The 1,153,433-nt window shown below is 44.9% G+C and overlaps 2 protein-coding genes across 2 annotated transcripts; both read right to left on the reverse strand.

The window, feature by feature from the left end:
* Nucleotides 1-34,804: 34,804 nt before the first annotated feature.
* CDH16 (cadherin 16) lies at nt 34,805-876,095 on the reverse strand. The gene is made up of 17 exons (XM_069217207.1): nt 876,032-876,095; nt 809,637-809,735; nt 785,796-785,936; nt 775,639-775,777; nt 761,990-762,148; nt 698,445-698,641; nt 656,241-656,366; nt 612,508-612,658; nt 608,601-608,831; nt 535,021-535,097; nt 491,065-491,253; nt 450,873-451,123; nt 436,168-436,301; nt 320,957-321,196; nt 320,719-320,835; nt 50,427-50,543; nt 34,805-35,093 (listed from the first exon to the last, which is right to left on the reverse strand). Exons 1-17 carry the CDS (start codon nt 876,074-876,076, stop codon nt 34,996-34,998), a joined length of 2,511 nt encoding a protein of 836 aa, XP_069073308.1. The 5' UTR covers nt 876,077-876,095; the 3' UTR covers nt 34,805-34,995.
* A 254,518-nt stretch (nt 876,096-1,130,613) lies between these two features.
* Nucleotides 1,130,614-1,139,090, reverse strand: RRAD (RRAD, Ras related glycolysis inhibitor and calcium channel regulator). Its single transcript, XM_069217208.1, has 5 exons — nt 1,138,957-1,139,090; nt 1,136,512-1,136,879; nt 1,135,474-1,135,547; nt 1,134,196-1,134,400; nt 1,130,614-1,132,401 (listed from the first exon to the last, which is right to left on the reverse strand). Exons 2-5 carry the CDS (start codon nt 1,136,861-1,136,863, stop codon nt 1,132,124-1,132,126), a joined length of 909 nt encoding a protein of 302 aa, XP_069073309.1. The 5' UTR covers nt 1,136,864-1,136,879; nt 1,138,957-1,139,090; the 3' UTR covers nt 1,130,614-1,132,123.
* Between the last annotated feature and the right edge of the window lie 14,343 nt (nt 1,139,091-1,153,433).

Genomic DNA, 1,153,433 nt, shown 5'->3' on the forward strand with positions numbered 1-1,153,433 from the left:
TATTGGCACTCCCGGACTTTACGGGTCATTGTTATGCCTTCCAATTTAAAACTTTTAAATCCCTCGCTGGGGAATTGGATGACTCTCATATGGGTCTGCAGCTCAAAGCAATGTTCCAACATGTAGGCCCGATAAACTTTTTGTTCAAATTTGGTGTTCCTAAATTTTTTAGGAGGGTTAGACTGAAGGTGATGTTTGGCCACTTTAAGGGTCTGGTTATACATAGGAAAAGCCTTGGGAATACATTACTATGCAGACCCAGATTCCACGAAGGAAATCTCCCAGTGATATTGGACATTCCTCAATGCACTAGATGAGAAGACGGGTACTCCTTACCAATACTGTGATGAGGAACTTCCAGGAGTAGTCAATGAGAAAATGTGGCTAGCATCATTGAGTCACTCTATGCAACAGTCAAAGCTGCACCACTTGTTTACTCTCAACGGGGCTTATTGGTTGCCAGCCAAGCTTGCTAGGTTAACATTCGGGCAATCGGGATGCAACAGGTGTGGAGAGGGGAACGCAGATAATAAGCACATTGTTGGCTGCACTGCTTTGTGTCCATTCTGCGAAGAAGTAAGTCAGCCCCTCACAGCAATTGTAGGCCAGGAAATTGAGGAACGCTGTGCTTGCTATTATTTGGGCTGGACAGTTGTCTATATTCTCAGCTCCATAATGAGAAAGCGTCACTGATATTTTTCTTGCTCTTCTAAGCAAGAAGGGAAATCTGTAAAAAGTGGGTACTACAGACCTCCTGATGATAGAGAAGTGGATAATATCCCTTGATTATGTCTGTGGACTAGAGATAAGCCATAACATAGCCATGGTTGAAAAAAGATGGAAATCCTATCTGGACTGGTGAGCTAGATACTGATGTCCAATGATTACACTATAATCACTGAGAATAAAGTAGATCACATCTCTCTCATCTACCACAGAGGATAGAGAGATATTCAGCAAATGGCTTTGACCAGGTTCTGTGGGTGGAGGTGTAACACCCTAGGATCACGTAGGCTGGGTGGTCATATCAGGACAAATATATAAAAAAAGGTTTGGGTTCCTGTATTATTTTATCTTTAAGAAACAGTTTTAAATAATTATTCTGATTCATTTTAATTCACAAAATTCAGTAAATAACATCTAATTTATATATTTTGGATTTACTTGAATAGTAATTATATATTTTTGCGAAAACAAAATAATTACCTATGTGAAAAAATATAAAATAAAGTTACCTGATTGGTCCATTAGCTTTGTTAACAAATGGTGAAGTTAGTCTGCTTCGTGGCCCACAGCATCAGCACAGTGATATTGGACTTGTTTCCTTGTTTTGGCAATACAGTTGGCCTGTTCTACAAGGTGGCATACTCAATACAATCTTTTACTTTATTTATGAAGGGGATAACCCTGTCCAACTCTATCACCTTCTTCCAGCCAACATAAGTGGAATATACTTCACAATTAAGAGAATAATGCCACTCAGTTCCTTGGGATCAAAAGCTGAATCAGTTCTTGACACTGTAAATGTTAAGCTCATTAAAAAATAATAATTATATATGTATATATATATACATACACACATATATATATATATACATCTATATATATATCTATAGATATATATATATATATATATATATATATATATATATATATATATATATATATATATATATAACCAAATTAATCCTTGAAGGGAACAATCTTTAATAACTGCAATTTGCTAAAAAATGGGATCATGTTTGGAATGTTCAGTTTCTATATTAAAGCTTAATCAAGGGTAAAGAATGGCTCTGTTTAAAACATTTTGAGGCAGGCGGACAAGAAAGGACATCGCCCAATGTAAGAGTCACCCCTCTGAAAAAAAATAGCCACCACAGGCTCTGAATGCATGAGTGGATCATAATGACAACATGCATGATGTGATATTTTTTCTTATGCAATGCTACTTTTGCATCATATTGTAACCAGTTGGTCCACAAGTATCTCAATGCGACAAGATGTTTATTTTCTAAAACACTGAAAAGTAATTTTAAGAAATATTAAAAATATATGTTTCTGTGCCTGTGCTACATAACAAAAAACGCATGGGGTACGAACCAAACACACAGAAATGACAATCTATTGTTACTGTATGCTTAGGTGATGTGTCTCTACAGGGACAATGTTCCTGAGATTTGGAGCAGGCATTGTTTCAGTTGATAAGAAATCATCAAATTTGAGTTAAGTTTGTATTTGAATACAAACAAAAACATTGTAAGTAATTTTCTAAATAAAATATCTCAATGAAAATCTAAATACATTAAGGCCCTCATTACAACATTGGCGGTAAAAGCCGCTTACCGCCGTGCAGAAGACCGCAAACACACCGCCACAGCTATTATGACCCACATTTCGGAATCCGCCAAAATTCAGACACCCACACAAGTCCACCACACCAAAGGTCAGTGATAAACTGGCGATAACAAAACCGACACCGTCACGCCAACAGAAATACGCCAACACTATCACGACACACGAATCCACGCAGTGGTCTTTCAACCGTGAAATTCCATTGGCGGTAGACACCGCCGCGCTCAAAATACACCCACTCTTACAAAACACAGCCACATTGGACAATTCGAAATACACACACCTGATACACATACACACACCACTCCCACACACCCAATACACTATAAAACACACACCCACATCACCCACAAACCCCTACGACAAAAAATTCCGAAAGAAGGCCAGAGAGAGACAGCACCAGCAAGAACAGCAGCATCCACAGGAACACAACACCATCACCCACAGAACTTCCACGCACCTCACACAACACACCACTACATATCAGCACACTTATCACCACACACTCCACCCCACACATCACCTACACCACCCCATGGCACGGCAAAGACACCCCAGGTTCTCGGAGGAGGAGCTCAGGGTCATGTGGAGGAAATCGTCTGGGTAGAGCCACAGCTATTCGGATCACAGGTGCAGCACACCTCAATTGCAAGGAAGATGGAGCTATGGCGAAGAATAGTCGACAGGGTCAACGCAGTGGGACAGCACCCAAGAAATCGGGACAGCATCAAGAAGAGGTGGAACGACCTACGGGGGAAGGTGCGTTCAGTGGTCTCCAGGCACAACATCCCGATTCAGCGGACTGCCGGCGGACCCCCACCTCCTCCCCCACAACTAACAACATGGGAGGAGCAGGTCTTGACCATTATGCATCCAGAGGGCCTCGGTGGAGTAGTTGGAGGAATGGACTCTGGTAAGACAAACCTTAACTATTACATCTCCCACCCTGCCTGCATGACATCACATACCCCCACCCTCACCCCCACCACTCCAACTCCTCACATATGTCCCAAAATCACAATCCACCCATCCCAACACCAAGCCCTGCATGCAACAACAAAGCATGGACACCCATCACTAAAGCATGTCCACTGCACATACCCATACACCCCTCTAAACCATCATCACACAAGGTCCCACACAGGAATGTAAGCACTGGGGTACATGGTCACCCACCCATTGCACACCATGCCACACACAGATGTAATAACCATCCTTTAATACCCCTGCAGGACCCCTACCCAACGTCACCAGACAGGAGGGTCCACACATGTCCACACCACCAACAGAAGAGGCCCACAGTGATGACAGCAGCTCTGTCCAACTGGATCTGGATGACCAGCCTGGCCCATCGGGGACCTCGGGACAGTCGGTTCCCCTCACCCAGTCACAGGTCACCACAGACCTTCCCCCCTCTGGAAACACCAGCACAGCACCCACCCAGCGGGCCCATACCTCCGTCCCCAGGACACGTCAATCAGCTGTGTGTCCACCACTACAGGGAACCCAGGATAACCCACCACCCCAACAACAACAGGGACCTGGGGGCAGTGGCAGTGTGCACACGGTCCAGGGGACGGAGGCCCAGGAACACCCGGGAACTGGGAGGGCTGCTGTGCGACAGGGGGCGGACAGGCCAAGGGAACCCACTCTCCACGAGGCCCTCTCCTCCATCATGGGAGCCTACCACCACTCCCAGGAGACGATGGCAACAGTACCGGCCAAGTTTCAGGAGACCCAGCGCCTGCAGGAGGAACAGTATATGGGCTTCAGGGAGGAACTCAGAACCATCAGCTCCACCCTGGGCACTATCGTAGGGGTGCTGAAGGAACTTGTGAACACCAGGAGGGACACTGTGGCACAACAAGGGGCCCCTGACACTAGCATGGACGATGAACTGCCCACCACCTCTGCCGGCGCTAGTGGACAGGACGCCCCGCCACAGGACCACCACACCAGCACCCCACCCCCTGCAGAGGGAGAACCACCCCGCAAACGGTCCCTGAGATCCAGGAACAAGACAGAGCACGATGCCAAGACCCCCGCCAAGAAATGAGACCACCCTGATTGTCATCTTACTGTCCCACTTTGTCACCCTGTCCATACTTAAACTGCCCCAGCTCTACTTCCTATGCCCATATGTGCAATGCACCTGTTACACTAATAGAATGGACTCTGCCATGGACATTCCTCCGCCATCATCCCTCACCATTTCACTACCCCCTCCAATATTGAGCACTTAAATAAACACACTTAAAGCACAAAACAATCTGGAGTCTGTCTGTGATTTCGAAATAGTGTATTAGCAATTACAGTGACAAAATGCTCTTTCAATTGTAATGTCAACATACCTATGTCACACAGCTCTAGTCCATGATGAATCTAAGCAGATGTCACACAGTGGGACCCACATCCGTGAAATCGTAAGGGGAAAGTGACAACTCAGTGACCATACACTGGGTGAAAACGACAGACAGTAGAGAGGTAGTAATGTTAAAGTACATGTAGTAGGCAGGTCCGTACTCTTACCTGTGTCTCACTGGAAATATTGCTGGATCACTGAGTCCCTGTTGTTCATGTCTTCCTCTGCTTCCTCGTCTTCACTGTCCACAGGCTCCACAGCTGCCACAACACTGCCATCTGGACCATCCTCCTGCAGAAAAGGCACCTGTCATCGCAAAGCCAAGTTGTGAAGCATACAGCAGGCCACGATGATCTGGCACACCTTCTTTGGTGAGTAGAATAGGGATCCACCTGTCATATGGAGGCACCGGAACCTGGCCTTCAGGAGGCCAAAGGTCCTCTCGATCACCCTCCTAGTTCGCCCATGGGCCACATTGGAGCGTTCCTCAGCCCTTGTCCTTGGATTCCTCACTGGGGTCAGTAGCCATGACAGGTTGGGGTAACCAGAGTCACCTGCAAATGGCGAGGGACAACTGTTAGACAAGCACTAACCTGGAGGGATAGCCCCAGCAACCATTCCCACTGTCTTGCTCACAGGTGCTCACTTAATAGCCACACACGGTGCCTCTGGAGTTGACCCATCACATAAGGGATGCTGCTACTCTTCAGGATGTAGGCGTCATGCACTGAGCCAGGGAACATGGCATTCACATGGGAGATGTACTGGTCTGCCAAACATACCATCTGTACATTCATCGAATGATAACTCTTCCGGTTTCTGTACACCTGTTCACTCCTGTGGGGGGTGACCAAAGCCACATGTGTCCCATCAATGGCACCTATGATGTTGGGGATGTGTCCCAGGGCATAGGAATCACCTTTCACTGTAGGCAAATCCTCCACCTGAGGAAAAACGATGTAGCTCCGCATGTGTTTCAGAAGGGCAGACAACACTCTGGACAACACGTTGGAAACATAGGCTGGGACATCCCTGATGCTATGGCCACTGTTGTTTGAAAAGACCCACTTGCAAGGAAATGGAGCACTGACAGCACCTGCACTTGAGGGGGGATTCCTGTGGGATGGCGGATTGCTGACATCAGGTCTGGCTCCAACTGGGTACACAGTTCCTGGATTGTGACACGGTCAAGCCTGTATGTGATAATCACGTTGCTTCTCCCTTGTCGACAGGTCCACCAACGGACAGTACACCGGAGGATGCCGCCATCTCCTCGCATGTCTCTGCGGACGGTGCCTATGAAGGGCAACAGCGAGCACAGAGTCAAACAACTCAGAGGTACGTACCCACAGTTTACACAGAACACCATTCATACACAAAAGGTGGCCTGTATGTGTGTTGAGTCTAGGCCTAGGTATGTGTGACGCAGTTGAAAATGAAGCCATGTGGGCCCCTGAAATGGTGGCTGCCTGACCTCTAAAGTGGGACAATGGGATGTGAGGTAACTGTGCTGGCGTTATACACCGTCGCGGTAGGCGGTCGAAGACCGCGGCGCAATGCTGCATTGGTTAACATTGGACCCTATGGGTCCCAGGAGCCAATGACGATGTACGCCGGTGGTGATGGTACCCACCGCCGCGGACGTGACCGCCATTTTCTATCTGTTCAATCACTCGATACCTGATCTTCGACAGGAGAGGACCTACACTGCAAGTGCTGCTGTGACCTCGGTCTGGAAGAGACGATGGCTCGAGTGTCTGGGGAAAGGGCCCCTGCCTTCACATCGGAGGAGCTGGAGAAACTCGTGGATGGGGTCCTCCCCCAGTACACGCTACTCTACGGTCCTCCAGACAAACAGGTAAGTACACAGGGAGCATGTTGTATGGGCTATGCCTGTGTGGAGAGAGCTGGATGTAAGAAGGAAGAGGGGAGAGTGCTGCGTGAATGCATGTGCCACATGGCAAGGGTAGGGATGGGGGCCAATCAGTTTGACGGTGCAGTTGGTAATTACTTACTCTTCCCCCTGTACATTTTATGTAGGTCAGCACCCAACAGAAAAAACATATTTGGCGTGCCATCGCCAAGGACGTCCGGACCCTGGGGGTCTACGACAGACGGAGCACCCACTGCCGGAAAAGATGGGAGGACATTCGCCTGCTGGAGCAAGAAGACGGCGGAGGCTCAGCTGGGGATGGCCTCCCAACGTGGGAGGGGTGTCCGTCTCACCATGACCCCCCTGATGTTCAGGATCCTGGTGGTGGCGTACCCAGAGTTGGATGGACGCTTGAGGGCATCACAGCAGCCACAAGGGGGTGAGTACACTCTCATTCTGCTGACTTTGCACGCAGTGGAGGTGTCTGGGTGGGGGAGGTGGGCTGTGGGTTTCCCTAGGCCAGGGCGAGTTCCGTAGGCAAGGCCCCTCCGTAAGGCAGGCCATGTGGCACCCCACCCCACCTCTGTAGAGTGCCAAGTACACCTAGTCATGCCCCTGTGTCATCTATGTGTGCAGATGTCGTCCATAGCCTTGTAGGCCATTTCCCAGGAATTGAACAGTGGAGCCCAAGAGCGCGGCGTAGAGCAGGGGGCTTCTGTGTCTGTCGTGTCCGCCAACGGTAGCGGTAATGCATGCACTCACCATGTCTTTCTTCTGTCCCCCCCTCTTTTTTGTGGTCTCCCTGTTCTTGTGTGCATTAGCATCATCAGGCGGAGGAGCAGTGGCACCGGAGCACCAGGGGGCTGCATCCCACATGGCCATGGAGGGCCACACTATGGACTCGGACTTCACCGGTGGGACTGAGGGCGAGGGGAGCTCCACGGCAGGGACAGGAGCTGAGACCAGTGACACAGACTCGTCCTCTGATAGGAGCTCCCTTGTGGTGGCGGCAACATCTGTGCCACCCCCATCTAGAGGTACAGCCGCCACCCCCCCTTTCCAGCACCGCCCTCCCAGCAGCCCCTCAGCCTTCACCCCGTGCCCGCTCACCTGGGAGGGTGGGCATCACCTTCGCCCCAGGCACCTCAGGCCCTGCCCCAGTCACCCCTGCTGCCCTCAGTGAGGAGACCATTGACCTCCTCAGGTCCCTCACTGTTGGGCAGTCTACCATTTTGAATGCCATCCAGGATGTAGAAAGGCAGTTGCAACAAACAAATGCATTCCTGGAGGGCATTCATTCTGGTCAGGCGGCCCTTCAGCGAGCTTTTCAGACTTCGGCCTCAGCACTGATGGCAGCCATTGTCCCTGTGTCTAGCCTCCCCCCTCCAACTTCCTCCACCCCGACCCAATCCCCTGTACCTCAGCCTATCCCAAGCACACCTACAGACCAGCATGCACACTCGTCAACACACAAGGGAAGCTCAGGCAAACATAAGCACCACACATCCCACAGGCACTCATGCAAGCATCACACACATGCAGACACACCAACATCCACTGCCTCCACTGTGTCCCCCTCCTCCTCGTCTCCCTCCTCCCTCCCACGTCTACACTCACACCTGCATGCACTACCTCTACAGCCACTACGTCCCTCTCCAGCACACCCACCACCACACCCCGCTCATGTGCAGTCACCACCCCCACTACCATTCACACGTCCCCTGTGTCCTCTCCCAGTGTGTCAGTGATGCCCCCTCCCAAGATACACAAACGCAGGCACACACCCACCCAACAGCCATCCACCTCACGACAGCCTCCAGCGCATGCACCTTTACCCAAAGTCAGCAAACGTACACCTCCTACAACCACCACCTCTTCCTCCACTCCCAAACCCCCTCCAGCTACCCGTCCCAGTGTGTCCCAAAAACTTTTCCTGTCCAACCTTGACCTCTTTCCACACCTCCCCCACCCCGTCCGTCTCCTAGGTCCCAAACTAGCACCTCAGCCACAACATCTCCGGGACCAGTGGTGCCTGTAGTCACAGGAATGTGGAGTGCACCGGCCACCAGGACAGCCAGTGTGGCACAGAGCCACAGCACAGACAGTCCCCCACCTGTGATGCATCAGAAGTTGGCTAGTGCCCGGCGCGAGAAGGGGAAGACTCCAGCCACCAAAGCCGCTCCCAGGGGTCCCGGTGGGAGTGTGGAGTCAGCTGTGACACCTTCCAAGGTGATGAAGGGCCACAAGAAACCCGGCAAGTCTGGGAAGAGCAGCACAGCGGAGAAGACCGCCATCATCCCCACTGCCCAGGAGGCCACCTCCAGCACAAGCCCAGCTGCCCATGATAGGACCGCCAGCACAAGCCCAGCTGCTCAGGACAGGCCCGCCAGCACAAGCCCAGCTGCCCAGGACAGGCCCGCCAGCCAGCACAAGCCCAGCTGCCTAGGACAGGCCCGCCAGCACAAGCCCAGCTGCCCAGGACAGGACCGCCAGCACAAGCCCAGCTGCCCAGACAGGACCGCAGCACAAGCCCACCTGCCCAGGAGGGGCCTGCCAGCACCAGCCCACCTTCCCAGGAGGCCACCGCCAGCACAAGCCCTGCTGGGCCATGAAGGACTGCCAGCAAAAGCCCTGCTAGGCCATGAAGGATCGCCAGCAAAAGCCCCGCTGGGCCATGAAGGACCGCCAGCAGCTAAGTCCCTGCAATGGAGACGGCCGCCTGAAGCACCACTGAACAGGGCACTGCCAACTCAAGCACCGCTGAACAGGGCACCGCCGTCTCAAGCACCGCTGCACAGGGCACCACCATCTCAAGCACTGCTGAACAGGGGCACCGCCATCTCAAGCACCGCTGAACAGGGCACCCCCGTCTCAAGCACCGCTGCACAGGGCACCGCTGTCTCAAGCCCCGCTGAACAGGGCACCGCCATCTCAAGCACTGCTGAACAGGGCATCGCCGTCTCAAGCACCGCTGAACAGGGCACCGCCATCTCAAGCACCACTGACCAGGGCACCGCCATCTCAAACACCACTAAACAGGGCACCGCTGTCTCAAGCACCGCTGGCCCATGAGCGGCAAGGGCACTGACTCAACTGAGTCCGTCACGGGGTGAATGATGCACTCTGGGCATGAAGCCCCCTCCAGAACCAGTGGAGACTGTCATCCACTGCCTCTGTCCTTAGCAGGATGAAGCACTCTGGGCACCAGTCCCCCTCCAGAACCAGTGGAGACTGTCATCCACTACCTCTGTCCTTAGTAGGATGAAGCACTCTGGGCACCATGCCCCCTCCAGAACCAGTGGAACCTGTTATCCACTTGAGAGACTGTGGCTTTGCACTCCCCAGGATATGGCAGTGGGCAAACCACCCACTGTAGAGACTTGAGAGACTGGCTTTGCACTCCCCAGGATTGAACATGGGCAACCCACCCACTGTAGAGACTTGAGAGACTGTGGCTTTGCACTCCCCAGGATGGAACAGTGGGCATGTGGCCCCCTCGTGGATTTGGCGTTGTGCACTCAAGCGGCTGAGGTGCCCCCCCTTTCCCTCCCCCTGAGGTGCCTGTTTAGTTGCTCTCTGATGCCCCTGCAGTGTTCTCTCCATCATGGTCGGGGATCTTGTGTGGGCCTCGCCCATACCGTGTGGTCCCAGTGTTCCACTGACTTTCTTAGAGCACTACCTGGACTACTATGCTTGGTATATATTTTGTACATGGTGTATATACATATATTTCTGCCTACTTGCTTTTAATATATTACAATGGTTACACTCATTTTCTATTGTCTTTGCATTCTTCCGGGGGTTTGGGGGGGTGTAACTATGATGTATTGATATGCATTAGTGTGTGTGTTGTAGTGGGTGAGGGTGGGGGTGTTGCGTGTGTATGTCCCTGTTTTTTCCCTCCCCCCTCCCCTGTATCATAGATGCAGTACTCACCGTGGTCTTCGCCGCCGGCGTTCGTGCTCCTGGTAGAGGAGCAGGAAGACTATTGCAGGTAGAATTTGGAGTTCCGGATCCATGGCTTCCTCGTTCCTCGTGGGGTGTGTAGAGGTGAGCGTTTTCCCTTCGGGATTCCTGTTTCCACTGTGTTTTTGTCCACGGTGAATCCACCTCGGAAAAGGTGGCGGATTGGCCTGTCATAATAGTGTGGGCGGTACATTGTCTCCCGCCTGTCTGTTGGCGGTGACCGCCGTGCTTTTTGTTTGTACCACCGTGGCGGTCGGAGTGTTAAAGTGGCTGTCTTTGTTGGCGATTTCCGCCACGGTCGTAATTGAATTTTTTTTACCGCTGGCCCGTTGGCGGTCTTACCGCCACTTTAACACCGACCGCCAGGGTTGTAATGACCACCTAAATCTGAAAATCTTTGTTATGCCTGATCACATGATTAACCTTTCTTTGTGTGAAAAAAACTGATCAATATCTGCTCACCCCTTTGTCCTTCCAGTGTGTATGAGTCAATATGGTATGGCAATTGTGAAGACTTTTAATCATTTACTGTTTAACATTCTTCATCCAGCACTTGCACGCTCTCACAGCAATAGTGTGTAGTACTGCACACACAACAATCCTCTTGCAATCATCGTACACTATAATGATCAAGGAAACAAAATGAAAACTTCAATATACTAAGCGGCTGAGTTTTGCTGATGGGCTGTTTCCTGTACTGGGGCGAGTCCCTTTGGCCGAATCAACGCTAACTCACACTGCTAGAAATTATGGATAGGGTCGCAAAACAAACCTCATCAGTGGAGAGCTGCAGCAGTTGTTCCTGCTCATGCTGGAGACTCAATATCCCACATTCCCCTACCCACAATCACCTGTGACAGATTTGCGCTTCATAAGGCGTGCTGCGGTACCGATTCCTGGGGGCTGAGTTTCGCTGTAAGGCTGTTTCTTGCACTGGAGTGAGTCCTTTTAGCTGCAACAATGCTAACTTACACTGCCAAGAACTACGGATACGGTCACAAAACAAACCTCTTCATTGGAGAGCTTCCGCGGTTGTTCCTGCTGCCGCTGAGGACTCGATGTCCCACATCACCCTGTGCACAGCCACCTAGGGATGATTTGTGCTTCAATAGCGCGCTGCAGTCTTGGAGCACAGGACCGAGGCTAGCCACCTCCGGTCAAAGCCAGGGCCAAGGGTGGCCGATCTTCGCCCAGGAAAGGCTGGGCCATCCCCATTGGTTGCACCTTTTCCTCACGGACATTGGTGAGTTATATTGTCCCTCTTTTTAGCAATATTCATAGTAAATACTGTGGGCGGTCTTGGAAGGAGTAGGGATCATGGGCAAGAGAAAACAGATTGGCAAGAAAGGAACCATCACTGCTAAATCCCAAACAGGAACTCAATCAGGAACCACGGTTGACTCATTTCTTGCCCGTGAAATAGGTGTGATCACGAAGGAAATAGACGTAGTGTAGAGTCTCTAGATCTGGTTGTACAGCCATGTACATTGCTGTCCTGTTTTAAGCCACTGCATCAAGGCACATCTAATGATGTCCCCCCCCCCCCAGCACGTCGAGCCAGTTAGAGGCAGCCGATTCTGGTCAGTACCCCTTAATAGTGTATGTAGCAACGCTTCAGGATCCACTGACCTCTTATGAATACCTGCTTCGATGATCCTGTTGTATGGAAGAAAGGAAAGGCAAGTGCCTGTTCCTTGTCTGATCAGAAATCAAGGTCCTGATACCATCCATTCAAAGGGCTCTTCAAAGACAAGGGGTCCAAACGACCAGCAGAACAATACTACTCATAGGGTGAACAGTAAAGAGATGGATAAGGATTTAGCAACTGCTATGGACGTTCTTGTGGCTAAGGTCGAATCTATAGTGGCTTCCCTAATTAATCCTTTGGCTCTTAGGATCAATGAACTTAAGGAGGGGCCCTAGCGTCCAAACTTGACTACCAGGTGCCATCTACAGCTACTCCCTCTTCAGCTATACAGACTTCAGCAATTGTCCAGGCTGTTTCTAAAGAACTTATGTGTGCTTTGACTAAGAAGTGATAATGCGTCCCAATCGAGATAATTTATTCACTCTGGGACTCGTTTTAGGCCGATGAATCTTTTGACCTTGATTGAAGTCTCCTTAAGACGAGATAACTATCAACATGTCAATCAATAAGTCAATAACTTCAACAATATTCGCAATAGCAAATCAATCAAATTAATCAGTAACATCAATACAATTGAAACACACCATGACCTTTCAGTCATGAATAACCAGGCAGAATTTAGTAAGATTTATGATATTTATTCCCTATTGATTACACTCTGCTAGCAAGTTTATTAGTCTCATAACCAGAAAACACATCTACAATGTCATAATATGGCAACTCGAATACGATTTCATCAAAGCAAAGATCAAAAACATTAGAACATAGCACGACGTTAACATGGGTTAATCTTAGCAGAGTTTCAATAGCGCATTATTCAACAAAGCATAGATTCAGTCATTTGTCTATTTGCGTTCGTCTAGTGAATTCCTTAACTAACCTTGCATTAGCATGTTGGGCTTCATGCACAACAATTTTAGCAACACGAATTTAGAAAACATCTAACTATGGTCTCTATCACAAGAAGCAGTTAGTACCTAGAAAGAAAAGGCAAACAGACAATTACAATTTCATCATCATAGAGTTACCCTCTGTAATGAGTCAGCATAGAGAGTTAGTCTTCGTCCTCAGGACAGTAGTTGATTCGCCATCAGCCAGGAAACACAGCAAAGTTCATCAAGACGGGTAATAAGGAACACTTCCCTCATAAGGAGGAAAAGTATAGAACGGTCTAGGCAAGGGTGAATATGGTTTGAAGAGTCAAACAGCAAAGTCTTTAAGCAGAGTAACAAAGTGGCAGGTGATAGCAAAAAGGCACGTAAGGGCTTGTAGTGGCTGTAATGCAAAAGAATGGCTGGTTTCTCCTCAGGTCATGCAGTTATAATAAAATTGTCAAACAAGTCTCTAATTTCCAATTGGTCAAGTTTTGGTGCATCATTATCTCCATCCAATAGTCCAACGGTCACACCATTAAGATTGTCACCTCAGAACAGTTCTCACAAAGCTCATTGGTTCCTGGGTTTGACGCCTCCAATGGGTAGAATGTCAGGTGAGGAATAAGTGACATTTGTTACTCAAGTCAGTAGTCCCACTGTCTTCCCTAGTCTAAATGACCTTGTACCTGTTGTGAATTACACTTTTTCGCCCCACAAGAATGTCTCCTTGAGCAAGTCGGGTTCTCATGAGAAGATTTACTACCGTTAAAAACACACACACATCTCTAACTTCTGGAAAAGTACAGTTTCATGTCCTTCAGCAAGTCAGCATATTGCACGTTAGAAAAACACATCTAATATGAAACCGGGCAGCTAGGCCCCAACTCATGCTAACTAAGGCCTAGTGATTAATTAGCAAAACCTAAACATATAACCCTTAATACTAATTCAAAATCAGACATTAGTACATTAATACTTCATTATTAGTCAGTATCATCGTATAACTTGGTGGCCACTCCCTGTGGGCACATTTCAAACACACGTTTAGTAAAAGCACATTAATACGTTTTCTATGCGGCATCATTATGCATTAATTCTTAAACATTTCATGTTAATTTTGATTATAAAACTACACTCCAACAGAAGGCAACTCCCCTTATGGTGCCTCTGCTATTTCCAAAGTCCTGGAGTGTCCATCGGTGAGGTCACTGAGTAGGCCATCTTTCTATCATGCCCAGTAGGGAATGGCTAGCAGGGACAAGATGCATCTAATGGCAGATTTAATATTCAATGTCGTTCTTCGGCTTTCAACAAGTATAACCAGGGGGGGTCTCTCTTCAGCTTGGACTTACCCTCTGCTTGTTGTCCATATGCGGAGGTGCTAGCTGGTGTTGCATCACTGTCCAGCTGCAGGGAAGAGTCTTACCTGGCTCTGAAAAATAAAGTGTGCCACTGGCTAACTTGGAATGCAAACTTCTCAAATTATTAATCCAATAACTTTCTTTTAGTCAGGAGGGCTGGATGGCTTGGACATTCAGTGAACTCAATTGAAGGGGATTGTGTTTTGATAAACTGTAGATATCCAGCATTGACTTCCCGTTTGATTACAACAGGTTGTAAGGTGGATAGCTCAGTGGGTGGTGCTGGTATCATCCCTCTTCCCTTAGGTTTTTTTTCTACAAACTGGTTCCATCTGATGTGCTGCAAGAACCTCGTAGGTCCCAGTCGCCAAGTTTGGATGATGTGGGTACCCTAGCTGTTTCTATTAACAACAGATTCTTACCATTCAGTGATCTTGAGGAAAACGATTGACTCCCAATCCCTATAAGAGAGGTTGAGATCCTTTACACTGGTGGAACTGCAATAGGGGACCCTAGTATACTTGTTTCTTGTGACCAGGCAGGCGATGTTACCTACCCCTTGATGTTAGTCTCCCCCTCCTTAGTAGACAGTGGTAGGAGATGGTGTACAGCTCTTTTGACAGTCGATATGCCCACATTCAATGCTGGGGGTACCTGGTTCCAGGAAAATACTCAAACTAAAATTATTTTCTGGAGCATTGCTGGGATAAACAATACATTGGGGTGCTCAGAGTGGGGCAAATTTATTGATTGTTTTGATGCATGTTTATTCCAGGAGACTTGGGCTACTAAACCCTGTTTTATCTCTGGGTTTGTTCATTTTGATTGTCCCTCACCTTCATCGGAGAAGGGCCGTCCTTCAGAGGGGGCTTGCCATTTGAGTTAAAACTATTTTATGTTCAGTCAAAAAAATGTATATTGCCTCCCCTGATGTTCTGTGTGTTGTACTTCAATTTCCCTCAGGCAATTGTTTTAGTGTATACAATGGTTATTGTAGGCGTGTGTGGGGGGGGGCTAATTTTCCAGCCACTAAGATGATAAATGCCCACCTGTTAGTACTGACGTCTGGCTATTTTCAAATCGTAGCATGGGATTTTAATTGTAATTTTGAACGCTATGGCCCAGGTTTCCAGGGTGACACATTGGGTTGCAGGGAGGTTAATGATTAAGATGGTGTCTGGGCAATACCCGAACTGTCACTCTCCCTATCCAGAAATGGTCTCAGCACCCTTCAGCTTAATGCTCTCACATTGAATAATGGCCTGCATGCCTGTAATGGAATGACTCGATCTGACAAAGAGGGGAAACATACTTTTAATTGACCAAGAAGTAGTAGTCTGATAAGACTATATTCTATGAGATGTTCGACTATGGCCACAGTTGGTTGACATGGAGGTTATCTCCCACCTAGACAGTGATCATAATGCCTTGGACCTCTCACTGAGACCTTTATGTGTTAGACTTTATAGAGCTGACAAGAGACTAGTGCATGCCAATAATGGACGTAGGTTCAAATGGAATGCTGTCGCTGGCACCTTGGGTACACAATTACAAATTTATGAGGTTATTATTTTGGTGTTGTCTGCTGTGGAGGCCGTCTAGGGCAGTGCAAATTACTGTGCTTCCTGGGGGGCACTTTCTGCAATACATAATACTTTGTTCTCCTCTTTTTCACAATAGTTTTTTAGTGGAGTCCAAGGCATTGCCAAGGAGATCGAGGACAGTGACATGGTACCCCAAACCATGTAAAATAGAGAAACAGGCACTTCTAGATGCCCTAAATGGGGGGTGTAGTGCATTAATCCAGGAAGCTAGGTCCACCGTAAAGGCAGCTATATCAAGGGCCTAGAGAGATTTTGAAATAGCTAATTGGGAAACCCTTCTGATCACTGCGAGGAATAAAGGCCATCGTTCCTTTTGGCGAGCTCTGGTTGGTAGGGGAAGGGGAGCATATATTGAGATTCCCCTGCAACAATGCTGTTGATGCCTAACCATATTTTGCAGTCATATACGGGATCCACAGTGCAGGAAAGCCCCAAATGACCTACGTTTTTTGCTCCTTGGGGAGACTGCGTAAAAAAGGGAGGAAGATTATGTGCCTATTCTGGTTACTGAGGTTGCTGAAGCAATTGATTGACCCAGTCACTTTGCCTGATGTAATTCAGACAAAGGGGGTCATTCCGACCCTGGCGTTCATGGACCGCCAGGGCCAGGGACGGAGGAAGCACTGCCAACAGGCTGGCGGTGCTTCAGGGGCAATTCTGACCGCGGCGGTAAAGCCGCGGTCAGAAAAGGGAAACTGGCGGTTTCCCGCCGGTTTTCCCCTGCCCCAGGGAATCCTCCATGGCGGCGCTGCAAGCAGCGCCGCCATGGGGATTCCGACACCCTTCCCGCCAGCCTGTTCCTGGCGGTTTACACCACCAGGAAGAGGCTGGCAGGAACGGGTGTCGTGGGGCCCCTGGGGGCCCCTGCAGTGCCCATGCCACTGGCATGGGCACTGCAGGGGCCCCCTAATAGGGCCCCATTAAGATTTTCAGTGTCTGCAAAGCAGACACTGAAAATCGCGACGGGTGCCACTGCACCCGTCGCACACCAGCAACTCCGCCGGCTCCATTCGGAGCCGGCTTCATCGTTGCTGGGGCTTTCCCGCTGGGCTGGCGGGCGGCCTTTTGGCGGTCGCCCGCCCGCCCAGCGGGAAAGTCAAAATGACCGCTGCGGTCATTTGACCGCCGTACGGTCTTTTGGCGGTCTCTGCCCGGCAGGCGGCGCCCGCCGCCCGCCGGGGTCGGAATGACCCCCAAAGTGCCGGGGGATCTTTTACGGAAGATAAGGACATTTGGATTGTCTATTTTACCTTGTTATTCAATGCTATAATGGTGGGGTCAGCCATGTCCCTACATAGGCAGAAATCAATCATATTTTTAAAAGGGGTTTGAGATAGTTGTGTCCAAAATTATCGGCCAATTATCCTAGTTGATTCTTCTCAGAAACACTTCTCTAGGAAGGCTGCATTCTTGGATGGTCGATGTGGGGCTGCTGACCCCCTTGGAGGCTGGGTTCAGAGCAGGAACATATACTGTTGATCTAGTATTTTGCTTGCAATTGCTTTATTGGAAATACATAACACTGGGAAGGGGTCGCCTGTATGTGATTTTCTGAACCTCAGATCTGCTTTCAGACTGGTGCCAAGAGAGGCCCTCTGGAGGGTTATGATTGCCCTTGGGGCCCTTAGGTATCTTACTGATGTTATTTGTAGGCTCCAGGTTAACAAATATGTACAGGTCCGGTGAGGGTCTTTGGGGGCGTTAAGTCCATCCATCCCAGTCACTCGTTGTGTTAGGCAGGGATAAGTCCTTACTCTAACGTTATTCTTGTTGTGCATGAACCATTAGGTAGCTCAGCTCGAGCATCGTAATCATGATGCCCTGCCACTGACCAGCAGGAAAGTACTGACACTCCTGTTTGCTGACAACACCCTGCTGGTTTCCAAGTCACCAGTAGATATTCAAAACTTGTCAAACCAGTTTGGGGTCTTCTGCAAGCAGAGACGCCTGGAAAATAATGTCACAAACATAAAGTATATGGTGCTCAACCCTTGTTTGCCATCTCCTTCCCATCCTATGTTAGATAGAATCCCCTTGGAGAAAGCACATACATTTGAGTATCTGGGTTTTCTGCTTACAAAAAAATGTGGTTCGACGACGCAAATTCAAAAGAATAGATTGAAATTGGAGCAATATACAGGAGGGCTGTAAGGGCCTCCACTCTCTGCCCAATCTCTCCTGAACTACAAATTTATAATATGCAAGCCCTTGGTGTATCTTAATATGGGCAGGAACTTTTGGGGCCACGCTAATGTTGGCGAACTGGAGTTTGTGTAGAATAGGTTCCTTCGATCCTTGCTTAACCTTCCATCTAGCACTCTGCTTGTTGCACTGAGGCTAGAGTTGGGGCACAGATCTTTTGGCCCTAAAACCTGGTCTTAGACCGTGCTGGATTGGAGGTGGATCAGGGCCTCCTCCGAATTGTTGACATACCGGCTGGGCCTTGAGGAAATTCTGATTACCAGGAGTCATCCAGATACCTTGGTTCCAGTTCATTAAAAGCCACATTATTGAAATTGTCTAGGAAAAGCTATGGACAGCCCCACAGAGTGCTTGAGTACTTCCAAAGTCTGACCTCAAGGGGGCTTATTGGAGGTTCATGGGCGAAAGATTTCCTAGGCATAGGGGATGAAGTTCAATCATTGCTTCCCTCCTGGAATTCAAAGATGATGATTTCAAATTGGAAGGCTATTTGGATGTGGTTAAGCCACCATCGGCAAAGACACTGTATGTGAAATTTCGATTAGGGTCTTTGCCTCTACGTTCAGTACTGCTAAATGGCAACAATCCGGTTCTGATCTCAATCCGTCCTGCCCCTTTTGTTCTGAAGTGCCAGAATCCATTAAGCATGTTCTTAGTTTTTTGTCCTACGTATCATGTTCATAGGAGGAGGTGGCTTTTGCCACTGTGTTGGAACCTTGGTGCCAGAGACTATAAGACTGCTTTAGGCTATTAAGAACTGACACATCTCAACCTGTTGCTTTTTCAGTCTCCCGGTTTTTATTAAACATGGTAGATTCAGCAAAGCAATTTATATCCATGACTGGTGATTGGGTGCTTTGCCTCCCCCAGAGATGTATGGAGACTGATTAACTCTTTTTTATTGAATTTGTTAGGATCTTGCTTGTTTTAATACTAACTGTATATGGAATATTATTGATTTTAACTAGATTTTTAAAATGGAACTTCTTTTTAATTGTGTCTGTATTTGTGCTTTTATGGCATATGTCGAAATAAAGAATATGATGATAATACACCAAATGTATTTTCTATATGGAACTTTTTTTGTATGAAGACTTGTAGTTCACCTCTTCATAATTCTTAGACATAACAAATGGTGTTATGAACCATGGTGAATGGCATAACCCTGGTCACCTATGGTTAAAAATGAGTTATACTTTGATAATTATCAAATAATGCAACCACATCATTAAAAAGATATTGAATTAAATGAACTGTGAGGCTTTCAGTAGTGTACATTGACCATGATAAAATTATGTTTAATACAAATTGAAAATTCAAATTTAGATTGTTCCTAATAACATTAAGCAATTTGGCATACTTTGTTACAGTTTACATATTCCTCTGAAGAATATATATTTAATTTTGCTTTAAAATCATAAATTAAAATACATTTCAATTATTAGACTTTTAGAAACATGAGTTCTTTCAATCTATGAGTTGCTATTTTCGGTATAGCGATTCATGTCATCCTAATTCCATGATGTTGCTTATGTATATGTTATTAAAGCCACAACAATACACATTTGGGACTTAACAATTATATTTATTATTTCAAATTAAAACAAAATTACGACATTCAAATAATTAAGACTAGTGATTTAGATATTATCTTCATTATTTCAGATTAACACATGATTGTTTTGATTTCACAAATTATTTCAGATTAATTTCCATACAGTGCACGCATTAGAAGATTGTCACAGTTGCCGCAGATCCATTGTAATGTACACATACAATATTATATTCCATTTGTGTCTATTATGTAAAACATATATGTGGGCACGAACAAAATCCTCAGAAACTTACACAAGGTCTGGTTTTTAAAGAGTTCTTCTCTCTTTGCAATAAGAAAGGTGGTTTATTGAACAATCTCCACTACATCTGGCGTCAGTTCCCCAACATGTTTCAGTAAATGCCTTGTACATGAGTGAAAAGTCGTAAAGCCATAGTGCTTCTTAAGGTATGGATTTAAATGCTACTGGAGTAATTGTGTAACCTTTTACACAAATAATCACACCATAATATTTTATTATTGAACATTTTAAAACCCAATGTTCGCTTACCAAGAAGCTGAACATTTTCTATAATTGCTATGCTGAAACTGGTTATTGATGGTGGTTAATGATGGTGGAAAATGTATCAGTCATTTGCGTTCCCACTGACCTTAACCACATCACTGCAGATGCAGTAGCTGGAATCACGTATGACCTGCACACTGACAGCGTAGGGCTGCTTGACATTGTGGTGGAGTTGAGCAGTTCCTGCTAGTGGTTCCAAATTCACATGGATGCAATCCATTTATCCCCGTACATTGAAAAATTGTGCAATTTGGTATAATACTTGCTTAAAATATACCTCTTCGTGTCCTGGTTTTGAAACGTGGAGGTAATGATACTGTCCCTGTTGTTTTTTCAGCTGAAAGTGTGTCACCTCTACCAAAAACGCATTTTCTTAAATGACCCTTTGCCTCATTGGAGTAGCTGCAGAATTTACTGCCTATTCAAAACACTCATTGAAAAAAACAAGATGTTTTTACTAGTGTGCTGTAGTTGGGTTATGTCAAAATAGTGAGTACAAAAATATCATCCTTCAAAATTATCTTTCCACAAAATTCAACAGCTGGTCCACGCTCACCACAGAGGAAACAGACAGCATCATGAACAGCACCCACTCCAGAGCCCCCATGGACCCCGGCCCGCACCACATATACATCAGAGCCAGTGCATCCATTGCCCCCGAGCATCGGAATACAATCAACTGCTCCATCAACACTGGCCCCTTCCCCAAGGACTGGAAACACAGCAAAATATGCCCTCTCCTGAAGAAACCTTCGGCCAACCCACCAGAACTAAAGACTTTCCGGCACATCTCACTGCTACCCTACTGCTACCCTACCCTGCCAAAGCACTGGAGAAACCAATCAACACACTACTTCGAAATTTCATGGAGGCCAACAACTCCCGGGACAGCTCCCAGTCCAGCTTCCGCCGATGACATCCGATTACTCCTAGACTGCGGCCACACCGCATCGCTCATATTCCTTGACCGCTCAGCAGCTTTCGACATGGTCTCCCACAGCACTCTGTGCCCTGGAATTGATCCACTCTGTCCTCTCTGGGAGGACACAGAGGATCAAACTCTTGTCCTACACTTCCAGACCAACAGGAGTCAACTGCAGAGTCGCCCAGGGATCCTCTCTGAATCCCACACTGTTTAACGTATACATGGCCCCTCTCGCTACCATCGTCAGAAGCCACAGTATGTACATTTTGTCATATGCAGATGACACACAACTCATCATTTCCCTCACCGAAGACCCGGACACGGCCAAAAGGAACTTCCACTCAGGAATGCAAGCAGTCGCCACCTGGGTGAGAGAAAGCTGTCACAAGCTCAACTCCAACAAGACTGAGCTCATCATCTACGGAAATACCACCTCAGCTTGGGATGACTCCTGGTGGCCCACATCCCTCAGTGCCACCCCCCCTGCACCATCTGAGCACACCCGCAACCTAGGAATCGTCCTCGACTCCTCCCTATCCATGACCCGCCAGGTAAACTCAGACGGCTCCTCCTGCTGGATCACACTCAGCAAACTTCAGAAGATCTTTAGATGGATCCCAGCAGACTGTCGCAGGACAGTCACCCACGCTTTAGTCACTAGAAAGCTCGACTATGGCAACACCCTCTACACCGGCATCTCAACTAGAAACATCAAAAAACTACAACTCATCTAGAACTCCGCTGCCAGACTCGATCTGTACCTACCTCGCCAAGAACACATTTCCCAACACCTGCGGACCCTCCACTGGTTCACGGTCGAGAAGCAAATCACCTTCAAGCTACTCACCCACACATACAAGGCCATACACAATGCAGGACAACCCTACCTGACCCACCACATCTTTCCACAACCCCGCCAGATCGCTCTGCTCTGCCCAGAAGGCCCCAGCCACCATCCCTCGCATCTGCAAAACCACCACCGGAAGACGATCCTTCACCCACACTGCAGCAAAAAGCTGGAACAATCTCCCCCTGCACCTCAGACAAAGCCCGTCGTTCATCATTTACAGGAAGAACCTCAAGCCGTGGATTTTCAGATGAGGCCTGTCCCCTTACCCCCCCAGCGCCTTGAGACCCTCACAGGTGAGTAGCCGCGCTTTACAAAAACTGATTAATTGATTGACTTCATGTGACATAGGTATATCACGGCCACTCTCATAGTACTTCTAATGCAGCATCCCTATATTTTGTCAACATTGTGTTCCTATTCAGCGTAGAACAATACGGCACAAGGATAGTTGTTTAACTTTTTGTTTCCATCAATCGGATCCCCAACATCCATCTTTTCAGATTCTTTTGCTATGCCCCACCTACTCACCTACTGTCGCATTACCATCTTTTCAGCCCCTCCATGTTGGGATGATTGTACTTTGAAGGTCTGACTTAAAAGTGGTGCAGTATACCAGGGTGCCACTCATGACACTAACCTATTATATGCGTCTCCAGTCCTCTGTCAGCACCAGCCCTAACTCCAGGCAATTCGAAAATGATGGCTGGTTGGTTTGGTCTGACACCATCACCCATGTCAACCAACTCACTAAATAATTGGGGGCGGAGGGGTGGATTCATCCCACACCATTTTCTGATAATATGCATGGATGTCCCTTTCAGCCTGCTCACCTACTGATCTTTTCCTATTTTATCTCCTGGTCACTGGCACATGCTCCTTGCTCCCCTTCTTATGCAATACACAGTGGTTAATGTTTTTAAATAAATACCTTTTTTCAAATGTTTTAAAGCAGCTGCCACCCACTTCCACCTCTAGTACAGCCTATGACCACCACTGGAGCAGTCCACTCCCAACACATGCACAGCCCACAACTCTGTAGAGGTTGGCCACAGTGTTTGGTCCTAGCACCTGGCAGTGGCCACTGTGTTTGGCGCTAGACCTGCTTGCAGACAGTGATGGCTGGTGAAAGTGTTGGGGCATAAATATCTAAATCAAACAGGATTGTACAAGCGAGTTAATCAACCAAGCCAAAGTTTTGTTGTGGCAAATGTGGGGCTATTCTTCCTCTGAGAAAATTTGATCAAAACTTCAAGTTAAAAGTTTAATGAAAAATGTATTTAATAGTGTTGTAGCATTTTTAAAAGTGAATCCTCATTAATATTTAACACAAAATATATTTAATATTTATTTTCAAGTTAAAGTAACTTTTCCATTTTTACCTATACTTTACCATGCGGTGAGCTCAGCCTTGACTCTGGAATCTCCGCATGGTAACGTAGAGGGAAAATAAATAAAAAATTCCTAACATGAAACTAAGGGGGTCATTACAACCCTGGCGGAAGGCGGAGAACCGGCGGTAAGACCGCCAACAGGCTGGCGGTCTTACTCTGTGGAATTATGACCATGGCGGTTACTGCCATGGTCATCCGCCGGTTCTCCGTTCCGCCCGCCGGGTCTCCAGCCCGGCGGGCGTCACTATACCGCCGGCGGTATTTGGACCCGGCTTACCGCCGTGGATTTCCAGCGGTTTGAACCACCATGAAATCCATGGCAGGAAGCACTATCAGTGCCAGGGAATTCCTTCCCTGGCACTGATAGGGGTCTCCCCCACCCCCCACCCCCAACCCAACTCCCTCCCCTACCCCCCCCACCACCCCTGCCACCCCCCAAAGGTGGCAGGGCCCCCCTCCCCACCCTGATCCCCAACATCACTTCAAACATACCCACACGACATGCACGCAGGCACCATCTACATACTTACACGCACACACGCCGACATACATGCCTACATCCACACACAGAGTCATACACGCACACCCACATTCAAACATACATGCACACATCCATATAGACATACCCACAGACATACACGCATTCATTCCCATACACACAACACATACACACACGCACACCCCCATGCACCCACACAACACACAACACCCCTCCACCCCCCTCCCCTCAGGGACGATCGACTTACCTGGTCCGACGATCCTCCGGGAGGGGACGGGAGCCATGGGGGCAGCTCCACCTACACCACACAGCCAACAGAACACTGCCACGGCGAATCACAGGATGTGATTCGCTGGGCGGTGTTCTGTTGACGTGGCGGTGGAGGTGGAGCAACCTCCACTTCCCCGCCTCCCGCCAGTATGGCTGTTGGCGGCTCTCCGTCCGTAAAAGGACAGAGAGCTGCCAACGGTCATAATAGGCCGAGCGGCAAACCGCCACCCATGGCAGTCTTCCGCACGGCGGTCCCTCAGCGGTCTTCAAAAAAGACCACTGAGGTCAAAATGACCCCCTAAATGTTAAAAATATTTCTATGTTAAATACCCATGTAAATTCATTTAAAGTATTCACTTTAAATGCACAACAACAAAAATGTTACAGCACTTCTAGATTATTTCTGAAATAATTCTTTATTCGAAATATATTGAGTTAAATACATTTCTGAAAAAGAAATTTAAAAATAATTCCACTTACAATTTAGTGATGTATAGAAATAATGAAAATTATTATATTTAAAATATTGTTTGATTAAATATTACATTTTTTATTTTTAAGTACGTTTAATATTCATTTATATATTTTTACTGTTTTAGATCATTTAATTTAACATTATTTGTATGGGGTGATATTTTAAGTCAATACATCTGTTAGTTGCTACAGGATGGTGTTGCATTACCAGTGGTTGGCCATGTGTAGTGCTATACTTACTACTGTTTTTTTTTTTTTAGTAGTAGTAACTTACACTCGGAAAAGTGGATACTGCAAAGTATTAAACACACTCAGAAGTGTAAACTTACTCAAATGTGTAAGTTAGCTTCTGCGACTCAGATCCCGATTGTGCTGGATGGGTTCAGTGGAAACCACCAGCACAAATTACTCTCTCTGTACCTCACTAACCTTCTGTGCTTTGTTCTCCAGCCGACGTTTTGCTAATCCTTTGGCAAGGATTCAATATTTTCTTTCACTCACCTCTTTACATTTTGTGTAACCATCTACCTTTCTGCGTCTTATCCACCCATCTTTTCAACAGCAAAAATGGACAATATTCTTGTGCGATAAACGCTCATTCTTCTATGAGTAAATTGCTAAATGATGCAGCCTGCTCCATTTGTAATTTTGAAGTTGTTCTGGGTTCTAATAAACACTGCATCACTGTGAGACTTTTGTAATATTAATAACTAAGGTAACTTTTAAACTTGTTGGTGAAAGATTCATGTTGTGTTTTTAAGTGGTACATTATGCGTTCTAAATACGCTCGCTAGCCATTCGTTTAAAATTGATCTGATAAAATGTTTTTAGAAGTTTGCAGTTAAGAGAGAGTGCAAATGTGAGGGAAACACAGGTTGGCTACTTCCTTATAAATTATTATTCAATACCTAACAAATAAATGAAGAAACTTTACTGACATAAAAAGTTGGTGTGTGTATATACATATATATATATATATTTGGTAGTAATATTACAGAGACTCAATTAGATCATGTCAGCAGTAGCTATGAACCCTGCACCCTTCGCAAAGGGCCTCCTGCCATATCTAGAAATCCCTGTCTGCCTGGAGGGGATCTATAAACCTTCACAAGAATCACAGTTGAGGTGGTTTCTCTAAAGGCTGAAGATTTTTGTCGAGACACTGGTTTGTTTTGTGGATTGGCAAGCTTTTTGTTCTTCAAGAATAACCTCACAAGCAAGAGTTTGTTCTTGAAAATTAAAATATCAATGACCCTGGCATACATGGCTGTCCTAGAATGGGAAATCCAGTGATGTTCTCCACACCATTTATAGGATGGGTTACAGTCTCGTTGACCTGAGTCGCATGGTGGACGGGCCACCAGGTCAGATGTATCTGACAGCAGTTCCAGCTGAGGCGCCATCGTCGTAAACACTCCACTTTACTCTGCTAAACTCTAAATGAAGTCCCACTCTCTTAAATAGCCCAACTCTATTGGTCTCGAAATACAGCCACAAGCAAGAGCGTGTTCCCAGTTTTTGAAGCCACTGTACAGTGAAATTGTTTTCCACAATATTCTATACCATTTAGGGCATGCTGAGTGGTATGTGCATTCCTTTCACAGTGTGACTGTTAACCTCCTGGTTCTTGTCTTTTATTTATATCGCTTGCAAATGTGCAGAAATACGTTTCAGGGGTGTGACATTACTTGAACGTTTCACACATGGTTCATGTAAATGTCTCAAAAAAATTATTTCTTTTGAAGTGCTGCTGTGGAAGCTACACTGTTTGTAATGCCATGGTCTTTGTGGATTTTGTTTTCTAACTATACAAAAGCATACATTTACAGTTTAGTGGAATGCAAGCATAACCATAAATTGGCAGTGGTCCTATCCTGCTAACGTGTAGTTCACCCACCCTATTCAGAGGTGAGGAACCACAGTACGTTTAATGGTAGATCCTCAACTGACTGCAGGATTGGAAACCCTTGACCTTACGGGCGACCTGCCAAAGGTCCTCAGTTCACAGTGGCGGGAATAGGAAGACAGCAGGCCGTCACTAGACCTTCACCATGCAAGGCATGCTGACCTGGGCAGGAAAAACGTATTTGCCTACCAGGAGCAAGGAAAAAACTCCCTGCACATCAAGGCCATTACTTTTTTTCTTTCACTGAAACAAACTCCCACTTTGGAAATTAGTTTCACTAAAAGAAAAGAATATGCGGATTGGAGCCAAGAAGACAGGACGCCAGCTTACTCTGCCTTCTGCCCATTAGCCGCACTGTCTGATGCAGAGAACTCGGGGAGATGTCCGCCGGGAAGAGATTTCAAAATATGGCAGGTGTTCCCAGTTAGGTGAGGAGAGACCGGGTTCTCTGCTGACATTGCAGACTGGCAGGCCGCCCCAAGATTTTTTGTGTCAATTTTCTCTCTCATATTACTTTTTTCACATGTATTTTGTAGGTGTTCACGATTCAGCCAATCATAAGAACTATGCCGCCTGCTAATCGAGAAGGCGAGAAGAGCTCAAGTTAGGCCAAGGTTCCTGGCAAGGGGCACTTTTTCAGATGCTTCGAAATGAAGAGACCTGAAACTTCTGCTTCCAACAGATGACTATTGTTGGACCTGGCTTTTTGACAGGGTCATCCCCAAACTTTTTGCCTTCCTCCTTTTCTTTTTCTGACCTCATTTTTGCTGGTTTTTAGACTCTGCGCACTTTACCACTGCTAACCAGTGCTAAAGTGCATATGCTCTCTCCCTTAAAACATGGTAACCTTGAATCATACCTGATTGGACTATTATTTACTTATAAGTCCCTAGTAAGGTGCACTTTATGTGCATAGGGCTGGTAAATTAAATGCTACTAGTGGGCCAGCAGCACTGGTTGTGCCACCCACTTAAGTAGCCCCTTTTCATTATCTCAGGCCTGCCATTGCAAGGCCTGTGTGTGCAGTTTCACTGCCACCTCGACTTGGCATTTAACAGTACTTGCCAAGCCTAGAACTCCCCTTTTTCTACATATAAGTCTCCCTTAATGTGTGCCCTAGGTAACCCCTAGAGCAGGGTGCTGTGTAGGTAAAAGGCAGGACATGTACCTGTGTAGTTATATGTCCTGGTAGTATAAAACTCCTAAATTCGTTTTTACACTACTGTGAGGCCTGCTCCCTTCATAGGCTAACATTGGGGCTGCCCTCATACACTGTTGAAGTGGCAGCTGCTGATCTGAAAGGAGCAGGAAGGTCATATTTAGTATGGCCAGAATGGTAATACAAAATCCTGCTGACTGGTGAAGTCGGATTTAATATTACTATTCTAGAAATGCCACTTTTAGAAAGTGAGCATTTCTTTGCACTTAAATCCTTCTGTGCCTTACAATCCACGTCTGGCTGGGCTTGGTTGACAGCTCCTTGTGCATTCACTCAGACACACCCCAAACACAGGGTACTCAGCCTCACTTGCATACATCTGCATTTTGAATGGGTCTTCCTGGGCTGGGAGGGTGGAGGGCCTGCTCTCACACAAAGGACTGCCACACCCCCTACTGGGACCCTGGCAGACAGGATTGAACTGAAAGGGGACCTGGTGCACTTCTTAGCCACTCTTTGAAGTCTCCCCCACTTCAAAGGCACATTTGGGTATAAAACAGGGCCTCTGCCCTACCTCATCAGACACTTGCTGGAGAAGAAACCTGAACCAGAAACTACATCCTGCCAAGAAGAACTGCCTGGCTGCTCAAAGGACTCACCTATCTGCTTTTATACAAAGGACTGCTGCCTTGCTGCCTTGCTGAACTCTTGTCTGGCTGTAAAAGTGCTCTCCAAGGGCTTGGATAGAGCTTGCCTCCTGTTCCCTGAAGTCTCAGGACCAAAAAGACTTCTCTCTTCCTCTTGGACGCTCCGTGCGCCGAAATTTTCGACGCACAGCTTGTTCCGCGGCAAGAAAAACGGCGCACACCGACGCTGATCGACGCGACGCCTTCGGGACGACCGAAACTTTGACGCACGGCCTCGCAAGGACAACGCCGCCCGACTTCCTGGGAGAAATCGACGCAACGCCTGCCGTGAGATCTAAACTTTGACGCACGGCCTCGCAAGGACAACGCCGCCCGACTTCCCAGGAGAAATCGATGCGACGCCTGCCGTGAGATCGAAACTTTGACGCACGGCCTCGCAAGGACAACGCCGCCCGACTCGCCAGGAGAAATCGACGCGACGCCTGCTGTGAGATCGAAACTTCGACGCGCAGCCCCGCAGAACGACGCGCAGCCGGAAAACAAGCAGGAAAATCCACGCACAGACCCGGGACATCTGGTACTCCCCGCGAACCACAGAAAGAGACTGTCCGCGCGCCGGAAAACGACGCACGACTCCCCGCGTGGAAAATAACGACGCAAGTCCGTGTGTGCTGAGGAGAAATCGACGCACACACCAGTTTTCCACGTACCTCTTCTCCTGTGGCCCCCTGAGGGGATTTTCCACCAGAAACCAGGTACTTTGTGTTTGAAAGAGACTTTGTTTACTTTCTAAAGACTTAAGACACCTTATATCACTTTTCAGTGATATCTTTACAAATTCATAATGCAACTTTGATTGTTTTGACCTGAAGATACCCAGATAAATATTATATATTTTTCTAAACACTGTGTGGTGTATTTTTGTGGTGTTATGCTATGGTGTTGTATGATTTATTGCACAAATGCTTTACACATTGCCTTCTGAGTTAAGCCTGACTGCTCGTGCCAAGCTACCGGAGGGCGAGCACAGGCTGATTTTGGATTGTGTGTGACTTACCCTGACTAGAGTGAGGGTTCTTGCTTGGACAGAGGGCAACCTGACTGCCAACCAAAAACCCCATTTCTAACATTGGTGATCAGCGGTGAGGATAGGACTTGTATTTGTGCAGTGACATACAGTAGCTAAGTATTTCACTACCTACCCACAGTTGAAGGTCAACTTGTTTTTTTATCTCTTTTTTCAAATCCGTTTTTTTTCCTGACAATTTTCAAAAACTAAATCCTCACTCAACATGTCTCTGACTGGGTCTCAGACAGGGGACTTTGACCTAGTCCAGTTAGATACATATACGGTCAAACAACTAAGAGGATTCTGCAGGGCACTGAGGGTACCCACCCAAGGGGCCTCCAGAAAGGAGGACTTTCAAGTGGTGCTGAGGGCCTGGGCAGAAGCCCATTTAGAGGATGATGAGGAAGAGGAGCCAGAAAATGGCACCTCAGAGGAATTTTCACTATCTGTGGATGGTGTTACCACTGCAATTGTGCCCCCTTCCAGACCAGGGAGCAGTGTCTCTATGCAAAGCCTGACCGCAGAGGAAAGGAGAGAGGAAAGGGAGTTCCAATTGCAAATGGCAAAACTGAAAATTGAGGCTCAACAGGAGGAGAGAAGGGCAGAGAGAGAAGCCAAACAAGCTGAGGCTGAAAGAGCAGCCAAACAGATTGAAGCTGAAAGAACAGCCAAACAAGCAGAAGCTGAAAGAGCAGCCAAACAAGCAGAAGCTGAAAGAGCAGCCAAACAGGTGGGAGCTGAAAGAGCTTTGGTTGAAAAGAAACTATTGTTGGCTCATGAACTGAGTCTCAAGGAGCTGGAGATCAAGGCGAGACAGTCTGAATCCAGCAATAATGGTGGCAGCATACAGACAGGACCGGCTGGAGAAAAGAAGGTTCGTATACCCAAAACTGTGGTGCCCAGTTTTGTGGTGGGAGATGACATAGATAAATGGTTAGCTGCTTATGAAGTTGCACTAAGGGCTCATGAGGTTCCTGAAGGGCAATGGGGGGTAGCTATGTGGGGTTATGTGCCGCCTTTGGGGAGGGACACACTTCTCACATTGGATCAACCTGATCAAAACACATACCCACTTCAGAAAGCCACTTTACTTGCCAAGTTTGGGCTGACCCCTGAGGGATACCGTCAGAGGTTCAGGGACAGCACCAAACAACACACACAAACATGGGTAGATTTCTTTGACTTTTCCAGTAAGGCACTGAATGGATGGGTGCGGGGCAACAAAGTAAATGACTATAAAGGGTTATATGACTTGATTCTGAGAGAGCATATGCTTAATACTACTTTTACAGAGTTGGCCAGCACTTGGTAGATAGTAAGCTGACTGATCCCAGGAAGCTTGCTGAGGAGGCGGACCTCTGGGCAAGCACCAGAGTGTCCAAAAAGGTATCTGGGGGTGACCCCGAGAAGGGCAGTTCTGGTTCCCCCCAACAAAGTGAGGGGGTGGTTAGAAATGACCCAGACGAGTCCCAGAGTAAGGGGGGAAGAAAGGGTTCCCATACCCCATCTGAGAAACAGGGTGGGGGTTCTGGTGGGCAGTGGCCCAAAGCATCCCATTCCCAACCCTGCTGCTTTGAGTGTTCCCAGATACGACACAGGAAGGGGGACTCTGTCTGTCCAAAGAACTCACCCAATATTGGGACCTCTACAGGGGTGGCCCATGTGGCCTTAGGGGAATGTAGTCCCAGGGGCAGGTCGTAGACCATGCCTTCATCTCCTTTAGTTGGGAGGTGGACTCAGAGGGTAAACTGGTGATCCCAGAGGGTGTGAGCCGTCACTTCCACCAGGTGGGAGTGAATGGGATCCCAGTCACCGCTCTGAGAGACACAGGGGCTAGGCTTACCATGATTGTGGAGAGACTAGTGTCACCAGAGCAGTACACCGGACAGGTGTGTAGAGTGACTCCAGCCATTGGGGAAGATTTCTTCCGCCCCATGGCCCGGGTGTCCCTAGAGTGGGGTGGGGAGGTGACCCAGAGGCGGGTCATAGTTAGTCCCCAGCTGCCCATTGACTGCATTCTGGGGAATGAGTTTCCCTTAGTGTCAGGAGAGCTGAGAGGGCCACCCCCCAAGGGTGCCCTAGCAGTTCAGATGTCTGGCAGTACCACTCCCCAGAGGAGGGTTTGTAAGCCCCGATGGGGAGGCACGGGGAGGAAGGACTCACCCCTGTCCTCTCTTCAGCCTCAGAGTACAGACCCTGGGCTGAGGGACCAGTATCAGGGACCCACCCCTGGCCTGGTGAGAGTGGAGAAGGGGTGCAAGACCCCTGGGGTTACTACCCCCCATTCTGGGATGCTACAGGAATCCCTTGGGAGCTCCCTACCAGCCCCCCGGTTGGAGGAGAAGCTCAGCCAACGGCCCCCCTCAGGGTCCCCCACCTAGCAGTGGATGGTCAGGGGCCTGGCTCATAACACTGACAGCTGTCAGTGGCATCTGTTGGTTTCTGTCCTTGTGGGCAGAGTTTTCCCTGGGTTGGGGACAGAAGTCAGACCCAAGGAATGGAATGGGCCACATCACTTTGTTGGCCATGGTGATACTGTCTGCATACTGGGATGCATCTGTTAGCAAATTAAAGTTAGGAGCTGTACAGATGGGGTCCTCAGGTGATGAGAAGGGTTCCCCATGGGCCAGATCAGTGGCCCCAGAGAGTATAGACAAAGAAGCCTCACTGAGTTCAGAAAGGCGTAGAACTGGCGAGTGCCCCTGCAGTAGTGGGCCATTGTCCATGTTCTATCGCCTTAAGCAGGGAAGTCCATCAGAGTGTTGATTAGTCTACCCTGGCTTTAGGCTGGGAGGGGGTCATGTTGGACCTGGCTTTTTGACAGGGTCATCCCCAAACTTTTTGCCTTCCTCCTTTTCTTTTTCTGACCTCATTTTTGCTGGTTTTTAGACTCTGCGCACTTTACCACTGCTAACCAGTGCTAAAGTGCATATGCTCTCTCCCTTAAAACATGGTAACCTTGAATCATACCTGATTGGACTATTAATTTACTTATAAGTCCCTAGTAAGGTGCACTTTATGTGCATAGGGCTGGTAAATTAAATGCTACTAGTGGGCCAGCAGCACTGGTTGTGCCACCCACTTAAATAGCCCATTTTCATTATCTCAGGCCTGCCATTGCAAGGCCTGTGTGTGCAGTTTCACTGCCACCTCGACTTGGCATTTAACAGTACTTGCCAAGCCTAGAACTCCCCTTTTTCTACATATAAGTCACCCTTAATGTGTGCCCTAGGTAACCCCTAGAGCAGGGTGCTGTGTAGGTAAAAGGCAGGACATGTACCTGTGTAGTTGTATGTCCTGGAAGTGTAAAACTCCTAAATTCGTTTTTACACTACTGTGAGGCCTGCTCCCTTCATAGGCTAACATTGGGGCTGCCCTCATACACTGAAGTGGCAGCTGCTGATCTGAAAGGAGCATGAAGGTCATATTTAGTATGGCCAGAATGGTAATACAAAATCCTGCTGACTGGTGAAGTCGGATTTAATATTACTATTCTAGAAATGCCACTTTTAGAAAGTGAGCATTTCTTTGCACTTAAATCCTTCTGTGCCTTACAATCCACGTCTGGCTGGGCTTGGTTGACAGCTCCTTGTGCATTCACTCAGACACACCCCAAACACAGGGTACTCAGCCTCACTTGCATACATCTGCATTTTGAATGGGTCTTCCTGGGCAGGGAGGGTGGAGGGCCTGCTCTCACACAAAGGACTGCCACACCCCCTACTGGGACCCTGGCAGACAGGATTGAACTGAAAGGGGACCTGGTGCACTTCTTAGCCACTCTTTGAAGTCTCCCCCACTTCAAAAGCACATTTGGGTATAAAACAGGGCCTCTGCCCTACCTCATCAGACACTTGCTGGAGAAGAAACCTGAACCAGAAACTACATCCTGCCAAGAAGAACTGCCTGGCTGCTCAAAGGACTCACCTATCTGCTTTTCTACAAAGGACTGCTGCCTTGCTGTTGGCCTGCTGCCTTGCTGAACTCTTGTCTGGCTGTAAAAGTGCTCTCCAAGGGCTTGGATAGAGCTTGCCTCCTGTTCCCTGAAGTCTCAGGACCAAAAAGACTTCTCTCTTCCTCTTGGACGCTCCGAGCGGCGAAATTTTCGACGCACAGCTTGTTCCGCGGCAAGAAAAACGCCGCACACCGACGCTGATCGACGCGACGCCTTCGGGACGACCGAAACTTTGACGCACGGCCTCGTAAGGACAACGCCGCCCGACTTCCCGGGAGAAATCGACGCGACTCCTGCCGTGAGATCGAAACTTTGACGCACGGCCTCGCAAGGACAACGCCGCCCGACTTCCCAGGAGAAATCGACGCGACGCCTGCCGTGAGATCGAAACTTTGACGCACGGCCTCGCAAGGACAATGCCGCCCGACTCCCCAGGAGAAATCGACGCGACGCCTGCCGTGAGATCGAAACTTTGACGCACGGCCTCGCAAGGACAATGCCGCCCGACTCCCCAGGAGAAATCGACGCGACGCCTGCCGTGAGATCGAAACTTTGACACACTGCCTCGCAAGGACAACGCCGCCCGACTCCCCAGGAGAAATCTACGCGACGCCTGCCGTGAGATCGAAACTTCGACGTGCAGCCCCGCAGAACGACGCGCAGCCGGAAAACAAGCAGGAAAATCCACGCACAGACCCGGGACATCTGGTACTCCCCGCGAACCACAGAAAGAGACTGTCCGCATGCCGGAAAACGACTCCCCGCGTGGAAAATAACAACGCAAGTCCGTGTGTGCTGAGGAGAAATCGACGCACACACCAGTTTTCCACGTACCTCTTCTCCTGTGGCCCTCTGAGGAGATTTTCCACCAGAAACCAGGTACTTTGTGTTTGAAAGAGACTTTGTTTACTTTCTAAAGACTTAAGACACCTTATATCACTTTTCAGTGATATCTTTACAAATTCATAATGCAACTTTGATCGTTTTGACCTGAAGATACCCAGATAAATATTATATATTTTTCTAAACACTGTGTGGTGTATTTTTGTGGTGTTATGCTATGGTGTTGTATGATTTATTGCACAAATGCTTTACACATTGCCTTCTGAGTTAAGCCTGACTGCTCGTGCCAAGCTACCGGAGGGTGAGCACAGGCTGATTTTGGATTGTGTGTGACTTACCCTGACTAGAGTGAGGGTTCTTGCTTGGACAGAGGGCAACCTGACTGCCAACCAAAAACCCCATTTCTAACAACCAATATGAAACTAGCTTTTATAAATACACGGGCAAGTAACACATACTTCACACAGTTTATTTAGAACTTCAGATATCATAAAGCTATACAAAGATAGAAATTTATTTAACGATTAAGTACATAGAATTGTCAAATCAAAGTAAAATGTCTGGGGTTTGAGGATTACCAATATCAAACAGCATGCAATAATTTCATAAGCATTTCAAATACAGGAGTCCTGATCTTTGTTCATTTACGCCGTTGTCTTTAATGGAATCATATCCGAAATGTTTTGTTTCTTCTCTTTATTGGAGAGGGATATACGTCCTAATATGATGAGCAAAAAGAAGCCTTAAAAAAAGAAAATACAAAAATTACGATGGATTTCGCTGTGTCAGAGCACTATTCATGACATTTGCAATAGGGTGATAAAATAATGCAATATTGGACGCACATAGCACTATATATTGTTTCAGATCACAAATGTTGTTGTATAGCCAAGTGGATACTTCAATTATTATAGTAAATTCCACAATTTGATTGACAGAACGCGGATTAATGGGTTGTTAGGATATTACATTTCGTTTACAATGGGGGAAAATCTGTCATTTGCCCGCTGCTGAAAAAGTAGGATTCGGTGTGGGCTTTAAGGGTCTGAGATTTGTAAAATACAAACATTTTAGATGCAGTCTTTCACTGTGAACGTGCGTGTAAACAAATATTCCTGTTAAAGGCCACAACATCCTGGAGAGGTAAAATGAGCACCTCCCTATTTCATCAGGGCAGTTCGGGATGGACTGTTCCCATTGGGTAGGGTCAAGACTGATTTGCATATAGCATGCGCAAAATAAGGATGGACTGGGATGTGGCTGGAGTAATTACCAGTGGCTGAGATTAATTCAAACATTACATCTATCAGTTTTTGTATGCGCTAGGAAATCCATTCTAAGCATGAGGAGGAAGCCCACAGGAGAGCATTTATCAATTTATAAATACCTGCTTATGAATATGCCCCTAGAACCATATTATTATGACCTGGCTCCAGGTAAGAGCCATTTAAATATAGAGCAAGGTCTATTTCATAAAAGATACTTTGATCCAGGATACTTCTCAGTTTTCAAATAGACAGGAGTAGCAGAAACACTTGCATCACAGAGATATGATTACACATAATGAAATGTTACGAATGTGGACAGATTGTTGTTCAAAATCCTTTGCTTCAGTTACTTTGAAAAACATTTTAGCATTCAACTTTGAGGCAGAGGTCTACTACAGTCATATGAATTTAACCATTTCTGGGCACCTCTGATTTGATACCCTAATTGTCTAAGTGGTTCTGAATCTGGAATATTTCCCAACTGCACTCTTTTTGAATTCACTGAGGCATTCGCCACTCACAATCCCAAGGAGATGGCTGTAACATTCTTTTAGTCTGGGAAGGGTGGATGTCGCATATTCCAGGCTTGTGTCTCTGGCTCAAAGACCCTCTTAGTCAAAAGTATTTTTTCTCTGAGGCCCTCTGTGTTTGAAGTATTCCAATAGACATATACTGTGGGAAATGGCTAGTCCGAATGGCTGTAATTTTGAGGTCTTCCTAGTCTGAAGAATTCATACATTCTGGAAATCACTGAGGCTAATATTCAGACACCTTTTTAGGCTGTCGGTCATGTGGTTTAGGAAGGAGTTCACAAACCTCCTCATTACTGAAAAGGGTAATAAAATACATCTGTAAATGAGGAACAGTGGGTCCCTCTCATCCCTGTGTCCCAGTGTCACAACACCTGCTGCACTAAGAATAGCTAAGCACATGTGTGGAGCCCTAACTCTCCTAGGTTGTGTTCTGACCGTCAGACACTCATAGATGCAAGGACATAGACTCTGAAACCGTTTATCTTGAACAGCCTAGACCCTGCCTGCCTCAAAGTATTAACTGCTTTTAGCTGCTCTGATTCAAAGATGTTGCTACTTTGAGTAGTAGTCACTTTGCCACATTTCTGATGTGAGCTGTGATGGCACTGGAATTCTACTCTTCTGAACGACTGTGAACCTGACAATGTACTAGTCTATGCATTCTCTGTTGTAGACCCTCTTAGCCGGTTGTTTTTTTTTTTTTTTTACATTCAGTCAGAAAGATTCTGACTTTGATAGCCTCCTGGTTTGAAGGCTCTTACAGTCCTGGGGGGGCGGGTGGGTCCTTTTTTCTTTAATAAACCATTTTATTGATAATTAGAAAAAGTACAATGGAACACAATATAAAAAATATATGGCAATAGCTACAGTATCAGCAATAAGTGTAGGCAGACATAGGTCCCACTTGCAATATGGCTCATGCCACATATATGGAAGCTGACCAGGGACTAGTTCTCATTTAATGAAGACTGTTTCAGGGATCCTTCTAGGTCGATGAAGTCCGACTTCAACAACCTCTTACTTCAGACATTCCGATCCAGAACTCTTTAAATTATATATGAGCTGTATGACTGAGTCTGTAGGGGCTATCTGACACAATGTATTTATTACTGATGCTAAGAGGTTTCCTGGGCAGTTTCCTGCCATAGATCTCTACAAGGGAGCAAAACGGCTGCAGATTAAGCATAAAGTTAATAGAATAAAAGGGAATTCAAGGTCCTTCTGAAGGCCAAATAGGAGGCATGTTGAACAGAGCTTGTTCAGATTACAAGGGCATTTGTGAGAATTGTGCATTAAGAGGTTCTTTTGGTCAGTCTTTTCAAGTCCATAAAAGATCTGATGTGCAATGCAGCAAGCCCTACTTTGCATTCACTACTCGACTAGTAACCACTGAATTAAGCTCCATGCCTCTGGTATGTAGTAAGATTTACAATGCTTACACTGTATTGTTAGGTTCTAGATAAGCTGTATTTTATTTAGTAGGTGCTCTGGGACAATGGTAAGCCAACTGACAGTACTCCATGATAAATTCAAGGCTGATACTACCATTACATGTTTGTCAGCTCGCAGGCAAGGGAGGTTTTTTCCTGAGGTGTACCAGGCCAGAAATCATAAAGATATAACAAATTAGCCATTGACTGATAGAAGTTGAAACTGAGTCCAAGCACCCTAGATTTGTGATGTATAGATGGAGAGGGTGCAGTTTCACAGGTTTCAACATGCTATTCAAGCAAGATTGGTTGTCCCTTATGTGGAAGATTCCAGTCTTGCCAGGAATGAGGTTTTAAAATTTTTTTATTATATTCACTGTTGCACAGCAATACGTCTGTGCTGTAATCCCAATGCTCATTTAGGGGCCAGTTGAACTACTCTTATAAGATTTGTATCATGCGGGTCAGGCAGTCCCATAAGCTAGAAGGGCCAAATGAGCTTGGAAAGAGGAAGAACTTAGATGTTGTAAGTAAGCAGCCAGACTGGGAACCAAAAGCAGACCTGACAAATTACCTGGGGAAGCTGGAGAAAGTGACAGAGGCTTTTGCAGCTGGTCTCTTGTTCTAAAAACACAGCCTCCAAAGGCTCCAGCCCACTGAGGAAATTACGTACGGAAACGCAGGTAGTCGAGTTTGTAAGTAAAACGGATAAAAATAATCTTTGTGGGACTCCTCAGAGGATTACTGCCTCATCAGAGGTGATGGAAACTAGTGACAGCAACTGGGCCAGTTAAAAAAAAAAAAATACTTAAACCTAGTGAGAACCGTGGCCTATAATCCAGTGCCAGCCGTGTAGTTGATCAGTATATGAAGATCAACCATATCAAAAGTAACAGAGATTTAGCTGTATGAAAGCTCCAATGTTTCCAGCATCCTGAGTCTACTGGATTTCCTCCAATCCCAGGAGGTCAGATTAAATCCCTCAGCGAGGGAGATAGTTAAACTGCTAATGGTCCAAGATATTAGCCTCTTCCAAAAACTCAGGCAACTGTGCAGCTAAAATCCCTGCATGATTTTAGTTTGGCTGGGCACTAACGTGATTGGATTATAGATTATGGGATCATTGGGAGTATTATTTTCAAGGGGGAATACCACCACACTTTTCAGTTTGGTGGAACAATTCCCATTGACAAGCTTGAGTTAGACAGGGAAGCATAATCCTGGAGACAGTTTTCACAGTACCTCTACAGGGCAAGAGTCCGGAGTGGACATGGACTTAACCTCTGAGATGGGCTGTAAGGTGTCAGTCTGTAGGTAGGATGGAAAACCTTCACATCCACTAGACAGAGCCTTCTCAACCCAGCAGGTGAGAGCTGCTCGCAGGGGCAGTTATAGAGTGACTATGTTTAACGATGTCATATATAGATTCCACTTTAGACATGAAATACAAGGCTAGTAGACTGTTGTCAAGGCAGTTAGCTTTCATAAAAGATGAGACAACTCTGAAAGTCTGTTGCAACAAGTTTGGAGCCTCTCTTATTTTTTTAAGGAGGTAGTCTGCTTTAGCTTGTTTAATTGTAACTTTGTATCACATTTGCTGAAAGAAGTAAACTGAGTTACCTGCACATGAATAGGATTTTCTCCACTGTCACTATAGACTTTTTAACTATCGACCTCAGTTTAAAATCACTCTGCCTCTGCCTTGTGTTCCTTGTTGGAATAGCTGATAGTTACAGCCCCTGCTTATTCCACCAGCATAATGTCTCTCAACACACACTGTCTATTGCACTGTCATCCAAGGAAAGGGAAAAAGTATAGGACCGAAGCTGATAAACACTTAGGGTCTCATTACGAACCTGGCGGCCGGCGGTAACACCGCCAACAGGCTGGTGGTGTTCTGCCAGCTATTATGACCGTGGCACATTAGCCACGGACATACCGCCGGCCCCTCCAACATACTGCCAGGCTTCCGCCTGGTGGTCATAATCCCCAGGGCAGCGGTGCAAGCACCCTGCCCTGGGGATTATGACTCCCCAACTGCCAGCCTGTCCACGGTGGTAAACACCACCATGGAGAGTCTGGCAGTGAGGGGGACTTGGGGTGCCCCTGGGGGCCCCTGCACAGCCCCATTGTGAATTTCACTGCCCAAATTTCCGGCAGTGAAATGCACGACATCAACATTGTCAACGGCTCTATTTCGAGCCGGCTGCAATGTTGATGTGACTTTTCTGCTGGGCCAGTGGATGGAAACACTGTTTCCGCCCGCTGGATCAGTGGAAAAGTCATAATAGGGAGCCAGATATACCGCCAGCACTGGCGGTATAGTGGCACCCGCAGCTTCGGCGGTCTTTTGAAAACACCGCCGAAGTTGTAATGAGGGCCTTAATGTTTGGACCACAGTTGCAATCATCACTCTACTACATCAGTCAACCCACTCAAAAAAAAGTTCTAATACTTTTCACTTTAAAGTTTTGCAATGTCCTAAGACGTCCATATCTCTCAGATCTGCATCAATTCCACATCTACTAAAAAGGAACAGTCACTTGAAAGGTTGAACACGAGTGGTACTGACTACTTGACCTGAAAGGTTAAACAAGAATGGTAAATTGATTTCTATTTGAACCTCAAATGCACATTGGTAAATTGAAAAGTTGGCAAGTCCAGAGCTTTTCTGCACAGCCTGCTACCCACACAGGCAAATGCTGAAGTTGCCAAATATGAAAGCTGTCTATTCTTGATTCCACCCCATGCCGTGTTCTTCCAATCACTTTATATTTCCTTTATCTTTGTTTTAGTCCGCCATGCTCTTTCTCATCTTTTCTTTGTCCTTGAGTCCCTTTTTCCTTATCTTTCTCGAACTCTGTTCTCCCTTAAACCACTGACTTTCACTCTCTTGTTCGGGAATAAAGTCTGATGATGAAAAACAAGGCCCTGTTCTAAAAAATGAATGCCAGTGGGGAACGACATGCAAACACTGGGAAAAATTAAGCACTGACAAGTAAGGTATTCGGAGGAACACAACATATCCCTGGTAACATTTGTGAGATCATCATCATCATCCTCACAGATTTTGAAATGGAGCAAAGAAGCTGTGACTATGGATCTACATGCTGTAGAATGAAGATGGTGGTGTGGTGTAGAAGATGAGCGTTTTGATAGCCTTTCTAAATTTTAGGAGCGAACTTGTCTCACCTAAGAGTGAGAGCAGAGAATTTCAGAGCTTTGCCGTTCTAAAGCCAAACAATCTCCCCAGCCCTGGCTCTTTGATCTGTGGTTGCAATGATTTGTCTTTTGTTCTAGGGTTGCAAGTTTCAGTGGAGTCCATCATTTTAGTCTGCGTTTAATGTATGGAGGAGCATATCTATAAACGGACGTGTGTAGGAGACACAGGCTTAATTTGAATGCATGCTTGAATAGTCAGCCCATGGAGCAGGATTCAATCAACCAATCAATCAGTCAGCTCATTATTGTTCATTTTTGAGTATTAATTCCATAAAAAACACATTTTGTTGTGGGTAAATTTAAATAAATCATGCTTGTTATTTCCATAATTCCAATTATTATAAACTCACCATTCATTACAAATTTATATCATAAAATTTAATCTACGAATACGATGTGTAAAGTGCATCATGCTGACATATTAAAATCAAATTGTCCTCAAATTAATTTTTACATTACACTCTTACAACGTTTCCAGAATTTCCATACTCATTTTTCTTTGGAGAACTGGACTTTACTAATCGATGTGTGTTTGTTTTTTTTGTGTTTTTTTTTTTACAAAATATCAAAATCTCTTTACAATTGTTTTTCACACATTATAGCAATATTGGCTTTAACCAATAAGTCCTTATCACTTTTTAGGAGGGTAAAATACAAAAAATGTTACACCTCGGAATGTTCTCTTGTACCCACTTTTAAGTATGTCTTTTGAATGCAGAGCCCTCACCCTAATTTGACTAATTATGACGTCTAAATTTGACTATAGACTAGGTAGACACCTTCTAATCTAAATAGCTCCCCAGTGAGGCTTTGTCTAGTGTGACAGATATCGGTGTAGAAGTAATATGTCTCTTGCAGGTATAACGACCCGAACTTTCACTGCTGTTTGAACCATCTGATGGTTCTGAATGTTTTTTTATGATAACTATCCAAGGGCAGTTGCAATATTATGGTTTACAGAGCACCATGTAAGTGACACTTCTTGGAGTTTTGATAGGAATGACCAAATTCATATTTATAGTTTTTTTATATAACCATATTACTATGTAAAGGCATAGGAGCTCCTTCAGGAAACTCTTCTAGACAATCCATCCCCAGTGTTCACTCTGTCTAGAAAGAGTCCTAAATGACACTGCGCAGAGGCATGAAGAGAGCTTAGAGGATGATCCCTACTCGTATTTGACTCATCGAGACCTGACGTGGGGAGAAGAAATTTAGACTCAGATTTATTTTGTGTCATGGTTGTGCAACTTTATTTGGTGCAGCCATGATGCACTATGTATTTCAGAATTTACAAGGCTGTGCTAAGAAGATTTTTATGGCTATGCATGGCTTTGTGAAAAAAGAAGTAATGCAGCGCACAACATAGTGCTACATTCTGTTACTTTGGTTTAAGAACGTGTTACATGGATGGAGCATGGGTGTTCCCATGCATTCACCAATGAACTTTGACACACACCCTGATTTACCAAGCCTGGGTTTGGGCAAAAGTGGCATGCCTACCCAAGGCTGGCATAACAAGGAGAAATATATTTATTTCTCCTTGCTACTTTCTCTTTGCATGTGTGCTGTATTCTGCAGCACACATGCGAAGAAGAATAAGCCTCTAAGAATAGTTTTTGTGCAGGAAGGTATCCGTTCCCCTACAAAAACTATTTTGACCACAATTCAGACACTCTTGAATCATAGCACAAGCATGCCTGAGTTGGTGCTAGGCTGCCACAAGCGGACTAGCGCAGGGAGAGATCAGAAGTGCGCCTCATCTTCATAAATATGGTGCATTTCTGAACTCTACCTTTCATGCAATACAGTGCAGCAGCAAGCCCCTTGCTGAGTTGTGTTCTGTGAAAGTTTAGTTAATTTGGGCCTCAGATTCTATGTGTGAAAACCCTAAAGAGGTTGAGGTTGCAGACAGCAAAAAAGGAATCGGCTATTTAAATTGTAAAGGAAAGTAAAAGTTGAGAGGCGCCCCAGAAGAAGCGTTTGAGGCAATACGGTTTCTAGAAGCATCAATGGCAGGAGAATACAGGGAACTAATGTACCATTAAATTTATGATAGTATTTTACAGTCTTTCTCATTTAAATATTTGAATATGAACTCTACTGGAACTCTCAACTTTAAAGCAAGACATTAGTTACATCTTTTTTCAAAAGATCAAGGTTGTATTTATTGTCTTTCAATAGCAAAAACAATCGGAAATATAATAAGATTTAACAAAATTATTAGTCTTTTTAAGCATATTTTCTCTTCTTACTAGTCCTTATTCAAATTCAGAATTTTTAGTGGATGGCTTAAGGTGCATCTTACAGGTGTGTGTGTGTTTTTTTTTTGTTTAGCAGTCGCTTCCCTCCACTCTGTCATTTCCTCTCACTTTCCCTCAGCCTCACAGCAAATTGAGTGCTCCTTTTGAAAGGTGATTCCATGCTGTCTTTCTTAATTTTTCCATGTAGATTGATTATGAGTGGTTTAATAAGACTTTGAGCTCATTCCTGTTTCTTAATTTTTATCCTCCAATGATGAATCTGTCTGTAAAAAATTTAAAACTGTCTTTTTTATTTATCTACCTTATTTTTAGAGTCAGGATCTGACCCTCAGGTCCGACCACCCTGGCGGTAAGCACAGGAAAGTGGCCGTTTGGCACAGGCCAAACCACCACACATGTAATGTGGTGATCTTCACCCCCGACCTGTGGGCAGGTAGACCTCCACCACAGCCCTGGTGATCATTGGACCACCAGGTTCAGAATGATCACCTGAGTGATGATTTTGGACGATTCAAGGTTGTTGGGACTATACTGTGAGGAAGTAAACTTCACATGAAATACTTTCAACGATGGTGGATCAATATTGGAGTTTGTACAGTTTGGAATTACGGGTCAGTGTTGAACTGCATCTGCGTTTCTTCGCAGTGTTCAGTCTCACGTGCTATGAAAAAGTGGGCTTAGGAAGGTCGTAACAATGTGGATGCACTGAGGAAAAGACCTAACACCCATAAAAAACACAACACTGTGCAGTGAGCTACATATGGAGTGCATTTGTATCCCACAGATGTATCCTACCCTACTGCCCTAAGAACAAATGGTAGTACATTGGAAATCAAGATCTATAATCTTAAAAAAAATATATATATATATCAAAATTTGAAAACTGAGAAAAACTGGAATTCAAGGATGTGAGACCACTGCGTTGGAGAAAACTAAGGGCTACACGTACAAATATTAGGTTTTGCGACTTGTAAATCGTGAATCTTAGCAACTCCCAATTTTCAAGTTGCAACCTGATGTACAACAGTGTCAATGACGCTGTTCGCGATTCCCAATGGGGTCGCAAATGAGCTACCTCATAAATATTCATAAGGTAGGTCGAAATTTGTGACCCCATTGGGAATGGCGGCCCTCACAGGGATGGTGGCCTGCTGGGGACAGCAGACCACCATGCCTGTGACTGCTTTTAAAGAAAGCCATTAAAAAAAAAAAAAAATTAAAAAATTAAATGCAGCCCGTTTTCCCCTAAAGGAAAACGGGATGCATTTAAAAAATGAAAAGTTATTTTCTTTTTGTTATTTTCAGAGCAGGCAGTGGTCCATGGGACTACTGCCTGCTCTGAAAAAATGTTTTCGCTACCATTCACAAAGGGGAAGGGGTCCCAATGGGACCCCTTCTCTTTTGTGAATGGGTTAGCACCACTTTGAAACTGGTGCTAAGTGTGATTGTTTTGTGACCGCAGTCACAAAACAATCCTACATCGCACTGCGACTCTCATTTAGGAAGGGAAGGCCCCTTTCTAATTGCGACTCGCAAACTTATTTTGCCATTCGGTACATAGATTACCGAATCGCAAAATAGGGTCTGTACATACCAAAATGCTTTTTTCTTGTCGCAAACAGACCGATTCTGCAAATCTGGCTGCTTGCGACAAGAAAAATGGTGTATACATCTGGCCCTAAGTTATCAAATCGGTGACGGGCACACTTTTCTTCAAGTGCCTGTTTTTTGGGGTGATGGGCGCATTGAATCTTAACTGTATAGATGGTGGTGTGGTTGTTAAAGGCAGTTGACAGACAATGTGGACGCATTTACTTTTAAGGCAAGTGTTCCAAGCCTAGCACAATTGTAGGTGATACTGTTTGTATTCCCATAAATACTAAACAAAATTGGATTATTCTGTTGTGTTTTGTTTCATGTTTATTGTACTTAAGTACAGGGCAATAACCTAGAAATATGCAGAATGTAATACCCCCACCATTGTTTTGAGCAGCTTTAGAGATCCACCTACCTACCAATCAATCAGTATTTGTAGTGCGCGACCTCTCACCCATGAGGGTATCCAGGCGCTAGGTGCAGGTCTCAATCAAAGAGCCAGGTCTTGAGCCCTTTCCTGAATTTGGTCAGCGTAGGTGAGGTGCAGAGTTGGAGGGTGTTCCAGGCCTTGGTGTCAAGAAAGGAGGAGGCACCTTCAGTGCGGCAGCGGCGTGTGAGAAATCTGTCCATGGGCCAGGTGTGCAGCGCGAAGGTTCCTGATGGGGTGGTGGAAGTGGAGGCAGGTCGTGGAGGGCATTTCGGGATTGTGAGAGGAGATTAAAGTGCCATATCTTGTGGACAGGTAGTTAGTGGAGGGATTTCAGATGCTGGGATATGTGGGCTCTCTTACGTAGGTCCAGGATCAGTCTGGAGCTGCATTCTTATTCATTGGAGCCTTTGCATGAGTTTGTTTGTGGTGCCAACGTAGAGTGTGTGGCTGTAGTCAAGGTGGGTGGTGATGAGGGCATGAGAAACTGTCTTTGCGTTAATGGGGAGTTACTTGATTTTTCGGAACATGCAAAGTGTCTGGAAGCAGACTGAGGTGAAGGAGTTGATCTGCTGTCTCATGGAGAGTTCACTGTTAAGGATGATGCCGAGGTTTCGGGCATTGTCTTTCAGTGTAGGGGGTGTGGCCGAGCTCCTTTGGACACAAGGAATCATTCAGGAGGGTGATGTTTTTGGCAATGATAATAACTTCGGTCTTGTGAGTGTTCAGCTTTAAATAGTTGTCCTTCATCTATGCTGAGATGTACTTTGTGCAGTTGTGGAACTTTTTCTTGGTAATGGTGGCGTTGACAGAGACTGATAGGATGAGTAGTGCGTCGTTGGCATAGGGAATGATGTTCATGTTGTGCGATCTGACAATGTCTGTGAGTGTAGTCATTCAGATGTTGAAGAGTGTGGGGCTGAGGGACGAGCCCTGGTGAATGCCACAGATGTTGTTTGGATTGCAATTTGAAGGGGGAAGGTGGACTTTCTGAGTGCGTCCCGTAAGGACAGATGCCATCCATCTGAGCACGTCATCCATTATTCCTGACTGGTGCAAGCAGTGGATGCGTGTGTGGAGGGAAACTGCTTCGAAGGCGGCGAAGAGGTCGAGCAGGATGAGGGGGCGGATTCTCCATTGTCCAGTATCACACGGATGTCATCTGTGGCCATGATGAGAGGTGTCTCGGTGCTATGGTTGGATCTAAAACCTTACTGGGATGAGACAAGTAGGTTGTTTCTCTCCAGGTGTTTGGGTTGGAGGTTGACTGCCTTATCCAGGACTTAGGTGGGGAAAGGGAGCCTACAAGATGGGTCGGTAGTTTTGTTGTTCGTTGGGGTCAGCCGAGGGTTTCTTGAGGAGGGGTCTGATTTCAGCGTTTTTCCAGGTATCGGGAAAAGTGACCAAGGTGAGTGAAACATTGATGATGGTGGTGAGTTGGCTGCTGATCGTGCCCCTTCTGAGGTTGAAGAGCATGTGGGGGCAGGGGTCGGTGGGTTTACCGGAGTGGATGAAGTTCATAAGGGTGGTTGTAGTGGCATCTGTGTGTTGTTTCCAGACATTGAGCAGGTGGTTGGTGGTAATAGTGGATTGGATGTTGTGGGAGTAGGATGGTGGGGGTTAAAGTTCTTGCAGATGGTTGCTATTTTGTTGTGCAAGTGGTCAGCGAGGTCGTTGCAGAGCTTCTGTGATGCAGGGATGGAGTTTTCGGTGGCTGCGAGGCAGGTGAACTCCCTAACAATGGTGAAGAGTTCCTTGGATCAGTTAGTCCTGGGATTGATCCTGAGGGTCCGGGCTTCCATTTTTGCTGCTTTGATCTGTCAGTCGTAGATGTTGAGGGCTGATTTGTAAGCGGCTCTGTCGGTTTCTTTCTGGGTAATGTACTAGCTTTTCTCAAGTTGTTTGCATCTGCTTTTGGTTTTGCTAAGTTCTGGGGTGTACCACGTGGCTTGCTTGGCTGGTCTGTGGTCTTTGGCTGGTTTAGTGGGATGAACTTGGTGAGCAGCATTGGTGATCCGGCTGTTGAAGTTCTGTATTGCTTGGTCCAGATTGGGGGGGTAGCTGGGCCAAGTGGTGCCAAGGGTGTCGGTCCATTTGTGCTGCAAGACCTTGGCACGGCTGTGGAAGGGTGCTCTGTGGAGGTTGGGGGTGGCTCAGGTTTATCCGGATATGGTGAAGTGTACAATGGAGTGGTCCAACCAGGTGAGGTCCAATGTGTGGGTGTAGTTAATTCCATTGCTGGATGAAAAAATGGGGCCCAGTGTGTGACCTGCGATGTGTGGGGGATCGGTAAGTAGCTGCCTGAGGCCGATGGTGTCCATTCTTTCTAGGAGGTCCATGGAGTTGGTGTCGATGGGATCGTGTAAGTGGAAGTAAGGTGGAGTAAGTTGAAAAAGATGCTTGTAATTATGCCAGGGTTTGCGGTACAACACTTACAGCAGAAAGGAAGTACTCCTTACTGAAGCATTGTTTTCGGGAAGACAGTCAAGAAATTTTAGAGACCTTGCTTGAACTTAATGTGGGCGAGAGGGGGAATGTTAATGAATATGAAATCTGTTTGCTTCAACTGGATCAACATTATCTTTTGCGTATGAGTACTCTGATGGAACATAGCTCATTCTCTTAAGCCAAAATGGTAATCAGTTGAGGGCTATATTACAAGTTTGAGGAAGCTGGTCACTACCTGTAAATTTGGAGCTGCAACTGATAAAAGGATTACAGATCAATCTGAATTCAAATGAAAGAGAGACAAGATGAGAGAGGGGGTACAGCTCAAGGATAAACCACCCCTAGAAGAGGTAGTGGTAATAGCAAAAAGAGATGAACATATGCTAAAATGTGTCACTGTGTTGAGCAAACATAAGAAAAAATTCTGAGGTCCCATCTAAAGAAGAGTATAAGGATGAGAAAAATAAGTTCTCAGGGGACATTTTGGGTGTGACATGAGCAGACACTGAACTAATACAAGAGAGTGCCCTGCTCTTGTGTATTGTAAGGGGTGTGGAAAAAGGGTAATTATATAAAATGTAGGAACAAAGGGAAAAAATAGAAGTGAGAGAACTGTCACAGGAAATTATTTTCCAGATCAACTGTGTGGCTAATAATCATCTGGACAATGTGGTGAGAGTGGATAGTGGTGAGGTCCTCATGAAATGTGATTCTTGTTATAATTTGACTGCAATCTCTAATAAAACATATGGGGGGTCATTCTGACCCGGGCGGGCGGCGGACGCCGCCCGCCTGGCGGGAACCGCAAAATGGCCGCTCCGCGGTCAGAAGACCGCGGAGGCCTTTCTGACTTTCCCGCTGGGCCGGCAGGCGCCCGCCAGGGGAGCGCCCGCTGGCCCAGCGGGAAAGGCCCTGCAACACAGAGGCCGGCTCCGAATGGAGCCGGCGGTGTTGCAGGGGTGCGACGGGTGCAGTTGCACCCGTCGCGATTTTCACTGTCTGCTATGCAGACAGTGAAAATCATGCTGGGGCCCTGTTAGGGGGCCCCTGCACTGCCCATGCCAGTGGCATGGGCAGTGCAGGGGCCCCAGGGGCCCCACGACACCCGTTCCCGCCAACCTGTTCCTGGCGGTCAAAACTGCCAGAAATAGACTGGAGGGAAGGGGTTCAGAATCCCCATGGCGGCGCTGCTTGCAGCGCCGCCATGGAGGTTCAGCCCAGCCAGGGGAAATCCGGTGGGAAACCGCCGGATCCCCTTTTCTGACCGCGGCTTTACCGCCGCGGTCAGAATGGGCACTGAAGCACCGCCAGCCTGTTGCCCGCGGCCCTGGTGGTCTTAGACCCCCAGGGTCGGAATGAGGGCCATGATCTTCTGTTCTAAAGAGGAGTGTGTGATTACATTAAAAAGTATGTCTATCTAGATGAATAATTCTGCAATTAGGCATGTTTCAACTATCTTTTGTTAAATGCCAAGATATTATTTGGTGTGAATGTCTGTTAATTAGTTATTATTTGTAAGTGTTACCATGGTAGATATATGTTGTATATTGTTTTAGTAATGGTGTTTATAAGGAAGAGAGATGTGTGATGTCTTGAGCTGACAGCAGTTTATCACCAGGTTCTATCCATAAACCTCAGATCTTGTAAGTGATTGGAACTTTGGTGAATTGACATTTGATGGAGGCTGATGGCTGAGGTGTCAATGATGCAGACTTGACTTACTTTTTCTCCTGGGTGGACCTTGATGAAGCAACTCTGTTACAGTAATTGGCCTGTGAAGTTTAGTAAACATGTATGTTTATGGGATAGAAAAACATTTTGCAGAAAACATCCCACTGAGGAGATGCACAGGAACTACATTTTAAGGCATGAGTAAATGTATTTCCAGAAGGAAGAGTGCTGTCCAAACTGAAAAATATATTCCTGTCGGAAAAACGTTCCATGTGCAAATGCATATTACTGCTTTATTTACTGAAGCAGATTTTCCACCTTGTGAACAATTTGTATGAGTTAATTATTCCTTGCAGGTGACTATAAATATGTGGCTGTTATGCATTTTCAGGATTACTCCTCAGATTCTTTGTGAGGTAGTATATCTACTCAAAACAAACTATTAAAAATATAAGAGCAGGGCGGTATTTTATAAGTCACTCCTTGTTAATTCAGCCTCTCCACCCACAACATTAGCAATGTGAAAAGAAACTTGCTGTACTGTTGCGTGTTTGACCCTTTCCCATCTTACCATACATTAGGGTGAGTCAAAGAACTATTGATGTTTTTCATCATTTGGATGGTTGGGTTTTCAGGGCTATCACTCTCTAAGGTTGATTTATTTGGATTGGTTTATAATAAGACTCAATTTAGCTTGAGGATCTTCTTAACTCCCCTGACAATTGGACATTCTGCTCCAGTCTCATATTGAGATATCAAGATCTTAAAGTGGGATCTACTCAGCAAACTCTCAGAGCTTCCCATCATCCAAAATTGTCAAGTTGCCCATGTCATATGGATGCCTTTCACCCAGCCATGATTTTGCAGAGAGCCAAGCATGCTAGGATATGTAGAGCCATCCTTAGAATGGGAAATATAATCCCTGCTGGCTGAAAGAAAAACCATCACTGACTGAAAGTCACCTTTTATAAAAAGGGTTCAAATGTTATAAATGCTTCAGTGAAACCAAGGCTAAAGAGGGCTCTCATTACATTAACTTGTAGTAGACATTATGAAATGTATACTCGGAGGAGGAAAAAATGGTTCTAACTTTGTAAATAGACAAAGGACACCACAACCACACATATGGTCTCAACTATAATATAACTCTCTAAATAAATACACTTTTTGCAGCTGAGAAAACTATTAATCTATAGTTGAATTGTTCATAACTTACCCATAGCTCCAAGTGTGCCCACAATGATGCCAACTGCAGAGAAGACTGTTGGCATGCCTGGCATCTCCTCAACCTCTATCATGCAATATCCTATCTTATTGCATATGCATACTGTCACTGTAGGGAAACAAAAATAATAAAAGTTAAGCTACGCATGTATGTAGGTGCTTCTTTATCGAGACAATCACAAATAATTATATTTCAACTTAGTTCAACAATATGCGCCACAATTGATAAAATATCTTAAGAGCCACCTCAAACAATGTGCCAGAATCCAGGCGTAAAAAGTCATTTTTGAAAACTTTGTGTGCTTTGCGATATTTGTTACATGAGGCTAATCTTCTCTTATTAACATCATGAAGACATGAACTCCATCCACACTACAGGTAGAAGGACCAGAGCAATACTATACAGTTGCTCTGATAGAGAAGAGAGGGATAATAGTTATTTCTTTATAACACAGCAGATTTATTCCTACACCATGCTACTGATTTTGAAAATGGCGGATGGTGGAGGTTGACTAGTCTGCTGGCTTTGGTCCTTTCAGATCCATCAAGAATGGTAGCAGACCACCCAGCCAATGTGTGTCAGTATTTCAGTCTGTCTTACAACATAGCTGGGCAGAAAGTGCAGCCGTTTGAACATATATGTTGTAATCATATATGACTGGTACATTCTTGTGCCTTAGTCACAGAGCCAAAATGACCAACTGCTTGCTGAACTCTTTAGTGTGATGCCTTTTTGTACTTTTAATAAATTCACTAAGATTCTTCCTTTTTTACCAATCATACATCATGAATACAACACTCAGACATACCATTCACACTGTTCAACTTGTATTTGTGTATAAACGGGGGCACAGCTTATTCAATGAGACTCGGAGGTGTGTGTGAATCTCTTTTACCAGCTAAATAAGCAGTAGACTGCATGGTGGAGGGGAGAGATGACCAAGGTTTGGAATGATCGCCCTTATAGAATCATTTTAGTAAATGACTGACTGCCCAATGCACTATACCAGAGTCACTAATAGCGCACAGGGAAATCAATAAGGCGAGCCCACCCAGAGTTGAGACATGACTCTGTCTTGACTCTAAGTGTCCATGCATGAGCCGAGCCATGTCTGCCATGTATATCATACAACAAACACAATGTGATACACTTTTTAGAATTTTGAGGAAATTGTATTTCTTTAACATGAGGGAACATGAGGGAACATTTCATCTTAGTACATCAGCTTATATACTTTATGGACCAAAATTGTGTTAATAGTTATAGTTTTTAGGAACATTCATAACTGCCCCCCCCAACAACAATGCCACTAATGAACTAAGAAGCAAGTCAGTAGTCATGTAAACCCTAAACGTGGCCTAGACTTTTATTATAGATGGAGCAACTTTATAGTCTATTAAATCAAATATAAGAGGAACTTTCACCGCATGCATCCTGAACTGAAGTATTTAAAAGTGTGCACGTATGTGATAATGAAGGAAAAAAGGTGCTGTGACATAAAATATGTGCCTAGGATCACAAAGTCTGGACAAGCAGGGAAGCCATCAGATGAGTATCTCTATATTTGTCTCTCCCTTTTACATCAAAGGTCATGGCTTAATTTCATCTTGGCTCATAAAGAGAAAAATCAATAGAAGGATCTCAGATCTGACTCGGGTACCCCAGATCCAACTGCCAAGCCACGAATGCACTAATTTGGGAGGTGTTGTTGGAGTGTAGTTATTATAATAAAACATTAACATGAAATGTTTGCAAATTAATGTATAATGATGTCGCATAGAAACATTTATTAATGTGCTTTTAACATAGGCGCTTCAAATGTGCCCACGAAGAATGAGCACCAATGTATACGATGACAAATGAAGTTGACTAATAATGAATTATTGATGTACTAATGTGTGGTTTGTATTAGTATTAAGAGTTGTATGTTAAGATTTTGTTAAAATTATTTACTAGGCCTTAGTTAGCATGAGTCGGAATAAAAGTTTCTACCTGACATTCTACCCGTTGGAGATGTCAATTACAGGAGCCAATGAACTACGTGAGAACTATACTAAAGTGAAAATCCTAGTGAGGTGACAACCCACTTATTGGTTGGAGATAATGATGCACCAAAATTAGCCCAATTGGAAATTAGGAGACTGTACAACAAGATTAATATAACACCGTGTCACGAGGAGAAATCAGCTATTATGTTCCATTCTTTGCTAGTACCCAGCCACTTTGTCACTCTGTCTGAAAGACTTTGCTGTTTGACTCTTCAAACCATCCTCGCCCTTGCTTTGCCCGTTTCATACTTTTCCTCCTTATGAGGGAAGGGTTCCTCATTGCCTGTCTTGCTGAACTTTGCTGAGTTTCCTGGCTGATGGCGAATCAACTGATGTCCTGAGGACGAAGACTGACTCTGTATGCTGACCCATAACGGAGGGTAACTATATGATAACGAAATTGTGATTGTCTGTTTGCCTTTTCTTTCTAGGTACCAACTGCTTATTTTGATAGAGACCATAGTCAGATGTTTTCTAAATTTGGGTTGCTAAATTGTTTTGCATGAAGCCCAACATGCCAATGCTAATTCGAGCTAGTTAAGGAGTTCACTAAACAGACGCAAATAGACAAATGACTCAATCAATGCTTTGTTGAATAATGTGCTAATGATACTCTGCTAAAGTTAATCCATGTTAACGTTGTGCTTTGTTCTAATGTTTATGATCTTTGCTTTGATGAAATCTTTTTCGAGTTGCCATATTGTGACAGTGCTGATGTGTTTTCTGGTATTGAGATTAATAAACTTGCTAGTAGAGTGTAATCAATAGGGAATAAAATACCATAAATCTTAACTAAATTTTGTGTGGTTATTCATGACAGAAAGGTCATGGGGTGTTTCAGTTTTCATTAATGTCACTAACCAAACTGATTGATTTTGCTGTTGTGAATATTGATGAGGTTATCGATCTATTGATTGACATGTTGTTTAGTTATCTCGTATTAAGGAGTCTCCAATCAGGGTCAAAAGATTAATTGGCCTAAAACTAGTCCCACACTAAGTAAATTACCTAGGGTGGGACGACTTAACAGTTCCAGACCCCAAACACCCCCTCTGATGCTACTCCCCTGTCTATCAATGCAAATAAATGTGCCGCCACACAGAGGTGTTAATTAAAAATATAGGCCCTTATTCTGAGTCATGTAAAATACACAACCTGCTCTGCTTCTTTCCTTCTTATTGCTCTGTAGCATTTGGGCTTGGTTTGGAGCCTTGACATTGGACCTTTCTATTAACAGAATGTAAGTCTTCCACCACTCCCACTGTTGTGGTGAGAAGGTGATCCCGAGTCTGCATGAATGGAAGCTCTTTCTGGGTTTTTTTTTAGGAAGCTGCAGATGGACTGTACTAGCCTGTTGCCATTATCTCCTGGGCACTGTCAACCAACGATAAATTATATTTAGGATACAATATTAATTTCACACAATATTTCTGTTAATGATATTCTTGCATACAACTGTGTCTGCACTGGTCACAGTGCATTTACTTTGAAAAGAGGCAGATGGTGCCAGTCTGTGTCCACCAAGACAGGGTGCCTTATAAATGAAGATGGGACCTGGTGTTATCTACCATCAGTGATGAAGATTAGGCCACTTAGTGACAGACAACTATATACCTCTTCCATATTTAATATGAGCAGTGTGCATTGAAAGAATAGTTAAAGATGAGAAGATTTACTTGTGAAGGAAGGACTGGGCCGGTGTTTGACTTTTTGTGAGCTTAAAAGGTGCTGGAGCGCTCTGACAAGTTGCCTGAACAATATGGATTTTGGCTGTTATCAGCGAGCAAGCCCAGGTATGTAATGTTCCAGTCATCAGTATTTGAAACATATAATTTGCTCATGATACAAATGCAATGAACTACATTCTTGTTTACAATTGGGAATCAATTGAAATTAATCCCAGTTCTTGACCAGGCTCCTTTCTGCTGAAAGACAATTTCTCTGTTTGTCCTGATTATTTTATTGTGTTTTAAACCGACTTGAAAAGTCTGCAAAAATGTCAAACAAAATTTCTAGCTCTTCATTGAAAAATAGATAATATTTACTTTCAAACAGTGACTTATACCTATATATATATATATGAATGAGTGAGAAATAAAATGAGGATGCTGAGAATCCTAAGAGGTTATCACTCTATCTGCAGCTGAAGCTCTTTTCAAACACTTTGACTTCAATGACAGCAGTCAATCAAGGTCTAAGAAAGGAGATGAAGCTAGAATTTCTGCTTGGCATATCAAAATCTTGTTCAAAGAAATATCAAGTAACTAGATGCCTACCAAGGGCTACTAGAATATGTTGGCATTCACAATTACTAGCAGTGAGACCATGTGAAAGGGGAAGGGCGTTGTGTTTATTAACTATTTCTTTGTGCAATGTTGGAATGTGTCCCGCTGGAGATGTAAGATTTGTTTGCCAAAGTATGTAATCGATAATAGCCACTGCTCTGTTAGTACTCCAATGGGCAAGCTCTGTGAAAAACACACTACTTGTTGACTTATGATCTGTGGGTCCAGTTTATCTGTGGCTGCTCTGTATTTGTCACAAACTGTTCTGTGTTTTGTTGAGTGCAATGTCCCACTTTTCTGAGAATATTGCTCTTTTCTTAGTTTACTATTCAGGCCCTGATTCCAAGTTGTACAGGATAGGGTGGGATACTTATCCTACTTATGTTTCCGGGTCGGCCGTTTCGGAGGGTAGGTCCAAAAATCTGGACCGGTGTCGATGATTATCACCCAAGTCCCTGAAATGCACCACCCAAGGAACCTGATTTCTACTAGGGGTTGGGTACCTGTGTTTACCAGTTATCTTTAATGTAAGTGATCGGTATTTATCTATCCCTCTTAGTGACATTTATCCTGATGAGGTTGATTTTCGAGTTATGTAGGTCCTGATGAAGCGTCAATGGATCCGTGTGGACCAACAGATGCGAAACATGTCGACCAGAACTGCGAGATTCCTCTAGTTTTTGGACTCTCTACTACACCTATGTTTTTGAAAGGCTTTGTGCACAATCCTCTATGTTCCTTTCATGCCTTCTTATTTTAACCTTGGTCTTCATCCTTGCTATATCCGATTGATTAAATGATGATGTCTAGTGGATGGATAACCAATTTTAAACCACTTTCTGTTTATCGGTGGTGACGTTCTAGCATCACAACTTAGATAGGTGAACCTACCAGTCACTATCACGCTAATCCGGCTGAGAGCCCCCGACATCGGGGTGCCCACCAGGCATTGCAGTACCAGCCTGGTGAGGAGCTATTCCCAATGATGATACTATCATCCTTAGTGATGCTTGAGGGTTCCAGCTCCTGAAATCTCAGGTCTCCTGGTGTGACTAATTTGATTGGAACAGTGTACTTGTATTGATTCACTAATGATGGGAGAGTGTACACTGGACCACTAACTTCTCCCGGTCCCTCCTCCTTTTTTTGCGGGATACTTATCACTTCAGGTGTATTATTTAATAGACATGGTGCATACCTCGTTTTGCAAGCTTTGAACTTGGAAATTAAGTATAACAATACGTGTATCACAAATCAAGGCCCTGATTAAAGTTATACGGAAAATGGTGGGGTGTATAACGACCTCATCAGTACCTCCTTTTTCATGTTGTCAATGTGGAAATGAGGCATAACATGCAGAATATGTATTTAACACACCAAGGCCCTTATTACGAGCTGTATTCAATAGAGTGGCATATTTACCACACCTTGGTAAGTACTAATTTCCCCAGTGTAAGGTGTTTATTGGGAGTGGTTAATTCCAATCCACTTGCAGATTTCTGTTACCACTGCCATCAGAATTTAGCCACGAATTTTAACCAGGGCCTTTGTTTGCATTTTTACATTTGTTGCCCTGGATGGTATATCTTGAAGGTTATGCTAGAAAACTCTGGGTAATGTCCACAATCGCTTGATTCCGTCAATGGCTCATCACATGTACCCTCATGGACCACAGCAAGGTACAGTGGTTTGGTGCCTCCATGAGACTAGCAGCTGCTAGTTTATTCTGCAGCACACAGACAACAATGAAGGTCGTATTTCGTATTTCACACCAAGGCACTCTGCCAGATAACGACTTTGATGTGTTCATAGCTGATACATCTACACGTACTTAGTATTTTGCAGGTACATCTGCCAGAATGGCTCAGCCTAACGACCTGCAGATTCAGCATAACTCCTGGAGAAAATACTGCTGCCATGCAACCTGAGATTTATTCAGCTTCTAAGGCCCTGGTGCTCAGTTGTGCATAATAGTGTGGAGTGCATATCACGTCTGGAACATTCAGTTACAATTAACTGGACATGGTAAATACTTCCTATTATTTTTCAACCTGAAAATGAGGCATGCAATGCAGAATTGGTAGTTAACACACACAATTCTGATGTTTTGCCTTTTCTGGTCCTTCTTCCCAGATGCATTTCAGCAGATTTGACCTGCTGTCATCCTTCATGTGAATCCAGGAGGATGTGATAATTATTTTACTAATCATTATTCAAAATCCCTTTACAAACTTCTAATTGCACAGGGTATTTAATTAAACTTTGAACTTGTAATCAGAGACTAAGCACCAGCAGTATTCAAATTTGGGGGGGGGGGGGGGGGTTGTATACACATCTCTCAGGTTTTACCAATGATTGTGCTAAGATGAATTGACTTTTGTCGTTTTACATCTAATTCTTGTGTGGCTGTATTGGGAATTACCAGATACAACAGGGTAAAAGCTATGTGATAACACTTTATCGTGCTGCTTAGTCCCCTATCCTGGACATTCTGGCTGTAAATAGAAGCCACAATAGGAGCAGCATTGTCATGGCCCTATAATCCCACATGCAAGAATTGCTAATATCGCCGGCAAAGGGAATTCCATACGTGAAATTACCGTATCGAAATGTGTAATCAGATCTATTGTTGGTGTGTATCTACCTAGTCCATAGTCCTCGTAAACGAGAAATATCTGAGATGAAAGGATGTTGCCGCATCTGATGTGCTGTGCTGTGAAACAATGGTAAGTAATTTACTTGTCATAACATTAAAAATCAATACTGTTCAAATGTCAAAGTAGCCATAAAACACAATTAAAAATTTTTTTTTTTACACTTTTATCATTTGATATTAGCTACACCTTATGAAATGAGGTTAGCATCTCAGGTCATTGTCATGTTGTAATCTTTTGAACTGCAATCACAATGAAAGAACACAGCAGATAATTACTGCTTATGAATATCTCTAACCATTTCTGTTTGCCACTGCAATTCTTCATTTTCTGAAAGCAATACGAATGCCAACGCTATGGTCCTCACCCATAAACTCCGATAGTCCCAGTAATGTGAGTAGCGGACCCATCGGAATTACAAGTTTTGGTTGTTTACACATATTATGGCTACTGAAAGCAGCAGCCAAAATGACTATATGAAATACTAGGTGAAAGCCTGCAGGAAACTAGGTGTGTGAAATCTGTGTCATTTATTTTGTAGGATTATGCAAAATTTTGCAAACATTATGCAAATTTACACTAAAAAGAAAACTGACTTTAGTGGTATATTATGGTGCAAAGTGCTTTCTTGCATCCAATTTGGATGCGGGATTCATTTTGCACAAAAAAATACAGCAAACTCAAGCTTGTTACTCCCCTAAAGGCCCCCAGTAATTACAATACAGATGTGGGAAAATCAGGAGGATTAATCCTTGGCACTTGTAATCAAAGTCAATGTCCAGGGCCGGCCTTAGCGCTGGTGGTGCCCTGTGTGACAATGTTTGTTGGCACCCCCCCAGTGACCACCTCTGCCATGGATTCCCTCACTACCAGCCTTCAACAATGACCCTTAAGTCTCCATAATCACTCTCTGGTGCATTTAATTAGATTTATAGCGCCACTCATACCAGTGTAGGGTGTCAGAGCACTATACATTGCACACATTACATAGAGGCAATCAATCATAGGTGTGTAAATCAGTGTGTAAGAAATGTTACATAAGATACAGGACTACAAGGTGTAGAGTTCACATATCATCCATATTGGTAGGCTGCATAGCTTAAAGTGCTTGGTCTGGAGAAGCACAACTCGGGATTTAAAATATAACACATAGTTGGGGTTTCTCATTAATAAGAAGAATTGAGTTCTACCCAAATGAACCCTTTTTGCAACATTACGATAATGAAAGACTGGGGAAAAATCATAACGCTCTAATCTATTACTTGCAGAATGCATACATTTCTTAGATGACAGTTAATAGCTTGCTAGTCTATATTGGGATTTTAACTTCAACTGCAAGCAACAAAAAGACCTATCTGACAAAAGTAGTAATCCACTGACCTACTTGCATCATATGCACTTTGTGACCAGCATGGTACACATTATTTGCAGCAGGCATAATAACTCTCTGCACCACCTTAAAACTTCCACTAGAGAAAACTCCTTTCTCTCTTCAGGTGGAACATTAATCACCAGAGTTATCTTGACATTTGTATTGTTGCTCGAAAATTGCTGGAGGAAATGGAATACCACAGCAGGTGCTTTTAAAACCATAATATACCTACAAACCTGGCGCCCCTCACCCGGTGTCCTTCCCTGGTACGGTGGCACTGGTCACTCTGCCCTAGAGCCAGTCCTAAGTCCAGCACAATTCAAGTCGATGGTGGGTAGAGTACCAATCAAAAAGCATCAAATATCAACAACCAACATAAGTAAGATTACACCAAATAAACACATTTGTATTGCAAGAATGGGTCATAGTAACAAGAAAGGGAGGAGCATAATGAGAGTGTAAATAGGGGGGGAAACAGAGGGAAAATAAAGGGAAGGTAGATGGTGGGGAGGAGGGCAAGCCCAATCAGGGTCTGATTAAACTACAGGGTCACCCTACAGTGTATTATAGTAAACACATTTAGCATATCTGACGCATGGGGGCCAAAAGACCAATGTACTCAAGCAGGCTTAGTTGTGCCTTTTTTATGAGTAACATCAAAGGGCGGTACACCAGTATACCATGTAATAAGTCCCATGTTTTGGGTAATGTTTAATGTGTTGAATGTTGATGATGTCCAGGGACATGGGGTATGTATCACTTCAACTATGTTCTTATGCAAGATATCATATAGCTCATGAGGACATCTGAACACAAAGTGTGTCCTGCGGTAATAAATAAGGCTAAATACATATGCCCTTTCACCATCAACTTTGTCCAGCATTTCAAAGGCCACAAGATATAAGATAGTCCCTCAGACCAAGTGGGAGGGTAGGCAAGTGGTAGAATGGGGTTGGATGGGACAGTGGATAGCTCGCACATGAGCATAACATCCAAACTTGTGCGTGCATTAGGAGATAAGTGAGAAAAAGCATAATGTGACAGGGAAAAATTCAAGGCCATTAAGTCATTGGACCTGATCATGTCAGAAATAGGATGACTCATCCAGGAAAAACTTGAACACTTTTCCACAGTCACAGGAAATTGCAAAATCCCAATGAGTGTGCAACAAAACATATAAAGATGGGAGTGGGACAAAAGAATCAGAGTATTGTGCTGATTGGCTATGTAGGTTTCACAAAGTGTTGCCAGACCAGGTCAAAGAACAAGGACTGGTTGTGAGGTTTATACAGGAGCTTTTCTTAGCCTGCAATAATCACAATCTCCTGGAACTAATTTGATCAGAGAATTTGTCCATCTTCCTTTGTGTTGTTTCAATGGGTTCATCTTCAAAAATCTCTTCAACTCCTCAGATTAGTAAACCTCTTTTTATTTTTACCACTGCCCACTGTGATCAGCATGATGCAAGCTCTAAAAGACGATCCCTGGTGTCCCCGTATTGGTGTTGTGGATGGAAGGTTTGACATTTCTTTCTATTAATGGCTGTTTCATGGGTGAAACCTTCAGAAAATAATACCTTGTGGTTGTTGTACTGGAAGGGTTCATTGTTTCATCTGTTAAATCCTGTGATCTGACAAGGTTGTTGATGACAGAGAAGCCAGGCCAGTATAGGCATGGGAGAACCATTTGTCGGTGGGAACCTGGAATAGGCTCGATGAGCTTGTTCGAATTTTAGTGGGGGAGAAGGACCTGTCTAAAAGCTGGAGTAGGACCTTGCCTAGGAAGGACATACTTTCCTTGCTGTTCTACACATATTCTGGTATTCCTAACAGCCTGACTTGATTACATCTGATTCTGTCCTCCATGTCCACTGTCTTATTACAGGGCATTCACAGCTCATGTTTCAGAATTGCAACTGCTCATGTTGGTCCTAAGCAGCATGAGGCTGCCTTTCCATAGAGTCCAGTCTCATCTGGAAAACTGCAATATCATTTCGGATTGACTTGATTCCTGCATTTGTTTCACTGTACTTCCCTGTACAGCCATCATGGATAATTTGATAGAGGTTAGCTCCTGTAAAATCACTTCCAAAGTGTCCCAATAGCAGACGCTGGAGGGGTTCTGCAGTCCTGTGCTGAAGTATTATAGTATTTAGCAAGCTATACAATTCTCCAGCACCCACAGCTGGAGGCAAAAATGACAACAAGGCAGAGGGGCTCAGTATCTGTGAGTGTCTACCAAGTAACCAGATTAGGAGTACAAACAACAAGCAAGACTGTAGATAGCATTGTTTCTGGCCCAACTTTCATGAAGGGCAAAGGGGAGTGTGACACACCAGGGTAGAATACTAAACACCGGTCCTAGTAGGTTGAGGTAAACCAAAGCAGCACTAGTAGTTCCCGGTTATACACCACTTTCTCAAGAAGCATCGGAGGTCAGCAAGTGGTAAGCCTCAATAAGCGCCAGAGGTCACTAAGTGGTAAGCCTCAATACATAAACACCTGTGGGATATTGTGAAGTCACTCACTTGCTTTCATCTTACTGCTCCTAAGGTTGTTGTTTGGATGTTTGTCTTGTCAGAGGCTACATCATTGCCACTTTGTGTGTCTACATGCTCCCTCTAGCAGAGAGCGGAGTATCAGTGATGTTGGTGACTGACTCTCTCAGCATCCCATGGCAAGCAGTCCTGGCATCACCACACCACCTCGGTTCATCTGGATGCTGCCAATCTATGTCATAGATGTCCAGGGTCGAAGGAAAGACCTATTGAGCTTCTGCCTCTGCTATAGGTATGAATATCACACAGGTCAGTGAGATAATCGTATCCTGTTGTACAGGACCTGAAAGAGATGGTGCAGTTCATGCATATTAGATCTCCTTCCACCGTGCTTCTAACCCTGATGGTGGAAGATCTCAGGCATTCAGGCCCTGTCATTTGGCAACAATTGCCTCCCCTTTTAGTTGGTACTCCGCAGACTCTAATTTTCGATCACTGTGGATAAATGGCATAGTCGATTAGAGCCTTATTGAGTGATGGGCATCATGCTTGCAGCCATGTTTCACCTCCTGCGTAATTGTTTTTAATGATATGTTAACATTATATAGCCATCAATTCCTGGTATCATCAGGTTAATCCTCGGGAACTGGTGGATGCTCTCAAGCTGACTCTGCATTTGTGATAGCCTTTGTCTCTGAGTCTAACAACAATTGTTCATGCTATTTGGCACCTGACCTGCGAGAATTATTTAGACCTTTTGGAACAACACAAAAAATACCCATAAAAACTACATCCTTTAGATTAAATCTCAAACCGAAAGATCACTTGAGGTGGACTTTTCTCTTTATCTTGAAGACTTTTTCAGTGCAAACACATTCCAACCATTAGAGGATTATTTACAGCAAGGTAGTGTGTAGAACAAAACGCTGGTTGGTGGAATACTTGACCTAATTTTAGTCACTTATAATTACTCAGCGCCGCATTACAGTGCATTATTTTATTGTCTATTGTGCCTCTTTCAAGAAAGAACACTCTCATGCAAATCAAATTTGGTCCTGGGTCAACAAAAACTGTCCAACAGACCTGCAAGGCTAAGTTACTGCTAGATTCATTAATGGGGTACATCTTGGATCCCATGGGACATTGAAACCAGGGAACATGTTTGGGCACACCAGCCCCACTCAGGAAGTCACGCTGAGGAAATTAAAACATAATTAGCAGAATGCTTGAGCTGATGTCAACCACAGTCAATGTATCTGAATTGCATTACAGTATATGTGTTTTTGCCCTCTCTACACCACTCCATAGGAGACTGCCCTCGCGTGATTACAATTACATTTTGAATTGTGACTAGGCTCTTACTAGTCTTTTCAAGGAATTGTACTTCGAACCACTGCATGGAATATTGAATCTGTCAAACACTGCCATCCTGCAGTAATTACTACGCCACCAGAAACATTAGTAACATCAATAAACCTAAGCAGTGAAAAGGCCAAGAAACTTGTTTTGAGCATCTGAGTGATGGAGTAAGAACTTTCATTAAAACACGAGTGCTGAGATGGAAATATTTTTTTTAAAAACTGTTAGAGAACGAGTCAAAAATAGAAAGACACAAACATCTTCATAATAAAATCTTTCCATCTCCACTTAAGACGATTAGTTGTGTAAACCAACTCTGTGGAGCTGGCTGCGGGATAAGGATTCGGCTCTGGTTACTGCTGACTTCACGACATGTGCCAGTCTGATGTCTTCAGGACATGTGGTACCGAGATTAATTAATGTCACTGAAACACATCTGCTTAGAATGCTGCATACAGCTTTGATTCAGCAAAGAAAGTTTGATTCAAGGGTGGCCACAAAGTGACCCCATGTCATTGGAAACGCCAAGCTAGTGTAGGATGCTTAGCTTAAAATATCCAGCATGCAAATTATTGTTGCCAAAAAAGCCAGGACTGGCTGACAGTAACACGCCAGACATGGGGCCGCTCGCCCCTCACGTTCCAGCTCAAATGGTTCAACATAAGCTCAAATTAACATTGCGAATGTCGTCTGTTAACTACAGTACACCAAACTGAACACAAAAGCCCCATTAATGGTGCAGCCAGTTTCAGGCACAAGCTATTACTGGTGCCAAAAAAAGGCCTGCAGTTTAGATTAAGATCACTGGTGTTCGCTCCCGTGATTTGCAGCAGGCGAAACTGGCTGCAAGTACGACAACTGCAATGTATGCACGTCAAAGAATGGGAAATAAAACCCGCCACTATCCCAAATTAGCGGGTGCAAAACATGAACCCGATTTGTGCACTCCATCATGATCGATGCCAACCAGAATGTTCACACTTGTGTGGTAAACTCCCGTCCTTGTTATTGGTGTGCACGTGTCAGTGACCAATTATAGGACCATAAACCTGAAAGCTCATTATCCACTCTTCAGTGGCCAGATCTAGCAATTGCTATCCTACAGCTAAAAGAGCTGAAAGATATAGAACATGTTATTAACATTAACACAGTTTAGCTAGATTTGGAGCCCAGAAAGTACAGTATAACTCAGAACGTGTCTTCAATTGTCTGAACAAAGAATGCAGAATTCAATATCCGTTCACAAATTTTTTAGTTTAACAAATGCTGGTCTGTTTTTTTTTTTGTTTTTTTTTTAGCACAGAGCAAAATTTTATTTTAAATTGCAGTTGTGCTTTCCAAATATTACTGCATAGCTTTCAGTCTGCAAATATAGTCTAATTTCTATAAAACAAATGAATAAAGGAATGAATTGAATTTCTAGAGTGCACGATTGCCCGGAAAACACTCCTAGCTTAGAGGATTAGCCATTAGAGAGAATATGATTTCAGCAGGTTGCAAAAACTTAGAAAACATGATTGATTTATAAGGTGGAGTGGCATTTTATTCCATAACTCATTGGAAGTATGGACAAATCCATGACCCCCCTCCCCCCCTCATCCCAGGAGACCTTGTTTATCCTGGACGCCGACAGAAGAAATGAAGCCTTTGATCTCCGGTTTCTGTTTGGGCAGTACCACCTAATTCTCCTTGCCAGGTAACTAGGTTTGGTGCTATACAAGGACTTGAGGACTAGACAAAGTGCCTTGAAGGCTATGAACTTCTTTACATGGAGCCAATAAAGATGCCTTAGAACCTTTGCTACTGACATATACTTAGGGACTTTCTTTAGGAGGCATGTAGCTGCGTTCTGCAGCGTCTTGAGCTTTTTGAGTACAGCTTCTCGACTGACCATATATAAGGCATTACAGTAGTCAATCTTCAATAAGGCCAAAGAGACAATTACTGTTTTTTTTTTATTATTATTTTTTTTTAAGCTGAACAGGAATAAAAGTAGCACCGTCTTTATGGTCTTGAACTGCAGAAAGCACGCCAAAGTAAGTTCACTTATTTGCTTTTTGAAAGATGGCAGCATCAAAGATTAGCCCAAGGTTTTTTACTTTGGACGTCAGCTTTGGAGGAGATCCCAAGCTTTGAGGCCACCAGGAATTGCCCCAGAAAGTGGATTCTTTTCCAAAAATAAGGACCTCCATTTTAGCTGAATTTAGTTTCAGACAGTTGGCGGTCACCCTACTCACTTTGGGCTTTGCCCATTTATTAAACCTGTCGGCCATTTCCTCCGTATTACTCGAGATGGAGACCAAATCTGGGTATCATCAGCGGAGTCTACCATAGCAAAGCCATGGGAGTTGAGTAGTTTTGCTAATGGTGCTACATAAACATTAAAAATGTAGGGCTGAGTGACACTAGGGGGACCCCAGAGGGGAGAGAAAAAGATTTTGAGTGGAAGTTTCCAAGGTCCACTGCCTGTTCTCTATCATTTAAGAATGAAGCAATGAGTTTGTATGCTTATCCCGGGATTTCGATGTCAGACAGTCTAACAATACCGTATCAAAATAAATGCACTTAATAATTGAGTCTCATTTGCAATTCACCATCCCACTCACAGTTTTTCTGCATTTTAATTAAAAGGAACAAAGGTTACTGCTACATAATGTGTTTTTTTCACAGGAGAAAGCAGGAATACTGTGCAGCAAAGATGTCTCCTTGAGTTAAGCGCTTTGTACTAACTTGTGCCATGACCTGTAGCATGCCCGGTTCTGGAGGGTGGGCCAGGCCCACTCAGAGAACATTCTGGCCCACCGAACGCCATTCAGATGTTGAAAAGCATGCCCACTACCTGGATTGACTTTCTTGCTGGTGCACAACCCGAAAGGTTGCCACAGCAAGTATGACTGACCAAGCCACAGAGTCCGACTGATCCATTGTCCTATGCAGAATGACAATGGGTTGGCCGAGGAGGCACAGCATGCAGTGCATCACCTTCTATCCCAGGCCTCAGGAGGCGACATTGAGTCCTCAGGGGATTAGCTGCTTCTTTTGAGCAGTACAATTAACAAGTAATCGGCAGGGGGCGTTGACTTTAGTCCCTCGCAGAAGGAAACAAAGATTGGATAGCAAAGCTACAGGTGCCTAGTGCCAGCTTTCTTGGTTTAAAATCTGTGCAGTAACATGCCAGATTGAATTTGGGTGTATATGAATGGGAAAGGATCTGTGCACAGCTCAAGAGTGATCGAATTTCAGAATAAAAACAATAAGAACTGAAATGACTTTGCATTTAAAGAACAATATGACTAAAAAGGGGCAGAGTGGGGAGTGGCTTGGGAGGCCAAGATGGAAGACGTGCTCTGAAAGAGCTCTGCTGTTCCTCCCTGCATAATCACCATTTATCCTGACAGTGGCCTGTCATCACTGCAGGAAGCCTCAGCATTTACACAAGCCGATGTCCCTGCTTTTGTGGGATGAGATTTGCCACACGCGGGGACAGAGGTGGTGACACAATACCAGAGGTGTCTTCCACACCCTAGCACCTATGGATCGAGGCCTGCAGGGTGGGCGATGCTGCCAAGACATTCTGAAACCACCGGGGGTGACCGTGCCCACTCTGTAACCTGCTGCTTGACAACAGCTCCTGGAGCGACCAGTGGGATTGGTGCGCTGCCAGGAGCCTTGTGGTGTATACCGCCTGAACCTGCAGGCGCCCACGAGGGCATGCACGCAGCATTGCTGACTGATACCACATGGTCGTAGGGGCCTCTGGGCACTATGGACGCATCTTTCTCTCCCCACCGGGCCCTCGAAGATGGTATATGACCGCTGTCACACATGAAATGAACACACCCTGACTGGAGGCCAGCAGCTCGCTGCAAGGAAGTGACAGATCGTAGGCCGCCAGAGCCCACACTTCAGGCAGTGCTTTCAATTGCTGTTGGACACCAGGGGCTGACATGCACCATAAGGAAGATGCTACAATTGATCGTAGCCCACCTCTCCTTCCTTTGCTACATAGTGATGGGGATTCTGTGCTAAATAGCAACCATGCATAAAGTAGCCCTGAATACTTTACTGCAAGCCCCTCACCAGCACGCATACTCTGCAGGGTTAAACTGGCCTGGGGCATTAACCGTGACAAACGTAGGCCCCTGAATATGCAACAACGCCTCATTGCCTCTGCATACAGTATGGATTGTTTAACACTTGCTCCCACTGGTGATAGTTGACCCTGACCCCCGACTTTGGGGTCTGTGAGGCTGCTTGTGCTGCAGTGCCTCAATGAGCCATTTAGCCTGACACACAGATGACCGCCTTCACCCCAATAATGTCATGCCCGATTATAATACTCACCATTGGGGCCTAGCACTGAACAAGACATGCACGAAAATGCATCCAACCACACCACTTCCTCTACTCACTTATTTCATGGTAATCTGTGTCAAACTTTCACTTACCTCAGGGGGCTGCTTGTGCTGCTGTGTCACTACCACCATATTGATTCAGGCAAGCGGGATCTGAATAAACATTCCACCTGAACTCACTACAAAAGCATTTCTTAACAACAACTATGGGATACCTTCGCACTGGCATGCAGGAGGGAACCCCATTTCTCCAGGCGGCCCTAGACCACCTCAATAATGGTTCTGTTTCCCCCACTCGCACCGTACCCCATGTGCCACTCGCTGAAAAAGCTAGATTTAGTGCTGGAAGCTGTAGAATGGATCGGCACCGCATTAGAGGACTCCCATACATCCTTGGAAACAAAATGAACAAAGTGTCCACGGAACTTACATTACTGCATGTAGATCACTGCAAATTTGTGGTCAAGGTCCACACCGCTGAACAAACTGTCATTGACCTCCAAACGTGGACTCGCTCTATGGATCCTCACTGCTTACACTAGCAGAACGTGTGGACCTTCTGGAGTGCCAGGCTGAAGACCCTGAAGGCCGATCCCAGAGGAACAATATATAAGTGATTGGTCGACCGGAGGGCGTGGAGGCAACGGATGCTATTACTTACATGGAAAAAGGGTTAAAAGACGTACTTCCCCTAAGGCATTTACACAGTTCTTCACAGTGGAGTGTGCTTAGGGGGTACCTGCACGGCAATCGCCCACTGGCTCCACTCCCAGGCCATTCCTTTTCCGACTCCTTCAGGACCATGATAAAAACTCTATCTTGCAGGAAGCTTGTATTCTTGGAGAGATGAAGGTCAACAGTGCACGTGTGATGCTTTTCACAGACTTCTCTGTTACAGTGCATAGGCAGAGAAACTCCTTTCTAGCAGTCAGGCGCTGACTGAGGGACTTGGGTATCCATTATTCTCTCCTGTTCCCAGCATACTTGTGTGTTGTGTCCAGCAACAAAACCCATTTCTTTACTTCTCCTGATGACACTTGGGACTGGCTAGAAGCTGTTGGCTTGATTCCCACGGACCAGTCTGATCGATGCAAAGCACTACAATGAGGGTCAGTCGTGGCCTGCCAATGTGGGTGCCAGCCCTGGCCACGACACCCCTCCCAACTCCAAAAGGCACCAGATTTGGAAGAAGTTATACAGGAGCAGCGCCGGGCCCTGCAGACTGCTGCCTGAAATTGTGAAGATACACAAAGTCCATAACCTGAGGACAACTCTGACAAGTCCATCAGCGATGATAGATCAATAACGATATGGCTCTTGAAAGTGGACTTAGTCATCCCGCATGATGTGACACCACAGATGTCAGATGATATTATTTAATGTTAATGTTATATGTCTTGTAGTGTTTGATCTTTCCTGTTGAGACTAATTGTATCCTTGCAATATATTTCTTTCAGGAACCCGCCTGCATCACTCTTCATTTATGGCAGCAGGGTTGCAAGTTGCCATGAATGCTAATGTACCAATCGTAGAAGAACTGTGACATTAACCCTCTGGGTTATAGTATCCCACAAAACAATGCCAACGCTATACCAGGATTGCCACCCATTACTCCTCTACTCTGCTGGGGCAACACCTACGTGGCCACCAATACCTCTCCAAATAGCCCTCTAACTAGTCAGTTCTTGCCGATTTTTGTTGCTTGGCTGTCTGGGCATGAGCATGTTGTCCCTTCGCCCTATTGGTATTCTTTGTACCCTATTTATGGTTTGTATTTTACTATTGAGTTTTGTTTGTGTGCGACATTGCTGTCCGCCAGACATCCTTGCTGAAGTCTCAATATATATGTCCACTCACACTACTATTCATGCTGCACTTAGCTGCAGTATACTTCTCTATGCACACACTTGTCCCAATTTAACATAATCACCTGGAACACGCGCCGGATGCACATTCCATCGCAACAATATTAGGTGTATTTGTATCTGAAACAACATTCCACTAACATCACAATGTTGCAAGAGACACACTTGACAAAATCAGAGGCCCACAAACTAGAAAGGAACTGGAGAGGGCAAGTGTTTGCTACTGATTTCTCCTTCTATGCCAGAGGTGCATTAATATAGATGAAACCTGTAACACTCTTTTTAGCTGCAGACGTCGTCCTAGACACAGAAGACCGCTTTGTAATTGTGAAAGGCCATCTTGATGGCAGGAGTATCTTTCTAGGTTCCATTTATGCCTCCAATTTGGACCAAGTCTCTTGTTATCCTGTCCTGCTGGAGTGGACTGCAGTGTCTGATAGGAGGTGACTTTAATTGTATCCTTAATACTACCCTCAAAGGCTCCTTTCCCCCACTGCCTCCACTCCTGTGACTTCTAATGCACAGGCATTACACGACTGGCTTCAACACTGGCAGTTGATTGACATTTGGAGACACAGAAACCCACACACAAGGGTATACAAAATTTACTCATCCCCATCACGTATATGTATGAAGTGATAGACTGATAGGATCCCTCTTCTTACTACCTACTGTATCACGCACAGATTATTTAGTCTGCGTGCACTCCGATCACAATCCTCAGCATATGCAGCTCACTTAGGAAGACTCACTCCCCCTTATTCCCATGTAGCGACTTTAGCCAGCGGCACTGGAGGACCCACCCTTCAGTACAGCACTTGGCTCAGCCACTGCTGATTATTTTGATCATAATGCGACATGGCCTCAACCAACTTAATGGAATGGGATGCATTCAAGGTGACGACGTGAGGACCCAGTTTGGGGACACAGTGGAATATGTGATGTACATTCAATAGAGACATCTTTACCAATGAGCATGCACTATTCGATCATGATATTCGAGTACTACATGACCCCAGCGCTATTCGCCTGTTAGCAGACCCATGACACAAGCATACTGTGTTATTGGAAAGGCTGTAGTGTCTTAACTATGCAGCCCACTCGCCCCACACACACACTGCTGCCGACAAATCAGGCTGAAGCCGTGCCTTGCTCATCAGACAAGATCAGCCTTGAGACCCCATAATGACACTGCACTCTGCTGGGGACAGACTCCTCAACATGCCATACATGACAAACTTACATGATATTATAGGAACTTATAACAATCCGTGACTAATCCCAGACATTTGGACTCTTTCTTCTCCACAATACCGTTGTGGTACACCAACCTGGACCTGAAATCTGAACTCAAAAATCCTCTCACATATGACTGAAATACAAGATGCAATAAGGGCACTGGCGATTGGGGAAAACCCCAGGTTGAGATGGACTGCTCACTGAATATTACAAAACATATGCGCTTCTCCTCGCCCCCGCCTACTGAAAGTGTATGAAAATGCCCTCTCCACTGGTAGCCTTTCCGACTCCCAAAGGGAAGCAACACTTATTTCCCTTCCTAAACTGCACAAAGACCCCCCACAATTAGGCTCCTATTGACCACTAGCCATGCTTAATACCAAATAAGAGGTATTAGCCAAAATCCTTGCAGATCAACTGCCACCTACAGTCCCGGCCTTTGTTCACTCGAATCAAAATGGGTTTATTTCCATCCACGACACTTAACTGAACCTCCGCTGGTTCTTCCCAGTAATGACTTAGTTTCAACAGACCTGCCCTAATACAAGATGCGAAGACCTAGAATTGGACTATCTCTTTACACATTCCCTCACTATGGCATTGGTCTCCACTACCTGCGCCTAATGAGACTTTTGTATACCCGTGGATTGATCAGGGTCTATACGGTTCCTCCTAATCTCTGACCCGATATACATGCACAGGGGTAAATGACAGGGCTGCCCGCTCTCCCCCTTACTCTTTTCACTGGTGAAAGAGCCACTGGTGATAGCCATGCGTACTGGAGGCGGACACTGGGGCATACTCTTGGGTAATGGAACACACACAAGAGTATACTCAATTTACTCATTTACCCCATCACGTACATGTATGAATTGATAGGTTGATAGGATCCTCTTCTTACTACCTACTGTATTACGCACAGATTATTTAGGCTGTATGCACTCCAATCACAATCCTCTGCACATGCAGCTCACATGCGTAATGGAGGCGGACACTGGGGCATACCCTTGGGTAATGTAACACACAAAATCTCATTATATGCAGACAATTTATTACTCTATCTTAGAGATATGCACAACATTCCAGCTACGATAGCCTCAAACCTTGAACACTTTGCATGCCTCTCTAGGTTGAAGGTAAACTGGGGAAAATCATGCTTATTCCTTTTCCAGACAAGGACCCCCAAACCACAGTTTGTTTTAAATGGTGTGCAAATAGACTGGCAACCTCATACATTTCATTATCTTGGGGTACGTACATACCCTTTACAAGCAGACCTCATCCATGGTAACATTACTCATGCTGTCACGTCCTTAAAGTTCGCAAGTGTCCTTTTGACGCACATTACCACTCTCAGTTACGGGACGGGTAGAACTCCTGAAAAAGGTAGTTCTGCCCCGCCTTTTATAGTATTTTGCTAATCTCCCACTCCACATCCCTGCTGCATTTTTTTTGCTCCTTTGACAGTCAGATACTTGAGTTTATTTGGCACAAATCCAGATGTAGGGTAGCTTTGACCAAACTATGCCCACAACTCCAGGCGGTCTTGCTGCTCCACACTTTGAGCAATACTATCTCGCATCTCAACTCCAGTGGATAGCCAAATGGTTGGCAGGTTTACACCTGACGAACATGGCCACATCTTACCCACCTGGAACCTATCTGCCATCCTCCAATTATTTCACTTTTGCACACAAACGTGAGCCCGACACTTACTCCGGGTAGCCATCCACTGCTACCACAAGTGTCTTCATTTCACAAGAACCAAAACCTATTATGCACCAGCACTACTTGGAACGCCCAGAAGTGGCAGATGTATTAAATTAGCAGAACTGACCTTATAGCATGCCTTTGGCCTACACACGTTAGGCGACCTATCCCGTGATGGTGTCCTGACCTGTTATGATGCACTGATGGCATAGGACGACCTGCCTCCTGGTCAATTCTTGCTCTACAATTCACTGATTAACTTCTTAGGACCAGATGACGCGATATAATCTCTGAACCTCCAACACTCCTTACAGCCCAATATTTCTTGTGTTGGGCTGGGCAGATGCATTGTACACTGGTTTGCTGACTTGCTGTATATTCACACTGCCCCACAACTCACATTGCGACAGCAATAGGAAGCTGATTTAACGTGTCCTTGCACAGACAAGGAGTCGGACACATTGTTAGAAAGCCCTGGACATGTGCCTCACATTGTCCGTTTTAAATTCATACAGCTCTACATTACATATAGGGTGCATCTTACTCCTGCATACATCAATTGTTATTAGCATAGGGACGATTCTGCCTGCCCCCGCTGTAACCTGGTAGCTGCCAATCGCCTGAATGTGTTTTGGGCTTGCCTGCAGCTACACAACTACTGGTTAAGTGTCACATCCCACCTATTTGCATGCACTTGGCGCCCCGATTTACAGAAGTGGGAGATATGCATCCTAGGCCTTCACTGCAGGCACAAGAAATACAGGGTCTCCTCCTGATCCCTGAATCTGGGTTTAATAGTGCCAAACGCCTTGTTACTCAAAGGTGGAAATCCCCTGAGCCTCCACCCCTGGAAGCCTGGATAAGCTCAATGCTTAATTGGGAGCAGACGGAGAGCACTGCCCTCCATAGAAAGGACAACCTGGGCCTGTGGAAATATCCCATCGCCACCTTCTGGGACACTATCCTAACTGAACTTCAGTCTGCCACTGCTCATGATATTGATAATAACACAGAGCCCATTTAGGGTAACACAAAAGGATCCTATCCATCACCTTTGAGTTGTTGACCAGCCCTGATATACACCAGGCCCCTCCCAGATGCACATTCCCTATAGCTTCTCTCGTCAAATGCCATTTGGCAGACACAAGTGTATCTATTTCGATTGCGGGACTCAAGACAGGAGCAAGGGAGGAGGCCTCTCTATTACACAATTTGTTGTAAGACTCTTTTTGCTGTGGTTCTTACATGCACAGTTCTCTATAAATTGAACCTGTTGTCCTAATTATCTGTAGCCACATAGACAACCTCAAAAGCATTTTTTACAATATTAATCTTGTGAATTAACGTCATGTCTACTTATTGATTACAAAGCAGTGCTGTGGTGAACTATGTGACATACACTTTGCAAAGGTTCACAATGCCCGTCCTTTCTGCTATGCACCCATATGAGTGACTGTTTATTCTACATGCCTAATTGCAATGTCTCTAATTCCTGTACACAGTAGCATTCACTATAACATGCGTAACTCTCTACATATTTGCCAAACACTTTTAAAACTTGCTGTTTTAGTTGTCTCTATAAGTTAAAAACTCAAACTCAATAAACAGATTTAAAAAAATGACCAAAAGGGGTAAAAAGAAAAACATTTTTTGACAATGCTGCAGTGAAAAATGTAATTCGCCATCTATCTTCAGGCAAAAGTAGTGGTGGGAGCAGCGGCAAGGAAAGGAGAGTGAGAGAGGCAAAAGGAAATGAGAGATGAAGTGGGGAGTAGAGACAAATGGAGCAGAAGGAGGGCGAAATTATTGAGGGAGAGGAAAAGAGGCTAGAAAGGAGAGAACAAATTCTACATAAGCATATAGAGGGAATGAGAGAGGGAGAAAGGAGAGAGGGAAAAGGCCAAGGAAAAGATGAAGTGATGAAAGATTAATGGGAGAGAAGGGTAGAACGAGAGATTGGTATAGCGAGGGAAGGATAGGAAGCAAAAGTTGAAAGAAGGGTAATGGCAAAGGGAGAAAAAGAACAGTGAATGATAAAGCAAAGGATGTATGCGGAGTAGGATGTTAGAAGATTCCAGTTTAGTAATAATAATTGTAATTGTATTTGTATATCACTTACCACCCCAATGAGGCGTTGACGTGCTTTACAGTGAGTAGCATGGTACTCCGGAACCCAATGTTAGTTTATAGGCATAGTGATTTAAAGAGGAGAGGTTGTGATCCATGAAATGAGGCATGAGTCAATTTTAGAGTTACAATAAGAAGGATTATGGTAGCCATGAGGTTGAGAGGAGGCTATACTCAGAACAAGAGGGTATGCAGAGGATGGTAGGTATGAAGAGGGTAATGAGAAAAGAAGGAGAGGACTCTAGCGGAAGGCAATGATGTATAAAGACCTCACACACAATTCTTAAATCTGAGATTCTAACAGTCTACAGCTTGATTTAGAGGTTGACAATACCTAGAGGAAGTGCCAAATCCAGACTAAACCCCCAAAAAGGGATAGTATGATAAAAGAAATGCCACCTGTGGATTTTCTACTGTTCTAACACTCCCTACAGAAATAGGTTGAATTTCCTTTAACACCCTGTAAGATCATGTGACACACCCTCAGGCAAGTAATCTTCAGAAGTTTATTTTGTATAAAGACCACCCGACAACTCGTCTTCTTCCTCGCCGTCCGCTTTTCTCCGCGCGTTCGGATTGAACGTCTTTGGTCATCCCAGTTAGCGCGACAGGTGCGCAGACTAATAAAAGTCCAGCGCGCCGATGTGGTGAGCCGGAATAATTGAGAATATTACATGGGTTTTCCTCTTCCAAAAACAATAGGGAGAGAATAAATAAACAAATAACTATGCAATGCTATATATTAACACAACTTAAGAAATCGCAATGAAATCAACTATAAACTCCATATTTGACATTGTCAAATACTTTCAGATAATTTTACACACAGAAGATAAAAGGAAACCTAACTGATAACAAAAACAACAAGATAACAAAATAAAGCTTTAGCGAAACAGAGTACAACTGAATAAAGGAAAAATATGTCATACAATAAAACAAAGATAAAGAATCATCTAAATCTGTAAGGTTTACGTCCTTCACGAGTATTTCTGCGAAAAATCGAGAAATCATCAAAGCTCTTGCTGGCACAATCTCCTTCTTTGTAAACATCATTTTTAGTATCCTTCTTACAGTTATTATGACTAACCACTTTGCTGCATAAATAGCTTGCATTAGATGGTGAGCGAACCTTCACAACTTTAGACCTGTTCTACCAATGACCACCCTCTACCCTGACAGCATTTCCACATACTTTATTAACCAAGACAGGAGACGAAAACGTAGTCACCTTTCTTGATGAAACCCCCAAGCCTGATTTTCACAAAATCCCAAGCATTTACAGACATCTCAGACACCTTCCTCCTTTCATTATAGTAATGTTTTTGTAAGGTTTGTGCTTTAGCTACATTTTCTCTTACAAAATGATCCAAGCCTTGAACACACACCTCTTGTTTCAACAACCTGAACATCCATGCAGGTCTAAACTCAGTGGCTGGTTTCCTTCCATGTAATAATTGGAATGGAGAAACCAGAGTGGACGATTGGGGTGTAGTCCTATAGTACCACAACATTGACTGAGTAGCTGAGTAATTCTCAACTTTGTTCTGTATGGCCCTCTTTATACAATCACCCAGGACACGGTTTAAGCGTTCATCGAGACAATTAGTTTGTGGAAAAAACAAATAACTTTTCATGTGCTTTATACCACTACTCTTGATAAAATGTTCAACCTCATTAGAAACAAATTGCACCCCATTATCAGAAACAATACACTCAGGAAATCCTTTCCTCATGCATATATCTCTTATGAATTCCACTACTGCCTTCGAATTGGGTTCACTAATGAATCTAACTTCTGGCCATTTTGACTAATAATCCAATAGAACTAAAGCATATTTCGAATTTGATGGTAGAGTGTAAAAAGGACCTATCAAATCGATACCGTCTTTTACCCAGGGTCGCTTGGGAAGTTCAATAGGCATTAAAAGAGGCACACATGGTTTAAGGACTTTGTCGCTAGAAGAGAATATAACACATCCCTTGACCACATCTTCCATTTCTTTATCCATTTGGGGCACCCAGAGAGAGGATCGCACCCTACGTTTAGTGAATGTCGAACCTAAGTGTCCCTCATGGGCTTTGATTATGATTTGTTGTTTGAAAATTTCAGGGGGTGTCAGTTTGTCAGATCTCATAACTAACCCACACTCCAACGATATTTCCTCATTTATTTTGAAGAAAGGTTGAATACTAGGTTCCAGTGATTTCTCCTTGGGCCACCCCTCACTTATAAACTTGGAAACCATACTCAAAACTGGATCACCGTTTGTAGCAGAAATACATTCTGCTTCAGAAAACGGACCTGCATCATCTTGTTCTAGAGACGCAATAAAGCAACTTTCATCGTCAAATTCTACTTTCAAAACATGAGGTGAGGAAACTGCAGGAAACCTGGATAAATAATTAGCTCGCGAAATTTTTACCCCCAGAAATGTGTTCAATTTCAAATTGAAATTGAAGAAGACGAGCTGAGAACCTTGCAATTCTAGGTGAACAATTCTTAATGTTCTTCCCACTAAGTATAAAAATAAGAGGTTTGTGATCTCTTTGGAGCAAGAACTTTGTTCCCCAGAGATAAGTGTGACATTTCTCTATTGCCCACCAACAAGCTAAGAGCTCTTTTTCAATTACTGAATAAAGACATTCTGGCTCTCTTAAGACTCTGGAAGCAAATCCTACAGTGTTTTCACCCTCAGGTGTCTGAGTAAGAACGTCACCTAAACCAACATTACTGGCATCAATGGTGAGTATGAACTTCTGTTCTGGATCATACGGCTTAAGTGCCACAAACTTAGAAAGCTGGTGCTTTATCCACTCGAATGAAGAAACACACTTGCAACTCCAGTTAAATTCTGCTTTAGCTTTAAGCAGATTTGAGATCAGCCTGACTCTGGAAGCAAAATCCTTAATAAACCGTGAATAGAATTCACAAAGACCAAGAAAGCTTTTAACGCCACTTTTATCAGTGGGTGGAGGTGCATCGCGTATGTTTTGGACCAAACCTGGATTGGGACTGACACCCGAACAAGAAATCACATGGCCCAGGTATTCAACTTCTTCTTTGAGGAATTCACATTTTTCTTTTTTTAATACAACACCTTGCTGTTGAAAAATAGAAAGAACTTTTCTGAGTGTGTCATCAAGGGATTGACGATCAGGTCCAAATATTAAGCCATCGTGTTGGAAAATTGCCACATTTTCAATGCCTTTTAGTAGATTTTCCAAGACTCTCTGGAAAACCAATACAGCGGATGCTAAACCGAAAGGCAACCGACAATACTGATAGGTGACCCACGGTAAAACAAAAGCTGTAAAGTGTCTGGACTCAGGTTCTAGTTCTATTTGGTGATAGGCGGATGCTAGATCTAACTTAGTAAAGAACTTGGCACCAGCCACCTGAGCTAACAAATCATTGATTTTCGGCAAAGGGTGAGAATCTATCCAAATCTCTTTGTTGAGAGCACGTAAGTCTATGCATACTCTAAGTTCACCACTTTTCTTTTTAGCGACTAATAAAGGAGAAAGCCAAAGTGAACACTCAGTTTGCTCAATGATGCCCGATTTAGTTTAAAAATGTAACTTATTTTCCAAATCTTTACGTATTCTAAATGGCACTCCCCTCATTCCTTTACTTTTATTCTATGTTTGAAACCTTTAATTTTCCCAAGTTCCCCAGAAAAGACTTTGGGAAAATCATTTAACAGATTTTCATCTAATTCTGAATCTCTTATAGCAAGAACTTGCTCACGTGCACCCGGTTTTAATATCATACCCAACAGCCCTTGGTGAAACCAACCAAGTATATTTAGGCCCTTGACAGCTACACACATTTTGCACTAATCAATCTTCCTTTGAACTTCAACACGTCTTCAAAATACCCCATTAATTCAATCTTCCGTCCTTCATATGACACAGGAGATCTGTCTGGAGGTAGGAGAACTCTACTTTACCACATAGCTTGGAACAATTCTTTTGTGATCATTGTTAAACGTGCTCCAGAATCAACTAACAGATAAAGTTCTTTGTCTCCTACACCCAATTCCACCTATGGATCAACACAGTCAGAGGGATCTCGCCATTTGACAACATCGTCCTCAACAACCAATACCATGTCCTATATTTCCGAGATAAGTTTGTTTTCTTGAAAGTCTTGGGTTTCATCTTTGACTATCCCAACATTTGTTTTCTTTAGATTAGAACTTTGACAAACTTTAGCAAAGTGGCCCACCTTGTTGTACAATCTACAAGAGATAATTAGCTGATCACTAAAATGTTCTAATTCGCATTCTGCTATCAACGTTCTTAATGTTGATATGTACGTATCAATATCTTCATTTGAATTCTGTGTGCATTTGAAGAATTTGTGTCTTGACAAGACTAAACTTGGAGGTTCATTGAACCTCATTTCCAGTTTTTTTTGACAGCTTCTTGGAATTCATCAAGTTCTTCGTCTTGCTGTATTTGTATGTCAGGTAAATGTTTAAACATAGCTCTCCCCTCAAAGCCAAGCAAGTGTAGTAAAAGGCATTTTTTTCTTTCAGGTCTAAATCTTGTAGCTCCCAACGCCCCCAAATATGATTCAAAGCATCAAACCAATGCTTCCATATAATTGGTGGTTCCCCAGGAGTCTCCAGGAACGGTGGTGGTGGTGACACAGACTGCATACTAAAACCAGAATTATGTTTTTTTTGTTGAGGTGGCACTGTGTTAAACAGCTATAAATGTAATTGATTACTGTAATGTGAAGTTCCAAAGACTAAAATAAGTTTACTCCATAACAGAGAGCAATTCACTTTTCTCTGCAATCTTTCTTTGGAAAATAAAATGACGTTTAAAGTTGGACAAGCACAGGACCAGTTTTTAAGGTGAGCGTTCTAGTTCTAGAAAGTCTTATGAATGAGGCGGGCCTCTTCCCTCTGTTCGCCAAAATAGGTTAAGCTCAGAGGAACAACACGTTCAGAGCTCTCACCTCTTTTTATCCGTTCCGGTGTGACGTTGAATCGCAGATATGCATGGATTAGTCAAATGGGTGTTTTCTCTGCTTGTCGCAACAGTGTAAGATCATGCAACACCATCCTCAAGCAAGTAGTTTTCAGAAGTTTATTTTGTATAAAAACCACCCTGACAAACAAACCCCATCCGACAGCTCCTCCGTCAACTCGTCTCCCACCTTGCTGTCCGTTTTTCTCTGTGTGTTCGGATCAAAAGTCTCTGGTCACCCCGGGTCACGAGACAGACACGCGGACTAATAAAAGTCCAGCGCGCCGATGTCGTGAGCCAGAACAATTGAGAATATTACACACTCAGCTCTAAATCAGCCTTTTTGGTCTGTTCTCTACTAAAGGTAAAACAACACCCCTCTACTTTCCTGAATAACGTTTGGAGTCAGGCAGAACAGGAAGGACTTATAAGGACAGCAGTTTAGTTAACAGAGAATGGTCATCTGCAGATGTCAAGGTTTGACAAAGGAGATAGTTAATCACAGTAGCCAGTTAGTAAATGAGACGCAATAAACTATAACATTAGGTGCAGGACACAAACAATTTCAAGGGCTACAGAGACATGAGGGTGACTGACATGAAAAAAAAACAACTTGAGAAAGGTAGAAATTTCAAAACAGGAAAAAGAACTGAAATAAAACTCAGAGGCAATAGAAATTGGGAGAGTGGGTACTGAGAACACAGGAGTAGAAAAAGTACGAAGGATAGAGTGTACATGGGAGAAAGGAGTGAGGGAGAGGGGGTTTTATAGACTAAGATAGAAGGGGGGAAATAATGCGGGGGTGATGGAAAGGGGGAAATTCAGAGCCACTAAGAGAGAGAGAGAGAGAGAAAGAGAGAGAGAGAGGGAGACTGAGACAGGAAAACAGATAGAAAATAAGTGAGGCAGATGAATGGGAGGGGGAATGATAAAGGGATAAATAGAGGGATTTGTAGAATGAGAGAAAGGCAGAGGGAGGGAAAATGAAAAGTTGGTTTGCTGCATGCACAGACTTACAGAAACAGAAAAACTAATATATATGGTGGCTGAAAATGTGAGAGTGTAGGTGAAATGAGGGTAAAAAGAAAGGAGCAAGAGAGATAAACACTAACAGGAAGAGTGAAAAACGGTTTTATAAGTATGGGTGTGTGAAAGAGAGACGAAAGGGCACAGACAATATATAGAAAATGAAAAGAAATAGTGTAGTTGAAGTGATTTCCTGAACCATGTCAAGCAGATTGAAATCGTGAATCTTCCCATAGAATAAAAGTAATCAAGTACCATGAAGTAATACTCCCTAAGACATCACATCGTCACATGCAGAGAGACAGCTGTATGGTGACCAAAATGGTCAGTGGAAGACTTGGATCTGTACAGCCACTAAAGCCTGATGTTAAGCAGAGTTTTGTGACTTATTAAGGGTGGGCAGAGGTTGAGGAGACCTAAGGGTGACCAGGAAAGTCAGTGATCTGAAGGTACGCAATAACTTCTGGGATGTGAAATTGAGAAGGAGATTCAGCAACTTGAGAATGCACACGTGCCACAGGGGCCTAAGGTCGGCTTCATTGATGAATGTCCCTGAGAAAGAGCCTCTGGGCACTTGAGCATGATTAAGAACCACAAGTAAAGGACACTGAGCAGAAGCCTTAACACTTCCTGGTGAGCAAGCTCCATTTGGACAAGCAGGGGCCTTAAAGACCTTAGAGTGAGGAGGTTTTTGGGCAACTAAGAGTGAGCATTAACCTACAGGACTCTGAGTGTGAGCCGGAGGCTCAAGGCCTATAGTGAGCAATGCCCCTGAAGAATGTGTTCACCCCCAAAGCCCATTGCAAGAATTGAGTCAGCAGGACCTTCATCACTCTGGTGGTGACAATAGACCCCATGTCCTTAGCGTAAGCAGAACATCAAGAAAGATATACGGAAATATATGTTTTATGGAATCTCATGGTAAACATGGTCCTCAGGGAAGTGAGGGTGTTCTGGAGTTTCCATGTAAGAGTAAGGAAGAGCTACAGGGTCTGATCGTGAACAAGGAAATCAGGTGACCAGATCATGAGCTGTAATCCAAAGGCCTCTGAGAGTGAGCTGAAACCTCCTTGGGGATCTGAACCTGAGCAGGAGTCTCTGAGAGCCGGAGAGAGGACATGAGCTTCCAGGTCCTTTTATTGAGTGGGTAGTTTAGAGACCAACTGATGGTGAGCAAGAGTCTGGAGGCCTTAGGATGAGCAGCACCCATGGATTCTTAAGGGTAAACAGAAGCCTATGGACAAGAGTATATGTATAAACTTCTGGGGTCATGTTGGTTAGGAGCAAGCAAGGATCCATAAGAATAACCACAACTTTTAGGACCTGATTGCTGAGAAAGAATTCAGAGATCAGAGAGTGAATAAGTTCTTGGAGGATCTAAGAGAGAGCAACTGATTCAGGAACATATTTAGCATTATATGAAAAAGAAACTAATGGAAAAGTCAGCAAAAGAAATGTTTCATCCTATCAATGAGTCAAACATGCTTTGTATCATGACATTACTTCACATCACCTTCCTATGTATGTAGCTGCTTGCATGTGATAGAATGTTGCTTTGTGTGGGAACCTATGTGTAACTGGCAGGGCACAATTTTGATTCTCATCAGGGTCATCTCGGGTTTTCATTCTTATGATGCTGATAAAATTGATGTCTCTTGGTTGACTAATAGGAACATGTGTGAATAAATATGAAGTAACATATCCCACATAAAACATGTATTTATTTTAGGATTTAAAAAAAGCAACAATTGCAATAGATGCTACAATTTAAACTGTTTTAGGGCACAACACAAGGAAGAAAACCTAAACAGTATTGAAACACACTGTTTTTTTTGTTGTTTTTTTTAAAGAAAATGCATTCTAGCACTATACAAATACCTTAGTTTTTACTAAGCTATACAGGCACTCGTATTGCATTATAGTGATGATCATTCAGAATTAGGTAAGCATTTTGCGTTGCACTATTATTGTTTTCTCAAAACCCTTTACCTGATATATTGCAGTCCCGTCAAGATATAGTTTTATGGTTAATGATGCATATCCATTGCATCCTTAACTCCTGTTGAAGTATTTATATAAAATGAGGGGCTAAGCAGAGCTCTGCAGTGCACACTATAGTGTAGTACAGTCTGAGCGTGTTTTTTTAGTATGGGGACCTGTAGTATTGTTTTCGTGAATGAATTACGCTTCTTTTATCACTTGGTATACATTCAGTACAATTTACACATTAGCAAACCAAATACATGCTACAAAAAATCCGGGCAACTCAATACAAGCAGCTTGTTTTTAAACAAGAGATATGAATGCTGAAAGTGGCACCTCTAGAGGGAAGGCTACTAAAGGCTAGAATGGCCAAAAAAAGCAGTATCTCACAAAAAACTTGGAAGACCTCAAAACAGGTGTGAGAAACATCTAGGCCTAGTAGGGAATGGGTTTTGAGTATCATGAGCAACATGATTTATGGCTTGTATTGTGTGCGCTGGTTACTATAACTGGTGATTTTCATTGGTTTTGCATGTGTGTCAAAACCATAACACAGTTTTTAACTGTGTTGTTTAGTCAACTTGTGCATAGAAAAGGAGGATAAATAATGGTTAAGTCTATATTATGGCATTAAGTAGGGGTGTTCAAGGTAGTCACAAGGCTTACAGAACCACACTTTTAAACTTCAATGCTTTTCAAAGTGCAAAGCTACCAATAAAAAAAATAAAGATGAAAAGCTGCAAAGGCACATGCGTGACAGCAGGAACATTTATGCTGCTGCACGCTGCAACTTATCTGCATGCTGCGTTCCTCCCCTTCCACAAACCTGAAAGCCCAGAAGAATTATGCACGGCGTTGGCTGGTGGTTATGGTGTTAAAATGTCAAAAATATCAGGTGTCCGCAACACTTTGTTGTTTTGGTTCACTGCCCATTCATCTTCGTAGCTCACCCACCCACCCTTGTTTATGGCCCTCCCAGAGCATGAATCCTAGAGCCAGCTGTGAAGAGGAGCACAGACGAATTGAAGGAAAAAAACTTTATTCAGGTAACCTCAAGCAATACAAGGGAGACGCTCGCTCATAACTCCTAACCGTCTGCTACCTACGCCTTGCCGTTCTCGATTCTCCTATTTCATGGACAAGCACGCAGGGAAGCGCTGTTCTCCCTCTCATGAGTTCAAATGGACTGGCATTTGTACTCACACATGTAGTTACCCTAAATGTCCACACAGTTTCCCATATCTTTGTTTCCCAACCTAAATGATAACAATTAGCTAATTAAATCATTCCTTTAAGTACACGGTCAAATTTTTCCACAGCACCATTACCAGCAGGGTGATATATCGAGATAGTTTGATGCTTAATTCCATTCCTTCCTACATATTCTTGGAATACCGATGACATAAATTGTGACCCATTGTCAGATACAATACATTTAGGCAGATAGGCTTTTTTTTTTACAATGCTGACCTCTGGCCATCTGGAAAAATGATCCTCAAGCACAAGAAGGAAGACTGGTCTACCTTCCTCACCAATGGGTCCCATGAAATCAACACCTACTCTTTCCCAAGCCATATTGGGACAAGGAATAGGATGTAAAGGTGGTATCAATGTCACCTGCATTTTATCCACATTCTCACATACCAGACATTCTTTAACTTTCCTTTCTACTTCTTTATCTAACCCAGGCCACCAGTACCAATACTTCACTCTGTTTTTTGTCTTTCTAATGCCTCGATGACCTACATGGCAAATTTCAAGGATTGTTTTTCTTAATGTAGCAGGAGGAATCACTTTTCCACCTCTAACAATCAGATCTTCTTCAAGGGACAATTCATCCCTCACTTCTCAAAAAGGCAACAAAGCTTTACTAACCATTTTTTTTAATGGCCACCCCTTCGTAATCATAACACTCAAATTCCTTAATGTCTCATCCAGATCTTGTTCTGTTTTCCATTCATTGCGTGTAATGCCCCGACATACACCTTTTCCACAATAGCCACCCACAAATCTTCTTTCATCTCTTCTCCCATATTCTTGGATGGTAAAGGCATGCGACTCAAGAAGTCTGCAACAATGTTCTTCACGCCAGGTAAATATTGCACAACATAATTGTATTCAAACAAATATACTGACATTCTTGCTAATCTCAGAGAAGCTTTATACAACCCCTTTGTAGTTAAGACCTTCACTAGCGGCTTATGATCACTCCTTAAGGTGATGGTGGTTCCCCACACATACTGCCTAAAATGTTCTAATGCCCATACACATGCAAGTGCTTCACGCTCAATGACTGAATACTTCTCTTCAGCCAGAGTCAATGAACGCAAAGCAAAAGCAATAGTATCTTTCTTTCCATCCTTATTTTCCTGTGTAAGAACTGCCCCAATTCCCTTACAACTGGCATCTGTAGTGATGATGCATCTTAGATTTGAAACTAAACCTTGTAATAGAGGTGCTTTGCAAATGTCATTCTTAAGCATGTCAAACGCATGTTGACATATCTCTGTCCACTCAATTCTATATCTTACCTTGAGTAATTGCCTTAGACTATGGGGGTCATTTTGACCTCGGCGGTCTTTTGTCAAGACCGCCTTGCTGAAGACCGCCAGTGGTGGTGGTTTTCCGCTCGGCGTTTTATGACTGTTGGCACTTTTTCTACTCCTGTGTTCTCCTTTTTCAGACGGAGAGCCGCCAACAGCCATACTGGCGGGCGGCGGGGAAGTGGAGTTTGCTCCACCGCCTCGTCAACAGAACACCGCCCACTGAATCACGTCCTGTGATTCGGCGTGGCAGTGTTCTGTTGACGGTGTGGTGTCGGCAGAGCAGCCCCCATGGATCCCGTCCCCTTCCAGAGGATCGACGGACCAGGTAAGTCGATCGTCCGTTAGGGGAGGTGGGTGGAGGGTAATGTGTGTTGTGTGCGTGCATGGGGGTGTGCATGTGTGTATGTAGACAGGGTGTGTGAGTGCGTGTATGCTTGCGGGGGTGTTGTGTGTTTGGGAATGAGTGCGTGTATGTCTGTAGGTATGTCTGTATGGATGTGTGCGTGTATGTTTGAATGTGGGTGTGCGTGTCTGACTGTGTGTGTGGATGTTGGCATGTTTGTCGGTGTGTGTGCGTGTATGTGTGTTGGTGGAGCCTCCGTGCGTGTCGTGTGTGAATGAGTGATGTGATGTTGGGGGTCGGGGTGGGGAGGGGGGTTCTGCCACCTTTGGGGGGTGGCAGGGGTGGTGGGGGGTGTAGGGGAGGGAGTTGGGGTAGGGGTGGGGGAGACACCTATCAGTGCCAGGGAAGGAATTCCCTGGCACTGATAGTGCTTACCACCATGGATTTCATGGTGGTTCCAAACCGCATGAAATCCATGGCGGTCAGCTGGGTCCAAATACCGCTGGCGGTATAGTGACAACCGCCGGGCTGGAGACCCAGGTCTCCAGCCCAGCGGTCATCTCCGCCCTTGTGGGCGGAACGGAGAATCGGCGGATGACCATGGCGGTAACCGCCATGGTCATAATTGTAAATATTTGACCGCCAGCCTGTTGGCGGTCTTACCGCCTCTTTTCTGCCGTCCGCCAGGGTCGTAATGACCCCCTATATGTCTTCGTTGAATTTTTTAAAAAAAATTTAGAATAGAACTCCACTAAACCTAAAAAGGCACGGACCTCATGTTTGTTCTGAGGATTGGGCACATTACTTATTGCTGATATTAATTCTTCTTTTGGTTTGATTCCTTCTGCAGACACTACATGTCCAAAATAGTTAACATGATCACAAGCAAACTTGCATTTGCTAAACTCTGCTGTAAAACCCTTTTCGTCTAAAACATCTAGTACTTGTAACAAGATTTGATCATGATCTTCTTTGGACTTTCCCATTGTAAGAATATCATTTTGGAAGACCATGACATTATCAATCCCTTCTAAGATTGAATTAATTATTCTTTGGAACATGGCAGCCACTGACGCCAGACCAAATGGTACCCGTCTGAATCTATAACACCCAAAGGGTGTATCAAATGTAGTCAAATCCCTACTATTTGGATCCAATTGTACCTGATGATAAGCTGCCTTTAAATCAATAGATAAAAACCATTTCATACCCCTTGTGGGTGACAGCATTTCATTAATATGTGGTAAAGGAAATTGATTGACAAGTATATTCCTGTTAAGAACCCTTAAGTCAATACATAGTCGTAAATTTTCATTAGCCTTCTTCACTACTACTGAGGGAGCCACCCACTTTGAAGATTCTATGGGTTCTATCATCTTCTCTTCTTGCAATTTGACACTTTCTTTTAAAGGAATAGGAATGTTCCTCACATTGTGCACCTGTGGTTCATCATTTTTTTAAAATTAAGATGATGCATAAATCCTTTCATTTCCCCAATACGCCCAGAAAATACATTTGGAAATTTGTGCAAAACCAATTTGTTGATTCTCAATTCTTTTTGAACTGTCAATACTGGTTCAGGGTTATTGGGGTCCAACACTGCACCAAATTTACCTTGATCAATCCAACTCAATACAGAGGGACCCGTCACTGCAACATATAGCTTTCAAACTGTTTCCCTATCTTTGTACTGAAATTTCAATTTCTTAAAACCTAACAACTCAAAAACTTCACCAGTAAATGTCTTAATGGTTATGTCTGGTTCACATAGTTTATCACCCATTCTTTTCCCATACATCACTATTTACAATTGTGTATGGAGGACCTGAATCAACAATACGTATAGTCACTCCCACCAATGTTATCTCACAGCTTGGTTTCCTCTTCCTTTTCTTTTCTTCTTCCCCAGTACACAAAATAGCATTATCATGTGAACTATCTGCACACAAAACACACATATTGAATTTTAAATCTTTTTCATCCGTAGAGCTCGTGTCTTCCAGTTCTAAAACTTTGCTACTGCTTCCAGTTGTCTTCTGACACACACTTTGAAAATGACCTAAAACGCCACATTTTGAACATTTTTGCTTCCTAGCCAGACACGATCTGTCATTGGCCAAGTGGTCACTGCTACCACATCTGTAACATTTATTTTTATCATCTGGTTTAAAACCTTTCTGTTTCATTTCTGTTTTTCCTGTCCACTTATATTCCATTGTGGATTTTTTTCCTTTAACTCTTGCAATTGTGGATTCTTTATTCTTACTTTCACTTAAAACTGCCTTAGCACATCTTCCAGTGAGTTCCGCCCTCTTAACAATGTCAATACCTTCTTGCAAAGAACTTTCTCCTTTAGCCCACAAATTATCCTGCATGTTCGAATTGGAGGATTGCATAACAATCTGATCCAGAATGAGTTCATCATACAAATTGCCAAATCTGCAGTTGATTGCAAGGTTCTTTAAGGCAGCTACATAGTCCTCCACAGATTCGTCTTTCCCTTGCTTCCTATGGAAGAATTTGTAACGATCCACTGCTACACAGACTCTTGTTTTTTACTAGTTATCCAGTCCCTCTTGTTGTGGTTTCTTAGTAATATTATTAAAAACTTTCAAACCTCCTGGCCCTAAACTATGCAGAAGGATTTTAAAAAATGTTTCCGCAGAGAGTTCTTCTTCATCATCAATGGCTGAAATATAATTCTTAAAATATTCATACCACTCCTCCCATTTCTGAGTTGGTATGCCACAATCTGGTATAAAGGGTTGTGGTAGTGACACATCGCATGGGTTTTTAAACAGTCCCTCTTGTTAACTTTTTATATACATATTTATTATATTATACATTATATATATTTGTTTTTCCAGCAATATATAAGCTTATGTAAAATGCCTTTTGCTTTCCTCAAATGCGTATTTTTTTTTTTTAAGTGATGGGATCTCAAATGCGCTTTAATAATTAAGTCAACCGAAATATCAATTGAGTACTCGACGAGCGACATGTCAAATGACGCTTCCCATTTTAAGATGGCAGCATGTAAAACGTCATGACGTGTTTCCACTTCCGTTGTGTGAACCACATTCAGCAGTTAATGCATTTCAATGAGGCCGACAAATAGATTCAGGTGCCCGATTTTGGCAAAGACTGCCGCGACACCCACTGCGAGGGCGGAGACCTAAAAATAGCACACAGCCTCAAGAGAAAGTAGTAGTTGATGTGTGTACGCTTGGGTTCACCTGCCAAAACACCACACGCCTCTCCAACCGCAGTTCCGCTTGCCAGGTTTCCTGCACGCCCGTAGGTTCTTCAAGTCGTCACCAAATTTGTGAAGATGAGCGCAGACGAATTGAAGGAAAAAAACTTTTATTCAGGTAACTTTAAGCAATACAAGAGAGATGCTCGCTCATAACTCCTAACCGTCCGCTACCACCACCTCGCCGTTCTCGAATTTCCTATGTCACAGACAAGCGTGCAGGGAAGCACAAGAGATTCAAGAACGGCAATAGCATTACACGCTACACCAGCCTGACCTGTAGACCACAAGTTTGAATCCCTGGAATCGTGCAAGAAGGCAAAAACATAAGAGAAAATTATAAACAACTACGTCAGCACTGCTAGCCTACTGGAAGGGATTGCTAAACTTTTACTATCATAATCGGGTGCAAACATGTACAAATTATTACGGTGCTCTTTTGTTACAACTAACACTATTGAAACATTAAGGAAATAATAAAAATTAGAAAATATAAATCCCATAGGATATAATGGGATTTAGATTTTGGAGGACGGGATAGAGTAACTCACCTGCTTACATCTAAATCAGGTCCTTAGTTCTGAAATTAACTCAGAAAGAATTTTGTACATGCATGTGTGTCAGAGAGAAGCAATATGTTCAAAGAACACAGACACAATACTTCTAAGTTTTAAAAAGGAGGAAGAAAAATAATATTTCACATGGAAAAAAAAATACAAGCCAGCATGAAAGTCTGATACAGTTTGATGACTGCCAAGCAACAATAGAGTTGAAAGCCAACGAAAGTGGGAGTAAAATCAGTCAAGATATTGTAAACGTCAGAGAGGTGCTAGTTAAGCCAAAAAATGGGCTAAGGGAAATTTTCAGTATGGAGGGCAAAATGCATACATAAACTAGATTTAAGATCCACTTGCATTACTTTACTGTGAATATAAAAAGAACAATATAGCCATTGACAGAATTGAATAACTAGAAGGGGGGCAAAAAAAGAAGTAAGGAGCAGGAAGAAACGTTTCCTCAAAATGCCCTGTAAAGCTGTCACGTCTATAAAAAGCATGGTGCAGTTCTTCTTTGAATAAGGCTACCCCTAGTGACAAAAAATCATTTGAGATGTCTAAGAGTGTTAAATTGAATGCTGGAAGTTGGAAGAAACTCTGGAGTGGAGGATGATGTGAGACATTTCAAGTTGCAATATTTTAAAATCCTCGATGTGAAATAATGAAATGCTGAAAAAGACAATCCTGTGGTGGAATACCAACAAAATGTATTCGTAAAACGGAGGGAAGAAGACTAGACATGCTCATTTTACAATTGAGTATGGATTCAGATTTCCATTTCAGACACTTGAAAGAATAATGTCAGATGGCTATCAATGTAAATGCCTCCAGTTTGAGGTAGAATAAGCAGACATTTAGGGGAAGAGACCCAAAGAACATCAGTACCCATGGAGAGTATTCATTTCAGATATTTCCAGACTTGTTTTCTGAGACTTCATAAATCATTTGCGAGCCATCATAAGTAGGTTCTTTCATGAAATTGAGATCCTGTTATTTTCTCACTTCCCAAAACAAAAATACCAGATTGTTGGTTCACATAATGTGGCTGGTGCATCACAATATTCTAAAATCTGTTCATTGCAACGTTTCGAACATAAAAGATGTCCTGAAGAAGGCATGGTCTGTAATTTTTAGATGAGGTCCAAACACTGATTGATGGTTTTTAATGGCCCTATTCTCATATGCTCTAACTGGGAAATAAGTCAATGTAAAATCATAACAACAAATGGTCAGTATTACCCTAGCAATACACAACGAGCGAGATATATTAGATTAGTAGAACAAGGTGCTCCAAGGTCATGATGTCACCACTATGTTTTTAGAAGTTGCATGGTATTGTGCGATCTCTATACTACTTGCTAACCCTACCCCAGAGCGTTACTTTGCTTCTATAATTTTATTTCTTCATTCATTATATATTTTTCTATACAGATAAAATATGAGGAAGGAAGATTCACCTATATATGAGATGACATAGTTTGATAACTAGGCACATGGATAGAATGTAGTCATTCACAATGACATATATATATACCTGTATCCAAAACCAAGAATTTGCAAATATATTGCATTTCTATTTGGGGCATGATATAACCGATTAAATACTTCGGGGTATCCTCTATTTTTGGTCAATCTCAAAGCCTAATATTTTTTGAAGAAAATAAAATTGAAGGCAATATATTTGTCGAGTCAGTTTTGACACACCATGGAAAATCCTTTTGGTACCTTGAAGTGGTATAAATTCTTTGCATCATGGCTGAATCCCGGTCTTTCAAATGAAATTAAAGCTGTGGACTGTGATGTTTGGCAAAGAGCAGTGATCTCACTGTTGTGTCAGGATTGCCCTAATGGAAATATTGACTCTTGTTATCCTAAAACGGAAACATTTATTTTTCTCCATCAAAAGTTATTTTGAAGTAATTTTTCGGAAGTTGTAAGACCTGTTGAAGAATTACATTTACTTTGTTGATTTAATGGGATTTAAAATTTTAGTTGTACAGACTGCTTATGGTGAGAACAGGTAAGGAAACGCTGTTAACTATGTTCATGAGACTAAATGGCAAAACAATACAAATAACATTTTGAGTAGTGCTAACAGCACAATGCATGCTTTGAAATGTTCAGCTTATATCTAACTTTGGTATGTGTTCAAACATTATTTCTTCAATCAAGGGGTGTATGTCCTTGGCATAAAGACCTGACATGCTGATCTCTAAATTGAGGCTGGGAAATTATCTTTTACACAAGTGCAAACTCGTGTGAACCTTGAATATTGGATTTTGAGTATTTTCCATACTTTTTTTCTTCTTATGACTTTTTTGTGTAATTTTGACTTGCGGGACACCAGTCTGAGCAGAAAATGTCTCACGGGAACTGATTATGTGTCATAGCCAGCACTAGCAAACAGTTTGAAGTTGTTTGTATGATTGAGTGTTTAGCAATTCAGTCCTCATGCTAACATACGGATGGATTCCCAAACCCTCTGCATTAATTAATGTAACTTACAACGACTTCCATTTGTGTTTACTATGATTTCCAAATTCTTTATTTGAGGTATTTCAAACCCTATATTTCACTCAATACTGCAAAAATAGATAAACATGGTGTATTTTCAACTATTGTAACTAAAGGGTTACAGGTGGCAACATGACATTTGTTCCCTTATGAATATTAGGTGGAGAAGTGGGTGTGCTGAAAAAATGTGGCAAATACCCACAGAATCATTAGTTTGTGGTTATTCATCATCATTCTCAATGGATTTTCATAACTGAGTTCCACAATTAAATTGAGTGCTGTGTGAAATTGGGGGTTAATTGAAAGGTGGGTGACACCTGTTCAAGCAACAGCTGCAATACCTGTCATGGTGCACCACAAAAGTCACTAAATTAATCTGTGCGTGATACTGTATTGCTTGGCACAAAACGCAGTCAGGCTTAACTTAGAGGCAATGTGTGAAGTATTTACGCAGTACACAAACTGTAATAAAGTGACAACCCAACCCAAGAAAAATCCCACACCAATAAAGAACAATAGAGTAATATTGAATGAAACAGTTGACACCAAAACAACAAAAAGTCAATCATTCGAACCAGAGTTATGAGTTTTTGAAGTTTTTAGTCAAAAATACAGCATCTAAAATATAAAAGGCCTAACCGTGGACATCTACTGGAGTAAGTCTGGGTCAAAGTTTAAAAATATGTCTGACAGCAATAGAGCGCGGGTCAGATACAAGAAGTGCATTTGGCCCGGTTAGCGCTTAACTTTGAACTTAGAAGGAATTTTGAAGAAAAAGTGCTGAGAAGGTAAAGTTCAGCAAGTCAAGGCTGCAGGCTGTGTCCAAGGAGGAGGTGATGTTGTCGGGGAGCCTCTGGACAAGGTTGCAGTGAAGATTTCTACTTTTGGACTTAGGGGCTCATTACGAGTTTGGTGTTTCCAACATGGGAGTGCCAAACTCGCAGGAAAGAAGCCACAGCCATGGCAGTGGCATCCCCCACGCCCTATTACAAGGTTTCCACTGGCCTGACCTGGCTGACCAGCGTAAACCTTGAAATAGAGCGTTCCCGCCAGTCAGATCAGTGAGAACAGTGCTACAAGATAGCACTATACTCCTTTAAGGGAGCTGAGTGCTCTCTCGTAGCACAGAGGGGGCCAACCAGCACCCTCGGAATGCGCATGGTCTGCAAAGCACACAGTGTGCATTCCGAGGTGCTGGACAAGGGGAGCCCTGCAAGGGTAGTGCGGGGGCCCCCTTGTGGCCCCCAGCATTTGTTCTCCGCCAGGCTTTTCATGGTGTGGAATCCACCATGAAAAGGCTGGCAGAGAACAAGGTTGTAATCAGCGAGGCATCACTGAGTTCAGCCCCACCCTGGCTGATTTCAACCAGGACCGGCGTCAGCCCATCAGGATCTGTGATCCTGGTGGGGACGGCGGTCTTTAGGCGGGCCACCCACCAAACTCGTAATGTGGCGGTCAGACCGCCACAGCAAGGCTGTCGGTCTTGACACCACCAGCCTCATAATGAGCCTGTTAGTCACTTTTTTGGATGTCAGAAATCTCAAGCAGGACAAGGCAGGAGGCTGAAGCCGACGATAGTTTCATGAGGCTGGATAACCCTTTGGTGAGCGTTCACTGAACAGGAGTTGCTGCTGGAGAGAAGAACATAGGTGGTCATTACAACATTGGCGGTATAAGGCGGTTACCTCCGTGCAGAAGACCGCCAATACACCGCCGCGGTAGACCACCACAGCTATTATGACACACATCACGGAATCTGCCAAAATTCAGACACCCACACAATACCGCCACACCAAAGGTCAGCGAGAAACTGGCGAAAACACATCCTCCACCTCCACGCCAACAAAAACACGCCCATGCCATTAGGACCCACGAATCCACGCGGCTGTCTTTCAACCTTGGTATTCCATTGTCGGTACACACCGCCGCGCTCAAAATACACACACATATACAAAACACTGCCACATTGGACAATTTGAAATACACACACCTGACACACATACACACACCACTCCCACACACCCATTACTATATAAAACACACACCCACATCACCCACAAACCCCTACTACCAAAAATTCAGAGAGAAGGCCAGAGAGACGGCACAGAACAGACAACCGCCAGCACCGTCATCACTGGTCCATAGCCCACCGCCAGAGTCAGTGCCCAGGAGGGCCCAAGTATCGTAACGGGTCCAGAGCCCACCGCACAAGACACAGCCCAGGAGGGCCCAAGTATCGTCACTGGTCCTGAGACCACCACACAAGACACAGCCCAGGCGGGGCCAGGATGCCACAGCCCCGCTGGGCAATAATGGAACGTCATGCCACACCCCAATGTCCAGTATGGAGATCGTCATGCCACACACCAATGTCCAGTGTGGAAATCGTCATGCCACACACCAATGTCCGTATCAGAACCGCCATGTCAAAGCACCGCTGAACAGTCCAGAGATTGCCATGGCAAAGCACCGCTGAACAGTCCAGAACCGCCATGGCAAAGCACCGCTGAACAGTCTAGAGACCGCCATAGCAAAGCACCGCTGAACAGGGCAATGCACCGGGTAGGAATGAATGGCCCACCACATCAGGCATCCTTATCCCATGTGCAGCTGGGACAGTGACAGGACACTACCTTTCACGGGGAGACTCATCCAGTCTGGGCACCAGTCACCCCCCAGTACCAGTATGGACCTGCATCGACTTGAGAGACTCTGGCTTTGCACTCCCCAGGATACATCAATGGGCATGGAGCCCCGTTGTGGATCTGACTTTGCATTCATCTGGCTGAGGTGCCCCCTTTCCCTTCCCCCTGAGGTGCTTGTAGTGTTTCTATCTGATGCCCGACAGTGTTCTCTCTGATTTTGGTCAGGTATCTATTGTGGGCCTCGCCCATGCATTTTTGGACTGTTTGTGCACGGACATTGTTGTGTACATATCTGCAATACTTCTCGGATTATTTATGTAAATATGAGTGATTTTGGAATACATAAATTTGTATATTTTTGTATGACATGTATATTGGCACATTATAATGTTTGCCCGAAATTCGCATTGTCTTTGCATTCTTCCGGGGGGATTGTGGGTTGTTACTGTTCTTTTTGTGACTGCATTGGTGTGTATGTTGTACTATGCGAGGGTGGTCGTGGGGGTGTTTGGTGGGTGTCCCCCTAACTTTTGCCTACCCCCTGCCCCGTGTCGTAGGTGCAGTACTCACCGGTATCTTCTGCGCCTACATCGCTGTTGGTCGTGAAGGAGCAGAAAGACAAGGGCAGGTAGCATTTGGAGTTCCGGCTCCATAGAGTCGTCGTTCCTCGTGGGATGTGTAGAAGGTGAGCGTTTTCCCATAGCAAAAGCTGTTTCCGCCGTGTTTTTATCCACGGTGAATCCGCCCCGGAAAAGGTGGCAGATTGGCCTGTTGTGATACTGTGGGTGGTACATTGTCTCCCGCCTGTCTGTTGGCGGTGACCGCCGTGCTGCTTGTCTGTACCGCCGTGGCAGGCGGTGTGTTAAAGTGGCTGTCTTTGTTGGCGGTTTCCGCCAGGGTCATAATTCCCTTTTTTTGTCCGTCTGACTGTTTGCGGTATTACCGCATCTTTAACACCGTCCGCCAGGGTTGTAATGATCCCCATAGTGTTAGCAGCTGCAAAGTCAGACCAACCAGCTATGCACTTTTGGCAGATAGACGAGCAGGTTTGTCTTGGTCTTCCCTCAGTTCTCAGAGGAGTGTTTAGATAATTTTGAACTTTAGCTTTCTGGGCACCTTTAATACCACAACCAAGGGTCCAGGACTGGAGGGACACCACTTGGGGGTTCAGGACTCACTCAGGCTGGGTCCAGGTGCTGGTTCAAGATGGTGAGAGCATGTTATGCCCCTGTGACTCTGAACAGGAGGCCAGCAACTAGCCATTAGAGTCACACTGGTCACCATGGGTTCAAGTGATGAAGCAGAGCTCAAACAGCAGGACAGGCCTCTACGTATAAACGTCCGGCTCCAGGCAGCAAACAGTCCTTCCAGGTGCAAGCACAGCAGTCTTGTGGAGTATACAGCAGGCCGCAGTAGCAGGCAGTCCTTTGAGAGTCCTTCCGCAGGTCCAAAAGTGAACTGAAAAGTGGGCCTGAGGGTCCCCTTTGTATACATGGTGCCTCCTTAGATGTAGGGGATGTTTCTAGAGAATTCCCTTTGAAGTGCTTGAAGTTTCTTGACTCCCTTGTCCTGACCCCAAGCTAGGTGAATTAACAATGCAGGGGTGACAGGTCCTTTGTGTAAAGACAGAGCACTGCTTATTCAGTTTCAAGTGGGGCTGTGCCCAGCTCCGCCCCCCCATCCTGTCAGTTGACAGCCTATTCAGGCACATCTAATGCCTCTATTGTGTGGCTGTCTGGGAGGAATAAGTCCAGCTATTAACTACAACCAGTCATGTGACCCAGGAGAAGCTCCAGGTAGAAGTAAGTTAGGAGAGGAAAACACTAACTTTCTGAAAGTGACATTTATAAAAACTTTAACTTAAAATCCAACTTTACCATTTCTCAGACACCAAACATGAAATGCTTACGTGTTCCCAATCAAAAGTTATCACTTATTAAATGAAATAAGGCAACCCAATGATACCATATTGGGACAGGTAGGTCTCACAGTAGTGAAAATTGAATTTAGGTGCTTTTTACTAACAGGACATGTAAAACTTAAACATACATGTCCACCATTTCAATTACAGTTCACCCTGCCTATGGGCAGCCTAGGGCCTACCATAGGGTTGACTTATAAGCAATAAAAGAGGGGTTTAAGGCTTGGCAAGGAGGTTATATTACCAAGTTGAACTGACAGTTTAAAACTGCATTCAGGCTGCAATAGCAGGCCTGGGACATGTTTTAAGGGGCTACTTAAGTGCCTGGCACAACACTGGCTGCAAAACCACTAGTAGCATTTACTTTACATGCCCTTGGTATATGATGTACCACTCTATAAGGCACTTCTAAGTAAATTAAATATGCTAATTAGTTGTAAGCCAATTTTACCATGTTTAGGGTTGAGAAGACAATCACTTTAGCACTGATAAGCACGATCTTCAGCTGCTTCTTAGAAGTTGGCTCAATCAAGGGAGTAACAATAGTGCTATATCCCTTGAAACCTCCTGTAGTAGCAGGGGCGGCCATTTACAGTAAGGCTGTAGAGGAGTAGAAGTATGACTGCAAATCTACGGCTCTTACTTTGGTAATTTATTTGCTGTATTATGCAGTGTGAACAAGACCTAAATGGGTGGCAGATCACTTTATTTAAGAATGGTTACAATATATTGTTGTTATTTACATTTCCCTGTACTCAGGGCAGGTTATGGATGGTGGTGTAATAAAACTTTGAGAAGCCACCCTGCAAGATCACCTTGCCACCCAGTTCCCCCCTCCAGGTTTCAAGTACCTAACCACTACAACCCACCAACTGCAACATCAATAGATGTTCAGTGGAACAGTTAACATCAACAAGATCAGCAGACTGTGAAGTCAGTGTGACAGTGGGGAGTTCTAAAATCCAATCAATGTTCTGTGTTATTAAGTTATACAATTTGGATTGAGGGACTAAGTGTGTGTGACTGAAACAAACAAATTGTTTTAGCCCCTAATGAAAGAATCATGGGGGGTGTATATTGTAAGGGATTTGGAGACACAAATAAAAGCCATTTAACAAGACTTCACTACAATGTTGTCATCATTATCACCCTCCTCACTTGATTAACAAGCACTGGCAAGATTTTTGTGTCAAACCATTGGTATTTCCCTTCTCTGTTGTACTATAATACTCCGGTCTAATCGAACACTTTCATTTGTAATTTCACTTGCTCTTGGGTCAAAAGCTAAATTTGACACATTCGCACCTCTTCATAATGAGCCCTCTTGTGTCCTATTATGTGGGGAAGGTAGTATTTGGCACCCAGAAAGGGAAACAGAATGGGGGTTACCTAGGGAACTGGTAGTGAGGATTGTAGTTCTCCATTTTCCTTTAGAGCCAATGAACCTCATACCAATTTTGATGGTGAACAGGGCTTTATTCTTTGTGAACAGGGTCAATGTGGTCTGAGTATCATGTGCTTTTGCTGCAGAGTAGTCAGCTGGTTCATCATAGTGTAAGCAGTGCGAGCCTCCCCTGAATGTTATAGTCTCCTCCCTTACTGATTCCATTATGGCAAGTACTTCCAAGTATGTTGGGGTACTCAGGTTTATTAGGATGCTAACTTCTATGGTTCCTCAGTAGTTATATTTTCTCAGGCATAGACAGACTGGACTTCTAATACCTTTTCCTTATACTTAGGAAGCATCTATCAGACTCTTTGGCAGTCTGCAACGCTCGAATACAAATGGCGTTACAAGCGACACTAATGATTTCTCTTGAGGTTCTTCATATCTCCAACTTCCCTCAACTCTGATCTAGTGAAGTAAGTGTTTATAGTTGCTATTTTGGAAAATGTCGACAAAAAAGTTGCAGATTCCCGGGTCTGTAGTCATTTGTTATTCAGTTATGCTGGCTGTGCTCTTCCTTCCATTGGATTAATTTATCGACTTGGATTATCAGGGGGCCCAAGAGATTGATACTGAATTACCAGTTATTTAGGTCGGAGGTTAAATGAGAGATGTTTCTGATTGGTTGGTCAGGTTTAATTTTATGTTTTCAGTTACCTCATTATAAAGAATCAGACAACAAACAGTTCGGAAAACATGGCATGACAAGAAGGGCAACACATGTAGGGCACCACCATTTGCAGCACTATAAATATTGCAAGGCATGTGCACCATTGTTACAGGCCTATACATAACTTCCTGTGTCTGCCTTTGACCTGACTGGTCAGCCTGTGGAAACGTCGATCGACTCATCCAACACCCGTTGACACTGTTCAGACACAAGAGGAACTTTGAATGATGCTACAGACCTGCTGCCCAGGATTCAGTTGGATTGGCGGCAGCAGTCATCAGGCTAACAATTAAACCCAATTGGGTTGAGTGATAGGCTCACAACAGGGACCAGCAACAAACACACGATTACTGCAGATGGCGCTGTGGCTGTTTTCATAGCCACAACAGTATCAAGGAATGACCCCTATCACTTTGCTTTACCGCCCCTCCTCTTTTCCTATTTAATTACCACTGTCGCTTTTCTTCCCTCTAACTTCCTTGTTCTCTAACCCCTATCTCTTCGGTTTTGTCACCTCTACCTCTCTCTTTCTTACATGCACTTTACAGCTTCGATTAAACAAGCTGTGTAATATGTTCCCATTTTCTTCCTTTTTGTATCTTTCCCATCTTCCTTTCAACTCACTGAAGTTCCTGTTTCTCCCCTCGGCAGTTCTTCTTTTTGTTTCCATATATAAAGGTATCTCACACCACTCTGTCACCTATCTTCACCATATCATCTCTTCATTCGTCCTGTTACATCTCTGTTCACCCTCCGTCACACCCTTAACTTCTTTGCACTGGATAGCCCCATTCGTTTTCCTCTGCTTGTCTCCTGCGCTGATTTGTGCTGTATCTCATGCTCCTTTCCCCGATGTTTGAATTATCTCTTATTGTCAATATCCATTTGTCCAATAAATTCCTTTCTCATTTCATTTTCTTGATTATTTCGCTTTGTTACAGACTTTGTATTAATTTAGGATTCTGTCCCTATCATTTTCCTTTCTTTCAGCCACCTCCCCATCTTAAAACACTTTGTCTTTTCTATTTATGTATTTTTCCTGTTTTTTTACTCTTTCCTCCTTCTCTCTAACTTACATGTCTTTGTTTCTTTTTCCCTCTCCCTCCTTTCAGTATTAGCGCTCTTTTTTTGACTCTACTGATTTTTCTCATTCTAGTTCTTCCTATTTTTTATATTCTCTATTTCATGGTGTTAGTCTATTTCTCTTTCCCTCCCCTTTCTCTTATCTCTGACGTCTTCTCCGTTCCTTTCCCTATTTCATCATTTCCCACACCTGTTTTACATTTACTTTTCTCTCCTCTTGCCTCATCCTCGTTTATTTCACTCTCTAGTTTCCTTTATCTTCCTCCATCCCCATATTAAGCCCTTTTGTATCCACCATGAATGCAAGATTACCTCACAAATACTAAATACAACAATGAGAGGAACAATGGAAACGTCCATAACATAGAACAGGTTCAGCCTGAGCAGAATCACTGCATTCTTGCTGCCCACAGTGGCACTCCATGCTGCCATCACACAAGCACTGTGTGAGCAGCCCCAGTGCCTGCTTTCTTCACAAACAGTACATACACACCATGGAAAGCAATAGTGCAGGGTTCCCTCACTCAGAACTAGGCACATCATGGGCAGCAGTTGTGAAACCACTCTTGCATAAAACGTGTACATCACTAGGAGACGCCGTGCAGGCCTCCCTTACACAAAATAGGTTAAGTAGTGGACACCTCGCTTTCAGCAAAACTATTAACAGCATGGACAAGCGCTGTGCAAGCCCCCTTGCACAAAGCATGAAAACCATGGACAACAACTTACCAAGCTTACTTACCAAACAACGACAGCATGAAAAGCAAGTTGCACCTCAAGCCTTCATCACACAAGTAGAGCTTGGACTGCAGCTGACAAATCCTTCCTCATAAAGAGAATAGTGGAAGGGCAGAACCAGTGCTTGGTTTGAGCCTGTGGCTGACGGTGGGGCCACCGGCACTTATTTTTAGGGGCTGGCACTTATTTTTCTGAATCAAGTGAAAAACACACAGATCGGGAAGACAAAGGGGACGAGAAAGATGACAAAACAGGACTGGAGAAAGCAGGGATCTCCAAGAGTAGGATAAGGGGGGCAGGGAGCGCCTGGTAGTGAATTAAAGCGGCATAAGGTGGGGTTAAGACAATTCGCCTTGATTTTGGGGGCAAAAAAGCTTAAGTTCCCCAGCCGCGGCCTACTCAGCAGCGATCCAGGCATCGGCGCTCTTTCTTTTACAAAGTAACCACGAGGCAGAACAAATGCAAGTCTATCCCACAGACATGGGCGTAGGAAGTGTGGGGGACGCGGGGGATGTATCCCCCCCAGATTTTGGAGGGTGGGGGACACGGGGGACGAAGGTGGGGGGGACAAGGGGACACAATAATTTCCCCTCTCACATCTATAATTCAGAGGGCCATTAGCGCACAAAAGCGCTACTTATGATAGCCCTGTAACGACCATCCTCCAATCTGATGGTAACCAAATGAAGGTGAGTCGGGAGGCCCCCTGCGCCCTCTGCCCTTTTGTTTGTCCTGTTCACAGCTGTGGGCATTAAGGGTGCTCATAAGAACAAAGGGCACGAGGCAGAGAAAAGATTTTTGGATGATTAAGTCTGCATCACCTGCTGCCTTGAAGAGGAGCACTGCAGGATGCCTTCTAGAGGAGCTGCAAGACAATGAGGAAGATCTAAAGAGAGAACAGAGTCCCTCTCAGCCTGACACCTGCAGGCTAGAAAGGAGACTCTGTGAAACACAATATTTGTATTTGCCTAAGATCACACCAGTTGGTGAAACAGTGAAGTCGAGATTGAGCCCAGATTTTACCTTTTCACACAACAATTTAGCTATTAGAAGGGTATATTTTTCTAACATTTATGTTTAATGTTTTGTTATCTAGGTAATGAAGCGCTTGATTACAGTGTGGCTAACAGGGAGAAGCCATATTTCATTTTGGGCCGTTATGCCTAGCGTTATTATTTATGTTGTTGTTATCGATACATACTTCAGCATATTGAAGTATATTATCTTTTCTCTATCTTTTCTTCACTGTTCTCTGAAACAATCTACTCTATGCCTATCCCACTGCACCCTACACCACCTTTCTCCACTCTGTGCTACTCTACGCCACTGCAATCTATGCTGTGCCACTCCACTCTACACCACCCCAGTGCAATCTATGCTATTCTACTCTAACCATCGTACACTACACCCCTGCACTCTGCCAGTGCACTGTTTACCACTTTCCTCAAAACCAATGCACTCTATCCCACTGCACTCTATGCCAATCTACTCTGCACCACAGCACTCTATTCCACTGCTTTCAATGCCACAGCACTCTATGCCACTGCACTCTGTCACTTTGCAATACACCACTGTACTCTGCGACCCTCTAATCTGCAATATTGCACTTTCTGCCACTGAACTCCACGCCACTCTACTCTGCACCACCGCACTCAATGCCACTGTGCTCTGTCCCACTGCACTGTTTTCTGCACCACTGCACTCTAATCTAGTCTACACCACTCCACTGTAGGGCACTTCACTCTACTTTGAAATCATCTCCTCTATGCCACTGCAATCTACGCAACTCTTCTCTATGCTATGCCAGTCTAATCTATCCTGCACCACGCCAATGTACCCTGCACCACTCTATGCTACTGCCCTCTACATCACTATGCTCCACTCTGCAACAATCTACCCTTCACCACTATATTGTACTCTGCAGCAATCTACTCCATGCCACTGCACTCTATGCCACTCTATTCTACTCTGCACCACTGTACTCTACGCCACTCTTCTCTACTCTGCATCACTCTACATCACTGCACTCTACACCAATGCATTCTATGCCACTCTACTCAACAGCACTGCCCTTTATGACACTCTACTCTGCAACACTGCACCCTGCCACTGAACTATATTCCTCTCTACTCTGCACCACAGCACTCTACTCTGCACAGCTCAACTATATGCCACTCTACTGCACTCTACACCAGTGTACTATATGCCACTACACTCTATGCCACTCTACTCTGCATCACTGCACTCCACTACTGCACTCTACACCAGTCTACTCTACCTTGCACCACTCCACTCTACCATGCAACGCATTACTCTATGGCACAGCACTCTGAACCACTGCAATCTATGCTGTGCCACTCCACTCTGCTCCCCTCTACTCTTCACCACTCTACGCTACTGCACTGTACGCTAAACCAGCGCAGGATTCACCAATGCACTCTACACCACTTTACTCAAAACCAATGCACTCTATATCACTACACTCTACACCAATCTACTTTGCACCACTGCACTCTATGCCACTTCACTCTAGAACACCCAACTCCACTCTGAGACTTCACTGTGACATTACACTCCATGATACTAGACCCTGACACTCTATTCCATTAAACTCTAACACTTTCTCCACTCTGTAACTCTCTACACAACTCCCTATACGCCACTCCATTCCATTTTACTCCACTGTATGCCACTCCACACCACTCTATGCCACTTCAATATACGATACTCTACTCAATGCCACTGCACAACCCTCTATGGCACTCCACTATACAACAATGTACTATGTTCACTGTAACATTCTACCCAACTTTCTCTATGCCACTTCACATTACTTACCTTCACTCTACTCCAGTTCACTCTTCCTTATGCCTTTCCACTCTACGACACTCTATTACACTGTGACACTACTCCACTCTACTACTACTTTATGGCATTGGCGCTTGATTAGAGATTCAGATCGCCTTCTCACTCATATGAGACGTGAGTCCGATTTATCTTTGCCGTTTTGGTTACAAGCACTCTGTAACCCTTTTAACTCAAGCTTAACGAAGGCTTAGGATGATCCTGATACTTGTCTACGGGATCGAAATATCGTCGGCCAAAGTACCTTGACTTGAATTTGTGATATTGTACATAAGTTGGCATAAGCATAGGTACTATGAGATAATGTCTTCTTGATTCACTATTTGAGTCATTCATGTAAAAGTCGGTGTACAAAAGCTTGTAAATCATTATTGTGGATGCTAAACTTGTAGGAAAGTAGCCTCTTTCTACCTTGGTTACCCCCACATTTGGCCTGTTTGCCAGTGTGTTTGAGTGTGTCTGCTGGGATCCTGCTAATCAGGACGCCAGTAGTTATGCTCTCTCCCTTAAATTATGATTGTTGCATACTGGTAACACAGTATTTCACCCAAAATTGGCATACTGGTGCCCCCTTATAAGTCCTTAGTATATGGTACTTAGGTACTGAAGGACTCCTGTGTGCACTGGCTGGTCTTCTGTGGGCTCTCTGAGTTGCTGAGAGCCCCCTCTGACTCCTCCTCCTGGGTAGAGTCCACCAGGTCCCTCCTGGTCCCAGGCAGTGCCATTTTCCGCTAACCGTGAGTTTTGCGTGTGCCAAGGTTTGTTGGCGGAATCCAGTGACGCAAACCAGACTGCCATCATCCATCCGGTGTGGGATATCATCTGCACCAACCAGGAACCCGCATCCATCTTCTTGGGTACAGTACTGACTGCTGTTGTAACTGGACCTGGTAAAAGGTGTAAGTACCATAGGTACCCAATACAATCCAGGCCAGCCTCCTCTAAACCACTGTACTATATAGGTTACTTTTTACATTTTTATTGTGATCGGTGACATTGGGTCATCCAGATAACTTGTGTAATGCCCGAATACCAGTCTTTCTCGATTTCCCCTGTTGATGTTTTCCCACTACATTTGATCTTTTATATTTTGATTGAATAAATGTATGAAACATTCCATTTGCATACTACTTTAATATCATTGTTTATGGGAATGGTGATGCATTTTATTGAAAGGACCCCTGTTCCTTTAAAGTTAGTTTACTGCTCCATTTTAGGACACTCTACTTACTCCATGACACTACGCCACACCAGTCGATGACACATCATTCTCCTTTATGCCATTAACTTTGAGCCATGCTGAATAGTAGTCTCACTAGTGTACAGCATGGCTAAAACACATTGGCAAAGGCAATAGACCTTGCATAGGCGAGACCTATTGGCTTTGCCAATGCTTGTTTATGAGGTATGAACTTCAAGGTGACTTGCAATATCCTTATGTACGCCAGGGGTATTTTACCTCATATAATACAATGGTCACACCTGCAACTTTCCCACAAACCACTTAAAACCTTAGTGCATAGCTTCTGTCATTCCAAGCTATTAAAGTAGAGCAGAAGAAAGAAAAGCAACATTCCATTTTTTGCTTTAAACAGCTGCATTAATTATGCTCTGTGACCTGATCTACCTTTTACCTTCGCTGCTAGCTCTGGCAGAAGGAACTGTAATGTCAGAACTCTACTGTAATAACCCTATCATAGTCATTTTCCGATGTCTTTTCTTTATAATCAGTGAATGTCTTTTCTTTATACGCAGTGACTTAGTGCATCACAAACAGCTGTTTCTAAAGAAATGCATGACTGCAGTTTATACAGAGATTAGAGAATCCAAGTTTATATAGCCTGTAACTGCAAGAGCTTCTTCAGTTGAAATAGTTCTAGTTATGACTGATGTGGAGCTGAGCTGCCCAAGATCACACATAGGAGTAGAAGTGTTATTAGAACTATGGTTTCCGAGCACAGTTTACAACTCTTGTACCTAATCGCTTTTCATATCTCCAGTGCGGTTCCAATTGGCATGAGGTGAAGGGCATGGTGGGTGTGGGCCGCAAAGGGTATGTTCTTCCTTTTTACCCTCCTACCTTTATTTGCTTGGTGCATGAAGATGCAAGGTTAATCAACATGTTATTTTCACATTTGAGCTAATTACTTTGTGAATGTAAATAACAATTAAAGATACTTTCAGACTGTGAAAACATGCCTTCCTTTCTCCCTATTTCACTTCCAATATATATGATTGTGTATATTTATCGGAGCCTGCAGTTCGTAAACAACGAGCGATTTGTATAGGGTTGATTGAAAGTCCCCAAGGCTGTCCCTGTCCCCCCCAGAAATGTATTGTCTCCTACGCCCCTGCCCACAGACTAGTACACCAGGGGCAGCTGTGAAGGGACAAGTGTGGTCAGAGCAGTCAAGTGTCTCCTACTTTCAATCACACTTGTTTTTTGTGCCAAAGATTTCCACAAACTCCAGTGTTTAATCCCTTGCATATTAAGGTGGAGATAGCACTGTAAATTCCAGAATGGACAGTGATTTGGGATAAAACGCTTACATTTTCTGAAGGTTTTGCATGTAAATTGGGGTTCCCTTGATAACAGCAAGGGAATTAAACCGCAACACCAAACAGACAGCCCTAGTGGCACCAGATGTTGAAACATATGACAGCACTGAAAGTGGACGTATTTCTGCTGGTGCCTCTCCAGACCGGCGTGTACTGCAATCCACTCCCACCCAGGTTCCAGGAAACAATGACTCTGTCCCACACAGGGTCCCTTCCAGTGCTTAATTTGTGGATGTTGGTTCCGGCACTTATTTTTGAGGGCCGGCACTCATTTTTCTGCCTCAAGCATTTACTACAAGCAAAATACACATATAGGAAACATGGAGGAAGAGAAATACGAAAAAGCGTCACAACAGGAGTGAGCTGAAGGGGCAGGGAGTAGCTGTACATAGAGTGAAGAGGCCCGGTATGGCTTCAGGATTCCGCTGCCTCAGTGTTCCGTGTTCGCACATTTAATTGTAGCAGCCACGTGTTTAAGAGGAGGGCTTTGGGCACGGGCACGGGCACGTTTTTATTTTCAAATTAAGCACTGGTCCCTACCTGAAGGGGACTTGCCTGTTTTTGTTTTTTGTTTCTTTTTCAGACTTCAAGCAGCTGTGCTAATGGGTAAAGCACACAGAATATTAAAAAGATTCTGTAAGTCAGAAGGGCAAACAGAAGCCAAGTATGAGGAGGCCCCTTCTAGATTATGAGGCACGGGGCCCTCCGCATCGCAGGGCCTATCAAGGTGTCCGTTTAACCCCTAGGAAAGTTACAATCAAGCAAGGACATTTTTCGGATTCTCTGAACATTTAAAAATGAACACAAGTATGGAAATTGTATTCTGAAATCATCAAATATTGATTGTACTCCTTAGTTTGTGAATTAAGGCTTTACCCTTGCTTTGCGTAATTAATTTATGTGAGACAAATGCAATATGATGGGTAATCCACAAGTAAATAAGCCAAATGCAAGAACTGGCTGGAAGAAACAAGAATATGTAAAGTCAAGACTTTGTGCCATACTTTATTGAATATATGCTGCCAATATATTCAAATACAATAACATTCTTGTACCACTCAAACCAGTCTCCTCGATAAATTATTTCATTGTACTTTCAGACACTATTGACTGTGCACACTGCTTCTAAAAATATGTCCATAGTAATTACAGTTTACTCTTATTTAAACTTCGGAAAATAAATTGTACATAGCAGCGGAGAATGAGTACTTTACTTTTATTTCGAATTATTGTAAAGTGCATGCACACAGGGCCATGATTAGATATGCGATATGTGATCAAGAAGACCTGGAAAATGCTGTCATAATTTTGACTTCTGCTCTCGCTGGAGACCTGCTGAACAGGCGCAGCCGCCCAACTCTGTTACAAGCATTTGCAATGCAATGGGTCTCGCATTTGCTAGACTTTGAGCTATTAGCGTTGTAAAGTCCTAACCGGACTTTCAGTGCCACATAAAATGAAAAGTAATACAGTTTTACATAAGCAGGCCAATTTAAAGTGCCACGCCATGAGCGTGAAGAAGCACACAAAATGAAACAGAAGTTCGCTTGCAGTCAAAAGTATCAGAAAATGTGCAGCGAGATTGTGCTGTGTAGGAAATAAAAAGAAAAAGTAGTCCAGAAATCATGCTACAAACATGGAGCCTCTTATGTTTTCAGTAGTTGGCCGGTGCACTCAAGGATGACTAAACACCAGAAAAGGCATGACATATGCATGCCTTTCACAAATAAAAGCAAGCAATTTTTAAAAGGCAAGCCCACGAACCAATGAAAGTGATGGGCATGACTTGGGCGTAGTTAAGCTTTTAGCCCACAGAGAGATTACAGCAGGTTAGAGCACTTGCTCCCTCGACCCTAAAAGGGTTGTGCCTTTCTTTTCCCAATGCTGCCTCTTGTAAAGAGAGACCCCTCAGATATGTGTGTCAGTGCCTCAGGCTGACATGCTACAATAAAAAATAAAAAAATCATTCTAACCAGCCTTTCAGGGCTGTAGGTAGACCGGATAATTGAAAATAGTAGTGGCTAGTTCCTGTAATGTACCTATAAAAGTGTGGGGATCTCTGACTGGAGAATCTGGTATTAATTGTAGGCGTGGTTGGACAGGGACAAAAAATCGGCCTGGGCTCCAAAATAAAAGTGTCCCCCCCCCATTAGTGAATTCGCTAGCTGAACAAGTAGCTAATGTTTGCAAATCAGGCCAATTTTGAAGTCGTAATGATACGTGGTATGGTAATTTTGCAGGGTTTGTGAGATTGCCTGCATTTGTGTTTACTGCCTTCAATTTTTGTGCTAATGTCATGGACATCGACAGTGAAACTTGGCCATAAAAGGAAGCTCACAAACTGCAAAAAAAACCTAGCACATACAATGACCTGTGAGACCAGCCCATGAGGCGTTGCCTGATTTCTCTATAGGCCAGTCCGTCCCTGATGAGAGAGAGAGAGAGAGAGAAAGAGAGAGAGAGAGAGAGAATGAATGACACTTTTGACCTACTGCCTACCTACATAAATATATATTTAGTTGAACGAACTGCTTTAGCCGATCCAGACACAAGCGCATGAATGCAGATTGGGATAAGTAGGTCTTCTCAATGCACTAGGAGCTTTCTTCCTCGACAACCAGCATTTAGTGAGGGCCTCCACTTTATCCATTTGATCAGCCTCAAAACATGCAGTGATACAGACTTCAAGGATGTCTTGCTTGAATTTTTGAGCTCCAAAATTATTTTTTTATTAAGAATATAGCCATTTTAAACAGGCTAAACCACTAACTTTAATTTATCATATGTAGCTACAGGTCAGTCACGTCTGGTGACTATGTCCTGGTCAGACCTCTGGAGGACAGTTGGACATTTTGGGGTATTTTCCATTTACTTCCATTGAACCCTTTGTGTGATTTTCTTCTTTTTTGTTTTTACATTTCTTCACTTTTTGCTTTAACCTGGGATGGACTGTTTAGTTCTTCAATACTTTAACAGTTTTGCTGTTTGGCTGTTCTGTAAGACACAAGCATACACATTTCCTTTGTGAGCTGTCTTGCTGCTCAAGCTGAGCTACCAAAGATGAGCCACGTATTCCCTTATTGAAACCAGCTTGCCATTGTGGAATCCCCTTAGTGTCTCATGGGAGCTCACGGAAAGCCACATCAAGGCAGTGTCCTGTCTTTTACCAGCTGAGAGTTTATCCTACAAATAGGGCAGGAAAACAACTGGCTTGGGTGGCCCCAGGAATGCAGAAAGAAAATCAAATTGAAGTAAGTATGCATTCATAAACACCACATTAAACTGCTGAGGAATCGATTCATTGGATGACCACTGAAGAACATTTTGAGGGACTGTGCAAATAAGATAACATGATTGAGTAAGACTCTCAAGTGGGGTATTTGAATAATCTGCAATTATTATTGTTAGCAGATGCAGAGAGGACTGCATTGCAAACTCCAGCTACATACAATGAGATAAAAGCTATCCCTTCATTCATTGGAAAATCCCCAGGGCCAAATTGATAACATCTTAGTTTTGTAATGTTGTTATAGGTATAATTGCTTTCCGTACCAATGGTAAACGTCTAGGAAAAAGTGTGGACACCCGCAATTATATTTTTATTTTTAACAGAATAAGCAACTACTGACCAAAGCCCATCAGCCTTCCTGCTAAGCATTCAAGAATGTACGTGGTTGAATTAAAAACACTAAAGAATGATACCACACAGTGTAAGGGAACCAGACCAATCCTGATATTGGAGAGAGATTAGAAAGTAGTGTATAAATAGATTTTGTGTCACCAATGATGTAAACCTGTAAACCTGCTGTTCCTGGCATAGCTTTCCAGGTACACTTCTGGGATTGCTTTTGTGTGGGTAAAAAAGCTTTAAAATACATTAAGTTGGAAATATAAATATGTCCCTGTGCTTTTCTGTTTATTTTCATGAAACGGGCTCTTTTCAAGTGGACAGTCTCCAGAAAACCGCTAGAAGCGGTAAAACCGTACAAATACATATTTAGGAGTGGTATTGGATGCATAACTGTCATTCAGAGAGCACCTTACCTAAAGAAGAGCCCTTACCAACAAACTTCAGTTTGCGTTCTAACTTGTTCAAAAGAAGACTGGCGGTACTTCACAATACTATTTGTTACAGGTTATCAAGGCAAAATTCCTTCCATCACTCACGTCTGGCTCCGAGCTATTAAAGGGGAACAAAGCCACCACTTTGAGCTTGCTTCAATCGTGCTACACATATCTCAATCACAGGTCAGACTGGAATTTGGCCGGCACCATCAAAGCCTGGTCAGGAGTGCTGCTCTCACAAAACTTTGCTGGAAGCTTAGGGCAGCCCCACAAGCCTCAAGGTCGCTTTGTGTTGGTTGGAAATGAGGACGCAACCTAACTATACAGACTCACGGCCAACGGTCCCCCAGCAGGCCATAAGGTAGTTAAACCTTGATAACGCCTGGAACTCAAATCTGGATTTCACCGTGTTCAAAAAAAAAAAATCAATAAGGTCCCAAATATTCAGTCGCTGATCATTGACAAAGCAGAGCTGCAGCATAAATGGCATGTTGGGCAGTTCTGCGCTTCTACACCTCCTGGAGACCGCAACCATATCTGACATCCCACATTGCAGTGTCTTTCAACATTAATTGTTATTATTCCGATTGGGTGCTTACTCTCAAGGTCTTGGTTTCCACTTGGAAGCAGTGCTGGTCAGACTGCTGATGCTGCTTATCTGGATAGTTCCAAGAAAGCTTTCTTCATCTACTGTGCGTGTGTCCCGCCATCCTTCCCCTTAGATGGAAACTGCTGCATCCAGCTTAAAGGGCCCTTCAGATCAGGTCATTCTGCCGTGCAGTCAAGGCTCTTTTGAATTGTCACAGCAGACAGCTATCCTGCAAGGCTACTAGGCTTTTGACTGATGTAGCAAGGCTGCTCACACAGCAAACACCGGCTCCTTCACTTCGAAACTGAAGAACACTTTAGCGGGTTCCAGCCTTGGCCTACAATGAGTATTTGCAACATGTATTTTGTATCTAATTTTAACATTATTAGATAATCGTATCGCCTTGCTGCTACCCACTTTTTTAATATATATTTGTTGTACTTTATTTTAATAACAACTCTATTAAGACTTGGTTACATTGCAAAGATTATTATTAAATGGCAATAGAGATTTCATTTTATTTCAGGTCCAAAATAATGAAATATGAAAATGTTTTCCAAGGTCTTGTGATTAAATTTGTTTCAAACACAGTTGGAGTGTCTTCACAAAGGCATGTTGGAGTATGTAAAGCTGTACTTCTCTTTCTATATTCTTCAATTGCTTTTGGATTTTTTGAATTGGCCACAAAGCATCAGAAATTTCCAAAGAAATTAGACTTTTCTCTCATCTTATTGTGTATGTGGACTCCTATTTCATTTGTTGAATGTTGCTGCCAGGCACAATTATCCTTGCAAGGGGAAATTGAGTTTTGGACCGTCTGCTTCTTGTTTTCACCCGAGGTTTGATTGTATGATGTATAATATATATTATAGGTGTAACAGGTGCTTCGACAGAGGAAGTATGGGGAGGGCGGGTATAGGGGTGTATGTTGTTTTATACAGGATGTTGCGTTTACTTGTTTTTCTTTCAGGCAATAACCACACAAGCTCTCCACAGCAAGAGTTTTGATATTAGTGTGGAATCTTGAACCATTATACACTGCCTTCACCCTGGTTACAAGGCTTATGGAGTTATTTTGTCACTCCATAACTTTTCTCCCACATGATTAGAGTTGTCTCTTGGAAAATAAATGGCCTCTTAGACTGTATTAAAAGGTCTGCAGCTTTGAGATATATTACGAGGTATAAACCAGATGTGGTCCTCCTTCAGGAGACACACCTTCTGAAGGCTCAGTGTACTTTCGTCAGTTGATTTGGGTATGATTGTGTGTATCAAGCGGACTACTCTCGAGGCTCAAGAAGGGTTGCAATTCTTTTCCATAAAACCTTTGCGCTGGTGGTATCCACTATCCATGTGGATCCCCAGGGGCGATATGTTGGTGTTGGGGGGCATCTAGAGGCTATCCAATCCAACTTTTTCTGTTATGCTCTCCTGCACCTCTTGCAATCTGCTCTGTGTGCACTCCAGTCCTTAGTTGCGGCCCTGCGTCCAGGGGTGACCATGATTGGCAGGGATTTCACTGCAGTTGCAGACCACATGCTGGACACATGGCTGCTCCCCGATTGGACAGGGTTGTTCTATGAGCCTCACTGAGTGGGTGGACTCCATGGGTGTTAGACTTTTCATCCTTGGCATGGTCTCCCTTAACTTTTTGCCTCTGTTTCCCAGGTTGTTGATGTGTGCTGGACTCCGTTTTTGCTGTTTTTGTTACTCTGGGCACTTTACCACTGCTAACCAGTGCTAAAGTGCAAGTGCTCTTATACAAAATGTGTATGTAATTGGCTTATCCATGGTTGGCATATTTGACTTACTAGTAAGTCCCTAGTGAAGTGCACTAGAGGTGCCCAGGGCCTGTAAATCAAATGCTACTAGTGGGCCTGCAGCACTGGTTGTGCCACCCACATAAGTAGCCCTGTAATCATGTCTCAGACCTGCCACTGCAGTGTCTGTGTGTGCAGTTTTATCTGTAAATTCGACTTGGCAAGTGTACCCACTTGCCAGGCCTAAACCTTCCATTTTCTTACATGTAAGACACCCCTAAGGTAGGCCCTAGGTAGCCCCAAGGGCAGGGTGCAGTGTATGGTTAAGGTAGGACATACAGTAACGTGTTTTATATGTCCTGACAGTGAAATATTGCTAAATTCATTTTTCACTGTTGCAAGGCCTTTCCGTCTCGTAGGTTATCATGGGGGCTACCTTTAAATCTGATTTGGTGTTTGGGGTCTCTGAGCTCACAATTTAAAAATACATCTTTTAGTAAAGTTGATTTTAAGATTGTGTATTTGAAAATGCCACTTTTAGAAAGTGAGCATTTTCTTGCCTATACCATTTCTGTGACTTTGCCTGTTTGTGGATTCACTGTCAGGGTCAGTTTGACAGTTGAGCTGGTTGCACCCCTCACTAGACAGTGACACAAAGGAAGCTGGGGTGTAGTCTGCATTTCCTGATGAGCCATCTGTGCTAGGAGGGAGGGGTGGAGTGGTCACTCACACCTGTAGGGGCTGTGCCTGCCCTCACACAATGCAGTCTCCAACCCCCTGGTGAGTGTCTGTGGCTGGCCTGGGCAAGGCAGGATTTCACAATCAAGAGAGACTTTGCTTTGAAGTAGGCCTACTTCAAAGGAGAAGATGGGTATAAGAAGGGCACCCAAAACTACAGACTTTAGAACACTTCTGGAAACCAAGAGGAACCTCTGCCTGGAGAAGAGCTGAGGAAGAAGAACTGCCCTGCCTGTGACTCTGCTTTGTGGAGCTATCCTGCAGTTGCAGCTTCTGTCTGTGCTAGAAAACAAAGACTGGACTCTGTTTTGCTTTCCTTCTTGTGAAGAACTCTCCAATGGCTTGATTTAGAGCTTGCCTCCTGTTGTTTGAAGTCTCAGGGACAGCAAAGGCTTCTCCCTGCCAGCACCTGGAGTCTCTGGAGAGACTCCTACTCTGCCAAGTGGTGCCCATCCAGTTCCTGGGACCCTGAGAGGAGAAGCTGGCAGCCCAAGGGTGAGAAATCCACGCACCAACCGATGTGCGGGGAAAAGATCGACGCAACTCCGATCTGCGGCTGAAAAATCGACGCGCCACTGGCTTCGCGGCTGAAAATTGATGCTTACCTGCAATGCGACCGGAAGATCGACGCCCGGAGCTGGGGATACGATGCGCAGCATCGCTGATGGAGGTTTGTGAGGACACAACCCGCGCTGCGTGGTTTTCGTATCATTGTGCGGCTGAATTTCTGACGCAAACACCGCTGGTTGTGTAAAAACAACACAAGGCCTGCCCGAACCCGAGAGTGCTGACCGGATCGACACATCATTCTTCTGCGAAGAGAAGAAACAATGCACGCTGACCCAACTAAAGGAGAAACGACGCAAGGTCTTGCACACTCGTCCGTACGGAGTTATTTTTGATGCGCCCAAGGCACATTTACATGCTAACAGCGTTAGTGTGTGTTTAAAATTACATGAAGACTCTTTTTGGTTTTTAATTGATAACTTGACCTGTGTATTGTGGATTTTTGTCATTTTGGTCTTGTTGCGTTTAGATAAATATTTTCTATTTTTCTAAGCCTGTGTTGTGTCATTTTGTAGTGTTTTCATTAAGTTACTGTGTGTGTTGGGACACATTCTTTACACCTAGCACTCTGAAGTTAAGCCTACCTGCTCGTGCCAAGCTACCAAGGGGGTAAGCAGGGGTTAGCTGTGGGTGATTCTCTTTTACCCTGACTAGAGTGAGGGTCCTTGCTTGGACAGGTTGTAACCTGACTGCCAATCAAAGACCCCATTTCTAACAATGGGCCTCTGCAATTCCTGGAACTCCACACAGCAGTCCTACACTCACTTGTCCACAGCCCATAAAACTGAGTCCAGGATCAACCTTTTCTGGCTGCCGGCATGTGAATTGCTGCAATTGCAGTGCATCCGGATTTTACCAGGGGATATCTCTGATGACGCTCCCCTCCTTCTTGAGTGAGGCACTCCCAATGGCACTCCCTCGCCTGATGTGGAGATTCAATCCATGCTACTTAACTAATCAGGATTGCATAGACTTTGTGCAGAGGGAACTCCATGCCTTCTTCCAGAACAATAAATACTTGATGTCCTCTGTGGGGACCTATGGGTGGCAAGTAAATCTACCATATGGGTGTGACGTGGGGGCAGTGGCTGCAGGCACAGGTAACAGAGTTGGAGCCACAGATCCTTGCTATAGGATGACACACTGGTGGTGAGAGGTTGGGAGAGGAATTACACCTTCTGGAGATGGCAAGATCTAAGCTGCGTCAGGTCTCCTTGAAGGAGGCTCAATAATGTTGGAGGGCATCTACCCAATGGGTATATGCCTCAGGAGATAAATTGTGCAAGCTGTTCTATTGGTTAGCGACTAGAGGGATTTCCAGCAGGGTGGTCCCTGCTTTTAGGGACTCCTTCGGCATCCTTCATGAGGAGCTGCCCACCATGCCCCAAAAATCTCCAGCCTTTTATCAAGAGTTATATGTGGCACCTCTGGCCCCCACCTACAAGCTTGCATATCTTCTTTTAAGGGATGTGCCTCTGCCATCTTATTCCTTCTTACTCGGTCTGAGAGCTGAACCTACCACTATCAGCAGCGGAAATTGGGCAGTCCAATACTGATCAGCTTGGCAAGACCCCAGGACCCGACGGGATCCCCATCACATTTTTTAAGCTCTACTGTGATATACTGATGTCTCATCTGCTGGCCCTCTACATAGATGTGCTGAAGGGTGGCTCGTTTACGCTAGACCTTGAAACTGCCACCATTATCAACACTGACATTTTGCGAAGGTCTTAGTGACCAGACTAACTCAGACTTTTGCGTACCTTATCCATCCAGACCAGTATGACTTTATGCCTGGTAGGAGCACTTGTGACTGTATCCGAAGAGTGCAGCTGACCCTTTCTCCATTGTCCCAACTGGAGGGCAGACTGGTCCTCCTTCTTATTGACTTTCACAAAGCGTTTAACACGGCCTTGTGGTCATTTCTTGAGGCCGTGCTCCAGGGGGCAGGTTTCAGGCCCACCTTTCATAGATTAGTGGGGCTGCTACACAAAGCCCCCTCTGCACCTGTTTGAGTGGAATTCTATCACCACCTTACCTAATCTGCAGAGGGATGCGACAGGCTGTCCTTGCTGCTTTTCACCCTTGTCATAGAACCATTGGCCAGCCTGATGTGATGTGCAGGTTTGGGGCTGGCAATGGGGGGTGTGTAAAGGACCAGATTGCCCTCCATGCGGGTGATGTTCTGCTTTTCCTCGGTGAACCACAAACTTTGGGTCCTAGATGTCTTGAGATCATCCAACTTTATTTTGAGGCATCTGGTCTACGTATGAATGTCAATAAGTCAGTTTTTGTGGAAGTAACTGGTGACGCTGCAGGTCGACATTGGTGTTCTGATATTCCAATCAGACGGAACTCCTGCATGAGCTAGGGATTCACATCTCCTGCCTTCCAGACCTGGCGCGGTCCCTAAATTTCTGCCTCCTCACCTCAACACTAGATCGTGGTTTACGCACATGGTCCTCTCTGCCATTGAATCCATTGGGGCATATCACAGTCTTTAAAATGATGTGATTTCCCCACTATTTATACATCTTGGCAAACTAACTTCATCCAATTCTACAAGCATGGTTTTGGTCTCTTACCTTGAAACTGACACCCTTTTTCCGGGCATCATCGTGTGGCTTTCACCACAGCTCGCAAGTCACCATTCGATGGAAGCCTTGGCATCCCAGACTTGTATGGCTATTACCTTCCAGAGCATTTAGTCCCACTGAACAAATGTTTTGCCAGAGGATGGGATGATCTAGCAAATAGACTTGAATTGCATTGCTTGGGTTTTGATGGGCTTCTTGACCTACTTTATGGTAGTCACTTATTCTCTACAACACCATCCTGCTCCCGAATATCACTGCTCTGCTGGAGGGCAGCCTTGTGCCTTATCCAATGGGCTCTTTACCTCATGGTCATGATGCCACTGTGGCGGGGTACTTGGCCACAACAGGTGGCGTGTCTGGAGGGGTTCTCCCATTGGGACTGCATAGGTATTACTTATCTACTTGCTCGCCAAGGTGGGTTCTTGATGTCCTTTTAAGAACTACAAGATCAATATGGTCTGCCTTGCACTCTATTTTTTTTATATCTGCAGCTGCGCCATGCATTGCTGGCCCACCTCCCAGCATCCATGTAGATTCCTGAATATATCCCCCTTGAGGTGTAACTTCTGATGGGACAATTAGGCAAAGATGCAATTTCGACCTCTTCCTCCCCTTCTGGCATAGGCAGGAGAACTGGGTGGTGAGTTGTACGATGAAGATTGGCGGGAGGCATGCTTGGCCCCGTGAGTACTGGCAATTTTCTCGTGCCTATGGATGGTGCAGATTATCTCCATGGGACATACTTATCCCCTCAGTGATTACAGCAGATGGCCATACAGACCAAACTGTATGTCTGCGCTGTTTCACTCCCACTACTGACTTTTACCACATGGCCTGATCATGAACAGCTTAAACACCCTTTTGGAGTGGGGTGAGTCAAGGGCTTTTGGAGGTGCTAAGTCATCAGATTAAGTTGAGTCCTTGAGAAGCGCTCCTGGGCCTCCTGGAGGGAATTAGCGAATCCTACTCTGTACAAACTTTTGTATGGGTGGCCTCCTTGGTTGCTAAGCACAGTATTGCGTGTAACTGGAAACATCCGAAACCCTTCCAACCCTGGTGGCATGGCTGAGAAGGGTTGAGTGGTGTGTGCGCCAAGACCATCCAGTTTTTGAAACCTGGGGATGTCCCTGACAGCATGGGAAAATATGGGGTAAATGGTCTGCTTATTATGGGTTACAAATGTAAACTGTATACTTGTGATACAGGATTGTAACTAGCTGATGCTCTGGTTAAGAAGGATTCTGTCCCCTATTTGTAAATCTCAGTGGATGAAGCTGTGTATTGTCAAACTCAATAAAAATGGGGTTATAAAAAATATTTGAAAATGAATGGAATATCTAGGAACTATCCACACACATTCTATACAAATAAAAACGACTGTGTCCTCTGTGCATTTTTACCAATAGCGAATTGGATGTTGCAAGGCCGGTTCAAAAGCCTTTGTGAATTGGCCTCAAAACATCAACAATGGTATTAAAATTGAAATATTCAGGGAACATGTCTATGCAGTTAGTTAAAACAGAAATTACTGTGTTATTTTTTAACTTTTAATATTGCAGAGTTAGGCGTTTCGGGGATGAATCACAAAGGCATGCAAGAGTATGTAAAATAGTAAACCCGTATTACTGTTTTTAGGTATTCATGAGTGCTTTTGTGAATCAGACCCACTCGCATGTAAGTGTACATAAAAAAGTAATCCTGTAGTACCACTTCTAGTACTAAATGCTTTGTATATCTGCCTTAAAGATTATCTGGAGGTGAGGAAAATATTCTGACATAGTTGAAGACAAAGGAGTAGCCAGAACATTAAAACACCCCCCACTTTGAACCAAAGCTCTTTTGGCACCAAGCAAGCAAAGCACGTCTTTGTGACCCTATCCAGAAGAGCTTGCTTGTCTCTTTCCATCCAAGCAACTGTCCATTCATCTTTTCATACTGCCATCCACCGGCTGTATTCTACCATTTCACCCTTACATTTTGTCATCCATTCAGTCTTCTATCCAACAATCAGTCCGTCAAGATTTCGTCCACCCAACCATATCCAAACCTATCCATCGATCTTCAGACCTATCCCTCAAAAATATCCATCTTTTCACTCGGTAATCCATCCTTTCACTTATCCATCCTGCTTTCATCCATTCATCTGTCCTTTAAGTCATCAATCCATTCACTCATCCATCCTCCCTTTCACTCATCAATCCATCCTGTCACTCTATCCGTCCTCTCCTTCACTCATCCATCCACCCTTTCATTCAGCCGGCCATCCATCCTTTCACTCATCCGTCCACCCTTCCACCCATCCATCCACTCATCCATTCATCCATTTACCCTTTCACTCATCTATCTGCCCATGCTTTCACTCATTCATCCACCTATTCACCCTTTTACTCATCCATTCATCCACCCTTTCATCGAGCCATCCATCTAGCCTCATTTCACTTAGCCATTCATTCTTTCACTCATCCATCCATCCTTTTACTCATCCAGCCACCCATCCGTTTGCTCATCCATCCAGCCACTCTTTCACTCAGACTCTCTATCCAGTCATCAATTGATCCTTTTCCCCTTTCGCTCACTGATTCGTTCTGTTGCTCACTGATCCATCCATCCTTTGCCTCATCAATCCATCGTACATACATCCACGCTTTCACTCATCCATCCATCCTTCCTCCATTTCACTCATTCATCCTTTCACTCATTCTTTCATCCATGCAACTATTCATCCATTTTTCAATCACCCACCCATCCACCATTTCACTCACCCACCCATCCACCATTTCACTCATCCAGCTGTCCAACCATTCATGCAGCCACCCATGTATCCTCTCTTTCACACATTCAGCCATTCTTTCACTCATCCGTCCTTACATCCATCCTTTCAACCCGTCCATCCATCCAAAGTTTCACTCCATCCACCATCCATTTACCCTTTCACTCATCATCCATCCTTTCACTCACTCATCCACCTACTGTTTTCCTCATCATCCATCCATCAATCCACCGTTTCACACATCCATTCATCCACCCTTCCTCCCTTTCACTCATCCATCCTTTCCCTTATTCATCCATGCATCTATCCATCCACCTCTTCCCTCACCAACCATTACACTCACACCTTACCTTACTTCCTACCCTTTCGCGTTTTTATGAGCCTTTGTCTGCCGGACGGTGGAAAGAATAGGCCCATAAAACCCCCCACCCCCGCTGTAGTTGCTAATTGGGAGAGAGGGGTGGGGGGATGGGTGTTGAGCACGTTCCTGTTTGAAGAAAAAATGGCAGATCACATGTATAGCCGTATTAACTCCTCAGAAATAGGGAGAATGTATACACTAGGTGGTTTGCTACTATTGCAGAGGTACAAGTACTAATTTACAAAGAGATCACATAAACATTGGCAGGAGTTAGACGATTTAATTTGATTAAGACGGCTGTGTTTCAACAGTATCAAGTCCTCTTTTGTCATGTTTCGCCTATTTTTTATTTAAAAAAGTATCAAGTACTAACTAACATTCCATTTGCTAAACCATCTGGGGATAAAACCATCTTAAAATGAACCATACATGGAAGGAAGATGAATGGGCTCTGGCCAGTGATTTCTAGTTTTATTAAAAACACATAAGTGCAGTTTTTCTAAGGAGCTCACCGCTAATGCTACCGAAAGTCGGAGCTGCTGAGAAACCAAAACGTAAATGTACTAATCGTTGGGCAGTCGCTCATTTGGCATTGTGCATATGTTGTATGGCGCCTCAAAGCTTTTATGACGGTAAGTTAAACAATGCAGTGTTTTGCCTTCTTTTGAACACCACAATGCTCCAACAAACCCTTAATAAATCATCCTTTAGCCACATCATGCCTTCTCCTACTTCACTATAAACTCTCCTTTTCTTTGTCGCAATTTAACAGGGTCTTTTTAATCTCTGCTCAATTTGTTAATCCTGACTTCTGCGTCTCTGTCTTTCTCTTTCTTGAAATGTGTAAAAGTCTAAATATAAGTCCAGGTCCCCCAAAACGGGTGCTGATGTCGATCACCATCAACCACTGGTATAAATTAAGCAGTGGCACAAAGTCCGCACTAATGTGGACTGTGGAATTACCACTTTTGATGTGGCTGATAAATCCTGTTGGGTAGAAACGTGGCTGTGGAAGCCATGATTATATCTTAAGAATTGTATAAATAGGTTTTTTAACTACTCAATTTTGTTTGAAAAAAATACATTTGCAATTATGTTTTGATCAATATCACTGTAGGTTAAGGAAGCAACATTTTTGTGTTGTTGAGATACATGCAGCTTTACCAATGAGGACATATCCGCAGTTTCCATAGTTTCAACAATAACTGTCCCTTATTTGAAAAAGAGTGAGAATATCACTGACAGGAAATATATTGATTCGTATGGATGACGAACAAAGGCTCAGTTTTAAATTGAATTGGAGATACCTCAAATATAGTTCTTGGAATATTTTCTAGACTCTGTTAAAGCTAATTAAGGCTAATGGAAGGAATAAGATGAATGAATAATTCATGCAATTCAATATGGATTGTGATCATAGTAGTACATTTCCGTATAATATATCTCAAGATTGTTGGCTGGATTGAAAAGTAACCTGCTATTAACTTCTTTGATAACATGCAGGCCCTCAGCTTCACACAAGTGGTTGTCCAACACACACACACACACACATGCACACACACACTCATGCATGGACACACAAACACCTGTTTACAATATGGAGTTCCTGCTCACCTACTACCTCCAACCTAGCAGGACAAATCCAAGTGTGCTCAAATGACCCATATGTAGCCATCGTCCTCACTAAATTAAACAAAAATGGAAAGGGCCATTTATTAGAAATAATAAAGAATATCTGTGCAAGTGCAATTTCCTTTCTTTTATCCTAAAAATGTAGATAGTGCTTCTCCTATGGAACAGTAAGTTGATTGTCTTAGAGTGGAAGCATAGACAGTCTTGTGCGATTGCTATACACAATTAGAGGGACTAAAATTGTTTACAAGTGTTTTCCAAACTTTGCTTGAATTCTCTATTTAGGAGTTCAATTGGCTCTCTCATTTCTGATACACAAAGCAACTACCAAAAAGACGACTCCATTATTTGCGTGCTTTGGAGATTATTCTGCAGCATTTGATGTGATATACCGGAACCGGCTTTAAAGAAAGCTCCAAAACTGGGGAGTTCCAAGCAAACTACTAAAGGAAATAATTTTACTTTACTCATCAACCTGGGTAAGAGTTAAGCTATCGAACTCTGCCATTAGTAAGAAGATCACCACCACCAGCGGGCTAACGCAAGGTTGTGTGCTCGCGCCTCTTCTATTTAATCTCTACACAGCAGACATGTCACAAACACTCAAACACCCAAACCTGATACTACCAAAAATTGGGAACCTCAGACTCACCCTCCTGCAATATGCAGATGAGATCGTCTTGCTGGACGACTCAAAAACTGGCCTACAAAAAGCACTCACAGCTCTGTAGGACTATAACATCGCAAATAAAATGAAAGCAAATCCCTCAAAAACGAAAGTAATAATCTTTGGTGGGCCACAAAGACACCAGCACCTCAACTGGAAAATGGGGCAACTTAACATCTGCAGCACAGACACCTACAACTATCTGGGTGTCTGGCTATCGGCCAATGGAAAGCCCAAAGCTCATCTTCATCACTTGAAGGCAAAAGCTGATTTCATAATAGCTAGACTCTGCCAGTTAAACAAAACCATGGAAAGCCCAACCGCCAGACTAATCCTTCAAGTACTAAAAGCTTCTTTCTTACCAGCATTAAATTATGGCCATGGACCAGACCCAGTTCACCTTATTGCGCTGATAGAAAAGCTTCAAGTGAAAATCTATAGAAGAATATTCAAACTCCTTCAGTATCTAAGGAGTAACCTGATAAGATTAGAAATTGGGATGGAAAGTTAAAACTGGGCACATATGGGGGCTTTCAGGAAGTATTACCACAAATTAATTATGGCACTTACTAATACTCTGAAATCATTTCTTCGTTACATCTTCAAAACAAAGTCAAACGCATGGTCATAATACTTAACCACAGCATTAACAGGCCTACAAATCAATCAAGTCATGCTGACAAAACTAGCACTATCAAAAATATCCATCAAGGCGATCCTGAAAAAACAGACAAAAATCCTTTCCTGAGTATGTGATCTGGGTAAACTGAATAACACAGCAGTACAAAGAACGGTGGTGGCATCTTATAAGAGTGATACACAGTATAATTGCCTTTGCCAGACTACTTGGCCTAAAAATAAAGGAACTGAATCCAAACTGGCACTCCCTTACCAGTATAAATTGTTGCAGACTTTGTGGCTATAAAACAGAGACATTTATCAATTTATTATGCTGCTGTCTGGCACTGTTGAATGCACAACGCACTTTACTAAGACCTCTCTTCCTCCGCTACAGCATAAGATCTTGCTCTGAGGCTAGAACTTTGGTATTCACTCTAAAAGAGCCAGTAGAGCTGGCCGAATTTGGGAAATATTTGTCACAACTGCAAGCAAAATTAAATGAAAACTGCACATCAAACTGATTTAACTTTTAAACTGTTTAACTGATACAAAGTAACATTTTATAGTATGATGCAAGGAATATACCAAGCCCTGCTATCTACTGCTGCATCTCTTGTTTTCCTTTAACTTTATAAGGCCTCAATTTTAATAACTTTACAAACCAAGAAGTGCAATTATTGTTTAAACAGTGGCACACTATTTGTATTTTTAGCTGATGTTTGTAACTTGGTACATTATGTGTTCATTTTGCAAACATTTCATGTAATCACGCAATGAAGTTTTTGAGTTCAATTGGGAATTCATCCTCAGTTGCCTATGAAGATGCCACTGTCTGCCTGAGGGGGAGTGGTTGGATTTTTGCAATCAATGGAGGTGGAAGAAATGCATTTAAGTGTTAAGGTAAAGCAGGTCTTGCTGAATAGACCCCTGTTCACCCAGACCCCTAGATTTTCACTTTACCACTGACTGGCAAGATTTTATCAAAGATAATTTGAGGTTGGTCCTAGATTTTACATTAAATCTAATATATACGTTGACCTGAAAAATCTACCCACAATATGTGGGCTGTGTGAGCTAATTCTCACTCAGTTCTTTACTAACTGAAAGAAAATGTCAAGGATGAGGAGTCCACTATGGAGAGCGGGGTGCCATCGACTACATCAGTCCAGATGATCTGAATTAACTCAACCCAAAGCAAATAAACATGTGAAGAGGAAAACTGGCTCAAGACAGGTCATAAAAAGACATCATACAGACATACACCTATCATTCCATTTTAGCTTTTCCAGCTTCCAAATAGCACCTGAAGAGGCATTATACGAGTATTGAATACTCACGTGAGCATGAGGGGCAGCCACATGATGAAGACCAGTATTGAACACAAAGTCATGAGTGAGAAAGATAGTGCCTATGTACATTACTTGCTTCGTCCTTGATCAGCTGCATCAGGGTTTTATATGTGACCTTTATATCAACATATTTCAGGAACACATAGGTCCTCATTTCAAGACAGACAGAGTACAGTGGGATATTTACCACATGCAATAAACACCATTACCCCAGGGAGAGGCATTTGTGCCATTATTTAGAAATTTCAGATTGATAATAAAGCATAACATACAGAAATTGTATTGCAAACCCCAAATGCCCCATATTTTGCCTTTTTACAGGCCTTTTTCTTGATAAATTTAGGCAAGTATGACTTGCCCAAATCTATCCGAGGAAAAGTGTGAAGGTGTGAGAATTGTCACACAACTCATAATTCCAGTCCCCTTGAAAGCAAGCATTTGCACACAGATTGAAAGTTATCCTTGAGCATGTAACAAGGGCTTCTATATATAACCAATGTATTTAGTGAATATGTAAAATTAAAAAATGGCTAATCGAATAGACGTCTTTACAGAAAAAGGTGGAAGTCATGAAGCTGATGACAAATGCTTTTGCTAAAGCACTTTCTGCCTCTGACTATAATACTTGTTTTATGGATTTCCCTATAATCCTCAAGAGATCCCCATCAACTACTCAAAGTTTCAAACGTCCCCTGTAGCCAGAGTCCACAATTGGGTCATACTTTGCATTATAGGGGCCTGATTATCAAATGCGACTGGTGACCTTTAAAAGTGGCGGAGGGAACCTTTGACTCAAATTCCACTGAGAAAGCCTGAGTCCTCAGATGGCTCAGGGGTCCAACTATGAATTACTTACTCTTAGTCGGTTTCACTCAGTCTCATTCCCACTCTGACGCACTCACTTAGTCTCATTCATTCTCAGTTAGTCTAACTCAGTATCTCTCAATCTCATTCATTCTCACTCAGCCCTTCTCATTCAATCAATCACACTCTGACTCCTTTAGTTTCGCTCAGTACAATTTGTTTCCACCTAGTCTCACTCATTCCGACTCACTCTTTCCCACTCATTCTCTGACTCACTACGTTTCACTCATTCTCAGTCATGTTCACTTAGCCCCATTTGTTTTCAGCTATTCCTAGTCAACCAATCTTACTCTGATTTAATCATTCTCACTCATTTCTACTCAGTCCCACTCATTCAGACTTCCTCTGACAAAATCAGTCTCACTGATTCTCACTCTATCTCGCTCAGACTGTGCCTTCCTCAATCCTACGCACAGTAACACTCACTGTCATTCTCCCTCACAGTTAAAATCACTGTCATTCTACCTCACTGTAACACTCACTGTCATTCTACCACATTTAAACTCACTGTGGTTCTCTGTCACAGTTACAATCATTTTCCCTCACAATAACATTCACTATAATTCTACCTCACTCACTATCATTCATTCACACTCATTTACCCTTTCTATCACTGACTGTCGCTCACTGACCTCATCCACTAATTTTATCACTTCCACACACATGCACACACTCCCACAGACACACACTTTCTCCATATTTACATGCTGTCTCTCACAGACATACTCTTACCCACAAACACACACACACACATACCCATATACACAGCACACAGCATTTAAAATCTTTAAAAGTTTCCTTTTTTACTCACCTTGCTGCAGAAACCATTTAGACTCTTGTTCTTTCAGCCTCCAGTGCTGGCGCATGAAACTGAAACCTCAAACCTGCGCAGTACCAAATGCACTGATATCTTGTCTGATGTGGTCACTATTACAACACTAGTAATATTAGTAGCTCTTGATGAGTATCGTTGAACATAAGTAGCTCTTATTACAGAAAAGGTTGGAGACTCCTGCTGTAGACTCACAATAAGATAGCGAGAGGCTGTGTCATAAAAAGCTCTATGAGGCATTACTAGAGCCTTAAACTGGACCCTCTCCCTGATGGGTAGTCAGTGAAGCCCCTTCAAGTGGGGAGACATTGACAAACATTTAGGAACTTTTAAGTGACCTGACAGCAGCATTTTGAACAACCTGCAACCTCTTCAGCAGATAGGCAGACCGAGGTAGAATGCATTAGCATAATTAATAGGCGAAGTAATTATAGCATGAATCACCATCGTCTGTGCCTGAAAAGGGAGCAATCTCAGGATTTATTTTTAACGATCTTAGAAAGGCAAAGCATGAGCCGACTACTGCAGAATTCTGAGAAGGCATTTACAAGTTAGTGTCAATCGTAACCCCTAATTGTCCGTGCTAAGGTTGTAGGTGGAGCATCTCCACCCTCTGGTCAGCATTCTGGACCCCAACTCAGTGAAGGAGTCACAAATAACAAAATGTCTGTTTTCCTTGTATTGAACTGGAGATTGTTAGCCCATATACACGTAAAGAAGGCTGCAAAACAATTCTTATAAACTACAGTGGCCTTCCAGGGTTACCGTATCCTTTAAAAAAGAACTCATTGTCATCATCATATGATATAGTCCTAACCCCAAAAGAGTCCACTAAAGAGGCCAGGGGAACCATATAAATGTTGAAAGAGCTGGGCTCAGAGCAGAGCCCTGTGGCACGCCAAACGTAAGTGTTTTCAGGGATTAGGAGTGTAGAGCTAACCAGACTGTTTGACTGCGATCCCCCCAAAAAAGAACGAATCCAAGTCAGGGCTGAACCAGCTAAACCTACATCATCTAGGCACTGTTACAAATTAGTGGCAGACACAATGTCAAAGGCTGCTGGTAAATCCAGCAGGACCAAGGCAGCCTGTTTTCCTGGTTCAGTTCCAATCTGATTTAAATAAGAACATTTAAACGTGCTGTCTCTCTACAATGGCGTGGCCTGAAAACATATTATGAAGGATGCAGTAGATTGCACTGTTCTAAATAACCAGACAGACGAGCGTTCATTAGCTTTTCAAGCATCTTAGAAGCAGCGGGTAGTAAGGAAATAGGCCTAAACTGCCCAATTGTCTTCTGTCCGCCGATGTTTTTTTCAGCAGAGGAATCAACCTGGGCTCTTTAAAGGAAGACGGGACCCCGGACAATGAAATTGATAAACTAAAGAGTTGATTAAAAATGAGATTAATCAATTTAACAATGGCCACCAAAATCTAAAGGAGGGCACTGATTATCAGGTGAACCCGATTTACACATCAAAAAGGTTGTTCCGACTCAGCTAATGAAATCTGTGAGAAGTCACAAAGCTTGTCTGTACCTGTCCCTGTGGAACCTGTTGGCATAAACCATCTCTTAATGGGAAGTGGATTTAATTCCAAGTTGGTCGAGTGGCCCTTGCACATCACTGCAGATGCTGTGAAAGACTGTAAAAGGGACGTTGGTTGAAGATGGTGTTTCACAGTGTTGAAGATTTTGCATTGGCTATTTTTGGCTGAGAGTATACGCTCAGAGAAATCGGTTGCCCGAGCCTGTCTTATTGACCCATGATATTGTTTAAGTGCCAAGCTATGTTCTGCCTTATCCTCCGGAGAATAGTGCTGTCTCCATCATCTTTCCAGATCTTTACACTGTTACCTAAGTTATGTTAGCTCAGAGGTAAACCAAGGAGCAGTTGGAAGGCTCCTCAATTGCCCACGACATTTTTTAGGAGCCACCTTATTTGTCATCTCCAAGACCCATTAATTCGAGGTTAAAGTATCTGTACCCACAACTCCATTAAGTACGGGGGAAGAACTCACTAACAGTAATTCCATCTCAGGCATCTTAGCCTTTCCCCATCCCCCATAGCAACTGAGAAATGAGAAAGCATGCCTATCCTTAGGGGTCGTGACATTACCCCAGGTGATACAGACTAAGGCCTGATCTGACCAAGAAATGGCCTAAATCTTTTGAACTTCAACTTCCCAAGTCGAGAAAATAAATAAGATCCAAGATATGGCCTGTCTGATGGGTCGAATGAATGACATGTTGAGTCAAGTTGAAGGATCTTAATTTTTCCAAAAGAGCAGCCGCTTGAACATCCGTTTCACTGACAGTATGCATATTGAAGTCCTTGAGAAGAGTAAGTTTAGAAAACTGCACTACATTTTTGGAAATAGCATCATTCAAGGTATTGAGAAAATCTGTGGGATATCTTGGGGGCCAATACACCAAAGCCCCTGCAAAGGATAACTGTGCTGAAATCGAGATACAAAACCCTAAGGTCTCTGCACCTTTAGGGGGGGAGTGAGGATGTAGAACACTTAAAACTATTCTTAAACACAGTGGCCACACCACCACCTCTACAACCTACTCTTTGCACATGAATAATGGAATAGTTGGCTAATAGAGCCGGTGCATTATGTGATACATAGGTATTGTTAGTCCAAGTCTGTTAAAAATAATAAATCTGTCCTTACGAGGTAAGTCAAAGATGTTTAAAACGTTCTTGTGTAAGGAACTGACATTAAGTAGGATTGCCCTTGTGTCTGGGCTAACCTCCCTCCATTCAGTTTGCGGACAAAAAACAGTGGCCACTTCTTGGGACTGATGAAGCAGAAATGAAGGTTTTACATTTATTAGCGCTTAAACGTAGTGTTTAAATAATCATGTGTGACTTTAACCGAACTAATAAAGATTGTACGGGGACAAAATGTGCCCTCAGAGTAGTTTGCCAACATTTATAAGCGTGCTTTATATAACGTGGTGTATTAGAATTGCACTAATCCGACATAATCGTAAACGTGTGCTATGATTTGCTTGCTTGAAATGTTTTAGCTTAGCATTACTTTAGTGGAGGCTTTGGCCTAGTTGCCTGGTCTCACGGTTTAGATGTTCGTATTTTTCCAATGTGCTAGTAAACGTGTATTTTTGCTTGAAGCTGTACTTTTCCACTGAGATCGTTCACATGCTTATCTTAAAGTTTCGTGCCAGCTTGGCATTTTTCTCTTTACTCCAAGGTCGATCTGCAGGTGCGGACAATGGAAGCTCTGAAAGTGAGTTAATTGGTATAAAATGTTGCAACTTGCGTACCCATCTCCAAGGATAATGTATGCTTAAGTAAAAGCTTGAGAACTGTTGTTTTTGATTGGACAATTTGAAGCCAACCTATGAACCCTCCAATGGAAGACCCTACTGGATTTGAACTGTTGTCTATTTAAACCAGGTGCACGAGAAGAAAGTAGCTATTACCAGCTCGATACCCGCCATTTTGCAGACTTCGTAGCTATTATGGCCCACCTTGCTGCGACGCCATTTTGAAAGAGACTTTGATGCTTTCTCTAATCGAGAGAAAGAGACTTTAAATGATTCTTGCCCTAGAGACTTTAACTTTGATCCCTTTGCATGAAGTAGTAGTTTTATTTTGCCGCCGTGAGGCAATTGCCCCGTCCACCCCTGCCCCTTTGCCCCGTCCCATGCTGATCGAAACGGTACCCATGCTGATCGAGAAACGGTACCTGTGAGACGAAGACTTCCTTGTATGCTGATCGTAATTGGTAAATATGAAAGGAAATTGTATAATTGCATTGTGTTTCTTTTAGGTAACCAACTGCTGATTTTTTATAAGATCCCTAGTTAGGAGTTTTCTAAATTAATGTTGCTAAATTGTTTTGCATGAAGTCCCACATGCCGATGCTAATTTGAGGTTAGATGAGGATTCCTTCTGTTGCACGATGCAATTTGAGACCTTGTTATGCTGACTAAATGTATGCAATTAGCTCATTACAGATCATAGTATTAGTGATTTGCATTGCTATTATAGAATGCCTTGTTATTCAAATGCTGCATAGATTGCACTTGTTTCGCCGCTATGGACAGCTATTAATGTTCATTTATGTTTATCATTTGGTGTTGAGACACATTTATATTGTGCTAGCTTTGTTAATATAGGGAAATAAATTCACTAACTTTGAATAAACTGGTGTGGTTATTCCTGACTGAAAGGTCAGGGTTCGCCGAAATGTATTCTGGATTAATTGTTAAGTGTTATGTTGATCAGGGTATTGCTTATGTTCGTTATTGATTATTGATTTAATGAAATTGACTGATTAAGGGTGTCGAGGGTCCCACTTAGCCAAAAGATTCATCGGCCTAAAGAGCGTCCAGGTACAGGTAAATTATTAGTACGGAACGCTCTATCAGTAGATGGTAGCAGAGGACGGTTTCGCCTTTTGGGACCCCTTACTCTTAAAGTACATGGTGTTGAATTAACGGTTTCGACTTTTGACACTCCACTCGAGAAGTTGAATTAGATTTTTCTTGGGTAAAATAGATTGACAGAATGATGATGGGCTAGGTCCACCGCGACTTTCCCGGGATCTCGGAGCTTGCGAATGAAGAGAACGGAGATGTGGAATCGGCGTTGGTGGTACTAGTGACGGTATGAGTGAAGTTAGGGTTTTGCGCTTGCACAGCTTATTGCCGCAGATTGTGTGAAAAGGTTGCGAGGAATTTTTTCTTTTTAGAGGATAGCGGAGGTGCGACTCCGAGTGTAGAAGTAGAGAAGTCGTCGAACTTCATAGAAATAGCGGAGGTGCGACTCCGAGGGTGAGAGTAGGGAAGTCGTCGAACTTCATGTGCGTGTGGCGCTTTGTGCATAAAAAGGTCCACGTGGTTGTTGTTGTTGAGACGGGCCCTGCGAGGTCAAGAGACTCCGGAGTATGTTCTTTTATGTTGTGGTCTGGGCGGTTTAGTAGGTTGATCGGGCGTGGTCAACGAGTCGGTACGTGTGTTAAGGGAGTGAAAGGAACTTCGACTTCGGGCTTTGACAAAATTCTAAGTGCACTAGAATAGATCATTGACAAGTTGAGAGTAGGTCTGCGGGTCAGATTTGCTTGCGAACGTGGGGACCGAGAAAGATGGAATAACTGCCGAGGCTAGTGAAAAATCCCTAAGGTCCTGAAGCGATTGTGTTACCCTTCCTGTAGTAAACCGACAGATCTGTTTTATTTTTTTGGTAGCTCGCGATACATGCAAGAAGTTGTTACGAGAGGAGCTGAGTGAAGGAGGACTAGCCGCGAGGCTTTGTCAGCCGCAGTGTGTGTGAGTGTGACGTCACTAGGAGCCGCGCTGGGATAGGTTGGTTGGAGAGAAGGGTCGCGCACGGATTGGACGCAGTCCGTGGGGCTCGATTGGAAGGGGAAAGGCAAGCGAAGAGTATTCCGGGAATTAAAGTCACCTATTGATTACAAATTTTGTGAAATAAAAGACGAGAAAATGAAATTTTTTAAAGCATTAAGGAGTGCGATGAAGGGAGAGTCTTACATTAAAGCGAGCGTAGGAGAAGAGACGCCGCCCGAAGGTACACCAGCTTACATTGTAATGGAGGAAAAAGGGGTAGCTCCGTGCCTTTGGCTAAAGCAATGGCACAAGCTGACAGAGAAACATGGGAGCGTAGCGTTCCCGATTCATGGGACATTCAATATAAGGATTCTAGAGAATTTGAGATTTACGATGTACGACATGAAGGTACCTCCAAGGCCAGCACAGTTTGAGGCTCTAGCGATTTGGGAACTAATGGCTAGACAGCAGCAGCAAAATAAGTTCGAGACCAGGATAAGGAAGGTAGAAAAGACACTAGCGGACGCTAGGTGGGATAATGCACAGAAGGTGTGGAGGTCAGATGTACTGCAGGGGATAAAATTGTTTCCCGCAATTACTAAGGAAGAAGAGGAGACAGGTAAGAAAGCTACCTGTAAGACAAACAGGAGGTGTTCCAAGGATAGAGAGGACGAGGAAAAGTTGAGAAGGGAAGAGGAGTTAGAGGATGAGGAGTTAATCATGCAATTGCTGAACGACCGTCCACCACCTTATGCAGAGAGTGGACAAGGTCCAAGTACCAGTTCTGCCCCTCCGGCATCGGTACAGAACGGTGAAAGTCAGAGTTCAGGAGCATCATCGGGATCTAAGGACCCGAGTCTACTGTTCACCCCGCAGATACCGCAGGTTAGGAGAATATATCCAGATGTGCCCATGTTGAAACCAGCAGAAAATTATCAGCCGCAGATGCCAGGGTACTACAGCAGTGACAACGGTGCAGGAATGATTCTAGATCCAACCGTAAGGGGAGTACAGAATGGTCACAACCCGACATTGGCACAAGTTGAATCAACTCAGTTTCTGATGCCTCAAAAGCAGATGCAGGGGGGAAATGCACATGCTCAGATGACGGGGAGTCAGATGGGCATGCCGGCAATGATGACCCATAGTGTGGGAATGAACATGCCTCAGAACATGGGAAATGGACAAAACCCAGATGCGATATCGCTACCCATTACTGTAGGTCCACCGGTACCTCTGTACAGTCAGCCTAACTTAGGTATGAGCGGTCAGGGATCAATGCTGCAGAATGGGACAGAAAGGAGGTGCATAGAAAACACTCCAGGGATAACTCCGATAGCGGCTCAGCCAACTGGACCCGGATCCTTGATGGAGTTTAGTCCCATATGTGCTCAGTCAACACTGGTGAGGTCGAGTCCCCCACTGATGATACCGCTGTCATTGAATACTGAAAAGTTGCCGCAACCATCAATGGCAGTCGATGTGAATGCTACACTGATGGGGTTGAATGCGCAACAGCTGACACAGTGGTTCAACAGTCTGAATTCCACACAAAGTTCAGCCAGTGGGAAGGGAGAAGACTATCTGAATAGGGTCAGGTTGAACATGGAAGCACAAGAATTGGTGGAAGGGACTATGGGTGTGAATAGGTTAGAGTCCTACTCGGAAGAAGAGCTGAGGTATCTATGTCCCAGGATTACGAAGGAAGTGAATAAGGTACATAAAAGCTTGCAGGAAATAGCTGACAAAAATGGGGTTGATATAGACAAGACAAAACACTTGAGCAGGAGCTATAGGTTGGATTTCGGGACCACAGATTTTGAACACATGAGGTCAGCAGGTATGAAGGCGCACCTTAGAGAATTGCTGCAGAGTGCACAAGTGTGGAGGTGCTTAGACAAATGGGAAAGCAGATGGGTAAAGAGAAAGGAAAAGAGGAGGGACAGTGCTACAGAGCTCAATGAGAAAAGACCACAGAGTAGCGAGGCAGTAACCATGTTACCAATGAGGGAGACAGCAGGGGGAAAATTAATACATGTACCATGGCACAGGAGCGATATTCAGTCTTTTACGGATGATTTTCCCAAACTGAGAGAGAAGCCGATTGAATGGTATCAACAGACTGATAGGTTTGTGAAGCTTGCAAAATGTCTCTGGGAAGACCTGAACACCCTCTTTGAGATTTTGGTTCCGGCAGATTTGTGGGAGGATTGCAAAAGAGCTGTAGGTTGGCCGACAAGTGAACCAGAGAGAGACAGGGATACGGGTGCACCATCACCTATGGTGATGAGCTTGTACTACAAGGTGATTGAGCATTTGAAGACGAAGGTTGCCGCGAAAAATGTGGATTGGCAGAAGATCGATCGAACTGCCCAAGAGGCTAAAGAGTCGATTCATAGTTACTATGAGAGGTTGTTGAAGGCGTTTAAGAACTACAGTGGCACGGAAACAATAGAGGCAAAGGACATGCTTCATTTTGTGTTTAGATTTGTGGAAGGGCTGAGACCAGAGATAAGCCAGATGATAAAGTCGCATTTGATTTGTTGGCAGTCGAAACCAATTGATGAGGTGTTGAATTATGCGAAATACTGTAGCGACAAAATTGAAGTGAAACAGAAAAGGTTGAAAGAGAAGGTGATGATGATGCAACTTAAAGCAGCCCAGACAGGTCTGCAAGGTTTGCAAGGGATGCAAGGGTTCCAACAGCAGGTACCGCAACCGCAGCCGCAGTTGCAGGGAAACATGGCGTTTCAGCCACAGGCCAGAGGCAGAGGCAGAGGAGGTTTTGTGAATAATGGTCCGGATTTGAACACTGTTGTGAATGGTGTGCAGGCAATGAAGAAGGTGATGCCGTGTCACGTGTGCGGAATTGTCGGACATTGGAAACGCGAGTGCCCGATGGTGGTGCAGGAAGGTGCAGGTGCAGGTGTTGGTCAGCAAAACAATGATGTCAATGCATTTCAGACAATGAGGGGACCGAAAATGAGAGGTCCAAACCCAAATTTTCAGACCGTAAATCAGTTGCAGGGATTACAACCTATGCAGCCGCAGCAGATGCAGATGCCCCGTATGCAGATGACGCAAATGCAGCCAATGCAACAGCAGTTACCCATGGTACCTAATCAGCAAATGCAAATACCTTTGGCACCAATGAGTCAGCAGCAAGTCATGGTTCCTCCACAGGTCTCGGGTCAGGTAATGAGTACAAATGGCACAGTACAACAGTTCCCACTACACAGTGAGAGTGGAATAAACAATGTATGGGAGAGTGAAAGTTCAGAAGAAGAAGGAGATTGTGTGCTTGCAGCATCCTTGGAAGTTGATCAAAAGGGTCCGTACGTAGAGGGAAGAGTAATGGGTCATCGTGTTTCATTCTTGGTTGACACAGGAGCCACACGTTCAACTGTTAAGAGCAGTGAAGTACCAAATTTGCCACTCTCAGGGAGGACAGTTCAAGTGGTGGGAGTAGCAAATAGGCACCTGACGAACCCAATAACAGATCCGGTACCAGTCAGCATCGGTAACTATCAAGGGGTGCATCAGTTTGTGGTATGTGACTCAAGCCCGATAGCACTGTTAGGGAGAGACTTGTTGTGCAAATTGGGTTGTTCGATTATGTGTTCGAACGAGGGAATAAAAATTCAGACGAGCAGTGATGGGGAAGAAGAGGACAGTGTAGAGGGGGATGAGATGGAAACTGTCGATGAAGAGTATCCTCTGATTTGTCTTTTCCCGATGATAACTGAAGAAGATATTCCAGCTGAATTACGGGAAACAGTCGGAAAGGAAGTGTGGGATATGACAGGGAAAGAGGTGGGATTGATGAAAGGAGTGGAACCAGTGAAAGTGACTGTAAAGCCCAATGCAATCTTTCCCCAGACCCCACAATACCACATGGCACAAGATACCCTCATGAAAGTTGCCCAACTTATTGACGAATTTGTAAAACAGGGGGTACTGAAAGAAGTGTTAAGCAGTCCATGTAATTCACCAATAATGGGACTAATAAAGCCAAGTGGAAAGGTCCGACTAGTGCAGGACTTGAGGAAAATAAATGACATCATAGTCAAGTGTTGCCCTGTCGTACCAAATCCAGCTGTGATAATGTTTCAAGTCCCTTGCGATGCCGAATGGTTCTCAGTCATCGACTTGTCACAAGCATTCTTTTCTGTGCCTCTTCATGAGGACAGCCAATTCCTCTTTTGTTTCAAATTCCTAGACAGAGTGTACAGTTGGTGTCGAATTCCTCAAGGGTTCTCTGAGTCACCGTCCATCTTCAATCAGATTTTAAAGAAAGATTTGGAAGCATTAGAATTGCCGTTTGAGTCAACCCTAGTACAGTACATTGATGACTTACTGGTTGCATCAAAGACAGAAAGTGGCTGCACAGCCGATACCATTGCTCTGTTGAACCATTTGGGAAGGAATGGACACAAGGTGTCTCCTTCCAAATTGCAGTTCTGTCAGAAGAAAGTGAAATACTTGGGTCACCAAATAGAGAAAGGGTCACGGAGAATAATGAAGGAAAGAATAACAAGTGTACTTCAAATGAGTCCACCCAAGACAAGGAGGGAGGTGAGGAAGTTTTTGGGAATGGTGGGCTACTGTCGCCAGTGGATTCCCAACTTCTCGACTCTAGCGAAGCCTTTACTGAAGCTGACCCAGAAGGATGCCCTGGATCAAATTGAGCTGAAAGGAGATGAAATGGATGCTTTTGTTGAATTGAAAGAATGCATGTGCAGGGCTCCAGCTTTAGGTATGCCTGATTACACAAAGCCTTTCACATTGTTTTGTCATGAACGTGATGCATGTTCTTTGTCTGTCTTGACCCAAGCCCATGGTGGCATAAACAGACCAGTAGCGTATTTTTCAGCTACTTTGGATCCGGTCGCAGCAGCACTTCCAGGGTGTTTGCGCGCCGTAGCAGCAGTTGGTATCAGCCTCACTCAGAGTGAAGGAATAGTGATGGGACACCCAGTAACAGTCATGGTCCCTCACTCAGTTGAGATACTTTTGACCCACTCCCGAACGCAACACATGACCGGAGCAAGACTCACAAGGTATGAAACGATAATTCTGGGCTCACCGAACGTGCAGCTGAAAAGGTGCACTACGTTGAATCCAGCAACCTTGCTTCCTGGTGAAAATGCTGAAATTGAGAACGCTGAAGACGTCGAGCATGACTGCCTTCAGGTGACTGAATTTTGCACAAAACCTCGACCTGACATTAAGGATACTAAGCTTGATGAAAATGACCAAATTGTTTTTGTTGATGGTTCATGTCTAAGAGATGGGATGGGAATTTTGAAAGCAGGATATGCTGTATGTACTGTAACAGGTGTCTTGGAAGCGGGCTGGCTTCAAGGAGTCTATTCTGCACAAGTAGCAGAACTTGTAGCCCTTACAAGAGCATGTCAACTGTCTGCATTGATGAAAGTCACCATTTACACTGATAGTCAGTACGGGTTTGGAATTGTGCATGACTTTGGACAACTATGGTCACAGAGAGGTTTCCTAACTTCTTCAGGATCCCCAGTGAAAAACGGGGAGAGAATAAGGGAATTGTTACATGCCATTCAAATGCCAGCCGAAGTTGCAGTGGTAAAGTGTAGTGCTCATACAAAGGGACAGGACTATGTTTCTCTGGGAAATGCATATGCGGATCAAGTTGCAAGATTTTGTGCCTTGAACTGTATATTACTCAGAGATGAATGGAATTCAATAAGTGAACCAGAACTCGAACCAGCTGAAGCTTTTGCCTTGAAGGTCGTAGATACAATAGATGAATTAAAAGCATTACAGAATAACGTCAGGGAGGACGAAAGAGATTCCTGGATTAAATCACAGTGTATAAAGAGACCAGACGAGTTATGGGTTTCAAATGAGGGAAAATTTGTTTCACCAAACAGTCTCTTATCACAGCTTGCGCGGTTCTATCATGGGCAAGCTCACCTAGGGAGAGATGCCATGATAAGATTGTTCAAAACTGATTGGGTTAACCCCAGATTTCGTCAAGCTGCAGAAGCAGTTTGCCATCGATGTGTCACTTGCCAGCAGATGAACCCAGGAAAGGGAACAGTTGTGAACGCGAGCCACATTGGTAGAGCAAGTGGCCCGTTTAGTCGAATGCAGATGGACTTCATTGAGATGCCTGTGCATGGAGGTCTGAAGTATGTGTTGGTGATTGTGTGCATTTTTAGTCACTGGATTGAGGCATACCCCACACGTAGAAATGACAGCCTTACAGTTGCAAAGCTACTGTTGAGAGAGTTGATACCACGTTTCGGATTCCCGATCTCTTTAGAATCAGATAGGGGAAGTCACTTCAATAACGAGGTGATAAAGTTACTCTGCGAAGCGCTGAACATTGAGCAAAAACTGCATTGTAGCTATCGCCCTGAAGCATCAGGACTGGTGGAGCAGATGAATGGTAAACTGAAATCAAGAATGGCGAAAATATGTGCATCGACAAATTTGAAATGGCCTGACGCATTGCCCTTGGCGCTAATGTCAATGAGAAACACCCCTGATAGAAAGACTGGATTGTCTCCGCACGAAATCCTTATGGGCAGGGCTATGAGACTTCCTGCAGTTCCCGCAAACGCGCTTTTGAATATTACAGATGATATTGTGTTAGACCACTGCAAGGGTCTGGCTGATGTGGTTCGCTCTTTCTCTCACCAGGTGGAAGCAACCACCTTGCCACCGATACAAGGTCCAGGACACGCACTGAAAGCAGGTGACTGGGTCGTGGTAAAGAAGCACGTGAGGAAGTCGTGTCTGGAACCCCGTTGGAAAGGCCCTTTTCAAGTGATCCTGACGACAACTACCGCTGTGAAGTGTGCGGGCGTTCCCAACTGGATTCACGCCAGTCACACAAAGAAAGTGTTGTGTCCCACAGATGAGGAAGTTGAAGCGCTGAAACTGCCAGTGCCTGATAAAACAGTGCTGAGTGCTGAGACAGAACAAAACCGAACTGAAAGCGAACAGGCAGAAACAGGAGAGAGAGAGATATTCTCTGAGAACGAAGAGACAAACTCACTTGGGGAAGACCAAGGAGAAAGTTCAGACAGCGACGAAGCAGCTGAAGGTGACATAGAACCTGAAGCAGCTGAAGGTAGCAAAGAGCCTGAAGCAGCTGAAGGTGACAAAGAACCTGAAGCAGCTGAAAGTGATACAGAGCCTGACGAAAGTAACGGTGACGAAGGGCTCGAAAAAGGTGAAGAAGCAGGAGAGCCTGATCAGAGGAGGGCTTTCCCAGAAGCAGACGATACAGAAAAAGAAAAGGAGAACGTGATCGATTCCCCAGACGAGGGGACAAGGCAGGACAGAATGAAAAATTTCAAGCTTCCACAGAAAGGGTCGCAGGTCCATCAAATGGACATGGTGCAAAGAGGAGACTAAGTATATCACCAGTAAAACAAAGGACTGAAGAAAGTTTGAACGACGGAGGAAGGCCAAAAGTGAAAGAGAAAAGAAAGGAAGTGTCTGTTGTGGTACCATCCCCGAGTGAAGAAAAAGACTTGACAAAAGAGGAAAGTACCAGCGAGGCAGAATCGAAAAGAGAAGCAAAATTTAAAAGGAAAAGGATACCGAATAGGAGATATTCCGGTCCAGAATGGGCATATGTAGCCAATGACGATTGGACTGACGAATTTGTATCTCTAAGCCTCGAGAACGAAGAAGAAGAGATACCAATAGAAAAGAAAAGTTTTATGGACAGTGTTGATTGAAAGGGTGATAAGTGACATCGCTTGCTACAATATAACGTGAAACAAACAACCAGCTGAGACATTGCTAAACCGGATGAGACATTTGCTAAACTGATAAAGACTGAGTTATTACCGAATTGAGACAAATGCTGCTAACCGATAAGTGACTGGCCTCTTGAAGAAAACTGTGTGAACATTGCGCTCGTTCAGCTTTGTAACTGAATTGCTAAATAGTTTCTTTATAGGTGCTTCTAGCTCTCTGATTCTATACAGATCATGACGCAAAACAGCAGAAAGAAATATTGTAAATATGTGTGTATAGGCTTGATAATTGCATGTGTACTAATAATAATGGCAATAGTGCTTGCAATGCATGGAAGGGGTGAGAATGAGAACATTGACGCTTCTACTTTTGCTCCTGTTACTGTCACTGAACTAACCGCATTGAAAAGACTAGAACTAGATGAGAGACACTTGCATGATAAGAAGGAGCTTTCGTATAACGTTTTCTATCGCTTGCTAACAGAATATGTTGAGACCATGGATGCGAAAGATTGTTATGTGTGTACACAGATACCGACATCAGTAAAGGAAGGGGTGACTTATCACCACATGCCTCTTACATACGGGATTACATGTAGTATAGTAATGTCTAGATTTTATGGTCAAACTAACATACAGTATTTTTACTCAAATTATGATGTTACCTTTGCATATGTTCCTATAATAGCGCAGCTAAGCCAGATTGCTAAAGATTGGGATGCTAAAATAATGAGGGAATTTTTCGAGCCAATGCTACCTTTTGAAACGGCTCACGCTCATAGGGAAAATCTTACCTGCTCGCTCTCTGCAGTAGAAATAAGCTTTTTAGATCGCACAGATGATAGAAGGGCACAAATGAATGCGAAATTAGAAAAAGAGCTACATAAGAGGACTTCAGTAGATAATTATGATTTTGCTGCATATAAAAACACAAGGGAGAATAGCTTTAGATGCTTGGCATGTAGGGAAATTTTGTATATATCGAGGTGAATCTTATTATGATAACATTTTCGAAGGAGCGAGTGAGTGTAAACATACGTTTATCTTTAAGGCCAAATGGACATTCATGATGAACGGACTTGACCCTGTCATTCCAGGTGTATATTACATTTGTGGGTATAATGCCTATTATCGTCTTCCGAAAGGATGGTGGGGGAGATGTTATTTGGGTATAGTGTTCCCAAAGGTTTATCAACTGGATGACCTATCGATGATTCAAAAGACATCTGGATCCCATCGTATCCAGAAAAGAGAGACCGCAGCTGCTGTGGTAGGAGATATATTTGGAGCCATGATTCCTTCATTGGGAGTTGTGCTGAATTCCATCAAAATAAGAAAGTTGTCTACTACAGTGGATAACATGTTGACAAAGTTTTCAGGTGCTATAATCCTGATAGATGCTGAACCTGCAGCGGAAAGAGCTATGACTCTTCAAAATAGGCTTGCTTTAGACATTCTTTTAGCAAAGGATGGCGGCGTTTGCAAAATGCTTGGTGCACGACACTGTTGTACGTATATTCCCGATCACAGTGTGAAAATTAAAACTATGCTTGCTAATCTAACAAAAGAGAGTGCAGATTTGAAGGAATTGAAAGAACCAGGAGTGTGGGAGAAGGTTGGAAAAGGACTTGCTTCAGTGGGAAATTGGATTGGGGGAATTTGGAATGGAATATTGCTAAAAATAATACAGGGAATTCTAATAGTTCTGATTTGCATATTTGGAATTTGGGGAATAAAAAGGAGAATAATAATGATTATGGAAAGAATTAAAAGACGGAAGGAAGAGAAAATAATGAAAAGAATGGCAGAAGAATACAAAGCGAAAACTAGGGGAACTAAAAGGAAAAGAGAACTGACAGAATTTTAATGGAATAAAATTTGTGGAAATAGCTTGTGTGATGACAAGTAGTCATCAGAGGAGGGATTGATGAAGCAGAAATGAAGGTTTTACATTTATTAGCGCTTAAACGTAGTGTTGAAATAATCATGTGTGACTTTAACCGAACTAATAAAGATTGTACGGGGACAAAATGTGCCCTCAGAGTAGTTTGCCAACATTTATAAGCGTGCTTTATATAACGTGGTGTATTAGAATTGCACTAATCCGACATAATCGTAAACGTGTGCTATGATTTGCTTGCTTGAAATGTTTTAGCTTAGCATTACTTTAGTGGAGGCTTTGGCCTAGTTGCCTGGTCTCACGGTTTAGATGTTCGTATTTTTCCAATGTGCTAGTAAACGTGTATTTTTGCTTGAAGCTGTACTTTTCCACTGAGATCGTTCACATGCTTATCTTAAAGTTTCGTGCCAGCTTGGCATTTTTCTCTTTACTCCAAGGTCGATCTGCAGGTGCGGACAATGGAAGCTCTGAAAGTGAGTTAATTGGTATAAAATGTTGCAACTTGCGTACCCATCTCCAAGGATAATGTATGCTTAAGTAAAAGCTTGAGAACTGTTGTTTTTGATTGGACAATTTGAAGCCAACCTATGAACCCTCCAATGGAAGACCCTACTGGATTTGAACTGTTGTCTATTTAAACCAGGTGCACGAGAAGAAAGTAGCTATTACCAGCTCGATACCCGCCATTTTGCAGACTTCGTAGCTATTATGGCCCACCTTGCTGCGACGCCATTTTGAAAGAGACTTTGATGCTTTCTCTAATCGAGAGAAAGAGACTTTAAATGATTCTTGCCCTAGAGACTTTAACTTTGATCCCTTTGCATGAAGTAGTAGTTTTATTTTGCCGCCGTGAGGCAATTGCCCCGTCCACCCCTGCCCCTTTGCCCCGTCCCATGCTGATCGAAACGGTACCCATGCTGATCGAGAAACGGTACCTGTGAGACGAAGACTTCCTTGTATGCTGATCGTAATTGGTAAATATGAAAGGAAATTGTATAATTGCATTGTGTTTCTTTTAGGTAACCAACTGCTGATTTTTGATAAGATCCCTAGTTAGGAGTTTTCTAAATTAATGTTGCTAAATTGTTTTGCATGAAGTCCCACATGCCGATGCTAATTTGAGGTTAGATGAGGATTCCTTCTGTTGCACGATGGAATTTGAGACCTTGTTATGCTGACTAAATGTATGCAATTAGCTCATTACAGATCATAGTATTAGTGATTTGCATTGCTATTATAGAATGCCTTGTTATTCAAATGCTGCATAGATTGCACTTGTTTCGCCGCTATGGACAGCTATTAATGTTCATTTATGTTTATCATTTGGTGTTGAGACACATTTATATTGTGCTAGCTTTGTTAATATAGGGAAATAAATTCACTAACTTTGAATAAACTGGTGTGGTTATTCCTGACTGAAAGGTCAGGGTTCGCCGAAATGTATTCTGGATTAATTGTTAAGTGTTATGTTGATCAGGGTATTGCTTATGTTCGTTATTGATTATTGATTTAATGAAATTGACTGATTAAGGGTGTCGAGGGTCCCACTTAGCCAAAAGATTCATCGGCCTAAAGAGCGTCCAGGTACAGGTAAATTATTAGTACGGAACGCTCTATCAGGACTCTTCACCCATGCCAGGTGAATCCCACCCACAGGCGCTGGGCAGCAGAGCTCACATGCAACCCTCCTCTACAGGACATGGAAGGGCTCAGCTCAACTGAACTCCAGACTGAGTAAAATAGTTGTGAATTAGAATGGGGAACAGGTCGAGCAGGATGGCTGGCTCTGGAGGCAGGCTGGACGCGGACAGGCGCAGACAGGCTTGCGTGTGGCGCACCTTCGGCATGCCAGAGGCGCATCTGTGCTGCGGTGCTGTTGTACATCGTCTCCCACACGACTAGCGCACTGCCTGCTAATACGGTGGCACTTAATGGCTAAGAAATGGACAACAATCTGAAAACGTTTTGAATACCACCCTGCCGAAAAGCCCTTCCCTGTTAAAATCCCACTTCATAAAAAATAAATGCAACTTCATACAGTTCACAGTCATACAATGGTTAAAAAACTATTTACTAAAAACGTGTGCAAATCGCAAATCTAAGGACTAACAACCCTGTGATTTGTGCGGATGACGCAAAAATGACGATGAAGTCAAGAAACGAAAATAAAAGGATTGTGAATGAATTTTGAAAAATTGGTCCTTCTGAGATCTTGATGGGCTATATTACAAATTTACAAATACAGGCCCTCGGTATAGCGGTAATGAGATAGTTTCAGATAATCAGCAGACGCACTGTCCTCTTAGCACCTACACGTCAATTGAAGGCAAAAGTGAAGAGTCAACTGGGTCCATCATTGGACACCCTTTACGAGCAGTCTTGCTTCCTCAGGATCCCCAACTGGAGTGCGTCGGAAGATCCACCTAATACTTTTACATGTTCACAACAGCCATCCTCCACATGGTGGTCGTTATCATAAAAAACACCAGCAATGTCTTTTATGTACTGGAAGAAACAGAAGTCCCAACGCATCAGAAGCATTTATTGTTTGTTTGTCAGAACTACAAAGCCTTCTTTTAGGGGTTATTACTAAAAAACACAATTAAGTGTGGCCACCACAGCTCTCAAGTGGGAGTTATTTCAGCAAAAATGCCCCAGCGGACTACATTTAGTGTCGGGTCATGCTGTCAGGTGGACCTCTTTTACCCAGCTGTGTAGCTGCCGCCCACTGAACTTTAAATGAGTCTCAGACTTTCTGTGCTTTTTCAATTAATGCATAGACATCAAGCAGGGGGGGTTTGAGCCAGACCTGGCCTTTTAGACATTAGTATTAAGCATTTTAGAATGCAACGCTTAACCCATTCAATACATGAGCTAATGACCCCTAACATGGTTCATGATATTGTAGTTCGAATCTTGGCAGAGCCGAATCAACCATTGACCCTTCCAAGTTTGAGACAAGCATTTTCAATGCAATGGGTCTCACATTTGCTCGAATTAGAGCTATTAGCGTTGTGAAGAAAAAAAAATGTAGCGCGATCGCGCTGCGTGGAAAATAAACAGATAAAGTAGTCCGGACCCCAGGCTGAAAACATCGAGACTCGCATGTTTTTAGTAGTTTACCGGTGCTGTGTAGGTGGGCTAAACACCAGAAAAGGCATGACATAGGCATGCCTTTCACAAATGAAAGCAAGCGGATTTTAAAAGGCAAACCCACGAACGTGACATGGGTATGGTTTGAAGCCCAAAGAGAGATTACAGAATGGACCGAGGGCTTTGCGCTCGCCCATAAAAAGGAGCTCTTTTAATCTAGCATTTGCTGTACTCCGAAATGGCAAAACTGAAGTGTAGCATCCTCCTCAGCCTGCGATCCCGCCAATGACTTCCACACATGCATCACAAATCACACGTCTTTATTTACCTCCAACATTGTAAACCAATCTTTCATTACATTCTACTCTAGTGATTACATCACATTTATACGCAGTCTGATCAGAACCAAAGCGGTCCGTTATAAAATATGCAAGACACTACAACTCTTTTGAATGAAAAATTAAAATGTTTATAAAATCAGCAGATAAATATATATATATACATATATATATATAAACATTTACAGCTATTTTTCGTCGATCAATCTTCATGGTTTGATCATACGACCCAGTCTAGGTATTGGGATCTTATTGTAAACCTTAATCTTCAGTGTCAGAGATTGCCAAGGATGTTAAAGAGGCAGCAGCAGTCACTGCATTTTCAAGGTCAGTTTTTCTTTCACCATTTCAAGTTGAAGACCAATGAATTGCAGGCCTGAAGTGAGAAGAGTTTCTGGTAACAGACTTCCCAGGGCGCTGGGCAGTCACCATGTGTCCCTTGGTAGACACCACGTAGAAAGGTTCAGCATCATATGCAGCATGACATTTTCTTTTGCGCATCTGTCGGGTGATCACTAGATTTCCTTTGTGAAACAAGATGTCCTTTGCATGTCGCCTCTTGTCTTCGTACGCTGTCATTTTCTGCTAGCTAACCAAGTCCCTTGTATAAATCATGCTTTCACTGTTGTCTCTCTTGGTGGTCCATTCAGGTAACTTGGTTGTCATTGCTATCCCGAACATCAAAGTAGCAGGACTTTCACCTGTGGTCGAGTAGGGGTGTTGAACGATAAGCTTCTGGAGTTGAATTTAGTACTGTTTTCAAACTGAGCTTTTCAAGAGTTGTACGCTCCACTGCTTTCTTTAACATGCTCATAAAATGCTCAAGTTCATTGGCCTGTGGCCATAAAGGCGTACTCTTTTGATGCTTTATTTTCAGATGCACCAGGAACCCCTTGAATTCCTTACTGTTCAAGGATGGGTCATTATCAGGCTTCACAATGGCTAGAATGTGTCGTAGATGAGAGATCTTCAACCAAAGGGAAATGTGAATATTTGTCTACAATCATCATTAGATGACATCCATTACCAAGTAGACCAAAGAAGTCGATGTTTATTCTCTCCCATGCATGCTTAGGGAGTTCTGACATGTTTAGAGCATGTTGAGTAACATTGGTAGAAAGGCAGTTGCAGATACAACAGGCTTTGAGTTATTTTTCAACTCTTTGATCTAAATATGGAAACCAAACTTGGTCTCAGAGAGCCCTTTTAGTGGCAACAGTACCACAATGTCCTTTCTGAGTCACTTCAATTACTTTTGTGTTGTAGACTCTCAGGAATCAGGATCCTCGACCCTCTCAGTATAACTCCTTCCTGATTATGGACAATTCATCGTTGACATTTTTTGTTTAATTGATATTCACCATCATTGGTGAGAGGCTGAGTGTGTTCTTAAATATATCTTTTAACTTCAGTACATCGCTATCATGGCTCGTTTCAGTTATAATCTGAGATAACGATATAGCAGCTGGAGCATTTGACTTGATAGTGAAAGTAATGTAGGCTTCAGCCATCTTGGATGGAGTACCATGACCTCCAAGACCTCCTGTATAGGCACTCTTGAAAAGCAGCAGGATTCTGATCCTTTCCTGGACGATGGACAATTGTATAATCATACTCCTACAATCATAGTCCCCATTGTTGAATGAGATGAGGCATCTTAGCTTTTGGATTGCCAAAAATGGACAGTAAAACTTGATGATCAGTTACCAGCATGACGGGCTTTCCGTACAAGAATACATGAATACAATAAGAAGCCCATGCCACAGTCAAACTTTCTTTCTCAGGTTGTGAGTAAGCACATTCTGTTTTGGACAAAATTTTGCTAACATAGACAATACTAAGTCACCAAGCATTCGGGCATCCACTATGCTGTGCAAGGATAGCTGGGACCACCGCCAAACTCCAAAAACGCCTGCAACGTATTAAAAACGCCTCGGCCCGCCTCATCCTCGACGTACCCCGCAACAGCCACATCTCCGCACACCTGAGACACCTGCATTGGCTCCCAGTCAGCAAAAGGATCACCTTCCGACTTCTCACCCACACACACAAAGCCCTCCACAACAAGGGACCGGAATACCTCAACCGTCGCCTCAGCTTCTACGCCCCCACCCGTCTCCTCCGTTCCTCTGGCCTCGCGCTCGCTGCCGTCCCTCGCATCCGCCGCTCCACGGCGGGTGGGAGGTCCTTCTCCTTCCTGGCAGCCAAGACCTGGAACTCCCTCCCCAACAGGCCTCAGGACCACCCAGGACCACTCCGCATTCCGGAGACTCCTAAAAACCTGGCTTTTCGAGCAGCAGTAACCCCCCCCCCTTTCCCCTAGCGCCTCGAGACCCGCACGGGTGAGTAGCGCGCTTTATAAATGTTAATGATTTGATTTGATTTGATTTGATTTAGCACCTAATCCTACTGGGCTAGCATCTTCTAAAACCTCTGTATGAAGCTTTGGGTTGAAGTATGCCATTTCAGCAGCATTTTCAATGGTGTGTTTGATTCTCTTGAATCTTCTCTCACATTCTTGGGACCAATGAAAGGAATTTTTTTTTGTTAACTCTCATAATGGAGCACTAACAGAGGCAAAGTCTTGTATGCATCTTGAACAGTAACAGGCCATGCCAAGGAATTTATTTACCTCTTCTCTGGCAGCCATCAACATTCGCTCCAGACTAAGAGTTTCTCTCAGATTTCATAGTGTGAATGAATATGACAAACATGTATCAATAACTCTAGGACAAAAATCTTCTTTATCATTAAATTCATTGAACTTACACTGTCTGATGAGTGCATCAAGTCCTTCCACAAACTCATCATTAGTTTTACAAACTCTTTGATGTCATTGACTGATAATGTATCATTTGTAATCAACATTTGGAACTTGTTGGACTTTTTTGCTTATGCAGGGTCATCCCCAATCTTTTTGCCTCCTGCCTCCTATTTTTTCTGACCTGTTGCTGTAGGCTTTTGAACTCTGAGCACTTTACCACTGCTAACCAGTGTAAAGTGCATATGCTCTCTCTGTAAAACGTGTATGTGATTGGTTTATCCGTGATTGGCATATTTGATTTACTAGTAAGTCCCTAGTAAAGTGCACTAGAGGGGCCAGGGCCTGTAAATCAAATGCTACTAGTGGGCCTGCAGCACTGGTTGTGCCACCCACATAAGTAGCTCTGTAATCATGTCTCAGACCTGCCACTGCAGTGTCTGTGTGTGCAGTTTTAACTGTAAATTCGACTTGGCAAGTGTACCAACTTGCCAGGCCTAAACCTTCCCTTTTCTTACATGTAAGGCACCCCTAAGGTAGGCCCTAGGTAGCCCCAAGGGCAGGGTGCAGTGTATGGATAAGGTAGGACATATATTAATGTGGTTTATATGTCCTGACAGTGCAATACTGCCAATTTCATTTCTCACTGTTGCAAGGCCTGTCTCTCTCATAGGATAATATGGGGGCTACCTTTAAATATGATTAAAGTGTAGATTCCCCTAGAGAGAAGATGGACATGTGGAGTTTGGGGTCCCTGAACTCACAATTTAAAAATACATATTTTAGTAAAGTTGATTTTAAGATTGTGCGTTTGAAAATGCCACTTTTAGAAAGTGAGCATTTTCTTGCTTAAACCATTCTGTGACTCTGCCTTGTTTGTGAATTCCCTGTCTGGGTCAGTTTGACAGTTGGGTTGTTTTTCACCTCACACCAGACAGTGACACAAAGGGGGCTGGGGTGTAACCTGCATTTCCTGATTAGCCATCTTTGCTAGGAGGGAGGGGTGGAGTGGTCACTCTCATCTGAAAGGACTGTGCCTGCCTCTGACAATGCCGGCTCCAACCCCCTGGTGTGTCTGAGGGGTTGCCTGGGCAAGGCAGGATTTCACAAGTAGGTTTGAGTCCCCTTTGAAGAAAGGTGACTTCAAAGACTAAAATGGGTATAAGAAGGGCACCCAAATCTACAGACTTCAGAAACACTTCTGGAACCAAGAGGAACCTCTGCCTGGAGAAGAGCTGATAGCTAAGGAAAAAGTGCTGCCCTGCCTGTGACTGTGCTTTGTGGAGCTTTCCTGCAGTGCTGCCTCTGCCAGAGTAAGAGGGCAAAGACTGGACTTTGTGTGCCTTCCATCTTGTGAAGAAATCTCCAAGGGCTTGAGTTAGAGCTTGCCTCCTGTTGTTTGAAGTCTCAGGGACAGCAAAGACTTCTCTCTGCCAGCACCTGGAGTCTCTGGAGAGACTCCTGCTCTGACAAGTGGTGCCCTATTCAGTCCCTGGGCCTTTGAAAGGAAAGCTGGTGGAAATCCAAGAAAATCGACTTTGGACGACTCCGGACCGACGCCGGTGCTGAATCCGGTAACGCTGCCTGCACCTGACGCGTGACCTTCGCTGGAACGCGACGCTCTTCGCAGGCCCGACGACGCTGCAGCCCCGCTGAAGTCTGCGGCTCCGTGGAAGTCACCGCACCCCGTCGCGACCGACGCCGCTCGAAGCGCTTGGATTCAACGTTTCGCACAGACGCCGCAATCCCCGACTTCGCACATCGGCTTGTTTTCACTCTTCACCAAAGGTACTGTACTTGGGGGTCTACGTGACTCCGTGTCCGGCGCCGCTGGTGTCGGCTTGTTGGGAACGACTCCGTCATGACGCCGTGTTAACGTCTCATCGAAGCATTTTTGTTTCTAAGCGCAATTTTTGGAGTTTAATCTTTAAAAAGTCATAACTTGACTTGTGTATGTCAGATGTTTGTCATTTTGGTCTTGTTTTGTTTAGATAAATATGTCCTAGTTTTCTAAACTGGTGTTGTGTCATTTTGTAGTGTTTTACATTAAGTTACTGTGTGTGTTGGTACAAATACTTTACACCTAGCACTCTGAAGTTAAGCCTACTGCTCTGCCAAGCTACCAAGGGTGTAAGCAGGGGGTAGCTGAGGGTGATTCTCTTTTACCCTGACTAGAGTGAGGGTCCTTGCTTGAACAGGGGGTAACCTGACTGTCAACCAAATACCCCATTTCTAACAGAACTGGATTGAACTTGAGGTTCAAAGCATTTTTAACCTTACAGTACATTACTTTTTCGTCAGTTCTCAGCATTTTCTTTATGACTTCTTTCACACCATTAAGATTTTTGAGATACTTGACAATCTTTCTGTTATCAGTCTCTTCAAGTGCATCAATGAAATCTTCAAATGTCTCTATCTAAGCGGGTCCATCTATTGCCAATATTTTTACTTTTTGGCAGTATCAAAAGATGGTGGTGGTTTCAGGAAGGTGGCAGCATAGTAATCTAGTGTGGAACCTACTAACGTTGAGAGTAGTGTGCTCTCTGATGCTGTCTGATGATCATTTGTATGTTAATTCAAGTTGTCTTTAACATTAATTAAGACTGCCTTCCTTCTGAGCTGCTATCATCAAAGTTTCATAAATCCAACTGTTGCCTTCACCTCTCTGCTCTTTAAAGACCTATGAAGTTGTTCTGAGCACAACTCAGCAGTCTGATGGGCAGCTGCTTCGGGTATGGACAGCTCTGTAAGCACAACCCTGAGCGCTTCCCCTTGAACCTCTGGCGAATGCTGTGGCACGATGACTCTCTTTAGCCAGCTTGGTAAGTTACATATTTCCTCTGTTATACACATCAATTTGCATTTTCTGACACCTGGTTGATATCTGCCTTGGAGCGCTTTGTAAACCTAGTTGTGTTTGCCTTCAGTGTTAACGCTCCCTACAATGTACAACTTTATTTAGGCGTGGCAGAGCAGTACCGTTTAGTATGGTATGGTGCCTTTTCGTATGGTTGTAGCTTCTAGACCAATGAACCATAGACTTTTCAGTGAAGCTTTCTTTGGTTTCCACTGCTTTCCACTGGCTTGAGTTGAGGTTTGACTACACATATGTCAATCGTCGACTCAGCACTTCAACAAAGGTACAAGTGGCACGCACTAACAGTTTGCTTGGACCACGGCAAACTCTCCAGGAGAGCACTGTCTTTCTTCGGGTTACTTATCCCCTATCTCGTCACCAGTTGTAATGTTTGATGATCACGCCACACATGGATCTGTAAATCATTCTTCTATATTCTTCTGCATGTACCTGTAAAATCCAATATTCTAAACTAAGCTTTCATTACATTCTACTCGAATAATTACCTCACACTGCTATGCAGTTCATTAAGAGCCAAAAGGGTTGCATGCAAGACACGACATGCAGTAGTAAGAAAAGGAAGTTATTACTACCATTTTTAAGTGGATTAATACAATGTTTTATTAGCTCAGAATGTAGATAAATACAAACAGTAATGAGATAATGATGTACTGATATCTGAGAATATAAACAATTCCACTAGTAACAACGTTACAGTTTCAAGGCTAATTTAACATAAATATCTACATTCATTCTTATTTTTAAAAGGAACACAATGTCTATTAAGTGCAGTGATTTAGTGATTAATCAGAGAGTACATTGAACATTTGAAGGCCCTAGCAAAGAGGAGAGACCCAGGTAGTAATAAGCAGACTTGATTTTAAAGGGCTATTAGGGAGTAATTAAAACAGCCCCCATGTCAAGGGATTATTGTAGATGACAATAATAAATTCAGACATTTTGTGGAATTTAATACTTTAATACTCTAATTGAGGCATGAATCATAATGCATATGGTAGAAATTATCCCTTCAGTTCTTTTCCTGAGGTGCAGCTTTGTGAGGTGTATGTTCCATTTGCTGTTTGTGTGAATCAGGAAGCCTTTTAATTGTGCCTTGTGCACAAAGGTGTATAGTGTTTCCGGGACGTGTATTGAGCAATTGGCTTTATGTAAATAGATTGTTTATGTACAAGACATATTGCATTTTGCAAACTTGTCTTTGTGATCCATCGCCTCACTTTAATTTATAATGTAATGGATCGCAGGTCATGTAATTTGCGACTAGACCAGTGAGCTCAAAAGGCCAGTGCCTACTGCTTGGAAGTGGAATGTAGCTGTTTTCTTCTAGATTATTCATGTCTCTGGGGCTCACAGATGAAATCAGCAGTCCTCCCAGGAATTCTGGCTTTCACTCCATCTTCGGTTTGAAATAGGAACCCCCTCCCACTGTAACCTCTGGCCTCCACCCCTGAAAAGGACCACAAAGATGGCTGCAGTATTCAATAAAGTCTAGGTACCGATGATATCCATTTTGTTTGGATCTGGCTGTGGAATGTGCACTCTTACCTTACAAATCAAATCGGCTACACTTACTTAGGCCAGAGGAAGGATGAATATCTGCCTCCCCCCCCCACAAGGAGGCAATCTTTGGTATAAACCCACAGTCGCAGATATTGGTTTAACCACGAGAGCCTAAAGTTACAGGTAGCCCAAGGAACTGCCAAGTGCAGCCCTCTAGAAAACACATAAAAGTGTTGGTTGGGTCCATAAGAATTGCATTGTACTCGGGGTTTGCTCACAGAGTACACAGATGCACTGCCTCTTTTGGTTAAGGGCCCGCCTAGGTAAATCATAAGAGATTTGTAAAGCATGTCTACACTTGGGCACTGCCATGGCTGCAATGAGTTTAGCCTTCCCCCACCCGCCGATGTCCGTGTGTTTGCCCCTATTTTCTCCTTTTCGCCCACCATGTTCCATGAACCTACCACTGCCCCTCCTATCTACTCTGAGTGTTCTGTTGACCTGCCACTACCCTCTCACCTGCCTAGCATGGTCAGATGACTGTCACCTGTCCCTGCCACCTTCACCCTGCCTGTCCGAGTTCCATGCCCCTATCCTCTCCTTCCTGTCCTCCATTTTGCTGCCACTCCCTTCTGCCCTCCATGCTCTATTATGCCTCAACTGCGCCTCCTATCTACTCCATGTGGTCCTTTGTAAATCCCCTTCCCCTGCCCTCTCCTGTCTTTGTCCAGGCCCTACCCATCCCTTCTGTCCTCCATAGTGCTTTGTTCATGCCCCTACCCACTGCCTCTGGTCCATCATGGGTGTTGTACTGCCACTAACCCTTCTGCTTGCTATGCATGCCATTATAGTCTCACTATTGCCCTCCATGGTGTGTTGTGCTTCCAGTGTCCATCCTGCCTGCCCTCTATGGTCAGCCTGCTGCTCCAGCCCTGCCCCCTGTCCTCTGTTTTCCATGTGCCATTGTCCCTCCTGTCTGTCAGCTATGGTCAGCTTGCTGTCCTTGCCTCTTTGTCCTCTGCTCTCTGTTGTCCATGTGCATGGCCCTGTCCCCTCCCTATTGCTTCCCTGGTCCGTTGTGCTGCTTTGCCATCCTGCTTGCCCTGTGTGGTGTATTGTGCTGTTGCAACCCCTGACGTCTGCCCTCTAAGGTCAGTTTGGTGCCCCTGCCCATCTCCCTCCTGCCTTCTGTTATCCAAGCCCATCTCCCCACCCCATTCCTCCTGCCCTCAGTGATCAATTGTACCATACTTCCCAACATTTTGAACTTGGTGAGAGGGATATTTGATAAAAAAAATCCTGAGGAATTGATTTTCTTCATTGATATACATTGAAAAAGAGGAGATTTTAGGGAGGATACAGATAAAGTAAAGCCCTTTTCAGCTTAAAAACATTGTGAATCTCCTGCCTGAATAGGGTCTGTTGGCATGTAAGGTTTTACTGCCACTGCCTCTTCCTTCTGCCCTCAAAGGTTGTTATATTGCCACAGCTTCTCTTGTCTGTCCTGCAGGGTTTGTTTGTTTCCCCTGCCCCCCTTTTCCTCTGCCCTCCATGGTCTGTTGTGCTTCCACTACCCCTCTTGCCTGCCCAGTGTGGTCAACGTGCTGCCTCTGCACCCTCCTCCCTACCCTCAGTTATCCAAGTCCGTGCCCCTTTGAGCGCATCTGGTCTTATCTGGTCTTTGGAAATGTATTTATAGGGGGACGCGTTAGAGGTTTGATGGACCTTTTAACTCCTTTAAGAGTGTTCCACCTGGGACCCAATTTTATTCATTACCCAACCAGCCACAGTACAACCAGACTTATCACATCAATTTTCAGAACAATGAGTCAATAAACTTCCCACGTCATGGCCCATGTGACCACGAATAACCACGCCATTTAATAAAATTAGAAATTTTATTTTCCTACATTAACAAAGCTAGTATCACGTAAAGTAATCTGAGAACCAAATGATATGCATTTACAAACAACACAGGCTGACCAAAGCGGCGGAAGAATCTCAATCAAACCAAAGGATTTGTCAACAAACATTCAAGAGTTACTATTTAAATTAATAACATCAATGTCTGAACAATAGAAATTGCATACATCTACGCTGAACAGGTGAATAAAATGTATCCTTTGTTAATAACATTTGTTAGCACATGACACACTAATTAACCCTCCAATTCAAATGGCATGTTTGGACTTCATGAAAAAAGTAATTTAGACAAAAGTTTATTTAGAGAACTCTAAAAACATAGCAGTTGGTACCTAAAAGAAAGAACAAAAATCTATAACAAAAACAATAGCATTTTGTATACCTCTCCTGAATGGATCAACAAGCTGCAATTTCTTCATCAGTTAGGCATCCGTCTGGTCAGCGTTGGCAGGGGACATTGATGGGGATTGGCTCAACCATGATTGGGCTCCAAGCTAACTGAACCAACTTAGAAAGGGGATCAACTAAGCAATATCGTTAATAACAAATTACGCTATGAGGATAAGGCAAGAAAGAAAAGACATCAGGAACGGCTCTGTTCCTCGAACTGGACCTCAAACTACTAACTCTCTCCGGGGTAAACTGAAAATCCATAAAGAACTTTCTCATGTCGTCATTGGTCAGAATATCGTGTGATCACAGTAGAACAAATAAACATTAATTTCCATCACCAGTTTCGCCAGGTAACCTTTTTAGGTGCAATCATAACTCCAGTCAGTGAAGCCATTGTCAAGTCCTGGGAACATTTGCTTCTCACGCACCAAAGATACAATTGTGTCCGTAGGTAGTACATTGCATTACAGCAGACAGTTTTCACAAGAAAGTTTAAGACATCAACTAGTTTAAAATTACAATGCTACAAATCTATTTGGTCAGCACTGCGTGAACAATGAATAACTGTATATTCTTTGCTTTCAAGAAAACATTTACAAACATTTATTTATGCCATGAACCTTAACATGAGGCCTTGACAACTAGTCCCATAATTTCATAATTACTCCATGCCTACTATATTTAAGCAAATACATTTTATTAATACATTCGTATGGTCCACTAATACATTTTATTCTACATATGCACATTATTTAAATGATTAATGTCATTTCTTTATTAATGTTGTAAGAGCATCCAAAGATTGTGGGACTGACATGTGTGCCCCCCAGAGTTGAGTGACATTAAAGTGCCCTGAAAGTGGGAAAAAGAGGGTGAAGAGACCAAAGGGGGCTAAAGGGGAAAAGGATGACTGCTAAACGCTTGCGAAGGAATATGTCCTTTCTTAGTCGGTCCTGTAAAAAAACACAAATCCAATCCCCTAAGAAATAAGGGAATCACTCATTTGAATATACAGTAAAAAGTTTAAATTCCATTCTCCCATTTGTCCAAAGGGATCCTCCTGAGACATTAGACGGGATGGTAGGAAATTGTCCTGCTTCTGGTAACATGGATTCTCTAAGAAAGGACGTGGGGGCAGTTTTAAGTCCTATGAGTGACTCACCCGTGCCCACCGGCGAGGGGGTCTGGGAACTATCACACCTCCCTTGAGATCGGGGGTGGCCATGCTGCAGACAGCTTTGCCAAAATATAGGATTTTACTCTTCCCGATATAGATCTGAATGTGTCTAATGGGGTAAGGATCACTCCTCCAACGAGTCCAACAATGCCTATTCAATCCCAATTTGGCTCCCCAGTCCTAAGACTATTCAGCACTACTCTGTCTGATCATGTCCTTTCTTCTCTAAGAAACTTGGAGACTCCGGACCTTGCGTGCTCTGAACACTTACCTAGTGGCCCCCTGATCCACGCATAATTCTATCGGAGTCCTTTAAGTGTCTCAAAATAATCCTCTTGTCGATCTTGGCCATCCTAGAAAACTCGATAAAAAACTCAGATCATATTCAAGATATTCTGTTGTCTATACTCAAAGCCCTTTCAGATCAAAAAACATTAAGGTGGTCATTTAGACAATGGCGGTAAAAGCCCCCTACCGCTGCTGTGGCGGCTGCCAAAATACCGCCACCGTGGCTATCATCCGTCCGCAAGACTATGAGCACTGCCGGACTTCCGCCACAAGAAGGGCAGAAATCCGGCAGTGATCAGACTGGTGGGCGATGGTAAGCTGGTGCTGCTACCACCAGCACCACCACGCCAGTTGAACGCCGCCAGCCGTATCATGACCTGTGATACGGCCTGGCAGTGTTCAGCGGGCGGTGCTGGTGATAGCAGCTCCCCTTCCTGTTCCCTGCCAGACTACCTCCCCGGAGAAGGTAAGGTGATTGTCTGACGGGGGTAGGGTGGGGGCCATGTTGTACGTGCGTGTGTATGTCTGGAAGAATGCATGTATGAAATCGTGTATGCCAGTGTGTGTATGAATGCGTGTATGGGTGAGTGTAAGTTAATGGGTGTATGTGTGGTGTCTGTCTGTGTGCGTGTATGGGGTGGAGGGCTGTGTGAATGATTCTGAGGGGGTGAGAGGCTTAGTGTGTGTGTATGGAGGGTGTGGGGTGTATCTGAATGTCGTAGGGTGGGGGTTAGTGTCTGTATGGGGGGTGGGTGGGGGCTGAGTTTGGATGGTGGGAGGTGTCAGGAGAGTGTTGTGGGGGTGGGTGAGCCACCTACCAGTGACAGGGAAGGAATTCCCTGTCACCTGTAGGGCCTACTGCCATGATTTTCATCGCGTTGCTAACGCCACAGAAATCATGGTGGTAGGCTGGCTCAGAATGCCAGGGGCGGTACTCTGTCGGCCACTGGGCTGGGGATTCATATCCCCGCCCACCAGCTCATACTGCCATGGTGGTATGAATGGTAAATTGATGGGTGGGCTGCAGCCAACCCGCCAGTCTCCTGATGTGGCGGTATGTACTGCCAGCCTGTTGGCGGTACTACCGCCATACCGCCAGGGACATAATGAGGGCCCAAGTTCTGTGTAGATGAAAACGCAACGACTGCTGCAAAACGGTCATTTAAAAAGCAGGGGCTAACTTCTTCTGGTTCGAATTTGTAAACCTTATTTTCTGATGCTCCAGTAATTATTAATTTGGATATTCGCACAGGGTTATTGGGGAAGTCGATAAGAATGATCTCTTTTGGAGTCTGTTTTTCGAAACATGGCACTCGGGTTGTCATAGATGAGGTATATGGCAAAGAGTGGGAGGGAAGGACTTTTCTTTTATGATTTTAGAGAAACTAACTGTATGAACTTAATTTTATATGGAACTGTATTTATATTATTTTATCAGTGTGTGTACGTTTTTTGCATGAGGACCTCTTCAGAGTTCCAAATCATGGAATAATAAGTTAATTAATTATTAATGTTGTACATGTTATGCTGGCCACCTAGGTGGGTCCATTTTCCAACACACTTGATTTCTCTGTGTTAGCATAATTCATGTACTGTACATTCTTAGCTATTAATCAATGCAGATCTATTATTGATTAATTCAGCTTTCACACCACTGACATTTGCCTCCTCACATTATTTTAGTAAATAACTAGATTGTTAACAGTCTATATTTATTACAAAAGTGTGTCATGCCTGACGTCATCTTGATGTAATCAAAACTCAAATACCTAAAGCATTTCCTTAGAAATTATACGAATGGGAGGGTTTTATTCCCATAGAAATTATGGTAAGTGCACTAAAAATCTAAAATGAGGATATATTTTCTGAGTTTTCAAATAGAGACAAAGCACTTTTACATTATTTGCTATCTTGATATTTTGTTATCCAGTTGATCTTTCGATTATATGTTACACTTAGGGGAGAGAATGTGGTTTTACAGCCAGAGCTGCAGACTTTGCAACTGGGTAACCAGGTTTTAGTTTTGGTGTCAGCTCGACATTCTGTTATTCTGGGAAAATCACTGGCCTGATTTAGATATTAGCAGAAGAGTTATTCTGTCATAACAGTGACAGATATCCTGTCCGCCCAAAGATAAATCCCATAGAAAATAACATGATTTAGATTTTAGGGATGGGATATCCATCACTGTTTTAATGGAGAAACTTGTCAGCCAATATCTAAATCAGGCCCTTAATCTCCCCAAGCCTAAAGCCCAAAAGGAATGTGTTCTTGTGTAATGTAACGGATGCTCATGTAAAGCGCTCCAATACCTTCAGGTTATGCTTGCACTATATAAAACTGCAAAAAATAAAAAAGAGTGTTTTGCATACTTTTGCCATTGGGCTACACCTGGGCTACATTTGGGTGACATTTGTGCTACAAGTAGGCTCTTTTTTCTCTGGTGGCCTTCTTGGGAGAATTATTTGTTATAGTAAACTGCTGAACACCATGGAGTTAACTGGCAGTCTGCTGCTGGTTTTGAAAGTGAATGTTTCAGTCTACATGTCAGAGTGTTTTAATAAAATAGAAGAGGAAGATAACTCACTTAAAAGATGTCCTAATTTATCTTTCTACAGCATTAACCGTAATTTCTATGAAAAAATGACCCCCTCATTTTGTTCCTCTCTACATCAAATGTTTTAAGTTTTACCAGTTTGATTCAATCAAGATGGCTTTAGGTGTGCTATACTTTTGTCATAAGGTGAACGCTGAATTTTTACTAATAAATATTCATGTATTTTGAATAACAAGTCTGCATAGAATTCTATTAATATAGAAAATAATGTGTGACATGGAAAATGTGCCAACTTGAGTGGCTGTCATTAAGTACAAAGTATATTTATTAAAGGTTTATTAATATTAGTTGAAGTACCTGCTTAAGAAAATGTAGTAGAGTGATATATTAATTAATTTGTATTATGCATTTGCTTTATTAATCATAGGCCTTAAGTTAGCGAAGTTTGGGCCTAGTTTTGCACAGCCTCATATTAAGCTGGCCTGTTTAAATAATATTGTGGAAAAATCAATGCATGTATTATTTTCACTGAGTTGACCAAATGTTAGCAGATGTCTTTAACTTTCTCATGAGAACTGCTTGCTTGAATGTCTTATATTAGTAGTTGATACATTGTACGTTGATACATTGTATAGTTTGATGTGTGAGACAGCGATGTTCCCAGGAGCTAACAATGGATGTATTGACTGGAGTATGGATGGATACAAAAAATTGTTACCTGACGAGCCTTATGGTGGGAAGCGGATAAGAGGAGCCAATCATCAACATGTGAATGACAGTTTAGTTATATCTTAGATTTGAGCTTTTATTTCTATTCTACTAATTGTGAACATACGATCTTTTGACCAATGGTAGTGTGAGAAGTTATTTGGACGATTTAAACTTAGCCTGACTGCACAGAGAGAAGTGAGCTAATTTTCCATTTTTTATTTCCTCCGTAGAGGCGCACTCATTCTATTCTGTCTGAGGAGCTGAACAGTTCCTGATTACTTTATTTCTATCTTTAACTTTACTGCTTAAAATTCTAATACTGATTGCTGATCGTTTAGACTTTACTTCTTAAATGGGTTGGATAGCTATGAGTCGCTGTGTCTCAATTAGTCCCTCTCACTGCCGGTTGCTGATGCTGAATGAGCTGATGTCCAACTGACGAAGATAATCGCAGCTTGGCTGATCCATATGAGGAGAGGTATAACAAACTGCTGTTGTTCTTGTTGTAAGTTTGTCTTTTGTTTCTAGATACTGTTGGAGTGTGTCTTTTAAAATTAGAGTTATATGTTAAGAGTTTTGCTTTATTAATTTAGAGGGCCTTAGCTTAGCGAGGGTTTTGGGCCTAGCTGCCTGGCCTCATATTGAATTGTATTTTTCTAATGAGTAAATGCACTGTTTTCCTGAAGGACACAAAGCTGAATTTTTCCAGGGGCTATATGCGTGTAGCCGTAGTAAATTATTTCTCATGAGAACTGGCTTGCTCAAGGCGACATTCTTGCTGGATGCAACAGTGTAATTTGTAACAGGTGCAAGGTTAACCGTACTAGGAGAAGACAATGAAGACACTGAATGGAGCGTAAAAGTGTAACATTTTCTGCCTGACATTCCAACCGTGAAGACGTAAATAACATGGACCAATCTGCGACATGGGAACTGCAAACGAGGAAAATGTTAGTAAGGTGCTCACTGAATTATTGGACAGGGATAACGATGTACCAAATTTTATCCCATGAGGAATTAGGGAACAATTAGACGGTTTTGATTTAACGGTGTAACCCAAGGGAAACGGGGGACATTTTTCCTTTTCCACTTTGACGGGGACAGTTGCCTTTTCCTTTGCCATTAGACGTATGTCACTTGCCATTTTCCGGACACTACAAACCCATACTTTAGAGTTAAATAGTCCTGTCACTTCAAACCATCCTCTACCCCATTCTTGTCTGATATTAACTTCTCCTCCATCTGAGAGAAGAAATTAGTTTTCTGAACTATGCTATCTTGAAACTTTACCCCGTCCTATCTTTGCTGACGGTGAATCGACTGATTTCCTGAGGATGAAGACTGATGCTGTTTGCTGATCTGTTGGATTGTTAACTATCCTATGCAAAATTTGTGATTGTCCGTTTGCCTTTTCTTTCTAGGTACCAACTGCTATTTTGATAGAGGCCTTAGTTTAGATGTTTTTCAAATTTGTGTTTACTAAAATGTTTTGCATGAGGCCCAACATGCTAATGCTAATTCGTGGTTAGTTAAGGCATTCACAATTATACTATGAAAATAGACAAATTACTGAGTTCTTGCTTTGTTGAATCAAAATGTACTAATGAGACTCTGCTAAGTTGCTTCATATTAATGATGTGCATAAGTATTGAATAATTATAGCCGATGCATTGATTAAGTTGTGCTCTGATTGCTAATCGATAGTGTTCTGATGAGTTTATTGTTAATAGGACTAACAGACATGATGTTAGATTGTAACCAATAGGGAAATAAATATCTTAACTTTTGACTAAACTGGTGTGGTTATTCTTGAACTGAGGAGTTATGGTGAATTCAATGATTAAGTTGTATTAAACAATTTTTGATTAGTGATTATTATTATTGATTGCTTATTAATTCATTGATTGGTGATGCCAAGAAAATATTTCATGCTGAGAAGTCCCCAAACGTGATCAAAAGGTTTGTCGACCTAAACGTGTCGTCTTGTAAGTTTACTTATTAAGGCTCTCACGCGCTAACAGTTTTTGGTAGCAGAGGATGGTTTGGCCCTTTGGGGCCCCAGTACGAAGGATTACGGTTTGATAGAGGATGGTGCAAATTCGGTTTGGTAATAGAGGTGTTGGTTTGGCTTTGGGCCCGGTGTGAAGGGAGTGTGGTTTGGAGGTTTGGCTGGTGTACCAAATAAATTGGGTTTTGTGTTTTTTTTTTTCGAAGATGCAAATTGGAGAGATGATGTGTCCCTAAGTCCCAAATGACTTTACCGGAATCTCGGAGCTTGCTGAAGGGAGTTTGAGTATGTTCTCGGCATTCTAGTGACAGTGTGAATGAAGTAGGGTTTTGAGCTTGCACTGCTTATGCATATCGCAGGTGAATTGTGATGTTTGTGAGGGTTTTAGGCCATATGATGATGTTTTAGTAAGAGTGGGCGCAGCATGAGAGTAGGGAAGTCGGCGAACTTCATGTGAGTGTGGCGCTTTGTGCTCAAAAATTGTCCACATGGTTGTTGATGACGTGTGGACCCTGCCTGGTCTAAGACTCCGGAGTATATTAATAAGTGTATGAGACACTTGGTTTATGTTGTAATTTGTGCAGTTTAATAGGTTGATAGTGAAGTCAACGAGTCAAGTTTGAGTCAAAGTGAGTGAATGAAAACTTCGATGGAGATTTGGTGAGTTCTAAAGTGCACTAGAACAATAATCCATTGACAAGTCGAGAGTAGAATTTGTGGGTCAAATTTTGCTTGCGAGTGCGGGATATGAGAAGGAGAAAGTAGCGGTTGAGGCTAGGCGAAATCTCTGTAAAGTTCTGAAGCTATTGCATTACCCTTTCCTGTAGTAAACCAGCAAATGTTGAGTTTATTTTGGTTGGTGCTCGCAATATATTGCATTAGTTTGTGTGAAGCAAGAGTGGGAAGACAAGCCGCAAGACTTTGTCAGCCACAGTGTGTGAGTGTGACGTAATTTTGAGCCGCGCTGGGATAGGTTGGTTAGTGAGAAGGGTCGCGCACGGATTGGCAGCCGTCCGTGAGAGGCAATTGGTTGAAAAGGTAGGTGAAGAGAGATCTGGGAATTAAGGTCACTTCCTGATTTGATTGTAAACACAATAGAACACGTAAAGATGAACATTTTCAAGGCTTTAAAGAGCGCTTTGAGGGGAGACGTATATATCACCGCGAGTGTAGGGGAGGTTACACCGCCAGAGGGTACATCGGCTTATATTGTAATGGAGGAAAAGGGTGTCCCACCATGTCTTTGGCTAAAGCAATGGTGCAAAGCCATGGAGAAAGAGGGGTGCTTAGAGTTTCCTGAAAACTGAGTGTTCAATTTGAGGGTTTTAGAAAATTTGCAGAGGGTGCTAAATGATCTGAAGCCACCTCAGAGACCAGCACAGTTGGAGGCGCTAGCAATCTGGGAACTAATGGCAATACGGCAACAGCAACAGAAATTTGAGAGGAGAATGAGGAAAGCAGAAAAGACACTAGCGGAGGCTAGGTGGGATAGTGCATAGAGAGTTTGGAGGAGAGAAACAATAGATGGAGTTAAGCTGTTTCCAGCGATAGCTCAAGAAGGTGAAGACAAAGGGAGGAAAGCTACTTGTAAGACAGACAAAAGTCCTTCCCAAGACAAAGAGGTCAGTAAGCCCTGGTCAGAGGCAGATGACTCAGATGATGATGAGTTCCTTAATCAGTTACTGAATGATCGACCACCGCCATATGCGATAGACGAAAATAGACCGAGTGCCAGTGCCTGTCCTGCAGGTTCGACACAAGAGAAGGTGACAATAAATCCGACATACGTTAGTCCTGCCTGAACACAAGTCCCGGTGCACAGTAGTTTTGGCGTGTCCACTGCCCAGGTTATGCAACCTCAGCTGCAACTGCCACAGGTTCAGAGACTTTACCCTGATGTACCCATTTTGGAGACTACCACTAATCTGATGGTGCCGACAGAGCCAGCATATGGAAGACCAAAGTTGATACAGACGGAGGCAACTCCACCTTTACTGCCCCAGGTGCAGCCGCAAATGATTCTGAGATATACTTCGGTCGCAGGACCGCAGTCAGAAATGACACCAGTGATGAGAATGTGGAAGTTAATCCTCCACAGGTTTTGGGGAACAGACAGGCACCAGCTGCCATATCTTTGCCTATTACGGTTGGTCCACCAGTGCCATTGTATGCGCAGGCGAGGCCTAGTGTATGTGATCACGGAGTAATGACACAAAATATGACAAGAGGAGGGTTCGTAGGAAGCTCCCAAGGAACAACTCCAGTAGAACCGACGTTTGAAGGGTCTAGATCCTTGTTAGATTTCAGTCCAATTGGTACTCCTCCAGAGGCCATGAGACAGACAGGTTTGAGACTGCTGACACCGCAAATCTCGAGTGCGAATATACCACAGACACCTTTAGTGCAGGCTGGAAATATCTAATTACAGGGTTTAACAGCACAACAGCTGACCAATGGGTTAGACAAACGTAATACTCCACAGACTGCTCCTGTAGCCGCAGGGAGGGCAGAAGGAGAAGAATACCTGAACCTTGTAAAGTTGGGTATGGAAGCCAATGAACTCGTTAAAGGGAGCATGGGTGTGAACAGGCTAGAGCCATACACGGAAGCAGAATTGAGGTATTTGTGTCCAAAGATAACAAGAGAAGTGAGCAGGGTGCACCAGAGGTAGGCAAATTTGGCAAACAAATATGGTGTAGATTTAGAAAATACCAAACATTTGAAGAGGAGTTACAGGTTAGATTTTGAGCCCAAGGATTTTGAACGCATGAGGTCTACTGGAATGAAGGCACACCTAAAGGAGATACTGCAGAGTGCACAAGTTTGGGGGAGCCTTAGAGAAGTGGGAAGGCAGATGGGCAAAGAAAAGAGACAAGAGGAAGAGTGATTGCAGAGAGCAGTTAGCTACAACAAGCGCAACAGCAAGTCCCCATGGTACCTAGACAGCAACTGCAAGTGCCCTTAGCGCCTATGGAACAGCAACAGGTGATAGTTCCTCAACAGGTCACAGGTCAAATAGTGAGTCAGAATCACACAGTTCAACATTACCCATTGCATGGTGAGAAATGAATAAACGATGAATGGTCGGATAAGTGTTCAGACAGTGAAGAGTGTAGGCTTGCAGCGTCCCTAGAGGTAGATCAGAGAGGACCCTATGTTCAGGGGAAGGTAATGGGTCACAAGGTTTCTTTCTTGGTTGACACGGGAGCTACACGCTCTACAGTCAGAAGTGCAGAGGTTCCGAAATTGCCCCTTTCAGGACAGACAGTTAAGGTAGTGGAAGTAGCAAACCAACTCCTGACTAGCCCGATCACATATCCGGTTCAAGTTGAGCTTGGCACTTTCCAAGGTTTGCACAGATTTGTGGTTTGTGATTCAAGTCCCGTATCCTTACTTGGAAGAGACTTATTGTGCAAGACGAGGTGTTCAATCACCTGTTCTAATGAGGGAATTGAGGTACAGACAAACAGTGATGATGAAGGGGAGGAACAGGGTTCAGAGCCTGAAACTGAGACAACGGATGAGGAATATCCTCTGATTAACTTCTTCCCGATGTTCACAGAAGCTGATCTCCCGGCAGACTTACAAGGAACAGTTCAAGAAAGGGTGTGGGACCTGACAGGGAAAGAAGTAGGGTTGATAAAAGGAGTAGAACCAGTAAAAGTCAGTGTGAAGCCTAACACTGTGTTCCCCCAGATACCGCAGTATCATATGGTACAAAGAGGTACTTATAAAGGTTGCGCAAATCATTGCAGATTTTGTGAAACAGGGAGTTCTCAAAGAGGTGTTGAGTAGTCCGTGCAATTCACCAATAATGGGACTGAGAAAGCCTTATGGGAAGGTTCGGATTGTCCAAGATTTGAGGAAGATCAATGACATAGTAGTGAAGTGTTGCCCAGTAGTGCCAAATCCTGCTGTGATTATGTTTCAGATCCCATGTGATGCAGAATGGTTCACAGTAATTGATCTGACCCAAGCGTTCTTTTCTGTGCCTCTTCATGAGGACAGCCAATTTCTCTTCAGTTTTAAAATTCTGGACAAGGTCTACTGTTGGTGTTGAATTCCTCAAGGGTTTTGGGAATCACCTTCTATATTTAATCAGATATTGAAGAAGGATTTGGAGTCATTGGAGCTGCCTTTCCAATCAACTCTAGTGTAATACATTGATGATTTATTGATCTCATCTAAAACAAGGGATGAGTGCAAGTACGATTCGATTGCTTTGCTAAATCACTTGGGAAAGAATGGGCACAAAGTGTCCCTGAAGAAATTGCAATATTGTCAGAAAGAGGTGAAGTATTTGGGTCATCAGATCAAGAAAGGGTCCAGGAAATTGTCCAGAGAGAGAAAAACTGCAGTGTTACAGATGAATCCCCCAACAACACGGAGGGATGTTAGGATGTTTCTAGGAATGGTGGGTTACTGTTGTCAGTGGATCCCAAATTTTTCAGTCATTTCTAAGCCATTGCAGAGGCTGACGGTCAAAGAGAACCAGGATGACATAGTTATGGGAGAGAAGGAAATTAGGGCATTCACTGAGTTAAGGGAGAGCATGGGTAGGGCTCCAGCATTAGGTATGCCTGATTACACAAAGTCCTTTGTTCTGTTTTGTCATGAACGTGATGCATGTTCTTTGTCTGTCTTGACACAGGTCCATGGAAGTGTGAACCGACCAGTAGCATATTTTTCAGCTACTTTGGACCCAGTTGCAGCAGCCTTACCGGGTTGTCTGCGTGCAGTAGCAGCAGTTGGACAAAGCCTCACACAGTGTGAAGGCATAGTGATGGGACATCTTTTAACAGTCATGGTCCCTCACTCAGCTGAGATCCTCCTAACACGAATGAAAACGCAGCACATGACAAATGCGAGACTGACCAAATATGAAATGATTAAATTGGGGTCACCAAATGTAACGTTAAAAAGATGTACAGTGTTGAACCCAGCAACTTTGCTTCCAAGTATAAATACAGAGATTGAAAATGTGGAAGATGTAGAACATGAATGTCTTGAGGTAACAGAAATGTGCACCAAACCAAGACCTGATATTAAAGATACCCAATTGGAGGAAAATGACCAAATTATCTTTGTCGATGGCTCATGTTTGAGAGACTCAGTAGGAGTGCTGAGAGCCGGATATGCTGTATGCATGATTTCTGGCATCCTGGAAGCATCTTGGCTTCAAGGAGTGTATTCCGCTCAGGTAGTTGAACTGGTAGCTCTTACCAGAGCTTGTCATGTCTCTGCTCAGATGAGAGTGACTATCTATACTGATAGCAGAAATGGATTTGGAATTGTTCATGATTTTGGCTAACAGAGGGGTTATTTGACCTCCTCTGGTTCGCCAGTGAAAAATGGTGAAAGAATTAAGGAGTTGTTGCACGCGATTCAGTTACCTCATGAAATTGCCGTGGTGAAATGCAGTGCACACCTGAAGTCACAAGCCTTTGTTTCAATGGGAAATGGATATGCGGATCAAGTCGCAAGGTTTTGCGCATTGAACTGTATATCGTTTAAGGATCAATGGGACTTTTTGCCTGAAAAAGAAAATGAGACATGTACAGGGTATGCATTGAGGGTGATTGACACGTTAGAAGAGCTGAAATTGTTGGAGGGTCGTGCCAGCAAAGATGAGAAGCATTCTTTGGTCAGGATGCAATGCGTAGAAAGACCAGATGATTTGTGGGTTTCAGACGAGGGGATAATGGTCTTGCCGAACAGTCTCTTGTCACAATTTGCAAGGTTTTGCCATGGCCAAGCACACATTGGGAAGGATGCCATGATCAGGTTGTTCAAGATTGACTGGTTTAATCCAAAATTTAGATAAGCTGCAGAGGTGATATGCCATCGTTGTATCATCTGTCAACAGATGAACGCGGGGTAAGGGACAGGGGTGAATTTGAGCCACATTGGGAGAGCCTGAGGTCCATTTAGCAGAATGCAATTGGATTTCATTGAGATGCCTGTGTGTGGAGGTTTGAGATATGTGTTGGTGATTGTGTGTGTCTTTAGTCACTGGATTGAAGCTTATCCTACACGCAGGAATGACAGCCTCATATTAGAGAAGCTGCTGCTTAGGGAATTGATACCGCGTTTCGGTTTTCCGATCTCTTTAGAATCAGATAGGGGAAGTCACTTCAACAATGAGGTGGTTAGGTTACTGTGTGCAGCACTGAACATTTAGCAGAAGTTGCACTGTAGCTATCGTCCTGAGGCATCAGGACTAGTGGAACAGATGAATGGTACCCTGAAATCGAGAATGGCGAAAATGTGCGCAGCCACGAATTTTAAATTGCCCGACGCATTACCTTTAGTGTTAATGTCATGAGAAATACCCCTAACAAGAAGACGGGACTGTCTCTGCATGAGATTCTCATGGGTCGAGCTATGAGACTGCCCGCAGTACCTGCAAATGCTCTTGTGAATATCACAGATGGTATGGTGTTGAACTCCTGCAAGGGTCTGGTTGATGTGGTCCGCTCTTTTTCTCACCAGGTGGAAGCTACCACCCTGCCACTGATTCATGATCCAGGACACACCTGAAAGCTGGTGACTGGGTTGTCATCAAGAAACACGTAAGGAAGACGTGCTTGGAGCCGCGTTGGAAGGGGCCCTACCAAGTGATACTAACGACTACCACTGCTGTGAAGTGTGCAGGAGTTCCGAACTGGATCCATGCCAGTCACACAAAGAAGGTGACGTGTCCGACTGATGAGGAAGTTGAGTTGTTGAAAGTACCAACAACAGAAAAGGAAGTCTCAGGGCCGGAGAGTAATCGAAGGGAAACTGAGACAGAAGCAGAGCCCGTTGAGGACCGCTTGGTCACCCCAGTAAGAGACGAAGGAGAAGAGATCCGGAGAGGTGACGGTGAGCCTATCTCAACTGAGGCAACAGGGGAACCTAGTCAAAGAGAGGTTCTCTCAGAAGTAGACGATTATGAGAATGAGCCAGAGCACTTGACAGACCCAGAAGGCGAAGGAGTTGAGGGGGAAGAGAGTCAGAGTGTCCAAACTCCTCCTGAGCAGATTGCAGGTCCATCTAGCGAAAACACTGAAGTCAAGAAAAAAGAAAGGGTTGCCACAAGAAGGATCAAAGACCAGGGAGATACTGAAAGGAGACAAGTGGCCAGAGTTGCAAGTGAAAAAGGGGAAAGTGGTTGTCGAAGATGCTATAGAAGAAGAAATTGACACAACAAGGAGAGAAGATCTAAGTGAAGAAGAGTTGCAAGGTGATCGTAAGTTGAAAAGGAAGAGAGTAGCAAATAGGAGGTACGCAGGTCCTGAATGGGCGTATGCAACGACAGCTGAATGGCAACAGAAGTTCCTGGCATTCTGTTTTGATCGAGAGATCCCAGGTCAATATTTTGGCACCTGAGTCTGGCTGAAGGATCTGAAAGGGTGTAAAGACTTGAGATAAGATCGAATTTGATAAAGAGACTGAGACATTACCAGATGAGACTTTGAAAACCTGAGTTGACTTTTGAAAACCGATTTAGACAAGCTGCTAACCTGAATTGACAAAGGATCCTGGGAGAAAGACTGAAAGCTGTAAATAATCGCTGAAAGAAGATTTGCTTGTTCTGACTTTTGCTGCGGGAGAGAATTATTAACCATCCTCTGTTGTTGTTGTTTTGAATTAGCTATTCTTCACTTTCTGATTCTTTACAGATCATGGCTAGCATTAGGCAGGAGAATGAAGGGAGTAGGCGTTGTAAATACTTGAGTGTTGGTTTAGGTATTGTGTGTATGACATTGATTGTGGTTGTGATTGTGGGAATGACACTAATGGATTAGAGTGAGACTAACAGTGCTACATTTCCTGAGACTACCACTGCACTAACAGCTTGGGAGAGGTTTGAGCTGGACGAGAGATATTTGCATGAGGGAACTAATGCAAAAGGGGAACTTTCCACTAACGTTTTCTATCGCTAGCTGAATGAGTATGTCGAGACAATGGATGCAATGGATTGCTTTGTGTGCACACAGATTCCTGTTTCGGTACAAGAAGGGGTTACCTATCATAGCTTGCCGTTAACATATGGGATAAGCTGTAGTCTGCTACTAACAAGATTTTAGAATCAGGAGGAAGTCCAATACTTCTATTCTAATCATGATTTGGTGTTATCTTGTGTACCTATAATAGAGGATTTGAGTAGTGTAGATAGATTCTACAGTATAAAGTTAGTTAAAGGATTCTTTGAGGCGACATTGACAATTAGTACGTCTTATGCACATCGCAATAATCTGACATGCTTGCTTACACCTGTAGAGAAAAGCTTTTTAGATCACACGAAGGATAGAAGGAAGGCATTAAGGGGTAAATTGGAAAAAGGATTACAGCAGCGAGCTTTTGCTAGTAGTGAAAGTTATGGTGCAATTAGAGAGCAAGAGAAGCTATCTTTAGATGCATTACACGTAGGGAAGCTTTGTATATTTGGGCCGAAATCATATTATGACGATGTGTTTGTGGGAATGAGTGAATGTAAGCATGTGTTTTTGTTTTAGAGTTAATGGACGTTCATGTTAAATGGGCAGGATCCAGCGATCCCAGGGATCTATTACATCTGTGGGCTTAATGCCTATTTCCGTCTTCCAAAGGGATGGTATGGGACACGTTACTTGGGGATAGTTTTCCCAAAGATATATCAATTGATGATTCGAAAAGGTTTCCAAAATTGTCTGAATTACATTGTACTAGACAGAAGAGAGAGACCGCTGCTGGTATAGTGGGAGACATATTTGGGGCGATAATTCCTTCAGTGGGAGTTATCTTAAATTCAATAAAGATTCGAAAGTTGTCTACTATTGTGGATAACATGCTGACAAATCTTTTGGGAGCTATACTCCTAATGGATACTGAACTTGCTGCGGAGAGGGCTTGCCTTAGACATTCTTTTAGCGAAAAATGGCAGAGTTTGTAGGATGCTTAATGAGCATCATTGTTGCGCCTATATACCAGATAATAGTAATGAGATTAGAAATATGCTCACTAACTTGACTAGGGATAGTACAGACTTGAAGGATTTGAAAGAACCTGGTGTTTGGGAAAAGGTTGGAAGAGGTTTTGCTTCAGTGGGGAATTGGCTTAGCAACATTTGGCATGGGATATTGTCTAAAATAATACAGGAGATATTGATTGTTATAGCTTGCCTATTTGGATTATGGGTGGCATGTAAAATTAGCAAAAAGATAAAATTGGATAAGGCGAAAAATATTAGGAGGAGGGAAGTAAAAGAAAGGGAAAAATTGTTTAGGGAAAAATCAAGGGAAAAGCCAATAAGTGGAGAGATTGAAATGACTACCTTCTGACTGATGTAAAATTCGTGGGGAAGGTTTTGTGTGACTACAAGTATCATCAGAGGAGGGATTGTTGGAGTGTGTCTTTTAAAATTAATGTTAATAATGTAATCTTGCAAGTATATTGTGTGATGAAGCTGCACGCATAGAAAATGTGTTAACACAGAAAATAATGCACGCATTTGAAATGTGCCCACGGGGAGTGGCTACCCATGTATACGAAGACTAATGAAAAGCTTATTAATTCTGAGTTTATTGTGCAATAATGTTTTGAATTTGTATTATAATATCATAATTAGAGTTATATGTTAAGAGTTTTGCTTTATTAATTTAGAGGGCCTTAGCTTAGAGAGGGTTTTGGGCCTAGCTGCCTGGCCTCTTATTGAATTGTATTTTTCTAATGAGTAAATGCACTTTTTTCCTGAAGGACACAAAGCTGTATTTTTCGAGGGGCTATATGCGTGTAGCCGTAGTAAATTCTTTCTCATGAGAACCGGCTTGCTCAAGGCGACATTCTTGCTGGATGCAACAGTGTAATTCGTAACAGGTGCAAGGTTAACCGTACTAGGAGAAGACAATGAAGACACTGGCTGGAGCGTAAAAGTGTAACATTTGCTACCTGACATTCCAACCGTGAAGACGTCAATAACATGGACCACACACAATTGTACATTTTTGGGACAATTTCGTGAAGGTTTGTCAAACAGCTCCAAAATTCTAGGCAAGTCAAAAAATGCTTTCCCTATGGAAAGTAGGTCCTAACTATAACTACATACTGGCGCCTAACGGTTGGTTTTATATATATATATATATATATATATATATATATATATATATATATACACATATATGAATTAAACCACATTGGTCCTCTCACAGTGCGCTCAACAGCTGGTGTCTGCGTCAGGGATGGACCAATTCCCTGTAACAACTCCTCACCAAACACAGTAAAGCGTGGCACTGCCGAAAGTCCAGTATTCCTTTTTAAATCAATCAAAAGCCACACATGTGTGTGTGTGTGTGTGTGTATATATATATATTTATATCTGTTTTTTAAATATACATCTCCGATCCTCAAATCACATGCTTTTCTGTTTTCATTGTTAGCATTAATCCCCAAGCCTTCCAATACTCAAGTATGGCTATTAAGGTATGATCTAATCTAATCGAAGCATGCACTGAAATTACACTATGATCTGCACAACATATGCTTAGCCATTTATTACTCAGTTGAACAAGAGTAGGGCAAGCACATATCTTTCTTTCACTCCGCCATAAGTAAACTTTATCCTTTACAGTCTAGCCTCCTGGCTACAATAGACCCTGACTAAGGTCACATAATATGGCCACTGTATTAAACACACAGTAAGGGGACGTTGTCATCTACCTTTCTACTGTGGACACCATCAGAGTAAGAACAATAAGCCCAGCAACGGTCAACATATCTGCCCAAAATCTAGCTGTAAGACTGAACGTTAATTACTATTCATTGGCTCTGGCTTCAAGATTAAATAATACATATTTGATGAAGATTTTAACAAGGAATATCATATTATAAGCAATATCAGTATATAATTTAAACTCATATTATTTCAGCCTTTCTTATGAAGGTATGTAAAAAACAAATTGTTCCATGTATATGGGATAACTTTAGCAGTAGCTAAATCATGGTATATGAAATAAGTGCTTACAGCCACCTGATACTAAAGCTTTTAAGAAATATCCTGGGCAGTACATCAAGAGCAAAATGTGAAATATCTCTTAAACTACATATAACCTACATCGCCAAGGCCCATCATATCCTCCCTAATTCCCCTTTCCCAATCATTGAATAGCTTTGTCAGATGCCATTTAAGGTGCTAATGTGATTTCGAGTTCAAGTGAAAAATGTATTACCTCTTAATCATCTAAAAAACAATTGATTCACTTCTTGATCAAAGCCCTAGATGAGACCTATAATTCAGAATAACACCTTTCAGGTGTGGCACAATCCTATTTGCAAAATCAAAAGGAAATTCCAAACAGTGGCCCGGGTGCCAAAGTGTTTTAAGGGGTATGTGGTCATGAATGGATGGAGCTAGAGGTAGTGGGTTATTTTATGGTTTAGGGATGGTAGATTTTCTAAGGTAGAAAGGCCTTTTAGGCTTCAGGGGTGAGTGTAGTTTAGGTGTGGTGAGGGGCATTAGGGGGTAGGGATTGATGGTGTTTAGGAGTTGTTAAAGGGTCAGCGATGGATGCTGTTTCTCAGTCGTGATGGAAGGGGCAGTGGGTTATTGGAGCGCCGAAGCTCCACTCTCCTAATTTTGTGGCTCCTACATCTCTTATTTTACTGGACAAACTGGGCCCTTATTCTCTTTATGATGCTCTGGCCCTCACTAATCCTAAACTTCAGGCTGTCACAGCACTTTTGAAAGGCAATTGCGCTACATTGCGGTGCATAGGCCAGCTGTTGCCTATTTTGCAGGGCTAGTGTGCTTCCAGCCCTGGCTCTCTGTGGTCTTCTGCAGTGTAGAACCACACCCCTCAACGATGTACAGAAGCTTTGCTAATTCAACACAGGTCTGCGCATTAGGCTTCAGCCTTTGCTTCCAGTGGCTGTGTGTCAATCAGCGAGTGTACACCTCTTCTATCTCGTCAAAGAGTGGGGTGGGATGGGAAAGCCTTAAACATCCTACAACATCCTGTGACGAGTTGGGAAAGGGTGGGCTTCAAACTATGCTGCCCACCCAGCTGCAAAAGAGAAACGAAGAGTGTTGAAGAACAGAGAACAGGAAGGTGAAGGAAAGGAGCAGGTTTACAGAATCCATTTTAGGACATCCTCATTCCTCACTCCTCATCCCTGCTTCTTGTCCATCATCCCTACCTCTCATCCATCATCCCTGCTTCTCTTCCATCATCCCTACTTCTCATCCATCATCCCAACTTCTCATCTATCATCCCAACTTCTCATCCATCATCTATCATCCATCATTCCTACTTCTCATCCATCTTCCCTCCTTCTCTTCCATTATCCCTACTTCTCATCCCTGCGTCTCATCTCTGCTTTTCATCCATCATCCCTACTTCTCATCCATCATACATCATCCCTACTTCTCATCCCTGCTTCTCATCCATCATCTCTGCTTCTAATCTATCATCCCTGCTTCTCATCTATCATCCCTGCTTCTCTTCTATCATCCCTACTTCTCATCCCTCATCCCTGCTTCTCATCCATCATACATCATCTCTTCTTTTCATCCATCATCCCTACTTCTCTTCCATCTTCCCTACTTCTCATCCCTCATTCCTGCTTCTCATCCCTACTTCTCTTCCATCATTCCTATTTCTCATCCCTGCTTCTCAACCCTGCTTCTCATCCATATTCCATCGTTCCTACTTCTCATGCCTCAGCCATCATCCCTACTACTCCATCATCATCCCTACTCCTCATTCCTCTTCCCTCAGTCAAAACAACACATTTTCAGTTTTGTGAAACACACCTTAAAATATTTTAGCGAATTCCTGTTTTGCCAAGTGAGCTGACCTACGCTATATCCTCATCTTTTTCTTGTATTTCTCCCTATCTCTTCCTTGATTGTATTTGTGTCCTACATATCATTTGTCCTGCCTCTTCAAACCTTCTTAATAATTATGCCATTCATTTGTAATCCTTTCCTGATTGTCACCTTCTCCTTTCCTTAGCTATCTTTACCTCTTTTCTTTTGCCGCTTCTTCACCCATTTCATGATTGTTACTCGTCCTCTGCTGCACTTACAATAGAGAACAAATTTAGGGTTTTGTATAACAGTTCAATACTTTTAAAGTTTTTACCAGCCGCCACTTGATGATTGACCAGTGAATTAAAGGCATCGGAAGTAATGGTTTGACAATGTAAAAGATATAAATATGAAATCATATCTCTGACAAAAATGTTTCTAAATACAAGACCTGCAGCCATTGCATTTGCACTTAATAAATAAGCATTCAAAAGCTCATTTCAACCAAAAAGACATTCTATGAATTAGTTTCTACGAAGAGGTAAATGCCATTCATTTTGAAACTCTCCGTTAAACAGTGTAGATGAAATAGTTTCTCAGTAATGGTATTCCATGAAATTGTTTTTTATGAAATTACATACAACCTATGAGTTAGCTAGCACTACCTACAGCATGGCATCAAAAAGTCTGCCCCAAAATAGTTTAACACCTATTATACTAGGAAGTACGTCAGGAAGTACGTCAGGAGCAAAACGTGAAATATCTTCTATTCCCAAATTAGATAAGGCTCCAACACCCACTTCCCCATCCCTGATCAGCTGTAGCTTTCCCAGATAACCCTTAAGATGCCAATGGTCTTTTCCCATTCCAGTGCCTAAATCTCATTACATCTGCTGTGAGACATCTTCTTCTCAAATTAATCTTCTGCTGGTATTCCAATTTACTTTTGTACACAAGGTTTTCCTTCACGTAACTCTTCAGAGGAATGATTGGGTAAAATGATTTCATGCAATCCACTTAATTTCGGCAAAAGTTATGCCTATTTTGCAAGGAAAAACTGTTGCCTTTTCACTTACCCCATCTCACTACTCATCCTTACTTGGCATAGAGGTTTCCTGTAGCATTTTAAGAGCAAATTGTTTTGGTCAGTGAAAGACCTACGATTTTCTGAGAGATCAAGGGAAAATCTACATTATTAGGATTAGGAGAAGTATTAAAAAGATTCATTAACCCCTTTAGTGCACATATCAGCCAATGACCGTTACACGCACACCCTCCTGGTGTGTTTTTTGGCCACTGGCTGACACCACAGGGGGTGAAATGGATCCTCCGGAAGATTCCTTTTTTGTAAGCTGGGGGAGAAAAGGAATCTCTTTGCGTCTATCCCGCCCCCCTCCTGCCCATCTGTGATGTTACATTTTCCCCACCGGAGTGGACAGGAGGAGCAAATAATTGGCCTCTCCCACTCGAATGGGGGAAAAATGCCCCAAAGGCATCTCCAGCTTTCAGGTAGGCCCTATTTGAAAAGGGAGAGTGTCCCCTTTCAAATGAGGCCTTCCTGGTATGGTTTCCTAGCTGTAGATCATGGGGCACTGTGATCCACAGCCAGGAAACCCATCCAGACACCAGGGATTTTAGTTTGGGGGGGGGGGGGCGGAGTCGGCCCTTGTGTTAATGAGCCCAACGTCCCCACGGGAATTATATTTATACAAAAATGCTGTTCTTCCCAAATAATTGTCTTTTACAACACAGTTGCAATCAATGGGGTTCCGTCCTCATTAAAATGGGCATGTTTAAAAAAAATGTGTTTCAACTCAGCCACTGGTAATTATTCAGCACTGCATCTGGAACACGGCCACCAAACATCTCATGCACATTCTTGGCTGTGATCATATCACACTTCTCTCTTTCCCCTGAAGGAAAATGTGAGAGGATGTGTGTGAAATGATCACAGCCAACAATGTGTATAAGGTGGTTTGTGGCCAGGTTCCAAAGGTAAAAAGAAGGGTGGAGGTTGACCCTCATCACATGTGTCGGTCCCCTTTGGGGAGGCGCAGTAATATTTTTTAAAAATGTTTGTTTTCTACTGGGGGACATATAGAGCCCCTCAGGAGAATACACACATTTCAAAAAAATATATACATGTACTGCATATGCCACATAAATCTACCATCTGCAGAATATGCAGCAGATTGTACATTTATGTGCAAATGCAGTATCTATGTGTTCACGCAGTGAAAGGTGCTGCACAAAGGTTGACTGGTCATCTTTCAAATGCATATTTCTGGGTTTGATTGCTAAACTGGTAATAATGAGCTGAAATGTTTGGCCAGACATTATCACTATGTTTTTCGGTTTTACAAGTTTTCACAAAGCAAGTTTTTTAAAAAAGCAAAAAAATAATGAAGTAATACTATAAAAAGAAGTGCTGCATTATGCTGCATAATTTAGTCAATCCTGTCTGATAATCTGGTGCTCTTACATATATTTACAGTGACCTTGGTGATAGCAATATGAGATTTCACAAGGAGAATGCCTGTGCACATAGTTGCAGGGACTATTATGTGAATGTGTGCGTCTTGAGATAGGTAGAGGTAGATTTGTAGCTTTGGAAAATTATCTTTATACTGTCAATGGCACAGAAGGTTCCCCAACAATAAAGTTTTACATATTCCCAACAAAAAATATGCTGTGATATTGGGTATGTGGCAAGGTGAAGTGCTAATGTGTCTTTTTTAGTGTCTTTGGAGAACCTGCAGATTCAGGAAAGAAGATAAGGTAAGATTATTTCGTCTTTATTTACTGTTGCACGCATTTCACACGCACACACCCACCAACTGTTGTAGAATAACAAATCTGCCTTCTATGTAGGACAGTGTTTTAGAATGACGGTTTTAGCCAGTAGCAGAGATGGTGTCTTGGTGGATGACTGCGGTCCAGGCCCTAAATAAGGTAATAGAGGACAGCTATACAGCTCTGAGGCAGGATCAGAGACTGAGGCAGCATATACTGAGACAGCATCTGAGGGAGAGGAATATGGATCAGAATTTGGAATGGATCTGACGACTCATCTTCCAGTGATTCACGATGATAGCAGTCATACTGTTCCTTCCCAAGCACAGTCTGTGCAGCAGGATGACCGTAGCAGGTTAAACCAACCCAGAGAGCAAGCATGTGCGGTGTGTCAGCCCTCCAATTTAAGTCAGCTCCAAATTACGATTGCACTGGTGACACTGTATCAGAGATCGTTTTTTTGCTATTACAGTGCATGCTGCATTACAATGACAATTCTGCTGCATTGACCCAGGACCATCCAGACCATGACAGGTTGTTTACAATTTGTCCTGTTGAGCATTTGTCTGCCAGGTTTACAGAGATTTATAATCCTGAAAAGAATATAGCCATCCATGAGTCCTTGATCCTACAGAACGGGTTGCTGCAATTCAGGCTGTGTATTGCAAGCAAAAGAGCTCACTATGGCAACATGCTGTAAATGCTGTGTGAGAGCTCTACTGGCTTTGTGTACAGCTTGAGAGGGTATACAGAGAAGGACTCCACTCTAAATGCTGTAGGTTGCCCTTCTACGCTAGAAATCATAGGTAAGATTGTATGGGAGCTTGTTCAGCCACTCCTTCACAAAGGTTATAACAATTTCTATACAGGAGTAGAGTTGTTCAGTGAGCTGTACAAACCTGGTGCTGTGGTCTGCAGTACAGTTGGTTGTCGCAGAAAAGGAATCCCACCAAAGCTTGTTTGTAAGAAGCTCTAGAAATCCCAGAGCACTGCGTAGCATACCAATGAACTGCTAGCAGTTAAGTTCTCTGGTAGGGGTGATCTGTACATGCTAACTACGATTCATGATGACAGCATTTCCTGTATCATGGTTTGGGGTTAGATGGCCAAAGTTCACAAGCCCACCTGTATACTTGATTGCAACAAGTACATGGGCAGAGTTGATAAGAATAACCAGGTTCTTCAGCCAAAATGTGAGTTGTAACACTTGCACTTGGTACAAAAAACTGTTTACCCACCTGATCCAGATCGCAACATACTCTGTGTATGCTGTCTATAGTCAGACAACCGGAGGAAGACTCATGTTTTTCCTTGACTTTCTGTTGTCCGTCTTTAAATGTCTTACTGCAACAGAAGCAGCAGCATCCACTTCATATGTTCTGGAGGATGTGGCAAAGCTGCAGTAGCGACTCTTTGCTTATCGCATTTGATGTAGTCCATGGACGTCATTTAGGGGTTGCCAGCGGTCGCAGTTGCAACCTCTGACTTGCCACTTGCTACCCATGGTACTGCCCTTGCAACCTCTGGGTGGCAAAATGAATGTCTGGAATACAGTGGCAACTTGTCCTAATGGATGTCAGTTGGGGCTCCGCTGTCCTGGTTTTCTGTCAATTTTTTCATCACCCAAATAGCGAATAACATTGTTCACTATTTGTGTAATAAAAAATGGAATATGACCCTGTCTGGTGGCTGAGGTACGTAAAAATGCTTTTAAATGTATGTTGTAAGTATGCTTGCGGGTTAGAGTGTGTTTATGTGAAGGAGAGTGAGTGAATATGTATAATCGTGTGTGTGTGTGTGTATGAGTAAAAGTGAAGGTCAAACGGCAGGGTGTGTGATGTCACTACTGCTACCCCAGGCATTTTGGTGAATTGAAGCTCATGATGTAGTCTAAATTTTAGTAGAGTCCCTCGTGTCACAATGTCATCAAATTGTGACAGTTCATGCCTTTATGTTAATCAAAGTATTAATAGTAAAATTTAGAAGATGCACTGACACGTAATTTAAATGTGCATTTGCTTGTATTACAGATTTCGACTTGGGTGGTATTAAAATTAAATCATGCTAGAAGGATTGAGTTGATATTATAATGTATTTTAGACTCCAGATTAAAAGTACATGTTGAAACGATATTGGATTTCTAATGATTAATGAATTTAAAATGTGTGCAAAAATAAGAGAAATGCACTTCTCTGTTATACTTAATGAAATGCATTAACAAAACCTTTTCATTTAATTGAAATGTATTATTGATATTAATGGAGTGTTATCAATGCTGAATTCATAAGTTTGCATATTACGTCTGTTTTATTAAAACATATTAATTAAATGTGATGTCATGATTTCTTGCATTAGCATGAGCAAGGCCTACAGAGTTTACATTTTGTGGTAGTGTTAGAAATGCTGATTCATTTTCTAATGTGAACTTTCTGTTGGGTTACGTTCCCATGAGAAGACTAGATTTTGGTACTAGAGCCTATTGTTTAGACACAGATAGAATCTATTTTATCACCCTTAAGAAAGGACATTGTGGAACATGGACTGACATTGTATACAAATGTTTCAAACATGCGTGGAATCACATGGATGGAAGATGTTCTCATGGAAGACTTGGGAAAGAATGCATCTGTTTCAACTTCGAGTCATGTGACCGATTATTATTGGATGATGCCCTTTCAACGTGACATGAGTGATACTTTTGGTGAAATAGAATGCTTTGTGACTTTTGATATGACAGTGTCCAACTGGACTAGAGAGAGAGAGATCTTCCTTTTTTCGGGGATGCCATTCAGATGCTTGCAGATGCTTTGCTGATGAGGAGTCCCTAGTTTGTAAGCCCTCTTGGAGAGATATCTTACGGTCTGCTTTGCCCCTTTGAGATGTCCATTTGAGACCTAGAAATCATTTTCAATCCCTTTCAGAAGACGTTTGATCAAGCTTCTTGCATGCTGATGGTTTCCCCTTTATTTATCTTTTGTTTTCCTAAGCTAGTAACTTGCAGTCCGAGATAATCTTTTTCCAAATAATTTTTGCCCTTTTTGTGTTTTTTGTCTTTTTCCCACATGGGTTTGAGCCCACACATGTATTTCCCTGATTTGTCTAGCTGTAGAGTTTTCACATTGCCCAGCTCAATTATGACTCTGCTAAATTGAATTGACTGGTGATTGCTAACAATGAGCAACACATTATTATTCAATTCATGTATTTCTCTTGATAATGTGTATTGTTCTTCTTGAATGCTTAGTTTTGTTAATGTTGGTTCACCTGAACTTATTTAATTGCCTTGGACAACCCTGGGTGATTATGTACTGTTATAATTGAATATTGCAAATAGTCTATATGACTTTAAGTTTATGTCTATAATGCAACTCCTTAGCTTTATTTCCAACTGGAGTTTTCCTTCCATGGCTATATTTGTCATAATGTTTAAATTAGTTGGGTTTATTCTGTAACTGTGTTAGTTGTTCTACCACACCACTTACTGGTTCCAAAGATTCCAACCACCTTGATGAGCATAAATTCCTGCGAAGGATTAAAATGGTCCAGCACATTCATGAAACACTTAAAAAGGCTTGACCATGTTGCTGTTGCAAAGTCTATCTTAAGCACGGAAAGAGGCAGGAGAGTCGTGTTTACTGTCCCCAGTGCTCATCTCAGCCAGCCCTGTGTTTTCCTACTTGCTTTATGCTGTATCATACAAAAGTGTAGTACCAGGAAATTGGTAAACTTCACAATGGGTCTGCATGGATACCTACCTTCCATGGGCCACTACTTTGCTAGCCAAGAAGCAGCAGAATTTTAGTTCTTCTACTTGATGAAATCATGGACTTCCTTAGGACCTGCTCTAAACCTGTATCTGCTGTCAGAAGCTGCTAGGTATTTTGTTATCTGATTGACAAATGCATTACAGTCCCCACACTGCACATAATGGTGGACAGAACATATGTCACATTGTCACGGAGTACCCTCTGTGGCAAAACTTTAAAGGCTTGACTAGATTGTGAAGTGCTTTTTAGGGAACTTGTGTATACAACACAAGAACCACCCTGATTGCCCATGAGAACCAGCGTAAGTGTAATAAGACAAGCAAATGTCTTGTGGCACTTATTCACCAACATTTCGACTTGCTTTGAAAGTGTGCAAACTCAATTAGTAACTTGTATCATTACCAATGCTACTGAAAAAGGGTACAGGACACATCGGCCCTCATTACAACCCTGGTGGTCGGTGATAAAGTGGCGGTAATACCACCAACAGGCTGGTGGGAAATACCGCCAAATTATGACCATAGCGGAAAGAGCTCTGACAGACAGCCACTTTTCCACACCGACCGCCAGGGCGGAATCAACAGGCACCACGGCGGTAACCGCCAACAGCCAGGCGGAAGCCAATGATCCACCCACTCTATTATGACAGCCCAATCTGCCACTTTTTCCGGGACGGTACCAACGACACCAAAAGCTTGGCGGAAACACTGCACAGAAGGGAAACGACTCACCATTGGAGACTCAAGGAAGAACCACGCTGCAATGGGGCCCGAACTGCAGATCTTCCCAATGCTTTTCTACATCCTGCTCCACCACAAACACCAATGACGGCAAAGACGACCACAGTGAGTACAGCCGCCTAGCACACAGAGGAGGAGGGGAGGAAAAAGAGAGTGACACACACACACACGCAACACACAACACCCCCCAAACACCATACACACAAGCAGATGCAGTAACATAACATATTTACCCCATACCCCTCAGGAATAATGCAAGGACCACAGGAATAGATGAAAGTGAGTGTAGTAATATAAATATAGTAGAAATACGAAAATTCAGTTTAAAAGTATATACAGATGTACAAACAAGGGACACTGGCCAGTCCTTAATGTGCATGGGCCACACATCCTGATTACAAAGTCCAAGGCCCCACTTGACCCCTGCAACAACACGGAGAGAACACTGCAGGGGCATCAGTTCGAAAATAGTCAGGCACCTCAGGGGTATGGGGAATGGGGTCCTGGAGGGGGCAACATACCCTGTGTTTGGTCCTGGGGAGTGCAAGGCCACAGTCTCGCAAGTGGGTGAGTTACCCACTGGCTCTGGAGAGGGCAACATGCCCTGTGCTTTGTCCTGGGGAGAGCAAGGCCACAGTCTCTCAAGTGGATGATTTGCCCGCTGACTTGTCCTGGAGAGTGCAAGGCCACAGTCTCTCAAGTGGATGTCTTTACCACTGGTTCTGGAGGGGGCATCGAGCCCCGTGATGCACATCTTGGGGAGTGCAAGGTCACAGTCTCTTAGGTGAGTGTCATACTCACAGGATTTGCAGGGGGCAGGCCGCACAACAGCCCACAGAAGCAGGACTCCTGACTGTTCCCCGATGGTGACGGCTGCTCAGTGGTGGTGGTGCTGCTGCTGCCGCTAGTGGTGGGGGAGGCTCCTGCCCACCCCCTGCAGCCTCGGATGGCTGCCCACTGCTGCTGGTGGTGCTGGTGGTGGTGCTGATGCTGCCGTTGGTGGTGGGAGGTGGCTCCTGCCCATCCCCTGCAGCCTTGGGCGGCTGCCCACTGCTGCTGGTGGTGCTGGTGCTGATGCTGCTGGTGGTGGTGGTGGGGGGTCTCCTGCCCATCTCCTGCAGCCTCGGACAGCTGCACCACCGTGGTTGGTGGTGGGGATCCCAGCACCAGGCCACATGTCCTTTCTGCCTGCTGGTGCAAGCCCCTTGCCCTTCCTGGCAGCAGCTGGGGATTGCTCCTTGCCCTTCCTGGCAGCAGCTGGGGATTGCTCCTTGACCTTCCTGGCAGCAGCTGGAGATGGCACCTTGACCTTCATGGCAGCAGCTGGGGAGGGCTCCTTGCCTTGGGGCTGGCACCCTTTCTGTGTGGCTGCCTGGTGCCCGGGATCCTTTTCCACCACGAGTTGCTGTGGACACTATTGGGCCCGTGGACTAGGTGGCTGAGGTGCTTGCCTGGGTTTTAGCCACCCTGGCTAGGCGTGAAGGACAGAGGGGGTAGGGAAGAGGTCAATGGTGGAGAGCAAAAGCTTCCTAGGGACATTGGGGCGGGAAGAGGGAGAAGGTGTGGGAGTGGAAGAAGAGGGAGTGGTTGTACAAGGTGTCTGCTGTGTTTCAGTGCAGGTGCAGGTGCATGGGCTGGATGCTGTTGTGAGGCGGATGGCTGTTGGGTGTCTGAGTGCCTCCATTTGTGTACTTTGGGAGGGGGGTGACAGACATAGTGGGAGAGGACACAGGGGGCATTGCATGGATGTTGGGGTGGTGACTGCCAGTGAGGTGTGTGTTCTGATAGGTGTGCTGGTGAAAGAGATAGTAGATGAGGATGTAGTGCATACAGGTGTGAGTGTAGATGCAACTGGTAGGGAGGTGCAGGACGAGGAGGAGGGGGCCACAGTGGAGGCAGTGGATGTCGGTATGTCTGCATCTGGATGGTGTTTGTGTGAGTACCGGTGGGATGATGTGTGGTGCTTGTGTTTGCCATGTCCACTCTTGTGTGTTGTCCTATGTGCAATGCTTGTCTGCCTGTGTGCTTGGGATAGGTTGGGATTGAGGGGAATGGGATTGGGTAGAGGACGTTGGAGGGGGAGGGTGTAAACAGGGACAATGGCTGCCATCAGAGAGGAGGCCAGAGCTTGGATTGATCTCTGTTGGGCCACCAAGCCAGTGTGAATGCCCTCCAGAAATGCATTGGTCTGTTGCATTTGGGCTGCCAGCCCCTGGATGGCATTCACAATGGTTGACTGCGCAACAGAGAAGGATCTCAGGAGTTCAATAGCCTTCTCACTCAGGGCAGCAGGGCTCACTGGGGCAGGGCCTAAGGTGCCTGGGGCGAAGGAGATACCCACCCTGCTGGGTGAGCGGACACAGGCAACTTGCTGAGGGGCTGCTGGGAGGGTGGGGCTGGTACACAGGGTGGCGCCTGAACATGTAGCTGGGTTGGTCATAGAGGTGTCCGCCACCACCAAGGAGCTTCCATCGGAGGAGATATCTGTGTCCGAACTGTCCCCTCCAGTCTCCGCCATGGTGCTCCCCTCACCCTCCGTCCCACTGGTGCCCTCAGCGTCAGTGGACTCTGCTTCCTGGGTCCTTTGGGATGCAGCTCCCTCTGTCACCAGTGCCTCTCCTCCTCCGCAAGATGATGCTAATGCACATAAGGTCAGGGTGACAAAACAAAAATGGGGGGAGAGACAAAGGATACACTGGGTCAATGGCTGCACCAACACCACCCTTGGCGTACATACCACTCACACACACAGGGAACTGCCCTACGCACTATGCAATGCACTACCAGTAACAATGCTAGTCACCAGGGCATGAGGAGGGACACATACCACCAACTGCAGCATACCTGGGACCCTGCCCAGGAGTGGATGCCTACTAGCTAGGTTGGAGGAATTTCACATCAGAACCATGCCCAACATTGGACCTACTCTGCAATGTCAGGTCTGGCCTAGGGGCACCAGCAGACACACATCCCCCACCCGGATACCACCCCACCAGGAATAAGTTGTAATGATGGGCACTCTACTCACCCCCTTATGGCTGCTGTGATGCCCTCATGTGCCCATCCAGCTCCAGATAGGCCACCGACAGAATGCAGACCATCGGGGGGTCAGGGTTCGACGGGCACCCCTTCCTCATTGGGAGGCCATCCCAAGCTGGGACTCTGATGTCTTCCGTGCCCAGCATCTCAGGTCCTCCCACCGTTTCCGACAGTGGGTGCTCCGCCTGCCGTAGACCCCCAGGTTCCACACATCCTTGGCGATGGCACGCCATATACCCTTTTTTGATGGGCGCTGACCTGCAGAGGAAATATACACAGGGAAAGGTATCAGTTAGACCGTCCTGCCTGTTACACTCATGGCCCACTATAGCCCTTCCCATCCCCTTTTGCACAGACATGGCCCATCACACATGCTGCCCGCTGCCCAGTGCCCATCCACCAACCCCCCCTACATGAGGCCTTCTCACACAGCACTCCATGCATTCATGCCCCAGGCATCGTGCTCACTGTGTACTCACCTGTTGGTCTGGAGGCCAATACAGCAGTCCGTACTGGGGTAGGACCCCATCCACTAGTCTCTCCAACTCCGCCGAGGTGAAGGCAGGAGCACTTTCCCCAGTCACACAGGCCATGGTAGGTTCCAGACACAGGTCACAGCAGCACATGCAGTGTAGGTCCTCTCCTGCAGAAGGTCAGGTTGCAAGTGAATGAGCATATAGAAAATGGCGGTTACGTCCGCAGCAGTGCATACCGTCACCGCCGGCGTACATCACCATTAGCCCCTTTACCCCATAGGCCTCAATTTTATCCAATGAGGTGTTGCACTGTGGATCCCAACCGCCTCCCACAACGGCGCACAACGTCAGCGGAGTTACCTCACTTCCACCTGTCCTTCCAGACACGCCATTTCAGTGGGGGGGGAGTGCATGGAACATAACTGCATCACAGATCACAATTGTACATACATGACATATGCCACTAATACATTTAAAATTCACATCATGCATTGAACTGTAGTGGCTACAATGTACATTTTATGACCTGCTTATCACTCTTTTTCCCCATAGATTGCAACCGCTTCAGATGAAAAGGAGATGGAGACATCCCCTGTGTACAGACCCCTGATGGACTTGGCAACAATGGACGACAGGCACATTATCCTCACCTACAAACTTGACAGGGCCACAATCATAGAGCCTGACCTGATATCTTCTATACGTCACCCCACTGGGATCCCCCTTCTTGTGCAAGTGCTATCTGTGCTCCATTTCCTGGCAACTGGTTCTTTCCAAGTGACAGTGGGCTTGGCAGCAGGAATGTCACAGCCGATGTTCTCAATTATGCTGACAAGAGTGTTGGGTTCCCTGATTAAACACATGTGCAACACATTGTTTTCAACCAGGTGGAGGATTTGCCCACGGTGAAGGCTGACTTCTATGCAATGGGACATATCCCCAACATAATTTGGGTGATTTATGGAACACATATTGAATTCCCCCCCCCTGCAAAATGAACAAGTCTTCAAAAATTGAAAAAGTTTTCACTCGATGAATGTGCAGATGGTGTGTTTGGGGGAGCAGTACATCTCCCATAACAATGCTAAGTATCCTGGGTCATCGCATGATGCCTTTATCCTGAGGAATAGCAGCATCCCAAATGTGATGGCCCAACTACAGAGACAGTCTGTGGCTAATAGGTGAGCCCTGGTTCCCACCCAGTGGATGTTGGTATTTGGGATAGTGTGTGGCTAACAGTTGGCCAACAATATTTGCAGGTGACTCAGGTTACCCCAACCTATCATTGGTACTGACCTCTGTGAGGAATCCCAGGACAAGGGCTGAGGAACGTTACAATGAGGCACATGGGCGAACAAGAAGGATAATTGAATGTACATTTGGCCTCCTGAAGGCCAGGTTTCGGTGCCTCCATCTGACTTGTGGATCCCTGTGCTACTCACCCAAGAAGGTCTGCCAGATAATCCTGGCAGGCTGCATGTTCCATAACCTAGCCTTGAGACACCATGTGCCTTTTCTGCAGGAGGAAGAGGCTGGAGATGGCCATGTGGCAGCAGTGGACCCTGTGGACAGTGAAGATGAGGAGGCAGAGGATGAGGAGGAGGACAACAGATCTGCAGTGATTAGACAATACTTCCAATGACACACAGGTAAGACAGTGTACCTTCACATTTACTTGTCAGTCTTTTGTTTCACATTGTCACTGACAGGCTGTGATTTCTTACTTCTATGGCCCCTCACTGTACCCTTTGGCAACTCTTTTTGCAGATGTTGGTGCCCCACTATCGCTCATGGTGTTGCCACTGGAGCCAACTACAGGTCTTTCCTATGTTAAGATTACTGTACAGTTGAACTGCAATGTTTAAAGCTTGTTAAACGAATACATACTTCAATCATTTGACATACTCCATACTTGTATTTTTTCAAAGTGTGTTTATTGCAGTGCTATGAAGAAAAGGGAGAAGTGCAATGGGCTGGGGTGATGATGGAGGAAAGTCCAGGGTATAGTTCCAGTCTATTTGTAGCACAGGTGCATTGTCCACAGGGGCATAGGAAGGGGTGCAATGGTAGTTCGAGGTGGACAGGGTGACAGAGTGTGACACAAGGGTGACAATCAGGAGAGTCTAATTTCCCTGACGGGGGTCTTGGCAATAGTCTCTGGCTTCTGCCTGGATCGCAGGGAACATTTGCTTCTGCAGGTGGAGGGGTGCTGGTGGCCTATTGGGCCTGTGGTGTGGCCTCCTGGCCACTAGCGGAGGCGGAGGGCTGTTCAGTAGTCTGGCTAGTGGCAGGGGCCCACTGGTGTGACACTGCCTCCCTCATAATGTTGGCCGTGTCTGCAAGCACCCCTGCAATGGAGACCAGGGTGGTGGTAAAGGCCTTCAACTCCTCCATGAGCAGCCAGTTCCCCTGCACGTTGTCCAGGATCTGGCCCAGCATATCCTGGGAATGTTGGTATGCTCCCAGGATCTCGGAGAGTGCCTCCTGGAGAGTCGGTTCCCTAGGCCTGTCCTCTCCCTGGTGCACAGCAGTCCTTCCAGCTTCCTGTTGTCCTGTGCCTCTTTCCCCTGAACCGTGTGCCCACTGCCACTGACCCCAGGTCCCTGATTGTCTTGGGTTGTGGTGTGCCCTGTTGTCCCTGTAGTGGTGGACACGATGCTGATTGACATGTCCTGGGGACAAAGGTATGGGCACGCTGGGTGGGTGCTGTGTTGGTGTTTCCTGAGGGGGTGGCTCTGTGGTGGTGTGTGACTGTGGCTGGGTAACCGACTGTCCGGAGGTCCCTGATGGGCCAGGTTGGACATCCAGATCCAGGCGAGCAGAGTCACTGTCATCGCTGTGGGCCTCTTCTGTGTGGGAACTGGATGTTGCTGACTCCTCTTCTCCGGTGACATTGGCTTGGATACCTGTGGGGAGGTAAATGCAGTGTTATTGTTTCTGTGTGTAACATATTGTGCATGGGTGGGTTGCCCTCTATGGTTGTTTTTGCCCAGGCAGCTTATACTTGTGTGAGTTGGTATATGGTGGGATAACTGATTCTCTCTAGTGTGAATGCTTTAGTGATAGGTGTCCATGCTGGGCTGTGAGTGGTGTCCATGCATTAGTGGTGCATGCAGGTCTTGGCATTGGGATGAGTGATGTGTGATGGTAGGGTGTGTGGGAGGTGGTGGAGTGATGGGAGTGAGGGTGAGGGTATGTAATGGCATGCAGGTAGGGGGTGATAGTAGTATAGAGTTGACTTACCAGAGTCCAGTCCCCCCGCTACTCCTGCCAGGCCGTCAGGATGCATGATTGCCAAAACTTGCTCCTCCCATGTTGTTAGTTGTGGGGGAGGAAGTGGGGATCCACCGCTGGTCCTCCGCCAGTCGTCCGCACAGGGAGTTAGTGTCTTGCTACAATGGCACGTACCTTCCCTCGTAGGTTGTTCCACCTCTTCCTGATGTCATCCCTTGTTCTGGGGTACTATCGCATGGCGTTGACCCTGTCCACGATCCTCTACCATTGCTCCATCTTCCTAGCAATGGAAATCTGCTGCACCTGTGCTCCAAATAGCTGTGGCTCCACCCCGAAGATGTCCTCCACCATGACCCTTAGCTCCTCCTCAGGGAATCTGGGGTGTCGTTGTGGTGCCATGGGTGTTGTGTGGTATTGTGGGTTAGGGGGTGTAGGGTGATGTGTTGGGGTGTGTGTTGTGAGGTGCGTGGGTGGTGTATACATGATGGTGGTATGTGGTTCTGGTTGTGTGAGTGGTCTTGCTGTCTCTCTCTGGTGGCAATTGTTTGTATTCATAAAGGGTTGTGGGTAGTATGGGTGGGCGTTTTATAGTGGTGTAGGTGTGTGGGTGTCTGGTGTGTGTAGGGGTGTCAGGTGTGTGTAGATTGAATTGACCAATGTGGTGTTGTTTTGTATGTGTGTGTGTATTTTGAGAGTGGCGGTATGTACCGCCAATGGTTTACCTCCAATGAATGTCCGCCGTGGTGATTCGTGGGTCATAATCTGGATGGCCTTGTTCTGTTGGCGTAACAGTGTGGATTTTGATACCGCCAGTTTATCACTGACCTTTGGTGTGGCGGACTTGTGTCTGTGGCTGAATAGTGACGGATTGGTGTGTGTGTGTCATAAATGGGGAACGGCTATCCGCCGCAGCGGCGGTATGTTAGCGGCAGTCAGCATGGTGGTAAGTGGGATTTACCGCCAATGTCATAATGAGGGCCAATATCTTGTGTGATTGTTTTCACACCTTTAAAGATGTGAAAACAATCATAAGACAAGATATTGTGTCCTGTACCCTTTTTCAATACCATTGGCTTATATTCAGGTAAGTAATTAAGTTTTCACACTTTCAAAGCCAAAGTAGATGTGTCAGTGAATGAGTCTGACAGGACATTTGTTTGGCTTCTTACTTTTAGGAAACTTAAGTAGTATCCCCCAGCATGTTTTCCTTATTTTTAACAGTAGATACAATTGCACAGTTTGAGAAATTAGACCTTGGAAGGCATACCTGGACACCCCCAACTTGCATCCACAAACTGAAAGGAGTTGGATTTAGCACCATAAGTGTGCTGAAGGCGCATGAAAGACATGTTTTCTTGAGCTTCAACTAGGTAAGGGCGGAAGGCATTGTATGAGTTTAATTGGCAAGTATACAGGATTATTCAGGTCTCTGATGAGGATGGAGACATGAACGGGTAAGACAAGCTCAGGGTAAGTGTGCTTTCACATGGATATTGCATACGTAGAAGGCAGATAGTAAAGTTATACAGATACACACGCCCTGACTTAATCTTTTCATCTTCACCTACAGATTTAAACCAATTGGCGCCTTACTCGCCGCGATACTGAAATGCCATGGTATGTAGCTTGCCATGTTTATCCTCCATCAGAACGTAGTAGATGTTTATTTTGCTTTATGATAAGTGAATTGCAGTCACAGCAATGCACATAACTATGGATGGGACATATGATAAACTCTCATGAGTATCCTGTGTGTCAAATACTACTGTTCTTCATAGTTAATGAAGTTCTTCTTAGGGAACTTCAGCAGTAATCCACAGCATCTTTGTCTCAGTTGCAAAGGCAGACATACTCACTCAGTTTGAGGAATGATGCCTTGGAGGCATTCTCGGGCACCCCCAACTTGCATCCACAATCTGGAAGGAGTTGGATTTACCACAGTGAGTCTGCTAAAGACACATGTAAGACATGTCTTCCTGAGCCTCATGAGGCTGTCATGGGAGCCATTAGTAAAGGTTCACTAGGCATGCGTTTGGTAATGTTCATAAAGAAAAAGGTGGTTATTTGACAAGTAATAAAATGTAGTGACAGTGACTCCGTCCTATGTCATCCGAATGTGAAGTGCCCTTGAATGGTGGAGGTATTTCAATGTGAGTGTACTGATAGGTTGGATTGGGCCTATGGTCGGCAGTATGAAAGTCTTGTGCGTGGTGCTTGAATGGCGTGTGAATGGACCATAAAGCAGTGGGTTCCTTGAATTGGACTTATGGCTCACCCTCAGAGTTTGTGGTTTCAATATTCAGATACTTTGATAAGTATTTGTGTTTTGAACCCAGCATTTCTTGAGGCGCTAAACTCAACCAGTGTTAGTGGTGGTTAACTTTAAAGAATTAGCACCAGATTTATATCTATGGCAGTAACATGGCTCTTACTAAGAACTCCTTGTTTTTTTTCTCATTATGGGTTGCTGCAGATTTTGGGCCCTAGCTCATCTGGCACTGTTAGACTTGGCATACTTGGCATGGTCTCCCCTAACCTTTTTCCTCTGTTTCCCAGGTTGTTGATGTGTGCTAGACCCTGTGTTTGATGTTTTTGTTACTCTGGGCACTTTACCACAGCTATCCAGTGCTAAAGTGCAGGTGCTCCTGTATAAAATGTGATGTAATTGGCTTTCCATGATTGGCATATTTGATTTACTGGTAAGTCCCTAGTACAGTGCACTAGAGGTGCCCAGGGCATGTAAATAAAATGCTCCTAGTGGGCCTGCAGCACTGGTTGTGCCACCCACATTAGTAGCCATGTAAACATGTCTCAGACTTGCCACTGCAGTGTCTGTGTGTGCAGATGTCAACTGCCAATTCGACTTGGAAAGTGTACCCACTTGCAAGGCCTAGACCTTCTCTTTTCCTACATATAAGACACCTCTAAGGTAGGCCCTAGAAAGCCCTGTTAGAAATGGGGTCTTTGGTTGGCAGTCAGGTTACCCTTTGTCCAAGCAAGGACCCTCACTCTAGTCAGGGTAAGTCGCACACAATCCAAATTATCCTGTGCCCACTCTCTGGTAGCTTGGTACTGAGCAGTCAGGCTTAACTTAAAAGGCAATGTGTAAAGTATTTGTGCACTAAATCATGCAATAACACAGTATAGCACCACAAAATTACACCACACAGTGTTTAGAAAAATATATAATATTTATCTGATAAGTTGCAGGTCAAAACGATTCAAATGCAATAAATACATGTTGAGATACCACTGTAAAAGTGATATAAAGTGTCTTTAGTCTCTTAAAAAACAATAAATGTCTCTTACAAGCACAAAGTACCTGGTTTGTGTTCAAAATCTCCGCAAGGGACCGCAGAGGAGGTGATGCATGGAAAACAGGGAGGTGTGCATCAGTTTTGCCCCTTCGCACTCAGACTTGCGTTGTTATTTTTCACGAAGGGGAAGACTTTGCGTCGATTTCAGGTGCGCGGACTTGGATCCTCTTCGGGTTGTCGGGTTTTCGGACGCCCCAGGGATGATGCGTGGAATCCTGGGCTTGCAGAGCGAAGTCACAGGGGCTACGTCGATCTGGTGGGCTTTGCGTGGAAATTTCTCATGCACGGCAGGCGCTGCGTCGATTCCTCTCTGGAAGTTGGGCTGCGTCGTTCCGGGTCACTGTGTGTCGATCCAGTGGGCTGTGCATCAAAGTTCCGGTCCTTACGCTGGTGTTGCGTCGATCATCTTGTTGAGAAGTCGGGCTCCTTCATTCCGGTTTGGCGTGCAGTGTATTTTTCACCGCGATGCAGGCTATGCGTCGTTTTTAGTAGGCTGTGCATCACATTTTTGCCGCACAAGGAGTCCAGTTGCAGGAGTTAAGTCTTTTTGGTCCTGAGACTTCAGGGAACAGGAGGCAAGCTATAGCCAAGCCCTTGGAGAGCCCTTCTCAGCACAGCCAGAGAGCAGCAAGGCACCAGGGCAACAGCAAGGCAACACTCCCTCTCAGAAAAGCAGTCCACATGAGTCCTTTGGGCAGCCAGGCAGTTCTTCTTGGCAGGTTGAAGGGTCTCGTTCAGGGATTCTTCACCAGCAGGTTTCTTGTCCAGAAGTGTCTGTGAGGTAGAGTGTTTACCCCAAGAAATGTCTGAAGTCTGTGGTTTTGGGTGCTCTTCTTATACCCATTTTGGCCTTTGAAGTAGGCTTACTTCAAAAGAAAGTCTCACTTGTTTGTGAAATCCTGCCTTGCCCAGGGAAGGCCTCGGACACACACCAGGGGGTTGGAGACTGCATTGTATGATTTCAGGCACAGCCCTTTTAGGTGTGAGTGACCACTCTCCCCACTCCCCCCCAGCACAGATGGCTCATCAGGATATGTAGGCTTCACCCCAGCTCCCTTTGTGTCTCTTTCTACAGAGAGTTGCAAACAGCCCAACTGTCAAACTAACCCAGACAGGGAATCCACAAACAGACAGAGTCACATAATAGTTTAAGCAAGAAAATGCCCACTTTCTAAAATTGGCATTTTCAAACACACAATCTTAAAACCAACTTTAATAAAATATGTATTTTTGAATTGTGAGTTCAGAGATCCCAAACGCCACATGTCTATCTGCTCCCAAAGGGAATCTACACTTTAATAATGTTTAAAGGCTGCCCCCAGGTTAACCTATGAGAGAGATAGGCTTTGCAACAGTGAAAACAACATTTGGTAGTATTTCACTGTCAGGACATATAAAACACTTTAGTATATGTCCTACCTTAACCATACACTGTACCCTGCCCATGGGGCTACCTAGGGCCTACCTTAGGGGTGTCTTACATGTAGGAAAGGGAAGAGTTAGGCCTGGCAAGTGGGTACACTTGCCAAGTCGAATTTACAGTTTAAAACTGCACACACAGACACTGCAGTGGCAGGTCTGAGACATGATTACAGAGCTACTTATGTGGGTGGCACAACCAGTGCTGCAGGCCCACTAGTAGCATTTGAGTTACAGGCCCTGGGCACCTCTAGTGCACTTTACTAGGGACTTACTAGTAAATCAAATATACAATAGCTACTAATAGGGGTGGTAAATGTGAAAATAGAGCTCACCACCGAAGTCCTTATTATGTATTTGTACGGTGCTTGTACAAGGTATCCCCCTATAATCCATGTGGATAATGAGACTACGAGCAGTTGAACTTGGATTAAATTCAGATTATGAATTGGAGTATTTCTTAGGAGACTGAAAAATATGTTTACAATATATAAAATTGGATATGTGCAGCGTAATATGCAAACACAAGAGAAGTGTTGTAAGTAATATGATTGCAGTTTATTTTAGGATATGGATAGTCTATTTGTCTCACTCTATTGACATGATATCTTCGGTACAATATAGACTGTCGTGTTTTGGAGAATTGGAAACTCTCTTTTTTTTTTTTTTAAATTGTGTTGTACGATATTTTTACAGAATAGTATAAAGATGTAGCTATATATATATTTTTTAGAGATATATTTGTAACGTTTTTTCTAATAAAGACTAGACCTATTTAATATACATTTATATAGTTATATATATTGAGTTTGATGCCTCTATTATACTGTACATTAAAGAGGTACATTCTGGGGATTCACAAATAATGAGAACTACTTATTGCCCAGAATCACTTTGTTCGGATATGGTTAGAATTCGTAGTCCTTTTTCAATGTTTGCTAAAGATTGGGGGTGTTCTGAAGTGAATAAGAGGGTGAGTCCTCTCTCTATTTCGAAGTATGTAGTCTTGGATAATAAACGGAAAATAACCCTAAGAATTATGGATGATGGAGGATAGTCCATTGTTGACTTTTAGTTAGTCCTCTTTTGATTTTTAGTAGAGACAGGGAGGGGCTATAATAACTTGAAGCGCTGTCTGTTTTGATACGGTTACGCATACTCGCGTTCAAAGGACAGCAGTGTCACACTAAATCGGACGTGAGTTTAATATGAAAACGGGCGCATGATTCAAAGAGGTGTTGACTATACCAATACTGAGGTTTCGTTGTAACAAATGTCTTTTACAGATACATTGGTTGTTAATACTTAATGTTTTGCAAGACGCAAACTTAGCGTTATTACCACTAAAGAGGTAAGCTGACTGGGTAATATTCATAGACTTAGATATGGTAATATGGATGTTCAGTTGAAGACGTATTTATGATATATCTTTTACTATATAGGCACTTTTGTTTACTGGTCCTTTTAGGACGGTTTGAAAGATTGGATTCTGGATAGTTCCTATAACAGGTATTCTTTACAATTACTAAACTAGGTGTTTTACAGGCTAGCACTAGAAACTTCACTTGTGTGTGCATGTTTGTAACACAATTAGAAGAAATTTGGCACTAAGGTGATGGAAGTGCTATGATATTCATGTATATATTTTTACACAGATATGGTGTGTTAAGAAATTTATGGTGATTTCCACCGAATTGTAATCCAGTATTTATGGGTGAATGGAGCAGTTAATACACTTTATGATGTCTGGGTGTCTATTACATGTTTCTTTACTTGAAGTATAGTTCATATTGTCTGTTATTAACAGCCATAAGAAGCCCTGAAGAAGTCAGTGGGAGAAATAAAACCCAGATGAAACACGTGTTGGCTTGGCTGTAGCTGTTGGTGAAGAAGTAATAAAGAAGAATTAATTGGATACTCACGCTGGAACTTGTTATTTAATATATTATAGTGTGACTATATATTATTATGAACAAGAGTGCTTTTTGTAGTTTTGTATTTAGAGACGAATCTTAGTAAATCAAATATGCCAATCATGGATAAACCAATGAAACATACAATTTACACAGCAAGCATATGCACTTTAGCCCCGGTTAGCAGTGGTAAAGTGCTCAGAGTCTGAAAGCCAACAAAAACAGGTCATGAAAAATAGGAGGAAGGAGGCAAAAAGTTTGGAGATGACCCTACAAAAAAGGGCCAGGTCCAACAAACCCCATGGGCAGGGTGCAGTGTATGTCTAAGGTAGGACATATACTAATGTGTTTTATATGTCCTGACAGTGAAATGCTGCCAAATTCGTTTTTCACTGTTGCAAGGCCGATATCTCTCATAGGTTAACCCCTTCGCTGCCAGGCCTTTCCCCGTCCTGTGCTGAGCCTTTTTTTGGTTATTTGGGGCAGTTCATGCTTAGGCCCTCATAACTTTTTTTCCACATAAGCTACCCATGCCAAATTTGCGTCCTTTTTTCCAACATCCTAGGGATTCTAGAGGTACCCAGACTTTGTGGGTTCCCCTGAAGGAGACCAAGAAATTAGCCAAAATACAGCGAATATTTCGTTTTTTTCAAAATAATGGGAAAAAAGGGCTGCAGAAAAAGGCTAGTGTTTTTTTCCCTGAAAATGGCATCAACAAAGGGTTCACGGTGCTAAAATCACCATCTGCCCAGCTTTCAGGAACAGGCAGACTTGAATCACAAAACCCCATTTTTCAACACAATTTTGGCATTTTACTGGGACATACCCCATTTTTACTATTGTTTGTACTTTCAGCCTCCTTCCAGTTAGTGACAGAAATTGGTGTGAAACCAATGTTGGTTCCCAGAAACCTAAACATTTCTAAAAAGTAGACAAAATTCTGAATTCTACAAGGAGTCATTTGTGTAGATCCTACAAGGGTTTCCTACAGAAAATAACAGCTGAATTAAAAAAATATTGAAATTGAGATAAAAACAGCCATTTTTCGCCACGTTTTACTCTGTAATCTTTTCCTGCAATGTCAGATTTTCAAAAGCAATATACCGTTACATCTGCTGGACTCTTCTGGTTGCGGGGATATATAGGTATATTGTAGGTTCATCAAGAACTCTAGGTACCCAGAGCCAATAAAGTGTTGCACCTTGCAACGGGTTTTCATTGTATACTGGGCACACAGCAATTAATTTGGTGAAATATAAAAGGTGAGAAATAGGTATCAAGAAAACCTTTGTATTTCCAAAATGGACACAAGATAAGGTGTTGAGAAGCAGTGGTTATTTGCACATCTCTGCATTCCGGGGTGCCCATACTAGCATGTGAATTACAGGGCATTTCTCAAATAGATGTATTTTTTACACACTGTCTTACATTTGGAAGGAAAAAATGTAGAGAAAGACGAGGGGCAATAACACTTTTTTTGCTATTCTGTGCTCCCCCAAATTTCCTGATAAAAATTGTACCTCACTTGCGTGGGTAGGCCTAATGCTCGTAACAGGAAACGCAACATGGACACATCACATTTTTACACTGAAATCTGATGTGTTTCATGCAAAGTGCCTAGCTGTAGATTATGGCCTCTAGCTCAACCGGCATCTAGGGAAACTTACCAAACCTGCGCATTTTTGAAAACTAGACACCTAGGGGAATCCAAGATGGGGTGACTTGTGGGGCTCTCATCAGGTTCTGTTACCCAGAATCCTTTGCAAACCTCAAAATTTGGCCAAAATAACACTTTTTCCTCACATTTCGGTGACAGAAAGTTCTGGAATCTGAGAGGAGCCACACATTTCCTTCCACCCAGCGTTCCCCCAAGTCTGCCAATAAAAATGGTACCTCACTTGTGTAGGTAGGCCAAGTGCTTGTGACAGGGAAGAGCCAAAAACATGTCGAAATTGAGGGGGAACCAAAGCGAGTCCAAAAGGGCAGTTTGAAAAAAAAAAATTTTTAGGCTGACAAGTGCAGCAGAATTATTATCAGTATAGATGAGACAATGCTGGGTGGTAGGAATTTTGTGGATTCCTGCAGATTCCGGAAGGTTCCATCACAAAAATGTTGGAAAAATGTGATTTCCAGCAAAGTTGGAGGTTTGCAGGGCATTGTGGGTAAGAAAATGGTACGGGGTGCCTGTGAAGCACACCACCCTGGAATCACCCAGATGTTTAGTTTTCAGATGTGTCTAGGTCCCGTGGATTTTTCTACATGGCAGAGTCCCACAGTCCATAAAGTGCAGCCCTCGCCATTACAAGTGGGCCGATTTTGAGAGTTAGCCAAGCTCTTGTGGCCGAAATGTAAAACGAAAACCCAAAATAATCAAATGTCCTCTTGCTTGCCGTGGGATAAGATGTTTTAGTGTGCGGGGGAGAGCTGAAAGACTGTTACCCCCTTCAGTTTGGGTGGGGGAATAACCAGGCCCATACTGGTTGGTAGCCATCACCCCACAATTTTTTTTATTTTGTTTTAAATTCCCTGGCATCTAGTAGACTTTCTGCCCCCCCAGGGTGTGGATTGGGGTAATTGTCCCATCTGCCCACTGGTGGGCAGAACAACTTTGTCCCCATTTATTTGGGGTGGGGGTATGGCCATACCCCACCCTTTTATTTTGAACAAAAACATCTTCCCTGGTCTCTGGTGGGCTTTCTGCCCCCCTTGGGGGCAGATGGGCCTTCCAAAAATAAGCCAATCTGCCCCCAATGGGGTAGATATGGCCAACAGTAATGTGCCCCCTTGGGGAGCGACCCTTGCCCAAGGGGCTGCCCCCCAAACAAAACACACACAAACACACACACACACCAATCCCAGGTGCCTAAGGGGTTTCTGCCTCCCCGATGGCAGATCGGCCTAATAGAAATTGGCAGATCTGCCCCCAAGGGAAGGAGAAATGGCCTAAAATAAATCCTCCCCCCCCCCCATGGGAGCGACCCTTGCCTAAGGGGTCACTCCCCTTGCGTGAAATTGACGCAAAAAATCAAGATACTTGGTGTCTAGTGGTTTCTGCCCCCCTTGGGGGCAGATTGGCGTAGCAAAAATCGGCCGATCTGCCCCCTCAGGGGGCAGAAATAGCCTAAATACAATTTTCCCCCCACCAGTGGAGCGACTCTTGCCTAAGGGGTCGCTCCCCATCTGTAAAGCAACAAAAAAAAATCCCTGGTGCCTAGTGGTTTCTGCCCCCCCGGGGGAAGATTGGCGTCATAAAAATAGGCCAATCTGCCCCCAAGGGGGCCAGAAATGGGCTAAATATAATTTGCCCCCTAGGGGAGCGACCCTTGCCCAAAAAAAATAATAATAATTAGCCCTGGCGCCTAGAGGTTTCTGCCCCACTGGGGGCAGAAAAGGCCTTGAAAAAAAATGCCCCCCTGGGGAGCGACGCTTGCCCAAGGGGTCGCTCCCCTTATGCCAATTTCGTAAATGAAAATAATCCCTGGTGTTTAGTGGGCATTTTAGCAGCCGGATCGCTTCACGATCACGCTGCTAAAATGCTCTGAGAGACTTCAAAGGGAATGAAATTCATTTCCTTCCCTTTGAAGCCTCTCAGGGCCCCCATCACATGATCGGAAGAAAAATGCAAAAGCATTTCTCAATGGGTGGGGGACTCTGTGTGGTCAGCGCGCGATCACACGCTGGCGTCACAGGAGGTATGGGGGGTAGAAGGGGAAGGGCTTCCTCTTCCATCCCTGCCTTTTTGGGGTGGGAGGGAAGACCACAGAGCTCTGTGCCCAGGACGTAATGGTTATGTCCTGGGCACACGAGCACTGTGCTGCAGGGTGTAACCGTTACGTCCGCAGCACAGAAGCGGTTAACCTGGAGGCTGCCTTTAAAAATGATTAAAGCGTAGATACCCCTTGGGAGCAGATAAACATGTGGAGTTTGGGATCTCTGAACTCACAATTTAAAAATACGTATTTTACTAAAGTTGGTTTTAAGATTGTGCGTTTGAAAATGCCACTTTTAGAAAGTGGGCATTTTCTTGCTTAAACCATTCTGTGACTCTGCCTGTTTGTGGATTCCCTGTCTGGGTCAGTTTGACAGTTGGGCTGTTTGCACCTCTCTCTAGACAGTGACACAAGGGGAGCTGGGGTCTAGCCTGCATATCCTGATGAGCCATCTGTGTTAGGAGAGAGGAGAGGAGTGGTCACTTACACCTGAAAGGGCTGTGTCTGCCCTCACGCAATGCAGTCTCCAACCCCCTGGTGTGTGTCTGGGGCCTGGCCTGGGCAAGGCAGGATTTCACAACAAGAGAGACTTTCCTTTGAAGTAAGCCTAATTCAAAGGCCAAAATGGGTAGAAGAAGAGCACCAAAAACCACAGACTTTAGATCACTTCTGGACCTCAAGAGGAACCTCTATCTGGAGAAGAGCTGAGGAAAAGTGCTGCCCTGCCTGTGACTGTGCTTTGTGGAGCTATCCTGCAGTTGTTGCTTCTGCCTGTGCAAGAGGACAAAAACTGGACTTTGTTGTGCATTCCTGCTTGTGAGGAAATCTACAAGGGCTTGTCCTGAGCTTGCCTCCGGTTGTTGAAGTCTCAGTGCCATCAAAGACTTCTCCCTGCCAGCACCTGGACTCTCTGCTGAGACTCCTGCCCTGCCAAGTGGAGCCCTATCCAGTTCCTGGGGCCTTGGAGGGTGAAGCTGGCAGACCAGGACTGAAAATCCATGCACACACCGCTGTGCTGGGAAATTTTCGACGCACCTTCCGAGATGAGGCTGAGAAACGAAGCGCCGCTGGCCTCGCGGCTGAAATCTACACCCCACCTGCAACACAGCTGGAAGATCGACGTATGCGGCTGTAGAAGCAACGCACAACACCTGCTGACAGAGGCTGATAATGTCGCAACCCCCATAGCGCAGTTTTTCTGATTCCGTGCAGCAGTATTTATGATGCAAACCTCGCTGGGTGCGGAAAAACGTCGCAAAGCCTGCCTGGAGCTGAGGTGCTTGTCCGGATCGACGCATCGCTCTCCTGCAGAGAGGAAAAACAACGCACGCCGCCCGATCGGAGGAGGAACGACGCCATGTCTCGCTTGCGAGTGTGAAATCGACACATCGCTGGGCTTTTCCGATGCACACTCATCCGTGCGGTGTTATTTTGACGCAACCCAGGTACTTTTTCATGCTAACAGCGTTAGCACTGTTGTTCCAAGGATTTAGGACTCTTTTTGCTTTTTAATTCATAACTTGACTTGTGCGTGGTGGATTTTTGTCGTTGTGGTCATGTTTTGTGTAGATAAATATTTTCTATTTTTCTAAACCTGTGTTGTGTCATTTTCTAGTGTTTTCACTGAGTTACTGTGAGTGTTGGTACAAATGCTTTACACCTAGACTCTGAAGTTAAGCCTGCCTGGTTGTACCAAGCTACCAAGGGGGCGAGCGGGGGTTAACTGAGGGTGATTCTCCTTTACCCTGACTAGAGTGAGGGTTCTTGCTTGGACTGCCAACCAAAGACCCCATTTCTAACAGGCACTTAGACAAAGCTTCAATTTTTTAAAAACAAGACAACTAGGGCACTTCAGGTTTGAAGGACTTGCATGGCTCTCACCAGGTAATGTTACCCAGAAGCCCTTGCAAATGTTAAACGTTTTTAAGAAACATACATTTTCAGCACATTTCCGTGATGGAAAGACATTTAGGTGGTCATTTTGACCCTGGCGGTCCGAGACCGCCAGGGCTAATAGGACGGAAGCACCGCCAACAGGCTGGTGGTACTTCCAGCCCTATTACGACCGCGGCGGAAGTGCTGCGGTCGCAACGCCGGGGCCGGCGGTTTCCCGCCGTTTTAGCCCCGGCTGTGATAATCCGCCAGGGCAGCGCTGCAAGCAGCGCTGCCCTGGGGATTATGACACCCCTACCGCCAGCCTGTTTCTGGCGGTTTGCACCGCCGGGAAGAGGCTGGCGGTAAGGGGTGTCCTGGGGCCCCCTAACAGGGCCCCGGCCAGCTTTTCACTGTCTGCATAGCAGACAGTGAAAAGTGCGACGGGCGCAACTGCACCCGTCGCACGGCCGCAACACCGCTGGCTCCATTAGGAGCCGGCTCCTATGTTGCGGCCTCATCCCCGCTGGGCCGGCGGGCGCAAACTTGGTTTGCGCCCGCCGGCCCAGCGGGAATGTCATAATGGGGGCCGCGTGAGTGCGGCCGCTTTGGCGGCCGCACGGCGGTTACCGCCGCCCGCCAAGGTCGTAATGACCCCCTTAATCTGCATAGAGCCGCAGGTGTCTACCATTCTGAGTTTCCACACATCTCCTGATTAGAATGCTACCCCACTTGTGTGGATGGACATGAAAGGCCCTAAATCGCTATGCTGAGAGATAAGCAATAGGGGTAGGTGTTCTATTTGGGGAAATGTTGTGGTGCAACCTATGCAAACCTACAAACTACAGACATTTCTGAAAACTCACCAACGAAGGGAGTGTGAGGTGGTGTGTCTTGCCTGGATCCAATGAGGTTTTCTTACTCACAATACTCTACAAACCTGAAACTCTGACTGAAATCACACATTTGCCTTCCATGTCTGTGATGGAAAGATCTGGAATCCACAGGAATCCACAAAACTCCAACCACTCTGCATTACCCCACTTGTGCTGATAATAATACTGCCCCACTTGTGCAGCTGGGACTAGTGCATGCTACAGGAACAGCTCAATCCAAGGGCAACAGGAACCCTTGCCAGGTGACTTTCATTGACTTGTGTTTAATCTGTTTCTGTCACGGGCACTAGGCCTACCCACACAATTGAGGTAGTATTTTTATCGGGAGAGTTGGGGAAATGCTGGATGGATGGAAGTTTACGGCTCCCCACAGATTCCAGAATTTTCCATCACAGAAATGTGAAGGAAATGTTTTTTTTTTGTCAAGGTTTGCAATTGGAAATGGGTTCTGGGTCAAAAAACCTGGTGAGACCCAAATGCCAGCCCATGCTGGATAGCCATAGGTGTCTAGTTTTAAATAATGTACAGGTTGGCTAGGTTTCCCTAAGTGCTGGCCGAGCTAGTCTCCAAAATATAGAGCTACCCACATTGGAAAAAGGGTGAGGTTACCGTGGAAATACTATGCATCCATGTTGCATTTTGGGGCATTTCCTGTCATGGGCACTAGGGCTACCCACACAAGTGAGATACCATTTTTATCAGCTGACATGGGGGAATGCTGGGTTGATGGAAGTTTGTGGCTATCCACAGATTCTAGAACTTTCGATCACAGAAATATGGGGAAACTGTGGGGCATATTTACAAGAAAGTGGCACATCATTTTTCTTGCATTGCCCTGCGCCCCTCTAACGACACCATGTGTGCACCGTATTTACAATAAGGTGCACCATGGCCTATGTTAGAACAATAGCACCAAAAACTTAGATGCAATTGTGGCACTTTGCAGGACTGGTGGCAAAAGTTATGGGGCTAATCCTGCAAAGTTAAGGGAGGCCCATAGACTGCTGTGGGTGCGTCATTTTAACGCCTGCCTTAGGAAGGCATAAAAAATGAAACAAAAAATTGTTTAGGGCCTCCTAGCACCGCAATTACCCCCTTGCACGCATTATGCCTGGCGCAGGCATAATGTGGTGCAAGGGTTTACAAAGTGGTGCAATACAAGCAATGTGCCACTTTGTAAATATGGCACATTGGAAACACCTATCTATTGCCACATTAGCATAAAAAGTATGCTAATGTGGTGAAAGGAGGTGCAAGGTGATTCTAAATATGCCCCTGTATTTTTTAGTCAAAGTTTGAGGTTTGCAAGGGATTCTGGATTGAGCCATCCCACCCTGGACACTCCTAGGTGTCTAGTTTTGAAAAACATACAGGTTGGCTAGGTTTCCCTAGGTGCCAGCTGAGCTAGGGTCCAAAATCTGGAGCTACTCATATTGGAAAAAATGATAAATTTTCAGTGGAAACATGTGAATCGTCTATATTATGTTTTGGACATTCCTGTCGCGGGCATTAAGCCTACCCACGCAAGTGTGGTAAGATTGTTACAGTAAGACTTGGGGGAACACTTGGTGGATGGATGTGGCTCCCCAAAGACTCCAGAACTTTACCTCACAGAAATGTGAGACAAATGTGTTTTTTAGTCAACGTTTTAGGTTTGCACGGGATTCTGGGTGAAAAAAAACCTGGTGAGAGTCATGCAAGTCACGCCACCCTGGATACTCATAAGTGTCTATTTTTCTAAAATGCACAGGATTGCTAGGTTTCCGTAAGTGTCAGCTAAACTAGGGTGCTTAATCTAGAGCTTTCCACATAAAAAGGGTCAGTTTTCAGTGGAAAAATATGAAGCATTTATGTTGTGTTTTGGCCCATTTCCTGTCACAGGACCGAGGCCTATCCACACAAGTGAGGTGTCATTTTTATCACAAGACTTGTGAGAATATAGTATAGTAGAACATTTGTTATTGCCACATGGATTTTGTTGCACTTTTGCCTTTCAAATGTAAGCCAGTGTATAAGAAAGAAGACACTTTGAAAATACCCCTTAAATCATACACTAGTATGGGTCCCAACAAATTCAGAGATATAAAAATAACCACTGCTCCTAAACTCCTTATCTTGTGCCCATTTCAGAGATACATAGGTTTTCTTGATACCTATTTTTCACTCTGCCTATCTCGCCATATGAACAGGTGATCAGTATAGGGAAAGGTGCGGAAGACATTGTGACGCGAAGGTTTAATTAGCTTGAGCAGTGTAGATGAGCCTGCTGAAACCCCCGGAACAACGTGGAAAAGTTCATGATATTATTTTCAAGCTTGTTTGTGTAGAAGACTCCGTCTCAACCTTGAGAACGAGAGTACAGGGAGAAGATGGAATGAAAACAAAGGCTGGGGAAGGGCAGAGCAGCCAAGTGCTGATAACATATCTAGAAAATGCCAGAAAGAGATAAAATCCAAGCTTCGAGTTATTTAAGCATTGAAGTGCGGGTGAGGGATTTGAAGCTCACAGATGGGGTTGTGAAAGCTGCCATGGCCCAGCGCTGCCTCCCTGTTTTGCTGTTCAGAGACCGTGATGCTTGAGGGGGAGAGAGGTCCAAGCAGGCAGTAGAGGGCTTCCCAGCATTTCGTGGACTAAGTTAAGTTCCACACAGGGATGAAAGGCCTTTGTTTCTCTGCTCTATTATTATGATTGATTATTTATGCTTGCACTGTGTTTATAATCTGAAGTATTCAGCTTGTTTATATTTTGCTTTCTGAACATCATAGTGTGAGCTTGCTGCAGTAATTGAAACATTAATTTTGGTGTGCAGTAAATCAAAGCTTATCTGCAGTATTCAGCTTGTTTATATTTTGCTTTCTGTACATCATAGTGTGAGCCTGCTGCAGTAATTGAAACATGCATTTTGGTGTGCAGTAAATCAAAGCTTATCTGAAGTATTCAGCTTGTTTATAATTTGCTTTCTGTACATCGTAGTGTGAGCCTGCTGCAGTAATTGAAACATGCATTTTGGTGTGCAGTAAATCAAAGCTTATCTGAAGTATTCAACTCATTTATATTTTGCTTCCTGAACATCATAGTGTGATGCATTTTGGTATACAGTTAATCAAAGCTTATATCTGTCAATGAACTCTTTGCTTATATATATGCATAGATGCTCTTTGTAGTGTACTTATATATAAATAGATGCTTTTCACTGCTATTCTTATTCTACTATTGTTAATGTGCTAAATGCCTACATTTACCTGAAATTCTAGTAAAGCTAAATTGTATTCATAATTGGCGTGTGGTCCTTCATTGAGCATCCTTATTGACTTATACCGAACAGGTGTCAACCAGTCACCTGGATAAGACAACAGGTCTTTACTCTTTACTCAATGAAAAACCATGGTACAGTACAACTCAATTGTTGGCTTTGGGTACATGAGGTTCTTTGAGAACCTGCAAATCATATGGGGCATATTTACAAGAAAGTGGTGCATCATAGATGATGCACCACTTTTATTGCGCCCCCCTACCGGCACTTGTCAACACCATGGTTGCGCCGTATTCACAATACGTGCCACCATGGCAGTCGTTAGCACAATAGTATCAACATTTTTGACGGTATTGTCGTGCACTAGCATCAAAATGTTTGACCCTACTGCAGCAAAGCAGAGGGAGACCCACTAAATGTAAGGGTTGCTTCATTTTAACACCTGCTTTGAGAAAGAATTAAAAATGATGGAAAAATGGTGCAGTGAAATGTTGTAACTTTCACCGTGCAATTTTTTGGGGCCTCTCTGCACCAGAATGCCCTCCTTGCATACATTATGCCTGATGCAGGCATAATGTGGCAAAGGGTTTACAAAGTGGCACAATGCAAGCACTGTGCCACTTTATAAATATGGTGACAGAAAAGCCACCTTAGTGCTGCCTTAGCGTCAACAAAAATGACAAAATGGCCATGCTAAGGTGGCGCAAGGGGCTTGTAAATATGCTCCCATATATCCTTGCAATCAGAAGGGCCTAGCGAACATAGGGGGTCATTCTGACCCTGGCGGGCCAACGACCGCGGGAGCACCGCCAACAGGCTGGCAGTGCTCCCATGGGCATTCTGACCGCGGCGGTTCAGCCGCGGTCAGAAACGGAAAACCGGTGGTGTCCCGCCGGTTTCCCGCAGCCCTGGGGAATCCTCCATGGCGGTGCTGCAGGCAGCGCCGCCATGGGGATTTCGACCCCCTTACCGCCAGCCTGGCTCTGGCGGTTTTGACCGCCAGAACCTGGCTGGCGGTAACGGGTGTCGCGGGGCCCCTGGGGGCCCCTGCAGTGCCCATGCCACTGGCATGGGCACTGCAGGGGCACCCTAACAGGGCCCCACCAAGATTTTCAGTGTCTGCCAAGCAGACACTGAAAATCGCGACGGGTGCAACTGCACCCGTCGCACCCCATCCACTCCGCCGGCTCCATTTGGAGCCGGCATCCTCATGGAAGGGGGTTTCCCGCTGGGCTGGCGGGCGGCCTTCTGGCGGTCGCCCGCCAGCCCAGCGGGAAACTCAGAATTACTGCGGCGGTCTTTTGACCGCGCAGCGGTATTCTGCCGGCGAGACTTTGGCGGGCGGCCTCCGCCGCCCGTCAAAGCCAGAATGACCCCCATAAAGTTACAGATGAAAACATTTAGGGATCTAGACATGACACCTTGCTGAATTTGGAATTTTGTCAACTTTTCAGAAATCTATAGCTTTCCTTGATCACACCATGGGTTTCACACTGGCTTCCACCAAAAGCGTGAAGTTGGTTGAGAGCACAAAAATATTAAAAATGGGCTGCTACTTTGAAAAATGCCACAACTGTGGTAAAAAATTAGGTTATTTTGATTCAGCTCTGTATGTTACTGAAACCTGGGAAGAAGGTGACTTTAGTACAGTAAACCATGGATGCAATTTTCAGGAAAAACTAGACAATTTTTATGGAGCACTTTTCCATTTTTTTTTACCCAAAATGTTGCAACATTTTGGCTATTTTCTCAGTTCCCTCCAGGGGAATCCACAAACCCTGTGTACCTTCAGAGTCCCCTGGCTGGTGGGAAAAAAACACAACAATTTGAGGTAGATACCTTATGCCGAAAAAAGTTATGGAGCCCTAAGCACGAACTCCCCCAATTGCCAAAAAAGGGTTCAGCACTGCTTTGGGGGTGGGGGGAGTCCCAGCAGCTAAGGGGCTAATGACGAATAAAGGCTGGAACAAAGACAATATCTACTCAGATATATTCTAGATCTATAGATTATTACTCGAGTTAATTCATCATCAACAAAGTTACATTTCTTACGAGCTCTCTCAGCAGTTCCACAGAAAGATTACAATCTCAATCTCATGCTTTTTAAAATATATTTGTAACCTTACACTCTAATAAAACTGGGATACCACATTCCTGCTCCTCACAACCTTTATGAATCCCTGTAGACACAAAAATATCCTAAAGTAATCAAATCACTTTTTAAAAACTAGTAAAAACTAGTATATTAAATTGACTAGCAAAATTGTGTGCAGTGCTATCACCTCATGTAGCTGTGTCAAAGGAGTTGTTGATGTTATTTTGTAAGAGCTGCAATTGATTTACAGCGGGGTCTTTGTTGGTAGAAAGGGAAAGTCCATTAAAATAGATTTAGAAATAGACCATATTCCAGTTTGTGCAAGTATAACGTATTTTCCACAACTTTTACAAGAGTGAGTAATTCTTGGCATCAGATATAAATTATCTGCAACCCTCATGCCGAAACGTAAACAAGGCTTTCTTTCGTAATATTTGCCCTGGCACTCAGAAAGGAGTATGAAGTCAGATTTCATAAATAGAAACAGTAGGAATGCACTTAAAAGCGAAGCATTAGCCCCTCAGGAAAATATATGCTAAAGATGAATTTTCTGTCAAACACATCTTTTTTCAGTGTCTGTGTAAACAATTGTGCCTCTCTGCGGCATAAAAAGCACTCGTAGATTTGTATTAGCTTTGTTATTTAAGCTGTGTAATACTGGACAACGATTAAAAAAACGATATAAAGTTTTGCTTCTGTATAAAAACACCCTTCTTGGACCGAAGTTATTAAAAGCATGCTGGCAAAGATATTCGGAGACGTTGTGAAGAGCGATTTTGTAATAAGAAGACAATGGGTTCCATTTATATCCGGCAAATGCTCGATTTACCATTACAAAGTGATTACAAAAGCTGACCTTGCACTTGTAAATCCTTTTACTCCTGGCACATTGAGTTCGGTTCACCAAAACACCAGTGGTAGCAGAAGTTAATATACATACTTTTTGAACTTAATGACATCAGAGGAAGTGACGTCATATTATCTTTGATTCTGAATCTTCCCAGGAAGTCATATCACATGGCCTTAACCCTGAAGCTATCACAATAATTAACACTGCTGATGTTCCAAAATAACTGCATGATTAATAAAACATCACAAAAATGCCTTTTATAGATACTATGGCCCTCTTTACGATACCGCCGATATCCGCGCTGGCGTTCAATAGATGACCGCCAGCGCGACTACCCATCGCCCGCTGACCGTATAATGTTTTCCCCGACGGCCCAGTGGGGAAAAGGGGCGTAACATTGACAGCGGCTCCAAATGGAGCAGTGGCCAATGTTGGTGTGCGGGGGTGAAGCTGCACCCATCGCGCAGAACACGGCCCGTAAATCAGCCAGTGACCTGCGCGATGGGGCACTGCACAGGGGCCCCTGCACTGCCCGTGCAAAGTGCATGGGCAGTGCAGGAGGGCCCAGAGCACCCCTTCCGCTAGCCTTGGAAAGGCTGGTGGCAGAAGGGATCATTATCCGTGGGGCAGCGCTGCATGCAGCGCTGCCCTGTTGGAAAATGATTCCCCCCACCGTCAGGCTGCCTGTCGGCGGCAGCCTGGCGGTGGAGGAGGGCCGCCATAGGCAGCCCTCACTGTGTTCATTATATGGGGGTTCAGACCGCCATGCCGGTGGTGGTCTTTGTACCCACCGCTGGCATGACAGTCTGAACCGCCGGGGTTCATAATGACCCCCTATAGATTGTGGAGTACTGACCTGATCTTTGAACGTTGTGGTGTGTAATACTTACCCTAAGTTACAGCAAGCGAGTGATGTGATTAAAAACAGATCTTGCTTGCGAGGTCATGTGTTTTCCTCTTCGATATTTGTGAAAAATGTGCATTTTAAAGCACATTTTTCACATAAATTTGCTAAACTATAAGGGTACTCATTAAATATTCAAGTCCTTTCATTGTATTTCAAAACAGTAAAACCTGATACTCATCAGGATCTGTCACATGCCAAAAAATTGCACCCAGTGAGCCAGAGTCAGCATTTTGTAATTCCCCCCAATGCCAACAATTGCATTAAATACAACAGAGCCAGTACTTTGCCGTTCATGTTTTCTGTATGCCATGGTTGACTCTCATAAAAATAACTCAGTATGTCAGGGCCATTGTTTTGTCATGGTTGCCCCATTCCCATCTGCCACAATTGTCCTCCTGTTTGCAAAAACATTACTTCTAATGTGATAGCACCAGTCTTTTGCCAGTGGTGCCCCGTGTCAAGAATTTCAAGTATGCAAGCTATTTTTCTATGGGTGCCCATATGTCAAGAATTACCTCTAATATGCCCGTGTCAGTATTTTACCCTGGTTGCTCATATTGCTGAGAATGACATCCAGAATGCCAGCACCAATATTTGGCCACTCTATAGACTCTTTTGTGCCTCCATAAGATAAGATTTGTCTTCAGTACTCCAGGGCCAATGGCAGACTCTCAAGTATAATGCCCTCATATTCACTCACAGTCACTTGCGTTCACACACTCATACTCACTGTCACTCAATAGTTCTCAGGTTCTTTCAGTCATTTATTCTCGCTCACTCTCTTACACACATTTCCTTTGCACTCACTCTGTCATTCTGACTCACTCACCTACACTCACTCACTCAATCTCACTTGCACTCAATCTTACGTTCACTCCTGCATATTCATTCACTCTTCACTCTCATGTATTCTCACTCACTCTGACTCCCTCATTGTCAGTGATTCATTCAGTCACTCTCACATCCACCCTTACTGTCTTACACATGCTTTCTCACTCACTGATACTCACACTCTCACTCATTTTTGCATATTCTCACAGTGACTCACTCGTTCTCAAGATCAGATACACTCACTCTTAGTCATTTCACTCACTCACTATCACTCATTCACACTATTTCTCACTTGAACTTCCTCACACTCATTTTTATTAATTCACACTCACTTGCAGTCACTCTTGCACTCCATCACTCATTCTCACTTGCTTTGATTCACTCATACCCACTTACTGATACCAATCACACAAACTACCTGTCAGATACTCTCACTCACTTTGACTCACACACATACTTACACAAACAGACACACACATACACATGCTGTCTTTCACGTAAACACACTAACCCGCAAACACACATGCAATATACATTTGAAAGCACTTGTTTTTTTACCACAGTTGCCAGCAAAGGTCATGTTGTCGATAACTGCAGTCCATTTCTTCATTACAGTAAAAGTGATTAATATAGAATTATTCACTATTTAAATAATAAAAAATGATCAGAAACCAGAAGAGGAGAGCATGGTGCCCATAAGGGCCTTGTGCTCCTAGCAATGATGCTGCCACCACTAAGCCAGTTATCCCAAAGGTCATGTCAAGAAATACAGCTGCAATCCCTAGCGACCTCTAAATAACATTCATGCCTGTGCAGCATTGCACCATGATGGTGCACTATCATGTATGAGTAAATCCCAGAGAGCGGAGCAAAATGAGCAATTGTAAGCGGAAATGGCCTGGAAATTTTGGAAAATGCTAGAGTTCATGGTTATTCGAACGTATTTTTCTAACCATAGGGGAATATTAGCTATCCAACATACTCTACGCGGACGACTTGCTCCTGTTAAGTAGTACCAAAGTAGGGATGTGTAAACTGATGGATAGCCTAAGGGAGTATACTAAAAAAAAGAGTTGGAGATAAATCAGAACAACATAACAACCATTTTACAAATATGACTGTTTTTCACCATACACAATTTGCATCTGATAGAATTTTGCAAGTGTAACTGGAACTGCTTAGACACAATAATTAAGTTTCCCATGTTTGGCTGGAGTAGGTCTGGAAACCTGCTAGGAGTTTCAAGGAGTACTTACGGAAACCTCAGTTTAATGCTTCAGGTGCAGATTTATGACTGAATTTTGTGAATCCTGGGGCCTAATGTATGAAACTTCTGTTCACAAAATGTGGTTGCATTGCCCACACTGACTTTATCTAGAGGCATCTGATTTTTGTTAAATTACCTGTGTACTAATACGTTTGCAAAAGAAGAAACTACTGCTCTGTCTGATGAATCTTAATGAGGCAGGTTGCAATTTGCAAATTGCTTCAATTGGTCACCATCACAGCGATGGAAGTCCGGTAGAGTCAGCAGGCCACCATGTTTGATACCGCATTTAAATTAAATAAAGTAAACTTCCTATTTTAAAATGCAGACCATATCCCTGAAACAAAATGGATCTGCATTTAAAACAAAGTTCACTTTTTCTTCAAACATTGCTTGGAGTTTGAAGTGGATCCCTGGACCACTGCCTACTCCCCAACAACATTTTTTTACATTTAAAAAGGAGAAAGGGTATCAAGGAGACGGTCTCCCTTATGCAAATAAAAGTTACCACCCTATCATGGGAAACAGTAATCTTTAAATGTTTTGCAAATGAATTACGATTGTAAAACATTGGTACATCTCATACCAATTAACAATTTGAAAAGGATGCATACAACACACTCCTGCTGTACAACATGACTAAAAGACATTGAGAAAACCAATCGCTCTTGCATCAGTGTGATATATTGTCAGTCAAAATGTAGTTTATTAGCTAATAAAAACCATAGAATCCATCCCTCACCATGGAAAGATGCAAAAACATTATAACCTTTGATAATACATAATAGATGCACTCCTCATTTGATTAGACATATAAAACATAGATTCAAATTATAATTAAATAATAAGAGGGCAAAGTGTATACCATGGGTGGATAAACCCCTCGGGTGGCTGTTTATGAATGCAAACATCATTACGATCTTAATTACAACAACATATGCGCCCCATGAGCCCCTCAAATAACTGCTTGTAGATGTACAGATGGATAACCTGTTTTATATTTTAAAAGATTGGCTGGATACTTCTGTACGAGATTCCTAGCCCCCGACCCTTCAAAGAGCCATTGATAAAATTGTGTTAGCGCACGATCCCTACACCGTTCTTAAGATTCTAGGGGATACAGAGGTGAGTGAGGTAAAAGTCTCCAAAAATTGGACCAGCCTAATGTTTAGAATATCGTTTCTGGGATCAAGCGCTTCAATTAAGGCATGTCTACATGTTCTGATCCCTAGATTGTTAAATTCATTCTTCAACATTTTTTTCCTTTGAGTCACCAGGCGTGGGCAGATACAAACCACATGCTCCAATGTCTCTACGGCCCAGTGGCATAGACAACATTCCTGGTTGGCTCTTTGTGTCTCATTCTTCCATTTGGGTAGAAAATCTATTGTGGGCATATCTCCTAACCTTAATTTAAAAAAACTTTGTTTAATTCTCAGGGCATATGGTGCGGCCAGTAATAATGATTCCCTGTGTAGTGGATACGATTTAAGGACTAACCAGCCGTGCAACCTTTTGGCCAGTTCCTCCCTGTCTTCTAGCCAGCTGAGCAATTTGCTTGATTTGTTCACCACCTCCTTAAATGCTGGCCAGGCATCTGCCAGACCTAGCCGCTTAAGGCCTATTTCCAGGTATTCCTTATAGTTACTGTTGCCCCTTTCTAGGATGATTTCCTGCTGTACTAGTTTGGCCAGTGTCCCATCAAGGGCTTGCCACAACTTATGACAGCACTTGACAAATGCCACTGGTCTTGCTATTGTCTGCTTTACTAGGGAGAGTTCTAATCTGACCTGGGCTGGTGAAGCCACTCTGGGTAGATATGGAAAACGTGCTTATATGATTTTACCAGGAGTCCATCCAAAAGTGTTGTCTCCGTCCCCCTCATCATCCTTGTACCTTAAGCCAGATTTGGCAGTAGTTTTACTCTCATTACTGCTGTTAAAGGCTTAAGGGAGTGCCCATGAATGGTCTTAGCTAGGGTTCCAAACACGTGAAAAAGTGAGTGTGCCTTGTTCGTTATTCCTTCTCTGTGAAATGCATAGTTTCCTCCCTAATCTATTGTGACCCCTAGGTACCGATAGGTGGCTACCTCCTCTATTGTCTTGCAATTTAGGTACCATTTGCGTTGATTAGAGGGCCTATGATTGAGGGCAATAATTTTTGTTTTGTTCTGATTTATCTCCAACTCTTTTTTTTAGTATACTCCCTTAGGCTATCCATCAGTTTACGCATCCCTACTTTGGTATTACTTAACAGGAGCAAGTCGTCCGCGTAGAGTATGTTGGATAGCTAATATCCCCCTATGGTGGGCTAGTAGGCGGATAGACTATTTAGCCTTGTGGAGAGGTCTGCAATATAAAGATTAAAAAGTAGTGGAGCTAGAACACAGCCCTGTTTCAGACCAGCTGCTGTTTTAATAGTCCTGGATAAATGTGTGCCATCCCCAAGTTTTACCTTTACCCATATGTATGAGTACAATAGTTTTATAGCATTTAAAATGTTTAGGGGTAGCCCTCATAGCTGTAGATTTGTCCATAGGTTACTACGGGGTACACAATCAAATGCTGCTTTAAAGTCAACAAAGCACATAAATAGTGGAGTCCCAGTTGCCTTTGCTCTATTGATGGTCAGACGCAGAGCCAGGAGGTTAGTTATTGTCCCTTAGTTTATGACAAAGCCCGTTTGATTTATTGGAAGCTTACCATTTTCCGCTGCCCATGATTCAAGGTGCTGCAACACGCATGTAGAGAAGTAATTAAGATCCACATCTAGGAGGTCGATTAGTCTATAATTATTTGGGGTGGATGACGTTCCCCCTTTTATATCAGGTGGATTATTAAGCCCTTCCAACTTGCCAGAGCTTTTCCAGTTGAACAAACAAAGTTAAATAATGCTGCCAGAAACACTGCCCATCTTTTAGTTGATTCTTTGAATATTGGTTGTGGTAAACCATTTGGGCCAGGCTGGAATTCCCAATGATCTTTGTTATCTGTGACACGGTGACCTCCAGAGTATTCATGTCATCTTTCTCCCATTGAGTTTGCATTTCACTTCAAATGTTACTTGAGTTTTCAAGAAACTGGCCCAAACTTCTTCAGTTATATTCAGCGGCTTTTGGACCTTTTCTGATGCCATTAATCAGCCTCCAAAAGCGTCTTCAGTCCGATAAGCCTGCCGCATAATGTAATTTAGCCCAAAGTATTTTCTGCTGGAGATTTTTAAAGCACCATTTTTCCTTTTTTAGGAGTTTCCTTTGAACTCGGAGTGTGCTGATGAGTGCTCCGTCCTCGGGGGCTCTTCACAATTGCCTGAGCAGCTCACATATAGCTGCTTTCTTTATACGGATTGCACGTGGCCTTCCAATACCCTAATTTAACTCTCTTTATGGTTTTTACCGGAGGGTGCTGGCTAGTGAGGTCCTTAGTAAAGGCCTCCCAGGCCAAGGTCAGATTTATAGTCCCCATAGTCGTGAGTTCCAGTCTCTGCAGGGCCGCTTCCACTTGGTTTTTGATGGAGTTGGCGGACCATTTTAGTCGTTTAAGGGTTTCACTGCCAGCTTCCCCCATAAGGCATTCCACTTTTTCCAGCTTACTCCCTGAGGACTGCATCTGAATTATCCCTCACCCAGTTATACAGTGTAAAATTAACCAACGTGTAATCCAGATACAATACCTTTTTCCCATCTGATCCTGTCCATGCCGGTGGCTTGTTGGCCTGAATCCGTCCATTTAGGGAGAAGAGACCTGCGATCTCTTTATTAATTTCTCTATCAATTTGGCCTTCTTTATATTCGATGGGATGATTTGACTTGGCACTTCTACTATTTGACTGTGTTCTTCATCAGGGCTATAGAATAAATTGAGGTTGAAGTCACCCGAGATAAACCAGTGTGCCGGTGATATTGTGGTTTTTATGTAAAGTAGTTGTTTTATCAGCTTGTTGGATTCAGTGTTCTTCTTTTTTGGGTTAATGTATATATTAACTAATATTAACGGTACCTGAGTGTTTTTCCCCCAGCCGTCCAATCTTACCTGCAAGAAAGGTGAATCCTCCGTAATTGGTTCTGATAATTTTGCTAGGAGTTTAGTACTAATATAAGTCACTAGACCCCCCTTTGCCCTTCCAGATCTACTGTTTTTTTCTGCTGGCTTCATGTATTCCTTTGTATCCAATAAGAGGGATAGACACTTGGGCCCAAGATTCCTGTATCATTGTAATGTCATGGGAGCCGAGAAATTGTGTTATCTCAGAGTCTTCCAATTTTGCTTGCAGGCCACCTATGTTCCATGAGCAAAACATTCAGTATGTCATTTTGCTTGTCAGTTCTTGTTCAGCTTTTGCGGTCCCTTCCTGTGACTAGAACCGACCGGAGCCAGCTCCATTCAGCCAAAGAGTCACGGTTTGTTAGTAACTTTCTTTGCCACTCTTCTTTCCATATTTGGATTCTTAAAGACTGCTGGGCTATGGATCTTTCAGTCATTTTGCCCTCTGTATTTTAATTTCTATTAGATGCGCTACTTGCCCCTCACACGACTGACCATGGGCAGATGTTTTTGTTTGGCTGATAGTTCTCTAGTAATGGATTGGGATATCTGTCCCCTTGATATGTAGACACTTCAATGCCCCAAGCTCTCAGTTGATCTCTTCTTTTAAGGATCTGGTTTGATAATTCAGGGGCAGAAAAGATGACCATTGTGGGGTCAGTGTGCTGGTTCCCCTCTTGCTTGCATGAATTTTATTGCAGCAGTGTCATCTGTGGTGACATGGCTGAGATCCAGGAGTGCTTTTATGAGCCTTAAGATGGAAGACCGGTTAAGCACATCTGCTGAGATTCTCAATATAAATTCTGGGATCCAGAGCAGCTGGGGAATTTGTTCCTGTATATCCAGATTTTGTTTTGGCTGCAGTATGGCCTGGGGCTCGTTTCTCGAGATTACTACGTGGCTTGGGGTTGGCAAGCCGTCCCCTTCTGCGGTGCCAATCCCCAGCTCCAGGTTTAGGTTTAGTCCATCCCTGTTGGTAGTACCCCTCTCTTCCACAGCGCCTTTCACCTTGGAAACGTGTTTTGCTGCTAGATTCCAATCAAAACAGGGGTGCAGTCTTGATTCTGCTATTCCCTTAAGGGTTCATCATCTTTATGTATTTCTTCAGGGTTAGTAGGTATGTCTTCTTTACTTGGTTCTTCTTCAGGGTTAGTACGTATGTCTTCTTTACTTGGTTCTTCTGGGCCAGATACCATGACCATTGTAATGTTTGTACGACTTGTACGATTCCTGCCCTTTCTTCAGAGTTTTCTCTCTTTTTGTTTAGGGCAGGGGCCTGGTCTTTCCGGGACTTCCAGTGTTCCTTTCGTCCTGCAAGTGGGATGCATCCTTACTGGTTTCCTTGACAGATTTAGCCACGGGGGTGGAGGGCACGGGAGGCGTTATCTCTTGATTTTCCCGATCTCTTCCTCCCTCCCTACCCTTCTCTCCTCCCAAAACCGTGAGTTGGGGCGGGCTAGGATGCCCTCCGATGTTTTTTTCAGGAGGGTTCCTGGGGGTTCCCTTCTGTATCGGGTTTTTTATGCATTTAGTTCAACTTGGATCAAGGTCCGGGGGTTCAGGGGTCCACCGGTCATATGTTGCATGTTATGTGTGGTGCTCCTGGCACTTCGTGGAGCTCCTAGCTTTGTCCGCTGCAGTGGGGCGCCGTGCCGTATGTGGTTCGTTCTTCGCTTGCTCAGCAGGATCGGTTAAGTAATGAGCGGGACACTTCCAATCTCTCGCCAGCCGACTCCGACCTACTTGGACCACTTCCACAATGGGCTGTCTGAACGCACCTAGCAATAGCCGCCTACGGCTATCGTGCTTGAGTTACCTTATGGGGGTGGCTCTGCTCAGCAAGGTGCTCGCTGTCCACGACGTCCTCCTCTGGATCCCTGGTCTGCCTCAGCCCCCAACATGCCCCAACGTAGCCAGCAAGTCCTTGGGCCGAGGCTGGCATGGGCAGGGGTAGATGGAAAGGCAGACTCCAGATCGCAGGACCACGGGCCGGTGCTGGTCGCGGCTGAGTCAGAGAGCTGGTGCAGGAGCAAATTGGCCTGGTTGGCCTGATCACGGATGTGCTGCTGCTGCTAAACCGCGTCGCACTGACCACGGCCCCGGTGGTCGGGGTCGAGGCAGAGAGCTGATGTGGTGCGCTGCGCGGCAGGAGCAGATTGGCCCAATTACATAGCGTTTTGCCGTGTATACTCCTTGTTTCCACTACCGGAGCTGCTGCTCCCATCTACCAGCGACAGAAGATTTCAAACATATGACTGACTCCTCTTTTCTATTGACTCCAACCAACAGACCTCCAGTAGGCATGGGGAGAGGATGGCTTGTCTACATCTGAACTCGCCATTTCACACTGATGCATCTAACCACAAACGTCTCAGGCTGAGCTCTTGGACCTGGCCCTCAGCTCCAAAACCTTCCAGCTGAAATCTGCCATCCGAGCCATGTCCTTGGTGAGACATATTGGCTTGGCCAATGCTTGTTCTTAACGGAAATTGTTCCCCGCCCCGGCCGCCATTTGCAGCATGCACAGGAGGGATGGTGTTATAGTACTGCTGCTTTAGTGCTGTCATATGTATTCAAATTATGTACATCTTTAAATTAGGAATAGCTAGGCAGCTGCCCGTATGCCCTAATTAGGATAAAAAAGCTATTTTGTGGTTGCAAATGCACCTATTTTATGAATTACAGAGTTTTCAGCTGCAAAATAGGTTATCACCTAGCCCCTAGTCCATCAAATTAATTAATCAAAGCAAACTCTGAACTTTTAACCCACTTAGCTCAATTACAATGGTATTATCTTAAGTGGGTAAAAAGCCAAAAGAGTGAGTGGTTTTCAACAGACACCCATACAAATTCTCAAAGCACCAACCCAGGATATTTGTTTGAGCTGGGGGGAAGCAAACCTAGTTTAACAGGGGTAATATGCAGGTAGTGTAAGAAATGGGTTATGCAGGGTTGAAGTAGGAGCCATACTGTTGCTAAATGGAAAAATTCAGGGCACAAAGGAAAAGAGAAGGCGCTGTGGCCAAGATGGCTCTGTGGTCAGACGCTTTGTGCTGAGGCTCCAAACTTATGTGGGCCCAGCTATCATTATCCTGCATGATCCCGAGTCCTATGTTGCCCATTTGCCTCCCCTTGCACACCTAAACCTACCGGGGGGCTCAAGCAGACAGTCTTTGTGACAACAGTGCTGCGGTGGTGGAACGGGCCTCCGGTGCCGCAGCTATGGTCTTCCTGACTCTGGCTGCACTTGCCACATTCCTGGCTCCCCATGAGGGCATGGCCAAGAAGTGCCGACTTGACAGATGGCCCTTCTAGGCAGAAAGAGATGTACTGAGTGTAATGGCGGTGCACCACCTTGTCTGCACTTTGACTGCGTTGCCTGCACTGCCGCGCCTGACGGCGATTACTTCTCTGATGATAGGGAGAGTGCGCTTGAGTAGCAGTAGCCCACCACTCCGGGATGTGAACAGGACTCTAATTACTTAATAGACTATCTGCCTTGTGAGGGCTCCCTGATTGGAGTGCTCAACTGCTTTCTCCAGGCAGGTGCCACCCTTGTGTCTCCTTAGTGCAAAGATGACTGGACTCAACCCTCTGGTAGGACCACTTGTGTTTTATCTGTGGGGGGGGGGGGGCAAGTATGCATATTCATTATCACCAATAAGCTTTTATTATAAAAAAAAATAAAAAAATCATACAAGCATACAAACACAATAAAATCAGGCAGATAAAAACTCATAAAGCATAACAGATATCAAAACAGAAAATGTCACACAAAATATCATTTTATACTCCCACAGGCTAAAAATAAGATTGGAGGAGTTAACGACAACTCAAGAACACCTTATTTCCCCACTTTCTTCCAGCGATGAACCGAGGCCGAGCTAAATTTGTATAACATAAAAACAATTAACTCAGATTGCAATAACTGCAGGAAGAAAAGGTGGATTTACTATTCCAGATATTTAAAAACCTGAGCATATTCATCAGGGACTTTGCAAACTGACCCTGCACTGCTGCTGGGCGCAGGGGACTATTGGAGATTGTGCCCAGTGATTCATCTGATGGGCCCTTGGTCCTATGGCTGAGCGCTATATTGGGGATTATTGAGGAAGCGCTGGATGCTCATGCACAACATGATCCCACTGAGCCCTCATGATCTGAGGCCCTGCATAGTGACTAGAAGTTGGCCTCCGCCCATAAGCACTGTCAAACTTTGAAACCCTCCCTATTCCCATAACTGGGATAGTTTTGGACCTAGTGGCCACCAGAGATCATTGTATTTTATGGCCACTTTTTGCTTACGTGCACCATCCCCACAGCTCTTGAGATATATAAAGGGAGCTGGCTAACTTTCCTCAGGGGGTTTGCTACCAACAGCAGAAGGTGGCAGAACCAGGCCTTCTTGCCCCAGGCTCAGGGACAAGCACTGCCTCTGTGGGCGCCATCCTGCATGGTGACTGCAGTGTGTATTGATCACTGGGGCAACAATACCCGGGCCATGTACAGTACCCTTCACCTGTTTGACAGTGGAAGCTCAAACGCCTAGAGTCTGTACTTGTGATGCTGGAGGCTCTGTGGTTGAACTATCATGCCCCCGCTGCCTAGGAGAACTCCCCCAGACTGTTGTGCTAGAGACACACGGTGGCATGGTGCACTCTTAGACCTCTAAACCTCTGCCCAGGAATCAATTATGGCCATGCTGTCGGCCACCCTGACTCTGGTGGATCCAATGTGCCACCTGGAAAGGATGTTGGAGAAGCAGACGGTCATGTTCAACAAGGTCTTCAAGGCCAAACAAGACTCCAGAACTGCTATGGTGGCCCAATTGAACAGCCTGATGCATCCGGAGATGGCCTGCAGGGCTGATCTGTTGGGAGACTGAAGCATCCAAGACACAATCCCATCCTTCAGAGAAGTTCAGCCTTGTTTATCGGGACTCCGCTATTGCTACCAAGACAAGGCCAAGTGACTGAGCAATCTTGATTACAAGACCTTCCTGGCATACCAGCACGGGATGGTGATAAACCTTGGTGTACGTTGGCATGGCTAATACAGTCAGAAATCCCTAGGACAATTATAGGGGCAATCCATGATGCTGTGGGTCAGGTAGTTAATACCCAGGCGGACATTAATGATGTGTTTGTCCAGTACTGTGAAGAACTGTATTCTTCACCGCCCAAACCCCATTCAGCGGCTATCAGGGCTTTCCTGCAGGAGATTACTCTCCGTTGACTGTCCCCTCTTCAGTTGTTGGAATTGGAACACCCCTTACAATTAGAGGAGCTTCAATTGGCTATTTGCCTGATGGCACCAGCCAAGGCTCCTGTCATGGGTGGCTTCCAGTGGAATATTACGAGGCATTCCATGCCACTCTGGCCCCTTAGCTGCTGGCTGTATACCATGAAGCCTGCCAACGGGGCATCCTAGCTGACTTTTTTCATGAGGCAGCCTTCATAGTGGTACTACCAAAACAGGGCAAGGACCAATTTATGGTGGGTTCCTATTGCCCACTCTCCATGCTCAATATTGATTATAGGATCTTGAGCAAGGTCCTAGCCAAAAGATTGCACCCAATGATCGATCCCACCGTGCAATTTAGTATAATAATAGACACCTGTGTCACATCGTCGTGCCATGGAGGGCACAGCTGATCTCCCGGTCGATGTCTCCCTTCATTTTGGAAAGGCTTTTGACACATTGGGCTAGCCCTTTCTGACCATGGGGATGGGTCAGGTGTTCCTCAAGTGGATCAAGCTGTTGCATATTAAACTGCTAGCTAGGGTGGGCAAGGGACATCAAATGCCACACTCATTTGCTATAGGGAGGGGAACCCATCAGGGTTGCTCACGTTCACCTATAACCTTTGAATTGGCCATGAAGCCACTGGCTGCCACACTGCTTACCAAGGGCCCCTCCTGGGTCATACGGGTGGGCATAGACTGACATATTGTCTCTCTTTATGCAGAAAATGTGCTGATTTACCTGCAGGGCTATGTGCACACACTACTTGCCCTCTTCGACCACCTAGATCGCTTTGCGATCTGGCAGCCCTTAAGGTAAGTTGGGCCAAATCTTCCCTGTGTGCCGGGTCGATCAGGATGACCAGGACATGCTGGGGCTTGACCGACTCCCTTGGAACTTTGAGACCTATTACTATCTGGGAGTGAACTTATATAACACGGTGAGAAGGACCAACTGGATGGTAACCAAGGGAGAGCCCTTGCTTCCATACGGCAGTCGCTGACCTTCCAGAGACGCTTCCAACTACCTCCCATGGGATGTGTGGATATTGCCAAGATGCTTATCCTCCTGCGTCTGCTGTATTTTTTTCCAGCACTCCCAGTTGTGTCCACTAGAGCCTTTTTTCAGGGAACTGAGAAGATTGGAATCTGACCTAGTCATTGGGCCTGCCCGGAATCGGCTCTCTATCCTGATCCTATAGAGGCCAATGCTGGAGAGTGGCCTGGGGGTGCCTGACATATAACTGTATTTTGTTGCAGCTCAACTGCAGCGGCCAGTGAGATGGTTGGTGAGGGATTAGATGGGGAAATGCAGGTTTGTGCTTGCAGAGCTCAATGGTAAGGCCCTGCTAGCGTGGTTGCTTACGCCCGGGGTCCAGCGAAAGACCTGAGTAGACTGATGCGCATAGCCAAAGTGGTTTGGAACAGATATATCCAGCTCAAATGGCATTTGGTCCCTTATGCACCTCAGCTTCCCTTTTGTGACGTGCCTGCCATGAGAGCCTTCCTTTTTTTTAAAAATATATTTTTTATTAAGCATGCACAAGCAGGTGCGACATTAAGGCATCAAAATTACAAATCAAAATTATGAAATTTTCATGAAGATTAATACATTGCAGTACTTTGTGCTGAGGTTTGATGCGCTTCTTTTGCTTAGTAACAATAATCTAGTAATTCACGAAGCCATGTTAATTCATTGTACATTGAATTTGGATTCAATTCTAGATGAAACTGAAGATGAAGAAGTCTTTTCCCATACAGATTGATACATCTGTATGGCCCCAATTCTTTGTGCATACAGAAGTTCTTTAGATTTAAGCTTTTCTTCTCCCAGGGATCATATGATGGAGGTTGGGGTCATCCATTGTTGTAAGGTCAGGAATTTCACAATCAATGTTGCAATAAAGAAGTATTGCTTTGCGTATTTGGACAGCCCGGGATGATTAGATATGCCAAAAAGTACCCCCAATGGTTCTGATGTTAGCGCTACCTGAAGTTTCGAATCGATTGGAACATTTGGACCCAAAAATTGATGCCAGCAGGGCAAAGATAACAGATATGAAGCCAATCCCCAAACTCACAGTGGCATCGGAAGCAATTGTTTGAAATTGATGTAACCATCTTATTGAGTATAGTAGAGCATCCACTTCATGAAAATTGACATTCTTTTAAAATTTGCACCTCTTAAAGCTTTAGAGGAATAGTTATTATAGTGCTTCCATGTCTGGGGATCAATCACGCAAGCTAAAGCAGCTGCTATTTTGCTTAGTGCAGGAGGGAGGGCTTTTGCTGGCAATTCTTCTAGAAGGATACTGTACCAGTTACCGACCCCTGTCCGTTTCTGAACCCACATGGCTTGTGTAATTCTGAAAGATAATGAATTGGCTTAATACTGGCCTACGGAGCCCTTTGATTGGATGAAGTGAGGTATCTGGAAATAAGAGAAGCTTGCCCATCCTAGAATGGCTGGATTGCTAATTTTGAGTTGTGCCCATGTTATGACACTATGCCCTGCTAGAAAATCCTGGACCTTTCCCAACCCCAGATTTTCCCAGTCATTTAGAGCTTTGGTAGCAAGAGGAAACCAAAATGCAACAGCTTCTCTTAGGGAAATAGTTGGATGGAACTGAGGAAACTGATAGCTTTGTTGGAGTTCTCCACCTCTGGACCAGAGAAGGTTTGAGATATTATATCTGTACATTTCGGGAGCCATGGCATTTTAAGAAAATGAGATAGATGAATGTTGTTTTCAAGAAGCATCTGTTTCAAACAGAAGTTCGAGTCGATGTGGTATGTAGAAGCAGCACTTACGATTCAATCTATGTGAGTCGCCTTATTATATTTTTTTAAATGGAGTAAAGCTGGGCCTCCGTCCTCTATAGTCAGCTAAACTGTCTCCAGCTGAGTGCGAGGTTTTTTATGTAACCAAATAAGTTCACGTAACATTACATTAAGATCCTTGAAAAACTTTTGGGGAGCCTTGATCACAATGTTAGAACATATAAATAAGAATAAAGGTAGTATCATCATTTTGATCAAGTCAATGCAGCCAATTATTGTTGATCAGTATAGGGAAAGGTGCGGAAGACATTGTGACGCAAAGGGTTAATTAGCTTGAACAGTGTAGATGAGCGTGATGTCTGCCGAAGCCAGAGCAACGTGGAAGAAATTCACGATGTTCGCTTTCAAGCTTGTTTTCTTTTGACATTCCGTAGATAAACTTAATCGCAGCTGCATGTGTGAGAAACAGGCTGTGAAGGAGATTCAGGGGGTCATTGTAACCCTGGCGGTCGGTGTTAAAGCGGCGGCCAACCCGCCAAACAGACAGGCGGTGTAAAAAATGGAATTCTGACCCTGGCGGAAACCGCCAACAGAGACCGCCACTTTAACACTCCGACCGCCACGGCGGGACAAACAAACAGCGCAGCGGTCACCGCCAACAGACAGGCGGGAGACAATGTACCGCCCACCCTATCACAACCCACCAATCCGCCACCTTTTCCGGGGCGGTAGCCCCGCCGATAAAAACACGGCAGAAACAGACATTACGAACAGAAAACGCTCACCTCTACACACTCCACGAGGAATCTGGACAGCATGGAACCCGAACTACACATCCTATCAGCTATTGTATTCCTGCTCCTCTACCAGGAGCACGAACGCCGGCGCAGAAGACAACGGTGAGTACTGCACCTACGACACAGGGGAGGGGGGAGGCAAAAAATTACAGGGACACACATACGCGACACACCCACCCTCACCCTCACCCACAACTACATACACATCAATGCAGAGCAACAACTCAGAGTGACACCCCCAAACCCCCCGGAAGAATGCAAAGACAAAAAAGAATGATCATGAAATTTGAAGTATATTGTACGGCTAAGTAAAAAAATAGATCAAACATCTATAACTATATATACATATGCAAATTGTCCAGTCCAAATTGGGTATCAGCCATTGTTCGTGGGCCAATGGGCCTAAACACATGGGCAAAGCCCACACAGGATACCCGGCTCCAATGGAGAGAACACTGTAGGGGCATCAGATAGCAAAACTACAGGCACCTCAGGGGGAAGGTAAGGGGGGGCACCTCAGCCAGATGAGTCCACGACGCCAGATCCACGAGGGGCCTCCATGGCCACTGTTCAATCCTGGGGAGTGCAAAGCCACAGTCTCACAAGTCTCTACAGTGGGTGGATTGCCCACTGTGCCATCCTGGGGAGTGCAAAGCCACAGTCTCACAAGTCTCTACAGTGGGTGGATTGCCCACTGTGCCATCCTGGGGAGTGCAAAGCCACAGTCTCACAAGTCTCTACAGTGGGTGGATTGCCCACTGTGCCATCCTGGGGAGTGCAAAACCACAGTCTCACAAGTGGATTACTGACTCCACTGGTTCTGGAGGAGGCATGGTGCCCAGAGTGCTTCGTGCAGCCCTGCCTGACACAGATGCGGGCCTGCCCCTTCTGCCAATGGGCCAGCGGTGCTTGAGACGGCGGTGCCCAGCGGAGCAGTGCTTGAGATGAAGGGCCCAGCGGAGCGGTGCTTGAGATGAAGGGCCCAGCAGAGCGGTGCTTGAGATGAAGGGCCCAGCGGAGCGGTGCTTGAGATGAAGGGCCCAGCGGAGCGGTGCTTGAGATGAATGGCCCAGCGGAGCGGTGCTTGAGATGAACGGCCCAGCGGAGCGGTGCTTGAGATGAAGGGCCCAATTCAGCGGTGCTTGAGATGAAGGGCCCAGCGGAGCGGTGCTTGAGATGAAGGGCCCAGCGGAGAGGTGCTTGAGATGAAGGGCCCAGCGGAGCGGTGCAGAGACGGCGGTGCCCAGCGGAGCAGTGCTTGAGTTGAAGTGCCCTGTTCAGCGGTTCTTGAGATGGCGGTGCCCTGTTCAGCGGTTCTTGACTTGAAGGGCCCTGTTCAGCGGTTCTTGACTTGAAGGGCCCTGTTCAGCGGTTCTTGACTTGAAGGGCCCTGTTCAGCGGTTCTTGAGATGGCTGTGCCCTATTCAGCGGCTCTTGACTTGAAGGGCCCTGTTCAGCGGTTCTTGACTTGAAGGGCCCTGTTCAGCGGTTCTTGAGATGGCGGTGCCCTGTTCAGCGGTTCTTGAGATGGCGGTGCCCTTTTCAGCGGTTCTTGACTTGAAGGGCCCTGTTCAGCGGTTCTTGAGATGGCAGTGCCCTGTTCAGCGGTTCTTGAGATGGCGGTGCCCTGTTCAGCGGTTCTTGAGATGGCGGTGCCCTGTTCAGCAGTTCTTGACTTGAAGGGCCCTGTTCAGCGGTTCTTGAGATGGCGGTGCCCTGTTCAGCGGTTCTTGAGATGGGGGTGCCCTGTTCAGCGGTTCTTGACTTGAAGGGCCCTGTTCAGCGGTTCTTGACTTGAAGGGCCCTGTTCAGCGGTTCTTGAGATGGCGGTGCCCTGTTCAGCGGTTCTTGAGATGGCGGTGCCCTTTTCAGCGGTTCTTGACTTGAAGGGCCCTGTTCAGCGGTTCTTGACTTGAAGGGCCCTGTTCAGCGGTTCTTGAGATGGCAGTGCCCTGTTCAGCGGTTCTTGAGATGGCGGTGCCCTGTTCAGCGGTTCTTGAGATGGCGGTGCCCTGTTCAGCGGTTCTTGACTTGAAGGGCCCTGTTCAGCGGTTATTGAGATGGCGGTGCCCTGTTCAGCGGTTCTTGAGATGGCGGTGCCCTGTTCAGCGGTCCTTGAGATGGTGGTGCCCTGTTCAGCGGTTCTTGAGATGGCGGTGCCCTGTTCAGCGGTTCTTGACTTGAAGGGCCCTGTTCAGTGGTGCTTGCCTTGGCAGTCCTTGCCATGTTCAGCGTTGCTTGAGTTGGCGCTCCTTCATTGCCCAGCTGGGCTGTGGCTGACGGGGCCCTCCTGGGCAGCTGGGCTGTGGCTGTCGGGGCCCTCCTGGGCAGCTGGGCTGTGGCTGGCAGGGCCCGCCTGGGCAGCTGGGCTGTGGCTGGCGGGGCCCTCCTGGGCAGCTGGGCTGTGGCTGGCGGGGCCCTCCTGGGCATCTGGGCTGTGGCTGGCGGGGCCCTCCTGTGCAGCTGGGCTGTGGCTGGCGGGGCCCTCCTGGGAAGCTGCGCTGTGGCTGGCGGGGCCCTCCTGTGCAGCTGGGCTGTGGCTGGCGGGGCCCTCCTGGGCAGCTGGGCTGTGGCTGGACTTGTCGGGCGTGCTGCCCTTGCCACCCTTCCCTGCTCGTCTGTGGCCCTTTCCTCCCTTTGCAGGTGTGCCAGGTGGCACCCCACTCCCAGACGGTGCCAGGGTAGTGCTTTTGGAGCCTGCCGTCTTTGGCCTCTCGCGCCGGGCACTGGCTTTCTTGGCTTTTTTTGCAGGGGGTGGGCTGGCCGTCTCTTTACTCCTAGCCGAAGTAGCTGGGCTTGAAGGTGTTGGACTCCAAAATCCTTGGACTATTGTCTTTGTAGGTCCAGGTTTTGTGGTGGCTGTGGTGCTGATTGGAGCCTTATGAGATGGAGGGAGTGGGTCAGTTGATGGAAAGAGGTCAAGGTTGGAAAGGAAAAGCAATTTAGTAAGACAGGGACGGGTAGTTGTAGTGGGTATGGGAGTGGAGGAAGAGGATGTGGTTGTAGGAGAGTGAAGTCTGGTGTCTTTGGGTGCAGGTGCTTGTGCTGGAGGCTGTCGTGAGGTGGATGGCTGTTGGGTGGGTGGCTGCCTGCGCTTGTGTGGTTTGGAAGAGGGGGTGACAGACACACTGGGAGAGGACACAGGGGACGTGTAAATGGTAGTGGGGGTGGTGACTGCACGTGTGCGGAGTGTTCTGGTGGGTGCGCTGGTGATGGACTTAGTGGCTGAAGATGTTGTGCATGCAAGTGTGAGTGGAGACGTCACAGGGAGGGAGGAGGGAGATAAGGAGGAGGGGGACACAGTGGATGCAGTGGGTGATGGTATGTCTGCATGTGGATGTTGCTTGTGTGAATGCTTGTGTGATGTGTGGTGCTTATGTCTGGATGAGCTTCCCTTGGGTGTTGAGGTGTGTGCAGGCTGGTCTGTAGGTGTGTCTGGGATAGGCAGAGGTACAGGGGAGTGGGACTGGGTTGAGGAAGTTGGAGAAGGGAGGCAGGAGACAGGGACAATGGCTGCCGTCAGTGCTGAGGCCAGAGCGTTGAACGATCGCTGATGGGCAGCCTGACCCGAATAAATGCCCTCCAGGTATGCATTACTCCGGTGCACCTCCCTTTCTACACCCTGGATGGCATTCAAAAGGGTAGACTGCCCAACAATGAGCGTCCTCAGGAGGTCGATGACCTCCTCACTGAGGGCAGCAGGGGTAACTGGGGCAGGGCCTGAGGTGCCTGGGGCGAAGAAGATGCCCACCTTCCTGGGTGAGCGGGCACGGGGCGAAGGCTGAGGGGCTGCTGGTCGGACGGAGCTGGTGCGCTGGGTGGCGGCTGTACCTCTTGTTGCGGTGGGCACGGATGTTGCCGCCACCACAAGGGAGCTCCCTTCCGAGGACGTGTCTGTGTCGCTGGTGTCACCACGTGTCCCCGCTGTGGAGCTCCCCTCGCCCTCCGTCTCACTGGTGAAATCAGAGTCAGTTGCATGGCCCTCCATGGCCATGTGAGATGCAGCTCCCTCGTGCTCCGATGCCACTTCTCCTCCGCCTGATGATGCTAATGCACACATGAACAGGAAGACCACAAAAAAACGGGGGTGGGGGGGAGAAACAAAGACATGTTGAGTGCATGCATTGGCGACACCGTTGGCGGAGAAGACAAACACAGAAGCCCCCTGCACTAGGCCGCGCACTTGGGGTACACTACTCAATCCATGGGACATGGCCTACAAGCCTATGGACGACAACTCCACACATAGGTGACACAGGGCCATGATTAGCTGTACTAGGGAACCTACAGAGGTGGGGGCGGGGGTACAGGGCCATGCCTAACGGAGGGGCCTAGCCTACAGAAAACGCCCTGGCCAAGGGATTCCCACAGCCCTCCTCCCCCACCCAGACACCTCCAATGTGCGCAAAATCAGCAGAATGTGCTTGTACTCACCCCCTTGTGTCTGCTGTGATGTCCTCACGCGCCCATCCAAATCGGGGTAGGCCACCGCCAGGATCCGGGACATCAGGGGGGTCAAAGTACGACTGGCACCCCTCCTACGTTGGGAGGCCATCCCCAGAAGAGCCTCCGCGGTCTTCCTGCTCCCGCGGCGGATGTCCTCCCACCTCTTCCGGCAGTGGGTGCCCCGTCTGTTGTGGACCCCCAGGGTCCGGACGTCCTTGGCGATGGCACGCCAAATGTCAATTTTCTGATTGGCGCTGACCTATGTGACATGTGCAGGGGGAGAAAATGAAACAAACATCACCTTCTGCATGCTCGATGTGAGTGGCCCCCCATCCCCACCCTTTCCATGTGGCACATGCTCTCATCTTTCGTTTGATGCATGCCTCATTCGCTCCCCTCCCCACCATCTTTCATTCACCCCACTCAACCCAGGCATTGGCCACAAAGCATGGTCCCAGTGTACTTACCTGTTGGTCTGCAGGACCGTAGAGTAGCGCATACTGGGGGAGGACCCCATCCATGAGTTTCTCCAATTCTTCAGAAGTGAAGGCAGGGGCCCTTTCCCCAGTCGCAGCAGCCATTGTCTCTTCCAGACCTAGGTCACAGCAGCACTTGCAGTATAGGTCCTCTCCTGTGGATGATCAGGTATCGAGTGATTAAGCAGATAGAAAATGGCGGTCACGCCCGCGGCGGTGCGTACCGCGGCGGTGCGTACCGCGACCGCCGGCGCACATCCTCATTGGCTCCTGAAACCCATAGGGTTCAATGTTAACCAATGCGGCTTTGCGCCGCGGTCTTCGACCGCCTACCGCCACGGTGTGCCACGCCAGCACATTGACCTCACATCCCACTGTCGCACTTCACAGGTCAGGCAGCCGCCATTTCGAGGGCCCCCATATCTTAATTTCTACTGCGTCACACATACCTATGCCTTGCATCAACACTCATACAAGCCATTCAATGCATTGAGAATCGTGTACTGTGCAAGCTGTGGGAACATACCTGTGGGTTGATTGACTCTGTGCTCCATGTTGTCCTTCCTAGGCACCGTCCGCTGGGACTTGCGAGGAGATGGAGGAATCTTCCTGTGTACAGACCGCTGGTGGACCTGTCGACAATGGAAGAAAGACATGTCATACTGACATACAGGCTTGACAGAGCCACTATACAGGAACTGTGTGCCCAGCTGGAGCAGGACCTGATGTCACCCATCCGCCAACCCACAGGGATCCCCCCTCTAGTGCAGGTGCTGTCAGTACTCCATTTTTTGGCAAGTGGGTCATTTCAAACAACAGTGGCCATTTCATCAGGGATGTCTCAGCCTATGTCTCAGCCTATGTTTTCCAAGGTGTTGTCCAGAGTGTTGTCTGCCCTGCTGAAATACATGCGGAGCTACATTGTTTTCCCTGAGGTGGGCAATTTGCCTACAGTGAAGGGTGATTTCTATGCGCTTGGACATATTCCCAACATCATTGGTGCAATTGATGGGACACATGTTGCTTTGGTCCCCCCCAGCACGAGTGAACAGGTGTACAGGAACAGAAAAAGTTATCATTCCATGAATGTCCAGGTGGTCTGTTTGGCCGACCAGTACATCTCCCATGTAAATGCCAAGTTCCCTGGGTCAGTGCATGACGCGTACATCATGCGAAATAGCAGCATCCCTTACGTGATGGAACTACTTCAGAGACACCGTGTGTGGCTAATTGGTGACTCTGGTTACCCCAACCTGTCCTGGCTACTGACCCCAGTGAGGAATCCCAGGACAAGGGCAGAGGAACGGTACAATGAGGCCCATGGGCGTACTAGGAGGGTGATCGAGCGGACCTTCGGCCTCCTGAAGGCCAGGTTTAGGTGCCTCCATATGACAGGTGGATCCCTAATGTACTCACCAAAGAAGGTGTGCCATATCATCGTGGCCTGCTGTATGCTTCACAACCTGGCTTTGTGACGCCAGGTGCCTTTCCTGCAGGAGGATGGTCCAGATGGTGGTGTTGTGGCAGCTGTGGAGCCTGCGGAGAGTGAAGAGGAGGAAGACCAAGAGGACGACACAGACAACAGGGACACAGTGATACAGCAGTGTTTTCAATGACATACAGGTAAGAATCAACACTGGCATTTTACATTTACTTAAAGTCTCCTGCCTCTCTACTGTCTGAGTTTCCCCCCAGTGTATGTTAACTGAGTTGTGACTTTCCCTTCCAATTTCAGAGATGTGGGCCCCACTCCGTGCCTCTGCTTTGTTTCCCCATGGACTACAGCTGTGTGACAGTAGTATGTTGGCATCACAATGTAACTGGACATTTTGGCACGGTTCTGTGTAATACATTTGTTCAAAAATACAGGCAGACTCCAGATTATTTTTGTGCAATAAGTGTGTTTATTAAAGTGCTCAATTTTGGGTAATGGTTGCAATTCGGTGATGGGTGATGGTGGAGGAATGTCCATGGCAGAGTCCAGATTTTCAGTCTCACAGGTGCATTGTCTATATGCCTGTGGAAGGTGGAGCAGGGGCAGTTTAAGGTTGGACAGGGTGACAATGTGGGACAGTGGGATGACAATCAGGGGGTATCCTTTCCTGGTGGGGGTCTTGGCATCCTACTCTGTCTTCTTCCTAGATCTCAGGCACCGCTTGCGGGGTGGTTCTCCTTCTGCAGGGGGTGGAGTTCTGGTGGCCTGTTGTTCTTGTGTCGGGCCTCCTGTCCACTAGCACCGGCAGAGGTGGTAGCCTGTTCTTGGTCCATGCTAGTGACAGGGGCCCTTTGTGGTGCCACATGGTCCCGCAATGTGCTGACAATCTGATTGAGAGCCACAACGATGGTGCCCATTGCGGAACTGATGTTTCTGAGTTCTTCCCTGAACCCCATAAACTGTTCCTCCTGCAGTACCTGGATCTCCTGGAACCTGGCCAGGACCGTCGCCATCGTCTCCTGGGAGCGGTGGTATGCTCCCATGATGGAGGATAGGGCCTCGTGGAAAGTGGGTTCCCTAGGCCTGTCCCCCCCCCCTGTCGCACAGTAGCCCTCCCAGTTCCCCTGTTTCCCTGGGCCTCTGTCCCCTGGACTGTGTGCCCACTACCACTGCCCCCAGGTCCCTGTTGTTGTTGGGGTGGTGGGTTAACCTGGGTGCCCTGTAGTGGTGGACACACCGCTGATTGACGTGTCCTGGAGACAGAGGCATGGGCCCGCTGGGTGGGTGCTGTGCTGGTGTTCCCAGAGGGGGGTAGGTCTGCTGTGGCTGTCTGAGGGGAACCGACTGTCCCGAGGTCCCCGATGGGCCGGGCTGGTCATCTGAGTCCAGGGAGACAGAGCTGCTGTCATCACTGTGGGCCTCTTCTGGGGGTGGAATGGACATTTCTGGACCCTCCTGGGCGGTGTCGTGGCGTTCGGGTCCTGCAGGGGTATAAGAGTATGGTTATTGCTTCTGTGTGTGCCATAGCGTGCAATGGGTGGGTGCCCGTGTACCCCAGTGCTGGCATTCCCTTGTGGGGGCTGTTGTGACGGTGGTTTGGGGGGGGATGGGTATCTGCAGTGGGCATGCTTAGGTGATGGGTGTCCATGGTTTGTGGTCGCATGCAGGGCTTGGTGTTGGGATGGGTGGGTTGTGATGGTGAGACATTAGCAAGGAGGATGTGTGATGGGGGTAGGGGGGTGGGTGGGGGTATGATTTGGCATGCCGGTGGGTGGGGGGGGATGAAGTAGTTGAGATTAGACTTACCAGAGTCCATTCCTCCGCCTACTCCTGCGAGGCCCCCAGGATGCAGGATCGCCAAGACCTGTTCCTCCCATGTTGTAAATTCTGGGGGTTGAGGTGGGGGTCCGCCGCCAGTCTTCTGCACCGCATTGTTGTGTCTGGATACCATGGAACGCACCTTCCCCCGTAGGTCGTTCCACCGCTTCCTGATGTCGTCCCGATTTTGTGGATGCTGACCCACAGCGTTGACCCTGTCCACTATTCTTTGCCATAGCTCCATCTTCCTGGCAATGGTGGTGTGCTGCATCTGTGCCCCGAAGAGCTGGGGCTCTACCCGAACTATTTCCTCCACCATGACCCTGAGTTCAGCGTCTGAAAACCTGGGGTGTCTTTGTGGTGCCATGGGGTGGTGTGGATGAGGTGTGGGGTGGCGTTTGTGGTGATGAGTGTGGTGAGTGTGGTGGTGTGTGGTGTTTTGTGCGTGGATGTTGTGTGAGTGATAGTGTTATGTGCCTGTGAATGCTCTGTACTAGCTGGTGGTGTCTCTCTCTGGCCTTAGTCAATAAATGGTGGTCGTAGGAGTTTGTGGGTGATGTGGGTGTGTGTTTTATATTGTGTTGGGTGTGTGGGAGTGGTGTTTGTATGTGTATCAGGTGTGTGTGTTTCAAAATGACCAATGTGGCAGTGTTTTGGAGCTGTGTGTGTATTTTGACTGCGGCGGTGTGTACCTCCAATAGAATACCGCGGTTGAAAGACCGCCGCGTGGATTCGTGGGTCGTAATGGAATGGGCGTATTTCTTTTGGCGTGACGGTGGAGGTTTGGTCATCGCCAGTTTTTCGCTGGCCGTTGGTGTGGCGGACTTTTGTGGATGTCGGGTTTTTGGCAGTTTGCCTGTTGCGGGTCAGAATGACCGTGGTGGTTTCCCGCAGCGGTGTTATGGCGGTCTTCTGACCGGCGGTAAGCGCCTTTTACCGCCGAGGTCAGAATGACCCCCTCAGTCTCAACCTTGAGAACGAGACCACAGTAAAAGATGGAATGAAAACAATGGCCAGGGAATGGCAAGGCAGCCAACAGACATGTACTGATAACATAGCTAGAAAATACTGGAAGGGGATAGAATCCAAGCTTCAGGTTACTTAAACACTGAAAGGTGGGTGAGGGAATTGAAGCTCGCAGATGGAGTTGTGAAAGCTGCCATGGCCCATCGCTGCCTCCCTGTTTTGCTGACCGTGATGCTTGAGGGGGAGAGAGGTCCGAGCAGGCTGTAGAGGGCTTCCCAGCATTTCGTGGACTAAGTTAAGTTCCACAAAGGGATGAAAGGTCTTTGTTTCTCTGCTCTATTATTATTACTGATTATTTATGCTTGCACTGTGTTTATAACCTGAAGTATTCAGCTCGTTTATATTTTGCTTTCTAAACCTCGTAGTATGAACCTGCTACAGAACTGAAACATGCATTTTGGTGTGCAGTAAATCAAAGCTTATCTGAAGTATTCAGTTTGTTTATATTTTGCCTCCTGAACATCGTAGTGAGAGCCTGCTGCAGTAATTGAAACATGCATTTTGGTGTGCAGTAAATCAAAGCTTATCTGAAGTATTCAACTCATTTATATTCTGCTTCCTGAACATCGTCGTGTGATGCATTTTGGTATACAGTTAATCAAAACTTATATCTGTCAATGAACTCTTTGCTTATATATAATGTACTTATATATAAATAGATGCTTTTCATTGCTATTCTTATTCTACTATTGTTAATGTGCTAAATGCCTACATTTACCTGCAATTCTAGTAAAGCTAAATTGTATTTATAATTGGCGTGCGGTCCTTCATTGAGCGTCCTTATTGACTTATACCGAACAGGTGTCAACCAGTCACCTGGATAAGACATTTTGGTAGCAGGAGTGGGGCATAAGTCAATAATGCCTCTTTGGGGACGTAAGAAAAGTGAGGCAGAGAGCGGAAGGCAGCATGGGGCAGAAGCCAGATCCATTCCCGGGTGGTTAGCAACTGACCCGTTCTCTGGTGTGGCAGGACTCCTGAACCGGTGGGCAGCGTCGGTGTTATGGGAGGCATTAGATGAGAAAGTGACTCCTCTCTTAGTGGAAGATGCGGTTGAGAGTGTGAAGCTAAGAGGGGCGAAGCTGGAGCTGAAAGCAGCAGGGCAAGTGGGATGGCATTTCCTGTCTGCGCTCCGTACGGTATACAGGAAAACATTAACACAAGATGCAGAGATAAGAAAACTGCGGGATGCGGTTGCAGCCTTGCAGCAAAGGCAGTTACTTGTGAAAGAGACCATAGAAAGTGCAGTGACTCAGGGTGATCAAATGGAGGCAAGGTGCACCACATTAGCATTACGGGTAGCGAAACAGAAGAGTAGGCAGAAGCCTAAAATGCCCTCAACTGTGCAAGTGAGGGCACTGATACGCAAACAGAAGAGTACTAAAATGCCCTCAACTGTGCAAGTGAGGGCACTGGTACGCAAACAGAAGAGTAGGCAGAAGCCTAAAATACCCTCAACTGTGCAAGTGAGGGCATTGGTATGCAAAGAAAATTGGGATCCATATACTTGGGATGGAACAGTCTCAGACAATGATGACTGGAATTGGGAGGATGAGGTGGGCAAATACAGAATTCTTGTTTGGTAAGAGATTATACGCAGAGTGAGTTGTTGGAAAGAACCCGTATGTTTAGGCAGATGCCTGCAGAGCCTTTGTTTAAATGGTTGGTGAGATTGTGGGACACTGGAGCAAAAGATGCACTACAGAATCCTTTTAAGTTAGGTCCCATCACAGAAGGAGACCCGTTTGAGCTGGACATGATAGTACAGGATGATGTAGATGATGTAGTGATGTTGAGCCTATGGCAGAGGCAGGGAAAAAAGAGGGTGCCACAAGATTGGGCCTTAGTGGAAATAGAACGCATAACTGATGATCGGCCGGTCACCTTAAAAACATGGGTCCCCTTACTAGGTTGGATAAGAGAAGGAGGGGTTGGCAATAAAGTAGGCAGAGCGCAGGAGTTTGCCATCGTGAAGTGGAAATGGTATCTGCAGCAGAGGGCAAAACCGGGACCAGCAGGAGTGTCGAAGTTACAAGAAAATAAGCTAGGGGCAGTGGACTTGCAGGCAATGGCCCCTGCGCCAGAGCCCTCTGAAATGGAATCCTCACCATTTAAGACAGCCCCGCCTTTTGAATGACTCACTGAAGAAGAACAGCAAAATGCATGGTTCACAGATGGTACCGCCTGGTACTATCGAGGAAAAAGACAATGGCAAACAGTCGTATTCCAGCCTGCTACAGAAACGATGTTGCTGCAAGGAGGGGATAATGAATCAAGCCAGCTTGCAGAACTGCAGGGGGTAGCAGCAGTGATCGAACAAGCCCCCATCGGAGAGAAAACATTTGTGTACAATGACAGTCGGGCCACTTGCCAAGGACTAGTAAGCTGGGCCCCGACTTGGCGCAAGGATGGATGGAAAATTAAAGGCACCCCCATTTCGGGAAGCGAGCAGCTATGGGAAGAGATGTGGGAGAAAGGGCAAAACTGTCAAATCTGTGTGGGACATGTGGATGCCCATTGCCCATCGGATACCTCACTTGCATCTCTATTCAACAACACCGCAGATCAAATGGCCAAAACGCGAACGGTAGTCATCAAGGAGGAAGCTGAAGCTGCTTTAGCAAACAGGGCCCATGCAACATCCGGCCACCTAGGAGAGAATGGCACTTATGCATGTGCACGGCAACGACAAATTCCAGTCACTAAAGAACAAGTGCAACAAACAGTAAAGGAGTACCCCACATGCAACCAGATTAGACAAATGCCCCTGCAAAAGAAGCCTAGTGGCCATATCAGAAGAGGAACTGCAGCTACTAAAGTGTGGCAATTGGACTATATTGGGCCGCTACTAAAAGAAGGAGGAAAAAGCTACGTATTGACCATGGTGGACACCTACTCTGACCTTATGTTGGGTATGCCCTGTAAGTCTGCAGACCAAAAGTCCACTTTGCGAGGGCTAAACTACCTAATAAAACATTATGGGGCACCTGTTGAGATCCAAACAGATAGGGGCACACACTTTTCAGGGGAAACAGTGCTGGGCTGGGCGCAGGAACAGGGAATTCGGTGGATTGTGCACCTTAGTTATTATCCACAAGCTGTAGGCATGATTGAGAGATATAACGGATTGTTGAAAGAACAGCTTAAAAAGTTCTCAGCACATGACAGACTTGCACAAGTGATTTGTGAACAAGTGTACACCCCCCACATTGAAGAAAGATCTGCCCCCCGATAACACCCAGAGAGGTGAGGGAGGATTTGGAAGCACAGGAAGAAAAGTATGGGTGAACCATCCAGGGAAAAAGCCAGAGGCAGGAGAGCTATTGAGTCAAGGGGTGGGGAGTACATATACTGTACTTTTAAAGAACTCTAATGTACCTGTATTTGTACCTGCAGTGAGACTTACCCCACGGTCATAAACAATGACATCTGCGTTGATGATAGCAGAGAATGCCATTACGGACCTTCATGTCACTTGTGCACCTCAAGCCACTAACGTAACTGATGACCAGGGAAATGTTTCACTTTGCAACGTGGAGGTACCTGGAGGCAAGTGGATGGCTGCCAAAGCTGTGACCTGGAAGGTAACTGGACAGCAAATCCGACATGCCAACGGACTGAACAAGGTGAAGGAGACGCCAGCAACAGTACAGGCTTTGAATTATATGCTAAACATGATATGTAAATATTGTGATACCAGGACACATGGTGGTTGTTACAATGAACAACAGAACACCAGCCTTCATGTTTTATGTAACCGAAAGACGCATGGTTAACAATTTAGCAACGTTTCCATAGATAACTATTGCCAAGGGGAATGTTTCTAAGTATGATCCATTATGCACACCATGGACACTACAGTTATGGCCCTTGCCGAAGTTACGCATCAGAAGAGATCTAGGAACCATGATAGCCGGGGCCACCGGAATTGGGGTAGGGGCCCTGAATGCTTTTGATATTGAAGCCATCAGGAATAAGCTATCTTCTACAGGATATAGTACAGGGGAGGCCATAAAAGTAATTTCACAATGGGGCCCCACACACTCACAAGAAGTATGGAAGGTTCTGCGTGGGTTGTATAGTGATTGGCAATGGCATAATTTCACTTATGAACAATTTGGAAAAAGCTTTCAAAGCACACAAACAGTGTCCAAAGGAATTCAGTGCATACTATGGCAAAGCATTGTTAATCAACAGTATGTAGACTTCAAAGTGGAATGGGGATACTTCAAGGTGAATATTGGAGACAACAATTGCATTTGCCTGAGGAAATATGGGTAAAGCCCATACAATTTCATTGTGAGGGAGAGATGTGTTATGCTCATTTTGATATAGCTAGAAGTGATCTTCTTCCTGAAATATAGTGCCCCTTTATATTGCTCCCTGTAGTAATAGGTGAAGAATGGTGGATACCTCACACTGACAAAAAATGGATTGATCAAACAAATCACACCGTAGATCCCACTAGATGTGCAGATTGGTCTAATTGGTGGGTATGTACCCACACTGGACGGGTGCTAGATCCAGGCCTTCACCCAATACCAGGGGAATGTGAATGGTTACCTTATCCTATTAATGGCACAGACTTATATCAGATAGGAACAGAGAGTATATGTTACGTTACTAATCATCCCTTACTTATTAACGGATTTGTACAAACCACCGGAGAGCAGGTAATGTGTATGTGCAATATTACCAGCATTATTGACATAAGTACTCACATCCTATACCGAACGACTAAGTTCACCACAACCACATTACAGACGCAAATGCAAGCACAGTTAGAATGGAACATCCCGCTTGTTGTGAAGCTACCTAGACTAGAGGCAATCACGCGCTACGCACAAATCACATTTGCTAAATTCGACATGGCAGCTAAATATACCAAGGATACCACCATTTAGATGACCATAGATGCCAAACAGCTTATGCACACTGCTTCACGCATCCAGCAAGTAACTGAGCACCATTGGTATGACATCTTCTTAGGTTGGACACCAGGAGCTACGAAGACGCTAAATGTAGTGTAACATCCTCTAATCTGGTTATTGATTGTCTGTGTCACGCTAATGATTATACTATGTAGACTATATGTATGCACAAACCAGCTTTATACTAAAATGCAGGCGCTTAGAATAATGTTAACAAGTATTCGTAGCAATCTAGCTAGCGAAGTGTTACAATAAATAATTCTTGTTTCGCAAGCATCGCGCTCATCTAAGGGGTGGAGTGATCAGTATAGGGAAAGGTGCGGAAGACATTGTGACAAGAAGGGTTAATTAGCTTGAACAGTGTAGATGAGCGTGATGCCTGCCGAAGCCAGAGCAACGTGGAAGAAATTCACGATGTTCGCTTTCAAGCTTGTTTTCTTTTGACATTCCGTAGATAAACTTATTTGCAGCTGCATGTGTGAGAAACAGGCTGTGAAGGAGATTCAGTCTCAACCTTGAGAACGAGACCACAGTAAAAGATGGAATGAAAACAATGGCCAGGCAATGGCAAGGCAGCAAAGAGACATGTATTGATAACATAGCTAGAAAATACTGGAAGGGGATAGAATCGAAGCTTCAGGTTACTTAAACACTTAAAGGTGTGTGAGTGAATTGAAGCTCACAGATGGAGTTGTGAAAGCTGCCATGGCCCATCGCTGCCTCCCTGCTTTGCTGACCGTGATGCTTGAGGGGGAGAGAGGTCCAAGCAGGCGATAGAGGGCTTCCCAGCATTTCGTGGACTAAGTTAAGTTCCACACAGGGATGGAAGGCCTTTGTTTCTCTGCTCTATTATTATGACTGATTATTTATGCTTGCACTGTGTTTATAACCTGAAGTATTCAGCTCGTTTATATTTTGCTTTCTAAACCTCGTAGTGTGAACCTGCTACAGTAACTGAAACATGCATTTTGGTGTGCAGTAAATCAAAACTTATCTGAAGTATTCAGTTTGTTTAAATTTTTCCTCCTGAACATCGTAGTGAGAGCCTGCTGCAGTAATTGAAACATTAATTTTGGTGTGCAGTAAATCAAAGCTTATCTGAAGTATTCAACTCATTTATATTCTGCTTCCTGAACATTGTAGTGTGATGCATTTTGGTATACAGTTAATCAAAACTTATATCTGTCAATTAACTCTTTGCTTATATATAATGTACTTATATATAAATAGATGCTTTTCATTGCTATTCTTATTCTACTATTGTTAATGTACTAAATGCCTACATTTACCTGCAATTCTAGTAAAGCTAAATTGCATTTATAATTGGCGTGTGGTCCTTCATTGAGCGTCCTTATTGACTTATACCGAACAGGTGTCAACCAGTCACCTGGATAAGACAATTGTTAACGGTGAATTCTGCCATTTAACCATAACAGTCTGTGCTTTCTTAAGAGTGGGGCGATAGTTAATCGAAGGAAGGTCAGACATGTTTTGAGTGACATAGATACCAAAATAGCTGATAGGGTGAGGGGTCCGATAAATAATTTGCATCTCTGCTGGCAAAATTGAGCCTTGAGCATTACAAAGCAATGCTTCAGATTTGGATTTATTAATCCAATAGCCTCCCAGGTTGGAAAACACTTGGATTTTGCTAAAGACGTTCTCAATATTCTGCGAATCGGCCGCAAGGTACAGGATTGCATCATCCGCAAAAGGTTTCAGCTTGGGTGCACCTGGCATTGGGGGTTTTATAGAGATATCCTGCCTCAAAGCAGAAGCCAATGGCTTGATAAAAGGAGCGAAGAGGACCGGAGACAAATGGCTTCCCTGCTGATTCCCACAGCGTATCGAAACCTTACTGACTACTTGTCAATTGTCTAAGATGTTGGCCTCTGCCCCTTGGCAAAGGTTGGAGAAAAATTTGACTATTTTATTAGGAAATTTGAATTTTCTGAGGATTGCAAAAAAGAGCATCCATTGTACAAGGTCAAAAGCTTTTTCTGCATCGAGCATTATTACAGCTGCTTTAATTTTATTTGTAGAATAATAGTCAATTGCCTGGAGAAGGCAGTTAGTGTTAGTGGAGATGAACCTTCCCGGGAGAAACCCAAACTGGTCATGGTGAATAAGACCCTGGGCTAGGGGTGTAATGCGAGCTGCCTTTTTTATGAGTATCTTGTAGTCATTATTAAGAAGTCTAATAGGGCTATAAGAATCAGGTTTTTCACTAGGCTCGTCTTTCTTGACAATTACTGCCTGGGTAAAAGAACTAGGTACTTCTTCTCCATCAAGTATAGCATTAAAGAGTACGGCTAGGATTGCTGCAATCTACTCAGACACAATTTTATACAACTCTGTTGGAAGAGCATTTTCCTTGGCAGCTTCGTCATTTGGAGAGTTCCTAATGGTTTCTGCTACCTCTGGTTTAGTGATCGGCTGCAGCAGTGCAGATTGGAGCTCTTGGTCAAGACTCGGTAGAGAGACTGATAATGAGCTCATCGCATGTAGTTGACTTGGGAGTATAGATATTTGTGTAGTGAGCTAGAAACACCTTTCCTATCTCCTTGGCCTGGTCCACAGTGCAACCTTGGGACTCATCAAAAATAGATTTGATTACAGAAGTATTCTGACGTTTTTTTAATGTAGTGTGCCAAAAATGTACCCACATGCTCACTCTCTTTGCAGTATTGCCGAAAACATGTATTATGATTAACAATCTTGTGTTCTAAGAAAAAAGCCTTCAATTGGGTTTTAGCATCTGGGAGGCAAGTCCATGACTTGTGATCGCTGAGTGACTGATGCAGGCACATGGCGTGATGAAATTCCTGCTGGAGGCTGTTTACTTTTTCCTTCTAGGCTTTTCTAAGAAAGACATTATAAGCTATGGCTTTGCCTTCAATATGTGTCTTCCATGACTCCCAGATAGCTAAGATATAGGCCGTTGCTTCATTTCTACTTAAAAATTTGGCAAATGATGCTTTGAGAGTAGAGATCCATCCTTCATTGGTTAATGAAGATTTCTCTAGAGACCACCTTGGTCTTTCGCTGTGCTGATCAGAGGAAGATAGTTGAACCAATGGAACTGAGTGATCCGAAAAGGGGTTGGATATTATGTCAGAGCCGGCTCTATCGCAAGAATGTGATACTAAAAAGAAATTGATCCTTGATGCTGAGTTAAACCTTTTAGAAAAACAGGTATAACATTGATCTTGTGGATGGTCCAGCTACCAAGTATCCTGCAGAGCCAGATTGCATGTAAATTTTGGCAAAAAACGGTGTGCTTGCGACTTGTTTTGTGAACGATTTTTGCGGGAAGCATCGAGATTCATATTTTGAATTATATTAAAATCACAGCCGACTGCCAAGAGTCCAGGAAGTATGTTCAAAAGGTCATAGAGACTTTGCAGAGAGGTAGTTTTATCTTCTATGAGACCATAGAAGCTAGTTATATGCATTATTTGCCTTCCTACCTTGGCGCTAACTACTATGCATCTTGCTTTAGGATCACGATGGACCTCGAGAACTTCTCCTTGGAAGTTCCATGTGAACAGAACTGCCACCCCACGGACAACCGCACTGGCAGAGTCAAAAAAGGAACAAGAAATTAAATTTGGGATGCTAGGACAATTTGCCTGTTGTTTAAAATGTGTTTCCTGTAATAGAATCACCTAGGCCTGGGAGGATCTCAACCAATGGGGTATTGCTCTAAATCTAAGTGGATTATTCAGCCCATTCGTATTGCATGAAGCAATCTTAAAAAACCTAGAAGAGTATGTACTGGTTTGACTATTACTCATTTAGAAAAAACATACATTTTTAAGAGCCTGTTGGCACTGGACCTGTCTAGCAACCTATTAATGAGAGTACGAAGCATATTTTTGATGATTTTTATCCTCAACATACCATTTTTTCTCAGCGCAATCATTCTAGACAATGAGTTATCAATTTCCTTGTGGTTATGACCTGCTCTTTTCACCCCCCCGTGCAGGGACCCAGTCGCGATGTGCTTGCACCTCCCATCCATGAAAACAGGGCCTAACCGTCATAGCCTCGCCTTCGCAGTATGCACAAAACCACCCAGTGGCATACTTCCCAAACCTCTAATAGGAGTGCACTGACATGGCACCCATTAGGTCTGTGTCTGGAAAAGATAGCAGTTGTAAGCCGGTGAGAATGCATGCAAGATGCAAAAAAAAAAAAAAAGAATTTTAGCTATTAGATCCATATCACGAGCCACCTCTTGCCCGATGACCTAGTAACATCTTGCCTTACTCATAAAATTTCCCTAGTAGCAATATTACTTCTTGAGGGAGGCAAGAAAGTCTTTTGCCTGTTGAACTCTATAAAAAATATGGGCCTGGCCCTTATGAAAAACCTTCAGCCAGCAGGGGCCCCCAATTTCTTAAAGTCATCAATAAGGCTAACAAATTTGCGGCATCTACATGCTGTAGTTATGGACATGTCAGAAAAGACCCAGAAGGAAAAGTCACTCTCGACTTTGAACATCCTCATTTTAATAGCTTGAGATAGAATCTGTTCCTTTATCCTGTGGTCGCCAAAATTGACCAGGATAGTGCATGAATATTTGGAATCCGGGGACTGTATTGATGGGGCCCTATGGACCCACATTGTGGTAAGATCTGGAAAGACTGTGGTCCTGTCAGGAAGAATGAACTTATGGATTAAGTCTGTTATCACTTTTACAACTGAGGATGCAGCATCTAGTTCTTCAGGGATTCCGACAAATCTTTAATTAGAATGCCTAGCTCGATTTTCAGTGTCATCCAGTCTAAATTAGAGTCCATAAAGGTTGGCCTGAGTCTGACTTGCTAACGTTGCATGTCCATAGTGAGTGTCTTCAAGGTCAGAGATCCTCTATTCCACCTGGGAGATCTGTGTCGTCAAATGCAATATATTAGAATTAATTTGGGCTACTTGATCGTTGGTTTTCTTATGGGCCTCTTCCTGAGATACTCTTAAGTCATGAAACTCCCTTAAAATCTGATTCAGCATGGTCTCGACCATCTGACTAGATGGAGTGGCCAACATTGCCAAGTTTAGGAGATTCGAAATCGGAGCACAGCTATCATTCCTATTGTTACTCCCGTCATACCTATCACCTGATAAGTCAGATGCCAGGGGAGAAGAATCGTGAGAGACTGGCACGATTGAAGCTGTTATGCTGTTAGTAATCTGATTACTTAGGGCTTACTCAGCCACAGAGGAACTCTTCTCTTTTTCGCCCCCCTTGTTACTGGATACCAAAAACAGGGGATAGGAGGGTTTTCCTATGAGCTGCGCCTTGACAAGAGACTGAGCAGGAGGTGCAGAGATCTCCATATTTGTTAATGAAAGTCTTGTCCCATTTTCAAGAGAAAGACGGGGAGATCCCCCTCTCATTAAAGCTGAAGAGGGTGATGGTGGGCCCGGACTTGAGGGTAGCTGTGCCATCACTGTCTCTAGAGGGGATGACATAGGGGTCATAGAGGTATTTGACTTATCCTGGGGGTTTTTCATATGGTCTGTAGGGGCCTTTTTTGAGCCTGGTTTCTGCTTCCCTGACAGTGGAGGAGTCAGATTTTTCATTTTGTTTGCTTTCAGAGATTTGCAGACTGCACAGGTTTAGATGAAGCCTCGCGGGTAATGCGTTTCATACTGTCCAGAGTAAGTATTAAAGGGGGGAGCCGGAGGGAAGCCAGGGTACAGAAGGCCGCACCTGTGCTACACAGACTGCTTCCACTGCTGCCCAGGGTTCTTATTCTGCCTCGGGACCTGCCTACAGTAGGACCGGAGCCTGCTACACCCCTATATGGTCCTTCATCCTTAGCCTAAGCCATTGGAGGGAGGCAATAGTGCGGCCGGTTAGGAAGTTCGCAAGCTTCTGGTATGTTTGGCTACACCAGTGAAGGGGAGGGGAACTGAGGCGGAACAGAGCATTAGATGTGCCTCTCGAGCGTTATCTCGCTGATTTACAGAAAAAAATATAGTGTTTTGCGTGCTCTCCAATGACCTTTGGCAGTGTGAGCCTTAGCGACAATATACCAGAGTTATACTTTTGCGATCTTACGCTGGCTGCGCCTCTCTAGATATTGTCTTTGCTCCCTTAACCCTTGGAGGCAAAGAATGGTGCAGTTAGTTTGAAAGTTCGCAAGCTTCTAGTATCCTATGGATTATTTGACTAATATATACCAACATGTTCTACTAGATATATATGTATATATATATATATATATATATATATATATATATATATATATATATATTTTTTTTTATATTTTTTTTTACTTGCTGCAACCCTTTGGTGATTTTACTGCAGGTGCTACAGAGGTATTATCTTATTCCCACCCCATGATCTTCGACGCCCTTCGATGCTCAAACAAAGTTAAAAAAAGTTTGATTATTTAGCACCGGTATACCAGAGTCGTAGGTTTGTAAGTTAAAATTGAATTCTTCCTCTTCCCCCCTTGCATGTGGTAGGGTGACTTCCTCTGCAGCCTTCGTCTTCGCGGAGCACCCTTCACCTGACTGTCACTCGCTGCCACTTGCCGCTGAGCTGCTGGACCACTATGCAGCCGCAGCGTTATGAAAGTGGAAGGAGATCCGTTCCTGCCATTGTGCTATGGCGTGTTCAGCTTTGTTCTGCCGCTCCCCTGTTTTATTCTGGCTCTCTTAATCACCTCCACCATTGCCTCCTCATCTGTTGCCACCACCGTCATGCTTCATGCTGCGATGCCTTGCTCTGCTTCGCACTATTCTGGCTCTCTTAGTCGACCACCTCCACCATCATCTCCTCCCTCATTGCCACCGCCGTCGTGCTGCATTCTGTGATGCCCTGCTCCACTTTGCACTATTCAACCGCCTCCACCATCGCCTCTTCACCTATTGCCACCGCCATTGTGCTGCATGCTGAAATGCCTTGCCCAGCTTCGCACTAATTACACTCTTCTGGCTCTCTTAGTTGACAGCCTCCACCATCGCCACCTCACCCGTTGCTGGGCAGACGCCATATGGCTGTGCAGTGCTTCAGCTCACCGGGGCACCGTCTTGCCTCCAACCCAAACACAGACTCAGTCACGCAGCATGACAGGAGCTCCACCTGACCTACCTGCATGCAAAGAACTCACGTGGCCCGAGAGCCTTGTTGGGCATACATGAACTAGCACCATGGCAGAAAGCAGGGATAACACAGGTGGGTGACCTATATGTCAAGGGTGTCCTGCAGTCATTCCAAGATCTCCAGGACATCCATGGGCTTGAAGTAAGCTCCTTCCCTACCTACCAGGCACTCACACTAGCTGTTAGAGACAAGTGGTGGGCAGATGGTGACAAATCCAAATTACACCAGGTTTTACAGTGTTTTCTTACATACAGAGGCAAAATCTATCCTTTACACAGCACTCCTAGCAGCGGGCGCAGCCTGTACACTTAGCAGTAAGCTCCGATGGGAAGGAAGCCTGGGGACCAACCTCACTGCTAAACAACTTACGGTGGCACTGGAACACATGAAAATCGTGTCATGAAATGCTTGCTTAAAATTCTGTCATTTTAATTATCTCCATCAAACATATCTCACACCACACCAGCATCATGCAATGTTCATGGAGATACCATCAGCATGACCCAGGCATGGTCATGTTAATTGCAACATTTTTACACATGGTCTGGGAGTGCCCCTGCTTGTGCATATATGAATTCTGGTTCCGGATCAAATGTCCACAGTAGTTGATGTACAGTTATCTCCCGACCCCCTGCAGTGCCTCTTAGTGATCACCAAACACAACAAACATTGTAAATATCACCTGAGAATGGTAGACCTCACCTTGACCCTATTTAAAAGATTAATAGCCATGGTCTGGAAGGCCACACAGACACCCTTGGTACTTAGTTGGCTTTAAGCAATGCATAAATAGGCATTAGCTGAAGCAGACGTCATGGCATCTGATCGGCACCAGCAGGGAGGTGAGGGTGCTGCTACAATTTGGGATACATATGTACTCAAAATGTTTGATAAATTAAATCCACCTCCCCCTAATCCATTTAGTCAGAAATGGAAACTGTACCGATAACCACACTGACCAGAATTTGGTAGATTAAGTTTGGATGTACGGGATGGCCAAAGCCAGTAACTTTTGGTAGAGGACCCTAGTAATCTGTCCTTTTGACTTTCCTCCCTCGTTTCAAATGGGATCATAATCATGCCCCATGTTCTCTCTTCTCCATGCCTTCCCAACTTCCACAATCCATAAAGGGGTGTCCTCCAGCCAGAGATTTTAGTAGGCTTTACTATTGTTTCAATCACTGCATAATGTTAGTTACCCCTCTGACCAACCAGACCCAAAACACTGTAAGATATTGCCAACTGCCTTTATTGCTATGCTATGTTGTTATCTTTGATACGCCTTACATTTCACATCCATGTCAATTATCAACAACACAATTATAATCAATGTTCTTGAACCGCTCAGGCTAATCCACTCAGGTATGTATGTTTCATTGTCCTATGTATATTGCATGGTTGTATTTTGAAAATGGCAATAAAGATATGTAAAAAAACATCAAAGGAAAAGGTAAACAGTTATAGGCAAATATAATGTATTTGACAAGGGCAAGCTGGTGCAATGGCTACATGTTTTCATTTTTTCACCAGCAAAATAAAAATAGGAAAAAAAAAGAAAACTCGCTGCCACATAAAAGTAGTGGCCATGTGATTGCAATAAAAATGTTACATTTTAAAAAGTCATCTTTCTCTAATAATTATATTAGAACTTAATGAGTGCTTCCTAGGAAGAAGCTATACATAGAAGAGGAATGAAAATAGAGAACAATTTTTTAGTTTTGATTGATTTCACAGGAAAATATGATTCTTACGGGGACAAAGAAAAGGTACTCCTGTCTTTCAACTGGTTTCACCTCAAGAGATAGTTTAAACCTACAAGGATGACTACTAAAAAGGATCAAGAATGGGGTGCATGGCTAGCCATGAACCAAAATGGCTGCACTTCTTTGAGGCCTTCGCAATCTGCATCTGATCCCCACCCAACCTGGAGGTTTGAGGAGCTGGGAGCACTTGATATCTGGACTCTGGGCTGTCTGAAATAGAGAGGAAACCCAGGGTCACTAAATTAAAAGCTGCAGTGCTCCCATGTTCTGTGGTCCAGTGGCTGCTGAAACCAGCATCTGACAGAGTCAATAGTGCATCCGCAGGCGTTCAATCTCGGTGATCCTGGCACTCGACATTTGGACCCTGCTAGATTTGTTTTAAAGTTGTCTGGTGAATTACAGCATAAACTCCTGAGGGTTGTCTAGGGCGCCTAACTGTTCAGGTGCTTTGCATTAGGCTCCTGACTGGTAGGAGACCTTGTTGGAGCATCAAAGTACTTGCACACTCCCTCTTTTGCCTGATGACCACAAGTAGCACTCTGCCATCAGCCTCTGGTCCCCATTGATTGAAGGATCTTTTCTCAGCCTGACCCTATTCACCGTGTATATGGCACCTCTCACCCGCATCATAAGAGCCCACGACATCTGCATTGTCTACTGTGCCGCCAACACACAGCTCATCCTCTCCCTCAACAACAAGGATAACCGCACCAGGACCACTCTCACAACCTGCAAGACCAAAGTGGCCAACTGTATGAGGGAGAACTGTCTAAAACTCAACACAGATAAAACGGAAATTCTGATGTTCTGAAACAAGAGCTTCCCATGGGACTCCTCCTGGTGGCCAGCAGAATTGGGATACATTCCCTCCCCCATATACCACACCAGAAACCTAGGTATCATCCTGGACAACAAACTCACGACGACTAAGCAGGTGAATGCAGTGACCTCATCCTGCTTCCTCATACTCAGAATGCTCTACAAGATCTTCAAATGGCTCCCCACCTACATGAGATGCAGTGTCACCCAGGCCGTCATAACCAGTAGACTAGACTACTGCAACGCACTCTGTGCCAGCATCTCCAAGCAGCTCATTCAAATAGTCCAGGGCATGCAAAATATCACTGTCAGGCTCATCCTAGACGTCCCCCGTAGCTCTCACATCACCTCCACCTCATAGAAGTACAATGGTAACCATCCATAAATGTTGCCAATTCAAGCTGCTCATCCATCGCTACAAAGCCCTCCACAATGCCGGACCTGTGTACCTCAACGATCAACTTCAACTCTACCATCAAACCAGACATCTATGCTCCGCCTCACCTGCCCTTTCACGACTCTGCAGAAGCAAGTCAGGAGGGTGCTCCTTTTACATCGCTGTTAAGACCTGGAATGACCCATTGCCACACATCAGGCCTGCCCCATTGCCACTCAACTTTTGCAAGACATTGAAGACCTGGCTGTTCAACTATAAGCTCCGCCTGACCAACATCCATGCTCCAGCACCTGGATACCCTCACAGCTGATAAGTTACACCTGAGATAAATTGGACTTGATCCTCAACACATAATGATCCCGCAAAGCTCTGGAGAATAAGATTTATAAGTTTGTCCATAGATCTGGGCATTCTCTGATGATCATGGAAAACCTGACAATAGATTCAAACGTAAAAAGGATGCCATTGGGGGCTATGTCCAGTAGTGAACAAACTACAAGATCAGGTGGTGGAACTTACAAAGAGGGTGTATTTACTGGATTATAGACCAGAAGAGTTGGAAGGATGTAATTGTTGGTATTATGGTTATTGGCTTTGCCGAACAAATGGAGAGTAAGGACATGGTCTCTTTTCTAGAGGGATGGTTGTCAAAGGAGGTGATCCCACAGGGACTGTTGAACTTTTTTGAACTGGAAAGTGGCTAGATTGTTGCATTACTGTAATAGGGACCTGATATTGCAGCTTGTCCACATGGAGGCCCACTTCCAGGTCAAGAATACCTTGGCTGATAGCGTAGAGCCTCCTTTCTAGCTGTTAAGAAGGAGCTGGGAGAGGCTGACCTTCAGTTTATGCTCCTATTTTCCGCAAGACTCAAAGTCTTAGTCGACGATCGCACCATGGTCTTTAATGAACCAAAAGTGCCTGAAGACTGTTTTTTTTTAGAAATACAGGGCAGGAGCTGACGCCAGACTAGCAAGCCCCCAGCTCCTGAATCATCCTGTCGCAGTGAAGGCGAAATTACACAATGCAAGTGGCCACTGTGACTGAGACCAAACAGGAAACAATATGTGCACTTGAGACTTTCATGCGCTACTGATACAGACGCAAAATTGACACCACACTGGCTCCACATTTGAGACCTTGTACTCTGATAGGGCTCAGCAAGAATTGATGCCTGGGCCCCAGATGACACCTAGATTGGCAATGAATCAAAGCAGGTCCCTGAAGAGTGGAGACTATTTGAAGCTGTAGGAAATGCATGTCCTACAGAGTTGTTGTTAATACTGTACATACTGCTATAGTCATAATGGTTCCTCATAGGTGAAAGATGATGTGACTGAGCTTCTGGTTTGATTATCCTGGTATAATCCTATAAGTGGGGCTAGGAGGTTGAGTAGACCAGCACAAAATCATTCAGGCAGCCACCCCTCAAAACCCCTTCACTCTATTTTAATGTTAGATTAATGTTTGATTTACAGTTTATTGGATAGACAGCTGGTGCCAATCTGACCTGAGGATAGGGGGATGGGGACTTTTGTTTTGTGTACACCCAGTGTCATCCCTACATTCATATTATATAGTCCATTAAGGTGTGAAGCCATATCCCTAAGAAGTGGGTGTCTGACACCAGATAGCTCAGGAGGCCTCCAGTATCTTGGGTGGGGTGGGTTTAATGAGAAGATACAATTACATCACACACAAAGACCACAAGAATAACCAAACATTAATTCCTTCGCTGGAATATGAGAGGCATGAGATCAGTTGGCAAATGCCACAAATGCCTGTCGTTTCTGAGGTGTAGGGGCCTGGATATAGGCCTTCTTCATGAGACTCACTTGGTGGAAGGAGAAGTGGCCAAACTGAAAAGGAGATGGAGGGACCAGGTTTATGCCATGGACTTCTCATGGTTTATCAGGGTGCACACTGGGTAAAGCTGGGAACACCAGTTGTTTCATAAGAGCATGGATAAAGAGAGTAGATATGTCTTCCTTCAAGGGAAACCTAATGGCTTACAACTGACATAGGGCAGCATATACAGCCTGAATGTGGTGTCCATCCTCTCTCTGGATACTGGAGTCTGATAATTCTGTGAGGTGATTAAAATGTCATGCAGGACATTACCGTGGATTTAATGATGCCCCGCTTGCTGACTGTCTGACTATTAAGCTGGCACATGATTTCAGGGCATGGATAGGACACTAGGCCTAAGTGATATTTGAAGGCTAAGGAATGTCGGAGTGGGAACATTCCTTTTATTCCTCAGTTTACAAACTGCATGCTCTCCTGGATAAACTAGTGTGTTCCCTTATAATTAATGAACACATTACACACATAGAATACTTAGGTCATATGCTCTTGGATCACAACCCATTAGATATGTGTTTTCAGTGGGATAGGCACATGTCCTCCCCCTGAACATGGAAACTTCCCTCATCCCACCTACATTGACTCATACTCAGAGACTCCCTGGTGAACATGATCAGAGAATATTTCTAAGTTAGCCACCATACAGCAACACACACACACACATGTTGAATGGGAAGCTTTCAAAGTTGCGGTGCAAGGCTATTGCTTCAGCCAGTCAGTAGGGGCCTGGAAATCGCAGGAGAGCACTTTATCTAAACTAGGAGACAGTATGTGGAAACCAGAGAGAGAGACCCTAGAGAACCCACCGGTCCAACCTAGATTGCTGAAGGAAAGTGAGAAACATGCAAACACTTTAGAAAGAATACAGGCACTTAATAGGCATGAATATTTGTTTTTTTCTGCCGTCTTATGGGGCGATTACTCTCCTGGTTGGTACAACCAGAGGATAGCGGATGCACTGGTTCCCACATTAGAGATGTGGCTGGTGGGGTTGTGTACACTGAACAATATATTTATGGGGTATTTATCCAACAATATCAGGAATTATATGGGGAAAAATACCCAGTACATGCAGGAATCGATTCTAAATACAGCTGTATGTCTGCAGGTGTCTGTTAAAGACTGCTAGATTCTGAGAGGACACATAACAGAACCTGAAATCAGGGAAGCCCTCAAAGGGCTGGAAAAGGACAAATTGCCTGGCTTGGATGGCTTTCTGGTGGAATTTTATCAGACTTATGTATCTCTTCTGATGCTGAGATAGGCTGAAATGCTTGCAGAGGTGTTGAAATATGGTTTCTTACATGATACTCCTAGAGAAGTCATGCATAGGATAAAGCTGGGATATGGATTGAATAAATGGTTTACACGGCTGTATACAAATTCACAGGCAAGCATGTGTACATGCCACTGCATGTCAGGTGCATACAGAATTTATCATGGGACTAGGCAGAGATGCCCTCTCTCACCGATGCTTTGTGCTTTGGCAGTTGTGTCATTTGCTAGTGTACTTTGTGAGGGTGTGAATTTTCTAACATGTTTTATTAATGATTTTGGTGTATTAATTATATATTAAATTAACATGTGAAACAGGTGACTATTGAAAATGGTCGCCACAGTTAATTTCTGTTCCTAACTGAGCAAAATCCTAACTAAACGTTGTGGTTATTTTTCCATAGTTCAATGCTTATATAAAAGTGTGTTAGATGATTTAACAGATTTGGACACAGCTACCCCTTGTGGGTTGCTGCATTATGTCTTACAAAGCCATGTTTTAACCGAGCGTTGCATAAGTTGAATGTTCTAGTGTTTGAATATGTACTGATATGTGATTTCTTCCTCGAGGATGGAAGTGAACGTAACAAGTGTGATGTTGTTTCTTCCTGAGAAGAGAAGTTTAGACGAGATGGAACAATGGAGCTACAGACAAGACGGAACAGGAAAAGTTACCGTTGAGAGAATGTCCTTGTTAATGTGACGTCGTTGCATTTTAGGTTATCAATTAGAATTATTATTGGCTGAATCATAACCACCCCATGAACTGACCAATCATAAGCTTTTTGAATATTAGTATAACAACCTGAGTAGGATTCTTTTGAGAGAGAGAGATTCTGAGATTCCATGATGAAAATTTGAGAAGAGGAACTGATAGAGACCTGAGATCCAGATGGTCCGAGTCATATTAGCAGTGTGGGTTTACCTGTCGTTAGGCCTGATCCTTTGAAGACATACCTGATGGTGTCCCCCTGCTGAAGCAGACTACATATTGTTGTCGCTGGGGTAAAGTATGGGATTGTAATGTTATATGTGTCTCTTTTGCTTTGCAGGTACCAGCTGCAACTTATAATTTGACTGCTACATACTAATAATGTTTTTTATAATAACCCAAGTTAGAGAGATTTTCTTAAATTTGTGTTTCGAAATCTTTTTACATGAAGCCCAACATGTTAATGCTAATTTGTGGTTAGTGAGGGTATTAACTCCGAAAGCTCGATATTTTTATTGACACTCTTTGAATGTTTGTATTAATGCCTACATTGCCATTATTACTGATTCTAGTATTGCTAATCAGTGTAATTATTTTGGAGATTATTTGCTTGTTTTGATTAAAATCAGATATATAAGACATTCTAATCAACCACTATTAATTCTATACACTTATCATTTGTATTTGAGGGTTATTTTCATGACATTAACATTGTTAATCTAGGGAAAAACATTTTATAATTCTTCTTAATAAACTGGTGTGGTTATTGTTTGAGGTTCAAGATGTTTGATTATATTGATATTTGTTGATGCCTAAATTACCTCATTGATGACATCCCCTCATTCCTATGTTGTGCCGATCCATTGCGCAGAATCCACTATTCAGTTAAAGTAATAGCTAGGATTCCGTTTTTTGGTTGCAGATTATGGTTACGTCATTGTCTGATGATGTTATAATGAGGTTAATGTAAGATTTCTTTCCTTTTCCTGAAAAAGTAAAATTTGTTGGTTTTCTTTTTCTGAAATGTTATATGGATTTGTCAAGATGAGTTGCTAGTTGCCTTAAGTGACTTTCCCCAGTTCTTGGAGACCCTCTAAGTTGAAGGGTATGTTTCTAGTGGTGTTTGGTTGAATTGAGTGGAGTGATTTGTGTTTGCACAGCTTGAGCTAATTTGCAGATGGCTGAGGTGTTTGTGAGTTTAGAGTAGAGATACTCAAGTAGAATTTAGAAAGAGTGGGCGTATTCCTATAGGTATGAGAGCAGGGAGCGGCGTTCTTCATTTGAGTGTGGCGCTTAATGCAGGAAAAATTATCCACATGGTTGTTGACAACAGACCTAAGGAGAGAAGTTTGGACTCCGGATTATATTGACAAGTGTAGTGAGACACTTGGTATATGTTGTAATTTGTCCATTTAATAGACCAATCTGGCGTGATTAGTAAATCGAGGTTATGAGCTAATTGGTGTGATTGAAACTATTCTGAGACTTGGTGAGTACTAAGTGCACTAGGACGATAGTCCAAGGATCAGTTGAGAAGTGAAATTTGCAGGCTGAATTTTAGTCGCGATTGAGGGGAACTGTGCAGAAGAGTAGGCGAAAGCTGAAGGTTACTTTGGAAGGTTCTGAAGTGATTGTATTACCCTACCTGTAGTTAATGGGCAAATTAAGCGATTGTATTACCCTACCTGTAGTAAATACGCAAATTTGTTTTCTTATTTTGGTTTTGTGTTTTGCTTGCAAATTAATATTGCATTGATTTTAGGTGTGGGTTGTGAAAGAAATCAGACTGATAGGCTTTGTCAGTGTTTAAGCGATCGCGCTGGAATGGGTGTGTATGTATAAGTGTGAAGTAAGTGGTGCCGCGCTGGGATTGGTTGATTAGAGAGAAGGGTTACTCACAGATTCGTTGATCAGTCCGACAATAGAGTTAAGCGATTGGAAGGTGAGAGGGTCAAAGAGAATTGTGGGATTGTAGTCACTTTTCCTGATTGGTTGTTTTCCTTACATTCGATTTATTAGTTGTGTTGCTTAGATTAATTTAGTTTGTAAATAACTTTTGCTGTGGACATCAGGTTTGAATACAATTCTGTTGAAAATGAAGTTTTTCAAGGCTTTAAGAAGTGCATTGAGAGGTGATGAATATGTTCCGGCACTCGAAGGAGAAATTTGTCAACCAAAAAATACTCTGGCATATATCGTGTTTGAGGAAAAGGGTGCAGGAGCATGTCTTTGGTTGAAACATTGGGTTAAGATTACAAGGAAAGAGGGTTGTTTGGCTTTCCGGAGAATGGAACATTTAATTTGAGAATTTTGGAGAATCTGAGGTTAAAGATGTACAGTTTAAAACCTCCACCAAGGCCAGCACAATACGAAGCTTTAGCGATTTGGGAGCTGGTAGCTAGACAGCAACAGGCAATAAAATTTGAAAAGAAAATGAGGACAGTAGAAAAGACGTTAGCGGAGGCTAGATGGGATGAAGAGTAGAAAAGGTGGGGAGTAGAAACATTACAGGGAATTAGATTATTTCCTGCAAGACCAAAGGAGGATGAGGATGAGACAAAAGATGGAAAGAAAAAGAAAAAGGGTTCAACAGAAACTAAAGAACAAAAATTTAAAGACTTAAAATGAGTCATGTTTAATGATGATGATGTGATGGGTGAAGATGAGATAGTTTCTGAGATTGTAGACGCTTATCCTTCACCAAATGTGAATCATAGAAGTGATAGTGGAACAAATGGGACAGGAATTAGTAATACAATTCCTACTGCACCATCCACATCAGAGATATCCAGAGGCATTCTGAATATTGAGAGTTCAGATGCAGAGTAGTTTCAATGATTCACTGAACAATAGACAGCATTTGGAATTAAACATTCCTGAGATACAGCCAGAGGCTCAATTTATAAGGACAACTACTATCTTAATGTTCTCTCCTGGTCAGCAAGAATTGAACATAAGAGAGCCTGTTCAAATACTGATTCCACAAATGCAGAGCAAGGGTGCAGGACAAATGGAGAGGGTTGGATCTTTAGCTAATACGGATGCAATTACTGTACGTATTACGATGGGTCCTGTAACTCCATTAAATGCACAAGTAAACAGTAGTTGAGTGAATTCTCTGATCAAAATTCAGAATGGGGTTTTGGAAAAACTAATTCCTAGACAAGGACAAGCTTTGAATGAGACTAATTCTTTAATAGATTTGTCTCCTGTTGAGAATTCTGGGACTATATCTTGTAATAGTCAGGGACAGAGATTAATGGTTCCACAACAATGCACAAGCTTGGGACAAGAGCAAGATTTAGGTGCCCAATCTAATGGAGTTTCCTTAAAAGGTTTACCTGCACAAGAAATAACAAAGTGGTTGGAAGATCTAAGTAATTCAAAAATGCAAGAGAAGAAAGACAGGGAAGAAGATACATTAAACAGAGTGAGGTTATCAATGGAAGGAAATGAACTCTTGGAAGGGACCATGGGGTGAACAGACTTGACTCCTATACTGAAGCCCATTTGAGATCTTTGTGTAAAATAATTACCAGAGGAGCAGAAAAGGTTCATCAGCAGCTACAAGAAATAGCAGATGAATATGATATCGATTTATTGAAAATGAAAAGTCTGAAAAGAAGTTACAGATTAAACATGGAAGAGGAAGATTTTATACACATGAGATCAGCAGGGATGAAAACACATCTTAGAGAATTACTTGAGAGAGTGCAGGTTTGGATAGCATTAGACCAATGGGAAGGCAGATGGGTCAAGAAAAGAGATGGGCCAAAGAAAGATGATGTGACCCAAGCAGGAGATCCAGTGAAGATGTTACCGATGAGGGAAACACCTGGAGGAAATTTTGTACATGTACCTTGGAATAGGGGTGATATTTTAAGTTTTACAAATGATTACCCAAGGTTGAGAGAGAAACCAGTGGAGTGGTACCAGCAGACAGATAGGTTTGTGAAACGTGTGAAATGTCTGTGGGAAGACCTGAATACACTCTTCAATATTGTTGTTCCAGCAGACTTGTGGATTGAATGCAAAAGGAGTGTTGACTGGCCAATGAGTGAACCGCAAAGAGATTTGAAAACAGGTGTACCATCTCCTAAAGTAATGAAATATTACTATAAGGTCACTGAGTTTCTGAAACGAGAGTTTCACTGAAAAACGTTGATTGGCAACGCATAGACAGAACATTACAGGAAGGGAAGAAATCGGTTCATGCATATTATGAAAGGTTGTTGAAGGCGTTCAAGCAATTTAGGGGCATGGAAACAATTGAGAAAGAGAGCATGAATCATTTGGTGTTCAGGTTTGTTGAAGGGTTGAAACCAGAAATAAATCAGATGACTAAGAATCATTAAATTTGTTGGCAAGCAAAACTGATTGATGAGATGTTGCAGTATGCTAAATACTGTAGTGATGAAATTGAGTTAAAGCAGAAATAGTTGAAGGAAAAAGCAATGGTGATGCAGATCAAGGCTGCACAGACAGGACTACAGGGAAATTTTCAGCAGCTGCCACAGGGGAATGGTTTGTTTCTGAGTCAAGGTCGAGGTGGAATGATGCTTCCGGTGGTCAATAAAAATGAAGATTTGAGTTCAGTGGTTATGCAGGATGAGCAGCAAAGGCGAAAAGTGTTACCTTGCCATAATTGCGGAGTAATTGGACATTGGAAGAGACAGTGTCTGATGTTAAACCAAGGTGGAGTTGTGCAACAGACAAATGGTGTCAAACCATATCAGAGCATGAGAGGACCTAGAATGGGGGGTCAAAATCAAAACTTCCAGAATAATGTGAATAATATGCAAGGTTTTCAGCCTTTACAGCCAATACAACAGGCGCAGAATGCACAACCACAGATACATCAGATACAGATGCCACAAATACAACAAATGCAGCCACATTTGCAGATGGTACCTGTACAGCAAATGCACATGCCGAGACAGGTTCAAATGATACAGAGTCCCATGGATCAACAACAGGTGATGCTTTTGCAAGTGGTCACGAATCAGAAAAAGAAAAAAAGTGTAAAAACAGCTGAACAGTTTCCTTTACACAGTGAGAATGAAATAAAAGATGAATGGCCATTGGATAGTTCAGATGAGGAGGGGTATATGATCGCTTCATCATTAGAAGTGAATCAGAGGGGTCCTTATGTGAAGGGTGAGATGCATGCTCATGAAGTTAATTTTCTGGTTGATACAGGAGCAACACGTTCAACAGTGAGAACTGTAGAAGTTCCAGACATACCGATTTCAGAGAGGACAGTGCAGATAGCAGGAGTTGTAAATAAACATTTGACTAATACTCTTACAGAACCAGTTCTTGTGAAGGTTGGAAACTTTAGAGATTTTCACAGTTTTGTCATTTGTGATTCTAGTCCAGAGCTATTATTGGGAAGAGACTTGCTGTGTAAAATAAATTGGTTGATCTTGTGTTTAACTAGAGGGCTTGAGATTGAGACAAACAGTGATGAAGAAGATTTGCCAATCGTTGTCTAGAGAGGGATGGTGTCTCGAGAATTTCCTATGATTTATCTCGATGATCGAACAGATAAAAATGAGCAGACAAATGAAGATAACGATTCAGTAGTATTAATTAATTTCTTTCCAGTCTTTGAAATAAAAGATCTGCCAATCGATTTACAAGAGAGAGTCAAGTCAAAGGTTTGGGACTTGTCAGAAAAAGACATTGGTTTGATTAAAGGAGTTGAAGGAGTCAGAGTAACAGTGAAAGAGAATGTAGTGTTTCCACAAACTGCACAATATCCAATGACGAATGAGGCGATTGAAGGGATAAGATCTTCGATAGAACAATTTTTGGAACAGGGAGTTTTGAAAGAAGTGAAGAGTAGCCTGTGCCAATAATGGGTTTGAAAAAGCCGAACGGGAAAATTCGTCTTGTTCAGGATTTGAGGAAAATATATGATATTGTGGTGAAATGTTGTCCAGTTGTACCAAATCCGGCAGTGATAATGTTTCAGATTCTGTGTGATGCAGAATGGTTCACAGTGATTGATTTGTGCCAAGCTTTATTTTCTGTGACTCTACATGAGGACAGTAGATATCTCTTTTGTTTTCAAGTTTCTGACCAAAGTCTATTGCTGGTGTCGAATTCCTCAAGGGTTTTTGGAATCACCATCAAATTTTCAATCAAGTTTTGAAAAAGAACCTGGAGTCATTGGTAATGCCTTACCAATCGACATTGGTGCACTACGATGACGATTTGTTAATTGCATCAAAGACAAAAGAAGGTTGTAGAGAGGATCCAATTTCATTGTTGAACTTTTTGGGAGACAATGGTCATAAGGTATCTCCTACTAAGTTGCAGTATTGTCAGCAGGAGGTGAAATATTTGGGTCATTTGACTGAAAAAGGATCGAGGAGAATTTCGAGAGAAAGAGTAGCAGCAATAATGAAAATGAAAATACCTAGTTCACAGAAAGAGTTGAGAATGTTTCTGGGAATGGTAGGATATTGTCGCCAGTGGATTCCAAATTTTTTAGCCATTTCCAAACCACTGCAAAGGTTGGCACTTAAGGATGTTTCAGATCCCATAATGATGGATGAAGAATGCATGAGAGTATTTACCGAACTGAGAGAAAGTTTGTGTAAAGCTCCAGCTTTAGGTATGCCTGATTACACAAAACCTTTCTTGTTGTTTTGTCATGAGTGTGATGGATATTCCTTGTCTGTCTTCACACAGACACATGGTGGTGTCAATTGTCCAGTAGCATATTGTTCAGCTACTCGGGGTAATGTTGCAGCAGCCTTACCAGGATGCTTGTGAGCAGTTGCAGCAGTTGAGCAGAGTATAACTCAAAGTGAAAATATTGTGATGGGTTATCCTCTGACAGTGATGGTACCTCATTCGATAGAAATTCTATTGACCAGATCAAAGACACAATACCTGACAAATGCAAGGTTGACACAATAGGAGACAGTGATTCTTGGACCACCAAATGTAACAATCAAGAGATACACAGTGCTTAACCCAGCAACACTGTTACCAAATGAGGGGGATGGTCCAAACAGAATAGACAACATTGAACATGATTGTTTGGAAGTGACAGAATTGGGCACAAAACCAAGAGATGACATTAAAGCCACTTGTTTGGAAGACAATGATCAAATTCTCTTTGTTGATGGTTCCTGTTTAAGAGACAACAGAGGTGCACTGAGAGCAGGTTACACAGAATGCACAGTTACTGGCATAATAGAAGCCTCATGGCTTAAAGGACTAATTTCTGCTCAAGTTGCAGAATTGGTGGTTCTTACTAGAGCATGCCTATTATCAGACCTGATGAAAGTAATGATCTAAACTGATAGTCAGTATGGATTTGGTATTGTACATGATTTTGGGCAAATATGGTCACAGAGAGGGTTTCTAACTTTGTCAGGTTCACCTGTGAGGAATGGTGAAAGGATACATGATTTGCTACAAGTTGTACAGAAACCTGAGAAAATTGCAGTGGTTAAATGCAGCGCACACCAGAGAGGACAAGATTATGTAACTTTGGGAAATGCTTATGCAGACCAGTTGCAAAATGTTGTGCTCTAAATGGGATTTTATTCAAAGGAAATTGGGAATTAATGTCTGAAAATGATGAAGTGTATACAAATTGTACGATGAAAATTGTTGAGACACTAGAAGAGTTAAAAGCCATACAAAACAATGTTCCAGAAGAAGAGCAGAGGGATTGGCTAAAACATCATTCTATTCGAAGGGAAGATTAAATTTGGGTTACAATAGAGGGGAAAGTGGGTTTACCAAGCAGTCTGTTGACACAAATAGCCAGATATTATCATGGTCAGGCACGCATAGGGAGAGATGCAATTATCAGGTTTTTTAAACAGTTCTGGTATAATCCAAAATTTAGACAAGTTGCTGAACTGGTTTGCCATAGGTGCGTGGTCTGCCAGCAAATGAATGTCGGCAAAGGAACAGTTGTCAACATGGGACATATAGGCATGGCAGGGGGTCCATTCAGAAGAATGCAATTGGATTTTATTGAAATGTCTGCGTGGGCTGGTTTGAAATATGTGTTGGTGACTGTGTGTATTTTTAGTCACTGGTTTGAGGCATATCCAACAAGGAGAAATGATAGTCTTACAGTAGCTAAGTTACTTTTGAGAGAGCTAATTCCACGTTTTGGTTTCACGGTCTCTATAGATTCAGGAAGGGGAAGCCACTTCAATAACGAAGTGATAAAATTGCTTTTCTCAGCATTAAACATTCAGCAGAAACTACATTGTAGTTATCACCCAGAAGCCTCAGGACTTGTAGAGCAGATGGATGGAACTTTAAAGTCACGATTGGCAGAAGTATGTGCATCAAAAAATGTAAAGTGGCCAGATGCTTTACCACTAGTGCTCATGTGAATGAGAAGCATTCTTGATAAGAAGACTGGGTTGTCTCCTCACAAGATTCTAATGGGGAGAGCAATGATATTGCCAGCAATACCTGCAAATGCATTTGTGAATATTACAGATGACATGGTGCTAGATTATTGCAAAAGCTAGCTGATGTGGTTCGGTCTTTTTCTCATCAGGTGGAAGCAATAACAGTACAACAAATGCAAGGTCAAGGCCACAACTTGAGAGCTGGTGACTGGGTAATCATACGAAAGCATGTGAGGAAATTTTGCCTGGAACCAAGGTGGAAGGGTCATTGCCAGATGACAATCGCAACAACGACAGCTGTGAAGTCTGCAGGTTTGCTGAACTGGGTGCACGCTAGCCTTACGAGAAAGGTGAATGACCCAACGGAACGAGAAGAACTGTTGAGATTACCTGCAGTTGACAACATTAGGAGCAAAGAACGGGAAAGTGAAGAGCCGAACATTGAGAATGAGAGAGATGTGCCTACTCCCATAATAGATGAAAAGGAACAAGAGACAGAAGAAGCTGAACAATCTGCAAAAGGAGTAGATAAAGAGTCGGTTCATGAAGAAAGAGAAATTCTGGCTGAGGGAAGTTCTGATCAGAGGAGGGTGTCCTCAGGCGAGAGTGATCAGGGACATTCGGCTGAAAGAAGATCTGCTCAGAGGAGAATGTCATCAGAAGCAGGTGGTTTGACATACCAACTGAACAAAGGACTGACCACATTGGGAAAGGAATTGAGGGTAGTCCCACCCAAGTGGATTATACTGTTCCTGAACCAGTTGCAGGAACGTCAGGAGAAAAAGGTTCAAAGGCAAGTGAAGACTCAATCTTGAGAAAGTTGCTACTGAAAAAGATGTTAAAAGGAGACAACTGGCCAGAGAAAAGTTCAAAGAGTGGGAAAGTTAATAAAGTACCACCAATTCAGGAGGAAAGAGAATTGAATGAAGGAGATAATGCTAGTGGAGAAGAAGGTGAAAGCATCAAAAGACCGAAAAGAAAAACAATTGCAAGCAAGCAATATGCTGGACAAGAATGGGTGAATTTAACTACAAATGATTGGCAAGAAGATTTTTTGAGCTATTGTTTTGAAAGAGACACTGAATTTTTTTATTCTGGCACGTGAAGATTATGAGAAAAGAATTTGGGAAAGAGAAATTGAAAGTCGTGCTTAAGAGAGACATTAATAACTGGAATTGAGATATTAGTAACAAAACTTGACAAACTGCTATACCGAAATTGACAAAGAAACTGTCCTGAGTGAACGCATTTATGAGAAGAAAAAAAATTAGGACGGAATTTTGATTGTTTTGTTCATTTATGAAAATATTTGGAATTTTTTTTTTTTTAGACTGTGGAGACTCAGAGTAACTTTTATAACCAAAACAGTAGAATTAGTTGTAAAGTTTTAAGTACTGGATTGGTGGTAGCGTGTGTGTTAATGTATTTATTATTGTTCGTAGGAGTGACTGTTAATGAGATGAATGGAGCCAACCATACTGCAAAGACTGATAATTTGGATACAACTGATACATCACTAACTAAAGATAAGTTTGGAATAGATGTTAAATACTTGCATGAAGAGAAAGAGCTTTCTTCTAATGTTTTCTATCGCTTATTGCATGAGTATGTTGAAGTGATGGACAAAAAAGATTGTTATGTATGTACACAGATTCCAACTTCAGTGAAGGAGGGAACTACTTACCATAGCTTGCCTGTAACATATGCTATAAGTTGCAGTCTCTTGCTAACGCGCTTTTATAACCAAGAATATATTCAGTATTTCTATTCAAATTATGACATGGTATTTTCTTTTGTACCTGTCATAGGTTACTTGAATAGAATAGCCAAAGATAATAACATAGTTGTTTTGAGAGATTTCTTTGAGCCGCCTTTAACTTTTGGTGCTGCTTTTACCCATCGTAACAATCTAACATGTTTACTAACTCCTGTAGAGAATTTTTTTTTAGATGACACAGAAGACAGAAGGAGAGAAATAAAGGCAAAGATGGAGAAGGGAATAATTAGTAGAAGACCTGGGATTGATTATGCTTATACTGATATTACTAAACAAGGAAAAAACACTAGATGCTGAACATGTGGGAAGACTTTGTATATATAGGCCTTGGAGTAAGAATGATAGAGTGTTTGTTGGAAAGAGTGAGTGCAGAAATGTTTTTATGTTTAGGAGTAAGTGGGATTTTATGATGTATGGACAGGATCAACCAGTGCCTGGTATTTACTATATATGTGTAAGAAATGCATATTATCGTCTTCCTAGAGGATGGTATGGAACATATTATTTGGGAATAGTCTTTCCTAAAATCTATCAGTTGGAAGGCTTGAGTAAAATACCTGAGACGATGAAATTGCAAACAACACACAAGCGAGAACCAATTTCTAGCATTGTGGGAGACATTTTTGGGGCTATAATTCCTTCAGTGGGAGTAGTTCTGAATTCTATCAAGATACAGAAGTTATCTACAATAGTGGATAACATGTTGACAAGTTATTCTGGAGCTATCATTCTTCTAGATACTGAGTTGGCTGCTACAAGCGCTATGGCACTTCAGAACCGCCTTGCGTTAGACATTCTTTTAGCAAAGTAGGGCAGAGTTTGTAAATTACTTGGTTTGAATCATGTCTACATTCCTGATAATTCAGGAAAAGTTAGAGCATTGATTAAAAAGTAACAATTAACAAAGAAGATTTAAAAGAACTAACAGAAACTAATTTGGGAAAAAGCTGGCAAGGGAATTGCAGCTGTGGGAAACTGGTTTAGTAATGTGGGAAGAGGTGTTATCTTGACAATAGCAAAATGGGTGTCAAGAATTGTATTTTGTCTAATTGGAATATGGGGAACATATAAAATGATAAAATGTTTGAAAAAGAGAAAGCTGGAAAAGAATCGAAGAAGATTTGATATACCAATGACTAAATTTTATGGGGAAAATAGTAAGTGAAGGTGGAATAATGCGAAAACAAATGTGACCAAATTTTGAAGTATTGGTGATAATAAATACATTTATTATGGATTGATGTGATGACATAAATAGTCATCAGAAGAGGGATTGTGAGAGTGTGAATTGTCTAATATGTTTTATTAATGATTTTGGTGTATTAATTATATAATGAATTAACATGTGAAAATGGGTGACTATTGAAAATGGTCGCCATTACGGATTAATAATTTTATCCCAGATTTAATAGACATTCATCAGTGAGGTTTTGTTAAGGGGCGCTACATATCGGATAATTCTAGAATTATCCTCAATATTATCCATCTTGCTTCTAAGTCCAGGGACCCTACAGCTGCTATAACTCTAGATGCTGGAAAAGCCTTTGATCGAATTTGTTGGGATTTTATGTTTGGAGCATTAGAATGGCATGGTTTTAGTCCTCATATTATTAGTTCTTTATACTCCTCACCCTCTACATCTATTTTAGACAATGGTAAACAATCCCATTACTTTCCCCTACACAGAGGTACTAGACAAGGTTGTCTTCTATTACCTCTTTTATTTATATTATCCCTTGAGCCCCTTCTAGAGAAAATTTTTATGGCTTTAAGCATAAATACACAGAGATTAAACTCACAGCATTTGCTGACGATATTTAGTTTTTCATCTCTAATCCTCAAAATTCTATTCCGGATTTTTTTTGCTTACTACGAGAATACTCAAGTGTCTCAGGGTATAAGCTTAATGTAGACAAATCACAGGTTTTGCCATTAAATGCTTATTGTTTACCTGACATGTTTAAAGATACTGGTTTTACTTGGAACTCTAAGCATATCAAATGCCTGGGCATATTGTATTCCAATTCTATTAAAGACACTATTTGAATTATTCTCAAAGAGGTTGAGTCAAAGATTTTGAAATAGCTTGACAGATTGTACCCTCTTCATTTAACTTGGTGGGGAAGATTGGCCACAATCAAAATATTATTGCCCATTTTAAATTTGTATCTATCTATGCTCCCAGTTAAACTCCCCTCTGGTATTTTTTAAAACTATAAATACATTATTTATGATTTTTTTATGGAACAAACGTAAATCTTGTATATATTTAATCAAATTACAAGAACCTAGATAATGGAGATGTACATTTTCCGTGTCTTAAAAGATATCATTCTGTATTTGTTTTAAAACAAATATGTTTGTCTCTCTCCCCCACTTTTCACAACGGAACCTCTCTATGGAGTCAACTGGAATACTCACAAATTACACCATTTACTTTTAGAGATGCAATTTGGCTTTTAAAACCCCCTAAATCCCTTCTCTCTCCGGTAATCACTCGTTCTATCCCTATTGCCAAGCCATTGCTTATTGTCTCTCACTCCTCATATGAGAACTTTAAGCAAACTCCTATATGGTACAATAATGATATTAAATTTCATAATAGAACTTCAGTCTGGAAAGAATGGATGCACAAAGGCATTATAACTCTAGATCATTTAATTTTAGATAATGCTTTACTTGGATTTCAAGATATTCAACAGACATTTCATATCTCCTCTTATTACGCAGTGCAGTACCAAACTCTCTCTGCTATCCTCTATAAATTGTTATCTCATTCTTTAGATACCCCCTCTTCTACACAGCCTATTTCCCAGCCTCATAATTTTTACTCACAAGTCCAAGCGTCCATTATATACAGAACCCTTACACATACCAGTCTTGTGAGATCAAAGTCTAAAATAGAATTAGCCTGGGAGCAGGATTTCAATCAAAACTTTCATATAACTACATGGAAACAAATTTGGTCAAAACTCCATACAACATCCAGTTCAGCATCTACAACCCAAACATTATTTTATTTTTATAATAGGTTGTACTATACTCCTATAGATCTTTATAAATTTAACCTTGCTACAGACAGCAAATGCTGGTCGTGCTCTAAAGAAAATAGAAATTATATGTTTTTTGAGTACCCTTCAGTTCACACTTCTTGGGAACAAATTTGGGATAAAGTCAATCAGATTTTGTCCACCAATGTACCTTTCAGTATATTACATCATTTTTTGGGCAGTATCACATATATTTGGCATTCCCAATCCCTGCTTGGTAAACTGGCTGATTTACTCATTGCTAGTGCACTGCAAATTATAACTTCTAATTGGAAAGATGCCACAAAAATATCTGTTGTAGCTTTGTGGAATCTGATTTGTTATAATCACAGAATGGATCGAGCAAATGCTAATACTACTCAACTGTTAATTAAAAGAGACAAGCTATGGCTTCCTCTCTCCTCTTTCCTTTCGCAACACAAGACCTTTCATACTACTGTTAATACTGTTTGAACCTCCTTGAATGTCTTTTTTTTTTTTAGAAGTAATGATTACTCTATTGAGAACATGTGATTTTCATTTTACACTGTTTTAATTGTTCTTTTCCTTTTCTTCTCTCTCTTCTCTTTCTTTCTTTACTAAAACATAAGAAAAATGCTAGTAGTCTGTGGTACAATATTGTATTCCGATTGTGTATACAAATTGTTTTTATAGGTACAATTATCTTTATGACTTTTTTAGTTACAATGTATTTATCTTATTGTACTAATGTATGCTAACGTATTCAATAAAGCATTATTAAACAAAATAAATGGTTGCCACAGTTCATATCTGTTCCTAACTGAGTAAAATCTAAATGTTGTGGTTATTTTTCCATAGTTCAGTGCTTACATAAAAGTGTGTTATATGATTTAATAGGTGTGTACACAGCTACCCCTAGTGGATTGCTGCATTATGTCTTACAAGGCCATGTTTTAATCGAGCGTTGCATAAGTTGAATGTTCTATTTTTTAAATATGTTACTAATATGTGGTTTCTTCCTCGAGGATGGAAGTGAATGTAACAAGTGAGAAAGTTTCTTCCTGAGAAGAGAAGTTTAGACGAGATGGAACAATGGAGCTACAGACAAGACGGAAGAGGAAAAGTTACCGTTGAGAAAAGGTCCTGGTTAATGTGACGTCGTTGCATTTTAGGTTATCAATTAGAATTATTATTGGCTGAATCATAACCACCCCATGAACTGACCAATCGTAAACTTTTTGAAGATTAGTATAACAACCTGAGTAGGATTCTTTTGAGAGAGAGAGCTTCTGAGATTCCATTATGAGAATTTGAGAAGAGAGACTGATAGAGACCTGAGATCCAGATGGTCCGAGTCATATTAGCAGTGTGAGTTTAGCTGTCGTTAGGCCTGATCCTTTGAAGGCATACCTGATGGTGTCCCCTTTCTGAAATACATGTTGTTGTCGCTGGGGTAAAGTATAAGATTGTAATGTTATATGTGTCTCTTTTTCTTTGCAGTCACCAGCTGCAACTTATAATTTGATTGCTGCATACTAATAATGTTTTTTTAATAACCTGAGTTAGAGAGATTTTCTTAAATTTGTGTTTCGAAATCTTTTTACATAAAGCCCAACATGTTAATGCTAAGTTGTGGTTAGTGAGGGTATTAACTCCGAAAGCTCGAGATTTTTATTGACACTCTTTGAATGTTTGTACTAATGCCTATGTTGCCATTATTACCGATTCTAGTATTGCTAATCAGTGGAATTATTTTGGAGAATATTTGCTTGATTGTTTTGATTAAACTCAGATATATAAGACATTCTAATCAACCACTATTATTTCTATATGCTTATCATTTGTGTTTGAGGGTTATTTTCGTGACATTAGCATTGTTAATCTAGGGAAATAAATGTTATAATTCTTCTTCATAAACTGGTGTGGTTATTGTTTGAGGTTCAAGATTTTTGATTATATTGATTATTGTTGATGCTTACATTTCCTCATTGATGACATCCCCTCATTCCTATGTTGTGTCGATCATTGACCTCTTGCGCAGAATCCACTATTCAGTTTAAGTAATAGCTGGGATTCCGTAGCGCTGCAGCAATTTCAAATGGAAGAGCTGAATAGAGGTATTCCATTAACATATTATGTCATTGTATTCTGATGGTGTATTTTTTTACCTGTAGGGGCTGGCAAAAGGGTTTCATGCAGTGTAGAACTCCTAGATGATTTGGGAAGAGTTTCCAGATTTTGTACCAATTGTAAGAAAACATGTCCCTTTCCTGTGGTTCAGCGTTTGTGAATTAAATTGGAGTCCTGAATTCTCAAGCACCTGGGAGATAAAATTCATCACTCACACGAAGGCATCAAGCAGGGCAATCTGGTGAGCTCTGAGGGGCAGCGTGGCCTTGTGGAATATGCTGAAATGCTTTATCATAGCCAGAATTTCCTTATGGAAAATGATCAGTTTGCTGCAAGTTTTATGTTATTTTGCAAACTGAACTGTTTGGGTCTACTAGAGTTGGCTGAGATCCTTAAATGCATTACTTAGGAAGTTGAATTGGGACAGGATATGCCTCCGTGTTCTGGCGTAATTACTCCAGCACCTGACACAAAGTGGAGGACCTAGGGCCTAATTTAGATGTCAGCAGAGGGAATACGCCATCACACTTGACGGCTATTCCATCCGCCGTATTACGATCCCCATAGGATAGAATGGGCTTGTAATATAGCAGATATGATATCCGTCACATTTGTGATGGAGTATTCCCCTCTGCCAATATCTAAAATAGGTCCTTTGTGTTCCTGACTATGACATGTATTGTTTGGCATCACACTTGCAATGGACTGCTAGATGGATAGCTAGGGTGAACTTGGGAGAATTGGGAAAATTGGGAGAGTCACATATGGAGGGGGTCCTGGTTTCACTTCTGCTGGGGGTGGAACTGAACCCAATTCAGAAATCATAACTCCTCGCAGTTGCCCTCTGTTGCTGGAAAGGAGTGGCCAGGAATACCAGGACCAACCTCTTATATGCTCCGACGCTACCTTTTATAGGGCTGACCATGTCGGGGGCGCAGTTCTTCACTGTCTGTCATCTGAAAGAATGGACAACTATAGTGATTGAGTCACTGGGGGGCTGCTACACTGACAGGGCCCTATGGAGCTTGGAGAGTATGACAGAAGAGAATGACCTCCCCAGCACTTAATTCCTGGTCTATGTGGTAGCTTTCTGTCTGGCTCTGGGTGAACCACAACTAAAGCCTACACAGTGCTTAATTTGAGCTTGTGGCTGGTAGTGGGGGCCACCAGAACTCATTTTTGGGGACAGGCACTTATTTTTCCTCATCAGACAGTTCCCAAAAACAAGAGAGAGAAAAACAGACAAAGGGGAAAAGAGGAGAAAGAAAAAGATGGAAAAGCATCACAAAGGGAGGAAGCAGAGGCAGTAAGAGTGAAATAATAGGGCAGTGGATTAAAGAGGTGCGTGGTGGATTCAAAACTACGTCACCTTGGTATTCGGTGCACCAACATGTAATAGCACTGCCCGCAGGCTCCTCCTTAGAACTTTGGGAAGGTTGGGCACCTGCACTTATTCAGATACAAGTTAAGCACTGAATCTCCTGCACGTGACCTATAGCAGGTCATAATTACATTTGACAATGGTTGTTGGTTGATTTCTTGGTTCTAAAAAGGCACTAACTTCAATGGTTTCGATGGGTTGCCAACTCTGTGCACCAGGATGGAAGACATACTACGTAGGTAGTTTTATGGAAAAGAATGGGAACAGACCCTTGAACGTGCGTACACAATTTCACACAAATTTCAAATTTAAACTGTTTAATTATTTACATACTACATACATTATACCCCGTAGATTGAACATTATTTTGCACATACGAGCTAACCCAGATGTGCTCTTGTTCATTCTGATTTCACCCGGATGGTCTGGAACTGTCCAATGATCGCTCGGTTCTTACATCAGAGGTGGAGAGCACACTGAACAGAGAGACAGTAAGTACAGAAGAAATCTGCTTGCCCAGTTTGTATGTCAGACAAAAAAATGGAAGAAGGCTGGCGACAGGTTCCTAGTTCCGGCTATGGGAATAGTTTGCAGGAACATTGCGTTACACTGCAAACCCCCAGATGGTCAACCCACAGCTGGAAGTGGGAAATCTGGCGATAGCAGAAGGGGCGGCTCTGGGAATAGAAGAGAATAATGGGCATGCGCATGAAACCACAGTAGATGAATGGATGGAGGCGGTGCCGGCTTCACAGAGCAGGAGATTTAATGTTCGTGGGGAACGTGAGTGTAATATTGCAGGGTGATACTTGCCCATGTCCCAGATGCATGCCTTGATTAGTTCTAACTAATGCCTTACTACCATCTGTACATAGGTGATACCTATGGGTGCACTGCGACATCGATCCAAACACTAATGAGGAATTAGCGTTGAACGGGGAATTTATATTATTGCACACCTTGTTTTAGTTGTGCTGTTACCCTGTTTAAACAATAATATGCTTCAATCATTATACACTATAAATTGCAGTGGCATGAACTAATTTGCAAAATAGTCCTATATGCACATTTCATATCGATGCGTAGAAGGGTTGATCATGTTACTAAAGTGTAAAGTACACTTCAGATACACTGTAAAAAAGTATAAAGAATAGAAAAAATAAAATATTGGCAAAGTAAAACACTGGCCCACCCGCCTAAAATGATTAGAAATCACTCACAGTGCAAGAGAGCCAATGGATACTATGGGCTGACTCAATGCGCCATGATGTATGCTCAGGTGAGTGGAAGGAAAGCATTAATGACTGTTGAGAAGACCAATGGATTAAGAGAGAGGACGTAAGGCCCTTCTATTTATTAAATGTTTGGAATGAATGGCGCTGGCAAAACAACAAAAGCTGGATCTAGGCCAGTTTAGCACAGCTGCTCAAATGGTTAAGGTAATTTATTTCTGCAGGTCTTTCTCTTATCCTTCACACACCCCATTAGAATGATTTATCACATGGGAGACTTCCTGAGTTAGTAGACACCTAAAACTGGCTAGAAAAACATTTGAGGAGCAGGGTTAATTTTATGGCAAGAGACAGAGGCTCATATTATGCTTTCTCTTTCCTTTTATTTTTAATAGCAGCGTGGTCAAAACTACAACACCCAGAAGGCTAAAGAACAGTAGCCAATGGGAGAAGAAAGGTAGTTTCTTAAACAACCAATGAACGACCAGTATGACCCCTAAGTAGTTATCTTGTCCGAGAACAGCCCTCTTTTCTTGCTGCTCGCGGTCAAGATAAGTACTTTTTCCTCACTCAATATCATTGTAAATATGCAGTTAATTTCATTATGAGTGTTTATGAGAAGGTTTCTTTAGCGCTATGCGCTACCCATGTTGTTGTTAAGCCGGCTTGTAGCCGCACTGTGTCACCGCTTCGCTCGTGCTTCCCTCGCGCTCTGCATTCCATTAATTCCATTCATTCCGTTTTCCTCACGCGTCGCCATCTTCTATAGTGACGCCTGAGGAAAAACGTTTTCCGACCGCTGCTTTGTTGACTTTATTGCCGGCTCGGTTTTTTCTCCCTATTTACCCCAGCTCACCTCCTTTTTCTCACGCTCGTGTGGAACGAAGACTCCTTGCCGATTCAGGCTTCATTTCCTCATTCTTTTCCCCGCCCATAGGCGAAGATTCACTTTGGGTGACTCATTTCATATTATTAACCCTTTCCTCACTACTCCAGACTATTTCTCTGCTTCCTGAGTTTATCATGGAATTGGACAGCTCCCCTGTGGCTAATATGGAGAATGATGATGAGAATTTTTTCAAAGACAGTTTGAATGACTTCATACAAGTCTCAGTTGAACAGGCAGTTTCTGCCTCCATGGACAAACTTTCAAAAAATTTAGAAAAATCTGTCTTTAGTCTTGTGTCCAAGACGATTTTGGCCCAATCTGCGGGGAGAGCAGAAAGCGCCCGTTATCAAAAAATTCCTCTAATACGGTGCTCTTGATTGGTGAGTCTTCCTCACACATGACAGAGGACGTGGCTCCTCACAGGTCTCCTTTAAAGGAGGGGAATGTTACTAAAAAATCGTCTTCCAAATGCCACAAAAAGACAAAACACATCTCCTCTCCCATAATAATTTCGGAAATAATGGACACAGATGATGATATTGGGGATGCAGCTTCTGATGCTGATAAATCTGATGATGAGACAGAAGATCCTTTTGGCGCTCCTCTTCCCAAAAAAAACAGACTGGCTTTGCCATCCCATTCTAAACCTTCCCTCATTTCCGATTCGCTGGGAGTCCCTATGTTTGATCCTGCCGAAATTCACCACCCCCATTCCACTGAATGGTTTCCGGCTGAACATGTGGGAGACTAGGTCGCCTCACGTCTCTGTACAGCCTTAAATAAACAAACCAGGGTTAAACTCTGCTCCGAATGCCCTCGTCCTTCCCTCCATTCTAAAATTTCTTTAACCCCTGCGATTGATCCGTCCCTTCTAACCTTCTTCACCAAATTTGGGAAAGATCCACGGAAGGGAGTAGACAAGGCATGGTCCACTTGCCAAGATAAACTTCTGGATGTCATTGGTACTCTGACACGTATATTTGACTTGACGGAATCAGCCAGAATTGACCATATTCCTGTGACTCCCAAAGAACTTTCATTATGGGTTCAACGTGCGGTATGCTTACTAGGCAATGCCAAAGCCGCAATAACTCATGAACGCAGAAAAGGACTTCTGTTAAAGCTCGATCCAAAATTGGTGAACCTTGCTGTTTCCGACCCCGGCATTAAAGCTGAAGGCATGCTTTTGGCAACTCCTTTATTAGGGAGCTTAGCAAGTACATGGCCACCTTCGCGTCTTTGGACAAGGCCCAACAATCCCTATGCAAAATGTTAGCTGGTCGGGTTTTTGCAAGGGCTGGCAGAGGTAGGAACCACTGTGCCGGCCGTTCATCCTACACTCAAGGTTCCCATGCTTTCTTCTAATCCTCCTATCAAGAGTACAGACCACAGTTTTATCCCCAGAAGACCAGGGGATACCGTGGCAGAGGCAACAGAACAGCCAAATACAATGCAGAAACAGGTAAGTCTCCCTTCTGGCCTTCCTACTGTAGGAGGTTGTCTGAAGTTTTTTCTTCCAAAATGGCACTCTATAACTTCAGATCCCTGGGTCCTAAATACCGTTCAAGGTTATGTCATAGAACTCTACTCAGAACCTTTTCAATCATCCCTTCCTTGTCCTCCCTGGTTTTCCACAGAAATGTCAAATCTAATTTCATTAGAAATTCAATCCCTCCTTCAAAAACAAGCTATCGTCCATTGTTCTCTAGACCCGTCAGGTTTTCTCAGTTCTGTTTTTCTGGTGCAGAAAAAGAACAAAAAGATGCAACCAGTCATCAACCTAAACCAGTTCAATCATTTCGTAATCTACAGACATTTCAAGATGGAAACTATCCTACATCTTTGAGACTCTCTCCTACAAGGAGATTGGATAGTCCGTTTAGACCTTCAGGATGCCTTTCTCTCAGTCCCCATTCATCCCCAATCCAGAAAGTTTCTTCAGTTCAGATGGTTCAATCGAACTTTCCACTTTTCCTCTCTCCCTTTCGGTCTCTCCTCTGCCCCTTGGGCCTTTACCAAACTAATGAAACCAGTAGTAGCCCACCTAAGGGCCCAAGGAATCAGGCTCATTCTCTATCTAGATGACATTCTTATTATGAATCAGAGTCTATCCTCTCTCCAGTCCCAAAATCATCTAGTTTGCTCTCTACTATCCGACCTTGATTTTGTTCTCAACATCGAAAAATCAGTTTTGACTCCACAGCAAAATATAGAGTTTCTAGGTTTCTCTATAGATTCTGTTTCGGCAACTCTTCACTTACCTTCAGCAAAGGTAAAGTCTATCAAGTCAGAAATCCTACAGGTTCTACGCTCAAAATCTTTTTCTCTCAGAACCTTAGCCAGAATAGTCATCTCCTCGCTTCCTCCATCCAGGCTATTTCCCCAGGACCTCTCCATTATCGAGCCCTTCAAAGACTAAAGATCAGACATCTTCGAAAAGCCCTCGCCTATTCAGATGTCATATCCCTCGATCACGAATCCCAAATAGAGCTTCAATGGTGGCTGGACCACTTAGACACCTGGAATGGAAGACCATTTTTGCCTCAGCCCCAGATCTCGTTCTGGAATCGGATGCAAGTCTTTCGGGCTGGGGTGCCCGTTGTGGCCAGATTTCGACTGTAGGTACATGGTCGCTAGAGGAGTCCAGGTTGCATATCAATTGTTTAGAGATGCTTGCCGGCGCCGTTGCAATCAGAAGCCTTGCAAAAGACAAAGGCCCTCATTATGACCTGAAGCCGCCAACCAAGATCGGACCGCCTGGCGGCCGCCAATGCAACCACACCCCCGCCGCATCCATTTGGAGATCCCCGCTGGGCTGGTGGGCGGAAACCTAGTTTCCGCCCGCCGGCCCAGCGGGGATCTCGGCCGCAACACAGGTGCTGGCTCCAAATGGAGCCGGCCGCGTTGCGGCCGTACAACGGGTGCAGTTGCACCCGGCGCGCTTTTCACTGTCTGCTGTGCAGACAGTGAAAAGCTGCACGGGGCCGTGTCAGGGGGCCCCTGCACTGCCCATACCAGTGGCATGGGCAGTGCAGGGGCCCTCAGGGGCCCCATGACTCCCCGTACTGCCAGCCTTTTCCTGGCGGTTCAAAGTCTCTTGTTCTATACTCCTCAGGATGGACAACATTTCTGCTGTCCGTTACATCAACCACTTAGGGGGCACCAAGTCCAAACCCCTGGTGGATCTCGCAAGGAGTTTTGTGGATTTCTGCCTCCAAAACAAAATCTCAGTACGTGCTGAATATTTACCGGGCAACCTAAACACCATAGCAGATTGGTACTCTCGTCATCTCCACGACTCAAGCGACTGGAAACTTCACCCCGACATATTCAACTACGTTCACCGCAAGTGGGGTCCTTTCGCAATAGACTTATTTGCTTCCCGTCTCAATACCCAACTTCCTTGCTTCTTCAGTTGGCGCCCTGATCCATTAGCCTTAGCATCAGATGCTTTTTCACAAGACTGGTCATCTTCCCTCAACTACGCCTTTCCTCCTTTCATTATGATCAGCAGATTGTTAGCCCAAGTCAGACGCCAAGAAGCAACCTTAGTCCTTGTAGTCCCTTTCTGGCAGTCTCAGGTTTGGTTTCCCACTCTGTTGGAACTCTCAATGGACCTCCCCTTCCTCCTCCCTTCCTTTCCCCATCTCCTATCCAATCCCCAAGGTCTTCTTCACAACTTCATTACCAACAATTTACTAACTCTCTCCGCCTGGAAAATTTCGGGAATTCTTTCCCAGTCCAGTGCATTTCAGAGGAAGCTACAAACTTCATTAACCAATCCTGGTCGCAGGGAACCAAAAAAGCATACAATTCTGCCTGGTCATTATGGGATAGCTGGCGCGTGGGAAGGCACATTAATTCCCTTTCAACGGATGCCTCCTCAATAGTACATTTTCTAGCGGCCGAAGCCAGCAAGTTCGCACTATTAATTTGTATCGTTCAGCTATTTCTTCTGCTCACCCTTATGTCAAAGGAAAACCAGTAGGAGAACACCCATTGATCTGCCGTCTCTTAAAGGGAGTAAAATTTTGCAATCCGCCTTTATCAAGATACAGTTCTATATGGGATGTGAATTTAGTGCTAAATATGTTTGTTTCATGGCCTGATAACTCGTTTCTCTCACTGAAAATGTTATCTGCAAAACTTACTATGTTACTTTGTCTTATTTCTATAAAATGTCTTTCTGATGTTAAAGCTCTTGATATTTCTGCTCGTCAATTTACCCCTACAGGTGTTCTTTTTTCACTTTATAGACGTACAAAAACTAATTTGTCTACTGTTTTCTACCCGTATTTTCCAAACCAACCTAAGTTATGTGTAGGCCAATGCTTAAAGACTTATGAATTCAAGACAGCCGATCTGAGATCATCCTCTGCTTCGCAATTGCTCATATCTTTTCAAAAAAAGTTTCAACCTGTCTCCTCCCCTACTCAAGCTCATTGGGTTAAGTGGGTCATGTCATTGGCTGGCATTGATACCTCCGCTTTTGGTGCTCATTCATCCAGAGGAGCTATGGCCTCAAAAGTCTTTTGGGCTGGTTCTCGCTTGGAGGGCATTCTCAGATCGGCTGACTTGTCTAACGATAATGTTTTTTGAGCTTTTTATTGCAAACCTGTTCAACATGCTTCGTTTTCTGTAATTAAGTTGCTTTGAACAAGCATAATATGAGCCTCCGTCTCTTGCCATAAAATGTAGATTTTCCTAGTATTTATGAAGGAAATTCTTAATTTTATTAAAGACACAGAGGCGGGTATTATCCCGCCACAGATTAATAATTTTGCTTTCATCCCCCCCTAATAGCTCCATCTATCACTACACAGTCTTCGTCCTAATGGTCATCATAATCTTCAGTTTCCAAAATGCAAGGTTGCCATCTCACCAATCAACCTCTCCTCGACTGCTCCAGATTCCGTGGTCTCATTACAGGGCATACACCAAGCCGTGAACTTTCTTCAAGGACTTTTTTCTGTGTTGATGGCAATTTCTATTGTATTGTCTATTGTTCCTATGTTCTTTACTTTCTGATCCCTCGCACAAGAAAAGAGGGCTGTTCACGGACAAGATAACTACTTAGGGGTCATACTGGTCGTTCATTGGTTGTTTAAGAAACTACCTTTCTTCTCCCATTGGCTACTGTTCTTTAGCCATCTGGGTGTTGTAGTTTTGACCGCGCTGCTATTAAAAATAAAAGGAAAGAGAAAGCATAGTACTCGCCTCCGTGTCTTTAATAAAATTAAGAATTTCCTTCATAAATACTAGGAAAATCTACATTAAACTGGTTGAAATCTCTCCTGAAGATTCTTTTGCTCAGAATGTGAAGGCCTAAAAAAGAAAATAATTCCATGAACCAAACTAAAAACAAGTCATATTTCCACCATCCTCGGGAAGAAAAATATGTGGTCCAACATGGGTTGTACAATAAAAGCGACACATTATGCTAGCTGTGGTTTTTTTTTAGCCAATGAGTTTTCGATTCTGGTGCTTGTAGTTTTCTTTGCTCCATCACAAGCACAGGCTTGAAATGCTGCTGGACAAAACGCAGGACTGGCTGTAGATGTCACAAGTGAAATGAAAGTTCTTGCAGCAATGCAAATGTGCCCTGTGTATGAGCTATGCATGCTTGTCTGTGTGGCTTACTGTGTTAGCTGTGTAAATGAGGGTTGTGCAAACTAAGCCGATTTTAATCAGCTTTGTACTCGCATATCATTACTGTTCGTAGTCCAAAATAGTAATGGGAAAATACTATGGGCCCAATATCTCAAAGGGCATTTTTGATTATGTAATGTGGGACTCCCTTAATACTACTTTGCATACTACCAAATGAAGTTCACAGACTTATGGCTGGAGATCTCCACCTCTCCTCTCTTTTCTGTACGCAGATGCCTGTCACAGTGGCAGAGATCTCCGCTCACGTACAGGATTTAGTAGTACATGGGGGAGAGACGGGGAGAGTGGTCAGAAAATGGGAAATCATTTTAACAAAATAGGTGGGTTTGTTTAAAACATTATAAGTTTTGCCCTTATACAAGTTGAAGCATTATCATGGGTAATTGTCCACGTCTTTTAGCGCCAACTCGAATTAGGACTGCACGCTTCCCTGCAAAGCGTAGATATACATCAACAGAATACTCACACTTTTTTTCACATTCACTGATTGTACACACATATTCTCCATAAACTAAGCTTCTAATACATTTGTTTACCATATATCATATTCATCATTTAGCCTCTGAACAACTTGGAGGTTACCAGAGAATTCTACTAAATATCAATGCCACAGACATCTATCTCCATTATAATAACCAGGTGAGCATGGAATGCGTGGGGTTAACAGTAATTTAAGGCGAGTTTAAGGAGGGGCATGCTAATACAAAACACACACCCACATAAGAGTAAGCCAATCGGTATTCACAAAATACACTTATAATTGTTTTACAGCTCTAAATAGTAACAAAATAAGCTTAAATGGACTCCAGCCAATAAACTACAGTAGAGATATATGTATATATATATATATATATATAATCTGTTGCAAATTAAGTAAAATAATGTTAGTGAGGTGAGTTATTTTAATGTGAAAGCATTTTTCAATAATATTGAAAAATTAAATATGTTTGAATTATTATAGGGTATTGTTTTAATTTAAATACTTTATTATTATACAGAGAATTTTAGGAGTTAATATTATTATTTATTTATTTTTGTTTTTAAATACGTTTTTTTCAATTTCGTTTTATTTTCTTATATGGCTTTCTCTGTCCTGCTGGCACAGATCTCCTCAAACAGGTGGAAAGTTTCTGATAGGAACTTAACGCCTATCAATTCAATCATAGGAGTTTCCAGCTCCTCATTTGAAGGGGTGGAGACTCCAAAGTCTACATCCACTTGTAACCTCCACTCCGAAATGGTGAAAAAAGTGGAAATTTACACCTAGGAATAGATCTATACATGAGTAAATCTACACATGCAACCTTATCATTGCAAATCAGGTCCCAGACGTTCGAAGGTCACTGAATGAGCTGCTAATGCCTCAGAGGTGACATACTGAGACCTTACTGGTGCCCCAGTGTACCCATGTAGTGCATATTAAAAAGGGCAACTGCTGTATTTCAATGTGTGCCCCATTACTCTTTAGGCTGCATCCCCATTACTCTTTAGGCTGCATCCTTGCTGTGGACCATCCTATGCCTACTTGCAGCACATCGCCAGGGCCTCTGAACTGTATATCAAACATTGCTCCTCTGACCACGATATCGAGTACTCCTCTCGAGCATAGCTGTCATTTCTCCTAGGGAACCTCACCCATTGCTCCTGGGACACCTGTGTGCTGGGTTATGCTCATGGGAGCCTGGTTGTCGGTAGAAGCCTGTATTTGTGCTGGTCTACAGACGTGTGTATGCATATATGATTACCTTTTGTGCTTCTATATCCATGTGTTGTGTACATCTGTCAGCATGACCCTATAAAAGTCAAATTTATTTTATTGCCTGTTGTTTAAAGGTACACATGAGTTCCCTATGCGGTCAGTCTGAGTGATGGTAGCTTATAGATATGTACTTTAACTCGTGTTGCACTCACTGGCAAATTTTGAATAATGTGCTCTAACATTTTAGGCCAGTGCAGAAGTATTAATTTTCCTACTAAATTGTTATCCTGTAGTCATTGTTCTTCCACAGTCTTCCAGATCCCTCCAGCAGGCTACTAATACTCTTCTGGTCTGTACAACCAGAAGGATCTATATATGGTGTAAATTGTGTTTTGCTTAGTATTTTATGTTTCCTTGTGCAGTGATGCCATTCCTTAGCAACGGCTGCTTCTACTCCTGGAATCCTGCTATGTGGGTGCTAGGAGGATGTGAGGAAGTCAGTTGCTGAGGATCACTGCGAAACCAGGGGGCGATGTAAACAGCTGAATAAAGTCTTGTACTGTGTCCTGTCATCCCAAAAGTGGCGACGGGGATGGGATGTTGAAGAGAAGGACACTGTAAGGAAGATGACTTCTCCTGGCATTGCAGAAGAGGACCTACGAGTTGTGAACAGCTATTGTGACCCCTGGTAGAGTCAGCCTCCTGAAGTGATCCTGAATGCAGATCGTGACCTGTGCGGACATTTACTACAGGCATGATCGAGGTGCATTGGGCATTTAAAGAAAAGCGTGCAGTCCTAATGCCAGTAGGAGTTAAAGACGTGGACAATACATTGAATTGGCGGTGGCTGGCATGCGGAAGATTTAAGTGCAAGTTCACCCTGTGGACGAGGAGTCAGGATCAACATATAATATGCTGCATTCCAGTGAAGGAGCTCGGGGGCAAAGATCGGGCCTCAGCGAATACTGAAAGACGCGAGCTCGCCACTGTTAAGGAGCTTTGTACTTTTAAAAGTCTGCGTCGGCGCACAAGATTGTTCCTGTGGTGAGAAGTGGCTCTGCAAGGACGACAAGGACAGCGCACATCGACATTGACAGTAAACCTTCAATGTCATAGCAGTGTGTACAGGAGTGCGTGCTGACACGTCCGTGGTCAAATATATGCGGCGCTGCTGGCGTTAGTTGCTATGATGACCTGAAGACGCTGTTGACGCTGTGCACGATGCAGTGCTTAATTTGTCAATAAAAACGTGCCGGTGCCCAAGCTCTCCTCAGAAACGCGGGGCTGCTGTAATTAAATGTGCCAGCACGGAATCCTGAGGCTGCGTCAGCCATCTCGGGCCACTTTAATTACTTTACAGCCACTTCCTGCCACTCCAGCTCTCTCCTGCAGTTCCTATTTTCTCCCTTTGTGACGCTTTTTCGTTTTTCTCTTCCCCCCTCTTTCCCATATATGTCTTTTGCTCGCAAGAAATGCTTGAGGCATAAAAATAAGAGCTGGCCCTCAAACATAAGTGCCGGTGCCCCGCACCGGAAACCACCGGCTCAAATTAAGCATTAGCACGATGCCATATTTAGGTGCCGCATTGCTGCAAGGTCAACAAGGAAGATGGGAAGGAAGAACTGAAAAGCTGCTGATGCACACAGCTTTCAAGAAGGTGCGTGCTGAGTTAAGAAAACTCCACTGATGTTCACAGCTATCACGAAGGATGCTCTGCTATCGAACTAGGAAAAACGAGGTATTTGATTGATGAAATACACCGTTCATCATATTAAGGAGGTTCACACCAATGTGCATGACTTCTATGGAACATTGCTGATGCGCACAGCCAGTGAAAGGGATAAGTGCATTATATATGTAATTCAGGCCTTTGCGTATGCTTGTGAGAGACAATACAGTTCACCTGGACAGAAAAAAGATCACTGATGTGCACAGCTGTTGAAATAGGTATATACTCACAGGCACGACAAGATAACAATAGTCACCTTTTTCGATTCCCTGCGTGGCTTTGTAAACATTTCAACAAGCCTACATTCACTTATGTGTGCAGCTGGATTGGGTGAGTGGGTGAGTGGAGGTCGTGGTCACGCATGTTGTCACAATTAGGCCTGTGCGAAGCTCGCGGAGTTTCACTCTATGGAATTCCATGGAGTTACTGGAAAACTCTGTGATATGCTGTGGAGTTCCTCGAGCTGGCAGAGGTTGTGAGGGCCAGCGGAGGCTTGTGGCCACAGTAGGCAGACATGCTTCCCCAGACAGTGAAGCACGGCTTGGACACACGTCAATTGCCTCCCCTTGGGTCTCTTGTAGGGCCTGCTCAGGTGCCCTGTCTCCGGAGCTGGTTTCCTGGACCCTCAGGTCCTTTGCCAAGCAGGACATGTGCGTGCTTGGATTTCAGGGTGTGGTCGATGAAATGGCAACTCTCCATTGTTGTTCCACATAATGCTGCTAATCACACATAGTAGGTATGTTAGCAAAAAGCGCTTAGTGTACTAGGACACAGTTTCATATTTGTTAAAATGTTTTTTAAATAAATATTCTAACACTGAATGTTTGTTAGGCTGAAAAGTTAGGGCTGGATGAAGTTGTGTGGCACCACTTGGAAGCAAAGTAGTAGTGGATCATTGGCAGTTACCCACAGTGTTGTGCAGGGACAGTGTGTGTACTGAGTTCTGTGCAGCGTGGCTCCTTACTGACATGCTGCGAACCACTGGTCTCCAGGAAGTTGTCAGCCTCTAGGCTCTTACCTGTGTTCTCCTCCCCAGGATCTTACAGCCGTGGGCACTTGTAAGGCTGTACCAGGTCACCCTCATGCCAAGTAGCATGCAAACCATCACGAGGACCTTCGGCATCATAGCCCACCTGCTCCCTGAACTGGACTCCCAAGGACAGAACCGTGGAAGTAGGCAACCTGGCTCCCAAATGCTCTTCAGCCTGCCACTGCCATCTTCATGGAAGTAGTGGTGATCTCGCGAGAGGAAAGCGGAAGTTGGTGATACTTCTCAGCTCGGGAGTCGAGAGACTCAGGTGCTTTCGCAGTGGATCATTTCCTTGGTGCACTTTTTACAAGCTTTTCACAAGGATGTGGAATGCTGAACACTCCCCTGGCTTCAATGGTGATAATGTGTGCATCCTTTAAGTAATTAGGCACCATGTTTGAGTAAGCTCATAATGTTGAGCAGAAATAATGCTATGTTGTTTGGTAAATAAATCAGGGCCGGCCCAGCTCCGCACCGCACCGCACCGCACTTTAATCAGTCATTATTCTACAGCTACCTGTGCTTTTTGGTAATAGTAGCATGTCTCTTGTGATACATAATCCTGCATTCAAAATAAGTTTAAAACTTCTTTCGCTTGCCAGTGTTTAGTATAAGAAAGTATGCAAATACATGTTCTACCTGATAATGAAAAAATATGATATTCAATAATACTACGTGCAGCGCTCTCCAGTGATTGCTGCTTCTCTTTGAAGCCAGATGTACTCCATCCCCAAGCATGGGCAAGAGATACCCTATCAGCCTCTTATGTCACACTTATGAATGGAGATTTCACCACCAGTTTAAAGTAGACGAGTGTTAAACTCTGCTTCGCAGCACTAGCGGAGTTTGTACTGAACTCCATGCTCCAAGCAGAGCACGGAGTAGGCAAATTCCATGAACTCCACTGGCAGAGAGGAGTTTACCGCCCACCCCTAGATACAATCAATACCAGCTGCACCAATATTTTTACAGGATCCAGGTGAACCCTGAATGGCATGGGAAGACTGCAAGGACACGTTTGAAAACTACTTGGAAGCCATTTAAGGAGCTCTATATGTCACAAAAAGAAAGTTGGCAAATTCTGAAACACAGCCTGGGGATAGAAGGGAGTAAGATCCTAAAAACTCTTCCAGATCTGATGTAGAAGGGAGAGTAGTTGATACAGGGTCAGACACATATGAGGAAGATGTGTATGAACAAGCGTTTGAAAGCTTTAAACAAAAACTACGGTAAAAAAATTTGTTTTGTGGTCGAGAGGCACAGATTTATTTCCCCATACACAAATGAGGCAGGACCATAGAACAATATGTTACAGTGCTTAGAAGGTTAGCCGTTATATGCAAATTTAGAGATCTTAGAGATGAAATTATAAGAGATCAAATGATTAACTGATTAAACAATATGAAAATCTAATAGAAAGTGCTAGGACTGAAAGACCCTACTTTGGACAAAACTATTAAGAAAGCCAGACATATGGAGAATACTACCTCATGATGTAAAAGAGTTGGGAGGGGTGGGATCCAAATGTAATGATGAATCTGAAAAGGTGAACAAAGTGAATAGTGTAAACAAGGGCATGAAAGAAGTTTGTGAAAGCGATAAGAAGAATGTGAAAAAAGCAGGACATGGAAAAAAGGAAATGTGCTTCAGGTGTGGTAGTAGAAGGTACGTAAGATGTCGAACATTGCTAACACTAAGAAGACAGTGACTTTGGTAAACAAATATCCCACATCTAGTTATGAAGAGGAAACAAATGTGAGTGGGTAGGATGATGTTGAAGTGTTAGTAGTGTGTGGAGTGTGTGAAGTGAAACCACATTTGATGGAAGAGTCAAGTGTGAAGAGTAACGCTTATCGACCTCCTAAATGTGTAATTAGGATGAATGGAATGGATGTACATGTGTGGGCGGATTCATGTTCACAACTTACCCTTATTGATAAGTCCATTTGGGATACTATGAAGAAAGGAGAGTTGATTCCCATGGATGTGGAACCAGAAGAATACTGTGGAATAAGGTTACCTGTTTTTTGGATATTTCATTGCTGAGCTGGAATATCAAGGAAGGAAGGTAAAAGGGAAGATGTATGTGCTTGAGAAGGGTAGATCCTTATTGGGGTGGAAGGAGCAGCGCATCTTAGGAATAATACTAAACACAACTCAACTCAAGCAAGTATTATTGACAGAAGTTCAGGTCATGTTGTGTCCAAATTTGATGAGGAAGGAGTTGGGATGTTTAAAGAAGGTTGAACATTGGATTGTGCTTAAAGAAAGCGCTAAACTACATTGCACAAGGAATGAAATGTTCTGATTGCTTTAAGAAGAATGCTGAAAGAAGAACTGCAAAAATTATGTATACAAGGTGTAATTGAACCAATCAAGGCCTTAAAATGGATGAGCCCTACTGTTATTGCAAATAAATCTAACAGGAAAAATTGAATGTGTGTGGACCTTAAAGACCTGAATGAGTGCATTTTGAGTGATCACAATCCCCTTCCCCAAATCAATGAGATGCTTGTGAGTGTGAAGCGTGGAAAATGTTTTAGTACTCTGGATAGATGAAGTGGATATCATCAATTATGGTCACAGAAGGACTACAGGCATTTTACATCATCACTCCTGAGGGTGCGTATAGGTCTGTTTGCATCCCTTTGGTCTGGCCTCAGTTCCTGACGTATTTCAAAGAGTGATGCAAGGAGAATTGAAGGTTATGTCAAATGTACTGGTGTTCCAGGACGATGTGTTGGTATGGAGAGAGAACAAACAGCAACACAATAACGTTTGGAAAGCGCTATTATGGAGGCTAGAGGAAGCAGGTCTCAAAAAGTGCAAACTTTGCATAGAGGAAGTGGAATACTTAGGGCACACCTTGAGTTATGAGGGAGTTAAACTCAAACTTAATTCAGTGGAAGCAATAGAGAAGGCACCTTCTCCATGTAATAAAGATAACCTGAGGCCATGTCTAGACTTCAAAGAAAAATATAATAAACCTGTGTACTATTTTGCTGATAAACTTCATATTTGATGTGAATTGAAGAAAAATAGTGTGAGATTCCAATGGTCTGAGGATTTTAAAAAAATATTTGATGTAGTTAAGAGAGTTAAGAAGTCCATCATTGAAGTCATACTCCTGAAACCTTTTGGCCATGAAGGCAAAATAATATTCCTCACCGATGCTAGTAGCTATGTTCTTGGAACGGCATTGGTGCAACTGCATGACGGAAGGGAAAGGGTGGTAGCATTCGAGTTGCAAGCCTTGACGGGAGCAGAAAGCACCTACTACTCAGTGCTGCAGGCCCACTGGTAACATTTAATTTACAGGGCCTCAGCACAAGTAATGCACTTTACTAGAGACTTACAAACAAACTAAATATGCCAATTATATATAAGCAACTGCTTCCATGTTTTAAGCAGAGGGCAGTGGCACTTTAGCATTGGTTAGCAGTAGTAAACTGCTCAGAGTCCTAGGGCCAGCAAAAACACAGGGTCTGAAGGCAAAAGGTTAAGGGGAAACCACATCAAGGATGCCAGGTCTAATAGACACCAAATATCAGACCAAGGCAGAACTGCTTGGACAAACATTTACATTCGGTGAAAGTCAAGAAGGACATTGTATAATCCAAAGTATTAAAGATAATTTGGGCTGGTAGGATTGTAGGCCATTTTGGGGAGATAACACAACAGGGCCTTACAATTTTGCCTTTGTATATCTTACTAAGTAAGGGTAAAGGATAATTCAGAATCATTAATTAACCATTACGGCCAGAAGGTGAGTCAGAGAATGACTATATTCACTGAAGAAAATGTGTGACAGTGTATTCCAGCACTGACAAGGCTGTTGCCATAATAGGGAAGTGCAGTGTAGGGGGAGATACAGAAAGAAAACAACATTAAGTCAGCCTGTCAACTACTGCTGGTACACCTAGATGATCATCCCCTGGTAGGCATTCTTCTCAGCAGATATATATTTGTAGACAATTGTATGCCGATGGATTACCTAGTGGTGAATGCAGTATTTGAGACCTTTAGCTCATTTTTGGAATGGGCAGTTAAAAATGCAAGAGATCTGTGAAAGTGCTTCATTACATGTTCTTGTTGATGGGCAAGAAAAGCATACATTGGCAAGGAAAACAATTAATGAGTATTCTGAAGCAGGTAGCTGATAAATCGTGGTCGGGAAATGTGCCTTCCTTTAGACCTGAACAAAGTTCAAGGCATTGCAATGACTATGACCTCCCTGAGCACTGATGTTGCATCAAGTCTTACATCATCTGAAGTTTGCATGAAAGTGGTTTCTCCAGGCACATCCTTTGGGAAGCACAACAAGGTATCTATCACAAGAGAGGAATCCAAGTCATATCACAGGATTAGATTTTCAGAAGTTATGAGACAAGACGTATTTATATGGGTGAGGGTCTTAGAGGAATATAGCAGTGTGGAAAGTGCCTACAAAAAAGACTGAAGGCCTGATTTAGATTTTGGTGGCAACGGTCCTGCCATCAGTATCCTGTCTGAAAACCTGTCTGCCGCATTGGGGATCCATCCATATGACTTAAATGTGGGGGACCACAGGCGCAAGGCTGCCATGTCCCACTGACTCCGCCTGGAATCCTCACCATGTCGACTGTGCCATTGGCAATAATGGTTTGGTGGCCGGACTCCAGCCACCCTTACCGCTGAGCAGATTATCATGTGCCTTTCCACCAAAGCAACTGTGACAGTGTTACCTCCACACCTGAGTTGCTGGATTGGAAGAGAAATGAGCTAAAAACCTACCTTTTTTCCTGTTCCCACTTCCGTTTTTGACTAGACACCAATGGACAAGACCTGCTGTTGCTACTGCCACTGGACAATGGAGGACACAACCCCACTGTCACCTGACTTGAAGATGAGCAATCTGCATTACTTGCGCATGTTGGTTGGTCACTGCGCATGAGCTCGGGAACACCGTATTCATGTACATGTGACAGGAATTTTAAAAAAATACTTGTGACATGCCTATGTCTTGAAAACATCAGTGGCAGACATTGATGGGGACAAACTGGTATGTGTCACAAATCAATCACGTACACAATTGTTATTTTGGTGTAAGCATTCATTACCAAATCAATGTTTGCACCAAAAGCACAATAACATCACAATTAACTACAGTGGCCATGTGTGCACAATTCAATGGGACCTGTACTTGTAATGTTGTTCTTCGAATTGTGCACATGAGTCTGTGCATGTGTGTGTGTGTGTGGATTGGCTGGCTGAGGTAGGGCAGGATGGAGCGGGTTGTGGGTGTGCCAGTATGTGTTCCACTTGCATGTGGGTCTGATGTTTGTTGTATATGTTTGGTTGTGTGTTTTGTTGCTGTGAGCAACATTCCGGTGAATGTTGTTGTTGTATGGTGGTTGTTGTCCTGATGTTTGTACTTGTGCTCTTCTGTGACTCTCTTTGTGTTGATGAGTCTGTAGTTGTGTTGGTTGTTGTGGTTGTGTTATGTGTGTGAGTGAGTGTACTATCAAAAGTGTGTCATGGATGTATGGCAATGTGTGTTTTCTGCATGTACATGTTGTGTTGTGATGGAATGGCAATGGATAATATTGTGTATGTCGTGTGTTGTGTAGTGTGTTGTGAAGGTGGAAACATATGGCTAAGGTACAGTTTGCGTGTGGGTGTAACTTACCTCTATTCCATACATACTACCATTGTACATTCTGCATTGGCTCCAGTGACTTGCTCCCTCAATCAGCAATCTTCCACCAGTACACTACCTATAATACTATAACATCGAAATATGGTTGGTGTGAGCCCCCCAGCCTGATGGTTAGGAAGAGCACTCCATCATGGCGGTCAGCCGCAATACATCTAAATACGGCAGTCGGAACTCCGTCGACTTGATGGAGTGCTCGAGCGCACCACCATGGTGGGAAGTGCCAAGATCTAAATCAGGCCCTTAATAACAGACACTGAGACTTATTCCAACTTGTTTTGGGCAGTGGGGTGTGGCCTATTCTGGAGAGGGAACTGATGTGTCAAGTGGTGGCAGGGGGACTTGGCAAAGGTGCAATCATAGCATTTAATTTTCAGAAATGTTTTACGTCGTTGCTGGCTGAGAGACTATGGGGAAACAAGCTAAAAAACAAGAAAGTGATGTTTGTCACTGACATTGAGACAGTTATGTCTGTCACTACAAGCTTTTATCCAGTGACAGATTTGTGCTTAATTTGCTGAGGGAATTAGTTTTAGAATATTGTGTTTCGAGCACAACACATTCCAGGCCTTGTCAGCAAAGTGGCTGATGCATTGTGATTTAGAAATGTGGTAGCAGAGGAGATGTAGACCTTAGATCAGTGAGGGGACTGATATTAGTGGAAGGCTCACTGGCATTGTCAACAAACAACACTTATTAGCAGTTATGGTAAGATTTCAACACAGGCCTATGAGGGGGAGAGACTGTAACAGAGAAGGATTAACATTGAGGAGACTGGGTGATGTCAACTTTATGATGTCAATCATAAACATGAATCTGTCCTTAAGCACCACTATGGGGAAACAGGCATGAACTGCAATTTATGAGAAGTACTTTTCCGGATATGAACTGAATTGGAATGGGAGGAGTTTGTGAAGTGAGTGTTGGGGGGTTAGGCAAGAGAGAGGGTAAGAGGTGACAGATAACAAGAGAGATATCGTAAAGCTTCATGGGAAAGGTGAGGATGACGTATGCCCACCTGGGAAGGCCTGTTGTTTTGGGTGAGTTTTGCCATCTTCTTTAATGAGCGCAGGGATTACAAGTCTGAGTGACGAAGACATGGTAATTCAGGGCGAGATGACTCAGATAATTTCATAGGGGTCAAGATGGGCCAGAGAGGTAGAAGGTTGCACGTGGGGTTAGGGTAGTCAGGTAAGATGGATATATGCCAATTGTCATCTTATGGACAGTCTGTGGATGAGAGAGGATCAGGCAGTGCATTCAGGCATGAGGAGGGCAGCAGGATAACACACTGAGACGTGTTATTAGTGTTAGGGAATTCTTTATATCAGGAGGATGGTCACAAGACTGGTCTTGAAGGCATTTCCTAAGGATAGGGGCAACAGTGGGGAGCACAATTTAGGATCGTGAGAGGACAGGTTGATGCTTTTGGACAGGCAGATACTAAAGCAAGTGTGAGGTTATGAGAGACCCAGGGGGCATCAGGGGCAAAGAGGTAGTTAATGAGATTTGTTTTAGACTGGTGAGGGAAGAGTGCATCTCAAATGAAGGTAGAATGGATATTCACATACTCCATTGTGCATCTGGCAGGAGAACATGTAAAGCAGCAGTTGTTTGGACAGCAAGTCCGATTAAATGATGAACTGGTGCTGGTCAGTCGGCAAGGTACCATGGGAATGTGTTGTATCATCTGCTGTCCACACTGTTGGAAGTGGGAGAGGAGGGACGCCTGCCATATATGATTTTGAAACATCCTCTAAAAGAATGATCTAGTGGAACTGTTGGAGCTGTTAAAAATGATGAAAAAGGTAATAAAAATTATCCAGAATGAACAGAGGGCTTCATTTACGAGGCCCTAGCGGCACACCGCGCCACTTAAGCATCATTTTGTTTTACACACAGGTGGCACAGTGCGCCAGCCCATATTTACAAGGCCATACAAAGTCACTATGGCCCTCATTATGACATTGGCAGTAAGTCCCGCTTACTGCCATAACGACTGCTGCCAACCTACCGCCTCCATGGCACTTTACCGATACCCATATTATGACCCACACACAGCAATCCGTCACTATACAGACCCACACACAAGTCCACCAGAACAAAGGTCAGCGGTAGGAAAACCCACTCTGTTACACCAACAGAACTATGCCCACAGCATTTTCACCCACGAATCACTGCGTTGGACATTCAACCGCGGTAAACCATTGGCGGTACATACCGCTGCGCTCAAAATACACACACACTTAAAAAACACCACCACACTGGACAATTTGAAAAACACGCACCCGACACACATACACACATCACATCCACACACCGACACACCCACACCACTATAAAACATACACACACATTACCCACAACCCTTTACAACTCAAAAACATTGACAACTGAGAGAGAGACACACCAAGAGCACCCACAGAGCCAGAGCCACAGAACACCATCACCCATACACCATCCACGCACCTCAAAGCACACACCCCAACACATCATCCCACACACCCTCACACACACCACACACACTACACCCATGACACCACAAAGACTTCTCAGAGGAGGAGCTAAGGGTCCTGGTGGAGGAAATCATCCAGGTAGAGCCACAGCTATTTGGATCACAGGTGCAACAGACATCCATTGCCAGGAAGATGGAGATATGGCGGAGAATTGTGGACAGGGTTAACGCCATGGGACAGCACCCCAGAACAAGGGACAACATCAGGAAGAGGTGGAACGACCTACGGGGAAGGTACGTTCCGTGGTTGTAACACACCAGATAGCTGTACAGAGGACTGGCGGAGGACTCCCACCTCCTCCCCCACAACTAACAATATGGAGGAGCAAGTATTGGCAATACTGCGTCCTGAGGGCCTGGAAGGAGTAGCAGGAGGACTGGACTTTGGTAAGTCAAATCTTTACTATCACCCCCCTACCTGAATGCCATCACAAACTCCCACCCCTACCCTCACCCCCATCACTCTACCACCTCACATATACCCCACCATCACAACCCACCCATCCCAATACCAAGCCCTGCATGTAACACCAACGAATGGACCCCCATCACAGACCTGCATTGACACTCATCACTAAAGCATGCACATTAGAGAGAATCACCTAGCCCACAAAATCACTACTCACACAAGGCAAAGCTGACAGGGCAATCACAACCATACAGGGCAACACACCCATGCACAAGATGTCACACGCAGAAACTATAACACTGCATTTACATCCCCACAGGTCCCCCACCCAACGTCACCAGAGAGGAGGTGCCAGAAACATCCAGTCCCCCCACAGAAGAGGTCCACAGTGATGACAGATGCTCTGCTCGCCTGGATCAGGATGAACAACCTGGCCCATCAGGGATCTCCGGACAGTCGGTTACCCAGGCACAGTCCCATACCACCACAGAGCCTCCCCCCTCAGGAAACACCAGCACACCACCCACCCAGCGGGCCCATACCTTTGTCCCCAGGACACGTCAATCAGCAGTGTGTCCACCACTACAGGGAACCCAGGCAACCCCACAAACACAGGACGCTCAGGGACCTGGGGTCAGTGGCAGTAGGCACACGGTTCAGGGGACAGAGTCACAGGACAACAGGGAAGCTGGGAGGACTGCTGTGCGACAGGGGGAGGACAGGCCCAGGGAACCGACTCTCCATGAGGCACTCACCAACATCCTGGGAGCATACCACCATTCCCAGAAGACGATGGGCCAGATACTGGCCAATTTGCAGGAGACCCAGCGACTGCAGGAGGGACAATACCTGGGGATCAGGGAGGACCTGAAGGACCGCCACACCACCCTGGCCACCATTGCAGGGGTGCTGGCAGACATGGCCAACACCATGAGGGAGGCAGTGGCACACCACCGGGCCCCTGACACTAGTCACACCGATGAACAACCCTCCACCTCCGCTGCCGCTAGTGGACAGAAGGCCCTGCCACAGGAACAACAGGCCACCAGCACCCCTCCCCCTGCAGAAGGAGAACCACCCCGCAAATGGTCCCTGCGATCCAGGCAGAAGCCAGAGAAAATTGCCAAGACCCCTGCCAGGAAATAAGACTCCCCTGATTGTCACCCTTGTGTCCCACTCTGTCAGCCTGTCCACCTTGAACTGCCATTGCTCTCCTTCCTATGCTCCCTTGGACAATGCACCTGTGATACAAATAGACTGGACTCTATCTTGGACTTACCTCCATCATCCCCCAGCCCATTGCACATCCCCTTCTACCTCTTAGCACTTAAATAAACACCCTTAAATAAATACAAGTATGGAGTATGTCAAATGATTTAACTATGTATTAGTTTAACAAGGTTTAAACACTGCAATACAACTGTTCAGTAATGTATCCATAGGAATGACCTGTAGATGGCTGCAGTCAACACACCAGGTGCCAGAGTGGGGCACAGATATCTGAAAATAGAGATGCCAAAGGGTACAGTAAGTGCCCATAGAAGTGGGAAAATCTGCATGCCATGTACAATGTCAAATACAAAACTGTCAATGCAAAGTAAAGTTACAGTGTCTTACCTGTTTGTCACTGGAAGTACTGTCGTAAAATAGCTGTTCTGTTGTCCGCATCCTCTGCCTCCTCATCTTCACTGTCCACAGGGTCCACTGCTGCCACACGCCCATCTCCAGCCTCATACTCCTGCAGAAAAGGCACCTGGCATCTCAAGGCAAAGTTATGCAACATGCAGCATGCCACGATTATCTGGCACACGTTATTGGGTGAGTAGCACAGGGATCCACCTGTTAGATGCAGGCACTGAAACCTGGCTTTCAGGAGGCCGAATGTCCTCTTTATTATTCTCCTTGTTCGCCCATGTACCTCATTGTAACGTTCCTCTGCCCTTGCCTTGGGATTCCTCACAGAGGTCAGCAGCCATGATAGGTTGGGGTAACCTGAGTCACCTGAGAATATCGAGGGACAACTGTTAGACACACACTAATCCATTAGGGCCCACACCATACCCATACATCAACATCCACTGGGTGGGAACCAGGGCTCACGAGTTGAGCCATCACATATGGGATGCTGCTACTCCTCAGGATATAGGCATCATGCACAGAGCCAGGATACTTTGCATTGACATGGGAGATGTACTGGTCCGCCAGGCACACTATCTGCACATTCATCGAGTAAAAACTCTTTCGATTTCTGAACACCTGTTCATTTCTCCAGGGGGGGACAAATGCAATATGTGTACCATCAATTGCCCCAATAAGGTGGGGGATATGTCCCATTGCATAGAAGTCAACTTTCACTGTGGCCAAATCCTCCACCTGGGGGAAAACGATGTAGCTGTGCATGTATTTTATCAGGGCAGACAACACTCTGGTTAGCACTATTGAGAACACTGACTTTGACATTCCTTCTGCCAAGCCCACTGTCACTTGGAAGGAGCCAGTTGCCAAGAAATGGAGCACAGATAGGGCTTGCACAAGAGGGGGGATCCCAGTGGGGTGACGGAGAGCAGATATCAGGTCAGGCTCCAATTGGGCACACAGCTCTGTGATTGTGGCCCTGTCAAGTCTACAGGTAAGGATAATGTGCTTGTCCTCCATTGTTGCCAAGTCCACCAGTGGTCTGTACACGGGGATGTCTCCATCTCCTATTCATCCGCAGCGGTTGGAATCTAGGGGGCAAAACGGAGAGCAGCTCGTCAGTATTCCACATTTCCAAACACTACACTGCATTGCATGTTGTGACTGTAACAGTATGTTGTTGAATAGGCCCAAATGGTGCCTATGTGTACTGTGACGCAGTTAGGTGCCATGGCCTCCCCACCCTGAAATGGCGTCTGCCTGTCCTGTTTGGATGGACAGGTGGAAATGAGGTAATTCCGCTGATGTTGTGCACCGTTGCGGGAGGCGGTTGAGTACCGCCGTGCAACTCCTCATTGGTTGTGTATGGGCCCTATGGGTTACAGTGGCCAATGGTGATATGCCGGCGGTGACGGTATGCACCTCTGAGGACATGACTGCCATTTTCTATCTGTTCACTTACTTGCTACCTGACCTTCAACAGGAGAGGACCTACACTGAAAGTGCTGCTGTGACCTGTGTCTGGAATCGACCATGGCTTGTGTCACTGGGGAAAGGGCCCCTGCCTTCACTGCTGTGGAGTTGGAGAGACTGGTGGATGGGGTCGTACCCCAGTACCAAGTGCTGTATGGGCCTCCAGACCAACAAGTGAGTACACTTGCAAGGGGTATGGATGCATGGGTGTGGGAGGGCCTCGTGTAGGGGGGTTGTTGGAAGGGTTCTGGGCAGCGTGATGCATGTATGGTGGGCAACGTTTGTGCATAAGGGGATGTGAGGGCTATGGTGGGCCACGAGTGTAACAGGCCGGACTGTGTGACAGACACCTTTTTCAATGTATCTTTTTCTGCAGGTCAGTGCCCATCAGAAAAAGGGTACATGGCGTGCCATCACCAAGGACGTGCGGACCCTGGGGAAATACGACAGGCGGAGCACCACTGTCGCAAACAGTGGGAGGACCTGAGACGCTGGGCAAGGAAGACGGCGGAGGCCCAGCTGGGGATGGCCTTCCAATGAGGAAGGGGTGCCTGTCGAACCCTGACCCCCCCCTGATGGCCCGCATACTGGCGGTGGCCTATCTGGAGCTGGATGGGCGCTTGAGGGCATCACAGCAGCCACAAGCGGGTGAGTACAGTTTCACATTATACTACTTGTGCGTGGTGGGGTGGTCTCCAGGTGTGGGATGTGGGCCTGTGTGTGCCCCTAGGCCAGGCTGGACATTACAGGTTAGGTTCCATGTTGGGCAGGGGCTGATGAACACCACCTCCAACCAAGCTAGTAGGCATCCACTACTGGGCAGGCAAGGGTCTGTGGGTCTCAGGTATGCTGCCATTGGCATTAGGTATTCCTGTCCATGGCCAGGTGACTAGCATTGTGACTGGTAGTGCATTGCCTAGTGTGTAGGGCTGTTCCCTGTGTGTGTGTGTCGCATACGCCAATGGGGGTGTTGTTGCTGCTATTGACCAAGTGTATCCTTTGCTCTTCCTCCCCCTGTTTGTTTTGTCACCCTGTCCTTAGGTGTATTAGCATCATCTGGCGGAGGAGCAGAGGCACCAGCGATGAGGGGAGCTGCATCCCACAGGGCCCAGGAGGCCAAATCCACTAACGGTGGGGGCACCAGTGGGACGGAGGGTGAGGGGAGCACCACGGCGGAGACAGGAGGGGACAGTTCGGACAGTGATATCTCTTCCGATGGAAGCTCCCTGCTGGTGGTAGACAAGTCAGTGCCCATCCAAACTACAGGTACAGTTGCCACCCCCCATACCAGCACCGCCCTCCCAGCAGCCCCTCAGCATGTTTCCTGTGCCCCCTCACCCAGGAGGGTGGGCATCTCCTTCACCCCAGGCACCTCAGGCCCTGCCCCAGTTAGCCCTGCTGGCCTGAGTGAGGAGGCTATTGACCTCCTGAAATTATCTCTGTTGGGAAGTCAACCATAGTGAATGCCATCCAGGGCCTGGCAGGCCATTTGCAACAAACAAATGCATTCCAGGAAGGCATTCACTCTGGCATGGCGGCCCAACAGAGATCAACCCAGGCTCTGGCCTCCTCCCTGATGGCAGCCATTGTCCCTGTCTCTAGCCTCCCCCCCTCCAGCTTCCTCTGTCCAGTCCCATTCCCCTCAACCCCAACCTATCCCAAGCACACATTCAGACCAGCATGCACCCAAGACAACACACAGGAGTGGCTCAGGCAAACACAAGCACCACACATCATTCCACAGGCACTCACACAAACACCATCCAGATGCAGACATAATAACACCCACTGCCTCCACTGTGTCCCCCTCCACCTCCTCGTCCACCACCCTCCCAGTAGCATCTCCACTCACACCTACATGCACTACATCTTCATCCACTACCACCATCACCAGTAGACCTATCACTACACACCCCTCACTGGCAGTCACCACCCCCACATCCATGCACACGTCCCCTGTGTCCTCTCCCACTGTATCTGTGCCCCCTCCTTCCAAAGTACACAAACGCAAGCACTCAGACACCCAACAGCCATCCACCTCACAACAGCATCCAGCCCATGCACCTGCACCCAAACACAGCAGACAGATGGCTCCAACAACCACTCCCTCTTCCTCTTCTCCCAAACCTTCACCCTCTTCCCTCCCAGTGTCCCTAAGAACCTTTTCCTCTCCGCCGTTGACCTCTTCCCTCCCCTTCCTCCCCCCATCCTTAACGTCGGGACAGGGTGGTCAGAACCCATGCTAGCACCTCAGTCACCCAGTCAACGGCCATAGTAGTGTCAGCAGCTGCTGCATGTTCGAGAGGCACCAGGGAACCAGCCATCAGCACTGACAGTGTGCCTGCACCAACTGCCAAGGGGAAGGACAAGGATGCACCACCAGCTGCCAAGCGGAAGGACAAGGAGACACCACCAGCTGCCAAGGGGAAGGGCAAGGAGGTACCACCAGCTGCCATGGGGAAGGGCAAGGAGGCACCACCAGCTGCCAAGGAGAAGGGCAAAGGGCCTGCACCTGCAAGCAGGACGGACAGGAGGCCTGGTGCTGGGACTGATTCTGAGCCCCCTCCACCAACCATGGTGGTTCAGCCATCCGAGGCTGCAGGGGAAGGGCTAGAGCCTCCCCCCACCACTGGCATCCCTGACACCAGCACGCCACCAGCACCACTGCCAGCAGCAGCAGCCCCAGTGGGCAGCTGTCCGAGGCTGCAGGGGAAGGGCTGGAGCCTCCCACCACTGCCTGCACAGTCACCAGCACCACTGCCAGCTGCAGCAGCCCCAGTGGGCAGCTGTCCGAGACTGCAGGGGAAGGGCTGGAGCCTCCCCCCACCACTGCCAGCCCCGACACCAGCACAACCACTGCCACCACTGAGCAGCCCTCACCGCCGGCGGGCAGTGTGTAGTCCTACCTCCATGGGCTGTTCTGTGTCCCGGACACTGCAAATCCTGTGGGTCTGACACCCAGGTGAGAGACTGTGACCTTGCACTCCCCAAGATCTGCATGACAGGGCACAATGCCCCCTCCAGAACCAGTCGAAGAAGCTATCCACTCACCCCTTCCTTGCCAGGATGAAGCACACAGGGCACAAGGCCCCCTCCAGAACCAGTGGAAGAAGCCATCCACTCACCCCCTCCTTGCCAGGATGAAGCACACAGGGCACAAGGCCCCCTCCAGAACCAGTGGAGAAGCTACTCACTAGAGAGACTGTGGCTTTGCACTCCCCATGACCAAGCAGTGGGAAAACCACCAACTTTAGAGACTGTGGCTTTGCACTCCCCAGGACCAAGCAGTGGGCAAACTACCCACTAGAGAGACTGTGGCTTTGCGCTCCACAGGACCAAGCAGTAGGCAACCTACCCACTAGAGAGACTGTGGCTTTGCACTCCCCAGGACCAAGCAGTGGGAAAACCACCCACTTGAGAGACTGTGGCTTTGCATTCTACAAGACCAAGCCATGAGCAAACCACCCACTAGAGAGACTGTGGCTTTGCACTCCCTTGGACCAAGCAGTAGGCAAACCACCCACTAGAGAAACTGTGGGTTTGCACTCCCCAGGACATCTCACAGGGCATGTAGCCCCTCCAGGACTAGTGGTATTGTACCATCTTACGGCTGAGGTGCCCCCCCATTCCCTGTCCCCCTGAGGTGCCTGTGTATTTTCAACCTGATGCCCCTGCAGTGTTCTCTCTGTGCTGTTGCAGGAGTCAAGTGGGGCCTTGGCCTATGTGATGTGGCCCACAGACATTGAGGACTAGGCTGTGTCCCTCCATTTGTATATATGTATATACTGTTTTGATTTTGAATCACAAATTTTTAGCATTTTATTTTATTACACTCACTTTAATCAATTCCTTTTGTCCTTGCATTATTCCTGAGGGGTAGGGGGTGTATATGTAATGTTACTGCATCTGTTTGTGTGTATAGTGTTGGGGGTGTTGCATGTGTGTCACTCTCTTTTTCCTCCCCCCGCCTTTGCGTGCTAGGCGGCAGTACTCACCGTGGTCGTCTACGCCGGCGTTAATGTTCGTAGTGGATGAGGAGGTATATAATCATGGGAAATATGTGCAACTCGGGCTCCATGGCGTTGTGGTTCTTCCTTGAGTGTCCAGAGGTGAGTCCTTTGCCTTCTGTGTTCTGTTTCCGCTGTGCTTTTGATGCTGTTGGTACCGCCCCAGAAAAGGTGGCGGATAGGCCTGTTGTAATACAGTGGACGGTACACTGTCTTCCGCCTGGCTGTTGGCGGTTACTGCCGCGGTGCTTGTTGCTACCGCCATGGCGGTCGGTGTGTTAAAGTGGCTCTATGTGTGGGCGGTTTCCGCCGTGGTCATAAATCCATTTTTTTTACCGCCGACCTCTTGGCGGTATTACCGCCACTTTATCACCAACCGCCAGGGTTGTAATGAGGGTTATGTGTGGCTTTTCATGACCTTGTAAATATGAACCCTTTCACGCATAACATTGCGAAAAGGGGCATTCCATGGGAGTTGCTTGGGGTGTTCCCATGCAACATCCATAGTACCCAAAGGAATCTGATGCACTCCCAGATTTACAAGTCTGAGAATGCGTCATATTTCTAAATCACCTCAGGATGGTATAAGAATGACGCAATGGGGTGAAAGAGTTTTATTTCACCCCATTTTTTCCTCTTCTTTCATTCATTCTTTCATTCTTTTCAAGGTTTTTTGTGAAATTAGTGCCAAAAAGCACAAAGCACCAATTATAATTCCAAAGACACAAAACATGATCTAGTTACCTGACCCCATTTGGAAATTATGGACTACTGAATGTAATAAGATAACTTCAATGTTATCCACTTGGAGAGGTAGGATAACAGTAGTGAAAAATGAATTTAAGAGTTTTTTACTACCAGGACATGTAAAACTTAAAAGTATGTGTTGAACTTTTTAAATACACTGCACCCTACCCTCTGGGATGCATAGGGCCGCCCTAGGGGGGAGCCTACATGCATTAAAATTGAATGTTTGGGCCGGGAAAAAAGTTGAATTTGCTCTGTCAAACGACAGTTTAAAACTGCGCACGCAGACTGCAATGGCAGGCCTGGGAAATGTAAAGGGCTATTTAAGCAGGTGGCACAATACATGCTTCAGACCCACTAGTACCATTTAATTTACAGTCCCTGGGTACACATAGCACCACTTTACTAGGGACATGCACATAAATTAAATATGCCAACTGGTTTAGGCCAATTCTAACATGTTTAACCCCTTTGGTGCCAACGATGTAATGGTTACGTCCGTGTCTGCGGGGCTCAGGTGCCATGGACGTAACCATTACGTCCTAGTACTGGACCTCGGGGGAAGTGATAGCGCTCCCCCCGAGGGCCGCACCCCCCCCCGATGGCAGGGCTGTAAGGGGAATCGCTTCCCCTTCCACCCCGACTTTCCCGACCCCTCCAGTGACTGCTGATGACATCAGCACGCGATCGCGTGCTGACCACATCAGAAGTCATCTCCCATTGCGCTGGAAGCATGCTTTCAGCGCGAAGCGGAACAGAAATGCTCAGCATTTCTCTTCCGCTCGGGAGGAGGGGGCAGGCAGTGGCATGAAAGGAAAAGAAAGGCCTTTCCTCTCCTTTCGTGTCTCTGCAAGTATTTCTGCTGCCTGATCATGATGCAATCGGGCAGCAGAAATGCCCACTAGACACCAGGGAATTTGTTTTTGATACCTACTCATAAGGGGAACAGTCCCTTGGGCAAAGGCTACTCCACAGGGGGCCAAATTATTTTTAGGCCATTTCTGCCCCCAGGGTGGCAGAAACCCCCTAGATACCAGGGATATTGTTTTTTTTTAATATGTGGGGAGCGACCCCTTCGGCAAGGGTCGCTCTCTGGGGGGGGGCAAAATTACTTTTAGGCCATTTTTGCCCCCCTTGGGGGCAGATTGGCCTATTTGTATTAGACCAATCTGCCCCCAAGGGGGGCAGAAACCACTAGACACCAGGGATTTTTTTTATACTCATAAGGGGGGCAGCCCCTTGGGCAAGGGCCGCTCCCCAGGGGGGCAAAATATTTTTAGGCCTTTTTTGCCCCCCTGGGGGCAGATTGGCCTATTATACTTAGGCTGATCTGCCCCCAGGGGGGAAGAAACCTCTAGGCACAAGGGATATATATATATATTTTTTTATTTACTTTATGTTTTTATGAATGGGGAGCGAACCCTTAGGCCAAGGTCGCTTCCCTGGGGGCAAATTGTATTTAGGCCATTTCTGCCCCCTTGGGGGCAGATCGGCCTATTTTTATTAGGCCAATCTGCCCCCAAGGGGGACAGAAACTACTAGACACCAGGGATTTTTTTTTTTATACTTGCGCGTGAGGGGAGCGGCCGAGCTAGAGGTCAAGATCTACAGCTAGGCACTTTGCAAAAAACATGTCAGATTTCAATGTGATGTGTTAATGTTGCGTTTCCTGTCCTGAGCACTAGGCCTACCCACGCAAGTGAGGTACCATCTTTATCAGGAGACTTGGGGGAACACAGAATAGCAAAACAAGTGTTGTTGGCGCTTATCTTTCTCTTTCTCTACATTTTTTCCTTCCAAATGTAAGACAGTGTATAAAAAGAAGTCTATTTGAGAAATGCCCTGTAATTCAAATGCGAGGATGGGCACCCTGGAATTCAGAGATGTGCAAATAACCACTGCTTCTCAACAACTTATCGTATGCCCATTTTGGAAATACAAAGGTTTTCTTTATACCTATTTTTCACTTTTACATTTTAGCAAATGAATTGCTGTATACCAGGTATAGAATGAAAACCCATTGCAAGATGCAGCTCATTTATTAGCTCTAGGTACCTAGGGTTGAACCTACAAACCCTATATATCCCCGCAACCAGAAGTGTCCAGCAGACGTAACGGTATATTGCATTCAAAAATATGACATTGCAGGAAAAAGTTACAGAGTAAACCGTGGAGAAAAATGGCTGTCTTTTTCACCTCAATTTCAATATTGTTTTATTTCAGCTATTATTTTTTGTAGGAAACCCTTGTAGGATCTATTCAAATTACTCCTTGACGAATTCAGAATTGTGTTTACTTTTCAGAAATGTTCATCTTTCTGGGATCCAGCATTCATTTCACACCCATTTCTGTCACTAACTGGAAGGAGGCTGAAAGCACAAAAAATAGTCAAAATGGGGAATGTCCCAGTAAAATGCCAAAATTGTGTTGGAAATGGGTTTTCTGATTCAAGTCTGCCTGTTCCTGATAGCTGGGAAGATGGTGATTTTAGCCCTGCAAACCTTTTGTTGATGCCATTTTCAGGTAAAAAATCACAAGCCTTCTTCTGCAGCCCTTTCTTCCCATTTGTTAAAAAACTAGAACTTTTCGCTGTATTTTGGCAAATTTCTTGGTCTCCTTCCGGGGAAACCACAAACTTTGGGTACCTCTAGAATCGCTAGGATGTTGGGAAAAAAGGACGCAATTTGGCGTGGGTAACTTATGTGGACAAAAAGTTATGAAGGCCTAAGCGTGGACAGCCAAAAAAAGACTTGACACCTGAGGGGAAAAAGGCCTGGCAGCGAAGGGTGTTAAAAGAGAGATCACAAGCACCTTAGTACTGGTTAGCAGTGGTAAATTGCCCAGAGATCTAAAAGCCAACAAAAATGGGTCCAGCAAACAGGAGGATGAAGGCTAAAAGTCTGGGGATGGCCCTGCAGAATTGGCCAAGTCCAACAACAGGTATACCATAATTGACATTTTGTTTGCAGCTGTTCTCCAAATTTCTAAAATACACTGGAACCAGTTTATCACCCGTGAGCACACTTACCTATATAACCCCACATATGTATTATATCTTCACACTCAGGAGACTTAGAAAAGAAATAGGGGTCAAGTGTCCGCAGGGATATTTTCCTGTGCAAAGGAAACCAGAGGGAATTACCAGGTTTTGGAAACAAAATTATTAAAAATCTGGCAAGCATCATGTTCAGAGTATTTACTTGCCAGCTAGTCTGGACAAGGGAGGTCTGACATTAACCAATAGGTTGGGAAGGTTGTACATAATTAGAATACACTGTTTTTGCACTTTCCATTTATAGTCCTGAGTATATTTGTTGTCAAAGGAAGAATGCACCACCAGTGATTCCATCTGCTCTACGATTACCTAATTGTTTGTGCAGACTACATTCCTTGGGGAAACCCACACAAATGTGGTTCTCCTGTCATACGTCAGACATTTCTGGCAGCATTTATTTAGCTAGTGTTCCAGGATTTCTGTTTGTTCTTTTGAGAAATGCATTTGAATATTCAGTACATTAATTTAAAACAATAAAAATGCCTCCACAATTGTTATTCTATCTTAAAGCTGCAATGAAATATTGAAGAAAAGTTGCACCAAAACACAGACTTGAATCTGCGGATAAAAACGATATAGTTTGTTTGGGTGCAACAACCTATTGCCAGGTTTTTGGAACAAGGTCAAGCCAGAGGTGTGCAAACACCCTGTCAGTGAAAGGATTAAGGCAAGGAAAGAGCAGGGAAGGTAAAAACCAGGGAAGCAGAGAAAAAGACTGAAACTGGTGACAGTCTGGGCTTAGTGTGGGCTGGCTGAACAGGAAGTGGATGAGATTTTCGAATAGAGAATACAAAGGTATTGTTTCGACCTGCTAATAATGTTGTGTTCACGCAAGGAAGTGAACTTTAAAAGGTTTAGGGCCATATTTAAGCAAAGTGGCGCAGTGCAGCACAGCAAGTAACCTTGCTGCTCTGTACTGAGCCACTAGGAAAGGGCAGGATTGGGTCATTTAAGGCATACGACACATTCACGTCCTTTCCGCCTGCACTGGTGCACAATTGGCTGCCTAGCACCAGCACAGGCACTCTTGCACCATGGTGCAAGTGTGCCTGCAGGGTTGTTTTTGTGCAGGAGGGAGCCCCTTCCACCACAAAACAATCCTTAGAGACATATTACATATTAGAGGCATGCTTGCATTATGCAGCACACATAGAAAGAGGAAGGAACAAGGAGAAATAAATATATTTCTCCTTGTTACTCCTCTCCTGGGGAGGCTTACCTTTCTGGCACATTCACAAGTTTATTAGGTTATGTAAATATGGGACTGCATCAAAAACCATGGGAGTTGCTTGGGAACACCTACGCAACGCCCATTGAATGCTTGCGCAGAGTAATGCTAGGCAGCGATTTGCTCTGTGTTGCATTACTCCAGATTTTTTATGCCAAAGTGGCTTTCCAAATGTGACTTTGAGGTTTGCATAACTCATGTACCATGTTGCATGGTGCACGCATGATGCAAAGGTCTCATAAATAAGCCCCAAATATGTGGGTAATAAATAGGGTTGAGACATTTCCCATAGAAAAATGACATTTTTTACATCCAAAATTCTGCTAAGACACGAACATGGGGCCAGATGTACGAAAGGATTTTACCCATTCTGTGTCTATGGGAAACAGCTTTTGTACATATGGCCCATGATTCTTAAGCAGGGCTTTACATAAAATAGTCTAAATTCATTTTTAACATGGGCTTTCTGTATTTGTTTACTTTAATTATCAGTCAGGAACCAATAAGGCAGCTATAGAACACATTTAAAGTGTTTTTTGTTCCATTTTGTATCGAAACGGGGAAAAATACTGCCTTTCTGTGGTTTCCTAATTTTGGAACGGCAGGAGCATTAAAATACCGGTATAAAACCTACCCTCGTATCAAACAGCAAGCACTGGTCACTCATTATGAAAAGCTGGATTGGATGAATCGGTCTCTTTTCTTGAACTCTTGTGTGCATGCTTTCTCTGAATTGTGTTTCTCCCGGTCCCCCTGACTGCTGAAGCAGCTGCTAAATGAATCTGTCTGCCTGTTGCTTGAAAGTATTTGCTTTTCCTATAGTAACTACCCCCTGTATTTCCCAGTCACTCAAAGCCTGCTCAGTGAAAGAAATAGTCTTCAACAGACTCCGAATGCATCATTTCTTATCTTTGACAGGTTGGAAGCAGGAGGCAGCAGCCTTACGTTTTACATGGACATTACGTCAAGTAACACCCCGAGGAAAGTGGATGATCACGTTGCAGCAATATAAACATACGATTCCTGGCATGACCAATAACAGAAATACGGAACTCATTGACATAAATGCCAGATTACTATAAACACACTCTTGCACACACTGTCTGACACTATTTCTATCTGGAACACAGCCAAGGATGAAAGCACTTCCGAGTACTGCTGTGGTCAGTCAGAGGGCAAATACTCTGACACTGAGGAGTAAAATTGGTTTAAAAAAACGCAGCACATACAGGCCCGTATTTATACTTTTTGACGCTAAACTGCGCTAACGCAGTTTAGCGTCAAAAAGTTTTGCGCCGGCTAACGCCATTCTGAAGCGCCATGCTTGCGCCGTATTTATTGAATGGCGTTAGCCGGCGCTAGCAGACCGGCGCTGCCTGGTGTGCGTGGAAAAAAACCACGTACACCAGGCAGCGCCGGCGTAGGGAAAAATGGCGTTAGGGCGTCTTAAAAATGGTGCAAGTCAGGTTGACGCAAAAAAATCGCCTCCACCCGATTTGCGCCATTTTTAACGACGCCCAGATGCCATTTACATGACTCCTGTCTTAGTAAAGACAGGAGTCATGCCCCCTTGCATCCCCTGGGCATGGTCATTGGGCATTGTGGCATGTAGGGGGGCACAAATCAGGCCCCCCTATGCCAAAAAAATAAATAAAATAAAAAAACATTATACTTACCTGAACTTACCTGAATATCCCTGGGATGGGTCCCTCCATCCTTGGGTGTCCTCCTGGGGTGGGCAAGGGTGGCAGGGGGGGTCCCTGGGGGCATGGGAGGGCAGCTGTGGGCTCATTTTGAGCCCACAGGTCCCTTAACGCCTGCCCTGACCCAGGCGTTAAAAAGAGGCGCAAATGCGGGGTTTTTTGCCCCGCCCAATCCCGGGCGTGATTTTTGCCCGGGAGTATAAATACGACGCATTTGCGTCGCAGTCATTTTTTTAGACGGGAACGCCTACCTTGCATCTCATTAACGCAAGGAAGGCGTTCACGCAAAAAAATGACGCTCTTTCCCCATACTTTGGCGCTAGACGCGTCTAACGCCAAAGTATAAATATGGCGTGAGTTTTGCGCCGAATTTGCGTCGAAAAAAACGACGCAAATTTGGCGCAAACGGAGTATAAATATGCCCCACACTGTATTTAAATTTGTTTCACGCAACAAATTATCGGCATTTAAGTTGTTGGTGAATCACTTTACAGTGTTTTGTGTTTGTGTGTGTGTGTGTTGAGGGTGGGGAAGGTAATGAGTTTACCCAACGAGATAGAAAGGAGGGCTCATGCTACTGAACTGTGACCACTAACCCCACTTCAGTGATCCCGGGTACTTTCTTCTACCTGATAACGTGACCTAGCAGGGATTTTTAGGCAGCCAGAGCCCCCAGCATATGTCCAGTTTCATAGAGAGTGTAAATGGTTTAGTCTCAAAGGTTATGTCACTAGGTCTGCCTTGTTACAGTGGTGGGGGATGTGAGAAACTGCCTCTTTTGACATGGTTAGCCCCACACTTTTTGCCTGGTATTTGATGTGGTTTCAAAGTTTTTAGTGCCCAAGGCCCCTGCTAACCAGGTTCCCTGGGCCAGTCTCTTTCCCAAAAGTATTGTGATGCATTGGCAGAAGTGGTAACACCTTTAGCTGCCATTAAAAGACCCTAGTAAATGGTACTTAGGTACCTAGGGCATGTGGAACTAAGGGTAGGCCCCTGAGGGCAGCAGCACAGATTGTGCCACTCTTAGGGACCATGCATCAAACTGCACCCAGCACTGCCATTGCAGACTGAGTGTCCTGGTGCAATTCTAAAATGCCAAACTTACATGGCAACAGTCTGTGTGACCTGTCCACTACACACTGCACGCAATGTAGGTAAGCCATCCCTCTAGCAGGCCTTCCAGCCCTATGGCAGGGTGCACTATAATGCATGTGTCGGCATAGATACATGAGCAATATGCCCCTACTGTCCTTGCCAAACCTGGGACATAGTAAATGAAGAGAGCATCCATTTTAAATGCATGTGCTGGACACTGGTCAGTATGAAGGCCACTTAGAACCCTGTGCTGTTTGGTATCAAACAACTCAGAACAATGAATCCAAACTGGCACCAGTGTTGGATTTATTGTGAAATGTACCGAGGGGCCACATTAAAGGTGCCCCCTGCAAAAGCTAACTAACGCTTGCATGGTTGCTGGCGAGTCACAACAAGCCTGCCACCACCAGACAAGATTCTGGAACCCGAGGGGAGAGCCTTTGCTATCTGGGTTCACAAAACAAAGCCCTTGCTGGGAAGAGGTGCCACACCTCCCCCCCCCAGGAATGTGCACTGCCCCACCAGCGAGCTTCAAAGGGCTTGCCACTCTTGAAACGCGACCCTTATCCCTGCTGCTAGCAGCAGATGGTGCCCCATTGCAAACCCCTACTTTTGGTGGGAACAACTTTGGGAAAATGCACAAAGGACAGGAGGAGTGGCCACACCCACCCTGCATCACCCCTAGCGGGTTGCATGTGAGGTGACTCCTCCACTTCATTTTCCTCTATCTTGCATGGTAGGAAAATAGCCTTTCAGGGATAGGGAAGTCACCTCTGCCCACCAGAAGTGGTCACATACTGGGTGTAGCCACACTAAGGTAGATGACTCATTGGTCACTCCTAGGCACTGCACTAGATTCCAAGGACACAAGAAGGCCAGCAACAAAGAAGACCCAAGGCTCGAGAACTGCATTCCTTCTGCACAAAATAAAAAGGTGTCAAACTCTGCTTGCTGTACAGAGGACTCAACAATTGCCGCTGAGGGTTGCAGGGACATCGGACGGACTCATCTGCTCTGCACCCGGTCTCCCTGGGCCCTGCACTGGAGAGCCAGCTGTGCTCCAAGGTTCCCCCACCCTTTGCAACCTCTACAGTCCAAGGGGACCCACCAGACTCACCTTGAAGCCCGCCGGTGCATTGCTTTTCCAAGTGGCCCCCCACAGTGGTCTTGCACCATCTCCAAGGACTTTTCAGCAGTTGCTTCCGCTGAAACCGTGGCGCACCCGAACTTTCCTGCCTGCTCCGCAGGGCATCTCAACTACCTTGACCTAAAAACAGAAGGATACCTTGGTAAACGCATTGCATCATTTTATATGCATTTTTAAAGTTTTCTCTCTTTGATTCCTAAGGTGCGTATTTACGCACAAAAACTTTGAAAAATCATAACTTAAAAAATCATGCTCGATTTTCATGATCTTGGTCTTAAAAAACTTATATAAATCTGAAGTATTTTTGTAAATTGGTCTTGAGTTATTCTTTTGGGGGTGTGTCCACATTTATTGATACTGTGAGCATAACAACTGCTTAGCCCTTCTAGATTGCCCTAACTGCTCAACCAAGCTACCATAAAAATGAGAACATTAAGTGGTCTAGTTTTTACCTCCGTAAACCAAGGTGGGGTTGCTTGGACTCACTGCAAAGTGCACATCATTTCTGTACACAATATAGAGAGCTAGCCTCTTACATGGGGAATCTTGTGAGCCTCAGCACTTCAGAAATTTATAAGTATTCCAGGTTATTCAATGCAATATGCATTCAAAGACGTTTGATATCTGATGGACAAAACCTGTCTTAGGCAAGGTTATAATAGACCCCTTGGCAGCAAATTGTAGCCCTTTATCTTGTGGTTTGTGATTTGCACATATATAAATGTATTAAGAACTTGATTGACTGTCCTTTTAATGTTTTTATGCAAGACATTCATAGAAATCCTTCACTTCCTGCGCAAAAAAGTTGCCTTTTCTTTTCTTTACAGATTGAGAGAGATATGATGCTTTTGTCCATCTTCCAAACAGATTTTGATTGAGTCACCAGACATGAGTTTGACCCTACTGCAAATGAAGTACACAGGTTTTGACAAAGCTTGTTGGAGTGCGATTGAGTCAATATTTGGTCCTGATGTAGGCTTGTTTGTTTGAAGGGAGTGCCTGCCTCCTTATAATCCTGATTAGGGGCTGATTCTGGTAAAGCACAGACACCAGAATATATTACGTCCGTCCACTTTTCAAGCGTGCTTCATTCCTTCCTTGGGTGAGTAGCTATTGGCATACTGTTGCTTGTGAAGGAGGAAGCTGCCAGCTGCCGCTTCTTCCCAACGATCCCCCTGCCAGCACTCGATTTATGGATCTCCAGCATCCTCTCTAGCATTCTCTTTAGTTGGTGGGCCCATAGGCTCAAGAACCTCACAGTCTGTGACTTGCGAGCCAGTGAGGAGGAGGGAGCACTGGGCATTAGGTTTCCTGCCACTACTATGAGGTGAGAGACGGACAGCTAGGCCTTTTGAGTGCTTTGTATTCCGAGTGCTGTAGATTTCAGGAGACATTATGAGGATACAAGTTCTCCAATGAGTGGGCAGAGCAGGGAATTGATGCAGCTTTCGGGATCCACCTTCCACCATATCCTGAATATAGAGTGCAGTTCATCTGCACATCCTTTATGAAGACAGGGTGAGTTTACTGGTTTGCTGGCATATGAGGGAGTAACAAGCTTGCTAAGTGGCAGCAGCTATGTGACAGAGTGTAGTAATTGGAGTAAATGGGGAATGATAAAGTTCCAAAGTCTAATTGCTCTTCAGATTTTATATGAACTTTATGGACAAATGAATGTAATTCCTATTAGATCTATGGGATTTAAAGAGAAGTTGGTGGTTATGTGATGGCAATCTTAGTTAATATAGTTGCCTAGAGAAAAGTGTCAAACATTCATTATAACCTTTCTTTGCATCTAGCTTGAATTTGATGGCCTCACGTCAAAATGCCTCATGCTAGTTCTCAACTGATGATTTTATCTTAAAACTGGTCCTGAGAGAGTTGAATCGATTGTGCCTTTTCTTTTTTAAAGTTGACCACATTCCTGAAGACCAATGTAACCTTGTTTATAAAAACATCCTGGCATCTCTATTTTCTGATATTCTGATGAAAGATGGAAAATGTAAAGATCAACCAGCTGCCAATAAATATGGATTTAGAAATGCAGTGAATCCAACTGATTATCGGGCTCATTACGAGTTTGGGGGTCCACCGTGGGACCGCCAAACTCGGGAAGAGGACCCCTCTGTCATGCCATTGTGACCCGCTGGAACACTGTAATAGAGCATTCCTGCCAGTCAAACCAGCAGGAACAGTGCCACAAGATAGGACTCGGCTCCCTTAAAGGAGTTGAGTGCTATCTCGGAGCACAGAGGTAGCTGACCAGCACCCTTGAAATGCTCACTGTCTGCAAAGCAGACAGTGCGCATACCGACGGTGCTGGGCAAAGGGGGCATGGGCACTACAGGGGCCCAGCTGTGGCCCCCACTACACCCTCACTGCCAGCCTTTCTCTGTCAGTGAAATCACCATGGAAAGGCTGGCAGTGAGGGGAGTTGTAATCAGCATGAGTTCAGCGCCGCCCTAGCCGAGTACAACTCTGAATGCCAATATGCCATCAGGAACCATGTTTCCGGTGGGGATGGTGGTCCCCTGGCGGGTCCGCCTGCAGGGTTATAATTGGGCAGTTGGACCGTCCAGACCGCCAACGCGAGTGTGGCAGCCCTCGAACTGCCACACTCGCAATAAGTCCCTATGACTCTGTGACGTCTGATCTGATCATACATAATGATAGCTTTTAACTGGTTAAGAGGTAGAAAGGGATTACTACCCACTTCAACTTAAGTTTTTACAAACAAAAAATCTACAGCAGTTTGGATACTAGACCTTTCTGTTGAGTACATGCAAAATGTACTTACTAGGTATTCTAAGTCTTTAGTTTAGAAGATTAAACAGATCCTTTATAAAATGTAATGTCCTCCACCCTTTCATTGGCTTCTTAACTGTAATGGTATTGCTCATTTAGTTCATTGTTTGAATAGCTGTTTTCAAACGAATATACATGTATGCAGCAGTACTGTTTGAGTACGCTTAATTAATAAGAAAGCAGAGTGGTTCAATTTTCAGTGCTAATGGTCAAACACTAAATAAAGACTGTCTCTTTCAAAAACATTACATTGACTACATTGGGCAGTATTGAAAGGGATAGTTTAAGCAAACAGCAAGATATATGACATTGGCCTACACTTATTTCAAGCAATTACGCAGCCAGAAATCAAAGTGAATAACAAACAGATTAAGCTGTTTTAGGCAAATTCCCCCATTAGCCTATCTGGGATTATATTTGAGCTTAACAGTGGTTGGTAGGCTCTACAGTTGTGACCTTTTGTAGATGGATAATAAAATATAGTATAATTTGATCATTTTGACATGTTACAATTCTAAACTTTTTTTTATTAAAAGTAGCTAAGAGAGTCTCATCGTGATATAGATTAATTTCTGTGATGGATTTGAACTCAAGTATGTTTTTGAAATTTGTGTCAATAGTGTATACCAGACCAGAGGTCAAGAAAATAATCCAAATACAAGAAGCAGTATTCCAGGCTAGCAGCTCCAACATGGGTCCAACACAAGTAGGAAGATGAGAACCCACATTCATCAACTGAAAATCATCTTTAATTAGAGCTTCATAAGTCCAGTTGAAAACAAATAATATAAAATGCGTTGAATGACGAGAAATGTGATAAAACAAATCCAATCAATCCAAAGAACATTAGGTAGATTACAACAGCCGACACATGTTTCGCCCCCTATGGTAGTTTCACCTGGGGCTTTTTCAAGGCTGAAAACAGATTTAGAGAAAATTCACAGAGGTCACTAATAGACCTATCGACTTTCATATATTTCAGATTGGTGAGCATGCAAAAGTGCCCAAGCAAACAGATATACAGACAAGAGCACGAAGCAAGGAAGCAAGACATCGCAAACAAACCAAGACTTGATTGTCAACTTATCTGACATTACATTATCAAATGCTCAAATTGAAATACTGAACATGGGACTATCTTTTTGCCCAACAAACAACTGGGACTTAGTCCAGACTAAAATAGATCTCTTTAAATTCACTCGGAAACTTAAACTCAAAGCCTTTTTCTCAACAGCACTTTGTGACAGATCTGCAACTCACTTACCAACAAGTCCAGGTGAACTTACAGTAAAAGATTTAGAAGCAATATGCCTACTAAGTAACCTTTCCAATATTGAAGAGCAAGATCAAACAGTGGATGACATATTGCAGGAACTAGGTTTGGAAACCTCAACATACAAACCATTTGATCTGCCTATTAAGTCTACTTTCACACCAACTTTACCAGCGGGCTATTCAATAGATCCGTTCTTCACAACAATTCTGCGAGATTTAGACACAGAATATGATCACAGACTTGCATGATCCTTTTGCATGCGCACCAATCTGAAATATATGAGAGTCGATAGGTCTATTAGTGACCTCTGTGAATTTTCTCTAAATTTGTTTTCAGCCTTGAAAAAGCCCCAGGTGAAACTACCATAGGGGGCGAAACATGTGTCGGCTGTTGTAATCTACCTAATGTTCTTTGGATTGATTGGATTTGTTTTATCACATTTCTCGTCATTCGACGCATTTTATGTTATTTGTTTTCAACTGGAATTATGAAGCTCTAATTAAAGACAACCTTGACACAGTTGATGAATGTGGGTTCTCATCTTGCTACTTGTGTTGGACTATTTCACGAAAGGGTTTATGGCCCATACCCCTTGATTTTCGAGTACCCACTCAATTTTCTTCTCTAAATTGGGCATTCAACAGGAAGGGAACATCTTGGACCTAACTGCATAATATACGGACTAGCTCCAACATGGGTCAGTCAATCTTATGTTTTAAGAGAGACAGCTAAGCAACCTTTTTGTAAAACAGACTCTTAATTTAGCTGTTTTGTGGACTTTAGAGCCATATTTGATTCCATAGATTATAACCTCCCATGGGAGAAAGTAGGAACCTTAAAAATGTCACCTGAGCTACTGTGTGTATTTCAAATACTACACATCATCATTTGGGTAAGACTAAAGCTATCATTAAGAGCTTGTTTATCTAATAAATGTAGTACCAAAATGGTCTGTCTTAGCATCATTACAATTTAGCTTTTCTTTTTCTGATCTCCAAAATGCAATTCGCAATTGTAAGAAATGATAATCATTTAGTTGTGCCCCCTCCAATATGTGCCCTATCTGTTTTGATGCATGTATAACTCTGTGCAACTTACCCCTCCTAAACAGGAGCAATGTGCCAATGCTTCTCACTTTAAAAATGGTTCAATTGGCTTCCCCCAATGGGCTAATTTAACTTGCCTCTAGTATTTGGTACAGAAGTCCCTAGTATATGGTATAGAAAGGGTGCCCAGGGTCTAGAAGGTAAATGCCAATAATGGGCTGCAGCACCTATTGTGCTATACACAGTGTGGGCCTGAAAATAAGGCTTCAAGTCTACCATTTGTGAAACTTGATTGCAGCAATCTAGAAAGTTGTTGTGCCATCTTCCAAAATACCCCTTTCTGAAAAGTGGTAATCCCTACTTTTAAATATTATTAAATCACCCATAAGTACAGTTAAATATACATTATGTCCATGAGGTAGTGTGCCTGATATTTACAAGTGAAACATGTGTGAAACAAAAATTGTCATGTTCCTCCAGTAACTGGGCTCTAAATACTATTTTCACTGGCAGGACTGTAGAGGAGTATTAGAAAATGGCAAAGCCTAGATTATAAACTTTAATCTGTACATTTTGACAAGGCTGGCTACAAAAGTCATTCAAGGACTATTTTTAATTTTTATTAAAAGTCAAATTCATTTGTGAAGTCATAGTTTTAATAAATATTTAAGAAAGGTAACTTTTAGAAGTTTACCTTTTCCCAGCATAAAGTTCCTGGAGGCTAATTAACATTAGCTAACCAGCAGCTGTCCAGCCAAGTGCTGGACATTAATGAGGCATGAAAACTACTCCCAGAGCAGGAACAATTGCATGGGTGTGGGGAGGTATTTTCTTCCCATTGCAGGAAGACTAGTTAGAGTGGACAAAATAACTACTAACTTGTAAAGAGATCTACCCCTTCACAAGTAAATGCAAGGTTAGACCGGGATAATACAACCCTTTGTCAACTTCAGCCAGGCAGGATGAGGAGCTACACCTAGAACCAGTTTTGAGTGACCACAGAGGAGGAGACCGCTCATTTCCTTAGCCACACTTCTGGGTAGGCATGCATGCCCTGCACAAGTGTAGAAGGCATTCCCCAACTTCAATTTTGGGATTAAGATCATTGTTAGATTGTTTGTAGTAGGGCAAACAGGAACTGCTGCAAAAATAATTAGATTGGGCTCTGGAACTTTTACCCCATTAGTTAGGGCATGCTCATGAGTCATTCCATCCTACTAGCTAGTGTCAAGCATTAATGTGGCACCCCAACTCAATCTCCTCAGAACCTCTTCTATAACTGAGGAAGCTCAGAGGAAGACTTGGCTTGCTGCATGACCTGAGAGGAGCACTGAAGGACTGGACCTGCCCACTCTTTAACCTTTAACAACAAAGTGGACTCCAAGGGTTATTTCCTGGAAGCACCCAACTGACCAGATGTAACTGGACCTGGGCTGCCCCCACTGTTGGTCTCTACCTGACACCCCATGAGTTTCTAAGTGCCTCCCCTGAGATCTTGGGGGACTTTAGAAATGTACTCCTGAGGCGGATTGGGACTTAAAGGAATAAGGGCCTGCTTTAGACTTTGGTGGATGGGTTACTATGTCACAAACATGATGGGTATCCTGTTCAACATTATGACAAGTGCCATAGGATATAGTGCATACGTGATATGGCAGACGGGATATCCGTCATGTTTTTCACTGAGTATTCTATCCACCAAACTTCAACTCAGGGCCTAAGTCAGAAGGTAACATTTTAGACCAAGATAAACCTAGTTTGTGTGTCCGACCCATGTTCCTGCATATAGGTCTCGATCTACCACAGCCACAGACTATCAGAGGAGCTTTGTGAAATTTGGAGCTATTTTTCCATAAATATTTAAAATGTCACATCTCCAGGTTCTCATGTTGGATTTTTTGCCATTTTGGTGTCATTTTGTTAATTTTGCTCTATTTTGGGGATTTTCATTGTTTTGCATGTTGACTTTATTAATGGTTTGGTATTGCATAAATACTGTACACATTGCCCTATTGTTAAACCTGTCTGATTTCTGCCATAACTACCAGGGGGTTGAGCTCAGGCCTATTTAGTGACTTTGAAGGTTCCCATGGCAAGGATTGTGAATGTTTCTTAATGAGGGTAGCACCCACACCAAATAATATTCCGATTTTTTCAATTGTTTATTAGCACAGCATTTTACATGGGTGTTTAGATATTGGTTAATGTGTGTTTATGTGGGTTATAATGAAGCTGGAGTTTGCAGTGGTATGATAATTGTAGACTTTTCAGTTGTTTTTTATCATTGTTTTAGGAGGATGGGAGAATATACTACTTTAATGTTGCACATGCAGAATATCTTCAGTTTTGCTCTTTTTAATGACAAATGTGTTGAAATTGTTTAATGTCCACTGATTAATATACATGTTTTTCTATATTTTATATTACAGGTATTTTTAAAAACATTTTAGGAAGTTTGGAGGATCATACTAGATTTGATATGGAACTTTATTTTTGCATCTTTTTTATACCTGTAAACTAATTTTTTATTTTAGTTTTTGGATCTTATTTTTGAATTATGTTGTTTGGATGCCTATGCTGCAGGGATTATTTAAGCTTGTATTTTTTTCTCTTTCCTTTTTTTCTGGTTGTGTCAGTAAATATAATGTTATCTGCGTAGCCGCGTGTGGTTGAGTATGTCGCCCCACTTGGGTCTTGTCCTTTTCATCACAGCGTAATAAATTTAAAATCCACACCCCAAATTGTCTTGGAGCATCCTAGTCCAAGCACCCCTTGCTACAGAGACAGAAAGAAATCTGCGCTGTCCACATCAGGGTTGTACACCCACACACACACACACACACACACACACTAAGGTGATTGCTTTGCCTTCCAAGATACCTCACAAAATTAGATAGCAGCCTTCTGCATTCCTCCCCTCCACAAGTGTGTGCCACCGCAGCCTTTCCTAGGTACTATTGCCACCCCTGCGCAAGCCAAATACATAAACACATGTGCTTCCCTTAACCGGTCTGTGTGCAGCCTGTCACTGGACTGCTCAGTAAGGTGCAGCTCTTGCAAGAAAGCAATATGTATTTTATGGCATCGCAAATAACCAAACAGTTGCCTAAACCTGCGCACATCACAGACCCCTCGTATATTCCACAATATCAAGGTGATGTTAGCCATGGATACTACACTGTGCCCAGTTCCGTTGGGCCTGGTGAAGCGGGGTCTCATTATTTCTACAAGACCACACCAAAGGACAGTCAGGGGCAGTGGCAGGAATCAAAGAAGCAGCAACTGACATGTGAGTATGTGGATAAGTGTACAAAGATAATTATAACACAACTAAATCTCATCCTACCCTATCCATTTCAACAGCCCTACTTTGTTGAACAGCCATACTACCCCATGATTCTTAACAAAGAAACAATACAAGCCCCAGAATGCATAACATATATATAACCAACCGGATACATCCCTGGGGACATCTCAGGAGACAGGCGGGGTCTCCCTTCACAGTGGAGGACAGGTGGCAGGGATACTCACAGGACAAAAGCACTTGTCCAGCCCACTAGTGTGGCCTTTGGTCCCCGTGGAAGGCTGCCCGCTTCTGAAGCCCTCATAAGCAGTCTCTTGGCCTGCAGAAATCCTCAACATGCATTTTGGACTGACAGTGTGAAGTCTGGGTAGAAAAAGATCCTGTTTCCCTGATAATTGAGTTCTTTAGACTCCCTCAATAGCCACAGGATTGTGTCCCTATCCTGGTAATGCAGAGGGCAGCAATAATCGGGGCACGCCAGGGCTCCCAGCGGAGGTCGAAGGTTCAACGAGGGATCAGCATGCTCCACCGAGATGTGGACTGTCAGATGTTCACCAAATAGGGACTTACGTATCTCCTCGAGATCGAGTTCAATTTTCCCCATGGCAGTAGACTCATGCAGGCCAGGATCCTTCAGGATCAGGCCTCTAAATCTTCATTCTTGGCCTTGATGACATCAGGGACCTTTCCCATTTGTAGAAGTTGTTCATTATATATTATGTCAGCATCCTCAGTGTAGGACACTGTAGTAAAAGTAAGCTCGCAGGAGTCTAGGTAGCTTCACAAAGATATCCTTTAATCGACCTACTCGAGCGGTGTTGCACTGCCAATTCTGCAACCGCTCGCTGCTTTCGAAACCCAACATTCTTTTCATAGCACGAGCGTGCGCGGACTCCAGCAAAGCGCTCGAGCTCACAGAACCCGCTCGTGCATATTCAGATATAACCCATCCCCCACCGTCATCATTTAACAACAAGAATACAAGAGCTAAACAATTTACAAAAGAATAATAAAACAATTCTCCCTAAAAGAAAATATAAACTTAACACATACCGCAAACCAAAGTTTTTTTTTTTTTTAAAGAAAAATACACTTCAAGAAAGATTTCATTTTTTTTTAAGTCCCTCACATAATCATTCAAAGATGCGGGTGGTCTTCTCACTCTTCCACTTCTGAACTCGATTTTATTTTCTTCTTTCTCCACACAAGATTGCTCGCCCAGATCATCCATCTCATTTCCATTGAGCGAAGAACTTGGCGAAGTATCACAACCTGGTTTCTCAACACCTCCCTCAGATAGCATAAACCCACTGCATTCTTCATCATCATCAGTGACGTTCATATTTCCTTCACCAACACCACCTTTCTGATATAAAGCCACACTCCGTTTTTTCCACTTAGTGACATTGGTCAAAACAACATAAAAATTGTTTACTTGTTTGACCTCTGAAGGACCCTGAAACTTTGACCAACCTGCACCACTACGTCCATCTTTGACTTTCACCCAATCTCCAACTTGTATATCAGAACATCTGCCTGACTGTGGGATCTCCCCATGATTTTCCAGCTTGGTCCGATCACCCTCCAACCAACCAGGAACCAACTTCGATCTGGCCTTCCGCCCCCTCATGAACTCAAATGGTGTTTTTCCCTTGTCTCTCAACTGCGTGGTACGATTAGCCTAAATCGCCTCTTGCACAGCTGAACCGACGTTTTGGTTTCCCTGCACCGCCAACTGGATTGTACCTTTGACCATTCGATTTATATGCTCAACAATGCCATTGGCTTGAGGGTAATAAAGTGCAGTGCGTCTGTGAGTGATACCATAAGTTAGCAAAAACTCCTTCATCTCAAGGGACGTCAACTGCGTACCATTGTCAGTAATGAGGGTATGCGGACAACCTTCCCTCAGAAACAGTACCTTTAAAAAAGAAATAGTACTCTTTGTTGACACTTCCCTCATAAGTTCAACCTCCATCCATTTACAAAACACATCCACCAGGCCTAAAGCAAACCTTCTATCTTGACCTACCCCAGGCAGTGGCCAAATAAAGTCCATACAGACAGTATGCCATGCTTCATCGGGATCTTCAATATGACCTATCAAAGACTTTTTGCCCAGTTTTAGCCTCTTTTCACTCTCCTTACACTGAACACACTCTTCCACCCACTGAGCGGTTTGCATTTCAACACCAGGCCACCAAAGGTTTTCCTTAACTCTTCTTTGAGTCATCGTTTGTCCTAAATGTCCTTCATGTGCCTAATGTATAATTTTCCTTTGTAACTTTTTGGAGGCACAAATCTATCGCCCCTCATCATCACACCTCCATCCTCCAATGACAGCTCATCCAAAACCTTGATATAGTGACTCACAGATACCGCCACAGCGCTCTCTCTCCTTCCTCCATCAACAATCATTTTACTCACATCCTGCAGTACGGAATCATCCATCATCCCTTGCAACCACTCTTCTTTAGAGAAAGCACCCACACCATGTTGCACTATATCCTCCACCCATGCTACCTCTCCATCTTCTCCCTTCATTAGCAGTGCCTCACCATCAACCAATTTCCAATCCATCGCCAGCTGTGAGAGAGCATCAGCCTGTACTTTTCTCCATCCCTGAATGTATTAAACACTGTACACATACTGTAAACGAGCTGCCAATCTGGCCAATCTTGCAGAACCCTTGCCAGCACCATCTGCTGATAACACCTTAACTAAAGGCTTGTGGTCAGTTCTTAACTTGAAACAAATGCCCCACAAAAATGTCCTGAAATATTCCACTGACCAAGCAGCCGCTAAAGCCTCCTGCTCAATGACCGAGTAGTTCCTCTCACTTTCAGTGAGAGAGTGCGAAGCAAAAGCCACCGTCCTCTCCACAACTTGGTGAATTTGAGACAAAACCGAACCCACTCCAGAGACACTAGCATCCACAGTAAGAATGGTAGGAGAAGATGTTTCAAAGGGTAAAACATTCCTGCTGTACATCTGACCACACAAAATTGCAACCTTTGCGCAATAACACTCTCAACCCTTCTGTTTTGTCAGCAAAGTTCTCAACTAATTTTGAGTAGTACTCTATGAGACCCATAAAGAACCTCAATTCATCTTTGATCTTTGGACATAGAGAGAGTTTGATGGCTTCCAACAAATGTTTTTTAGGTTTTACTAATTTTCCCGAAATGGTGTGTCCCAAATATTCGATCTTTTTAGTGAAGAAAACACACTTCTCCTTCCTTAGTGTAAGCCCCACCTCCAAAAGTTTTTTTAACACCTTTCTCAAAATCTGATTATGTTCCACAATAGTTAACGCAAAAACTAAAATGTCATCCTGAAAAAATAAAACGTTGTTGAAACCCTCGAATACAAGTGAGATCATACACTGAAAGACACTTGCAGCAGATGATAACCCAAAGGGCATTCTGACAAAGCGGAAGGTACCATCCATAGTGATGAATGCGGTAACATCGCGCAAATTATGATGTAGCCGTATTTGATGATAGGCAGTCTTGAGATCCAATTTGGAAAAACAATGTCCTCCATTAAGTAACATAATGAGTTCATTGATGTTTGGTAGAGGCAAGTTATCCGTCACAATGTTCTGATTGATGCAGCGGAGGTCCACACAAAATCTTAACTGGCTATTTGATTTTTTGTGATGACCACTGGAGAAACCCATTCGGGAGCTTCAACAGATTCAATAACCCCCCTCTTTTAACATATCCTATAACAACTTGCTTACCTCCTCCCTAACAACAATAGGTACCTTACTCACCTTATGTTTCACTGCAACAGCTCCCTCCCGGCTTCATACGAATTTTATGCACATAACCCTTTAACTCTCCCAACTCTTCTCGGAACATCTCCCTTACTTCCTCAAGAATGACACTGACATCCACATCATCAACAATCAATATTTGTTCATTACTTCTAGGATTTACAATTATATTCAAGTCATACTGGTGCATCCAACCCAATATTGGTGGTCCAGACTCGGCCACATACACTTTACCAAAGGTTTCTCTTGTTTTGAAGCTAATAACGGTTGAAAAGAAACCCAAGATCTCAATCTCTTCCCCTTGGTAACCCCCAGGACAGATATCTTTAGCCATCAACTCAAGCTGCGGCCAATTCTTCATAAAAATATCCTTGGGGATAATTGTGTTTTGATCCGGTATCCACCATCAACTCAACACTCACTCTTTCAACAGTGAACCACGCTTTGGGCCTACTTTCTGTCTTGTCACGGTTGACTTTGTCATCCTCACCTAAGATAAGTATGCGATACATCATCTCACATCTATCTTCACACGGCACCACACCTTTCGGCTTAGGCCACTCAACACACATCCGCGCATAATGACCTGTACGCCCACACCTCCTACACTTCTTACCCAAAGCAAAACACCCCTTAAATTCACTATTGTGTGAACTACTACCACATCTGTTACACCTCTTCTTGTTCACATTTATTCTCTGAATTTTCTGAATCTCTTGTGTTTTTTTTCCACTGCAGCCACACCACTACCTTTGGTTTCCACATCTCCTACAACTTCCTGCGATATTTGTTGCTCCCTACCACCATTACCATACCTTCCCATTTCTTTCATGCATAAGTCTGACTCTTCTTCAGCTTTGGCCAGGTTAACCGCATCTTTTAAACTGGGATCCTTTACAGCCCACAGCCTTTTTTGAATCTTCCTGCTCTTGCACTGAACCACTAATTGATCCCTAATCATTTCCTCACACATCTCTCCAAAATGGCATTTCACAGACAACTCCCTCAATCTGGACACAAATTCGTCAATTGACTCCCCCACCCTCAGTGGTTGGGTATAGAACTTATACCTTGCTAAGACCACATTAGTTTCCTTAGCAAACCTATTACTCAATCTTAATCTGGATTCCCTGTACTCATCAGTAATGCGTGCCCCATTGTTTGTAGCCACTGGAATATACTTAAAAAGTATCTGCGCTTCCGAACCCAAACAGTTTAATAAAATTGTTTTTTTACCCACAGCAGTAAACGCTTCACTGTCCAATGCCAACAAATAATTGTCAAACATGTCTCTCCAGTCTTCCCACTGGATCGCAGGTGTACCTTGATGTGGAAGAAAACAAGGTGGTGCAGTAATTGAAACATGCTCCATGACTCAAGCTCAAATTCGAGCCCACACTTCACAACATAAAGGCTCTGCAGCAGCGTGTAAACCCCAGAGGCACAATAAACGTTAAGGTGTACACATCACCGTATGTGCGACAAATGGCACTCACTGCTGATCCCAGAAGACTAAGATGTGCACGTTACCGTGAGGAGAATTCTGCAAATATCCACAGTTGTTGACTCCTTCACTTGAAGAACTGTGTGCACGCTGTAAGTGTGCACATCACTGTACAAGGCAACAATGTGCACCCACTCTTGGGATTGTTGAAAGTGCAAGAAGAATGAAGCATAGCGTTTATCAAGGCATCTCCAGAAGAAGAAAAGACGCTGTCACTTTAAGGCCATTACTCCCCTTTAAATCCAGAAACACCGGCAGCTTTAAAGGTAACTTCCCCTTTAAATTTCAAGTAAACGACCAGGCACCACCTCCGTATCTTTCAAGCTACGCCCCAATCTCCAGAAACGAGGCATCTCCTCCACACGTTGTTCCTGCCTGGGAAACGGGTCTCCTGCCTCAACGCGCCATGCTCAACATCGGCATGCACAGATAGCATACCTCGCCGCTCGGTAGATCAAAACGTCTGCTCTCCGCTCGTCGCCAAACAATGTAGTAAAAGTAAGCTCACAGGAGTCTGGGTAGCTTCACAAAGATATCCTTTAATCGACCTACTCGAGCGGTGTCACATTGCCAATTCTGCAACTGCTCGCCGCTTTCGAAAACCAACATTCTTTTCATAGCACGAGCGTGCACGGACTCCAGCAAAGCGCTCGAGCTCACGGAACCCGCTCGTGCATACCCAGATATAACAGACACCTGTTCTAGCTGACCCAGGCGATCATCATGCTTTCCTAGCTTAGCTTTCATGCAATCCAGTTTGTTGATGAGGGTATCCATTTTTTAATCTACAGTGTGCAAGCTCTGTCGCACCTCAGCGAATAAAGTTTTCATATGAGGGTCTGGGTCTGCGCTGGGGGTTCTCCACCCAGCTGGGCATTACCCACCTCTAAAACCGCCCACCTGGAAGGCGTCTTTGCCTTAAAGATGATCTTGGACTGTTTTGATCATGCTTCCCCGTGCCTCCAGCCTCTTCTGCACCACCAAGTGAGCAAGGTGCGACAGGCCATTAGATTTAAAATTCAGGGCTGTTATCTGGGTGTAGTGCAAGAATGCCTGGGGTGCATTTAGGCTATAGCATGTAGTTTCCAGGCGATGGAGAGCAGGGGAAAGTTCAGTAGGCACCAGTCGGTAGTCCCAGAAGGAACCCACATGTCGGGGTTGAGGAAGCTCCTCCTTGTCACTGTGTTGCAGAATGCACCAGTCTCACGTCACCCCAGGTTCTTGGGAGGTGGGGAGGAGGAGCAGACCCAGATCCTCAGAAAAAAGCATAACGTAAGGCAGAGGACAACACCTCCAGCTCAGGAGTGGTGCCCAGGGTTGTCGTTCAGGAAGTTCGTGGCTGGGTCATTTCTCAGTCTTATGGGCCCGGGTTGGCAGGCGGTGATCATGGAGAGAGGAAGCTGCTCCTTGTCACTGTGTTGCAGAAGGCACCAGTCTCAAATCACCCCAGGTAATTGGGGGGGGGGATGCAGACCCGGATCCTCAGATATGGGCCCTCAAAAAAGCACAACATAAGGCAGAGAACTACACCTCCAGCTCAGGAGCAGTGCCCCGGGTTGTCGTCCAGGGAGTTCCTAGCTGGATCATTTCTCAGTCTTATGGGCCCAGGTTGGCAGGCGGTAATCACCAAGAATGGATGGTGGTTAATGGGCTGATGGGTTGATGTTAGGCAGCAGTAGCAAGGAATGACCGCCAAAGCAAACAGCTGAAGTGGCCTTGGCTCCTCAGTACATCAGGACTGCACAGGGGGGCGTGCCTTCTCTGTCTCTCGTGTCTCCCAGCAGCCACACCAGTGATCCTCCGTATTGTTCTGGGCAGGCAGTGGGCATTCTGCATTGTTGCTGGTCAATGAGGTAGGCACCCTATCATGGAGAACACCACCCACTCTTGGTTCAATCTTTGTGGGCCCACTGCAGAGACACTCGCACCCTCGCCATTCGGCGAGCCGCCTCCTCGCGTTAGAGCAGCTGGGTCCCAGAAAAACTCCAAAGTACTCATCCTGAGGAGGGGTGGCCATATTGCGGGCCCCTATTCAGCAAGATTCTGTAGCCTTTGCCAGCCTCCAACAGTGCTCGTTCAGCCAATTGCCCAGCCACAGCTATCCCAGGCTGCACTCTGCAGCCATCACCTCATCAGCTGTGGCGCGGATCTGCATTGGCCAGCAACTCTGAGGAAACAATTCCGATTCCCTAGGGTTGCCAAACAGCCCGGGGGCAGTCCCACCGAGGGGCACCCACAGCCAAAACAGAATGGCAAGATTAATGCTGGGTTAATATCCTGGCCTGTGGAGCCTCCCTAGTAGGTGGCTATCTTCGGCGCAGCTCTTGAGAGACCCTTATTTGTGGTTTTATAAGTCAGTTCACGTGAAATTTTTAGATCTGTAAATTATGTAATTTGAGAACGTTTTTTATTGAGCTATTTTTAATTACTGAGAGAAAAATATTACAGTTTGTGTTTCTCACTGTAGACATCAATGTGCTGGCCACTGATACTTTTGGATTAATAATTTCCTAATTATTTTATACAGGCTTTATATTCTTTATTTTTTACCTTTGAAAGTAGTTTAAATTCCAAAGTTTTGCCAGGTGATGTATCTGTGGTGGAAATATGATTGAGTATATTTTTTAGGCAAGAATGTAATTTTACTCTCTCACATTTGCATTATTATTAGTGAGCTGCTGCTGTGTTACAAGGCTGAAAACATGTCACTTTCCCTGAATATTCGATGTCACATAATTTTTGAGAATTTGGGTGAGTGCGCCTGTCCACTGTCAGTGACCTAGCCAAAGAGGGCATGAAAAAGCTGAAATTGGATCATAAATTGTAATCTGTTCTGAACAGAGCCCCCCAAAATATATACGTCCTTGGGCTCCCAAAATCCTTAAGTTGTCCCTGAACGCATCCCACTGTGGTGCATCCAAGGACCAAACCTAATCAATTCTCTCTTTACAACCTAACCCTGTTGCTTTGCGTCCTAGGGGTGAGCAAGGTTTCAAGCCCTAATATTTTGCAACTTTGTATAACTCTTTGCAAAACAATCTTCCTGCTAGTCACTGCACTGGCTGTTGAACTCATTTTAAGTGATATATGACCAATGCCCAGTGCCCGCCTAATCCTGCTTACAACCTGGCAGTCACTCCAGACAAGGTATGGGGCATCATTTTCCAACAGACTTAACAGTCCCAAAACTGTGTTGTCTGCCCTCTCTGGCACCTACCAGAGGAGTCCTACGGAAGGCTAAAACTTGAGTGTGTCTGCCCAGCTTACAGTTCTCTCATGTACCCCCAGGGCCACCCAAGCAGGAAGCGATGGATAAAGAGGTGGGGTGTCCCACTTCCCCATTAATTATTAGGAATAAAAATGTCTGGGAAAACCTTCCAAAGACTCCGATGCACATGCTATTAAAACGTGAACATTGCTGTAGAACAGTATGCCTTCTATCCAGGCCACTTACCTTCTCTCCTTGCAGCTCCCAGTCTCTGAAGACAATGATACTGACATTTACAAAAGTAATTATTGGTTTATGTGACTTGAGTTGTTCTACATCGTGCTGTGTTACACTGCGTTATGTTTAAGAAAGGGAAATAATGTATTTTCTAAATTATATCAGTATCACTGTTTGCTTTGAGATTTGTGGGTTCTCCAAGGTTGATATGTCAGATGAGTTTGATTGAATCAGTGCAACTTATGACATTTTTCAAAATTAAGATCTACAGCATATTTGAGGTGGGTTATTCTGAAATAACAAGCTGCCCACCACAAAGCTGGGATTAGTCAACTCCCATTCTTTGACCATCAATGAAGAGGTACGCCACTGATTTAGCTCCATTGAAAGGCAATCAGCTAAAGTAAATATTTAACTGTAATTAATCAAGATTCTTCAAAGCAAGTGGAACTATTCAGGCAGATATTAGTGCAGATAAGAGAAACCAGAACGAAACAAATAAACAGTTAGAATTTAATTCTGTGCACCACCACCACGCCATTTTTTATGTCAAAGTGGCTGTTTCTCAATGCCTCTTACGTGTGGCAGTAGATAGATCCTCTCCTCAATTATACTAAGCACTTTAATTTTATTTAAAAAATCCAAGAACTCCTGATCAAGAACCCTTATCATCATGTAATTTTCCTACAGCCGTTCTTCTTGACCTAGCAAATGTCTTCCTACCTGGAAGGCGAATACTCTGCTTTTGAGATGGTTTTCCACTGTCTGTGATGATTAAAGGTACAATATGTACTTTTGGTTCCAGCCAAGTGTTTCCCATTGTAAGTGAAGCATGAGTATCTAGGAAAATTTTGAGAAAGAACAAAAGTGAGAAGAGCAGTCTATAAGATGAGTTTCAAAGTAAGTTAAGCAATTCAAAGATAGGGGGAAAAAACTTTGAGGATCTTTCTTGGATACATACCATTGATGGAGCTAAGTCTCCAATTATTTTGAATTAACTGATCATTGGCTAGGGAGAAAATGAAAGGGATGCTGTGTTCCACCGAGTCATGGTCAAAGGCGCTAATAGTGATGGACTGCTTATCCCTCTGTGGGGTGCACAGATATTTTCTAGAATAATCGCCAACCAAAACCGGGAGGTTGTCATTGACATCCAGGATATGAATCACCACTTCTGCCGTTGCCGATATGGATGGGCTGGCTGCAAATGAAGACACAGTGGTAAATATTTCTTTTGACATTTTTATTTGTATTAGGACTTTCAAAAAGAGTGAAAACGTCTTTAACATGCTTGACGAAATTGAAAAAAAAAAGCTACGTTCACCCCATTATTTCTTTGCAAATGTATTCTACGTCTCTGCCATTTATATAAAAATGTTTTTCAAGTAAGGTAAATAAAATTGACTTGTATACCAGAATGTTGGAAAAGATTGCTCATGTTATCACTAATGGTTAAAAACATTCCTGAAGAGTGATGGTTAACCAGACATAACATGCCCTCTAGCCCCTGACTCAAATGTGAAACAAATACACCTTACCTGCTATCCTTAATCCACCCCCAACAATCAACGCCTTCCTTCCTTTCCTCTCCTACAGCTGTGCTTTCTGCTTTCAGTCAAATAAGCGCTGCAATGACAGGCCCTGACATAGGCTGTCCAGTCTGGCCTGGAAGATCTTTAGGACATAGCAATAGTGGGTGAGGAGTTTTGTTATCAACTGTTGCTCCTTCATAGCAGTGAAGTATCAGATTTTAAATCTAGTGTGAATTTCCGGCTTCTTTTGAAAGCCATAACAATATATAAAAGTGCTTGATCGAATACAGAAGTTGTAGAACCTTGCAGTGAGGGTTAATTAAGAGACCTTAGGGGAGTGACTTCACAAATGTGTCAGAAAAATTCGGTTCCCCAGGACTTTGTGCTAATCAGTTATGAATTAAATAACAATATAATTTCACCTATAAATCTATACACAAAGACTGCAATCATAAACGTTGTGTATCATGTCTAGTGTAAGGGCTATCCTTTCAAAGGATAAACATCAACTTTTCAGGGACCCCAAGTCTTCTGAGAAGAGGACTCACAAAGAAAGGTGTAATTTTGCAAGGCATGAAGTTACATTTAGGAATTTCAGACAGTTATTTTTTCTTGTGATTCACAAACGTCCACCGCATGCAAATGGAAATATCTGAAAATATACTTTACTTTAAACCTGTAGATTTGTGACTGGTATATAATCCACCAGTCAATGGTTACATTAATTAGTTAATGCATCCTACCTTATTGGAAATTAATGCCATCTAGAATATATTTGGCAAGGGGAAGAAATACCACCCTATGAAATATGGGGCACCATGTAGCTTTTCACATATTTTAAACACACTTACTCCTACCTTTTTTCTGAATCTAATTATGCATGTTTCTAGGCTGAGAATGGCCATAGCCACCACTCCCTCCCTGGCACTCCCTTTACTGTCTCCCTCTTCCAGCCCCTACTGCTAAACCTATGACTGTGAGAATTCCACTGTAGTTGTGAATTCTCCTTAGTCGTAAGTTGAATTTGTGATCAGAAGCATATATTTTGATTTTCTCAAGCAAAGTAATGTGCCATGAAACTTTTGTGAATCTGTCCTTCAATGAGAAGTCTCCCAAGGAGCATGGCTAGCTGGCCATGATGGCAGACATGTAGACTACCAGCTCTGCATCAGCCCGCAATAACTACTGCTTAATCCCCCACACTGGGCACCATCCACACTCAGCACGGCAGACACAGGTAGTCGGAAGGGCCTGGGGCACTACTACTGATGAGAGATCCAGGGCATCCCCCTAAGCTCTGGGATAGCCCTCAGGCCGCAAACTCACCGGCAAACATGCCGACCAGGCCTACCTGACTTCGCAGCAGCCTGGACACAAGGAACAGCCCACTGATTTGTGCAAACATCGTCACTCTGGTCTGAGTGGGGGCGTGACTTGTGGCTGGGCATCTCTACTTTGCACTGCAGACCGGACTATGTGAGGGGTCCCGAGTGGCCGGGAGACCAAACAGAGCTGATAGCATCATGGGTGAGTGCAGCTACTGGGGCGGCGTGTGGCTGACGAGCTGCGGCTCTGCAACACTGTGAGTGCCCCCCACCTCCCCTCACCCGTTAACTTGCTGCTACCAACACTACTGGTGTGTTTTCTCCCTGACTGCGTGACTGCACTTGATGCCACCAGGCCCTGGCAACAGCTCAAGCCGAGGAAAGAGCACTGCAAAGAGAGGCAGTGTATGAGGCTGGCCTGGCTTGTAGTGGGTACCAGAGGTACTTACACCTTGTGCCACGTCCAGTTATCCCTTATTAGTGTAGAAGAGGTGTTTCTAGCAGCTTAGGCATAGAAGGTAGCTATGGCAAACCAGCTTAGGCTGAACTAGGAGACATGTAAAGCTCCTACTATACCACTTATATCATATGCACAATATCACAAGAGAACACAATACACAGAGTTACTAAAAATAAAGTTACTTTATTTTTATGACAATATGCCAAAAGTATCTCAGTGAGTACCCTCAGTAAGAAGGTAATATATATACACAAGTTATATCTACACAAACCAAAATTAGGTAAGTAATAGCAAGAAAAGTAATGCAAACAGTGTAGAATCACAATAGGTTGCAATAGGAACACATAGGTATAGGGGCAACACAAACCATATACTCCAAAAGTGGAATGCGAACCACGAATGGACCCCAAACCTATGTGAGCTTGTAGAGGGTCGCTGGGACTGTAAGAAAACAGTGAGGGTTAGAAAAATACCCCACCCCAAGACCCTGAAAGGTAGGTGTAAAGTGCACCTACTACCCCCAGAGAGCACAGAAGTCGTGATAGGGGGATTCTGCAGGAAGAACAAACACCAGCAATGCAACAGCAGTGGATTTCCGGACCTGAGTACCTGTATGACAAGGGGACCAAGTCCAATAGTCACAACAGTGTCGAGCGTGCGCAGGAGCCCAGGAAATGCCAGCTGAAGGTGCAAGGAAGCTGCCACTGGTTGGAAGAAGCTTGGAGTTCTGCAAGAAAGAAGAGGACTAGGAACTTCTCCTTTGGAAGACGGATGTCCCAAGTCGTGATGAAGCTTGCAGAGGTGGTCCCACACAGAAAGACTGCAAACAAGCCTTGCTAGCTGCAAGGGTTGCAGTAGAGATTTTTGGGTGCTGCTGTAGCCCAGGAGGGACCAGGATGTCGCCACTTGGAGGAGGAGACAGAGGGGGCGCCAAGCAACTCAGGGAGCCCTCACAGAAGCAGGCAGCACCCGCAGAAGTCCCCTAACAGGCACTTAGAAGAAGTGTGAACCGGAGTCCACGCAAACTCACAAAAGGGAGTCCCACGATGCCGGAGGACAACCCAGAAGGTTGTGCACTGCAAGAAGGAGTGCCGGGGACCCAGGCTTGGCTGTGCACGAAGGAAATCCTGGAAGAGTGCACAGGAGCCGGAGCAGCTGCAAATCACGCGGTACACAGCTTTGCAGTCTAGCGTGGGGAGGCAAGGATGTACCTCCACCAAACTTGGACTGAAGAGTCACTGGACGGTGGGAGTCACTTGGACAGAGTTGCTGTGTTCCAGGGACCACGCTCGTCAGGATGAGAGGGGACCCAGAGGACCAGTGTTGCAGTCTTTTGGTGCCTGTGTTAGCAGGGGGAAGATTACGTCGACCCACGGGAGATTTCTTCGGAGCTTCTGGTGCAGGCAGGCTACCCCCAGAGCATGCACCACCTGGAAACAGTTGAGAAAGCCGGCAGGATTAGGCGCTACAATGTTGCTGGTAGTCATTTTGCAGGCGTCCGGAGCAGTCAGAGGTCGATCCATTGGTAGAAGGTGAAGAGGGAGATGCAGAGGAACTCTGATGAGCTCTTGCATTCGTTATCTGAAGAATTCCCCAAAGCAGAGACCCTAAATAGCCAGAAAAGGAGGTTTGTCTACCAAGGAAGGAGGATTGGCTACCAAGAGAGGTAAGAGCCTATCAGAAGGAGCCTCTGACATCACCTGCTGGCACTGGCCACTCAGAGCAGTCCAGTGTGCCCCCAACACCTCTGTTTCCAAGATGGCAGAGGTCTGGGACACACTGGAGGAGCTCTGGGCGCCTCCCTTGGGAGGTACTGGTCAGGGGAGTGGTCACTCCCCTTTCCTTTGTCCAGTTTCACGCCAGAGCAGGGCTGGGAGATCCCTGAACCGGTGCAGACTGGCTTATGCAGAGATGGGCACCATCTGTGCCCATCAAAGCATTTCCAGAGGCTGGGGGAGGCTACTCCTCCCCAGCCCTTCACACCTATTTCCAAAGGGAGAGGGTGTAACACCCTCTTTTAGAGGAAATCCTTTGTTCTACCTTCCTGGGCCAGGGCTGCCTGGACCCCAGGAGGGCAGAAACCTGTCTGAGGGGTTGGCAGCAGCAGCAGCTGCAGTGGAGACCTCGGAAAGGCAGTTTGCCAGCACCCGGGTTCTGTGCTAGAGACCCGAGGGATCATGGAATTGTCCCCCCAATACCAAAATGGTATTGGGGTGACAATTCCATGATCTTAGACATGTTACATGGCCATGTTCGGAGTTACCATTGTGACGCTATACATAGGTAGTGACCTATGTATAGTGCACACGTGTAATAGTGTCCCTGCACTCACAAAGTCCGGGGAATTTGCCCTGAACGATGTGGGGGCACCTTGGCTAGTGCCAGGGTGCCCACACACTAAGTAACTTTGCACCCAACCTTCACCAAGTGAAGGTTAGACATATAGGTGACTTATAAGTTACTTAAGTGCAGTGGTAAATGTCTGTGAAATAACGTGGATGTTATTTCACTCAGGCTGCACTGGCAGGCCTGTGGAAGAATTGTCAGAGCTCCCTATGGGTGGCAAAAGAAATGCTGCAGTCCATAGGGACCTCCTGGAACCCCAATACCCTGGGTACCTCTGTACCCTCTACAAGGGAATTATATGGGTGTACCAGTATGCCAATGTGAATTGGTAAATTTAGTCACTATCCTGTTAGTGAAAAATTTAGAAAGCAGAGAGATCATAACCACTGAGGTTCTGGTTAGAAAAGCCTCAGTGAGACAGTTAGGCACCACACAGGGAACACATATAGGCCACAAACTTATGAGCACTGGGGTCCTGGCTAGCAGGATCCAAGTGACACATAACAAACACACTGACAACATAGGGTTTTCACTATGAGCACTGGGCCCTGGCTAGCAGGATCCCAGTGAGACAGTGAAAACACCCTGACATATACTCACAAACAGGCCAAAAGCTGGGGTAACAAGGCTAGAAAGAGGCTACTTTCCTACACAACCCCCCGCCCCCTTAACGAAGGACAATAAGGCTAACCATGGCCAGTTGAGTCTTTATTGTCTAAGTGGTGATAAGTGGAGAGTAGCTCTGCAATAGACTGGTAACTCCCTTTATCATCCACTATATGGTTACTTCCCTGTGGGGATGTAAACCACCCTGTTTGAAGTGTTTTAGCTAGCCAACAATGTGAAGACATATTCTCAGAGTTCCTATCAGTAAGGTTTAATTTAGAACAGTGGGAATTGTCCACTGGACCTATTTCCAGTGATGAGAATGCCAGACAGGGATGCTGTCTCAATAAAGCCATAGCAGGGCAAACACTTTGTCCATATGGCTGTAAGAGAGAACAGGGGTGCTGTTTCTCTTTAGTTGGAGCAGGGCAGGGATGCTGTCCTATGAGCTCCACACTAGGGCAGGGCTGCTGTCCTAAGTGTTGTGAGGCAGTGCAGGGTTTCTGCACTAAAGTTTCCCTGGGAGGGTTGGAGGGATGCTCCATGTTAACTAAAATGGTGCCCTTTTCCTCACCAATATTAGTTATCCCACAGCGAGGTACTTTTACCTCAGGGAGTTCAGCTGTGCCAGCTGATGGTTCCCTTGGTACAGGTGCCACCCCAGGAGAGGTTTCTCCCACCACAGGAATGGTATCCTGAATGGCAGGGTGGGTAGAGGATACTTTGATACCCTTTTTACCTGTTGTTGGAGAAGGATCTTGAGTTTTCAGGCCTTTTTCTCTCCTTTGCTTTTTCATTTCAGTAGAAATGAGAGGAAGCAATTCCTCAGGGATACCCAGCATGGCTGCATGGGTATGAAACTCTACCTCAGCCCAACCTGAGGTCTCTAGGTCATTACCTAAGAGACAGTCTACAGGTAAGCTAGGTGACACTACCACCTGCTTAGGGCCAGTAACTCCACCCCAACTAAGCTGGACTATAGCTAAGGGAAGAAACTTAGTGGAGTTATGGACATCAATAATCTTGTACTGTTGTCCAATGATGTGTTGTTCAGGAGGCACTAGGTTTTCAGTCACCAAAGTGATACTGGCACCTGTGTCCCTGTAGGCCTGGGCCTCAACACCATTTATTGAAACTGTCTGCCTGTACTTATCCATTGTAAGGGGACAAGCAGCCAGTGTGGCAATGCCAATGCCACTAGGTGTGACAGAAACTGTCTTGGGACTGACTACCCCAGTTTCTATGATGGACCCATAAGTGAACCCAACTACACCCTTACTTTGACTGTTGCCAGCAGTCCCACCACTATTACCACTACTGCTAGGGGCACTAGAGTCTGATGTATTAGTGGTGGTTGGCTCAGGGGGTTTACCTGGACAGGACTTATCCCCTTGCCAATGGCCTTTATTTTTACACACATAGCACCAAGGCTTTTTAATGTGTGTGTGTTGTGAAGTAGAGGAAGAATTTGATTTATCCCCACCCCCTGAAGAGTGTTTAGGATTTGAAGAAGGATCTTTGGTTTTACCCTTATCCCCATGCTTATCCTGAGATTTCTCACCATCTTTCTTCTTGCCATCCTTGTCACCTCCTGTATGAACTTTTCTGTTCACTCTTGTTCTGACCCATTTGTCTCCCTTCTTTCCCAATTCTTAGGGAGAGGTCAGACCTGAGTCTATCAAGTACTGGTGTAACAAATCAGACACACAATTGTTAAGCATATGCTGTCTCAGAATAAGATTGTACAGGCTTTCATAGTCAGATACCTTACTGCCATGCAACCAACCTTCCAAAGCCTTCACTGAACAGTCCACAAAATCTGTCCAGTCTTGTGAGGACTCTTTTCTGGTGTCTCTGAACTTAATCCTGTATTGTTCAGTGGTTAAGCCAAATCCATCCAAGAGTGCATCCTTCAAAACTGTAAAATTGTTAGCTTCACTTCCTCTAACAGTAAGGAGCCTATCCCTACCCTTTCCAGTGAAAGATAGCCACAAAATAGCAGCCCACTGCCTTTGAGGGACCCCCTGTACCATAAAGGCCCTCTCAAGTGCAGCAAACCACTTGTGGATGTCATCCCCCTCCTTGTTAGGGGGGACTATCTTGTGCAGATTCCTGGAATCATGCTGTCTAACAGGATTACTATCAGGAATACTGCTGCTGCCACCATGGGGTCCAAACCCCAACCTCTGTCTCTCCTTCTCAAGGTCTAGGGATTCCCTATCTAAGGCCAGCTGTTGCTGTTTAAGCTTCAGTCTGGTCTCTTCAACCCTCACCTTTTTGAGTTCCCTTTCTAACAAGTTATCCTCAGGGTGGGTGGGTTGGGAATGCTTTGACACAGAAGACAAATTGGAAACTACAGAGGGGGATCTGTCCCTAACTGTCTGGACCCTGGTAACTTGGCCTCTAGGAATAAAGGATGCCCTACTGTGATGGGACCCTCCATTACTACCAACATTACTAGGTGTCCTGCTAGGGGGCAGATCCTGTTCAGAACCCTCCCCACCTCCCTCAAGGTGTTCTCCTGAGTCAGAATGGGAACCTTCTATTAACCTCTCATCTGATGTGCCTGCTTGGGACTCATCATTTACAATAAGCATGTTAAACTGAAACTCTTTTGTAGGGTTCTTTCCTATCACTAAACCTCTATCTAAGCAGAGACTTCTTAGGCTCTTGTAATTCAAATTGTCATAAGTTGTATTGACCATTTTAAGAGCTGAATCTACCACAGACATGATAGCAGAAAAGGTTTAGAGATAGTGAGAAGGAAGAAAAAGTTTCAGAACTTTTTAAAGAATAGAGAAAAAACTTTTTCTAACTTTTAGAAAACTTTTAGAAGTTTAGAGAAACTTTTCAGAACTTTGTAAAAAGTTTTAGAGAAGAAAGGCAAAACTTTCTGGTTAGATGTACATACACTGAACTGTTTTGTATGTGATTCTCTTATGAAAAGTACATAATGACAAAGTGGTAAGTAGTTACAAGTACTTATCCCACCGCTGCACAACCAATGTAGGAGGCTGGCCTGGCTTGTAGTGGGTACCAGAGGTACTTACACTCGTGCCAGGTCCAGTTATCCCTTATTAGTGTAGAAGAAGTGTTTCTAGCAGCTTAGGCTGATAGAAGGTAGCTGTGGCAAAGCAGCTTAGGCTGAACTAGGAGACATGTAAAGCTCCTACTATACCACTTATATAATATGCACAATATCACAAGAGAACACAATACACAGAGTTACTAAAAATAAAGGTACTTTATTTTTATGACAATATGCCAAAAGTATCTCAGTAAGTACCCTCAGTAAGAAGGTAATATATATGCACAAGTTATATGTACACAAACCAAAATTAGGTAAGTAATAGCAAGAAAAGTAATGCAAACAGTGTAGAATCACAATAGGTTGCAATAGGAACACATAGGTATAGGGGCAACACAAACCATATACTCCAAAGTAGAATGCGAACCACGAATGGACCCCAAACCTATGTGAGCTTGTAGAGGGTCGCTGGGACTGTAAGAAAACAGTGAGGGTTAGAAAAATACCCCACCCCAAGACCCTGAAAGGTAGGTGTAAAGTGCACCTACTACCCCCAGAGAGCACAGAAGTCATGATAGGGGGATTCTGCAGGAAGAACAAACACCAGCAATGCAACAACAGTGGATTTCCGGACCTGAGTACATGTAAGACAAGGGGACCAAGTCCAATAGTCGTGACAGTGTCGAGAGTGGGCAGGAGCCCAGGAAATGCCAGCTGAAGGTGCAAGGAAGCTGCCACTGGTTGGAAGAAGCTTGAAGTTCTGCAAGAAAGAAGAGGACTAGGAACTTCTCCTTTGGAAGACGGATGTCCCACGTCGCGATGAAGCTTGCAGAGGTATTCCCATGCAGAAATATTGCAAAGAAGCCTTGCTAGCTGCAAGAGATGTGGTAGAGGTTTTTGGGTGCTGCTGTGGCTCAGGAGGGACCAGGATATCGCCACTTGGAAGAGGAGACAGAGGGGGCACCCAGCAACTCAGAAAGCCCTCACAAAAGCAGGTAGCACCTGCAGAAGTACCCTAACAGGCACTTAGAAGAAGAGTGAACTGGAGTCCACGCGAAGTCACAAAAGGGAGTCCCACGACGCCGGAGGACAACTCAGAAGGTTGTGCACTGCAGGAAGGAGTGCCGGGGACCCAGGCTTGGCTGTGCATGAAGGAAATCCTGGAAGAGTGCACAGGAACCGGAGCAGCTGCAAATCACGCGGTACACAGCTTTGCAGTCTAGCGTGGGCAGGCAAGGACTTACCTCCACCAAACTTGGACTGTAGAGTCACTGGACGGTGGGAGTCACTTGGACAGAGTTGCTGTGTTCCAGGGAGCACGCTCGTCAGGATGAGAGGGGACCCACAGGACCAGTGTTGCAGTCTTTTGGTGCCTGCGTTAGCAGGGGGAGGATTCCGTCGACCCACAGGAGATTTCTTCAGAGCTTCTGGTGCAGGGTGAAGGCAGGCTACCCCCAGAGCATGCACCACCTGGAAACAGTAGAGAAAGCCGGCAGGATTAGGCGCTACAATGTTGCTGGTAGTCGTCTTGCTACTTTGTTGCAGGTTTGCAGGCGTCCTGAGCAGTCAGCAGTCGATCCTTTGGTAGAAGGTGAAGAGGGAGATGCAGAGGAACTCTGATGAGCCCTTGCATTCGTTATCTGAAGAATTCCCCAAAGCAGAGACCTAAATAGCCAGAAAAGGACGTTTGGCTACCAAGGAAGGAGGATTGGCTACCAAGAGAGGTAAGAGCCTATCAGAAGGAGCCTCTGACGTCACCTGCTGGCACTGGCCACTCAGAGCAGTCCAGTGTACCCCCAACACCTCTGTTTCCAAGATGGCAGAGGTCTGGGACACACTGGAGGAGCTCTGGGCACCTCCCCTGGGAGGTACTGGTCAGGAGAGTGGTCACTCCCCTTTCCTTTGTCCAGTTTCGCACCAGAGCAGGGCTGGGGGATCCCTGAACCGGTGTAGACTGGCTTATGCAGAGATGGGCACCATCTGTGCCCATCAAAGCATTTCCAGAGGCTGGGGGAGGCTACTCCTCCCCAGCCCTTCAAACCTATTTCCAAAGGGAGAGGGTGTAACACCCTCTCTCAGAGGAAATCCTTTGTTCTGCCTTCCTGGGCCAGGGCTGCCTGGACCCCGGGAGGGCAGAAACCTGTCTGAGGGGTTGGCAGCAGCAGCAGCTGCAGTGGAGACCCCGGAAAGGCAGTTTGCCAGTACCCGGGTTCTGTGCTAGAGACCCGGGGGATTATGGAATAGTCCCCCCAATACCAGAACGGTATTAGTGTGACAATTCCATGACCTTAGACATGTTACATGGCCATGTTCGGAGTTGCCATTGTGACGCTATACATAGGTAGTGACCTATGTGTAGTGCACGCGTGTAATGGTGTCCCCGCACTCACAAAGTCCGGGGAATTTGCCCTGAACAATGTGGGGGCACCTTGGCTAGTGCCAGGGTGCCCACACACTAAGTAACTTTGCACCCAACCTTTACCAGGTGATGGTTAGACATATAGGTGACTTATAAGTTATTTAAGTGCAGTGGTAAATGGCTGTGAAATAACATGGACGTTATTTCACTCAGGCTGCACTGGCAGGCATGCGTAAGAATTGTCAGAGCTCCCTATGGGTGGCAAAAGAAATGCTGCAGCCCATAGGGATCTCCTGGAACCCCACTACTCTGGGTACCTCAGTACCATATACAAGGGAATTTTATGGGTGTACCAGTATGTCAATGTGAATTGGTAAATTTAGTCACCAGCCTGTTAGTGACAAATTTGGAAAGCAGAGAGAGCATAACCACTGAGGTTCTGATTAGCAGAGCCTCAGTGAGACAGCACCACACAGGGAACACATATAGGCCACAAACTTATGAGCACTGGGGTCCTGGCTAGCAGGATCCCAGTGACACATAACAAACACACTGACAACATAGGGTTTTCACTATGAGCACTGGGCCCTGGCTAGCAGGATCCCAGTGAGACAGTGAAAACACCCTGACATATACTCACAAACAGGCCAAAAGTCGGGGTAACAAGGCTAGAAAGAGGCTACTTTCCTACAGGCGGCACATGGGGTTCACATCAGACCTATCACACCCCTCTGGATAGAGGTGGTTGACAAATGGGAATTCCCTTGGTCGGTTGAAGAACCGATGGAAGATAGTGAAGAGAGGTTGCCTGAGGAGTCTTGAACTGGCCATGGCAGAGAGCCGAACATTACAGGGGGTATATGCATAAAGAAAGTGGTTTTGTAGGTCGGGCATGTTGAGGAAAAAGTGGAGACCCAGATGGGGTGCTGCGTGACCGCCAGAGCTACATGACTGCTGGTTCTCTCCCTCCCTCCGCCTGACCCTCCCCCCCACCTCGACACTGTGACTATCCTATCCCTTGTTGGGAGCAAGCGCAAAGCGCTCCGTCCCTCCTCTAATCTCTCTTTAGGGGGATTTTAACCACGCCCATGTTACGTCAGTCACTTTCATTGGTTTGTGGGCTTGCTATTTAAAATCCGCTTGTTTTCATTCATGAAAGGCATGCATACATCATTCCTTTTCCGATGTTTAGCCCTCCTCAAGAGCACTGGTAAACTACTAGAAACATACAATGCTCCTTGTTTTCCGTATGGTTTCTGGACTACTTTTTCTCTTTATTTCACAGCACGATCGCGCTGTGTTTTACACATTGCGATCGCACTAGTTTTTTTTTCATTTAATGTGGCAAGAATAGTCCGGTGAGGAGTTTACAATGCTAATAGCTCTAACTCGACGTAATGCGAGACCCGTTGCATTGCAAACGCTTGTTTACTTTTCCTTCCCTCTCCAGACATTGCTTGCACAATCCAACACAAGACTTGGACATACAGGAACACGGTTTTAAGTTATATGTAATGTGGAATGTTTTTTTTTATTGTTACTATGGCATATGGCTCTCCTGTAAATGTGACTACTCCCCAATGAGTGTGAAATGATTACATATGAAATCATGGGTGTTGAGTCCCACAGTGTACCCACAGTTTTTCACAGAGTAGGTTGTGTTTCTTCTAGTGCAGGTGTTTTAATAAAAATATTAATGAGTATTTATGTGTTATGAGTAATGGATTTGCATAGTAAATGTAATAACGTAGAAAAATAATGCATGCATTTGAAAATGTGATCACCATGAGTGGCCGTCAGTATTCACGAAATGTACTTAATAATGGCTTATTAATATGAAATATGAAGTTTTTGTTTGATTAATGTAGTAATATGTCATATTGAGAGTTATGCACTATGTATTAGCTTTATTAATTGTAAGCCTTAACGTAGCAGAGGTCTTGGCCTAGTTGCACAGCCTCATGTCAAGCTGTATTTCCAAACGTTTAATAAAATGGCTGTCTTAGAGAATTAAACTTTGATTTTCCACTGTACTGTCTAAATGTACTCGTAGCTAAAAGCCTTTCTCATGAGAACCGCTTGCTAGAAGATGCTGTTCTTGCTAAATGTAACAATATGAGTGTAAAGTGTGTAAGACTTACTTTCTCAGGAGGAGAATAATAGAGACACTGATTGAAGAATGAGCTGCAACAATATAGTTACTCAACAAGCCGGATGATGAGAACATTACAAGAGAAGCCAATCAGCGACATGTGAACGGAGTGGTGGTAGAATTCATAGATTTTAAATTTTAGTTTTATTGGACAAAGTGTGAACATTTGATCCCTTGACCAATAGAGACTTGGGAAATAGTTTTAGGGAATATAACTTAACAGAATTACACCGAGGGAAGACAGCCCATTACCCATATTCTTGCTGGCCGAAAGATCAATATTTTTTTGTGCGTCTTGACGAGAGATGTACTTAACTTTAATGCTTCTGAACTTTGATGCGGAATACTGATGCCTTGCTGACTGAACTGATGTCCATGTGTTGTGTTATGCCTATTTGTTTTTTTCTTTCTAGGTACCAACCACACTGTTTTGATAGAGCCATAGTTAGATGTTTTTCAAATTTGTGTTTACTAAATTGTTTTGCATGAAGCACAACATGCTGATTCTAATCTGGTGTTAGTTAAGGATTCTCACTAATAAAAGTCTGCTATAGAGAATAACATTGATATATTTCTTTGTTGAATCTAAATGTATGTGATATCGGTTGCGCAATTATTCTTGTTATTAATTTGCACTGTAACCTTAGAATGTGTAATAGTTCAAGCTTTGATTAGATTGCGTTTCTTTGGCAGATTTGGACAGCCAGTGTTGTTTCTGTATGTGTATCAAAAAGGTGTGGTTATTCATGACTGAAAGTTCATGGTGTGTGGCAATTACTGACTTGATTGATTATTAATGCTATTGATTGTCATTGATTATTGGTGTTGATGTTTAATTACTGATTATTGATCTGCATGTACTGGAGTTATGGGGGAAACGTCTTAATTGCGAGTCAAAAGGTTTATTGACCTATTCGCGTCCTCTTGTAAGTTTACTTATTAAGGTCAGACGCGCTAGCATTTCACAACTTGGAGGCAACAGAATGACATATTATATTGAATGCAGATATTAAGGAACATGACTTTCGTGCATCAGCATATTCCACCTCAAATGTCCATTGAACACAAAACAAAATAAAGGTAAAAGAAAATGACTAGTTATGCCCATATTTACCTATCAACCTTTTTGCTTCACTAATGATATTAGAGCGCTAAGATCATATTTAATTTTTCTGCAGTATTTGATCAAATCATTACGCATAACAATATATGCAATAAAACACAAAGTGTAAGCAGAGGGAAACATTAAATGAAACATTTGTAATTATATCTCAACACATAATAAAGACACATTTACTAAAACCTAACAGATACATCAAACAAGCAAATACTGGACACAATAGGCATAAGGAAAGGCTCAGCGCTGTGGTCACAAAACAGTTGAAGGCGGGGCTAGCTAGAGAAAAACCCCTACATATGCCAACAATTGTGATTCACTTAGTTAGTCAAAGTGAGGGTTTAAGAACTATTTTGGGAATAGGAATAAGAAAACGGTTATGAACACATTTATCACAATGAAGGATAATTAACTTAGACAGGTGTTTTCTCCAGGTGCAGAGCCAATGAGAAATTTATCTGCTGGAAACATTCAGACTAAAATTACTCTGATGCTAAGAAGACCAAAGCATATGAATGTATTTATCCTTTTGTTTACTACAAGACTGTACATTTATTGTTATTTAGGGCCATATGTACGAACACTTTTTCCCATAGACACAGAATGGGTAAAAACCTTTGGTACATCTGGCCCTTAGTGTGCTCAGGCAATGCACCTGCACTAATGAACAGGATTTATGGAATAACCAACATTGTTGAGAAAGTCTGAGACTCGTGTCAAGTGAGCTATTGAAGCACTTTAGTAGCATGGATATCTATTGCTCCTTTCCAGCTATGGGGGTTCACTTGGATTCCACCTAGCAACATTTACAAAAATCATGCGAAAGAAAAGAACTAATATTGTCCAATCAAGTTACTGAACTTTCTCTTTTTGAAAACACTGATATGTTTTCTTCATGCAGTTCTTGACATAAAATATTAGTTTCGTAGGATTTTCCTGATGTCCTGTGGCTACTCTGGTACTTATGCTTTGCCTGTAATACATTTTCCTTAAAATGCCTTGGTATAGATTGTTGCCACTGGTCCCATGGGCTCCCATGATAGCTATGGTAGTCCCATACGTATCTTTTAGGAACCTTTGAAGCTTAAATACGAGCCCAAAATACAATAAGCACACCTGCAAGCAGGAATCCCATCGGACTGGAAATGAAGAAGTGTAAAAAAGGAAAATAGTGCTGTCCTTCTCCATTAATGCATCAAGGAGCTGGAAGAACATCCTTGCAACCCCAGGCAGTCTCAACCTTTCTCCACAAAAGATGAAATCTAAACACACACCTCTTTAAAGAACACAACAGCATTATACAGTGCCAGTCCCCTTCTGCTCTCAGAATCCAGCTACCAGTCCAATCACTTGTTGACTGTATTGTTGTACTTCATCCTGTATAGCACTCCATTCCCTTACATCTAGTTTTGTGGCTAATATAAAACACATAATTATGTACATATAAATTCATGAAGCTGCTTTAGGGTTGCAGTTGATCTTTTTCCTACTCTGGTGTAAGCTTAAAAATCAAACTGTATATCATTTTCTTAAAGACATTGTATTCGTTTTTAGTTTTCAAGTGGGAGTCGAGCCCCAAAGTGTACATAATCTCAAAGGTAGTTCCATGGATAATAGACATGGTTATTTTGCAATGACACAATGCCCTCCTGGTCCAGATGTAACCACTATATGAAATAAACAAAGTTAAGCAAAGTAATCATACGGGACAGTGCTACAAATATGTTATTGCATCGTTGGAGATGGCACAAGTGTTAAGACTACCACTTTGTGTTAAGGTCCCAATACATCACCAATGCACTTTCTGTCCTAGGGAAAAACAGGTAAAAGGACCACCCTATAAATTATCTATAACAGGTTTACATGCAGCACAAACTCATCCCACTCATTTCTAAAGGCATGAGTTAACATTTCCATAGCTAACATCACCCAGTCATGACCAGTCAATCACAGACCTGTGTGTGTGTGTGTGTGTGTGTGTGTGTGTGTGTGTGTGTGTGTGTGCATGTGTGCGTCTGTGAGAGAGATTATGTATGTCTTTGCAGAGACTTGGTTTCAGTAAGCAATAAAAAGATCCATTTGCCACTGTTGAGCTGTTATCTAATTTGACTAATTGAGAGGGGATAGCTCAAAGTGTATGAATCTTGCTGTATTATTTTGTATACTGTTCTGGTTTTAATTATAGGTAGAAGGTCATGAAAGGGTTATTACAACTTCAGCAGTGGTTATTTTGTAGTTATTGAAATATAGTATGTACTTCCCTACCTGTGCTCTATGTGAACAGAGTAGGTATAGTTCTAATTGATGATGCCAATAAAACATTGAAAAAACAAAAGGCTTAGTACTCAATGTTAATGAAATAAACACAGCCATTTTAAACACATCAAACATTATAATTGTTATCTTACTCCCTACCCTATTTCCCTATGCACCTAACAACCGGTTCCTAAAATTATTATACCAAAAAAATAAAACTTTTCAAAAACAAGTACAATAGATTGAAAAATACACAAAATGCACTGAAAAAAATAAATAAATACCATTAATAAAACACACAATGATATTTTAACAATGATATTTACAAATATTTTAGAAACAAATATTCTTACCTGCAATATTTTGATCCTAAAAACGTTGACATCATGATCCATTTGAGCTAGAAACTATTTTTTGATAAAATCTGCACATTATGCAGCAGACTGTGGATTATGATAGAATATGTAGAAAACGTGGTAAATCCATAATTGTGCAGAAACTGAAGGTCTCACAAAATTGTATATTCTTAATCACTTGAAACAATTCCATTAGTATATGACTGCAGTGACTTCCCCAGTCCTGCTCCAAGAAGCTCCAGCTTTGGGTCATGAGAAAGTGAATGGATTCATAGTAATCTCTTGTTGAGTATAGCATTATAGAAGAACTAAGATAACAGAGAACTTTACACAGAGGAAAGCACCAGCTGCGCCAGAAAATAAAACCCTGTAGTGCCTGAGACCAAGGCCGACCATGAAACAGTATGCCCTCATCTGACAAAAATAATCAAGAATGTGGAAGATAATAAAGCTGAGTTGTGCCACAAATTTGTCAGCCTCACAAGAGAGGAAGACCCACTGGTCAGGGAATAGCTTTTCTGTGGCAAAGAAGTTAACTGTGCCGGAGAGTAAGCTGAACAACACCCAAAATACAACCAGCCATGCTTGTGAGAAAGGCACTAGAGAACGAAATCCAGCAGCACAAGTGAATAAGCCAAACTGCCAAAGAGCAGGCGGAACTGCGCCATCAAAAAGGCTAACTGGGCCAGTTAATTATTATATTAGCTGCAGAAAATGCCTAGTTTTGTCACAAAATATTGCAAAGTTTGCCACTAAATATGCTAACATTGTCTTGTGGAATGTGGCAGTCATCTCATCGATATAATGCAAAAAAAATAAACTGAGAAGCATAATACAGCCAATACTGAGGGAGGCACAGTGAGATGAACTCCAGAATTACACTCTGCCAACTTTTTGGTTCAGGTGGAGAGTGTGATTGAGAGTATAGGCAAAGTGTTTTTTAGCACTGAGAGTATGTTCCTTGCTGTAAAATCTGTGCAAACAGCACCACCCAGTGCACCAGAGGGTGCTGCTTCTTTCTGCTGCTCGAGTAGGTTTTCTACTTGAGTGGCAGCTTTCTCAAAGCAAACAGTTGTGACATGCGGTGATCGACTGCATTGAGAAATCTCACCTGGAGGCATGCTATGCACCAGAAAATCATATAGCGGGATGCAAATTCTCACTCGAGTTTGCCAACTTAACGTTAGTGAGCCGCGTGTGAGATAAAACTCTGCAATGCAGCGGTTGGCAGAGTTTTGTTGGAACTCTGTGCTCTAAGTAGAATCAGGAGTCTGCTAACTCTGCTGGAGGAGTGGGCTTTTTCACTCACTCCTAATATAAAGATGGAGCGATGATTGTGGCATTAGGATTTGTGTGGGGGGAAAGGTCGCTGTGAGGACTAGACTGAAATAGTTATTGAGGGAAAAGTAGGGTGATGTATGGGGGTGTTTATGGAAAGGAGCGTGAAACGAAAAAGTTTTATATATATATGTATATATATATATATATATAAATATATATATATTTATTATTTTACTAATCTACAGGTATAAAAGAGTAAGCTACCCATGAAAACTGCTTGCAAAACATTCCGTGAATCAACTAAAAATCACTTTTGTGAAATAACTGGAAGGAAGTGCATGGTTAGATGTGTTCAATAGTACACAACATGCCAAGAGTTGCTGTATATTATTGTTTTTCCAGTGAAATTGTTTTCTATATTTAGAAAAGGGTTTAAATAATCTCAAATAATGACCAAAACAAGGCGCAAAGAATAAAACATGTGATGTTTGTTACACCATATCTTTAAAAAGTACATCACATTCATTCACGCTTCTAATACCTCACTTCCGGGTACAACCTGTGTGGATTATGTGTTGTAAAGTGCTACCAGCTATCGTCATACCGAATTTTCATTAGTACTCAGACAACCTGCGGCCTGATCCCAGGACAATTCCATTAGTGTAGTCCGCAAACAGAATCATCACTGACGCCATCATCGGATCTAAACGTCTTTACCAACGTGTTGTGAACAGCAGCCGGAGGTGACCACCACTTAAGCCTGGGCTCAATAACACAGTGACAGCACGCACAAAAGCAAACATGTCCATCTGTAATTGTTGTATGGTGAGAGAAAGAAATAGTTTCTGAAACTACTAGCCCCAGCACTTGATTAGCCAAATCCAAAACACTTACAATGTGTTAGTGCCCAGGTTCAAGGGGAAAAAACCTAAAACTACAGGTAGAGTTGTACATGTTCGCTTGATTTTTACATTTTTTCTGTTAACAAACATTCCCAGAAGTTCAACTTGAGTCTCAGGTTTCCAGTTGTTCTTCTCGGAATGTCATTCCTCTTCCCACCCTAGAAAGGTTTCACACCAGAAAATGGCTGAAGTAAAAATCCAACACATTCCAGGGTGGAAAAGGGCATGAGAGGCGTTTGTGAATGTCAGTTAAAGTGGAGGGTTATAAATGCTTTTTGATGTCCCCTTCCACAACCCTTGAGTGAGATTTACAGGTGCAGAGAATTACAAGCTGATGACTGAGATGTCTGCATACGTAATGGGATTACACCTGCCAGGAATCCCTTTAGTAATTTCTAGCAGTCGAAAAAAAGGTAAGCTTGGCCATGAACATATGCTTATGACTGAATTTACCTTTGTAAATCAGGACCTTAGCATGTTTTAGTGGATAACAAGCAAGGCTTGCAGGATATGCAGGGGCTTTATAGATGAAGAAACATGCTGTAGGGGAGAAGATAAACAAAGGTCCCATGATGGGTCTCCTGGAACGGTATCTTTGGGGGATACCCGTCTGGGTAACTACAAGTTTACCAGCGTCTCAGGGCCTGAAATTATCGGTTCTGATCTTTACAATCTGGGTGACACCAACATAGAGCAATCTGTGGAGCTGAGGGGGCGGCATGCAGCTGCTGCTTTCAGCCCCCAACCGCCCCCCATCCCTCAACATGGGGGGAGCAGAAGAAGCTACCCCCATCTGAAGACAAAAATACTTCCCTACGCTTTCACCTTTTACTTCCCTGGTTCAAAAGGAAAAACACTTATAATATTTACCAACTATCTCAGCTAAAATAAAAGACAAAAGCAATATCGTTATTAGCATAGTCACATGACTTTGATGTAAATCTTTTTCTGAATAAATGGAAAATTGGCCTAGGATTTATTAGCCCATGCAATTTAGGCAAAGACAAAAGAATCAACATGTCTGAATGAGACTTCAAATGACTGCATCATCTTAGAGTGTGAGGAAAGCAACCAGATAGATTTTCTCTACAAGAATATGGAACTGGGAGGAGGCATGCTAGCGCAGATGTTCTAATAAAAGTATTAATGGATATTCATGAATTTTGAGTAATGGATTTGCATAGAAAATGAAATAATCTAGAGAAAAATAATGCAGGCATTTGAAAGTGTGACCACGTCAGTGACCGCCAATGTACGCGAAAGTGTACTTAATAATGGCTTATTAATATGAAATGTTGAGATTTTGTTTGATTAATGTAGTAATACATCAAATTAAGGGTTGTGTATTATGTATTAGCTTTATTAATTGTAGGCTTTAACTTAGCAGAGGTATTGGCCTAGTTGCACGGCCTCATGTCAAGCTGTATTTCTTAGGAGTTTAATAAAATGTCTGTTTAGAAAATTAAATTGTGATTTTCCACTGTGCTGACTTAATGGGCTGGTAGCTAAAAGTCTTTCTCATGAGAACTGCTTGTTAGAAGATGCTGTTCTTGCTAAATGTAACATTGTAAATGTAATGTGTGTAAGACTGACTTTCCCAGGAGAAAACAATGAAGACACTGACTGGAGTATAAGCTCAACAATACTTTTACCTGACGAGCTGGATGATGAGAACAGTACGGAAGGAGCCAATCATCTACACGTGAACCGTGTACTAGCAGAAAACGTAGATTTGAAGTTTTCGTTTTATTGGATAAAGTGTGAACATGCAATCCCTTGACGAATAGGGACTTGAGAAGTAGTTTTAGGAAATCTAACTTAGCCAGACTGCACAGGGAGGAGGCATCTCATTCTTGCACATTTTTCATCTTGAGACGAGACATGCTTAACCTTAATGCTTAAAAATACTTTTGCCTTTTCTGAATCTTTGATGCTGAATCCTGATGCCTTGCTGACCAGACTGATGTCCTGACGACAAACTGTCACAGCTTGCTGATCCAAAATGAGGATAGGTATATTGAGGATGATGTTGTTTGCTATGCCTGTTTGATTTTCTTTCTAGGTACCAACCAAGCTATTTTGATAGAGCCATAGTTAGATGTTTTTCCAAATATGTGTTGACTAAATTGTTTTGCATGAAGCCCAGATTTCTGGTGTTAGCTAGGATCCTCACTAGTGAAAATCAATACATGGAGTAACATTTGATGTCTTTTCTTTGCTGAATCTAATTGTATGTAATATTGTTTGTGCAGTTGTTCTTGTTATTACTTTGCACTGTAACATTAGAATGTGTAGTAGCTCAAGCTTTGATTAGATTGCGTTTCTTTTGTCGCTTTGGACAGCCAGTGTTGTTTCTGTATGTTTATCATTTTGAGATTATCTTACATGACATTAGTGTTGTTAATATAGGGAGATGCTGTTATTGATTGTTATTGTTCATTGATTTGTGCATGTACTGGATTTATGGTGGGAACATCTTAAGAGAGTCAAAAGGTTCATCGGCCTAGTCGCGCCCCCTTGTAAGTTTACTTATTAAGGTCAGACGAGCCAATAGTGATGTAGCAGAGGATGGTTTGTCTCCTTAAGAGCCCATCATAGATGCCCCGTAAAGGTTTGTCTCCGTAAGAGCCCATCATAGAGGCCAACAGAGATAATAGCTGAAAAATAATAGGTGTTCCAAGAGATGGTAGTAGTTTGATTGTCGTCTTTTGAGAGCTCATTATCACTGAGATTTGGATTTATTTTTTCCAATGATACAAATAGGAGAGAAAATGTGTCCCAAAGTCCTGAAATGGCTTTCCCAGAATCTTGGAGCCTTCCAATGGTTGTTTGAGGATTTTCTCAGTGTTCTAGCAACAGTGTGAATGAAGTAGGTTTTGAGCTTGCACAGTTTATGCAAATCACAGGTGAATTGTGATGTCTGTGAGGGTTTAGGGAGTTGGGTACTTCAAATGAAGTTGTAGAAGGAGTGTGCGTACTTCAAAGTGTGAGAGTAGGGAAGTTGTCAAACTTCACATCTGTGTGGCACTTTGTGCTAAAAAATTGTCCACGTGGTTCGTGATGTACGGGCCCTGCGAGGTCTAAGACTCCGGAGTATATTGAAAGGTGTATGAGGCACCTGTTTAGTAGGTCGATCGGGCGTGGTCAACAAGTCATAGTGTGAGTCAGAGTGAGTGAAATAATTTTCGACTGAGATCTGGTGAGTCTTATGTGCACCAGGACAGACCCACTGATCAGTTCAGAGTGAAATTTGTGGATCAGGGAAGCTGAGAAAGAAGGATTAGCTGGCAGAGCAAAACGCCGTCAATGAAAAATCCGTAAAAGTTTCTGAAGCAATTGTGTTACCTTACCTGTAGTAAACCGGCAAATTGGGTTTTGATTTTGTTTAGTGCTCACAATATTTTGCATTAGTTCTGTGTGAATCTGAATTTTGGAAGGCAAGTTCTGAGACTTTGTCAGCTGCAGTACGTGTGAGTGTGACGTCATTAGAACCGCGCTGGGATGGGTTGGTTAGTGAGAAGGGTCGCGCACGGATTGGCAGCCATCCATAGGGCATAATTGCTGAGAAAGTGGGTAAAGAAAATTCTGGGATTAAACATTGCTTCCTGATTTGATTTTGAATAATTTAAAGGTCAAAACGATGACATTTTTCAAAGCTTTAAAGAGTGCCTTAAGGGGAGATTATAACGAGTATAGGGGATATTACACCACCAGAAAGTAAGCCAGTTTATATAAGTGTTCAGAGGCTTTGGAGAATTGAGACTTTGCAAGGGATTAAGTTGTTCCCAGCAATTGCGCAAGACAATGAGAAAGAAGGGAGCAAAGCTACTAGAAATACTAACAAGAGCTCTTCTGAGAGCAGAGAAGCTAGAAAATCTTTGACATGCGAGAAAGAATCAGATGATGATGAGTTACTTTTACAGTTATTGGGAAATTGTCCACCACCACCTGCAGCACATGAGAATGGTCCAAGCACCAGTGTTGATCCTTCAGCTCCGACACAGGTTAATGGGCCAGTGAGTGCAGGTTAATACCTGTCCGACACAGAGTCCGATGTAGAGGAGCCTTAACGCACCTACTACTCCAGTAGTACAAACTCAGGTGCGACAGCCACATGTCCAGAGAATTCACCCTGTTGTGCCCATTGTGGAAACTGTCACAAATGTAATAGTGCCTACGGAACAGGTTTTTCCGAGACCGACATGGTTCAGACAGAGCCGACTCCACTTTCACTGCCGCAAGTGCAGCCACAGGTAATGCCAAGATATACTCTTATAACGTGGACCCAGACAGATATGTTTGTATTGATGAGCCAAATTATGGGAACTACACTACCTCATAACTTAAGCATCAGACCGATTGTGCCATTGTTCGCAGAAGAAAAACCCAGTGCTAATTGACAGGGAGTCCTGAATCTGAATTTAATGAGAAGAGGACTTAATGAGAATGTCCGGGTAGCCTCTCCTAACAAGTACTACCTGTACAGCCCAGCAATATTTCATCGCAACATTTGACTGCTCAGCAATTGACCGAATGGTTAGACAAGCTGAATACCCCGCAGAGCACTCCAAAGGGAGAGGAGTACTTAAATTACACAAGACTAAGCATGGAAGCAGGTGAGCTCATTGAGGGAACTATGGGTGTGAACAGGCTAGAGTCCTACACTGGAGCAGAGTTGAGATATCTGTGTACGAAGATTACGAGGGAAGTGATTAATGTGCATCAGAAGTTAGCATACCTGGCAGAAATTTACAGCATAGAAATAGAGAAAACAAAACATTTGAAAAGGAGTTACAGGTTATATTTTGAGGCTAAAGATTTTGAACACATGAGATCTGCCAGGATGAAGGCACATCGTAGGGAGTTACTTGGGGGGTATTAGACAAGTGGGAAGGCAGATGGGTAAAGAAAAGTGATAAGAGGAAAAGGGGATTTTGCGGAGCCGCCTGCAAATGTGCAGCAGGACAAAGATCCAGTAAAAATGTTACCAATGAGAGAGATTCCTGGAGGGAATTTTGTTCATGTCCCTTGGAGCAGAAGCGATATTCTGTTGTTTCCAAATGATTATTCTAGATTGAGAGAGAAGCCAGTGGAATGGTACCAACAGACAGACAGGTTTGTGAAACTTGCAAAGTGCCTGTGGAAGGACTTGAACACTTTATTAGAAATAGTGGTTCCAGCCAATATGTGGATGGAGTGTAAGAGGAATATAGATTGACCGACAAAAGAACCAGAGAGAGATAAAGTTACAGGTGCACTGTCTCCTGAAGTAATGAAATATTACTATCAGGTGATTGAAAATGAGAATTTCGCACAAAAAGATTAACTGGCAGAGAATGGACAGGACATCTCAGGAAACAAAGGGGTTGATACATGCATACTATGAGAGATTGTTGCAGATGTTTAAGCATTACAGTGGGACAGAGACAACTGAGCCAAAAGACATGATTCATTTTGTGTTCAGATTTGTGGAAGGATTGAGACCTGAAATTAGCCAGATGATTAAGAGTCATTTGATTTGCTGGCAAGCAAAGCCGGTTGATGAAGTGCTGCAGTATGCAAAGTACTGTAGTGATGAGCTTAAATTGAAGCAGAGAAAGCTGAAAGTGAAGGGGATGGTGATGCATATTAAAGCTGCACAGAGAGGGATGCAGGAACATTCTCCACAGCAACAGCTACAGCAGGGAAATATGGTATTTCGTGGAGGTAATGGAAACCGCAGTCCTGATTTGAATACTGTAGTGGTTCAGAATGATGGCAGGGGATGAAGAAAGTGTTGCCTTGTCACACTTGCGGAGCAGTCGGACATTGGAAACAGGAGTGTCCGATGATGATGCAGGAAGCTGTCGTTCAGCAAACTAATCATATCAACTCATTCAAAACATGAGAAGACCAAGAGTGAAAGGTCCTAATCTGAATTTCCAAAGTAATGTGAATCAAATGCAGAATTTTCAACCCATGAAGCAGGTGCAATTGCCACGAGTGCAAATGGCACAGTTGCAGCCGATGCAACAGCAGGTTCCCATGATACCTAGACAGCAAATCCAAGTACCTCAAGCCCCAGTGGAACAGCAGCAAGTTGATGCTTCCTCAACAGGTCACAGGCAGGTCAGAGGTCCAACCAAAGTAATAACACAGTTCACCAATTCCTGTTACGCAGTGAGAATGGAATAAATGATGATTGGGTGAGCAAGACTTCAGATGAGGAGGAATGTGTGCTTTCAGCTTCCTTAGAAGTAGATCAGAAAGGTCTCTATGTGAAGAGAAAAGTCATAAGTCACATAGTTTCATTCTTGGTTGATACAGGGGCCCCACACTCTACAGTGAGATCTGTTGAAGTCCTAAATTTGCCCCTTTCAGGAAAGACGGTTCAGATTGTAGGAGTGGCGAATTAGTATTTGACCAACCCAATTGCAGAACCAGTTCAGGTTAAAATTGGCAACTTTCAGGGATTGCACACATTTGTAGTCTGCGATTCAAGTCCAGTATTTCTACTGGGAAGAGAATTGCTGTATAAAACCCGGTGCTCGATTACTTGCTCAAATGATGGAATTGAGATACAGATGAATAGCAATGATGAGGATAACCCAGCTCCAGAATCCGAGTGTGAGACGACAAAGGAGGAATACCCTCTGATTGATTTCTTTCCAGTGTTCACAGTAAAGGAGCTTCACCCTGATTCACAGGGAATGGTTAAAGAGTAAGTGTGGGATCTGACAGGGAAAGAGATAGGTCTGATAAAGGGAGTTGAGCCAGTTAACATTTCTGTAAAGCCGAATGTGATTTTTCCTTAGATTCCCCAGTATCACATGCCATAGGATGTACTCATGAAGGTTGCCCAAATAATAGCAGAATTTGTGGAACAAAGGGTTTTGAAAGAAGTGTTGAGTAGCCCATGTAATTCACCGATAATGGATTGAAAAAGCTCTGTGGGAAAGTTCGAATTGTCCAGGATTTGAGAAGAATAAATGACTTTGTGATCAAATGTTGCTCCATGTTACCAAATCCAGCTGTGATAATGTTTCAGATCCGATGTGATGCTGAATGGTTCACTGTCATGATCCGATGTGATGCTGAATGGTTCACTGTCATTGATTTGTCACATGCCTTCTTTTCTGTGCCTCTTCATGAGGGTAGCCAATTTCTCTTTTGTTTAAAATTTTTGGATCAGGTTTACTGTTGGTGTCGAATCCCTCAGGGGTTTTCAGAGTCACCTTCCATATTCAATCAGATCTTGAAAACGAATTTGGAGTCGTTGGAATTACCTTTCCAATCAACATTTGGGCAGTACATTGATGACTTGTTGATTGCATCCAAGACAATGGATGAGTGCAAGTACGATACGATTGCCTTACTGAACCATTTGGGAAAGAATGGTCTCCACTTAAACTGCAGTACTGTCAGAAAGAAATGAAGTACTTGGGTCACCAGATTATGAAAGGAACGAGGAAAATATCCATAGAAAGGGACACAACCATAATACAGATGAATCCCCCGACCACACAGAGAGATGTCAGGATGTTCCTAGGGATGGTAGGCTATTGTCACCAATGGATTCCCAATTACTCATTTCCAAGCCTATGCAGAAGCTGACCCATAAGGAAGTCACTGATCCCATAGTGTTAGACCAGGCTGGAATGAAAGCGTTTACTAAATTGGGAGAAAATCTGTGCTGAGCTCCGGCTTTAGGTAGGCCTGACTATACGAAATCCTTCATGTTGTTTTGTCATGAACTTGATGCATGTTCTTTGTCTGTCTTGACGCAGGTCCATGGAGGTGTGAACCGCCCAGTAGCATATTTTCAGCTACTTTGGACCCAATGGCAGCAGCTTTACCAGGTTGTCTACATGCAGTTGCAGCGGTTGGACAGAGCCTCACACAGTGTGAAGGCACTGTGATGGGACATTAATTAACTATCATGGTCCCTCACTCCATTGAGATCCTACTCACCAAGACGAAGACCCAATACTTAAGAGGTGCAAGGTTGACCAGAAATGAGACGAATATTCTAGGGTCACCAAATGTGTCATTGAAAAGATGTACAGTGCTGAACCCAGCAACCTTACTCCCAAGTGAAAATGCTGAAACTGAGAAATAGGAGGATGTTGAGCATGATTGTCTTGAAGTTACTGATTTGTTCACAAAACCGAGACCTAATATTAGAGACAACCGATTGGAGGAAAATGACCAAATTATCTTTGTTGATGGTTCCTTTCCAATAGATAATACAGGGACACAGAGCAGGATATGCAGTGTGCATAATTAATGGTATACTGGTTTCCTAGAAGTGTCTTGGCTTCGAGGAGTGTATTCTGCACAAGTAACAGAACTGTTAGCCCTTACTAGAGCGTGCCATGTTTCCTCTCAGCTGAAAGTTACAATCTATACAGATAGCCAGTATGAATTTGGGATAGTCCATGATTTTGGCCAGTTATGGTCACAGAAAGGTTTCATGACCTCTTCTGGTTCACCAGTGAGGAATGGTGAGAGGATTAAAGAACTGCTGCATGCTATCCAAATGCCTGAAAAGATTGCCTTTGTGAAATGCAGTGCACATCTGAAGTCACAAGATTATGTTTCGATGGGAAATGGATATGCGAATCAAGCCGCAAGGTTTTGCGCATTAAACTGTATATCATTCAAAGATAAGTGGGAATTGTTACTTGAAGAAGATGAAACATGTCCGAGTTTTGCTTTGAAAGTAATTGATATGTTGGAAGAATTGAAAAGTTGAAAAATAATGTTGACAGGGAGGAAAAACGTACATGGCGTAAAATGAAATGTGTACAGAGACAAGATGAATTGTGGGTTTCAGGACAGGGTCAATTGGTTTTGCCTAATAGTCTGTTGGTCTCAAATGGTTAGGTATTATCATGGTCAAGCACATGTTGGGATGGACACCATGATTTGATTGTTCAAGCACAATTGGATCAATCCAAGTTTAGACAAGTTGCTGAAGCATTTTGCCATTTTTGCGTCATTTGCCAGCAAATGAACGAGGGGAATGGGACAGTGGTTAATTTGAGCCACACTGGAAGAGCAGGAGGTCCATTCAGCAGAATGCAAATGGGTTTTATTGAGATTCCAATGTGTGGAGGTTTGAGATATGTGTTGGTGATTGTATGCATCTTTAGTCATTGGATTGAAGCATACCCTACACAAAGAAATGACAGCCTCTCAGTAGCGAAACTGCTTCCTAGGGAACTGACACCACGTTTTGGGTTTCTGATCTCTTTAGAATCAGATGGGGAAGTCACTTCAACAATGAAGTAATTAAATTACTGTGTGCAGCTTTGAACATTGAGTAGACGTTGCATTATAGTTACTACCTTGAAGCATCGGGACTAGTGAAACAGACAAATGGTACCTTGAAGTCAAGAGTTGCAAAGATGTGTGTGTCCACTAATTTGAAATGGTGTAACGCACTGCCTTTAGCTCTGATGACAACGAGAAACACACCCGAAAGGAAGACAGAACTGTCGCTGCATGAGATCCTTATGGGCCGAGCCATGAGGTTGCAAGTGATGCCTCCAAATGCACTTGTCAACATTACAGATGATATGGTGTTGGACTACTGCTAAGGTCTGGCTGATGTGGTTTGCTTTTTCTCTCAGCAGGCGGTGACCACCACACTGCCACTGATTCATGACCCAGGGCACAACCTGAAAGCTGGTGACTGGGTTGTGGTCCAAAAACACGTGAGGAAAAAGTGTTTGGAGCCTCGTTGGAAGGGTCCTTTCCAGGTAGTTCTGACAACTACAACAGCGGAGAAGTGCGCTAGAGTTAGGAACTGGATCCACGCCAGCCACACAAAGAAAGTGTCACATCGTTTGGACAATGAAGAGAAGTTGTTGAGAGTACCAACAATGACAGAACAAGTCTTGGGGCCGAAAGGAGAACAAAGAGGAACTGAGACCAGATCTGAGCCTGTTAAGGACAGTTCAGTCACTCCTGTGAGAGACGAAGGAGAAGACCTCCAGGAGGGTGATAGTGAGCTTAACTCAACCGAAGCAGCAGGGGAGCCTAGTCAGAGGAGGGCTTTCCCAGAAGCAGACAAATGTGTGAGACAAACAGAGCAGTTGCCAGACCCAGAGGGGGAAGGAGTTGAAGAAGATCAGAGTCATTGTGATCTGACTCCTCCTGAACTAGTTGCAGGTCTTTCAAGAGAAAACACCACAGAGCAAGGAGAAGTTACAAGTTCAACATTGAAAAGAGCATTGACCAAGGGTCCACTGAAAGGAGATAAGTGGCCGGAGTCACAAGCAAAGAGGAAAAAAGCAGTTGTTGAAACAACAATCGAGGAAGAAATAGAGAAAACAAGGAGAGAAGTTCTAAGTGAAGGAAAATTGAATGGAGATCAAAAGTTAAAAAGAAAGAGAATAGCACGTTGACGATACGCAGGCCCTGAATAGGTATATGCAACTACAAGTGAATGGCAGAAAGAGTTTTTGTCTTTTGGTTTTGATTGAGACATTCCGGCTCAATATTTTGGCACTTGAAGTAAGCCAAAGAGCTGCACTGTTGGGAAACCTTTTGAGAAAATACAAGGAGAAAGAGACTGTTGAAAGTAACAAGAAAATGCTTTGATAGACTGATTTGACTTTTGAATCCTGATTTTGACAAGCTGCTAAACCGATTTTTGACAAAATATCCTGGAAGTGAGACTGAGAGCTGTAAATAACTGCTGAAAATGTTTATTTTTGCTGCATTTTTCTAAATTTCTCTTTTGCTTTCTGATTCTTTACAGATCACGAGTAACATTAGCCAGCAGGGTAGGAAGAATAGGCGCTGTAAATACATGAGCATTGGTTTGGCAACTGTGTGTGGGATATTGTTTGTGATATTGATTCTGTGTATGACTGTTCTTGTCAAGGGTAAAGTCAGCCATGCTTTAGCTTTAGAGACAACTACTGCATTACCAGCTATACAGAATGTTAGGTTAGATGAGAAGTATCTACACGAAGGTACTAATTCACAAGGGGAACTTTCTTCTAATGTGTTCTATCTCTTATTGAGTGAGTATGTTGAGGCAATGGATGCAAAGAATTGTTATGTGTGTACGCAGATTCCTTCATCAAGGAAGGAGTTACTCATAGTTTGCCTCTTACTTATGGGATAAGTTGTAGTATGTTACTAACAAGATTCTATAACCAAGAGTATATTCAGTACTTTTACTCCAATCATGATGTAGTGTTTTCGTTTGTCTCCATAATTAGGTATCTGAGTAGAATAGCTAAGGATAATGACATAAGATTAGTTAGAGGTTTCTTTGAGCCTACACTGACCTTTGGCACAGCTTATGTGCACAGAAACAACTTAACATGCTTGCTTACACCTTTAGAAAAGAGCTTCTTAGGTCACACAGATGACAGGAGAAAGGCATTGAAGGAGAAATTAGAGAAGGACTTAGAGAAAAGAACTTACGCAAATGATTATGCCTATAGTACAATACAAACACAAGGGAAATTAGCTTGAGATGCGCAACACGTAGGGAAGCTTTGTGTATGTAGGCCTAAATCTTGCACTGACACTTTATTTGTGGGAACAAGTGACTGTAGACATGTGTTTTTGTTTCAGAGTAAATGGACATTTATGTTGATTGGACAGGATCCAGCAATTCCTGGGATATATTACATATGTGGTCCTAACACTTATTACCATCTTCCAAGATGATTGTATGGTACATGTTATTTGGGGAGAGTCTTCTCAAAGATTTATCAACTTGACGACTTAAAGACATTTCCAAAAGTGTCTGAGTTACATCATATTAGACAAAGGAGAGAGCCTCCTTCTGGTATAGTGGGAGATATATTTGGAGCAATAATTGCTTCAGTGGGAGTTGTTCTGAATTCAATAAAGATTCTAAAGTTGTCTACTATTGTGGATAACATGCTGACAAACTTTTCAGGAGCCATACTCCTGATAGATACTGAATTTGCTGCTGAAAGAGCTATGACTCTTCAGAACCGCCTTGCATTAGACATTCTTTCAGCAAAGGATAGCAGAGTTTGCAAAATGATTAATTCTAGGCATTGTTGTTCGTTCATTCCTGACAATAGTAAATAAATTAGGAGCTTAAGGCCAGATGTATCAAAGGTTTTTACCCATTCTATGTCTATGGGAAAACGTGTTCATACATATGACCCTTACTTACTAATCTGACTAATGAGAGTGTTGACTTGAAGGTTTTTGGGAGAAAGTTGGCAAGGGATTTGCTTCAGTGGGAAATTGGCTCAGCAACATTGGGAAAGGGATTTCATTAAAAATAATACAGAGAATATTGATTATTGTGGTTTGCCTAGTTGGAATATGGGGAATGTGTAAATGGTATAAAAGGATCAAATTGAAGAAGGCAAAGAATAATCGGAAGAGGGAAGAAAAGAAAAGGGAAAAATTGTTTAGGGAAAATTTGAAAAGCGGACAAAGATTTGAAGGGGTTGAAATGAATTTTAGCTGATGTGAAAATTTGTAAGGGAAAGTTTGCTGTGATGATACATTTAGTCATCAGAGGAGGGATTGCTAGCGCAGATGTTCTAATAAAATTATTAGTGAATATTCATGTATTTTGAGTAAAGGATTTGCGTAGAAAGTGAAAAATAATGCACACATTTGAAAGTGTGACCACGCGTGTGGCCGTCAATGTTAGCAAAAGTGTACTTATTAATGGCTTATTAATATGAAATGTTGAGCTTTTGTTTGATTAATGTAGTAATACATCATATTAAGGGTTGTGTATCATGTATTAGCTTTATTAATTGTAGGCTTTAACTTAGCAGAGGTCTTAACCTAGTTGCACGACCTCACGTCAAGCTGTATTTCTTAGGCATTTCATAAAATGTCTGCTCAGAGAATTAAATTGTGATTTTCCACCGTGCTGACAATGTTCTCGGAGCCGAAGGTCTTTCTCATGAGAACTGCTTGCTAGAAAATGCTGTTCTTGCTAAATGTAACATTGTAAATGTAATGTTTTTAAGACTGACTTTCCCAGGAGAAAACAATGAAGACACTGACTGGAGTATAAGCTGCAACAATATTGTTACCTGACGAGCCGGATGATGAGAACAGTACAGAAGGAGCCAATCATCGACATGTGAACCGTGTATTAGTAGAAAATATAGATTTGAAGTTTTAGTTTTATTGGATAAAGTGTGAGCATGCAGTGCCTTTACTAATAGGGAATTTGGAAGTAGATTTAGGAAATCTAACTTAGCCAGACTGCACAGGGAGGAGACACCTCATTCTTGCACATTTTTCGTCTTGAGAAGAGACATGCTTAACTTTAATACTTAAAAAAACTTTTGCCTTTTCTGAAACTTTGATGCTGAATCCTGATGCCTTGCTGACCAGACTGATGTCCTGACGATGAAGACTGTCACAGCTTGCTGATCCAAACTGAGGATAGGTATATTGACCATGATGTTGTTTGCTATGTCTATTTAATTTTCTTCCTAGGTACCAACTGCGCTATTTTGATAGAACCATAGTTAGATGTTTTTCCAAATCTGTGTTTGCTTAATTGTTTTGCATGAAGCCCAGACATGCTAATTCTAATCTGGAGTTAGCTAGGATCCTTACTAATGAAAATCAATTTATGGAGTAACATTTGATGTCTTTTCTTTGCTGAATCTAAATGTATGTAATATCGTTTGCACAGTTTTTCTTGTTATTACTTTGCACTCTAAATTTATAATGTGTAGTAGCTCAAGCTTTGATTCTATTGCGTTTCTTTTGTTGCTTTGGACAGCCAGTGTTGTTTCTGTATGTTTATCATTTGATTTTGAGATTATTTTACGTGACATTGTGTTGTTAATATAGGGAAATAAATATTCAAACTTTTACATAAAGGTTTGCTTATTAATGACTGCGAGGTCATGGTATGTGACAATTACTGACTCCTATTGATGACTAATGTTATAGATTGTTATTGTTCATTGATTTGTGCATGTACTGGATTTATGGGGGGAACATCGTAAGCGAGTCAAAAGGTTAATCGGCCTATTTGCGTCCCCTTGTAAGTTTACTTATTAAGGTTAGGCGCGGCAACAGGTGCGACAACTGTAACATATCTTGATGCCCAATCTCCTTTGCATCTATGCAATAAAAGGTCATACAAATACCAACGTTACCTCCATTTGCAATGGGACACTTCAGTTCATGACAAAGGACAAGGGAGCAGCTTTTTTGAATCTTCAGTATTTGAGTTTGAATCCTGTGCCAGGCCTTTCTCCCTTTCCTTTCTCTATCGCTTCCACTACATTTAGAATTATTGTAGACACTCAGACCTTTAGCTTTCTAGCCTCTTAGTCAAGGACCCCGTCTAACCGTCATCAGAAGTTTTTTATCATTATCCCAGATGGCACCCCTCTTTACATTTAAAATATGCTGTTAATACTCTGAATGTTTTTTTTCATGGGCCTATATATTTTATGTCTGATGCATAAAGACAAACGAAACAACACCTTTGATATCTGCCACAGACGCAGGGGTGTGAAGGACAAAAACATGCCTTGGTTATCTCAGAGATATGATTACCTCTAAGTGGCTGCCAATATTATCCGGTTAACATTATCACACTCTACTCAAATTTGCTGCTTATTGATATACACCTAAACATTCTACTAACCATGCGCCCAAAGACGCTGAGCAGCTTAAAGTCTTTTTTTGCCAATAGTTGAACAAATGATTCATTCTTAGTGCCCCAGTGATAGCCCCATGAAGTCCACTGCCACCTAGTTACTGACATCAGGGGCACCAGTTACTCCAGGGTGGCAAAGGTAGAAAGGATTCAAGTGGGACCCTGAGGATCCCAATAGTAATGAGTATTTACTGGGAAATCAGGAAATTGTATATTCCTGTCATGTTTCACCAGCCTATTGATCTTTAATGCCTGGTATTTGCATGAGAGTCACAGATTTACCACAGATCTTGTAATTTTAACGAGTAATGCCCATCACTGATCCCTTCAGGATTCCCATGCGCAGTCCAGCCAAATGCAGTGGGATCCTACCCAGAGAAGGACTATTAACAATTTCATGCTGGAAAATGGGTATGTCACTGTTTTTCTCTGATCGGTATTGAAGCCAGAACTAAATCCTACTCCTCTTGCAATTGCAGCATTTTGGGAAAAGTAGAGTTTGATTCTTTCAAATGTTTAACCTGCCTAAATTCCTACATACCAGCTCATGATCAGTTTGTTTTAGGCGTATCTCATGTAATATTACTCAAAGTATATCTCCTAACATATAATAGTACTGCTGGTCTTTTTATTAACCTACTTATTCAATTAACACTCTATAAAATTGTACTACATCTAGCCAGTCCCAACAGGCCAGAGTTTAAGTGGATATATCATATACAAAGTTCACCATCCTCTCCCTAGGCTGTGAAGAAGCCATCTGCCAAAAGACACATCTGGAAATGTACATAGTAAATAAATAATCCTTCCCAAAATCTAAACCCAACACATGCATCTAGTCATAGCCCAACGGACTGCAGCAATAAAGGTCCCAAACCCTAACTAGCTAATTGCTAACCTCTTCAAGGTCACTCCAATAATGGCAATTTACAATCCAGTACTACGTTCCCTGCTACATACCAATGGCATGAAAAGGAAACATCATCAGAGCCATGGAATGTTGAGCAAATCCCGCAATCATGATGGGGGAAAGATCAATCACCATATGGGGCTCAACAAAGTGATAGATGGGCCACCAGCCGTCATGTGCCCTAATAAGGAGGGATGAAATAGGGTCAAGAAAATTAGGAGGAGAGTTGAATAATAAATGGCAAGACAAAAATGGGACTGTGTTCAATCTGCAACTAAGCATATTCATACATTTAGGCCAAAGACAAACTTCAACTATAGTACATAACATGTAATTTGTTGAAGTTGGGTTCCACCCATTCAGTACGCCTAAACTTTTTGCTTTTTGGATCACCCGATTTTGGACTTTCCACTGTAGGTGTTAGCACATCTGTCCATATTTGGTCTCTTATTGATAAGTGTATAAGGAGACGCGTTAGAGGTATTTTAACTATACTTAGAGAGTGATACCACCACAAGTCCCAAATACAATGCAATTACATACATCATCAGATATTCTTTGGAGTCTGTAGCCTTCACACACCATGACACATTTGGTCACGAATAACCACCTTTATGTAAAAATTAGAACGTTAATTCCCTATATTAACAATGGTCACGTAAATTAGTCTCAAAATCAGATGGTAAACATACATAAACAACACTGGTTGACCAAATCTTCTAAAGAATCTCAATTTAGCTAAAGCATTGACAAATAAGCATTCAAGAGTCACAGTACAAATTAAGAGCAAGAACCACTTCACATTAGAAATAGCATAAATCCAGATTCAGCAAATGAACATCATCAATCCTTTTATTGAGAATGTGTTAACATTTTGGTGTCTCCTTACCTAATCTTCTGATTAGAACAGCATGTTTGGACTTCAAGCAAAATAATTGTAGCAAAGTTAATTTGAAAAAACATTTAACTATGGCTCTATCAAAATAGCAGTTGGTACCTAAAACAAAGAAAATAGTCTACAATAAGAGCAGAGGCATTTGGTTATACCTCTCCTCATATGGATTAGCAAGCTGCGATTTCTCTTCGTCAGTTGGACATCTGTTCGGTCAACTTCAGCAATGGGCAGTGAAACGGATAGTTCAGAGACAGGAACTCTAAACTAGCTGAATCATTTAAGAAGCAGTACCTAAGGGATCAGCATTCAGCATCAGAAATTTAAGCAATAAAGTTAAAGATAAATAAAAAATAAATCATCAGGAACTGTTCAGCGCCTCAGACAGAATAGAATGAGCCTCCATCTACAGAGGAAATCAAAGTAGGAAAAGGCATGCTTCTTTCTATGTGCAGTCGGGCTTCGGGAATCACCAAAAGAACTTCCCACATTGCCATTGGTCAGAAGAAAATTGTATGTTTACAGTCCATCCAATTAGATTTAAACCCCAAATCTAAGATATAACTAAACTGTCCTTCACACGTCGATGATTGGCTCCTCTTCTGTTCCCATCGTCAGACTCATCAGGTATCTTTCTTGTATCCATCAGTACTCTAATGAGTGCGTCCATTGTTGGTTCCTGGGAACATCGCTGTCTCAAACATCAAACTATACAAAGTAACAAATTCTAATACAGAACACTCTAGCAAGCAGTTCTCATGAGAAAGTTACAGAATTCTGCTAATGTATGGTTGACACAGTGTGAACAATACATCTCTATTACTCTGATCACACAGTGCAGCTTAATATGAGGCTGCGCAGACTAGGCCCAAACCTCGCTTACTTAGTTAAGGCCTATAATTAATAAAGCTAAAATACATAATGTAAAATCACTAATATGACACACTACTATAATTTTCCAAATTCGGGCATTTAAATTAATATTAATATTCATTTAATAAATACACTTTTCCAAGTTGCACATTAATTTCTAGTGTTAGCTCAAATTCTTAACTCATCAATAAATTAAAATCATTAAGTAATTCAGCTTTCACATAGGTGAGTCTCACTAAATGTGTCTCAACCTCAGTAAGCACATGGCAACTGGACTGCACCTGTTTTCCACCAGTGTCTGCCTTGCAAGATAAGGCTGCTGCAATGCAGGTATGTTAAGGAGCACTTGGCTGGTTACACAAGAACAGGTGCACATGTGTGAGGGCTACACTTGTGAGACTACTGTTATGCGCAACTCGGTAACTGCACGCAGGTAACCTGATGCAGAGGAGACTCTGCAGGATTAGATATCGACCTAGGTCCGCCTTACAATGTTAGTTTATACTCATAGGGAAAGTCAGTGTGATTTACTGTTTTGTCTGCAGTGACACTTCATGATACATGTATGGGATAACTGTCTTAAAGTAGTTTCACTTCTCTTTGGCCTATAAAGTCCAATGACATATCAAAATGACATGGACTATGTGAAAGAAAACCATCTGAGAGTTCCCTAGAGGATATCTGTGCAACTCATGCGTCTTCTAGGACTGTCATATTTCTCTAGCTCAGGTCAGGATCAGATCAGAGTCCAGGCCTTTTTTCACCCTATTGTGCCAAGTTGATTAATTACATTTCTCTCCAGCAGTAGGAACACAGGCCATCCCACACAAAAGGAGTAATTAATAGTGCTGCCCTCAGCTCCTGAGCAGGAAACGATGGGGATACAAATCTTTGGTAATGACCTGCCACACTACAACAGGGCAGGGGACAGCCCACGCCCACTGAGCAAAGGAGGAGGTGGAAACCTGACAACAGGCACCAACACTGGAGGGGGCTCCTCTTTTAACTTTTGGTGGGAAAAGTCCTCACAGTGACGTCAGTGAGGGGTGGAGTTGAGACCTCAGGAGAAGATTAAAAAGTGACTCCTGTATATGCCATCTTGATCTGTCCCAGCATACTGTGCAGGAGGGTAGGAACCGGGGTGGAGAGGTGATGTGGCACCCTGGGATTGGGCGCGGGTGCATGGCTTGTAGACCCTTCAAAACTCTTGGACAAGAAAGAGAAAGGTCTGTTGGTGTTTTGTGCTCTTCGCTGCTGGACCTTGGGACTACGACATAATTGGGAAAATTGGAAGGATAAACCACCTGATTCCCAAAAGGACTAAAGACTCTGGAATAGCAGCTGGCCCTAGGACCAGTGGCTCTCTCAAAGGGCTAGTGAGGCTGCCCCACTTCAACGCCCCTCGGGGACCAGTTGGGAGAAAGATCTGCACTTCTGCACCCAATAACAAAGACCAGGAGGCGAGCTGGTGCAGTGAGCCAGTGTAACCTGCTCCCTTGCAAGGTACACCATTGTGCAGGCCAATAGGCCTGCTGGAGCTTCTCCTGGTGCCTAGATCTCACCACTAGGAGCAGAATGAACCCAGGATCATCCAGATTGACCCAAAGGGCCTAAGTTATAGCTGTTTTACGGTTGGTGACCTCTGACCCCTCCTGGAGAAACCAAGCATGTGATGCTCCCCCAAGTTCCTTAGAATCACCATGGCGCGTCTTTCTGCTCAGATCAGCACTGTAGATTGCGATGATGACCTCAAAGTGATAGTACGTGTACCGCTACTGTTCATGTGTAAGCATGTTTCGTAATGCTAGGGCCTCTATTGTAGAACTGCTGTAATCTGCAACTCATGCATACAGGAACATGCAACCACAGTGTCGGAGTATAATGAATACGTTGCACAATAAAGATTATGTTGAAGAGAAATCATTAATGGCCACAGTCATCAACAACTACTAAATCAACTGTCAGATCAGATACTCAAACTTGCCCCAGCACTCTACATTCCACATTCCACTCACAACAAGTCCAGAACTTAGAATTTGGAATGCAGAAGAGAGAGTAGATCACCACAATATCGTCCTCCTCATAAACGATAAATAGATACAAATAAATAAATAATTAAGAGGGTGTGGGATGTGCCCACGCTCAAACCTTATGCACAAAAGAAACAAACAATAGAATGTACATAGATTTTTGGATTTCGGCTTTCATTGGAAGAATATGCAATAAAAGAGTGACACAATAAACATGGCTAACCATCGTACAAAAATCTATGCATCTTGATAACTAGTAGGTTTTGTAATCACCCGTTTGCTTTTGGGTCTCAAATGGTTCTCATTATCCTCATTTGTTCTATTTTCACTTGTTGACTCCTGTTGACTAACTGACATTTCTTTCCTCTCTTTATCAGAACTAGCTGCATTGTTGCTTGACACCACTTCATCCCTCTTGCTGATTTTCACCACCCTGTTTCTATTCTGCCATTCATGACCCTTAATTTGTGTGGAGTTTTTTTAAATTGCATCAACTCTTTCTGGAATTCTGAATTTGGACACACCTTTAGCAAAACTTTTGGGATCTTTCACTTGCACTCAGCCACCTATTTTAATTTCTGTTATCACTTATTTGACCTTATGCTTGACATCATATTAATTTTTCAATATACTTTGAGACGCTTGTACCCAAGGCCTTATGATCTCATCCAAAGACTTAACTTTATCAGGTTTTCATTGAAATGCTCTTAGCCATACCGAACACAACAGAGAAGCTGAGATTACACCTCCCATAATTTCAAAAGGACTCAACACAGCATTAGGGCTTGAGCGATGTGACCATGACATACTTTCTAGAGCCTCATTCACATCAATTGTGTTGTGTATTGCCCATTGTATTCATTCACTCAAGGGGCGCTTCATGTTTTTCGGCTAAACCATTGCCCTGTGGGTGATACAATGCTATTCGTTTGTGTTGACTAGTAACTTCATTAAAAATTCTCTCATTTCTTTTTAAACAAATTGTACCGCAGTGTCTGATACAATTTCTTAAGTGCTTCCTTCTCTCAAGCAGAGTTTTTTTACACAATTTATAACCACAATACGGTTGGGTTCCTTCATAAACTCAACTTCCCACCACTTGCTGTGATAATCCACTTCAACTAATGCAAATCTTGACCTTCTCGCTAAGGTACTAAATGGACCTATAAAATCAATGGCCAGTTTAGACCATGGACCTTCAGGTAAAGCACTAGGTTGAAGTCGCATGGATTCAGTTTTCATAACTTTGTCACTGTTTGCACAGATCACACACCTCTTTACTCATGAAATTATTTCTGGATCCATCTCTGGCCACCAATAACTTTACCTTATTTTTCTTTTTGCAATGGTTCGACCAAGATGTCCTTCATGCCTATTGAAAATTATTTTATCTCTCAAACCCCTTGGAGGAACAAATTTATCACATCTCCTTAACATACCATTTGTCTCAACTGATGGTTCATCTGCTATTTTTACATCCGCCTGTAAATTTGTCAGCAAGGATTTTTCTTTTGGCCAGCCTTCCATTACGTATTTTTTTATTCATGTAATGTCATCATCTGTCAGCACCTCAGTGTTACAAACAACCCCCTGAAATGTGTTACGATCACACACGTCTATAGTAGCAATCAGGCATTCTTCATCTTCCTCATCCCAAAGCACAACTTTATTATAACCCTCTATTGGGGAGCGTGACAAGTAGTCAGCTCTGCAGTTCTTCTCTCCAGGTATATGTTTGGTATTAAAATCATATTGCAATAACTTAGAGCTCAATCTGGCTATTCTTGGAATGTGGTCCTTGATGGCCGAACCACTGAGAATGTTTACTAGTGGTTTATGATCAGTCTTAACAATAAACCTTTTCCCCCAGATGAAACTTTTGAAATGTTCCACAGCACAGCAACAGGCTAATAATTCTTTCTCTATTACCGAAAATACTTTTTCAGTGTCGTTCAGTGAGTGTGATGCAAAACCTACAGTAACTTCTTCTCCTTATCTGTTCTTCTTGGATAAAGTGGCACCTAAACCATCATTGCTTGCATCAGCCCTTATGATGAACTCTTTGGCAGAGTCCAATGGTGCTAATACCTAAGCTGCTTCTACATCATTCCTAAGTGACTGAAATATGTTTTAGCATGCTTCATTCCACACAAACTTTTTTCTTTAAAAGTTCTTGCAAATTTACTGACTTTACAGAAAAGTTCTTAATGAATTTCAAATAGAATTCACACAGACCAAGAAAAGATGCTACTTGTTTTTTGTTTTTTTGGGGTTATGAAACCTTAGTGATTGCTTCTACCAATTCTGGTCTTGGTTCAAACCGCTCTTTTGAGATGACATGCCCTAAGTACTCTATACTTTGTTTGGCAAATTCACATTTTTAATGTTAGCTACCACACCAAATTTTTGTAACCTTTTCAGAACTCTATGCACCACTTTATCACATGAATATTCATCTTCACCTGCCATGAGTATATCATCTCGAAATGTCACCACCCCCTTTATGCCTTGGAGTACATTTTCTAACACCCTCTGGAATACTGATGCGGCAGATGCCAGTCCAAAAGGCATTCTTTTGAACTAGAAAATGCCCACTGGAGAGACAAATGCTATATAATGTCTGGAATATTCATCTAATTCGACCTGATTTACCTCAATATTTTTATATGGATCAACAAAACTGGATTCACCACCTTTACTACCAATATCATATCTTTCTTAACATTTTGTTCATCCCCTGAACTTTCATTGTATCCTTTGTCATCAATAGCATTTACTTTATCTGTATTTGTTACACTCTGACACACTTTAGCAAAATGTCCTATTTTGCCACCCGTTCTACATGTTACATTGTTAGTAGGGCATGAACTAGCATGAACAAGCATCCTGCTTAGGATTACCACACCTAAAACAAATATTATTTTGATTAAAAATCCTTTTTTTCCTTTGTTTTTAAGAGTTTTTGGTTTGTTCTTTATTGTTATCTTTGACGTTCTCTTTGATCTTGACCACACTTACACCAATTTGTTCCTTCTGTGTCAATTCCTTGCATGACTTTTGTGAAATTTCAATGCTTTTCACCATATCTATTGTTTCTAGAAGAGAAGGATTTTTTTATGCCAATAACTTTTCTTGTACCTTTTTATCCCAACACAGCACCACTATCTGATCACGAATAAGTTGTGAAGTCAAATTTTCAAACTTGCATTCAGAAGCAAGAGTACGTAATCTTGCAACATAACTGTCAACAGATTCATCCTGGCGTTCTCTAGCAAAGAACTTATGTCTGTATACAATTAAACTTGGTTGTATATCAAATTGTTTCTCAAGCTTTCTTACTGCAAATTGATATTCATCAATGTTTTCCTCTTCACGATCAGGTAACTCATATTGTGGTAAATGCTCATAAATCGACTCACCCCTGAAACCCAGATTGTGCTCTAATAACAATCTTTTTCTTTCTGGACAATATCAGTTGCCACCAAGGGCTACCAGATATTTTGTAAATGCCCTAAACCAATTTCACCATAGAATAGGTGGATCGCCCGATGTCGGCAAAAATGAAAGAGGGGCACTGAGACTCTGCATGTTGCTGGGTAAAGGTTGAATGTTCTCTTACATAAGACAAAAATGTTATATAATTGGCAAAGTTAAATGACTGACACACAGTAATATGTTGACAGTAGAATTAAAATATATGTATCTGTGACTTATCTGTGAAGCCGTTACACAAGTTATATCAATGCCATTAATAATGCTGCTTGTAGTAGTAGCAGTAGTAGCTGTAGTAGTAGTTAATGTGCTTCTGTTAGTATGCGAATTGCTGTGTTTAATCTGCACTAGAATAAGTACATTTGTTGTCACTCAAGTGTGTATGTTTATGACTGGATTAGTGTGCCAATCAATGTGAAAATCGGTATTTAATTGCTACTTATGTTAAGGTGTGCCAGTCCCCAAGATTTCACTCCAGTTGTTATAAATATTAGAAAGCGTGTTGAACAAAGTGAAATTGACACTGTTGCAAAGGTGGAAGCGTGTGAATCGCTGAGATTCCCACAACTGGCAGGGACTTGAACCCAAACTTTTGTTAACGTGAATAAAGCAAAATGCATTTACAAGCATGCCAATCTCTAGAGCTTAGAATGTGGAATGCAGAAAAGAGACCAGATCATCACACACGGGGTGTGTCCAATAGCTAGGAACTGGCCAATTTCCATCATGAGGTTACAACACCACCGCCAACTTCACTACACCGTTGTGGAGTCACCTCAGGACTAGTACTAACAGGGGTCACATGTCCTGCATCACACACAGCAACATGGGCCAGCGCATGTCAACCAGCTGTGGCAGCAGTCACAGGGGATGACGGTCTTCTTGCTCTTTGTATATTGTTGGAGTGTAGCTTTTATAATCAAAAATTAACATGAACTGCTTGCAAAATAATGTGTAGTGAAGCTGCATAAAAAACACATTAATATGTTTCTAATGTATGCATTTGAAATGTGCACACGGGGTGTGGCCACCAATGTATACGATGATTGATGAAATTGACTAATAATGAATTATTAATGTACTAAGGTATGATTCGGTTTTAGCATTAAGAATTATATGTTAAGGTTTTGTTGAATAAATCATTAGGCCTTAGTTAGCAAGAGTCTGGGCCTAGCTGCCTGGTCTCATATTAAATGTGTTTTTCTAACGTGCAATGTGCTGTCTTCCTGAAGGACATAAGCTGTACTTTTCCAGAAGTTAGAGATGTGTGTAGCCGTAGTAAATTCTTTCTCATGAGACCCGACTTGCTCAAGGAGACATTCTTGTTTAATGCAACAGTGTAATTCGCAACAGGTACAAGGACGCCTGAACTGGTAAGGACAATGGAGCTACTGACTGAAGCTGTGCGTGTAACTTTTCCTATCTGCCATCTCACCCGATGAAGACATAAATCACAGGAGCCAATGAACTGTATGAGAACTGTCTTAGGTGAAAATTCTAGTAAGGTGACCACTCAACCATTGGACAGAGATAATGGTGCACCAAATACTGACCAATGGGAAATTAGAGACTTGTCTGGCAAATTCAATTTAATGTCGTGTCACAAGGAGACATCAGCCATTAGAGGGACACCCCTGTTGTTACTTTGAAAGTGTGACCACGAGTTTCTTATAAAGAAAGGTTGTCGGGCACAACCCTCTACTGACGGTACGGCCAGCTTCGAGGATTTGAGTAGCTTGATGCTGGCCTGAGTTGAACCATGTAAAAAATGTGTATTTGATTTCATGTGTGTAATGTTTTTCGCTAATTCGAGGTTAGCCAAGGAGTTTATAAATATTGGGTGCAAATAGACAAAATGACTGAATCTTTGCTGTGTTGAATAGATGCGCTAATGATACTCTGCTAAATAGATCCATGTTGACGCCGTGTTTTGTTCTAATGTTGATAATCTTTGCTTTGCTTAATTCTTACTCAAGTTGCCATATTGTGACACTATTGATGTGCTTCCTGGTGTTGAGACTAATAAACTTGCTAGTAGATTGTACTCAATAGGGAATAAATCTCATGAACCTTACTAAAGTTTGTGTGGTTATTCATGGCTGAAAGTTCATGGTGAGTTTTGATTCCTATTAATGTCATTAACTAATTTGATTAATTTGCTGTTGTGAATATTTATGAGACTATTGACCTATCGATTGATATGCTGATTAGTTATCTCGTCTTAAGGTGTCTCCAATCAGGGTCAAAATGTTCATTGGCCTAAAACGAGTCCCAGACTAAGTAAATTACCTAGGGCGGGACGAGTTATCAGTTTTGGTAGCAGAGGACGGTTCAGGCCCTTTGGGGGCCCTAGGACGAGGGTCCAGTGTTTTAGGAGTGTTTTTGAAATGATGCAATTTGGAAAGATGATGTTCCCCTAAGCCCCAAATGACTTTCCCGGGACCCCGGAGCTTGCCAAAGTGAGTTGGGTATGTTCTTGGCATTCTAGTGATGGTATGAGTGACGTAGGATTTGCGCTTGCACAGCTTATGCATACCGCAGTTGAATTGTGAAGTCTGTGAGAATTTTAGGCCAGGTGATGTTTTAATAGGAGTGAGCGTACTCCGCAGTATGAGAGTAGGGAAGTCGTCGAACTTCATGTGAGTGTGGCGCTTTGTGCTCCAAAACATTGGCCACGTGGTTGTTGGTGATGTACGGACCCTGCATGGTCTAAGGCTCAGGGTAGGTCGCTCCCCCTGCCGCTGCAGCTCCTCCAAGTTCCCGAGTTCCTGTGTTCCTGAGACCCACCTAACTGTAAGTACCCCCCTCCTCCCAGCCCCTCGCCCTGCCCCGCGCCACTCACCTTCTCTCCTGCTCCTGCTTCTTTTTCCTCCTCTCTGTCTCTTCCTCCTCGCTCCCCCTCTGCAATCTTCTTCTGTGTTCTTCTGTTCTTCTCTTCTGTTCTTCTGTTCTTCCCTTCTGTTCTTCTGTGTTCTTCCGGTCTTCTGTGTTCTTCTTCTCTGTTCTTCTCTGTTCTTCTCTGTTCTTCTCTGTTCTTCTGCTCTTCCGATCTTCTGTGCTTCTGTCTTCTGTTCTTCTGTCTTCGGTTCTTCTGTTCTTCTATTCTTCTGTTCTTCTGTCTTCTGGTCTTCTGTCTTCTGCTCTTCCGGTCTTCTGTTCTTCTGTCTTCTGTTCTTCTGTCTTCTGTTCTCCTGTCTTCGGCTCTTCTACCTCCTCCGTCTTCTTCCCCCGAGCCTGCCCTCCTGCTCCTTCCTCATCCCCCTCCCTCACTCGCCTCCCCCTCTCTCACCCCTAGCTAACCCGTTCGCTATCTACCTCCCTCACTCCTCCTATCTTCCTATCTCTCTAGCTCCCTATCTCACTATCTAACTCCCCCACTCTCCACCTCCTCCTACCTACCTATCTGTCTATCTATCTATTTCCCTATCTATCGACTTCTCTATCTATTTTCTCTATCTATTTCTCTATCTCTCCCCCCCTCCCGCCACCCCCTCTACTACCTATCTCCCTATCCTCTCACTCTACCTCTCTCCCTCACCCACCTCTACAACCCCCCCTCCCCTATCTTCACAACCCTACTCCTATCTCTCTCCCTAATCTCCAAACCTCCTAACACTCACCCTCCTCCACCCTAAACCCCCTCCCCCAGCTCCTCTCACTCTACCTGTCCCCCCCCCCTCCCTCGCGCTTTCCCGCCGCGACCTCCTGCACGCCCCCGCCCCCCAGCTCCCATTCGCCCCCAGCTGACCCCTCCCCCCCCCTCCTACCTCTTATGGCGGCCGCTGCGCGACTGCGCAGCGGGCACGCCGCTGGCGCGCCGGAGGCGTGCCAGAGGCAAGCCCGTCTGCGCCCGTCCGCGCCTGGCCCGCGCCCAGCGCCACGACCCCTGGTCCCCAGCTCCCCCAAGCCCCGCTGATCCGCTACGACCCCACCACCCTCCACGCCCTCAACCCAGGGCGCTCCAAAACCTGCTTCCTAGCTCACCCCAAACGCACCCATGGACCCTTCGCCTGCAACTCCTGCAAACGCATCTTCCACCACGCAACTACCACGACCACAAGCCCACGCGCCATCAACCACCTCAAGTGCATCCTGATCAACGCTCGTTCCGTCCACAAGCACGCCGTTGAACTTTGGGACCTCCTGGACTCCACAGCCCCGGACGTCGCCTTCATCACGGAGACATGGATGAACGCCTCCTCTGCTCCAGACATCGCTACCGCCATCCCCGAAGGCTACAAGATCTCCAGAAAAGACCGCACCAACCAAGTAGGAGGAGGTGTCGCCATCATCTTCAAAGACTCCATCAGCGTCACCACCTCCACCGAAGACCCCCCCCTCGCCGCTGAACACCTGCATTTTCAGATTCGCACCGACCCAAGGACCACCCTCAGAGGATCCCTCGTCTACCGTCCTCCCGGACCTCGCGCCTCTTTCAGCGACGCCATCGCCGACTTCATCTCCCCGCACGCCCTCGCCTCACCGGACTACATCCTCCTAGGCGACCTCAACTTCCATCTGGAACAAAACAACGACCCCAACACCACCACCCTGCTCGACAACCTCGCCAACCTCGGCCTCAAACAACTGGTGAACACCGCCACCCACATCGCCGGACACACGCTCGACCCTATCTTCTCCGCCAGCAAACACGTCTTCTTCAGCCACACCTCTGCCCTACACTGGACCGACCACAGCTGCGTCCACTTCACATTCCGACGCGAGACCTCCCACCTCCGCACTCAACCCACCCCTCGTTGACAGTGGAACAAGATCCCTGAAGAGCAACTCTTCTCCGCTCTCGCCGCCAACCAACCCACCCTCACCACCGACCCCAACGACGCAGCTCTCAACCTCACAAACTGGATCTCCAACTGCGCTGACAACCTTGCTCCCCTCAAACGCACGCATCGACAGACCAACACCAAAAAACCTCTCTGGTTCTCTGACACCCTCAAAGAATCAAAGAAAACTTGTCGTGCCCTTGAGAAGGCCTGGCGCAAGGACCACACCGCAGACAACATGACCGCCCTCAAGAACGCTACATGCGAACACCACCACCTGATCCGCACTGGCAAAAGGAACTTTTTCACCGACAGACTAGACAAAAACAGCCACAACAGCAGAGAACTCTTCAGCATCGTCAAAGAGTTCTCCAACCCCAGCGCCAGCGCCAACGCCGTCACGCCCTCACAGGATTTGTGCGAATCCCTCGCCACTTTCTTCCATCGCAAGATCAGCGACCTCCACGACAGCTTCGGACACCAGACCCAACCATACACCACTGAACCCGCTTCCCCGGACATCACCCTCAACAACTGGACCCACATCAACACGGAAGAAACCAAATCCATCATGAACTCTATCCACTCCGGCGCCCCTTCGGACCCCTGCCCGCACTTCATCTTTAACAAAGCCGACGACATCATCGCCCCGCACCTCCAGACCGTCATCAACTCTTCTTTTTCTTCTGCTACCTTCCCCGAATGCTGGAAGCACGCTGAAGTCAACGCCCTACTAAAGAAACCTACGGCTGACCCAAGCGACCTGAAAAACTTCCGCCCCATCTCTCTTCTACCTTTCCCAGCCAAGGTAATAGAAAAGACCGTCAACAAACAGCTGACCACCTTCCTGGAAGACAACAACCTGCTCGACCCTTCACAAACCGGATTCCGAACCAACCACAGCACGGAAACCGCCCTCATCTCAGTCACAGACGACATCAGAACCCTGATGGACAACGGTGAAACAGTCGCCCTCATTCTCCTCGACCTCTCGGCTGCCTTTGACACCGTCTGTCACCGCACCCTAATCACCCGCCTACGCTCCACCGGGATCCAAGGCCAGGCCCTGGACTGGATCGCCTCCTTCCTCGCTAACCGCTCCCAAAGAGTTTACCTCCCTCCGTTTCGCTCAGAACCCACCAAGATCATCTGCGGCGTACCTCAAGGCTCATCGCTCAGCCCGACACTCTTCAATGTCTACATGAGCCCCCTCGCCGACATCGTACGCAAGCACGACATCATCATCACCTCCTACGCCGACGACACCCAACTTGTACTCTCCCTCACCAAGGACCCCGCCAGCGCCAAGACCAACCTACAAGAGGGTATGAAGGACGTCGCAGATTGGATGAGGCTCAGCCGCCTAAAGCTGAACTCTGAAAAAACGGAAGTCCTCATCCTCGGCAACACCCCGTCCGCCTGGGACGACTCCTGGTGGCCCACGGCCCTCGGCACCGCACCGACCCCCGCAGACCACGCCCGCAACCTCGGCTTCATCTTGGACCCTCTTCTCACCATGACCAAGCAAGTCAACGACGTGTCCTCCGCCTGCTTCCTCACTCTCCGCATGCTCCGCAAGATCTTCCGCTGGATCCCCGCCGACACCAGAAAAACCGTGACCCACGCCCTTGTCACGAGTCGCCTGGACTACGGCAACACCCTCTACGCCGGGACCACCGCCAAACTCCAAAACCGCCTGCAACGCATCCAAAACGCCTCGGCCCGCCTCATCCTCGACGTACCCCGCAACAGCCACATCTCCGCACACCTGAGACACCTGCATTGGCTCCCAGTCAGCAAAAGGATCACCTTCCGTCTTCTCACCCACGCACACAAAGCCCTCCACAACAAGGGACCGGAATACCTCAACAGACGCCTCAGCTTCTACGTCCCCACCCGCCCCCTCCGCTCCGCTGGCCTCGCACTTGCTGCCGTCCCTCGCACCCGCCGCTCCACGGCGGGTGGGAGATCTTTCTCCTTCCTGGCGGCCAAGACCTGGAACTCCCTCCCCACCAGCCTCAGGACCACCCAGGACCACTCCGCTTTCCGGAGACTCCTAAAGACTTGGCTGTTCGAGCAGCGATAACCCCCCCCTTTCCCCCCTAGCGCCTTGAGACCCGCACAGGTGAGTAGCGCGCTTTATAAATGTTAATGATTTGATTTGATTTGAGTATACTGATAAGTGTATGATACACTTGGTTTATGTTGTAATTTGCGTGGTTTAATAGGTCAATCCGGCGAGATTGACGAGTCGAGTTTGAGTCACAGTGTGTGAGTGAAAACCTTCGATGGAGATTTGGTAAGTTCTAAAGTGCACTAGGACGAACCATTGACAAGTCGAGAGTAGAATTTGCGGGTCGAATTCTGCTTGCGAATGCGAGAGCTGAGAAGGAGAGAGTAGCGGCTGAGGCTTCAAGTGAAATCTCTGTAAAGTTCTGAAGCGATTGTGTTACCCTTCCTGTAGTAAACCGGCAAATTTGAGTTTTGTTGTTAAAGTGCTCGCAATATATTGCATTAGTTTTGTGTGAATAGAGAGTGAGGAAGACAAGCCGCAGGACTTTGTCAGCCACAGTGTGTGTGAGTGTGACGTCATTGGAGCCGTGCTGGGATAAGTCAGTTAGTGAGAAGGGTCGCGCACGGATTGACAGCCGTCCGTGAGAGGCAATTGGTTGAGAAGGTAGGCGAAGGGTTTTCTGGGAATTAAAAGTCACTTCCTGATTCAGTTATAAACGAAATAAGCGACGCAAAAAATGAAGTTCTTCAAGGCTCTAAAGAGCGCTTTGAGGGGAGACGTGTACATTACCGCGAGTGTGGGGTAGCCTACACCGCCAGAGGATACTCCGGCTTATGCCGTAATGGAGGAGAAGGGAGTCGCGCCATGTCTTTGGCTAAAGCAATGGTGTAAATTAACAGAGAAAGACGGGTGCTTGGCGTTTCCAGAGAATGGGATATTCAACATAGGGGTTCTAGAGAATTTGCGGAAGGCGCTAAATGAGCAGAAGCCACCTCCAAGGCCACCACAGTTTGAGGCATTAGCAATTTGTGAATTAATGGCCATACGACAGAGGCAGTAAAACTTTGAGAGGAGAATGAGAAAAGGAGAAAAGATGCTAGCGGAGGCTAGGTGGGATAGCGAGACCAGGATGTGGAGAAGAGAAATAATAGATGGAGTCAGGATGTTTCCGGCAATCACTCAAGAAGCCGACACACAAGGAAGAATGGCCACTTGTAAAACAGACAAGGGTTCTAGTAGAGGGAAAGAGAATAGCAAGTCTGGGGCAGATGCAGATGACTCAGATGATGATGAGTTCCTTAATCAGTTGTTACATGATCGTCCACCGCCATATGCCATGAATGACAACAAACCAAGTACTAGTGCAGGTCCTGTAAATTCAACACAGAATCAAGGAACAGCGCATACAGCTCAGGTAAATGCAGTTGCGACACCAGCTCCAGTGCAGAATAGTGGCAGCGTATCTACTGCGCCAGCGATGCAGACACAGTTGCAGCCACCACCGGTTCGGAGGCTCTACCCTGATGTTCCAGTATTACAGATCACAAGAATTTGATGGTGCCGCCCGATCAAGCGTGTATAAGATCAAAGTTGGTACAGATGGAGCCAACTCCACTTCTGCTGCCCCAGCCGCAGCAACAGATGGTTCCGAATTACCCTTCGGTCACAGGACCGCAGTCAGTTACAGCACCCGTAATGAATCAGACGGTGGGAGCTAATGCTCCCCAGGGTCTGGGAGACAGGCAGGTGCCAGCTGCTATATCTTTGCCGATTACAGTCGGTCCACCCATACCTTTGTATGCACAGGCAAAGCCTAGTGTATGTGACCAAGGGGTAATGACTCAAGAGGTGCTAAGAGGGGGGTTCGCAGGAAGTTCCCAAGGGATGACACCGGGAGAACAGATAGCAGAGAGATCTAGGTCCTTGTTGGATTTCAGTCCGATTGGGGTTCCTCTAGAGACAATGAGACAGGCTGGGTTGGGACTACAGTACTAACTCCACAGATACCCAGTACGAACATGTCACAACCACCAATGATGCAGGCTGGAAATATCTCGTTGCAAGGTTTGACTGCGCAACAACTGAATGAATGGCTAGACAAGCTGAGTTCACCACAGACTACCCCTGCGACAGCAGGGCGGTCAGAGAGAGAGGAATACCTGAATTTTGTGAGGTTGGGCGTGGAAGCAGCTGAATTAGTTGAAGGGAGGATGGGAGTGAATAGGCTAGAATCATACACTGAAGCAGAATTGAGGTATCTGTGTCCAAAAATAACCAAAGAAGTAAGCAAGGAGCATCAAAGGTTGTCGAATCTAGCAGACAAATAAGGTATAGACTTAGACAACAATAAGCATCTAAAGAGGAGTTACAGATTGGACTTCGAACCGAAAGATTTTGATCACATGAGGTCTACGGGGATGAAAGCACACCTTAAAGAAATTTTACAGAGGGCGCAGGTTTGGGGAGCCTTAGAGAAGTGGGAAGGCAGATGGGCAAAGAAGAGAGACAAATGGAAAAGTGACTTCTTGGAGCAGCAGCAGCAGGCAAAACCAGTGCCAGATACCGGTACCATAAAGATGCTACCCATGAGAGAAACAGCTGGAGGGGTTCTTGTCCATGTACCGTGGTCTAGAGGTGACATTTTGTCATTCACCAATGATTTCCCCAGGCTGAGGGAGAAGCCGATAGAATGGTACCAGCAGACAGATAGATTTGTGAAGCTTGCGAAGTGTCTTTGGGAAGACATTGTTTGAGATTATAGTTCCTGACGATTTGTGGCTCGAGTGCAAGAGAAGTGTTGACTGGCCGACTGCAGAACCGGCAAGGGATAGGGCTACCGGAACACCCTCTCCGGAGGTAATGAAGTATTACTATAAAGTAATTGAGTTTTTGAAGCAGAAAGTGTCGCCGCCGAATATTGATTGGCAAAAGATTGATCGAACGGCACAAGAAGGCAAAGAGTCGATACATGCTTACTATGAGAGGTTGTTGAAAGCATTCAAGCATTACAGTGGCACGGAAGTCATAGAGCCGAAAGACATAAATCACCTTGTGTTCAGGTTCGTTGAAGGGCTGAGACCAGAAATTAGCCAGATGATTAAGAATCATTTAATTTGCTGGCAAGCGAAGCCGATTGATGAGGTACTGCAGTGTGCAAAATACTGTAGTGATTAAATCAAGTTGAAGCAGAGAAAGTTAAAGGAGAAAGTTATGGTAATGCAAATTAAGGCAGCGCAAGCAGGTATGCCGGGAAACGGAATGCAACAGATGGTGCAACAGCCGCAGGGAAACGGAATGTTTCAGACGCAAATGAGAGGCAGAGGCCGATGGGCTTTTGCGAACCGTGGTCCAGATATGAATACTGTTGTGCTACAAAATGGCGTGCAAGGAATGAAGAAGGTGTTACCTTGCCGTGCGTGCCGGGGCGTGTGACATTGGAAGCGGGAGTGCCCGATGATGGTGCAGGAGGGTGCTGTTCAACAAAGCAATGATGTCAGTGCATTTCAAAATGTTAAAGGACCAAGAATGAGGGGTCCTAATCCCAATTTTCAGAATAACATGGTTCAAATGCAGGGTCTTCAACCCATGCAACAGGTGCAGATGCCACGTATGCAACCAGTGCAGATGCAGCAATTACAACAACAGATTCCAGTGGTACCTAGACAGCAAATGCAGTTGCCCTTAGCGCCAATGGGACAGCAACAGGTGATGCTTCCTCAATAGGTCACAAGTCAAGCAATGGGTCAAAATAACACAGTACTACAGTTCCCATTGCATGGTGAGAATGGAATAAACGATGAATGGTGAGATGACAGTTCAGATAGTGAGGAGTGCAGGCTTGCAGCGTCCCTAGAAGTAGATCAGATGGGACCCTATGTGCAAGGGAAGGTGATGGGTCACAAGGTCTTGTTTTTGGTTGACACAGGAGCTACACGCTCCACAGTCAGGAGTGCAGAGGTTCCGAAATTGTCCCTTTCAGGACGGACAATAAAAGTAGTGCGAGTGGCAAACCAGCTCCTGACCAACCCGATCACAGATCTGGTTCAAGTGGAAATTGGTACCTTTCAGGGATTGCACAGGTTTGTAGTCTGTGATTCAAGTCCCGTGTCCCTACTGGGAAGAGACTTACTGTGCAAGACGAGGTGTTCAATCACCTGCTCTAACGAGGGGATTGACGTGCAGACAAACAGTGATGACGAAGGGGATGATGGTCAAATCTCAGAGCCTGAGACAGAGACCACAGATGAAGAGTACCCTTTGATAAGCTTCTTCCCGATGTTCACAATTACTGATTTGCCCGCAAACCTGCAGGGGACAGTCACAAAGAAGGTGTGGGACTTGACAGGAAAGGAAGTAGGATTGATAAAAGGAGTAGAACCAGTCAAAGTCGATGTGAAGACAAATGCTGTGTTTCCCCAGTTACCGCAGTACCACATGGCACAGGATGTTCTTATACAGGTGACGCAGATAATTGCAGGCTTCGTGAAACAGGGGGTCTTGAAGGAAGTAATGAGCAGCCCATGTAACTCACCTATAATGGGCCTAAGAAAGCCCTGTGGGAAAGTCCGAATTGTTCAAGACATGAGAAAGATCAATGACACAGTGGTGAAGTGTTGCCCGATAGTGCCAAATCCAGCTGTGATCATGTTTCAAGTTCCATGCTACGCAGAATGGTTCTCAGTCATTGACTTGTCCCAAGCATTCTTTTCTGTACCTCTTCATGAGGACAGCCAATTTCTTTTCAGTTTTAAATTCCTAGACAAGGTTTACAGTTGGTGTCGAATCCCTCAGGGGTTTTCGGAGTCACAATCTATCTTCAAGCAAATTCTGAAGAAAGATTTGGAGTCATTGGAACTGCCTTTCCAATCGACTCTAGTACAGTACATTGATGATTTATTGATTGCCTCCAAAACAAGAGATGATTGCAAGTACGATATTTGAATCACTTGGGAAAGAATGGGCATAAGGTGTCCCCGAAGAAGTTGCAGTACTGTCAGAAAGAGGTGAAACATCTAGGCCATTTGATTGAGAAGGGGACGAGGAAGATATCTAAGGAAAGAGTGACTGCCATACTACAGATGAATCCCCCGACATCTAGGAGAGACGTCAGGATGTTTATGGGAATGGTGGGCTACTGTCATCAGTGGATCCCAAATTTCTCCATTATCTCCAAGCCCTTGGTGAGACTGACAGCTAAGGAGGTTAAGGATGGCCCAGATACCCTAACTATGTCCGGGAAAGAGGTAAGGGCATTCATTGAGTTGAGGGAGTGTATGTGCAGGGCTCCAGCTTTAGGTATGCCTGATTACACAAAGTCTTTTGTCTTGTTTTGTCATGAACGTGATGCTTGTTCTTTGTCTGTCTTGACCCAGGTCCATGGAGGTGCAAACCGACCAGTAGCATATTTTTCAGCTACTTTGGACCCAGTAGCAGCAGCCTTACCGGGTTGTCTGCGTGCAGTTGCAGCAGTTGTTCAAAGCCTCACTCAGTGCGAGGACATAGTGATGGGACATCCCTTAACAGTAATGGTCCCACATTCAGTTGAAGTACTATTAACCCAAACCTAGACCCAGCACATGACAAATGCTAGATTGACCAAGTACGAGACAATTATATTGGGGTCACCAAATGTGTCACTAAAAAGTTGCACTGTATTAAACCCAGCAACTCTGCTTCCCAATGAAAATACAGATGTTGATGATGTTGAAGAGGTAGAACATGATTGTCTTGAGGTAACAGAACTGTGCACCAAACCGAGACCTGACATTAAGGATACTCAATTGGAAGAAAATGACTACATTATCTTTGTTGATGGCTCATGTCTGAGAGACTCAGTAGGAGTACTGAGAGTCGGATACGCTGTATGTACAATCACTGGTATTCTAGAAGCATCTTGGCTTGAAAGAGTATACTCTGCTCAAGTGGCTGAATTGATTGCTCTTACTAGGGCATGCCATGCCACTGACAAATTGAAAGTGACTATCTATACCTATAGCATATACGGATTTGGGATTGTCCATGATTTTGGCCAGCTATGGTCCCAGAGGGGTTTCATGACCTCTGCTGGTTCTCCAGTGAAAAATGGTGAAAGAATTAAGGAATTGTTGCACGCGATTCAGTTACCTCTTGAAAGTGCCGTGGTGAAATGCAGTGCTAATGTGAAATCACAAGATTTTGTGTCAATGGGAAATGGATATGCGGATCAAGTCGCAAGGTTTTGCACATTGAACTGTATATCGTTCAAGGATCAGTGGGAATTGTTACCTGAAACAGAAAATGAGACATGCACAGGTTCCGCATTGAGGGTGGTTGACACAATGGAAGAATTAAAATTGTTGCAGGGATGTCCCAGCAGAGAAGAGAAACGCTCTTGGCTTAAAATGCAGTGTGTACAAAGACCAGATGATTTGTGGGTTTTGCCAAACAGTCTTTTGTCTCAGTTTGCAAGGTTTTACCATGGGCAAGCACATATTGGGAGAGACGCCATGATCAGATTTTCAAAATTGATTGGTTCAATCCAAAATTCAGAAAGGCCGCAGAAGTGATCTGTCACCGGTGCATCATCTGTCAGCAGATGAATGCAGGGAAAGGGACAGTGGTGAATTTGAGCCACATTGGGAGAGCTGGAGGTCCATTTAGCAGGATGCAATTGGATTTTATCGAGATGCCTGTGTGTGGAGGACTGAGATACGTGTTGGTGATTGTGTGCATATTTAGTCACTGGATTGAAGCTTACCCTACACGTAGGAATGACAGTCTCACAGTAGCGAAATTGCTGCTTATGGAATTGATACCACGTTTTGGGTTTCCGATCTCTTTAGAATCAGATAGAGGAAGTCACTTCAACAATGAGGTGGTTAAGCTCTTGTGTGCCGCATTGAACATTGAACAGAAGTTGCATTGCAGTTACCGCCCTGAAGCATCAGGACTACTGGAACAAATGAATGGTACCCTGAAGTCCAGAATGGCAAAAATGTGTGCAGCTACAAATTTGAAATGGCCGGATGCATTGCCCTTAGTGTTGATGTCAATGAGAAACCCACCCAACAAGAAAACAGGACTGTCTCCTCATGAAATTCTCATGGGCCGAGCTATGCGATTGCCCGCAGTACCTGCAAATGCTCTTGTGAATATCACAGATGATATGGTGTTGGACTACCGCAAGGGTCTGGCTGACGTGGTCCGCTCTTTCTCTCACCAGGTAGAAGCAACCACACTGCCATCGATAAATGATCCAGGTCACAACCTGAAAGCTGGTGACTGGGTTGTTGTCAAGAAACATGTGAGGAAGTCGTGCTTGGAGCCATGTTGGAAGGGGCCGTATCAAGTGATACTAACAACTATCACTGCTGTGAAGTGTGCGGGAATTCCAAATTGGATCCATGCCAGTCACACAAAAAAGGTGATGTGTCCAACTAATGAGGAAATTGAGTTATCGAAAATAACAGCTACAGAAAAGGAAGTCTCAGGGCCGGAGAGTAATCAAAGGGGAACTGAGACTGGAGGAGAGCCCGTTGAGGACGGCCTGGTCACTCAAACAGTAAACAAAATCCAGAAGGATGACAGTGGGCCTATCTCAACAGAGGCACCAGAGAACCGACCCAGAGAGATGTTCTCCCAGAAGCAGACGGATACGGATTTGAAGTCGAACCCTTGACAGATCCAGAAGGCGAAGGAGTTGAGACAGAGGGAAGTCAGAGTGTTCAGACTCCGCCTGAGCCACTTGCAGATCCAGCAAGAGAAAACACCATAGCACAAGAGGAGGGCATTGAACACCAGAAAGGCCGAACGATAAAGGGACACTTAAAGGAGATAAGTAGCCAGAGTCGCGAGTAGCAAAAGGGAAAGTGGTCATTGATGAGACAATTGAGGAGGAGATAGATACAACAAGAAAAGAGGACCTGAGCGAAGGAGAATTGCAAGGTGACCGCAAATTGAAAAGACAGAGAATAGCAAACAGAAGATACGCAGGTCCTGATGGGCTTATGCAATGTCAGCTGAGTGGCAACAAGAGTTCCTAGCATTCTGCTTTGATCGAGAAGTCCCAGGTTAATACTATGGTACCTGAGTTGGCCACAAGGAAATGAGACTGTGTTAAGTTGGAGTAAAGTTGAGAAAAACTGAGAAAAGAGACTGATAAATTATCGGATGTGTCGCTAGTAACCTGAATTGACTTTTGAAAACTGATTGTGACAAGCTGCTAACTGGATTGACAAAAGACCCTGGGAGTGAATGAGAGAGCTGTAAATACTTGCTAAAGATAGACTTTGCTTAGCCTTGCTGTAGAAGAAAAAAAAAAAAGGGGGCTTTAGCCATCCTCTGTTGATTGTCGTTTGCATTTGTAGTACTTCACTTCTGATTCTTTACAGATCATGCCTAGTACGGGAGATGATAGTGAGGGGAGTAGGCGTTGTAAACATTTGGGTGTTGCTTTGGGTGTTGTGTGTGTGATATTCATTATAGCTTTATTTGTGGAAATGCGTTTGGTGGATGAGAATGAAGCTAACAATGCTACAGTTTCTGAGACCGCTACATTAACACGTTGGGAGAAGTTTGAGCAAGATACAAAGGGGGTTATTCCAACTTTGGAGGAGGTGGTAATCCGTCCCAAATGTGACGGATTTACCACTAGCCGTATTACGAGTTCCATAGGATATAATGGACTCGTAATACGGCTGGTGGTATATCCGTCACTTTACCGTCACTTTTGGGACGGATTACCACTTCCTCCAAAGTTAGAATAACCCCCAAAGTATCTGCATGACGAAATTAATGCAAAAGGGGAACTGTCTACTAACATTTTCTATTGCTTGCTGAGTGAGTATGTTGACACTATGGATGCAAAGGCTTGTTATGTGTGTACCCAAATTCCTCTTTCAGTCCAAGAGGGAGTTATTTATCACAGCTTGCCACTAACCCATGGGATTAGTTGTAGTCTGCTACTAACGCGTTTCTATAACCAAGAAGAAGTGCAACATTTTTACTCTAACTACGACCTTGTATTCTCTTATTTGCCTATTATACAAGATCTGAATAGTGTAGCTAAATATTATGCCATAAAATTAATTAAAGGGTTCTTTGAACCTAGAGTAGCGATCAGTACATCATATGCACACCGCAATAATCTGACATGCTTGCTTACACCCGTAGAGAAAAGCTTTCTAGATCACGCTGAAGATAGAAGGAGGGTTTTAAAAGGGAAATTAGAAAAGGGCTTGCAGCAACGATCATTTCTCAATAATGGTAATTACAATGGGATTAGGGAAGAAGGGAAGCTAGCTTTGGATGTGAAACATGTAGGTAGGCTTTGCATAACACGGCCAAAGTCGTACTATGACAATGTGTTTGTGGGAACGAGTGAGTGTAAGCATGTGTTTTTGTTTCAGAATAAATGGACGTTCATGCTAAATGGAATGGATCAAGCGATCCCAGGGGTTTATTATATTTGTGGACTTAATGCTTATTACCGTCTTCCAAAGGGATGGTATGGGACATGTTACTTGGGAATAGTTTTCCAAAGATTTGCCAGCTAGAGGACTTAAAGAAATTTCCGAAAGTGACAGAATTACTTTGTGCTAGACAAAAGAGAGAAACTGCTGCTGGTGTAGTAGGAGACATATTTGGAGCGATAATTCCTTCCGTAGGAGTTGTCTTAAACTCCGTAAAGATTCAAAAGTTGTCTACTATTGTGGATAACATGTTCACAAACTTCACAGGGGCTATACTCCTGATGGATACTGAACTTGCTGCGGAGAGGACTATGACTCTTCAAAACAGGCTTGCTTTAGACATTCTTTTAGCAAAAAGTGGCGGGTCTGTAAGATGCTTAATGAGTGTCACTGCTGTGCCTACATACCTGACAATAGTAATGTGATTAGAAGTATGCTTACTAACCTAACAAGAGATAGTGCAGACTTGAAGGAACTGAAGGAACCAGGAGTTTGGGAAAAGGTTGGAAAAGGACTTGCTAATGTTGGAAGTTGGTTTAGTAGTATTTGGCATGGGATATTGGGAAAATTAATACATGGGATAGTGATTATTCTGGCTTGTTTATTTGGACTATGGTTATCATGCAAAATTAGCAACAGGATTAATGCAAATTTGGCCAAACATAAAGCGAGGAGGAAGAAAAGAAAAGGGAGAAAATGTTCAGAGCAAAATATGAAAAGGCAATACAAAAGGAAGAAATTGAGATGAAGGAGACCAAGAAGTGAAAAAGGTTGTTAAAGGAAGGAATTGTGTGATGACAAGAGTCATCAGAGGAGGGGTTGTTGGAGTGTAGCTTTTATAATAAAAAATTAACATGAACTGCTTGCAAAATAATGTGTAGTGAAGCTGCATAGAAAACGCATTAATATGTTTCTAATGTACGCATTTGAAATGTTCCCACGGGGAGTGGCCACCAATGTATACGATGATTGATGAAACTGACTAATAATGAATTATTAATGTACTAAGGTATGATTCGGTTTTAGCATTAAGAATTATGGGGGTTATTACAACTTTGGAGGAGGTGTTAATCCGTCCCAAAAGTGACGGTAAAGTGACGGATATACCACCAGCCGTATTACGAGTTCCATAGGATATAATGGACTCGTAATACGGCTGGTGGTATATCCGTCACTTTACCGTCACTTTTGGGACGGATTAACACCTCCTCCAAAGTTGTAATAACCCCCTATATGTTAAGATTTTGTTGAATAAATCATTAGGCCTTAGTTAGCAAGAGTCTGGGCCTAGCTGCCTGGTCTCATATTAAATGTGTTTTTCTAACGTGCAATGTGCTGTCTTTCTGAAGGACATAAGCTGTACTTTTCCAGAAGTTAGAGATGTGTGTAGCCGTAGTAAATTCTTTCTCATGAGACCCGACTCGCTCAAGGAGACACTCTTGTTTAATGCAACAGTGTAATTTGCAACAGGTACAAGGTCGCCTGAACTGGTAAAGATAATGGAGCTACTGACCGAAGCTGTGCGTGTAACTTTTCCTACCTGCCATCTCACCCGATGAAGACGTAAATCACAGGAGCCAATGAACTGTATGAGAACTGTCTTAGGTGAAAATTCTAGTAAGGTGACCACTCAACCATTGGACAGAGATAGTGGTGCCCCAAATACTGACCAATGGGAAATTAGAGAGTTGTCTGGCAAATTCAATTTACGTCGTATCACAAGGAGACATCAGCCATTAGAGGGACACCCCTGTTGTTACTCAGGCATTCCGTCTTTACCTTTGCTGCTTTGATTCTTCAAAACCATCCTCACCTTGTCTTGCCTGATATCTATTTCTTCTCCTCCTTAAGGGGGAAGAACTTTCTGCCCTAGTTTCTGAGACTTTGCTGTTCTATTCTGGCTGAATGGCGAATTGACTACTGTCCTGAGGACGAAGGCTGACTCTGTATGCTGACCCATTACGGAGGGTAACTATATGATAATGAAATTGTAATTGTCTGCTTGCCTTTCCTTTCTAGGTACCAACTGCTTTTGACAGAGACCATAGTTAGATGTTTTCCAAATTTGTGTTACTAAATTGTTTTGCATGAAGCCCAACATGCTGATGCTAATTCGAGGTTAGTCAAGGAGTTCATTAATATTGGGTGCAAATAGACAAAATGACTGAATCTTTGCTGTGTTGAATAGATGCACTAATGATACTCTGCTAAATAGATCCATGTTGATGCCGTGTTTTGTTCTAATGTTTATAATCTGTGCTATGCTTAAATCTTACTCAAGTTGCCATATTGTTACACTATTGATGTGCTTCCTGGTGTTGAGACTAATAAACTTGCTAGTAGATTGTAATCAATAGGGAATAAATCTCATGAACCTTCCTACATTTCGTGTGGTTATTCATGGCTGAAAGGTCATAGTGAGTTTTGATTCCTGTCATTAACTAATTTGATTAATTTGCTGTTGTGAATATTGATGAGACTATTGACCTATTGATTGATATGCTGATTAGTTATCTCGTCTTAAGGTGTCTCCAATCAGGGTCAAAAGGTTCATTGGCCTAAAACGAGTCCCAGACTAAGTAAATTACCTATGGCGGGGTGCGTTATCAATTGCAAACACTGCACCTAATTGGTAAGTGGTTGAGGACTATCCACTCACCAATATTTACTCCAAAGGGTCAAAACCTCAGCAGACCGTGGGCCAGCATAATTATTTACTCCAGGACTCTATGCAACGCCTGGATTTTTCCATGACATCACCCCTGTTCAACACCAGACCATGCTGCACTAAATCAAATCACCATCTAATCAAATCTGCCATCTTAATTGGTCGATTTGCAGCAAAATATGCGTACAAACCGACAGAGCTCTGTTCCAAGTCGTCGCCTTGGCCCCTCCAAATAATAGATGATTGGAATAAAAACCCTCTTGGTCATTTAGCACTGTTGTATGTTTTATCAATTTCTGTTTTTAAATGTTGTCATTTTATTACAAGCTTTAGACAAAGAAGTATCTCCCTCGTTATAAAGAATTATTTGCCCATCTCTGAAACCTGATCTCCCAGTTGCATTGTTTGCTTCAACTGAAAGGAAAATAAAATGGCGTTGCGTCATGCACAAGTGTGAGGTAGCCGAAGTGAGAGAGCTGTAATTTCCTTTGTTCTCGTTCTCTTCTTGTGTATTTGTTGATGTCATCGGGGAAGTGTGAATCATCGCAGAGATGCGCACACAAGAATAAACATCGAATGACCAGAGACAATCCACTTAACAAATGCGGTCAGACCCCTTACAGTAACTAATCTACACAAAGCCACATCACTGCTTCCGCCCACCTAATGCAGCTCACATAGAATACAAAGCCGTTTGCCTTTGCTTCAGTAAAGCACCAGGGCTGAGAAGTCAAATTTCGAGCGTTATTTTTGACAGAAGTCTGTGCTGCTGGTGACAGCGCTCATGAGTCATAGTAAATCAGCTAAACCCTCTTGCCAATTGAAAGTGAAAGGCGGTTTTAATAACAGGCATTCTGATGAATGCTCGGCAATCCACAATAGAACTATATATTTATAAAAGATGTCATACCAGGAGTAATGTTTTTTGCTTTAGAAATGCCCTTTTATGGCTTGCATTGCCTTGTCAGCGGGAGCATTACCTAGAATCCCGTCCTTGCCTTTTCCTCTCAGCTGCGAGCTCTTATACAAAGGAAATGGCTCCGTAAAGCAAGCACCTCAGTAAGGTCATGATTATATACTTCTGAACACTGCACTTTGCATTTCTCGAAGTTACCCGTATGGATCATATAGGAGTAATTGTAGCTCGATAGTGAATGACTGGAACCAAAAGCAGCCCTAGCAAACATGCTCAAACCAGCTCATGTCATTTAAATACATACATCTATATGACATGAGCTGGTTTGAACATTTTTGCTAGGGCTGCTTTTGGTTCCAGTCAAGCACCCTCTGTGCCTACCTCGAGTAACGTGAGGGTGCTGAAGAAAGTGGGAGAGTTCCCATCCGTGGACATCTGTTACGCTTTGATATTTCTAAAGTGCGACAATTACCTCAGAAGTGTCTTGGTGCTGGAAGCTAAACAACAGACATGACGAAAAGTGACAGTGGGAACTAATTACTGAAAAGCCAGATCACTAAGGGCCATATGTACGAACACTTTTTCCCATAGACACAGAATGGGTAAAAACCTTTGCTACATCTGGCCCTAAGTCCTTTCTGAAATTCAGTTTAACAGGAAACTTGTGGAGATTACGAGGAAGCTCGTTCCACGTTTTAACCGCTTTCAGAGAGAAAGGTATATCACTCGAAGGAACCCACTAACTCTAGGAACAGGAAGCAAGTGAGCCTATGAAGATCGTACACAGTCAGAGGATGTATAGTTGATGAATCTTTGAGATAGATAGTGTGGCCCTATATAGTGAACCTCTTTGATACTACGACACAAAGACTGGAAAATAATCATACTTTTACCAGAAGTGAACAAAGACCTTCTAAGGCTCCGGAGGAAGAAGACTACGTGGAAGTCCGAGGGCCAGTTTGGCTGCTTCATTGTGGCCCTTCTTTAGCTTTATCAGGAGGCCTTGGCCAATGCCAAAGAAAAGAGAGTTACAGTAATCTAGGTGACTCAAAACAGTGTCCTGAATTACAATGCAATAAACATTTTTAGGGAAGAAGGGCAACACATTCCTGATCACTTTGAAGAGAAAGAAGCAAGTTGTCATCGTATGTTTGCCTGTTCTGCTAGTGCTAGTTCAGGCGCCAGACAGACCCCCAGATTTTTAACTTTCATAGTTTGAGTGGGAGATGCATGTCAAGAAAGTGGCTGAAAGTAGTGGACTGCAGGTGGGGGGGAATGTTTGGCCCAAAAGAGCCCTGTCTTGTCCAGGTTGAACTTAAATAAGGTCTTTTGTAACCAGGCAGACATTGCATTCATGCACTGAAGGGAGGGACCAAAAGAGTTTTTGTTCACTGCTTCCAGATTGATGCTCAACTGGGTATCATCCACGTAGTTCATGCAGTAGAAGCCATATGGTCTAATTAACTTTCCGAGTGGACATACCTATATGTTGAATATCATGCAATGTCTTATATTTAAGCTTATATTGTGGTAGATAGATCACCTGCAATCTTCCCATAAAACAGGATTGACACCAGTCCAGCACAATTTCTAGAAAAAAACAATCTCCTGTAGCTCGTCAAGTAACCTGGGGCCAGAATAGGGACTCGCTAAATTAAATCTACAAATGTGTCTCAGACACATTTAGCAATTCCCAATGGAGTCACAAAGACTTACCTTATTAATATCCATGAGGTAGGTCGCAATTTGCGACCCCGTTGGGAATGGCCGCACTCACACTGATGGTGGCCTGCTGGGGGCAGCAGACTACCATGTCTGTGACTGCTTTTAAATAAAGCTGTGTTTTTTTAATGCAGCCCATTTTTCTTTACCCTCTGGGTGCCTCGGGCGAGGTGGCCTCGTCCTCGGCCACGGTTCCCATGTGCCAGGGATGAGACCAGCTCGTCCTGCACCCAGCCCACGGGGGGAGCGCTAGCGCTTCCCCCTTGGGCCTCCCTCCCACACCCCCCACCCGGGGATGGAAGGGGAACCCCAACCCCACCTCAGCAATCTGATGATGTCAGCGCGCTCATAGCGCGCCGACGTCAACAAATGCTGCTGGGGATGAGCTAGAAGCCATTTGCTTCCAGCGCGGTGATCGGAGAGGACCCAACAGAGGTGAGTCCTTCTCCTGGGGGAATTTTAGGGGGAAAAGCGGACACAGGGGGAAAGGAAAGAGTTTTTCCTTTCCCCCTGTGCCTGTTTTGAGTGGATTCCTGCTCGTGGAGCAGGAATCTACCCACTAGACACCAGGGATTGTTTTTTGGGTATTTTGGGGAGTGACCCTTGGGCAAGGGTCGCTCCCCTGGGGGCAAGTAGGAATCCGTGTTTCGATCCCCCTGGGAGCCAGATCGGACATTTATTTGGCCGCTCTGACCCCCGGGGGCGGGGGGGGGGGGGGGTGTTGAAACCCAGTAGACACCATGGATCACATTATTTATTTAATTTTTGGGCATGATATTTTTGCATGTTTCGGCCCCCCTTTGGGCTAGATCGGCCATGTTTCAGCCGATCTGGTCCCCGGGAGGGGGGGTTGAAACCCACTAGGCCCCAGGGATTGTTGTGTTTGTCTTATGTTTATATGTTTGTGTATATTTTCGGGGCACCCCTTGGGCAAGGGTTGCCCCCCCCAAAAGAGGCATGAGTGTGATGGCCATTTCTGCCCCCCTTGGGGGCAGATCGGCCAATTCTTTTTGCGCCTCTCTGCCCCCAAGGGGGGCAGAAGTCACTAATACGCCAGGGGTTGTTTTCTTTTTTTGTGTTGGGGGCACCCCCTTTGACAAGGGTCGCCCCCCAAAGGGGGCACAGAACTCTTGACAATTTCTGCCTCCCTTGGGGGCAGATCGGGCTATTTTTTTTAGGCCCATCTGCCCCTAAGGGGGGCAGAATCCACATAGGCACCATGGATCTTGTGTGTGAGTCTGTGTGTGTTGTGTGGGGGATGGCCACTTTGGCAAGGGTCGCCCCCCCAGAGGGGACACATTACTGATGGCCATTTCTGAGATCCACCTATTATTTTTAGGTCCTTCTGCCCCCAAGGGGGGGGGGAGGCAGACGCCACCAAGACGCCAGGGATTTTTTTTTCTCCTTTGTTTTTTTTGTTCTGTTTGGGGGGGGCGCCCCCTTTGTCTAGGGTCACCCCCAATAGGGGGCACAGAACTGTTGGCCATTTCTGCCTCCCTTGGGGGCAGATGGGGCTATTTTCTTAGGCCCATCTGCCTCTAAGGAGGGCAGAATCCACTTAGGCACCAGTGATCTTGTGTGTGTGTGTGCATGTTGTGTGAGGGGCGGCCACCTTGGCAAGGGACACCCCCCCCTCCTCAGAAGGGGCACATTACTGATGGCCATTTCTGAAATGCACCTATTATTTTTAGGCCCACATGCCCCCAAGTGGGGCAGAATCCACTTAGGCACCAGGGAAACATTCTAAATGCTTGGTGGCGGGGTGTTTGTCAACTTGTGAAGTATTTGCATTTGTGGTTATAACAGTTTATTTCTCCTTTTTGTTCTAGTTCAAAGCTTTTGCTTCCTTTGCTGTGGTTCCTTGCGGTTTTGGCAGTGGTTGACCTGCGGTTTGTGTAGTTCCATGTTTTAGGTAACTAAAAACAATTTACTCCAAAGGAGTATTGTTACCATGCATGAATGACATGTTTGTAGGTGGTATACTAAATGCAGGATTGTATGTGAAATTGTCCTTAGATTTGTGCACAATGATAGTTTTGGTGTCTTATGTCTAATTTGCTTTTCATTTTTCTTTTTAGTGGGATATCATTGGTGATTTCCGTGTCTGTGCAGAGTAGTTGCTGGGGAATCTAGCTTTTTCAGGCAAGTGAGTGGTATCGTTTTTGAGTACATAACTCTTAGTGATAAAGCCATACTTTATTTATTACTTATTTTAGACAGTGCTAGTTGTTGTCAAGTTACACTTCTTAGAAAGGATCATGGCTAGCCGCAAAGTGACCACTCAGCAGGTTGTTGGCATGCTTTTTGAGTCGTCTTCTGACCATGATTATGAGACTGACTCTGCATCTGAGGCAGAGGAGGAAGTGAGAGATTCTGGCAGTGAGTTTTCTGTCCAAGAGGAATCGTCTGATGAGGAGGCCACACGGAGTGCAGATGAAGGGCCTGTTTTAGAGGAGGACACTGATGTGCCAATAGTGCAGCAGCCTGGGGCTGAAAGGTTTCCCATTGGAAGACCTGACACCTGGGTTGCCCCATACATGGTACAGCCACAGTTGCCTACCTTTACTGGTCTCCCAGGGTGTAGAGTAAATACGGAAAACTTTTTGCCTGTCAATTTCTTTGTGTTGTTTATGGACAATGTATTTTTGGAAGAGATTGTTGAGCAGACTAATTTGTATGCGGAGCAGTATTTGAGGGACAACGTGCCAGACTTAGGCCTCAATCTAGAGCTACCCAGTGGATTCCCACAAATCTGGAAGAGCTGAAAAAGTTATTGGGTTTGACTATTTTGATGGGGTTGATAAGGAAGCCATCACTGGCTTCTTATTGGTCTACTAGTCCCTTGATGCAACAGCTATATTTCCTGCAACAATGACTCGTAATTGGTATTTGATTCTTCTTTGGATGCTGCATTTTGTTGACAATGGTTTAGCCTTGCCACAATATCACCCTGATTGTGACTGTCTTTTTAAGATTAGGCCTGTCTTTAATCATTTTGTAGATTGACTTTCAGATGTGTATGTTCCAGGCAAAGAAATAAGTGTTGAGAAGTCTTTGGTCCTGTTCAAGGGATGTTTGGTTTTTAAGCAGTACATTCCTAGCAAGAGGACACGGTATGGAATTAAAATGTATATGCTGTCTGAAAGTAGTACAGGATATGTGTATAATTTCCAGGTCTATACTGGTAGGTATTCCAGTATTGATCCCCCTGGTTGTCTGCCCACTTTTGGAGCTAGTGAGAAAATTGTGTGGGAACATGGTAGACGACTGTTTAACAAAGGTCACCATTTGTACTGAAGTGCAGTTGTTCAAGGAATTGTTCAGAGTGGATACTGTTGCTTGTGGCACAATCCGTTCTAACCAGAAAGGCTATCCAAGGGAGCTTGTCTGTAAACAACTTGACAGGGGACAGTGCAGTGCCTTGCGTAGTAATGAGCTGCTAGCTCTGAAATTTGCTGACAGGAGGGATGCGTACATGCTAACTACCATCCATGATGAGAGTACTTCACCTGTGGCTGTTTGGGGTTAGGTTGTGGAAGTGCGCAAACCTGCGTGCATTTTGGACTACAATAAGCACATGGGTGGTGTTGATAGAGTAGATCAGAGGTTGGAACTTTACACTGCTCTTCGTAAGTCTTACGTGTGGTTTAAAAAGTTGGCCATCCATTTATTCCATTTGGCAACTTTTAATGCTTTTATTGTGTTCAGGGATTGTTCCCCTGAGTCAAGGATGAAATCTGTAAAATTTCAGGAGTCTGTGATAGAGACCCTTATTGTGGTGGAACAGGCAAGAGTTCCTAGAGTAGCAGTGGTGGAGGATGTGGCTAGATTGAAAGATCGCAACTTTCCTGATCACATTCCTCCCACTCCCAAAAAAGACTTGCCCACTAAGAAATGTAGAGTCTATGTCCGAAGAGGTATCAGGAGGGAGAGCCTGATGTACTGCCCAGACTGTCCTTCAAAACCTGGGTTCTGTGTGGCTGGCTGTTTCAGGACTTAGCACACCCAGAAGAATTACTGGGAACTACTGTGAGCGTAAACTGCAGTTTTATATTTTCATATGTTCAGTTTCACGGTTGGCATTACTGTCATGTATTCAGTTTGAGCTTTTGTGTTTGTCGTTTTGTACTTATTTATAATTAGTTAGTGGTTTCTTTGTTGTTTAAAAAGAAAAAAAAGTGATGGTGGTGTGTGTGTTGTGGCGCTTGGCTGGCAGTGTGCGTGGAGTGGCGCTTGGCTGGTTATGCCAGCCAAACGCCAGTCCACACACTCCCATCAGCTGGTTTGATTGGTGTATCATGCATCTGGGCATATGAAAGTGATGGGCCCTTGAGTGGCGCTGTCTGTCGATGCGATTGTTGTAATGTGCTGGGCCCATGGCTGGCAGCATGAATGGTCTTGTGCATCTCATGTATGAAAAGTGAGTGAATGGACTGTAAAGCTATTGGTGCCTTGTGGTGGCTTTACAGCTCACGAGCTGTGAGTCTTTGGATCAGTTGTTTTGCCTTTCAGTTATTAACAGTGCATTTCACTTTTGTGAAATCTCTTGTTAATAAAATTTGATCTACTGAACCATCACTCACCCTTGTGAAAAATCCAACCAGTATGTGTGGTAAGAATGACAAAACCTGCTTCGCTGTAATCAGGCGTTGCAGCACACCCGTGACACGCCAGGTGTCTCGGGTGGGAGCCCGATGATGAAGCATGCCACCAACTTGGTTGGTGGGTGAGGGGTCTTTTTAACATAACCTAAGTGAGTTTCTTTTCACAATTTTAGTGTTTGGAACATCACAGAAGTACGTGAACACATCAAAATTATCTTTACACAAAACTACCTCTGTTTCGGGGGAGGGGCACTTATGTTTTTGGTCCCGGGTGCAGCCTTCCTCTAGGGAAACCTACCAAACCGAGACATTTTTTTAAACTAGACACCCCAAGGAGTCCAGGGAGTTGTGGCTTGCGTGGATCCCCCAACATTTTCTTACCCAGACTCCTCTTCAAACCACAAAATTTGCTTAGAAAAGCATATTTTTGTCACTTTTCTTTGTAGGATCACCGCTCTGGCACAAATTTGCTACCACCCAGCGTTCCCCTCAGTCTCCCAAGTAAAATGATACCTCACTTGTGTGGGTCCCCAAAGCAGCGTCAGCCTAAAGATGCATAAAATAAAAATATGTGCTTATCAACTAGCTGTGCTATCCCCTCAATCGCTACAGGTTTTTGGCCTTTTTCCGTTGCAGGCACCTGGGTCACCCACACAAGTGAGGTATCATTTTTATTGGGAGACTTGGGGGAACACTGGGTGGAAGGAAATTTGTGGCTCCTCTAAGATTCCGGAACTTTCTGTCACCGAAATGTGAGGAAAAAGTGTTTTTTGGCCAAATTTTGAGGTGTGCTTAGGATTTTGGGTAAGAAAACACTAGGGGATCCACACAAGTCACACCTCCCTGGACTCCCTCATGTGTCTAGTTTTCAGAAATGTTTGGGTTTGGTAGATTTCTCTATATGGCTGCTGAGCCCAGGACCAAAAACGCAGGTGCCTACCTCCCTCGCAAAACCAGGTAGTTTTGTATTTGATAATTTTGATGTGTCCACATAGAGATTTGGGGCATTTTGTTTCACGGGCACTAAGCCTACCCACACAAGTGAGGTACCATTTTTATCAGGAGACTTTGGGGAACGCTCGGTGGAAGGAAATTTGTGGCTCCTCTCAGATTCCAGAACTTTCTGTCACCGAAATGTGAGGAAAAAGTGTTTTTTTGCCAAATTGTGAGGTTTGCAAAGGATTCTGGGTAACAGAACCTGGTGAGAGCCCCACAAGACACCCCATCTTGGATTGTCCTAGGTGTCTAGTTTTTCAAAATGCACAGATTTGGTAGGTTTCCTTTGGTGCCGGCTGAGCTAGAGGCCAAAATCCACAGCTAGGCACTTTGCAAAAAACAGCTCTGTTTTCTTTGGAAAAATGTGATGTGTCCACGTTGTGTTTTCGGATATTTCCTGTCACGGGCACTAGGCCTACTCACACAAGTGAGGTACCATTTTTATCAGAAGACTTGGGGGAACGCTGGGTGGAAGGAAATTTGTGGCTCCTCTCAGATTCCAGAACATTCTGTCACCGAAATGTGAGGAAAAAGTTTTTTTGCCAAATTGTGAGGTTTGTAAAGGATTCTGGGTAACAGAACCTGGTGAGAGCCCCACAAGTCACCCCATTTTGGATTTCCCTAGGTGTCTAGTTTTAAAAAATGCCCAGGTTTGGTAGGTTTCCTTTGGTGCCGGCTGAGCTGGAGGCCAAAATCCACAGCTAGGCACTTTGCAAAAAGCAGCTCTGTTTTCTTTGGGAAAATGTGATATGTCCACGTTGTGTTTTGGGGCATTTCCTGTTGTGGGCATTAGGCCTAACCATACAAGTGAAGTACCATTTTTATCGGGAGACTTGGGGAAACGCTAGGTGGAAGGAAATTTGTGTCTCCTCTCAGATTCCAGAACTTTCTGTCACCAAAATGTGAGGAAAAAGTGTTTTTTTAATGCCAAATTTTGAGGTTTGCAAAGGATTCTGGGTAACAGAACCTGGTGAGAGCCCCACAAGTCACCCCATTTTGGATTCCCCTAGGTGTCTAGTTTTAAAAAATGCACAGGTTTGGTAGGTTTCCTTAGGGGCCGGCTGAGCTAGAGGCCAAAATCCACAGCTAGGCACTTTGCAAAAAACAGCTCTGTTTTCTTTGGAAAAATGTGAGGTGTCCACTTTGTGTTTTGGGGCATTTCCTGTTGCAGGCACTAGGCCTACCCACACAAGTGAGGTACCATTTTTATCGGGAGTCTTGGGGGAACACAAACTAGAAGAACAAGTGTTATTGTCATTTGTTTTTCTCTGCATTTTTACCTTCCAAATGTAAGACAGTGTGCAAAAAAGACGTCTTTTTGAGAAATGCACTGTAATTCACATGTTAATATGGTGACCCCGGGATTCAGAGATGTGCAAATAACCTCTGATTCTCAACACCTTATCTTGTGCCCATTTTGGAAATACAAAGGTTTCCTTGATACCTATTTTTCACTCTTTATATTTCAGCAAATGAAAGGCTGTATACCCGGTATAGAATGAAAACCCATTGCAAGGTGCAGCTCATTTATTGGCTCTGGGTACCTAGGGTTCTTGATAAATGTACAAGCCCTATATATCCCTAAAACCAGAAGAGTCCAGCAGATGTAACAGTATATTGCTTAAAAAAATCTGACATCGCAGGAAAAAGTTACAGAGTGAAACGTGGAGAAAAATGGCTGTTTTTTCACCTCAATTTCAATATGTTTTTATTTCAGCTGTTATTCTCTGTAGAAAAACCTTGTAAGATCTACACAAATGACCCCTTGGTGAATTCACTATTTTGTCTACTTTTCAGAAATGTTTAGCTTTCCATGATCCAGCATTGGTTTCACACCCATTTCTGTCACTAACTGGAAGGAGGCTAAAAGCACAAAATATAGTAAAAATGGGGTATGTCCCACTAAAATGACAGAATTGTGTTGAAAAATGTGGTTTTCTAATTCAAGTCTGCCTGTTCCTGAAAGCTGGGAGGATGGTGATTTTAGCTCTGCAAACCCTTTGTTGATGCCATTTTCAGGGAAAAAACACAAGCCTTCTTCTGCATCCCTTTTTTTCCATTAAAAAAAAAAAAAAAATGTTGCTGTGTTTTGGCGAATTTCTTGGTCTCCTCCAGGGGAACCCACAAACTCTGGGTACCTCTAGAATCCCTAGGATGTTGGAAAGGAAGGACACAAATTTGGTGTGGGTAGCTTATGTGGACAAAAAGTTATGAAGGCCTAAGCGCGAACTGCCCCAAATAGCCAAAAAAAAGGCATGGCACCTGAGGGGGAAAAGGCCTGGCAGCAAAGGGGTTAAAGGAAAATGGGATGCATTTCAAACAGAAAAAGTGAAAAGTTTTCTTTTCATTTTTTCTGGGTAGGCTTCCATTCACAAAGAGGAAGGGGTCCCGAATGGGTTACCAACAACTTGCAGTTGATGGTAACTGTGAATGTTTTGCAACCATATTTAAAGTTGCAAAACATTCCTACATGCAAGTGCGATTTGGTATGAGAAAGGGATGCCCTAAACATGCCCCTTCCTAATACTGAATTGCAAACGTAAAATGCAATTCGGTAAACAAGTTACAGAGTTGCATTTAGCTTTGCTACATAGAAAAAAGCATTTTTCCGGTCACAAAATTCTTCTTACAGCTGGCACATGGTGTGCGTTTTCCATACTGAATGCCCCAGATAGGTCTAAAAGCACCAGAGCAGAAGGCTCTGGTTTGTCTGAGAGCATTCACAGGCTGTCCACAACCGCTAGCAGGACTGTTTCTGTCCTTTGTAAGTGTGAAAACCTAACTGAAACGGATCTAAGATTTGGCGTTCTGCCAAAAACCCAGACAGGCACTGGTTAATGTCATTCTCCAGTAAATTGACTGCAAAAAGTAATGAAGATTTTGGACACTAGTTAGAAAGAACAGGGAGTTCTGCACTCTGTTTTTTTAGTAATTGCTTTCTTTTAAGCTTGTGGTACATGTCCACTGATGAAAAAGTGAAAACGGACCTCAAATAGTGGGGAGACAACAATCTTAATTAACACTGTCCACTGAGCTGGAGGCAAAGGATTGAGAGGAGAACTTGATGAGATAGAACTGGCTGTGGTGGAAGGCTGATCGAACGATAAACGTACTATTGGTCCAAGTGTAGGCCATGACCCCTATTGCTGGCCTGTACAAGTAGCTCCCTGCCCTCCATCTGGTCAGTCTTTAATGAAACTACTGAATTTGCCAATGGTGGAGAAGGAACCTTCTTGGAGGGAGGTGAAGAGTCAAGATTAGGGGCTATTTTGTCTTCAAAGTAGTTGGAGAGCTTGCCGGCGAACTACTGGGAGTTTTCAACAAATGCTGCTGCATATTTCGATGTAGAGAAATCACAAACAACTTGAAACATTTCTTCAGAAGAATTTATTGACTTTAAAATTGCATAGGTGTAGGAATTCGTTTGAGCAAATATCTTCAACTTTTTATATTCTTTTCAGCCATTTTTTAAATGCCTCTCTAGTTGAGCCAAAATAGCCCTGATGCCGGTGGCGCTCCAGTTTATTTTCAGCCCAACGTAGCCTCTCTTAAGGTTGACGAATACTACAGGGCAGTAGGAATGGCTCTTCTCTTATTAAAACTCTTGCTCGATAGAACTATATCCAGGGCTTTTTCTCTCCATTGAGTGTAGTTAGTGCAGCTGCTGGAAGTTATTAGGGTTGGAATCATTTAGGCTATTAGTCAGACCTAAGATGGAAAGTTCTTTCCTCGGTTGTTTCCTTTGCATTTTAGATAAAAGCTTATTCTTATCAATCACATTGGAAAAAACTGTTTAACTGAGAAAGAGATCAGAAAGTGATCTGTCCATACCAATTGAACAGTGTCCATACTGTGAAAAAGATGATCTTGTTCAAAGATCAGGTCGAATATGTGCCTCTGCCTCTAGAAAGCAGCCTCCAGTGGCTCCACCGACAAATGCCTGGGGAATAAAATGGGTAGTCCGGCCCTCTAGCTCAAGTGCAGAACAAGTCCCCAGCTCCTGTGTTTTGGACAAAAAGGAATACTGGTAAAGATCAAAGAAGGGGACAGTATTCTACAATGGTGCAAGGACAACATCGTGTAGTGTCAGAAGCAATGAGGTGGACCTGTAAATTAGGCTCTCTGTTAGAGCCTAGTAATCCTTATCTGTTATCAATTATTATACATTTATGAAATAAATTATGTTATCCGCATTTGTATATACCCTTCTACTTTTACAATGGCACTTGCACAAGTCCTGTACTAAATATAGAGGTAAGAATTCTCCCACACATACGACATTTGTTTCTGGGTATCTTGCAAGAGGACAGAGTACAATATAGGCAATTACCTGTACAATGGTTTTAGTGCTCTTATTTCTCTTATTTTCTTGCATTCTTAACTTTGTTTAAGAAATCGTGGTTGCTCTTACCAGCTGCCAAAAGTGGATGATAAGAGAGTGTCAAATATGTGTGCGCTAATGCACTCAGCTCTAAATTAGATCTAAAGCTAATATGAGGCAAATGCTGTTTGTGCCCTTTTTGTCAATAGTGTTAGAGTCTAAACGAGCTGTGCATTTTATACCTATCTGTTAGAACTGAAATCCTTAGTGTGATCTCCCACCAAAATATTTGCCTTCACCCCTCCTGTTTTCTGAATATGAATTTGTTGGCATTAGAACACTGTGCACTCTACCACTGCTAACAAGTGCTATTGCTTGCTCCCCAAAACATGATAAAATTGACCTACAGCTGATTGGCACATTTACTTTACTTATAAGTCCTTAGGATATGGTACTACATGTACCCAGGACCGGTAAATTACATGTTCCTAGTGGGCCTGCAGCACTTATTGTGCCACCTGCTAAAGTAACACTTTAAAACATGTCTCAGACCTGCCATTACAGCTAGTAGTGCAGTTTTAAACTGTCAATTCGACCTAGCAAAAATAAACCTTTTTCCCTGCCCAACCCTTCCTTTTCAAATACATACGTAAGTCTCTTCTAAGGCAGGCCGTAAAGGCCCAAATGACAGTATGCAATGTATTTAAAACATAGGACTTTGGGTTTACGTTTTACATGCTCTAGTAGCGAAAAGCTCCTAAATTCATTTTTCACTACCTCTCTCATCGACTTACATTGGGTTGCCTTATTTCGTTTTAATAAGTGCCAGCTTTGATTTTTGAGCAGGTATAAATGCCAGGTTTAGACTCAAATTAATTGTAATTTAAAAGCCTCTTGTTAGACCTGACAGCTTTAGGGTGGTACGAAGATTATTTCCACGGGAACAGAGGTGGAGTGCTATAGAAGGAGAATCATTTGCTGTGGTGTGGGCACTGAAGAAGCTGAGACCATACCTGTTTGGGACTCACTTCTGGGTTCAGACAGACCACAGGCCCCTCAGATGGCTCATGTAAAAATCCTAAACTCTTGAGGTGGTCCATTTCCCTACAGGGATGGACTTTATGGTGGAGCATCGCCCGGGGACTGACCACGCCAATGCTGGTGGTCTATCCAGATACTTCCGCCTTAGCGATGAGAGATCCCAGGGGGTTGGGTAGCTCTCCCCATTTTCAGCTGGGGGGGGACACACATGTTAGACCTGACAGTCATAAGGAGGTCACCCCCAACTTTTTGCCTGCCTCCCTCCACTTTCGGACACTGCTTTGCTGGCTTTAGGACTCTGCGCACTTTGCCACTGCTAACTCAGTGCTAAAGTGCATATGCTCTCTCCATAAAACATGGTAACATCAGTTCAACCATAATTGGCATATTTGATCTACTGGTAAGTCCCTGGTAAAGTGTACTACATGTGCCCAGGGCATGTAGATTGAATGCTACTAGTGAGCCTGTAGCACTGGTTGTGCCACCCACATACGTAGCTCCTTAACCATGTCTCAAGCCTGTGTGTGCAGTTATACTGTCACTTCGACTTTGCATTTAAAAGTACTTGCCAAGTCTTGAACTCCCCTTTTTCTACATATATATCACTCCTAAGGAAAGCCCTAGGTAACCAAGAGAGCAGGGTGCTGTGTAGGTAAAAGGCAGGACATATATTTGTGTGTTTTATATGTCCTGGTAGTAGAAAACTCCTAAATTCGTTTTCCACTGCTGCGAGGCCTGCTCCTTTGATAGGCTAACATTAGGGCTACCCTCATAAACTGTTTGAGTGGTAGATTCTGATTAGAAAGGGGTAAACAGGTCATATTTAGTATGGCCAGAATGGTAATACAAAATCCTGCTGACTAGTGGGGTTGGATTTTAAATTACTATTTTAGAAATGCTATTTTTAGAAAGTGAGCATTTATCTGCACTTAAATTCTTCTGTGCCATACAGCCTGTCTCCAAACCACGTCTGAGCTGGGCTGGTTGACAGCTCCCTTGTGCATTTCACCCAGACAACCACAAACACAGGATGCTCAGTCACACCTGCACACATCTGCATACTGAATAAGTCTTCCTGGGCTGGATGGGTGGAGAGCCTGACACTTACATTTCCAAGGACAGTGGCCTGCCTTAACACAATATACTGCCAAACCCCCTACTGGGACCCTGGCAGACAGGATTGTACTGAAAGGGGACCTTGTGCACTTCTAAGCCACTCTTTGAAGTCTCCCCCACTTCAAAGGCACATTTGGGCATATAAACTGGGTCCCCGACCCTACCAACTCAGACACTTCTTGGGAAGACATTCTGCAACAGAACCTGAAACCTGCCAAGAGAAGCTGACTGTCTGCCCAAAGGACTCACCTGGACTGCTTTGCTGTAAAGGACTGCTGCCTTGCTGTTGCCATGCTGCCTGGCTGGTCCCTGGCTCTGCTGAGAAGTGCACTCCAAGGGCTTGGATTTAGCTTGTTTCCTGTTTCCTGAAGTCTCAGGGCCAAAAAGACACAGGGGGTCATTTTGAACCCAGCGGTCGGTGGTAGTCTGGCGGTGGTACCGCCAACAGGCTGGCGGAACATACCGCCACATTATGACATCAGCCAACCCACCAATGTACCACTCCGACCACCATGGCAGTAGCAGCCGTCGGGCTGGAGATAAGAATCTCCAGCCCGGCGGCCACTATTTTACCGCCTCAGGCATTTTGACCCTGCCTACCGCCATGGATTGCACGAAAACCATGGCAGTAGGCCCTATCAGTGACAGGGAGTTTCTTCCCTGTCACTGATAGGAGGCCCCTTCCCCTCCAAACACTCCCCAGATGCCCCCCCTCCATACACGCTCCCCCTTCTAATCCCCACCCCCTTATACACACACACCCATACATGCACCACGCATACACACACTCACTCGCACATGCATACACGCACGCAAACAACACTACACTTACATTTGCATTCACGCACACACACATTCATGCACACCCCACCCACGCACACACACAACACCCCCCAAACCCCTCCCCTGTCGGAAACCCGACTTACCTGAATCCAGGGGGTCTTCCAGCAGGGACGGGATGGGGCGCTGCTATCGCCAGCAGGGCCCGCCAGCAGAACACGTCCAGGCCGTATTATTTTTAATAATATGGCCTGCGGCTGTCTACTGGCATTTGAGCTGCTGGTGGTAGCAGCGCCACCTTACTGCCATCCGCCAGCATGGCCACAGCCGGATTTCCGCCCTTCTTGTGACGGAAATCCGGCTGTAGTCATTATTTGGCGGACGGCAGTTAGCAGCGGCGACAGTCTTTTGGCGGCCGTCGCCACGGCGGTAAGCGACATTTACCACCAATGTTTTAATGAGGGCCTTTATCTCTGCAAAGAAACTCCTTGTGTGGCAAAAATCAACGCTCAGCCTGCTGGAATCGACGCACAGCCTGCCCATCAGTGAGAAAATCACTGCATCGCCAAACCGGAATGACACAGCCCGGCTCCCCGAGTAGAAGACGATGCAGCGCAGGAACTTCGACGCACTGCACACCTGATCAATGCATCACCGAGCCGGAACGACGCAGCCCTACTTCCTGCACGAGTAATCAACGCAGGTCCAGCCGTGTGGCAGAAACTTCTCCGCATCGCCCACCGGATCAACGCAGCACCTGTGACTTCGTCGAGCACGCCCAGGATTTCCACGCATCATCCCTGAGCATCAAAAGTCCCCACATCGCAAAGAGGATTCAAGCCTGCGTGCTGGAATTTGAGGCAAAGCTCTTGCCGTGTGGAAAGGAATCAACGCATCGTCTGTGTGCGCCCAGAAACCCAATGCACACCGTTCGTTTTCCACGCATCTCCTCCTCTGCGGTCCTCGTGCGTGTAATTTTGATGCAAACCAGGTACTTTGTGCTTGCAAGAGGCCATTATTGCTTTTAAGAACTAAAGACTCTTTTTTATGATTTCCAAAGTGATATTCCAACGTGTACTTATCAAATCTTGATCGTTTTGACCTTAATTTAATCAGATAAATATCTTATATTTTTCTAAACCTGTATGGTGTCTTTTGTGGTGTTCTCACTGTTTTATTGCATGATTTATTGCACAAATACTTTACACACTGCCTTCTAAGTTAAGCCTGACTGCTCAGTGCCAAGATACCAGAGGGTGGGCACAGGATAATTTGGATTGTGTGTGATTTACCCTGACTAGAGAGATGGTCCTTGCTAGGACAGAGGGTAACCTGACTGCCAACCAAAGACCCCATTTCTAACACCTCTTTAATGATAAAGTCATATTTTGAGTCACAATTCTGAAAATGACACTTTTAGAAAGTTGTCATTTTGCTTCATGATCATTTGTGCCTTCTGTAAATGTTCTAGAGCACATGAATGTGAATGGCTCTGCTGTTGGGCTGTGTGTATTCCTCCCAGACAGTGAAAGAAAAGACTAGGTAATAGCAGGGTAGATGGAGGGGAGCTGTTCCCTGCTTCACTTGCACTTCAAAGGGCTTGCCTCCAGCACACACAAAAGACCCTGTCATCAGCCTTTTATCACCCAAGACATATTGCAGTCTTGGCAGGGGAAGGGAAGAACTTTCCAGAACCATATTTGGGGGTTGTACAGGGAATCCCACTACTTTAAAGGTTGGCACCAGGTATAAATATTGGACCCTTAGAACACCTCTTCAGTATACTCCTGCACCTGAGAAATATTTTAGAAGGACTGCCTTGACCTCCAGAGGACTGTCCTGCTGTTTGAAGGGCTTCCTTGATGGTTGAAGGAGAACTGGACATCTCCTTGAACGCAGGGCCACCATAAGAGTCTCCAAGGGCTAATTGGCTGACCTTCTGTGTGAGCTAAAGGGACATAACAAGCTCCTGAGGCCTTGAGCCCTGCACCTGGCTTCTGCTGGAGAGAGTCTTAACAACCCAAGTGGTGCCCCCCAGCTCCTGGACCCTTGGAAGTGTTGTTAGGAGTGCTGCTTCTACTTAACCCAAAATTTTAGACGTAGAAATTTTTCACTAACAAGCTCCTGGAGAACCAACAGAAGACCGGGGCCTACCTGCCAGCAGATCTGCTCAAGGTGCATCGCTGGTCAGCCTAACTTTGAGGTAGCTCCTGACACTTCCTTCTCCGAAGCACCAAATCCCTTTCAGCAGGACCTCTGGAGGTTTTTGACTTCCAAAAAGTTGTCTGAATCCGAAGTTAAAAATCTTCATCGGGTTCAACGGTGTCCGGCTCCTCATGGACAACAACCTCTTTAGCATGGAAATCCAGCTTTCCCCGCTCACAGTTTTTTGTCGCCATTGTTGATAGCTTCACCAAGACTTCAGTCAGTGGTTCACTGAAAATGACAATGCTTCCTCAGGCACAGCCTGATGGCATGCCCCGCTGAACCCTATCTTCTCTTGGACTTTTTGTCAAGAATTTTTCTAACTTCAAAATTAAGGGGAGACTAGGCAGAATCCATTTGATGTATCTGATCCATGGCCCATTGCAATAGATCTTAACGTTTGACTTTGCCCCGGTCTCACATGACCAGATACCTGCAGTTGGTACTTTGATCTTTTAGGTGCTAGATTTCACTAAAAACTTTAGAAATGTAGAACTTAGGGTCTACTATTTAGATTTAATTTGTTTTGGTGCCATATTATTTATTACAATGTTCTTTTTTCTTATTGGTTTGGGAATTTTCTTTGTGTTTTACTATATTACTGTTTGCGTGGTGCATTGATACTTTGCACGGTGCCTTTAAAGTAGTTTTTTTTGTGTCAAGCTACTAGAGGGCTAAGCACAGGTTCATTTACTGACTTTTGTGGCTCACTGTGACAAGGATTGTGGTTGTTGATTGAGTGGGATTTTTACCCACTTTTCACACCTATCAATAACCAATTTAATACGCTATTTTTCCAGGCAGAAGCATGTTACATCTATAGTGTAGCATATGTGCACGTGGTCGGTGGTAGAAAACTTTATTAGAAGGTGGAGTTAAGAGAAATGGATGATGTGGTGTTGAATGGAATGTAGAATGTAGACCTGAATATTTGAAGGGGACTACATTTGGAGGCATATTTGGTCATAGAAGGATGTTACGCTGCTGCTCCTGTACACATTGTTTTTTTCTAGGAAGAATTACTATTAGTAATAATCTACTGGGGCAAGTTAAAAAGACCACACTGACTACTTTATTTATTTTTTCTAGAAAGTACACAGTGTGGTGAAATGTCGAATGTTCAAGCACAATCACTATTTTTATCATGGCCTGGTGAACCACCTATCGAATGAGAAATGTAGGTGGATTTAATTAAAGCTTCATCACCAAAGACAACTCACCTTTTTAAGGCATGTAGTAAATGAGCAAATACATCAGGTAATTATAAAACAAATGCAAGAAAATTATGGAAAAAATTCAATTCAGCATGTCTGCGATACAAGTTCTATTCTAGAGATCAAAGGGTGGGAGAAACAATTAACCAGTGTGATGCAGAGTTGAGAGACATGACTTTGAATTCTAGTTTAAGCAAATGACTTCTTAGAAGCTATTGAGTGATCAGATTCTAGTAAAAACAAAATTTAAAAAAAGTTCGAGAAAAGGTGTGGGCAGGGTCCAACACTATATTACAAGGAGTTAATAGAAGGGGTGTAGAGATCGATGGTGTAGCCGATGAAGTGAGTGGCACCAGGGCCAAGGACTCTGAGGGGCCCTCTGAACTCCAAGTGCTCCAAAATGTTTTTTCTACCTATAAGAGTGTCATCAGAGTCCATTTTCCTTGCTGGCAGTGGAACCTGCACCACTCTTAATAGGCAGCTAGATGTATAGCTAGAATTATTGAAGTGTCAAAAGAATAATGGTGGGAAAAGGTAAGTTGTTGCATAATTGCAGTTTCAAAATGGAATGTCAATGGAAATTAAACGAAAGAAAGATGAATAGTCATTTGAAGTGAAGGAGTAAAGATTGTTCCTACAAATGTGGCAGTTTTAACTGTTTTGCTAACTTCAGGAGTTGTCCAGCTACAAACAAAGTTTTTAACAGCTGTAAAAAGAAATAGCATTTTGTGAGCGTGTACCCTGATAGAAATCAAAATGTGATTGTGTGACAAGTAATGAGAAAGAAGAGTTCTTGGAAAAGTAGTAACAGGAAAGCAAGAAAGATGGTGTCCAGCCCTGATGTGATTTGGGAATGGATGGAGTTGCAGTGAAGGTGATGGTGGACTCATGCGCATGCCACACTGACACTGATGAAGCACTTTGTGATACATTGTGATGAGGGAGGAGGCTGACACACACTAACATAAGAAGTCGAGCCTATTATAGTCACAAAATAAATATGGAAGCTTTTTTCCAGGTCGGACATGTGCGTTAAGGGATGTAAAAAGAAAATAAAGTGCATGTGGTAGTGAAACGAGAAACAGAGACCATAGTAGAAGTATGTGTAAAGGTATGTAGTAAAGTAGTACTGTGAGATGAACAACGTGTGAGTTCCAGGATGTGTTTAAGTGTGCCTTAGGAAAGCCTAAAAGTTTCATACATACAAACAAAGTGCAGTCTAAGTAGTGGCATTATTGGATACAGCACACACTTGACCAGATAGGATGGTGTCTGAAGCAGAAGAGGCGAGTGGGAATATGGACTGTGCACAGCAAGAGAAAGAGGTATGTGCAAGAGCTAAGGATACCTACAAAAATGCAACAACAAATTTGCGGGTCTTCAGAAGCTCTATCATTTTTGTCTTAAGTCAGGTAAAGTACCAACCATCATTCTCTTTTCAGGCCCCAACTGCAATGAGATAGCATTTGAAAGGTATTTTTTGTATGTAACATCATCATGTTCACTGGGGAAAGATCCAGAACAACTTGTCCGGAACCATGCCTGCGTTGTTCACGCAAGCGGAACGACGTTTGCCTGAACAACGCGGGCCTTTTTCTCTGCCTTAACCACGCATGTGCTGAACAACTCTCATGCGTGGTTAAGGCAGAGAAAAAGGAAGATCCATCGGGAGAGGACGCGGTCAGGTAAGTGGGGCTGGGGCAGGGTTGGGGATAGTTTTTAGGGGTGGGGGCACGGGGTGAAGGGGTTGGGGTGGTTAGTTTTTTTTTTAAGGTACGGGGTGGGAGGGTCAGGTTTTTAGGGGCGGGGTGGGGGTTGGGGTAATTTTGTATTTAGGGCGGGTGGGGGCGGGTTATTAGGGGTGGGGGTCGGGGTAATTTTGTATTTAGGGTGGGTGGGGGGTTGGGTTTTGAGGGGTGGGGAGGGGGTTTAGGGTAATTTTGTATTCAGGGAAGGTCGGGTTTTTAGGGGCGGAGGTGGGGGGCTGGATGAATTTTATATTCGGGACAGGTTGGGGGTCAGGTTTTAGGGGCGGGGTGGGGGGTTGGGGTAATTTTGTTTTTAGGGGTTGTGTAATTTTATTTTTGGGGTTGGGGTCGTTTTCAGGGCTCAGGGTGGGTGGTTGGTTCATCGGGGTAGTTTTTAAAGGTGGGGGTACAGGGCACTTCTGTTTTTAGGGTGGGGGTCATTTTAGGGCTCAGGGTGGGGGGTATCGGGGTAGTTTTTAAAGGTGTGGGGTTGGAGTACTTCTGTTTTTAGGGGCGGGGGTTCTAGGTAATTTAGTTTTTAGGGGTTGGGTTGTTTTATTTTTGGAGGTGGGGGTCGGTTTTATGGCTCAGGTTGGGTGGGGGGTATCGGGGTAGTTTTAAAGGGTGGGGGTCGGGGTACTTCTGTTTTTAGGGTGATGGGGTGGCATGCCATAACCATGCATGCTGTTTCCACACATACGTTTACTAGGTATGCCTTTACAACAAGAAATCGTTGTGAAGGCATGCGTGGTAAAGGCATGCGTGGAGACAACGCGGTCGTTGTTCCGACCCCATTGTTCAGGCATGCGTGGTTGCTGCATGCATGATTCCATCATGCAATCTGTTCGCTGTGATCTCTGTAATAATCATTGACTTTGTTGCTTCATGATTGGGGGGCATGGTGCTTGTCTACTTTACATTGATATTTATTGCTGGATAATTTTAATTTTTGATAGAAAGGGCAAACGACAAAGACATAAAAACATTAAACATTGTTTTAGAATTATAATTTTTGAGGAAGTATCTATGTTACTCTCTACCAACAACCCGGCATACAAATGTATGCAGTATCATTAAACGACACACTTCTCTTTTTAGGAAAGTAAAACCAAAAGGCCAACCTTCTGATTCTCTCTGGTAGCTGGGCATTTTCTACAGTTCTCAAACTTCTTTTGAGATGATGCCTTCAAGCCATCATTTACACCTCATCACATCAGAGTGTACTTGCTGAGGTCCACAACAAGAAGTGAAAAACAAAAAATGGAGAATGAAGGAGGAAGAAAAAGATGGAAAAACAGTGAGAAAGTAGGGATGAAAAAACCTGCAAGAATGAGATAATGGGGAAGGGGGAGTCTGGTGGTGGGTTAAAGAGACAGGAGATTGAATCAAGACTATGCCACCCTATTATTTGCCAATCCTGACATTCTTCAGCACCAGCTGCTGGCTTCTGAGCGAACTGTACTAACTATACATAAATGCTCAATGAAAAACACAAACTCTTCCTATTCCCTGTTAAAAGAGCACACGTTTGACACCTGAGAATATACGTAGCTGCAGGTCAATAGCTGGTCATACTGTAATCAGTGAAATAATAAGTGAATATATTGCTATCAAACCATTTACTTCATATACATGCCTTAGATATTCCCCAGGCCAGAGAAAGCGTTGGGCAGTAGCACTAATACCATCTGAAAGACTCAAGCAGTTTGTCAACACCAGTGCTGCAGGGCCTTACAGCTGCATTTGATACTGCAGACCACCATTTGCTTCAAGAAAGGCTCCATTCAGACAATGGCATCCCAGGGTCTCCTGTGTTCCTCTAAATTGTTTTTATTCCCTCTTGCCAAGTTAGACTGTTGTGGACCCCTCCTCAATCACCCTGTCTAACATCCATATTTGTGCATTACCTCCCTGTATCCAGAAGTGAGGACTCAGCTTTTATTATCATGTTGTATTATGTTGGCAGCAGCCTTATTAATTTGATGAATCGTCAAACCAATAGGGATATTCTGGTCAACATTTTAGTAGGAAATTAAATCTGGATGCACTAGAGATAGTTACAGCTAAATTAATTCAACACAGATATTGCACACTTTGTGAAAATGAAATACTTTAATAGTGGAATGAGCAAGCAAGGTAAAGATATTCAAAGTGGCAACCAGCATCAATAATCCTGGAGTGCCTCTAGGTAAGCAATTGGCTGTCAATGTCCATCAGTGTTGCAAAATGATAACAGTTTTCAAAATTCCTTACAACAATTTACCTTAACTCTGCAAATATGAGACAAATTATGATAGGGATGGTGGCCAATTCCCGACTGAAACTGCCAAGAATAAGATACATAAAGGCAAATAGCCTTTAGTATGCTTTAGTATGCTTTTCCAAAAGCTTTTGTTGAAACTGCTCAGCACAGAGATGGTAGACATCAGCCAGAGAAAAGCCCTACTGAAAAAAAGCAGAGTATTGTATTTTCCCAATATGCCCAAGAGAAGCTAACTTTTCCACAAATAAACAATGATTTGGATGCTCAGAAAAGGACCGTCTGAAAATAGTTCTATGCGATTGGACAACGAAGTTAGGCAAAAGCTTGTTAGGTCTCGCCCAGAGCTATGGGAACAACTTATATTGCCAGGATCAAACCTTCCCATAAGAGTTACTCTCCTCTTTGTTCAGAATCATATGTTCTGACAATGTTCAGGCAACTGACATCTTTCTGCCTAGAGATGCCCCTGCGATGCGATTGAGCTTCACTTTGCAATCTGCTCAATTAGTATGTGTGTTTCAATACATTAATAAAGAGATATTGCTGGCTAATGATTACTCGGAAATATAAAGTCAGAAATTGAAAGTATATAGTATTGTATTATTATTTGACACCACATGAACATAATTTATACATGTGTTATGTTATATGCACCTTGCAGATAACCTATGCGCTCCTTCTCTAGTTGGTCTATGCTGCACATTTTTAAATGAAGTTTACCGTTTCAAAACTCCAATTAAAATACAGTAAAAGATTGGATTCTTCACATCCAGTTATCAGCTTTGATTTGTGTTTTAGGCAACACGACCTTTGAATGAGCATTTGCTAAATGGAGGTAGTTTCAGTCCCAGCAGTATTAGGGACTCAAATGTGGTACCCAACCCTGTTACATATGGTTGGGATGACTATTACTTTCCTTGGGACAACTGCTAGTATGTGAGATAACTTGCCATTAGCTTTCAAGCATCACGTCTCAGGGCCTGATTTGCAAATATGTTGCTATAAATAGGTTTGAATTACGTCTCCTGGATTTCAGGAGTAAGCATAAAGTACTGCAAGAGTAAGTTCCATCAAAACCTTTTGTGAATAGAGCCCACAGTTGCTTAAATTTACTATTCCCTAATGTAATAGTCCAACACATGTATCTGCATGTGGTAAAAACCCTTTGTAGGGCGTGCTGACTGCTTCAGAGTTATGATGCAGCTAAAAATCAGTCCTGAGAAATGTTAAAGTCCCAGGATTTCCAGGAAAATGTGGTAATGGTCATGTCAAAATATTATCCACTGCTGTAGAAGTTTGAGGAAGTGTTTGAGATCTGTGGCCGAAGAGGGCTTTAAAGCCAAGTGCACCTTGAAATCTGTCAAATTGATTTCTGGTCTAGAAAGTCAGATGTTGCAGACAGACCATGTAGCAAACATGGTCTGAATTTATGACGGAACAAAAGAGGATCAGCAACTCTTGCTGTGCTCTAGTTTGAGATTAGGGATGGATTGAACTCACAGAGTTTCATTCTGTGGAATTCTGCTGAGTTACATAAAAATTCTGCGAAACACCAACCGGTGGAAAATATGCAAGTTGCACTGCATGTGCTGCAATGTAACACCAGTAGCGGGAGCAGTGCTGAAAAATGATTGCGAAGAGCACCATGCGCTGCATAAGAGTGCACAGCCATTTGAGTTATTTTTGCTGCCACTCGAGTAGAAAATCTACCCGAGTGGCAGTAAATCAACTCGAGGCGCAGCCCTCTGACCACGATTGCTCACGACTGCCCGCATTAAAAAATGGCCAAATGCTGAATCAAGCTCACATTTCTGGAGCCTCACAGGAAAAAATTCAGCCACATGGCGATTTTGGGAATTTGGCCAGAACTCTGTGTTACAAAAGTGATAAGGAGTCTCCAAATTCAACATTCTGCCCACACCTGAGTGAGACATGATTGGAGTGTGTCAAGGTGCTTTCAATGGGAATCATTTCTGGACCCTTATTTGTGAAGCAGACCCTTCTTTATTTTAAAAATTAACAGGGTGTTAGAAAAGGTCCAGTAAATAGCAGGTCACAATAAGAATGGCCTTCTTACACCAGGGCAATTGTAATGACTCACTTGATTTTCATCCTAGCTTACTGTTAAGTGACTCAAATTCATACTTTAAGACTTTGTTGGTTCTTTTGGGTGCTGATGTTACTTCCAGTAACATATTTATTTTTCTTGGCGAGCCAACTAATAAGATCAAAGGCATGCTGTAACCTGTTCACAGCCAATTCACAGCACCATACTGAATGTACTTGTTGAAAACATTGGTGGGCTTTACAAGATGGCATGTTCAATTTTAAGACTAGAGACTGTATCTTTCTATTTACTTGACAATCTAGACAGACTTAGACAGTGTAATCTTGAGTGAGTATGAATGACACAACCCTTTGGCCCCTGAAGAACTCCATAGAGCTGGGATTTAAGTGTTGGAATTTGGTGAAGTGAATGCAGGTTGAGAACAACTCAAGAAGTCTCCAGAAAGTAAAGGGCTTTAATGGGGACGGAAAAGAGGCCACATTTCTAGCAGCTCTAAAAGATGACCCTGAGGCCAGCATGTCACAGGGCCTGGATAATGGTATGAATGGAACAGTTCCTGATGGACGGCAGATGATGCTGGAAAGATCTCCAATATCAATGTCACTAAGTCCTACAAATGGTTCTAATGCTGCTGCCTTCCTGAAACCACCACCCCATTCAATACCGCCAAAAAGCAAAACATTGGCAAGTGATGGACTAGTCATTAGAGTCATTTGATGATTTAATTTATGTGCTAGAAGAAACAGATAACAAAGATTATCGAGTACCTGAAGAAGTTTGCTGGTGACGAGGTAAAATAAGTCATGAAGAAAAAGCAGCAAGGTGATGAAATTACATACTGTCAAATTAAAGAACCTTTAACTCAAGTTTTAACCAAGCTAAATGTAAGTTATGAAAGGTGCATTTTGAGTTGAGAATGACAAAGAGTTGGTGAAACCATAGACACATTTTTTGAGAGATTGAATATGCCCATCAAACACTGTAGATTCAATTAATTTAATGATGAAGAAGCAATACGTCTCAGAATTATTGACGGATTCCTGTCACATTCATTCAGGCAAAAAATATTGAGAGTAAATCTTAGGCCCATATTTATACTTTTTTAGCATTGCATTTGCGCCACTTTTTGACGCAAAAGCGGCGCAAACTTACAAAATACAATTGTATTTTGTAAGTTTGCGCTGCTTTTGCGTCAAAAAATTATGCAAATGCGGCACCAAAAAAGTATAAAAATGGGTCTTAGACTGGAGCGAGTTCTCAATGCTGCCAGAGCTGAACAGTATGCTAATCGACAAGCTGCTGACAAGGAGGGCAGAGGTGCCCAAAGTGAGTCCGTCATAAACATGAAAAGCAAGTATAAACACAAAGCTGAAGAACACAAGGTGATGTCTCTAAAGAAAAAGAAGTTGGACTTCAGGTGCGGATTGTTGTTTCCACATGAAGGAAAATGTCGAGCTATTGGACAGATATGCAGAGGTTGTGGGAAGGAGAACCATTTTGTAACAGTTTGCAAGGCAAAGGAAAAAGTATGTGCATCACGGCGAGAAGACAAAATGGCTGACTGAACCTTCCAGAAGCAATGGTGGATGCACATTCATAATGCCAAACGACTACATCAGTAGAGACAAATCAACACCAAATGAAGTGGATTCTCATCTAAATTAACGTCAAAAGGCTTGCCAGTATTAGTATCAAGTGAAAGTGAAGAAGATGATTCTGAAATGTCGATGGTTACGTCAGAAAAATGTGCACATGTTGGACTGGCCGCATCTAAAGAAAAATACCAAAGAAAAGTCGACATGAAAAAGCACCAAAGTCATTAAAATACTGTCCGTGGATTACACTGTGAATCTATAAATATTATTCTGAGGAGAAATAAAACAAGCTATCTCCATTGCCACAACTGACGCCCTCAAAAACTAAAGTGCACACATGGGGTGTATCAACACCCTTGAAAAGTAAAGGTTCATTCACAGTGACTATAAAACACAAGAAAACAATAGTTTAAGTGCCCATCCACATGCTTCAAGGTACAGTGTCAAGTGCCTGTATACTCAGTTTCAGAACGGCTGCTGAAATGGGACTGATCTCAGTAAACTAGAACTTGAATGGGTTAGGAAAATTTAAGATTATGAAAGTAAAACTGCATATTAATGAGGATGTTGGTACTGTTGCTGAAAGACACAGATGAATTGCATTTCACCTACAAAAGCTGTTGAAAAGGGCCTTGAATCATTATTGAAGCAAGATACCATTGCGCATTGTAATGGTGCAACACCATAGGTTTCTCTCATCGTGGAAGTGCCCAAAAAGGACATTAAAGGAGCTGTACGCATCTGTGTGGACATGCACCAAGCGAACAAGACAATTGAAAGAGAATGACATCCAGGTTGGCACATTGCTGACATGATAAAACAACTGAAAGGTGTAAAAGTCTTCTCTCACCTTGATCTATATAAAAGATATAATCATTTGGAACTTAAGGAGAACTACATGTACATTTCAAACTTTCCTACACATATTGGTCTGTTTCAATACAAAAGACTCGGTTTCGCTGTGTTGTCTGCTGCAGAGATTTTTCAAGATGCCATTAGATGTATCACACAGCTGTCATGAATGCTTTCAACTATAGCATGGCATCTTATGTTTGAGAGCTATACAGAAGGAACACAATAAAGCTCTCAGGCAATTGTGTTGTTTATTTGTTGATGCAGGTTTCACGCTGAATGCTGAGAAATGTGAATTCAATAAGACAAAGCTAAAATTAATTGGCCTTATCTTTTCTAATGGGGGCATGACACCAGATCCAGCCAAAGTGCAAGTGCTGTCAACTGCCAGTCCCCCAGAAGCTATTTCCATGTTACGCTCACTCCTTTGCTTGGCCAGTTACTGTTTCAGATACATACAAGACTTTGCCACTGTGAGGGCTCCATTGAGAGAGGTGATGATAAAGAATTGTTCATTTACTGGTCACATTAATGAGAGCAAGGTTTTAAGAGAATCAAACAAGCTATTGAAAATGCTACTGTCATGGCATATTTTGATCCAAAGCTCCATACAGAAGTTCTTGTTGAGGTTAGTTTGGCCGGGATAGGTACAATCCTTGCACAGCACAATTGACACTCAAATGCTTGAAGGCATATTGTGGCATATTCAAGCAAGAGTTTGTCCCAGTCTAAACATGCTTGATCACAACCTGATAAAGAGAGTTTAGCAGTGGTGTGGAATAATGAACATTTCCACGTGTTCCTGTATTGTTAACCTTTTATGCTTGTGAAATATCATCGAGCACTGCTGAATATCTTTGGCAATCCGAAGGCCAAGATGCCTCCACGCACTGAACGTTGGGGTCTACGATTACACGAGTACAAACGCACAATTGTGTATTGTCCGGGAAAGATCAAAACTCTTCCGACTACTTCTTCACAGTGCCTAAACAGTGGCAAGGTAACCCCTCTAACACTGCTGAAGCCTGCATAAATTTCATTGTGAAATCAAACAAACCTGCTGCCATTTTGTTTGTAACAAATTATCACTGCCATGAGTCAAGAAAGTGAATGCTAAAGACCTGGTCATGGAACCCACATACTCTACCTCGTACCAGTCACAGAGAATACCTGAAGTTTAAAAATGTTAAATATGAACAGTCCGTTACACAAGAAGGCATTGTCCAGAGGGGTTTGAGAATTGTCATTCAGGAGATTCTGTGACAACAGATAATTGAAGTAGTCCACAAAGGGCACTTTGGAATCATTGCCACAAAATGAGCTCTCTGAGATCAAGGTTGGATTCCTCATCTTGATGAATGAGTAAAAAGAGAATTTAATGCCTACCACCTATGCAACTGCCTGTCATCGAAAAACACTCAACACCCCTTAAACATGTCAGAGTGGCCAAAGCATGCATGGGAAGAAATTGCTGTTGACTTTTTTGGTCAACGGACATCACATGATGGTGACTGGGGATGAATACTCTTGTTTTCCTTTAGTGTAAGGGGTATTCCTGAAATTTTTAAATCTGACAATGACCCACCTTTCAATAGTCAAGAATTCAGAGACCTTCTCAATCTGTTTAATGTGAAACATCAGAAGTGCACACCTTTTTGGCCACAGACTAATGGCCTTGACCGTTTCATGGGTATGTTGAAGAAAGCTGTTCAGCGTGCTGCATTAGAAAAGCTTGACCTCAAGACTGTCTTGAATTCGACCCTATGAGCTTACCGTTCGACTCCTCACTCGACCACAGGTGAAAGCCCTGTAACGAGGATGTTTGTGAGAGCAATGACGACCAAGTTACCTCAATGGACCAGCACAAGATCGAAAACTGAAGAAGAAACCCGTACAAAGACTTGGATCATAAAAAGAAAATGAAGGCCTACACAGACAAAAGACGACATACAAAATACATTGTTTTCACAAGAGGAGATCGAGTTCTCGTACATCAGCCAAGAAAATGTAAGTTTGATGCTCCATTTGATTCAGAGCCAGTCCATGTCATAAGCAGCAAAGGATGCATGGTGACTACGCAACATCCTTTGGAAATCCATTACACAGGATTTCTTGCATTTCAGACAAGTGGTTCACCACTCACACATACTGATGTCAACGAAGAGACTGGTTCAGTAAGGACAACTGGAAAATCCCAGACTGCCATTGCTCCTACATCACCAATGAAGATCATGGACACTCATGTTGCTGATCTCCAGTTTCCGAAGACATGACCAGGATGAGCAATCAAAGCACCAAAAAGGCACATAGAAGAGCTATGGTTGTGTAGAAGTTTGTAAACAAATGTGTACGTTTTTTATCTACAGCGGAAGATATGTAGCATTCTTTGAACATGAATGATGGAACCCTTTTGGCCCCCTCATTAACTTTCTATAGCTGTGACGTATGTTTTAGAACATGGTGAAGTGAGTGCAGGTTTAGAAAGTTGAGTTCGCAATTATACGCAGATGAATAAAGACGCGTAAAACATAGCTCTGTGTGTGGCGTGTTCATTGGCAGGCACCAAACTTAATGGACTTATTGAAGACATTGGTGGGATTTACTATATGCCGTCTTTAGTTTTAAGACTAGAGACTGAACCTTTCTATTTACAGGACAATGGACAGACCTGATAGACTGATCATTAGGATTGCCTGAAGTGCAGGCAAACTTTTTTAAATTAGTTTTAGTTTTTGTTCTAACGTGTTTTCTACTTACTGGATGTAATTAACCTTAATTTTATTTTATTGAGAAAAAAAGTGAATTAATTTATAAGAATAGGAGATGGGGTGGAGCATGTTACATATTTCATGAAGGGCACCTAGTTTAACTACATAATTTACAATTAAAGAAAATAGTCCATAGACAGGTGGTCCCTTGTATTCCTCTGTTGCCTCAACCCTGAACAGTTTTCGTCCTATATACAGCAGCCTCTAGTTCATAATTATGGCAAAACGATGTCCACCACTGACGTTTTTAGGTGTATCCTGGCTGATCCACATCATAGCGATACACAAAAGTGCAATAGTTTGCAATAAAAATTGATGTATGTACTATGTTCTGCCCCGTTCTTTTAGAGAGCTGCTCTGTGATTAGCTTCTAAAGTCCCCCCTAAAGTTAACAAACACATGCAAAAAGTTGGCAACCTCCAACAATCTGGGAGATTCAGGACCAACTCGGATCTGACATTTGAACAAATTTGAGGGTGTTCAAAATAGCATATGATTCAATTTATATTGTTGTACACTTCAATTTTCAATTTGAAACACATCATGAAAAACATTCAAACATTTAATTGGCCTTTCGGATAAGACCTCTGATTTTAATTTTAAGGAACACCTGTCTGCAAGACTAACCTCCAAAAGGGCCATAAATAGCTAACAAAGACCTCTGGTATGAATGCCTCCAAAACCTTTCATTAATAATCGAAACTAGTTATTTTCTTTTAGATTGATGATCTCTTATTCAAATTTGTGAAAAAAAATCATATTTGTAAATGGAAAATCTTATATCCAGTGAAGTTTATATTTTTCGTGAAGTTCGAAAAAGGGGTGAAAGAGTCTAACGCAGAACATTGAATTCACCAATAAGGGCTTGTCTAGTTTTCATATCCAAAGGTGCTGGGTAGAATGGATTATCTTTATTTCTGGTATGCAGAAGATGTAGAGGAGTGGTGGTTTACTGATCTGTTTTTTGTAGCTACTGCGAGTTTGTAAGTGTGGTACATTCACATGATTCCACACCTAAACTTTGGTTTTCCGTGTTATTAATTACATGTTTTCCCCGAGGGAACATTTCTTCTTTTTTACGGTTGTTTCTTCCAAGGTTGTCAGATTAAGCAATGGAGGTGCGAGGAAATGGGAGTAGTGCTATGTTCAATACGGAAGCCTGCGAAATGAGGCCTACAACCCAGACCAGCAAGGCATCGGTGACTTGGGCTTTGGTTTCAAAGGAGTATAGCATATACCAGTATAGCCACGTCGCATTTAGGACTCTTTTCACCATAAAAATGAATATAGATCACTCCTTTAGGCCCGCAGAAAGTCACATTCTTCAAATAACCAAAACACACATATTCAGGCCAATTGAACTCAAGTTTATCGTGTGTATTTTAATTGTTGGCATTCTGAATGGGCAACCGGATGTGGCGTGTGAGGTTCGGCAGTTAGAATCAATGGCATAGAGGAAGCTGTTCCAAGAACTATTTTAATGACAGAGACGAGAGTGTGCCAACAGTACCAACCCCTGATTAGAGTAAATGCTATCACTAATCTGAGTCGTGCAGTGCACAAATGACAAATTAATGCACAGAAAATTATGCTAGAGTGCCAAATGCATTTTCAATAAATGCTGAAGCTAAATATAGTTTCAAAACTGCATGATAACAAATTAATAACGCAAGTGGATGCGAGAGGATAATGTAATATTTGAAAAGTTTCTAGACTAGCATTTTGCAAAAACAAATCTGTTTTCGTATGTTTCTACTTAACAAAAGCAGTATTTTGTTTTATGGTAGTGCACATTCTATTTTAAGCACTCTTCCTGAAAACCTCTAACAAACCTCGTAGTTTCACAAAGTTTGCCATGTTTTTCTCAGAAAAGAGTTACCATTTTGCTCTTCTATTTCCCTGTGGATAGAAAAACTCTGCAACAAGTAAAGTTTCAGAGCTAAATGTTGCCAGCTTGTCTGGTTTCGATTAGTGTAAAAATTGGTTTGCTAGTTAGTGAATATTATTTTGCAATACAGACAGACGAAAACTCTGCATGAAGTTAAACTGCAACTCTTCACAATCCTTATGAAGGGAGAACACTGTCAGCCTTGACACGGGAAAAATACCTTTGCAGGCCCCTAATTTATGGATTTAACTTGCACATAGTCCGTCGTTGGTTGGGACAGGTAGGGCCCAATTTTTAAAGAACCGTGGTATAAAAATTGCTCGCAAAGTATAACAAAATATTGCCAACTAGCGTTATAGTATCGAGTTTACAGCCCAGTGTAATTCCTGATGGCTGTCTGGTAAGAAGGCACAGGGGGCTAAGACTGGATAAAAGGTAATAAGAACTAGCTTCACCCTACCTAGAGTGAGACCAATCAACATCCACGCTGAGAGTGTGTTTGAAGATTAGTAACCAGAATGGATGAATAGGTGTAGCCACAGTACAAGGGCTGTGAGTGGTATTAAAAAAAGAGCCATCGAGGTTAAATAACAAGGAATTTCGATACTGAGGCAGGTTATAGGGTAGGAGAGGATGATATGCTGGTGTGTGGAAAGATTATTTTACGAAAAGCTGATTTATAGTAGTGATGGCCACAGTCACCCGTGTTTACTTATGTAAGGTGGCATCCCCTGTTCATAAGGCTGAATCCTGGAGGGTAGGTGTCTTGTCATGAATGAGTGGCTATATAATCAGGCTATGAGCCTATATAATCAGGCTATGAGCCTAGGGTTTTTGTAGGATATATTTATAGTGAACCCGTGTTTCAAGGTGAACCCATGTCACATTCCAGGTTTGCCCAAATGACCTCGATACATGATCGAGGAAGCAGGTCTGCCAAGTGTGAAAGTTGATGTGCTAAGTGCTCCCTTTTAAGGTCTTTGACAGGGGTCTGAAGTCTAGCTTCCTTGTGTTCCCTTTTCTGAATGGCTACTTCCTTGCTTCATCAGACCCCTTATTGAGTCCTTCCTTGCCGGACCAAGGTTTTTGTGATAATGACATCTAATTTCCAAAAGTACTTTCTGATGCGGTATCGCAATACTTTTTATCAGAGAAAAGCATGTACCTAGAATTGTTCAACCGCCAGGGTTGATACTTTAGCAGAACATGATCAAAGTTTAGGGTTACGGTTACATGTGAATGATTCGAGAGAACCCTCTCTAATACCTCAAATCCAGAACCAATTAACAATAGGAAACCTGTGATGAGGAAGTAGTCTATTCTTGAATGTGTGCCACTGATGCATGAGAGGAAAGTGGAATCCTTTTCTGTGTCCACAAGTCCATAATCAAACATCACATCTCCCAGCACTGCCTGATCAACTGCATTGTGCATGTTAGCAGTGCCTGTGCTAACCGGGATAGCCACCCAAGTAAGGTTCATTTGGATTTAAATTTTGGAGAGTTTTGACAGATACTGACTTCTAGAGGTTTTGCAAGTATGAATAAGAGACACGTCGGTCATTTATCATTCAGGGATCTCTTTTTAATTGTGAACCTACCACCAAGACCCATCCAAGATTTAATGATGCTCTATAGAAGGCTTTTTCTCAACTTGATACCAACATCCCATTTCTTTGAACTGTTAGAAACTATGGGGCTTATTTACAAGCCCCTTGTGCCACCAGTGCGTCACTTTTTATATGGGAAAAAGTGACGCACTGGTGGTGCAAGGGATTGTAAATATGCACCTATGGGCCTAATTTAGACTTCGGCTGATGGAGTATGTAGCGTTGCCATGGCAGAGTACTTTACTCCCACCCTGATGAGAGTACCCTGTCTGCCATATTTAGAAGTGTCTGCCAGCCCAGTTGATAGCTCTTGCATTTCCAGGAACCACCGTGACGACAGTTCCAGAAAATGAATTGAAAGTTTGACAGATGGCTCTATTCGTCAAACTTTCAACATTTTTTTAATTTCAAAACCATAGTCCCAAAGGGGAGATTTTTTCATGAAAATAAAAAAATGATCCCCCTCCCTTATCATTGGAGCTTTCTCAAATGGCGTAGGGGTCATTTAAAGGTTTTTGCTTTCATATACCGCTATGTGTTGTGCTGCAGTATGTGAAAGTGAAAACTGTCCATGTGTTCACCCACTCTGAATAGGGTGGGAGGATACATGACCAAACTTTCAATGGATCTTACTCTGTCAGGCTGTGGAGGTGTCCGTAGGCAACAAAGCTAATGTAATCTCCACCATCTACATACTGAGGTTCTGACCAACTCTAAATGAGGCAGCTGGAACTTTGCTTTAGCGGAGATGGTATTCCCTCGCCTTTGCAATGGAGTACCTTCCTTGCCAAAGACTAAATCAGGCCTTTTGTCTTCCAAGCTCTGAGAGGGCACCATGTGGAGACTGGAGATACCCTTCCTTACCCAACCACATCTCATTTTTCTGAATTCCTTTAGGGAAAGGTCAGTTTCATGAAGAAGGACTATGTTTATTTGGATTTTCTGTCTATAGTGTTCTATGCCATTAACAGTTATGATAAGAAAGTTAAGAGATCTGGGAGAAAGGCCTTTGTAAGGATTCAGATTTGCACGTGCAACACAATTGTCAAGAAGGGGGTGTAAAATGAACACAAAACAGTTGAGTGATATAATGGGCCTATGAATGGTTGACAGTGGCAGGGTGGGGCATACTGGGAGTATAAAGGGTATATTTGACAATGGAAAGATATAGAATAACCCTATTAAAGCAGTATAACAAGTAATGGATAGGTAGAAGCAGTGGATCTTGGTGAGAGTGTGGTTTGGGCGTAAGCAATGCCTCTTCGTTAAAACTCAAGCTTTAGCTTTGGACAACGGGTCAAATGCAGGAGTCCAGAGCAGGATCTTCAAGGTCAGATCACCTCTAATGCAGGGACAGCAAGCAGTGGCAGACAATAGGTCAGTGCTTACTATAGGCTTGGGATTTAGGAACACAGGGAAATGCTTTGGGATGTGCTGTCCACTCAGGATCAAACAACTGACATCTGGACAGGAAGGAGGAAAGGTGGAGGGGGTGATAAAGAAATATGAATTGCTTTATCCAAGATTGATGGAAGGAAGAGTTCATGGATGTAAATAAGGGCAAATAATAAGATACGATTTTGGGGGGGTCACCTCCAAGAATCATCAAGCTAGTAAAAGAAGGATGCGACACACAGTTTGAAACTGTAAGAAAGACTGTTTAAGGCATCCTCGGAAAATCTAGTTTAGCCTAGCCACATAGGAGAAATGAGGGAACCTAGCACAGACCCATAAGAGCAGGATTTAGCAAGATAATAATCAGAGGAATGCAGGGGAGAGAGAGGAGGGAAGCCATCTGGTGATAAAATGTTACTGAAGGGTTAGGATTCAGATGTGTCATGCTCAGAATGCAGGTGGTGGGCAGTGGGATGCATTCTGGTTGCTTATGTGGGGATCTGGGTTTATCTCTGACTCTCTGCCTTGTACATGCATCAACCATGCATTTCAAGCAATTTTTATCAGAGTGCTTGCAGTGTAGATTAATGTCGTGGGCACAGTAATGTCAGTTTGTGTGAACAGTAAACAGGGTCTGATCCCTTAAACAAATTAGTGTCTGTTTAGAAAGGGTATGTGATCAGTCTTGAATCTATCATCTCAATCCTCATTTTATTTAAAGGGCACCATTCATTCCCACTTAGAAGATTAATTATCTTGGCCTCTCAGGCTGCAAACTATCAAACATGCCAGATAGGGCTAAGGGTGATCGGATCAATTGCCAACAAGCAAACATGCTGTGGGCTGAGTGAGTGCTATAGTAAAACAAGCATTTGCAAAGCCAATAGGTCTCGCTTTTGTAAGAGTTAGAGCTATTGGGTTGTAAAGGGCAATGTCTTTTACCCATGTGTTATGGAGTTTAGTGGATGTATGTGATGTGGAGGGGAATTATGTGGGTTGTATTGGAAGTGTTAGTTGTGAAATTATGTGGGGTGGAATAGTGTGGTGTGAAATGGATTTGTGTAGTGGAATTATGTGGCATGGTGTGCAGTGGAATTATGTGGATAGTAAGTATGTGGAATTGCGTGCAATGGAATTATGTCCAATGGGATTGTGTGTCAAGGACTGTAATTATATGCCTAGGTATTTTGTGTTGTGGAGTGGCATGTAGTGAAGTTTCATTATGTGGTATGCTGTTGAATTTTGTGGCATGATGTTGGATTCAGTGGTGTGGATTGGATACATGTGTTGTATTGTGTAATTGTGTTGTTGGATTGAATTATGTGGTTTGTTGTCGAATTAAGTAGTGTGTAGTGAAAAGGTGTGAAGTTGAATTGTGGGGCATGGAACTGTGTTGCTTTGAATGCAATTATGCTGCTCTCCATGGATATTTAATAACCAAATTAAAATTAGATTGGCTGAAGAGTATGCACTTTTAAAAACAAGTGTCAATTTTTAGTCTGCGTTTAACTTGGTGTTTCTTAACCCCTTCGCTGCCAGGACTTTTTCCCCCTTAGGTGCCAGGCCTTGTTTTGGCTATTTGGGGCAGGGCGCGCTTAGGCCCTCATAACTTTTTGTCCACATAAGCTGCCCACGCCAAATGTGCGTCCTTTTTCCCAACATCCTAGGGATTCTAGAGGTACCCAGACTTTGTGGGTTCCCCTGAAGGAGACCAAGAAATTAGCCAAAATACAGTGAAAATTTCGTTTAAAAAAAAAAATGGGAAAAGGGCTGCAGAAGAAGGCTTGTGTTTTTTCCCCCTGAAATTGCCATCAACAAAGGGTTTGCAGTGCTAAAATCACCAGCTTCCCAGCTTTCAGGAACAGGCAAACTTGAATTAGAAAACCCAATTTTTCAACACAATTTTGGCATTTTACTGGGACATACCCCATTTTTGAGATTTTTTGTGCTTTCAGCCTCTTTCCAGTCAGTGACAGAAATGGGTGTGAAACCAATGCTGGATTCCAGAAACCTAAACATTTCTGAAAAGTAGACAAGATTCTGAATTCAGCAATGGGTCATTTGTGGAGATCCTAAAAGGGTTTCCTACAGAAAATAACAACTGAAATAAATAAATATTGAAATTGAAGTGAAAAAAACAGTCATTTTTCTCTACGTTTTAATCTGTAACTTTTTCCTGCAATGTTAGATTTTTTAAAGCTATATACCGTTATGTCTGCTGGACTCTTCCAGTTGCAGGGTTATATAGGGCTTGTAGGTTTATCAAGAACGCTAGGTACCCAGAGCCAATAAATGAGCTGTACCTTGCAGTGGGTTTTCATTCTATACTGGCAATACAGCAATTCATTTGCTGAAATATAAAGAGTGAAAAATAGGTATCAAGAAAACCTTTGTATTTCCAAAATGAGCACAAGATAAGGTGTTGAGGAGCAGTGGTTATTTGCACATCTCTGAATTCTGGGGTGCCCATACTAGCATGTGAATTAAAGGGCATTTCTCAAATAGATGTCTTTTTTACACACTGTCTTATATTTGGAAGGAAAAAATATAGAGAAAGACAAGGGGCAATAACACTTGTTTTGCTATTCTATGTTCCCCCAAGTCTCCCGATAAAAATGGTACCTCACTTGTGTGGGTAGGCCTAGCGCCCGCGACCGGAAATTCCCCAAAACACAACGAGGACACATCACATTTTCCCAAAGAAAACAGAGGTGTTTTTTGCAATGTGCCTACCTGTGGATTTTGGCCTCTAGCTCAGCCAGCATCTAGGGAAACCTACCAAACCTGTGCATTTTTGAGAACTAGAGACCTAGGGGAATCCGAGACGGGGTGACTTGTGGGGCTCTCACCAGGTTCTGTTACCCAGAATCCTTTGCAAACCTCAAAATGTGGCTAAAAAAACACTTTTCCCTCACATTTCGGTGACAGAAAGTTCTGGAATCTGAGAGGAGCCACAAATTTCCTTCCACCTAGCATTCCCACAAGTCTCCCGATAAAAATTATACCACACTTGTGTGGGTAGGCCTAGTGCCCACGACAGGAAATGCCCCAAAATACAACGTGGACACATAACATTTTTCCACAGAAAAGAGAGGTGTTTTTTTGCAAAGCGCCTACCTGTGGATTTTGGCCTCTAGCTCAGCCGGCACCTAGGGAAACCTACTAAACCTGTGCATTTTGAAAACTAGGGACCTAGGGGAATCCAAGATGGGGTGACTTGTGGGGCTCTCGTCAGGTTCTGTTACCCAGAATCCTTTGCAAACCTCAAAATGTGGCAAAAAAAACACTTTTTCCTCACATTTCGGTGACAGAAAGTTCTGGAATATGAGAAGAGACACAAATTTCCTTCCACCCAGCGTTCCCCCAAGTCTCCCGATAAAAATGATACCTCACTTGTGTGGGTAGGCCTAGTGCACGTGACAGGAAAAACCCCAAAAGACTATCTGGACACATCAAAATGATCAAATGGTAAGCTACCTGTTTTTGCGGGGGGCACCTGCCTTTTTGGTCCTGGGCTCAACAGCCATCTAGGGAAACCTACCAAACCCAGACATTTCTGAAAACTAGACACCCGAGGGAGTCAAGGGAGGTGTGACTTGCGTGGATCCCCCAATGTTTTCTTACCCAGAATCCTCAGCAAACCTCAAATTTAGCTAAAAATAAATCACATTTTTCCCACATATCTGTGTGGGATCACCGCACCGGGACATATTTCCTACCACCCAACGTTTCCCTCAGTCTCCCGGTAAAAATGATACCTCACTTGTGTAGGTGGGCCAAGTGTTTGTGACAGAGAAGAGCCAAAAACATGTCGAAATTGAGGGGAACCAAAGAGGGTCCAAAACGGCAGTTTGAAAAAAAAAAAATTCAGGCTGACAAGTGCAGCAGGAATTTTATCGTTAGAAATGAGACAATGCTCGGTGGTAGGAATTTTGTGGATTCCTGCAGATTCCGGAAGGTTCCATCACAAAAATGTGGGAAAAATGTGTGCTTTCCAGCAAAGTTGGAGGTTTGCAGGGCATTGTGGGTAAGGAAATGGTGCGGGGTGCATGTGAAGCACACCACCCTGGAATCAACTAGATGTTTAGTTTTAGATGCATCTAGGTCTTGAGGATTTTTCTACATGGCAGTGTCCTAAATTCAAAAAAAGTGCAGCCCTCACCATTCCAAGTGGGACGATTTTGAGAGTTACCAAGCTCTCATGACCCAAATGTAAAACAAAAAACAAAAATAATCAAATGTCCTCTTGCTTGCCATGGGATAAGATGTTTTAGTGTGCGGGGGAGAGCTGAAAGACTGTTAGCCCCCTCAGTTAGGGTGGGGGCATAACCAGGCCCATACTGGTTGGTAACCACCACCCCACTATTTTCTTTCATTTATTTTTTATTCCCTGGCATCTAGTAGAGTTTCTGTCCCCCCGGGGTGTGGATCAGGGGAAATTGCACAATCTGCCCACTAGTGAGCAGAACAACTTTGGCCCCATTTATTTGGGGTGTGGGTATGGCCAAACCCCCAACCTCTTATTTTGAAAAGAAAAATCTTCCCTGGTCTCTGGTGGGCTTTCTGCCCCATGGGCCTTCCAAAAATAGGCCAATATGCCCCCGGGGGGCAGTTATGGCCAACAGTAATGTGCACCCATGGGGAGAGACCCTTGCCCAAGGGGTTGCCCCCCAAACAAAACACGCACATACACACACACCAATCCATGGTGTCTAGAGGTTTCTGGCATATTGGCCTAACAAAAATAGGCCGATCTGCCCCCAAGGGGGGGGCAGAAATGGCCTAAATACAATTTGCCCCCCAGGGGAGCGACCCTTGTCTAAGGGGTCGCTTCCCATACATAAAAACATAAAGTAAATAAAAAAATATATATATCCCTGGTGTCTAGAGGTTTCGGCCCCCCCTTGGGGCAGATCCGCCTAATGATATTAGGCTGATCTGCCAACGGGGGGGCAGAAAAGGCCCGAGAGTGGCCCTTGCTAAAGGGGCCGCTCCCCTTATGCGTTAGTATAAAATAAAAAAAATCCCTGGTGTCTTGTGGTTTCTGCCCCCAAGGGAGGCAGAAATGGCCTAGAAATATTTTGGCCCCCCGGGAGCGACCCTTGCTCCCCAAACATAAAAAAAAAAATTAAACAAAAAAAATGTATCCCTGGTGACTAGTGGTTTTCTGCCCCCCCTGGGGGCAGATCGGCCTAATAATATTAGGCTGATATGCCCCCGGGGGGGCAGAAATGGCCTAAAACTCATTTGCCCCCCTGGGGAGCGGCCCTTGCCCAAGGGGTCGCTCCCCTTATGCGCAAGTATGAAAAAAAAAATCCCTGGTGTCTAATGGTTTCTGCTCCCCCTGGGGGCCGATCACAAGGCTGATCTGCCCTTGGGGGGCAGAAATGGCCTAATAATAATTTGCCCCACCGGGAATCTCCCTTGCCTAAGGGGTCGCTCCCCAAACATAAAAATAAACCAGAAAAATTATCCCTGGTGTCTAGTGGTTTTCTGCCCACCCTGGGGGCAGAAATGGCCTAAAAATAATTTGCCCCCCTGGGGAACGGCCCTTGCCCAATGGGCTGCTCCCCTTATGCGCAACTACAAAAAAAAAAATCCCTGGTGTATAGTGGTTTCTTCCCCCGCCGGGGGCAGATCGCAAGGCCGGGGCAGAAATGACCTAATAATAATTCCCCCCCCCCCCCCGGGAGCGACCCTTGCCTAAGGGGTCGCTCCCCAAACATAAAAAGAAAAAAAAACTATAAATAAAACTATCCCTGGTGTCTAGTGGATTAGTGGTATTAGGCTGATCTGCCCCCGGGGGGCAGAAATAGCCAAGAAATAAATTGCCCCCCTGGGGCAGCAGCCCTTGCCCAAGGGGCCGCTCCCCTTATTTCATAAATACAAAAAATAAAAATCCCTGGTGTCTAGTGGCATTTCTGCTGCCCGATCTCATTGCGATCGGGCAACAGAAATGCTCAAGGAGACATGAAAGGAGAGGAAAGGCCTTTCCTCTCCTTTCATACCTCTCTGCCCGCTCCATGTGATCGGAGGAGAAATGCTTTTGGTTTTCTCCTTCGATCGGCACTGGAAGCTGAGCTTCCAGCGCCGGGGGGAAGGCCTCTGATGAGGTCAGCATGCGAAAGTGCACTGACGTCATCAGACACCACAGGGGTGAGGGGGGGCGGGGTGGAAGGGGAAGCGATTCCCCTTCCATCTCTGCCCAGGGGAGGGGGGTGCTTGGCCATCTGGGGGAGTGCTAGCGCTCCCCCCGCGGGCCCATGCACCGGGCAACCGGTGCCTAGGGCGAGACCAGCTCTTCCTGGGCACCCTATGGATTAAATAAAACAGTGATCAAAACAGTAGTTTATTTTACATTATGATGTTAAAAGTGCTATTCAAAGATTAGAAGCAATTGCTTCTGTGCTACTGAAAAACAGTTAATATGTGTCCATCCAGTTCTCTTAAAGTGCCATGGAGTTCATACAAGTTTTTTAAAACAATGTTTTGTGATAGTGGTTATTATGATTTCTAACCACATGCCTGTGTCTGGATAAGGAAAGAAATTGAACGCTGGCTATGAAACAAACATACCAAGCAACAGATGCCCTCAGGGAAACCGATCTCGGTCTTTGCATGAACAGCAAATTGTATGAGATAAGATTTACAGCCCTGTTTACACAAAAGCTCAGCAGAGTGAAAACACAGAGCACTCACTTCCAAAAACATGTGCTGGGCTTGATTGAGGGATGCCAATGTCAATCAGTCTCACTTGGCCGTAAAGGAATGGCTTGGGAATATAGTAAAGATATTTTTGCAAGTTTTTATTTGCTTAACTTTGGTTTTTGTTTGTTTGTAATTAATGCTATTTCAGGCGTAGGAGAGCACGCCAAAGAAGGGATTACCAGAGGATCACATACTTTGGTTAAGGGATTTGCCAGCATTAGAACATTTTCTCAGTGGCACTACACTACCACCAAACCACTTGCATACTATGGAACTAACCATACACACACTTTCCATGCTGCAGCTTCTTCTAGTTGCACCTTCTCTTATCACAGCGCATTTCAATAAGAAAGGTAAACTTTCAAAACCAACTAAGAGAAAACTTAAGATAAGCACAAAGGTGCTAGAATTTTTACATGTAAAAATAAATATACATCCCTTCAGGAAGGTCCAGCTGATCCAAATATAAAAAGACAATTACTCAAAGTAGAAAAGGACATAAAGTACAAAAGCAGGTCAATATGGCAAAATCGGGGGCAGCCCTCCACCAAAGAATGAGTGCAGCAAAAGACAACTCTATCTGCACAAAAATAAGCAGGCGATGTTGAGCATGACCAAGGCAGGGGCACACCAAGAGCAAACATATGCAAACCGCAAAAGAAGGAGGAACGTACCGGAAAGCATTAGAAGTTGAAAGAGGCAGTTAAAATACAGAAGCCATATAGTCATAGAAACACCCAAAGTGTGCAAAACCACATAGAATTCAGCTCTGGCAGCACATATCTCAATAAGAAACTCTACCATTGCATTGTCAAGGCTCTCTAGTGCTAGCTGTCTTCCAGAGGAGTCCGGCCCACTGACATATGATGAATACAATGCACTTGATAAGGAAACCAGTGCTTCATCTCCAGTGAGTGAGACCATCGATCACTTGGGAAACATGAGAGAGGATAAACTGGCTAATGTTACCCGTTTTCTAGGTTTCCCCTGTCTGCGTGACTAAAACAATCATGGCTGCCTAGAAAGGATGTTGAACAGGATTTTCCTGATGTAGTGCTGCGAGGCCACATCGAAGAATGTGCGCTACACAAATGACTGGAACAGCGCAATGTGCACCATTTTAAGGGTGGAGGTTGGGGCAGCATTGCTTGTGTATTTCAAAATCTCATTTACATGTTCAGCCTAGAAGCCTGTTTGTAAGGGCGGTGGGTCACCCCGGCTGGCACACAGCTGCATTCTAACCCTCCCCTAATTCTGAGATGTATTTAGAAAGCCCACCGGGCAAACAGCATGGACCTTGAATTTCGTGGCCAGCACAATTATCTTTTGTCCTGACCCCAGTCCGAGGGTGAGGCTGTGGGGGCATTTCTGGAATGAGCTTGTGAAGCTTGCAGACCCTGAAATGCTTGCTTCTCTGTGGCTTTTAACCATGGCCCAGGTGGACAGCTGACCGGATGTTAGGAAGGCCCATGCAGCGAAAGGGGAAGAGCCCCTGAACAGATAAAACACTCAGGCCCTCATAACAACCGTGGCGGTAAATGACACCTACCGCCATGCTGATGGCTGCCAACATACCGTGCCCGCGGCAGTATTCCGCCTCGGGTATTATGACCCTCCCTGAGGATTCCGCCACTATACAGACACCCACACAAGTCTGCCACACCAAAGGTCAGTGATAAATTGGCAATAGCAAAACCCACACGTTACGCCAACAGGAAGACACCCACAGTATCACGACCCACGAATCACGGCGCGGTCTTTCACCACCGCGCTCAAAATACACACACACACTTAGAAAACTACACCACATTGGACAATTAAAACTACACACACCTGACACACATAAACACACCACACCCACACACCCAATCCAATATAAAACACACACCCACATTACCCACAACCCCTTACAGTGAAAAAATAGATATCAAGCAGAGAGAGACACGCCAGGAGCACCCACTCAATCAGAGGGACAGAACACCGTCACCCATACACCATTCACACACATCACAGCATACACCCCAACACATCACCCCACACATCCTCACACATATCATTCGCACCACATCCATGGCACCCCAAAGCAACCCAGGTTTTCTGAGGAAGAGCTAAGGGTCATGGTGGAGGAAATCATCTGGGTAGAGCCACAGCTCTTCGGATCACAGGTGCAGCAGACGTCCATTGCAAGGAAGATGGAGCTATGGTGGAGAATCGTGGACAGGGTCAACACTGTGGAGCAGCACCCAAGAACCAGGGATGACATCAGGAAGAGGTGGAACGACCTACGGGGGAAGGTGAGTTCCGTGGTAGCAAGACACCAGGTAGCAGTACAGAGGACTGGCGGTGGACCCCCACCTCCTCCCCCAGAACTAACAATGTGGAAGGAGCAAGTCTTGGCGATCATGCATCCTGAGGGCCTCACGGGAGTAGCAGGAGGACTGGATTCTGGTAAGTCAAATCTTAACTACTTTATCCCCCCCACCCTACCTGCATGCCATCACAACCTCCTACCCCTACCCTCACCCAATCACTCCACCACCTCACAAATACCCCACTAACACAACCCACCCATCCCAATACCAAGCCCTCCATGCAACACCAATGCATGGACACCCATCACAGACCTGCAGGGACACCCATCACCACAGCACGCCCAGTAGAGAGACTCACCCAGCCCACAAAATCACCACTCACACAAGGCCAAGCTGACAGGGAAATCACAATCATACAGCGAAACACACCCATGCACAAGATGGCACCCGCAGAACCATTAACAATGCATTTGTATTCCCACATAACCCATACTCCACGTCACCGGAGAGGAGGTGCCAGCCACATCCAATCACCCACCTGAAGAGGCCCACAGTGACGACAGCAGCTCTGCACGCCTGGATCAGGATGACCAATCTGGCCCATCCGGAACCTCTGGACAGTCGGTTCCCCTGCCACAGTCCCAACCCACCACAGAGCCTCCCCCTCAGGAAACACCAGCACAACACCCACCCAGCGGGCCCATGCCACTGTCCCCAGGACACGTCAATCAGTAGTGTGTCCACCACTACAGGGACCCCAGGCAACCCCACAAACACAGGAAAATCAGGGACCTGGGGTCAGTGGCAGTGGGCACACGGTTCAGGGGACAGAGGCGCAGGACAACAGGGAAGCTGCCAGGACTGCTGTTTGACAGGGGTAGGACAGGCCCAGGGAACCCACTCTCCACGAGGCACTCTCCAACATCCTGGGAGCATACCACCATTCCCAGGAGACGATGGGCCAGATACTGGCCAAGTTGCAGGAGACCCAGTGGCTGCAGGAGGGACAGTACCTGGGGATCAGGGAAGACCTAACAAAAATATACACCATCCTGGTCACCATTGCAGGGGTGCTGGCTGACAAGGGCAAGACCATGAGGGAGGCAGTGGCACAACAACGGGCGCCTGACACTATCCAAACCGAGGAACAGCCTTCCACCCCCGCCGGCACTAGTGGACAGGAGGCCCCGCCACAGGACCAACATGCCACCAGCATCTCACCCCCGGCAGAAGGAGGCCACCCCCTCCACAAAAAGTCCCTGGATCCAGGCAGAAGCCAGAGAACATTGCCAAGACCCCCGCTAGGAAATAAGACTCTCCTGATTGTCACCCTTCTGTCCCACTCTGTCACCCTGTCCACCTTGAACTGCCATTACTCCCCTTCCTATACCCCATTGAACAATGCACCTGTGATACCAAGAGACTGGACTCTACCCTGGACTTTCCTCCACCATCAGCCCAACACCTTGCACATCCCCCTCTACTTATGAGCACCTAAATAAACACCCTTGGAACAAATACCAATCTGGAGTCTTTCAAATGATTCACAAATGTATTAGTACAACATTATCAAATCATTGCAATGCAAATGTACAGTGAAATATACTTTAGGATGACCTTTGGTGGGCAACAGTACACATAGCAGGAGCCAGAGTGGGGCACAGAGATCTGAAAATAGAGATTCCAAAGGGAACAGTCAGTGGCCATAGACATAGGGAAATAGGCTGCCTTGTACAATGTCCAGCAGATAACTGAAATGTACAGTGAAGTTACAGTGTCTTACCTGTGTGTCACTGGAAGTACTGCAGAATTATATTGGGTCTGTTGTCCACATCTTCTTCCTCTGCATCCTCTTCCTCACTGTCCACATACTTCACCGCTTCCACAAGACCATCTCCAGGCACATCCTCCTGCAGAAAAGGCACTTGGCGTCTCAAGGCCAGGTTGTGCAACCTGCAACGATGATCTGGCACACCTTCTTGGGTGAGTAGTACAGGGATCCACCTGTCAGATGTAGGCACCGGAAACTGGCCTTCAGGAGGCTGAAGGTCCTTTCTATAATCCTCCTTGTATGCCCAGGTGCCTCATTGTAACGTTCCTCTGCCCTTGCCCTGGCGTTCCTCACTGGGGTCAGTAGCCACGAGAGGTTGGGGTAACCAGAGTCACCTGCAAATATCGAGGGATACCTCTTAACCACACACTCACCCTTAGGGACAACCCCATACCCATACACCAATTTATACTGGGTGGGGACCTTTGGCTCACCTATTAGCCACACCCGGTGCCTCTGGAGCTGGCCCATCACATATGGGATGTTGCTATTCCTCAAGATAAAGGCATCATGCACAGAGCCAGGATATTTGGCATTCACATGGGAGATGTACTGGTCTGCCAAACACACCATCTGCACATTCAGAGAGTGATAGCTTTTTCTATTCCTGTAAACCTGTTCATTTCTCCGAGGGGGGGGACAAACGCCACATGTGTACCATCAATGGCACCAATGATGTTGGGGATATGTCCCAGGGCATAAAAGTCAGCCTTCACTGTGGCCAAATCTCCACCTGGGGGAACACAATGTAGCTGCGCCCTGTGCTTCAGCAGGGCAGACAACACTCTGGTCAACACATTAGAGAACATTGGGTGAGACATCCCTGATCCCATGGCCACTGTTGTTTGGAAGGAACCACTTGCCAGGAAATGGAGCACTGACAGGACCTGCACTAGAGGGGGGATTCCTGTGGGCTGGCGGATAGCTGACATCAGGTCTGGCTCCAATTGGGCACACAGTTCTTGGATTGTGGCACGATCAAGTCTGTAGGTAATGATAATGTGTCTGTCCTCCATTGTTGCAAGGACCACCAGGGGTCTGTACACCGGAGGATGCCGCCATCTCATATTCTGCCTCAGAGGTTGAAGTCTATGGAAAAGATCGGTGAGCAGAGGGTCATATTCACACATCTATTGCACTAATGATGATTTGTTTACTTTACAGAAACAGCATGTGAACTCGAGAGTCAGTTGATGTGCCAATGTCTGCTGTGACGCAGTTAGGTGCCATGCCCTGTGCACCCCCTGAAATGGTGGCTGCCTGACCTGTGAGGAAGGACAAGTGGAAATGAGGTAATTGCACTCGCGTTGTGTGGCGTCGTGGTAGGCGGTCGATGACCGCCGCGCAAAATCGCGTTGGTTATCATTGGGCCCTATAGGTTCCAGGACCCAATGTCGATGTACGCCGGCGGTGATGGTACGCACCACTATGGACGTCACTGCCATTTTCTATCTAATCACTCACTTGCTACCTGACCTTCAACAGGAGAGGACCTACACTGCAAGTGCTGCTGTGACCTCTGTCTGGAACCGACCTTGGCTCATGTGTCTGGGGAAAGGGCCCCTGCCTTCACTGCGGAGGAGTTGGAGAAACTGGTGGATGGGGTCCTACCCGAATACACGTTACTCTACGGTCCTCCAGACAAACAGGTGAGTAAACTGTGAGCCTGACGCGTGGGCCATGAATGTAAGGATTGCTGTGTGTGTAAGCCACATGTAGGGGGGGTGCAGAGGCGTCCTGGCCTGAGTGCAGCATGTAAGGCGGTCAATGTATGTGCATCAGGGGATGGATGGGATCTGGTGGGCAATGAGTCTGACGGTCCGCACAGGTGAATAATTCCCTTTTCTGCTGTCTTTTCCCTCCAGGTCAGCGCCCATCAGAAAAAGGGTATTCGGTGTGCCATCGCCAAGGAGGTGCAGACCCTGTGGGTCTTTGACAGGCGGAGCACCCACTGCCGCAAGAGATGGGAGGACCTACGCCGCTAGGCAAAGAAGACGGTGGAGGCCCAGATGGGGCTGGCCTCCCAACAAGGAAGGGGTGCCCGTCGCACCATGACCCCCCTGATGTTCTGCATCCTGGCGGTGGCCTATCCGGAGCTGGATGGGTGCTTGAAGGCATCACAGCAGCCACAAGGGGGTGAGTACAGAATCTGAAACCTGACTTTGCACGCGTTAGGAGGGACCTGGGTGGGGGATGTGGGCTGTGGATGCCCCTAGGCTAGGGCCAACCTGGCAGCGTAGGTCCCTTGTTGGGCAGGCTCTGTAGCACTACTACCCCAATAGTGTAAGTGGCATCTACTACTGGGCAGGGTCCTGTGGGTTTCTGGTGTACAGATGATGGCGTTAGGCAGTGTACCCCATGGGCTGGTGACTGTCTTAGTAAATGGTTGGCCATGGCCTAGTACATAGGGCTGCTCCCTGTGTGTTGTGTACGCCAACGGTAGTGGTGTTGCTGGCATTGACCAAGTGTTTCCTCTGTCTCTTCACCCCCCTTTTTGTTTTGTCACCTTGTCCTTATGTGCATTAGCATCATCTGGCGGAGGAGCAGAAGCACCGGCGACGGAGGGAGCTGCATCCCACATGGGCCTGGAGGCCGAATCCACTGAGGGGGAGGGCACCAGTGGGACGGAGGGCGAGGGGAGCACCATAACAGGGACAGGAGGGGAGACCACAGACAGCGACTCCTCCTCCGATGGAAGCTCCCTGCCGGTGGCGGACACCTCTGTGCCCAACCCAACAACGGGTACAGCCGCCACCCCCCCTCCCAGCACCGCCCTCCCAGCAGCCCCTTACCGTGTTTCCTGTGCCCACTCACCCAGGAGGGTGGGCATCTCCTTCACCCCAGGCACCTCAGGCCTTGCCCCAGTCAGCCCTGCTGCCCTCAGTGAGGCGGTTATTGACCTCCTGAGATCCCTCACTGTTGGGCAGTCAACCATACTGAATGCCATCCAGGGTGTCGAGAGACATTTGCAACAAACAAATGCATACCTGGAGGGCATTCACTCTGGCGTGGCAGCGCAACAGAGAGCATTTCTGGCTCTGGCCTCAGCACTGGTGGCAGCACTTGTCCCTCTGTCCAGCCTCCCCCCTCCAACTTCCTCCACCCAGCTCCAATCCCCTCAACCCCAGCCTATCCCAAGCACACCTTCAGACCAGCATTCATCCAAACATAAGCACCACACTTCATCTCACAGGCACTCACACAAGCACCATACCCATGCAAACACACCAACATCCACTGCCTCCACTGTGTCCCTCTCCTCCTCTTCATCCACCTCCCTCCCAGTAGCGTCTACACTCACACCTGCATGCACTACATCTTCATCCACTACCTCCATCACCACCAAGCCCATCACAACACACCCCTCACAAGCAGTCACCACCCCCACAACCATGCACACGCCCCCTGTGTCCTCTCCCAGTGTGTCTGTGACCCCTCCTCCCAAAGTACACAAACGCAAGCACCCACCCACCCAACAGCCATCCACCTCACAACAGCATCCAGCCCATGAACCTTCACCCAAACTCAGCAGACAGACACCTCCTACAACCACTCCCTCTTCCTCCACTCCCAAACCCTCTCCATCTTCCCATCCCAGTGTGTCTAAGAAACTTTTCCTGGCAAACTTTGACCTGTTCCCTACCCCTCCCCCAGTCCTTCCCCTCGGGCCAGGGTGTCCAGAACCAAGGCCAGCACCTCAGCCCCCAAGTCGGCATCCGCTGTGGTACCTGCAAATCCCAGAGGATCAAAGGGGGCACCCATCAGGCCAGCCAGTGTGCCACCGACACCTGCAAAGGACCAAATCATTCCGCCACCTGCCAAGGTGAAGAAGGGGACAGCAAGTAGCAAGGGCAAGGAGCACGAGCCACCCAGCAAGGCCTCCTCCAAAACTCCAGCTACCAGAGCCAAGGTCCCAGCAGCATCTGCCAAGGTGAGGAAGGGGCAGAAAAGCCAAGCCAAGGCACTTCAGGCGTCGGAGGCTCCAGGTGAGGGCCTGGTGGCCACCATCAGACCCGACAGCCCCGCCACCTGTGCCGCCACCTGCACCACCACCACCTGCACCGCCGCTGCCACCACTAATGTCAGCATCACCAGTGGGCAGCCATCCGAGGCTGCAGGAGATGGGCTGGTGCCTCCCTCCACCACTGGCAGCACCTGCACCACGGGCAGCACTGCCAGCATCCCCGCCGCCAGCACCGCCACCTGCACCGCTGACAGTAGGACCATTACCAGCAGCAGCAGCCCGTGTGCGTCCGTCCGAGGCTGCAGGAGATGGTCTGGAGCCTCCCACCACCACTGGCAGCACCCCCACCAGCACCGGCACTACCACCAGTTTGCAGCCTTAGTCGCCGCAGGATGGAGTCTGGCCCTGCCTCCAGGGAGTATCATGCTTCCTCGTCCCTGCAAATCTCGTCCCTCAGACACCCAGGTGAGGGAATGTGAACTTCCACACCCCAAGTGCTGCATCACTGGGCACAAGGCCCCCTCCAGAACCAGTGGAGAAATGCATCCACTCCCACAGTCCTTGGCAGGATGTAGCACTCTGGGCACAAAGCCCCCTTCAGAACCAGTGGAGATATGCATCCACTCAGCTTATCCTTGGCAGGATGAAGCACACTGGGCACAAAGCCCCCTCCAGAACCAGTGGAGAAGCCATCCACTTGAGAGACTGTGGCCTTGCACTCCCCAGGAACAAGCAGTGGGCGAACCACCCACTTGAGAGACTGTGGCTTTGCACTCCCCAGGACCAAGCAGTGGGCACCCCACCCACTTGAGAGACTTGAGAGACTGAGGCTTTGCACTCCACAGGACATCGCTGTGGGCATGGAGCCCTCTCCAGGAGCAGTGGCGTTATTCCATCTTCTGGCTGAGGTGCCCCCCCTTCCCCATCCACCTGAGGTGCCTGTATGTTTTAGACCTGATGCCCCTGAAGTGTTCTCTCCGTATTGAGGCAGGAGTCAAGTGTGGGCTTGGCCCATGATTTTTGGCCCAGTGGCCCACGGACATTTGCAAAGGACGATGTACGACCTTCTGTACATATTGTAAATATTTGTAAATACTGTTTTTATATTTGTTACGTATATCTGCCTATTTCTAATATATTACTGATTGGACTCTATTCCTTTTGTCCTTGCGTTCTTCCAGGGGGTTACGGGTAGTAAATGTACTGTTGCTGCATGTGTTTGTGCGTATGGTTTTGTGGGTGAGGGTGGGGGTGTTGCGTGTTGCATGTGTGTGTCACTCTCTTTTTCCTTCCTCCCTCCCCTGTGTGCTAGGTGCAGTACTCACCGTGGTCGTCGCCGCCGCCTTTGATATTCCTGGTGTATGAGGAGGTAGACCAGCATGGGCAGGACCTGTAACTCGGGCTCCATGGCGTCCTGGTTCTTTGTTGAGTGTTGAGAGGTGAGTGGTTTCCCTTCCAAACATTGTTTCCGCCGTGCTTTTGATGGCGTTGGTACTGCCCCGGAAAAGCTGGCGGGTTGGCAAGTTGTAATAGGGTGGGCGGTACATTGTCATCCCCCGTCTGTTGGCGGTGACCGCCGCTGTGTTTGTTGCTACCGCCGTGGCGGTCGGTTTGTTAAAGTGGCTATCTGTGTTGGCGGTTTCCGTCGTGGTTGTGATCCTATTTTTTTTACCGCCAGCCTGTTGGCGGTATTACCACCACTTTATCACCTACCGCCATGGTTGTAATGAGGGCGTCAATATTTTTCTGTCGCGTGGCCTTGTTAAGTGAAAGAATATTAGCAGGTCATCAGTGCACAATGTGAGAATGTTCGCCCGCTTTCTATCTGACAACAGTGGCCTTCAGTTACTGTGAGTGGGACATAAAGCTAATACAGATGCATACTCATGCGTTCTTCCGCAGCGCTCTGTGTTGGATGTGGTGCCAAGGCTCTGGTGCTTGATAAAAGTGCCACACAATTTACAGATAATGAGCGCCTCTCAGCTGCATGTACTGAGAGTCATCAACCGTTGACATACAGTCAGAGAGAAAGAGAAAATGGCTGAGGGAGAGAGAGTTGAGATAGAGAAAAAGGCAGGCAGGAAAGAGAAACAAGAATAGAGAGACAAGTGAGTGACCAAGATGGAGAAAGAATGAAAGAGGAGACAAAAGGAGGGGAGACAGGAAGACTGGAAGAGAGGACACTGAGAGGCCGGGGTATAGAGAGAGAAAGAAGAGATTGGGTAAGAGAGAGATAATGATATATATGTGGTTAAAAATTATGTAGAAGCGCATGTTTATCTATGGTACAAGAGTGCGTGCGCCCATATGACAGGGAAGCTTTGTGAGTGTGTGTGCTCCTCAGATAAAAAACATTTAAATAAACCATCAATTATTGAAAAGTCTGCCCGTCCTAACACATTGGCTGAATAAAAGCACCCTGCTCCTCAAAACTCCCTATACTTGGTCACCAAGTGAGGCCCGCTTTACAAGCAGCATATGTATATCGTGGAGAAACATTGCGTGGTGTGAAGGAGTGCCGGTGGGGGGAGGGAGGTGGAAAGCTTGTGAACAAACAGTCAAAGAGAGTGTGTAAACCCCACTTTGTAACAAGCACAACCAAGATGATAACATTGGGGCGAAAGAGGGGTTGGTGCAGGAAGCATGGGCTTCCCTAAGACAATAAGTCACAAAGAGGGCCTTAAGGCAGTGGCTGGCACTTGGCTGCTCCGAGCTGGGCTCCCTTCTAGCTGGGAGTTCAGGAATGCTAGTGTTTCGAGCAAAAGAAAGGAAGTGGTTGTGAACACAATGCCCTCCGCATCTACATATTCACATTGGTTCAACCCCCTTGGAGTAGCACACGTGATGAAGGTCAGTCATTATTACAACAAATTAAGATGCGGAGGACGGGAAAGAGGCTGACGTGAATAACATGACATTCCTGCACTGACAGAAAGCAGCTGACAGCCCTGTAGCCGAAGCAAGGAGGGAAGAGGAGGGAAGATGAGGAGGACGGGAAACATCAAAGACGCAGATGCAAATAACACAACAATACTAAAAGGCGAGCCAGGCAAAAGAATCAAATAGTGTGCCAAAATGAACACTTAAGCACACCGGGTGGAACCATACTGTAGTTAGTCCCTGCTCTCTGGGTGACAACTAACTAAAAGGAGGACAAAAAAGAAAGATTATCCACTATAAAGCAAGCCTTTCTATAGAACAATTCAAGTTACCAATGTTGGGGCAGATATGCTAATATGAGGAATTTCTAATGATTTGCAAATGAGAAATATTGATAAAAGAAACGAATATTTGAAAATAACATGTATGAGTAAAATGTGCCCACGGGGAGTGCTCACCATGCGTATTAACAAAATGCTAAATAATGAAAATATATATTAAAATTTGTACTAATATGTCATATTTGAATGTATAACCTATGTTTTATGATAATTCATGTTCTTAACTTAGCCATACTGGAGGCCTGGTCTTCGTTGGGCTTGCTTGCTCAAACGTGGAGACGCGAGGACTGGAACTGGAGGAAAGAACCTTGAACTGTACAGAGTTCAGACAGAGCTCTGCTAGAAAATTCTGCAGATGTACCAGTGGACAGGAGATGATGAGGACATCTGTATCGATGTAACCACCGAATACCACCACATGGTAATATTGATATGTGCCACCCTGTGCCACCCCTTTTAATGTTGTTCCCGTAAACCATTCTACAAAGTGTACTACCCAGGGTAAAAGTGTTTCTGCACAAATAACACAAAAGGCCCCGTTCACAAAGGCAGTACATAAAGTGGAACTCTTTTATAAACTCTTACATACGTGTGTCAATTTGCTCCAAAACGTCTAAAACGTTAAAGTAAAATGGGGAAATTCATAGAACCTTCATATTGAATTAATATAAAGGTAAAGGACTATGCCTTCCTAGCACTTTTACTAACAGGGAATAATGGTGTGTGAAATTCACAAAAGTGCTTTTGTGTAATTATGTGAAAATTCGGCAAATTGCTCATAATTAAGTAAAATGCAAATCTGTTAAGTTTCCTTGTGTCAATGTTTTTTGGTATAAGGAGGTATTTAAACAAAGCACTGCAAACAAAAGCCACTCATGCTCTGTTGGTCAATTGCATTTGCAGTTAATATTTGTTTTGAATGTCGAACTCCGATATAATTTTTGTGACCACAAATGGTTTGTAATTATGCAAAGTGGCATAATTATGTGATTTTCAGACTTTTCCATAACAAGTTTAATGAAAAATTCGCTAAATTAAGCGAATCACAAGAGTGTAATTTGAATTTCGCCCAAACTTGGACATTTCAGGACCGATTCACGACATTTAAGAGTATGCAGAATATTCTCTTATAGTAGTACTTCCCGATCTTATAAACGCGTCAGTGAATCAGCCCCTAGTTCTGGCTCAAAATCCGGTCCTTCATTAAGGGAAGCTGACAAGTGCAGAGACCTGGGGGTGACACCAAGTGAGTCATCGGCTCGTGTGCAGACCCTGCGTATTCAATTGCGCGAGCTTCAGAAGGCGCGAGCTGCCATCAGGCCGTTAGATTTCAACGGCCTTTATCCAAACAGAGACTGCCACGCTGAGCGATGGCACAGGTTATGACGAGCCCCTCCAGAGGAATGATGTCAATAGAGTCAACCTATGAATTAATAATGTTTTACAGCGCAAAGTCCTTTGTGTGTGCTTTTATCATGCATTTATTAGACATTTAAATTGCCTGGCCTCAAAGGGGGCCCGAATCAACTGCCAGTAGATCAAGGAACGGAGTCGACTAATTATCTTACCTTTTTCCTGTGCAATAACCTGCACAATGTAGATTTCCTCTCCGCTCTCTCGGTCCAGCACGTGCCGAAGTTGGATCTCTCCAGAATGTTCATCGATGGAAAGCCACTGCTTGGAATCGTTTTTCAGAGAGTAGCTAAAATAAGAACAGATCAGGTGAACATAATATGGAGTGCTTCATTTGTGCCTGTGGTTGCAGGTGGTACAGTAAAGCATTCGTTTAATTTGTGCCTGTACTTGCAGGTGGTAGATAGGGTACAGCATTCGTTTAATTTGTGCCTGTGGTTGCAGGTGGTAGATAGAGTACAGCATTCGTTTAATTTGTGCCTGTGGTTGCAGGTGGTACAGTAAAGCATTCGTTTAATTTGTGCCTGTGGTTGCAAGCGGTAGCTACTGTACAGCACCCGTGTAATTTGTGCCTGTGGTTGCAAGCGGTAGCTACTGTACAGCACCCGTGTAATTTGTGCCTGTTGTTGCAGGTGGTAAAGTACAGCATCCGTTTAATATTTGCCTGTGGTTGTAGAGTACAGCATTCCTTTCAAGGGACCAGGGCTTATTTTCCATCATCTGAAGGAGAGAGAGAGAGAGAGAGAGAGAGAGGAGAGAGAGAGAGAGAGAGAGAGAGGAGAGAGAGAGAGAGAGAGAGAGAGAGAGAGAGAGAGAGAGAGAGAGAGAGAGAGAGAGAGAGAGAGAGAGAGAGAGAGAGAGAGAGAGAGAGAGAGAGAGAGAGAGAGAGAGAAACTGCAAGCCATAATGAATAAGATTTGAAGTGCACTTAAGTGGAAGAAAGAGGAATGATGCCAGAGCATGTCCATTGGTGCGGTAGGTGTAGTGGTGTTGGGGTAAAGAGGTTTGAGGGGCCCATCGGGCCCTGACTATTGTATTTCACAGTTCAGAAAGTGGCTTGTCAACCCTTAACTGCACTAGGGTCCATGACACACTGGCTACGTCCCTGGGATGAGGTCGATTCAAGGCTAAGCAACCTTGCTCATAGGTAATGCCAGCATTTGCATCATTTGTGGGGGGGATCCAAAGACCTAGGGATTCCCAGGGCTTCCACACTTATGTTCTATTTCAAATTAAGCAACCGTACTAAATGTTTTCAGCGTTTTTTCACATTGCAAGGCACATGTATGCTTTAATAGTTTGGGTGGGTGTAGGGGTGACAGGTAACCTTTTGATTACTTCAGTCATTTCCATAAATATACATACAAGCTAACTATCCTGTTTATACTTAAATAGCATGCTGAGGGTCTGCACTCTTATTGTGTACAAAAACCTTTAAAGTCTTCTTAGTGTACTTCCTACTAACAGGGGTGGCCTCATCATATGTCAACGGGGGGGGCAAAAACGGGGATGGGGGAAACATTAAAAAAGGAAAATCTGCTTATTAGTTCTAATCGTTGCCGCCGCCTACTGCCACATCATTCTGCCTTGCTTGTCGCTCCTCTTCGTCTAGTATCCCAGCATTCACTGAGACACCAGCACAAGCACCCCAGCAACCCTGAAGCTACTTTCATGCTAAATATAGCATCAAGGCAGCGTCAGGTTTGGTCTGAGCAGCAGTGAGGGTGTCTGTGCTGTTTCTCCAGTCCGACTGTGTATGCAGCCGGGTTGGAGAAACCTAAGTGCGCCTGTGTGTTTGGACACCCAAACACACATGTGCACTTAGTGCATTCTCCCCTCCTCATCCCTCCCACCTCCTGTGGCCCAGCCTCGCCCCTCCCTGTACATGAGGCTGGCTGCGCCAGCAGATGAAAAATGATTAATAATAAAACAATAGCAAGCTTCCGTTTTATTTTTTACCTTCTGGCTCAGCCAGGGGCTGAAGCCCCTCTGCAACTGCTGTGGAGCTGCCCCTTCAAGTAGGCACTATGTGTCACTCAGAAAGCAGTCTGAATGCTGCTATCGTTGAATACCGTCACATATTGATCCAGGAGAAGAGCAGAGAAGGGGGCAGCAGGGTTGTTAGTTGCGGCTATACAGTCAGAGCCGGTGACATTAAAACCGGGGGACCAGGTTGAAGTCCTGACCTCAGCTCAATATCCTTTGATTTTAGCAAATCACCTAGTCTCTCCCACCCAAAAAATATGTGTATTGTAACCTGAGGCTCATGTAAAAATCTCAAATGCCAGTATTCCAGATTTGGACGATATACAGCCATGAAAAAAGTGATGGGCTCTGAGGCCCTGGGTTTGATGACAGTATAATCTTGGAAGTGTTAGTTGTTTTAAAAGTGTACAGGTCACAGAATGTTTTGCCTCGCCCGTGATAAATCTATATCTAGCGAAAATAAAACCTGGTAATGTTAATGATGGAAATAGAGATGTGATATTTCTCTACAAATACCAACATCATGTTTTTAGGCCTCCACTTTCATTTCATAAATCACTGCATGGTTGGGTGTGTAGCCTTTATCTCCTTCTCTTGAGACATTTGGACTAACAATCCGAATAACAAGTAGTAAAGAGAAATTAAAGGGCTGAATACATGTTGTCCACACTCATAGAGTGACCTGTCAACACAGAGAATCATTTAGACTTTGGTGGACGTGGGACAGCCTTCCAAAATAGGCAGATGCCCTGCCTGCCAAACTTGTTCTTCCTCACCAAATTTAGAGGTGAGGCACCTCAAGGTTTCTGATGGTGTAAATTCTACTGGCAAAAAACGTTAACCTCATGACTCATCTGCCACCAGGCCACTAGATCACAGCGATGGTCACCCTGCTCTATTTAGAATGGGGAGTCCATTACTGGTTTTCCACGAAGACCTGACATTTGATCAATGGATGTCACAGACAGGTGAACAATCAGTGGACTACAATCACAAGACAAAAGCTTCATGTACATCAAGACCATAGAAGTTTTCTTATAAGAAACATTGGGGGTTGTTTCTATAAAAGGAAAACAAATGCTGAGCATGTTGAAAAAACATGACAAACTGCTCGGCATTAGCAATGATAAAGGTGCACCCACCACCAGAGGATGGATTTTTGTCACAGAGATCTCAACCAAGAGGGTGGGGGATCTCTAATATGGCGACCCGCCTTCCACTATGGGAGTAGAGAAAATAACTTACATTCAACTGGAGGGCAGATAGGCTGTCAATCAAATGCTATCTGATCCCACATGTCTCACATAGGTTAGTATTAAATAAATGTAGGTACTCTAAGTTTATAAAAACACACACAAGAAAGGAATATACATGCATAGTACACTTTATTATCTACATGGAGACGATCTTTGGTAGAAGTATTATCTCCACAAAGAGGCCAAGAATTGAATGGGTACTACTTCAAATGTCATATTGTCATCATTGATGATAAAAATTAAGATCTTTATTTAAGGTTTAGAGGCTGGTCTGTCCAATTGCTAGTATGGAGGAAAATCCACTTCTGCCATACCAGTAGCTTCTCCACCTCTTCTCAATTAAAGTTTTTCTGCCATTCTTGTATTCTTGAGTTTACAACTTTGAAGGTGATGCAGATGGGTAAAATCCACTTCCGATGAGTAACTACCATGCTATGCCTTTTGTCTAGCTATACTGCCAGTGCCAAATTTGACTAGAGTTTAGAGAGTTCCCATGAAGATCATAGTTTTACTGGAAGACGGCTGGATAACTGAGTAAACAAAGCATAGATTATGGGAACAGCCACAGCTTTGGGGGTCTAATTGAAAAAAATCATTGTATTTCCTGCAGAGTTGTAAGACATTGGGGAGGTAGCAGGCATAATAAATGTGGTTATCTTTCCATATTGTTATCATATTTCATTGTCTAATCGGGCAATGACTAAATGGCTTTATATGATATCTACTGGAAAACAGCGGATTCCAATATCCCACACCATTTTCAAATTCTGCTGCATCTTCCACATAGTGGTTGGCTCAAGCATCACACATTATAAGGCAATGACGATGAGGCTATCCAGTAGGCTACATGACAATCAATGCAGCAACCTCAACAGGATTGACACAAAAACATGCAGAAAGGTGAAGAGAAGTCATGTAGCCTTCTTTTGCCATGCTGCTTGAATCTGTATCAACTGTCCAGTCCAGATCCAGCAAGCTGCCTTACTCCTGCTTCTTAGGAAGGAACAAATGTCTCTCTTAAACCTACAGTCATCCACAGCTAACATTCCAGATAATGCCCCCCAACAGGTAATCCCCCTTTTCTCGTCTGCAACCTGTACCTTATCCCCTCTTCTGCTCTCCTCCTCTCTACATCCACCTTTTAAAGCAATATGTCGTTTTGTTGATCTATAAATCATCATAAATTCATGTATACATTTGAAGAAATATATGTGTGTTCTGTGCATCATTGCAGTAGGAGAAACCTCATAAAGAAGATAGCTGAAGAAGTTGCTCGTGTATGAAACCACTACCAATCCGCATATCAGTTATTTAATCAGTCTCCCTATTGACTTTGCATATGGAGTCTTTCTAAAAAGATAATGTGTATTGATGGGAAAAACAATGGCTGCAAAAGCAATGGCAGGCAAATGTGTCTAAAGCCACAATCACATGTGATGTCACAATTGTAGTGTATGAAATCAGAATAGTGAGACCTGCTCTTCCATATCTGCTCCAAATTACCTAATATACACGATGGGTTATACATCTACCCCAAAAACACAGAATATATTGAGTTATGACAGCTTTTCTTAGAGAAGTTCATCTATTTTGTGAAACAAATTGATTTGAAATATAGGAAAAGATCACAAAGTTTTAAGCAACAAGGTCTTTTTGTGAGATAATCTGAACTTTCGAAGCATCTTCTACACAAGTGTAATTTGATGTATCTCCCCTCGCAAGTGATGAGCCGTTGATGTGGAAAAGCTGAACATGGTATGCACTTGCATACAAAATGCTTGTAAATTACCAGCACAGCACTGTTTCAGAGCAAACATTTGCAAAAGCTATGTAAGCAATTCATTTGTGTATAAAATGCTCCCTCTTTACTGGTACCAACCAACTAACTCTGGTGAGGAGCTGTTAGAAATCTATGAGGTTAAGTGCCACCCTGGAGCAACATGTGGGGATTGCATCTGGGGCATTTGTGATCAGCTAGGGCTCGACAAGGTTGAAAATGAGATCATAAAAAGGCTGCTTGCTGTACCCAAGTCCACCAGCTGCTACATATGTCATAGGGAACTGGGACTGAGGTATATAAGTGACTTTGTGAGGCTCCAGCCTCTTCTCCTGCTGCTGCAGACCAAGGGGGAATCCACACTCAATCATGCAATCATGCATGACTGCTTGACCATGGAAGAAATCCTTAAAAACCCCTGGATTGCATACATACTCAAGATCAGTAATTGGCTCTTTCAATTCCTGCCTAGCTTTGGTTCTGCCGATCCAGAGAGTGAAAAGAGGCAGACGATCTTTCCAGTACAATGTTTACAAGCTGTGGAATTCTATGCCTACTACCTTGCAGACTGCTAGATTGGAATTGCCATTCCGCAAACAGCTAAAGACTTGGCTCTTCGCACAATCTTGTTGATCACCTGGCCCTGATGGCAGATGTTTAACATCGTCACTGCTGTGTAATGTGTAGCACACTATAACACTGGGATGCCCTAGGGAAGCTATGTGTTCTATAAGTGCCTAACACAATACAATATAATGTATTTATTACTGCATGTTCAGTTCCAGTTGATCATATCTTTCCTTCATTTTATATTGTATTTATTTTATACAGGAATATGTACGTCTGTTTATGATATTTTTATTTAACTGTACTTTTATGATTTAACAAAAATCGAAAAAAGTATTGATTGAACTCTGGTGAGAGAAGAATGGGTATATGCAAAGGTCAATCAAGAAACTCTGTGAACTAAGTGAAGGTCAACATTCAGGCACTATTCAAAATTTTGCTCATCCTTAACGTTTTTCACATCCCTGGGACAATGAGGACTTTGCTCAGTTTTCACAGTAAAACGGAGTTCTGTTCCATGTATGCCTCAAACATGTCTACTGTGTGTGCTTTAACTCTGAACTTCACCATATTAAACTGATTACATGATTGATATGCATGTTGCTTCTTATGATTTTTATTTGTATTCTTTACCAAATTAAGTACATTTTATATTTAGCGTATGTTCAGTTTTATTTGAACGTATACCTTGATGTAATGCTTGATCTGGCATTTTTGATTATTTAGAAATAAAAATATGACTTCTAATATAAATAGATTTAATTAATAAACAAATCAGTCTACAGAGAGATGTTTACCAATATGATTTCCCCATTCAACTATATATGGGGCACTCCTACAATAGGGATATTGGCACCTAAATCTTTTGAAATCTTTTGGAGTTAGGGAATATCTCCATATACGTGTTTTGAATATTTAAGTGGGTAAGAGAGGTCTATCCATTCATGTGAATCCAATCAAGTGTAGGTTCTGCCGGACTGACATGGCAAAAGACAGCTGAAAGAACTAAACAGCAGGAAAGGCCAAGATCAGCACACTGCAAAAGCTGAAGTGAGCACTGGCAGTGCCTATTTAAGGCACGTTCTTTGCCACAGTTTTGGGCTGATTATTATCCTAAACATCTGAAGGGTTGGAGCAGCGCTATCTGCTGCCTTAGAGAGTGGTAAATAGTTGCCTGCCACAGACACCTTAAAAGCACGTGCTGCTTCTGTCTGGAAATGTAGCAACTTTTGTTGCTCCCTCAAAAGAAAACCAACTGAACATAGCACAATAACATACACAAAGCAACTTAAAAACAAACATAACACGGCACAATCCAACAAAACAGTAAAAAGAAAAAACACAACATAACGACCACAGTGCAACACAACACATTGCAATAATCTAGCCAAAAATACCTGGCAACCTACAAAATACGATACGCTGTATCACCACCACCAAAAATGCCACACATCCCCTGTACTCCATTCGTTTCTATAGAGAACAGTGAAAATACAACACATTCACTTTCCTCAGTTTTTTGATTTTTTGCTAAATTATTAAAGCAATATGGACAGGTACAAATATCTGGTTTAGCTATTTTGCAAGGAAGAATCAGTGCAAAAAAAAGGCATTTTGCACTGTGCATATTATATGGCCTGTGGTCCAGTGTTAGGTTTCTGTGCCAAGTTGGAACAGTGAAAGAAGGCCGGGACGCAAGGGCTTAAATCAGACTTTTTTAGTTTATTTGACAGTGATTTTAAATCGAAGTGCAGCAAAAGGAGATATAAGTCTTAAGTAGCCCACACCCTGTAGTGCTGTGCAGTCGCCTCAGCGCGCAGGAAATGGTGTTTTTATAAATAGCTTTCTCATTCGGGGCAGCTGAGGTGAAGGTACGTTGCACGGAACACTCAGTTCCAAGTTCACCCCCTTTCTGTTCTGATTACCTTCAGCATTATTAAGTTAACTGGCTGCCAATGCTGTTACTGCGTAATACGTAATCCCTCCTCACCCTCGCGGTTATGGCTAATGAGATCCCCAGGCCTGTGAATAGGCCTGACTCTGTACAGCGAGAGAGCTCGGGAAACACGCTAGTAACAACGGGAGGCTAATGGGAAACATCTCAGAATAAAAAGAAATGCTGTCATTTTGACCCTTTATAGGGCCATTAAGGGCGGTTGCAGTGTTATGTCCCACTCACTGGGTTATCAATACCAGAGGCACTGGTAATTCAGGGGAGGAATACTGCAGGATCACGCAATGTTCCTTGAGGACCCCATGAGAAATGGAGAATTATCTGGGGAACGGGCATACCACAACCAGTTCCCACAGGTATTCATATTCAACTCTCTGGACTTGCAATGTTTCCATGAAGCGTGTAATCCCAACAGATTAATTCCTTTCATCCACACAATGGTATTACCTGCCCAGGCATAAAGAGTACCGATGTTATTTGTGTGCACGGGGGAACATGCTAAATTGGATAGCAGTCCCTTAGAATTTAAGGAAATGCTCTAACTCAAAAAGATGCCCCCCCTGCAAATTTGGTGTTAGGTCCCTAAAAAACACGCATTCAGACCTCTTCACAGAAGTGCAAGGTCCATGGACCAAGCCTGGACTGCTTGAAGCATCAGCTTCCAGGCGCTTGTTGTGTACCCCACATTTTGAGATGGGTGTCAGTCTCCCAGGCATCAACAAGCAAGAATGTATTCATAAATCAGACAGGACTTTAGCAAAATCTGGAATGTTCCTCGAAGGCCTTTTCTTCTGCAAGGCTGGACGATTCTGGAGACATTACGCCACATGTCAGGTACAAGAATAGCCCTATCTGCCTCTGCAAACCTTGGCCCATATTTACGACCCTGGTAGCCTCACTCTCATACCACGTAATGTGATGTAAGAGCTATGCAACTTCTAAGGCAGAATTATGAACCCACGCAAGACCACCTTTAGGTGGCCTTGCGTAGCTTCATAAATCTGCCGTCACGCAATGCACTAAAAATCACTGCATTATTCTGCATTCCAGGTGCATTGCGTGGATGTTCCCAAGCAAGTCCCATGAATTTTGACACATTCCCAGATTTACAAGAAGTTGTAAACCTGGGAATGCACCAAAATGCTATGCATTTCCAGGGGGAGCATGACAAGGAGAAATATATTTATTTCTTCTCTTTACTTTCTCTTTCTATGTGTGCTGCATTCTGCAGCACACATAGTAACAGGAATTTGCCTCCGGTGATTGTTTTTGTGCAGGAAAGTGTCCCTTCCTGCACAAAAACAATCCTGCCAGAATGCAGACACCCTTGCATCATGGTGCAAGTGTGCCTGCGTTGGCACTAGGCAGCAATTTGTGTGCCAACACAGGAGGAAAGGACAGAAATGCACCATATCTGGTAAATATGGTGCATTTTGTCCCTTTTAAATTGGCGTAGGGCAGCGCAGTAGAAAGGCTTGCTGAGCTGCCCCCCTACGCCAATTCCTTGTAAATATGCCCCCTTGTGTCCTATATGAGGGCCTGAACTATTACACACATGATAAGTTGGTATAATCATTTTCAACACAAAAAAATCATTATGGCTACTTAACTGGTCCTTAAACGGAAGGCAGACCATCCAGTACCGACACCAGCACTTTAGTGATACCTTCAAAAGGGCAAAACCAGAATTTCAATATTCCCAATAAAGACAGTAATAGTTTCTGTACTTTTCCATGATATTGACTGGTATTGGCTGATAACTTGATGGCACATTAGGGTTGAACCTAGATTTTTTCTGAAGTAGGCTCACATCTCCCTATTTAATACGTATGTCAATCCCTGGTCCCATTGCTTGGTTAATGATGATGAAGAAAGCTGGCCACCAACTTTGCTACTATTTTATAGGTGCTGCTTAGGACAAACACTAAATGCCAACACTGACTTCAAGGAGAAAAGTGTTTGTCCTAACCTCACCCAGACATTGAATGAAACTGTCTAAATGTCCCTTATTATTTCCAACAGCACAACCATTACTGAGATCACTGCTGGTATCATCCTCTTAAATATGGTCTTACGTACCCTCGAACCTAGACAGAAAAAATGCAGCAAATAATTTCTAGGAGAAGTTTTAGTTTCCATTGCTCTAAGTGTTTCAGGCTCTTCCACGATTGAGTAAGCCTCCTTCCCAATATTCAACGCATTGAGTACTCCTGAGTAGTAGTACTCTTGAGCTGTAATACTGAGTTTTTACTTACTGATGGCGCATGCACTATAATATAGTTAGCCTAATTTGCATATCCATTTTACACAGATGCAGGCCCTGGGACTGATTAGCAGTACCCAGGGCACCATCAGAGTTTGGTATCAAATTAAATGTTATAATACATCCTACAAATTACAATTGTTGGATTTAATATAACTAGTTCAGGTGCAGAGTTTTAAAACTCTGCCTGAAAGTTGCCAACTTCAGTTCTGTAGTGCACTTCTCTGATTGGCCAGCTCTGGCGGCATGGCCAGGCTGCATTGATGAGGTGTGAAGTGTCCTGGGCTGAACACAAAGGATGTGCCTGGGGGGGGAGAGCTGCCTCAGCAGATGGTGAAGCAGGAAGAGGGCAGTGCGGCCAAACTGGTCTTCAAAGGCAGGGAAGGACATTTGGAGCAGCTCAGCACCTCCTTCACATCCTGCAACCCCAGACAATTAGATGCCCTCTTGATTAGATTAGGAGAGGGCAGGAGAGGGGTGTGTTTAGGATTTTTAGCCACACCAGTGGGTGGGCTCAGCCAGATCTAACCTCTAAAAATCACTTTCAGCCATGTTGGATTTTTGAAGAATGTTGCTCCCTGGGATTGATTTTTGCCACACTTCTCAGGAAGTGGTCATCGAAGAGGGAAGGAGCCTGCCTGTGACTGGATATCCAGGACCCCCCTGCTTTCCACCCAGGAGCAAGAATAAATATGGCAGAGCTGCACCCACACCTTAGATCCCTACAAGGAAGAACATCAGAAGAAGAAGGTCTGAACTGCTGAACCTCTGATCTGCACCTGGACACTGCACTCTGAAGGACTGCACCAGCTGCACACTTGGGCTTCACCACTAAAAGGACTTAGCCTGTCTTCTACTGCTTCAAGAAGGGACCGCCTGTTTGCTACAGGTACAAAGGAGCTGCCCAGAGTCCCCTGCATCAAGTCCTGCAAGCAGAGCCCAGCTGACCAGCGTCCAGTGGCCATTTGAGGATTCAGGACATTTTGGAGTTGAAGAAGTGCATTCTGGGAGATGTAGTCCTAGACCCCAAGAGGCAAACCAGAGCCTCTGAACCCTTGGCTGGTGCTGTGGACCACTTTCCTGAATCAAGAAACACTTCTGAAAGTAAGTGCAACAGTGTACCTCGTGGGTGGCCTGAACTCTGGACTTTTTCTCTTTCCAGTGTGACCTTTCTTTAACCCTTTGAGCGCTAGTTTCTGCTATGCGCTAGAAAACATAAAATCTTTAAAAATTCATATCTCTGGTTCCCCTTATCCGATTCAATTTTTTATTGTGTTTTATGTTTTACTTATTTACTGTTTTGTGATGTTTAAATGCTTTACACACTTGTCTCCTAAGTTAAGCATTCTCGCTCGTTGCCAATCTACCAAGAGTTGAGTTGGGTTTATTTTATTGAGACCTAACTGGACCTAAGTGGGGGTTAGTGGCTTATTGCTAGCTGTAGGTACTTACCTGCCCTTATCAATAATCCACTTTCCAACACCGACACCCAGGCAGACTTTCAAAGCAAACATGAAAGGTGGCTGAAGACCTGCAGGGCCTGAAGACCAGGGTCTCACCAGCACCATGAGATATGCGGGCTCTGTCTTACATCCCTGACTCTGGAGCCAGATTCTGTTACCCAACCTACATACATACTCATGTGTCGTAATGACATCAAGCTGGTAGCCTGCGCCAAAAAGTACATAGATTTTTTCAATAATACATTTGAGAAGTTTGGCTAAGTAACGCCCATCAGAATTCAGAATTGACAACGCCAGCTCCGACTACTGTCTTGGGAGTCATGCCACTGTGAGTTTCTAAATTGGAGAATCACAGGCAGACAAACCAAGATTAACATATTTCCAACTTCACAAAATATCCAGTGAGTAAACTGCTTAAGTGACAATAAAGAAAAAAAGAACCAAGCTTGATTTTAATCCAGGGTCTTGTCTCAAAAATGAATGTACATGCCTTAAATTGAATACAGCAGGGAGGTAGAAGGCAACAGACAAGGATCAAAACAAAAAAGAGAGGAAGAGTGGCATAGAGAAGATGCAAACGGTGGAGAGGATGGATACACAACTCAAACCAGTGCCAGAACAGTGACAGGGGCATCAACCTTCTCTGTCTGGAAAAGGACTATAAGAGAAAGCTTGAAAATTCCTCAAATGGATCCAAGTCTTCACACTAGGTGAGACAAGGTGACTTTCGACAGAGTGTCAGAGAAACTCTTGAGGTACTGGGCTGGTGTTGCTGACAGCCAGTCAATAAGAGGTGAGGGGACATTTCCTGAAAACCTGCAACAACTTGTTTATGTAGGACTGTGAATCTGCTTTGCCGGGCACAATTGCAGAAGGACATCTACCCAAATACCAGCCCAGCTATGGGGATCTGGAACAGAAAACTGCCCAGGAGGGGGGATTGGCTGAAGGGATGTTTTAGATGCAGAACTGAGCATGGGCGTGGTTCTCCCTGCAGCTGCCTATTGTAGCCAGGTGCACAGCACCAAAGAATCCAAGTGTGACTATTACCTGTGGCCATACCCACCTAGGAGGGACATCATAGAAGCTAACCTTAGTGCCAGAATGGTCTCCTCAAATACCTCCTGTTGAGCCTGGTAGGATGTGCTAAAAATTCTAAGCCTTTGTTCACACACAACTAGAACGGGTGTTACAGGAGTCAATCTGAGTGCTAGAGTGAGACTTCTTGGCTAAACCTGTGAATCTGGCATGCTGGCCCAACAAACAAAAGGTTGACCGACTCTTGCAGTCATCTTTGTACTGTGCCCCTGAGAACTATGACACACGGTACTGCTACCCATCTCCTTTGACACAGCCCCTTCCCTCACACCTGAGAATATCATCAAGGCCAGATGCAACTATTTGAGGTATGAAGTATAACTAGGGTTTTTGGTTACAGTTAAAACCAAATACAAGCAATAAATCCTGAACCAGAGACGGAATATTAACTTTTCAATGGAATCAATGTTCAATGGAATACTGAATTTGAGTGCACTTCTACTACTCTGGTACCCTGTGTTGTTAAAGCAGTATAATTGCAACCCTTATATCTAATCCCTTTACTATGATTGTTGGTACCACAATGCTGTCCTCAATGCCCATGGTAGGCCGCCAAATGTGTTCTTGTGTCTATCCCCTAGCTCCCAGCATCTACATTTTTGAAGAATGACCACCCTCATCTGCATTCAGCTTAATGATTTCTGCATGCTGCTGTGCTGTATTTAATGGCAACCTATATAGCCAATAACTGCATAATAATTCTTCAGCAGGCGTCTTCCATTTGACCAGGAATAGCAGGGAAGGCCCAGCGAAGAAGGAGTGGTACATTTATTAGTTCATTTCTTTTTTTGTAGTTTGAGACAAAAGACAGGACGATGTAACACTGGCTTTCAAAACCGAGCATACAATGACCCACACTGGTACATCATGCACAAAGTAGAAAATCCTCTTTCAGAGAGTCCTTACATTTGCCTAAAGAAAAGAGCCTCAGGATGGTGCATTAAATAGACAGGTTCACCCGTTTATCCGCTGCTATCAAATCCTGATAAGGTTCAACCATTTCACCAGCCACAGACATTACTAATATGGGGTGGGACTGGCCCACTGGGAAGGAACGTATGAGCGCTGGAAATCAATGTAGGCCGGGAGGAGAGAGATAATGAAGTTATATGAAACATCAAGTTCAAGGAACGGGTGAACACACGAGATACGGAGCAGGAAGAGGGGAGAAAGAGTTGACAGTAGGAATGAATGAGTGAAAGAAGTATATAAACGCAAAAGTCTTTATAGGTACTGGAAAAACAAAACATTCAACACTCATAACCACTGTTTTTTATCAGTTCTGAAAAATACAACAAATAGAAACTTCCAACATGAATGCCTAGGTACAACTAGTTTTACATCTCTGCATTACTAGTATGACTTATAGGTCTGATTTATGATACAGAAAAGCTTCACAACCCAAACTGCCCTGTAAAATATCTCATCTAGGTGGGATTTTCAGATAATTGTGGGAGAACGCCTATAGATAGCTCTAATGGCCATGGGCAGTAATGTCGTGTATATTAAAATAACCAATATCCTAGGTTGTGCTCACACCTTAGTTAAGCAGTATTCAGTTAGAATGAATGTAGGTAGGCATTAGTCAAAGGAGATCTGACCACGACTTAGGGCTACCTGAGAATGGTAGGTGTGTCAGTACTAGGTAGTCACGTCTTACAAGAGTTTCTTCTGCACAAGCACATGAAAAAGGAGTACAGATGTGTGGTTATATCAGGGGCCTGTGACACTCACTTACTTCCTATGAAGCTCTGACTGATGGCGTGGATGATGAGAATCAGTCCTTCTACTGGCAAACTAGGGTGCAGGATAGGGAGCTGCTGCCATGCAAGGAAGAGTAAATAGGGAGGAAAGAAGATAGAACAGCAGTAGAGATTGAGGAACTATAGAAAAACAACAGTGGAGGAAGGAGAGATGGAGTGTGATGGACGGAAGGAGATGGAGAGGACAGAACAGATATATGGAAACACAGTGAATGCATAAATAAAGTGGAAGAATCAACAGTGGCGTGGAGTCAAAATAATTTTCTAGAAAGAGAAGGAAGGTTAGAAGGAGTGACAATGAACAGGTGAGTAAACGTAAATGCTTCGGAGAAGAGAGAGGAGACGAGGAAGGTTGGTTACAAGGCGAGAAAGAAACCCAGGAAAGTGTCCATGTTAGTGGGAAAGAGTAGGGGGGAGTGAAGAACAGAAAGAGAAGAGGTGTGAGGAAAGGGGAAAGAAAAGTGTGGTGTATCATTACCCACAACAATGGTAGCACTTTTTTTGGAGGCATAACAATTGAACTGTTGTATCACATCCTGTTCCTTCCCCTTTTTAAATATCTTTATAGTTTTGTGTTTTATACCGGTATAACTTTAACCATAGAGTAGTCCGTTTACCATAAAAGTGGCAAGCAATCAACGTCACCTCCTGCCCTTGCCAACTCTTAGCAATGCAACACTCATTCCCTGCTGACATTATGGCATCACTTCACCTCAACAAATGAGCCATTTACCTTAAGGCCGGTGTGTGGGATATGTCTGGGTCAGAGGCCTTGACGGTCAGTAGCACCGTCCCTGGCTCCAGGCTCTCCGGAACCCTGACCTCATACTTGGATTGTGTCAGTACCGGAGCCTCGTTAATATTTCCAACCAAGATGAGGACCGTGGCCGTCGAGCTGGGACCGTACTCTGCTCCCTGCAGCTCAGCATCATTCCTGGCTGAGATGACCAGTGTGTACTCTTGAACTCTCTCGTAATCCAGCTTCTGCAATTAGAGGATTCATGGAGAGAGATTTATAGATTTTTCTAAACACAAATAAAGATCATATGATGGCAATATTGCACAACCCTATTTGCTGCTTATACTGTGCGTTTCAGTACAATACGTTTATATTCCCCCCACAATTAAATTATTAGCCATACATATACATTTTATAAAATGATCTTTTAATATAAATTCATGTTAGATGTTTGTTCTATATGAGCAGTTTAAAACATACGTTGCAGTTATTTGATTATTGATATGTTGCCACATTCATCTCTGAGGATTTATCGGTGAACAACAAATTGTTTTCAGGTGATTCCAAAGTACCGCTCACAGGTAAGAGAAACCTCTGGCTCCTGTAAATACTTTCATGCATTTTGTGCACTTTGAGGAGCAGAGCGAAATATGGTTTGCAGGGTACAGTGGTCTACTCAGTTTCTATGTTTTGGTTTTGAATTCATGATTCAACCCTGTTTAATTGGTCACATAATATAACAAGGTCACAGCATCAGAAGGCTAAAGGCCCATTATCACTTCTCAAAAACAGAGTGTACTATTATAGCCTTATACCCCACTGCCGAGGGTTATATCTGTTGTTAATGGCCCGGAACCGCAGTTATAGGCTTGAGCTGCAGGCGAGGGCCTATAATGCTGGACTCGGCCTTTAACAAATTATATATCCCGAGAAAGAAGAGCTACGGGGCTAGTTAAACCTTCCACCCACTGAGGGTAGGATGTTCTAAATTAACTAGAGAGCAATAGAGAGTTGAGCATTCTAATGTTCTAGTGCTGATAACAACCCTAGTCCCATCGTAGAACAAAGGAAAGCGAAGAACTGGGGGTGTTGAGGGAGAGTAAAAGTGATGGTTGTTTGTGAAACACACCTGATGCATCTCCTCCCTCCATACCATCTAGCAGGTGGGACTGCACATTCAGGTCAGATGAAATGTAGCTAACTGGAACTGTTAGGTGGCAACAGACCCAAGACTTGGATCCTCCTATTCTCATCTGGTCTAGAGAAAGCTCCGAGCCAAGTGCACTTGGGTGACCACAGACAGCTTATAACCTTCCACCACTCTTCACTTAGCCAGTAAGGAAACAGCTATTCTATTTTCATAGTCGATAGCTCTTGTTGTCTCCGTGTGTCACAGGACTCAAATCAAGGAATAGCAGAACTCTACTTAGATTCAAAATAATGGTGCCCGAATCAGGGATTCTCTGATCTGAGCCCTTTGTGTACAGCCAGATCATCTTTCAGACTGTTTCCTTAGTCTCTAGTCGCTCCCCCAGCACCTCCATTTTAAAGAATCCCTGAAGCATTGTAACCATGTCTTTTCACTTAAGAATCAAGTCACTCTGAACCTATTTTGATGTTCTCTACCTCTACTTCCACGTCATGACTGCTAGAGCTCTGCCTTTGAACAACCCATTCTGGAGTTGCTCATCTGCACAAGTCTGACTCTGAGCCTTAAGGCTCACAATATTCTGCAACAGTGATTTGATTCGTGTTTCTCATCTCTTATTCATAGAAGCTACATCCTGAAAGCTAGACTCTGTTTTGCCCATCCGTTTATCAACACTGGCCAGAGATGTGCCTAAGGTTTTACATTTTGATTTAGGTTTCATGCACCTTAGGTACCTCCTCAGATTTCCCTGTTGTCCTACTAACATAGTCTTTACCTTTCCAAGCTAAACAGTGTGCAGGGAATTTGAGTGACTGATGACACAGAGGAATGGAGGAGTTGTGGTTTACCAGGCGAGGAAGCATGCAGTGTTCAACAAAGGAGGCACAAGCATATTGATATAGAATCCCCCTTGTGATATGTCAGCGTCTTGCATTCACCAAGGGAGCATGTCAAGAAGTGACGGTCTCAGTCAAGGCACACAACCTGGATGTGTTATTTTTGTTAATGGTATAAACCAACAGCCTGTATCAAAGCCTGCTCACATCTTCCGTTTTTGTACATATAAAGAAGACTGGTTCTGACGTTCTCTACTTCACTTCTGATGTAAGTAGGAAGAGTCTAGCCTAACCGTCTACTACTCATCTATTTAATAAATTCTTCCTTTAGATTTCTGCTTATTCATGCCTAGGACCCAATGTCAGGTCACCAGAAATGGTAGCCCATAAAAGACGTAGACTTCAAACTTGGAAAAGGCGGAGAACAGGCCAATTGAAAATACGGATGCACATGGTGAGGGCAAACATCCATTGCTCTGGTCCAGCCCCATTAGATCTGGCCCTAGCAGTAGTACTTCTGGGTCAGTGATGGCAGACAGAGCATAAAGATTAAACATGCACAGAAGTCAGCCATCTACCAACAGCCTATTTAGGCTGCACTTCAGTTCCTTTATAATTGGTTGTTCCCGCACCCTTGTTGTTTTTCTCTTCTATGTTTCATCAGTTCCCATTCCTTATTGTTTCTGTGGTTTACCTATATCTTAAGCTTGTTAGTTTTGTCTACCTACTTTCAGGCATCCTCCTTCTTAGTGCTGAAGTCTCAGCACATCCAACTTTAGTGCCTAAACAGAGTCCCACATATGCTTGGAAGCGGTGCTTAAGTTATAAAACATTAAAAGTCCTGTGGCCCAAAGTTTTGGTCAGAAGCCTGCAGTCAGCAGCATGAATATCAAGGGTACTGAATACCAAGGCAGAATAGTCTTGATTTCTCCTCTTGTCTCTTTTTTCCACTGCAAGACACCCCCTACCCTGTTATCTCACTCTTGAAGGTTCTTTTTCACCCTGCTTTCTCTCTTTATCGCTGTTTTTTTGACTTTCTCTTCCTCTTCTTCCTCCTTTTGTGTTTTTTTCAGTCTTTCTCTGGGTGAAAATCTGCTCAGTAAAAATATGTTCCGGTTTCCATAAATTAGTGCCAGTGATCCCCACCTGCAACCACTGGCTCAAATTAAGCAATGCTTGTGGGCCTCCTGCACACTACACCAGGCATGTCCAGATCCTATTACTTTGATAATTATATTTGTATCCCTTGGTGTATTGTTCCACTGCATATTGTCCTTTCCAACCCGTAGGAGTGTATCTCTCTTTCTCAGAGGAGAGACCACAACAAAAGGCCAGTGTAGAGGCACCTTCACCTCTGAGTAGTGTATCAGATTTGTCAATAATAATAATAATAACAATAATGATAATATTAAGAAGAAGAAGAAGAAGAAGAAAACTAATACTAGTCACATCAGGAAGTGTGGCAGTGTCAGAAGGATTGTCAATTCAAAAGAAAAAAAACAGGAGACAACATATATTAAGATTGTTATTGTAGGATGGATCAGAGACAGCAAGAAAAGCCATTTTTTTCTAAATGATGAACCTCCGAAACCTATCATGTGGCTGCATAAACAGTCAACTGCTACCACTGTACAACCAGAGACATTATACAGCTGACTGCAGGACAGCTGGTTCAATAACATACGGGGTGTTGTTGTTAAAAGAGGAGTTTCACCCGCATACTCTGAACCCAGGGCCAGCTTTAGGGTGGTGCGACTGGTGCGGCCACACTGGGTGCTGACCTGGATGGGTGGGGACGCTAACCTCAGGGGGGCGCTGTGTTTAGCAATAATTTAAAACATGGAATTTAAAAGCACCTGCTGCAGAGTTCCTTGTGCTTCCAGGCTGCAGGAAGCAATACAAATGCCGTTGTAACTCTTGTGAGAGAGATGGAGTTTTGACTAGAGGCAGCTTTGACTTGCCATAAAGTAGAGCAGATGGTTAATATCTCTACTGCAAAGATCAGATCTGTATTTTATGTGGAAAACTCAGTAGATTAGTAAAACCAGCCTTCACCAGCGCTTTAAAACAAATGAAATTTATAAGAGAGGGGGGCTCTGGAGAGATGAGGGGCACTTTTGCTGGGTGGTAGTGAGGGAATCCGAGGAGGTGGTCATGGAGTGAGAGGGGGGCGCCAGAAAGGATTGTCGCACAGGGCACCAACAGCGCTAGAGCTGGCTCTGTCTGAACCACATTACCACAATCCTTTGTGCCAGTCGTGGCCTCTATCAACCACTCCCCACACAGACATTGTCAATTGGTAAACATACAGTTTGCAGCTGGACGTCGTTACCTGAAGCAACAAGAGGCCAAGTAATTGGCAAGCACAGCACCACCGAAAAACCACAGAGCAGGACAGAGCTAGAAAACCATTTGCTTATGTCAGTTGGAGACAAACGCCAAAGAAAGCACATAGGACAGAATCTTATTATGTCTGGATGCAGTCATGCCCTGAGCAGCTGCTGCAAAGCGAGCTCAAATGTATTTAGACATTTTAAATGAGAACACAGGAGGCTGTTCATTGCCAGCCTCAAAGGCTACTTTTACAAAAGGGCCCTGGAGAAATGATTATATTCTGTTTCCCTTAGGTTTCAGGGATGGTAGCCTGTAGTGCACAGTGAATACGTTGCATGACAAAGCGGTCTATGTGTGTTTTAGGGGTAGGTCCGGTGTTTACTGTCAGTTCTATGACGTGGCCATCTGGGAACAGGTCACGAAAGGTGTTTAAACGGTGCTGTGTTAATGTACACTGTACCAGCCATTCCCTGGGGGTAGGGAGACAGGAATTATTTGCAAATAACAATGATGGAGAGTACAAGAGTCCCCCTCATAGGAGTTGTAGAAGTTTCCTCCAGGCCCAGCTGGTGGTGGATAAAGGTTGAATGTACGAAGGGTCTAATGGGAGACCCTTAGGAAAGACTCCGCAGGAAGGAGTGCAGCTTGCGGAGTGGATGTGGCCAAATAGATTTCTAGTTTGGAATATGGGAGGCGAGTATTAGCATGGCACCAGTGGTGAGTAAACTTGCACTGCGCTGCTAAATAGTATAATTGAAAGTGAGATATGCTGAATCTGCCCCGCTCGTTTGGGAGTATCTGAGTGTCCCAGTTAATGCATGGCCGCTGACCAGCCCAGATACGTTTCAGAAGTATGCCATGTAGCGCGGGAAAGAAGGAATTGGTGAGTGGGATAGGAATGCTGAGGAAAAGGCATAAGAAGCGGGGAAGAACAACCATTTTGATTATGGCAATGCAGCCTGCTATGGAGAGTGGGAGATGAGTCCGCCACTCCACCTGATTTGTCAGTTTCTCCATGGCCGAGCCGTAATTCAGTTTTATAACTTGTTCCTTATCGTGATGTAAGAATATGTCAAGATATTTAACCAGACCCTCACACCGGGCCAGTGGGAACTCGCATTGCCTGGTTTTGGTGGCATCAGTTATAAGGAAGAGTTCAGATGTGGACCAATTAATATTAAGGTTGGAGAATCCTCCAATGCGTAATATTTCACAGAGGAACGGGGGAGATTGTCTGCTGGGTGTTTTACAAAGAGTAAAATGTCATCACTGTACAGGGAGAGAAGCAGAGGGTCGTGTTTAAACTGGAGTCTGCGTTGTAAATGCTTTTTCTGTAGGTGACGCACAAGGGGATCCATGGCTATGATGGAGAACCGGGGGAATAGAGGGAATTCCTGCCTGGTCCCACGTGTGATGTTGAAAGGCAAATGAGTGTGCCGTTGACACGGATCTGGGCGACAGGGTGAGTGTATAATAACTTGATCAGTGAAGTGAGGCCTCTCGGAATGCCTAATTTATGGAGTGCAGCATTGAGGAAGGGCCATTTGAGCAAGTCGAAGACATTCTCCGCATCTAAGAGTGCGACAGCAGCCGGTTTAGTGGGGGAGATTCTGTTAAGGACGGAATGGACTGTACATAGATTCTGGGATGTGGATCGATGTGCGACAAACACGGATTGTATCAGAGAGATGATTTGGTTCAGTAGAGGGAAAGAGGTTTGGTAAGCACCTTGTTATCGAAGTTGAGGAAAGACAGGGGCCGATAAGAGCTATACAGGTGTGGATTTTTACTGGGCTTAAGGAGTAGGGTGCACTCCCGGAGTGTCGGCTGTTTTTAAGGGATTCTGTGAAAACAGCAAGTAGGTGTGGAGCTAAAAAGTGTTTAAACTTTTTGTAGAAGACACCGGTGAAGCCTTCCAAGCACGGGACTTTTGAACCATCGAGGGAGTAGATGGCTTGATTGATTTCAGAATTTGAGAGGGGTTCGCAAATAAATTGTTGTTGAGGGTTTGTGAGCCAGACCATGGCAACCTCCGCCAGGTACGCCACCTGGTCGGAGGTGTCATCACAGTAGGGAAGTGTACATCTGAGTATAGTAAGGTAGCAAAGTGGTTAAGACTTAACTTCCATCTGTCACTTGTGTGCTATCTGCCGTGTGTAAATTCGGGGATGTAAGATGAGCTTCTAGGAGGACAGAGTAAGCATGCCACAATGCTTTCAGGCCTCTCCCCATAGTGTTGGGTCTTAGTGTATTTTCCTAGGAAGTCCACCTTTCAGTCAGACAAGTCTCAGACCTCAGTGAGTAGAGCCGTGAATGAGTTTGGGTGAGAGTTTGCATGGTTTTGGGCTTCTGCGTTATCAAGGGTGAGTATTTCTTCTTCAATACGAGAGTGGCTCCTACAAATATCATGCTGTACCCCTGTGTGTTTGGCAATGCATATTTCACAGATATAAGCCTTAAAAGCTCCCCAAAAGCTGGGATGGAGGAACCTGACCATGGATTCAGTTAAAAGTATTCTATTACAGTCAAATGCAGTTCCAATCAAAACCGTTTGTCATGCAGTGCCATATTGGGAAAGCGCCACTGCAGCTTAAATTCCCCCCTGGTGGGTCTACACAGTGTCAGTAGTATTGGGGAATGATCTCAACGCGTTTTGGCTAGGTGTGTGACATTGCCCATCCAGGGGCATATCGAAGATTATATAAGCCATTAGTCAATACAAGACCAAGGGGGTCATTCTGACCCCGGCGGGCGGCGGTTGCCACCCGTCTGGCGGGAACCGCCATTTGGCCGCACCGCGGTCAAAAGACCGCTGGTGCCATTTCAACTTTACCGCTGGGCCAGCGGGCGCTACCCAAGGTAGTGCCCGCCGGCCCAGCGGGAAGGAGGCCTGCAACACTGAAGCCGGCTCCGAATGGAGCCGGCGGTGTTGCAGGCGTGCGACGGGTGCAGTTGCACCCGTCGTGCTTTTCACTGTCTGCTAGGCAGACAGTGAAAAGCATGCTGGGGCCCTGTTAGGGGGCCCCTAGACACCCGTTACCGCCAGCCTCTTCCTGGCGGTGACAACCGCCAGAAACAGGCTGGCGGTAAGGGGGTCAGAATCCCAGCCGCCGGCCCCGTTTTCTGACCGCGGCTTTACCGCTGCGGTCAGAATAGGCAAGGAAGCACCGCCCGCCTGTTGGCGGTGCTTCTGTCATTCACGGCCCTGGGAATGACCCCCCAAGTTTCTTCTGAAGCGGAGTAGTGTGTATGCTGGAAAGGCTGCATGTTGAAGGCGCCAGGCATCACGGGAAGACATGTTTCACAGAGGTCATGAAGGACGTGGAGCGATCATGGTTTTCCTACTGCCATTGCTGCTGTTGTGACGAGTTGAGGATCTATGAGTAGATTGAAATGAACCCCCAATGTGATATGATCGAAGTCCATTTGACCTATATGTGCCATGAGTGTTTAAAAAAATCTGGGCCTGTCAACCTTAGGGGCAAAAACCTTTGCTAAAAGTATGCAATGTCCCATAAAGGTGCCTGTAACTAAAACAAACCTGCTATTCTCATCAGAGTGAGTGGCTGTGGAAAGGAAGTTGTTTATACACTAGCATGCATACACCACATGAGTATGTGCTATAGCAAGAAAACAATCAATTGGATTCCCAGATAGCTGCGTAGGAGTGGGATTTTCCCAGTGCGAGGTGTGTCTCCTGAGGGAACGCTACCTGTACTCCGTGTCACGACAGGTACTGTAACACGTGTTTACCTTTTCGGGGATTATTTAGGCCACTTATGTTCCATAAAAAGGAAGATACGTTCCCCAGTCAGCCACTTATTGGCGTGTGGCTGTACCAGTGAATGTGAATGTAATGTAATTATAGAGTGTCCGTGTTACGGACAGTTTTGTAAGAAAAACAGTCACCAGGTAGGAATAACCAAACAATACTGAAGAACAATAACTCTCAAACCCACACCAGGTAGTACAACCATTCTCAACCCATATACAAAACCCTTAGAAACAAATACAAAGATAGATACATTTCAATATTGTGCACCACTGGGGAGTGACGATGCTGCGGTTTGCCAAAGAGGTTGGTAACATTGTTCAGGACTGAGCTATCTTCGAAGAAGACGTAATCCGGGGAAAGTATACTGTATCCAGCAAGCTGGAGCTGATGAAGAGAAGTATCGGGGTCCAAAATTGGAGGGGTTACAGAGCACAGCCTGGTTCTGTCACGACTCACGTGCTGCTTGCGCCTGGAATTTGCAGATCTAGTGGCGTGGATCTTCGATGTTCGGCTTTGGCCCAAAAAGGGGCGACTCTTTCTGGTAGCCACGGTGCTGTAGGTGATGGAGACGCCAAGAACAGACCGTGGCCTTCAGAAAATAGCGCCAGAGGGAAAAAAACCCTTAGAACAAAAGGGGAAAAAACCTCTAAACAGGAGGACTCCTGAAAAACAAGAACAAAAAGCAGGAATCAAAAAGAACAAAATTCAGGAAACACAGAGCGATGAAATCCAGAACCAAAAAGGCGAGGAAATCAGGAGCGAAGACACTATCTGAGCAGAAAGTGTTGCAGCGCAAGGAAATGAAGAAAACACAGCCCTTATATACCAAAAGACAGGAAGTGACCCACAGGAAGTAAAAGGGCACCAGATTAGACAGGGAGAGGTACATAGAACAAAACAGAATAGAAACCATAGAGAATAGGGAACAATGAATGCTGGGAAGAGAAAGGTAACCTGGGAAGGGAAGAAGACATAAAAAAAGTACAACAAAAAGACCCCAGAAAGAAGAAAAGAAAGAGGACAAGAAAGAAGAAAGAAGAACAGGTAAGAGGGGTCAGGAGACCCCAGCAAGGCGGTGGAAAACGACAGAGCGAGGCCCCATGCAATGCCTGGGGCCTCGAAAAGTGCATGAAAGGCTGGGGGCGCGCCGCGTTTTAGAAACACGCTGTGCGGCCCCAGCCGAACGCCCGGCTTGTGCCGAACATTCGGCTCGCGCCGCACCATGCGGCGCGACAGGTTCATAGGGCAAGGCCATTCCATTGAAAATAGCTCAGCGCTCGCAGTGGACTGAGTATCTGGTATGGAGTGTTTTATGACTGGGATGCCACGGGGAAGAGTGGTCCTTAGTGTGCTGTTTACAAACGTTTAGGACAACCACTGGGGCATCAAAAAAATCGGGACTTGCCATGGAAATCCACCCAGAGATGGGCAGGATAAGGCATTCTGTAACATAGTCCCATCCTGCACTGCCATAGTGAAGTCAGGAAAGAGGGATATCGCAGACCCCTGCTACTGTAGAAGGCCTTGTTCTCTGGCCAGTTTTAAGACAATGTCTTGGCCCCAAAAATTATGGAACTTGGCAAGGATCGATTGTGTTGGGCACCAGGAGATAGAAGTGCACCCAGTGAATGCTGTTCTCTTACCACTACAAAGGGGGTGGCGACGTTCTGGTAGCTGAACAGGTCAGACAGTAATCATTCTACAGATAAGTTTATATGGCCGGTGTCAGAGGATTCAGCCACTTACAGTGTGTGAAGGTTGTTTCGATGGCCACATGCCTCCAGGTCCTCATGTTAAATGGCCACTGATTCGAGGAGGCAATCAAGCTTTTCCAGATGCTTTGTAGTCATGGTGGCACTATTTTCCTGGCCAGAGATGCGCTCCTCAATGCCGTCCAGTTGTGTGTTTCGGTGACCCCAGCAAGGCGGTGGAAAACGACAGAGCGAGGCCCCATGCAATGCCTGGGGCCTCGAAAAGTGCATGAAAGGCTGGGGGCGCGCCGCGTTTTAGAAACGCGCTGTGCGGCCCCAGCCGAACGCCCGGCTTGTGCCGAACATTCGGCTCGCGCCGCCCCACGCGGCGCGACAGTAGGTCCCCCTCCCGAAGGTCCAGGTTTGAGAGGAAATAAACGGTGAAAGCGTTGAATCAGGAGAGGAGCGTGAACAGAAGATGCATCTTCCCAAGAGCATTCACTGAGAGGATAACCCTTCCAATGAATCAGATATTGAAGCCGTCTGTGAAATAGACGAGAGTCACAGATTTCCTGTACCTCATATTCAGGAACATCGCTCACCAACACAGGAGGAGGACAAGGAAACTGACGAGAGAAAGGGTCAGGTACGTAAGGTTTGAGCTGGGAAACATGAAAGACGGGATGAATCTTCCAAGTATGAGGTAAGCGAAGACGGACAGTGACAGGATTGATCAGCTGAAGAATACGGAAAGGTCCATAGTAACGAGGTGTGAACTTGTTCAGAGAAAGACGTGAGGGTAGGAATTTGGATGAGAGCCAGACTTTATCTTGCGGGTGATAGTCTGGAGTGGTTCCACATTTCTTGTCTGCAGCCTTCTTCATATATCTTTTGGTTTGTAACAGATTGGATCGAATTAGTCTATGGATCTGTAAAAGTCGTTTGGAGAGGTGAGTAATAGCGGGCAAAGGAGAGGTGGATGGAGGAGAAGTAGGAAAGGAGGTAGGATGAAAACCATAAGAGCAGAAAAAAGGAGTGACCTTGGAAGCACTGTGGACAGTATTATTGTAGGAAAATTCAGCAATAGGGAGATAAGTGTTCCAGTTGCTTTGGGTTGAATTGCAAAAACAGCGAAGGTATTGCTCTAGTCCTTGGTTCAGACGCTCGGTCTGTCCATTGGTCTGTGGATGGAACCCCGATGACAGGGCTCTGTTGATATTGAGTGTCTTACAGAAATACCTCCAAAACCGGGAAATGTACTGGGGTCCTCTATCAGATATAATGGTATGTGGAAGTCCATGAAGGCGGAAGATATGATCAATAAATATCTGGCTTAGTTCTTGAGATGTAGGCAGCCTTTTTAGGGCAGTGAAATGAGCCATCTTAGTAAAGGAATCCACAGTGACCATGATAACCCGGTTTCCTGCTGAAGGTGGGAGCGAACACATGAAATCGGTAGAGATGGTGTGCCATGGAGCTGGCGGAACAGGCAAGGGCTGTAGCAATCCTGCAGGTCTGGTACGGGGAATCTTGACTTGAGCACAAATAGGACAAGCCTGAACATATCTTTCAACATCCTGCTTCCAGGTAGGCCACCAGAAAAACCGTGAGAGAAGTTCTTGTGTGGCCTTGATGCCTCTATGACCAGCCACCGGTGAATCATGGCACATTTGTAATGCTTTTTCTTTCACTCTGTCAGTAGGGAGGAATATCAAGTTCTGATAATAATGGAATCCTTGTCTCTTATTCAACAAAGGTCTTAGGTTCTCTACTTCGTGGTCCGATAGTTTGGTGTATTCCAGTTGTACTTCCTCCAGAAAAGATTGAGCCACTCCAATGATCTTACTAGGTTCCAGTAGATACTGAGATGGGGAAGGAGTACAATCTGGATAACGACGAGACAGAGCATCAGCCAGAATGTTTTGAGATCCAGGAATATAGGTGACGTAAAAATCATACTGACTGAAGAAAAAGGCCCAACGAGCCTGGCGACTATTCTGGCACACAAAATTTCGTAAACATTGTAGGTTACGGTGGTCTGTTCTAACCTCAAAAGGCTCTTTGGAACCCATCAGAAACTGTCTCCACTCTAGGCAGGCTGTTTTCAAAGCCAATAATTCCCGTTCAAGTACAGAGTAATGTTGTTCTGCTGTAGAGAGGATATGAGACAAATAGAAAACAGGATGTTCAAGACCATCATCCTCTTGTTGTTGGAGTAAGACAGCTCCGATGGCTCTTTCAGAAGCGTCGGTGACAACAATAAATTGTTTGTTGGTATCTGGATGCCGTAAGATGGGAGCTTGTGTGAAAGCTCTCTTTAAACCTTGAAAGGCTGTTTCAGCCGCCTCAGTCCAGATAAACCCTTTCGTTAAATTCTCCTTCTTTAAGGTATGTGTTATGTGGCTAGTTTGTTTTGCAAAGTCCAATATAAACTGCCGATAAAAGTTTGCTAATCCTAAAAAACATTGTGCTTCTTTAATAGAAGAAGGAGAAGGCCAGTCTAGAATCGCTTGTACTTTTTCTTGGTCCATAGCTATGCCGGTGGAACTTAAATGATAACACAGGTATTTTACCTCCGTCTTGTCGAACTCACATTTTTCTGGTTTGCAAAATAGTTGATGTGCCCGGAGTCTTTGAAGGACTTGTTTCACATGGGACGAATGGAGTTCAGGATCTCTGGAATAAATCAGAATATCATCTAGGTAAATGACCACTGTCTGGTTCAGAAGGTCAGGAAACACCGAATCCATAAATCTCTGGAAGATTGCGGGGGCATTAGTGAGACCAAACGGCATAACTCTGTATTCAAAGTGACCAAATGGGGTCCTGAAAGCTGTCTTCCACTCATCTCCTTCTTTTATGCGTAAAAGGTGATAGGCTCCTCGCAGATCAAGTTTAGTAAAACCTTGAGCCCCTCTAACTGCTTCTAGAATGTCCCTGATGAGAGGCAAAGGATAACGGTCTTTAATGGTTATCTTATTCAGACCTCGAAAGTCCAGGCAAGGACGAAGATCCTTTGTCTTCTTGGGTACAAAAAAGAGAGGAGCCCCGGCCGGAGAAGATGAGGGAACTATAAGACCACTCTGGACATTGTCATCCAGATACTCTTTTAGAACTTCTTTTTCAGGTTCCGTGAGGGAATACATCCTCCCAAAAGGAACGATTGTGCCAGGTTCTAAGGGAATAGCACAATCGTAGTCTCGATGTGGAGGTAACACAGGTTTGGATGGTTTTTGGAACACATCTTGAAACTCCAAATAGTGTTCAGGGACTCCTTGGACTGTATTAATGGAAGAACCAGTAATACTTTCAGTGACTATAGATCTTTTCGGTGACCAATACTTGTCGGAAGCAAAACAGTTTTCATGACAAAATTGCGAAGACAAGGAAACTGTCTGGGTTACCCAGTTCACATATGGATTATGTCTGATGAACCACGGAATTCCAAGAATAATGGTATGGTTGGGGGACGTGATAAGATCAAAAGAGATGTGTTCTTGATGGTTTCCGATCTGTAAACTTAACATCAGGGTAGTGGTGTCCACTGGACCAGAGGATAATAAGGATCCATCCACGGTGTGCACCTGTTCGGGAACTTCTTTAGATTGTGTAGGAACTTGGTGAGTAGCAGCCCACGTCTGGTCCATGTATATTCCACTAGCACCACAATCTAGTAATGCCATAGTCTCTTCTTGACGACCGTCAGGAAGTTGCAACAAGACAGGAAAAATGAACAAGGAGGTTGTATTGTCATTAAAGGAGCTGATGGAAGGTATAGCTGTAGATCCCGTCCCCTCCCTTCTTACAGAGGACGGGAAGTGGCGTTTCCCGATGGCCTGGGCGGACGTACAGGACAGTTTCAAATTATGTGACCAGCAGAACCACAGTACAGGCACAACCCTTTCTTGCGTCTGTCTTCTCGCTCGCTGGCGGAGAGCGGACCTCGGGTAGTATCTACCTGCATGGGTTCCCCTTCGACGTCTCTAGCAGGAGGGCGAGGTTCCTCAGAACGCTGTAGACCAGCTCGTGAGGTACTTGGCTGGGAGAACCCTCTACTCCTTCTCTTCTCCGATCTCCGTTCCTGAAGACGATATTCGATGGACAGTGCTTGATCCATCAGGCCACAAAGATCTTCCACTCTGGTAGAATGTACTAGTTCATCCTTTATTTCTTCTTTGAGTCCTCTGCGAAATAACGTTACCAGAGTACGTTCCACCCAAGTGGTCTCTGCTGCTAGCTGACGAAAACGGGTTATATATTGCAGAACATCTTGTGAGCCTTGGTGAATGTCGCATAAGGCTTCTTCTGCAGAGGCTTCCAATCCAGGTCGACTGAACATTTGTTTGAAGCGACTCACAAAGGTGGAATAGTCCGACAAAACTGGGTCATTGGATGACACCATCGGGGTTGCCCAGGCCAAGGCTGGACCGGATAAGGCACTGATGAGATAACCCACCTTGGTCCTGTCGTGGGAGAATTGGGTTGGTCGGAAGGCGAAGTACACCGTTAATGCATCCAGGAACTCACGAAGCTTGGTTGGTTCGCCGGAGAAACGAGGGGTAGAAGCGGAGATAGTCGGAACATCACTAGTGCGGAGAGCCAAAGCCTGTCGTAACGCAGCATTTTCATTGCGTAGTTGTTGCAATTCCTGAGCTTGTTGCTGAATCGTGGTCAAAAGAGATTGATCAGAATCTGCAGCAGCCGCCACTGTATTATCCATGGTGTTTGAGGACGTCGGAATGGTTTGGCGCTGCAATCTGTCACGACTCACGTGCTGCTTGCGCCTGGAATTTGCAGATCTAGTGGCGTGGATCTTCGATGTTTGGCTTTGGCCCAAAAAGGGGCGACTCTTTCTGGTAGCCACGGTGCTGTAGGTGATGGAGACGCCAAGAACAGACCGTGGCCTTCAGAAAATAGCGCCAGAGGGAAAAAAACCCTTAGAACAAAAGGGGAAAAAACCTCTAAACAGGAGGACTCCTGAAAAACAAGAACAAAAAGCAGGAATCAAAAAGAACAAAATTCAGGAAACACAGAGCGATGAAATCCAGAACCAAAAAGGCGAGGAAATCAGGAGCGAAGACACTATCTGAGCAGAAAGTGTTGCAGCGCAAGGAAATGAAGAAAACACAGCCCTTATATACCAAAAGACAGGAAGTGACCCACAGGAAGTAAAAGGACACCAGATTAGACAGGGAGAGGTACATAGAACAAAACAGAATAGAAACCATAGAGAATAGGGAACAATGAATGCTGGGAAGAGAAAGGTAACCTGGGAAGGGAAGAAGACATAAAAAAAGTACAACAAAAAGACCCCAGAAAGAAGAAAAGAAAGAGGACAAGAAAGAAGAAAGAAGAACAGGTAAGGGGGGTCAGGAGACCCCAGCAAGGCGGTGGAAAACGACAGAGCGAGGCCCCATGCAATGCCTGGGGCCTCGAAAAGTGCATGAAAGGCTGGGGGCGCGCCGCGTTTTAGAAACGCGCTGTGCGGCCCCAGCCGAACGCCCGGCTTGTGCCGAACATTCGGCTCGCGCCGCACCACGCGTCGCGACAGGTTCATAGGGCAAGGCCATTCCATTGAAAATAGCTCAGCGCTCGCAGTGGACTGAGTATCTGGTATGGAGTGTTTTATGACTGGGATGCCACGGGGAAGAGTGGTCCTTAGTGTGCTGTTTACAAACGTTTAGGACAACCACTGGGGCATCAAAAAAATCGGGACTTGCCATGGAAATCCACCCAGAGATGGGCAGGATAAGGCATTCTGTAACATAGTCCCATCCTGCACTGCCATAGTGAAGTCAGGAAAGAGGGATATCGCAGACCCCTGCTACTGTAGAAGGCCTTGTTCTCTGGCCAGTTTTAAGACAATGTCTTGGCCCCAAAAATTATGGAACTTGGCAAGGATCGATTGTGTTGGGCACCAGGAGATAGAAGTGCACCCAGTGAATGCTGTTCTCTTACCACTACAAAGGGGGTGGCGACGTTCTGGTAGCTGAACAGGTCAGACAGTAATCATTCTACAGATAAGTTTATATGGCCGGTGTCAGAGGATTCAGCCACTTACAGTGTGTGAAGGTTGTTTCGATGGCCACGTGCCTCCAGGTCCTCATGTTAAATGGCCACTGATTCGAGGAGGCAATCAAGCTTTTCCAGATGCTTTGTAGTCATGGTGGCACTATTTTCCTGGCCAGAGATGCGCTCCTCAATGCCGTCCAGTTGTGTGTTTCGGTGGTCAGCTGCTCTCCCATTTGATCCAGGTGGCTGGCAAGGGTGTCAAATCTACCTTCAATCACCTAGAACCCTGCCTGGAGTTTCACCATTATAGCGTCAGTGACAGTAGACCTGTCAGTGTCATGGCCCCCTTTTTGCACCTGATTTAATAATGGCTGGGGTAACTCAGGAGTCTCCAGCTCTGTGTTTGTCAAATGGCAGCTAGCACTGTTTGGGATCCCTGCGAACCATGGTCCATGGGGAAGAAGAGGGGACTTAGAGTCGCAGTACCTGTGGTGAGCCGAGATGGGTAGATATGGCAGAACGGGTGGGTCCGCCAGAGGGGAAGGTTCATCAGGATCTTGGTTTTATAGGCAGAGTCCTGCCTCTGGGTGGAGTAGGGGCAGTCCAGCAGCACAGGGGGACTGCAGGCCCAACAGTGGGGGAGGCTGAGTCCATCAAGTGCTTAAGAGGATCTCTGCAGGCGTGGAAGGCTGGGAGTGGTGATACAAGCGATTGTGGGCAAAAGGAGGCCTGAGGTATGAGGGGGCAACAATCTGCCCGGGCTCCAATAGGGGGTGAGTGATGCTAGCCTCAAAGGGCCCAACCACCTAGAATTACAGGGATGTAAATGTTCCCCAGCAATCCCTGCCCTTAACCACATGCACTGAGAGTCTCCAGGGGTGCATGGAGGGGCAATGGAGTAGTGCAGCTGTTGCTTAGGATACACAATGGGGAGGCAACGATGGAAACCTCCCCCTCTGCAGAGCGCTGTTAGGTTGCTAAAGTTGTCAGGGTGGCAGAGCTAAGTGGAATAGGGCGCAGAGATGGGGGAGATGGAATTTACAATGCTGTACCTGTGCAGTGTCCTTAAAGTTCTGTGTCCCCTTTGTTGATTGCAGAAGACTCTTGTATTCTCTTTATGCATGTGGCCTAGGCTGTCCTCAGCCACCACAGAGTGTGTTATGTCTAAGGCCCTGCATTCCTGGCAGAGGGCTGCAGAAGAACCATTCGGTGGTGGCAGGAGGCATCAGAAATACGTGCACCCCACTGCGGGCCCTGCAACAGTGAATCCAAGCGCATCTAGGCACCCCTTGCAGTTCCAACTGGGGAGGGGCCACCGTCCACAATGGCAGAGCAGCCATGGGAAGCACAGGAATGCAGCAAGGCGGCAGAGGCAGCCACAGTATGTCAGAGGTACGCCGCCCCTGCTGGCAGTGCAGGTTGAAGTCTGTGCAGGTTTGTGTTTGTCAAATGGCCGCTTGCGCTTTTTCAGGTCCCCGCGAACCATGGTCTGTGAGGAAGAAGAGGGGACTTCGAGTCACTGTACCTGTGGTGAGTCGGGTTGGGTGGACATGGCAGAAATTGCAGGTCAGCCAGAGGGGGAGGTCTACCAGTATCATGGTTTTATCAGCAGAGTCCTGCTTCTGGGTGGAGTAAGGGCAGTCAGGCAGCACAGGGGCACCACATGCCTGACAATGGGTGAGGCTAAGTCCATCAAGTGACCAAGAGGATCTCTGCAGGGTTGGTAAAACATGTGGCATCAGAAAGAAGGGCACCCCTGCTGCAGGCCCTGCAACAGCAAACCCAAGCGTGGCTAGGCACCCCCCCCCCCGGGCTCCAATTGGGGAGGCCCTGCCACTGCGATGGAAGAGCAGCCCCGGGAAGTTGGGAAGCGGGCCACGGAGGTGGCCGCGAGCATGCCAGATGTGACCCCTCCCCCCTTGCAGTGCAGGTCGAAGTCTCTGTTTCAGCAGGTATGGGACAGGTGGTGATGTGTATGCTGCATTAAGAGCCTGAGGACAGCAGAGGGCGTAGAGGCATCACCCAGCAATGACCGCCAGGCCCAGAGTCTCATTCTCCAGAGCAAGGTGCTGCTGGTTACCACTCAATGGTGGGTCGCAAAGATCGGCGGGCAGAGTGAAGATGGATTGGGCTGCACGGTGAGACCGGGTGGTCTTAGGCTCTCCCAAGGCCCCTGTCACCTCAGGGCCACTGAGACGATGCCAGGCCACTTGGTGTCAGGAAAGTGAGGGCACGTCTATTCAGTGACTGCTTCTCCAAATGCAGGTAGATTGTGCAGCAGGAGTAGGGGATGCAGGCAGTGAGCCTTTAACTGTGCAGGATGCAATGTTATGCACAATTCCATGCAGATGAGGGCTAGTTGCACCAGGGCGTCAGGGCTGTGGGGCCATCTGGGCTGCCGGCCAGCCCACGTCCTTTTGTCATGCTCCTTTTGTGTTACCTCAAATACTAGTATGTCATCATTGTAACTGAAAGCATTCGTAACTAGTTGAATAATTTGGTGAATAGCAACATGAAATATCTCCACATCCGAAGATACTCCAAAAAACACATGGCCTGATTTAGAACTCCCTCACAATAGTGATGGATATCCCATTGGTAGAAATCTAAATCCCATAGGATAGAATGGTATTTAGATTTCGGTGTACATGATATCCGTCATCGTTGTGATGGAGTAACCCGTCAGCCAAGTTCTAAATCAAGGCCCTCAGTCTTTTTGTATCTGAACAAACCAACATCACTCGAAAAAGTGGTAATGGACCTATAGTTCTCCTCCAGCTCGAGTTGATGATAGCCTTTGTTCAGGTCAAGTTGGGAGAATACTTCAGCTCTGTTCAGCTACATGATCATGTCCACTATGTGGGGTCCAGGATTTATTTTTTCTCAATTGCTTTGTTGGCCTAGTGCACATCAACACAAATGCGCACTGCATCTCCACTGTCTTTTTTTGGCACCACGACTGGGCAAAACCCACGGTGTATTACCAGTGACAATGATGTCATGTTTCAACAGTTTGTCCAGTTCTTTCTCAATAGCTGTTTGTAAGTGAAAAGTGACTCTGTGGCGTCACTGGGCAACAGGTCGAATATCCGCAATCATATGAAGTTAAATTTTCATCTGTTTGAGTTTTCCTAGGCCATAAAACAATCTGGAAGCTGAGTAACAATTTCAGCCTGCGCACAGATGTTTAAGTTGAGAGATATCAGTCCCATGTCAGCAACAATGCCAAAGCTAAGCAATCATTCACAGTATGAAGAACCTTGAAGGACAAGAGTTGGTACATGCACTGAAATTGTTTTTGTCACAAAATTGCCATAAATGACCCTTGACTCTGTAACAATTGTGGCGCAGCCCACGGGTATACGTTGATGTTTGATGGAGTAAGGCGTGACACAGGAAACAAGTTATTGAACTTTTCTACTGGTATGATGGTAATCGACACACCACTGTCTATAATGAAGGTCATTGGGCAGCCAATCACATTTAATGTCATTTTAGGACAATATCCAAATGAATTTTGTTCCTTTGTTTTGTGCCTTTCTTTTGACTTCTGATCATCTTCGCAAGCAACTAACCCTACATGTGCATGTCGTTCCTTAGTCAATATCTTTAGCGCAAATCTGTCTTCTTTATTAGTGGTTGGTAATGATGGTGAAGAGTTTAAAGAGCCTTTATACGATGACCTTGACGATGAATGACTGTGTTTGGTTTCTACTTGTTGTAACTGATGTTGTCTTTTGACCTTGTGTGGCGAGAATGCTTCTGGAACCTTCTGGTAGCCATTTTCTCTTGTGGCTGTAAAACATTTGGTTTCTCTTTCATTTTGCAGACCATTATGAATTGGTTTTCTTTCCCGCAGTATTTGCACGTCTGTCCTCTGGCTGGGCATTTACCTTCATGTGGAAATGAAAATCCACATTGGAAAGAACTTTTTCTTTTATAGAGACATTGACTTGTATTCACCTCTTTTGTGCTTTTCATGTTGAACGCTGATTCGTTATGCACAGTTACTGCTTCAATAACAGCATCATGTCAGTCTGCTTGTTCTTCTGCCCTCACAACCGTTAGCATTTTTTCCAACCTAAGGGGCTCTCTCAGCATGCGTGTTCTGGAAGAATCTGAAAGGCAGCCATCAAGGATTCGCAGGTGAATAGCTTCTTCATGATTAAAGTCACAGAACTTAGTGTTTGAGAAGTGCATCAAGTCTCTCAACAAATTCATCCATCATTTCACCAGCTTTTGTGGTGCTTGGTTGAAGCTGTACTTTTCTTAGTGGACGTTCGGTATCAGATTAAACTTGGCATCCAAAGCTTTTTTTAATCATTTGATATGATGTTGTATTAGCTTGTAGGACTATCTTAAGCACTTCTTTCACTCTATCACCTCCAAGGATTTTCAAATATGTGATAATTTTTTTCCTGCTTCGTCTCCTAGCACATCTATGAAGCTATCAAACATTTCGATCCATGCAGTCCACCTGGCACTGATGCTCTGCTTTGAGTATCAAATGAAGTTGGTGACTTCAGGAATATAGATGTGTTATATTTTTTGCTCCCTTCTACTGATATTTAGGGTGTGTGCTGTTCAGGTGGCATTTGTTGCACAGGATGTCACCTGCAACTGTTGCACACATTGGCCTCCCACCTGAGCCCGGGTCGTCATGTCTGATTTAGGTCGTTCAGCATTTTATTTGCTGGTGCTGGTAAGTACGTTTCTGTTTTGTCTCTGCCTTTAGCCTTTGCTTCTTATGAATGATGGCCCTGAGTTATGGTGCAGCACAGTATGTCTTCTTTTAGTTTTACCAATGGCTTTTGGCAGGCTTTTTAAATGTGCTTCTCTGCAGAGCCTTCAACAACTTTTATGGCCAAGTGAAGGGTGGAGTGGGGCATTAACTCCACATGCAGCAGTCGCAGACTGTTTTGCAACGCTTTGAGATGGATGTGACACGAACAAGCATTTTGCTGTAGTTTTGCAAACTGTCAGGGAGAGCAGCTTCATTTATTCAATCTTATTGCCAGCTGTAGCATCCTCCCCAGCCGGAAAGCACATAAATGAACACACCACACACAGAGCTCTGTAACAGACATCTTTATTCTTTAACATACTATTGTGCCCTACTCATGGAATGCGTCATAACTTTTATATCCACACCTTAACACCCCACATCCAAATATGTACTTCCTGTCTAGAGTCCACCCAGGCCCTTGAGGGCCCATAGTGCGCATGATATCAAAGACACTACAGGGCCTAGCTCAAATGGGCACTATTTTTTGATGCAAAACCTTGTCTACTTTCTTTTAGTAAATAGAGTTTTGCCTGAAAAACTTTGGGAGGTTGCATGGAAATACTGATGGACCTCACATGGAATGCCCCCTTGGTGCTAAGTAATGCAAACAGCCCGCTGCATTTAATTACTTTTAAGAGAAGTAAATAGGTAAAAAAAGAATTTGTATCACTTTTGAGAACAAACACGGCGCAAAATCTTAGTAAATATACCCCAATGCCTGTTCGAATAAGGAGAACTGAGAATCATCTCCAGTCTTGGAAAGCAAAAGAATGTGGCTTTCCCAACATTATAAACACAGGATACAGAATATGATTGGTACAAGTAAACTTGTGAGTAGAAGTGCACAACTGCATCTCTCTCCACATTTTCAGCAAAATTACATACCTATGCACGATGCAGTGTGCCACACCATGCAGCACCATGTGTGAAACACGTGCCTGAACACCACAACCAATGTCCTCCACAGAGCACCCACTAACCTCAACACACACCCAACCTTGCACTCCAAGACAACACCACCATCATCCTATGTGGCTTCTCTGTGTAAGTATATCTTTAAAGATTCATCACATAACTAGTCATATCATTTGGTACTTCAATTTTTTGGAAAAAAAACCTTGTCAAATAAAAGCAAACCGTTTTTCACAAGTCAAAATCTAGGTCTCTAAGTGCTTATAGCGTGCATTACTGCCAATCATAACAATCAAATGTATCTAGTGTTGCTAGTCGTATCAACATTTTTCATATCTGCTGCCCTTTAAAAATCATGACAAGGATCACTTTATCCAGAACGTTAAAATACCCTCACTTTGAACCAAAGCTCTTATGGCACTAAGCAAAAGAAGCAAGTCATTGAGACTCTCTCCAGAAGAGCTTGCTTGTCTCTTCCTTCCAAGTATCTATCCATTCAGCTTTTCATACTTCCATCCACCTGCTGATATTCACCATTTCATCTTTACATTTTGTCATCCATTCAGTCTTTCATCCAACATTCAGTCTGTCACTATTCTATCCATCCATCCACCCATCCATATCCAAACCCAACCATCTATCTTCAAACCAATCCTTCAAACAAATCCATCCTTTCACTCAGTCAACCTTCCTTTCACTTATCCACCCCCTTTCATCCAGCCATCTGTCCTTTCAGTCATCCATCCATCCATTCACTCATCCATCTGCCCTTTTACTCGTCAGTCCACCCTTTCACTCCGTACATCCATGGATCCTCCATTTCACTCATCCATCCACCCTTTCACTCTGCCAGCCATCCATCCTTCCTTTCACTTAGCCAGCCACCCTTTCAGTCATCCATCCATCCTTCTTCCATTTAACTCATCCATCCTTTCACTCATTAATCCATGCATCTATCCATGCACATTTTCACTCACCCATCCACCATTTCCCTCATCCATCCATTTACCCTTTCACTCATCCATCAGTCCAACCTTTCATCCAGCCATCCATCTGTCCTCCCTTTTACTCATTCAGCCATTCTTTCACTCATCCGTCGTTGCATCCATCCTTTCACTCACCCATCCATCCTTTCAATCATTCACCCATCCACCCACCCTTTCACACCATCCTCCATCCACCATTCTGTTACCCTTTCACTCATCCATCCTTTCACTCATTCATCCAGCTATCGTTTTCCTCTTCATCTATCCATCCACTCTTTCATCCATCCATGCATCCACCCTTCCTACCTTTCACTCATCCATCCTTACATCCATTATTTACCTCATTCATCCTTGTATATATCCATCCACCCCTTCACTCACACATCCCTCCATCCATTCTTTCACTCACTTTTCCACCTTTTTTCGTTAGTTAATAGCCTTTGTCTGCTGAATTGCAAAAAAAAGCCGGCCCATCAACCCCTCTCCCTCCTTATCTGCTAAATCAGGGGGTTTAACAACGCCCCTGACAGTGGCTGTCGAATGTTTTGCACTCAATCATTATTAGGTACAACCTGGCTGGCCTATAACGGCCTGGCAAAGTTACTAAACAGCACCTAAGCCCTGGTTATAACGTTATTTTAAAACATCACCAACTTGCACCACATTTGTGAACATCGCACATAAATAGTGGACGAGAAAACCAGCCACAAAGAGACCTTATCTTGAAATTTCATTGTTCTTAGCAGCCCCCATCTGCCTTCCTTTTGAAGTACACAATGCAGCCGCCCTTTTGGATAACATACCAGTTTTAGCTCTGGCGCGTGCATCCTTGTGCCCTCAGTCATTCTCGACAGACAGGTGCAAGCAGATATTGCTCCCTGCCTCGCTAAGGGGTTTATCTACAAGCACCACAGCGCCACCAGAGCGTCACTTTTGTGACTGCGTGGCTTTACGTGCCCTTGTAGATATGGTGTGAGACCACGCAGCGCAAATTGCTGTGTTGCCTCACCCTCCGTTAGGGAGGCGTGCCATGGCTGTTACAGTGGGTGTTCCAACGTAACATCCATGGCATTTGACCCATTCTGGGATTTACGAGAAATCCGTCAAAAGCCATTTCCACCCCAGGGGTGGCATAAAGGAGGGGCAACAGGGAGAAATAACATTATTTCTTCCTGTTCTCTCCTCTTTCTATGTGTGCTGCAGAATCACCTCCATTGCTTGTTTTTGTTCAGGAAGGTGTCCCTTCCTGCTTAAAAACAATCATCCCCGCAATGCAGGCTTTCTTGCACTATAGTGCAAGGATGCCTGCATTGGTGCTAGGCACAAGTTTGTGCACCAGCGCAGGGTGAGAGGACAGAAATGCGCTGTATCTTGTTGATGCGGCACATTTCTTTCCTTTCCCAGTGGCTCGGGACGGCGCAACAAGTGCCTTGCTGCACCGCCCTGCGCCATGAGGCTTGTAAATAACTCCCCAAGTTTCTTAGCCTTTCTGGCTGATATGAGTTTGTGTTAAGTATTTTCATGCTTGTTCCACTTCATTAAGATTTTTGGTATGTTCTTTTCACAAAAAAGTAATTATTTTTTACTGCCAGTGTGAACCATATTACTTTCCAATTTCTTTTAGGTGACACTGTCACATTATTGGCCATTGTTTCACACTTATACTTTCTGATCGCCTACAGACTTCCACCAGTTGTATGTACTAATTTTTGAAACCTCAATGTACTGGCCTTGTGGACAGATCTATGGTAAATAAGAACTTTGTATACTGTCACTAAAGGTATTTTCGTACAGTGTGGCTTACTGTCACATATACATGTTGGCCCTTAAGTACACAGTTAATCAATCCCTGTGTTTTCTTTATGAATTTTAGTAGCAAACTCACTTCACTGTGATTCACCTGCAGTTTTCCACACTTTGGTAGGATGCATTGATTTAGCCTTGAAATATGTCTTGGTTTATGCAAGACCTAACATATCATAGTTCTTTGCATGTGAGCCAGAGATAAAGAATTATAACATACTCACTGTCAATGGAAGTATGACTCCCTCTGTGTCAGAGGACTTCAAACTTTTTTGCACTGAGCTTCCCTACACAAGATGTTGGAGGAGTAGGGAAAGTGATCTCACAGGGCATGTATTATGGGAATATTTCAAGTGTGCTTTCCTGCAGGTCATAATCTAATCCACTCCAATGTGTGACTCATAAAAGAGAAAATGCATCAAACAAAAATAGGGCTGACCAAAAACACTACTGCTGTGAGCTCCTTGCACTACTGTGCTCCAATACAACTGCACCTGCTTCACTAATGATAGCTTTGACCTTGAGAAGCAGGCTATCACCTATTCTTATTTTCCCTGTTCTCCACAATGCCAGACCATAACTATAATCTTAAAAACAGTCTTTCTGTCTTGTTCCCAAAAAAATGAACTCCTGCATGTTGCCTCATTTTTGGGGCAAGGGTGCCCTCTCCCCTAATGCCAGCAAGGAAAATGCCCCCACTATAAGTATGCAAAAACAAATGCTCCTAGAGGAATTATTCTAATATTATTTATGTGCAATCACTTTGATTAGAAAAGATCCTATCTCCAATAAATGGAACATACAAGTATGTAGTGTTCAAACATGGATTATATTAGCAAGAGAATTAAAATATATGTCTATTAGTCATCAACACTGTGTACACTCCTGCCTAGATCACAATATACAAATAAACAAAGTCACATCCAAAGATCCATGGTGGAGTTGTAGGCCACCTCTTGACCCAAGCCTATAGATCAATTACAGTCCAACCAAGTAAAATCCTGGTGTTAGACTTGGCACGTCAATGAGGAGAAGTAGTCGACGTTTCCATCAAGGGTCCGTTAGACCATTTTCATGACTACAGCATTGATACAAGATCATACATTGAATATACTTAGTGATAGTGCTTCAAAGTTTTGTATAGTGCCCATAAGGAGAAATGCAACTTTTCTGTTTGAGACCGCAAGTGTCTGTCTCCTCATTACGCTCTATTATACCGAGGCAGTACCAAAACGTTTGTAGTGCTGACTCATTATCATAGAGCAGAAGCAATCACTATCACTGAGTATATTCGATGTATGATCTTGTAATCTAGAAATTAATTGGCCATAATTTGGATTATTGATTGTGAATGTATGTTATTTTAATCATCAAAGGTGTTGATAATATTGAGGTTAAATAAATGAGAATATATACTTCTAATGAACTGACAAAAATCTGGTTTGTGTTATACAATAGGGCTTGATGAGATTGTGAAAAAAAAGGTGGTGCTGACTTGGAAACATTTGAAGCAATAAGATTTGCATAGGGGAGGATATATTGTTTAGTTACCTAGACACTGCCCCCTTTGTGAATTAGTGGTTGCTCTCTTTTTAAGCAGTTCTTAGGCACGCCATTAGCAGAAGCAGCTCCTCCATTAGGGTGCTAGGAGCAGCCTCTGAAAACCTTTAACAACCAAACGATAATAGACTATGTTTATTATCGTTTGTTTTTTAAAGGGGCGGGACCATGGGGTATGATGAGGGGAGTGCACTGTGCATTCCCCTCAGTGCACATGTGTGTTTGGCCGGCCATCTCGGGTCGTCCAAACACACATGTGCCCAGGGCTCTCTCACAGTTGCTGGGCTAGAGAGAGCCTGCTCAGGCTCTCAGTCTGCCTGGGAGCACGCTGGGCACTCCCAGTCAATCCTGATGCTGCTCTGAGCAGCATCAGGATTGGCGCAGGGCAGGCCTGTGCCTACCTGGAGCAACGAGGGAGAGAGGAGCAGCGACGCAGGCAGCGTGCAGGTAAGTTTTATTTTTTATATATTTTTAAATTTTATTATAATTCCACTCACTTCCCCCCGCCATGCGACCCGCTGCACCGCCCCACCCCTTTTAATCCTTGCAAGCTGTGACTGGCCATTAGGAAGAAGCTGTTTTGACCCAACTGAGGTCGGATGTTGACTATCGCTGCTAGCATTGCTTCAAATGTCATAAAACAATGCAGATCATATATAGGATTTTTAAAATGCTTTACTGCAGCAAACACAAATTGTCAGTTTTTAACTTGTTTAATTTAGCAAATCACTCCAAAGATATTTTTCTGTTAACTGTTGTAAAAACATTCATTCATTCCTTTTTTGCTATAGGGCTCTGCATATAGACTGCTACATTGCCTCCAGTAATTGAACATCAATTGAATCACCCCACAGCACCTAAGTGCCCAGCCACTCTTGATGATGTAGGGAATCCATAGTCCATAGCAGCTCCTGCACTTTTCTGTGTCCCCTTTTAAAGTGTGGCGAGAGCTGCAATGTTGTAAGAAAATCACAACCAGCCACAGTCAACCTGGTGACCCCGAAGCACCATTGGCATCCCTGAACTTCACTTCAGACACACAGCAGTCACAGTCCCTTGTCGAGGACAGTCAACCAGCCATCCTGCGCCTTATTTCACTTGCAGGCCCGCGCTTCGCAGATTCACTCAGAGCCATGGCACCATGTGCAGCCAGATGACCAGCATTGAGACCTTCTGCTCAGTGGTTCACAATATGCCACCCAGCCTCTGCCCACACCACACTAATCAATGCCATCTAGGTTATCTTGATTGCTTCGAACGTTTGTTCAATGCAGCTTGATCAGTGGTAAGTTTTCCAAGAAAAGACAGAAAAAGATTATTTGGTTTGTACGTTAGCAGTGCTCACCCGCTTACCTCACTATTGCCAGGATTTTGTGAGGTTTGCACTTTTATTGGTGCAGAACTGCTACGAACTCAGGCAACAGGCTGCATCTCTATGTCTCTCAAGGCAGCCATATGCCTGTCCTGGAGCGAACCAGATGCCAATCCCCCACTATGTGGAAAGAAGATTCAAGACAAATGAGCTGCACTCCTGTGGCCTCATCACTTTTCCATCAGTCATCAACTCCTTCTAGTCCCTTTTTCTGGCTGGAATGTTTTTTTTTTCCAGACTTGTATTGAAAAATAGATGAGCACAAAATGTTAACACATAGGCCTCTTGTTCTAAGTTTACATTTGGCCCAGTTCAGGTAAGTCAGATCCAAGTAAGTTTAGAGCAAGTCCTTTGCTGCATATCAGCAAATGCTTCAATGAGGTTTCCTGTCTCTGACCGCTCATCTGACATTCCGATATGCAAATTAAATCCAATATTGAGACCTCTGAGGACTGGGATCTTTTCAGTCAACTCGTCCTGTTTCCCCCATCTAGTACGTGCAAAATTGCTCTCATGAAAACGGATTGCCAATGACAGTATATTAAAAGGGATTAATGTATGTAAGAGCCTGCCAAAGAGTGGGACGTGGGACCAAATCAAACGCAGATCACAAATTAAAAAAGGCAACATAAAGGTTACCCTTGCCGATAATGACAGTCTGCCAGAAAATCAAAAGAAAGCAAAAAGCTTGGCAGATGGTGGAACCTTTCGACCAAAAACCCGCTTGAAAGGGGCTCAGGATGTCTATCTCGGTCATCCAATCCTGAATTTTGGCAGGAACACATCAGCAAAAACTTTCTGGATACAATCTATTGGACCTACAGGTCTATAGTTGCTTGGGAGGGACTTATATCCTTCCTTGCGTATGGGTATTACAGTGGCACCTTTCCAAGACTCGAAAATTGGTGCCCTCGCAGCAATAGAGAAGGCAATTCTGTTCCAGCACTTGGAAACTGAAATACATTTACAAAGATTTCCGTTCTGGTATATGAAAAGCTACAGGTTTCGGATTTTCTGCTCCAAGATTAATATTGGATATGAAAATGTACAGTACATGTGTCATACACTTAAACTCACGCATGAATATATAAATGGAGGTAATATTTGTTTTACATCTGAATATAGAAAGTTGCATAAGATGCATGCATATAAACCAGAATAGCCAGTAGTGCATATATTATGCTTGTATGCAAATACAATGGCTTCTATTTTTTAAAACTAGGGGTATCGATAATATTTTCGACGTTTTGATTTTGAGAAGTACTTTAGATGTGCTTTGCACATAAATATGAAAAGATTATATTCTTGAACAGAATACAGTGGGCAGAGCATGTCCATATTTCAGATGGAAATATTCATGAAGTATTCTAAAATTTATTGTGAATAGCACACATATAGACCCCCAAAGTAATGCTTATTTTTGGTCGCAAACAGTCTTGTGTGCCTAAAAATTAGTGCCTACACAAAATGCGTGCGATTCATGAAAGGGAAAAGTAGAAGATGCGTTTGCCAAAATGTACAAAGCACACATAACCACCAGGTTTGCACTTAATGATAGGCGGGTGAAGTGGTGAGTTTGGTATATTCCGGTTGACGCGCACGCTAGCGCTGGGTGTCAGCCCAATAATCAGGCAAACAACAATATGTCAATATGATGCAGTCAGTGCGATCGGGTAGCGGCCTTTACACTGTTCCCGCATTCTGTGCACCTATTTATGGCTTATGCCCTTCTGCCCTTTTTACGGAACCACCTCCAGCAGGAGTAACGAGGGGAAAATCTAAATACCCCTGCGGACAGGAACAGATTCAGAAGCCTCAAGGTCGGGCACTTGTTCCGTCACGAGTGCGCTGTCTCCGTCTCTCGTAACAACATTACAGTGTGATATGCAATTCTATGTCAGGACCGGAGGCGAGGATTATGCATATCTTTCTTCACTTTTTATTCAATAGCTAGTTCAAAGTTCAACAATTTCAAGAAAAACTAGAACACCCATGAAGCCAACGTCTCCATGGTAACCAGGGTCCAATCGTCGCTCTCTCCGACAATGCTGTTGTGGTCCGCCCTCTTTCTTCACTGCTCGTGCGTCAGTTAAGTCTTTTTTGCCCTTATCTGCCACTTGAGTGTACTTGTTGCATCGCATTTGACTGTTGTTTTGTATAGCCTTGTGCCGGCATTGTGTACAACAGTATTTCTGCTTTGATAGGAGACGCTCACCACGCGCGGTAGGCTTTTATGCCCGAGTGCTGATCCCATACACGGCCATGCTGTTTCGCGCCGGCTGGTATTTACAGGCAAGTTTCCTAGTGGCTCTAGTAGCCGTCAGTGATCGATCGCTAGTGCCACATCGCGACAGGGGATTTGGGCTTAAAGCTAATTTTTTTAACCCCTCCAAACCCACAGAACACCGCTTTTGCGGTAACTTAATCTCCCACCTGCGGAGCGGAGCGCGCCTTCGGGAGTGTGCACAGAGGCCATTAGATCTCTACCTTCTTTGACAGGAGCGTAAGAGGGGGCTGCCCTAAGCATATCTACAGGGTGTTTTCTCCTGTACAACATCTGCCACTGCGTCTCTGATATTCAGTCCATTCAGGACCATGATTTCTTTCCCAATCTGTCCCCAGGGGAGGGCCCGTCCCAACACACTCTACCCCCTGAGGTAGATGTTTTGCTATCTCAAGCCATAGCCCAGGCCCTGGCCCCGATTAAGGAAAGTGTTGCAAAACTGTCAGAGCAGGTATCTCGGGGGACAGGCAGGCTTGGAGGGCGGGAGCTGATACTAAAACTTGGAACCTGACGGCTCCCAAGAAATTGCGCAAGTGCGACACGGGGCACCTCGAGGGCTTCAAACGCCTCACCGAAGCATTTTCCAAGAGTGCGCATGTGCTAAAGTACCCACCCTTCCGGGAGTGGTCTAAACCCGAAGAGACAGGTGAAGACGTTCACCTCATATTAGACCCTTATGTGGGGTCACCCAAGCATGTTGAAGGCGACTCAGAGGGAGAGTCCACCTCTGATGAGGAACATGACTCCGGTCGTCCATGGCGCCTGGTTTCCACCACGCCAGACCAGCAGGAGGCAGAGGACTCCAGTTCAGACATGCTTGAACCCGAGGATATCTCTCACCCTAGATCCTCGGAGTGGCGACTGGAGCAGAAGGTGGCGAATATGTGACCAGCAAGAATCAAAAGCCTCTTGACAAAGAGGTTCGGGCCCGCCTAAAAGCCGAATGTCCACGCCCTACATTGCCTGGCAAAGTAGCGGCTACTCCGGACGTAGATCCTAAATTGTGTACCTTCTTTGCGAAGTACACTAAGGATCCTAAGAAGGGTATCAACCAATCCTGGAGTGCATGCCAGGACAAGTTGTTAGACGTGTGAGGACCCCTAACACAAATCATTCAATTGGCTGAGAACGCAAGGCACACAACACCCCCCTGCGACGTATGCCGTGGCTGGGTGGGCCCAGAGGGCAGTTTGCCTCCTGTGTAACGCAAGCTGCGCTATCTCGGTGGAGAGGCGCGGTTCTTTACTTATTAAAATTGACCCCAAACTGGGGGAACTATCTAACTCAGAGGCAGGGGCGGTTGCCCAGGGTAATTTGTTTGGCGATCCGTTCGTCAAAGAACTGGGCACGTTTATGGCCACCTTTTCGGTGCTTGACAAGGCACAGTCCTCAATAAAGAAAGTTTTTCCTGGGAAGCTTTTTGGAGGGGCCGGACGAGGCAGAGGTCGCTCCTCCAGCCACCTATATCAGCAAGGCCCCAACACCTACAGGAATAATGGATTGCGGGACGGTCGCCAAGGTGCCATCTTCCCCAATTGGGGTAGAGGAAAAAGCAGAGTAAGCAGAAATGCTCGGGGAGGAGCTAACGCTCCAGGAGGCCCTAATGGTAAGGATTACCCTTTCTTCCCCTCAAATTCTCGGAGGGAGATTGCAGTTTTTCACACACACAAGTGGGCTCTTATAACTTCAGCTGCCTGGATTTTACAGACCGTGACGGGTTTTCACATAGAGTTCTGGGGAACACCCGTCCAGGGGTGCCTTCTGAGACCTTTGGTATTTACGGAAATGGATTCCACACTGATAGACGTGGAAGTACAGGACCTTCTCTGAAAGGACGCCATTCGGAAGTCTGTCCTTCATCCCAGGGGCTTCGTGAGCAATCTCTTCCTGGTCGAGAAAAAGGACAAAGGCTTTCGACTGGTGATCAATCTCAGAGCATTCAACGAGTGCGTAGTCTACAGACACTTCAAAATGGAGGACATTCATATGTTCAGGGATCTTCTATTACGAGGGGACAAAAAAAGTAATTTGCAAAAATAATTTAAAAAATATAAAAACAAATAAAAATATAAACAAATGCTATAACATTAGAACTATAAACAAATATTAATGATAAATATGTTTAGCCAATATTAGGAAATGTAATGGAGCCTGAGAATAATATATATACAATTCCCACTACAGTTTATGCAAAAGTAGGAAAATGTCAGACTTCAGAGGTGGTTAAATATTTTATTTCCACTCCAAACACCACAAAAGTAGGAACAGTGGTGGATTTCGTAGGGATTAGATTTACCTTTTTCAATGCACTCAGGGCAACAGTAGGGAAGTTGTTGGACTTCGGAGAGGTTCAATTTGCTGTTCTCACTCCAGTCCGTGCAACAGTAGAGAAATCACTGGTCTTTGGAGGGGTAGCACTTACCATTCCCACTCCAGTCTGTGCAACTGTAGAGAACGTGTTGGACTCAGGAGGAGTTAAATTTACTATTCCTGCTCCAGTCTGTGCAACAGTACAGAAAGCATTGGACTTCAGAGGGGTTAAATTTAGTATTCTCGCTCCGCTCTGTGCAGCAGTAGGGAAAGTGCTGGACTTACTTGGAGATACATTTGCTATCCCCACTCCAGTCTATATAATAGTAGGTAAACTACTTCACTTCAAACACATTACATATTTGAATTACCCTATTAATTTAGAAAAAATATAAAACCGAAAATATTCACATTACTTAAAATAAAATATATAGAAAAAGAATAGAAAACAATTAACCAGTTTACAAAATTCATAAACATTGTAAAAATTAATTTTTGATTAAAACACAATGCTATCTTAATTTATGCTTAATAAACTTGCCATTATGTATCCCTACAAACCTAGCAACCCACACCAAAAAAATAACTAAAAAATAAGTATATCACAATTCACATAATTGATACTCAATTACATAATTAATTAACAATTAATAATTAATTGTTAATTATTACCTAATTAACTTCTCACCCTAAAACCTACAAATCCAACAACACACATCTACAATACAACTAATATATATCAATACCAAATTTTCTTAATTATGAATCACTTAAATTTAAGTATACATTAATAATTATTATTATTTTTGAATTATCACTTAAATAACTTCCCAATGTATACCCCTACAATTCCAGTATCCCACACCAACAAATATGACCAAAATACATGATTTTGACACAATTTACATAATTAATAATCAATTCAATTTCAACAATTCGCTTTTTTTGTAAATTTGTTTATTCACATTTTGAAAATACAGCGCAGTGTAATATATTAAGCAGTAACAACAACAAAATGGCAGGTTAGTAGTGCATAATCCCCTAATCCCATATGGAGAGAGGTATCCGGTATCCCCTAGTGACCCAAGTAGCAGATAGTAAAGATCAAGGGGGGTAGGACCGGGGTGCCCAGGCGCAGAGCCATAGGGACACCTCACTAGCTGGCATGGCAGTTCAGTCAGACACGAATAGGCAGAAAGATGGCAAAGAGGTCTCATCACATACCTCCCCCATGTGAGCCACAAGCCTGCTTCCCCCTACGCCTCCCAGGATCCCGTCCGAAGAATTACAGAATCAGTGCGGTCAAGCAACCATAACTGCCATCAAAGTCCACCCACTAATTCCACTTTCCCACGCCATTTTGTATGCAGCATTTTCAATCCTCACCCCCATTCCTCTCATGCAGACCCATAAGCTGTACCAACCAGAGGGCAATTATCATTATCAGAATCACAGGAGCTCTCAGTAGCCGATTCATCAGCATCTTCCCTCTCAGCCTCTCTCCCAAACGCTCAATCATACCACTCCAGGTCTCCAAATCTTGCTCAACATGAATCCTGCGAAGTCTATATTCCTCGGCCGTTGCCCATTCCAGGAGATCTGTCAAATATTTGTCGGAGGTCAGGGGAGTCGGATAAGCCCAATGGATAGCAAAGTGCCTTTTCGCAAGTATCAGCCCCAGCTGTATGCCATTTCGCGACCTTTTTTGGGAGGAGGCAACAATCCCAGCAAACAGTGCTGCATTGTTAACTCCACTTTCACTGCTGTTGTAGCTTTTAGCAGTAGTTCTATCTCACACCAAAAGGGCTCTAAGGACCTCCACGTCAATGTAATGTTTCCAAAAGTGGCTGGGGATGCACCACAATGCGTACAATTGTCAGATCGTGCTGGGAAAATTCTATGGAGGCGTTGCGGTGTCGGTTACGCTCTATCTAAATAGTAAAATTGCATCAATTTAAATATGGCATTACTGGACGCATCCTGCACTATCACACAGGCCTTGTTCCATTCCCCATCTGCAAGAGGCATCTCCAGGTCTGCAACCCCACAACGCACACGCCGCTGACACGTCTATCCGCCTATCCCTTTTAAGGACAACATACACGTGGGAGAGAAGACCTCGGTCAGAGCCCGGCTCCAGTATCGCCCTCATTAGAAGGGAGTCGGTGGGCTCCTCTGGAAGGCGGTCCAAATCTCATGAGCTGTTCACGATATACTGGCATAATGTAGGAATTGTCCTTGTCCAGACCCAAATTGGGTCCTGGCCTCCTCCAGGGTTACAAAGGAGCCATTCTGATATAAATCTCCTGCTCTGTTACACCCACCCGCACGCCATCTCAAAAAGTCCAGTGCGTGTGCAATGCACACAAAGGGGCACAGCCACCAGACTGGCAAAGGGTGTGCATAAGGCGCCCGTCATATCACTTGGGTGGCTGCCCGCTCCCATATCCATGTCCCCTGTGAAATCATGAAAGGAGTGCCCTCTGGGAACCTAGAGCCACACACAAGTAAGGTTGAGCTCAGGCATATGCACCGAACTTTCCAGTAGTTTTTTTCTCCCAGTTAGGAGCATCATCACACCATAGAGCCGCATATTGTACCAAGCCCGCCATATAGTATAGATGGAGATCCAGTACCCCCAAGCCCACCATCTGCTAAATCCAGCTTCAGCACCTTGAGCCGGACCCTACACCTCGTACCCGCCCAGATCAGGGACAACAACAGCTTATCTCAAATACTCAAATATTGAAATGCCGTGGTCTCCCATGCCAGGCCTACATGTAGGAGTTCTGGCACTTTGAGGTTAGCCAGGGATCCATGGGATAAATTACTGTCTTATGCTGGTTGACAGAGAGGCCAGCGACTGCTCCAAAGTCTTCCATAAGGCTCAGTAGAAGAGGAATCAAGCGCTCCGGGTCGATTACATACACCAGGGCATCATGCATGCATAGAGATACGGTATGTACTCCAGCCCCCACCTTTATACCCCATGTTTGGAGTCCTGCCATGAGCTGTACCGCCAGTGGCTCCATGGCAAGAGCGAATCGGAGCAGCAACAAAGGGCAACCCTGCCTTGTGCCATGTTCGATATCAACATACAACAGACGCACCCACGACAGAAAGCTTCGTCTAATCCCCATTCAGTGCATCGCTTCCCATAAGTAATCCAAAGCCAGGGTATCGAACGCCTTTCCGATGTCCAAGGCAACCAGCGTGGCCCGCATTGCAGAATCTCAGGTTTCATGCATCACATGAGAGAGTCTCTGCAATTTCATATGTGTACCCCTCCCAGGCACAAACCTACACTGGTCTTCATGCACCAGATGCATAATTACTCAACTCAATCACATTGCCAGTACTTTAGCAAGTAATTTTACATCTACATTAAGCATTGAGAATGGTTGATAAGCAGGGTCCTTTCCCGGCTTCGGTATCATGACTATCAAAGCCTCCTTCATATGCACCAGCAAAGCATTCTCTCTATGTGCCTCACAGAGCGTCACCAATAGGCTAGGGAGAAGAGAGGCAGAGTATGTCTGAAAAAATTCAGCCGGAAGAACACCTGGTCCCGGAGATTTTCTGTGGGGCATTGCTCGCAGGGCCTACTGCAGCCCTTCCAACCGTATTTCCACCCTCAAGACCACCAGTCTGTGCTCCTGTCAACCTTGGGAGTTGGAATCTAGCCAGGTGTTTATCCACCAGGGAGCAACCTGCAAGCTGGTGAGGGATATACACGCCTTAAGTAGTCTCGTAACAGTAAGTTGACCCACGTCTGTTCCAGTATCATGTCTCCAGTCAGCCCACGAAGCGACAGAATCAATGGCGGGGGTCTCTCGCGCTTGAGCAGCCAAGCCAACATATGTCATGAGCGGTCACCCTCCAGGTGGAGCCGTTGTCTATAGTCCTTGCGTACACAGCTGTCTAGTCTATTCCAAATTATCTCTATCCGCCGATACACCTCTAGGAGTCCCGCTTCATCGGCGGCACCATCCCCTCCTTGACTCTGCAATAGACTAAGGGCCCTCTCCTGCTGCGTGAGGTCTCACTCCAGTTTCTTCCTAACACCATACGCCTTGCCAAGGCTCACTCCTCGCATAACTACCTTTGGGGCCTCCCACTCCGCTCCACGCATCTGGGCTGTTTTCCCTGATATAGCCAAGCAGCGCTGCCAGTATATCTACCCTATACTCTGGATCTCTAAGCGTCTCAGGCCGTAGATGCCACAGTGGGACAGCCAGCCTTGGAGCGCGGGTTTCACACTGCAGCACCCTAGGGGCATGATTCAATAGAAATCTCACCTGATAGGCTGCCTGCCGGACATCCAAGATGCCACAATTTGCTAATAGAATGTGGTCCAGCCTGCTATATGCTCCATGGGGAGGTGTGTAACAAGAGTACATTTTGGACACAGGGTGTAGCTCCCTCCACACATCCACAAAGGCAAACTAGTCATGATCTCCCGAAGTCTAGCAGACATACGGGGCTTAGTGCCCTGTTTAGGCAGAGATATATCCAAAGCGCCATCTAGGATGCAGTTGAAGTCTCTAGCCCATATAATAGGCATACCAACGTAGGGCAGTAATTCTTGCTCCAAGTCCTTAAATAACTCATCATCATCAGTGTCAGGGGCATTTATGTTTAAAATACAGAGTTCCTGCCCATCTAGATTCCCATGGAGGAGCAGATAACGGCCCGCCATGTCTGACACTTGATCCCTTATTTGGAGTGGTACCCCCAGACTCCTCTAGCATAAGAGGAATATGTGGACGAATAGAGCTGTCCCCTCCATATTTTAATTTTTTTGTCCTTCAGTATCTATTAAGTGCGTCTCCTGCAGGCGAGCAATGTGTACACCAACTCGCTTAAGATATGTGTGTACTTTATAGCATTTTACAAAGGAGTTCAGTCCCCTCACATTCCATGTAAGAAAGCGTACTGAATGAGCCCATCTTGATCTATCCAATCCGCAACAGCGGCAATCCCCCCTGCCATTCACCTCCCCCACCCCCACCCACACAGTCTCTCAACACCTGCCTGTTGGTCAAATAAGCATACTCCATACTCCACTGCAATATCTGCAGCTGCAATGCACACAACCCACCATTTTTGTGAAACATAACCCCAACGCAACAAGAAACAACACCCAATCTGCCCCATCCCTCCTTGGCTAAACACCACAAAACAGCTAGTGTTGCTGTGTGTGTATCCTACTATCCCCCGAGGTAGACACCTAGAAGGGGAAGCAGCATGCTAGTTACTCCCACCTTACAGCAGAAGGCAACCCAAGGTATCGCAGGATAGCGTACAATCGAGCATTCTAGCACACTCTCTCTGTCATCAATTAGCACAACAATATCAATACTGCAAAAAAAGTATAGAGAAGAAAGGAAAAACAGAAGCATAGAGTATCAAGAAGCAAAAAATAAACAGAAAAGAGAAGAAAAGTTATGATAGCAGGGGGGAAGTAAGGCACCTCACAGTGCCATATCCCCGTTCGTTATCGCTGTCCCAAAACCCAGCATCCCCCAAGGCTAAAAAGTGAGGACCCAGGAGGAACCGGAGGTAGAGAAGGAGGGGCTAGAGTGAGGTCCCCAGGCTCAGTTAAGAGACCAAGAGTGCAACAGTTTTCCTCCGAGGATGAAGCAAAAACAATGCATCATATATAATCCTTTTAAGCATTGTTCAAGGTTCACCTACAATCTTTTATGTGCTCCAGAGGCATGTCCCAGCTATCGCAACAACGTTCTGCAATTACATCTCACTTCATGTGTCAGTATCGTCCAAGTCTAAGGTTGGGTCCTCTTCTCCCTTTAGTGACCCAGTGTGCAAGGATGTCACAGAAGTGACAGACTCCACCAGCACCCTGGCCTCCTCCCGTTCCTTCCGCTGCTGCTCCTGGTGCTCTATCACTTTGGCAATTGAGCTGGTACGGCGTCATCATCTGCTTTTCCTCTGTGCAGTGGCCAGTGTGTTCCCGAATCCCCAGGCGTCCCTGCGGTTTCCTCCCGAGGGGGTCACTGAGAGTCGCTCACACCCTCTGAGTTCCAGCCAATCCTGTGTTGCTTCCAGCATTTGGAAAAAGTGGGTGTGGCCAGTATGCAGAACTCTCAAATTGGCGGGATACAGCAGCATGCACATGTACCTCAGTGCTTTCAGCTTTCGTTTAACTACACTAAAGGATTGTCTTTGGAGCTGAACAGCTCTCGTGTAGTTGGGGAAAAAACGTATAGTATGATTCTCATATGATGGGTCCTCATGTTTGCATACTTCCTGTAGTATAGTGTCCTGGTCTTTGTAATTGAGAATCTTAGAAATGATCGACCTCGGGGGGCACCAGGTGGTGGCAGAGGGGCCAGGGCCCTATGTGCTCTCTCTACCATAAACATGGGTGGCAAGATGGCCATGGGCAATGCCTTCTTGATCCGACCTTCCAAGAATACTTCCACTCCCACCGGGAATCCCACAACTCTCAGATTGCACCTAAGGGACCGTCCTTCCGCCTTCTCTACCCTCATCTCCAGCGTATGCGTCTTGGCCTCTAGAGTAGCCACAGTGTCCTTCAGGGCATCTAGATCCGTCTGCATGGTGCTCACCTGTTTCTAACTGGCCACTGACCTCTCCACCACAGCTTGCCAATCCGTTCTCAACAAATTGACATCCACAGTTATGGCTGTGAACTGCGTCTGTACCGCCTGCCCAGAAGCCTCAATGGCCGCCAGGATCTGGGCCCCAGAGGGCTTGCACACATCCCCTGCAGCTGGCTAGTTTCACGCTGCGACCCTCCTTCAGCATGCGGAGTCTTGAATTGGTCCATCTTAGTCTTCTAGGCACCCTTTGCTGCTCTGTCCTTGCCCATGGTGCATAGGGCACAACCTATCTACACTGGCCAGGCACCCAAAGTGATTGGGTTATGCGGGGGAGTAGGCAGCAAGTGAGAACCTCACTCCACGTGCATTCTGCACTTTTTCATGCAAAAGCTGGCCTCAGTTCAAAACACTCACCGGTCAAGAGCAATCGCAGCAGTCACTGCCAGGTTGGTCTCCAGTTACAATTGTCCACCATGCGCATAATAAGCGCAGAAAGGACAAAAAGTAAGCGCATCTGTATTAGCTATCAATCATCCGTCATTGTGTCCTCAGTACTCACTGTTTGGCACTTTCTAACATTGCTCCTGTCGAGTTGTGCAGGCTTCCCAGTAAACATGCAGCCCTGCAGCCTCAAATCATCGTCGGATGGCACCCCAGGCAGCCTGGCCCAAACCGCTATTCCACAGACCGCGTCTCCCACCAGACAGCTCCTGCCCCGGTGCCTACGTTTTTTCAAGGGCGCAGCTTGTCCACGCTGTATCCCCAGCACCAGGGCAGAAAAACGGGGGAGGGAAGAAGTTGCCTGCCACCCTCAGGGCAGCCCGTCACCTCAATCTCCTCAGCCTCAGTCCTGCAGGCACGTGCAGCACAATCTAAGTCCCACCAGCATAGTGCCAAACCTCCCTCTTCAGCAGTCCCCGTTATTTTCTGAGAGCAGGCAAGCAGCAGCCACTACCGTCAGCAGGCAGAGAGTCCAGCCACGTGACCTCGCAAGCAGGCATGAGCTGCCAACATCGGCAGCCCCCAGCAGCTCCCAGACCCCCGATACCGGGTCACTTCCGTGTCCGGGAGACCACCGGCGCCCATCACCAAGGTCATGGCCCCGCACCAGGCTCACACACGCTCAGGGCCTAGCATGCTCCATCTGCCGTGCTGGCCGTCTTGGAAGCGAGGTCCACTACCTCCTCCCGTATCGGCGCTGCAGCACTAGCCCCAGTAACCGCTGCCTCTCCATTGCCTCACTCCAGCTCCCCTGTTCTCTGCGTGCATTTTGCTGGGTACGAGGGCCTCGGAACAGCAGGATAATGTAGGAGTCTGTATTCGGGCCGGGAGCACTAGCTCAGTGCTGCCGGTCGGGAATCTTGTTGGCCACGCCCCCTTCAATAATTAGCTTAAAAATAATTGTCAAATATTTAATTAATTCACTTCCCACCATACACCTCTGCAAGGTGGAACACACCTAAAAATAAGTAAAACAAATCAGTATTATATACTGTGCATAATTAATATCAATCACAAAATGATATAAAAATGATTAACAAATGTAAAAGTAATTATTACTTATTTAGCGTCCCACCCTATCCTCCTATAAATCCAACAACCTGTTACAACACAATAAATTACTATCAGCAATTAGATTAAAAAAATCTATATCACTTAAAATTGCAATCTATATTTAAAAAGACTACTGTTTCTGAACTGACCTCCTGCAGTCATGCACAGAATGAGACACTGTGAAACCATATGTGCAACACTGTATCAAAACATATTATAAAACAGCATAAGTACCTTCTCAAGCAGGATGCTGACTGTGCTGTTTTCTTTAGAAGTAACAATTAGAAAGGTTTGCTCTTCATTGCCAGATTCAATAGAGAAATTTGTGTTGTAGAACTCAATTTCTTGATCATCATCCGAAGCTGGAATAGTGGCAATAAGCATTCCGGGTTCTGCATCCTCAGGAATAATAAATGGCCCATACTATAGGGAAATAAATACATTTACATTGTTAATACAAAAACACAAAATGCTACATGTTACCAGAAATCTATTTCAGGAAATATCATTAATGCTTTCACTTCCCTTGCATTAGTGACCATTCAAATCATCTTCTTAAAGCCATCTATGTGATCCAGTATACAAGCTTAAAGTATAATTGTGCAAATATTTTGGTAAACATATTTAATGTTCTGTATGTAAGGGTACGGTGGCAGAATATTGTGGTTCAAATATCATCTGACGAGATTATATTTTCTTAAAAATTGTTCGCAAAAATATTGCCCATTGGAATTAATATTAGAAAATCTACATCCATCGGAACAATATTTTTGTAAGCAATATTTAGGACACAATAATTGCACCAGACATTATTTGTGTTATTGATACTCTGACATACAGAGACAAGTTTATCTTGTATATTGCTATTGATTCTCCTTTTATAACATGAACAAATGACCATTAAAACTCCTTGATGCATGTTACAAAAACTGTAATTAATTAAGGAGACAGAGGGTCACAGTTAAATAGATGGTCATATTTGATTAAATCAGTTACTCTGTATTAATTTATAGTTTTTGTATTCATAGAACGTCAACGAGAAATTGATAATACATGTAAAATATGAAGAAAACTGTTAAAAACAGGCAAACGTAATCTAGTTAACCAGAATTTTTTATCAAAAAAATGTTGGAGTGCTGCTCCTGGGCTACTATTTGGAGTGCATTGTTGCTACAAACCTTAATTGCGCTTGTGGGTCAATGTTTCCCTACGAATGCATCATTGCACCGAATTTGCAAAAAGCTCAGAATTTTTGCTCAAATTGTCTTTTTGCACTCTGTTGCTAATTCTAACCTGATTTCATAGGTTATTATATTTATTATTGTAATGGTTTTAATTAAATGAACAATAAACTTTATCATCATTCAGTAGAAGAAAATAATAAAAAAGAAAATAATCTTGCCTCAACTGCTCATGCCGGCAGCAAATCCCTTCTTAGGCCAACCTTGTAAATTTAAGATAAAACTGGCCAAAACTGAACACAAGACCCCACCGATAACCCTTAACCTTTCAGCAATAGGAGAACTATTCCTTTCTCTACATATCAGAAACGTGTCCTTGGTTTACTATCAAAACTTAGTGTCTGATTCCGATCTAGGCGGAGGGGGTTACTCTGTCACAAACATGACGGATATCCCGTCTGCCATATTACAATCCCATTATATCCTATGGAGATCGTAATATGGTGGACTCAATATCCGTCATATTTGAGACAGAGTGTTCCATCCGCCAAGATCGTAATCAGGCCCTTAGACTATGATGTCTATAAGGATATTCCACACACTTTTAAGAATACTGTTTTCCAAGTTATATTGAAAGTTGTGAAGGCTGCAGAGCAAGTGTTTAGTTATCAGAGTGCAGGTGACGCATGGAAAACTACAGAGCCAGCTCCACAATTATGGGCTACAGTGTAAGTCCGTAATAAGAAACAAGCAATTTGGCAGTAGAAATCTATGAATTAAAGAATACTGCTCTGAGAGAAAAATGTACCTGTTAAAAAGCAGTAGAAATCAAAGGGGAAACTGAAACAAGAATGCACTATAAGTCACAACGGCTGTAACACCAGTAATGTCTGCAACGGAGGGAACAAATAAAGGAAATACAAAATATGAAGGCAAAAATAAAGGAAATAAGAAGCAAATAAATACATTTATTGCGAGTAATGTCTCACATTTAGGCAGTATTGCTTAAAATGTAGAAAGATATATCTCTTTCACAAAATGTTTACAGCCACAAAGTGATGTATACAGTAGAACTATAAGAAGGGAAAGGAATGGATGATGTATCTTTTGAAGGTGCTCAACTAAACAATGCTAAATAAAATGATAGGCGGTTATATGCCAGCACAACCTTGTGCTTCTCTTACTTCATTTTAAATTGCTGGTGCCACCATGAATATGCCTTTGGGCCTGATATGAGTTTGGTGGCTGCCATATTACGAAGTACACAGGCAGAATGTCTGCCTACCTAGCCAAAGTGCAGACCGCCAGTGTTGCAGCAGTCACCTATCGTGCTGGTCAGTACTAAGGCACCGTCAGCGCCACAATCAACCACAGAGCCTATCACAAACACACAGTCAATGTGGTCATCCCCTTGCAGCAGTTAGCCAATGGCAGTTAACCACCACAGTCCACGTTCAGCAAAGTTACCGACAAGTGAACATTGGATGAATTAAAAAACAACACAACTGACAATTATGGGCCCAGTGGACTCATCTGCAAATCACACTATAAAACACAGCCTTTCACAGACCCTGATTCTTTACATCTCCACTACAGCACAGCATGACAGAGACCACACTACATTTTATACTTAAGGCAGTCCTTTTTACCCATCCAATGTTTCACCTTACACACACTCTATTTGTTCATTTTTGTTCCAAATATCACTTGTCTTGTTTACTTTGTCACTATCACCCACAGTGTTGGCTGCCATTAAACGAGGGAGTCGGGGTGAGTGGTGGGTACAGGAGCGGGGAGATGGGAATAAAAACAAATACAGAAAAAAACACTTACCTCTATTATGGAGACAGGTTTGTCTCCTGCATCTTCTTCGTCCAGAAGCACACAGGCTTCCCTACTCCACTCCAATCATGATGCTGCTTTCATCAGCATGACAGCAGTGCCGTGATTGGTGCTAGTGCCCCGGTTCGGTGCTCACACAAGGAGTTGCACCCTGTGCACTTTCTCCTCCAGGCTGTTCACTACAGCCGGGTGGAGAAATGCAAAGTGCACATGTCTGTTTGGCCGACCGTACACGGCCAGCCAAACACAAATGCGCACTTATGTGCACCAACCACTTCTCCCTCCAGCCCCGCCCGCTTAACCTAGCTCACTGAAAAATAAAATGATAATTACGCTTTGTTGTTATAATTTAATTTGTCCTCCCCTTCTGGTGTAAGCAGGGGGGCGATGCTCCTCCGTCTTAGCGGAGAAGCTGTCTCTGGCACTTCATTTTCAGTCATGTCACACACCAAACATCCACATTTTTGAGAGGATGAGTTAAGAGTATGAGTATACATTGCGCTTTGGGTGCAGTCACAGATCAATACTTTCCCTTGGTAAGTAGTGAAAGTCCAGTGACATGATTTTGATGACATCACTGTTGCCATCATTCCTTGTATCTACATCAGCATGTGTAGCTTTCACTTTTGCCATATCATTTCCACTGCATGCGTGGTCTACCTGTCTTCATGGGATGATGTCTGATTCCCTCACATAAGTGTGCATGCCAACATGTGTTTTGAATTGGACACGTGATGGGGCTACAGTTCATGTGGTGCCACAGGCAGGAAGGTGTCACCATTGATTGGTGGCTCACATATACCCTCACCCATCATTCCATGTAATTTGGCATGCACAATCAAACAATCAAGGACATGACAGGCAGGACTACAGTTTTTACTCTCAATGTGCATTTCCATGCCATTGATCTGGAATCATTTAGCAAAGTGCTAAGCACATGTTAAATAGTGAGGTTTCATTGCCTAACTGTTGACATGCAACAGCGAGTGACTTGCAGTAATGTGGGAATCATATGTGATTGTGTACAACCATTCATCTAAGGGAGTCTGTGTTTGCATGACAAAAAAGGAGAGTGATGTGCCTTCCCATTGAGCAATGTGTTAAGGGCAATCTAAGGGTACTTGAGTATCCCTGGGCCTCCACAACATTCAAAGGACTATTGGCTTTTACTCATGTAATCTGAGTACGGTATTCCCAGGAGTACCAAGCGATTTCCCTGGGGGATAGCTGACTCACTGTGGTGTGGTGTGGATATTTGTACACAAATCTACCAGACATTTTGCCCAATTTGTCCCCAGTGTACATTTCTGTGGAAGATGTGTAATCTATCTGAGTAACATTAGAACAACCTCCATGACTCTATTTAGACAATGTATATATAGTGAAGTGACCCATGGGGATTCTTTCCAATGTGATATGGGTGTTTCCACGCCATCTTCTTTCGACTACTGTACTTCTTTCAGCAACATGGAAGGTTTATTTGGCCATCATTTCATCATGATGTGGTAACGGGTATATGAAGATTAGCTGGATGCATGACCTTGTGAGGGATCTGTGAGACTGAATTGGCGTTACCATACTATTTTGTTACAACAGGTTACTGAGGGATCCTACATAAGGCAAACCATTGAAAGTGAGAAGGTCTGCTACTTGCTCCATGGGTATTGTGATTGCCCAACTTCACTCATGCAATTGGAGTTTTCTGTGATTCTGAATTTCCTGTGGGAAACTGTTCACAGTTCATGTAGCATGCATGCGTATGGTGTTGCAAATGATGGAGCAACTTTCCTGGGGCTTGCGGCTGCAGGGCTACTGTACGTTATCGTAATGTTTGCTAATCACAGCTGTTGTTCCTGTGCACTCCCCTCAGGGCGCATGTATGTTTGGCCGGCCGTCTCGGGACGGCCAAACACACATGCGCACTATGCTTTCTCCAGCCCGGCACTGTGTTGTTGGGCTGGGGAGAGCAGGCACAGGCGCCCAGTCTGCCTGGGAGCGCCCTGGCTTGGTGCTTCTAGCCAATCCTAAAGCTGCTCTGAGCAGTGTCAGGATTGGCCGCAGGGCAGGCTGGGAGCCTGTGCCTGCAGTGATGAGGGAAAGAGGAGAGGTGCATTGGCGGAGCAGGTACGTTTTTATTAAATGCCGCCTGTGCCGTACCCACCCTGCCCCTTCACAGCGCATCGAGCCGCAACTGATTGTAACACTAGATGATGATTTTCTTTCGGCATCCTGAGAAAAGGTAGCAATTGTTAACCAAGACCAGGGTGACAACTCAGTAACACACAATGCAGTTTTGTTTTTAAATCTGGAGCTGCACAAGGAAAACTAATTGCCATATACTCTCACTTTGCACAGGTTATCGGTGCATGCTATCCACAGAGCAGTACAGAACAACTCTTAACAAACATACAAATAAATAAATATTGGATCACTTTTCTCGTTAGACCGATGTGACAATATTGAAAAGATGGATCAAAAAGTGAAATAATCAAAAAAGTGATGGCAGGTCTGGCACTACCTAATATCCAAAGAGTAGCACCCCAAGCAATGTTCCTTGGTTCAGTAGTAAGGTGTTGAATGTAATTTGCCCCACAAAGCCACAAGCAAATGGATATGTGACTCCTTTTTGAAAATATTGATAAACATATTTAGCAAAAAAAGTAGATAAGGATCTATTCACAATTCTTTTTAATCTATGATGCTGCTCCTTAAGATATACTAAAGTATCAAAAACTTGATGGATTGAATGCTTGAAATACTGTAATGTCAGCCACTAGTAATTACTTGGGGCCACATCCCACTCCATCGTAATTTTGCACACCATGCCACCTCATTTTGGACTCAGAAATTAATAAAAATCAGACTTGGCACTGCTCGAATAGGAACAGTCTCACCCAAAATGCCAAGCCAAGTCTTCCCTGAACCAGAACACAAGCAACCCAGGACTGGTTTTGCCCTTGTTGTGGGGTTATCAGCTGCGTATAGCCTTGTTCCAGTGACCCCATGTGCACAGGACCCATACTGGGCATACGTGTCCCACTTAGGGTGACATACTATTCAAAAAGTGATGGATGGGTATAATTGTTGAATTAGTCTCAGCCACTGGTAAATACTTACTCGGGTTACAACCCAGTTTGTTGTTATTTTGCACACAATGACACCTCAGTTTGGAGCCAGCTATATGCAAATCAGTCTTGAGCCTGCTACAATGTGAACAGTCCAGCCCGAACTGCCAAGCTAGGTCCTCCGTGAACCAGAACACAAGTAACCCAGGACCAGTCTTGCTCTTGTTATGGGGTCATCAGCCAGGTATAGCTTGGTTCCAGTGACACAGAGTGCACAGGATTGTCACCTGGGCATACTCAACCCACTTAGGGCTACATAGTAAAGTATACAACAAGTGATAATGGAATGCCTGAATTAATCTCAGCCACTGGTAATTACTTGGGGCCACTTCCCAGTCCATCAGTACTTTGCACACCATGACACCTTAGACTGGACCCAGCTATATGCAAATCAGTCTTGACCCTGTTTCAGTGGGAAAAGTCCAGCCCGAAAGCCAAGCCAGGTTCTGCATGAACAGGAACACAAGCAACTCAGGACTAGTTTCTTTTATTTTAAGTTTCAAAAACCTTTTCTCAATTGAAAGGATTGAATACACATTTGCCAGTCCATGTTTCATGTAGCACGACATTTGATCAGGTGAAAAACATACACAGTGCCAAGTTCTACACCAGGTTTTCATCTAGATGGTATTGTATTATGAATCAAAAGAAACTCAAAGCAAGAATATTAAACCATATCGAATAAAAGGTATGTAATAAAACAAAATACAAGTAAATCAAATAAGCACATTAATTCATGTTGTACGAAAACTTAAAACCAGGAAACAACCATCACCCAAACACCATTCTGAGTATGCCTTCAACTAGCCCTTCTGTAATGTGTTTTGCACATGCAATCCTGGACCAAAGAATGTGCTAGTGCATACAAAACTCTAGGGAATAAATCAACATAATTTAATCGCAACTGATTCCTATGTCTCCACAGGGTATCTTTCAAGCATTTCATAACACTCCAAAATTTGTTGCATGGGGAGCTGTATTTGATCATACTAAAAACCACAATCTTTTTATATAAAATCAAATCTGCATTTAGGGAAGAGAAGCATACCTGTGCTAAAGCCCACACCTTCTGTGTCGTGAGGCAGTCCAAAAAAAGGTGGTCACAGGATTCCTCTGGCAAACTTCCCTTCCTGACACAAAATGGGGCTCTAGAATGTGTCCTCCTATATGAAAAGAGGCGGAGAGGCAGACAACCGTGTACCGTAGACCATGCCAGGTCGCAATGGGTATTAAACAGGTACCGTACAGAAACATTTCTCTAAATTGCTCTAGAATTTTAACTGAAGCTCTTTCATGTGACTGCTTTGTGAATAAGCTTCAGTGAAATCAGGCCCAAAGAAATGCCTTTTAAATTGAGCTTCCTAATGAACCTCCTGACATAAAAGTAAGCAAAGGGGCAGGATTATAAATGAGGCATGCTGTTAGATACTACCATGCCCCATGTTCTGCATGCCAAAAATAATCAACCAAAAGATGGCAAAAAGGACCATTTCCTTTCTTCCTTGTCTTGACAAATGCTACCTTTTAGTACCTTGCAGATAAACAAGGATTGTAAAGAGGCCAATGTGGGGAGCATTCTTGCGGCCCAAAACTATGGTCATATGTACCACTCGTTCTAGCTCCTCCCACTCTCCCCAAATGAACTGAAAAACCCACCTTTGTATTAGTGTCAGGCAATTGGGGAAACCACAGCAATTTACAGAAGGCTTGATAGAAATTCTGCATTTGCAGCAAAAAATGTTACAAGTCACAGTGAGTGATTTCAGACCCCAAATTGCAATCTTTGTTTGACCTTGGAAATGCATTTTGAGCAGCTCTGCAAACCACAACCCTCTCCAAAAACCAGACCAAGAACTTTGCACCACTTTAAGACCTCAATCTATTGTGTCTTCTTTCTATTTAACATACAAACACTTACTCTTTGCCAGGTTAATTTGGGATGAGACAAAATACAACCTACTGCAATACCACAAAACATGTTGAATTAAAATGTTATCTGAACAAAAAACATATACATCATGCATATAAGCAGAAGTAGTGACACAAGACTCCATTCCTCCTGGGACAGGGATCCCTCTAATTAGTTTATCAGCCCCCAGTGTAGCAATAAAGGGTTTGATGGTGAAAATGAGCAAGAAAGGGGAAAGCGGGCATCCTTGCCTTACTCCTGATAAAATGTGTAAATATTCTGTTTATGTGACATTGTCAATGTCCCTGCTGTAACCGTTTGGGTATAATTAAGAAATCCATGATCTGAAGTAAGGACCAAAGTTCATGTGCTGTAAAACCTTGAACATAAAAAAGTGGTTCAGCCCATCAAAGGCCTTATCCTGGTCCAAGTTTAGTAAACACATAGATAAACCATGGTCTTTAACATATGATAGAACATCTCTAACTAAACATAAATTGTCAGAGATTGTACACCCTAATACACCACATGTTTGGTTGAATTCAATGACTGAGTAACAACAGCCCTAAATTGGAGGAACAAAGTTTTGGATAAGATAGTAAAGTCTACATAAGGAAGGCCAACTGGATGCCAGTTTTTAACATCATTTCTGTCACTTTCTTTTTATAGATAAGCTTTATGCATTTGCCTTTCAAAGAATGTGGGAGCAATCCTTCTCTCATAAAATTCTTTAATACTTCAGTAAATCAGAACCTACTACATCCCAAAATATAGCATAGAAGTCTACTTGTATGCCACATGACCCAGAGGCTCTCCTCTTGGGAAGGCTTTGCATGGTTCTTTCTATGTTCTCAAGTACAAAACCTCTTTCAAAATTCTTGAGTCCAACACAACATCTAGCTTTGGTTTTCAGAAAGAAGAATCTAGAACAAGTCACATTTTCTTCCAGGAATTGTGCCCTACTGCAGAGAACCAAACCTTTTGTGAAATCATTGTACAATGAGGATATTTCCTGATTGCACAATATTATGTCAGCTTGTACATCAAACCCATACTCTAAAAGATTTAACAAATTCTGGAGCTTGATTTGTAGACGGTTGATTGTGCATCTTCTTTCTCTAGCCACTGTAGTTCCCTTGTGAATAACGAAGGATCGTATACGGATCTTAATGTCCTCCTACCATTCTCTTATCGAGGGAAAAAAAAAATTCAGGGTTTGCCAATTCTGGTAATGATACCTAAACGTTTCACAGGTGGCCTTGTTTTTAAGTAAATTAATACTGAGTTTCCTCAGTCTTTTCTCTCTAAAGGGTATCTCAGCTATGGACACATCAACTGTAATGAGGTTGTACTCTGAAAGGAAATCTGGAATCAATGTTGCTGAAATGATATCTTCTGATGGACTTGCAGAGATATAATTAATGCGGTACTTAGTGGAACAAATAGAACTAATCTAAGTGTATCCTGGATCATTAGGGTGTAACAATTTGTAAATAAAAATCAGCAATGGTATGCAGCAGTGAGTTAGAGCTACTGTCAAGGTACAACATAGGACAAGGCATCCTATCTTTAGCATTCAATAAACAATTAGAATCACCTCCCCCAAAATAATCCTGTTGCATAGATGGAGTTGTGGTAGTCAAAACACTGTCCTGCATGATAATGAGGTGGGCAATACACATTATAGAGGGGAATTTCATGTCCAAACCATTTACCATCCACACAATAGTCTCTCTTTAACCACGTTGTACCATTTGAATAGAAAATTATGAACTGCAAAACAAAATGCCTATTCCTACATTTCAACACAGGGTGCATGGGACCCACGTCTGGGCACATTTGTCCCACATAGGGCAACTTACTAAGGTATACAAGAAGTGATAGTTGGGATGCCTGAATTAATCTCAACAATTGGTAATTACTCGGGTCACATCCCAGGCCATCATTATTTTGCACACCATGCCACCTCAGTTTGGACCTAGCTATATGCAAATCAGTCTTGACCCTGCTCCAATAGGAACAGTTTAGCCTGACCTGCCAAGCGAGGCCCTCCCTGAATCGGAACACACGTAACCCAGGACACGTTTCGCCCTTGTTATGGGTTCACCAATTGGGTATAGTGTGGTTCCAGTAACACAGTGTCCACGGGACCCACATCTGGGCATACCTATTCCACTTAGGGCAACATACTAAAGTATACCAAAAGTGATGGATGGAATGATTCAATAAATCTCAGCCAATGGTAATTCTTCTTTGCCACATTATTTACTGTGTCTCTTTAAAATATAGCAGGACACATTTAAAACTCTTATTTGGCATCCATCTGCTTCCAGTGCCAGTTCTTGTATGAAATGGGACCAGAGAGCCAGATCATACAAAATGATTACTACAAAGTATCTGGAATGGCACTGGAAAAATTCAAGTCAGAAACACTGATATGCATTTAAAGGTCAACCAAACAACAAATCAAAAAGGGGTGTCATCAAGCAATAGTTTTGGCTGTATTGCTTAATTTACATTAATGTAAAGCAATATTTTTTAAAATACATTTTACTCATTTATATGACTTTTATATTTATTTTACAGCCCGTTACCACCACAGGTATCATAGCACCAGGACCAAGAATCCCAGATGCAATCACAATGCAAATAACAGAGATAAAAAAGACTAGTGACAGATTGATATTATAACATATAGATCTCTGATGTATCAGGGATTGGTCATCTGGGACTCACCATTTTGAATAATCAATTCCATTCTATGTTTCAAAAGGTGTCATGGCTGGCAGGGAACAGAAGACAGTAAGTCTTCTTTCTTGTTCCCTCTTTTGACTCCTTGATTTATGAGATAAAGTACCCCCTATCATACATGTTATGGCTACTGCAAGTCACTGAGGAGTTCCATAACCATATAGAGGAAAAAGGACAAAGGGGTAGTTGCCTTATAAGGTCATGTAGCTTAGACATGACTTGCAATTTCCTGTTAACATAACCTATCACTTATAAAACATGGTCATACCATTGCTTCCTCTTCCCTCAAACTGGGTAAATCCATGCTGCCTTGCTCTTTTATTTGAAAAACATGGTATGTTTGCAGACATGAAGAATAAAAGTAGAATCTGTAGTGCTAAATTAAACATACCAAAATGGAGTTAGTAACTTATTGCATTATCTTAATGTTTCAGTATTTAAAAACAATTAGCTCAGAAAGTGTAGAAACATCCAGAGAAACTATGGCTTTCCTGTTATGACAAACAAGATGTAAAAAATAAACATGTTGCCATAAATATCTCCCTTCCACTGCCCACTGTTTGTTTAAGAGAAACAGAGCAGAAGAAGTAAAATCTAGGTTCTGACGGATACACCTACCTGTGGATTCCTCACCTAAAGAATTTTCCCCCACGCGCCAGCTTCAACGGAAATTTTCTTCTACGATGACATCACAATTGCCTGACTCCACGCGACGCCGTATGACGTCATCCAGGCAATAAGAAGCCCTTGTTGATGTGCAGACGTCAGTTCCCTTTTTTCCGTGCCTTTGAGTAATGGTTTTTCTTCGAGGCTAACAGGGAGCTACAGTTGCACTTTGGTGTTACTATGTCTCAGCCGAGAAAATCTGGCTTTAAATCTTGTAACCAGTGTGGGGGTCGGATGTCGGTCACAGACCCCCAGGAAAATTGTTTATGGTGCCTTAGGTCCGACCATGAGGTCGAGTCATGCGGATCGTGTCAACGCATGAATCCTAAGGCACTTAAGGAGAGAGAGGCGAAATTATTCCTGGCCCGTTACAAGAAAAGGAAGGAAAGGCGTAATCGTAGAGAGTCTTCTTCGAAATCTTCGAAGACTCATCGATGCCACAGGGACTCTCGGCGTCGTCATGAGTCTCAGCGCCGATCGAGCAGGGGGCGATCCAGGACCAGATCCAGATCACCGTCAGCTCGGCACGACTGACGTGGGAGGTTAGCCCGACCATCACACCTCTGCCTCCAACGACTCTGGCTTCTCCGACTTCACCCTTGTCGGTGTTTGAAGTCGAGCCTCATAAGGAGCCGGTGGCTTCTCCGGAGCAGGAGATGCCTGTTCCATCATCGGCCTCTATGCCTGCGCCGGCTCTGCAGGCTTATCTGGCTTTCCTGGCACTGGGTACGGATCCCGCTGCATTTTTAAATGCAATGTTCAATATCTTTTCCACCATGGCACCTGGTGGAGGGCATGCGGATCCGTCAGGCCCTTTGGCTTTTAACTTGGGTGCTCTGGCTCCTTACAAGCCAACACCCTTTATGCCATTTCTTCCTTCTGGAGCCGCTTCGGCGCCGATGCCCTTGGCGTCGCCCAGGAGGCCTATGACGCCTACAATGGCTGCTGTCCCGGCACCAGTGAATTCTCTACGGATCCAGTCTACAGTGAAATTGCCTGTGGCGCCGGAGGGTCCGTTGTCGGATGGATCCGAAGAGCGGTGCCGGCGAAGATCTTCACCGTCAGCCGACGCTTTATCGACGCCGGGACTCGAATCCAGGCTCCAATCAGGAGATTAGCTTTACGGCTCCTGTAGGAAGAGGAATACATCAGACAGCATTTGGAGGATGGCGAGATCTTGGAGCCTTCGGGTGATTTCCAAGGCTTGGACACAGCAAGTGGCATTGACACTTCCCCTGAATGGTATTTGGCTTCCCCAGGGGAGTATACTGAGGAAGCTGCATCATTTCATGCGGTAATAAGGAAAGCTTCAGACTTTTTGGACCTTCCTCTTCCTGCTGCAGAGGTGAAAAGAAACCTTCTGACCTAAGTGCTGCATCCGGCTTCGGTAGTGGCGGAGCCTCTCTTGCCCTTCAATGAGGCTCTTTTGGACCCCATTTAAGATATCTGGAGGAAGCCAGGGACTTCAACAGCCGTCAACAGGGCGGTAGCGAGACGCCATTGTGTGGCTCCAGGTGACTTGGACTTTCTCTCCAAACATCCAACTCCGGAGAGTTTGGTTGTTCAGGCATCGTGCTCCTCTCGGTCAGCTCCTGGTTTGTTCCCCAGGACCCCTGCGGACAGGGAGTCTAAGAAGATGGACCAGGCAGCAAAGAAGGCATTTTCTTCATGCAGCATGGCCTTGAAGTCGACCAATGTGACTTGCATTTTGGGGCGTTATATTCATGCCCTTATGGAGGAGGCTAAGGGTCATCCTGAATTGCCACAGGAGGTGTTGCATCTATTAACGGACGCTCAGGCGGCGGCGACCCAGGTGATTCAATCTGGGTTGGACACCTCGGACTCCGTGGCAAGAGCTATGGGTAGATCCACAGTGACGAGACGACAGGCTTGGCTGCGTTCATCAGGTTTCTCCTCGGATGTGCAGGCTACTCTCCTGAACCTGCCTTTTGACAGAGAAAAACTCTTTGGAACAAAAGCAGATTCTGCCCTTTAACGCTTCAAAGAGAGCAGAGCCACAGCGAGGTTGTTGGGACTTCAAGCAGCCACTTCCTGTACCTTTAGATCTTTTAGAAAATGTAGAGGTTTTGGTTGTGGTTCCTCCTTTCGTGGCAGGTTCCAGGCGGCACAGCAATCTGCAGGATCTCTGCCTTACAGATCCTTCAGAGGCAGGGGTAGAGTACGAACTAGAGGGGCCACCCAGCAGCACTCTGCCTCTTCCTCAGGAGGGGTGCAGCAGGGAAAGCAGCCTTAGTCCTCCACCACTCCCTGCTCACGTGTCTCCGGTAGGGGGGAGACTTGCCCGATTTCTTCCCATGTGGGAGTTTATAACATCAGACTCCTGGGTCATCGACATCATGAAGAAGGGGTATGCTCTTCCCTTTCGGGAGTTCCCTCCTCCCTTCCCTTCCCGCCCATCCTTCTGTTCGGATGACCATCTTCTGTTGCTACAACAGGAGGTGTTATCCCTTTTGTCAAAGGGCGCAGTGGAGTTGGTTCCGGAGCAGGAGAGGGGTCAGGGCTGTTATTCAAGATACTTCCTGATCCCCAAAAAGGATGGTCAGTTGAGACCAGTCCTGGACCTGAGGATTTTGAATTGGTTCCTCAAACTGGAAAAGTTCAAGATGCTGACCCTATCACAGGTTCTTTTGGCGTTGAGCGAAGGAGATTGGATGGTGTCTGTCGATTTGCAGGATGCGTAATTCCATATTCCGATCCTCAAATCGCACAGGAAGTCTCTCCGGTTTGTAGTGGGGTCGCAGCATTATCAGTTTGCGGTCCTCCCATTTGGTCTTACTTCAGCACCTTGAGTATTCACAAAGGTGATGGCGGTGGTTGCGGCAGAGCTCAGAAGAAGAGGGATAGCGGTGTTTCCCTATCTGGATGATTGGTTGATCAAAGCCAAGACTCCAGAGCTTGTGCGGCGTCACTTGCAGTCGACAACTCAGTTGTTGTTCGACCTGGGTTTTTCAATCAATGTGCCCAAATCTCACCTGGAGCCCTTGCAACGCCTCCTGTTCATAGGGGCAGTACTGGACACAACAGTGAATCGGGTCTTTCCTCCGCCGCAGCGGGTTCAGGACATTCAGGCGTTGATTCCAATGTTTCGAAATGGAGCGGTAGTTCCAGTCCTCAAGGTCCTGCGTCTGCTCAGTCTGTTTGCTTCTTGCATACTGCTGGTCACTCATGCACGCTGGCACATGAGGGCTCTTCAGTGGTGCGTCCGCAGGCAGTGGTTTCAGCACAAAGGAGATCTCGAGGATTCGATCAGGATCTCCAGAGACACTGCTGTGGATCTTCAGTGGTGGGCTGCGGTCGGCAACCTGTCACAAGGAAGGCCGTTCTCGCTGCCTCCGCCAGTGGCCACAGTTGTAACGGATGCTTCCACTCTAGGGTGGGGAGCTCATCTAGGGGACCTGGAGATCAAAGGCCTTTGGTCTCCAGTGGAACAGAGGTTTCACATCAATCTGTTGGAATTGCGGGCAGTACGTCTGGCACTCAAGGCCTTTCTCCCTTCCCTTTGCGGTCAGTCAGTCCAGGTCCTGACGGACAACACTACCGCAATGTGGTATATAAACAAGCAGGGAGGAGTGGGGTCATATCTTCTCTGCAGAGAAGCTCTTCGACTCTGGTACTGGCTTCAGGACCACAAGATTTGCTTGGTAGCAAATCATTTGGCCGGGGTTCTGAATGTACGTGCGGATGTTCTCAGTCGACGCATCTCGGTCGACCACGAGTGACGTCTTCATCCGGATCTGGTTCTTTACATCTTCCAGATGTGGGGGTGTCAGAGGATAGATCTGTTTGCTACTCAGGAGAACGCGCAGTGCCCGTTGTTTTGAAGCCTCCAGTATCCGGTGCAAGGAGCTTGGGGGACGCGTTTCAGATGTCCTGGAAGGGTCAGCTGCTTTACGCGTTTCCTCCCATACCCCTAATTCCTCGAGTTCTGAGGAAGATCTGCCAAGACGGGGCCCAGGTCATTTTGATAGCCCCGGATTGGCCGAGAAGGGTGTGGTATTCGGACCTTCTCCAACTCTCTCTGTGCCCTCCGCTCCGTCTCCCTTACAGGGTAGACCTCCTCTCGCAGTCGCAGGGGCAGATTCTACACCCCCACCTCCAGAGTCTGCACCTTCATGCCTGGAGACTGAATGGGGCAATCTGAGTGCTTCTTCTCTCCCGCCAGAAGTGGTGGATGTTATTTTATCGGCCAGGCGACACTCCACCAAATCGATCTATGCAAACAGGTGGGCTAGATTTGTAGGTTGGTGTGGAGAGAACCAAATTAATCCCTTAAAGGCTCAATTGTCTGACATATTATTATTTGCTCTTTCCTTGGCACAGAAGGGTTGTGCAGTTGCCACAGTTAAGGGCTATTTATCAGCGCTGTCAGCTTTTCTGTGCATCCCAGATAAACCCTCCTTGTTTAAATCTCCACTTGTTTTGAGGTTCGTTAAGGGTCTTACTAGTAGGTTTACGCCCACTCCGTTTGTTATGCCACAGTGGGATCTTAATTTAGTATTGACATTTCTAATGGGATCTCCATTTGAGCCGATGCACTCTTGTACTTTGCATTTGCTGGTCTTAAAGACTGTATTTCTGGTAGCCATAACATCGGCCAGAAGAGTGAGTGAGCTTCAGCTTCTAAGTGTAGAGTCTCCATACCTTTCCTTCTTTAGAGACAAAGTGGTGTTAAGGACCAAGGCGGCTTTCTTCCCGAAGGTTGTTACACCCTTTCACTTGGGGCAATCTATTACTCTCTCTTCCTTTTACCCTCCGCCTCATCCATCCAAGGAAGAAGAGAGGCTCCACCGATTGGATCCACGAAGAGCATTGAGCTTCTTTGTCGACAGGATGAGGGAGTTCAGGCAAGACGATCAGCTCTTCGTTGGATACGTGGGGAAGAGGAAAGGCAGAACAGTTCACAAGAGAATGCTGTCCAGGTGGGTCATTCTCTGTATCAAGCTTTGTTATTCCTTAGCGAAGAAAGAACCACCTGTGGGGCTTCGAGTTCATTCCACCAGAGCTAAGGCTGCTTCATCGGCCTTGGCTAGGGGTGTTCCTGTGGTTGACATCTGCAAGGTGGCAACTTGGGCATCCCTCCATACTTCTGTCAAACATTATTGTTTGGATTCTGAGGTCAGGAGGGATGGCCATTTTGCACACTCAGTGCTGCAGGATTTCTTGGTTTGACCATTCAGGCACCCACCTCCAGAGGTAGTACTACTTTGGGACTCTATTCTTTAGGTGAGGAATCCACAGGTAGGTGTATCCATCAGAAGAATAAGTTACTTACCTTCGGTAATGCTTTTTCTGGTGGATACATTAACTACCTGTGGATTCCTCACAGTCCCACCTGCCTCCCCGTTGCCTGGCTGGTCTTACCACAAAATCCGTTGGTGAACACCGTGGTCTTGTATATTTGTATATAATTGGATCATGTATATAGTTATGGCATGTATATATGTATTTCTTTCTCTGATTTATATAATTCAAGGACACATGGTTGAACTTGACTGGTATATTTGTTTCCATATGAAAGTGTTGTTGCCGTTAGTTTCTTTTTACTTTTATTGTAATAAATGTTGCGGTTTCACTTTACTTGATGTGATTATGTTCTCTTCAAGGTCAATGCTCACCTGTTCGCCTCAAAGGCACGTAAAATATGGTGATAACGGACGTCTGCACGTCGACGAGGGCTTCTTGTTGCCTGGATGGCGTCATATGGCATCTCGTGGAGTCGGGCAATTGTGACGTCATCATCGAAGTGCAGAGCTAGAAGAAAATTTCCGTCGAAGCTGGCGCGTAGGGGAAAATTCTTTAGGTGAGGAATCCACAGGTAGTTAATGTATCCACCAGAAAAAGCATTACCGAAGGTAAGTAACTTATTCTTCTAGTTCTTCTTTTTTGTTGTTTGCTGTTTGAACTTACTCTGTAATTATGCTCTTTGATATGCCTTTCACCGTGGTTGCTGGCTCTGGCAACAGGGATTGTGAGATCATAACTCAGCTAATCAACTGTAATATCTTATTACAATTGAGCAGCTGTCATTTCATTATTACAGGTGACTAGAGATGTCACAACTAGACTGTAATAAGGAAATTAGAGACAGGCTTTTAAACAAGGATTGCAGTCTCCCAAGTGTTGTATACTTGTAAACGTCAGACATGCAATGAAATAAGAAACCAGTTCTTTATAGAGGGACTGAGTAGGAGTAATTTCAGAGGCACTACACACTGGGAGGAAAACAAGTCCATGGTGTAAAATCACTCCTGTACACAATTAAAAAGAGAATTACTCTGGAGCTGATAAAGGCCAATTTGGCCTCACATAAACACCTATTTATGTGCTTGAGGTCGTTCTTAAAGAGGGCATAGGTCTCCCCATAAAACTACAAATGCAGAAAGAACACACATGTAGTTCCACACAACAGGCATGTCGCTAGACAGCTCACAAGTAGGATTACACAGATGGACAGTTACTGATGGAAAAACAGATGGATGAATTAATACATGAGGGATTCATGGCTATGTGCTGAGGAAATATAGTTTGAGGTGGAAAAACAAAAGGGGTGAAAGTGCCCTTCAAAGCTTGGGCTCCTATTGCGTAATGGATAATGCTAGAACTACCCCCATTCTTTCATATTGTGCCATCTGGGAGTACATCTAGTTCCAGGGCTACACTTCTAGGAAAAATGCAACCTTCTTTGCAAATCACTAAGGGGGTCATTCTGGCCAACGACCGCGGAAGCACCGCCAACAGGCTGGCGGTGCTTCCTGGGCCATTCTGACCGCTGCGGTCAGAAAAGGGGAACCAGCGGTTTCCCGCCGGTTTTCCCCTGGCCCAGGGAATCCTCCGTGGCGGCGCTGCTTGCAGCGCCGCCATGGGGATTCCGACCCCCTTCCCGCCACCCTGGAACAGGATGGCGGGAACGGGTGTCGTGGGGCCCCTGGGGGCCCCTGCACTGCCCATGCCACTGACACTGAACCCGTCGCACCCCAGCAACTCCGCCGGCTCAATTCGGAGCCGGCTTCATCGTTGCTGGGTCTTTCCCGCTGGGCCGGCGGGCGGCCTTTTGGCGGTCGCCCGCCGGCCCAGCGGGAAAGTCAGAATGACCACTGCGGTCATTTGACCGCGGTGCGGTCTTCTGGCGGTCTCCGCCCGGTGGGCGGCGCCCGCCTCCCGCCGGGGTCGGAATGACCCCCTAAATAATTATCATCAACACATGCTCAGATGTATTGTCCTTCACGCAGTCGTTTTCAGTACCTACACATTTCTTCTACTTATCATTTCTTCAGGGCATGACAGGGTTCCTCTACAGTTGTATAGTATTCCTAAGAGAATGCTCAAATATGCCACCAATCAATGAATATCTTTCAAGTTAGGATCCAATTTGCCACAAATCACTGGGTAATCCTTCTGTTAGAGAGAATCCCTAGTGCCTGCTTCTCCAACGAGTATCTTGTGATCTATAGGTAGCTCCCCAGTTAACTGTAAGAAACTCTCTTGTGTGCAGCGCAGCACACTCAATTAAAAGCTTTTGCTTAGTTGAATTAATATATGTATACCAAATTGAAAAGTGTGTATTCGAGAAAATAACTTGTGTATTTTCAGAACTCATAAACTGATGTTCGGAGAAAAAAAGATTGATTTTCCAAAATATATTTGAAGCTCATATTTCAGTGATAAATGATACTGTGTTGGGGAGGCTTACTACAAATATAATTACCTTGGCACCAGTGGCATTGCAGCCATGGCTGCTATGTATTACCCATGTAAAGGCACTCCACATTGATACAGGTTTTTACATTAGTGCTGAGAACACTTCCTGAGGTGATCACTCGTGGTAATCCTTCATGGAGAGGCCACCAGTGCCTAATTTGTAAATAAAAAAGTGCTGGTGCCCAAAGCTCTCCTCTGAAACACATGGCTGCTGTAATTAAATGTGCAAGCACGGAATACTGGAGTGTGTAATCCAATACTGGAGTGCGTAATCCTGAAGCCATCTCCGGCCTCTTTAATCCATTTACAGCTGCTCCCTGTCCCTGCAGCTCACTCTTTCAGCTTTCTGTTTTCTCCCTTTGTGACGGTTGTTCGGTTTTCCTTTCCTCCGTCTTTTCCATATGCGTCTTTTGCGCACAGTAAATGCTTGAGGCAAAAAAAGTGCTGGCCCTCAAAAATAAGTGCTAATTCCCCTCCCCGGAAATCACCGGCTCAAATTAAGCACTGGTGGCCACTAATGTAATCTTATTTGGTGTGGTCACAATTGCACCCCTAATAACACAATAAATGAAGGATATACTCCCAATTAACACCTCTGGATTTATTTCCTCCTCCACCCCTCCATTACTCCAGTCTAACTAACAAACTCTCATATCCGCGGCTCAAATTAACTCATAATAATTCTTAAACTGTACTCATTATTTAACGATACTAATCCATCACTAATTCTTGTTGGGTTCCGGAGTAGCGTGCTACTCATCGAAAAGCGCTTCGACGCCTCGTCAGGGGTAGTAAGCGCTATATAAATACGATTACAATTACAATTACAATTACAATAAGCTCGAGGTGATTTTCAATGAACAGAAGTAGTTCTTGTTAAAGAAAAGTTGGAGACCCCTGCCCTAGAGTACAATCAGACTGGGCAAGCTCCAGACGCAGCAATAGAGGTAGTCCCCTTTCACATCGCTAGTAACTTTGTTTCATTTCGCAGTTGTAATAGTTGTTTTGTTTTACACTTTATTCACTGGAGGTGCATGGTGGTTGACGTCTTCCTATGGATCGTTTCCCTGGAAAGTGGGTGAATGTATATTACAGCCTCCCGCAGGGAGCGGTAGAAAAAGAAAATTAAAGTATATAGAAAAACCCATAAAAGGAGACAAGGGAACATTAGTATTGACAAGAGAAAGAGAAACCTTGAAACATGTAGTGCTTATGTTTCTGCATAAACAATAGCACAGAAATCACATAAGCTGAAACTCGGCGGAGCCATGTTGCTATGGACAGACAGTGGAATGGGCAGACCAGATGGGACCAATGTTATTTATTCTTATTCGTGTACTATATTTTTGTGAATAACCCTACTCCACAGCAGGTTATTGGCAGGGTTGTCATTTGTGCTTGTCAAAATAAAATGTGGCTAGAATCTAGAGGAATAACAGATGGACGGGCAGATGGATGCTTAATTGGTGCTAAGGAGAGGCCGGATTCGTGTCCACGTAATACTCCGCCCCTCTGCAAGGAAGATCCCATTTGAAGTGGAGACAGTCCTTAGGTGCCAATATTTTTTCAAGGTTTGGCTTCACTTTGTGGGACCACTTCTGTTGGGTCAGCCCCCTAACCCCACTGATCCTGTCCCTCTCTGCATGCACTGTTGCTTGCCATAATCATACTTACGTAGCAATGTAGTTCAGTAAGTACATCACTCTCGAGTTAACATATGTCAAGTTTAGGAATGCCAGATCACCACCACGTGCATACCAAACAACATGTATCCAGCCCTGGGTTTCCATTTTTTGAAAACATTATTTTACTGTGTGTTCCTCCATTTGAGAATGCAAAGGCTACATCTCCCAGATTCAGAAATAAAGTACAACTCCCCTTAAAAATGGTTCGCTCTACATTTTCAGTACTTTCACAAAAGGTGACTTTGTAGGCATAAATCCCTTCTGACACGGCTACATAATATTATGTATGTATAACTCCAATGCAAGTGTTGGGGAGCCTGGAGCGGACAGCTCAAGGTGTGATTTGCCTTGTGTGTTTTTGAGCATCCACAGACACATCTGACCCGTTAGCACCTGGAAATAGTTGTAGATTTACACTAGTCAAGGTACGCTCATGCATAGGAGTATATGTTCACTGGTACATTTAAAACTTTTTGGTGAATCATGTTCGTTGTGGTTGTCATACACAGCTAGATCTGGCAATCTTAGCTGCACACTGCTATTTCCATGTGGTAATTGTATCACCGTTTTAAGCCAAATATTAATTTGGTGCATATAATGTACTTTAGAAGGAAATAAGGAAAAAAATATTTTGGCATTTTGCAGCAATGTCAAATACTTTTCTTAGCTGGCTCATCAAAGCTTTGATGTGTTTATGTTTGCTGATAATTGGCCTCATTTAACACACGTTATAGTGGCACAGGCAGTCCATTGAGAACAGCAGAATGATGGACAGAAGCTACAATTTACTCTTGAAGTTTGAAGTCTGCACGTCTACCAATTGCATCTCCAACAACTTCACATACTCACCAGTAGTCTGGGTTATTAAACCTCAAAACGGGTTGGTCACAACATTGCTGTTCTGTTACACTAAAAGTGATAGATTGCAAACCTAAAACTATATAACAAGAATACTTCACTTTAATTTCGCTAGCTAGTGAGGCCTCTCCAAAGACTCACTGTGGGCACCATGACCATACAAACATATCCATTCTGCTCATGTTCCACTTAACCCCATCAATATTAAAGCCAGCCCTGCAACAAGCCCACTTGGGACCAACAAGCCATTTCAAAGAACAATCCGCCCCAGACAGTAGTTCTGAATGCTGAGCAATCTGCATCTATATCAATGAACACTGGCCTTGATACGAATGCCAGTCAATGAAGAAGTCAGAAAAATAAAATAATCTTCACTGTGAACCACTTCTCAAATATCTCTGAGCAAGCGGTGTGGCAAGTGAACACGGCAGCTGTTTGGGAGATTGCACCCCTGAGGGAATTCTGAAATGATTAAACTTCCTTCTATTCATCCTTCATTCAGTATTTTGTCCTTCCTTCACTATATTTGTCTTTGTCTTTTCCTTCGACCAATGTTTAACCACCATCCATCTTTTCTTCTCACCGTCCATCTCTCCACCCATTCATCCAAGTTACATTCCTTCTTTCCTTTCATCTATCATCTATCTTTTCTCTCCATTCATTCATCTTTCTCTCCATCCATCATCCTTCCATCCATCCTCTGTCCATCCGCTCCTGCATTCATCCACCCATCCACTGCCCATCCTTCTCACTATGACCCCATCCCTCCAACCGTCCTTTCTGTTCTTCTACCACAACACACGGACGTATAACATAGACTGGTAGACCAACAATATCTCTTTAACTTGATTTGGGATTACTTCCTTTCCTTTCAGGTTGGGGTTAATCAGAAAATGTCACCCTGGATTTACTTGTCGGTTCCTATTTACGTCCCACCCTACTGTTACTGTATTATCTTGTTTTGTAGAACTTGAAACATTTAATGGTTCAGAATCACTCAATATATGTTGGTCTGCTTACTGTGAACCCAAGCAACACATTAGATCCGTCAAGATGAAAGATTCTTGCCTTACAGCTATTCCTTATTTATGGACAGATTATGGCAACTGGGCAGTTCACTCTTGGACCCATTCATTGGTCTAGGACTCTAAAGCTCTGGAGCTATTACTTCTCTTCCTTTTGGTCCTGCATTGTGCCCTTGACCAATGACTTTTAAGGCAAGGTATACAATGCATGTGATACTTTTCTTTATATCTGGTTGATGGAGATGCCTCTACTCCTCAGATGCTCCAATACTGCAATAATTCTATATTTTATGGGAAACACTAACAAGTTTATTAAAAAGATTAAAGAGGACTTCTAAATTTGGAACAGTCAGTAGACTAAAGTAAAAAGAGGTTGCAAAAATAGAGTGGTAGATTAAGGTTTGCGTGACTCCTGCCTCTTTGTCTTAGTTGTTGGTGAAATTGAACCCCAGTAGATTTCTTAATTCAGTTTTACACTGTTATGAGAGAATCTGGTCTGGACTCTGGACTGAAGATATGCATTTGCAACTAGTTCTGAGCAAAATTTGCATCACATGGACAAATGTTGTGAAATGAGCGTATTTCATGTTACATGACATTTGGAAAGATTTGACAGATTTCGAAGCAGCAACATTTTCTGCAATTTTCTCCTACTGAACATTGGTTCAGTGTTCTGTCAGTATCTCCTGTGAATACTGACCAGGAGGTAGGCCTTCAACTTGAATTTTTATACAAGATACCAGGCAAGGAAATTTCTGAATATTGCAGATCATTTGCAAATGTTATTTGGATTTTCACCCATCTCTACTTGAAACCTTTAGCATGATCTTTTCTACAGAGAGATAGCTAGAGCTCACATGCAATATGAGCACCAAGTGAACAATGAATCCCAGTTTCTGACGCGGATGACAACACAGTGTTTACTTCAGTCGTGGAATGGCTAAGCAGGATTTGTTGACTATTTTGCTGACATTAGACCAAAATGCCCAAAATGTTTCTTTTGCCGCCAAAAATTATCCATTTGATTATACACTCAAGGTTGTTTGGTAGAAAATGTTGAGGGATTTTAAAGGCCAATAGCAACCTCCGATTTCACATAAAAGACCTATTTCAGAGATGTGTGCAAATTAAGGAGAAAACCCTAGGAAGCTAGGTTGCAATCGCTGCTCTGGTTCATCACCTCATTTAGGGGACCTCTATACATCTGTCTTTATTCATGTGGAGCACTATGTGCCTTTACACACAGCTCAGGAAATTACTGGGATGCGAACCAATAATAGTCCATGAAGTGAAGTACTAGTTCAAATCATCAACCTTATTCAAATGCCAGAGACATACTTAAAAGTTCATAGACACAAAATAGCAAATTCAGGGATACACAGAGAGCATGTATACACAATATCAGAGATTAAAAATCTAACTATCAATCATTTTAAAGCCATTGAGTTCCAACAATGCACAGATGATTTAAGAGAAGATCCCACCCTGAAACAGGCTTCTTCATCAATATAATTTACTAACTGTAAAAAACAAAGAGCTATTCTAAACTTGGTAAATTTATGCTTTTTTAAGAAGCAGAATTAAAAACTGTTCATTAAAATGTTTTGGGCAGTATTAAAATTTCACTTCCACCCAATTTCTGGAGTTATAAGAATCAACATTTTTCTGCTGGATTATGGGGGTAGAAAACCTGGGTTGTAACAGAACTATTGCCAGTTATTCTCCAGTTTAGTGACCTGGGTCCTTAATATAGCAATGGTAACATTACCACGCCCGTTCCCATTGTATTTGCCCTCTTCTTCCAGATTAAAACCTTAGATGTCAGTTGAAAAAAATAGCAATACTGCATGCTTTTGCACATTTTTCCTAATTGCCAACAGCCTTTTGCTTCTGATAGCAAGATCAGAGATTTTTAATGTGAAGTGATATGTTACTCTTGTAGTAAAGTCACATCACACACTGCACTTTCACATTAAAAGGGTGTGTGTGTGCAACTGTGTTAGTGCACACATTTACTGCTTACTTTCACCTCTGAATATGCATCTGAGTGTCTAAGTAAATATAGGGCCTGATTACGAGTTTGGCGATCGAACTGCCTCAGCAGCGGTTTTAAGATGACCACCACTGAGCCGGCGGTCTTCCTCCTGCTGTATTACAATGTTACTGTTGTGCCTGCGGTCTTGCAACGGCGATCTTCCCATGGAGGTGGACCGTTGTGCGAGAAACCTAATTTTTTGTAGGTATTGTTCCACAATACAAATACATGTGTATGTACATGAAGCAAGTCTGAGAATACAGACATATGTATCTCACCTATGGAAAATACCTTGTCCAACAGCACTGGTCCACAGCCATTGTAACGACGATGAACGGTACGAATAGCTTACCTTAGTAGTTGACCCGACAGTATTAATTTTCTTCATGGACAAGTGTCTGCAGCTAAGTGAGGACCTTGATGATGGGCTATTTGATGAGGAGAGGAGTGGAAACTGGACTTAAGGTGAGTACTTAACTTATTTTTCTTGTTTATGCCAGGTCAAGTATGGAGGTATCCCACCACAGTCAGCTTGATGGTGTGCCACATCCCAATACTGCTGGCAGGAACAGGGGCTAGACTCCAGCCATTAGCCACTGTAGTCTGCGACTGCCATCAATGCAAATGGCGAGAAGCTGGTGGTGGTGGTGGAACCGCAAAGGTCTTTTGCCTATCTAACCACATGCATCAGAATACAGCGGTTGACCCACCAATGCTGTAGCAATGATTCCAACACCACAGAGGTACCAGGACCACCAAACTAATCAGGCCCATAGACTGAAAGCTGTTTTACGCAAAATTCCATATAATGATGTGGGGAACAAATAGCCTGAACCAAAGTACAGGGATTAAACATGACAACTGTTTTACAGTCTAACTAGCAAACTTAATATTCTAAATACTATACAACTACTGCCTTGGTTGTATGTCAGAATTTGGTTGTATGTCACAGTATTGCTTCAAAAATATTATGATACCATAAGATCGTGAGATAAGTATCAAGGACCAAAATATCGAGAAGATAAGTGTTGGTAGCTTGAAGATATATGTATCATCAAGGTACATATATGTGGAGTTTAGTAAAGTAACTTTCGTAAACTGCTGGGCTGACCATTTTAGCGGCCAGGCAAACCTCAGGGGAGCTGGAGGCATGGAGGCCAGTGTTTAAGACATGGAGGGCAGCTTTTAAAATTACATGGAGACCACTTTTTAAAAGTCTGACACTTGCTCTCCAAAATTCCAGCCCATGTATTTGTTACTGCCGATACACATGTGCACCAAACCGCTAGAGTCACCCGGGCACTGAAAAATATCGGGGTGAGTCATGGAGGACTGACTATAGTTGTCAGGTGCCCCCCCCCCACCCTCTACGTTCTAGCATCCAGCTGCTGCTCAGGGTGATGCCTGAATCAATTGTTCTGCCTCTGCTCAGAGTCCAATGTATGTCCCTTCTGTTGCACATGCATGGGACCCAGAGCAAAGCAAAGCAGATGAGCACAGTGACCTATACTGCCTGCAGTGGCATACATAGACAGCACAATAAAATGTGTGTTCTCATCAAGCAACTAGAGCAGTCACACTATCTTAAAGGTGTATTACTGTGAGTTGCAGGCATGGCTCAGCGCTGGTGCAGTGCAGGTAGCAGGTGTGGCCGCAGTGCTACACTGCTTGTTTAACTGACTGACCTTTACAGGTTAACTAGTTTTAGAGGCCTGTAGAAGTGTGCATGCTCACCGAAATCCACCAGAGGTCATACCTTCACATTATCTGGTCAGAGGTTATTCTCAGCATTCCACCAGCCTCACATGTGGGCCAACGCCTGCTGCGGTGCTTATTATGCACGTTGCCAATGACAAGTGCCAGTGGAGCAGGAGGAGGAACAAATAGCCTGCCACATGCACATATGAATTGGAAGAAGTGAGTAGGTGGAGAACCTACTAAGATAAAGGATCCTTCTCAATAATATGAGCAGTTTGTGGAGTAATTGCATACAGCTCCCAGAAATTTCAAGCCAAACTTAGATTTTCAGGAAAAGTTTATCTACTACATTTCAGGGAATCCTATGGTCGAGACCAGAGGCATGAAAGTTGTTATCCTATAAAAAGATTCCTGTGTACCTGGCAGTGCTTTCTTTCAGCCGGTGGTTGCTGATAGGGTCTACCAGAACTCATTTTTGTGTATTGGCACCCATTTTCCCTCAACAGACATTTCATGAAAGAAGGAAAGGGAAAATCTTACAAACAGGAAAGAATGAAGAAGAGAAAGATGGAAACACTCTCACCAAGGTGAGAAATCAGAAACATGCAAAAGTTAGATAAAGGGCAGGCAGCATAAGGTACATGATTAAAGAGACCTGAGGTGGATTCAAGACTATCACCCTTGGTTTTCAATGCGCTGACATTTAATCGCCCCAGTTGCAGGTGTCCGAATAGTCCTTCTTGCACCAGCACTCATCATTTTACAAAGTAAACACTGGTACTAGGAGATTGTGGCTGGCTATGAACAACCTGTGACAGAATATTTTTTAACTCCCTTGTAAATGTCCGTGAGGTCTTGAGACCCATCGAACTCTGGGTGACAGTCCTCAGTCTGCTGCTGGTGACTATTCAGTTGTCTTTGCCACCTCTGGACCTAGAACCAAAAGCCGCCATAGAAACGTTTGCAATTTTGGCCACAAATTGCACAGTACAAAACAAGTGAACGCCACCTGCTGTGTCTGTTCTTGAGTGTGTGGCAGGGGATCGTGATGCCGCAAATATGAGAACCAGCCCTCATCAAGAAAGAAATCTTTCAACTTCATTGTGCTTCAGTCCTTCCCCAGTCAGTTGCGACCCAAATATCATGTTTGGAGTGGGTTAAAGTAGGGTCAGGCTGGCCTATAGGGCAATCAAGCAGTGCTTGAAGGGGTGGTCTGACATGTCAGTGTGTAAGCTAGTTTTTTAGGGGTTTGTCGGTCTGTTTTATTTTATTCTGGGTCGGTTTGTTCTGTTAATTACCCCAATATTATTAAAAGAAACATTGCCTGTAGCAAGCTGGACTCCATGCATTCTTCCACGCCTTACAAACCACTTACACAGCGCATTTTTCCATGTTCAAAACTGCCCAAATTTGCAAACATGAGCCACTTATTTAGCTATCTAATTCTCAAATGGCGGCCACTTTTAGTTTGGTGCCCGGGCCTATTTTCTGGCTCAGTCCCTCCTTGGGGTTTTCAGCCATCAGTGGGTCAAACCCTACTTGGTCGCCAGCTTCACCCTTTCTGATTGAAGTAAAGTTCTAGGAGATAGGGCTAGAAAACAGCCTGAGGACGGAAGAGGTGGAAGAAGTGAAGGGAAGGTGGCTTTAAAAGGTATGAAAGGAAGAAGGAGGAAAAAGGATGAGATACAAAAAATAGTTCAAAAAAAGCTCACTGCTTCTTGTACTGCAGAAACGAAATGGAAATTGCACGGTCTTTAAAGTACATTATTCACACGGTTGACACACAGTGGGCACCCACTTTAGGGAGATAAAAAGTAAGAATTGTGAAGAGCATGAGGTCTTTGCGTTCCCTTCTAGTGCAGCAGATACAGCACTGTCCGGTGTCAACACTCACGCGACAGCTCGTTAATAGAATCTAGTTTTCAAGTATGCGGTGCTAAGTTTATGATCCTGGCCCTTCTTGGGTACAAACATTAGGCAGCTCGCGCCTGACGAGAAAGCGAATTACGAGGATGTAAAGGTCACCCGTAAGCACAACATCATGCTTGACGCTACAGTGAAAATGCCACTGCATTAATTTTCCTTGCAATACAGAGTTTCGCCTGATCTCGCCCTCAAGCAGAACACTCTTGCCTGTATTAAATGGTGTCCCCGCAGCCGAATTCGATTTAAGTTAACTCTATTGAAGACCTAATGATTAAAAGCACAAGGCAACGCAGGAACATCAAATTTCATTGCAGTTAAGCATCCGCTAATGCTACCTAGGTGTTCGAAGCCCTCCACTGGCATGGAGTCTGTGTTCTCCTGCCATACCTCTCGATTTTTTTGCCTCGTATGTGGTAGAGTTTAGCAGCTGCTGCACAAAAGATGAAGAAAACATGTATATGTAGTCTTTATCTCCTAGGGAATACTTTCACATTTCGAAATTTTTTTCTACTTTTTAGAATTCTCAAAAGTTGTAAAATCACCAAAAAAAAGTACAACGGTCATGATTTTACTATCTCTCACATGTATAAAAATGTATGCATGTGCAATTTGAAGCAAGTGTACGAATCCAGATGCAGAGATGTCATGTCAAAGACCAGTTACACATTGATATTCTTTTTACATATCAAGAGTATGGAGCGTCCACCATTCATGGTCAACATATTCTATACTATATTAATTCTAAACGAGTTGAGGTCAGCCTCCTTAAAGCCATTAGCTTCTTTTTCTCAAGAAACCCCAACGTTGTCAATCATATCTTGGATCCACCTACAGAAGTATTCGGGTCTGTCAATTTTATGCTGGGTGTAACAGTACATCCAATTACCGTGCAATGGAATTTTTGAAGAGCTATTTTACATCTAAAATCAGTTGACGAGTTGCCAATAGAACTCTGGGGAGAGAGCTGACAGGCATTCTGGCTAAGTAATGTAGATATCTTGACAGTTGGAGGACTGAAGATATTAAAAAATATATATATCGTTTAGATTTCCCCTCAGCCATTCACATTGCAAGTGAGAAAACCAATCTTGCTAGTGTCCCCCTGTGAGAAATCACCCCTTACCAAAACGAGGAACAGAAAAATAGAATCCATAGGGTTTCTTACTTTGAAGACTAGTGCAATTTTAACTTTTCTGCAAATGTTATCACACCCAGTGCACCCCCAACCCCCACCCACGGGAGCCTTACCTGACCTTCAATTAGCACTTGACAAGTGTTATACAACCCACTTAACCCTCTCTCATCCTCTCAGCCCTCTCTGTATTTCCATCAATTTTGCTCTTGATGTTCTGAATTAGCGTATCCACTTCCTCCACCATTTTTAAGTTATGCATCTTGTTTCCCTTGTTTCTTGATACAATTTGGAGAATTGCTGAGAAATGTAATTGTACCTTGACCCCAAAGTATTTTAGTTCCACCGTCCTTTGCCCTAATTCCCATTGTTTGCTTTCTGTGAGCCTGCAAATATCTGACTGCATCTGAAATGTGACGGTTTAGGCAAGAGAAAGACTTAACTTTAAGGTCATTTGCTCAAATCTGTTCCTTCACAGTGAAGGCTAAAGGTCTTAGGCCCTGATTACGAGTACGGCGGTGCAACTACCTTTGTGGCGGTCAGGAGAAAGGTGCCAGTCTGGCGGCTTCCCGACCGTCACATTACAACACTACCGCCAGGCTGGCGATAGTGTATGCAGTGCTGTCTCTGCGGCGGCATGCTTTGGCTCAGAAAGTGAGCCTGAAGCACATGCTGCCGCAGTGCAGTGCCAGATGCACCTCGGACACACTGCTGCAATGCACAATGTAGTTGTGCCGACAGTGCAGGCACAGTGGGGCACAACATGTGCCCCCAGCCACACTGTCCAATTTGCAAAATCGCCCTGTTTGAGGCCCCTTCCCTGCCTTTCCGCCAAGCTTTTCATGGCGGGATCCCCACCTTGAAAAGATCAGCAGAAAGGCAGTTTGTGATCATCACGGCAGTGCAGATGCTGGCTACTGACCATGGATTTCACTACCACCGCCACGGGATCCAAGATCCTGGTGGTTGCCGCAGGCTTGTGGAAGCCTGACCACCATCCTCATAATATGGCGGTTGGACCACCGAGGAGGCAGTGGTCAGACCTCCAGCACGGATATGGCGGACACAGGACAGGTATAATCATAATCAGGGCCTCAGTCTGGATACTTTCCTCATTTTGTAAAAGCTATTTCTCTTAACAGTTTGATAGCAAAAAGTCCTTATGTCTGTACTTTAACATAATTGATTATTCAAGAACCTTTACTTTCCTTTCTGGAATGACTCTCTAACATTTGGAGATGCTCTAATATAGATTGTGCGCCTCTTTTTAATGAATACCTTGGTGTTTTCAGTGATCATATGCTTATTCTGCTGCTGTATAATGGAAGAGCAACCCCAAGAATATTGCAATGCAAATATTTCGAGGAGAAAATGTCAATGGCTCAAATATAGGCCTAACATACTTATAATGTAAAGTAGAATACAATAGACTACAAATGCATTGTGGCCAAAAACATTGAAATTATGTGGATATGTTTTATAAAAATGTATAATTATAGTAACTTTTAGAAAAAGTACATTAGTGGTTAAAAAATGTAATAAAGTTCACAAAATATATAATATATACACATGTAAATATATGTATGATGAATTACAACAATAATTATTCAACATACGTAACTTTACAATGAGTTTAAATAGAAAAAAACATTAAAAAAATCTATTAATATATAGATGCGCATAAAATACAATTATATTATTAATAACTTATATTAAAGAAATGAAGCACAATATAAAAGTATTTACTATTAATTAAATAATTCTATAAATTGATTAAACCACTAAAAAATACATTACTTAAACTAAACTAATACTTCTCAAAGAATAAAACACACAAAATAATTTTGGAAAACATAGTGTAAAATAAAAATACAATATTTCAATAAATATATATTTTAAATTTAGATAAAAATATCAAAACTAATTTAAAGCAAATAACAAATTCAAATCAACATACATAATAAACCATATTCACACATGCTTCTATAAATATAGCCATTTCGTAGACAATTATACATTTTTCAAAACATTTAAGATTATAGTAACTTAAAAAAAAGTCAATGAATCATTTAACAAATGTAATACAATTCAAAAATAAATATAATATAAATATTTAAATATAAATATAACAAATTAAAAATTAATGATTAAAATATGACAATTTAAAATGATTTTAAACAAAGTTAAACTCATAATATGCAATTATCAACTAAAAAACTGAATAAACTTTAGTTACATTTTTTTATTAATAACTTACTATTGACAAAAAGGAAAACAGTATTTTTATTTTTTTTATTTGAGTTCATTCGGTCTAGAGATCTAGACCATTTAGAGTAACAAAGATAACAATCATACATGATAAATAGTATTTGTTAAAAAAAAAACAAGATAACAATATAAAAACAGTAATAATCAGGACAGTATAAAAATAAGATCAACAAGACTAAGTATTTGATTGTAGATAAATGTACAATAAATAAGACATGGCTAAAAATGTTAAGAGAAAAAAGATAAAAGCTAGGATATAAAATTCTGTCTAACATACCAATGTGTGCAATTATTTTCCCGTAAGACCTGGCCCTCGTCAATCCTCATGTAGAGGGCAACAAGTTCCTGCTAAAAAAAAATCCTACTGATACTACTAAAAAATAACAGTTGAGACTCCTTCTGTCGACTAATGTCAGGATGGCTCACATGCCCTTTGAAACAATAAGCCTACGCCGGATGTACCAGGCCTCCGCTAAAAATTTGGTAACTGTAATAGCTACCACGGAGGATGAGTCGTATGTACAGATTCTGGTGGCGTTTGCTCTATCATGTAATGACATATTTTTGCAGAGGGGAACGATCCACCTCCCTCTGGGACTCTTATACAAAGGGCAGAAAAATAGTATATGCTCTATTGTTTCTTTGCAATTTTGGCAAGAGATACATCTATCATTTGAAGCGATGTTAGATGACCAGTGAGCCGTAAAACCATTAATAGGCAGTGTACCATATCTTAGTTGGAGATATAAAGCACGGGCGTACGGAGGCATGGGAAGGTTCAAGAAGTTCTCAGGCCAGGGCTCGTGCTTGAGTTGGAGAAATACCATTGTTAGCCTGCCCGCCCCTTTTTGATGCAAGGAGTCTTCATTAACTTTCTCCCAATATCTTTTAGTGACAAGTTTCCTTGCATTACCGGGGATTTGATCCGGATATTTCCAGTAGGAAGGGAAACCTATTTTGACCCAGGCAGATTTCATTTCCTTCAGCCATGGAATTTTCTCCAGTGCCTGGGGGGTGGCTATGAGCTCTCTTATAGCCAGCCTATATGGTTCGAGTTCAACAGATTTCCATAAACGAATCCAATAGGAGAGAGGCCTTAGGGCTGCTGTGGTTTTAATACTGTTTAAACCTAGGTCTAGCCTTAGAGGGGTCATTGGTGAGCCCATACCTAGCCGGGCAATCTGTCTAAGGAAATGGTTTTCCTTGGTTTGCAGAGTATCGAGGTTTTTGTGGGACCCCCAAAGTTCCGCTCCATAAAGGGCCGCTGCTCTGATTTGGACATTGTAAATCTCTGCAAGTATGTTCAAGGGAGGACTCGGAGCCTTTCTCGATCTACGGACAAGGGCCCCACCTCTCTGGGTTATAATGAGAGCCCCTTTGTCAATGGCTGCCTTCCATTTGCCTGTGGTCGATAGTCTGAAACCCAGGTAATCGAACTCTTCTACTTTCTCCAATGGAATCGAGTTCATTTCTATGCTAACGCGTGATCGTTTCTTGGAGGTACTATATATCATGAGCTTTGTTTTCTTAATGTTTATGTCCAGACCATAGTCACTACAAAAAACACAGAATTGGTTGATCAGGTTTTGGATTCCCATTGGCGATTTAGATATCAAGATTGTGTCATCTGCATATAGCAGACACAGGATTTATTTCCCAACCAATTTAGGTGAATCATTTATACAGTTCTCTAAGTAGTGGATGCAATTATTGATATATAGCAAAAAAAGAGTGGGTGCCAGGACACATCCCTGTCTAACTCCTTTTTTAATAGCTACGGGGTCAGTCAACTCGCCCCCCTGGCCACATCTAATTTGAGCGAAAGTATTTTCATGCAGTTGAGCAATGAGTTTCAGGAGACCAGATGGCACTCCCATGTTTGATAATGTTGACCACAGCAGGTTCCTGGGGATCAAATCAAATGCGGCTCTGAGGTCTATGAAGACCACATAGAGATTACCCCTCCCCAGGTCAACATTCTTCCATTTTATTGACATGAATCTTAGGGCTTGGTCAACTGTACTCACTGCAGGTCTAAATCCTGCTTGTAGGTCAGAAAGAGCTTCGGACTCCATAATCCATTCCTCAAGATGGAACAGAAGATGCTTTGCATAGATTTTTTGGGAGTTATCAAGGAGACTAATCGGACGATAATTGGCAGGGATGTTCGGATTTCCTTTTTTAAAAATGGGTACTATTTCAGCCCCTTTCCAAGTGGGTGGAGCGGGGGCCCCTGCTGCAATAGCATTGCAGATAAGGTTGAGATATGGTGCCCATATATCTGGTCTTGATTTGTATAGATCGCCTGGAATCTTATCTGGGCCAGGGGTCTTTCCCCATTTCAATGAGTCTATTGCTGCTCTTGTTTCGGTTAGAGAGAATGTGATTGGGGTGGTCTCATGGTTTATTGGAGCATCAGGGGCCCACAGAGATGCTTCAGATGGCCCTTCGTATAGTTGCCCAAAGTGCTCTACCCATGATGCTGAGAGAATTGAGGAGCCAGGTGCGGCAGGGGAATTGCTACAGTCATCAGTTATTAGTTTCCAGAACCTAGATGTGTTCTTAGATTTAGCAGTCTCCAAAATAATAACCCATCTGGCCTCTTCCCAACTTCTGCGTGCCTTAGAACATTCCTTCTTATAAACTTTTCTGGCTGTTCTTAACAGCCCAACATGGCCATCTTTTATTGCTTCCAGGAGAGACAGTTGTGCTTCTCTGCAACAATTGTCAAACCAAGGAGCGCAGTGCTTTTTGTTAGGATTATTAAGAAACTTTTTTGTAAAAAGATGCTTTAAAGATTGGAACAAGTCAGTGTGGCTGCTAAGACTCTGTCACCCTCCCCATTCTCATTTAGCCGGATCATGCACTCCATCTGGTTGGCAAGCAGGTTGTAAATAGATGCCAGGTGTTTAGGGGAAGAATTAACAGATTCCCATTTTAGGTTGCGTCTGTTATTAGTCAGAGCCAGCTGGGAGGCATGGCTCTTAGAGTAGGGCACATTAAACGAAGGAAAAAGTCCTGTGGTCGATAAAATCAACGGGTCATAATCGCTCTCAATTTGCTTTTGGACCCTCATATCGAACATGTGGCTCCACAGTCGGATGTCAAGAAGTATATAATCAATACGACTGCTGAGCCCTCCGCGCCTAAAGGTAGCTTGCAAATTTACATCTGAGCGTGAGCGACCGTTGCAGGCTCGGAGGCCATGGGCTAGTGTGATGTCGGCCAGTAAGCGCGCAGATTTATTCAGCCTTGGTCTTTTGTTGGAGACTAGCTGAGGGATGCCCCAATGGGCATCCTCTTCTTTACATATTCCTTGGACTAGAGGATTAGGTTCAAAAGTGACATTAAAATCCCCTCCAATCAAAACAAAGAAGGAGGGATTGTTTTTAAGAAAACTGTCCAAAATGGACAGGACATCAGAATCAGCGTGGGAGCTCACATTCCTGTTATGGATATTAATTAAAAGTAAAGGTCTCTCTTCAGAAATCATTATTAATAGGACTTGCAAGTCAGGGCAACCCGTATCTATTTCTTCTATCTTGCACCTAAGAGAAGTGTTGATCCACACAAGCAGCCCTCCCGATGGTCTCCCAGAAGATGACTTGCGTGCTGGAACCCAATAGCTTTTGAAGCCTAGTCTATATTTGGGTTCTAATGCCCACGTTTCTTGGAAGAGGCAGATCAGGTGAACATCAATAAGACTGCCCCATCCTGGACTTTGTAATTTGCTTTCCAACCCTGCTATGTTCCAGCTGAGTACCTTATCGAGATCCTCTGTTTTTATGGACCCTGCTTTATTCTGAGGATATTTCCTACAGGGGGAGGAACTGCTAGGAACCATGCTAATTCCCTCAGGTATATTAGGACCATTGGCTTTCTCGCTATGTGCCTTGTGAACCTCGCTGGATGTGACCCCAGCTATATATGAATTAGGTAGGTTGGCCATACGGGTGGACCCCAGAATGTGTGGAAGAGTTGACAGGAACGGAGTACATTCCTCGCTGGCTTGGCTCGTGATGCTTGTGGGTGATCCCTGATTAACAGGATCTGCCAAGATCGGAGGGGCAACAGAGTTAGAGATGTTGAGGGCAGTAGGATGAATGTCCTCAGCCTCACCATTGCTCGGAGCCACTTCCGAAAGGTCGTCTCCTAGTCAGTCTGTCTCAGAAAGAGATGACGAAGGGCATCTAGGGCCAAGTGCAGGGATAGACTGTGTGTGGATAGCCGGGGGAGCCTCGTGTAGCGTTGGCAGTTGTCTACTCCAAGCTGGCATGGGAGGTGGATAAAACACTTGTAACCTGCAAAGGGAGGTTTTTTCAGTTATAGGATAAGGTCTATTAGCGTTTAAAAAGAGCCGTTGGACAAGGTCAGGAGAATTGAAGTTGATAACTATGCAGTCCCCTGAACCGATCTTCGCTAGGGAACCCACCCACCCTACCCTTCTCACCATCAGTATTGAGGGTGTCATGGAAAAAACAAACCCTGCATTCACGTGCAACCAATGGATAACCTTGTTTTTAAGTTCGGTAAAAGATTCAGTGGAATGAGGTTTGAGTTCAGGAACATTCGATATAATGAGTACATAATGACATGATTCTGGTGGCAAATGGAGCACTTTTTGATCTGGCAGACCCCTGATCTTGTCACTCTTCTGGTGTTCTGTTTGCGGGTGCTCCCAAGTGGGGTTGCCATCTCCCGAATTAGTTACTGAATTAATCCATGGGGCGGTTCCTTTTAAAGGGGGAACTGAAACCATATGGGGCTTATTCATTAGAATACTAGCTGTTTTGACGGAGCTGGGCCAATCTTGGTTTAAAGAGGAAAAAGGGATTTTGGCTATTTGGCCAGTGGGTCTGTTGGCAGTGATGAGGTCATGGTTGGCAAGGGGATGGGATTGAATTTCTACGGGTGTAGCAATTTTTGGTGGCTGGCTATTGATAAGGCTTTCCAATTTGTCCTCAATTGATTGGAGGCAGGTTAAAATTGGAAGAAATAGTTTTGAAAGCTCATCTCTTATGAAATCCCTGGTGTACTCATTTGCATGGCACTCGTTTGTGTTGTGTAAGGGGATTAATACCGTATCCTTATTAGAAGGTTGGGCCATGTTAGAGGGGCTCAAAGTCCTAGATCGTTTGTTTTTGAAAGCAGGTTCCCTTTGTTTCCTTTTTCCTTTGGTATTGGAATCTGCTAAGGTGAGGGGGCCTTCATTTGTGGGACTCTGGGCTAGCAGAATAGGTGCAGCACGGGTGGTAATTACAGTTGGGGTTTCGTCCTGATTCTCCTGAGAGTTTTTAGAGGGGGAAGAGAAAGGGGTAGTCAGTACAGACTGTAATTCTGATCGCAGGGAGGGCTGTGGGGCAGAGCTATCATGAACTAGGCTGTTGGTTGAAGAAGGGGGGGCAGCTAAGCGTCGCTGCACCAACTCTATTTCTTTTTCAAGTTCCCCAACAGCCTTTTGCAGAAAACCATCTAAGGTTCTGTTAGAGTGCTGCTTTCCTTCCAACCCACCCCCACGTCGACGGCCCATTATTCTTTAAATCAGGGGCCTTTAGTGAGCCCCCGGCTTATAGGGGTGTGTAGGCCTTTAGGACCCAGCCACTGACACTATGGTGTGATTAATAAGCTTCTCAGACCCTACTGTTAACAAATCCCAAAGACAAGACCACAGTAAGATGCCCAAAGCGTATATATATATAGCCTGGCCCAACCACTTATCGGGCGCAGACAGGCGCAGAGCGGGTAATGAATTATGGGCTCCTGCCCTTGGGAGAAGAAGAATGGTGCCGCCTCCTTCCACCCTCCAAGAAACGTAATTCAATAAGCAGTTATATGATGAACTGAGAAAAATTTGGCTGAGTACACGGAAAATCCTGCAGGTATCCGGTTTAGGTTAATAGTTTTCCACGTGCTTGATGGGGCCTGGGGCTCTATGGGAGGACTGCCCACGCACCGAGCAGAGGAACTTGAGATCTCTTTCAGGCAGCCATAGACAAGTTTGCTGTATGGGCCACGTCTTTGGGTAGATGTCAGGGGGGTGGCCCTGCCCTGCCTCTTCCTGGCAATGACGGGCAAGGACGGGCCCGCCCTTGGCCCGAGCTTCGCCCGGGCGCGTCCCGCGCGGCGGGAGCACGAAGTTAGTTTAAAGGGCTCCTGCCCCTGTGACACACCTCCGGCAGCAAACAGCGCTTCCCGCGACGGCGGGAGCGCGAAGTTAGTTTAAAGGGCTCCTGCCCCTGTGACACACCTCCCGGCAGCAAACAGCAAACAGTAAAGATATATATTATTATATAAATACATTATCAAAAAATAAACAAGGAATTAAATATAATTATTAAACCTCAAAAAATTAAAAGTAAATAGCTACAACAAATATTTCTCAACAATTAAAACACACAGAATAATAACTGAAAAAGCACGCTATAAAAGAAAATTATGATATTTGAATGCATACATACTTTAAAATTGGATAACAAAATTCAAGAAACATTTTGAGCAAACAAAAAACTCAAATAAAAAAACACATTAGAAACATGTTAACACATACTGCTGTAAATAAAATCCTAAAAACTTGTTAATAAAAATAAATATCCTTGAGGAAGAGGAAGGAAAAGTATTCACAATTCCAAATAAAAAGAATAAACATTAAACATCTGTTTACTAAACAAACATACAATTATAGCTAGCAAATATATAAAGCTACATAAAGCAGAGGATAATTTAATGTAGTATCCCCACTCCTACCTAAACAGCATAAGGCAAAGTGCTGGACTTTAGAGGGGTCAGATTCACTATTTTCACTCTAAACCTAACAACACTGAGGAAAGTGTTGGATTTTGGATGGTCAGATTTACTATTCTTACTCCAGCATAAGCAACATTAGGTGAAATGTTTAACTTTGCAAGGGTCAGATTTACCAGTCACACTCTAAAGAAATAGAAGAAAAAATTAATTAACAATAAAACATAATATATGAAAAAAAACTAAATATGAAAATAAAAAATATTTTTAAAATATTATTTGCAAAATGCTAGCAAACAAATTGCAATATTTACTTTTGATAAATGCCTAGCTAATGATGTAAAGAAAAATAATCTATAAAAGTAAAAAGAACAACCAAATAAATGAATATTGTTGAATTAAAGTATATTTCATACATTATGACATTAATAAAAATATATTTTAGAACACTTCCGCCCCTACTTCATTACACAACCAAACACTCACCAAATAAAAATAATAAGAATTGTAAAAATAATTCTAAAATTGTATCATGCATAATAAACACACACAGTATGCTTAAAATAATCAGTTACAAATAATACAAATATGCATGTTTTGATCCATCAAAATAACCAAATATTCATGTTTGGACTTTTATTGTAAAACACATAAATAATAAACCAAGGGATCAATTAAAATGTAAATATCAATAATTAAGTATAATATTTTAAGTCACTTCACATCCTACTTCCCTCAACAAACCTACAACCCAGGAAATACAAAATAAAATGTAAAAAACATATATTTAACGATGCATAAAATACACACATGCCATCCACTCAAAAATACTATTAACTAGAAATATTATTACACATAAAAAAAAACACTAACTGAAACATGATGCTTAAAATTTAATTATTTAATTGATATGAATATTAATGTAAATAACCAATGAAGAACAATATATAAATGGACAAAAATCTATAGTAAAATAAAATAAAATAATTTACTTTCAATATATTATCAAACAAAAAATAAACTCCACTAGAGCTGTACAAATATGTAGATATAAAGATCAATAATATGTAACACTCAAATTAATAAAACATAACAAAAACATGAATATATGTTATATTCATTGACATGAAACAAAACTATATTAAATGCATTGATATTTCTAACAAAGTAAATAAAACAGTACCCTCCATATTATGTTTAATAATATTCTGAATGTCACAATATTTTTGGTCAACAATAGTCTTGAGTCAATGTTAAGGTAGAACACCTACCATAGACCATTTATTCATCCATGTTTTAGTTCTTTGGGCCAGATCAACTAACTGTTTTGTAATGATTTGTAAGCCAAGTGTATTCCATTTTGATTTAACCCCGAGTTCTCAAATCAACTTTGCAAACTCTTACTGTGGGCAAGAAGTATATTTTACAACTTGCAGAAGAAAACCCTCCCGCTTGGAAACAAAACTTTCTTTTCTGACTGAATCTCCCTCAATTACATGCATCAATGAGTCTCATTTTTTAATAAATGTTGTTTTTCATCACCTCCTAACTCTAGTGTTTCAACCTCATCCTGCAGCTGGCGTTTGCTCAAGAGTACAACCTGTTTTTGAGTTTTTCGTAAGCTGACCACCTTTAGGAGCACTTTTGATATTTTCATAGTCCTAAATGCGTCTTGACCGCATTAGAGGCACATTCATTGCTTCGATTTGTCCTAAGTCTTGCACCTGATCTTGAGTAGCTGTTACAGAAACCTATTTCTCTAAATGCCCCTGCACTATTGTCTACATGCTCCATCACTAGCAATAGGGAATCCTCAGCAACTGTAATATGCAAGACCTGCCAGCTATTCATACTTGTCTCTGCTACGAGACGTGTATATCATGCTTCTTCAATTGGATTTAGTGAAAGTGCACCTGATTCTGAACCAGTATTAGCATCCTTGAGTGACATCCCTAAACGTGCCACCTTCTAGTAAGATCTCACAGATGGACTAACCCCAGGAGGTCTTCTAATCTGAGGTTTAGTCTAGATCGTACCCGTTAATGAGTCTACCCTGTTTTGTATCTAGGTTAAGCACAAACAGTAGATTTTTGATCGGACTGTAATCTCAGCTCTTCTGCACTACACCATCTACTAGTGGTTTTCTTGGGGTCCATTCATTGAAAGTTTCAATTCTAGTCAGATATCCTGAACCTTGAGCCTAGAGGCTGAGCAGCGCTCCCTGAAAAAGTCTCCTGTAAGCCGTTTTTTAATAAATATTTTTGTATTCCCTCCAGCCTCTCTTGAGATTCTCACTTTTATCTCATCCAAACCCTCTTGATTTACCCACAGTGACATCTAAAGTGGATTTTTTTCTGACAAGTACAAATGAAAGGCAATGGAAATGTGGTTTCACTATCAATCCGGAATTACTTACAGCACAATGAAAGTACCTTCACACAGGTAGGAAAAGTCTTCATCTCCTGGCTCACTTTTGAAAGTAAAGTCTTCCTCATCGCCTAATATCCTTCTCACACATTCCCCTATTCCACCTACATGACAGAAATCACTTGCAAACATTAAGGTCCTCAGAATCACTTGTACATGCTTAGGTCCTCATGGCCTCCAGCATTCTTCACTCCTCTGTTTTCACCTCATTGTATTGTAGCTTCTGTATCCAAGTCCCTGTGCTGGGTCTGCCCAGTATGATCCCACTTCAGAAAGCTGCAAGCCCTCACAGCAGCCTTCCACAGGAAATCAGCAGCTACAATGTGAGATGAAAAGAGTGGTGCATTCACTGCAACCATGTAGGTGAACTTCTGCTGCTGAAACTCTGTTACATTGGAGTTATCCATTTTGTGTTAAGTAATGTCTCCAAACTTTCAATGTGCAGTGAGATGTGAGCATATTACAAAATCAAAGGGATGCACCACCATGCCATCAGACCATCACTGGGAGAGAAAAGACGGGCAGTGGGGGCTCCTGGACAGCAATTACTTGCCATGTTTTCCCTCCACCTTCTGTTTCTAGCTCCTCTTGCCTCTGAACTTGGTATAGGGCACTGGTCAGGGTGAAGAGTATCTGTATTTCTTATTGCCATGAAGTATTACATAGGAGAAAGTTTGAGGCAAATTATATACTAAAATACTGTTTCCTTCAGCCAGACGGATTAGGTGAAGCACATTCAAGAAAACACATGCCTGGGGCACAATGAGGAGCACCGCAAACAATGGCATTAATGGTTTTAACCAATTAGACCTGCCATTTCATCCTCTTCAGTAAGTGATCCGAAAGAGCACATGTTTTCTCACAGACATTTCTGGAAATTCTGCCATACCTCTGGGTAAACATAAACCACAGATTAGGTAGTCAGAGCTCCTGCTCTGTCCCTCTAAACAATTGAATTTTTTTTTGCCTAGCCCAGGACTTGTTACTACACACAAAAAAGAGAATTTCTACTTTTTGCGACTCCCAATAATCTTTTTTTTTCTCTAGATTTTCTGAAGGCCCCTGAAGATGATTGCACTGGACACAATTTGATTTAATCTTTCAGGTAATGTTTGTGGATCTTGATTTTCTTTCTCGATCTGACACTAAAATACACAACAAAGGTGCACGTACTGCAATCAATACATAAAATTATCTTGTTTTTATGTGACACATAAGTGTAGTAATTACACAACAATAAAGAACAGGCAGCAATCGTGGAAAGATGTGGATGTTTAGCCTCCAAACAAATATCAAAGGGATTTGTGAAGATGGAGACAAAATACAGTTTAAGAGTGCCTAGGTTATACAAAACTTTTCTTTAAAAAAATATGATTTTCTCAGGAAGCAAACTAAATCAGACTCTAATTCACTTGTTATGTCCAAGATACTCATAGAATCTCAATTACTGTAAAGCAGAAAAGCATATTGGAAGTTTCCCATTCTACAGCAAATATACCCGGGACCTACCAGTCCATGTAAAAAGCATGGGTTATATAAAATAAATAAATAAATAACTAAAAATATGAATAAAAATAAATGCAGGGACTCAAACATTTTTTTACGAGCATGCTGCCAGTGAATACTGGTGTTGCCAAAAACTGAGGCTCCCTAATTTAGATTGAAGCTTTTTTTCCCACCACCTTACATTTCTACTCTCTTCATCTCCGTTTTGTAGGTTATTTTGCATCTGTTTTCTCTATTTCTCTGTTTTCTCATCTCTTTTTTCTTTCACTCTGTTTCACCTTTCTATCTCAGAATCAGAGTTAAATTCTGATGATAAAAACTAAGGGACAGATTTAAATCCTAATGTACAGAGTATTGCCCATTGGCCTGGTGGAGGACTTTGGGCCTGATTATGAATTCCGCCTGCCAAACTTCCTACGGGGAAGTTGCCGCCTTACTGGCTACCTCCCCGCTGAGCCCATTATGACTTTCCCACTGGGCTGAAAGGCAGACACCAAGATTTCTGCCCGTCAGCCCAGCGGGAAAGAGGCGGCAGCATTGTTGCCGGCTCGTAATTGAGCTGGTGGCAATGTTGCCACCTGCAGGGGGCACCAGCACCCTCGCAATGCTCACTGTCTACATAGCAGATAGTGAGCACTGCGAGGGTGCTGAGCAGGGGGACACCTGCACTGCAGATGCCATGTGCATGGGCAGTGAAGAGGACCCCCTGTAGCCCCCTGCACCTGTTCCCAGCCAGCCATTTTATGGTGGTGATACCGCCACGAAAAGGCTGGCGGAGAACCAGGTCATAATCAGCAGGGCAGCGCTGACTTCAGCACCACCCTGGCTGATTCTGACCTCCACCATCGTCAGCCCATCGAAGATCCCGGCGGAGACGGCTGTAGGTTGGCTGGGCTGCCCACCAACCTCTTAATGTGGCGGTTGAAGGCCCTAAATGTCTTCCAGGTTGAGAATACCTCTGCCTGCCAGATTTATAAATGTCTGCCAAGCAGCCAGTCATTTATAAAGGCACTGGTATGAACAGTTGTCACGGTGGTTCCTGTCAATGCATTTTATTGTTTGCTGCAGGGCTGCATCAGAAGGATGCCGCCCTGTAGCAAACAGTATTCTTTTTATCTTTTCAAAAAGAAAATCCAGAAACATTTTTTACTGTTCCTTACCGCCAGGTTAAAAAAATGACTACATCAGCCCATCTAAACTGGGTAGCAGACACTTTGTCATTTCTTCAATGGCCCTTCCTCCCAAGGGCTGTCAGAGAAGTTTGGCCATGGTGGAAACAGAGTAGTCTCCTCCATGGCCAAACTTAAGGTCCACCTGCAATTAAATTCAGCAGGCGCATCACTATATTGGTCAGCAAAGAACTCTGTCGTCATTGTGACGAAGTGCCCTCTGAGGCAACATATAAATCAGGCCCTAAGACCCTGTTCAAGAAGTAAGTACAGTTGCCAACCATCTACAACCACTGGCACAAGCTAACCCTCTACGGCTAATGAAAGGACATTCATTATCTGTTTTTCTTTTTTGTTATTAGAGTCAGGAAATTCGATAAATTAGTTTCATATGCCTTTGTGCTTTATTAGAAAACATATATTCCATCCCACTACAGCATCAGCTAGACCCTGAGAAGAATTACAGTACTTTGAACTCTATAACAAATTTATATTTTTAGGTTTATTCTTCCGTGTTTTATGCTTACCATAGTTTTTGAGAACACTGGAGGGCTGTCATTTATATCCACTACGTTAATAATCACGGTGGAAGTGTCGGTGAGACCTGCAAGTGAAACAAACAATCAAAGTTGTGGACAAGGGTACAGGAGAAGGAGCAGAATTACTAAAGTGAAACCTAGTGGCATTTTGTTTTCATTTTAGGTCTTTATTTATATAATAACTATTTTCATTTCTATTTTTTTGTGGTACCTGTCATGTACCCGACCCGGCAGAGAACAAATGAGCTAGTTATTTTGACAAAATAAAGGATGTTTTATGTTGCATAATGGAAACAACTGAAATTGAAATAGGAATCTCAGAGAACAAGGAAGCTTTTACATTTCACTTTCCTTTTCAAAACAAATGTCTCTACGGTGGCAGGAGCTGAACTTTTCCACTGTAATCAACCTGTGCAGACGGCAGAAACTGAGCGATGGCAGTATGAAAGTCTGACCCCTCACACCACATCAACCCATCCCTTATAGTCCTTAGGCTGTAATCCTGAGATGCCTGCCACATCACAGATAGTTTTGTGTAAATAGTTCCAGATGGTGCATTTTACAACACCATTTTCCTAATAAAAAATGGTGAAATTGTCTAAGGAATTGTCTAAGGTTTTGAAGGCAGCTCTGAAAGGACGCTTGCAAAATATTCCAAGATTTCTTTGTCTCATGTTGAGACCAATTATGGACAGGTTATTCCCCAAAAACTGTTGAAAATAATGACATTGAATGATACAATACAACTCTGTTCAGTTTATCAAAGTAAAATACTAACACGCCAAAGGTTTCCACACCATTTTAAATAATTCTGAGATGGACTGTGTCAGGCCTCTGATGCACTGTTCATCACTTTGACTTTTCACTAATGTAATTTCCCCACCCTGCCCACTGCAAACGGATTACTAGTCATATATTTGAAATGAGAATCTAAGTGAAGAGGAATGGTTGGAAACTCATTAGCTCACACATTATTCATCCCACAGCCTTAGACAGTGCTAGCGCGTCTGACCTTATTTGGTTACTTAGCATTAGTTTAGAAGGGGACACGTTAGAGGTTCAATGGACCTTTTGACTGCACTTAGAGTAGTTCCCACTATAAGACTCAGTTCCAATACAAATCAACATCAATACCAATCAATAACATCAATAATCTTGGGAGTCAGTAATTTCCACACACCATGAACCTCTTGGGCATGAATAACCACACTTTTATGTAAAAGTTAGAATTTTTATTTCCCTATATTAACAATGCTAATATTACGTAACTTAGTCTCAAAATCAAATGATAAGCATACAGGAACAATACTGGTTGACCGAATCTTCTAAAGAATCTCAATTTAATCAAAGCTTGGACCACTACACATTTTAAAGTTACAGTACAAATCAATAGCAAGAATACCTGCAATAGAAATGACGTACATTTAGATTCAGCAAGGAAAGGACATCAACTGTTGTTAATATTTAGCAGTTATCAATCATTGATTATCCTAACTAACCTTCTGATTAGAATAACATGTTTGGGCTTCATGCAAAACAATTTAGTCAACACAAATTTGGAAAACATCTAACTATGACTCTATCAAAATTAGCGGTTTGGTACCTAAGAACAAAAGCAAATAGACATAGCGATCAGTAACATCGTCTTATACCTTGCCTCAGTTTGGATCGGCAATCTGCGAATGCCTTTGTCAATTGGGCATCTGTTCAGTCAGCAAAGCATCGGAATTCAGCATTAAAGTTCAAGATAGAAATATCTCAGAAACGGACGTAATAGAATGTCACTTCTCATTAAAGATTTAGGAAAAAGTGAGCATGTCTCCTCTTGGGGCGGTCAAGAAAGATAATGGTAAATTGTGTCTCCCCTCTCGGTGCAGTCTGGCTAAGTTAGATTCCCTAAAACTACTTCCCACGTTGCTATTGGTTAAAGAATCGTACGTGTACATTTAGACCAATGAAAGCAGAACCTCAGATCTAAGAATTTACTAAACAGTTGTTCACATGTCGATGATTGGCTCCTCTTCTCCTGGTCCCATTGTTGGGCTCGTCAGGTAAAACAGTTATATCAGCTTATACTTCAGTCAGTGCATCCATTCTTGGTTCCTGGGAACATCGCATTTACACACACTAAGTTTTACAAAGTATCCATAGCTAATACAACATATTCTAGCAAGCAGTTCTCATGGGAAATAATATCAGCAACTAGTGTTCGGTCAACGCAATGTAAAATTACAATTTAATTCCCTAAGCAGCCATTTTATGATTCGGCTAAGCAATGCAAATTGACATGAGGCCGTGCAACTAGGCCCAAGACCTCGCTAAATTAAGGTCTATGATTAATAATACAAATACATAATACATAACCATTAGTATGACATACTACTACATTAGACCAAACATTAGCACGACATTTTACTTTAATAAGCTGTTCATAAATACACTTTGTGATTATTGGTGGTCACTCAAGTAGGCACGTTTTCAAACTCATGTATTATTTTTCTATATTAACTCATTTTCTATGCAGATTTAACATTCAGAATACATGAATATTCATTAGTAAAATTTCAGCGTTAACAATCCCTCCTCTGATGACTAAATATGTCATCACACTTACATCTTCCCACACAAATCTTCACTTCTGCTAAAATGTCATCTCTATCCCTTTTAATCTTCGTTCCCTCTTTGAATTTTCCCTAAACAACTTTTCCATTTTTATCTCTTCCCTCCTCTAACCTTTTTACATTTTCTTTCATTTAATCACATGATACAATTTACATATTCCCAATTATGCAAATCACAATAATCAATATCCCTTGTATTATTTTCAATAATATCCCATCCCCACTGCTGATGAGCCAATTTCCCACTGAAGCAAATCCTTTGCCAACTTTCTCCCAAATACCTGGTTCTTTCAACTCTTTCAATTCAGCACTATCATTAGTCAAATTAGTAAGCATGCTTCAAATTTCTTTGCTATTACCAGGAATATATGAACCACAATGCTTTGAATTCAGCATTTTTCAAACTCTGCCATCATTTGCTAAAAGAATGTCTAACGCAAGGCAGTTTTGAAGAGTCATGGATCTTACAGCAGCAATTTCTGTATCCATTAGTATCATGGCTCCTGAAAAATTTGTCAACATGTTATCCACAATAGTAGACAACTTTCGAATCTTTATAGAATTCAGAACAACTCATACTGAAGGAATTATTGCCCCAAATATGTCTCCCACTATACTAGAAGGAGACTCTCTCTTTTGTTTGGTGTGATGTAACTCAGTCATTTTTGGTAATCTTTTCAAGTCCTTAAGTTGAAATATCTTTGGGAAAACTATCCCCAAGTAACACATGCCATACCATCCTCTTGGAAGACGGTAATAAGCATTCGACCCACAGATGTAATAAATTGCAGGAATCGCTGGATCCTGCCCATTCAACATGAACATCCATTTACTCTGATACAAAAACACATGTCTACATTCACTCATTCCCACAAACAACGTACCAGTACTAGATTTATGCCTATATATACAAAGCTTGCTTACGTGTTGCGCATCTAAAGCTAACCTTCCTTGTGTTTTTATTTCACTAAATGCATAATCATGTCTAAATGTCCTTTTCTCTAAGCCCTTTTCTAACTTCTCCTTTAATGCCTTTCCCCTGTCATCTGATCTAAAAAGCACTTTTCTAGTGGAGTAAGCAAGCATTTCAGATTGCTTCGATGTGCATATGCAGTGCCAAAAGTTAATGTAGACTTAAAGTATCCTCTCACTAATTCTATAGTGTTCTGCTTAGCTACTCTACTCAGGTACTTAATTATGAGGAGAAACGAAAACACAACATTGTAGTTGGAGTAGAAATACTGGATGTACTCCTGTTATAGAATCTTGTTAGTAACAGACTACAACTTATCCCATAAGTGAGGGTAAGCAATGGTAGGTAACTCCTCCTTCGACTAATGAAGGAATCTGCGTGCAAACATAACAATTTCTCGCATCCTTCTTCTCAACATTCTCACTCAATAAGCAATATAAAACATTAGAAGAAAGTTCTCCTTGTGCATTATCTACGTGCAAATACTTCTCATCTAACCTGAACTTCTCTATTTCTGTGAGTGAAGTAGTTGTCTCTAAATCTGAAGTATGGTTGGCTTTACTCTTGTCAAGAACAGTCATTTCCACAATCAATACCAGGCACAATATCATTCATACAATTGCCAAACCAATACTCAAGTATTTACAGCATCTACTGTTCCTAACCTGCTGGATAATGTTGCTCATGATCTGAAAAGAATCAGAAAGCGGAAGAGAAAAAATAGTAACTATTCAGCAAACATCAAACACAAAATCTTCAATCTTCTTTCAGTAATTATTTACAGCTTTCAGTCTTACTTCCAGGATTCTTTTGTCAAAATCGGTAAAGTCAAAATTTGGTTTAGCAGCTTGGTCAGATCAGGTTATGTTGTCAAATCAGGTTATCAAAATCCTCTCCGGTTACTTTCAACAGTCTTTTTTTTCTTTGTACTTTTCTCAACTTATAGCTTAAACATTTCAGTTCATCAGTTTCCTTCAAGTGCCAAAATATTGTCCTAGAATGTCAAAAAGCCAAAAATTCTCCTTGCCATTTACTTGTGGTTGCATACGCCCATTCAGAAGTAGCGCACCTTTGACTTGAAATTCTCTTTCTTTTCAGTTTTTGATCTCCATTCAACTCTCCTTCACTCAGATCTTCTCTCCTTGTTGTATCTACTTCCTCCTCAATAGTTGTCACTACAATTGCTTCCTTTCTCTTTGCTTGTGACTCTGGCCACTTATCTCCTTTCAGTGGACCTTTTGTTAATGCCATTCGCAGTATCTAATCTGTAACTTCTTCTTGCTCTGCAGGTCTTTCTCTTGACCGACCTGCAAATGGCTCAGGAGGAGTCAGACCACAGTGGCTTTGATCTGCCTCAACTCATTCCCCCTCGGGGTCTGTTGTTTGCTCTGTTCGTCTCTCAAGATCGTCTACTTCTGGGAGAGCCCTCCTCTGATTAGACTCTCTTGCTGCCTCAATTGAGATTGGTTCACTTTCACTTTCCTATAGGTCTTCTCTTTCATCTCTCACAGGAGTGGCTGAACCATTCTCGATTTGCTCAGATCTGGTCTCAGTTCCTCTTTTTCCTCTTTCCGGCTCTGAGGTGGTTCTAGTCATTGTTGGTACTCTCAGCAACTCTTCTTCATTCTGCAAAGGACGTGCCACTTTTCTCATATGGCTTGCGTGGATCCAGTTCGGAACTCCAGCGCACTTCACAGCTGTGGTAGGGATCAAAACTACCAACTGGTAAGGGCCTTTCCACCAAGGCTCCAAACACGTTTTCCTCATGTTTTTTCTGATCACAAACCAGTCATCTGCTCTCAGGTTGTTTCCTTGATCTTGAGACGGATGCAGTATAGTGGCTTCGATCGAATGAGAGAAAGAGTGAACCACATCAGCCAGAACTTTTCAGTAGTCCTACACCATCTCATCTGTTATGTTCACAAGAGCATTTGCAGGAACCGCTGGCAACCTCATTGCTCTGCCCATGAGGATCTCATGCAGTGACAATCCTGTATTCCTGTCGTATGTGTTTGGCGTTGTCATCAGAACTAACAGTAGTACGTCGGGCCATTTCAGATTCGTCGACGAACACATTTTCACAATTCTTGATTTCAAGGTACCATACATCTGTTCCACAAGTCCTGATGCTTCAGGGCAGTATCTATAATGCAACTTCTGCTCAATGTTTAAGGATGAACATAGTAATTTAATTATTTCATTGTTGAAGTGACTTACTCTATCTGATTCTAAAGAGATCGGAAATCCAAAACGTGGTATCTGTTCCCTAAGCAGTCATTTCGCTACTGTGAGGCTGTCATTTCTTTGTGTAGGATAAGCTTCAATCCAATGACTAAAGATGCAGACAATCACCAACACATATCTCAATTCTTGACACACAGGCCTCTCCATAAAATCCATCTGCATTCTGCTGAATGGACCTCCTGCTCTTCCAATGTGGCTCAAATTGACTACTGTCCCTTTCCCTGAGTTCATTTGTTTGCAAATGACGCAACAATGGCAAACTGCTTCATCAACCTGTCTAAACTTTGGATTGAACCAATTCTGCTTGAACAATCAAATCATTGCATCCCTCCCAACATGGCTTGACCATGATAATATCTAGCCATTTGAGTCAACAAACTGTTCGGCAGCACTAATGGACCTTCTTCTGAAATCCACAGTTCAGCCTGAAACTGTACACATTTCATTTAGTCCCATAACCTTTTCTCCTCCCTATTAACATTATTCTGCAATGTCTACAGCGCTTCCAAGATATCTATAACATGTAATGCATAACCTGGACTTGTCTCATCTTCCTCAGGCAACAATTACCACTTATCCTTGAACGATATACAGTTCAATGCGCAGAAACTTGGACTTGATCCGCACATCCATTTCCCATTGACACAAAATCTTGTGATTTCAGATGTGCACTGCATTTCACCACAGCAATCTTTTCATGCATTTGGATAGCTTGCAACAACTTTTGAATTCTCTCAGCATTTCTTACTGGTGAACCAGAAGAGGTCAGGAAACTTCTCTGCGACCACAACTGGCCAAAATCATGCACTATTCCAAATCCATGCTGGCTATCTGTATAGATCAGAGGACTTCAAACTGGGGGGCAGGCCCCCCTTTGGGGGCCTCAAGTGATCCAGGGGGGGCACCAGGCTCTGGCCAAGAGAAGCATTATACAGATCACAGGGATTTTATTTAAGCAGAAGCATGTTGTTGTATTTTTAAAAAGGTAGCAGTACTTAACTGCAATGTTTAAATAGGTCAGAACATAGCCAAACTTTGAAATAATTGTGAAAAATTCTGAGGGGGGCCCAATGATTTGTATTTTTCAACTTGGAGACCACTGGTATAGATAGTAACTTTGAGCTACACAGAAAAATGGCATGCTCTAGTAAGGGCTACCAGTTCCGCTACTTGTGCAGAGTATAATCCTTGAAGCCAGGATGCTTCAAGTATACCAGAAATCGCGCACACAGCATATCCTGCTCTCAGTATTCCCGTATTATCCCTTAGACAGGAACCATCAACAAAGAAAATCTTGTCATTCTCTTCCAATAGGGTGTCTCTGATATCGGGGTCTTGGTGTTGTGCACAGATCAGTTACTTCAAGACAATCATGCTCAATATGTTCCAATTTTCCAATTTCAACATTTTCATTTGGGAGTAAGATTGCAGGGGTAAGCACTGTACATCTTTTTAATGACACGTTTGGGGACCCCAGGATGCTCCTCTTATAGCGAGTCAGCCTTGTACCTGCATCTTTGTTCGTGTAAATAAAACTTCAATGAAGTGAGGGACCAAAATACTCAGGGGATGTCCCATCACAATGTCGTTACACAGTGCAAGGCTCTGACCAACCGCAGCGACTGAACGCAAACAGCCTGGTAAAGTTGCTGCAACTGGGTCTAAAGTAGCTGAAAAATATGCTACTGGGAGGTTTACACCACCATGGACTTGGGTCAAGACAGACAAAGAACATGCATCACGCTCATGACAGAACAACAAGAAAGGTTTTGTGTAGTCAGGCATTCCCAAAGCCGGGGATTTGCACAAACTCTCTCTCAACTCAGAAAATGCTTTCATACAGGCCTGATCTAACACTAGGTGATCAGTGACTTCTTTGTGAGTCAGCTTCTGCGATGGCTTTGAAATGACTAAAAAGTTGGGAATACATTCGCGACAGTGGCCTACCATACCCAAAAATATCCTGACATCTCTGTGTGGCCTGGAGACTCATCTGCAATATGGTTGACCCTTTCTCTGGATATTTTCCTAATCCCCTTCTCAATCTGGTGACCCAAATATTTCACTTCTTTCTGCCAGTATTGTAATTTAGTTGGAGACACTTTATGACCATTCTTTCCTAAATGTTTCAGTAAGGCAATCGTTTCATATTTGCACTCTTCCTTTGTTTTGGATGCGATCAACAAATCATCAATGTACTGTACCAATGTCAATTGGAAAGGCATTTCCAATGACTCCAGGTTCTTTTTCAAGATCTGGTTGAAAATGGAAGGTGATTCTGAAAAACCTTGAGGAATTCTACACCAACAGTAAACTTGATCTAAATATGTGAAACTGAAGAGAAATTAACTATCCTCATGAAGAGGCACAGAAAAGAATGATTGTGACAAGTCTATAATGGTGTACCATTCAGCATCACATGGAATCTGAAACAAAATCACTGCTCGATTTGGTACTACAGGACAACATTTAATCTCAATATCATTTATTTTCCTCAAATCATGGATCATGAAATTTCCCACAGGGCTTTCTCAGTCCCATTATCGGTGAATTACATGGGCTGCTCAATACTTCTTTCAAAACCCCTTGGTTTACAAATTCTGCAATTATGGGAGCAACCTTTTTAATGATGTCCCATGTCATGTGGTATTGGGTAATCTGGGAAAAAATTGCGTTCAGCTTTACTGGAACCTTAACTGGCTCAACTCCTTTTATCAGGGCAATGTCTTTCCCTGTCAAATCCCACACTCTCTCTTTAACTTTTCCTTGCAAGTCAGAAGGAAGATCCTTAACTGTAAAAACTGTAAAGAAAATAATCAGAAGGTACTCCTCATTTATTATCTCACACTCTGTCTCTGCAGTTGGGTCATCCTCATCATCATTGTTTGTCTGTATCGCAAGTCCATCATTTTAAGAAGTAATCGAGCATTTTGTTTTACCTAGCAAGTCCATTCCCAGTAAGGATACCGGACTTGAGTCACAAACTACAAATTTGTGCAATCCCTCAAAGTTGCCAATTTTAACCTGAACTGGTTCTGTAATTGGGTTGGTCAAATACTGTTTCGCTACTCCTACAATCTGAACTGTTTTTCCTGAAAGGGGCAGGTTTGGAACATCTGCAGTTCTCACTTTAGAGCGTGTAGCTCCTGTGTCAACCAAGAATGAAACTTTGTGACCCATTACTTTTCCCTTCACATATGGACCCTTCTGATCTACTTCTAAGGAAGCTGCAAGCACACATTCCTCTTCGTCCAAACTCTCACTTACCCAATCATTCTTTATTCCATTCTCTCTGTGTAACGGGAACTGGTGTACTGTGTTGTTACTCTGGTTAAACTTCTGACCTGTGACCTGTTGAGGAAGCATCACCTGCTGCTGCTCCATTGGGGCTTGTCTGGGTACCATTTGAACATGCTGTTGCATTGGCTATAACTGTGCCATCTGCACACATGGCCTTTGCACCGGCTGCATGGCTTGAACATTTTGCATCTGATTCACATTGCTTTGAAAATTTGGATTATGACCCCTCACTCTTGGTCCTCTCATGTTTTGGAACAAATTGATATCACTTGTTTGCTGAACAACACCTTCCTGTACCATCATCGGACACTCCCACTTCCAATGTCCGATCCTTCACTAAGCGTGGCATGGCAACAATCTCTTCATTCCCTGCACATCATTCTACAGTACCCAAATCGGGACTACGGTTTCCGCTTCCATTTCCTCCACGACTGATTTTGAAATACCACATTTTCCTGTTGTTGCAGCTGCCGTGGAAAATGTCCCTGCATCCCTGTTTGTGCCACTTTAATCTGCATCGCCAAAGCCTTTTCTTTCACCTTTCTCTGCTTCAAATCAATCTCATCTCTACAGTACTTTGCATACTGCAATATTTCATCAATCGGCTTCACTTGCCAGCAAATCAAATGACTCTTAATCATCTGGCTAATTTCAGGTCTCAATCCTTCCACAAATCTGAACACAAAATGAATCATATCTTTTGGTTCAATTGTTTCTGTTCAACTGTAATGCTTAAATGCCTGAAACAATCTCTCATAATATGCATGTATTGATTCTTTCGCTTCCTAGGCTGTCCTGTCTATACTCTGCCAGTCAATGTTTTTGGGCGAAATACTCGTTTTCAAAAATTCAATCACTTTATAGTAGTATTTCATCACCTCGGTAGAAGGTGAACCTGTGATCGGGTCTCTCTCTCGTTCCTTTGTTGCCCTATATATCCGCTCCTCTTGCACTCAATCCATAATATCTTTAACAGGGTGTTCAATTCTTCCCACAGGCATTTTGCAAGTTTCACAAACCTGTCTGTCTTCTTGTACCATTCTACTGGTTTCTTTCTCAACCTGGGGTGATCATTTGTAAAGGACAGAATGTAACTTCTGCCCAATGGGACATGGACAAAATTCCCTCCTGGAATTTCTCTCATTGGTAAAACTTTAATGGGTCCTCAACCTGCTGCACATGCGCAGTAAGATTTGCGGAATCCCTTTTCTTCTTATTTCTCTTCTTTACCCATCTGCCTTCCCACTTTTCTAATGCTCTCCATGTCTGGACGCTTTGGAGTAACTCCCTAAGGTGTGCCTTCATTCTTGCAGATCTCATGTGTTTGAAATCTTTTGAGTCAAAATCTAATCTGTAACTCCTCTTCAAGTGTTTTGTTTTCTCTATTTCTATGCTATATTTCTCTGCTAAGTCTGCTAGTATTTGATGCACCTCACTTGCTTCCCTTTTAATTTTCGGGCACAAGTTTCTCATTTCTGCTGGATTCAAGTCTGTTCACACCCATAGTTCCTTCAATAAGTTCACCCGCTTCCATCCCTAGTCTAGTATAGTTCAAGTACTCCTCTCCGCTAGGAGCACTTTGCAGGGTATTCAGCTTATCTAACCATTCAGTCAATTTTTGGGCAGTCAAACCTTGCAGTGAAATGTTGTTGGGCTGGGTATTTGGCAACCGTTGTACAGTTAGTTTTTGGAGACTGTGGTGTCAGTAACTTTAGGCTATGGCTCATGTTTGACACTGTTTCTAACAATGATCCTATTCCATCAAAGGTCTGTCCCACAGGAGAGACTACTCGGATACTCTCATTGAGTCCTCCCCTCATTGAACTCTGACTGAGGACTCCCTGTCTATTTGTACTGTTATTTCCCTGGGCAAACAAGGGTATGACTGGACCAATGGTGGAGGGTACAGACACAGCGTCTGGACTTGATCTAATATTCCGGTTCTTTGGATGCATTATTCCTGTATTCTGATTCATCAGTGTGGACATCTCTGTCTGTGTCCATGTTATAGGAGAGTATTTTGGCATTGCTTGTGACTACACTTGAGGCAGTAAGAGTGAAGTTGGCTCTGTCTGAACCAATATCAGTTTCTGGTAAGCCTGTCCTGGTGGCATTATGAGGTCTGTGGCAGTTTCTACAATGGGCACATCAGGGTAAATTCTTGGGACATTCGGCTGTAGCATCAGATTTTGTGCTGCCGATGTAGTAGGTACATCAGGACTGCTCTACATTGGGCTCTATGTCATGCTATGCCTAATCTGCACTGGACTCGTCGCCATGTTAACAGGTGTTGGTGCAGAAGGGTTTACACTAGTGCTCAGTCCACTCTCTTGTGCTGCATACGGTGGGGGACGATTTCTCAGTGACTGTAAAATGAACTCATCATCATCTGACTCTTCCTCTAGTGTTTTAGATCTCCTAGATTCTTTTGATCTCCACTCCCTACCCTCAGAGGGACTTCTGTTTGTCTTTCTGGTAGCTTTCCTTTCTTCTCTCTTGCTGTCCTGTGTGATTGCAGGCAACAACTTAATTCCCTGTAAAGTATCGGTTCTCCAAAATTTCTGATTACTGTCCCTCTTAGCCTTCGCTAGTGTCTTATCCACCTTTCTTATTCTCCTCTCAAACCTCTGTTGCTTCTGCTGTCTGGCTACTAATTCCCAGATTGCTAATGCCTTGAACTGTGCTTGTCTCGGAGGGGTTTCAAATCATATAGCACCCTCCTCAAGTTATCTAAGCTCCTCAAACTAAAGGTTCCATGGGCAGGAAACGCTAAACTCCCATCTTTCTCTATCACTGAAGAGAAGTTTGCTGCACCTTGTCTTTTAATGAAGCAATGGTGCAGCAAACATCTCTTCTAATACAATGTAAGTAGGTGTACCTTCTGGTGGTGAAATATCTCCTATACTCGTTGTAATGCACATATCTCCCCTTATGGCACTCTTTAGAGGTTTGAACATTTTAATTTCTGCGACCTTTATGGTATTCTAAATCAAATCAGGAAGTGACTTTTAATCCCAGAATCCTTTTCACTGACCTTCTCAACCAATTACCCTTCACGGTTGTTCACCAATCCGTGCGTGACCCTTCTCACTAACCAACCTATCACCGCGCAGCTCTAATGACGTCCCACTCACACGTACAGCAGCTGACAAAGTCTTGCGGCTTGTCCTCCCAAACTCAGATTCACATTCAACGAATGCTAAATTATTGCGAGCACTAAACAAAATCAAAACCCAATTTATCTGTTTACTACAGGTAGGGTAACACAATCACTTGAGAAACCTTACGGTTTTTTCACTGACGGCCTTTCGTTCTAACAGCTTCTCCTTCTTTCTCACTTTCTCTGATTTGCAAGCAAAATTCGACATGCAAATTTTACTCTCAACTGATCAGAGGGTCTGTCCTGATACACATAGGAGTCGCCAGCTCTCAGTCGAAAATTCTTTCACTCCCTTTGACTCACACTCTGACTTGTCGACTACGCCCGATCAACCTATTAAACCAGACAAAATACAACAGAAAACAAGTGTCTCATACACTTTTCAATATACTCCGGAGCCTTAGACCTCGCAGGGCCCATATACCACCAACCACATGGACAATTTTGAGCACAAAGCGCCACACACTACTTCGGAGTACGCAAACTAACTCCTTCAACAACTTCATTTGGAGTATGCAAACTCCCTAAACCCTCACAAACATCACAATTTTGCGATTTGCATAAGCTGTGCAAGTGAAAGACCTATTCCATTCATACTGTTACTGGAACGCCAAAACCATCCTCAAACAATCATTGGCAAGCTACAAGGCTCTGGGAAAGTCGTTCTAAGTATTTAGGGATACATTTTCTCTCCACTTTGCATCATCGCATCTAAAAATCCAAACTTTCTGCAAATTATTTTCTCTTTAGGTGGACTAACCATGTACTGGGCTTTTATGATGGGCTCTTAAGGAGATTAACCATTTCCCGGGCCTTTATGATGGGCTCTTAATGAGACTAACCATCTACCAGGCCTTCATGATGGGCTCTTAAGGAGACAAACCATCATAATCTGCTACCATCACTGTTAGCGCGTCTGACCTTATTTGGTTACTTATCATTAGTGTATAAGGGGACGCGTTAGAGGTTCGATGGACCTTTTGACTGCGCTTAGAGTAGTTCCCACCATAAGACTCAGTTCCAATACAAATCAACAACAATACAAATCAATAACATCAATAATCTTTGGAGTCAGTAATTTCCACACACCATGACCCCTTGGCCATGAATAACCACACCTTTATGTAAAGTCAGAATGTTCATTTTCCTATATTAACAATGCTAATATTATGTGACTTAGTCTCAGAATAAAATGATAAGCATACAGAAACAATACTGGTTGACCAAATTTTCTAAAGAATCTCAATTTAATCAAAGCTTGGATCATTGCACATTCTAAAGTTACAGTACAAATCATTAGCAAGAATAACTGCAATAGAAATGACATACATTTAGATTCAGCGAAGAATAGACATCAACTGTTGTTAATATTTAGCTGGCATCAGTCAGTGAGGATCCTAAGTAACCTTCTGATTAGAATGGCATTTTTGGGCTTCATGCAAAACAATTTAGTCAACACAAATTTGGAAAACATCAAACTACGGCTCTATCAAAATTAGTGGTTGGTACCTAAGGACAAAAGCAAATAGACATAGCAATCCGTAACATCGTCTTATATCTTGCCTCAGTTTGGTTCAGCAATCTGCGACCGTCTTCGTCAACTGGACACCTGTTCAGTCAGCAAAGCATTGGAATTCAGCTTTAAAGTTCAAGATCGAAATATCGCACAAATGGACGTAATAGAATGTCACTTTTCAATAAAGATATAGGAAAAAGTGAGCACGTCCCCTCTTGGGTCAGTCAAGAAAGATAATGGCGAATTGTGTCTCTTCTCTTGGTGCAGTTTGGCTAAGTTAGATACTCTAAAACTACTTCCCACGTTGCTTTTGGTTAAAGAATCGCACATTTAAGTTTAGTCCAATGAAAGTAGAACCTCAAATCTAAGAATTTACTAAACCGTTGTTCACATGTCGATGATTTGCTCCTCTTCTCCTGTTCCCGTTGTTGGGCTCGTCAGGTATCAAATTTGTATCAGCTTATACTCCAGTCAGTGCATCCATTGTTGGTTCCTGGGAACATCACCTTCACACACACTAAGTTTTACAAAGTATCTGTAGCTAGTACAACATATTCTAGCAAGCAGTTCTCATGGGAAAGAATGTCAGCAACTAGCATTCGGTCAACGCAATTGAAAATTACAATATAATTCACTAAGCAGCCATTTTATGATTCATCTAAACAATGCGATTTTTGCATGAGGCCGTGCAACTAGGCCCAAGACCTTGCTAAATTAAGACCATTAATATGACATACTACTACATTAATCCAAACATGAGCACAACATTTTACATTAATAAGCTGTTAATAAGTACACTTCATGATGATTAGTGGTCACTCAAGTAGGCACATTTTCAAACTCATGCATTATTTTTCTATATTAGCTCATTTTCTATGCAGATTTAACATTCAGAATACATGAATATTCATTAGTAAAATTTCAGCGTCAACAACAGCAGACCTTTCAATCACGTTAAACAGTTTGTACACCCTCAACAAAGCTAGGTTAAACTTGCCTTTCAGGTTCTGGTCTAATACACCAGATAGACACAACTCTATTGTATTATTGTGCTACATAAAAGGGCTTCCTCGAACATGGATTAGGAAGGCATTCACATGTGTTTTGAAATAATAACAATGGCAGCGAGAATGGATTAAGTCAAATCATGGGAATGTTGAAATAAAATCAGGAATACATCTCCCCAAATCGTCATTTGCTATCACTCATGTATCAGTTGCAAATATTTTAGAAAAGCTCTGATTAGCTTTCAACATTTAAAAAATATACTTATTTAGTCTTAGAATAAGTAAACTAATTGTGTTGAAGGGTAAATAATAATACTGTATTTGTTTGATAGCACATTCACTTTCCCTAAATAAAAGCTTTTTACTTTAGTAAATAAGATTTTTTTTCCATGGCCTGGCTTATAGTGGGTACCTTGTGGCACTTACACCTTGTGCCAGGTCCAGTTTTCCCTTATTAGTAAAATAGAGGTGTTCTAGCAGCCTAGGCTGATAGAGGTAGCTATAGCAGAGCAGCTTAGGCTGAACTAGGAGACATGCAAAGTTCCTACTATACCACTTGTATCACTTAGCACTATATCATAAGAAAACACAATACTCAGAGTTACTAAAAATAAAGGTACTTTATTTTAGTGACAACATGCTAAAAGTATCTCAGAGGATATACTCCCTTAGGAGGTAAGTAATATACACAAAATATACATACACAAACCAAAATCAGGTAAGTAACAGTTAGAAAATTAGTGCAAACAATGTAGAACACAATAGAATGCAATAGGGGGAAATAGGCCTAGGGGCAACACAAACCATATACTTCAAAAGTGGAATGCGAACCACGAATGGACCCCAGGCCTAGTGTAGTGTGTAGAGGGTCGCTGGGAGTGTAAGAAACCACTAAGGGTGTCCAGGATACTCCACCCCAAGACCCTGAAAAGTAGGAGTAAAGTCACCCTACTACCCCAGAAAGACAGTAAAGTCGAGATAGGGGATTCTGCAAAGACAACAACTGACTGCAAAGCACTGAAGATGGATTCCTGGACCTGAGGAACTGTATAGGAAGGGGACCAAGTCCAAGAGTCATGCAAGTGTCCGGGGGGGGGGCAGGAGCCCACTAAACCCCAGATGAAGGTGCAAGAGGGCTGCCGGGATGAAGCCAAAGATTCTGCAACAACGGAAGGTGCCAGGAACTTCTCCTTTGGTCAAAAGATTTCCCACAAGATGCTGGAGGATGCAGAGTTGGTTCCACACAGAAGACCGCAAACAAGCCTTGCTAGCTGCAAGAGTCACGGTTGAGGATTTTGGGTACTGCCAGGGCCCAGGAAGGACCAGGAGGTCGCCCCTTGGAGGAGGAGACAGAGGGGGCGCTCAGCAACACGGAGAGCCCACGCAGAAGCAGGTAGCACCCACAGAAGCACCTGAACAGGCGCTTAGAAGATCTGAGGATGGCAGTCGACTCAGCACAACAAAAGAGAGTCCCACAAGACGGAGTCCAACTCAGCGAGCTGGGCAATGCAGTACGGAATGCTGGGGACCTGGGCTAGCTGTGCACAAAGGAAGTCTTGCAAGAGTGCACAGAAGCCCTAGCAGCTGCAGTTCACGCAGTACACAGGATTACTGTCTGGCGTGGGGAGGCAAGGACTTACCTCCACCAAATTTGGACAGAAGGGCCACTGGACTATCAAAGACATTTGGACCCAGCTCCTGTGTTCCAGGGACCACGCTCGTCAGGATGAGAGGGGACCCAGAGGACCAGTGATGCAGAAGTTTGGTGCCTCCATTGGCAGGGGGAAGATTCCGTCGACCCACAGGAGATTTCTTCTTGGCTTCCAGTGCAGGGTGAAGGCAGACAGCCCTCAGAGCATGTACCACCAGGAAACAGTCAAGCAAGCCGACAGGATGAGGCGCGACAATGTTGCTGGTGGTCTTCTTGCTACTTTGTTGAGGTTTTGCAGGCGTCCTGGAGCAGTCAGTGGTCGATCCTTTGCAGAAGTCGAAGAGGGAAGTGCAGAGGAACTCTGGTGAGCTCTTGCATTCGTTATCTGATGAGATGCCCACAGGAGAGACCCTAAATAGCCCACAGAGGAGGATTGGCTACAGAGAAAGGTAAGCACCTATCAGGAGGGGTCTCTGACGTCACCTTCTGGCACTGGCCCCTCAGAGCTGTCCATTGTGCCCTCACACCTCTGCATCCAAGATGGCAGAGGTCTGGGAGACACTGGAGGAGCTCTGGGCACCTCCCCTGGTAGGTGCTGGTCAGGGGAGTGGTCACTCCCCCTTTCCTTTGTCCAGTTTCACACCAGAGCAGGGCTGGGGGGGATCCCTGAACTGGTGTAGACTGGTTTATGCAAGAAGGGCACCATCTGTGACCTTCAAAGCATTTCCAGAGGGCAGGAGAGGCTTCTCCTCCCAGGCCCTTCACACCTATTTCCAAAGGGAGAGGGTGTAACACCCTATCTCAGAAGAAATCCTTTGTTCTGCCTTCCTGGGATTCGGCTTCCCAGGCCCCAGGGGGACAGAAACCCGTCTGAGGGGTTGGCAGCATCGGTAGCTGCAGAGGAGACCCCGGAACGTTAGTTTGGCAGTACCCGGGCTCTATGCTGGAGACCCGGGGATGCATGGAATTGTCAACCCAATACCAGAATGGTATTGGGGTGACAATTCCATGATCCTAGACATGTTACATGGCCATGTTCGGAATTACCATTGTGACGCTACATATAGGTATTGACCTATATGTAGTGCACGCGGGTAATGGTGTCCCCTGCAGTGGCAGTCCTGTGTAAGAATTGTCTGAGCTCCCTTTGGGTGGCAAAAGAAATGCTGCAGCCCATAGGGATCTCCTGGAACCCCAATACCCTGGGTACCTAGGTACCATATACTAGGGAATTTTAAGGGTGTTCCAGTGTGCCAATCAGAATTGGTAAAATTAGTCACTAGCCTGCAGTGACAATTTTAAAAGCAGAGAGAGCATAAACACGGAGGTTCTGGTTAGCAGAGCCTCAGTGATACAGTTAGGCACCGCACAGGGAACACATACAGGGCATATTATAAGCACTGGGGTCCGGGCTAGCAGGATCCCAGTGACACAGGCAAAAACAAGCATACGTACAGTAAAAATGGGGGTAATATGGCAGGCAAGATGGTACTTTCCTACAGTAAATAATAATACTGTAATTGTTTGATAGCACACTCACTTTCCCTAAATAAAAGCTTTTTTACTTTAGAAAATAAAATATTTTTTTCCAAATGCTACCATATCATTTTCAGGAAGTACATTAATTTTGTCCCTAAATGTCACCATGTCAATTTCAGTAAATTCTTTAATTTTGCAATCAAAAGCCATTACATTTTAGAAAATAATGGCCTGCAAGGAATGGCTATCATGCTCCCAGATATCCTCGAAATATTACAGTCGGTGCCATCACATATTCCCTTGTGATCCATCCTATACCAGTCAAAGCCATATTTTGTTAAAGTAAGCCAAATGAACTGCCAGTCAGTATCATGAGCCCAAGTTGCCCCTTCACAGGTCAGTCAATCCCATGTTCCAATGTATCCCACAAATGCCAATCAATGCACTCTTCTCAAGTATACTGCATTGTATACAGCTAATACATGTGTTTATGTAGTCCTCATGTACCATCCAAATGTTGTGATGTGATCAAGCATGACTTGTCAATAACTGATTCTATGTTATCTGTCCAGGAATGGTTTATCATATACGATGCATGGCATGTGCCAACATTTTTCCCATAGAACAGCCAGTCCCATAATTGGAAACAAGCATAGTTGCAGAGGCACAATTTTTCCTTGGGACTCCACCACCTGCAATGCTGAGTGATGGGGTGGCTGAATATCAAGGAGGCTTAGTTTTGATTCCTCCTAAAGTGTTTAACTTCCACTACCATGCATCTATCATTTCTTTATGTCATTCTAGGAGATTATGATCATCCCTGATATCTCTCTTTGTTACAGTATTCTCTTTTTCACACCTTCTTCGTTCTCCCTTTTCTGCCTTTCTCTCCCTTTCTCCCTTTTCTGCCTTTCTCTCCCCTGCTCTGAGTTGAAATCTGATCAAAAAATGAGGCCTCATCCCAAAAATGAGTGTTAGCGCCTACCACATGCATTCACCTGTGGAAATTAAGCAATTAATGGGTCTACTCTGATTATCACTAACTTTATGTGCTAAAGTGTATACTGTGTTGTTTAAGTTTCAGTTGAATATTGCACTACTACAGTTTCAATGCTATATGGTCTATTTTGTTCCTAGATGACTCACTTACAGTTTCTGACTTAAGGGTAAGGGGGGTTGTTCCTGATAGCCATCCCTGAGCAGAAGATACAACTTTTATATACTTCACCCCAAACACACTTGAGGAGGTTGTTGGTGTGCTGCACCCGTTCCCTTGCCGTCTTATCTGCTCACAGCACCTAAAAGCACTTTCTCCATAATCTGAGCAGTGTGGAAGGAGTGCCTTGTTCTGCGGGGCATAGCGTGTGACGAGCTCTGCCCTGCCTATAGGGCTTGGGTGTAGGAAGTGTCCTGTGGATGCCAGGGGTGTGAGGACCTCTCCCCTTTTCTGCCATGAGAGACCTCAAGGGGAGCCTGTCAGCAACCTCTCCTCCAGCGCCGACGAGGCACGCTTCTAGATGTGCACTGTGGCCCAGGTTATAGGAGAGCCAGTCTGCAAACGGCTTCTGCAGAAACACTTACCATGGTAGTTTGCGCTACTGCCTAAGGGCACCCTCACCCTGTGGGTGTGCTAAAGAAGGACGCCGAGGCCCAGGTTGCCAGAGAGCCCCCGTCCTGCCAGCCAGACAGGATGGAGAGATTTGTGCTTCCAAACTGGGAGGCTTGGCGCCCACACCTGAACTCGCCGGGTAGGAGATCGGGTGGTGGTGAGGAGCGCTGCTGCACCGCACCAGCGTGGGCCGTGGCCCGATGGTATCTCCTAGGGATAAGGGGAGATGTGTGCCAGAACCATATTCACCCTTAAAGGGGAGCTGACGACGGCCATTCCGGCCTTGCTCTTCGTTGAAGCTGCGGGGGACCCCGAGAGGACGACCCACACCCGTGTTTGTTGATTGAGCCCCCTCCTACACCTGGGGCTCATCTCCCAAAGCAGGAGCCTTGGAAAAAACAGCTGTGTCATCTGTAGGCATAAATAACAAAGCTGCAAACTCATAACTCATCTACCTTGTCAACATGTGCAAAATCGCTACAAGCCATCAACATGTTCCAGTCTACCAGAAGGTATCAAAGTGGCTGAGGTCATGTATCTTCTTTTACCTAATGTTGTGGTCCGCAAAGCTGATTTAACTGAATTTATCATATCCTTATTCTGTGCGGATTGAAGGATGTTTAAAAGCTAGTTCCTCCATGGCCTGGAATTCATGCTCTGATCTCTTAGAATACCGCCCCATGGAAGAAGGTTGGGTTTTTAGCATTAATACCATCTACAGTCACAAACTGCACATCAGTATACACAGCTCTAAACAATATCCAAAATATGCATGCTCAGCTTGAAGACCAGCCTATCCTGTCAATGTTCTGCGATTAATGTGTTTCCATATTGTAGCTGACAGTTTTATGAGCAATCCAGTATAATTTGATAATCTTTATCCAATGATGGGCATTTCCCACATGACAAAAGTTCTGTTGCGATGTGCAGGAAGTTATCTCAGTGGCAGTGGCATAGACAATGCACTTATTGAGGCTGAAATCCTTGGAAGCAAAACTGTCCAGTCAGTATTAAGCAGAACTCACTATGTTTATTTGTTACAAGGTATGCTCATCATATCTGAGTCTATAAAATGCCAAATTAGGCTTTGCACAGCTTATTTCAGAAGTGAACAAGGAAGAGTGTGCACTTCATTAAAAAGACATAATGCAAGGCCAGTCAATGTTCAATACACTCAGTTCAAAATCAGAAAACCTAAAATCCAACTTTGTAGAGTTAGTCAAAGAATGTGAAGACAAATCAGTACTAGGAAATGTTTTACACATGACAGCTCTAGTAACCTCTAGTACAAAACTTGGTATATGCTGATAGGGAAGGTGATTGGGAGCTGCATGTGAAGACTGTGGAGTCACTGACTACTGTGATTTGTGAATTTGACTGCATAAACTACCTGAGATATGGGTCCTGGTATTTGTAAAGAGTGACAAAGCTAGAGGTGGAAAAAACATACCTCTACAGAAAAGTAATCCAAAGACATTTTGTGATGAAAGACAGAGAGGAAAGGTTCAATGCTGTGGCCCCAGATATGAAACTTAAACTAACAATCGAGAGATCACAGAAAAGCTCCAGGGGAATTGTTGGACAGACACGTAAAAGTGAATTTGTTGTTCAATGGCAGCTAGTTTAGCATCAAGTCCTTTCTATTTGTAATGTTTTCACAGAGATGACAAATCCAGAATTAATGAACAATTGTGAAACGGTTCCTCACCACGAAGTTGTGGGAAAGAGAGAGGAACATTTTGATTAACATGCGGCCAGCCTTCATAATTTCATGCAGCTGCAAGGTAACCCCTTGGAAATGACTGAGCCTGTGTAATTACACAACTTTGTAACCAAACAATATGTGGACAATGAGATAAAGACTTGTCTACTAGGTGCCCTTGAACATGGATGGAAACTATCAGTAGGACTGAAGCAGGAGAGATTTGTATTGAAAGAGAAAAATCTTTTTGATATAATCACTAAAGCTCAACTTCCACGCTTTAATAACCATAGAAAGAGTTTTGTCCAATCAGTCACTACAAAATAGGTTACAAAAAAACAACTTTTGCAAGTCCATAGATAAATGGATGCAGCAAAAGAAAGCGTTGAATTTATCAAGGACATTCTGTCGCATGATCTTCTTCCAACACAGGCATTATTTGATGGAAATGCTGCAATCAAACCAGTGAAGTACAAACTTGTTTAAAAGCTAAAAAAAAACTTTCACCTGAAGAATTTCAACTCAAAAAGGTGTCCTCATTGAAAACTGCTGTTGTTGTGGACTATGGGGGTCATTCCGACCCCGGCGGTCAAGGACCGCCGGGGCCGGGGATGCGGGAGCACCGCCAACAGGCTGGCGGTGCCCCGCAGGGCATTCTGACCGCAGCGGTTTGGCCGCGGTCAGAACAGGAAAACCGGCGGTCTCCCGCCGGTTTTCCGATGCCCTCAGGAATCCTCCATGGCGGCGCAGCTTGCTGCGCCGCCATGGGGATTCCGACACCCCATACCGCCATCCTGTTCCTGGCGGTTCGCCCGCCAGGAACAGGATGGCGGTATGGGGTGTCGTGGGGCCCCCGTAAGAGGGCCCCACAAAGGATTTCAGTGTCTGCTCAGCAGACACTGAAATTCGCGACGGGTGCAACTGCACCCGTCGCACCTTCCCTTTCCGCCGGCTCCATTTGGAGCCGGCTTCCTCGTGGGAAGGGGTTTCCCGCTGGGCTGGCGGGCGGCCTTCTGGCGGTCGCCCGCCAGCCCAGCGGGAAAGCCAGAATGGCCTCCGCGGTCTTTCGACCGCGGAGCGGCCATATGGCGGTTCCCTCCAGGCGGGCTGCTCCCGCCGCCCGCCGGGGTCTGAATGACCCCCTATATGTCACAATTGGGAACGGTCAAGGTTTCATCCATGCAAAACTTCGGAGAAGTCGTTCAGACTGTTCTACAGATATCAAAGTCAGTGTGTACTTTGCAAGAACTGCACATCGTCTTTGAAAGTTATCTTGAACTATCTGTCAAAGAATGCAAGAGAATCATTCAAATGTCTCCATGTGGATCTATTGGCCTGGTCTGCCTCAAAATCTTTAAACCTATACTTGTCAATCTTATCAAGGCACATATTTTTATGGGTGATGACACCATGAGCAAAATCGGAATAAAGCTTGGAACTGCTGAACCTGTGAAGTTTCTGAAAGGATTTGCTGAGAATGTAACTTTAAAGATGTAGAAAAATACCTTGTGCATTTGTGGAAATCGAGTACTGATGATCTTCGGTACAGTGAGTTCAAGTGATCAGCCCCGCTCAGTGACCTTCCACCGACACCATATTCTGTGTGTGGACACATTCTACTTCATTAGAAGATGTGTAAATGTTTTGGATCAGGCATATGTAGAGAAAGATCCATGTGAATTTGGTTGGGAAAATATTGATGGGTGATAAAACCTACAAAATTTCTAAAGCCTCGACCCACAAACATACACGTACATGTACTTGCAAAACCTGACTTACAACAAAAAGATGTCCCTGTCAATATGATCTTCTCAAATGTTCAACATTCGGCAAATGTACCATGAGCAATTGCCAAAACAAATAAATAAAGTGAATTGTGAAAATGTGTCCAAAACAGGAGTGATAAACATTATTCTTTTCGTATTCAGATCAAACATTGTTTGGTGTATACATAAAATTATTAAAAAACATTATTATTTGTTTCATTTGAATATATGTCTCTTCTTCCTCTATTATAGCTGCCATTTTGAAAATTGGCAGAAGGGTTGCTCTGAGGAGTTATTTTCTGTCTCTATAAGACTACTTGACCCCAAAATCTATGTTTCGACATCAAAATGAAGTATATAGGTCTCATAGTTCCTGAAATATTACATCATCACCTCAACACATCCGCTATATTTAAAAATGTCATTCAGAAAAATTCCGTATGGATCACCAATGTCTACCCAAGCTAAATGACTTCTCTAATGATCCAAAAACACAAGTCAAAAATGAAAATCTCTGGACAACAATTATATAATGGAAATATATCAGGTGGCACGGATTAGGCCTGCGTCTCTGGGAAGAGGAGAAGGTGCCTGAAGGTTCCACCTCCTGCTTTCGCTTTCTCATGTGGTTTGTGCATGTCTCCATGGCTTTCTATGTCACTCCAAAGCTATGCAGTGGTGCACAGGCAGCAGGTATAAGAGGACAAGTGCAGTCTCCAGAGCAGTGCCAAGGAGGAGGTGGATTGGGGAGATCGGTTGAGAGAGTAACCTGTCACTACAGCTGCTGCTTGCTTGTTTCTGATCTGGAGATGAGGGATACAGTAACAGGATCAAAGCTAGCCTCACTGTCTCCCACAGAAGGTGCCCTATATGTGAGGAAGTATACATTGCTGTCCCACTTGTTCTTTGTCTGTGAATTTATTTATAGGAAAGCAAGCAGAACTGCTACCAAAATGTTCCTTTGCTTTGTGTCAGCGAAGTTGGGTAAAAACCTTTGCACTAAGCAATACCCAAAAAGATTGGCATGATAAACGTTTGCTTGCATTGTCCATCCAAATATATTTAAAAAAATTGAAAGTCTACCTCTCCCTCATCCCTCCTCTATTACGCCATTACCAATATAACTCCAGCCTGAAGTTCAATTCCCATCACACAGTCTTAACATCACACCAGAGATATGCCAATTATGCATCAATCGCAGTTAAGAGACAGCAGTCCTTAATAAATGGAATAACGTACCCACAAAAAATAAAGAACCTTTACTTAATGTTGTAGATTACATGTTTAAATGTATTTTTGTCTCTGTACCTGTTTGCTTTTTTTGAGTCTATTATTGCACAATGGCATGTTACACATTTGCATTTTTCTGATCTGAGGTTAGGGGGATCTCTTTGAAACCCATCACTAACCAGACAATGAACAAACCAGAACTTAAATTACTGTATACTTATTCAAATGTTGGAATTTTATATGGTCACAAGCCAATAGTACATAAAGAATTGATAATTCTATTCACATTTTTATTTATTGAAGCTTTGTAGGCTTCCTTATGTAAGAGATGCTCTTAGGGACACTTGCAGATGAGTGGTTGTGTAAAAATAATTTGATGGTATACAATGATTTGAGTGGGGGTGTGTAGACTGCTAAATAAGATGTAAGACCAGTGTTACAAGGTAGTATGTTCTGACACGTTATCTACAATATTTGCATAGCTATAAACAAAATTCCACATTCTGGGAGAGGTGTTGAAGATGGGATATTTGGTTTCAGTGGTATGGTTTTTCAAAAGTATGCAGCTGAGATCTCCAACCACATTTAAACTCAGTGAAGGTGGTGGGGATGGAGGGGGATCCCTACACCTGTGATCATTCTATCGGCTACCTATAGAGAACCGTAGCCTCAAATCATTTTGTCTCCGCTACCATGCATTTAGTAGGACTGGACCTGTATACATCCAGAAGTTATTTACGATCTACTCTCCTACAGGGCGGCACCTTGCTTCCATATATCACCATTCATGCAACCCATCTATCATTCTGAAAACATGTCTATCTTCTTGATAACTGCTGAACCCATAACCTGGCAACAGAGCAGGGCCAGCTCCTTCGCAGTGGCAAAGGATCTTCGCCCCACTGGCTCAGAGTCAGCAACTGGAAAAAATGAAAAGATATTTGATTATTGTTTTATTATTCAGCTGCTGGCTCTGAGCCAACCTGTGCAGAGAGGGGTGGGGCTGGACAATGGATGGGGGAGGAGGGGTGGAGTGAGTGCCCCTAAGTGCAAATGTCAGTTTGGCAGGCTGTTGTAGGCCCACCCAACTGACATACACACCTAGGTTTCTCCAACCCGGCTGTGTTTTACAGCCAGGTTGGAGCAACAGCACAGACTCCCACACAGTGTCTAAGCATCAGACCAATCCGCTCAGACCAATCCTGACGCTGCACTCATGCTAGGTATAGCATAGGATCAGCACCAAGATTGCATGGAGAGCCTGTGCTGGTGCCTCACAATTCAGTTGGGAGAAGAGCTAGGCGGCAGAGAGGTAAGTGTTTTTTTTGTTTCGTTTTTATTTGATTGTTCCCCGTACCACCTCCCCCCCACTTGAGATTTGTGGCAGCCACCACTGCAACAGAGCCCAGAAAACAGTTGCACAGTCAAGTGCAATCATCAGGTTACAATCCACAAATTGGAACTAACTCAACCAGAAAACTGTTTATGATATGCAGGTAAGCTAGGAAGGGCTGACCTAAGGTTCGCTATGCCTTGTATAGTTATGTACATGCATATGTGACAGTTATGGCCAGCAATAATACTAAAACCGTACTATGCAATGGTCAGCAGCAAATTATAACTTATACCTCTCAAGTTCACCTAAGACATATCTGCTATGAAGGTTGTCGATCACCAGCACTGCACTTCTGAAAAAAACAGATATCACTAAATGAACAGGCATGGAATAATTGGAGATCTGTCACACATTGCTGGCCGATACGGATGACTTTAATATAGTCCATCACTGCAGGTCTGTAGAATTTGGCCGCTTCTTTACATCTCACAAAGAGCTTCAGATATGGGATGGTAATAAAAAATGCCCATTCAAACAGAACTCTCCACTTTTCTCAATCTCTCTCTCCAGCAATGCCAGCTTTGGACCCCAACTATAGAGAAATGTCATATTGGACAACTCAGTGCAAAAAACAGCTAAGCAGACTATGGCCCTCATTCTGACCTTGGCGGTCGGCGGAGAGGCGGCGGTCGGACCGCGAACAGACCGGCGGTATTAAAAATGGCATTCTGACCCTGGCGGGAACCGCCAACACAGCCCGCCAACTTAACACTCCGACCGCCACAGCGGTACAAACAAACAGCGCGGCGGTTCCCGCCAACAGCCCGGCGGCAGACAAAGTACCGCCCACCCTATTACGACCCACCAATCTGCCACCTTTTCCGGGGCGGGAGCACCGCCGATAAGAACACGGCGGAAACAGACTACGAACGGGAAAACGCTCACCTCTACGCACTCCACGCGAGATTCCGGCAGTATGGAGCCAGAGTTACAGGTCATCCCCGCACTCCTATTCCTCCTCATATACCAGGAGCACGCCCGGCGGCGCGGAAGACATCGGTGAGTACTGCACCTACGACACAGGGGAGGGAAAAGATTACCGGCACACACCCACCCACCCACACCCACTACAACACACACATCAATGCATTCCCACAGATCACTGTCACAACCCACAAACCACCCCCCTCCGAAATAATGCAAAGACCAAAAGAAGAGATCATAAACGGGCAGATATATTGAAATATGGACACCAGTAATCCCAATAAATAAATAAACTATGTACAAAATATATACAGCTACTAAATGTAGTCCAACCACTGTCCGTGGATCACAGGGGTCCTGTGCAAAGGGGCAAGGCCCAGTCCCACGACAAGAACTCCACGGAGAGAACACTGCAGGGGCATCAGAAAGAAAATAGGACAGGCACCTCAGGGGGAAGGGAAGGGGGGGCACCTCAGCCACTTGAGTACACGACGCCAGATCCACGAGGGGACTCCATGACCACTGGCCCATCCTGGGGAGAGCAAAGCCACAGTCCATACAGTGGGTGGCCTGCCCACTGGGCCATCCTGGGGAGAGCAAAGCCACAGTCCATACAGTCCATACAGTGGGTGGCCTGCCCACTGGGCCATCCTGGGGAGAGCAAAGCCACAGTCCATACAGTCCATACAGTGGGTGGCCTGCCCACTGGGCCATCCTGGGGAGAGCAAAGCCACAGTCCATACAGTCCATACAGTGGGTGGCCTGCCCACTGGGCCATCCTGGGGAGAGCAAAGCCACAGTCCATACAGTGGGTGGCCTGCCCACTGGGCCATCCTGGGGAGAGCAAAGCCACAGTCCATACAGTCCATACAGTGGGTGGCCTGCCCACTGGGCCATCCTGGGGAGAGCAAAGCCACAGTCCATACAGTCCATACAGTGGGTGGCCTGCCCACTGGGCCATCCTGGGGAGAGCAAAGCCTCAGTCCATACAGTCCATAACAGACCCCACTGCCACTGGAGGAGGCAAGTTGGCCAGAGGACATCCTGCAGCCCTGCCCGAGATAGATCCTGCCCTGGCACGTCTGCCAAAGGGCCAGCGGTTCTTGCCCTGAAGGGCCCAGTTCTGCGGTTCTTGAGACGGCGGGGCCCAGTTCAGCGGTTCTTGAGACGGCGGGGCCCAGTTCAGCGGTTCTTGCCTTGAAGGGCCCAGTTCAGCGGTTCTTGCCTTGAAGGGCCCAGTTCAGCGGTTCTTGAGACGGCGGACGGTCTATGGCCAACTGCTAAATGCCTGGTGGTGCCCTCCTGGGCAGCGGGGATGGTGCTCCTTCACTGCCCACCTGGGCTGTGGGTGGTGGGGCCCTCCTGGCCAGCTGTGCCGGTTCCTCCCGGGGCAGCGGCTATGGGGGTTGTGGGCTCCTCCTGGGCAGCAGGCCTGCTGCCTGACCTCTCCAACTTGCTGCCCTTGCCCTCCTTAGTCGTCGGCCTGTGGCCCTTTCCTCCCTTTGGAGCTGTGGCTGGTGACTGTCTCTGGGTGGTGTCCGGGGGGGATGTAGAAGGCGGGCTCCTGCGGCGCCCCTTCCGCCTTCTGCTCCTCTTCCCAGGGGGTGGGCTGGCTGTCCCCTTGCTGCTGGGCGAAGATCCAGACATGCGGGCTGGCGGGCTCCAATACCCCTGCACCCTTGTCAAGGGGGCTGCAGGGCTGGTGGTGGCTGAGGTGCTCTTCTTACCCCGACGAGAAGGAGGGGGGGGCTCAGGGTCAGGAAAGAAGTTAGTAGTGGCGAGGAAGAGCTTCTTGGGACAATGGAGAGTGGTAGGTACAGTGGGAATGGGAGTGGAGGGAGAGGATGTGGTTGTAGGTGAGTCACGTTTGCTGTCTTTGGGTGCAGGTGCAGGAGGGATAGGCTGTCGTGAGGTGGATGGCTGTTGGGTGGGTGGGTGGCTGCGTTTGTGTGGTGTGGAAGAGGGGGTGACAGACACAGTGGGAGAGGACACAGGGGACGTGTAAATGGCAGTGGGGGTGGTGACTGCACGTGTGCGGACTGGAGTGGAGGGTGTGCTGGTGATGGAAACACTGGCTGATGGTGAGGTGAATGGAGGTGTGAGTGTAGACGTCACAGGGAGGGAGGAGGGAGACGAGGAGGTGGGGGTCACAGAGGTGGTAGTGACTGTTGGCATGTCTGCATCGGAATGTTGCGTGTGTGAATGTCTGCGTGATCTGTGGTGCTTATGTTTGGATGAGCTTCTCTTGGGTGTTGAGGTGTGTGCAGGCTGGTCTGATGGTGTGGGTGGGACAGGCAGAGGAACAGGAGACTGGGAGGAGGGAGTTAGTAGAGGCAGGCAGGAGACAGGGACAATGGCTGCCGTCAGTGCTGAGGCCAGAGCCTGGAACGATCGCTGATGGGCAGCCTGACCCGAATGAATGCCCTCCAGGTACGCATTGCTGCGATGAACCTCCCTCTCCACCCCCTGGATGGCATTCAAAAGGGTAGTCTGCCCAACAATGAGCGTTCGGAGGAGGTCAATGACCTCCTCACTGAGGGCAGCGGGGGTAACAGGGGCAGGGCCTGAGGTGCCTGGGGCGAAGGAGATGCCCGGCTTCCTGGCAGAGCGGGCACGGGGCGAACGCGGAGGGGCTGCTGGGAGGGCGGAGATGGTGCGCTGGGTGGCGGCTGTACCTGTAATAGCGGGGGGCACGGATGGTGCCACCCCCGCAAGGGAGCCCCCTTCCGAGGACGTGTCCGTGTCGCTGCAGGCTCCAGTCGTCCCCGTCGTGGAGCTCCCCTCGCCCTCCGTCTCACTGGTCCAGTCTGACTCTGTGGCATGGCCCTCCTGGGCCATGTGAGATGCAGCTCCCTCCTGCCCCGATGCCACTTCTCCTCCGCCTGATGATGCTGATGCACACAAGCACAGAAAGACAAACAAAAAGGGGGGGGGAGAGAGAAATAAAGGGATATTGAGTACATGGATCTCCGGTACAGTTAGCGGACATGACAGACACAGATGCCCCCTGCACTAAGTTGCGCACTTGGGGTCCGCTACGCATTCCGTGGAACATGCCCTACACGCCTAGAGTTGACAACTGCACCCATGGATGACACGGCCCAGGGATGGCTGTACTGACACACTACTGAGGGTGGTGGCTGGGGACACAGGGGCTTACGGGGGTGCCCAGCCTACAGATATCGCCCTGGCCTAGGGGGACCCCCAGCCCTCCTCCCCCACCCAGACACCTCCACTGCGCAACAACAGAGTAGATAATGCTTGGACTCACCCCCTTGTGTCTGCTGTGCTGCCCTCACGCGCCCATCCAAATCAGGGTAGGCCACCGCCAGGATCCGGAACATCAGGGGGCTCAGTTGACGGCAGGCACCCCGCCTACGTTGGGAGGCCATCCCCAGCAGAGACTCGGCGGTCTTCTTGGTCCCGCGGCGGATGTCCTCCCACCTCTTGCGGCAGTGGGTGCCCCGTCGATGGTGGACCCCCAGGGCCCGGACTTTCTTGGCGATGGCACGCCAAATCCCGATCTTCTCATGGGCGCGGACCTATGTGACACGTACAGGGAGGGAGAAATACCACGTTCAAGTTACTCAGCATTTTCCTTTCCAGTGGCCCAACGCCCCCCATCCCCGCCAGGCCCCCCGCCAGGCCCAACATGCCCCCCATCCCCGCCAGGCCCCCCGCCAGGCCCCCCGCCATGCCCAACATGCCCCCCATCCCCGCCAGGCCCCCCGCCAGGCCCAACATGCCCCCCATCCCCGCCAGGCCCCCCGCTAGGCCCCCCCGCCATGCCCAACATGCCCCCCATCCCCGCCAGGCCCCCGCCAGGCCCAACATGCCCCCCATCCCCGCCAGGCCCCCCGCCATGCCCAACATGCCCCCCATCCCCGCCAGGCCCCCCGCCATGCCCAACATGCCCCCCATCCCCGCCAGGCCCCCCGCCAGGCCCAACATGCCCCCCATCCCCGCCAGGCCCCCCGCCAGGCCCCCCGCCATGCCCAACATGCCCCCCATCCCCGCCAGGCCCCCCGCCAGGCCCAACATGCCCCCCATCCCCGCCAGGCCCCCCGCCAGGCCCCCCGCCATGCCCAACATGCCCCCCATCCCCGCCAGGCCCCCCGCCAGGCCCAACATGACCCCCATCCCCGCCAGGCCCCCCGCCAGGCCCCCCGCCATGCCCAACATGCCCCCCATCCCCGCCAGGCCCCCCGCCAGGCCCAACATGCCCCCCATCCCCGCCAGGCCCCCCGCCAGGCCCAACATGCCCCCCATCCCCGCCAGGCCCCCAAGCCAGCCAGTGGCCCCAAATCCAGATAGAATTAAACTCACTTGTTGGTCTGGAGGACCGTAGAGTAGCGCATACTGGGGGAGGACCCCATCCACAAGTTTCTCCAACTCCTCTCCAGTGAAGGCAGGGGCCCTTTCCCCAGTCGCAGCAGCCATTGTCCCTTCCAGACCGAGGTCACAGCAACACTTGCAGTATAGGTCCTCTCCTGTGAAAGTTCAAGTCGCAAGTGGATAAGTAGATAGAAAATGGCGGTCACGTCCGCGGCGGTGCGTACCGCGGCGGTGCGTCCCGCCACCGCCGGCGCCCTTCGCCATTGGCTCCTGAAACCCATAGGCTTCAATGTTAACCAATGCGGCTTCGCGCCGCGGTCTTCGGCCGCCGCCCGCCGCGGTGTGCCACGCCAGCGCATTGACCTCACATCCCATTGTCACACTTCACAGGTCAGGCAGCCGCCATTTCCAGGGCCCACATGGCTCAATTTCAACTGCGTCACACAGGCCTAGGCCTTGCATAGCCACTCAGACACGCCATTCACTGCATAGAGAATCGTATACTGTGCTAGCTGTGAGTACGTACCTGTGGGTTGCCTGACTGTGTGCTCCATGTTGTCCTTCCTAGGCACCGTCCGCTGGGTTGGGCGAGGAGACGGATGAATCCTCCCGTGTACCGACCGCTGGTGGACCTGGCGACAATGGAAGAACGCCACATTATCCTGACCTACCGTCTTAACCGTGCCACTATCCATGAACTGTGTGCCCGGCTGGAGCCCGACCTGATGTCCCCCATCCGCCAACCCACAGGGATTCCCCCTCTGGTGCAGGTCATGTCAGTACTCCATTTCTTGGCAAGTGGGTCATTTCAGACAACCGTGGGAATTGCTTCTGGGATGTCTCAGCCCATGTTTTCAAAGGTGTTATCCAGAGTGTTGTCTGCCCTGATGAAATCCGTGAGGAACTACATCATTTTCCCTGAGGTGGGCGAACTGGCTACAGTGAAGGGTGATTTCTACGCCCTTGGACATATTCCCAACGTAATTGGTGCCATTGATGGGACCCATGTGGCTTTGGTTCCCCCAAGAGACAGGGAGCAGGTGTACAGGAACAGAAAAAGTTACCATTCAATGAACATCCAGGTGGTGTGTTTGGCTGACCAGTACATCTCGCATGTAAATGCCAAATTCCCAGGGTCAGTGCATGACGCCTACATCCTCAGGAATAGCAGCATCCCTTACGTGATGGAACAGCTACAGAGACACCGTGTATGGCTAGTGGGGGACTCTGGGTACCCCAACCTGTCGTGGCTACTGACCCCAGTAAGGAATCCCCGGACCAGGGCAGAGGAACGGTACAATGAGGCCCATGGGCGTACTAGGAGGGTGATCGAACGCACCTTTGGCCTCCTAAAGGCCAGGTTTCGCTGCCTGCATATGACCGGTGGATCCCTAATGTACTCACCTAAGAAGGTGTGTCACATCATCGTGGCCTGCTGCATGCTTCACAACCTGGCTTTGCGCCGCCAGGTGCCTTTCCTGCAGGAGGATGGTCGAGACGGTGGTGTTGTGGCAGCGGTGGAACCTGAGGAGAGTGACGAGGAGGAAGACGACCGGGCTGAAACAGACAACAGGGACAGAATCATTGAACAGTACTTCCAATAGGACACAGGTAACATTTCAAAGATAATTTAGTAAATGTTAACTACTCTGCAGCATCTCTGCTGCCTGTCTATTTGCCCCAGTGTATGATGACTGAGTTTTGGCTTTTCCCTCCCTATTTCAGATCTGGGGTCCCCACTACGAGTCCTGTGCTTCGTTTCCCCATGGACTACAGCTTTGTGGCAGCTGTTTGTTGACTTCACCATGTACAAGGACATATTTGCACTGTCATGTCAATTACAATCTATTGAAATCACAGCCAGACTCCTGATATTTTGGTGCAAAATAGGTGTTTATTGAAGTGCTCAAAATGGGATGGGTGGTTTCAAGTGGGTGGGGGCTATGGTGAAGGAATGTCCATGGCAGAGTCCAGAGTAACAGTCACACAGGTGCATTGTCCAGAGGCCTGTGGAGAGATGGAGCATGGGCAGTTTGAGGATGGACAGGGTGACAATGTGGGACAGTGGGATGACATCAGGTGGTATCCATTGCTGGCGGGGGTCTTGACATCCTACTCTGTCTTGCGAGATCTCAGGGCCCTCTTGCGGGGTGGTTCTTCTCCTGCAGGAGGTGGGGGTCTGGTGGGCTGCTGCTGTGCGGGGGCCTCCTGTCCACTAGCGCCGGCGGAGGTGGATGGCTGTTCTTGGTCCCGGCTAGTGGCAGGGGCCCTTGGGTGTTGTTCAGTGTCCGCCCTGCTGTTTACGAGGTCCTGCAGCAGCCCTACCATGGTAACCAGGGTGGTGTTGATGGCTTGGATGTCCTCCCTGTACCCCCGATAGTGTTCCTTTCAGCACCTGGATCTCCTGGAACCGGGCCAGTACCGTCGCCATCGTCTCCTGGGAGCGGTTGTATGCTCCCATGATGGTGGTGAGGACCTCGTGGAGAGTGGGTTCCCTGGGCCTCTCCTCCCCCCCCTGTCGCACAGCTGCCCGCCGAGTTGCCCTGTTTCCCTGGGCCTCTGCCCCCTGGCCGGTGTGCCCACTACCACTGCCCCCAGGTCCCTGTTGTTGTTGGGGTGGTGGGTTATCCTGGGTGCCCTGTAGTGGTAGACACACCGCAGATTGACGCGCCCTGGAGACAGAGGCATGGGCCCGCTGGGTGGGAGCTGTGCTGGTGTTCCCAGAGGGGTTAGGGTCTATAGTGGCCTGTGCCTGTGTGAGGGGAACCGACTGTCCAGAGGTCCCCGATGGTCCGGGCTGGTCATCGGTGTCCAGATCGACAGAGCTGCTGTCATCGCTGACGGCCTCTTGGGTGGGGGGTGTGGATAATTCTGGCCCCTCCGCCGCGGTGTGTTGACGGTCGGGTCCTGCAGGGGTATAGAGGTATGGTTATAGTTTAAATGTGTGGCATATGGGTGTATCTGTGGGTTCTCGTGTCCCCAAGTGCTGGCATTCGTGTGTGGGGGCTTTGGTGAGGGTGGCTTGTGGGGGGGATGTGTATATGCATTGGGCATGCTTTGGTGATGGGTGTCCATGCTTAGTGGACGCATGCAGGCCTAGGTTTTGGGATGTGTGGGTTGTGATGGTGAGACATTGGCGGGGAATAGGTGTGCTGGGGGTGGGGGTGAGGATGGTGGTGGGGGTGAGGGTGGGGGTGAGGGTGGGGGTGAGGATGGGGGTGGGGGTGAGGGTGGGGTTCGAGGATGGGGGTGAGGGTTGGGGTCTGATTTGGCATGCAGGTGGGGGGGAAGCAGTATTGAAGCTTCAACTTACCAGTATCCATTCCTCCGCCGACTCCTGCGAGGCCGTCAGGATGCAGGATGTTCAAGACTTCCTCCTCCCATGATGTGAATTGTGGGGGTTGAGGTGGGGGTCCTCCGCCAGTCTTCTGCACGGCGATGTTGTGCCTGGATACCATGGAACGCACCTTCCCCCGTAGGTCGTTCCATCGCTTCCTGATGTCTTCCCGATTTCTGGGGTGCTGTCCCACTGCGTTCACCCTGTCGACAATCCTCTGCCATAGCTCCGTCCTCCGGGCAATGCTGGTGTATTGTATCTGTGTGCCGAACAGCTGGGGCTCTACACGAACGATTTCCTCCACCATAACCCTGAGTTCTTCGTCTGTGAAGCGGGGTTGTCTTTGGGGTGCCATGGGGTGGTGTGTATGATGTGTGGGGTGGAGTATGTGTATTTAAGTGAGTTGAGTGTGGTGGTGTGTGTTGTTTTGTGTGTGGATAGTGTGTGGGTGATGGTGTTGAGTGGCTGTGGCTGTTATGTTTTGGATGCTGGTGTCTCGCTCTTGCCTTCTTTACGAATTTGTAAGCGTAGGGGTTTGTGGGTGATGTGGGTGGGTGTTTTATATTGTATTGTGTGTGTGGGAGTGGTGTGTGTATGTGTATCAGGTGTGTGGGATTCAAATCGTCCAATGTGGGTGAGTTTTGTTCGTTTGTGTGTATTCTGACCGCGCCGGTGTGTCCCGCCAATGGAATACCGCGTTTGAATGACCGCCGCGTGGATTCGTGGGTCGTAATGGGATGGGCGTATTTCTGTTGGCGTGGCGGTGGAGGTTTGGTCACCTCCACCTTTCCGCCGACCGCTGGTCTGGCGGTCTGTTGTGGCGGTCGGATTTTCGGAGGTTTGCCTTCTGCGGGTCAGAATGACCGTGGCGGGTTTCCGCGACCGCGGCGGGATTATGGAGGATTTCTGACCGGCGGTAGGCGCCTTTTACCGCCGAGGTCAGAATGACCACCTATATCATAGGAAATACCATAAAGAGACCTGCAGAGCTGTTCAAAGATGTCAACACACTGAAAACCATAACACTGCACGTCTGTCTCTCACACTTCATCCTTCACCACATTGCTACACGCTGTGTCCCACAACACGATAACTGGACTTCAGTGGTCAACATGCCTGACATGAAACCACTTCCCCTTAGGATCAAAACAAATCCAACATCCTTCCAACCACAGAATCTACATGGTGTAGCATTCTAACTATGTTCACAAGTACTTAAGTGCCCCACATAGGGGGAGTAAGCACTATATTAATGCTGCAATACAATACCATACAAAACAATATGTAAGAGGCAGATCTTTCGGATACCTTACGGTTAACTCTTGGAACTCACTTATGTTCCCCATCAAATCCATTCCTTCTCTTCTAATATTCCATCAACAGCTTAAAACACATTTTTTTGGACATAGGATTCCCTCTTCTTAGTCTGAGAAGCTATCAAAACCCAGGACCCTCTTTTGGGTAACAGTGCACTTCAGAAATGAACAATCAACCAGTTAAAGGAGTTCCATTTTTGAAGAGTTTCACTTTAGTAAATAGAGCTATTCAGTGTCTTATGTTTTTAAGAAAACTGACATTTTGGTTTGAAGAAGCTGTGTGAGGGAGAGGAATTAAAACAATTGAGTTTAATTTGTGTTTAGATGACATCAGACACCAAAGGTGTCAAAAGCGAGGAGCACCAGTGGACAGAGAAATAATTGTTAAAACCATAGAAAAGAAACAGTCAAAAGCCTCACCGATAATAGCTAAATAGACAAGAGGAAGAAGCATGATGGAATAAAAAACTGTGTCAAATACATCAGAGAGGTGTAAGAGAAAGTGTTTGTTGCTGACAGATGTGAGGCATCTAGAGCTCTGAGCTAGATCAGTCTCAGTCTAGTGACATTTGTGCATTTTCAATTGCAGACAATTTAGTGAACTGAACTGAAGGAAGAGAGATAGTGAGCAAGCCCTCTGAATACCAGATGTTTCTTTGTTTAACTTCAGAGATTGACACATTTAATTTTCTTGAAGGGCATCATTATTCAGACATAATTTCTTTCATCAGGTGGTTGAGAGAAGAGCTGCATCTATGCCTCTGGATATGACAGTGTCAGTAGTTTTATGTTCAAACCCAAGTTTTTAATAGAGTAGAATGCCAGTGTTACATCTTGTGAAATCCACAAAGACCTACATTGGAAGGATAGGGGAAGAAAATAAATGACTAAAGTATCTTTGGTATCAATGACTGGGCCATCATATCAATGAATGAGGGGACACATAATGGAGTGAGTGAGTGAGTGAATGAATGTATCTGGGAACTTCTAAGACCCCTTACCAAATAAGTCACCTCTAGTTGCCCGTCTAAAGTCCTTACTCAAATTATTGACCTATTTTGAGAAAAGGTGTAGCTTTAATATTTGCTGAACAATTTGGGAGATATCCTTAAAGTGTGAATGGGCAATGGAATAGTATTCCATTATCTGCTATGTATGATATAAACTATATTTGTGGTCCTATATTGTGTCTCGGGCACCTCTAACACAAGTTTGGTAATGTAACATAAAACTATCTAGGATTTGTCATAACTTCATGCTTTGAGTGTTTTGTGGCTTTCCTTATCAGACGTTAACTGGCTGACAGATTGTGTTTATATAGTGCAAACTACCTCACTGGTCTGCTTGGGGTTGACCTAGTAAACATTACTTAACCAAACAGGGTAGCCTTCAGCTTTTTTCTGAAGACTATAAGTGAAGAAGAATGCTTGACATTTAAGGACAGTACATTCCAGAACATGGGGGCCTCTATAGAGAAGGATACTTCACCTCAGGATCTGAGATGAAATTTTGGCACGGACAACAGAAATTTCTGTTAACTGCTTAGCATGTGCCTTGACACAAAAAGTTGTAACTAAAAGCCTAACTAAGATGGGGTAAAAGAACTATGGCGTTTGAAAGCGGGACATTCAATTTAAAAGTGAATAAAGTCTTCCAATGGCAGTCAATGCAAGGAGCTGCAAGCTGGACAACATGTCCTCTTTCCCCCAAAAAATAGATGATCTTAACAGTAGTATATTAGGGCATATTTACCTACATTTCACCCAATACAGTGCAGCAAGTAAAGCTGCTGTGTAGCATTGTGTGAAAGGGAAACAGCAGAAATGTGTCATATCTACTAGGATATAACGCATTTCTACTCTCTCCTAGTGCTGCCATCCTGTATGCTGCCTAGCACCAAAAGCAGGCACCCTGCACTATGGTTACATTCCTGCATCAGAACAATCCTTAGAACAACTTTCCTCTCTCTATGAGTCCTGCAGAATGCAACATGCATAGAAAGAGGAAGTAACAAGGAGAAATAAAGATATTTCTTCAGCCTGCTTTAGGGAGGTGTACCTTATTGGCACAATCACAGTTTTACTCACCTTTATAAATCTGGGATTATGTCAAAATCCATGGGTAGATACATGGGAATGCCCATGCTGCCACCTTTTACTTAAGGAAAGGTGTGGATGGGTTGCCAATCATAATAGGAATTAAAAGTTCAGTGGAATCTGTCTTCAGAAGATTAGAAAATATAATGGTTGGAAATGCTTAATTAATGATAGCCACTGCCTTATTCTGGGCAGCATTAGTTTTCATTTGTTTTGCTTTTTTGCTATTATAAAGAGGGAAAACTATATGCCAATAAGTCTTGGCACCACCTCAAAATGGGATATTCCTGCCCAAACTAATAGACTATGGCCCTCATTATGACATTGGCGGTAAAAGCCGCTCACTGCCGTGCAGAAAACCACCACCACACTACCGCAGCCGTGGAATTCCGCCACAGCTATTATGACCCACAGTTCGGAATCTGCCAAAATTCAGACACCCACACAAGTCCGCCACACCAAAGGTCAGTGATAAACTGGCGAAAACAAAACCTTCACCGTCACGGCAACAGAAATACGCCCACACTATCAATCAATCAATAGTTTATTCGGTCCAAATTTAGGCCATTTTTAGAAGTAAACATACATACATAGAAATAAAAACCATAAACCAGTGCATAGTAAAAGGAAGAATAAAAAAGGATCGTACAGCTACCTAAAAAAAAATTCATAAATAATTGAAGAAAGGAAAATACTCAGGGTGGTCTCTGAATCTTGCCCTATACATAATACTGAACACTAAAATAATACTAATCAATTATTAAAAAACATAAAAACTGTTGTAAAACGAGTCACTGTATAAAATCAGACATTTACACTCCAGAAAATAGCACAGATTAAAAAAAAGTTAAGAAGTCGGGCAGTGAGAAATGATGCCCTAGATTAGTCAGTTCTATTGGATAGGTTAATCAAATAGGTTGCAACTTAACATTTGTAGAATTATATGTGTTAGTAAGCTGTAAAACACTTTAGTTGTGGTAACCCACTAAACAACATACTCGGGGATACAATCTTTTATTCTCGATAGGTCTCAGTTTTAGTTAGAGTCCCAGGCTAATATGACAGAATGCTGGTTTACTGGCTGCTAGACCGCTCTTCGACTGGTGGATTAGGGTCTAAAATAATCCTGCTGCGAATTTTCCATGCTGCTGCCAAATATTTAGAAACAGTGCTCACTATCAGTATGGAAGTATCATATTTGCATATTCTAAGTACACTATTGCGAGATGGCGAAAGCAGTGTTCTGCACAGAGGGGTAATCCACTTCCCTCGGGGACATTTGTACAGAGGACAAAAAAATAGGACGTGTTCAGAAGTTTCCTTACATAGGTGACAGTTTATACATTTGACCGATGGAGAGCTATTAGTCGACCAGCCGGCCGTGAAGCTGTTGACTGCCAATGTTCCGTACCTGAATTGAAGTAATAAGGAGCGAGCACGGGCTGGTATAGGGAGGTCCAGGAAGCTTTCAGACAGAGGTACATGCTTGACCAGCAGGAACTCTGCTGTCAGCCGACCTGAACCATTTGAGCCGAGAGATTCCTCATGGATCTTTTCCCAATAATGGTCTTTGATCAGGCGTTTAGCGTTGCCAGGAATCATCTCGGGATTCTCCCAGTAATGGGATAGACTCAGTTTAGTCCATGCTGCTTTCATCTCCCTAAGCCACCGTACTTTTTCCCATCCATAACGGGGTGGCAATAGTTCTTTAACTGCTGCCCTGTAGGGTTCGAGTTCATCCGTTTTCCATAGTCTGATCCAGTACAGGAGTGGTCTTAGATATGCTATGTCTTTGATACTGTTTAGACCCAAGTCCAGTCTAAGGGGGAGCATTGGTGTGCCCTTCCCCAGTCTGGATATGTGTCTGAGAAAGTTATTTTCTTTGGTTTGAAGAGTATCCATTTGTCTGTGAGATCCCCAAAGTTCTGCTCCATACAGGGCAGCGGCACGGATTTGTGCTTTGTATATTTCAGAGATGAGGATCAGAGGGGGGCTTATTGCGGCGCTAGCTTTACGTCCTATTACTCCACATCTTTGGCTGATTGTTAGTGCCCCTTTCCTTATAGCTGGATCCCAACCGCCCTTGTCAGATAGTCTGATGCCCAGATAGTCATATTCCGTTACTCTCTCCAAGAGAATTGAATCCATCTTTGTATTTACGCTGAGCTTCGTTTTCCTGGCACTGTATATCATGAGTTTGGTTTTCTTAAGATTTATGTCTAGCCCATGGTCTCTGCAGTATACACCGAACTGGTTAACCAGATTTTGTATTCCCATGGATGATTTAGACAGGAGAATAGTGTCATCTGCATAGAGTAAGCAAGGGACTTTGGTTCCGGCCTGCTTGGGGGAATCATTTGTGCAATTTACTAAATACTTGATACAGTTATTTATGTATAAAAGAAAAAGGGTTGGGGCCAAAACACACCCCTGTCTGACTCCTCTATCAATAGCCACTGGTTCAGTAAGATCACCATTCTTGCCATTCCTAATTTGGGCATAGGTATTCTCATGTAGTCGGGCGATAAGTTTCAAAAGGCCATGTGGGACACCCATATTGGCTAGTGTCAGCCATAACTGATTTCTAGGGACCAGATCAAACGCGGCTCTAAGATCGATAAAGACTACATAAAGGTTACCCCCTCCTACTTCTACAGTTTTCCATTTTATTGTTAGAAATCTTAGTGCCTGGTCTATGGTACTGACTGCTGGTCTGAACCCTGCTTGTAGATCAGAAATGGCATTGGTTTCCAAGATCCATTCCTCTAGACAGGACAAAATTTGCTTTGCAAAGATTTTTTGGAAGTTGTCGAGTAAGGAGATTGGGCGGTAGTTAACAGGGTTAGAGGGGTTGCCTTTCTTAAAGATGGGAACTATCTCTGCTCCCAACCAAGAGCTCGGGACAGGTGCTCCTGCAGCTATTGCATTAGAGATGAGGTTTAAATATGGGGCCCAAACATCTGGGTTAGTCTTGTAGAGATCACCTGGTATTTTATCAAGGCCGGGGGCCTTTCCCCATTTCAATGAGGCAATCGCAGCCTTAGTTTCTGCCAGGGTAAATTCAATTTTGGGGGTCTCGGTAGTCATGATGTGGGTCAGTTCCCTGGCGGTAACACCGGTAGTCCCAAGATATAATCGGGAAAAATGATCGGTCCACTCTACAGGGAGTATTGAGGCGCCAGGCAAACAGTTAGGTTCGTCGCTGGCATCAGCCACCAATTTCCAAAATTTCGAGGTGTCATTTATTTTAGCAGATTCCAGGAGGGAGACCCATCTTGATTCGTCCCATTTCCTACGGGCTCTACCTTGTTCCTGTTTATAAACTTTCCTAGCTTCCCTTATACAATCTATCTGACCTCCTCTTAAAGCTCTCAGCAATTTGTGCTGTGCTTCTCTGCATGCGGCGTTGAACCATCTTGCATTACATTTCTTTTTAGGTTCTTTCGCCGACTCTTTGGTAAATAGATTTTTTAAAGAGTTAAAAAAATGTGTGTGGGCTGCTATAAGCCCACCACTATCTTCTGGAGATTGAGATATATGAACCATGTGATCAGCCAGCAGCCTATACGCCGTTGTCAAAGTGGTTGTGTCAGTGTTCAAGGATTCCCATCTAACATTTCGTCTATTGTTGGTCAGTGCGAGCTGTTGTCCGTAGGTCTTGGGACAGGAGACTTCAGGAAGGGGTAGTAAATTCCTAAGAGATAAAATCAATGGTTCGTGGTCACTTTCCTCATGTTCTACAATATTCATGTCGACCATATGGCTCCACAAGCGGATATCGAGCAAGATATAGTCTATCTGGCTCTTCTGTAACCCGCGCCTAAATGTAGGGTGGAGATTAGGGTCCGAACGGGAACGACCATTGCAAGCCCGCAAGCCATGTGCCCGTGTAATGTCCATAACCTGGTGTGATAATCTATTGATTTTTGGTCTTTTTCTTGACACCAGCTGGGGGATGCCCCAATAAGCGTCTTCATCTTTATATAGTTCCTGGGCCAGCGAGTAGGGTTCAAAAGTGGCATTAAAATCTCCAGCAATAAGAATAAAATGAGAAGGTGATTTATAGGTAAGAAAACGGTCCAAAATAGTCAATGCGTCGGACTCATGTTTGCTGCCCAGGCTCCTATTGTAGATATTAATTATTAGAAGTGATTTCTCTCTAAGAGATGGTATTGATAAACCCATTAAATCAGGGCAGCCCAAGTCAATTATTTCAATCCGACATTTAAAAGAGCAACTGAGCCATATTAGCAGGCCACCTGAGGGCCTCCCTGAATTCGCCTTAATTGCTGGGACCCAGTAACTTTTGTAACCAATTCTATATTTGGGCTCCAGTGCCCATGTTTCTTGGAAAAGACATATTTTGTGTTCGTCTATAAATTTGCCCCATTCAGGGTTGTTCATTTTGTTCTCCAACCCTGCAATATTCCAACTAAGGATGGTATCTAGGCCGTCTATTTTGTCATGAGGAGCTTCGGCCACAGGGTTCTCTCTTGGAAATGGGGTACCGTGGGGAAATTTTATACCCTTTTCAGTCGTATTTGGGATTCCTGCTACGTTAATGCCCGGGATGTTTCTTGCCCCATCTAAATCGGGGGGTGACCTGAGCTCTTCGGATGCCTGGAGTGGAGGCGGGTCTCTGCGTTTGCTGTGATCTGGTAAGTCTGTGGCTAAGTTAATCTCAATCACCATGTGCTCCTTATCTGCACCCCCGGTGTGGCTTTCAGAACACTTGGATGGATCTAACTGAGCAAGTGCGGGAATTGGGATAGGCTCGCTGGTGTCGATGGTAGGAGTATGTTCAACCGCATGGTTGTTTTGCCCAACTTCATAAGTTTCATTTTTCCCAGCTATAGGATACTTTTTGTCCCAGTTGATTGAACCTTGGGAGTAGGGTAAACTATACATAATGCTTACTTTTAGTCAGTCGTTTTCAGAAAGTGTGGGCGAAGAAGCATTACAACTTGGCCTAAAATCAGGTGGCATCTGTGCCCTAGAAAGACCTCTGGGTGACATTGTCACCCCCTTAGTGCTTGGTACAGCTTTATGGGGGTAGAAAGCCTGGAGCCTACAGAGTGAGATTACCCCCCCTAGGGGGTTAGAATGACACACATTTAGGGAAAGCTGTTGAACAAGGGAAGGCGTATCAAAATTAACAACAATACAGTCCCCTGTACCAGGATTTTTGAGTGGGCCCACCCATCCCACCCTCCTCATCATCAGTATTGAGGGTATCATATGGAAGGCGAATCTAGCGTGTCTGTGTAACCAGTGGATGACCTTGTTTTTCAGTTCTGTGAATGATTCGGAAATGTTGGACTTGAGCTTAGGGACATTCGTAATAACTAGCACATAGGGGCAAGCTTCCGGTGGTAGATGTAAAGTTCTCAAATTAGTTCCTGGATCCCTACACATCTGGTCTGCTGGAATGTTGGAGTGGTTCCTATGCAGTTTGGTGCCCATATTTATGGAAGAGGCAATTTCACCAGTCCGCCTTGGGTGAAGGGAATCACTCTTTGGGTGCCAAGTTTTAGGGGGATTGGCCAGATTAGCTGTGGAGAGCTTCGCTGGTAGATGTAGAGAGTCAGAGCAAGGTGGTTGAGGCTTGTGAACCGTGCTTGGGGGTAAATGAGGGATACTGGCACTGTTAACAGGGGGGCATGGGGGAGAGTGATGTTGCAAGTAATGCAGGTCCGATGAGGAGGAGGAGATTGGCTGGTTAAGTTTAATGAGAGCGTCGAGTTTCTCCTCAATAGCTGATAGGCGGGTTGTTATAGGGTGTAGTTTTTTTAAGAGCTCATCTTTTATAAAGTCTGTGATAAAAGCTGTGTCCAGATTGCCGTAGCAGGTAGTTTTGGCAGGTATGCAATCCTTAGATCGAGTAGACACAGCATGATTGGGGGAGTCCAAAACTCGGGGCCGTTTATTCTTTAGGTTCACCTCCCCTCGCTTCCTTTTGCCCTTTGAGCTATGCTTTGGGGAGGATACGGGCCTGTTTGGCATAGGCTGGGTAGATTCTGAAGGGTGTATAACTCTGCCCAGGGGCTCTGCATTAGATATTCGGGCAGATAGGGTGGTTAGTGGTGGTGATGCTGCCGGGGCAGGCTGGGAAGCTGGTGGGTAGAAAGGTTGTAATGGGGTTTTCAGTGGAGCGTCAGTTAATGGGGGAGCAGTTAGACGGCGCTCCACCAGTTCAATTTCTTTTTCTAATGCCCCTACCGCTTTTTGGAGGAAGCCATCTAAAGTCTTGTTGTTGCCTGCTTCTTCCAAAGGCATCCCCCCCTTCCGTCTGCCCATCTTGTTTTGGTAAGACACTCAGGTCCGCCCCCAAAGTTTAGCAATCTATTTCCGGAGACGCTCTTCCTCACCTTTTCTCACCCTATTTTGCTCTGCTGGAGCTTTTGTTAGGATAGGCTGAGAAGCCTAAGGGGCCTAAAGAACTGCTCACCTATGTTACGAGGGTGTCCGGGTGAGTAAAAGGTGGTCGTCCGCTGGTCAGCTGCCTTGGGAGTCAGGATGGGAATGGTATGGCCCGGCCCGGCCTCCTCAGATCGTACGTTTGAATTAGAAGGGCTTCTGTCCTTCAAGAGCTCCCAGGTGGTCTTGGCAGCAACGTGCTTCCTGTATGCGAAAGAGGGGTGGCCCAGCCCAGCCTCTTTCGGGCGATGACGGGCAAGGACGGGCCCGCCCTTGGCCCGGGCTTAGCCCGGGCGCCGCCCGCGCGCGTCCCGCGCGGCGGGAGCACTTGTCGAATTTAAAGGGCTCCTGCCCTGGCTACGCAGCTTCGCGTCTCTCCCGGGGCTTTCCCGGCCCCAATCAGCGCTTCCCGCGACGGCGGGAGCGCTTGACGAATTTAAAGGGCTCCTGCCCTGGCTACGCGGCTTCGCGTCTCTCCCGGGGCTTTCCCGGCCCCAATCAGCGCTTCCCGCGACGGCGGGAGCGCTTGTCGAATTTAAAGGGCTCCTGCCCTGGCTACGCGGCTTCGCGTCTCTCCCGGGGCTTTCCCGGCCCCAATCAGCGCTTCCCGCGACGGCGGGAGCGCTTGTCGAATTTAAAGGGCTCCTGCCCTGGCTACGCAGCTTCGCGTCTCTCCCGGGGCTTTCCCGGCCCCAATCAGCGCTTCCCGCGACGGCGGGAGCACTTGACGAATTTAAAGGGCTCCTGCCCTGGCTACGCGGCTTCGCGTCTCTCCCGGGGCTTTCCCGGCCCCAATCAGCGCTTCCCGCGACGGCGGGAGCGCTTGTCGAATTTAAAGGGCTCCTGCCCTGGCTACGCGGCTTCGCGTCTCTCCCGGGGCTTTCCCGGCCCCAATCAGCGCTTCCCGCGACGGCGGGAGCGCTTGTCGAATTTAAAGGGCTCCTGCCCTGGCTACGCGGCTTCGCGTCTCTCCCGGGGCTTTCCCGGCCCCAATCAGCGCTTCCCGCGACGGCGGGAGCGCTTGTCGAATTTAAAGGGCTCCTGCCCTGGCTACGCGGCTTCGCGTCTCTCCCGGGGCTTTCCCGGCCCCAATCAGCGCTTCCCCACACTATCACGACACAAGAATCCATGCAGCGGTCTTTCAACCGCGGTATTCCATTGGCGGTACACACCGCCGGGCTCAAAATACACACACTCTTACAAAACACAGCCACATTGGAAAATTCCAAATACACACACCTGACACACATACACACACCACTCCCACACACCCAATACAATATAAAACACACACCCACATAACCCACAAACCCTTACGACAACAAATCACGAACGAAAGCCAGAGAGGGACACCACCATCAACAACACTAGCATACACAGGCACACAACACCATCACCTACATAACTTCCACGCACCTCACACAACACCCCACTACAGATCAGCACACTTATCACCCCACACCCCACCACCCCACACATCACCTACACCACCCGATGGCATGGCAAAAACACCCCAGGTTCTCGGAGAAGGATCTCAGGGTCATGGTGGAGGAAATCGTCCAGATAGAACCACAGCTATTCGGATCACAGGTGCAGCACACCTCCATTGCAAGGAAGATGGAGCTATGGCGAAGAATAGTGTACAGGGTCAACGCAGTGGGACAGAACCCAAGAAATCGGGAGGACATCAGGAAGAGGTGGAACGACCTACGGGGGAAGGTGCGTTCTGTGGTCTCCAGACACCACCTGGCGGTTCAGCGGACTGGCGGCGGACCCTCCTCCCCCACAACTGACAGCATGGGAGGAGCAGGTCTTGGCGATTCTGCATCCTGAGGGCCTCGAAGGAGTAGCTGGAGGAATGGACTCTGGTAAGTCAAACCTTTAATTACTTCATCCCCCACCCACCTGAATGCTATCACCTACCCCCACCCTCGCCCTCACCCCCATCACGCCTACTCCTCACAAATGTCCCACTATCACAAACCACACGTCCCAACGCCAGGCCCTGCATGCAACACCAAAGCATGGACACCCATCACTAAAGCATGCCCACTGCACATACCCATACACCCCTCTAAACCATCATCACACAAGGTCCCACACAGGAATGCTAGCACTGGGGTACACGGTCACCCACACATTGCACACTTTGACACACACAGATGCAATAATCATGCCTTTAAACCCCTGCAGGACCCCTACCCAACGTCACCGGACAGGAGGGTCCACACATGTCCACACCACCAACAGAAGAGTCCCACAGTGATGACAGCAACTCTGTCCAACTGGATCTAGATGACCATCCTGGCCCATGGGGGACCTCAGACAGTCGGTTCCCCACACCCAGTCACAGGCCACTACAGAGCTTCCCCCCTCTGGAAACACCAGCACAGCACCCACCCAGCGGGCACATACCTCCGTCCCCAGGACACGTCAATCAGCAGTGTGTCCACCACTACAGGGAACCCAGGCTAACGCACCACCCCAACAACAACAGGAACCTGGGGGCAGTGGTAGTGGGCACACGGTCCGGGGGACAGAGGCCCAGGAACACAGGGGAACTGGGAGGGCTGCTGTGCGACAGGGGGCGGACAGGCCCAGGGAACCCACTCTCCACGAGGCTCTCTCCTCCATCATGGGACCCTACCACCACTCCCAGGAGACAATGGCAACGGTACTGGGCAAGTGTCAGAAGACCCAGCGCCTGCAGGAGGAACAGTATATGGGCTTCAGGGAGGAACTCAGAACCATCAATTCCACCCTGGGCATCATCGTAGGGGTGCTGAAGGAAGTACTCAACACCAGGAGGGACACTGTGGCACTACAAGGGGCCCCTGACACTAGCCTGGACGATGAACTGCCCACCACCTCTGCCGGCACTAGTGGACAGGAGGCCCCACCACAGGACCACCACACCAGCACCCCACCCCCTGCAGAGGGAAAACCACCTTGCAAACGGTCACTGAGATCCAGGAACAAGACAGAGAACGATGCCAAGACCCCAGCCAAGACCACCCTGATTGTCATCCTACTGTTCCACTTTGTCACCCTGTCCATCCTTAAACTGCCCCAGCTCCACTTCCTATGCCCATTTGGGCAATGCGCCTGTGACACTAATAGACTGGACTCTGCCATGGACATTCCTGCGCCATCACCCCTCACCATTTTGCTACCCCCTCCAATTTTGAGCACTAAAATAAACACCCTTAAAGCACAAAACAATCTGGAGTCAGTCTGTGATTTGGGAATACTGTATTAGCAATAACTGTGGCAAAATGCTCTTTCATTTGTAATGTCAACATACCTATGTCACACAGCTCTAGTCCATGAGGAAGCAAAGCAGATGCCACACTGTGGGACCCAGATCTGTGAAATCGTAAGGAAAAGTGACAACTCAGTGACCATACACTGGGTGAAAAAGACAGACAGTAGAGAGGTAGTAGTGTATAAGTACATGTAGTAGGCAGGTTTGTATTCTTACCTGTGTCTCACTTGAAAAATTGATGGATCACTGAGTCCCTGTTGTCCATGTCTTCTTCCTCTGCTTCCTCTCTTTCACTGTCCTCAGGCTCCACAGCTGCAACAACACCGCCTTCTGGGCCATCCTCCTGCAGAAAGGGCCCCTGTTGTCGCAAAGCCAAGTTGTGAAGCATACAGCAGGCCACGATGATCTGGCACACCTTCTTTGGTGAGTAGAATAGGGATCCACCTGTCCTATGGAGGCACCTGAACCTGGCCTTCAGGTGGCCGAAGGTGCGTTCGATCACCCTCCTAGTTCACCCATGTGCCTCATTGTAGCGTTCCTCTGCCCTTGTCCTGGGATTCCTCACTGGGGTCAGTAGCCATGACAGGTTGGGGTAACCAAAGTCACCTGCAAATGGCGAGGGACATCTGTTAGACACACACTAATCTGGAGGGATATCCCCAGACCCAGACAACCATTCCCACTGACCAGCTTCCAGGTCCTCACCTAATAGCCACACACGGTGCCTCTGGAGTTGACCCATTACATAAGGAATGCTGCTATTCCGCAGGATGAAAGCGTCATGCACTGAGCCAGGGAACATGGCATTCACATGGGAGATGTACTGGTCTGCCAAACATACCATCTGTACATTCATAGAATGATAACTCTTCCGGTTTCTTTACACCTGTTCACTCCTGTGGGGGGGACCAAGCCACATGTGTCCCATCAATGGCACCTATGATGTTGGGGATATGTCCCAGGGCATAAAAATCACCTTTCACTGTAGGCAAATCCTCAACCTGAGGGAAAACGATGTAGCTCCTGGACAATACGTTGGAAAACATAGGCTGGGACATCCCTGATGCTATGGCCACTGTTGTTTGAAATGACCCACTTGCAAGGAAATGGAGCACTGACAGCACCTGCACTTGAGGGGGGATTCCTGTGGGATGGCGGATAGCTGACATCAGGTCTTGCTCCAGCTGGGTACACAGTTCCTGAATTGTGGCACGGTCAAGCCTTTATGTGATTATCACGTGTCTTTCCTCCATTGTAGACAGGTCCACCAACGGTCGGTACACCGGAGGATGCTGCCATCTCCTCACATGTCCCAGTGGACGGTGCCTATGAAGGACAACAGCGAGCACAGAGTCAAACCACTCAGAGGTACGTACCCACAGCTCACACAGAACACCATTCATACACAAAAAGTGGCCTGTATGTGTGTTGAGTCTAGGCCTAGGTATGTGTGACGCAGTTGAAAATGAAGCCATGTGGGCCCCTGAAATGGCGGCTGCCTGACCTCTAAAGTGGGACAATGGGATGTGAGGTAACTGCGCTGGCGTTGTACACCGTCGCGGTAGGCGGTCGAAGACTGCAGCGCAATGCTGCATTGGTTAACATTGGACCCTATGGGTCCCAGGAGCCAATGACGATGTACGCCGGTGGTGACGGTACGCACCGCCGCGGACGCGACCGCCATTTTCTATCTGTTCAATCACTCGATATCTGATCTCCGACAGGAGAGGACCTACACTGCAAGTGCTGCTGTGACCTCAGTCTGGAAGACACAATGGCTTGAGTGTCTGGGGAAAGGGCCCCTGCCTTCACATCGGAGGAGTTGGAGAAACTTGTGGATGGGGTCCTCCCCCAGTACACGCTACTCTACGGTCATCCAGACAAACAGGTAAGTACACTGGGAGCATGCTGTATGGGCTATGCCTGTGTGGAGAGGGGTGGATGTAAGAAGGAAGAGGGAGAGTGCGGTGTGCATGAGACGACGGTGAGTGCATGTGCCACATGGCAAGGGTAGGGATGGGGGCCAATCACTTTGACGGTGCAGTTGGTAATAACTTTCTCTTCCCCCTGTACAAATCATGTAGGTCAGCGCCCACCAGAAAAAATATATTTGGCGTGCTATCGCCAAGGACGTCCGGACCCTGGGGGTCTACCACAGACGGAGCACCCATTGCCAGAAAAGATGGGAGGACATTCGCCGCTGGAGAAAGAAGACGGCGGAGGCTCAGCTGGGGATGGCCTCCCAGCGTGGGAGGAGTGCACGTTGCACCATGACCCCCCTCATGTTCAGGGTCCTGGCGGTGGCGTACCCGGAGTTGGATGAGCGCTTGAGCGCATTACAGCAGCCACAAGGGGGTGAGTACACTCGCATTCTGCTGACTTTGCGCACAGTGGAGGGGTCTGGGTGGGGGAGGTGGGCTGTGGGTTTCCCTAGGCCAGGGCGAGTTCCGTAGGCAAGGTCCCTCCGTAAGGCAGACCACGTGGCACCCTACCCCACCTCTGTAGAGTGCCAAGTACACCTAGTCATGCCCCTGTGTCATCTATGTGTGCAAATGTCGTCCATAGCCTTGTAGGCCATTTCCCAGGAATTGAACAGTGGAGCCCAAGAGTGCGGCGTAGTGCAGGGGGCTTCTATGTCTGTCGTGTCCGCCAACGGTAGCGGTAATGTATGCACTCAACATGTCTTTCTTCTGTCGCCCCCCCCCTTTTTGTGGTCTCCCTGTTCTTGTGTGCATTAGCATCACCAGGCAGAGGAGCAATGGCACCGGAGCACGAGGGAGCTATATCCCACATGGCCATGCAGGGCCACACTACGGACTCGGAGTTCACAAGTGGGACGGAGGGCGAGGGGAGCTCCACAGCGGGGACAGGAGCTGAGACCAGTGACACGGACTTGTCCTCTCATGGGAGCTCCCTTGTGGTGGCGGCAACATCTGTGCCCCCCCATCTACAGGTACAGCCGCCACCCCCCCTTCCAGCACCGCCCTCCCAGCAGCCCCTCAGCCTTCGCCCGTGCCCGCTCACCCGGGAGGGTGGGCATCACCTTTGCCCCAGGCACCTCAGGCCCTGCCCCAGTCACCCCTGCTGCCCTCAGTGAGGAGGCCATTGACCTCCTCAGGTCCCTCACTGTTGGGCAGTCTACCATTTTGAATGCCATCCAGGGTGTAGAAAGGCAGTTGCAACAAACAAATGCATTCCTGGAGGGCATTCATTCTGGTCAGGCGGCCCTTCAGCTAGCTTTTCAGACTCTGGCCTCAGCACTGATGGCAGCCATTGTCCCTGTGTCTAGCCTCCCCCCTCCAACTTCCTCCACCCTGACCCAATCCCCTGTACCTCAGCCTATCCCAAGCACACCTACAGACCAGCATGCACACACGTCAACACACAAGGGAAGCTCAAGCAAACATAAGCACCACACATCCCACAGGCACTCACGCAAGCATCACACACATCAACATCCACTGCCTCCACTGTTTCCCCCTCCTCCCCATCTCCCTCCTCCCTCCCTGTCTCATCTACACCCACACCTGCATGCACTACCTCTACAGCCACTACGTCCCTCTCCAGCATACCCACCACCACATCCCGCTCACGTGCAGTCACCACCCCCACTACCATTCACACGTCCCCAGTGTCCTCTACCAGTGTGTCTGTGACGCCCCCTCCCAAGATACACAAACGGAGGCACACACCCACCCAACAGCCATCCACCTCACGACAGCCTCCAGCGCATGCACCTTCACCCAAAGTCAGCAAACTAACACTTCCTACAACCACAACCTCTTCCTCCACTCCCAAACCCCCTGCAACTATCCATCCCAGTGTGTCAAAAAAACTTTTCCTGTCCAACCTTGACCTCTTTCCCACACCTCCCCCACCCCGTCCATCTCATAGGTCCCGAACTAGCACCTCAGACACAACATCTCTGGGACCAGTGGTGCCTGTAGTCACCGGAATCTGGAGTGCACCGGCCACCAGGGCAGCCAGTGTGGCACGGAGCCACAGCACAGACAGTCCCCCACCGGTGAAGCATCAGAAGTTGGCCAGTGCCCAGTGGGAGAGGGGGAAGACTCCAGCCACCAAAGCCGCTCCCAGGGGTCCCAGTGGGAGTCTGGTGTCAGCTGTGACACCTTCCAAGGTGGGGAAGGGCCACAAGGAACCTGGCAAGTCTGGGAAGAGCAGCACGGCAGAGAAGACCGCCATCATCCACGCTGCCCAGGAGGCCAGCACCAGCCCAGCTGCCCAGGAGGCCACCGCCAGCACAAACCCAGCTGCCCAGGAGGCCAGCACCAGCCCAGCTGCCCAGGAGGCCACTGCCAGCACCAGCCCAGCTGCCCAGGAGGCCACGGCCAGCACAAGCCCAGCTGCCCAGGAGGCCACCGCCAGCACCAGCCCAGCTGCCCAGGAGGCCACCGCCAGCACAAGCCCAGCTGGACCATTAAGGACCACCAGCACAAGCCCCGCTGGGCCATGAAGGACTTCCAGCAAAAGCCCCGCAGGTCCATGATGGACCGCCAGCAAAAGCCCCGCTGAGCAATGAAGGACAGCCAGCAAAAGCCTCGCTGGGCCATGAAGGACCGCCAGCACAAGTCCCGCTGGGCCATGAAGGACTGCCAGCAGCTGAGTCCCTGCAATGGAGTCCGCCGCCTCAAGCACCGCTGAACAGGGCACCGCCGTCTCAAGCACCGCTGAACAGTGCACCGTCATCTCAAGCACCGCTGAACAGGGCACCGCCGCCTAAAGCACCGCTGAACAGGGCACCGCCGCCTCAAGCACCGCTGAGCAGGGCACCTCCGCCTCAAGCACCGCTGAACAGGGCACCGGCGTCTCAAGCACCGCTGAACAGGGCACCGCTGAACAGGGCACCGCCGCCTCAAGCACCGCTGAACAGGGCACCGCCGTCTCAAACACTGCTGAACAGGGCACCGCCACCTTAAGCACCGCTGGCCCATGAGCGCCAAGGGCACTGACGCTACTGAGTGTGTCATGGGCAGAATGAAGCACTCTGGGCACAAGGCCCCCTCCAGAACCAGTGGAGAGATACATCCACTACCTCTGTCCTTAGCAGGATGAAGCACTCTGGGCCCAAGGCCCCCTCCAGAACCAGTGGAGAGATCCATCCACTACCTCTGTCCTTAGCAGGATGATGTACTCTGGGCACAAGGCCCCCTCCAGAACCAGTGGAGAGATACATCCACTACTTCTGTCCTTAGCAGGATGAAGCACTCTGGGCACAAGGCCCCCTCCAGAACCAGTGGAGACTGTTATCCACTTGAGAGACTGTGGCTTTGCACTTCCCAGGATTGAACAGTGGGCAGACCACCCACTGTAGAGACTGTGGCTTTGCACTCCCCAGGATTGAACAGTGGACAAGCCACCCAGTGTAGAGACTTGAGAAACTGTGGCTTTGCACTCCCCGGGAGATAGCAGTGTGCAACCCACCCACTGTAGAGACTTGAGAGACTGTGGCTTTGCACTCCCCAGGATTGAACAGTGGGCAGACCACCCACTGTAAAGACTTGAGAGACTGTGGCTTTGCACTCCCCAGGATTGAACAGTGGGCAAGCCACCCACTGTAGAGACTTGAGAGATTGTGGCTTTGCACTCCCCAGGATTGAACAGTGGGCAAGCCACCCACTGTAGAGACTTGAGAGACTGTGGCTTTGCACTCCCCAGGATTGAACAGTGGGCAAGCCACCCACTGTATAGACTTTAGAGACTGTGGCTTTGCACTCCCCAGGATGGAACAGTGGGCCGGTGGCCCCCTCGTGGATTTGGCGTCGTGCACTCAAGCGGCTGAGGTGCCCCCCCTTTCCCTCCCCCTGAGGTGCCTGTTTAGTTGCTGTCTGATGCCCCTGCAGTGTTCTCTCCGTCATGGTAGGGGATCTTGTGTGGGCCTCGCCCATACCGTGTGGGCCCAGTGTTCCACAGACTTAATTGGAGCACTACCTGGACTACTATGCTTGGTATATATTTTGTAAATGGTGTATCTATATATATATATATATTTTTGCCTACTCGATTTTAATATATTACAATGGTTTCTATTGTCTTTGCATTCTTCCGGGAGGGGGTTGGGGGTGTAACTGTGATGTATTAATATGCATTAGTGTGTGTGTTTTAGTGGGTGGGGGTGGGGGTATTGTGTGTTGCGTGTGCATGTCCCTGTTTTTTCCCTCCCCCCTCCCCTGTGTCGTAGGTGCAGTACTCACCTTGGTGTTCACTGCCGGCGTTCGTGCTCCTGGTAGAGGAGCAGGAAGACTATTGCAGGTAGTATTTGGAGTTCCGGGTCCATGGTGTCCTCGTTCATCGTGGGATGTGTAGAGGTGCGCTTTTTCCCTTCGAAATTCCCGTTTCCACCATGTTTTTATCCGCAGTGAATCCGCCCCGGAAAAGGTGGCGGATTGGCCTGTCATAATAGTGTGGGCGGTACATTGTCTCCCGCCTGTCTGTTGGCGGTGAACGCTGTGCTGTTTGTTTGTACCGCCGTGGCGGTCGGAGTGTTAAAGTGGCAGTTTCCGCCACGGTCGTAATTGCAAAATTTTTACCGCGGTCTTACCGCCGCTTTAACACAGTCAGCCAGGGTTGTAATGACCACCTATGTCTTCTCTGTGTGTTTTCAGAACTGTGGGAAAATACAAGAACGAATATAGAGTATGAGAAGTTTGGTCCATGGGAAAGTGCCACAGACACCAGCACCACACGCATACATGCAGACATACATACCTACATGAACAAACACATCACACAGTGAGAACAGTAAGCAGTTTGAATGTGCGAAATAGACACAGACTACCTATAAATTTATAAAAAGTTAGTGTTCTAAAAAAGCACTAACTGTGACAGAAAACGTCACACAGACAAACATATATAGCCACACTGACCATTACCATGCAAAAAGTATGCCTATTTTGTGTGTACAAAACACACTAGCCTCTTACAGGCCTATACCAGTATTGTGCTGTGGGTGAAGTCATTGCACTGTGACAGAAAATGTTATACACACGGACACCCTAAACATGTAAAAACACACAAACAATCACTTACAAAGGCCTAAAAACACACTCACACATTCACTAACACCTTTTAATATTTTCACAGTTTCCTTTTTCATTTAGATCATTGATTGTTCATACTTGCGAATCTTAACAGGTCCTTTCCTAGAAGGAGTTGTACACAGCTCACAAACTACATCAGGGCACATTAACATGCTTACTTCAAAAACAAGTGGTAAAGTTTACACTCTGCTACATCACTTCCTGTGAGTTACCTGGCGGTATTGATTGAATTGTGAGTGTGGTTTGCTCTTTGTGGACCCAAATGTTTTCTTCTGTGCTACTTGCCACTCACTGTTTGCTGTGAGGTTAAATGGTGATCGCGGTTTGACTCAGGTGGACACGAATGTTGGAGGACACTTCCTGCTGTGTCATTTTTCCTGCTGTTCCATGGATGATGTCACTTCAGAGGTGGCTATTCAGAGTCCATGGGTGAAGTTTCTGCCTAGTCAGGGTCCCATGCATGCAATCACCTCTGGATTTGTGTGTGTGTGTGTGTGTGTGTGTGTGTCACTGTGGGGCCATGATCTATGTGTTCCATCTACATCTGGTTTGAGAGGTCATGGTGATGCTACTCCTGCAAGAAACCCTCAGATCAGAGTCTGGGTAATTTCACTTCCAGGCTATGGAACAAGCTATGGATGATGGATGGTGTCTCTTCTGGAGTGGAGCACGTGGGGCATGAAAAAGGGGTATGGCCATCTACCCTATTACACAAGCAAAACCTAGTTTTGTGTTTGACAGAGGGTATCGACTGATATGTCCAGTATACTATACAAAGCATTTTCTGCCAAGGATATACTTTTGCACAGTCTAAAAGGAAGCAAATATGTTAACTTTTTTCTCAGAAAGGCATTCAATAGAGGTCATTATAGGTCCAAAAGGAGTTGGGCCCTCATTAAGACATTGGCAAGTAAATGCCGCTTACCCCTGTGCTGACTGACGCCAACTTACTGCCGCGTTGGCGAATATCCATTCACCATATTATCACACACATGCACCAATCCAACAGAATACAGCCGCATACACAAATACGCCAGACCAAAAGTCAGTGATAAACTGGCGGTCTCAAAACCCACACTGTTACGCCAACAGAACAACCCCATCACATTATGACTCAAGAATCTCCACGGCGGACATTCAACGGCGGTAAACCATTGGCAGTACATACTGCCGTGCTCACAATGGACACCAACAGACAAAACACCACCACATTGGGCAATTCAAACAACACACACCTGACACCCATACACACACCACACCCACACACCCACACCACTATAAAACACACACCCACATTACCCACAACCCTTTACGAATACAATTCATTGCCACCAGACAGACACCAAGACCACTGTGACAACTAGACACACACACCGCTCATACCCATACACCCCTCACACACTCCACATCACACACCCCAACACATTACCCAACACACCCTCACCAACACACCTCACACAACACCCATGGCACCACAATGGCACCCCCGTTTCACTGAGGAGGAGTTAAAGGTCATGGTGGAGGAAATCGTCAGGGTAGAGCCACAACTATTAGAAGCACAGGTGCAGCAGATATCAATAGCAAGGAAGATGGAGCTATGGCGGAGAATCATGGACAGGGTCAACACCGTGGGACAGCACCCCAGAACAAAGAACGACATCAGGAAGAGGTGGAATGACCTACGGGGGAAGGTATGTTCCATAGCAGCAAGACACCAGCTCGCTATACAGAGGACTGGCGGTGGACCTCCACCTCCTCCCCCACAACTCACAGCATGGGAGGAGCAGGTACCGGCAGTACTGCATCCTGAGGGCCTGGCCGGAGTTGGAGGAGGACTGAACACTGGTAAGTCAACTTTTAACAATTATCAGCCCCCCATACCTGCATGCCATCACACACCCTTACCCTCACTCCCATCAATTCACTCCATCCCACACACTCCACCATCACATCACACTAATCCCAATGCCAAGCCCTGCATGCTGTACCAATGCATGGACACCCCTCCCAGCCCTGCATGGACACTCATCACTAAAGCATGCACAGCATAGGGAAACTAACATTCCCACAATACACCAACATACACAAGCAAAAGCTAGCAGGGCAAAAACAACCATAGAGGGGAAGCTAGGGAAGAACAAATGTCAGACACCTGTAGCATAACACATCATTTACATCCCCACAGGTACCCCAGCCAATGTCACTGGAGAGGAGGTGCAATCACTATCCAGTCCCCCAACAGAAGAGGCCCACAGTGATGACAGTTACTCTGGACTTCTGGATCTGGACGATCTACCTGGTCCATTAGGGACCAGTGGACAGTCGGTCACCCAAGCCCAGTCACAGACCACCACAGAGCCTCCCCCATCAGGAACCAACACCACAGCACCCACCCAGCATCCCCAAACCTCTGTCCCAGGACATGTCAATCAGCAGTGTGCCCATCTGTACAGGGACCCAGGCCACACCTTGCCCACAAGACAATCAGGGACCTGGGGTCAGTGGAAGTGGGCACACCGTTCAGGGGACAGGGGCACAGGCCAACAGGGACATTAGGAGGGCTGCTGTGCGCCAGGGGGAGGACAGGACCAGGGAACCAACTCGCCAGGAGGCACGCTCTGAGATCCTGTGAGCCTACCAACATTCCCAGGCCACAATGGGCCAGATCCTAGACAACGTGCAGGGGAACAGGCGGCTGCAGGAAGGACAGTATCCAGCGATCAGGGAGGACTTGCAGGCCATCAACAACACCCTGATCTCCATAGCAGGGATCCTGGCAGACATGGGCAACATTATGAGGGAGGCAGTGTCACACCAGCGGGCCCCTGCCACTAGCCAGCATCTGAACAGCCCTCCACTTCTGCTGCAGCTAGTGGCCAGGATGCCCCGCCACTGGACCAACAGGCCACCAGCACTCCTCCCCCTGCAGAAGGTGAACCACCCCACAAACATTTCCGGCAAACCAAACAGAAGCCAGAGACTATTGCCAAGACCACCACCAGGAAATGAGACCCTCCTAATTGTCCCCCTTGTGTCCCTTGTGTCCCACTCAGTCATCTTGTCCACTTTGAACTGCCTTTGCTCCCCTTCCTATGTCCCCATGGACAATGCACGTGTGCTACAAACAGACTGGAACAATACCTTGGAATTTCCTCCATCATCACTTCATTCCATTGCACATTTCCCTCTATATTTTAGCACTACTTTAAATACCGTTGGATGAAAGTCGACTACTAGTAGTTCATGTATTTCAAATAAGTATTGATTGAAACTGCTACAACTATTGCAAAGGAACTGTACATAGAATGAGCATAGAATTAATTACCTCTAGCTGGCTGTTGTGATCACACCAGGAGAATTTGTCATATCACCAACATCTGCAAAATGAATATCCAGAGGTAACAGTAAGTGGGCAAAGAAGTGGGAAATGCTAGCATGCCAATGCCTCATAGAATACAACCAAAGTCATAGAAATGTAAAGTTGCACTGTCTTACCTGTGTGTCATTGGAAGTATTGACATATCACAGATGTTCTGTTGTCCACATCCTCATCCACTGCCTCCTCATCTTCACTGTCCTCACGGTCCACTGCTGCCACACGGGAATCTCCAGTCTCTTCCTCCTGTAGAAAAGGTACATGTTGTCTGAGGGGCAGGCTGTGCAACATGCAGCATGCCACTACTATCTAGCAGATCTTCTTGGGTGAGTAGCACAGGGATCCACCTGTTAGATGGAGGCACCAGAACCTGGCCTTCAGGAAGCCAAAGGTCCTTTCAATGATCCTTTTGGTTCACCCATGTGCCTCATTATAACGTTCTTCTGACCTTGTCCTGGCTTTTCTCACGGGGTCAGCAGCCATGATAGGTTTGGTTAACCAGACTCACCTGCAAATATTGAGGGACAACATTTAGCCACACACTATCCTATATGGCCAATACCATAGGCATACACCAACACATACTGGGTGGGAACCAAGGCTGACCTATTAGCCACACCCTGTGCCTCTGTAGTTGGGCCATCACATTTGGGATGCTGTTATTCCTCAGGACAAAGGCATCATGCACCGACCCAGGATACTTAGCATTGACATGGGAGATGTACTAGTCCACCAGGCACACGATCTGCACATTCATGGAGTGGAAACTCACGATTCCTGAACACCTGTTCATTCTGGCATGGGGGTACAAATGCAATATGTGTTCCATCAATTGCACCAATTATATTGGGGATATGTCCCATTGCATAGTATCCGGCCTTTACAGTGGACAAATCCTCAACTTGGGGGAATACAATGTAGCTGCACATGTGTTTTATCAGGGCAGACAACACTCTTGTTAGCACATTTGAGAACATTGCCTGTGACATTCCTGCTGCCAAGCCCACTGTCACTTGGAAAGAACCAGTTGCCAGGAAATGGAGAACTGATAGCATTTGCACAAGAGGGGGATCCCACTCGGGTGACGGATAGCAGATATCAGGTCAGGCTCCAATTGGGCACACAGCTCTGTGATTGTGGCCCTGTCAAGTCTATAGGTGAGCATTATGTGCCTGTCCTCCAGTGTAGCCAAGTCCACCAGGGGTTTATACACGGGGTATGTCTCCATCTCCTATTCATCCACAGTGGTAGGTATCTACGGGACACAAGAGTGATTAGGCTGTCACAAACTGAACAATGGAGCCACAACAGCAATCTGCAATGTGCAAACATGTTATGGGACAGTGCAGTTTGTGAAGTATGTGCCTATGTATCCTGTGACGCAGCATTAATCCATAGGCCTGTTCACCACCCCTGAAATGGTGTCCACCTGTCCTGTGTGGAGGGACAGGTGGAAGTGAGGTAATTCCACTGATGCTGTGCGCCATTGCGGGAGACGTTCGGGATCTGCCGTGCAATGCCTCATTGGATAAAATTGGGCCCTATGGGGTACAGTGGCCAATGATGATCTACGCTGGCGGTGGCGGTTTGCACCGCCGCGGACGTGACTGCCATTTTCTATCTGATTTCTCACTTGTTTCCTGACCTTCCATAGGATAGGACCTACACTGCATGTGCTGCTGTGACCTGTGTCTTGGACCTACCATGGCCAGTGTGACCGGGGAAAGGGCCCCAGCCTTCACTTCTGAGGAGTTGGAGCGACTGGTGGATGGGGTCCTACCCAAGTACGGACTGCTGTATGGGCCTCCAGAACGACAGGTGAGTACACGGTGGGCACGATGCATGTGGCATGAATGCATGGAGTTGTGTGTAAAGACCACGTTTAAGGGAGGTGGGTGGAAGTCCTCTTGGCGGTGTACATGTTGTGGGCTGGGCAATGTGTGTGCCAATGATGATGCAAACAGGTATGGTGGGCCATTTGTGTGACAAGCTGTACTGTTTGTCTAATTGTGTTCTCCTGTCTGTATTGCCTCTGCAGATCAGCACCCATCAAAAGAAGGCAATCTGACATGCCATCGCCAAGGACGTGAGGACCCTGGGGGCCTATGGCAGGCGAAGCACCCACTGTTGCAAACGGTGAGAGGACCTGAGATGCTGGGCACAAAAGACCAAGGATGTCCAGCTGGGGATGGCCTCCCAACGAGGAAGGTGTGCCCATTGGACCCTGACCCCCTGATGGCCTGCATACTGGTGGTGGCCTACCCTGAGCTGGATGGGTGCTTGAGGGCATCACAGCAGCCACAAGGGGGTGAGTACAGTGGCTATCATTACAACATACGGCTGGAGGGGTGGCATCCAGGTGGTGGTTGTTTGTCAGGGGGTGCCCCTAGGCCAGGCCAGACATTGTAGTGTAGGTCCTCTGGTGGCTAAGGGTTTGAATGTGAAATACTGCTTACCGTGTTAGTGTTCACTCCTGGTCAGGCCTGCGTGGGTCCCAGGTGTGCTGCAGTTGGTGGTGTGTGCCCCTCCTCATTCCTTGGTGACTAACCATTTCACTGGTAGTGCCATGCATAGTGGGTAGGCCTGTTCCCTGTGTGTGAGGGTGCTGTATACACCAACAGTGGTGTTGGTGCAGTCATTGACACTGTGTATCCTTTGTCTCTCTCCCCCCTTTCTTGGTTTGTCATCATGTCCTTATGTGCATTAGCATCATCTGGGGGAGGAGCAGAGGCACAGGTGACAGAGGGAGCTGCATCCCACAGTACCCTGGAGGCAGAGTCCACCGATGGTGAGGGCACCAGTGGGACGGACGACGAGGGGAGCACCATGGTGGAGACTGGAGGGGACAATACAGACTCTGATACCTCCTCTGATGGAAGCTCCCTGGTGGTGATGGACACCTCTGTGACCACCCCAGCTACAGGTACAGCCACCACCCTCCGTACCAGCACTGCCCTCCCAGTAGCTCCTCAGAGAGTTGCCGTGCCTGCTCAACCAGGAGGGTGGGCATCTCCTTCGCACCAGGGTAAGGGATCCCCAAACCATGATCAGGAGGAGAGGAGGCAATCTACACAGCGGAAGCTGCCAGCCAAACACCGCCAACACCAGCAGCTGTCACAGGGCCCCCACCGCCAGCCATGGTTGTGCAGCCATCAGAGAGTGCAGGGGTTGTGCAGGAGCCTCCCACAACGACCACTACAGTGCAGCCATCGGAGGGTGCAGGGGCTGAGCAGGAGCCTCCCACAACCACCCCCACAGTGCAGCCGTCACCACCGGCGGACACCACATAGTCCAACCTCCAAGGGCTGCTGTGCAGCCTGCCCCCACCAGAACCATTGGGCAAAACACCACCTCGAGAGACTGTGGCCTTGCACTCCCCAGGACAAAGAGCACAGGGCATGTTGGCCCCTCCAGAACCAGTGGGCAAGACACCCACTCAAGAGACTGTGGCCTTGCACTCCCCAGGACAAAGAGCACAGGGCATGTTGCCCCCTCCAGAACCAGTGAGGAAGACACCCACTCGAGAGATTGTGGCCTTGCACTCCCCAGGACAAAGCACAGGGCATGTTGCCCTCTCCAGAACCAGTGGGGAAGACACCCACTCAATAGACTGTGGCCTTGCACTCCCCAGGACAAAGCACAGGGCATGTTGCCCCCAAGAACCAGTGGGGAAGATACCCACTCAAGAGACTGTGGCCTTGCACTCCCCAGGACAAAGAGCACAGGGCATGTTGCCCCCTCCAGAACCAGTTAGGAAGACACCCACTCGAGAGACTGTGGCCTTGCATTCCCCAGGACAAAGCACAAGGCATGTTGCCCCCCAGAACCAGTGGGGAAGACACCCACTCAATAGACTGTGGCCTTGCACTCCCCAGGACAAAGCACAGGGAATGTTGCCCTCTCCAGAACCAGTGGATAAGACACCCACTCAAGAGACTGTGGCCTTGCACTCCCCAGGACAAAGCACGGGGCATGTTGCCCCCTCCAGAACCAGTGGGGAAGACACCAACTTGAGAGACTGTGGCCTTGTATTCCCCAGGACAAAGCAATGGGCATGTTGCTCCCTCCAGAACCAGTGGGCTTGTTTCCGCATCCGGCTGAGGTTCCCCCACTCCCCCTGAGGTGCCTGCCTATTTGACAAATGATGCCCCTGCCGTGTTCTCTCCAGATTGGTGCAGGATTCGAGTGGGGCCTTGGACTGTGCCCTGTGGCCATGTGGGCCCTGTGAACTGTGAACTGGGCAGTGTCCCTTTTTAATACACGTGTAAAGATCTGTATCATGGCCAAATCTGATTTTTTATTTTATTGTTGGACTGATTACAATCATTTTTGTTAATTCCTGTTGCCTTTGCTTTATTCTGCAGATTTTCGTGGTCAAATTGTCTTTGTAATGCATATTGTTGTGTGTATGGTGTGTGTCGGGTGTGTGGTGCGTGTGTGTGTGTGTGTCACTCTCGTTTTCATCCCACCCTCCCTTGTGTGCTAGGTGGTTGTACTCACCGTTGCCGTCTTCGCCGGCGTTGGTGTTCCAGGTGGAGCATAACTTAGAAGATCATCAGAAAGACTTGCAGTTCGGGTTCCATGGCGGCATGGTTCTTCCCTGTGTCTCCAATGGTGAGTCCTTTCTCTTCTGTGATGTGTTTCCGCCAGGCTTTTGATGGCGTTGGTATCACCCCGGAAAAGGTGGCGGATTCATGAGTCAAAATATGGTGGCCGGTACTTTGTCTTCTTCCTGGCTGTAGGTGGCTACCGCCGTGGTGACTGTTGTTTCCGCCCTGGCGGTCAGTGTGGTAAATTGGCTGTCTATCGGAGATATTGCCACCATGGTCATAATTTGGCGGTAATTACCGCCAGCCTGTTGGCGGTATTACCGCCACTTTATCACTGACCGCCAGGGTCGTAATGAGGGCCTTAGTCTTTGCTTTACCCTCCCAAAACAAGGCATAGATTTTAGGTGCAGTCTCCTTTCTTTACTAGTATTTAGGACAATTTAGTTGAAGCAAAGCATCAACATTCTCTTTTGTTTAGATTATTAACATTTATCAGGTGGTTATTAAGAGTCTTAATCCTATTATACATTGTATACTTACACAGTTACGTAAATATTGCAGAAAATCCATCTGCCTGCGACAACCACACTGTGGTCTTTATTATCACATAAAATCCAGAGGAAGGTTCGAAACAGCTTGAGGTCCTTTGGAGCATAGCTGAGACAAATTCTTTTGTGATATTCTAAGGGTCTGATTACAAGTGGATTAGGTAATTCTGAACCGTTAGCAAACACTTTTTTAAGCACTGGTCCGTATTACAAGTTTGGTTGTATTTAACGCATTCAATAATTATCAGATGCATTAAATAACTTTTGTTACATTTCAGCAGTTCCCACTTGGGGGAAGCATATGGCATTTACTGTATCATGCAGATTTTGGTGCATTAAGCATCAAAATCCGCATTTCATTCACCCAAACTCGAAACAGGTGGTATTTATCGCTACTAATATAAAATGTAGCCCTTGTTTTAGTTATTTATCTGGTGTGATAAATAGCACCTATAATTTTAAGCAGGCCTTAAATGCTTTTCATTTCCCACTGATCACTCTAAAGTAAGAGTTCATCCATATAACAATCAGTTCTCATAGAGGCGTGCCCACGAAGGAAGGAGCAGGATGCATGTCACATGAGCTCCACATAAACAACAAAAACATCTCTTAAAACTTCATAAGTCAGTGGAACAATGGCCACCATCTGGAAGAGGAAGTGATTGCAGGTTTTGCTGTTACAAAACACAATGGATGTGTCAGGATAAACTGAAAAAGGAACATCTGGGGAGGAAAGTTCCCTAGCATCCTAAGATTGAAGTGGAGGTACAACTGGGCAGACAGATAACAGAGCTCCAAGCATGGCAACTCCAACAACCCCACCCCCCGTTTCCAAGCCTGTTGGAGTGTAGCCAGGCCCACCCCCTTCCTCCCAGTAGACTATGAGGGTCATTCTGACCCTGGCGGCCGGTGGCCGCCAGGGCCACCGACCACGGGAGCACCGCCGACAGGCTGGCGGTGCTCCAATGAGCATTCTGACCGCGGCGGTTTAGCCGCGGTCAGAAGCGGAAAGTCAGCGGTCTCCCGCTGACTTTCCGCTGCTCATTGGAATCCTCCATGGCTGCGGAGCGCGCTCCGCAGCCATGAGGATTCTGACCCCCCCTACCGCCATCCAGTTCATGGCGGGAAAGCCGCCATGAACAGGATGGCGGTAGGGGGGGTCGCGGGGCCCCTGGGGGCCCCTGCCGTGCCCATGCCAATGGCATGGGCACGGCAGGGGCCCCCGTAAGAGGGCCCCAAAATGTATTTCACTGTCTGCCTTGCAGACAGTGAAATACGCGACGGGTGCAGTAGCACCCGTCGCACCTTCCCACTCCGCCGGCTCGATTACGAGCCGGCATCCTCGTGGGAAGGTCGTTTTCCCCTGGGCTGGCGGGCGGTTTAACTGGAACCGCCCGCCAGCCCAGGGGAAAACTCGTAATACCCGCCGCGATCTTTTGACCGCGGCGCGGTAATTTGGAGGGCGGGATCCTGGCGGGCGGCCTCCGCCGCCCGCCAGGGTCATAATGAGGCCCTATATCTGTTCTGTGACCAATGTATCTAACTCAACCAAAAGCTTTCTGGGAATATCATACATAGTACCCTGAAAGATAGATAAACATCAAGATAGGATAATAATCTTGATTAATTCAAAATTGTCACTGAAGATTTCAGGCCTTCTAGCATTCCTATTTTCAGGGCAGTGAACATCTCAGCATCCTTTGTTATCTTAATCCCAAGGTATCTAACATTGGAAGTTTCCCACAGGAGACTCACCTCCAGGAGTCCCTACTGGGAGACATCTACCATAGCACCAATGGAGATAATTTGGACTTTGTTTCGCTTAGGCAGAGCCTAGATGCCTCCCCAAATTCCGATAAGGTAGCAAGCTTGATAGGGACAGAATATTCAGACTGACGCAGATACACCAAAGCATCATCCGCGTACAAGGAGACCATGTGTGTGGTCATCCCTATGTCAGTGCCCCAACCCTGCAAAACTGACTGCAACTTGCACGCCAGTGGCTCCATCGCCAACGCAAAAAGCAGTGGCAGCATAGGGCAGCCCTGCCCGATCTGCGTGTGTAGGGAGAAGTGATGTGACACCATCCGACCAATGCCCACCCTCACCATAAGGCCACTGTATAATAGCTTTACTCACCAGGTAAATGATTCCCCAAATCCTAATTTCCTTAGTACCTGCCAGAGAAAGTCACAGACAATGGGATCAAAAGTCTGCTCTATGTCAAGCAGTGCCAAAGCATACAAATCATCTAATAGGAGCGGGGCATATAAAACTAGAGAAAGACATCGCAAATTACACAAAGTATTCTGACGTGGGATGAAGCTGCATTTATCGTCGTGAATCAAATTAGGCAGATATTCCAGCAATCTAGTAGGGGTGGATGGTAAACTCTGCTTTGCCAGCAGAGTTTGCAAAGTTTTGCAACTCTCTGTTTCGCTTGGAGTGCACAGTTTGGCAAAACAAATTCCCGGGACCCATTCCTGTTTTCAGAACCGTACAATCTGGCATCCATAGGTTTGAGTAGGCTGTACACCAAAGATAGTTGCCACAGTTGGCAGTCTAGTGTTTAATGATGAGTGCAGGAGATAATGACACAACTTGCCGCTCCCGGCACGTCCTGTCTGACTTTGTGCTACCAGAACAGGGGATGAGTGTATAAATTAGGGTCCATGGTGCGTTAGCTACAAGCTTGCAGTCTTCTATCCTTCATGATTTCTCTGCATACCCTACGGATAAAAATCATATAACATTGGTAGGATGTCATTGCTCTAAGTGTCAAGCATGCAATATTATTTCTAAATGTGACACCTCCATCCCCAGTTCCTCACGTTGATTTGGCCATAAAGATTTTGTTATTTGATAAACATCAACCACCACCTGCATGATAACCCATCTAGTGAGACCGAACAGATCACATGAAGCCTGGGTCACCCCGATCAGATGGAGGATATCTGGCGTGTCTGGCTTTAGGCAGGAGCTTCCACACTTTAATTTTGGTCAGATGAGTTTAGTTATAGTTTCTGATTTCAGGTGTTCAGCAAACAGGGCCGGTGATTTGCATGCAAAACTGCCACTTTTCACCTAATCTGTGGTAACCGGTTTTGCTCCCTCCTTTCCTGCCACTTGTGATCTGCTTTTTGTGTTTTTTAATGGCATTGTGCTAAACAAGGTGTCGGACAAGCTCTTTGACTGAAGGTTGCTGCTTCTTAAAAATGTCTAATTTAAATCCACTAGCCAGGCTGCAGCACAAACATTACTTCTCTCTAGAAATGTTCACCCATTGGTATGTTTTTTTCAAGCTGTGTGCAGAACTCCTCAGCATCTTGCAGAGTTTTTTTGCCACTCTTCGGAATTCCATGGAGTACAACTCCATGAGTTCCACCTATCCCTCCAAACTAGATACCAGAGTATTACTAGGTATCTTTACATTGACATTCAGCATCGAGAGAGGGCAATTTGAAGAAACCTCCTTAACAGCTGTATCATGGTTGGGCAAAATTTCTATGAGTGCCTCCCTCATCAACTCCACCAACAAGTCACAGTCATAGGCTTCATTGTAAACTGCCAATAAACGATCTGTGGGCAACCCCCATTTTTTTCTGATATAGCTCAGCCTGGAGGCCATTACCACCACCCTCCTCCACCCTCCCAGGGCCTAAGCCATCTTGAAGTTTCAGATATACGATACAACTTCGTCCTTGGCGATAGGTGCGTTCAACCATTCTCAACCTTGAGCTGAGAGACAGGCCATCAACAGATCCAACTAGCAAGCTTCTACCCCTCCAGCTGGGCCCTCGGTGGGCACGGCATACACCCTGTGCAAATGGGTCACAAAGACCTTTGTAATGCCTTGTTGTGTATACACCTCTGGCCCCTGAGCATCTCTCACCCCTGTAATGGGAACTCTCTGGACCTCTCTTCTTAGTAGAATGGCAAGCATCCTACCCACCTTGTCTCCCTCTGCATGAAGCCTCTGTCTATGGTTGGTTTGAACAAATTTATCCACATGGTCCCATGTCTCTAATAATTCCCTCTTACACTTCTTCCATTCCATCAACCGCTCCGGTTGTACAACTACAGATCCTTTCAGGGTACCCAAAAACGTTTCTGTACCTCAAGTGTCCACAGGAGTTGTTGATAACTTGGTTCCATTCCTATTGTGCTATATCACAGGTGTGACGGAGGGTAAAGCACACTTGAGGTGGAAGAGTGCAGGTGCCACCTGAATCCAGGTGTTGGATCAAGGGTAGATGACAAGAGGACATAAGATGGCAGACAAGTGTAAGAGTTTTGTCCCCCAGGGTGTGCTCCTGAGTCTATAAGACTAACATTCATTAAAAAGACCCAGAGGCATATAGAGAGTGAGTGCCTCATTTGGTGGAGACAATATGGACAGAGTGGTAAGTTGAGAGGCTAATGCAAGAAGGAACCCAATGAGGCTATAAGCAGGCTCCAAATGGAGTGAAAGCAATAGAAGTCTAGATACTATTACAGGCTGAAGACTGGTACTCATGTTTTAAGGGGGCAGATGTTGTCTCAAGCCAACTAGAGAAAAGTGTGTCTGAAATGGAGGATGAAGCAGAACCCCTGAGAGAAAAAGCCAGAGGAAGTGCGACAAATTTTGGATATCATGCACAGACATATGTGAGCAGCAAGACGCATGGAAGCCAAGAGTAAACAAGTGACACCAAAAAAAGAAGGATGTGATGTACTAATGTACCTAGATAGTGGAAACTAAAATGAAATGCCCATTGCTGTTTAATGGGTCATGAGTGATGAAGACCAATCACACAAACCCTGCAAAAAGTCATGAAAGTGATGATCAGAGGATTTTGATGAGAATCTGAGGATCATTATGCAGATGATTGGGGATCATTATGTAGGTGACTAGAGTTAATCCTAACCCAGTCCTCACACATTTCCATAAACTGTTGCCCAATTTGAGCCAGTGTTTGCCAGTGGGGCAAACTAGCATTCGTGTTTGGGACTGGAACTTAATTTATCACATCATACATTGACCAAAAGCAGGAGAGGGAAAAACAAACATAGGGTAAAATGAGGAAGAAAAAGACGGAAATACCATCACAAAAACGGAGAAAGCAGGAACCCGAAAGAGGGAAATAAATAAGCACAGAGTGTCTGGTAGTGGATTAAAGAGGCATCAAGTGGAATCCAGGCTAATGTAGCCTTTGTATTTGGTATGCTGACATTTAATAGCACCTGCTGCAGGCTTCTAAGCAGAGTTTTGGGCACCAGCACTTATATTTTTTACAATGCAAGCACTGCCATAGGCAAAAACTGAACATACACAATTAGGTTAACCTCCCACCTCCATAGCTAACCAATAATCTTACTTATCATTCTCTTCTAATCATTGTAATTGTAATTGTATTATATAGCACTTACTACCCCTGATGAGGCATTGAAGCCCTTTTTAGTGAGTAGCACACTACTCCGGCAAGAAAAAGGATTAGTGGTGGATTAGTATAGGGGAATGTGAGTTAATTTGACCAGTGGACATGTGAATCTGTTAATTGGATTCAGAAGTATAATGGAGGGATAGAAGAGGGAAGAGTTTAAAAAGTGTTATTTAGGAGATCATAGTAGTAAGACGAGATTTGGGATGAGCAAAATGTGAGAAGGAGGAGAAGAGAGTCTGTCATAAGGGATTCAGGAGATCATAGTAGTACACTGAGGTTTGGGATATGTCAAAGGAGGGATACATGAAAAAAGAATTTAGAAAAGGGTTGTTTGAGAGATCATAGAGGCAAACTGAGGTTTGGAGTGAATCAGGAGGTATAGAGGAGGGAAGAGTCTAGAAAAGGTTTTTTTGGAGATCATAGTGGTAGAATGGGGTTTGGGGTGAGTCAGAGATTGGCAGTAGAGGATATATTGAGAGAGGAATAGGGAGAGACAGTCATTGAAGAGAGTGAAAGTTATTTGTTTTCACTTTTCTACAGTAGGAGTAAAGTAATACATATATAGACACATGACTACATAGAAAGGGTAGATATGTATATGGAAGAGAAAAGATTTAGATTTAAAGTTGTATTGTATAAACTCAGACTTTCAAGGATTGCTGTACCTGAAGCTAATTTATGTGTGTTTTTTTAATAGCTATTTTTATTTTTTTATTTGATATTTTCCTCAAATTTTCAATAATGATATAATATAAATACATATATAATTTACCTACTGGTGGTTGTCAGTAGGTAACTATAGTTAGGACCTAGTTTCCACTGAAAAAGCTTTTTTGACTTGCCCATATCTTTGGCACTGTTTGACAAATCTTCACAAAATGTGCACAAAGGTCCTGTTGTACATGGAACGTTAGGGGGTGATCCACCAAGCGGAGGCCAAGTAGATAAAATAGTTATGATAATATTTATATATTTTGATAGATAAATAAAGCAGAGATCCAAGTGTTTGGGTGTTCACAGAATTTGCACTGGTAAACTACCCAAAAATGTCCTTTCCTGCTAGTGGCTTGTGATTCACATACCTTTTTAGTTATGAGCTGATTGACAGTTCTGGTATGTGTTTCTCCCGAATCTGGTGAATTCATGTCATCATTCTTACTGCAGGGGATATTACAGCCAAATTTGAGATGTTGGATGTTCAGGTGGGGAGGCAGGGGTGAGAGAACCCTAAGAGGGTCAGTGGAGAGCAGCTAGTGTGGGCCAGAGAGATGGAGAGGTGGGTCCAAGCTGAAAACAGTCAGAGTAGGTATATGGTTGAACAAATGATCAGCTGAAGTGAACGAGGCATACAGGCAGAATCTCAGAGTGAAGAACAAGTAGGGTGACCCAGTGTCCTGGATTTGTGTGGACAGTCTAGGATTTTCACCATATATCCTGGGAAAGCTCAGTAAATTCTGCAAATGTCCTGGCTTTCAGGGCCTGAAGCACTCTTACATGAAGGATAGTCAACCTAACGCTAAGTAGCTGTACTGGGCACAGCATACAGCGAAAACATGCTGTATTATATACAGTGGCACATAGCGCACTCTTGAAAGAGTGAGTGGACATCACCAGCACCACCTTAAAACAGGTAGCAAAGCCGAAGATAGATTGAAAACAAAAACATCTACAAAAGAAAGAAAAACAGATTCAAGGGTTCTTTAGCCACTCATCCAAAGTGGGAACTACATCTCTCAGTAAATCATCTCCATTACTCCAACAGACCAAAACAAGCAATGCTACTGCCAACATGTCTGGCTTTAAATGAACGTTGTATGGTAATGTGAAACATTACATGTAAATAGAATTAAAATTGGCATGTATTTGTATGGAAGCAAAGAACTGTTGAATAATATTGATGTAGGTTAAAAGGTCAAGTGATGGTTGCAGTGACAAGCCAGACATAAAAATCCATGTAAAATAATGACTGTCCTCTTCTCATCTGTGCTGCTGCCAGAGAAAATATAAGTTATCTAGTTATCTAAGAATATTTAATATCATTCCAATATCTTGTGTGTTCCCCTGAAAGGTCAAGCATAGGCATCTGAATAAATAAACAAAATAATCACAGTTGCCGGATGGCAAGCACTTTTTTGTGGGAGTACACAAATTTTGCCCTAACATGGACTTCTGGCTCCCAACATGTGGGCAGAATGTAAGCCCCCCTCTAGTGATGCTCACATAATTGTCTGGCAACAGCTGCACTGTCAAACCAGACCATAAAAAAATCACCTGTCACCTAAAAAGGGCTTTCCAGCTCCCACTGTCCATCTGGACGTGTCACAAAAAAGACCTCTCGTCACTTCTATTGGAATTTTGCATAGATTCATAAGTCTCCAAAACCTCTCTGTGTCCAATGCTCTGTTGCTCCCTAGCGGGTCTTCCACGTGCCTTGTATATAACAGCTGAAGAATAAGCCTCACTCAAAAGATTGCAGTTAGTTGTTCCATATCTGTGTTCTGCCTAATTTTAAAATTGTGATGCACTTTAAAAAAAAATTTATCACCTTTGTATAAACTTTGCAGTACCACATACCTGAATGCTCACTTTAGACATAGAGCCAATTCAAAAAGATTTTGCTTCGAGTTGGTCTGGCTTAGTCTAGAACAGGGGTCTTCAAACTGGGGGGCGAGCCCCCCTAGGGGGGCCTCAAGTGATCCCAGTGGGGTGCCAGGCTCTGGCCAAAAGAAGCATTTCACAGATAACAGTGTTTTGTTTTGAACAGGTTCATGTTATTGCCTTTTTAAAACAGCACCAGTACTTAACTATAATGTTTAAATATATCTAGACATATTTAAACATTGCCATCTTTATAAAATATTTGTGAAAAATTCTGAAGGGGGGGGCAATGATTTTTATTTTTCAACTGGGGGGGGGCGCAGCATTAAAAAGTTTTGAGACCACTGGTCTAGAACTATGATTGAATTACAAATGCCCCCAAGGAATTTAACTGTGAAACTCCGGGTTTACTCCCAGGCTCGCTATGGAATTCAGGAGTAAGTCTGCAGTACTACAAGAGTAATTCACAATCAAATATTTTTGAATTGTGCCTTTTATTTATATAATGTATAGAGAGCTGTTAAATATTCATGTGCAACCTTTTTCTTAAAATTATTTAGTCTTTGAAATGATAAAGTAAACCCAAACATGAAAGCAGGGTCGTAGCTGGCAATAGTGAAGTAAGTGCAGTAGCACGGGGCACAAAGGTTGTGAGGGGCCCACTGCACCCTAGTTATTGATTTTTTCACTGCCCAGTAAAGGGAGATGGGGTGCCATTTTCCTTGTTCACATTAGGGCCTATGGCACCTTTGCTATGCCACTGCATGCAGGATAACTGTGTCAACAATTACACAAACTCCTATATTCCAGTATAAATGGCAGATTTCTAAGCCAGAACCTCCGAGCATATAAGAGGGCTTTAATTTGGGCCAGGCCCCTCTGGGATTCGGACTCAGTAGTAATTAGAAACAGACATTGAAATGGGTCGCAAACACATGCCCTATTATTCCTGTCCTTAACTTTACTGGCAAAAACACTGATCGGTTTCTGAGCAATTTAAGTTAAAAACGTAAGGGTAATCCATGTCAGCAAATTAATTCCGGTTTATATTTCTCATGTGTTACCTAATCTTTCATTCCTAAGAGTGTTAGCTATTACCAGGATGCTGTGTTTTTGTATTGCGTAGCATGTTACTCTTGTATAGTGCACAGTTTGAATGTAGAGTGAACATGACAGGAGTGATTGAGACACTCTGAAGACCACTACCTCTTCCATGAGCTTGAGTACAATTTAATTCACAGTCTTACAATTTCAAAATTGAAACATTTTCAATACAACAAAATCATTGTTGCTACTTATTTACGCTAAACAATGAGCAACCATTGACAAAGCCAATAGTCTTGGCTGGTTTATGTGTGTGTCAGTTGTTGTCTGGATGCAATAGCAGAAAGCTCAGAGAGGCACGAAAATACAGGTTGGGTGCCACACTATGTGCATCACAAAACTTTCATTTGTGTTGAAACCACTCCCTTACTTATATATGCCACACCCCTTATGGAGACCACCCACACACTTTTTTCATTGCACTTAAAACCTTGAATATAAGAGAGATGTTCAGTTGGGCAAGAATTCTCACTTATAGGAAAAAGCATAGTGTGAACAATTATGGGTTACAAGATCGTTTTTGAATCATCATTCTTTGATTAGATGATCAAGAAAATCAGCATGTCTCCAATACACTGCCGATCTCTTCACAGGGCAGTTTCTAGTAACAACTAGACACCAACAGCGGCCCGTCCGTACAGGCTGAGGGGCCATGCCCCCCCCTACCTTTTTCCTGACCTGCAGAGTATCTGGCAGGCTGAACAAAAGTCAGCCTGACAGATACTCTTTCTGGTTCAGGTCAGGCAGCCAGGAGTTGGACATGCGCTAAATATGCAGACTCCTGGCTGCCTGAGCTGAACTTTGTTGGGCTGAAGAAGTCTCATCCCTGTGGGTGTGACCTCTTTAGCCTAGCAAAGGTGCCGCTAGGCCCTCCCCCTGATGATGAGGGGGAACGTCACCAATTGCTTCATACCCGAGCGCTTCAGTTTTAAGCCCTGAAGCGCCCAGGGCCAAGTGTCAATCAGTGGCACCTCGTCACAGAGTGGGGTGTGGTCAGCAGTCTCACTGACCCCATCCCACTCTGTGAGAAGTTGGGACTCCTGCCTTCCGTCAATGGCTGACGTTAGGCCAACCAATGAGGGAAAGCAGGGGTCCCAACCCTCCTGGCACCTCTGAGGCTTGGGACTGTTGCCTTCCCTCACTGTCTAGTCTAAGGTTACTTAAGGTTAGCCAATGAGGGAAGGCAGTAGGCCCAACCCTCTAGGGAGCTCCGAGGCTTTCCTGTCGGAGCTGCTGAGGTACTTTTTTATTTTATTTTTCATGTCTGGTATGCAATGTATGTGTATTTGTTAGTGAGTGTTGTGAATGAGTGTTTGAGTGCGTTTGTGAATGAATGGGTGTCAGTGAGGTGTATGTGTGGATGTGTAACCTACCACCTCTCCCACCCCACTCCCATTAAAATTATCGGCCGCCACTGCTAGACACATTTTCTGCCTGTGCTTCTAGTGACCAGCATGACGTGGGTGCTAAAGGAAACTATAATTTGCTCGTGTGGTGAGAAATATCATTAATATAATTGGCACCTTGAGTCGATGAACAGTTCATTTCCTGCTTCACAAAGACTCACCCTCTTCACTTCCGGCCAGGTCTGTGGCTTCGATGAGTAAGGTGTACTGCTTTGACGTACTTGTCCTTAATGATGCATCCTGTAAGGTTATCACGCCTGAATCCTTCTCGATATGAAACATGAAATTATTGGGAACAGGAGGATTCTGTTCGAGTATTTTATAACATAATTTCGCATTGTCTGTGGCGGGATCATCGGCGTCTTCTGCTCTCACTAGGACAATTTGAGTGCCTGTCAACACATAAATTGTACGGGATGAAATGTCAGATCGTAAAGTCCAGGTAATACCATCTAAAGCATCTTTGCGCATCAGTGCACTGCCTGGAACCAAAAAGAGCATTTTAAGTTATAAACTATTCGGCAGATGCTGACTCACGTTGTGCAGCTATTTTTTATTTTGTTTTAAATCAGTCGATGTTCTTATTTAATAGTTAAGTATATATAAAGGCAATAGTAAAGCAATTAAAACATTGTTGATCTATTTCCAGTATATAATCAAGATTGGATGATTCTAGGAGACGATGATTTGGTGGTGCTTTCTTTGTCACAGTTGAATGTCAAACTATACAAGAAACACATCAAACAAATCAAAAAGGAGTGTAAAACGCATGAATGAACATGTTTAGGTAAATGATGGGTGCTACTCCTTAAAATGTATTCTTTAGGTATCCTATTTGTTGCATTGTTTGCATTTGATATTGCTAATTACCATTTCCATGGTTTCATAGGGCATTCTCACACTGGATGCCATTTTGTACATTTGGGAAGGCCACCAGTCGCATCTGGTGTTAGTTGAAACTGGAAGATTGGTAAACAGTGCGTTCAATTGTTTGTTTGGACAGGACATGGTTTGTGTTGATTATTGTGAAGGTAAATTGTGTCTGATCTTGAGCGATATTTGTAGAGTCCGAAGTGCATGGGTGGGTATGTGGAGAACTCTCAGGTTTTTCTGCACTGCGTGTTTGTTGGTCCGTTGTTCCACTGGCATGAAGTGTTTTCTATCTGTATATGAGAGTCCAGGTGGATAGTAGTGATGGGATGTTATTCACACAACCGGCAGTAAGATTATTCTAGAGATATTTGAGTGGTGCTTGGGTTTATGATATTGCTAGCACACATGTTTTAATTCGAAATTATTAATGAGTGTTTTAGATATTTTGAATAATGAGTTTATGTAGAAAATGAATTAACGTGGAAAAATAATGCACGCATTTGAAAATGTGACCTCAAAGAATGGTCATCAGTGTTCACGAAATGTACTAATTAATGATTAATACTTATGAACCATGGAAAATGTACTAGATTAATGCAGTAATATGTCATATTAAGAGTTATGAAGTATGCTTTAGCTTTATAAATTGTACGCCTTAGCTTAGGAGTGTCTTGGCCTATTTTACCAGGCCTCATGTAGAAGCTGTATTTTTTAACGGTTAATAAAAATGCTGACCGAGTAAATTAAACTGTGAAATGTCCATTGTCTTGTTAAAAGTGCTTAACAGAAGCTTTTCGTGAGAACTGACTGCAAGGAGATGATGTTCCTGATAGTGTAACATTTTATGTGTAATGTGTGTGAGACTGACTTTCCCAGGCCGAGAACAATGAAGATACTGACTTGTGCTGAAGAATGCAACAATATTGTTACCTGACAAGCCGGATGATAAAAACATTGTAAAGTGAACCAATCAGCTGAATGTGAACAGTGAAATATTAGAATTCATAGATTTGGTATAGAAATATTGTTGAGTAAAGTCTGAACATACGATTAACTGACCAATAGGGAATTAGGGGATAGTTTAGGTGACTTTGATATAACAACGCGACAGAGGAGAATTATTCAGATTTAGCCAGAAGACTTATACAGATCTAGAGAGACTTTAGAGGAGAAGAAGAGACTTTAGTAGAGATTTGAGATTTATACCTACAATGGGCTCATATTCTCTGACGAGAGCCTGACGCTTTGCTGATCGACTGATGACCTGAGGCCGAAGACTGATTCCGCTTTGCTGACCCATACAGAGGATAGGTATATGTTATGCAATTTATGCTTTTTCTTTCTAGGTACCAACTGCGCTGTTTTGATAGATCCTTGGTTAGATGTTTTTCCAAATTCATGTTTCTAAACTGTTTTGCATGAAGCCAAACATGCTGATGCTAATCTGATGTTAGTTAAGGGCCCTAACAATTGACTGACAATTATAGGGACTAATGATTGATTAATTACCTTGATGAATTCCATATATGTTACATCTTGGTCACAGGCTAACTCTGCTTTTGATTTGCACTGTAGCTCTAGAGTGTGTTGTGGTTCACCCTTTGATTAGATTGCATTCCTTCTGCCGCTTTGGACAACCAGTATTGTTTTTATATGTGTTTCATTTAATATTGAGATTAATCTACTTGACCTTAGCATTGTTTTATAGAGGGAAATAAACTTTTGCAAAAGGTGTGCTTATTCATGACTGAAAAGTCATGGTGCGTGACATTTACTGTCTCCATTGATAATTGATCTTATTGCTTGCTACTGATTGTTGATTATTGTGTAATTGTTATTGATTATGTACTGGAACTATGGTAAGAACTTCTTAATTGTGAGTCAAAAGGTTAATCAACCTATTCACGTCCCCTTGTAAGTTTACTTATTAAGGTCTGATGCGCTAACAATATCACTGTGCTTGACCATGCTGATGGTTTGACGGCATTCTTCTATGTGGTCAAGTTGCCCTGTTGTTCATTTGAACCTGTGAGGATTTACTTGTGTACTATCTTAGAGTGCACATGTGATGCTAGAATGTTCCTGAGAATTACAATAAACCCTGATTAGGGACAACCAAACATATGCATGGTCAGTGTTATATGGAATGTGTATACTGTTCTAAATGTAAGTGTGATGAGTGTGTCTTGGGCTACCAAAGGTTGTGCCACATTGAACTTTAACTTTTTTGTCACAGGTCTAGACCCCAAGGACCTGACAAATGGACTAAAAAGCTTTTACTGTGGTATACCTTAACAGAACCCATAGGAAATCCACCCTCATGTCATGGGCAATCCGGTTGTGATCTGTACACTACTGCATATCCATATATACAAACCACAGTGCATTATAACTGTGATACAAAGATGCAGGCTGCCGGGTACACATGTTTCCAATCTTCGGTGGCACCACAGCAGTCAGCATTTGTCACTCAGACCATGAATCATTTTTATATACGGCCCTAATTGCAAGTGAGGTGCATATTTCCAACTTTATACAAATACTTGTTTGAGCAGTGTTCAGAAGTAAAAGTGGTGTGTGTTTTACCACACCCTATAATTACCAGGTGAGGTAAAGATATTCCCACCACAATTTTCAGTAGATTTATGTCAGCAGGTTAAACATGCCAATATATATTAAAGAAAAAGCTGGTTAAATACCTAGACATGCAGAATTTAGTGTAAAAATTGTACAAATCTGCATGTTGTGCCCCATTTGGAAGAGCACAGCTCTCAAGAGACAATTATTATCATACTATTTAAATTAAAAGCCCGGGATATCAGATTTTAACAGGCACAATAAATGTCACACTTCTCACCAGGGCACTTGTAATCCAGGCCCTAAAGTAACTTATTAGTTATTGTTTTTGATAGTTATTTTGGTGAGCCAGAGAACTTGGTTAGTTATGTATCTAAGGAATAACAGTTATGCAGCACTACATGGTGTAAAGATGCATTTAAATAATTACTTATTCTCTTAGTCCTTCAGTACCAAAGTACTATAAACCTAAACAGAAGGCACAGCATCACAGAAATGATGAATGGGACGTTTTGGAAAGAACAGAAGCCATTACTTACTTTGAAATGTCAAGGTGCTTATTCTCTGCCTTTGTATTGATAATGTGTTCTAGCATGCAACACAGGACAGCATACCCACCTTTTTCTGTTTGTTCTCGAACATCTGCATGATAAACCTTCTGGGAGAATACAGGTGGGTTGTCATTTTCATCAACCACTATGATCATCAGCTCTAGTGGGTCAGCATACTCAGTGTCATTATCATTCAATGCAGAAATGTAAATCAAGTACTGAAAATAAAAAATAAAAAAAACACCTGAGAATAAGCAGATAAAGATAGTCAATAAATGCTAACATTTATAATCTTTTTGTGCATCAGGGAAGGAACTCATTCAAGTTTCAAATAGTGGCGGCATCATTGAAGGTAATAACTACAGAAATTGCATTAAAAAAACAATGATATTGGTAGCTAATGTTTTTGATTCCATATGAATGCATTAGATACATTTGATGTTTAACAATAAATCGCAAAGGAGGGCTCAAGAACTTTATATGTAGATCATCAAGAGACATTAAGAATAAATACTTGTTTAGTAGCCAACTAATTCATCTCCTCCGCCTACTATGTGGAGTCCTCCAGGGTCATTGCTATATCTAATACTTTTTAGAGCATACAACCCAGTCTTGGCCAAGCAGAGCTTGCAAGTTTAAACATCAATTGTATGTGGGAGACATCTACACCTATTATTAAGCAAATGTATGTACCAAAGAATGTGAATGTATCTCTCCCTGTGTTACTCTATGCAGAAGACAGATTGCTTTTGGCTCGCACACAAAGAGCACTTGATACTTTGATGGAGTCTTTTGTGATTTTTATGAGTAAACTGTATTTAACTACACATTTTTGGAAAGTCCCATATTATGGCATGTGGCCTAGGAAAGAGCAATATCACAAGGCAAATTCTTGGTAGCCATTTCTTGAACAGTGTTAATAGTTTCCCAGATCTAGGTGTAACCTTTGACTCTTCCGGTGCTTTACAGTCACAGATAAGAAACTCCAGTCTTAAGATACTTAAGTCAACAGGTGCAACATTTAACATCCAGCAGGCTGTGGGCAGGACTACACTTTTTCCCCTGCTCACTATTTACAAGTCACAAGGTGTATCTGCAGCTGGGTATTTACTAATCTGGAGATATTCCAATGTTCTTCCACTTCAGACAGAAGAAAACCAAATATGCAGGTGGTTTCTTTGTCTCCACCCTAACAGCTCACACTGTTATCCATTCAGAAATACAACTACACTATATGACTGTAAACGTATAGCTGGTTCCTTTGATGTTATTGGTGAAGATATTTACTAATATGGAGGTAAGCCTGAATAGAAGTATTATAAAAAGACTGTCTTACACTTGAGAAGGGTTTGAAGATTCCCTGGATAGTTTTGTACAACTTACTATTAAAGAGTTAGGACTGGCCAATATGTTTGACAAACCATCATCTTTAAGGCATGCTAGAAGCTTGTTAAACTCAAGTTTTGTGAATTTAGTCAGATCCAGAATGTACATACAGAATACACTAAAAGTTCCATCAGGTACTACATTTTCTTCTTAGGACTAGGAAAATTCTATGCTTTATTTAAATGTAGCTCTGACTTGGTGGAAAAGGTCACTTTAGCTCTGCTTTGGAGCTGGTACAGTGTGGTGTCTCCTCTGTTTCTCAGAGGGTTAGAACTCTTTTTGACATACCACAGTGGCTTGTCCATGTGATGGCACCTCAGCACAATTGTTATTGCATGATAAATTTTTATAGGGATTTTGAATTGCTTTTCATTAACTTTCTAAACCATTTTTTTTTAAGTGTCTAGCATTCAAAAAGTATAGAGTTGTGCTGTCCTATTTGCAGCTTTTAGGCAGCTCTGACTTATGTTATGGGGTGAGTTCCTTTCGGACAGCAGCAGTTGGGTCATGCAAATCTGTGGAGGGATGACATTCTAGGCACTTTAACAGCAAGGCTTGGAGGCCAGTGGCTTATTTGGAATTTTCAGGATACCTCAGTCCCATATCTTCTCGGAACATGGCGAACTTTGTGAGTTTTCTGATTCTTGGAAAGTTGTTTAGCTGAGGATATATTTTTTTTAGAATCAAAACCATTACAACAAGGTATATAGGGGGTGATTTTAACCTTGGCGGACGGCGGAGGCCGTCCGCCAAGGCACTGCAGTGAAATGACCGCACCCCGGTCAAAAGACCGCGGCGGCCATTTAAACATTTCCGCTGGGCCGGCGGGCGCTCTCCGAAAGAGCGCCTGCCGGCCCAGCAGAAATGCCCCTGCAACGAGGACGCCGGCTCAGAATTGAGCCGGCGTAGTTGCAGGGGTGAGACGGGTGCAGTTGCACCCGTCGCGTATTTCAGTGTCTGCAAAGCAGACACTGAAATACTTTGCGGGGCCCTCTTACGGGGGCCCCTGCAGTGCCCATGCCATTGGCATGGGCACTGCAGGGGCCCCCAGGGGCCCCGCGGCACCCCCTACCGCCATCCTGTTCATGGCGGGTTTCCCGCCATGAACAGGATGGCGGTAGGGGGTGTCGCCGCCGCCATGGAGGATTCAATAGGTCAGCGGTAAACCGGCGGGAGACCGCCGGTTTACCCTTTCTGACCGCGGCTGAACCGCCGCGGTCAGAATGCCCTCGGGAGCACCGCCAGCCTGTTGGCGGTGCTCCCGTGGTCGGTGACCCTGGCGGTCACCGGCCGCCAGGGTCAGAATGACCCCCATAGTGTGTGGCATACACTATCCTCTTCTTTTCAGGATTAGATGTGTTGTTTGCATTAATTGTGTGCACTTTATTTCTGTTGATCTTATATGTATTTTAGAGATTTAGGCCCTCATTATTACATTGACAGTAAAAACCGCCTACCACCGTGGCGACAGCCGCCAAAAGACCGTCACCCCAGCTACCAGCCGTCTGCCATATTATGACCACAGCCGGGTTTCTGCCACAAGAAGGGTGGAAATACGGCTGTGGCCACCCTGGTGGATGGCGGTAAGGTGGCGCTGCTACCACCATCAGCGCCATGCCTGTAGACCGCCGCCATCTGCCCCATCCCGTCTCCTGCCGGAAAACCCCCTGGATCCAGGTAAGTCAGTTCTCTGACAGGGAGGGGGGTGTTGTGTGTGTGTGTGTGCATGTATGTGTGTGAGTGATTGCGGGTGTGTGTTGAATGTTGACTGCGTGCGTGAATGTATGGAAGTGTGAGTGCTTGTGTGTATAGTATTCGTGATGCGTGTCTGCGTGTATGTTTTGAAGTGTGTGCGGATGTGTGTGTGATTGGGTGTATGCATGAGTGTATGTATGTGTGAATGAGTGTGTGTGTGTGTGTGTGTGAAGGGGGAGTAGATGTTTTTGGGGTGGGGTGGGGGTTTTGGTTAGGTAGTGGGGTAGGGGGTACTTTGGAAAGGTGGGGGCACCTATCAGTGACAGGGAACGAATTCCCTGTCACTGATAGGGTGTACCGTCATGGTTTTTGTGGCGTTACGAATGCCACGAAAACCATGGCGGTAGGCGGGGTCATAATCCTGCAGGTGGCACAATGGCACCGCCAGACTGGAGATGGATATCTCCAGCCCGGTGGCTGCTACCGCCATGGCGATTGGAGTGGTACATTGGCGAGTTGGCTTCAGCCAACCCACCAATGTCTTATGTGGCGGTAATTACCACCAGCTTGTTGGCAGTACTACCTCCACATTATCGCCGACCGCCAGGGTCATAATGACCCCTTTAATGTCTTAAACTGTTTTCTTGTACTTATGCATTGGGTTTGTTATTTTATGATTTTTATTTAAAATTGAATTCTATGATGATGATGAAGTAACTGTATGGTCTGTGTGTCTGACTTTGCTAACTGACTAATGGAAATTAATTGAAAGGTAAAAGTGAAATGATTTGTTGCAAATAAAGTAGATTAAATTGGTATGCTTGTTTATAAAAGATGATGTTGTTTTACCATCAAAGGTGATACATTGGTCTAACAGTTATGATCCCTTCCAGTTCCTGATGGCATGGTGAAAGTACAGGCCTTAACTTTTCTAACGTCTATGCAAAAACTAATTAGAGTGAGGTCATAGTTGTTTCCTCATGCCACTTTAGAATAACTTTGTCAAATATTAAGAATGATTTGTAAGAAGTAACCAGTAACTGTAAATATGGATTGTAGAGAAAGACTGTGGGTTCATACTTTGCTTATGCATTAACCTGTTTTAATTTCATAGCTGTGAGAAAACAATACAATTCCCATTAAGCAACAGAAAAATAACAATGCAAACAAAACAGGAGTAGTTTTATATGTTGATTTAGTGGTCTACAAAATTCCAAAAATGCAGCTCTGAAGTCTTCTTTTCTTGCCACTACAGTGGAGTTAAGTATTCATTTGACTTATTTATTTTTCTGGATCTGGAGTCTCTGGTGCTCTGCCTGGAGGTAGAGAGGAAGACAGTTTTCAGGGAGAAAGTACAGGTAGTATTGACTCTCCTGTGTCAGCCTCTTTGTACAAGCTAAGATCTACTTTGGTTACTATTATGATTAAATTATTGAAATCTTTATATTAGGTACATACCATTTCTCTGTAGTATATTGACAATATGAATCAGTTATTTTTTGGACAGTGTGGGACATGGCATCTGCTTTTCTAAATGGGGGTAATGCAGCAGTGCCATTTGTGATGAGATGATCACAACTCACTTCATGTTAACCTAAGTGGGTCCACGATGGATCCTGGAGTAGATCACTTACATATGACAGAGTTAATTAATTTTGCAAAACACTCTATTGGCTGGATATGGAGCACAGATGAATCAGGAAACTGCATTCTGTTGTGATGGAAAAGTTGGTAATGATAGTCTGACTAGCACTGAAATACCTTATTCGATTTTGATTATGATGACCAAAAGAAGTCACAAGTGGTTTGAGAATAGGAATAATTCAACGGGTAGTCTTCCCCTTGTAAATCTTGGGTGGCTAGTCCTCTAGATAGTGAGTGCAGGCTTAGTGAGCATAGACTCTCACATGGTTAATCCTACCCTTTTAACAACACATGATCTCCACTGAGTTGCAACATATCCAGTAGTAGTGTCTTAGGTCAGTCACTGGATTTGGAAACAAATGAACACAGTGTGATGAAAAATGAGACTAAAATGACTACATCCTGCCATGCAGAATAGCATGCTGCTGTATCTAACATTCATACAAAATTGCCCTTTTTATTATCAAAGCAGGGGTAAGGCCTCTAAAACAATGATATTAGACAATAGTATTCAGGGGTAAAAATATCACAGGTGTGTCAACATAAATGCAGATCTATCTCAAGATGCCAGTGCTTTTGATAGACCTGATGATGTGGAAGTTTCTAGGTTTGTGTAAGTGGGTACAAAGATGGATTTCTTGGTTGGGAAGTGTGAGAAAACAGGCTATTTGCAGGTGCCCTTCCACCATTTGCCCTCATTTTGGACTACTAGCTGCTGGTTTTACTAACCTGAGGCCTGCTGACAAGATCTCAGTGCTAATGTTTTAATCCATTACACAATGTATGTTGAATTGGCTATCCCCAATTGGCATACGCTGACTTACTTATAGGTGCCCAGTGTATGGTACCAAGGGTACTGAGAGGAGGTAATTTAGAATGCCACCCCACAAGGTTGCAGCATTGTCGATTCCACCCTGTGTATCACAAAGTACAAAATGGTTCCTAACCTGCCAATGCAGCCCTAAAGAGCAGTTTTAAACAGCTGGTTCAACTTTGATATGTAAACCATGTGTAAAGCCCCAGGTCCTTTAACAACAGATGAAAGTCTCCCTAAGAAAGGACTATGGAGCCCTAAGACAGGGAGCTGTATATTCTTTAAGTAGGACATATAGGCCCTCATTATGACCCTGGAGGTGAGTGATGAAGTGACGGTAATACCGCCAACAGGCTGGTGGTAACTACCACGAAATTATGACCATGGCGGTGATAACTCCCATGGACAGCCAATGTACCACACCAACCGCCAGGGCGGAAACAACACTCACCACGGCAGTAGCCGGCAACAGCCAGGCGGAAGACAAAGTACCACCCACCAGATTATGACACGGGAAACTGCCACATTTTCCGGGGCAGTACCAACGCCATCAAAAGCCTGCCAGAAACACATCACTGAAGAGAGAAATCTCATCTCCGGAGAGACAGGGAAGAACAACGCCACCATGGAATCCGAACTGCAAGTTTTCCAGATGATCTTCTACATTATGCTCCACCTGGAACACCAACGCTGACGAAGACGACGACGTTGAGTACCGCCGCCTAGCACACAAGGGAGGGAGGGAGGAAAACAAGAGTGACACACACACACAAGACACACCCGACACACACACACCATGCGCAGGCCCAGCTGGACACGAAAAACAATTTGCACCCGATACACAATGAAATAATGCAAGGACAACAGGAATGCACGAAGGTGAATGTATTAATATCAACAGCTAATAAATAATCTAATTGTCTGTGAAACAGATATGTACACATGTACACAAAGGAACACTGCCCAGTCCAATGCTCAAAGGGCCCACATGGCCACAGGGCACAGTCCAACGCCCAACTCGAATCCTGACTTCATCTGGATAGAACTCTGCAGGGTCATCAGTTTGCAAGTGGGCAGGCACCTCAAGGGGGTGGGGGGCACCTCAGCTGGAGTCTGGAACTAGCCCACTGGTTCTGGAGGGGGCTCCATGCCCATTTCCCTGTCCTGGGGAGTGCAAGGCCACAGTCTCTGGAGTGGGTGACATGTCCACTGGTTCTGGAGGGGGCTCCATGCCCATAGCTCTGTACTGGGGAGTGCAAGGCCACAGTCTCTGGAGGTGGTGACTTTCCCATTGGTTTCTGGAGGGGGCTCCATGCCCATTGCTCTGTCCTGGGAAAGTGCAAGGCCACAGTCTCCGGAGTGGGTGACTTTCCCACTGGTTCTGGAGGGGACTCATGCCCATTGCTCTGTCCTGTGGAGTGCAAGGCCACAGTCTCTGGAGAGGGTGACTTTTCCACTGGTTCTGGAGGGGGCACCGTGCCCATTGCTCTATCCTGGGGAGTGCAAGGCCACAGTCTCTGGAGTGGGTGACTTTCCCACTGGTTCTGGAGAGGGCTCCATGCCCATTGCTCTGTCCTGGGGAGTGCAAGACCACAGTCTCTGGAGTGGGTGACTTGCCCACTAGTTCTGGAGAGGCCCCTCGTATATCAGCCCCTAGAGGGTGGCCTACATGGCGGCCGCTGGTGGTGATGGCTGCATGTTGGTGGCAGATAGAAGTGTCTCCTGGGCAGCCTGTGCAGTTGGTGATGGCTGCACATTGGTGGCAGGTGGAGGTGTCTCCTGGGCAGCCTCTGCAGTTGGCGATGGCTGCACGTTGGTGGCAGATGGAGGCGTCTCCTGGGCAGCCTCTGCTGGTGGTGATGGCTGCACGTTGGTGGCAGATGGTGGTGTCTCCTGGGCAGCCTCGACAGGTGGTGATGGCTGCATTTCCTCAGCTGGTGGTGGGGGCCTTGTGATTGCTGGTGGTGGTGGAGGTGTCACCCTGACAGCCTCCACTGGAGTAGAGGGCTTCGTCCCCTCCATGACATGGGGCGTGGATTCCTTACCCTTCCTGGCAGGGGTTGATGGCATCTTCCCTCTCTTAGCTGGAGGTGCAGGCTCCTTTCCCTTCTTGGCTAGAGGTGCAGGCTCCTTCCCCTTCTTGCCTGGAGGTGCAGGCTCCTTCCCCTTCTTGCCTGGAGGTGTGGTGTCCTTTCCATCATCACTGGGTTGTTGGGATCCTGCTCTTATGTGCAGGATTGGGGGGGAAGAGGTCAAGTTGGGCAAGGAAAAGCTTCTTAGGGACGGTGGTGGGGGAGGAGGGAGGAGTGATGGGAATGGAGCTTGAGGGAGTGGTTGTAGGAGATGTATGTCTGCTGGATTTGGGTGCAGGTGCATGGGCAGTAAGCTGATGTGAGGTGGATAGCTGTTGGGTGTCTGAGTGCTTGCGTTTGTGCCCTTTAGGAGGGGGGCAGGGCACATGGGACACATGCATGGATGTTGTGGAGGTGTCTGCTAGTGAGGTGTGTGTGCTGCTTGGTGTGGTAATGCTGGTGGTGGATGTTGGTGCAGTGCATGCAGGTATGTGTGTTGATGTGACTGGGAGGGAGGTGGAAGAGGAGGAGGGGGAGACAGTGGAGGCAGAGGATGTTGTTGTGTCTGCAACTGTCTGGTGTTTGTGTGAGTGCTTCTGGGATGAAGTGTGGTACTTGTGTTGGCCTTTGGCGCTCTTGGGTGTTTTCTTGTGTGCATGCTCGTCAGTATGTATGCCTGGGATGGGTTGGGGTGGAGGAGAATGGGACTGGGAAGTGGTAGTTGGAGGGGGTTGGTAGAAACAGGGACGATGGCTGCCATCAGAGAGGAGGCCAAAGCCTGAATTGATCTCTGTTGGGCCGCCAATCCACCGTGAATGCCCTTCAGGAATGCACTACATTGCTGTATCCTGGATTGCATTCACAATGCTTGATTGCCCAACAGATGGATCTGAGGAGGTCAATAGCCTCCTCACTCAGGGCAGCAAGACGCGCTAGGGCAGGGCCTGAGGTGCCTGCGGTGAAGGAGATGCCCACCCTCATGGGTGAGCGGTCCCGGGCAACTTGCTGAGGGGCTACTGGGAGGGCTGTGCTGGTATGGGGTTGGTGGCTGTACCTGCAGATGGGGTGGTCACAGAGGTGTCCGCCATAACCAGGGAGCTCCCATCAGAGTAGGTATCTGAGTCTGTTTTGTCACCTCCTGTCTCCGCTGTGGTGCTCCCCTCGTCCTCCATCCCACTGGTTCCCTCGTCGTTGGTGGACTCTGCCTCCTGGGTCCTGTGGGATGCATCTGCCTCCCTCGCCGGTGCCCCTGCTCCTCCTCCAGATGATGCTAATGCACACAAGGACAGGAAAGAAAATGGGGGGAGAGAGACAAAGGAAACACTGGGGCAATGACTGCACAAACATCACTGCTGCCATACACAGCACCATCACACACAGGGAACAGGCTTAAGCACTATGCATTGCACTGCCAGTGATATGGCTAGATGCTAAGGCAAGATGAAGGCCACACACTGCCACCTGCACCCGTCTGGGACCCACGATGCCCTGCCTGAAATGGACTGCTAACAAGCTAGGTTACCTGTCTCACCCTAGAGTTGACCCATGCTGCAATGTCTGGCCTGGCATTAGGGGCACCTACTAACTCTCATCTACCACCCGGATCCCACCCCACCCACCAAATTGTAGAATAATACCCACTGTACTCACCCCCTTGTGGCTGCTGTGATTCCCTCACGTGCCCATCCAGCTCAGGGTAGGCCACTGCCAGTATGAGAGCCATCAGGGGGGTCAGGTTCCGACAGGCACCCCTTCCTCATTGGGAGGCCATCCCCAGCTGGGCCTCCGCGGTCTTCCGTGCCAGCGTCTTAGGTACTCCCAACGTTTCCGACAGTGGGTGCTCCGCCTGCCATAGACCCCCAGGGTCCGCATGTCCTTGGCAATGGCATGCCATAATCTCTTCTTTTGATGGGCACTGACCTGCAGAGGCAATACAGACAGGAGAACACCATTAAACAAACAGTCCAGCCTGTCACACAAATGGCCCACCATACCCGTTTCCATCAACATTGGCACACACATTGCCCGGCGCACACCATGTACACCACCACATGACATTCCCCCCGCCCCCCGATGACACGATGCTTGCACACACATCCCCATGCATCCTTCCCACATGCATCGTGTCCAATGTATACTCACCTGTTGGTCTGGAAGCCCATACAGCTGTCCATACTGGGGTAGGACCCCATCCACCAGTTGCTCCAACTCCCATGAAGTGAAGGCAGGGGCCCTTTCCCTGGTCACGCAGGACACAGTGGGTTCCAGGCACAGTTCACAGCAGCACACGCAGTGTAGGTGTTCTCCTGCTGAAGGTCAGGAAACAAGTGAGGAATCAGATAGAAAATGGAGGTCACGTCCGCGGCGGTGTTCACTGTCACCCCGGCGCAGATCCTCATTGGCCACTGTACTCCATATAACCCCATATTATCCAATGAGGAATTACACTGTGGTGCAAGACCGCCTTCCGCCAGGACGCCCAACGTCGCCGGAGTTATCTCACTTCCACGTGTCCCTACATAAAGGACAGGCAGTCGCCATTTCAGCGGAGGAGGACCAGTCATATCGACATTAACTGCGTCACAGATTAGATAGGCACATACCTCGCCATTAACACTGTCCCATTACATATGTGCACCAAGTATACTGAAGTTGTGGTTCCATTGTTCCAAATGTGATAGCCTACTCACTCTTGTGTCCCTTAAATACCTACCGCTGCGGATAAATAGGAGGTGGAGACATACCCTGTGTACAGACCCCTTGTGGACTTAGCTACACTGGAGGACAGGCACATTATCCTCACCTATAGACTGGACAGGGCCACAATCACAGAGATATGTGCCCAATTGGAGGCAGACCTGATCTCATCTATCCGTCATCCGGCTGGGATCCCCCCTCTTATGCAAGTGCTATCAGTGCTCCATTTCTTGGCAATTGGTTCTTTCCAAGTGACAGTGGGCTTGGCAGCAGGAATGTCACAGCCAATGTTCTCAACCGTGCTGGCAAGAGTGTTTTCAGCCCTGGTAAAACACATGTGCAGCTACATTTCTTTCCCCAAGGTAGAAGAATTGGCCACTGTGAAGGCCGGATTCTATGCAATGGGACATATCCCCAATATTACTGGGGCGATTGACGGTACACATATTGCGTTTGTCCCCCCTCCCCGCCAGAATCAACAGGTTTTCATGAATAGTAAACTTTTCCACTCACTGACTGTGCAGATGGTGTGCCTGGCAGACCAGTACATCTTCCACATCAATGCAAAGTGTCCTGGGTCGGTGCATGATGCCTTTGTTCTGAGGAATAGCAGCATCCCCAATGTGATGGCCCAACTACAGAGGCACAGGGTGTGGCTAATTGGTGAGCCTTGGTCCCCACCAACTGTATGTTAGTGTATGCCTTCTGGTGTTAACCCCACAGGATTGTGTGTGGCTAAATGTGATCCCTCACTACTTGCAGGTGACTCTGGCTACCCAAACCTATTGTGGCTGCTGACCCACGTGAGGAATGCCAGGACAGGGGCTTAGGAACTTTATAATGAGGCACATGGGCGAACCAGACGGATCATCGAGAAGACCTTCAGCCTCACTGAAGGCCAGGTTCAGGTGCCTCCATCTGACAGGTGGATCCCTGTGCTACTCACCTGAGAAGGTCTGCCAGATAGTACTGGCATGTTGCATGTAGCACAACCTGGCCCTCAGATGCCATGTACCTTTTCTGCAGGAGGAGGAGACTGAAGATGCCCCTGTGGCAGCAGTCGACCCTGAGGACAGTGAGGATGAACAGGCTGAGGATGACGACAACAGGGCATCAGTTATCCGTCAGTACTTCCAATGACACACAGGTAAGACAGTGCAACTGCACAATCCTATGACTATTGGTGTATTCTGTGTGGCTGTAGCATGGTGGCATTAACTTATTTGCATCTCAACTTAATGTCACCTATGGTTTGTCATTTTACAGATGTTGGTGATATGACAACTGTGTACTGATGTGCTGTCTACAGACAGTTACAGGTCATTATTTCTGTGCTCTCACAGTTCATTTGCACTAGATGTGACTGTTTCCATAAATACACATTTTCAAAACACAAAATACTAGTAGTCAGGTTGTGTTCAAGGGTGTTTATTGTAGTGCTAAAAAATTTAGGGGATAGTGCAATGGTATGGGGTAATGATGGAGGAAAGTCCAAGGTATTGTTCCAGTCTGTTTGCAGCACAGGTCCAGTGTCTAAGGGGCCATAGGGAGGGGAGCAAAGGCAGTTCAAAGTGGACAAGGTGACTGAGTACTTTTATGGCTTTTTTGCCAAAATAAAGTTATTATTGATAAGACTGAGTGAGACACAAGGGGGACAATCAGGGAAGTCTTATTTCCTGGTGGTGGTCTTGGCACGTGTCTCTGGCTTCTGTCGGGGTCGCAGGGAACGTTTGCGGGGTGGTTCACCTTCTGCAGGGAAAGGGGTGCTTGTGGCCTGTGGGTCCTGTGGTGGGTTCCTCCTGCCCACTAGCTGCAGCGGAAGTGGAGGGCTGGTCAATGGACTGGCTAGTGGTAGGGGAACGTTGGTGTGCTGGTGCCTCCCTCATAATGTTGGCCATGTCTGCCAGCACCCCTGCTATGGAGATCAGAGTGGTGTTAATGGCCTGCAGGTCCTCCCTGATCCCGTGATACTGTCCCTCCTGCATCCGCCTGTTCTCCTGCACGTTGTCAAGGATCTGGCCCTTCGTGTCCTGGGAATGTTGGTAGGCTCCCAGGATCTTGGAGAGTGCCTCCTGGAGAGTAGGTTCCCTGGTCCACCTCCACATGCACAGCAGCCCTCCCAGTGGCCCTGATGGCCTGTGCCTCTGTCTCCTGAATGGTGTGCTCACTGCCAGGTCCCTGATTTTCTTGGGTATGAGGTGTGGCCTAGGGACCCTGTACAGGTGGGCGCACTGCTGATTGACGTGTCCTGGGGACAGAGGTGTGGGTATGCTAGGTGGGTGCTGTGGTTTTGGATACTGATGGGAGAGGCTCTTTGGTGGACTGTGATTGTGCTTGGGTGACCGGCTGTCCAGTGGTCCCTGATGGGCCAGGTAGGTCATCCAGATCCTGAAGTCCAGAGTTACTGTCATCACTGAGGGCATCTTCTGTTGGGGGACTGGATAGTTGTAGCACTTCCTCTCTGCTGACATTGGCTGGGGTACCTGTGGGGATGTAGGTGATAGATTATGCTTCATGTGTGTGACATAGTGTATATCCCTGGCTTCCCCTCTATCGTTGGTGCTGCCTTGCCACCTTTTGCTTTTGTATGGTGATGTATTGTGGGATTTTTAGTTCCACTATGCTTTGCATGCTTTTGTGATGGGTGTCCATGCAGGGCTGGGAGGGGTGTGCATGCATTGGTATGGCATGCAGGGCTTGGAATTGTGGTTAGTCATTTGTGTAGGTGCAGTGTGTGGGATGGAGTGGAGTGATGGGAGTGAGGGTGAGGGGGTGAGATGGCATGCAGTGTGAGAAGGTAGCCTCTTTCTAGCCTTGTTACCCCCACTTTTGGCCTGTTTGTGAGTGTATGTCAGGGTGTTTGTCACTGTTTTCACTGTCTCACTGGGATCCTGATAGCCAGGCCTCAGTGCTCATAGTGAAAACACTATGTTTTCAGTATGTTTGTTATGTGTCACTGGGATCCTGCTAGTCAGGACCCCAGTGCTCATAAGGTTGTGGCCTATATGTATGTGTCACTGGGACCCTGTCACACAGGACCCCAGTGCTCATAGGTGTGCATGTATATGTTCCCTGTGTGGTGCCTAACTGTCTCACTGAGGCTCTGCTAACCAGAACCTCAGTGGTTATGCTCTCTCATTACTTTTAAATTGTCACTAACAGGCTAGTGACCAATTTTACCAATTCACATTGGCTTACTGGAACACCCTTATAATTCCCTAGTATATGGTACTGAGGTACCCAGGGTATTGGGGTTCCAGGAGATCCCTATGGGCTGCAGCATTTCTTTTGCCACCCATAGGGAGCTCTGACAATTCTTACACAGGCCTGCCACTGCAGCCTGAGTGAAATAACGTCCACGTTATTTCACAGCCATTTTACACTGCACTTAAGTAACTTATAAGTCACCTATATGTCTAACCTTTACCTGGTAAAGGTTAGGTGCAAAGTTACTTAGTGTGAGGGCACCCTGGCACTAGCCAAGGTGCCCCCACATTGTTCAGAGCCAATTCCCTGAACTTTGTGAGTGCGGGGACACCATTACACACGTGCACTACATATAGGTCACTACCTATATGTAGCTTCACTATGGTAACTCCGAATATGGCCATGTAACATGTCTATGATCATGGAATTGCCCCCTCTATGCCATCCTGGCATTGTTGGTACAATTCCATGATCCCAGTGGTCTGTAGCACAGACCCTGGTACTGCCAAACTGCCCTTCCTGGGGTTTCACTGCAGCTGCTGCTGCTGCCAACCCCTCAGACAGGCAGCTGCCCTCCTGGGGTCCAGCCAGGCCTGGCCCAGGATGGCAGAACAAAGAACTTCCTCTGAGAGAGGGTGTGACACCCTCTCCCTTTGGAAAATGGTGTGAAGGCAGGGGAGGAGTAGCCTCCCCCAGCCTCTGGAAATGCTTTGTTGGGCACAGAGGTGCCCAATACTGCATAAGCCAGTCTACACCGGTTCAGGGACCCCTTAGCCCCTGCTCTGGCGCGAAACTGGACAAAGGAAAGGGGAGTGACCACTCCCCTGACCTGCACCTCCCCTGGGAGGTGTCCAGAGCTCCTCCAGTGTGCTCCAGACCTCTGCCATCTTGGAAACAGAGGTGCTGCTGGCACACTGGACTGCTCTGAGTGGCCAGTGCCACCAGGTGACGTCAGAGACTCCTTGTGATAGGCTCCTTCAGGTGTTAGTAGCCTTTCCTCTCTCCTAGGTAGCCAAACCCTCTTTTCTGGCTATTTAGGGTCTCTGTCTCTGGGGAAACTTTAGATAACGAATGCATGAGCTCAGCCGAGTTCCTCTGCATCTCCCTCTTCACCTTCTGATAAGGAATCGACCGCTGACCGCGCTGGAAGCCTGCAAACCTGCAACATAGTAGCAAAGACGACTACTGCAACTCTGTAACGCTGATCCTGCCGCCTTCTCGACTGTTTTCCTGCTTGTGCATGCTGTGGGGGTAGTCTGCCTCCTCTCTGCACCAGAAGCTCTGAAGAAATCTCCCGTGGGTCGACGGAATCTTCCCCCTGCAACCGCAGGCACCAAAAAGCTGCATTACCGGTCCCTTGGGTCTCCTCTCAGCACGACGAGCGAGGTCCCTCGAATCCAGTGACACCGTCCAAGTGACCCCCACAGTCCAGTGACTCTTCAGCCCAAGTTTGGTGGAGGTAAGTCCTTGCCTCACCTCGCTGGGCTGCATTGCTGGGAACCGCGACTTTGCAAGCTACTCCGGCCCCTGTGCACTTCCAGTGGAAATCCTTCGTGCACAGCCAAGCCTGGGTCCACGGCACTCTAACCTGCATTGCACGACTTTCTAAGTTGGTCTCCGGCGACGTGGGACTCCTTTGTGCAACTTCGGCGAGCACCGTTTCACGCATCCTCGTAGTGCCTGTTTCTGGCACTTTTCCGGGTGCTACCTGCTTCAGTGAGGGCTCTTTGTCTTGCTCGACGTCCCCTCTCTCTGCAGGTCCAATTTGCGACCTCCTGGTCCCTCCTGGGCCCCAGCAGCGTCCAAAAACGCCAAACGCACGATTTGCGTGTAGCAAGGCTTGTTGGCGTCCATCCGGCGGGAAAACACTTCTGCACGACTCTCCAAGGCGTGGGGGATCCATCCTCCAAAGGGGAAGTCTCTAGCCCTTGTCGTTCCTGCAGTATTCACAGTTCTTCAGCCTAGTAAGAGCTTCTTTGCACCAACCGCTGGCATTTCTTGGGCATCTGCCCATCTCCGAGCTGCTTGTGACTTTTGGACTTGGTCCCCTTGCTCCACAGGTACCTTCAGACAGGAATCCATCGTTGTTGCATTGCTGATTTGTGTTTTCCTTGCATTCTCCCTCTAACACGACTATTTTGTCCTTAGGGGAACTTTGGTGCACTTTGCACTCACTTTTCAGGGTCTTGGGGTGGGTTATTTTGCTAACTCTCACTATTTTCTAATAGTCCCAGCGACCCTCTACAAGGTCACATAGGTTGGGGGTCCATTCGTGGTTCGCATTCCACTTCTGGAGTATATGGTTTGTGTTGCCCCTATCCCTATGTTTCCCCATTGCATCCTATTGTAACTATACATTGTTTGCACTGTTTTCTAAGACTATACTGCATATTTTTGCTATTGTGTATATATATCTTGTGTATATTTCCTATCCTCTCACTGAGGGTACACTCTAAGATACTTTGGCATATTGTCATAAAAATAAAGTACCTTTATTTTTAGTATAACTGTGTATTGTGTTTTCTTATGATATTGTGCATATGACACTAAGTGGTACTGTAGTAGCTTCACACGTCTCCTAGTTCAGCCTGAGCTGCTTTGCTAAGCTACCATTATCTATCAGCCTAAGCTGCTAGACACCCTATACACTAATAAGGGATAACTGGGCCTGGTGCAAGGTGCAAGTACCCCTTGGTACTCACTACAAGCCAGTCCAGCCTCCTACATTGGTTGTGCAGTGGTGGGATAAGTGCTTTGAGACTACTTACCACTCTTGTCATTGTACTTTTCATAAGAGAAAAATATACAAAACAAGGTCAGTGTATATACACATAGCCAAAAAGTTTTGCATTTCCTCTTTTCACTCTTTTCTAAGTGCTGAAAAGTACTTCTAAACTTTCAAAAAGTTCTTAAAAGTTTAAAAAGTTTTTTCTGTCTTTCCAAAAAAGTTCTGAAAACTTTTTTCTCTTTGTCTATCACTTTAACTCTCTCTAAAAATGTCTGGCACAGGCCAAAAAGTTGAACTGTCCAAACTTGCATATGATCACCTTAGCTGGAAAGGAGCAAGGAGTCTCTGCATAGAGAGAGGTTTGAGTGTAGGGAAGAATCCTTCCTTAGAACTGTTAATTAATATGCTTAGAGTACAGGATAAGGCCATAAGTGCCCAATCTGTAGAAAAAGTAGCTAATGGTTCTCAATCTGATCCAGGGACTCCCCCAGGAAAAGGTTCAGGAAAGAAACTTCTCAGCCTGCCCATTACTAGACAGTCTAGCATAGTTGGTACAGAGGTTGAATCACATCATACTGATGATGTGCTCTCACATTATGCTGGTAGCCAAGCTGTTAGGGTGCCCTTGGTAAGGGACAGGTCTCCTTCTGTTCATTCCCATCATACCTCTGTATCTAGAAATGTCCCTCCCACCCACCCTGATGACAGATTGTTAGAAAGGGAGCTCAATAGATTGAGAGTGGAACAAACCAGACTGAAGCTCAAGAAGCAACAGCTGGATTTGGATAGACAGTCTTTAGAAGTAGAGAGGGAAAGACAGAAGTTGGGTTTAGAAACCCATGGTGGCAGCAGCAGTATTCCCCATAGTCATCCTGCAAAAGAGCATGATTCCAGGAATCTGCACAAGATAGTTCCCCCTTATAAGGAGGGGGATGACATTAACAAGTGGTTTGCTGCACTTGAGAGGGCCTGTGTTGTACAGGATGTCCCTCAAAGGCAGTGGGCTGCTATCCTATGGCTATCATTTAGTGGAAAGGGTAGGGATAGACTCCTTACTGTGAAAGAAAATGATGCCAATAATTTTACAGTTCTTAAGAATGCACTCCTGGATGGTTATGGCTTAACCACTGAACAGTACAGGATAAAGTTCAGAGAGACCAAAAAGGAGTCTTCACAAGACTGGGTTGATTTCATTGACCATTCAGTGAAGGCCTTGGAGGGGTGGTTACATGGCAGTAAAGTTACTGATTATGAAAGCCTGTATAACACAATCCTGAGAGAGCATATACTTAATAATTGTGTGTCTGATTTGTTGCACCAGTACCTGGTAGACTCAGATCTGACCTCTCCCCAAGAATTGGGAAAGAAGGCAGACAAATGGGTCAGAACAAGGGTGAACAGAAAAGTTCATACAGGGGGTGACAAAGATGGCAATAAGAAGAAAGATGGTGAAAAATCTCAAGATAAGCATGGGGATAAGGGTAAAACCAAAGATTCCACTTCAAATCTTAAACACTCTTCAGAGGGTGGGGATAAAACAAATTCTTCCTCTTCTTCCCAACCTGCACACATTAAAAAGCCTTGGTGCTTTGTGTGTAAAAACAGAGGCCATAGGCCAGGGGATAAGTCCTGTCCAGGTAAACCCCCTGAGCCTACCACCACTAATACATCAAGCTCTAGTGCCCCTAGCAGTAGTGGTACTAGTGGTGGGACTGCTGGCAACAGTCAAGCAAAGGGTGTAGTTGGGTTCACTTATGGGTCCATAGTGGAAACTGATGTAATCAGTCCCAAGACAGTTTCTGTCACACCTAGTGGCATTGGCCTTGCCACACTGGCTGCTTGTCCCCTTACAATGGATAAGTACAGGCAGACAGTTTCAATAAATGGTGTTGAGGCCTTGGCCTACAGGGACACAGGTGCCAGTTTCACTTTGGTGACTGAAAACCTAGTGCCTCCTGAACAACACATCATTGGACAACAGTATAAGATTATTGATGTCCATAACTCCACTAAGTTTCTTCCCTTAGCTATAATTCAGTTTAGTTGGGGTGGAGTTACTGGCCCTAAGCAGGTGGTGGTATCACCTAGCTTACCTGTAGACTGTCTCTTAGGTAATGACCTAGAGGCCTCAGGTTGGGCTGATGTAGAGTTTTATGCCCATGCAGCCATGCTGGGCATCCCTGAGGAATTGTTCCCTCTCATTTCAAGTGAAATGAAAAAGCAAAGGAGAGAAGGCCTGAAAACTCAGGATCCCTCTCCATCAACAGGTAAAAAGGGTATCACAGTATCCCCTAACCACCCTACCATTCAGGATACCATTCCTGTGGTGGGAGAAACCTCTCCTGGGGTGGCACCTGTTCCAAGGGAATCATCAGCTGGCATAGCTGGACTCCCTGAGGTAGAAGTACCTCTCTGTGGGATAACTAACATTGGTGACAAAAAGAGCACCATTTTAGTTAACATGGAGCATCCCTCCAACCCTCCCAGAGAAACTTTAGTGCAGAAACCCTGTACTGCCTCACAACACTTAGGACAGCATCCCTGCCCTAGTGTGGAGCTCATAGGACAGCATCCCTGCCCTGCTCCAACTCAAGAGAAACAGCATCCCTGTTCTCTCTTCCAGCCAGATGGACAATGTTTTTGCCCAGCTATGGCTTTTCTGAGACAGCATCCCTGTCTGGCATTTCCATCACTACAAATAGGTTCAGTGGACAATTCCCACTGCTCTAAACTAAAACTTACTGATAGAAACTCTGAAAATACATCTTCACATTGTTGCTTAGCTAAAAAACTTCAAACAGGGTGGTTTACATCCCCACAGGGAAGTAACCATATAGTGGATGATAAAGGGAGTAACCAGTCTATTGCAGAGCTACTCTCTACTTATCACCACTTAGACAATAAAGTCTCAACTGGCCAAGGTTAGCCTTATTGTCCTTCGTTTGGGGGGGGGTTGTGTGAGAAGGTAGCCTCTTTCTAGCCTTGTTACCCCCACTTTTGGCCTGTTTGTGAGTGTATGTCAGGGTGTTTGTCACTGTTTTCACTGTCTCACTGGGATCCTGATAGCCAGGCCTCAGTGCTCATAGTGAAAACACTATGTTTTCAGTATGTTTGTTATGTGTCACTGGGATCCTGCTAGTCAGGACCCCAGTGCTCATAAGGTTGTGGCCTATATGTATGTGTCACTGGGACCCTGTCACACAGGACCCCAGTGCTCATAGGTGTGCATGTATATGTTCCCTGTGTGGTGCCTAACTGTCTCACTGAGGCTCTTCTAACCAGAACCTCAGTGGTTATGCTCTCTCATTACTTTTAAATTGTCACTAACAGGCTAGTGACCAATTTTACCAATTCACATTGGCTTACTGGAACACCCTTATAATTCCCTAGTATATGGTACTGAGGTACCCAGGGTATTGGGGTTCCAGGAGATCCCTATGGGCTGCAGCATTTCTTTTGCCACCCATAGGGAGCTCTGACAATTCTTACACAGGCCTGCCACTGCAGCCTGAGTGAAATAACGTCCACGTTATTTCACAGCCATTTTACACTGCACTTAAGTAACTTATAAGTCACCTATATGTCTAACCTTTACCTGGTAAAGGTTAGGTGCAAAGTTACTTAGTGTGAGGGCACCCTGGCACTAGCCAAGGTGCCCCCACATTGTTCAGAGCCAATTCCCTGAACTTTGTGAGTGCGGGGACACCATTACACGCGTGCACTACATATAGGTCACTACCTATATGTAGCTTCACCATGGTAACTCCGAATATGGCCATGTAACATGTCTATGATCATGGAATTGCCCCCTCTATGCCATCCTGGCATTGTTGGTACAATTCCATGATCCCAGTGGTCTGTAGCACAGACCCTGGTACTGCCAAACTGCCCTTCCTGGGGTTTCACTGCAGCTGCTGCTGCTGCCAACCCCTCAGACAGGCAGCTGCCCTCCTGGGGTCCAGCCAGGCCTGGCCCAGGATGGCAGAACAAAGAACTTCCTCTGAGAGAGGGTGTGACACCCTCTCCCTTTGGAAAATGGTGTGAAGGCAGGGGAGGAGTAGCCTCCCCCAGCCTCTGGAAATGCTTTGTTGGGCACAGAGGTGCCCAATACTGCATAAGCCAGTCTACACCGGTTCAGGGACCCCTTAGCCCCTGCTCTGGCGCGAAACTGGACAAAGGAAAGGGGAGTGACCACTCCCCTGACCTGCACCTCCCCTGGGAGGTGTCCAGAGCTCCTCCAGTGTGCTCCAGACCTCTGCCATCTTGGAAACAGAGGTGCTGCTGGCACACTGGACTGCTCTGAGTGGCCAGTGCCACCAGGTGACGTCAGAGACTCCTTGTGATAGGCTCCTTCAGGTGTTAGTAGCCTTTCCTCTCTCCTAGGTAGCCAAACCCTCTTTTCTGGCTATTTAGGGTCTCTGTCTCTGGGGAAACTTTAGATAACGAATGCATGAGCTCAGCCGAGTTCCTCTGCATCTCCCTCTTCACCTTCTGATAAGGAATCGACCGCTGACCGCGCTGGAAGCCTGCAAACCTGCAACATAGTAGCAAAGACGACTACTGCAACTCTGTAACGCTGATCCTGCCGCCTTCTCGACTGTTTTCCTGCTTGTGCATGCTGTGGGGGTAGTCTGCCTCCTCTCTGCACCAGAAGCTCTGAAGAAATCTCCCGTGGGTCGACGGAATCTTCCCCCTGCAACCGCAGGCACCAAAAAGCTGCATTACCGGTCCCTTGGGTCTCCTCTCAGCACGACGAGCGAGGTCCCTCGAATCCAGTGACACCGTCCAAGTGACCCCCACAGTCCAGTGACTCTTCAGCCCAAGTTTGGTGGAGGTAAGTCCTTGCCTCACCTCGCTGGGCTGCATTGCTGGGAACCGCGACTTTGCAAGCTACTCCGGCCCCTGTGCACTTCCAGTGGAAATCCTTCGTGCACAGCCAAGCCTGGGTCCACGGCACTCTAACCTGCATTGCACGACTTTCTAAGTTGGTCTCCGGCGACGTGGGACTCCTTTGTGCAACTTCGGCGAGCACCGTTTCACGCATCCTCGTAGTGCCTGTTTCTGGCACTTTTCCGGGTGCTACCTGCTTCAGTGAGGGCTCTTTGTCTTGCTCGACGTCCCCTCTCTCTGCAGGTCCAATTTGCGACCTCCTGGTCCCTCCTGGGCCCCAGCAGCGTCCAAAAACGCCAAACGCACGATTTGCGTGTAGCAAGGCTTGTTGACGTCCATCCGGCGGGAAAACACTTCTGCACGACTCTCCAAGGCGTGGGGGATCCATCCTCCAAAGGGGAAGTCTCTAGCCCTTGTCGTTCCTGCAGTATTCACAGTTCTTCAGCCTAGTAAGAGCTTCTTTGCACCAACCGCTGGCATTTCTTGGGCATCTGCCCATCTCCGAGCTGCTTGTGACTTTTGGACTTGGTCCCCTTGCTCCACAGGTACCTTCAGACAGGAATCCATCGTTGTTGCATTGCTGATTTGTGTTTTCCTTGCATTCTCCCTCTAACACGACTATTTTGTCCTTAGGGGAACTTTGGTGCACTTTGCACTCACTTTTCAGGGTCTTGGGGTGGGTTATTTTGCTAACTCTCACTATTTTCTAATAGTCCCAGCGACCCTCTACAAGGTCACATAGGTTGGGGGTCCATTCGTGGTTCGCATTCCACTTCTGGAGTATATGGTTTGTGTTGCCCCTATCCCTATGTTTCCCCATTGCATCCTATTGTAACTATACATTGTTTGCACTGTTTTCTAAGACTATACTGCATATTTTTGCTATTGTGTATATATATCTTGTGTATATTTCCTATCTTCTCACTGAGGGTACACTCTAAGATACTTTGGCATATTGTCATAAAAATAAAGTACCTTTATTTTTAGTATAACTGTGTATTGTGTTTTCTTATGATATTGTGCATATGACACTAAGTGGTACTGTAGTAGCTTCACACGTCTCCTAGTTCAGCCTGAGCTGCTTTGCTAAGCTACCATTATCTATCAGCCTAAGCTGCTAGACACCCTATACACTAATAAGGGATAACTGGGCCTGGTGCAAGGTGCAAGTACCCCTTGGTACTCACTACAAGCCAGTCCAGCCTCCTACATGCAGGTATGGAGGTGATAAGTAATTAATGTTGACTTACCAGTGTCCAGTCGTCCGGCTACTCCAGTGAGCCCCTCAGCCTGCAGGATTGCCAAGACTTGCTCTTCCCATGCTGTGAGTTGTGGGGGAGGAGGCAAGTGTCCTTCGCCAGTCCTCTGTATGGTGAGCTGGTGCCTTGCTGCTGCGGAATTTACCTTCCTCCGTAGGTCCTTCCACCTCTTCCTAATGTCGTCCTTGTTCTTGGGTGCTGTCCCACGGCGTTCACCCTGTCCACGGTTCTCCGCCATAGCTCCATCTTCCTTGCAATGAATATCTGCTGTACCTGTGCTCCAAACAGCTGTTGCTCTACACTGACAATTTCCTCCACCATGACCCTTAACTCCTCATCAGTGAAACAGGGGTGCCTTTGTGGTGACATGGGTGTTGTGTGGTGTGTGTTAGTGATAGTGTGTTGAGTTATGTGATGGGGTGTGTCGTGTGGGGTGCATGAGGAATGTATGAGTGTAAGTGGTGTGTGTGTCTAGTTGTCTCTGTGCAGTTCATGTCAATCTCCTGGCAGTAATTGTTGTTTGTAAAGGGTTGCGGGTAATGTGGGTATGTGTTTTATTGTGCTGTGGGTGTCTGGGTGTGGTGTGTGTATGAGTGTCAGGTGTGTGTTTTTCGTATTGGCCAATGTGGTGTTGTTTTCTATGTGAGTGTCCATTCTGAGCGCGGTGGTATGTACCGCCAATGGTTTAACGCTGTTGAATGTCCACTGAGGTGATTCGTGGGTCATAATGTGATGGGCATTGTTTTGTTGGTGTAATGGTATGGGTGTTGGGACCGTCACTTTATCACTGACCTTTGGGCTGGAGGATTTGTGTATGTGACTGTATTCTGTCAGATTGGTGTGTGTGTTTGTGTGTCATAATATGGGGAATGGATATTCACCACCGCTGCGGTATGTTGGCGGCCATCAGCGTGGCGGTAGGCAGGATTTACTGCCAATGTCATAATGAGGTCCATAGTTTTGATATGTCCTGACAGCAAAACTTCCAAATTGTCAGCTTTGCTGTCAGGAAAGGTTAGTAGCCCCATTGCCTAACATAGAGTTACCGGATGACCTCTCCACCTGAGTAACCTCTGAATGGAACTACTAAAATAGACATTTCAAGGTATCAAATTAATCATGGCATTAAACCTGACTTGATGTCCTCATTGAATTTAATGTTGCTTTTAAGGAAAGACAACTTTTAGAAAGATGGCCTTCTGTTGCCCAGCTTGTCCAGTGGTCTTGCACAGTTGCTGGTCACCAGACAGCCTTCTGTTGTCCTGGGGAGTTGTGTGAATGACTCCCAGGCTCCGGAGCAATAGAAGCTTGCTAAGAGAGAGGTGTTACCTCTCCCTTGAAGGAACCCACTCAACGTGTTGGCGCATCAAAGGCAAAGCAGCATTTGGTAGGCCAAAGGCTATCACACTCTTGAATGGTTGCCCTTTGTTCAGGTAAACAGGCTAGCAGCGGGGTTAGAGAGGGAAGACCAGTGCCAAACTTGTCCCATTGTCGTGTAGCCCACAGGGAGCCATACCTTTAGGATGGGCTACCAAGCTACTAATATCCATGGAAGAGTTCAGACATCTGGAGAGTGGGCAGAAAAGTGCACTCAGGGATTGTCATCACAGAGTGTGAGGGATCCTAGCAGCCCATTGGCTACTCACCACATCAACACCCAGTGCACTTTCTGAGAATAAATATAGTATCCCTGGCATCCTGAACCTCAGCAAGAGAGTCCGCACCAATTGCTGGGCTGCACCAGCTGCACTTGGGCTAGCAAAAAAAGGAATGTGCCTGTGGCTCCTGGAATGTGGAAAAGTTACTCCCTAGCCCCAGACCAAGAAGTGACTCCAAAGGTCAGTCAGTTGACCCCCTGGAACCAGTTCCAGGGCCATCAAAGCTGAAGAAGCCCATTCCAGAAAGTCAGTAGCCACAGCCAAAGAAACCTAACCTCTATGACCAAAAGTTGCACTCTAGTCTTCTTGACCCAGGAGTGTCATCTGAGCCCAGAGTTGTCACCAATAGAGGGACACCAGCCTTCACCAAATGATGCCGCTGGATCTGCTGTGTATGTAGATCAGTAGCCCAGCCGAAGCTGGCCTTCCACTGGCTCAAGAGCCACTTCGAACAATAATGACCCATGTACCAAAAGTCACCCACCTTAACCGTGAACCGCGGAATAACCGCAAGAAAACCCTCATCGACCAGACAGCACCCACAGCATCTTTCAGCATCATCAGCATCCTGCATCTCCAGCATTAGGACCACCCCATTGAAGTCTAAGGAGGTCTTAATGGAAAGTGTGGAGCTGGACTTGAGACTCTTTTGGTGACCAGGTAACTGTCCAAATACTCCTTAGTGGCCCTTCTTACCTTCTCCTTGACCAATTTGAGAGCCCCCACCGACGAAGTAGCTGAACACAACTCTATCAAACTTTCCAAACATTTCTAAACTGTAAGGTTACCAATGCTTGTTTGTGCTTTGGATTAAAATCTAAGGGTCTCATTACAACATTGGCAGTCAGTGGACTGCCAATGCTGCGGTGGCGGTCAGACTGCCACATTACAACCCCAGCGGTTGGACCCCCAGGGGACCCCCATCCCTGCCAGGAATATGGTTCCCGACGGACTGATGGCAGTCGAAGTGTGGTCAGCCACGACAGCACTGAGTTTAGCATTGCTGCACTGAACACAAGTCCAGTTTCCATCAGCCTTTTCATGGGTGGTATCCTGCCATGAAAAGGTTGGCAGAAACACAGTGCAAGGGGGCACGGGGGCGCTGCACTGCCCACAACCATGTCATGGGCAGTGCTTCGCAGACAATGAGCTTTCCGAGGATGCTGTAGTGCTATAGTGTTCGTCTTGGCTCCTTTAAGGGAGCCAAGACTAACACCGTAGCACTGTTCCCATCTGGCTGACCGGCAGGAATGTCGTAATACGATGGGGGATGAGGCAGTCAGGTTGACGGCCATCTCAACCTCCAAACTCGTAATGAGTTTTCTGCTTTACTTAAGAATCTGTGACTCCAGAATCTTTCTGTGGATTTTACTCATTTTGGTGTACGAAAATTCATAGAAATATAATCAATTTTTTTTTATTGGTGTTGGATTTCTTTTATGTTGTGTGACTTACTTTTTTCGTTGTTTGTTTTTTTAATGTTTTACACTAGTTCCTCTGTTTAGGCCTTGCTGTTTAAGCCACAGCTACTCAGGGTTGAGCTTAAGGTTTCACAAACAAGCCTGACTGGACCCAAGACAGTAATGCAAGTGTATTACACTGTACGGTTGCACAACCATACCATGTAATACACCATAATCCTTACGGGAAGCATCAATGTTGCAATCTTTCCAGAGAGGAGGAAAGGTCCATTGATTAAGATTAACTACAAGTGGGCCATCCAGAATCTTCCACAATATTAGTACGACATCTATGAACCATTACTTTTAGCTATTCACTAGTACAAATGAAGAACAGCAAAAATGCATGCACCTTCAGTTGCAGGAAAACATTTACAATGATTTCCATAGGATCTCAGCGCATTAATGTCAATTTTTTAATATAGCAGAACAGTGAACATATCTTGTAACCTGATTATTAAGCATTTATACCACACTGTCAGGGGTTCTATGTCAGAATATCGTTTGACATAAATATAGTTTCCTAAAATGGTTAACACATATATTGCCCTGTTTGATGTAGATTTTCTAATATTAACTCCAGTTCTTTGCTATTTTTGTAAACCATCTTTAGAACACAATATTAAAGTCAGACGATATTCTGACTACGACATTCTGGTAAAACACCCTGACAGGTTCTAAATGACTGCTACAATTAAGGAAGTGGCATCTTAGGGCGATGACCAAAATGCAGATAGTCCTCTTTACCTAGATCAATTAATTGAGGAAATGAACATGTATCTTTTCGGATTTACTTTGGTTGATAAAGCCTCTCAGTTTGGCGCAATATTAATTGTCCATGTTTCAGATAGGTGCTCCTTCTTGCATTCTGCAAAGTTTCTAGACACTCTTTTACCCTCAAATAGTACAGGATGGCAGGGCATGAGGTCACTATGACATGTCAGAGGTGCAGAGGTTGCATTTAGGAATTTGATCTTCAACCCTTTCAAAAGTCGAAACAGACTGACATAGAACTGTATAGCTGGCCCAGTATGATGCAATATTTGCTGTGCTAAAGCTCTACTGCCTGCTTATGTTTCTATGCATCGCCACGTGGTACTCATATTTTCCATTATTTTTCATGGAAAGTCTTTTCTCTTATTCAGGGGACAAACTAATACATAACATGGGGCATGCAGGAGGTTTCTCAGCAACACAGTTCAGATTCATAGGTAACAGAAGGCGCAGTCAGATGTTAGTGTAAAGGAGTTCAGACACTTCATTCTGGAATATTTTGATCCCAGGCGATTGGACGAGTTGTCTGAATCTCAACAATGCATATTCTACGAGTTCTCAAAATCTGTTCTCACTAGAGGCTTTCAGATGTTTGTGCATAACTGAAGACAACAATTTCTCAATTTTTTATATGTAAAAAACCTAGTAATGGGGAGTCAAATACTTATGTGTCAATAACATTTTCAATTATTCCTTTGAAAATATACCTTCTTTGTTGGCAGAACTGCAGCTTCTATTTGAATTTTAAATTGTCAAAATTCAACAGAGATCCATTAATCCAGGCTTGATGCAGTGTCATCATTTCAGCACGAGTCCAAGAGTGTCAAAAGCTAGTGCATCCACTAAGGTTAAAGGCAGAGTGTCTCCAGACCATACATTCCTTATGAAGATATACTTCATGCTGTAATCAGTCCAGTTCCAGTCCATAAAGTTTAACACCAGCAATAGGAGATTTGTTCAATTTGACCCTAGGGTGCAGCTTTCCTTATTTAAACATTCACCACTACTGAAAGATTTTAAGGTATTATTGGCTATATGTGCAAATCACTGATCGCAAAATACTGCTGGCAATTTGTGACAAGTATTTTTGTGCTCTGAAAGCTTGGTTAGCAAAATTCCAATTCCTGGTGGTTCACATATCAACATACCTCATTGATATTAATGAGGTAGATCACAATTTGCAACATACTAAGAATCGCAGCCTTCACAGGGATGGCGGAGTGCTGAGGTGAGCAGACCACCATGCCTTTGATTGCTTTTAAATAAAGCAATCTTTTTTTTAATGTACACGTTGTCCTCAAGTATTTAATTCATAACATAACCTCAGTGTTTGCACCCTAACGTTTCAATGAGTCCTGGAAGAATAAGGCTATTGTATATCATTTTAATATAGTCCTACTCATGACCGTCAAAAATAAAATGGCTACCATTTTTGCCACTTCTTACAGAAATGGGACATTTGCTGCTTTCTCAAATTGAACAACATCACACTTATTGCTGAAGTGTTGATGCACAATAGTATGTATATGACTGAAATATATTAAAATAGAAGTCCAAAAAAGAATTAAAAAATAATTTGAAACATCTTGAGTAAGTGAGCAGGCAATGCGGATATTCTCTACCAATGTAGTTTGTTATAGTCCCCGCTACTATCTAAATTATAAATCATCAGTGTTACTGTAACACCTGAAAAAAACAGAAACATTGCTGATGCACTGACATTCGCTAATGAAATGAAGTGGAACAAAATTTGTAGGGAGGGCACAAGCTTCGCATTTCTGTAAAAGTCATACATTTTTCCACATTTCAAATATTCTAGTAGCCATAATCTGACTCTGCCTAACACAGACTTTTGCAATACATTTTGTTCCCAAATATTGACTGAGTTGTCTGAGGCGTGTTATTTTATTATTTTTATTATTTATTTTGTGTATCAGCATAGCACTGAAGCAAACTGGGGGTGTCCTTCCACAGCCATTTATAGGAAGGTGTTTGTAAAGAAACGACTCTTTCTGCATGATCACCACCAAGCTTTTGTACTGATGCTGCTGATTTTTCAACTCTGCAATTTGCCCAGCCAAACAAGTCTCAGCACCAGTGCCCTTACCCTTAAAAGGTAGGTCTAATTAACTCACCCACAACTGCCATAAGTTAACTTTCTTATATGTCCCTAGTGTATGGTACCAGGCAGGGCCTGCTTGAGGGTGATGAGAGGTGTCCGGCAGCACCAAGTGATGACCTGGATTGGGGGACGCTGACCTCAGGGGGGCGCTGTGTTTAACAATGACTTACAAAACTTGCGATTTAAAAGCACCTGCTGAAAAGTTCCTTGTGCGTCCAGCCTTCAGTAAACAATTAAAATGTCAAGATACCTCTTGTGATTAATGCTCCCGCTAGGGAGAGAGACAAGAGTTTTGTCTACCTGCAGCTTTGACTTGCTATAAAGTAGCGTAGAGAGTTTATATGCCTGCTGCAAAAAACAGAACTATATTTTATGTGGACAGCTGAGTAACGCCAGTATTTTCAAGCACTTTTAAGCAAATGAAACTTATGAGGGAGGGGGGCTATGGAGAGATAAGAGGCACATTTGCTGTGTGGTAGTGAATGAATCAGAGGAGGTGGTCATGGGGTGGGGGTGCCAAAAAAGACTGTTGCACAGGGCGTCACAAGCGCTAAAGCCGGCCCTGGTACCAGGGCTACCAGGGCTACCAGGGCTTGTAAGTTAAAGTGTCCTTCATAGCATGTGGCACTTATTGTACCACCAGGAGAGTGACAAAGCAAAGCATGACTCCCAGCCTGCAATTGCAAGCTGTCAGAGCAGTTTCATGATGCTAACTCGACTTTGCCCATTTTAACTAATGGCAACGCCCTCTTTTATATTTATAAGTGACCCGTAAGGCAGACCTACTGAATCCTATAGGCAGGGCACAATTGATTAAAACGAATGATGTGTTTTATTAATTTTTTATGTCCTGCATTGTTGTTTTTTACTGTGGAAAGGCTAGTAGCCCTCTTGGCGAGTATGGAGTTATATCCTGACAACTCAGCAGTGCTAACTTCTAAATGGGACTACTAAATATGGTACTTTAAGGCATCAAACGAATCATTGTGTTAAACCTGACTTGTATCTTTTGCAAAAATGGGAACTTTAGAAAGTTTCGATTTTGTTGCACTAAGTTTCCCGTAACCATTTACGGTTGCACACAACTTGCTGTCCTCAAGATAGCCTTCTGTCCTCCAGGTGAGAAGTGTGAAATACTTTCAGGAAAAGGAACAAAGAATCTGCAGAGAGAAGAGGTGTGACATCCTCCTGGATGGACACCAGTATGGGTATGAGCCCAAAATGCAAGATTAAAAGGGGAAGTCACCTAAGACCCCGATTACAAGTTAAGGTTTTGTTTATCGTAGTTGATTCCATGAGATATGTAATCTATCGGGTGAGATAAATAAAACCTATTATGAGTTGGTGTGAAGTAACATTCGGTTTTTGGTATTTAAAGCACCAAAATCTGAATGGTATGGTAAAAAAGGTAAAAGATTCCCTGTTAAATCTTGGCAGGTATGAAAAGATTTGATGATAGTTGAGGTACTTAACGCATCCAATAATTATGGGATGCCCTAAATATCTTCATAATTGTGTGATGCATTAAATACCTTCAAATCTGGTATTTCGATGCATGCGTAAACAGGGGGTTTACTCATGGGTTTGAAAATAACAACCAACTTGTAATCAGACCCTTAGAACTAAGGTTGGACGAAATATTCCCTTTTGCCCACAAAATTAGCAGAATGTTGGTGCCTCCATGTTACTCTTGTAACACGGAGTTCAGGGCAAATTCCGGCAATCGCTGCTCTGCTAAATTTTTTATTACTCTCGGCTCCAGAACGGTAAGTTTGCAAGCGAGTTTTGGCACCCCCTTGTGTGATTTCCAGTTGCTAAGAGGACATCTGGTAATATTTTTATAGTACGGGCAGTTGCAACCGTTCACAGCCAGAAGGCTGCTGCTCCAGAAAATCTACTGAAGCAGCAGCAAAATCAATTCGATTAGCTATGACCTCTGGCATGCTGGGTGGTGCAGTTCATGCTAATTTTTCAGAGTGGAACACGCTCCCGGCACAAGATAACAGCGCAAGCAGCGCACTGTGCCTATTTTCACCCATCGGCAGAACTCTGCACAATTCCGTGGAGTCAAATTCCATGAGTTCCGCCCACCCCTACTTAGAATGGCAAATGGTAATCACTCATGGAATGGGCTGCCCATTTGTTTTAGCAAGCAGGCTGGCATTTTGAGCAGAAAAGGAAAAGCCCTTGTCAAACCACTTTTTGTACGTAGCCCCTAGGTAGCCACACTACTGTGTTGAGCTAGGTAAATCCACCCACCAAGAGAAGGGTTCTGCCATGTTGGGAGTGAACAGAATAATGCATTCTGGGCTAGCTAGATGCCACACTTTGGAGGAAGTTGCCATCGGGGAGGAGGGGAACTGGTAGCTCTTTGGCTAGTTAGTCACCACATACCTGTAGACCCGTAGTGCTCGCCTAGGCATAATTGTGGCACCCAGACTCCAGATCATGCCTAGATTGGAGAGAGGATGAAGAAGGACTGCTGTGCTGTTCTGTCAACATCAGGGCAGTTTGCTCTCTACATGCGACTAGAATGCAAAAACCTAACAGTTTCAAGCTAACATAATTTATGCATTGTGCTGATATGATGTAGCTTAACCTTTGCACTGCAGAGTTTAATCTTGAAGACTTATGTTCCGCATACATATAAATACTATTCACATGTGATTTACTGCTGCAGGCTTTCAAGCTGTGTCAGGGTGTGGTCCCCTTCCAGGGCTTTCTAGAAGCTTTCCCTGCAGCATGCCTGGGTGTGGTTTGTGGGCTCGGCCAAGACTTATAAGGGAGTCAGCCCAGCTCCACATGCTCACTATACAGAGGTCCCGGTGCAGAGCAGCAGCAACTTCCTGAGCTCCTGTTCCAGCGGCCAACTTTGATCCTCCGGGCCTCACCCTTTTTTCACTTCATTTGGTGATCCTAGATCAGGGCGGTAAGACGGAGGTCGGGCTGGGCCCCCAACTTTGTTATCAATGACGCTCGAGTTCTTGGGCCTAATCTTTGCATGATAAGCGATTTGACTCTTGTGCGTGTGAATGTGCGCTTGGTCATTTCATGGCATTTACATGTGGATACTGGAATCCGCAAGACGCGCGATTCTTTTCTCGTGCTTAATTCATGTCATTCATTGTGCGCTACCATTCCTAAGGCAGTTACATGGTGGCATTCGAATCGGCAAGACGCGCGATTCTTTTCTCGTGCTTAATTCATGTTATTCATTGTGCGCTACCATTCCTTGGCAGTTACAGGGTGGCCTTTGAATCGGCAAGGCGCGCAATTCGTTTTCTTGTACTTCAACCCTTGATAATCATTGTGCGCTACCATTCCTAAGGCAGTTACATGGTGGCATTCGAATCGGCAAGACGCGCAATTCTTTTCTCGTGCTAAATTCCTGTTATTCATTGTGCGCTACCATTCCTTGGCAGTTACATGGTTACATGGTGGCCTTCGAATCGGCAAGACGCGCAATCCGTTTTCTTGTGCTTTAACTTTTGATATTCATTATGCGCTACAATTCTTAAGCATTTATATGGTGGTACTCGAATCGGCAAGACGCGCAATTCTTTCCCTGTGTGTAATTCATGTTATTCGTTGTACGCTACCATTTCCTGACATTCGTTTGGTGTCCTTCGAATCGGCAAGCAGCGTGATTCCTTTTCTGTGTTCAAAAATCACGGTGTTCATTATGCGCTACCATTCTAAGGCATTTACTTGATGGTTTTCGAGTTTGCAAGTCGCGTGATTTATTTCCCGAGTTTTAATTTGTGTTATTCATGGTGCACAAATCATTCAATGGTATTTTCTACCTATGTGAAAATCTGTAATGTGCGCAATTCATGTTCCGGCAATTTGAGGGAACAAAAAGTCAGAGTTCAAGATGTAATGTTGTGTGTTCCTAACATGTTTTCTCAAAACCTGATTCATATGAGGGTTTAGAAATCATTCAGATTGTTTCCTGATCCTCAGGCAAAGGATGGTACTTGAATTTGAAAGTTGCATTTAATCTTTCTTGATTCCCTCACAGGTACCCAGTCATCTTGAAGCCAAGTCCTTTTAAGTCTATGCTTAGGTTGTCCATGTTTTCAGAATGACGATGTTTAGAGTCATAGTCTAGTATTGATTCATATGATAAAATCGTGATATTGTGTGTTTTAACCTTTTTGCTTCCTACAGGTCTCTTTCCCAGCTGTTCGCTTCCTAATCCCCTTTTCCCCACTTGGACTCTCTTAGACTCTGTGACAATTCTAATCATGGTATTGGAGCTGTCTTGTGGTGGAAGTGTTGGGAACGTGCACAGACCCCGAGGATCTGGTGACTCTGACATGTTCCCTGAAAACAGCAAAGAGAGGCTGCTCCTAAGGCTGGACTGCACCCGCTGTATCTTGGGCTACCAAAGAAAGGACCATTCCTGTATTGTCCCACTCATGGAAAAGTCATTCTCGAGCCCTAGCCAGAGAAGGTCTGCTTTTCATTTGGAATTGTTCAGGGTACACTGTATTGAAGTCTTTTGAAAGATCAAGACCAATCACAGGACAAGCTTGACCTTGATCAAAAGTGGTGATTCATTTTTCATGGATGCTGATTATCATAATCTATATTCTTTGGAGTGGATAATTTCTGGATTGCAAATTACTCACATGTTATTGTCTTGTACCTAGTGAGCAGACACGTATAATAACCATGGATGTAAGCAATCAAGTGATAACTGGCAAGAATATTTGGGTTTGCATTGACATTCTTCAGAAGGGTAATTTGGGCGTTCATAGTATAAAAAATAGGTTTGGGATGAGTCAGAGAGCCTGTTAGTTGGATGAATAGGATAAAGAAAGGATAGAGGAGGGAAGAGGTTTGGGATGAGTCACAGATCGGAAGTATGGGAAATTTTAAAAGAGGAATTGTATGAGTCATACAGTAGTGGTTTGGGGAGCGAGATAAGGATGCACAAGTTTGAAGAAATGCTGGTCTCCCACTCAAATGTTTCTGCAGCAAGCTACAGATATGAGCAAGGATTAGCTAGAGAAAAGAGAGGCCATGATTATAAGTTTTAAAAATGGTACGGAAATCAAGTCACTTTTATCAACAGGCATTGATGAAACCATTAGGACTGGCCTATTCTGCAAACATAAGCAATATACACTAAAAGTGTAACAGTAAAAAAGTAGAAAATACAATTCTCTAAAGACAGCATACATGCTGGGCAAAAGGTAAAAATGAACTAATGCAAGAATAAATAAATATAAAAACATGAAATGAAAGTGGACATTGAGCACCAGCCCTGGCACTGAAGTGAAATACTTTTGAGCTGATGTGTTCTCACAGTGTAAAGAGCCAGTGGCTCAGACGCCTGACCAATTGCCCCATCTGTAGGCTGTCGTAGGCTGCGTATGTACGTATTTTATTATGATTATGATTTTTTTGAAACACGAGGCTGGTGACAGCTAAAGATTTCTATAGGTCCGACCTAAAAACTAACACATGCAAAATGCTTTAAATTGAACACAGGTTCAACAATGGAGTCAGGAAAGAAATTAGAGTAGAAGTTTAGCATTGCAGAAGTGGAGCTGTGCCATGATGATGGTGCCACTAGATTTTGAATCACTTGCAAATGCAAATGCAAATATTCCAAAAGATCTAAGTAAAATACATTTGCGTAATCAAGAGGAGATTCAAGTATGCAGATACAGCTGCGTGTATTGTACCAATGGTCTAAAAAGGAAAAACTTTCTTTTGATCGAAGAAGATAAAAATTGCAGGCTACGACTACATCCCTGCTTTTCTAGCATTTAGTATAGGCCATCCATCCACTCCTTGACCAGAATTAAACATGTTTCAAACAATGCAGCCTTTAAACCCTAACTATTAAGGTGGGGGACAGACGAAGCATTGTGGACATTCTGGTAAAAATAGAAATCGAAGGAACGGATGAGACTGGCCAGCGGCTCAAAATAAATATTAAACAAAGACAAAGCAGAGACCAGCGGACTCCACAATCTGGTGAGAAAAAATTGAGTAAAAGGTGGAACAAAATACACTCTGAAAACGGTTTGCAAAAGACATTGAAAACAAACTCATGCTTCATCAGCAATGCCTATATGGGCCAGGTTTCCAAGAAGCAGGAGCTGGTCAACGCTGTCAAAGCAGCAGGCAGATACAAGAGCATTAACGCTCCTAGGCCACCCTGAGCTACGCCTGTGTCACACTGAATGAACCGGCAATGGGAATTATAGTGACTCACCTTCTGCAGAGAACAATGGGGGATGTCTTTTTCAACCATTTAACACAAGAGGATACACAGAAATAAAGAAAACATTAGAGAATTTCAAATGAAAATCATTCAGCTTTTTTATAACTGGAATTAGTTGAATTTTTAAACTGATCCAGGAAAATACCGGGCACAGACAAACATTATGAATCTCCTTCAGAAGGTATAGAATGACCAGTGCCAAACCTTTAAATAAGGATACTAGGCAGGGCTTATATGGAACTCTGGACTTTAAGGAAGCTATGGACTTGCATAAAGAAGTGCAATCATTAAGCAAGGTGAAAGAATTATGAGAAATAGGAGAACATAAAGAGGATGTGGAATATATAGAGCAAGATAGTTTTCCCCCCTTAAGGTTGATTTTATTTTCAAACTCCTTGCTGGTACTTTAACAAGTCCTTGAAATTATATAATCACAGGATGTAAGCAGGACAATCATTTAGAGATTTGATAACATGGAAGTTAGCTTTCAAGGAATAGGACACATCCAGAACTTTGGCTGAGTAGAAGCTGTCTTACAAGGGTGAGGTACATCTTTATGACACCTTAGAGCAATTGTATATAAAACTCAGGGCTCCCTGTAAGAGCAACAGTGGCGGGCACACTCTGCTCAGCAAGCATTTGTTTTGTGAGAGCTAAATCAGGCTTAAGCCATGGTGCCAGCTTTTGTCATAGAGTTTTTCTAGGGAACGTCAGAGGAGAAATGGAGTATGCCATACTCATAATACAAGACCAGAATGTGGAATATTGATCAGAAACAATAAGGGAAACAAGAGATAAGGGATAGCATTTCATAGTTTCTGATTAGGGTGCAGCAAAGACATTTGGGCAGTATGGCACAATACATCTTACTCTTAAAGAGCTAGGTTTAAACATATACAGAGTGATTTTAAATTGGATAAAAACGTTGGCTTGGCAATAGCATGGAGCTGGCCCTTATATTATTGACAAAGGAATCCATAGACAAGTAGCATTCTGAGTGTGTCGTTCCCCCTCCCTCCCCTTCTGCGCCTTGAGACCCTCACGGTGAGTGGTGCGCTTTACAAATTCCTGATTGATTGATTGATTATGGGTGAAGTACCAAGTCTGGTAATAAAATTAATATCAAATCTGGAAGAGTTTTAGATGCTTCACCATTAGGATGCTCTAGTAATTAAAATCATCCGAGGTGATCAGCCTATCTTTTCAACATCAAAATTAAATGAGATAGCAAATCAATGAAAGTGGATTTAATAGTTTGGCCAACAGGAGAAATTCCAACCACCAGCAGTTTGAAGTATGGAAGGAATGGGAATTTAAGTAGAGGAGATTGAATAGCAGCTGGTACACCACCACTTTTCTTTTCAGCTGCAAGGTCACCTCTAAAGATGGAATTACCCCTCAGTAAAGCGTCTGCATTGTTGAACTCTAAGAGCTGCTATACCAAGTTTCAGTCATAAGAGAAATGTCCAGTTTTTCCTTGATGACCAAATATTTATTTACAATGCATGCTTATCAGCTGAGTGGGTATTTATATATCCTGCTGGTGAAAAATACATTAGGAGTAGTATACATGATTCACCTGCTGAACTGGAAGGAATACTGGAAAGGTCAGGTATGTTGCCACCCCTAATTTGGAGACATTATTGCAGAGGTTACAAAGAGCATGCACAAGTGGGTAACAGCAGCATGAACCAGCCAGCTCCAGATGGACCCAGGCAACTGAAGGCACCCCTTAAGCACACCTGCAGCACAAACATGCCAGTGACAGCTTAATTTAGCCAATGTACATGTTTTGTTATGTTATGTTAATTTAGGGGGGCAGAGCCAGGCGACGATGGAGTGAGATGCTGCTCAATTGAACTTCCTGATTGCTCTTCACCCAGGCTCGATATACTGTGATAAGCCTGGCGTTAGTAAGCACCCCGGAGTGCCCTCATGGTGAATGGACCCCAACACATGCAGAATAACTGCTGTGTAAGCTGCACTTAAAGGGGCTGTAACCCGCACCAAGTTTGTGGCGAAGCATGGAGACTCTGCGAGATAAGGGATGGGCCCTTAAATGGGCACTGAGAAGTGAGGCCCAAAGTCCTTTGCCCCCCACCAGCAGGGAGTTGCCATCACAGGACCTTACTCCCTCCCCTCAACAGCGACACCAGACACCAGGGGCAGTAACAATATGGAGAGCTGGGGCAGAAGAGCTTGTTAACAAGGTCTAGATGCCTGAGCCTTGCAGGCTGCTGTTGCCCTTTGCTGTGACATGCCAAGCTTTATCAGGGCGAGCTTCCCAATAGAGGGCGCCTTGTCAGCACTAAAATGCCTGGGAGGAGCTGACACTAGTAAGAGCCTGTGGCATGCCCAAGCTGGGGTGCAGAAGCTGACCCGCACTGAGACCCCTATTGCACCTCCTGTTGGTGAAGATGCACGGACTGAAGTGAAGGGCCAAATTACAGGCCTTGCTCATTGGTGAGGTATGACTTCTAATACCTATCCAGGAGACCGGTGGGCCTTTGTAGGAAGTGCCTGCCACAACAGGTTGCAGGGTTTGCAGGTGAGAAGTGCTCTTCACTCCTCCCCCACTGCTGGATCGTCCGCAGCACTGCTGATGCACAGTTAACCCCCCTCCCCCCGCAGAGCCAACATATACACCCCAGGCACAAGCTAATAGTAGGGTGCCTTGACCCACTTGGCTAGATGTAGGTTAGTCAGCATTCTCTGCTACAATAAGGGGCACAGGCAACCATGGAAAAAACACACCACACTTGTGAGGGGGTCCAGGGCTATACTGCCCTAGCAAAAGCAGGACCCCACCAGACCAATGAGAAGCAGGCGCTGAAGGGCAAAACACTAGTGGTGGATAAGCTTAACGCCATTCTGCCAGCCATCAGCACCACAAAAGACCTCCTGGAACACAAAATGGACACTTTGTCAGCAGACATGGTCCTATTGCAGACCGATCATCAAAAAATGGTGGGCAGAGTCTCACAGATTGAGCAGGAAATGGCCACCCTAGCACCAGCAACAGATGAAATACATCAACAACACGGGGAGATGGTTGTACAAGTCAGAGCCCTTGGAATGTTCATAGAGAACAAAGAGAGATGGGCCCAATGAAACAACATGACAGGTCTGCTGGAAAACATTGAGGGCCCGTTCATGATAGCACAACTAGAGGACTGGCTACAGGAGGTGGTGGTCCCTGAAAGGTTGTCAATATACTATGCCCTGTAGAGGATGCACAGAGTCCCAGCCCGGCTCCTCAACCAGAAGGCTTTCAACTTCCAGCAGTGGCCCACTTGCTGCATTATAGGGATCTTGACTTTCCTGTGAGAGAAGCCCAAGAAAAGGGGCCCATTCCTAGTTGGCAACTCTAAATTCTCTATTTTTCCAGATTTTACAGCCAGAGTCCAAAAGCAAAGAGCATCCTACATGTCTGTAAAAAGGTGCTTGAGATTTCCGGAACTGCAGTACATGCTGCTTTTCCCTGCTAAACTGTGGATTCAGGTAACAGGAAGGGCTCATTTCTTCAACAACCCCCAGAAGGCCTTCGACTGGCTGGAGATTTGTAAACTAGCCCGAGAAAAGGGGGCCCATTCCTAGTTGGCAACTCTAAATTCTCTATTTTTCCAGATTTTACAGCCAGAGTCCAAAAGCAAAGAGCATCCTACATGTCTGTAAAAGAGTGCTTGAGATTCCCGGAACTACAGTACATGCTGCTTTTCCCTGCTAAACTGTGGATTCAGGTAAATGGAAGGGCTAATTTCTTCGACAACCCCGTGAAGGCCTTCGACTGGCTGGAGATTCGTTATGATGCAGAGAATGCAATGGAAATAATGGCAGGGCAGAAAGCAGCCACACAAAAGAAGATGAGAAAAGAGAGGCGGAGCAACCAAACCCACAACAATGCAGATGCACGCAAAGCAGAGAAGGGTGGTGCTGGCTGTAGCACTAACAGAATGTCTGAAAAGCAGGAAGACTCAGAGTTGGAGGGTAGCACCATGGCAGACTCTGAGAGCAGTGCCCTGCTCCCTAGGATCACCCCATCGACTGCAGAGGAAATAAGACAGACGAAAATGTTGCGCATCCTGCAGTGTGATTCTACAGTTTCTTTGACACGTGTTGGGTTGGTTGGCTGATTTGGCCATATTTTAATAATAGCATTTATGTGTGGTGCCAGTTGGGGCAGTGGACTATGGGGCAATGGCAAGCTTGATGCACATGAACCCAGCACCTGCTGCGTACATACTGGGGATCCCCACCTGAGAGCTCTCCTAACTAGGGTGCTGCTTAACCAGTTGTTTAGGAGGGCCTGGTTGCAGGCACACTGTAAGGGAGAGGTCTATTGGCTTGGACAGCGTGGCTTGATTCCTTAGTCCTGGGTAGAACTTGGTGAGGATTTTTCTAGTTAAGGCCATGTTTGGCCAGGTTAGATGGTTGTCAATTGCCAGAGAGTCAGGAAGTGACAAGCACAGAAGACCCTCAACATGTGGAGTTGATAGATGGGTTTGTTGTGGCTGCAACTGTACTTGATGATAGTGAATGTACAAGTAATAACTTGGAAAGTGAGATGCTTTATTCACTGAATAAGTGCTGTAATATACAAGCTTATCTTAAACGCTGGAATGCTCAAGTAGCCTTCCTACAGGAGATGCATGTGTATTACACCACATACTCTGCATTTGTGAGGGTGGTTTTGATATGGTTACACCCGGGGTTCCCTTCAGTCCTCCAACTGGAAGTGGTGGACAAGGAAATGCATTATATACTATAGGTAGAATAGCTGGATGGGAGAGATCTGGCATTCCTCAACATATATCCTCCCAATGTGGACCAGTGCATTTTCCAAGATAGCCTGGGTCAATTTTTTACCATAATGCTCCATTTACTCGAATTGTGTGTGAGGGGGTATTACAACTGTTTTGCAGACACAGAGCTAGATAGATCACACACACCCTTGCTCAGCGCAGTCCTAAAATTGCTATAGCACTTTGGGAGTGGATGTTACAGTGAGATCTAGTTGACAATTTAGAGGCTGCTCTACCCCCATAAATGAGAATATTCCTACTACTTAGGAGTTCAGCCCTACATGTTCGCATTCCCCAAGTTTTATGTGATGCACCATTGCACGAACAAGTGTTAGTAGTGGACCACCTAGCTGGATCACACTTGGACCACACTCCCTTGCCTTGACCCTTAATTGGCACACACCCAGACACATCATTCCTAGTTGGAAACTCAACACTGACCTACTAGAAGACTTGGCCTTCTGGGACACACTGGGTTTGGCCATTGAAGCCTAATTTAAATGAAAATGACAGCACTGCCACCTCCCAGCTAGAGGAATAGCAGGCATTTAAGTTTAAGGTAGTGTTGCAGTGGCAGTGTATAGTGAAAAGATTTAGAGTCAGAGCACGTTTAAAAATGGATCTACTTAAGGATGAAAATCTGCACTATCGTTTAGAAAAGACCTTGGGAGAGAGTCCTATATGCAAGGCTATATTGTGTGAGTAGCTGGAGTCCTTACTGACTTTCATTGAGCACCTGCAAGGTTATAATTATCACACATACCTGTTTAAAGTCCATGGCATATGGGCCAAAAATTGCAGACTGCTGTCATGGCTTGTTAAACCGGACAAAAGGGGCTCCCTTATATTAGCATCAAGAGCATGGGAGGTGCAGTGATCCACTCACAGGTGGAAATCAATAACGTGTTAGGAATAAAATAAACATCTGCATGCACCAGTAGCGGCCCATAGAGCTCAGATGATACATGATTATATTCTCAGTGTGCAGCTGCTGAGATATCAGATACCAGAGTCGAACTCACTAGAGAAGGCCATAACTGAACAGGAGGTTAGGAGCGCTCTCAGGCGTTGAGCACGAGATTTAGGCTACTTCATCAATTAATCTAATTGGATCAGGATACTTGGTGATGCTCAAAGTATAATGCAATGCGTGATTCAAGCAAATACAGTACTATTTACTGCACAGCATGACCATCATGGCCAAGTGTGTGAACTTGAAGTTCCAAAAACGTGGGTGGGATGGCCAAGGTACAGGGATGCTGACGCAGAGTTTTATTATATGATCTGACTTTGCCCCATACTAATCTCATTTTGGTACAAGGTAGTGGAGGTTATCAAGGTGGCAATCGGCAGGCCTTTGTCTAGGACTCCGGCTGTCTGCCTGTTGGATGGCTCCCTAGAATGAAAGCCAATGCAATCACTTGTATATGTGCAGACCGGGTGCTGATCCTAGCTAGATCCCAGCTGGCAATGAATTAGAAGCCCCGAGAGGGACCCAGTGTGAAGTGCGGGCTATCAGAACTCGACTAGTGGGCGGGTTGGGCAAATTTGCATAGGGAGGTTAACAAGGAGATATGGACAAGGGAAAAGAACAAATGCCTGGAATCAGATCGCACAGGACACATCACAACTAGATGATAGGGGGCAACAAGTGTGCCCCAAGAGGAATGAGGACTCGACCTGAGTGGGCACAGAAATGGTGCAAACTCAATGAGAACAAGGACGCCTGGCAACAACTAGTCAGGGCCTCATGTCCACATTCCTATGCATTGGCTTGCAACTGCGGCACAATAGCTTTGAGCAGTTTCACAAACGGGTTATGTTGCGTACCGTTTTATATGGAGAGAGGTGACTATATCACCTCTCTCTAGCAGAGTTCTCAGTTTTGGTCTTTAAGTCTGACTCACAATTGTGAACATGCAGAAACATATTATACCGAGACATTGAGGATCTGGTGGGTGGGTGAGGAGGAGGGTGGCATAGTCCTGAATACTGTAGAATGTTGCAGTTGGAAAAATCACTAACATAAGTTCAAAAAATGTTACATTACTTTATTGAGTCCGCGTATGCAGAAGAATCTTGGTACTGTTGAATTAACACAACTTCATTATCCACACTAGGAACAAAATTATGTTAAAATTATTGAAGAAAAAGGCAGCTTTTCAAAACGCTTCTAAAAAAGAATTGGGTAGCTTCAGAGCGTAAACGTAAGAGCATGGGATTCCAACGATTAGATGTGGTGATGAAAAAATGTTGTCACCATAAAGGATTGACCTGGACTTAGAAAACGATGGCATGAAATGGGCAGCAGAGTGAAGATTTCTGACAGGAATATGCAGAGAAAAAAAAAAAATTCAGACATTACAAAGTCGAGTGGTTTTCAATAGATGGCCATGTGCACTTTAGCCTTAGATTTAAAAATGAGTTCTATTCGAAAAGGTAGCCAATGGAGTGACTTTAAGATTGGCATAATATATTCGTACCTGGATCTCAAAATTACACGGACCGCTCTGTTGTGGATCCAGTTAGAGGTGCTGTACCAGACTGACTGAGAAGTTAGACAAAGAGAGTTCATATAGTCTAGTCTTAACTGGATTAGAGCCTTCATCATATGAGAATAAATAAGGGAATCTAGAAAAGGATGTCTTATTTTCAGAACCCTGAGCTGAGCAAAGCGGAGTTGGCAGCCAGTAAATTCAGCAGAGGGAGACTCGAAAATTCCCAAATTTCTCGCAACGTTTGAAAGCCTTGGGCATCAGTTGATGACAGCTGGCAAGGAGGCATTATTCCACTGATCCATTCATAAAGGTTAGTGTAGAACCTCCGTTTTAGAAAAAATTTAACTTAAAAAAATTAGCAGACATCCTCCAACAGATGATTGCATCACTCCTCCTCATTCATTTGTTGTAGAAGTCTCTAAAGAGAAAAAGGGAAAACCGAAACGAAGAGAAGAGAACTAACAAAATAAACTAACACAACTCTCAAATACATTAAGTAGTCTAAAATGATAATCAAAATAATGAAACAGATATAAAGGAAAGTGAGCAGAAACAGTTGGCAAGATCCAGAGTACGCACACACCAGGCAACATGACTTTGAATAGAAAGTAAGGCAAGCAAATAAAAGAAACAATCATTTTCAATAATAATACAAATAAAGCCAAACAGCAGGCAATTCTTTCAACAATTCCATAGGGTGGTGTTTCAACCCCTAGCTCTAACACACTAGGGTGAGCTTCAAAAAGTCTGCTCCTCTATAGTCCAGCCAGAATGGCTCCTCATTTTCCAAGCAGGGCAAAGCAGCAGCTCTTCCACCTCTAGATTTAGGCATCACAGGCTCCAGTGTGCACATGCCAGGGCTGTTGCAAGGACAGATTACCGCAACCCTGATGCAAAGTACCATCACCTTGGGCATCATACACTGTGTTCTTGCAGGGGACAAATTCCATACTGCCTATGGCTTTCATACATGGCACACATATGTGTTATCACACAACATACACCTGGAATGTGAAGGACCACAGTTACGAGGGACTGAAAGGATGCAGTAAATCCTCTCCCAAGGAAACAGGTAATAAGGTCTGTCTATGTTATGTAATCAAATCAGTCAACTTTAAATCTCTATCTCTCTGTAGCCTGCTTTGAGACCAGTAGCTACTCTCTACATAGGGTGGCGGTACATATTGGTTGCTACTATTGCCCTATAGCCAGCTGCCGAGTGCTACACTGGTTGTTAAGGGCCCTGAACCTGAGTTATCGGCCCAGGCCAAATGTAATGGCCTATAACAAGCGAGAGGCCCTTTAACAATCGGTATAGCCTGAGGTAGAAGGGTTATAAGGCTATTAGAACATTCCAGCCACTCAGAGTAGAATGCTCTCAATTAAAAAGAGAGAAACAGAAGGGCACACATTGGAATGCTAGAGCAGAATGCTCATACCAGCCATTATAAGCCCTGAGGCAAGTCATCATCTTCAATGGAACTCCCAGTATTCCAATTTTCTAATACAGACAGCAACAAATATCCAGGAAGAATCCCAATTGTGCTCAAAGATGTAGAGTCCCCTTGGGAAAAGTACAGGGTCTACCACAATATGTCCAACAGGCATGCTTGGGAGAAGTATTAGAACAATGCGAGAACATTCATGCCCAAGAATGTCATCAGGAAGAAGGTGGCATGAAAAAATACACAATATAGTGCCACCAAGGAGATAGGTGTATATTGAGAAGTGCTCTCAAACCTTCATAACTGCCATGAAATCAATATTTCATTACAGAATGAACCATTTTTCAAATCTCTCTTATAAAGGCAGCTGTTGCACATCCCGGCACCTCTACCACTGCCTACATTTACCTGTGCTTGATCCTCTCTGTCCAGTTCTTGATTTACATAGATATTTCCTTCCGAGTTGACTGCCAATACACCCTTCGAGAAATCTCCCTCCAGAAGGTAATGAACGTTGTCGCTGTTCCAACGCACCTTGAATAAATGGAAGCAACAGAATTATTATGCACTGTAAAAATGCAAAAATCTGAAATAAACCTAAATCGAATAACAAGGAAAGGTTGGCATTCAAAAAGAGTAGTATTCCCATGAAAACTGTACGTTCCCTCTTATTGACTGTCAAAGACCCAAAGTGTGATTCAGAAATGAAAGGTTTGCCAACCACTCCAGGACCAGTGCCCAGCATGCCATCCTGAAAGTGCGGCCCACACAAATGATAAATCGTGAACCGAGCGTGCCTGTGTTCAGGGCTGGCACTGAATCATGGCGAGGAGTGAGACAGGAGAAAGAATTATGCCTATTGTGTCCGTGCGTTTCCGAAATATTAAGTGAGGCGCAGTTCAGACCATATCACATACATGCTAACATTTGAAAACAGGAAAAAAATGGGACGTTTTGAAAAAGAAATCGGGGAAATGTGTTTCCCCGATTGACTTCTACTGAAGCAGAGGCACTTTCAGGCGGGAGACAGCTAAAATAAAGCTATTTTTGGCTTAAAAAATCTGAAGTCTCCTGCCTAAATCGGATCTACATATACTATTACAAGTACTTTCATGAAAAGAAGGGTCTCCCTGCTAGGATACTGGTTTTGGAAGGAGAGAACAATACCTAATACAAAACAGTACATCCAGTCTAACCTTTCAAATTATTATTAGACAAAAGATGTTTTAACGATCTACATAGACCTGCCAAAGGCTCAGAAGGACTTTGTCTTAATTTAAATCTTTTATTTAATATGTGCTTTTTCATTCACAATGGAATAGCGAAAAATACATATCTAAAGTTCATCAAACAAGCAAAAAAATGACTTTAAACTGAGGTCTCTTTAAAAACATACACAGAAGTTATTCACATTTTGTATGCTCAGTCTCGTCAACCATCATCTACTCAGTCTCATGTCTAAAAAAAACTTTATATCTGGAATCATGGGGTCTCCATACTGCATTGGTTGCACTGTAACTTAATACATTTGTGTGTTTTGGCAATTCCATAGAGATCTCAATTTTTATCGCATTCTTGATATCATTTTAATCATTTCCGTAATCAAAGGAGAACAAACTCTTTTCTTTTAGATGGTTGCATTAATTTACTATTTTCTGTTTTTCCCAAACATGCTGCGTTTTTCAACCATCCAATACTTGATTCTGCATATTGTGACTTTTATAATATACTATCTATACTCGTTTCAACATGAAATGCCTTCATCAGGATCGTCACATTTCTTAGACCCCACCTTACTTCCAAGTTACCTGCAAAAATGCAATATAGAGTTCTGGTGAGCCCCGCCAATTTAATTAAGTTCATCACTTCCTAGAGAGAATAACCAAAATCAAAATGCACTGAATAAATATAGAGAACCTCCACCAAAAGAACAGAAAGACTTCATTTAGAGCCTTAAATCATCCCTAGGGTGCCAAGATGAATATAGTTGTACTGTGCATCTACATCAAATACCCAGGCATATCATGTGAGGTGACTACTGTGACCTACCAACACCAAACCCCACACCTTAGTGATGAACTAAAATCTCTAAATAATCCTACCAACAGCTAGAGGGTTGACCCACACAAAGTCTTTATTGTGCAGTGCTCCGATTTTCAAAAAAAGACATACATCAGGCCCCCAAAAAATCCCTGATCTGTAGAACAGACGGAATGCAATCTCTCAGATGTTGCTGCATTTCCAAGGGACTCTAACATAAAGATAATAAAACAGACCCCTGATCAAAAAGACTCTTCTTGTTTTTCCATGGAATGCTCACTGGAAGGAGCGTGGACCTCTGCTCATCTTGGAATGTAGAAAGTATCTTCCCTGAGCACCCAACAACTGAATACTACTACAAAATATAAATGGGCAAGTCAGTATTACCCTCTGTAGAAAGTTCAGATTACCTAAAACCCAACTGCATCCCCCGACTGTTCTTCCTAGAGAAACGCTGTATCATTAATACTATATACATGGGCTGTGCCACTAAATTACCACAGGGAGACCTTGCACTACTGGTCCTTTCTAGTCCCCATTGTATATGTAGCGCTCTTATGCAGTGTAACCAGGCTGCCCTAATTCAATGAAAAATTTACACTTCTGTAGATATCCCCCAGGAACTCATACTGGACAATTAGACACTCATAGCCTGTCATATCTTCAATTACATTTGTCTGACGTCCAGAGAGCGTTCCCTAACATCCCACTCCGTAAGGGGCATCTGGATAAGATGCCCTAGACCTCGTTCTCAACCTCATATCTCCCAAGAATCCACTCATACCTTCTTACATCCATGTGCTTGTGGTCCGTAATACCATCGTAATGAGAGAGCGTAGCACTTATGCTCAAAATTAACATGAAAATGTTTATGAACTAATGCGTACTAATGCCGCATAGAAAATGTATTAATGTGTTTTTGCTGAACATGCGCTTGAAATGTGCCCATGGGGAGTGGCCGCCAATATATACAATGACTAATGAAACTGACTAATAATGAAAAGATGATATGATAATGTATGATTTTACACTAATATTAATAATTACATGTTAAGGTTTTGCTAATTAATCATTAGGCTTTAGTTAGCATGAGTCGAGGCCTAGCTGCCCACTTTTCATATTAAATGTGTTTTTCTAACGTGCAGTGTGCTGACTTGCTGAAGGACATTTACTCGTACTTTTCCAAAAACTAGGAGCTGAATGTAACCGTAGTAGATCCGTTCCCATGAAATTAGACTTGCTCAGAGAAACATTTTTGCCGAATGCAACACTGTAGACTAGAACAGGTACAAGGTCGCCTAAACCGTTACAAACAATGGTCCTACTGAATGAAGATGCGAAATGGACCACGAGGGTATGAAATCATACGGGACATTCTGCCCACTGGAGACGTCAATCATAAGAACCAATAAACTACGTGAGAACTGTTATGGGGTGACAATTTTGATGAAATCATTGGAAACTTATTGGATGGAGATAGTGGGGTACCAACCCCATCCAAACAGAAATTAGGGGACTGTACAACAGAAAAGGGATAAAAACCTTTGACACGAGGAGCCATTAGGAGATGCCGTTGCGAACCTTTGCTATGACCCAGAAACTTTGTCACTCTGCATAGAGACTTTGCTGTTTGGTTCTTCAAACCATCCTTGTCCTTATTTTGCCCGTTATATACTTTTCCTCCTTATGAGGGAAGTGTCCCTTCTTACCCGTCTTGCTGAATTCCCTGTCTGATGGGGAATCAACTGATGTCCTGAGGATGAAGACTGAATCTGTATGCTGACCCAATATGGAGGGTAACTATATGATGATGAAATTGTAATTGTCTGTTTGCCTTTCCTTTCTAGGTACCAACTGCTTCTTTTGACAGAGACCATAGTTAGATGTTTTCCAAATTAGTGTCACCAAATTGTTTTGCATGAAGCCCAACATGTCAATGCCAATTTTAGGTTAGTTAAGGGGTTCACTTAATGGACGCAAAAAGACAAATGACTGACTCAATGCTTTGTTGAATAATGAGCTAATGATACTCTGCTAAGGTTAACCTATGTTGACGTTGTGTTATGTCCTAATGTTTGTGATCCTGGCTTTGATTAAATCTTATTCGAGTTACCATATTATGACAATGCTGATGTGTTTCATGGTTATGAGACTAATAAACTTGCTAGTATAATTGTAATCAATAGGGAATAAATATCACAATATCGTACTGAACTGGTGTGTTTATTCATGACTGAAAGGTCATGGTGGTTTCTGAGTCTTATTGATGACGTTATTGACATATTGATTGACATGTTGATCAGCTATCTCGTCCTAAGGTGTCTTCAATCAGGGTCAAAAGATTAATTGGCCCAAAACGAGTCCCAAAGTGAATAAATTAACTAGATAGGGACACATTAACAGTTCCAACAGCATGAAATGGAATTAGAACAGCCACCTTCATGTATGTATCTTGTCCCCCTAATGACACAAACACCAGCTAGTCCCCATTTCAATGTTCTAACCTTAGTGGCTAGAAGATTCTATAAAGGCCATCTCGGATACGGGGTGGCCCAAGCTAAAAGCTGGATTGTGACAAGGGCAGCTATTTTGACACAATGTGAACTCACCATCCTCGTACTCCTGCTTAATGACAACTAACCGACCAGAATGTCTATATCCTATTGCTGGAAAAATTGGAAGGTGAGCCTATCTGTACAATGTCCCTACCAGGCTTCCTCCCTTACAACCGATTCGACCCAAATGGAACATAGCTCAAACTATGGACTAGGCATCAACACAGCAGCCATCCTGGCATGATAACGGCCCAATCTATTCGTGGGTCTCTTCATTGTTATCCTTTGAATGCTGGGATACCTCAACCCATTTGCAAAACTGCATTTATAGAATCTAGCCACTATGGCTAGAACACTGAAATGAGGACTAGTCGATATTTGTATCATTAATTGAACAAGATACATAATTTTATTGAAGGTGGCTCTTCTAATGTAGCCACAGATAGACCCATGACCATACTAAGATGGTCAACATGTAATAGCCTGGAATTATGTGCACCCGTCTGGGAGATCAGTGGATTTCTGATATTTAAGGAGAAGGTCAAAGGGCCATTCCTTTTCATGCTGCTAGTGAGATGAGATTACAGACTGCAAACACACAGACATAAAAAGGTCAGTAAATTTGTTGGAGATATGAGGTTGAGAGCGTGGTCTAGGGCATCTTTCCCGGATGCCCCTTACAGAGTGGAATGTTAGGTGCTCTCTGGCAATCAGACAAATGTAATAGAGGATATGACAGGCTACAAGTGTTTAATTACCCAGTAGGAGTTCCTGGGGAATATTTATAGCAGTGTACATTTTTCACTGACTTAGGGCAGTCTGGTTACATTGCATAAGAGCAGTAGTCATATTCAGTAGGACTAGAGAGGACCAGTAGTGCACGGTAATCTGCACTTTCTACATAGGGTAGTGCTGACTTGGTCCATTTACATTTTGTTGTAGTATTCAGTTGTTGGGTTCACAGGGAAGAGACTTTAAGTTTCTAACAATCTAAGGTTAGCAGTGGTCCATGCACCTTTCAATGAGCATTTCACTGAAAAACAAGGAGAGTCTTTTTGATCAGGGGTTTGTTTTATTATCTTTATGTTAGAGTCCCTGGGAAATGCAGCAACATCTGAGAGATTTTGTTCACTCTGTTCTACATATCGGGGTTTTGTTTGGGGCCTGACGTATGTGCCCTTTTGAACATCGGACCATTGCACAATGAAGACTCTGTGTGCATGAACCCTCTAGCTGTGGCAAGGAATAATTAGAGATTGTCATTCCATCACTGAGGTGTGGGGCTTGGTGTTAATAGGTCACAGTACTCACCTCACATGATATGCCCAGGTATTTGATCTAAATGCACGGTAGAACTATCTTTATCTTGGCAACCTACGGATGGTTTAAGGCTCCAAATTTAGTCTTTCCGTTCTTTTTGTGGAGGTTGTGTATAGGTATTCAGTGCCTTTTGATCTTGGTTATTTTTTTCTGGGAGGTGATAAACTTTAGTAGATTGGTGAGGCTCACCAGGACTCTATATTGCGTTTTTGCACGTATTTTGGAAGTAAAGTGGGGTATAAGAAATGTTGTGATCCTGGTGAAGGTGTTTCATGAGAAACACGTGTAGATAGTATATTATAAAGCCACAATATACAGAATCAAGTATTGGACTGATGAAAACTCCACCATGGAAAAACAGAAAATCGTAAATAAATGCAACTAACTAAAAGAAAAGAGTTTGTTCTCGTTTGACTACGGGAATGATTCAAATGATACCAAGAATGCCATGGAAATTAAGATCTATTTGAAGCTGCCAAAACATAAAAATGTATTAAGTTACAGTCATGTCAAAGCCTTATGAAGACCCTATAAATATAGATATAACTTTTTTTAGGTATGATAATGAGTGGTTTCTGATTGAAGGGACTGCGCATGCGTAAAGTGTGCGAAAGAATGAGTACTGTCCGTATTTTTAAAGAGACCTGCGTTTAAAGTCGTTTTTTTCTTGTTTGATGAACTTTGGAAATCTATGATTCGTCATTCAAATGTTAATGAAAAAAATCACATACTGAACAAATAAAAGATTTCAATTAAGACAGAGCCCTTCCGAGCCTTTGGTAGGTATATATATATATATATATATATATAGAGAGAGAGAGAGAGAGAGAGAGAGAAAGAGAGAGAGTATTTCGTCTAATAATAATTTGAAAGGCTAGACGGGGTTTACTTTTCTGTATCACAAGTACTCTATACATGTGCCGTCTGTGCTTAATTTGAGCTGGTTGCAGTTGGGGCGCACTGGCACTCATTTTCGGGGTCTGCATCTCATTTTTCTTCATCAGACATAAGAAGGGTGAAAGAAGGAGGAAGACGTACAGGACAAACCGTGACACCGTAGGAACCAGGGACCTGCAAGAGTGAGATGAAGGGGAAGGGAGGTTTCTTGTGGTGTATGAAAGGGGTGTGAAGGGTTGAAGATTTTGCAGCCTTCGTACACAGTACCCCGAATTTTAATTGTGGCTGTTGCGGGCTTCTGAGCACAATGCTGTGCCGTGGTACTTATTATTTTACATGTTAAGCACTGGTGCTGGCCATAAGTGAATGCCTTAATGAACTGCACTCTAAACAACATAATAAATTGTCCTGATTAATTTGGACAAAGGTTAAATTGTTATTTGCTCTTATTTACAATTGGATAAAAATACACTACGTTCCAAAATGGTTTTCTTCTGGCTGGGTCCTCATGGAGTCATTATGACATCATTTTTTATATACAAGAACGGTCCATTGCAATAACAATGGTATCTGCATGACATAGAGTTGAAACTGTCCACACATAATTAAATGGCAATTGTGTGCAAATACAGTCAGGTTTAAATAAACAGAAGGAACTAAAGTTACTGTGTACATTCACATCAAAGTAAATGGCAACACAATTGTTGTTGCCATGGAAATGCTTCATCTACAAAAACGTCAGTTTATACTGAGCATCCGCGGTGATATACAGCTTGTCAGTTGTTTCCACAATATGGAGACCCCACTCTGCAGAAGAGTTCCTAAGAAGGGCAAAGGCAGATGCTGACTGTTTTCTATAGACCCTCCAGCGCCCCTCGAACTAAAAGAAGGACTCATAGTTGTCGGAAGCCTCTTCTAGAAAGAAAGTTTGGAATGTTTAATAAACCTATAACGGGTATCGTGACTAGCTTATTTTGCCCTCTGCACCTTTTTTAGGGCACATGACTTCAGGTAAGAGCGATGCGGGTAAAGCCACATTGTCCGAATCGTCCTTCCTACAAACTCTGCAAGTCTAATTTGCTGTAAGTGGAGTAACGCCAAGGCGGCTCGTTTTGAACGTGATTGAAAATGGGAGCGTTATTTTAAGAAAGCTTTTTCCATTCTTCATTCCTAGGGGATTCCCTCTGGAGTTCCAGAGAGAACAGCAGCATGTGGCGTTTGTCACTACAGTAAAAAAAAAAAAGCTGCTTTGCATTTCTGTTGCTTGGTGACTAGACTCAATGTTACTATTTTAAAAGTCACGTTTAGTTTAAAAAAAGCATTTCACTCCCATGATCTTTAACAAATTAAAATTTGTAAAAACTATTTTAACATTACAATTTTTATGGTTAAAGAACAGAGGTTGTAATAATTAGGATTATATTTTTAAGAAATATTATATTCAAAGATCTGAGCAATAATTTCATATTTTAGTGGGTGTTTTAAATCTTTAAATATGCTAATGAGTACTGATAAACAGTAATACATTTCAAGTGAATTAAAGATGAGGGATGCGGTCCACAAAAGTTTGCACGCATATTGGCGAAAAGCAAATTGACCTTTCAAATTATGTTCGCTTAGTTTCTGTACCAGATATATGACCAAGATCTAAGGGAAGGTGGAGGGTGAGGTAGCCAGCATATTTGCGGCACTTGCGGTTTCAACACCAGCCTCTATGTGTAACAGTGAAGTGGATATGCTCCAACTGTTTTATGCATTGGCTTACACGAGCCACCTTTCTTGGGAGCTGCACAAATCTGAAGAAAAATATTTTGTCAATCGATCAATCAATCAGTTCTGTAAAGCATGTTTCTGTCTCCACTAGGGGTATTTGGACGCTGAGGGTGCCATGTCTTAGTAAAAAAATCAGGTCTTAAGGGCCAGATGTAGCAAAGGGTTTTACCCATTCTCTGTGTATGGGAAAAGTGTTCCCACATATGGCCCTAAGTTCCTTCCTGAAGTCTGTTAAGGTAGGTGCTGTTCAGAGGTGGCTGGGCAGGTCATTCCAGGATTTCGCGGCGATGTACGATAAAGAGCGGCCCCCGCTGTAGCTGTGACAGATGCAGGGGTGTATGCGAGGGAGAGTGAGGTGGAGTGCAGGTGTCTGGTAGGAAGGTGGAATGTCAGTCAATGGTTGAGGTAAGAAGGTCCTTGGTCATGTGGAGCTTTGTAGGCGAGTGTGAGGATCTCAAACTGACATCTTTTCTGGATGTGGAGATAGTGAAAGTCTCTGGGGGGATATGAGTTGTTCTGGGGAAGTCCAGGATGAGTGTGGCTGCTGTTTTCTCATGGTCTGGAGTCTTCTGAGGAGATACGTGGAGATTCCCGCGTAGAGAGTGTTGCGGTAGTCAAGGTGGCTGGTGACAAAGGCCAGTGTGACAGTCTTTCTGGTGTTGATTGGGATCCATCTGAAGATTCTGCGGAACATGCAAAGGGTGAAGCAGGAGGAGGCAATTTAGTCGATTTGTTGTTTATTTTTTATTTTTTATTATTTCTGACACACCAAGAAAAACAGACAATACATTTACAAGGAGAAAGAAGAGATCAATCGATTAACAAACAACCTCTACTATATGCATAGGTCTTCCAACCATTTAGTCAATGGTGCCCAAATTGGTTCCCCCCATGTCTCTTCTTATGTCCTTTCAGTCTATATAAGCTCAGTTCAATATTGTAAATTGCTAATAGTCTTGACCTCCATATCTCAAACGTGGGGGGATCTTTTTTAATCCAATCCGTGGTTATACAGAGCCGGAGTATTGCCATTACCACATATAAAAAAAGTCTTATTTTTTTCAGTGCCTGCTCCATTTCTCCTGGTGAATCAATTACTCCTAATAATACCAATGTTGATGACAGCTTCACGTTACATCCCGTTATCATACTGAGAAATACCTCTAATTCATCAAACAATGATCTCAGCTTGGGCCATAAGAAAAACATGTGCAAAATCTCTGCCTCCTCATCTCCACAGCGATTACAATAACCATCTGATTTCACCCACTTTCTCAACTTTGGTGGTGTATAATATAAATCAAGCGCTGTTTAATAATGTTGTATTTTCAAGTTTGCTGAGAGAAAGGTTACATCTGCCATTTCTGAAGATTGACTCATCCACTCCCCTTCCTTTCCCACACGTTTAACCCATCTTTCATTCCGTTGTGCCAAATCATCTTGTTGGATATCAATTAATATTGCATATATCATTCCTATCTTCTCCCCACGTCTAATGACCTCTACTAATGCTATCTTGTCCATGAATGGCATTTCCTGACTGTGGTGATAAAAAAAATCCTGCATTTGCAAAAACCTGAAAAAATGGGTCCTAGGCAAACCATATTGTGACTGCTACTCCATAAAAGATTTACAGTTTAAATTTCCATATACATCCCCACCCTCCTTATTCCATGTCATCGCCAAAAAGATAAAATAGGATCTTTAAAAATAAGACTAGGAATAATAGAGCAATCCAATGGCGTATAAACAGTAATCTTGCCCAGTCCCAGTCTTCATTTTACCTGGGCCCAAACCTTATAGGCTGCTTGTAAAGGTTTGAATCTTACTTTTTTAAAGTAGCTAGGCTCCTCAAATTTCGACAGCCACCCTTTTGCTACCCCACCCAGCATCATCTCGTATAAGGAGGGTTGGGTTACTTCATTTTCTTCTCTAACCCCTCCCCTTATGAGTTCATCCATATGTTAAAGGCAACAGGAGTAATAATACAGTGTAAAATTGGGAACTGACCAGCCTCCTCGACATTTATGAAGCATCATATATTTCATTGCCCTCCTTGGTTTAGCATATCCCCGCAAGAAATCACTGCCTATTGTTTCAAGTTTTTTAAGCCAGCGTTTTGTAATCTCCAAGGGAATAGCCCAAAATAGATATAATACTTTTGGCAGAATCATCATTTTCAAAACATTACACCGACCCTCAAGTGATAAATATAAATAATGCATTCTATCCAAGTCGCTTTTTATTTTAGTTAACAAAGGGGCAAAATTAAGTTCCACCACTTGATTTACAGCGGCCGTGATTTTTATCCCCAAGTACATTGCTTCTGGTACTACCCGTTTATCCGTTATCAAAGCATATTCAGAGCATACAATCTGTGTCTTATCCGCATTCAATTTATATCCGGAGTATCCTCCAAACTTTCTAGCCACCGTTTCAACTTCCTTAATAGCACTCTTCGGATCACTTGTTATTACTGCTACATCATCCTCATAAGCAAACACCTTACACTCTTCCCCATGATAACTTAGTGGCTTGATGTTTATACATCCCTCTAGCTTAGATAGGAAGGAGTCTATATATAATGCAAAAAGCAGAGGGGAACAGGGGCACCCCTGTCTAGTCCCCCTTGAGATCGATATAATACCAGATTCCAAGCCTCCAACACACACTCTGGATTTAGGGGCTTCATATATAGCTTTAATAGCTGTTATATATCCTGTCCCTATTCCCTTCCACTTCAGATTCTCCCATAAAAAGTTCCAAGCCACACGGTCAAATGCATTTTCAGCATCTAATAATAATAGCTCAAGAGGTGGTTGATACAAATCTGCAAGATCGAACAGGGAGATTATTCTCCTTATATGATCAACCGTACCTCTACCGGGAATGAATCCATGCTACTTTCTACAGACTAGCTTTGATATAACTTTTGCCAGTCTACTGGCTAGCACCTTTGCATAGGTCTTCCCATCTACATTTAGCAGTGAAACTAGCCTCTACGATCCGGGGAGACTTGGTGGCTTGTCCTATTTTTTAAACACTATGATATTAGCATACTCCCATGATAATGGGGCCTGCCCTTCTTGTGCCTTACAGAAAGTATTATGTATATCCCTCTTTATTTCTGTATAGAAGGTCTTATAAAATTCCAATGGTAAGGCATCTGGCCCGGCAGCCTTCCCTGTTGCCAGGGAATTCACGGCTTCCATTATCTCCTCAGATTGAATCGGTGCATCCAATATCCTTTGTTCCTCAAAGGAAAGTCTCACAGTTCTTAGCCCTCCCAAAAACTCTCTAACCTCACTTTGAAGTAGTTGAGAGTATACTATGGGGGTCATTCTGACCCTGGCGGTCTTTGACCGCCAGGGCGGAGGACCGCGGGAGCACCGCCGACAGGCCGGCGGTGCTCCAATGGGGATTCCGACCGCGGCGGTAAAGCCGCGGTCGGACCGGCACCACTGGCGGGGTCCCGCCAGTGTACCGCGGCCCCATTGAATCCTCCGCGGCGGCGCAGCTTGCTGCACCGCCGCGGGGATTCCGACCCCCCCCTACCGCCATCCAGATCCCGGCGGTCGGGCCGCCGAGATCCGGATGGCGGTAGGGGGGGTCGCGGGGCCCCTGGGGGCCCCTGCAGTGCCCATGCCACTGGCATGGGCATTGCAGGGGCCCCCGTAAGAGGGCCCCTACATGTATTTCACTGTCTGCTGCGCAGACAGTGAAATACGCGACGGGTGCAACTGCACCCGTCGCACAGCTTCCACTCCGCCGGCTCGATTCCGAGCCGGCTTCATCGTGGAAGCCTCTTTCCCGCTGGGCTGGCTGGCGGTCTGAAGGCGACCGCCCGCCAGCCCAGCGGGAAAGTCAGAATTACCGCCGCGGTCTTTCGACCGCGGAACGGTAACCTGACGGCGGGACTTTGGCGGGCGGCCTCCGCCGCCCGCCAAGGTCAGAATGAGGGCCTATATCTTCTCTGTATAACTCTTGATAGAAGTCCTTAAAAACCTCTATGATTTCCTCTAGTTTTTCATGCTTCTGCCCATGTGCATCAACAATATCTGGGATTTATTTTTTTTACCGATTTCTGCCTTATACGTCTAGCTAAAACTTTGCCGGTTTTCTCACCATACTCATAGTGTTTAATCTTATGGCTCTGATAATCAGCTGCCACTACCTTATTCAAAGATGCATTACTTTTAGCTTTTAACATCAAAATCTGAGTCTGTGTGGAGGTATAATCCTCCTTATTAATTATATTTAAAACTAAGTCCCTTTCCCTCACAATGAGTCTTTCCTGAAGCTCTTTCACCTCCTTCGCCTTAGCCTTCTGTAGTCCCAAACTATAATTAAGGGTTTCACCCCTAACACCAGCTTTAAATGAATCCCACACCATCCCACACATAGACGTATTTCTATTGATATCGAAAAATTGTTGAATCCAAATCTTTATATGTCCTATATATCCTGGATCAACCAATAATTTCCTATCGAATGTCCACACTCGATGCAGACTAACTAGCCCCTTTATCAGCACAGTCAGAGTTAACGGATTATGATCCGACAAAAATCTGGGCTTAAGCTCTATTCTTGCATCTTGAATTAAACTGCGCGAGATAAAAAAAATAATCCAAGCGTACTAATTTCGCGTGTGGGAAAGAGTAGTGGGTATAGCCCGGGTCTGGAGCCATAATGCTCTCCCAGACATCAGTTACAACATGATCCAATACCAATCTTCTTAAAGCCTTCCATACTTTGGGTTTCCGTCCCCTATATTGGCTCTGAATACCCGTAATATTATTACTTACTTCTATACGAATATTTAAATCACTGCATACTATCAGCGGTATTGGCCACTCAGTCAATTCCACATTTAGAATATCTAAGACCTCGGCCACGTCAAAATTTGACCCATAAATAGTACAAAGAGTAAATTTAAGTGTACCAACTATACATTCCAAAAGAGCCCACCGCCCGTCCTTATCTGCCCGCGAGCGGCCAATATGAAAGCTTCCAGCTCTAGCTAATATCGCCACTCCCCGTATCGCCACCTTCAGTTGAGTACAGACTAGAGGTGCCAGCCCAAGTTCTTTTAACACCCTGCGTCTGTCCCATGGAATATGAGTTTCTTGTAAACAGTATAAATCCGCTTGAATTAATTTAAGGCCGGCTGTGACTTTTCTCCTTTTTTGGGGGTTAATAAGACCACAAATGTTCACAGAACATATCCTTAATCTGCTTGCCACTCTTCCTTATCTAAATGTGCATCTTGTTTAAATATCGCCACATCTCCTCTATTTCTTCCTCCGCTAAAGCCCATCCACTGTCTTAGCTCGACTCTCTCATTGATCCTCTCCTGCAACCTCGTGTGTCACTTTGCTTGGTTATCCTGTAAATTATTGGCTGTCAGTACTTTCCCCCTACTCCCCCCACCCATCCCCCACCCTTCCTCCACCCCAAACCCTTTCCCCCATTCTCCCCTCCCATCCTTCCTTCACTCCCCCCCGAATCCCTCCCCGAACCCTTACAACCTGCTCCTGGAAAGTATGGGACCCCACTGTCCCTAGTGATGGATACGTGACCGCTCTGCCCGTCCCCATCCTCATCAGCTTTCATATCATATCCTAAAGCCGTCTCAACCTCATTACAATCACTACTGTGCTCTATTTCCCAATGTATTATTTCACAAAACTGCGTTAGAGAGGGGAAGAAAAAGAAAGAGCTAAAATCTCTCTTCCCTCCCTTTTTTTTTCTTTTTTCCATTCCTTTTCTCCTCTCTTTCCCCCCCTTCCATCGCTCCCTCTCACCCTAGATCCCTTATCGAACGCCTAGACCATCCAATAAGTCACTTACTTTAACCTCAGACGTAAAATACTGAATCCTACTGCCAACCACCACCTTTAATTTAGCAGGATTTATCAAAAAGGCCTGTGCACCCTTGTTCTGCAGAGACTGAATTAACTGACGAAGCATCCATATTTTTTCAACTGTCGTATGAAATCCGGCCTCCCAAAAACTCACAGCCCCTGGCCTCGCGTCGAGAATTCGGTCGGGCAAGATCATAGCCTGTCTTGCCTGAAAATTAAGGAGAGAGATTAACATTGCCCTTGGCGTGCCACCTTCTTCTGTAGAGGATATACCTTTCCTATTAAAGGGAAACCGGTGAGCCCTTTGAATTTCTCTCTCCCATTCCCATTGATTTAAGTCCGGAAAAGCCTCTTTAAACAAAGCAACCACAAACCCACGTGGGTCGGACCCCTCAACCCCTTCTGGTATACCCAGTACTCGTAATTTATTACATCTCAGTCTGTCCTCTAAATCTGTCAATTTCCACTGGGTATCTTCAAGTTGTTTCTCCATGGTTTCCTGAGTCACTTTCTGGGATCCTACATCGTCTTCCAAACGAGAAATCTGAGTCTCCACCTCCTCCAAACGTGACGCAAACTCTGATGTTTTTGCAACCCGACGAATTTGAGTTTGCATTTTGCGACAGGCTAGTTGAGTTCTATGGCTCTTAATCTTTGATTCCTCTCGGTGCTCCATAATGCTTTGATAAATAGTCTCTAACGAAACCAGATTACATTGTTTCTCAGTATTACCATACACAGCCAAATTCTCCCTTAAATTGAGTGTTAGAATAGTCCCATTGAAGACCCTTGGTATCCTGAAGTGTAGATAAATGTTTAGTTGAACCCAAATGTTCACTCCTCTTTCTCTGTTTTTTCCTTACAGTGGTAATTTTGCCACTCTCGAGTAATTCTTTGTCCGAAGCTAAAGAGGATATTTCAGAGTCTGGCTCAAGAGAGATTTTATCTGCCTCAAAATCTGATCGTTCATTACTCGAACAGCTTGAGTGATCCTACAAAGAAAAAACGGTATCACTCTGAACCAGCTCCTTATCTCGAGGTGTAACTAACCTTGCGTCTTCCATTTTACCTCCATTTGATAAGTCCACATCACCCGGGTTTACCAAATCCTCAACTAGACTGCCCCCGTTGCCATCGGGGGACCGTTGTTGCACATTTTCTGGTTGTATTAATGCCTTATCCGCTCGCCGGTTGTTCATTAAGTCTGCCTGACTTTCTGTCATATGGTATGTCTGTGGGAGCATATCACAAGGGTTCTTTAATTGTATAATGTCCTCTGCTTTGCCGTCTCTTGACACCTCCAGTCCTTCCTGCAGGGGGGATTCTAACCCAGTTCCAGTACCAATAAACCCAGGCTGCTCCGCCATACCCAATGAGGCCGTCATCCCTGTTTCACCCGATACTCCGTCTCGGCTTTTCTCAAAAAATCTATCCAGTGTGGTGATTTTAACTTTAGCATTCGTCTTTTCACCCAGACCACGCTTTACCTCAACTGGTGCACCCAGACAGGTGGTCGCACTGTTCCTAATCGGCTTTCCGCGCCCTGCAGAGAACGCTGCTTTTGCTCCATTCGGCGGCATTCGTCCGGCGTCGAGCCTCCAGCAAGTATGCGTGCCGCAACAATGTAGCCAGTGCAGAAGACGCCGGAGAAAACAAAATATCCTCGCGGCTACCGAGGATCGTAACTGCAAGGTTTTCCCCTTGCCTCAGTCAAAGCGCATTCCTTAATCCAGTATCTCGGGGGTATTGGGCACAGGAAAAAACATTACAATCTATCGGGAGCGGGTCGAAGCGGACACTCACAGCCGATTCACACGGCCGCCATCTTGCTTTTCTCTACGATTTGTTGTTTCATGGTCAGTTGGCTGTCTAGGGTGATGCCCAGATTGTGTGCATGGTCCATTGGTGTGGGTGTGTGGACCAAGTTCTTTCGCCAGAAGCTATGGTCCCATACAGAGATGTTGTTTTCACAGATTAGTACTAATGTTTGTCTGAGTTCAGTTTGAGGCACTTGTTTCTCATCCATTTGGCTATGTTGGTCATGGCATTGCAGGAGTTGGTCTTGGTATTAGTGGGGTTCTCGGTGAGCGAGAGGATTAGTTGAGTGTCATCTGCATAGGAGATTATACTGAGACTGTGGGATATGACAACGCTGGCGAGGGGGGTAATGTAGATGTTGAAGAAGGAGGGGCTGAGGGATAATCTTTGCAGTACGCCACATATGATGTCCTCGGGTGCAGAGGTGGAGGGAGGTGGTCAGATGCTCTGTGTGCATCCTGTCAGGAAGGAGGTGATCCATTTTAGGGTGTTTTGTTGTTTGCAAATGTTGCAGAGTTGGTCGATGAGGGTGTGTTGGGAGACAGTGTTGAATGCAGCGGAGAAGTCGAGAAGGAACAGGGTTACCATTTCTACTTAGTTGAAGCGAGTTCTAATGTGGTAGGTGGCAGTAATCAGAGTGGTTTCGGTGGTGTGGTTGGTGCGGAATCCTGATTAAGAGGAGTTGAGTAGGTGGTTCTGTTCGAGGTATGAGGTGAGCTGAAGGTTGATGGCTTCCTCGAGTACTTTGGCTGGCGAGGGGAGCTGTGAGATCGGTTGGTAATTTTTGAGGTCTTTGGGGTCAGCCGAGGGTTTTTTCAGAAAGGGTTTGACCTCTGTGTTTTTCCAACTGTTCAAGCAGATTGCTGTGGAGATGGATTTGTGAATCAAATGTGATCAAATCTCATTCAAATTTGTGGTTGTAGTTAGTAATGGGTGCTTTTTTTGTTTGACCTGTGCAACCTTCCTCAAACGATACGAACAATATGATGAATCTACTAATTGGTCGCTATGAGAAATGGCTGGATTCATTTCACCAAATTAACTTTTTCATTTGACCAACCTGAATTGTACACCATAGACTGGTTGACATAAGTTCCAATCACAATATGTAAAAAGACTTGTAAGCCTTGCTGATTCTAAATTGTGAAGCACTAAGTACTTAGGCCCTCATTATGAGTTTGATGGACAGGAAAGCCCGTTCATCAAACTCCCCACAGGGTGGCCACTGCCTTTGTGGTGACCACTCTGATGGACCTATTAGGTGTTTCTTGCTAGGCCAGCAGGTGGAAACCTCGGTTTCTGCCCGCCGGCCTAGCGGGAAACAAGCGGCAGCATTGTCTCTGACTAGAAATCAAGCCAGCGGCAATGTTGTCTCCTTCAGGGTGCACCAGCATCCTCGTAAAGTTCACTGTCTGCAGAGCTGACAGTGAACATTGCGAGGGTGCTGGGCAGTGGGGCTCCTGCAGTGCCCATGCCAAGTGCAGGGGCCCTCCTGTGGTCCCCTGCACCTGTTCTCCGCCAGCCTTTTCATGGTGGTAAAACTGCCATGAAAAGGCTGGCGGAGAACGAGGTCATAGTCCGCAAGGCAGCGCTGCATGCAGCGCTGCCCTAGCAGATTATGATCTCCACAAGCTGTCAACCCATCAGGATCACCAATCCCAGCGGAGACGGCGGAACCCTGGTGGTCTGACCCCCAATGTCTTAATGTGGCAGTCAGACTGCCACATCAACGGTGGTCCTTACCACCACCGCAGGGATGGCAGTCTTAAAAGTAATGAGTCCCTTAATCATGAAGTAATCTTTAAGGACTCTTTCATAATTTCTTGTGTTTATGTTTTATGAGATTGAAACAGCAAGCCTGCATACCGTGAAATGGTTATGCATTGCTATAGGTCTACTCATGGAATTGTGATATGCAGGGAGAGTGTATTCCATTCAATGTTATGAAGTCCAAAATGTTCTTAAAAAATAATATATATATATATATATATATATATATATATATATATATACATACCTATATTCTGCCACTTGCACAGACCACACTCTGTCCTTCTTCACAATCACCTCCCCTACAATATTTTAAAAACCATGGCATCCTGCTACTCACTCAGTGCTTAATTTGTAAACAAGACACACATTTTTGTAGGTGTCTGTCCCCAATGCTGGTGCATGACAGGGTTGCTTGTCATGTTCCAAAATACACATGTACATGCATTCATTTAAATTGACTTTTTCAACCACCACCACACAATACTTGTCTCATTATATCATTAATGTCATTGTCACTTTCTTCCTGTGTCAATGTTTTCCTGTTCTTCTCTTCTTCACTGCTCTTTCACTCCTTTCCTTGCCTTTTTAATCACTTTATCTAGGCCAAAGTCTGATGATAAAAAATAAGTCTCAGTCCCTCAAACATAATCGTCAGTGCCCACCACCTGCCACCCTTCCAGTATTGAAGAAATATCAAAACTTGGTATGTTTCCACCCTCCCTCACCATCCTCTGTGCCATGCCCATCAAAGCCATACCCTCAAATCTCAACTAGAGGTAGTGCTGCAGAGAAAGAGTATTTGTCTATGTAGCACGTAGCCAACTGAGTTTCTAGGCTGACCCATAACTGACAGGGAAAGCAAGAATAGGTGCTTCATTACCTCTTTCAGATCTGACCCAATCCAAAGGAGGCAGAGATGTAGTGAGCCTGCAGCCATGTGGTGGAGGATCAGCATCCATTAGAGCACTGGCTTTCAGTCAAGGTTTTTGCTGCTCTGGTGTCCGAATAATGATAAACATTAACAATGTTTTCACTGCTTTGACACCTAAGCAGTGCACTACCATGTTTCAACACCTCTGCTCATAAAGCCATACACAACAAAATACTAATCCCTTGTCTTACAGAGGCTTTATATCCTACAAGTGACTGATACATACCCTACTAGAGGCCCCCCACCTGACTTTTCACCTTATTACCTTGTTTGGTCAATCTCCATTGTTTGCTAGGTTATTATCCAGGGGTATGTGGGGGATTGATTTTCTACCAAAGTTTTGCTTTTTGTAAGCTCTGTGGACTTCGTTGGATTGTCTGTTATTTTACAAACTACTGATCTTCTGAAAATAAGTACAAGTTTAGGTTTTGTTTGTCACTGTAGCTAGTGTTAATTGGTTGACCATGTTGTCAGTCTGCTCTTGTGAAGATGCTGTAGAATCGGTTTTACAATAATTATGTGACTACCTATAATATTGTCTTGGTCAAACGACTCTAGATGTTTCTTCTTCAGATCTTGCTTTGGTATTCCTTTACTCATGGGTATCTGTCCAGTTGCATGCATTAACATTGTAATTAATCCAATAGTAAGTAAAGCTCAGTAGGCTGGATGCACATTTCATGTCTGCAAATGAAATCCTTTGTGATGGCTACAGGACCGAATTGCACTCAGAGGGGAAAATCATCTTTTTCTGACATAAACCACTTAGGGTTATTCGGAAAACAACTGTATACATATTTCTTGAAATGATATGATTTCAGTCTTCTGTTCTCTAATTTAGTACCCTCAAAGATGGTAACACTTTTAGATGATGAGTAAAAGCTGGTACTGAGGAAGTCATGTTATTAGCCATTTGTCGTAGTTTCTGGATGGCAATCCAATTTTGTCTAGCCGTGTCAATCATTACAACCAAGACTTTTGATTAAAAATGAATTTTCAGGTATGTGTGAAAATACCTATTTAATTGCCTTTCAGCAATTTCAATTGTTAGTAAAAACTTGTTAAGATTTTTGCCAGAGATAGTTTTGAATAAACAATGTTGATCTTTGTGCAATAAAAAGACCATAACTAAGGGGCTGATTTAAAGTTTGGCAGAAAGTGTTCTCAGTCACAACAGTGACATTGCACACTCTCTGCCAAACTCTCGGTCTGCCTGCAAGATTTAGAGGTGATCGGACCTCCAGGTTTAAGCTAATGGAGCTAATTTTTTTCTGTTGGCCTAATTCTTCCTTCCGACAGCCCAAGGGAGTAGGGGCCATTGGAGGTAAGCAATCCAATCATCAGGCATATTTAAACTGGCCAGTTGGATGTGCCCTTTTTACTAAAAAAAATTAGCCCTACACGATGGGTAAACATTCTCATGTTGAATGGTGGTGATTAGTTTTTTTTTTTTTCAAAAACAAACTCCCACTTTGGGATGTTTGCTTTTGAAAAATAAAACAAAGTGGAAACATTTGATGGCCACTGTCATGTTTGACAGAATCATCCACCAAAACTTTTCCTATACTGACAGTAATTGCCATGACAGCGATTGCTGCCATTGTATAGAGATGTTTGCTGGCCGGTGGGTATCTCTAAATTTGATAGGCGGAGTAAAAGCATAGTGGTGGAATGGTGGTAAAGTTCTCCTTAACCCGGTTTGCCTTTACTCCATTCGCCAAACCACAAATAAGACTCTAAGTGTAAACTAGCAGCAAATGTGCAGACGTCTGTGATCAATGTTCAGTAATTAAAGGGGCTTTAAATAATGTATATGTAGTTTTGTCCTTTCCTTCATTTTAAAAACCCACTGTTAGTGCAGCCCAGCAGCTTTCTGGTGAATAATCAACACATTGAGCCTCATTAAGAGTTTGGCAGTCCATGGACCGCAATGTTGGCAGTAGTGGTCAAACCGCCAACAGCCTGGTTATGAGGATCGCCACATCATTACATTGGCAGTGATGCAAACGGAATACAAACAATGCACGACCGGTACCGCCATTGCAGTCAGCCCGCAGCGGTCGATTGGAGTCACCAGTAGTCCGGCGGAGGCCATGTTTTTATTAGACTCATTACAAGGGTGCACACTGACAACATTTCTGCCGCGGTCAGACCCCAATGGAACCCCTGGTAGAAACGAACTGTATAAAAGTAGGCACTCACCTTCAGGAAGCCACACTCATCCAGAATCGCCATAGAACCAAAACTAGATATCATCTCGTTGCTCCTGCTCTCTGAAAGATGACTGAATCATTGCAGATGACTACAACAACAACCATAAGTACACTCACTTTTTACATCTGTAGATTGTTAATTTTTGTACAGTTACATAACATACCATAAGGAAATGGTTCGATGGCTGCGCTCACACATAACAGCACACTCACATACAACAACAAAGACACCCACACATACACAGCATGAACACTGCAGACAACACACACACCACACATCAAGAACACACAGTTATGCACGACAACACAGCACAGGCTCAGCCTCACACATTCCCGTGCAACATACGAGTTCCAAACAACAACATCACACCCTACCAATATAAACACGTCAAACACCCACAACCAACACTGGCCAGGGATTCAACACACATATACCACAACGTACAACCATCTGTGAAGGAACACACATGATTACACAATCATACAACTTAGCAATTGACACACATATCACACACACAAGGCACATCCAACTTATTATACCGTGCACAATACACACAGACTCAAACAGTCAAAGCACACAAAGCCACACAGCACAACAACAAACACATGTCAATACAAACACAACACAAATATCATGAGAACAACATATCAGCTACATGCACATACCCATCTCACAACACATCAACACATATCCGACACCTGGGGGACAACAGCACTGCACACAATCTCATAGACTGCTTAAACAATACAGGAAGCATCAAGCAGCTCACACACACAAATACTAGCACACAACAAATTTCAGCCAGGAACATCTCAAACCTAGGGAAAGAAATGCAGCACAAAATTGTAAACAGAAACACCAACAGCTGGTTGGGTTTAATTTGAAAAGCTTATGGAAGTAATAAGATTGTTCAAGGCCATAGGCCAGTCCATATTGCACAATATCCATGCCAAAGGCACTAAATGGCGCCCCTACTCAACTCCTGACTGCCATGTAATTTCCACGGGTAGGGGCATCAAGGAGGAAGGCAGGCACCCCACGGGTTCTTGGAAGGTGGTGGGGGAGGGAGGGTGGTTGGACTTAGGCTGGTGGGTGGGGGTTTTGGCTTAGGCTTGGGAGAGGGAGTTTTGGCTTAGGCTTGGGAGAGGTTGCACCTTTTTGGGAGGGGTCGACTTCTTTGCAGGGAGAGGGGCATGGGTACTGGCAGGGGGATAGGGAGGCTTTGGAGGGGGACGGTATAACCTTGGGGAGGGAAACTGATTTCTCAGGGGTGTCACAGGGGGTGGAAAAGTAGGGAAAAGGTCACACTCCAAGTAGAATTTTTTCAGACACACTGGGACAGTCATAACAAAAGGGTTTGGGTGTGGAGGGAGAGGGAATGGTTGTAAGAGGTGTTGGGGTGGATGTCTTGAGTGCGTGTTTGTGGGAGATATGCTTTTGGGTGTCTGTTAGGTGGGTGAGTGAGGGCATTTATGTGTCTTGGCCTTAGGGGGAGGCGGAGGTGCTGGGAGATTCCATGGTAGGTGGGTGGCTGTCTGTTGGGGTGGTGACTGCAGGTATGGTGGATGTGTTGCATGTGTGCATGTCAGTGGTGGTGGTGCCTGCGGATGTGGTGACTGGGGTGAATGTCAGAGAGTCTGCTGGTGTGGTGTCTGTGGGAAGGATAGCTGTGGTGTCTGGATCAGTGAATGTTGGGGTTGTCTTTATAGGTGTGTCAGGTGTTGTGTGTCAGGGCAAGTAGTGACTGTTGCTGTGTCTGCATGTGGATGTTGCTTGTGTGCATGCCAGTGGTGTGTCTTGTGGTGGTTATGTTTGTGTGCACTTACCTTGTCTGTTAAGGTGGATGCATGTGAGTCTGTTTGTGTGCTTTGGGTGGGTCATGGAAGAGGGGATTCAGATTGGGAAGAGGAAGGTGGAGGGGGGACGGTAGACAAAGTGTGACTGGCTGCCATCAGTGTGGAAGCCAGAGCCTGAAAAGATCTCTGTAGGCCAGGCAGTGCACTGTGAATGCCCTCCAGGAACGCATTACTCTGTTGGATTTGAGTTGCCAGTCCCTGAATGGCATTCATGATGGTTTACTGACCCACAGACATCAACCTCAAGGGGTGAATACCCTTCTCACTGAGGGCAGCAGGGCTAACAGGGGCTGTGGAAGAGGTGCTGCGGCAAAGAACATGCCAACCCTCTTGAATGGGTGGGCACGGCAAACTGGGTGGGGAGCCACAGGGAGGGCGGTGATAGAAAGGGGGTGGCAGACAGAGATGGTGCTTGGGTCCGCCGCCACGAGAGAGTAGCTAATGGTGAGGATTCTGATGAAGATGTAATGGATCCGGTCTCCCAGTGGCACTCCCCTCACTCTCTGGGCTACTGGGTCCCTTGGTGTCAGTGGTGTCGTGACTAGAGGATCCATGGCCAGAAGCTTCCCCATTTAGATGTGCCCCGTCTCCTTCATCTGCCAGTGCTGATGCTGAAAAACAGAAAGTTATGTGTGGTCATCACATTCACTACATAAGACTTCCATCGTTTTTTGTGCATTAGTATCATTACATCCAGTTGACCAACACCCCTAGGTAGTACCAGTTAAGTGCCAACATCATGTCAAAACAAAATCTAAAGTATGTGTTACTTTAAAGACATTGTTACACACCAGCCAAGCTACCTAAGTCTCACCTACAATGCCATGATATCAGTAGACATGCCACACTGACCATTCCATGGCAAGCTGACTTTGCCACAAGATAAAGGATCCTTACACACAGTATCATAGCCAAGCACCAATCAAACTATAGTTCATAAATGTGACATTGATTTCCACCATTCAAATACACAAGATCAACACATACAAACAATTAACCCTGATGTCATATACCAGGCTATGAAACATATTGTATAGTGAAGTCAAGCCAGCCTGGTATGGACAAGCCATACCCACTTCGTGTTACATTGTTAACAACATGCACAATGGACATATGCAAACATGCAACTCCTCTAATTGGCATACTTTAAATTTTTGAGGTTAAAGAGTCAGAATACATGATTCACGCACATACCAATAGTGATGTATAAAGGATTGTAAATATATTATGGAGCAAGGCATCTAAGTCATTGTCCTCTATAAAACAAACTTTATCAATCATGTGAGGGCCAAATAAACTCAGAGCAGTGACTCACACACAATCACAAGTTAGTCAATGGACTTCTGTCACGTGCAGGGAGGTGACACTTAGCCTTGACTAATTATGCAATTATTCCATCAATAGCCCACTGATCAAGTGGCAACATAACTATCCACACATCAGACATGACTAGCCTTATATCTGTCTGTTAAGAAATCACAGAGACAAAGTACATGTGATGCTACAATGACAGATACTTCTACCATCATGCAAGCCAAAAGCCTGAATACACATACCAAACCACACACATGTATATGTGTACTACCACACCTGCACCACATAGGTGTCAGTACAAACAATAGGTTCCCAAACTGCCAGGACTCAGTAGACATATATTTCATAGCAACAGGAAGCTTGTATATAACTATTCACAATGTAGAATCATGACAGAACCTTGCAATTTCCACATGATGTTGGCAAAAATCTGATAACATTGCAAATGTGAATGACCCACCTTTGCCATGTGTCATGCCTACAACAGTATGCCCAAAGACAATGCTTGTAGCCACTATTAACCTACAGAATATTAACATTGTACTAACATTCATAGCCCTGAAACCAATATATGTGAACCAATAGAATTGCTGCAAAACCTCAATGGTTTCCAACATGTATATCTTCTACTCAGATTAGACATTACAAATTTCTATGTACATCCCTCACTTACCAAGGGGATCACCTTTTGACAGGTGTGAAGAAGTGAAGGTAGTATGTCATGTGAAGTGTCAGATGGACATCCTCACATGATGCTGTCTCTCATCAGAAACCTTTTGTAAAGTAGGAATGACTTGAATATCACTGACTCAATGTTGCTTATAGACATGATTCAATTGACATTGCAATGAACAGACAGCAAGGACATGGACAACTTACCCTCATGATATTGGGAGTATTGACCTATAGGGGGAAATGAACAATCACCAGGATATGAACAACTGTATATTAGTACACATGTGACAGTCATATGTGCACCATCATATGACATTGTACTGAGGGGAAAACATAGGTGATTAACATGTCTCTAAACACATTTTTTATGTGCACACCTGTGGGCTATTGATGGGTACCATACATCAATGTGTTCAAAGGGGATCTGTGACACTTTGCACTTACCATATTGTCAGAGCTAATAATCTGTCACATCAGACAATAACCTGGTAAAGGGGTGAACTTGTGTTAGGTTGTAATTACCCTCTTGTGGCTGCTGTGCTGCCCTCAAATACCCATCCAACACAGGGTAGGCTACTGCCAAAATGCAGGTCATTAGAGGGGTCAAAGTCCGATGGACACTCCGTCCTCCTTGGGAGAACATCCTCAGCTGGGCCTCTTCAGGCTTCCGGGCCCAGCATCTCAGGTCCTCCCACCTCTTCCTACAGTGGGTGCCCCACCAGCTGTGGAACCCCAGAGTCTGCACTTTCTTGGCGATGGCACAGCAAATCCCCTTCTTCTCATGAGTGTTGACCTGCATGGGTGACACAGGCAAGAAAAGAATGTCATGTCCACATACATCATACTAAAACAAAAAGGGTGAATAACAAGTTAATTCAACAAGCCAAACACAGACTGTCTTCAACATCCCCTCCAATGGTAGATGACCGTATGTAGTCAAGCCATGTGTGAGGTTGATATACGCAGACAACATGCATATCCAGCACCAAGTGTCAGCTTTTTACGTATGACTTGACCACAAAAACATCTGTAAACATGTTATTCCAGGTAAAGTTTGGTATACCACCTTCACTAACCATGTACTGCAGTCAGATGGTGGGTCAGGGAACATACATCACACACTCTCCACTATATCTCAGGACAAAAAACATCTATCACCACACACACACACACACATATATATATGCCCATGTACCCACACATAGCACCACAACTTTTGAACCTTACAGACTTTAAGGACATAATCAGAAATATTGCCTATCAGCCTTTGCTTACTATTACTAAGGGTAGATGTTCTAATAAAACAAATATGCACATGGTGCACTTACCTATTCCTCTAGTGCACCATAGAGTTGTTCATACAGGGGTAGGACCTCCTCCACCAGCTTAACCAGCTCCTTAGGTGAGAAGGCAGGGGCCCTATCACCTATATGATGTGGCATGATTGCTCCCAGAGGAAGTACACAGCAGCTCAGGTCGTGGAGGTCTTGCTGGCAGCAGTGTTAGGAGTCAAGTGAGAGATGAAGTATGAGATTGCGGTAATGTCCAAGTAGTCTGTTTGGCAGACCTCTACATTTCACAAGTTTTTGCCTTCATCGTGTGGAACAGCAATATCCCACTGCTGATGACACAGTAAACAGAGAGGCCTGGCTGGTAGGTAGGTCATATATGTCATGTGTGTCAGTAACGTATGTCTGCTACCAAATGTTGAGATGCCCAAGATTTATGTTTGCACTCTTGTGAATATTCCTTACAGGGGACTCTGGCTACCTAAACCTTCCTTGGTTGTTGACACCAGTGAGGTACCCAACCATGCCAGAGGAAGTCTGCTTCAATGAGGCCTATGGAAGGACAAGGTATGTAATGGAGCGGACTTTTGGGTACCTGAAGCCAAGATTCCACAGTCTGGTGGAGCCCTCCTGTACTCACCCTCCAAAGTGTGTCAACTCATTGTGGCCTACCGCATGCTCCACAACCTCGCCTTGAGACATCAAACATCATATATGCCTGATGATGGGGAGCCAGCAGTTCCACAGGGTGAGAATGCAGAATTGCCAAGTGAGTATGACTGTGATGATGATGAAGCTGAAGATGTCTGGGCAGATCTCATCAATCAGTACTTCACCTGACTGTAGGTATGCGTTGTTCTGTAATTTGACTCACTCAGTGGTGTATTGGGGGGGTTAGAGATGTTTGATAAGGGCACGTGTATGATCATCAGAGAGGTCATAAGTAGCTTAGCAGCACATAGCTTAGATGTGCATGAAGAATAGTACATGGAGTTGTTTGCAGTGTTTTGATGACCATAGTGTAAGTTTGTCACAATGCACAATCCAAGTTACCACTGTATATAGGACATATCTGTATAATTAATGACAATAATTTCATCCCTATACCTTATGGATTACGTTTTTATTTTGCAGATCACTTTACAAGGTCATTTTCAATTGGTAATATCTGACTGTGTCACAAGCAGGTGGAATTTGCCGACTGACATGTGAAGTAAACATGGATTGATCCAGGTACTGTATGGCATTAGATTTGTGGTGTGTGAGCTCCATGCCCAGATTGTTAGGACAGTAGGATGGTAGTATCCTATTCCACACTTTACAACTGTTTGTCATGGGAGGTGTGCCCAATGGTGCCATATGTGTGGTCTTCCCATGCAATCCATTACCGCATCCTACTTAGTGGCTTGATATTGTTAATGATTTACTTGTATGTAGCTGTCACTGCATTTCCTCATTGCAGGCCAATGTGCATGTGTATCAAGACTGACATAGGTGAGTTGCATGCCTACAGATATCTGACTATGGTAAGTGGAAGGATCCATGACTTGGGACATTTGTACGGTCCTCTGTCTATTATGGGGTATGGTCATTTGGGAGGTATGATATGGGAATGTGTTAAGGCTTTAGCTGATGATACATTGAACCAATATGTTTGCCTATTCGGATACAGAAAGACTGACATGTCCCTAACTTCAGGGGTCTGTGGGTTGCTAGTTATGCACACCTTTGCTGAAGCACTAAAGTGAGCAGCTGTACTTCACTGTGTGATCATTGGAATTTTTCCACCCTATGTGTAGGGATGCGTAATAAATGGAAATAGATGTTTGTCCATCAGTATCATCAAATGCAAAATGTACCCTGATTAAACAGTACATGTGAGATGGGACTTTGCAGATTTGGTACATTTGTGCATATCTTGTATAAGCAAGAGGTATGACAGTTAACTGTTAAATGTAGCTGAAAATGACTCAAACATTGTTAAGAAGTGCACGTTAAAATATGGAAATTGAATCAAATCAAAATTATGTAAACAGTGAAGGGTTCGATCATGGTGGATACAATCATCAGGGTAGCTGCTACAACATTTGGAGTCTTAAGTCCAGTGTTCTTGTACCAATGGAAAATTGAGATTGGTTGCAGAACAGTCAAGAGGGTGTACCAGTGATGCACAATGGGAGTCAATCAGTAGAGGTTCATTTCCTGGCAGTGGTTGGAGTCTTGACATCTGCTCCTCCTGGAGGCTTAGGTGGACGTCCACATTTCTGGGAGAGGTAGGGGTAGGGGGTTCCTCAATCTGAGGCTTGTCCGTCCCCTGGCAGGGCCTTCATTCCACTGGCTGCCACAGATGTAGACGGGGCTGAAGTTAAATTGCAAGTGGAAGGGGTCAGCTGTTGTGGACATAACCTACTCAGGATGGCATTTATGTCTGTCAGCACCCCTGAAATGGCTGCAGCTGAGCAATTTGGGCCTTCCACTGTTGCATAACTTCCTGGTGGTTGTCCCTCTGCAGCGGCTTGATATCCCCCATCATGGCAAGTACCTGGTCCATCATGCCTTGGGACTGTTCGTAAGCTTCCAATACTTGGGAGATGGTTATCTTGGTGAGTAGTACCCCTAGGAGCCTCCAACCCCTGGCCCACACCATCCCTCCCATACACCCTACACCCATGTGCCTGTGCCCTTGGCACAGTTTGCCCACTGCCACTGGTGTATGGTCCTTCATTGTCTGGGTTTTCTAGTGGTGACTCAGGTACCTGTACTGGGGGCCCATGATGGTAGACACTGTCCTTGGAACACAGGTTTTGGGGGTGAATGGTTGCCTGAGATGTAAAGGCAACAGTGCTGGAAGGAGTTGATGTAGGTAGGGTGAGGCTCACAGTTGTTGACTGACCAGGTGTCCCACATGGGCCAGAGTTGTCCTCAATCTCCACACATCCAGGGGTGTTGTCTTCACTGAGGGCTTCTCGAGGGGGAAGTGGCTGTCTCAGGTGTCCTCTCCATGGTCAAAATGGCTAGGTGACCTGTTGAAGAAGTGGAACAGACAGTTACAGATAATAATGCAACACGTGGTATCAAACGTTGACAGGTAGACATGCAATGTGCCATAAACAGAAAACCATTACTTGATCCCCTGATATGACAGTGACACCTGTTTCCAAATCTGGGAAACAGCTATATGGTATATAGACGGTTTCTATGGCATACACATTGTTCCAGGATGTTAGAGTATCTTGGTAGCTATATGTTTGTTCATAGACTCATATCTTGTCTGCTGTGTGGATTTACATTTTGCAGGTTACCACCCAGTTAGGAGTTGAGCATTATTGAGTCAACTGACAGCTAAACGATGTATGGTGGTAACTGACCTGGCCATCAGATTAGGAGTGACCATTATACTTGGGCCTCTGTATGAGTTTACTCCAAGTACATCCAACTTCATATATGTGTGTGTGCCCCCCAGGTGAGTTCATTTCAGTGGTTGATTGGAGGTTTAAAGGCCAGTTTAGCAGAGAACACAGCTATAGCTGTGTGTTGGATGGTATTGTACTGGCAGATGCTCATAGCATTGCTGTCATTGCCATAGACTGTACAATTGTGGAGCATTCAGGTGTGTTCAATTGATTGTTAGTTTAACATGTAAGGCAATTTAAATTGTAGTACACCGTTCTGGTTTTCTTACAGATGGAACAGTGTCTGCTGGGAGTTGTAGTGCTATCAGTCCCTGTACTGCCCATGCCATACACAGACACTGTGCCCCCAGGTGAATTTATTTGCCATGTGGGATGCCAGAGAGGGTTATTTGGACAGTTGGGCACATAGGTGGTGAGTGGTTTGCCCGTTAAGATGTCATGAGGTGATCAGTGAGCATACAAGACAAAACCTTTTGGTGATAGTTTTTGTTCAGTGACTTACCAGACTCCATTCCCCCAGGTATTCCTGTCAGGCCTCAGGATACAGGATGTCCAAGATTATGTTAAAGTAGGGGAAGGAGGCGGGTGGGGGTCCACCGCCAGTCTTGAGGGCAACAGGCTGGTGTCTGGCAGCCATGGAACATACCTTCCCCTGAGGTCATTCCACCTCTTCCTGATGCCCTCCCTTGTGCGTGGATAGCTGCCTACAGAATTCACCCTGTTGACTATTCTTTGCCACATCTCCATTTTTTTGGTGAATGTTGTTTGCTGGACCTGTCCTACAAATAGGTGTGGTTCTACTCTAATGATTACATCCAATATGACCCTCAATTCATCATCTGTGAAACGGGGATGTTTTTGTGGTGACAATGTAGTGGTGGATGATTTGTAAAGGTTAAAAAAAGAGTAATGAGGTGTGGGTGTTCTGATGTGAGTGGGTGACGGTTGGTGTCTAATGTGTAGGGTAATAATTTGTGTGTTTGATGTGTTGTGCATGTGTGGGATGAGTGCTATGTGAAGTGTGTAGGGGTGCCTAATCTATGGTACATTGTGTCTCTGTTTCTGGCTCTGTCTTCTGCATGTGGCGTTTTTGTTGCAAAGGATTGTGGGGTGTGTTTTATAGTGCAGTCTGTAGGTGTGTCGGGTGTGTGGATGTGTTTCAGCTGTATGGATTTTAAACTATCCAATGTGGTATAGTGTATTACTGTGGTGACCACCGACCGCTGCGGTTCACACCACCATTGGTCATCTGCCACGGAAGAACAACTATCATGATTTGTGGGTCGTAATAGGTTAGGAGATTTTTTGGTGGGCTGGCGGTGCTGGTGGTGGGACCGCCTCTTTCCTGCCCTCCAGAGTCCTGGTGGTGTCAGGATTTTGGCAACTTTTTGGCAGGTTTGGCTGTGTAACTCGTGATACAACTCTCAGTATGACTGCCAACATGGCGGACGCCACCATTGCAGTCTTGCCAAAAGACCGCCAAGCTCGTAATGAGACCAAAAGTATCTTTTGACAGATACTGACTGACCAAAAGTGAGGTTAATATTTTGTGAAAAAATTTATGAATTCATAATTGAGCATACTTGATGCATGAGGTTTTACATTTGTTATTAAGTTGTGCTGCCAAGGGAGTGATTCCACTTTCCTTAATTGTGTTTCAAATATCTTCTCTATTGTGAGAGGAATATCTTTGTACAACTTAATGTAGTATTCATAAACTTTCCCTACAATGGCCCTCATTACAACCCTGGCGGTCGGTGTTAAAGCGGCGGTAATACCGCCAACAGGCAGGCGGTAAAAAAAATGATGCAAAGCCGCAGTCTCTCAAGTGGGTGGTTTGCCCACTGCTTGGTCTTGGGGAGTGCAAGGCCACAGTCTCTCAACTGGGTGGTTTGCCCACTGCTTGGTCCTGGGGAGTGCAAGGCCACAGTCTCTCAAGTGGATGGCTTCTCCACTGGTTCTGGAGGGGTCCTTGTGCCCAGTGTGCTTCATCCTGGCAAGGAGTGGCTGAGTGGATGGCTTCTTCCACTGGTTCTGGAGGGGTCCTTGTGCCCAGTGTGTACTGGTTCTGGAGGGGTCCTTGTGCCCGGTGTGCTTCATCCCGGCAAGGAGTGGCTGAGTGGATGGCTTCTTCCACTGGTTCTGGAGGGGGCCTTGTGCCCAGTGTGCTTCATCCTGGCAAGGAATAGCTGAGTGGATGGCTTCTTCCACTGGTTCTGGAGGGGTCCTTGACCAGTGTGCTTCATCCTGGCAAGGAGTGGCTGCTTGGATGGCTTCTTCCACTGGTTCTGGAGGGGTCCTTGTGCCCAGTGTGCTTCATCCTGGCAAGGAGGGGCTGAGTGTATGCCTTCTTTCACTGGTTCTGGAGGGGGCATTGCGTCCTGTGATGCAGATGTTTTGGAGAGCAAGGTCTAAGTCTCTCACCTGGGTGTCACAACAACAGCTTTTGCAGGGGCCAGGATGCACTGCAGCCCATGTGGTCACCACTACACACTGCTCTTCGGCAGTGACGGCTGCTCAGTGTATGCCAGTTGCTCTGCAGGTGGCGGTGCTGGCAGTCGTGGTGGTAGCCTCCAGGCCTTCACCTGCAGCCTCGGATGGCTGCCCACTGGAAGTGCTGCTGCTGGCAGTGGTGCTGCTGGCTGTGGGGCAGGTGCCGGTGCAGGCCGCGGTGCAGGTGGCGGTGTTGGCAGTTGTGGTGGTAGCCTCCAGGCCTTCACCTGCAGCCTCGGACGGCTGCCCACTGGGGCTGCTGGCAGTGGTGCTGCTTGTGGCGGGGCAGGTGGCGGTGCTGGACGTGGTGCAGGTGGAAATACTGGCATTTGTGGTGGTAGCCTCCAGGCCTTCACCTGCAGCCTCGGATGGCTGAAGTGCCATGGCTGGTGTTCTGTGCCCCTTCCTGCCCTTGGCAGATAGTGGTGCCTCATTGGCTCTGCCAGCTGGAGTCTTTAACTTGGCCTTGCTGGCTGGTTGTGCCTCCTTCCCCTTGCTGGATGCTGTCCCCTTCTTGCCCTTGTCAGGTGGCGGACCCTTCTTGGCCGTGGTAGGTGTTGATGGCACACTGGCTGGGCTGACGGGTGCCTCCTTGGAGCCTCTCACAGCTGCAGAAACCACAGTGGCCGTGGACTGGGTGGCTGAGGTGCTGGGCTGGGTTCTGTCCACCCTGGTCCAAGGTGAAGAACGTAGGGGGAGGGGAGGGGTAGGGAATAGGTCAATGGTGGTGAGGAAAAGCTTCTTAGAGACACTGGGCAGGAAAAGGGTGAAGGATTGGGAGTGGAGGAAGAGGGAGTGGTTGTAGGAGGTGTCAGTCTGCTGTGTTTGGGTGCAGGTGCACGGGCTGGCTGCCGTTGTGAGGTGGATGCCTGTTGGGTGGGTGTGTGCTTGCATTTGGGTACTTTGGGAGGAGGGGTCACAGACACAGTGGGAGAGGACACAGGGGACGTGTGCATGGATGTGGGGGTGGTGACTGCCAGTGAGGGGCGTACAGTGATAGGCGTGCTGGTGATAGAGGTAGTGGATGAGGATGTAGTGTATGCAGGTGCAAGTGGAGACACTACTGGGAGGATGAGGAGGGGGACACAGTGGAGGCAGTAGATGTTGGTGTGTCTGCATGTGGATGGTGCTCGTGTGAGTGCCTGTGAGATGAAGTGTGGTGCTTGTGTTTGCCTGAGCCACTTTTGTGTGTTGATTTGGGTGATTGCTGGTCTGAAGGTGAGCTTGGGATGGGCTGGGGTTGAGGGGATTGGGACTGGGTAGAGGAATTTGGAGGGGCTAGGCTGGAGACAGAGACAATGGCTGCCATCAGTCGGAGGCCAGAGCCTGGAATGCTCTCTGTTGGGCCGCCACACCAGAGTGAATGCCCTCCAGGTATGTATTTGTTTGTTGCAAATGCCCTGATACACCCTGGATGGCATTCAGTATGGTACACTGCCCAACAGTGAGGGATCTCAGGAGGTCAATATCCTCCTCACTGAGGGCAGCAGGGCTGACTGGGCCAGGGCCTGAGGTGCCTGGGGTGAAGGAGATGCCCACCCTCCTGGGTGAGCGGGCATGGAAAACACGCTGAGTGGCTGCTGGGAGGGCGGTGCTGGTAAGGGGAGTGGTGGCTGTACCTGTTGTTGGGGTAGGCACAGAGGTGTCCGCTACTGCCAGGGAGCTTCCATCGAAGGAGGAGTCGCTGTCTGTAGTGTCCCGTTGTGGTGCTCCCCTCGCCCACCGTCCTACAGGTGCCCTCACCGTCGGTGCATTCGGACTCCAGGCCCATGTGGGATGCAGCTCCATCCGTCGCCGGCTCCTCCGCCAGATGATGCTAATGCACACAAGAACAGGGTGACAAAACAAAAGGGGGGGGTAAGACAGAGGATACACTTGGTTAATGCCAGCAACAACACTACCGTTGGCATACACAACACAGGGATCAGCCCTATGCACTAGGCCATGCACTACCAGTTACAATGCTAGTCACCAGCCCATGGGGTACAATGCCTAACGCTATTAGCTGCACACCTAAAACCCACAGGACCCTGCCCAGTAGTAGATGCCCACTAACACTTTGGGGTTGGAGTGCTTCAGAGCCTGCCCAACATGGGACCTACCCTGCCATGTTCGCCCTGGCCTAGGGGCACCCACAGCCCACATCCCCCACCCAGGTAAAACCTTAAAACGTGCAAAGTCATGATTCTGAATCTGTACTCACCCCCTTGTGGCTGCTGTCATGCCTTCAAGTGCCCATCCAACTCCGGATAGGCCACCGCAGGGATGCAGAACATCATGGGGGGTCAGGGTACGACGGGCACTCCTTCTTAGTTGGGAGGCCAGCCCCAGCTGGCCTCCGCCTCCTTCCTTGCCCAGTGTTGCAAGTCCTCCCACCGTTTGCGGCAGTGGGTGCTCTGCCTGTCAAAGATCCCTGGGGTCCGCACCTCCTTGGCGATGGCACTCCAAATAACCTTTTTGAGATGGGGGCTGACCTGCTGAAAAATATGCATAGAAAAAGGTATAAGTCATACCGTCCAGCCTGTTACACTCTTGGCCCACCATATACCTCCCATCCCCTTAAACACAGACATTGTCCACCAGACATGCAGCACTCTGGCCAGGACCCCTCAGACCACCCCGTACACAAGGCTTATACACACAGCAATCCATACATTCATGGCCCACGCATCATGCTCACAGTGTACTCACGTGTTTGTCTGGAGGACCATAGAGTAAAGTGTACTGGGGTAGGACCCCATCCACCAGTCTCTCCAACTCCTTCGAAGTGAAGGCGAGGACCCTTTCCCCAGACACTTGAGCCATTGCCGCTTCCAGACACAGGTCACAGCAGCACTTGCAGTGTAGGTCCTCTCCTGTTGAAGGTCAGGTAGCAAGTGAGTAAACAGATAGAAAATGGCGGTCACGTCTGCGGCGGTGCGTACCGTCACCGCCGGCATACATCGCTATTGCCTCCTGGAACCCACAGGGCCCAATGATAACCAATGCGAAGATGCGCGGCGGTCGTTGGCCGCCGACTGCAACTGCGCACAACACCAGCGAAATTACCTCATTTCCACTTGTCTGTCCTCGCAGGTCAGGGAGCCGTCATTTCAGGGGGGCACAAGCCATGGCACCTAACTACGTCACAGCAGACATTGGCACATCAACTGACTCTCGAGTTCACATGCTGTTTCTGTAAAGGAAGAAATGCATATTTATTTTAACATATGTATGAATATGACCCTATACTCACCGTTTTTCAACCTAGAGTTCAACCGTTGAGGATGAATAGGAGATGGAGACATCCCCCTGTGTACAGACCCCTGGTGGACCTGGCGACAATGGAGGACAGGCACATTATCCTGACCTACAGACTTGATGGGGCCACAATCCAAGAAACATGTGCCCAATTGGAGCCAGACCTGATTTCAGCTATCCACCACCCCACAGGTATCCCCCCTCTAGTGCAGGTCCTGTCAGTGCTCCATTTCCTGGCAAGTAGTTTCTTCCAAGCGATAGTGGCCATGGCATCAGGGATGTCTCAGCCAATGTTCTCAAACGTGCTGACCAGAGTGTTGTCTGCCCTGCTGAAACACATGCGCAGCTACATCGTATTCCCCCAGGTGGAGGATTTGGCCACAGTGAAGGCTGACTTTTATGCCCTGGGACATATCCCGAGCATCATTGGTGCCATTGATGGTACACATATTGCATTTGTCCCCCCCCCCCCCCCCGGAGAAATGAACAAGTGTTCAGGAATAGAAAAAGCTTTTACTCTCTGAATGTGCAGATGGTGTGTTTGGCGGACCACTACATATCCATTGTCAATGCCAAGTATCCTGGCTCTGTGCATGATGCCTTTATCTTGAGGAATAGCAGCATTGCATATATGATGTCTCAACTCCAGAGGCACGGGTGTGGCTAATAGATGAGGCCATGGTCCCCACCAGGTTGATGTAGGTATATGGGTGTGGGTTTTGCCCTAAGGGTGAGTGTGTGGCTAACAGGTATCCCTCGATATTTACAGGTGACTCTGGTTTCCCAACCTCTCATGGCTACTGACCCCAGTGAGGAATGCCAGGACAAGGGCAGAGGAACATTACAATGACGGACATGGGCGAACAAGGAGGACCATTGAGAGAACCTCTGGCCTCCTGAAGGCCAGATTCCAGTGCTTCCTTCTGACAGGTGGATCCGTGTACTACTCACCCAAGAAGGTGTGCCAGATCATCGCTGCATGTTGCATGTTGCACAACCTGGCATTGAGACTCCAGTTGCCTTTTCGGCAGGAGGATGAGCCTGGAGATGGTCTTGTGGCAGCGGGGGAGCCTGTGGACAGCGACAAAGAGGAGGTAGAGGAAGAAGATGTGGACAACAGAAGTTCACTCATTCAACAGTACTTCCAGTGACACACAGGTAAGACACTGTAACTTCACCTTCCATTGCAGTATTGTGTTTGACATTGATCATGGTAGCCTGATTTCCCTATTTCCATGGCCTCTTACTGTACCCTTTGGCATCTCTATTTTCAGATCTCTGTGCCCCACTCTGGCTCCTGGTCTGTTTACTGCTGCTCACTACAGGTTATACCTATGTTAATATTACAGTAGATTAGAAATGCAATGTTTACAGTTTGTGAAACTAATACATTTGTCATACAATCCACAGACTCCATACTTGAATTTGTTCAAAGGGTGTTAATGTAGGTGCTAATAAGTGGAGGGGGTATTGCAATGGGCTGGGTTGCTGATGGAGGAAAGTCCAGGGTAGAGTCCAGTCTATTTGTATCACAGGTGCATTGTCCAAGGGGGCATAGGAAGGGGAGCAATGGCAGTTCAAGGTGGACACAGTGACAGAGTGGGACACAAGGGTGACAATCAGGAGAGTCTTATTTCCTGGCAGGGGTCTTGGCACTGTTCTCTGGCTTCTGCCTGGATCACAGGGAGTATTTGTGGGGTGGTTCTCCTTCTGCAGGGGGTGGGGTGCTGGTGGCCTGTTGGTCCTGTGGCGTGGCCTCCTTGACACTAGCGCTGGCAGAGGTGGAGGACTGTTCATCAGTGTGGCTAGTGTCAGGTGCCCGTTGGTATGCCACTGCCTCCCTCATGGTATTGACGATGTCTGCCAGCACCCCTGCAATGGTTGGTGAGGATGTCTTCCAGGTCCTCCCTGATCCCCACGTACTGTCCCTCCTGCAGCTGCTGGGTCTCCTGCAACTTGTACAGTATCTGGTCCATGGTCTCCTGGGAATGGTGGTATGCTCCCAGGATCCCTGCAAGTGCCTCGTGGAGAGTGGGTTCCCTGGGCCTATCCTCTCCCTGTCACACAGCAGTCCTCCCAGCTTCCCTGTTGTCCTGTGCATCTGTCCCTCGAACCGTGTACCCACTGCCACTGACCCCAGGTCCCTGATGTGTTTGTTGGGTTGCCTGGGGTCCCTGTAGTGGTGGACCCACTGCTGATTGACGTGTCCTTAGGACAGAGGGATGGGCCCGCTGGGTGGATGCTATGCTGGTGTTTCCTGAGGGAGGAGGCTCTGTGGTGGTTTGGGACTGTGGCTGGGTCACCAACTGTCCAGAGGTCCCTGATGGGCCAGGTTGGTCATCGTGATCCAGGCATGCAGAGATGCTGTCATCACTGTGGGCCTCTTCTGTGGGGGGACTGGATGTGGCTGGCACCTCCTCTCCGGTGACTTTGAGTGGGGGTCCTGTAGGGATGTAAATGCAGTGTTATTGTATGTGCATGTGCCATCTTGTGCATGGATATGTTTCCATCTATGGTTGTTATTAGCAAAGCAGCTTTGGCTTGTGTGAGTTGTGCTTGGTTTGGCTAAGTGATTGTCACTAGTGTGCATGCTGGGGTGATGGGTGTCCATGCAGGACGCTGATGGGGGTCCATGCATTGGTGTTGCATGCAGGGCTTGGTATTGGGATGAGTGGGTTGTGATGGTGGGGTATATGTGAGGTGGTGGAGTGATGGGGGTGAAGGTAGGGGTAGGAGTTTGTGATGGCATGCAGGTAGAGGGGGGAGTAGTAAAGATTTAACTTACCAGAGTCCAGACCTCCTGATACTCCTGCGAGGCCCTCAGGATGCATGATTGCCATTCTTGCTCCTCCCATGTTGTTAGTTATGGGGGAGGAGGAGGGGGTCCACCACCAGTCCTCCGTACAGCTACCTGGTGTCTTGCAACCACGGAACGCACCTTCCCCCGTAGGTCGTTCCACCTCTTACTGATATCATCCCTTGTTCTGGGGTGCTGTCCCACAGCGTTGACCCTGTCCACGACTCTCCACCATAGCTCCATCTTCCTAGCAATGGATGTCTGCTGCACCTGTGATCCGAATAGCTGTGGCTCTAGCCGGATGATTTCCTCTGCCATGACCCTTAGCTCCTCCTCTGAGAACCTGGGGTGTCTTTGTGGTGCCATGGGTGTAGTGTGAGTGGTATGTGTGAGGGTGTGTGGGGTGATGTGTTGGGGTGTGTGCTGTGAGGTGCGTGTATGGTGTATGGGTGAAGGTGTTATGTGGCTCAGATTCAGTGGGTGCTCCTGGCTTGTCTCTCTCTCAGTTGGCAATATTTTGTTTCGTTGTAAGGGGTTGTGGGTATTGTGGATATATGTTTTATATTGGATTGGTGTGAGGGTGTGGTGTGTGTATGCGTGTCAGGTGTGTGTATTTTGAATTGTCCAATGTGGTGTAGTTTTGTTAGTGTGTGTGTATTTTGAGCTCGGCGTGTGTACTGCCAATGGTTTACTGCGGTTGAATGACCGCCAGGGTTATTAGTGGGTCATGATGCGGTGGAAGTATTTCTGTTGGCTTAAGGGTGTGGGTTTTGGTACCACTGGTTTATCACTGACCTTTGAGCTGGCGGACATGTGTGGGTGTCTGTATAATGGTGGATTTCTCTGTGTGGGTCATAATACCCATAGCGGTATACCGCCGCGGTCACGGTATGTTGGCGGGCGTCAGCACGGCGGTAAGCGGCATTTACTGCCAATGTTGTATTGAGGGCCTAAGTCTTAATGCAACACATGACACATTTACCGTAACTGTTGTTTGTCACCACAGATTGCAAATATGCACGATGCCTAAATCTTTAAAACTTTTGCACATCCATGGCATGGCTTGCTAGATTGTGCATGAACACGTGCCTAATTTTTATCCAAGAGTGGGCAATCTAGAATTGTTGGCACTAGCGCAGTGTAGCTTTGGTGCTTTTGTCAGATAGACAGGGTTGTGGTCATAGTGCCAGACACAATTAATTCAGTATGTATCCCAGAATACTCAATACCAGACCATATGTTGTGCATCCTCCCATTGTAAAGTACAGCACACACCCATTTGAGATGTGTCTGCTGGAATGAGATATGTGCAGAATCTTATATGAGAGCAAACTCATGCAGTTCCCAGTTTTGCAATGAGACAGGGGTCCATGCCATACAACACACATTTTCACATATACAACTCAAACCCACAAGTATACAGAAGTGCTTGTGACGCAGAGAAAAATAATGAAGATGAGATTTATCTATGTACCATCCTAAAACAAGTTGCTGACTTATATAACAGATACTTTTTTTGTGGTGGCTGTAGCAGAAACATCTTAATTTAGAAAAATGGATGCAGATCCATCAGCTGAACCATAAGGCAGGTTGAAGAGGCACAGTAAGGCGGTCATTCTGACCCTGGCGGTTGACTACCGCCAGGGCCCGGGACCGCAGATGCACCGCCAACAGGCTGGCGGTGCATCCATGGGCATTCTGACCGCGGAGGTACAGCCGCGGTCAGAAACGGGAAACCGGCGGTGTCCCGCCGGTTTCCCGCTGCCCTAGGGAATCCTCCATGGTGGCGCTGCAGGCAGCGCCGCCATGGGGATTCCGACCCCCTTACCGCCAGCCTGGTTCTGGTGGTTTTGACCTCCAGAACCTGGCTGGCGGTAACGGGTGTCGTGGGGCCCCTGGGGGCCCCTGCAGTGCCTATGCCAATGGCATGGGCACTGCAGGGGCCCCCTAACAGGGACCCACCAAGATTTTCAGTGTCTGCCAAGCAGACACTGAAAATCGCGACGGGTGCAACTGCACCCGTCGCACCCCTTCCACTCCGCCGGCTCCATTCGGAGCCGGCATCCTCATGGAAGGGGGTTTCCCGCTGGGCTGGCGGGCGGCCTTCTGGCGGTCGCCCGCCAGCCCAGCGGGAAACTCAGAATTACCGCGGCGGTCTTTTGACCACGCAGCGGTATTCTGACGGCGGGACTTTGGCGGGCGGAGAATGACCGCCTAAATGTGGACCTGTCACCACCAGCATTTCTGATGAAGATTACATTTACATCATGCAGGTGGGATGGAGGGACTACGTTATATGTTCAGGATCACCAATGGCTCCATAATGGCACCATAGCTTGAGAAGGTGCTTCTGGTTAGAAGTCCAGCTGTCAGTACGGGAATAGCATGAAGTGATGGTGATATCGGTGAGGGAGTCAATGCAACCCATATGAGGACACCCATTTCCTACATTACCAATGGCAGGTGCCACCACTGGCATCTGGCAAAGGTTACAACTTTGGCCCACTTTCAGCTCACAAGTAGACATGTCGCCACTTCCATGAAAATGCTTTTTGAGCCCTGCCGTAAGAAATTTTTCTTTCAGCTGCACATGAGGTGAGCAATACTATTGATGCACCTTGTGATTGCCAACAAAAACTGCAGTGATCTGTCCACAAACTCATATTGTGACCACTGAGTTCTCAATCCAGCTACTAGAAAAATATTGAGTCCACATATATATGATGTCCATGTCTGAATCATGTAAACATGATCTGTGTACTGGCCTATGGAAATTGTTCCCTCATTGTCTTTTTACCAAAACATTTTGCCTTGTGTGGATGTCAAATTAGAGGGAATCTTGTGGAAGTGTGGTGTCACATTCAACTGGATTGTGATCCAGTTTGCATATTATGGCCTCATTTTATTCCCAGGTATTACAGATATAATTATTTTATTTTATATAGTGGAAATTAGACACAAAAGGTATAGCAGTGCTCTGTACGTTGATGAAATATGCAAAATATAATACAGCATAATGAATGCAATAAAGGTATGCATTATACCTAAATCACAACCTATTGTGCATAAGACTATTTAAAAGCCAATGTATCAACAGTAGTTGTTAACAAAAGAACAGGCAATATGGCAAAAGTCTTAATGGCTCTACTAAACTTTATAAGCACAAGTAATCAGAATATAAAATGGTTATTAGAAATGTAAGCTGCATTCCCTAATCTGAAATTCAAACGATGTGTGCATGCCTTCTGGTACTAATTTTTCACATACTAATAGTAAAACAGTTGAATGGGCTGGGCTACCTTTTCGTTTTGTCACAATTTCAAAAATGTCCTTGAAGGTCATTCATTTACTCTACAGTTCTTTCAACTCCTTGAACTCTTCTAGACCCAGGAGAATCATGTAAAATGTCTCCTATATGATAATTGGGCATCAGTGTGACTTGGATGCCAACAAACAAAGCTGAATGCACAAGGCCCCAAGACATTCAAGGTGCTCTTCAATTCATCCTGGAATTGCACCAATTACTTCAGTTAGACCTGAAAGTGATTATACTTGACATCATTTATCAAAGGTGTGCTCATTTATAATTTTCCTCATTTTTTATATCAGTGGGAAATACTTTTCCAACAACTAAGAGTGTTGCTACAGTTTTGCTTCATCAATTTATTGGTAGCTTTGATCGATGATTTTCTCACAATATTAATAAATTATGTCAGCTGCATGTACTTCAGCTATTCCTGGTATCCAACAGTTGATGTAATCATGAACCTTACTATTTGCCCAAACATGTACATTTTAATTTTATTTCTTTTTCCATACCTATTGCCCTTATCAACTTTCAAAGCAATTTTCTGCAAAGCCCTCCATTAGCAATGTTATGAGCATCTCCAGGACCACATGCTAAACAAAGTCCATAATGAACTTTGGGCCTCAGTACGAGGCTGGTGGGCTGACTGTCACCACGCCAGCCTTGTGGATAGGAAACCGCCACGGAGCTGGTGGTCTCCCCCCAGGCCCATTACAAGGTTTCCACTGGGCTGACCAGCTGAAACTTCCAAAATCAGATGTTTCGGTTGCTCAGCCCATTGGAAACCATGTGGCAGCATTGGCCGAGGCAAATATCAAAGCACAGAGGGTGGCCTCAGCAGTAGCAGACGATGCACATTCTGATGGTGCTGATTCTCTAGATCTCTAGATCTTCTCTCTTGTTTCCTACCCATTAACCTGACATGTGTTAGACTTTGTGGCTTGTAATTACGTTAAAAGTAGTCATTCCTCCGAATTAAATTGCATTCTGAAAGTACAATCACATCTTACAATTAAATAAATATAAACTTTTGTTATACTTACTTTTGCTATGATTGTTGGATGTGTTTCATTTAGGTTTTCTTGAAGATGGATTGGACTTGGGAGAATCCATGTATTTTCAACAATGTCAATGAGAGCTTTTCCTGGAGTGAAATATCCTAAAGATTCATCTCCCATGTCTTTTACCTGTACATCCAGATGATATTTGTCTACCACAGATGAATGAAGCAACAAGCTCCCTGTAGGGTAAATATAATCAAATTGTATTATTACTCTAAAATATCCAAATAAATGTTTATATTCTTCAGGCTGATGTTGTAAAGTGTTGCCTTCTCCGTTATTATTTTTTCCTAAATATTTGCAAATGATGTTACCATTATTAAGCTTGGGAAACTTAAAAATAAGTGGTTGAAAGGTTCTTGCAAATGTAGTTTTTACCAGGGGAATAAAAATTAATGTTTACTTTCAGGAGGAGAATTCTTCCACAAAATGAGAAGGTACCTTGCTTGCGGCAGGATTTTGTGAACTGCAGCGACTACACTACTAAATGAAATGCCAATATCACGGGTTAAAATGCAAAAATGCAAATCAACCAAAGAACCAGGATGAGCATCTTTAAGTACACTCAAATGCACGCTGACATACCCACGACCACACACGCGTGCACACACACACACACACACACCAACTGTATAGTTTACAATTTATCAACATATCCAGATTTAAATTCTTTGTTCTGTCATGAGCACCTGACTCAAGACAAAACTTTTCATGGAGTACAGTGAAGGGTCGATAATGGGTTGCACAGAGCCATGTAAACCTTAAAACGTCCAAATAATTACCATTTACTACACTAAAAATCTCCCCTTCTCCTAAGTGCTGCAATTTGAAAACATTCAGTCCAGCATCTGTTTCCAAGCTCTTTCGTGCCACACTGTGCTGTCAGTGGAATTTGACGACTCCACTTAGCAGTACAGTCAGTCCAGCATCAACTGGCATCTGAAAACTCTGGTCCTCATAACTTCCCTCTGACCCTGTGGGTGACCGCTCAAGCAGTGCATAACCTTTATGCCTTATTTCACACATGTATGAATTGGTTAGTGCCGAAAAAGGGATGGAAAGCAAGAAGTGTACAGGAGCATTTACAGTGCTCGGATGGTACATTGCGGTTGCTGTTGCAGGAGAAGTTGACCCTATACGTCTCAAGAGCTGGTTTCCTCGGTAAACAGGATGGATCCTCTTTTAACGTACTTACTGACTGCTGTTTCTAAAAGCCACAGCAAAAGTCAGATTTGAAGAGAATTATGGTTGTGGTATTAAGCAGACTAAAGCATAAGCCAACGCCAAAAAGGAAAAAAGCTGCAGACTCAGAAAACACATTTGGGTACCAAGCAGGACACGAAGAGCAAGCCCCAAGTTTTTGAATAGCACGATAAAGGATCACAAATTAAGTAGCAACAAAGGCCGTAGTTGGCAGGTGACTGCCTGTCTCGTAATCAGGCCCTTTTTATGTAATTTATTGTAGTATGTTTGATACTATGGGCCTCATTATGGTGGTCATTACAACCCTGGCGGTCGGTGTTAAAGTGGCGGTAAAACCGGCAACAGGACTGCAGTAAAAAAATGGAATCACGACTGTGGCGGAAACACCAACATAGACAGCCACTTCACACTCCGACCACCACAGCGGTACAAACACCGCAGCGGTAACCGCCAACAGACAGACGGACAAAGTGCCGCCCACAGTATTACAACAGTCCAATCCGCCACCTTTTCCGGTGGAAACAGGACTTGGAAGGGAAAACGCTCACCTCTACACACCCCACAAGGAACCAAGACGCCATGGAACCGAAACTCCACTCACTCCCTGCCTTTGTCTTCCTGCTCCTCTACCAGGAGCACGAACGCCGGTTGCGAAGACCACGGTGAGTACTGCACCTACGACACAGGGGAGGGGGGAGGGAAAAGAGAGTGACACACACACGCAACACCCCCACCCCCACCCTCACCCACGACAACACACACACTAATACATCATGATACATTACAGTTACGCCCCCAACCACCCCCCCCCCCCGGAAGAATGCAAAGACAAAAGGAAATGAGTTGAACGTTTGTAATCTATTAAAATTCAGTATTCAAAAAATATGTATACACTATTAACAAATATATACACCAATAATACAAGTCCAAGGTATTCCACCATTAAAGTCCGGGACCACTGGGCCCAAAATGCATTAGCAAGGCCCACACAAGATACCCGATAAAAACGGAGAGAACACTGCTGGGGCATCAGTTCGAAATACAACAGGCATCTCAGGGGGAAGGGAAAGGGGGGCACCTCAGCCAGATGAGTGCACGACGCCAGATCCACGAGGGGGCTCCATGCCCATTGATGTATCCTGGGGAGTGCAAAGCCACAGTCTCACAAGTCTCTCAAGTGGGTGGTTTGCCTACTGCTTTTCCTGGGGATTGCAAAGCCACAGTCTCACAAGTCTCTACAGTGGGTGGGTTGCCCACTGCTTTATCCTGGGGAGTGCAAAGCCACAGTCTCTCAAGTGGATAACAGTCTCCACTGATTCTGGAGGGGGCTTTGTGCCCAGAGTGCTTCATCCTGCCAAGGAGTGAGGTAGTGGATGGGATACTCCAGTGGTTCTGGAGGGGGCTTTCTGCCCAGAGTGCTTCATCCTGCTCGTGGCGGCCCCAGTTGCGTCAGAGCTTTTGACGCTGATTGGCCTGCGGTGCTTGTGGTGGTGGTGTCCTTGGCAGCGGTGCTTGTGGTGGTGGTGTCCTTGGCAGCGGTGCTTGTGGCGGCGGTGTCCTCTGAAGTGGTGCTTGTGGCGGCGGTGTCCTTGGCAGCGGTGCTTGTGGCGGCGGTGTCCTTGGCAGTGGTGCTTGTGGCGGCGGTGTCCTCTGAAGTGGTGCTTGTGGCGGCGGTGTCCTTGGCAGCGGTGCTGGTGGCAGTGGCGTCCTTGGCAGTGGTGCTTGTGGCAGCGGTGTCCTTGGCAGCGGTGCTTGTGGCGGCGGTGTCCTTGGCAGCGGTGCTGGTGGCGGCGGTGTCCTTGGCAGCGGAGCTGGTGGTGGAGGTGTCCTTGGTAGCGGTGCTTGTGGCGGCGTTGTCCTTGGCAGCGGTGCTGGTGGCGGTCTTGTCCGCAGTGCAGATTTTCTGCGACTTGCCTGTCTTTCTGAGCCCCTTCCCCACCTTGGATTGTAACGCAGCTGTCTTCCCACTCCCAACTGTACTCCTGGGAGAGGCTTTGGTGGTAGATGTTTTGCCTTTCTCCCTCCGGGCACTGGCCAACTTTTTATGCTTTTGAGGTGGGGGACTGTCCGTGGTCTGGCTCCTTGGCACACTGGCTGCCCTGCTGCTTGGCGCACTCCAGAAGCTGGTTACAGCTGGCACCACTGTGCCTGGTGATGTGGTGGCTGAGGTGCTGGGTTGGGACCTGGATAGGCGGGCCTAGGGGACTGAAGGGGTGGGGGAGGTGAGGGGAGGAGGTCAAGGTTGGACAGGAAACGTTTTTGGGACACACTGGGACGGGTAGATTGATGGGGTTTGGGAGTGGAGGAAGAGGTAGTGGTTGTAGGAGGTGTCCATTTGCTGACTTTGGGTGAAGGTGCATGGGCTGGAGGCTGTCGTGAGGTGGATGGCTGTTGGGTGGGTGTGTGGCTGCATTTGTGTACCTTTTGAGGTGGGCTCACAGACACACTGGGAGAGGACACAGGGGATGTGTGAATGGTAGTGGGGGTGGTGAGTGCAAGTGAGCGGGGTGTGGTGATGGGTTTGCTGGTGATGGAGGTAGTGGTCGAAGATGTAGGGCATGCAGGTGTGAGTGGAGATGAGACTGGGAGGGAGGAGGGAGACGTGGAGGAGGGGGGACACAGTGGAGGCAGTGGATGCTGGTATCTGTGCATGGGTATGATGCTTGTGTGAGTGCCTGTGGGATGTGTGGTGCTTATGTTTGCCAGAGCTTCCCTTGTGTGTTGACGTGTATGCATGCTGGTCTGATGGTGTGCTTGGGATAGGCTGAGGTACAGGGGTTTGGGTCTGGGTAGAGGAAGTTGGAGGGAGGAGGCTGGACACAGGGACAATGGCTGCCATCAGTGCTGAGGCCAGAGTCTGAAAAGCTCGCTGTTGGGCTGCCTGACCAGAATGAATACCCTCCAGGTATGCATTGGTCTGTTGCAACTGCCTCTCTACACCTTGGATGGCATTCAAAATGGTAGACTGCCCAATAGTGAGGGACCTGAGGAGGTCAATGGCCTCCTCACTGAAGGCAGCAGGGCTGACTGGGGCAGGTGCTGAGGTGCCTGGGGCAAAGGAGATGCCCACCCTCCTGGGTGAACAGCCACGGGGCACACGCTAAGGGGCTGCTGGGAGGGTGGTGCTGGTAGGGGGGTTGGCGGCTGTACCTGTAGATGCGGTGGGCGCAGAGGGGCCCGCCTCCGCAAGGGAACTCCCATCAGAGGAGGAGTCCATGTAACTGGTCTCAGCTCCTGTCCCCGCCGTGGAGCTCCCCTCGCCCTCCGTCCCACTGGTGGCTTCAGACTCCATTGTCTCGCCCTCCAGGGCCATGTGGGATGCAGCTCCCTCCTGCTCCAGTGCCACTGCTCCTCCACCTGATGATGCTAATGCCCACAAGAACAGAGAGACCACAAAAAGGGGGGGGGAGACAGAAGAAAGACATGTTGAGTGCATGCAATACCGGTACCATTGGCGGACACTACAGACACAGAAGCCCCCTGCACTACGCCGTGCACTTTGAGTTCCCTAATTAATCACAGGTACATGGGTTACAAGGCCTATGCCCGATTGCTGCACACATAGAAGTCACAGGGGCCTGACTAGGTGTAGTTGGCTCTGAACACAGGTGGGGTGGGGTGCAACATGGCCTGCCTTACGACGGGACCTTGCCTACTAAGATTGCCCTGGCCTAGGGTAACTCACAGCCCACCTCCCCCACCCAGACACCTCCACTGCGCGCAGAATCAGCTGAATGTGACTGTACTCACCCCCTTGTGGCTGCTGTGATGCCCACAAGCGCCCATTCAACTATGGATACGCCACCGCCAGGATCCGGAACATCGGGGGTCATGGTGCGACGGGCACCCCTCCCACGTTGGGAGGTCATCCCCAGCTGGGCCTCCGCCGTCTTCTTGCTCCAGTGGCGAATGTCCTCCCATCTTTTGGGTGGGTGCTCCGTCTGTGGTGGACCCCCAGGGCCCGGACTTCCTTGGCGATGGCACACCAAATATCCTTCTTCTGGTGGGCGCTGACCTAAAGGAATAGTACAGGGGAAAAGGAGAAGATATAACTGTCCGCACCGTCACAGTCATTGGCCAGCATCCCTACCCTTGCCATGACGCACATGCACTCAGCGTCGTTTCATGCACGCCTCATTCTCCCCCCCTATCTACCATCCACACCACTCCACACAGGCATTGCCCATTCGGCATGCTCACAGTGTACTTACCTGTTTGTCTGGAGGACCGTAGAGTAGCATGTACTGGGGGAGGACCCCATCCACTAGCTTCTCCAACTCCTCTGTGCTGAAGACAGGGGCCCTTTCCCCAGACACATGAGCCATTGTCTCTTCCAGACAGAGGTCACAGCAGCACTTGCAGTGTAGGTCCTCTCCAGTCGAAGATCAGATATCAAATGATTGAATAGAGAGAAAATGTCGGTCACGTCCGCGGCAGTGCGTACCGTCACCACCGGCGTACATCGTCATTGGCTCCTCGGACCCATAGGGTCCAGTGTTAACCAATGCAGGACAGCGCCGCGGTCTACGACTGCCTACGGCGACGGTGTACAATGCCACTGCAGTTGCCTCATATCCCCTTGTCCCACATTACAGGTCATGCAGCCGCCATTTCAGGGGGCCACATGGCATTAATTTTAAATGTGTCACACATATCTAGGCCTTGCATACACACTAATACAGGCACATAGCGGTTTTAAAAAATTGAGGAATAAAGTTGTGTTAACGTACCTCAGTGTTGGTTGACTCTCTGCTCGCTGTTCTCCTCCATAGAGCACGTCCGCTGGGGCAGATGAGGAGGTAGCGGCATCCTCCGGTGTATAGACCGCTGGTGGACCTGTCGACAATGGAGGAGCGACATGTAATTGTCACCTACGGACTTGATCGTGCCACAATCCTGGAACTCTGTTCCCAGTTGGAGCCAGACCTGTTGTCAGCTATCCGCCATCCCACAGGAATCCCCCCTCTAGTGCAGGTCCAGTCATTACTCCATTTCCTGGCAAGTGAGTATTTTCAAACAACAATGGCCATAGCATCAGGGATGTCCCAGTCTATGTTTTCCAACGTGTTTTCCAGAGTGTTGTCGCCCTGCTGAAACACATGCGCATCTACATCGTTTTCCCTCAGGTGGAGGATTTGCCTGATGTGAAAGGTGACTTCTATGCCCTGGGACATATCCCCAACATCATAGGTGCCATTGATGGGACACATGTAGCCTTGGTCCCCCCGTAGGAGTGAACAGGTGTTCAGAAACCAGAAGAGTTACCGTTCAATGAATGTGCAGATGGTGTGTTTGGCTGACCAGTACATCTCCCATGTGAATGCCAAGTTTCCTGGATCAGTGCATGACGCTTACATTTTGAGGAATAGCAGCATCCCTTATGTGATGGGGCAACTCCAGAGGCACCGTGTGTGGCTATTAGGTGAGGACATGGAGCCTATACAGTGTGACTAGGTGTCTGGGTCTGTCCCTAAGAGTTAGTGTGTGTCTAACAGATTTCCCTCGACATTTGCAGGTGACTCTGGTTACCCCAACCTGTCATGGCTACTGACCCCAGTGAGGAATCCCAGGGCAAGGGCAGAGGAACGCTACAATGAGGCCCATGGGCGAACTAGGAGGGTTATAGAGAGGACCTTCGGCCTCCTGAAGGCCAGGTTCAGGTGCCTCCATATGAGAGGCGGTTCCCTATTCTACTCACCAAAGAAGGTGTGCCAGATCATTGTGGCCTGCTGTATGCTTCACAGCTTGACTTTGCGACGACAGGTGCCTTTTCTGCAGGAGGATGGTCCAGATGGAGGTCTTGTGGCAGCTGTGGAGCCTGTGGACAGTGAAGACAAGGAAGCAGAAGAAGAGGATGTCGACGACAGAAACACAGTGATGAATACTTCCTGTGAGACACAGGTAAGAAGACATCACTGCCTGCTACATCTTATATAATTGTTCGACCTCTCATCTGTCTGTCACCTTCACCCAGTGTATGGACCCTAGGTTGTCACTTTCCCTTTCAATTTCACAGATGTGGGTCCCACTGTGTGACATTTGCTTTGTTTCCTCATGGACTAGAGCTGTATGTTGACAATACCATGGATATATCATTTTTACACAGTTATTGCAAATACACATTTTCGAAAGCACAGACTGACTCCAGATTGTTTTGTGCTTTAAGGGTGTTTATTTAAATGCTAAATATTGGAAGGGGTTGTAAAATGGTCAGGGGTGATGGTGGAGGAATGTCCATGGGAGAGTCCAGTCTATTAGTCTCACAGGTGCATTGTCCAAAGGGGCATAGGAAGTGGAGCTAGGGCAGTTTAAGAATGGAGAGGGTGACAAAGTGGGACAGAAGGATTACAATCAGGGTGGTGTCATTTCTTGGCGGGGGTCTTGGCATTGTTCTCTGTCTTTGTCCTGGATCTCAGGGACCGCTTGCAGGTGGTTCTCCATCTGCAGGGGGTGGGGTGCTGGTGTTGTGGTCCTGTGGCGGTGCCTCCTGTCCACTAGGGCCGGCGGAGGTGGTGGGCAGTTCATCATCCAGGCTAGTGTCAGTGGCCCCTTGTTGTGCCACAGTGTCCCTCCTGGTATTGACGAGTTCCTTCAGCACCCCTACAATGGTGCCCAGGGTGGTGTTGATGGATTTGAGTTCCTCCCTGAACCCCAAATTCTGTTCCTCCTGCAGCCGCTGGGTCTCTTGAAACTTGGCCAGTACAGTTGCCATCATCTCCTGGGAATGGTGGTAGGCTCCCATGATGTTGGAGAGGGCCTCGTTTAGAGTGGGTTCCCTGGGCCTGTCCTCCCCCTGTCGCACAGCAGCCCTCCCAGTTCCCCTGTGTTCCTGGGCCTCTGTCCCCTGAACCGTGTGCCCACTACCACTGCCCCCAGGTCCCTGGTGTTGTTGGGGTGGTGGGTTAGCCTGGGTTCCCTGTAGTGGTGGACACACTGCTGCTTGACGGGTCCTGAAGACAGAGGTATGGGCCCGCTGGGTGGGTGCTGTGCTTGTGTTTCCAGAGGGGGAGGCTCTGTTGTGGCTTGTGCCAGTGTGAGGGGAACCGACTGTCCCGAGGTCCCAGATGGGCCGGGCTGGTCATCTAGATCCAGTTGGACAGAGCTGCTGTCTTCACTGTGGGCCTTTTCTGTGGGTGGAGAGGACATGTCTGGACCCTCCTGCCAAGTGACGTTGGGCAGGAGTCCTGCAGGGGTGTAAAGGCATGATTATTGCATCTGTGTGTGGCATGGTGGGCAATGGGCGGGTGACTCTGTACCCCAGTGCTTGCATTCCTGTGTGGGACCATGTGTGATAATTGTTTAGGGGTGTGTGTGGGTATGTGCAGTGGCCATGCATTGGTGATGGGTGTCCATGCTTTGGTGTTGTATGCAGGGCTTGGTGTTGGGATGTGTGGTTTGTGATAGTGGGACATATGTGAGGGTTTGGAGTGATGGGGGTGAGGGCAAGGGTGGGGGTATGTGATGGCATGCAGGTAGGGTGGGGGATGTAATAGTTAAGATTTGACTTACCAGAGTCCATTTCTCCAGCTACTCCTGCGAGGCCCTCAGGATGCAGTATAGCCAAGACCTGCTCCTCCCATGTTGTTAGTTGTGGGGGAGGAGGTGGGGGTCCGCCGCCAGTCCTCCGAACCGCAATGTGGTGTCTTGAGACCACAGAACGTACCTTCCCCCGTAGGTCGTTCCACCTCTTCCTGATGTCATCCCTAGTTCTTGGGTGCTGTCCCACGGCGTTGACCCTGTCCACGATTCTGAGCCATAGCTCTATCTTCCTAGCCATGGTGGTGTGCTGCACCTGTGATCCGAATAGCTGTGGCTCTACCCCGACAATTTCCTCCACCATGACCCTGAGCTCCTCCTCAGAGAACCTGGGGTGTCTTTGCGGTGCCATGGGGTGGTGTGGGGTGGTGTGTGGGGTGGTGTGTGGAGTGATGTTTAGGGCTGTGTGGTGTTTTGTGCGTGGATGTTGTGTGAGTGATGGTGTTGAGTGCCTGTGGATGCTAGTTTGTAGAGGTGTGTGTATTTGGAATTGTCCAATGTGGTAGTGTTTTGTAAATGTGTGTGTATTTTGAGCGCTGCGGTGTGTACCGCCAATGGAATACCGTGTTGAAAGACTGCCGCGTGGATTTGTGGGTCGTGATAGTGTGGGCATATTCCTCTTGGCGTGACAGTGGAGGTTTTGTTATCGCCAGTTTATCACTGACCTTTGGTGTGGCGGACTTCTATGGGTGTCTAAATTTTGGCGGATTCCGAGCTATGGGTCATAATGGCTGTGGCGGAATTCCGCGGCCGCAGCGGTGTGTTGGCGGTCTTCTGCACGGCGGTAAGCACCAGTTACCGCCAATGAGTCTTGCGGTCACTAGACCGCCATACTGGCGGTGGCGGTCAGGATGGCCAGATTACAACACTGGTGGTCAGACCGCCAGAGTTCCACCGCCTCTGCCGGGATTGGTGATCCCGACAGGTTGACAGCAGGTCAATCACCTGATTAAGACCTGGTTCTCTGCCAGACTTTTCATGGCTGTTTCACTGCCATAAAACGGTTGGCAGGGAACAGGTGCAGAGGCCATGTGAGTGGCCAGTAAGCATTACAAGCGTTCTGGTGCTCCCTGCAAGCATTGCTCTATTACGAGCTGGCGACAATGCTGCCTCCACTTTTCCGCTAGTTTCCACCCGTCAGCCCAGCAAGAAACTCATAATAGGTCCGGCGGTGAGGTGTCCACTACAGTGACAACCACCCTGTCAAGAGTTTGGTGGACGGGTGTTCCCATTCACCAAACTCGAAATTAGGCCCTATATGTTTAATAATTATTAGGTGTTTTCTGTTTTTAGGAAGATAATTTATTAATTAAGAAATTGCTGAAATAAGTATTTTTAGTTGTGTTAACGTCTAAAATTAATGGATTTTTTTTAGCAGCAGGATATTGGGTTTATAAGGAATAAGGATCAGAGTTTATTAGAAAGTGGATAATGTAATTTCAGTTTCATGTTAATTTTTTTCATGATATGAAAAATATTTTTAATAAGTTGGGAACTTTCTTTTGTTATAATAATGATGTAATAAATAATATTTCATAATATTGCCAAATAATAGTTCAATATATTTCAAAATAGTTCATAATCTTTTTAATGTACATAGATTATATTAAACAAATTATTGTAAATGAAAAAGCTAATTCACTTATGACAAATTTTGGAAAAATATAAATATTTAAAAACAAAAAAGGTGGTCTGATAATCTGGCTAAAACATGACTTGTTTCCAAAAGTAAAGGAGATAGTAACCCCTACGAGAGATTTATTAGCCATTGTGGTTGAAATTAGTACTGCCAGGGGTCCTGTTAATATAATAATTGTAAATATATATGTTAGAGCTGGCTCCCAAAAGACCCAGATTGTTCAGATGAGTACGCTATCAGATTTTCTTAACTCCCTTCCTGGTGGGCGGGGTTTAATTGCCGCTGGAGATTTCAATATGCAATTGAATTGCAGAGCCGGCAACCAGCAAGAAGGAACCCAGCTTGCAGACCCATGGGATAGATCTGGGTCGGTGCAAGCCACATCTAAGAAAGAAGGAGGAGCATTAGAACTACTTGAAGATCTAATAAAAATGAAGGGACTAAGAATAGCAAATGGAAACACCAGATCAGATACCCCAGCGTCACCTAGATATAGGAGAGGTTTATATTCTAGTCACTTGGACTACGTTTTAGTAGATGATGCTCTTTGGAAATCTCTCATTGACATGGTTGTTTTCCCTCGTATTGATAGTGACCATCAAGCTTTGAGCACCTCCTTTTCTACTACCTTATTCAGTTGTAAGACATTGACAACATGGACCCAAAACAGTGCCCTAACTAGGACCAATGATTGTAAAAATGTAAAATGGGAATGGGTTGAAGGTGATGTAAATTTCCAGCTATCAATCTATAGAATAGTTGTAACAACACTTTCCCCATTGAAGCATATAAATATGATATCAGTGGATTTGATCAATCTGAATAGTATCCTGTTTACCCGGTTAAAACCACATTTCCAGACAGTAAGGAGACGAACAGAGATCGGGACTAGAGTATCGAGGTGGTTCTCTAACTCTTGCCGTCAGGCCAAAATGCAGCTACTGGGAGCACTTAAGGAAGGGAACTGCCGAGACATAAGGAAATCCAGGGCTGTATATAAAGATGTACTTAAAAATGCAAAAAAAGAGTGGGTAACCAGATATTGGAATAGGATGGTTGAGGCACTTCATGAGAAGGACTTTAATTTATTCTGGAAATTAGTGGCAGATAAAAGTAGTTCTCAAGGTATCGAAAACTACCCTGTAACTCAACCAGAGACTTTGGTGACACACTTTTTAAACGTATACAGAAAGCCTCAAACTAGTAGCACTATTATTCCTCCCCTAAAACATAATGACCTTTCTGTCAATACCATAACGGGTGGGAGAGCAACACCACCCAAATTTGACCTGGACCAACCTTTTTTCCCTAAAAGAAACAACAGTGGCTCTACAATCAATACACAAAGGGAAGGCCCCTGGTCTTGATGGCATTCCAGGTTATTTATATTTGTCCCGACCAGCAACTTGGTCTCTGTACCTAAATGCGCTTAGTAATGAGATATTGAGGGGGGTGGGCTTCCTACTACGTGGCAAGGAGCAATCATAGTCCCCATTTATAAGAAAGGGCCAAGGGAACAACCTACCAACTACAGGCCTATTAGTCTAATTGATGTTAGCCAAAAGATATTTAGCAAGCAGGTACTCAATAGATTACAGATTTTGATAGAAGATTCGCAAATTCTTTCAGACTCTCAGGCAGGTTTTAGAAGAGGTATGAGTACAATAGACCAGGCATTTAGGTTTAACCTTCTTTGTTGGAAATACTTATTACTCAACAAAAGCCATTTGTATGTAGCCTTTATTGATTTAAAAGCTGCCTTTGACACAGTACCTCAGGATATATTATGGAAAGTCATGGAGAGTTATCAACTCGATGGTGAACTTCTAAGACTGATTAGATATCTACATGAAGGGACTTATGCTCACGTACGCTGGTCAGAAAACGGCGACCTAACAGAAACTATACCTGTCGACAGGGGGGTTAGGCAGGGGTGCATTTTGGCACCAACACTATTCAATCTTTACATCAATGGTGCCGCGGACCAATTGTTACACTGCAATCATGACGCCCCAAGGCTTGCTGGATCCCCCTTTCCTCTTTTAATGTTCGCCGATGATACTTTATTAATTTCAAGAACACCTATGGGTTTACAAAATGAATTGGATGCCTTTTATAATTTTTGTCTTAACAGAGGACTTGAAATTAACCCAACAAAATCAAAGTTCATGGCTTTTAACCCGCATAAACTGTTCAGGGGGAAAATGACGATAGTAGGCCAACCAGTGGAGAGAGTCAGCCAATTTGAATATTTGGGGATTAGGTTAAGCGACGACCAACATTGGTCAGCACAGATCGGGAAGAGTCTGACAGCACTCAGGCAGAGGTCTACAGTGATAGGGAGGAAAATTGCCAACACTTTGGAAGGTGAGATAACACCTGCCATCACTGTTTATAAAGCAGTGGCAGTAGCAGCCTCAATTTATGGTGCTGAGCTTTGGGGACACACTAATTCTAGGTGTCTGACCACGGTAGAAAACCGTTTTATATGAAACTTTTTGAGGCTACCAATGAGCACCCCTCTCACTCCCCTTAGATTTGACCTAGCCCTAAATGAGATCCATAACGAAATTGCACTAAGACCACTAATGTATTGGATTCGTATTTGGACTTCAGACCATCTGTCCACTCTCCGTATAGCATTAGATGAACTCCTCGTAAGTGACAGTGCACTAAAGATCCCCTGGTTCAGATATATTAGAGATGTATGTAAATTTCTCAAGATGGAGGAGGTGTGGAGTGCGCCTCATAATTTGACCACGGAAATAAAGGAGCGTGTAAAAAAGTGCTATTGGGAGAACATTTTGGCCCAAATTTGGTTGAAAAATCATGGCAGTCGGACTCTACAGTTCCTAGACCACAAATGTAGCCCCAAATTTGAGGCCTATATGGATAATGTAAATCCTCCCTATACCAAAACACTATTCATCAAGTTCAGAATAGGGACCCTCCCGCTCAAGATATTTACAGCGCAATGGAGATTGAAGGACTGTAACTTAATATATTGCCATCATTGTCATAAGACAAAAGAGACACTTGCACACTTTATGTTTTTTTGCCCTAGATATCTGGCACCTAGGAAAAAGTGGATTGTTCCATTGTGTAGGTCAGTTGGGATAAGGGAATGGAACATAGCATTACGTCTTTTAACAACTGACACAAATGACAAAATAGTTTTTTCAGTTGCGAGATATTTGCGAAGTGCATGGGCTATAAGAACCAGAGAATTATTATAATAGTGCGATTTTAACACATTGGTCTTAGCTTACACCTATTTAATATAACAGGTCTTAACTGATTGTAGTCAAGATACAATGGCTTAATATTTTATCCTGGATTTCAAGATTTTAAGAACAATGATGGTTTGCTTTGTTCCCTACAATTGTGGGATCCTATTATTTATCTAGGGTTTTTAAAGTAAATTGAATTCCTTCCTCTTATCCTTAACAACTGAGACAAATGATAAAATTGTTCCTCCAGCTGCAAGGTATCTGTAGAATATACGGGAGATAAGAACCAGAGAACTGTTATAATTATATGTTTTTAATATATTGGTTTTAGATTATATTTATTTAGCTTAACAAGTTTTAATTGATTGGAGTCAAAATATAATGACCCATTACTTTTATATTTAGGAACCCTGGGATTTTAAGATTTTAAGAATAATGTTTGTCTTGCTCCATTTTCCACAACCGTGTTTTATTCAGGATTCTTAAAGTAAACTCTGTCATCTTTTCGTCATTTTCTCTTTCTTATAACTGATATGTTGCACAATCATGTTATACCTTTTTGTTTACTTTTATGGCTTTTAGCCGAAATAAAGTTACTATTTGATTCGATGATAAAAACAAATTTACACGTTTAAAAAAGATTTAGAAAAAATAAAAAATTATATTTTGTTGTATATTTATATGTCAGTGGTTTATTTATGTAAATGTTTTAGAAAAAGTCTGAATTATAATATGCTTAATATTTAAATATGTTTTGTTGTTGGGAAAATATTTCATACAACACAATAAATTTCAATTAACAAAACATTTATTTTACATATATATATATTTGTATACATTTATATTATTGATAAATTCGAAATATGATATTATTTAGCATTTTATGGTACACATTTTAGGCATAGTAGTAAATATTTTTACACATATAAATTATTAATAGTGATAAGAGCAATCTCTTATTTCAAAATGCTTACTTATGAATATTTACGTCTGTATTTTGAGTGAGCTTGTTTTAATTGACTTTAATCTGTTTCATGGTAAAAATGTTCGGTGTGAGCATCAAGTATTGATTGTGTATAAGAATTCTTTAGTGTGTAATGTCTTGCATAAAATGTATAAGGATATTTTTTAAAATAGCCACCCCTTTAGTGTACAGCAACTTCACCAAATTAATTAAATTGGAGAGCGAATAGTAAATGTTACTCCTAGAGTGGCCAACACTTTCTAATTAAACATGTTTATGTTGGAGGGTGATTATTTTATTTTATAATTTTAATGTTAAGTTCTTTTTTTAAGTTGCATTTGAATGTATTAGAAATATTTTAAATTATCTAATTTTTGGTAGGTGTAGAGAAATATATTTAATAAAGTAGTTAGTTGTATGTTTGCCTCAAATAATATTATTAATTACATATTTTTATAGCATATGGATATGTAAATAAGTTTTGAAATTCTATTTATATTTTCACAGTTTATTTAATCTATAGTTTTTTCACTTTTTCATTTTTCAAAATATATATTTCAATTTCAAAAGGCATTTTCATATACAGATATATAAAACATTGTTAATACATTTTTTTTATAAAAACAAAAATATAAATCATATTTAAATAGGATTGTATGTTGTATATTTTGAGAATTTTTCCATTGTTTAACATTTTCTAACATATTTTCAATTGTTTTCCATGCATATCTTCAACATCATTTTACCATGTTTTCATTCGTTATTAAATCATTCTATGTATTTTACATTGTTATGTAATGTATACTTTACAATTATTTAACATTTTTCTAATATTTTTAAACATGTGTTACATGTTTTATATTTGTTTACATTTTAAATACATGTATTTAATATTTTTACATTATTTCCCAATCATTTCAATGGGGACATAGTCATTTTTTGTAGCTTTTATTTAGCATCCATTTTTTACTGCTACTTCTATTTTGTAATCTATTTGTGTCATTTTTGATCTGTTTTCCAGGATGCAGGACGCGGTAAGGTGCTGCAGTTTGTCAGAATGGAAAGTCCTTTTTATAAGATATTTTTAAGGGTTTTGAGAGTAAGGCAGATGTAGAGGGGAGGCCTAGAGGTTGTTTATAGTGTTGTTTGTGGGTTTTTGTACTTTTCATTGTATTACTAGTAGTGCTCTTCATTAGGGTGTAGTTTTGGGTTTACGTACACTGTTTAACCATGAATTGTTATGTTAGTGTATATTGTGTTATGTTACTTATTTTATAATGTGTATTTTGTCTATGAATGTGACCTATGGGCATTGGGAGTTACCATTTTGTTTTAAATGGAGTCACTTTGAATTTATAATAAACCAAGATTTCCTATTTGTCGGGTTACCAGGAGCATTTCTTTTTTCAAAACACTTTTTCTGCTTTTTATGGTTCAGAGATACTTTGGATTGCTTCAAGGACTCTCTATTAGATTCATTTTATGTTTGCTTTTTTGGGTTATTTTGAAAATATTTTTCCTTTTTTGGTGGAATATTATTTTTAACTATGTGGATACAGAGGGAGATATGGAGCTACAGAACAGAAAGTCATTTTATTTCATTTGCTTTGTGTGGGAAATGTTATATTTTGTTGTTTCTGTAAATATTATGTGATTGTTATTTGGAAATGTGTGGTTTATGCGTTGTATTTATTTTATGTGACTCACTGAGATGTTCCTTGAACTTTTTTGTTGGTGAGCTTTCAATTTTTCATTTAATAATTTATACAGTATTTTACTATCTCAGTCGTATTTAACATTGGAGTTTTATTTAATGCTGAGACTGATGTAATAAAATATTGTGTTTATTTATAATGTAAAAAAATTATTTGTGATGTTAGTTTACATTTTGTCACAGGTTTTTGACAATTCTTGGTTTCTATTTATTCATAAAAAAATTTTGGCTATTATTTCTAAGCCATCTATTCCTTTGTTGTTCGTGAAGATTTTGACTTTACATTGTAGCATGTCATATATTCTTTTGGTTCGTTTGCTAAGTTTAGGTGAAATTTGGGTAACCGATTACACCACTTGAAGTTGACAGCTTAGCTCTTTTTGTAATGTTTTTTACATTTTTATAGTGTTGGTTGTGTTCTGCCTAGTGTGGGTTGGAAGGCATTGTGCCATCCATCCACTGTACTTTTTGTTTTGACTTCCTGTGCCAAGGTGCTGTCAGAGACATTCCACAATGATATTTGGAATTTGGATTGGCATCTGTGTCTGGAACAATGCAGTCTGCCAACCCAAGCATCTTTGAAATAATCCATTAGGGGGCTTCATTTGTCTTCACTTTGTTAATAGAAAGGGCATTCTATTAGTTAATTGTAGTAGTTAGCTACTTCTGTGACAGGGGCATAGGCTAATGCTATCACTTTTTTATTGTGAAGGAAAATTGGCTGTTTGTGGCATATTCTACAGTTAGGGGCTGATGGTTTGGTGGACGGAAACACACGTCTTCCAAACTCCCAAAGGGGTAGTTGCTGCTATGCTGGTTATGTCCCTGACGGCCCCATTACGACTTTCCTACTGGACTGACCAGCAGAAACCAAGGTTTCTTGCAGTCAGCCCAGTGGGAAAGGTGCAGCAGCATTGTCACCGGCTCATAATAGAAGCATGCAGGAGGCACCAGCACCCTTGAATGCAGACAGAGCACATTTTGAGGGTGCTGGGCAGGGGGACCCCTGCTCTGGTTTTCCGCAAGCCTTTTCATGGCAGCTGAACCCCCATCACAGAGAACAAGGTTGTACTCAGCCAGGGCGGCTCTGCGTTCAGCGCCGCCCTGGCTGAGTACAACCTGCACCACCATCAGCCCATTGGGATCCGAGCTTCTGGCGGAGATGTAGGTGGTTGGCAGGTTGGCAGATCTGTCCTCCAGCCTGGTAATGTGGCAGTCTGACTGCCACATCTGTGGTGGTCTGACAGCCACTGTGAGGCTGGCGATCTTCGAGCCGCTCGCCTGGTAATCAGGCCCTAAGTGCAGACTGTTGGAGATGTCTAGATATATGCTTTGATTGAAATGATATAACAGCTTTTTATGTATGTGTGGGGATATATTTTTAAAATGCTTTGAATCATGGCTTGTTCAAAGTCTATGATTATTTTTTGTGGGTAGTAATTGTTTGTTTTACGGTTAATACTTCATAATAAGTGCTGCTTCATTTATATGGTTGTAGAACATATATAAAAGGGATATTCACCTTGTATGTTGTATATCTGAGTGAATGATTTCAAGTTCAATTCATCATCCATGTTTGACAATGGCTTAGTTTTAGTAATGTATCTCCTGTGGAAAATATTAGGATTTGCTTATAATTGTTTAGATTATCATATAACATAAAAGGTTCATCATTATGTTTAATTTATTTCTATCTCTTAGTATTTTCTGGGGCAGAAGACGTTATGAGGGTGCTGGGCAGGGGGACCTCTGCACTGCCTATACCTCAGCATGGGTAGTTCAGGGGCCCACCTGTGGCCTGCTGCACTAGTTGTTTTGTTGAGAAGGTGCTTTCTTTTCTGTTAGAAGAAAAAAAGAGCATCACTTTTATTTTAAATTATTATTTGTTGATAGAGTGTAGTGATGTTGTCAGGTTTATTTTGACTTGTTTTCAAGTGAGTTTATATTTTATAATAATTTATGATACTTTGTTATTTTTTGTTTCTTTGTGATATGTGTTTTTCAGACCGGTTAGCACTTTTTGAAGTTGTAGTATTTTCTTTTAAGACACACATATAAGAGATAGAAGTTGGAGAGAATTTTGTTAAATATTTGCTATTTTACATTTTTAAATTTATTTGCAGGTACATTTTAGTTTAAATATAAGTGTTACTTACTTGGTATTGTTATTATTGAAACCTATATATTTCCTTTTTAAGGGTCTGGTCAGAGAATGCAGCAGTTTCCAGGTCTTACAGCTTTTGTTGCTTTTGAAGTATTTAGTTGGTAACATTATTGTGCCATTTATATTGTTGATTTAACTGTTAAGTTTTAAATATAATTTATTTTTTTATATACATTTATATATATATATAAATATATATGGGGGGCGTGGCCAACATGGTGACCAGAGCGGCAGCATAAACTGCAGCTCCGCTCCTGGCCTTTTACAATTATCCTGTATACGATGCCTTCAACTCTCCCCGAGGAAGGAGTCACCCTCTCTTCTACCCGGGTCCCCCACTGGTAACAGCTGCCCTATTTCGGACACCGTACCTGCTCAGCGCACTGTGGAATGCCCGACGGACTGCCGGGCCCCACACCTGTAGACGCGGCCCGATCGGTGCGGCACTGGACCGTGGGCCGGCCCCTCTTTTTCCGCGACAAGGCACTGTATGGATCCGAGGAATCCGGACGAGCACAAGACCGACGGATTGGCAGGCGATCTGGGCTCGGAGCCCTAACAAGAGGTGAGCGCCTGCTTGGACCTCCCACCCCCGGGCGCCCCGGGGATGGAGGGATGCGCCCAGCCAGAGGAGCCGTCCCGACCACCTCATTAAGCGTCCGTGTCCGGTGAGCCACTCACCAACCTGCCCCAACAGACTCTAGGCCCCAGCTTCCCTCACCAAAGGGTGGGAAATTAAAATAATAAAAACAGCTTAGCGGGACCGGGATGCTGCGCCCAGCCCGACACTGAGCAGCGGCCGCAGCGCCCAAGGCACGTGTTGCAAGGCCCAGACACAGGGTAGCGGCAACCGCTTGAGAACCGGAGCGGATGAGCAGATACCGGAAAGTGGGCCCTCCTCCTAACCACAGGCAATTACAGAGACTTGACTCTGCACTCGACCTAGCGCTTTTTCGGCGACACTAATCGAGTCGAGGTCTGATCACAAGGCCCCGGCCTCCAGCTCCATCGACAAACGTAGTGCTGACAGTGCTCCTCATAAGAACGTACAAGAATAAAAGGCTCTACAAAAATATTCTCTTAGTGTCGTATCTACCTCAGGCTGAACTGAGAGTTGGCACAGCCCCGTGTCCCTCTCCATCAACTTGCAGTTGTCCCACTAATGCCCGAATTGTCTGCTGCACCTCAGGCGTTATACACCAATGAGTTAGAGTGATCCTACCCTCAGCCACATCCGTGTGGCTCTGTTTGCCCTTGGGATTTGGGCCTTACACATGTTATAGCCTGAATTCACAGCCACGGAACGGAGCAGCTGAGTAATAGACTACCAAAGTCCTGGAATCAGCCCGCTCGTCATACTAATACCGACGCCCTGCCTTGTGGAAGCTGAAAAAGTACCCCGGCAAGAGCAACTTATGCTGCCAACACAGTCGCAGCAATCTCATCCTACGCCTGGCACTCAGTTTTACGCAAAGGGAACCCAAGCGATACAGCACTACAGGTCTCCAATAATATTGCTAATCATGCGACGCACCTAACTGGAAACTCACCAATAGCAACCCTAAGGTACCTCAGACATCAAATGGGCAAACCAAAAACCCCACGTGCACCCCCTGGAAACATGGATCCTGGCGCTCCCCCTCCACTCGAGGAGCACTCCGCTTCGCACCATGCACTATAGAAAATGGAACTAACATTACGGACACATACAGCACAAGTCAAAAAGATACTGCAAGCTATCCTAGATACCAAATCTACCCTGGAAGCCAATATAGGTTCAGTTGTCGAAGATGTTAACTTACTGCGTACAGACCAACACGCTCTAGCTGACATGGTAACAGAACTAGAAAAAGACACCATATCCCTTCCATCGTCTATGAAGAACCTACAATAGCAGATGACGCACCTGACAGTCGAAGTGGATGCCCTAAAATGTAGAGCCGAAGACGCAGAGGGTTTGCATCTCCTGCAACCACTCTTAGAGGTGTTCAATGAAGCGCTAATCAGGAGGCATTTGCCTGACTCCATGCGCAAAGCAATGATAGTCGTGCTCCCAAAGCCGGGCCGCGACCCTCTAGACGTTAAATCATATAGACTGCTCTCCCTCCTCAACTCGGACTGCAAACTCCTCGGGAAAATCCTAGCAAATAGGCTGCTCCCCTACCTACCAAATTTAATACACTCTGATGAGTCTGGATTTATCCCAGGGAGAAATACCTTTTTAAACATCAGAGGATTAATCCGTATAATGCATAATGTTGAAGAGGCAGAAGCGGTGGCTTTATCCCTGGACATGGAAAAAGCGTTCGACACGCTTAGCTGGGACTTTCTTTTCCGCACTCTTAGTGCACTTGGTTTTCGACACGGCTTCATCAGTTGGATCAAAACATTATACTCCAAACACACAGCTCGAGTCAAAACAGGACAAGTTATTTCCAAAGCATTCCCTATTGGTAGAGGCACTAGGCAAGGCTGCCCGCTTTCCCCCTTACTATTCGCAATAGCCATGGAACCACTAGCAATTAAGCTCCGTAGTTACGCCCACATATGGGGCATTCCAGAATTCAATACATACCACATCATATCCCTATATGCAGATGACGCCTTGATATACCTGCGCAACCATACCACCTCTATAGTGGGGGTAATGTTAATACTGACAACTTTGCACTCGCCTCTGGTCTGCACATCAACTGGTCCACATCAAGTATTTTTCCTCTCACTCCCATATCGAACGGGTTGCACATGGCACTACCCCAATATCAATTACCGTGGTCACATACAACCTTTAAGTATTTAGGCATACAAATCTACCATTCCATAGTGGATCTGAAAGAAGGCAATTTTGGCAGATTACTCAGATCCACCCGTGGCTCGATGACATTCTGGAGCTCGCTCCCCCTATCCCCTATGGGCCGGACAGCCATAGCCAAAATGCTAATCCTACCAAGGTTTATATATTATTTCACCGCACTCCTGATACCTCTGCCACGCTTGTTCTTTCATAAGCTGCACTCCCTATTGACTGACCTGCTGTGGGGTAAGGATAGACGCAGAGTAGCTTTATCCATAACACAATACCCACAAGAAGAGGGCGGTTTGTGCATGCCACATCTCAAACTATACTATGCCGCTGCTCAGTTACAATGGTTAGCCATGTGGCTCAGTGAACCACCCCTCCCAGAAAGCGTGGCAATGCGCGCATACACGGCACCACAAATGATTCTACCCTCACTACTGGCTGGACCTTCCTACCCGCCGAAAAAGTCACCACTGTTGGATGCAGCCAGATTCTGCTGGCGTAGATATGTCCAGGCCGGGTCCCCTCTCCTCCTTACTCCACTTCATTACAGCTGATTCAAATACCGGTAGTCCAAGCATTCTCGCTACATCACGAATTGCGTGTCATTAGATCACTAAACGTGGGGATCTCTATTCGAGCTACATTACACGCACCTTCAAAGAACTAGTGACCGATGGGGCCGTGCAATCTGGGGCCTTCCTGACATACAGTGCCATCAAAAACTCCTCTATAACCTTTGGGGCACGGCAATGCAGAGCCACGTGAAGCTCATCTGCTCACTGCAATCCTCACTATAGGCAACACAAAAGGCCCCATAATACAAAATGCTCCTAGCAGACGCATGCTCGGACTTGACACATGTTAAAGCCTGCTGGGATGCCGTCCTTTCCATACCAATACCTCAGAAAACCTGGGTGGCGGTCCTCACCACGATTAAGACAGTTTCCCGCAACACTAGACTACGGTACACCCAATTCAACTACATTCATCAGTCCTAGTTATCCCCGGCCCGCATCAATAAAACATGCCCGAATGCTAATCCAGAGTGCCCTCGATGCGCCACTCCAGCTGCTAATTTTTACCACATGGTTTGGGGTTGCCACCCAGTAAATACAGCCTGGCAACGAATTACGGAGACCACAGCAGACATCGTCGCCTGTACGCTCGCCCCCACCCCTGGAATCATGTTTGCTAGGTATACACCACAGTGCTAAGCAAGATAAACACCTTCACAGATTTATAGACCTCGCATTTGTGGTTTACAAGCATCTGATTGCCACACACTGGAAGGCCCCTCACGCACCTCCTTACACTGACTGGGTCCGTGACCTGCACAGCCGCACACAAGCAGAGGCTCATACATTACGACAGCTTCAACATAAGGGACAGATACAAGACGGTGCTGAAATTTGGGATACCTTCATGGTAAACATAGAAACCAGAGATGATACATACCCCCCTGAATTAACAGATACCCGAAAGTGGATTTCCTGCTTAACTTCCACACCACACGACCCCTCGCACCCTTCCTATTATTCTATCTAGATACCTCTATACCCAACTGCAGCATAACACTGTATAGCTAAAAGAGTTCCTCCCAATTGCGGCCCATGGGAATTAGACTCAGTGTCACGTGCCCCTCAGCCTCGTTTTTGGCCCCATTGTACACATATATAGTAGATGTGCCACCCCCAACTCCTCAGGCTAGTGTTGCCACAACTATTTCTGACGCCAGTATATACAAACTTGGCACTTAAACGTGACTCTAATAACAAGTTGCACAGTTTTAAGTTGCATGACAGTGCGCTAAATTGTAACCTCATTGTACAAAGTCAACAAATGTGTGTAGACGGATTGAAAAAATGTTATTAGTGAAATGTACTGCTCTTTTTGCATCATGTTTAATAAACAGATTTTTTAAAAAAAGTATATATATATATATATATATATATATATATATATATATATATATAGGTTTTTATTAATATTTAGATAGCTTTATAGTTTTTTGTAGTTTATTTTAATAATTGTTTTTGGTATGCAGAGATGCTGGGAGGCTGCTTAACATTCCAATGGTGCCCCTCTAAGATAATAGTGTAGTGATGCCACTAGTATGTACTCTCTGCAAGATCCCCCCAAGTCTTCAAAATGCTTAACAAACCCATTCTAGGAAAGAGCTACTTTGGCCTCTCCAGCACGCTAGTCAACACTGTTTCAAGGGGTTTCCAGTAGTGCACAATCACTATTCATGACCAAACTCAAGATAAAATTCCACATCCAGACTGTTTTTCACAGCTGTCTGGGTGTAAGGTAAGTGGTATATAGGTAATTGAGCTCAATGAATATCAAACAGGAAGAGATAGAAAGGACGCAGAGAGCCATGCATGCGTCTCTCCAGTGGGCTTCATCCAATGGTCCCAAACAGGTTTCCCATCTCTGTTTGAGGGAGTGGAACTTGTCTGGGAATTGAGTATTAGTGATTTGCATATCTGAGAGATCCCTTCTTTTCCTGGTGCACCCTGAAGAAGTTGAGCCTCAAGAGGATTGTACTTCAGGTGTTTTACAATTTCTCCTCGATGACAGAGGAGCACAAGTCTTAACCATATGTATTTGTGGAATTGAGTGGCAGGGAGGGTGAATTGGGGTTGCAGTTACTGGAAGGACATAAAGGAAGATCCCTCCCATATGTCATCTGGGTAGGTGATTCCTATTATAGCCCATTTGGAAAATCCCTCTAACCACAACACTTGGCAGAGCCAATGCCCTTTTAAATGTGCAGTTTGTACGTTAGTTTCTTCTCCCATGCGGTCATTTACAGTCTGCCATATTAGGATTACCACTTTGATGTACTTGGGGAAAGGTTGGGGATTATGCCACCATAGAGGACATTGAGGACGTTGCCCAGGGACAGGAGGGACAGTTCTAATCTATATGCCAGATCTCCCTACCCCCATTCAGTCAATCATTAATAACTAGAAGTTAAGAGGCTCATTAATAGAGTCAGGTGTCTGTGATGACAATACCGCCATTATAGGTCTAAACTACACTTTTCTAAAAAAATGGGCCAATGCATGGTAAAGATCAGTGACATGGCATGAGCTGATTCGCTAGAGCCCACTGGAGTTTAGAAGAATTACTTTGAACTTGTTAGAGCAGCAATGGTGCTGGAACGATTTTTAAAGTAGGGTCATGGTTGTCAATGTGACCTAACTAGAGTCATAAGGGTTGCGAAACCTCCAAAGTCCTCTCTAAGGCCCAATCTACCTAACAGGCCTTACCTGTCTAGAGATGGGTGCGATGTAATGGGAGCTCCAATCACAAATTTTAGAGCACAGTTGCAGAAGTGTATGGCAAAAAGAGGATTTGTAGGTTATGGTAGTATACAAATCGCACAGTCTTCATCAAAAAGGTCTATTTGTTAAAGCTTTAACCACATTTATTGGGCCCCATAAAAAAGGTGAAGCAGAATGAACTTAAGGTTCCTTTGAATGTTAGGAATTTAGTGAAGAACTTATTTATCTTCAGTGTATTTGCAGATAGTTAGCATGATTTGCTTATTGTAAAAAAATAATAACAATAAAAAAACAAGAGAAATGGGATCTCTAAGTATTAGTGCACCCATCAAAAAGCTCATCATTCGTATGACACATCTAAAAAATGAAGTAAATGATCTGCAAAGTTGATTCCAGGAATTAATGGAGACTTGAAGACAATATGGTTTAAACAAGAATTTATGTAATTTACCAGAGTCAAATAATACAATGGAGATACTCATTTGTTTTTTGTTTTTATTATAGCACCCAACAGAGTTTTCTAAACACTATAGGCCTTATTATGAGTTTGGTGGTCTGTGCACTGCCATGGCAGTGGTGTCAGTCCGACCGCCATCGGCTCGGTGGTCGGACCACTGTACTACGAGACATGCGGACCTCAAAGACTGCATCGGTTCTGCCAGTACCACCAGGCAGCACAGAACGCCACAATTATGAGGCAGGACAAACAGGCTGGCATAGCCTGTGTTCCTGCCAGACACATTGGGGCTGATTATGAGTTTGGACGCTATGTTGGCGGTGGTGGTCCAACCACCATCAGGCTGGCGGAGAAGGCCGCCGAACTATGACATTGGCAGTGATGCAAACAGAATCCCGTCAAAGCACCGCCAGTTCCACAAGCGCAGTCAGACCACCGAGGTCGATTGGAACCACCAACAGTCCAGCGAAGCCATGTTTCCGCGGACTCATTATGAGGTTGCACACCGTCGACATTTCTGCTGCGGTCAGACCATCAAAAGACACCAGGCGTAAACAAACTGTATAAAAGGAGACACGCACCTCCAGGAAGCCATAATCGTCCGGAGAAGCCATGGAACCACAATGAGACGTCGTCTGCAACGAGGACGACAACAACCCTAAGTACACACACTCACCTGTTACATTTGTAAATTAGTAAATTTTATAAAGTTACATAACTTACCATAGGGACGGGGCTGCAAGGGATACACTCACACGTAACAGTATAGTAACATTCACACTCATATACAGCAACAAAGACACCCACAGATACACAGTACGCACTCTGCAGCCAGCATGCACACACACCACACGTCAAGAACACGCAGTTTTGCACAGCAACACAGCACTGGCTCAGCCTCACACAATCCCATACAACATACGAACTACTAACAACAACACCACAACCACACAAATATAAACACATGCCACAGACTCATAACGAACACTGGGCATGGAATCGACGCACATACAACACAATATACAACCATCTGTGAAGGAATACACACAAGTACACCATCACACAACCTAGAAATCGATACACACACCACACAGACACAAACCACATCTAATCTATTATACTATGCACAATACCCGAGGCTCAAACAGGACTAACACAAAGCCACACAACACAATAAATACATATCAACACAAACACAACACAAACACAAACACAACACAATACCATAACAACAACATTTCAGCTACAAACACATACTCATCACACAACACACACCCCATACCCTATACCTATACCCTATAGTACTGCACACAACCTCACAGACTGCTCAATAAATACAGGAAGCATCAAGCTGCACACACACAAATACTGGCACACAACCAATGTCAGTCAGGAACAACTCAAACCTAGGATAAAGAATGCAGGACAAAGATGTAACCAGAAACACCAACAACTAGTTGGGTTTGGGTTTAATTCAGATACATGTTTTTAGTCAATAAGAAAGTCCAAGGCCATAGGCCAGTCCATATTGCACAATAATTGTACCAAAGGCACTAAATCATACACCTACTTGAATCCTTACTGAATCCTTACTGCTATGTAACCTCCACAGGAAGGGGCATCAAGGGGGCAGGCAGGCACCTAAGGGATTCTTGGAGGGTAGGGGAGGGGGGTTTGGGCTTAGGCTGCGGGAAAGGTCATCAGTGAGCATGCAGAACACTGCAATTGGGTGACAGTTTTTGTTTAGTGACTTACACAGGGGTGGTAAGTGGTTTTCCTGTTAAGATGCCATGAGGTGATCAGTGAGCATGCAAGACAAAACTTTTTGGAGATAGTTTTTGTTTAGTGACTTACCCGACTTTACTCCCCCACGTATTCCTGTCAGGCCCTCATGATGCAGGATGTCCAAGACCTTCTCCTCCTATAATGTGAAAGTTGGCAGAGAAGGTGGGGGGCCACCGCCAATCTTGAGGCTCGCCAGCTGGTGCCTGACAGCCATGAAACGTACCTTCCCCCTGAGGTTGTTCTACCTTTTCCTGATGTCCTCCCTCATTCATGGAAAGGTGCCTACAGCATTCACTCTGTTGACTATTCTTTGCCACATCTTCGTTTTCCTGGTGATAGAAATTTGCTGGACCTATGCTTCAAATAGGTGTGGCTCCACTCTGATGATTTCGTCCACCATAACCCCCAGTTCATTATCTGTGAAATGGGGACATGGTAGTGGTGGATGATATGAAAAGGAGAAAATTAAAAATACGTGATGAGGTGTGGTTGCTGTGATGTGAAAGGATGGTGGTTGCTGTCTAAAGTGTGGGGTACTAATTTTTGTGTTGGGTGTGTTGTGCAGGTGTGAAATGAGTGGTGTTTTAAAGTGTAGGGAGGCCTATTCTATGGTTCCTAATTTCTGTGTGTGGTCTCTATCTTGCTGTGTGTGGTGTTCTGGCTGCAAAGGATTGTGGGATGTGAAGGGGTGTGTTTTATAGAGCAGTTTGTAGGTGTGTGGATGTGTGTCAGGTGTGGGGTCTTTCAAAGTGTGGTGTTGTGTATTACTGTGCGCCGAAGTTCGCACCACCATTGGTCTTCTGCCATGGAAGAACCGCTATTGTGATTTGTGGGTTGTAACAGGTTCAAAGGATTTTTTGCGGGCAGGCGGTGCTAGTAGTGGGATCACCTCTTTCCCACCCTCCAAAATCCTGGTGGTTTCAGAATTTGGACTGTGTTTTGGCGGGCTTGGTTGTGTGACTCGTGATACAACGGTCTGTATAACTGCCAACATGGTAGTCTTTTGGCAGCCGCCCCCTTACCAAAAGACTGCCAAACTCCCAATGAGGTCCATTACGAGGTTGCACACCATTTGACCATGGCGGTCCAACCTCCACGTTCCAGCAAGTGCAAAAGGAGAGTTTAAAGGAAGCAACTGACCTGTGGGCAGCGTGACACATCCTGTGCCACCATGGAGCCCATCGCACATGTCCTGCCGCTGTTGTTACTCATCAAAGGTGCACAAAATCCACTCGCCCATGGGCGTAACCGATGTTAACTACACACACCTTCCTGTGTCATTACACTGAACAACAGATCATCGCTCCGTCATCCACATGATATGGGGGTCACGCTACGGGCACTAAGAACACAGTCAGAGTCATTCACAGGCATTAAATGCCCCCGCAGGGAAGCTCGCTCACACTGCATTGCCAGAATACACAAAAACACAGGTCTGCACATCTTAGGCACAGGGACAGTGAAGTGCACTCAACATAGGGTCTCACAGCTCCAACAACACAGCAACATTTTTATCTACCAATACAACTGACACCCTCTCATTGCAAACATGCAATGGGCTGTTGTCAGAGTCAACACACATCTGTATGGATGTGTCAAGGAACACAAGCACCCCTCCCATTAAACATCCCTGAAATAGACCCACACATCAACAACTTTGCAACACAATGGAAGGACAATAGGGTGCACAATAGTCAGAGAGACAAGTATCCAAGCTCACTATGCAATCAATGTCTGCACAATAGGGATGGGGGCACCAGGAACACTCAGGGAAGGATGCTGCACTGGGACACAAATAACTTTTCACATGCCCCTAAAACAGAATTTTCACAGGATCTGGCCCTACATGTATCTCAGGGACAATGAATACTAGAGCCAAGTGGCATGTCTATATACAGAATGTGAAAGTGCAAGTCAAGAAAGCAAATACTACTGCAACTGCATGGGACATACATCTAGATGAAGTAGCTGCAAGGTACACACAGCAAATGGACAAATGCACAGTCAAATGCTAAGAAAGCTAGCACAATTGAACACACTCCATGTCTGCACAAAGAGAACTCAAGCTGCCACAGATGAGGCCAATATACATTCCATATCAGGCAGAAAAGTCTAACAACATACATGCTAAAATTGGACCACACAAGATGAAATACTTACCATACAAAATAGAACACAATGCAATGACACCCTCATTTCATTAACAAACACATAGCCATAGAGTCAACATCTACCCTTGTCCTGGGTGACACAAGCATGGCCTACAAAGTCAGATTTTCCTAACAAAAGCAATTATATCAGCAATAAGGCTCAAACGCACACAACTGTAGGCAGACAACAAAATTAACTAGGAACAACAAAAAAGTAAAAAAGAAATTGCATGACAAATGTGTATCCAAAAAAACAAACAACTTGGGTTTATTGAAGTGGAAATGCACAATAGCAAAGGCCATTCGTCAGTCCGTTTGTGAGTCTTTGTACAGTACCGTGCCCACACTTGACTTCTATCACCGCCAGGGAACCTTCACAGGAAGGGACATTAAGTGGGCTGACATGCACCGCAGAGATCATCCTTGTGGGGGGGTGTCGGATTTGCAATGGGTGGGTGTGGATTGGGGGGTGGACTGTTTCTTAGGAGGGGTGGGATTCTTCTTGGGGGATTGGTATGGGTGCTTGAAGTGGGGGCAGATGTGACAGGAGCAAACTTTAATGTGAAAGGGTTGGGTTGGGATGTGGGTTCGGGCCTCTTGGGTTTGGGAGAGGGTTTGGAGGAAACAGGGGAAACAGGGGAAAGGGCAAGCTCAAAAAGAAAACTCTCCTTCTAAACATTCTTTTTAACTTTACCTATTTATAATTTGAGTTTTATTTATAGATATTACTTTATTTATTTTTATTTATACACACATATATATATATATATATATATATATATATATATATATATATATAGCTATACAAACCTATATATATTCACATACATGTACATATTTAATTGTGAGTAAATATACATTTGTTAAACAGGTTTAAAGAGTATGTGTGTAATTTACTGTTATGACATAGCAGCAATACATATTTCCTAAAGAACTATACATATCTAGAATATACACATATTCAGATAAAAAATATTTATCAACACAGGCATACGAAGTCCATTACTGTTTGAATATGGTGGTTATGAAGGAAAGAGCCAACTCTTGAGTAGTCTTCTGTAGACAAGATAGTTAAGTGTGGGTCTTATATTTGGAGGTAATGAATTACATAGTTTGGCTGCTTGAACAGAGAAGGATGTACCACCGATAGTCTTTTTCTTGTATGGTGGTGTTCTAAGTGCGCCGGGTATGCCCAGACGTGGGTCCCGGGCTCACTGTGCCACTGGATTCAAGCTAGCCTGGCTGATGAGGGGTGAAACCCCGAAACCGGTCCCAGGATGCTTGTTTCCGGTCCAGGGAGAACCTGGCCTGGCAGTTCGGGCTGGACTGTTCCCATGAGGAACAGGGTCAAGACTGATTTGCATATGGCTGGGTTCAAACTGGGGTGGCATGGTGAGCAAAATAATGGATGGATTAAACCCAGATCTGTGACTGGGGGTGAATGTTTGATTGGTTCCGCATTTCCGTCCATCCAGTTACGCTATCCCACAGCGTTTGTGATTTGCTTTGCTTTTGCCGCCCTAAGTGCGCCGGGTATGCCCAGACGTGGGTCCCGGGCTCACTGTGCCACTGGATTCAAGCTAGCCTGGCTGATGAGGGGTGAAACCCCGAAACCGGTCCCAGGATGCTTGTTTCCGGTCCAGGGAGAACCTGGCCTGGCAGTTCGGGCTGAACTGTTCCCATGAGGAACAGGGTCAAGACTGATTTGCATATGGCTGGGTTTAAACTGGGGTGGCATGGTGAGCAAAATAATGGATGGATTAAACCCAGATCTGTGACTGGGGGTGAATGTTTGATTGGTTCCGCATTCCGTCCATCCAGTTACGCTATCCCACAGCGTTTGTGTTTTACTTTGCTTTTGCCGCCCTAAGTGCGCCGGGTATGCCCAGACGTGGGTCCCGGGCTCACTGTGCCACTGGATTCAAGCTAGCCTGGCTGATGAGGGGTGAAACCCCGAAACCGGTCCCAGGATGCTTGTTTCCGGTCCAGGGAGAACCTGGCCTGGCAGTTCGGGCTGGACTGTTTCCATGAGGAACAGGGTCAAGACTGATTTGCATATGGCTGGGTTCAAACTGGGGTGGCATGGTGAGCAAAATAATGGATGGATTAAACCCAGATCTGTGACTGGGGGTGAATGTTTGATTGGTTCCGCATTCCGTCCATCCAGTTACGCTTTCCCACAGCGTTTGAGTTTTTCTTTGCTTTTGCCGCCCTAGGTGCGTCGGGTATGCCCAGACGTGGGTCCCGGGCTCACTGTGCCACTGGATTCAAGCTAGCCTGGCTGATGAGGGGTGAAACCCGAAACCGGTCCCAGGATGCTTGTTTCCGGTCCAGGGAGAACCTGTCCTGGCAGTTCGGGCTGGACTGTTCCCATGAGGAACAGGGTCAAGACTGATTTGCATATGGCTGGGTTCAAACTGGGGTGGCATGGTGAACAAAATAATGGATGGATTAAACCCAGATCTGTGACTGGGGGTGAATGTTTGATTTGTTCCGCATTCCGTCCATCCAGTTACGCTATCCCACAGCGTTTGTGTTTTGCTTTACTAAGGCGTGGTGCCAATCTTGAGCGGAAGTTTCTTTGTTGAATGTATTTGGTTATTTTGGTTCTGATAAAAAGCGGTCCTGTTCCATGTGTCAGTGGCTGTAGTGGTGGTGCCTGAGGGTATGTTGGATGTGGTGTTGGATCGGTAGGGGTGGTGGTGTCTGCTGAAGTGGTGGCTGATGTTGTGTTTGTGGGTGTATCTTGAGTGTCTGCATGCCAGTATGCCTTGTGGTGTTTGTGTTTATGTGTGCTGCTTGTGTTTGTTGAGGTGGGTGTGTGCGGATGTGTCGGTGTGCTTGCGATAGGTAGTGGAATGGGGGCTTTAAGTGGGAAGAGGGAGGTGGAGGGACGATGGAATGTGGGGATGACTGGCTGCCATCAGTGAGGAGGTCATAGCCTGAAATGATCTTTGTTGGCCAGACATGGCACTAGGAATGCCATCCAGGAAAGCAGTGGTCTGTTGAAATTGGCTGGCCAACCCCCGGATGGTATTCACAATGGCAGCCTGACACACAGAAATGTTCCTCATGAGGTCAATAGCCTCCTCACTCAGGGCAGCAGAGGTACCAGGGCTGGGTGGAGATGCCTGTGGCAAAGGAGACGCCTACCCTCTTGGGTGACTAGTTTGGCCAACTGGGTGGGGAGCAACAGGGAGGGTGGCAATAGAACTGGGGGTGAAAGGCAAAGATGGTACAGGAGTATGTCCTGATGGGTCCACCATAACTAAGAAGTGGCCACTGGAAATTGAATCTGATGATGAGTATGTAGATCTGGTCTCCTCTGTGGCACTCCCATCGCCCTCAGGGCCTCTGGGTCCCTCTGGGTCCCTCTGTGTCGGTGGTGTCTTCACTGAAGGTACCATTGCCAGATGCTTCCCCACTTGATTGTGTTCTGTCTCCTTCACTTGCCTTGGCTGATGCTGAAAATACAAACAGAAAAAGGATCACCACATGTTCCTGATCACTCTTGAACAACAGCTCTGATTAGCAAACATTACAATGATGTCAAGTAGGCCCCAGCAAAAAACTCCAACAAAGTGGCCCCTACATGTAGCAATCAATATGCATTCATGCCACCTGAACTGTCAAAAGTTGCCCACAGGAACATCAGGATCTCAGACAACTACAACTGTATGGCTAAAGTTATGCAATCAAAATAACCATTGAACAAGTAGGAGACCACAACACCTTCAATGCTTTGCCTCATTGAGCATACCTCAGTTACCTGTTGTCATACAATAGCAGCCCAATGTCAAGTTCACTCCCACAAATCCCACCCAAGGTTCTGCAGACATTTATTTGTCACATACACAATAACATAAAAATGTGAAATGATGCTCCAACAACATGCCATGTTACTAACAACAGTACATGACATGTACATGTACATAGGTGACATGCGATTACTCATGTCACACTGTAAACATATCAACAGTGCCCACTTCACAATGTGAAATTTGTCCCAATGTAGTCATGGAAGTATTACTAATGTTGCTCAGATATGGCACACTTTTGACATGGGAATGTACATTGTAGACATAATGTGCAAATTGACAGGAAGATATGTCCCTAGAATCCACAACACAATGATTCAGCAAATCACAGGGAAATCAATACTAATGTCTGCCACTCCTTACAATGACATACTCTGATTACATCAGTAGATGCCATTAGTCCTTTGTATGTTGGAGAGGCACAGAGATTTGAAAGTACTTGTAGAAGGACCTTAACATGTTGGCCATTGGGAAGATATACCACTTTCTCCATTTTGGTCCTGCAAACTTAGATGTCTGTGGATGAATGGTTGTACCCAACCACGTTATTCGAACATAACTGCAAGGCACTCCATGATGCATGCCAATAGTCATGTCGCAAACCTTCCCCATTATACCTGTTCAGTGCATTATGCTACATGATGCCACATCAATGGCCTGGAAATGAACATTGTGGCTAAAAAGTATAGTCATGCATGTATTGTCCCACATTGCTACCGCAGTTGTACATGTGAAATGACATGCAATGACTGTTGAGGGTGCACACAGTCAATGGTGACACCACATGAAATGTAGCCCCACTGCAAATGTTCTATTCCACACACAGGTATGCATGCACATATATGTGAGGGAATACAGAAATCATCCGATTAACACAGATAGGCCATGCATGACACATCAGTGTACACATTTTGTCAAAAGAGAAAGGGACACGTGCAAACATGTAGGCACAATGAATGATGACAACAGTGATGGCACATAAATCATGTCAATGGAGATTCCACATTTACCAAAGGAAAGTACTGATCTGTAGCTACACCCAAAGAACAATGCATGCTCTGTTTCATGTATGAAGGCCATCCTCACATTACAGACAGAAGTGAGGAACCAGCACCTGTCACACGCTGAAGACAAGTAGCCTCTGGGTGGCAGGTGCCAATATACTCCTTTGACCGGACACATGGCTGAGTACAGTGATCCATCACTTCCTTTCCTTTGGCCTGTAACACCGAGGAGTAGTGTTCTGTTGCAAAGAATTTATGCCCACTATAACAAACATTATTTGCTTGATAAGTGTACACAGCCATGTGTTGTCCCTGGAGCGCAAATTGTTTGTGGATTTTGTGGATTGTACACAGCTGTGTCCTAGATTCCTGGGCTAATAGGCAAGGCACATGAGTTTGCACCATATGACTTATTTACACAAACAGTTACTCTTCTACTGCGTCACACATGGCTCATTCCTAATCGCCAGGAGGGGAAGTCAGAACCTAAGACATTAACGTGGCAATGTGACAAGCAGGAATATGCTCTGTACTCACCCCCTTGGGGCTGCTGTGCTCCTCTCAAACCCCCATCTGAGTCTGGATACGCCACTGCCACAATTGGACCATTATGGGGTCATGGTCTGAGGTGTGCCCAGCCCACATTAGGAGGACAGTCCCAACTGGACCTCCATGATCTTCTGGGCCCAGTGTCTCAGATTCTCCCACCTCTTGCGACAGTGGGCGCTCTGCCAGCTGTGGGCCCCCAGAGTCGGCACCTTCCAGGCGATGGCTCTCCATCTCTCCTTCTTCTGATGGGCATTGACCAGCATGGATGCAAGAGACAAATCAAGAGATTACAATCACAAGTTTTCACACAAATGCTTGAGTCACACATGTCAGAAACACCAAGCTAGAAATGTTCAAATTGTTAACATACCACAAGTGTAAAGCACGGAAGCCAATAAGTACAGGAACATGACTACAGACATTTATATGCATCTGCAGACTAACCCCCTACCCTGCTCAGGGCCTACAATAACTAAGCAAGTCTACTTACATCAAGTAGCCCATGCTCTAGCAACATGAATTGTGATGTGAGCCACAATGAAAAACTACACACATGGCTTTTGAAGAGTAAACTCCTTAGGCCTAAATGGGCCGACACATTCACACTCTGCGAGATTGACTCACTGCATACAGTCCCTACAGGCAACTTCCATAGTACAGACTTCACCATTACACTTAAGTGACATTGGAGGGGCTGGCACAGTGGGTACAGAAAGTGTCTTCCTTGTCCATGTGTGGACATGTGGCCTAACAAATGCAGACTCATGCCACTTCAGGGGGTGGCTTCTATAGTATGTACCTATACTACAGAACACTCCTTTGGACATATATGTCTATCCTATAGAGATGACATCCAACATACAAGAGTATGCATTTGACACTTTTACATATAATAGCCTCCCAGAAATCAATACACTGTATGCACAGTGGGACTGTCATTAGTGCAGAAAGCCTGTACAGGATGAATATGACTTCTTTGAAGGTAACAACAGAGCTGTAGGAGTGAAGGACATGTCATGAGTCAAAGACACACATTGATGATGATTCAAAATGTATATATAGACTACTTCTGGAATGTAGCTTAGTACCCATTCCTAATCTTGCCAATGGACTGAGGCATTCAGGGCACGTTTCGTCACTATAGCATCATATTGTCCACATACCAGGATCTGCTGCTGTACAGGGAATAGGCACGGTGCGACTGTTGCACAGTCACAGTGACTCTCCCACAGACTTGGACTAGGTCCCATACTGTGAGATACAACAGACAGGCCCTGGTCTCTGCAGGCTGAGCATACCAAACCCACATGATACTCACATTTCAGTCACTTCCATGCAAGACAATACATCATGTGGCCATAGGCAATTTGGCATTTGGTTTGTGTGGCAACCTGAGGGGCAGATTGAGTCAGGATGTGCATTTCAGTCAAAGGTTTGTCAAGGCCAGATGTGGGTTGAAAGATCTGTGGTGCTATAAACATTGCTTTAGACTCTCAAATGATTCATACAAGATGCATACACAGCTCATGCTGTCATGCACATACATGTTGTCCAACATTTACAACAATCACGAAGACAGAGATGTAATTGGATGGCAGTAAAGTCTCCTTACCTAGTTATATGCATCCAATACAAGGAGGATCTAGGATCTCAAAAACCTCACACAACACAATGTGACAGAAAGTCATATAAAGAAATAGCCTCCAATACCTGCACAATGTACATCCCATTATTGCCGCACAGACTGCAACAACAGCCACACAAGAAGTCTTACTGGCACACAGCTGTGAGGAGGGAAAGGATGGTGTTGAACAGAATTAATTGCGCCTATGAGATTCTTACCTGTTCCTCTGGTAATCCATAGAGTTGTCCATACCGGGGTAGGACCTCATTAACAAGCCTCTCCCGCTCGTCAGGAGAGAAGGAAGGGGCCCTATTACCTGCTAGACCTGGCATGATTGCTCCAAGAGGCAGCACACAGAAGCTCAAGTGTGGAGGTGTTGCTGGCAGCAGTTTCAGGAGTCAAGTGAGTGAATGTGCACAACATGGTGGTCACTTCCTCCACATATGCGGTCATCACTGCTGGCAAACACAGCCATTGAGCAGCGACCACCACAGAAAATAACGTTAGCCTATGGCTGTGTCTGCCACGGTTGGAACTGCCTATTGCCCTGATGACTTCCGCCGGCGGTCGTGGGCAGTTCGTAATGCTGAGTAGAGTAGGTCAGGCATCCTCTATTTTGGCGGCATGAAATACTGTATTTCGCTTTGTAAACTGGGTCACACCTACAATATATGTATTACAACATCACAAACATCCTTATTCTGTCTTGTCATGTAGGTCCTTCTACACAGTCACTAGTATAGTGTGTTACACAGATGCCATTTGATGGCAGTGCACAGTCCACCACCACTGGTGGTCATTTTGGGTCTCGGAATATAAAGTTACATTTTGATGGGCAATTGTGTAGCACATCTTTGAGTTTCATTTAAATCCTTGTTGTGGACACAAGTGCTGTCAACCATAGGGGTTACATGTGACCCTTGTGTAGTTGCCAGCTATAATGTGTACTCGGTGTCATGCCTATCCAGTCAGAAATGCTTTGTCACATGATATTATTGCCATGCACATGTATGCTGCTGTGGACACACTGACTAATGTTACAAATCATGTCTTGTCACACATAGGTGACCTGGGAGAAGGAGGATGCCACAACCTCCTGTCTACCATCCACTGCCAGACCTTCAGACCATGGAGCAATGCCATATAATGATGTTATACCATGTGGATAGGCAAACAATAGTGTTGTCAGTTGGAGCCAGATCTGATGCCAGCAATCAATTACCCAACCTGCATACCACCCATTGTACAAGTCATGCCAGTATTGCACTTCATAGCCACAGGGTCCTTCCAACATACAGTGGCCCTATCTGCTGGCATGTCCCAACCTATGTTCAGTCTAGTGTTGAAGGATGTCCTCTCAACAATGTTAAAACATTGACAGCTATATCAGGGTCCCCCAGTGTGAGGATTTAGCCAAAGTGAAGGCTGAGTTTTATGGTTTAGCCCTCCTCCCACGTGGTGGGGGCCACTGAAGGCACACATGATGGCTTTGTGCCACCACAGGTCCCTATCACAACAGAAAGAACTTCCATTCCGTCAACATACATGTTGTCTGGCGGATCTCAAAATCTCACACGTGTGTGCCCGTTATCCAGGATAAGTCCATATTTCCTTCAAAATGCAGAACAGCACCATACCCCAGCTGATGTCACAATTGCACCCAGATGGGGCCTGGCTGGTTGGTAAGTCATGTCTATCCTGATTGTGCGTGTGAAATGTCAGGTGCTACAATCATGAAGTAAGTGACTCATTGTTGCACTTATGTCCCATTCCTTAACAGGATTCTCCTCATATTCAAACAATCATTGGTTGTTGACGCCGCTGAAAAATTCAACTATGCCAGGGGAATTCTGCTTCAATGAGGCCCATGGAAGAACACAGTAGCCAGTGGACCATACTTTTGAGCTCCTAAAGGTCAGATTTAGGTGTCTGGACATAATTGGTGGAGAACTCATCTACTCACCCAGGAAAGTGTGCCAGATCACTGTGGCATGCTCCACAACATCGCCCTGCGGAGGAATATCCCGTACATCCCAGAGTAGGGGAAGTCTGCAATGCCACTGGGTGAGACTCCTGAAATGCCAAGTGAGGATGACAGTGATGAAGAGGAAGGAGCTGGCTTGCAAGAAAATCTCATCAACGGCTACTTTTTATGAGTGTATGTATGTAATGTGATGTAATGAGTGTGACTGTACAATGAACTGTAGTTGTGAGAATGTGTGGAGTTGAGCACTTTGGAAACAGCTAGGAAGCTGATACTCGACAATATTCATCCAAAGGCTGCTTGAATTGATAGCTTTTGCCCCATTCCCATCTTGATGATATTGCTTTGTATGTGCAGGTTTTCATGCAATGTACTTTATTTTCCAGTTGCTTGCTATGTCTATGTGACTTGTGGCATAGGTATGGTTTCAATCCTATACTCCTAGTTTTGCTCTTTGTCCAGGTACCTTCACCAGGACATCTACATGTGAGCATTTCAGAGTTGTGACCGTGGCAAGTATCTGATTCTGTTCTGACATACAAAGTGGATATAGATTGTTCCAGGTCATGTAGGTCGCAGAGGTTGGTTGTATGAAACCTGTACCAAGACAGTTTGCACAGTGTTTGGGTGTAGGTACAGAAGTGGCCATTAGACTTGTTTTGTGTGTTGTGGTGGGCATGATGCATCATGTGTGTCATCATGTGATCAGAAAATATTTAGTCCTAGCTTTTGACCAAGTAATTTTTCCTTCACATTGGCTAAACACTTTTTGTGTATGACCTGTATATAGCTGTAGATGTGTTTCATTATTTCAGGCCACAGTGCCTGTGCCACAACACTGACATGTGTTTGTGCCACACCACCAGATGCATGGGAATTGGATTATGATGTCCCTGTGACCAGGGACTGTTGTAGCGCCATCTGTCTGTATCTTGGATTATGTGATGTTGGATTACTTTGGCGTGGTATGTGATAAGGCTGAAGCTGCTGATATCAACCACTTTCATGTTTGCCTATTCTACATGACAATGTCTGGCAAAACCCTTTCTTCCATGGTCTGGGGATCCGTACCTGTAAATATGTTCATTCAGTCAGTATGAGCCACTAATTCTTGATTTCCAATAGTCCAGACACATTCGGAGCCTATGTGCTGAACACTGTAATTAACATATTTTTTTGACCCGACAATTGTACCAATGTGTTGATGTGTAATTGTTGCAATCCCGAGCTGGACATCGTGTACCTGTAACATATCCCTCCTTGCATAAGTAGCTTGTCTTTTCATCATATGGTTCGGATGGAATTACATCCCTACATAATTAAATGAGAAATTTGCTAAAGCACACAATTAGTTTGTGATGGGTGAATTTATTACAATGCTAATACAGAAAATAAATTTTGGACAGAAAGAAACAACATTGTAAAGTGAAGGGATGAGTCATGGTGAATGAAATCATTGGAGGAGATGCCACACCATTGGGAACCCAAAGTCCAGAGTAGTTCTCCTATTGGAACAGGTAGGTGGTTCAGGATCAGTCAACAGAGTGGGTGTGTGGTACACAAAGGAGGTCCTTTAGGAAGAGGCCACTTGCTGGCAGTGGTGGGTGTCTTGCCATCTGCACCTCCTATATTCTTTGCTTGATGTCCCTGCTTGCATGGAGTCTGTTGCTACCAAGGCAGGGTTGTCTGGTGCTGGTTCGTCCTCTGGCAGGTCCTCCCTTTCAGTGCCAGGCACCAATGTGGATATGCTTGGTGTTGATGAGCCAAAGGAAGGGGTATACTGTTGTTGAAAAGTCCTGCTCAGGGTGGTATGTATGTCCCTCAGCACCCCTGTTAGGGAGGCCATGTTGTTATTGTGAGCCTCCATCTGTTCCCACATGTCTCTGTGCATGTCCCTCTGTAGCTGCTTGATTTTCCAAGGTTTGGTCAACACATGGCCCATCACACCTTGGGACTCCTGATAGACCCCCAAGACATGGCTGGTGTTGTCCTGGCCAAGGGCAGCCCCGGTGGCCTCACCTGCTGGCCCACAGCATCCCTCACAGGCAACCTACCCCCACAGGCCTGTGCCCTTGTCACAGGGTGCCCTCTCCAACTTGTTCCGGGATCGCCATTGTCACAAGTGTTGTGCTGCATCTCAGAAACCAAGACTGGGGACACAAGATGATAGATACTGTGCTAGGTACACAGGTTGGGGGGCAAATGGTTACCTGTGATGTTGAGGCAATCAGGCTGGGAGGTGAAGTTGTAGGCACAGTGATACTCACTGTTGCCATCTGACCAGGTTGCCTAGATGGGCCAGAACTGTCCTCCATGTCTAGATGTCCAGGAGTGTCTTCTATACTGAGGGTTTCATCCATGGGGGTAGTGGCAGTGTGTCCTGTGGTCTCTGTGTGCCCAGCAGCAGCTCCACCTGTTGATGTAAAACATACAATGATATTGGTTGTATGGTGACATCTACCTCCAACAGTTTAGAGTTACAGTAAGAAGAGACTTTGCACAAAGTTAAGTTGCAACTAATCCTATTGGGTAATGTAGCCATGGTATTGGGTATATTGACATTACATGTGTGAAGCTTGCCAATTCATTTTGACTAAAGCAGCTGCTGAAATGTGCAGATCATTAGCACTTTGGAGGATGGCCTGAAAATGACATCTTGCGGCCAGTTCGGGCAAAACAGTGGCTAGGCAAGATATGACTTTGCTCATTTGAAGGCCTAGTTGAGTGTCATGCAGGCAAACGCAGGACTTTGTAGTGTATGTGACCTGAGCAATCATTTGCACAGTGCAGTGTGATTGTGTCTGCTGCCAATTCCAATCTGGTGAGGCATCTCAAGGCCTTATAAATACTTGTTATTCACATTGGGTAAGATGTCATTCCTGCCCTCAAATACTTCATATTGGGTTAGCAAGTCAGGATGGAGCTATGTTGACAGATTTGTCTCTGATTTGAGCATGATCTGTGCTTGATCACTCCCAAAAGAGTATTCTTCATTAAAGAGTTGACAAACAAGGGCATCTGGACAAGTGGCCACTGTGCTGATGGTTGGAGTAAGAGTAACAGGGCCGATTGGGCTTGCAGTCAGGTCACTCCATCTCCTTCCCAACACTTAGCAAATGGTATCCTCCCAGGTGAGTACACTTCATTTGAGAGTTAGGGACCAGGGGTCATTGGGCAAGTGAACACTGGTCTTGTGTTTGTAGTATCAGAAACAGGACCTGCTGGGAGTTGCAATTAGGTCAGTCCCTCTACTTCACACACTATACAAATAGTATCCTCCCAGGTGAGTACACTTCAATTGAGAGTTGAGGAACACGGGTATTTGGACAAGTAAACACTGGGCTGGTTGTTAGAATTAAAAAAACAGAGGCTCCTGGCCTTAGCAATCATGTCACTCCCTTTACTACACACACTATACAAATGTTATCCCCCTATATGAGTACACTTCATTTGTGAATTACCAAACAAGGGTATTTGGAGAAGAGGACACTGGGCTGGTGAGTGGAGAAACAGTAACAAAGCCTCCTGACCTTAGCAGTCATGTCACTCCCTGTACTACACACATTATACAAATGCTATCCTCCCATGTGAGAACACTTTAATTGAGAGATTACAAAAAAGGTCTTTAAACAAGTGAACACTGTGCTGGTGTTTGAAGTTACAGAAACAGTGCATCCTGGGAGCTGAAGTCATGTCACTCTCTCTACTACACACACTATACACATGGTATCCTTCCAGGTGAGTACACATCAATCAAGAGTTGACGAACAGGGCTAATTTGACAAGTGAACACTGGCCTGGTGTTTGGAGTTAAAGAAACAATGCCTCCTGGGAGTTGCCATCAGGTAACTCTCTCTACTACAAACACTATACAAATGTTCGGTGTTACATATCTGTATGCAGACTGCATTTAGGTTTCGGCATACTTTTACCTGCTGAGACATACCATAAATCCTGGGATTATTTTTAGATTTACAGGACCCATTTGGACTATTGGCATGTGAATGACCTTAGTAGATGTGGTGTTGGGTCCAACAATACAGACTGACAGTATAAACACTCAGATACTCTGGGGTATTGAATGTTGATGGGGTACATGAACAAGACAGTGGCAAAATGTGAGCTATGAGCATGCATAACATGGCATTTTTTTATGACAGTTTTTGTGTTGTGACTTACCAGACTGCACTCCCCCAGGCATTCCTGTCAAGCCCGAAGATGCAGGATGGCCAAGACCTTCTCCTTGCAGGGAAAGAGTATTAATGGGTCAGTGGGAGGGCCACCACCAGTCTTCTTGGTCTGCAGCTGGTGCCTGGAGACCAGGGAATGGACCTTGCCCCTGAGGTCATTCCCTCTCTCCGTGATGTCCTCCTTTGTGTGCAGGGTGGTGCCTACAGCATTCACTCTGTCAATGATCCTGGCCCACATTCTCATTTTCCTACTGAGAGGAGCTTGTTGTTCTTGTGCTCCAAGCAATTGTGTCTCTACTCTTCTGATTTCATCCACCATGACTCAACTCCTCTTCTGAAAAATGTGGATTTTTAGAACGTGACATGGTGGGAAAAAAATGGGTAACAGTGACTTACTAAACAGGGGAAGTGCAAAAGGGTGTGAATGGACAAAAGTGTGTGTAGGGTGTTCTATGGGATGGTGAAAGAAATAGGGGTGACCATACTATGGAAGAATGGGAAAATAATGGTTAGTGTCCCTTGCCGTGCAGTGGAAATACAAAGGATTGTGGTCTGTGAAGGGATGTAGTGTCTAGTGTCCTTTGCAGGTGAGTCCACAGTGGCCATGTGTGTCAGCTGTGTTTTTTCAAATTCAGCAAATGCGCAATTATCTGTTACTTTGCTGACTGCAAACAGCCGTGGTTTGGACCTCAATTGGCTAACCGCCATGAAGGGACCGCCACGCCGACTGTGTGCTTTTAATATGCTCGGAGGTTGGTCTGGGTGCTGATGACACTGGTGGTTGGACCACATATTTCTAGCCTTCCGCGCTGCTGGCAGTCTGCCATTTTTGCTTGGCGGTCTGTAGTCCTGCCTTGTAACTCATAATAGGGTAGTCTGAAAGACCGCCAGCTTGGCGGTCTAGCGGTCCGACTGCCAAACCTGTAATGGGGCCCGATATTTCTAATTCACTACTGTTTTGGTAAAAACAACTGAGGCAAAGTAAAGATAGCCTTAAAAGACTAGGAAAGAATGCCTAGCCAGCAATTGATCACCTTTTATTGGTCCACTAGTTCGGTGGTTTATCTCACATGTTGTGTATAACAATGCATCAAAAGAAAAAACAACTTAATTTAAAAAATAACCTATGATACTCTGAAACAATGTGGATCCGAGATCATTATGTAAAATACCACCATGGTGCTTATTTAGAACGCAGTGGTAAATCGGGAGGTAACTGCTAACAGCTGAAATAACTCTTTGTTTAGGCATTCTCCTGATTTTTTATTTTTAACAGGTAAAAGCAAAACACAACATGACCTAACACTGCCATTGTGTCTTTTTACACATTTTTATCTTTATGGTTACCATCTGCATCTTAGAGCTGTTCATGAGGCATGGTTTTTTGTACAGTGTTAGATGTTTGTACCTGGAATTTGATGATGTAAAACCACACAAAACAACCTTTTCTGATTAATTCTAATGTATATAAATAGTAATATGCGTAGAAATTAATGCACCAGTGACACGATGTAAGATGGCTGGCAAATGGCAATGCATGCCATTAATGTATCTGACTTGACAGTTATGTCCCAAACTACAACGATTTTGCGGTTGCAACTTGCTGCAATCTGAAATTAAAATTTCACATTGGAGATTATTTTATCCTTGTATGCATTAAGCAAAGTAAAAATAATGGGGGTGATTCTGATTCTGGCGGGCGGCGGAGGCCGCCCGCCAGAATTCCGCCCCCATTATACCGCTCCGCGGTCAGAAGACCACGGAGGGTATTATGAGTTTTTCCCTGGGCTGGCGGGCGGTCTCCAAAAGACCGCCCGCCAGCCCAGGGAAAAACTCCCTTCCCACGAGGATGCCGGCTCGTAATCGAGCCGGCGGAGTGGGAAGGTGCGACGGGTGCAGTGGCACCCGTCACGTATTTCAGTGTCTGCAAAGCAGACACTGAAATACTTTGCGGGGCCCTCTTACGGGGGCCCCTGCCGTGCCCATGCCATTGGCATGGGCACGGCAGGGGCCCCCAGTGGCCCCGCGACCCCCCCTACCGCCATCCTGTTCATGGCGGCTTTCCCGCCATGAACAGGATGGCGGTAGGGGGGGTCAGAATCCTCATGGCTGCGGAGCGCGCTCCGCAGCCATGGAGGATTCAAACGAGCAGCGGAAAGTCAGCGGGAGACCGCTGACTTTCCACTTCTGACCGCGGCTGAACCTCCGCGGTCAGAATGCTCCTTGGAGCACCGCCAGCCTGTTGGCAGTGCTCCCGTGGTCAGTGGCCCTGGCGGCCACCGGCCGCCAGGGTCAGAATGACCCCCAATGTGTCTTAGTTTGGCTAGTTTACCTTCATCAAAATACTCCTACCTATCACACTTTAGGATTAAAAGGCAATGTGCCTCATTGATATATCCCAAGCACCTGACCTATTAGAAAATTCTTAAACTAAGATTATAAAGAAAGCTTATGTTTTTTATGATGTCTATTAGAACACATTTGATATGCCATACGCCACACTTTGATGTACCAGAGCAGGATAGTAACTATCGTGAAGTTACAAAACACCCTCTCTATGTAGTCAGAGAACGAAAAAGAGAATATATAGCAGTTGGTTATCAAAAATGGTCTAAGGCTTAAGAGGCTGTCGGTGACCTTGCAGGAAATGTTACAGGAAAACAATATGAAAGTATCTTTATTGCTCATTTTTCAATTGAATTACTTCAAAGTTATTTCTCCTGCCCCACGCCTCTAAATTCAGTGGGACTGTAAATCAATACGGTACCTTTACAATGACTTTCGTACGAAAATAATGTAAACAGGAAAGGGCGCATTTTATATGTGTTAATAGAAAATGTATTAAAAGGTAGGCCAAGAAAATCCTACTACCAAAAGTATCCATGCCTATGAAATCCATGTTATTTCATCACAAAACACACTTTACGCTTGTGTGGACTCCACTCTGACATACCCCTACTTTAGCGTGACTCTTACCTTGACCTGCCATGAACTATTAGATATACTTTCTGAACTGCATTCTTACAATTTAAATTATGAGATTCTTGTCAGGGAAAGTTTTGTTTAATGGCCAAACCTGAAGTAAAGTTTTTGTGATGTGGAGGTTAGTCGGTCTAAGGGTTTTAGGTGTGGTGGGGATGCACATGTATAAACCTTCTTCCTCCAATCGAACTTCCCTCTTTTCTGTTGTCGACTTTCAGTCAACATTTTGTCACAAACAATATTCTGTGTTTTAGGGTTACGTCTTAGCTCTTCTGAGCTTTCTACATATTTAACATGATTATCTGCATTCTAAACCCAGATTTACTTAATAGTCAGGACGCGCAGTGCAGCAGTGAAAAATGCAGTGTTGGACTGTATTAGAATGAGACCTGGTGTGCAGAAGAGTGGTCGGACAGCATGGAATTGTTCCTGGCTCTAGTGGCTGTGAGACTGTGGGGTCAGAAACTTAGAGACAGAAAGGTGACGTTCTGGATCCACAATGAGGCAGTGGTTTGTGTGATGAAAAGACAGACCTCAAAGGATCAGTATGTATTGAGACTGCCTAGAGAATTTGTGATGTTTTTCCATTGGAACATGAGATTCAGGGCTGCGCATACTCCAGGACCAAGAATGAGGTGGCTGTTGCACTGTCTCATTTGCAGTGTAAGAGGTTCAGTAGTTTGACGAGGCAGTGATAGCAGTGCCATCTGATATGTGGGACTCTGTTTGAGCAGGATGGCTGCAGTAACATTGCTAGTGGAGTCCATAAGACAGACGTACATGGAACGAGGTTGTAAAAGAAGAGAGACTGTGATGGCCAGTGGTGCAGATAGGATGACGATCTACAATTTGTGATGGAGTTGAATCAATGTTTGGTGGTGATGATAGCTGGGAAATTGGCAGGCATAGCATTTTACAGGAGGCGTTTCTTTTGGGGTAAATGGTAAGGTGATATTGAAAGGATGGGTGAGGGCAGGGGAAAAGACAAATTAATGAAAATGAACAATCGAATGAATATCGTGAAAAGTGGTAGAGTAGGCAAGATTTGCATGTGCATGCATCTAGAAATTACTCCTGTGGTGTTTATGCTGATGTTTTTTGAGGCATTCAGGGCATCAGAAGCGGGGCACTTGAAGTTTCTTGGGTTCTTCAGTTGGAAGACATGGAGACATGGAGATACAGAAGGAAAAGGTAAGGATGTGTTTTTGCCAGGGGTAAGACGGACCAAAAACGAATAGCCATTTTGGTGTCTGTAGGTGATAGATCGGGTTTGAATGTACTCCCAATGCGGACACTGAAAAACATGGGAATGTGGGGCATAATTGCATATAGGAATATATGAGGCCACGAAAGGGGTTGCAGATTGAAGGTAGTATTCTTTTGACTGGCAAGTGGGGTCGAGAGGGGATTGCTGAAAAAAGGAAGTTTGGATCTGTGGCCACTCCATTGTTTAGTGTGCAGGAGTGCAGACAGAGCGACAGAGGGAAGATGTCGATTTGGATTTGGACAGAGATGACTTTGTGGTGAGATAGTTCAGGGAAGGTGGCATAAGGTCTGGGTAGCTGATGCCAGCACTGTGGGAGCTGAGAAGAAAATGGTCCCACCGGGATGCACTGTTTGGCGGAAAATGATTTAGTACAAGCATGTGTGAGAAATTGGGTTAATAGTTGAGGGGGGTGAAACCCTCCTCATGCAGCAATCACAAACCTTGTTAGGGTGAATCACAAGCAAAACCCAAATTAACCTGTGATCAACTCCATGGTAGCTTGTCACAGAGCAGTCAGGCCTAAATTAGAAGCAATGTGTAAGTTATTCATACAGTACTTCAAACAGTAAGAACGTGAAAACACAGCACTAGAAGAATCCCACACCAAATTAGAACACTAGAGTAAAGTGTAATAAATAAATAAAGACTAAAACAACAAAACTCCAATCAGGAGAACTGGAGATGTGCAAGTTTGACTATTTCAGTGAAAATCGAGCCAAAAAGCATAAAGCACCAACTGTGAGTATCTGGTCGCGCACAAACGGGACAAATACATGTTCAGGCCTCTTGCAATGGATTGCAGGCTGGCTACAGGGGACCACGTAGGCCCAGTGAACACAGTACCTTAAAGCTGGTTGCGAAGAGATGAGGAGTCCTGCGCTGGGGATGCGTGGTCCGGCCGAGGAGATGCAGATGCAGCGGCAGATCCCGGGAGCTGCACAGTATGATGTGTTGTCCTTGTGTGGAGATGCATCACGCAGTGGCTGCTCTGATGAGCTGCACTGGGCGCAGTGATGTCTTTACATGGTGATGCATTGCGCAGCAGCAGTTCCAATTTGCTATGCTGGGTGAGGAGATGTTCTTGTGAAAAGATGCGTTGCACAACAGCAGTTTTGATGGGCTGAGATGGGCAATGCAAAGTCCTTGTGCTAAAGAACTCCATGCAGCAGAGGGAAAGCATTAGTTCCAAGGGCAATGCGTTGGGCAGCAGAGGCAATGCGCTGGTTCTGCAGTAGATGTACTGGGCTACAGAGGAGATGCATCGGATTTGCTGAAGGCAAAGATGGGCTGGCAGAGCACCTTGAGGCCCACTTCCAAGAGTCCAGGACTGGGGTGGAACCACTTGGGAGGGAAGGACACACATATAACGGAGTCCAGGGGTTGGTTTCAATGTTGTTGGAAGCCTATTCTGTCCCTGAGGCTTCTTATCAAGAGGCCAGCCAACTAGCCCTTGGAGTCACTCGGAGGTCTTGTGTTTAGAGATGCAGGTGTAATTCTTCCCACTCAAGTAAGAGGGCAGCAGGTCAACACAGTACAACATCATTCCTTTTAGGCAGCAGTGTAGCAGAGTGGCAGTCCTTTCAGCAGGCCATCAGCAGTTCCTTCTTCCTGGCAGAGCCCACAGGTAATGAAGTTTACTGAAATGTTGGTGTCTGATGAGGTCCAATAATTATACCTGCGGTCCACTTTGAAGTGCAGAAAGCTTCTGGATGTTTCCACCATCCTGAGGTCTCAGGCATCCCCCTTCTCCCTGTCCTGGACCCACCCTGTCTGGGGTCACAAAAGACTAGTGACAAACCCTTTGAGATAGTGGTGAGGCAAAGCCTTTGTGATGTGCAGTGTGGCAGTTGACAGATTCTCCCCATAGTTAACCCAGAGTGGCCCAACCTGCCTACACCTAGCTTCCTTTTGCATCATTGTCTAGGGGCAATATCCAAGGTCCAGCTGCCAGCTACATCTAGTCAAGTGACGGTCAAAAAAATGCTAACTTTCCCAAAGTGACATTTTCAGAAATCAAATTCACCATTAAAGAGGGCTTATAATTTCAATTATTTAGGCACCAAACTCAACCTACCTACTTGTTCCCAGTTGGAGGTTACAGATTATTAAATGTAACAAGTTAACCCAAATACAGGGGGTTTTCACTACCAGGAAAGTACATGCCTTGCTTTTTAAATACACTGCACCCTGTCTTATGGGCTGATTAGGGCTTTTTCCAGGAGTGACTTACATGTATTAAAAAGGAAGGTTTGGGACGGGCAAAAGATTTATCTTCCCAGGTCAACGTGTCTGTTTAAAAACTGTCCAAGGAGGCTGCAATGGCAGACCGGAGACACGTTTAAAGGGCTACTTAAGAGGGTGACACAATGTGTGCTGTTGGCTCACAAGTAGAATTTAATTACAGGCCTTGAATGCATGTAGTATCACTTTACTGGAGACTCCCAAGTAAATTAAGTATGCCTATTGGGTGAGAGTCAATTCTACCATGTATGAAGAAGGCAGCACACACACTTTAGCACTGGTTAACAGCGGTAAAGTGCGCAGAGTCCTAAAAGCCAACTAAAACAGGATCAGAAAACAGAAGGGTGAAGGCAAAACGTTTGGGGATGAACCCGCAGGAGTGCCAAGTTGAAAAGTTTGGAAATGTTACAAATAATATGAAAGGATTTAAGGTTAGCGAGGGAGCTATGGTTATAGACAGTGGTGATGTGGATGGAGTTCTTGCCCCAGAGAGTGTGGCAGTGGCACGAAAGCCAGCAGTCATCTATAGGGCCCGGAGTGAGGTGAACAGGGAGGGCTCAGGTTTTTGTAAGGCGTAGGAGATTGCCATAGTTAAGCACAGTGGCATAGTTTATAAATGGTCACAAGTGTTTAGGTATGATGCGGTTCATTTGTCCTCCTGGGGGAACAAGCTTAATTTTGAACAGGAAAAAGGAGCAATCAAGAGATGATGGATGGTAAAGCAAGCACGCCGAGTAGTGGTAGGACAAGAGCACGTCATGGAAGAGGTCTTCTGGTGGCAGTTCAAAGGGTGGCAAGGGCAGGAATAGGGGTAACAGGACAGAGAATAATGGAAAGCACGGAGAGATTGAGGGAAGTAAAGGAGGGCAGGCTTAGTCCAAGTGTGGGCAAGCCAGTATGGTGGAGAAGCAGTGGGGACAATAGAAAGGCCAGAGGGGCCTGAGCAAGACTTGAAAGTAGAAGTGGTTAAACTGAAGTTAAAGAGTATATTGTTGAGCTGCTCGTTGTCACCCTTAATGTTCTTTTTAGCAGTTGAACCCTTAGTGGCTTCTATCTGACATTCGCATCTCATTGCTGGAATCCCCGTTCCAGGCGGCTGTGCCAAAATATATCTCTACGCAGATGACATCCTACTTATACTTACAGACCTTAACAATTTCCTCCCTGCATTACGTGTCCTTTTAAATGACTATGAAGCATTGTCAGGATACAAAATAAACTGGGACAAAAGTGAAGCATTACCTCTGTTCACAGCGACCACATGTGCTGTGATACAGGACATCCCAATCCATTGGAAGCAATCACATCTCAAATATCTGAGGCTATACAGCAACAAAGGCCTAGATCGAATGTTGACAGATAACCTGGAACCCCTGCTCACCCACACGAAACTGGATTTTGAGAAGTGGTCTCACCTGGGTCTCTCCCTTTGGGGGAGAGTGCAGGCGGTCTGCATGGTAACCTTACCATGCTATACTTATACCCTAGGAATGTTGCCCATGCAAGTTCCCCTCCCCATGCTGCGAGCGGTGGACAAATGCTTATAAGCCTTCATGTGGGGGTCAATGCGTCCCCTGCTCTCTGTCGCCAAACTCATAGGTAGCTGGGCAAGTGGCGGTTTGGGCCTACTATCGGTGGAGCATTATGCACTGGCCCTCCACCTCTCCCAACTCGTCTATTTGTTCCCCGGAACTCAAACGCCCTTACTGTGGGTGACGATCGAATGTACAATGCTGCGGAACTCGTGAGGACTCATACGGTGCTAGGGATACCATGACCACTACCCCGCCAAACCAATGATACAGACCTTGTTGCAATCCTGTTGACAAGCCCACTGCCTTTTGAGAGTAGGCTGGAGGATACATGATAAGGCATTCTGCATATAGACCAGCTTTTAGTAAATGGGGGTCTTAAACCCTTCACGGTCCTGTAAGAGGAATTTGGCCTTCTGAAAAGACAATATTGGCGATATATACAACTCCAGCATTGTTTCAAATGCTGCATGGGGGCTCGCCCATGGATCCTCCATTCCTCACCAGTACTCTCCTACATCAAGTACTGGAGTACATCAAGAGGAGTGATGTCAGGTAACTACAACCTACTAATCACCACTTATTCTCTCTACCCCTCTTAAAAGCCCTCCAAACGAAATGGCAGTTGAGTCTGCAGGTGGAATATGAGATGGTTGACTGGATTGACCTACTGGAAGCAAGGGAACGCATTGCACGGGAAGTTTAGATGAAATACTGTTCTCTTTAAAACCCTACATGACTGGCACTGGACACCTCAGAAACTTAGGGCTGCAGGCCTTTTATCACATGCGCCCTGCTGGCGCTGCTCTCATGCCCACTGCGACCTACTCCACATATTATGCAACTGCCCATCCATACAACCTTATTGGGACACAGTGGGGAACACGTTACAAGACAATATACCAGTCCCACCCCTCCCACTCAGCCACTAATCATTCTGCACAACACAGGTGGGATGCAAAGTCTAATACACACAGCGCTATCCACTGTTAAACTGTGTGTCCTTCGACACTGGTGTGCGACACTGCCCCCCACCCATAATGAATGGCTCACAGCAATGTATCAAACTGCCTCACATGAACAGGTTATTCACAGTCTACTAGACAGGACAGAAATCTTTCTCCAAACCTGGGTCCCTTTCTTTCATGGCACAGAGAAATGTCATAGTCAAACTGACCTTTCGGCATCTCCCTAGACCCTCAACTGGCCCTCTTAATCCACACTACGTCCTCTTTTCCCTGGCCCCCTCCCCCCAGTATCACACTCATGCACATTGGACCATCTACAAAGGACCCTATGTTACCCTCCAATGCCACTCCCCCCACTTTTTCATCTGACCTTCCCTCCTTCTCACCTCCCCTCCGCCCTCGGTCACTCTTTCCTTTCTTTCCTTTTCTTTTCTTTTCTTTTCTTTTCTTTTCTTTTCTTTTCTTTTCATTCCTTTTCTTTTCTTTTCTTTTCTTTTCCTTCCTTTCGTTTCCTTTTCTTTCCTTTCCTTTCCTTTCCTTTCCTTTCCTTTCCTTTTCTTTTCTTTTCTTTCTTTTCTTTTCTTTCATTCCCATCTCTTTCTTCCTCTCTTTCTATCCTCCTACTTTTTTTTTGTTCTCCTTTCATACCCACCTCTCACTCTAGTTCCTTTTTCCTTCATCCTTTCTCCCTCCTCTTTTTCCCATTCCTGTTGGGCTCCTCTAACTGTTTCCCTCTTTCCTTATTGCTTTATGATTTATTTTCTTTCTCGTTTCCTCTCTTTCCCACCTTCTTTTGAGCCCTTCCTCTATATACTTTCTCCCCTCTACATAATAGGTGCAAGCACCTTGAGATGGATCATAACTTTTGCCTCACCGCCTCCCCCCAGCATCGCTATAGTCATACCCCGGGATGTCTACAGCCCCATAATCTGGACAGTGACCCATGGGCCTCCTTGTACTTAGTTCTATAGGTTATAGAGATTGGTCTATGAGCCAACTCTCAGCTTCACCCTATCTAGAGTTACTAGTTTAATGATACCCTAGAACAGTGGTTCCCAAACTTTTTCGATCCCCGGCTCCTTTGACCTATTGGCCGTGTTGGCCACGGCTCCCCATTATGTTACTTTTCTTTGGCGGGTGGGAGAACGTAATCCCAGCCTGTACCTGTACCTACACTATTTACAGTTTCACTTTTTTATTCTCTCGTTCAGGTTCCTGAAAACCATTTATTGGAAACTATTTCTGTTCTTTTGTCATAGGGATATTATTAATGGTACTTTGGCGCCCTCCGCTGGTCACAATAATTAATGCAGGGGATTTTGTTTCCAATACCACGGTGAAAAGCTACCAATTAAAAGCACCTCCGAGTGGTTTCCAGACTGTGTGCGGCGCCCCTGGCTAATTTTGACGGCGCACCAAGGAGCCGCGGCGCACAGTTTGGGAACCACTGCCCTAGAAAATGGCTCCCAAAATGTGACCCATGTAGTAGACCCCAAATGCAAATGTTGATGTTATCCTATATGTATCCTAAGACATGTTAGTAGCTTGATTACACTGATTGTAAAAGTTATAGAGGAACACATTTACTCCTCAAGGTCTCTATACAGCAATATGACACTGTATGTTGCTATGAAATCAATCAAGAATTACTGCAAAAAAATGAAAACAATAGTATATTGCTAACGGGGGGCTGATTAGGATGCAGTTATAGATCAGATCGTAAGTATTAGAACATTGATAGGCTATATTAGCTTGTACAGCAAGAAGCTGCAGCATGTTTGTTAATTTGCACTCAGCTTGCTCCCCAATAAAGCAACCTTCTTACAAAACGTCAGTGATGATTTTCCTCCCAAGGCTTCTTTCTTCGCTTCCACATGGGTTTTCTGGAAGTAGCGGTGATCTTGTTCACAGTAAGTGCTGCCATAACCTTTACATTATAAATTGCAGTTGCAGTCTGAAAATATAGCCTTGAGATGCTGCCTGGTATATTTGTTTTGTTACTTCTACAGTTCCCATTGCTCATTCTTTCATATTTCACCTTTCATTGCAATGTTGATTGTAAATGCCTGAATGCCATGTTTGACTTTTCGCAACTATGAGTTCACACAGGTCAAATGCAGCAAATACCAATTGTTATTTAAAAGTTTAAGAAGTTATTCCAACTACTAACCACATCCAAATGGCCTTGACATGAGTAGGCTATTGTTTTCTGCAGCATTTAGAGAGGTAATTAATTAAATTAAAGTCTCCTAATGCATTTCAGAAAAAAATACCTAGAATAATATCGTGCGGCTTTAGGGCAGGAAAGCGAGGAAGGCTTTCCAAGAGCATACTTATATTGTGGCAGGAGCGACTCCTCCGCAATGGTGGAGGAGCATCGCCCCACTGGCTAAGAGCCAGCTGCAGGAATATTTGAATATTTTTTAATTTTTCTGTTGTTTTTCTACTGCTGGCTCAGCCAGCGTTTGATGGGAGGGGTGGGGCTGGGCCACAGGAGGTTGGGGGGGGGGGGGTAGAATTGTGTGCACTAAGGCCCATAAATACAATTGTATTTTGTAAGTTTGCGCTGATTTTGCGTCAAAAAAAGACGCAAATGCGGCGCTAAATAAGTATAAATATGGGCCTAAGTGTGCATGTGTGTTTGACTGCCGAAGATGGCTGCAAAACATTCCTACGCACCTAGGTTTCTCCAGCCCGACAGTGTACACAGCCCAGCTGGAGAAATTACACAGGGCCCAGGGTTGTGTCTGAGTGGCAGTCTTAGCATGAAAGCAGCACCAGGATTGCTGGGGAGCCTCTTCTGGTGTCCCAGCGAAAGCTGAGACACCAGAACAGGAAAGGAGGACGAGCAAGCAAGCAGGAGAGGACTGTGGCGGTGGGGACGACGAGCGGTACTTTAAAAAAATATATATATTCCCCCAGCCCTTTGTCCCTCCCACCCCTCCCCTTGATTTCTGCGGCAGCCACCGCTGTATTGTGATGACAAATGAATTAAGAAAAGTATGAATATGATGCTTGATTTTCTGTTAGGACACTGCGATACGAGCTGACATGATAACAGAAGCATGGATGTTAACACAATGAGCATGACCAAAAGCAGCAATGTATCTGTCATAAAGCATGCTAGCATGAGATGTATGACTATGTGCTGCAGGAAGTATGCTAACACATGAATGCATGCATGTATAGGAAATTCTGACTTGAATGCGTAAGCATAAATAAGAGAACTACACCATCTCGGACAGAGTGATTCATAAACCTAGAAATCATTTTGGATGACAATCTCTCATCTACACCCTAAAATGTACGCTTTTGAGAAAGGTGTCAATTGCAACTCTCCATCTTTCAAAAAACTCTTTCACTCCTGTAGTCTATAGACCTGATTGAGTTCATAAAATGTATTTTTGTGGCATGCCTAAATTGCTGCATTTAGCTGATCAAAAAAGCTCACAGATGGCTGCAAAGGCTCTAAAATGAAGCCACCAGAATGTATTTAAACTTTAGGAAAGATAAACCTGTGAAACCAGCACTGAAACTTGTTTCCGGTGAAGTACAGGGTCACAGTGAAAACTCCCAGCTAAATAGCATGCGTAAGAACACACCACACACAGAGCTCGTAGTTAATGTCTTTACTCTTCAGTGTGCAACTTTAAACTGACTTCTCAATATTCCATCCCTCTTAAAGACCACTCCTTAACACCTCCAAGATCGATTAAGTAATCTCCTTCTTTGGTCTACACCTAGCCACAGGGTTCTAACGCTTACAATTCTAAGACACTACATCTACCCCTTGTATAAATAAAAAGGCATATACAAAAAAAAGAACAAACAGCAGTATTACATTTCCTTGATCAACCACCTAGGTGCCTACACAGTTCAGCCAGACCATGTGGTAAAAGGTAGTTGAGCTGTACCTGGGGTGGACCCCAGGGGTACAGGGTCTAATGTCTGATCAGATTCCTCAGGTGGAGCAATCCCCTCTGAACTTGCAGGGACCGATGATCGACGAGACAGATGTCTGAAGTGTGATGAGTCCCTTGTGATGGATTTGGCAGGATGATGCGCCATTATCATATGTCCTCTGCACGCCACAATTTTTAAAGGTTCATTATCAAATGAAAGATCTCTGTTTTGCTTCCGCTTTTGTTTGATGAGAACCCAGTCACCTTCATTGAACACAATCTCTTGAGTTTGACAATGATCAGCATATGCCTTCATCTGATGCTTCCGAGCAGTGTCAGCAGCACGAACCACATCATTATTTAAAGTTCGCTCAGGGGTCCACTGTGGTAATTTGGTGCTCATGGCTCTACCGAACATCAGCGTGGTAGGATTATTGCCTGTGGTGGAGTGAGGAGTTGAACAAAAAGCAGAGAGGACTCAGCAAAACGCCTGTCTCAGATCACGTTTTTATACGATGTATGTTGAATCACTCTCTTCAGGGTCCCTATAAATTGTTTCACAATACATTTGGCTTGAGGCCACAGGCGTGTGCTTTTCTGATGTTTGATATTAATTAGTAAGGCAGGTTAGAAACTACTTGAACTCCTTGCTATTGAACGGTAGACCACTATCAGACTTGAGTGTCCAAAATGGTCCACATTGCAAATATGTTGTCTAGCCGCTCAATTACCCTGTCATGGGTTCTGGAAGACACGTCTTCCACCAGAGAAAAGAGGGAATGCTCATCAATGACCACCATAAGATGGTGTCCATTTGCTAGGTGCCCAAAGAAGTCTATGGCAATTCTTTCCCATGCATACACAGGGAGAACAGACATGATTAGTGGATGCTGGGTCAGCATAGGAGACAGGCAGTTACATAAATGACATTCCTTCAGCTCCCTCTCTACTTTCTCGTCGAAACGAGGGAACCACAATCAGTCCCTCAATCCTCTTTTGGTGGCCACAATCGCCTACATGGGTGAGCTCAATAATTTGCTGTCTAAGGCTCACTGTCATGACAGTCCAGGATCCTCTTAGCACAATTCTTTCTTTAGTGACAGATGGTTAATTTTGGCTATATCAGCAGAATCCAATGTAGATCTCTTTCTCAAACCTAGTTCAATGCCCGCCAAAAAGTCCTTGCAGACCAACAATCAATGTATTATTCACAAAATCCAGAAGTCAATTAACACATTAGATCATACGTACAAAAGAACAAACACATTCCTTGTTTCTGTTGCAGTTGTGTATTCTCCAAAATACATGCAAATGACATTACAAAATAATAACATTAAAGTGGCGACAAGGCACTGCTCAAGTGAGTGCATATATCCTTTCATTATAGACGAAAGACACCATAAGTGCCCCTGATTCAATACATAGTTGTTGCATATAAAACATGTGCATCCAACATTGCATGATGTGAATCATAAATGAACTGAGAACCAACGGAGGTACTAGGTGAGGTTTTGACTCGGAGTAAGCTAAAGGGTCTCTTCAGGACCAAATGATATGGCTCAATACCAGCATATGTAGGGAGGCAGAAACCCAGGCCAAAAATCAGTTCATTAGGAACCACCTCAAGTGAAATTCACTGATCACCAGTCCGAGGGAATATGGTACCATCACTTCCCATCAAAGAGTACACTCCGTTGCGAATCTAGTGAAATCTAGTGCTGGACTTCACAATTAAGTTGACGTATTCCTCAGCAGTTTTCCACATTGAAGTGTGCCAATTTAGGGGTACTCATAAGAAGTCTATGATAATGGGGTGAGAAATTAGGGTTGTGCAAGCGCTCAGGATCATAACTGGCACAAAATTAATTTAGACATCAAAAAGAAAAAAGAACAAAGAGAAGGGTGCCAGCACAAGGGAACACACCCATCCCTTAGAGGTTTAAGCAAAACCAAACATACATTGATACAATGTGCGGCACACCAATCATCACAATCATTGTACACATAAGAACAAAATAAGTAATCTTAAGGAAATCAAATGTCCATTTTTAATACACGTTTGAAAAGTCCAATCCAATCCAAAAATCCAAATAATTTCTTCAAATGTTTGAAAACACCTTCATAGAAGTACAACTCAAGCGAACACATGTTTCGTCATCGGAAATTCTTGTTCAAATCCCGAACGACTTCTTCAGGACTAGAAATCGTAAATGTAATCATTGAGTTAGAAACCAAAATACTTAAACTTAGTCGTTGAAGTTTTGAATAAAGTAAAATATATGTGGGGAGCCCAGAGCCTAAACCTCAAGTGCCAAAAACCTCGAGCAATATTCAAGCAGTGTCCCTTAAATTCATGATTCACCCAAATGTGGAATAGGACAGAAGAGAATTATGAATAGTTAATAATTGTTACCCACAGACACCAAAGAAACCCGTTAAGTCAAGGAAAAAAGCAACCGCCATGTTAGAAGGATAGACAACTAATACCATGTGTTGACCAAAAAGCCTTGAGTCCATGCAGAAATAAACCTCTGTGTCGACCAACATGCTTGCGAAAATCCTTAGTCATACCTCCTAATTGATAGGAACTTCCACCTCTACAAATCTTCAACCGTATTCACCGAAATAATCTGGTATGTGAGTTGTAGACGGAACTCCTAAATGTAGCACGTAAAGAAAGGAACATGAATAGGATCTATTAGCATACAATGTTAAATAATGAAGCCAAACGATCAAAGCCTAATTTATACCAAGTGAGAAGGGATTTGATTCTTGTTTAACTTTTGTATTGTCGTACTCTTGTAGGCGCAACCCACACCTCTCAACGTGAGGGGGCATCTTGGTTTTCAGATTGTCGTAAATGGTGAGTAATGCCTGGCTGTCAGTGATGATTGTGAAATGCTTTCCTTACAGAAACACATGAAAATATTCACAGGCCTATACTACAGCTAAACTTTCTTTTCCCAGCTGGGAATAGGCAAGTTCTGTGTCAGACAAACTTCGACTGGCATACGCTACGATGTATCTCTGAGCATTTGGATGTCCACTATGCTGAGCAAGGATGCTCCCAATGCCACAAAGCTTGCATCAACAGTGATCTCAGTGTGCAATTTAGGATCAAAGTAAGCCATTTCAGTTGCATTTTCACTTTCATGTTTCATTTTTTTTTTAACTGTGGTCGCGTTCAGCAGATCATCGTAACTGGTCATTTTACTTTGTCAGGTCTCGCAAAGGGGCAGTCACGGGGGCAAAGTCACGAATGTACCTCGAACGATAGCTGGTCTTGCCCAAGAAGGACTGCGCTATGGTGACAACTTGTGGAGGACCAGTAGCTGACAGTACTCATACTTTATCAGAAAATACATGTCCAAAGAACTTGAGCTTGTCTTTGTGGAATTCACACTTTTCAGCATTTAAGGTGAGACCAGCATCTGTAAGTAACTGGCGCACTTGTTTTAGGGCTTTATCATGCTCCTTCCGGGGTGCACCAAATACTAGTGTATCATCACTGTAATTGAAGGCATGCATAACAGGCTGAATAATCGTATGTATAACATCTTGGAATATTTCTGCAGCAGATGACACTCCAAAGCTTAAACTTTTGCATCTAAATAAACCAACATGAGTCAAAAAAGTAGTAATGTACCTGCAGTTTTCTTCCAGTTCAAGCTGACAATAGTCCTTATTCAGGTCAAGATGGTAGAAAACTTTGGCTTTATTCAGCTGCATGATCATATCTGCAATCTGCGTACCAGGATGTCTCTCTCTCTTGATTGCTTTGTTGGCTTGGTGCGTATCCACACAGATGCACACTGCATCTCCAGTGTCCTTCGTCTGCACTACCATGATGCACGACACCCATGGCGTGGGAGCAGTCGAGCACTCAATAATGTTGTGTTTCAGCAAAGCTTCCAGTTCCCTCTTAACCACTTCTTGCAGATGAAAGGCTGTTCTGCAGTGTCACAATGCAACAGGATGGATGTCTTCATTGATGTGAAACTCCACCTTCATCGTATGAGCCTTCCTAGGCCATGAAACAGTGAGGGGAACTGATTCACAATTTCAGACTGTGTGTTTAAGTTATAATAATTAATGAATATAAGTCCCATATTAGCAGCAGATGACAAATAGGTAGGCATGCACTGGATGGAGTGCCTTGAAAAACATAAATGGAGGCCTGCACAGACGTCTCCTTGTGTCGCAAAGTCACTGTGAATGATCCTTGGCTTTGCAATGAACGGTTTGGAAGCCGCCTATGTGTATATCTCCATATTTGATGCTTTGAGTTGCGGTCGTAGTAATAGATTGTTAAATTGTTCAACCAGCACAATGTTGATCTATGAACTGTTATCGATTACAAATGTTACAGGGCAACAGTTGACTTTTAGTTTGATCTTGGGGCAATGTCCATATGAGTTCCTTTGCTTTCTCAACTCCCTTGCTTCTGCACTTCATTTGTCTCCTGTGCATGCGGCAAGGCCTACTTCTGCATGTCACTCCCTTTCATCTGTGATGATTGCACATTCACCCTATTCTCGTTGCTTGATGGTGACTTCGAGGAACTCTTGCAAGGTTAATTTGATGACATTCATCTTTGTTTAATTTCAACTTGTCACAGTTGAGGTCGTTTTTTTGTCTTTGTGGATGTGGAGAGAATGCTTCTGAACCCTTCTGCCATCCATTTTCTCATCTTGGTGAGACGCACTTGGTTTTTCTTTTGTTTTACAAACGGGTATGAAGTGATTCCCCTTTTTGGAACCCATACACGTTTGTCCAATGGCTGGACATTTATTTTCATGTGGAGATGAAAATCCACATTGGAAACACAGTCTCTTTTTTTTTTGAGGATGTCATCTACTGGGCATCTGCTTGGCACTGGCGGCTACTCTCCATGACCAATGGCAATTCACCTTTTGCTGTTCCTGCTTCCATGTCGGCAGCCGGTCAATCAGCTCATTCCTTAGCTCTAGCAGCATTCAGTACTTTTCTAGACTGAGTGTCTCTCGCAACATGCGTCTTCTAAATGAGTTCGACAAACAGCCATCAATGACTCTGAGGTGCATGGCTTCTGCATCATTAAGGGCCAGATTTATGGTGGCCTAGCGCCATTCCAATGCCACATTAGCATCATTGTATTACGCTAATGTGGCGTTGAAGGGCAAAAATACTGTTCCATATTTACAAAGTGGCGCAATGCTTGTATTGTGCCACTTTGTAACCCTTTGTGCCACATTATGCCTGCGCCAGGCATAATGTATGCAAGGGGGGGCGTTCTGGTGCTAGGGGGAGGCCCATAATAAATGGTGCAAAAGGAATCTTTGAGAGTCCTTTGTGCCATTTTTATCTGCATTTTTAACACCTGCTAAGTGCAGATGTTAAAAAGAGACTCCCAGTGTGTTCAATTGGTCTCTGGGTGGTTTGCAGGATTAGTGTCAACATTTTTTATGCTAGTCCTGCAAATCACCGGGCTAGCGTAAAAAATGATGATTCTAGTCCCCCTGACTACCGATATGGCGCCCCGTATTTTAAATATGCGCACACATGGTGGCATTGGAGGGGTGCTAAGGGGCGAAAAAAGAGTGGTGCTGCAGTAGGTGCAGTGCCACTTTTCATAAATCTGTGCCTAAATTCACTACATTTGCAACATTTGATGAGCAAATCAAGTCTCAAAAAACCCATCCATTGTTTCACCAACTTTTTGTCTTGCTTGATTAAAAATGTACTTTTCGTAGTCAACATTTGGCATCAGATTCAACTTGGCTACTAATGCTTCCTTGATTTGATGGTATGACATTGTCTCAGTTTGGGAGATCTTCTTTATCACTTCTTTCACTTCATCACCAGCGAGATTCTTTAAGTATTTAATAATTTTCTCATCATTAACTTCGAGAGCATCAATCAAATTATCGAAGGTCATGATCCACATAGTCCATCTGGCACCAATATTCTGCTTTTTGGAGGTATGAAATGGGGGAAGAGCTTCCAGGAAAGCAGCTGCGATGTACTTCAGCTTTCTTTCTTCTGACGTTGAGAATTTGTGCAGTTCAGACAGCACCCGTTGTGCACCTGAATCCTCACCTTCTGGAAGTACCCACTCAGTGCCTGAGCTTGGGCCGCCTGACTAGTCTGGTGTTTGTGTGGTACCTCCTCCCCTTTTGAAAGTGAGTACATCTGCTCTTGCATGTCCTGGTCTTTGCTTTCATCTTTTTGTTTTTCTTTGTGCTATTTTGGAAGCTTCAGCAGCGCATACGATAATCGCAGGTTTCTTCATTTCAGCTTGGGCACACATGGCATGCACAAGCAGTTTGCTTTTCCTTGCAAACTTTCAGGGAGAGCAGTTCTGTTTCTTCGGGGCACACATCCCCTACTCATCACCAGTTGTTGCAACCTCCTCAGCCTGGTAGCATGCAGAAGAACACACCACACACAGAGCATGTAGTGAACATCTTTTCTCATCAGCCTTACAACATTCAGCTGACTGCCCAATATCCCATAGCCCTTGAAGACCACATCCTAACATCTCCCAGATTGATTACGTAATTTCCTTCATAAGTCTGCCCCCAGTCACGGCGTCCAAACACTTACATTTCTAAGACACTACAAGCATGATCCATGAGCATGAGTCCCACTGGAACAAAATGCCTCAATAAAATAATCCTATGAGGACAGCAGTTGACTGCTTGGAGTAGAAAGACAAAATGTACAGAATTCCCATGACTCTGTACCTAAAGTTTGCATACAACCTACCGGTGATTAAAGAAATTGCTAACAATATAACTGTTTAGGCAGAATTTGGCTAGACATGGCGTGTTTTTGTTTGGCCCCCAGAATGTTAGGACAAGGATGGTGAGGATTTTGAGCCAGAGCAACAGATAGATGGTGCAGAGCGATCCCAAATCCAGAACTCCCCAGAGGAGAGTGGACTTAGAATAATGAGAATGGGCAGCAGTGAAATCAACAAAAAGCCAAAGAAAGTTGATGTGTTGCCACCATACAAGTAGCTAACGATCTGCAGCAAAACCAAGGGTAAGTAGACCTCTGGTAGGGATCCAAAATGCTACCCTCTCAACTGCAAATACACATGGCTCCACCCTTCTATCTCCCCTCCTTTTCTGCAATGCACAAAAGGTGTACTTTCCACGTCTACATTCAGGTGCACCTATGGGCCCTATATTTCTCACTGATCTTGGTCACTTATTAAACCTCTCTGCATCACGGCACTCTAATGTGGCTGCAACCACAGGCAGCTCCTCTGCAGTGGAGAAGGGCATCACCCCCTGGCTGAGACAGCAGATGAAAAATAAAACAATAGCTTGCTATTGTTTTACTTTTAATCATTTTTCATCTGTTGGCTCAGCCAACAGTGTGTACAGGAGGGGGGGGGGGTGCAATAAATGTGCATGTGTATTTGGCCGGCTGTCTGAGGCTGGACAAACAAACATGCGCACTTAGGTTTCTCCAACCCGGCTGTATACACAGCATGGGCTGGAGAAACAACATAGACCTCAGGCTTGTGTCTGAGCGGCAGTCTGAGCCACTTAGACCAATCCTGACATTCCTTTCATGCTATGTTTAGCATAAAAGCATGCAGGATTGCTGGGGAGCCTGTGTTGTGTCCCAGTGAATGTTGGGACACCAGACAAAGAGGAGTGACGAGCAAGGCAGCATGATGCGGTGGAAGGCGGCTACGACAAGGAGAACCGGTAGGTGGCTTTTCTTTTTTTTCTGTTTCCCCGTCCCCATTGTTGCCCCATTCCCTGACATATGTGGTGGCCGCCGCTGGCTGCAAAATGACACAATGAGTTTACCAAAAAATAAAAAAAATGTAAATATGTAAGACTTTATAGGTTGCTGTAAAAAAAAACTCATGAGTAAATGTAGAATATAAAGCACAAAGGTTAAATGACCAATGCATGGGAAGGTAAAAAGAGAAGCATACAAGCATATTGATACAAGAAGCAAAGAAGAAGAATTCAAGAAGCAAGTTAGGTGAGACCAAATTCATGAAAGGGGCGCATATTTCGCAAGTGGAGATAAGAACATTTTTAAGAGCTAAAAAAGAGAGCACTGCACAACATAAGGCAAGTATGCATGCTTCAATTTGCATTAAGGAAAGCCTTCCTACATTAGAACACATGAAAAGGTAATTTGAGATTGAGGAGATGGTCATTTTGTTAGCTTCTGACTCAAAGCACAGGAGAGAGAATGTGATTAAAAGATCATGACTCCTAAGATTGTCAGTTCCATTCATGAGTACCTCATCCAGTAAAGTATGTTTTTAATTATGGGACTTGTAGTTCTGGTTTATTACTGGAATAAATGAGGACTACAAATCTCAATATGCAGCTGACAAAACCTGTACTAGATGAACACTGCACCTGAAGATGGATGACCCAAGAGCCTTGGAAGGTTCAATCTCTTTAGCTAAGTTCCCAGAACATAAATCCACATTCAGAGGCTAACAGAGAAAGGCAAGTCAGCTAAGTTATTTTTAGAAAGATGCTTCCTAGTACAATTTGGAATCTTACCTTCTTCTGTTAATGAAATGGCTCCTGTCTTTGGATCTATATAAAACATATTTTCCGAAGGCATCTTTGGAGTAACAGAGACAATTTTGTAACGCAAATCGGCATTGACTGTAGATTCATCATCTTGATCAGTTGCACTAATATGCATAAATGTGACACCTGTTAAAAAAAGTTGTATTTCATGTTTATGAAGGTTATTATTAAAAAAGGTTGTTTCAAAACAATTTGTTCTTTAAAAAAAGCAAACATATAGTCTCTTATGTATTAAGCCTTTGTTTCAAATCAGTAATTATTTTTACTTGAATACTGGTTTGCAATTCAAAGCTTATTTGGCGCTGTGATGGATGTACTGATCAGTTATAGTACAAAAATGCGCTTTTATAAGATTTGCAAAAGCCTGCCTGATGATGCATGTTGATGAGCCAGGATTCCTTTTGGAATCCCACCAAAAGCGTAGTGATCAAACCCTGAGATACCCAGCTTACCTTCACTGAATATGAGTTTGCAAACTGCCAGAACTGCAACACTTATTCCTTAAAGGTACAAGGGATGTCGCTTAAAGGGTTAGGAGCTACAGTTTAAAACAATTGCATGATCCCAATGACACTGGGTGGGTGCAATGCCTACAGCCCACATTCATGAAGTGAACGCTATCCTTTACTGACAGCTAAATGGATATCACAGTGTTTCTGGTATTGGTACCCTAGCAATAATTTGTTGCTTCAATTGTAGTTGCAAACCATTGACATATCATATTGTAATTCAATAGGAATTGGGGACAGCCTTTTCAAACCCCCTTTTCATAACAATTCATAATGAGTGGCAATGTGTATATTGTAAGTAACAAATACATTTGTGTCTCACAATGTACCTTTGACACACTATGTTAGACTTGGCATCCTTAGGGCGGTCTTCCCCCAGATGTTTTGCCTTTACCTCCTGTTTTCCTGCAGTATCTTTTTGTTGGCCTTAGGACTCTGAGCTCTTTACCACTTTTAAGCAGTCCTAAAGTGCATGTGCTTCTCCCCTAAAACATGGTAACATTGGTATAACCACTATCAGAATGTTTAATTTACATATAACTCCCTAGTAAAGTGGTATCCCCTATCGCCAAGGCCTATACGTTAAATGCTACCAGTAGGCCTGGTGCATTGATTATGCCACCCACTTAAGTAGCCCTGTAAACATGTTTAAGGCCTGCCACTGCAGAGCCTGTGTGTGCAGTCTCACTGCCACCCTAACTTGGCATTCTAAACCTCTTGCCAAGCCTGAAACTCCCCTTTTCTTTTACCTTGCAAATGTCACAGAGAAGGTAGGCACTGAGTAGCCCATGGGGCAGGGTGCCTTGGAAGTAAAAGGCAGGACATGTACTTTTCATCAAGGATAAGAAACTTAAAAAAATTAGGAGAGATGAAAACGACTATTGTAATGGCTGTGCTTATACTTTCTCTCGCAAATTTGATGATGTCAAAAATGATGCTCAGACCAGACCCCACAAAAGTAACAATGTGAATCCGTCTGCTTCTAGCAGTACAACAGATGTCTCCAATATCTCAACTGTGGAAACTGATCCACCTGTGGAAGATACTTCACATATGGGTCCAACTTTAGGAGGTACACGTTCTTCTTTTTTAGAAGAACTAGCAAGATACAGGAAAGAAACACAACTAAATTACAACAAACAGAACCTAAACACAAAAAACAGGGGGGGGGCGGGTACAACAGACATGGACAAAAGAGAAGGTATGACCATGATATCGGTCTCACGCAACCAGAGAACATGAGTACAAGTTCCATATCATCACCAAATGTCGATTTGAACTCTAGTAATAATACTGATGTTGTACAAGTTATCAATCTCTCCACCACTGTTTTATCCTGTGATGAAATAAATTTACTTAGCAAAGGCTTAGGTTTTTTTTTCCTGTTCTAGGCCTAACTTTACAGACATACATGTGGATTTGTTCGAATTTATACTTCATCTCAAACTAAAAAAATATTTCATAGACAAACCTAGCAAGAATAACAAGATGAATACCGTGACTCTAAATTGTAACAGAACCATTGAGGACATACAAGACATACAAATGTTGTTATCTCTTGACAGCATTAGTTCATTGGTACCCAAAAATACAGGATATTCTAAAGCACCTTGACATCCAGCCTAATCTAGAGGTAGACAGTGGACTTAGACCCAAATCTGCCTTTATGCCAACTCTATCTCTGAACAATCACATTGATGTATTCCAAAAAGCAGTGAATACTGACCTATACCACTTGGAGGACAAACAGAGGTCATGTAGGAGTATTTACAAAAACAATCTTAGACCCACTGAACAACAAGCTTTAAAGAGACTAGCCTTAAACAGTGACATTGTGATCAGGGAAGCGGACAAAGGAGCCAATGTGGTGGTGATGAACAGATTAGATTATATGACAGATATCAACAGACACCCGGAGGACCTAAAAGCGTACGTACGTTTGACTGGTAACCCATTATTGGAGGTCACACACTTGATAGAGGGCAAACTCTCCTACTGGAAAGAACTTTGTCTCATCTCGGACTACGACTACAAATACATGTATGTCCCGGCACCACGAGCCCCTTGCATCTGTATACTCTCCAAAATTCACAAGCCAGGTACCTTTCCTCCAGATAGACCAATCACATCTGGAATTAGGTCACCAACAGAACACATTTCAGAATACACTGACTCTTTTTTACAACATTTAGTACGTAACTTACCATCCTACATCCAGGATACTAATGATCTATTATGTCAATTGGAAGATGTTGATTGGACCAATAATTGTAAATTTGTGAGTCTTGATGTTAACTCACCATATACGTCCATTCCTCTAGAAAAAGGTCTGGAAACGCGTACTAATATGCTTATAGATCTCACAAGATTGGTTTTGGTGAACAATGTTTTCTTACATGACTGTAAGTGGTATAGACAGGCCCAAGGAGTGGCCATGGGGGCCAAATTCTCACCGTCCTCTGCAAACCTGTATTTGGAAAATTTTCAGAAACAACATCTCTGGGCAGACTGCCCACCAAATATCTTGCAACATATTCTATATTGCAGGAGGTACATAGATTATATACTTATCATCTGGACAGGTACCATCTCTGATTTGAACATCCTTATATGTCATCTGAATAAAAATGGCTACAATCTGGTTTTCACACATCAGATCGTATTGAGTTCTTGGATGTTATCCTATACACAGTAAATAATGAGGTATTGTCTAGGATATACAGAAAGCCAGTTGCATGTAACTCTATCTTGCATGCACACAGTGCACATCCAAGTGCTTAAATCAATTCAATCCCCTGTGGGGAAATGACCAGAACCAGACGTAATTGAAGTGATGGTGCAATATTTCTACAAGAACTAAATTTGTTGGAACAATTGTTTCAAAAATAGAGGGTATTCTGCCCAGTTAATCTCCCAAGCCAAAAAACGTATAACATCCAAAGAACGCAGGACTTTGCTAATTCGTAAAAATAACACTAAGAGCAAAGAGCAGTGATTCTCTTTGATTACCAAATTTAGCCCTGTAAGCTCGGCAGTGTCTGCTTTTGTTACTATTGGACACCTGTCTAGGCAGAATACCAGGTAAGAACCCGTCTATTGTAAATAGCAGGGGACTCACTCTGAGAAATATACTTTGTCCCAGTTATGTCGCCCCATTAACACAGGACAAACCTAAGACATGGTTGCCGAGAAAACCTACTGGTTTCTTTAAATGCGGTGGCTGCATCACCTGTCAGTTTGCTCTGAACAAAACAACTTATTAATTGCAACACTAAGTATACAGTATACTGTATTGTGTGCATCTGTGGACTAATTTATGTTGACAGCACCATCCGTCCACTTACGGCACGGATTCAGGAACACATAAGAGCTATCAGGAATAACAATCCTAACTATCCGTTAGCAGCACACTAAAATCTTTCACACAAGGAGTCAGAAATCCTAAAGATCACATTCCATGGCATTGCCCGAATTACTAATCACCCTAGGTGGGGTGATAGAAATAGGGAACTGAGGAAATGTGAAGCAAGGCGGATCACAAAATTACGAGCTGTTGAACATGGTTTAAATGTAGATAGGGAGCTACATGTCTTCCTGGAATGAGAATATACATGTATAACAAGTGCTTTCTGATATGACATGTACAACGTGTAATGCCCCTTAAATTAGGTGTAATCTGAGGCTACATAATTTATAACATCTCTGCTATGTAATATGTCATACACCTATGGGCTGTTCAAAAGACATTATTGTAACATCTGCAACGTTTAATGTTGGGTATGCTGATCAAGAGAATATATGTGCACCTACTGTGTTTGGTGCTGTTCACTCGCATCCTCCCCATTTTCTTCTTCACTTTACTCATTTATTTTATATGTTTTCTTTACCTTTTCATTGCTTCTAGCACAGGTGGTATGTGGCTGGTGTCTTCTGTGACCTGTTTTTACTGATATGATATTTATTATTTGTAACCTATGAAATTGGGTTTAATCTGACGTTATGCAAATTACAATTCCTCTACTATCCAACATATCATGTAAATGCAACATTCGCTTTGTTACTATCTGGTATACTATCAAGGAACTGTATTCGTACCCACGGTGTTCTGTGCTGTCTACTCCCACCTTTTCCATCTTTTCTTTAACTCTTCATTGCTTCTAGCACGTGGGTTATGTCTCTCTCTTTTCTGCTTCTGTTTGATTTTAAAAACCTACAGTACTTTCCCCTAGCCATTGATGCTACGTATGCATGTAATTTTTCAAACATAATATATACCCTTATCATTGATGACCACAGGAACTTTAAATAAATCTTGTTAATATTCATCATCGTACATTCTTTGATCTATACATGGTGGCCATATTTACATCACTTCAGAGTGTATCGATATATGTGGGCCACAATCAAACATGGTTAACAACAATCTACCATAATTTGAGTAACATATTTATTCCCCCTTTTTTGTGATCTACTGCTGGATTTTAACTACCATTTATCCTACCGTTCTGATCAGAAAGTCAATGACTTCTGAACATACCACTATATCGCTACCACACACATAACTTTCCGTACTTGTGTCACGAATAGTGGTAATTCACATCTCTTCAACATTTCATTGTGGTCACCACTATACACTTTTTGACATGTGGACTTTTATTGGTGGCCCTTTTTATCACCTTGAAGTGTATCAACTTATATGGGTCAGGTTTCAACATGGCTGCTGACAAATAACTTAATTTGAGCAGGGTACTGATTCTCCTTCTGATGTTCTGCCGGAGTTCAAACTTAAAACTTTCCTTTATTTTTTTACTGTTGAGACAAGAATTTAATTACTCCTGAATATACTAGGATAGTGCTTTCAAACATACACACAACGTTCTGTACTTATGTCAGGAATAGTGTTTTGTATGTATATATATATAATTTTCCTGACATTGCAAGATGACCACCAATTTACTCTATGGATGTGATGACTTCTATGCTACCAATCCTCTCTCCTTTTCCAAACGAGCATACTTAGGGTCACACCATATACATCTTTGTGTCTATTTCCTCCAGCGCTGAGTGCTAACACTTCGCTCCACAACAGGTAATTGCCCATTTGATACTTTGTACACGTCATCCCAGTTACATGGGGTACTAGCAGACAGTTGGACCGTTTGTTTATCAGGCTGAACTTCAAGTGCCTCATAGTCGTATCTTTGGGGCATTATGATGCTGATACTCTCTTGCTTGTTTGAAACGTTAAGCAATTTAACATGCATGCATTATTGGAGGGTCACCATATCCATAGACACATGCACTATGAACTACAAAATGTGTGCCCCTGTAGTGTGCATTTGTTGTTTTTGTGGTGCTCTAGCTCCTATATACTCCCTGCTTTAATATCAACACGTTCATACAGGATTCTCTACTTTAAGTGCGTTTTCATGCACGAAGTGATAGACCATTATGGCAGAACTATTCCTATGTTTCAGTGGGCATTTTCATTTCTTTTTCAAGGTTTGAATTTGTTACAAAATGGGTTATCTATATGTATATCTGATCACCTTTTAGTAGCTATATACACCCAGGCATCTCCCTTTCCTCTATCTTTGAGCCATGTTTGGATTCGATTGACATGTTAATCCCTTGGAGTTCTACGTGATTCCTCTTTAAAATGTTGGGGCACACCAGGACCGAAGTTTACCATATTTGGAGTCCGGTGGAATCCACATCTTCGAACTTACACTGTACATTACAGACCTTCATTACATAGGCTTGTACCTTGACCACAATTCTAAATATGTTCCCTTGTTTCCACTTGTTTCTGGACAGATGTGGGGCTTATCATGGTCCTCTAAACAGCTACTTATGCTGCATACTTTTGGAAGTTTGGAACTTGCCCTTATAGACAGCAATATGGAAGAGAAAATCTCTGGACCATATATAATGACTGATGTCCTTACATACATTTGAAACACAGGTACCTATGCAAGATTGTAATATTTGATTCTTGTTGGTAAATTTATATTCTTTTGGCTCAACATGGATTACATGATCCGTGAGCCTTGTGAACTACATACTAGTTACCCTATGCAAGCACATTAACCTAATGATACATCATTATATTCCATCTTTCTCATACATGACTGATTCAAATTGATAAGGACTCATCGCTCTAATTTCTCAGGTAGGATGACAGTATTGAGCAAAGATTCGCACCTTATCCTTCTGCTGTTTCACCTCGGGTATAGGATCTTTTATTTACACTCTGGCTACGTTTCCTGTATCTATACACACCCACTGTACATTCTTCTAAGGTTTGGGACTCACCTTGGTGGTAATTTTATCTTCTCTGTAAAGAATTAGAATGTGGCACTTTCGGACCTATGCATGGTGTACCACGTCCCTTTATTTATTTATTTTTGGCAACTATGCTTTGTATGGAGTATGTCATGCCCCTACACTTTAACTCGGCTCTCCTGTAAGCATATGTATTCATCTTTTTGCTGCCTTGAAAAAGTCACTTTGTGCCGAAACACGTTTTGGCTGTTATTGTAGGGATTGAATACGGGCTGCTACTGTATGGATTGACTATGAAAACATATTTCCAATGGCCGCATATGAATGAACAAAGTTGTAAAGAACTTTCATTGAAGTAAATAAACCACACATATATAAGAAATAGAAATAGAAAAAAAATAATTTACAAAGTGCATTATTTACAAACTGAAAAGCCATTAAAATGCAACCAATGCAATCAATTGTTAACCTATATGTTTAATGTTTATGCTGAATCAAACATTCTTCGAAGATTACTAGTCCTCAACATCAATTTACGAGCCTAACACTGGCATCTTCAAAATAGGTTTCAAAAAGAACCTGCAAAGATAGATGTAGGGGCAGTGAGATTAAAATAATTGTTTCTGCAGTTTCCATGTCTAGACCACACAATATTCCTAAACAATCCAATACAGACAGCCTCAACTAAGAACTCCCCACTGCAAGGAAAAGCATCTGATTTAATTAGACATACGGTAATGCTGTGGACATTCCTGGGGATGAAAAACAGAATATATATATATATATATATATATATATATATACATACTAGTTTAGTACATCACATTTGTGTATTAACTAAATACTAAATCATCACTAAGGGTATAGGGTGTACGGTAATGTAAATTCATTTCTAAAGAGAAATTCGATTTTTAAACGGTGGTGGCTTTTTTGTTTTTATTCCCACGATTAGTGGATTTCTCTGTGAATCCGTAAAAGTTCATGTACAGCTCAGGCAATGGGAAATTCGCGTAGTTCTCCTTGATCCACTTTTTTCTGGTCAGCAAGAAACTCTCGAAATCCACATATTTCTCTGGCTCACCACAGAATGGATTTGGACGGTTCTTACGACCGAAATATTCTCTGCATACCCATTGAGAGCAACATTTTTCCCCCTAACCCCATAAGTCAATATTATTTTCTTACTCCTGTGCGCTTGTCCTAAAAGAACAATCTCAACAAGATATGTATGTGCTGCACATATTTTTCATTTTTTTTATTTAACTATTAAACAATGTCCGTATTCTCAAAGACGGAATTGTGGAATTGGTGGATTCTGCAGATAAAAGCATGCACAGCACCGTTGTAAATTTAATACTTGCTTTCAGACGTCATACAGAAGTTAAAAATCAAATATGTTTCACACAAAATACCGATTTTCTCTTTCTGGGTCTCTAATCTCATAATTGCCTGAAAGATGGAATAGTAAAAAATCAATATCATGTCCATCACATCAAATTGTGGTCCAAGACCACCATACTGAAGTTCCATATTAAATGAGTGGCACAAACTCGTATGCATGAACGTACAAAGGGGAGACCTGGTAGATAAAGGCCATTCACCTAAAACTGAATGTAACAGATTTGTTCAACCCCCTACCTCTGCAGTATAGTTTGTGAAAGTAGAATTTAATAATAACACGAAGTTTCCATCTGTTTGAGAAATCCTGCATCATTATCAGGACCAGAGAAAAGCTTGTACAATAGAAGCAGTTAATTGAAACCTTTCCTAAAGCTATCTAGCATGGAGTCCCTCCTCACACACCACCCCAAATTAATTTCCACACATTACTATCAGTGCTAGCAAAGTCTCTGTTTTTCCACCACTAATCAAAATCCACCATGGAAGGGCTTCTTTGTTAGAACCTAACTTGTCTCTCCTTTCAAGAAGTTTATCTTTTTATATTACTTTTGCAACTCAGATCGTTTTTTTTCAAATAATAACAACAATAAAAATAGCCTCCCTCTTCCAAACATGCTTTTGAAGTTTGGCTTAAAGCAACACATGAGACACAGTGTTTTTGTCTTAGTGTAGGATCATCCAGAGCTTAATGTGAGCCAGTGGTTGCAAGTGAAGGGGGTCAGCACTCATTTTTGAATTTGCACCTGTTTTTCTGCCACAGATTTTGATTCAGAGCAAGACAAAGAAAAACACAAAAGTGTGTAAGAAGTAGGAAGAGAACAACAGTGATGAATGGAGAAAGCTGGGATGAAATAGAACCTGCAAGTATGAGATAGAGGGGCTGGGAGTGTCCGGTGGTGGTTTAAAGAGCCATTAGGCAGAATCAAGACTACGCAGCCTTGGTTTTTGACAATCCTGACATTCGACAACGCTGGCTGCTGGGCTTCCGAGCAGAACTTTGGGCCCCGGCAATTGTTCTATTACACATTAAGCACTGGGCTCAACACAAGGCTTCATTTTTCAACGTTTTCATCACAGATTGAGTTTCACTCACTTCAGGAACACATGAACTGGAAACATTTTCACTTTTATCCGGCTCAGCTGCACCATGTAGCCTGAACAAAACCTGGTGCCCTTATGTTGCTCCACAAAGAAGGAGAGAAAGAACAATTAAAATCCCCAGTATGAACATGTCGGCCAGGTCCCCCTTTTTATATTTCTTTTGTTGTGCGCTATAGGATGCATGGAATCAAGGGTGTGTAGGGAGGCAGAAAAAACAAATAGAGATCATTGCAGTTCAGCATGGCTCGAGCAGTTGGGTGGGCGCTATATGAGGCTTTTCTCTGTTGAAACATTGGTTTTACGCCAGGCAAACGACTATAAATACTGTGCCTCTTAGTGCACACTTGAGTTATCAAAGTTTGGAATTCCAACCTTCCCAGTATTTTTGTCCTGCTTCAGAAATTATTCTGAATCTCAATAAAGTTCTCACTTATTCCACCAACAGCATTTTTACCATTTGCTCTAGGCTTTCCTGAGTATTCTTGCACACTTCCTTTATATCTGCATCCACCTCATACTCCTTCTCATCAATCTACACATTTTTGACAAATGGTGAAGTCCCTTAAACTGTGGTGTTTCATGTGTACAGCAACATTATAAATACTGCTCACATTTATCAAAACCATCTAGAGGGTTATTGCCACTTTGATCATAGTTGCTGAAGAGGTAAGGTGACAAGTTCACCAGTTGATTCTAGATCTAACATTAGAAGAGCCATGTGGTGTGGGGATGCTTGGCTTTCTTCCACCGCTGTGTGTTGGTAACTTATTCTCCTGTTTTCTTAGATCTTCAGCTCCCAGAGTGGCCAATGCATAATGTCACCTTCAGCTGACTACTGCCCTGTATTCAACCGAGGGCATGGCCAAGGATACAAACATCAGTCTAGTGCATGGGTCCCATTCAGAGGAGTCATGCTCTGTAGGTGAGTATTTTCTTATCCACTCTGCTGCACATTGGAAACCTTGCCCCCAGTTTCCTGAGAAATTCAGCTTCTAAAGTGCTCCAGCTGACCATCATCTTGAACTGACTCCTACCCTCATCGCACGGAAGGGTGTGGTCAAGGACTTCAAGTAACAGGCTGTGCCATGCATCCCATTGAGAGTGGAATGACCAAAAATCCCTGCTATTCAGTAAATTGCTGCTGCCCTCTCTAAATTTCTCCCTTGAACCTCGCTGAATTTATGTTTCTCCATCTCTCTCTCCAGTCCTAAGAAGTCTGAAAGTGACTCATGGTGGAGCGGGTACTTCACAAAGCAAAAAACATAAATGAACAAAATTAAATAGGAAGTATAAAGATGATCAATTAATTTAAGATTTCTATTAATAATATTATTATTATTATTAATGAAGATCGTTGGCGGGACTACACCTAATCTTTTATTTGACTGTCCGTGTAAGTGAAGCAGGAAGTGAAATTGAATCATGACAAGTTTCCTTTATGGCTTTAGACTGTTGGTTGGATTATTTGAGACCAGTGTACAACAATGTGAGTAATACAGAGTTACTAAGACACTGTTTAAGGGGAAGTTATGGTTGGTATAGAGACACTGGAGGAAACGTCAGTTGGCAGTTACGGGTATCTGCTTTGTCATCTTTTGGTGGGAACCCAAAATCACACCAAAGCTTCTCATCGAGCATGAGCATATAAATGTGAATAAGTGGTAGTCCAAAATCACACTTAGGCCCATATTTATACTTTTTAAGCACTGCATTTGCGCTGCTTTTTGATGCAAAAACAGTGTAAACTTACAAAATACAATTGTATTTTGCAAGTTTGCGCCACTTTTGCGTCAAAAAAATGACGCAAATGCGGTGCTAAAAAGGTATAAATATGGGCCTAAATCTTCTCACTGAGCATGCAAGGGACAGAGGCTAGTAAGAGATAACTGGGCAGGGCTGGCCTGTTAAACTATTGGGCATTTCCGCAATGGGCTGGAACCATTAGAGGCCAGTTTTAAAAACCCAGGGCCACTGCTAGCTATACGTGTGCAAGGAAACAAATTGCGGGACAAGTGCGCCAGAACCGAGCCAAGAGTCTGCTGAGCCTTGAAAATATTTGACATGTAAATAATGTAAAAAACATCATGTTAAAATACAATAAAGGGTTTCAAAGATCAAGTAACTGTATATTTTTAAAAAGCGGAAATAAATGTTTCATTTTAGTACATCAGAATATTTGAGAAGTATATTTTGAAAGTGAACGTTTTTAAATAAGAACTGAGAAACATTCCTGCACCCCACCCTGATGACCTTACTATTAGTGTACTAAGAGGCAAGTCAGTGGTCAAGTGTACTCTATATGTTGCCTACAGTCATATTATAGATTGTAAGGAAATGTCTCTTTTTGTATGATCACCCTCCAAATTTTTAAACTGATGCTGCTGTTTTTTCTCTCTCTGCTGACCAGGCCCCAGTGCATGTGCTTTCACCCTTAAATGATTTATGCAATTGTCTAATGCCATGTTGACATTCTTGCCTGTTCCTAGTATATGGTACACAGGATACCCAAGACTTATAAGTTAAATGCCACTGGTGGACCGCAGCACATATTGTGCCACCACTAGAATGACAAAGTGAAAACATGACTCTAGGCCTGCCACTAAAGCCTCGCCAGGCAGCTTTTCAATGGCCAGCTTGGTTTGGTAAAGTAACCCAAGCCGTGACCATAGTTCTGAGCAAGGGAAGAAAGATTCTGACTTCTTGGAATTGGGTAGAGAGATGCACTTTGTGACTGCGTAGTGAAAATCATCCAGGAAGTGATGCACCAGTGGGTAGGGTTGCCCATGAGAATGTTATCCTCATTGGTTAGGGTGTTCTCCCCTCCCACAGACTGGAATAAAAGTGGCAACCCAGGTTAGCAGTCTCAGAACACTACTGGACTCAGAAAGTACATACTCACCCTTAACTCATGTATTTGAAGGTGCTCTAATATTTGATAACGAACAGAAAGTATAGTTGGTGAAATAAAGTAACCACATAGGATCAGATAATTTGGTCAAAATGTGAAGCAGGATTACCACCAGATTTTCCAGTTTCACACTGCAAATCAGCCCCTAAATGGGGTTAATGTTTTGTCCTTAAGTCTCGGAGGATGAGATTAGAGCATGAGTGATAGGAAGCATCTACATTTTTTTTGCCAATTTTACACAGAGTGAACCTTGCTCAAGGACAAAAGAATAATCACATTATTTTTTTAGCACAGGTAGATTTGCCTTAGTTCACAGGATCCTGAGTTTAGGGGAGGATTCGACACTGGTGCTTCAAGTTACATAGTCAGTAGCTGTTGCCCCTCAACCAGATCACCTCCTTGAAAGCGTGGCTCGTCCTGGTCCCAATAGGGCCTTGAGCTGAGCCAGAGTCATGCATCTTGTTCTAGCCTAGCTCGAGATTTAGCTGTCTTGCCCAACTTTACAGCTAGCGTCTCTGTTTCCCCCCCCCCCAGCGCATCAAGGCCCATTGCAGCAGGCCCAGGGAGCTTCAAGAGAGACACAAAAAGAGAGGGGATGGAGAGCTAGAAATCAGAGGGAGAGGTGGGAAGGGGGGTGGGAGAATAAACCTGTAGAAAGAGAGAGCTAGACTGAGGAGCGGAAGGGAGAGGGGCCGGTTTGAGTATTTTTACCGGGACTGCTTCTTGTTCCCTGGTCTGGCCCTAAGAATGAATAGGTTGGTGTCCAAAATCGCACTGAAGCTTCTCACCGAACATGTGAGGGCCAGGGCCTAGTAATAGTGAACACATGTGACTGTGTTAGTTCAGCATTCACCCTATGGACGCAACGCCAAGCCTATATTTTTCAGCAACCACGGCGAGGAAGGGTTCTAATCTGAAAATGTGCGTTTGAAGTTTATCTGAGAACTAAGGATAGAGCAACAGGGCTTCTCGCGCGATAAGGGGGCTAAAAAGAGCCTATCAGCAGGTTGACATTTCAGTGCTGCCCGTCAGAGTGCGGGAAGCTTTGTAGTGACATCTGAGAAATGCTCTGTAGCCACGGGGACAGGGAAATCTGCAACACACCGTCTCTCCTCGTCCCCTTGTTTGCAGCCTCGGTTCCTGCAAATGGCAACTGAAGAGGCAGCCTAATCCCACGCTGCGCCATACTCTGGTTCTCACATCCACACATAAAGGCACGGGTGACTCGGAGGGAACAGGTGACCCGCGGTGCCACACGCACCCTTCAACACTCGCTCAGGCCTTGGAAGTCAGAAGGAACAAAAACATTTGAAAATAATTGGGGAGGAGTAGGTTACCGTAATAAAGCACAGGGTTGATTTATTGTAAATAGAAAGGTGATGAACAAATTATTTTGAGTGCCTCATGGTTACCTTGCTTCGTTCCTTTGCTCAATATTCCCTGAAATACGTCTTTGGTCCAGACTGGCTTGTTGTCATTCTTATCTTTTATGATTATTCGAATGGTGACAGTTTCAGGAAACATTTCTTCCTCTCGATGTTTTGCGGTGGCCTGGTTCGAGAACAGAGACAGCATTACTTTCACTGGTTCACTGTACCCACACATTATCGAATCCCACTGTGGTCCCAATGAGGACTGGCCACTGACTTATCCAAGGCTGCACTAGCTATTGTGTATCTTCCTGCTGGGGTTTAAGTATAAAATGCGCATTAATATATACATAAGAAATGACATAGAACGCGAAAGACAGGCCTCACTTGTAAGTCCGTTTTCATAACTACTGCAGTTCTTTGTTTGACACATGCTTTATTCGATCAGTCAATCATCAAAGCGAAAATACAATATAGTAAGAATATGGATAAAACCAATAATAGTAATGATATTGTAAAAACATAAATAGAATATTGTGGAACATGAGTTCCTAAAACGTAGTCTAATTAAAAAAAATCTCAGTACACATAATACACATAATACGGTTTCAACCCCCTTCCTATAGTTCTTGTAAGGGTAAGAGAATAAAAGTAAGGCTCTGATTTAAGACACAGTTTTTACAATGGAATTCCGTATTCGCCATGCTACTAATAAATATTTACTGACAGCAAGTATTAAAACCGTGGAATGGTGACTTTTTAAAATCCTCAAGGCAGAGGCACAATCTCTTATCCCCATATCGCGGCAAATATGACAGATCCACTTAGACCTGGGAAGAGAGTAAGCAGGGCAAAAAAACATAAAATGCTCAACCGTTTCTGATTTTGCGCCACAGGCTGGGCATATGCTTGTATCTGTTTTTGTACCCCATCTGCACATCAATGTCTTCAATGGCAGTGACCCAAAACGGAATCTGGCATATAAACTTTTGCCGAGGATGTCAGGAATATTGTCTAGGTATGGTTCAAATTGTGGATACCATTTAAAATCTGTGAAATGATTTGTTAAGGTGCCATGAGTTCCGTGGGTAATATAGCCATTGCATACATAGGACCAATATATGCGTTTTAGCGCAATAGAATGAGCCTTTTCTAGTTTATGGGGTTCCTCCCAAAAGTGGCTAAGGCCGAGTTTATTAAACCAACTGGATACATGTTTGACCCAGGGAATAGAAGTTGAGTTGGGACACATTAGCAGGTCGTGGATTGAGGTTTTATAAACGTCTAATTCGGGGTTGGTCCATAGTCGTATCCAATATAATAATGGTCTTAAGATGATTAAATCTGCTATGCGTCTCAGGCCTAAGTCTAAGAACAGAGGTATCAGTGGAGTACTAGGAGGACAAGCACACAAGGACCTCGCAAAACTATTCTCACTAATACTGAGCCTGTTACAGTCAGAAAAACCCCAGACCTCTGCTCCATATGCGGCGGCACCCTGTGCTCTGGCGATGTAGATCTTAATTGCCGGGGAGACAGTTTTTGCTGTCGTGCCCCTGTAAAAGCGCAGGATTGATGCTGCGCCATGCTGCAGGCGGCCCACACTTTTGTTGATCTGTTCTCCCCAATTTAAATTATCAGCAATCCTTACACCCAGGTAATCAATGGAGGAAACCTTATCCAGGAGGTTTCCTTCTAAATGGATAGTGCATTTCTTCCGTGCTCCTGAGCGGAACGCCATTAGCTTGGTCTTTTTATGGTTTAACTCTAGGCCGTAGTCGCAACAGAAGGAGTTAAATCTATTGATTAGAGTTTGAAGGCCCATGGGAGATTTAGAAATAAGGAGAGAGTCATCAGCAAAAAGAAGGATTGGAATTTTTTGAGCGCATAGGGTGGGGGCATCATTCTGGCACGTCATTAAAACCTGTACAACCTCGTTAATAAAAATAGAGAATACAAATGGTGCCAACACACAACCTTGGCGAACACCCCTATTTATGGGGATTTTATCCGTTAGTTCGCCTAGGTTCCCCCATCTCACCTGCGCATATGTATCCTCGTGCAACCGCTTTGTAAGTTGGATTAGATTGGCCGGAGTCCCTATTTTTTGTAACACTTCCCACAACTTTTCCCTTGGGACCAGATCAAATGCTGATCTCAGGTTGACAAAGGCGATGTATAATGGTTGTTTGGCCAGGGCTGTGTACTTCCAGTACAGAATGGCCAGTCTAAAGACCTGGTCCACTGTACTGGTCCTTGGGCGAAATCCAGCTTGAAGAGGGGAAAGAATATTCTGATCTTTGGCCCAATTGGTTAATCTACCTAGGAGTTGTTTGGCAAATATTTTTTGGATGTTGTCAATTAAGCTGATTGGTCTGTAATTTGTTGGAAGGTTTGCGTCACCCTTTTTATGAATGGGGATAATTTCTGCTCCCTTCCATGTCATGGGGATCTGCCCCCCTTCGGCAATTTTATTAGAGAGTGTATTGATATACCAAGTCCAGACTATTGGTTCTGACGAGTATAGATCCCCCGGAATTTTGTCTGGGCCTGGGGCTTTCCCAAGTTTTAAAGAACCAATAGCATTGGCTGTTTCTTTGGTTGTAAAGCAGATGTGGCTCTTAGAACCCTGTGTGCCCCCTGCAAGAGGAGCTGGGCCGCAATACTCATCAGGAGTAGGTGGAAAATCTTGGCCTGCTTCCCCAATAACTAAGATTGTGGGGGTTTCAATTTTCCTGTATAAGCCAGAGAAATGGTCAACCCATTTCTCTGGCTGTATGTGGCTTCTCACACCGATCCTGCCCTCTTTCTCTCGTTTGCCTAACAATTCCCAAAACAATTTATTATTGTTAGATTGAGTAGCATCCAATAAACTCTGCCAGGTTGTGTCTCCCAGTTTTTTTTTGCTCGGGTGATGGATTCTTTGTAAATACGTCTAGCTAATAGTATTTCCCCATGGGATCCATTCAAAAGGGCACCTTTTAGTCCTTTCTTGGCCATATGGCAGGACTCGTCAAACCATGTGTTAGAGGTAGCTCCTTGGTGTCTTACCCCGACCTTCCTATAGAATATATGTTGTAATCTTATAATCAAATTTTCATGTATGGATAGAAAGGGGATATCATTGGAATCGTGATCTCTGTATGGGGCAAGGTTATCTACAAAGGCCTGATAGATCTTGCGTAACAGGTAAGGGTTTGACTGGATCTTTGGCCACCTGACCTTTGCAGTTCTTTGTTATATTATTACCATAGAGGTGCCCAAACCCATTCCGCCTTCTGTGATTTGTGCTTGTTTTAAAATTAGATTACAGTTTGCATATTAATTTCCCTTCTTCAGGTGAGATCTATTCCCAACAGGGCCTCATGCTCTGCCCTCTTCATGCTTAGAAAGCATAATTTGGCTGTGCCATTATGCGTTCCAGAAGGGGAAAATCAAATGCATTTAACAACCTATAAAATGTGTGTTGAAATGTATTCCTGAGAAACTGAGGGGCATACTTATACTTGTTTTGCACCGAATTTGTGTAATTTTTTTAACGCAAATTCGGTGCAAAACTAACTCCATATTTATACTTTGGCGCTAGACCTGTCTAGCGCCAAATTTATGGAGTTAAAGTCATTTTTGGGATGTGGAAACCTACTTTGCGTCAATGAGATGCAAAGTAGGCATTCCCGTGTAAAAAATGAATCCATGGCCCTAGCGCCATATTTATCCCCCTGTGCTAAAATCATGCACGGAGTGAGGAGGGGGTCAAAAAATGGTGCAAAGCTTGCTTTGCAACATTTTTAACACCTGGGTCAGGGCAGGCGTTGGGGGACCTGTGGGCCTATTTCCATGCAGAAACACCATGGAATAAGCCCACAGGTGCCCTCCCCAGGCCCCAGGGACACCCACACCCACACCAGAGGGACAGCAGAGGATGGGGGACCCCATCCCAGGTAAGTATAGGTAAGTACAGGTAAGTATTTTTTTTTTAAGTGCCATTCGGGGCCCTGAAATGGGACCCCACATGGCACTGGGTGCAATGGCCATGCCCAGGAGACCCTGGTCCCCTGTGCTGGCCATTGGGGTGGTAGGCATTACTCCTGTCTTCTGTAAGACAGGAGTCATGTGGTATGGATGGTTTTGCGTCAGAAAATGACTCTAGACAGGATAGAGTAATTTTTTTTTACTCTAACCTGCCTAACTTCATTTTTGGTGCAAAAACCCTTTCTTCCATACAGCCAGCCCCACCCGACTAATGTAATTTTTTTTCGCTAGCCTACCCTTTGCTCCGGCTTGCACCATTCCATAAATATGGAACCCGGCTGGGGCATAGAAATGGTGCAAGCCGGTGCTAAACCTTTTGGTAGAAAACTGCATTAGCGCAGTTTTGCACCAAAATGTATAACTCAGGGCCTGAAAGTCATGACCTGAAATGCCTTTAAAAGTAGAGACATAGAATGCTCATATGCAAATCACATGCATGCAATATTTAATGAATATTATGATTTTCTAGATATTCAACATTTTCATAGTTTAGTCCTCATTTATATTGTTTAAGTGAAATGCATGTATAACCATATATTTGAATGTGCATTAATGGTTAGGATAACTTAGGCTGGATATGAGGCCTGCGAATGTCCCCTTTGTGATTCGTCTTCAACATGAAAGTTTGCTTTTGCTGTGTATTTCTTTGCTTTTAGGTGCATCACAAGCCTTCTTTTAATGAAAAGCTTATTGTTAGTTGTAGATCAAGGGGGTTATGAGGAGACAGGTTGCCAAGGATGGGAGTGTTAATAAGAGTTGTGCAGGAAAACTCCCCTCCGGATTCCTGAAGACGAGAACAAATCAAAGGTTGTCCTGATGGCTGAACCAAGAGATGAAGGACTAATTAAAGGATAAAATTCACAACTTTGTACAGACTATGGAAAGTTTCTGGTGGTGATGTCAACCATCTGAAGTTTGAGGGAATAAGAGTGTTTTATCTAGTTATAGATTCAGACCCTTCGTTCCCCTTAATTAGTGTGGACCTTTAGAAGCTTAGAGAGGTACAGATCTCTGTTTCCTTTTGCTTGGCAGATGTGGTTTTATGCTACACACATCTCTCTTGCTGAAACGTCTACTGAGGTTTCTGCGGTTCTGACACTTTATTTCCAATATTACAAATTAGATCATTTTATGGTTTGCTGTATCTTATTAGAGTAGTTAAGTAGATACAGGTTCAATGGCTAGGCAGGAGAACCAGAGCTTCAGCTTGGAGCACCAAGTGTTATTCCTTATTTTCTGTATTGTTACTGAAGTCTTGATATTTTTGATGTTGGGGCATTTCAATTTTGTTTGATGCTTTAATTCACCTTTTAACAGTCATTTATATGTTTGGCTTTAAATTTGTAATAAATCTTTTGAACTTTCAGTTTGCTTCCGAGATTCTATGTGTGACCAAATGGGTTGCACTGTAATTTTATGATGAATGGTTTAATCTGTTTCTCTTCACCCCTCAGAACTAAGAAAAAGATTCATCGGGTCCAAGAAATTAGTAATAGTGCTTGACGCCATATCAATGCCTATGAAAAGCTCTTAAATAGAGAGGGTGCAATCCAGGTGATCTCACAAAGTTTCTGGCCTGGTCCCACCGCACCAATCGATTTATTCTTTCTATCTTAGTAATAAGTAGTGGCAAAGGCAAGAAGCTTGGCTTTATTAAAGTTCATACACAGACCAACACTTCAGGCAGATATGAGTCCACAGACAACATTCACACAGGCAGGACCTTGTCACACACAAACTGACTCAATTGTATACAGTCTGCTTGCATACATGGATTATTGTTTGCTTGTGGACCTGCGCACACATATCTACATTCTTGTTTGTGTATGCACCACTGTCAATCCTTGTGTATGTTGTGTTTAGTGCATAATTTCTAAGCAATGTGCTAGCAAGTGTTAGAACTTATAAATGTACAGTTATAGTACATTCATCATCGTCAATCACACCTTCACCCATACCCAGTTACCACACTACTAACTGGTCATCCTTCAATACTATCTCCCACAAAGGCCTCCCCAATATTCTGAACTTAATTAAAGCCCCCTCCTACGAAGATGATGTGCTTCCTTTCTCCATTCTGAAATCTCTGCAAGAAGAAGCCCTCACAGCCCTTCTCCACAGTGCCAATGTCTTGCTATCCCAGGGCATCTTTCTGGACAGCCTCAAGACTAGAGAGATCCTTCTCCTGCTGAAAATGCCTACACTAGTTCCAGCCAATCTTGTCAGACTCCATCCTATAATACAACTCCCTTTTGATGGTAAAAATCATTGAGAAGACAGTCTCCACTGAGCCACTTTGTCACAACAGATTGGGATGGGACCCTAAGTAGTTATCACAGGCTGAGATTAAGTGAAGCATTCCATTCATCACTTTTTTGCATACTTTAGTGTGTTGTCCTAAGTGGGATAGATATGCCCAGATGTGCTTCCTGTGCAACCTGTGTCAGTAGAACTAAGATATACCTGGCTGATGAGCCCTTACAAGGGCAAACCTCCCTTGTGTTGATTGTGTTCTGGTTCAGGGAGTGCCTGGCCTTGCAGTTCAGGTTGGACTGTTTCCACTGGAGCAGGTCCAAGGCTGATTTGCATATGGCTGAGTCCAAATTGAGGTGGCATGGTGTGCTAAATAACAATGGATTGGGATGTGTCCTGAGTAATTACCAGTGATTGAGATTAATTCAACCATTCCACCCATCGCTTTTTTGTATACTTAATTGTGTCACCCTAAGTGGGACGGGAATGCCCATACATGGGTCCCATGCACACTGTGTTACTGGAACCAAGCTATACCTGCAAGATGAGCCATACCAACTACATTACCAGTCCTGGGTCGCTTGTGATCCAGTTCAGGGGGGCCTAGCTAGATGTTACACAAATATTACTGCAGCCTGTCACATGGATACATGATCAATAACAACAAATTACTCTCATTACCTACACACACAAAACATAAAAACATTGTAGCTACCATGGAATACAACAGCCACCAACTCCCCTACAACTGAAGAAAGAGAGCAGTACAATCACAGTCAGTAACATACCTTGCAACAACAAAATGGGCAGACGGAAAGCCTCAGTGGCTCCATCCAGGAGAGCTCACCAATCTCAGATGAAGAAGAACAGGACACATGTAACAGTGCCACACTGGAACTAAATCCCAGCATGATCACCATTTCACCCTCACACTTTGCAATGCCAAGCGCCTGTGCACAAATCCAATATCAAGTTTTAAAGTAATCAAATTTAATAGTAAAATTGACTTGTGAGAAACCTAGTATTGCTGTGAAGTCTTACCCAACTCTAAAAAACAGAAATGGATCTAATTTCCACCAGCGAACACAACAAGGAGCCCTCACACCTGTTGACCAGTCTCAGCAACTCACTTTTCAGAACCCAGCATAGATGTCATAGAATACCTAAATACCAACACATTCTTGCCAGCCATAAACCTCAGAATCGAATCACTGATCCCTGGTTTCCAAAGCACTTTAGGACCTTGGCAAGAGGTAGGAAAGTGCTATGGAAATGATGTAATAAAATATAGTTCACTTGCATTCATACTAGAGCATTTGGCAGTTTCATTAGGAAAGAACAATGGGCAAAATCTTATAAACTTAATATTTTAATTTATATAGTTACAATCAGACTTGAAAAATGAACATACTCTTTACAAGAAAACTATTTCAGTGTTTATGGAGGCTACCCATAACCGAACTGTCAATGATGTGCATAAACAATGAATGTGTTGTGTACCACTTTAGCCCCTGCACCTATAAACGATGATAAAAGGAGGTATATCACACTTAAGAAAGCATTTTAGAAATAGATGAGAATGAGATGAGAATTTAGAGTCTGACAGAAATGTAATAGTTGATTAGAAAAATCCTCAAGTGACACTTTGATAGCCAATAATTACTCTAAACGTAGACCATTCACACATTGAGATACACATTCTCAAGGTAGGCTACACTGTTAATGTGGGTAGCAAAATTCTTCTAAATGCAGTTTTTGTGTTTTCTTCGAACTACAGATCAGTCTTTAAGGTGCACCTTTTATGGCCCATTATGTTAGTAAAGGCCCCCAGCAGAAGCACGGGGTGTACCCATCTGGGCATGTTGGTTGGAATTCTGGAAAGTTTCTAAAAGAAGGAGGAGTAGCACACATAAGAAATCATTTTAGAAATAGATGAGAATGAGATGAGAATTTAATGACTGATGGAAATTTGATAGTTGATTAGAGAAATCCTTAAGTAATCCTTTGATAGCCTATATTTACTCTAAAAGTAAACAATTACATTTTGAGATACACATTCTCAAGGTAGGCTACACTTTTAATGCGGGTGGCGAAATTCTTCTTAAAGCAGTTTTTGTGTTTTCTACGAACTACAGATTAGTCTTTAAGGTGAACTTTTTATGATCTATTATGTTAGTAAAGGCTCACACAACTATATGTAAAATATTCAGTTATCATTTTTGGGTCCTGGTTTTTGTGATAATCAAATGACAAATGGCAGGAAAGCGTGTGATACATGGGAATGGATGTTGGTAATAGTTGCTGAATTAAATAATGGTCATGCTTCTTTTCAGCTAAAGTTGACTTCCTCATAGCCACAGCAGACCCCCAGCTTGGTGGTTTACCACCCCAATAAGGAATTCTATTCATACACCAAATAGTGAACAAGATGTTGACAGGATTGAAATCTAGGAGTGTCACCAGTTTCAATGGGCTTTGTCTTGTTTGAGTTGAAATATTTCCAATATAATTAATCCCAAACTTCATGGCTGAGATGACAATTGAGATTGAATAAGTTCAGGCAGTGATCTCTGTGTTACCTCAATATAAGTTTGGGTATCAAAGGTTTTTGTGTGAACATACATGGTACAGTCTTCCATGGGATCTCATGAAACTTTAAGATATGGTATTTTATAAGAACAGGATGAACGATTTGAGGGTTGTGGGACATTTTGGGATGATTAATTGAAGGGAAGTAAACAGTTGTTTGAAACCAATCGTCCAAGAAAAAAAAGATGTTAACTGTACCAGGCTGGGGCCTAGTGCATTATCTAAATCCTTCAGCCTATTGAAAACTCTATTGCGGTTGAAGAAGCTGGCTAACACTCACACCTGCATTTGTCAACTAAAGGAAGCTGTCCATACATTAGTTTGGAGCGAGTCACTACCCTGATAGGTCTAATTTTCATTGACCTTATCTTCTAAATTGCTTTGGTTAAGTCTAACTGACTTCTCCCTCTCCTTGGAAAGAATATCTAGAGTATAAATGAGCTAAAAGTGGCCAGATCAACTACTCCTAATCTAGGCTTTTAAACATGTGGGACACCCAGTGCTCAATTTGTAAAACAACAAGTGCCAGGGCCCTCATCAGGTGGCCACTGCAGCTTGCACTACACTTTGACCCTGTCAGAACTAGCAGTGCCAGCACCAATACACTACTAATCATCACACTCTTAAAAGTGTGACAATTCCAGACCCCCAAAGCTATAAAAACAGCCTGGGTGGAAGGTACTAATCATTTTTATTGTGCATTGAATTATAAACAACAGTTGTGCTCATCTGTAAATGTGACAGACATCGCCACAGTGTGGTAGACTGTCGTAAGTGCCAGTGTTGACAATTAAGTGCCAGTGCCAAACACCGGAAACCACCGGCTCAAATCATGCACTGGGTACACTGAATGCTTTTTGTTTTGTAGATGAAATGTAAATTTGCATCAAAAGACTTGTGTGGGAAAACTGGATTTTTGATGGGTTTCAGATACGAAATTCATAGGTATGGGGTACATCGTGTAGCCTACTGCCATCATTTATGATTCTGAGAGTGGGTTTCCTGGCATGGCAATGTGTAGTTTCACTTTTAATACTTAGGCTCACAAGTGACTGTTTGAATCTTATTTTCATGGTGTGTGATGAACATCTGAAAAGTACATTTTGAATTTGGTTAAATTAAATATCTTATTCTACCAAGAAATACAAATAATTCAAAACAGATTTAAGGGAAAGATAATAACAAATCTGGACTTTTAAGATTGTTTGTAGATCTATTAGAAAACACCCATTCTTGAGAAAATGGACTAGTCCCCCAGTGGACTTTGATTGGATTTTTTTAAGCCTTACATCACAGCAGTCATGAAGGTTATTCAATGAAAATACCTGTAGTGTGTATGAATCCTGCTTCTCTCGATCGAAGGCTCTAATTGCAAACAGGAAACCAGATTCTGGATCAATGCCAAAGATACCTTCCTCATTCCCAGCCAGGTCCACATTGTAGTAGTTATCCGATGTGGTGTTGATCTGAAAGGGAAGTGTTAGTCACTTTGCGGAGAATTCAGTAGAAGTGTTGCCAAAGTGCCCATAGTAAAACAAAAGCATTGCATTTTCTTAGGAAAACTAGGTTGACTTCATGTTTTGTGGATCTTTTCTACAATATGTACACATTAAATATGCCATCACCCTAGATGAAAATGGTTTTAGTTCTAGAATACCATAGCAAGACTATCATTTAGCATAATTATTATGTTCTCAACCTTTTTTACATACATATCATTCCAGTGGAGGTAAAAAACAAAAAATCTACACCCAGTGAGATAATATATTTTGTAACTGGTATTTACCAACAATTCTATTGTCAGTAATATTCAACCTTTAAAATGTCAATGCTAAAGAAAGTTGAGGTTTCTTGCATCAATTTACCCATTAAAATCAGTGGTATTTCCTGGCGGTACATGCAAGACATCTAAAGTTAACAATTTAGACCAGAAAATCAAGCTTTGGTATCTGAGCATCTGAGCGACTGGACCATGGTAACAATGAAGCTACACAATTATGCTTTAAGGCTTTAGGCATATTGGGATCTTGCCTCTAAGGGTCCTGCAGAAGAAGATGATCTCCCAGCGCAGGATGATGCAGCTGCTGGTGCCCATCTCTGCTTAGGGACAGTAGTTGTCTTCAGGCTGGGACCACCAATGTGGGACAGCTGCTGAGCAAAAGTGATCTGCCCACATTCCTTTGCAGCCCTGAGTTTCGGGGGGAATTGTTTCTCACTGCCTCAAAGGACATTTGAACCTCCCCTTTAAAAATGAAGAAAATAAGTTTGGAAAGCTAAACACTTATCTCTCCTTGTCCTACATGAACGAGGCACTTTGTCAGCCCGGTAAGTCCTTGAAAGAGAAGGATGTTAATCTTTTAGCTACCTTGTCACCCTCACTTCCCTATATGTTTACAATACTAACCTTTGAGCTAATGGATGCCCTTCTCAGGTCCTTGTCATAGGTTAGAGGCATGCCAAAAAGGTACTAGTACAGTAGCATTTTTCATCCTTCGCAGGAATCAAATGCTCACTGAGGTCGACGGACCTTGTGCCCAGTAAGTAGTGTGGTAGAACCATCAACAACATTTCAACAGCACCCCCAAACCATTCAAACATCATGACCAATGCGGCCCCAGAAGGAAAACTCCAATCAGAAAATAAAATTAAGAATTTATTATAAACACAGGCTCAAACTCATGTAGACAATGCACAAAACCAAATTATAAAGGTACATAATCACCAAGAGTTGCTCAATGCATCAAAATAGATTCAGGTGAACTAACATTAATAAAACTAGACATGCAAGAAGAAGAATGTGTAACACCAACAAGAATATCTGAGACGCCGATATAACGTGTTGCTCAGAATTTACAATCATTAGTCAATTCAAATTTAGCAGTCAATAATATTTCGCTGGGCATAAGTCAGCCCTACTAACCAAAACAAAATAATGGAAATCATTGTGGGAGGACACATGCGGGTGAAAGACAAAAACATGAAAAGAACAAAACTAATTTGGAAAAAGATAATCTTGGACTGCGGGTCACTAACTAAGTTTGTCAAAAGATAAGTAAAAACGGAAAGCATCAGCATATCAGAAGCTCAGTCACAAGTCTTCTGAAGGGATAAAATGAAGGATTCTAAGTCTAAAAAGAATGGAAAAGCCAATAGGTTTCGCTTTTGTTTTTTCTTTTGCATTCTGTCTTACTAACTGGATTATAAGTATTAGAAAAATGTTACAATAATGTTTGTTTTAAATTTGATAAGCCCTTAATAATTTGTCAGGGTTCAAACTTGTAATTTGTACCTTATTTAATATGGCATTGTATTAGAGTATAGTGATGTGTAGTTAGTCAAGTGCCACTGCACCTGTTGCACCATTCAAATCATGCTCCTTTTAACAAGTTTCAGAAAGGGTGGTGGGTGATAACCTACATTTGCTTATGGAAATACTTTTGGCTGATACCCCTAGCCCTAAGGAAGTTATGGATGCAATAACTGTAGTGAATATAGCAGTTGGAGATTGATTATTTTCAACAAGTAGCCGCCCTAGTAAGCGCAGATGTGGGTGGTTTGAAAAGGCCTGTTATGATGCTAGGCAAACATGAAAACGGCCCTCGAGAAATACCCTAGAGACAGGGCCCTTGTGAATGAAGCAAGGATTAAGTATAAAATTGCTTTGAGGGAGAGTAAGATAAAACAGAAAGAAAAAGCTTGGAATGATATGGAGCGGGCCACAGTCTTGAAGGATCCTGGGTTGTTCTGGAAGGTGGTGAATAGAGGTTCTTTTGCAACAGAAACATCGGTGGGCCTGTGTTGCAATATCACCCCAGAGGCTTGGGTAAATTATTTTTGCAGAATTTTTGAGGGGATACCCCTAAGAAATAACCGTCAGAATGAGTATGAGGTGGCTCCTAACCTAGCAATCAGGTTCTCACTCCAGGAGGTTATTGATGCACTCCAGGGTAGTGCTAGTAATAAAGCCCCAAGCCCGGATTCGATCCCCATGGATTTGTATAAATCCTGCCCTCAGTTATAGGCACCTATTCTTTTAAATGTCCTTAATGCAGCAGTTACTGTGGGTATTCCTGCCTCCTGGAGGTTGGCTTGTATTATTCCAGTTTTTAAAAAGGGTGACCGGAATGATCCTAAGTCTTATCGCCCTATTTACCGCCTTGATTCTGCTGCGAAGATTCTGGGGCGGATCATTTTAAGACGTATTGAGGCCTGGATGGGAGAAAATTAAATTCTTAGCCGGGACCAGTACGGATTCAGGGAAGGGCTTGGCACGCGGGAACAGTGCCTTAACTTATTGATAATGATTGGGAAATATACGCAAGCAAGGAAGGGCACCCTCTACCTTGCATTTATGGACCTTAGTTGTGCCCTTGACAAGGCAAATCGAACTATACTGTGGGAGAGGCTTAATCAGTTAGGGTTGGATCCTAATAATGTGGAGTTGCTCCGGTATCTCTATTCAGGAACGGCTACAAATGTGAAGGTGGGGATAAATGGGGAATGTTCAGAGGCTTTTTAGCTCACAAGGCGCGTTTGCCAGGGATGTGTTTTGGCCCCCACTCTGTTTCTTTTATATACAATTGGATTGTTGGATTTCCTGATGGAACGCTGCAGGGATGTCCCTAAGGTGAATGGTATTAATGTCCCTGTGTTGACGTATGTGGATGATGCGGTCCTTATGGCCCGCACTATGAATGGCCTCTGTGAAGTAGTTAGAGCTTATGCCTCCTTTATGTCAGTTCTGGGCCTAGAGATTAATGATAGGAAATCACATTTCATGGTATGTGGTAGACCCTTGAGTAGGGTGGGGGAGCGGAGTATTGAAGATCAAATTATTACCTGGGTTCATGAATTCCCATATTTAGGGATCATTTTTGACGATAAAGGTTCTTGGAAACCCTGTATTGCCTGAAGGGGTACGCTTTTCCATGCCACAGTTGGTGCTACATTTGATTTTGCTGTAAGAGTAGGAAGTAAACCTGTCAAGCCTTTGCTTGAAATCTACAGGTGAAAATGTCTTCCTGTCATGTTGTATGGTGCAGCACTTTGGGGTATGTGGATACTCGAGCACCTACTGTAGAAGAAAATCGTTTCTGTAGAAGGCTATTGTGAGTTGGCCAAAATACTTCTGGTTTTTCTCTTCATTTGGAATTAGATCTTGAGTTTTTACAAGATACTCTCCAGTTGGCTCCCCTCCTGTTATGGATCTCTATTTGGAGGAATGAACATGCTACCTTTACTAAGGAGATTTTAAGAGATTGTCTGGCCTGTGACAATGTAAAGAATATTCCCTGGCTGACGTATATAAGAAAGACGGCCCATGTTTTGGGGCGGCCTGACTTGTTTGATACTCCTGAGGGTCTGACTAGCCGTGATAAAAATTGGGTTAATGACAATTTTTTGAGAATACAGGTGGCAAAAAGAGAGGGGGAGGACTTAAGGAAAAAATCGGTCAGGGATTTTATTATGTTAAAGATGGGGGTGGGCCCTGAGCCCTATCTCTTAGAGATAAATGATGTGAGGGAACGGTCTCTCATTACTCGATTTTGTTTGGGGATCATTAGAAGTAATCTATGTTTCCCGTTAGGCCAGTATGGTGAAAAATCTATTAGACCTTGACCTTGTGACGGGGTGTCCCTGCAAACCTTATCCCATTTTACATTATTCTTTGTTTTTATGCACCTTTTAGAACTCGTTTTTTATTACCTTTGTTGAGGCCCAAGGGTTTTTTGTAATATCGTCCTGCTTTTATGTGGCTGCAAATGGCCTCAGATGCACTGGTATGGAGGGGGTTGGGATCATTTCTGAGGGGAGCTATTACTTGGCGCAGCAATGTAGAGTTTTTTAAATATATATATATATTTTTTTTTTCAAGAATGAGGTTTTATCTGTTTTAATCTGATGGATTTTTTCTTAACATATTGTTTTATTGTTATCTGGCTCATGTAGTGTTGTTTATATTATTTAATGGTTGAATTATTTTCATACTGAATAAAGTCTTCTACTAACTGCAAGGTAACTGCAATTGTGACTGCCTGTTTAGTAGTAAAATATAGCAATCTTTGGGCCCAGATGTACGACAAAGTGGTGTAGCGCAGTGCTGTGCCAAAAATAACAGTGCAGCGCTGCACCACTTTTGAAACGCAGGGATCCGCCATATTTACAGGAATACAGTGCACCCCTGCATTTCCCCCTGCGCCAGCATTAAGTTAAGCTGTCTGCATTGAGGGGATAGATTGTTTGTGTGCAGGAAAGTGTCCCTTCCTAAACATAAACAATCTATAATGGTGATTTGGCACTTATATGTGTGCTGCAAAATGCAGCACACATAGAAGTACCAAAGCGTCATTTTGGAATGATTGTTTTTGTGTAGGAAGGGATACCTTCCTGCACATAAACAATCATCCATGGCATTTTGCTTCTTCCATGTGTGCAGCAGAATGCAGCACACATAGAAAAAGCAAAACATGAGGAGGAATAAAAGCATTCCTACTAGTTTTGCCATGCTAAAGCCACCCTGGGATGGTGTTAGTTTTTGGCGCTGCCACAGATTTATGATTTCTCGTAAATCTGGTGCAGCATCAAAAGCAATGGGTGTTTCGATGGAACGCCCAATGAAACATCCATTGCATGCCCCTCTGACGCAGAAATCTGTCGGAAGGGCCCATATTTACAATCAGGCATAACGCCACAAAAAATGGCATTACACCTCCTTGGAAATATGGAGCAGTGGTTAGCGCCACCAGAGAGTCACGAAAGGTGATGCTCCGGTGACTCTAGGTGCTCTTAAATTTGCACCTTGGTGTTAAGAGAAGCTATGACAACTTTTGGCCCTGGTGCTACTACACCTGCTGCACCATTCATACCATGACCTCTATGCCTGCAAGATAATTGCACTTGTGACTACCTGTTTAGAAGTAATATGCAATAATAATTTTTGTTCATTGGAGTTCCTAGAGCTTTTGGGTATGGTGCCACTGCACCTGCTGCACCATTCAAATCATGACCTTAATGCCTGTAATGTAACTGCACTTGTGACTGCCTGTTTAGAAGTAAAATGTATTAATCATTTTGTTTAGTGGGGTTCCTAGAGCTTTTGGGTACGGTGCCACTGCACTTGCTGCACCATTCAAATCATGACCCTTAAGCCTGCAAGGTAACTGCACTTGTGACTGCCTGTTTAGTAGTAAAATATAGCAATAGTTAGTGTTTAGAGAAGTTCTGACAACTTTTGGGCCAGGTGCCACTGCACCTACTGCCCCATTAAAACCATGACCCTAGTGCCTGCAAGATAACTGCACCAGTGACTGCCTGTTTAGAAGTAATAATTTGTGTTTAGTGGGGTTCCTAGAGCTTTTGGGCATAGTGCCACTGCACCTGCTGCTAGACCCTAATGCCTGTAAGATAACTGCACTTGTGTCTGTCAGTTCAGTAGTAAAATATAGCACTATTTAGTGTTTAGAGGAGTTCTGAGAACTTTTGGGCCTGGCACCACTGCACTTGCTGCACCATTCAAATCATGACCCTAGTGCCTGCAAGATAACCTCACTTGTGACTGCCTGGTTAGTAGTAAAATACTGCAATATTTGATGCTTAGCGGAATTATGAGAACTTTTGGCTCAAGTGCCACTGTACCTTTTGCTCCATTTAAATTATGACCCTGTTGCCTGCATGGTAACTGCACCGGTGATTGCCTGTTTAGTAGTAAAATTCAGCAATATTTGGTGTTTAGAGGGGCTCTTAGAGCTTTTGGTCTGGTGTCACAACACCTGCAGCTCCACTAAAATCTTGACCCTAGTGCCAGCAAGGTGTCTGCACTTTTGGCTGCCTGTTTGGCAGTACAATTAAGCAATAATCTGGATTTAGAGGGGTTCTGACACTTTGTGGCCCCTATACCCCCGCACCTGCTGCACCATTCAAACCAATCATGACCCTAGTACCTGCAAAATAACCTCACTTGTGACTGCCAGGTTAGTAGTAAAATACCGCAATATTTGATGCTTAGAGGAGTTATAACAACTTTTGGCTTCGGTGTCACTGCACCTGCTGCTGCATTCAAATCATGACCTTGTTGCCTGCAAGATAACGTAACTTGTGACTGCCTGTTTAGCAGAAAAATATAGAAATATTTGGTGTTTAGAGAAGTTATGACAACTTTTGGCCCCAGTGCCACTGCACCTGCAGCACCATTCAAATCTTGACCCTAGTGCCTGCAAGATAACTGTACTTGTGACTGCCTGATAAGAGAATAACAATTAGAAATAAAATGTCTCCCAATTATACAAATTACTTTTCTTGAAAAATGAGTGAGTGGCAATTTAACTCATTCCATGTGTTGGATGGCCAGGGGCCGTCCACACACATGGCACTTGAAATCCCTCTAGTGCGAGCAGCAGAGGGATTTCTTTTACAAAAAAACAGCCTCGGGAGATGGGGAAAAGCTACCCCTTCTCCCGAAGGCTGTTTATTTGTTTTCATTGAAATGACGATCAGCGCACATGTCATACTGACGTAATTTCAATGAAAACAAAAGTGAAATGAGCCAAATGGCTCCTTTCACTTTCCCTGCTTCGGTGTTCAGGGGGCTATCTCAACCGTGAGCAACGAGGCGGATGGGAGAGGTATAACTGGAAAGGGGGTAATCTCCCCTTTCTAGTGGATTCCTACTTGGGGATTGCTGCAGGAGAGCGATCCCCAAGCAGGCGTTCATCCACTAGACCCCAGGAAGGGGGAGGGTCCTCTTGGGCAACGGCATTGTCTCCTTCATTATTTTCTGGGGAATATTTAAGTCTTTTCGCCCCCCCCGAATTAGATAGGGCCAAAAAAACCAGATCTGTCCACTGCCCACCCCTCCCCCCCACCGGGGGGGGGGGGACTGAAAGCACACTAGATGCCAGGAACATTTGTCTATATTGTATCGGGATGGGGGCCTGCACACTATGCCCATGCCAATGATCCCCACCCCCAAATATGTAAACAGTCTTTCTGCCTCCTTTGGGGGCAGATGGGGGCAACATCCCAGGGATTTTGTTTTTCAAACTTTGGGGTGGGGGCTGCCCAAAATGGGCTTATCTAAGCCTTCACCCTCCCCAAATATGTAAGCAGTCTTTCTGACACCCCAGGTGGCCAATGGGAGCATTAGCCCCCGATGTGCTCCCCAGGAGGAATGCCCACTAGGCACCAGGGATTTTTTTTTAAATAAAACTTTGGATTGGCAGCTGCCCAAAATGGGCTTGCTAATGTCCCCAACCCACCCAAAATATGTAAACAGTCTTTGCAGATGGGGGCAATAACCCACAATCTGCTCCCCCTGGGGGACAGAAAGCCATCTAGGTACTTTTTAAATCAAACTTTGGGGCGGGGGACTGGACAAAATGGGCTTACCTATGCCACCCACTCACTCCAAATATGTAAACAGTCCTTCTGCCCCCCTGGGGGGCCGGATGAGGACTATTACCCCTGATCTGCCCCCAGGTGGTGGGGGCAGAAAGCCCACTAGACACCAGTGAAGATTGCTTTTTAAAAAAAGAGGGGTGGGGGAATTACCATGCCCCCACCCCAAATAAATGGAAACAAAGTCTTTCTGCCCCCTGGGGGGTAGATAGGGTAATTACCTCCAATCCATCACCACGGGGGGGCTGATAGCCCACTAGATGCCTGGGAATTAATTAAAAATTGAGGAGTGGGTGCTGCCCACCACCATGGTCATGGTTATGCCCCCCACCCACCCCTACTGAAGGGGGTAGCAGTCTTTCAGCCCCACCTGCAGACTGAGACAACTCATCCCAATGGCAAGCAAGAGGACATTTGACTCTTTTGGGTTTTTACTTTAAATATGGGCCAAGAGAGCTTGGCTAACTCCCAATATCATCCCACTTGCAATGGTAAATGGCAACCCTTTTTGGACTTAGGTATGCTGCCACCTGGAAAAAACTACAAGACCCAGACACATCTGAAAACTAAACATCTGGGGGAGTCCATGATGGGGTGCTTCATATGCACCCCAGACCATTTTCGTATCCACAATGCCCTGCAATCCTGCAACTTTGGCTGAAATCACACATTTGCACTACATTTTTGTGCTGGAAAATTCTGGGATCCGCAGGAATCCACAAAATGATGATAAAAATTCTGTTCCACCTGTGTGGGTGCCCAAAGCAGAGTCAGCCTAAATTTTTTTATTAAAAAACACTGCACTTTTAGACCTGCTTTGGTTTCCCCTCAATTTCTACATATTTCTGGCCCTTCTCTGTCACAGACACTTGGCCCACCTAGACAAGTGAGGTATCATTTTTATAGGAAGACCAAGGGAAATGCTGGGTGGTAGGAAATTTGTGCTGGTGTGGAGATCCCACACAGAAATGTGGGAAAAATTTGTTTTTTTAGCTACATTTGAGGTTTGCTAGTGACTCTGGGTAAGAAAATACAGGGGTATTCATGCAAACCACACCTCCCTGGACTCCCTCAGGTGTCTTGTTTTCAGAAATGTGTGGGTTTGGCAGGATTCCCTACATGGCTTCTGGGCCAGGCACCAAAAACGCGGGTGCCCCCCTTGCAAAAACAGGTCATTTTGTGATAAATAATTTTGATGTCTCCATAATAAGTTTTGGGCCCTTCCCTGTCATGGACACTAAGCCTATCCACACAAGAGAAGTGCCATTTTTATCGGGAGATGTGGGGGAATGCTGGGTCGAAGGAAGTTTGTGGCTCCCCTAAGATTCCAAAACTTTCCATCACAGAAATATGAGGAAAATGTGTTTTTAGACACATTTTGAGGTTTGCAAGGGATTTTGGGGAGAGAACCTGGTGAGAGCCACACAAGTCACAAGATTCCTCTGGGACTCTAGTTTATAAAAAATTATAGGTTTGCTACTTTTCCTGAGGTGCCAACTGATCTAGGGCCCAAAATCCACAGCTATGCACATTTAAAAATAAAAGGTCAGTTTTGGATGGAAAAATGTGATGGGTCCATGTTCGGTTTTGAGCTGTTTCATGTCGCAAGCACTAAGCTTACCCTCACAAGTGAGGTACCATTCTTATCGTGAGACTTGGGGAAATGCTCGGTGGAAGGAAGCTTGTGCTCCCCTCAAATTCCAGAACTTTCCATCACAGAAATGTGAGGAAAATGTGTTTTGTTCGACAAATTTTAAGGTTTGCAAGGGATCCTGGGTAACAGAACCAGGTAAGAATCACACAAGTCACCCCATTCTGCATTTCTGTAGGTGTCTAGTTTTCAAAAATGTACAGATTTGCTAGGTTTTCCTATTTGCTGGCTGAGCTAGAGCCCAAAATCCGCTGCTAGGCACATTGCAAAAAAAGGTCAGTTTGGAGAGGAAAAATGTGATGTCTCCACATTGCGTTTTGAGCTGTTTCCTGTCGTGGGTACTAGGCCTACCCACACATGTGAGGTACCATTTCATTCGGGATACATGGGGGATTACAGAATAGTAGAACATGTGTAGTTACCAATTGCATTTCTCTGTATTTGAACCTTCAAAATGTAAGACAGTGTGTAAGAAAAAAGTCATTTTGAGAAATGCTCTCTAGTTCACATGCTAGCATGAGTACCCCCAAATTCAGAGATGTGCAGATAACCCCTACTTCTAAACTCCATATCTTGTGCTCATTTCATAAATACATAGGTTTCCTTGATACCTATAGTTCACTCTTGATATTTTACCAAATTAATTGCTGTATACCTGGTACACAATGAAAAAGCTTTGCAAGGTGCAGCTCAGTTATTGGCTCTGGGTAGCTTGGGTTTTTGGAGAACCTACAAGCGTTATATATCCCTGAAACTAGAAGGGTCCAGCTGACGTAACAGTACATTGTTTTTGAAAACCTGCCATACTTAGATAAAGTTACAGATGAAAACCTAGACACAAATGGTTGTTTTTTTCAGCTCAATTTAAATTTATTTTTTTATTTCAAGTGTTACTTTCTATAGGAAAACCTTGAAGGATCTACACAAATGACCCCTTGCTGAATTCAGAATGTTATCTACTTTTCAGAAATGTCTATATTCCCAGCATCCACCATTGGTTTTATAACCATTTCTGTCACTAACTGGAAGGAGGTTGAAGTACCAAAAATTGGAAAAATGGGGTATGTCCCAGTAAAATGCGAAAACTGCATTGAAAAATGTGTTTTTCTGATTCTAGTCTGCCCATTCCTGAAAGCTGGGAAGATGATGATTTTAGCACCACAAACCCTTCATTGATGCCATTTGCAGGGGAAAAACTGCTGCTTTCTTTTGCAGCACCTTTCTTCCCATTCCCCTCCGTGCCCACTAGGGGAATCCAAAAACACAGGGCACCTTTAGAATCCTCAGGAAGTTGGGTGAAAAGGATGCAATTTTGGCTTGGATAGCTTATGTGGACAAACAGTTATGTAGGCCTAAACACAAACTCCCCCCAAATAGCCAAAATAAGCTTCGCATAGGAGGGGGAAAAGGCTTAGCAAAGAAGGGGTTAAGAAATGAACATGCAAATAATTTTATTATTTACAACCATTATTTATCAAAAATCTAATTATGTAATTATTAAGTAATGAAAACACAACATAATGAGCCCACTCACTGCTTGCTTTATATCTGCACTCGATACTCCATTGCAAGATGGCCGACATGTTTAGACATATTTCAATGCATGCGTTCAATTCATATTTTCACGTAAAAACACTAACAAGTAACCAATCACCAAAAAACTAAATGTGTTCTTAGGCCACGATCCACGCAATGGCAAAAGCAGGGCAGAAAGCAGAACAGAAGAGCAGGAAGTGACCTGCTAGACAATAAAAGCAAGTAAAATCAAGAGATGTTTATGTGAACAAAAGGGAGGTTTAGGTAAGTAATGGGTGAAGTAGGGATGGGTTCTAAGTTCCTTTAAATAATTTATTTCAGTAGCATAAGAATTTGCTTGTGCAGGCAAAACCATAAAAGGGTATTTAAAAGGTAAGGGCAAATGGCAGAGAGGAAGATACCTCTCCAAAGGTACAACATTCAGGGAACCTTCATCAGCAGAACATCAGGATCAACAAGGCATCTGAAAGCACCTGGAGCTCTCTGCAAGCTGCTAGGACCTGCTGGAACTGCGCAAAATTCAAATGCCCATCAATATTTTAGACTTCACAAAACATTCTGATTCATCAAAGTTATCAGTTTATGCCACATTGAATGAGCATCATTCAATGAGAAATAATCGTATGACTCTAAATTGAAACAGTCCAATTTCTTCCCAGGTCTGTCATGGGAATATCACACTTCTGTTTGAATCCAAACAGATTTGAAACAAACGTATACAAACTAAGTCCATGTGCCTGCAATGTACTGTTTTCAAGGACAAATTAATACATCTTTCCACATTTAAACAATGAGGTCTATTACAAGAGGACTTTGCTTCTCATGGAAACAAAATCTGTAAGAAGACTTCACGTTATGAAAGAGTAACAATTCAACACTTTTACGTGACTGCAAAATGCAAGCCCTGCCGGCCTCACTTATGCTAAGATGAAATCACAATAATACACTTAATTATTACATTATACTAAAACACATGTTATATGCAAATTTATAAATTCAGCATTAATATTATTTCAATAATATGAATAATACGTTTCACATAAATGGAAAAGCTTTGTTACTGCATTTCATTAGGTACAAATGAGAAGAGCATTTCTCTCACATTGCACATATTTTTAAACTCATTAATCTTTTACTAATCACTAGAAATTCTATATTCTTTCACATGCACTGTTAGACTAATGTCTAAATTACATTTTAACATGAAAAGTATCCTTCTAACGTGATTTAATTCAAAAGGCACCGAAGTTTAAATCTGAAATACAAGCAATTGAACATTTAAATTGCATATCGGTGCAAATTTCTATGTTAGTTTTTCACTCTTTTACTTTCATAGACTTAAACTGTGACGTCTTGATTTTTGTGACACGAGGGACATCACTAAATTTAAAGCTCTATCATTAGTGTCAGGTAGTTCATGTTTCAGTTTATTGCCTACATCTGGGGTTCCTCTGGCACTTCTTATAATGTGGTGAGGAAAATTCACTTGCTCCAGACTTATGTTAAAGAGCAGATTTATAGGAAGTCGTCCTATAACAAATATGTATTTAATAATGCCAGCCACTAACCACTATGATGGCTAGTTCATTTAGACTTCCCAATAGTACTTGCTTGGGCAATGGGTATTCCTTGGAAAATGTGTCGTGAGCTTCAGTAACACTGCATCTAATGCTAGTTAATTTGTCGGTCCATTTAGCAGTGATAAAAAAGATGTAGTGTTATCTGATTCTAAGGATAAGGAAGCAAATCTGCTCTCAAAATGTCTTATTTCAACTTAGGTATGAGACAGGAAATGAGCAGCCCATAGATCATAATATTTTTGAAAAACTTCCTATCTCTTTCCAAAGCCAGGAAAGCTAGAGAAGATAGTGAGAAGCATTTGGGAAAAATGAAAATGTAAATCAAGTTCTTATTAAGTATCACATAATAGAACAAGAGGTTGGTGGCAATGCCCACAAGGGAGGTGGTTGCAGGGAATCAGCATGTTCTTTCGAGGAAGTGGAATGGAGGTGGGCCCCAAAGTTCTGCCTTCTATTAATTCTGTACCAGAAACCACTTGATGATAAACTGAAGGAGGTGTAGTAGCAGTTTTTAAAGGGAAGACATGCACAACCCCTCATTGGTAGGTCTAAGCACTTGGACACTCAGTATTATTTCCATGACAGTCATAGGTTCGGAAAACATGAATCAATATAGGAACATCAGTAGGACACCAGTGTAGTACCCACAAGACCCCTTTGAGAAAGTAAACCTATTGTATAAACTGAGTGTCTGGCTCAGTTCTAAAAGTTTGTTTTCACACCCACGTATGACATGAGTGAACTTAGTTCAATGCACCAATGACTGAATATGAGAGATAGGTTTTTTGTAGTCCTGTAGAACCCCACACAATATATATTTAAAGCAGTGTTAATGCTTTTGGGATACTAGCAGTCCCTGAACAGGGATCCAGGGACACCGTGGTGATTGGAAACAAACCTATGTTGTTCTGCTATGCAATCTGAGAAACCAAGAACATTATTACCTATTCTACTGACACAAGCTAGAAAATGGATAGTGCAAACTACAATTTTAAGTAGGCTTGACTATTGCAATGAGCTATTGTCAGGTATTCTAGGTTACCTAATAAAAAGACTGTACAGCGTACAAGCTGCAGCGGCTAAGCTGGCACTAAGCATGCCAAAAATGTAATCTTCTTCCACAGCAAAGAGAAAGCTGCACCGGCTCCAATCTTCAAACACAAACCTCCTTTGCATTTCCAAGTTCTGGAAGACAGGACAAGGAGGGTGAGCATTCATGCTAATGGCAGCACAGCTCTGGAATAAATTACCAGTGGCACTGAGAAACAGTACTAACCTTCTTCATTTCAGGAAACACCTGAAAACGTGGCTATTCCCCTGCATACAATGTTAAAACTCCCTACTGAATTCAGTAGCCTTATTTTTTATTTCAGGAAACACCTGAAAACATGGCTATTCCTCTGCACCTGAGGTTAAAACTCCCTTCTGAATTCAAAAGCCTTACTCTAAGAAGCAAGCACCAGGATACCTTAGAGGTGACAGTTGAGCTCCATAAATAATATATAATAATAACATACACAGGTTTCTCTAAGAAAAATAAACTTTGGCCCTCATTATGACATTGGAGGTAAGCTGACCGCCACGCCGGCGATGGTGGAAGTACATCCACCAGGCTGGCAGTGAAGACTGCCAAATTATCACCACAGCGGTGATCCCTCCTATATACAGGCAATGAACCGCCTGAACTGCCAGGGTGGTCTGGCCACCGACCACAGTTGTTGCCATCTTCAGGGTGGCAGAACACCATTCACCTCCCAACATATTATGACATAGCAGACCGCTAGGATTTCTGGGGTGGGACCACCACCACGATAAGCCTGGCGGAAACGAATCGTATAAAGGGACACATCCACCTCCTAGAACACAAAGGAGTCCACTGCCACCATGGAACCTGAACTGAAAGCTCTGCAGATGTTGCACCACATGATGGCAGTCCAGGAGCAGCAACGCCGACAACAACGGTGAGTACAGCCACCTAGCACACAAGGGAGGGAGGGGAGAGTGATACACCCACATGCACAACACACACTATGCACACTTACCACACACAGAGAACATTCCACTGATAAATCCAACAGCAACTTAGGCCAGAAGGTAAGAAAGCCAGGACAAATACCTTTGGTCCAACCACTGTATTCCAGTGGGAATAGTGAGTTAAAGTGAACTATATACATAAAGGGCCATTGGCCAGTCCAATTGTCCATGGCATCCTACAGGGCAACGAAATAGGCCCAACCTGACTCCTGACAGCCCAAGTCACTCCACTGGGCAGGGGCATTATTATGCAAGGCAGGCAGCTAAGGGGGTGGGTTTTGGGAGGGGTGGAGGGGGGGTTTCTTGGGAGAGGGGTACTTGGATTTGGGTTTGGGAGGGGGCAGGTCTTTGTTTTTCTGTTTAGGGGGCTGAGGAGTGGGCTTGGAGAAGGGGGTCAGAGTGGCAGTCTTGAGCCCCTTAGTGGAAGCTTTTTCTGCAGGGGGAGGGACATGGGAAACACCAGGGGGGCCATGACAGGACTGGGAGCCAGAGGTACTGGGCTGGGGGAGCAGGACCTTCCTTTTACAGCCAACATGGGGTGGGTAAGGAGGAGGGAAGCGGTCAAGGCGGGCAAGAAACGTTTTTTTGGTACAGTGGGGCAGAGTGTGGGAGGAGGCTTGGGAGTGGTTGTAGGAGGAGTAGGTGTGTTGGACTGGGTTGCAGGTGCATGCACAGTGTGCATGTGTGAGGTGGATGGCTGTTGAGTGTCTGAGTGGGAGAGTCTTTGTGTTTTTGGAAGGGGGGCAAACAGGGTGGGAGAGGACAAAGATGACATGTGCATGTATGTTGTAGTGGATTCTGCAGGTGAGGTAGGTGTGCTGCATGTGGTTGTGATGGTGGTGTCTGATGTTGTGGTGACTGTAGGCAAGGCTATACAGGTGGCAGGCTCTGGGACTGAAGATGCAATGCTTGCAGGTGTGAGTGCTGATGTGACTGTGAGGGAGGAGGAGGAAGGGGAGTCAGTGGAGGCAGTGGCTGTTGTTGTGTGTGCACCTGGGTTTTGGCTGTGTGTGTGCTCGTGGTGTGAATTGCGGTGCCTGTGTTTGTCTTTGCGAGTCCTGTCTGTTGTCTTTGATGCCTGCTGGTCTGATTGTGTGCTTGGGATAGGTGGGGGGAGAGAGCTTTGGGACTAGGAACAGGTAGTTGGAGCAGAGACGGAAGAACCAGGGACACTGGCTGCTATCAAAGAGTTGGCCAGAGCCTGAAACGATCTCTGTAGGGCAGCCAAGCCACTGTGATTGGCCTCCAGGCAGGCATTGCATTGCTGCATCTGGGATGCCAGCCTCTAGATGGCATTCACTATGGTTGACTGCCCTACAGAGATGGATCTCAGGAGGTCAATAGCCTCCTCAGTGAGGGAAGCAGGGCTGACTAGGGCAGGGCCTGAGGTGCCTGGGGCAAAGGAGACACCCACCCTCCTGGGTGAGCGGCACAGGCAACTTGGTGAGGGGCTACTGGGAGGGTGGTGCTGGTACGGGGGTGGCAGAAGATGATGTAGCTGGGGTGGTCCCTGAGAGATCTGCCACCACTAGAGAGCTTTCATTGGAGGAGGATTTTGAGCCTGTTGTCACAGCTCCTGTCTCCCCCATGGTGCTCCCCTTGTCCTCCAACCCACTTGTCCCCTCGGCGTCGGTGGACTCTGCCTCCTAGGTCCGTGGGCTGCAGCTCCCCACTCACCAGTGCCCCTGCTTCTTCACCAGATGATGCTGATGCACACAAGGAAAGGATGAGAAAAGGAGAGAGCGTGGGGGAGAAAGAAAGGGAGCAGAGGGTCAATTACAGTACAGTGCATACACATCATAATGACTCACTGGGACTAACACTGTGCAGAATGAACCACAATACCAAACTATTGTTTGGGAACAACAGCAGAAATGAACTCAAACACTACCATCTGCACACCTACAGGGACTCACTAAGCCATGTCTGCCATGGTATGCCAGTTACTTGCCAATACCAAATGTACATACCACTCATCATTGCTAAGCAGGACTCTATAATATTAGCTAAACAGGCATATTGGGCCATCCACTGACTAGAACCTTGCACTCAAATAACATGGCAGGCAACAAGAAATAATTCCACAAAGTGTATACTCACCCCCTTGTTTTTTAATGCTGCCCTTAAGTGCCTATCCAACTCCGGATTGGCCACCGCCAGTATGCGGGCCATTAGGGGGGTCAGGGTCCGACAGGCACCCCTCCCTCCTTGGGAGGGCGGCCCCAGCTGGGCCTCCGCAGTCTTCCGGGCCCAGCATCGCAGGTCCTCCCACCTCTTTCTGCAGTGGGTGCCCCACCGGACATGTACCCCAGGGTCCACATGCCCTTGGCGATGGCACACCATAACCCTTTCTTCTAATGGGCACTGACCTGCATAGGGAACACAGAGGAAAGGACACCATGAACTCCACACTACATTTTGTTACAGCAATGGCTTATATACTGCATAGATCCCACATTAACCTCACACATTACTCGTACCTCTGTGTACATATTGCATGGGGCAAAAATGCACTCCCCAAATGACACACTGCCAGCACACACATGTATCTACATACAGCCATGTTGCATCCAAAATACCCAAAAGGGGCTCACCTGTTGATCTGGAGGCCCATAAAACTGTCCATACAAGGGTAGGACCCCATCCACAAGCTTGTAGAGTTCCTCAGTTGTGAAGGCTGGGGTCCTATCCCCTGTAGCACGGAATGTCGAGGGCTCCAGACACAGGACACAGCAGCACATGTAATGGAGGTGTTGATGTGGTGAGAGTCAGGAATCAAATGAAGTGGGATACAGAAAATGGCGGTCACGTCCGCGCTGGTGAACACCGTCACCGCCGGCAGTGATCATCATTGGCCCCTTTGCTCCATAGACTTCCATGTTAACCAATGAGGAGTTGCATGGTGGTGCAGACCGCCTTCTGCCATGACGCCAAACGCCGGCGGAGTGAGGTCACTTCCACCTGTCTCTGGATGCAGACAAAGGAGGTTGCCATTTCCTGTTGCTGGTACTCATGACAGTCAATTAAATGTGCGTCGTAGGTACCTATGGTAGACACCAAGGCAATTCCAGTCCTCTACATACTTTGGTTTGGTTGTAGACTCTGGCACTCAAATTAGATCTCATACCAGTGCACTGCTTATAGATGAGTAGTTGACAGGACATGGAAAATGGGATGCTACTAATCACGACACACGACTCCGATTATATCTGTGAGACACAATGGCTACTGAGGAGTATTGGTATTTTTTAGGAAGTCTGTTTGCATGTATAGGACACCAGTGCAAATTACAATCATTGCGTGAATTGGATGTGACTGCTCTGTGTACTGTGATATGGTGTGTCCGTCCTTCCTGTTGTCAGACACTCCTGATGGTTGGTTAAATTAGATACCAACCACTGTGGAGGAGGATGAGGCAAGCACCCATGTACAGACCCCTAGTCGACTTGGATACAGTGGAGGAATGCCACATTATACTCACCTATCGTCTGGACAGGGACACAATTAATGAATTGGAGCCAGATCTGATTCCTGCTATTCGTAGCATTACAGCAATACACCCTGAAGTACAAGTACAGGTACTGTCAGTGCTCCGCTTCCTGGCAAGTGGTTCTTTCCAGGTGACTGTTGGCTTGCCTGCAGGTATGTCACAGCCAATGTTCTCAAAGGTGCTGAGAAAAGTTTTGGCTGCCTTGATGAAACACATTAGCAGCTATATCTCATTCCCCCACAGGGATGATTTGCCCACTGTAAAGGCTGCATTCTACACCATGGACACATACCACATGTGATTGGGGCCATCAACGGGACCCAGATTGACTTGGTCCCTCACAGGACAAGTGAGCAGGTCTGCAGAACTAGGAAGAGTTACCATTCAATAAAAGTCCAGATGGTGTGCCTTGCTGATCAGTACATTTCCCATGTTACTGCCAAGTTTCCTGGATCTGTGCATGATGCCTATGTATTGAGGAATAGAGGCGTCCCACAGGTTATGGCACGACTACAGAGAGAGAAAGTGTGGCTCATAGGTGAGCTTGAGGTTTCACCCAATGTATGTCACTGTATTCCACATGAAGTTGTACTCTGTGCTAGTGTGTCTCTCACTACTTCCAGGTGACTCAGGGTATCCAAACCTATCCTGGCTGTTGACACCAGTGAGGAATCTGAGGACAGGGCCAGAGAATCGGTACAATGAAGGACATGGTTGGACCAGAAGGGTAATTGAAAGGATGTTTGGGCTACTGAAAGCCAGGTCCCGGTTCCTCCATGTTTCTGGTGGATCCCTACTCTACGCCTCGGGGAAGGTCTACCAAATAGTAGTGCCCTCCTGCATGTTGCACAATTTGGCCCTCAGCCGCCATGTGCCATTCCTGCAGGAGGAGGGGGGGAGACAATGGAACTGTAGCAGCAGAGGATACTGAAGACAGTGATGAGGATGGGGAGGAGGAGGAAGATGTGGACAACAGGACATATCTGAAACAGCAGTATTTCCAATGTCACTCAGGTAAGTCTGTACTTCTTTTCACTCCTACATTACAATTAAGTGCTGTGTGGCTGCTGTGTTGTGCCAAACACAAATGTGTGCATTATATGACCTGATGCTGTTCCATCTGTGGTCAGTCGTGCCAGTGTTATGGTGATGGTGAACAAGCTTATTCAGACCATGCAATGTATCAGTAGTTTAGCTTTCTCAAATACATGCCCACTGCAAACTGTGTCCTCATCCCATACAGTACTTAGCATATGTTGCTAGGAATGTCATGTGACTTACAATGTGCTTACATGACCGCTGTGTGACTTAAATTTTCCTGACCGTGTGACCCAGACTAGGTGGTCCCGACGAGGGATTGGCAAACTGACAACATGGCATAGCTAATACTGTGGTATCTTGTTTGAGGGCCTGAAATTAGTTGTTTCTCGTCACTTATGGTGTTTGGAGTCAATTGCTGTGCAAATTACTGAGTAGAACTGACCAGCTGACCAGCTGAATGTAGGCTGTTATGTTACAGGGACTCATGGTGCTCTACTTCCTTTACTTCTCAATTGAATGTCACTAATGGTTTCCCTTTTTGCAGATGTTGGTGTGGTCACAACTGTGAACTCATGTGATGCCTACAGACTGCTTTCACACAGTTTGGTGGATGGTGACTTGTGGCATGCTCTCACACTGGTTGTGTGTACCCCAAACTGACTGTCCATTGGATGGATTCACACTTTACATGACATTTGCCCAGGACAATAAAGGTCAAGACATTGCATATTGCTGTAATAAAAGCACAGAATCTTCAGTTGTGTTCAAGTGTGTCTATTGAAGTGACAAAAAGGAAGGGACAGTGCAATAGAGTGGGGGATGGTGAACAAACTCTTCAGTGTAGTGGCCCAGTTGGTTTGTAGCACAGGTCTAGTATCCATGGGGCCATTTGAAAAGGGGCAATGGCAGTCCAAAGTGAACAAGGTGTCTCAGCGGCACACAAGGGAGACATTCAGGAAGGGCTCATTTCCTGGCGGTTTTGGTCTTGGCTACAGTCTCTGGTGTCTGTCTGGATCGCAGGGAACACTTTCAGGGTGGTTCTTCTGCTGCAGAGGGAGGGGTGCTGGTGGCCTGTTAGTCTTGTGGCAGGTCCTCCTTTCCATCAGCTGCAGCAGATGTGGAAGGCTGGTGAGTACACTGGCTAGTGGAAGTGGCCCACTGGTGTATTGTGTACTCACGCGTGATGTTCGCCACGTCACCCAGCACCCCTGCAATGCAGGCCATGTTGGCATTTAAGCCTTGCAACTGCTGCATGACCTCCTGGTGGTGGTCCCCCTACAGTCGCTGGTTCTCCTGCAAGATGGTTATTACCTGGCCGATCCTGACCTGGGATTTCTGGTAAGTTCCCAGGACATGTGTGAGTGCCTCCTGGGCAGTCCGTTCCCTGAGTTGGGCCTTCCCTTGGTGCACAGCTAACCTCCCACTGGCCCTGGCCCTGTGTCTGTGTCTCCTGAACTGTGTGCCCACTCCCACTAACACCAGGACCTTCATCATCTTGCTTGTGTGGTGTCAACTCAGATCCCTGTACAGGTGGGCACACTGTTGATTGACGTGTCCTGGGGACAGAGGTTTGGGGACGTTGGGTGGATGGTGTGGTATTGGAGTCCGATGGGGGGACCTGTGGTGGACTGGGTGTTGGCTGTGGTGTCCGACTGACCTGTGGTCCCACATGGGTCAGGAAGATCATCCAGATCCAGACATCCACAGTTGCTGTTATCACTGAAGCCTTCTTCTGGTTGAGGACTGGGTTGCTGTGGCACATGCTCGCCGCTGCCATTGGCTGGGGTGGACATGTATAGGATTTGTTACAGTCATTGTCAGTTACATATTCAGCATTTCTGGCTTTCCCTATGGGATGGGTGTTGTCCTTCAACCTTTTGTTAGTGTATAGTGATGGATTGTGGGATTGGTAGTGCTACATGCTGCCCATGCATTACTGTTGTGTGTGCATGCAGAGCTGGGAGGGGTGTGCCTGCAATGGGTAGGGCATGCAGGGGTACACCGTTGAGGGTGGTTATGTGGGTGGTTCCCTCTATGGGATGGAGTGGGGTGAAGGGAGTCAGGGTGAGAGGGTGACATGCCATGCAGGCATCGGTGGTATTGAGGTAATGGTGACTTACGAGTGTCTAGCCCCTCAGTGATTCCAGTGAGGCCCTCTGGATGCAGGATAGCCAAGACTGTCTCCTCTCGTGCATTCAACTGTGGGGGAGCAGGTGGGGTCCACCACCAGTCTTCATTATGGCAATGTGGTGCCTGGAGATCACTGCATGCACCGTCCCTGTAGGTCTTACTACCTCTTTCGAATGTCGTCCCTTGTGGGTGGATAGGTTCCCATGGAGTTCACGTTATCCACGATCCTACGCCATAGCTCCATCTTCCTGGCAATGGATATCTGCTGGTCCTGTGCAACGAACAGCTGTGGCTCTACCCTGACGATTTCTTCTACCATCACCCGCAACTCCTCATCAGTGAAACGGGGGTTCTTTTGTGGGGATATGCCTATTGGGTAGTGTGTGTGTTGTGCAGAGGGTGTTAGGTGTTGAGGTGTGGTGTGTGGTGTGTGATGCATGATGGGTGTATAGGTGGTTGTGGTGTGTGTGCATTTCTGTCAATGTATGTGCTGGCAACGTGTAGCAGAATTTTCAAGTGCAAAGAATTGTGGGTTGTGTGGGGGGGTGTTTTATAGTGCTGTTGGTGGGTGTGTACGGTGTGTTTATATGTGTCGGGTGTGGGTTTTTCGATGTAGCCAATGTTGGCTTCTGTTGGTGTGGAGTGGCCAAATCGACTGTGGTTGTCTGCACTGCCAGTGGCTGACTACTGTTGGCTGTCTGCTGTGGTGCTTTGTGGGTCATAATTTGGAGGGTGGTGTGTTGCAGGCATAGCAGGGAGGGTAGTGGGACCGACTGCTTTTTGCCTCCGTTGTCTCTGGCAGGATTGTGATTTTGGCTGCATTCCGTCGGTTTTGTGTTTGTGTGTAATAATCCGGCGGGCAGATTGCCGCCTCTGCGGCAATCTGTTGGCGGCCATTACCACGGCAGTCTTCGGAAAAGACCGCTAATGTCATAATGAGGGCCTATATGTTTAAAACAGCACACACAATAAAGTTAGAACAGCACAAATGCATGTTGCCAACAACAAGAATAAAACTAATATATCTACTGTGGTTAAAACGTCATCTAAAAACCTAACACCCTAAGACCTACTTCTCTGTGGTATAGTAATAGAGCATGTAGTAATATAACTCGCATCTAGATTTTCTTCTGAAGAATCAATGCACTGCATACATGTTTAACTTGTTTATAGCTAGATGCTGTAATTATAAAGTCAAGGAGGTTATGTTGCCATGTGAAAGACAAACATGAGTTGCATCAGTTCATCCCGCACTCAGTATCAGCTTTAAATAGAAAGTGTGATACTGCAGCATCTCTGGCAGTCAAGATTGTCTCTGGCAGTATCTTACATGATAATCAGGGGCGAAGGATGTCTCCTGACAAGTGGTCAAGTGTAAGTTCTTTTATACTATATCCTAACTTAGGTGGAATTTCCAACATCACCTCAGGAATGCCTAGTATAACCAATAAGCATCAAGATGCTAATCTAAGACACATTCTTTTAAACAAAATAAAGTACAAATATAACAATTCACACCACATTACTTTGGCTATTGTTCTTATTTGACCTTGAAATAGTGATATCAAGGCAATTGTTACAGACTGATGTCGCATCAGGGTCTTATTGATGTCTATGTCTGAATAACTTGATACTTTTACAGTTTCTTGGGAAGATAATGACAGACGACACCAGTGTCAAAGGCACACATGTTGATGATTCTGCAGAAATAAAGATAATGGAGCCTTGGCCTACTTAAAATGGAGTCAGGATTTTGCACCATTCTTTAACTGTTGACTATGCCAGGCATAGGAATACTGCTGGGATGGTCGGTGGCAACTTATCTACTTCTGTCAGGCATTTGGATAATCTGTTTTAGGTGCCTGGGTCATCTACATTATTACCTATGCTCTGAAATAGAATTTGTGAATGTATGTTGATGACTTTAACTTATCAACATGCCCTGACCTCAGAAACCAATCAGGCAGAAGGTGCATAAAAAGAATATCTCTCTCTAGTGCAAGACGTTACTATTTGTCCTTTGACATTTAAATGCACAAGTTCACAATTGATTTAGGGTTTCTTTTGTGTTCATACACTACTTATAGTACTCTAGTCAGGTCTGTTGGTGGCTCTAGATGAGGTTCCTCGAAGATCGTGGTCATGGGGATGAAGCAAACACAACTGCACATGGAGCTAAACACCACTTTTGTCTACAGCTGGAACAAGCACCTTTTAACCCTATTTCCATATAGAGTGCATCTGAGTAACAATGGATAACAATAATAACAATTAAACTATAAAGAAATATGTTTATGAAGAATGACCATACCTTAATGAGATACCAAGGAAATAATCCATCATAGTTTTCAGGAACTTCTACTATCTGGAACAGCTGGACAAAGTGGAAGGTTGAATGCAGTGTCAAGATCTGCTCAAGACAAAGTTTTGTGTTAATGGTGAGCAAACACATGTGTGAATCATGCAGTGGATAGAAATAGGCAAGTTTAATAAGTGTTTCAAATCCTTTTGAAATATATGTGAGTAGTGTTACCCATTTCCCTCATAACAATAGAATTTCTACACTTAGGTTCGTAAAGACTCTCAGTGGTCGTCTGAGTGTACTAGGTTCTTATAGCTGAGTTGGGATATTTCAGCCACAGTGATAATTTCAGCAGACATTCTTCAACAGCAATTATAAGCCTCTTTGGGCCTGGCATGATCAAATCTACAAACTCCAGCCCTGATCATTCCATCACAGAGACGAGGGGCCTGAAGTATTGGCTGCAGGCAACAGTACAGCCTGGTCCTCACTTGACCCCAACAGCAGTACAGAAGAAGCAGATAATGACCCCCGCTGATGTTGAGAGAAGCATACCCAGATTACCCCTCCCCCCTCCCGCAACTCCAAACTGTCCTCTTATCCCATCGGCCCTAACACTGACACTTTCAGCCTCCTCAAAGCAGTAAGGAAATATCAGCAGTTTTTTTCCCCAGAATTGTAAAAAACGCATCTTCTAGTTTTAGCAGTTGGTGCCTATTCTCGGGGGAAAGCTCAGAATAGATGGAATTTACAGCAGCTGGCCTAATGAGGGTGCTAAACTACTGAAAGTCATTGTTGGTCAGTTGATAAATAACTCCCAAATTCTTTTAGAAATTTAGCACTTGGCAGCATATAATAAGTGAAGCCATCTTTTGTTTTGTCCCATCTATCTACCTGACATCGGGAGATGGGCTTGTTTACCTTTCACCTATTGTTTAGCTCATGCAAAATAATAGCCTGTTCAGCTGACACAACCACACATCATCGTTCTTGGTTTTTATCTTATAATCAGCCGCAGTCACAATCATAACAGAGAAATTACAGCTTTCATCTCACAGATTTTTTTTAAATCATACCACAATATTGTGTGTACTATGCATGAAAGAGAGTATGTACAGGTACTGGTTTAGTGCATACAAAGCTGAGAGGCAACAGATCACTGACGTGGGGTACTGTCACTTCTTCAGCTTTGTTCTGAATTATAGGAGGCTCTGAGCACTTTTATGTCAATGTGGATATTATTCCAGATCCTGAGTGCATCAACGGAGAAGGTCTGTCTTCTGTTTTTTACTTCTCACTCCTCTTCATTTCCAAAATGGTGATGTCCTTGGCTCCTGAAATGGCACTGACTGTCTAAGGTAGTTAGAGTCTCTGCTGGGTATGTCGGGGTGTTACTTCTCATGCTCTAGTAAGCAATGCAGCTAGTCTTGAAGATGATACAGACCTTGACAGAAAACCAGTGTGGTTCTTTGAGGATTGGGGTCATGTGGTTGAACTTCTTCAAAACCTGGAAGCTATAAGCCAATGTAGGATGCCTTTCAGAGGTCCCAAAGTGGCGTCTTAGGCAGGTCCTAGGCATCTGACCAAGTAGCATGTAGAGACAGATGGAAGGTGCAGAATAACATTCTGGATTATCCAAATGTCAAGATTTTGAAGTGAACCTTTAATGATCTTGTAAATATAAGATATAAATCTTCCATTTGTAGCTATTAAGGTGGGGAGTTCCAAAGGGAGGAACTCCGAACATAGAAGGATCAGTCACCGAAGATTTGTATCTAATCCGTTGGGTAGACCAACTACACCAGTTAGCAGACTGAGGCTTCTTGGAGGTAGATAATGGACAATCAGATTAGTAAGGTAATTCATTGCAAACATTGGAGCATCTTACGTATGAAGCAAAGAGTTTTAAAAGTTTATCCTTCTTTTTACAGATGGCCTGTGGTAGAATTTTAGACCAGTGTGCAACAATTGTGCTAATTCACGTCCAACTATTTGTGAGCCCAATTTTTTGGGACTCTCTGGAGTTTTGGGGGAGGAGAGGAGGTTCGAGATGTGTAGGCTGTTAAAGTAATCAGAGTGGGATATGGTCACTGCACCATACATTAGAAGACATGTTAAAAAATATAATTACCTTGTTCTGTCCAACCTGTCTCCAATACTCTAATAATCTAAAAGCTCACCTTAGTGCTTTTTTGCTCAATGCTCAGTACACCATAATAGGAGGCCCAGACTGTGTTAGTTGTTTGCATGGATATGTTCGATCTATCCGTACAATGATACTGCATGTCACACTGAATCAAGTCACAAAACAATCAAGTGCACTTCTTCTGTTCGTCAACTAATGCTTGCAAAAGATGTTACACAATTGCATGTCATTTGGCCCCTGTCATACATACTGGTTGGCTCATGTGTTCTGAAGGAATCCAAACATAATCTAGTGCCTACTTTGTGCAGTTAAGTAAGCACGGTCTCTTTCACTGCACTGAATAGATAGATGCCCACTTAAAAGGGTGCAACACTTCAGGTGCACCACGGTCGATTACGAGTTAATAGGTCAACACTGTTATCCTTGATTCCATGAAAATGAACTGACACTTGTACATGTCAAAAAAGATCTTTTAGAAAAATCTGAGTCATTTGACCTTGGCATCCTTTCTAACGGCTCTAGACAATGGGACCGGGAAGATCCAGTTGATAGGATGTGTACATTTCTCCAAGACCTAGCTATGGCGTTCAAAGACTTGCCTGTCCAAAATTTCCCACTGAGATGATTTAGAATTCACCATATGGGATGGTGGGCAAACTAATGTCCATATTGAGTTCATAGTGCACAAACTCAGAAACTTCAAGCAAAATTACTGTAATTGTGTCGTAGGACTCCTGTTGTAGTAACGAGACTGCTGGATTTTGTACGGCAGCTCTAGTGAGCATGGACAATTGAGTTTGATCCCACACCGTGTGACAGCTGTCAACCTAACCCTTCTGCCTAGCTAGCAGCACCTTACCAGTGCCAGAGGTAGAATTGATTTGTGGCAGCCTATTGCATGACACTCAGACTCCTCAGGGAAGGCATGGTAGAACAGCTCATACCCATTTCTCTCAATTAGACAAGTCTCATACATGCAGGGACAAACAGAACCAGGATTAGGTTCAATAGGTTATATTGAAGCAAATATGTTCTATGTAAAAAAGCATGAATTGTGATTATAAGGATAATGAAATACCACACTAGTACAGCAGTGACCAGGAAAGTGAAACACAGGAAGAGTCCCACCATATTGTCACAATAGTGTGTCTGATATCCCTACCTACACTTCTAAGTGTCTACATGAAAGCAATAGCAGTGATTGCCCTAATCCACCCTTCTGGTCCTGGGAAGGAAGTCCGATCCCTATATCTGGGTTCAGAGGTAAAGAAGAGGTCTGTGATCTGCTGGGAGTCCTCCCACTGAGTTTCAACAGAAACTGCGACCATGTGCAGAATGAGATGGCAGGCTAGCATGAATATCTCCTCTAGGTTGGTGGGGGCAGCGTTTTGTTTTATAATAAAACATCTTGTTGTTCTGAGAACTGCGCTGACATGACAGCATGTCTTTTCTGTGTAGGGTATACATTGTACTCTCTTGACCGGCAATACCTGGTAAACTATTGTGTACAGCCTGGGAGCGAGCACAGGATGAAATGTTGTGCAAAGAGATATATAACAAATTCTTCATGGAAGGGCAACTGATAAAAAATAATAAAATATTGCCACTAAAATGAAGCCTTGCTAAAATAATAAGAGGAATACAATGGCAAGTGACTAGATAAGAGGGCACAGGCCTCAGACCCTAGCTAAAATAAATGTGCCTACATAAACAACAATATAATCTCACATCACCCTCCCCATTGTCGGTTTGAGAGTGCTAAGGTCTATAAAAATATGACCTACTGCTAAAATCACTATGCCTACAACAATTCTTATAAAAGGCAAGCTAAAAATGTACACAAAAGGAGATAACAAAATGTCCATATTGCGAAGGTTGATTTAGAAGTTTGATAAAAAACATTTCATCAAATTAAGGCCAAATGTCAACAATAATCATGGTCCTTTATAAAATCATCAATGTCATCAATGGTAACTGAAACAAAGAAAGATCCCACTTTGGCAGGTGACAAATATATCAGGTTGTTGACAAGGAAAGCGAGGGAGCACTCATGTTCTGGTGCCTCAGCCATAGCTCAGACGAGGCAGCAGCATCCCATGCAGTGGCAAGTGCTGTAGTATTAGGAGTCACTTGATCCACAAATGGCAGTTCATAGGAAGCGTCCTGTAGCAATTACAATCTCCTTTTGCAAGTCTGGAAATAAGCCCTCATTGAGAACATCAAAAGATCTGCGTCCAAAGAAGGCATGCACTGCATACCAAGGCACACCTTCCAGTTCGATTGGGTACCACAAACATTGAAAAGTGGGCTGCACGCAATTAAGAACTGGTCTGAATGACAAAGACCAGTTGGACTTCAATTTGCCTTCTCGCCCTAAAACCCCCTGTGGAGTTTACAAAATGTGCATGACAACCATTTGTGTCCACTGGCCACAATAACCACCTGTTTGGACCTGAAATTGTTGAATTAAATGTTCCATTTTGGACCCACCCATCGAGCTGTTCTTCAGTAACATTTAAAATCTTTTGTCATTTGTCAAATTTAGCTGGTGACAGAATACCGGGCGCATTGAGGGCCAGATGTAGTAAGATAGCAAATTGCGACTTGCAATTTGCGAGTCCGTGCGACTCGCAAATTGCAAGTCGCAATTTGCTATGCAGAACGGTGTCTCAGACACCGTCTGCGAGTCGCTATGGGGTCGCAAAGACCCACCTCATTAATATTAAAGAGGTGGGTCGCAAATTGCAGCCCCATAGCGACTATGGGCATTCACGGGTATGCAGGCCTGCTGTAGTCAGCAGACCTCCATGTCCGTGACTGCTTTTAAATAAAGCAGTTTTTTTTTTTTCCAAGTGTAGCCCGTTTTCCTTGAAGGAAAACAAGCTGCACTTAGAAAAAAAAAAAAAAAAACTTTTGTTTCGGATTTTTTCAGGGCAGGTAGTGGTCCCTTGGACCACTACCTGCTCTGAAAAAATAATTTGGGGTCCAGTCACAAAGGGGAAGGGGTCCCATGGGGACCCCTTCCCGTTTGCGAGTGGGTTACCATCCACTTCAAGTGGATGGTAACTGCGACTCCATTTGCGACCGCGTACAGAGTTGCATACCACTGCGACTCGCAAATAGGAAGGGAACACCCCTTCCTATTTGCGACTCTGAAATGCATTTTGCGAGTCGGTTCCGACTCGCAAAATGCATTTCTGCATAGCAAACACACATTTGCGACTCGCAAACGGCGATTTTCGCCATTTGCGACTCGCAAATGGTTTGCTACATCTGGCCCTGAGTTCCTTAATCTTTGCTAAGCCTGAACAACTTGTTTGGTGTGCACTTTCATTTAAAAAATATTATTTGCAACGGAATAAGGCATGCTCTAAACAAAGCTTCCCATCCCTGTTTTTGCCAATTTCTAGTTCCCTGCACACTCTTTATGTCAATCAATTTTAAACTATATTCATAGCCTTAAATAGCCAACTGAGAAACAAAAGAATCACAATAAATTAACTTAGGGGGTCAATACAACATTGGCGGTAAAAGCCGCTTACCGCCGTGCAGAAGACCGCCAACACACTGCCGCGGCCGCGGAATTCCGCCACAGCTATTATGACCCACATCTCGGAATACGACAAAATTCAGACACCCACACAAGTCCGCCACACCAAAGGTCAGAGATAAACTGGCGAAAACAAATCCTCCACCGTCACGCCAACAGAAATACGCCCACACTATCACGACACACGAATCCACGTGGCGGTCTTTCAACCGCAGTATTCCATTGGCGGTACACACCGCCGCGCTCAAAATACACACACGTCTACAAAACACAGCCACATTGGACAATTCGAAATACACACACCTGATACACATACACACACCACTCCCACACACCCAATACAATATAAAACACACACCCACATCACCCACAAACCCCTACGTCCACAATTACAGAGAGAAGGCCAGAGAGAGACACTACAAACTACTACCAAGCATCCACAGGCACACCAGACCATTACCCACACTACTTCCACACACAAAACACTACACATCACCTACACCACCCCATGACACGTCAAAGACACCCAGGTTCTCGGAGGAGGAGCTCAGGCTCATGGTGGAGGAAATCGTCTGGGTAGAGCCACAGCTATTTGGAGCACAGGTGCAGCACACCTCAATTGCAAGGAAGATGGAGCTATGGCGAAGAATAGTCGACAGGGTGAACGCAGTGGGACAATACCCAAGAAATCGGGACGACATCAGGAAGAGGTGGAACGACCTACGGGGGGAAGGTGCGTTCCGTGGTCTCAAGACACCACATCGCGGTACAGCGGACTGGCGGCGGACCCCCACCTCCTCCCCCACAACTAACAACATGGGAGGAGCAGGTCTTGGAGATTCTGCATCCTGAGGGCCTCGCAGGAGTAGGTGGAGGAATGGACTCTGGTAAGTCAAACCTTTAACTACTTCATCCCCCACCCTACCTGCATGCTATCACAGACCCCCACCCTCGCCCCCTCCCCTATCACTCCAACTCCTCACTAATGTACTAATAACACAAACCACACATCCCAACACCAAGACCTGCATGCAACACCAAAGCATGGACACCCATCACTAAAGCATGCCCACTGCACATACCCATAACACCCCCCTAAACCATCATCACACAAGCCCCCACACAGGAATGCTATCACTGGGGTACAGGGTCACCCACCCATTGCACACCATGACACACACAGATGCAATAATCATGCTTTTACACCCCTGCAGGACCACTACCCAACGTCACCTGACAGGAGGGTCCAGACATCTCCACTCCACCCACATAAGAGGCCCACAGTGATGACAGCAGCTCTGTCCAACTGGATCCAGATGACCAGCCCGGACCATCGTGGGCCTCGGGACAGTCGGTTCCCCACACCCAGTCACAGGCCACCACAGAGCTTCCACCCTCTGGTAACACCAGCACAGCACCCACCCAGCGGGCCCATACCTCCATCCCCAGGACACGTCAATCAGCTGTGTGTCCACCACTACAGGGAACCCAGGATACCCCACCACCCCAACAACAACAGGGACCTGGGGGCAGTGGTAGTGGGCACACGGTCCAGGGGACGGAGGCCCAGGAACACAGAGGAACTGGGAGGGCTGCTGTGCGACAGGGGGCGGACAGGCCAAGGGAACCCACTCTCCACGAGGCCCTCTCCTCCATCATGGGAGCATACCACCACTCCCAGGAGACGAATGCAACGGTCCTGGCCAAGATTCAGGAGACCCAGCGCATGCAGGAGGAACAGAATTTGGGGTTCAGGGAGGAACTCAGAACCATCAGCTCCGCCCTGGGCACCATCGTAGGGGTGCTGAAGGAAATACTGAACACCAGGAGGGACACTGTGGCACTCCAAGGGGCCCATGACACTAGCATGGACGATGAACTGCCCACCACCTCTGCCGGCGCTAGTGGACAGGAGGCACTGCCACAGGAGCACCACACCAGCACCCCACCCCCTGCAGACGGAGAACCACCCCGCAAGCGGTCCCTGGGATCCAGGAACAAGACAGAGCACGATGCCAAGACCCCCGCCAAGAAATGAGATCACCCTGATTGTCATCCCACTGTCCCACTTTGTAACCCTGTCCATATTTAAACTGCCCCAGCTCCACTTCCTATGCCCATATGGGCAATCCACCTGTGAGACTAATAGACTGGACTCTGCCATGGACATTCCTCCACCATCACCCCTCACCATGTTACAACCCCCCTCCAATATTTAGCACTTAAATAAACACCCTTGAAGCACAACACAATCTGGAGTCAGTCTGTTATTTAGAAAATGTGTATTAGCAATGACAGTGACAAAATGCGTTTTCAAATGTAATGCCAACATACCTATGTCACACATCTCAAGTCCATGAGGAATCTAAGCAGATGACACACGTTGTAAACCACACCTGTGAAACCGTAAGGGAAATGTACAACTCAGTTACCATATAGTGGTTGAAATCGACAGACAGGATAGAGGTAGAAGTGTGAAAGTACTTGTAGTAGGCAGGAATGTGTTCTCACCTGTGTGTCACTGGAAATATTGCTGGATAACTGAGTCCCTGTTGTCAATGTCTTCTTCCTCTGCTTCCTCGTCATCACTGTCCACAGGCTCCACAGCTGCCACAACACCGTCATCTGGACCATCCTCCTGCAGAAAAGGCACCTGTCGTCGCAAAGCCAAGTTGTGAAGCATACAGCAGGCCACGATGATATGGCACACCTTCTTTGGTGAGTAGAATAGGGATCCACCTGTCATATGGAGGCACCTGAACCTGGCCTTCAGGAGGCCGAAGGTGCGTTCGATCACCCTCCTAGTCTGCTCATGTGCCTCATTGTAGCGTTCCTCTGCCCTGGTCCTGGGATTCCTCACTGGGGTCAGTAGCCATGACAGGTTGGGGTAACCAGAGTCCCCTAATAGCCACACCCGGTGCCTCTGGAGTTGACCCATCACATAAGGGATGCTGCTATTCCGCAGGATGTAGGCGTCATGCACAGAGCCAGGGAACATAGCATGTACCTGGGAGATGTACTGGTCTGCCAAACATACCATCTGTACATTCATCGAATCATAACTCTTCCGGTTCCTGTACACCTGTTCACTCCTGTGGGGGGGGCCAGAGCTACATGGGTCCCATCAATGGCACCTATGATGTTAGGGATATGTCCAAGGGCATAGAAGTTACCTTTAACTGTAGGCAAATCCTCCACCTGAGGGAAAACGATGTAGCTCCGCATGTGTTTCAGCAGGGCAGACAACACTCTGGACAACACGTTGGAAAACATAGGCTGGGACATCCCTGATGCCATGGCCACTGTTGTTTGAAATGACCCACTTACTAGGAAATGGAGCACTGATAGCACCTGCACTTGAGGGGGGATCCCTGTGGGATGGCGGATTGCTGACATCAGGTCTGGCTCCAACTGGGTACACAGTTCCTGGATTGTGGCACGGTCAAACCTGTAGGTGATGATCAAATGTCTTTCCTCCTTTGTCGACAGGTCCACCAGCGGTCGGTACACCGGAGGATTCCGCCATCTCCTCACATGTCCCAGCAGACGGTGCCTAGGAATGACAACAGCGACCACAGAGTCAAACAACTCAGAGGTATGTACCCACAGTCTACACAGAACACCATTCATACACAAAATGTGGCCTGTATTTGTGTTGTGCGACAAGGCCTAGGTCTGTGTGATGCAGTTGGTAATTAGGGCATGTGGGCCCCTGAAATGGCGGCTGCCTGACCTCTAAACTGGGACAATGGGATGTGAGGTAACTGCGCTGGCGTTGTACACCGTCGCGGTAGGCGGTCGAAGACCGCGGCGCAATGCTGCATTGGTTAACATTGGACCCTATGGGTCCCAGGAGCCAATGACAATGTACGCCGGCGGTGATGGTACGCACCGCCGCGGACGTGACCGTCGCGGACTTGACCGCCATTTTCTATCTGTTCAATCACTCAATACCTGATCTTCGACAGGAGAGGACCTACACTGCAAGTGCTGCTGTGACCTCGGTCTGGAAGAGACAATGGCTCGTGCGTCTGGGGAAAGGGCCCCTGCCTTCACATCGGAGGAGTTGGAGAAGCTCGTTGATGGGGTCCTCCCCCAGTACACGCTACTCTACGGTCCTCCAGACCAACAGGTAAGTACACAGGGAGCATGTTGTATGGGCTATGCCTGTGTGGAGAGGGCTGGTTGTAAGAAGGAAGGGGGCACAGTTCTGCGTGCATGGAGGACTGTGAATGCATGTGCCACATGGCAAGGGTAGGGATGGGGGCCAATCACTTAGACGGTGCAGTTGTTAATGACTTCTCTTCTTCCTCTGTACATGTCATGTAGGTCACCGCCCACCAGAAGAAGGATATTTGGTGTGCCATTGCCAAGGACGTCCGGACCCTGGGTGTCCACCACAGACGGAGCACCCACTGCCGGAAAAGATGGGAGGACATTCGCCGCTGGAGCAAGAAGACGGCTGAGGCTCAGCTGGGAATGGCCTTCCAACGTGGGAAGGGTGCCTGTCGAACCATGACCCCCCTGATGTTCTGGATCCTGGCGGTGGCCTACCCTGAGTTGGATGGGCGCTTGAGGGCATCACAGCAGACACAAGGGGGTGAGTACACTATCATTCAGTGGACTTTTCGTGCAGTGAAGGTGTCTGGGTGGGGGAGTAGGGCTGTGGGTTTCCCTAGGCCAGGGCGAGTTCCGTAGGCTAGGCCCCTCCGTAATGCACGCCATGTGGCACCCCAGCTCACCTCAGTAGAGTGCCAAGTACAGGTATTCATGCCCCTGTGTCATCTATGTGTGCAGATGTTGACCATAGCCATGTAGGCCATATCCCAGGAATTGCATCTGTAGAGCCCAACAGCGTGACGTAGTGCAGGGGGCTGCTGTGTCTGTATTGTCTGCCAACGGTAGCGGTAAGCCATGCACTCAACCTGTCTTTCTTCTGTCATCCCCCCCTTTTTGTGGTCTCCCTGTTCTTGTGTGCATCAGCATCATCAGGCGGAGGTACAGTGGCACCGGAGCACGAGGGAGCTGCATCCCACATGAGCATGGAGGCCCACACCACGGACTCAGAATACACCAGTGGGGCGGAGGGCGAGGGGAGCACCACGGCGGTCACAGGATCTGCAACCAGCGACACAGACTCGTCCTCCGATGGGAGCTCCCTTGTGGTGGCGGCAGAATCTGTGCCCACCACTTCTACAGGTACAGCCACCACCCCCCCTACCAGCACCGCCCTCCCAGCAGCCCCTCAGCCTTCGCCCCGTGCCCACTCACCCAGGAGGGTGGGCATCACCTTCGCACCAGGCACCTCAGCCCCTACCCCAGTCACCTCTGCTGCCCTCAGTGAGGAGGCCATTGACCTCTTCAGGTCCCTCACTGTTGGGCAGTCTACCATTTTGAATGCCATCCAGGGTGTAGAAAGGGAATTGCAAGACACAAATGCATTCCTGGAGGGCATTCATTCTGGTCAGGCTGCCCTTCATCGAACCCTGCAAACTCTGGCCTCAGCACTGATGGCAGCCATTGTCCCTGTCTCTAGCCTCCCCCCTCCAACTTCCTCCACCCCGACCCAATCCCCTCTACCTCAGCCTATCCCAAGCACACCTACCGACCAGCATGCACGCACATCAACACACAAGGGAAGCTCAGGCAAACATAAGCACCACACATCCCACAGGCACTCACGCAAGCATCAGACACATACAGACACACCAACATCCACTGCCTCCACTGTGTCCCCCTCCTCCTCGTCTCCCTCCTCCCTCCCAGTCTCGTCTACACTCACACCTGCATGCACTACCACTATAGCCACTACGTCACACACCAGCACACCCACCACCACACCCCGCTCACGTGCAGTCACCACCCCCACTCCCATTTACACGTCCACTGTGTCCTCTCCCAGTGTGTCTGTGACGCCACCTCCCAAGATACACAAACGCAGGCACACACCCACCCAACAGCCATCCACCTCACGACAGCCTCCAGCCCATGCACCTGCACCCAAATCCACAAAAATTACACCTCCTTCAACCACCACCTCTTCCTCCACTCCCAATCCCCCTCCATCTACCCGTCCCAGTGTCTCCCAAAAACTTTTCCTGGCCCCCTTAACCTATTTCCCACCACCCCCCCCATTTAACTCATAGGTCCCGTACTAGCACCTCAGCCAAAAAATCTCTGGGACCAGTGGTGCCTGTTGTTACAGGTATGTGGAGTGCACCGGCCACCAGGACAGCCAGTGTGGCACGGAGCCTCAGCACAGCCAGTCCCCCCCCTTGTGAAGCACCAGAAGTTGGCCAGTGCCCGGCAGGAGAGGGGGAAGACTCCAGCCAGCAAAGCTGCTCACAAGGGTCCCAGGGGGAGTGTCGACTCAACTGTGACTCCTCCCAAGGTGGGGAAGGGGCAGAAGAAGTCTCCAAAGTCTGGGAGGAGCAGCACGGCGGAGAGCACCGCCATCATCCCCGCTGCCCAGGAGGCCACCGCCAGCCCCATCGTCACTAGCCAGGAGGCCACCGCCAGAGTCACTGCCCAGGAGGCCAGCCCCATCGTCACTGGCCAGGAGGCCACCGCCAGCCCCAGAGTCACTGCCCAGGAGGCCAGCCCCATCGTCACTGGCCAGGAGGCCACCGCCAGAGTCACTGCCCAGGAGGCCAGCCCCATCGTCACTGGCCAGGAGGCCACCGCCAGCCACAGCCCAGCTGGCCAGGAGGGCCCCGCAAGCCACAGCCCAGCTGACCCATGAAGGCCCGCCAGCCACAGCCCTGCTGGGCAATGAAGGACTGCCTTGGCAAGCACCGCTGAACAGGGCAGGGACCGCTGAACAGTGCAAAGACCACCATGGAATGCACTGCTGAACAGGTCTGACACTGGCAACCCAAGCACCGCTGAACAGTCAGGGACCGCTGAACAGGGCAAAGACCGCCATGGAATGCACCGCTGAACAGGTCTGACACTGGCAACGCAAGCACCGCTGAACAGGGCAAAGACCACCATGGAATGCACCGCTGAACAGGTCTGACACTGGCAACGCAAGCACTGCTGAACAGGCCAGGGACCGCTGAACAGGGCAGGGACCGCTGAACAGGGCAAAGACCGCCATGGAATGCCCCGCTAGCCCATTTGCGGCAGGGGCAGTGACGCAACTTGGACCGTCACGGGGTGTGTGCTGCACTCTGGACACAATGCCCCCTCCAGAACCAGTGGAGACTGTTATCCACTTGAGAGACTGTGGCTTTGCACTCCCCAGGATATAGCAGTGGGCAAACCACCCTCTGTAGAGACTTGTGAGACTGTGGCTTTGCACTCCCCAGGATACAGCAGTGGGCAACCCACCCACTGTAGAGACTTGAGAGACTGTGGCTTTGCACTCCCCAGGATGGTAAAGTGGGCAACCCACCCACTGCAAAGACTTGAGAGACTGTGGCTTTGCACTCCCCAGGATGGTACAGTGGGCAACCCACCCACTGCAGAGACTTGAGAGACTGTGGCTTTGCACTCCACAGGATGGTACAGTGGGCAACCCACCCACTGCAGAGACTTGAGAGAATGTGGCTTTGCACTCCCCAGGATGGTACAGCGGGCAACCCACCCACTGCAGAGACTTGAGAGACTGTGGCTTTGCACTCGCCAGGAGACATCAATGTGTATGGAGCCCCCTCGTGGATCTGGCGTGGTGCACTCATCCGGCTGAGGTGCCCCCCCTTCCCTTCCCCCTGAGGTGCCTGTTGTATTTCTATCTGATGCCCCAGCAGTGTTCTCTCCGTTTTGATCAGGTATCTTGTGTGGGCCTCGCCAATGCATTTTGGGCCCAGTGGTCCACGGACAATGAATGGTGCATTACCTGCGCTACTAATCGTGGTGTATATTTCGTTGATAGTGTATGTATGTATATATTTGCTTCCTGTATTTTGATATATTACAATGGTTCAACTCATTTTCTTTTGTGTTTGCATTCTTCCGGGGGGGTTGTGGGGTGTTACTGTAATGTATAGATATGCATTGGTGTGTGTGTTGTAGTGGGTGAGGGTCGGGGTGGGGGTTGGGATGTTGGTTGTGTGTGTCCCTGTTTTTTGCCTCCCCCCTCCCCTATGTCGTAGGTGCAGTACTCACCGTGCTCTTCGCCGCCGGCGTTGATGATCCTCGTATAGGAGCAGGAAACCTATCGCTGGCAGAATATGGAGTTCCGGCTCCATGGTGACCCTCTTCCTTGTGGAGTGTGTAGAGGTGAGAGTTTTCCCTTGAAATGGCAGTTTCTGCCGTGTTTTTATCCGCGGTGAATCCGCCCCGGAAAAGGTGGTGGATTGGTAGGTTGTGATACTGTGGGTGGTACATTGTCTCTCGCCTGTCTGTTGGCGGTGACCACCGCGCTGTTTGTCTGTACTGCCGTGGCGGTCGGAGTGTTAAAGTGGCTGTCTTTGTTGGCGGTTGCCGCCACGGTCGTAATTCCATTCTTTTTTACCGCCGGCCTGTTGGCGGTTTTACCGCCGCTTTAACACCGTCCGCCAGGGTTGTAATGACCACCTTAGTGTCTGTTAACAGAACCTTCTTCAATTCCATAGAAGGAATGTTTAAAATCGTAAGACTCAGCAAATTTAAAATTATTCCCGGTAAAATATGCAAACTTTTCTACATATATTTTAGAACTCCCCACAGGTTGGACAATGTTCCCATTGTGTGCAATTGTATGAACAGTTCTCGGGTGCTAGCTTTAAGTATAAAGTGGTGTCTGAAATGATGGTAAAAGAACATTTACCCATAATTTGCTGTTTTTGGTAAACATCTTCACTCTCAAACACAGTATAGTATTCGAGCTCAGAAAGAATAGAACCAACTGTTTTCACATCCCACTCATCAGAAACCACCCCAGGTGTTATTATATCATTCATTGAAACTTTAAGTATATATGGAATTTGAATAATTTCCATAGGCCTGAATACATTAAAAGGAACTTTATCCCAACAATCTCATCAAGAGTCGGAATAGCTGAAATGTTCACTAGGGACAAGTCTCTGCAGACAATATGTGAGGACAGGTGAGGCTTCAAAGCCTCAACCACCAGTTCAACAGCAAAATTTTCCGGAAGATAATGACCATGTATCAGCAGAAAGAAAAACAATGACAAAACCAATCCAAAAAAAGAAGGCAAGCACAGGTAATAGGAACCATAGATAACTCCATGGATGAATCATATAGGTAGTATTAGGTCAACTGAATAGCTTAAGTGCCCTTGATACAGGTACAGTTGAAGATGCTGAAGAACTTGAACAAGAATTGTTGATATCAGCATAATATCCAGAAGCAGCTTGTGCAAATACTGCAGCTGGTGTTGGATAAGGAGAACTGGCAGATGTATCTCTTGGTGGTTCGTAGTAAATGATTCTATCAGGTTGTGATGAATTAGAGTAATAAAGCTCAGAACATTGAACATTTCTTGTCTCAGATATAGAGACAGGTACTAATGAAAGTTTATTTTTCACCCTCCCCAAGCTTGAGAAGTCTCATCACTGTTGGTTAAATTTTGAAGAGGCAGGTCCTGGCTGGCAGTGAGAGGGGTTCTAGACCTGCTCAGGAGTCCCTGTAGAGTAGTGTGTAGGACTGGCCATATGATGTAGCTTGACATTGTCAATTGATACGAAGACATTTTCTTTGGAACCAGGCAGTGGTGGTAGAATGTCCACCTCCTTGTATTCCCAGGACCCAAACCAGTGCTCAATATGCAGTGCGAAATTCCTTTCTTAAAGCAATCTATTCATGCACTAGATTCCCAACTTTCGGAATCCAGCCTGTGGATGTTGTTGGTGAATCCATCATTCCCAAGGTGGCAGCACATGTAGATGAGTTTTCATCATAGAACTGTTGTAATTCCTGCAAGACACTGACACATTCATTTATAAAAAAGAGCATCTACCTCCACTGCGCCGGGGCCATCAAGATCTGGGGGATACATAGGTATGCCGAACAGAACTTCATAGGGGGTGCACCATGTAGGAGATTAAGCGAACTACAACCTGTACCTAGTATCCTTGCTGTTAAGTATTGCTTTAAGTCTTGGAGACTTATTTAGAAGCCCCTTGAGCCACTGGTGCATCACTTTTTATACGGGAAAAAGTGACGTACCCAAGGTGGAAGGGGCTTGTAAATAAGCCCCTCTGGTTTTTCCGCTCCACCATCGTGTTCATGGTAGAGATGATAGGGAGACGAAAAATGGAGTTGGACACCCAGCGTTGCCATTCTGTCCCTGAATGCCCTTGAAGCAAAAGCAGGGCCCTGGTCCAAATGGAATGCCGCAACGGCATATGTCTGATGAAGCAAACCTTTATTAACATTTTGAGCGTCATCTAATCACTGTGGCCATACCCATAGAAATCTGGAGCAAGAGTCAACAGCAACTAAGATGTGTTTGTATACTATCAAGTGTTAAGGGACCACAATGGTCGAGGTACTCACATTGTAATGGTTTGTTGGAAATTAGGAGGGAATGTCTGAGGTGGACGTTTCGCGGTGAACCCTCTTATTTGCTGGCAGGACATACTGTCTGGTCTGTTTGTACAGAGCTGGCCATCAATAGCTTTTTTGTAGTAATGAAATGTAGCCACCACACCTTCATGGGCAGAAGCAACCCCTTCATGTGCTGCTTTTATTAGATCTAATCTTTGGTCTTGGTTGGGAATCGCATGATCACCCACCGCTGGTTTTGTTATAAATGCAACATTTTGGGCACTTAGATGGTAAGAATATTTGGTGGGATATACCTTTGGCAAGGGCTTGCTGCCAGCCGAAGCTTTCATAGCAGTCAGTGTTTCATCCTTAAACCTCATCCTAAAAGGAGTAATTGCATGGCTACTTCTGACTTGTCTGCTTCATCAGCCAAAGTGATTCCTGCAAGGTGAATTCCTACACATTGATGGCCCATTGTATGTACTACAAGGGTATTTGGTAGTGTCTCCTTTAGATCAGCTACCTTCCCCCACAGAAGTCTGTGTTTGATGGGGTTCCATTTTGAATCTCTAAACCCATTTGGGCACCGGTAATGCAGGTATTCATTAAAAGACTTGAACATAAAACTACAAATCACACTTAATCAATGTTAGAAGGACAGGATCCGTGTGTTCCAGTGTCAATAATAAAGGCATATGTTGTGCAGTCCCCTAAGGTCTGTGTATCTCTGTTTTGGGAGTGGAACTTGCCATCCCTCATCATCTGCTCACAGCCACACAAGCAGCAGAGTGTTGCTGTTTGGTGCCTACAGCTAGTTGGGCTGTACCATCAGTGTGAATAATCATTTGATATTGATCAAGCGGAAAAATGTTTGTAGGTGTTGGATATACAAGTTCATATTGAAAGAACTCTTGGTTCTGAAGTTTAGGATCAAAAACATAATCAACATCAGTGGCAGTGAGAGAAGTGGCCCATTGACTCCAATGTGGATGGAATGCTTTTGCATTTGGAATGCTGGCTTTTGCCCATCCTCTAAGTTCAGTTTTGGGGTCTCAACAACAATTCATTTCCCTGGGCTAGATGTCTCTTTTTTATGATAGCCATCTGACAGAGACAGAATTTTCTCAGAGGAAGCAAAGTGTTGTTCAGCTGTTGAATACAAATGTGATTTGTATGCAATGGAGATGATATCACCTTCATTAAATGTTACATAGGTCAACCCAATGGCACATTTACTCTGATGACCAAAATCTTTTATCACATGTGTGTAAGTGTTTTGTTTCAATCATTTCCTGCCGTAATGCTCTGGGAATGCATGTGTGTTCAACCGTCTAGTATTTACTTGAAAAGTCTTGACGTATCAAATCATAAAGTGGTTTTATGCATTGTGCCTAATCTGGGATGCATGTTCATCTAAAATTGAAAAACACCAATAAAGATTGTAACTTTTTCATGGTATTTGGTTTGTAAATGTGCACATTTTTCTAGAAAGTGGGACGCCAGGCTCTTTCCTTTCTCGATAATTTGTATCCCAAAAACAGGATACTGAGAATGGCAATTTTTGTTTTCTTGAAATTAAATTTGTAGCCTATTTCAGTGAAACCCACCACAATGCGGCCCACCAGTCTTAGGTGTGTGACCAGGTCATCATCTGTCAAGCAGATGTCATCTATAGAAGTCAACGCCTCAGGGTCAATGTTGTGTAGTACAGAGATTGCATGTGCTAAAAACAGTCCACTTCTGTTCTTATACCCTTCTGGGAGTCGACAAAATTTTCTTTGCAAGCCTAGCTCGCTGAAAGTGGTCAGAGCCATGCTTTCAGACGCTCTATTTTGACAGAAAAAAACATTGGAAATATCCAAGGTTGTTTTGTATTTTTTGCGCACTAGATTGTTGATAAGTGCGCTGTGCATTTTGTGAAGAAAATTTGTGTCTGATGGTTTAAGTGTCTGTAGTCTAAGACTATTCTGTATGAATGGTCTGACTTAGCTATGAGGAACAAAGGGTTGTTCATTGGTGATATGCAAGGTTCTATTACACCCTGGTACTCAAGTTGTGTGAGTATTTTTCTCACTGGTGCTTTAGTCTCATGTTTAATGGGGTACTGTGGATGTGGAAGTGGTCTCGATCTTACCGGTATGATGTGGAAGGGTGAGTCTTTGTCCCATCCAACATGGATGCAATACAGTGTCGGGGATTGTGCCAATACCCAATCTACTGCATAAACCTGTCTTAATTTTTCAGGAACAAGGACCGAGAAAGATGGCATAATTACATCATCCCCTAGGGAGTGTGGCTTGACTCTCATGGAGTGAGCAGCCACAAGGAAGAGCCCCGGGCCGGGACATCCATTCACAGCCCATCCTGACTGTGCTGCCCGAGGAACCGGCAGCACCTCCTGTCGGGGGAGGCTTGGAGGGCAGGAGCCCGAGTTCTGAGAGGTCACCTGCCCGAAAAATGGGGCTCGGAGCGAGACGACCGAGCCGAAAGCGTGCCGCCTGACCCTAAGATGGCGGCTGCGCTGCACTAAGCAGACTCTACCCCTGGGTGGACTTGTGCCGGTCGGGCGCCTGGCGAGGGGGGAGTCTGCTACTGAGGCCACTGAAGCTGGGGTGACTCCCAAGCTGCTGGGAGTGTTGGACGGGGACAGAGGCGGCGGGGGCCTGGAGCCACCTGTCCCTCAAATGGCAGCCGCACCGGGCTCCAGAGAATCGGCGCGGGCCTGGCCTGATCGGTGAGGAACGGACTGGGCTGACCTTAGTCCCGAGGCACATACTGGGACCACCTTGCTGACGTTGGGGGACCCGCACGACCGAGGGGGCCCTGAGGAGCAGTCTGGCTGCAAGAGAGCAAAGGGAGTCCATCCTGCAGCTGGTGGGTAGTGGAACCCCTGAGAGGCACACTGTAAGGAAATGCCTCCTTGGCATGGTTGCCCCCTGACTTTTTGCCTTTGCTGATGCTATGTTTACAATTGAAAGTGTGCTGAGGCCTGCTAACCAGGCCCCAGCACCAGTGTTCTTTCCCTAACCTGTACTTTTGTATCCACAATTGGCAGACCCTGGCATCCAGATAAGTCCCTTGTAACTGGTACTTCTAGTACCAAGGGCCCTGATGCCAAGGAAGGTCTCTAAGGGCTGCAGCATGTCTTATGCCACCCTGGAGACCCCTCACTCAGCACAAACACCCTGCTTGCCAGCTTGTGTGTGCTAGTGAGGACAAAACGAGTAAGTCGACATGGCACTCCCCTCAGGGTGCCATGCCAGCCTCTCACTGCCTATGCAGTATAGGTAAGACACCCCTCTAGCAGGCCTTACAGCCCTAAGGCAGGGTGCACTATACCATAGGTGAGGGTACCAGTGCATGAGCATGGTACCCCTACAGTGTCTAAACAAAACCTTAGACATTGTAAGTGCAGGGTAGCCATAAGAGTATATGGTCTGGGAGCCTGTCCAACACGAACTCCACAGCACCATAATGGCTACACTGAAAACTGGGAAGTTTGGTATCAAACTTCTCAGCACAATAAATGCACACTGATGCCAGTGTACATTTTATTGGAAAATACACCACAGAGGGCACCTTAGAGGTGCCCCCTGAAACTTAACCGACTATCTGTGTAGGCTGACTAGTTTTAGCAGCCTGCCACAAACCGAGACATGTTGCTGGCCCCATGGGGAGAGTGCCTTTGTCACTCTGAGGCCAGTAACAAAGCCTGCACTGGGTGGAGATGCTAACACCTCTCCCAGGCAGGAATTGTCACACCTGGCGGTGAGCCTCAAAGGCTCACCTCCTTTGTGCCAACCCAGCAGGACACTCCAGCTAGTGGAGTTGCCCGCCCCCTCCGGCCAGGCCCCACTTTTGGCGGCAAGGCCGGAGAAAATAATGAGAATAACAAGGAGGAGTCACTGGCCAGTCAGGACAGCCCCTAAGGTGTCCTGAGCTGAGGTGACTCTAACTTTTAGAAATCCTCCATCTTGCAGATGGAGGATTCCCCCAATAGGGTTAGGATTGTGACCCCCTCCCCTTGGGAGGAGGCACAAAGAGGGTGTACCCACCCTCAGGGCTAGTAGCCATTGGCTACTAACCCCCCAGACCTAAACACGCCCTTAAATTTAGTATTTAAGGGCTACCCTGAACCCTAGAAAATTAGATTCCTGCAACTACAAGAAGAAGGACTGCCTAGCTGAAAACCCCTGCAGCGGAAGACCAGAAGACGACAACTGCCTTGGCTCCAGAAACTCACCGGCCTGTCTCCTGCCTTCCAAAGATCCTGCTCCAGCGACGCCTTCCAAAGGGACCAGCGACCTCGACATCCTCTGAGGACTGCCCCTGCTTCGAAAAGACAAGAAACTCCCGAGGACAGCGGACCTGCTCCAAGAAAAGCTGCAACTTTGTTTCCAGCAGCTTTAAAGAACCCTGCAAGCTCCCCGCAAGAAGCGTGAGACTTGCAACACTGCACCCGGCGACCCCGACTCGGCTGGTGGCGATCCAACACCTCAGGAGGGACCCCAGGACTACTCTGATACTGTGAGTACCAAAACCCGTCCCCCCTGAGCCCCCACAGCGCCGCCTGCAGAGGGAATCCCGAGGCTTCCCCTGACCGCGACTCTTTGAACCTAAAGTCCCGACGCCTGGGAGAGACCCTGCACCCGCAGCCCCCAGGACCTGAAGGACCGGACTTTCACTGGAGAAGTGACCCCCAGGAGTCCCTCTCCCTTGCCCAAGTGGAGGTTTCCCCGAGGAATCCCCCCCTTGCCTGCCTGCAGCGCTGAAGAGATCCCGAGATCTCTCATAGACTAACCTTGCGAACCCGACGCTTGTCTCTACACTGCACCCGGCCGCCCCCGTGCTGCTGAGGGTGAAATTTCTGTGTGGACTTGTGTCCCCCCCGGTGCCCTACAAAACCCCCCTGGTCTGCCCTCCGAAGACGCGGGTACTTACCTGCAAGCAGACCGGAACCGGGGCACCCCCTTCTCTCCATTCTAGCCTATGTGTTTTGGGCACCACTTCGAACTCTGCACCTGACCGGCCCTGAGCTGCTGGTGTGGTGACTTTGGGGTTGCTCTGAACCCCCAACGGTGGGCTACCTTGGACCAAGAACTGAACCCTGTAAGTGTCTTACTTACCTGGTAAAACTAATCAAAACTTACCTCCCCTAGGAACTGTGAAAATTGCACTAAGTGTCCACTTTTAAAACAGCTATTTGTCAATAACTTGAAAAGTATACATGCAATTTTGATGATTTGAAGTTCCTAAAGTACTTACCTGCAATACCTTTCGAATGAGATATTACATGTAGAATTTGAACCGGTGGTTCTTAAAATAAACTAAGAAAAGATATTTTTCTATATAAAAACCTATTGGCTGGATTTGTCTCTGAGTGTGTGTACCTCATTTATTGTCTATGTGTATGTACAACAAATGCTTAACACTACTCCTTGGATAAGCCTACTGCTCGACCACACTACCACAAAATAGAGCATTAGTATTATCTATTTTTACCACTATTTTACCTCTAAGGGGAACCCTTGGACTCTGTGCATGCTATTCCTTACTTTGAAATAGCACATACAGAGCCAACTTCCTACATTGGTGGATCAGCGGTGGGGTACAAGACTTTGCATTTGCTGGACTACTCAGCCAATACCTGATCACACGACAAATTCCAAAATTGTCATTAGAAATTGATTTTTGCAATTTGAAAAGTTTTCTAAATTCTTAAAAGACCTGCTAGGGCCTTGTGTTAGATCCTGTTTAGCATTTCTTTTAGAGTTTAAAAGTTTGTTAAAAGTTTGAATTAGATTCTAGAATCAGTTTTAGTCTCTTAAAAAGTATTCCAACTTTTAGAAGCATAATGTCTAGCACAGATGTGAATGTGGTGGAACTCGACACCACACCTTACCTCCATCTACAGATGAGAGAGCTAAGGTCACTCTGTAAACTAAAGAAAATAACAATGGGCCCCAAACCTACCAAAATACAGCTCCAGGAGCTTTTGGCAGAGTTTGAAAAGGCCAACCCCTCTGAGGGTGGCAACTCAGAGGAAGAGGATAGTGACTTGGAGGACAATTCCCCCCTACCAGTCCTATCTAGGGAGAACAGGGTCCCTCAAACCCTGACTAGTGACTTGGAGGACAATTCCCCCCTACCAGTCCTATCTAGGGAGAACAGGGTCCCTCAAACCCTGACTCCTAAAATAACTCCATAATCGCCGAGGGGCGAGCCCTGTGGGCTGGAGGACTCTGGGTACCAGCCTGTGGCCCTGGGGGAGACCGAGGCTAGAATAGATGCCGGATCGAGCGGAGAGACTCGTGCCGCTTCGCCCGACGCCGGCGCAAAGAGATGAGCTGCACAACTATACCTAGCAACTCTAGCTGGGGTGTACAGCGACATTGACCCAGAATTGCGGCCCCCACTCCCACACAGAATGGGCAAAACTGTGAAGAAGAAGGATGCGATGAGCAAAGCAGATGTGCGACGGGCCTGCGCTGCGTCCCCCCCCTGCTGAGACGCCACGAGTTGGTGACGACGGGGACCTGCCTGGGGGTCCCTCGTTGGGAGATATCATGCAGGCCATCACATTCTCCAGTGAAAGCCTTGAGACAAAGATTGACTCACTTGCGGTTGACCTAGGTCTGCTCCGGGAGGACCAGCGCTGCCTTACAGAGAGAGTGACGACGACGGAGCTGACGCTGGGTGCCCTCAGTCCCGGGCCAACAGTGGCCGAGGTTCGAATTACTAAACTGGAGAAGCAAACAGAGATCCTCATGGCCTGAGCTGAAGAAGCGGAAAACAGATCCAGAAGAAACAATATTCGCATAATAGGCCTCCCCTAACACATCGGCCTGCGCAACTTCCCAGAATTCTTGGAGCGTTGGATCTCTCTGAAACCGTTGCGCCAGAGGGCCTTTCGCACTTTTTCGCCCTTGAGAGGGCACATAGGGTCCCCGCGCGGGCTCCCCCTCCTGGGGCTGCGCCGCGACTGTTGATGGCTCGCCTACTGCCTTACAGAGACCGGGACCACATACTAGCCCAGGCCAGAAAGGCTGGAGAAATAAGGATTGAGAATTCCCTGATCGGTATCTTTCCCGATTTCTCTAGAGAGGTGCAGAGACAAAGGGCAACGTACTCCGAAATTAAGAAGCGCCTCCAATAACTGAATATCTCATATGCAATGCTGTTCCCTTCCACGCTGAGAGTGGCGGATGGCCGGGGTGCGTGGTTTTTCCACACACCACAGGAGGCGAGAGACTGGTTGGAGGAACGGGGGGACCTGACGGAGGCGGGGGCCGCCTGAGAACACAGACCCAGCAGCATACGCCGAGGTGCAAGAGAAAACAGGCGGAGAACTGTGGCGCCCACCCAGAAGGAAGCACAGGCGGAGAGGAACCGAGCTGCGGCAGCTGTGGCCTCCTTCAGCCAGGGAAATGGCAGCCCACGCTCCGCTGGCACGACGAGGGGGAACCGGAGGATCGGACTCGGAGGTGGAGTCTGCAGGCTCGGCTGCAACAAGCCTGCAACTACCGGTGGTGACACCAGGAACCTCGGACTGCATTATTTGATGGTCAGCCCCGGCAATTGGCATCTGGCATTCTAACTTTCATACCAGTCTCCAGACTCTCAGACCACGTGAACCACGAGGCATGCAGCAAGACAGTAACTAACCCCGGAACAACGGCTTGATTCCTCAGGTGGCTTGAGCGGTCTCTTCCGCCTACCCACCCAGAACTGACTTATGCTCAAAACAGTTTGGATGGGAAACTGTTTTACCTCCTGTCCTGGGGAAGGGGAGTTGAGGGAGTTTTGGTTGTTTATAGAGGGAAATGTTATCAGCTTTACCTGTAGTGGGACAATGTCCACGAGAAGTGCTGGTCTGGGTCACCTGGTCGGGTGGCAGTTGCGCGAGGGGGGATGATCAGAGGACTTCTGCAATGGGTGATCCGCAGGGATGTAGGGTGATCTCCTGGAATATAAGAGGGATGCATAATATGACCAAGCGGTACAAGGTATATTCCTATTTACGTAGAAGAGGGGCACATATAGCAATGTTGCAGGAGGCCCACCTGACGGCTGCCGAGGGCGCAGCACTGCACAGGAGGTGGAGGGGTCAATTATTTTACACCACTTACTCAGCATACGCAAGGGGCACCTTGATATGGATCAGGGCGGGGGTGCCTTTCCAGGTTACTAACACACTAACGGACCCTGGCGGGCACTATGTGGTGACCACTGGCCGCCTGGGCGGTCGAGACATAACGCTGATCAACGTATATGCTCCTAACATAGAACAGGGCTCGTTCCTTAACCAATTATCAACCATGCTGGCGCCTCACATGCTACACTCAGCGTTGATCAGAGGAGACTTTAACTGCGTAGCTAACCCTGGCATAGATAGGTCTCACCCACCACTGCGGGAATCCCCGATTAATGCGCTTGCTAAAAAATTCACTTAGTGGCAGGCAGAGTGGCATTTGGTAAATATATGGAGAACTCTTTACCCTATGGTCAGACAATATTCTCATTACTGCGATGCCAATGATCTCCATGTGCGGCTCAACACCTTCCTGAGCACCCCAGAGGTGCACGCACAGACACGGGAGTGGAGTATCTGGGGAAAACCATTTCTGATCATAACCCGATCCTACTGCACTTGTCGTGGACACGAGTCACCACGTGCATCCCTACCTGGAGGCTTAAGCCTGACTTGCTGACGGACCCAGCTTTCCGAGAACAGATTAGGGAACATATAACCCACTACTTCGAGGACAATGAATCCATTGCCCCTTCACCACAACACTCTGGGAAGCATTCAAGGGAGTGGTCCGAGGTTGTTGCATGGCGGCTTCCATTGGGATTAGAGGGTCCTTACTGCGGGATATCGTTGTAGCAGAAAAGGAACTTAGATCACTGGAGAAACTCTCACTGGGTCACCCAGAGAGGCAAGGAGAGGAGCGCGCAGCTAGGGAAAAAGTAGTGGAGCATACTGAGACGCTAAGGTGCTACGACTATAAACAGTACATCTGAGGGCCCACTCTGAAAGGGATAAGTCAGGGGCACTGCTGGCATGGTTGGCCAACCCGGCCAAGAGAGGAACTCCCATAGTGGAGATCACTACCCCACTGGGTGAAAAGCTTTTTCACCAAGCCGACATAAACTCGTACTTCCGCGACTAAAACAATATCTTTACACCAGTTCGTGCCATGTGACGAGAGCAGAGCTGCAGGATTTCTTGTCAGCGCTGCGGTCCTGGGCTCTGACCGAGGAGGCGCGTGGAATCCTGGGCAGGGACATTGAGCTGTCAGAGATCGGGACTGCCATAGCTGGGCTAGCTCCCGGGAAAACTCCTGGCACGGATGGACTGCCCATTGAGTTCTATGCAACTTACGCACGGACACTCACCCCCAAGTTGGCAAAGTTGTATAACAAGGCACGTGCGACCGGTCGCCTGCCGGCCTCGACCGGTGAAGCCTTAATCGTACCATTGCTCAAACAGGCAAGCCTCCTGACGATAGCGGGGCTTACAGGTCCCTCTCCATGCTTAACTCGGACTATGAAATATTGAGTCGGGTACTAGCAACGAGATTGCTGCCCTACATGACACAGCTGGTTCACCCAGACCAAGTGGGATTCATTCCTACTAGGGGCACTGCCCAGAACGTACGCCGTTTACTATCTCTTATGGAGTCAGCTGCCTCTTCGGAGCCGGGGTCTGCAGTCCTCGCCAAAGGCATGGAGAAGGCGTTTGATAGCCTGGAGTTGGATTACCCATGTATGGTTGTCGCACACATGGGCCTCGGGGAAGGCTTCTTTAAATGGACTAAGCTGCTCTATGCAGTCCCCAAGGATAGGGTTAGAACAGGCACAATCATCTCGGAACAGTACTCGGTTGGCAGGGGCACCAGACAAGGGTGTCTGCTATTGCCACTGTTGTTTGCTCTGGCGATGGAGCTGATGGCCGCTCAGGCCAGGACGGCCACCTGGTACCAAGGCCTGACCAGGCGCGATTGGCGACACGTGATCGCGCTGTATCCGGACGACCTACTCTTATTCTTACAAGACACTGGCCCGGAGCGGGAGGGGGCGCAGGCCCTGCTGGCACGCTTCGGACAGTTATTGGGATTGTGGATCAATTGACAAAAATAATTTCTATTTCCGATGGCAGCGGGGGCTGCGCCGCCTGCGGAGTTGGGTGGAGTGACATGGGAGCTGTGTTGTATCATGTACCTTGGGGTGCGAGTATATCACTCCCAGTCAGATATTCTAGATGGCAACATCGGAAGGGCGATTGGGGCTCTGAGGTCAAGCTTTGGGTTTTGGGGACCGCTCCCGCTCTCGGTGGCCGGACGGGTTGCCTTCCTCAAGATGGTCGCGCTGCCACGACTGCTGTACTATTTTGCGTCATTACCACTCTGGGTTCCATGTGCCCTTTTTAGAGAGCTGGATACGGCGATCACCGTGTTCATATGGGGGGGAGATGCAGAGTGGCGCTAGAGACCCTGAAGAGACCATGAAGAGACCCCGCGCGGACGGCAGGCTGGCGGTGCCTGATTTTGAAGTCTATGATCTCGCTGCACAGCTGCAATGGCTAGCGCGATGGGTGGGGGATGGTGGCACCAGGGAAAATGTCGAGGGCCTGGTGCTTCCCCCCGCTGCTGAGCTGGCCAGAATAATTTTTAATGCAGCGGGGGGAGGACCGGCTTTGCCTGCCGAGGCCGCCGCTATCAGTCGGTGCAGGAGGCGATGTCTCCGGAGGGCGGGACTGAACATGCCGTACTCTCCTGACATTCCATTATCTTGGCTTCGCTGGCTACCTAGGGGGGAGTAGTGGAGGGGTCTATTCAAGTGGATTGAGGCAGGGGTTACGCGGATGGGGGACTTGTATAGAGTGGGCAATTTGCTAACCTTTGAGGATTTTCGGAAAGAGCATGATCTTCCGCATGGCCATTTCCTACTACACCGGGCTCTCACGTGATCCGTCGGGCGGCACTGGGGGACGGGAGCTGTAGAACCCCCCCAGTATGGCCTCAGCACTTATTTACTAGCTACAGGATGCACACACAAAGCAGTTACCAGACTCTACATGGTGGTTGGGGCAGAGAAGGGGACTCCCCTCATCGGCCTGAAACAGAATTGGGAGCATGACCTGGGGACTCAGATACCGGATGTGGACTGGGAGCGCATCCTGGAAAGAACGCCCAAGGTATCCATGAACGCCAGGTTCCAGCTCATACACTTTTATGTGCTCCACAGGGCTTAGCTTACCCCAATTAGATTAGGAGATCACTTCGGAGTAAGAGAAGCAGAATGCCCCTGGTGCAGCATGGAGGCAATGGATTTTCTCCACATGTTGTGGTCCTGCCCCCAGCTGGAATTTTACTGGGACACAGTCATTGCAGAGGTGGCAAACATTATTGAGATTGAGATTGCACGTACACCTGCTAGGTGCCTACTACATTGGTTCCCTCACACACTCAAGAACAAGGATAGTAGTAGATTCCAAGACCTTGCATTTATCTTAGCCAAGAGAGAGCTGACAAGGAATTGGAAGAACCTGGGGGTCCACAGCTCCGAGAATGGCAAGGGGAACTTAAGAAATGGGCAGATAGTGAGGGAACGGCACTGCACACGGAACTAAGGAGGGAATCGGGGTCCCCCGAGATGAAGGAGGCTTGGGATTAGATTGTCACAGCACTGCAGAGGGAGCACCTGGACCGGGGCAGGGGAGGCCCCACACAGCCCAACACACCTGAAGATTGATACCCTCACAGAGGTCAAATTGCATTGCACCCAACACAGACAGAGCGGATCCCCGAGCAAAGCGACTAGGATACTTCACATGACCAACACAACCATGCACGACCAGGCACGATACATCGCCACTACAGGAGGCAAGTTGAGGGGGAGGGAGGGAGTAGTAATACATAGGCCGAGCAACACGCACTCTCAATAGAGAAGCACAGTTTTAGTTATCAGACGCATCTCGATCTCGTAACCACTCCTCGAACATACATCTACTCACTTGGCGAGTGCTGCAGACCAGCCCGACCTTAACACTGATAGAAGGGATAACAATACGGACAGTATCTACAGTGGTAAATCGAAATTATTATTGAACAATGATGCAAATAGCTGCTGCGTTTTCAGCTCTGTAAAGAAATGATCTTCTGCTGATAACCCTGTTATGCATTATGAGGCACCATGGCCTATTTTGCTTACTGTTTTCTATATCTGCCTTTTCTTTCTTTTCCTTAATAAAATATACGGACAAATTCTGTTGGTCATTCTTTTTCTTCAAATAAGATGTGATAACACAACATTAGTTTTTCCCAGAATATAACTTTAAATATGCGCTCTATGTTTCCCTCAATTTGTATTTTCACTTTGCAAACCCTATCTGGGGGAGACTTGCATGTCCTCAGTTTCGACTTCTAAAAAGTCAATATTTGCTGTTACAACAAGAAGCTGTTGAAGATTTCGGCAAACTAATGTGACCTCTGCTGCGCTGTCTAGCAGAGTCTGTGCCCACATCTGGTTCTCCAGTAAAGTTCTCATTATGTGTGGCATTTCTAGCCAAAATTGCTGCCACTTTTTTCTTTTTAAATTGTGCTTTCCCTTGGGGAGGTTTCTCTTCCTTTTTTTATGGAAGGTTCAGATGAGCGCTGTGGATCTTCTTTTGGTTTCAGGTACTCATTTTAATCTTTGGAATGCCCATCTCTCTCACTGTGTTTATCTGGTGAGTCCTGAAAGGAACAAAATTGGTGTGTATCAATGTATTGGTATCTGTCAGGAGTTTTTAAACAATCCCTATTTCTCAAACTATAGCATTTCTCAGAGGTCTCCGAAATCAGAGATTCTCCTCTTTGTTTTATATTATCTTTGTTTTGTTTTTGTATATCTCGGCTGCTTGCTTGGTAGAATCCTTATTGGATTTACCTTGTAATTGTGGTAAACTTGGTATGGCTCCCAGAATATCCCGAACTATACTAGAATAGGTCTTGGCGATAATCTTTGGCAGGTCAGGTTCTTGATCCTGTACAGGAACATTCCAGAGCTGCTGGTGTACTGCCAGTGCTACTGTTTCCCCTTTAAGATTCCCTAATACTATCAAGGATACTGTGGCTACGTTGGATCTCCAGATCTAGGGTCAGGGCAGCCCCATATTCATCCTGAATTTGTTTTAACACTTCCAGAAGATTCAGAAGTCTCAGTGTACTGTGTGTACTATTTGTGGTAGTATAGAGAGCAGCAAACACTACATCCCAAGTAGCACAGTTGTCCACTGAGGGAACAATCCCAAATGTCAAGTACATTGTGATAATTCTTCCAAAGCTCCTATTTTTTGTGCTAACCAAAACAGAATGTCTTCACATTTGGTGGCACTTTACTCAGAATTGAATGCACAGTAGCATGATTAATGCCCAGTGTACTGGAGTAGCCCTTGCCAGGACGGTGTTTAAAGTCTGCATTAGGAATTGTAGTAATCGTTTATATATTTCTACTAAATTAGTGCATAGGGTGCGTACATCTGCTACCACCATTGTACCCATATTAGGGTGTGGTCCATTGGTAGCCAATTCTTGCGATGTGGGTCTGTCATTACATAAAGGAGCTAGTCTAACATTCTGTGGAATGTGTGGTAGGGCGCCTTCAAGCCAATTTTGTTGTTCTTGATAAAATAGTGGTATTTCTAAATACATATAAGGTCTATATTGTGCAGCTGCATTTGCTGGAGTGTAATGATGAAATGTATACGTGTTCCCATCTGCTGCTGGAAATGTGACCCAAGAGTAAAACATTTCTGTTCTGTATGCATAGTGAGCCTCAACAACAAATGTAACTTCCTCTTCTGTGAGGCCATTATTTCTTAAGTGTGTTGTGATGGGGAGAATCATGTTTGCTGCAATTATGAACCTGTTTTGGTCTGCGATTTTGTAAAGTGAATTGAATTGTTCAGCAATAGAAAAACCAATTGGGAGTTCATTTTAAAGGTTAAAGCTTGAGCAAACTACAGCATGAAACAAGTACTTCCTATCTATCTGAGGAGGATATTCCCCAGTACCACAGATGTCTCCATGTAAGATAATCAGGGTACCTGGAGTATATAAGGAGACTGAGGTACTTAGGAGAGCCCTAAAGTCAGTGCCTAACCAACTTTGGTGGTGCCATGTCATAGGACTCCCATTCTAGTAACAAGACAGCTGGATTTTGGGTGGCAGCACAACTGAGCATGGGGGACTGAGTCTGATCCCACACTGTGTGACTGCTGTAGGCCTAACACTTCCGGCTAGCTAGCAGCACCTCACCAGTACCTGAGGTAGATGTGATTTGTGGCATCCTATTGCATGACACTCAGACTCCTCATGAAAGTTGTGGTAGAATACATTGTTCCCGTTTCTCTTAGTTAGACAAGTCTTATAAATGCAGAGACAAACAGACGCAGGATTAGGTTCAATAGATTTTATTGAAGTAACTGCGTTCTATGTAAAAAGGCATGAATTTTAAATCTGAGAATAATTAAACAAAACACTATTATAGCAGTGACCATGAAATTGAAACACAGGAAGAGTCCCACCATTGTCTCAATAGTGTGTCTAACATCCCTACCTACACTACTAAGTTTCTACAAGAGAGCAAATAGCAGTGGTAGCCCTAATCTGCCTTTCTGTTCCCAGGAAGGAAGCCCAATCCCCATGCCTGTGTTCAGAGGTAAATAAGAGGTCTGTTAGTCCACTGGAAGCCCTCCATGTAGACGAAGAGGAAGCACAGAGTTTCAGTGAAAAGTGCAACCACGTGCAGCATGAGATGGCAGGCTGGCTAGAATTTACCCTCTAGGTTGGTGGGGGCAGCATGTTGTTTTATAATACAACATCTTGTTCTGAGAACTGCCCTTACATGACAACATGTCTTTTCTGTGTAGGGTAGACATTGTACTCTCTGGACAGACAATACCTGATAAACTACAGTGTACAGCCTTGGAGCGAGCCTGGGATAAAATGTCATGCAAAGAAATGAATAACAAATTCTTCATGGAAGGGCAACTGATAAAAATAATAAAACATCGCCACTAAAATGAAGCCATGCTAAAATAATAAGAGGAATAAAATGACAAGAGGAAACAAGACTCAGACCCAAGCTAAAATAAATATGCCTGCATAAACACTAAAATGACCTCACAACAATTGGATAGGTGTGTTTCATTCTAGGTGACAGCAGTGTCCAAAGACACAGACAGGTTTAGTTGAAGGACAGTTCTTTGTTAGCATCTTTAAGGCTTTGGTAAATGTCACAACATCCTTATGTGTCATGACTCATCAGGTACTGATGGTATACACTGCAGTGTCATATGAGGTGTGGTCTTTAAGGAGGATGTCTAGGAGACTGAATATCTGGTGTCCAAGACTACATGAAGGCTAGAACAATAAGATGTAGATAGTTGTAAAAGGTAGTTGATGTGTCACTTTTGCAGGTAATATGTTTGATTTCTGAACCTTTGCTGCAGTAGTGCCCAGATGCATGAGTGGTTGACTCCCTTGAGAAGTAAAATACTAAAATATAAATAGGGGAGAAATAAATCAAAATAACAAATACTCCACAGTAGACAAAAACCCTTTCCAGTTGCCAAATATTACAGAATACAAATCATTTTTGAGGGAAGGAAGTTTTACAGAAAAATTTTATGATTGAATTGGCCCTTCCTTGTTCCTTATTTATAAAACCATAGTTATGGTGGGGGTAAAGTAGAAGGATACAAGAGTACTAATAACTCTTCACGTTTGTAATGATTGATAGTGAAACACTGCTTCAGAATGAAGGGTAATGGCTTAAACAACTATGCCAACTATACCAACCAAGTGATTGCGCTTTGCTTTACTGACCAAGAACTCCTCCAACTGCTAACAAAGTGGAAGCAGTTGGAGGTGTACATGCTCTATAGAGTGTACTTGGAACTGTGGGGTTTGACGATGCTGAAGTTAAGATGAATGATCCAGGTCTATCTGAAATTTGTGCTAGGTGTTTGAGCTGATTGCTTATATTTTCTGGGTAATGAGTTGTTCAAGTTAAGTAGAACCATGATCGCAGTAATTGGTGGATGCACAAGTTGCAGTCGTTATTTTGCAGAAATTGCTTGGGCCACAACTTAGCATGTTGTTTAAGCCAATGATAATATTGCAGCATGAATTACCATACATAAATAACCAGTCTGTGACAACTGCACCACCTTCACTGAAAACACAATGTTTTGAAGTAGATGAGGGTCAGAGGGAAGTGAAAGAGCATAACTTGGCTGCGCCATTATGCTTTCTTTGGAAGAAGAGTGAAAAAGCATTTCATTTCATATATAACGAGTAGAACTGTATCCATGTAAATGTGACGCATTAAAATACCACAATCTTACAGTTCCTTTATGAGTGAAAATACAAGCATTACATGTTAACTGCCTTTATACAAAGTGGATTTAAACCTTAGCATCTTAACGAATTATATATTTTATAATCACTCTTCATTTATTGTGTTTAAAAAAACTTCACATGTAAAATAAATTACTAAAATTTGTACTTCCTTTTTGTTGTTCAGGCTGGTGATAAGGCCTACACGATTTCTATGTTTAATTTCGATGTGAAACTCACTTTCTTTGTGCATTATTTTTCATTCCTCTGCAGGTGATAGATAAGGAAGTTTGAGTTGGGTTGCCAAGGATGAAAATCAGTAGCAACGACCTGTAAGAATGACTCCCCTTTTGAATTCCTGAGTATGGATGTAATCTAAGGTTGAGCAGATGTGTTCAGATGCGGATAAAAGTTATTTGAATATAATTCACAATGGTGTCTTGTCAGAGGAAATTTCCTTGTTAGTAATGTCAGCTCATGGAAGGTTCTGAGGTTCATTAAAGTGTTGTTTAGTTAGAAATCCGATTCCCTTTGCCCCTTAACTTGAGCGGATTCTTAAGGGAGAGACAGATCTAATTTCCCTTGTAAAACTAAGGTGGTCATTACAACCCTGGCGGTCGGTGTTAAAGCGGCAGTAAGACCGCCAACAGGCCGGTGGAAAAAAAAATGGAATTATGACAGTGGCGGAAACCGCCAACAAAGACAGCCACTTTAACACTCCGACCGCCATGGTGGTACAAACAAACAGCGCGGCGGTCACCGCCAACAGACAGGCGGGAGACAATGTACCGCCCACACTATTATGACAGGCCAATCCGCCACCTTTTCCGGGGCGGATTCACCGCGGATAAAAACACAGCGGAAACAGGAATTTCGAAGGGAAAACTCTCACCTCAGCACACTCCACGAGGAACGAGGACACCATGGAACCGGAACTCCAAATCCTACCTGCGATAGTCTTCCTGCTCCTGTACCAGGAGCACGAACGCCGGCGGCGAAGACCACGGTGAGCACTGCACCTACGACAATGGGGAGGGGGGAGGGGAAAAACAGGGACACACACACGCAACACCCCCACCCCCACCCTCACCCACTACAACACACACACTAATACATATCTATACATTATAGTTACACCCCCCAAGCCCCCGGAAGAATGCAAAGACAAAAGTAAATGAGTGTAACCATTGTAATCTATTAAAATGCAGTAAGCAAAAAATATACATATTTACACTATTAACAAAATATACACCAAGAATAGTAGTCCAGGTATTGCCCCATTTATAGTCCGTGGACCACTGGGCCCAAAATGCATGGGCGAGGCCCACACTTGATACCAGATCAAAACAGAGAGAACACTGCAAGGGCATCAGATAGAAAAACAACAGGCACCTCAGGGGGAAGGGAAGTGGGGGCACCTTAGCCGGATGAGTGCACGACGCCAGATCCACGAGGGGGCTCAATGCCCACTGTTCAATCCTGGGGAGTGCAAAGCCACAGTCTCTCAAGTCTCTACAGTGGGTGGGTTGCCCACTGCTGCATCCTGGGGAGTGCAAAGCCACAGTCTCTCAAGTCTCTACAGTGGGTGGTTTGCCCACTGCATAATCCTGGGGAGTGCAAAGCCACAGTCTCTCAAGTCTCTACAGTGGGTGGGTTGCCCACTGTTCAATCCTGGGGAGTGCAAAGCCACAGTCTCTCAAGTGGATAACAGTCTCCACTGGTTCTGGAGGGGGACTGGTGCCCAGAGTGCTTCATCCTGTGAAGGACAGAGGTAGTGGATGCATGTCTCCACTGGTTCTGGAGGGGGACTGGTGCCCAGAGTGCTTCATCCTGCCAAAGACAGAGGTAGTGGATGCATGTCTCCACTGGTTCTGGAGGGGGACTGGTGCCCAGAGTGCTTCATCCTGTGAAGGACAGAGGTAGTGGATGCATGTCTCCACTGGTTCTGGAGGGGGACTGGTGCCCAGAGTGCTTCATCCTGCCAAGGACAGAGGTAGTGGATGCATGTCTCCACTGGTTCTGGAGGGGGACTGATGCCCAGAGTGCATCACTCACCCCGTGACGGTCCCAGTTGCTTCAGTGCCCCTGCCGCTCTTGGGCTAGCGGTGCTTGAGTTGGCGGTGCCCTGTTCAGCTGTGCGTGATTTGGCGGTGCCCTGTTCAGCGGTGCTTGAGTTGGCGGTGCCCTGTTCAGCGGTGCTTGATTTGTCAGGGCCCTGTTCAGCGGTGCTTGATTTGGTGGTGCCCTGTTCAGCGATGCTTGAGTTGGCAGTGCCCTTTTCAGCGGTGCTTGATTTGGCGGTGCCCTGTTCAGCGGTGCTTGATTTGGCGGTGCCCTGTTCAGCGGTGCTTGAGTTGGCGGTGCCCTGTTCAGCGGTGCTTGATTTGGCGGTGCCCTGTTCAGCGGTGCTTGCCCTGTTCAGCGGTGCTTGAGTTGGCGGTCCTTCATGGCCCAGCGGGTCTTGTGCTGGCAGTCCTTCATGGCCCAGCGGGTCTTGTGCTGGTGGTCCTTCATGGCCCAGCAGGTCTTGTGCTGGCGGTCCTTCATGGCCCAGCTGGGCTGGGGCTGGCGGTCCTTCATGGCCCAGCTGGGCTGGGGCTGGCGGGGCCCTCCTGTGCAGCTGGGATGGGGCTGGCGGGGCCCTCCTGGGCAGCTGGGATGGGGCTGGCGGGCCCTCCTGGGCAGAGGGGATGATGGCAGTCTTCTCCGCCGTGCTGCTCTTCCCAGACTTGCCAGGTTTCTTGTGGCCCTTCCCCACCTTGGGAGGTGTCACAGCTGAGTCCACACTCCCACCAGGACCCCTGGGAGCGGCTTGGGTGGCTGGAGTCTTCCCCCTCTCCCGCCGGGCACTGGCCAACTTCTGATGCTTCACGGGGGGGACTGGCTGTGCTGTGGCTCCGTGCCACACTGGGTGTCCTGGTGGCCGGTGCACTCCACATACCTGTGACTACAGGCACCACTGGTCCCGGAGATGTTGTGGCTGAGGTGCTAGTTTGGGACCTATGAGAAGGACGGGGTGGGGGAGGTGTGGGAAAAAGGTCAAGGCTGGACAGGAAAAGTTTTTGGGACGCACTGGGACGGGTAGCTGGAGGGGGTTTGGGAGTGGAGGAAGAGGTGGTGTTGTAGGAGGTGTACGTTTGGTGACTTTGGGTGAAGGTGCATGCGCTGGAGGCTGTCGTGAGGTGGATGGCTGTTGGGTGGGTGTGTGCCTGCGTTTGTGTATCTTGGGAGGGGGCGTCACAGACACACTGGGGGAGGACACAGGGGACGTGTGAATGGTAGTGGGGTGGTGAATGCACGTGAGCGGGGTGTGCTGGTGGGTGTGCTGGTGAGGGACGTAGTGACTGTAGAGGTAGTGCATGCGTGTGTGTAGACAAGAATGGGAGGGAGGAGGGAGACGACGAGGAGGGGGAGACAGTGGAGGCAGTGGATTTTGGTGTGTCTGCATGTGTCTGATGCTTGCGGGAGTGCCTGTGGGATGTGTGGTGCTTATGTTTGCCTGAGCTTCCCTTGTGTGGTGAGGTGTGTGCAGGCTGGTATGATGGTGTGCTTGGGATAGGCAGAGGTACAGGGGATTGGGTCTGGGTGGAGGAAGTTTGAGGGGGGAGGCTAGACACAGGGACAAAAGCTGCCATCAGTGCTGAGGCCAGAGTTTGAAAGGCTCGGTGAAGGGCCGCCTGACCAGAATGAATGCCCTCCAGGAATGCATTAGTTTGTTGCAACTGCCTTTCTACACCCTGGATGGCATTCAAAATGGTAGACTGCCCAACAGAGAGGGACCTGAGGAGGTCAACGGCCTCCTCACTGAGGGCAGCAGGGGTTACTGGTGCAGGGCCTGAGGTGCCTGGGGCGAAGGTGATGCCCACCCTCCTGGGTGAGCGGGCATGGGGCGAAGGCTGAGGGGCTACTGGGAGGGCGGTGCTGGTACGGGGGTGGCGGCTGTACCTGTAGATGCGGGGGGGCACAGATGTTGCCGCCGCCACAAGGGAGCTTCCATCAGAGGACAAGTCCGTGTCACTGGTGTCAGCTCCTGTCCACGCCGTGGAGCTCCCCTCGCCCTCCGTCCCACTGGTGAATTCAGAGTCCGTAGTGTGGCCCTCCATGGCCATGTGGGATGCAGTTCCCTCGTGCTCCGGTGCCACTGCTCCTCCGCCTGATGATGCTAATGCACAAAAACAGGGAAACCACAAAAAGGGGGGGGAACAGAATAAAGACATGTTGAGTGCATGGATTACCGCTACCGTTGGCGGACAAGACAGACACAGAAGCCCCCTGCACTACGCCGCGCTCTTGGGCTCTACAGTGCAATTCCTGGGAAATGGCCTACAAGGCTATGGACGAGATCTGCACACATAGATGACACAGGGGCATGAATAGCTGTACTTGGCATTCTACAGAGGTGGGGGGCCACAGGGCCATGCCTTACGGAGGGGCCTAGCCTACGGAACTCGCCCTGGCCTAGGGAAACCCACAGCCCTCCTCCCCCACCCAGACAACTCCACTGCGCGCAAAGTCAGCTGAATGAGAGTGTACTCACCCCCTTATGTCTGCTGTGATGCCCTCAAGCACCAATCCAACTCCGGGTAGGCCACCGCCAAGATCCTGCACATCAGGGGGGTCATGGTTCGATGGGCACCCCTCCCACGTTGGGAGGCCATCCCCAGCTGAGCCTCCGCCGTCTTCTTGCTCCAGCGGCGAATGTCCTCCCATCTTTTCCGGCAGTGGGTGCTCCGTCTGTGGTAGACCCCCAGGGTCCGGATGTCCTTGGCGATGGCACGGCAAATATCTTTCTTCTGGTGGGCGCTGACCTACATGAAATGTACAGGGGAAGAAGAGAAGTCATTACCAACTGCACCGTCAAAGTGAGTGGCCCCCATCCCTACCCTTGCCATGTGGCACATGCACCCACCGTCTTTCATGCACGCAGAACTCTGCAACCTTCCTTCTTACATCCAGCCCTCTCCACACAGGCATAGCCCATACGACATGCTCCCTGTGTACTTACCTGTTTGTCTGGAGGACCGTAGAGTAGCGTGTACTGGGGGAGGACCCCATCAACGTGCTTCTCCTACTCCTCCGATGTGAAAGCAGAGGCCCTTTCCCCAGACGCACGAGCCATTGTCTCTTCCAGACCGAGGTCACAGCAGCACTTGCAGTGTTGGTCCTCTCCTGTCGAAGATCAGGTATCGAGTGATTGAACAGATAGAAAATGGCGGTCACGTTCGCGGCGGTCACGTCCGCGGTGGTGCATACCATCACCGCCGGCGTACATCGTCATTGGCTCCTGGGACCCATAGGGTCCAATGTTATCCAATGCAGCGTTGCGCCGCGGTCTTCGACCGCCTACCGCGACGGTGTACAACTCCAGCGCAGTTACCTCACATCCCATTGTCCCACTTTAGAGGTCAGGCAGCCGCCATTTCAGGGGCCCACTTGGGCCTAATTTCCAACTGCGTCACCCATACCTAGGCCTAGTCTCAACACACATACAGGCCACCTATTGTGTATGATTGGTGTTCTGGGTAAACTGTGGGTACGTACCCCTGAGTTGTTTGACTCTGTGGTCGCTGTTGTCCTTCATAGGCACCGTCCGCTGGGGCATGTGAGGAGATGGCGGAATCCTCCGGTGTACCGGCCGCTGGTGGACCTGTCGACAATGGAGTAAAGACATTTGATAATCACCTACAGGTTTGACCGTGCCACAATCCAGGAACTGTGTACCCAGTTGGAGCCAGACCTGATGTCAGCAATCCGCCATCCCACAGGAATCCCCCCTCAAGTGCAGGTGCTATCAGTGCTCCATTTCCTTGCAAGCGGGTCTTTTCAAACAACTGTGGCCATGGCATCAGGGATTTCCCAGCCTATGTTTTCCAACGTATTGTCCAGAGTGTTGTCTACCCTGCTGAAACACAAGCGGAGCTACATCGTTTTCCCTCAGGTGGAGGATTTGCCTACAGTGAAAGGTGACTTCTATGCCCTTGGACATATCCCCAACATCATAGGTGCCATTGATGGGACCCATGTAGCTCTGGTCCCCCCCCCACAGGAGTGAACAGGTGTACAGAAACCGGAAGAGCTATCATTCCATGAATGTACAGATGGTATGTTTGGCAAACCAGTACATCTCCCATGTGAATGCCATGTTCCCTGGCTCAGAGCATGACACCTACATCCTGCAGAATAGCAGCATCCCTTATGTGATGGGTCAACTCCAGAGGCACCGTGTGTGGCTATTAGGTGAGCCCCTGGAAGCAAGACAGTGGGAATGGTTGTCTGGGGTTATCCCTACAGGTTAGTGTGTGTCTAACAGTTGTCCCTCGCCATTTGCAGGTGACTCTGGGTACCCCAACCTGTCATGGCTACTGACCCCAGTGAGGAATCCCAGGACCAGGGCAGAGGAACGCTACAATGAGGCCCATGGGTGAACTAGGAGGGTGATCGAGCGGACGTTCGGCCTCCTGAAGGCCAGGTTCAGGTGCCTGCATATGACAGGTGGATCCCTATTCTACTCACCAAAGAAGGTGTGCCAGATCATTGTGGCCTGCTGTATGCTTCACAACTTGGCTTTGCGACGACAGGTGCCTTTTCTGCAGGAGGGTGGTCCAGATGGCGGTGTTGTGGCAGCTGTGGAGCCTGTGGACAGTGATGAGGATGAAGCAGAGGAAGAAGACATCCAGAACAGGGACTCAGTGATCCAGCAATATTTCCAGTGAAACACAGGTGAGAATACATTCCTGCCTACTACATGTACTTTTCAACTACTGCCTCTCTACTGTCTGTCGTTTTCACCCAGTGTATGGTCACTGAGTTGTCACTTTCCCTTATGGTTTCACAGATGTGGGTCCCAACGTGTGTCATCTGCTTAGATTCCTCATGGACTAGAGCTGTGTGACATAGGTATGCTGACTTTACTATTTCAAGAACATTTTGTCACTTTAATTGCAAATACACTATTTCGAAATCACAGACAGACTCCAGATCATTTTGTGCTTTAGGTGTGTTTATTTAAATGCAAAATATTGGAGGGGGAAGTTAAATGGTGAGGGGTGATGGCGGAGGAGTGTCCATGGCAGAGTCCAGTCTATTAGTCTCACAGGTGCATTGCCCATATGGGCATAGGAAGTGGAGCTGGGGCAGTTTAATTATGTACAAGTGGGGGAGTGGGATGACTATCAGGGTGGTCTAATTTCTTGGCGGAGGTCTTGGCATCGTGCTCTGTCTTGTTCCTGGATCTCAGGGACTGTTTGTGGGGTGGTTCTCCCTCTGCAGGGGGTGGGGTGCTGGTGTGGTGGTCCTGTGGCGGGTCGTCCTGTCCACTAGCGCCGGCGGAGGTGGTGGGAAGTTCATCATCCATGCTGGTGTCAGGGGCCCCTTGGAGTGCCACAGTGTCCCTCCTGGTGTTGAGTACTTCCTTCAGCACCCCTACGATGGTGCCCAGGGCAGAGCTGATGGTTCTGAGTTCCTCCCTGAAGCCCATATACTGTTCCTCCTGCATGCGTTGGGTCTCCTGAAACTTGGCCAGTACCGTTGCCATCGTCTCCTGGGAGTGGTGGTATGCTCCCATGATGGAGGAGAGGGCCTAGCGGAGAGTGGGTTCCCTTGGCCTGTCCGTCCCCTGTCGCACGGCAGCCCTCCCAGTTCCCCTGTGTTCCTGGGCCACCGTCCCCTGGCCCGTGTACCCCCTGCCACTGCCCCCAGGTCCCTGTTGTTGTTGGGGTGGTGGGTTATCCTGGGTTCCCTGTAGTGGTGGACACACAGCTGATTGACGTGTCCTGGGGACGGAGGTATGGGCCCACTGGGTGGGTGCTGTGCTGGTGTTTCCAGAGGGGGGAAGGTCTGTGGTGGCCTGGTCCTGTGTGAGGGGAACCGACTGTCCAGAGGTCCCCGATGGTCAGAGCTGTTCATCTAGATCCAGTTGGACAGAGCTGCTGTCATCACCGTGGGCCTCTTCTGTGGGTGAAGTAGACATGTCTGGACCCTCCTGTCTGGTGACGTTGGGTAGTGGTCCTGCAGGGGTGGAAAGGCATGATTATTGCATCTGTGTGTGTCATGGTGTGCAATGGGTGGGTGACCGTGTACCCCAGTGCTAGCATTCCTGTGTGGGACCTTGTGTGATGATGGTTTAGGGGGTTGTATGGGTATGTGCAGTGGGCATGCTTTAGTGATGGGTCTCCATGCTTTGTTGTTGCATGCAGGGCTTGGTGTTGGGATGTGTGGTTTGTGATATTGGTACATTTGTGAGGAGTTGGAGTGATAGGGGTGAGGGCGAGGGTGGGGGTATGTGATAGCATGCAGGTAGGGTGGGGGATGTAATAGTTAAGATTTTACTTACCAGAGTCCATTCCTCCACCAACTCCTGCGAGGCCCTCAGGATGCAGAATCGCCAAGACCTGCTCCTCCCATGTTGTTAGTTGTGGGGGAGGAGATGGGGGTCCGCCGCCAGTCCACTGGACCGCCAGGTGGTGTCTTGAGACCACGGAACGCACCTTCCCCCGTAGGTCGTTCCACCTTTTCCTGATGTACTCCTGATTTCTTGGGTGTTGTCCCACTGCGTTGACCCTGTCGACTATTCTTTGCCATAGCTCCATCTTCCTTGCAATTGAGGTGTGCTGAACCTGTGATCCAAATAGCTGTGGCTCTACCCGGACGATTTCCTCCACCATGACTCTGAGCTCCTCCTCCGAGAACCTGGGGTGTCTTTGCCGTGCCATGGGGTGGTGTGGGTGATGTGTGGGGTGGTGTATGTGGTGATAAGTGTGGTGATATGTAGTGGTGTGTTGTGTGAGGTGCGTGGAAGTTGTGTGGGTGATGGTGTTATGTGCCTGTGGATGCTGTTGTACTTGCTGGTGGTGTCTCTCTCTGTGCTTCGTTCTCAATTTTTGGTCGTGGGGGTTTGTGTGTGATGTGGGTGTGTGTTTTATATAGTATTGGGTGTGTGGGAGTGGTGTGTGTATGTGTATCAGGTGTGTGTATTTTGAATTGTCCAATGTGGCTGTGTTTTGTAAGAGTGTGTGTATTTTGAGCACGGCGGTGTGTACCGCCAATGGAATAGCGCGGTTGAAAGACCGCCGCGTGGATTCGTGTGTCGTGATAGTGTGGGCGTATTTCTGTTGGCGTGACGGTGGAGGTTTTGTTTTCGCCAGTTTATCACTGACCTTTGGTGTGGCGGACTTGTGTGGGTGTCTGAATTTTGTCGGGTTCCGAGATGTGGGTCATAATAGCTGTGGTGGAATTCCACAGCCGCGGCGGTGTGTTGGAGGTCTTCTGCACGGCGGTAAGCGGCTTTTACCACCAATGTTGTAATGACCGCCTAAGTGATTTCATTCTACTCAAATCTTATAGCAGAGCTTTACCGAAGTTTTCTATGAAGCTGACGCTTTCATCTGCTTATGTTTCTGTTTATTAAAATAGTTAGGAACTTAGATTCAATGGTTAGACAGGAACATCTGAATCTGGATTCAAAGCAGCATTTGCTTTTCCTTATTTTCTGTATTGTCACTATTGAATTATTGGTCTTTTGTATGTCAGTGAAATTTACTATTGTACGAAGATTTGATTCTCCTTTGGTGAATATATATATACATATATATATATATATATATATATATATATATATATATATATATATATATATACATATGGATATATACATAAATAAATTTATATATAATTTTTGTGAGACTCCTTGATGAAAGTTTGACTTTGAGTCTGTAATAAATCCCTTTCTAAACTTCAAGTTCATTTCTGAGATTTAATGTTGAACCATATATGTTACATGGTGATTTAATAAAAAGAATGAATGTGTTTCTTGGGAATCCTAAAAATATATTTTGGACCAAGAAAGAGAAAGGAAGGACGTTGCTGGATCAGACAGTAGCAGAGATCGGATGGTTAGGTTCTTGAAGTAAGGAGAGCTAGAACCCTGTTTTGTAGATTAGCTAGTCCTCAGAGCCCAGTTCCTAGAGCCCATGTCCAAATCACAGAAGATATTCAAAGTTGTGGAGACGCGAAAGAGTGTTGTATTGATGGAGGAGGTGTGAGTATTAATAGGATTACAAATTGCAGTGGTTCATACTTAGCTTACGGTGTTTGTGAGTTTGGATGACGTCTTGCTGAGTTGTTTGCTTGTTGTGTGAGTGTGATTTGTAACAGAGGTTGAAGAGGTTATCGGGACTTGTGGGAGGCTGGACTGGCTTGTAGTGAGTACCAAGGGGTACTTACACCTTGCACCAGGCCCAGGTATCCCTTATTAGTGTAGAGGGGTGTCTAGCAGCTCAGGCTGATAGAAAAGGTAGCTTAGCAGAGCAGCTTAGGCTGAACTAGGAGACGAGTGAAGCTCCTACAGTACCACTAGTGTCATATGCACAATATCATAAGAAAACACAATACACAGATATACTAAAAATAAAGGTACTTTATTTTTATGACAATATGCCAAAGTATCTCAGTGAGTACCCTCAGTATGAGGATAGCAAATATACACAAGCTATATGTACACAATACCAAAATATGCAGTAATAGCAATAGAAAACAGTGAAAACAATGTATAGTCACAATAGAATGCAATGGGGGCACACAGGCATAGGGGCAACACAAACCATATACTCTAGAAGTGGAATGCGAACCACGAATGGACCCCAAACCTATGTGACCTCATAGAGGGTCGCTGGAACTGTAAGAAAACAGTGAGGGTTAGAAAAATAGCCCACCCCAAGACCCTGAAAAGTGGGTGCAAAGTGCACCTAAGTTCCCCAAAGAGCACAGAAGTCGTGATAGGGGAATTCTGCAGGAAAGACCAACACCAGCAGTGCAACAATGATGGATTTCCAGACGAGAGTACCTGTGGAACAAGGGGACCAAGTCCAAAAGTCACGATCAAGTCGGGAGTGGGCAGATGCCCAGGAAATGCCAGCTGTGGATGCAAAGAAGCTGCCACTGGATGGTAGAAGCTAAGGATTCTGCATGAACGACAAGGGCTAGAAACTTCCCCTTTGGAGGATGGATGTTGCACGTCGTGAAGAGTCGTGCAGAAGTGTTTTCCTGCAGAAAGACCGCAAACAAGCCTTGCTAGCTGCAAGGGTTGCTGTTAGTGTTTTTGGATGCTGCTGTGGCCCAGGAGGGACCAGGATGTCACCAATTGCATGAGGGGACAGAGGGGGCATCCAGCAAGAGAAGGAGCCCACTCAGAAGCAAGCAGCACCTGCAGAAGTGCCGGAACAGGCACTACGAAGTGGAGTGAATCGGTGCTCACCCGAAGTTGCACAAGAAAGTCCCACGCCGCCGGAGGACAACTCAGGAGGTCGTGCAATGCAGGTTAGAGTGCCGGGGACCCAGGCTTGGCTGTGCACGAAGGAAATCCTCGGTGAGTGCACAGGAGCCAGAGTAGCTGCAAAACACGCGGTTCCCAGCACTGCAGTCTGGCGTGGGGAGGCAAGGACTTACCTACACCAAACTTGGACTGAAGAGTCACTGGACTGTGGGAGTCACTTGGACAGAGTTGCTGGGTTCAAGGGACCTCGCTCGTCATGCTGAGAGGAGACCCAGAGGACCGGTGATGCAGTTCTTTGGTGCCTGCGGTTGCAGGGGGAAGATTCCATCGACCCATGGGAGATTTCTTCGGAGATTCTAGTGCAGAGAGGAGGCAGACTACCCCCACAGCATGCACCACCAGGAAAACAGTCGAGAAGGCGGCAGGATCAGCGTTACAGTGTCACAGTAGTCGTCTTTGCTACTTTGTTGCAGTTTTGCAGGCTTCCAGCGCGGTCAGCAGTCGATTCCTTGGCAGAAGGTGAAGAGAGAGATGCAGAGGAACTCTGATGAGCTCTTGCATTCGTTATCTACTGAATTCCCCAAAGCAGAGACCCTAAATAGCCAGAAAAGGAGGTTTGGCTACTTAGGAGAGAGGATAGGCTAGCAACACCTGAAGGAGCCTATCAGAAGGAGTCTCTGACGTCACCTGCTGGCCCTGGCCACTCAGAGCAGTCCAGTGTGCAGGCAGCACCTCTGTTTCCAAGATGGCAGAGGTCTGGAGCACACTGGAGGAGCTCTGGGCACCTCCCAGGGGAGGTGCAGGTCAGGGGAGTGGTCACTCCCCTTTCGTTTGTCCAGTTTCGTGCCAGAGCAGGGCTGGGGGATCCCTGAACCGGTGTAGACTGGCTTATGCAGAGATGGGCACCATCTGTGCCCATCAAAGCATTTCCAGAGGCTGGGGGAGACTACTCCTCCCCAGCCCTGACACCTTATTCCAAAGGGAGAGGGTGTAACACCCTCTCTCTGAGGAAGTCCTTTGTTCTGGCTTCCTGGGCCAAGCCTGGCTGGACCCTGGAGGGCAGAAACCTGTCTGAGGGGTTGGCAGCAGCTACAGTGAAACCCCGGGAAAGGCAGTTTGGCAGTACCCGAGTCTGTGCTAGAGATGGGATTGTCTCCCCAATACCAGGATGGCATTGGTGGGGCAATTCCATGATCTTAGACATGTTACATGGCCATATTCAGAGTTACCATTGTGAAGCTACACATAGGTAGTGACCTATATGTAGTGCACGCGTGTAATGGTGTCCCTGTACTCACAAAGTCCGGGGAATTGGCCCTGAACAATGTGGGGGCACCTTGGCTAGTGCCAGGGTGCCCACACACTAAGTAACTTAGCACCCAACCTTTACCAGGTAAAGGTTAGACATATAGGTGACTTATAAGTTACTTAAGTGCAGTGTAAAATGGCTGTGAAATAACGTGGACGTTATTTCACTCAGGCTGCAGTGGCAGGCCTGTGTAAGAATTGTCAGAGCTCCTTATGGGTGGCAAAAGAAATGCTGCAGCCCATAGGGATCTCCTGGAACCCCAATACCCTGGGTACCTCAGTACCATATACTAGGGAATTATAAGGGTGTTCCAGTATGCCAATGTAAATTTGTAAAATTGGTCACTAGCCTGTTAGTGACAATTTGGAAAGAAGTGAGAGAGCATAACCACTGAGGTTCTGATTAGCAGAGCCTCAGTGAGACAGTTAGTCATGACACAGGTAACACATACAGGGCACACTTATGAGCACTGGGGCCCTGGCTGGCAGGGTCCCAGTGACACATACAACTAAAACAACATATATACAGTGAAATATGGGGGTAACATGCCAGGCAAGATGGTACTTTCCTACAGGACTGACATGACCTAGGACCCCAGGATAGTTTTAAAAGGTGCAGAAGACACCATATTAAATTGTCTGCTAAGAGTCTGTGTTCATTGTGAGACGTCGTCAATGGCACAGTTGAGATAGGGACTTGCGTTAAGTGAATGTGAGATCATTGGTGTAATGAGTCTTAATGGGCAGAGTGAAGCTATACTGATCTAGATGATACCCCGCAGGTTGAGTGTTCATTTGAAGTGCTCAGAAACTTTCTTGTGTCTTTGAAAAGTATTCATTCTTTAAGGGAGCAGACAAAAGTTAGTGTATTGTGTTTGCTATATGTGTATGTGATATTGTGGAGGGAGTTTGCTTGTAAATTGTAAAGGAGGGGAACTGCTGCGAGGAGTGAGATTTATGTCACATTGGCCTGCACTGGTATAGGTCAGATTGTGTGTCATTGGGCTACTCTTGGTTGAAAATGTCATATGGGGTGCGCCTTGATTGGTAGTTCTTATGGAGCAAAAGGTTGTGGACACAACACTGTTTTTGAATTGATATTCTATTGTAATTGTTGACATTTATTTGGCGAAAGATGAAATGTTTCAAAATTATGTGAGATTTGTTTAGAGGAGATGTACACATACCTAGCAGAGAGGGAGAATAAGTGCCTCCGGAAGACACCCCAGGACATTATATAGCGATGCACATAGGGCTCCATACATGCGTTTGGCTTGGTCCATTGCTTAAAATCACAGAAAATGAAGGTGCATTGAGGTTTCCACATTATGGCACATTCAGTTTGAGAATTATTGAAAACTTGAGGAGGTTTTTGTATGAGATGAAACCACCTCCTAGACCTGCACAATATGAAGCACCTAATGCATGGGAATGTGCCGCTCATGCCAGAGGAAGGGAGTAATACCAAGGTAGAGCAAAGAAAGTCATAAATACTTATGCAGATGCTAGGTGGGATGCTGAGCTCAAAGATAAAGAACAGACATACTAGAAGGAGTACGATTGTATGCGACATTGACCACCAATGTGGTTGCGTGAGAGGGAGAAAGGAAAACGATTAGATAAGACAAAGAGAATAAACAAAAAGAACCTGATGACATAAGTACAGTGAAAATGAATCTGGAGGCAGTCTTTTGGATGTATTATTATCTGAACATCCACCCCATGTAGACTAGAACCGAGAGTAGAAAATAGGGTACTGGTGATAGTGATCCAATTATCTTTGCCACTGCTCCATCTAAGATGACTAATAGTCCTGTGAAAGTCATTCCAGCTAACATGCCTTGAGAACCCAGAAGTGAAGGTTTAAAAGAGTGCATCTGTCAACACCAGGACAGTGCAGGCTCTACCGGCAGCTGAATACAGAATGACAAACCTTATGCAATGTAATAATTGATGCATTGAGTGCTCATATTGCATACTAACGTTTTGCATTACAGGTATTTATCCTGAAATGTCTTTATAATGAAATGTCTTTAATGTTGTTTGCAATGTATTGTTCATGTTCAAGCCTTTCCTGCAACCCGGCTGGGTGTGACTGGGTGTGGCAGGTGAGCGGGCCTTGGGTCTATTAAAGGAACCCAGCCCAGCTCCACGTGCTCACTATTCAGAGGTCCCGGTGCAGAGCAGCAGCATTTTCAAAAGCTCCTGTTCCGGAGGCCTACTTGGACATTTCCTGGCCTTGTCCTCATTATCTTGCTGATCTTCAAACAGGGTGGTAAGCCGGAGTTCGGGATAGACCTCGACTCCGTTTTCTAGAAACATTTGAGTTTTTGGCTTTGTGATTTTACCGTGTGTGCGGTTTACTCTTGGCACTTAACCCTTGCAGTTTGGATTGGCAGAGTGCGCGATCATTTTGAGGCATGTGGATCTTGATGGTTGAATCGGCAACAGTGAGCACAATTCATTCTTGGCAATTAACCCTTGCAGTTCAGATCGGCAGAGCACGCGATCATTCCAGGTACTTGAGTCTTGATGCGCAGTCTAGCAATAAGGCGCACAATTACTTCTGGACAATTGAATCTTTTAATATAGATCAAACATGGTGTGATCTTTCTAGACAGAACAAGGTGAGTCAGTTTGCCAATGTTACAGTATCATTCATGAATCATATAGCAGTTAATTATTTGGGAACGAATGTACTCATTGACTCTTGTTGTGATGTAATTGCTATTTTAAGGATTAACTTGAGAAAGTTCAAAGTTCAGAGTATATGATTATGAAAAGGTCATGGTATTGAAAAGTTCTTGACCTCTCATGTTATTAGAGCCTAAAGAGTTAATCTAAAGGTCATAAATGTTAATGTGAATGAACTTGCTATTGTGTTCTTAACTCTTGCTTCCACAGGTCTGCTTCCCCGCTGTTCCCAACCTAAACCCAATCCCCCACTTGGCCATTCTTTAACTCTGTGCTATAACGGCTAACAGAGTTTGGAGCTGCCAAGAGGTGGACATATTGGGAACAGGCGCAAACCCCGAGGATCCGGTCTCGCTGACAGAATAGTGAGCCCACAAATTTTTATCCTCCTGGTTTGTGCTAGGTTTCTAATATGGCCACATTGGACAAGTTACTTAAGGTAATTACGCAGCTTTAAGTGGATGTAGTTGAATCTAAAAACATAGCAACTAATCTAGCAGAAAGGGTGGATCAGTTACAAGACAGAGTGGGAAAGAGGGAGCAAAGCCCTTTGGGTGCGGGTAGGTTTAATCCTACTCCTCAAGGTTCAGGAGGGAATCCTCCAACTAATATATCACTCACAATTCCCACACCCATTCATTTGGCTCCTCCAGAAAGGTTTTCAGGAGATCCTCAGAAAGTACAATCTTTTTTGACTCAAGTATAATTGCACTTCACCTGTAGACCAAACACCTTCCCTGATTACCAATCCAGGACGGCCTTCTTGATTTTTTATTTGACTGGAGACGCGGCCACCTGGGCAATCCCTCTTGTGCGTCAAAATAATCCTTTGCTGTATAACTGGAGAGACTTTGTCCGAGAATTTGAAAGTGTCTTTGATCGAAGAACAGTTACTCTGTCCGCAGACAGAGAACTGTTAGAATTGCGACAAGGAAAGAAAGATCTTGTCTCTTACTTGGCTAACTTTAATTGGCTGGTAGCAGAAACACCTGGCTGGAGGAAAAGAGATCGGCCCTGTTCTATCAAGGACTCAAAGATGAGTTAAAAGACATTCTTGCACAAATTGACTCCCAACCCACGGAGTGTCAAGATCTGATAAATCTTATTTTAAGGTTAGACCATTGTCTTGCAGAACGACGAGGAATACGTAAAAAGACTAAGAAAAGTTCCTGGCGTGTTCATGAGCATAGAGACTCACAAATTCATGGAGACCACAATCATGAACCAATGGAAATAGAAACGATCAGGCGGCCCTTAACAAAAGAAGAGAAAGATCTACATAGAAAGAACGGACAATGTCTGTATTGTGGTCAAAAGGGCCATTTCGCTAAAGAATGTCCAGTAAAACCAAAAAGTAAACAAACCCCTACCAAGAAAGTAATAGCAAATACACAGGCCAATCAGGAAAGCTAGAACACCCAAGATGTAAGGAAGGGTTGCTCTTGGGTGTTACCGTGGACCCTTCACAAGATGCTAAAAAGGTTTTACTTGAGTCAAGACATTTAAAATTAGACCTAGAAGTACTGGTGAAACAAAAGACTTATTTAAAGAAAGCCTTAGTAGATCCCAGGGCTACAGGTAATTTTAATGATGCACAATTGATTCAAAAATGGGGGATCCCATGTAAGAAGAAGAAAACACCAGAAATAATACAAGCTGTAGATGGAAAACTCCTAGCTGGAGGTCCAGTGACTCTACAGACCTTTCCCTTGTCCGTGATCAGCAAAGGGGGAAATCAAGACACCAAACATGTAGAGAAAATCTTTGATGTAATCCATGCTCCTCAGTATGGAATTATTCTAGGAATGCCGTGGATAAGTTACCATAATCCTCTAATAAACTGGCAAGAAAGGAAAATCACGTTTTCTTCATTTCGGTGTAAAGAAAAATGCCTCAAAACATCAAGTGTAACAGATTCCCACAAATCCCACATAGCCACAGCCACTGAAAAATATATAATGCTGCCTTTGCAGTACTCATCCTTCCTTGATGTTTTTGATGAAAAAGAAGCAGGAACCTTGCCACCCCACAGACCTTATGACTGTCAAATTGATCTGACTCCTGGTGCTATACTCCCTAGTTGTCTTGTGTATGCCCTGTCTGAACATGAAAATCAATATCTAAGGAACTATTTAGACTAATTTCTAGCTAATGGATTTATCCATCCTTCCAAGTCTCCTGCAGCATCTCCTCTTTTTTTTATTCCCAAGGCTAATGGGGATCTTAGAACTTGTATAGATTATAGAGGGTGAAACAAAATCACAATAAAGAATAAATACCCATTACCATTGATCCCTGTCCTGTTGGATCAAGTTAAAAAAGCCAAAATGTACACCAAGTTAGACCTAAGAGGAGCTTACCACCTAGCCAGGATGAGAGAAGGAAATGAGTGGAAAACCACCTTTAAAACTAGATATGGTCTATTTGAATACACAGTCATGCCCTTTGGACTTTGTAATGCTCCAGCAGCATTCCAGTTCTTTCTGAATGATGTCCTTAGAGAATATCTAGACCTATTTGCAATAGTTTAAATTGATGATATTCTAATCTATTCTGATAACAAAGTCGAACATGTACAACATGTCCAAAAGATTCTTACAGCCCTTCGGAAACATAATTTATATTGCAAATTGAGCAAATGTGAATTTCATGTTACAGCCGTTGAATTTTTAGGGGTCATCCTTACCCCTCAAGGCATGGTCATGGCAGAAAGAAAAGTGCAAGCAGTGTCCGATTGGCCAATCCCAAAAACCGTTCAGTGCTTCCTTGGTTTTGCAAATTTCTATCGTAGGTTCATAGACCACTTCTCACAGACAGTGGCCCCAATCACCAAGTTACTATGAAAGAAAGAACCATTTGTATGGTCTCCAGAAGCTGACAAGGCTTTTTCAATCTTAAAGCAAGCCTTCTCCACCGCCCCAGTCTTAACTCACCCAGATACTGAACGTCCATTCATAGTAGAAGCAGATGCTTCAGATGTGGCAATTGGTGCAGTGTTATCACAACGCAACAAAGATACTGGCCAGCTACACCCTGTAGCTTACATGTCCCGAAAACTAAACGAAGCGGAACAAAATTATGTCATTGCTGAGAAACAACTTCTAGCAATCCGTGATTCCTTTAAAGAGTGGAGACACTATTTGCTAGGAGCCAGATACACTGTCACAGTATACACAGATCATCGTAATCTCCAGTTCATGAGTTCAGCTAGACTTTTGACTTCTCGACAATTACGATGGATGCTGTTTTTTGCCAAGTTTGATTTTGTGGTAACCTTTCGACCCGGCAAAGGTCATCGCAAAGCGGATGCCTTGTCCAGACAAGACTCTACCATGTTACCCACAATCCAGCCCCCACAAGCTATCATTGTTCCAGACAAAATCCTTTGTATCCTCAAAACTGAAGATTTTTTTGAAAATATTTGTAATTCTTTCACCATAGAAAAATGGCAGAAATGGGCTCTAGCAAACCCCAAAATATCAATCAAACAAGCCTACCTTTTCATGATGCATGTTTATTTGTTCCTACTAACAGGTTGCGCAAATTAGTGTCTTATTGGTTGCATGTTATACCTATGGCAGGTCATCCAGGTATTCCTAAGATACTTTGACAAAAGACGTCAAGCAAATGGTAACTAACTGTGAAGTTTGTGCCCGTACCAAGACAAGTCATTCAAAACCAAAAGGACTGTTACATCCTCTCCCAACTCCGCTCCAACCTTGAGAACAGATATCAATAGACTTTATTACAGGACTGCCAGTTGTTCAACGTCACTCCGTAATCCTTGTAGTGGTAGATAGTCTCACAAAATATGCACATTTCATTGCTTGCAGGAAATTACGTACCTCCAGTGAATTGGCAACAATACCTTTAAATCGAGTGTTCCGTTATCATGGATTATCAAAAATAATTCTTTCCGATCGATGATCACAATTTGCTTCTAACTTCTGGAAAACATGGTTTAAAGCACTACAAGTTACATCTCCATTATCTACCAGTCACCATCCTCAAACAGATGGCCAAACTGAGAGACTCAATCAAACATTGCAACAATATTTGCGTGCTTACGCTGAAAAAGCACTTCATTCTTGGGTATCAATGCTTTGGTTAGCTGAACTGGCCTACAATAATTCGTATCATACTTATACTTGAGCAACGCCCTTTTTTGGTTTGTTTGGTTTTCACCCAGACACTTTACCAATCACAATTCCACAAGAAAGTTCACTTACACCAACAGTGTCCAGAAACAAATCCAACAACATCTGAACAAAGCAAAACAAAAGTATAAAAAATAGTATGACAAAAAAAATTGTGAGGGACCACAATATAAGCCAGGAGATAAAGTGTGGCTTTGCACACGCCACATTGACTTCAAGAAAAAACATATGTTTAATCCCAAATATATAAGTCCTTACACAGTTCTTCAACAGATCAATCCAGTAACCTACAAACTACAGTTACCAAGATCACTACGTATTCATCCAGTGTTTCATACTTCTCTCCTGAAAAGAGCTGTCCAGAAAACCTGTTCTCGACCAACTCTGGTACTGGTACAAGGAGAACCGGAATACAAAGTAAAACAGGTTCTAGATTCAAAATTCTGAAGTTGCACTCTCTGGTATCTAATATCTTGGAAAGGGTACGGTCCAGAGAACGACTCATGGGTCTCAGCATCTGACATTCATGCTCCACGACTAGTGCAGCGCTTTCACCGCCTAAACCCAGACAAGGCAGGCCCTAGAGCGCGTTCGGGAGGGGGGAGTACTGTCAACACCATGACAGTGCGCGCTCTACGGGCAGCTTAATGCAGAATGACAAACCTTATGGAATGTAATAATTCATGCATTGTGTGCTGATATTACATACTAACTTTTTGCATTACAGGTATTTATCCTGAAATGTCTTTATCCTGAAATGTCTTTAATATTGTTTGCAATGTATTGTTCATGTTAAACCCTTTCCTGCAACCTGGCTGGGTGTGGCAGGCGGGCGGGGCTTGGGTCTATTTAAGGAACCCAGCCCAGCTCCACATGCTCACTATTCAGAGGTCCTGGTGCAGAGAAGCAGCATTTTCCAGAGCTCCTGTTCCGGAGGCCTACTTGGACATTTCCTGGCCTTGTCCTCATTATCTTGCTGATCTTCAAGCAGGGAGGTAAGGCGGAGTTCGGGATAGACCTTGACTCCGTTTTCTAGAAACATTTGAGTTTTTGGCTTTGTGATTTTACGGTGTGTGCGTTTTAGTCTTGGCAATTAACCCTTGCAGGTTGGATCGGCAGAATGCGCGATAATTTTGAGGCATTTGGATCTTGATGGTTGAATCAGCAACAGTGACCGCGATTCATTCTTGGCAATTAACCCTTGCAGTTCGGATCGGCAGAGTGCGCGGTCATATTCAGGCACTTGGATCTTGATGGTTGAATCGGCAACAGTGTGCGCGATTCATTCTTGGCAATTAACACTTGCAGTTCGGATCGGCAGAATGCGCGATCATTTTCAGCCATTTGAATCTTGATGGTTGAATCGATAACAGGGTGCGCGATTCATTCTTGGCAATTAACCGTTGCAGTGCAGATCGGCAAAGTGTGCAATCATTTTCAGGCATTTGAACCTTGATGGTTGAATCGGCAGCAGTGTGCGCGATTCATTCTTGGCAATTAACCCTTGCAGTTCAGCTCGGCAGAGTGCGCAATCATTTCCAGGCATTTGAATCTTGATGGTTGAATCGACAACAGTGTGCGCGATTCATTCTTGGCAATTAACCCTTGCTGTTCCGATCGGCAGCGAGCACGATCATTTCCAGGCATTTGAATCTTGATGGTTGAATCACCAACAGTGTGTGCGATTCATTCTTGGCAATTAACCCTTGCAGATCAGATCGGCAGAGCGCGCAATCATTCAAGGTACTTGAGTCTTGATGCGTAGTCTGGCAATAAGGCGAGCAATTACTTCTGGGTAATTGAATCTTGAAATGTATATCAAACAGAGTGTGATCTTTCTAGACAGAAGAAGTTGAGTCAGTTTGCCAATGTTACAGTATCATTCATGAATCATGTAGCAGTTAATTCTTTGGGAACGAATGTACTCATTGACTCTTGTTGTGATGTAATTGCTATTTTAAGGATTAATTTGAGAAAGTTCAAAGTTCAGAGTATATGATTATGAAAAGGTCATGGTATTGAAAAGTTCTTGATCTCTCATGTTATTAGAACATAAAGAGTTAATCTAAAGTTCATGAAGATTAATGTGAATGACCTTGCTATTGTGTTCTTAACTCTTGCTTCCACAGGTCTCCTTCCCCGCTGTTCCCAACCTAAACCCCATCCCCCACTTGGCCATTCTTTAACTCTGTGCTATAACAGCTAACAGAGTTTGGAGCTGCCAAGAGGTGGACATACTGGCGCAAACCCAGAGTATACGGTCTCGCTGACAGCATCCTAGTTGATCCTCCTGGGAGTACTCTTAATGCTCTTATAGTTCCAGTTACTATTGGCCTGGTAGTTCCTATGTATAAATCAGAAGGCTCCGGGAAAAATACTTACTATTTGACTATGCCTAATGCTGTTAGAGGACAAGGTGTAGTTCCAAATAGTCCAGATGTTAAGGAGTTTGTCCCTTTGGTTCCAACACATGCTAGTACTCCATGTGGAGCAAGTGCAGATACAACTTTAAACCTGTCAGGATGCATGTCAATAGGTACTTATCAGAAAGTGCCTACACGGACAACTCCTATGTGAGAACCATCTTCAAATTTGGGAAATGGTGCTCAAGAAAATTATACCTAAGATTCCTGAAGTGACTCAATCTATTAATGCAAAGGAAATAGATGATTGGGTGAAAATTTTCAATGAAGGTACCCCTTCTAGAGAAAGTGGGAATACAGAGGTGAGTCAGGGAACAATTCTATCAACATTGAAAGAATGAAATTTGGATGTAGAAAAGCTTACAATAGAATTGGCTGCAATGATTGTGGGAAATCTTGGGTTGGAACAATTGAAGACTTATCATGCAGATGAGCTCGCATTTACGTGTAGAGATATCACCAAGCAAGTGGGCCAAGATCACAATAACTTGGCAGAATTGGCTCAAAAATATGAAGCAGATCTAAATAAAATTAAGACCTTACAGAGGAGCTCTCGAGTGTGTTTCAGTGAAAAAGACATTGCTGACATGAGAACTCTAAGATTGAGAACTCAAATAAAGAAATTAAATAATAATATTAGAAAATGCAATGAATTAGATAAGTGGGAGACTAAATGGGTGAAAAAGAAGGAGATAAAAAAACCTTGAGGTGAACTGCCTCCAGTTAGAGCAGAGGTGGGTTTTACAATCTTCCCCTTGAGAGGCGTTTCCAGTGGAGGTTATGTACATGTGCCATGGAGCAGAAGTGATCTTGCATCATTTACCAATGATTTCCCCAAAATAGGAGAGAAGCCAGTGAAATGGTAGAGACAGGTTGAAAGATTGTGGGTGGATCAGAATATGTTGTTTAACATCGTTTTTCTGAGTGATCTGTGGAGGCAATGCAAGGTAGCTGTCCAATGGCCTGACACGGAACCAAATAAAAATCCAATAGCAAAAGGTCCTTCACCAATAGTTATAAAAATGTATCTACAGGTGATGACATTTTTGAGGGGGAAGTGCCTCCCCAAGATGTTGATTGGGTTCAAATTGACAGCACGACTCAAGAGTCAAAGGAGTTGGTACTACGAAAGGTTGTTATAGGTGTTCAAACAGTACAGTGGCATGGAGACATTAGAGGCTAAGGATATGGGACATTTTGTGTTAAGGTTTATGACAGGATTGAGGCCAGAAATAAGCATGATGGTCCAACAACATTTGATTTGTTGACAGAATATGTCAATTGATGAACTTTTGCGGTACACCAAGTACTGCCATGATGAGACTGAGATGAAGCAGAAGAAATCAAAGGAAAGCTGATGGTTGCTCAGATCAAAGTAATTCAGAAACTTGTCAGATTCAGCTGATAGCAAGTAATGTTAGTACCATGCAAGGTGCATACCAGCAAGGGCCAAGCCCAATGCAAAGTAGAGGTAGAGGAACGCTTATTGACCCTAATACTAGAATGAATGTCAATAGCTTGAAATCGGATAATCCTTTGTCATATCTGTAACCTGATGGGGCATTGGAAGCGGGAATGTTGTTTTAATCCAGCTAATCAACTTCAAAATTGAAGATTTGTGCAATCACAAAATGCTAACACTGCACAAATGCAAAAAGCATTGAGGCAGACAAATCAAGATGTTAACATGCCCCAAGCCCCGGTGACGCAGGTTCCGCAACCACCAATGCCACAACAGAATGCTGTGGGTCCTAGATCCAATGCTAATCGAGTTCCAAATGTGAACATGAATGTGACTCAGGAAGGAAATCCTTTCCAGCAATATCCCCTGCTTGAAACAAAAGAGAACTATGGTTTCGATCATCCAGCCTGACAGTGCCTGAGAGGGGAGGAAGACTGCATACTTGGCACAGCCTTGACGGTAGACCAGAGTGGACCATTTATAAACAACAAGGTAGCTGGCCGTCCTGTGTTGTTTTTGGTTGACACTGGTGCTACCCGCTCTACTTTGAGAACATAGAGGTTCCAAACCAACCTCTCTTGGGAAAATTTGGCCAAATTGTAGGTGTAACAAACAAGCAGACAACAGCTCAGGAAACTGAACAAGTTACGGTGAGAACAGGATCTTTTGAAGACAGACACAGAATTGTAGTGTGCGATTCTAGACCAGTAAATCTCTTAGAAAGAGATCTACTTTGTAAATTGAACTGCATCATCTATTGTATACCAGCTGGTATAAAGATGTGAATGCATGATGAAGATGCTGCCTTCAAATTGTCAAATGATGGCCCTATTGTACTATATTCACCTTGTTGATTGTTGATGATTTTCCCACAGATCTGAGACACAGTCAGAAATTGAGGGGCATATTTATACTGTGTTTGCGTCGAATGTGCGTCAAAAATTTTGACGCACATTCGGCGCAAATCGTGCACCATATTTAAACTTTGACGCCGATCCCGTGGACGTAAAAAACCTCCATGTGCGTCATTTTTTGGATGCAGGAAACTGCCTTGCGTTAATGACATGCAAGGTAGGCAGTCCCGCCCAAAAAATGACTTTAAGGCCTGTGCGCCTTATTTATACTCCATCGTCATTTTGACGCACAGGAGGCGGCGGGCCTTAAAAAATGGCGCACAGCCTGACGTGCGCCGTTTTTTAATGCCTGGGTGAGGGCAGGCATTAAGGGACCTGTGGGATCATTTCCATGGTCTCTGACCATGGAAGGACTCCAGAGGTGCCCTTCCCTGCCCCCAGGGACACCCCCTGCCACCCTCGTCCACCCCAGGAGGACACCCATGGATGGGGGGACCCATCCCAGGCAAGTACAGGTAGTTGAGGTAAGTATTTTTTTTTTTTAAATTGGCAGAGGACAGCCTAATTTGGGCCCCCCTACATGCCACTATGCCCAATGACCATGTCCCCTGGGCATGGCCATTGGGCAAGGGGGCATGACTCTTGTCTTTGCTAAGACAGGAGTCATTTCAATGGGAGTTGTGCATCAAAAAATGGCGCAAGTCCGGTTTGAGGCATGATTTTTGCCTCAAACCTGACTTGAACCATTTTTTGACACACAACCCCCATTTTCCCCTACTCCGGTGCTGCCTGGTTTGAGTAATTTTTTTTTTACTCTGACCAGTCCGTCATTCCTTAAATAAGGCACCCGCATGACGCGTAGGAATGGCGTTAGCCGGCGGTAACATTTTTGACACAAACCAGCGACGGCGCTGGTTTGCGTCAAAAAGTATAAATATGGGCCTAAGTGTGGATTTTTCAGGGAAAACTATCGGACAGATTAAAAGAGTTGAGCCTGTCAGAATAAAAGTCAAACCCAATGCTGAGTTTCCAACAACACCACAATACAACCGACACCAGAGACTTTTGCAGCGGTTCATGCTGTATCAAGTCTATGATTCAGCAGGGAATCTTGAAGGAAATTATGGGCAGTCCTTGTAATTCCCACATCATAGGCTTGCAGAAGCAGAATGGGAAGTAGAGGACTGTACAGGATTTGGCCAAAGTGAACAATAAAGTCATCCCTTGTTGTCCCATGGTACCGAATCCAGCTGTAATATTGTTTCAAATTCCAGGTGAAGGTAAGCGGTTCACCGTCACTGATTTGTGTCAGACCTTCTTTTCTTTTCTTGCATGAAGACAGTCAGTTCCTCTTCACATTTTGGTTCAGAAATAGGGTTTTAGCATGGTGCCGAGTCCCACAGGGGTTTACCGAGAGTTCTTCCATTTTTAATCAGATTCTTAAGAAAAATAGGAACCTTTGGTCATGCCTTGTAACTCAGTCCTAATACAATATATTGAAGACCTATTGGTGATGTCTAATATCCAGGAAGTATGTAAACAGGATACCAATGCTCAGTTGAACCACCTGGCTTAGAATGGACAAAAAGTGTCTCCAGGGAAGTTGCAACACTATCAGAAAGAAGCGCAATATCTTGGCCATCATATTGAGAAAGGAGTGATGAAAGCGTCACAAGAGAGAATTCCAGCAATCTCGAAGATGAGTCGAAGTGCAGATGTGTTTGGGAATGGTGGGCTACTGTCATCACTGGATTCCTAACTTTTCCCTAGTGGCCAAACCTTTACAGAGGCTGACACACAAAGATGTGTCTGATCCGGTACCTTGAGATAAGGATTGCTTCATTTCTTTTCTAGAGCTGAGAGAAAGCCTCTGTCATGCCCCAGCCCTAGGGAGGCCTGATTACAACAAATATTTTTAACTTTTCTGCAGTAAGAGGGAGGGCTGCACTCTCTCAGTGCTTACACAACTCATGCAATGAGGCCTGTGGCATATTTTTCAGCCATATTAGATCCGGTAGCTTCTGCATTACCTGGCTGTCTTAAGGCCTTGGCTTCAGTTTGCACAAGCATTAAGAGATGTGAATATATTGTAATGGGACATCCTTTAACTCTGTAGGTGCCTCACTCTGTTGAATTACTGTTGACCAAAACAACAAAACCATCTCATGACCAGCAGCCGCCTGACCAAATAAGTCGCAGTGGAAAATGTAACTGTCAAATGCTGTGGTGTTCGGAACCTTTACTCTTTGTTACCTGTACCTGATGTTGGAAGTGATGAAGAAAGTGAAGTGGATCATGATTGTCTCGATATCACTGAACTGTGCACAAAACAAATGATCAGATATACTAGATGAACCATTGCTTCAATCTGATTTTGTGCTTTATGGAGATGATTCATGTTTACAAGACAATGGAGGGAGTCGGAGAGACGCTCATGCTGTCTGTACTCTTTCAGGAGTTGTGAGTATTGATTGCTCTTACTAGGGCATGCAGTGTTTCAGACCAATTGAAAGTGACAGCTTTTACCAACAGTCAGTGCGTCTTTGGTATTGTTCATGACGTCGGACAACTATAGTCCCTGAGGGGGTTTATGACATCTTCTGGAACCCTGATCCAGAATGGCGAACAAGTGAGAAACCTCCTTGACACATTACAATTGCCTGAGCAAGTTACAGTGGTCAAATGCCCTTCACATTGTACTGGCACTGATCATGCAACTTTGGGCAGTAATTACGCTGACGAGGTTGGAGATAATGTGCACATAATGTTTGTTCCGTCAATGGGGAATACACAAATGAGGGAATGGATGAGACTAACTACAGCCTTTTGTTGGTTACCGCTGATACCTGGGAGAAAGTCAAGAGGCTGCAAGAGGAAGTGTTAGAGGAGGAACAGCAAAGTTTGGTTAGAGCAGGTTGTGTCAAAAGAGATGATGATACTTGGGTTTCAATGGATGGAAGATAAGTGTTGCCAAATAGTTTGTTCCCACCAATGGGAGACATTTCCATGGTTCTGCTCATGTTGATAGAGATGTCATGGTGAGGTTATTCAGACAGACCTGGTTTAATCCAAAGCTCAGACTGATTGCAGAGGCCTTGTGTCACAGGTGTGCTGTGTGTCAACAAAACAACGCTGGAAATAGAAATGCAGTAACACTGGGTCACATAGGGAGGTCAGGAGGTCCTTTCAATAGGATGCAGTTGGACATTATCAAGATACCTGTGTGTAATGGGCTGAGATACGTCCTGGTGATTGTCTGTATCTTCTGACGTTGGGTTGAAGTATACCCAACCAAAAAAAATGATAGCCTCACAGGAGATAAACTGTTGCTAAAAGAGGGTATTCCTAGATTTGGATTACAGACTTCTTTGGAATCAGATCAAGGTACTCATCATTTCAGTAATGAGATCTTGAGGTTATTATGCAGAGAATTACAGGTTGAACATAATCTTCCCTGCAGCTATAGACCTGAGGCTTTGGGTCTTGTGAAACAGGTCAATGACACTCTGAAATCCAGATTGGCAAAAGTGTATGCTTCAACATACTTGAAGTGGCCTGATGCATTGCCGCTTGTGTTAATAAATCTTTGGAGTGTACCTGATCGAAAGACTGGATTGTCCCTCCACAAGATTATAATGGGGAGTGCAATGAGACTGCCAGTGATTCCTGCGAATGCACTTATGAACCTTACTGATGACATGGTCCTTGATTATTGCAAAGGCCTGTCTGCTGTGGTGTTTTCTGTGTCTCTTCAGGTTGGAGTATCTACATATTCTCCACATCAGGAGCAGTGCCATGACGTCAGTCCTGGTGACCGGGTCTTGGTGAAGAAACACGTCAGGAAAACATGTCAGGTGATCCTAGTCCCCACGTCTGCTGTAAAGTGTGGAGGTCTTCCCAGCTGGATTCACGCTTCCCATAATCGCAAAGTGGAATGTCCCCTTGATACAACAGCATTGGTTCCAGAAGTGCCGATGGTTTAGGAGGAGATGAGAGGAGCAGGTTAGTCAAGCTGTCAGGGTCAGACAGAGTCTGACATAGGACTTGACTGGTCTGAGGGTGGTCAGGAACAAGCCATTCTACAATTGAAACTGAGGTTTAGCAGACTGATTCTTGTCCTGTGGTGGTGAATGAGACAAGCTTGGAATCAGAACCTGACAAAAAACTCAGTGCTGTGAGAAGGTGAGTGGTAGCTGGAGACCGATGACCCAGAAGACAAGAGAGAGAAAGAAGGACCTTGCATAGAGAACGGATGGCACAGACAATGCCCAAGGATACTGAGAACTCTGATTTAAGAGAAGGTCTGAGTAGAAGAAGAAAAGGGTGGCCCCTCTAGGGGAACACAGAGTAGGGTTAGGAAAGTCTCACAATATATTTTGAAATATTTTAATTTTGTTTGCTGTTTGAACAGGTGGAATTAACAGAGAGATATTCTGTTGCTGCTGCATTCCACCCAATTTTAGATCTGAATTTGAAGAAGTAATGGAAACAAATCATAAAAGTAGATGTAGGTATTTAGTAAGTGCAATATTACTTATTCTCCTCCTCACTGTATTAGCAATGTTATTAGTAGCAGGGTTTTCCCCACCTCATCTGCAGACAATCCATCTATCCTTAGTGCTCCCCAGTCCATGTTAAACCATAGAAATGGCAAACTTCATAATTTAGATGAGAAATCTTTACACTAAGATGCATCTAGGGGAGATTATTCTACAAATGTATATTTTCCCTTATTATATGAATATGTTAACAAGATGAAGGCAAGGGATTGTACGTAGGTTCACATATACCTGCTTTGGTGTCAGAAGTCATCACCAATCATCATATTCCTGTGACATATGGGATTTCATATAGTCTTTTGTTGAGTCTGTTTTATGGGACAGGACATTATCAATATTATTTCTCAAATTATGATTTGATACTTTGAGAGATCCCTATGATCAATCATTTGAACAGATGTCCATCTCCCTTATAGTTGAAAATTATAGCAAGGTTCTTTAAACCTGTTACAACATTAGACACCCTTTATGCACACAGGCACAATCTAACACATATGTTGTCAGAAGTTGAGAAGAAGATTGTAAATTTGGTTGAAGATTAAAGAAGGGAATTAAAGGCTAGTTCAAAATTGGATGAGAGCTTTCAAAGTCAGAATAACTGGACTATGGAAGAAATTGAACAACAGTTAGCTGGAAATTTAGCCATATTAGCATTAGTTTGGAAACATAAGGGAAGATTGTGCATTTGGATGGAAAGATCTGATACAGACAATGCATTGTGTTGGAAAGAGTGAATGTAAACATACTTTCAAAGTTTGGGGAAACTACAAGTTGTATCTGGATGGAGAAGATGATGTTATTCCTGGCGTTTATTTTATTTTTGGGCAGTGTGCTTATTTCAAGCTGCCCAAGGGATGGTATGGTATGGGTTTGTTGGTGTAGTTGTTTCCCAGGATTTACCTTGTAGAACATCTTGATGATCATGTCTGGACCAAAGGATTTAGGCCCAAATAAGGTGTTAGTGCTGGAGAAGTGGTGGGTGATTTATTTGGTGCTTTGATTCTATCTGTGGGAGTGATTTTGAACCATTTGAAGGTCAGAAGGCTGTCTACTACAGTGGATAAATTAGCTACTAGCACAGCAGGAGCTTTATTGGTTGTAAATTCTGAGATGATAGTGATAAGAGCTATGGTTTTGCAAAACAGGCTTGCTTTAGATATGGTACTCGCAAAAGAGGGCAGAGTCTTTGGATGGTGAAGATTCAGCAATGCTGCACTTACATCCTAGACAACAGTAAGGAGTTGGAGAAGTACATTCAGAATATTTCAGGCTTGATGAAAGATTTGAAGGAATTGGAATCAACAGGTGCATGGGAATCAACTGGATATGGATTTCCTGCTATAGGCAGGTGGTTTGGGAAACTAGGAAGTGGATTTGTGGGTTGCGTTCTGAAGCCTTGGTTGGTTATGTGAACTATGTGCAATAGTTTTGGTGGTGGGAATTAGAGATTTCCAAAGAGTGAAAATTCAGCAGGGAAGGAAAATGAAGAGAGCTGAAGTTAAATTAGAGGACAATCGGTGTAAATATTATGATGAAATGAAGCGCTCTGAAGAATCTAGACGAAAGTTGGTCACAACCAATAGGTTGTAGAGAGTCACATTCCAGAATAAAAGTAGTTGTGATGACTTAATACGCCAACAGAGGGGGCAGGGTTGAAAGACCATAACTTGGCTGCACCATTATGCTTTCTTTAGAGAATAGTAAGAAAGCATTTAATTTCATATATGATGAGTAAAACTATATCCAAGCAAATGTGGTGCATTAAAGACCATGACATTACAGTGCCTTTATGAGTGAAAATGCAAGTGTTACATCTAAACTGCCCTTGTGCAATGTTAACCAAATGCAATTATACCTTAGCATCTTAATGAAGTATATGTTATATAATCACTCTTCATTTATTGTGTTTATGAGAACTGCACATCTTAAAGTATAACAAAAATGTGTACTTCCCTTTTGTTGTTCGTGCTTGAGTTAAGGCCTACACAATTTCTGTGCTTAATTTCAAAGTCAAACTCGCTTTCTTTCTGCATTATTTTTCTTTCCTCTGCAGGTGGTATATAAGAAAGCATGAGCTGGGTTGCCAAGGATGAAAATCAGTAGCAAGGAGCTGTAAGAACAACTCCCTTTTTGAATTCCTGAGCATGGATGTAATCCAAGGTCAAGCAGATGTGTTCAGAACAGGATAAAAGTTAACTGGATATAATTCACCATGGTGTCTTGTCAGTGGAAATTTCCTTGGTAGTGATGTCAGCTACTGGAGGGTTCTGAGGTTAATTAAGGTGTTGTTTAGTTAGTTTGAGATTCAGATTCCTTCTGCCCCTTGACTAGAGCGTACCACTAAGGGAGAGACAGATCTCCTTTCCTTTGTTAGACTAAGTGGCTTCATGCTACTCACATCACTCAACATAGCTTCTACCAATGTTTTCTGTGATGCTGACACTTTCCTCTGAATTTATTTTAGTAAATTAGAATAGTTAGGAACTTAGATTCAACAGTTAGGCAGGAAAGTCTGAATCTGGAATGGAAGCACCATATGCTTTTCCTTATTTTCGGTATTGTCACTATTGAATTATTGGTTCTTTGTATGTTAGTTAAATTTAATATGGTACAATGATTTAATTATATATATACATATATATAGACTCCTTTATGTAAATGTGATTTTGAGTCTGGAACAAATCCATTTCTTCTCTGAGATTTATTGTGTAACTGAATGGGTTACACAGTCAGTTAATAAAAAGAATGAGTGAGTTTCTCCTTGCCCCATGGGACTCCTAAAAAGATTAGTTGGACCAAGAAAGAGAAGGAAAGGATGTCCCTTGATCAGAAGGGAATACAGCCTGAAATAAAAAGCTCTACCGATGCTCACAATTGGAGGACATATCACAGCACATTTGCCTGAAGCCGGGATTTTCTTCCACACTGAAGAAGCAATAAGAAATCCTTATTTTGGATAGTACATATCATCGGATACTGGGATATTGCCTTATGACTGCACAGTCAGATATGTCATATTAAAAGAATGATAAGCTTCTTCAAGGTTGAAAGTAATGTAACTGGAGTGTTTTCATCTTTGGATTGCTCCTTACTAATCAATTTGTATTTTGCTTTTAGTGCCAAATTGCTGCTCATATAATTTTAACATCTTTTTCCTCTATTTCAGGGTGGGGACAACTAATTTGTGACATATGAAGCAACAAGTCACATGTCTTCTCAGCTTTGTGCTACAACAGAGTGTGCTGGATAAGTGGTTGTTGCCTGATTATACATCTGTAGCATATAATAAAAAATTGAAGTTTCTTAGAAGGGGTGATAAATGTTGACTGACTATTCTGTCTTTGTCAATTAGTTAAAATCTGCTGAGAACCAGGTTATTTTGTACGCTTTCTGCAGTCGGGTTCCATAGGGCAAGTTCACTTGGCTAATCTATTTTCACACATACAATAGCTTACCCAGGTATCCCGTTTTCTTTTTCCTGGAAAGTCCTGGACTAGGATCAGATGGCTAGTTATAATGGCACATGCCAGCTGCAGTTCCCTCCTCCTCCTCAACCAATACTAAATCTATTAATATGCACAGCTTGCCCATGAACTGTCATTCGAAATGTGCCTTCCTTTTGCCCTTTAACAAAGATCACCTTTATTATTTGCCCTTTGTCTTTCAGTAAAGCACATCTGTATCTGAGGAGTGGTAGCTCAAGCTGGTCAACAAGGGCTGCTGCATAGACATCTGAACTATATCTGAGGCATTTCTTCATCTAGACTCCCTTTTTAAGATGCCAAATCAAGAGGAATATCTTTGTAGGATGTCTATATTACTATACTGGAGATAACAATATCAGTTACACCCCTTAAGGATCATTAAAAGGGTATGCACTCAAACCTGCTCTGTATTCTGGATTTTACAGTGGTCTCAACCTGCTTACTCCATTTGGCCTGGTTTTAACTGAAGCCCCTGTTGGTCTCTCAATTACTCACTGGTCTCTGACTTTCAAAATGTATATGATCATGATCATTGTCTCACCAGTGATCTGGGGAAAGGTAGCAGGTGTCTGAACCTGTCTTACCTACTAGATTTGAGGTTCTGATATCCTGTCCAGCCCCTCTGTTATTGACAACTATTGTCAGCCACAGGGCATGGAAAGCAATGTTGGATGATCAGGTGACCCAAGTACTGCGGAGTAATCCACTTGCTTAGTTAGAGGAAGCTAATGGTCCTCTTTTAGGCTATTTGGATTTTTTATCCTCTTTTTCACAGACAGGCATAATAGTGCAGACAAAAATTCAGGTTGGCAAGAGTAATGACCATTCTCGTGCAAAAATGGCAATCTTTTACTATCTCACTAGGTTATTGCACATCATCTACCAATGACCTAATAACCTATTTCTGACAACACACACAGGGGTGAACACAATTCCTGCAGCCCCCGTAGTCAATGGGGCCCCCAATCCTTCAGTGGGGCCCCATTCAGCCCAAGGCTAATGAATATGGTGAGATATGGGAGGTTCGGGGTTCCCTCATCTCATTCTACTATCATTATGTGTTACGCCACTGATGACACGGCACATATTTCAATGGGAATGAATGCTTGACAACTGACTCATTTGGTCTTTGTGACTGTTGGTACACTCCTGCCTCTACCACCAAATTTTTCAGCAGTTGATTTACAAGACTGCCTAACTTCAGACCTGATTTGGAGGCATGGATGCTCTCTTTTTTGTATGAGAGTTAGGACAGATTATTTATGATTTCCCTACCATCCTGTATTTTCAGGGGTGCTTACAGCAATCAGGAACAAGACAATGAAAGTGATCTGATTAGCTCCATTTAAGCCTCTAACAGTCATGGTTTTCTCTCATGAAAAATGTATCAAGTCCCTTATTGATTCTCCCTGTGTGCAGTTCCCAGATTAGCTTGCTGCCCCTAATGCTGGTTTTGAAAAATCTTCTCCTTTTGACCTGTAGGTTGAGAGGTTGGCTTCCAAGCAAAAGGTTGTTCCTTCAAGAAAGCAATCAAGATCCAGCAATCATTCAGTCCTATTTCAATCATAGTGTGTGTTCAAGACCTGACCTATTTTTCTACACCATACACTCCCTGGGGTCGCCATCTTATTTCATGTAAAATGCTTTGAATGTATTAAAGTATGATGCTTACTTGAGAAATGAGATTCCAGGTGTTCAGTTTCCAGACAGGATTCATGTTGTTTAATACCTGTGGCAAACTGTAAAGGGATCAGAGGGCATAGGTCAATGCCAAGGAACATAATTTGCATGTGAAGGAAAGCCATAATATGTTAATTTATTTAAAGACACATTTTCTAATGTTAACATTCATTTATTTTCATTGAATTAATTTTTGAAGAACTTGTATATAAAAAAACACTTAACACACAATGTAAAATATTTAAAATAGTTTTCATGCAATCATTCCTCCTAAATTTGACACTGCTGGTTGGGGTATGATTTTCCTACTGTTGTACCTGACTAAACTCTTGTTTGAGTCACTCTTGCATTTATTGATTGGCTGATATGTCTGACTGGCAGCCCCACCACCCAACCTGTGAATTGTTTTAATACACATACTCCTTGAATACACTGATAAAACTGTGGGAACTGTATTCCCTGGGCCTGATCCATGTCTGCTGCTCGGGGGCACTAGGAGATTGCAGATATGGGTGGAGACACAGAATCCTCCGACCCACTCACACTCAATAGATTGCAGTTGCAGTCATTGTGGTCCCAACTAAACATGGATGTTTGCCGGCCATAGATTGATAGAGTGTGGCTTTTTTATGTGCGGAGGGAGGGCTGAGCAAGCTCAGAGTATGACTCACTGCTGTACTCCTTCATTGCATGTGTGTGCTTTTGTGAACCGTCTGTTAAATTAAACTTAGGGCCATATTTACAAGAAAGTGGAACATCACTAGTGATGCGCCACCTTTCTTACAATCCCCTTGCGTCCCCTAACGCCACCATGGTAGCGCCGGCACACCATGGCACATTTTAGAGGCAATAGCGTCATTTTATTGATGCTATTGTAACGCTATACTGGATTAGAGTAAACAAATTTACACTAATCCAGTATAGTGTTAAGAGGCCAATTGAAAATCAATGGGAGCCTCATTTTAATGCCTGCTCTAAAAATGATGCTAGAAATGGTGCAATGGAATCTTGTAGATTCCATTGCGCTATTTTTAGCAACCCTCTAACGAGGGAACGCCCCCTTTTCATACATCATGCATATATGATGCATGATGTGGCGCAAAGGGTTTACAAGGTGGGGCAAACCTAGTTTGCACTACCTTGTAAATATGGCGCTATGGTAGTGGTTCGTTAGCATCACATTTGGCCTTACTTTCTTAGTGATGGAGGTCCTGAGAACAGGGTTTTAAAATGGACCAGCCACTGCCAGCCCTTGCCAAAAATCAATGAGTGTCTAGGAGAGTGGTTAATGGCACCTTGAAGTGATAAGGACAGTGGTCTCATCAACAGGAGCATTAGGGTGATACCAAGCCACCTGCGAGTTGGCACATAATAGCCCAGAAAACTGCCCACACTGCAGTTTATTCATTTTCAGTGTGAATGAAAATTCAGTGTTCATGTCTTTATGTACACTGACTGTGTGAAGGTCAGATCTCACGTCCTCTCCAGGATTCTGATGACAGGAGGAAGGCTGAGGGGGCTGACCCATGAACTACCTGCAAAGTGCTACTTAAGGGCATACCACTCTGTGAATGAATGTTGAGATTATGTATGTGTGAGTGGGACGTACTTCAGCTATGTTCCCTCGCACATGCACAAACCATATTAATCACCAGACATGCCTCAGGCAGTATGGTATATTTGCTAAAAAAAACAGGATGTCGGGCCGCTAATCAGTGCATCCCTGTGGCCAACGAGAATCCTTACAGAGTAAAATCGATGGGATTTCAAGCCATGTCCGAGCTTCTGATAGGTCTGTGATTCCAGCCCTTTCAGATGCTGGAAGAGGGCCTGAAGAAGGTCTTTCACTCACAGTCCTGCCCCTGCTGTGCAGTCAGACTCCTCTTTTGAAGTTCTGGAATCAAATATTAAGATATAAATAAGAAATATAATTAAAAGTTCCAGTCATTCACAGAATACATACATTCATAACACTTCAACAATAAAAACTCTAAAAAACTCTTGGATGATAAAATGAGGCATCTGCACTAAATATCACTCATAAGGAACCCAAGCTTCAATCGCATTACCCTTTACCCAAATGTAACTTGCTACATACATGAATATTATGTGATGGCCTGCTCTGTAGCACAGTGCCAGTGCATTGATACATGATGTTATACCGAATCACTTAAATAAAGGAATGCACAACCCTAGTCTTTGAACAAAAAAGCATGAAGTGCACTGTCGTGCCAAAGAGCCTTAGTGCAATAACATCATAAATGAGCTGAATACCCATTCCGTATACAAAGGGACCAGTGGAGTGCCAGGGTCCAACTGTAACAGAGACTTTAAGAAATGATTTTCCATTGTCTGCATTTCCCTTGCCTCGGTAGGTTTGCCCCACACTCTGCTGCACGTTGTGCTCTTTGCCGATGCAGTTTTAATATTATACTCAAAGATTGACTTCCAATGTTATGATTATGATGCATGACAGTATTAGATGTCTGTCTTAACACGAATGTAGCATTTTCTATTTTAGCATGCCAATCTAGTTTAGAATTAAAGTGAGTGCCTAAATAGTTGAATGTTCATAGATTCTCAAGATCTTGGCCATTAACTGGTTTCTAGTTTCTATGCCAAGAACTAGAATCTATACCTACTGCTGCTGTGGAAGTCATCAGTAGGGGAAGCAAAATATGTTTTGTGAATTTGTTTTTGAGTGAATGAGACTGAGTGAGAATCAGTGAGGATGTGAGGGAGTGACAGTGTGTGCAACTGTGTGTGTGTGAGTGTGCGTGAGTGTGTGTGTGGGAGAGAGTATTAAAATATGTAGGTGAGAGACTGAACGACTGGAAAAGGGTATTAATTATGAGTAAGAGGAAGTGAGTGTGAGTGTTGGGGTGTGTTTGAGAGTGAATGTGCAATGGAGCATGAATCAATCAAGGGAAGCATTTGAGTGAGCAAGGAAGGGACAGTGAGTGAGATTAAGTAAGTGTAAAATACGGGGTGTACACATGTGAGTATGTTTGTGAGAGGGAGAATCAATGAGAGTGACAGTGAGTGAGAATGAATGAGAACGAGTGAGAGTGAGGGAGTCTGTACAGTGAAGTGAATGTGAATGAATGAGGGAGTGTGGGTGAGGCATGTGAGTCCATGACTTACTCGAGGTAGAGCTTGGTTTATGTGGGCACCCAGGGCACAATTGTAGCACTGACACACTAGACGTAATTCTTTGTAAATGAGGCACCCAGGGCAAAATGATGGTGCAGGAATTCTGAATATAATTCTTGGCATAAGGGGCACCTATGGCAAAATGCTAGCACTGGCATATTTGAGGATATTTTATAAGAGAGACAGTTGGCAAAATACTGGCATTGGCACACTACAGATAGTTCTTGGCTTAAGGGATGGTTCACTAACACAAGAGCAGGATAAAAAATATCACTAACAAATTATTGTGTCAAAAATATCGTCCGCCACAATATTGAGCTCTTATACTTATAATGGTTCCAGATGGGCTGACGGCGGTCTGACACATGTTTAGCCATGACGGTGCTGAGTTCAGCACCACTACGCTGAGCACGAGTTCCATTTCCGCCAGCCTTTTCATGGCGGTTCAACTGCCATGGAAAGACTGGCAGGTAGTCTGTGCAGGGAGCCACAGAGGGGCCCCTGCACTGGCCAAGCTCTTGGCATGAGCAATACAGGGGACCACCTGCTTAGCACTCTCGGAATGTGCACTGTCTGCTCTGCCACTCCCCGAGTCTATAAAGGCCCCAGAGACCCTATCCCCTGGGGTCAATATCTTTAATTAAAGGTGAGGGGGCTGCGGGGCCTCCCTCCCTGATCCTCTATAGGCTGTGGGAAGCCCATCCTGGGGTCAAAATATGCACAAAAGGGGAGGGGAACACATGCCCCCTCTCCACGAGTCTTAAAATACCTAGGGGATCCCATCCCCTGGGGTGAATATCTTCAACTAATGGGGAGTTGCCCCCCCCTTAGTCATTATTGGCCCAGGGAGCCCTTCCCTTGGGCCAGTCTAATGCTGTGTTCTGAGGAGCCCACGCCTGGGACACAGACATTTCCCTACCCGCACTGGAGCAGACAAGGAAACTTGTGTTTGCTCCCATCTGGCAGGAGCAGTTTTGAAGCTCCTGGCAAATGGGAGCAAACACAATAGGCAAGATTTACAAAAAACTAGTTCATCAGTACTGATGCACTAGTTTTCTTGCATTCCCTTTGCCCCACTTAACGAAACCATGTGTGCACCGTATTTAACGATTTAACAATGCCAATAGCATCAGAATTCATGACGCTATTGTGGCACAAGGGGCGGCAAAGTGGCCCAATGCATGCTCTGCACCACTTTGTAAATATGGTGTGGTATAAATAAATTGCCTCCTTGAGCCACATTAGTGTCAAAAAATGATGCTAGTGTGGCACAAGGAGGAGCTAGGGCCTTGCAAATCTGGCCAAAGTCTGCTCTAAGCCCGCAGGAGCTTTAAAAATGTTCCTGCAGCTGCGAGCACACTACTGATGCGGGCAGGGAAATGGATCAAGACATTGCTCCTGCTCAGAGAGAGCAGCATAATAATTGCACCCTCCTGGAAAGAGCAATGTTAGCTACCTGTAGCATGTGCAGAGGTGGCTGGGGCCACAGGGTCCCTGGGGCTACTGCCTTGGCCCTCAATGTGGTAATGGTGGGTGTCCTGGGCGGGCACCCACCTAAATTAAACTCAGGGATGGGTTTTCCAGGGCCAAACTAGGCTTAGGGAGGGAAGATTCTGCACAGCACCGCTCCCCTTTCAAAAAACACATGGCCCACTGGGATGGGGGTCCCAAGAGCTTTTAAAGGCTCAGAGTGACGGGCCATATGGCGCACCTCTCCTTTAAAAAACACAAGGCACCAAATCACCTACAAGCTCTGCCCATTTGGCCCCGTCCCTACCACATTAGTAGTATGCTCCCACAATTTTCCAGACTGATGGACAGTGTGTTTTCTCTACAGTTGCACATTGAAAGACGCTCTGGAATCCTTGATGAAGACAAATGCATCATTTATTTATTGGAGTGCAATCTTTTCTGTAGTGACTGACCAAGAAGAATGGGTTATTTCTTGTCGTCTCCTGTTCCGAGGGCAGAGTCCATGGTTATACCTATTAATTGGTGTTGAGTATGCAAAGGTGCCAAATCACATACAAGCTCTGCCTGCTTGGCCTCACCCATTCCACATTTATAATAAGCAAATATGCTGGGTCCAGGTGGGTTGGCCACAGGGCCTGGCTGCAAGCTAGGCAATGTGGCCAACCCTCTGCTGTGCAAATCCATAGCCTGTGCGCAGTGTGGGGTTCAATGCCAGTGGGGGGTTTGTTGAAGGCCATGCGTGGCTGGGGGTTGGCTTTAAATCTGGTAATAAAATATTACTTTACATTTTAAAAAAACCTAGAAAATCACTGAAAATGCCAAAGGTTAAAATAACGTTAAAGTGTGATAAAAGGATCTGTATTTCTTTAAAAGAAACACCTTAGAAATTCACTGAAAAAAAACAAAGGCTGAAAAACAATATGGTTAGGTGACTATAAAAGAGACATAATTAATGTTTTGACTTTAAAAAAAAAAGAAATTCACCAGTTATAGTTAGCAGAGTTAACAATAACTTGCATCTTCGGCATGCAATACTTATGACCTCACGTATTACTTCACTCATAACATGTTCTATGCTTCTTTTGTACACATTACTCTATTATCCAAGCTTCCTTTGTACACATTACTCTATAAACTAGTATGGCATTAGAGGCCTGAAAGTAAGTACACATTTTTAAATGTTATCACTGATGTAATAAGTTATGCCATAAAACATGTCATGAGTGATGTAATATGTAAGGTCATAAGCAGTGCATGGCAGAGTACAAAATATAGTTAGCTGCTAATTATAACTGGTAATTTCTATGTTTTTTAGTTCACAACATTTATATATATATTGTAAACTTAAAACAAAAGTTAATTCACCTCAGCGCCTTCTTAGAAAGTTTTGGGAGGATCCGTCAAGCAAGGGCTGATAAAAATGGGGTGAGTAGGTTACAAAATCATGTTTTTCCCACAGAATTACCAATAAGGAATTTAGGAAGCAGTACAGAAAAAATGGCTGCACAGAATTATACCAAATTTGACATCGCTTTTGCTCTGTTCTGAATCCTTTATAGACAGCCAACCCCTGGGGAGAACCAATCTCAATGATTGCCCAAACACCTGCTGTATATGGTCTTCTCCCTATGCATAACCACTTGTTGAGAGCCAACTCACTCCAGACACTCAAGCATTCTCAGGAGGACAAACCTCTACTAAACATGTTTTTTGCTATGTTCCAAAATCTTTGTAGACAGGCAACCCCTTGTGGGCAATGAACCGCACATGGGTGGGCAAGCCCCTGCTGCACATGGGCTTTTCCCTGCGCACAAGCCTTACGGAGAGCCCACTTTCTCCAGAGACCCAAGCTTCTTTAGGAGGCCAAACACCTACCATGCACAGCTTTTGCCTTGTTCCGAATCCTTAGTTGAGAGGCACCACCCTGTCTCCAACCAACCACACACGGATGAGCAAGCCCCTGCTGTACATGGACTTCGCTCTGTGTTCAAGCCCTCACAGAGAGCTTACTCCCTCCAGACAGCCGACACCAGCTAGCTAGGGAGCCAGCAGGGCCATGGTAGCAGTGGGACTACCGCCAAGGACCCAGTGTGACAAATGCTTACACCCAAGTAGGACCAGGGCACCCAGAAATAAAAAATAAAATAAAATAGCAAAAAACAAACGGTGGCAGGACTATGAAATGAGCAAAGTAGCTGCTCATTTTATATTCGCTGCTCCTACCAGGAAGAGATACATATTTCCCTGCACAGGTTTTTTCATAGATATTATATCATTCTCATTGTACCTCAAAAAGGATAGGGGTATTTTTTTAAATATTGTGGAGGGGGGCTGCAGGGAGAGAAGCAGGTTCGCCTAAGAACACGTGAAAAAATGTGCAATAAGCATCCTGGTTCATTGAATTTATGACCCCCAGGAGAGCTTACTATATTTTTTAAGCACTCCAAGCTGGAGATGTATGTTCTTCAGCTGAAGTGCAGGGACCCCTTGTGGTTGGTCCTATGGCACCACTGTATGGCCTGATGGGTGTTTTAAAAAACTCCACACATGTTTATGGTGGATCACTTAAAAATGTCAATTAGCAGATCCTCTGCAAATCTGCAGTATTTTTTTTTAAATTATGTTTTTGTCCTCAACAGTGTTCCATCTGAATCCCCCCTGATCATGCCTAGAGGGTCATGTATCCCTACCTGCTCCCTATATGTTGTTTCAGTTCTTTTCTCAGGACAGTGGACTGTGTCCCAGAGTCCTCAAATTGCTACCAAACACCATTGTTCATGTAAGGCAGCCAATCAAATCTAATCTTTGATCTTCCAGATCTGCAATACTACAGCTTTTCTATATATACACACATTTTGAATCTGAATTTCTCAAAAAGAAATGAACCAATGTATACCAAATCAGAAACAGCACACTTTCTGGCTAAGGCTTTAGGCCCTCATTATAAGGCTGGCGATCATCAGACTGCCAGCCTTGCTGTGGCGGTCTTACCACTGCAGACTCAGCGGTAAAGACCGCCACATTACAAGTTGTGGCAGAAGCCAAACATCCACTGTGCCACCTGGCCCGCCGGTGCGGTCGCACTGACGTGGCCAGTTGTGAGTACCTCCAGCCCGGCGGCAGGCCTCTGTCTGCCGGCCAGATTACAAAGCTGCACACTGCCAGACTTTCTGTGGCAGTCACCCTGCCACAAAAACCCTGTCAGTAAAGCACCCGGCAACAGGAATCCCCATTTCTGTCACCTGCACACGTACCCCCACCTGTCCACACACATGTGCACATGCACTAACACATGTCCACACTCTTACAAACATGCACCCCACTCACCCATGCACTCTCTACATACACCCCCATTCACTCGGCTACACACTCTCAAACACGCTCAGTGAAACACGCATTCACGCACTTTCAAGCACTCAGGCACACCCATGCAAACGCACACACGCACATGAACACCCCCATTCACGCGCACACATGCACACATTTACACTCAATCACATACACACATGCATTCACAACCCCCTCCACATACACGCACGCATTCACCACCTCCCTCCACATACTCGCACTCATATTACACCCCCCTCTGCATACTTGCACTCACACATGCAGACAATCCCCACCCCTTTTCGGATGATCACTTACCTTCTCCGTCGAGGAGGTCGTTCGGGAGGGGATGGATACTGGTGGTATTGCACCGCCAGCACCACCATGCCAGCAAGACTCCAGCAAGCTGTATTATGGCTCAGAATGCGGCGGGTAGAGTCTCGCTGCAGTGGCGGTGCTGGCGATGCAACTGCCTCTTCAGAGTCGGACTTCCGCCCATAAATGGGTGGAAATCCTCTAATGACTCCTAATATGGCAGTCGGCAAACCGCCAGCACTGGCGGTCTGTTGGCTGCAGTGGCTTCGGCGTCTTACAAAAAGACCGCTGAAGCTGTAAAAAGGGCCTTTTGATGGAATTCCGTTAAGCTGGTTTTCCTGAATTGCTGTTCAATTTTCCTGTGGAAAACTGCATGATGAAAATGTATTTTAGAACCCCCTTTTTCTCGGCTCCTGCTTAACGGATCACCCTGAAACTTTCCAGCATGGAACAGAAGTGGATGAGACACTTTCTGTGAAGATTTTCCAAAGGGCGCAAATGTTATTTGCGAACCATAAAATCCATTGTCAATGAAAACATGGTCCTAATTATAAGTACCCAGTGGTGACATTATTAGTTATATATGCTAATAAGATCTTAGCTTACATTAAAAAAACTCTAGAAATTCACTGAAAAAAATCAAAGGTTAAAATGGCATTGCAGTTAAGTATTGCAGTAAGCTAAAATGAGCATTAAAATGAACAATATCACCAGTTACATTTTACTGAGCGTGCTATATCTTGTGAACCTTCCATGCATTGCTTATGATCTCACATATTACATGTCTCAGCTCATGTTATACGACATCGCTAGATGACAAGTCAAATGAAATCTCTAATGACATCAGCCAAGCTCTACTGCTTCTCTAATTTAGCTATAACCCCCTAGAATATTTTAGAAAACAATGTAGGTAGCAAAGAGACTATAATACATATACATTAGTATATACACAGACATATATATATATATATATATATATATATATATATATATATATATATATATATAGAGAGAGAGAGAGAGAGAGAGAAAGAGAGAGAGAGATGCATGTCCGAAACAGAAATAGTGCAGTACTGAGGACAAGTCTGATTTACTGTAGTAAAGCCTATAAGGTGCACAGTTTAACTTTCAGTAAGCTTTTAAGTGTGAACATTACTTTATTTAAACAAGGTAGAGACTGAGCACAAATAGTATGACTTGCAGGCATATGTTACAAATAGGTTGCGGCGTAAATTAAAGCCATGTTGCCAAAATACATGAGAAAACTAAAGCTTATCCTTACAATTTACAATTCACTTGTTGATTTCTGGGCACATGTGTATGTTAAATAGTTGTTTTGTAGTACTAGCAATAGTTTATATATAACATTGAGTTGTGTATGTGGCAGATGTTTGCTTCCAGAGGTTTGTAGAAAACTCTGAGGCAGTATACATTATTGAACAATGTACAATATGTGGGTGACTCACAAATGGTTCAAGTCACATTATGATTATAAGTGTTGTCCTAAGGTTGTACACCATTCTGCTCACTTCAGGTATATGTATAAGGTATTTTTACAAACTACAGAGGGCTATACATAGGAATCGGTTGGGCATGCCTTATCAGTGGCGAAACAGTTGACTTAAAATACTCTGCCTGATGAGGTATTTAAAAGGTATACCTTATTAGGATAAACAATCATCAAACACTCTTTTGACAGGTATTCAAGGTCTGATAAATTTCTGATCTCATAAATATCTTCTGTGACCTTACCAGGGCCATTCACAACTGCCCTCGTAACTTACACTTGTGAGTAATTTGCATATGGAAGTTTACTCTTAAATAAATTGCCTATTGCATTAATGTATAAAGAAACATTACATTTCTTATGCACCTGAATGCCAGTCAAAAAGGAACATGATATCTACTAAACATAGCTGATGTTACGGATATTTCCTATATTTTGCAAGTTGCAAAAGGTTACGCCCATTAGCAGTACAGAGGTTATAGAAAATTGGGTCTATATGTACCTTGCTGAAAACCTTCATTATGAAAAGTGTAAAGCAAATTGTTACGATCAGAATGATGTAATCAGTGATGACATCAATGACATCATTTAACATGTCATGACAGTGTATGGTGGGGGCACAAGTTATAGTTAGTTCACTACACTATAACTGGTGAATTTAAGTGTTGTATGGGTTTGTAAATGTTAGTTTTTAAACCATTTCATCATTTAACTATAACTTCACTTTCTTTTTTTTCAGTGAATTTCTGTTTCTAATTAAATTTTAATGAAAGATCATATTACCCTACCCAGGTATAGTGAACACAATTTCTGACCTTTGTTTTTTTCAACAAATTTCTATAGTTTTGAACATATTCAGCCAACACCCCAACGTTACAGTCTTTTGTCATGTGCAGCAGGGTGCTGGTCCAGGTCCACCTATCATGAGTGGCCAAACCAGAGAAGCCTGCCCCCCCTTGTCAGGCTGTTTCCCCTGCCCCCCTCCTGCCCACATCCAGTTCTACATGGCCCTGTCGCCTCCCTCTTTCCTCTGTGGTCAGCTTCCTCTGCTGCCCCTATTGCCCTGCCCTGAATAGTCAGCTTGCTGCCCCTGGACCTGCCCTACCTGCCCTCTGTTCTCCATCAGCATGCCCCTGCCCCCTCACATCTGCCCTACATAGTCAGCTTACTGCCCATTCCCATGCCAGTTTGCCCTCTGTGGTCAGTTTGCTGCCATCACACCCTCATGTATGCCCTACAGACTGTGTGTGTGCCCATACACCCTCTTGTCTGCCCTCTATGGTATGTTGTGCTGCAGATGCCAATATTAAGCAGTCCTCTGTGATCAGCTTGCTGCAACTACCCTTTACCTCTCTTCCCTGACTTCTGTTCTCTGCCTGTGTCCTTACCCCTGCACTTCTGTCCTTGTTACTGTTTTATTTTTCCCTCTGGCTACCCTCCCGGCCTCCCCTCCATGTTTAGCTTTCTGCCTTCGACTCCCTCCCCTCTGTACTCTGTTCTTCATCTATGTACCCCTTCCCCCTCCCACCTGCTGTTTATAGTAAGCTTGCCGACCATGCCAGCCTCCGCCCTGTGGTCAGCTTTCTGCTCCTAAATGTGAGTGCCCTACCCAATTCCGCTCTCCATCCGTGCTTCTTTGTGCTGCCCCTGCAGGTCTACATTTAATGGTCAGCTTCTCCCTCTGCTCATCAACTCACTCTTACCATCTGTTTCCAGCTTGCTCCCCCTGCCCATACTGGCCTGCCTTCTGTAGTCAACCCCTGCTCAGCCACCCAACCTCCCTCCCACCTAAAGGTCCATTGTCAACATTCTGCCCTTGCCAATGCTGGACTGCTCTCAGTGGTTAGCTCACTGTCCATGTCCTCATACCCCATGCCCTCATTCTCCATGTGTCTGCCCCGTCCCTCTAGCCCTGTGAGGTTTGTTGTGCTGTTCCTTGCCCTGCCGGCCTACTGTCTGTAGTAAGCTCCTCCTTCCTCCTCTAACAGCTGTCATATTAGTAACCACAAAACTTTCCTCACATTCGCTCCAACCCACTATGCCTGAAGTTTTATTTTGTCTCTTTTCCTGTACCTACACATTTTTCCAGTATTTGCCTTATCAAGACTAAGGGGTGCATTTCGGCAGGCTTGACAAAGTAAGTTACTCTGTTGCCCTGATGTAGATGCCGCCTGCCGAATTTATAACTAATCGCAGAATGGAGGTAATTTATAAAGCATTAGTAGAACCTCCTGTCACGGCAGTTCATGTCAATGCCTGATGCAGTTTGGTGCAGGGCTCCATCAAGAGAAAATGGGATTTTCTTTTTGAAAATAAAAAATAAAATGCTCCCATCACCATGGGAGTGCTCTCCCCTGGTGAGGGGAACATTTCTCTGGTTACAGTGCCCCTTACTGCCAGTGTTTTCCTGGCGGTGATGGGGAATGAAAACTTTTCTCTCATTTCGCCCCCCAAAATCAGGTGGGCTTAATTACAGGTCTGCCTTTGACAGCCCTTACTCCACAGAGCCATCACAGTGGTTGGCATGATTAAACCTATGATCAGCCCGCATCTAAATAGGGCAGGCCGACAATTATCTTGGTGGTATACATACTCAGTTGCCTTTACAACAGAGTATTTATACTGCCAAGATAAATAATCAGTCCCTAAGCCTTGTATGCACTTTTTCTTCTCCAATCTCCACCTTTTCTTCCTTTCCTAACTCTTGGCCTCATTATGAGGCTGGCAGTCTCTAGGACCACCAGCCTCGTGGTGGCGGTTGGACCGCCGCGGCTGTGGCAGTCCAACTGCCAAATTACAACTTTGGTGGGCAGACCTGCCTAACCACCGTCCCTGCCAGGATCATAGATCCTGGCGGGCTGACAGCGGGTGGGCTTGTAACTAGCCATAGCAGCGCTTAACTCAGCACTACCTGACTGATTACAACCCCACTTTCCATCAGCCTTTTCATGGCAGGCACCTCACCATGAAAAGGCTGGCAGAGAGCCAGTGCCGGGGACCTCAGGAGGGTCCCGGCGCGGCCCATGCCAATGGCATGGGCAGTGCCGGGCCCCCCTGCCTAGCACCATAAGAATGCGCACTGACTATGCACTGCTTTGCAGACAGTGAGCATTTCGAGGGTGCTGGTCAGCCCCCTCTGTGCTACAATATAGGACTCGGCTCCCTTAAGGAAGTCGAGTCCTATATTATAGCACGGTTCCCGCCGGACTGACCAGCAGGAACACGTATTACAATGTTCCCGCTGGCCAGCCCATCAGGAATATTGTAATACACATGGTGAGCATGTCACTGCCATGGCAGTGGTATCCTCCCCATGAGCTTGGTGGTCCAGTGGTGGGACCACCAAACTCAAAATGAGGCCCTCTATCTTTTTCTATCCTTCAACCCTTTCATTGAATCTCACCATCTGCTCATTGAGCTATTCTGCAAACTCCTTCTCACATTTATTTAATCAACAGGCATGTTGCTTTGTTAACACCATTAGTAGGTTAGGTAAATTGTGTAATATCTGCAACAAATCTAGATATAATCCCCAGGATGTTGCTTCCATAGTACATATACAAGGACCTAACAAGAGGAACACTCTCAAGAAGGACATGAAAAGTCAAGTGATCAATTCACTCAACAATAATTTGGCTACAGTGAGACTATCTATTCTTATAGTGGGGTATGTCTCAACACAGTGGGAGAAAAGACAGACAAAAACTAGCATACACCTCAGGCCCTGGCATATAGGCATTTCAACTAAATCAACATGAATGCGAGTAAAAGGATTGCCTCACGTTCCTATGTGACTCATGGGACAACTGCCTTTGTGCCATCATGTAATGAATTGATGACACAGACTCTCTCCATGTGCCAGAAATTGGTGTTGAACCACTATCTCTGAAAAGTATGTATATCCCACCCCTCTCATATGGGTTAGGCCAAGGAATCAGTGCACCACAGTGGAAAATAGTGAATCCAGCAATGTTGGCATACCATCATCTCTCAACAATAGTTTGGCCACAGTGAGACTATCACACCTTCTAGTCGGGTATTCTGACCATTCACTAGAAATTGCATGTTCTTGTAATTAGAATTCTGTTCCCTTAATGCACAATCAAGTGCAAAATCCCTTGTTGAGTGCCGTATCATGTGTAGCGGTTCCTTTGAGTGGTATTTTCTCTCCTTTTCAAGCAGGACGAAGAGATTTACTAAACAAAATTCTGTTTTTTTCCACTGATTCTCGCTCTATTCAATCACGTGATATCAACAATGACAATAGACCAATTTCAATGCAGCACTCAATGACAACTAGCTAGGCCTAGTGTAATACCCGATGAAGAAACCAACCAGTCACAGCAAGAAGCACTATATGATCAACTAATTGCATAACATCCAGTATAAAGTTTAACCAATCAAAGTGCATTTCTGCATGTTACCTAATGACAAGCAACCTGCCACTGCACAGCTCACAGCAAAGTGATATATGAGTTCAAAACGTTTAAAACAGTTAAATAGTCAACAATCCTTGTCTATTTACCTAAGATAAGTAGAGGAAAATCAATCTCATCTATAGAAATTGCACAAACAGGAAAAATCAGGTTCTCATCCAGTGGTAACCTACTCTTAATCAGCGCATTTATTCTTGTGCACCAAGAATAAAGTGGTCACCAGTCTGAATTAATATGCCCTCACCACTAAATCTTTAGTACATTTCTATCATGGTGTGAATATGGCACCTCACAAAACACACTTAACCTTTAACAGACAATTACCAATGACAAATTTATATCTTGAGATCTTGAATTGTCGATCAAATTGGATAACCAAACCTTAAACCTTAACAATTAGCACATAAATATCAATAAATGCAGCCAAGAAACATCAATGAACATTCCAAATTCAATCAATCAGTAGATTTGTAGAGCACTTCTTGTCACCCATGAGGGTATCCAGGCTCTGGCAGGGTCCAGTTCATTAGCTGAATAGCCAGGTCTTAAGGGACTTTCGGAACTATGGAAGAGATGGGGAGGTCCATAGAAGAAATGGCAGCTCATCTCACTTCTTCACTGCAAGGTAGGAGAAGGAGCAACTTCTGCATCTGCTACTTCGGATGCAGAGGGTGAGCATTAGAGAAAGGGATATGGAGTGTCGGTGTCTGGTGGGCTGATGGAAGTACAGGCGGTGATTCAAGTAGGCTGGTCCATAGTTGTGTAGGGCCTTGTATGCACAGTTCAGGAGTTTGAATTGCCATCTTTTTTGTACAGGGAGCCAGTGGAGTTCCTTGAGGTACCTGGTGCTGTGGGTTAATCTAGGGAGATCCAAGAAAATTCTGGTTGCATCATCAGCATGGCCTGCAGTCGGAGGAGGAGGTGACCTGCAATCTATGTGTAGAGTGTGTTGCTGTAGTCCAGCTGGCTGGAGATGAGGGCCTGGGTGATGGTGCATCTGGAGTTTTGGGGTAGCTATTTGAATATCTTATGAAACGTGTGGAGAATGAAGAAGCAGGAGGAGGGGACAGAGTTGACCTGAGATGCCATGGTTAGCTTGTTGTTCAGAATAATGCCTAGGTTCCTAGCATGGTCAGTGGGGATAGGAGTAGGTCCGAGTTCTGAGGGTCACCAGCATGCATCCCATGGAGAGCTTTTGTTTCCGAAAATCAGTCTCTTTGTCTTGTCCATGTTGAGTTTCAGGCAGAGGGTCTTCATCCCATTGGTGACATCTGTCATAAGGTTGTGGAAGCTGATCTTTGGAGAGGGAGAAGGTGAGTTACGTGCTGTAGGCATAGGATATGATGGGGAGTCTGTGGGTTTTGACGATGATGACATATAAGTGTTGAAGAAGGTGGGGCTGAGCGAGGATCCTTGGGGTACTCCACAGGTGATTTCCTTGGGTTTGGAGGTGAATGGGGGAAGGCGGACGTTTTGTATTCTTCCGGTGAGGAAAGAGGTTCATCTCAGGGCGGCTCTTTGGATGTCTATGTTGTGCAGCCCTGTGATGAGTGAGTGGTGGGAGACCATATCAAAGGCTGCCCAGAGGACTAGGAGGATCAGAGCCGCAGACTCTCCTCAGTTGAATAGGGCTCAGATGTCATTGGATGCTAGGCTCTCTTTAACACAGTTTGGACACAACATAACCGCAAATCAAAAATAAGATGGATATCATCAAATCTGCAATTCTAAGCAATTAACACATTAATCACAACAAGCACATTCAATAAAGAAGAATGAGCAACTAAAATGTCATTACACACACATAGCCCTTTCGAACAGGATTTGGACATCACAAAACCACAATTCAAAACCTCATAAAATCAGACTAACACTTCAAAATCACAAATAACTGAAGTCCCTACTATCTTGCAAATCAACCTGCATATCTAAAGCGCTCACAGCCTGTATACATCTCAAATGGCACCTAAACTACAGATTTCACAATGCACTCCTTAAACATGAAGTACAGGGCTTTCAATGGCATGACCTACAACAATGCATCACTCTACTTAGATCAGCTTCAGGAACACCAGAATACTGCCATTAATACAAACTGGATATTTAGAACCTGGGATTTTAGGAAAAATTAAGGACAATTTAGTTTCGGGATCCAATTTGTTGAACCATAAAAGTCCTTTCTAATTCAATTAAACTATCCAGAACCAGATGTAAACCTCCAAGTCCAGTCTGTAATCCTTTGCTACCAGATGACATATTTAGTGCCTTTCCCAGGCTTCAATCTAAGCTCTGCTGAGGACCCAAGAGCTGTGTTAATCTCCTATGGCTCTGTTGCTCCACAATTGGACTTGGTCAACATGTAAATCAGATATCATATGATATTTTATAATTGAATGCAAAGCACATTATGCTTCACAATAAAGACCGACAAGTACAATAATGAAAATCATGAAGGTTTTTTTTTTTTGAGAACCACATTTTTATTATTTTCAAAAAGATGAAAATTGTGCACATACAGTAAGCTCCGACACAACAATAATGTGAGTCCAAGGCATAGGATGCAGTCCGTGACTGGACTCCCAGCGCTTGGTGGTACATTACAACAAAACACCATGACAGGCCTACCGTTTCCCCCATATTTTGTCATGTTTTCCCAGACACCCTCGAGCCTCATAGATTGTTTTTTCTTGACACACACACCAATCCACCCCGTCCTCCACCCGGCAGCGAAGGAGCCCTGAGAAGCTTCCACCCACAAGCAATATCTCTCTTGGCAACCAGACACGCAACCCTTATAAATGTCCGGTCAGCCCGTGGCCCCCTAATTCTTCCAAGAGCACCAGCAGCCCAAGGACTTCTGCCAATTTCTTACCAATCCCCTCCCAAAAGGGTCATATTCGGGGACAATTCCAAGTTATATGCAGAAAATCTGCCCCCCCGGGAGACGACACTTAGCACAAGCCACCCCTGCCCGACATCCTCGACATTATTTCAGGGGACAGAGAGGAAGTGTGGAAATAGTTAAACTGCACAATTCGCAGCCCAGCCAATATAGCTAACTCTCAGGGGCCAAAAAAGCCTCCCACCAATCGTCCTTGTCCAGTTCCCCTACCCAGTGCGTCCATCATTGGAGCAGGCAGATGATGTAATCCATCTGGGGCATTCATGAGCAGTGACATATACATTTGGGACACTGCTTTCTTCCTTAGACTCCCAGTTAACAATTTGGCCTTGAGCGGGTTGTAGTCAGAGAGCTGGGTGTGCGTTGCAGCATAGGCCCCCAAGGCGTGGCACAACTGCAGGTATCATAAGAACTGCATCTGGTGCAGCCCATAATTTATTCTCATGTCCTGGAATGACATAAGATTATCTCCTATATATACATCCCATAAGTAAGTAAACCCTACTAAGTTCCACTGTAGAAAGTCCTTTAGTGCGGTGAGTTGGTGCAGCCAGTCGCCGCACCACAGTGGGGTCATTCGAGTAAGAAGTTGGTCCCATTTTATAAGTTTCAGAGCCACCCTTCAACAATTCACTGCCACCCAGGTGCAACACGCAGTCTTGACAGGAACCCTGCTGCCATAAAGCATATCCAATAAGCCTCCAAAGCCTGCCTCTCGGATCTCAAGTGGATGCACAGGCCGTCTCAAACCCCCGGGAAACCAATCATTTATGGGCACCACCTGGGTGGCTAGGTAGTAAATATATAAATCCGGGACACCCATGCCCCCTCATATGGGGACTTCCGCACGATATGAAAAGCCACCTTGTGCTGCCCTCCAATCCAAATAAAATTAGTAAATTTAGATGTGATAGCACAGAGCCACACCTTTGGTATTTGGTTAGGGTAATTTGCAAAGGTGTACAGGTATCGAGGTAGCCACATAATTTTAAGGAGGGCAGTACGCCCCATGGGTTTGAGAGGGAGATCTTTCCAATGCTGCAGGTCCCTGTCCAGATGCGCCAACAAGTTCTCGAAGTTTAGCACCCACGCTAAGTCAGGCAAAGGGGAAAGGTGGGCTCCCAGGTATTTAAATATGTTTCTCTGCACCTGGACCTGGGGACACCACAATCGACCCTCCGCATCTTCTCTAACCTCCACCAAAGCAGACTTTCAGGCATTGACACAGAGTACAGACACCTCCCCAAATCGTTCCAGCAATTCCACACATCTGGGTCCCGATGCGGGTGGATCACATGAGAAACACCGGCACATCGTCTGCATATAGCACCACTCTCTCCTCAATACCCTTTCCCCATCTCCAGCCCCACATCAGGGGATCACTCTGCAGCAAACACACCAGAGACTCAATCGCCAATATAAAGAGCAGAGGGGACACAAGGCAACACTGCCGCATTCCATACCGAATTGGAAATGTCTGGAAAAGCACCCCATTCACCCGAACCTGGGCCATGAAGTATTGATACAGGAGTCGGATCATCTGGAGAAGCAGGGGTCCCAACCCCATGCATGCCAGGATTTCCTCCATGTATTCCCACAAGATTGTATTGAATGCCTTACAGAAATCTATGAGGAGAAGGGCCAGGGTGCTACCAGCGCAAGTGCCATATGATAATGCCACCCGGACTCTCCAGATACAGTGACGCATTCTCCTGACAGGCATGAAGCCGCATTGATCCAGATGAATAAGGTGGGCTAGCGTATGAGTGCGACGCAGAGCCAACACCTTAGAATATATCTTTATATCAGCGTTGAGAAAGGAGATTGGCCGATATGACGCACACTGGTCTGGAGCCTACCCCTCCTTGGGAAGGACCACAATCGTGGAGCAATCAAGTTCAGGAAGAAAGGCCCCGCTGCTAGGGCCACATCGTAAAGATTCAGGAGATGAGGTACAAACAATGAGCAGAACTTTTTGTAATATTCAATTGGGTAGCCACCAGGCCAGGCGGTTCTAACCCCATTGAGCGCGAAGATGGTGGCATCCACCTCCCCGCTGTTAGTTGGCGGTCCAAGTCTTGAGCAAGTGAATAGGGGACAGCTGGTACCGGTGGGTCCCAGACCGTAGAATCCATCTCCACCAAGCGTGGGAGAGGATCTTTGGTATACAATTCCTGGTACTAATCTACAAAGGTTCGAGCAATCGTGACCAACTCCACGTGGGTGTTCCCTTTTCTGTCTCTTATGGCAGGCACCACTTTGGCTACTGCCCCATGTGTCGCTAACCAGTAAAGCAGTTTACCTGCCTTATTGCCCAGCTTGTACACCCTCCTTGTCAAGGCCTGCCAGCACTGCTTGGCCTCCTCAAGAGATATTTGATGTAGTTCTGACCGTGCCAGGACCAGCTGTTGTTGCATCGTTAGTGCATCTGGGTGTCCAGCATGCCCCTCCAGCTCCACTAGCTGAGCCTCAAGTTGTTCACAGCGCGTCCACTGACGTCGCTCCTGCTCGCGAATGTAGCTTCTGATAATACCCCTCATCGTTGGCTTGCATGCCGCCCACACCATCACCCCAGAGGACACCGAGCCCACATTTTGCTGAAAGAAAGCCCTGAGTTCCCCCTTTATGAAACTAGCATACTCCGGGGACTGCAGGTGCCAAGCATTGAGCCTCCAGATTGGCCGATGTGACCGAGACACATCACCCCACTCAGCAAACAGGGGGGCGTGGTCGGATATACCCCTAGGAAGGATTTGAGTGGCCCTCAGATTCAGTACGTCTATCGCTGGGGCCCACCTAAGGTCAATGCAGGCCTCGGTGTGGTGGGCGGCAGACTGATGGGTGTAGGTAAGTTTGCGTGGGTGCCACACCCTCCATTACACTTGAGAGACTGGCTTTGCACTCCCCAGGACCACAAAGCCCCCACAAATATTTCCAGCTCCTAAGGCTCGCAGATCAGGTGCAACGGGCAGAGCTGGGTTCCGTAGAAATGTCCCAGCTTGGGTCTGGCACTGTATTAAAGTCACCACTTACCAGCGTGAAGCCGGCCGGTAGCGGCACCAAGAGCGATCCAAGCGCCGCACATGTGAAAATCACAAAGGTTTATTGAAGCATTAAGGCATTACAGAAAGCAGAATAAATGGCAAAGAGTGAGTCAGTTCATAAACAAGAATGAAGCTCAGAATACAATTCAATATATGAAATAGCAGAACAGCATATAAGCCAGCTCAATAAACAAGTTAAAAATCAGAGCTCAGACCAACAGAGTGTCACTTTTTAAAGATTAGGGGAGACTGAGTCCATCACTCTTAGGGTAAGGCTCATTTTAAAGAGGGGAAATACAATAAGGTCTATACAATTACAGTAAATGTGCAAACGTCTATAAATGCAACCCAATCATGCTAAAGAAAGAATGATACAGTTTAAAATCATATTTAAAAGCACTGTCCCACAGATTCATATAATGTAGTTTCCATTCCTGATGCTACTGAGACACCTAATAAGCTAGAACAAATTGCAAAAAAAACAGGTCAAGTTCCCTTGAAAACCTTATTTCAGCCCCAATAAGTGAGAAATTGGGAAAACTTTCATGAATCTTATACAGCATGAAAATGAAGCTTGAGAATTCAGCTCATGCTGTACACAACAGAATGACATTGTGTTAAAAACATAGGGGGTCATTATGACCCTGGCGGTCTCCTGACAGCCAGGGCAATGGCGGCGGCTTCATTGCGAACAGGCTGCCAACCCACCACATCTCCGATCATACCGCCATGGCGGTCGGAGAAGCTGGGCCGGAGATGTGCATCTCCGACCCAGCGGTCCACAGAAGACCGCCAGCAGTATTAAGAGCCACCTTTCCATCAGGGTTTCCGCAGTGGTAGCACAGCCAAGAAAACCCTGGCGAAAAGGCTACCGGTGACAGGGAATTTCTTCCCTGTTACCGGTAGATGACCACCCCCCAGCAAGCACAATACCCCCACACCCTCGGCCTCCAAACCAGAACCCTCCTCCCCCCAGTGCCCTCCAGACACAGCACCCCCTCCCTGCAGACATGCACACAGACACCCACATGCACTACACAAACACTCATTCACCTACACTTACATACACACATTCACTCACACGCATCCATACTCGCATTCACCTCTGCGCTCATACACGCAGTCATCCATGCATACACCCATCCATTCATGCATTCTCACACCCATCCAAACACGCACACTCACACCCATCCAAACATGCATACTCACACCCATTCAACCACGCATACTCACACACAAACACACATTCAACACAACACTCATACTTGCATAAACACTTACATGCACACACGCACTCACTTCTTAATTCAGATATGCATACAACCACGTATACACACATTCATGCACACATGCAGACAACACACACTCACACACAACACCCCTCACCCTCCCACCCTCCTCCCTTGTCGGACGGTCAACTTACCTGGTCCAGGAAGGAGGTCATCCGGCAGGGAACAGGAAGGGGCACTTCCACCTCCGGCACCACCCTGCCATTAGGACACCGCCTTGCCATATTATTTCACCTAATACGGCAGACGGTGTCCTTCTGGTGGGGCAGGGCCGGTGGTGGAACCGCCTCAGCGCCTCGGCCCGCCAGCACGACTACTGTTAGATTTCCGCCCAAAGTGTGTCAGGAATCCAGTGGTACCAATAATATGGTGAACGGAAGACCGCCAGGACTGGTGGTCTTCTGGCACCCGTGGCTTTGGCGGTCTTCATGGAAGACCACCAAAATCATAATGAACATCAAAGTCTAAAGAATATCTATGATACACTGAATACACAGAGAGGAAAGGCAGAGAGATGATTATGTGTATACATGGCTCCAGACAACAAGAAACAATTTTGAAATTGAAGTCTACATTATTTGTGTTAATATGACACAGGTTCCCAGCAGAATATATGGAATTCATTATATGTTATTCAAACTGCATCAATTACAAATAAGTGTTTTCATTAAAAACTTTATACCAATGCTAAGACATTGATACTGAGAAAAGAAGGCTGGACTATTGCATTGTCAAATGGACACTGATCCTGGCATAGACAATGAGCACTGGAACACTGACAGTGGAATAGAAACCCTGGTGACGGACAGTGGAACACTGAGAAATCTAAACAGGGATAGGAACACTGAGACAACGGCGGCCCTCCATTAGGGGTGAGGAAGTCGCCACCCTGCTGCCAGTGCAGCAAAAGTGAAAAATAAAATGATAATCAAATGAATTACAATTTTATTTTTCACTGCTCCCAGCCCGAGCACTGTTTGGGGGTGTGGTGTTGCTGCTGACTGGCAGCAGGGGAGTGGTGCTCACTCCACCAGTTTACACTGCACATGTCAGTTTGGCCTGCTGTCTTGAGCCAGCCAGCCTGACATGTGCTGTATAAAACTCTCCACCTAGCTGACTTAGACAGCTTGGTGGACAGCGCACACAGGCCCCCGTTCCTGGCGCTGCTCTCATGCTGGTCAGCTGAAGCATGAAAGCAGCATCGGGATTTGAAGAGGAGACCTGGCCGAGGCTCCAGGAGGATTCACGCTGACTGCATCAAGACAAAAAAGGTACTTTGTTTTTCACTTTGTTTTTAACTTTTTCGCCCACTGACAGGCACAGTGAGAAACTTGCATTGCCTTCAGCCCTAATTACAGAGCTCTCAGTCATAGCTCCTAATAAAATACCAAGCCATGATTGAGAGCTTTAGAACTTGAGCCTAAAGGCATTGTTGATTTATTACCGTGCTTGCCACTGGGTTTAGTACTGGGCTTCTGGACCACTGTTGAGGGTCACCGCTCGCCACTGCACTAAGATATGGACACTGAGACATGGACACTGGAACACGGACACTTGGATACTGACACTGGGATCCAAGCAAAGTGAAGAGAACACTGGGATGCAGGAAGAAGAATATAGACATAGGGCATGGTCAAAGGAATTTTGACACTGGGGTACAGACAAATGGTCTGGTTACTTGGACCTGTGAAGATAGACACAAGGTCAAAGACACATATGCAGACATACACCCCAGAAAGACATCCTGCAGCACCAACAGATAAAGCACATGGCAGCTGAAGCAGTTTTCAATTCTACCCCTATCTGAAATAATAATTATTTTAATTTATTTGTTTAGCACATCGTGCTAAAGTATTATCCAAAGCAAAAGGGCAAACTTTAAATTCAGTTGTATACAAAATGGTTAAAAAACTTTTACATTTCAGATATCATGCTTTATACAACTCAGAAAATGGGGAGTCAGAAAGCTCAGAGTATGGAAAGTGATTTTAGAGTGAGTACTAGAAGGAGACAATAACAGTAAATTAAAGAAGGAGAAGGTTCCAGAAATATTGAGCTTTTAGTGAAAAATAATCAAAATGTGTCTGGGCAGTTATAGAAGATGTGGCAACCAAAAGAACTTGAGAAGTTGAATAGGTAGGCCATGACTCTTAATGAAACTTTAAAATACCTAGGTGGAAGACAACGATTACAAAACAATATTAGAGGCAAAGTTATTCAATAGAGGCTTATACTATGGTGCTGGATTTGAGCCATGTTATGGTGCCAGAAGAGAAAGCACCTAGAAATACTGAAGAGGAAATGAGGATTGGAACATGTAGGCAGGCTAAGACTGGTAGTTGGAACACACAGGGCCAGCATTAAATATATATCTATATTTTTTGAATTTATGTATAATTTACAATATATTTGAATGTGAAGGAAGGCTGCAGCTTTCAAATATCACACGGCTGGCATCAGCAGGATTGAGAGACAGGAGACCAGTGAATCAAGAACGGGAGAGCTTGGTCATTAATGTGATGGTAAGAGTACAAGAAAGGGATAAATACAAAGATCTGGGAATTGCGCAAATAAGGAGGCTGTGGAGGCTGGAGGGGAAGCAAGGGTACAGGAAGGAGACAAATATAGAGCTCTGCTGTTGAACACAAACTAGAGGACTTAGGGGCACATGTACGTACCATTTTACCTGTTGCAAACTGCCCGATTTGCAGAATCGGACCATTTGCGACAGGGAAAAAACATTTTGGTATGTACAGAGCCTATTTTGTGACTCAGTAATCTATTTAGCGAATCGCAAAAGAGGTTTGCGAGTCGCAATTAGGAAGGGGTGTTTCCTTCCTAATTGCGAGTCGCAGAGCGATGTTGGATTGTTTTGTGACCGTGAATGCGGTCACAAAACACGGTCACAAAACAATCGCAGTTAGCACCAGTTTCAAACTGGTGCTAACCCATTCGCAAACGAGAAGGCCCTTTGTGAATGGCAGCAAAAATATTTTTTCTGAGCACAATACCCCCACACACAGTGGGACCACTGCCCGCTCTGAAAAAATGAAAAGAAAACTGTTCATTTTTGATTTTGAAATGCATCTCATTTTCCTTTGAGGAAAACAGGTTGCATTAAAAAAAAAAATGCTTTATTTAAAAGCAGTTACAGACATGGTGGTCTACTGTCTCCAGCAGGCCACCCTCCCTGTGAGGGTGGTCATTCCCAATGGGGTTGCAAAGTGCGACCTACCTCATAAATATTCATGAGGTAGGTAATTTGTGACCCCATTGGGTATCGCAAACAGTGTAAAGTACACTGTTGTACATCCGTTTTTGCGACTCGCAATACCGGATCTTTGTACATGTGGCCCTTGATGAGAGTTTTGGCTGATACAAAAGGGACAATAGGAGTATCCAAAAAGTTAAGAGGACATCAAGCAAAGGACAGAGCCACGGAACCCTGTGGAAATGACCATGTGAACAGAGCTGGGGTCCCAATGTATAACGCCGTTTTACACTCATAAACCCTGTGATTCACTAAATCACAGTGGTTGACCTAAAAAATGCTATCTACTAAACCCCTTTTGCGATTTGGAAAGCCTTTTCCAAATCAAAAAAGTGGTTTACAGCCTCATTCCAAACTGGAATTAGGAAGGGGCATGAAAGGGGTCTCCCCATCTAATTGGAAATCAGGATGAAATGTACCAGTGCTTTGTTACCACAACTGTGGTCTCAAATTATTGATGTTACTGACTTCTCAAAGGAAGTAGTAACCCATTCACAAAGGGGAAGCTGTCTTGCTTTCTTTCATCCCTTTACTGTTGAGTGCCCCCACAACCAGTGAAAAGCACTTTTGACTATCTGGGGTAGTTTCAATTCAATTCAAAAAGCTTTATTGCGGCTACAAGAGCCAAAAAAGCGCGAGCAGTAATAAATACAAATAAATACACATAAAAAAATAAAATTGCAGGTAAATACAGTGATAAAATGGAGTAAAAATGAGATCAAATGAAATGAAATGAAAATAAAATGGATTGCGCTGCGCAGGATGTTGGGACAGTCTTATTTGGAGTCTTTGTCCAGAACTGTTTTCCCTCTGATAAGCCAGCTAGCTCCGAGGAATTTAGCGATAGCGATCACTAGCATTGGCCTGGTGTCTGATCTAAGGATTCGCAGGGCTAGCGTAGAGCAGCGTACTCCCAGTAGTCTGCATGCCGGGGCCAGCCATTTCCTACAGGGGGCGGTATACGCGGGGCATGCAAAAAGGAGGTGAGGGAGATTCTCGACGGGGGCTTTGCAAGCAGGGCATGCGGTGGATTCATTGTGTGACCAGCTGCTGGTAAAAAGTCTTAATGGGAGTGTTCCAATGCGGAGCTGGAAGCACAGTTTTCTTTCCCTTGGGGCCGTGATTAGGTCCCAAAAAGTTTCGTACTTGCATGACTCTTTTAAGTTGGCAAAGTCACAAGATAATGCAGTGTGGAGTGCAGCCCGAGTATCTTCGTGGTTGGCCATTTGCCAGTATAGTTTCTTTAGTTCGCTTTTCGAGGGAAAGACTGACGTGGCTGGTGAGTTCCAGAGATCATCGAGCCCGATAGAGTGTAGTAAATCCTTGATGGATCGTAGCCAGGGGATTCTGTGAAGGTGGTCGGCTTTTAGGATGACCTGTAGGGCTTCGGTGAAGATGTCAAGTTCCGGAGTGGTCCAGAGACGCCGCCAGTACATCAGAGGTCGCAGGCGGGCTTTGTGACCAATGCGTTTGATGCCGAGATCCTTGAAAAGCGGGAACAGTGGGGTGCTTAGCGGAAGGGACACGAGGTTTCTTAGGAAGTTGTTTTCAGCGGTGGTTAGGTCTTGGGTTTTGGTGTAACCCCAGAGTTCGGCCCCATAAAGCGCTGAGGAAACTGCCTGGGCTTCGTATAACTGTAATGCTGGGCAAATTGTTTTTGTGTGTGAGAGGTGGAAATTTTTTAGTAGAGTCCTAGTTGTTTGTCTTAATTTAAGGGCTTGTTTTCCTATGTGTGGCTTCCAGGACATGTTGTCAGTGAGTGTTATGCCCAGGTAGCTGAAAATGCCCACCTTCTCAAGTGAGGAGCCCTCTAAAGTAAATTTCCCTTTGAAAGATCTGTGGGGATTAAGGGTCATTAGTTTGGTTTTCGAGGCGTTGATTTCAAAACCCTGAGATGAGCAGAAATGCTCGAAGCACGCAAGGAGTTTCCTTAGACCACTGGGGGTTTTGGATATCAAAAGAGTGTCGTCGGCAAAAAGTAAGACTGGGATTTTTTGTGTGCCAAGTGAAGGTGCGTCAGCCTGCAGTCTGAGGAGGGAGGGGACAATTTCGTTGATGTACAGGGAAAAGAGGGTCGGGCAAGTACGCAACCTTGCCGCACACCCCGGGAGACGTGGATTCTATCGGTTAGTTGTCCCTTGTTGCCCCACCTGACTTGTGCGTAGTTGTCCTCGTGGAGTTGTATCAAAATGGCAAGGATGTGTTCCGGGATTCCCATCCGAGAGAGAGTGACCCAAAGTTTGTTACGAGGTACTAGGTCAAAAGCAGATTTGAGGTCCACAAAAGCTACATAAAGGCTGCCTTTACCAATGAACACTATTTTCCAATATAATAATAGGAATCTGAGGGCTTGATCAGTGGTGGAGATCTTCTTTCGGAAACCGGCTTGGAGGGGGCTAAGGATATCTTGGTCAATTATCCATTCTTCGATCTTCCCTAGGAGGCAGTGGCAGAAGACTTTTTGGACACAGTCAATAAGGCTAATGGGTCTATAGTTACAGGGAAGAGATCTGTCGCCCTTTTTAAAGATTGGAATAACAATGGCCGCTTTCCAAGAATCGGGAATTGGCGCCCCAGATGCTATTGCGTTAGCTAGAATGGTGAGGTATCTTGACCAGGATGCTAGGTCTGTTGAAAATAGGTCTGCTGGGATGCAGTCTGAACCAGGGGCCCTGCCGCGCTTTAGGGTGCTTAGAGAATAGGTTATATCACTTTGAGAGAACAACAGGGGTGCTGCGGTGGTGGGTGCTAATGAGTGAAATAGGAGGGGGCCCGTACAAACAGAGGTGGGGCTATCATGATCAGGGGAGTACAGACTGCTAAAGTGGACTATCCAGTCTCTTGGGGCAATGTTGGTTGAAATGTCCAGACCACTGGTTTCCGGGCCTCGCGCTGCCAGGGACCAGAACAGACTATAATTTCTCTTGCGCACAGCGTCGCTGAGTGCTGTCCACCATTTGCTATCTTGATCACGCTTGGCTATGCATATTGCAGATTTATAGGACTTCCTAGCTACGCGGATGGCGATGGGGTCCTTGGATTTAATGGCTTGAACTAGGCGCTTGTTTAGGGACTGACACGTTTTGTTGAACCAGCGGTGCCTGGCTTTAGGTCGTTTGTCGTCGTGGGCTGGGGGTGCTGAGAAGTGGGCTGCGATATCCCTAAAGCAGGAGGTGTGGATAGAGCTTATTTCCTGGTGGGGAGTTGCAGAGCCTGCCTCTAGGTCCATTAGTGTGGATTTTAGGGTGTTGTTGGCAGCGTTGATGAGTGCGGGCCGGGCCACAATATTGTCCCATTTTAGGTATCTTTTGTTGTTGGCCAGGCTAATACCCTCAGGTGCTACTGCTGCGGGGTTAGACGTGGCTGGGAGGTTACCTAGGGCTAATGTGTGAACAGAGAGAGGGTTGTGATCACTTTCAGTCCTTTCGATGATTGTCATATCGATGACTAGAGGCCATAATCTTATATCGAAAAGGCAATAATCGATTCTGCTGGTGTGGTTCGTTTTGTTGTACGTGTGACTACCATTGGTGTCTGAATTGGTTCTGCCATTTAGCTCCCTGAGTCCAAACTCCATGGTCAGAGATTTGACCTGAATAGCAACCGACGTCCACCTCTTGATGGGTGGGATTGACAGGGCGGGGATAGACCAAGCTTGATCTTCCTCGCGGGTGGACCTGAGATCGTCCCAGTCAAGGGGTTCGAATGTGACGTTGAAGTACCCAGCCACGATGGTCTTGTGATGGCGGGGATAATTTTGTAAGAGGGCTACGAGGGCGCAGAGGGTTTTGGAGACTTGACCCCCCCTGACCCCTCGAGTGTAGATATTGAAAATGTTCACCACAGTGTCAGGCCCAAAGGATAGGCGAAGGCCTAACAGGTCGGGAGAGACGGTAGGTAGCTGTGATATATGGCAGCTAAGTGATGTTTTGATCCAGATGGTCAGGCCCCCTGAGGGCCTGCCTCTCGTGCTGGCCACAGCGGGGATGTGGAAATTTGTATAGTCTGTTCGGAAGAGTGGGTCGAGTGACCATGTTTCCTGAAGGAGACATATGTCATGTTCGTCAATAAAAGAGGAGAAGGATGGAAGGGGAAGAATAGATTTCAGACCTGCCACGTTCCATGAGACAAGTCGTACCCCAGATTGTGGCTGAGTTGTCCTGTCTGGATGCCCGGGGTTTGTAAAGTTGGCTGTCGGGGTTGGTCTGGCAGATGTGGCTGAGGGAGCAAAGATGGGTTGATCCCAATGTTTGCCCGTGAGGCTTGCGGTGGTTGGTGATGTTCCTCTGTTGGAGCTGGCCTGGTCCTGATCCAGGAGGTGCTTGCGGGCCTAGACAGCAGCTCTTGGTTTGGTAGGCAATGTGCCTGCAAGATGGATGGAGCATTGATGTCATGATTGCTCAGTGAGCCGGAAATGGTCTCGGTGTCATGGGTAGGGGAGTGAGTACATGGACAGACAGTGGTGGGGTAAAAGGAGGATCTAGGGGTGATAGATGTTGGAAGGTTGCAAGGTTTGCCTGCATAGATTTTAGGTGGGGCTGTGAGTCAATCATATTTGCCAACAGGGGATAGGTTTTCTGCTGGGTGGTAACTCGGACACTCCTCGTGGAGCGTGGGAGACCTGGGCTGTTTAAACTGGATGCGTGAGTGTGCAGGTGGGCTTGTTCTAGCGTCTAGGGCCACCAGATTGTTCACCATGGTCCTGTTCTTAAGTGTCACTTTTAGGATATCAAAGTGAGTTCCCGGGTCTGGCCGTCGTACTACGTTGATTAGGTCCTCGCGTATTATGGATCGGCAGCCTCTAACATGGCGAATCCAGTGGATTGCCTTGTTTTTGATAGAGTCTACCCCTTCCTTGCGCGCCAATGTGGTTAACTTGGGAACGTTGACCATTAGAACTATATTACCTGAATGGGACTGGTCAGTGGCAGGTTGCGTAGAGTATTTTGAGGCGGTGTTGCTCATGGGTTTGAGGGTATTATGATAGATGTCTAGTGAATTTCCTATGCTTAAATTGTGGAAAAAGGGTGTCTGGTGAGAGTTCATGGTCTTTTCTTTGGTAGGGTGAGGGTCAGCGTGGCAGGAAGCAGAGGAGTTGGGCGAGTTTGTTGTGATGCCTGATGGGGTTGGATTTTGGGCAAGGTTAGTGGTGGTCGTGTTGTTTGCGTGGGTTAGCTGTTTTACTATTGCAAGTAATGAGTTAACCATATGCTTGAGTTCTGTGACTTCCTTCCTTAGAGCTTGTATGCATTCGATATGCTGTGGGGTTACATGAGGAGAGTGTGTGTTGGTTGCTGCTGGCCCATCTACTGGGGTAGTTGGTTCTAAAGATACCCAGGGATTGTGGATTCCCCTTGAGGGTACTCAGGAAAATGGCCAAAATGTAGCTACATTTTGAGTTTTGGGGGAAAAATTGGAACGAAGGTCTCCACAAAAAAGTGTCTGCCTTTTTTTTGCTAAAAATGGCATCAATGAAAGGTTATTGTGCTAAAGTCACCATTTTCTCAGCTTGCGGGAACATGCTGACCTGAATTTTTAAAAACAAATTTTTATCACAGTTTTGGCATTTTGCAAAGAAGTAGCCCGTTAATTCCTATTTTGTTGTGCTTTCAACCTATTTACAGTTTGTGGTGGAAACTAGTATGAAACCCATGGGGGAATCAGGAAAGTTATACATTTCTGTAAAGAGGACAATATTCTGAATTCTGAAAACTAATTGTTGAGATATAGAAATATTGAAAAAGCATAGGACAATAACGGCCATTTGTGACAAATCTTTCATCTGTTTTTTTGTCACAATAACAGGTGTTCAAAAGCAATAACCCATTGCCTTCTCTAGACACTTTTGGATGTGGAGATATATGCAGTTTGTAGTTTCTCCAAGAACCCAAGGTACCAAGACCCAACAACTGACCTGCACCGTACAATGGTTCTTCATTGTGTTCCAAGTCATATGATGAAATACGTAGAGTTAAAAATGGGTAATGAGGAAACCTATGTATTTCTGAAATTGTCACCACATTTGGAGTTTAGGAGGAGTGGCTATTTGTGCATCTCTGAATTTGTAGCCACCCTGACTAGCATGTGATTCAGAGGGCATTTTTCAAAATGTCTTCTTTACTACACACTTGCTTGCATTTGGAAGACACAAATGCAGCAACATCCAATTAGTAATAACAAATGTTCTACTATTTTGTCTTCCCATGTGTGTTCCAATAAAATGGTACCTCACTTGTGTCGGTAAGCCTAGTGCCTGCAACAGGAAATGGGCCAAAAATGCTAAATTGACACAACACATTTTTCCATTGAAAACTGACACTTTCTCCCAATGTGGGTAACTGTTGATTTTGGGCCCTAGGTCAGGCAGGACCTAGAGAAATGTATCAAACCTGTACATTCCTGAAAACTAGACATGTAGAGAATTCCAGGGTGGGGTGACTTCCAGGGGTGGTTCTGACTAGAAGCCCTTGAAAACTTAAAACTTTGAATAAAACACACACTGTCCTCACATTTCCTTGATGGAAAGTTCTAGAATCTGTGGGGAGCCACAACATTCCTCCATTTGGCATTTCCCCAAGTCTCCTGATGAAATTGGAACTTCAACTGTGTGGGTAGGCCTAGTGCCTGCAACAGGAAAGGGCCTGAAACGCAACATGGATACATCATATGTTTACACACAAAACTTTCTCTAACTCAGCTGGACCCTAGTGAAACATAGCAAAACTGAACATTTTAAAAACTGGACAACTGGTAGAATTATGGGTGGCGTGAACTGCATGGCTCTCACCAGGTTTTTTTCCCCAGAATTCCTTGCAAACCTCAAACATTTACTTAAGAAACACATTTTCCTCACATTTCTGCAATGGAAAGTTTTGGAATTTATGGAATTTATGGGGAGCCACAAACGTCCTTCCACCTTTCCACTAGCATTTCCTCAAGTCTCTAGATGAAAATGGCACCACCATTCTGCGGGTGGGCCTAAAGCCTGCATCAGAAAATGGGCCAAAATGCAACATGGACACATACATTTTTCCACAGAAAACTGACCCTTTGTTGCAGAGTTAGTAGCTGTGTATTTTGGGCCCTAACTCACTTGACGCCTAGGATAACGTAGCAAACCTTCACATTTTTTTAAATTAGACCTGTAGGGGAATTAAAGATGGAGTAACTTCCATGGGTCTCCCAAGATTTTTCTACCCAGAATCCCTTCCAAACCTCAAACGTTGAATAAAAACACACGTCATCACATTTCTGTGATGGAAAGTTTGGGAATTTAAGGGGAGCTACAAGCTTCCTTACCTCCAGCATTTCCCCACATCTCCAGATAAAAATGACATCTCACTTGTGTGAATAGGCCTGGTGTCCTCAAGAGGACAGAGCCCAAAATGCAAAACGGATACATCACATTTTTCACTCATACCTTCTTTTTTTTCCAAAGTGGGTAGCTGTGGATTTTGGGCCCTAGCTCAGACATCACCTAGGGTATCTCAGCAAACCTGTACATTTATGAAAGCTAGACACCTAGGGATATCCAATGTGGGGTGACTTTCGTAACTCTCACCAGGTTGTTTTACCCAGAATTCCTACAAAGCCCACATTTTAACTAAAAAACAAATTGTCCTTGTCTTTCTATGATGAAAAGTTCTAGAATCTGTAGAAAGCCACAAACTTCCTCCTACCCAGCATTCTCTCATGTCTCCTGATAAAATGGTACCTCATTTGTGTGGGTAGGCCTAGTGCCCACGGCAGGAAAAGCCTAAAACACAACATGGACACATCACATTTTCCCACTCAAAACTGCCCCTTTTTTTGCAAAGTGGGTAGCTGTTGATTTTGGGACCTATCTCAGCTGGCAGAAAGGGAAATTGGCTTACTTGTTGAGGCGGGTGAGACCCTACTCAAGCAGCAAGCACCATTTCTATCACAGTGAAGTCACAAATAAACCTCAAATTAAAATGTGTGTAACCTTCTGGATGCTTGGCACAAAAGCAGTCAGGCCTAACTTAGAGGCAATATGTAAAGTGTTTATGCAACACTTCAAACAGTAATAAAGTGAAAACACAACACAAAAAATCCCGAACCAATTCAGAAAAAGGGTCAAATGTAGTAAATTATTTGAGATCATAATGACAAAAATCCAATCTGGAGATCAACAATTTTAAAGATTTATGTGAAAATAATGCCTAAAAGCACATACTGCTAACTGTGGTTATCTGGTTGTGCCAGACTGGGACAAAGTCAATAGTTCAGGTCAACTATGATGGAGTGTGGGTCAGATACAGGGACCAGGTTCAGCCTGGTGAACAAAGTACCTTAAATCCTGGTTGCGGAGTGTTGCAAGATCCTGTCTTGGAGGTGCGTCGCACTGCAGCCGCTCCGCGGAGCTGCTGGGCGGCTATGCGAAGTCTTACATCATCATCAAGAAGTCATCGAGGCTGGACTTGTGATGTGCAGTCCTGCACCGATCGAGTATTGTGCACCCAGTTTCTGAAGAAGGTGAGGGCTGCAATAGGGAGACCTGCATCAATGTCGTTGTCGAGGATACTTTTGGCGAGGGGCTTGTCACGCAAAGCCCTGTCTTGAGGATGCTTCGTGGAGCGGTGGTTCTGAAGATGCTGTGTTCTGTAATGCAGGTCCTGTGTCGGGGATGAATTGCACTGCTGTAGTTCCGCAGCAGCTGCAAAGAGATGCATCACACTGCATCTGCTCTGCTGACAGGACCACAGCTGGGCTGGGATAGCACCTACAAGCCCACTTCCAAAGGTCCAGGACTAGGGAGGCACAACTTGGGAGGGGGCAGGACTCACAGCAGAGTGAGTCCACGTGCTGTGTTCAAGATGGTGGTAGACTTTTCTATCCCTGAGGCTCTGATTAGGATACGTTGGATTCACTTTGGTAGTCCTGAGTTCAAGATGCAGGCCCAGTCCTTTCACTCAGGCAACTGGGCAGCAGAGTATCATTCCTTCTTGCAGAGCAGCATGGCAGTCCACCTGAGTCTTCCACAGGTTCAGAGGTGTACTGAAGAGTTGGGTCTGAGGGTCCACTATTTGTACCTAGTGTCCACTTTGAAGTAGAAGAGGGCTCTGGAGGTTTCCACTCTCAGATGTGTTTGGAATTTCCAACTTCTCTGCCCTGGCCCCAGCTTGTGTAGGGTCACAAAAGATTAGTGTCAAGATCCTTTGTGAGTGTGCTGGGAAGTGCCTTTATGATATGCAAGTGTTTTAGATGACTGCTGCCCCCCAATCAAGTCAGAGGTGGCCCATCCGACCTGCTACTATTCCCCTTTCTATTACTGCCTGATAGCAATACAGAAAGACCAACTGACAGCTACACCTAGTCATGGGACCCAGGATACAGGCTGCAGGCGCCAAATGGTTGGGGCAAGAAAATATCAACTTTCTAAAAGTGGCATTTTCAGAATTCTGACTTAAAAACTGACTTTACCATTAAGGAAATCTTCACATTACAATTCTTTATACACCAAACTCAACATTCCTGTCTGTGCTCAATTGAATGTTATCACTTATTAATTGTAATAAAGTAACCCAGTGTTATCATGTCCAAGAGGTAGGCCTTTTTATTAGTGAAAACAATTTCAAGCACTTTTCACTACCAGTGCATGTAAAAGATTAAAGTATATGCCTAACCTTTTAAATACACTGCACCCTGCCCTCTGAGCTGTTTAGGGCCTACTGTAGGGGTGACTTATTTATATTATCAAGGAGGGTTTCAGGTGGCAAACGGTTTATTTTGCCAGGACGAATTGGCAGTGTAAAGTGCACACATGAAGAAGCAAGATGGCGACCTTGTAACACGCCTTGCAAGCCGCCCCGCATCAGTCTCTGCATGAGTTGGAGTGTTTCAAGTGTAAGGGGAGACAGCGCTTCATCAGATGGCATGGAATGCGGTGGGGCTGTTGGCAGCGGTCAAGAGTGTTACGGCCAAATGGCACAGGCATGGAAATTCATATCCTGGTTTGGACAGTGGTGATTGCTTAACAAGCCACTAGGTAGTTTGTCTGCAGATTTGGCTGTGCCACCAAGAACTTTGTAGCAGTAGGAAGCAGGAAGATGCCTCCTAAGGGGGCAAGGCCAGCAACTACTCAGCAACATGGTGGCAATCAGACACAGGAGAAAATAGACCATGGCGCTTGCCAGAGAAAGGCAGACCTATGAACGGCACATAAAAGCAAAGTGCAAGGCGCGTTGGACATGCAAGCCTCCACCCAGGAGAGAGACATCGAGAGTTGAAGACCAATGTCTCTAATTCACATTCATCCATAACTGACATCTTTGCTACAAGCCCATCTTTGCTCCAGCTCAGGAAGATAAGCTGCAGGCTAAAGTGATGATTGCCAGTCATGCAGGTATCATGGAGGATAGCGCTGAAAGGATTGAAGCCCTGATCAGTGGCAGCCCTTCCGACGGGTATGTTGGTGACTCAAAGACCAGCATGGCAGCAATTGGTGATGTCAGAGCGATATTAAGAGACCCTTTCCCTGGCTCTACACAAAGATCCTTGGAGACAAACCTGGTGGACAAACTATAGATCAGTAAAACGCTTTATGGGAATGAAGGTAATGAAGGGACTTCCCAGGGACTGGGGGAATTGGATAAGGTTGAAGCTGTGGGAGAGGCCAATACCCAGTCATTAATGATTGATCAAACAGTACAGCAGCAGGAGGGATGAGTACAGTTAAAACTACCATTAACTTCTCTGCAAGAAGAGAGGGGGGAGAGCGAAGGAAGAAGAGCAGTCTTTTAAGCATCCATGAAGGGAGGCGATCCTCAAGCAGATACCTCTTTTGGGGCACAGGTGACCAGTGAACAGAAAGCAAGAGATAATCCTCTTGGGCCTGGGGAGAAACATTTTTCCCTAACGAACGGGTCAGACTCTTCTGATTTTATCCTACGTGATGTGGCTTATCTGCATTCTTCAGTCTCTGAGGCTGGCTGTACGAGCCGGTCGGAGGAGCATGAGGAATAACACACTTTAGCTATGACTGGGACAATTAAACATAAGAAAAGGCATAAAAGACAGGCCAGCAGGACTGCGGTGGAGACGGGGGGTCATGCTCCATGCTAATTAAAATAGGACTAATCTGCTTTACAACAGGTATATACAGAGGCACAGGGGGAGCAATCCGTACTTTCTCCCTTAGACGTAAGGCATCTGACCCCGACTTATAATGTTGAAGAACCCTGACAGAGTCTGATATATCAGTCTATGAAACAGCAGTAGGAAAAAATGTGCAATGATATTTGGAGGGCAGCTACTAAAAAACTGCAAGGGGCACTATGGAAAATCAACAAAACGTGCAGTGAGATTGAGGAAAGGATAGCTGCCGTAGAAGATCACACTGTTGCTTTGGAATCAAACTTGGTGGCGTTGAGAGGCCAAACAGAAGTACATGAATCCCAACTGGATGATTTGGTATGGAAAATTGAATATTTTGAGAATAGTCAAAGGAGGAATAATCTGAGGCTTTTGGGCATTGCAGAAGAGGTGGAAGGTGGGAATATACGGCCCTTTATGATTTCTCTGCTTAAGGGGGCTTTTCCAGAACTGAATACTTGGAGTAGGGAGATGGAGGTACGGAGGGTTTATTGCTTCCCCTTGATGGTAAAAAAGCAGAGGCTACCACAAGATGGTGCCACTGGATGACGAAGAGTGGTGTTTGCTTATTTTGGGAACGTTTTGCTGCAACAAGCTATCTTTGAAAAGGCCTGACCTATGTTAAATGTACTTTCAGCGGAAGGCTTTCTTTGCAAGACCTGACTTCTGCCATTTGACAGTGGAGAGAAAGTGCAGACTGCTACAGCTGATAAAAACCTTTCCAGGATTCTGGTGGAGAAGCTTTTTTGATAAGCCCTGCTTGGCTGAAGGTCAATTTTCAGGGTACTTTGTGCACATTTACTTCAGATATTAAGGCCAAAGAATATTTGAATGAATTGATATCAGGGTGTTAGGTCAGGACTTGTCAGGACATCGCAGCACCTTATGATACAGTGTTCACAGATGGAAAGGGTAGTATTCTGTTTCTCTGTAGTTGCTTTTGTTGTTAATGCTGTATTTTTTTGGTATAACTAGAATATTGGATTTTGGATCATGGATTATGAGGAAGGTGGTATTCACTATATTTGAGGGTTTTCTGATATTTTCTTTCTTTAAGGCACACTTCACACCACCGTTCTGCCTCAGTGAAGCTTATTACCCCTGCTAGTAAACATTAGGGGGGCAGCTCTAATGTCCGATGGCTGGGGAGGGGCAGCATAGAGGGAGACCTCTGGAGTCATTGCTCAGGTCTGGGGAGGTCTGACTGCTTCAGGATGTTAGGTGTGGGGGATGGAGGGCGTGCGGGTGTTTTGGGGAGGGGAAGGGATGGAGGGGGCTCTGGGGGTTGGGGTTCATTGGCACGTAGCACAAGAGGAGATTTCTCATATTTTTGCTTGCCAGCTTGATTGTTGGAGGAGCAAGTTATGATAGGTCTCCACAAGTTTCAACGGCACTTGGTGTGATGAACAAGCTTGCTTGGGTGTAGGAAGACCTGCTCTTTTGATATGGCCCAACTCCGTATTGCAACAATAAACATTTGTTTGCTGAAATGATGGGGCTAAAAGGCAGAAAGTTAATATCAGTCTTAAAATCTCGTGGGCGGACCTCCTATGCCTGCAGAAAACACACATAGAGGGGGCTGGAAAGAAACTGCAAGACACTCTAGGATACTGACTGATTGTCAGCACGACACATAGCATAAGGACATTGGGAGTGGTGATACTGGCTTGAAGGAACTTAGGGGGTCATTCTGACCCTGGCGGTAATTACCGCCATGGCGGAGGTCGGCGGTAGCACCGCCAACAGGCTGGCGGTGCTCCGCCGGGCATACAGCCGCGGCCAGAAGCGGAAAGCTGGCGGTGTACCGCCGACTTTCCGCTGCCCATGGGAATCCGCCATGGCGGCGCAGCTTGCTGCGCCGCCATGGGGATTCTGACAGCCCATACTGCCATCCTGTTCCTGGCGGTTCACCCGCCAGGAACAGGATGGCGGTATGGGGTGTCGTGGGGCCCCTGGGGGCCCCTGCAGTGCCCATGCCAATGGCATGGGCACTGCAGGGGCCCCCGTAAGAGGGCCCCACAAAGAATTTCAGTGTCTGCTTTGCAGACACTGAAATTTGCGACGGGTGCAACTGCACCCGTCGCACCTTCCCACTCCGCCGGCTCCATTCTGAGCCGGCGACCTCGTGGGAAGGGTGTTTCCCGCTGGGCTGGCGGGCGGACTTTCGGCGGTCGCCCGCCAGCCCAGTGGGAAAGCCAGAATGACCGCCGCGGTCTTTTGACCGCAGAGCGGTCTTTCGGCGGGAACCGCTTGGCGGGCGGCGACCGCCGTCCGCCGCGGTCAGAATCACCCCCTTAGTGTGTTTGCAGTGCAGTCTTACCAATAAATATGGGTGTTGGGTTAATGTAATACACCAAGACAATAAAAGCTCCTTCACCTTTTGCTCAGTGTATGGGTCAACCCTTGATGACTGGTAATATTAACTTTTTGACAGTGGGATCAAGGATTACAGGAGCAGAAAGCCCAAGGTGTTCAAGTCACTATTGTATCTGGGATGTTCCATGGGTTGATTGATGTGTGGCACAAGGTGAAGGGCCCAGACCCAGGCTATACCTACTTTTTTGCCCCCATAGAAAACATTTGCGGCTTGATTATTTTTTAATATCCTGTAACTTGCTTAGAGACTGCAATATAGAAAAGTTTCCGAGGGTCATGTCTTACTACAATCCACTTGTTTTAGAGATCCGGTTGGAGGGCGAGGAGAACACGCAGCACAATTAGTATTTCAATAAAGCTTTGCCGGGAAGGATGATTATATCCAGCATATGAATATCTGGATCCCAGAGTTTTTGAAATTTAACAGAAGAAGCTCTTCATCCAGGATAGTCTGGGATGTCTTTAAGGCTTGTCCTAGGGGGGAGATGCTCAGTTTCAGCCTAAACAGACAAAAGAAGCAGAATCAACGTCTTATGGAATTGTACAGAGTATTGAGGGAGGCAGGGGCCCAGCTCATGTATGTGGCTGAAGCAGAGGTTGATTTGAAAACGACTCAACATAAAGTGACGGTGGCCAGGACTGTGATCAGCAATATTTCATCTAAAAAAGCGGATGACAAATTTAGTGAGCAGGTGGGTCACCTGCTGGCGGGCTGAACTAGACAGAGGGAGAGTCAAGGTGATATTGCTGAAATTTGGGGTGATTGGGGGACCTGTTTACAGGTCAGAAAAGAATTCGGTAGGCGTTTCAAGTATAGGAGCTATACCGGGGGAAGCACAGCATGTCAGTAATTGCTGCAGTATTTGGGGACCCTTCCAGTAAGCAGAATAGGATGTGAAAAGTGAGATTTTTTGAACGCCAAGATGGGAGAAGGAGAAATTCCTATAAAATCCAACTGTAATTTTATAACGCTTTTTTTCAGCAATTGGCCCTGACCTTGTGGAGATATTTTTATGGATACAAAAGGCAGAATCTGTTCCAGAATCTTGAGCCTCAGCAAATATTGTGGTTTTCCCCAAGAAGGGGGAAACCCCACAGGAGCCAGGATCATATAGATCAATTACGTTGATAAAGAGCAACACCAAATATTCATTTATATATTTCATGGTGTTGACCTCTGTTAGATTTGCCATCATTGGCATGGTCTCCCCTAACTTTTTGCCTCTACTTCCCAGATTGTTTCTGTGTGCTGGACTCTGTTTTTGCTGTTTTGTTTGCTCTGGACACGTTACCACTGCTGACCAGTGCTAAAGTGTAAGTGTTCCCTGTATAAATTATATGTGTACATTGGCTTTACACATTGCTTCTGAAGTTAAGCCTGCCTGCTCGTGGCAAGGTACCAAGGGGGTGAGCGGGGGTTAACTGAGGGTTAGTCTCCTTTACCCAGACTAGAGTGAGAGTACTTGCTTGGACAGGGGGTAACCTGACTGCCAAACAAAGACCCCATTTCTAACAGCCTCAAGACTCAGTCTGATTATAGGTAAGATTGTCTCCCTATGCCAGCATGGCTTTATTCTAGGAAGAGGGACCACGGAACATGTCCGCAAAGTGATAACGCTTTTCAATGCTGCAGCTGCCTCCGGAGACCCTATGGCTTTTGATTTTACTGGACGCAGAAAAAGAGATCAATAGGGTCTCCTGCAGGTATCTGTGGCAGGTGATGAGCTGGTTAGAAAAGGTCAGGGTTTTATAAAGGCTGTGTGAGCAGTGGATGTTAGACTCACTGCCAGAGTACAGATGGCGGGAGGCCAATCTGATCAGTTTCAGCTTCAGCAGGGCACTAGGCAGGGGTGCCTGTGCTCTCCTCTCCTGTTTGCCCTGTATACTGATCCCCAGCTCAGGAAATTAGAGGCCAGTGAACATATGTATTCAATACATTTGTTTGAATGGGAGATGAAAGAGCTCGAAAATATGCAGATAGTGTTGCTATTGTCAGACCGTACCCCGGGGGCGGCTCTGAAGGATGTAGAACTAGAGACATTAAAATGTAAGGAATATGACAGATATTTGCTGAACCAAAGTAAGGCTCAGGTAGTGATCAACAGATATTTCCAATTTTCAAATTAGTGCGCTGTTGATAGAGCTATATATCTGGAAGTCACAATTTTAGCTGACTTAGATCAATTGGTGGACAATAATCTTGCACCGGTTATTGGGAAGGTATTTTTCTATTGTGTTTTTTAAAAGCAATACAAATAATTTTTTTTTTTTAAAGTGAACACACGTTTTGCAATGACAGGACTGAGACATGTTTAAAGGGCTACTTACGTGGGTTGCACAATACGTTATGCCAGCCCACTATTAGAATTTAATTTAGAGGCCCTGGGTGAATGCAGTACCTCTGTATTAGGAAATTAAAAGTAAATTAAATGGGTGAATTGGGTGTAAGCCAAATTTACCATATGTAAAGGAGAGATCACATGCACTTTAGCACTAGTTAGCGGTGGTCAAGTGCACAGAGCCATAAGGCCAAAAAAAACGAGGTCAGCAAAAATGGAAGAGTAAGGCAAAAACTTTAGAGAAAGACCATCCTAAGGCTGACAGATCTAACAGAAAATCTAGCAAACCTGCAATTTGTTTAAAACTAGACACCTGGGGGAATCTATGGTGGGGTGAATTGTGAGGCTCTCATCAGTTTTTTGTTTTACCCAGAATCCCTTGCAAACCTCAAACTTTGACTGAAAAACATATTTTCCTCACATGTCCGTCATGGAAAGTTCAGGAATCTGCGGGAAGCCACAAACTTCATTCCACCCAAAATTCCCCCATGTCTCCTGATGAAAAATGGTACCGCACTTCAGCGGCAGCGGCCGCAAATCTCAAGGGGAGGGGCGGACAGGGGAGGAAAAAATAATTTTAAAAAACAGACCTCTTTGCCGACCCCGCCACCTCATGACGCCTCGCTCCTCTGCTCTTCTTCTCGTGTCCCAGCATTCACTGGGACACCAACACCGGCTCCCCAGCAATCCTGGTTCTACTTTCATGCCAAACCTAGCGTGGAAGCAGCATCAGAATTGGTTTGAGCAGCTTGGACTGCTGCTTGACCCCAACCCTGGAGTCTGTGCAGTCTCTCCAGCGGGGCTGTTCAACACAGACAGGCTGGAGAAACCTATGTGCGCATGTGTGTTTGGCTTGCCTATGATGGCCGGGCAAACACACATGTGCACTTAGGTGAACTCTCTCCTCCCCCCCCTCCTCTCTCCCCCTTCCGTGGCCCAGCCCCGCCCTTCACATGCTGCTGGTTGAGCCAGAAGCTGACAGATAAAACGATATAGAAATATTGTTTTATTTTGAAGCTCCTGGCTTAGCCAGGGCAACAACGCTCCTTTGCCATTGCGAATGAGCCACCACTGTCACACTTGTATGGGTTGGCCTAATGCCCACAATAGGAAACAGCCCAAAACGCATCATGGAAACAGCGCATATTTCCAGTGAAAAATTACCTGTTTTTTGCAAAATTGGTAGCTGTGGATTTTGGGCCCTAGCTTAGCCATCACTGAGGGAAACCTAGCAAACATGTATATTTTTTTCAACTGGACACCAGAGAATACAGGGTGAGAAGATTTGTGTGGCACTTTTCAGGTTTTCTTACCAAGAAGCTTTAGCAAACCTCAAACTTTGACTAAAAATACATATTTACCTCACATTTATGTAATGGAAAGTTCTGGAATCTGTGTGGAACCACAATTTGTCTTCCACACAGCATTTTTCCCCCAGTCTCCCAATAAAACTTATACCTCACTTGTGTGGACAGACCTAGTGCTTGCAACTGGACAGGGCCCAAAACGCAACATGGACATATCACATTTTTCCACTCAGAACTGACCTTTTTTGCAAACTAGGTAGCTGTGGATTTTTACTCCTAGCTGGGGAAACCTAGAAAACCTGTACATTTTTTTAAATTAGACACCTAGGGGAATCCAGGGTGTTGTGGTTTGCATTACTCTCCAAGGAGTTTATACCCATACTAGGTACCCAACCATGGAAACCTGCCAATTACAGACATTCATAAAAACTAAACTCCAAAGGTATTCCACGGTGGCATGCCTTGCATAAATTCCACAACTTTTTATTACCCAAAATCCCTGCACTCCTCAAACTTTGGCTAAAAGCATGCATTTTCCTAACATTTCTGTGATGGAAACTTCCGGAATCAAGAGGAATCCACAAATTCTTACCACTCATCGTTCCCCCACTTGTCTTGATAAAAACACTGCCCCACTTGTTTGGCTGGGACTAGAACCTGCAGCAGGCACGGATCAAATTAAGGTCAATAAGAATTCCGCTTTAGGACTTCCACTGACCCGGGTTTGATCCGTTCCAGTTGAGGTCCGTATGCCCAGCCACACAAATGGTGTGATCACGAAACGGGATTTTCTTTTTGAAAATAAAAAAAAAATCCCTCTCATGTGGGAGTCATCTCTGGCCATCTGAGTGGTTTGGCTTGGGCGGTGACGAAGAAGTCACTGCCTTAGCCAAACCTATGATCTGGCTGCATATAATTTTGGTGGGCATGGTCTGCCTTGGCAGGTAGAGTACTCCATCACCAGTAGGACGGGGTATGCTTACTGCTAAGTTATAAATCGGCCCTTAAACACGCCTCACTTTTGCATTCTTATCTGCAAACAATGAAGATACTAAGAAAACCCCATTAGCCCTTTACGTTATACGAGTGTTTACCTTTTACTGAGCAATTTAAATGTTTGTTTCTCATTGTTAGTTGTCATAATATAAAAATGATTTGATGGGAGCCATTAACAAGATTTTATATGTCTACCGAAATTTCCTCTGTGGAAACAGGCTGTTAGAACATTTAGTACATGTTCATCGGCCGCCCTGCAAGGGATTTAGAACTAAGCAGAGTACACAGCGTCTATAAACTATAATTTAGTTCCTGCTGAAAGTGCATTGAAGAATGCATTAATACGTTCCATTTATACGCCTTTTGTGTGCTGGCTTCTTAAAAACACCTCGGATTGCCCTGGGAAATGTGCCCACCTGGGAGAGTTAATGTTAAGGAAATGACACTGCTCTTTGTGCACCGACATTCTATTAACAGCAAGGTGACCTTAAGAGAGCAAACTCCGTGTCGTGCCTCGCCTTTTCAGGCTTCCGTCGATTCAAGGTTAAATATGGCAGGCGGTGCTACTGTGCTGGGAGACATTTTACCCGCGCCAGTCTATTTCTGGCCTAAAACAGTTAGAACTGTTGGAGTTCTAACGTTGATGACGTAGCAAGGACCCTACTACAAGCCGGAAAATTCCGTTATGACACGTCTACCCTTAGCGCACCCCTCTATGATATTATACTTTCAAGTAGAGTGTTTGACGTGTTTGGTGAAATATCTGTACCTAGCCTATGCCTACCCAAGAGGGACAGGTCTCAATGGGGCAGGTGGTTCAGTGACACGGGGACCAAAGGGTATGAGTGGCTCCTGCACACTAATGATGGTTCAAGCAAAGAATAACAGATCCAGTCAGCACCAGCATAGGCTATAGCATTTTGTAAGTACATGGATATTATTTATGCAGGCGGTAATTTCCTATGTGCAAATTCAAAGGTTGAACATGAAGCTTTTTACCACTTCTGGAAAAGACCTAGAAAGAAAATCATGCTGAGGCCACGAAAACATGCCACCAACAAGAGGTTGGTAGTAGTCTACAAGGGCGCAAACATGTATTGTTGCACAGATATGCGCGGCAAAAGTGCCTTGTTGCTTTACAACAGTGCAAGGTGTCAGCGCAGACAGGTGTTTCGTGCCCAGCTACCAAATGACACCATGTTGTATGTGACACAACCATCCAGTCCTGCCTTTTTACAATAAGACATAGTTTGTGGAAGTTTTACTTTTAACGTAGTGCGTATCTGTTTAGTAATTCCATCGCCGCTGTTGGCTGGTCAGGACTGGCTGAAGACAACCCACAAACATGATGTAGTGTCAAGTGGCAGTGGCTTACTCATTTGTAGGGACCCCCCCCCATGTCCATGCAGAATGTGATGAATCCCCCAGTCCCTCGTAACACAATCAGTTGACCTTAGGCTGAATGGGGCACCCTCGGATGCTTGGTGCCCCTTTGAGAGCCCCCTGCGCTTCCGGGGCTGCAGCGGCCAGCGATACGCCACTATTAACGGGAAGTTACGGCCCCTAGCTGACGGGGTCTTAGGCACTGCTGACCCACTCAATCCACCCCTTACAAAATGTCGTCTTTTGGCTGTTTTCTGGTGTTTCTGAATTGACCTGCGTCACAATCTTTTTGCCAGACACTCCAGCAAAAGTTCAAATCATGTTCAATTGTTCTCATGCCTTCAGTTAGTTTAGTTACGTCACGATAACTTCAACAAGAAGATAATTTCAATTGCCGCTGTGCATTGGTGATTTAGTAACAAAGTGGGAAAAAATAAATGTCTCTTATGTAAGGAATTGTGAATGTTTTCTCCGAAAGAACACAGGTACACGCAGCATGAACATCAAAGGACTATGATGCACATTTTGCAACACCCCCTTCCACGTTGTGTTTATTCAGTTACCATGATCGGTACCTATACCTTTTTTTTAAATCAAAAGACACATTAAATGACAATGATATCGGGGAAAGATTAGCCTGCTGGTACATTTTTAAGTGCAAATGAAGAAGAGATACTTCAGAGTTGGTAGTGATAATTTCATTATAGTCATGGTTAATGCACAAAACAATAGACTCGCTCCTGCCTTATGCTTTAAAAAGAGTTTCTACATAGAAAATGTTAAAAAGATCAGCAAAGTAAAACGTGTCTTACCTGATAGCGCTCTTTTGAGAAACTGCGAGACTGACATAATTAGGAGTTCCAAGTTAATTATTCACTTTATAATTAATGGTGTACCAATCACTAACCACACGCAATATCCCGAGACTGCCTTGAGCGCTTTCAGTTCATGCTTCCTAGTAAATAGCACACCACTTAAAATCACAGCATTTTTTGGACAGGAATAGTCGTCACAATTTTAGCAGTTTCACCGGCCTCATTTGTTCCAAAAACATGCATAGTAAAATACATACACGTATAGAGAAACACAAAGGAGTTTCCGTCAGCGATCTTCATCCATTGCGCTGTTCAATTCTCATTCACGTTTTGTTTTTCACCCACCACAGCATAAAGAATGGGGCAATGGGTAGCCCCTCATAGTGCCTGGCAGTCTCCTGATACCTTTGGCTTGTGGGCATGTGCACAAGTCACTGAAAGCAGTTCACTTCAGTGCCAGGCTCAAAGGCCAGCAATCTCTGTTTTCATTTTTTGGGGTTTTGAATTAAATTTTGTGATGGGTCATTTTCATACTCGTTTCTTTTTTGCCAACATATGCACAGTTACACAGCATTATTTTACCTTTTTATTACACATATTATTAATGCCTGCTGCATTTTTGTAAGATAAATCTAAAATAAGTTGCAGGCACTGCTTAATTTGTAAATAAAAACATGCAGGTGCGCAAAGTCGTCCTCTTAAGCACGCGGCTGCTGCAATTAAATGTTTGAACACGGAATACTGAGGCAGCGCAATCTTGAAGCCATCTTGGCCCTCTTCAATCAATTTAAAGCCACTCCCTGCCCCTTCAGCTCACTTTTGCAGCTTTCTGCTTTCTCCCTCTGTGATGCCTTTTCATTTTTCTCTTCCTCCGTCTTTCTCATATGTGTCTTTTGCTCGCAGTAAATGATTGAGGCAGAAAAATAAGTGCCGACCCTCAAAAATAAGTGCCGGTGCTCAGCACCGGAAACAATCAGCACAAATTAAGCACTGGTTGCAGGCTTGACAAGGCCGTAGCTATCAGCTTTGACAACGCATCTAACAGATTAGGTTCCATATAAAGGAAAGTGATACCTGAATTAAAGTTGTTTTTATAAAAACAGGGTTAGCCATCTAGAGGCACCCTTTTTGTTCGCACTCTATTGATCAGTCCAGCCTCAGTAATTTATGAGGGCCCATGGGCAGAAGTGTAGTGTCGCTGGTGCGGCAAAGGCAAGCTTGCCTGCGCCCATCCAAAGAAAGACTGTAAAAGAAAGGAAACGAAATGGAGGGTAAGCTATAATGAGATGTAAACTGACATAAAAAACACTAAAATAGTATAATTAGGTAATCAGGAAAGCCCCGGATAGGTGATTTTGCCCAGAGACTTGAAAGTTCCTCCAACTCCTCCAAGGAACTTTATAAGATTGTCAACTTGTTTTTGAAACATCAGAGCCAGAACTCAGTCCCCGCCCCTCAGAGTCTCCATGTGACTCATTAGCTAACTACTTTCTTACAAAAGCAAATGTCACCTATGATCAGTTTGCCAGGGCTTCTGATGTTAGAGATAACATTAGTATTAAGACTTCAGCTGTCAGGACCTAGGGAGAACTAATTGTGTTTCCTCCGGTCAACATGATGGATGTTACTAAGACAGCTACAACCATAAAATCTTGCTCCCCACTGAAACCTGTCCCTTTGATATTTTGCTGAAAGTTGGGGAAGCCATTGTCTCAGTTCTCACGGACAAATATAACCTGTCCCTGGATGAGAGCAGGGTACCACAAACGTGGAAGCATACAATTATTAGACCCCTGTTAAAGAAACCATCATTGAATCCAGAGCTAGCTGAGAGCCATAGACCTATCACTCTCCTTCTGGAGTCAGCAACATTTTAGAAAAAGTAATCAACGATCATCAATCGACATTCCTGGAAACTCATGACATTTTACATCGTACTCAAACTGGATTCAGACCAGGTTGTAGCACAAAAACAGTGCTACTTACTCTGACGGAAGAGCTAACAATGGTTCTTGACCATGGGGGCTCAGCTGATGTGATCCTTCTTCATCTAAGCACAGTCTTGTATCCATTCCTATTGTAGAGTTTGGAAGAGGCATGGATTAAGGGGTCAGCATTAAAATGGCTTTTCTCTTTTTTAAACAATCATAGCTTTCAAGTCAGTGAAGATCCATTTTGCTCAGCTACTGACCATTTGTAATGCAGTGCTTTGCAAGGCCCTTCCGTGAGCCCAATCTGTTTAATCTGTTTGTCAATCCTTTATCAGACATAGGGGGTTATTCCAACTTTGGAGGAAGTGGTAATCCATCCCAAAAGTGACGGTAAAGTGACGGATATACCACCAGCCGTATTATGAGTCCATTATATCCTATGGAACTCGTAATACGGCTGGTGGTAAATCCGTCACATTTGGGACGGATTACCACCTCCTCCAAAGTTGGAATAACCCCCATAATTTGTTCCCTAGGTTTGCTATGGTGTCTTATGCAGATGTGTCATGACAAGGGGGATTGTGGACTTACTTCTGAGAACAGAGCTGATGATTCCCCATGCTACGTGCAGGGCTCTCAGGAGTCCATGTTTGACATGGCTGTTCTCTGCTTCCAGCCTCTCTCTGAGAGTCAAGCAGAGTCAGAGGAGACATCTGGAAGACACTTTCCAATGTTCCTCTTCCGGGCAAGAGACGGAGTAGAGACGGCACAGGATTGTATGAAAGGACCTCAAGATAGGAGGAGCTGGCCCTTTAAGTCGGAGATGTCAGATGAGGAAGTGTGTATGCGGCCGAACGTGGAAGATGCCAAAGGGGAAAAACCCGGGCCCATCCACGTAACCGGGGAGGAAAGCTCAGACAAAGCCGAAACACCAAAGGAGTAGCGGAAGACGGAATCCATATCGGAAGAAAGAACCAGTGGAATCTGAAACTCTTGGAGGCCACCATCTTCACGAGTTGCCTCACCATGTTCCTGGAGCGACGTGGCTTACCCAGGTACATGAACGATTCCTCGGTGACGCGGGATGGGGAAGTGGGGGTAATTAGTCAGGGGAGAGAGAGTCACGTTCATAAGTTTGGATTCTCCAAAACGGTATCGGGGAGCGGGCCTAGGACATCATCTCTCTTTACTTTTTTTCCTCGAGCAGAATGACTCCGCTCATAAGGCATATTGGCTGAATTGTTTCTGGTGGTGCTGTATCTTTCTATTTAAAGCAAAAGCTGCTCTATCAAATCAGAACATAAAAACCAGACCCCCTATGCAATGTAATAGGTCGATTATGTGCACACCTGGTGATGAAGCATTATAAACATGAGGTCACGTGGTGAATATCCCTCACCTAAGCACCACCCTTATACCTGGACAAACCATAATCGTCTACTTACCTGAGGTCTTTTCCTTTATCGAGTGGCAAACTCCAGACTGGTGGTCCTAATGTATGGCAAGACTGAAAGAGAAAAGAGAGGAAAATTCACCAACTACTCTATCCAATATTCCAGTGATATTTATCGCACTAATGGACCTCATGACACACAGATTATTGTTTCATTAACCTCTAGTATAGCAATGGTCTCACAGCAACTCAATGTATGCCTACAGCAAATTGCTGATTGGATGTCTGCAAGCTGTTTAAAGCAAAACAGCAATAAAAGGATGGCTATGGTGGTTGATAGTAGCCCATCTCTTGGGAACCAGCTTAGTTGGCCTCCCTCTCTGATCATTTGTCCCTCCCCCAAGACAAAAGTAAAACGCCTGAGTGTGACACTTGACAGTAAACTTATCTTAGGTGCCCAGGCTAGGAAGGTATCCTCCAACTGTTTTGGCTTATCACGAGCCCACAGAAAAACAGTTAGGAGGCTACTTGTTGCAATTCGTAGAGTTGTGGTTCAAGATTTATTTCTATCTCACCTTTACTATGGGAACTCCATTTATCTGAGAAGTCCACTCACAGTCATAAAAAGATTTCAGATAATTCAAAATGCTGAGGAACAATTCTTCTGGGGCATCCCCAGGTTTCAGTTTGCCTCTCTGAAACTCCCCACTTTACGTTGGTTACCTATCAGCAAGAGGATTCATTTCAAAGCGCTGTATATGGCTCATTGCACAAAATATAAAATGGGACACTCTCCATCAGCTTATTAGCCTTATCAGCCAAATAGAGCACTTAGATCGAGAAGCCGGCACCTTCTTTGCATCTCTAGGGTGAAAAAGGCTAGGTGTGGGGACATTCATTTGCTTTTCTTGCACTCAAGCTGTGGAACACCTTGCCTCTTACTCTCAGATCTACTGAAAACCTATTCAGCTTCAGGAAATAACTTAAGACCCACTTATTTGTTGAAGACCTCAAAGCTGTGCCTTACCTACCTCAGCACTGGGAAGCCCGTTGGATAGCAATGCGCTTAACAATTCCATTTGGATTTAATTGAATGCTATATTGTTTTTGCAGTTTATTAAGCCTTTCCATAGACAGTGTGGTGGTATATAGGACTAACTGGCCAAAATTTGCCATACTACACAAAGTGCTCTGGAGTTGCATTTATGATGTCACTTAACATGCCATGAGTGGTGTAATATGTGAGGTCATAAGCAGATCATGAGGGAGGGGCAAGTTATAGTTAGTGTGATAACTATAACTGGTGAATTTCTGTGATTTTTCATTTTTGAAATATTAGTCATTGTCTCACTTTGTCACTTAACTCTAACATCACTTTAACCTCAGTGCTTTATTCAATTAATTTCTAGTGTTTATTTGAACATAAGTTAAGGCCTTATTTTCCTACCTAGCTATAAAGTTACCTTAACCTTTGTCTTTTCAGTGAATGTATCAGATTGGTTGATCATATTCTAAATGTAGCACATTTAACTGCTATTTCAGGTGGGGAACCCAACTGCACATTGTGTATGGCCATATACAGTATGGGATTTGAGGCTAGGACTGGCCTGTGGTCAGATGTGGTGCCCGATTCTGTGCAAGCATCCAACCTGTGCAGGCTCTGGTTGATTTGGTTTTTTTTCTGTGTGTGTTTTTGTACATTTAAAAACAAACTTTTTTGGTTTTCATTTTTCAAAGTTTTTTAAAACTATTTTGAACTACTGTTTCAACTTTGTACATGTTTTAACTGTTTAAACATTTGTATATAACTTTTTTATTATTTTTGTTTTTTCCCACAAGCCTTTGTACTCATTTTGTAGATGTTTCCCCATGGACTTCGAAAAAAAACTTTTATTTGTTTCATCAGGGGCCACAACCTGTTTGCAGTACCTTCAGAATGTTGCAAAATGTTGCTTTAAATTTTTTTTGTGTCCCATTGGTACCACAGTATTCATGCATGACCCATACAGCCATTGATAGAGTGCAACGTCACTCTCACAAGGCCTTTACTCCCTTTTTTTGGATCTTAGGTAGGACTGCAAGATCTAGAAGTTTTTTTTTTTTAAAGTTGTGTTTACTATGAGAGGGGCATTTTTTTAAGTTTGGGACTCGGGGTTTCTTGACAGGTTCAAATAGCCAAGCTCTCTTAAAGTCTTTACTAAAATATCTGTATCTTAATGCATTGTAATGCAGTACCTAAAACTGGTACTGCGGTGCCTTCGACTCACAATAAAGCCATAGCTAATTGTTAAGAAATGACTGTATTGATGCATTTGGTGGAAGATGGGGAAATTCCTGCCCCATTAACACGTGTCTACCTTTCAGGAGTTGCCCAGATTCTGCGCCCTGGACAGGGCATCATACTTGAAGGGTAATCACCCAATTTTAATGCTTTTTTTAATTGCCTTTCTTCTGAGTTATTTTGCCTTAATTTCTGTTACCAGTGTTATATCGTCTAGAAGGGAGATTGTGGGTGGATCAGAGGGTGCTGGACCCCAGTTTGCGATTCATTTTCCCTACCTGTTACTGTTACTAACACACTGCGAGTGCCCAATAACGACACCCCCGGACACGTCCTCTAAATGGAGGGCTGCTTAAATTACAATAAAGCCATCCTCTCAGCAGGCATGCCACTGGCACGCCAAAGGTGCGCCTACGGCAAATCCATCTGCCCATGTCTGCTCTTGAATCATGCTGATTGCTGCTAAAGCAGGTGTTTTAATAAAAATATTAAGGAATATTCATGTATTCGGAGTTATGGATTTGCGTAGAAAATTTAATAATATAGAGAAAAATAATGCATGCATTTGAAAATGTGTCCACGTGAGTGGCCGTCAATGTTCACAAAGTATACTTATTAATGGCTTATTAATATGAAATATGAAGCTTATGTTTGTTTAATGTAGTAATGCATCATATTGAGGGTTATGCATTATGTATTAGCTTTATTAATTGTAGGCCTTAATTTAGCGGAGGTCTAGGCCCAGTTGCGCGGCCTCATGTCAAGCTGTATTTCTAAACCGATTAATAAAATGTTTGCTTAGAGAATTATACTGTGATTTTCCACTCTGCTGTTCAAATGTGCTCGTAGCTGAAAGTCTTTTCTCATTAGAACCGATTGCTAGAAGATGCTGTTCTTGCTAAATGTAACAATATGAGTGTAATGTGTGTAAGACTGACTTTCTCAGGAGGAGAACAATGGAAACACTGACTGGAGTATAAGCTGAAACAATCTTGTTACCTGACGAACCAGATGATGAGGACATTACAAGAGAAGCCAATCAGCGACATGTGAACCGAGTACTAGTATACAGTAATGTATAGATTTGATATTTTAGTTTTATTGGACAAACTGTGAACATGCAATCCCTTGACCAATAGGGACTTAGGAAGTGGTTTTAGGAAATCTAACTTAGTCAGACTACACTGAGGAGGAGCTGCCATTGTGCATTTGTCTTTTGCTTAGCACATTTGTCCATTTTCTTTCTGGCCGTAAGGTTGTTACTTTCTTGACCGTCTTGACAAGAGATGTGCTTAACTTTACTGCTTACAAAATTTGTGTTTTCTGAACTTTGATGCTGAATCCTGATGCCTTACTGACTGAACTGATGTCCTGATGACGAAGACTACCTTAGCTTGCTGATCCACTTGAGGAGAGGTATACTGTTATCAATGTGATTTGCAATGCATGTTTGTTTTTCTTTCTAGGTACCAACTGCACTACTTTGATTGAGCCATAGTTAGATGTTTTAAAAATTTGTGTTTAATAAATTGTTTTGCATGAAGCCCAACATGCTGATGCTAATCTGGTGTTAGATAAGGATCCTCACTAATGAAAGTCTGCTATAGGGAGTAATAGTCGATGTCTTTTCTTTGCTGAGAATAAATGTATGTGATATTGTTTATGTATAGTCCTTGTTAATCAAATTGCAATGTAACTCTAGAATGTGTAGTGGTTCAAGCTTTGATTAGACTATGTTTCTTTTGCTGCTTTGGACAGCCAGTGATGTTTCTGTATGTGTATCATTTGATTTCAGATTATCTTTCACAACATTAGCATTGTTAATATAGGGAAATAAATATTCTAACTTTTACTCAAGGTGTGGTTATTTGTGACTGAAAAGTCATGGTCTGTGACAATTACTGACTCCCATTCATTACTAATGCTATTGATTATCATTGATTGTTGATGTTGATTGATTATTAATCTGCATGTACTGAAGTTATGGTAGGAACATCTTAATTACAACTCAAAAGGTTCATCAGCCTATTTGCGTCCCCTTGTAAGTTTACTGGTTAAGGTCTGATGTGCCAACAGTGCCAAGATCCCTGGCCCTCTCACTACCCATTCCATTCGTAGAAGGGTATATTCAAGGGAGGAGCTGCTGGCATACAACACCCCAGGCAGGAACATTTAATGTGCCATTATAGATCCTGTCACCATTACTAACGTGCACCATATTTCCTGTCAACTCATCAATCATTAACAGGGAATCAACTACCGAGGCTGCCTTTCACTTATTGTCAAATAACATAGACTCGGGGGAAAACCTTACAGATAGTAACATCAACTGCACACTGATTAATGTAAGGTCCTTAATGAAAAACATAGTTGACTTTGAAAAATGTTTGGACAGTCATAGAATAGACATAGCATTTGTCACGGAAACTTGGGCAGGCTCTACTTCCATGCTCAGTCTGGACCGCTTAGGTGTTGGTGAGGGGGCTTAGCCATTGTAGAAACATAGCGGTAGAGCACCATCATTCTTACCAGTATCTGCCCCGGGTCGTGAAGCACTTTCCTTCAACATTGAAATCCCCAAAAATCAATCCTTTAATGGACTACTAATTTGCCACCCACCAGGCCCAGAAACTACTTTTGAGCAAACAATTTGCTTAATATTTGAATCCTGTCTCCAATTTGCAGAATCTACTGTAGTCTGAGATTTCAGTTTCCATCTGGAGGCCTCTAACGATAGACACTGAACATCTAGAGGACACAATGGCCAGCATGAGCCTAGCCCAACTCGAGCAGATCCCACTCACCGGGATGGACACACCCTTGATGGGATATTCTTCAACAATCCGTCTCTTTCAGTCACTGCTACACTACCTCTGACATGGTCAAACCACAAGGCTGTCATGTACAAACTATGAAGTGCTAAAATGCTACCTATTATGAATATAGCACAGACACAACTATCACAAGGTTGGCATAAGCTAAAACGGTCTCCGTCTTAGCAGATCCTGTCTGACACACTACCTGGGGTCAAGGATGAAATAGAAGCTGCCACTTTAAGTTACTCAAATTGGTTGCACTCAGCAGTTGACCACTTGAAACCCCCAAAATCACATAATTGCCACAGAAACAAACCATCAGCTTCCTGGTTTTCACAAAAGCTTGGGCTGCAAAAGCAATTCTCGAGTAAACGAGAACGTATATGGCGGGACAGGTACAATCCCATGGAGAGACAAAAATATAAACAAGCATTAGGGACTACAAAAATATGACTCAGGAAGAAAAATCCTCCTACTTTACTGATAATATTACATCTGTCAAAACTTCTACCAGAAGCCTCTTTCAGACAGTTAGTACCTTAACCAGCCTCAATAATACTAACATGTCTGTTGCAATCATTTTGTTTACAACAAGCCATCAGAATTTTTCCAAACCAAAGTAGCAGAGATCTCCAACAAATTTGCCTCAAATGAGGAAACTAGTCAAACATTTACTGCTTGGCACCCCAATAACCCATACACTAACCAATTTCTCTGCTCTTACAGGAGAAAAGGTTAGCAGGCTATTTGACCAAGTTAAGTCTGGATCACCATCAGATCGATGCCCCCAGCAATATGTGAGGTCATAAGCAAATCATTGCAAGGGTGTAAGTTATAGTTAGCTCAGGTAACTATAACTGCTGAATTTCACTGGTTTTTGTGAGCCTAACTATAACATCCCTGTCACCTTTGTTTTTTTCAGTGGTTTTGTAAGGGTTTTTTTAATGGTGTTTCCTAACTGTAACCATTAACTTTGACAGTGAGTGTGTGAGTGAGTGCATAAGTGTCCCAGTACGGTCTGTTAGTGGGTCTATGAATGTCTGAGTAGGTCTGTGTGTGGGTGTGTGATTCTCTGAATGAGTCTGTGAGTGGGTATGTGAGTGTCTGTGAGTGGGTGCAGGAGTTTCTGAGTGCTTCTATGAGTGAAAGAATTTGTGTATGAATGGCTGTCAATTTTTGTTGTTGCCGATATTCACAAATTCGTCGCGACATTACAGGGGGGCCATGCTGAGCGTTATGACGTATTCATGAATGGTGCACATCTTGGAAAAAAGAATTGTAAGGTATTAATTTGACCTTTAAAGACTCCTATATCACACCCCTGGGGTCGGGGTACCTCCAATCTGACCCCTTATGCCACTTATTATTTTCATTTCCAGCCCCGGGACCTTGCCCCACTGTATAAAATTGCAGCCAAAACTTTTTGCTTAGAATGCTGCCATCCAATCACAGCATTTCTGGTGTTGCGTGCATTCGCGAATACTCCATGATCACCGCAAATACTTTGCAAAGGAACTCCGGCCCTAAATTTATTTTCTCTTTAATATCTCAAAAACTACTGAATGGTTTAACACCAACTAACGAAAAACACAATCTGCAGAACGAAATCTAGCTTTTTGCCAAATTTGGTGTAATTTCCTCTAGCATCCCAAAAAAGTGCTACATTTTGGATACTTTGTGCATGGAATGTTTTGGGGTATCAAGTGGGTGGCAAGAAAAAGGTGGGTCCCAAAATGTGTTTTCCCCATTCATTTTTCAATAGGATTTTTAGGCACTGCAACAGCCAAAAACGATAAATGGATTTACTCCAGATTTGGCAGAAAGCTAGATCTTGGCCTAGAAAGAGACCTTTTGTGTTTGAATGTAAATCCCTTCAGTAGTTTTGGAGAAATTAAGGCTTAAAAAAGTGTGTATATAACATCACGGACGATCAGCGGAGCTAACACATCTCAAACTGACATCTGATTGGCTGCCAGCACCTCAACTGGGAAGTGGTGGCAGGTATATTAGGACTGGGGACTTGGTCCTGAGCCCTAGAAAAATATAAAAGAAGACCTAAGGGGCAGTTTAGAGATACCCTAGGCCTGGTTGTGGGGTCCCAGAGGGATTCCACCAGGGGCCAAAATGTTTTTTTTACATTTTGCAGCACATTCACAGAGGATCCATGAATCCATGGCAAAATTGTTTAAAAAAAAGAAGTGTAGGCTTCCACGCTTGTTTTTTGAAAATTCCAGGGGTGGGCTAGGGAATGTGAGGAAAACACATACTTTTTTTTTTGGGGGGGGGGGGAGGATATGTGGCCTCTTCCAGGCCATTTTCAGCCACTGAGAACCCATCCCCTGGGACCTGAAGTGTTTCGTAAGGGGAGGGGAGCACATGGCCCCTCATCCCCAGTCTGTTTTCAGCCCTGGGAACCCTGTTCCCCAAGACGCAATTTGATAGATATGAGAAGGGGGGCACGTGGCCCACCTGAGCTGAATTCAGCCCCATAAACCCTTCCCCAAGCCTCATTAGGCCCTGTGAAACCCATCTTCCCAAACCTTACCTATTCTAAAGGGGGGGGGGGCTTGCGGTCCTCCTCCCCAAGCCTATTAGCCCCCGAGAAATCCTTTCTCTAGGGCCTTTTTTTAAATGGGAAGGGGGCTTTCAGCCCATCATCCCAGAGCCTTTTTAGGCCCTGGGGGCCACTTCCCTATGGCCATTTTTTAAAAGGGAGGGGGCCATGTAGCCCCTGTCCCTGAGCCTCATTAGGCCTTGGGGATCACAATGCCCAGGGCCCAAGGGCTGTCTCTAATTTAAAGTAGAGGGGGGCCATGTGCACCTCTACCTAAGCCTTTTAGGCCCAGGGACCCCATCCCCCGGTGCCATGTATATAGTTTATGGGGTGGGGGCAAGTAATCCCCCTCCCTGAGCTGTTTTCAGCCCAGTGGACCCCATCCCCTGTGATCTAATCAATTTAATAGAAGAATAGGGCACGTGGACCCCCTCCCTGAGCTGGTTTCAGCCTGGGGACTCCATCCCCTGAAGCCTCAAGTGTTAATTACAGGGGTGCCCCTCCCCAAGCCTTGAAAAGGCCCTGGGGACCCCATCCCCTAGGACTGTGTTATTTTTTAAGGAGAGGGGGCTGTGAGACCACCCTCCCCAAGCCTATTGTGACCCTGGGGACCCCATCCCCAGTGGCCTGTCCTTATATTAGGTGGGTGCCCTGTTGCCCACACAGGGCACCCACCAAGTACAACAATGTGGGCTGCAGGTGGTTCCCTCCAACCCCAGCCGGCTTCCTGCATGGTGCAGGATCCAGCATTGCACTGCCCACAGGGAGAAGCTATTTATGCTGCACCCTGCGGGTGGGAATAACATCTTGATCTGTTTCCCTGCCATCACAAAAAAGATCTTAAGTCTGTTCCCAGCCAGCTGGAGCACTTTTAAAGCTCTTGCCCTGTGGGAGCGGACTTTGCGTTTTCTCCCGTTTGGCAGGAGCTTTAAAAATGCTCCCACCAAGCAGGAGCAAACACAAGTTTCCCTGCCAATGCCAATACAGGGAGCGAAACTACTGAGTCCTGGGGGTGAGCCCCCCGGGGCACAGCAAGTGAGCCAGCCCTGGGGGGGTGACCGCGGGGCCAATAAAGGCTCAGGGAGAGGGTAATGTGTCCCCTTCATCCTTTTTGTGAAAGTGATGACCCTGGGGGATTGGGATTCCAGGCCCTTTTCAAGGCTCAGGGAAGGGAGCCCCCTTAATTAATACATTGTACCCAGTGGATGTATTTATTACCTGGGGCCAAATGTGGCTCAGGGAGGTGTCATGCAATATTTTACCCTAATTATTTAAATTGGGCCCCAGGGAAGAGGTCCCCTGGGGGGAATGCCACTCGGGGGCGCATGGTCCCCTCTCCTTAACAAATGCTTTGTGCCTTAAGGTATCGGGTCCCCGGGCCAAAAATGGCTCTGGGAGTGGGGCATGTTCCCTCCTCCCCTTATTTAAAGGATGCTGTCCCGGACCATTGTTTTTTTTTTTTTTCGATCCCACAAGCGTCCCACCGGATTGCTGCAAAATTGCTGCTTTTTATTTCAATGTTGGCCTCAAGAGGGATCCCTCTGGGTACTCCCCCATCTTGCCTAGGGGGGCAGGGTATCTCTACTCTGCACCCTTATATATTTTTTTTATAAATTCAGGAGAAGAGACTAAGGGCCACTTGTACAAAGATCTGATTTTGCGACTCGCAAACTGCAAGTCTTAGTGACTCTCAATTTGCGAGGCGCAAAACAAGATGTATAACAGTGTACTTTACACTGTTTGCGATTCCCAATGGGGTCGCAAAAGACCTACCTCATGAATACTCATGAGGTAGGTCGCAATTTGTGACCCCTTAGGGAATGGCCGCCCTCACAGGGATGGTGGCCTGCTGGAGACAGCAGACCACCATGTCTGTGACTGCTTTTAAATAAAGCCCTTTTTTTTTTTTTAATGCAGCCCATTTTCCTTAAAGGAAAACGAAATGCATTTCAAAAACAAAAATGAAAAGTTTTCTTTTCATTTTTTCAGAGCAGGCAGTGGTCTGTGGGACCACTGCCTGCTCTGAAAAAATATTTTCGCTACCATTCACAAATGCGAATGGGTTAGCACCAGTTTCAAACTGGTGCTAACTGCGACTGTTTTGCAACGACATTCACGGTCACAAAACAATCATACATACCATTTGGATTCAGGATTAGGAATGGACGCCCTTGACACGCCCCTTCCTAATACCGAGTTGCAAAACCAAAACTGCGATTCGGTAACAAGTTTCCGAATCGCAGTTTGGGCTTTGTACATCCTAAAAAGCACTTTTCAAGTTGGCCCCTTTCTGACTTTGTCAAATGCTTTGTATATCTGGCCCTTAGTCACTGAGCCGTGTAATGGCTGCCACCAACATTTTTCTCATGTTGAGTCAGACTCCTGGGAGAGTCAATCAATAAATCGGTTGATCTGTAGAGCACGACTTGTCACCCATGAGGGTTTCTAAGTGCTGGCAGGGTCCAGGGTCTCAGTCGAAGATCCAGGTTTTCAGCATCATACAGAACTCTTGTAGAGTAGAGGAGGTTGTGTGGGTGAGGAGCTTCAACTGTCATATTTTCTGAACCAGGAGCCTGGGGACTTTTTTTAGGTGAGTGTGATGTGGGTGAGATGGGGAGATCTGGGATGAGTCTTGCTTTGGCAAAGGAGTGAGATGGCCCAAGGCAAATAATGTTCTGTGGGCCAATCAGAGTGCTCTATTTTTTAAGACTGGGTTTGAGGGACTTTTGCGAGAGTCCCTCAAACCCAAACGCCCAAATATACAAATATTTTGTACTCTAATTTCTCTAAACTTAATTAATGGATTTACACCAAATCACAAAAAGCACAATCTGCAGGCAAAGATCTAGCTTTCTGCCAAATTTGGTGTAATTTGGTCCAACAGTTTTTGAGCTTGACAGATCACCCTGAACCTTTCCATGAACAAACTTGTCAAAAAGTGCCATCTTTTTTTAAAAGGTTTGTAGCAATTCATTAAACAGGGCACAATTATTCTCAACACAAAAAAGATTTTCCTATGGAACACCTGACCTAACCGTCACTGGGTACTACACACACACACACACACACACACACACACACACACACACACACACTAAAGATGTGTAAGGAAACAAGCCTTTAGTTGTGTTGTCTGCAAAAGGCGCTCCGCTGGGAGCCGAATACCTAATTGTAGCACTTAACTCAAGGTAGCGGAGCAGAGCAGTCCAAGGCCTTCTCAATGGAGGTGGTTGGTTGTTTGTAATCATCATTCGCTGGTCTGCAACAATATCACTCAATAAATGATTGTTAAGTTTGTGCTTTTTCTTTTGAAAAAGGAAAAAGAACATTTATTACACACACACACACACTACTCAATAGTACGTAGTGATTTACAAATATACAGAAGGCTGATGAAAATACCTTGTGATGACATTGTGTGATCACCTTTGACCACCTAACAGGGTCCAGACCAACAAACCATATGTCAAAAAATCACATTTTAGCAGAAAATTCAATAATCAAAAATAACCTTGTGTAAATGTACTTATTTATATTATTAAAGCCTATACATTTTAACCAATAATCACTGTCAAAATTATTCTTTCATTAAAGCATTTAAAATGATAATAACGCGCAAACCTTTTGATCAGTTATTACTGTCAGCATTATTCTTTTAATAAAGCATTTAAAAATGATCACCAAGTGCGCCTGTGTGCTTATTTAATATACTTTCAGCATTGAAAACACAATTATAAATATAGCCCCTAGAAAGCATCACATTTGGATCATAAACCACATGTAACAATCAACATCACCCCTGGAGGATGCTGTAAAAGAAACTCTTTTTAGACAGCTGTAGGCCACAGTAGTTGCAACTATAAACTTTGCCCATAGAGGGTGTTGCACCACCTGAAGAGCACATACTGCATCCTTGGGAGTGCTTGAAAGTTCAGGGAAAATTTTGGATTGGTCATCCTTTTTGAGTTCCACCAAACTTAGGGTTAGTACTTTTCTACACATCTCTTTAGGCCCATGATGTGAGCTGCCACACCTCTGCAGTTCAACTGCACTTTTGTTGGTTTCATTGATGATGGCCCCACTGTCCGGGGGCCACTTCGGGAGGAGAAAAATGCGCTGAGTTGTCAAACCCCACAAGGCATTATGGATCCCTCCCTCTGGAACAATGAACAAACAATGAAGAGCTCTCCTGCCACTCCAGGGAGAGCGGCTCCCTTGTTCCTTTTGTTTTTGTTGGTTTCATCCTCCACATGGCCTCACACACCGTGCAGCCCTTTTTCTTCCTTTGGAGGTGGCCAGGCCCACCCAGGCTCCCTGCACCCTTCTTACACTGAGAGGCAACCGAAGGAGACCACCCCTGGCTGCAATGGCCAGCTCCCTGCGCAAGCTTCACACCTACATGCTGCTGCAGGAGCCAGCAGGTTTCTTCAGCCCTGCCTGCTCTTGCAGGCAGGTGGTGACTGTGGTGGTGGCTTCCCGCTCCCCCCGAACATTGGCACACGGAGCAGGGTGGCCAGCCACTACAGGGGGAGGGTGGCGCTTCATCTGACCACTCCTTCATCCAGGGGTCCTGAGATGGACTCCTTAGCCCCACCTTCTCTCACAGGGTAAGCGTGACAGTGCTTCCCCACCATCACTGTCTACCAGGGGCTTGCAGTTGGCCTCACCAAACATTAACCTGTGTGTACTATTACATTGCCTCTGAGTCTAGTATTAATGTTAGGCTAGCTCTTACCACATTAGGAATTTTGACATTACAATGCAATAGCAAAGCTTTCTACATCAGACACCTTTCTAATGGACGGGCACATTGCTGGCTCTATGGCAATCCTGACTGTGATATACTTCAGTAGAGCTGTTGACGAGTCCAGGATGGCACCCGCCTTTCTTGGTTTTCTGGGTTCCTTCTTTTCCACCTTCACTAGTCTATTTTTGATATCTATAACACTAGTGTTTAAACAAGCTGTATGAACGTGTTGAATGGGGTTACACTACTGTTGTTCAATTACATGTGACAGTAAGTAAGATAGTACTTACAGCCCCTCTTGATTTTCTATCTGCATGATATGCCATGAGACTATACTTATGTTCGTTCTCATTCTCATTTTCTATTTCCTAACAGAATTTGGGAGGCTTATCATGGCTTTTCTCCTTTGATTCATTTTGACTTTACTTCTGGTGTTCTCCTTTGTGACAACCAGGTGCTCCGTGTGATATTTTTTCATTGGGCTTTGTCCCACCTAACTTATATCCTTGAGCACAATTTGGTGAGAAGTTTAGATATTTTTTACCCTCATCCATCCCTGACCATTGCTTTTTAGACTTGATGCATCTGTAGGAGCCGGTCCCTTGGCCCTTCTTTCTCTGTGTACTTTGTCAAGGATCACCCATTCTCCTAACGATTCTTACTGTTACTACACTTGGTACTTACTGGCATCGGATATTTAGGTAATTACACATGTAGCACGGTTTTCACTCTCCTGACTTTTCTTATCACAATGGGTGTTCGGTTGGTGAATGTTTTTGTCTGACAAACCTTTCTATACTTGTTCTTTGTTACTGCACTCTGTATTTGGTTGCACTTCTAGGGTCCCTTGGATTACTTTTTCCTCAGTAAATATTATAAATATTTACTCCTGCACTCTGTAGTTTACATTTCTGCCAATTGCAGGTTTTAACACACTATGGACACGTTTTCGATGCTAGGTTTGGGTATAACATAGTAAAGGTTCTGGGATTTTTTTGCTTATACATGTTATACAATGTTGGATACTTGCAGCCTTGAAAAAGTCATCAAAGACAAAACACGTGTTGGCTGCATGTTCACAATGCAATAAACGTTGCAATCTTACTACTGATTTCTCCTCTGAATTAGATTTACTGAATTGTTGTTCATAATTTATAGAACTTTTGATCTGCTGTAGGTGTTCCTTTGTTGGGGAATAGGGTCCCAGGCCCTTTGAATGCTGAGGGACCACGCATGCCCTCCCCTGAGAAATATAAGCAGGAATTCTCTTTATTCCAAACCCGGGCCCACCCCGGGAGCGGGTGGGGAGGGGGGAACAGCCCAACAGTGGAACGCCTTGCACTCCAGAATTGCACTGGTAGTCAAAGTCCTTCTCATGCTGACATCTCAAGCCCCATTGGGCCTTTCCATGCCTTTGATTGTGTTTTACTGCTGATGGTAAGCCATAGCTACCAGGAGCACTTTCCTTATGCCTCCTCAAAGGCAACAACCTTGCAAGGAGCTAGATACACTGGCTCTCTGCTCTAGTCTTTCTCCTTAGTTTCCTCTGGGTCTCACTCTCTTTGTTGGCACAGCAGCCTCAGTCCTGGTAGTCCTAGGGGGTGTAATGGCATCAGCTTCCCTATTCCTAGGGAAAGCCCCACTGGTCCTGGGGTCAACTGAAGTCAGAGTCCTTAGTCCGGATGGCCATCAGGGTTTCCTCCTTTTAATTGTCCATGGCTGCCACCTCCAGTTCCCGTGTCCAGCAGAAAGTCACAACCAAGAGAGAGCTTTCCCTCTTGAGCAGGGACCTTTTAAGTTGGGGTGGTAGGTTCTAGAAGTGAGGCATCTCTGTCCTATCCGGTCGGTGCTACATCACCTCTTCGCCCCTGTCCCAACCTCCTTGCACAGCCTGTTGGGGCATTTCAAAATGGTGAAACCCAGGAGTCACTTGCCACATCAGCTCTGGGGGCCCCAGCTCTGCCTCCCCTGACATCACTGCCAGCGCCTTTCCCATCAACTATTCAAAGAGAGCCCACTCCTGTGTTGGCTCCTGAGGTCTGGGCTTCCGCCGTTGTTTAGTGGGCTTAGGCAGGCTCATCCCAGGTACAGTGTGACAGCTGGTTGGTTGATGCAGAGTATTTTGCCCCACCCCTTTCCTCCACAGGAGCCGAGTGGAGCACTGTGTATTGCTCCCTTTGGGTGGGGGTGGCCTTTGTTCCTGCTGCTGGAGAGAAATATAATTAACTTAGCACTGCAGGGTGACAAAAGGCCTGGGCTCTGATCCTGAGCTGGGCCATGAAAAGATGACATTCCTGGATTACCCATAACCCTTAAAGATATCTTTCTGGACTTGCAGAATTGATTTTCCCATACAGGTTACACCCTAATTTGATATGTCACTGGTCTCTGTAGGTCAAGCAAAGCTGTGCTCCAGGGCAGCCTTCACTATAAGCGTATAATGGAGTGTCACTGCAGACAAGGCAGTAAACCGCACTGACTTTCCCTATGAGCGTACACTAACATTATGGGGCCTGCCCCAAGTAAAAATACAATCCTGCAGAGTTTTGCCTGTGCCAGGCTACCAGTGCGCAGTTATCAGGCTGTGCACGACAGGAGTCTCGAATGTGCAGCTTTCACACATGTGCACACACGTGTTCCATGATGTTCACGTGCAACCAGCCAAGTGCCTCTTACTCTTGCTGCATAGCAGGGGCCTTGTCTTGAAAAGCAGACACTGGAAGTAGACATGAGCGGCCCATTTATCATGAGTTTACCATGGGTGAGTCACAGGTTTCACTTACCTTATTTACACTTACCTGTGTGGTAAAGGCAAGCATGGTAAAGTCACATGCGTGGTAAAGGCTTGCGTTGTATTGCATGAGTGGTAAAGACATGAGTGGTAAGACCATGCATTGTAATACTTCCATCACATGTACACCTGTGGGTCTTGTTGATCTTTGTCTCTGGATTGCATAATTTTGCAAGGAAATAGAGGAATGAGTCTTGGAAGCTCTATGTCAGGTTTCTGCTTCTAACAAAATGGTACCTATACCTCCTGTTGGCAGAGAAAATGCACTTGTATGTGTGCTGTAAGCCTGCCTGCGCTTTCAGTTAATGAGGAGCCCAGAATGCCATTTAAAATGTAACAGTCCACAGTTATCTGTGGACCATGCAGGAGTTCGCGCTCTCGTTGCTAAGTGCACCTGGTCCACAGTTTCACTGTAGAAGCCTCAGACTCCGCACACATTTTAAAGAGTTGAGTTCATCACAGGCCCATTAAAAGTTGTAGCTGATTCAAGAGCACATCTGGGGGGACATGTTTATACAGGTTACGTTTAAAAAACATTTTTAAGTGACCATGTATGTGTTGTTAGTCCACAGACTAGTTTCCTAGGCGGCAGACTTAAAATAACTAAAATGAAGTAGGCAGTGGAATACGGTGTTGATAACTAAGTAACAGACTCAATACACTTAAGATGACAACTGTAGTCCACTGTCTACCTTTCAAGCCAGTGGACTACACGTCTCAAAACCTCATTCGCAGGCAATATGACACTGAGAATTTTGTTTACATTTTATTGTTTTGGGGGGATCAATGACAGCTTCTCCACATAGATATGGTAGTCAGAGTGTGCTTATGTTTCCCCTCATATGACTTTTTTGAAGGGGGGGGTGGGGACCCTGCCCCTGGTCCTGTTAAGGCTACTGCACTAGAAAATGTTCTCTTGCGGCCAGCTGATCACAGCCCTCAAGTCCATGGCCTAAACATTTGATACAAGGCCTAACACCGATGATGGAAACGGAGAACCCCCTCATCCAAAGGGAGACCTTTTATTTAATTTTTAATTTTCTGCCCTGGACTTTCCTGTTGACCAACCACAGACTAAAATGGCCAAGATATGCATAGGTGTTAACACCTTCAAGCTGACTGCATCTTTTTTATACACTTTTTTCTGAGAACCTACTGAACAGATTTATACCAATGGAAAAAAAGCAAGACGTCTGAGTTAAATTATCTACTTTCATACCAAGTTAAATGTAAAAGCATTCAGAAATGTTGGCAGTAGGCGCAAGCAGATTTTGTATGAGAGCTATATTGGGCTAACACTTCTTTTTTAATCCAACTTAACTATTTTCTTGCCTCAGGTCTGGGCACAATTTAGTATGCTAGACCTTAGATGACTATGCCACTGGAGTGCTAAACTTGGTGCAGTTCTACCCATGTGGATTGAGGTTATAAGCATATCAAAAAATAAATAGCAACTATCATTGTAAAATATATTATAGAGAGATGGTGGCCACTTTTTAGATTCCAACACATAGGAATTCCTCAGATTTTTGATTGGTATTAACTTTGCCACAAAATCTCCACAAAACTTTGCAGACTTATTCTTTTGTTTACATTGCCCTATGATGCAAGGTTTTGTAGTGATTAGTTAAGGGGGTGCAATTTTAAAAGCGGGGTCCCAAACACACATTATTCTATCAATGCATTTACCATTCAGTAGTTTTTGGTAATAGGGGACAAACTCTTAGTGATATACTGGGTACTCAACCCTCTACCATGCACATCCTTTTCATAAATAGTTTAATTTGAGATGGAATGAATTACATTACGAATACTGTGATTTAACATGCTATAAGTGATGTAGTATTATAAGTGCAAGCAGTACATGGGGAATGCGCGAGTTATAGCTATTTTAGTGTGGTTAGCGAGTTGTTAATACTCTGTACAGATGTGCACGAGTTATAGTAAGCTTTGGGTGGGGCAAGATGTATAACTTTAAGTTATAAGTATGGCTTTTAATTTCTAATGTTTTTATAGTTTAAGTTGGTTTGGTATAGAAATAATAAGTTAAGTTTTCTAAACGCTATAACTAAACCTCAACCTTTGTTTTTTTTATTAACAAATAATGTGATTATATATGTGTGTGTGTGTGTGTTTTTTTGAGTTTTTTTTAAACAACCAATTCCTCAGGACCTTTTGGCCTCTCTCAGCAGCGGCTCACGAACTGGGTGTGGTAAACCCAGAAGTGCATCCAAACAAACTCATTCTAGCTACAAAAGAAATCGCAGCACGAGTACTATGCAGTGATTGCAAGGTCATTGATTCTGGCAGCACCGTGTTATCCAGGACGCTCTTCCAGACATGCAACTTCGAACATAATGTATTTCAACCTACATGCAAAAACGCTTGAAAATTTGCTGTATACAAAAAAGAACCTACCCATATATTACCAAACATCTTAACTTGCCTCAATATCTTAAACGCTTGCTACATATTTCTATAAGCGGCCTACACTCAAATACCAAATACGCACAAGCAAAATAATAATATACATTAACACGTATTAATTACTAACCAAACACACTTACAATGTGCTACACTATACCAATCTTGCCCATTACTAATAGAGAAATATAACATTCTAGTTGTCTTACCAGATCCGCAGAATTGTGATCCTGCAACCGTTGTCCTCAGCTCCTGCTGGGTACCAACATGATAAAAGACTACAGTGGACCTGAAGCGAGAAATGAAAATTACAAACTAGACTACAGAAACACTGAATTCAATGTACAAATATTTTTTCTATGTTAAAACACCTTTAATAAAATGTCACAAAAAATTATAAAAACAATGTAATTTTTAATGTACTTTAAAAACATGTACAAATATGTTTATTTAAGAATAAATGCTGGCAATTCCGTACACGCATTGCGCTTGAATCCTGCACTGTGCAGAGCAGCAACGTTTAATATAACACCTCGGTGAGCCGTTGGTTGGAGCATTTTTGATGGAGTGGCATGAAACTTTCTGCAAGTACTAGTTGATTGTCACTGGAAAGCTGCAGTGGAAATTGGTGAAAAGAACTCATATAGGAGCTGGTTGCTTGGCATACTACACACTGCCCAGGAGTGATAAGACACTGCAGAAGCCAAAGACACCAAAGATGCTGATATATCAAAACCCCTTAAGACTGCAGGCACAGCTGCTCATCTCATGTGCCACTGATATTCACCTGCATTATGAACAACCCAGTGGTCCCAGGAATACAGAAATCAGGAATGATTCTGCAGTGTCCCATAGTGTTCACTGCTGCTCTGCTGTGGTTTTGCCCCCTCAGTTGGACAGGGCTGCACCTTTCACACTGCACTCTCAAATGAGAGTCTCTTCTGAATCCCTTCCTTCTGGTATCCTTCCAGGTAGCTGGTGATACAAAGGTGACTTTAGTGAGACTGGTGGGGCAGTGGTGTGGGGAGGACACCTCTCTGAGGATGGTTTACCAACAAACTGAAGCATGCAGAAGCTTGCATTTTGTCATTGTTAAACTCAACTAACTTAATTTTAATTTTAATTATAGTGCGGCCCTATATGTTGTCTATTATGAATCTAGAACCTTAAAGACAAACAAGGGGCCGATTATGTGTTTGGCGGTTGGACCCCCAGACTGCCAAGTTGATGATCCTAAAAATACTGCTGTACCGGCGGTCCCTCACCTGGCATATTACGATGGAAACAGGCAGAATCGTCACCCTCCAAGCACAAAGGCAGACCGGCAGTGGCTCTGCAGTCTTGTATCTGGTCGGTCCGACCTCCAGCGCCGTCAGCATCGTGGCAAACTACCGAGCCTATTACAAACACACAGTCGCCTTTGACATTCTCCTTGCGGCGATTAGCCAATGGCGGTTGACCATTGTGATACGCGTTCAGCAAAGTAACAATCAAATGCACATTGGATGAATTCAACACACACGTTGGTCCAGTGGATATCACATTATAAAACACACCCTTTCACAGACCACAATCCTTTGTATCTCCCCTGAAAGAAAGACACCTGAGACCACTGTTTTGTCAATACTGATACAAAAGGTAAAAAAAATTCACCTTCCCATTTAACACCTTGCTCACACTTTTGTCCATTCACTTCCTATTGCTCGCCCTTATTAAGCAAGTCTCTGTCACCCACTTTAGTTGTCCACCTTGTCACGTGCCAAGATGAGTTGAGAGTCATGGTGGATGAAATCATAAGAGTAGAGGAACAATCTTTTGTATCTCAAGGCCAGCATACTCCTTTCAGTAGGAAAATGGAAATGTGACAAAGGCTCGTCAACAGAGTGAAGGCTATAGGCACACCCCACGCACAAAGGAGGACATTAGGGAGATATGGAATAATCTGAGTAGCAAGGTGTGTTCCCTGGCCTCCAGGCAACAGATGGAGGCCAACAAAACTGACAGTGGCCCTTACAGTGCCTCATTAAGACACTTTCCCTTGGAGGAGAATGTCTTGGCCATCCTGCATCCTGACTGCTTGACAGGAATACCTGAGAGAGTGGAGTCTGGTAAGTTACCACACAAAAACGTCTTCAAGAAGTTTTAAATAAATTCCACTCCTAAGTTCATCTGTGTTTGATGTTGTCCTCTGGTAACCTGAGCAATGTCACCCTCTTTCAGATTTTTTTTTTCTTTAGGCAACTGTCTACTTGATCCAGGTCTTGCCAAGTACAATAGCCTGAGGGTCTCACTACAAGTTTGGTATTCAGACCGCCAGACCACCATGTTGGCGTTCCTGAAAAGACCACCATGTTGGCGGTCGTACAAACTGCACTATTACGAGTTACACAGACAGAACCACCGACCACCAAGCAAAAATGTCAGACCTCCAGTGGTGCAGCAGGCTGGAAATAGGTAGTCTGACCTCCAGAGCCGACAGCACTGCATATTACAAGGACACAGTGGCCGTGGTGGACCCTTAATGATGGTCAGCCAATGGGAGTCCAAACAACTGCGGTTGGCCGTCAGCAAAGTAATAGACAGTTGCACATTGGATGAATTTGAAAACAACACAGCTGACACACATTGCAACAGAGGACACATCTGTGAGTGACTATATAACACACCCTTTCACAAACCACAATCCTTTGTATTTCCAACACAAAACACAGAAGCCAGAGAGCCTTTTTTCCACAGAGTACATAAGTCCCACCTTTTATCCACCATCCCATAAAACACCCTGCACACACTTTTGTCCATTCACACATGTTTGCACTTCCCCTGTTTAGTAAGACACTGTCACCCATTTTTTTGTTCCACCATGTCACATTCTAAAAATCCCTGATCTTCAGAAGATGAGTTCAGAGTAATTGTGGATGAAATCAAAAGAGTAGAGCCACAACTGTTTGGAGCACAAGTCCAGCATACTCCTCTCAGTAGGAAAATCAAAATATGGGGCGGGATCATTGACAGAGTGGATGCTGTAGACACCACCCTGCGCACAAAGGAGGACAGTAGTAAAAGGTGAAACGACCTCACAGGCATGGTCCATTCCCTGGTCTCCAGGTACCAGCTGCAGGTCAAGAGGGTGGATTCCCTTCCAGTGCCCCATTACATCTCTTTCCCTGGGAGGAGAATGTCTTGGCCATCATGCATCCTGATGGCTTGACAGGAATACCTGAGGGAGTGGAGTCTGTTAAGTTACCACACAAAAACTGTTGCAAAAATGCAGTGTTCTGCAAGCTCACAGCTCAGCGTTTGCCACTGTGTTGTTCATGTACTTCACCAACATTCAATACCCTAAGTATCTGAGATGTAACACTGTTAATGTGTATTGTTGGACCCAATAGCACAGCTACCAAGGTCTATCACATGCCATAAGTTCAAATGGTGCCTATAAGTCTATCCATATAAAAAATCATCCCGGGATCCATGGTATGTCTCAACATGTACATGTATGCTCAAACCTAAATGCAGTCTGCCTACAGATATATAATACCCAATATTTGTCAAGCGTGTAACGGACAGGCAGTGACCTGAGTGCAACTCCTAGGAGGCCCTGTGTCTGTAATTACAACCACCAGCCCTGGGTTCACTTGCCCATATACCCCTGTTTGTTAACTCTCAATTGAAGCATACTCACATGGGAGGATACCATTTGCCAAGTGTGTTAAGTAGAGGGAGTGACCTGACTGCAAATCCCAGGCGGCCCTTGGTCTGTAATACCAACCTCCAGCCCAATGGTTACTTGCCCAAATACCCTGTTTGCGTACACTCAATTGAAGCGTACTCACATGGGCGGATACCATTTGTCAAGTGTGGGAAGTAGAGGGAGGGTCCGGACTGCAACTCCAAGGAGGCGCGGTGTCTGTAATACCAACCACCAGCCCAATGTGTCACGATCTGCACGTTTCTTACCACCGTTGGCTGAAGAACTTGAAGGAACACTGGGTCTTCTTCTGGTTCTGGACTGGCCAAGATAGGGACGACCCTGTCTAGTAGCCACAGTGCTGCTGACTGGAAAAGATGCCAAGGCAGACATACCCTCCGGAAGGAGTCCCAGAGGAAAAACCCCAAAAGTTGGGAAAAAACCTTTATCACAGGAACTCCTGCAAAAGAACGTGGAAAACACGAAAAAAAACAGGAGCGAGGATCACCAGTGTTTGCAACGCAAGGAAGAGAAGAACTGAAGTGCTTATATACCAGAGAGCAGGAAGTGACACAACAGGAAGAAAGAGTGACACCATCTTGGATAGGGAAAAACCATATAGACCATATAGAAAAGAATAGGAAAAAAGACCAAGTTGAAAAGGAAAACGAAAAAGGCATGCTGGGAAAAAGAATACCAAGGAGGAAGAGAACATGGACACCATGAAAAAAGAAGAAACGAAGATAGAGGAAAAAAGAAGAAAAAGGAGGAAAGAAAAAGGAAAAAACCCAAGGAGGTAAGTATATGTGAATTCAGGGAGAGTGGCAGGGGTTGTGGCGTGACCCAGAGCACGAAATGTGCCACCTGGTTCGCACCGCGAAAACAGTTAGGTGAAACAACAGGCAGCGGTGGTGCCGGCGTCCCGAAACTCGGACCGCCAGCCTGACCACGGCTTGAGAAAGAGTCGCTTTGGTAGTGCGCTGGGACTGACAATGGTCACTTGCCCAAATCTACCTGTTTGTTAACTCTCAACTGATGTGTACTCAGCTGGGAGGATACCATTTGTCAAGTGTGGGAAGTAGAGTGAGTGACCTGACTGTATCTCCCAGGAGGCCCTGTGTCTGTAATACCAACCACCAAACCAGTGTTCACTTGCTCAAATACCCCTGTTTGTTAACTCTCAATTGAAACGTACTCACATGGGAGTGAGCAATACACAGGTCATGCTCAACCCAGAGACGTGTCTGTCTACCTAGCTCCATCTTGATCTGCTAACCCAAGAATAAACTATTGAGGACAGGAATGACACCTTACCAAGTGTGTACACCAATTATTCCTTAGACCACAAGCTGCATCACCAGATTGGTATCAATATCAAACAAATTGACACAGCACTGCACATATGATGACTGCAGTTACACATACATCAAAGTTCTGTCTTTGCCTGTATCTCACTCATCTAGGCATCCAAATGGTCAAAGGCATGTGTTGTCTCTCTATTGTGTTGGCTTCACTGTTGGGAAGATGTAATTTTCATTCCATCATCCAAAGTGCAACTGATCTGCACATCTCATCGGCTACTTGAGGCAATTAGTTTAGGCAAGCTTCACACATGTCATGTCAAATACTCTAATACCGTGCTAACATGCACAATAGGCTAACCTACAACTTAAAAATGTCCAATGTCTCTGCTTAGTTTAACACAAAACCTTTAGAGGTAGATGTCACACTTCAACCAGTAACAATGTACTGCCTTCATCAACAGGTCGAGCTGCCACTGGGCACAAAGAGGTCACTGAACAGACACCCACTACCCCCACGGATGAAGCCCTCAATGATGATGACAATCCTGGACTTGGGGACGGGAGGAACGGTCCTGGCCCATCCAGGTAACCTGGTTAGATGGCAAGAGTGAATCTCACTCTGCCCACAATGTCACCTCCCAGCCCAGTTGCATCAACTTCCTAAGAAACAATGCTCCCCCCCAAACCTGTGTACCCAACACAGTTTCCACCATCTTGTGTCCCCCCAGTCCTGGATTCTGAGGTGCAACTCAGCACTCCTGACACTGAGGGTCTAAGACCCAGTTGGAGAAGGCTCCCTGTGCAAAGGCACAGGTTCATGGGGGTAGGTTGCATGGGAGGGATGCTGTGGGCCAGCGAAGTGAGACCACTGGAGCTGATGTCAGACAGGACACCATCAGCCACATCTTGGGGGTCTATCAGGAGCCCCAAGGCGTGATGGGCCAGGTGTTGACTGAACTCTGGGAAATTAAGCAGCTGCAGAGGCTCATGACTGGAAAAATGGATGCCCATAACAATTAAATGGGCACCCTAACAGAGGTGCTGAGGGAAATCAACACCACCCTGAGCAGGGCTTTCACCGCACCATCTAACCCTTCCTGTGTGGCAACAACATCATGCCAAAGTACATCTGCGGTAGCCACAGGAAGAGAGACCCTGCTAGAGGCACATACACCCACAGACACCCCTGCCTCTGCAGCAGCTGAACTTAACCCCCACAAGCGGGGACATCCAGCAAAGAATCCAGGAGGTGCGGATGGCATCCAACAATGCAGCAATAAAACACTTCCTTAATGTCTTTCTTTTGTGTCACACATACACCCTGTGGACTGAAACTGAATCACATACAATTTTCAATGTGATTAATACTCTGGACGTTAGACTTCCAATGGTGTGGCATCTACTCCAATTATTTCATTCACCATGACTGACCCCTTCACTTTACATTTTTGTTAATTTCTGTCAGAAATATTTTCTGTTAGTAGTAGCACTGCAATAAATTCACCAGTCACAAACAAATTGTCTGCTGTCATTAATTTCATGTTCAGAAATGTAGATATGTCAGACCATGTGTACCATATCATGATAATCCAAGGTACTTGCACAAGCAGGGATATGTTGCATGTACACAGTGTCCATTTTAGGATTACAACCAGTCCCCACAAACACATATATACACGTGTCTTGTCAAAGAAGAAGTTGTATTACATTGTTCAGCACATAGGCTTTCAATATGTCTGAAACATAGCAAATCATACATGAGTGAATCATACTGTGCAAATGATCAAACGTCCAAGTACAGATCTCCATACCATGGAAGGAAGTGATTTTTCAGACATTGTCCTGTAGAATAGGCAAACATTAAAGTAGATGATGTTATCAGCTGGAGCCATTTGCATATCACACAAAAGTAATCCAACATCATATACTGCAAGACCCAGACAGATGGCAATACAACAGTTTCTGATCACAGGGTCATTGCAATCCAGTGCTTCGACATGTGGTGGTATGACACAAACAAATGTCAGTGTTGTGGCACAGGTTCTTTGGCCTACAATGATGAAACACATCAACAGCTACATACAGTTCATAAAAAAAGAGTGTTTAACCAATGTGAAGAGAAACTAACATGATTTTGACCTACAACTAGATATTTTCTGACCACATGATGACACACATGATGCATCAGGGAGCGCACACAACAAGGAACAACTCCAATGGAGTCTTCTAAACTTCCACCCTATCACTGTGCAAGCTGTCTTGGCACACACGTCTTCAACACCCAAAGTCTGTGACCTACATTCTCTGGAACAATCCATGTCCACTTTGCATGTCTGAACAGCATCACATACCTGCCAATGTCACAACTTTGAAATGCCCTCATGAAGATGCCATGGTGAGGGTACCTGAACAAAGAACAAAACAAGGAGTATAGGTATGAAACCATAAATACTGTATAACACAAGTCACATAGCAAGCATCTGGAGAACAACGTACATTACAATAAATCTAACACAAATAATTCAACATCATCAAGATGTGGATGTGTCAAAAGCTAACTCATCAAACACCCTTTGGCTGATTTTGCATGAGCATCAGCTCCCTAACTATTTCCAAGAATTTACTACACACATTATCACAACTATAGTTAATTGTATTGTCAAAGTCACTACATCACATGACATACTTACACTCATGAGAAGAAGCTGTCAATGAGATCTTGTTGCAAGTCAGCTCCTTCTTCTTCACCACTATCATCTTCATTTGGCATTTCAGGATTCTCATCCAGTGGCACCGCAGGCTCCCCCTGCTCTGTGATGTAGGGGATATTCCTTTGCAAGGCGATTTTATGGAGCTTGCAGCATGCCAGAGAGGAGGGTTGCATCAGTTCTGTCCAGACAGAGAAACCTGGCCTTCAAAGATCCCAAAAGCCTGCTCCACCGCCCGCCGTTTTCTCCCATGGGCCTCTTTGAAGCAGACTTCCCCTGGTGTAGTTGGATTCCTCAGCAGCGACAATAACCAAGGACGGTTTAGATAGGCTGAGTCTCCTGTTTAGGAATGAGGAATGAGGCATAAGTGACTCACTTCATGATTGTAGCACCTGACATTGCTCACAAAACATCACCATACATGTGACTCACCAACCAGCCAGGCCTTCTCTGAGTGCAGCTGTGACATCAGATGGGGTGTGGTGCTGTTCCGCATTACAGAGGAATCATGAGCTGAACCAGGGAACCGGGCAGAGACATTTGAGATATAGATCCGACAAGCAGACAACTTGCATGTTGATAGAATTGAAGTTTTTCCTGTTGCAATAGACTTGTTCACTGGCCTGCAGTGGCACCAAGGCAACATATGTGCCATCAATGGCTCCAACCACATGTGGGAGGCGGGCAAAACCATAGAAGCCAGCCTTCACATTGGCAGAAATCCTCACGTTGGGGGAAACTGATATAGCTGTCAATGTGTTTCATCATTGCTGATAGGACATCTATTAACACAAGACTGAAAATAGGGTGGGGCATACCTCCAGATATGGCCACTGTATATTGGAAGGACCCTGTGGCAAGGAAGTGCAATACTACATGAGTTGAACAATGGGTGGTATGCAGGTTGAATTAATGTTTTCAGGCATCAGATCTGGCTCCAACTGACTACATAAATCCACAATTGTTTGCCTATTCAGATGGTACTGTTTTATGATGTGATGTTCTTTCATGGTTTGAAGGTATGGCAATGGATGGTACACTGGAGGTTGTCACCTCCTCCCTCTAGCAGGGTACCTATGTGTGAAAATACATGAGTTGGATCATTAGTCACTGTGCACCCCAACACAAATGATGTATAGCAACAAAGAAATGTGACAAAGCATTTCTGACTGGAAATAGATTACACCCAGTACACATCCAGCTGTCAGCTACAAAAGGGTCATGGTTGCCAACACGTGTCCACAAAATGGATTTGGGCAACAACTAACTATCTGCTCCTAAAATGCCCCAAGAAATGTAACAGTTTGTTTCAACCACTAAAAATACAAAGAAAGGGAGCACACTGCCTACACTCCAGCAACAAAGTCCAACCCCATCATGGTAAATGCAGTCAAATTCGTAGTCCATTCAGAAAGTAAAAAAGTATTTCACCTCCATAGGCGCAGCAAGTGCTGGTTATCCCTGTACACATGTTTCTTGGTTTAGCCCGTCATCAGCAGGGAGCGGCATGGTATAGGGGCATGCTTGAAATGCTGCCATATGTCTTCTCTGGTTTATGTACCACTCATGGTGCACAGGTGCCGTCAAAGGCTCGTCAGCCGTGGCTCAAGGGATCCGTCTTAAAGACAAAATTACAAAGAAAGGGAGCACACTGCCTACACTCCAGCAACAACGCCCAACCCCAATGCATCATGGTAAATGCAGTTGAATTCGTAGTCCATTCAGAAAGTAAAAAAGTATTTCACCTCCATAGGCGCAGCAAGTGCTGGTTATCCCTGTACACATGTTTCTGGGTTTAGCCCATCATCAGCAGGGAGCAGAATGGTATAGGGGCATGCTTGAAATGCCGCCAAATGTCTTCTCTGGTTTATATACCACTCATGGCGCACAGGTGCCGCCCAAGGCTTGTCAGCCGTGGCTCATGGGAGCCATCTTAAAGACAAAATTACAAAGAAAGGGAGCACCCAGCCCACACTCCAGCAACAAAGTCCAACCCCAATGCATCATGGTAAATGCAGTCAAATTTGTAGTCCATTCAGAAAGTAAAAAAGTATTTCACCTCCGTAGGCTCAGCAAGAGCTGGTTATCCCTGTACACTTGTTTCTTGGTTTAGCCCATCATCAGCAGGGAGCAGCATGGTCTAGGGGCATGCTTGAAGTGCCGCCAAATGTCTTCTCTGGTTTATATACCACTCATGGCGCACAGGTGCCTCCCAAGGCTCGTCAGCAGTGGCTCAAGGGAGCCGTCTTATATGCTGCTGCACCCAGAAACAAGTGCCCAGAGATTTACAGCACTTGCTGCACCTTCTAAGGTGAAAAACAACAGTTTACTTTATGGATAAAAAAATTAACTTTGACTGCATGTACCACGATGCATTGGGGCTGACTGCATGCTGGAGTGTGAGGCAGGGTGCTCCCTTCCTGATTTTCCTGTTTAAGAAGGCTTCCTTGAGCCAATGAGCTGATGAGCTCTGGTTGAACACCTGCGTGCCGCTGAGTGGTACATAAGCCTGAGAGGACTTTTGGCAGAATTTCCAGCAACCCCACGGGCAAAGCTGCTCTCTGCTGATGAAGGGCTGAACCCAGTAACACGTGTTCAGAGATTTACAGCGCTTGCTGCACCTACTAAGGTGAAAAACGACAGTTTACTTTATGGATGAAAAACAAACTTTGACTGCATTTACCATGATGCACTGGAGCTGACTGCAGGCTGGAGTGTGAGGCAGGGTGCTCCCTTCCTGAATTTCAAGTACCAAAAATACTGTCAGCGGTGGTGGACAGTGCACCGTCGTTATGTGCCATCTGTGCCCAGCAATACACTACACTGGTGACTGTGTAGTATAACCTACACAACAAGGCTGCTTTAGAATGTTTGTGATGATCCAACACATATGTAGGTGTTGTAATACATTTATCAGGTCCCAAGACTGTAATTCCAACCTCCAAAATAGGGGATGCCTGTCCTACTTCACTGGACATTAGGAACTGCCTATGGGCGCCAGCGGAAGTTGACCATGCAGTGGACAGTTCCAACCGAGGCAGACACATTGCTAATGTTGCTGCCTATGACGGTTGCGGGCCGATGACTGTGACCGTCGGGTGTGATGACCGCTTACATGTATGCCACGTTTTGCAAATTCACTCACTTGGCTCCTGCCGCTTCCACCATCAACACCTCTACCACTTCAGCTGCTGTGTGCCGCCTCTGGAAGCAATCATGCCAGTCCAAACAGGTGAAATGGCCCCTGCCTTCTCTCCTGAGGAGATGGAGAAGCTCGTTGAGGAGGTCCTTCCCCTGTATGGTCAGCTCCATGGCTAACCAGAGGAGCAGTTAAGAACCTCATAGGCATAGACTTTTTGGGTGCCTGTTGTCACATTTTGTTTGCCATACATGGGATGTACATTGTGCAGGTAGTGTAGAACAGTACCTATGTACTTCAGATTGACATTGTGTTGTGTCATAACGTGATAAATCCTAGATCCTCCTTGCGTTGCACTCATATATCTAGACAGGAGACTTTACAGCCATACAATGACATATCTTTGGATATGATGGTTGTAAATGTCAAAAGAGCTGTGTATGTATACTGTTTGAGTCATTTGAGGATCTTGTCAGCAAAGTGTGTAGTGCCACAGAGCACTCAGCCCACATCTGGTCTTGGCAAACTATTGTATGATAATCAAATGAAAATCACTCTGCCCTTCAAAGTGCCACAAAAGTCACAACCCATATAGGGGATAGGCATATGATGTACTGTCATGCATGGAAGTGATGGAAATGTGAGTGTAATGTAGGTTGTGTATGATCAGCCTGCAGAGACCAGGGCCTGTCATATGTATGTCCCATTATGGGACTTAGGCCAGGCTGGGTAGAGTAACTGTGGCTATGCTATTGTGGCACCAGGCCCACTCCCTGTAGACCTGCATATTCTGGCATGTGGCCACAATGAGCCTCCAGTGTCAAGACTTGGCCTTTCAGGCCTTCCATTGACTACATTAAGGAAGTGTACTGACGTTACTCCATGATCTAGTACAAATGTGCATTTTACCTCATTGTCAATGTATGTCATTAGCTTATGACAGCTACCTTACTCCTACGGTCTGTTGTCACCTTAACATAAGTTATATTTGTCCAGTACATGTGTATTGCACAAGTTCCAAACCAACAGTGCAGGTATTTGGTTGAGTCAGGGGAGGGCATGACATGTGATACATTAGCTTGGTTACATGCAGCCAATCAGACCAAACTGACCTAAGTATGCTGGATGGCATCACTGTAGGATTGCCACATATGGTAAAAGATTATTTTCTGTGCTACAAGTACATACCACATAAACCAACCCTGAAGTGGTATGAGTAAAAATTGGGTAGTCCACATGTCCGCACAGAGAAGTGACCTTTTGTGCCACTCATGGCAGCCCTGTCATTGTCACTTAGGTGTTAGTGTGAGGTCTGTACTATGGTAGTTGCCTGGAGGGACAGTATGCATTGAGTCAATGCTTCTGAATGTACATGTGTCTGTCCAGTCTAACCCAAGGACTTTACCCTTCAGAAGGTCAAAATGGTGTGTTGTGTGTCATTGTGGTTCACAACATAGTGAATGTTACTTGAGCATGGGCTAACTGATGTCAGTAGGCTTGCTTAGTCAGTGTAGGCAGGTAGTGGGTTAGTCTGCAGATGTATCCAAAAGTGTGTAGTCATGTTCCTGTACTTATCAGTGTGTGTGCTTTACCCTTATGTTGTGTTTACAATTGACAACGTTTTTGTGGCTTGTGTTTCTGAATGTGTGTGACACATTCATTTGGCCAAAAAATTGATTTGTAACCATTTGATTTGTCTCTTACATCCATACAGGTTCACGCCAATCAGAAGAAGAGGATTTGGAGAGCCATCGTCCGGAAGGTGCAAACCCTAGGGGTCCTTACTAGGCGGAGCACCCACTGTTGGAAGAGGTGGGAGGACATGAATCGCTGGGCCCAGAAAATCGCAGAGGTCCAGTTGGGGCAGTCCTCCTAAAGTGGTCGGGCCGCGCGTTGGACTCTGGCCCCCCTAATGGCCCGCATTCTGGCAGTGGCCAACCCTGAGCTTGATGGGTGTTTGAAGGGAACACAGCAGCAACAAAGGAGTGAGTCCTGAGCATATTCCTGCCGGTTACATTGCCAAGTTAATGTCTTAGAGTCTGCTATCTCCTCCTGAAGATTGGAGATGGGTCATGTGTGATGCACAAGATGAGTGACTGTGTAAGTATGGTAGTTGGTGCGTGCTGCTGTGCCTTGCCTCTTGGCCCAGTGATGTGGGACACAACCAAGTACAGTCCACAACCAATTAACTCTCCAGGCCCAAAACAAGGCTGAGTACAGTGATCAATCTGGTCATGTTGTTTGTCGTTGTGGGTGTCATCTGTACCCAACAGTCCACTTGTCTTCAATGTGTCAGCCCAAACAACATGGAGTAATAGATCACTGTACTCATCCATGCCTCTGCTCAGTGAGTCTCTTGGCATCTGTCCCCCACAGGCCACTGGTCTTCAATGTGTGATGAGTGGTGGTGCCTCACTGCTGTCTGTAATGTGAAGCTTGACATCATACATCTCTCAGAGCATACATTGCCCTTTGGGTGCAGTATCAGATCAATACTTTCCCTTGGTAATTAGTGATTGTCCAATGACATGATTTTTATGACATCACTGTTGCCATCAGTCCATGTGGCAATATGGTAGATTGTGTACCTTTCACTTTTGCCATATCATTTTCACTGCTGTTTCGTGCATGGTCTACCTGTCTTCATAGGATGATGTCTGATTCCCTCACATAGGTGTGCCTGCCAACATGTGTTTGGAATTGGGCATAAGTGATGGGGCTACATACATGTAGTGCCACAGACAACAGTTTGTCACCATTGGTGGCTCACACATACCCTCACCCATCATTACATGCAATTTGGTAATTTGGTATATACAACTGCAAAAGCAATGAAGGGCATGCCAGATAGGACTACTGTTTTTACTCACAATGTGCTTTTCCATGCCATTGATGTAGATTAATTTAGCAATGTGTTTAGTACATGTTAAATGAAGAAGGTGCATTACTTAAATGTTGACATGCATCAGGGAGTGACTTGCAGGAATGTGGGAATCATATGTGGTTGTGTACAGCCATTCATCCAAAGAAATCTGTGTATGCATGACAAAAAGGGGGCAGTGATATGCCTTCTCATTGAGCAAAATGTTAAGGGCCTTCTACAGGTACTTGAGAGCCCCTGGGTCTCTACAACATTTAATGGACTATTGGTTTCTACTGATGCAATAAGAGTATGGTTTTATCCGGAGTACCAATAAAGAGAGATGATTCCTCTAAGGCTACCTGATTGATTGTGGTGTGGATTTTGTAGACATATCTCCCTGACATTTTGCCTACATTGTCTCCATGTGTACATTTCTGTGCAAGATGTGTTATATTACTGGGCAACATTATTACAACCTCCAGGAGTCTATTCAGACAATGTACATATAGTGAAGTGACCATTATTGATTTATTCCAGTGTGACATGGGTGTTACCATGTCACCTACTTCCGGCTACTTTACTTCTTTCAGCAATATGGCTGGATTATTTGGCCTTCATGATGTGGCATTGGGTATATGAAGAATGGCTGTATGCATGACCTTGTGTGGGATCTGTGGAATTGAACATGGCAATGCCCTACTATTGTGAGACAACAAGTAACTGAGGGATGATAGATGAGGCAAACCATTGAAGGTGATGAGGTCTCCAACTTGTTCAGTGGGTACTATGATTACACAACTTTACCCTTGCAATTGGATTTGTCTGTGATTCTGAAACTCCTGTGAGAAACTGTTGACAGTTCATGTAGCATGCATGCCTATGATGTGGCAACTGTTGGAGCTATCTTGCTGGAACTTGTCCCTGGTGGCTACTGTATGTCATGAGTATGTTTGCGAATCACAGCTGTTGTTCAAGTGTGATCAGGCAAATGTAGTGACCCTATTTGTCTTTGCAATTCCAGCATCATCCCAGGCAAGTGGAGGAGACAGGGTGGAACCAAGTGGGGAAACAGCTGGCCATGGTACCCCCAGTCATGAGACAACTGACACAGAGCAACCCAGAGGCCCGCGCCAAGGAGGACACAGGATCCACGCCGTCATCTTCAGATTCTTCCTCTAATGGCCACTCGCTAGTGGTGGTGGACCCATCAGGACATGCTCCTGTTCCAGCCTTGTCTGCTACCCCCTGTTCCATCTTCACACTCCCTGGTGCTCCCCACCCGATTGGTTGGGCCTGCTCACCCAAGAGGGTGGACGTCTCCTTCTCCCCAGGCACCTGACCCCCATGCCCCACTACCCCTGCTGCCCTGAGTGAGGAGGTTGTTGATCTCCTGAGTAGTATCTCTGTAGCTCAGTGTTCTGTTTTGCTTCAGAATGAAAGGGAACGAAGCTAAGGAATGCAGCACTCTTAGGCCCTCATTATGAACTTGGCGGAAATCACTGCTGTCAGTGAACAAAAGACCACCAGTGGCGGTGAACTGCACACCGCCGTATCATGATACCAAAAAAAAAAACCTCCAAAAATCCTGCAACCTCCACCCACCGCCAGGGCCAACAATGGCAGAAATGCAGTACACCTCACCCCGCCACTGCCATGCCGACAAATCCCCACCTACCAAATAACGATGCACAAATCAGCTTGGCGGACAGTGAATGTCGAACGACCATTGGCAGTACGGACCGCCACAGCCAGCAATGGGACCCGCCAACAACAAATGCACACATTGGCAAGTTTGAAAACCTCACACTTGATACACATCCACAACACTATAAAACACACACATACATACCCCATAATCCTTTGCAATGCCAATAGCACAACAGATACTGACAATACAACACGCAAACACTGAACACACCATCACACAAGTCACACACACAAATATACCACCAAAACACATACATTGCTTAACCACCATCAGAAACCACACACCCAACCACACAACAGCACTCTCACCAATACACCTACAACACACCATCCACAACACAAACCATGGCACCCCCTAAGCACCCCCGCTTCACAGACAAGGAGCTAAGGACCATGGTGGACGAAATACTCAGGGTCGAGCTACACCTATTCGGAGCACAGGTGCAGCAGACACCAGTGGCCAGGAAGATGGAGCTATGGCAGACAATTGTCAACAAATTCAACACATCCACGCACAAAGGAGGACATGAGGATGAGATGGGACGACCTGCGCATCAAGGTTCGGTCCATGGCATCCAGGCACAACATCGCCGTACTGAAGAGTGGTGGTGGTCACCCCCTCCTCCCCCCGAATACACCAACTGGGAGGAGAAGGTCCTGGCTATCCTGCACCTGGAGGGCCTCACCGGACTCCCTGGAGGACTGGACTTGGGTAAGTCAACTACAATACCTTACCAGTCACCACACCTGTAATGCATGTATCACCCCATCCCCTCACAACCACCAGGACCCCATCCCCTACCCAGTCCACAACACCCACACACCCACATCCAAATCCCCTGCATGCCCACAATCCCCCAAATAATTCACCATCCAGCCCCCTGTGCACAATCACCTACCCCTGCATGGAATCCCAGTGGCGCTACAGCACCCATAATGCACCTCCACCCCCCTCAAAAAATGCACCTAAATGTACACGAAGGGACCTTGCATGCCACTACATGGGAATTTAACCATCAATTAATGCTGACCAGTGCTGCAATTGACAAAAAAATACAGGACACCCACCCATCTCCATTCTCTCACACACAGACACCACCACCCATGCCACCCGGACAGAGACGTCAAGAAGTACCAGTCCTCCACCTGAAGACAGAGGCCCCACTAAGAAAAGTGCAGAGGGATGTCTGGACACAGATGAAATCCTTGGCCCATCCCACAGCCCTGGATAGTCACCCTCCAGAAGCCCCACCCAGGACACCACTGACACCCGTACCAGTCAGCCACCAACCTCAGCTCTGGCCAAATGACCCCACACCAGTGTCACTAGGCCACAGACTGGCTGCCCACATGTACAGTGGCCAGAGTCTCCACCCACCAAGAGGCAGGATGATGAAGGGCCAACTGCATGTGGGACTGCCAGACCTGTGCAGGGAACATAGGCACAGGGGGCTAGGGCCAGTGGGAGGGCATCAGCGGCCCAGGGGGGTGGCCAGAGGATGGATGCAGCAGCCCAGGAGGTGATATCTGAGGTCCTGGGAGCATACCACCATTTCCAGGACAGGATGGGTCAGATCTTGGCCACCTTGGAGCAGAATCAGAGGCTGCAGATAGCACACCACCAGAAGGCCATGGAGCAATGGAAACAGCTCAATACCACCATGGCCTCCATTGCAGGTGTGCTGCAGCGCCAGTCCCACAGCCAGCCTGAGTCCTCTACCCACCTGCAGGTTCCTACCACTAGCCAGTACCCTGCCATCTACATCTGCAGCATCCACTGGACTGGTGGCACTTTCAGAGGACTCACAGGACATCAGGACCCCTACCCATGCATCCCAGCTGCACCTTTGCAAACGTACCCTGAGACCCAGATATTCTACTGAAACACCAGCCCAGCGCCAGGAAGTGACTCTGCCCTGAACTGTCTCCTTTGTGTGCCACTGAGCTACCTCGTTGACAATCCACTGCCATCTCACCGTCTTCCAATGGCCCCATGGATGATAACCCTGTGCAACCAACAGCTGATAATATGTACCTGGTATGTTGTTCACCATGTGCCCACTCCCTTTCACTGTCCCAACACTCATGTATATTTTGACATTGGATAAATATACCTGTGCACTCAAAATATATGTCCTCAATATGAGAGATCATTTGTGAATGTAAATGCATTAGCCAATTACCATCAAAATGCCACTTTTATTGCAGGAGGGGATCCAACACACTGTAGTGTCTGAAGTAGGTGACACTGTACATACCATTGCGTGCACTGGCATCTGCCACTTCAGCCATAATTTTGCATTGTCACTGACAAAGGACACCACAGTACTTATTACATGAGTCAGACTGAAACAATGCAGTGAAGACATCAGCATCATAGAACAGAACCTGAGAGTCACTGGAAGTATAGCTGGATTAGCTGGGTCCTGGAGTTGATATCTTTCCCCTCTTCTTCCTCACCATCACTCTCACCCCTCCTCCAATGTTGCAGGGCTGGTTGGACAGCACCCTGCTCTTCCAGATGTGGGATAGCTTTCCTCACAGCCAAGTTGTGCAGCATTCAGCAGGCCACCACTATCTTACACACCTTGTCAGGGACATAGCACAGGGATCCTCCAGAGAGAAGGAGGCAACAAAATCTTACTTTCAGGAGTCCTATAGTGAGCTCTATCACCCTCCGGGTACGACCATGGGCCTCATTATAATTCCTCTCTGCATCTGTTCTGGGATTCCTCACAGGTGTCAGGAGCCATTGCATGTTGGGGTAGCCAGAATCACCTGCCACAAGTGGGTGAAAGAGGCCTTGAACACACACATCTTACTTGCATACAGCCTGCCTGCAGCTATGTAACAGATCCAGTGTCATACACACTCACCTATGAGCCAAGCTCTGTCCCCCTGTAGTTGTCCCATCATGTGTGGCACACTGCTGTTTCTGAGGACAAATGAATCCTGAACTGATCCTGGGAACCTTGCATTGATATGTGAAATGTATTGATCAGCAGTACATTGGACGTTCATGGAGTGATAGTTCTTACGATTCCTATACACCTGTTTATTCACTCTTGGGGGTATGAGGGCTATGTGTGTTCCATTAATGGCACCTATCACATGGGGATATTAGCAAAAGCATAGAATCCAGATTTGATGGCAGTGAGATCAGCCCTTTGGGGAACCTGGACATAAGTTTGCAAGAATGCATCTAGGAAATTGGACAGGATGTGGCTGAACATTGGCTGAGATACGCCTACAGCCATGCCACTGTTAACTGTAATGAGCCTGTGGCCAAAAAATGGAGCACAGATTGCACCTGCAGAGTTGTAGGTATGGCATGCTGATTCCAATTGGCCGGGTTCAGAACAGGATCCATTACTGCACAGAGGTCAAGGATTGTAGCTCGATTAAGTCGGTAGGTAATGATGATGTGACGTTCCTCCATGGTGGCCAGATCTACCAGGGGCTGTAAACAGATGGGGCCCTCCCTCACCACATGGGTCTGTACCTATGGGTGATGAAGGGACACATTTTCAGTTTCGACATACACTTGAGTCACATGGTGTCACTATACTTTTTTACAATGCGAGACATAGGTAACCCATACAAACAGAAAGAAAGAGGGACACCGTCAGGTTAATGTGTGCTGAGGTTTCTCAGTCACAGTGGCATCACAGTGTAGACACACTTCCAACTATGAGTACATGAAGAGATCAAAGATTCATGTCAGTAATCGATGAAGGGGAGAGAGAATGGAGCCATGGATGAGGCCCCCGGCCAGGCTATGAAGATGTGGTGAAAGCAAAATTGCAGCCTCCTGCCATCCAGGTATTGTAGTGTGGCAGTGGCTTCCTTCTGCTGGCGTTAGTCGTCTTGGTGGTAGGCAGGTGTTCACCGCTATGCACCTGATCATTGGATTACATGGTTGTCAGTGGGGAACCTGGGCCAATCATGATCGCCGGCGGCAGTGACAGTGCACACCGCCACAGTATCTACCGCCATTTTGACAGACCCTTGACACTTGACTTCTGCATTACATGAAGGGTGGAACTCCACTGCATGTGCTGCTGTGTCCTGACTCTGGTCCCTGAGATGGCGCGTGTGACAGGGAAATGGGCCCCGGCCTTCACAGTGGAGGAGCTTGAGAAGCTGGTGGACGGGATCCTATCCCTGTATGCAAAGTTGTATGTGTGACCAGAGGAGCAGGTGCGTTTCTATCTGTCCTCCTTAGATGTGTCTGATTGTGGCGGATGCCTGTATGCATTTTTGTGCGCTACGTGAATGCTCAGCCGTAGTGTGTCTGGCACTTTCTGCTTGTTATTTGTTCATTTGCAAGTGTCCATGGGCCATGTCAGTATGAACGGGCATGGCATTTGTGTGTGGGGCACCCTCACTGACGTCTGTTTCTTTACTCTGTGTGTCCCATGCAGGCCAGCGCGCACTTCAGAAAAGGGGCCTGTGGCAAGCCTTTGCCAAGGAAGTGCAGACCCTGGGGGTCTTTAACCGGCAGAGCACCCACTGCAGGAAGCGGTGGGAGGACCTGAGGTGATGGGCCAGGAAGACCTGAGAGGCCCAGCTGGGGAAGGCCTCCCAATGAGGAAGGGGTGCCCGTCGGGCACTGACCCGCCTAATGGCCCTGCATTCTGACGGTGGCCTATCCGGATTTGGAAGGGCATTTAAAGGCAGTACAGCAGCCACAAGGGGGTGAGTACCAACACTGTTGTGATGCCACTATGATGGGTGTAGTAGGGTGGTAAGGGATGCATGCATTGTAGAGCACGCACTTAGACAGGTGCGTCCCTGCTGTCCAGCCCCCCTGAACGTCCTTGGGATAGTTTCATAGCTAGTTTTGGAAGGGTCTGTAGGCCTGTGAGAGGTCACATTTTTGTAATATGGTATTCATTGTGGCCTCATTAACCTGTAGTTGTATTGGGTTTGCATAGACTCTCATGGGTTCACTTCACAAAGTGTATCAGAGTTGTGTTTTTAAGATGGTAATGTAGAGTATTCTGGGATCATGCCTACTAGTCAGGGGCACATTCATAACATGTGTTGTGTCTGCTGAGGGTTAATGCCTGAGCTGGGTAGGAGTGTCTGTGTCCCAAAATGTTCCACGATTTGACATACTTTTTTCTTGTTTTGTTTCCCCACCCCTGTGCTCTTGTGCCCTTGTGTACATTAGCTTCATCTGGCTAGGGTGCTGAGCCAGCGGTGAGTGGGGATGCAGCAGCCCATGGTTCCAAGGAGGCAGAGTCGACTGATGCCAAGGGGACCAGTGGGTTGGAGGGCAAGGGGAGTACCATGGGGAAGGCAACTACCACTGGAGGTAGTGACTCTGATACCTCCTACGATGGCAGCTCCCTGGTGGTGGCAGACTCTACTGGGCCCACCCATTCTTTGTCATCTTCCACCACCCCCATACCGTCACCACCCTCCCAGTTGCTCCCCACCGAGTTGCCCGTGTCCGCTCACCCAGGAGGGTGGGTGTCTCCTTCACCCCATGCACCTCATGCCTGCCCCAGTTAGCCCTGCTGCCCTCACGGAGGAGGCTACTGACCTCCTGAGAACCATCTCTGTAGGGCAGACAACCATTGTGAATGTCATCCAGGGGCCAGAATCTCAGATGCAGCAATGCAGTGCATACCTGAAAGGCATTCACGGTGCCATGTCTGGCCTACAGAGATCTTTTCAAGATCTGGCCTCCTCTTTGATGGCAGCCAATGTCCCTGGTCTTTCTGTCCCCCCCAGCACCACCTCTACCCCTTCCAGCACCCTACTCCCTTCACCCATCCCAAGCACACAAACAGACAGCCATGCTCACAGATCAACACACAAGAAGCACACTGAAAAACACAAGCACCACACTTCCCACCACAGGCATGCACACACCCAACATACAAAGTCACACACACCAACACCCACCTCCCCCGCTGTGTCAGCCTCCCCCTCCTCCCTGTATGTCACTTCACCATGCACACCCACATGCACTGCACCCTCAGTCACTGCTGCTGCCCTATTCTTGCAGTCACCACAACAGCTAGCATCCAGGCATGCACCCCAGACACCACACCTGCACTCACCACATCTAACTTCACAGATATTTGCAGAACACTCAACAGACCTGCAGACATCCACACAACATCCATCTACACTGGAAGCTTGTCTTCTCCCACTGTGTCCACCCCCTCCTCCAAAAACACTCAAACGTTCACACACATCCACACCACACACATCCACCATACATAAGCACACTAAACAGGCACCTGCATCCACATCCAGCACACCTACACCTCGTACGACCATTCCCTCAACCTCCACTCCCAGACCTGGCTCCAGATCCCCCCAACTGCACCTAAGATGCTTTTCCTCTTCCGTGTTGACCTGTTTGAACCCACTGGCCCACCCCGTCTTGTCCCTAAATGTTCCCATGCCCTTGCCCAGTCCACTCCTTCCTCGTGTAAGTCCACCCCAGTCCACCGTTCCCATTCCCGTACCCCTTCCCCAGGGAGAAGAAACCCTGTGTTGCCCCAGGTCCCTCTGCCACCCCCCCTGGTCCAGGCCCACTGCCCCTCCTTCCAAGGGCAAGCCAAAACCTCCTCCAACTCCTAAATCTAAGCCCAAGACCCCCCTTCAAGACCTGAGTCCCCAACCTGCCACCCCATGCCCCTGTTTCCTGAGGTGCCTGGCAGCCCCATTGATGCCCCTTCCCAGTGGAGTTTCCTTAACACACGTAGGTGTCAAGTTTGGGCCATATTTGCCACTCAGGAACTTTACAATCGACTGGGCAATGGCCTAATTTGGACATTCCTCTTATGTTTTGCGATTACATTTGAGTGCCCAGCAGTGCTGTTGGCACAATATTGAGCCGTTGTGCAGCATTTCACTGTGGGGGTGTGGTGTGCACAGGTGTGTGCATTGGTGCAAATATTTGTTGGCTTGTGTTTGGTAAGTACATCTTGTCATGGTATGCATGGCTTGGGATGGTGGGTGGGGTTGGGAGTGCTTTGGGAGGTGGGTGTGTAACTGTGCCCTTTCTTCCCATGTGTACTAGGCTGCGGTACTTACTGTTGTCGATTTAATCGCCGGTCGCGATCCTGGAGGAAAATGGCAAGGAGCAGCACTGGCATTATTTCTAACTCTCGCTCCAAATCTGCGTTGGCATGTTACGTGTTCCTCTGGTGAGTGTTTCCCTTTATATTTTTCCCACCCCATAACTGATGGCGGTATGGTGTTTCATTATTTGGTGGGTGGGTAGGGCCTTTTCACTGGTCTGGGGCGGCCTCCTCTGTCGTCGGCAGGACTACAAAAATGGTGGTGTGTGGATGGACCCCTACTTGTTTCTCATTGGATTCATTATTTGGTGGTCCGGACCGCCAGCCTGTTGGCGGTAGTTACCGCCGGCACTGCAGTGTTTACTGCCATGTTCATAATGACCACCTTAGTCTAGGGAATGAGTTTATTAAGGCACTTCCCAGGTTACAAGAAGATAAACACGTGAGCACTAAATGAGAATATAGCAACAGCCGTGCAACTCTTAAAATAATCACAGTAGTGGAAGATTAATAATCAAAGAAAAATGCAATACTTCAACAATGAATATAATATGTATATGCAGGGAGTACGTATTCATGCATGCACACAGCAAAGCTAGGTATTAAGAATAAGAAATGCAACACCACAGGGCGCCAATCCAACATCGTCCTTTGTCTGCTAGCGTCAAGTTGTGGAACCAGTGACAACTGAGACAAAAAAGAACAACCCCATTAGGATTACTCTCTGAGCAATTAGTCCATCCCCAGAGATGAGTCCCTTCCCCCTCAGTGTCAAGCTTCCCCACCATACATACTTTAAACAAACTTAATAGGCAAATTCCAGAACCCCCCCTCCCTTTTAGTAAGTTGTGAAATTCAAGCACTGGCTGTACCAGGTCAGTGTTGAAAAAAACTGGTAGAGACTGGCCAGATCTCACAGTGTATTTCCAAGTCCGAGCTGTACCCTGCTCAACAATAAACATTCTCAGAATGGTACATCCTTATCTGTATTGCCTCCCCCATGTTATGTTCCCTTCCCTGGTGAGAAAAAGTGAAAAAACATTAACAAGCTGTGCACGAAAAAGTACCTTTGCTACCAATGTGACTGCATTTGAAGATAAGCTAAGCACAAAATGGGGTCAGTGGTCAAGATGGAGCTGATGGTGAAATACAGATAGAATTACAGTCAGACCCCTATTCTGAATGCCATATTGGTGCAGGGCAGCCAACTCCAGCAGATGGTTGCATGCCTGGAAGGCTTTCATAGTACAATGTCTGACCTACAGAGATCTTTTCAAGCTCTGACCTCCTCACAGACTGCAGCCATCCACCCTCCACAATCCTCCACCCCACCACCTACCTCTAACCCATCCAATTCCCCTATTTCCCTACCTGTCCCAAGCACACAGACACATCCACACTCACCCACCTCCACACACACAAGCAGCACACATAAACACAGGCACCACAAGGCACTCAAGCACTCAGGTCACTCACACATACCATAACAACCACCATTTTCACAGATAAAGCAACCCACTGACCCACACACCACCACCGCTATACCCACAGACACCAGCTCAAGACCCACTGACACATTCACTACATACATCATACCTCAGACACGACCTCAATACCCACAGACACAGACACCACATCCACCATACCCCCAGATACCACCCCAATACCCACACACACAGCCACCACATCTAGCATATTCCCAGACACCACCCCAGCACCCACAACACAGCCACCACATTTCACATATCCCCATATATCACCCCAACACCCACACACACAGCCACCACATCCACCATACTCCCAGACACCACCCCAACATCCACACACAAAACCACCACTCCCACATTACCCAGCACCTTACAGACCCACAGGAAATGCAAACACCCACACTCACACACACAACAGACACCACCCAAACCCAAACATTCCTTAGACAAGCACACACCAGCAGCATCAACACCCACAGGCAAGACAATCACTCCCTTAACCTCCCAACTTCTAACTCCGTCTACAGACCCTACCCGTTTTCCCAAATAAAGTTTCCTTTTGCCTTGTCCTTACCCCTGTGATCCCCACCCCTACCAAAATCAGGAGAACCCCATTGACATCCCAACCCATCCCTTCCACATCCCTGTCATACCTGCCCCCCTGGAAGCAGTCATATCCCTCCTACCCCAAAGAAGAAGGCCACCTCTCCTAAGAAGAAGCCCACTTCCCAAATCCAAACACACATATCCCAAATCTGACCTCACCCAAGAATGATCCCTGAGGTGCCTGCATGCCCACTTGATGCCCCCTTTCTCTGGAGGTTCTCTGGCAGTGATCAGAGTCAAGCTGGTGCACAGTATAGTGCTTGGACTTACATGAAGACTAACTAATGACCTTGGATCTTCATAATTTTCTGTTAATAAACCTGAGGTGTTGTTTTTTGGGAGCACATTTATCCTGCCATTACTTTTCTAAATTTTAGTTGTTCTTGAGAAATTTGTTTTGTATGCCTACAGTTGTGTGTGTTTTACCCTGATTGCTGATCCATTTGGTGTGGTTGTCAAGGTCTGACTTTGCAGGCAGTGCTGGTGTCACCCAGGACAGATGCAGATGTTCACTGGATAGATATGTGGGTGGTAATCGAATTGGGGTATCATTGCATCGGTATGTTTGATATGGTAAGTATTTCATCTTGACTTGGTCATTGTCAGCATGTATTGTGTTAGGTTTGTCCCCATGATGTAGTCTGGACATTTGTTTCATGTGTGCAAGCTAGCGTTTTGTTTGTCCACACATGAAGGGTGTTCAATTGTGCTACTTCCTTTACATTTGACTGACCACGTATCTATTTTCATGTGTGTACCTTGCAGCTATTTCATCTGCATGCATGACCCATGGTGATGATATTGAATTTGCTTTCTTGACTTGCACTTACACATTTGGCAAAAAGCATTTCACTTGGTTATACTATTGGTTGTCCCTGAGATACATGAAGGGCCAGTTCCTGTGCAAATTACGTTTTAGGGGCATGTGCAAAGTACAATTTGTCCTGGAGCAGCAACCTTCCTGGAGTGCCCCTGATGCTGCCATCCCTATTGTGCAGGTATTGTTTACATTGTGAGATTTGGATATTTGCCTCACAAAATATTGTGCAGCAAATTGACCTTTCATTGTGTTGCAATGTGGGTGATATATGTGGGTTAATTACAGGGGAGTTTCATTGAAGATGTGTTTGGGTTAAATCGCACATCCATACATATGTGTCTTCAATTTAACCACAGTCCATGGCATGTGAACTATGTGAGGGTATCAGTTAAATAATGTGTGATGTGGATGCGGTGTTGCTGTTGCTGTTGTGTGACAAAATGTTCTGTACAATTCACTGTCCCTGAAACTGGAAATGATCAGGCATGTGTTTTTGTGGAGTGTGATGGTGTAGTGCCAGTGACCGGCCAATGGTGGTCCACAGAGCACCAAACTCGCAATGAGGCCCCAAGTCTTTACTTGGCCCTAAGCAGCCTAACCTAGAGTACACCTGAGTGTCTTGTGGCACATCCCTACTGTATGCTTGCTTTAATGTGGACAGGACAAGACTTTCTTGTGTCTGTCTGAAATCCCAAAATTAAAAGACTATCAAAATCACCTAGTTAATACAATGAAACAAAACAATATGTTGAAAAACTTTGCAGTTTCTCAAAATAGCTTCACAAAAAGCAGTAATCTCCAAACTTGCAGCCTAGAGCAAATTTAGAATGGCATTTGTATGGCACCAGAACAGCCATCTAGTAGTAGGCTTTTTCAAAACTTAGAAAGTTGGATCCTCTTAAAAAACTTTAATTAGTAGCTTTTACATCCATCTGATGGTACCACCCACCACCCCACAATAGCTTGATGAAGGGCAATATTTTCAAAAGTAGAGCTCAGGGAGATGTGATCATAAATGCTTCACAACCTAGCAAGCAAAATAGCAACATCTCATCTGGTTCCACTCAAAAGAATTTGAACAAGTCTTCACTAAACATTTAAGACTTATTATTTCAAAATCAACATCAAAGGATTTCTTCTGCCCAGATGTGAGACCCAAGCTCTTATCTGTTACCATTCTGGACACTCCATTAAATCTGCTTGTGGCCCATAGCTTCAAAGTTGCTCTATCTCTGGAAATGAAAGGGTGACTTCTGTCATCTATAAAACTGAAAGTGAAAGTCGTGATGGAAGCCATGTAAATATCCAGGATTTTATTACCTGTAGCAGTTCCAGAATACATGTTGGTGAATAGGTGGCTGGCCCTACAGGAATGCGGAACTGCTACATTCATGGGAAATTACCTAATTCCTACAGTGTCACAACATCTGCAGTAACTTTTTTTAGGGGTCCAGGAAATTTAATTCAACCAGATCGTAATGGCATAGATTATTAAAATGTTTGATGACATCAATATGGAGTTTGAAGACTCTTCTTGTAGGTTTGATGATTTATAATCCAGGGTCTCCGATATCGAGGACACACAAATTCAGATAAAGGTTCAAGTGCCTTCAATCTTAAAAGAACTCTGTTCCCATAGAATGAAGCAAAAAGAATTGTAGAACTGCTCTTGCATGCTTCATCTTAGCGGAAGTTCCCAGGAAGAACTAAGGCAGCTAAAATATGGTCGAAATTGTTTCTTGCTGCATCAAAAACAACCTCACCACTAATATACTCGTTACCCCTTCTAAGGCAGATGCCAAGTTATGCACTGCCTTGGTCCATTTGATGGACTTTGGGATTAAGGAACACATCCTAGCCAAAACAAACCACTAAGATTGGTAGAGTTTAGAATGAATAGCCTGATCTATGTAATGAAACTTAATGAAGCAGATGAGAATTCTGACAACTGGTAGAGACTTTTAGTTGTGCCAGAGCTCAGAGCCACATGTTGCAACCAGGAAAATGTAGGGCCTAATTACAAGTGTGGTGTTCCTCGGACCATCAAACTCGCTGTGGCTGTTGGACCGCCGCGGTTGTGGTGGTCCCATTCACACATTACGAGGTTGATGGGCAGCCCCACCAACCTACCACTGTCTCCGATGGAATTGGAGATCCCGATGGGCTGATGGCGGTGCAGGTTGTAATCAGCCAGGGCACCATGAAAATGCTGGCGGAGAACAGGTGCAGGAGGCCACAGAGGGGCCCCTGCACTTCCCATGCCTGTTGCATTGGCAGTGCCGGGGTCCCCCTGCCCAGCATCCTCATAATGCGGACTGGCTGCTGTGCAAATAGTGCGCATTGCGAGGGTGCCGATCTCCCCTGAGGGAGGCAGCATTGCTGCCGGCTCAATCACGAGCTGCAGCCACTTTAGTTTGTGCCAGTCAGCCCAGCGGGAAAGTCTTAATAGGGCTGGCAGGGAGGTAGCCAGCATGGTGGGAACCACCCCGCCGGTAGTTTGGCAGATTGGGCTCTTAATGTGTTCTAGGCCAGCTGATGCTGCGTTTTTCCTAGTATTCCATGTCTAAATTTTATTACATTAATTTTTTTTTTTTGTAAATAACATTGTTTTAAGTAATATCTTATTTAATATTGTCTACATAGGTATACTTGTGAAAATACCAGTTTTAAATTAATTTAACATGTTAGGTAAAATAATAATTTAAGTAGTTAATATTGTTAGCAAAAATGTTATTATTCTTTAAAAAAAAAAAAAATTAAAAATGTTTATTTTATTAAATTAAATTAATACTTTATAGTGTAACAGCTGGTTGTTGGGTTTGTAAGGGAATAGGGTGGAATGTAGGTCAAATTATAATTAATGATCCCAGTTTTATGTTTTTACCAATTTTTACAGAAAAACAATGTATTCTGTCTGTATTTATTTTGAAATTAAAAAATGCAGATAATTGTGCATCTTGGAAATGACTATCCATGTAGTCCTTCATGAAATCCAATCCAACATGTGGGCAGAGAGACAGTATGGTGAGCTAACAAACAAGATGTGATTTCCTTAATTACAATCACATGTTAACACACATTTGTATATAATGCTACTATTTATCAGTGGGTTTTGTGTTTTTTTAAATGTTTGGCTATTTAATTTTCTAAAACGCAACAGACATCAAACTATGAGTGCATTTTTGCAGTTAAACAAATGTGGAAATATACCATTTTTCAACTCAAAACACATAATAAATATGGCTAAATGCCAATATGATGTCCAAAATATAAATATAGATAAATATAGATGGAAATGTTAAAAAATAAATACCATAAAACTAGGAGCAGTAATTATATTTAATTTAATTGTTAATTAAATGTATATTGTAAAATAAATATTCTGTTGATTAATCATTTGTAAATTGTTTTATTGATTAATATTTATGTCATGCATTTACATTTATTCGTTTTTAAAATATACATTACATTTTTTTAAATTTTGGTAAATATTTTATTTTTTAGTAGCGGGTTGTAAAAGAATATGATTACAATTTTAAAAGTTTTACATTAATGTTACTTAGATTTTAATTGTTATTTAATTAAGCAATTACTTCTCTGATAGGTAAATGCATTATCTTTAATTGTTGGTTTACTAAATGTTTTTATTTTACATTCTACCATATATTTATATGTTGATTTGTATTCAGTAATTTCTTAACAATCTAGTACCATCCCTAACACCATCACTAACTAAACTATAAAAATGAATATCCTTGGGTGGTAAAATTCCACACTCCTTTGGATTAGGATTTTTAATAAGCCCTTTGAACATGGAAGAAAACAATCACAAACTGACCCTTATTGTCCTATTGCTCTACTAAATACCAACTACAGGACTTTGGCTAAAGGAATTGCAAACCATGTATTCTTAGTACTACTCTCTATAATTCGTAAAAGTCAGAAAGGATTCTTTTTGCGTATAAAAGTACTGATCAGCACTCACTTTTTGGAAGAAGCATTTGATTTTTTTTACACAAAAGGCACAGCAGCACTGCTCTTGCTCAATGCTATGAAAGGATTCAACCCCATGTGCCAGGAATGTTATTGCTGATTCAGAAAGCATATAATTTCCCCTCCCCAGTCATGATTATCAAAAACATCAATATTGTGTCAGCACATGCAAAACGGGGTGCATGTCAAGTTGCCATTTATTCCCAATTCGTTTTGCTTTATTTGTTGAACCAATTTCAGCTTTTGTCTCAAACAATATCACTCCTGATAAAGGGCATTTCAGTGACCAAACTTTATGCGATTAATGTTGCCATATACTTTCAGGCTAATTGAACTATTATAATGTTTGCTTTGGAAGCAGTTAAGATCTGTTCAAACTTTTTAACACTAATCAAAATGTCAGTACTTGTAATATTTCTCTTTTTTCATGTCTAATGCATCTTTTTGCTATGTGTCAACATACCCCATCCCCAAATCGATGAACTCTTATCTAAATATATTCGAGGAGCTAAACAATCTGAAATCAAAATTAACATTTTTAAATTACCTCATGAAATCAGATGTCTTGCTCCTACTGGAACTATGGTCCCTTGAAAGCATAGATAAGAATAATAATGTGGGAATACCATCATGCCCATATAATTAGTCCAATCAACATATAAAAAAAATGTTGATTAAAACACACAGAAAAATAAGGGTGGGGAAAAACAAGTAAAAAATAGTAAAAGCTCAGGCATATGTGTGACTATGATTAATCCATTACATAAGTCACAATTTTCTGCAAACACACCATAGTTCGTATATACAGTAATCCTATGGCAAAGGGTCAAGGTGTTATAGTCTGGCAATGAATAGTCCATTACATAAGTCACAATGTTCCACAAAAACACCTTAGCCCTTATATACAGTAATCACATGGTGAAGGGTCAAGGTGTCATAAGCGACCATTTTTCGAGCCTCCAAGCAATATCAGGATCATCATCAGGTCAATTTAACTAAGGCCTGAGAGCACAAGAAGTAGAACATAAGGTATATATTTGAGGGAAAAAGTAGAAGAGGAAGGAAAAGAAAAAGGAAGAGAAAGCAACACATAATTAGGAATAAACAATTTGACTTCCAATAATACATTAACACGTGCAATATGTGCTCATAAAATGTGAAGGAACTGTATGTAAATCAGTATGCCCAAAATATGCTCTTACTAATCGTCACTTTTATTTCCTGGCTGTATTTGAGACACAAGATAGGTGGTTTTCTACAGATTTCAGTAGTCAATATAACAGTCTTTTGTCAAACATCCTTTATGAATTGACTTGAAAATCAAAGATTTACCCAACTTTATCAAAATTCCTAAGATCCTGAAAAATGTGTGTTAAAAGTCCTTATTGGCTTTAGGCAAATATAGGTAAATGTTTTGTCATGTATTTTGGATCCCATCATTCCATGTGGAACACCCACTTATAGAATGTAACATTTTGGGCCTCATTAGGAGGCGGGAGGTCTAAGGACCAGCAGCATCACTGTGACGGTCGGACCACACCAACTGTGGTGGTCTGACTGCCGGATTATGACCCTGGCAGTCGGACCACTAAGGGACCGCCGTCCCCGCCGGGAACATGGTTCCAGACGGTCCGACGGCTGTCTGAGTAGTACTCAGCTAAGGAGGCGCTGAGTTCAGACTGCCATGGAAAGACTGGCGGTAAGCCAGTGCTGAGAGCCACAGGGGAGGCCCTGCACTGCCCATAACATGGGCAGTGCAGCGACCCCCCTGCTGGTGGGGCTCGTCTGTGCGGCGGCATTGGCCTCAGTTCCATGTGGAGCCGAGACCAATGCCGCCACACAGTTTCCACTGGACTGACCGGCAGAAACCTTGGTTTCCACCGGTCAGCCCAGTGGAAACCTTGTAATGGGGCTTGTGGGGAGACCGCCAGCTCCGCTTCGGTCTCCTCACTTTGAGTCTGTCAGTCGGCTTGTCCGACCTCCAGACTCGTAATGAGGCCCTTTGTCATTAGTTATTGCTCTGGCTATTGTTCTGTGATGGAAAGATGTTAGCTCTGTTTTTAAAGATTTTGCAAGCTTTCAGTTAGCCAGGAAAAAAGACGTTGCTTGGTTGCATCAAGCTTATTTATAAATGCATGCAACAAAGTATTAAGATACTTTCCACTGGGGACATTGTGCAACAAAGTATTGATCAACAAATTACATTCCAGAAGGCAAGCTAAGCTAAGTGTGGGGATGTGGCAGAATAGGCTCTAAAATGAAGAATTAGATGAATTACCAATATCAGAAGCAAATGTGAAGATCAGATGAGTATTAAGGACTGTGACTAAGGGCCTGATTACAAGTTTGATGGTTGGACCGCCATACCTTCAAGCTGGAGATCCCAAAAAAGACCGCCTAGTTGACGGTCTCCCACCCGCCATATTACATTGTTACCATTGGCCCAGCAGTGGTGTTCCTGATGGCGGTGGACAGGTGCGAGGGGTGTGGTCAGCAGTACAAGGTATGTGACAATACACAAAAGGGGAAATGCAGCAGTCCCGTGAGAAACGCACCAATCCCTGTAAGGTCCTTGCTATCCACAAAAATAAGTAATCAGTTCAAATATCAAAGGTGTGCAACTCAACCAAAGCTCCCGCTGCAAAAAGAAGCTTAATGGGTGTGTAGAACCCTAATAATAAAAGCTATAATGGCGGTGCACCACCGGGTGAACAGAAGTTTAACTGAAAAATATACAGAGAGTCCAAATCTCCCGTAGTAAGGATGAAAGCAAATCTTCTTGTTTATTATTAGTTTGTTTCCTTCCAAATCCAAAGAATATTTTCACAAATCTTGTTACAGCATGATAATGATAGCCAGCAAATCTTCTTCTTTATTATTAGTTTGTTTCCGTCCAAATCGAAAGAATATTTTCACAAATCTTGTGACAGCATTATAATGACAGCCAACGCGTTTCGCCCTTTAACATAGGGCTTCTTCAGGGCTGTAACGTAACATAAAATAATGATAAAGACAATAGATAGTACAATATAATAAAAGAGAAATGAAAAGATATAACATAAACCAACAACATCTTACAAAATAAGAGTATAAGAACAAAGACCTCTTAAGAAGAATGTGTCAATAGATCAGAAGAAGTACGATAGAAAGAAAATTGATATAATTGTAGTAGTAGTACAAAATCTTTATTCGACTTTCAGCAAGTCATAAAAGACATAACAGTCATACAAGATTCTCCAATTAAGATACATACATTTCAATATATATGATAAAAAGTCGAGTAAATAAAACAATAGAGAATATAAAAGCTCACAACAATAAAACGGTCTAGTGTATCAATAAATAAATAAAAACCCTTTCACAATAAATTATGATTCAGTCACCTCCCCCATTAATTTCCTTATCTTAAATACAGAACATAAAAAATTAGCTAGAATTCCGCACATCTCTAAAGAAGATAGTGACTGGAGACAGGCATAAGCTGTACGACACTGGGGGAGATTGATTGACCTTAAAAACGGAACTACTAGGCGCTTCCTCTGGTAGGCGTAAAAATTACAGAATAAAACCACATGGATTGTGGATTGAAGAGTTTTTGCATCACAGGGGCATGGTTTTAACAAGGTGGACCAGTCGTTCATAGTTGGAAATGAAACTAGGCGGTGAAATGAGTCTAGCCTAAATCTAGTGAGAACATAACGATGGCAATATAATTGTAATATACCAAAGATATAATATAGGATAGGGACCTGGCCTGAAGTTAAAATCGAACCCGAGATGTAAGAAAAAAATGATAAAAAAGAATAGGAAAGGTAAGTGCAATGGAGAAGAGGAATATGACATGCTCAGACTGGTGACATCTGACAAAGCAAGGTTAAAAATGTGCCCAAAGGATGGCTTTACTATGTGGTAGTGGTTACAAAAAGGCATAAACATACCTAGATGTAATCCAGTAGGTCACAGTTCCAATTTGGAAGATTGGCCCCTATCTGCCCAGTCCAGTCAATGGAAGAAGAATACAAAAGTTGCTTACCTGTATTTTTTGAGTTTTTTGGGGGATGAAGTTGCTGCTGAGAAGAGGGATGGGGGTCCTGGATGAAAGAGTCCACATCAGAGACTGAAGGAAAAAGAAGGAAATGGTGGAGCTAGCACCTCATTTTCTACCACCTCGAAGCAGGCGGTTTCTCCGCCACAGTCGGCTCGATGGAAAAGCACATCGTAATGTGGACGGTGGTACCCTTGTCTATACCGCCCTCTGACAGCTGCTCTTCCCCAGCTGCCATTAAGGCGGTCGGGGAATGGCTGGTGATGCCGGTGGGACTCCGGCAATCTCTAAGTCAGCAAACCACCAACATCGTAATTCAGCTGGTGCACAACCTAGTCACAGGTCGGGGTTTCCGACGCCGCTGTGACGGCAGTGACAAGACCGCTAAACTCGTAATCAGGCCTTAAGACTGATATAGCTTTAGTACATTTTACATAAACAACTTTGAATGGGGGCATGACTTCAATAGAAAGATGTTATCTTGAGGCCATGTTAAATTAAAAAAGGTTTCCTTTCAATTACCATCAAGTTGCCCCTGCAGTGAGGGTCATTGGAAACCTGTTTCAGGAATGTCCGTTCAATATGATTTTGGCACAGCATCTTCAATCACGTTAGCAAGGAAATTGGTTGTTCACCCAAGCCATCGCATAAAAGAGTTTATCTAAAAACCTTTGATAGAGGGATCCATCTGAAGCTTCAAGCTAAATTCTTTAATCACATCTTAAACCTTACTGCCTGATCTATTACAAACACTGAAAATCTCCAACAAATCTGCCTTTCACCTACTGTTACACTAAAATGTTTAAGGCCAGAGGCAGGAATACTGGTTTTACCTCTAGTTAACAAGTTAGAAAAGTACTGCAGATGCTGGGGTAAATTTGCAGAGAGTGAATGAGTCTTAGGCATTTTATTGGTTTCAATGTGTGTTCAGTTTTTCTATTATGATTCTTATTTTACATCAAGATCAATTGGCATAGCTGTGATAGCATCCAATTATTTTAAGTCTAGATTCATGAATTCTTTTATGAATGACTTGTCGTATAGTTTTTAATAGGATATTTAACTCATTTTGTACAGCCAATAAAACACTTATTTGAAAAAATGTTGGTACAAAAGGATGTTGTTTCTACATTAGTTTCTTGCTAAATCTATAAAATAACTATGTTCCATTTCCTTATTCTTAATGTTTCCTACTGTAAAAATTCAAATTTTAATGTATTTATAATATTATTATATTTCTAAATAACTAACTGCAGTCATAACTTGAATCTGTATAAAGTACATTATTAATGATAAAATATAATATAATAAGTAAATTCCAGCTACTATTATAGAAATAGTAGTCCTACTGCAAACCCAAACCCACAAACACTGATGAAAGCACAAATGTTGGTCAGGTCTATCATACTACTCTAACTCCAATCCCACAAATATTGGGTACCATTTGTATAACTGGGGTCACAAACATACTATCATAGTTCCAATCCTACTGACATTGGGGAAAAGGTAGGGCTCACTATTCCAACTCCGACCCCACGCACACCGGGGAAAATGCATCTATTGGGGGCATCTGGTTTACATTCCTAACAGGAATCCCACAAACATTGGTGAAAGTGCATTTAATAGAGGGTTGATTTATACTTCTGATTCCAGTCTCAAAAACATTGTGGAAAGTGCTTATATTAAAGATGTATGGTTTACTAGTCTAAATTGAATCCTATATGATGCTACAAGGGGAAAACATATTTGTGACTGGTAATCTTCACTATTCCAATCCCATTCCATCATACATTAGATAAATTACATATACTTTTTGGGTGGATCCAGTTTACTAGTGTAATTTCAAAACCAGAAACATTGTTGAATGAATATATTGTAGGATTATTATTTGCAAATCAAGTAACACTGTGGAAAGCACTAACATTGTAGGATACTGATTTTTTATCATAACTCCAATCTCACCAACAATGGGAAAGTGCAAATTTTGAAGAGATTTGATTTTTTACATCCAATCTCACAAACAGAGATAGAAGTGCATACACTGCAGAGGTCTGTTTACCTTTGCAAATCAGTTCTAGAGACATTGGGAAAAGTGTGTATGTGTAGGGTGGAAGCATTCACTATTCTAAATCCAATCTCCACAAACACTGGATAAAATTGTATCTCTTGGGCGTTAGCAGAGGTTATTTATTATTCTAGCACCAACTCCACTTACATTGAGGAAAGAGCCTATATTATCGGGGGTCTAATGTACTCTTCTAAGTCCAGTCCCTTGAAACATATTTCAATGTATATCCCAATTCATATAAAAACATGTATTAGATTAATCAATAAATACGTATAATAATGTTAATAAGAACCCTATATACATTTTGAAATTATTAAAATAAAGTAATTAGCAATATTACAATATTTCAATTTAAAACACCACCTACTCAATTCTTCAAAATAAAGCACAACCTACAAAACGTTTTACAACTAATACAATTGAAATTATATAAAAAGCTAAGATATAATACATTTATACTTAAAATCATGTTTCATGTTACTTAATTTAAGCGTTACAGTAATAATGAAATGTAACATTAATAATAATAATAATAATAATACGTTGGTTCCTTGGACACACCACCATACTCCTCTGGGAAACACTACCCCTATCATACGTCAGCAACCACTCTCTCTCTCCTCTCATGCCGTTTCTATATTTATTACTCACACACATATTCTACACCAGTGCTCCAGCATATTCTAACTCAGGCATCCTCGTTTTTTCCACCACCACAATAATTTCTGTTCCACTCTGCCTAACCAAAATTCAAACTTAGGACTTTTAAGTGCAGCAATCATCATTCCAGCAGCTCCTATTCTACATAGCAAACATGAGGACTATCAGTAACAAGATCAGGACAGAGTGAACGTTTGACTATATTGGCATAATTTCCACCATTTTACATTGCAAGTCATTTCAGTGTTCCATTAAATTGTAAGGGAACTCACGTTAGGGCTTCATTTACTTTTCTGGTCATGAAGCTCCCCTCACAACTGCAATATATTTATAATGTACAGCAGAGGTTACCTGATCCTTTATTTATTGCATCTGAGGCATATGCAGTGGGCCCCAAGTGGAGTAAAACTAATGCATTCCATCTTAAAGTATGATCAGGCTACCCAAGGAAGAGGGTGCACCTATCTGAGGATCTAATGATGTTGGCACCTATTCACAAAGGTAAATGTACATGTTTAAATGTTCTCACTTGTAAATCTAATACTGCACCTTGAACTAACATTAGAGGTTTCGCTATTAGTCATTTATGAGTTTAAGGTTACTCTCAAGTACACACTTACATGTCTCCACCCCTTAGAAGACACTCCTACATCAGGATTTCTGAGTTAAAAGGTACTACTTGTAGTTTTTCGCACATAGGTGGAGCTCTCCATTATTGTGGTTGTGATTCCCCTATGGTATACAGAAACATATTAAAAGTTCATTGTTTTAAAAATCTCTCTCTCTATATATTTATTAACACTGAGTTTTGGCGTTGATCACTCCGCTCCAAAACGCCGGTGGTGCTGCTCATTAAACGCGCGCCGCCGCGGTTTATACATCCACACTTCTTCTCTTTGACATATAATCAGGAGGCAGCACTTCAGAGCGTATATTTGAGGTTTTATTACTTAGACGCGACAAGGACGCGTTTCGGCTTTACTGCCTTCATCGGCCTGCCGGCCGCCATTTTAGTTCATTATTTATATGCTTCCAACATACTTGTTTTTTAGCAATATATTCTAAAATGTTCCCATACTCAAATCTCCCACATTTACTATACTCCACAAGCATAATTATTCACAATACATATAAAAAGTTATAAATTGCACCTGGAAAAACACTATTGCAGCAGCCACAATATGTTAACGTGGAATCACTCGAATTCATGACATAACGACGTTGATCGCTAAACAATACTCGTGACTTCACCCAAACGTTTGACATAACGCTAATAATCGCTAAACAAAATCTGACCAACCCTTACAGCACAACTTACTAGTTTATCAAAACATGAATGGGTACATTAAAGTGGCTGACGAAAATTTAGCTTTGCTTGTATAACATTAGTCTCATATTTCCTAAAGAATATTACCACATTGTTTCGCTGTTAGCCTTTCCAAACACCCTTGGAATCTGTCAAGATTTGTCAAAATTTGCAGGCTATACATGGTGCAGATCGTGGTTCAAAATGAATGAAATTCTTTGTCTTTTTATAATTATTTAAATTACTTTATATTCTCAGTCTCATTTAATTATTCAATCCCATTCATTTTAATCCATATAAATATTGCTTTACTTAGCATAAATGGTATTTGATAAAAAAAGGGGGGAACCTTCGAATTTCCAAATGTTCTTAAATTTTCAAAATTTTAAACCTTAAGATGCATGTGTACCCACTTCACTTTTATTTAGCCCGTTAGGTTCTTTAGTGTCAAAAGCCAATATATATCTTGATTCCAATAATCTTAACTTTTTCTCTCTATCACCACCTCTACAGTCCTTTGATATCCCATCTACCACACTGTACTTCAAATTGGTGATGTCTCCTCCATGCACTTCCCAAATATGTCTGGCTACAGGGTAGGACTCATCCTGATTGTGCACTGCTCTCAAATGTTGTAAGATGTGTTTGTGTGCCTGCAACTTCGTGCTGCCTACATACATCTTGAGGCAGCTGCATTTTAATATGTAAATCACGTATTCGCTTTTACAGGTATATACTCCCTTAATTTTATGGAGGGTTTTTCCACTTATCACCACTGCCTTGATGTTTTCACCATTTTTACATGCCTTGCATTTGGCACACTTAAAAAAAACATTATTAGGGAATAACCACATCTGTTTGCTGTCACATTGTCTCACATCACTTTTTATGAGTGCATCTCGCATAGAATTCTCTCTCCTGTACGTTATCTGCAGGTGTTTCATGATACCTTTGCCTATAATAGGGTAGCTTTTATGCCAGTGATTCTGCAATATTTTACGTATTTTTGAGTGAGCCATGTTGTATGTAGTTATGAACCTCACCATTTGTTGTTTATCGGACTGAGTCATGTTCTTTTTGTCTTCAGCAATTAAAATACTATCTCTGGTGCGCTTTTTTACTTTCTCCTTGGCCTTTGTAATAGTATCGTTTGAATATCCTCTTTCTCTTAATCGTATTACCATATCTCTTTCCACCTCTACAAATTTGTTCTCCGTGCTGCAGATTAGTTTAGCTCATAAAAGCTCACCATAGGGAATATTTTCCTTAAGGGTCAAAGGATGGAAACTCCCTGCATGTAGTAGACTATTCCCTAAAGTGGGATTCCTATATATGGTGGTCTGTAGCTTTGCTTTCTCAATGGTAACCTTCACATCCCAAAATTCTGTCTCTCTAACATTTATATTTGCAGTAAATTTAAGATTCACATCATTCTCATTTATCTGTTTTACAAACTCTTCTGCACTCGAAACACTGCCTTGCCATATCACAAATACATCATCGATGAATCGTAACCTTACTATAATATGATCATTCCATCTGTCCAACGGTGGACTATTGAGGACCTGCTCTTCCCACCAGCCCATATGTAAATTAGCTTAACTGGGGCAAAGCACGTACCCATTGCTGTCCCTCATATCTGCTCAAAGATTTCCTTATTGAAAAAGAAAATGTGTTTGAGACACCATTTCATCATACTGACCAACATCATACTGTGTTTGTAAAAACGTATAGGTCTTGCTCGTAATAAATGTTCTGTTGATCTTATAACATCCTCATGCGGAATACAGGTGTATAAAGAAGTGACGTCCAATGTCATTAGATGAAAATCAGGTTCCCAATCTATATCAAACACCCTCTTTAAAAAACCTGTGGTGTCTTTCAGATATGATGGTAAATTGCTCACTAAAGGTTTAAAAAAACTATCTATATATTGAGATACAAATTCAAACAGGCTTCCTTGTGCTGCTATTATCGGTCTCCCTGGTGGTTTGAGAGCATCTTTGTGTATCTTTGGGATAAGATAAAACACCGGTAACTTGGGATGAATGACTTGCATAAATCTATATTCTTGATCATTTATCAAATTCAGTTCTTTCCATGACAATAGCTCTTTCCCAAACTCACTTTCGATATTTTGTACATATTCCTAATTGACTCTTTTGTAACAGCTTACATCAGAAGTTTTCAAACGTTTTGATGGCGGGGCCCCCTCTTAAATTCTTTTAGGTGTAAGGACCCCCTCCTGATAAAAAAATTCTAGAACCTAGTACTCCTCATCATCAACAATAATAGACGGCCCCATTTCCCACAGCAAATCATTTTTACTGTGAGGAAATAATATTAAACAGTGTTTAGCAAACCATAGGTCAGTGACTGTGGGGGTGTTGTCAAGGGTGTGGCTAAAAACATGGGTCCTCATTTATGAGGAATTGACTTGGGGCAGCGCCACAAGTCTTCTTGCTACACTGCCCCACGCCAATACAAAAGGGCAGGAATCAACCGTATTTATGAAATACAGTGCATTTCTGTCTTTTCCCCCTGCACTGGTGCACAATTGTTACCTTGGGGGTCATTCCAACACTGGCGGTCGGTGTTAAAGCGGCGGTCAAACCGCCAACAGGCTGGCGGTAAAAAAAATGCAATTCCGACCCTGGCAGAAACCGCCAACAGAGACCGCCACTTTAACACACCGCCCGCCACGGCGGGACAAACAAACAGCGCGGCGGTCACCGCCAACAGACAGGTGGGAGACAATGTACCGCCCACCCTATCACAACCCACCAATCCGCCACCTTTTCCGGGGCGGTAGCCCCGGCGTTAAAAACACGGCGGAAACAGACATTTCAAATGGAAAACGCTCACCTCCATACACCCCACGAGGAATCTGGACAGCATGGAACCCGAACTACACATCCTACCAGCCATTGTCTTCCTGCTCCTCTACCAGGAGCACGAACGCCGGCGCAGAAGACAACAGTGAGTACTGCACCTACGAGACAGGGGAGGGGGAAGCAAAAAATAAGGGTGACACACATATGCGACACACCCACCCTCACCCTCAACCACTACAACACACACATCAATGCATAGCAACACATCACAGTTACACCCCCAAAGCCCCCAGAAGAATGCAAAGGCAAAAGGAAATGATTATAAATATAGAATTATATTGTAAGACTGAGTATAAAATATATCACACATCTATAACTTTATATACATAAATTGTCCAGTCCGATATGTCCATCAGCCATTGTTCGTGGGCCACTGGGCCAAAACACATGGGCACAGGATACCTGCCTCCAACGGACAGAACACTGCAGGGGCATCAGATAGGAAAACTACAGGCACCTCAGGGGGAAGGGGGGGCACCTCAGCCAGATGAGTCCACGACGCCAGATCCACGAGGGGCCTCCATGGCCACTGTGCCATCCTGGGGAGTGCAAAGCCACAGTCTCACAAGTCTCTACAGTGGGTGGGTTGCCCACTGTGCCATTCTGGGGAGTGCAAAGCCACAGTCTCTCAAGTCTCTACAGTGGGTGGCTTGCCCACTGCCATATCCTGGGGAGTGCAAAGCCACAGTCTCTCAAGTCTCTACAGTGGGAGGTTTGCCCACTGTTCAATCCTGGGGAGTGCAAAGCCACAGTCTCTCAAGTGGATAACAGTCTCCACTGGTACTGGAGGGGGACTAGTGCCCAGAGTGCTTCGTGCAGCCCTGCCCGACACAGATGCGGGCCTGACCCTTCCGCCAATGGGCCAGCGGTGCTTGAGAGGAAGGGCCCAGTTCAGCGGTGCTTGAGATGAAGGGCCCAGTTCAGCGGTGCTTGAGATGAAGGGCCCAGTTCAGCGGTGCTTGAGATGAAGGGCCCAGTTCAGCGGTGCTTGAGACGGCGGTGCCCAGCGGAGCGGTGCTTGAGATGAAGGGCCCAGTGCAGCGGTTCTTGAGACGGCGGTGCCCAGCGGAGTGGTGCTTGAGATGAAGGGCCCATTGGAGCGGTGCTTGAGATGAAGGGCCCAGTGCAGCGGTTCTTGAGACGGCGGTGCCCAGCGGAGCGGTGCTTGAGATGAAGGGCCCATCGGAGCGGTGCTTGAGATGAAGGACCCAGGTCAGCGGTGCTTGAGATGAAGGGCCCAGTTCAGCGGTGCTTGAGACGGCGGTGCCCAGCGGCGCGGTGCTTGAGATGAAGGGCCCAGTTCAGCGGTTCTTGAGACGGCGGTGCCCAGCGGAGCGGTGCTTGAGATGAAGGGCCCAGTGGAGCGGTGCTTGAGATGAAGGGCCCAGTTCAGCAGTGCTTGAGATGAAGGACCCAGTTCAGCGGTGCTTGAGACGGCGGTGCCCAGTGGAGCAGTGCTTGAGATGAAGGGCCCAGTTCAGCGGTGCTTGAGACGGCGGTGTCCAGCGGAGTGGTGCTTGAGATGAAGGGCCCAGTGCAGCGGTGCTTGAGATGAAGAGCCCAGTGCAGCGGTTCTTGAGACGGCGGTGCCCAGCGGAGCGGTGCTTGAGATGAAGGGCCCAGTTCAGCGGTGCTTGAGACGGTGGTGCCCAGCGGAGCGGTGCTTGAGATGAAGGGCCCAGTGCAGCGGTTCTAGAGATGAAGGGCCCAGTTCAGCGGTGCTTGAGATGAAGGGCCCAGTTCAGCGGTGCTTGAGACGGCGGTGCCCAGCGGAGCGGTGCTTGAGATGAAGGGCCCAGTTCAGCGGTACTTGAGACGGCGGTGCCCAGCGGAGCGGTGCTTGAGATGAAGGGCCCAGTTCAGCGGTACTTGAGACGGCGGTGCCCAGCGGAGCGGTGCTTGAGATGAAGGGCCCAGTGCAGCGGTTCTAGAGATGAAGGGCCCAGTTCAGCGGTGCTTGAGATGAAGGGCCCAGTTCAGCGGTGCTTGAGATGAAGGGCCCAGTTCAGCGGTGCTTGAGATGAAGGGCCCAGTTCAGCGGTGCTTGAGACGGCGGTGCCCAGCAGAGCGGTGCTTGAGATGAAGGGCCCAGTGCAGCGGTTCTTGAGACGGCGGTGCCCAGCGGAGCGGTGCTTGAGATGAAGGGCCCAGTTCAGCGGTGCTTGAGACGGCGGTGCCCAGCGGAACGGTGCTTGAGATGAAGGGCCCAGTGCAGCGGTTCTAGAGATGAAGGGCCCAGTTCAGCGGTGCTTGAGATGAAGGGCCCAGTTCAGCGGTGCTTGAGATGAAGGGCCCAGTTCAGCGGTGCTTGAGACGGCGGTGCCCAGCGGAGCGGTGCTTGAGATGAAGGGCCCAGTTCAGCGGTGCTTGAGATGGCGGTGCCCAGCGGAGTGGTGCTTGAGATTAAGGGCCCAGTGCAGCGGTTCTAGAGATAAAGGGCCCAGTTCAGCGGTGCTTGAGATGAAGGGACCAGTTCAGCGGTGCTTGAGATGAAGGGCCCAGTTCAGCGGTGCTTGAGACGGCGGTGCCCAGCGGAGCGGTGCTTGAGATGAAGGACCCAGTGCAGCGGTTCTTGAGACGGCGGTGCCCAGCGGAGCGGTGCTTGAGATGAAGGGCCCAGTTCAGCGGTGCTTAAGACGGCGGTGCCCAGCGGAGCGGTGCTTGAGATGAAGGGCCCAGTGCAGCGGTTCTAGAGATGAAGGGCCCAGCTCAGCGGTGCTTGAGATGAAGGGCCCAGTTCAGCGGTGCTTGAGATGAAGGGCCCAGCGGAGCGGTGCTTGAGATGAAGGGCCCAGTGCAGTGGTGCTTGAGACGGCGGTGCCCAGCGGAGCGGTGCTTGAGATGAAGGGCCCAGTTCAGCGGTGCTTGAGACACCGGTGCCCAGCGGAGCGGTGCTTGAGATGAAGGGCCCAGTTCAGCGGTGCTTGAGATGAAGGGCCCAGTGCAGCGGTGCTTGAGATGAAGGGCCCAGTTCAGCGGTGCTTGAGATGAAGGGTCCAGTGCAGCGGTGCTTGAGATGAAGGGCCCAGCGGAGCGGTGCTTGAGACAGCGGTGCCCAGCGGTGCCCAGCGGTGCCCAGCGGAGCGGTGCTTGAGATGAAGGGCCCAGTTCAGCGGTGCTTGAGATGAAGGGCCCAGCGGAGCGGTGCTTGAGACGGCGGTGCCCTGCGGAGCGGTGCTTGAGATGAAGGGCCCAGTGCAGCGGTGCTTGAGACGGCGGTGCCCAGCGGAGCGGTGCTTGAGATGAAGGGCCCAGTTCAGCGGTGCTTGAGACGGCGGTGCCCAGCGGAGCGGTGCTTGAGATGAAGGGCCCAGTTCAGCGGTGCTTGAGATGAAGGGCCCAGTGCAGCGGTGCTTGAGATGAAGGGCCCAGTTCAGCGGTGCTTGAGATGAAGGGCCCAGTGCAGCGGTGCTTGAGATGAAGGGCCCAGCGGAGCGGTGCTTGAGACAGTGGTGCCCAGCGGAGCGGTGCTTGAGATGAAGGCCCAGTGCAGCGGTGCTTGAGATGAAGGGCCCAGTTCAGCGGTGCTTGAGATGAAGGGCCCAGCGGAGCGGTGCTTGAGACGGCGGTGCCCAGCGGAGCGGTGCTTGAGATGAAGGGCCCAGTGCAGCGGTGCTTGAGACGGCGGTGCCCAGCGGAGCGGTGCTTGAGATGAAGGGCCCAGTTTAGCGGTGCTTGAGACGGCGGTGCCCAGCGGAGCGGTGCTTGAGATGAAGGGCCCAGTTCAGCGGTGCTAGAGATGAAGGGCCCAGTGCAGCGGTGCTTGAGATGAAGGGCCCAATTCAGCAGTGCTTGAGATGATGGGCCCAGTGCAGCGGTGCTTGAGATGAAGGGCCCAGCGGAGCGGTGCTTCAGACGGCGGTGCCCAGTGCAGCGGTGCTTGAGATGAAGGGCCCAGTTCAGCGGTCCTTGCCTTGGCGGTCCTTGCCCTGTTCAGCGGTCCTTGCCCTGTTCAGCGGTGCTTGCCTTGGCGGTGCTTGCCCAGTTCAGCGGTGCTTGCCTTGGCGGTCCTTGCCCTGTTCAGCGGTCCTTGCCCTGTTCAGCAGTGCTTGCCTTGGCGGTCCTTGCCCTGTTCAGCGGTCCTTGCCCTGTTCAGCGGTGCTTGCCTTGGCGATGCTTGCCCAGTTCAGCGGTGCTTGCCTTGGCGGTCCTTGCCCTGTTCAGCGGTCCTTGCCCTGTTCAGCGGTGCTTGAGTTGGCGGTCCTTGCCCTGTTCAGCGGTGCTTGAGTTGGCGCTCCTTCATTGCCCAGCTGGGCTGTGGCTGGCGCTCCTTCATTGCCCAGCTGGGCTGTGGCTGGCGGGCCCCTCTGGGCAGCTGGGCTGTGGCTGGCGGGGCCCTCCTGGGCAGCTGGGCTGTGGCTGGCCGGGCCCTCCTGGGCTGCTGGGCTGTGGCTGGCGGGGCCCTCCTGGGCAGCTGGGATGGGGCTGGTGGGGCCCTCCTGGGCAGCTGGCCTGCTGCCGGACTTGTCGGGCATGCTGCCCTTCCCACCCTTCCCTGGTCGTCTGTGGCCCTTTCCCACCTTTGGCGGTGTGCCAGGTGGCACCCCATTTCCAGGCGGAGCCAGGGCAGGGATTTTGGTCCCTGGTGTCCTTGGCCTCTCGCGCCAGGCACTGGTGATCTTTGGGTGTTTTTCCGGGGGTGGGCTGGCCGTGCCTTGGCTCCTACCAGAACTAGTTGCCCTTGAGGGTGGGGGACTCCACAGTCCATGGACAACAGTCCTGATAGGTCCTGGTTTGGTGGTGGCTGAGGTGCTGATTGCAGTCTTATTCGATGGACGGGGTGGGGGAGTTGTTGGAAAGAGGTCAAGTTTGGAAAGGAAAATCAATTTGGAAAGAGAGGGACGGCTAGGTGTAGTGGGTATGGGAGTGGAGGAAGAGGATGTGGTTGTAGGAGTGTGAAGTCTGGTGTCTTTGGGTGCAGGTGCTTGGGCTGGAGGCTGTCGTGAGGTGGATGGCTGTTGGGTGGGTGGCTGCCTGCGTTTGTGTGGTTTGGAAGAGGGGGTGACAGACACACTGGGAGAGGACACAGGGGACGTGTAAATGGTAGTGGGGGTGGTGACTGCACGTGTGCGGAGTGTTCTGGTGGGTGTGCTGGTGATGGACGTAGTGGCTGAAGATGTTGTGCATGCAAGTGTGAGTGGAACCGTCACTGGGAGGGAGAAGGGAGACGAGGAGGAGGGGGACACAGTGGAGGCAGTGGGTGTTGGTGTGTCTGCATGTGGATGTTGCTTGTGTGAATGCTTGTGTGAAGTGTGGTGCTTATGTCTGGATGAGCTTCCCTTGGGTGTTGAGGTGTGTGCAGGCTGGTCTGTAGGTGTGTCTGGGATAGGCAGAGGTACAGGGGATTGGGTCTGGGTGGAGGAAGTTGGAGGGGGAGGCTAGAGACAGGGACAATTGCTGCCGTCAGTGCTGAGGCCAGAGCGTTGAACAATCGCTGATGGGCAGCCTGACCCGAATGAATGCCCTCCAGGTATGCATTACTCCGGTGCACCTACCTTTCTACACCCTGGATGGCATTCAAAAGGGTAGACTGCCCAACAATGATGGTCCTCAGGAGGTCAATGACCTCCTCACTGAGGGCAGCAGGGGTGACAGGAGCAGGGCCTGAGGTGCCTGGGGCGAAGGAGATGCCCACCTTCCTGGGTGAGCGGGCACAGGGCAAACGCTGAGGGGCGGCTGGGAGGGCGGTGCTGGTGCGCTGGGTGGCGGCTGTACCTGTTGTTGCAGGGGGCACGGATGTTGCCGCTACCACAAGGGAGCTCCCTTCAGAGGATGAGTCGCTGCCACTGACATCAGCACGAGTCCCCTCTGTGGAGCTCCCCTCGCCCTCCGTCTCACTGGTGAAATCCAAGTCAGTTGCATGGCCCGCCATGGCCATGTGAGATGCAGCTCCCTCGTGCTCCGATGCCACTTCTCCTCCGCCTGATGATGCTAATACACACATGAACAGGAAGACCACAAAAAAGGGGGGGGGGAGAAATAAAGACATGTTGAGTGCATGGATTACCGCTACCGTTGGTGGAGAGGACAGACACAGAAGCCCCCTGCACTACTCTGCGCACCTGGGGTCCACTACGCAATCCGTGGGACATAGCCTACAAGCCTATGGACGATGACTGCACACATAGATGACACAGGGCCATGAATAGCTGTACTTGGCAACCTACAGAGGTGGGGGCGGGGGCACAGGGCCATGCCTTACGGAGGGGCCTAGCCTACAGAAATCGCCCTGGCCTAGAGATACCCACAGCCCACCTCCCCCACCCAGACGCCTCCACTGCGCGCAAAGTCACCAGAATGAGAGTGTACTCACCCCCTTGTGTCTGCTGTGATGTCCTCACGCGCCCATCCAAATCGGGGTAGGCCACCGCCAGGATCCGGGACCTCAGGGGGGTCAATTGACGACTGGCACCCCGCCTACGTTGGGAGGCCATCCCCAGCAGAGCCTCCGCTGTCTTCCTGCTCCCGCGTCGGATGTCCTCCCACCTCTTCCGGCAGTGGGTGCCCCGTCTGTTGTGGACACCCAGGGTCTGGACGTCCTTGGCGATGGCACGCCAAATAGCGATTTTCTGGTGGGCGCTGACCTATGTGACATGTACAGGGGGAGAAAAAAAATCATCACCTTCTGCATGCTTGATGTGAGTGGCTCCCCCATCCCCACCCTTGCCATGTGGCACATGCTCTCATCTGTCGTCTGATGCATGCCTCAATCGCTCCCCTCCCCACCATCTTTCATCCACCCAACTCAACCCAGGCATTGCCCACAAAGCATGCTCCCAGTGTACTTACCTGTTGGTCTGGAGGACCGTAGAGTAGCGCATACTGGGGGAGGACCCCATCCACGAGTTTCTCCAATTCTTCAGAAGTGAAGGCAGGGGCCCTTTCCCCAGTCGCAGCAGCCATTGTCTGTTCCAGACCGAGGTCACAGCAGCACTTGCAGTGTAGGTCCTCTCCTGTGGAAGATCAGGTATTGAGTGATTAAGTAGATAGAAAATGGCGGTCACACCCGCGGCGGTGCGTACCGCGGCGGTGCGTACAGCGACCGCCCGCGCACATCGTCATTGGCTTGTGTAACCCATAGGATTCTATGTTAACCAATGCGGTTTTGCGCTGCGGTCTTCGACCGCCTACCGCCACGGTGTGCCACGCCATCGCATTGAGCTTACATCCCATTGTCAAACTTCACAGGTCAGGCAGCCGCCATTTCAAGGGCCCACATGGCTTAATTTCTACTGCGTCACACATACCTAGGCCTTTCCTCAACACTCATACAAACCATTCAATGCATATTGAATCGTGTTGTGTGCAGGCTGTGGGAACGTACCTGTGGGTTGATTGACTCTGTGCTCGCTGTTTTCCTTCCTAGGCACCGTCCGCTGGGCAATGCGAGGAGATGGAGGAATCTTCCTGTGTACAGACCGCTGGTGGACCTGTCGACAAGAGAGGAAAGACATGTCATGCTGACATGCAGGCTTGACCGAGCCACTATACAGGAACTGTGTGCCCAGCTGGAGGCAGACCTGATGTCACCCATCCGCCAACCCACAGGGATCCCCCCTCTAGTGCAGGTGCTGTCAGTGCTCCATTTCTTAGCAAGTTGGTCATTTCAAACAACAGTGGCCATATCATCAGGGATGTCTCAACCTATGTTTTCCAAGGTGTTGTCCAGAGTGTTGTCTGCCCTGCTGAAACACATGAGGAGCTACATCATTTTCCCTGAGGTGGGGGATTTGCCTACAGTGAAGGGTGATTTCTATGCCCTTGGACATATCCCCAACATCATAGGTGCCATTGATGGGACACATGTGGCTTTGGTACCCGCCAGCAGGAGTGAACAGGTGTACAGGAACAGGAAAAGTTATCATTCGATGAATGTACAGATGGTGTGTTTGGCTGACCAGTACATCTCCCATGTTAATGCCAAGTTCCCTGGGTCAGTGCATGACGCCTACATCCTGCGGAATAGCAGCATCCCGTTTGTGATGGGTCAACTCCAGAGGCACCGGGTGTGGCTATTAGGGGACTCTGGTTACCCCAACCTGTCCTGGCTACTGACCCCAGTGAGGAATCCCAGGACCAAGGCAGAGGAACGCTACAATGAGGCCCATGGGTGGACTAGGAGGGTGATCGAGCGAACCTTTGGCCTCCTGAAGGCCAGGTTCAGGTGCCTCCATATGACAGGTGGATCCCTAATGTACTCACCAAAGAAGGTGTGCCAGATCATCGTGGCCTGCTGTATGCTTCACAACCTGGCTTTGCCCCGCCAGGTGCCTTTTCTGCTGGAGGGTGGTCCAGATGGTGGTGTTGTAGCAGCTGTGGAGCCTGTGGAGAGTGAAGAAGAGGAAGCCGGAGAGGACGACATAGACAACAGGAACACAGTAATAGAGCAATATTTTCAGTGACACACAGGTAAGAGTACACACCGGCATATTACATTTACTTAAAAACTCCTACCTCTCTACTGTCTGACTTTTTCCCCCAGTGTATGGTAACTGTGTTGTGACTTTCCCTTCCGTTTTCAGAGCTGTGGGCCCCACTGCGTGACATCTGCTTTGTTACCCCATGGACTACAGCTGTGTGACAGCGGTTTGTTGGCATCACAATGTGAATAACAATTTTGGCACTGTCAAGTCTAATACATTTGTTAAAATCACAGACAGACTCCAGATTGTTTATGTGCAATAAGTGTGTTTATTCAAGTGCTCTAATTTGGATGGGTGGTTGCAAATCGGTGAGGGGTGATGGTGGAGGATTGTCCATGGCAGAGTCCAGACTATCAGGTTCACAGGTGCATTGTCCAAATGCCTGTGGGAAGTGGAGCAGGGGCAGTTTAAGGTTGGACAGGGTGACAATGTGGGACAGTGGGATGACAATCAGGGCGGTATCCTTTGCTGGCGGGGGTCTTGACATGTTACTCTGTCTTCTTCCTGGATCTCAGGGCCCGCTTGCGGGTGGTTCTCCTTCTGCAGGGGGTGGGGTTCTGGTGGCCTGTTGGTCTTCTGTCGGGGCCTCCTGTCCACTAGCGCCGGCGGAGGTGGTAGCCTGTTCTTGGTCCATGCTAGTGTCAGTGTTGAGGTGCCACAGTGGTCCACAATGTGGAGATTAACTCATTCAGGGCCACTACGATGGTACCCATGGGGGTACTGATGTTTCTCAGTTCCTCCCTGAACCCCATATACTGTTGTTCCTGCAGAAGCTGGATTTCCTGAAACCTGGCCAGGACCGTCGCCATCGTCTCCTGGGAGCGGTGGTATGCTCCCATGATGGAGGAGAGGGCCTCGTGGAAAGTGGGTTCCCTTGGCCTGTCCCCCCCCTGTCACACAGCTGCCCTCCCAGTTCCCCTGTTTCCTTGGGCCTCCGTCCCCTGGACCGTGTGCCCACTACCACTGCCCCCAGGTCCCTGTTGTTGTTGGGGTGGTGGGTTAGCCTGGGTTCCCTGTAGTGGTGGACACACCGCTGATTGACGGGTCCTGAGGACAGAGGTATGGGCCCGCTGGGTGGGTGCTGTGCTGGTGTTTCCAGAGGGGGAAGGTCTGCTGTGGCCTGTGCCTGTCTGAGGGGAACCGACTGTCCCGTGGTCCCCGATGGACCGGGCTGGTCATCTAGATCCAGGGAGACAGAGCTGCTGTCATCACTGTGGGCCTCTTCTGGGGGTGGAGTGGACATTTGTGGACCCTCCTGCGCGGTGACCTGGCGTTCGGGTCCTGCAGGGGTATAAAAGTATGGTTATTGCTTCTGTGTGTGCCAATGGCGTGCAATGGGTGGGTGCCCGTGTACCCCAGTGCTGGCATTCCTTTATGGGGGCTGTTGTGACGGTATTTTGGGGAGGGGGGTGATGGGTATGTGTATTGGGCATGCCTTGGTGATGGGTGTCCATGCTTTGGGGCCGCATGCAGGGCTAAGTGTTGGGATGGGTGGGTTGTGATGGTGAGACATTTGCAAGGGGTAGTTGTGATGGGGGTAAGGGTGAGGGTGGGGGTATGAGTTGGCATGCAGGTGGGGTGGGGGGATGAAGTAGTGAAGATGAGACTTACCAGAGTCCATTCCTCCACCGACTCCTGCGAGGCCCTCAGGATGCAGGATGTTCAAGACTTGCTCCTCCCATGTTGTAAAACCTGGGGGAGGAGGTGGGGGTCAGCCGCAAGTCCGCTGTACCGCGATGTTGTGCCTTGATACCATGGAACGCACCTTCCCCCGTAGGTCGTTCCACCGCTTCCTGATGTCGTCCCTATTTTTCGGGTGCTGTCCCACAGCGTTGACCCTGTCCACTATTCTGCTCCATAGCTCCATCTTCCTGGCAATGGTGGTGTGCTGCACCTGTGTCCCGAACAGCTGGGGCTCTACTCGTAGGATTTCCTCCACCATGACCCTGAGTTCATCATCTGAGAACCTGGGGTGTCTTTGAGGTGCCATGGGGTGGTGTGGATGATGTGTGGGGTGGAGTGTGTAGTGATAGGTGGGGTGCTATTTAGTGGTGTGTTGTGTGAGGTGCGTGGAAGTTCTGTGGGTATTGGTATTGTGTGCCTGTGGATGCTTGGTAGTTGACTGTGGTGTCTCTCTCTCGCCTTCTCTTTGAATTTCTGGTCATAGGGGTTTGTGGGTGATGTGGGTGTGTGTTTTATATTGTATTGGGTGTGTGGGAGTGGTGTGTGTATGTGTATCAGGTGTGTGTATTTCGAATAGTCCAATGTGGTTGTGTTTTGTACGAGTATGTGTATTTCTACCGCGGCGGTGTGTACCGCCAATAGAATACCGCGGTTGAAAGACCGCCGCGTGGATTCGTGGGTCGTAATGGCATGGGCGTATTTCTGTTGGCGTGACGGTGGAGGTTTGGTCATCGCCAGTTTATCGCTGACCTTTGGTGTGGCGGACTTTTGTGGATGTCGGAATTTTGGCGGTTTGCCTGTTGTGGGTCAGAATGACCGTGGCGGTTTACCGCGACCGCGGCGGTGTTATGGCGGTCTTCTGACTGGCGGTAAGCGGCTTTTACCGCCGAGGTTGGAATGACCGCCTAAATCTGCCGGGACCAACGTGGCGGCAAACCGCCGGTCCTGGCGGTGCGACCACGGCGCTTCCTCCGCGGTCATGATACCATGGGAAGCACCGCCAGCCTGTTGGCGGTGCTTCCGTCAGAACAGCCCTGGCGGTCTTGGACCACCAGGGTTGTAATGACCCCCATTATTTTTTATTTAATATGCATTGAAATGTATTAACAGTTATATAAAGAATGAATGTAAATAGTTTATTAAGTTTTTAACAAACGTTTACAAATCAATTTATGTTTAAATTAAAATAATGTTTATAAACTGTTATAATAATATATTATGCATTTATTAATCACATATAAATGTGATTTAACATCAAACAAAACAAGTATGTATATTTGATCCTTCTAAAGGGGCCGGGGGGCCTTGGGACTGGGCTCCCCATGGACAGGGATGAGCAGCCTACATCAGCTAGGTGCCAGGAGGCGCATAAATTACCTCAGTGGCCACAGCGTGGGACACTTCATACGGACCGGGGGCCTTGAGACTCGGCTCCCCAGAATCACACATGGCCAGGGATGAGCCTCCTATACCAGCTAAGCGCCAGAGGTGCATAAATTACCTCTTAGTGCCCACAGCGCGGGGCACTTCTAACAGACTGGGGGGTCTTGAGACTCAGCTATCCAGCATCACTCCCTGCCAGGGATGAGCCACCTACACCAGCTAAGCGCCAGAATGTAAATTACCTTGTAGGGCCTGCAGCGCAGGACATGCGTGGGACGTGCCCAGGCACGTGCCTGGGCAAAACCCGGGCTAGGAGCGGGCCCCACTGTGCCCATCCACAGCCGGCAGAGACCAGCTGGGCCATCCCTCTTGGCCCATTGCCCCACTTTGTGGAGGAGAACTTGAGGTTTGAAGGTCTGGTGATAGTCAAGGTACTGTGAATCTTTATTGATTAAATAAGGGGCCAGTTAGTCATTTATAGAGCCTTATTGTATGTTTGAGCTACGGTGTAGTTACCCACAGTTTCGACTTGTTTGTTTATCTGGGGGGGGGCCTTTCTGCTATATTGTTTAACATGGGCAGACATATTACCTCATCGGCCCTATCTACCATTAACTCTTTACTGGATGTTTTTTTTACAAAGAGCTGTGGGTGTTCTCACAAAGGAGATCAAATTGGCTGGGAGAAGGTTGTCATTATCCTCAACTCCACCTCATGAATCAGCCTTAGTTTCAGCTCCAGCACTAGCCCGAGGTTTGCGGCAGGTGATGAATGCCCAGAGGGAGATACATGTCAGTCTGTGCAGGGTACTCTATTGATAATTCCACTCTTGCCAGTTGTCATTTGTGGAGGCCCCCCGAAGGACTGAAGCTGGTTTCTCACAATGCTGACTCAGTCTGTAGGAGGTGGAGTGATCCCTAAAGCTAATTGCAAGGCTACTGTTGGTAAGAGAAAAAGAGCAGAGATTATTACAAGATCAACAAGGCAGAAGCTCGCTGTTCATTAAAATACCCCGAGCCCCAGTAAAGAGGAGTATTTAGGGGTTTGTCAGTTGGCCAATGGGGAGGTCACAGGAGGATCTTATTTTGAACTCTGGGAAGCTGATTAATGACATTTTGGATCTGATACTGGCGCCTTTAGGGAACATTGTGCAGCTTCTGCTGTCCATCCTGCCAGTGTTTCAGGGTTTACTATTGGCCTAGGTGACAGGGCTGCGTCTTGTGCTACCCCTTGGAGTGCTCCCCCAAGTCAATTGAATGGGGCTAAGCACACCTGGGATAACTCATAACCCATCCCTCAGGCCAAAGGGGCTTCCATTTGTTTGCACTTGCCACCTGAAACTACTCCATACACTTTAGTGTTAGTTGGTGTCCTGCTTCTGGCAGCTGAATTATGTGAGGATAGCCAGAGTATGATGAATAAAGCAGTGAATTGGTATAAGAAGAATGCTGACTGTCATCAAACAGTGATCAACAAACCTTTTATTGCTCGTAGAGTTAGTTGGGTTAGTCCCACAATAAAGTCTCTTGCAGGGGATTGTGTTGTGTTAAATTTTAAGGATGCTAAATTGGGTCAGTTTCTGTTTGTCTCACCTGAGTAGTGCAGATAAAAAGTAGAATAATGGTTAGACCACTAGGTTTCTTTTATCTGTCACCATTAGATGATCCTTGGACAAAAGTTCACGACTGGCCTCTTAAGTATAACACCCCACTTTGCAACCCATTTTTACCAGTATCATGTGTCCATCCTAACTGTTTTGAGATTTTATCAGATTTTTTGGACACTGACTGAGGCTCGACCCATTAAAGTCTAAAGAATCTGGGGCCACGGTCAAGGCAATGGAGCCTCTTCCCAAAGATATTGGCCCTCATTCTAAGTCTGGCGGGCGGCGGAGGCCGCCCGCCAGACTTCCCCCCTCCAAAATACCGCTCCGCGGTCCAGAGACCGCGGAGGGTATTCCAAGTTTTCCCCTGGGCTGGCGGGCGGCCGCCAAAAGGCCGCCCGCCAGCCCAGGGGAAAACAACCTTCCCATGATGAAGCCGGCTCGTAATCGAGCCGGCGGAGTGGGAAGGTGCGAAGGGTGCTACTGCACCCGTCGCGTATTTCACTGTCTGCTATGCAGACAGTGAAATACTAGCGGGCCCCTCTTACGGGGGCCCCTGCAGTGCCCATGCCATTGGCATGGGCACTGCAGGGGCCCCCAGGGGCCCCGCGACACCCCCTACCGCCATCCTGTTCCTGGCGGGCGAACCGCCAGGAACAGGATGGCGGTAGGGGGTGTCAGAATCCCCAAGGCGGCGCAGCATGCTGCGCCGCCTTGGAGGATTCATTTGGGCAGCGGGAAACTGGCGGGAGACCGCCAGTTGTCCCGGTCCGACCGCGGCGTTACCGCCGCGGTCGGAATGCCCAAGGGAGCACCGCCGGCCTGTCGGCGGTGCTCCCGCCCCCGTTGACCCTAGCGGTTCTGTACCGCCAGGGTCATAATGAGGCCCATTGTTCTTTGCTCTCCTCTGAGCTGCACAGAAAGTGCCCATGGTATGCAGTTTTTATCGTGGAACGGTGCAGGGGTTCAAGATAAACTTCTTAATGAGGACTTGTTGAATTATATTGCTAAATATTACATCATATGCTACCAGGAAACATGGGCCACTAACCCTGTTACACTAAAGGGGCGTATATTGCTCACCCGCTATGCCATCGCCGGCTGGGAGAGGGAAAGTGGGTTTGGTGGTTTTTCCATCTTGTCCATTACATAACCTGAAGGTTAAGGTTGTAACCTCCACCACCAACTTTCAAATTTTACACTTGCAAAAAGCTAGACGGTAAATTGTATTTTAATTAATTTTTATTGTCATCATTTTGTTTCACAAACAGCAGAGATTGTTGAGGATTTGGAGAAGACGCTTGCAGTATTTTTTAGCAGACAAGAGAAGGTGTCCTTTTCGTTATTGTGGGCAGGCGGTTTTAATAATACAAAATGATGGTTTAGAGGCGATCGCATTTGCGGATTTTAAGATTCACTGGGGAATATTAGGGGCCATTTCTTACATTTCATGTATGGAGAAGCAATAAAGAAACTAATTTTGTTCTATATTTTGGTTGATGCGTCAGATATACTTGGCCAAAATGACGTTAGACCCCCCACATTTATAGGGAGAGGCTGGGGTAGCACAATAGATTTCTTGTTTGTAACCTCTAAGTTGGCACGTAGATTGGGATATTTCAAAGTGCATTACTTACCTTTTAGTGATCATAATCCTTTTCACATTTGTCGGGCTGACAAATATTATGTGGCTCTGCTGAAGGCTAGTTGTTTGCACATTGCCCACAGGGCAAACAAAGGGGTTTGCTTAAAGTGGAATTTTAATTACAAATATGATAAATGTTTTTTCTTACTGTCTGTCTTTAGGCAAGCACCGTGAGGACAATCTTGAGAGTTTTAGTAATATCAGTAGTGCGGTAGCATGTAAATTAATCTCTAATAAACAGATAAGAGAGCGCCCAATGAAACCTTGGGTTAACCGCGAATGTACAATGGCCTTAAAGCTCTTAAAAAGGCCACTACTCATATGCCACGTAACCCTGAGGCTATAAGTAGTGCCAGAAGGGATTATAAACAAGTCATATTATAAAGAAAGCAAGAATCAAGGATCAAGGCCTGGGAGGATTTAGACAAAGTGGGCTAGTTAAAGGACAGTAAACTCTTCTGGTAGATTGTTTATCAACCGTCTTTTATTGATGATTTCTTCTCTGAATTGAATGTCACATCAGAAGTTCTGCCATTGTAGGCCTGTAACAGCTTCAGCCACTCAAAGGGAAGCCCCAGTTTTTTCATCTATTGTAGTTAGTGAGGAATGATTAGCTGATCTTATCAATTATGCATCGGTAGGAATTGCGATTCAGAGTGTAGCTAATGGTAAGGCTCCAGGCTCAGATGGGGTCCCAATTGATCTATATAAATATAATATTGATTTTTAGGCCCCATTATTGACTAACATACTTAGGGCGGCTGTTAAAGGATATTTGAAGGACTCATTGAAAGAGATTATCATATTTCCTATTTTTAAAAAAGGAGATCAGAGCTCGCCTACGTGTTACCTCCCGATCTCCCTACTAGACTCTACAGTGAAGATTCTTGTTGGGTAATTCTAGACAAATTAAAGACTTGGGCTGAGTCATCATCTTCTTCTCCCTGCTACAATACGGTTTTAGATCCAGTTTGGGGACCGTAGAGCAGGCCCTAAATCTGACTCTCATTAGGGGAAATTTTGTCAAAGGCAGGAGAGGTGTCCTTCATATGGCATTTATGGACCTCTCCTGTGCTTCTGACTTGGCGGATCAACAATTTTATGGGACTTACTGGACCAGGCAGGAATTGATCACCCATTAGTGGACTTAGGGCCAGATGTATGACTGTATGTTTTGCAACCCGCAATTTGTGATTCATTTGTGAATCGCAAATTGCGAGTCACAAAAACAAATTTATAACAGTGTTGATGGCATTGTTTGCGATTCTCAGTGGGGTGCAAATGGCCTACCTCATCAATATTCATGATGTAGGTCGCAATTTGCAACCCCATTTTGAATGGCCACACTCACTGGGATAGTGGCCAGCAGGGGACAGCAGACCATCATGCCTATGATTGCTTCTTAAATAAAGCATTTTTTTTTAAATGCAGCCTGTTTTCCTTAAGGGTATTCTCAAACCTTTCTTCTTTTTATTATATATCAACTCCCTAGGCACCTCTTTAGAATCATATAGTAAGCACATTTCGTGTGTTAGTGCGCAGGCAGTACTGGTCCTTCTATATGTGGGTGATGCCATCTTTTTGGCATTAATTGCAAATGATCTTCAAAATCTGTTGAATAGTGTTTTATGATTTTATGTCCAAATTAAATCTTAAGGATCATTATCAGAAATCGTTTATATTGACCTGTGGTCCTAAAGCTACAGAAACGAAATCCTTTTATGTAGGGGGACTCAAATAAGTGCTATTTTGGAAATTGGTTTTGCTGATAAATGTTTTGATAGGGCTGGCATGAATTTACGGAAATTTTATGGTACTCAGATTAGAATTTTAAGATTGTTTTATAATGATAGTTTTTATGATCTCTTTTACTGGTGACTGTTTTTTTAGTGCTAGAAGATGATGTTTAATTGTATGTGCGTTTATGGTCAAATTGATTGATCAAATAAAGTTTTATGATGATGGTATATTGTAAAGTCAAAATAGTTGTATTTATTTAACATTTGTTACAGTGGTGTGTTCTTTTAACTCCCTGCCTCCATTGTGTTTGATGGGAGTGTGGTGCGTTACCTATAAGTGACCATGTGTGGTGCTGCACTTACTCCATACCTGGGCTGAAAGAACATTTTCTACTGTTTTTAGTACTTTTCAGCTGTAGTAACTTAAGAAGTGTAGTTTGCGAATAACAGTCGAGTTAGGCTCCGATGATGAGTACGGCGGTCCTGGGACAGCTGTACCCATGGTGGGGGGTCTGACTGCCGCATCCTCAGCAGCCCGACCTCCACATTATGAGGATGCTGGTCAAATTGCCACAAGACTGCCACAGCCACCAGGATCTTTGATCCCACGGCAGTCGGGAAAGCTGTGATCAGTTTCAGCAGTGCCAATGTCGGCACCGCCGTGTTGACCACAGCCTGCATTTCCCCCAAGCTTTTCATGGCAGGAACCCTGCCACGAAAAGCTCAGCAGAAGGGCAGGGAAGGGGCCCCAAACAGGGCCCTAGGGCTTTGTGGCTGAGGGTACATGTTTGCCCTCTTATGCCTGCACTGTCGGTGCACAATGCTGCCATGCACAACATTGTGCATGGCAACAGTGCGCTGAGGTGTATCTGGTACATGCCTTGGGCGGCATGTGCTTTAGGCATGCCGCCACAGTGACACTGCATCAAATATTACCACCAGTCCAACCGTAGTGTTGTAATACGGCAGTGGGGAGGCCACCAGCTCGGCGCAATCCTCCTGACTATGGTATTGGCCGTCCAGCAGTTGGAACGCCAATATCATAATCAGGCCTTTACTCTTTTGTAGGAGTATGTTTATATTTGCATGTCTAAATCCCTCCTTACTCCTCCCTAAACCCCTCCTTACTCTGAACTAAAACCCTTCCACTTACGGGCCACTCCAGTCACACCCACAGCCCTTTCCCACATTAATTACTAAAATGTGGACTTATGTGTGCGGAGATTTCTATATTAGAAACTTCGACACAGAAAAGAAAGGAGGGTCAGCGACAAAGGCTTCCGCACATAAGTTAGTGAATCGCATTTTGTAATACAAGAGTAGTACTACAGTGGTACTATTTCATATACTACAAAATGCAACATGTAAGTAAGCATGTTGTAGTTCCTCAATCTAGTTTCTTTTTATTCCCGAAATTAGTACATTTTTACACATGACTTTGAAAATAACAGTGTGCAAAACACTTCTCTAAAGTTTTTCCCAGTAAACCCAATTTTTTAAGAGAGGGCAATAGTTTAGATATTGGAATCTAACAAGAAGAATAGGGGCAGTGCCTCTTTCTTCTTCCTTCTTAGGAGTTTGTAACTGACAGCCTGTCCTTACACAGATCCTTAGAAGGTTTGATGCATTGTGAATAAAGTGAGATTCTCCTATGAGTGCTATCCCACTTGAAAGGTGAGGTACAACTATCATTGTAGTCATTAGTATCCTTTCAATGTGCATAATTTTCACATGAACAATACTTCCCTATTATGCACCCTTTATTTCTGATCATCACTTCCAGTCTTTCATATCAACACCTCAAGATCCCAATACCTACTAGTGAACTGCAACATTCAACAAGGATCCGTGCATTCCCACTGAGAGACTGCTGAACTATCATAACAGGAGATTGTCCTTTTTTTACCAGCTGATGTCAGTGTGGTGACTTCTGATTCCAGTGTTGATGCTCTCTTCTGACATCACTCTCTGGACTCTAATGATGCTAATGCAAGATCCTCATTTTTCAGATCAGATTACCAGTATTCTACATGCTTCAGGTGGCCAGACTGTCTTATTGAAAGCCCATGCTTCAATAGGAATTTAGGATCTCCCGACTAGATATCAGGATTCAAAGAACACCTTGGTATTAAAGTATTCAAAGTGACTCTAAGTGCATGTTAGTAGGTCAAAATATTCACCCTACCACTTTCATTCCTTAGCAGCAGCCTCTAGACTAGAGAATAGGAGTGGTAAAAAAAAACCAAGAGGGGCTCATATGCATGTGCTAGATGACTGTTTAACTGATGAAACTCTGTAAATTGTTTTGTTATGCAACAAAACCTATGTAACTGTTCTCTGGAATACTGCTATGTGTAGTAGTAACTGTTCTTTTTTATGTAAAGTAAGGGTGGACCAAACTCGAGAAGTTTTACACCATGGAATTCCACTGAGTTACACAAAACTCTGTGCGATCCCATGGAGTTCAGCCAATGGGCAGGAAATCTGCATGTATAACGTCCCTATTCAAATAAGGTGTTCCATGCCAAAGAACAGGTAAGCTAACTTTATTTATGGAGACCATGAAAACAGATCTCACTTTAACAAGAATCCTCGGCCAACTGTCCCTGTATGGAACCTGGAGACCGTCCCATCATCCAGTCTTCAAGATTCCATACAACAGGATTGGTCAATATATAACACATTCCTCCTCATCCAAATAAAACAAGAACAACAAATACATAATTAAAAATAAATAAATACATTGTCTGTGCGTATATGACACAAAAATATATACATTACATACATGTCAAACTATACTCATTACATTAACCATCTTATTTCAAAATATATTTGAACTTATAATTTAGCATTGACTACATTAATAATGTTTATATGTTTTAACTCTTATCAATTTCACATGTGATAATATTTACTCCATACAGGTTTTTGTCTAATATGCTTGCCAGTTTCTCTCTTTCCTCACCCATTGTTACTACCATGTTTGGCACCTGTTTTCATACACCAATCTTTAGTGTTATCATCCTCAAGCCACAAATACCTTGGTACTTTAACAATCTTGTTCATATTACAAATATTACCATTAGATAGTTCTACTACCTGATTGCCTGCTCTGACTACTTTCAATGGACTAGAAAATGTTGATTTGCCTGACTTCACCATCCTCCCTTTCTTCAGTCTCACCCAATCCTTTTCACCGGGATTAAACTCTGATTACTCTCATCACACCCTTTTTGTCTGACCTGACTTTCTCCTCCACATTTTACTTTGTCTATTATATCCAACATCAAGATTTGATTCAAATTGCAGACTGCCTTTCTGCCTCTCATTTTCTCAAAAAGAGATATAGCTCCATCAGCCTAGGTGTGTTTCTATAACAGAATAATAATTCCTTAATGCTTTGTTGACAATTTCTCCCATTACCTATTGTCAATTGTCTTCCTTCCTTCAGTACTCAAATCTGCCTTTCAACAATCCCATTACTTTGTGAATAATACATTGAAGTATGTATGTGTTCAATCCCATTATCCTTCAAGAATTACTTTGTTTCATTGGAAACTACTTGCATCCTATTATCTGTCCATAAATGGTTTGGAAAACCTTCCCTTTCAAAAACCTTGTTTATACACTGTATTACTACTCTTGTAGTCACCCGGTATGCAAACATGACATCCGGCAATTGAGATAATTGATCTATCATAACAATGGCAAACATTTGATTGTTCTCAATACATATGTGTCCTGCTATATCCAAAGATATTCTCTCTGACACCCTACTTACCAGCATTTTCTAATAACTTATTGTCTTTTGAGATTTGTTACTAATGCCACACTCAATACAAGACCTAACTTTTTCTTCAATGCATCGATTAATAGCCGGCCACCAAACGTCACTTCTAATGCTCCTCTTCATACTACTTATACCAAGATGACCTTCATGAACCATGTCCAGAACAGTTTGTCTCAATCTTGTCAGAACTACCAATTGCTCCCTACGCATCAGCACCTTCTCTTGTTTGTATAACTTATGAGCCACATATAAAAATGGCAAATATTTTTCATCTAAATCTTTCTTTTTAGACAAATTTAACTTTGTGTACTCCAACACCTTTCGGATTTCTTCATCATCTTTACAAGCCATTTTTCATTGATTCTCCTTAATACACTCTTTTGAGACTTTGTAAACTGATATAACCCTATCCATGTCATTATCTTTGATATCATTTTCTTCTTCAACTGCTGGAAGCCTAGACAAATAGTCTGCAAGAGTGCTCTTTGCTCCTAGTATATATTCAACTTTAAAATGAAATTCAGCAATTTATACTGCCACCTATAACTCCTGGGTGTTGCCTTCCTGCATCCTTTTGTGATAAACAAATCCACTAATGGCCTATGATCGGTTCTCACCTAACGTTGGGTTCCATACACATGTTTTTGAAAATATTCAACTCCCCATCAGCATGCTAAAGTTTCTTTCTTGAATGTTGAATACTTAAACTCAGCACTCCTCAAATGCCTAGATGCAGAAGCAGTAGTAACTAATCTACCTTTGTGATTTTGCATAAGCACTGCTCCTATTCCAGCATTACGGGGCTCTGCCAAAATTATTGATTTACATCTGGTGTCAAATGTTGATTATATAGGAGCTGAAGCAATCTCAATGTTCAGTCTGTTGAATTCAGTAACATACTTCTCATCCCACACAAACTGTTGATTATTTTCATCAAATGTCTCTTATACACTGTCTTACTTGAGAACAATGGAATGAACTTGGCATACTATTCTGCCAACCCTAAAACTTACCTGGGCTGGTCTATATTTTGATGTTTTGGTGCTTCTTGTATCACTCTAACCAAGCTATGTTTGGGTGAAATTCCATATTTGTTCATACTATGGCCTAAATAATCAACTGTTTCCATCTCAAATCTGCATTTCTCTCTTGTTAAAGTTAGTCCATTATCCTGCAAAATATGCAATACTTTCTACAAAAGTTCTGGATATTCTTGTTTTGTGTTTCTAAAAATTAGAATGTAATCCTGAAACTATAAGACATTTTTCTCATCTTTAAATAACTTGGGTATAATCCTTTGACATACTGAGGTTGCTGAAATAAATCAAAGGGGCATCCTTTTGTATTTGTAAGCTCCTTCAGATTTAATAAGTGAAGTGTACTGTTTGCTGTCTTCATGCAATGCTATTTGAGGTAGGCACTAGATAAGTCCAATGTATGAAATACTGATGCTCCCCTTAACCTTGCAAACATATCCCCATTGTTGGGTAATGGATGATGATCAACCCATATGCAATCATTTAAGCCTCTTAGATCTAGACACAGTCTAACTTTTACAAGAGTTTGTGCACAACCCCCCCAGGAGATTACCATTCTGAGGATTCAATATCCTCAAATATCTCCTGTCTACAAAGTTTTTCTAGTTCTTCTTTCAGTGCTCCTATCATTGTAAGGTAAAGGTATGTTTCTAAACTTGTGTACTTTTTGGTATGGTACTCTGTTTTAATACAAACTTATGGACAGAATTCTTTAAGCATCCCAATCATGATGAAAAAGATTTTAGGAAATACCCTTTCCCCCTCTGTTATTTTATCTTCATTAATTTATAAAATCAGATCATCATCCCCCAACCCTTAATCCAGATGATTTGGGTCAAGTGTGATCATCAAATCCATCTGTTTCGGCCAATCCAATAAACAGGATCTTTCCCTAGCATCTTTAATTTTTGTCTCAATCAGTTTACTTTCGAAACTCAATTTAGATGAAAAATAAGCTAAGTCATCAATCAGTTTATTGCCATAACCTAATAATTTAATATCAAGTGGCACTAATAGTCCTTCTGGAAATTTCTTTAACCACTCGCCACCAATTAAAATGTGTCTAGCCCGAACCTACCTTCACTTTTATTTCCCTGCCTCCAACATTAACAATACAAAAAGGAGTATAATTTTTCTTTGTATTAATTTCATGTACACTTAATACATAGTCTTCTGATTCTTTTTCTGGTGCATGACTAACCTCTTTTATATAACTTGTTTTTTGTTTCTTTACTTCTCCTTCACCTCCTCTAGACCTGTGTCTATTTTGACACATCCTAGCATAATGTCCCTTGATCAAATCTGCATACTTGTCCTATAGCTGGATATGCTTTATTATTAGCTAGATGACCCCCTAAGCCACATTTAAAATATAACAATGATTTTTTCCATACTTTGTGCAGCAGCTTGAGCTTCACATTCTCATTCTCACACCATTTTCTCCTCAGTAGTCACCCTTTTAATCATTTGTACCTCAGCAGTGTTTTTTGTTGCCAATTCCTTCATACCTAATTTCATTTCTTCAAAGTGATGTGCTATCTTAATAGCTTTATTTAACGTTAAATCATTTACAAAAACATCAATAGATTAATTGGGGAGCCGATCCTTGCTCAAAACGTTATGATGTGCAACTGCTTCATTGACTTTTATGATGTATAAATTATTCAATTGTTTTATTGCTATTTCATACAAATCTACATCCTCATCACTTTCTTCTTCAACAGAAAATGGCAGTAAATGATAGAGAACCTGCCTACATTCTGGACCTAAACAATGTTTCAAAATGGCCAGTTTCCTTTTATCTGTCTATATATCATCACCTTTTGCTTCTGTATATGCCTCAAACCCATCCTTTCCCTGTCTCCATTCTAATGTTTGATCCTCTGGTGTTGGTAAGAAAGGTAAAGGGGCATTATACCATCCATTTTCAATCAAACAAAAACTTACCGTATATATTACAATAAGGTATGTAAATTGTTGTTTTTCAATGTTGTGAGAATCACTGAAGGTATTTTTGTCAGTGCCCGCAATAATGTGTGAATCATCGCTTTGTACCAGTGTGTATCAGACGTGTCACGTATATTCTGAATATCAGTATCTGCAGCAGTGTGCAAATCACTGATTCACCAATAATATTATGTTGTTAATATTGGCAAAGGTGTGCGAATCACAGTTGTACTCATTTGTACTTTTAATAATGGATCCTGTTTCTAATGACATTCCATTGAATGTCCGTAATGGTGTGTTGATCTCCGCATTCTTTATTTTGCTGATTCATAAAAATGACTGTCGGGCCAAGACATGGCTGTGTATGTGTGCGCTGTAGTTTTAAATAATGTGCATTTCCACGTGCTTGCAGTACACTCAAGATTTGCTGCTTGAGCAGCACTCAAGTCACTTTCACGCTCCCTTCTAAAAGTCCATCCTTGTGCTCAGTTCTAGATGTTTGTGAGGTGCGAATCTTATGTGCTAGCAGCCCATAAATGATTGAGGCTCACACACCGCTTTTGCTGCTGCTTGGACTCTGTTACTTTGCCTTGCAATAACTTAAAATGAAAATTGACTTTACCTTTTTATGCTGGGTGTGCACATATTTTAAACCCATCACTCACCACCATGACCAATGTTCTGTCACAGATCGAAATCCCCAATCACCGATCTCAGCTTGATCTGCAACACTGACTGTTGCAGGGCTCTAGGCGTCTTCTCACTAGTTTTCTCTTGTCGCCAGTATAATGTTCCTTCTCAAGTAAGGTGCTCCAAGCCAAAGAACAGGTAAGCAAACTTTATTTACGTAAACTATTAAAACAGAGCTCACTTTAACAAGAAGCCTGGGACAACTGTCCTTGTATGGAATCTGGAGACCATTCCACCATCCAAACTTCCAGATTCCATACAACAGGATAGGTCAATATATAACAGCATGTCCAACAGCTTGTGCTGCAATTTAGCACCAGGAGCAAGAGGAACCCTGAAAAATCAGTGCAAACAGCACCATGCGGTGCGCAAGAGTGAGTGGGCATTCAAGATGATTTTGTTGCTGCTTGAGTAAAAAATCTACTTGAGCTGCAGCAAATCTACCCGAGAAGCACTGCCTGACCACATGACCACCCCGGACTGCCGGCATTAGAAAATGGGGCTAGAGGATGCCGAATCTTGCTTGCATTCACGTTTCTGGAGTTGTGCAGGAAGAAATTCTACAATGCAGAGATTGGCAGAATTTAGCTTGAACTCTGTGTTACAAGAGTAATGCGGAGTCCTTAAATTCCACCAATTCTGCGGGTAGAATGAAGCATTCTGCCCACCCCTAATGTAAACTGTTCAGACAACTTTTTGAAACTAATTTACACAATAAAATAAACTATCAGCACATAATCCACAGAAGCCTGCAATCCCTGTATAAAGGTCTGTATCTAAATTATTTATTATAGATCACTTGTGGCATATCTGGTCTTCTGTAATAATGAAATTATGTAGCTACTTAATTGTAATAAGTCATTGCAGTTGAACTGTGTTGTCATAATTCCTCATGCCAGCAACAAAGCAGAATAGCAAGTGACAGAGCATTCTTGCAACTGACACCATACTTATATCTGCAGTTGAAACAATATTACATATGCAACAAAAACCTGGCTTTTTATTCTTATGGTCTGTTTTTTTAAAAACAAATAGTAATGAGTAAAAATTAAATATTTTCAAAAACATGTTTATTTTTTGCATACTAAAGGCCATTACAGGAAAAATTGAATCTCTCTGTCTTCATCTACACATGCTGAGCCTCAGTATATTTTAATTTGACTTATATTGAACTGGTTCTGATAATGTTTTGCAACAAATTACTAATTTCTTTACAATGTGCTTCATTTCACACTAGAATGCGCTTTCACTCTTAATGGCTGCAACTATGCTACCTTTTTCACATAAAAGTGCAAGACACCAAGGACCAAATTTACAAGGCCTTTGGCGTAGAACAGCACAGCATGTGCATTGCTGCGCTGCCTTGCACCACTGGAAAAAGGCAGAGATGTGCCATATCTACAAGATACAGTGCATTTCTATCCTCTCCCGCTGCGCTGGTGCACAAATTGCTGCCATGCACCAACAAAGGCACCCTTGTACCATAGTGCAAGGGTGCCTGCATTGTGGGGATGATTGTTTTTGTGCAGGAAGAGAAGGGACACTTTCCTGCATAAAACAATCAATGGAGGCAATTTCCTCCTTCTATGTGTGCTGCAGAATGTGTCACACATTAAAAGAGGAAAAAAACATCACTCTTATGCCACAACTTGAGTGGTGTAGGCTTTTGACGCATTCCCAGGTTTACAAAACCTTGTGAATCTGGGAATGCATCAAAATCCATGGATGTTGGGTGGGGACACCTACACAACAACCATTGAAATGCCTCTTTGATGCAAAGTAATGCAATGCAGCGACTTGCGCTGCGTTGCCTTACTCCATATCTACAAGGCCATGAAAAGCCACGCAAAGTGGCTTTGCCTGGCCTTGTAGATATGGGTCAACAGCCTGCACCGCTGGTGCATCAAAAAATGTGATTCACTGGCGGCGTAGGTCATTTGTAAATATGGGCCCAAGGATTTAAGTGATTTAGTTCCGTGGTAAAGGTGTCTCCTTGGAGTTCTATGACCTTATAAAGTAAGTCAGTCTTTTTTCCTGTTTCTCTATATAGTCATGCAACTCCTAGGTGACTTGAAAGATCTTAATACTGTACTACAGGAAGTGCTTTATCCTATAAATCTTTACCATCTTGATATACCTGTAGTATCTGCCCCTAAACACCTGCCCAATCTTCTAGATATGGTGACACACAAATAAAGCACTAATGAATAGAGTTTTGCTGCAGATGGCCAAAGCAATGAACATCCGGAGCCAACACAGCATATCGAAGCAGGACATCTTCAGACAAATAGTGAAGAAGTGCAAAACAAGTCTACAGGGTTATCTTCTCCATCTCTGTGCCTACAATATGAAACAATAAGCTTCAATACATCAGGCTTACACAGTCACCCCAGAAATCCAGAAAAAGAATTGAAGGTACAGCTCTTCAAGGAACATTTCATCCATCATCATTAAGGGCTGCCAATTCCCTCTGCAAATATAAGTTTCACTCCAATGATAGTCATCTCTGTCTGGTACATGTATTATTAAACCTATTCCTCACATTAATACATTACAAGGCTGCTTTCAAGCTGGATTTGCTCTCTATAATTACCATTACATACATAAATATTACTCATGCATACATAAAAGATTGGATTTCTCTCGAACGTTTTCAGTAAAATATTTCTGAAGCACTCTGTAGCCTCTCTACTTCTTTGCCAGGCATTTTTTTTGTCACTGGTGGCTCCTCAACTAAGGAGAAATCAGTAGGTACTTCTCCATGGTTAAGTACCATATCTAGTGCTGTGGCCCAGAGGCTTTCGAATGAGTTACCTAACCCCTTACAATCCATGAGCCAAGTAGGCACCCTTTTCCTGAAGTTCCAGGAAATCATGTACTTTTACAAACACTCAATGCCCAGGACAGACCAAGGTGCACCTTTTGTGTCAGTGAGATGCTTTTTTTTTCAAATTGAGGGCCAAGTGTTGAACTTAGTCCTAATTCCTAATTAACTAAGGGCCTGATTACGAGTTTGGCGGTCGTACTACCGTACTGCCGCAGTGGCAGTCCCAAAAGAACTGCTGAGCTGGCGTCTGTCATATTATGATGTTTGTAGCCTGAACCCCCGACTGTGCTGAAGGAGTGGTGATCACCAATGGTGAATTACGAAAACACAGTTGTACTGGTGTTCCTCTTGCAGAAGTTTCCCGACGGTAGTAGGCCATTGCGGTAGGCTCTCAGCAAAGCACCAGAACAGTGCCTATTGGATCGATTAAAAAACAACACAGGTGGCATCCACTGGCCAAGTGGACACACATGCAAATCACAATATAAAACACACCCCATCCCAGACCCTGATTCTTTGCCTCACCACTGCATCACATCAATACAGAGACCACATATCATTGTTTTATTTTTGTGAAATAAGGCAGCCCTTTTTTCACATCCCGTTTAACACTTTCCACACCATTCTTTTTACCTAATATCACCTGTCTTGTTTTTTAGTCATTGTTACCCACTTTCATTTATAATAATGTCACGTTAAAAAAAATCCACATTTCTCTGAGGCTGAATTGACAGTCATTGTGTATGAAATCATAACAGTAGAGCCACAATTGTTTGGAGCCCAAATCCAACATACTCCTTGCAGCAGGAAAATAGAAATGTGGCAAGGGATAGTTCGCAGAGTGAATGTATTAGGCACCTCCTTGCAGACCCAGGAGAATATCAGGAAGAGGTAGAATGACCTGAAGGGGAAGGTGCATTCCCTGACCTCCAAGCAACACCCGGAGGCCCAGAAGACTGGTGTTGGTCTTCACAGCGCTCCATTACAATTTTTCCCTGGGACACAAAGGTCTTGGCCATCCTGCATCCTGAGGGTATGACAGGAATAGCTGGGGAGTGGAATCTGGTAAGTTACACCTCAATGACTGTCACATTTCAATGCCCTGTATGCTCTCATCTCAGCTTTTGCCACTGTGTTGTCTATCTACTTTCCTAACATGCAATACCCAAAGTCTCAGAGACGTTAGATTGTCAATGTGTATTGTTGTATATAATATCACATGTATCAATCTCCATCACATGCCATATGTTGGAATGGGATCTGTAAGTCTGTTACTAGTAAAATATCATCCCAGGGCCCAAGGTATCTGTCAATATGTAAATCGATGGTCCAATCTAACTGCAGTTTGGCAACAGGTATGTAAGATTAACCATTTGTGTTGGGAAGTAGAGAGTGATATGACCACAACTACCATGAGGCCCTTTTTCTGTAGCTCAAAACAAGAGGCTACTGTGCTCTTGCCAATTTTCACTTGTTTGCCATGCCACAACATATGTTCACTTAGCATGGAGTTTACCATTTGTCTAGTGTTGGGAGTTAAAAAGTGATATGACTACAACTGCAATGAAGGCCTGTTTCTGTAACTCAAAACAATTGTGCTCTTGCACATTTTTACTTGTTTGTCACGTCACAACTGATGCTCACTTATCATGAAGTTTACCATTTGTCTAGTGCTGGGAGTTAGGCCTTCGTTGTAGTTGTAGTCTTGTCACTTTCTAACTCCCAGCACTAGACAAATGGTAAACTTCATGATAAGTGAGCGTCAGTTGTGACATGACAAACAAGTAAAAATGTGCAAGAGAACAATGGCCTCTTGTTTTGAGTTATGGAAACAGGCCTTCATTGTAGTTGTAGTCATGTCACTTTCTGTTTCCATAACTCAAAACAAGAGGCCATTGTGCTCTTGCCCATTTCCACTTATTTGCCATGTCACAACTGATGTTTACTTCTCATTGACTGAACAGTCTATATATAGTGCTCTACACAGCGACTTGTCTGCTTACTTAGCTTGATGCTGTCCTGGTCTCCTCAAATGAAACTATTGATGGCATGAGTGACACCTTACCAAGTGTGTTCATCAATTATTTGTAAGACATTAAGCTGCTTCAGTCTATTGAAAGTGGCAGGTAACCCACTGAGTCCGCACTGCTCACATGATGACTAATGCTACATATACAACCAAGTTGTGTGTTTATGTGTACCGTACGCAACTAGTCCTTGGAATGGTCAAATACACATGTTACTTTTCCACTGTGTTGGCTTAACTGTTTATTAGATGTCCTGTTCATTGTCTAATCTAAAATGCAACTCATCAGCACATCTAATGAGCAGCTAAATTCTTCAACTTCTACAAATGTCCTGTCAACAAGCTCAATACAATCGAAATATATCACACTAGGAAACCCTACCTATTAAGATTTTTCTAGGTCTCTACTTAGTATGAGAGATACCATTTGGATGTAGATTACACACCTCCACCAATAACAATGTTCTCTATTTCACAACAGGTCAATCTGCCACTGCATCTGGGCAGAGATTGTCCAACGAACTGACTCCCACTCCACCCCTAGAAAAGAACACTAAGTGATAACAACACTCCTGCACATATGGACATGGCTGACAGACCTGGCACATCTGGTAGCCTAGGCAGATGGCAACTGTAAGCCTCACTATGCCCACACCAACACCTCCCACCTCAGCTGCAACAACATCTCAGCCAACAACATTCCCCCCCAACCTGTGTAGCTAGCACAGTTAGTCCAATCTTGTGACCCCCCCCCCAGTCCTGGATCCTGAAGTGCAAATCACCAGCCCTGACACAGAGGGACCACGACCCCATTGGAGATGGCACCCTGGGCCAAGGGCACAGGCTCGTTATGGTAGGGTGAATGGGAGGGATACTGTGGGCTGGCAGAGTGAGGCCACTGGGGCCACTCACAACCAGGACACCGTCAGCCAAGTCTTGGGTTTGTATCAGGAGTCCCAGATTGTGATGGGTCAGGTACTTACCAAACTCCGGGAAATGAAGCAGCTGCATGGTGACATGAACCAACAGATGGAGGCCCATAACTGTAACATGGGTTCCCTAACAGTATTGCTGATGGACATCCATACAACCCTGAGGAGGGCTTTTCCATCACCATCTACCTCTTCGTGTAATGCAACTACATCAATTCCATCTACGTCTGCTGCAATCACAGGAAGGGCGGTCCTGCCAGAGGAAGAAACAGACACCCCTGCCTCTGCAGCAGCGGAAGCCCCACGCCCTCGCAAGCGGGAGCATCCATTTAACAATTCAGGAGGTGCGGACGGCAAGACACCCACCACTGCCAGCAAGAAACCTTAACCTTAATTTTCTCCATTGTGTGTCACACATTCACTATGTGGACTCATTCTGGACACTTTTCCATTGCTGATGGGAGGAGTAGTCTGGACTTTGGATTTCAGATAATTTGGCATCTATGGTTTCATTCAACATGAAGAACTACGTCACCTTTCTTTTATGTTTGATTTTGCATGTCACAAACCCATTGTATGCTGCAGTAAATGTCACATTTAGCAATGTAGATACCTTGTGAACTGTACAATGACAAAACAAGCTACTTGTACAAGCATGGATATGTTGCATGTACACAATGTTTATCTCAGGAAGCTCAGGATCACAACCATTTCACATCAACACATTCATAGAAGTGCCTTGTCTTATAACATTTTTATTACATTGTTCCAATCATAGGCTGGCAAGATGTCAGAAACATAGCAAATCATATATGACTCAGTTATACCGTGAAAGTGATCACATTTACAGGTTCAGACCTGAAGAACATAGAAGGAGGGGATATATCAGACATTCTCCTGTAGAATAGGCAAAAATGAAATTGGTCTATGTCATCAACTGGAGCTATATCGCCTACCTCACAAAAGAAATCCTTCATTATGTAAGCGAAGACTCAACAGATGGCAGTACAACAGTTTCTGTAACACAATCCAGTGCTACTGCATCTGGTGGAATGTCACAAACAAATATCAGCGATGTGCCACAAGCACTTTGGCCTACAATGATAAATCATACCAATAGCTACATACAGTTCATACAAAAAGAGTAGTTAGCCAATTTAAAGGGAAACATGAAATGGGCCTACAACTACATATTGTTCGAGCAAATGACGACACACAGAATGCATTATGTACACCCAATGTCTGTGACATACATTCATAGGAATAATTCATGTCCACTTTGTATGTCCCAACAGCATCATATACCTACTAAAGTCACATTGCTGCAATGTCCAAATGAAGATGCCATGGTGAAGGTATCTAAAAAAAAACACAAAAATAAAGAGATTAGCTAGAAAGTCATATAAATGACACAATTCACATAGCAAACATCTGGAGAATGCAGTCCATGACTAAATTTTACCTAAACAAAGCAACATTAACAAAATGAAAATGTCTCAAAACCTTCCTCACCCAACACCCTTTGCCAGAATTTGCCAGAGCTTCAGCTTCCTAGCATTTTCAATAAACACACTCCTCACATCATTGCAAGAGTTGATTGAATAGTCAAAGTCATTACATCTCATAACATACTTACACTCATGAGAAGAAGCTGTTGATGAGATCTTGTTGCAAGTTAGCTCCTTCCTCTTCACTACTATCATCATCATTTGGCATTTCAGGATTCTCACCCAGTGGGACTTCAGGCTCTCCATCCTCTGTGATGTAAGGGATGTTCTGTTGCAGATCGATGTTAAGGAGCATGCAGCAGGCCACAGTGATTTGACACACCTTCCCGGGTCAGTAGAGTAGGGCCCCCTAGCCTTATTCAGACGCCGAAATTAGCCCTTCAGGAGCTCAAAATTCCACTCCACTGGCCGCCCTGTTGTTCCATGAGCCTCATTGAAGTGGACCTCCCTGGGAGTAGTTGAATTCCTCAGCTGTGCTAACAACCAGGATGGTTGGGATATGCTGAGTCTCCTACTTTGTAATAAGACATAAGTGCTACAGTAAGTCACACACTTTCTGATTACAGCACCTGACATTGCATACACAAAGTTTTTTTTTAACAGTTTTTATTGAGTTTAATAAACTATGAACATACAGTGCAGCACAGGTCATACAAGATATAATAGTCATTGTGCATTACAGTACCAATAAATGTTATTGAGCTAAATCCAAGCTAGGAGCCAGTACCGTCCACTGTGTTACAGTAGTGCATCCACCCTTCCAATCCACACAAGATCCACATGAAACCAAACATTATATAACTTGCACACAAAGTTAGGACAGATCTCACTTACCAAAAAGCCAGGCCTACTCCGGTTGTAGTTGTGACATCAGCTGTTCCGCATTTTGAAGGAATCATGGGCTGAACCTGAGAACCGGGCACAGACGTTTGAAATATACAAATCTGGCAAGCAGACAACTTGCAGATTGATATAATGGAAGTGCTTATCCACTGACTTGCTGTAATACTAATGCAATATGGGTGACATCAATGGCTCCAACCACTTGTGGGAGGCGACCAAATCCATAGAAGTTAACCTTCATATTGGCTAAATCCTCACATCTGGGGAACCTGGCATAGCTGTCAATGTGTTTCATCATTGCTAAAATCACATCTTTTAAAACACCACTGAACATAGGCATACCACCACATATAGCCACTGTATATTGAAACTATCCTGTGGCCAGAAAATGCAATACTGCTATGAGTCTCACAATAGGTGGCATACAAGTGGGATTAGTGTTTTGAGGCATGAAATCATGCTACAACTGACAACACATATCTTGCATTGTTTGCCTATTCAAACAAAACTTCTTTAAAACATCCCTTTCTCCTATGGTCTGAAGGTCTGGAAATGGGTGGTACACTGGAGGTTGTCATCTCCTCCCTCTTCGAGGGTACCTATGTGTGGAATCAAATAAATTGGAGCATTGGTCACAGTGTCCAGAATAACGTCAATGATGAGTAAGACAATAGTCATGTGACAAAACATAACTGGCATCCAACTATAATCTCCATGGTGGTCTACGCATGTGTCTACAACATATATGTGCACATTATACACCTAGATGTTTCTCATGAGCACCTTGATATTGTAAAGCTTGCTTTGTTCTCCCAAAATACTATCACCAACATGTACAGTGCACTGCGGTTATATAGCATTTATGCCCAGTAACACATCATTGGAGTAGTACATATTTAAACATGTTACAATAAATTTGTAGTGGTGGTGACACATTTATCAGTCACCAATATTGAGTTTCAACCACAAAAATGGCAGATGCGTGACCTTGTATATGGGAATAACATCAATGATGAGTAAGACAATAGTCATGTGACAAAACATAACTGGCATCCAACTATAATCTCCATTGTGGTATACACATGTGTCTACAACATATATGTGCACATTACACACCTAGATGTTTCTCATGAGCACCCTGATATTGTAAAGCTTGTTTTGTTCTCCCAAAATACCATCACCAACATCTACAGTGCACCGCGGTTATATAGCATTTATGCCCAGTAACGCCTCATTAGAGTGGTACATATTTAAACATGTTACAATAAATTTGTAGTGGTGGTGACACATTTATCAGTCACCAATATTGAGTTTCAACTACTAAAATGGCAGATGCGTGACCTTGTATATGGGACTTTTGGAACCTGCTGCCATTGGCAGAAGCTGACTGCGTAGTGGGCGGTTTCATCCACAGTGGACACAGCCATATGCTAACGTTGTTGACGGTGATGGTCCAGGACCAAGGCTGTGCCCATATACACTGATGAAGGCATACTTGCCCTACATATAATCCATGGTTTGAAAAATAACTCACTTGCTTCCTGACACTGATTCTATCAACACCTCCTCCACTTTAGCTGCTGTCTGCCACCTCTGGGAGCAATTATGCCAGGCCACGGAGGTGAGAGGGCCCCTGCCTTCTCTTCAGAGGAGCTGGAGAAATGTGTTGAAGAGGTCCTTCCCCTGTATGGTCAGCTCTATGGCTCATCAGAGGAACAGGTAACTATCTCATATACATATCTTACTCTGTTCAACACCATCTTTTCTTTTCTCACAGGCTACAATACACCTCCGAATTCCAGAGAGATTTTTAGATTATGGTAGTTACATTTTGTGGTCCATGCATAGAATGAAAATATGATGGATTATGGAGACCTGTACTTTGTGTATTTAAAATCACCATTGTGTTGTGTGATGTGTGATGAGCCCTAGATCCTCCTTGTGTTGCATTCACATATCTATGCAAGTATATTTTCAGGGTACATATATTTGATGATCAGCTAATGGTATATGAGAAAATAATGTATTTGCATTACTGCACGAGCTGTGTATGTATACTGCTATAAGCAGATGAGGAGGATTTTGGCTATTTGTACAGTCCCACATATCACTCAGCCCAGATCAGACCCTGCCAAATTGTTGTTTGAGAGCTGGCTAAACCTCATTGACCTCTTCAGAGTACCACACGACCTTGAGCTCACATATTGGAAATCCACAAGATGTACTTTTATGAATTGAAGTGATGGTAATGTGATGTTCTTGTGGGATCTGTATGCTCAGCCTTCAGAGAGCAAGGCCTGACAAACAGTTTTGCCAATACAGCTGATGCAAAGGGTAATCTCTCTGTAGACCTGCAGATCCTTGGATTTCCCCAAAATGAGCTGTCTAAATCAATAGTAGCTCAGAATGCTTTCAGATGGATTTTTGGAATGGTGCCTGAGGCAACCCCTTGACCTGGTACATCTTTTCTTTGACCCATATTGTTAATGAGCGATATTTACTAATAGCAGGCCCTTTACTCCCACAGGGTTGTTGTCACTTTTCTGTATGCACTGTACAGGCCTATTGCACAAGTAACAAACTTACAGTGGAGATAGTTGGTTAATTATGAAGCGATCATTATATGTGAATCACTAGCTTTGTTACATTCAACCAGTCAAACAAAACATACCATGGTGTGTTGAATGTCATCTCTGTAACAGTGCCACATATGGTAAAAAGTGTATCCTGTGATGCCAGTACACACCACACAAACTCAATCAGATGTAGTATGATGTTCCATTAAGTAGTCCACATGTTCACATATTCTGAGAGAGGAAGCTTTCAGTGACACACGTGCCAGTCCTTTCATTGTGACCTAGGTCTTAGGATATAGTCGATATTATGGTACTAGCCTGTATGGACCATATGCAACAAGTCAATAGGCCTGGCTGTAAAAGTGTCTGTGCACAAGTAATTTACCCTTTAGAAGGTTGCAATGGTGTGTTGTGTTTCATAGTAGCTCACATCACAGTACATGTGGGTAGGCTCTGGGCTACATGATGTTAGTGGGTTGTCTTAGACAGTTTAGGCCATGACCAGGGTTGAGGATTATCAGCAGATGACTACAAAAATTTACATTTATGTCCCTGTACTTTTCAGCATTTGAGGACTACACATGTGGTGTGGTAACAATTTAAAAAATGCTCTTGCAAGGTGTATACAAAATGTGTGTTAACCAAACAGATGTCCTAAAATATGCAATTATGATCTTTTAATTCATCTATTACATCCAACTCCCATCAGAAGCAACCCATTTGGAGAGCCATTGCCTGGAAGATGCAGATCCGGTGCAGCGTCCATTGCCGGAAAAGGTGGGAGTACCTGAGATGCTGGACCTGGAAGATCACCGAGGCCCAGTTGGGACTGTCTTCCCATTTGAGGGACTTTCACAGCAGCTACAATGAGGTGAGTCCTGGCCAGATTTAGACATGTTACAAAGCCAACTTTGTGTGTTACAGGCAGGCATCTCCCCATTGATATTAGGGGTGGCCTATATCCAATGCACAAGAAGAGTAATTGTTTGCATAGGTCTGGTAGTAGGTGCATGCTGATGTGTGTTGCCTATTGTCCTTATGACCATGAACATAGCAGAGTCCAGACCACTACCAATTTACTCTATTGAGCAGACACATGGCTGAGTACAGTGATTAATCAGCTCATGTTGTGGATGACATTTGTACCCAACAGGCCACTTGTCTTCAGTGTGTCAAGAGTGATGCTACCTAACTGCTGTGTCTCGTGTGATGGTTGCCCTCTTACATGAGACATAGCTTACAATGTACTTTGGGTGCAGTCACTGAGCAATACTTCCCCTTGGTAAGTGAGGAATGTAGAGTTACATGAGACAGCAAACATCACTGGTGCTATCAGTATTAGTCTCTACATGTTGGAATGTGTACCTTTCATTTTTGTAGTATAATGTACACTACTATTTCACGCATGATCAACATGTCTTCATAGGTTGATGTCTGATTCCATCACATATGTGTGTGTGTAGGCCAAACTGTATTGGAAAATAGTTATATGTGATGGGTTTACAGTTCATGTGTAACCACAGACAGAAGTGTGCAAACGTTGGTTGGTGGGTTACACATACCCTAAACCATTACTTAATGTTATTAGTCGGGTCCAATTGCTGAAGCAAAGAAGGAGATGACAGGTAGACCTACAGTAATTTCTCACAATGTGAATTTCCATGCCATTGATGTGGAAATATTCAGCTAAGTGATTTTCACATGTGTGAAGGTTCATTCACTACTGTTGACATGCATCAGGGAGTGACGTGCAGAAATGTAGGAATCAATGTGAGGGTAATACAATGGAACTTGTGTTTGCATGAAAAAAGGTATAGTGATGTTCCTTCCCATTAGGAAACAGGTTAATCCACCTCTTGAGGTAATGGATATTCCCTGAGCCTTAACAACCTTCAATGGACTATTGGCTTTTAGTTGTGCAATGTAAGAATGGTGTTCTCACCAGTACTAATCTGGACTGGGGATTTCCCTAGGCATCGTTGTTTCATTATGCTGTGGTTATTTGTAAGCAGATCTCCCAGATATTTTGCCCAGATTGCCTCCAGTCTACTTTTCAGTGCAACATGTGATACATAGTTAAGCTACATAAGTACGACTTTCATTGCACTATTCTAACAATTGACATATTAGGACATTACCATTGGGATGTTTCAACAGTGTGACATGAGTTTTTCCATGTCACCTTATTCCTGCTACTGTACTTATTGTTGCAACATAACTGTATTAGTTGACCATCATTTCATCAAGATGTGATATTAGGTATGTGAACATTTGGTGTTTGCAAGGCCTTGCGTGGAATCTGTAGGAATGAATTTGGCATTGTCATACTAAATTATAACATCAGGTTAATGAGTTATGCTACAAGAGCCAAACTATTTAAGGTGATGAGGTCTCCTACTTGATACATGGGTATTAAAGACAACTTCAGTTATGCAATTGGAGCTGTCTAGGAATATGACTTTACTGTGAGCAATTGTTTACAGGTTATGTCATGTAGCACACATGCATGTCGTCTTGCTAATTTTGAAGCCACTTTAGTGGTCCTTGCAGCTGGGGTCTACTGTACATTTTAGTAATCTTCTGTGATCAACGCTGTTGGTCAAGTGTGTTCTGGCGCATGCAATAAACCTATATGTATTTGTCATTTCAGCATCATCCAGGCAAGTGGAGGGGACAGGGCCTACATTGGTGGGGAAGCAGCTGGCCACGGTATCTCTGGTTGTGACACACTAGACAAGGAGAGATCCAACGGCCCAGAGAAGGGGTCTTTAAACTAGGGGGCAAGTGATCCCAGGGGGGTGCCAGGCTCTGGTCAAAAGAAGCATTATACACATAACAATGCCACCCACACTACAATCTCCCACCCTCCATGTTGCTGGCCTGGCCCACTACCCTAAGAGGGGAGCCATCGCCTTTGCTACAGGCATCTCACCCCCTTCCCCTGTTACCCCCGTTGCCCTGAGTGAGGAGGCTATTGACCTCCTGGGAAACATCTCTGTGGGTCAGGCAGCACCACTTAATGCCATCCATTTGCAGGGAAGCCATCTGCAACTGATGGTGGCCTACCTAGAGGGTATCCACATTGCTATGTCTGCCCTACAGAGATTTTTTCAGGCTCTGGCCTCCTCCCTCATGGCAGCCTTCCACCCATCGCAAACTTCCACCTCAACTCTTGCCTCTTCCCCATCCAGTTTCCCTATTTCCATCCTTGTCCCAAGAACACTCACACATAAGCATGCACACCCGTAACAGCCCCAAGCAGCACATGAAAACAGAAACACCACGAAACACACAAGCATGCAACCACTCACCAGACACTTACAACCCTCACCACCATCCCCAACATACCCCAGACACCTACCTCACCCCTACAGATAATCCACCACACCTGCATACCCCCAGTCACTATACCCACACCCACAGACCCATCTACCACCCAAACATACCCCCAGACACCACACCCATAGACCCATCCACCAAACCTAACATACACCCAGACACAACACCCACAGACCCATGCAACACCACCAACATACCTCCAGACAGCTCACCCACACCCACAGATCCATCTACCATTCATAACAGACCTCCCGAGGCACAACACCCAAACCCACAGACCCATCCACCACACCCAGCATTCCACCAGACACCACACCCTCAGACCCATCCACCACCCCCAGCATTCCCCAGATACCACACCCACACTCACAGACCCAACCACCACTCCCAGAATACCCAGCACATACACATCACACACACCAAAAAAACATAAACTGCCAGACTCACCCACACAACAGACACTTACAAAACACAAACATGGTACTTCAGACCCACAGACAGCAGCACCAAAAACACACCCACTCAAACCTGACACTTCCACTCCCTCAACCTCCCAATCCTTAGTCCCTCAAGGACATCCTATCCATTTTCCCAAGGAAAGTTTGTCATTTTCCCTTGTTCTTACTCCTGTCAAAACCACCCCCTCCCAAAGCCAAAAGGCCCTTTTCCGCACACTCCACCCATCTCTTCCACATCCAAATCCTCCCCCTGCAAAACCTGATCCACCCACCACTAAACGCAACCATACCCCATAGAAAACCAAAACACCTCCCAAAACCAAGGACACCCATCCCAAAGACAGGACTACACCTCCCAAAACAAAGAACACCCCTCCCATAGTCAGGTCCACCCCTCCAAAAACAAAACCCACCCATCCTAAAACCAACCGGCCCCACCCAAATAACATAATTGAGGTGCCTGGACTGCCCACTGGATTCCCCCCTTCCTGGGGAGGTTCCCATGGCAGTGTCATGAGAGGTAGGTTTAGTGGCAGAGCAGTGTGCTGGACTACACATTATGTTGCACTGGACATTGGCCTTTACATTATTACATGTTTTAATTGTTTAGACTAAAACAAAATTGCTAGTTGTATTACACCTTAGTCCTGCCATTACTTTTCTTCCATTTTGATGTTCATGGATACTTTGCGATGTATGAATACAGTTGTGTTTGTTGCACCTTTAATGATTAACCATTTAATGTGGTCAGTATGACCTGACATTGGAAGCAGTGCTGAAGTCACCCACGACAAGGGGAAGTGTTCAATGATTGGAGATATAGGATGTAATCCAATTGGGGCTGACATTGCATTGGGTGGTATTTCATATGGTATTTTCATCTTGGCTTGGCCAATGTCAACATAATTTGGGTTGTATTTCTCCTTATGATGTAGGTTAGATAAGTGTTCAATGTGTGCAAACTAGAGATGTGTTTATCCGCACATGGAGGGTGTTCAATTGTCATACCTTTATATACGTTTTAATGGACATGTGTCCATTTTCATGTGTGTACCTTACACCTACTTTATATAAATGTGTGGCAAATGCTATTACTGCTGTCTTTGCTTTCATGGCTTGCAGTTACACATTTGCATGGCACTTGGTTGTTCCTGGTATACTTAAAGCCACAGATCCTGTGCAAATAGAGGTGTTGAAGCATGTGGAACTTGGATTGTGGCCCAAGGCACCAGCCTTTCAGAGGTCCTCCTGGTAGAGGCAAACATAATCTGCTGAGAGTCTTTACATTGTGACCTTTTGCTAGCATTACCTTGTAATGTGGGTGATATGCGACTGTTCTTTACAGAGATTTAGCAGAGAAGGTGTATTTCAGTTTCAAGCCACATCCATACAGATGTATATTTGATATCACAACAGGACCTAGCCTGTGAGCCATGTGAGGGTGTCAGATAGATAGGTGTGTTATTGATGAAGAGGTGCTGTTGTGTGACACAGTTTAATACGCACATCTCTATTCCTGATTATGAGCTGTGCACACTTATTGCCTTTTGTAGAGTGTACTAGTGCAGTGTCAGTAACATGGTGCGGGCATCATAGAGCTGTAACTGGGTCATAGAGTGAGAACAACTCCTAACGGGGGTCCCAGATAACATGTCTGGCCCAGGGACCACAAACCCTCTCTTTGCTTTCAAGTTGATGAAAACGGGCAAGAGTTTAACTTACTGTTGGTTGTGTTCATGACGGTGTTGGTGTTGGCCAGGACTAAGTAGCACAAGCAGCAGAAGTACATTTACGATCAGCTCCATTGTGGCACACGAAGTATGTAGCTGAGTACAGGTGTGTTTCTGCCTTACAGCCCCCCCTTTCCGCCAGCTCAGATGTGGTGGTTGGACCACCACAGTCACTTTGGCGTGAGCCACTTTGTAATTGATCCGGCAGTAACACTGGTGGTCCGCCCTCCGACAAACGCACTGGCCTTGCTCACCGCCGCCGCAGTCACGATTCACTGGTGTTCGCTTTTATCTATGTAATAAAGCGGTCTGACCACGAACACTGTGTGGTGACTCTGATGCTGCTGCCAAGGTGGTACCAAGACTGCCAAACTTGTAACCAGGCTCTAAGTCCTACCTTTTTGAGGCTGGGAGAGTGTGATGACTGTTTTCCTGGATTCAAGTGGTGAAAATGTCGCTCCTGGACAAGGTAATTGTGGTGCACCCCTGCCTGCCACCATTTTTATTCTAAGTTTCAGTTCCTATACAAAAGCAACACTTTTTCGTTTTCGCTGATCGCTTCCTCTGTTCTAAAGGCAGCTGTCGTACTTCTATCTTTATTTCCACTTTTCCTTGCTTTTCAATAATTCTAGAATTTTTTTATTTTGTTGCCTGGACATTAGGTCCTTTATCCTAAAATTGTTCAGAAAGATAGCGTGCTGGCTTTCACACCGAATCACCTTCTGCTCAGACAGCCTTTAAATCATCAGAACATCAAATCCAGGAATCATGTGGACCTCAGGAAGCACTTGTTCAGCCTTGTAAATGACTAACTAAACCCTGGCTTCCCAGCAATACAGGTTTGTTGCTCGCATAAAAGATTTGCTTGTGCTTCTCTAGCTGTAAAAGGATGGCCAATTGTAAAGTTACAGTGATCATATATATATACCACCTTACACTGGCATTTTCTACCAACAGGTCAATGACCTCGGAGTCCCTCACCTGATGAAATTATATTGTGTATCCCTATTGCAGTTATTCCAAATGTTCTATTGATGATGAAGAGATTTTGAATAAGAGGTCTTAGAATTAGGTCTACAGAAAGGCCTTGACTGTAGTATGTCGTAAGTTCATACCATATATTAAAATAACTTTCCTAAACATTTTAAGTACAAATTCCTTAACAAAATAACCTTATTTTCAATTCAGTGACCAAAAAATATTTGTGAAATTTTGACCTCCTTTTAAAGTCATTTTTTAATTACATTTCGTCTTTGGTACATTGTTTTTTATTAAACCTCTTACACAGGGATACAAATTTGCCAGAAAGAGGGGCTTAAGTTGGGGTATGATCAAATCCCTTTCTCTCCTTTAACCTTACCAATGTGGGAATCCCACAGAACACATGCCGTTATGTGTCTGCCTACATATCAAACACACATCCTTTCAAGTACCCATTATTTCTAATGAACCCATATAAAATTAACATTGTAACACGTTTTGAAAAAATGTGCCTTTGCACACATGAATTTAATGTGCAGAACTGAAAACCAATTTGCCAATACCGGATGATTGCTACGGCAATTACAAGGAACTCTATAAAGGGTGGAGGAAGCCCCAACAAAAAATGTGATCTAAATATTTAGCAGTATACATGCCATAGTCTAGAGAATTCTATCACTTGGCAACCAGGCAGCCATCCAATAAAATAAGTACTTTCTACTAAGGAACTTGGAAAATTACAATGCCACGGGGGAATGGCCCTTCAATTAAGGGCCTGATGACAAGTGGCCCGTTAAATGTTATCCTTGCATACCAGTTTGCACAGGGATTACAATGTTTATCGCACTAAGCAGCTACCAGGTGACTTAAGATTGGTTATATTTTGACAGGTCAAACTTGTGGGAATTTAATGGGGAAAAGTTCTGGTATTTACAGGTACAAACACGTTTTGGTGCAGTAATCACCAGGCTAATCCCTAAACCTCGGAATATGCAATATTTATTGAATCTGATAAATTCCAAATACCATGGTGTCATACTGACAAGGCCTGCTTGTAATTAGGCCACAGTGTTACAGGATGTACTCCAATGTCCTTGCTCCTGTACTTTAGAATGTTATTCTAAAAATAATAAGTGTGTAACCAGTTTTTATGAATCCTGGCATAAAAAATAGTATTGTAGAATTCTTTAAGAAAAGAAAGCCTGAGGTAGAGTGTACTTCATATCACTCTTATCTCTTCAATTAATGCTGATATCATAATATATTTCAAGATTTTAGCAAATAGATTGGCACAATTAAATCATAATGTGGCCTCAAAATTACAGCATGAGTACATACTCAGTAGGAACATTACAGAACAGTTAAATACAGGATGGTGTTTGCTATCTCGGTGGCCAGAACAACAATTATTGTTGTGATTAGGCTAGATTCAGAGAAAGAATTTGATAGGGTGACCTTGCAGTATATATGGGTGATGATATCTCATACTCGTCCAGCAAAAAATTGTTTTCAGTGTGTTCAGACCATGCATGTATTATGAACTCTCCACCAGGCTGGCGGGCAGAAACAGTGTACCTGCACTGGCTTCAGCTCTCAAGGAAAACCGTGAACAATACCACCGCACTGTCAGGTCCGCCAGCACAATCTGGGTGAAGGACCTCTCACTCAAGTGGGCAAATGACAGTCTTAATATTCTAAATCCTTATCATCAATGGGAATATGCATGCCAGATTATGTATGGACATCAAAGTATATGCTTGTGATGTGGGTTTTATTGACATACAGAGGAAAAGGGCATCAATTCGGACTACAGTTCTTATTTGAAGATCTATATCATTTTCTTATGTATCCTCGAAAAGAGGAATCAGCATTTGACTCAAACAAATGCCGCCTCAGAGTTTGTATCTGTCACGGATCAAAGAACTGTACAATATATTGTTTCTTGGACATATAAGGTCTGACAACAATGGTGCTATCATACAGACATGACAATGATCATGCAAAATCAGGGAACAAGGCGATGTCTAGTTGCTAAAATGGAGTCAGGCCTAGCTAAGATGGAGACTGACCTTAGGGAGTTTATATCAAAATGTTCATGTGTGCAATGTTACACATGTCAGCAGCTGCATTCCTTGGATGATTGTATGGTGTCATCAGCCACAGTCTTGTAACCTTGGTCAACTGTATGGTGGAGTTCAAAGAATGCAAACGTTACATGTCCATTGACATCTGATTTCAGAATGTTCTTGTGCCCATGTGTGTTATGCATACCTGCCAGAAGGATTTGACTGCAAACTACTTTTAAGTCATTGATTGATGGTACTGTGCCTAAAAATGTAGAAATTGTGTCAATTATGTTTGCGAAGTAATTATTTACTTCACAGATTGCGTGCAATTTTTTTAGCGCGTATGTTTTCTGTCCTTTAAATGGACATTTGTTTTGTAGAGAGGCCTGGTTTGCGGAACCTGTTGACATTAATATTGATTTTAGATGTCAGCAATGTCGATGTTGTAAATATTGATGTTAAAAATATCTATGTTAATATCATTTACAAAAATACCTATGTTGTTATTATCAATGTTAAAAATATCTATGCTGTTAATATCGTTTGCTAAAAGATAGTTGTCAATAATATAATTTTAAAAGTATTTTTATGTGTTTTAGTATTTGTTTTAATTGTATACGTTATACATTGTTTGTATAAATATTGTTAATGTTTTAATATAGTTTGTATATTTTTGGTTGTTTTTAAATTTAATATAAATGTTTATTATAATATTTAGTGTTGTAGCTGATTGTGGGTTTTGTAGCGGTATAGGGTGGAAAGTAATTTAATTGTAATTAATTGTTAAATAGTTGTAAATATTATGAATGATCTAATTGATAATTAGTGATGTAAATTCCCTGATTAATTTATTTTTTCAGTCAAGTTTTAGGTGCAGGTTGTAGTTTTGTAGGGATGTAGGGTGGGAAGTAATTTTATTATTTTAATTAATTTTTAAATATTGGTAATTATTTAATTGATAATTAATTATGGAAATTCTCTAATTATTTATTTTTTAAATTATGTTTTAGTTGTGGGTTGTTGGGTTTATAGGGGTACAGGGTGGGAAATAAATTAACTATAATTAATTAATAATTAATTGAAATCATTATTCATTATTTCATTGATAATAAATTATGTAAATTGTGCAATTACGATATTCTTTAGATTATGTGTTAGGTGTGTATTGTGTTTTTAGAGTTACAGGTGGTTGGAAGTTAATTTATGAATAATTTATTGATAATTATGTATTACTTTATTATTTATTTTTAATTAATAATTATGTTAAATCATATTTTAGGTGTTTGTTGTTTAGTTTGTACAATAATGGGGGAAGGTACTTAAGTAATTATAAATTTAAGTTTCAGTTTTCTAAAAATTTATTTTTTCATTATTTCATAGGTTAAGTGTGTTATACATTCTATACTTTTATTAAATTTTAACAGTTGGCTGTTATGTTTGTGGGAATATAGTGTGGTGTTTTAGTTATATTTATAATATTTATGTTAATTGATAATAATGATTAAAATTTCTAGTAGTTATGCCTCCTCGGGCTCCGACCGCCCAATTACGACCACTGTTGACATTTGAGCTCCTGCAGTGGTGGCGATAGGGACAGTGGCGGTTAATGGTTGCGGTGCTGGCATTGGCACAGCCGTGTGTATAATGATCTGCCTTTCCGCCAACCTTTTCATGGCTGGGATACAGCCATGAAAAGGTTGGCAAATAGGCAGGTAAATGGCCACAAAAAAGGGCCTCAAGGTGAATAAGCCCATGTGGAATGTGGGCGGGGTTCATGCTCTACCCCCATGCCTGCAATGTCCGTGCATGCACTGTTTGTCATGCATGACATGGTGCTTGGAAATAGTGCACCCTACTTGCTGGAGGCGCAGCAGTGTAGCTGACATTGGCTTCAGGGTCTCTCCTAGAGCTGAAGCATGCTGCCGCCTTGACTGTGCCGTCGTCCTACTGCAAGCCCCTCAGGAATGTTGTAATGCGGCAGTCGGTATGCCGCCAGCTTAGTGATGTTCTCCCAACCATGGCTAAGTCATAATCAGGCCCTTAATTTTCATTATTAGAATTTTATATTTTGGGGTATTTAATAGAGTTATTAAGATATGGTATTTGTTTGAAGTGAAATACTTTCATGAGTTCAACATTTTCCATATTGTTGCACTAACTGTAGTGAGAATAGTAAGTTTTACTTCTTCTAAGTACAACACTTTCCTGACTGTTACATGCACTGGAGTGGGAATAGTAAATTGTATATTTCCGGTGTCCAGCAATTTTTCTACTGTTGCACAGACTGGAGTGGCAATAGTAAATTTTACCCCTCATGAGTCCAATGCCTTCCCTACTGCTGTACAGACTGGAGTGGAGTAGTGTGTTTATTATTGCTAAAGTTAAATTATTTTGTTAACATTGTTTAAATATGTATTTCTGTTATGTGTTTGTGTATTTAATTTTACCAAGTCATGTGATTGATGATTGATAAGCACTGGCTGAACATCACACGTGTTTGTATTTTCCTGTTAGCAAGGCATTACACGCCGAAACACGTTAAGATCTGTATCTGATGCTCTGAGGTTCATTAAATGCATAGATGGCACTGTGGATTGGTGCCTCGGCTGTTGTTTCGTGTGGATATATATATCTATCTATATATATATATTTATATTTATATATATATATATTTATATATATATATATATATATATATATATATATATATATATATATATATATATATATATATATATATATATTCATATCCACAAGCGCTCCTTCCGGGTTTGAAGTGGCCATGAAGGGTGATGCATTTACCGGAAGAGTAGACTGGTACTTAATCCAAAATCAAAACACAATACAAATGAACACTCAGGAGTTTGCAAGCGAGTGGAAATTTTAATCAAACACAACGCGCTTCGGCCAAAGCCTTGGTCACATGTATCTATCCTCCAATAACAGCAGTATAAATACGTATTTCGCATAAACAAAGAAATGGGACTGCTCCATTGAAATGCAGTTGTTTGTTGTAAAGTACAATTAATTTAAACGTCCATCTCAATCGCTATGTGCAGATCAAATTAAATTATGAGCACCAAGTCCCACACAATTCAATTAATAAATATAAATATTGCTGTGTTACGAGTATCTCTCAGCTTCTATATAAGGTACTCTACCTGAACGCCAGTATTGTGACAATAAGCGTACTCTGAGATCGAACATGTAATCAAGTTAAGCAAAGTACAGATAGATCATGTTCTTTATGTAAAAATACCCAGTATTGTGATGCTGATTGAATTTAGGGCCAGATGTAGCAAAGGTTTTTACCCATTCTGTGTCTATGGGAAAAAGTGTTCGTACATATGGCCCTTAGATCCCAAGTGGTCTGGTCTGGAAGATAACCTCTATGACGCGTTGGGTTTGATTAATCTTTCCACTCGCTTGCAAACTCTAACATCCTGAGTGTGCGTTTGTATTGTATTTTGATTTTATATATATATATAGTGCATATTGTAATATATTTATATTATAAATAGATATATATATATATATATATATATATTTGTAATATTTATAAATTAAAAAATAGAAAATTACAATATAAATTAAAATTAATACTTGTTATTACAGTTTACCTGCAATATGTATATACAAACATTAACTTATACATATATATGTATGTGTGTGTTTGTTTAAATAAGTGTATATTTATATATTTTTTAATATTACTTTAATGTATTTCATTTACATTATATTAATGTTATATATTGAATTATTTAAGATTTACTGTTTTTAACTACAAGTATATTAAAAAATTATATTTGTTTTGATATTAGTGGTAAACAATATTTATTTCGATCTTTTTGTACTTACCTTTATATGTTTAGGAAAAAGCTATTTTTGTGTTCGATATTTTTGACGCAATATTTGTGTATCACGATATTTGTGATTTCAATGTAGTATCATACAACGTTTTATGGTTGAGACTGCCTTAAAAAATTGAAGAAATGCAGTTAATGGAGTTTGTTACTTTTTCAGTACAGCCGATGCAGTGCAGAAAACACCTACACAGGTGCTTGCATTGCATGGGACGTAGGTGCCGGCAAAAGGGACTCTTCTACTTCTTGAAGGAGTTTTAAATAAATTCCACTCCTAAGTTCATTCTTGTTTAATGTTGTCCTCTGGAAACCTGAGCAATGTCACCCTCTTTCTGAAGTGTTATTTTTTTCTCTGGGCAGCTCTTTACCTGATCCAGGTCTTGCCAAGTTCAGTAGACTGAGGGCCTCGTTACAAGTTTGGCAGTCATACCACCAGACCACCATGTTGAAAAGATTACGAGTTACACAGGCAGGACCACCAACTGCCAGGCACAAATGGTAGGCTGCCAGTGGCCCAACGGGCTGGAAATAGGTAGTCTGACTTCCAGCACAGACAGCACCGCATATTACAAGCACACTGTGGCCGTGGTGGACCCTTCATGGTGGTCAACCAATGGAAGTCCAAACCACGGCGGTTCGCAGTTAGCAAAGTAATAGACAACTGCACAATGGATGAATTTGAAAAACAACACAGCTGACACACATTGCCACAGTGGACACACCTTCAAAGGACACTATATAAGACACCCCTTCACAAACCACAATCCTTTGCATTTCCAACACAGAAGCCAGAGAGCCTTTCTTCCACAGAGTACATTAGTCCTCCCTTTTTTTCATCATCCCATTGAACATACTGCACACACGTTTGTACATTCACACCCTTTTGCACTTCCCCTATTTAGTAAGTCACTGTTGCCTGTTTGTTTTGTAGCACCATGTCACATTCTAAAAATCTCTGTTTTTCAGAAGATAGAGTTCCAAGTCATTGTGGATGAAATCATGAGTAGAGCCACAACTGTTTGGAGCGCAATTCCAACATACTCCTCTCAGTAGGAAAATCAAAATGTTGGGCAGGATCAGTGACAGAGTGAATGCTGTAGGCACCACCCTGCGCAAAAAGGAGGACATTAGGAAGAGGTGGAATGACCTCAGGGGCATGGTGTCCAGGCACTAGCTGCAGGCCAAGAGGGTGGTGTCCCTCCGAGTGCTCCATTATATCTCTTTCCCTGGGAGGAGAAGGTCTTGGCCATCCTGCATCCTGATGGCTTGACAGGAGTACTTGGGGGAGTGGAGTCTGGTAAGTCACAACACAGAAAATGTCACAAAAGTGCAATGTCACGTATGCTCACAGCTCACCTTTTGCCACTGTCTTGTTATTGTACACCACCAACATTCAATACCCAGAGTATCTGAGTGTACACTCTGTCAATCTGTATTGTTGGACCCAACAGCATAGCTACTAAGGCCCATCACATGTTATTGGTCCAAATGGGGCCTGTGAGTCTTTCAATATACAATAACAATCCCAGGACTCATGGTATGTTTCAACAGGTAAATGTATGCCCAAGCCTAAATTCAATCTGCATACATATATATAATACCCAACATTTGCATAGTGTGTGTAGTAGAGAGAGGTACCTGACTGCAACTCCCAGGCACTGGTTCTCTAACTCCAAACACCAAACATAATTGACAAATACTCCTTGTTTTTAACTCACAAATGAAGTGTACTCACCCGGGGAGATAACATTTGCATGGTGTGTGTAGTACAGTGAGTGACATGACTGGAACTCCCAGCAGGCTCTGGTTACTGTACCTCCAAACACCAGCACAGTGGTCACGTGCCCAATACATCTGTTTGGTAACTCTCAATTGAAGAGGACTCACCTGGGCGGATAACATTTTTATAGTGTGTGTAGTACAGGGAGTAACATGACTGCTAAGGCCAGGAGGCTCTGTTACTGTTACTTCACTCACCAGCACAGTGTTCTCTTATCCAAATACCATTGTTTGGTAACTCATGAAGGAAGTGTACTCACCTGGGAGGTTAGCATTTGTATAGTGTGTATAGTACAGGAAGTGACATGACTGCTAAGGCCAGGAGGCCCTCTATTTATAATTCCAAACACCAGACCAGGGTACAATTGTTCAAATACCCCTGTTTGTTAACTCCCAATTGAGGTTTACTCACCTGGGAGGATACTATTTGTCAAGTGTGTGAAGTAGAGGGAATAACCTGACTGCAACTCCAAGGAAGCCCTGTTTCTCTAACTCCAAACCCCAGACCAGTGTTCACGTGCCCAAAGGCCCCTGTTTGGCAACTCTTAATTGAAGTGTACTCACCTGGGAGGATATTATTTTCTAAGAGTTGAGAAGTAGAGGGAGTGACATGACTGCAAAGTCCAGTCCAATAGGCCCTGTTACTCTAACTCCAACCACCAGCACAGTGAGTACTTATCCAAATACTCTTGTTTGTAATCTCTAAATGAAGTATACTCACCTGGGAGTGATCAAGCACAGATCATGCCCAAATCAGAGACGTATCTGTCAACATAGCTCCATCTTGACTTGCTAACCCAAGATGAAATATTTGAGCACTGGAATGACACCTTACCCAGTGTGTATAACAAGTATTTTTAAGGCCTCTAGATGCCTCGCAAGGTTGGGATTGGCAGCAGACACATTCACACCACTGCACTGTGCACATGATGACACCAGTCACAGTCACAACAAAGTCCTTGGTTTACTTGCATCGCATTCATCCAGGCCTCCAAATGGGCAAAGCCATATTTTGCCCAGCCATTGTTTTGCCTGCACTGGTGGCAAGATGTCATTTTCAGGTCATCCTCCCAAGGTCTAATGATCTGCACATTTCAGCAGCTGCTTGAGTCAAGTGAATTGGCATGATTCACACATGTCATGTCACTACACCCATTACCATGGTTACTTCTCACAGTAAGATTAACTTCAACTTAACTTTGTACAAGGTCTCTACTTACTGTAACTCTAAACCGTTGGAGATAGATGTCACAATACAACCAGTAACATTGTATGATTTACATCAACAGGTCGAGCTGGCACTGGGCACACAGAGGCATCAGAACAGATTGCCACTTCCAACCTGAATTGAAGCCGTCAGTGAAGAAGACACTCCTGGACGTCTGGATGTGGAGAACGGTTCTGGCCCATCTGGGAACCCAAGGTCAGAACGGCAACAGTGAGCCTCCCGGTGCCCAAATCACCTTGTCCTAGCCCGCTTACGTCAAAATCACAGGCTACCATTCGCCCCCCAACCTGTGTACAGAGCACAGTGTCTACCATCTCGTGCCCCCAAATCCTGGATCCTGAGTTGCAGAGCAACACTTCTGACAATGAGGGTCCAGGACCAAGTTGGAGAGGGCACTCTGTGGCAAGGGTACAGGCCCATTGGGGTAGGGTGCATGGTAGGGATGCTGTGGGCCAGCGGGGTGAGGCCAATGGGGCTGCTGTTGGCCAGGACACCATCAGCCACATTTTGGGGGATTATCAGGAGTCCCAAGGTGTGATGGGCCAGGTGTTGACCAAACTCTGGGAAATTAAGCAGCTACAGAGGGACATGCACAGAGACATGCAGAAACAGATGGAGGCCCACAATACCAACATGGACTCCCTATCAGGAGTGCTGAGGGACATTCACACCACCCTGAGCAGGACTTTTCAACAATAGTCTACCCCTTCCTTTGGCTCATCAACAGCAGGCACATCACCATTGGTGCCAGCCACTGGAGGAGGGCCCTGCCAGAGGAAGAACCACCCCAGACACCTCTGTAGCAGCAGATTACACCCCCCTCCCACGCAAGTGGGGACATGGAGGTAAGAATCCAGGAGATGCAGATGGCAAGACACCCATCACTGCCAGCTTCCTACAGGACCTCCTTTGTGTACACACATTCACTCCGTTGACTGAGCCATAACCACCTAGCAGTTCCAATGGGAGGAGTACTCTGGACTTTGGACTCCCAATGGTGTGGCATCTACTCCAATGATTTAATTCACCATGGCTGACTCTTTCACTTTACATTTTTGTTACATTCTGTCCAAAATGTATTGTATATATGAGCATTGTAATAAATTCACTCATCACAAATGCATCGTCTGTGTGCTTATTTTTCACATCTAACTATGTAAGACCATGTGACCCATATGATGAAGATACAAGCTGCTTGTGCAGGCAGGGATATGTTAAGGGTATGCAGTGTCCAGCTCAGGATTACAACCATTACACACCAACACGTTAGTACAAGTGTCTGATCAAACTAAACATTTTATTACGGTGTTCAGCACAGAGGCTGTCAACATGTCTGCACTTTTGGAAACAAGGATGAGTGACTCATACTGAGTAAATGAACATATTTCAAGGTAAAGAACCCCAGACCACAGAGGAAAGGGATTTGTCAGACTTTGTCCTGTAGAATAGGCAAACATTAAAGTGGTTGATGTCAGCAGCCTGAGATGTATCACATAACACACTAAAGTAATCCAACATCACATAATCCATGATACAGATGGCAGTACAACAGTTCCTGATCACAGGGACACCATAATCCATTGCTCATGCATCTGGTGCCATGACACAAACATATGTCAGTGTTGTGGCATGGGCACTGTGGCCTTCAATGGCGAATCACATCTACAGCTGTATGCAAGTCATACAAAAAGAGTGTTTAACAAATATGAAGGAAACATGACTTGGTCAAAAGCTACAACTACATTTTGTTGGACCACAGGATGACACATGATGAATCAAGCCCACTACAAGACACAAAACAAGTGCAATGTGCACTTTTGTACCTTCACCCAAACACTGTGCAGGTACAGGTCTCATAAATCCAAACTCTGTGACCTACATTACCTGGAACAATCCATGCCTGCTTTGTATGTCAGAATGGCATCAGTTACCTGCGAATGTCAGAACTCTGAAATGAGCACATGAAGATGCAAGGTGAAGGTACCTGTACAAAGAACAAAACAAGGATTGTAGGCTTGAAACCATACCTATGACACAAGTCACATAGCAAGCAACTGGAAAACAAAATACATTGCAACAAAACTGACACAAACAAAGCAACATCATCAAGGGGGGAATTTGTCAAAAGCTATCTTATCAAGCAGCCTTGGGCTGAATATTGCAGAGTATTAGCTTCCTAGATGTTTCTAAACCACTCAACTCCACACATTCTAATAACTACAGTTCATTGTACAGTCACAGCAATTATATCACATGACATACTTAAACTCATGAAAAGTAGCTGTTTATGAGATCTTCCCTCAAGTCAGCTCCTTCCTCTTCACCACTGTCATCCTCACTTGGCATTTCAAGAGTCTCATCCGGTGGCACTGCAAGCTCCCCCGCCTCTGGGATGCAGGGATATTCCTCCGCTGGGCGATGTTGTGGAGCATGCAGCATGCCACAGTAATCTGACACACTTTCCTGGGTGAGTAGAGGAGGGCTCTAGCAGTCTGGTCTAGACATGCAAAATCTGGCCTTCAATTGCCCAAAAGCCCGCTCCTTTGGCTGCCATGTTCTTCCATGGGCCTCATTGAAGTGAACTTCCCCTGGGGTAGTTGGATTCCTCAGCAGCGTCAACAACCAAAGATGGTTTGGATATGTGGAGTCTCCTGTCAAGGAATGGAGTATAAGTGAAATAATGAGTAATTCACTTCATGATTGTAGCACCTGACTTTGCACACACAATCAAGACATTTGTGACTTACCAACCATGCCGGGCCCTCTCTGGGTGCAGTTGTGACATCAGGTGGGGTATGGTGCTGTTCCGCATTATGAAGGAATCATGGGTTGACCCTGGATAACAGGCACAGACATGTGGGATGTAGAGATCCTCCAAACAGACAACTTGCACGTTAATGGAATGGAAGTTCTTTCTGTTGTGATATACTTGTTTGGTGGCCTGCAGTGGCACCAAGCCAGTATGTCTGCCATCAATGGCCCCCACCACATGTGGGAGATGGACAAAGTCATTAAAGTCAGCCTTCACATTGGCTAAATCCTCATGTCAGGGGAACCTGATATAGCTGTCAATGTGTTTCAGCATTGCTGAGAGGAAATCTTTCAACACCAGACTGAACATAGGTTGGGACATACCAGCAGATAGGGCCACTGTATGTTGGAAGGACCCTGTGGCTAGGAAGTGCAATACTGACATGACTTATACTATGGATGGTGTGCAGGTTGGATAACTAATAGCTGGCATTAGATCTGGCTCCAAATGATGGCATAATTCCATTATTGTTTTCCTACCCAGGTGGTATAATATAATTAAATGCTATTGTTCCATGGCCTGACCGGATAGACATGATGCACAGAACACATCACAGCTGGCATGTATACAAGGGTCACATGTGACCCCCATTGTTGTCAACACGTGTCCACAATATGGATTTGGATAAAACTCAAAGATGTGCTACACAATTGCCCCTTGAAATTTGACTGTATATAGCGTCTGCCAAAATGTCCTTTGGTGGTGGTGGACCGTGCACCACTGTCAAATGCCATATGTGCCCTGCAGCACATTACACTGTTGATTGTGTAGAAGGACCTACATGACAAGAACAAATAAGGATGTTTTTGATCGTACAAAGCATATATTGCATTTATGACACAGTTTATAAAGTCAAAAACAGCATTTCAGGCTTCCAAAAACATGTAGGGGGTTCCAACCTTGGCGGACACAGCCACAGGCTACTAATGTTGTTGCCTGTGGTGATTGCGGCCCAGTGGCTGTGTCCGCCGGCAATGACAACTGCGTATATGGTAGCCATGACTGCCATGTTGTGCACACTCACTCTCTTGATTCCTGACACTGCTGCCAACAACACCTCCACTAATCGAGCTGCTGTGTGCCACCTCTGGGAGCAATCATGCCATGTCCAGCAGGTGATAGAGCCCCTGCCTTCTCTCCAGCGGAACTGGAGAGGCTTGTTGTTGAGCTCCTACCCCTGTGTCAACAGCTCTAGGGCTCACCAGAGGAGCAGGTAAGTGTCTCATAGACACAATTGATTCTGTTTGACACCATACTTTCCCTCCTTACACGCTACAATGTTCCCCTGTGTGCCTGTTAGACATCTTGTGGGCCTGTTGTTGCAGCCTGTGTGGCATCATTGGGATGTACATTGTGCAGGTATTGGTGGCTAGTACTATATGTTAAGTTCAGTCACATTGTGTTGTGTGAAGTTTTTAGGTTTCTGGACCCTCCATGTGTTGGGTGCACATAACTAAGTCAGGATACTTTACTGCCATCCACTGATATCGCTTTCTTTATGATTGTTGTAAATGTTGGACAACATGTATGTGCATGACAGCATGAGCTGTGTCAGCATCTTGTATGAGTCATTTGAGGATAGTGTTAGCAATGTGTATAGTGCCACAGATCTTTCAACACACATCTGTCCTTGCCAAACTGTAGTCTGGAATTCATATCAAAACTCACTTTGCTCTTCAGGTTGCAACACACCACATGCCAAATTGCTGATGGCCACATGTCATGCATTGAAGTGATGGAAATGTGAGTGACATGTAGGTTTTGTATGCTCAGTCTGCAGAGACCAGGGCGTGTCAAATGTGTCTCCCAGTATGGGACCTAGTTCAGGATGGGGTAGAATCACTGTGGCTATGCAACTGTGGCACTGTGTTCAATCCCTGTACAGCAGCAGATCCTGGCATGTAAACAAGCTGATGCTGTAGTGGCAAAACTTCCCTGAATGCCTCGGTCCATTGACTAAGTTAGGACTGGGTACAGAGGTACATCCCAGAAGTAGCCCATATGTGCATTATGCATCATCGTCAAGGTGTGTTTTTGACTCATGACAGGCCTTTACTCCCACAGCTCTGTTGTCACCTTAACATAAGACATATTTGTCCTTTAAAGGCTTATTGCACTAATTACAGTCCTACAGTGCATTGTGTTGATTCCTGGGAGGCCATTATATGAGCAATTGTACAATGCATACCTTTGTTCGTTGGATGCCATCTCTGTAGGATAGACACATATGTCCAAAGGAGTGTTCTGTGGTATAGGTACATACCACAGAACCCACCCACTGTAGTGGTATAAGTCTGCATTTGTTAGGCCAAGTGTCCACACATTCACAAGGAATACACTTTCTGTACCCACCATGTCAGCCCCTTCATTGTCGCAAGTGTAAGGGTGACATCTGTACTATGGCAGTTGCCTATAGGGACTGTATGCAGTGAGTCAATCTCAGAGAGTGTGAATGTATTGGTCCATTCAGGCCTAAGGAGTTTACCTTTCAGAAGCCATGTATGTGTATAGTGTTTCATTGTGGCTCACATCAAAGTACATGTTGCTGGAGCATGGGCTACCTGATGTCAGTAAGCCTGCTTATTCATTGTCGGCCCTGAGCAGGGTAGTGAGTTATTCTGCAGATGGATATATATGTATGTAATCATGTCCCTGTACTTATGGGCTTGTGTGCTTTACACTTGTGATATGTTAATCAATTGAACATTTCTAGCTTGGTGTTTCTGACATGAATGTGACTCAACCATTTGTGTCAAAAATTGTGATTGTAATCTCTTGATTTGTCTTTTACATCCATGCAGGTAAACACCCATCAGAAAAAGGAGATATAGAGAGCCATCACCCAGAAGATGCATACCCTGGGGGTCCACGGCCGGCAGAGCACCCACTCTCGCAAGAGGTGGGAGGACCTGAGATGCTGGGCCTGAAATATCGCGAAGGGCCTACTGGGGGTGTCCTCTTAACATGGGTGGGGCGCACGTCAGACCATAAACCCCCTATTGGCCCCCATTATGGCAGTGGCCTACCCCGACCTTGATGGGCATTTGAGAGGAGAACAGCAGCCTCAAGGGGATGAGTATAGGGCATATGCCTGCCTGTCACATTGCGAAGTTAATCTGTTAGGTTCTGACATCTCCCCCTGACAATTAGGGATGTGCCATGTGTGACCCAGTAGGTGAGTGACTGTTTGTGTAGATACGTCAAGTGGTGCATACTGATGTGCCCTGCCTATTGGCTCAGGGACCAAAGACACAACTGTGTACAATCCACAAACAATTTGCTCTCCAGGGACAACATATAGCTGTGTACATTGACCAATCAAGTACTGGTTGTTGTTTAGTGGGTGTAAATTCGATGCAATGCACATATCATTTGGATGATGGTGTGATGATCTGTTGTGTGACCCCACATATCATTTGGATTGTTTCATCTGGTTTGCACTACTTTTTTAATGCAGATCCCACACAAAATATTTTAATGTATTTACAGAGCAACACAAATAGCTAATTGCATTGCTTTGTAAAAACAAAGTGACAAAATTCAGTGCATTGTGCTGTGTCGCATCACTCTTTGTGGTCATGGGCATTTCAATGCATCCACCCATGGATTTTGACCCATATCTACAAAGACTTGTCAACATGGATATTATTAAAAAAAGCTGACGTCCCCCTGAGGATGGCATAACAAGGAGAAATATCTATATTTCTTATTATTATTATTATTTTTTTGCCTGTGTGCTGAATTCTGCTCCACACATATAAAAGAGGAATAGTTTCAAAGGATATTTTTTTGTGCAGGAAGGCACCCTTTCCTGCACAGGAACCACAACACAGACACCCTTGCACTATGGCACAAAGGTGCCTGCATTGACACATGGAAGTACAAAGTGCGCCAGTGCATGACAAGGGAATAACTGCATCAATTCTTTGAAGATATGATGCTGTTCTGCTCTTTCCATTTGACACAATGCAGTGAAGTAACTTTAATTGCTGTGCTGCGGTGTGCCACCCACTTGTTAGTAAACCTGGCCATCAGTGTTGAGAAGTGATTTCTAATGAATGGTTGTTTAGAGTCTTTATTCTCCTTTCATTGCAAATAATTCAATTTATCTGTTGTTAGACCATTTTTGTTGCGCTCTGTAAAAATCAAATGATTGTCGAAGTGTTTAGTTTAAAAAAATGTTGCCTTGGTGCATCCATGGTTGTCATTTAGGGGTCACCACGGATCGCAGCCGCGACTCTTGACTTTTCCCGAATAACCCCTAACACTGTCTTTGCGACCCCTGGCCTCAGAGTATACAAAAACAGTGCCTTGTACACAATGGGAGCTCACCCTCATGGACGTGTGCTCCACTCTCTTTATTTTCTGTCATTTTTTCATTACTCTAATAGTGAATAATCAAAGAATATTCATTATTAGTGTAAATAATGGAGAACAGTTCGCTGGAATATGACCTTCCCTGGTAGCTGCCTAAGTAAAATAATGGATTCTAGACAGTGCTTTAAATGGGCAAGTACTGTCCAGTACTGAGTACCTGCACTCATTTAATTTGAAGGGCCCAGTACCTGCACTTCTCAACACTGGTGCGATGCATTTAATTGGGAGAGTACCGGCACTTCTCTATTTCCACTTAAAGCACTCCATTTCTACATGTTTGCTGTGTGCCTGCTTGCTGGTGAAAATGAGTTATGTGAGCGTGCGTGCATGTCTATTGTGGGTGTATGTGAAAAACGTGTGTGTGTGTGAGAGAGAAAGTGAAGGTCAAGGGGCGCATGGTGTCACTTCCGCTACCCCAGGCATTTAGGCGAATTGACTTCCATGGGTGCATCGTTTTATCGAAATTACATTCCCCGTGAGGCTTAGGTACATTTAAATTACGTATCATACATAACCAAGACGGATATTGCTTAATGGTAATGTCAAGAAACACAATATAGAGTCCAATTAGCTATCTAAATAATTGGACCTGAACAGTGATTGGAAAGTTTGTGTCGGTAAGAGCGGAAATTACTTGCTCATTGAATTAGGAAGGGAAAGGAACATTTAATGAGCTGGAGAAAGATGACGTAGACCCGATGTCTCTATTGCTTGCACGGAGACGCCAAAGTAAACTGGAAGCCAAGCAAGAGTAACTGCCATTTGTGAAGTTTGTATGGGAGATTTCCACACCAGAGACGTTAAATTTGGTATGTGTTAGCCTCTGTCTACCGCTTTAATTTAATAGTAAAGGACCTGTGGGAGAACAGTGCATTGATGAAGATGTTCTAATTAGAGTCGTGGGATCGATTTGGTGCTGGGATTGTTATGGGATGGTTAAAGTATTGTCCCTGTAATTTGTAGTTTTAGATATCGTGCTGAAGGTTGCCCAGGGAAATGAATACATTCTATTCACCTAAACATAACACAACAAACGCTGCACTAAATATCATTACATTTTTGGGGGAAGTAGGTGTTTTCCAGGTGCACCTCACTGGTCCCCACTACAGTTTGTAATAAAATTAACAAAATAATGTGGGATGTTTTTGCAAAACTGTACAGCTCATGCAAGTTGGTTACGAAACTGGATTCGCTCAATGAATTAATACATGCATGAATGGAAAAGGTTATATACTATCAAAATAGACCTAACCGATTGTAGGCACTACTTGTTTAGGCATATAAGCAGGCATCTAGAACAGTTATGCCAATAATTTCCAGAAGGAGCTGTGGTATGAATTTAAATTAAAGGCCTTTTGGGGACGAGAAAGTTACCTTGTATGGCTCTGGATAGCGCCGGGCGTTGTAATGAGTTCATCACAGCAAGCTCTGGCTTTTTGAACTCAGTATTCATGACTACCAGGTTTGTGTGCTGGAGGCATTTCTGTGACATGGATTAACACCTAGAGCAGGTACACCATGTGCACCGTCCTATTCGAGTGTGACTACTATAAACTCAATGGGTTGTACGTGACTGACAGTTGTGGCAACAATACAGCTACAGTGACAAGACATGCCTTGTTACCTTTCCTTGCCGAAGATACCCTTGCAGTGGATGTGACTCTTGAGTGTGAAGGAGAGGAAACTGAGGACTCCGTCGAAGCAAGGAAGTATGCTCCTTCCCTTTTCTGGCACATTGTTCATTGGTGCCTCTAACCCCCGTAGGTTAACAACTAGTTAAAATGAACAGCCTCCTTTTCTGCCTGGAGACTTCCGGCACCATTATACTTCCTGCTAAAACCTTGAAACAAAGATCTTGGCTGGACAAGTCAAAGTGGAATTATTAAAAAGGGGCATAACTGCCCAGTACCAGTCTCAAAACCTTATGTTGGAAAACGCAACTACTGTCAGTAGTTCTAGTATAAATATGGCATAGAAACTTACATTCAATAGCCAAATCTGTCTACCAGAATGAAGAGTTTCTAATTCAGTGGCGACTAGGAACACTATTTTCCTGCCAGGGACCAGAAACCCAGGACCTTCAGCAAAGACTACTAAGAAAGGCTGATAGTCTGTGCATAGCTTACCAACTACTCAAGAGGGGGTTGGAAGGGGCCTCACACTAGGAAAACGTTGCTGAGAAGGAAACTGCAATGAAGTAGCTGAGGTAGATTAAGCAGAAGACACCTGCAATAGCACCAGGAAATTACCTGTACCTCTTTGAGATGGTGAAGCCCAACAGCCCTCAAAGTGTCTTCACAGCCTGAATGAAGGATACTGACGAACTGACATTTGAGCTCTGTTGCAATGACTGAACGTCAAAAAACACACAGGCATTAAGAAAAGCCAGACCACAGTCCTTGGTCCCCACAAGAAAGAAGCAAAGTGCTGGAGAAAAATTGAATCAAATAAGAGACCTGCATCTGGATGTGGGTACTCACCAGAGGTGGGCATCTAGCTTGATTGGGTAGTGGATTTTCTGTTTGGGCTAGAGAAAGATCCCAAGCCGCAAGATCCGCCAAGCCTGAATACACCAGGATATATAGGTCCTGCTTGATCCCCCTACATGTTCGGCTTAAACAATGATTGTATGACAAAATAACAGCAACAAAAATATTGTCAAAAATATTGATGAGATGGATATCGACTTTTCATACTTGTATGCAAAGTAAAAAATATAGGCGACCACATTATAAAATAATGTTACATTTGAAAAAAATGTACATTCTTATCATATACAAATATCTTTAAAACATTTATACCTTAAAATAAGTGCAACAAAATAATTAACATATTTAAAAAAACATTTACTCATGAATACTAAAAGAATAATACAAATTAATTATAATTACAAACACTACTTATTAGAAAAAATAAAAAGTTATACAATAACAGAAAAGAATATTAAAGGTATCACTATAAAAAGTAAATAATAAAAACATAATTCACATTAAACCAACTAAAAATTAAAAGAAAGGGTACGCGGTCAGTAAGATGGTCTACCAGCAGCTTTAGAAGTAAGCTTCTAGCCTGGCACTAGCATCCTGTGGCATCCTACCACAGTGTCCGTTGCAGTCCAGTAGGGGTGTGGTGCTGAGTCTTCCTGCACCCAGCACGGATCCCCTGGGCCTTTTGAGGGGGTCTGTGATGCTGTTGGGGCCTGGTTAGTGGCATGGGGCAGGTCTGCTGAGACCTGTGGAGGTGGCACGGTCCTAATACCGGTCGCGACACAGAGCAGCTGATGCATTAAGCGACTCAGGGTGGGGGAGCCCGAGTGGCGTGCTAACAGCCCCTGGCGCTGTTGGTTCCTGACTAGTCCTAGACGGAGTTCTGCTCTGTGAAACTCCGCAAAATGCTGAAAAAACTCCACAGTGCTACGTGGAGTTCTACGAGTGTCGGAGTTTGGGTAAGGTACGCTGTTCAGACTGATTTTCAGCACAGTAGTGTCTCCGCACTGTAAAATCAGTGCGAACAGCATCATGTGGAACGCCAACGGGCGCTAACTTCTTTTTGCCACTCGAGTAGATTTTCTACTCAAGCGGCAGCTTCCTCAACGTGAGCAGCAGCTTTCAGAAATTTCACTCGCACTCACCAACTTAGCAATTTCTCTTGCTCAAGCTCACCAACTTAATGTTGGCAAGCGAGAAGAAAAACTCCACTCCACGTCACCTCGCAGAGTTTTTTGGAACTACGCACTCCACACGAGTGGGGAAAACTCTGAAAACTCTGCCGGCAGATCAGAATTCTTTACCCACCCCTATTTCTGACAGCAGGGCATCTTCCCAGCTTCCAGGGAGTGCACCTGGGGTGTCAGGGCCCGTGAATTCTGGCCCAGGAGGGGAGTGGAGGCTGAATGAGGACGATGGCGCAGATTGGCAATGTGGAGATCGCTGCTTGCTTGATCACATACATGTAGTGTACTCCCCATGCCAGCGGTTCTAGCTGATGTTCATTTTATCTACCGGGGAGCGCAGTGATCAAGAGCATGGCAGACGGGCTGCCAGGTGTGAAACTGCCTGCCCATGGCAAGCAACGCTTATCAGATCCACTCCCCATCCCCTCTGCCCCCTCTGCTCACTACTCCACATGGTGAGTGTCTAACGGGGGAGGTAATATAATATAAGAGAGTCTCCCTGATTGACTCATTCTAACATTTTGGATGACCTGGGACTGCGGTTTGATTGGAGGTGGTGTGAGGCAAGGTCGTCGACCCTCCTTTTTTGCACCTGACTCTGTCCTGGCTGCTTCTGCCTTGGGGAGAACGTGTCTGCAAGAGGAGGCTATGGAATACCCAGAGTTGCTTTCTGGGCTGCTAAAGTAGTGACCAGTGGCTCCTTGTTGGAAATAGCTCTTTCTGCAGGGTTATCCACAAATAACCTATACCCAGGGCCTGTAAATGAAATGCTACTAGTGCGCCTGCAGCAGAGATTGAGCCACCCACAGTAGTGGCCTTTCAAACATGTCTCAGGCCTGCCACTGCAGGGCCTGCATGTGCAGTTTACTGCCACACTGACTTGGCAAGTCAAACTACTTGCCAAGGCCTAAACTCCCTTTTTACTACACCTAAGTCACATCTACGATTGCCCTATGGGCAAGGTGCTGTGTATGTAAAAGGCAGGACATATGTATTTATGTGTTCCATGTCTTGGTAGTGACAAACAGCCTATTTAGTTTCTCTCTACTGTGAGTGCTGCTCCTCTCATAGGATTGCATTGGAAATGCCCTTACATATGTCTAAGTGGTATCTTCTGATCTATGACGAGTAGCAGGGGCATGTTTGATATGTTTGGAATGGTAGTGAGAAATCCTGCTTATTGGTGTATATTAATTTTTATTACCATTGTAAAAATCCACTTTTACAAAGTGGATATTTCTCTGTGGTTATAACTCCAGTGCTTTGCAGCCTGACTCCAATCCATGTCTGGGGCAGGGTGACAGCTCCACTAGGTGTGTACTTTCCAGACAGCCATCACACAAGAGGGTCTGGGTGTGACAGAAGAGGCATTTGCATACTGATAGTCTTCTTGGCCTGGGGAAAGGGAGGGTCATTCACACCATACATGTAAATAGGCTGTGTTCTGCCCTCACATAATGGACTGATTACCCCCTACTGATGTCGGGGGACAGGACGGGTTGAAAGAGAGTTGTGCTTCACTTGAAAGAGCTCTTTTGAAGTTACTCCCTGAAAAAAGGCATTTCTGAGTATAAGTAGAGGGGCTGTAGCCCCTTATTTTTAGAGCACTTTTGGAACCGCTGCCAAAAGGTCTGCTAGACTACTCTTCTTTTTGTTGCCCTGCTGCCTGGTGTCTGCTGGGTGGCCCAAAGGACTCATCTGGATTGCTTTTCTGTATGTTGCCCTGCCGCCTGCCTGTCCCCTGAGTCTGGACCGCCAAGGTTTTATGAGGCTGCTAGGAGGAACAGCCACTTGAACCTCTTGTTGTGTGCTGGCCTGCCTGACCCTTTTTGTGCCCCACCCCGAGTGTCTCTCCAGGAGCCCAGTGCAAGGAGAGAGCTGTTTTGCCTGCTCCTTGACTTTGTCTAGAACGAGCGAGTGGTGAGCGCTCCAGATTTCCCTTCTCCAGCACGTGCTGAGTGCAGTGTGCTCCATGTGCCAGGAAGGTACAGCTCGAACACTACTCCTTATCAGGGGAAGTTGACTGCCGGAACAAGGACAGGGGGCGCCCCTCACGAGCCTCCTTCGGTGGAGCCCCATGAGGGCGACACCTATCACAGGGAGACGCAGAGACTACAAGGACACCCTTCCCCAACCCTGCCTTCCCCGGTACCAGAGAGCAGAAGACAGCGGGTGCACCGCCTCTTTAGTGGGCAAAAGTCACCGGTTACTTCACCTGCAGGGGACAGGGTGAGGTTTCCCGCCTGATTGGGGGGCATGCTGGCCCCCCCGGCTTTCACATATTTTCAGGAGAAGAATGCATAGAAAGCCCCCAGGCAGTCCTAGGAACAATGCTGTAAGGCAGGAGATGACTGTGTGGGCAATGACTCCTGTCTCTGGTGGTATTTTGTGTGTGGGGTCCCCAGGAGTGCGGTCCCGCTGAGAGGCTTTCTTCGTCACCGGATCTGGAGGGTCCAAGTGTTTACCCCTTTCCCAGGAACTTACGTAATTTCCCTAATAAGCATGCAGGTGCTGCCTTGCATTATGTAGTCGCAGGTGAGATTTAGGGGGAGATCATTGGTGCTAAGAAGTACATAGTGATGTTTGGTAATTCATGTGTTTTCCTCCCTAACCAAACCTCTGCATCTCTGGACCTGACATTATGATCTGTCATTTTTTCCCTGTGGGGATAACAAGTGTATCAGAATCTGCCTTATATGCATGGGGTGGATGTGTGTCTATGACATGTGCAAAGTATGAGGGTGTTTCATGGTATTTGCACTCATGTTGAAGATGGCTTTGACAACTGCTTGTTTAACAAAGTATTACTGATTCATGTTGTCTTTGGTCTACCTTTTATGAAATCCAGTTTATTTGTATATAACTTATTGTGGAGTCTCTTGTCGTGTATTTATTGAGTCACTGGTGTGAGTGTGTTGCGCAAATGCTTTACACATGACTTCTGGGGGTAGCCTGCCTGCTCTGTGTCAAGATATCTGGGGTGAGCAGAGGCTATCTTTGGTGTGTAACTTACCCTTACAAGAGTGGTGGGTTCTGTCTGGCTTAGGTGCATGCCCTAGCCAACCAAGAATCCCTTTTCTAACACTTGTGTTGGGGGCCCTGGTGAAGTGGTAGAATGCATTGGTCAGAGGCTGCACAGTTGAGCCACCAAGGATGAAGATGGGGCTCAGAGTTGAAGCTTAGCATGTTACTCCTTGAGCTAGGGTCCCCCTGCTGACAACCCTTAACATAGTGGTACCCACCTTTTATAGGGATGATGTAGGGACCGGTGTACAATGTCCTTGGGTGGCTTAATTTATCTTGCTCAGTTCAGCCTGGTGTTCCCTGCCTCTAGCACCTGTGTAGTTGCAAACCCTATTACCCACCAGTGACGTTTGGAGTGGTCCTTCCTCTATACTACGGGGCATGAACGTGTGACGTGCCTTGGCGGTGCTGGTCCGTGAATAGGTGAGTCTTTGAATGGCCCTGTGAGTGGCTGCATGAGTCTATGGACTACATGTACGAAGCACAAAAATTGCGAGTGGGAAATGGCGACTCAATGCAAATCGCTATTTCCCACTCACGAAACGGAATGTAAGAACAAATCGGAATTCCATTTTGCAGTTGGGTGCGGAGTCGCATCGCAATTTGAGAAATCGCAAATTGCGATTTCGCAAATTGCACATGGGTGTGGCCCGCAGTCGCAAAGTCGCAATTTGCGAACAGGTGCAAAAAAACAGTGAAAACACACTTCCTGGTGTTGTTTGATGACATCAGAACCAGGAAGTACCCCCATGAAACTGAGAGGAGTCTACCCAGCACAGACAGCAGAGGCACACCCAGCTGAGAGGAGCAACTGCAGCCATGTCAACTCAGACCAAGGAGACAACAACTGCAGGGAGGAAGAGAAAACTGAAATTCTCTGATAAGGAGCTGGAGGTCCTGACTGAGAAGTGCTGCCTGCACCATGAGGCCCTGTTTGGCAAGGCAGCAATGAGTGTCCCTGACACAGAGAAAAAGAAGATCTGGCTGGACATTCAGAGCAAGATCAATACGATTGGAGTTAGCCCTAGCACCATCAATGAGGTCCGCAAAAGGTGGTACGACCTCAGGTCCAGTACCAAAGAAAGGGTGGCAGAGCTAATAAGGGAGGGGCATGGAACAGGTGGAGGACCATCCACAGTACCACCTCCTACAGCCATAGAGAGCATGGTGGAGACCACACTGGAGCCAGAGGCTGTCGTAGGAATTGGGTACCTGGACAGTTCAGCACCGGGAAACTCCAAAAGTAAGTAGCAAATTTCACTTATTTACACCATTCAATGCACACAACCACAATACACAAAAGCATGCATAATCCAAATTTGTTCCATGCCTATATTACAACCTAAAGGACAAAGCATTATGGGTGTTGAGATGGGCCACTCACCTGAAAAGCAGGATGTCTGCAGGGCGATGGTATGCCCCCCTACCTCCTGGAACACCTCTCGGCACATCCTGGTAGACACAGAAACCCCTGCAGGTGTCCCAAAAGGAAAGGGGGGACTGGAAGAGAAAGAGACAAAACACTGCCATGTGTTGCCGGTCCAGCCAGGCACCCTGTATCTTTGGAGGCGGGTCATTGTTGACAGAGTGATAGTCGAGTTAGTGCACTCAACTTCCTTGAAAATTAATCTCTCTTTCTTATATGGGCACAGGAGCGGTAGCTGTTCTCAGAAATCGAGGTACTCAAAGAACAAACTCCCTAAAGAATACTAGTCCCTTAGCTGCAGTCTTTTCCGGAGTGCTGGAGGAATGCCTGGTGTCAGCTGGTACAGGAACGAAGAAAAGAATTGCCTCAAAAGTCCTGAATACGAGGATGACAGCAGTGGCTGGACTGCCAAATCAGATGCTGAGATCAGGAAGCAAAACCAAGCCAAGCAGGGAGGCATGCTTCACTCTGCTATTTATAGTCAATCAGGAAAGCAGTTGAGTTTCCACATGTGGATGAGTCACCAGACCCAATTAGAAGCACATGTCTACACCACACCCTATTAGAAGCACATGTCTACACCTGCTCACATTAGCAAACAAGCACTGGTAAAGCAAGCACTGATAAAACCAATTGTGTAATACAGCACATTACGTTTACTTAGAAACATGAAGGTTTAACCAAGAACAGAGATATGATTTAACCCTAATCCCTGGGGATGCTGACATATAATGCAGGAGGCACCTTGGTGATTCCTGACAATGGGCAATGTAGGACAGTAGTCCAACTTTTGAGGAATATTTATTTTGATACAGCACACATCAGAGAGGCACTTACAGTGTATCCCCTGTGTTCCACAGGTCTCCCACAAGTACCCACCGATGGCCCTAGTGTGCAGGGAGATGAAGATGCCACCTTCACAGCTGACGAGTCGGCCAGCATATCTGCAGGGGAGTGCATGACCACACCAATTGTCCACAATGCACATGAGACCACGAAGAGTCAAATGTGGACACAGAGACAGGAAACCTGACACCGGGGCCACTGATGGGTGTGCGTCGGCCACTTAGAACAGCTGGGTCTGTGCGGAGACAGCGTCATCAAACACAGGCTGCAGGTGAGGAGGATGTCACAGGTGAACAATTCCTTGGACTAGAGGCATCCCTGCTGAGCAGTCACCGCCTGCAAAGTAAACAAATGCAGTTCATGAACCGTAACCTGCACAGACTGCAACAGACCCTCACACAGGGATTTGCCAATGGTGACACACGTTTTACAAACATGAACATCAACATGATAAACCTCACCACCGCCATCAATGACCTGTGCAGGGAAATGGTAGGGATAGGGCCCCTGCAAGGCGCACAGAGCACAACACTGCTGCCCGTTTGGACCGGCTCAGACAGTCGACTGGCCGCCTCGCAACCACAACTACCTGCCTGTCAAGGCGCACTGTTACGCTACAGGTGGAGCTCGGCCATTTTGCTGGAGATGTGGCAAGGGGCTTAGGATGCATCAATCATGCAGTAGACCTCATACAGACCTCCCAGGCAGCAAGGGGCATTGGTGAGACCCCTCAGGACAGTGAAGACATCTCAAGCGTGAGCAGCATTTCTGCCTCAGATGCACGCATCCTACGGAGTAGCAGTGCCCACCAAACATCAGGGGACCAACCAGGAATGGGCCATGGTGGGTGTAGTCGCAGGAGGGTGTGATGTTGATTACCTGGGATTCGCCTGAGGCACATGATGTTAATGTGTCTGGCGTTGCTATAGTTTACTTTTTTACTGCTAGCTAAACATCAACAGTGCAATATTACACTCCTGACATTAAAGGAATATTTTTGTTGCACAGCCCAGCTATGTGTGTCTTACATTTGTGGGTGCTGTAACGATTGCCACGTACCTGCCAAAGTAGTGAGTTGCAATGTGGTCCCGTCTCCGTCTGCCCTCCAGTGTGATGCTACCATCCCAGGCTGTGGTTGTGGTGGCGCTTGCTCCTCATCCTCCGAATCTGTGTCATCTAGGGTGAGATGTAGCCCACGTCTGGTTGCTATGTTATGTAGGATGGCACATGTCGCCACAATCTTGAATGCAGTCTCTGGGGCATACTGGAGTGCCCCTTCACTTTTGGGCAGGCATCGAAAACGTGACTTTAACATGCCAAACATCCTCTCAATGACGGTTCTGGTGCGCCAATGTCCTAGGTTGTATCGCCTCTCATTTGGAATGGCAGGTGTTAGATATGGAGTGGGTATCCATGGCCTCAGAGCATATGCACTGTCACCTGTGGAACAAAACAGCAGATATGAGCATGGCTTCACTTGGTTATGCAGTGACATGTATTAATTACATTGGTGTGAACTACGCAGTACCTAAAAAATATCCTTCACCAAACTCCCCACGTTTTAGGCGTTGGTGTATCCCACTGTGCTTGAATATGTATGCATTGTGTGTGCTCCCTGGAAATGTTGCCACTATATCAGTTATGACATTATGGGCACCACATACCACCTGGATGTTGAGTGAGAGAGTACATTTCCTATTGCGGAACACATATTTCAGATTAGCAGGTGGGCAAATGGGTATATGTGTCCCGTCCACACACCCTATTACATTGGGCCAGTTTGCAATTCTGTAGAAGTCCAAATTGGTGTTGTGTATTTCCTTCTCATGCCTGGGTAGGTATATGTATCCGGACATGTGTGTGAGTAAGGCATCTAAGAACTGTCTAAAAAATCGTGAGAGGGCACTTTGAGACACCCCACCAGCAACTGCAATCACCTCCTGGTAGCTGCCCGAGGCCAAGAGGTGCAGTGAGCAGAGCACTTGCACATGTGAGGGGATAGAGCAGCTGTGCAAGGTCTGGTGTTCTAGCTGAGGTTTCAGCAGTTTGATTATCTCTAAGATAACTGCACTGCTCAGTCTGTATTTGTCATATATTTCCTCTTCAGTTTGTTGAAATATGGTCTGCCAGGTTCTGTATTTCCTCTCCTTTCTCCGCCTCCTCCTCTTCTGCTGGGCAGCCTGGACTCTCCTTCTCCATGAAATCACGAAGAGTGCAGCCATTTTGAGAAACCCAGATGCCTTCTGGGTCTGCTTTTATACTTTGGTTCTGGTTACCACCTGTTTGGAATCAGTGCTAATATGGGTGTGCAAAACAGGCTTTTTGCGACTATTCGCAATTTGCGACTAGCTTGTACATGCGGTTTCTGAGTCGCAAATTGCAATTTCTTAATTGGAAGTCGCAATCTCGAGTCGAAATTTTTGCGATTCGGTAATTGGTCACATCTCTATTTGGAACTCCAAAATGGCATTGGAACATACCATTTTTCTTTTTGCACGGTCGCAAATAGCGCTGCAACCAATTTGCGAGTTACAAAATGTATGTACATGTAGCCCTGTAAGTAGGTCTGTGAGTAGGTGCAGGAGTGTCTCAGAGGGTCCACGAATGGGTGCGTGAGTGTCTGAGTGGGTCTGAAAGTGGGTGTATGACTCTCTGAGTGGGACTGTGAGTGGGCGCATGAGTGTCTGAGTGCTTCTATGAGTGAACTATTTAGTGTATGAATGAATCTGTGAAACTTTTTTTATTTAAATGTCACCATTAAAAGCGACTTCATCAAACCGTTACATGGGGAGCAATGTACTCGCGAATATCATGCACCGTGAAAAAAATAATGTTAAGATCATAACTTGACTCTCAAAGACTCCTATATCACACCCCTCGGGTCAAGGTACCTCCACCCTGACCCATTATACCACTTATGATTTCTATTTTTAGCCCCGGCGACCATCTCCTGTAACATAAAATGGCAGCCGCAACTTTCTAGTCAGGTTGTAGCCAGCCAGTCACACTAATCGCATTTGCGAACTTGCTAGGATCGCCGCAAGAATGCCGCAGCGAATCCACAACCACAGATATACAAGTTTATTTCCCCTTAAATTTCTCAAGAACTACTTAACGGATTTACACCAAATATCCAAAAGCATAATCTGCATACCGAAACCTACTTTTTTGCCAAATTTGGTGTCATTCCGTCCAGCGGTCTGGGCTGTAGTCATGTTCACAACTCCTATGGGAATTAACATGGGAAGCTCATGTTATTGACCCCCCTTTTTCTCAGCCCCCGCTTAATGGATCACCCCGAAACTTTCTGTGCACAACAAAAATGACAGGCACACTATTGTTGGAAAATGTTGTGAAGATCTGTCAAATGGTGCCAAAGTTATAGGCAAGTTAAAAAATGCTTTTTCTATGGGAACTAGGCCCTAACCATAACTACCTGCTGGCAATCACCATATATATTTATATTTATATATATATATACTCACTTGAAAATACAAAGGGTACAAGAAGGTTATAGTTAGGCTCAGATTTTAAACGTACAGAACCATTGAAATTCACCTGTTATAGTTAGAGTTATCGCAAGTAACTGTAACTCATGCGCTAAGGTGCCCTTGGTTTTTAAGTGAATTTATATGTTTTTAAAAAAAAAAAATTCCTAACTATAATGTCCCTGTAACCTTTCGTGTTTTAGGTGAATGTCTCTGTTTTTTTTTAATGTATACTAATTTTCATTATTAAACATTAATCCAGCCACCGCTGCCCAAAGCGCCTGCGGCCAACCAGGCTAACCACCCAATCCTAAGAGAGAGAAAGATAAATTGAGAGATTACGAGAGAGCGATTTAAGCTTTGATGAATGATATACTTAGAATGAGATATTTCCGGACAAATTAAATAGAAAATGTTTTTGCCAATTAAAAAGAATGAGATCACCTTTCAGTATGTAAATTCAATATTTATAGTTGAAAAGAAACTAAAGCAGGACATGACCACAAGCTCACCTAGACTAGAGCACTTAATGTTCAGTGTGGATGTCTGAGACCTTAACCACTAGGCCAGAGGTGACTCCGTACTGTGCTGTTTCCAGACTTAGCTATGAGATTCAACCCACTTATTTTGAGGGGAAAAAGACTTCAATGTTCCATCACTAGGAATGTTTAACAGTTAAAACACTAGACAATAAACAGGCACACTGCCAAGCAATACAAGGATTTGAACCTTCAGCCTACTGAGTGACAGCACAAGACCTTGGCCATTAGACCAGAAGTGACTCTGTTCTACTCTGCACTCAAACGTAACTATAACATTCATACCAAACATCTTGCTAGTCTGACTCTTTGAAGTCATTGTATGGAGCGACCTTTGCAGTAACCATCTCTCTCTTCCATCCCTTTATGGGATGGAAGCGAGAGTGACACGACCGCAGGGGAGCCTGAATGCTCCCATAGTCCTTGCCAGCTCCCTGTCTCCTGCAGGAGCCTGCATTACTCCCACAAGCAGGGAGCTGCTTTAAATAACAGCTCCCTGTTTGTGGGAGCAATGTCAGGAGCAATGTGTTCATCTGTTTCCCTACATGCATATTTACAGCAGGGAAATAGATGAAAACTTCATTTTCTGCAAGCAAGAGCTATTTGACAGCTCTCACTTGCAGAAAGAGAAGTGTTTGCTTTGACTTGGCGCGAGCTGTCAAAGCTCCTCCATGTCAGAGCAAACAGCTATTTCCCGTGGATGGACACCCTGGGACATAGCAGGGGCTGGCCCCTGGTGATGGCAGTCCCCAGGGCCATCTGTGGCCACACGGCGACCGCGTGGCCACTCTCCAATGTGCAATTTTCTCCGGGGAGGTGGTGGTCTCAGGGGGGCCACAAAGGGACCCTCTTCATTCTTTTATTGCAGCCCCAAAGAGGTGGCGGTCCCTGGGCCTGTGGGGGATGCGCACCTCCCCCCTGCACAAACTTCTTATTTAGTGGCGGTCTGCTGGGCTCGGGGCAGGCCATAGGGCCGCCCCTACTTAAAAAAATGATTTTGCCCTTGGGAGATGGCTGTCCCCGTGGCTGCGGAGGAGCTGGGCAGGCCTGCTGAACAAACTTTTTATTTAACCTCAGAGCTGTGACGGTCCCTGGGGCTGTAGGGGAAGCCATGGGACCTTACCTAGGGGCTAAAAGAAGTCCTAGCAGGCGTACCCTGTGCACTCCCTCCTTTATTAAATCCCCCATGCGCCCAGGACCAGGCCCACCCGGGGGTCCTTAAAAGAAAAGGAGGAGAAACCACCCTCTTTTTTAAAAAAAAATGTTGGAAAAATCCACAGTTCTAAGGAGTCTGGTTGTCCCTACCCTGGCCCCTTTTCTTTTTTTTCCACCTTGTTTTCTAGGACTCAGCTGAAGCCAAGTCCCGAGATGGCTGCCAACACTTCCTGCTTGAAAAGTTGCCAGCCAATCAGATATGAGTATGAGGACAGTTGGATCCGTGGAGGAACCACATCCCTATATATTTATATTTTAAACTCTAATTTCTCCAAAACTACTTAAGGGATTTACACCAAATCAAAACAAATGTGCTTTCTGGATCAAGACCCAGCTTTCTGCCAAATTTGGTGTAATTCTGTTCACCAGTTCGGACTGTAGTCGTGTTCAAAAATGCAAAAAATCCCATTGACGTAAAATAAGGAAAAGGTGTTTTGGGACCCTGCCCTATTTCTCTGGTCCGGCTTGACAGATCACACCAAAACTTTCAATACAGCAGCTGACTTGACCTAAGTATAAGCTTTGAAAAAATTTGTGACGGTTCATCAAGTGGCACCAAAGTTATTGGCAAAACAAAAAAACGCTCTGTCTCTGGAAAAATGGTCCTAACTATAACTCACGCCTTTGCCATGCACAGTTTTCTTATCAATAATTTTGTTGCAAACATTGCAGTGATTTCAAAGATGCAATACAAGATACCATCAATGACATAATAAGTGGAGTAATTAGCTGTGAATGGTGAAGGCGCAAGTTATAGTTAACTTAGGGCGTGAGGTATAGCTACTTGAAAGAACTCTAACTTTAACTGTGGAATTTCTATGGTTTTGTACGTGTAAATTCAGAACCTAACTATAAAGTCCCTGTGACCTATGGTTTTTTGAGTGAATTTCTATGTTTTTTTTTACGTAAAGTAATTAAAATTACTATAGGTTATTCCAAACCCCACTGCGCATGGCCCAACCCCTCGCCACTCATGGTCTCTGGCCATGCGCAGGTTAGCCACAGGGCCTGTCTCTGTCATTGGATGAGTGGGTGGGTACGTGAGTGTCTGAGTTGGTCTGAAAGTGGGCGTGTGACTTTATGAGTGGGCCTGTGAATGAGTGTGTGAGTGAGTGTGTGAGTGGGCGCATGACCCTCTGAGTGTATGTATGAATTAGTGTATTAATGAGTCTGTGTTTTTTCTTTCAAATTTTTCCATAATCTAGAATATTTTGCAAAGAAATCACAGAAATTCACAAATTTTCATTATTATCACTTGCCATGACACATAATTATATTAAACCTATAATTTGTCCCTAAAACACACCTATATCACACCTCTGGGGGCAGGGAACCTTCACCCTGATGCATACACCACTTTAAATTTCAATTTTCATCCCCGGGGACCGTGTCCCGTGAAATAAAATGGCGGACGCAACTTTCTAGTCAGGTTGCAGTCAGCCAATTGCAAAGCTTCTTTTTGCACACATATTCACAAACATGTGCAAATCATGGCCAGAGATATATATATTTATTTGCCCTTAAATATCTCCTAAACTGATGAATGGATTTACACCAAATAACAAAATGTCACGATCTGAATGCTTCTTACCGCGATTGTCTGTCAATCTCGAGGCACCACCTGGCCTCTTGCTGGTTGTGGACTGACCAAGGTAAGGGTGACCCTTTCCAGTAGCCACGGTGCTGCTGAGAGAGTAACACAAGGCAGACAGTGACCTCCAGAACGTGTCCCAGAGGAAAAAGCCCAATCCTGGGAAAAACCTCAGAAGCAAGGAACTCATGAAAAAGAGGTAAGAAAAAAGAGAAGCGTAATATGAACTGGAAACAGAAACAAACTGCAGACAAGAAAAAACAGGTGAAGTCCAAAAAATCACTGGATACAAGAGTGAGGAGCACCACCAGAATGGAGTGTAAACCCAAGGAACAGAAGACCAACTGTGCTTATATACTGGCAAACAGGAAGTGACACGCAGGAAGTTCCAAAGACACCATCTTGTATTGGGAAAAGCCACATTTATGTGAATGGAAAAATAGTCATGGTGTAAAAGAGGAAGCAAAGCCTGCAGAGAAGGAAACACAGACTCCTGGGAAGAAGAAAACCATAAAGAAAGAGAAAACAAGAAAAAAAGAAAAAAGGCAGAAAGAATAGGTAAGAGATATTATAAGGGCAAAAAGCGGGCGCAGCGTAAAGCAGTGCCCGAAGTACGATGTACCGGTCACGCTGTGGACTGAAAAGTAGGCAGCGTCCCGAACCGTGGCTTAAAATGTGGCCCGCAGCAGAAACGGCCGTCCAGGACACAGACCGCCACTCTGACCGCGGTCCGCAAGTGGGGTGCCGCAGGTCCTCGCGGAGTCACAGCTGGTCCCCTCCCCGAAGCCCCAGGCTTTTCCAGAAAATGCGGGGAGCATGGACAGAGGAGACATCCTCCCACGAACAGTCACTAATGGGATAGCCCTTCCAGCGAATCAAAAACTGGAGGCGATTCCGAAAAATGCATGAATCGCATATAAAAGAGGAGGAGGTGGAGGACCATGGGCAGTTCTCTAGTAGGGATCTGGAACAAAAGGCTTGAGTTGGGATACGTGAAAGACAGGATGCACTTTCCAAGTCAATAGCAGGCGAAGTCAAACAGAGATTGGATTAATCACATGCAAAACTCGAAAAGGCCCATAGTAACGAGGTTTGAACTTGTTCTGGGAGAACCAAAAGCCAGAAATTTAGAGGAAAGCCAGACCTTCTCCCCAGGCTGAAAAGATGGAGCAGCATTACGCCGAGCATCAGCTACCTTCTTCATATATCATTTTGTGGCCAAGAGATTGGCATGTATCAGGTTCTGGACCTGATGGAGATGACAAACAAAAAAGGTAACTGCAGAAACAGGGGAGTCCTTAAGAGTGACATTAGGAAAAGCAGTAGGGTGAAAACCATAAGTGCAAAAGAAAGGTGTAGACTTAGTTGCACTATGGACTGTATTGTTATGAGAAAACTTAGCCAATGGTAGGTAAGAAGACCAATTATTATGAGTCACATTTCAAAAACAGCGCAAATATTGTTGGAGACCTTGGTTAAGGCATTCTGTTTGACCATTGGTCTGCGGATGGAAACCAGAAGTTAGGGCCACATCAATATGTAAACATTTACAAAACTCTCCAAAAACGGGATACATATTGAGGTCCCCGATCAGAAATATTTACTTGAGGAAGACAATGTAATTGAAAGATATCTTGTATAAAGACGTGACTCATTTCTTTAGCGGTGGGTAATTTCTTGAGGGCTGACAAATGAGCCATCTTAGTAAAGGAGTCCACTGTAACCATTATGACCTGATAACCTGCATAAGATGTCAAAGAACCTATCAAATCTGTGGTTACCGTATGCCATGGAATGGATGGTGCTGGTGAGGGCATCAATAGACCTGCTGGTTTAGTCCGAGGTGTTTTAGTTTGAGCACACATTGGGCAAGATCTTACATATTTTTCGGCATCGGACTTTAACGTGGGCCACCAAAAAGAGCAAAGGAGTAGTTCCTGCGGGTTTTTAATTCCGCGATGTCCAGCAATAGGAGAGTCATGACACATTTGCAAAGCTTCTGTCTGGACCTTCTCAGTAGGCACAAATATGGTGTTTTTATGAAAGTAATATTCCTGATGCTTTAGTAAGTGGGGGACTTAAAGTGTTCCATTCTTCCATGGATAACTTCTGATACTCGGTCTTCACCCGGTCAAGAAAAGATTGAACTAGTCTCACAATGCGACATGGCTCAATGATGTGTGGAGAAATAGAAATATTGCTCTCCGGATATCGTCAGGATAAAGCATCTGCCACAATATTTTCGGATTCGGGAATGTAAGTAACAATGAAATTGTATTGACTAAAAAAGAAAGCCCACCTGGCTTGACGACTATTCCGGCATTGAAAATTGCGGAGGCATTGTAGATTGCGATGCTCAGTTTGTACTTCAAAAGACTCCTGAGAACCCATTAGGAAATACCTCCATTCCTTGCAGGCAGCCTTTCATGCCAGTAATTCTCTTTCTAATACAGAATAGTTTTGTTCTGCGTTGGATAACACGTGGGATAGGTACAAAATTGGATGTTTAAGGTTATCATCATCTTGTTTTTGAAGTAACACAGCTCCAATGGCTAGATCTGAAGCGTCCGAGACCGCAATAATTTTCTTAGTAGTGTAAGGATGACGGAGAATCGGGGCTTGAGTATAGGCACGCTTTAGAGTCTGAAAAGCCCTTTCTGCTTTTTCTGTCCAAATGAACCCCTTCTTCAGGCCTTCTTTTTTGATGGTCTGGGTTATACATCATTGCTGTTGGGTAAAGTCCTTTATACATTTCCTATATAAATTGGACAACCTTAATAAGCACTGTGTTTCTTTGACAGAAGTAGGAGAAGGCCAGTCTAATATGGCTTGTACCTTTTCTGGGTCCATGGCGATTCCAACTGGATTGATATGAAAACCTAGATATTGAACTTCGGTCTTGTTAAACTCACACTTCTCCGGTTTACAGTACAAATTATTTTGTCGGAGTCTTTCCAAAACTTGAAGAACATGTTTAGTGTGTTGTTCGGGACTGTGAGAATATATCAGGATGTCATCTAAATAGACTACGACAATCTGGTTCAAAAGATCAGAGAAAACCGAATCCATAAATCTTTGGAACATGGAAAAGAAAGAGAAAACAAGAAAAAAGAAAAAAGGCAGAAAGAATAGGTAAGAGAGATTATAAGGGCAAAAAACGGGTGCAGCGCGAAGCAGTGCCCAAAGAAACATGTACTGGTCGCGCTGTGGACTGAAAAATAGGCAGGTGCCCGAAACATGGCTCAAAACGTGACCCGTGGCAGAAACGGCTGTCCAGAACTCGGACCGCCGATCTGACCGCAGTCCGCAAGTGGGGCCCGGAGGTCCTTGTGGCGTCACACAAAAAGCACAACCTGTGTACCGCCAGTTAGCTTTCTGCCAAATTTGGTGTAATTCTGTACAGTGGTTAGGCAGGTAGACGTGTCCTGTGGGAATTAACATGGGAAATGCAACGGTTTTGGAGCTGCCTTTTTCTTTGCCCCTGCTTGACGGATCACTCTGAAACTTCCTGTGTACAACAAGAATCACCAAACTACTTTTTTTGAAAATTTTGTGAAGATTCGTCAAACTGTGCCAAGGATATAGGCAAGTTAAAAAACGTTTTTTCTATGGAAACTTTGTCCTGACTACAACTACCTACTGGCGACTGCAAGTAGGTAATATATATATATATATATATATATATATATATATATATTTATTTTGTCACTGAAAAAACAAAGTTTACAGGAACGTTATAGTTAGGCTGACAATTCATGCATACAAAACCATAGAAATTCTGGAGTTATAGTTACCTCACCTAACTATAACTTGTGCCTCCATAATGCACTGCTTATAACCTCACATATTACATCCCTGATAACATGATCAGTGACATCACTGTACAATACAACATTAGAAAACCTCTTTTAGCCAATGCACAGCTCAGTTGTTAACTGTTTGCACTGTTGTTCCAAAAAAATATATCACCATTACAAAGCTTTGAGTGATTAGGTCAGTCAAAGCCAGTACCAGCTCCAAATCATCCTTTACATTTGCAGAGTAATTTGTAACTTGCAGTTGGATTTCTTTGAGGCAGCAGTCACCTTGGCAGGAAGGTTTGTTTACCTCTGTGTCTGGTATTTGTTTCACCGAATAGAAGACTCCCTGAATAACAGTTCAGCTGTCGCCTCTAAAATGTTGCAATCGACCGCCCCAGGTTTGTCTGTTGGAGAACAGTCCCTGAAAGTTCTGCGCATAAATGTGGATTTTAATTTCGAAACTCCGTTTTTGCAGCTTTTATTTTTTTTGCTGCTTGTTCTAGTTCTTGATATCCATGTTGCCACTAGGTTAGCAGAGAAAAAAAATAAAAAATGTTATGAAAGCATAAAAAGACACACACACACCCGCCTCCGCATCAAAGCAACATTTTTCTTAAAACAAAATTGTATGTGTCTATGCGTAAGTGAGTGCATGACAGGTGTATAGGGGACTGAGTAAGTATTTGATTGGTGTATAGATGAGTGGGTGCAAAAGGTCTGTATGGGTGACTCAATTAAAGTATCAGTTGTGTATGTTTTTTGATGTAGTGTATGTATGCATGTATGAGTGAGTGAATGAGTGAGTTAGTGGTGCATGGGTGAGTAGAAGAGTGTACGAGTGTGTGTGTGGGTAAGTGTATGAGTGCAGCTATGGGTGAGCAGCTGCGTGGTGCATGTGTGAGTGAGTGACTATGTGTGCATGTATGGGTGAGTGAGGAAGTGGATGAGTGCATGTATAAGTGAGTAACTGAGTGCATAAATGTTTCCATGGGTGATTGAGTGTATGAGTGTGTGTATGGGTGAGTAAGTGAGTGTATGAGTTTATGTATGGGTGATTGAGTGCATGAGTGCATGTACGGATGAGTCAGTGAGTGCAAGCATGAGTGAGTGACTGAGTGTATGAGTGTGTGCATGGGTGATTGAGTGCATGAGTATATGTCTGGTTAAGTGAGTGAATGTGTGCATGCGTGATTGAATGAGTGAGCATTTGAGTGGTACATGTGTGAGTGTATGAGTGTTTCAGTGCATGAGTAAGTGACTGAGTGCATGAATGTGTATATGGGTGATTGACTGAGTAAATGAGTGCCTGTACGAAGGAATGAGCATGAGTGCATGTATGGATGAATGAGTGCCAGAATGCATGCATGAATGAGGGACTGAGTCAGTGAGTACATGTATGGATTAGTGAGTGAGTGTATGAGTGTGTGTATGGGTGATTGTGTGAGTGCATGAGTGCATGTATGAGTGAGTTAGTGAGTGCATGAGTGCAAGCCTAACTAAGTGACTGAGTGTGTGCATGGGTGATAGCATGAGTAAATGTATGGTTAAGGGAGTGAGTGCATGAGTGCATGTATGATTGAATGAGTGAGCATTTGAGTGGTACATGTGTGTGAGTGTATGAGTGCATGTATTAGTGAGTGACTGCATTAGTGTGTACATGTGTGAGTGACTGAATGTATGAATGTGCTTATAGGTGATTGAGTGTATGAGTGCATATAGGAGTGAGTCAGTGAGTGCATGAGGGCATGTATTGGTGATTGTGTGTATGAGTGCATGTATGAGTGAATGACTGAATGCATGCCTGAGTGTATGAGTGATTCATTGAGTGCCTGAGTGCATGTCTGGGTGAGCCAGTGATTGCATGAGTGCATGCATGAGTGTGTGTATGAGAGTGTGTATGTGTGATTGACTGAGTGTATGAGTGTAAGTATAGGTGAGTGAGTACATGTATCGGTGAGATATATAGTGAATGAGTGTGTGCATGAGTGATTGACTGAGTGTATGAGTGTATGGGTGATTGTGTGAGTGCATGAGTGCTTGTATGGGTGAGTCAGTGAGTGCATGAGTGCAAGCATGAGTGGATGGCAGAGTGCATGATTGTGTGCATGGGTGATTGAGAGCATGAGTCCATGTATGGTTAAGTGAGTGAGTGTATGAGTGCATGTATGAGTGTGTGAATGCATGAGTGGGTGCATGAGTGAGTGACAGAGTGTATGAATGTGGGTATAGGTGATTGACTGAGTGTATGAGTGCCTGTATGAGTGAGTGAGTGCCTGCATTACTGCATGTATGGGTGAATGAGTGAGCGATTGAGTGCATTCATGAGTGAGTGACTGTTAGTATGAGTGTGTGTGTGGGTGATTGAGTACATGAGTGCATGCATGGGTGAGTCAGTGAGTGCATGATTCCATGCATGATTGAGTGACTGAGTGTATGAGTGTGTGTATGGGTGATTGACTGAGTGTATGAGTGTAAGTATGGGAGAGTGAGATAGTGCATGACTGTGTGCACGAGGGAGTGACTGAGTGTATGAGTGTGTGTATCAGTGAATGAGTGAGTGCTTGATTGCATGCATGAGTGAGTGATTAAGTGTATGAGTGTGTGTATGGGTGATTAATTGAGTGCACAAGTGCATGTATAGGTGAATAAGTGAGTGCATGAATGCATGCGTTAGTGAGTGACTGAGTTTATGTGTGTTGATGAAAGATTGACTGAGTGCATGTATGGGTGAGTGAGTGCATGTATGATTGAATGAGTTAGCATCTGAGTGGTGCATGTTTGAGTGAGTATGAGTGTATGTATGAGTGCATGTGTGACTGCATGATTCCATGCATGAGTGAGTGACTGCGTGTATGAGTGTGTGTGGGTGATTGAGTGAGTGTATGAGTGCATGTATTGGCGAGTGACTGAGTATATGAGTGCATATCTGAGAGAGTGCATGATTGCAAGAATGAGTGAGTGACTGTGTGTATGAGTATGTGTATGAGTTATTGACTGAGTGTATGAGTGCATGTATGGGTGAGTGAGATATTGCATGATTGTGTGTATGAGTGGCAGTCTGAGTGTATGAGTGTGTGTATTGGTGATTGTCTGAGTGTATGTATGGGTGGGTCAGTGAGTGCATGACTCCATGCATGTCTGCATGACTGAGTGTATGAGTGTGTATATAAGTGATTGATTGAGTGCATGAGTGCATGTATGTGTAAGTGCATGAGAGCATAAATGGGTGAGTCAGTGACTGTATGAGTGTGTGCATGGCTGATTGAGTGCATGAGTGCACAAATGGGTGACTAAGTAAATGTATGTGTGCATGTATGGATAAGTGAGTGGGTGTACCAATGTGTCTATTCAGTGAGGGACTGGATACATTACTGAGTGTATGGGTGACTGAGTAAGTGCATGAATGCATGTACGGGTGAGTGAATGAGTGGAACAGTGTGTGTATCTGTGAGTGAATGCATGAGTTTATGAATGGGAGTCTGAGTGAGTGCTTTAGTGCAAGAATGTGTGATTGATAGAGTGCATGACTGCATGTATAAGTGAGTGTATGAGTGGAACAGTGTGTGTATCTGTGAGTGAATGAATGAGTTAATGTATGGGTGAGTGTGAGTGGAAGAGTGCATGTGTGTGTGAGTGAGTATATGAATGGTGTATGGGTGAGAACATTTAAATATGATATAGATAGGGGAAACTAATGGAAATGTATGGCAAGAGCGCTATATATTTAAAAACACTCTCCATGCAAATCTCTAACCAATATGGGTATGTTTGAAGAACTCTTTTCGTAGAGCATGGGCCAACTGCAGCTGCTATTGAAAAAGAAAAATATAAAAAATATATTAGCATTTAATCTTCTAGGGTAGACAAATATTACAAATACATTGCACAGTAGAACATATACCATTTTAATTGTTTTACTGTTCTCAGCTTATATACTTCTTCATCTTAATGTTTTGCAATGGATTGTGAAAAAAACACAAAGCTGCACAGTAGATCACTACAAATAGGTGATACTATGATTGGCACACATTTCATTTGATGAATTACTAACCTTGATTCTAGGTTACTACAGTAAACTTAGTAAGCTGCTTTAATCATTCGTCTTCAATTATTATATCTGGTACAATATCTAACAGTAATATGACGTAGTCTTCAATTTTATTGATCCTCTTGAAAACATCATCCCTGCCAGGCCAAATGATGCCTATAAATGTCATAATACATGAACAGAAAAACATAGACAGTAATAATTTTCATCAATTAGCATGTAGATGTTCGGTAGAAGAAACAAAAGGATTCGAATTAATTGTATTCTTTCAAATTCAGGCTGCTGTAATTGTACTGTATTCTTCCAGTTTCAGACATCAGTTAGACAGTGTTGCATTGACTTTTTATATTGACTTCGTCCTGGAATATTAAAAGGACTTTTGAGATTTGAAGATCGTACTTAAAGACATTACCCTTAGTAAGCTTAATAACGTCTAGAAAATAAATTAATCATTTATAGGAATCTCTTTGTCCATTTCTTTACACATAATTTCTCCTTAGAACTTTGGTTGAAGAAAGAGAAGATATGAGTTTGGTAGTTTAAAGTGAAGTTTTTGCTTGTATTTTAGGTTGATTTCATTGCATTCTGTCTCTCCATTTTTTCTTTTCAGGACACAGTGTACTGTCCAGATGTTATATTAACTCCTTCATGAAACATGATAGCCAAAGTAAATGTTCTTCCTGAAAGTAATATTGGGCCAGTTTTGAAGTTTGTAATTTCAGTTTTCAGCATAAGAATAATGTATTTTCCTGTTCTTTGTAGAAATAACATAGAGACAAGATCTGCAGTTTGGGCAGCTCACATTTTGGTAAGCATGTCTATACAATTAGTCGAAAGGCACACTTATAAAATCTGGTAACCTTAAATAAAGAAATCGTTCAGAGTCTATGTCTAAGAGCAGTCTTCACATTCATGGGTCCATTTGTAACTGACTTCAAATAGATCATCAATATTTACTTCTTCTTGTTCTAAGACCCCAAGCATCACCATAATAAATTTTTGTACATCTTGCTGAGTGTTCAGAGTAAATATTATAGATCCAGCACATATATATCTAAAAGATCTGGGATCTATGAGGCAGAATGTGTTACAGTTCTGTCATTCATTAAACATTGCAACAAACTATATAGTGCACAACACATTCTCTTATCTGACTTTTATTAAATTTGGTACAATACATGGGGTAAATGGAATAGTACAGTTGACACCTGAAGTGTTCACTATCATTTGCCAGTTTTCTTTTCTTAGCACTGTCTGCGTTGTCCTTCTGTCCTTTCTTTTCTTGGGGCCCGTGGACTGTTTTGTAATCTTCCGCTTTGGGCAGAGTATGCGTTTCTCCTAAACAGAGTATTGCCCTAAGTGAGGTGCGTAAACACTTCTTAACCAATCATACTCTTGTACACAGTTTAAGTCATCACTAAACTTGCATTTATTAAAGTCTATCTTAAGCAAGCCAGATGGGGTGGGGGGGCGGCCAGCCGGTGAAGATGGCCGCAGGTTAAATGAGCTCTGACATAGCCTGCAGACAGTCCCCTAAAATCCGTTAATTATCCTGCCCTACCAACTACAGGGAACCCGTACGAGGATCCTCCATGGCATGAACATGCCGTGAAGGGGTTGGATTGATTGGAATCAGCCTGCCGCCAAGTGGAAGAGATCCGGCTGCTCGCGAGGCCCCAGCAAAGATGGCGGTCGGAGCAGAACGGCGCGGCTGAACGAGAAGCAAGTGGCGACCAGCTGGGGGGGTGAAGGAGGGCGAGCGGCCGGGTCTCGGCCTGGGGGAGGTGCCCAGAGCCGTAACTGCAGTGGAGTGGTGGAGGGGACATTGGAGGGCCCTTGACATGTTCAGAGAGGGGGTGGAGGGAGTGAGGGAGACAAGATAGTTGCGGTGCGGGAAAGTGGAGACCACCCCATACCCTACCCCCCCATCAGGGATCGGAGCGGCTGGACAGAATGACAGACTGGGGCCCTGGAGGCCAAGCGAGGCCATGGAGTGGCCGTCTGAATGGACTGAATACGGACAGAGAGGAGGCTGCGGGGGAAAACATTGCCCACATTGGGCCCAGTAGATCCTTCCTGGATTGGGCCATTATTGAGGGAATGAGCCACAACATGGGAGCTGGATGGTGGCCCCTCAGGGGACCCAGTGAAGAGCTGCTCAACTGGGGGGGGTGGTGCTTCTCCTCTTCCTCCCCTCCTCCACCACCCAATACTTTCCACATACATTTGGGAGAATGGGGATTGGGCCCCCGTGTTGATACAGGCAGACACCAGGCCTGGGCAGTCCTGCGAACAGTGTGAGAGGTGACAGTCCCACTGGGCCATGGTTAAGGGCAGGCAGCCCAAATCGTTGCAAGCTAATAAACTGGACAGGTACGCAGTGAAGATGACCTCTGGGGAACAGCTCTGGGACCAAAGTGACGAGACTCCGGAAGTAAGCATAGCACAGAGTGGTGAACCCTCTCTCAGGTCCATCATGGCGGCCATTCAGGATCTCCAGGGTTTAGTCTCGCCCATTGAGCCTAAGCTGGATGCAGTGACATTGGAGGTCAACCTATTGAGGGAAGATTTCGGGAATATCTCTGAAAAGGTGGCGGTGGCAGAGACACATTTTGAGGGCTTGCTCTCGACAACAAAGAGGTTAGAGGAGCAGGTTCAGTCCATCACAAAGTAAAGCTCAGCAATGGTGGCCCGGCTGGAGGACCAGCAAGGCAGGGCCAGACCCAATAACATTCACATAGTAGGAGTACTGGAGGAATGGAGGGCCCTAGTATGGACCTCTTTGTTGAGGATCTGGTACTGAACAAGCTGCAGCTAAAGAGGATGTCCAACTTTTTCACCGTCGGGAGGGCACAAAGGATGCCGGGTTTGCCTCCTAGGCCGGGAGCCCCACAGAAGACGATTTTTGCCAGAATCCTGAACTATAGAGACAGAGACACAATACTACAAGCAGCTAGGTCACATGCAGACCTGCAAATAGACAATGCAGTGACCCGTCTTTATCTGGACTTCATCCTCCAAGTGCAGCGTCAAAGGAAATGCTTGCCAAGGAGGTGAAATATATGATGCTGTTTACGCAACATTGCGAGTAGTAGCAGACAAGGAGACGTGGCATTTTGCATCACCAGATGAGGCATGGGACGACTGGCTCGAGGGCTGGAGAGTGGCAGGAAAGGACCTGGAGACAAGCACCTGCCTAGAACTGCTAAAGGAGGAACTGAGGGCCCTCTGGCCCAACCGGGAAAGCGACAGATGAAGCATAACACAAAGGATGCATGAGGGACATTCTGTAGGAAGCTGCGGGGACAAAGGGGGACTCCATACACTGTGGATTTGCAGCCTAAGCGACAGCCAAAGAAGGCGGATGGGCCACTGACGTTCAAGTTCAGTGATTGATGGTGGAGGGACAATATTCTAACTTTCTAGTGGAAGCAGACTTGTAGAATACATGCTTTAATATCCATGGTATACCAAGCAGGCGAAGGCTCACTCCCAATATAGATGTATGGTTTGGGGTGACAGAGGCTCTACAAGTTGGGGTGGTGGGAATATTATAACTCACCCAGCAGGGTAGCAGGGAGGGAGAGTTTAGGGGAACTGTTTTGTTAAATGGGTTCAATGCGAGGGTTGCCGCCCCACCTGGATGCGTGGAGTCTGAGAGACAGGTGATCCAAGAGTACCTTAGGGAGGGCACGGAGCTCTACTTTAAAGAAAACCAGGGATCTGTCTCCTCTTCAGGAGTTCTGTGGGAGGCCTTCAAGTCTGGCATAAGGGGGCAGGCACAAGCGATAATGGGAGCATGAAGGAAAGGCACTCACCTAGAATGTACTGCTATAGAGAGGGACATAGCCAGGCTGGAGGACGAGGTCCGAGAAGCCGGCGGAACATCATAAATTAAGGTTGTGTCAGCAGGAGTTGAGAGCGTTGGCAGGGAATCAGGCGTGCAAACATGCATTAGCGACGGAGCATAGGCTTTATGATGTAGGGGAGAAGGCAAATAAATTACTGGCATGGTTGAAATGGAGAGATAGAGAGCTGTCCTGGGTGCTCAGTTTACACTAGAAAGACGGCGTATCGCAAATAACAAGCGCAGCTATTGCAGACACATTTGCAACGTTCTATGAGGGTGTGTAGCCATCACAAACTAGCAAGTCAGGGAAAGATTGTGCAGACTTCCTGAAATATGTTCCTTTACAACAGCTCACTAAGGAAGAAAGAGAGGGGCTAGAGGCTGACCTGACAGAAGAGGAACTGCTGGGGCAATACAGAGGGTACAATCAGGGAAGGCCCCAGGTCCTAACGGCCTCCCGATCGAGATGTATAAAGGATTAGCCAGTGTGGTTGTGAAGCCAATGTTAGACATGCTGAGAAAATCATATGATAGAGGAAGCTTGCTGGATGATCAAAGAACTGCAACAATCGTAGTGTTGCACAAGGGGGGTAAGCCACCGATAGAATGTGCTTCCTACAGACCGATCTCCCTGCTGAATGTGGAGGTTAAAGTGCTGGCTACAGCTCTGGCATTATGACTAAGAGGGGTGATTACCTCTATCATCCACCCGACCAATCGGGGTTCATGCCCATATGACAGAAGACCCATCAGTAGAACAGTCAGTCTTAATGGCATTAGATGCCAAGATGGCCTTTGATTCCTTTGAGTGGAATTACCTATTTGTCACTCTGGAGCGACTGGGGTTTGGTCCCAGATTCTGCACCTGGGTAAAGGTCCTATACAATTTTCCAAGGGCAAGAGTTCAAGTAAATGGGGTAGTATCCCGGGAATTTGGGTTGCAAAGACGGACCAGACAAGTATGTCCATTGTCCCCAATGTTTTTTGGCTTAGCATTCGAACTGTTGGAGTGATGGATCCATTGCGACCCACTGGTGCAGGGAATTCAGGGTCCTGATGGATGGGAGGAGCGCATATCCCTATATGCCGATGATATTCTGTATACCTAATAGAGCCCACTGCAACTATTGACAGACTTATGCAGATTTTTGGGATCTTTGGGGATCACTCAGGATACACTATTAATTGGTCCAAATCTGTTGTGTATCCTCTTTCCAGGGACAGACATGGCCTACCCCAGGAGTGTGCGTTGCGGGTGCACACTGAGGGTTTTTTAATCCATAATGCTCTAGGCTTAATGGGAGGTGCGAGGGAATCTTGGTCTGAGGACTTAGGGGCTCTAAATGATGAGGAATGGGAGAGGCATTGAAGGAACCTGGAGAAATTGCCATAAGGGGCGTGCTTTTGACTGATCTAACTGCGAAAACTCCATAGATCCTACTACACCAGGACCCTATTGCGTACAATAGGGAGAGCAACTTCACCATTGTGTCTGAGGGGATGTGCTGAAGGGGGCACATTTTTCCGCACTGTATGGGGGTGCCCCTTGATACAAGGGTACTGTTCCAAATTGAGTCGTGTTGTCAAGGGTTGTGGAATTAAGGGTACCTCTAGAAGCTAAGACATTACTGTTGGGGATACGGGGGGATGTCCCATGGCCAAGGTATCAAGGGATCTGGTTGGAACTAGCCCTGGGAATTGCAAAACGAAATATCGCCAAGGCATGGGGCAGACATGAGGTTCCAGAATTGTCTGCATGGGAAAAGGATTTTGATTTGTGCCAGAGGGCAGAATGGGTGATATATTAAGGGAGGGGTTGCACTAAAAAGTGAGAGCAAATCTGGGTGGCATGGAAGGCCCATAGAGGCTCGGACCTGGTGGACACATTAGGAGGGTATGAGGGGGGAGGGGAAGAAAGCCAGGCTCACTAAGGATGAAATACAGTGTTTTGGCTGTACAGGCGCCAATGTGATTTAGGGGATAGCAGCAGAGTCAATAGCCTAGGAGATGTGGTCATGGAATATACTGTATGCAATTACTTGTCCTGCCATGATGTTGTACCCTCTTTGTTAAATGAAATAAAAAGATTCACCAAAAAAACCAAGCCAGACAAAATTCTAATCCATGACCATGCTACCTATGACATTCCTTCTTTGAGTACAGAGTTTCCAATATTAACCAAAGCTGCATTTGAACTTAGACTTTGTGATTTATGGATGGTTACTGCATATGCTAAAGATAGTGGAAACTGTTGCCATCAGATATATAAGTACTTTACAAACAAAAACCGTACAACACTCCGGCCAATCTTCTTCACCTCAGCTATTTGATCAAATTTTATAGCCAAGTACTCCACCTTATCTCTGTTTGCAAAATTAATTAAATCAACTAATTTACCCATTGCACCATTTACCAAACCTTCCTCAACATTTAAATTGTGCCGTAAAATAACTCAACAGTTTTTACAGACACAGAAATGCTTGCTAATCCTGCTGTTTTTGATACAGATTTTTCCAAAGAATCCAATTTTGCTTGTAGTTTACCTGACAGTAATTTTGTGGCTTCTTGATGTTCTATTTTATCAATAGCTGTAATGTCCCAAATTTCTTCTTTCTCCGGTTGAAGTGAGTTTTCATTCAAGTTTGAGCACGCCTGGGTGGGCGGTGAAGCAGCTCCGACCACCTTCATACAAAATGGCAGACAGAGCAAAGCGGCCCTGAAACGTTGTTAAAGAGGGATACCAGCCTTGAATACAGTGAGGCGCCCAAAGCTAGAGGGCCCTCGCTGCTGTCACCTGCCTCACCATCCACTCTTGCGGGGTGGTAGGACTGTCCCAGAGCTTGCTGGCATTGAAAAGACGGCGGTGGGCGGAGGTCCAGATACCCTGTAGAAGATGGAGCGGGCCGTGCGGTGACACAGTGAATAACACCCCCGTTACCTGAACCCTGTGTCCCCCCCAGCCAGTGGGGGGGCAACCATAAGACTGCCGGGACCCACGGAACTGAGAGGCAGCCCACCGGGAGTCCCCCCAGACAAAGGAGGTGACACAGGGGATCCCCGTGGACCCACATTAAGAAGTGCATGAGGAGAATCAGCGGGGATCCAGATACCCAGGCAGCAGAGAGAAGGGCATCAATAAAAGAGAGCGCGAGCTGGCGCATGCCGGGCTTAGGTGCGGGGAGTGACAACCCCCTGCGATCTGAACCATGGGCCCCGCCCAGAAAGTGAGAGAGAAGGGAAAGACAAACCAGAGGGCAGCTGGGACGAGCGGAACGGAGAGGCGGGCCACCTGAAGCCCCCCATAGACAACAGAGGTGACACAGAGAAGGCCCCGGGGACCCGCTTGAAGATGATCAAGCAGCAGAGAGAAGGGCACAAACAAAGGAGAGTGCGAGCTGGCGAAGCCAGGTCGGCGGTGCAGGGAGTGACACCCCCCTTGCAGCCTCAAAATTGTGGACGCCCCGAGAGTGGGAGGGGGGTGCTGGTTAGATTACCGCCGGAACATCCGGGGGGGGAGGCAAGATACCGCGAGCCACTGGACAAAAGCAGTTGCACAGTCAGACCCCGGGGACACAAATGATGACGTCAACACAACCGGGAGATGTAGGAAAGTACCATCTTGCCTGGCATGTTACCCCCATTTTTCACTGTATATATGTTGTTTTAGTTGTATGTGTCACTGGGACCCTGCTCACCAGGGCCCCAGTGCTCATAAGTGTGCCTGAATGTGTTACCTGTGTAGTGACTAACTCTCTCACTGAGGCTCTGCTAATCAGAACCTCAGTGGTTATGCTCTCTCATTTCTTTTAAATTGTCACTAACAGGCTAGTGACCAATTTTACCAATTTACATTGGCTTACTGGAACACCCTTATAATTCCCTAGTATATGGTACTCAGGTACCCAGGGTATTGGGGTTCCAGGAGATCCCTATGGGCTGCAGCATTTCTTTTGCCACCCATAGGGAGCTCTGACAATTCTTACACAGGCCTGCCACTGCAGCCTGAGTGAAATAACGTCTCCGTTATTTCACAGCCATTTTACACTGCACTTAAGTAACTTATAAGTCACCTATATGTCTAACCTTTACCTGGTAAAGGTTAGGTGCAAAGTTACTTAGAGTGAGGGCACCCTGGCACTAGCCAAGGTGCCCCCACATTGGTCAGGGCCAATTCCCCGGACTTTGTGAGTGCGGGGACACCATTACACGCGTGCACTACATATAGGTCAATACCTATATGTAGCTTCACAACGGTAACTCCGAATATGGCCATGTAACATGTCTATGATCATGGAATTGCCCCCTCTATGCCATCCTGGCATATTTGCCACAATCCCATGATCCCAGTGGTCTGTAGCACAGACCCTGGTACTGCCAAACTGCCTTTTCTGTGGTTTCACTGCAGCTGCTGCTGCTGCCAACCCCTCAGACAGGTTTCTGCCCTCCTGGGGTCAAGCCAGGCTTGTCCCAGGATGGCAGAACAAAGGACTTCCTCTGAGAGAGGGTGTTACATCCTCTCCCTTTGGAAAATGGTGTGAAGGCAGGGGAGGAGTAGCCTCCCCCAGCCTCTGGAAATGCCTTCTTGGGCACAGATGTGCCCAATTCTGCATAAGCCAGTCTACACCGGTTCAGGGGACCCCTTAGCCCTGCTCTGGCGTGAAACTGGACAAAGGAAAGGGGAGTGACCACTCCCCTGACCTGCACCTCTCCTGGGAGGTGTCCAGAGCTCCTCCAGTGTGCTCCAGACCTCTGCCATCTTGGAAACAGAGGTGCTGCTGGCACACTGGATTGCTCTAAGTGGCCAGTGCCACCAGGTGACGTCAGAGACTCCTTCTGATAGGCTCCTTCAGTTGTTGCTAGCCTATACTCTCTCCTAAGTAGCCAAACCCTCTTTTCTGGCTATTTAGGGTCTCTGTCTCTGGGGAAACTTTAGATAACGAATGCAAGAGCTCATCAGAGTTCCTCTGCATCTCTCTCTTCACCTTCTGCCAAGGAATCGACTGCTGACCGCGCTGGAAGCCTGCAAAACTGCAACATAGTAGCAAAGACGACTACTGCAACTCTGTAACGCTGATCCTGCCGCCTTCTTGACTGTTTTCCTGGTGGTGCATGCTGTGGGGGTAGTCTGCCTCCTCTCTGCACTAGAAGCTCCGAAGAAATCTCCCGTGGGTCGACGGAATCTTCCCCCTGCAACCGCAGGCACCAAAAAGCTGCATTACCGGTCCCTTAGGTCTCCTCTCAGCATGACGAGCGAGGTCCCTTGAATCTAGCAACTCTTTCCAAGTGACTCCCACAGTCCAGTGACTCTTCAGTCCAAGTTTGGTGGAGGTAAGTCCTTGCCTCCCCACGCCAGACTGCATTGCTGGTAACCGCGACTTTTGCAGCTACTCCGGCCTCTGTGCACTTCCGGCGGAAATCATTTGTGCACAGCCAAGCCTGGGTCCACGGCACTCTAACCTGCATTGCACGACTTTCTAAGTTGGTCTCCGGCGACGTGGGACTCCTTTGTGTAACTTCGGGTGAGCACTGTTTCACGCATCCTTGTAGTGCCTGTTTCTGGCACTTCTCTGGGTGATACCTGCTGCTAAGAGGGCTCCTTGTCTTGCTCGATGTCCCTTCTACCTCCTGGCGCAATTTGCGACATCCTGGTCCTTCCTGGGCCACAGCAGCATCCAAAAACGCTAACCAAATGATTTGCAGCTAGCAAGGCTTGTTGGCATTCTTTCGGTGGGAAAACACTTCTGCATGACTCTCCACGGCGTGAGGGATCCGTCCTCCAAAGGAGAAGTCTCTAGCCTTTGTTGATCCTGCAGAAACCTCAGCTTCTTCTGTCCAGTAGAAGCTTCTTTGCACCCACAGCTGGCATTTCCTGGGCATCTGCCCATCTCCGTCTTGCTTGTGACTTTTGGACTTGGTCCCCTTGTTCCACAGGTACCCTCGACTGGAAATCCATCGTTGTTGCATTGCTGGTTTGTGTCTTTCCTGCCTTATTCCCCTATCACGACTTCTTTGTCCTTTGGGGAACTTTAGTGCACTTTGCACTCACTTTTCAGGGTGTTGGGGTGGGCTATTTTTCTAACCCTTACTATTTTCTAATAGTCCCAGCGACCCTCTACAAGGTCACATAGGTTTGGGGTCCATTCGTGGTTCGCATTCCACTTTTGGAGTACATGGTTTGTGTTGCCCCTATCCCTATGTGTCCCCATTGCATCCTATTGTAACTATACATTGTTTGCACTGTTTTCTAAGACTATACTGCATATTTTTGGTATTGTGTATATATATCTTGTGTATATTTCCTATCCTCTCACTGAGGGTACACTCTGAGATACTTTGGCATATTGTCATAAAAATAAAGTACCTTTATTTTTAGTATAACTGTGTATTGTGTTTTCTTATGATATTGTGCATATGACACTAGGTGGTACTGTAGGAGCTTCACTCGTCTCCTAGTTCAGCCTAAGCTGCTCTGCTAAGCTACCATTATCTATCAGCCAATGCTGCTAGACACCCTATACACTAATAAGGAATAACTGGGCCTGGTGCAAGGTGCAAGTACCCCTTGGTACTCACTACAAGCCAGTCCAGCCTCCTACATTGGTTGTGCAGCGGTGGGATAAGTGCTTTGAGACTACTTACCACTCTTGTCATTGTACTTTTCATAAGAGAAAAATATACAAAACAAGTTCAGTGTATATACACATAACCAAAAAGTTTTGCATTTCCTCTTTTCACTCTTTTCTAAGTTCTGAAAAGTACTTCTAAACTTTCTAAAAAGTTCTAAAAAGTTTTAAAAGTTTTTTTCTGTCTTTCTAAAAGTTCTGAAAACTTTTTTCTCTTTTTCTATCACTTTAACTCTCTCTAAAAATGTCTGGCACAGGCCAAAATGTTGATCTGTCCAAACTTGCATATGATCACCTTAGCTGGAAAGGAGCAAGGAGTCTCTGCATAGAGAGAGGTTTGAGTGTAGGGAAGAATCCTTCCTTGGAATTGTTACTTAATATGCTTAGAGAACAAGATAAGGCTAAAAGTGCCCCATCTGTTGAAAAAGTAGCTAATGGTTCCCAATCTGATCCAGGGACTCCCCCAGGAAAAGATTTAGGAAAGAAACTTTCTAGCCTGCCCATTACTAGACAGTCTAGCATAGTTGGTACTGAGGTGGAGTCACATCATACAGATGGTGTGCTCTCACATTACACTGTCAGCCAAGCTGTTAGGGTGTCCTCTGTAAGGGACAGGTCTCCTTCTGTCCATTCTCGTCATACTTCTGTGTCTAAAAATGTCCCTCCCACCAACCCTGATGACAGAATGTTAGAGAGGGAACTCAATAAGTTGAGGGTGGAACAAACCAGACTGAAGCTTAAAAAGCAACAGCTGGATTTGGATAGACAGTCTTTAGAACTAGAGAAGGAAAGACAGAAGTTGGGTTTTGAAACCCATGGTGGCAGCAGCAGTATTCCCCATAGTCATCCTGCAAAAGAGCATGATTCCAGGAATCTGCATAAGATAGTTCCCCCTTATAAGGAGGGGGATGACATTAACAAGTGGTTTGCTGCACTTGAGAGGGCCTGTGTTGTACAGGATGTCCCTCAAAGGCAGTGGGCTGCTATCCTATGGCTATCATTTAGTGGAAAAGGTAGGGATAGGCTCCTTACTGTGAAAGAAAGTGATGCCAATAATTTTACAGTTCTTAAAAATGCACTCCTGGATGGTTATGGCTTAACCACTGAACAATACAGGATAAAGTTCAGAGGAACCAAAAAGGAGTCTTCACAAGACTGGGTTGATTTCATTGACCATTCAGTGAAGGCCTTGGAGGGGTGGTTACATGGCAGTAAAGTTACTGATTATGACAGCCTGTATAACTTGATCCTGAGAGAGCATATTCTTAATAATTGTGTGTCTGATTTGTTGCACCAGTACTTGGTGGACTCTGATCTGACCTCTCCCCAAGAATTGGGAAAGAAGGCAGACAAATGGGTCAGAACAAGGGTGAACAGAAAAGTTCATACAGGGGGTGACAAAGATGGCAACAAAAAGAAGGATGGTAAGTCTTCTGACAAGGGTGGGGACAAATCTAAAAATGAGTCTTCATCAGGCCCACAAAAACACTCTGGTGGGGGTGGTGGGCCCAAATCCTCTTTTAATCAAAACAAAGAAAAGAAACCATGGTGCTATTTATGTAAAGTAAAAGGCCATTGGACAACAGATCCCAGTTGTCCAAAGAAAAGCACCAAGCCTCCTACCACTACAACCCCTACTGCTACACCTAATGTCCCTACTAATAGCAGTGGTGGTGGGAGCAAACCTACTAATAGCCAATCCAAGGGAGTAGCTGGGCTCACTATTGGTAACTTAGTTGGGTTTGGTCTTGTTAGGGAGACCACAGAGGCTATCTTAGTCTCTGAGGGGGCTATTGATTTAGCCACCTTAGTTGCTTGTCCCCTTAATATGGATAAGTACAAGCAGCTACCCCTAATAAATGGTGTTGAGGTTCAGGCCTACAGGGACACTGGTGCCAGTGTGACTATGGTCATAGAGAAACTGGTCCACCCAGAACAACACCTACTTGGTCACCAGTACCAAGTAACCGATGCTCACAACAACACACTTAGCCACCCCATGGCTGTTGTTAATCTCAACTGGGGGGGGGGTTACTGGTCCAAAGAAAGTTGTGGTAGCCACAGATTTACCTGTAGACTGTCTACTAGGAAATGATTTGGAGACATCAGCTTGGTCAGATGTGGAGTTGGAGGCCCATGCAGCAATGCTGGGCATCCCAGGGCATATTTTTGCTTTAACCAGGGCTCAGGCCAAAAAGCAAAAAGGACAGGGAAGCTTGGATCCTGGAACAATGGACCAAGTGCTCCCTAAAGCTAGGGCTAGTAGAAGCAAACCACTTCCTACTATCCCTCCCTCGACAGTGGATTCTACTTCTGAGGAAGAAGAATTTCCACCCTGTGCAGAACCTACACCAGAGGAGCTGGAAGCAGACACTGCTGAGCTTTTGGGTGAAGGGGGGCCTGCCAGGGAGGAGCTGAGTGTGGCACAGCAGACCTGTCCCACACTAGAGGGTCTAAGACAGCAAGCTGTCAAACAGGCTAATGGGGATGTCAGTGACTCTCACAGAGTTTACTGGGAGGACAATCTCTTGTACACTGAAGCAAGGGATCCTAAACCTGGAACTGCCAGGAGGTTAGTGATTCCTCAGGAGTACAGAAAGTTCCTCCTAACTCTTGCCCACGACATTCCCCTAGCTGGACACCTAGGACAAATGAAAACTTGGGACAGACTTGTCCCCTTGTTTCATTGGCCTAGGACGTCTGGGGACACAAAGGAATTTTGTAAGTCCTGTGAAACCTGTCAAGCCAGTGGCAAGACAGGTGGCACTCCAAAGGCACCCCTTATTCCACTGCCTGTGGTGGGGGTTCCCTTTGAAAGGGTAGGGGTTGACATAGTTGGCCCCCTTGACCCTCCCACTGCTTCAGGCAATAGGTTTATCTTGGTGGTAGTGGACCATGCCACAAGATATCCTGAAGCAATTCCTTTAAGGACCACTACAGCACCTTCAGTGGCAAAGGCCCTCCTGGGAATATTTTCTAGGGTGGGCTTCCCAAAGGAAGTAGTATCAGACAGAGGAAGCAATTTCATGTCTGCATACTTAAAGGCCATGTGGAAGGAGTGTGGTGTAACTTACAAGTTCACTACACCCTATCATCCACAAACAAATGGACTGGTGGAGAGATTTAACAAAACTCTCAAAGGCATGATTATGGGTCTCCCTGAAAAACTACGCAGGAGATGGGATATCCTGTTACCATGCCTCCTTTTTGCCTACAGGGAGGTACCCCAGAAAGGAGTGGGCTTCAGCCCCTTTGAACTCCTCTTTGGACACCCTGTTAGGGGTCCACTCACACTTGTCAAGGAGGGTTGGGAACAACCTTTAAAAGCTCCAAAACAAGATATTGTGGATTATGTACTTGGCCTCAGATCAAGAATGGCTGAGTATATGAAAAAGGCCAGTAAAAACCTTCAGGCCAGCCAAGAGCTCCAGAAGCAATGGCATGATCAGAAGGCTGTTTTGGTTCAGTACAAACCAGGGCAGAAAGTGTGGGTCTTGGAGCCTGTGGCCCCAAGAGCACTCCAAGATAAATGGAGTGGTCCCCACACAATTGTTGAGAAAAAGGGTGAAGTCACCTATTTAGTTGACTTAGGCACTGCAAGGAGTCCCCTTAGGGTACTCCATGTAAACCGCCTGAAACCCTACTATGACAGGGCTGATCTCACCCTGCTCATGGCAACTGATGAGGGACAGGAAGAAGACAGTGATCCTCTACCTGATCTCTTCTCTTCCACAGAACAAGATGCTCTTGTGGGAGGTGTAGTTTTGGCTGATTGTCTTACTGCTGAGCAGAAAGACCATTGCATAAATCTCGTAGATCAATTCTCTGAACTCTTCTCTACTGTGCCAGGTACCACTTCTTGGTGTGAGCACACTATAGATACTGGAGACAGTTTACCTGTCAAAAGTAAGATCTATAGGCAGCCTGACCATGTCAGGGACTGCATAAAGCAAGAAGTGCAGAAAATGCTAGAACTGGGAGTGGTTGAGCACTCTGAAAGTCCATGGGCTTCTCCTGTGGTACTTGTACCAAAACCTCATTCCAAGGATGGAAAGAAGGAAATGCGGTTTTGTGTAGACTACAGAGGTCTCAACCTGGTAACCAAAACTGATGCTCACCCTATACCCAGGGCAGATGAGCTCATAGATACACTGGCATCTGCCAAGTATCTAAGCACTTTTGATTTGACTGCAGGGTATTGGCAGATCAAATTGTCAGAAGATGCTAAACCTAAAACTGCATTTTCAACCATTGGAGGCCATTACCAATTTACAGTAATGCCTTTTGGTTTGAAAAATGCACCTGCCACTTTTCAAAGGTTGGTGAACACAGTCCTGCAAGGGCTGGAGGCATTCAGTGCAGCATATTTGGACGATATAGCTGTCTTTAGCTCCAGCTGGGATGATCACCTGGTCCACCTATGGAACGTTTTGGAGGCCCTGCAAAAGGCAGGCCTCACTATCAAGGCTTCAAAGTGCCAGATAGGGCAGGGTAAGGTGGTTTATCTGGGACACCTTGTTGGTGGGGAACAGATTGCACCACTTCAGTGGAAAATCCAAACAATTATTGATTGGGTTCCCCCTACCACTCAGACTCAGGTGAGAGCCTTCCTAGGCCTCACTGGGTATTACAGGAGGTTCATTAAGAACTATGGCTCCATTGCAGCCCCTCTTAATGACCTCACATCCAAGAAAATGCCTAAAAAGGTATTATGGACAGCAAACTGTCAGAAAGCTTTTGAGGAGCTGAAGCAGGCCATGTGCTCTGCACCTGTCCTGAAAAGCCCTTGTTACTCTAAAAAATTCTATGTCCAAACTGATGCATCTGAATTAGGAGTAGGGGCAGTCCTATCACAACTTAATTCTGAGGGCCAGGATCAACCTGTTGCTTTTATTAGTAGGAGGTTGACCCCTAGAGAAAAGCGTTGGTCTGCCATAGAGAGGGAGGCCTTTGCTGTGGTCTGGGCTCTGAAGAAGTTGAGGCCATACCTGTTTGGCACTCACTTCATTGTTCAGACAGACCACAAACCTCTACTTTGGCTAAAACAAATGAAAGGTGAAAATCCTAAATTGTTGAGGTGGTCCATATCCCTACAGGGAATGGACTATACAGTGGAACATAGACCTGGGAGTAGCCACTCCAATGCAGATGGACTCTCCAGATATTTCCACTTAGACAATGAAGACTCATCAGGTCATGGCTAGTCTTATTGTCCTTCGTTTTGGGGGGGAGGGGTTGTGTAGGAAAGTACCATCTTCCTGGCATGTTACCCCCATTTTTCACTGTATATATGTTGTTTTAGTTGTATGTGTCACTGGGACCCTGCTCACCAGGGCCCCAGTGCTCATAAGTGTGCCTGAATGTGTTACCTGTGTAGTGACTAACTGTCTCACTGAGGCTCTGCTAATCAGAACCTCAGTGGTTATGCTCTCTCATTTCTTTCAAATTGTCACTAACAGGCTAGTGACCAATTTTACCAATTTACATTGGCTTACTGGAACACCCTTATAATTCCCTAGTATATGGTACTCAGGTACCCAGGGTATTGGGGTTCCAGGAGATCCCTATGGGCTGAAGCATTTCTTTTGCCACCCATAGGGAGCTCTGACAATTCTTACACAGGCCTGCCACTGCAGCCTGAGTGAAATAACGTCTCCGTTATTTCACAGCCATTTTACACTGCACTTAAGTAACTTATAAGTCACCTATATGTCTAACCTTTACCTGGTAAAGGTTAGGTGCAAAGTTACTTAGTGTGAGGGCACCCTGGCACTAGCCAAGGTGCCCCCACATTGTTCAGGGCCAATTCCCCAGACTTTGTGAGTGCGGGGACACCATTACACGCGTGCACTACATATAGGTCTCTACCTATATGTAGCTTTACAATGGTAACTCCGAATATGGCCATGTAACATGTCTATGATCATGGAATTGCCCCCTCTATGCCATCCTGGCATAGTTGGCACAATCCCATGATCCCAGTGGTCTGTAGCACAGACCCTGGTACTGCCAAACTGCCTTTTCTGGGGTTTCACTGCAGCTGCTGCTGCTGCCAACCCCTCAGACAGGTTTCTGCCCTCCTGGGGTCAAGCCAGGCTTGTCCCAGGATGGCAGAACAAAGGACTTCCTCTGAGAGAGGGTGTTACACCCTCTCCCTTTGGAAAATGGTGTGAAGGCAGGGGAGGAGTAGCCTCCCCCAGCCTCTGGAAATGCTTTCTTGGGGACAGATGTGCCCAATTCTGCATAAGCCAGTCTACACCGGTTCAGGGGACCCCTTAGCCCTGCTCTGGCGCGAAACTGGACAAAGGAAAGGGGAGTGACCACTCCCCTGACCTGCACCTCCCCTGGGAGGTGTCCAGAGCTCCTCCAGTGTGCTCCAGACCTCTGCCATCTTGGAAACAGAGGTGCTGCTGGCACACTGGACTGCTCTGAGTGGCCAGTGCCACCAGGTGACGTCAGAGACTCCTTCTGATAGGCTCCTTCAGGTGTTGCTTGACTATCCTCTCTCCTAAGTAGCCAAACCCTCTTTTCTGGCTATTTAGGGTCTCTGTCTCTGGGGAAACTTTAGATAACGAATGCAAGAGCTCATCAGAGTTCCTCTGCATCTCTCTCTTCACCTTCTGCCAAGGAATCGACTGCTGACCGCGCTGGAAGCCTGCAAAACTGCAACATAGTAGCAAAGACGACTACTGCAACTCTGTAACGCTGATCCTGCCGCCTTCTTGACTGTTTTCCTGGTGGTGCATGCTGTGGGGGTAGTCTGCCTCCTCTCTGCACTAGAAGCTCCGAAGAAATCTCCAGTGGGTCGACGGAATCTTCCCCCTGCAACCGCAGGCACCAAAAAGCTGCATTACCGGTCCCTTAGGTCTCCTCTCAGCACAACGAGCGAGGTCCCTTGAATCCAGCAACTCTGTCCAAGTGACTCCCACAGTCCAGTGACTCTTCAGTCCAAGTTTGGTGGATGTAAGTCCTTGCCTCCCCACGCCAGACTGCATTGCTGGTAACCGCGACTTTTGCAGCTACTCCGGCCTCTGTGCACTTCCGGCAAAAATCCTTTGTGCACAGCCAAGCCTGGGTCCACGGCACTCTAACCTGCATTGCACGACTTTCTAAGTTGGTCTCCGGCGACGTGGGACTCCTTTGTGTAACTTCGGGTGAGCACCGTTTCACGCATCCTTGTAGTGCCTGTTTCTGGCACTTCTCCGGGTGCTACCTGCTAATAAGAGGACTCCTTGTCTTGCTCGACGTCCCCTCTACCTCCTGGCGCAATTTGCGACATCCTGGTCCTTCCTGGGCCACAGCAGCATCCAAAAATGCCAACCGCACGATTTGCAGCTAGCAAGGCTTGTTGACGTTCTTTTGGCGAGAAAACACTTCTGCACGACTCTCCACGGCGTGAAGGATCCGTCCTCCAAAGGGGAAGTCTCTAGCCCTTGTCGTTCCTGCAGAAACCTCAGCTTCTTCTGTCCAGTAGAAGCTTCTTTGCACCCACAGCTGCCATTTCCTGGGCATCTGCCCATCTCCGACTTGCTTGTGACTTTTGGACTTGGTCCCCTAGTTCCACAGGTACCCTCAACTGGAAATCCATTGTTGTTGCATTGCTGGTTTGTGTCTTTCCTGCCTTATTCCCCTATCACAACTTCTTTGTCCTTTGGGGAACTTTAGTGCACTTTGCACTCACTTTTCAGGGTCTTGGGGTGGGCTATTTTTCTAACCCCTACTATTTTCTCATAGTCCCAGCGACCCTCTACAAGGTCACATAGGTTTGGGGTCCATTCGTGGTTCGCATTCCACTTTTGGAGTATATGATTTGTGTTGCCCCCATCCCTATGTGTCCCCATTGCATCCTATTGTAACTATACATTGTTTGCACTGTTTTCTAAGACTATACTGCATATTTTTGGTATTGTGTATATATATCTTGTGTATATTTCCTATCCTCTCACTGAGGGTACACTCTGAGATACTTTGGCATATTGTCATAAAAATAAAGTACCTTTATTTTTAGTATAACTGTGTATTGTGTTTTCTTACGATATTGTGCATATGACACTAGGTGGTACTGTAGGAGCTTCACTCGTCTCCTAGTTCAGCCTAAGCTGCTCTGCTAAGCTACCATTATCTATCAGCCTATGCTGCTAGACACCCTATACACTAATAAGGGATAACTGGGCCTGGTGCAAGTACCCCTTGGTACTCACTACAAGCCAGTCCAGCCTCCTACAGGAGAGGTGATCAAACAGTGGAAGTGAGAGTTGGTGTAGGCCAGACGGCGGTATGGTGAGAGACGCTTCTCATGGCCTGATTCCTGTGGATACCCTAAGAGAATTAGAAGGGAGGATCCGCCAGACTGCAGTAGGGTTAAATGGCGCAGGGCAACAGGACGCCGGGAGCCACCACACAAACAAAGCACACTAGAGAAGGCCCCGTGGACATGAATGAAGACACACATGCAGTGAGCCTGTATGAGGCCCGGGCACATACATAGCTGAGAGTGGAGAAACACCTAGCGGAAAGCATAAGCTGGCGGAAGGAGGACCGTGAGCGCCTAATTAGTGAGGCATTTCAAAGGGGACAGCAGGGAGGCATGTGCCCACAAAAGTGAGATACAGAACACGGAGATCATGGCCAAAGGCCGCACTCTCAAGCAGCTACAAACAAGCAGTGCAAATGGAGTTAGAGGGGCTCCTCCCAAGGAGGGACAGCGGAACCTCCAGAGAAGACCTGAGTCCGGGGATTGAGCCCTCGCTGAGAACATCGCCCCCTGGAACCGAAACTAGACACAGTCCAGATTGATGTTAACCTACTCAGGGCGGATATGGGTATGATCTCCGCAAAAGTAGCAGCTTCAGAAACCCACATAGATGGCCTACAGTCTACAAAACAATGACTAGAGGAGCAGGTCTGATCACTCACCAAAAAGAGCGAAATAATGGAAGCCAGACTGGAAGATCAGGAGGGCTACTACCAAAGGAACAATGTGAGGGTGGTGGGAGTTCCGGAAGGCATGGAAGGCCTGAGCACAGACCTATTCGTGGAGGACTTAGGGGGTCATTACAACCCTGGCAGACGGTGTTAAAGCTGTGGTAATACCACAAACAGGCCAGCGGACAAAAAAAGGTAATTATGACCCTGGCGGAAACCGCCAACAAAGACAGCCACTTTAACACACCGCCCGCCACGGCGGTACAGACATGCAGCGCGGCGGTCACCGCCAACAGACAGGCGGGAGACAATGTACCGCCCACAGTATTACAACCTACCAATCCGCCAACTTCTCCCGGGAGGATTCACCGTGGATAAACACACAGCGGAAACAGCTTTTGCTATGGGAAAACGCTCACCTCAACACATCCCACGAGGAAGGAGGACACCATGGAGCCGGAATTACAAATACTCCCTGCCCTTGTCTTTCCGCTCCTCTACGGCCAACAGCTACGTAGGCACCGAAGACACCGGTGAGTACTGCACCTACGACACGGGGGAGGGGGGAAGCAAAAGTTAGGGGGACACCCACCAAACACCCCCACCCTCGCATATTACAACATACACACCAATGCATCCACAATAAATCACAGTAATAACCCACAATCCCCCCGGAAGAATGAATAGACAATGCGAAATTCGGTCAAACAATGTAATGTGCCAATATACATGTCATACAAAAATATACAGATATATATTTCAAATTCACTCATAATTATAGATACAATACGAGAAGTAGTGTAGATATGTACACAACAATGTCCGTGCACCAACAGTCCAAAAATGCATGGGCGAGGCCCACAAACGATACCTGACCACTATCGGAGAGAACACTGCCGGGGCATCAGATCAATATACTACAGGCACCTCAGGGGGAAGGGTAGGGGGGGCACCTCAACCAGATGAATGCGAAGCCAGATCCACGACGGGGCTCCATGCCCATTGATGTATCCTCTACAGTGGGTGGCTTGCCCACTGTGCCATCCTGGGGAGTGCAAAGCCACAGTCTCACAAGTCTCTACAGTGGGTGGGTTGCCCACTGTGCCATCCTGGGGAGTGCAAAGCCACAGTCTCACAAGTCTCTACAGTGGGTGGGTTACCCACTGTGCCATCCTGGGGAGTGCAAAGCCACAGTCTCTCAAGTCTCTACAGTGGGTGGGTTGCCCACTGTGCCATCCTGGGGAGTGCAAAGCCACAGTCTCTCAAGTAGATGCAATTCTCTACTGGTACTGTGTGGGACTGGTGTCCAGACTGGATGAGTCCCCCCGTGAAAGTTCATGTCCTGTCACTGTCCCAGCTGCACATGGGATAAGTATGCCTGATGTGGCGGCCTTTTGATTCCTACACGGTGCTTGCCCTGTTTAGCGGTGCTTTGCCATGGCGGTTCAGGACTGTTCAGCGGTCTTCACCATGGCGGTCTTTGCCCTGTTCAGCGGTCTTTACCATGGCGGTGTTTGCCCTGTTCAGCGGTGCTTTGCCATGGCGGTCTTTGCCCTGTTCAGCGGTCTTCACCATGGCGGTCTTTGCCCTGTTCAGCGGTGCTTTGCCATGGCGGTTCAGGACTGTTCAGCGGTGCTTTGCCATGACGGTCTTTGCCCTGTTCAGTGGTCTTCACCATGGCGGACTTTGCCCTGTTCAGCGGTGCTTTGCCATGGCGGTTCAGGACTGTTCAGCGGTGCTTTGCCATGGCGGTTCAGGACTGTTCAGCGGTGCTTTGCCATGGCGGTCTTTGCCCTGTTCAGCGGTCTTCACCATGGCGGACTTTGCCCTGTTCAGCGGTGCTTTGCCATGGTGGTTCAGGACTGTTCAGCGGTGCTTTGCCATGGCGGTCTTTGCCCTGTTCAGCGGTCTTCACCATGGCGGTCTTTGCCCTGTTCAGCGGTCTTCACCATGGTGGTCTTTGCCCTGTTCAGCGGTGCTTTGCCATGGCGGTCTTTGCCCTGTTCAGCGGTCTTCACCATGGCTGTCTTTGCCCTGTTCAGTGGTGCTTTGCCATGGCAGTTCAGGACTGTTCAGCGGTGCTTTGCCATGGCGGTCTTTGCCCTGTTCAGCGGTCTTCACCATGGCGGTCTTTGCCCTGTTCAGTGGTGCTTTGCCATGGCAGTTCAGGACTGTTCAGCGGTGCTTTGCCATGGTGGTCTTAGCCCTGTTCAGCGGTCTTCACCATGGCGGTCTTTGCCCTGTTCAGCAGTCTTCACCATGGCGGTCTTTGCCCTGTTCAGCGGTGCTTTGCCATGGCGGTTCAGGACTGTTCAGCTGTCTTCACCATGGTGGTCTTTGCCCTGTTCAGCGGTGCTTTGCCATGGCGGTTCAGGACTCTTCAGCGGTGCTTTGCCATGGCGGTTCTGATACGGACATTCATGTGTGGCATGACGTTCTCTACACTGGGCATTGGTGTGTGGCATGACGTTCTCTACACTGGGCATTGGTGTGTGGCATGACGTTCCTTCATTGCCCAGCAGGGCTGTGGCAGGCGGGGCCCTCCTGGGCTGTGACTCTGGCGGTGGTCTCTGGACTAGTGACGATACTTGGGCCCTCCTGGGCTGTGACTCCGGCGGTGGTCTCTGGACCAGTGACGATAAATGGGCCCTCCTGGGCTGTGACTCCGGCGGTGGTCTCTGGACCAGTGACGATACTTGGGCCCTCCTGGTCTGTGACTCCGGCGGTGGTCTCTGGACCAGTGACGACGGTGCTGGCGGTTAGGTCTGGTCCGCCGGAAATGATGGCGCACTTCTCCGCCGTTACACTCACAAGAGGCTGGGCAGACTTCCTCTGGACCTTCCCCACCTTTGGTGGAGTCACAGCTACTCACCAATCCCCTTCGAACCCATGTCAGTTGTTTTCCCACCAGGAGTCTTAACACATTCCGTCGTCCACTCTCCAATTTGAGAGCCTTTACAGGGGGTGGGCTGCCAGTGCCTTGGCTCCGGGTCCTACTGCCTGCCCTAGTGGCCGGTGCACTCCACAAGCCTTGAACACGCACCACTGGTATTGGAGGCTTTTTGGCTGAGACGCTACGACGGGACTGATGAATTGCAGGTGGGGGCAAAAAGGTAAATTTTACAGAGAGACAGTTTCTGACGAACACTGGGATGGGTAGCTGGAGGGGGTCTGGGAGTGGAGGAAGAGGAGGTGGTTGTCGGAGGTGTCACTTTAGCTGTTTTGGATGCAGGTGCGGGTACTGGAGGCTGTCGTGAGGTGGATGGATGTTGAGTGAGTAATTGCCGGCGTTTGTGTACTTTGGGAGGGGGTGTCACAGACACACTGGGAGAGGACACAGGGGACGTGTAAATGGCAGTGGGGGTGGTGAGTGCAGGTGAGCGGTATGGGGTGCTGGGTCTCCTTGTGCGACTCATGGTGCCTGTAGATGTGGTGCATGCAGGTGTGTGTGTGTGTAGACGAGACTGGGAGGGAGGAGGGAGAAGAGGAGGAGGGGGACACAGTGGAGACAGTGGATGTTGCTGTGTCTGTATGGGTGTGATGCTTGTGTGAGTGCCTGTGGGATGTGTGGTGCCTATGTTTGCTTGAGCTACTTTTGTGTTTTGACTTGTGTGCATGCTGGTCTGTAGGTGTGCTTGGGATGGGCTGGGGTACAGGGGATTGGGTCTGGGTGGAGGAAGTTGGAGGTGGGAGGCTAGACACAGGGACAATGGCTGCCATCAGTGCTGAGGCCAGAGATTGCAGGATTCGCTGAGGGACAGCCTGACCAGAATGAATGCCCTCCAGGAATGCATTACCGTGTTGCAACTCTCGTTCTACACCCTGGATGGCATTCACAATGGTAGACTGCCCAACAGTGAGTGGCCTGAGGAGGTCAATGACCTCCTCACTGAGGGCAGCAGGGGTGACAGGAGCAAGGCCTGAGGTGCCTGGGGCGATGGTGATGCCTACCCTCCTGGGTGAGCGGGCACGGGGCGAACGCTAAGGGGCTGCTGGGAGGGCGGTGCTGGTAGGGGAGGTGGCGGCTGTACCTGTTGAAGTGGGGGGCACAGATGGTGCCACCACCACAGGGGAGCTCCCATCGGCGGACGAGTCCGTGTCGCTGGTTGGTGATCCGGTGGCCGACGTGAAGCTCCCCTCGCCCTCCGTCCCACTGGTGCATTCAGAGTCTGTGGTGTGGCCCTCCATGGCCATGTGGGATGCATTTTTCTCGTGCTCCGGTGCCACTGTACCTCCGCCTGTTGATGCTGATGTACAAAAGGACAGGGAGGGCAGGAAAAGGGGGGGGGAGACAGAAGAAAGAGAGTTTTAGTGCATGGCATTCCGCTACCGTTGGCGGACAAGACAGACGCAGCAGCCCCCTGCACAACGCCGTGCGCCTGCACTCTGCACATGCAATTTCTGGGTTATGCCTACATGGCAATGGTAGACATCTGCGCACATGGATGCCACAGGGGCAACTATACCTCGACTTGGCACTCTGCTGAGGTGAGGTTAAGTGCCACATGGCCTACATTACGGAGGGGCCTTGACTACCTAACTCGCCCTGGCCTAGGGACACCCACAGCCCACCTCCCCCACCCAGACACCTTCACTGCACGCAAAGTCAGCAGAATGAGGTTGTACTCACCCCCTTGTGTCTGCTGTGATGTCCTCAAGCACCCATCCAACTCCGGGTAGGCCACCGCCAGGATCCGGAACATCAGGGGGGTCATGGTGCGACGGGCACCCCTCCCACGTTGGGAGGCCATCCCCAGCTGAGCCTCCGCCGTCTTCTTGCTGCAGCGGCGAATGTCCTCCCATCTCTTCAGGCAGTGGGTGCCCCGGCCCTGGTGGGCCCCCAAGGTCCGGACCTCCTTGGCAATGGCACGCCAAATGTCCCTCTTCTGGTGGGCGCTGACCTACATGACATGCACAAGGGAAAAGGAACAGTCATTACCAACTGCACCGTCGTTGTGAGTGGCCTTCTCCCTACTCTGGCCATGTGGCCCATTCATTCCCATGCATTAATGTTCAATGAACTCTGCCCCCTTCCCTCTTCCACCCAGCCCTCTCCACCCAGGCCTAGCCCATACAACGTGCTCGCTGTGTACTGACCTGTTGGTCTGGAGGACCGTAGAGTAGCGTGTACTGGGGGAGGACCCCATCCACAAGTTTCTCCAACTCCTGTGCACTGAAGGCAGGGGCCCTTTCCCCAGACGCAGCAGCCATCATCGCTTCCAGACCGAGGTCACAGCAGCACTAGCAGTGTAGGTCCTCTCCTGTCGAAGGTCAGGTATCTAGTGATTGAACAGATAGAAAAGGGCAGTGACGTCGGCGGCGGTGACGTCCGCAGCGGTGACGTCCGCGGCGGTGAGCATCATCACCGCCAGTGCACCTGTTCATTGGCTCCTGGGACCAATAGGGTCCAATGTTAACCAATGCGGCATTGCGCCGCGGTCTACGACCGCCTACCGCAACGGTGTGCAACGCCAGCGCAGTTACCCTACAATCCCATTGTCCCACTTTAGAGGTCAGGCAGCCACCATTTCAGGGGCCCACATGGCTTCATTAACTTCTGCGTCACACATAGCTAGGCCTACACTCAACACACATACAGGAAGGGTTTTGTGTCTGGTGTAGTCTTGTGTGTAACTGTCGGTACATACCTGGAGGAATAGTGACTGGTTCTTCGCTGTTGTCCTTCGAAGGCACCGTCAGTTGGGACATATAAGAAGATGGCGGAATCCTCCGGTGTACCGACCGCCGGTGGACCTGTTGACAATGGAAGAAAGACATGGCATCGTCACCTACCGGTTTGACCGTGCCACTATCCAGGAACTGTGTACCCAGTTGGAGCCAGACCTGATGTCACCAATCCGACTGGAATCCCCCCTGACGTGCAGGTGCTGTCAGTGCTCCATTTCCTTGCAAGTGGGTCATTTCAGACTACTGTGGCCATGGCATCAGGGATGTCCCAGCCTATGTTTTCCAACGTCTTGTCCAGAGTGTTGTCTGCCCTGCTGAAACACGTAAGGAGATACATCATTTTCCCTGAGGTGGAGGATTTGGCTACAGTGAAAGGTGACTTCTATGCCCTTGGACATATCCCCAATGTCATAGGTGCTATTGATGGTACCCATGTAGCTCTGGTCCCCCCCCAAAGGAGTGAACAGGTGTACAGGAACCGGAAGAATTATCATTCGATGAATGCCCAGATGGTCTGTTTGGCAGACCAGTACATCTCCCAAGTAAATGCTATGTTCCCTGGCTCTGTGCATGACGCCTACATCCTGCGGAATAGCAGCATCCCTGATATGATGGGTCAACTCCAGAGGCACCATGTATGGTTATTGGGGGACTCTGGTTACCCCAACCTTTCCTGGCTATTGACCCCAGTGAGGAATCCCAGGACCAGGGCAGAGGAACGGTACAATGAGGCCCATGAGCGGACTAGGAGGGTGATCGAACGCACCTTCGGCCTCCTGAAGGCCAGGATCAGGTGCCTCCATATGACAGGTGGATCCCTATTCTACTCACCGAAGAAGGTGTGCGACATCATCATCGCCTGCTCCATGCTTCATAATTTGGCTTTGCGACGCCAGGTGCCTTTTCTGCAGGAGGATGATCCAGATGACGGTGTTGTAGCAGCTGTGGAGCCTGTGGACAGTGATGAGGATGAAGCTGAGGAAGAAGAAAACAACAACAGGGAGTCAGTCATACAGCAATATTTCCAGTGACACACAGGTGAGAACATTTTCAGGTTTAACATTACATTAACTTTCACACGTCTACCTCTATCCTGTTCCTCCATTTCAATCACTATTTGTTAACTGAGTTGTACCCTTCAATTTCAGTTTCACAGGTGTGGTAACCTACGTGTCAACTGTTTGCATCCTTCATGGGCTTGTGATGTGTGACATAGGTATGTTAGCCTTACAATGGTACAGCCATTATGACACTGTCATTGTAATACAAAGTACCAAATCATAGACTGACTCCAGATTGTTTTGTGTTTCAAGGGTGTTTATTTAAGTGCTCAAAACAATGAAGGGGGGTTGTAAAATGGTGATGGGGGATGGTGGAGGAATGTCCATGGCAGAGTCCAGTCTATTAGTCTCACAGGTGCACTGCCCATCTGGGCATAGGAAGTGGAGCTGGGGCAGTTCGACTATGGACAGGGTAACAAAGTGAGACAGTGGGAGGACAATCATGGTGGTATTATTTCCTGGCAGGGGTCTTGCCATCTTGCTCTGTCCTGTTCCTGGATCTCAGGGACCGCTTGCGTGGTGGTTGTCCGACTGCAGGGGATGGGGTGCTGGTGTGGTGGTCCTGTGGCGGGGCGTCCTGTCCACTAGCGCCGGCGGAGGTGGTGGGCAGTTCATCGTCCTGGCTAGTGTCAGGGGCCCCTTGGAGTGCCACGGTGTCCTGAGCTCCTCCCTGAACCCCATATACTGCTCCTCCTGCAGGCCCAGGGTCTCCTGCAACTTGTCCAGGACCGTGGCCATCGTCTCCTGGGAGTGGTGGTATGCTCCCATGATGGAGGATAGGGCCTCGTGGAGAGTGGGTTCCCTTGGCCTGTCCGCCCCCTGTCGCACAGCAGCCCTCCCAGTTCCCCTATGTTCCTGTGCCTCCGTCCCCTGGACCGTGTGCCCACTACCACTGCCCCCAGGTCCCTGTTGTTGTTGGGGTGGTGGGATACCCTGGGTGCCCTGTAGTGGTGGACACACCGCTGATTGACCTGTCCTGGGTAGGGAGGTTTGCTGGGTGGGTGCTGTGCTGGTGTTACCAGAGGGTGGAAGGTCGGTGTTGGGCTATGCCTGTGCAAGGGGAACCGACTGTCCTGAGGCCCACGATGGTCCGGGCTGGTCATCAAGATCCAGTAGGGCAGAGCTGCTCTCGTCACTGTGGGCCTCTTCTGTGGGTGGAGTGGTGTTGTCTGGACCCTCTGGTGCGGTAACGATCCTTCGGGTTCCTGCAGGGGTATAAGAGCATGATTATTGCATGTGTGTGTGTGTAATGGTGTGCAATGGGTGGGTGTGCGTGTACCCCAGTGCACGCATTCCTGTGTGGGGGCTTGTGTGATGATGGTTGGGGGGTTGTTATGGGTATGTGCAGTGAGGATGCTTTAGTGAGGGGTGTCCATGCTTAGTTGTGTCATTCAGGGCTTGGTGTTGGGATGGGTGGTTAGTGTTATGGGTAGATTAGTGAGGATTTTGAGTGATAGGGGAGGGTGTGAGGGTGGGGGTGTGTGATAGCATGCAGGTAGGGTGGGGGATAGGATAGTTGAGATTTGACTTACCAGTGTCCCATCCTCCACTGACTCCTCCGAGGCCCTCAGGATGCAAGATGGTCAAGACTTGCTCCTCCCATGTTGTTAGTTGTGGGGGAGGAGGTGGGGGTCTGCCGCCAGTCCGCTGCACCGCGATGTTGTGCCTGGAGACCGTGGAATGCACCTTCCCCCGTAGGTCGTTCCACCTCTTCCTGATGTCCTCCCTATTTCTTGGGTGCTGTCCCACGGCGTTCACCCTGTCCACTATTCTGCGCCATAACTCCATCTTCCTGGCTATTGATGTGTGCTGTACCTGTGATACGAATAGCTGTGGCTCTACCCGGACAATTTCCTCCACCATGACCCTGAGCTCCTCCTCGGAGAAGCAGGGGTGTCTTTGGCGTGACATGGGGTGGTGTGGGTGAGGTGTGGGGTGGTGTATGTGGTGATGAGTGTGGTGAGTGTAGTGGTTTGTGGTGTTTTGTGCGTGAATGTTGTGTGGATGGTGGTGTTGTGTGCCTCTGTGTAGTGGGGTTGTCTATTCTGTGCTCTCTCTCGGTCGCCTTCGTGTCTAATATTTTGTCGTAGGGGTTTGTGGGTGATGTGGGTGTGTGTTTTATATTGTATTGGGTGTGTGGGAGTGTTGTTTGTATGTGTATCAGGTGTGTGTATTTGGAATTGTCCAATGTGGCGGTGTTTTGGAAATGTGTGTGTATTTTGAGCGCAGCGGTGTGTACCGCCAATGGAATACCGCGGTTGAAAGACCACCGCGTGGATTCGTGGGTCGTAATAGCATGGGCGTGTTTCTGTTGGCGTGGAGGTGGAGGATTTGTTTCCGCCAGTTTATCACTGACCTTTGGTGTGGCGGTGTTGTGTGGGTGTCTGAATTTCGGGGGATTTCGAGATGTGTGTCATAATAGCTGTGGCGGTCTACCGCGCCCGTGTATTGGCGGTCTTCTTCACGGCGGTAAGCGGCTTTTACCGCCAATGTTGTAATGACCTCCTTAGTCCTGAACAAGATCAATCTGAAACACCTGTCTAACTTCTTTTTGGTGGAAAGGGCACACAGGGTACCTGGTTCCCTGCCAAAACCTGGAGCGTTGACACGGACAACAGTTGCCAGGTTCCTTAACTATAGAGCCAGATATGCCATATTACAGGCGGCTAGAGCCTTTGGGGACCTGCGGCAAGACAACGCTGTCATCCTCTTCTTTCCGGATTTTACCCTCTAAGTACAGTGCCAATGGAAGAACTTTGAAGAAGTTAAAAGAGCACTGAGGGCCAAGGAACTGAGATGTATGATGCGATTCCCGGCTTAACTGAAAGTGGAAGTTGAGGGAAAGACTTGGTACTTTGGCACCCCTGAAGAGGTGTGGGACTGGCTGGAGGCCAGGAAACAAGCAGGGGGAAGAAGGAGAGCTTGCTCCGATGTCGCAACAGGAGCAGGGAAACCCAGACCAGACGGGAAGAATGGAAAGCACCCAACACAAGAAGGGAACTAAGAACAACCAGATCATGCGGACACTGAAGTGACTGAATTACTTCGTGCAGAAGGAGTTGATAAGGAAGGTTGGAGTTCGTCTCAATATATAAGAGTCCAGGGACATGGTAAAAAGCCAGCGTAACGGAGGGAGACATTGGGAATGTGCCCACATAAGATCCATTGAGCGACATCCCATAGGCTGCAGCACACCCCCGGCGAAGTATAGTTTGTTTAGGGCAACAGGCACTCTGCAAGTTGGGGGGTGGGTAGTTCAGAGCTCACAGAGCAGGGTAACAGGGTGAAGGGGGTTGGGGAAGCAAGCGGTTTCAAGTAAGGATTCAGTTTAGTTATGTTCTTAGAGCCACACTTTGGGGGTATCTGGGGTTCACACAACACGTTTCAAAGGGAGGGATCTCCCTGGCAGGGAGTAGGGGGATACATCAAGAGGCAGGAGGGTCAGACTCTCTACAGAATCAATCATGTGAGATGGGTGGTCCGGTACAAAACATGATCATATGGTCCTGGAACATAACTGGGCTGGGGAGCAGGATAAAGTGCACCTTAGTATTACAGTACATAAAACACCACTCCTCAGACATGGTCCTAATTCAGGAAACGCATCTAGTAGGCAACCAGTATAAGGCTCTGGACAGATTTGGCTACATCTTAGAAGCACATGCAGGGTACACTACTGATGCCAGGGGAATGGGTATTCTGATAAAAGAAAAATTATACCCCTTATCATCCACCAGTTGTGGTATGGCCATATGGGCCACTATGTGGCTCTCTTGGGTACCTGGGAGGGCATTATGCTCAATCTGTGCTCCATATACCTTCCACCTCGACTACAGGCAGTGACCCTTTCAGAGGTGGGGATTCCGCTGCTACATCTACCCTCAGGGATCCTTATTTTGGGTGGCGACCTGAATCAGACCTATTACTCAGAGTTAGAGAGATCCGGGCTACAGGAGTGGGCAGGCTCAGGGACACGTTCCCAGTTTGTCGGGGTGCTGGGTCTGATTGACCTCCTGAGGGAAGGCAACTCGCACATGAGAGAATACACATACTTTTCAGCAGCCCACAGGAGTTTCTCCAGATTGGACTACATTTTTACAATCCCACACACAACCTCCGATCAGCCGATCTCGCCCTAGTCCCCTGCATCCAACGCACCACCACAGGAGGCAGGTCTTTCTCCTACCTCGCCCCCAAAACCTGGAACTCCCTCCCCACCGACCTTCGCAAAACCAAAGACCTCCTGGTCTTCAGAAAGACCCTCAAGACATGGTTGTTCGATCAGTGATCCCCTCTGCCCCCCCCAATTTCCCTTCCTCCCTCCCCTCCCCCCCCCCCCCAGCGCCTTGAGACCCTCACGGGTGAGTAGCGCGCTCTACACATTTTTTTTGATTGATTGATTAATTGATTGTGCGCATGCGCACCAGTTCCGTGATGCCACTATCCATGTGAGGGGTGTTTCTGATCACTCCCCGGTTGGGGTTAAACTGCTGGGCCACAACGGGACTACATGCTATGGGGTAGAGAGAACCTGTGCGAGAGGGCAACATTTTACTTCTTCGAAAATCTGGGTTCATTATCATCATCCATGACGTTATAGAAAGCCTTCAAGACAGTTCTGAGGAAACATGGGCAGGCTGTCCTGGGGGTGGCAAAGAAGGAGATGCGCATGCTCTACCATAGAGAAAGACACAGTCAGCCTGGAAGAGCCCTGGCTTCCAATGATCCAGAAGATTGTGAGCAATTTCCAAACCAGGCAATATGCCATAGCGGTCCAGCACAGGCTGTACGATGTGGGCGACAAGGTGGGCAAGTTGTTAGCATGGCTCGAGCGGAGGGACAGAGGCCCATATTTATACTTTTTTTGCGCCGTATTTGCGTCTTTTTTTGACGCAAAAGCGTCGCAAACTTGCAAAATACAATTGTATTTTGCAAGTTTGCGCCGTTTTTGCGTCAAAAAGCGGCGCAAATGCGGCGCTGAAAAAGTATAAATATGGGCAAGAGTGCGTACATGGGTACTAAGGCTGGAGTTCAGAGCGGGTCACAAAAACGGCAGTGATAGCCATAGCAGAGACCTTTGCAGACTACTATGAAAACGTGTATGCCTCCAGGATGGAAATGTCCGCTGAGGATTGTAAGGATTTCCTCGGGTATATCCAACTACCAGAACTGAAGGAAGATGTCAGAGACACACTGGAAGCCGTGATGACGGAGGAAGAAGTGACCCTGGCTTTGCGAGACTTGCAGAGGGGGAGGCCATGGGCCCAAATGGGATCCCAGTCGAACTGTACAAGGGAATGGCCACTGTAATTGTCAGTCCAATACTGGAAATGTTTAAGGAAGTCAGGGACAAGGGCTGCCTACCAGCAGACCAAATGGCAGTGGCAATTGTGGTGATCCATAAAGAAAGGAGGCCTCCAGAGGTGTGTAGCTCAGATAGACCGGTATGTCTCCTTAATACAGAAGCCAAGGCACTAGCCAAAGTGTTAGCCAATAGGTTGCGGGGAGTAATAGGACTCCTAGTGCATCCAGATCAATCAGCCTTTATGCCGGACTTTAGTACAAGACTCAATCTTCGGTGCTTGTTTGGTGTGCTGCTTCTGACTGCGGAACCAGAGGCAGACCAGGCGGCCCGATGGTGCTGGATGCCAAAATGGCATTTGACTCCCTGGAGTGGAACTATATGCTTGCGGTCCTCGACTGGGGTTTGAGCCACAGTTATGTAAGTGGACCAGGCTGCTCTATGCCGCCCCCATGGGGCTAGTGACAGTCAATGGAGTAGTGTCACGAGAATTCAAGATGGGGAGGGGCACCAGGCAGGGTTGTTCGCTGCCCCCCCGCTCTTCGCTCTAGCATCAGAGCCACTGGCAGCATGGATCCATTAGGATCCGTTAATGAAGGGAATCCAAACTTCGGGATGCTGGGAGGAACGTATATCCTTATACGCGGATGATATCCTGTTTTATGTTTCAAGGCCCTCACTGACGATAGGCAGGCTCATGCAAATATTTATTAATTTTGACAAATATTCTGGCTATTCGATAAATTGTCCCAAGTCAGTGGTGTATACCCTGGCTGATCAGAAACCCAGCCTCCCAGGAGACCGTGGGGCCCAAGTTGTGCCGGAGGACTTTCGCTACTTTGGAATATATGTAACCAGAGTCCCGAAGACTTCCTGAGGAAAAACCTGACTGTCCAACTGGAGAGACTTAAGGGGGATGTGACACACTGGCACAACCTCCCTCTGACCTTGACAGTAAAAGCTGCTCTTTATAAGATGATGAGCCTGCTGTGCTTCCTCTATCTTCTGCAAAACACCCCCTATAGCATTCCATGTGAGGTAATTGGCACAATCGACTCTGAGGCATGGAGATTGCTGTGGGGGCAAGGAACACCGAGGATTGCCCTAACCAAGTTACAGATGGACCATACGAGGGGGGATTGGCAATTCCAGATATTCAGAAATACTATTGAGCATTGCACCTTCTGGTGGTCAATGACTGGATGTTTGTGGACCAACAGGACCCAGCATACAGGTTAGAAAGACATCTGATGTTGTGGGGGGTCCCAAGGCCCTGCTACATGACACTCGACAGGAGCGGGCTCTGCCTCTTCACACGAGGGAAGTGACCCAGGCCTGGAAAGAGGCAGCTAAACACCTGGGGTGGGTGGGGAAGCTCACTGACCTTACCCCACTGTGGCACAGTGACAAGTTATCAGAGGTATGAGGCTTATTGGGATTCCGGAGATGGGAGACGACTGGCATAGGATGCCTGTTTGACGTGTGGAGGGGGACAGGCATTCGTTAGTTTTGAGACCCTTAGAGAGGAGTACCCACTGGCACCCAGTTAACACTTTCGGTACCTGCAGCTCGGACACACTTTGAGGAGACACAATAGGGAGGGTGGGGTTTAGCCTGCCGGACACCTCCCTGCTGGAAGATCGAGTCCTACTGGAGCCAATTCATAGGCGGGGTACTTCTGTCATTTATAAAAAAACTATTTAACAACTAATCTGACCCATTGCGCAACTTGAAGGAGAAATTGGAGACTGACTTGGGACCATTAAAGATAGAGTAGTGGGAGGAGGCCATTGGTAGCGCCAAGGACATAGCCATCAGGGCTAGATTCAGACTGGTAAAATAAAAAATCCTCCACAGAGTATACAACCCGCTTGCTCTGCTATTGAAGATTGGCAGGGCGGAGAATCCACACTGTCTGAGGCACTATGGAGAAGATGGCACATTCATGCATATGTTATGGGAATGTCCTCACATAAAGGAATATTAGGCAGGAGTGGTCGAAGAGATGTCAAGCATCACTGCACCGGAAATTCCATTAGATCCTAAATGGTTACTCCTAGGAATATCAGGGGAATACACCTGGCCCAGATACATAGAAATATGGCTGAGACTGGTAGCTTGGGTGGTGAAACATAACATTGCAAGGGCCTGGGGGAGCATGGTTGCCTCACAAATATCAGATTGGCAACGTGATCTGGACTGGTGCCAGCGGATTGAGAAAGTCATATATGAGGGTAGAGGCTGCCCCAAGAAATGGGAAAAAGTATGGGGGACATGGGCAACTGTTCCGCTCAGGCCGAGACTATAGCATGTTTGAGGGTAGGGAAGGTGGACAATGAGGTGGAGAATCATTCATTTGTCTAGATAGCAAGAGGTCTGGTGAAGGGCCATGAAAGACTTGATGATATGTTCTTTAATAATGAGGCATAATGCTAAGCAACTCATGTATGTACCCTCTATGCATTGCTTGATGCGACAATGTGAACCCAGTTTATGGTTTGAAAAAACAATAAAAAGAATTGTTAAAACTATTTTTTTAAGTTTGAGCACTCTTGAGGTGTTGGTAATAAACAAAGTATAGATTTCTCTTCTTTGATTAAATTGAACATTAGTTCTGCTGCAGTTATGGTGGATGATAATTGACATTTCCCCTGTTTTGTAAGAACTCCTTCTTTAATGTTCTTCAGTATCTCTCCAAATTCCATGTCAGATGCTTGATACATTTTTTACTAATTCTTTGTACTCAAAGTTAAAGCAAATGTTTAGGTTGTCAATGCTTACTAGGGAATTCCTTGTTTCATTATCCAGAAGAGTTTTGAAAATTGGTTGTCCTTTTACAGGAATTAGAATAGGTCACAAAGACAATTAAATGTTTTCCTTCAAATACAACATCATAGTTTGTCCTTAAAACTTGCTGCATCCTTAAGTGTATGAAAGCAAGCATTATGGTTGATACAATGCTCACTTCATCAATGTTGAGAAAGGTAATCTTTTTCACTACTCTGGATACCTTATGGCAAGCGTCACCAGATTACTTCAAAGGGCGACCTTTGACCCTGTCACCAGGCAGGTCGCTCCCCCCATCTGCCACGCAGCCCCCTGTGGGTTGAACCTCCGTTGCCACTTTTGCCGCCTGACTACTCGCTCCCTTTTTTCTATTCCCCTGAGCTTGTGCTTCTGTGCCACTTGTTTTTTCCATTCTGTGCCCCTGTGTTTTGCTTTCTGTACCCCTGTGCTCTGTTGTCCCTCTCCCGCGGTCTTTTCCTGCAGTTTTTTCCCCGGGTTTTCCCCTGGGTTTTTCCCCGGGTTTTTCCCTTGCTGCTGAGCCCCTGCTGCCCCGCTCCTTCACTCCCATTGCCCGCCCCGCTCCCACCTCCCAGCTGCTCCTCCCTCCCTCTGCCCTCATATGGAGGGTGCGAAGCGGGCGCGCAGCGGACGTGCGCAGCGGGCGCGCCGCTGGCGTGCCAAAGGCGCGCCTAAGGCAAGCCCATCTGCGCCCGTCCGCGCCTGAACCGCACCCAGCACCAGAACCCCTGGAACCCGCACCCCCCGCAATGCCAGACTGCACTACGACGCAAGCACCCTCCACGCACTCAACACCAGACGAGACCAACCCTGCTACCGGGCCACCCCGAAACGCACCCAGGGGCCTTTCACCTGCCAGAACTGCAGATTCACCAGCATCCAACCCTCCACACCACCAGCCAGAGAACCCAACCACCTCCGCTGCATCCTCCTCAACACCCGCTCCGCTCGCAAGCACGCCATAGAACTTTGGGACCTCCTAGACTCCACTGCCCCTGACGTTGCTTTCCTGACGGAGACCTGGCTGAACGCCACCTCAGCACCAGACATTGCCATAGCCATCCCACAGGGCTACAAGATCTCCCACAGAGACCGCACCAACGGAGTGGGAGGAGGAATCGCCATCATCCACAAAGACTCCATCAAAATCTCAACGAACACCGATGACACCCTCACCACCGCCGAGCACATGCACTTCCAGATCCACACCGACCCCAACACCACCCTCAGAGGAACTCTCATCTTCAGACCTCCCGGACCCCGCCCACAGTTCAGTGACACCATCGCTGACCTCATCAGCACCCACACCCTCGCTTCCACGGACTACATCCTCCTCGGGGACCTGAACTTCCACCTCGAGAACAACAACAACGCCAACTCCACCGCCCTGATCGACCACCTCGCCAACCTCGGACTCAAACAGCTAGTAACGACACCCACTCACGCCGCTGGACACACGCTTGACCCCATCTTCTCCGCAAGCCCCCACATCTCCTTCAACCACACCACCGAACCACACTGGACCGACCACAGATGCGTCCACTTCACCTTCAGAAAACCCACCACACACCACCGCACCCAACAGCTACCACGCCGCTGCTGGGGCAAGGTCACCGGGGACCAACTGACTACCGCCCTCGCCCTGAGACCACCCACCGACCCCACCGACCCAGACACTGCCGCGACCAACCTCACACAGTGGATCAACGACTGCGCCAACACCCTCGCCCCTCTCAAGACCTTTACAACCAACCACACCAACAAGAAAGCCGCCTGGTTCACCGAGGACCTCCGGATCTCCAAGCACACCTGTCGGAAGCTGGAAAAGAAATGGCTCCACGACCGAACACCAGACAACCACACAGCCCTCAAGAGTGCCACCCGCAGACATCACCAACTCATCAGGACCGCCAAGAAGACCGCCTTCAAGGACCGCCTAGACAACAACGCACACAACACCAAAGAGCTCTTCAGCATCGTGAAAGAACTCTCCAACCCCAGCTCCATCACCAACGACATCCCGCCATCTCAAGACCTGTGTGACTCCCTGGCCACCTTCTTCCACCGCAAGATCACCGACATCCACGACAGCTTCAACCCCGACCCCCCCTCACCCACCACCGAGTCCACCACCCCTGCTACTACCACTCGCACCAGTCTCCTGACCGTCTGGTCCAGCGTCAGCGACGAAGACACCATCAAAACCATGAACTCCATCAACTCCGGATCCCCATCGGACCCCTGCCCTCACCACGTCTTCAACAAAGCCAGCGCAGCCATCGCGCCCCACCTCCGGAAAACAATCAACTGTTCCTTCGAGACAGCAACCTTCCCAGAAAGCTGGAAGCACGCCAAGATCAACGCCCTTCTGAAGAAGCCCAAGGCGGACCCCAAGGACCTCAAGAACTTCCGTCCCATCTCCCTGCTCCCTTTACCGGCAAAAGTGACCAAGAAGATTGTCAACAAACAGCTGACCCGCTACCTCGAAGTCAACAACATCCTGGACCCGTCCCAATCTGGTTTTCGCAGTAACCACAGCACCGAGACGGCCCTCATCGCCGCCACTGACGACATCCGGACCCTGATGGACAAAGGAGAAACAGCTGCCCTCATACTCCTGGACCTATCAGCAGCCTTTGACACGGTCTGCCACCGCACCCTAGCAGCACGCCTCCATGACGCCGGTATCCAAGAGAAGGCCCTGGCCTGGACCACATCCTTCCTCTCCGGCAGAACCCAGAGCGTCCGCCTCCCACCCTTCCGCTCCAAAACCACTGAGATCATCTGCGGCGTCCCACAGGGATCCTCCCTCAGCCCGACACTGTTCAATATCTACATGGCCCCCCTCGCCCACGTCGCACGACAACACAACCTCAACATCATCTCCTACGCCGACGACACCCAGCTGATCATATCCCTCACCGAAGATCCCGACACCGCCAAAGCTAACCTCCACCGAGGAATGAAGGCCATAGCCGACTGGATGAAGGACAGTAGACTGAAGCTGAACTCAGAAAAGACAGAGGTCCTCATTCTCGGACCCACCCCATCAGCCTGGGACGACTCTTGGTGGCCCAAGTCACTAGGCACAGCCCCGGAACCCACGGACCACGCACGCAACCTGGGGGTCATCCTCGACTCCACTCTCTCCATGACCAGGCAAGTCAACGCCGTCTCCGCGTCCTGCTTCAACACCCTTCGTATGCTCCGCAGGATCTTCAAATGGATCCCCCTCGACACGAGAAAAAACGTTACCCAGGCCCTCATCACCAACAGACTCGACTACGGGAACACCCTCTACTCAGGAACTACAAACAAGCTCCCGAGACGACTCCAACGCATCCAGAACGCATCGGCCCCACTCATCCTCGATGTCCCCCGCCGCAGCCACATCACACTCCACCTGAGAGGCCTTCACTGGCTCCCCATCAACAAAAGGATCACCTTCAAGCTCCTGATCCACGCACACAAAGCACTGCACAACACCGGACCCACCTACCTCAACAAACGACTCAGCTTCCACACCCCCACCGAAGCCTCCGCTCAGCCAACCTCGCCCTCGCCACAGTCCCCCGCATCCGAAAAACCACCGCCGGCGGCAGATCCTTCTCCTACCTCGCCGCCAAAACCTGGAACACTCTCCCCACCATCCTACGACAGACCCAGGACCTGCTGGCCTTCAGAAGACTCCTCAAGACCTGGCTCTTCGACCAGTAGCACCCCCCCTCCCCAGCGCCTTTGGACCCTTGCGGGTATGTAGCGCGCTTTACAAATGCAGTGATTGATTGATTGATTATCATGTTTAACAGGTAGCATTAAAAGTCGATGCAGAGTAATTCATTTAATATTGTGAGCAGCTAATCCTGTTGGTGCTGTTAAAACGCAGAACAAATTTGTATCAGTAGTCTTTTGTAGGTAACTGGTGAGAACTTTAATTAGGAAACAATTCCTAGTACCAGCTTGTCCACTGATAGACAGTAATATTGGTTTATATGTAGAACAGTCACAACGTTTTTTGCAGTGAAGAAATTCATGTTCTATTTTTGTTTTAACTTCATTGAAAATTTCTCTCTGTTCATTGTTCAGTTGTTCCACTAAGTGATCTAAATCCAAAGTTTCCTCTCTTGCTTGGTACATTGCAGTTTCCACTTTGTTCATTGCTATAACTACCTCATTTTGAATTACTTGTTCTCCAAGAGGATCTTGACTTGTAGGTGCAGAACTTTGGCTGCTCTCTGAACTCTCCTTGCCTATTTCAGCAGCAATGGTTTCTTTCTGTGTAACCTCATCTTCCAACATCTGCACGTGGAACACTAAATGCTGTCTTTTACAGCATTCAATTAGTCTTCATTTCAGTCCTAGTGTCCAAGTAGTTCTGATTCATTTCACCATGGTTCGAAGAGTTGTAAAAAGGCCAAGTAGAAAAATTATTTTCTGTCTGGAGTTTGACAACTAAGCTTCCTGTGATTATTTGGATTTCCTTTGTTGCGTCTTTCCAAACAAACATCACATCCAATAAGTGCAAATCGTCCTTCTTCAATGTTCTCAGTGAGGTTAGTTCTATATGTGTAGTATTGAAGTATTTCATACAGACACATGTTTTCAAGATGAACACTTCTTCTAGGGGAGTATGTATCCAACATGTTAGTCTTTAGAATCTCTGTACTGTCAGGATCAACTACTGCAAGATACTGTATTTCTGAAAAAGTCTTTAAAGCTCTATTACGAGTATCTGCAAGGCCTAAGCTTACCCACACAATACTTCTGGACTTGGAGAACAAACTTTCAGAGCTTAACCTATCTACACACTCATAAGAACTGATTTCCCTGTGCGAAAGCATTTTCAAAGTAAAACTGTACAATTTTTTGGTGACGTTCTTTTCTACTGATATCTCTTCACACATCTCTTTCATCTCTGTCTTTTCCACCTTTGTTATGTATGAAGTCACTTAGCAAGCTACAGCAATAGAACTATCTGCAACAAATTGGATGTCTATATTTGCATTCCACATCTTTAGAATAACAGGGTTGTAGTCACTGATATATTTTGATGCTTCTATTGTTCTGAGGTTGCATGTATTTTTTCGGTGATTTCTGTGCCAAGGTGTGTCTTACTGCAGACAACTATACACCCAACACGTTTTTTTTTGTCTCACACCTTCTCTCCTTCTTTCATATTTTTTAATATTTCTCATTAGATTCTGGACTACTCTGCTTTGGAACATTCTAACTCCTATTTCCTTGAACTGGTGCTGTCTTCTAGATAAACTCTGCGCTTCTATGCGATTTTGTAGTTGTGATATCATGTGCTTTTACTCGTTTCTTAGTTGATTTCAAACTTTCTGTCTTATGAACTTCGTTCTGCTGTTTCTCAAGTTGCCCACATAGTATTTTGAGAAATCCCTTTGTTCTCTTACCAGCAGCTCTTGTTCTTTCACTCCTTTTTCAGTATTCTGCCCCTTTTGTTTCTGGGTTCTGTGAAGATAGTACTTTTGTTTTTCTTTCTTTTTTTGTTAACTTTTTGATTGCATTGCAGCTCTGTGTATTTAAGTAGACTATTCTACCTTAAAACTGAAAAATAGAAGGTACATTTCATTTTAAAATATTTACTTGTATGTTAAATATTTTAGATAGTTAAGGAGAATATAAACAATTTCATTATTATGGTTAATAACATATATATATATATATCTCATCACACTGCTGACTTGACAAAGCAGTTGTACAGGCCAACTTTACTGGCAGTCAGATAGCACAAATAGGGTCTGTTCTACTGCCCTCACCATGCGGAAAAGAAATATTTCTCTTGATACATGAAAAGATGCTGTCAGTACTTGCCTATATACCTTAGTGAGCGGATCTGTCTACCTCTAGTAGAACAGTGAGAAATTCTAGTACACCTGCCAGTATGTGACTGCCTGATTTAGTTGTTCTGTGACTCTCTAAATCTGTACATAACTGGCTGAACATATGTATGTAAGTGTGTCTACATTTGCCTTTCTTATTGGTCTTTATATAACTGCTTTCTGAGTATCTATGTGATTGTAGAAGTGTCTGTGTTTCTCTGTCAGTGGCTGAAACACAGCATCCATGCACTGGAACCATGAATGTCAGTTCCTTGATGATTGGTATACCCTACGTAGTGTTTAGCTGAGGGTTGTGAAAGTGCAAGAGTAAGTCTTTAAGGGCCAGATGTAGGTAGGTAAACATTTGCGAGTCGGAAAATGCGAGTCGTTGCGACTCGCAATTTCTGACTCGCAAACAGGTATCCAACAAGAAAAAGCGACTTCATTTTGTGACTCGCAAATGAAGTCGCAACGCAGATTGCGAGTCCGCTGTTTGCGAGGTCGCTGTATGCGACCTCACTAAAAACAAACACGCAATTTGCGAGTGGGCGTCGCAAATTGCGACTGTGCCGCAAATTGCATGCAGGTGCAGCAGAACAGTCTGGAAAACACTTCCTGGCTCTTGCTGATGACATCACAGTAAGGAAGTTTACAAATACACCTGGGAGGAGGGAGGACCACACCCATTTCCAACTGCTGAACAACCAGCAGGAGGAATAGCAGCAAGAATGGAGGACTCTGGCAGGAAGAGGAAACTTACATTTTCAGAGAAGGAACTGGAGGTGCTGACAGATGAATGCTGCCAGCACCATGACCAGCTATTTGGAAGGGCTGCCCTCAGTGTGCCAGAGACTGACAAAAGAAGGATTTGGACTGACATCCAGGAGAAGGTAAATGCAATCGGGGTGAGCCACAGGAGCACTGAAGAGCTGAAAAAGAGATGGTACGACCTGCGCTCTAGGACCAAGGAGAGGGTGGCAGAGCGACTCCGGGAGATGAGGGCCACAGGAGGAGGCCCATCTACCGTCCCACCACCCACACCCATGGAGGAACGTGTGCAACAGACCCTGGAGCCAGAGGCAGTGGCTGGAATAGGAGAGCTGGACACGTCAGCGCCAGGTACATCAACAAGTGAGTACCATGAAACATGCATGTACACCCATATCTGCCATACCCCCACCCACCCAGTACACAGCAGCATGTACAACCAAATGAGTCCCATTTCAGAGTAGCAACCACCAGAATGGTGCATTATGGGCAACATAGTCCAGTAGGCAGCTGATAGGCAACAGTTTAATAGGAAGCATAAAACAGATGTTAGATACTGACAGTGTGTTCCCTATGTCCCACAGGTCTCCCACAAGACATCCCCACCAGCCAGTCCATCCAGGGTGCAGAGGTCAGCCAACAGGCAGCACAAGACTCAGGAGCAGCCACCACAGGGCCCAGCACCACCCAACCACAGTCCCCTCCAGATGCACCATTGGATACTGTGGAGATTGACCCAGCACCCGGTCCCAGCCACAGTGCCAGCCAACAGGACCCTGATGCTCCACCGCGTCGCAGACGACGTGTCCATGTCCCTGCAGTGTCCCAGGGAGATGTAGGGGACTCCTCCATGTCCGCCGCCGAGGCAGCTCTCATCGGAGATCAGCGCCTGCAAACAAGGCAGATGAGAGTCATTTCAGGGGCCATGCAGCGTATGGAGAGAAATGTCACAACAGGGCTGGCACAGGTGCACACAGACTTCCAAAGCCTGAACAGTCATGTCGGTGACCTTGCACTCTCCATCAGGCAACTAGTGACTGAACTTGTTTCAGAGAGAGAGAGTGCAAGGCGCCGTGAACGCCAACTCATCCACCGTTTGGACCGCATGGCTGCCTCAATCGTCCGCCTGGCTGTCAATACAACAGGGCTATCACGCCGGACAGCCAGTTTGCAAGTAGACTTGGGCCACTTTGCAGGGGATGTGGCTCGTGGACTGGGACAGATAAGCCACGCTGTGGACATGATGGAGGCAAGACAGGTGGCTAGGGGCACGGCAGACACTCCTCAAGATAGTGAGGAGGGGCTCCACTGTCAGTTGTGCATCTGCCACGGACACAAGGGCGTTGAGGAGTGGCAGTGCACGTCAGGGATCTGCTGACACTCCAGGCACTAGCCATGCTGGGCGTCCCAGGCGTAGGAGTTGAGCTACGCACTTACGGACAATTGAGGCACATGAGGTGAATGTGTCCTCATTGCAGGTGGACATTTACAGCCCCTGCCCAACAGTTCAGTTCTTTAGTTATTTGGTTCACTTAATAAACGTTCTTGATTGTTCCACTTCACACCTGCGCTCTTTGTGTGTGACATTCGTGTGTGTGGTGACAGGCAGCACATACCTTCCAAATTGGTTTGCAATGTGGTCCCGTCTCTGTCTGCCTTGATTTGCAATGCTTCTATCCCCATGATGGCGATGTGGTAGCTCTTGCTCGTCATCCTCCGAATATGGGTCTTCTGGGGTGAGATGTAGCCCACGTCTGGTGGCAATGTTGTGCAGTATAGCGCATGCGCCAACTATCTTGAATGCTGTTATTGGGGCATACTGGAGGGCACCTCCACTTCTGTGGAGGCATAGGAATCTTGCCTTCAACAGTCCAAAGGTCCTCTCTATAACCTTTGGGGTCCTCCTATGTGCACTGTTGTATCGCCTCTCAGTCTCATTGCTGGGTGTTAAGTACGGGGTAAGTATCCATGGTCGTAGCGCACATGCACTGTCACTTGTTTGGCAAAAATGAACAATGTTAGAAGGGCATGGATGGTTTCTACAGTGACCTGTGTGTTTGGCTTCAGGGTGTCTTCAGCAATATCTAATAGATATCCGTCTCCAAACTCCCCATGTTCTAGGCGTTGGTGTATCCCACTAGGCCTGAATATGTAAGAGTCATGTGTACTCCCTTGAAATTTAGCTACCATGTCAGTGATAACATAATGGGCGTCACATACCACCTGGATGTTCAGTGAGTGGGTACACTTCTGGTTGCGGAACAGATATTCCAGATTTCCAGGAGGGCATATTTGTATATGTGTCCCAGCTACACACCCTATTACATGAGGGAAGTTGGCAATCCTGTAGAATTCCAACTTGGTGCTGTTGATTTCTGCCTCATTCCTGGGTAGGTATATATATCTGGACATGTGTGTGAGTATGGCATCTAAGAAACATCTGAAAAACCGTGAGAGTGCACTTGGGGATAGCCCACCTGCCACAGCAATGACCCCCTGATAGCTACCCGAGGCCAAGAGGTGCAGTGAGCATAGCACTTGCACATGTTTGGGGATGGCGCTACCGCGCATAGTCTGGCGTTGCAGCTGCGGATTGAGTAGATCTACTGCTGAGTCTGTATTTATCATATATCTCCTCCTCTGTTTGTTGGAATAGTGTCGGCCTGGTTCTGTATATACTCTCCTGTCTCTGGCTCCTCCTCCTCCTCTGCTGTGCGGCGTGGACTCTCCTCCTCCTTGCTATCACATATATCTCCGCCATCTTGAGTGACCCAGGTGCCTTCTGGGTCTCCTTTTATACTTTGGTTCTGGTTACCACCTGCTCTGAGTTAGTGGTAAATTGGGTGTGCAAAATGGGCTTTTTGCGACTAGTCGCAATTTGCGAGTGGCTTTTTCATATGGTTTGCGACTCGCAAATTGCGACTTCCTATTTGCGGGTCGCACAATGGGGTCGCACATTTTGCGAGTCGGTAATGGCTTGCGCCGATATTTGCGATTCGGAAATGGGGTTTTTGCATCCCATTTCCGATTTTGCGGGGTCGCAAATAGCGATTCGGACCCTTTGCGACTCGCAAAATTTTGCTACATCTGGCCCTAAAAGTGAAAAGTACAATTCCTAATCACGTAACCACATTGCAGCATGTTTGATGGAACACCTACAGCATGTCAGAGAGCTGAGACATTTGCAATAAAACATGAGTTTGAGTCTTGGAAAAGCGGTTTTAGAGGCAAACATCACTTGCTAGTGAGATACCACACAGAGGGTCGCCAGTACTAGGCCTCACCCTTCAGAAAAGCAGTATTTACATGGATACATGAAAAGATTCTTGTCAGTACTTGCTTATATATCTCAGTGAACTTAGCTGCCTACCTGTAGTAGCGTGATGAGATATTTTAGTACACCTGGCGGTATGTGACTGCCTGCTTTCATTCTTGAATGACTTTCTAAATCTCCACATAACTGGCTGAACATATACCTCAGTGCCTCTCATAAGAAACACAGGGGTATGTGAGTGTGTCTGCAATTGCTTTTCATTTTGCTGCTTTAAAAAGTGCTTTTTGGGTATGTGATTGAATATACAAGTGTCTGTGTTTCTCTCTCTGTGGCTGAAACACAGTATTCATGGTCTGGAACCTTGAATCTCAGTTCGTTGGTGAGTGCTTTACTCTATGTAGTGCTTGACTAAGGGCTGTGAGCGTGCAATAGTAGGTCTTTAAAACTGAAACATACATTTCCTATTCACTTAACCACATTGCAGCATACTTTATGGAATACCTAATGCATGTCAGAAAGCTGAGACATGTGCAGTAAAACATGAGTTTGAAACTTGGCAAAGCAGTTTTACAGGCCAACTTCACTGGTCAGTGAGATAGCAGAAGAGCAGTATTTGTCTGGATACATGAACAGATTCTGTCATGACTGAGAAAGTGCAAGAAAATCTCTAAAACTGAAAACTACATTTTCCTATCACTTAAGCACATTGCAGCATGCTTGTTGAACACCTACTCCATGTCAGATACTCAAGACATTTGCACTTAAACATGAATTTGAGACTCCGCAAAGCAGCTTTACAGTCCAACTTCACTGGCATATATATCTCAATAAATATCTCAATAAACATAACTTGTTCACCTCAAAGAATGATGCCCCATTTTTAAACACAAAGCACCATATTTTACGACATACTTATAGCATATCTCTGAGATGGCTAATATCAACTAAAACCTAAACTAAAAAAAACTCACATCTTTTCAAACATTACATATTTAAGTAGATCTAGGACTCTACTACTACACATCTAACTGGGTTTTATGTCAAACAACATATTTTTCAATCTATTCACATACAAACCTACCATTCATAGATCATTTTAAGTAGTTTTGATACATTTCTATATATTTTGTTCTCTGTTTTAATCATCTCAAATTTTTTAACAATTAAATACAATTCACATACCTGAAATCAAGTATGTTGGTGAAAATGTTTTCTTCTCTCTTATATGATACTGTAGTTTCAATTCTCTCAGCTATTGTCAAAACTAAGCATAAGAATGGGTCAGCACTCATACATTTAGGAATCAAGGTTGGTAACCTTTTCAACTTTGCACTGTGTGATACTGCAGATGTGAGCAAATGAAAGCATACCTTTCATTTTTTCTTTTTGCAAGCCTACTTCTGGTTACTATGTGTTAACCCTTTCATCTACTTTTATAAAGATGCCCAGAATGGGAGGCTTGTTTTCCGTGATCTCAGGATAATCATGATTATCGTGATGAATTCACACACAAAACAGGTGTCTAAAAATACATTTAGCTTAGTAGTTTTATCACTTCAAGCGTATAGTTCACACTATCAACAATTCCTCATTAAGAAACAAAATCCTTATCATAAAATAATCAAAGCAAACACTTTTAGTTTTTACAAAGACACAAGTGTGTCTTTAAGACCCTTCCCCCAATACAGTCTCAGCACAGTCTACATAGAAGCCCACTAGAACCAATAGGTCACATGTTCGCTGCAAATTCCAGAAGGAGCATATTTGTTACAAAATGAGGCGCAGCTGGTGTGGTTGACTGTACAGATTCAAAAGCATATCTAACTTAGCTGTATAGATTTTGTTTTTAATGGAGCCAATGAAACATCTGCTTATTCTTTCAAGATACTTTCTAATTTCAGGCACCTGCATATTTACAATACCCTCCATTTTAACTGCATCCCATTTTCAAAACAGTCTCATTCTACTATAGCCTTCTCCTGATTGCTACTGCTGCTTCACTTCAGAAAGGTTAGAGCATGGGTTGTTGGGCACAGCTATGCTTTTTGGGCTAGAGAGGCTGCTAGAAAAGTGGCATTGACAGGGACTTGGGTTTGGCTAGTGTGGACATTAACTGGCTTGGCCAGAGAGGGTTAATGTGGAATCAGTTAGTGCCTTTGGTTGAAAGCATTAGAGATTGCCAACCCCCTGACCTTATGATTGTCCACTGTGGTAGTAATGACCTGGGCACATTGACTGGGGTAGGACTGGAAATGCTAATGAAGGATACCTTTGCACATTTGATTAGACTTTCCCTCCTACTGTCTTGGTATACTCCAACATATGCTAAAGACAAAAATGGAAGTGGTAAAATCAGTTCTGCCCTCAGATTGACAAACCCAGGAGACATGTTACTAGAACTGTTTCTGCATTCCTCAGGGGCCATAACATGGGCTGTATATACAACAACCTGTGCTTTGATATGAATAGTATGCATAGAAGTGGTGGTGTCCATTTCACAGATGAAGGCAACAGAGTTGTTCTTTCCAACCTAAAACTCTGTATGCGCACTTACGTGTAGGTGTAAAATACTTGCAATAAACTCAAAGGCTCCTCTCAGGCCACCCTATTGCCCAAAGCTCTTGGGAATTTGCTTTATAAATGTATTTGTTTTTCATTCATAAAAATATTCATGACGACGTTGCAAGAATCGCGACTATGCTGCGAAAACAGAAAACAAAAGCAAGCTTTCGATGCACACCAGCCCATTCAAAAATCATAAGTATATATATATAACCAATTTGCAAAATCAGACATCAATTATTGTTTTCTAAACAACTCCACAAACTCATATGTGACTCTTTCTGCCACTACACAACACCAAGGTTCAATCAGTCTTTCTGTGGTACAATATCGGCTCACACCCTCTTTAAGTATCTGTCTTACGCTATGTCCAAGTCACTCTGCAAGTACATACATCAAAGTCTGACTACATCTGTCAGTGGGTGAGTAAGACTCTGAGTCAATCTGTGACTGATGTGTATCAGTGTTTCAATGGAAATGTGAGTGCCTGCACAAAGGTCTCAGTGGGTCTGAGAGTGGGTGCATCAGTCTATGAGAGGGTTTATAAATCAGTGCATAATGGTCTTAGTGGATCTCTGAATAGGTGCATAAGGTTCTGAGTGGGTCTCTGACTGGGTGTATCAGTCTGTGAGTCAGTATGTTAATGGGTGCATGATGCTGTGAGTGGGTCTGTGAATCAGTGCGTAGAGGTTCTGATTCAGTCTATGAGTGGATGCCTGAGGACCTAAATGGGTCTGTGAGTATCTACGTCAGTGTCTGAGCACCTCTCTCAGTGGGTACATAAAAGTATCAGTGTGTCTGTTAGAGGCTGCATGAGGGTCTGAGTCAGCCTCTAAGTGGGTGTGTGAAGACCTGAACAGCTCTGTCAATGGTTGGATCAGGGTCCAAATGCATTCCTTAGTGGGTACCTAAGGATTTCATTGGGTCTGTGAGTGTGTGCATCAGGGTCTGACTGGGTCTGTAAATGAGTGTCTCACTGTCTCCCTGAATCTGTCACTGGGTGTGTTAGGGTCTCAGTGGGTCTGTGACTGAATACAAGAGGGTCTGAGTGTCTATGTGAGTGAATGCATCAGTGTCTGAGTGGGTCTGTGACTTCCTGCATGAGGGTCAGTCTGTATCTGTGAGTCAGTTCACGAGGGTGTGAGTGGACCTGTGAGTGGGTGCATCGGGTCTGTGTGGCTCTGTGAGTGAATGCATGAGGTTCTGCGTAGGTCTGTGAATGAGTGCTTGAGAGTGTGAGTGAATCTGTGAGTGGATGCATCACAATCTCAGTGGGTCTGTGACTGGCTATGTGAGGGTCTGAGCCAGTCTGAGAGTGGATGTGTGGAAGGCCTAAGTGGGTCTGTGAATGGGTGCATCATGGTCTAAGTGGGTCTGTGAGTGGGTGCATGATGTTTTCAGTGGGTTTCTGAGTGGGTGCATCAGAGTCCGTCTAGGTCTGTGAATGTGTCTTACTATCTCACTGCATCAGTGAGTGGTGCATTAGGGTCTCAGTGGATCTGTGACTGGATGCATGAGGGTCCTGATAGGTACATTAGTGCATCAGTGTTTAGGTTGGTGTCTGACTTGCTACATAAGGGTCTGAGTGAGTCTGTGATTGGGTGCACGAGGATGTCATTGCCTCTGTGCATGGGTAGACTGAGTGGGTGTATAAGTTAGTGCATTAGTGTCTGAGTGGGTCTTTGAGTGACTGTGTGAATCTCTGAGTGGGTCTGTGACTGGATGTTTGAGTGCCTTAGCAATATGTGAGTGGGTGCAGGAGTCTGAATGATTCTGTAATTGGGCACATGAGTCTGTGACTGGCTAGGTGTGTGACTGTATAAGTGAGTATGTGAGTGGACGCATGAGAATCTGAGCAGCTCTGTGACTGGGTGCATGACTGTCTAAGTGGGTATGTAAGGGTCTCAGTGGGTCTGTGACTGTTTGCATAAGAGACTGTGAGTGGGTGAGTCTGTGTCTGAGTGGGTATGTGGATGGGTACATCAGTGTCTGAGTAGGTTTGTGACTGGTTGTGGGAGGGTTTGACTGGGTCTGTGAGTGGGTGCATAAGTGTCAGAGTGGGACTGTGAATGGGTGTATCAGTGTCTGAGTGGGTCTGTGAGTGGGGGCATGAGGATCTGAGTGGGTCTATGAGTGTACGTGTGAGGGTTTGAGTGCATCTGTAAGTCCATATGTGATGATCTGAGTGGGTCTGCGAGTGGCTGCATGAGTGTCTAAGTGGGTCTGTCACTGGATGCACAACTGCTACTATAAGAGAACAATTTGGTCTCCGAGTAACTTTCTCAATATTTTTTTGCATTAGCCGATATTTGCGAATTCATTGGGACGTTACATGGGGGTGCTGAACTTCGCAACATATTTGTGAATATCACGTGGTGTAAAAAAAAACATTGTAAGTGCATAACTTCATGTACAAACACTACTATATCACTGCCCTGGGGACAGAATAACCCCACCGTCATCCCTTATGCCTTTTTTCCGGTCAGTTTTCAGCCCCGGGGACCATGTCCCAGTATCTGAATGGCAGCCACAACTTTCTACTCAGGTTCCCGACAGCCAATCACAGCATTCCTCTTGTTGCATGCATTCTCAAATTTGCAGTGAAATCGTCACGAAGGATCTGCAGCCCTAGATATACACATTTATTTTCCTCTTCTATCTCTGGTGTCTCAGACTTACACCAAAGAACCAAAAGCACAATCTGCGGAACAAAATCTAGCTTTCTGACAAATTTGGTGTAATTCTATCCAGCAGTTCGGGCTGTGTGTATATATACATATATATGTTTCTTGCTCAAGCGCTGACAATACACACCATAACTCATGCCGCTCACAATGTTGCTTTTTTGTTAACTATTTTCAGTGTTTTGAACATAGCAGGTGGCAAAAGTTACAGCATGTGTTGTGTGCTCTGGAAGCTATAACTGGTTAATTTTAGTGATTTTATGTATTTGAGCCAGAACCACGACTCAGTTTTTAGCTGTGATTTTGCAGTGAATTTCACTGTTCTCTTTTATGATGCAGATGCTGGTTGCATGCAGGGGAGAATGGGTCCTGGCCATGCCATGTGACTGGTTGGCAAGGGGTCGGCTCATAGTGCGTGGCCGTTGGGCAGGCCTGTCATTTTTTTAAAAAAAATCTGACTTCAAGATTCTTACTCTGAAGCTTGCCATGTTATTATTTGATTTCTATCTTGTAAATCCCTGACACCTAAAATTGTGGCCAGGAATTGTGGTTCCAATAAGGATGATAAGAGAAAAGGCTTCCTATTCCAATCGTGATTTTTTTTGTATTCTGGACTTTAAAATAATTTGCAAATCTCAAACAACAGAGATATACAAAAGTGTTAACCTTTTAAATCTCCATGGAACTTTTTTGTAACACTTTTATCTCAACAACTAATACACCGAGCCAACAAAGCACACTTTCTGAACAGTTATTTCATTTCAAGTCTGGTGTAAATACTTTCAGCCATATGGATGAGCAAAATTTCCGTTGGAAATTAAAATGGGAAAACTATTTTTTCATCCCCTCCCGAAACTGTTTTCACCTGCCAAAAATTGCAAGAAAAGTTACATACTTGAACTTAACTACCTAAAGTAGTGATTTCCCAAATTTTTGGAAAATTGTGCCATAGGTCTAAAATTTATAGGCAAATCAAAACATGCCTTTTCAATGCAAAGTGCGTATGAACCATTAATACACAGTGGCAACTGCCACTGTATAATATAATATCTTCAACAAATTTGGTAATTTTCCCCATTTCAGCACACACTTAAAATGTTGTTTGCATAAGAAATGTTGCTCGCAGCTAGGGCAAAACTGCTGAACTGATTTACATCAAACTTGGTAGGAAAGTAGAACTTTACTCGGAAAGTGTGATTTTTGTGGTTTTTGGTAAACCTGTCATGTAGGGTTTGAGTTTTCAAATAATTAGCGTTTAAAAATTGGTCTGATCATAAACAGGTTCAATTTTAGTGATATCTGGGCCATTAATCCAAGGATCCTGCTGGATTCACAAAGCCATGGAGAATGATTGCATCTGAATGAAAAACATAAAGGCCCACCATTGGACTAGGAAGCTTTTTTCCCATGGTCAGTTATGGATTTGTGACTTCTATTGCAGATTTACAAATCCTGGACCCTCCAGGATGGCCTAGGATCCACACATCCTGCATAGTGTTCATAAATCATGAAAAGTAGGGGAAAAGGTATTCAGTGCACTACTCCTCTGCTTGGGCTACAGCCTCATAAGGGATTGGCTACAAGCATCAGATTGGGAGCCTGGCTGCAGTCCAGCCGTGGTCTCTACCCCCCACTGTGCATGGCTGAAGGCCTTGCAGTGCAGGTGTTGGACACCTGCAGCGAGAGGGTGCCCTAAACCAACTCCTGTTGTGTACAGCATAAGGCTTTGCACGTGGGTGATTGGATGCATATTGTGGACAGGGCACAGGGCCTGGCCCCTGCGACCATCCCTCTGTTGCGCATGCCAAAGTCAGTGAGCAGAGGGGGTTGACTTCCCACAAAGGGTTGTGTGCTGGGTCAGGCTGAAGACCAAGCAGTGTGGGCCTCCGACTATGCTAATCCAAAGCTCCTAACGTAACAAACGTAGGAAAGAGAGTAAGGTTCACAAATATTTTTATAGTTAAAGTTAAGGGAGTTAAGGTTGTTTATAGCGACTTTGCCAATGAAAATTAAAGGAATTCCCAGGTTAGGAAGCCACGTTAACATTCCTAAAGCCTATGGGTGTGGCGTTAATAAACTAACGTTTGAAAAATACAGCTATGCATGAATGTGCACTTGTGTACCTCTATGTTTGCATGGCTTACCTCACTACAGCTATACTTGGGTTTTCCTGTGCCTATGTTGGAAAAGACTAGTGCGCTAGTGTGCCGTGGAACCTATTGCCCACATGCTGTCCGGCATTAATAGTTTTTGATTGCCCATCAAGCTGGTATGTATCCTTGCCCTCAGTTCAATCAAATGAATATACGTCATTTACAGAGTGCATTAAAATCTATTTCGAGAATATGATGAGGCCAGTAGGTAAAAACGCTAAAATTGGTCAATAGTGCACTAGCCATTGTGGCAACGCTGCGATGTATGTCGGGGCAGGACTCTGATGGCCGGCGCTGGGCATATCTGGGAGCTTTTGATGAAATCTTACTCACATCCTCTGCTGAAAATTGCAATTAGTGTTCCGTGATTTATCTGGTGTTCGTGCCTCGGATTAGGAAAGTAATCAACGAATACTGCAAGCACATCAGTAATCAGCTTTTTTCTGTGTTGAAAAACACGTCCAAAGCCACGATTACAAAAGCCCACTGAAACGCCACAGTCTGCCACTAAAATCCAATTTCTGAGTAGACTACATGTTTCTCGCGTAGTAACCACTAGAGAGGAGAATAGAACGCCCACCTCCTCACCCTCCATTATCTACATTTTACTATAGTTTAATACACTTAGTTTTTTTCAAGTTCCCTGTTTTAAGGGTATGGGGCGCAAAATGTGAATCTACAAAAAACACATATAAAAACAATTTAAAACACCAGCATGGCTGTACGAGCCACAGTGTGCTCTGCGGTGACGAAGTACGGCTGGGCGGAAGAGCTTGTGGTAGAAAGCACCTCAGACGCGGCACTAGTGCCATGTGCCACACCTGCTGCAATCGCCGGATGTGTAGGCTGGCGCTGCTGCCTGCATCACATGTGACGCATCCCACGGAAGGAGCAGGATGGCAGGATTCACCAATGATTTTGCTTATTAGAGTGGGACTGCTAAGAGGAACCGTGAGGAACTACTTTTTAAAACAACCTCCAATGGAAATTTAAAGGAAAAAATGTAAACATCCACAAAATGTCATAAGTTTATCATAGCGTGAATGACACTTAAGATATACAATGACTGATGAGGGTAGCCCACATGTGCCTAGGTATGGTGAAGGCAGACCCGAAGTCCGGTATCTGTTTATGTACAGGCGAACGGTTCTATGGTGCACTGTGCCAGAGTGTTGAGCTATTCCATTTGCCAATGTTTGCCTGTAAAATATTGTTAAAAAAGTAAAAGAAAAACATTTCAAAATACTGGAGGAAAAGCAAACATGTATCTTATGTATTTCAAAACTGCACATTGAATGCAATGTTTTCAATCTTTATGAATGGCATGGTTTATTTGTCAAATACTTCTTACTCAGGAAGCCCTAAACAAAATTTAAAAAGAACAAGCAAGTGTCCGAATGTAAAAACAAATGCTGTCCAAGGCCTCATTTATTTTTAACTAGCGGTCCTCTACAGTAGTAGTCCCTGGAGCAGCTTTATGGGCCTATAGGAGCCGTTTCATCTTAAGTACACCTTATCCCTCAGATGGCGGCTGAATAAGTGCAGAAGATTGCCCTTCCCCAGCGCCATAAAAGCCTTGGTGTGCCAAAGCGTGTGCTATCATCTAATATGTGGAATGCACGAGATAAACCAAAACCAACACTTAAAGTATGCTCATCTGCCATACACATGCAAAAACACCCCTGTTGCTGTGTTTTTAAAGACAAACTAAGAGGAATGGGGAACTACACAGCATGGGGACACGTTTTTAAAGGGGGCAGTATACAAGGGGGAGAGCTAGAAATCATATGTCCTCTTATGGAGTGTTGAAAGAAAAAGAAAAAATGTAGTTCTCTAAATGTGATCAGTGGAAGGATAAAAGTCAGCCAGTCAAAAGGACTGCAAAGAGACTACGCTCCAAGGGAGGGACAAACACAAGAAGAGGACAGTAAACCACCTAAGACGAAGCAAGCAAATGGGACTGCCAATAAAGCCAACCACTAGTAAGCAATAGATGCACTTTAAGTCTGATGCAAGTACGCAACAGGTCTTCTGCAACCGGACATTTTGAGCTGTCTGGTATACAAGGCCTAAAAAGTAGCTCCTAGTCAGAGTGTCTCTCATCAATAATTCTTATACCGTTTTCCTTTAATTTTTAAAACCACAGCTCTAGAGGAATTATCTTTATCTTTAAATATTTAAAAGCCATATTTAAACATTTTAAGCAAACATGTAGGCTCAGGTTTCTTTTTAATTCTGTATTTTATTTGTCCTCATTTGTGAATTCAGAGGGCTAAAGGAGCTCACCTTTAGTAAAAGCAAAGGAACCCCTCTTCCCACACCGAGATGACACCAAAGTGTACACAGTAACAGGGGGAGGAGCCCGTCACTCCACCACCAAAGCTCTCAAGTCATAAAGGTCCACAGGGCAGGTCTCTTAGCCCCCAATTTTATAGGTTTGTTCTGTAACAATTCAGAATTAAGGGACGTCATCTTCCTAATATTCAGCTCATAGCAGACCCCTAACCCGCAGTTATGAATTGTATAAATTATCCCACGCCACCCATAGCCTGCATCTCTTAGTTATAGGGCCACTGTGCTCTTAACAATTAAGCCTGCCAACCGACAGCACCCACACTTGAATTGTTGGCACGAAAGGGAGCACCCACTTTATGCATAATTCACACCAAGCAAGTAAGACCTATAAAAAGAGTAAACATTTTTGGTTCTTATCGATTTTTGGGAGTGCCCCCAACCTCCACCACACTGAAAATTTTCAAAGAGAGGCTTACCTTAGCTTCTACGCCCACCACTTCTAAAAGCACCTTAACAACATTATTCCAATGCTGCCGGAGCATGGGTCATTGCCAGAAGATATGGACATCATCCACCTCCATCATCCACCTCTTTCTCATCGCACTCAGGGCACTTCTTTGCCTGCCGCTTCCACACACGTGCCAGCTTCTTCAGTGTCCAGTAGACCGTGAGTATTGTAAACAAATGTTTTTTCATTGAAGAAGTGAATTTGACTGCAACACATAACATACACATCGATACTTGCCAAAGGGTGGCGACATCCAGCGACGGTAGCTCCCTTCCCGAGATTCCTAAAGGTAAGTCAAAAGTCTCCTCCCCGGCCTCCACTAACATCTAATACCATTTAGCAACTTCTCTCCGCTGAGGTAGGCTCTCAAGTAACTTCTCCAATGTGCAGTTTCATTTCCCATTATTGTGCAAAACCCTTGCCCAGTTCACAAATGGTAATACTTGAACTTCGATAGTGTGCCTTCCATGTTTTCAGAGAGGGAGGCCCAGGGAAGCAGAACATCATCTTCTAAAAATTTGTCCCCATTTATCAACTCCCTTCTTCCTCAAGGGAATTGACAGTGCATCCTGAAGACATTTGGGGTGCCGGGCGAGTCCCAAATTGGGGCAAAGTTACTATAGTAAGGTGTTCCTAATGATCGCCTAACGTGGTACCAAAGTTTACAGGCAGCCTCTAAGATCTTGAGCTTGACCTTTTAAAAATATTTTAGGTGCCCAAATGTATATAAAAAATGATTTCCTTCACTGGGCAAATGCTTTGTCATGACTCTAAAAAGGGGGAGGAGGTAACGGCAGAATTGTCACAGAGTAATTCTCTCACATCCTTCAATTTAAAAGCCACACAGTATTTGTAAAGATCAGGACTCGCAATGCCTCCTTGTTCTCTCTTTCTACATAGTTTCTTCAACGCAATCCTGACCCCACCTAAGGACAAACAAAGCTACTCAACTCCCTCTGCACCTTCTTGAACCAGGCTAATTTAAATTCCAAAGGAATTGTGTTGAAAATGAAGGTAAACGTAAGGAGATTTGACATTTTCAGGATGTTTGGTCTACCTATAAAGGAGAGCTGGAGGCAACCCCACCCTTTTAGCAATTTCCTTGTTGTTGTCACTAACTTGTTAAGGTGAATCTGAGCGATTTTATTTAAATCAGCTGTCACTTAAACCCCTAAATACCTTCTCTCCTGTTTAACCAGGGGGCTGTTATATTGGGTATTCCACTGCATAATTCATTTTTTTGCTGATTAACACTATAACCAGATACCTTCCCAAAGTCATCCAATGTACTCAAAATCATTGGGAGTGAACCAGCCAGGTCCCTTGTGTAGATTATTAAATCATCAGTCTTCTCCCAACCCTTAAACTCAAAGGGGGCAATGCCTGTGTGCGACCTAATCTTATTGGTCATGGACTCGATGTATACGTAAAGTAGAAGGGGGGGAAGTGGACAGCCCTGATGAGTCCCTCTTCTAATCTTGATCTGCTGGGAGAGATTACCGTTTACCAGTATTTTAGCTAATGGATTCTTATATATAGACCTAAAAGATCTGGAGAAAACCTTTCCCAAGTTATGTAGCTCAATCACACGCTGTAAAAAGGGCCAACTGATGCAATCCAGTGCTTTGGCCGCATCGAAAGTGAGCAGCGCCAGGGGAAGATTGTCCTTCACAGCCAAATCTATAGCACCCAAAAGATCATGCGTCAACTTGTACAATTCTTTTCCTTCAATGAAACCTTTTTGATCTTCATGCATTAATAGACCCATGATTTTCCCAAGCAGTTTAGCCACAATCTGAGTGTAAAACTTATAATCTGTGTTTAAAAGAGAGTTAGGTCTGTATGATTCACATAATTTAGGGTCCTTATTAGGTTTTAAAATTAGACTAATAATAGCTTCATCCCAAGAGCTTGGTGTATCTCGCCCTTTGATAAAAGCTGTGTTTAATACCTCAACCAAAACTGGTACCAGCTCTACTTTCAGTAGGATATATAGCTTATTTGGCAGACTATGAGGGCCAGGTGCCTTTCTCTCGTTAACCTTTTAATCCTTCATACACTTAATTTAAGGGAGCCTCTGCATCCAACTCCTGCCTCAAGTCATCTTGTAACAAGGGGACAACGATTGCTTCAGGGCAGTTCATAATCTATCCGCTAGATGCTTCTATATCTTCTGTATATGGTTTCTGAAAAAAGAGGTAAAGACCAGTTATATATCTCCAACATCTGTACAATAACGTCCTGTACCCTCATCCAGAATAGACTTGAAGTCATTCCTCGCTTGCTCAGTTTTTATTTTCCTAGCTAATAGCTTGCGGTATCCCTCGCAAAATTCATAATTACAGAATCTGCTTGCCTCCCATCTTTTCCTGACTTTGGCCACTAGAAAATCTGCAAGAGCCACCCCGATCCTCCTAATTTGCCTTTCTATGTCTGCCAGTTTCTGAACATCTATATACTGAATAGCCTCTTTTTGCTGCCTCTGGATAGTGGAGTCAAATTTTCTTAGCTCTTTTCTCTCTTCTTTGTGAGCATATGCAGCCTTACTAATTAATATGCCTGTAATAAAGGCCTTATAAGCATCCCAAAGACCTGCAGGGATGCGGAACCATGATTTAACTGAAAAAATTCCCTAGTCTCTTACTTTAGGTCATCTATGACCTGCTGGACAGAAAGTAAGGCACAGTTTACCGTCCATATAGGGGAAACAGGGACTATATCCAGATTGAAGTGTAGACTCACAGCTGAGTGATCAGTTAAATGTTCAGAGATATGCTCCGCTTTTTTAAAATTCCTACTGAGTCTCCTATCTGTTAAGAAAAGATCGATGCTGGAGTAGTGCCTATGTTTTTTATTATGAAATGTGACCCTTGAGCGAATACCGCCATTCAACCTCCAGATGTCCACTAAACTGTTACACCAATATCCACCATTAACTGTTTCACTAAGACCTTCATTTTTGGTGAATTAGTTGTATCTCTCGCTGTAGATTTATCCAAAACTGGGTCTATTAGCACATTAAAATCCCCCATAAAATGATTGGGAATTTTACGTCTAATAACTGGTTGTACAGTGCCTGTACAGGGGCTGGATCATCAGTGTTTGGGCCATAGTAGCCCACAAAGGAGAACCAAGAGTCATAAACCTTGTCCTCGACAATCAGCCTTCTCCCTTTACAGTCAGTTGTGCACTCTCCCAGCGTAGCCTGTATAGAGTTCTTAAACAAAATTGCTATCCCCTTGATACAACATGACTGACTTGTACAGACATACTGTCCTACCAATTTTTGTTTCTTTAATATACCTCCCTGTTCTTCTTGCAAGAGATGTGTCTCCTGAAGGACAATTACTTTTTCATTTACTAACTTAAAGTATTCCAAAATTCCTCACCTTCTGCTTTTAACTCCAAGCTCATTGACATTCCAAGATAACACTTTTAATTGGGGCGGTACTGAGCCTAACATCTTAGATGAGTGAGGGATCGTATCGGCCTAAACTCCAAAACAAACCATACTTTGCTAGAGTCACTAAAATTCCAAATGAGGACTACATTTGTTTTCCTTTTTTCTCCCACATGCTCCCACACCCTGTGACTAAAGAAAGAAAAATGACTAACTTGCTGTGACCCTGCCCCACTCCCACAACATTGGGGAACTCTCCCTGTCATCACTGGGTAAATCTGATGGATTTAACCCGGTTAAGCCTTCTTTACCCAGGACAACTAAAGTTCTGAGATACCTTGATTTGCTCAATGAAAGTACTGACTTCATTTGGGCCCCCTGAAGTTATGCATCTTATAATTCCACACAACTTTTAGTGTGGCAGAAAATCACATTTCAACAGTAGCCCCCAGGGACCTAAGCTTCTTAATATATTTTCCAAGCTCCCACTTCCTTTCCTGTGTTGTCTGAATATACGAGAAAGAGCCACTCCCCTGAGATAAAGCTGTTAACCTTGAGAGCCTCAGACAAAAAAAATTGTTTGATGGAGTAAGTTTTAAAATTAATCAGGATTTTCCTAGGATTCTTCCTGGCTGCAGTTTTTTTGAATGAATCGTGGTGGTCTCTCTGAATGTCTTCCTCCAAGGCTAGATCACCTAAAGAGGGGATAGATTCTTTAATCATGGCTATCACAAAGCTCTTAATGTCCTCTTTCTCTATGCCCTCTGGGACATTCAGAATCCTGATGTTATTCCTTCTCATGGTATTTTCTAAGGTTTCGATCTTCTTGTGGAGACCCTTTTCACATAACTTCAAATTCTGTATTCCCTCACAATTTAAGTCAACTCTCCTATTTAGTTCCTCCACTGAGGTTTCAATTGACACAACTCTGTCCATCAGCACATTCATTTTGAATACCATGGCCTCACATGTCTGCCTGATCTTTTATTCATTTTTTTCAGAAATTACGAACTTCCCTCTTACTTCATCTGCGAAAGTTGTCAAGAATGTTTGCAGGTCTAACTACCCTTCATCTTCTGTCAATTGAAAGACTAGAGACTAAGAGGGAGGCCCCTGCATAGCAGTTTGGGGATCAGCCAAATCCTGGGTAGAGTCACAAGGCTTTATTGTTGGGTCTAACATCCTTCAAATACTTCCTTTACCAGGATTGCTCTTAGAGGCAGGCTGCATACAATGACTGATGAAGGCTAACCCACATGTGCCTAGGTATGATGAATGCAGACCGAAAGTCCGATATCTGTTCATGTACAGGCGAACGATTCTGCGGTGCACTGTGCCAGAGTGTTGAGCTATTGCATTTGCCAATGTTAGCATGTAAAATATTGCTAAAAAAAGTAAAAGAAAAACATTTCAAAATACTGGAGGAAAAGCAAACATATATGCTATGTATTTCAAAACTGTACATTGAATTCAATGTTTTCAATCTTTATAAATGGCATGGTTTATTTTTCAAATACTTTCTACTCAGGAAACCCTAAACAGAATTTAAAAAGAATAAGCAAGTATCAAAATGTAAAAGCAAATGCTTTCCAAGGCCTCATTTATTTTCAACTGGAGCTCCTCTATAGTGGCCCACTGAGTGGCTTTATGAGCCTACAGGAGAAGTGTCACTCCAAGTACACCATATGCCTCAGACTATTGCAGAATAAGTGCAGAAGATGGCCCTTTCCCAGCACCATAAAAGCCTTAGTGTGCCAAAGCGCCTGCTTTCATTTAATATGTGGAATGCACTAAATTTAAAAAAAACACTTAGATTCTGTGCTTCAGCCATACATCAGCAAAAACATCACTGTTGTTAAAGGGGGAGCGGTATACGAAGGAGAGTGCCAGAAATCATATGCTCTCTTATGGAGTGTTGAAAGAAAAATAAAAAATACTTCCCTAAATGTGACCACTGGAAGGATAAAAGTCAGCCAATCAAAAGCATTGTAAAGAGACTAACCTCCATGGGAGGGACAAACACAAGAAGAGGAAAGTAAACCACCTAGAAAGAAGCAAGTAAATGGGAGTGCCAATAAATCCAACCACTAGTAAGCAATGGGTGCGTTGTAAGCCTGATGTAAGTACACAGTAGGTCTTCCCCAACCAGACATCTTGCGCTGTCTGGTAGACGAGACCTAAAAAGTAGCTCTTAGTCAGAGTGTATCTCATCAATAATTCTTATACATTTTCCTTTATTTTTTAAAACTACAGCTCTAAAGGGGATTATCTTTGTCTTTGAATACAATTACACTCTATATAATGAGCAGAATGTTGTAGGACATGTACTTACATTAATTTAATTGGTGCAGGAGTGGCCACTTATGGACAGTGATCTCTCTAGATGTCATTCGAAGGGTGGGGTACAAAATGGGTCAAGATAATACAGGTGGGTTCACCTAAAACAGACAGTTGTCAAACTCTATGTGTGTTTCTGTGTATACGTATATAAATATATTCACATTAAAAGGCAAATGTAAACATTTTAAGCAAACATGTAGGCTCATGTTTTGCTCACATATGTGTGTGTGTTTTGTGGGAAGGTGGCTCTGTATATACTATACCAAAATGAGGTGTAGTGTGCACAGAGTCCAGGGGTTCCCCAGAGGCTTTACAGAGGCTAAGGTAGATAATACGAATGCCCTCTTTTGTGGTAGTGTGGTCGAGCAGTTAGGCTTATCAGAGGGTAGTGCAAAGCATTTGTTGTACACACACAGTCAAGAAATGAGGCACACACTCTATGACTAACTCCAGGCCAATTGTTTTTATATAGCAAAAATATATTTTATTACTTTATTACTAGAACCAGAAGAACTTTGTTGCAGGTAAGTACTGTTGTCAATGAGTATCAAGCATATGTATCAAATGTACTTTGTTTGTTTTTTGCGGATAAAGCAGTTTACAAATAAGTAAAACTTTTGTATTTCAAAAGGTGACACAGTGCAATTTTTCATGTGAGTCAATAGAGTCCTAGGGAGGGGTGAAAGTGTTAGCACAGTTCACAGGTAAGTACATGACTTACTATTCCAGTCTTCGGGGGTTAGGATGTCCACAGGTCAAGGATTAGACTGACCCAAAAGTGCACCACCAGCAACACAGGGTCGGCTGGGTGCAGAGGTCAAATTTGGCATCAAGTTTGCAATGGAATCCTATGAGGACTGGGGTGCTCAGTAGAAAGAACATTGCAGGTAAGTACCCGCGGTTCCAGGACACAGGCCTAGGGAGGTTAGGTCAGCACCAGGGGGGGCCACAGGTTCACTCCAAACCCACACCCTCAGCGGCTCAGGGGCAGCCGGGTGCAGGGTGCAAACACAAATCTGGGTGCCCAATGCTTTTCAATGGGGGGAACCCGGGGATCACAAAAGATGCTGCAGGCTGGGTCCAGGGGGTGGGTTCCGGGAAACAAAAAGCTGGACAGGCAGGAGAGGTACCTGCTAGACGTTGCTGGACCGTCAGTTGGGTTCCCCAAGACCAGGGGGCTGCGAGTGCAGGGGTCACCTGGGGCGTCAGGAATCCTCATCGGAACAGGTCCTGGACAGGAGGTTCTCCAGATTCAGGCTGCAAGCGTAGTTGTGTTGGCCAGGAGGGGTCAACCCAGGGTGGACTGGAGGTTGGAATTGCATGGAAACCTTCTCTGGACCAGTGGGCCGACTGGACTCAGGCCATGGGCATTGGGTGCAGGGTGGACAGTGCTTGAGGCTGAGGGGTGGTTCAGGAGTCCTTTTGGAGATTTCTTCTGGACAGGGCCACTGTCCTCTGGAGTTCTTAGTCCTCTGCTGGGCAGGCAGTACTCCTGGGGTTTGTAGAGGTCACTGGTCCTGCATGATGTGTCACCTTTTTGGAGCAGGAATATTTGAAGCTGCAGAGAGGCTGGTAGGGCTACTACCAAGTCAGTTGTCTTCTGGAGTCTTCTCTGCTGGGGTCCGCTTAGCAGTCCTTCTTCTTTCTTGAGGTCACCAGAATCTGGTGATTGAGGTACAGGGAAGCCCCTAAATATTAGATTTAGATGCATACCAGGGGTCAGAGGGCAGTAGCTAATAGCTACTGTCCCTGAGGGTGGCTACACCGTTCCGGGGCCCACTCCATTTGGGGAGGGGGAAAATTCCTAACCCTATTGGTCCCTACCCTCCAAATCAATATGGAGGATTCTGCAAGTAGGTGGTCACTTCAGCTCTGGACACCTTAGGGGTGGCCTTAGCTGCAGTGGTTACTCCTCCCTGTTTTGCCTAATTTCCCCGCCGGCCCTGCCACCAAAAGTCGGGCTTGGTCTAGGGGACAGGTATCTCAACCAGCTGGAGTGCCCTGGGCACTGCAACAGGAGGCCTGAGCCTTTGTGGCTCACCACCAAGTGTTACAGTTCCTCTTGGGGGGAGGTGTGAAGCACCTCCACCTAGAGCAGGCTTTGTTTCTGACCCCAGAAAGTACAAAGGCTCTAACCCCATGATGTCAGAAATGTGTCTGTTAGTGGGAGGCTGGTACAGAATGGTCAGTCCTGCATTAACGGGTTGGGTAAAATACAGGAGGCATCTCTAAGATGCCCTCTGTGTGCATTTTACAATAAATCGAGCACTGCCATCAGTGTGGGTTTATTGTGCTAAGACATTTGATACCAAACTTCCCAATTTTCAGTGAAGCCATCATAGAGCTGTAGAGTTTGTAATGACAAACTCCCAACCCACATACTTAATATGGCCACAATGAACTTACAGTGTTTAAGAATGGGCTTAGACACTGCAGGAGCATGTTGCTCATGCAGCTATGCCCTCACTTGTGGTATAGTGCACCCTGCCTTTGGGCTGTAAGGCTTGCTAGAGGGGTGACATACCTATGCCACAATCAGTTGTTTGTGGGCATGGCTCCCTAAGGGGGGACGCCATGTCGACTTTTTCTCCCCACCAGCACACACAATCTGGCATGGCAGTGTGCATGTGTTTGGTGAGGGGTCTCTTAGGGTGACATAATACATGCTGCAGCCCTTAGGGACCCTCCCTGGTCACAGTGCCCTTGGTACCACTTTTTACAAGGCAATTAGCTGTGTGCCAGGGGTGTGCCAATTGTGGAAATAATGGTACAGTTTAGAGAAAGAACACTGGTGCTGCGGCCTGGTTAGCAGGATCCCAGCACACACTCAGTCAAGTTAGCATCAATATCAGGCAAAACATTGGGGCGGGTAACCATGCCAAAAGGGGCACTTTCCTACATGTGTTATGTCTGTTATCATCATGTTGCTGTGCAGCGGGGGGCAGCCTTCAACAACTGGTGATGGGACTTAAAGCAAGGGGCAAGACAAACAGATCTGGGGCACAGGTACCATCTGCTCCTCCTGCCCAGCGAAGCCTGTGCTTATGGATATGAATAAGCAAATGTGGAAGTTACTCAATGAGGGCCTCACTTACGAGATTTTGGTGCAGGGCAGCGCCGCAAGGATTCTTGTGGCGCTGCCCTGTGTCAAAAGAAAAGGGCAGGAATGTGCTGTATCTATGAGATACGGCACATTCCTGTTCTTTTCCTCTGCGCTGGCTCACAGTGGGCTGCCATGCACCAACATAGGCACTCTTGCACCATGGTGCAAGGGTGTCTGCATTGCAGGGATTATTGTTTTTGTGCAGGAAGGGACACCTTTCTGCACAAAAACAATCATGAGAGGCATTTTCCTCTTTCGATGTGTGTTGCGGAATGCAGCACACATAGAAAAAGGAAAAACAAGGAGAAATAAATGTGTTTCTCCTTGTTGCGCCTCCCATATGTCTTACCTGGGGAGGTGTAGGCTTTTGACACATTCCCATGTTTTGGAAATCTTGTAAATCTGGGAATGTGTCAATTGCCATGGGTGTTATGTGGAAACACCCACCATAATGCCCAAGGTATGCCTCCCTATCGAAGGGTGAGGCAACACAGCAACTTGTGCTGCGTTGCCTCAGTCCATTTCTACAAGGCCATGAAAAGCCACACAGGGTGGTTTTATGTTCTTTTGTAGATATGGCCCTGCAGTGTTCACCACCAGACCATCACTAAAAGTAGCATTCCAGGTGCACTCAGCAGCTTGTAAATTATCCCATTAATATTCCAAACCGGACTTTGTTCCTTTGCTTTAGCCAACTGTGCTTCTCATAAAGCAGAATTATTTTTACTTCCTAGCTCAGGACTGAGGGTACTCTGTCCAAGGATGTGGGAGACCAGCAGTGTTTCGGACCATTGAATCCGTTCTGGTGTACCTCTGCCTGAAGTGTCACTCCTTCAAGTCAGAACCACATTAATTGAGGCCTTGGCTACATGGGCTTTCCATACAGAGTTAGGCCTCCGCACAACATGGATGGGCTATCGGCCTCTCTTTAGTTTTTGAGGTCTAGTGAGTCAGCAAATTCAGCAGGGACTTGAAGACAGAGTTTTCTGAAATTAGTGAATACCTTCTATGCTCTGGGGAGGTGTCAGGAATGAGGTTTCTGGTTGGCTAGGGTATGCACCTAAGTCACGCAGAACCCACCACTCTAGTCAGGGCAAGGGAGTTCCACACCTAAGATAGCCCCTTCTCACACCCTTGGTAGCTTGGCACAAGCAGTCAGGCTTATCTCAGAAGCAATGAGTGAAGATTTGCACAACACTCATAACATGTGATGCACTAAATACACCACAAAGGGAACACAACACCAAGTTATAAAATTAAACTGTATTGCACAAAACATCATTAGACCAACACACAACATGTCAGTAATACTCTGTTACACCAGCAGTTGTCAGAACATCACACAGTTACTAGTACTCTGCAAAAATCAGTAGTAGTCATAAAAAACACATAGGTTGCTGGTTATTCTGAAACACATGCAGTTGCTAGGTCAACATTGTTACCCAAAAATGCATGTCATTGTAAGCACACTTACCCAAAAATGCACATCATTGTAAGCATGTTACCTAAAATGCCCATGTCATAATAAACACATAATCTCAACTGCCAAAGCATCATCAGGACTGCACATAAGATGAAATATCACCAAAAATGCTCATAGCAGAGTAATCACATTAGCATGGAGGCCACAACCTCCTCATGAAACACATTCCCCAAATGGTATATGTCAGGCTCAAAGAAAATGCACCTATCCTCACAAGCATATTTCTAGGGCTATCAGGAAATACTATCTGACATGTACCTGCACTTCTTTTATATGCGGGGAGACAAGCCCCAGTCTCACATTTGAAGTGCAGGACCCCTTATCTCCTATTAGAAGAAATGCAGTAGTTTGTCCAGCACTCTAGCCACCAAGGAGCTCACACTTTCCTACTACAAGAAAATGTGGCACTAGAGGAGAGGGCTGGATAGGCACAGGGACATCCCTTGAGGTTTTCCTACCTATCCTTCCAGCTGGGAGCCTGCCTCCCTGAGCGATCCAGCTTCAGCGAAGGCGGGGCTCACCCTCCACGGTCCTGGTTCCTCCTAGGGAAGTGACCCCACTCATCTCTTGCGGGGGCCACCTCCTTGCCGAGTAGTGGGGGAAACCCTCCTTGGATTCCCAGCATGAAAAGAAAAGAGGGGGACTAGGTGGCAGTCGCCCATGTCCACACGGTACAGCTGCTATCTTCTGCATTGCGCGCCTCCTGCATGTAATGCAGATCCTTCCTTTTTGTCTGCCGAGGCCACAACGGTGATCTCCCAAAAGCATATGCTTGTCTGTGCGCCGTGAGCACACCTCAAAGCAATCATTGCCCCGGGGGCACCACATGGAGTGTGCTCGACTGTGCTAGCTCCGCGGCATCTCATGGGGGGAGGGCATAGCTACCACGACACAAGGCGCCTTTTCAGCACTCGGGAGCAGAGGCCCATGAAACGCATCTCACGTGCTGGGGCTCCAAATCCTCCTCAAATGTTCTGCCTCATAAAATAAAGTGCTCCTCGTGTGCTGGGGGAGCTTAAAGTCAAGCGCCCTTTCAGCGCTTGAAGGAGAAATGCAGGGGGAACAGTGGGGCACACCACCCAGCCCCTAGAGACAACAAAATGGGGCACTGGGCGGCAGGGCCCAAGCAAGCAGGCCAGCTCAAAGGTTTGCAGGCAGTGCCAGTTCCTCTTACCGACCCAACAGGTCACAGATCAGCACAACAGCAGCAGTCCCAATGCAGTTCCTGGTGAGTCCCTCCAGTAGCATCCTGTGTCCATGTAAGTCCATTAGTGTCTACAAATATGGGGGGAAACCCCCTGTACTTATACTCATTTTGTGTAGTCTCCACAAAAGGAGGAGAAGGGGTTCCAACCAGTACTAACTGGTTCCAGGAGTGTCCCCTCTCTCCTCCAGCACAGGCTCCAGACATCATTGGAGGGGGTAAACTAGCCCTTTGCGGGAGGCAAGGGCACAGCCTTTACAAATGCAGGTGTGCCCTGCTTCTCCCTCTCTTAGCCCAGGAAGACCATTCAGTATGCAGATGCACCTCTGTGATACCTCCACCCTCCCCTGTGTACAGGCTGCTGAAAAGTATGCACAAACCCGCTGTCACTCTGCCCCAAATTCTTAACGATACAGTCAAAATTACCTTTTCCTGTGCTTGCCTATACAAACTGTAGCCTCTCTGCTGTGCCACTGATGCAGTACCACTACCATGGGGCACGTATCCGTCGAAACGCTCCATGTTCGACAAAGGACACCAACAGATGTACTCCTGCGAAATCGGAACTCTGGGGAGTAGGAATGTACTTTTGGGACATGTGCACATGTTGCATTGTTGCTTATGACTCATGTCTAATGATTATTTTACCCATCCAGATGTCCTCGTTCTTATGGTGATGAGGTACTCCCACTTCACATCTGGGTGAGGTACCCTGAAAAGCATAACCTAGAACATTTTAGTATCTTCCATGTGGTCCAAAAAATTGCTCTGCCTTGTGGTTTTGCACAGAAGTTAGCACTTAAACTTCCTCTGCTGTATTGCACTGTGAACAGACCTATTGGGATGTCAATAGTTGGTAGTACTTCCATATACATGTATACATCAAAAAAGCCTCAGAGAGTGTCATTGTGTCCGATACAATACATAGGTGCCTAGAATCCCTATATAAAAGCCATGATCTAATTTTCATAATTAAAATCAAGTTCTAATGCCATTCACTTGTAAAAAAGAAATGCAATATGTAAAAGCATATTACAGTGGAGTTGTGAAGTCACACAGGTTCTGCTTTTAATTGCCATGCATGCAACCATGCTATCTCGTTCATGTGAAGAGCAAGGAAACAAGGCTTGAGGTGGTTTGTATGAAGAATAATGGTGTGGGCATGTATTATACAAAATAAAATACCCTATGTTACACAATAAAAGGATATTGGAAAAAACGAAGGAGTTTCATGACCTTTTGAAGGGACTTGGTCTTCATCCTTCAACTACAATATGGGCACAATACTCCTTGGTGACGTTCAATATCCTTATAATGTACGGCAGGGGTACGTTAGCTCACTTAATATACTTAAACATCTAATAGTGACTGCCCTAGCATGTATGATGGTAATCAAATAGTGTGCAGTTCCGCGGAGAATGCCTGAACAAATCACAAGCAATCAGATTTTTTTTATAATATGAATTTTAATACTGCATAAGTCGCTCAATCTCTGTATGCGTTGGTACAGGTATAAATACATCTCTAACTATAGGTTGTATACAGTAGAGTGTGCATATTTAAAATGAATCATATTATAAAAGCATAATATACATCACACATAATTATATACATAACTTATCCTGGCATTTGTAAAAATCTATTTTTGTACAGTGCAAAAATATTGTGCAGTGCTGCAATGTCCATATCACAGAGACAGCCGCATATCTAGAAGAGCAAATAATACTTTATTATAAAATCCGCATGTAAACAAGTATCAAACTCTTCCAATAACAGTTAACAGAAGTGCAGTTTGGGAAACGTATTTTTCCTACATTTTCTACTGTATCTATTAATACCATTCCCCAGGGCCGGACTGGCAGTAGAGGGCATTGGGCGCTTTCCTAGGACGCTGGAGGGATGCGGCCGGTTTTGTAACAGAGGGCCAGTTTAGCAATGGTGTTGCACTATTGGCCCCCAGTAACAAAAGCAGCAATCCAGCATAATCCACTCACTCTCGTTTCCAGCCTCTGTGGTCGGCTGGTCTGACAAAATTGCCAGGGTTGCTTTGGGTTCCCAGTCCGGCACTGCCATTCCAGTGCCTACAAATAGCACTGTCTAGATTCTACTGAAAAGAAAGTACGAGCCTGCGTACAAAGCTTCAAGTTATTTCCATTTGGAGCTATTTTTATACAATGAGGGAAGATCGGGGCGAGGAGTTGGCCAGCACCGATCACGTGTCAGTTTCATTCATATCTTCAGATCAGCGGCTTCCTCAGGTATCTGTACAGAAAGAACCCACAGGCGTGCCAGGAGTCTTTGTGCACACCTTCTCATTGCTTGGGAGTACTTGTATGAAGCCAGCTTGTTTGCATAGCACAAAGCTAGCTAGAGAGCAACTGAGCACTGAACAATTTACGATTCAGTGTCGTCTGCATTGACACAGGAAGTTAGTGGGTGATGCATTGTATCACTTTGGGGGCGCTGTACCACCCCATAGAGTTAAAGGGCAAACTAAATCATATTATGTCACTGCTCATTCATCTACATTGTCAATGTGTTGCCTTAAGGATCATAACCAACACATGGTATCCTGGCTATTTCTGCCCCTAAAGTGCATTCCCACCATTGATGTACAAGGGTATTTATTCACCAACGCTGTTGATCACCTGGAGCACGTGGGGTCTGCTTAACTAGCCAATTTAAACTATTCAAATTTATCATCATAACTGGATCATTTCATTTACTTCAGACAGACAATGTCAAATTATTAACCACTGAACCACGCCCCTTCCTGCATCATTCCAGTCTTGCCTGTGGGCATTAAGGCATTAAAGAGAAATTCGACTGGCGCGCCCAGTTTGTGTTATTGTCCTCCTCACTAGTCACCCGCTTCCTCTCCAGGAGTCCACAGAGTCCATGCAGTCAGCGGATCACGCCCATCCGGCTGAACTGATGCTGGGCTTGTTGTCAGAAATTAGAGCACAGAGAGATCGTGGCAAGACTTGGATTTCTGCTTGAATGCCATCTTTTTGTTGTTTTTTGCCACAATCTTTCCTAGGAACCTCTTGGCCTTCTTGCTAATACTTTCCCGCCGTTTGCAGCTGGCCATGCGCCTTGCATTGTCCTCTTTGCTGTCCTTGCGGAGTCTGATCTGCCGGACAATCCCCTCAAACAGGTCCTTTACATTATGGTGGAGGGCGGCTGAAGTCTCGATGAACTTGCAGTCAAACACTACCGCGCAGGCCCGGCCCTCTGAAAAGAGAAGGAAAATGGCTGTCAACAGGATATCAGCTAACACATGCTCTTGCCACCTCTACATACGTTTGCCGCAGTCAGACTATCATCTGACTTAAATATCATACCCTAAATATTGATTACAAAAATATTGCTCCATCGAGTTATTAATATAAAATCTACACCCAAGGTAATATATTTGTGTAAAGTGTTTTTAGTTCATTTTTTTCTAAGGACAAAAAACATTTTCAACATAGAAGTGACATGTGCTAACGTGTTACTGCAGTGTTACTGTAAATCCAAATTCATAAAATGGGAAAATCTTTTTCTTAGGCAACAGGTCTGTCTGCTAGGTCGATGATGGCCACCATTTACTCGAGGAGCAACCGTGGTTAGAAATTGCGTGCAGGAGCCACGACTACTAAACGTAAGTCCTTAAGAAGTGGACTAGCTCTGGGTGCTCTCTGAGCTGCTAAATGAGGAGGTGACCCGCCCGTCAGTGTGACTGAGTGCGGCTGTGACGTTGAGACATGGTCAGTGGTAGCGGTGGTAACCTCAATGAGTCTTCCTCTAGGCCTCATATCCCATAAAGAACAGAAGGTGTGATGAATGCTCATGGTTTGCAACAAAGAAACTAATGGCTGTTACAGGCCACCGTTTGAAAGGGTGTGTCTCAAATCCAATAATATTTAAATTAACTGCTGGGCAAAACGGGTCCTGTTCTGTTATAGAGTTTTAGTTCAGACCTGCATCCTCGGGAGGTACGGCTGGATCGGCAGGTAAATGTCGCAAATAAAGTTGTATTAATCCAATTTGACATATTAGGAAGATAGCAAAATGATTCCTAATTAGTTAGATGAACCTAATAAGTGAAGACGTCAATATGCTTTAAGGAGACACAGCCACTTCCATACTGAAATAGTAGTCAGTGTCCTGTGTGAGCTACGGGCACTCACAAAGAGAACAAAAGGTTATGCAGGTTAAGCAGGTCCATCAGTTGGGTAAGCAGTCAAGCTGGCTGCTATGATTATATTATATTCAAGAGAAATATACTGTTGGCGTTAGCATGTCTTGTGTTTATTTGTTGAGCTTGCCAATGAGCCTTTAACAGTACTGATGACAGGTTTGCGGATCAGGTAATTTAAGTTTTGGCAGAGGGGACTCCTATGGGCAAACATGCGTACACGTTTGGTGGAGTGACATAGCAACTTGGATTCTAACATGTGGGAGGGACTGGAGTACAGGGGCGTAGCTATCATTAGTTCAGCAGGTGCAGTGACACCGGGGTCCTGAGCCCCGAGGGGCCACTAAACTCTGTTGCCTGCTATATTTTACTGCCCCAAAAGCAGTCATAGGGACCATGTCCTTAGCTTGCAGCGGGACCCATGACATCCCCAGCTACTGCTGGGGGTACCACTTTTTCACAGTGCTGGTAGGCCCACAATCTTGAGAAATGACACACCTCTTTCTGATATTTTCACACTCACTTTCCCAGACTCCACTGAAGTGCCCGTGTTTTCTGGCAGTAACTTCCTCAGCCCTTCCCCCTGTAGTCATGCTTTGAAAATGTCATTTCCCGAAGGTACCAGTGCATTTTGACAGTGCATGGAGTGCACAATCACAGCAAGTCGGTCGTCCATGAAAACTAAACCATGCAACTGAATGTTTTTAAACAATGAAACGTGTCTTGTAGATAAGATTGTAGCTGAGAAAGTGAGGATTACATGCCACCTCTCATCATCTAGGGCACACCACCATTCTTTAACAATGCAGAAATACAATCGTCTAATTGGTTCTGGAACGGTTTCTTACCTTCCACGGACACTTCTCGTGATCTCACCAGATCACTCTTGTTCCCCACGAGGATGATTGGAATGTCTTCACTCTGCCGCGCTCTCCTCAGCTGGATCCTCAGCTCTGATGCCTTCTCGAAACTGGACTTGTCCGTCACTGAGTACACAATGATGTAGGCATCCCCCATTTTCATGCATTGATTCTGAAGCCAGTGGGTCTCGTCCTAAATTGAAATAAATTGATTAGTTTATTCTGCGTAGCTGTCTGGAAGCATCGCTGGCTCTAAACTCGGAATGATTTATTGAGTTCTATTTTTATCCTGGACCTCTGGCAGCGCAGGGAGAGGGCATCATATAATGACTCTGCTTATTTCACTTTCTGAGTGACTTTCCAATTTTAGCCTATGATCCTTTGGCAAGCAGATTTTAAAAAGGGCCTGTTTTGCGCACAAGAACGTCACCAGATATGCAATACATATCTATAGATCGTTTTGCCAAAAGGAAGAAATAGCGTCTGTTTGCCAGTGACCTTGCCACTATCCTATGACGACAAACATTAGTAATTTCAAGCAATAGCCATCATGGAGTCTACCTCTTGACATGTTGCAAATGCCCACTGAAATACACCAAGCACCCGTAGAGATGCAGAGCAGGAAACACAATCTAAAAATAGATTGTGATAAGGCTGAAGTTGAAGAGCACACCCTAACCAGTAAGTGTGGCATGGTGAAGAAGGAGCCATGACTAGAAGACATAGCTCAAAGTGCAAACTATGGTGCGTTTCAGCCATCAGTCAGGTTTATTGTTTACTCCACATATACATATGGATATTTTGACGAATAAAGATTTCTGCTGTGCCTTTTAGGCAGACATTCCACCATAGATTTGTTATCTAAAAGTACCTCAGCGCAATGCAGGATGCTGATGGTCTTTGAATACAGTGACCAATGTCATGGTAAGGAGAGTGGAAGCCGGGGTGCCGGGTTTGTCCATAGAAAGGGAATGAGGGTTGCAGAGATCTGACATCTAATCCTAGCTTCCCCACTTAAGCAAAAGGATGTGATCCTGCACAATTTCTTATCCTTCCCACCCTCCCCCGGTGATCTCCATTTCCTTATTTAAAAAAAATTTGGAATGCTTGGGTAATCCCCCAACTATTAAATGCTATGGCAAACTCATGTGAGGCATTACGGGGCATGAGCTGACATGCGCGGATTCTTCTTTTTAAGCACCAGCCACACATCTCCCTTCCAACACAAGCGCAGCCTTACAGAACTGCAGACAGAAAACTGCATACCTGCTCCCATATGTCGAACACGAGAAGGCAGGCTTCCTCGCCATCCACCACCACCGACCGGTCATATGTATTCCCTGGAGGAGAAAGTTAGAACTAAGTCAGTCTTCCAGCATGTACAATCCACACTGCAGCAAAGACCAGACAACCTTGATGCGGAAGCAGAGTGACAAGTGATCCGAGAGTATTCACACTCTCAAAATAAAACTACTCCAATATGTTTAAGTCGTTTCTAATTGATGTTGGAATCGAATCAGTACATTGTGATCATTTCTAGCACAGGTATCTTATTGAAATTATAAATGTGAAAACTACATTTGTTACATTATGATAGAGCCAAAGGCAAAGTACCTCTGCGGCCCTAAGATCATTACAAGTTGCTTAGGGTCAGATGTAGCAAAGGTTTTTCCCCCTTCTGTGTCTATGGGAAAAAGTGTTCCTAGATATGGCCCTTACTGTATAGTGTATTTGCACTCTATCTTATACATGTGTATAATAGCATGATAATATGTGGCACAGACCAAGATATCAATGCCACAGCAGGCGAATTTAACCGTTTAGCTCCAAGAAGAGTAAACTTCCTTTTGCACTGTTTGTTTCTAAAACACATCAGGACTTTGATGTAAGTGGTTTATATATCCAAAAAATCAATACTGGATAAAAAATGTTGGTGTGTATATATACACACCCGAAGTGAAATTATATAATGTATGTCTAATATTGAAAACTGAAATGAAAATCGGTGAAAAACGGAGGCTCAAAAAGATCAAAACCAATAACAAAACAGTTGGCACAGATGTTTTTCCATTAAATAAAATCGGTATCTTATCCAACAAAACTTTGGAATTTAGCATGGTCCCATATCAAAATGTATGCTCCCACTTAACCAATAGTGGAGGTCCAACCTGGATAACATGTACATAAAATATATTTTTTTGAGCAGGGCTTAATGAAAATGTGTCTAAATTTAGAGAATACCGGATAAATTGTTGAACTAGGAGCTAATAGGCAAGTCATTTTACAATTAACAGGCTTCCTTACCAGCCTCCTCTATGTCGTGGGAATCCTCGATTCCACCGAAGATCCTGGCCAGGCAGGACTTGCCCACGCCATGCTCGCCAAGGAGGATCACCTTGTAGACGGGGTCCTCAGAGTCACTGCTGGAAGAGATGACGGAGTCGGAGGAGCCAGAGGCCCAGCTCTCCCGATGCTCCTCTTCCGGATTGTAGGAGGTGCATCGAACCAGGTTGGATGGGCTGTTAGGGCTGCTGGCCTTCAGCTCCTTCTCATCAACTGGCATGCTCCGCCGGTGGAGCTGCTGGTGGACGGACAAGGGCATGCTGCCACGGCGCTTGTCAATGTTCTTCAGCTTGCTGCCTCTGTTCAGTGTCATTTATTAGGCTGCTGGGCTGCAGGGGAGAAGAAAATACATCACTGAATTTAAGATAAACAGATAAAAGTCAATGACTAGTGCCTAAATGGTCAAGTGTGGAGTCAGGAGGCATGAGGTTGTCTCCTAGCTTCCTCACTTCACCAAATTGTGTAATACAAGGCAAATCACTTCTGTCAAACTAGGGGAATGATGTAGAAGGGGCCTAACAGTTTTAAAAGCAGTTCAAACTATGTACAATTTCAAGTTTTGTGTCAAGCTCCTAACGGTATTTACCCTGGGCAAGATTTTTTAAGCAGAAACAGTTTAATGCGTAGTCGAACGAAAACAAATGATGTGTGCATCCCTTCTAATTGATACTAAGAATTATGCTTATGGGTCGGCGCACATACAACTGCAACCTTAAAGTACCTCCAACCTGGTTGCTCGGAAATGGGTGGACAAATCTCTGTGTACATTACTGGACTCAAAATCAAAATTTTAAAGATGCAGATTATCAAGGCTCCAGAGGGATTACTAGTCTAAGCATAAAAGCGTTGTGCAGTTTTTCAACTCTCACCCATCCAATTTCACTCTGTCACCCAGAAAGGAGACATATTACAGTAAGCCTCCCCAGAGCTAGACTGCCTCTGCTCAACGCCAGTAATGGGTGGACATGCGTGCCCCTGCCTTCCATCATGTGAGCGGGGACGGATGGGTGATGCTAGAGTAAAAACAGAGACTGGGCGTGAAGCTGCAGCTCTTCGGTCTAGTCTCGCTGACCTGGCGCTGCTTCCCTTGTAAAGATATCCAGTAATACTGTAAAACTCGGAGGGGGCGGGGGGTCACCTCGAGTACCAAAAGCAAAGTGTACGCGTTTAGTATCTTCACTCCACGGTGTTCCACGGCTGCTCAGTCACGCCAGGGATGCTCGATAAGGGTCGTGTACCCCCACTTATCTTAATGAACATGGAAAGGGAGCAGCGATGCTATTGCTAAGTTTGAGAATCATAGACGGACGCTAGGAATAGTACTGTGCGAGATATGTACGGCCTATATCATAAATGAAATTGACTCATAAGGTTACTATAAAATATCTTTATTTACCCAACTAGAAAATGTCAAGGAGTTAGACCCGAGAAACCCCGAAGACTGACATTCCGTCTCCGACTGACATGCGGAGACCTGCATTTTATTACACATCGGTCAGTGCAGGAGGGCGCGCAGCTCATGGACTCTCCACCCAGCTGCTGAGCAGTCCCAGTACACTTGCGATGGAAATCCCCTTCGAACTGTCGAGGCAGCCACCCTTGGGAACTGGCAATCTTAGTTCATTACTCCATACTGAAGCCAAGGTGGGGGACAGGGACGATGCAGACGCTGCGAACGGGACATCCCCACTTACCCGCCCCGCAATCCACCCACTCTCTAACTAGAACTCCCAGCCATCACATCAGGACAAGTAAGGTGTGCCTTTAATTTAGGGCAGTGAGAGAACTTGGAAATGTAAAAACAAAACAAAACTTCTAGGCTAGGGGCTGAATTGTGGACGGTAGTGCCAGAGCCTTTGACGAATAATCTGGCCTTCTCATTTGAACACGTATTGTGATCATGGGCAACTGAACCATCTGCATATTCCTCAGTTCAACAAGCTGACACCACCAAGAATCCGTATAAATTGGCTATTGTTCAGTTTTATTTTCCAAATAAAAACAAAGATTTGCATTCACTTAGGGAACCTTTAGGAATTGCCTCACAACTGCCACGAGCAACATGTTAGGGTACTTTAAGGGTGATGGTAAAAGTCCTCAATACAAATTGGTTAGTCTTGCACTGAAGGATCTGACTTCTGATCTCGTCATCCTCTTGACAGCATTGTGTGACACTGGACAAATCACATTTTCTCCTTGTGTCTATACTTTCGTATCTGGTTATGAGTGCTTTCAAACTTCCAGATGCCTTTATCAGAAGACTCAAAGTATATTAAGTATGAATTTAACTATGCATATCAAAAACACAATCGTTCTCGTCCACGGACATCAAGCCACCTCAGAGAGATGCCGAACATCCGCGTGTCCTTACATCCTTGCAAGCCCACGTGCGTCCGTTAAACTCACCTCCGGTCTCTCCTCAGACGGTTCCTACAAACGGTCCCAAGCTGCAGAGTTCGTGCAAGCGGATAGTCCTAGGCGCGGATGTGGCGCTTCTCCAGAGACACCTGTTATCCTAGCCGTAGAGAGTTGTTCTGTTCTCTAGACTGCTCCTCTGCCTCTTAAGTACATCCCGGGCAGCCCCCAACAGTGACGTTCCCGCCGGCCCCGCCCCCTCCCGGATCTCCCATGCGGGGCGGGCACAGCTCTGGCACGCGGCTTACTCAGTATGCTTGTCTTGTAAAAGCCAAAGATGTCTGGAAATCATGGCGTTGGATTCTCTAAATAGGACTGCTGGATGGCCGGCGCGCGTTACTGTGAACTCCCTGAACTTATGATCAGGACACGTTTGCAAGAACGACTGGATTTACACCTTACTGTAAACTTGGCACGGGGGTACACGTACTTAAATGAAGTATTTAAATTAGGTTATTTTAGATTGGAACACAAAATTCAAAGGTGGCAACGTGATCGCACTGTACTGTAATGTTCATTTGCCAAATAGTTCTATGTGGTCACTATTCACGTTTTACATTTACACTTTAAGTTGTATCAGTTGACCTAACATATAGTTATTTTCTTCACCTTTGCACACACATCATGAAAAATTGAAAGGGGACATGTATTAGAAACACATATTAAATGCTTATTTTAAGTCAGGCTGAATTAACTGACTAAAAGCCTTCATTTTGAAATACATTTTTGTGGCTAGTGTATTTGTTGCTTTGCAGCTGCAATTCAAGGCTTTAGTGGCTAGAGGAAGGGAGTATAAGGTATTAGTTTCACTGTTAGCAATGCCAGAGAAGAGACAATCTTGGCATGAATGTGAAAGTTTAATGAGCATCTGAAGTCTCCTATTCATTGCTACAAGGACGGTCAAGGCCACCAAGACTGTTCAAATTCTATGGGATGAGAAACATGGGAGATGTTACAATTTACGATATGGACTCCACAATCATTAGTCATTGGAGGAAAGGGAGCAATAACAGTGATGTTGAAGGTTCTGTTCTTTTCATTTAATGCTTGTATTGTTAGAAGTTAAGACAGGTTCCCTTAGACCTACGAGGGGTAAACGCCTCACTGTTCCTTTTATTCTCGCAGGCACGAGGCTTTAGGCTAAACACTTATTCCTTATGGAAGACTTCTACTGAAGTCTTCACTATGCTGGCAAATTCTCCCATTCTCAGCTTACTTCAAGCAACCTTCCAAATTGCCCTTAGTCTTTGTTCCAACCACCCTCAAGAGGTATTTCCAAACCATCCTCATTTCCTACTAAGAACACTGACTAGGTGCCTTTAGATTTATTTATTGCTTCAGAAGAACAGGAGTTTTATTATGTAGTATCTGTTTCTAAATCTCAGTTCTGTACTGCTGTGATTGTAATTGCTTGGTATTTAAATCTATTGAGACTGAATCAATTGAGATATTTCAACTTGCCAGCAGCAATCTTGTACTTTATTAATATTCTAATGACCTACATACATATTCAATTGATCACTGACTTGTAATAAATCAACTTAATCTAATTTTCTGATTCCTGGTCCTTATTATGGGACCAAATGGGCTATACTGTAGATTAAATTGTTTGCTATAGCAACTTTCTTGTGCAACTTGACCAACAAAAAAGGTGAGTGAAAATTCACACAAATGCGTGCTCTCAATTGCATTTCCTGCTCTTCAAGCGGTGATCAAGCTCTTCGCGGAAAAGTGCAGAAAAGTACTACATAAATGTGTTATTGACATAAGCGCTGTCTGTGCCGGGGAGTTTGTTAAGTGGCAGGAGCCCTTTAAATTGAATTCGCGCTCCCGCCGCCGCGGGAAGCGCTGTCTGTGCCGGGGAGTTTGTCAAAGGGCAGGAGCCCTTTAAATTGAATTCGCGCTCCCGCCGCCGCGGAAAGCGCTGTCTGTGCCGGGGAGTTTGTAGGAGCCCTTTAAATTGAATTCGCGCTCCCGCCGCCGCGGGAAGCGCTGTCTGTGCCGGGGAGTTTGTCAAAGGGCAGGAGCCCTTTAAATTGAATTTGCGCTCCCGCCGCCGCGGGACTCGCGCGCGGGCGGCGCCCGGGCGAAGCCCGGGCCAAGGGCGGGCCCGTCCTTGCCCGTCATTGCCAGGAAGAGGCAGGGCAGGGCCACCCCCCTGTCATCTATTCAAAGACGTGGTCCTGACAACTAACTTGCGCTAAAGACACCGGCTGGGGGCGGAAGCAGTTTGTCTCGGGCAGGAGCCCTTTAAATCTTCGGAAGCACTCATGCCTCGCCCGTCCTGCGACCGGAGGAGCCCGAGCTGGGACATACCATTTTCATCCTGACTTCCGAGGTTGGTGTCCAGCGGACGAACACACTTTACCCACCCGGACACCTTCCTAATATAGGTGAGCAGTACTTTAGGCCCTCCTGGCGTCTCAGCTTTTCTTAATAAAGCCCCAGTAGAGCAAAATAGGGTGGGAAAAGGAGAGGAAGAGCACCTACGGAAATAGACTGTCAAACTTTGGGGCTGGACCTAAGTGTCTTACCAAAACAAGATGGGTAGACGGAAGGGGGGGATGCCTTTGGAAAAAGCCGGCAACAACAAGACTCTAGATGGCTTCCTCCAAAAAGCGGTAGGGGCATTAGAAAAAGAAATTGAATTGGTGGAGCGCCGTCTGTCTGCTCCCCCACCAACGGATGTTCCATCGAAAACCCCACCGCAACTTTTTTACCCACCAGCTTCCCAGCCTGCCCCGGCAACTCCACCACCAACTACCCAAACTACCCGAATGTCCATCACAGAGCCCCTGGACAAAGCCATATATTCTTCAGAAACTACACAGCCTATGCCAGATAGGCCTGCACCCTCCCCAAAGCATAGCCCAAAGGGCAAAAGGAAACGAGGGGAGGTGAACTTAAAGAATAAACGGGCCCGTGTTTTGAACTCCCCCAATCATGTCGTGCCTACTCGGACCAAGGACTGTACACCTGCCCAAGCTACCAATAACGGCAGCTTGGACACAGCTTTTATAATAGATTTTATAAAAGACGAGCTTTCCAAAAAACTACACCCTATAACAACTCGCCTATCAGCTATTGAGGAGAAACTCGATGTTCTCATCAAACTTAACCAGCCAATCACCTCTTCCTTATCGGATTTACAATATACACAACAACATTTTCCCCCATGCCCTCCAGTCAATAGTGCCAGTAGCCCTCCTCTATCATCAAGCACGGTTCACAATTCTCAATCACTTTGCCCTGACTCTTCGCATCAACCAGTGAAGGCTTCTACTGCTAGACTGACCAATCCCCCTAAAACTTGGCACTCAAAGAGTGATCCCCTCTTCCCAAGGCGGATTGATGAAACTGCTTCTTCCATAAACATGGGCACAAAATTGTATAAGGATCATACCAACCCTCCAGCAGACCGGATGCATAGGGATCTAGGAACTAACATGAGAACTTTACACCTACCACCGGAAGCTTGCCCCTATGTGCTTGTCATCACAAATGTTCCTAAGCTTAAGCCTAATATTCCCGAATCATTTACAGAACTGAAAAATAAGGTCATCCACTGGCTACATAGATACGCTAGATTTGCTTTCTATATGATACCCTCAATATTAATGGTGAGGAGGGTGGGTTGGGTGGGTCCACTCAAAAACCCCGGTACAGGGGACTGTATTGTTATTAACTTCGATGCGCCTTCCCTTGTCCAACAGCTTTCCTTGAATGTGTGTCATTCTAACCCTCTAGGGGGAGTAATCTCACTTTGTAGGCTCCAGGCTTTTTACCCTCACAAAGCTGTACCAACTATTAAGGGGGTAACAATGTCACCCAGAGGTCCCACCAGGGCACAGATGCTGCCTGACTCTCAGCCGAGATCTAGCCCTTTTTTGCTCTCGCTTTCTGAAAATGATTGACTAAAAGCCAGCACTGAGTATAGTTCACTCCAGCCTCAAGGTCTAAACAATCGGGATGAAAAGTTCCCTATAGTCGGAAATAATTAAACTCACGAAATAGGGCAAGGCAACCCTGAGATCGAACAAACCCCTACTGTAGACACCAGAGACCCTACGCCAATTTCCGCACTTGCTCAGTCAGATCTTGCTAAGTGTTCTGAAATCTGTATTGGGGATGCAAATAAGGAGCGCAAGGTGATTGAGATCAATTTAGCTACAGATTTATTAGATCCCAGTAAACTTGGAGATTTACCACCATTTCAGACACTTGAACTGCTCACGCCACCCCCCGATCTAGACGGGGCAAGAAATATTTTGGGCAATATTGTAGTGGGAAACCCAAACATGGCTGGTATAGATACGAGTGAAAAGGGTATAAAACTTCCCCACTGTACCCCATTTTCAAGAGAGAACCCTGTGGCCGAACCTCCCCATGACAAAACAGATGGCCTAGATACCATCCTTAGTTGGAATATTGCAGGGTTGGAGAATAAAATGAACAACCCTGAATGGGGCAAATTTATAGACAAACATAAAATATGTCTTTTCCAAGAAACATGGGCATTGGAGCCCAAATACAGAATTGGTTACAAAAGTTACTGGGTCCCAGCAACTAAGGTGAATTCAGGGAGACCCTCAGGTGGCCTGCTTATATGGCTCAGCTGTTCCTTTAAATGTCGGATTGAAACAATTGACTTGGGCTGCCCTGATTTAATGGGTTTATCAATACCATCCCTTAGCGAGAAACCACTTCTAATAATCAATATTTATAATAGGAGCCTGGGTAGCAAATACGAGTCCGACACATTGACTATTTTGGACAGCTTTCTTTCTTGTAAATCACCTTCCCACTTTATTCTTATTGCTGGAGATTTTAATGTTACTTTTGAACCCTACTCGCTGGCCCAGGAACTATACAAAGAAGAAGACGCCTATTGGGGTATCCCTCAACTGGTATCAAGCAAAAGACCAAAAATAAATAGATTAACACATCAGGTTGTGGATATTACACTGGCACATGGCCTGCGGGCTTGCAATGGTCGTTCCCGCTCAGACCCTAATCTTCACCCTACATTCAGGCGCGGGGCACAGATGAGCCAGATAGACTATATTTTGCTTGATATCCGCTTGTGGGGCTATATGGCTGACATGAACATTGTAGAACATGAGGAAAGTGACCATGAACCATTGATTCTAACTCTTAGGAACCTATTACCCCTACTTGAAGTCTCCTGTTCCAAGACTCACGAACAACAGCTTGCACTGACCAACAATAGACGAAATGTTAGATGGGAATCCCTGAACACCGACACAGCCACCTTGGCATCTGCGTACAGGCAGTTGGCTGATCATATGGATCGTATATCTCAGTGTTTAGAAGATAGTGGTGGGCTTATAGTAGCCCACACACAATTTTTTAATTCCCTAAAAAATCTTTTTACCAAAGAGTCTGCAAAAGAAGTTAAAAAGAAGTGTAACGCAAGGTGGTTCAACGCCGCATGCAGGGAAGCACAGCACAAACTGCTGAGAGCTTTAAGAGGAGGCCAGTCAGATCATATAAGGGAAGCCAGGAAAGATTATAAACAGGAACAAGGTAGAGCCCGTAGGACATGGGACGAATCTAGATGGGTCTCCCTCCTGGAGTCTGCTAAAATAAATGACACCTCGAAATTTTGGAAATTGGTGGCTGATGCCAGCGAAGAACCTAATTGTTCGCCTGGTGCCTCAATACTCCCTGTAGAGTGGACAGATCATTTTTCCCGATTATATTCTGGGATCACTGGTGTTACTTCCAGGGAACTGACCCATACAATGATTACTGAGACCCCCAAAATTGAATTTACCCTGGCAGAAACTAAGGCTGCGATCGCTTCATTGAAATGGGGAAAGGCCCCCGGCCTTGATAAAATACCAGGCGATTTATACAAGACAAACCCAGATATATGGACCCCATATCTGAACCTCATTTCCAATGCGGTAACTGCAGGAGCACCTGTCCCGAGCTCCTGGATGGGAGCAGAGATAGTTCCCATCTTTAAGAAAGGTAACCCCTCTAACCCTGTTAACTACCGCCCAATCTCCTTACTCGACAACTTCCAAAAACTTTTTGCAAAGCAAATTTTGTCCCGTCTAGAAGAATGGATTCTGGAAACCAATGCCATTTCTGATTTGCAAGCAGGGTTCAGGCCAGCAGTCAGTACCATAGATCAGGTGCTAAGATTTTTAACAATAAAATGGAAGACTGTGGAAGTAGGAGGGAGTAACCTTTTTGTAGTCTTTATTGATCTTAGAGCCGCGTTCGATTTGGTCCCTAGAAACCAGTTATGGCTGACACTGGCCAATATGGGTGTCCCACACGGCCTTCTGAAACTTATCACCCGACTACACGAGAATACTTATGCCCAAATTAGGAGCGGCAAGAATGGTGATCTAACAGAATCAGTGGCTATTGAGAGGGGAGTCAGACAGGGGTGTGTTTTGGCCCCAACTCTTTTTCTTTTATACATAAATAATTGTTTTAAGTATTTAGTAAATTGCACTAATGATTCCCCAAAGTTGGCCGGGACCAATGTTCCATGCTTACTTTATGCAGATGACACTATTCTCCTGTCTAAATCACCCATGGGAATCCAGAATCTGGTTAACCAGTTCGGTGTATTTTGCAGAGATTACGGTTTAGACATAAATCTTAAGAAAACTAAACTCATGATATACAGTGCCCCGAACAAGAAGCTTAGAGCAAATATAAAGATGGATTCAATTCTTCTGGAGAGGGTAATGGAATACGATTATTTGGGCATCAGACTATCTGATAAGGGCAGCTGGGATCCAGCTATAAGGAAAGGGGCATTAACAATCAGCCAAAGATGTGGAGTGATAGGACGTAAAGCTAGCGCTGCAACAAGCCCCCCTCTGACCCTCATCTCTGAAATATATAAAGCCCAAATCCGTGCCGCGGCCTTATATGGAGCGGAACTTTGGGGATCTCACAGACAAATGAACACTCTTCAAATCAAAGAAAATAATTTCCTTAGACACATATCCAGACTAGGGAAGGGCACACCGATGCTCCCCCTAAGACTGGACCTGGGTCTAAATAGTATTAAAGATACAGCATACTTAAGACCACTTCTGTACTGGGTCAGACTATGGAAAACGGATGAACTCGAACCCTTCAGGTCAGCAGTTAAAGAACTATTGCCACCTTACTATGGATGGGAAAAAGTACGGTGGCTAAGGGAGATGAAAGCGGCTTGGGTTAAACTGAATTTATCCCATTATTGGGAGAATCCCGAGATGATTCCTGGTAACGCTAAACGCCTGATCAAAGACCGTTATTGGGAAAAGATCTATGAGGAATCTCTCGGCTCAAATGGGTTAGGTCGGCTGACAGCAGAGTTTCTGCTGGTTAAGCACGAACCTATGCCTGAAAGCTTCCTGGATCTCCCTATACCAGCCCGTGCTCGCTCTTTATTACTTCAGTTCAGATATGGAACATTGGCAGTCAACAGCTTCACGGCTTGCTGGTCGACTAATAGCTCCTTATCTGACAAATGCATAAACTGCCATCTATGCAAGGAAACCTCTGAGCATGTCCTATTTTTCTGTCCTCTGTACAAATGCCCTCGAGGGAAGTGGATTACCTGTGCAAAACACTGTTACCACAAAACCGTAACAGTGTATATAGAATATGCAAATATGATACTTCCATGCTGATAGTGAGTTCTGTTTCTAAATATCTGGCAGCAGCATGGAAAATCCGCAGTAGGATCACTATAGATCTTAATCCACAGGTTGAAGAACGGTCTAGAAGTTAGCAAATTAGTACCCTGTTATATTAGTCTGGGATTTTAAATAAAACTATTAGTGCGACCTATCAAGGATAAAAGACTGTATCCCGAGCACGCTGTCTAGTGGGTTACCCCAACTGAAGCGACCTATAGCTCCTCAGCATATATAATTTTATAAATGGCAAGATGCAATTTATTTGATCAACTTATTCAATAGAACTGATTAATTTAGGGCATCATTTTCCACTGGTTGACTTTTAATTTTTGCTAATAGGAGCTATTGTATGTAGTTTTTATGTTTTATTTTATGTATAAACCCGTTTTAGAATGTTTTTTATGCTTTTAACAACTGATCAGTATCATTTTAGCATTCAGCGTCTTTCATAGGGTAAGATCCAGAGACTATTTTGAGAGTTTTGTCTTAATTATTTATGAAACTTTTTATGTAGTTTTATGAACTCTTTTTTTTTTTTTTTTTCTCTGTATTAATTGCCAATGTCTTTTTATTTTTATTTTTATTATGCAATGGTTTATGGCTTTTATCCTTTTGTATGTATGATTACTTTTAACTTCTCAAATGGTCCAAATCTGGACCGAATAAACTATTGATTGATTGACATAACTACACACTTGTGCTGAACCATTTTGCAATGACATTTGCAAAGGTAACAAGTGCAAAAATTACCTTTGCACAGGAACCAGTGCAAAAAGTCTCTTGATGCAGATGTCGTTTCATGGCTTTTGCTACATTGCCTGTCATTACTAGTGCAGCCATGCCTGCTACCAGGGCAAAATTGACCAGTATAAGAGTATTACACATGCTCCAGCCCACATTCACATATGCACTAGGCTACAACTGTAACACAGGAAAAAAATAATATAAATTATCACCAAGCAATTAAACGGAGCTTATTTAATGAAACCTAGAAGAATGTAAGGCTTCATTGGTCACAACAAGATCTGAAAGAGCATCTTTCAAGCTGCACTGAGACTACCACAGTAGGAACATTAACCAATGAACTATCTTATTAGTTGTATCTGCTGCCTGAATGGATCTGATGGTAGGATGGTTTAGGGGTTAAGGGATCTACTGCTGATATTTATGTGTATCCGACAACTCTCATGGTGTAACACTGTAGCTGTTTGTTAATGGATTTGTCGCAGAGACAGGGGTGTCTCCAGAAGTGAACCCTAAAGGTCATAATTAAAATAAGGGTTAAAATGTTGTCATAGTTAGGTATAGAGACATGAACGTAGCTTCTGTTAAAAACAAACTGAAAAATTCACTGAAAAACTAAATGTTAAAGGTACCCTAAAGTTAGGTAACAAAGGCACACATAATGTAATGTTTTAAATCTAAAAACCACTGAAATTTGACAGAGTTCACATACCTAACTATAGCTTGGGCCCGCCATGCACTGCTTTTGATCTGGCTTATCCCCACACACATCACTCAGGACATATTTGGTTACATCATTGATAACATCACTGATGACCACTAAACTATCATCACTGATGACATCATACCATGAATGTTACAGTTTGCTATATATCGCTCATATTGGAAGATGTTAAGCAAGGTATCTGCAGACTGAATATTCTATAACCTCTTTATCGGTAACGGGTGTAACCTTTTGCAACATGCGGACCATGATGCCCATTTTTTAATCATCCACATTTAGGAGATATTATGATTAATGACATCGTCACAGTGTTGTTGTAACCTTTGTTCCAATGGTATAGGCTATTCTCATTCCAGAAATATGTAAAAGATATTTTAAAAAACTATGGACGATTGTGCACAGAAGATGCTTGTGGATGCTCTTTAATGACGAACAGTCAGATATGAACTTTTTGACGTACAATACTTTCTCTGATGAGATTTTTAGCAGTTTCAACTCCTTAACATAATTGCTAAACATTCTTTTAAATAGTATCCATGGTGCAATAAATTAGTGATCACAATAATATCTGCATATTCTTTAGGCTTACTATGCAGGTGAATAGTAGGAAGCCACATAACACATATCCTACTACATGCTCTGCAGATTTTAACAAAAATAAATTTGCAAAGTTTGACTGGCCACCTTTCTGATGCTTACTGCTAAATCTGGGTGAGGAGAAAAATATGCCTAGACAGTGCTAGCAAAGGTAAAAATGCAAAAAAGAATGAAACTATCAGAAAATATATTGCATTGTGGAGAATGATTTTCTTTTTCTTGAAACACAATCGTCACCCCAGGACCTATGAGTGTGGCATGGCATCGATGTATATGGTAATGATTTCCAAATGGATGTCTGGCAGGGAAACAGAAACTAAAGCTCAGAAAATTATTTTAAAGCCTATGACAAAAACCTAACCCATCACTTGTGCCTGTGTTGGACTTCAGAAAAGCAGAAAGGCAAACTTCTCAATTATAGGCAGAAAGGATGTCAACAATGAGATGCTTAAACAAGAAAAATATATGTGCCATATAATAAAAACCAAATTGCCTTAAACACCATCTGTATAATTTAATTACTTTACACATTATACATTGCACACTGAATCGACCTCATAAAGCCTGTGTCAGTGGCAGCTGTTACCAATCAAGGGTGGTGGGGTAGGGGAGTAATGTCAGTGGGAACAGGGTTAAAAATATATATTTTTTAAAACTCATCTGCCAGCTGCTTCAGATCTGGGCCACCTCCGTTGCTCCTCTCTTCCTGGCAGTCATTGGGACACAAGCACCAAATCCACATGCTGCTCTCATGCTATACCACGAATGAGAGCAGCACTGAGATTGGCTTCAGTGGGCTGGTTTGACGCTAGCTCAGGCACAGGGATCCTGTGCCATTTCTCCAACAGCCGGGTTGGAGAAATGTAAGTGTGCATGTCGGTTTGGCTGGCCTAAGACGGCTGGCCAAACCGACATGCACACTTTACAGTGCCCACCACTTCTCCTCCCTGCCATGGCCCATCCTAGACTCGCATGATGGCCCATTCAGACAGTGACAAAATGAAAATAAAATTGTTTTACTATCATTTTATTTGTCACTGCCTGAATGAGCAGGAGGGGAAAAGCTCCTCCGCAATTTCGGAGGAGCCGTCCCTGGCCTGCCAGGGTTCAGGCCTGTGATGCTGCAGGCGCTTGGACTGCTGGTCTATTTTACTGAACTTGCCTTTTAACATTTAAATAACACCTGTTATTACAAGACAACATTATTTTAATGTTCTGTGGTCTAAGTAGGTATTCCATGATTATATATATATATATATATATATATATATATATATATATATATATATATATATATATATATATATATATATATATAATGTATATATTTATTTCATTTTTTTGCCTAAAATGTTTACATCTCACTGGTATGTGTGTGTGTGTATATATGTATATAAATAAATGCAAGTGTGTGTGTGTGTGTGTGTGTGTATGTATATGTATATGAGGGCTACAGCATGTATTGTGCCACCCTTAGGGACCCTTCACCTAGCACATGCAGACTGCCATTGCAGACTGCGTGTCTTGGTGCAACTAAAAGTGAAAACATGACATGGAACACAGCCTGTGTGCCATGTCCCCTAGCACTGCATGCAATATATGTGTCACCCCTACAGCAGGCCTTACAGCCTTACAAGTGAGGACATATATGCATGAGCATATATGCTTCTGCTATGTGTTTGTCGATTCTCAGACATAGTGAGTGAACAGGGAAACCATTTTAAGTACAGGTGCTAAACACTGGTCACTACGAGTTCCCCAACTACATGATGGCTTCACTGAAAACAGGGATGTTTGGTATCATACATCTCATATTAATAAACACTCACTGATGCCAGTGATTGATTAATACATGCATCAAGAGGGCACCTTAGAGGTGCCTTCTGAACACCTAACAACTACTAGTGTGCAGATTGTCTAGTTTTAGCCAGCCTGCCACCACCTGACACAAATCTGACTCACAAAGGGGAAAGCCTGTGCTCTCAGGCGGTCAAAGACAAAGCCTGCTCTGGGAGGGGTTCTTGCACATCCTGCCCAACAAGATGACTTGTGAATTTGCATTTCAAAGCAGGGGCCTTCAAAGAAGCCCACCAGCCTTGGTATGCGCATCTGTCTTCATTCAAAAGAGAGTTGCCAAACCCCCTCTTGCACCTAGACAGACAGGAAATATAATATTCAGGGAGGTGTGTCCACCCCTCATGTCAGTCCCACCCCTAAGGTACACTGCCTAACGTGGACACAACTTTTAAAAATCTACAATTTTGGTGCTGGTAGATTTTTGATCTCTGGGACAGGGCTATGCCCACTTCTCACAAGAAGTGGTCATATACGGGGTGTAGTGACCCCAGGGGTAAGGAACCCATTGGCGACTCGCCTACACTCCCTGAAATGTCCATACATGCTGTATTTAGGGGGGGGGGCACCAGGAAAGCAGATTCCTGCTGAATTGAAGAAGAAGGGCACTCCAGAGGTACAAAAGGTAAGATTTAAATATCCATGACAGACTCAGCACCCGCCCTGCCAGCCTGCTTGTGGACATCAACAACTGAAAGAAAGATGCCTCGTCCTCCAACTGCTGAAACTTCCAAAAGCCTGGGAAGACTACAAGCCTTCACCCCAGCACCAGGAACTCCCGTGGATGAGTGGAGCTGCTTCCCTGCACCTTTGCAGGCACCCATGAAATCCTGAAGAGGAGTCCAAAACGCCAGCACCACTGCCAGACAGCACCACTACACCCAAGCCTCCCAGCATGTGTTGAAGTAGGCCGCCGGTGTCAGCCTGGTCCCCAGCCTCTCCAGACACAAAATTCATCATGGGATTCCCCACTGCGACCTTAACTCCGACCTCTGTAGTCTCTTTGTGAAGACCCCTCTCAACCACAACCTCTACTGGTGATGGCAACTCGATGGTCCACTGCACCTCTGCACCCAGATGCCCTGGACCAAGGAGAAGAGGACCACTCATGTCTCTGCATCCCACAGGCTTGTGAGACTTGAGCCCGCTTGTTGGATCCCCCGGACTTGATGACAGTCCACGTCTGCAGCCTGTTTCTATGGGCCCCGTCCACCATGACACCAGACGGTCCAAGAACACTCTGCACCCGGACACCCCGGGCCAAGGAGAAGAGGACCACTGGTGTCCTTGCATCCCCGAGCATTGCAGGAAACAAGCCCACTTGGTGGCTCACCCTAACTGGACTGCCTGCCCTATCTCGCAGCCTCTTTTTAACTGGACCAACCCCCTCTGACTAACATTGGGCACACAATGCCTAACTACACCGCTGCACCCCGCAGCCCCAGTGCAAACCGGTGTAACCTGTTAGTGTGGTCCTGACCCTTGCCTAATACTTACCTTAAGTCCAGGACATTGGTCCCGCTTGGTCCCATAAGTTGCTGTGCTGTACCTGTTCGCCATATTTGTTTTTTCGCCATATGATAACATTGCAGCTTCCAGAAATTGTACTGTTGACTTTTGAAACCTGACAGTATTTTTCTTGCAAAACATATTTCCCTGATCATATTGACTCTGGTGCATAAACATATATAAAGATACTTGTTATTTTTGTAAATTGGTGTGGATCTCTTTAGGAGTCATTTGTCTCATTTATCGACTCTGTGTGCAGTTGCGGATGTCTAACACTCCTCTCTGTTAAGCCTAAAGCTGCTCGACCACACTACCCTCTAAAAAGAGCATCTTGGGATTGCTAAAGCAAGCCCCTGTTCACTGGTAAGGGAACTCCTGAATGCCTTGCACAAGATATCTAATTTTGCTATATCATCTAAAGAGCCAGCCTCCTACATACAGATACAAATAAAGTCAGATTTAAACATTTTTAGCTACAGCACTGCTTTGGGAAAGGTACTGGGGAAACTGTATGTTTAAGGCAAGTACAGGGAAGTGTTAGCTTGTTTTTCGGTGCTCTCCTCCTGGCACATTCAAGAGCTGTAGAGGTGGTGATGGGGCCTAAGGGAGGGTGTGCAGGACGAATATATGCCCTAGACTGCCCCCTCTAGAGATGTGAGGAAACAGAGATCAGTATGTAACCAGTTGATCACCTGTTTCAATCATCATAACTTATCTCACGGGGTTATTGTGCATTTTGTAGATTTGCAGTCTACATGTTAGAAGTGAAATAAGACAGTGCAGTGTACTCCGATCTTTTCGGCGGTGATTATTTTGTAATTTGTAGGTGACAGTGTCCTAGCTGATAAGAGGTCTATGGGCTATGTGCCTTCCACAAACATCTGTATATAACTAGCAAAGCACAAGTGTGATCTGTTTTAGGTCTATCTCAAACCTTCATTCTTCTGGGGCTGAATACGATTGCGTGGAAGTACTTTGCAGCTATTAATAAGTGCAAAATTCGGGATATGTTTTGATATAATGCTCATTTTAGTTTAATTATACACAAAAAGGATACATTATTGTCTGCTCATCATGAAAGGGTAAACCAGAGCCATTCTTGGTTTCCTTATACTAAACATGGTTATGTTTCGCAGCCAAAAGCTTGCTCAAAGTTCAAGGATCAGCCCAAAATGGAGTTTCAGCTATGTAAACATGCCACTCTGGCCTAAATCAGAATGGGTGTCAACTCTGCTCAAGACAAATACCATACCTGTTTGTGCTGCAGATGAGCACTATACTATGTCCACTGCTTAATGAGTGCTGGTATTTGCAGGTGGCGGGCACTGGCACTCGACAGAAACCAGGACCTATTTTTCATC

The sequence above is a fragment of the Pleurodeles waltl genome, chromosome 12, assembly GCF_031143425.1.
Source record: "Pleurodeles waltl isolate 20211129_DDA chromosome 12, aPleWal1.hap1.20221129, whole genome shotgun sequence".
Lineage (NCBI taxonomy): Eukaryota > Metazoa > Chordata > Amphibia > Caudata > Salamandridae > Pleurodeles > Pleurodeles waltl.

Excerpts from the sequence above, each read along its gene's own strand:
- CDH16 (XM_069217207.1), bottom strand. The coding sequence starts at position 876,076 with ATGAATCCTGTCTGGAAACTGAACACCTGGAATCTCATTTCTCAA. Across the intron at positions 656,367-698,444 it reads ATCCAACAATCATAGCAAAA|GTGCGTTGGAACAGCGACAA; the intron begins GTAAGTATAACA and ends CATTTATTCAAG. Across the intron at positions 320,836-320,956 it reads GAGACTTAGCTCCATCAATG|ATACTCATGCTTCACTTACA; the intron begins GTATGTATCCAA and ends AAATTTTCCTAG.
- RRAD (XM_069217208.1), bottom strand. The coding sequence starts at position 1,136,863 with ATGACACTGAACAGAGGCAGCAAGCTGAAGAACATTGACAAGCGCCGT. Across the intron at positions 1,134,401-1,135,473 it reads TGTTCGACATATGGGAGCAG|GACGAGACCCACTGGCTTCA; the intron begins GTATGCAGTTTT and ends ATTTCAATTTAG. Across the intron at positions 1,132,402-1,134,195 it reads ACGAGAAGTGTCCGTGGAAG|AGGGCCGGGCCTGCGCGGTA; the intron begins GTAAGAAACCGT and ends TTCTCTTTTCAG.